Source organism: Sus scrofa, chromosome 1, assembly GCF_054392235.1.
Source record: "Sus scrofa isolate SSC_HxYL_T2T_F1_AM1 chromosome 1, Sscrofa_HxYL_maternal_Yorkshire_Landrace_v2.0, whole genome shotgun sequence".
NCBI lineage: Eukaryota > Metazoa > Chordata > Mammalia > Artiodactyla > Suidae > Sus > Sus scrofa.
The window spans coordinates 221,631,036-222,784,468 of NC_139383.1; the positions used below are offsets into that span (position 1 = coordinate 221,631,036).

A 1,153,433-nucleotide genomic window follows, 5' to 3' on the forward strand; every position below is an offset into this window, starting at 1 on the left:
GAGATAATATACACTTTTACAGTGATATATTTTTCAAACCCAGCATGCACTTTACACTTACAGCACAGCTCACTTTGTATAGGCAAAACATTCTCTGACATCAACCTTATGAATATTTTCTCAGGTCAGTCTCCCAAAGCAACAGAAATAAAAGCAAAAATAAACCAATGGGATCTAATCAAACTGACAAGTTTTGTACAGCAAAGGAAACCAAAAAGAAAACAAAAGACAACTTAAATAATGGGAGAAAATAGTTTCAAAGGATGCAACTGACAAGAGCTTAATCCCTAGAATATACAAGCAACTTATGCAACTCAATAGCAAAAAAGCCAACAACCCAATGGAATTAAGACCTGAATAGACATTCAGGCTAAAGACCTGAATAGACTTTTCTCCAAGGAAGATGTACAGATGGCCAACAAGCACATGAAAAAATGCTCAACAGCACTGATTATTATAGAAATGTGAATCAAAACTACCATGAGATACAACCTCACACCAGTCAGAATGGCAATCATTTATAAGTCCACAAATAAAAAATGCTGGAGGGGGGTTGGAGAAAAGGGAACCCTCCTGCACTGTTGGGGGGAATGTAAGCTGGTACAACCCACTATGGAGATCAGTATGGAGATACCTTAGAAAACTATACATAGAACTACCATGTGACCCAGCAATCCCACTCTTGGGCATATATCCAGACAAAACTCTCCTTGAAAAAGACACATGCACCCACATGTTCATTGCATCTCTATTCACAACAGCCAAGAGATGGAAACAACCCAAATGTCCATGGACAGACAATTGGATTAGGAAGATGTGGTATATATACACAATGGATTACTCCTTAGCCGTAAAAAAGAATGAAATAATACCATTTGCAGCAACATGGATGGAACTAGAGACTCTCATATTGAGTGAAGTAAGTCAGAAAGAGAAAGACAAATACCATATGATATCACTTATATCTGGAATCTAATATAATGTACATATGAACCTTTCCACAGAAAAGAAAATCATGGACTTGGAGAATAGACTTGTGATTGCCAAGGAGGAGGGAGTGGGGTGGTTGGGGAACTTGGGGTTAATAGATGCAAACTATTGCATTTGGAATGGACTAGCAATGAGGTCCTACTGTGTAGCACTGGGAACTATATCTAGTCACTTATGATGGAGCATGATAATGTGCAAAAATAGAATGTGTACATGTATGTGTAACTGGGTCACCATGCTGTACAGTAGAACAAAAAAATTATATTGGGGAAATAACTATTAAAAAAATAATAAAAATATTCACTGGCTATTCAATAACTGAATTTAATGCTAAAAGTTATTTTAAAAATATTTACATTACACTTGAATTTCAAAATTTCAATGACCTATTTGTCCAAGACAGTAAAATTTATCATCGCATTTTCCAACACATTTTATGAACATTAAATTCAAAAGTGTTCAATAAATTGAAAAGATCCTTTAACTTTGAATATCAATAAGTTCTCCAAATTTTTCTTTTAGTGTTTGCAACCAACTTAAACAATAATGTTGATTACAATTAAATTTTTCTGAATATCAATAGGTTATAAATGTATTTTTTTTATATTTTTACCTTATAAATCTTTTCATTTCAACTTAAATTTTTAGGTTATATCATGTAAGTTTTTTTCCACTTCTATAGTTTTATATTTAGCTCACTCATAACCAGGATGAAGTAATGGAGCAAAAGCTAACCACAGTGCCAGTTTATTTCCTTTCGTTGTTATATATATTCCTTTCTTTCAAGATCAACTTAAACAGATATTAAGAGTACAGTAATATATTTTCAGAATATAAATAATGCATATGGCAAAGAATACTAAATTGTTAAATTCATTGTCTTCTATTCTTTTTTTTTTTTTTTTTTTTTTTTTTTTTGTCTCTTTGTCCTTTTAGGGCCTCACCAATGGCATATGGAGGTTTCCAGGCTAGGGGTCTAATCAGAGCTGTAGCCACTGGCCTATGCCACAGTCACAGCAATGCCAGATCTGAGCCACATCTGTGACCTACACCACCGCTTATGGCAACACCAGATACTTAACCCACTGAGCGAGGCCAGGAACTGAACCTGCAACCTCATGGTTCCTAGTTGGATTCGTTTCCACTGCACCATAAGGGAAATCCAATTGTCTTCTATTTCTAAAGGAGCTCCATACACTCACAATGATCCACAGTCTTTTAACATATATTTTGAATGATAGTAACAACTGTACCCATAATATTTTTCTTAGTGTCTGCTAAAGAAACAACATAAAAGTATTTTTAATCTGTATCATAGTTATTTGATTAAAGGAAACATTGTTCTTCTTTTAAAATATTTCTAATTCAGAATTTTAACCTGAAATCTTTCGAGAAATGTACATTGTGATAGAAACAAAATTTTTATATTTAAATAAGATTCTTCCTTGACAAATATTAAAAACCCAAGTTTTGAGTTTTTTAGGTTGTAGATTGAAAATTTGTTGTAAATTGAAAACATTTGGGGACAAAATTTATCTGAAGAATTCATTAAGCAATGCCTCATATCACAATTAATAATAGATATTGTTATGAAGATTTTCATCATCATGTGTGGCAGAATTGAACACAATTTTCTGCAAAATTTCTTTAGTCTCTTCCTCAATATTTGACAAATTTCTATAATTAAAGTGTTAATTTATTTTACCATTTTTCTATCTAAAATGAATTCTTTTTGTAGAAGAATTTGAGTCATTTTATATCTACCCAAGCTTGTAAGCTAAATCATGTGGAAAATAGTTTTAAATATTATAGCTAGATGTTGAATTATGATTCTAGGCAACTCAATTTGTTGATTTATGATTGTTGTAAAAGAGATTCTTTTCAAAAACATTGTAATTTTCAACATCATTTACTATATTATTTTTTATTTTCTTAAGGTAAAATTTTGGTTATTAATTTACCACAGATTTTTTATTAACTGTTGTCATTTACAGCTAAGGTTTTCCCTCTAAAGCACTTCTATGGCCACATGTCATTAATTTTGGTATATTATCTTTTATACTTTTTACTCACTTTGTTAAATTACTTTTCTAAAGTTCATTGTGATTTTCTCTTTGATCCATTTCTTATTTAGGATGTTATTAATTCTAAAATATTGTAAATTTCCATTTCCTTTTGTTCCTAAGTTTTAGTTTCTTTTTATTGTGGTTGAAGAATATATATTGCATGATTTCAGTCTTTTTACATTTATTGAAATGTGTCTTTGTGATGTAATATATGGTCTACCTTGGCACATGTTCCATGTACATGTGAGAAGAATGTATATTCACTGTTGTTGGGTGGGTGCAGTGTTCCACATATGTTGGCTATGTTTACTTAGCTTGTAATGTTCAAATCATCTTTTTCCTTGTTGATCTTCTGTTTACTTGTTTTAACCATTATTGAAATTAGAATACTGACATTTACAACTAATATTGTTGAGCTGTGCATTTTTTCTCTTTAATTCCATCAGCCTTTACTATATTAGAGGGTTTTGTTAATCAGTACATATATGTCTTGGTTGGCCATGTCCCCGGCATGTGAAAGTTCTGGGACCAGGGATAGAACCAGAGCACTGACATTGCCTTGTAGTTAAGCTGTAGGCCATCAGGGAATGAATTTGGGAGTGTCCCTTCCTCTGCAATCTTTTGGAATAGTTTCAGAAGGAGAGGTGTTAGCTCTTCTCTAAATGTTTGATAGAATTCGCCTGTGAAGCCGTCTGGTCCTGGACTTTTGTTTGTTGGAAGTTTTTTAATCACAGTTTCAATTTCAGTTCTTGTGATTGGTCTATTCATCTTTTCTATGTCATCTTGGTTTAGTCTTGGAAGATTGCACTTTTCTAAGAATTTTTCCATTTCTTCTAGGTTTTCTATTTTATTGGCGTATAGTTGCACATAGTAGTCTCATGATCCTTTGTATTTCTGTGCTGTCTGTTGTTACTTCTACTTTTTCATTTCTAATTTTATTGATTTGAGTCCTCTCTCTTTTTTTCTTGATATGTCTGACTAAGGATTTATAAATTTTGTTACTCTTTCAAAGAACCAGCTTTTCATTTCATTGATCTTTTCTATGGTTTTCTTCATTTCTATTTCATAGATTTCTGCTTTGATCTTTATGATTTCTTTCCTTCCACTAACTTTAGGTCTTGTCTGTTCTTCTCTCTTTAGCTGCTCAAGATGTAAAGTTAGCTTGTTTATTGATCTTTTTCTTGTTTCCTGAGGTAGGCTTGTATTGCTATAAACTTTCCTCTTAGAATGGCTTTTGCTGCATCCCATAGGTTTTGGAGTGTCGTATCTTTGTTGTCATTTGCTTCTAGGTATTTTTTAATTTCCTCTTTGATTTCTTCAGTGATCCATTGGTTGTTTAGTAGCATGTTGTTGAGTCTCCATGTGTTTTTGTTTTTTGCATTTTTTTTCTTGTTGTTGATTTCCAGTCATATAGCATTGTGGTCAAAAAAGATGCTTGATATGCTTTCAGTTTTCCTAAAGTTACAGAGGTTGGATTTGTAGCCCAGAATGTGATCAATCTTAGAGAACGATCCATGTGCACTTGAGAAGAATGTGTATCTTGCTGCTTTGGGATGGGATGTCCTATAAATATCTATGAAGTCCATCTGGTCTAATGCTTCATTCAGGGCCTGTGTTTCCTTATTGATTTTCTGCCTGGATGATCTGTCCATTGCTGTAAGTGGGATGTTAGAGTCCCCCACTATGATTGTGTTATTGTCGATTTCTCCTTTTAGGGTTGTTAGCCAGTTGCCTTATACATTGTGGTGAACCTATGTTGGGTGCATAGATATTTAAAATTGTTATATCTTCCTCTTGGATTGCTCCTTTGATCATTAGGTAATGACCTTCTTTGTCCCCTAAAATATTCTTCATTTTAAAGTCTATTTTGTCTGATATGAGTAGTGCTACTCCAGCTTTCTTTTGATTCCCATTTGCATGGAATTTTTTTTCCATCTTCTCACTTTCAATTTGTATGTGTCTCTAGAAGTGAAGTAGGTCTCTTAAAGACAGCATATAAATGGGTCTTGTTTTTGTATCCATTCAGCCAGTCTATGTCTTTTGGTTGGGGCATTTAGGCCATTAACATTTAAGGTAATTATTGATATGTATGTTCTTATTGCCATTTTATTAATTGCTTTGGATTTGTTTTTGTTGCTCTTTTTTCTTCCATTCTTCTCTTGTTCTCACCTCTTGTGGTTTGATAACTATCTTTAGTGTTGTATTTGAGTTGATTTTTCTTATTTGTTTATCAATTGTAGATTTTTGGTTTGCAGTTATTCTGAAGTTTTGATATAAGAGTCTATATATATAAGAGATTGTTTTAAGTTGTTGGTCTCTTAATTGCAAGTGCATCTCCAGTGTCCTGCATTTGTACCCTCCTCTTCTCATGATTTCTGATTTTGGTGGTATAATTGTCCATGGATGATTTCATATCTTTACTGTAAATATACCTTTACCCGTGAGCCTTGTCATTTGTGGTATTTTTGTTTCCTGTTGCTGTCTTTTCTTTTCTGCCTAGAGAAGTTCCTTTAGTATTTGTTGCAAGGCTGATTTAGTGTTGCTGAATTCTCTCAGATTTTGCTGTGAAGGTTTTGATTTCTCCTTCAAATCTGAATGAGACCCTTGCTGGGTAACATAATCTTGGTTGGAGTTTTTTTTTCTTTTCATCACGTTAATTATATCAGCCACTCCCTTCTGGCCTGCAGAGTTTCTGCTGAAAAATCTGTCCATAACCTTATCAGGTTTCCCTTGTATGTTTGTTTCTTTTCCCTAGCTGCTTTCAATATTTTCTCTTTGTCTTTAATTTGGTCAGTTTGATTAATATGTGTCTCAGTGTGTTCCCCTTGGGTTTATTTTATATGGTACTCGTGCTTCCTGGATTTGTGTGAGTGGTTCCTTTCCCATGTTAGGGAGGTTTTTGGCTATTATCTCTTGGAATATTTTTTCTGTCCCCTTCTCTCCTTCTCCTGTCACCCTTATAATACAGATGTTGGTGTGTTTAACATTGTCCCAGAGTTCTCTGAGACTCTCTTCATTTGTTTTCAATCTTTTTTCTCTTTTCTGTTCCACATCCGTGACTTCCTCTAATCTGTCCTTCACCTAGCTTATTCATTCTTCTGCCTCCTGTATTCTGCTGTTGGCTGCTTCTAATGAATTTTTTATTTCAGTCATTGTATTTTGCATCTCTTCTTGTTTAAGTTTTATTCTTGTATTTCTTTGCTCAGTGTTTCCTGTAAATTATCTATCTTTGCCTCCAGTTTATGTCCAATGTCTTGCATCATCTTCAGCATCAAGAGTCTAAAGTCTTTTTCCTGGAGGTTGAGAATCTCATGATTACTTAACTGTTTTTTTTCCTGGGGTTTTTTCTTTCTCCCTTATCTGAGTTATAGTTCCCTGTCTTTTCCTTTCTATAGGTTTTTGGTGTGGTGACCTTTTTACAGATAATAGAGTTGTAGCCTCTCTTACTTCTGGTGTCTGCCCCTCTTGTGGCTGAAGTCAGTATGGGGGCTTGCTGTAAGCTTCCTGATGGGAGGGGCTGATGCCTGACCACTGATAGGTGGAACTGATTCCTACCCATCTGGTGGGTGGGGCTTTGTCTCTGGGTAAGACTAGAGGTGGCTGTGTGCCTGAGGGGTCTTTAGGCAGATTTTTTTCTGAATGGCAGGGCTTTGATCCCACCTGGATTGTTGTTTGGCCTGGGGTTTCTCAGTGCTGTTGGGTTGGGCCAGATTTTCCCAAAATGGCTACCTTCAGAGAAAGGCATGCTGATAAATATTCCTAAGAGCTTTGCCTCATTGTCCTTCCCCTACAACAAGCCACATTCACCCCTGTTTTCCCAGGAGGTCCTCCAAGAACTTCAGTCAGGTCTGACCCAGATTCCTATGTAGTCTCTGCTTTGCCCTGGGACCTAGTGCACGTGAAAATCTGTGTGTGCCTTTTAAGAATGGGGTCTCTATTTCCCCCAGACCGTGGAGCTCCTGCACACAAGCCCCACTGGCCTTCAATGCCAGATGCTCTGGGGGCTCTTTATCCCAGTGCCAGATGGGATAAAGACATGGGGCCCAGAACTCTCACTCCTGTAGGTGAGTCTCTATGATACAGTTACTTTCCAGTCTATAGGGCTTCCCACTCAGGAGGCATGGGGTTGCTTATATTGTGTTTGCTGCTCCACCTCTTGATGTGGTCTCCTCCTTGTCTTCTGGATTAGGATATCTTTTTGAAAGTGTCCAGTCTATTGGTTGAAGATTGCTCAGCATTTGGTTGTAAATTTTGTTGTTTTTAGGAGAGAAGTTGAGCTCCAATCATACTATTCCACCATCTTAATCCCATGTCCTTTTCTGCTTTTTTTAGGTGACTCCCATTATGCTGATATTAGTACCCTTGAGGGTATCTCAAATATCACCGAGGCTGTTTAATTTTCTTCATTCTTTTTCTTTCTGTTCTTCATACTCAATTATCTCATCTTTGACTTTTTTAATTCTAATTTTATGCCTTCTCAAATCTGCTGTTGACCTTTTAGTGAAATTTTCATTAAAGTTTAAGGAGTTTATAATCATATATATAATTTCTACTTTGTGTGTGTGTGTGTGTGTGTGTGTGTGTTTTGTCTTTCTGCCATTTCTTGGGCTACTCCCTTGGCATATGGAGGTTCCCAGGCTAGGGGTCAAATCAGAGCTGTAGCCACCAGCCTACACCAGAGCCGCAGCAATACGGATCCGAGCCACATCTGCGACCTACACCATAGCTCACGACAATGCCAGATCCTTAACCCACTGAGCAAGGCCAGGGATTGAACCCGCAACCTCATGGTCCCTAGCCAGATTCGTTAACCACTGAGCCATGGTGGGAACTCCTGTCTTTATTTTTTTAGAGCTGCATCTGCAACACATAGAAGTTCCCAGGCTGCTAAGGGTCAAATTGGAGCTATAGCTCCTGACCTACCTTGCAGCCCCACCAGTGCAAGATCCAAGCCTCATGTGCAACCTACATCACAGCTCATGGCATGCTGGATCTTTAATCTACAGTGCAAGGCCAAGGATTGAACCCTATCCTCATGGATACTAGTTGGGTTCATTTTCCTCAGAGCCATGATGGGAACTCCCTGATTTCTACTTCTTTATGATATATTTTCTTTGGAGAGATGTCATTTTCACAATTTCTTTTAGGCTTTGCACATGTTTTTAACTTTTTTGAAAATATTAAAAATAGCTGATTTAAACACTTTGCCTAGTAAATCCAGTGCCTAAACTTTCTCAGACTGTTTCTATTGATTGCTTTTTCCTGTGTATGAATTTATATTCTTGTTCATTTTAATTTCTTATTTTTTGTTATAAAATGAATTAAAATAATACGGCCACTCTGGAAGTCAAATTCTCTCCTTTCTCCAGGATTTGCTTTTGTTGCTGTTTGTTTTTATAGGTGTTGATGGTAGATTGTCTAGTGAGTTTTCTCAGTCCATAAAGTCTATATTCTCTGTCATACATGACTATTAAAGTCTCTAATTGTTTGTCTTCATCATCAGATAATGACTGAATAGATATTTCTTTGTAAAAAAATGTAGCCAGTAAGTCTGCCAACCTTTGCTATGGAGCTGTATGGCTATGGGTGTGTGTTAAGAAAATTCTTGAACCCTCAAGCAGGTAGTTAAAACTGCTTTAGCTTTTACTTCCTATTTGTCCATATCCCTGGGTTGAGAGATTAGTACCTTCTCAAATATTTGCAGGAATACACAGATATTGTACATATACTGCCCTAAGCATCTTCAGTTCCTTTTATCAATGTTTAAATGTTTTGATCATATAGGTTTTTCACCCCCCTAGTTGATTCTGTATTTTTTGCTTTTTTTGGATATAATTTTAAACAGTATTTTTTTATCCCTTCTCTTTCTAATATTTTATTGTTAGTGTAAACAAATCCAATAGATTTCTGTATATTAATCTTATATCCTACTACCTTGATGAATTCATTTATTTTTAAGTATAACAAATTTTATTTAGTAAGGGAAAAATACTGGGAATAACAAAATATCATCCATAAATTTTGGGACTACCTGAATAAATTCTAGTAAATCTAAACAATAGAGTATATGCAGTTTCATTTATTCATTCTCCCAGTCTTTATGTGGATTCTTTGAGGTTCTCCTTATATGGTATTGCAGTATCTGCAAACAGTGACAAATTTACCTCTTCCTTTCCAATTTAGGCATCTTTCATTTATTTTTCTGTGGTTAGGTCTCCAATAGAAGTCATGAGAGTGGGCATCCTTGTCTTGTTCCAGAATTTACTGAGTAGGCTATCATATTTCTATTGTTTAATATTATGTTGGCTCTGGGTTGTCATAAATGGCTTTATTATGTTGAGATATGTTTCTGCTACACCCACTTTGGTAAAAGGGCTTTTATCATAAATAGATTAAAATTTATCAAATGATTTTTATGCATCTATTGAGATGATCATGTGGTTTTTGTCTTTTGTTGATGTGGTGTATCACATTGATTGATTTGCTTATGTTGAACCATCCTTGTGACCCTGGAATGAACCCAACTTGATAATGATGTATGACCTTTTTCTTTATTTTTTGATTTGGTTTGCTAATATTCTATGGGGCATTTTTGAGTATATAATAATCAAAGATACTGGTCTGTAATTTTCTTTTTTTATAATGTCAAAGGCATCAGTCTTGAATAAACATTGCCAGCTGTATGAAACAATAGATGCTAGGAAAACAACCAGATACATAATTAGGCTTCCCTCACTTATGAAGTTTCCTCTTTCAGAAATCCCTAGGGCAACCTGACTGAGTGACCCCTGCTTCTTCCCCCCTAAAACCTAACTCCTATTCTTATGCTTTAAATTAGCCAATAAAGAGTGAGCACAGAAAACCCTAGACACCCCACTCTTGAACCCTGATAAAGGCAGAGCCCCAGGTCCTCTCTCCTTTCCCCTCTCCTCTCTTCTCTGTTCTTCTCCTCTCTTCTCTTCTATCTCCCCCCCACACACACACACGACTTTGCTGTGAGGCCCTCAGGCATGCTGTGTACCTTCCAAGGCCTGTGAGTAATAAATTTTTTTCCTCAGTGTTACTTGATAATTTTTGCAGAAGACATCCACAACAATAAAAACCACAAGGGCTAGTCCAGCAACCACATTGGCCCAGGTGCGGATATATTTGTGGGGGCTTGTTCAAGCTTGCTTAAGCATTCCAAGCTGATAGCATCACTATCAACAGGGTAAGACAACAGACACAACAAATACAAAATTAACATCTTTAATGTTTTAATGGCTAAAGATAAATATATTTTTACCAAAACACTGCTGTTGTACTTAAAGGAAAATACATGTCACATTAGCTCAGAAATTAAGATTAAGTAAAATTAAAATCAATTCTTCAAGTGCTCAACTTCCTTATGTGGATGAGGGCTACGGTATCACACAAAGCAGATCTATAGAATTTATCAGCCATTCAAATTAGGGTGTACACAGGAATGTCATGTGAACAAGAGTAGAGAAAAGAAAATCACAGTTCACTGCTCTCTATTCTTCAACTCAGGTTCTGAAACATTGAATTGGCAATATAAAATATGTAAGAGAGTTGTAGTCTGCTTATCTGTTTCTTAAAAAATTTGTGATTCCTTAGCTTCTATTCTATTCACTTATATGTTCAGACAAGGAGTTTCCGTGTGTCAAAACCTTTACTAAAGTACACTTAATAATGGAGGACAGGGATTATTTTGACAATTTGCTTAGTGACATCCAGACAATGAAAGCTAAACTTTAGAGCTGATATTTAAACATCTAAGCTTTTAATGCTTATTCTTCATTGACAAAATATGTATATATCTTCCTCAGCAAAGAACTATGAACAACTTTCAGTGTGTCAAGGATATGAGCCTCTTCACTGAGTTTCCTGAAATCTCTTCTGCATGTTTCAAGTGGTATTTATAGTACATGATCTCAATGGACCTAAAATCCCATCTTCCAACTATTGTGTAAATATTCTGCAATATTTTCTTCAAAGTTTAGATTCCTACCTAGTTTTAATCTGACATCTGGAGAATATTTGGGATTATTGTTCAGTCTGCAAATATAATTCATTTTGGCTGTATCCTGTCATTTATGGAGTTCATGGACTTCACTGGAAGCTGCGCTCTCTCTCTCTCTCTCGCTCTTGCACTCTCTCTTCTTTATCCATAACTGAATATAGTTTCAACTAAAAATAAATGCCCTTTTGTATGGCATCAATGTTCTTTTTGTCATACCAGTACACATCCTAGGATACAAAGAAATCTCACGATATTCTTGTTTGGTTATTTAATATAAGATATGTTAACCTTATACCCCAAAACCCATCAGATGGGGGAAAATACTGTTTGATTTTCACTGCCAATTTCAAATTAAGAGCTATTTATAAAACAAAATACCATGTCATACTAAAATAACTAAGAAAATACATTTAGGCGAGGTAAAGAAATTGTCAATTTTGTTTATGATTTGATTTGCCTGTGACAAAACAATCCAAACCTGATTTTATTACAGAGATAGCTTTAGTATAAACATAGAATCAAAAATAGATAAGCATTTTATAAGAAAATTCTTTGAAGACTAAATTATTCGTGCTTCATTTTATATTGAAATCCTTACTTTAGAATTCATTAATGTTATATACGGCTACTAACACCCAGTGTTTTAACAATTAGAATGTAGTCAAATGTATTATCTTGTTTTTTGTTCTTTTAAAAGGAATGTTTAGGCATATAGATTACTCAATTCACAGAATGTGTGTGGTGTATTAGCATGTGTATAAATTTATTAGCCCTCACATAGTATTTGGCTCAGTTTTAATCACTTCCAAGGTAAGGTTTTTGTTTACCAGTCTTTAGAAATTAATCACTGTCATTGCATTGTTAAGAGAAAAAATAATAAGACATTGATGAAGTGGCTACAATTTGTGCAGAGTATATAAAAATTAGATTATGCAGAACCAAACCAAAAGCTTAAATATATTACTGCAGTAAGCTTTTTTTTCAGGCCATCAAAAAAAAAAAAATAGTGTTCAAGAAGGAAATAGATATTTCTTGCAAATACAAAATAGGAAAAATGCTTCACAGTTATGTTTCAAAGGAAACTGTTTCTCAAGAGAACAAATAGAGACTTTGCTGCCTACTTCAAGAAAAAATGGTAAGGCAATAATAAGGTCATTCAAATTTCTATAGTGTGACTTGCTGTTATTAATGTAGTGAAAGGTACATCTCTTCTAATTAATTTGGCAGAGGTGTGTTAAGAATCCCGATAGATGAAACATTTCTTCACTCAAGGAAAACAAATGAGTACAAGAAAATTAGTTTTAAAAGGTGGCATTTTAAAATAGCAATACTCAGCAGATATCCTTGTATACCATTCCATGTAATAGCTTTTTATAATAGATAGTAAAAAAATGCACACATATACATATGTGTGTGTGTTTGCTAACTTTGTACTGGGCACAGCACACATTTAATTTGCATAACAATTCAGTAAAGTAGGTCTGTCATTATCTCTCATTTTATAGATGAACAGATTCAGGAACAAGAAGCAACATGTCTAGGATCACAGAAGGCAAGGACATGCGATGTGAATCCAGGAATGCAACTTTAAGTCTTTGAACAGTTGCCTTGTATCTCTTGATTTGTAATATTTTAAAAATGGCATTCATTCATTTACATGCCAAACAATGAACTCGGCTTGGTGATGGTGGTTGGGTGGTGGTGGGGAGAGGGAAGTGGGAGTTTGTTAGTTTGCAATCTTGAAAAGACAATAAATATATCAGTCAAAATTACAATCAATTTCTAATTGTGATTCAGTTTGAGAAGGCTGAGGATGTATGTTCACATAGTATAGATAACCTTCTTTTAAAGGGTGATGGAACTATTTGGGATTCTGGCATAGACTGAAGGTTTTGAACAATTAGGTTTGAAGTGAGTGAGATTAACACATAAAACTTGAGCAGGAGCATGGGAAAATATGACTGCTGCCCAAGCTGCAGGGTAAGCATGAAAAACAAAGGAACATCCAAACTATTGTACAAAGAGAAAGAAGGCAAGAGTGGAATCTAGAAGCAATGGTCAGAAATGGGAAACAGGCAAGATGAAATGAAGCTAAGTCCAAGCTCAAAAAGATTCTCTTGACTAAATGACTAGGAGGACAAGTGGAGCCACCTGCAAACATGTGGTAAGGTGATGGTTACTGGTTCTCAGCTGCCTTGACTGTTCTCCATTAGCATTTTCATATTATTCTGTTTCCTTTCCTTTGTAAATGGCCATATTCCTTTAGAGTCATCTTATTATACCACTTTAAGCACACTCCTTGTTTTTCCTTTCTTTTGATCGATCTCAATTTCTCCCTCACATTCAAAGAGCTCTCTGGTAGAACATGTAGTTCCATAACTGCAAAAGTTTTAAAATAAGAATATTTGAAAAATATATAAGCCTAAATATATGTTTGGCAAAACTATTTAAAAATAAAACAAGAGAATGCTTAACAAAGAATTAAACATTGTTTTATCACTGAGAAGGCATAAGGTGGGGGATAGAAAGAATATGATCTGAGAGGGCCAGAGAAGTCTTTACAGGCTAATCAAAATATTCCATTTTTAACACGAGTAGTGTATAATTGGAAACTCATTTTATTAACCTTCTTTAAACTTCTCATATATTCTAATTATTATTTTCTTCAACTTACAACTCTTATTTAAAATATAAGAGGGACTAGCTAGATTCCCCAAATGGTAGAGGAGGAGTATCACCATATAACAACATGTATTGTTTATACCTTAGAAGGCTCTAAACATTCCATACATTCAACAAATACCTATTATTTGCTACACAGAGATCTAAGTACTAGGTAATAAAAAAAAAAAGACAAGACACAAAAATGATCACCTTTGTGGAACTAAGATTTTCATACTGGGAGACAGCTAATAAGCCCAAACACAAATATATGTTCTTTTGTAATGGTGAAAAGTGGAACAGATAATCACAGAACAGAGAACATGCATTCATTACAACTAGGACATTAAATAATTAAATAGGACACTTAGCAAAGGTCTCACAAGATAATAGAGCAAAAAGAAGGTGAAAGAGGATACTGTGAAATGTCATATCAAGTAGCATCAAGTGAAGGGAATAAACAGTAAGTGCCAGTTACATTAGGGTGGGATCTCTCTGTTGGGCTTGAAGGAGAACACAGAGATCAATTTGGCAGAGTCAGAGTAACTGACAAGGAGAGTGAGAATAGGTGAAGTGGTGGGGTGGCAAAGCCGTAAAAAGATTTATACCCATTGTAAATGACCCTGGCTTACACTCAGTGTGATAAAAGCTGTTGGTTCTGAGCAGAGGAGCGATTTGTTCTATTATGTTGAAAATTGCTGTCTTGTAGAAACATCTGGAGGTTATGTAGTCTGTTGCAACAATCCAGAAGAAGGACAGATATCTCACACCATGATAGCAGCAGTGTTAGTGATGAGAGTTCTTGATATATTTTAAATCCTCTAGAATTTGCTGACTAAGTGAGGAAAGTAAGACAGAGAAAGGAGTTGATGCTTATTTTAGTGCTTTTTTGACTGTTCTCCTAAATTGTAAGAATATTTGAGTTCCCATTCTATTAGCTGGAAATGATTTTGGAAAGAATAAATTTGGGGAAAAATTCATAAACTCAGTATTTTATGTGCTACAAACATGACATTCAAAAGGAGATATTCATAATCCAAAAGAAATGCAAGTCAGGAATACAAAGAAGAGCTCTGGAATCAAGGCATAATTTTCAGCCACATATAAACAATTTAAAGCTCGGAGTTTGAATGAAATAACAAAGTTTAAAAGGGCAGGGAGAAGTCATAGGCATTACCAAATGAGGAACATTAGATGGAACCAGTAAAAGAGCCTGAGAAGCAACCAATGTCAAAGGAAATAGAATAAGGGAAGTGCGGTATACTGGGAGCCAAATGTAGATAGCATTGCAAGGCAAAAAGGATGCTCAAAAATTTTAAATGTTGCTCATAGATCAAAAAAGATAAAAAGCGAGTTTCTTTCTCTTTTCCCACTAAATTTCCCCTCAGGTAATAGACGTTTATGCATTGTCCCTTCTAAGACCTTCTAAGACCTTCTTTTGGGCAATATAAAATTAAACACAGAATTGTGATCTAGTAATCACACCTCTTGGTATATATCCAAAGGAAACAAAATCCGTAACTTGAAGAGATATATGCATCTGTATGTTTACTACAGCACTATTCTCATTAGCCAAGATACGGAAGCAACAATAAGTGAACAAAGAAAATATTGTGCTTATCACAATGGAATATGATTGAGCCCTTAAAATGAAGCAAATCCCAATTTGAAAACCCCCATTCTCAGCAATAGGGGGTGAACTTGGAAAACACTAAGACAACTGAAATAAGCCAGACACAGAAGGACAAATACTACAGAATCTCACTTATATGGGAAATCTAGAATAATCAAATTAAGAAAAGCAGAGTAAAATGGTGGTTACAAAGGGTTGGAGAGAAGGGGAAATGGGGAAATTAGTCAAAGGTTATAAATTGTAGTTATACAAGATGAATAATTCCTAGAAATCTATTTTATAACATATAATTATAGTTAATAATTCTGGATTGAATACTTAAAATTTTGCCTATAATATAGATCAAATTTTATAAGGAATATAATCTTAAATTCAAGTTTACTGTGCTTTGGGGAGAAACAATAAACTTAAGCAGATTATATACTTTTGCCCTATTCTTGTAGATATCTTTAAGCTCAGGAGAATTTGGAGATGTTTTATTAGTCATTAAAAAAATCCTCACAACTTCTGTAGTAGATGTTGCAATGTCACCCTAGATAAAATTATCTAATATTAAGAATATGAACTCTACCTTAGCCAGGTAAGCCTGACCCAAACACTAGGTCTAATGCTTCCTCGCCTGAATAACTTTATACAATGAATTTATCTTCTATTTCATAATTTCCTTAATTTAAAATGAGAAAGAAATATTTATTCTCTTTGTTGATAAGAATATTCTATGGGGTAATTCATATACATTTGTACTGAACACAGGATCCAGCATATTTTAGATATCTAAAATGGATTGATAAATAATAAACAAATGAAGATATATAGTATCAGAAAGATTACCTGACTTGTTCAATATCAGGATAGGAAATGGTATAAGTCATACTAAAACAAAATTATCATTTTTAGCTCTTTTTCAACTCTAAGATAAACAGAAATTTTCATATATTTTCAAACAAATAACAGCTCTATGCAAGCCCCTTTGAAAGCAAACTGAGCAAATAAGTTTTTCTTAGCCATCTTTGAATCACAAGAATTTGCAGAATTCCTTAAAAGGAGAGGTGTTGCTAAAAATATTGGATAAATTCATTAGTGAATAAATGAATATGTTGCTTTTATGCAGTTCTTATTCATTTAGAATCTTATAGTAAGAACCAAACACTTGTCTATTATAAATTACTTGATATTTGGTACAGTAAAATGTAGTACCCAAATTCAAAATGAATAAAATTAAATGCAATTCTATAACATAGTCAATTTATTCATAGTATTTAATCAATCATGTATACGGATAAATGCAATGCTTTTTATGTTCCTTTAAATAACTCACTAGTTTTCTTATAACATCATTTCTTCCTCCCAGGAGTTTCAGACTTCATTGCAACTATGTATAATTTCTCCCTTCAAACGGCACTCATAATGTGAAGCATTTAAATTGGTAGTACATGCATCATTTTTCATGGTCGCTTTAGGATTAAATCTCTCTACATGGTGCCTTAAGAAATATTGCTAACTCAGCTTCAAGGTTATAGGGTAGACGCTGGAGATTAGAATTCTGCACGAGTGGTTGAAAAATAGGCAAAAGTGAAGATTTCCAGCTGGTGGTTATAACAGAGCTCTTCTGAAATAAAGAGACTCTGCCATGGCTAATGCATAAAAATTGTAAAACATTTACACCAAGGATTGAATAATGAGTTAATCCTAGAAGGCTGAAGAAATTTGGAATATAAGAGAGATGCATCACACAATGTGTTAGTTGGTCAAACCAAAAATAACTCAGCATTGGGGTACTGTATTAGATAATATCTAGAAAACAAGAGAAAATCACAAATCCAATTCTTCCATTTGTATCCAAAATACCTACATAGTGATTGAGACATAGAGAGATTTAGTGAAAGTTCAGGAATATATCATGGATTAACGTTTCCTATTATCTTACATTTTCTCCTTAAGTCGTTTTCCTGTTTGGTTTAGACTGGGTATTCAGCTTTTTGGCACTGATTCAGCAAACTGTGTAGGGAATATGGAGTATTTTTTTCTTTTATAAAATAAACAAGATATTTTATTAATGTGAAATACTTAACAATGTAATAATTTATAAGTGACCTCCTTTTTTTTTAGTATCATGAATGAGCAGAATAAGCCCCAATTCAATCTAATCTATTCTTATGATGTAATCTTTCTTTGCCTTCTGTAACCATGATTTTGTGCCAAGTTTCTAGTTATAAAGACTTAGAAACTTGTCATTTATAAGAAATATCTTATAAAGAATAATGTATCATTCTAGCAAAGTTGGAAGACAATTGTTCTTGGTAAAGAGATATCGATATTTTTCATCAGATATTTTCACCTTTATATCCAGTTGTATTATATTGTAGGCTTTCTTTTTGTTTTGTTTTGTTTGTTTGTCACACCCTAACAAGTAAAAAACGAAACAAACTGGAAAAATCAATAAAAATTGCAAGATCTATGAGAAACATATACGTACAGGGTAAATCTCTGCTCTGAAGATAAAAGAGATAGGCAAATAAAAGGAGTCAAGTTTCACAAGAGCAGAGATTCACAAGCAGAAACCCCCATAGAAACTGTGCCTAACAAGGAAAACTTGAACTATAAACGAAGAACTTCTAGAAGCTCAGGGCAGACAAGTCTGAAAATCAAAAACGCTGCAGGGACCCAATCATAAGGGGACCCCACAATACTATGAGACTTACCCCCAAGACCCTCGCCAGGGTCCCACAGTAAATATCAGAGAAAAATCTCCTAGTCTTACAGCAGGTGCAGGGTCAAGAAAACATTTTGAAATATGCTAAAGCAATCTGTTCTTAACAAGGCCTGCCTTCAGTGAAAAGTAATTAAGGTCCACCAATTTAGGACCTTCGGTGACCTGGGGAAGGGAAATACCCAATTTCACCTCATGCTGGCCATCCTATCCAATCTGAGAGTGAGAGAAAAAGATGAGGAACACTTGTAAAGTTCATATTCTAAAGGCATCATCTCAATAAAAGACAGATTTAATCACACCTAACTGCATAAAGCTTCCTCTTCCCTCAAACTTCAATCCCATATTATTAAAGGCCTATTTACAGCAATTTTTTTAACCTAGTACTTGATTTCCAGCTACCAATAAAAAATTATAAGACATACCAGAAGGCAAAAACACAATTTTAAGAGATGGAGCATGAACCAGAACTAGATATATAATTGATGTTGGAATTATTAAACTGGGAATTTAACACAACTATGACAAATATGCTAAGTACTTTAAAGCATAGAGCAGACAGCATATAAGAAAAGATAAGCAATGTAAGCAGAGAGATGAAAATCCTAAGAAACAAAAAAAGAAAGGCTAGAGATTTTTTTAAAACTCTCTAACAAAATTGAAGAATGCCTTTTAAGTGTTCAATATTAGACTGGGCATGGATTATATATAAAATCTCTGCACTACAGTACATATAAATAGATCGTCATAAACCAAAGAGCAAAAGAACAAAGAATGAAACAACAATAAACCCAGAGTATTTCAAGACAACTACAAAAGTTGTACTATACATGTAATGGGAATATAAGAAGACGAGAAAGAGAGGAATGAACAGAAGTAATATTGAAACCAATAACGACTGAGAATTTTCCCCGAATTAATATCACATAACAAACCAAATATCTAGAAAGTTCAGAAAACACAAAGTTGGAATATGCCCACAAACTACAACCAAGCATATCATCTTCAAACTGCAGAAAAACAAACAAAAAAAATCTTGAAAGATGCTGGAGCAGGGGGTGGGGTGGGAGGAATACCTTACAAAGACAAGCAAATGTGAGAACTACATATGACTTCTCCAGAGAGCATGCAACACAGAAAAGAGCAGAGTAAGAGTAAGCTATTTGAAATACTGAGAGAAATAACCCACCAATTTAGAATTCTGTAACCCTGTGAAATGCGCCTTCAAAAATGAAAGAGAAAGAAACACTCTCTCAGAGAAATAAAAATTGAAGGAATATGTAGGCCTATCTAGCAAGAAATGTTATAAGAAGTTCTATATTGAGTTAGGTGAGGAGATAAATAATGTAGGTCAGAAACTCAGAACTACGTAGAGAAGCAGAAGGAATACATGAAGGTAAAATTAAAACTTTTATTGCTCTTAATTTATTTAACAGATAAGAGTTTGTTCAAAATAATATTAACAACAATGTATTCAATTATGTAGCTATTATATATGTTAAGTATAAGTGAAGTGAATAATAGCAATGAAACAAGAGATGGGAGGAAGGAATATGGATTACCCTGATTTTATAAAGTACTCACACTACCCTTGAAGTGGTATACTGTTACTTGAAAAAGGACTTGGATTACCTATAAATAGATATTTCAAAATGCAGAGCAATAAACTTCTAAAAAGAGAAAGGAAGGAGAAAAATTACAAATGATAGCTAAGAAAGCAGAAAGCTGAAATTTTAAAATGCTCATTAAAACCAAAAAAGGCAGAAAAACTGTGGAAAACAAAATTAGGAACAGAGAACAAGGGTAGCAAATAGAATAATGAATATGGGATATATTAATCCAATTATGTAAATAATTACTTTGAATTTCAGTGGTCTAAATCCTACAATTAAAAGACAGATTATCAGAGTGTATCAACAAATATGACTAAACCATATGGTATGTACAGGGAATTCACTTTAAATATAAAAATGCATTGCATACAGATTAAAAGTAAATGGGAAGAAAATACAGCATTCCAACACTAATCAAAAGAAAAAAGAATTAGCTATATTAGTTGTAGACAGTAGATTTCAAAGTAAAGAATGTTGTCAGGGATAAATACAGGCATTATATAAAATACAGTCAAATGTTTAAGAAAATATAACAAGTCCTAAGATTTATTCACTTAACGGCAGAGTGTCACAACTGAATGAGTCCCAAACTGACAAAAATGAAAGGAGAAAAAGATTAATCTGCTATCATAAGGAATTCAAAACCCTTTTCTCAAAAAAACAAAAGGGTGTTGAACATTGTAGAATAAGAGGACTTGGAGCTCACCTCCTCCCACAAATTCATCAAAAATACATCTACATACAGAAAAATTACCAGAAAAAACTAACTGAAAACTGTCAGAATTCCTATTCCCAAGGCTATAAGAAAGATGCACATGTAATTTGGTAGGAGAGGAAGAAAAGCCATCAAGTCAGGATCTGTGCCCTGGGAGGAGACTGAGAAAAAGAGAGAACACATGGGCTGGCACACACCCTGGGGAGTGAGCAGGTCAAAAGCCACAGGCTAAGTGTCCAAATCCTGTTGAACTATACATAGACATAGATAAAAAAGCTAGAGAAGTCTAGACGTCATTTGTGAGAAGTGTATGCCTGCTGGCTTGCCCACAGGCAGGGTGGAGAGATGTCTGCTCATGCAGCTACCACTGCCATAGTCCCCAGTCCCAGTGAGTAAAAATTCTGGGCTCACTCACTTCATACCACAGATTAGCAGTAGTTCTAAGGTGGCCAGGACATGGGAAAAGGCTTTATCTAGGGATGCAGAAATGTCCTGGGAGCCCAGAGTGTAGCCTAGTTGGGATTCTGTCAGCCACAGTTGATACTTACTCAAATAGGACCCCCAAAGTAATGCAGATTTCTTTTTTTGTTGTTGTTTTTGGTTTTTTTAGGGCTACACCTGTGGCATATGTTCTCAGGCTAGGGGTTGAATCAGAGCTGCAGCTGCCAGCCTAAGCCATAGCAATGTAGAATCCAAGCCATATCTACAATCCATACCACTCCCCCATGGCAAAGCCAAATCCTTAACCCACTGAGCGAGGCCAGGTATTGAACCCACATCCTCATGGATACTAGTTGGGTTTGTAATTGCTGAGCCATAGTAGGAACTCCACAACTCAGATTTCTGACAGCAGCATAGCCAACTGATTTCCTGAGACTGCCTCACCATGTTCCTCAGCATGAGTGGCAAAAACATCCCAGCCCTGCTCTCCCCATGCCACAGCTTGGCACTGGTTCTAGGGCAGCCAAAACCTGAGAAAAAATTTGACCCAGAGGCAACACAAAGGCCCAGGGTGTAGCCCAGTTGGTGCAGTGGCTGCCACTGTTGGAACTTACTCAAACAGTTCCCCAGAAGCAGCTCAACTTCTAATGTCAGCATGGTTGCAGGAATCCCCATGACCATATCATTACCCAAGCTGAGTGCACTTCTGCCCAAACAGAGCAAATGCTCCAGTTCCATACACTAAATGCCATAGTCTAGCACTAAGTCTATGATGACCGTGACAGGGCAAAGGATGCAACCAAGGGCTATATCTAAACAGAGCTGTAGACACCTATATAGGCAGTGTGTTATACACTACAAGCACTTTAGCCATACTTGCCTCAGCATTCCCCTCCTTTTAAGCAAAGGCCTCAGTGCATAAAAACGGAATAACAAACTTAAAAGGAACAGAGCTAGCTTGAGCCCAATCATCTAAGCTTCTGCTCCTGCAACTCACCCTGTCAGAACACTAAGCAGAGAGAAAGTGCCCCTCATGGTCTGCACAGGCTTTAACTACTCCATCATTAGCCACACCCTTATCATGCTGACAGTAGTCAGCATACAATGAGGAAAGACCTGACTGATGTCCACAACAAACCCAGCCCTCTCACCAAAGGTATTAGGCATACACAGCCTACAAAGGGATAATCTCATGTAAGAACACTGCTTCAAAACAATAGGTAAACTTTTCACCTAAATCCACAGAGAGAGATAACATTAAGTAGAAGGAAAAAGCAGAACTACTGTTATTTGAAAGAGAAAGAGAAAAATCCTGAAAAAACAAAACAAAACAAAACAAATAAACAGTCTACCAGAAAACTAATTTAAAGCATTGGAGACCAAATAACATGTTTCTAAAAAACCAGTGGGTCAACCATGAAATCTAAGAGTAAATCAGAAAATACCTAGAGACAAATGAAAATGAAAACACAATATCCAAAACCTATGGGACGCAACAAAAGCAGTTATAAGATGCTTTCATAGCAATGCAGTCCTCCTCAGGAAACAAGAAAAAAATCTCAATCAACCAATCTATCACCAAAAATAATTAGAAAAAGAACAACAAGGTCTAAAATCAGCAAAAGGAATGACATAATAAAGATTAGAGAGGAAATAAAATAGAGATAAAAATAGAAAAGATTAGTGAAATGAAGAGTTGGTTTGTTGAAAAGACAAACAAAATTGAAAAACATTTAGCAGGGCTCACCAAGAAGAAAAGAGAGAAGACCTCAAAAAATGAAGTAAGAAATGAAAGAGGAAAAATAACAACCAATACCATAGAGATATAGAAAAATCATATGAGAATACTATGAGTAGTTATATGCCAACAAATTGGACATTCTAGAAGAAATGCCCAATTTATATATATTGCCTTCCAATAATGAGTCAAGAAGAAACAATTTGAACAGACAAGTTAGTAGAAGGGAAATTAAAATTTTAATAAGACTCCTAACAAACAAAAATCCAGGACCAGATGGCCTCACATGGAAATTCTACTAAACATATAACAAAGAACTAAATCCTATCATTTTCAAACTATTTCACAAAATTGAAGAACACTCGCAAATTCCATTATGTGAGATAGTCGCCATTACCCAGATAGCAAAATCTGACAAAGACACTGAAAAAAAGGAAAACTACAGGACAATATCTTTGGTGAATATAGACAAAAAAAAAAAAAAAAAAACCTTAACAAAATATGAGTTAAACCAGATTCAAAAATACATAAGAGGGTCATAACCCAAGATCAAGTTGGATTTATTTCAAGGTCACAGTGATGGTTCAATACTCACAAATAAATTAATGTGACATACCACATTAACAAAAAAGGAAGTATAAAGATGATATGATTATCTCAATAGAAGCAGAAAAAGCCTTTGACAAAATTCAGCATTCCTGGAGTTCCTGTCATGGTGCAGCAAAAATGAATCCAACTAGGAACCATGAGGTTTCGGGTTCGATCCCAGGCCTTGCTCAGTGGGTTAAAGATCCAGCATTGCAGTGAGCTGTGGTGGAGGTTGCAGATGTGGCTCGGATATGGCATTGCTGTGGCTCTTGTGTAGGCCAGTAGCTATAGCTCCAATAGACCCCTAGCCTGGGAAACTCCATATGCCATGAGTGTTCCCCTAAAAGGACAAAAAAAAAAAATTCAACATTCCTTCATGATAAAAACTTTCATCAAAGTGGATATAAAGTGAACATATGTCAATATGATAAAAGCCATTTAAGTCCAACCCACAGCTAATATAAGGTTTGATGGTGAAAAGATGAAAGCTTCCCTGTTAAATCCAGGAACAGAATAAGAACATCCACTTTCACCATTTCTACTGAGCATAATATTGAAAGGCCTAGCCACGGAATGACAAAGAAAAGAAATAAAACATATCCAAATTGGAAGGGAAGAGATACAACTGTCAGTCTTTGAAGATGACAAGTCACAGTATATAGACACCCTAAGACTCTAGCCCAAAACATTTAGAAATCAATGAATGATTCAATGATTTTCAATAGAAAATAGAGATCAATGAAAACAATATCTAGCTCTTCAAAAGGACTGAAATAAGTCTTGAGACAGGCTAAGAGAAAAAAAGTGGACAACATAAATTACTAATATTAGAAAATAGGATGGGGAGTTTTCCACTGTGGTTCAGCAGTAGCAAACCCAACTAGTATCCACAAGGATGGAAGTTTGATCCCTGGCCTTGTTCAGTTTGTTAAGGATCCAGCACTGCCATGAGCTATGGCATAGGTCACAGATGTAGCACAGAACCTGCATTGCTGTGGCTGTGGTGTAGGCTACGGGCTACAGCTCTGATTTGACTCCTAGCTTGGGAACTTCCATATGGTGCAGGTGCTGCCCTAAAATAAATAAATAAGTAAATAGAAAAGAAAACATGAGGGAACATCACTAAGATCCCATGGATATGAAAAGGATAAAAAAGCCATACTACAAATAATACATCCCCATATTTGACCCCAGATGAAAGGGACCAATTCCTTAAAAGACCCAATGGCCAAAAACCCCACAAGAAGAAATAGGTAATGTGGATAGGAATATAACTACTCAAATTGAATGAATAAATCATAATCTTCCAAAATATAAAGCATCAGGCCCAAGTGAGTTCACTGGTATATTCTACCAAACATTTAAGGGAGAAATTAATCAACTTCCTATAATCTCTTTTAGCACAGGGAATACATCATAACTCATTCTACAAGGAGAGCATTAATATCAAAATCAGGCAAAGACATTAAAAGAAAGACAACTACTAGATTCTCATAGGTATAAATGCATAACCTTCAAGAAAATATTAGTAAGCTGAAACAAACAGTGAATTATACATCATGACCAACTGGGATTTATCTCAGATATGGAAGGCTTGTTCACCATTTGAAACCATTTAATATAATACATCACATCAACAAGCTAAAAAAGTCACATGATAATATCAATAGATGAAGAAAAAACTTTGACAAAATCCAACACCTATCCATGCTAAAAACTTTGAGTAAACTAAGAATAAAGTAGAACTTGGTCAACTTGCTAAAGGATATCTTTTAAAATGGACAACTAACATCACAGTTAATGGTCGGAAACTTGCAGCTTTCTCACTTAGTAACAAGGCAAAGATGTTCCCAATCACTACTCCTTTCCAAAAATGTACTGGAAATTCTAGTTAATGCAATAAGTCACATTAAAAAGTTTAAAATTGTATACATTGTGAAGGAAGACAAAACTGTCTTTGTTCATAGCTGACATGATCATCAATGCAGAAATTTTGAAAGATTCAATAAAAAAATAAATAAAACCGAAACTAATAAGCAATTATAACAAGTTTCAAGATACATGGTTATTACACAAAATCATGATTTACTATATTCTAAGTGAAACTATCATTTAAATATATAAATTATGATTTTTAAATTTTATTATAGTTGATTTAAAATGTTGTACCAATTTCTGCTACATAGCAAGGTGTCCCAGTCATATAGACATAGATATAGATACAGATACAGATACAGATACAGATACAGATACAGATATAGATATACACATTCCTTTTCTTATCTCCCATCATGATCTATCCCAAGAGACTGGATACAGTACCCTGTGCTATACAGAAGTATCTCATCACTTATCCATTCTAAGTTTGCATCTACTAACCCCAAACTCCCAGTCCATCCCACTCCCTCCTCCCTCCCCCTTGGTAACCACAAATATGTTCCGTTCTCTGTGATGAGTCTGTTTATGTTTTGCACATGGGTTCATTTGTGCCATATTTTAGATTCCATGCATGATATCATACAGCATTTGTCTTTCTTCTTCTGATTTACTTCATTTAATGTGAAAATTTCTAGTTGTATCCATACTGCTGCAAATGTGATTGTTTCATTCTATTTTATGGCTTTGTATATATGTACCACATCTTTTACATCCATTCATCTGTCAATGGACATTTAGGTTGTTCCATGTCTTGGCTACTGTGAATAATGCTGCAATATACATAGGGGTGCATGTAGATCTTTGAATTATAGTTTTGTTTGGTTATTTGCCCAGGAGTGGGATTTCTGGATCATATGTTAGTTCTATATTTGGTTTTCTGAGGAAACTCCATACTGTTTTCCATAGTGGTTGTACCAATTTACATTCCCACCTACAGTGTAGGAGGGATCCCTTTTCTCTACACCCTTTCCAGCATTTGTTTGTCCAAGATGGCTGTAGGGGTTTGCAGCCACCAGTGTTGCTCATGCAAGAGGTGCCCTGCTGCACAGAAAAAGAAGTTCCTATGGCATTCATGACTTCCCCTTCCCTCACACTCCCCCAAAATGGTGCCTTGCTCTTCTGGGCTTAGTCTTCTTTCCAAACTCCCTAGGATATGGCACACCGCTCCCTAGTGTGTTCCCACATAGCCAGATCAAGTCCTATACCTAGAAGTGATTTCTGACTCTGAAGCCCAAGTCTCAGTGTCCAATCCTCACCCAAGTGTCTCAGGTTGTCCAGCATAAGGTGGTGGTTCTGATCATCTGTGGGGCTCTCTTTCTGATCTGCCCTCCTAGGACTTGCTGCTATACTTTTCTCTCAGTTTTATGGTAAACCTAAAACTTCTTTTAAAAGTCTTTAAATATATAATTAAAAAATAAAACTAAGTTCTTTATGACAGGTTTTTATAACCTTTTATAACAAGAATATGTATTAAGAATACCCTGAAGTGGGATAATGTGTAGAATTTTCCAAAATTGTTTGACAACTTGCCTCATTTGTCTATTCAGTAACTCATGGGACTAGTGTTTGTTAAAACTCAGTTTGAGTAATTTTCTAAAAGTACCCTAAAAGTACTCTATACTTATACTAACCCTATTAGATATTATCTGGAAGAGATATACTGACTCTACAATTACAGTGTGCTGTGTAAAGGCTTAAAGGCTTAAGAAACTACCAGTCTATGGTATCCCTCTGCACATAAAAAAGACAGCTCTAGTGGTTAGTAAAACCACTTCTGAGATTGAGATAGTAATCTACAAGGTGCATGTAAGCAGAGAAAATCAGGATTTTAGAAGAGAGTCTAACAGGTATATCACCCTTAAGCTTTAACATTGCAGTGAGTTCAAAGGCCACAGTAAATAAAAGGAGATAATAGCTTTTTCCTAATGAGCATACTTATTGACAAAATCCTTAGGATTCCATTAAAATGGAAGCACAGACTAATATATAAGATAGGCATGGTTAGCTTATGAAAATAGTAAAGTGAACTTTCATGAGACACTGTTATTGATGAAAGCATGTCCTATAGTCCTGATGATGTACAACTAATGAGATCCTGCTGCGTAGCACTGGGAACTATATCTAGTCACTTATGATGGAGCATGATGCTGTGAGAAAAAAAATCTATACATGTATGTGTAATTGGGTCACCATGCTGTAAAGTAGAAAATTGACGGAACACTGTAAACCAGCTATAATGAAAAACTAATGAAAAAAATGAAAAAAAATTATATATAAAAAAGACAAAAATACCTCTCATAACTATTTGGGGATAGTTTTTGCGCTAATACAGAATATCCATCCTGCTTCAAACATATAGAAATTTAAAAGCAAAATATAAGAACAACAATGAATAAGTTAAATATAAAAGAAAGATAAATCTTTCTATGGTAGAAAAAAAGGCTAGGTTTCAGGCAAGAAACAAATTCACCAGCTAATAGCATGAAAGTATGGGAAGGATATAAGCACTGAAGGATTCTGAAGATGGTATTTATTCATCAAGTCCAAATAGGGATACAAATTAAAAGATATGACCAACTGAGCTCTTAAAAGAGTTTCCTCATTGGTAAATATGGATAAGAAAAACATGCTTTTTTCAGTAAATATAGTCACTTCTGTCTGATTTTTTTGAGAAGGAAAAATATTTTCTAGATATAGATTAAATTTCCTATCACTTGCATTGTCTGAGACTCTTCCAATAACATTCTTGAACACAGAGAACTTCAGGGACATAGAAAAAAATGCAAAAACAAAAACCACAGAAAAATAACCTGAAACGTCTTTAGCAAAAAGTTCATATCCTAGAAAAAAATTAGACCCTTTCAGTGATTTTCCAGTGCTATACAAATACACACATACACATTATCCCTACTGCCTCACAATAAAAATTATCAACTGCATAAGAAAACGACCACAAAAATAATAAACAGGAAGATTAGTATTCCAACATGTGAATTAACAGAACAAATTGAAAAAATATTATAAATAATATTTAAAATAATTAACACAAATAGATATTAAAATGAAGGAACGAAAAAAAAATGAAGGAACAGAAACATGAAAAAATATACTGTACTGGATTTCAAAATTGGCCATAGTTCATTTCCTCCCATTATGAGTATCTTTATAAGATTATAGTGAATCTCTATTCATGAAGGGTTTGAGATTCTCTACTTCTGTCGTTTGTATTAGACTATAAGTTTCTTAGTTCTATGGAATGTGGCAGAAGTAATGTTCCAGTGCTGAGCCAGGGCCTCAGGAGATTTTGCATGCAGAAATGCCTAGAATATCTTGGTGAATAAGAGAAACTATAAGAATCAGAGACAAATTATTCAACCTGAGGATCCCTAGACTAGTCAGGTAAATAAAGCATCATCTGATTTTGTGTGTGCAGTAGAGAGCAATTAAAAACACTTCTTTTAGTGTAGTCCAAATTTCCAGCTCACAGAAATTGTAAATTGTATTCATGGTTATTGTTTTAAACCACTAATTTTGGGGAAGACTTTTATAAGAAAAAATTACTAACATATAGGCAAAGCTGAAAGGCAAAATGTAGAATATTCTTTTAAAGAATAAAAATCTAAACTAGGGAACCGTGTGTGCATTGTGAATCAGAGAATAAAAAAGGTATTTTTGGGTTTATAGGCTTGGAGCTAGACTATCCAGTGAATAAACTTTAACCATAAGCTGATACTTTTGTTTTAAAAATAGTCAGGAACCAGTTTCCTTTTATCACAGAGGGCCTTTCTCAAATGTGAAAAAAAAAATTTACTAGAAATATTTTACTAACCTAATTTGAACTAGTATATGTATAAAGAAAATGAGGATAAAGTATCAGCTCTCTAGAGGGGAAGCCAATAAACATAAGGGATTTCAAGGCTAATGTATGTTGCTGCTGGTGGTCAGGCATCATATATACAGATTAGCACTCTTTAAAAAGTGGTTATCAGTGTCCCTGAGAGCTGTGGACAAGAAAAGGGCTAAGGCATAATAGTTAAAATTCTGACTCTTTGTCCTCCTAATAAAAATATGTGGAAAAAAGTGATTGGATAAGGTGAAGATATTTGCAGAAAATACTTTTAAAAAATTTTTAATTAGGTCACGGATTTAGTAAGAGAAGCTAAGTTGAGCCCACACTATTTGACGCACAATGGATATAACATATCAAGAGGATTATTGGTTATTTAGAGGAGAAAACCAATCGAATGATAACATATTTTTCATCTAAAACCATGGAATCCAAAAATAAGTGGCATACTACTTAAAATTTCTAAGAGATAATAAATGTTAATCCTACATTCTCTATCCTGTGAAAATACCTTTAAAAATGAAGTGGAGGAGTTCCTGTTATGGCTCAGTGGTAACGAATCTGACTAGTATCCATGAGGATGCAGGTTCTATCCCTGGCCTCACTCAGTGGATCTGGCATTGCTCTGAGCTGTGGTGTAGGTTGCAGATACAGCTCAGATCTTATATTGCTGTGGCTGTGGTGTAGGCTGGCAGCTACAGCTCCAACTGGTCCCCTAGCCTGGGAACCTCCATATGTTGTGGGTGCGGCCCTAAAATAAAAGACAAAAAAAAAAAAAAAAAAAAAAAAAAAGAAGGGGAAACAAGATATTCTCAGAGAAATGAAAAAGAAGAACATTTGTCATCAGGAGAGACTTCCGTGAGGAATGGCTACAGGGAGTGCTCCAATCAGCAAACAGAAAGGTAAGGAGCCTTGGGACTGCAAAAAGAAAGAAACAAACAAAAAAACAATTAATGGATAAAAATTAAGGAAAATGTAACAGATTACCTACAGCTCTAAGACTATAAAATCATATTTAATGATTAGAAAAAATTATAGTACTGTCTGATGTACTGAAGATAATTGCACTTAAAATCTAGAGAGAATAAAGAGATCTAAATGGAAGTAAGATTTCTACAGCTCACTTGAAGTGGTAAAACATGAATACCAGTAGACTATGATAATTGTGGACATATGTGTGCTATAATATCTACAGCAACTAATGAGAAATCTATACAAAATGATACACTCATAAACATTCCTAAAGTATATTTCTAAAAAAAAAAACTTCAAAGTCTTCAAAAATCATCATTCTCTAGAGAAAATTGAGAAAGAATGACCAGTAAAACAAGGAAAACAAATAACATGAAGGCAGATGGATGCGATAACACATATATATGTATAAACAAATATAAATGGTCCAAATATGCTATTTAAAATGCAGAGATTTACAATGTTAAAAAAGACTCAGATACAATGACTCAAACAGGTAGAAAATCATATAAATTGAAAATAAAGAAACATAGCAAGTCTTTATTTGTAGATGACATGATTGGCCTTGTAGAAAATTTAAGAAATCTGTAAAGCTTTAGAAATATTGTTATGGACTGTTTTGGAATATATCATCAAAACACTTAAATCAGTTGCATTTCTGTATGTAAACAGTGAACATACAGAAATCAAATTAGATGCAATGGCATTTATAATAACTTCAATATAAATTAAAAGAAAGTTTGGAGTTCCCATCATGGCAAAGCAGAAACAAATGCAACTAGGAACCATGAAGTTGCAGGTTTGATCCCTGGCCTTGCTCAGTGGGTTAAAGATCCAGCATTGCTGTGAGCTGTGGTGTAGGTCACAGATGCAGCTCAGATCTGGTGTTGCTATGGCTCTGACGTAGGCCAGCAACAATAGCTCTGATTAGATCTCTAGCCTGGGAACCTCCACTTGCCACGAGTGTGGCCCTAAAAGACAAAAAAGACAAAAAAATTAAAAGAAATTTATTAAACACTAAATAGAAAAAAATCATTGATTCCCTCTACCCATCAATCTTGAAAACTTCTATTCTCATACTTTGGAATTTAAATAATCTTCTCCAGGAAAAATATACAATCTTCACCTCAAGCTTTGCATTCCAAAGATGATTTATTTTTACCTGAAGTGAGAAAATTTACCTCTATATTTAGGTAAACTGTTTCAAGTTTTCAATATCTACCCAGTCATAAATTAACTTCTATGGCTTACTCTTTTAACATAGGTTCCAAGTTTCATCAAATTTTTTCAGAAAACCCTAACTACAAAAACGTAAAAATGTTTTTTCAAGATTGGCTCTCTCAACAGCTGATGGGAGCCTGGTCTACACAGTACCAGCTGGGGCTTCAGCTTCAGCTTTAAAACAATGCTGGAAAGCCCAGTCTTTTTAGGACCCAATAGTAGGTGCTGTCATTGGAGGAAAAGTAGTTTTGAAGTGTCCAAAGTATTTAAAAGTGTTCTACTTGGGCAATGGTGATGGCACTGATACCTCCCACCATGGACAGCTTCAACTTAGCCCTGCTCCAAAAATAGGACCTCAAGTCATTGTGATGGCATAGTTGAAGACCCTGAGCTCACCTATTCCCACAAGAATACTCAAACCACAACTATCTACTAAACAACCACCAATAAAAAAGAGTGGAAACACCCAAAAAGCTATTCTACATCCAAAGACAAAGAAAAAAATTATATTAAAAACAGTAGGAGGGGCACACTCATGATATAATAAAATCCCATATTCCCAAGGTGGGCAGCCCACAACATGGAGAATTATCATGTCACAAAGATTCTCTAATGGGAGTGAAAGTTCTGTGCCTCAAGTCAAGTTTCTTGTCTGGGGGGTTGGCATCAGGAGTAGGAGTCCCCAGAGCATTTGATTTTGAAGGCCAGCAGGACTCGAGTGCAGGAGCTCTAAAGGTCTGGGGAAAACAGACACTCTACACTTAGAGGATGCATACAAAATCTCATGCACCCTGGGATCCACGGCAAAAGCAGTGATTTCCAAGGAGCCTTGGCTAGACCTACCTGCTTGATATGGAGAGTCTCCTAGAGAAGCAGGAGACAGCTGTGGCTCTCTCTTAGGAGATAAAAGAGAGAAGATATGTGAAGATATCTGAGAATATTCATCTGAAAGCTGACAACTTGCTTGGGATGTTACCACCAAGATCTGGCCCTACCCAACAGCCTGTGGGCTCTAGTGCTGGGATGCCTCACACCAAACAACTAAGAGTGAAGGAACAAAGTCCCACCCATCAGCATACAGGCTTCTTAAAGACCTTCTGAGCCCAAAGCCACATCTCAACATGGCTCTGCCCATTGGAGGGTCAAATCCAACTCCATCTACCAGTGGGCAGGCACCAGGCCCTCCCACCAGGAAGCTTATACAGGTCACTAAACCAACCGCACCCAGGGAAGATATCAGAAGCAAGAAATATACAGTCCCAAAGCCTGTGTAACTGAGTCAGCAAACACAGGTCAGAACATACCCTTTCACCAGCTGGTCCCCGACCACTGGGTGATGAGGTGGGAGTGTACTGCTAATACATATAGGACATCCCCTACAGATGGCCACTTCTCCAAGATTGAGAATCATAAATAAATTTCCACATACCTAAAAATACGAATAGAAGTTTAGTAAAAATGAGATGGCAGAGAAATATGTTCCAAGTGAAGGAAAAGTATAAAAATCCCAGAAGAATAGCTAAGTGTCAAGGAGATAGGCAATCTACTTGAGAATGAATTCAGAGTAATGATCATAAAGATAATCCAAGAAGTTGGGAAAAGAATAGAGGCAGAGAGAGAAGTTACAAAAAATTTTAACAAAGAATTAGATAAAAATACATAACAACCAATCATACTTGAAGAATACAATGACTTAAATGAAATAAATAAACTAGAAGGAATAAAGAGCAGAATAAATGAGGCAGAAAAACACATAAGTAGTCTGGAATATAGAGTGGTGGAAATCACTGCAATGGATCAAAATAAAAAAAAAGAAAAGAAATGAGGACAATTTAAGAGAACTCTTAGACAATGTCATAAACACCCACATTCACATTACAGGGTTATCAGAAGGAGAAGAGAGAGAAAGGGATATTTGAAGAGATAATAGCTGAAAACTTCCCTAGCAATTGAAAGGAAGCAGTCACCCAAGTTAAGGAAGTTCAGAGAGTACCAAACAGGACCAAGCCAAGTAGGAACATTCCAAGACACATAGTAATTAAATTGATAAAGATTAAACGTAAAGAGAAAATATTAAAGGCAAAAAGGGAAAAGAAACAATTTATAAAGGAACACATGTAAGTTTAGCAGCTGATTTTTCAGGAGAAATTCTGTAGGCCAGAAGGAAGCAGAATGATATATTTAAAGTGATGAAAGGGAATAAACTATAACCAAGAATACTCTACTCAGCAAGGCTCTAATTCAGATTTGACAGAGAAATACAAAACTTTATAGACAATAAAAGATAATAGAATTCAACACCATCAAATCAGCTTTACAACAACTGCTAAAGAAATGTCCCTACTCAGAAAATAAAAGGCCAAACTAGAAACAAGAAAATTATGAAATGTTAAAATTTACTAGTAAGGGTAAATATACAGTAAAGGTAGGAAATAATGCACACACACGTATGATATCTAAGGCAATAATATGAGAGGAGGAGAGTACAAGTGTGGGATATGTGAAATGCATTTAAAATGAAGAGATTATAACTTAAAATAATTGCATTTACATAATGACTACCATAGCAAAATCTCATGGTTGCTGCAAACCAAAAATCTATATAGGTAAACACAAACAAGAAAAAGAATCCAAGGGCAACACTAAAGACATTAAATCACAAGAGAAGAGAACAAAAGAGGAAGGGAAGAAAAAATACCTACAAAAACAAATGTAAAACAATTTTAAAAATGCCAGTAAGAACATAGATATCAATAATTTACCTTAAATGTAAGTGGATTAAATGCTTTAACCAAAAGACACAGACTGGCTGCAAGAGACCCACTTCAGATCTAGAGAAATATACAGAATGAAGTGAGGGGGTGGAATGAGGTATACCATGCAAATGGAAATCAAAAGAAAGCTTGAGTAGCCATACTCCTATGAGACAAAATAAACTTTAAAATAGACTGTTACAAGAGACAAAGAAGGACACTATGTAATGAACATGGGATCAATCCAAGAGGAACTATAACCATTGTAAATATGTATGCACCTAACACAGAAGCACCTCAACATACAAGGTAACTTCTAAGAGCCATAAAAGGACAAACTGACAGTAACATAATAATAGTGAGGGACTTTAACACCTCCACTTACATCAGTGGACAGATCATCCAGAGAGAAACTCTTTATGGAAACACAGCCCTTAAATCTCATATTAGATCAGATGGACTAAATTGGTATTTATAGAACATTCCAAAGGATAGCAGTAGAATACACATTCTTTGAAAGTGCCCATGGAACATTATCCAGGATAGATCACATGCTTGTAAACAAAGAAGCCTTGGAAATTTAAGAAAATTTAAATTGTATCAACCATTTTTTTCCAAATTTAACAGTATGAGGCAAGAAATCAAATACAAAAAAAAAAAAAAACTACAAAAATACAAAAACATGAAGGCCAAGCAGTCTGCTACTAAACAACCAATGGATGACAGAAGAAGTCAAAAAGGAAGTCAAAAAATATCTAGAAATAAATAAAAGTGAAAATACAATGATCCAAAACCTATAGGATGCAGCAAGCAAGTATACAAGGGAAGTTTATAGTGATAAAATCTTACCACAAGAAATAAAAAAAAATTTAAATAAACAATCTTACCTTTTACCTAAAGCAACTTGAGAAAGAAAAAATAAAACCCAAAGTTTGAAGGAAGGAAATCATAAAGATCAGAGTAGAAATAAATTAGAGACAAAAAACAATAGAAAATATCAATGAAACTAAATGATGGTACTTTTGAAAGATAATTGAATGGATAAATCTTTACCCAGACTCATCAAGAAGGGAGAGAGCCCAAATCAATAAAATTGGAAAAGAAAAAGGAGTAACTACAACTAATACCAAACAACTACAAAGGACAATAAAAGATTACTACATGAAAACATATGCCAATGAAATGGACAACCTATAAAAAAATGGACAAATTCTTAGAAAGGTACAAACATCCAAGACTAAACCAGGAGGAAATAAACTATGAACAGACAAATTACAAGGACTGAATTGTACCTTTGATTTAAAAGGTACAATAAATAAAAGTCCAGGACCAGATGGCTTCACAGGTGAATACTATCAAACACTTAGAGAAGAGATAACATCTATCCTTCTGAAACAATTCTGTAACACTGCAGAGGAAGGAACACTCCTAAATTCACTCTATAAGTCCAATATCCCATGATAACAAACCAAACAAATATATTACAAAAAGACTAATTTGCAGGCCAATATTACTAATGAACATAGATGCAAAAATCCTCAACAAAAAACTATCAATCCAAATCCAATAATACATTAAACAGAACATACACCAAAACAAGTGGGATTTATCCCAGTGATAATAAGGATTATTCAATATCCAAAAACAATCAGTGTGATACACTACATTATCACATTGAAAAATAAAAACCATATGAACATCTCAATAGATGCAGAAGATATTTTGATAAAATTTAACACCCATTTATGATAAAAACTATACAGAAAGAATGCATAAAAGAAACTTAAAGTAATAAATGTTATATATGACAAACCCTCAGCTCACATCATTCTCAATAATGAAAAGCTGAAAGAATTTCCTCTAAGATCAGGGACAAGACAAGGATATTCACTCTCACCACCACTTTGATTCAACATAGTTTTGGAAGTCTTAGCCAAAGCAATCAGAGAAAAATAAATAAATAAAAAGTAATCTAAATTGGAAAAGAAGTAAAACTGGCACTGTTTGCAGATGACATGAACCTATATAGAGAAAATCCTAAATATAGTAACAGAAAACTACCAGAGCTCATCAATGAATTTGGTAAAGTTGCAGGAAAAAATTAATACACAGAAATCTCTTGCATTTCTATACATTAACAACAAATATTAGAAAATGATTACACCAAAACAAACAAAATACCTAGGTATAAACATACTTAAGGAGGCAAAAGACCTATAATCTGAAAACTAGAAGATATTGATGAAAGGAATTAAAGATGACACAAACAGATAGAAAGAGACACCATGTTCTTAGATTGGAAGAATCAATATTTTCAAAATGACTATCCCCTTCATGGCAACCTACAGAGTTAATGCAATCCCTATCAAATAACCCATAGCATTTTCCAAAGAACTAGAATTTTTTTTTTTTAAATTTACACAGAAACACAAAAGACCTCAAATAGCCATAGAAATCCTGAGGAAGAAAAATGGACCTGAAGGAATCAGGCTCCCTGACATAAAAACACACTATAGGGGTACAGTCATCAAAATGGTATGGTACTGGCACAAAGCCAGAAATACAGTTAATGGAAAAAGGCATAAAGCCCTAAAATAAACCCATGCACCTATGGTCAACTAATCTATGGCAAAGGAGGCAAGAATATACAACAGAGGAAAGACAGTCTCTTCAATAAGTGGTACTGGGAAAACTGGGCAGCTGCATGAAAAAAATGAAATGAGATTTTCTAAAACTGTATACAAAATAAACTCAAAGCAGATTAAAGACCTAAATGTAAAATCAAACACTACAACACTTCTAAAGAAAAACATAGTCTGAACAATCTAAAACATAAATTGCACAGTATTTTTTATTCTGGATACACCTCCTAGAATAATGAAAATAAACACAAAAATAAACAAACAGGACCTAATTAAACTTGGCACAGCAAAGGCAACCAGAAACAAAATAAAAAGACAACACACGGAATGGGAGACAATATTTGTAAAAAAAAAAATAAGGACTGCCAATGGATCACTGAAGAAATCAAAGAGGAAATTAAAAAGTACCTATAAGCAAATGACAGCAAAGATACAACACTCCAAAACCTATGGGATGCAACAAAAGCCATTCTAAGAGGAAAGTTTATAGCAATACAAGCCCACCTCAGCAAACAAGAAAAAGCTCAAATAAACAACATTGCAGCACTCTGCAATAGCCAAGACATGGAAACAACTTAAATGTCCATCAACAGAGGAGTGGATAAAGAAGATATGGTACATATACACAATGGAATATTACTCAGCCATTAAAAGGAACGAAATACCAGCATTTTTAGCAACATGGATGGACCTAGAAATTATCATGCTAAGTGAAGTTAGTCAGACAATGAGACACCAACATCAAATGCCATCACTGATATGTGGAATCTCAAAAAATGACAGACTGAACTTCTTTGCAGAACAGACTTTGAAAAACTTGTGGTGTCCAAAGGAGTCAGTTTGGGAGTTGGGGGTATGTGCTGGGGTTGTGAATTGGAAATCCTATAAAATTGAATTGTCATGATCATTGTACAACTATAAATGTAATAAATTCACTGAGTAATAAAAAAAAAAAACCAATTACTTCTAGATGCCAAAAAAAAAAATTAATGGCTGACAAGATTAATCTCTAAAATATGCAATCTCAATATAAAAAAAATAAAAAACAAACAGAGGCTCTAAAGTGACATTTGTCCAAAGACAAAAGATGTATGCAAAGATGTTCAACATTACTAATTATTAGAGAAATGCAAATCAAAACTACAATGAGGTATCAATTCACACTGTCAGAATGGCCATTGTAAATAAACCAACAAATAAAAAAGGCTTGAGAGCATGCAGGGAAAAGTAAATGCTTCTACACTCATGGTAGGAGTATTAATTGGTACAGCCACTATATCGAATGGTATGGAGTGTCCTCAAAAAACAAAAAATAGAACTAGTATATGATCCTGCAATTCTACTCCTGGACGTATATCTAGAGAAAACCATAATTCAAAAAGATACATGCACTCAATGTATTTAAAATAGCTAAGACTTGGAAACAACCTAAATTGATAAAGATGTTTTATGTATATACAATGGAATATTACTGAGCCATAAAAACCAATAAAATAGTATCATCTGCAGCAATATGAACAGATATAGACATTATTACACTGAGTGAAGAAAGGTATTTCTCTGAAAGACAAATATCATATATCACTAATATGTGGAATCTAAAAATGATACAAATGAACTTATTTACAACCGAAATAAACTCACATACTTCAAAAACAAATACATGATTACCAAAGAGGAAGGGGAGGGATAACTTGGGAGTTTCAGATAAAAATATATACACTAGTGTATATAAAATAGACAACAAAAAAGGACATACTATACAGCACAGGGAACTACACTTGGTATCTTTTAAAAACCTATAAAGGAAGAGAATATTAAAAAATAATACATATGTATGTGTGTTTGTGTATAACTGAATCACTTTGCTGTACACTTGAAATTAACACATTTGGGATTTCCCATTGTGGCACAGTGGAAACTAATACAACCAGATCCATGAGGATGCAAGTTCAATTCCTGGCCTTGCTCAGTGGGTTGGGAATCTGACATTGTTTTGAGCTGTGGTGTTCGTCATAAATGCAGCTCTGATCCTTCCTGGCTGTGGCTGTAGCTGACATCTATAGCTCTGATTTGACACCTAGCCTGGGAACTTTTATATGCCATGGATATGCTTCCATCAAAAAAGCCCACCAAAAAAGGGGAAATTAACACATTGTAAATCTACTATATTTCAAAAAAATTTTTAAAAATTTTCTGCAATTCACACTGTTTCTTGGCAATAGGTAAAATAGTGCCTTTCAATAAAAACCCAGACTTAGATGGCTTTATAGTTGACATCTTACAAATATGCAAGGAAAATTTATTCATATGATATATAAATAATCTACAAAATGAATGAAAAATTACAAAACTCTAGCTTTTCTTACAAGGTTCATTTAACTACTGAAAAATCTAGATTAATACAAAATAATAGTGAGATTGAGAGAAAAAACTAAAAGTCCATTTCAATTATTAACCTAGTTATAAAGTCTTCTAAGTAAAATATTAGCTAACTTGTTTTAACACTATTTTAAAATAATAATGTCATTGTAAAGTAATATTTACTACATAAATTTAAAGTAGTTCAATAGTGATAAATCAGTATAATCAACCACATTCACAGATTAATGGAGTAACATTATATGATCATCTCAATGAATGCAGACCTTATATATACATTTCAATTCCCATTAATCACTTAAAAATACCTAAAGAAATGAAAGTTAGAGAGAAGTTCAGTTATTAAGAAAGTATCTATATGAGAAACTAGTTGTAATTTCCCTATGACCTGCAAAACAGAGGACTACAAACTTTCTTAAAAATCCAGATGGTAAATATTTGGAGGTCAAGGGTAAAAAATTGTAGATATAATGTAAGAATGTATGTAACGTTTTCATACTACCATTAAAAATGCAAAGAGTAGTCTTAGCTCCATGTTCTGGAAAAATAAATAAATAAATAAATAAATAGAAACAACAAGCTGTGTATGTGCCATGTTCATTTTTTGCCAACACCTCCCAAAAGAAAGAAAGAAAGAAAGAAGGAAGGAAGGAAGGAAGGAAGGAAGGAAGGAAGGAAGGAAGGAAGGAAGAAGGAAGGAAGGAAGAAAGAAAGAAAAGGAAAATAAAGTTAAGGAGAGAATATCATGAAGCTAAAAAATTCTTCTGCTCTTACAGACAGAGTACATAAAATCTTTTCTGTATTTCTTTTTTTCTTGATTCCTTCCAGACCTGTAAATTTTTGATTTGACAGTACTTGGTTTAAATAAATTTACTGTATTCTAACTTGTAAGAATCTTCCATTCTAATTCCTAAATGAGCATAGTAACAAACCTTACCTGATTAAAATGAGACTGAAAAACATTTTTTCATAGCTTGGTAATAAACAATCTATTATTGAGAATTAGTTCCATAGAAGATCAACTTCATTTTATTATGCTGATTTTTACCTGCCACAATTCCAGAAATAGAATCTCCTGATTTCATCATACATAATAATGTTTTTCATTTTTTATACAATGATTATAATCTTTGGGGACATTGAAAATAGTAAAGCACTGCCTTGATATATAATAAAATATTAAATCCCTGAACAAATATATAATACGATTGTGTTTGCGTTCAAAAATAAAGCTTCAAATGAACCACTTAAAATAAATTGCCTAATTTTCCTTTGCACTGAGTGAAGCAAATAGCCTCAATTGCACTCATTTGATGAAAGAGTCCTTAAGACATTTAATTTACATTTTTTGCTCCACTCAGGCAAACCACCCAGTAATTTTTTTTCTTTGTTTGTCTATGGTTTACATTTTCAAGGATACATTAGAATATCAGAATATAATTACTCTTTGGAGAGTAAATAGCTGTCCTTTAATTTGAGAAATTTGACAATTAAAAAAAAATGTCCCTATAATTTGGTAGAGGAAAGACTGATGCAAGAGAACCAAATTTTCCTTCTGATTGACGAGCATGGAGAGAGCACTGCCTTTGCATTTTTGTCTAGGATGACAACTCACTGATCTTCTATAACTTTCTACTGCCATGCTTCCTCCTAATTCTATCATGTGGCCTACATGACAATAGCAAACAATACTTAGATATAAAGTCTATCATAGAAGGTTTTTTTTTGTTGCTTTATTAAATTTGCTTCATGTAAATGCATATCAGTTTCAATACTTATTTAGAGATGCACTCATTTAAACTTGTTTTATACCTATATATGTACATTTGAGTCAGCCAGAGTTGAGTGTTTGGCTTTTATAGGACGACTTCATTAAAAATGACAACGGCAACATTTTAGCTGACTGGAGAAAATTTTATTCTTAGTATACAGACCAGTCATTTCACTTGCGAAATCAATTTCAAAAGGCTTGCAGCAAAACGGCTTTGACAAGATGTCATACTGTGAAATGTGGGTGACAAGATGGATCTCAGTGAACAGTGCGAAGAAAAGTGAAGTAAATTAATTTCAAAATAACAACTTGATTCTGCAGATAGAGGGAAAAGAACATTGATTGTAACAGGATCGTCAAGGATAGTCCTGAGGCTTTACGAATGCAGAAATAACCAGTGGAAGAGAATTTTAGACTTAAGTTTTCATAGAATATTTGAAGTAATAAGGAGGAAAGCTTCAGAAAAATACAGGCAGAAATGTTCGTTCAGATTAAGACCAGAGAGTTTAAATTCTCTCACAAACCTCTCAATCTCCTGAGAGTTTAAAAAAAAAAAAAAAAAACTTGGAACTCCCTGAGACTGTCAGCATGGCTTCCTTCAGATAGAGTTAAGGAATGTTCAACTTTGTAAACTTTAAGTCCAGCACATATGAAATGTGTGTCATTTTGTTCATATGCTACATTTCACCATTTTAAAATCTACTTATTTTTAGCTTGCCCTCAGGTACCAGTCCAAAAGGTAAAACTTTCTTCAAGTTTTTCTTATCTAACTCTAGAATCTCAAAACTAAGGAAATTGAATCATTTCATTTCAACGTGGTTTTATCTGTCCAAAAGTTTTCAAAAACAAACAAGGGGTGTATTAATTGACTGCTTTCCATGCATAGCCAATCTTAATGTCCTAATGAGGACCTGAGTTTTATTGGATTTCCTTGGTGTTCGGAGGCAGGATTAAGCATGGAATATATTTATTTCCTTTCACAGAAGATATAGGGATATTGGGTAAAGCTTTTTGGAATGTCCTGCTCAAAAGAGCTTCTGATTACAGAAGAACTGTTTTCTGGAATGTCTCAACAAGTATCATTTGAAATCAATAATTTCCAAAGGTAGTGCCTTTTATAGCATAAAGGGTTGTTTTAAAGAAAGCATCTACTAATTTCAAGTTACCAACTAGGTCCACTGTATTAGCATTTCAGGTTATCAGGAAGGTTAAGATCATGGATATTAAAATTAAACAGCTACTGGTTCACAACCCTGACTTGAGAATAACATTTGTGTGACCATGGACAGATGTTTTGCCTTCTCTAATAAGGTACTACTAATAATTATATTCCAATAAGGGTCAAACAGTCTTTTAGGTGTTAGTCAAGAGGATCTTAATCTTCCCTTCAACTTGACTAAACTTTAGATTGTTTTTAATTTTTTTCCCAACTTTCTAGAGTATTTACTTTAGAAAATTTATAATTGTAGATCCTTTTTCTATCCCTTTGAGATGTAAATTTTTATGCATTCATCAGTTAACAAAAACTTAGGTAATGACCATATTTTGGGTATTGTGCATAATGCTCAATAAACATGAGAGTGCACATATCTCTTCTAGACCCTGTTTTTATTTCCTTTAGATATATACCAAGAAGTGGGATTGCTGGATCATATGGTAGTTCTATTTTTCATTTTCTTTTTCTTTTTAGGGCCGCACCCAAGGCATATAGACTTTCCCAGGTTAGGGGTTGAATCAGAGCTGCAGCTGCTAGCCTACACCACAGCCACAGCAACTCAGGATCTGAGCAGTGTCTGTGACCTATACCATAGCTCACTTCAATGCCAGATCTTTAACATACTGAGTGAGGCTAGGATTGAACCTGCATCCTCACGGATACTAGCTGGGTTCGTTACCACTGAGTCATAACAGGAACTCCTATATTTCATTTTTTGAAAAGACGCCATTCTGTTGTTCATAGTGTCTCTACCAATTTATGTTCTTACTAACAAAGCACAAGGGTTGCAATTTCTCCATATTATATCCAACATGTGTCATCTCTTTGATAATAAGATTCTAACAATTGTGAGGTGTATCTTTTGATTTGCATTTCTCTGATAAGTGATGTTGAGCATTTTTCATGAACCTGTTGGCCACTTGTGTGTCTTCTTGGAAAAATGTCTATTTATTTTCTCTGCCTTTTTAAATCAGTTTGTTGTTGTTGTTGTTGTTGTTATTGAATTGTATAGTTCTTTATATGTTTTGGATGTTTACCCCTCATTCGATATATAGTTTGAAAACATTTTTCCCATTCCATAAGTTACCTTTTCATTTTGCTGATTGTTTCTTTTTGCTGAATAGAATCTTTTCAGCTTGATGTACTTGATTTTTGCATTTGTTTCTTATGCTTTCAGTGTCCTATCAAAAAAAAAAAAAATTGCTAAGACCAATGTCTGGAGTTTCTTTCCTACCTTTACTTCTAAGGGTTTTATAGTAGCAGGTCTCATATTTAAGTCTTTGATCCATTTTGGGTTAGGTTTTTTGGTTTGTTTTCTGTTTTTTGGGGGGTTGTTTTGGTGGGTGTGTCTTTAATGGCTGTACCTCCAGCATATGGAAGTTCCTGGGCCAGGGACTGAATCTGAGCCATAGCTGCAACCTCTGCCACAGCTTCTGCAATGCCAGAAACTATGCCTCTGCAGTGACCCTAGCTGCAGCAGTGGAATTCTTAAACCACTGTGCCACAGCAGGAACTCCTGAGTTAGTTTTTTGAGGGGGTTTAAGATAGGGGTCCAACCTTATTCTTATGCATGTGGTTATCCAGTTTATTCAACACCATTTGTTAAAGAGGCTATTCTTTCCCCACTGAGTTTTCTTGGCCTCCTTAATAAATATTAGTTGAGGACTTCCCATGTGGATCACAACATAACTACTCAGTGTTACTTCTAGAACGCCGTGGTTGACCCCTGGCTCTGGAACTTCCATATGCCGCAGGTGTGGCCACTTGTTTAAGAAAAATAAAAAAAGTAAATAAATATTAGTTGATCATATACTTTGGGCTTATTTCTGGATTCTCTATTCTGCCTATGTGTTAGTCTGTCATATTGGTTTATGTATCTATTTTTTCTAGCATTGTATTATTTTAATTACTATTGCTTTTTACTACACTTTTGAAATCATGAATTATGATACCTGCTGATTTGTTTTCTTTCTCAAAATTGTTTGGCTATGTAGGTTCCCTTCAAATTGTCTTTCATGGTACCAAAAAATTTTACTATTTTAAAAAAATTTCTATTGGGATTTTTTTAGAGGTTGCATTGAATCTATAGATGGTTTTGGATGGTATGAATATTTTTATAATACTCATTCTTCCAATCCATGAACATGAGAAATCTTTCCATTTGTTCGGTCTTCCTCAATTTCTTTCATCAAGGTCTTGTAGTTTTTATTGGACAGATCTTCCATTTCCTTGGTTATATTTAGTCCTAAATATTTTAATGTTTTGGGTGTAAAAGTGAAGGGGAAATTTTTATTTATTTATTTATCAGATAGTTCATTTTTAGTGTACAGGAATGCAACTGATTTCTGTATGTTGTTTTTATATACTGAAACTTTACTGAATTCATTGATTAGCTCCAATACTTTCTGTGGTTCAGGTTTATAACCCAGGATTGTCTTTCTCAAGTGTCTAGGAGCCCACTTTAAAATGTAATTATCAAGCAAGATAATGCCCCTATCACTCATGCTCTGTGGAAGGGTAGGGGGCCTAACTTGGATGGGGGCTTTGCTCCAAATTGTAAAATCAACTTCCATTATGAAAATAACAGAAGGTTTACTTTCCACTTGAATAAGCCCAATGCAAATGGATATAGGCTGAGATCTCCCGTCACTCCAATTCTTAAAACCTCTTCCATCCTTTGTTTCAGCAGATCTGAGGTCAGATTGCATCCTAGTGTCTCTCCCCTATTGCGTAGTTTGCATAAAGGCTTCCTTGCCTGTCTAACTTTGACAGGTATGATTTTTTTGTTTGAAAATATTTTAGGTCTAAAATCTAATTTAATGCTAACAACCCAATCACAGAGATGTTACATATGATTATCATTCTTAGTGTTTTTTAGTTAAAAAGTTGTCATGTATATTTTTATTAAAGGAGCTCAGATTCTAATCTATGCAGTCAAACTCTAGAGTTTATGCCTATAATGAATAGATTCTACTGTATTTCTATTTTAATTTCCTTTATCTGAAAAATTGGTATAATAATATTTACATGACTATGTTTCTGAAGAATTCAACACTTAAAGTACTGATCAAGCAAAATAAACTCTGTAGGTATCATTATTAATATATCTGAGTTTATAGTAATTATTAGTATATCTTTGTGTGTGTGTCTTTTGTTTCTTAGGGCCACAACCATGGCATATGGAGGGTCCCAGGCTAAGGGTCAAATCAGAGCTGTAGCTGCCAGCCTATGCCACAGCCACAGCAACGTGGGATCTGAGCCACATCTGCGACCTACACCACAGCACATGGCAACTCTGGATCCTTAACCCACTGAGCAAGGCCAAGGATTGAACCCATATCCTCATGGATACCAGTCGGGTTCATTAACCACCAAGCCATGACAGGAACTCCACTTATTATTTTATCTTAATAATAGATTGCATCCAGTTTAATACAATATTTCTGAGATCTTTCTATTCTATAAATATCAAAAAATTACTCTAAGATGAACATTTCTGAATGAAGTCAAGGCCAGAATTTAGGTGATTTCATACAGCAGTATGTGTTTAAGGCCACACCCGCAGCATATGGAATTTCCCAGGTTAGGGGTTGAATCGGAGTTACAGCCGCTGGCCTACACAACAGCCACAGCAACATGGGATCCAAGCTGCATCTGCAACCTACACCACAGCTTATGGTAACCCTGGATCACTGACCCAATGAGTGAGACCGGAAATTGGACCTGTATCCTCATGGATACTAGTCGGATTCGTTTCTGCTGCACCACAGCAGGAACTCCCATCAGTATATTTTAAAGAGTATTAAGAAAAATCCAAAGGATTGAGCTTGATCCTCAGTATGGACAGATTCTCTACCTCTATCCCACCTCTTTTGTACAAATAAATAATGTATATAAGCAGCTAATGATTTTCAAGGCTGAGAATGATTTCCCATTGTCTCAGATACATCTGGAGAAAGGACATTCTTTTAGAGATCTAAATATAGACAGTCTGAAAGCAGCAACAACACAGATGCATCTATGAAGAGATTATTTACCAACTACATCAACCAAACCCTTCCTATAAGCAAAGCCCATACTAGGTAAATTGTCAAGATATGCTCATAAATAATACTCAGTTTCTATGAAAGCATGTCACACATACTCTCTCCAAACTGCTCCACATATCTGTCTTTGAGCGGTTCATTATCAAGGTGTGTTTGTGTGTGTGCATATGCGTGTGCGTGCATGTGTATTTGTGTTGGAGGACAGGGAAGGCGGTCTGGAATAAACGGAAGGAATGGCTAAGAAAATAGGTATTTCTTTCTGTTAAGTAGTGATGATGGAAATCAAAGGAGTTATTAAAAACTAAAAAATAAGCAATTTTGATAACTAGAAGCTGTGTATATGTTTAATGTTTTACATTGCTATGTGAAGTAGTTTAGACTCTGCTTGGAGCAGTCTGAGAGCAGGATGCCCCAGATTCACTGCCTTTGTTCTAAATCTGCAGTTTGCAGAGCCTTCCTGTGCTGGGGACACTAAGCTGACAAGAAACTTCATATATATATATATATATATATATATATATATATATATATATATAAAGTCTATATCTTAAAAAGACCAAGAATATTATCCATGGTAGTGAGGAGTGGTTCACCTTTGTGAAATAAAGGTACAGCAGGGTGCTTTCAAAATATAGCACCCTGTGAGAATGAAGTGCTGCACTAAACTGATGGCCTGTATTCTGCTTTTGTGAAAATTCAGATACTTAGTATATCGCTGGTTCAGAAGTGTAATGTCAATTTAAGAATGCCTTCTCCTGTGGAGTTCAGATGCTTAGTGTTTTGTTTTTGCAATAGTTTCAAATGTTTATTTTTCGAATTCAGATGTTGCTTTTGACGATATTGAATTTTACCTGAGCCCTGGAAAACAGAAATATTAATAAAAGCCCCCAAATTTTGTGTTCAGGAAATGACTTTGTGTAAGAAACCTGCTCTACTGGTATGACTCACAGATTCTTTCCTGGTTTACATGTTGACAAGCCCATGCATAGACTGTTCAAACTATTACATTTAAAATGGATAAGCAATGTACTATATAGCACAGGGAACTATATCCAATATCTTGGGACAGAGCATGATGGAAGATGATATGAGAAAAAGAATGAGTATATATGTATGACTAGGTAATTATGCTGTATAACAGAAATCACAACATTGCAAATCAACTATAATTTAAAAAAATAAGATCAAATTGATGAGACAAAAAATTCCTGTTGTTTGCTTTATAAAGATCAACTGAAGTGTTTCTCCCAACTGACCAATTGGAACAAAGGCTTATTAAGGGATTGACCAAGTTAGACTTCTCCCCTCCCTGACTCTTCTTGCATTGTGACCCATTCTCAGCCTCAGTCAGCATACAATCCTTCTTTAAGGGTTCCTCCTTGGGATCTGCTGACCTCAAGCAGACATTCCCTAATCAATGGTTCAGTCATGTTACCTTCCCATCCTACAACCTCACACCCCACTCTGTCTCCTTGTAAAAGTATTTGTCTAATTAACCTTTGAGATGTTTTAAAATCTATTACATTAGTCTCCTTTTCCCTGTTAATAGTTATCCTCTACTCCTTATTGCAGAAATCCTTTCCAATAATATCTCTCCCCTATTTAAGACCAGATATGATTTTCTTTGAAACTTGGCATATGTAATTATTTTATTAAAATTTAGAATCTTAGAATGTCAGAACTAATGTAGACTGGGTTTTGCATACTTTAATATGCCTAAGAATCACTTAGGGGCATATGAGAATTGGATTCCAGTTTATGTTGCAGTAGACTAGTACATACATATTAGATAACACCAAAGTTTCAGATCAATTGTTCCTTGAGCACAGACTGGGAGATGCTGATTTCCAAATGCCCTCCTTCTGCAGATGAAAAATGGAGATCACATTTAAATACAGAACACACAGCTAATCAATAAGCCAGGCTTGGTCTATGACATTTTGATTCTCAAGCCAGTATGTGTACCATTGCATGATACTGTCTTTTTAATGTTAAAACCATAACAACATCATTTTCTAATGAAAACATAATATATATATATATATATATATATATATATATATATATATAACATATTTGCTTGGAATACATGAAATGATGGACACCTCTGGACATGCTGTTACACCGGCATTAATTATTAAGTGCTAACAGTAGCATCACATATTGAGTGCTATAGTGGATCATCTTCAAACTGATTATTGCATATATGACTAATCCTTGATTTATGTTCTTGGAACACATTAAGATATCAGCTATCTTATCTCTACAGAGGAAAATATATAGCACTGCACTGATGATTACTATTCTATTCAGTTTTAAAACAATTATTTGAAATAATACAGAAAGTAAAACTGCTTTAAATTTAAAAATTCATTTTTAATATTAAAATAAGGTTGTGCCCCTTATTGAAGAACAAAAGTGATAAATCCCTAGGGTCTAATTAGATGCACATCATAACACTAAAAGACAGAGGGCACTCCAGTAGCATAAAATAATGAAGAAAGTTATGCTGAATTTTTTTTCTTACTTTGTGTGTGTGTGTGAAAATCTTCTATAGTCTTGCTTGATTTTGATTCTCTATTTCCCATTTATCTTTGCTGCATTTTAAATATCAGAATGTGATATAGTGGTGGTTGCAGCTTTCCAAACAAAATTTAGTAATTTGAAAAGGAACTTTTTTGCAAATTGGCACAAAGTTGAGGACAGAAGAGTGTCATAAGAACAGTGAGTCTACAAGTGTATAGCATTTCAAGGAATAACTCTCTAACCTGGGAACTAAATCTTCATAGTTTCTATTGTAATGCTTATGTACAAATATAACAGGCTAAAATTCCAGATACTAGAAATATCTTTTCTAATATCACTTTGTAACATGTGTATAAATAACAAGTGACCTCCGAGAGTTAACTATAGGAAGATTCAATTCTTTACTAAACTCGATTTACTTTGTAATTAACCAAGTGTGGGGGGAGAATTATATGAAATTATGCTTGGATGAAATTTGACCTTCTACCATGTCACATCCTTATAAATTGTAGTTTGATTCTGTTACTTCTGTTTTGTTTACATGAGCCCATATTTTGCATATTACTGCGGACATGTAAATTTTCCTTTTATTTTTAGAAGACTCTCATTTTTCAACTTATTTTTGGGTACCTGTGGATGAATATGTATATCTATATCCAAACAGTTAATAAAATGTCAAGTTTAAATTAGCTGTTTGATGTCTGATTCTGTTATCTTAAAAAATTTGGGGGGGGGAGGGGTAGGGTTATCAGCATAAAAATACCTAAAATGAAATTTGAATAGAATCAAGAGAAAAACATAACTTTTAAGCTTTTATCTGCCATTCAGATACACATAGCTAGAGGCTAAAAGAAGCAAGGAGAAGAAAAACAGTTCCAGGTGAAATATAAACGTGCACACACACAAAAACACATGCACACACACATAGGCACATACACAACAGAGGAGGATTTCTCAACAGTTTATTAATACATGAAATAAGAGAATACATGCATTCTAAGATGTACTCTATATAACTATACTCATGTAAGAGATAGACTTTAATATGTGAGCCTTGTTATACTCATATTACTGTATTAATAGTGATCTTTTAGATTTTACATTATATTCTATATATGTAACAAGATAATTGCTATTTATTTTTGTATTAATGACACTTTACTACAGATATAATTTTTCAGCACAATTCAAATGCTAGCTGAGGAGACATTATCATCAACCAGCTCATTTATATGAGAGTTTTGAAGCTCTCATGATATCTGGTCTTTTCATTTTTCCAAATGTGAGAGGAAATCTTAAAAAAACCTAAAGGATTTTTTTACCAATGTTTTATTCCTATTTCCTCCAAACACTGCTTGTGAGATTTTGGCATATTCTTTTCTCTCTTGGAGTACAGTTTCTTCATCTATGAAATAATAATTCATTATTTTATAGAGAACTGAGCATGGTGGACTATGTGAGTTATAGTCACATGTGTTGAGTTATACTATGGAAGAGCCTATTCCCTGCTCCTCAGTGCTTATCTCAAGCACTGATTGCCTTTAAGCATTTCCAAAATTGTGTCAATTTACTCCATAAAAACATCTCACTATTTTTTAAAATCTACAACCAAAAGTCATAATTTAATTTTTTATACCTAAAAGATGCTTCTTTTATATAGTGTTATTTTGGCATCTCTAATCAACTACTTTCTTTTCACTTACAGTTCTTAAATTATCAATTCAGAGAACTAATGGGACTGAAATTCCAGCAGATGGTTCAGTCCTAGAGTTTCTTCTGAATCTGAGATATTTAGTTTCCTTGGCAGAATAAAAGGTTTGCTCTGAATTTAGACAGAATAATCTAAATAAAGGAAGAGTGATGTAATTGGAGTGATTCTAAGAAGCAATTATAAAATACATTAGCATTAAGAATACTTGATACTTGTTAGAATATGTAAGTAAAATTGAAAGTGTAAAATAAGAAAACCTATAAATTTCTTGACTTATTAAAAAGGCAGATGCTAGTGAAGCAGGTGATAGATGGGTCCCAGGCTGCAATGGTAATCTGTTCCCTGTGGACAGAGAACTTCAAGATAAAAATCTGCATCCTCCTTAGATAAAAGACAGAGATCATCTATTTCTCATTCCTGAGGTCGAGACCTCTGAAACTACACACTCACAGAAAGGTTCCTCAGAGTTCAGAGAAAGGAGGGTCACAGACCACAGTACATCCTGTCAACTTCCCAGAGACCCCTGTGCCAAATCCACCCTGAGAGCAGGGCCCCCAGTCAGGCCAAAGTCAGATGAAGGAAGATGATTGGCGAGAGGAAGCCCAGAAGGACTGCCCCCATAGGAGTGATTTAAAGAGCTCCAAAGAACACGTTGCTCTCTTTCTCTCTTGCTCTGTCTCTGTCTTTCTCTCTCTCTTTCCACCCCTCCCCTAAGATGGCCTATGCGTATATTTCTCCACACCTATCCTCTCTCCTCTCTTAAATAAACACTTATTTTCCTCATACCCCTAAGTTTCTTTGCCAAATTCTTTCTCCACAGGGACAAAGTTCTGGGGACCTACAGCATGTGGTTAGGTTCAGCATTCTCACCAAACAGACAGCCAAGAACATAGTGTGTGATGATTTTCCTGAATGATCGTATATCTCTGACTAATACCTAGGGAGGAGAATAAGTCGAATTGGCCTTTGCCCTGACAGTTGTGTGTGTGTGTGTGTGATGCAACCAAAATGACTTTATCAATAATAAGGTTATATTTAAGAATCAAAACTAGCTTATGTGTTCTGGTCATGGCCCAGTGGTTAACGAACCCAACTAGTATCCATGAGGATGCAGGTTCAATCCTTGGCCTCACTCAGTGGGTTAAGGATCCAGTGTTGTCATGAGCTGTGGTGTAGGTCCCAGATGTGATTCACATCCTGCATTGCTGTGGCTGTGGTGTGGGCCAGCATCTACAGATACAATTCGAACCCTAGTTTGTAAACCTCCATATGCCATGGGTGCAGCCATAAAAAGACAAAAAAAAAGTAGTTTAAATTCTTACAAAATAAAAATAGTTGTAGAAATGAAGGGAAAGAAAGAGACTTTATAGTACTCACATTGATCCCTGGCTTAAATGTACACTGATCTTAAATACACATTACTGAGAATGTATTGAAATTTTTTCTTAAAAATTTAATAACAGATTTTCATTTATAATGATGCTTCTCTTCCCACTGAGCCAAAAAATTAATAATAAAATATTGAATTTTTCTTACTGTAGATGTGCTTCTTTCCTAGGTCTAGGTCCAAAGCAACCTGGTTTGGGTATAAAAAGTTTCATACATCTCCCAATAAACAACGTTCTTTCCATGACAAGTCCGTCAATCACATTTCATCACCCAGGAGAACGGTATCTCTTCCTCACATTTCTATACAAAACTAGACATATAGCAAAGGGCTTCCACATTGCTTTTCCTTTAATAGAAAGAAAGAGAGTGCATTCATAGGAAAATTGGGAGCTTGACAGGGTCTCAACTATGTGCAATATACTATAACATTTCACTATCATACAATCAATCCAGCTCAACTTCCAGTGAGGAAAAGACTGCCCAAGTAAGAGGAAGTCATTGTGATTGAAATGGCTGTGGACTGAAGCCAGTCCAAAAACTCTTATGAGCTGCAAGTCAGGGAAGAGCCTTCCACAAGAACAAGAAACAACTTAGGTGTGAGTTGATGTTTGCCCTAGCAGCATGGCTACATTTTTGTCATCATTGTTCAGTATATAGATTAACAACTGAAACTGTCATATAGAGGTTGTTTGAGAGGTCAAAGTATTATGTGTCAAAAGTCTAGGCTTTATAAAAAAATCAAGAATTTATTGTTTGAATAAAGGCAGTTGTAAAAAATCTAAGTCAAAGAGTATTCATAATGTCTCTTTATGAGTAATATATCAAACCCCTCCCTGTATGGTGTGCGATTATTTTCTTTTAAATATAACTTTGGTGATATTTAGTTTTGGATTTAAAAAATTATGGCTTTCTTAATCACCTAGTTTATTTATTCTATATATTTCCTTTTTTTTCTTCTTTCTAACAGATTGTTCTCATTGTTCTTATATTATATCTGACTATTGTAATACCCCAAAATATAATTTTTTTCATAAAATATTATAAAAAGGGTAGGCCTCATAAAAATTATGGTAGCCTGGTTGATTTTTTTCTAGTCTCAGAGACCTGGAATGTGATATATCTTCTGTAATGTAATGTTATATTTTAGTATGCATATAAATTGAGACAAAGTTAGGCCTTTTCATTAAAGTGTTACAAACAGTAATTTTGGTCATAATGAGTACTGAGGGTTGAATACTCTTCTTCATTAATGCAGAGCATGCCTATGTAATGGAGAACAATCTGAACATCTGCCTTTTAGAAAGTTTCATGTGGTAAGTTCCTCAGCATTACTTTGAGTCCACATGGCAGATTTGTGAGCAATCTGTGTATGTGAGGGCCTAACAGGGAAACAGTGGCTAGTGACACTATTTATAGTGTTCTTAAATTGCAATAAACAAAAAAGTTACAATGAACACTTTGAATATCATTATTTCTCTCATAATTCATCTTTGTTTATTTATTAATTCTTTTTTTTTTTTGGAGCCCCATTAGTGCTGGTAGGGGAAAGATGCATAGAAGAGCAATGGGCAGATACAATTTAGAAAAGAATAAATCTAATGTAAATATTTGACTAGTTGTCTTTGAAATGTGCATTTCACTGAAAACTCTATGTTTATATACTCATCCCTTAAAAAGATAACAATTTGGTTTTAGTCAAACTTAAAATGTTCCCTTTTTTTTTTTTTTAAATGTTCCCTTTTAATTTCCTTCCTACCCTCTACAAAATGCTGAAGAAATGATAATGACAGAAAAACTTGTTTTCATTTGTTTGCTTTTTATTAAGGGTGACAAGAAAGCACTAAAGCGATGAGTGTCAAATTTTTCCAATGGAAAAATTAGACAAAACTATGCATTACAAGGGAAACATCTATATGCATATGCATTCACTCACACATACAGACACAGAAATGCACACACACTATCAAAAAATAAAAGAAACCTACAAAAAAAAAGACAACACCAATAAAACAAGATTTGTATACATTTTAGGGAAAACAAGTTGATGGCCTAGTGGTTGGACCTGTAAGATGGCTCATCATGTGGCTCATTAAATATTGGGCTTTTGTAAGTTGTGAGATTAAAACATTTAAAATCTGTTTCTTTGGAAAGGATCCACAATGCTTATGGATTTCCAAAAAAAAATAAAGAGCTATTTTTTTTTTATTATTCATAGTAATGAGAAGAAGCAGAACTTCCTATTAACAGAGCTGAAAGTTATCAAATTTTTATTTTCCTTCTTCTTCTTTTCTATTTTAGGGCTGCGTGCAGCATACGGAAGTTCCCAGGCTAGGGGTCAAATCGGAGCTATTGCTGCTTGCCTATACCACAGCCACAGCAACACCAGATCCAAACCACATCTGCAAACCATGCCACAGTTTGTGGCAACTCCAGATCCTTAACCCATTGAGCAAGGCCAGGGATCAAATTCACATCCTCACAGATATTATGTCAGGATCTTAACCCACTAAGCCACACCAGGAGCTCCTCAAATGGTTTTTAAACCAGATTAAAACTTGCTTAACTTAGACATTCTAGTTATTGATCAGGGAAACTATCAGTCAAATAAATCTGCTGTTGTCAACTGGAATGAGGTAATGAGAAAATGTGACACCGTTCTCTTCTCAGACTCTTCAGCATAACAACTCACAAATAAGGAAAACATTCATTGTATCATTGCAAAGCTGTAAATAGCCTGGTATTTTAATTTACTCATAATAAATTACAGTTTTCTATGCATTGGATTAGATCATTACTAAACAATACTCTGCCAGTCTTTGTCTAACTTACTGTACATAATTGAATGTGATGAAACTAAATTTTATTTTTAAATTCCTAAAATTAAATACTGTATTCATAGCCACTTGTTGACTTACAAACTGAGATGTGAAATTCTGCTACATAAAAATGCCTTCATATGCATAAGTTCAGAGTGACTCTCATTTTCTGAATAATAACGTATTTTAACCCAGAGTTAAATCCACACATTTATGGTCAACTGATTTTCCACAGGGTTTAAAAATGCCTTCATACACATAAGTTCAGAGTGGCTCTCATCTTCTAAATAATCATGCATTTTCACCCAGAGTTAAATTCATACATATATGGTCAACTGATCTTCCACAGGGTTTTGAGAATACACAATGGAGAAGAGACAGGTTCTTCAATAAATGGTGTAGGAAAAACTAGATATCCACATGCATAAGAATGTATATCAAACTTATCTTACTCCATACACAAAAATAAACTCCAAATGGATTAAGAACTGAAACATAAGACTTGAAATTGTAAAACTTCCAGAATAAAACAGCAAAAATACTTCTTTATGTTTGTCTTGGCAATGATTTCTTATATATGACACCAAAGCACAAGCAACAAAAGCAAAAAATAGACAAGTGGAACTACATTAAACTAAAAAGTTTCTGTACAGAAAAGTAGACAGTCAACAAAATAGAAAGGCAATCTATGGAATACTAGAAAAATTTTCGAAGTCGTATATCAGATATAGGGTTAATTTCCAAAACATACAAGGTAAGGAATTCCTTAAATGCAATGCCAAAAACCAAGCAAAAGACAAGTAAGCTGGTTTTAAGAAAGGGCCAAGAACTTGAGTAGGCAGTTCTCTAAAACAGACATATAGACTGCCAACAGGTACATGAAAATATATTCAACATCACTAATTATTATGGAAATGCATATCAAAACTACAATGACATATCACCTCACACCTGTCAGGATGGCTATTATGGGAAAAAATGATAAGTGCTGGTGAGGATGTGGAAAAATTGTTACCCTTCTGCATGTTGGTGGGAATGTAAAATGATGCAGCCTCTATGGAAAACAACATGGAGATTCCTCAAAAAAATAAACAGAACTATAATATTATTCAGCAATCTGGCTTCTGGATATTTATTCAAAAGAGCTGAGGTAGGAATCTTGAAGAGATATTTGCACTCTCTTGTTAATTGTAACACTATTCACAGTAGCCAAGTTATGAAGACAACCTAAATGTCCACTGATGGATGAATGAATAAAAAAAATGTTATCTATACATATACTGAACAAAGAATACTATACAGGACATTAAAAATAAGGGAATTATGCTCTATAAAGCATGGACAAACCTGGAGGACATTATGCTAAGTGAAATATGTTGGTCACAAAAAGACAAATACTGCATGATTCCATTTAAATGAGGTATATAAAATGATTATATTCATAGAAAGAGACAGAAGAATAATGGTTGCCAGTGCCAGGGTAGAGGGGAACTGGGGAGTTATTATTATTTTTTTGTTATTATTTTTTTTGTCTTTTTAGGGCCACACCCTTGGCATATGCAGGTTCCCAGGCTATGGGTCTAATCGGAGCTGCTGCTACCAGCCTATGCCAGAGCCACAGCAACCAGATCAAAGCTGCATCTGTGACCTACACCACAGCTCATGGCAACGCCAGATCCCTAACCCACTGAGTGATGCCAGGGATTGAACCTTCAACCTCATGGTTTCTAGTCAGGTTCATTTCTGCTGTGCCACACGGGAATTCCCTATTTTATTTTTTTTTAATTTTATTAAAGAATAGTTGTTTTACAATGTTGTACAATTTCTGCTGTTCAGCAAAGTGACCCAGTCATACATATATACATTCTTTTTTTATATTATTTTCTATTATGCTCTATACCAGGAAACTGGATATAGTTTCCTACGCTATACAGTAAGACCTTATTTTATCCATTCTAAATGTAATTGTTAGTTTGCATCTACTAACCCCAATCCCCAGTCCATCCCACTCCCCCTCCTCCCTGGCAACCACATGTCTGTTCTTCTTGTCCATGAGTCTATTTCTGTTTTGTAGAGAGGATTTTTGATTCCATATATAAGCAATATCATATGGTATTCATCCTTCTCTTTCTGACTTACTTTACATAGTCTAAGAATCTCTAGTTGCATCCATGTTGCTGCAAATGGAATTATTTTGTTCTTTTTATGGCTGAGTAGTATTCCATTGTACATATGTGCCATTAATCTGTGGGTGGACATTTATGTTGTTTCCATGTTTTAGCTATTGTGAACAGTGCTACTATGAACATAGGGGTGCATGTACCTTTTTGAATTGTAGTTTCTTCTGGATATATACCCAAGAGTGGGGTTGCTAGATCACACGGTAGTTCTATTTTCAGTTTTCTGAGGGACCTCCATACTGTTTTCCATAGTTGTACCATTGTATATTCCCACCAACAGTAAGAGAGGGTTCCCTTTTCTCCACACCCTCTCCAGCCTTTGTTATTTGCAGACTTATTAATGATGTTCATTCTCACCAGTGTGAGATGGTACTTCATCATAGTTTTGATTTTCATTTCTTTAAAAATCAGTGGAGTTAAATATCTTTCCATATGCCTAGTGGCCATCAGTATGTCTTTGGAGAAATGTCTATTTAAGTCTTCTGCCCATTTTGCAATTAGTTTTTTTTTCTTTTTTTTTGATGAGTTATATGAAGTTTTTGTAGATTTTAGAGATTAAACCCTTATCAGTTGCATAATTTGTAACTATTTTCTCCCATTCAGTATTTTTTTTTAATTTTCTTATGGTTTCCTCTATTGTGCAAGAGCTTATAAATTTCTTTAGGTCCCATTGGTTTAATTTTGATTTTATTTCTATTGCCTTGGAAGATTGACCTAAGAAAATATGTGTATGGTTTCTGTCAGAGAATGTTTTGCCTATGTTCTTATCCAGGACTTTTATGGTGTCATGTCTTATGTTTAAGTCTTTAAACCAATTTTGAGTTTAATTTTGTGCATGGTGTGAGGGTGTGTTCTAGTTTCATTGATTTACATGCAGCTATCCAGTTTTTCCAGCAGCATTTGCTGAAGAGACTGTCTTTTTTCCCATTTTGGGAGTTGTTTTTCAAGTGGTATAAAGTTTCAGTTATGCAAGAATTATTTCCAGATATCTGTAGTATAGCCTGGTGCCTATAGTCAATGGTATTGTATTGTGCACTTAAAAAATTTAAGAAGTAAGTTTCATGTTGTGTTCTCACCACAGGAAATAAAAGGCAAAAATAGATACAAGGAAACTTTTGGAGGTTTGATTGTGGTTATGGCTTCATGGATGTATATATATATGTTCAAACACATCAAATTGTATATATTAAATATGAGCAGTTTTTTAGTATATCAATTATATCTAATTAAAGCTATTTTAAAAAAAGACATTTATTAATATACAGATCATGGTCAGAGTTGATATATGACACTAATAAAGCAAGGTGAAAACAAAAGCATCTAAAAGAGCAATTAGAATATGAAGAGAAAAGATAGACTATCGCATTACTCTATATTATTTATCACGGAGTTTTAATTTTTATAGGTGATTTTAGTTGAAATAAATTAAATAACTACATTGTTTACACTGTTTATTTTTATATTTATTTATTTATTTATTTTTGTCTTTTTGCCATTTTCTTGGGCCGCTCCCGTGGCATATGGAGATTCCCAGGCTAGGGGTCGAATCGGAGCTGTGGCCACCAGCCTACACCAGAGCCACAGCAACACAAGATCTGAGCCGCATCTGCCACCTACACCACAGCTCACGGCAACGCCAGATCCTTAAACCACTGAGCAAGGCCAGGGATCGAACCAGCAACCTCATGGTTCCTAGTCAGATTCGTTAACCACTGAGCCACGACGGGAACTCCAACATTATTTCTTTTTAAATTACTGATTAATGGCACATATATAGGGTGATTTTTGTCAATTCGGCCAATATTATTTGATTGCTCTCTCTAGCAGGCACATGTTAGGCTTGAGGAATGATACCAAATGACTCAGTTTAGGACCTTTTGCTAAAAGAGTCTAATGGAAGATCTCATACATTATACAACAGATATAAGTTATGGCATAGATAATCAAAGCTGCACTATAATTGTAAATGTAATAAGTTCCAAAAAGGATATAGTATATACAGGGACCACAGACATTCAGAGCAGACTGAGACTATTCTGAGCGAAGGGAATGAAGAAAGATGTCACTAGTTGAACATTATTTGATCCATTTGTTAAAGGTTAGGTGGAATTTCAGAGTTCTCGTAGTGGCACAGAGGAAATGAACCCGGCTAGGAACCATGAGGTTTCAGGCTCTATCCCTGGCCTCACTCAGTGGGTTGAGGATCCGGCATTACCACGAGCTGTGCTGTAGGTCGCAGACATGGCTCCGATCCTGCATTGCTGTGGCGTAGGCCAGCAGCAACAGCTCAGATTTGACCCCTAGCCTGGAAACCTCCATATTCTGCGGGTGCGGCCCTAAAAAGACAAAAAGAAAGGTTAGGTAGAATTTGAATATGTGGATATTTAGTATAAAAACATATCAAGTGGTAGAAACATCGACAATAATGTAAGGTGGTGAGGACAAGATCGAAGAAAGACTTAGAGCAAAAAGGATGGTTAATTTAATTGGTACAGAGATAAGGAAAGGTAATAATGAAAAATAATAATGGAAGTACATTTAGGGTTTAGATTACTGAAACCACGAAAAGGCTAAGATAAAAATATTAGATGGCAAATTTTGAATAATCATGAACAATCATAAAAGAGGTCTTGGGGAGTTCCCGTCGTGACGCAGTGGTTAACGAATCCGACTAGGAACCATGAGGTTGCGGGTTCAGTCCCTGCCCTTGCTCAGTGGGTTAACGATCCAGCGTTGCCCTGAGCTGTGGTGTAGGTTGCAGACGCGGTTCGGATCCAGCGTTGCTGTGGCTCCGGCATAGGCCAGTGGCTACAGCTCCAATTCGACCCCTAGCCTGGGAACCTCCAAATGCCCAGGGAGAAGCCCAAAGAAATAGCAAAAAGACAAAAAAAAAAAAAAAAGAGGTCTTCGAAAAGGACTGTGCTTCACAAAATCAACCTTAAATAAGAATATCAGAAGGAACAAAAGAAGGGAAATAAGAACACTAATTGGTGTCTACTGTCATCCAACTATCAAATAGTGAATCCTGGATAGAAACAATCAAAATGAAGAGAAAAGGTCAGGGATCCTGAACTCCTGACATGTAGTATTGGAAGAACTGGAAACTCATATGATGTGGAAAAAACAAAACAAACATTTTGAAATGTATGCTTTGAAATTTATAGTGCTTTCATTAATAGAACAAATCCTTAAAGGTGATATTCAGTATATCCATACTACTCTGATATGAGTCCTGATCATATGGAATGGGCATCTACTTGTGGCTATACTGTTAGGTGCCAGCTCTGCATTTAATATAGGGAGGAGGCTGACTGAAAGGGGAGACAATGTCGTAAGTGTTTATGACTATCTAGGATTTAAGTTGCTCATGGGATATCTATATGGAGATGTCCTGTAGTCTTATACAAATGAAGATCAGTACTCCATAATCTGATATATTTTACTTGGACCATACGTAGGAGAATTCAGTTCCATTAAAGAGAGGGAAAATTTGAGCTCTAAGTTACAAAACACCCTTTAGCCATGATCATGGCCAGTAAAACATTCCAGACGTTTTTGTCTTCTTGGATATACTACCGAAGGCAGCAAACAATAATTTTTGGTGGGGGGATAAAATATACTTGTGCTTGCTCCACTAAAGAACTCAGAGTATATTAGGTGAAGTATTACTAATTATACATTTTGATTAATGCAAGGAACATAATGTAGTGTGACATAATGGGAAAAGTACAAAAATTAACTTATACGCATTTTAATGCAAAACTTAGGTACCCAAACTTTGGTAAGATAATTGATGTTTAACTTCTCTGAGAAACTCTCCCCTCCTATACAAGATATGGAGAGTAATACCTCAAAGTTTATGGTTAAGGTTTAAATGGGATATGAAGTATAAAGTATTTAACCAACAGAAAGTGCCAGAGTAGTTTCCTTAAAAAATCCAGTGTTTACTAAGTTATGCAAAAACAGCTGGATGGATTTCCACCACTTTATGAAAGTGTACAATTGAAAATGGTCCAACAAAGGTGTATTTTATATGGCATAATTAATATTCATTTTTTTGCCTTTGGAGTGGAGCGTGAATTCACAATAAAAGCAGTCTTCCATCTGAATGGGTAAAATCAAGGATGCTATATGTCCTTGGCATGATAACCATTTGGAAAAAAACATGAAATACCTTCTAAAACGATGTGGATCCTAAAATAAACAGTTGTTATAAAATTTCCAAAAAAAAAAGTTATAAGGGCACATGAACTAAATTCCAGAACTTAAAAAAAGGAGTCAAGAATGACTTACTCAACTTATACACAGGATATTTGAATTTGTGATACACAATACTCTTTTAGATGAAATAATGAAATTATTCTCTTAGTATTTAAGTTATTCATTTGTAGAAGTTAAGGCTCTTAGAAAACATCCTTCTTTTTACAGAAAAATGCATATTGTACTGAATTATGTGAAAGTATCTTGACAGAAATATTGCATCTCTTAAGGCAATAATGTCAGAGTTAGAGAACAATTTAAAATAACACTAAGCAGGAGTTCCCTTTGTGGCTTAGTGGTAACAAATCTGACTAGTACCCATGAGGATGTAGTTTCGATCCCTGGCCTCACTCAGTGGGTTAAGGATCCTTTATTGCTGTGGCTGTGGTGTAGGCCAGCAGCTGTAGCTCCTATTAAACCCTTAGCCTGGGAACTTCCACATGCCACAGGTGCGGCCCTAAAAAAAGTAAAAAAATAAGAAAAAGGAAAAGAAAATATCACTAAGCATACTGGTCTTAAGAGTAATGAACATCATTGTTTTATGTTATCAAACCGATAAAAAAGAGAATAATTCTTCGTCAACTTGAATGATTCCAATGGACAACCCCCTCCACATTTTTTAAAAAGGATTTATGATCCAAGCCATTTTTCCACTTATGTACAAATGCCATTGAAACACACTTAGAGCAGATAATCTCTTTTGGGAAACTTCTAAATTTTAGGCCTAATGAAAGACTTGCAAAAGTGTATGCCTACTCTTTGTTGAATCAAAACTATTACAAGATTGGAGTTCCCACTGTGGTGCAGTAGAAATGAATCTGATTAGGAACCATGAGGTTGTAAGTTCAATCCCTGGCCTCGCTCAGTGGGTTAAGGATCTGGCGTTGCCATGAGCTGTGGTGTAGGTCGCAGATGTGGCTGGGATCTGGCATTGCTATGGCTGCCGGCAGCTGCAGCTCAATTAGACCCCTACCCTGGGAACCTGCATATGCTGCCAGTGTGGCTCTAAAAAAAAAAATTATAAGTCATTTGAATCTCACCTCTGAGGCTTTTATAATTATCTAAACATTCCCTAAGGGTTGAAGTATTTCAATATTTAATTTACCATATTATATTCAATAAAGGACATTTTCCATAACCAATGCATGTAAAAATCAGAGATAGATAAAAGATACCACATGGAACAAGACTATGTTTCTAAGCTGTTTTGAAAAAAAAATAGAAAATAAGTGAAATGTTTGATATTATAGATTTAAGACAGAATTTGTGATAACACAGGTCTTGTGAGTTGGCAGATCTTTGAAATCATTATAGTTTTGTGGAAATACAGAGTTGGCAGTAGTCCTAAAGCCGAAGAACATCATATGATTGAAATTATGGTGGCTGGAAAATGTCTCAACCAGTGAGGGGAGATTACAAATTAAAAAAAAAATTACTGCCATTATGGTTTGTTTTGCTTCATAACAAATATGCTACTTTTACTGATGCAGAACAAGGAAAATCATGACATGACTTTTGTAACACAAATTCTGTATCTAATTTGATGTATTTTTGGCAACTCTGATACATTTCCAACTAATAAAATCACTCAACCACTCACACACAAGGAAGTAGCAGCATGGGGCTGGAGGTGGTAGGGGAGCAGGTTCTTCCTTAGTTGTCTTTGATACACTGAGTTTATTTGTCTAAAATCATAGAAGCAAATTAGAAAATTTGGACAAGATGCTAGGTTTCCAAAGTCCCAATCTACTACTCTTTTCTTTAACCACTCTCTTCTGAAAATAGAGCATAACTCAAAAGCATGTGAAAAATAGAAAAAAATTTATTTTTTAGAACTCAGGTATGCCCATGAATCTCATAATTTTTTATCCTAAATTATTCTATGTACAGCAAAGAGTCAAAGTATTCTGTGTACATTCTGAGATTCCATGTCATTTTTTTCTTTTTTTCTACAAATTCCTTATAATCTCAGTTATTATATCAGGATTCTAAAATTATCACCTATTCAATGGAAAAAAATTATTATTAAGTATCACTGTGTTTAATGAATCCAATTGTAAGCATGTCCAAGTCTTACACAGGGCATCCTTTTTTATATCTATCATGTTTAGTTTTTTCAGAAGTACTCAATATTTAGAACACTAGTATCAACCATTGCTGATAATAAACAAACTGCAATCTTAAATAGTTTATAGAAATCTTGCATTTGTATTCCTTAAGTCCAGATATGATAGGTATGAAATGTAATAATAATTTTTTTTACCTTCCTTCATGGATCTAGACATAGCTCTAAGAAACAATGAAAACTATGATATATAATATGAAAATGGTGTTACACAGAAAGTTAAAATATCATAATTATATTGGACCTTCTCTTAAGCTGCATCTCCTAGAAGCAGACTCAGATCTGGATCTTATTCAAGTAATATACTAAGGTCTATTTTCACATAGAAGACCAGTGAGGGAAACTAGATATGGCAGGATGAATAATGAACATGGTCTCAGCAGCACAGATAGTAGCATAGATTAGTCCCACCTTGTGACAAGAGACTGGTCTTTGTACAACCCTTGTTTGCTAGGGGTGGAGATGGGGGAAGGAGTGTGTCCACCTAGGCAAGATAGCTATCATTTGGACAAGGATAATTCACTAGAGAAGGCATGTGCAATTTGTGATTAGAGAAGTACAAAGAGCAGAAAGAGGAATCTAGGTGGATACCAACAGCAACTAGGACAAATTTTGTTTCAATGTTTTAACATAATGATAAATTTCATTTTTGTTTCTAAGGATAAAACTAAAATGTAATTATTGGTATAACTATGGAAAACAGTATGGTGGTTCCTCAGAAAACTAAATATAGAACTACCATATGGTCCAGCAATCTCACCCTAGGCGAATATCTGGATAAAACTATTATTCAAAAAGATACATGCATTTCTATGTTAACTACAGCAATATTTACAATAGATAAACATGGAAACTATATATATATATATATATATATATATATATATATATGCTACTCAGCCCTGAAGCAAAATAATATCCTTTACAGCAACATGGATGCAACTAGAGATTCTCATACTGAGTGAAGTTAAGTCAGAAAGAGAAAGACAAATAACATGCAATGTCACTTACATGTGGAATATAAAATATGCAAAATGAACCTATCTGAAAAACAGAAACAGACTTACAGACAGGGAAGCGTATCCAATCTCTCTTGGGATAGAACGTGATGAAAGATGGTATGAGAGTGTATGTGTGTGTGTTTGTGTAAGTATATATACATATATATATATATATATATATATATATATATATATATATATGGCTGGGTCACTATGCTATATAGCAGAAATTGGAACACACTGTAAATCAACTATACTTTAATAAAAAAGAATTTTTTGAAAAATGTAATTAACATCAGATGCTGCTACCTTAGCAGAATGAAATTTTTCCCAAATAAAAGGATTATTTAAAAATTCTATATGTACTTTAAAAAAGAACATTGGCAACTATGTGCTAATTAATTTCACTGTAGTAATCATTTCATGATGTAAATGTCTATTAAACCATCATATTGTAAATCTTTAAAATATTATACTGTGCAACCTGAATATATACTTTTTTTTGGTAATTGTTCCTAATAGTTAAAGCTGGAAAAAAAAATTAAAAATAAAATAAAAGTACTATATGAAAACTACAGGAGTTCCCGTCGTGGCTCAGTGGTTAACGAATCCGACTCGGAACTATGAGGTTGCAGGTTCGATCATTGGCTTTGCTCAGTGTGTAAAGGATCCAGCATTGCTGTGAGCTGTGGTGTAGGTGCAGACGCAGCTCGGATCCCACATTGCTGTGGCTGTGGTGTATGCTGGCAGCTACAGCTCTGATTAGACCTCTAGCCTGGGAATCTCCATATGCCGTGGGACCGGCCCTAGAAAAGACAGAAAGACAAAAGAAAAGAAAGAAAGAAAGAAAACTATAAAGACTCAAAAAAAGTTGTTTAATTTGGCATTACTCACAGTGGAATATTAGTTATATTAAAATCTTGATTAGAGTAACAAAATTAGTATTTTGTTCAAACAATAGGAAACATTTTAGGAAGTAAATACATAATAATCTGTGAATTATGTATATCTCTATTTTATTGCTCATTAAGTACCACTGACGTGCCAACCAAACAATGAAATATTCACATATACAATAAATGAGTTCATCCTGACAGTCAATTGCTAAATTGCAGCCACATAGAAACAAGAATTTTAGAAGTGATTTTTTTTCTTTTTTTTGGTTATGATGGTATGTATTGGTAGAAAAATATATTTTATTTAATAGTTTATATTAATTTAATAACTTTAAAATACTGAAATGCATATTGAGTGTCTTCTAGCAATGGGCTCTACAAGGGTCAAGAGCTAGGCCTGCCCAAAAATGAACACTTATAAAGGACTTGGTTTTAGGTCATCTAACTTGCATTTTTGTATGAGTTCTAAAAAATGTTTTTTGCCACTTCTTAATTATCAAATTTAGGCAGAATATATTTTATCTCTACATCCTAAGAAGTGGCACTTAACTCTCTCATGTCATCCACAATTTTCCTTCTCTATTACTCTTCCAAATTTTATTAATTAGATGTTTATTTTTGGTCATTTTATTTGCTATTTTCATTTCTATAAATGTTTTTAACTTTCTATGTCTTTAGGTATCAGATATGAGCCATAACTCATTAGTATACATAAGATTAGGAAATGTATATGCCTTTACTTTATACTATCTTATTTTTCCCATTGTTTAACCTCTACTTGATGTACTGTTATATTTATAATATCAAGGTGTGAAATATATATTTAGGTTTTATAAATGTAGTCAAGCCATCTACAGCTGCCACTAAAAAAACTCCAAAAATATAAAATAAAACATTTTGTTTATAAGATAGTTATTATGTTAGTAAAATTGTTGGCTGCTTGCTCTGTTTCTATTTTGGGTCATGCCTGGTGTTCTTGGGCTATTACAGAGGGAGGAAGATCATTTTAATGTACGATACCACCTCCAGTAGTGACCAACTTACCAAGGATACCTGGAGAGTGGCTTTATTATATCACTTTATATCAGACAGTGATTTCTTCAAGAAAGGATTTTAATCGCAATGAAGCAAATTAGGCATATAGGTAACTTATTCAATCTATGGGCCTGATCACAACTGTGATGAACATTTGTTGCATTTTGAAAATTTTCAAATATGGTAGTTTAAATTCACAGATTGACACAAAACCCAAATTTTGTTCTCTGATCCCTTGCTCACCTTGGCCTGCACAATTCTTTCCAAGGATATTTTTTACTATGCCTTTGACACTATTCAGAACCATAACTGGCCCCTACTTCTGCTTTTTAGAAATCTTCTCATTTTAATAAGGAGAACATTCTGCTTCTTTTCCATTGTATTTTGCTGGTAATTGACATAGTTATTTTAATTTCTTTTTTTCATTCCTCTATGATTTTTTTTGCTTCCTTTCAGAAATCTGTTTCATTTAAATCACATTTCATTTTTTGTACAACTGTTTTTAAAACACTGTGAGAACTAATTTTAAAAAATATTCCACAGAGTTCTGGTCATGGCACAGTGAAAACAAATCTGACTAGGAACCATGAGGTTACGGATTTGATCCCTGGCTTCTCTCAGTGGGTTAAGAATCCGGAATTGCCGTGAGCTGTGGTGTAGGTTGCAGACATGCCTTGGATCTAGTGTGGCTGTGGCTGTGGTAAACGCTGGCAGCTACAGCTCCGATTAGATCCCTAGCCTGGGAACTTCCATATGCCACAGATGTGGCCCTAAAAAGACAAAAGACAAAAAAAAAAAAAAAGAAGAAAAGAAAAGAAATTCCTCATCAATAATTACTTTCAGTAAGAAATTGTATAATTCAGTTGAGGGAGGAAAATACAATCCTTTTCACTAAAACTTTTGTTTTGCCATTCAAAGGGCAATCTTTGCCCTCTCAAAGTTCAAGGTCAAAAAGATTCTACACTCAGCAGAGAGTGGTTAAATCACTTGTTCAAGGACACAAAACCCAACTGGTTATAGAATGCTGCTCTACATCTTCTTTAGCATCCAGTGCTACTGAAGAAATTTGATGCTAGTTCAATTTATATTTCATTTTATGTACATGAGTCTTCTTTCTGAAAATTTTAAGAACCAGATCTATGCTTTTGATGTAAGGCAATTCCACAAAAATATTTCTAGATGTAGACATTGTTTCACACTCAGTAGGTGAATATATCTATAGATTTTTCACCTCACTAAAGTTTTTACTATTGTTTTTTATGTTTAGTTTCTCCCTTTGTTTCTCTATCATGCCATAATCTTTTCTATTTTCTTTTAACAGAATGTCTGTTGTTTGGATATTGATTATCCTGGACTGATTCCTCATGTGTACTAACTTTTCTGATATGCTCATCTCATCTTTTTTCTTTCCTCTAAACTCTAGGTATTTATTTCAAATTTATGTGCCAGGCATTATTTTGATTCTATTCCTAAAAATATGTATTTTAAAAATTCTAAGCTATCTTTTGTATTCCTTTAAAAGATGATTCAATTTCTTAGAGAGCAGATATTATTTTTCAGCTTGATTTCCTATGTAATACTTAAAATGTCTCTGTGAGCACAGGAATGGGAGACTACCCAGACCTCTCTTCCATATATGGTTCACAGATTATTCAAACTCACCATTAAGTCACAGCCTCCTCTTGCTGACTTTGGTTTGGGCCCTGATCATTTGCAGGGATGTGGCAATAAGAAAAGACTTACTTTTGAGGCAGACTTATTCAGTGTATATTTAAGATGCAGTGTTCTCTATTTTGACCTATCCCCTTTCCTTTTTTTATCTTGTACTTTGTTCTTAGGAAATATATCTGCTGCTGATGCCTAATAATCCAACTCCCTTTCAGTAATCAGTGATGTAATATATTTATTTCCCTTTTTACATAATTAACACTATTTCACAGAGATATTTTGGACGAGAAGAAATGTAAATGCATACAGTCCCTACTTTAAGCAATAAATTGGTTATCTGAGAACTTTTTTGGGGTGGGTTATAAAAGCTTTATTTTAAAATTCACTTGAGGAGTTCCTGTCTTGGCTTAGTGGTTAGCAAACCTGTCTAGCATCCATGAGGACACGTGTTTGATCCTTGGCTTCACTCAGTGGGTTAAGGATCTAGAATTCCTCTGAGGTGTGGTGTAGGTCGCAGACGTGGCTCAGATCCCCCACTGCTTTGGCTGTGGCGTAGACCGGTGGTTGCAGCTCCAATTCAACCCCGGGCCTGGGAACTTCCACATGCTATGGGTGCAGCTCTAAAAAGACAAAAGACAAAAATAATATAAAATTCACTTGAAAGTTATAAAACTCTATGGCTTCTAGTTATAGAAATGTTTTATTGATGAATATTATTAATTCAGCCCTCAAAGTTTAATAGTTATCACTATTAACTATTGAGGCTCAATTCATCTTTTTTCTGTAAGATCTAGCAAATATTAACAGCCCTTATTCCCTTTTGCAAACTGTTTTCCTCACTCCTTTTTTCTAGTATAACTGTTAGAAAGTTAGTATGTCTTTTCTACTTGTTTTTTGTGACAAGTTCACTGGCCTGGAGTTCTCTGTTACATTTTTTCATCTTTCATTTCCATGGCAAGCGATATATGCTACCTCAAGCAGTCTTTTAATGGCTTCCATCTTTCCTTCTCTTCTTCGTTGATATCCTTGTGATTGAAATATTATCACCCACCTCCAGGCTACTCAAGAGGATTCAGAGTTCTCATTCATCTTGAAATTCCAATAATTGAAGTCCTTTACCTGCTCATATCTTTCTGTTAGATGTAAGATTTGTCTGTTGTAAGAAATTACCATTTTGTTTCAAGATTACAGATAGGTGTTGAAGTGTATACTACATTTAAGAATAAGTTCTCCTTCTAAGCTTCTGAGATGCTAAAAATTTCTTTTTCTTAACCACCAGTGAACATGCCCTTCAGATTATACAAAGTGAAAAAGTAGAGCATTGTGAATAAATAATTGATCCAGTCTGGCCCTTGAAAGAAAAGATGGCACACAATTGTAATTGACATTTTCAAAATGGCTTCAATAGATTTTTTTAAAGCACAGGACTGCAAATTTCTAAAAGAGGGCAATACGAAATCCCTAGGAACACAATGCATTTATCATGATTTTCCTTCCAGACTTTCCAGGGAATTTCATGTTACATTGTTACACCGAGCCTGGATTTCTTATCTCTCTAAATCATTATTTTACTACTCCTTCCATCTGTTCTTGTTCTCACATAGAGAGTTGGAAGAATTCCAGTTTGGGAATTTCAAGTACTCTGGGAAAGCATCTGACGCCTTGTACATTCTTTTAAAACTTTCTAGAGTCAATTCATTTTGACTCAGTAGTATCAACTACTGTGAAACATGCTAGCATTAGGGAAAACTGTTCCTAAAGTGAAAATAATTTGTGTATGGATTTTTTTGATCCTTCTCTCCTCTGGTGATGAAAACTGATCATCCCTTCTTAGACTTAAAATATTTTTGAACAAGAGCTCAATCTTCTAGAAAAGAGAAGTCAAGATTCCCTTGGAGGTAAAGAAGTAAAACTCAGTTAAATATTTTCTTTTTGCTGCCAAGTTAGAATTTCCAAAAATTTTTCTTTAACAATTTATAATTGATTTTGTACAGAGAGATTATTTTTGGAGGGGGTCTATAGTAAAATAACAAGCTGAATCATTATTGTTTGTATTATTGGATTTTCCTAAAGATAAACAGGATTGAAATGAACATTCTAGGAGTTGAAAAATAGTGATCAGCAATGTCACAGAAACTCAATACACTGACATTTTTATGGAGAGCCTTCTCCCAATTCAAGAACATTTGCTAGAAAATTCATCTCTATTCTGCTGAGTGAGGCAGAGATGCTAATGGATAGAGAATGTAGGCTTAGAGCAAAACTCTTTCATTCATACTGATAGGGTGTTTGTGGGAAATGACTGCTAAGGATATATTGTGGAGTGCAATGACGCAAAATTAACTGCTTCACTTAAATGACTGAAAATCCTCTTGAGAGTTCCCATGGTAGCTCAGCTGTAATGAACCCAACTAGTTTCTGTAAGTACTCAGGTTCAAGCTCTGAGACTTGCTCAGTGGGTTAAGGACTCAGTGTTGCCATGAGCTGCAGTGTAGGTTATAATTGCAGCTTGGATCCCATGTTGCTGTGGCTGTGGTGTAGGCAGGCAGCTGCAGCTCTGATTCAACCTGTAGCCTGGGAAGATCCACATGTGACAGGTACGGCCCTCAAAAAAATTTATTACCAATTTATTTAAAATATTAAGCAGTAGGAAGGCTAAATACATATTTATTCTAGAAAAATAAAATATGAGAATGAATAGAATATACAATAATATGATTAGAACTTGCAATTTGTTTATCCACAACTTTATATACCACATGCCTGTCAGGTGGGCAAAGTATAAAGAAGAGATTTTAACAACTCTTCAATTTGCATTTCCTTAGTTTAAAACTGTGTTCTATTTTCATAATATTTTACCCATATATTTTTATTTTTTCCATTGGAAAAAGTAAGAGTCCAAAGCCTCAAGGTCTCTTTACTCAGTAAAGTCATTTTCTCATGCTGGAGGTAATGTTATTGTATTGACTTATGTAGTATATAATTTATGAATTATTTTAATACCATAAAACTGTTAAGGTCACTTCTAGGTCTATGCAGTATTTACTACCCAAAAATATGTTTCATTTAATGATGACAGTGATTATAATCATACAACAGTCGTACAGGCAAATTAGTTACAGTAAAATATTGGGTTATTTTAGCGAAAAAAATAAAAAGCTCTAGAAGACTGCTTATGGTGCCACCTGCAAAGGTATTTGCCAAACTTTCTAAGAATTTTTTTTTTTTGTCTCTTTGTCTTTTCTAGGGCCGCACCTGCGGCATATGGAGGTTCCCAGGCTAGGGGTCCAATTGAAATTGTAGCCACCCACCTACGCCAGAGCATCAGCAACATGTCATCTGAGCCGCATCTGTAACCTGCACCACAGCTCACAGAAACGCCGGATCCTTAACCCACTGAGCGAGGCCAGGGATCGAACCCACAACCTCATGGTTCCTAGTCAGATTTGCTAACCACTGAGTCATGACGGGAACTCCATACTTTCTGAGAATTATTAAAAAGTGTACTTAAGCATAAAATTCAAGGCAGCTAGTAATGGATACACAAGTAATTCAGAACAATCCTCCTTTTGGAAAAATGACAAATGATATTAAAATGTGTGTGAATGGAGTTCCCGTCATGGCTCAGAGGAAATGAATCCAGCTAGGAACCATGACGGTGTGGATTTGATCCCTGTCCTCGCTCAGTGGGTTAAGGATCCAGCATTGCCGTGAGCTGTGGTGTAGGTCACAGATACGGCTTGAATCTGGTGTTGCTGTGGCCCTGGTGTAGGCTGACAGCTACACCTCTGATGAGACCCCTAGCCTGGGAACCTCCGTAGGCCACAGGAGCAGCCCTAAAAAGACAAAAGTCAAAAATAAAAAATAAATAAATAAATAAATAAAAGGTGTGTGATTGTAAATACATAAATACACACATTTAAATATGTAAAACTATGCACATAAAGTTTATAAACAGATATACAGAAAATTTTACAAGCATATATCAAGATCTAGGAGAAGACAAAAATCAAGAGGTGAGGCTAGCTTTTAAAGAGGTTTCTTTTGCTCTGGGGTAAGAGGTTGAGAAGCAATTTTGAGAGCCTTGAGATGAAAAGCAAAAGTTCAAGTCCAGGTTCATTGAAAGGTTGGGAATCTGTAAACTATCCTCTGCTTATACTTAATTATATAAATTCCCTATGCTGAACATCTGCTCCCTACAACTAAGCTTGAATCAAAATTAAACTAGGTTTTATAGACATGGCATCCTGGCATTAAGTCATTTTTTTGTAGTCCGGAAAATTTTAACTTATGAAATTGGTTTAGAGTGGGTTCAGATTGTCAGTTTCCTCACATGGCTGTAGAAGCAAAAGAAAATTCTCTCTGAGATAAAGTAATACTCTCCACATTCTGAAATTATGCCACAAAATCTTCTAAAATACCTAATACACATATAAAATATTCTAGTCATAGGATAAGGCAAATTACTGTAACTGAGAACCACTTGAAATAACTGACAACAGATAAAAGTCCACTGAAATTTAACATGGTAGAAGGACATCTTCTCTACTGGGGAGAAAAGTTAAACTTTAAAATGTCACCAAGGAACTGAAAAAATTTGAAAATTGCACATTTACAAAAGGACTAAGTAGAAATTCTAAAAATGTAATATAAAATAACCAAGATTAGAAATTCAATATGTGGGATTAATGGCAGTATTAAAATAAAACTATAGTTTCCAGATTGAAGCACAGAAAAAAGACAAAAGATTGTAAAATTGTGAAGAGGGATGAGACATGGACAACATAGTGAGAATACATAATGTAGATTTAATTGAAGTCAATGGATATAATAGAAAATGTGGTAGAAATAATATATATATATTTCACTTCATGAGAACTTACTCTAATTAATAAAAAATACCTGTAGATTCAAGAAGACAAATGAATCTCAAAAAGTTAAATAAAAAGAAATTTATAGCCAAAAACATCGTTTGAATACAAAGAAAAATGATAAATAAATCTCAAAGCAGATTATATTTAAGTTAGAAACAGCAGTCATTAGGCTCACAGATGATTTCTAACAGCAAAACAGAACCAAAATAGGAGGAGAATATTTTAATATGTGGATTGAAAATAATTGTCAACCTTAAATTCTAAATACAACAAAAAGTACTATATAAAAATGAAAGTGAAAAAAAAGGTATTTTTAGACAAACAAATTTTGATAAGATCCGCTATCAGCCAACCTGTAATAAAGTGGATACTTCGAGCTTCCTTCAGGAAAAAAAGAAAAAAAAATTTTTGTTGTTATTTTGGAAATGGAGGAAGAAATTTAAAAGTATACATTCACCAAGACAGACCAAATTCTGGTCCATAAACATACCTCAAGAACGTTAAAATAACAGAAATCATACAATATCTTTTCTCAGACTATAGCGTAATTTAATTAGATTAATAACAGAAGGATAACTGGAAAATCCCAAAATTTGTGGAGATTAAACAACATGCTACTATGCAACACATGGGACAAAGAATCAGTCACAAGAGAAATTTTAATTTTTTTTAATAAAATAAAAGCACAATCACCAATTCTTGTGCGATACAGTGAAAACAGTGCTTGGAGGAAAATTTGTAACACTGAAAGCATACACTAGAAAAAAAATCTAAAATCAATTATCCAAGTTCCCACCCTAGAAAATGAGAAAAAGAGGAGAAAACTAAATCCAAAGCAAGCAATAAGAAGAGCAGAAATCAATGAAAACATAAAATCAATAGAGAAAATTAAGAAAACTATAATTTGGTTTTTTGAAAAGACCCCATGAAACTGGCAAGCATCTAGCCAGGCTAATTAAGAGAAGAAGACACAAATTACTAATATCAGGGATGAAAGAGCAGACATTAAAATAGATCCCATGGGCAATGAAAGTATACTAAAGTGATACTATAAATAACTCTAAACCCACAAATTTGGCAACCTATAAGAAATGGACCAATTCTTTGAAAGATACAATCAGCCAAAGCTCATATACAAAGTATTAGACCAAAGGAATAGGCCTATATCTTAAGGATATTGATTCAATAATTAAGAACATTCCAAAACAGAAAGTTTCAGGCCCATAATGATTCACTGGTGAATTTTATCAAAGTTTTAAGAAAAAAAAATAAGACCAAATTTCTATGATCTCTTTAAGAGGATGGGAGCAGAGGGAACATCTTTTAACTTATTCTGTGAGGCTAGCATTACCATAATACCAAAAACATAAAAGATATTACAAGAAAAAAAAAAACTTCAAACCAAAATTTCTCATGAACATAGGATGCATAAATCCTGAAGAATAATGATTTGAATCCAACAACTTATTTAAAGAATTATATGTCTTGATCAATTGGTTTATACCAGGTAGAGGTGGTTGATTCAATATTTGAAAAACAACTTAATCTGTCACATCAACTGGTTGAAAAAGAAAACTCAAATAATTATATCAATAGATATAGAAAAGGCATTTGACAAAATTCAACCCCCATTCATGACAATTATTCGCAGTAAACTAGGAAAAAAGGGGAACTTTTTTGAACTGATAAGAATATCTAGGGAGCTCCTGTTGTGGTTCCATGGTAACGAATCCACTAGTATCCATGAGGATGAGGGTTCGATCTCTGGCCTTGCTCAGTGGGTTAAGGATCCTGTGTTGCTATGGCTGTGGTGTAGGCTGGAAGCTGCATCTCTGACTTGACCCCTATCTTGGGAACTTCCATATGCTGCATGTGCTGCCCTAAAAACCAAAGAAAAAAAAAGAATATCTAAAAAATGTATAGTTAACATCATACTCTCATACTTAATGGTGAGAAACTTGAAAGTTTCCCACTCAGATCAGGAACATAGCAAGGATATCTCCTATCACCAAAACTAAAGTAATTAAGATAATGTGGTATTAGTAAAAGAATACCCCAATAGATCAATGGACTAGATTAAAGAGCTCAGAAATACCCTCTCCTAAATGATGAACATATGTAATGTAGCAGTTTTTTTGGTCAGTAAAAATAATTTGTATGATACCACAATTGAGGATACATGTCACTATATATTTATCCAAACCCACAGAATGTACCACACCAAGAGTCAACAGAGAGTCATAGCGAAAAGTACAGAGTTTGGGTGACTATGATTTGCCAATGTAGGTTCACCCAAAGTATGGACAGTGGGTGACTATGATTTGTACAATGTAGGTGCAATGTGCCAAATCTACCACTCTGGTGGAGGATGTTGATAACTGGGAAGGCTACGCACGTGTTGGAGCAGGGGGTGTATGAGGAATCTCTGTAGCTTCCCCTTGATTTTGATGTGAACCTTAAACTACTTTAAATCTATATTAACATTGGTCACATAACAATAACAGTGATGCATATTGGGGTCAAAACAGACTAGAATAAAAAATAAGAAAATAGCATTTAAATTGAGGGGAGGTAAAAAGCCAACGTTGTTTGTATGCCATTCAGTTTCCCAGACTTTCCCACTTCCTTCCATTTCTGTTAGCTTTCCTTCTCATCTTCCTGAAATCCTTAGCCAAAAACTCTTGGTCAATGAAACAAACAAAACAATAACAAAAAAAATATTTCCTTTTTGTCAGGGTAAAACAGAGGCATTGCTTAAACTCCAGAATTACCATGTGAAACTTTTCCTTTCTATTTCCTATACTTTCTTTGCTGTTTCTCTTGGAAGTACTCCTTTAATACAGCACTAACAGATATGACCTAACCTTAAGATTTATTTCTATAGAGACCTATCAAAGGTATTTTTCGATTTTGATTAAACTTTTCTAAAATGTTTATAAATATATGAAAGGGAAAAAACATCCAAGTAATATCAACTTTGATAAGTCTAGCTTGCATGGAAAAGTCCTCAGCCTAATCAGAAACCAATTAATAATAACAGAAAACTAATTAATAGAAACAACTAATAGAAAATCAATTAATAGGAAAAGAGGATATAATATCTAAATTAATGAGAAAAGTGAATAGCAAAAATAATCAAGTTAAAAGAAGGCAAACAAAAGAATAAAGAATCATAAACAGGACAAATAAAAAGCATATAATAATAAAATCAAATACATCACTGATTACCTTATTAATCCCATTAACATAATATTGAGCAAAAGGAGTCAAATACATTGAAAACCAAGCTGTACTATTCCACTCATGTTCAATTCAAAGCTGTCACAATAAAATCATAGTGCTTAGGGGTTTAAACTTAGGGAGACTCTAACAAAGGGAACCAGCAATCACCTCCTGAAGAAGTGAAGAAGAAATGCCAGGATGATGATTACATTGAGCAAGGAAGAATGGATTTGTGATTCAGACGGGGAATTCAGGGTTTCTATTTTTCAGACCCAGCTTATGGCACTGGATTAGTGGTATTGACTTCAAATAGAGCAATTCTATTTAAGTAACTTTCATAACTCCTAAGGTGCATAGGCAAGCTAAAATTAGTGTAATTGTATGGAAATTTACACTTAAAAGCCATTTAACATTTGTATGTTCAGCCAGTCCTCAAAGTGTAAATGTAGGTACCAGTACTGCCTTGTTTTTGCATATATTAATACTAAAGATTTCCAGATGAAGCTACTTAGGTTTGAAAGAATACACTGAATTGTCCAAAAGATAACTTTGGACTTAAACTTAGATCCTTTGAATTTTAAGCCTGTGTTTGGCTACTGTATCATATTACCCCTATACTATCATAATGTTATAATTTTTTTAATTTTATAAATCCTTGGGAAATCATGTAATTGTTATACATGGATATTGTCACAACCTGCATGCTTATGAGGGTATAAATTACAGAAGTAGTATATTTTTAAAATTCATATAATATCTGCAAAAGTATAATAAGGAAGCCATGAAGTCCTAAAACCTGATGCTATAATTTCTGATGGGGGTGATAAAAACTTGGCTGATATTTATCTTTAGTTATGACTGTCCATACTCATTAATTGGAATTTCACTAATACATACTTCACAATAATTCATTTAGGGCATTTACTAAACTGTAATAAAGTGGCTTGGGCTTTGACTTATCTATAATAAAGGGGTTGACAGAAAAATTACTACTTGTCCAGAGAATATTGAAATGACTGAAAAGAATGGCAGGACAATTTTCAGGTGTCCAAGCACTCTAGAAATCATTTACATACAAGCAATTGATGAGCTAATTTCAACTCATTCTTATCTATTCATTGAAGCTAGTCAGCTTCAGAACTCTAGTGCTTTGTTAGTCTAATTCCAATTATAGTACAAAACAGAGAGTATCGAAAATGCATTTTGGAAAAAAAAAGTACTTCATTAAAAAAATACAATTTAGAGCTTTCACTGGGGAAACTAATACAGATTGAGAATCAGATTAATGAGTTTTCTTTATTTATGACTAAAAACATTGTGCTTTCTGATATATTAAATAAAGGAGAAACCATGATCTAAGTTATAGTCTCTATTCTCAAGATTAATTGCTTTTTTAATTGAGAATATCTGCCCTGGTTATAACTTTAATCATCCAATGAATGTATATTTGCATTTCTGGAAGTATAAAGAAATTTAATAAATTTTGATTTTAAAACATGAGAAAGAGTCAAACAATATATAAAGTACCTGCCAAGCCAGGATGTTTAGTTAATAATTTAAAATAATCTCAGAAAAATGAGCAAATATTAGGACAGGTCAAGTAATGATATTGAAACCATGCCTGGTAAACCTTTGATGCAGTAAGTGCGTTAGGAATTACTATCAGAAAGAAGTTCAATGAATCAACACATTAAGTATTTACATGTTCATTGAAGCCTGCTGTAGGGAGGGTAGAAGATACATGAATCATTCAAAATTTATTATGAAAATTATGGTATCGAGGCCAGAAAAACATCTGGTTCAAGTTGTGACACTGCCACTTAAGAATTGTATGGTTTTCTATAAATTAACGTTGTGGCACTTCTATTTCTTTCTCTGCGAAATACTGGGAATAATACTTGTATTCTCCAATCTTACAAAGTTGCTGTGAGAATGAAAAATATCAATGTGTTTTGAAAGTGGAAGGTTGCCCCATAAAAATAAGGTAGAAATTAGGAATGGCCTACTACATCACTAATTTGACCAAGAAAATTTCTGGGTTTGGTAGTTCAAGTTAAGGAAGATTATTTCATCTCTCCCACACTAGCTGAGAACTCATTGTCCTGAACCAACAAAAAATCTGTCAGATAGGAGACACTGACCAAGAGTGCTGGAAAAATACATGGTGAAGTGACACAGAAAATAGAAAAGCCAGAGGCAATAACATGATTGTACTAATTGCCAGCCTGCAGGACCCTAAATATATATTGTAGCACTGGAGAGACAATTATTAATATCTAAGACTCCCAAGAAAAAGTGTCTTACCATCATCATAGAAATTTTACATGATGTCATCTCAAAATTAACTTTATCACTGAGATGATTTTATCTGTGGCCTAAAGTAGATTTACTCAGTCCCCTTTGTTCTAAACTGAGATGATCATCTAAGACCCAAATAAAAGCTACAGTGGTTTGTTCCTTTTGTGCTTCTTTCAATAGAAGTTCCAAAAGTTTTAAGAATGACACAAAGATAAATTATTAAAAATTACCAATAGAATAAAGAGCAGAGGTGTCACATGTGTTGTAAGTTATTCTGACAGCCCAAGGCAAGGAGCTGCAAACAATTTATAGAGGAATATTTCAGGAAGGCATCACTCTTCAAACTCTGAGCTAATGTTTCCATGGCAAGTTACACATGTAAGTGCGCCGAGGTGAGGAAAACTCTTCATCTGAAAACTGCAGGCGGCCACACAAACTCAAGGTATAAATTAGATAAATTTCCACAGAATCAGTATCTATGTAATAACATAGAGAATAGTGAACCAGTTCTTATCTTCTGGAAACTTCACTGGATTTAGGTTTCTGAGAAAATTTAGTCTAGTGGAAACTTGAGTTTCCACAGGACTTGAGTTGGAGGATAAATATTCTAATACCAATCTATTACTAAGTAAATATTTAATCTTGAGCAAATAAAACAAATTCCCTAAATCTTATTTTCCTTATCTATAAATAAGATTATAGATACTGGAAAAAGTATTATCTATCAAAATGGCTTTGTTAAGATAATGAGATGAAGCCATAAATCCCAAGGGTCAGAACCTACTAAGTGCTAAACACTATTAAACTGAAGTTTTAAATATTCCATTGTATTATTTGCACAGGTGAGGTTTTTTTCTATTTAATTTTGCATAATGACTGTGCCTGTATGTAAATTTGTTTCTCAGTGTTTTAATGGCTCATCCCCTGAAAGAACACACTGATACCCTCTTTAGAATTTTCCCGGATCCTTTTTTTCTTCTTTTGCCCTTGCTTGTCTTATGTCAGTTTTTCATCTCTCATTTCTGCCTTTCACAATAAACATACTGGACAGGCCTCTTCCTGGATCAGCACTAGTGTTCTAACTGAGGGAGCTGTCATTTTCTTTGTCTATAACTTGTTAAACTTCAGTGATTTAAGAAAATACTTCCTGGCTTAACTCCCCTGAGTTCAGCAAATATGTTTCCACCATCCTTGTTATTTCTGTTCCTAATTGCTAATAGGAAGAACAAAATCTAGGCAATAGAAACTGCATAAAGTGCTACTTTACTAAGGTGGCTTTCTATAGTCTTTGCAGAAAAATGAATTTCCTTTGTTCTGTCTTTACTGTATGAGGTAAATTTAAGGACTTATAGTTTTCTCAGTGGGCATCAATATGGTGAGATGGGTATTGTTTAGGAGTATCTTTCCATTATTCAAAAAATTCTTTCTTGTATGGTTGTCTGCCTGGGTTCAAATTTTGACTCTAAAACAACCTATGATCTTGGGAGTAGTACACAAATTATGAGCCTCTTGGGTTCTGTCTGTAAATTGGGAATAAAAATAGCATATGTATCTGGATGGTAGTTGGGATTAAATGAGTTAAGGGTTGCAATGATTTAGAACAGTGTTAAATATGCTAAAAGTATTATACATTAACCATTATTTTTGGTATTCTCTTCTAAAACATATCACATCACTTAAAAGGAAATGCAACATTCCTTAGAGGGTATACTCACTACTTAGCTCTCTCATATCTACTGCACCACATTTCTTTTAATGTATGTAATATTTATATACACATATACAACCAAATTCACACATAAATAATCATTAATATTCTTTTAAATATTTTGGTCAGTTTTCTTCATTTGCTCAATGTAGTTGGTAACTGGCTGAACTAAGTAGATAAGGAAGCAAGAGAAGGAGCATTAAACATCATACAAGGCAAACAGGTGATTCCAAATGCTGTCACAATCTCTCGTTTTCAATAACTGTAGAAACAATGGTTCTTTCCCATTTTATTTTAGCCACCACATGTTACTGAAATTCTCTACATATGGGCTAGACCAGCATCCTTATAAAGGTTAGAAAAGAGAAAGGTGGGTAGAGAACATGGCAAGAAGTCTATTTTTTTTAATTACTCAGTTACAAAAAATTATGTATAAACCCTACATCTACATGTATTTGTTTGGAAAATAACTACTCTATGTTGGCTAGAAAATATCACAACTTCCTTTTGAGATTTCCATTACTTTGATATTCTTAAATATACTGTACATGATATAGCCAAACTGTGTAAACTATTCAATTAAATATAATTTTATGAGTACAACTCAGTACCACAATCTAGGTGAAGTATAATGATACTGTGTAATTTCTGTGATTTCTTTCCTAACAATTTGAAGTATACAGAGAGCTCTAATTCAAAGATGAGAGAAATGTGTATTTTAATTCCATCATCACTACCTACTCATCTGTGAGACTGAAGGAGAAAATTACTCAGCCTCTCTGAGCCTCCCTTTCTTTTTCTTCAGAGGATTATAATGCTTTCAAGCTCAGAAAACTGTTATTGGAGGAAATAAAAGACTAAATGCACACTCAGTTCTGCTCTGCAAGGAGAATAATCGACCAAAGGCCCCCAGATGCTGCCCTCTGAATGTACGTGGTGCTTGCATGAGGCCATGCTTCTTGAGGGCTACTCCAAACCATGATTGAAATAAGTCAGAAAGAGAAAAACAAATACCATATGATATCATTCATATCTGGTATCTAATATACAGCACAAATGAACCTTCCCACAAAAAAGAAAATCACCGACTTGGAGACTAGACTTGTGGTTGCCCAGAGGGAGTGGGAGGGATTGGGAGCTTGGGGTCAATGGATGCAAACTATTGCTCATGGAATGGATTTACAATGAGATCCTGCTGTGTAGCACTGAAAACTATGTCTAGATACTTACAATGCAGCATAACAAAGGGAGAAAAAATTATGTAAACATTTATGTGTAACTGGGTCCCCTTGCTGTACAGTGGGGGAAAAAAAAGTGTGTTGGGGGAAATAACAATAAAAATAAATTTAAAAAAAAAAAGAACAGAAGGGTTCAAGTCAGGGTTAGCTCACTCCTAAGGGAAGCAAGACTCCTACACTGGATACTTTGCCAGGAGACTCCCATGGGCCCGGCCAAACCCTTCTTAGAAGTGTGCTGCAGATCCTTCATACCACGCTCCCTCTTTCCCTCTCTCCTCTGTAGTGTTCAATCTGTCCTACAATCTGAAAACAAAGCAAAACCCTATCCTTTCCCTCACCCTAACATGTCCCAGAATGAATCTGTTACTCTGCATCATGTCTTAGCATCTGCTCTTCTGCAAATCCAAACTAAAAAATCATCAACACTACTGTGGCACACAGTAAGCATTTTATAAAATGTTTCGAATATGCTTATATGAATAGTTACCACTTAAAGAAAAAATTCTACAGAGACATTATGTAAAGCAAATGCACAGAATTTTTATTTTTTCCTGCACAAAACTTACATTCCTATAAATAAAAAAAATCCTTTTCTAGCAACCCTTTATCTTCTCCTATGTATGCACATGTATTTCAATGATTCTGATTTTATATTTTACCTAAAATAATGTGTTAAAAATTCCAGAACTTAGCCTTGTTCTGTCTAGGTTACTTTAAAGGTATGGAGATCACATGAAAGGGACATGTGAGCAAGCAAGAAAGGGAACATTTAAAGCAACTTGAGTTAAAAAAAAAAAAAGTAGCAAAGGAAAACCCGAATTGATTACACTTTTTTCCTAATCGCCAGTATTTCCCATGGAGCAATATATGTGTGTGGTGGGCGATGGGAGGTTGGGGGTAGTATCAGAGTATGCTAAGGAAGAGTGGAAAAAATAGAAAAGAATGAAAAAGAAAAATAAGAGTATAAACTCATAAGAAATGCAGAAGATTTAAATGTCTCCAAAAAATTAAGATGTTCTTTCTTATTTATGTCATTTCCCAACTTTCCAATATGCAGACATAGGGAAATGAGGAGAAATATTTTGCCATTCTTTCCCTACAACTCCTGGATTACCACCTTTGATCCTGGAGTTATGCATGTTTTGCTTTGTTTCTTTGTTTCTTTGTTTTTAAGGCGTGCTTATGTAGTAGTATTTTAATTCTACAAACTTTATTGGGAACTTTTTTTTTTTTTGTCTTTTTGCCTTTGCTAGGGCCACTCCCTTAGCATATGGAGGTTCCCAAGCTAGGGGTCTAATCCGGGCTGTAGCCATTGGCCTACACCAGAGCCACAGATTCGAGGGATCCGAGCCGTGTCTGCGAAGTACACCACAGCTCACGGCAACGCCGGATCCTTAACCCACTGAGCAAGGCCAGGGATTGAACCCGCAACCTCATGGTTCCTAGTCGGATTCATTAACCACTGAGCCACGATGGGAACTCTTTGGGAACTTTCTATATGCTAAAACCTGTTCGGAAGATTAAAAATAAATGCAACATGGTCCAAGCTTTCAAAAGACTCTAAACAGAAGTACAAGCACTTAAAAAAGTAAAATATACTGTGCTAACTGCTTTGTTTGAGGTCTGTACAAGGTGCTCTGGAATGATAAAAAGAAATATTTTACTCTGCCTTTAGGAGTAGAAATACTACATAAATTGGTGAAATTGCAGTTTTGAAGACTAGACCTCCTTCAGTGAGAAGGTCAAGAGCATCTTCTGGGGTAGAGGGAATAATAACATTAATAAATTCATAGAAGCATCAAGGATCATGGAATACCTTGAGAATGCCTAGTGAGTCCATGAGCTTGGGCTAGGATGGCATAGATGGGAAGAAGCATGGCAAGAGATGGGGAAGAATTCGTTGAAAGAGGGCTAATTATGAAAGCAACAGGGTGCCATACTTTTATGTTAAGAAACGTATAGTTAATATCAAGGAATTAAGTAAGCTTATGGATGCCTCTTTATTTAAAATTTCATCTCTCAGGTTTATTTTCTAGTTGTTTACCTAGAACAATCTATTCTATGCACCACTTTGGAATATGTAGGAAGTGATTTTAGGTTTATAATTTAGCAAGAGAAAAATATTAAAACCCATTTAGTTTCTCACTTGTTCTTTATGTCAGAATTCTGTAGCTAATTTGGTTTGTATAGCATGCTTTTCCTTCATTCTAAATGTTACTGACATTTATTCCTTGAAAAGCACAAAGTTGCTTTGTTCAAAGTTAAGTATTTTACCTGAGGGATCTGAGATTTATGAATAAGGAACTCTATGAAAAAGTAGTTTTTCCCATTGGTCTATATATAGTATAAAGAAAAAAAGTATATTCTTTTCACAGAATATTATCAGAGTATTCCCTGACAGAGCCATCTAAATTAATGCTGTTACATTCAGGGAACTGAACAGAGCTAACTGCTTTGGTTCTATATTCTGTTCACCTGGTAACCACAGAGAAAAGAGTCTTCCAACCCCAGTCGAGAGAGACAGATAGAGACAGAGACAAATTGAGACAGAGAGAGATCTCGAATTCCTAATGCCAAAAGCTAATACCTCTCTGATTAGCACTTTTGGGTCAATGACAGTTGCAAAGTTAGAGTCAATTATTTTTGCAAAATTTAAAAACTTAATATCATGTTAATATTTAGGGCACTAGTTTAATCAGTTAGTCATGTAAATTTATTTTTAATCATTAAAAGAATTTTCACACACTCAAACAAGTTTTTTTCCAAGCCATTTTGTTATTGTATGCAAACTCCTTTTCATCACTTAAGCCATAGTTTTATTTTATTCAGTATTATAGCCAGATTCCTATTATAGAAAATAGTACATTTCTTTAGGACTTTTAAATGGGCAGTCATAGCCTGAAAACCATTAAGCATAAAGGAAGTCTACAATCTAGAAAGGGAGAGTATAGTTTATCTACAGCACCTGATGTGGAATTGTTACCTAATGAATCAGGAAACTCAATCCCTTTAAAGAAGCCTTTTGGATATACTTCAAAAGTCTGGATTACACATTTCTCATTAGTAACTTCTAAAGGTACAAAACATATTAGCCATAAATAAATTTTGAGAAATCTTTTTTCAAATCATTTTGAAGTGTTTGTTGTTTTTTCCCCAACAGCACTTTTTGCTAAGATGTGTAATGATTCAATTTAAACTCTAGTGGATTTTTTGTTGTTGTTATGGCAGTTGTGTTTTACTTTTATTTCCCCAATACATTATTTTTTTCTACTGTACAGCATGGTGACCCAGTTACACATACATGTATACATTTTTTTTCTCATATTATCATGCTCCATCTTAAGTGACTAGACAGAGTTCCCAGTGCTACACAGCAGGATCTCATTGCTAATCCATCCCAAATGCAACAGTCTGCATCTAGTAACCCCAAGCTTGAGTGGATATTTTTCAACATTGCATTGTTTTTTTTTGGGGGTGCTGTTTTTACAAAGTTATGACTCCAAAAATATAGGTACAGTAACTATCTGTAATATAAATATATTTAAAATATGTGAATAATTCATCAATATATTCCCTATGCAGTACAATAATTAATTTTGTTGTATAATAAATATTATTTTGTTGCATCATAAGTAGCATGCAGTCATTTGAAAAATACATTAATTATCAATGGCATTACTCTTCCTGTAACACTTTTGACCTTAGGACACATCTTGCAATATATTTTGTCTTTCCTCTTTATGTACCTGCACTGTAAGACTATAGTAAAAATAGTAAAATTTTAATTCCATAAAATTTCCATATCAAAGTTTCAATATTTTTAATTGTCAAAATCCACAATAATACACACAAGGCATACAAAGTATAGAGATATGTTTTTAGAGAAGATACTTAAAATTTACTTAATTTAAAACTCTATGTATATATATTTTTTTCCCATTTTCAACATATTAATGATTTTTGATTAGTTTTCCATTACTCTCAGTTTTGAGTGAAAGCCTGTAGAACTTTTGATGATGAAATGAAACTTAAAGGTGACATAATATTTAGAGAGAGTGTTCTATGTTTTTCATTTAGTTTGTTTTTTGTCCTCATTCTCATGATCTATTTAATGATCACCTTATCAATTTCTGTAAATAAGCAAAAATTTTGAAAAGGATTGCAATGAATCTGTACATGGATTTAGAGAATACTCTCATCATCACATTAAGCCTTTCAATCCAGGAACATGGAATACCATTCCATTTATTCATATCCTTTTTTTCCCTTTCAATTTTCAGTGTATAGGTCTTGTACTTCTTTTGCTAAATATATTTATAACTATTTTTTAAAGTTATATTATATATGGAGTTGTCTTCAGCTTGTACAGAAATACACATGATCTTGTATCCTGAAGACCTCCATAATGTGTAAGGGAGGCTCACTGGATATCAAATTCTTGGCCGGTAGTCTTTACTTATTTATTTATTTTCAGCAAATGAATACGTTACTTTACTGACTTTTGGCTTCCTTGGCCTCTGACAAGGAGTCACCTGGTAATTAAGATTTCCTTTCTGATGATGTTTTTTCCTTTTTCAAAATTCTCTCTTTTCCTTTGGTATTTGACACTTTGTCTATGATAATATCATTATAAGTGTATCTCTGAATTTATTTTATCTGAAGTTCATTAAGGATTTTAGATGTGTCCATTAATGTGTTCTTCAAATTTGATGAGTTTTGGGCATTATTTTTTCAACTATTCCTTTGTATCTTTTTTTACTCTGATTTCTGAGAGGTATATCTCATGTGTCTTTAAGGCTATACTCATTTTTCTTAATTCTCCTTTCTTTATCTCAGGATATAATTTCACTGACACTTCTTCAAGTTTGCTAAATTTTTTTTCTCTTCAGAGTTCTAATTTGTTTCTGAATACTTCAGTGAATTTTTCATTTCAGTTATAGTTTGCAACTCCATAATTTTTATTTGGTTCTTTTTTAAAAAAATAGTTTTCTTTACCTTTATTAATATGCTTTATTTTATGAAACTTTTTTTAAATCTTTAGAAATGTTTTTCTTTCATTGTTGAATATATTTATAATGACTGATTTACAATTATCTTCTAGGAGTTCCTGTCATGGCTCAGTGGTAATGAACCCATGACAATGCAGGTTTGATCCCTGCTATGATGTTAAACAACTGTCCCTGAGTTTTTTGACATACGCTCTAAATATAGGCCTTACTAATCTAACTGATAGAGTTTTGCATTTCATGTAAAATATATACAAACCTCTTGAATCAGGTTTTTCCACAGAGTCTTCAGTTATGTGAAATAATGACAATTTTTGAGAATGGGTCCATTTGATGAGCTATAAATTGATTCTATCCTCCTCCAATGTCTGCTAGTCTTCCAATTCTCATAGCTACAGAGATTATAAGGCTGCTGATTTTTATATCTATGCTGAACTGGGAAAAGTCTGAAAAAGAGAGTTAAGGGGACAAGAAAAAAATGTGATAAAGTTTACTATTCTTATTGAAATTTTACTGTTTCGCTAAGTAAACACTCCTCAATTGTTGTGCCCATTGATTATTTCCAGTTTGAGAGATTGTTTTTGACATGTTTGACAGTGTTTTTGTTATCTTTATAACATCAGCATTTACTTAATTGTCTTTAAGATAAGAACACTGATTTTGTGGGCATAAGCCTGGCACATATTCACTTGTGGAAAAATTTATCTGGATCCCTGTTTCTAATATTCTTGTACTGACCATTGGCACATTTCTCTCTCCCCATTTTGTTTATTTATTCATTATTCATAGACTTTACCTTTAAGTTTGAACTTACATATTCTGCTTTTAACCCACCCTGCTTTCTGACTTCTTATATTACTTTTGTACTTTTTTTTCTTTTTAGGGCCACACCTGTGGCATATGGAGGCTCTTAGGATAGGGGTCAGATTGGAGCTGCAGCTGCCAGCCTACTCCTCAGCCACAGCAATGCCAGGTCTGAGCCATATCTGTGACCTACACCATAGATCCTGGCAACACCAGATCATTAATCCACTGAATGAAGCCAGAGATTGAACCTACATCTTCATGGATAGTAGTTTCTTAATCCACTGAGCCACAACAAGAACCCCTAATATATTTTTTTTATTAATATACCAAACCAGCCAAATTTTCCCATACACTATTATATTGTATGTTTGGCACTGTGCTTTTCCATGATTCTCTTAATTAAGACACTAGGTCTTAACCTAATCTTTTCTTCCTCAACTGACCCTCATCCCTCCATGTCAATTAAGAAAAATAAATCACACATCAGACATCCTCCTAACAAGAGGTAGGATTTATATCTTCCCACCTGAGTCTAGGAGGTCTAAGGTCTTCTTGGTCCAGTTTATTACAGCATACCTAGCATTATGTGACTTCTGAGAGCAGGTCAAAAATGCTATGCAGTCTGCCTGATTCTCTTGGAAGTTTTGTGTTTAGAATGCTCCCTTTTCAGAACCCAGCTGCCACTATCTGAGGATGCCCAGATCCACATGGATGCGCTATGTCTAGGCATGCTGGTTGTCAGACTCAGCTGAGATCAGCCTTTGTGTGATCACAACACATCTACCAGAACTATGAGCGAAATATCATTAAGATAATTTCATCTCCCAAATGTACACACCATGCCTGGTTAGTTGAATCCTCTCAGCTGAGGCTTCAGATATGTAAAACAAAGACAAGCCATTCCATTAGGCTCTGCCTAAACTTTTGAACAACAGAATCTGAGTATAATAAATTAATTGTTATTTTATGCCACTAAATTTGGGTTGTTTGTTTTACATCACTAGGACTAAATTATTTGGCCTAATCTCAATCTCAAGCCCTATGAACCACCACACACACTACTCAGTGAAGTCCTGTTAGGTGGAGTTTGACAATTAACATATCAGTTTTCCAAAGAGTTTTGAGAATATAATTTCTTAAAAATTTTCTGGGTGATATTTCTTTTCTTTTTTTCTCTCTGATGTATCTTTTTCTTGGAGATAGAATCATGGTTCAAAAATGTAAACTAACACACAGCACTGGACACTTGGCTTTCTCTTTGTAACACTATATAGCACTATATTTCTTGGGAAAGGTAGAAAGTGTCTAAGGAAAGACTGAAATTTAAGATTATCCCCAATGTATCATTATATCACAGAAATCACTAAAACCGAACACCAACCTTGTTTTGAAAACTTATTGTCAATATTTGAAATTACTGCCCCATGAAGTGGTAATAAATGTTCAGAAAGAACATGGGTTTTAAATTAAATCTGTCACCTCTATCTATTTGTGGTAGCAAAATATATATAAAGGAGATTGCTCTCTTGCAATCATTTCTTTGCCTTCCATTTAACATTGTTATACATATGTTTTATGTCACTGTATTAGTTTAACTGCAAATTGGTCCACTTCATTAATGGAAATTTGCTACAGTAAGAGACTGAAATACCCAATCTAAATTTGTATATTCTGGTTCTGAACCTTCAGCAAAAGATCTTAGCTAATAGTGTGCTGTATAAATAAAAGTGAAACTTTTTTGGCAACTGACCTCAATGGTGAAATAACCAAGAAGGTTAAGAGCAACAGTTTATTTAACTTAGATTTTCTAAACAGTGTTATTGAGATAATGCTAAAAAAAAAAAAAAAAAAAAAAAAAAAAAAAAAAGCCCAAAAAAACTCATAGACGTGTGTCCTCATGCAACTTTGTAATTTCTCTCAGCAGATCCTTCCTGCTCTCCTTCACCTCCATTCCCAGGCAACCACTGATCCACTTTCTTTTTTTAATGATTTTTATTTTTCTATCCTAGTTGGTTTACAGTGTTCTGTCAATTTTCTACTGTACAGAAAAGTGACCCAGTCACACATATATTTATACATTCTTTTTCTCACATTATCCTCCACCATGTTTCATCACAAGTGACCAGGTATAGTTCCCTGTGCTATACAGAAGGATCTCATTGCTTATTCATTCCAAATGTAACAGTTTGCATCTATTAACTCCAAGCTCCCAGTCCATCCCATTCCCTCCCTCCCCCTCCCCCTTGGCAACCACAAGTCTGTTCTCCAAGTCCATGCATTTGTTTTCTGTGGAAAGATTCATTTGTGCTGTATATTAGATTCCAGATATAAGTGATATCATATGGTATTTCTTCTTCTCTTTCTGACTTCTTTCACCTGTATGAGAGTCTCTAGTTTCATCCATGTTGAAGAGCAATAGTATATAAATCTAATAAAAGATAAGGCTTCCTACTATGCCAATTGGGAGATTATGCCTTTAAAATAAGAGTATTTCTGTAGATCAATGATTTTTATACATAATACTATATTATAGAAACTAAGAAGCAATTTAGTGAGCTTAGCAAAAATTAATTGAAACTTTTATAGTTCCTTGGTTTAACTTTAGAAAAAATATAAATTTTATTAACATTTCTCCTCTTTAGAAAACTGTTACAAAACTTTCTCTAAAATAATAATCAATAAATATTTATGAGTGTTAATTTCAAAAGATACAGTTCATACACTGAGTCACATTCTGTTCAATTAACTTATCTGTAGTTGAAAAAAATAAATCAACCAGAGTACACATTATCTTAACATTTGTTCTTCAAAAAATAAGATACATTAAACATCTATCATATTCTACATAAGGCATCCTAAGAGATATGTAGATGAAAAAAAAAGAAAATTAAAAAAGTAAATTCAAGGTCACAATTAGAAAATAAGCTTATAAATAAAATATTATGGATGAAAAGGGAAGGCGATATTAATTCATATTTTAAGAATAAAGATAAATCATATGCTTCTTCTGTTCATTTAAGAAAATCTCAGAATTTCCTTAAAAGTCTTATAAAACAGATTGGTCAAAATACACATCTCTAAAATTGTAGGAAGTTATCAAAATAAAGTGATAAATTAATTTGGAGGGAAACAAAATTACAAGAGTTGAGTGAATATGAGGGTAACTTCATGGAATTTTTTAAATGAAGCATACTGAGATAATTGAAAATGAAGAGATCCATTCATAATTTGTATAATTCTATAACACAATAATATGTAATAGTTAATGGATTTAACAAATCTAAAGAAAGTCCTTTTTCTCATTATCTGCCTTGTACAGAATTGTGCATGACAAAGTCTCTTAAAAATGAGATTGCTGAGACAATAATTTCTTTTTAAAAAATAACTTTTAAGACCTTCTGCATGTTAAAATGAGTTTAAATCTATGGAAATGTTGCTGTACAAGAATTAGGCAAGTCTTGGCTTCTTGTTTAGGTAAAAATTATGTAGATATGGCATTTTTTCAAGTGAATTTATTATAAAAATAATTGAATTATTCAAAAATATCTAAAATCAAACATAAAAAATGCTTTTCTTAATAGTTAAAAATATATGAGGCTGATATTATAATAATCCCCATATCCCAAAGGATAATTTAACCTACAATTTCAGAAAAGCAACAGGTAATTCCAACTTCATGGTTTCAGAATTAATCAGGTTTTATTTTCCAATCAGTTGACTACCCAAAATGAAAATTCACAAATTCATTCTATTAGCTTGAATCTATTTCAATAAATATGTAGGTCAGACACAGTTCCAGGCACTTGGAATACCGGGATGAACAGAAAAGCAGTCTGTTCTGTCAAGAAATCTAATATGCATGAGGGTACAGAGATGCAGAAAGAAGCAAATTATAGCACAATGCCATAAGCTTAATGATCAAAGGATGTACTAGGTACAGAGATCACAAAATGAAGAAGCTATCAGTTCTGTTTTAAGAGAAGTCAGGGAGGTCTTCCCTGGAGAAATTCTTTTTGATTTGTGTTTGAGAAATAATTGCTTCGCTTTGCAGACATGGAAAGAATAGTTATTATAATTAAAAGGAACAAGAGTGAGGAAAGTATAGCAGAACAGAAATTTGATTTTAATGCATTATATTGCTGTGCCAGTAAGTGAAATGTGATGTACTTGAAAACACATACACACAAGCTCCCAGTCCTAGCTCTCTATAATATGATGTCAACCATTTTAATTGTACCTTACTCATAATGGCCAAAAAAAATATCACTTATACTGATTCACTTTTTTAAAGTGAAAGTAAAAGTTATTCTGGGACAACTAGCACCAAATGAGGTTGTCACAGTTCAGTATGTACAGTAACATTATTTCTCCTTTCTTCCTGTCAATCCAGTCTACTTTCTCTTTTAAATTGATCTGTGTTTAAGTATAAACTTGCTGAATCTTAATCATTTTGGGAAATTACAATTCCCTATTACCCATCAGACAGAGGAGGGGATTAGTTTTTAATGAGTATTTTTACTTCATAGCCTCAATTAACCATTCTAGTTTCAGCTGTTGCTATCTCTACATGTATTTAACAAGAGAGGCAAAATATACAACTCATTATTATTTAATATATGTATCCCGGAACTATTTACACATTAAATTGCTCATGGTGTTACCCAACATAATTTGTCCTGTCTTTATTCTTCCTATCTTCTACTGCCTCCCTTCATTTAAGCAATGAAGACTTTCTATAAGCATTACCACCAGTGTAAATCTGTTATTATACAAAGATGAGGGGAAAAAAAAAGTACAACTCAGTTTTTAATTGTAGTTAAATCCTTAGTTTTAAAGACCTGAAGACCGTATATCTAAAAAAAAAAAACCCTTTTAGAATGAGTAGAGCATGAGCATCCAAAACTAAGGTTTATACCATAATCAATAAATTTCCAGTAGGACTGAGGAAAGATCCAGATTGTTTCCCTTAGAAGCATAGATAAGAAATGCTAGAGCTGTGGTAAAGAGGGAAGAAAGAGGACAATCCAGAGAATGGGGCGGGGGTTTACCTGGAATAAACGCACTGGGTCTGGAGGGACAGATGTGCAAAAAAGTAGAGTCTACATTATGGTCCCAAGAAGAATGAGCACTGTCTTTTCTTCACTCCACATAAGTGAGGTGGGAACCAATTCTTCACTAGTGGTTGCAAGAAATGAGGTATTTTGCCTGAGTTCACTGCAATATTATCTGTCATTTTTATGGTCAAGCAGTGAGGATCTCTCAGCTGCAATAGACAAATTCTGCTGGTCAATAGCCGACAAAGATAAACAAATAAATTTGTCTTATTTGACCTAACATCTCCCCTTTAAAGGACACAACAGGTCTTGATGACCTTGAATACAGGAAGGGTAAACATGAAGAAAAGAGGAATTCTTCCCACTTCTTTCCTTTAATCTTTCATCTGCCTGTGATCCTGCAGAGATAGCATCCATAGTTACTGAAGCTACTTCCTATATTCCCAGAAATATTAAAGCTCCTAGCAACTCTTTTTGTGAGGATTATTTTGTCCTTCTACTCATACCTCCTTTTTGCCTAAATTACTGTTTCTTGACCTCTTGCTGCTATAGCCTACTTATCAGCAAATGAATTAGTATAGATACAGGCTACTTGAAATCTTTGGTTGTTAACAGGCTTTTATATAGAAATTGAAATCCTAAGCAGTATTTTCTTTTAATGCTCATTACCACAAAAGATGTAGTCCCTCAGATTAGTGTTTGTGTCAGTCTGCAAGCAGATGTTTCTTGGAAGTCCAGAAGGAATTCAATTGTAGTGATTCAATCGCAGTAAATTCTACAATCCTAAAAATTCCCTTGGTTTTGTTTCAATCAGTAGAGCCTTAGCAATAATCAATATTGAAATTAATGCTATTTACTATCCATATGAATGAAGTTTAGATATAGTTCAGATAAGATCAACTACTTTCTTGCATCTGTGTGCCTCTAACCTAAGAACATCATTGTTAAAAGTCAAATATCTACTTAAGCTCTTTTTTTCTGTAATAATAATCCACACAATATGTAAATTTTAAATATTTGTTTCTAAATATAATTCACACCATGATTTAGATCAATAGTTTACTCATTAGATACACATGGATAAATAGACTTCAAAATTTGAGCCCTCTCTTTAGCAGATGATTTGTATCTACACATATTTTTTTAAATGCTAAAAAACAAAGGGAAAAATTTTTGATTTTTTTACAAAACTAATATCTCTTCTGAAGTAAAAAATGGATATCTTTATTCAGGAATATCAGTTATATTAGTAAAGTTGCACTGAAAAGAGATTAAAATACATTTTTTTTAAAAGAAAAGGAGTTATTTTCCCTGAAATAGTGGGTAACTATTTCTGTTCTCTGACAGTAGGGGAGGTTCCATTATTTAAAGGTTACATTATACTTCTGCTGAGAGTGAAATAAACAAACTGTCAATTCACTGAAAATGAGAGCGACGGGAAAGCAGCTGCATTCATATAAACCAAGAAAATGTATAGAAAGCATTTATCACAAGGTGAACAGTAAGATGCTATTTTAAGAGTGTATATTATCCAACTAGTCATCAGCATATCCAAACAAACAAAAAAGAAAAAGGATTAAAAGGATTTAGGAAAATTTTCTTCTCTTTACAGTTGGCATGCAAGGAATAATGAACTTGCTTCTCTATGTGTCTGGAAGATGATTGGCAGAGTGCTATTAACAATGCAAAAATTAAATGCATTTGCTAATACACTCCCCCCTTATTCACTGGTGTAGCAAATGGAAATGCTGAACAATGACACACCTGCCACCTCCCAATACACATGCAGATGTTGATCATTCAAGTGACAGTATATTTCCCTAGTGGATTCACTAAACACTATCTGAACCAAATTGTTAAGGAAGTAGATGCCCCCTCATTACCATCTCCTTTTTTTTTTTTTTTTTTTTCTTTTTTCCCTCTTGTTCACTATTGCCTATATGTATTGCTCCACAGGAAAGTGGTATTCTCAACCATAGGATACTAAGGGTCATTAATTGGGGTGCTGCCACTAGGAATATCCATGGCACCGGTAATTCATTTCTTCACTCATTTCTTTTACTAATATACATCATATGCTACCTACATGGTTTTCTTTTATTTCTCTGAAGGAGATTGAAGCTACTGACTTTAATGAATCATGGGTAAAATCAGAAATGTTATGCAAGCTCTCATAAATAACTTCTATCAAACTGATTTCACAGATTAATTAATGGCCTCAGTTCTACTTGTAAAACATGCTAATGCTAATAGGCACTCTTTATTGTATCTGCACCAATTGTTGACTTGATTTATTGATTTGAGCCCTCTTCTTTTTTATCTTGATGAGTCTGGCTAAGGGTTCATCAATTTTATCTATCTTTTCAAAGAACCAGCTTTTAGTTTCATTGATCTTTTCTATTGATTTTTTCATTTCTACTTCATTTATTTCCTCTCTGAACTTTATGGTTTCTTTCCTTCTGTTCATTTTGGGTTTTGTTTGTTCTTTATCTAGGTGTTTTAGGTGTAAGATGAGGTTGTTTGAGATTTTTCTTGTTTTCTGAGGTAGGGCTGTATTTTATTGTTACAAACTTCCCTCTTAGAACTGCTTTTGCTGCATCCCATAGATTTTGGATTGTTCTTTCTTCATTGTCCTTTGTCTCTAAGTATTTTTTGATCCCTCAGTGATCCATTGGTTGTTTAGTAGCATATTGCTTAGTCTCTATGTGTTTGTGATTTTTGCAGTTTTTTTCTTGTTGTTGATTTCTAGTCTTATTGCACTATCAGAAAAGATGCTTGATTTCAATTTCCTAAAATTTAATGACTTGACTTCTAGCCCAGAATGTGATCTATCCTAGAGTATATTCCATGTGTGCTTGAGAAGAATGTATATTCTGCTGCTTTCAGATGGAATGTTTTATAAATATCTATTAAGTACATCTGGTCTAAGGTGTCATTTAAGGCCTATGTTTCCTTGTTGATTCTCTGGATGATCTGTCCATTGCTGTAAATAGCAATTTACACTATTACAGTCCATTTCCATTTAAGGTAATTACTGGTATGTATGTTCTTATTGCCATTTTGTTAATTGTTTTGGATTTGTTTTTGCTTTTGTTTCTGTTTTCTTCTCTTCTTGTGGTTTGTCTTTAGCGTTATGTTTGGATTGCTTTCTCTTATTTGTCTGTGTATCTATTGTAGATTTTTGTTTTCCAGTTACCATGGGGTTTTGATATAGGAGACTTGATATATTTATATGCTTGTTTTTAATTGTAGTTGCTGCTCTCTTAACTGAAGATTTATTGCCAGTATCCTGCATTTGTACCCTCTGCTTCTCAAGATTGCTGGTTTCAATATATTTTTGTGTAGATGATTTACTACTACCTTTACTAAATGCTTGCTTTTATTGGTGAGGCTTCTCATTTGCAGTTTTGTTTTTCTAGCTGTGGCCTTTTCTTTTCTATCTAGATAATTTCCTTTAATGTTTGTTGTAAAGTTGGTTTGATAGTGCTGAATTCTCTTAGCTTTTGCTTATCTGTAAAGCTTTCGAATTCTCCTTCAAATCTGAATGAAACCCTTGCTAGATAGAGCGTTCTTGGTTGTAGGATTTTTCCTTTCATTACTTTAAGTGTATCATGCCACTCCCTTATGGCCTGCAGAGTTTCTGCTAGAAAATTAGCTGAAAACCTTACTGGGATTCCATTATATGTTATTTGTTGCTTCCCCTAGCTGCTTTCAGTATTTTCTCTTTGTCTTTAATTTTGGTCAGTTTGATTAATATATGTCTCAAGGTGTTTCTCCTTGGGTTTATTCTACATTATATTTGTTGTGCTTCCTGGATTTGAGTAAGTCATTCCTTTCCCATGTTAGGAAAGTTTTTGGCTATTATCTCCTCAAATATTTTTTCAGCCCTTTCTTTCTCTATCTTTTCTTTCTGGCACTTCTATAATGCGAATGCTGGTATGTTTAAAGTTGTCCCAGAGTTCTCTTTTTTCTTTATCCTGTTCCACAAAAGTGATTTCCACCAGTCTGTCTTCCACCTTGCTTATTTGTTCACCTGTCTCCTGTATTCTGTTTCTGTTTCCTTCTAGTGAATTTTTTATTTCAGTTATTGTGTTTTTTAATCTCTGCTTATTTATTCTTTAAATCTTCAATTTTATTTGTTAAACATTTCTTATAATTTATCAATTTTTGCCTCCAGTTTTTTTCTGAGATATTTGATCATCTTTACTATTGTTACTCTGAAGTCTTTTGCATGTAGGTTGCTTATTTCCAGGTGGTTTTGTTTTGTTCCTTCATTTGGTTCATATTTCTCTGCCTTTTCATTTGTATAGCTTTTTCTATGGTCTCCTTTTTGCAGGCTACAGAGTTGTAGTCTCTCTTGCTTCTGTGTATGTTCCCCTGTGAGTAAATTTGATACAGGGGCTTATAGCAGGCTTCCTTATGGGCAGAAATGGCACCATCCCACTAGTAGGTGGAGCTGAGTCTTGTCCCTCTGGTGGGTAGGGCTTTGTCTCTGGATGTGATTAGAGGGGGTGTTTGCCTGGGAGGATTTTAGGCAGCCTGTTTGCTGATGGGCAGGGATATGTTACCAGCCTGTTTGTTGTTTTGCCTGGGGATTCTCAGCCCTGATGTGTGGGGCCAAATTTTTCCAAAATGACAGCCTCCAGGGGAGCTCACACCCATGATAAATCCCTGAGACCTCTGCCTCCAAAGTCCTTTCCCCACAGTGACAGCTACACTATCCTGCTTTCCCAGGAGATCCTCCAAGATCTGCAGGCACCTGTAGTGAGAGACTACATCAAACTATAAGGAACAGCATAAAAGAAACGGAGCATAGCAAAAAAAAAAAAGTCACCAATCAACAAAATCAAAAGGCAAACAGAATGAAACTTACAATTTTTTTCCCCAAGCAAGACATATAAATGGCCAATGGGTACATGAAGAGATGTTCTAATGTTCTACATCACTACTCATCAGGGAAATGCAAATCAAAACCACAATGAGGTATCACCTTACATCTGTTAAGATGGCTATCATTAAAAAAAGTATGGAAGTTCCTGAAAAAAATAAAAATAGAACTACTGTGTGATCCAGCAATCCCACTTCTGGGTCTAACCAAAATGAAATGAAAGTAGGAATATCTGCACTCTCATGATAACTGAAGAATTATTATTAATAACTAAGATATGAACACAACCTAAGAGTCCTCCAGTAGATGAATGGATCGAGAATATGTGATACATATGTATATACATACACACAGTGGAGAGCAGAGAGAGTAGATCTTATATGCTTTCATCACAAAAAGGAGTGGTAATTATGTGACATGAAAGTTTCAGCTAAAATTAAGGTGGCAATAATTTTATAATATATAACTGTATCAAATCAACACATTGTATACATTAAACTCATATAATGTTGTGTATTAATTATATGTCAATAAAGCTGGGGCAAACACTAATTTATAATAAAAATACATTGACCAATTTATATAGTATGCAATTAAACACTTGGTACAGTCTATAATATTTTACTCATTCTATTTCAAAACAAAATTAGAACTCATCTAAGGAAAGAACACTGAAAACATATTTTTCTATTTTAAACAGTAACAAAAGGATAGGATATATAGAACTATAGGAGTTACACTACTGATTGAAATCCATAAACTGGAAAAATTGTCTAAAAGATAATCAGCCAAGGAGGATATATTCAGAACACTTAGGTAAAATGAATTTTTATATAGTATGTTAGAAACTATATCATTTCCTGAGCCCCCTGTTTGGCTGGATGGTGGTCTTCACTGTGATTTGGGGACATTTTGGTTAAAAACATTTGTCAATTTACTTATTCAGTGAATCTGTATACAAAACCAAATAAGGCAGGAAGGATTAGAAGTGTTTCTTAGTAGCAGCTTTTCTTTCATCAATACTTTAAGACTCAAAAATTTTAAACCCTATTATTTTAAAAAAATACTCCTGAGAACTTTTTCAATAATTTCACTTTTATTTGTTCTTCTCCCACATAAAAGAGTTAAATCTAACACAAAGTACAAATGGTGATTCCTTAGAAATTACAGTTAAGAAACTAGTTTCATGTTATTTGAAGTTATTGCGACAATAATTGCAGATTTGTTAGTAATTATAAAAAGTCCATTTATTTATCTCTAATACTTTATTTTTTAGGAAGTAACTCATGATCCCTCTTTTTATGCCAATATAACAATTAGGATGATTTCTTATACTTTAATTTTCAGAATCTCATATTTCTCTGTTCCCGTCATATATGCATAGAAACATAGATACAAATATCACATACACACATAAATGCTGAACATAAACACATATCTTAATGTTTTCACTCAATACATTACAAATATGTATATCTTACTCTGTAACAGAGAAAATAGAAAATATTTATTAAATGTTCATCATTCCTTCTATTTATCTTTTGTGTTCTCTTTTTCTCTACAGAACTTACAATCACATACTGTGCATTTAATTGAACATTTTAAAACTGTCTACCTCCTTACAGGCCTAACCTGGCTCTGTTCTAGGTCCTGTCACCCCTCTTCCCTCTCCTCTTCCTCCTCTCTCCAGTGGCCTAGCTCCCACTCCTTGGTGACCCCTACCCCAGGCCCTCACAATATGGTCTTTACTTACATGGATTTAATAAAAAATTCAGCAGTTAGAAGATATGAAGACAGATATTCCTGTCTGTTTTATTCATTGCCATAGCCTAAGATAGTGTTTGATTCCTGGCAATCCAAACCTACTAATAGTCAAACTTAAAGTAAGAAGATAATACTTGTTAAGTCTTATCTATATGTGATTGGAGCAATTTAAATCTCTTTTCATGAGTTTCCTAATAATGGAAGTTTTTAAATTTTGAAGGTTCAGGTGGTTGACTATAACTGGTATATGAAAATCATTCGCAATTTCTTAAAGTACAAACTATGAGTGTAAAATTTTAATCTCAATAAGAATCTCTCCATATGTCTAAATACAATATTATTTTATTGATGACAAGTATAACAGAGTCTGCAATGCATCACACAGATATTCCTTCAATGAATGAATTGTGGCCACAGCTGTTGAGAGTAGTGATACCAAGAAACTTTCAGCTCTCAAGGGTTTGGGGAGATTGCCTCACGTTGGCTCAAAGACACACTGGTTCCTGGGTTGACCTACCTCTAATAGCATGTAAATGGGAAGTGTGAAGTCCTGACCATAAAAGACCAGACTAAGGACAACTCTGAAGAGCCATTCTAATTCCAAGGAACCCAGAAGGATTAGCAAGATGACTGCTGAGCTTGTAACACAGCTCAACTTTTGCCCAATTCTGTTTCTTTCTTCTTCCTTCTATAGGTGTCAATCACAAATGCTCTCATTAGTAAACAACCTGCATGTCCTAACTCATTCTTAGAGTCACCTTCCTTGGGAAATAAACCTGTAACACTTGTTTGATAAAGCAGTCACTATGATCTTGCTTTGGAACTGGATCACCAAGCTCTGGACTGTCACTGAAGACCCCATCACTGGTGGTAGGTGAGCACACATAGTACCTAGGCATAAGGTGGCAAACCAATTGTTAAAACTATTAGTTAACTTGAGTTAGACTAAATTACATATGAAAGGGAGAGCATTAGCTGATGCATTTAATAGGCATTTAAAAATTGTCAGAAATAGGAGTTCCCGTCGTGGCGCAGTGGTTAACGAATCCGACTAGGAACCATGAGGTTGCGGGTTCGGTCCCTGCCCTTGCTCAGTGGGTTAACGATCCGGCGTTGCCGTGAGCTGTGGTGGAGGTTACAGACGCGGCTCAGATCCTGCGTTGCTGTGGCTCTGGCGTAGGCCGGTGGCTACAGCTCCGATTAGACCCCTAGCCTGGGAACCTCCATGTGCCGCGGGAGCGGCCCTAGAAATAGCAAAAAGACAAAAAATAAAAAAAAATAAATAAATAAAAAAAAATAAAAATTGTCAGAAATAGTAATCATAAAGGCGATGAATCAGTTGTATTTTTACTAAGTTCTGGAAAGTCTGGAAAAAGATTAAAAAAATATCTGTGATTAATTTCCAATTATTTTTAAAAAGAAGTGCAAAGGGCATAAAGAATCACTGGTACCTTAGAAAGAAGCTCATACTCCCTGCAGTGGAGAAAGCTTAAGATGAGACCAATGATTTAACGGTGAGTTTTTAAAGCCCAAAGGACATTAAACACCATCTTTGCCTCCAGAATTGATTCATTCTTCTATATTATTTCCAGAATCATAACCCCTTGCTTGGGGATCATGTAGAGACTTCATCCCTATTAGGCAATGTGTGCACTCCTGAGGATCTTTGTTCCATAGTGGGGACAATTCTGAGAGAGTTCAAGGCAAGTTCCATTGGATTACAATCTTTAAATGTTCCTTTATATACTTGAGGCTCCTTTGCCAAGGGACCAACAGGCAGAAAGAGGAGTCACTTTAGTGGGATAGGTAATTGACTGTGCTGCTGTAACTGAGTGGAAAATTGAGATATATTTTTAGTGCATAATTTATTTGGGGCACTTACTGAAAATGACTTGCCCAACTGTTACAATAAAAGAAAAGAACAGGAACTCTGGCCAGATAAATACATGAAGAGTAGGGTTTAGACTCCATTGGTCAAGTGAACAGGAAAACCAAGGCCAGGAGGCAGACTAGATGCCGCTAAAGGGAACCTTGAAATATACAATAATGGTAAGAAACAAGGAGAATCAGCTGCACTGGACCAGCTGGAGATGGTTGAGTGCTCATCAAATCCTGCTTTAACTCACTCCAATGCTCAGTCCAGCTTCCTTCCCCTTCCTGATACAGGTACTGATTCCCAGGGAATTTCTTAATAAATGAATTACAACCAAATTCCATCTCAAAGACTCATTCTGAGCCTCTAGGACTCTTTCCAGGGTACCTAACCTAGGGCAGTAGTCTTAACTAGAAGCTTTTCCAGTTGTGTTAATAAAACCAGACTAATCATAGGATCTATTATTTTCCAGTCAGTTTTTATTGTGTGGTTCATTGTGCCTTGCTATCTTGTTCATTCATCTCAACACATGAGAATTTCTTTAGAAAACCACACATCAGAACGCTGCTTAATAAGTAAACTTTCAAGAATTCTTCTGACTTTAAAATTATTTGGGTGAACTTCATTTTGATCCAATATTTAATTTACTTCATACTTTGTTATATTAATAAAACTCCTATTTCCTAGCTAATGTTCTTCAGTTATATGGTTTCTGTTTATGTCACCAATTCCTCTGGAATTTCTTTTATTTATAAAAATTAGTTATTATCTCTATTCATTCCATTTTATTTTATTTTTTAAATGATTTTTATTTTTCCATTATAGCTTGTTTACAGTGTTCTGGCAATTTTACATACATATATACAGTCTCTTTTTCACATTATCCTCCATCATGCTCCATCATAAGTGACTAGATATAGTACCCAGTGCTATACAGCAGGATCTCATTGCTTATCCAGTCCAAAGGCAATAGTTTGCATCTATTAACCCCAGACTCCCAGTCCATCCCACTCCCTCATGCTATCCTGTGGCAAACACAAGTCTGTTCTCCAAGTCCCTGAGTTTGTTTCTCTTCTGTGGAAAAGTTCATTTGTGCCATATACTAGATTCCAGATATGTGATATCCTATGGTATTTGTCTTTCTCTTTCTGACTTACTTCACCTAGTATGAGTCTCTAGTTCCATCCATGTTGCTGCAAATGGCATTCTTTTGTTCTTTTCCATGGCACTGTAGTATTCCATTGTGTATATATACCACATCTTCTTAATCCATCCATCTGTCAATGGACATTTAGGTTGTTTCCATGTCTTAGCTATTGTAAATAGTGCTTCACTGAACATATGCGTGCATGTTATTTTTCAAGGAAACTTTTTGTTTTGTTTGTTTTGCCTTTTTTAGGGCTGCTCCTGTGGTATACGGAGGTTTCCAGGCTAGGGGCTGAATCGGAGTTGCAGCTGTTGGCTTACACCATAGCCACAGCAACACATGACCGGAGCCATGTCTTCGATCTCACAGCAACACCAAATCCTTAAGCCAGTAAGCAAGTCCTGGGATTGAATCTGTATCCTCATGGATGCTAGTCAGATTTGTTATTGCTGAGCCATGAGGGAAACTCTTCGAGGAAAGTTTTGTCCAGATATATGCCCAAGAGTGGAATTGCTGGGTAATATGGCAGTTCTATATTTAGTTTTCTGAGGTAACTCCCTACTGTTTTCTGTAGTGGTTGCACCAGTTTACATTCCCACCAACAATGTAGGGGGGGTCCTTTTCTCCACACCCTCCAGCATTTGTTAATGCGGACTTATTAATGATGGCTATTCTGATTGGTGTGAAGTGGTATTTGTATTTGCATTTGCATTTGATTTGAATTTCTCTAATAATCAGGGATGCTGAGCATTTTTGTCATGTACTTGTTGCCCATCTGTTTATCTAACTGGAAAAATGTTTACTCAGGTCTTTTGCCCATTTTTTCCAGTGGGTTGTTGGCTTTTTTGTTGTTGAGTTGTAGAAGTTGATTGTATATTTTAGATTAAGCTCTTGTCAGCTGCATCATTCAAAAATATTTTTTCCCATTCTGTTGAGTTTTTTCCTTTTTTTCCTTATGATTTCCTCTGCTGTGCAAAAGATTGTCAGTTTGATTAGGTCCCATTGGTTTATTTTTGCTTTTATTTCTGATGCCTTGAGAGACGTACCTGAAAAAATATTTGTAAGGTTGATGTCAGAGAATGTTTTGCCTCTGTTCTCTTCCAGGAGTTTGATGGTGTCTTGTCTTATATTTAAGTCTTCCAGCCATTTTGAGCTTATGTTTGTGCATGGTCTGAGGGTGTGGTCCAGTTTCATTGCTTTGCATGCAGCTGTCCAGGTTTCCCAGCAATCCTTGCTGAAAAGACTGTCTTTTTCCCATTTGATGTTCTTGCCTCCTTTGTCAAATATTAATTGACCATAGGTGTCTGGGTTTATTTCTGGGTTCTCTATTCTGTTCCATTGGACTGTGTGTCTGCTTTGGTACTAGTACCACATTGTCTTGATGACTGTGGCTTTGTAATATTGCCTGAAGTCTGGGAGAGAGATGCCTCCCGTTTTGTTTTTGTTCCTCCTGATTGCTTTGGCAGTTCTGGGTCTTTTGTGGTTCCATATAAATTTTTGGATTTTTTTTCTAGTTCTGTGGAAAATGTCATGGGTAATTTGATAGGGATTGTGTTCAATCTGTAGATTGCTTTGGGTAGTATGGCCATTTTTCCAATATTATTTTTTCCAACCCAGGAGCATGGAATATCTTTCCATTTCATTGAATCCTTTTAAATTTCCTTGATTAATGCTTTATACTTCTCAGCATATAATTCTTTCACCTCCTTGGTCAGGTGTATTCCTGGGTATTTGATTTTTTGGGGTGCAATTTTAAAAGGTATTTTATTTTTGTACTTCTTTTCTAATATTTCATTGTTAATATAGAGAAATGTGACTTATGTCTGAATGTTAATCTTATATCCTGCTACTTTGCTGAATTTGTTGATCAGTTCAAGTACTTTTTGGGTTGTGCCCTTGGGTTTTCTATATATAGTATCATGTCATCTGCATATAGTGACAGTGTTACCTCTTCTCTTCCTATTTGGATGCCTTTCATTTCTTTTGTGTGTATGATTGCTGTGGCTAGGACTTCCAGTACTATGTTGAATAACAGTGGTGAGAGTGGGCGTCCTTATTTGTTCCAGATATTAGTGGGAAGGCTTTCAACTCTTCTCCATTGAGTATTATATTTGTTGTGGGTTTGTCATAAATGGCTTTTATTATGTTAAGGTATGTTCCCTCTATACCCACTTTGGTAAGGGTTTTGATCATGAATGGATGTTGGACCATGTCAAATGCTTTTTTTGCATCTATTGAGATGATCATGTGGTTTTTGACTTTTCTTTTGTTAATGTGGTGTATGACGTTTATTGATTTGTGTATGCTGAACAATCCTTGGGCACCTGGGATGAATCCCACCTGGTTGTGGTGTATGATCTTTTTGATATGTTGTTGGATTCAGTTGGCTAAAACTTTGATGAGAATTTTTATGTCTATATTCATGAAAGATATTGGCTGATAGTTTTTTTTTTTTTTTTTTTTTTTTTTTTTTTTTTTTTTTTTGGTGGGATCTTTGTATGGTTTTGGAATTAGGATGATGGTGGCATCATAGAATGTCTGTGAGGGTTCCTTCTACTTCATCCTTTTGAAACAGTTTAAGGAGAATGGGTATAAGTTCCTCTTTGTATGTTTGGTAGAATTCGCCCATGAACCATCTGGTACTGGACTTTTGTTTGTGGGGAGTGTTTTTATTACATACTATATGTCATTTCTAGTGATTGGTTTGTTTAGTTGATCTGTATCTTCTTGATTCAGTTTTGGTGGCCTGTAAGTGTCTATAAAGTTATCCATTTCTTCTAGGTTGCCATATCTGTTGGCATGTTGGCATATAGTTGTTCATAGTGTTCTCTTATGGGTTTTTTTTTTTTTTTGTCTTTTTTTTTTTGGTATTTCTGTACTTCCCATTGAGATTTTTCCTTTTTTATTTATTTTTTGTTTAGGATTTTTTTCTCTTCTCTCTGGTGGGTCTTGCCAGTGGTTTGTCAATTTTGTTTACCTTTTCAGAGAACCAGATCTTGGTTTTATTGATTTTTTATTGCTTTTTGAATCTCTATTTTATTGATTTCCTCTCCAATATTTATGATTCCCTTCCTTCTGCTGACTTTAGGTTTTTCTTTTTCTTCTTTTTCTAATTAATTTAGGTGGTGGGTTAAGTCATCAATTTGAGATTTATCTTCTTTTTTGAGGAAGGCCTGTACCACTATGAATTTCCCTCTAAACACTGCTTTTGCAGCATCCCATAGATTTGAATGGTTGTGTCTTCATTTTCATTTGTATGGAGGTATTTTTTAATTTCCATCTTGATTTCCTCATTTACCCATTTGTTTTTCAGTGGCATGTTGTTTAGTCTCCATGTACTTAGTTTTTTCTCATTTTTTTTCCTGTGGTTGATTTCTAGTTTCATGCCATTGTGTTGAAAAATTTAATAACATAGAAATGGCCATGCTACTCAAAGCAATCTACAAATTCAACACAATCCCTATCAAATTACCCATGACATTTTCCACAGAACTAGAAAAAAAATCCAAAAATTTATATGGAACCACAAAAGACCCAGAACTGCCAAAGCAATCAGGAGGAACAAAAACAAAACGGGAGGCATCTCTCTCCCAGACTTCAGGCAATATTACAAAGCCACAGTCATCAAGACAATGTGGTACTAGTACCAAAGCAGACACACAGTCCAATGGAACAGAATAGAGAACCCAGAAATAAACCCAGACACCTATGGTCAATTAATATTTGACAAAGGAGGCAAGAACATCAAATGGGAAAAAGACAGTCTTTTCAGCAAGGATTGCTGGGAAACCTGGACAGCTGCATGCAAAGCAATGAAACTGGACCACACCCTCAGACCATGCACAAACATAAGCTCAAAATGGCTGGAAGACTTAAATATAAGACAAGACACCATCAAACTCCTGGAAGAGAACAGAGGCAAAACATTCTCTGACATCAACCTTACAAATATTTTTTCAGGTACGTCTCTCAAGGCATCAGAAATAAAAGCAAAAATAAACCAATGGGACCTAATCAAACTGACAATCTTTTGCACAGCAGAGGAAATCATAAGGAAAAAAAGGAAAAAACTCAACAGAATGGGAAAAAATATTTTTGAATGATGCAGCTGACAAGAGCTTAATCTAAAATATACAATCAACTTCTACAACTCAACAACAAAAAAGCCAACAACCCACTGGAAAAAATGGGCAAAAGACCTGAGTAAACATTTTTCCAGTTAGATAAACAGATGGGCAACAAGTACATGACAAAAATGCTCAGCATCCCTGATTATTAGAGAAATGCAAGTCCAAACTACCATGAGATACCACTTTATGGCAGTCAGAATGCTATCATTGGTAAGTCCACAATTAATAAATGCTCGATGGGGTGTGGAGAAAAGGGAACCCTCCTGCACTGAGGTGGGAATGTAAACTGGTACAACCACTGTGAAAAACAGTCTGGAGTTACCTTAGAAAACTATACATGGAAGCACCATATGACCCAGCAATCCCACTCTTGGCATATATCCAGAATATGTGAAAAGTATTCTTGAAAAAGACACATGCACCCGATGTTCATTGCAGCACTATTCACAATAGCCAGGACATGGAAACAACCCCAATGTTCATCAACAGATGATTGGATTAGGAAGAGGTAGTATATATACACAATGGAATACTACTCATCCATTAAAAAGAACAAAATAATGCCACTTGCAGTAACATGGATGGAACTAGAGACTCTCAAAGAGAAAGACAAATAGCATATGATTTCACTTACATCTGGAATCTAATATATGGCAAAAATGAACCTTTCCACAGAAAAGAAAATCATGGACTTGGAGAATAGACTTGTGGTTGCCAAGGAGGAGGGGGAGGGATTGGGAGCTTGGGGTTAACAGATGCAGACTATTGCCTTTGGAATGGATTAGCAATGAGATCCTGCTGTGTAGCACAGGGAACTATGTCTATTCACTTATGATGGAGGATGGTAATGTGAGAAGAAAGAATTTATACATGTATGTGTAACTGGGTCATCATGCTGTACAGTAGAAGACTGACAGAACACTGTAAACCAAGTATAACGGAAAAAAATATAAATCATTATATAAAAATAAAAATAAAAAAGATCATAGACCAAAACCAAGTAGGTTCATCCCATGTTTTTAAGAAATGGTTCAACCTATGCAAATCAATCAATGTCATGCACCACATTAACAAAAGAAAAGTCAAAAACCACATGATCATCTCACTAGATGCAGGAAAAGCATTTGTGACAAAATCCAACATACATTCATGATCAAAAGTCTTACCAAAGTGGGTATAAAGGGAACATAACATAATAAAAGCCATTTATGACAATCTCACCGCAAATATAATATTCTATAAAGAAACACTGACAGCCTCTCTGCTAAAATCTGGCACAAGACAAGGATGCCCACTCTTTCCAGGTTTATTCAGCATAATATTGGAAGTCCTAGCCATAGCAATCACACAATAAAAAGAAATAAAAGACATCCAAATTGGAAGAGGTAAATTGTCACCCAGTGCAGATGTCATGATAATATATATAGAAAACCCAAAAACTACGTAAACTAATCAACGAATTCAGCAATGTAGCAGTATACAAGATTAACATTCAGAAATCAATCACATTTCTGTACACTAATAATGAAATATTAGAAAAGGAATACAAAAATATAATACCTTTTAAAATCTCACCTCCAAAAATCAAATACCTGGGAACAAACCTCACAGATTTATCAAGGAAATGAAAGAGGATTCGAAGAAATGGAAAGATACTCACTCAATTTTAAAGATGAGGAAACTCAGGACAGAAGAGAGAAAGCAGCCCACCCATGTTAGAGATAACATTTCTCTGTTTTTGTTTTCATCTAATACCTAAGAGTTCATTCCATGTTATTTTCCTATAGGAATTAATGATTAAAATTTGTTATGTGTTTTCCTGTCCTCTGTGTATAATATACATTTTATGCACTAGATTCTGATCTCATCACACACGTCCTCTTTGTGACATGATATAAAAATAACCCATCCTGATGCCCATCCTTGTCTTCTGAATGTGAAAATAATTCTGAAAATAACAGCTGTCTGCTTTGTGGCAAATTGTATAATTTTGTTGACATTGTAAAACTGTGGAAATCTTTTTTCTTATGAATTACATAGGGACAATTCAACATTCAGATACTGGTGAGCACTGGATAAATTAGGACTGGATAGCTGAGGTACAATTGGAAGTATCAATTTTGTATCTAAACTTGAACATATTTCTTAAACTGATTAAACTTAAACCAAAAGATTTGATATATGGTTTGTTATCAGTGGAGGCATTCAGCTTTAATATTTTTCTATATAATATTTTATAATTATCTATCTTGTTATTATCCTTTATTAATTCACCCACCCTGTGTCTCCATAAAAACTTACTTTCTTTTTCTGTCTTGGTCAAATACTTCAATTTCTATTCATTTAATTTATAAGATTAAAATTTCTCTCCTTTTCTTTCCATAATGAGAGATGTAACAAATTTAAAATAAAAATATAACTTTTAACGGTTATTACACAAGTATACTATTTATTAGGAATCCTACCTTTTTAATCATGTATGCCTCATCTGCTGATCTTTCAAACAGGGAATTCATGGTTTTGTTCTTAATTATGCAAATATACCTAGAGGCTTTGTTGCAATGTTTATATAATTGCGGGTTGAAAAGTGGACAATCTCACATTAGCATGCTCCATTATAAGTGACTAGACAGTAGAAAATTGACAGAACAATGTAAACCAGCTATAACGGAAAAAAATAAAAATCTTTATATAAACTTTAAAAAATAAACATGATAATGGTACTGGTAATGGGAGAAAAAAGAATGTATACATGTAAGTGTAACTGGGTCACCATGCTGTACAGTAGAAAAAAAGTTATATTGGGGAAATAACAAAAAAATAAATTCATTAAATTTAAAAATAAAGATATTGTGTAAGATGGCTAAAAAATAAATAAACTTGGGTCTGATTATTATAGAAAAAAAGAAAATGTACAATCTTGGACAATATAGAGTGTTTAATAGGTATATCTACTTAAAAAGGAATGTATTATATAAATAATTAATGAAATAGCTAAGATTTTTAAAAATTTCTTTGGTTGTAATTCATCCAATAGTTCTAGCTGTACACATCTAGTAAAACTACAGTAGAGACCCAACTAGCTAGATTCCCTATAGACGTAACTTAGCAATAATGCCACTTATTTATGTTAAAATATTTTAAGGATTTCCCATTGTGTCTCAGTGGTTAACAAACCTGACTAGCATCCATGAGGATGTGGGTTCGATCTCTAGTCTTGCTCAGTGGGTTAAGGATCTGGTGATGCCGTGAGCTGTGGTCTAGGTCGCAGACATGGCTCAGATCCTGCATTGCTGTGGCTGTGATGTAGGCCGGCAGCTACAATTCTGATTGGACCCCTAGCCTGGGAACCTCCATATGCCACAGGTGCATCCCTAAAAAGACAAAAATACAAAAAAAAAAATTTTCAGATGATACATAGGAAAATCTGTAAGAAAACACTCTATTAAAACTACATTCAAGCAAGTATTACCTTGCAGACCATGACCTAAACACATTGCATAGGTAGGAAAATTTCAAGAGTAGACATTTTGAATATTTTGTGGCCTTTTACTACCTATTATAATAAATACATTTAATAGAACTTTTCCAAGTAAGGTAAACTTAGAGCTTAAGGCTTAATAGCTTACTTAAATATAATTACATATTACATTCATAAGTATGAAGTAATTTATATGACAAGGAAGAGAACTTATATTTTTAAAGAAATAACGCTTTAGTAGTAGTTTATTGATTTTAGCTTTATACTGAGAGAAAAATATAAAAATTAAAAAACACCAGACTATAATTTATGTGAAGAATACGATATCCTTGCCATAGATACTTATGAATGAAGTATATAAAACCCATGAAAGAAGGCAGTCCACTCTATGTCAATTATCATTTTTAACTTATTTATATTATTTCATTCATTTGTGTATTTGTTAGCACTTACCAAGTACAGGTATATCAAGTTGTATAACACAAGTTATATACTGTAGTAAGAGGTTATTCAAATTATTCAAAATTCTCAGTAGCTGAATAACTAAGGTTTATTTCTCCCTAAATTTATATCTCCCCTGTGGATTGTTGGAAGGGTTTTGTCCATAAGTCAGTCAAGCATTTAAGAAGTTGTAAGATTTCCTAGGCTCATGTCGGTTTTGAAGAGAGCCCTGTATCATATAATGCTATCAGTTAAGCACAAATTCTCCCATGAGTCAATGAAAGTAATTCCAAGTGAGGCCACTCCAGTTTTTTGGTCCCATACATTTTCCCTAATGGATACACAGTATCAGTGTGTGATTCCGTAGATATACTGTACCCTGTAGGATAGTATCACAGTGTTTCAGAATGCAGCCAACCTGAACAATCAGCTTTATCTTCATCAGGCCATCCTAGCACTCTGTTAGGAAAGCTGCTTCCACATAGTATAATACATGATATGTAGGACACCTAGTCAGATTTTATGTTAATTACACCTAAATTGATCTAAGTGTATAATGTAATCCTAATAAATATCCAAGTCCCAAATGGAAGTAAATATTTGCAAACATGGGTCAGATAAAAACTTCTACTCAGAAAATACAAATAACCATTAATCTCAATATTAAGAAGACAAAAAACTCCATAAAATATGGAAATATTTGGACACTTCACGTAGAATATCTAAGAATGGTCAATAAGAACATGAAAAAGATGACCAACATCATTAGTCAGTTGGAAAACACTACCCATATCCCTATTACAATACCACTGTGCAAACCCTGGGAAGGCTACAATAAAAATGATTTAGTACCAAGTACTGGCAAAGATGGAGAGCAGTAAGAACTCTGGCCTAGTGGTCGTAGGAAAGCAAACTTTGTAGTTTCCTAGAAAAGCAGTTTGGCCATTTCTTATAAACATTCACTTAACATGTGATGCAAAATATTCCACTGCTAGGTATTTACCCAAGGAAAAAGAATATGAATGAGCCCCCCAAAACTTCCACATGAATGTTCATAGCACCATGATCTGACACATCACCACCAATGTATATCTACAGGGAATGGATACTCAAATCATGGCATATTCATACAAAGAGAAAAATTATTGCAGCATACTTCAATATAACAAAATACTGAAAATAACTCAAAGTTTCCATGAACAATAGATTCTATCATTTGCTATAGTAATACAAAGGAATTCTATATGAATAAATGAATAAATGAAATATGTGTAAACACATTCATAAAGGTAGAACTTAACACAAAGCAGAGGGGAAATATTAGCTGTAGAAAAAAGTATATATAAACATTTATATGTATATATATAGTTATTCTGTTTATATAAAAAGAAAAAATAACAAAAATAAAACAGTAGCTTAAGTATTTATAAGCATTTGGTAATTTTTTAAACAGATAAATGAAATAACTAATAAAAACTCAGTAATTATCCTGGAGCAGGAGGAAAGAGAAGAAGAAGCCTTAGAAAATATGCACACAGGATTATTCAAATATATTGGCAAAATTATTTCCTAGGATATGTGTGTGAGTATTCACTTACATCTGCTTCATTTAATGTGAATTCATGCTTCATAAGTAAACAATATTTATATACATGTGTGTGTACATAAGCAAACAATATTTATATACATGTATATGTATATAATTTTTAATAATTAATGTTTAATATATTTCAAATTTTAAAGTTACATATAGAAAATGCAGTTCTTAATTGGGTAGAAAGTTGCTGAACTGTGTTTTACAATGGATTTCTTTAATCCCAAAGTCAATTTTTAAACTACCATCATATATAACTTTTAAAAAGTAATCTCATAACAACTGTCATTTCAGAGCAACTGTGCATGGTAAAGGGAGAGGAATCATTGCTTGTTGAAATCCTAGCTGGAAAGAGATCTCCAACCTAATTTTCATTAGCTGGGAAGGCAATTTATATTTGCAGTTCCTAACTAAGTGAAATAGGTGGATAGAAATAGGAAATGATTATGATAAGTGAAAGAAAGCCAATAAGTTTATATAAAACTTGCTTGAAATTCATGTAGAGAATGAAAAAGTAATGCTTCAATTTAATACCTGAATACAGCAAGCAAATCCTTTTCCCAAGCAAATACAGAAAATAATTGAATGTGCAGGAAGCAAATAAAAACATAAAATTCTCTTAGTATAGATTAAAATGGTTAATGTAGAATTATTATTAATTCTTTCAGCTAATTTATTTTATATTTCTTTTTTGAAAATAATATGACCTATATTACTTTACTTTAAATCATTTTTATCATTCTCAATTAATCTTTTCCAGGACATCTGAGCTACTCATTCCTCATAAGAAGAATTTGGTAATATTTGTTTTTCATATTAAAGTAAACATCGTGAGTAAAAAAAATTAAAATCCAAGACTCTTACCTAGGGCTGAGTGTCTTACAGACTAGATTAAGCAGTTACCAGAATTCCCTGATTTTTTTTTCTGGCTCTGTTACATAAATATTATGTAGCTTTGGTCTGTGTCTCAGTTTCCTCATGTGTTGAAATAGTATCAATAAATTGTACTTTATAGGACTGCTGTACAGATTAAATGATTTGATGAATATAAATATCTTAGAACAGGACAGAGAACAGAAAAAAAATCTTGATATATATTATTTCTCATTGGTCAACTAACCTCTCTCTATGTGTAACAATGTATGGCATATAATATATGTCATATTGTATGCAAGGTTGTTCAAAAGTCAAATATGACAAGTGTAAGAATTCAGAGGACAGGTGTTGTAATGCTCAAGATTTGATTTCTAAAATGAGTAGTAAACAAAAGATTTCACTGGTAATGGGATAATACAGAAGTGTAGATACTGAAACAACTGACTCCAGAAAAAGAACTCTTGTCTTTGGAATAGGGAAATCAATATTTTTTAAACTCCAAGATTTCCTTTCTTTCAAGGAATTTTGGATATGGACAGAATGAAATAAATATTTTAAGTCAGAATCATTTTGTCCAAATTAAAAAAAAAAAGGCTGGTAAACCAAAGTCACAGAAAACATGGGGGGCATAAATTAGAATGTTTAAAAGTTGTCTACAGTAAAATTTTCTGGAGCAGCTGTAGAGGATTAATTGGTATTTAGAGAAAAGGAAGGAAGGAAGGGAGGAAAGAAGGAAGGAAAGACATGGAAGCAAGGTAAATAGGTTTCTGTAATCTTATTGGCTATTTTCTCTTTAAAATTCTTTGAAAAGTGCCACATAAATACATACAGGAATTCTATTTCAATTCTGTTTTGTTGGCAAAATTTATAAATACAATATTCTGAAAAATTAGAATCACCATGAAGAAGGCCATGGATTTTATTTTTGATTGTTATTATCAGTGAACTTTTTTATTTCCAGCATTAGTTCAATCTCAATCCTTAATACTCTAATAATTCAGTGAGCTATATATGCCTTTTTAGAACAAAAAAAAATGTTATGATGGACATTTTAGTTGGTTTGAATAAGGAGTGGTAATAGAAAAAGTATCCCTAAAATTATGTAAACTCTGTGAAACTTACTTTTAAGAACTTGTATGCTAATTAAAACACCTGAATCATATATATTTGTATATATGTGTGTGTTTGTGTTTTCTTGTGAGGTTCGAACACATTCTCTTGGTTCCTCATGTTTTTAATTTTTAAATTTCATTCTAGGTATTGTGTAAAAATGAACTGGGAGGACTGGAGCATAATGCTTTGTTATGTAAATATTTATCTCCAGAGATGGCAAAGCCTTTTCAGTATGGGGAGGTTAAGATGAGGAAGTTATCCATCATATAGTTTCAAATTATATTCATGTTAAGCTAGATATAGCTCATCATTTTAATCATACTGAATTCATCTTTAACTATTCCAGTGTTCAATATGCCAAACAATATGTTTGTTTCCTCATTACTCATATTGGAAGAAAGTTGGCAGCAACTCAGCTAGTTTTGGTTCACTTTTGGATTCTAATCTGGTAGAGTCCTAGTATCCAATTACCATGCAATTGTACAGAAATGTGTGATTTATATATGTTAGCAACCCCTCACTCCCTGTTGCTTTCTTACAAAACTACAAGGGAGAGAATATTAAAGTGAGAAATTGCTCAACTAAACTATCTGTACCTGCAGTGGTGCTCTTATAGATCCTGAATCATTCCACCAAATTTAAGTGTTTCCAAGGCTATTCTGTTTCCCCAATTTCTCCACTAAATTTTCCACCTATCCATACATATATCATATGCCCATTTTCATATGTAGAAGCCACCAACACTCTCTACTCACATATGAACATTTAATTTTACACTAAAGTATAATTTTCTAAAATCTTTTTTGTATCCAATCCATATAAAGTATGTAATACTAATTGTGATAATACATTGGGTAACCTGATACATATAAAATATTATTTCAATTTTAATCAATATAAAATAATCAGTGCAATATTTTATAATATTTTATACTGTTTGAAATCTGGTATGTACTTTATAGCACATCACAATTTATAGGCAAAAATTTTGTTGGCAAAACTTTGCATGTATTTTATAAAATGTATAGTCGAAGAAGGAATTTTACATGATAGCCTGCTGCATAGCACTGGGAACTATGTCTAGTCACTTATGATGGAGCGTAATAATGTGAGAAAAAAGAATGTATACTTGTATGTGTAAATGGATCATCATGCTGTACAGTCAAAAAAAATTGTATTGGGGAAATAACAAATGAATAAAAAATAAAAAAATACATAACCAAATTTTTCCAAATATAAAGTTACATGAATAAACAAATCAAATATGTTTTTATAATGTAATTGTAAACAAGTTAAAATATAAATATTCAGCTCTACTATCCACATTTCAATTTTTCCATTGCCACATGTGGTTAATGGCTACCATATTGGTGAACACAACTCTATTTTTCTTGTCTTGAATTTTGTTGTTTCCAAACTCATTTTCCTAACACTTGACTTCTTCCCCAAAGTTCACCATTTAGAATGAATCCATTATACAGTCTTCTTACCTCCTACTAATACATGGGCTTTAGGAGGTCAATAGTCTTTATCTATTTTATCCATTCTTATAACACAAGAAGCTAAAACAGTGCCCAAGAGAGTAGGTACTCAAATAAACATTGTTGAATGAATAGGTTTTCCCAAAAATATTTTGCAAAGTATTCTGTTAAATTAACTGATTTTTTCACATTTATATATAAACTGGTTTTGAATGCATATGGATTTGAACTTCACAATATAGTTTAGTAGTGCATGGTTTCTCCTTTCTATACTGCATTGCAATAAGAAAAAAATAGAAAATCTGATGAGATCCAGCATATTTAGGGTGGTATGGCCATAGAGAGAAAGAATAGAAGTGGTGAAATTCCAGGTATTTTTTTTGATTTTTGTTTTTTGTTTGGTTTGGTTTGGTTTTCTTTAGGAGTAAGCATGAGTGAGAAGACAACAGTTGCTTCCTGAATATATCAGAAATTACAATAAGCTACAATAAGCATTAATTGTGCTGTTCCTTACATGATAATATCCTGATTTTGGCCTTACAGAGCCTCTTTTTCTTTACCTTCTTCATTGATTATCATAGTAAATACTGCCTTGACACAATTTTGCATTCAGAAATTTGATATTTTATGCAAAACTAACTCAGGATTTTGTTAGAAGAAATGGAAAAAATTTGACACTCTCACTCCTCTTGTGAATTGGAAATTCTGTGCATTCACTATACTGTATCATTGATCAATACTATGCTAACAGAAACCTCAGAAGCAAAAGATGGCTACTTAGCTTTATTTAAAAGATTAGCTGATACTTTAATGTCACTTTATTTTTAGTACCTTGCATACCTCACTCTTGAATATTATGGGTATATCTTAGGCCAAGTTTAAATTTGTTGGGATAATCTCAACAAATCCCCAACCCCAACGGTGTTAGCAGATGATTTCTTCCTCCTCTTTGAGGCTGCCTCCAGATTACCATTAAAATTCTAAAATCACCACACCTATTTTGGAACTTAGCTTTATTCATTCTTACCACACAGATTGAAGTCTGTTCTCTATACTCAGGAGGCTTGATTTAAACAAAACTTAATGGCTATATCATTTTATTATACCCATTTTAAATAAATCCAATTGGATTTTTATTTGGTTTTGCTTTATTAATTTCCCAAAATGTTTGTTAGTAAAATTTGACAGTGCCTAAAGTATTGAATGATTAATTAATGGATATCCTAAACTCTATTTTTGTAGTTTACAGCTGTAACTATAGCGTAGTAAACAAAATAAGCAAGTGCAAATGTTAACCCAGTTTTTTAGGAAATTCCCAAGCTCTAAGACAGCTACAGAATGAATTAGCTTTTTGTTCTGTCATTATTTGTTTGAACATGAGGCTTAGGGTATGGGAAGTAGGAGTAGGAGCAGACAAGTGACAAGTGAAAATAATTTTTGCATTGTAGGCTACAGATGAGCTAGTGATAACCACCAATATTAAAGTGATCCAAATGATCAGGCAATTCTCAGTGAAAAGGCAATCAGAAGAAAACCATTCTATTAAGATATAATAATAGTTAGTTGTTTATTATACATGCTCTTTACTTTTGGGGAGCCTCCCAGAAACTTAATCATCAACTCAAAATATAATTTGCTGAAAAATAAATCTGAATTCAATTAGGAGATTAAAGATTTCCCTGTCAGAAAATGAAACCAACAAGCTGCATCCAGCAAGCTTTTAGCTTTCAAGTTCCTTGATGGAGGGACTATGATATTCTATCATTGCTCTGACTCTCAAACTGTAACTGACAACCAAGGTTACTATCACACACAATGATCCTGCTGTAATTACTCACTTGACATCTGACTTTTAGATGTTAGCCATAATAACTTAAAGTATTAATTTTGCATTTGGGATCTTTATTTTCTCATTCCTTATGTCATTGGAACAATTTATATCAATGGAACAGATCCTCAAGTCCCGGGCAGCAATTTTAGTGAAAGGAAAAATTTAGTCCATTATAGTTGAACTCAGGTCAACAAATGGGAGGCACATTAAGTCATTTGCACAGTTTATACTTTGTTTACAAGAATGTTCCTTACTCTTGCAGGTGTTTTCTCACGGGGGAAGTAGAAATTAGGTAACTATCCATGTCCTCTTTTTTGAGATCTGTCTCTTAGGAAAACCAAGATCAAGAGCATATTGCATACAACATTAGACAATAACACCCTGTAACCTTATGTAGAGCATTATAATCACCCCTACTTTGTGTTTTGTAATTTACTTACATATTTTCTTAGAGGCATTTTGATTTAGCAAAAGGACAACACAATACTGTCAATACTTAAATTGGTATCATTCTAAATATGGAGAATGAGGGCTAAAATTAAGGACTATAAAATCAGAAAAGGCATATTTAATCAGAACAGAATCTTTTTGCTCACTAAATGCTAATATAATAGAAAAGCAGGAGTTTCTCTAAAGTTTAAAAGTGACATATTTTTATGCATAAAGTATTTTACAAAGTGAAAAGTAAGTACACGGAGAGAGACTACACACAGAAGTGTAATTCAAATCAATATTTTATTATGTAAAACTTTAGATAAGATATTGGGTAAATATGTTTAATAAGCTTCTGCATGCATTAGGAATATTGGGGCAGTACATCTTTATACATTTTAGATTACACAAGGCACAAGTGAAAAAAACAAAGGATATAAATCATCTTTTGAGATCATATATTTGAAAGAGAGGCAGATTTTTCTTGTTTTCTGATAGATGAGTATTTTCTGATGGAAATGTAAGATGTATATTGTAACTCTAAACTTATAGTAGTCATATTAATTTTTTTAAAAAGTAGAGTTCATTTCAGTATATTTTAAAATAAATCAAAATAATATTTTAATACATAACCAATAGAAACTATTAATGAAATATTTCACATGATTTTTCTCATACTAATCTTCTAGATAAGTGGGTGTTTTGCACTCACAATTCATCTCATTAAGATGATATACTTTATTCTGAAATAATTTCTCTGTCTTCAGCTTTCATAAAAGTTACAGGAGAAAAAACAGACACACATACCAAGGTTTTCTAAACAAACAAAAAATTTCCAATAATGTGACTGAGGATCAATATATTTTTTTCATTAATATTTGATCCCACAATGACACAACTAGTTCATCCACTTAAGAAAAGATTATTTCATTGTTAAAAACAAATCAGTTTCAAAATTACATCTATTAATATGTAAATTACCTAACTTCTGGATAAATTCAGTACTATTAGTGCCAAATTCAAGTGTGGTGCTTAAATTGAAAAACAGCTTTAAATTTTACAATATCAAAAATGTTCTCTCAAATCTTTCTTTTATTTTTTGTAGCCAATTTACATAATACTGTTGATAAGAATTAAAATCTTCTTTATATTAATGTAAGACAAGTCTAAAATCACCATTGTTGATATGTCTTGATTAAAATTCATTTTTAACACAAATTCTTTTATCTGCCCAACTAGGTCACAAATAAGCTTTTTTTTCTTGAAGCTCTAAATTGAATTTCTTCACTTTCAGTGCAGTATCTGTGAGAGAATATAGATAGCATGGCCATTTACCATCTTTGATTAAATAAATTTTATCAAGCATTTTTTAGTAATCTCTTATTTTAGTACTAATAGACTAAACCTGTGTAAAATACTTAAACTACGCAACCAATGAGCATTGGCAAAAAACTAGTTCATTGAAATAATCAAATTCACTGTCTTCTATTCTTTCATCGGTCTCATAAATTGTTCAATACTGAATGGTTTTAACAACTGTACCTATGATATTTTCCATAGAGTCTCCAGAAAACTGAACACAAATATTCTTCTGCGATGAAATTAAATACATAAAAATGTGTGAGAGTTCAATATTGTCATTAATACATACAATATAATGTTTATCAGTAAAATTGAAAGTCCTTTGACACAAAACATATCAAATATAGTAATTTTACATTATCCCTTACATTGCTACACTTATCTAAAGCTAAAGAAAGTACTTTACATTTTTCAAAATTTAAATAAATTGATCTTTGAAGTGCTTAGAAAGTGATATGAATTTACATATCTTTAAAAAGATCATATATTCTGTCACTAATTGTTTGGTGGTTTAAGTGAGGATATTTATGTAAAATACCTTTATTATTTCTTATTTTATGTTTATAAATTTTTTTATTTCATGAGTTTCTAACAAAATTTCCATAACTAAAATAATCATTACTTGTACTTTATTATTTTTTCAAGAATCCAAGATACTTTAAAGCTTGCCAAACCAATAAGCTTAGATTCTGTTTTAAAATGTTTAAAACATTTTGGTAGCTGTTTTAATTAAAATGTCATGTGATTAACTTCAGGTATTATGTTTGGACTATTTAGAAGAATTGTCTTATTAAATATGCTATATATTTACAGAAAAGGTCTCTTTACATTGTCCTCTTTATTATTTTTAAATCTCTTTCTCACACAAATAACAGCTTTTTGTTTTTCTCTACTGCAAAAAAATTCAATTGCCATTTACTCTAACATGTGATTTATAACTTGTTTCAGTAAACTTTTATCTTTACTGTGTCAATCATAAAACTAGTTTCTGCATCTCTAATAGATACTGCATCAAAAATATTCCTTTCAAATTCAAAAGCTTTTGCACAGCAAAGGAAACCATTAAAAAAACAAAAAGACAACCCACAGAATGGGAGAAAATCGTTGCCGATGATGCAGCAGACAAGGGCCTAATCTCCAAAATATACAAACTCGTGCAACTCAACAACACCAAAAAATAAACCCAATTGAAAAATGGGCAGAAGACCTAAATAGACATTTCTCCAAAGAAGACATATTGATGGCCAACAGGCATATGAAAAAATGCTTAATTTCACTAATTATTAAAGAAATGCAAATCAAAACTACAATGAGGTACCATCTCACACCTGTCATAATGGCCATCATTATTAAGACAACAAATAATAAATGCTGGAGAGGGTGTGGAGAAAAAGGTATCTTCATCCACTGTTGGCAGGGATGTAAACTGGAACAACCACTATGGAAAACAGTATGGAGGTACCTCAGGAAACTAAATATAGAGCTACCATATGATCCAGCAATTCCACTGCTGGGCAAATATCCAGAAAAAACTTTAATTGAAAAAGATACATGCATGGAGTTCCCATCATTGCACAGCAGAAACAAGTCTGGCCAGGAACCATGAGGTTGCTGGTTCAATCTCTGGCCTGTCTCAAGGGGCTAAGGATCTGGAATTGCTGTGAGTTTTAGTGTAGGTTGCAGATGCGACTCGGATCCCGTGTTGCTGTGGCTGTGGTGTAGGCCAGGGGCTATAGCTCTGATTTGACCCCTAGCCTGAGAACCTCTGTATGCTGTGGGTGAGGCCCTAAAAAGACAAAAGCAGAAAAAAAAAGATATTTGCACCCCTACGTTCCCTTCAGTAATATTCATAATAGTGAAGACATGGAAACAACCTGAATGTCCATCAACGGATGGATTAAGAAGACATGGTACATATATACGATAGATTATTACTTAGCCATAAAAAGAGAAAATAATGCTATTTGCAGCAACATGGATGGAACTAGGGACTCTCATACTAAGTGAAATAGTTAGAAAGAAAAAGACACATAGCATATGATATCACTTAATTGTGGAATCTAAAATATGGAACAGATGATCCTATCCAAAAATAAATAAAAAATAGAAACAGAGAAAGGCCAAGAAGAGCAGACTTGGGGTTCCATGGTAGAGAGGAAGGGGAGGGAGTGGGAGGAACTAGCCTTTTGAGGGTTTTTGGGGATGCAAACTGTTATATATGGAGTAGATGGGCAATGGGATCCTATTGTACAACATAGGGAAATGTGTGTGATTGGGTCACTTTGTTGTAAAACAGAATTTGATGAAACATTATAAATCAATTATATTTTGATAATAAAAATAATAATAATAATGGAAAAAAGAAATAAAGAGACCCTCAGTATAAAACAACTGCAAAAAACCCTTCATTTTATTTTTACTTTTATTAATTTTTTCAATCTTTGTTTTATTACTCAAATGAATTTATCACATCTGTAGTTGTATAATGATCATCACAATCCAATTTCATAGGATTTCCATCCCACAACCCAAGCACATTCCCCCACCCCCAAACTGTCTCCTCCGGAGACCATAACTTTTTCAATGTCTGTGAATCAGCATCTGTTCTGCAAAGAAGTTCAGTATGTCCTTTTTTCAGATTCCACATGTCAGTGATAGCATTTGATGATGGTGTCTCATTGTACGGTTGACTTCATTTAGCATGATAATTTCTAAGTCCATCCATGTTGCTAAAAATGCTGGTATTTCATTCTTTTAATGGCTGAGTAATATTCCATTGTGTATATGTACCACTTCGTCTTGATCCACTCCTCTTTTGATGGGCATTTAGGTTGTTTCCATGTCTTGGCTATTGAAAACAGTGCTGCAATGAACATCAGAGTGCATATGTCTTTGTGAGTCATGGTTTTCTATGGATAAATGCCCAGGAGTGGGATTGCTGGATCAAATGGTAGTTCTATTTGATCTGAGGCATCTCCATACTGTTTTCCACAGTGGTTGCACAAATTTACAATCCCACCAAGAGTATAACGGGGTTCCTTTTTCTCCACACCCTCTCCAGCACTTATTGTTTGTAGACTTTTGGATGATGGCCATTCTGGCTGGTGTAATGTGGTACATCATAGTGGTTTTGATTTGCATTTCTCTAAAAATGAGTGATGTTGAAGATCTTTTCATGTGTATTTTTTTTTTTTTTTTTGCAGTGAGAAAAAAATCTCCTTATTCATACGCAAATTTTTTTCTTCCATTTCCTGTAGGCAGCCATCCTAGGGTGAGTATTTTTTTCTTTTACCTGCTGTACAGCATGGGGATCAAGTTATTCTTAAATGCATACATTTTTTCCCCCACCATTTGTTCTGTTGCAACATGAGTATCTAGACATAGTTCTCAATGCTACTCAGCAGGATCTCCTTGTAAATCTATTCTAAGTTGTGTCTGATAACCCCAAGCTCCCGATCCCTCCCACTCCCTCCCCCTCCCATCAGGCAGCCACAAGTCTGTTTTCTAAGTCCATGATTTTCTTTTCTGAGGAGATGTTCATTTGTGCTGGATATTAGATTCCAGTTATAAGTGATATCATATGGTATTTGTCTTTGTCTTTCTGACTCATTTCACTCAGTATGAGATTCTCTAGTTCCATCCATGTTGCTGCAAATGGCATTATGTCATTCATTTTTAAGGCTGAGTAGTATTCCATTGTGTATATATACCACCTCTTCCGAATCCAATCATCTGTCGATGGACATTTGGGTTGTTACCATGTCCTGGCTATTGTGAATAGTGCTGCAATGAACATGCGGGTGCATGTGTCTCTTTTAAGTACAGTTCTTTATCTGGATATATGCCCAAGAGTGGGATTGTGGGGTCATATGGAAGTTCTATGTATAGATTTCTAAGGTATCTCCAAACTGTTCTCCATAGTGGCTGTACCGGTTTACATTCCCCCCAATAGTGCAGGAGGGTTCCCTTTTCTCCACAGCCCCTCCAGTACTTGTTATTTGTGGACTTATGAATGATGGCCATTCTGACTGGTGTGAGGTGGTATCTCATGGTAGTTTTGATTTGCATTTCTCTAATAATCAGGGATGTTGGGCATTTTCTCATGTGTTTGCTGGCCATCTGTATATCTTCCTTGGAGAACAGTCTATTCAGGTCTTTTGCCCATTTTTCCATTGAGCTGATTGACTTTTTTACTGTTGGGTTGTATAAGTTGTTTATATATTCTAGAGATTAAGCCCTTGTCAGTTGCATCCTTTGAAACTATTTTCTCCCATTCTGTAAGCTGTCTTTTTGTTTTCTTTTGCGTTTCCTTTGCTGTGCAAAAGCTTGTCAGTTTGATGAGGTCCCATGGGTTTATTTTTGCTCTTATTGCTATTGCTTTGGGAGACTGACCTGAGAAAATATTCATGATGTTGATGTCAGAGAGTGTTTTGCCTATGTTCTCTTCTAGGAGTTTGATGGTGTCTTGCCTTACATTTAATTCTTTCAGCCATTTTTAGAGTTTATTTTCATGCATGGTGTGAGGGTGTGTTCTAGTTTCATTGCTTTGCCTGCAGCTGTCCAGGTTTCCCAGCAATGCTTGCTGAACAGACTTTCTTTTTCCCATTTTATGTTCTTGTCTCCCTTGTCAAAGATTAATTAATTGACCATAGGTGTCTGGATTTATTTCCGGGTTCTCTATTGTGTTCCATTGGTCTGTCTGTCTGTTTTGATACCAGTACCACACTGTTTTGATGACTGTGGCTTTGTAGTATTTCTTTGACTCTGGGAAAGTTACCCCCCTGTTTGGTTTTTGTTTCTCAGGATTGCTTTGGCAATTCTGGGTCTTTTGTGCTTCCATATACATTTTTGGATTGTTTGTTCTAGTTCTGTGAAAAATGTCCTGGGTAATTTGATAAGGATTGCATTGACTCTGTAGATTGCTTTGGGTAGTGTGGCCATTTTTACAATATTGATTTTTCCAATCCAGGAACATGGAATATCTTTCCATTTCTTTACATCTTCTTTGATTTCTTTGATTAAAGTTTTATAGTTCTCGGCATATAGGTCCTTTACCTCCTTGGTCAGGTGAATTCTGAGGTATTTGATTTTTTGAGGTGCAATTGTAAAAGGTATTGTATTTTTGTATTCCTTTTCTAATATTTCATTCCTGGTATACAGAAATGTGACTGACTTCTGAATGTTAATCTTATATCCTGCTACTTTGCTGAATTTATTAATCAGTTCAAGTAGTTTTTGGGTTGAGTCCTTAGGGTTTTCTATGTATAGTATCATGCCATCTGCATACAGTGACAGTTTTATGTCTTCTATTCCCATATGGATGGCTTCTATTTCTTTTGTTGTCTAATTGCTGTGACTAGGTCTTCCAAAACTATGTTGAAGATCAGTGGTGAGAGTGGGCTTCCCTGTCTTGTTCCAGATTTGAGTGAGAAGGCTTTCAGTTTTTCCCCATTGAGTATTTTATTTGCTGTGGGTGTGTCATCAATAGCTTTGATTATGTTTAAGAATGTTCCCTCTATACCCACTTTGGCGAGGGTCTTGATCATGAATGGATGTTGGACTTTGTCCAATGCTTATTCTCTGTCTATTGAGATGATCATATGATTTTTGACTTTTCTTTTGTTAATGTGGTGTATGACGTTGATTGATTTGCGTATGTTGAACCATCCTTGTGAACCTGGGATGAACCCAACCTGGTCATGGTGTATGATTTTTTTGATATGTTGTTGGATTTGGTTGGCTAAGATTTTGTTGAGAATTTTCGCATCTATATTCATCAAAGATATTGGCTGATAGTTTTCTTTCTTGGTGGTATCTTTGTCTGGTTTTGGAATTAGGGTGATGGTGGCATCGTAGAATGTCTTTGGGAGTATTCCTTCTTCTTCAACCTTTTGAAAGAGTTTAAACAGATGGGCACCAGATCCTCTTTATGTGTTTGATAGAATTCGCCTGTGAAGCCATCTCGTCCTGGACTTTTACTTGTAGGGAGTGATTTTATGACATCTTCAATTTCATTTCTAGTGATCGGTCTGTTCAGTTGGTATGTTTCTTCTTGATTCAGTTTCAGCAGGCTGTAAGAGTCTAGAAAGTTGTCCATTTTGACCAGATTGTGAAATGTGTTTACATAAAGTTGTTCATAGTATTCTCTTATGGCTTTTTGTATTTCTGCAGTGTCCATTGAGATTTCTACTTTTCCATTTATAATTTTGTTTATTTGAGTTCTTTTTCTTCTCCTTTTAGTGAGTCTGGCCAGGAGTTTGTCAATTGTGTTTACCTTTTCAAAGAACCAGCTTTTGGTTTTATTTTCTCTATTGTTTATTTCTCTATTGTTTTTTGAATATTTTATTGATTTCTTCTTTGATCTTTATGATTTCCTTCCTTCTCTTGACTCTAGGTCTTTTTTGTTCTTCTTTTTTGAATTAGGTTAGGTGGAGGGTTAAGTTGTCAATTTGGGATCTTTCTTCTTATTTGAGAAAGGCCTGTGTTGCTATAAATTTCCCTCTCAGCACTGCTTTCACAGCATCCCATAGATTTTGAGAGGTTTTGTTTTCATTATCAATTTTTTCAAGGTATTTTTTAATTTCCTTATTGATTTCCTTATTGACCCATTGGCTTTTTAGTAGCATGTTGTTTAGTCTCCATGTAGTAGGTTTTTTCTCATTTCTTTTCCCATGGTTGATTTCTAATTCCACGGCATTGTGGTCAGAGAAGATACTTGAGATAATTTCTGTGCTCCTAAATTTGTTGAGGTTAGCTTTGTGTCCCAATATGTGGCCGATTCTCGAGAATGTTCCATGTGCACTTGAGAAGAATGTGTATTCTGATTTTTTTGGATGTAGTGTCCTGAAGATATCAATTCAGTCTAACTTTTCCATTGTTTCCTTCAAGATCTCTGTTGCTTTAGTGGTTTTCTGTCTACAGGATCTGTCCATTGATGTGAGGGGAGTATTAAAGTCTCCTACTATGATTGTATTCCCATCAATTTCTCCCTTTATGTCTGTTAGTATTTGTTGTATGTATCTGGGTGCTCCTGTATTTGGGGCATATATGTTGATGATAGTAACATCCTCTCCCTGGATGGATCCCTTAATCATTAAATAGTGTCCTTCTCTGTCATTCTTTATGTCTTTTGTTTTAAAGTCTATTATGTCTGATATGAGTATTGCAACTCCTGCTTACCTGTCATGTCTACTGGCGTGAAATATTTTTCCCCACCCCTTCACTTTCAATCTATATGTATCCTTTGTCCTAAGGTGAGTTTCTTGTAGGCAGCAGATGGAAGGTTTCTGCCTTTTTATCCACTCAGCCACTCTGTGTCTTTTGATTGGAGCATTCAGTCCATTGACATTTAAGGTGACAATTGAGAGATGATTATTTATTGCCATTTTGAACCTCGTGTTCCAGTTGATTCTATGGTTCTCCATTCTTCCTGCTTGAGGTTTTGGTTTTTTTTTTTTTTTCCATTTTTTGCGAACGCAATGTTTGGTTTTGGCTTGTGGTTGCCCTGTTTTTTAAGTATGCTAACCCCTTCCTATAATTGTGTGTTTTAGCCTGATGGTCTTGTAGGTTCAAACACTTCAGTACTATATTAAAATTAAGAAGAGAAACCAACAGACAAACAATAACAAAAAAGGGTCTGTTTATTTCCTAACATCGCTTGCCCACATTTTATGATTTTGATGACACTTTTTTTTTTCTTTTTAATTTTATTTTGTTTGAAGCATGTTCACGATTAAATCTGCATGCTGGCTTATTTGAGTGACTGCTCTCTGATTGTGGTTTCCTCAATCCTAGTTCTTCATCTTCTTCTTTTTTTTTTCTTTCTTTTTCCTCCCTTTCTTTCCTTCCTTTCTTTTTGGTTTAGAGAAGCCCCTTCAGTATTTCTTTTAGCCTGGGTTTTGTATTGATGTATTCTTTTAGCTTTTGTTTGTTGGAAAAAATTTTTATTTCTCCTTCTATTTTAAATGATATTCTTGCTGGATAGAGTATTCTGGGTTGCATATTTTTTCCTTTTAGCACTTTAAAGTTCTCTTGCCATTCCCTCCTGGCGTGTAGTGTTTCTGTAGAGAAATCAGCTGATAACCTTATGGGGGTTCCCTTGTAGGTAACATTCTGCTTTTCTCTTGCTGCCTTTAGGATCCTCTCTTCATCACTAACTTTTGCCTTTTTTCTTATAATGTGTCTTGGTGTGGGTCTGTTTGGGTTCAACTTGTTTGGGGCCCTCTGTGCTTCCTGTATCTTGAACTCCGTATCCTTTAGATTTGGGAAGTTTTCAGCGATAATTTCTTCAAATATATTTTCCATCCCCTTATCTTTTCCTACTCCTTCTGGAATTCCTATTATGCATAGATTGGCCCACTTTATATTATCCCATCGGTGTCTTATATTGCTCTCCTGTTTTTTCATTTGGTTTTCTGTCTGCTGACCTGATTGGGTGACTTCCATTATTCTATCTTCCGCATCACTGATTCATTCTTCTGCATTATTCATTCTGGTTTTTACTGCCCTTAGTTCAGTTTGCATCTCTGCAAATGAGTGTTCTTGTTTTTCTTGGCTCCTCCTTATATTTTGTAGTTCCTTTCTGAGGGTGTCTGAATTACTGTTCATATCTTCTCTTAATTCCTTCAGTATTTTCCCTATTTCTCTTTTGAACTCCAGGTCTGTCAGACTGCAGAGATCTGTTTCATTGTTGACTGCTTTAGGTGAGTTCTCCTGTTGGTTTAACGGGGGGTGGTTTCTCAGCTTCTTCATCTTGCTTGTTGTTTTCTTTTTCCTGGTGGAGTTGTATTCTCCATGGCTGGGCGGTGTTTGCCTTGTCACTGCCATGGAATGTGTCCTGATGGCTGGTATTGTTGGTCAGGCTTCTTTGAGGCAGTGTGGCTTTTCTGGAGGGTGGGCGGGGCTGGCAGGGTCTCTCTGAAGCAAAGGAGGACTTCCTGAGGGCAGACAGGACTGGGAGGTCCACACCATGATGGGAGCAGATTTCACTCAGCGAGGCAGAGCTTGCTCTGGTGTTTTTGGGCTGTGGGACACTTTCACGTGACTGGAGGTGCTGGGCAGCTGTTCCACAGAAGTGCAGCAGCCCCCAAGGGCTGGAGCAGCTATCTTGGTCACTGAGAACCCAAGAGGCTCTTCCCCAAGGCAGCCCGCCTCGGAAGGACTGTCCAAGAATGTAGGCAGATCTTTTCACAGCCTGGCCAAGCTTGTTCTAGCTTTTCTGGACTGCAGGCCTATCCGCGGGGACTGGAGGTATTTGGTGTTGCTCTGTGGGGGTGTAGCCCCTCCAAAAGGGCAAGCAGGCCAGGGCAGGGACAGCCCCTGCAGTGCTAGGCTTCCGGCAATTGTTGAGGCCAGCCCTCCCATTTGGCAGGCAGCCCCAGGTCTGGCATATGCATAAGTGGTGATGTCGGGGGAATCACTGGGAAGCACAGCTTTCTGATACACAGCATGCCAGTAAGCTCACTGTGGCATGGGGAGTATTCTATGGGGGCCCACCCCTTCTTCTCTTCCCTCTCCTCCACGGGCACAGACCCAGCTCTTCTCCCAGGTTCCCTCTGATGTGGCTTTCCACATCCCTGCCCTTAAAATATTGCTCCCTCTCCCCATGATGCTCTGCCTTCTAGTCTCCCAGGCAGTCTCTGCCTGTCAAACTTGACAGACCAGTTCCTAGACCTCCCAAGCATTCTCTGCTCCATCCTGCCCCCAGCCCTTTCCTGGGGACTAACCTCAGGAGCTGAGGTCTCAGTGCCCAGCCCCCACCAAGGCATCTCAATTTTTGGTGACTGTGCCAATAGTTCAGATGATCTGTTCAGTTCTCACTCTGCTTTTCAGAACTCTGACTTACTGCTACACTCTTCTCTGCATCTGGAGATTCCTCTGGTCCATTGATCTTTCCATCGAGTAGGTGACTTTCCAGGATGTGGGATCCCTTTCTCCTCCACAGTTCCCTTTCAGGAGCGCCCGTCCAGCTTGAATTCACCTTCTCTCACTCTCCTCTTTTCTTTTGTTTTACCTAGTAATGTCATGAGATTCTTGCCATTATTGGAGTTTAGGTTCTTCTGCCAGTGATTGGTTGCTGTTCTGTGCACTCATTTATCCTGTAAATGTGTTTTTTTGTGTGTGTGTTTGTGGGAGAGGGCAAGCATGTCCCCCTGATCTTCCACCATCTTTCCTCCTCCTCTTATGTGTTTTTTAGCCATCTGTATATCTTCTTTGGAGAACTGTGTGTTTAGATCTTCTGCCCATTTTTGGATGGGTTTTTTTTTTTTGCTATGAAGCAGTAGGTGGTATTTATAAATTTTGGAGATTAAACCCTTGTCCATTGATTTATTTGCAAATATTTTTCTCCCTTTCTGTGGGTTGTCTTTTCATTTCATGTAGGGTTACCTTTGCTGTGCAGAAACTTTTAAGTTTGATTAGGTCCCATTTGTTTATTTTTGTTTTGATGTCAGTACTCTAAGAGGTGGAACTGAGAATTTGTTTCTGTCATTTATGTCAGAGAGTGTTTGGCCTATATTTTCCTCTAATAGTTTTATAGTATCTGGTCTTATATCTAGGTCTTTAATCCATTTGGAGTTTATTTTTGTGTATGGTATTAGAGAGTGTTCTAATTTCATTCTTTTCCATGTTGCTGTCCAGTTTTCCCAGCACCACTTATTGAACAAGCTGTCCTTTATCCATTGTATATTTTTACTTCCTTTGTCATAGATTAGTTGGCTGTAGTTGCATGGGTTTAATTCTGGGCTCTCTATCCTGTTCCACTGAACTATATGTCTATCTTTGTGCAGGTATCATATGGTTTTGATGATTGTTTGATCATATGGTTTTGATGATTTGTAGTATAGTCTGAAGTCTGGGTGCCTGGTCCGCTCAGCTCCATTTTGCTTTTTCAGGATGTCTTTGGCTATTCTGGGTCATTTGTGCTTCCAAACAAACTTTAAAATATTTTTTTCGAGTTCTGTGAAAAACGTCCTTGGTATTTTGATAGGGATTGCATTGAATCTGTATATTGCCTTAGGTAGTATGTTCATTTTGATAATTTTAACTCTTCCAATCCATGAGCATGGTATATCTTTCTATTTCCATCATCTTTGATTTCTTTCATCAGTGGCTTGTAGTTTTCAGAGTACAGGTCTTTTGTTTCTTTAGGTAGGTTTACTCCTAGGTGTTTTATTCTTTTGGATGTGATGGTAAATGGGATTGCTTCCCTAATTTCCTTTTCTGCTCTTTCATTGTTAGAACATAGTAATGCTGTCGATTTCTGTATATTGATTTTGTATCCTGCAACTTTGCCAAATTCATGGATGAGTTCTAACAGTTTTCTGGTAGAGTCTTTAGGATTCCCTAGATATAGTATCATGTCATCTGCAAATAGTGATGCATTTACTTCTTCCTTTACAATTTGGATTCCATTTATTTCTTTTTCTTCTCTGATTATTGTGGCTAGGACTTCCAAAACTATGTTGAAGAGTATTGAGGAGAGTGGACATCCTTGTCTTCTTCCTGATCTCAGTAGGAATTCTTTCAGATTTTCACCATTGAGAATGATGTAAGCTCTGGGTTTGTCGTATATGGCCTTTATTATGTTGAGGTAGGTTCCTGCTCTGCACACATTCTGATGGGTTTTTATCAGAAATGGGTGTTGGATTTGTCAAAGGCTTTTTCCACATCTATTGAGAGTATCATTTGGTTATTATTCTTCAGTTTGTTAATGTGGTGTATCACACTGATGGATTTGTGGATATTGGAGAACCCTTGCATCCCTGGGATAATCCCACTTGATCATGATGAATAATCCTTTTAATGTATTGTTGGATGTGGTTTGCTAGTATTTTGTTGAGGATTTTTGCATCGAAGTTCATCAGTGAAATCGACCTTAGTTTTCTTTTTTTCTGGTTTTGGTATCAGGGTGATGGTGGCTTCATCAAATGAGTTTGGGAGTAACCCTTCCTCTGCAATTTTTTGAAATAGTTTCAGAAGGATAGGTGTTAGCTCTTCTCTAAATGTTGGATAGAATTCACCTGTGAAGCCATCTCATCCTGGACTTTTGTTTGCTGGAAGTTTTTTAATCACAGTTTCAATTTTAGTTCTTGTGATTGGTCTGTTCTTTTCTATTTCACCTTGGTTTAGTCTTGCAAGATTGTACTTTTCTAAGAACTTGTCATTTCTTCTAGGTTTTCCATTTTATTGGCATGTAGTTGCATATAGTAGTCTCTTATGATCCTTTGTATTTCTGTGATGTCCGTTGTTACTTCTCCTTTTTCAGTTCTAATTTTATTGATTTGAGTCCTCTTTTTGCTTGATAAATCTGGCTAGGGGTTTATCAATTTTTTTGATCTTTTCAAAGAACCACTTTTCATTTCATTGATCTTTTCTATGGTTTTCTTTGTTTCTATTTCATTGATTTCTGCTCTGATCTTTATGATTTCTTTCCTTCTACTAACTTTAGGTCTTGTCTGTTCCTCTCTCTCGAGCTGCTTTAGATGTAAAGTTATGTTGTTTATTTGAGCTTTTTCTTGATTTCTTGTTTTGTATTACTATAAACATTCCTCTTATAATGGCTTTTGCTGCATCCCATAGGTTTTGGAGTGTTGTACTTTGTTGTCATTTGCTTCTAGGTATTTTTTAATTTCCTCTTTGATTTCTTTGGTGATCCATTTGTTGTTTAGTAGCATGTCATTTAGTCTCCATGTGTTTTTGTTTTTTGCAGGTTTCTTCATATAGTGTTGTGGTCAGAAAAGATGCTTGATATGATTTCAATTTTCCTAAAGTTACTGAGGTTGCATTTGTAGCCCAGGATATGATCAATCTTAGAGAATGATCCAAGTGCACTTGAGAAGAATGTATATCTTGCTGATTTTGGATGGAATGTCCTATAAATATCTATGACGTCCATCTGGTTTAATGCATCATTCAGGGCCTATGTTTCCTTATTGATTTTCTGTCTGGATGATCTGTCCCTTGCTGTAAGTGGGGTGTTAAAGTCCCCCAGTATAATTATGCAATTGTCGATTTGTCCTTTTAAGGTTGTTAGCAGTTGCTTATACATTGTGGTGAACCTATGTTGGCTGTGTAGATATTTAAAATTGTTATATATTCTTCTTGGATTGATCCTTTGTTCATTATGTAATGACCTTTTTTGTCCCTTAAGATATTCTTCATTTTAAAGTCTTTTGTCTGATATGAGTAGTGCTACTCCAGCTTTCTTTTGATTCCCATTTGCATGAAATATTTTTTTCCATCCTCTCACTTTCAAATTGTATGTGTCCCTAGAAGTGAAGTGAGTCCCTTGAAGACAGCATATAAATGGGTCTTGTTTTTGTATCCATTCAGCCAGTCTATGTCTTTTGGTTGGGGCATTTAGGCCATTAACATTTAAGGTAATTATTGATATATATGTTCTTATTGCCATTTTATTAATTGCTTTGGATTTGTTTTTGTTGCTCTTTTTTCTTCCATTCTTTTCTTGTTCTCTCCTCTTCTGCTTTGATGCCTATCTTTAGTGTTGTATTTGAGTTGATTTTTCTTTGTGTGTCAATTGTAGATTTTTGGTTTGCAGTTATTCTAAAGTTTTGATATGAGTCTATATATATATGAGATTGTTTTAAGTTGTTGGTCTCTTAATTGCAAGTGCATCTCCAGTGTCCTGCATTTTTACCCACCTCTTCTCATGATTGCTGATTTTGGTGGCATAATTGTGCATGGATGATTTCATATATTTACTGTATATATACCTTTTCTGGTGAGCCTTGTCATGTGTGGCATTTTTGTTTCCTGTTGCTGTCTTTTCCTTCCTGCCTAGAGAAGTTCCTTTAGTATTTGTTGTAAAGCTGGTTTTGTATTGCTGAATTCTCTCAACTTTTGCTTATCTGTGAAGGTTTTGATTTCTCCTTCAAATCTGAATGAGAGCTTTGCTGGGTAAAGTAATCTTGGTTGGGGTTTTTTTCCTTTCATCACGTTAAGTGTATCATGCCACTCCCTTCTGGCCTGCAGAGTTTCTGATGAAAAATCTGCTGATAACAATATTGGGGTTCTCTTATATACTATTTGTTTATTTTCCCTAGCTGCTTTCAATATTTTCTCTTTGTCTTTAATTTCAGTCAGTTTGATTAATATGTGTCTTGGTGTATTACTCCTTGGGTTTATTTTATATGGTACTCGTTGCACTTCCTGGATTTGAGCGAGTGGTCCTTTCCCACGTTAGGGAGGTTTTTGGTTATTATCTCTTGGAATATTTTTCCTGTCTCATTCTCTCTCTCTTCTCCTTCTGGCACCCCTATAATATGGATGTTGGTGCGTTTAATGTTGTCCCAGAGTTCTCTGAGACTCTTCATTTGTTTTCCATCTTTTTTCCCTTTTCTGTTCTGCATTCATAATTTCTACTAATCTGTCCTCCACCTCACTTATTCATTCTTCTGCCTCCTGTATTCTGCTTTTAGCTGCTTCTAGTCAGTTTTTTATTTCAGTTATTGTATTTTGCATCTCTTCTTGTTTAAGTTTTATATCTTGTATCTCTTTGCTCAATGTTTCTTGTAAGTTATCCATGTTTGCCTTCAGTTTATTTCCAATGACTTGCATCATCTTCAGCATTAACAGTCTAAAGTCTTTTTCCTGGAGACTAAGAATCTCATTGCTTAGCTGATTTTCTGAGGTTTTTCCTTTTTCTCTCATCTGAATTATAGTTCTTTCTTTTCATTTTTATAGGTTTCTGGTGTGGTGACCTTTTTACAGATGTAGCCTCTCTTATTTCTGATGTCTGCCCCCCCTGTGGCTGAAGTTGGTATGGGGGCTTGCTCTAGGCTTCCTGATGGGAGGGGCTGATGCCTGACCACTGATAGTTGGAGCTGATTCTAATCCCTCTGGTGGGTAGGGCTTAGAGTCTGGGTGAGACTAGAGGTGGCTGTGTGCCTGAGGGATCTTTAGGTAGCAAGTTTACTTAGGGGCGGGGCTGTGATCCCACCTGGATTGTTGTTTGCCCTGGGGCTTCTCAGCACTGACAGGTAGGGCCAGATTTTCCCAAAATGTTCACCTCCAGAGAAAGGCATGCTGCTGAATAGTACCAAGAGCTTTTTTTCCAATGTTCTTCCCTCACAACAAGCCACATTCACCTCTGTTTTCCCAGGATATCGTCCAAGAACTACAGTCAGGTTTGACCCAGATTCCTATGTAGTCTCTGCTTTGCCCTGGGACACAGTGCACATGAAAGTCTGTGTGCACCTTTTAAGAATGGGGTCTCCATTTTTCCCAGTCCTGTGGAGCTCCTACACACAAGCCCCACTGGCCTTCAATGCCAGATGCTCTGGGGGCTCTTTCTCCCAGTGCCAGATCCCCACACGTGGGAGTTTGATGTGGGGCTCAGAACTCTCAGTCCTGTAGGTGACTCTCTGTGAACCAGTTAATTTCCAGTCTGTGGGGCTTCCCACCCAGGAGGTATGGGGTTGTTTATATTGTGTAATTACCCCTCCTACCTCTTTATGTGGCCTCCTTTTGTCTTCTGGAATAGGTTATCTTTTTCAACATTTCTGGTCCATTTGGTTGAAGACTGCTCAGCCTTTGTGAATTTTGCTGTTTTTAGGAGAGAAGTTGAGCTCCAGTCCTTCTATTCTGCCATCTTAATCCCAGATCTCTTCATTTTAAATTTAATAAAATTCCCATACTTAATTTTAACCTAAGATAATTTAATTATGTTAACATTTGAAATATTTGTTAATTGCAAATTATGATTTAAACAGTTACTAATGAATATGTTTTATCTGCATAACATATTTAAATAAACACATTATAATGTTAGATTTATGCCTAGGAAAATCATTCAAATTTAATCATTGCAGTGGGAGGATGAATGGTTTATATTTTTTATATCTAATGTCAGAACATATATAGTCACCAAGACCAAACTACAATAAAACTCTCTTTCTTGATAAAACAAAAGGTAACATTACAAAAACAAAGTTTTACGTCAGTAAATATAGTCACCCAGACCAAACCACAATAAAACAATATCTTACATGATAAAATAAAAGGTAACATTACAAAAACAAAGTTCAGAGTTCCCGTCGGGGTGCAGTGGTTAACGAATCCGACTAGGAACCATGAGGTTGCGGGTTCGGTCCCTGCCCTTGCTCAGTGGGTTGATGATCTGGCATTGTTGTGAACTATGGTGTAGGTTGCAGACGCGGCTCGGATCCTGCATTGCTGTGGCTCTAGCATAGGCTGGTGGCTACAGCTCCAATTTGACCCCTAGCCCGGGAACCTCCATATGCTGTGGGAGTGGCCCAAGAAATGGCAAAAAGACAAAAAAAAAAAAACAAAAAAAACAAAGTTTTATGTCAGTTTTATGCTTCAGCTTCTAACTTTAAATCGATCAAAGTGAAATAATGTTAAAAATCCAATTCCTCAGATACACTTGCCCCATTATAAATGCTCACTTGCCACATGTACCTAGGCACTGCAATATTGCGTAGAATGGACGTAGACTGAAATCATTAGCATGTGTGGAAAGGGACTATTTTTTGGAAGATATACTTTTTGGAAAGATAAAATAAAGAAATAGAGTTAATGCTACAAATGCTGATATTGTTCCTGCTAAGGCAAGGGATGCTTTAATTTAAAGAGGAGGCTCTCTGGTGACAAACATATGCCAGTTGTTGAGAGAAAAGGCTAGACATTCAGAGTTTGACACCAATAATTTCTGCCATTGTGACTTCAAATTCACTGTGCATCATTGTAAAATTTTTCATTCCTTTGGATTTTCTATAGGGATATGCTAGAATAATATACAGCCAATATGAAATATATCTCTATTTTCAAAATTTCACATTAAACATATGAATCATGATCTTTTGAATTATGTGAATATTGGCAGGTTGAATTAACCTATCCACGTCTAAATGCTGAAACTGGTGAGACAGGCAAACTAAGCAGTAAATTACATGCTGTTGTAAATAACCAAGGGAAGTGTTATAGTATTTGTCCTTTTATTGCCACCAGATGTTTTATGAGAATAATTTCCAGAGTTTTATCTTTTTTCTTAGCTTCAGATCCAATCAAAAAATAGCTTTGGAAAATATGTTCAATACTCTGGGCTATATACAGGCTATGGGGAAAGGATATGAAAAATATTGGGTAGATATGAATATGTATGGCTAATTCACTCTGCTGTACAACTGAAACTAATACAGCATTTTAAGTGACCTATAATCCAATAATATATATTAAAAAAATTTAACAGTTTTGCAAATAACCATCTCAGAGATGTTCCTATTTTTGTAAAGTGCTGTAGCATGTCCTTTACTATTGTTGCAATTTGCAGAAAAAAATATTTAATTAAGGCATTATTATTTAATAAAGTTACTATTTCTGATCTCTAATATTTTGTTATTAAAATTTTTCTTTGTTCTGTTTTCCTAGTTGATTATTTCATTTTCATTTATATAAGATATGGCTTGAGATTTGTTTAGACAATTGCAAAATGTTTTCCAGAGCTCAGCATCTATTCTCTAGCAAATTTAAGATCATTCCTCTGATGCACCTTTTACTACTTGATCATGCTGCCTTATGTTTTATAGTCAATGTCTAATGTTAAGTCACTTACATCTTCATTTTTGATACCAGAGCATTAGGCCATATTTTATGCATTATCTGTACAAGTTTCTAATTCCTAAAAGAAGTTATAAAGAACTTTATGAATGAAGAAATAGCAGTGTTAGTTGAAATTAAAAAAATAATAATAATATTTTAGCAACTAATTTATTGATTTTTTTCTCTTTTTATGCAGTGATTTTTATTTTTTTCCATTATACCTGGTTTACAGTGTTCTGTTAGTCTTCTATGGTACAGCATGGTGACCAAGTTACACATACATGTATACATTCTTTTTTCTCACATTATCATGCTCCATCATAAGTGAATAGACATAGTTCCCAGTGCTACACAGCAGGATCTCATTGACAATCCATTCCAAAGGCAATAGTCTGCATCTATTAACACCAAACTCCCAATCCATCCCACTCCTTCCCCCTCCCCCTTGGCAACCACAAGTCTATTCCCTAAGTCCATGGTTTTCTTTTCTGTGGAAAGATTCATTTGTGCCATATATTAGATTCCAGATGGAAGTGATATCATATGGTATTTGTCTTTCTCTTTCTGACTTAATATTTTAGTAACTAATTTATTATCAATTAAAATGTAAGAAACCTTTAAGCAGGGCACCTTGTTTATTTTCAGAATGTTATCTATTATGGATTTAGGTGTGGAGCAAGATGGAGGAGGAGTAAAAGGTTGCACTCATGTTTTCTCACAAACACATAAAAAAAACACATCTACATGTAAAGTGACTCACACAGAACATCAACTGAATGCTGGCAGAAGAACTTAAACACCCCAAAAAGGGCAAGAAACTCTTTCATAACTGGGTAGAACAAAAGAAAAAAAGAGAGATAGAAAAGGAAACAGGATGGGACTAGTATTCCTGAGAGGGAGCTGTGAAGCAGAAAAGGAACTCACATCCTGGGAAGCCACCTAACTGACAGAAAGATCAGCCAAGTCAGAGGGACTTCAAAGTCACCGAGAAAAGTGCAGCAGCTGGACTGAGAATAGCAAAGCAGAGGGAGAACCATACACACCATCTGAACCACTGGCCTGGACACCACAGCCTGAGATGCTCGGGTGGGGGATGGGCACTGATACTTAGGCTCCAAAGGTCAGTCCCAGGGAGAGGACTGGGACTGCAGGTGTGGAGAGAGCTTAAGGGGCTAAGGAGCAGTGAGCCACAGATGGGGGAACGGTATATCATGGGCTGGGCAGGGGAATGCCATGGCAGTGGGAAGCCAGGAGAAGGTCTGGACCCACAGGAGAGGCAAGGCACCACTGTTGAGGAGGGTGAAAGGAGGAGGAGTGGACTGCTATAGGAAACTCCTTGCACTGGAGCATGCACATGCCTGTGGGCTCTCATAGGTGGGGCATCTCTGGCACAGGCTATGGGCTGCAAAAAGCCTCCTGCACATTTAAGGGAGACTGGGCGCTTCTTGTGCAGGCTACCCATGGCCAGGCACCTCTTCTGTGGGCTAAGGGCATCAGGGGGTTAAGTGCGATATGGTGTCTCTTACATGATCTACAGGTGGCAGGGACAGACCACAGCAGTCATCTCAAAGGCCAGAGGGAGGCATGGCTTGCCACCACTGGGGGCCTGTGAGTGGGCTCCACCTGCAACCCCAGTCACCTCAGGGGTTGGCAAAAAAAAAGAGGGCACTGCAACAAAGCACAATACTCTGCACCTCTCACTCCCCTGGGAACACACCTGCCCTGCAGCTGCCACTGCCAAATGCTCTGGGCAGCATCCAGACACTTGGTCACTGTCCTTTCCCAAGACTCTACAACTAGGAGCAGCTGGTGCAGCACCTCCTGCGTGGGCTAAGTGGGAAAGGGTGCTTCTTGAATGATCTGCAGTTGGTGAGGGCAAACCTCCGCAGTATTCCCTGATTCCAGAGGTGGGCATGGCCCACTGCCACTGGGGGTACCTGAGCAAAAATCACTTGCAGCCCCAACCACCTCAGGGGGCACCACAGAGAAGGAAACTGCGATGGAACACCACCTGTTGTTGCTCTTGCTTCCCTGGAAGCACACCCGCCCTGCTGCTGCCATTGCCAAACACTCTGGGCAGTGCCCAGACGCTTGATCACTATTCCTTCCCAGGAACCTGCAACTAGGAGCAGCTTGTGCAGCACCTCCTTTGGGGGTTAAGCAGGACAAGGTGCTACTGGCATGGTCTACAGGAGGCAGGGGCAAATCATCAGTTATCTCTGTCTCCAGAGGTGGAAGTGGCTTGCCACCACTAGGGGTACATGATCAGATACCACCTGCAGCCCCATTCACCTCAAGGGCACCACGCAGGAGGGCATTGTGACCGAATACAACCAGATGGTGTTCTCATGCCCATGGGAATGCACCCACCCTGCTGTTGCCACTGCCAAATGCTCTGGGAAGTGCCTGATCCCTGTCACTTCCCAGGATCCTACAACTAGGAGCAGCCTGTACAGCACCTCTTATATGGGCTAAGTGAGATGGGTTGTTTCATGCAAGGGCTACAGGTGGCAAACCACCACAGCTATCACTGATTCCAGAGGCAGTTATGGCCCACTCCCACTAGGGGTCCCTGAACAGACACCACCCACAGTTCCAATCACATCAGAGGAGGCCATTGCAATCCAACACAAGCTGTTGTTGCTCTCACTCCCCTGGGAACTCAGGTACTCTGCTGCTGCTAGTGCCAAATGCTCTGGTCACTTTGTAGATCTGCCTAAAGCCCATTACCACTTCCCAGGGCCCTGCAACTAGGAATAGCCTGTGCCACCTTCCTGCAGGTCCTTGCTGCTGTTGAGAGCTCAGCAGCCAAGCACTGAGTGCAGGCACTACCTTTTGACTCCTTCTACATGAAAACACACTGAGTATCTGGGGGATAACAGATTGCTCACACCAAAGAAAGAGACAGCAAATATTCAAACTCTCACACCAAAAATAAACAGTAACCCCCAAAATACAAAGGGGTACTCCTGCATAGAAGTAGCCTTACAAGACTACACTTTGGCTTCCCCATACTCAGAAAAAGGAAACACAAGCAAGATAAGAAGCTCAGAAACCATTCCCAGTTAAAGCAACAGGAGAATTCACCTAAAGCAGTCAACAATGAAACAGACCTCTGAGACAGACATTGAGTTCAAAAGGGAGACAGGAAAAATACCAGAGGAATTAAGAGAGGGTATGAACAGTAATGCAGATTCCTTTAGAAAGGAACTAGAAAACATAAGGAGGAGCCAAGAAAAACTAGAAAATTCATTTTCAGAGATACAAACTGAACTAAGGGCAGTAAAAACCAGAATGAATAATGCAGAGGAACAAATTAGTGACATGGAAGATAGAATAATGGAAATCACCCAATCAGGACAGCAGACAGAAAACCAAATGAAAAAATTTGAAAACAATATAAGAGACCTATGGGATAATATAAAACAGGCCAATCTATACATAATAGGAATTCCAGAAGGAGAAGAAAAAGGAAAGGAGATTGAAAATATATTTGAAGAAATTATGGCTGAAAACTTTCCAAACCTAAAGGATACTGATATCAAGATACAGAAAGCACAGAGGGCCCCAAATAAGCTGAACCCAAACAGGCCCACACCAAGACATATTATAATAAAAATGGCAAAAGATAAAGAGAGGATTCTAAAGGCAGCAAGAGAAAAGCAAAGTATTGATTATAAGGGAACCCCCATAAGGCTATCAGATGATTTCTCTACAGAAACACTACAGGCCAGAAGGGAGTGGCAAGATATATTTAAAGTGTTGAAAGGAAAAAATCTACCTAGAATATTCTATCCAGCAAGAATACCATTTAAAATGGAAGGGGAAATAAAGAATTTCTCCAACAAACAAAACCTAAAAGAGTACAGCAATACCAAACCCATTCTAAAAGAAATGCTGAAAGAACTCTAAATTAAAAAAAAAAAAGTATTAGGATGGAGGAAAGCACAATTGGAAAGCAGCCACTTAAATAAGCCAGCAAACAGATCTAAACATGAAGGTGTTAAAAAAAAAAACAAAAAAAAAAAAACAAAAAAAACAAAAAACAAACACACACACACACACACACACACACACACACACACACACATCAAAATCATACAGTTTGGGGAAGGAAAGTAGGAAAATACAGATTCTTTTTTTTTTAATTTTCATTATGTGTTTGAGCCTATATGACTATCAGGCTAAAGCAAGCAGATATAGGAGGGGGTTAACATACTTAAAAAACAGGGCAACCACAAATCAAAACCAAACATTACATTCACAAAAAATGAAAAAGAAAGGACTGAAACATAAAATAAATGGAAACCATCCAACCAAAAGAAGAAAAGACAAACACAGAATCAACTGGAGAACAAGATTTAAAATGGTAATAAATACATACTTATCAATAATCACCTTAAATGTCAATGGACTGAATGCTCCAATCAAAAGACACAGAATGGCGGATTGGATAAAAAAGCAAAAATCTTCAATATGCTCTCTACAAGAAACTCACCTTAGTGCAAAGGACACATATAGATTGAAAGTGAGGGGGTGGGAAATGACATTTCATGCCAATGGACCAGACAAGAAAGCAATAGTAGCAATACTCCTATCAGACAAAATAGACTTTAAAATGAAGGCCATAAAGAAAGACAAAGGACACTATTTAAAGAAAGACACTATTTAATGGTTAAAAGATCCACCCAAGAAAAGGATATTACAATCATCAACATATATGCCCCTAATATAGGAGCATCCAGATATCTCCAATAAATACTAACAGACATAAAAGGAGAAATTGCTGGGAATACAATCGTAGCAGGAGACTTTAACACCCCACTCACAACAATGGACAAATCCTCTAGACAGAAAATCAATAAGGCAACAGAGATCCTAAATGGCATAATAGAAAATTTAGACTTAATCGATATTTTCAGGACATTACATCCAAAAAAAAAAAATCAGAATATACATTCTTCTCAAGTGCACATGGAATAGTCCCAAGAATTGATCACATCCTGGGGCACAAAGCTAACCTTAACAAATTTAATAGTATAGACATTATTTCAAGTATCTTCTCTGACCACAATGGAATGAAACTAGAAATCAACCAAGGAAAAGAAATGAGAAAAAAACGGACTACATGGAGACTAAACAACATGCCACTGAAAAACAAATGGGTAAATGAGGAAATTGAGAAGGAAATTAAAAAAATAACTTTAGATAAATGATAATGAAGATACAACCACTCAATATCTATGGAATGTCACAAAAGTAGTGATCAGAGGGAAATTCATAACAATACAGACCTCCCTCAAAAAAGAAGATAAATCTCAAATTGACAACCCACCACCTAAATGAATTTGAAAAGAAGAACAAACAAAACTTAAAGTCAGCAGAAGGAAGGAAATAATAAAGAACAAAGAGGAAATCAATAAAATAGAGATTAAAAAAACAATGGAAGAAATCAATAAAACCAAGAGTTGGTTCTTTGAAAAAGTAAACAAAATTGACACATCTCTGGCTAGACTCACCAAGAAGAGGAGAGAAAAAATGCAAATAAACAAAATCAGAAATGAAAAAGAAGTCACAGCAAATACTACAGAAATGCAAAAAAAAAAATGAAAGAATACTGTGAACAATTGTATGCTAACAAATTTGACAACGTATAAGCAATGGACAAATTTCTAGAGACTTACAGCCTGCCAAAACTGAATCAAGAAGAAACAGATCAATTGAACAGACAGAGCAGTAGAAATGAAATTGAACATGTCTTAACAACACTCCCCACAAATAAAAGTCCAGTACCAGATGGTTCATGGGCGAATTCTACCAAACATACAAAGAGGAACTTATACCCATTCTCCTTAAACTGTTTCAAAAGGATGAAGTAGAAGGAACCCTCACAGACATTCTATGATGCCACCATCATCCTAATTCCAAAACCAGACAAAGATCCCACCAAAAAAAAAAAAAAAAAACTATCAGCCAATATCTTTCATGAATATAGATGTAAAAATTCTCATCAAAGTTTTAGCCAACTGAATCCAACAACATATCAAAAAGATCATACACCACAACCGGGTGGGATTCATCCCAGGTGCCCAAGGATGGTTCAGCATACACAAATCAATAAACGTCATACACCACATTAACAAAAGAAAAGTCAAAAACCACATGATCATCTCAATAGATGCAAAAAAAGCATTTGACATGGTCCAACATCCATTCATGATCAAAACCCTTACCAAAGTGGGTATAGAGGGAACATACCTTAACATAATAAAAGCCATTTATGACAAACCCACAACAAATATAATACTCAATGGAGAAAAGTTGAAAGCCTTCCCACTAATATCTGGAACAAATAAGGACGCCCACTCTCACCACTGTTATTCAACATAGTACTGGAAGTCCTAGCCACAGCAATCATACACACAAAAGAAATGAAAGGCATCCAAATAGGAAGAGAAGAGGTAAAACTGTCACTATATGCAGATGACATGATACTATATATAGAAAACCCAAGGGCACAACCCAAATAGTACTTGAACTGATCAACAGATTCAGCAAAGTAGCAGGATATAAGATTAACATTCAGAAATGCCGCATTTCTCTATACCAACAATGAAATATTAGTATAGAAAAGGAATACAGAGGAGTTCCCATCATGGCTCAGTGGTTAATAAATCCAACTAGGAACCATGAGGTTGCATGTTCAGACCCTGGCCTTGCTCAGTGGGTTAGGGATCTGGCATTGCCAAGAGCTGTAGTGTAGATCACAGACGCAGCTCAGATCCCATGTTGCTGTGGCTCTGGCATAGGCTTGTGGCTACAGATCTGATTAGAACCCTAGCCTGGGAACATTCATATGCCACAGGTGTGGCCCTAGAAAAGACAGAAAAAAAAAAGGAATACAAAGGAAAACCCTTTAAAATTGCACCTCTAAAAATCAAATATCTGGGAATACACCTCACCAAGGGGGGTGAAAGACTTACATGCTGAGAACTATAAAGCATTAATCAAGGAAGTTAAAGAGGATTCAATGAAATGGAAAGATATTCCATGCTCCTGGGTTGGAAAAAATAATATTGGAAAAATAGCCATACTACCCAAAGCAATCTACAGATTTAATGCAATTACTATCAAATTACCTATGACATTTCCCACAGAACTACAATAATCCAAAAATTTATACGGAACCATAAAAGACCCAGAATTGCCAAAGCAATCCTGAGGAACAAAAACCAAGGAGGAGGCATAATTCAGGTAATATTAAAAGTCCACAGTTATCAAGACAGTGTGGTAATGGTACCAAAACTGACACACAGTCCAATGGAACAGAATAGAGAACCCAGAAATAAACCCAGACACCTATGGTCAATTAATATTTGACAAAGGAGGCAAGAACATCAAATGGGAAAAAGACAGTCTTTTCAGCAAGGATTGCTGGGAAACCTGGACAGCTGCATGCAAAGCAATGAAACTGGACCACACCCTCAGATCATGCACAAACATAAGCTCAAAATGGCTGAAAGGCTTAAATATAAGACAAGACACCATCAAACTCCTGGAAGAGAACAGCGGCAAAACATTCTCTAACATCAACCTTACAAATGTTTTCTCAGGTCAGCCTCCCAAAGCAACAGAAATAAAAGCAAAAATAAACCAATGGGACCTAATCAAACTTACAATCTTTTGCACAGCAAAGGAAACCAAAAAGAAAACAAAAAGACAACTTACAGAAAGGGAGAAAATACTTTCAAAAGATGAAACTGCCAAGGGCTTTATCTCTAAAATATGCAAAAACTTACACAACTCAACAATAAAAAAGCCAACAACCCACTGGAAAAAATGGGCAAAAGACCTGAGTAGACATTTCTCCAAGGAAGATGTACAGATGGCCAACAAACGCATGAAAGAATGCTCAGCATCCCTGATTATTAGAGAAATGCAAATCCAAACTACCATGAGATACCACATCACACCAGTCAGAAGGCCATCATTGGTAAGTCCACAATTAATAAATGTTTGACGGGGTTTGGAGAAAAGGGAACCCTCCTTCACTGAGGTGGGAATGTAAACTGGTTCAACCACTATGAAAAACAGTCTGGAGTTACCTTAGAAAACTATACATGGAACCACCATATGACCCAGCAATCCCACTCTTGGGCATATATCTGGACAAAACTTTCCTTGAAAAAGACACATGCACCCGATGTTCATTGCAGCATTATTCACAATAGCCAGGACATGGAAACAACCCCAATGTTCATCAACAGATGATTGGATTAGGAAGAGGTGGTATATATACACAATGGAATACTACTCATCCATTAAAAAGAACAAAATAATGCCACTTGCAGTAACATGGATGGAACTAGAGATTCTCAAAGAGAAAGACAAATAGCATATAATTTCACTTACATCTGGAATCTAATATATGGCAAAAATGAACCTTTCCACAGAAAAGAAAATCATGGACTTGGAGAATAGACTTGTTGTTGCCAAGGAGGAGGGGGAGGGATTGGGATGGATTGGGAGCTTGGGGTTAACAGATGCAGACTCTTGCCTTTGGAATGGATAAGCAATGAGATCCTGCTCTGTACCACAGGGCATTCTGTCTATTCACTTATGATAAAGCATGGTAATGTGAGAAAAATGAATGTATACATGTATGTGTAACTTGGTCACCATGCTGTACAGTAGAAGACTGACAGAATACTGTAAAATATCTATAATAAAAAAATATAAATCATTATATATATATACTAAAAAAGAATATTCCAAAAAACAGAATTTTAGCTGTTTCATAATTTTTTACTTTTCAGCTGAAGTCTATTATAATGTATTCATTCCCAGGCAAATCTTGTTGTTATAAGTATATTATGGTCTGTTTCTTTATATTTTATTTATCCTTCTTTATTAATTGTATGCATAAATGTTAGATTTTCAATGTATTCACTATAAATTTGTAGGGCAAGAATTTTTTGTTAGGAATCAGTTTTTTTACAACTACCAGTGATCTGGGTTCCCATAACCATCCTTAAGTCCAATGATTCACCAGTGGGTTCAAAGGACTGAATAGCAGGTAAAACTCAGGGCTAAATTTCATTACACCAAAGGTTATTGAATAAAGGCAAAAGAAAGATATTTGTATCAAGCATAGTCCAGAGACGTTAGCTATAGATTACTGCATCCTCCTCATCTGTTATTACAGAGAATTCACTTTCTACCAGTAAATTTGTTATTTTTGTGTGTAACTCTTGCATTTTTTATAAATTTTATAAATTTACTCAATAGTGATTCAGCTTTCTGTCATAGAATAGATCAAAGATATGGCCTTTCCACCTATTGTTCCATCTGACCTTAGCTATCAAATATTCTTCCCCATAATTATGAAATAGAGAAAGAAGCAAGGGATCCAGAAGTCAAAGAAATGATGTGATTTTGAAAAACATCTAGTAAGGGACTTTAGATGGAGTTGACATCACAGGGAAGTAAAACAGATGGATGAAAATAGAACATTTTGGAAAAAAAAATATGTTTGCTTGCAAATCCAGAAACCCAGACTAAAAAGTATGTGATTATTCAGCAAGGCTCAAAACACCATGCAGGCAAAGAGAAGGCTATGAAAACCATGTATCCTCTAAGACAAGAAGACCTAAACAACCTCTTCAAACATAATGAAAGAAGATAAAAAGTGAACTTCTCAGATAGCAGAGTGTTTATCAAGGTGGTATTCTAACATTCAATAGTGAGAGTGAATAGGTAGATAAAGTGGAAATGGATATAGATCCAAAACTTATCAAAAGGAGTACATACATCATTTGGTAATATATCTATTTACCATCTAGCTAGACAGCTGTCTGTTAGTTTGTCTTAATTTCCATCTGCTTGATTGCATGAATGTCTATCTATCTGCCTTGTTCAATAAATGGATATATTCTTATCAACATTTATACATTTACTACATCTGATTTATCAGGCTTCATTGAGAAAAAAATTAGGTACGTATATATCATTTTACGATGATGATATATTTTGGCTGTGTCTCTTCTATAATTGATAGTGGACATGGGAACTAGAAACATCACCCACTACAATGTCATTAAAGGGAATTCATTCATTAAAAAAAATTATAAATTATATTAATCAACTATTATTGGGATAAAATTCTATTTCCTCAGAGCTGCATTTGGCATTATTTTAAATGATAATTAAAAAAATTACTAACAAAAAACCCAGCATTCAATAGCCCAGAACTATATTTTAAAAAATATATTCTCACATATCTACTGAGACATTGTTTTTCCACATTGATCATCCACAGAAGAAATCAACTCCTGTCTGGGCTGAAATTTATTAATATACAATGCTGCACTTCAGTAGTATATATGGACATAAATTTGAATTCTTGTCCATATGTCCCACTGTTTATACCTCTATTCTCCGAGTCCTAGCTATCTCAGTAAACCTAATGTTTTCCTCTTTCCCATAAGGCACCGAAGAATGGTGTCATGGGGTAGGTATCAACATTTCAAGATATTTCACTAAGACTAGGTTTGTAGTTGCTACATAAAAGTAGCAAAAGACAAAGTTTAGACAGTAAGAATCACCTAAAATCTGCAAAGAACTGGACTTCTTACATGGAGAAATAAAGCTTAATTTATATTCCTGTATATGTCATTGTCCTCAGAAAGCTTCATACAATGATGAACCTGAAGAAAGCTCATTTCTTGCAACTTCCTCCTCATAGTTGTATGTATTTCATAAGCAAATTACAGCCTTCTCAATTTTGATGATGTGCATTTTGAAGAACTGTAGGCCACATCATAGTTATGATTCCACACTATTTAGGGAAGGTAATTAGATCCCCTGATCTCAGGCCTTAACTGGATATTGTAAACAACTGTGTCTAAATTTGTTTATTGACATGTTTCATTATATTTACCTTTGTAAAAGGTCTGACATGTTATTTGTCATCATGAATGGGTGTATTTTCCCTACTGATTTACATGGAAAGTAACTTCATTCACCCTAAAATTTTATTTTATGGTCATTTCTTTCCTTGTTTTTATAAAGATGAAAGAACGTATTCAAATGCATCTTTGGAAAAGCCACACCAATAATTTCTGTATATATAGGAAGGCAGATATATAAAAATTACATGAAATATAAATTAGTATTTGAAAAATAAAAAGGGTCTCAAGTTTCCTATGTTCAAAAACTCTTCTCTGAGATAAAAATAAAAATTACATTTGTTGCAGCTTCTTTGGAATCAAGTTTGATGTTGATGTGCTATATTGCCAAGGATTGAAAAATTTGAGAAGTAGAGAATAGATGAATTTTCTCATATATTAGATAAAAGTTAAATATTAATGAACAACATAAACTTGAGCAGAGAGGGAGGACGCATCTTAGAATTTAAAACACCATATATATATATATATATATATATGAAATATTGTCAGACACACAGAACTTTGATAGAATCATTTCCATGCAGATACCCTTGCTAAGACAATACCCTCCACACGGTAAATTAAACATTTATCTTTCAATTTGTGATCAACATGACATGTTATTGCTAAAAGACTAGACAAAAACAGTGATCTCTCATCCCACATAAAGCATATTCCCTTCTCTCTCTCTTACTCTCCCTCCCTCCTTCCCTCTCTGCCTCTCTCTAAAGAAATGTCTGTTTGCTTCCATTTAGTAAATTACTTCATGTATTAGGTGTTCAAGGGAACCCTTTTCTGTCACTTTTGCTAGATTTTCTCTAACATAGTTTCCCTTCTATGTATTTCCTTATAAATTCCTAGATTGATGCTAAATTATATAACTCGGATTTATTCTGAATATATGATTTAAAGTCCTTTGTCTCTGTTCTTTTTCAATACTTACATTGCTATAAGGTTTTTTTGTTTGTTTGTTTGTTTTGGTTTTTTTGCTTCATTTTGTCTTTTTTTGGGCTGCAACCAAGGCATATGGAGGTTCTCAGGCTAGGGGTCAAATCGGAGCTACAGCTGCCTGCCTATGTCATAGCAATGTGGGATCGAAGCCTCATCTGTGACCTACAACACAGCTCATGGCAACACCAGAGCCTACCCCACTCAGCAAGTCCAGGGATTAAACGCACATCCTCATGGATACTATTCAGGTTCGTTAACCATTGAGCCATGTCAGGAACACTGCATTACTCTTAAGTTTTAAATGAGTGGACCAAAGTGGTTTTCTTCACTTGCCTTAACAAAACCTGAATTATATTGGATTGAATGTATGCAGAGAAGGAGAATTTCATATTTTAAATTATTTTCTTCTCTTTAAGAAAAACATATATCTACATCAAGGGAAGATTTTTCTCCTTACCATTTACATTCTTATTTTCCTCATTTAATTTTTATTATATAGGACTTAAAACATATATCTAAAATTCAAAATATTTATACTTTATTTATATATGCAATCTTGCTTATTTGCCCATAATTGAGATTTAAAATATCATCATTAAATGGTTAAAACTAGCAGGGCTCTTAGAGATGATATGCAATAATCTCCCTTTTTCTTATCTACACAAGATTACATGATTTAGCATTAAAACATCTTCTAGCCTAGTATTTTGCTCTGAATAGCATCCATCCACTTAAACCTTATATCTACTTGACAAGATGTGTATAGATGGAATACTTTCTAATATAGGAAAATAATTTTAATTATATTTTTAAATGTGTATTAAAGCAGGTATATGTCTGTACTGAAATTATAATGACAGTCACTATTAATTCTTGATATAGTTAATAAAAATCTGTGAGAATATAGCCTTATAGTTACATTTTTGCAGCATGAGGTACTTGTATGAAAAGAGATTTGTATAATATTTCTAAGTACATTTTAAAGCTTATTGTAGGGAAAGTATATTAGATTGATGAAAATGCTCTAGTTAAAGATATTATCATCATTTAAAAGTGCCAAAGATGAACTCTACATTCAGTAGGCATAATTCAAAACTGAAAGTCTTTAGCGATGTTGTAATGTTAATTTAGATGCAAATTAAATCATAATTTGTAATTTTAAGAAAGTCCAGTGCAAAAATTAGAAAATAATTCAAAAGGAGAAGTTTAACAAACTTGAGAATAACTCACATGAAAAAAACTTCTGGTCATTCTGAAATAAAGCATTCTGTGCTTCAATACATATACTATTTAACAAAATAAAAGTATGCAAATAGGAGGCAATATATTTATGTTGAGAAAGGTAAAGTTTTAAAATATAATCAAGCTGAAATATTATAAAATGAGTTCTACCACAACAATATTTTAGGATAATAGCAGAGATGTCAGTTAAGCAATTTACAAATCGTATATTTCCCTGCTGTGTTTGCAAGATTACCTTGTGAATCATCAGGAACCATAACTCTAAAGGCTTTTGATTTACACCTGCCTGAATTGCAAGGCCAGAAAGGACACTGCAGATAAGACAAACAACATGATGATCTAGAAGCTACAATATCAATAAAAAATAAACAAATAGGTCTCTTCTTCCTAAAGGCTGAACCTGGCACTCACTTTCCTTGGGCAACCAATAATTTTCTGAAAATATATAGACTCTTTATATAGATTACATTGGAACAGCATTTTTACTAAGACTTGTTCATGTATTTTATATCCAAAGTGATATTTGAGGCTAAAGGTGGGATGAGAGTGTTTCTTTATCTACTACATTTCCTAGAATCTTTGTAATCTTCCACTCCTATATTTTGGAAATACTCTATTTCCCTTTGCTCCCTTAATCAAATAGAGTTTTCTTTTCTTTGTATTCAAACTTATATTCTCACTGGTATTGCTTGCATTACTTTTTTCGTCATCTCTTTTACTTTTTCCAGGCATGTCCACTTTCTCCTGATAAAAATAGGTAACTAATATTTACCCAGTACTTTATACATGCCAGAAAATTTTCTAAGTGACTTTAGATATAACACTCATTAATCCTAAAAGTAATTCTAGAAGGTATATATATTTCTTATTTTATATATTTTTATAAGTAAATAAATGAGAAAACAGTTGCCAAGGGTTTAACATTCTCTAGGTTATTCAGCTGTAATTAATGGAACTAGAATTCTAACCATCCATCTGGCTGTTTTTGAATGTCAGCCCTTCCTACCAATCCCTTCCTCCTCCTTTTCTTCCTTAATGCTCCAGGTTTAACCATAAATGTGATCTTCAGCAGGTATATTGAACTTTATAAGTATGGCCTCTTATGTCACAATCAATTTTATCTATGTGGATGTCTGCCACAAGCTGACTGAAGGCTTGCGTGTATATATGTTTGTGAGTGGTATGTATAGTAGAGAAAGGCATTCACAGTGTTAATATAAAGCTACAGAGTCTGAACAGAAAAAGTAAGATTGATACACACACACACACACACACACACACACACACACACAGACAATTTAACCAAAGCAAGAGTATCTAGACTACTGTGAAGCTTAAAATTGCATTGTTGGTTTGCCCACTTAATCTCTGTCTACAAAACATCGTGGTGTTGAGATCTCAGTATTCTACTATATAGAATAAGGAGAGAAAGCAAGTTACAGTATGGAAATAGGATCATATAGATGATATCCAGAGAACACTGATGGCTCTTCATAATTTTTCTTAGCCTCCTTCACAAGTCACAATTCCCTTAATACATTCAGTTTCTATAGACAAAATTGAGTCTGAAAATTTTGATAATCCTCAATTTTTTTTTGCTTAATATAAGTTAATATGATTTTATCAACAAATTACAAACTAATAAATCCTCAACTGCAAATTTAGAATACTAGTTTTCTTAAAAAATTTTATATAATAAATAAGGAATAAAATGTCCAGCAAAAATAAGGATTTATAACCTATCTCTTCCCACATACTTGAATCATTTTATTCTCTTTCTTTCCTTCCTAGTTTGTTATTCAGTACTCTTATCATTTGTGGCCTGTAAAATAATTTAACATTTTAATTTTATAAATTGAAATAATTTAAGATTTACAAAATTTATCAAAATAGTACAAAGACTTCCTGTAAAACCTTCTTTCGAATTCTGCAAATGTTAACATCTTACAAATCCTAATAAAATTAGCAAAAACAGGAAATTAATTTTACTAAAATACTATTAACTACATCATAGACCTCGTTCAAATTTAATTAATTGTTCCACCAATGCCCTTTCTCTGGTATAAGATCCAATCCAGGATACCGCTTCACATTCAATTGTCATGTTTCTTCAAAACTCTCATGTATATGAAAGCTGCCCATTTTTTTTTAATGATTTTGACATATTTTTAAGAGTAATGGCCAAGTGTTTTCTGGAATTTATTCTCATTTAGATTTGTCTGATGTTTTGTCATAATTAGATTCAAGTTATACACTTTTGGTAGAATTGCCACTAAATATTACTAACAATTTAGTCATGGGAGTAATCTTTTACTAAGTAGTAGAGGTCCTTAAATATTTAGCACATATTTTATGGGAAGATACTTCAAGTTTCTGCAAATATCTTTCCTAACTAATTGTACTTTGCCCCATTAATATTAGCATTCATTGCAATTCTAGCACATGAAAGCTATTGCTGTAGTTCCTGTCCAAGACGATTTTCTTTTTACATTTTTTCTACATTTCTGTATTGGAATTCTACTGAGAGAGAAAGCAGTCTTTTCTACCCAAAGTATTCCTTTTATCAACTGTTTGTTTATATCATTATGGAATCGTGTATTTATCTAACTTTGTGTTAGTAATTCATTTTTTATTGCTAGTTTTGGCCAGTGGGAGATTTTTCATGTTGGTTTCTGTCGTTAGGTATGCCAGAATCATTTTTTGAAAATGTAGGGTCATACTTTCTGGCACCACTAAATATTATGGGCACATCTTTCTCTGGCATCAATATTTTTTAAGTGTTTCAGTTCTTTCTTTTGGAAGAATGATATTTAGAGCAACATTTAGGTATAGGTTATGTTCATTGCTACTGTGCTGCCACTGTTCTAGGATGTTGCAATAAACAAAAATATGTATGCATATACATGTGTGTACATGTATATTTATGCTTAAATAAATGCATATACACATCCATGGCCCTTTATGTACATCTCCAATTGTGTGTGTATATGTTAAAAATGTTAGTTTATACTGATACCTCAGATTCCAATCCAATAGGTTCATTCTGTCCTTCTCTCATTCCTTGTTTGCAACTCCTTTCCCAGATAGAATTGACCTCGCTCTCAAAATCCATATTTACCTATTTGCTTAATACCAGAACACATGTAAGTTAGTTCAGAATTACCAATTCATATTTTGTGAAAAACAAATTTACTAACTAGAGTAAAATATTTGTATAAATATTTTTCTCCTCAGCCTTACAGTATATCAAAATAGTTTTGCTTAAGTTACTTACATTATTTTCTTCTCATCTTAACACTGTGGTTATGTTTTTATTTGTAATCCATGTGATATATTTATTATTATTTGAATTGTGGGTTCCCCATATATATGGGATGATTTTCACATTTTATTCTTGAGGTATGTAATATACTGTCATGATTATAAAAGTCAAACTATAGAAAAAAAGTATAAGAGATTCCTCCTCTTGTATCCTATTCCTATTCACTTATTCATGACTTCTCTGTGAGAAGTACTTGTTTAATAATTTAAAAAAATTATATCCAAGAATTTTTTGTGCTTTGTTCTAATGGTTACTACTATACTTTTCTTAATTTCTTTTTTTTTTTTTCCTTTTAGGGCCACACCCACAGCATATGGAAGTTCCGAGGGTAGGAGTCAAATCAGAGCTGTAGCTGCTGACCTACACCTCAGCCACAGCAATACAGGATCCTTAACCCACTGAGCAAGGCCAGGGATGGAACCCACATCTTCATGGATACTAGTCAGATTCACTCCTGCTGCACCACGATGGTAACTCCTGGATTGTTAGTTTTCAATAGTTTTCTTTAACTCTCAACTATTGCCTTTTAAACAACCAATGAAAGTATTTTATTTCCTTTTTTCCACTCCTCTTTTGGTTGTATTAGTTTTGCCTTGTCACAGTGTACAGTTACAATATATAACAACACATAATATTCTTTTATCCTTAACCCCATCTCTTGTTTATGTCTTTTAACTCTAATTTTGTGTATTATAATATCATCATCACACTTTTTGTTTTGCCTATAATTAAATGGTTAGAAAAAAAATTTATCCTCTAACAAGTTCTTCGAAAGCGCTCATAGAAGCTGAATTTCCTAAATTCCTGTGCATTAGAAATTGTTTCATATGATCTTGATATTTGAAGAAGAATTTAGCTGGATATTTAACTTTTTAAAAAAATATTTCTTGATTTGTGTGTTGTTTATCAAGATTCTGATGCTTTTTGTTTTGTAATACATTTTTCTGTTCTTGTTGTATTGTTCCTTTTTTCTCTCCTCTCAGTATTTTCTTGGCCTGTTGTTGCTACTACTATTGTTGTTTCCAACACCACAAAAGTACCTTTGTTATAATCAATGAGCCCACATTAAAATATTTTTACTCAAGGTCCATAGTTTATATTACAGTTCTGTCTTAGTGTTGGGCAGTCCATGGGTTTTAACAAATGTATCATGATATGTATCCACCCTTGTAGTATTGAAATTATCACCCTAAAAATAATCTAGGGCCTGCCTATTCATTCCTCTCTCCCACCATCCCCTGACAATCACTGATCTGTTTACTAAAACATAGTTATGGCTTTTCCCAAATGTAATATATATGGAATCATACAGTAAATAACTTTAAGACTGGCTTCTATCACTATTCCATATGCATTTATGTTTTCTCTATGTCTTTTAGTGGTTTGATATTTCATTTTTTTATCAATGACAAATATTTTATCATTTGGAAATACAAGTTTACTTATCCATTAACCTACTGAAGGAGGTATCAAATTATTATTGCCTAATGCTCAACCATCCTGCTGACATAAATTCCTTCAAAGCATTTTCTAATTTCTCATGATTTCTTTTTAACTTATATATGATTTTAAGAGTTTGTGGTTTCATTCCTACACATTTATGAATTCCAATTACCTTTTGTTGTTTTCTACTTATTTCTACTATTGTCAGAGAACTCATTTTTCTTTAAATAACATTTATTTACTTGGTTTCTGTTTGGCTAATATACATTCTGTAATGGAAAATATTACTTGTATGTCTTAGAAAAATGTATATTCTGATTTTGGATGGAGAATCCTATGTATATCAGTTAGGATCAGTTTGTATATACCGTTGTACCAGTTGTATTTACTTGTTGACCTTCTGACTAGTTATCCTATCCATTATTAAAAATGGCATATTAAAATATCAAAATATTCTTGTTGAAATGTCAACTTCTCTCTTCAATTTTGTCAGCTTTGCTTCATGTATTTTAGAACATTGGTGTTTAGATACATGTACATTTGTAGTTGTATCATCTTGATAAAATGACAATTTTATAATTAAAATGTATTGACTCTAATTGTCTCTAAGTTTTTACCAAAAGTATACTTTCCCCAATACCATTATAGGCATTTCAGTTCTATTTTGGTTGTTGTTTTCATAGTAATATTTAACATAATTTCCTTTTCATCCTATTTGGTCCTTATATCTAAAGAAATCCTGTGGTAAATATTTATATTTGGAAGAATATTTTTCTTAAGTTTATTAGGTATATACATATTTTTTCTTTTTCTTTTTTTTTCCCCCACCCTTTGTTCTGTTGCAACCGAGTATCTAGACATATATCTCAATGCTACTCAGCAGAATCTCCTTGTAAATCTATTCTAAGTTGTATCTGATAACCCCAAGCTCCCGATTCCTCCCACTCCCTCCCTCTCCCGTCGGACAGCCACAAGTCTATTCTCCAAGTCCATGATTTTCTTTTCTGTGGAGATGTTCATTTGTGCTGGATATTAGATTCCAGTTATAAGTGATATCACATGGTATTTGTCTTTGTCTTTCTGGCTCATTTCACTCAGTATGAGATTCCCTAGTTCCATCCATGTTGCTGCAAATGGCATTATGTCATTCTTTTTAAGGCTGAGTAGTATTCCATTGTGTATATATACCACCTCTTCTGAATCCAATCATCTGTCGGTGGACATTTGGGTTGTTTCCATGTCCTGGCTATTGTGAATAGTGCGGCAATGAACATGCAGGTGTATGTGTCTCTTTTAAGTACAGTTTTTTATCTGGATATATGCCCAAGAGTGGGATTGTGGGGTCATATGGAAGTTCTATGTATAGATTTCTAAGGTATCTCCAAACTGTTCTCCATAGTGGCTGTACCGGTTTACATTCCCCCCAATAGTGCAGGAGGGTTCCCTTTTCTCCACAGCCCCTCCAGCACTTGTTATTTGTGGACTTATGAATGATGGCCATTCTGACTGGTGTGAGGTGGTATCTCATGGAAGTTTTGATTTGCATTTCTCTGATAATCAGGGATGTTGGGCATTTTCTAATGTGTTTGCTGGCCATCTGTATATCTTCCTTGGAGAACAGTCTGTTCAGGTCTTTTGCCCATTTTTCCATTGAGCTGATTGGCTTTTTTACTGTTGGGTTGTATAAGTTGTTTATATATTCTAGAGATTAAGCCCTTGTCAGTTGCATCCTTTGAAACTATTTTCTCCCATTCTGTAAGCTGTCTTTTTGTTTTCTTTTGCGTTTCCTTTGCTGTGCAAAAGTTTGTCAGTTTGATGAGGTCCCATGGGTTTATTTTTGCTCTTATTGCTATTGCTTTGGGAGACTGACCTGAGAAAATATTCATGATGTTGATGTCAGAGAGTGTTTTGCCTATGTTCTCTTCTAGGAGTTTGATGGTGTCTTGCCTTACATTTAATTCTTTCAGCCATTTTTAGAGTTTATTTTCATGCATGGTGTGAGGGTGTGTTCTAGTTTCATTGCTTTGCCTGCAGCTGTCCAGGTTTCCCAGCAATGCTTGCTGAACAGACTTTCTTTTTCCCATTTTATGTTCTTGTCTCCCTTGTCAAAGATTAATTAATTGACCATAGGTGTCTGGATTTATTTCCGGGTTCTCTATTGTGTTCCATTGGTCTGTCTGTCTGTTTTGATACCAGTACCACACTGTTTTGATGACTGTGGCTTTGTAGTATTTCTTTGACTCTGGGAAAGTTACCCCCCTGTTTGGTTTTTGTTTCTCAGGATTGCTTTGGCAATTCTGGGTCTTTTGTGCTTCCATATACATTTTTGGATTGTTTGTTCTAGTTCTGTGAAAAATGTCCTGGGTAATTTGATAAGGATTGCATTGACTCTGTAGATTGCTTTGGGTAGTGTGGTCATTTTTACAATATTGATTTTTCCAATCCAGGAACATGGAATATCTTTCCATTTCTTTACATCTTCTTTGATTTCTTTGATTAAAGTTTTATAGTTCTTGGCATATAGGTCCTTTACCTCCTTGGTCAGGTGAATTCTGAGGTATTTGATTTTTTGAGGTGCAATTGTAAAAGGTATTGTATTTTTGTATTCCTTTTCTAATATTTCATTGCTGGTATACAGAAATGCGACTGACTTCTGAATGTTAATCTTATATCCTGCTACTTTGCTGAATTTGTTGATCAGTTCAAGTAGTGTTTGGGTTGAGTCCTTAGGGTTTTCTATGTATAGTATCATGTCATCTGCATACAGTGACAGTTTTATCTCTTCTCTTCCCATATGGATGCCTTCTATTTCTTTTGATTGTCTAATTGCTGTGGCTAGGTCTTCCAAAACTATGTTGAAGAGCAGTGATGAGAGTGGGCATCCCTGTCTTGTTCCAGATTTGAGTGAGAAGGCTTTCAGTTTTTCTCCATTATTATATATGCTGTGGGTTTGTCATCAATGGCTTTGATGATGTTAAGGAATGTTCCCTCTATACCCACTTTGGCGAGGGTCTTGATCATGAATGGATGTTGGACTTTGTCCAATGCTTATCCTGTGTCTATTGAGATGATCATATGATTTTTGACTTTTCTTTTGTTAATGTGGTGTATGATGTTGATTGATTTGCATAGCTTGAACCATCTTTGTGAACCTGGGATGAACACTACCTGGTTATGGTGTATGATTTTTTTGATATGTTAATGATTTTTTGATGTTGTTGGATTCAGTTGGCTAAGATTTTGTTGAGAATTTTCGCATCTATATTCATCAAAGATATTGGCTGATAGTTTTCTTTTTTGGTGGTATCTTTGTCTGGTTTTGGAATTAGGGTGATGGTGGCATCATAGAATGCCTTTGGGAGTATTCCTTCTTCTTCAACCTTTTGAAAGAGTTTAACCAGGATGGGCACAAGATCCTTTTTATATGTTTGATAGAATTCGCCTGTGAAGCCATCTAGTCCTGGACTTTTATTTGTAGGGAGGGTTTTTATGACATCTTCAATTTCATTTCTAGTGATCGGTCTGTTCAGTTGGTCTGTTTCTTCTTGATTCAGTTTCGGCAGGCTGTAAGAGTCTAGAAAGTTGTCCATTTCGTCCAGATTGTCAAATGTGTTGGCATACGGTTGTTCACAGTATTCTCTTACGGCTTTTTGTATTTCTGCAGTGTCCATTGAGATTTCTACTTTTCCATTTATAATTTTGTTTATTTGAGTTCTTTCTCGCCTCCTTTTAGTGAGTCTGGCCAGGAGTTTGTCAGTTTTGTTTACCTTTTCAAAGAACCAGCTCTTGGTTTTATTAATTTTCTCTATTGTTTTTTGAATCTACAGTTTATTGATTTCTTCTTTGATATTTATGATTTCCTTCCTTCTGCTGACTCTAGGTCTTTTTTGTTCTTCTTTTTTGAATTAGGTTAGGTGGAGGGTTAAGTTGTCGATTTGGGATCTTTCTTCTTTTTTGAGAAAGGCCTGTATTGCTATACATTTCCCTTTCAGCACTGCTTTTGTGGATCCCATAGATTTTGAGAGATTTTGTTTTCATTATCATTTTTTTCAAGGTAGTTTTTAATTTCCTTATTGATTTCCTCATTGACCCATTGGTTTTTTAGTAGCATGTTGTTTAGTCTCCATGTAGTAGGTTTTTTCTCATTTCTTTTCCCATGGTTGATTTCTAATTCCACGGCATTGTGGTCAGAGAAGATACTTGAGATAATTTCTGTGCTCCTAAATTTGTTGAGGTTAGCTTTGTGTCCCAATATGTGGTCGATTCTCGAGAATGTTCCATGTGCACTTAAGAATGTGTATTCTGTTTTTTTGGATGTAGTGTCCTGAAGATATCAATTCAGTCTAACTTTTCCATTGTTTCCTTCAAGATCTCTGTTGCTTTAGTGGTTTTCTGTCTAGAGGATCTGTCCATTGATGTGAGGGGGGTATTAAGGTCTCCTACTATGATTGTATTCCCATCAATTTCTCCCTTTAAGTCTGTTAGTATTTGTTGTATGTATCTGGGTGCTCCTGTATTTGGGGCATATATGTTGACGATAGTAACATCCTCTCCTTGGATGGATCCCTTAATCATTAAATAGTGTCCTTCTCTGTCATTCTTTACGTCTTTTGTTTTAAAGTCTATTATGTCTGATATGAGTATTGCAACTCCTGCTTACCTGTCATGTCTACTGGCGTGAAATATTTTTCCCCACCCCTTCACTTTCAATCTATATGTATCCTTTGTCCTAAGGTGAGTTTCTTGTAGGCAGCAGATTGAAGGTTTTTGCCTTTTTATCCACTCAGCCACTCTGTGTCTTTTGATTGGGGCATTCAGTCCATTGACATTTAAGGTGACAATTGAGAGATAATTATTTATTTCCATTTTGAACCTCGTGTTCCAGTTGATTCTATGGTTCTCCATTCTTCCTGCTTGAGGTTTTGGTTTTTTTTTTTTTTTCCATTTTTTGCGAACGCAATGTTTGGTTTTGGCTTGTGGTTGCCCTGTTTTTTAAGTATGCTAACCCCTTCCTATAATTGTGTGTTTTAGCCTGATGGTCTTGTAGGTTCAAACACTTCAGTACTATATTAAAATTAAGAAGAGAAACCAACAGACAAACAATAACAAAAAAGGGTCTGTTTATTTCCTAACATCACTTGCCCACATTTTATGATTTTGATGACACTTTTTTTTTTCTTTTTAATTTTATTTTGTTTGAAACATGTTCGTGATTAAATCTGCATGCTGGCTTATTTGAGAAACTGCTCTCTGATTGTGGTTTCCTCAATCCTAGTTCTTCATCTTCTTCTTTTTTTTTTCTTTCTTTTTCCTCCCTTTCTTTCCTTCCTTTCTTTTTGGTTTAGAGAAGCCCCTTCAGTATTTCTTTTAGCCTGGGTTTTGTATTGATGTATTCTTTTAGCTTTTGTTTGTTGGAAAAAATTTTTATTTCTCCTTCTATTTTAAATGATATTCTTGCTGGATAGAGTATTCTGGGTTGCATATTTTTTCCTTTTAGCACTTTAAAGTTCTCTTGCCATTCCCTCCTGGCGTGTAGTGTTTCTGTAGAGAAATCAGCTGATAACCTTATGGGGGTTCCCTTGTAGGTAACATTCTGCTTTTCTCTTGCTGCCTTTAGGATCCTCTCTTCATCACTAACTTTTGCCTTTTTTCTTATAATGTGTCTTGGTGTGGGTCTGTTTGGGTTCAACTTGTTTGGGGCCCTCTGTCTTTCCTGTATCTTGAACTCAGTATCCTTTAGATTTGGGAAGTTTCCAGCGATAATTTCTTCAAATATATTTTCCATCCCCTTATCTTTTCCTACTCCTTCTGGAATTCCTATTATGCATAGATTGGCCCACTTTATATTATCCCATCGGTGTCTTATATTGCTCTCCTGTTTTTTCATTTGGTTTTCTGTCTGCTGACCTGATTGGGTGACTTCCATTATTCTATCTTCCACATCACTGATTCATTCTTCTGCATTATTCATTCTGGTTTTTACTGCCCTTAGTTCAGTTTGTATCTCTGCAAATGAGTGTTCTTGTTTTTCTTGGCTCCTCCGTATATTTTGTAGTTCCTTTCTGAGGGTGTCTGCATTACTGTTCATATCTTCTCTTAATTCCTTCAGTATTTTCCCTATTTCTCTTTTGAACTCCAGGTCTGTCAGACTGCAGAGATCTGTTTCATTGTAGACTGCTTTAGGTGAGTTCTCCTGTTGGTTTAACGGGGGGTGGTTTCTCAGCTTCTTCATCTTGCTTGTTGTTTTCTTTTTCCTGGTGGAGTTGTATTCTCCATGGCTGGGCGGTGTTTGCCTTGTCACTGCCATGGAATGTGTCCTGAGGGCTGGTATTGTTGGTCAGGCTTCTTTGAGGCAGTGTGGCTTTTCTGGAGTGTGGGTGGGGCTGACAGGGTCTCTCTGAAGCAAAGGAGGACTTCCTGAGGGCAGACAGGACTGGGAGGTCCACACCACGATGGCAGCAGATTTCACTCAGGCAGGCAGAGCTTGCTCTGGTGTTTTTGGGCTGTGGGACTCTTGCAGGGGGCTGGTGGTGCTGGGCAGCTGTTCCACAGGAGTGCAGCAGCCCCCAAGGGCTGGAGAAGCTATCTTGGTCACTGAGAACCCAAGAGGCTCTTCCCCAGGGCAGCCCGCCTCAGAAGGACTGTCCAAGAATGTAGGCAGATCTTTTCACAGCCTGGTCAAGCTTGTTCCAGCTTTTCTGGCTGCAGGGGGTCATGAGGGGGCTGGCAGTGCTGAAAAGCTGCTCTGTGGGAGTGCGGCACCCTCCAAGGCTGGAGCGGTTAGCTGGGCCACTGCGAACCCAAGAGGCTCTTCCCCAGGGCAGCCCGACATGGAAGGACTGCCTGAGAATTTAGGCAGATCTTTTCACAGCCAGGCCAAGCTTGTTCTAGCTTTTCTGGACTGCAGGCCTATCCATGGGGCCTGGAGGTATTTGGTGTTGCTCTGTGGGGGTGTAGCCCCTCCAAAAGGGCAAGCAGGCCAGGGCAGGGACAGCCCCTACAGTGCTAGGCTTCCAGCAATTGTTGAGGCCAGCCCTCCCATTTAGCAGGCAGCCCCAGGTCTGGCATGTGCATAACGGGTGGTGGCGGGGGAATCACTGGGAAGCACAGCTTTCTGATACCCAGCATGCCAGTAAGCTCACTGTGGCGTGGGGAGTATTCTATGGGGGCTCACCCCTTCTTCTCTTCCCTCTCCACCATGGGCACAGACCCAGCTCTTCTCCCAGGTTCCCTCTGATGTGGCTTTCCACATCCCTGCCCTTAAAATATTGCTCCCTCTCCCCATGACGCTCTGCCTTCTAGTCTCCCAGGCAGTCTCTGCCCGTCAAACTTGACAGACCAGTTCCTAGACCTCCCAAGCATTCTCCGCTCCATCCTGCCCCCAGCCCTTTCCTGGGGACTAACCTCAGGAGCTGAGGTCTCAGTGCCCAGCCCCCACCAAGGCATCTCAATTTTTGGTGACTGTGCCAATAGTTCAGATGATCTGTTCAGTTCTCACTCTGCTTTTCAGAACTCTGACTTACTGCTACACTCTTCTCTGCATCTGGAGATTCCTCTGGTCCATTGATCTTTCCATCGAGTAGGTGACTTTCCAGGATGTGGGATCCCTTTCTCCTCCACAGTTCCCTTTCAGGAGCGCCTGTCCAGCTTGAATTCACCTTCTCTCACTCTCCTCTTTTCTCTTGCTTTACCTAGTAATGTCATGAGATTCTTGCCATTATTGGAGTTTAGGTTCTTCTGCCAGTGATTGGTTGCTGTTCTGTGCACTCATTTATCCTGTAAATGTGTTTTTTTGTGTTTGTGTTTGTGGGAGAGGGTGAGCATGTCCCCCTACTCTTCCACCATCTTGCCTCCTTACCACCTGAATTTCTTATGTTATGAACTTCTTAATCACTAGGTACCTGTGAGGAAGTCTTAGCAATAATTATTTTCATGCCTTCCAACATGGCCAAATATGCACCAGGAATAGCTGATTATAATACTAAGAAATAGTGTTAGGCCTTGATTGAAACTTGATTCTTACAGTTCTTATCCTGAATTTGTGGTCCTAAATGCCTGAGGATAAAGTATGAAAGTATTTATTTTCACTTTCTCATGAACCTGATATGATAAGAAGCAAAAAGTTAGGTTTACTTGAGGAATTTCCAGCTGGCAATTCTACAATCTTTTCTAAACATAAGTAAAAAAGAGATATTGCAAATCTATATTAACCTTGTTTTCTTAGAAAGGATATCAATAGGTTATTTTTCATTGACTTTGAAGATGTACCTCTCCCATTAACTTTAAAACTTGTGTTGCAGATTTAATATGTTAACCCATTCTCTGCATTTTTTATAAAATGCTCCCTTGCAGAATAGAACATGCATGAGGGGAGAGTAGTAAGTAGATTGTGCATCTGATTATTTAGGGAGTACATAATAGATATGTTATGCTTTTACCTGAATGTACAAACACACACACACACACACATATAATGTACCTATATACACACATAAGTACAAATATGTGTATAAAATTTTGCTATTATCAAAAATATGACAGATCAAGGGAAAAGAGAGGGATGTGTGCTTTTTCACTTTAAAATGTATTTTCTATTTTTCTTACCTTCTATTTAAATTTTTAGAATGTATGCATGTACATGTAAGTGGGTTACCATGCTGTACAGTTGAAAATTGACAGAATACTGTAAACCAGTTATAATGGAAAAATAAAAATCATTATATATATAAAAATAATTTTTTTCAGATTTATTGAAATATAGTTAATATATAACACTGTGTAAGTTTTATGTGTACAAAATGCTGATTTCTAACATTTATATACTACAAAATGATTACCACTAGAGCATGAGCTACCATCTCTCTCACCCCACATAATTACCATTTCTTTTTTATGGTAGGAACATTGAAGATGTACTCTCTTATCAAGTTCCATCATATAACACTGTATTATTAACTATAATAGCTCTGTTGTAATTAGATCCCAATAACTCATTTGTCTTATAACTGTAAGTTTGTACCCTTTGACCTCATCTAGAGATTTTCTCCAACCACCATCCCTTGGCAATCACCATTCTACTCTCCACCTTTACAAATTTGGCTTTTCTTATATGTCACTTCTGAATGAAGCCATACAATAATTGTCTTTCTCTGTCTGACTTATTTCATTTAGCATAATGCCCTTGGTCCACCTATGTTGTGCAAATAGCAGGACATCCTTTTAGTGATAAATAACATTCCATTACAAAAGCACAAACACACACACAGACACACACACACACAAACCATATTTGTTTTTGGAAAATGTGGATCACAGATCTATTCATCTATTGATGGATTTTTAAGTTCTTTTCCTTTCTTGTATATTGTAATTAATGCTGCAATAGATATGAGAGGGAAGTTATTACTTCAATATCCTGTTTTAGTTTTGTTTTTTTTTTTTACTATAACCTGAAATGGGGTTGCTGGATCATATGTAGTATGGTAGTTTCAGTTTTAATTTTTTGAGGAGCCTTTGTATTTCAATCATGTCAGTTGCAATGTCTCTTCTTTCATGTATGACTTTACATATTTGAATCTTCTTTTTCCCTTGGGTATTCTATCTAAAGTTTTGTTAATTTTGTTTATCTCTAAAGAAAAAATAACACAGCTCTTAGTGTTGTTAATTTCTTTTTTTTTTTTTTGGTGGGAGGGGAAGTCTCCATATCATTTAGCTCTTCTCTGTTCTTTGTTATTTCTTTCCTTCTGCTAATTTTGGTCTTACTCTAGTTTTTTGTAATATAAAGCTAATTTATTTGAGAACATTTTTTCTTATTAATGCAGGTGTTAATACCTATACACTTCCTGCTTAGACTGACTTTGCAGCATCAATATGTTTTGATATATTATGCTTTCATTTTCATTTATTTCATGATTCTTGTTTAAATTTGTCTTTTGATTTCTTAAGTGATTGGTTGTTCAAGAGCATATTTAATTTCCACATATTTGTGAATTTTATATTTTTATTCCTATTATTGATTTCATTTTCACATAATTTTAATTGGAAAAGATACTTAATAATCTCAATCTTCTTATATTGGCTAGGACTTGTTTTACAATCCAACATAGGATCTTTTATTGAGAATGTCCCATGTGCCCTTAAGAAGAATATGTATTCTGTTGCTTGGATGGTATGTTCTATATTTGTCTATTATAGCCTTTGGTCTAAAGTATGTTTCAAGTCCAACTTTTTAAATTCTTATTTTCCATCTAGATGATCTATCCATTGTTGAAATAGGGGTAATGAGGTCTCCTACTATTTTGTATTATTATCACTTTCTCCCTTTAGATCTGTTAGTATTAGCTTAGTATATTTAAGTGCTCTGATAACATATAAACATCAGATTATTATGTATTGGTGAATTTATTATTACATTATGACCTTCCTTGTATCTTATCTTGTTTGGCTTAAAGTCTATTTTATCTAAGTATAGCTATCCCTATTATCTTTTGTTTTCAATTGTATAGAATATCTTTTTCCACATTGTGGTTGTGTTCTTAAAGCTGGAATGAGTGTCTTGTAGGCAGCATATAATTGGATGTCATTTTTTTATTCATCCATTGACTCTATTTTTTTGATTGGAAAATATAAGACATTTACCTTTAAAGTAGGTGCTCTGTACTTCACTTGTTTGTATTTTCCTCTTTTATTGCCTTTTGTGAATTTATGATTTTCTAGAAGGATGTGCCTTGATCCCATGTTCTTTATCATTTGTGAATCTGCCACAAGTTTTTTCTTTGTGGTTGCCAAGAAGTTTATACAAAATAACTTGCACATATAGAAGTCTACTTTAGGCTAATAACTTGCAATTGCATACAAAAACTATATATATTTATCTCCATTTTATACTTCTGATGTCATAATTTACTTCTTTGTGTACTCATCAACAAATTATTATATCTTTGGTCATTTTTAATACTATTTTATTTTAACCTTAATACTAGTTAAGTGGTTGATGCTCCAAAATATTACAGGATTATAATATACTGAGTTTGAGTATATACTCATCACTACCAAAGTGTAGTATATTTTCATATGTTATGTTACTAATAAGCATTCCTTCATTTTAGCTTGAAGAACTCCTTTAGCACGTCTTATAAGGAAGCATATGTTTATAAGTATGTCTTAAAAATAAATAAGTATGTATAGAAGTATGTATGTATATAAGTATATATGTATGCATATAAGTATGTCTTATATAGGTATGTGTTATAAGGAAGGATTGATGAATTCCTTCAGCTTTTGTTCATCTAGGAAAGTCTTTATCTCTCCTTTGTTTCTGAAGAATAACTTCCCTCTCAGCTTTTGGAATATATCATTCAACTCTCTCCTGACTTGTTAAGGTTTCAGTTACAAAATCCACTGATAGCCTTCCTGGAGTTCCTTTGTAAGTTATAAGGTTTTACTTTCTTGCTAGATTCCAACCTTCTCTGACTTCTCATAGTTTTATTTAAATGTGCCTTTAAAAGGATCTCTCTAATTCAGTTTTGCTTGGTAACCTATGAGCTTCATGAACTTGGATATCCAAATCTTTTCCCAGACTGAGAGATTATTAGCTGTTATTTCTTTAAATAAACTTTCTGCCTCTTCCTCCCTCTCTTCTCCTTGTAGCTCTCCGGTGATTCATAAATTGGTCTTTTTGATAATATCCCATAGCTCATGAAGGCTTTCTTCACTCTTTGGCACTCTTTTCCTTTTTTTCTGTGATTGGGTAATTTTAAAATTCCTGTTTTCAATCTCACTGACCCTTTTTCTGCTTGATCAAATCTGATTTTGTTTCCTCTATTCCATTTTTTATTTCATTCATTATATTCTTCCACTTGGTGGGATTTGTTTGAGTCTTTGTATTTGTTTGGTTCTATTGATTCTTTTGCATGATTACTTTGTTAAACTTCATTTTTTTCCTGATTTCATTTCATTGTCTTTCTGTAGGTTATTCTGTAGCTCACAAATTTTTCTTAAAACATGTATTTTTGATTTCTTTCTTTGGTAAAATGGATATTTCCATATCTTTGAAATCAGTTACTAGAAGATGATTCTGCTACTTTGGTGGAATCATGTTCCCTTGATTTTCCTTGCTTTTGTGTGTGTGTGTGTGTGTGTGTGTGTGTGTGTGTGTGGTTTTGTGTTGCTATCTTCTCATCTGAAGTAACAATCACCTTCTCCAGTCTTAGTGACTTTGTGGGGGAAAATACTTAAGTCTGTCCTGCTAGAAATTCTGCAACTTTCTCTGACCATCCACAGATGCATTTTCTCTTCACTTTTTGCTTCCTCTTTTGGCACAATTTTTACACTGGTAAGCCTTCGCTGGATTCTGCAACACAACAGATTCTCCCAGTTTTCTTCCCAGGCAAACCAGCCATCTGCCGAAGCTGACTTGTGCCACCACTAAGAGTGCACAGGGATCTGACCACAGGGTAGTGAGGGATGTGGTGTATAAGTGAGGTTCTTAGGGCATTGAGGGTGCCTGTGGGCCATTCCAGGGAATCCAATGATGAGACATTCTCAACAGCTCATGAGTCTTTTTATTGATGAAATCTGAAACACAATTAGGATCCTTAACCCTGTAATATTTCCCACAATTCCTATTCACCATTCTCCCAGACTCTTACTGCCCTCTTCTCTGTAATGAAATCCAATCTATATTCTGGGTGGAGTGATAGGAATAGTCCCACACATTTGGGGAAACCAAGTGTTCACTCACACATTCTCTTTTCCTTTATGGGATAAATTATAGACTGTGAAGTTTAGTCTTGGCTCGAAGCTGTGTCTCCTCGGGGTATCACTGATATGCATAAAATCAAACTGTTCCTCCTACCCATTCCAATGTGTCCAAAGTCATATTTTTGGGGCCTAACAAAATGCTGTAAATTTTTTGGAATCTGGGGACTTCCACAAAGGCTCTCTCATCATTGAATGATTGTCTTTGGGTTATAGGCCACAGAAGGGTTCACAGTCCAGAGTAAGATTTGTCTCCCTATAATCTGATGCATGGGTAGGTGAACCATTCCTGTCAAAACTTATTCTAAAGAGATAAAGTGTTGAGACAGTCTTGACTGACTTACAATGTTCTATCAATTTCTGCTATACAGCAAAGTGACTTAGTCATTCATACATACATACATATATACAATATTTTTTAATTTTAGTATTATTTTCCATAATGTTAATCCCAGGAGACTGGATATAGTTCCCTGTGCTATACAGTACTAATTGGTACTTCTAATAGAAAAGAGTTTATAGCCCTGAGTCTCAGTTTCTTTCTCTTTTCCTTTCCTTTTCTTTATGAAAAGGCTGATATATTTTGCATATAATTTTGCATGCCTATTAAAAAAGGCCACAATTTGTCCAAATAAGCGGCCACATAAATGACAATTATTCTCTAAAACTGCAGACCCAAAGCCTTAGTTGTCTTTCAATACTTTGTGGACTTGATTCACATTCTTGTTAGCCCCTGTCTGTCTCTGAGCTAAGAGTAATTTTCTTTTTTCTAATAGTATCTTAGAAGTGAGCCAAGTATGGATCATGGATCATCTTGACAAGTTTCTCCTGCTTGAGAAAGTGAGTGACTCAAGAGAAGCCAATGAGTCAATAGGAAGAGACACAATACCCCTTTCTTTCACATTTCAGCTTCCAGTGGGAGCAGACATCCTGAACAAAATTTATCATTAGAAAGAAAGATCTTTTTTGTTTTATTTCTGGTATTACTGACCTGACCAAAGTGTGAGAAACTGATCTTTTGTAAGAGAGCCTATGAGATTTTGAAGCCTGAGAATTCATTACCCCTATCACTGAAGGTCAGCATTGAGTCTTTTTTTTAGGAATTGAACTTTTAAAAGTTTAGCAGCTTAACTATACTACTGTAAATGAAGCTGAAGGCTAAAATAGAGAGAGAAATCAGACAAAGTGACATCATGTCACAAAATTAGACTCAATGCATCCTTATCCAAGTTTCCACTCTTTCTCCCGCCTCGTATCATAACATGCACATGTACACAAGCTAAGAAAGGCAATCTTTTACTGGGAGAAAATAATCACAGACCTGGAAAAGAAGGATTATGGGTCTTGATGCAGGGCTCATGCTAATGTGTTTAAGAAAGATTTTTTAACATCTATTTACCCCTTTTCAAATTTACATCACTGAGGGTTATTGTATTTTTTTTTTTTTTTGAAGGCCCAAATCATTCTCAAAGTTGACTGGAAATTACCTCTTTAAAGTCTGCCTATCTTGTGCACTTGTATTGTGTTAGGTCTCTCCATTCCTCATCACTGAGCTGACTCCTGCACCTGGAAACATTTGTCACGAAATGGTCACTGTTCTATACAAGTGCAATCTGTTACTTGAAACCCTGTTTGATAAAAGAAATAAACCTGCTTAAAGAAGAGAGTCATTGTACACTAGAGAGATAAATTAAATGTTCTCTAAACTCTTAGGAGTGTTTTCATTTTTTCTAACCACTTAAGTCATCTTTTGGAATTAAAACAAGAAATATCACTGACTAGCCTTGCCCCCAACATATTCCTCCTGACTCAGCAAAGCTCTAAGTATTAAACCACATTTTTCAAAGATCAGCATACATTATAATTGTGTGGATACTATTTTTGTTTTATCTTGCTATAATTTATACAAAGAATTTGAAGGAATAAAGATTCACTCATAACGCAAAAAAAAATTAATCATTTTAAAGTAGACAAGAAAAATTAAGTACCATTATATAAAAGGGAAATTTTAGATTCAGTTAAAAATAAATTGTAATAGCTATTCACCTATAAATTTTCTTTCATTATAGTAATTGGGGTACATTTGTAGGACAGAGAGAAAATTCTATTTTATTTCAAAAGTTAAATATATTAAGAGGACTGTTTCTTTGAAATTAATGTTTTTGGATTAATAATTATAAATGAAATTCCAGTAATAATATACACATATATGCACACTGCTGACCAATACAGATATAGATGTTTAAATTTTCTGTGCTCCACTGAAGCCTCAAATCTAAGTGCACTACTATTCATCTAGTATAATCAAATAACAATTTCCCATATTAAAAATTTACCCAATAACTTCAACTGACCTTAAAATTTATTTTTTTTAAAAATTTATCCTTTTAAAGTACAAAACAAAAAATTGCAAAACAAACACAACTAAGAATATACATAAATATGAAAATAAATAAAATTAAATAAATAGGTAGGTGGATTGATAGATAAATGAAGAGTGGCAGTTATTAATCTTGGCACATAAAGTTAGTTTCTAGATTAAGTTTATTACCAACTTTGGTTTTCAATGTAATTTCTCTTACCTTTTTTTTTCTTTTTTTGCTTTTTAGGGCCACACCTGAAGCATATGGAAGTTCCCAGGCTAGGGTTCAAATCAGAGCTGTAGTTTCTGGCCTATGCCACAGATAAAGCATCACCAGACCCAAGCTGTGTCTGCAATCTATACCACAGGTCACAGCAATGTCTGATCTTTAATACGCTAAGTAGGGCCAGGAATTGAACATGCATCCTCATGGGTTCTAGTCAGGTTCATTATAACAGGAATTGCTAATTTTTCTCACTTTAACTTAGGGTGTCTTAAATTTTATGTACTATTATTAATTACTTATAATGTTTTTAATAAGATGGAGCACAAAAAATACTAAGTAACTATCTGACATAAAATTAATTGTATTTACATTATCTTCATTTCTTAAAAACTATGCTGACCCTGTTTAAATATCTTTAGTGAGTGAGGATTATATCATTTACATTAACTGTATTACTGTACTTTTATGTAGTGACACGCTGAAGGGGTACTGAGACTTTATAAAATTATTTGACTCTAGGATAAATGATATTATCCCAGTGTGATTTCTACCACTTTGTTTCCACCTTCTATTATCAACTATGCTATTTCTTGGTGTATGAGTTTGTGTGTGTGTGTGTATGTGTACAATAAATACGTCCAACTGTGGATATAGTGCAATTACTAAGTGGTCCTCTAAGGAAAAAGTTTCTTTCCAAATGTGAAAATAAAATAAAGATGCTTTTGGCAAGCTAAAGTAGCATAAGGACTCTTAAGCATAGTACTTATTTTAATGTTGATGAAAGAAATTAAAGAAGACACACACACACAAAGAATCCTGTGTTCATAGAATGGAAAAGCATACTATTAAAATGTGAATTCCACCCAAATTTATCTACAGTTTCAAAGTAATCCCTATCAAAATCCCTATGGCATATTTCACAGAAATAAAAAAAAGTGCTAAAACTCACACAGAATCAAAAAGACCCTGAATACCCAAAACACTCTTGAGAAATTAGAATAAAGCTTGAGGCATCATGCTTCCAATTTCAGTATATATTACAAAGCCACATAATTGAAACAGTACTGGCATATACAGAAAAATCTAGATCAATGAAACAGAATAAAGAGCCCTAAAATAATTCTATGCATATACAATCAATTGATCAAAAGTGCCTACAATATGGAGAAAAGATAGTCCTTTCAACAAATGGCATTGTGAAAACTGGATATCTACATGCAGTAGAATGACACTGGACCACTATCTTACACGATATGCAAAAATCAACTCAAAGTGGATTGAAGAACTTGAATGTAATGCCTGAAATTGTAAAATCCTAGAACAAAACACAGGAGAAAAGCTTCATGACATTTGTTTTGCAATGATTTCATGAATACCACATCAAACAACAATAGCAACAATAAACAAATAGAATTACATCAAACTAAAGACTTTCTGCACAGTAAAGAAAACAACTAAGTATAGAAGCAACCTATGGAATGGGAGAAATATTTGTGAACCATGTGTTTAATAAGGGGTTAAAATCCAAAATATACAGGTAACTCTAATAAAAAAAGGAAAAACACAATAAAAAATGAGCAAAGGTCTTGAATAGACATTTCTCCAAAGAAAACAGGCATATAAATGGCCAATAGGTATATGAAAAGATGCTCAGTTACATTATTCATAGTGAAATTAAAATCAAAACCACAATGAGATTTCACTTCGCATCTATTAGGTGACATCAAGAGTTGTTGAGGATGTGGAGAAAATGGATCTCTTATACACCAAAGGCAAATAGAATGCAAAATATGCAGTAGTTCTGGAAAACACTATATATTTTCCCAAAAATATTAAAAATAAACTCTCATATTAAATATTTTTAATATTTCCCCCAAATATTAAAAATAAACTCTCTAGCAATTCCACTTTGGATATTTATCCAAAAGAATTGTAATCAGAATCTTAAAGAACTCTCTTCCCTCCCCTGTTCACTGCAGCATTGTACACAATAGCCAAGAGGTAGAAACAACCTAAATGCCTATGAATGGATGACTGGATAAAGAAAATGTGGGATATATACAATGGACTATTAATTCACTTTAAAAAAAAAGGAGTACTACCACATATGACAACATGGATGAACACTAAGGATACTGTATTAAGTGAACTAGGCTAGTCACAGAAGGAAAAATGTTCAATGATTTCATTTATATGAGGTGTACAAAATAGCCAAACACACTGGAGCAGAGATTAGAATGGTGGTTACTTGAGGGGGAAAAAAAGGAAGAAACAGGGAGTTGTTATTAAATTGGTAAATGTTTCAGTTAAAAATGATTAAGTTTTAGAGATCTGCCATATTATCACGCCTATGGTTAACAATACTATATTATACATGTAAAAATTTGTTAAAGTGTAGATGTCATGCCAAGTTTTCTTGCAATAATGAAAAACAAACACAAATAATCAATGCCCTGCCAAAAAGAAACCATTAGTCCCAGATGGTTTCACTGCTGTATTCTCAGAAATATTTAAGAAAAATAGGTAACCAATTCTTTAAAACTGCTTCTCAAGTAGACCAAATACTTGGAAACTTATTCTATGATGCCAGGATTAGCTTAATACCAACATTAGATAAAGATATAATAAGAGTGAAAAAGTACTTACCTTAATCTTAGGAAAAGATGCAAAAATCCTTGACAAAATATTGACAATTCAAATCCAAAAATAAATAAAGAATTATACACCATTACCAAGTGGGATTTATTTCGCATATACAAAGCTTGTTCAGCGTTTGAAAATGAATTGGTCTATCACATCATTAGGCTAAAGAATAAAAATTACCCAGTTATATCAAGAGTTTTTTAAGGCATTTGACAAATACCAATATCCATTCATGATAAAAACTCACAAGTAAACAAGAAAAAAAGGGAAACTTCCTCAAACTGACAGAGAACACACACACACACACACAGAAACACCACCACAGCTAACCCTATACTTAATGGTACAAAGTAGATGCTTTACAATTAAGATCAAGAACAGGCAAATATGTCCCCTTTCACTACTCTCTGGCAATGCCACACTATAAGTGTTAGGCAATGTAGTTAGACAAAAAAAAAGAAAAAAGAAAAAAAGAAAGAGAAGAAGAAAAGAGAAAAGTAAAGAGAAGAGAAGGGAAGGAAAAAGAAAAGAAAGGAAAGGAGGAAGGAAAGGAAAAAGCAAAACAGATTTGGAATAAAACTGTTCATAGATGATATGATTGTATATAGATAAATCCTAAGGCACCAACAATAGCAACAACAACCCCCCCCTCAAAAAAATCCTGAAGCTAATAAGTAATTATAACAAATGTGCAATATACAAGGTTATCATACAAAATTCAGTTGCTTTCCTCCTATATACCAGTAATTAACAACTGTAATTTGAAAATAAAGACACAATACCATTTAACATCATCTGGCAATGATTTTTTAATACTCAAAACTAAAAGCACAATTCATTTTAAAAACAGGTTAAGTTTGACTTTATGAAACGAAATGCTTCTTCTCCACAAAATATAATGTTAAGATATGAAAAAGACAAGACCGAAGGAAAATATCTGCAAACAAACTCAAAGACATATCAGATAAAAGACTTATACCCAAAATATACAGATAACTCTTAAAACTCAACATTAGGAAAACAAAAATATCCAATTTAAAAATGAGAAAAAGATCTGAAAAGTCACATCAAAGAAGATATACAGAATTAAAATAAATATATGGAAATAGGAAATAGCCACAATAGTATTCATCATTAGGAAACTGCAAAATAAAAGACACCACTACATATTTACTAGAATGGTTAAATTCCAAACTTTGACAACATCAACTGCTGGCAAGAATGCCATGCAAAAGAAACACTCATTTATTTGTAAAACAGCACAAAGATTCTGAAATCCTGTCTGACGGTTTATTATGAAATGAAGCTGATTCTTACCATATAATTTACTAATCATATTCCTAAGTATTTACTCAATCAATTTTAAACTTATATCCAAAGAAAAATGAGCATACAAATTCTTGTAGCTTTCATAATCACCAAGAGCATGAAGTAACCCAAATGCTATTAATGGGTGAATGGATAAACAAGCTGTATTAATCCATACAATACTTTTCTGTGATAAACATATACATATGACTATAAGTGTATAAAAAGAGCAGGCTTAAAATTCATATTGCTAAGTGAAATAAGACTGTCAGAAAATGGTGCATGTTATATAATTCCAATTTTATGACATTCTAGATAAAGTAAAACTATAGATACAGTGAAAGGATAAATAGTTGCCAGAGATACCAGAGTGGGGAAGGAGAGGGTTAACTAGATGAAGCACAGAGGATTTTTAGGTCAAATAAATTATTTTGTGTAATACTGTAATGGTAGATACACATTATTATGAATTTTTGAAAATTCATGGAACTTGAAATACAAAGAGGGGATTTTAATGTGTGCAGGATGGAATGCATAAATACCCACGTTAGAATTGAATGAATCAGTCTCTCTAAGGGATTGGGGGAAATGAAGACTTAAGAAACTTTGAAATTGTATAAAGTATGTCAAAATAAAGGCAAAAGAAACTGTACATACATTGTACATTAGTTGGTCAAGTTGTTTTGCAAGGATAACAGTTTTGATATCACTATACACATCCGCCATGTTACATTTTGTTTTACTCTATATCTGTTTTTTCTACTTTTCCTCTAATATGCTATTTTGCCTTAAGTGAACATATTTAGGGTAGTAATACCCCTTTAAGGATTTTTTTCGTTATACATTTTTTTACTTAGCATCTTAGTGTTTGCTCTAGGGCTTACAATATCAACATATTTTGCCAAAATCTGCTCCTGATCTATGCTAATTACAGTGAAACAAGTAATTGTCACTCTTTTATAGCTCTATTTTGTGTTGCCTCCCTTTTCTGTGCTATTATTGTTAAACATAATTTATATATGTTACAAATGCGGCAATGAATTTATTACTTTATATAATTGGTCTTTTCCACATATTTCATGTTTCTTTGTTCCACAGTTCCTCCAATACTGCCTCCTTTTGTGTTAAACAGATATCTTACAATGTGCCATATTGTGTCCTGTGTTTGTTTTAATATATGTTTTGGGTTTCTTTTTAAGTGGCTGCACTGAGGATTACCAGGAATATCTCAATTTACAAGATTCTAATTCAAGCATTCAAAAACTTACATTTTTTCATATTTTTTCATATATCTGTTCTATCCTCCTTTACCATGTTATTTCACAAATTATATATTTATCCACCATAATTCCATCAAAAAGCTTTATCATTATTGCTTTTTACAGTTGTTTTTAACTCCCATAGGGTAAAATAAAGGAAGTTTCAAACAAAAATACATTTATCCTATCCTTTTAGAAATAGCATTATTGAGATATAGTTAACATACCATAAAATTCATCCATGTAACATCATTAATTTGTTTTTACTATATTCACAGATATGTACACCATCATTAGAGCTAATTTTAGACCATTTTCATCACCCTAAAAAGAAACCCTAGACTTCTGGTTTCCATTTCTGCATGCAAGGAGTTTGGAAGTTGCCACTCCATTCTTGTTAGTAAGATGCATTAAAATATTAAAAAAAAAAATCAACAACTTTGCCTGGATCAATGAGATAGGGGAGAACAAAGGGAAATTATTACTTCCAAGGTTGGAAAGACAACCAAATAAGAGTCTTGACTTACCTGAGCACAGATTTGCCATCAGAAGCTGCCCTGGAAACCAGTGTTGGGGAAGGAAATCTTGAACTGTAATTGATAAGGAGCTGGAGGCTCAGTGTGGACAATTTTGATAGTTAAAAACTTTAGGAAGGCTCAGTAACAAGGGGAATCCCACAATATTGTGAGATTTGGTCCCAGGAGCTCAAACTGCTTCTCACAGTAAATGTCTGAGACAAATCCCTTCCTGCTTCTGTCAGGAGGAGAAGAATAGGAACCATTTTGAAATACCCAGACTGAACTATTCTTCTTAACAAAGCCTGCCAACAAAAGAAACTAGTTAACTGAAATGTAATCAGCTGGGTATTATCAGAGCCTAACTGAAGTGGGGAAAGAAAATAATGAACTGAAGCTGGCTCTAGCCTTCCCAACTCCCAACTACTCTTCCCATCCTGTCCCACATAACGGGAGAGAAAAAAAACAACTGAGAAACTACTCTTATGAAATTAAAAGTTCAGAGGCATAACCTTACTAAAAGTCCAACATCTATTCATAGGCTTATAAGCACATTTCCCCTCCTTCAACTCCTCACCATCACGTTACTAAAGGACCATTAAAGCAATTTTTTTTACCGGTACATTGTGTCCAGCTATCAAAAGATTGAAATCCTGAGAAGACCAAAAAACAAACAAACAAAAAACAACAACACAGGAGTTCCTGTTCTGGCTCAGTGGAGACCAATCTGACTAGTCTCCATGAGGACACAAATTTGATCCCTGGCCTCCCTTAGTGGGTTAAGGATGTGGTATTACTGTGAGTTGTAGTGTCGGTCACAGACATGGCTCAGATCTGGTGTTGCTTCAACATGGCTCAGCTGTAGTTGCCAGCAGCTACAGCTCCAATTTGACCCCTAGCCTGGGAACTTCAATATGCGCAGGTGTGGCCTTAAAAAGACAAAAAAAAAAAAAGCACAGCGTTGCTATGAGTCCACACCTATATTTAATTTAAAACCATCAAATGCCAAAATAGCTTAACTTAGTACTATATACTCAGGTTCTAAGAAGTATAATGAGTGACCTTTGATTTGAAGGAGTTTATGGACTACTTCAGGGAAATGAGAGATAGTAAACAAAAAGAAAAGAAAGAATATATAATAGTTGATGATAATATGAGATATTATAAAGCAGTAAAGTGTTAATTACCTGATGGTTGGCGCAGACATTAGGAATTGTAGGAGCTTACGAGAGAAAATGATCATAGACAACAGGAAGAGAAAAGCTTCACAGAGGGATAATTTGTATTAGGTTGTATATCTAGGTATTTAGTGTAAAGCACAGCTATGGATCTTGTATTGAATTTTGAATATTTATGTGTGTAAATCCATCTTCTTTTAAATTTTTGCATTTGTGTGTCTGATAAAGGAAGTGTATATTTTAATTTATAAAGCCCACTTCTCAACACAATGAAACTTTTCTTCCCCAGTTATTCTTTCACTAATCATAATGTTAATATCAAAAAAAAAACACACACCATCTTACATGAATCTTCTATAAAGCTATAATTTAAAAATACAATTGTGGGAACAGAAAAACATAACTTAAAAGTTTGGCAAGGAGCTTATAACAAATTTTGCCCAAGGCCTATCTATATCTAAGGCGATCTCTTTCATTTTCACCACAATTAGCTACCTGTGTATACATGCCAATTTTTTTTTTTTTTTTTGCACATGAATGTTCCCAGGCTAGGGGTCGAATTGGAGCTACAGCTGCCAGCCTACACTACAGCCACAGCAATATAGGATCCAAGCTACATCTGCAGCTTGCACCACAGCTCAAGGCAACGGAAGATCTTTAACACACTGAGCAAGGCCAGGGATCGAACCCACAACCTCATGTTCCTAGTCAGATTTGTTTCCGCTGTGCCATAATGGGAACTCCTACATGTCAATACCTTTTAAAAATGGTCTTTTTAATCTGCTGTGTTATGATGCAGACATGTCATGATTAACTCTGTGATGTGCAACAAATTTATTTTTAATGATAATTTAACACTAAAATTCAACGCTGTGCATTTGCTAATAACTGCCTCATTAACCCTAGTCAAAATCTTTACATAGTCTCTTGAATGTGAAATAGTAAAATATAGTCATAACTGTCAGGGAGAGAATTATGCACAACACAGTATGTGGTCATGAGAGTGTATCATGAGAAATGGCATGGGTATGTATCATGAGTATGTGGTCATGAGACTGCTATGAATAATGTCTATTAGGAGACATATGTAACCAACTCCTTTAAAGAACTGTCGGGAGGGAGAGATGAATAAAAAATTGTAAGACTAAACTCAGACTCAGTGAAAGCAAAAATAAATGGTAAGCTTCAGTATGTTCCTTCTAAAACATGTTTTTAAATGCTGTATTGAACCATTTATTGAAAATGTATATTTTTTAAGAAAAAATTTCATATTGTAGTGGCAATTTGCCAAGGTAAAATAATTTTTAAAATATCTAAATGCACTGATGACATCATGTCAAGTGAATAGTATTATTATAGCAAAAAATACATGAGTATGAGTTTTATTTATACCAAGAGTTTTTAAGGTAAAGCACAATTATTTCTATTAATCAAGTATCTGATAAATTATCCCACAATAATGTTTCATCATGGTATTTTTTAAATTTATCCATTAAAGGAATATATTATATATGCTTGTATCAAAATTTAGAAGAAATTTTAAAAAATTGTTTTGTCCTTTAAAATGATTATTTTTGATGCCCTATGTGACTGACAAATATTTAATTAATATCATGAACACTTTTTATCAAGGAAAATTAAAATGCAGCATTCAACTGAAAAAATTACATGAAAGGAGTCCTTAAAAAGAATAAAACTAGAATAAAATGTGAGATGAATAGGAGAAATTCTCAGACATCAGATGATAGACTTTTATGTTTTTGTTTAAGTCTTGTTGATGATGTTGAAGCCAGTTTCAGTAATTATATATATCTTTTATATTGGTCTCCATGAGATTCTTATTCAGGATCAGTTTACTACATATTTTGTTTACCACAGGGGGCATGAATTAGAGCACTCTTCTGGCCTATTTCTTCAGATATTGTATTTTCAAACCCCTATACAAATCTCTGTCCTCCGCAGGAATAATGCTTTCAGAAAACACCTGATAAAAGGAAGGCATCAATTGGTGGCTACGTAAATGACAAGTAGATAGCTTGACAGGAGAAACTGCAGCATTATCTAAAAGCTGACCTATCCAGCACAGCTTTCCCCACCAGTAGTAATTAGCTGTTAGTTCCCAGTGATGTGTAGCATTGTTCAGTTCCCAGGTGTGATTCTCCCTGAAAATATACCCAGATGGGTATCTCCAATAAGTCTAAAAATCATTGTGCTTGTTTATACTGGTATAAAGGAAGTAAACATGTCCCTGAACAAGAGAAGGTAGACAATATCTCAAATTCATGGAAGAACAGTCTAGTGCTTTCCTTATGCATGTTTTATTCAATACTAAATTTCCTATTAACATTTACTCACCAAATGATTAGAACCGTAACTATTCCCAAAGCATGTTTTAGAAGACTTATCTCTCTTTCTTTTGTAACTGTAATCTCTTTCACCAAGCATTTCCTCTGAGTGACATTCCTACACAGACAAAGACACACACATGCACTTATGCATGCATACATGCACAATGGTCAGCGGCATACCCTGCCAAATACAAGTACAAAATTATGGCAGTTATTCAGGTTTTGAATGAGAATATAAAGATACATAAGAAGAACAGCTAGAATACTCCACTGAAAATGACATATCTTCAACTCAGCAATCATACTGCTGGGCATTTTTTCCAGATAAATGAAGATCTATGTTCAAGCAAAAACTGTACATGAATGTTTACAGAAGTTATATTTGTGAGAGTAAAAAAAAACCTGGAAACATCTCTGATTTTTCTCTATTTTAAATGAAATAATATCTGCAATGCCCCTAGCATCATCAATATTGTACTAGTTTAAATTAATGTGTTTGTGCAGATTCAGAGTCAGCAATAGATACTTTTGATTGGTTATTTATGTCTATATATGAGCTTGCAAATTCATTTTATGTCTTGGTTAGAACTTCATGCGTTTCCCATGTGCCCCATGTTTTCTTTGCTATCTCAAGTGTCCCTGTTTGCCTCAAAAATGATGGTAAACTTCCACTAATCTTCTAACACCCAATCCAAAAATCCCCTTCTTTAGGAGTGTTTTCTTTCACATCATTTGTATTATCTATACCTACATAGTTATATCTTCCCTCCATTTTATTATGATTATTATTTATTACATATGTTGCTAGCAAAGTACCAATTAGTGTATGCTATACATGTCTATTCATGTATAACCTATGTGTTCAGTAACCATATAACTTACTATCAAAATTGGAATACTTCTGAAAGCAAAATATAATCCTGTTAGTAGTAATGCCAGGCTAACTGCTATAAATCCAGATGATAATTTAGAACCTAGGATTAAACTCAATACTAAATAATAATCATATGGAGTCTGGGGACCATATATTATACTACTTATATATGAGGACTCAAGCAATTTGCTTTTCATGTAATTAATGTGTATTAATGCTCATGACACCTGAATATATAAATGAACCCAAAGATAACTCAAAGTGGACATACTCTCGCCATTGATTTCTGCTGACTCCTTTGGTACCAGTTTATAAGCTTCTTTCTCTCAGTGATTTGTTTTATAATGCTGGGTAGAGAACTCTATACACCATATTTTTGTTCTGCTGTCTTGTTCCTTTTCAGCCTCTGCCAATAACAGACATTTGAGAGAGACTGAGAAGCCATGGGAGAGAGGAAGGCCTTGTTTTCTGCTTGCCTCCTATTCCTTTAGCAACCCTGCTTCTTCACCATAGCACCAGCAGTTACTTACAATGGAAGCAGTTGATTCTAGTTCACAGCTTTTTACAAAAGTCACAAATACAAGATTATTGTTTCTCCTCAGAGACCCTAGTACCTTAGTCTGCCACCTCATCTTCAAAGGTCTAATATCCAATATTTATTGTATTTCTATTTTTACTCATCAGGCATAATATAATAATCATAACATAATATAATATAAAAATATACAGATTTATAAGGTTTTAACCATACCCATACTTAATTTCTGGACACCTTCTTATTTTAATTGATGAAGTGAGTTATTTCATTTAGCTCTTGTAATCACAAATAATTAACTATGTTCATATAATTTTTTAAATGACCAAATAATTAACTATGTTAATATAATTTTTTAAAACTAGAAATAGTTTATTAATTTGGTATGTGAATATTTTTGTAGCCATACTCCAGCTTCTGGACATTTGATTGTTTATACTAAACCACAAAGAATATGTTTGTGCATATATATACACACATATACATATTTACATCTATTTTTCTCTGGAATGCATTTTTAGTGAAAATACCTATTTTTAGAAATACTGAGTCTGAGTGAATAAAATAACATGCCTGAAATAAACTCAGAATATGCTATCCTGATGATAGGCTCCTCTAGGCTCTTCTAAGACAGGGGAAATCATTGCAGCCTTTTCTTTTATAGCCAAAAGATTATGCATCAAAACTGGTACTAAGAAATAGCATACTATATTCATGGAAAGCTTATTGTTTGTGTTGGGTTCTTCAGGTATTTGGTAAGTAGAAAAGGAACGGGTCTAGTCATGTTGGCACTGAGTAATCTAGTATGTTATTACTAGTAAGTTCTTTTTGATACCTAGCCTGCACATGAGATGAGGTTGATAAGTAGAAAGTTGAAGCTTCTTAAAAATAATTTAAGATTACATTTTGGACCTAGACTTGATAGTCAATTGAGAGAGATTGCATTATTGACAGAGAGATGTTGTAGAGACTCCATCTTCTGAGCACAATGGTAATTTGCTCTTTTTTACTTCCTTCAAGGTTATATGGCTGACCATCTTGCTTTACCAGAGAAATATAAGCATAAATGACAGTTTCAATAACTTAGGTCAGAAAAAAGAAAGACATCATATACAAGAAATTCATACAGGAGTTCCTGTCATGGCGCAGTGGAAGTGAATCTAACTGGGAACCATAAGGTTAGGGGTTAGATCCTTGCACTTACTCAGTGGGTTAAGGATCCATTGCCATGAGCTATGATGTAGATGTGGCTTGGATCTGGTATTGCTGAGGCTGTGGCATAGGCTGGCAGCTATAGCTCCAATTAGACCCCTCGCCTGGGAACCTCCATATGCTGCAAGTGTGGCCCTAAAGAAAAGAAATTCATACAGCAAAAGGTAGGAAAAGTTGAAGCAGAACCTCAATCAAACCCAGATAGAGATACAGGGAGCTAATAAATGCTTTTCTTGTATGAATACATTTTTTTAATTGAATACATAGAGTTTTAAATCTATGAATATATAGATAGTAGTAGCAATAATGGAAGTGGATAATATAGCCAATTATTGTATAGAGTGACAAGAAAACATAATCCATGGGAATGAGGCAAAGAAATCTTCAAATTTAAAAAATACTTCAGAAAATCACTATGGTAGCCAGCTTTCAAAATGCACCTTGGAGGTCCTGTCGTGGCTCATCAGTTAACAAATCTGACTAGCATCCATGAGGACGCAGGTTTGATTCCTGGCCTTGCCCAGTAGGTTAAAATCCGGCATTGCCAAGAACTGTGGTGTAGGTCGCAGACGTGGCTCAGATCAGGCATTGCTGTGGCCACGGTGCAGGCCAGCAGCTACAGGTCCAATTTGATCCCTTGCCTGGGAACCTCCAGATGCCGGGGGAGTTGGCCCTACAAAAAAAAAAAAATGCACTTCAATGAGTCCATCCTCCTATAATCCATCCTTTGTATAATCACTTCCCTTCAAGTTTGGGCTGGACCTAATGATTTGCTTCTAACATGTAGAATATGCCAATGTAATGTAATCTCTTTCCAAGTTTAGACTATAAATCATTATGATCTCTTTTTTTGCTTACACTCATTTTCTCTCTGTTGTCCATTTCTGCTTGCTCAAATTGATGAAGCCAGTTGCCATGCTGTTAAGTACCTATGGAGAGGCTCATACTAGAAGGAATTGAGGACAATCTCTGGCAAATAGCCAGTGAAGAACTGAAGCCCCCAATCCAACAGCCTGCAAGGAGTTGAATGCTACCAACAACTAGGTGAGTATGAGTGGATCTTGGCTTCTTTTAAGATCAAATAGTGAGAGCACTTTGGATTGTATCAATGTCACATATCGCTATGACTGTATCCTGGATGACACTTTGATTGCAAGTTTGTGAGAGTTCCTAAATCTAAGAATCCAGCAAGCCATACTCAAATTCCTGCCTTACAGATATTATAAAATAATAAATATGTGTTTTTGTGTAATTCTAATTTTTAGACAATTTGTTATGCAGCCAAAAACTACTAAAATAATATTGCACAATAAGACCTATAGCTACCATTAGAAAAATTAAAACATGACAAAATCAATGATGAAGGTAATTCTTCTCTGCATCATGCCCTTAAAATTCACTATAACATCTTAAATGTTCTAACATTATACACACACCAGAAAAGAAAAACAGAAAGAAAATATTCTGGGAATCACTCACCTAATATAAGAAGGAAATCTCAGAAAACAGTGTCTAAATACATGGTTAAAACTGGCTTATCACCATTACATCTACATTTTTTACTGTTGGAAGTATAAAGAAGATATACACAGCAAGGAGTTTTCCCTTAAAAACATGACACTGAAATTGTGTACATTTTTCTATTCACATCCTCTCATCTAGACTTAGGAACATGGAGCACAAATATTCAAAGGAAGCTGGGAATGATAGTTTCTAGCTGGCAACTTATATGTCCAATAAAACTCTCAAAGCAAGCATGGACTTTGGGAGTCACGAGCAGTATCTGCTTCAAAACTCAATTCTTCACCAAGGATACTAGATATTCATGAAGAAAGAATAACACAGCAAGGTAGACAAAAGAGCTAAAAACGAGGTATGACAGAAGTTGTCATTTTCATATATTCTGTCTTCAGTGTAAGGGTGTAATGATACATTATGGGTGAGGGAGTTTCAATGAGCTTTTTGTTGTTGTTGTCTTTCTAGTGCTGCACCTGCAGCATATGGAAGTTCGCAAGCTAGAGGTTAAATCAGAGCTGCAGCATCCAGCCTATGCCACAGCCACAGCAATGCGGGATCCAAGATCCAAGCCACATCTGCAACGTACCCCATGGCTCACGGCAACACCCCACTTGTAACCCACTAAGTGAGGCCAGGGATCAAACCTGGGTCCTCATGGATACTAGTCAGGTTTGCTACCACTGAGCCACCACAGGAACTCTGGATAGTTTTAAGTCATATTACAATTTGTGGTTCAGTTTTAAGGCACATTAGAAATAGAACCATGGAAGCAAGAAAGAAGAAAAGACAGTTTAAAGGATCCACTTGAAATAGAATAAACTAAATTAGGACAGGATAGGATAGGATATGATAGGACAACACAGGATAGAATAGGATAGGACAGACATCACAGCATAGCATAATGTAACATAACGGAAAATAACATAACATAATATATAACATACAAATTGATAAAAAGTTGAATGCAAAGAATGAGCCAGAGTAAAAATTTGACTATGACTGCAAAAGTTTCCAAGTTAAAATTCTCCCTAAAGAGATAGTACAATAGAAATGATAGGTTTGTTTGTTGGTTGGTTTGTTTTTTGAAAAAGAGATGATGTGTTCTGTTCCGCATGTATAGAATTACAAGCACTTATGGAATGATCTGATATAAATTTGTGACTACAATCATAAATTATATTTTGGTTTGCCCATGTTTATTATCTTGGATTTATTTTAGAACACAATGCTTTTATTGTGCTGAGTTGATTGATCTAATATTCTGTCACCAAGCCAGTATATCCAGAACCTATTACCCAGTTAATGCCTTTCACTAGCTCCCTTTCTCTCCATCAGCATGTGTTGAGCAATGAAGCACAAAAATTGCATATGGTACCTTAATTTTAATACTCAAATATATACTGCTTTACTGTTGTATTTATGATCTTTCTTTTCCTGAAAGCTTATTTGATTGAATTTTTGGCTCTAATTGAGAAGACTGAAATAAACCAGGTTTTACTTTGAATAATGATTTTCCACTACTTGTTCTTCTTGAATAATATGTACTAATATACCTAACCAGACAGAAATTAAATTTCTTTGGGAGATTCTGAACAATACTTTTAGGATTTATTTCCTTTAACTAATAATTTTAAATGCTGGTAAAGATGTAAAAAAAGAAAACCAAAAGGAAAGGGTATATTGTAATAATAATGAGCTTTCTGTGAAATTACTTCAGTTTGAGACTTCTTTTTATTCTATCAATGAACTAATATACTGCCCTGTTAGACAAGGTCCTTAAACCAATTATATAAGGTTAATTGTATAAATTAGCATACCTAATATGATAGCAAATGCACTAAGTGGTTGAATAATGAGTGTTTTCTAACTGAAAGCATTACATTTGTCTCTGTTCATCTACTAATAAAAGCAATAACCTATTAAACATTAAATGGAATAACTATTTTTATAAGTATTTGGAATTTTAGAGAAAAAAATATATGAATCATGCTCCTTCCTATTTATTTCTAATCTGGATACTATAGTGATGTTCTCACATATCACAATACTTGTATGTATTTCAAAAATAAAATTGCTATTTGATGATTAAATACAAATGCAGAATGTAAGCCTAAAGGATGACAATCTATATTGAGAATTTTATTTATATTTTGTGTTTTTTAAAACAGCTTGATAGATTTAGGCAAACCTAAGACAGCCATATTGAAATCTGTAAAGTGTCATAAGAGGACCTTCAACAGGATTCCGGTCCATCTCCAAAATAGTTTTTATTCTGTACCCTTTGTTATTCTGCCATACAACTACTTCCTGTTGCTTGAAAGTGCCATGTTCTCTCATAACTATAAGTTCGATGATTTCCTTCATTCCTTCTGGTATTTCTATCATTTCTCTATTTTGAGTTCTTACCTGCTCTTCCTTTCCTAGGCCATCATTTTACTACACTTCTGCCATCTTTTTCTCCTTCTCCTTCTTCTCCTTTATCTCACCAGAGTTATCATCTTTTTTGCATTACCAATTCATTACCTAACATTCAACATCATCATAAATAATTCTATACCTCTGTATGCAAATTTAAGACTGTTTTTATTTTTCTAATTCCAAAAATCACTCTCTTGGGCTATGCAAATTTAAGACTGTTTTTATTTTTCTAATTCCAAAAATCACTCTCATATGTCTATGATTTATAGACATATGCCTCTTTCCAAGATTATATAGATTTGAAAGAGATTGACTATGTTTCATTCACATTTTTCTTTCTTAGTACTCAGCCATGAAACTTTCACATGCTTAGTCCTTAATAAGTACTTGTTATAAGTACATATGCTGAATATAAATAGTAGCTACTAGCAAGTTAGACTCACTAAAGATTAGTGCTTTTTAATAAAATAAATAAAATTTAATTTTTCAATTTATAAAGAAAAAAAATTAAACAGGATAGCTAAAATTTTAGCTAGCTAAAATTGTTTCCACAGTGGATTCTAGTTAACCATAACAGCTTGGGTAACTGAAGTGAATCAATTTTTTTTTTGACAAAATGAGTTTATAAGAGCCCCCAAAAGAAAGAAAAAAGGTTTCCATTTATAAAAATAAACAGTGAAATTTTTGGTATAGATGGGAAGGGGGAAAAAAAAGTGAAGGGAAAGTCATAGTGGAAGATTACAAGTGAGAGGAAAAGTAATTATATACATATAAACTATAAAATATACTATATAACTATAATTATACATATAACTATACATATAAAGTTTATATATAAACTTTATTAGTTTATAATAAATAAACTAAACTTTCAGGCATTTTTTAAAAAAATGCTTCACAGAAAAAGTGATATTTGAGATATGTGAAAGAAGTAAGAGAATAGAGTTATGTGAATATCTAGGAGGCGATAAATGAAAGGAAGAATGTAGAGGACATATTAAAGGAATCATATAAAGAGCTTCAACTGATTTCCACAGAGAGGTACTAATTTCTTAAATGGATAAATGATTCATGATTACTATACTTCATGGGAAGACACATGCATCAAAATACTTTATAATCTGTGAAATATATTTTATTTAGATTATTTTCAGTCATTTTTCATTTATAAGTATTCTTTTTTACTGTAAATCTAAACTATAATTAAAACATTAATATAATACAACTATAAAAGTATAAATGTAAATATGAAATAATAAATGATAGCACTTAGTAGCACTTTTCTAGATTCTGAGATTAACAGGTGAAAGCCATCTAGGAAGACCATGGTGTTAAATACTTAAGTAGGTCATAAAGATATACTATAAAAACTTGGGAAGATAACTTTGAATTATTCTTATGACCCACTCACTTTGTTCTCTCTGTCCTCTCTCTTTACTGTCTTGTATGTTTTGGTGACTGTGAAAACAATCCTAGCCTTTCAACCAAAGAATTTAAGATATTTCTGTAAGAATAAGATTATTGGTCTCTTAAATGTTATGCTCTTAAATAATTATAACCTTAACTTTACTGCCATTGATTTCAGCCAATACCCACACTGGAGCATGTTGACCTAGATATATCTTGCTCCCTAAGTTCAATCAACACCATATTTTGTTATCCCTTCTCAATTAGTAAATTCCAGAGGAACAGCAGTAGCCTGGTTAGTTAGTCAATGGCCTGAGTTATTTTTGTTGGAATCTTCTGTTTCTACAAAGCAATGAAGCCTGTCAGCTGGAAATAAATCTGGCTTTTCCCTTCTATTGGCATATCCTCCCTGATCAATGCTCCAAAGGACTGAATAGCAGTAAAAGATCACAGTAAGAGATCAGGGAATCCACTGAGATCAAGGCTAAGGTTTTTCTCTCTGACGCATAATTTCATTATTTTAGCTCAAAGCAAATTATATCTATTATTTAAATGCAGATTTTTTTGTTAGTTTGCCAATTATTTTCAGAGGTAAAAAAGCGATTTTGAAAATGGAATAAAAGCATAAAACCACAGAACTCTACTAGGAGTTAGGAGACAGGTTTATATATTAATTAAAAACACCTAATGGTGTTATGAACAATACTGAACCAGGTATATGTATCTACTAATACAGCCTCCTCACACTTACTCTCTAGACTGCTAACGTCATCAAAGCTGCACAACAGTTCACCTCCGGTTTCTTGCCCTGTGCATTCACACTCTTTTAAACCAGTCTTACAGTAGGATCAGGAACTAATTCATGACTACATTAAGGGATTTTAAAATCTTTTTAAATCCTTATGTCTTAACATTCAGGTAGACTTATTTCTGTTTCTATTAGTTTTGACATTCTCTACACATCTTCCTGATTGCCATGCATACTTTCCTAGAATATTCCCTCTTATTTGTCAAAAGACATGTTGGTTATATTGTTTCTACTATGGTTTTGTAGCTTCTACTCATAGCTTCTACTATGGTTTTGTTGCTTCTACTCACAGCTTCTAGTAGCATATGATCCGTTCTTTCAATTCTTCTACACATGGCATAGTTTTAACTCATCTTACCATAGCTGTCATGCCAATCTTTTCTACTTTGCCTCTTTTTATTATTTACCTTGCATGATAGAGGCTACTATTTAGCAATTACAAAAGTGTCAAAATACTTTGAAACAATATGCATGGCTCATTGTAGACTGTAATATTTACTGTTGAACTGAAAATTATTATTATTTTGCTAACAACTAAGTCACAGAAATAATATTTATGGAATCTGAAATTCAAATAAAAATCTTTCTGGTTCTAAAGTCAATTAAGTTTCTGCTCTATTTCCAGCTTTATGCTTTTTATCCTCTATTTTATTTTCCCTTTATTCTATTAGTTTCCTGCAGAGTTGATATAACTAATTACCATAAAATTTGGGAGCTTAAAATTACAGAAATTTATTCCCTCAAAGTTTTACAAGTCAGATGTCTGAAATCAGATCTCTGGGCCAAAATCAAAGAGTTGACAAAGCCATACTTCCTCCAGAAGCTCTATGAGAGAATCTATTTTTAACCTCTTCCAGATGTTGGTGGCTGTGAGCATTCTTTGACTTGCCAACGTATAACTCTAAGCTCTGCTCTTGTAAACACATCGTTTTATCCTCTTTTGTCTCTGTCAAATCTCCCTTTGCCTTCCTCTTTTAATAATACATATAATAATATTTAGCCTACCTTATCATCTAGGGTATTCTCCTCATTTCAAGACCTTTAACTTAAGCACACATGTAAAGTCCTTTTTGTCATATAGGATAACATCCACAGGTTCCAGTATGTAGGAGGTGGCTATCTATTCTTTTAAGGGGAGGGTATTATTTAGCCTACCACACTCTTCATCCTGCTCCACTCTGCTCTTTCCTAAGCTTCTGATAATCATGCCTTCCCTGAATTTCTTCTCATCTATAGGGAGTTACAGCTCCTTATTATTAACCCTGTGGTTCATCACTATTCCTCACACTTCCACTCACAGATTTGTAAATAATTTATTAAACTCTTCTTGAATTAACTTGGTTATATTAATTTGTGTATATCTATATCCTACTTGAATCTTTAAAGTGTTTAATATATAAAATGTAAGTTGGGGCATCAGCATATGGGAAATGAGAAGTCCTGAAATCTCCAGTTCCGCTTCATGCCCAGGACAGGTCCCCTTATGATAAACCCAGAAACTAACTGAGACGCTCCTGAATGTTTGGTGAGCACAGAAGTAGCTGAATCAAAACTGGTAGGAATATTTCACCATGATTCCTACCAGGACACAGCATCATACTATTGAAAGTAAACTCTCAGCTCCCAGATTCTTAATGGACAGGACAGGAAAGGTTTAGACCATACACCCAAAGTTATAATTATACTGAAGTCTTCCTGAGGCACTGACTTCTGTCTCACCTGTTTGGAGCTCTGATGAAACCTGGGGTACTCTAATTCTTGGGGACCACTGAGAACAAAAGCTGTTGTTTGAACTAGCAAACTAACACAGGGCACACCATACACCTCAGATCAGCCCAAAGCAAGCAGACAAAAGAAACCCAGATCCCAGCTTCTTCCAGGGAGGAAAAAAAAAATATGTGAAATGGAGTTCCCATCGTGGCGCAGTGGTTAACGAATCCGACTAGGAACCATGAGGTTGCGGGTTCGGTCCCTGCCCTTGCTCAGTGGGTTAACGATCCGGCGTTGCCGTGAGCTGTAGTGTAGGTTGCAGACGCGGCTCGGATCCTGCGTTGCTGTGGCTCTGGCGTAGGCCGGCGGCTACAGCTCCGATTCGACCCCTAGCCTGGGAACCTCCATATGCCGCGGAAGCGGTCCAAGAAATAGCAAAAAAAAAAAAAAAAAAAAAAAAAAAAAAAAAGTGAAATGTTTTGATTTAATATGAAAGTATTACAAATAACTATTACTAAAAATATTTAATGGATATATAATATAAATCAATGTAAACTGTGGTGTCAATGACATAAATTTTGGCAGACAAGGGAAATGTGTAGGGTTTGCATATGCCATTAAGTTGTAATCAACTTAAAACACTGTTATAACCATAGAGTGTTTTATTTATTTATTTATTTATTTATTTATTTATTTATTTATTTATCTTTTCCAGGGCCACACCCACGGCACATGGAGGTTCCCAGGCTAGGGGTCTAATGGGAACTGTAGCTGCTGACCTGCACCAGAGCCACAGCAACACGCAATCTGAGCCATGACTGTGACCTACTCTACAGCTCATGGCAACGCCAGATCTTTAGCCCACTGAGCGAGGCCAGGGATCGAACCTGCAACCTCATGGTTATTAGTCAGGTTCGTTAACTACTCAACCATGATGGGAACTCTCACCATAGAGTGTTTTATAAGCCACTTTATAACCCCAAAGAAAATATCTACAAAAGGTACACAGAAGAAAAATAGAATGGAATCTAATCATATTTCTATTCATATCAGTACTAAAAACATATATATAAATAAATAAAGGAAACACCAAGGAAAATTAGAAAATGAGAAGAACAGGAAAAAAATACTGTGAGGCAGACAGAAAAACAACTAAAAGTTACAATAGCAAGGTATTCCATATCGATAATTACTTTAAATGTTAACAAATTAAATTCCCCAATCCAAAGACATAGAGTAACTGAAATAATTTTTAAAACCAAACACAACAAATATCTCAAGATTCAACTATATACTGTTTATAGAACACCCTAGCTGTAAGAATACATATGAACTCAAATGGAAGGAAAAGAAAAGTACATCAACGCAAATGTTAATCAAAAGAAAATAGGTCTGATATTACTTATATCAAACAAAATAAAGTTTAAGTCAAACACTGACACAGAGATAAAGAAGGACATTCTATAACGATAAAGGGTCAAATCACCAGAAAAGTATAATTTTAAATATATATGCATATATATACATTTATATATATATAGGTCCTAACTATATATATATATATATATATATATATATTGCTCCTAACATCATAGCATCTAAATATATAAAGCAATTTGACAAAACAGAAGGGAGAAAGAGACAGCAATATAATAATAGTAGGAGATTTTCATGTCTTTCAATAATGAATATAACATCCAGACAAAAAATCAATAAGGAAATAGTAGGACTGAAAAGCATCAAAAGCCAAAGGACCTAAATTACATCCAGAGAAAATTCCACCCAACAGCAACAGAATATACATTATTCACATGCATATATGGAAATTTTTCCATGATAGATCACATATTAGCTCACAAAATAAGCTTTTACACATTTGAGAAGATTTAAATCATATCAAGTATATTTTCTAATCACAATGATATGAAAACAGAAATAAATTACAAGAGTAAAACTGCTAAATTCACAAATATATAGATATTGCATAAGTCACTCTTGAACTAATGGGTTGCAGAAAAAATCAACAGAGAATTGTAAAATATCTCAAGATAAGTGAAAATGAAAATACAACACACTAAAACTTAGGGGATTCATTAAAAGTTGTTATAAGAAGAGTTTCTGTCATGCCTCAGCGGTAACAAACCCAACTAATATCCATGAGGACACAGGTTCAATCCCTGGCCTTGCTCAGTGAGGTGAAAGATCTTGTGTTGCCATGAGCTGTGGTGTAGGATGCAGATGTGGCTTGGATCCAGTGTTGTTTGTGGCTGTGGTGTAGGCCAGCAGCTACAGCTGCAGTTCAACCCCTAGATGGAGAAGTTCCATATGCCGCAGCTATGGCCCTAAAAAGACAAAAAAAAAAAAAAAATTAGTTTTAAGAAGGAAGTTTATAGTGATAAATACCTATATTAAGGAAAAAAGTATCAAACATTCTAATTTACAACTCCAGGAAGAAAAACAAACTGAGAACAATAAGAACAAATCAAGACCAAAGTTAGCAAAAGGAAGGAAATAATAAAGATTAAAGCATAAAAACATTTAAATAGAGCTAAAGAGGCAATAAAAAAGATCAACAAAATTGATAAACCTTTAGACAAACTACCCAAGAAAAAGACAGAGGAGTATTCATGTCATCAGTACATACACTAAAGTTGGAAAACGGAGTTCCTGTCGTGGCTCAGTGGTTAATGAATCTGACTAGGAATGATGAGGTTGCGGTTCGATCCCTGGCCTTGCTCAGTGGGTTAACGATCCGGTGTTGCTGTGAGCTGTGGTGTAGGTTGCAGACGCGGCTCGGATCCTGCGTTGCTGTGGCTCTGGCATGGGCCGGTGGCTACGGCTCCGATTAGACCCCTAGCCTGGGAATCTCCATATGCCGTGACAGCGGCCCTAGAAAAGGCAAAAAGACCAAAAAAAAATTTAAAAATAAAAAAATAAAAAATAAAGTTGGAATGACACAGAGAAGAGTAGCATGGCCCCTACACAAGGATGACATACAAATTAATGAAGTGTTCCATATTTTAAATAAAGAAAAAAAGAGAGAAGACTGCAGTAAATAAATTCAGAATGAAGAGACATCACAACTGCTACCACAGACATAAAAAAAGGATCATTAGAGACAACCATGAACAATTATATATAAACAACCTAGAAAACCTAAAAGAAATAGATGGAAATATAAAATCTACCAAGCATGAATCATGAATAAATAAAAAATTTTAAAAGACCAAGAGAGATTGAACCATTAATCATAAACCTCCCAACAATGAAAAGTTTAGGACTGGAGACCTGTATTGGTGAATTTCAATAAACATTTAAAGAAATAACAATAATACTTATTAAACCCCTCCATAAACTGAAGAAGAGGAAACGCTTTCAAACTCATTCTATGAGGCCAGCCATACCCAGATACCAAAGCCAGACAAAGAGACTATTAGAAAAACTAAAGGTCAATATCTCTAATGGACATATATGCAAAAATATGTAAAAAAATACTAGCAAATATTTCAGCAGCATATTAACAGGATCTTATATCATGACCTAGTGTGACCTATCCCTGGGAGGTGAGAATGGTTTAACAAAAATAAATCATTTAAAGTGAGAGGCCACGTGAACAGAAAGGATGAATGTTATATGCAGAGAAGAAACACTGAATCACGGTGAATATCTTTTCATGATAAATATTGTAAAGAAACATGGTATAGAAGGATTATACCCCAACATAATAAAGGACATATATATTAAAAGCCTATAGCTAACAACATACTCAATGGTAAAAAAAACTGAAAGCTTTTCAGGAAAGGCTAAAAAACAAGGCAAGCATGCCCACTCTCAGCAATTTGATTCAACTAGAAATTCTAATCAAAGAAATTAAGCAAGAAAATACAATAAAATGCATTCAAACTGGATAGGAAAAAGTAGTATGTTTGCCAATGGCATGATGTAGAAAACCCTGAAGACATTAGAAAATATTCTCAGAACTAATAAAGGAATTCATTAAAGTTGTACTATAGAAAAACAATACAAAAAAGTTTCATTTCTATAAATTAAAAATGAGCTTTCTGAAAAGGAAATCAAGAAAACTATGTAATTTAAAAATACAAAGGAATAAACTTAAAGTGAAATATTTATAGACTTAACACCACAGAGCACTGATTACTAAAATTAAAGAGGAATCAAATAAATGGAAAGACTCTGTTCATAACCGAAAGATTTAATATTGTTAAAATATCCATAGATGTTCATTCACAGATTCAATGCACTCTTCATCAAAATTCCATTGATGTTATTTTTACAGAAATAGAAAAAATATCCTAAAACTCATGTGGAACCAAAAAGACCCCGGCTAGTCAAAATAATCAAAAAAGGAACAAAGCTACAGTCATTACACTTCCTAATCTCAGGTTATATTATTATGCCACATTAGAAATAGTATGTACTAAAATAAAGACAGACATTTATATCAGTGGACCAGAGTAGAGGATCCAAAAAGCTTACATAAATGTGATAAATTCCTTTTTGACAAAGATACCTAGAATGCACCATGGGGAAAGAATAAACCCTTCAACAAATGGTTTAGGGAAAACTGGATATTTACATATCCAGGATAAAATTGGACCCTTATCTTAACTATACACTCAACATATACAAATCAACTCAACATGGTTTAAAATACTTGAATATAATGCCTAAAATCATAACACTCCCAGAACAAAACATAGGAGAAAATCTTCATGACATTTTTACTGGCAATGATTTCATGGATATCACACCAAAAGCAAAGGAACAAAAACAAAAATAAACAAGTGGAATTACATTAAACTAAAAAGCTTCTGTACAGCAAAGGAAAAAACAGAGTAAAAAGGCAACCTATGTTGTAAGAGGAAGTATTTACAAACCATGTTTTGATAAGGGGTTAATGTCCAAAATATATAGGGAACTCCTTTAACTTTATATCAATAATAATAATAGTAATAACCCAATAAAGATAGGCAAAAGTCTTAAAAAAATTTCTCCAAAGAAGACATACAAATGGCCAACAAATATTTGGAAAGATGCTCAACATTGCTAATCATGGAAATGACAAAACCACAGATACTACTTTACACTTGTGAGGATGACTATTATTTTTAGAATGACACGTGTTGGTGAGGATGTAGAAAAACTGGAAACTTTTACACTCTAGGAATGCAAAACTGTGAAGTACCTATGAAAAACAGTATAAAGTTTCCTCAAAAATACAGTTTTTGTTTTAAAAAAGGAGAAATTCTTGATTATTATTTCTGTGACTTCATAAGTCAAGATATAATTCAAATGGATGTCTTAGGATCTATCACCCTTGCTTTAAAGTGCTCTCCTGGTATACAATGTCAATCAAAAAGTATATATGTGTCCTGAAAAATACCCAGCTTTTACTAATTACATAGAAACAGAAAAGAGAATCATCTAGTGATGGTTGAATTCTTATTCTATTTATTTGTATATTTTAATTAATCTTAGTAACTTTATTTCATATTGCCTGAAAGTCCTCACTATATTAAAACACTTTATTTTCATTTTTTTAGTTTACCATGAAATATAATTTATTTAATGTTTTTAAAAAATATTTAAATATTTATATATTTTCAGACTTAGAGAAATGTTACAACAATAATACAAAAAACTCCTATATACCCATACTCCTGAATGTGATATAGTCTTTCCTCTCCATCTCTCTTTGTCTCTCTGTCTCTCTCTTCTTACCCTCTGAAATACTTCATAATGTATTTCTGAAAATAAGACATTTTCTGTGTGACCACAACAAAATAATGAAAATTGGGAAATTGACATTAACAACTGATGATTCTTAAGCCCACCATTCCTTAGAAAGTTGTTAGATGGCTTTCTTTTACTTCAAGGGAGAGCTTTCCATTCCTCCCTATTTTCAAAATGATATACAAAGATCTTCCAGGAGGGTGGATGTCAATTAAAAAAATTGCATAATGTGAGAGTTGTAAGTTAAGTTTTATTTGGGGCGAAAGGAGGACTTAAGCCTGAGGGAGAGCATCTCAAGTAATACTGAGAAGACCGCTTGGAGGATGTGGGTGGGGGAGGGTTTTAGGATATAAAGGAGTTTTACAACCAAGGGTAGGTGGTAGGAACAAAAGATTACTGTTAATAACAGAAAATTAGATATCGACTTTCAAAGTATGAACAAAAATGACTTTTCAGATATTAAAATGAAAAACAAGGACCTACTGTATAACACAGGCAACTACACTCAAGAGCTTGCAGTATACATCTACATGTATATATTACTTTGTTGTACATCTTAAACTAATGCAACATTGTAAATCAACTATAATTTAATAAAAAAAAACTTTAATGGGAAAGAAAGAAATGTAGCAACAGATACAACTTTATCATAAGGAAAAACTAAAGAGAATGCAACTTATACAGTATATACTATTATTGATTTTGAAAGCACCCTTCTATTCCAGCCTATCGAGTTGACTTTCTAACCAAATTTTAAAAAGAAAATATAATTGAGAAATGTAGTTAACAAAATTAGCCTCTCTTAAGGGAAATATATTTAACTGCTCCAGAGACAATTTTATATGTGAATTATTGATCAATGAAACATATGTTTCTTGGAAACTAGACAATTTTTGAAACAGAGGGCAGAAAAGAAATCTGGAGGTTATCTTGTCTAGTTCATCTGCTTAGAAGCCTAGCCTTATGTCAAGCGGTGAAGAAGTATTACTTGAGTGCAAGAAACCTGTCCTTATATAACTGCTAATGCTCAAATGGATGTCTGCACAAATGTCAATGAAAAATGTGGGACCATTTATCTTTTAATGTATTCTCTTCCACACCTAACAGTTTAATTACCTTTAAACACATTTCTTAATTTTATGGGTAATTTTTGCCTTTAGCCTATAAACATGTTATATACAGCTTAAATTCCTCCCTCCAGCTTATTAGCACACCAGATCTGCTCATCAGCCTCTCTGCATTAGTACTGGGATGGCTCAGGCCAAGTCAAGCAAGTAACCAAGTAGGAACACAGACTAACCCACCAGCAGGCAAGCTGCTGTAAGACCCCCTGAGCCTACAGCTACTCTGGGACACAGCCCTGCACACTGGAGGGCCCAGGACTCAACCCCACATACCAGTGCAGAGACAGCAGCCCTAGGACCCTGCGGGTCTGCAGCCAGAGACCTTGGGAAGCACTCTGCACACCAGCAGGCAGTTACCAGCCCAAGGAATCCCTAGGCCCCATAGAGGTTCCTAAAAAAAAATAAATTATGGAATTACCACGTGATCTAGCAATTCCACTCCTGGAATACATCCTCAGAAAAGAAAGCGATAGTTTGAAAAGATATGTGCACCCTAATGTTCATAGCAGCACCATTTACAATTGCTAAGAAATGGAAACAGTCCAAGTATTCATCAAGACATGAATGGATGAGGAAGATGTGGTAAACACACACATATATAGTATATATGTGTATATATACTATATATGATTCAATATTAATCATAATAAAAGAATACATTTTTCCACTTGTGACAACATGGATGGACCTGGAGGGTATCAGGCTTAGTGAAATAAAAGATAAGTACTGTAAGTTATCACTTATTTGTGGAATCTAAAAAATAAAAAAATGAATATGTTTAGCATAGACAGACTCAGATATGAAGAACAAATAGTTATTAGCAGTGAGGAGACAGAAGCGGGGAGGGACAAGACAGGTAGAGAGGATTGAAAGGTACAAACTACTATGCATAAAATAATCTACAAGAATATATTGTACAGTAAAGGGAATATAGCCAAAATTTTATAATAACTTTAAATGGAATAAAAGGGCTTGTCTTTTAATGTGAAGCTAAAATTTATGTTAAAGGGCTAATATTGAGCTCAATGTATCTGGCCATTGTTTGCAACTAGGGAGTAAATAGCTAATCATATCCAACTGCCTTCCCAAGTGAAGAAGGCTGCTTTGCCCAAATCATTTTCATAACTCTTTCTATGAACTCCAATAACTCTAGGAACTCTAATTTGACCTCTAAGATCACAGAAAAATTTCCCTGCCTGGAATGCAATGTTTGACTTGAACATTTCCTCACTACCTTTAGCTCTTAGCCTCCTTGCCTGCCCCTCTACTTATATTTCAAATCAAATTGTTCTACATCTATTAATAGTGTACTCTGAGACCCCCTGGTGTTTGTTTCAATACAGTTGCATGTGCTCTGGGAACAACAGGGTCTAATTATGCCTTAAGATCCTTTCTAATTATATTTTGGTATGAATTTTTGGGATATAAGCATATTAAAATGATAATGAAAATAATATGAGTTAAAATACAAAATTCAAATGAATTAGAAGGTTATAAAGTGAATACAGGCCCCTCCTACTCTGATAACTTCTTCCATAGTCCCCAGGAATAATCTCTATTAACTGCATATGTTTACTAAAAATGTTCTACAGTAGGTGGAAGTGGGATCATACTATAATGAATGAAATGAATGAAAAATGAACTTTTTCACTTAAAAGTATATATAAGAAAGTTTTCAATGAGCTATGGTCCTGTGCCCATAATTTATTTCATTGATCAATTGGTTTTTATCTTCCTACTTCATAAGTCTCTCTTGGTTCCTTTCATTTTTGATCAATTCTTTAATAGGTTTGTGTACTTACCTGAGAGTGGTCCAAACTTCCATCCCAGGAGAGTCTGAGACTTTGTTTTACTTTATATTTGTCAGGTAATGGGTTTCATCAAGTGCACACTCAGCAGTATCATGGAACATGAAAACAGGAAGAGATTTCCCAGAGGAACCTGAGCTCTAGACAAGCTTATAAGTCCCTTTAGTGTAACACTATACTTGGCTCCTAATAATGTGAATTTGTTACCCATGTCAGTAGTATAACAAATTTCTCTTATTTTTGATAGCAGTGTACACTACTCAAAGTGACTGGAAAATAAATCATTACTTTAGGTTTATCATAATTTTTATTGAATTCTTTGGAGGAAGGGTTCTGCCTAGAAAGAACATCTATTCCATCAGAACTTAGAGTATCAAGTCAATGCGACAGAAGGCAAGACTTGTTCTACTTTCATTTTCCCCTCAACCATACCCATTTAAGGTAAAACATTACAATTGACCAAGTGCATTTACTAAAATGTTGAGAACATCTCTCAAGGTGTTTTCCCTAAGGTAGCAATTTAGCTAAGGTTTCAGTAGGACACACTATGATTCTTTTAGCCTGTGGGCTTCTAGTGATGTATTATATGGTAGAAACAGTTTGCCAATTTTGGCACTTCCTTTGCCACTAAATAAATACCTTGATCTGAGACAATATTATGTGACCTTCTATGTCAATAAATGTAATTTTCTACAAGCCTTGACACTATTGTTGGCAATGACAGTGCAGGCAGGAAAGGAAAAACCCATAACTGAATTAGTTGTCAGCTCTTGTGAGAACAAATTATTACCTTTGCCAAGATAGAAGGGATATAATTAAATTAATCTGAAACCAAGTAATACTAATTACCTGGAAGAATGGTACAAATGGAGAATTGTGCAAATCTCTTCCAGTAAAGATACCATATATGACAAACCTGCTGAAAATACCACTTGAATAACTTTAATGTTTCATTATTTGGGGTGGGGTGGGGTCAGGGAAGACAAACAGTTAAAATGAAAAGAATGTAATAGAGACCTTTAAAGTCATGGATTGCACTGAAAATTTCAACAATGTCTCCCGGGATGAAATATGTTAGAAATAATGGATGAAGAGCAGTTTTGGGGACTTCGAGTTGGCCTTTTAAAATACCATCTTTCTACATATCAGGTCAAAAAACTGTTGTGAGGACTCTTCTACCACTGTGTGTACATATTAATAATGCACTAAAGTGCCAAGAAAATAAATACAAATGCATCTTGTGTACCTACTGTATCCAATGGAGATGTTTGTGCCAGAGGTCCATATATTATCTCATCCCCAAAGACTCCCTCTAACAAGTAGTCTGTAATAGAATTCAGGATCACTGCTAGTGAGACTCTGTATATAACAGACTTAAAATATCTAGTATTCCTCCTTTCCCAATGGTCTTCTTTGAAGAAAGATTAAAGAGCATTGCAACAATGTCTTCCTTGAAGGAAGCCAATCTCCACTTCAATCAGTGTGTTTTAGGTCTGATAACAGGATTGGATCTAAAAAGTGAATGAAAGTTGCAATGATTTCCTTGTAGCAGCTGACTCAGCTTTCTGTTCACCACCTCTATTTTTTTTCCTAATCACACCAATGAAGCAGCATCCTAGATGACATCCTACTTTACTTTTAGCAGTTCAGGCTATTATCCTGCTCTTTGTTCTCCTAAATAACCCTTGATTTATTTGGTTAATTCAAAAAAAAATTCTCCTATTTTGTCTCTTCCATTTTCTCACCCACTCTAGTTCGAAAGATTTCATTATATAATCTTTTTAGGTACTTACAAAATAATTCAGTTAAAAGTGCCAAATAAACACAAAAATTTTGTCACTTTTGCCTTTTACTTGCTTCAAATTTTCTGCAGTTTTATCATAACTAAATCTTACACTATTCTGTTTGAGGATAAGTCTCATACCACTGCTTCAAATAGTTATATTCAAGTAGAGCATTCAACTAAAAATGTATAAAATTTCATTTGGAGCTTCTAATGGTCATTTAAAGTGTATTCATATTTTCCTCTTATAGATGACATGTAGAATAATTCAGAAATGGGAGAATTCAGATGAAATTATTTTTCTTAAATATATCCAATAGATAAATCATTCAAAATATACAATTATGATGAATCACCACATATATACAATTATGATGGCAAGTGAGTAGTATATTAATGGATGGTATAGATATTTAAATTATTCTCTTTACATATTAGGTTTACATCAATTCTTATTTTTTTCATTTCAATGCTTTTATTTCCTACTTCTTTAGCAACTTATTTCATTTATAAAATATAAAATCCTGTTTAAATTGACTATTTTTTTATATTCCAGGCTATAAAAACATTCTATATTAAACCCAATCACTTGAGTTTTAATGCATATTTTTAGAAATATGATCCATTTATTCTACATTATGTGTTCAAAATGAAAGCTGTTGCTGGAGGTCTTCAGCTACCTGAAATGGATCAAAGTTCAAATGTTAAGGGTAATCAGTGTCTACAATCAGCCATCATTTTCTGCAAGCTGAAGAAACCATTTAGAGTACCTCCAGCCATCAAAAAAAATTAACTGTTTACTTCCGTTCATGTTCTATCAAGCTCAAATATATTAAAAATATATTGATTGTAATTTTGTCCCAATTCCTAAAGGGTTCTGTGGGATGTCTTCTGGCAATGGTTGTCTGTTTTACTTTCTTGTATGCTTAACGAGTAAAACCAAGAGACAGCCAAGTGTGGCAAAGCTGAGGGTATTTTCTTTCATATAAGATGCTTCATAGAAGTATGCAGTGCACAAGCAATCAGCAGTAATACATTAACATACTTATAATCTTAAGTAAGCTGCAGCCTACTTTTCTCTAATACACTTAAAAGCATATGGTTGTTTCTGTTTTCAGTGTCAATTTGGTTGGGTGGGCAATACTTCGGCACAACATAAGACAATTTCATTGATTCTTAAAAGGTCTTTATTCACACTTGAGCTAAAGCAGCTGGTGGGGGGTTAGAGAGCACTCAAGTCACCAAATCTCTGGATATTGCTTTCTGCTGTACCATCTGTGCCCTGTTAAATATGCTTGATTTTTGCCAAGTTTGGGCCAATTTATATGTTAAATCAGTTACTGAAATCAGGCTCCAAGAAGCTTAAGGGAGAAAAAAAATGATATTAAACTGCACAACTCTTATACATTAATCATTAGTATTGGAATGGGAAGTTTAAGTACTGCCGCTCAAAGATCGTTGAGAGAAATCAGGCTCCCTGGATTTTGGGAGGACTGTGAATGTGAATTATTTTCAAAAGCATTCACCCCAGAGAAATATACCCCATCCTAATCTTTCAAGATAGTGAGTGAATTTTGTATGGGATGCTATAGAGCAGCTGCAGACTCAATTCTGTTTACAAATGCTTTTTAATCTTCTATGCACTATAGTCTAGTAAAGCCTAATATAATGGCTAATTACTTTGGTAGCCTAACAATTTACTGTCTTGTACTTGACAACAGCCCCCAGTAACACAAATTAGCCAGTATGTAACTTCTCACTTTAAGGAATTTCAGCATTCTACATTGCCACATTGAACAGGGCTCAGATTCGGACGACTACTGCCCTGCTTATTAGATACTGATTTTCAGCAGTGAATAAGACTGTCATTTCAAAATCAAAAGGATATCTTAGGATATAAAAGTCCAATTACATTTTTATATGCCTTTGACTAAATGAGATACAAAGTTTCACTGAGACCAATAGCCAAGAATGGAAAATACTAAAAACTGACTGGAAATTTTAGTGCGAATAAAGTAAAAGAGAAAGACTAATGGATAATTAAGAAAAAACAATATTAAAAAAGCATGTAGACATAATTTCCACAAATATTTAGCAAAGCTATATATATGAAACCATAATTAATCTAATAAAAAATTTCTCTAGTGAAAGATCAACATATTCTAATATGACTAATGAGACTGATATTGGTTAATATTTGTCAATTATCTTTGTGCTCACTGAATGCACTGACTCATTATCCAAGAATATAAGTGCATACATTCAATGTATAAATTAAGAAAATGTATAATTACAGCGTCTTGTACAAAGGAGATAATAAGTAAATATTTATTGATATCGAAGCAATTTCAAATTCATTCACCCACCAAAGGCAAAGGACAAATGCAATGGGTACAGTAATGCTCCCTTATAAAAATACCCTTTCAAGACCGCAATAAGTAACTATTTCACCTAAATTCATAAGGCAGAGAAAGTTAAGCAAAATGATAATGCAGAGGAACAACTCTTAAATAAAATGACAATAGAATACCCCTGAAAAAGAAATAATAAAACAGAACAAAAAATTAACCAGATAAATAATTTAAAACTTTGGTCCTTGGCAATAAAAAGTTTAACTGAATTAGAGAAAAGAACTTATGTAAATAGTGAATATTTTAATGAACCAAAAAAATAAGAAAGAATCAACCAGAAATGAATAATTCAGTAGCTGAAAATTTTTTAAAAACACAATAGAAGTTCCCAAGTAGCTCAGCAGGTTTAGGATCCAATGTTGTTTCTGCAGTGGCTCAGGTCACTGTGCTAGCACAGGTTTGATTCTTGGCCTGGGAACTTCTGCATGCCATGGGTATGGTCAAAATAAATAAACAAACAAAAACACCCAAACAAACAAAACATACACACACTAGATGAAGTGAATACCAGGATTAAGTGATACAGAAGAACATATAAGTTAGCTGGAAGATAGAATAATGGAAACCCCCCACCTATAGCAGATAAAAGAAGAGCAAATTTTAAAAATGAGAACAGTTTAAAAGATTTCCAGCATAACATTAAGTGTACCAAGATTCTCAATATAGGGGTCCCAGAAGAAGAGAGAGAGAAGACATTTGAAAATGCAGCTGAGGAAATTATGGATGAAATTTTCCAAACTTGAAGAAGGAAACATATTTCCAGATATAGGAAGCACAAAAAGTTCCTAACAATATGAGCCCAAATATATCCACACTAAGACATAATCACAGTGGCAACAGTTCAAGAGAATATTTTAAAGGTAACAAGAGAGATTCAAAGAGTCATATACAAGGGAATCCCCATAAGTTTATAAACTGATTTCTCTGCCAAAACTATGAAGTTCAGAAAGGAGTGGCATGATATATTCAAAGTCTTGAAAGGGAAAAATCTGCATCTTAGGGTACTCTACACAATAAGATCACCATTTAGAATAGAAGGAGAGATGAAGAACTTCTCAGAGAAGCAAAAACTAAATAAGCTCATCAATAATCAGCCTACCCCCAAAAAATATGTTAAAGGATCTTCTCTAAGTGGAAAATCTATAGGATTTATACAAGAAAATCTAAGGAAAAAGAAAAATGTACCAGGAAGGCAAATACATAGGAAGCACTAGGAATTAACCACTTAAGCCAGTGAAAAGATTAAAGGACAAAAAATATATAATAGCAACTATAATTAAATAAACAAATATGGGATAAACATGATATAAAATATGACATAAAAAACATGGCATATGGGGGGAGAATAAAAACCATAGATCTTTTAGAATGTATTTGAACTAAATCTACCAGTTTTTAAAAAGAGTAAATATAATTATAGGACAACATACATGAACTTCAGGGTTAGCACAAATCAAAAGAATACAGTAGATACACCAAAACTAAAAAGAAAGGAACAGAAACACACTACTAAAGAAAATCTCAAATTACAAGAGAAGAAACAAAAATAAGAAGAAATAAACAGTTAAGAATTACAAAAGCAACCAGAAAACAGGTAGTAAGTACATATTTGTCAATAATTACTTCAAATGTCAATGCATAAAATGTCCAATAAAAAGATACAGAATAGCTTATAGAAAAACAAACAAAAATATGCTGCCTATAAGAGTCTCAATTCCAGCTAAAGACACACACAGATTGGAAATGATGGGATGGCAAAAGATATTTCAAGCAAATGGAAGAATAAGAAAATAAGGGTAGCAATATTCTTATCAAACAAAATAGACTTTAAAACAAAGCCTACAACAAAAAAAATGGGAATTGTATAATAATAAATGGATCAATAAAAAAGATTTTATTTTCATTAATCTAAAGGTATCCGATACAGAGGCAACTAAATAAAAAGGAAATAGTATTAGACATAAAAGGAGAAACTGACAATAATATATTAACAGTGGGGAAATTTAACACCCTACTCACCAAAATGTACAGATCTTCCAGACAGAAAATCAATAAGACAACAGTTGTCTTAAATGACCCAACTGGCTTTAATTGACATCTACAGGACATTCACTTCAAAAATAGCAGAATACACATCCCAGGAATGCATGGATATTTCAATACCCACAAATAAATCAATGTGATACACCACATTAACAAATTAAAGAATAAAAACCAGATGATTACCTCAATAGATGCCCAAAAGATTTTGACAAAATTTAACATCCATTTATGTTCAAAATTTTCCAGAAAATGGGCACAGAGGAAACGTACCTCAACATATAAAGGGCCATATATGAAAACTCACAGCTAACATCACACTCAAGGGTGAAAAGATGGAAGCATTTCCTCTAAGATCAGGAACAAGACAAGGATGTCCACATTTGCCACTTTTAATCAAGATAGTTTTGGAAGTGCTAACCACAGCTATCAGGGTAAAAAAGAAAGAAAAGGAATTCAAATTGGAAAGGAAGAGGTAAAACTGTCATGGTTTGCATATGACATGATATATACAGAAAATCCTAAAGGTACCACTAGAAAACTCATACAGCTTATCAATGAATTTGGTAAAGTTGCAAGATGCAAAATTAACATACAGAAATGTTTCATTTCTACACACTAAGGACAAACTATCAAAATGAGGAAACAAAAAAAGATCCCATCCAAAAAAAAAAAAAGAAAAAAAAATACCTAGGAATAAACCTATCAATGAGGTGAAAGAATTCTACTCAAAAAAACTGTGACACTAATGAAATAAGCTGAAGATGATAAAAACAGATGGAAAGATATTTATGGCTTGGAGGAACTAATCCTGTCAAGATGACAATATTGGGTCCCTCTGTTCAGAATCTGAGTGCAGCAGCTCAGGTCACTGCAGGGTGCAGTTTCAATCCTCGGCCTGGTACAGTAGACTAAAGGAACAAGCATTGCCACACCTGAGGTGTAGGTTACAGCTGCAGCTCAGATTCAATTCCTGGCCAATGTACTTCCATATGCTGTGGGTGTCACCATAATAAATGACCATACTACCCAAGGTGATCTACAGATTGAATGCAATCCCTATAAAAATATCATTGACATTTTTTACAGAACTAGAACTAAAACCACTCAAAATTTGTGTGGAAACACAAAAGACCCTAAGTTGCCAGAATAACCTGAAAAAGAAGAACAGAGCTAGAGGAATCACATACCCTGGCTTCAGACTGTACTACAAAGATACAGTACTAAAAACAGTATGGTACTGACACAAGAACAGAAATATAGATTAATAGAACAGGATAGAGAGTCCAGAAATAAACCTGCAAACTTGACAATATTAAATGGCAATTTCTGTAATATTTACTGATGTTATAGAATTATTAAATGTCTTTCAGTTTGATTCTACTTCAGAATTTAGGCAGCCACTAAATTTAATATGATGGGATTATAATGCCGTAACATTTCATAAATACCCTATGTTTCCATATATTATAAAAATTCAGATAAATAACACAAAATTTATTCCAAGTTGAATAGCTATGGCATTTCAAAATTTAGATATCGCAATCCAGCCCAATAAAGAATTTGCATTACATGGGGCAAAGCCCAGTTACCTCAGGGCTACTGCTTCAATCCCTTGGGACCTGGCCTCACCCAGGATAGGTCACCAAAGCCACTGAGACTGGGAGAAATCATGTCTCACATGTGCCTCCAGCTGTAGCCCCTCAAAGTTCAGCCATTCCTCTCATCAGTGCAGTGACTGCCAGTATATCATGGGAGAAGACGAATCTTCTCCTAACTTCAGATTCAGTTTTCTTACTAAAGTCACTGGGCACATGCAAACTGCAGAGGTATGTTGCCACAAAAGGATATGCCTTAAGACCAAGATAGGGAACTGTTTCACCTAATTTCATAGAGTAAAACTAAGAAAGTCAAATGAAATGAGAAGGCGGAGGAATAAGTTTCATACAAAAGAAAAAGACGAAACACAAGGGAATGAAAAAAAAAAAAAACCCTAATGAAATGTAAACAATCTACCTGATAAGGACTTGAAAGTTAATATAATAAAAATGTTCACTGAACTCAGAAAAACTTCAACAAATAACTAAAAAACATAAAAAAGAACCAACATTAGATGAAGAATATCACAACAGAAATGAAAAATACACTAAAAGGAGTTAGCAGAAGACTAAATGATAAAGAAGAGTGCTTAATCAAACTAGAAGATAGAAGAGGGAAATAGAAGAGCAAAAAAAAAAAAAATCAAATGTGGATAGGGGACATATAGGACATCATTAAGCATACTAATATTCATGTTATGGGTTCCACGAAGCAGAGGAGATAGAGAAAGGGGCAGAACATGTATTTGATAAAGTTATGGCTGAAAACTTCCCAAACCTGAAGAAGGAAACATTTCAAAAATATTGTAGCTATAGTATTTTCAAGATTAATGTTCACATTTCCCCAAAATAGTATTTTGATAGAAGGAGATGAATGGGTAAATTCCTTAACTTAATAATAACAAGCTGTGCATTATGAAGCATTATTTTCTTTTTATGTTTGTTTTGTTTTTGCTTTTTAGGGTGGCACCCATGACATACAGAGGTTCTCAGGATAAGGGCTGAGTCAGAGCTAAAGCTCCTGGCCAATATCACAGCCACAGCAACACCAGATCCTGGCCATGTCTGCAACCTACACCACAGCTCACAGCAATGCTGGATCTTTAACCCACTGAGCAAGGCCAGGGATCAAACCCACAACCTCATGGTTCCTAGTCAGATTTGTTTCCTCTGTGCCACAATATGAACTCCAAAGCATCATTATCTAAAGAGATCAAAATGATTTTTTGGATTCACAAGGCCTAATATTAGGAGAAAATTTAGCACATCGACATACTAATTTCCATATAGGTTATAGATACTGATTAAGGTGGTGAGGTACAATTGATTTGTTTAATGCTTACTTTTTAGATTAACAAGAAAAGGAAGCTAAGAGCTCAAAGCAAAACTTTTGGTCACTTCAAAACCAATGTTTTTCTTAAAAGTAATCAACTTAAGAAGAAAAGTAAAGTTACGTTGTCCATTCTAAATTACTATGAAGTGTGTAGTCTTCACTTTTCTTAAATATAAATATGAACCTTTTAAATTCTTTTTAAGTTTTTCTTAAAATTATAATATATCTTTGCAAATAATGTAAATGAATATATAATATAAAGAGAGGAAGAACATTTTAGGATATATATTAAAAAAACTTATTTTGTCCAAGTTAAAATATTGGAAAGAAAAATGAATAAAACCTGGCTCACAGATCTCTTGTCTAGATAATTAGGATAGTGTCAACATCATCTAAGTTAAAACTGAGAGAAGCAGTTTTCCCTTACTGACACAAGTATGATTAATACAAAGAAATGAAATTTTAGATGCAACATGTAGAATTGGAATCAGGACCATAAATACAGATTTAAGAGAAATCAGAGTTAATGTTGAAGCCAATGTAGTGCTGAGGAAAAGGACAGAACAAAAAGTCACTGAGAGGCTAAATTTTAGAAATTTTTCTTGTATTTCTTTTTTTCCAAATTTACATTCTGAGGTGAGCAACCCCACCCAACCTATTTTATAGAAAACCGACAGTGAACTCAGTATCTTGTCTATGTAGCTAGGAAAAGGAAATCAACCTTTAAGAATCTCAGGCTTCTAGTATTTATAACACATCATTATGCTAGGAAAGAGTTGTTTTAAAGGAAGGGAAAGAATGAGGGTAAAATATTTTTACTGAAGATGTTAAGTATCACTCAAATGAATTAACATAGAAAATTAAAATATTACATTATGATTTAATTAGCCTCTACCTTAAAGACTGATAAAATTATCCAGATTCCGTAAATGATATGATTTCAGGGAGATTGGAAGGTCATCAACATATATCTAAATAAGCACTTAAAAATGAAAACATTTATAGATATAGATTTAAAAATTAATGAAAATCTGATTTTGAAGAGAGGGAATTAAAAAGTGATATATGAGGTTTAATATAGCTACAGATGATACCTTATTTGTACAGTCAGAATTTGATCAAAATTTCCAGCTAGGCTGTTACTGAATACCAGGCTACTAAACAGCCATGGGAATATGCAAAAACCATCTCCAAGTCCAGAAGTAAAATCTTTTTTGTAAGATGCAAAGCTTATGTATACTTAAGTTATGTTGGAAAGTCTGTAAAAGAGTTTAATTTGCTTATGTCTTAGAAAGATACCCTTGAAATAAATTATTTTTTCCTTTTAGCTATAAGCTTTTTAATATTTCATAGTGTGCTGTTGATGATGGGAACTATATCTAAGATCAGAGTTTAACATTGATAATTGGTTTTCTTGTCTGAAGAATGTAGAAGGTATATCTGCTTCTATCTACACTACCTCTGAAGTATTCTGGCTCCTACTGCATTCCCTCTCCCCTGGCTTTGGGAATTTAAACATGCATGAGGATGGGGGAAATGTTCTTCCTACATGATTCACTAGGCTGACAATGGGTAATAAAAACCTGATGTAAATATCTTACTAGGCAAAGGTGGTTCAATAACTGAAGCTAAATTAGAAAAAGAAAACTAAGCTCCAATAATGTATTTAATATATTTGTATATGTTTGCTGAAGAGTGATATGGAGAGGGAAAGAGGTTGCTTTAAAGGAGCAATGAAGGCACACAATTCATTTAATTGTTAGGGTACGTATTTTTAGTGTAATTTTAGTGAACACAAAATTTATATTTTTATTGTGCAATCACAGTGTCGTATAAACAATACCACAAAAAAACACAATAGGAACAAGAAAACCAATGTATTCTAAAATAAAAAACCTAAAAGTTACTAAGAATTAAGGGAAAAAATAAGCTATTTAGTTTTTTTGTTTTTGTTTGTTTGTTTGTTTGTTTTTCTTTTTAGGGCCGCACCTGCAGCATATGGAAGGGTCCAGGCTAAGGGTGGAATTCGAGCTGGCTCCAAGCCTATGCCATAACCACAGCAACTCGGGATCTGAGCCATGTCTGCAACATATACCACAGCTCATGGCAATGCTGGATTCTTAACCCACTGAAAGAGGCCAGGGATTGAACCTATACCCTCATGGATACTAGGCAGGTTTGTTACTGCTGAGCCACAACAGGGCTCTCTGGTTTTTATATGTAATTAGAAACTAAGATTAAAAAAAAATCATTCAAGAAAAAGAGACTCTGAATGTAGATGAAAATACTCCAAAAACTTATAAATGTGTTTAATTAAAAAAATCATAAAAGCCCTTTTTGAATCATGAGTCAGAGTCTCAATTAAGGCAATATTAAAATATGTTTTAAGAGAGGCCAAGAACTCTTAGGATAATAAAATAAAATTACTAAAAACCACAAAGATCAGCACAAAAGCTGGATCTTCTCCAAGAAAACTTGGCATGACAAAGTAGATCAATTTATAAACTGCATCTACTCTGCTAGACTGCTAGGCAATTAGTATTTTTCCTGCATATACTTTATAGTTTTAGAGAAGCAAAAATGTGAAGCATTTATTTTATCAAGCTGGTTCAGAAGTTTTTCTTGAAAATCAGATTACTACTAAATTTTATTTCAGTATTTCTAATGTTTAATATGTCATGAGCCATAGGAGTTACATAGGATAATTTCCTGTTCCCTTATTTTACAAATATCAATGTATCAGCTCTTGTTCACATATATTTTCATGTCAATATACTGGAAAAAGATATATTCTTACATATTGTTAAGTAGTGATGCAGAGAACATTAAGGTGCATGTATCTTTTCAAATTATGGTTTTCCCCAGATAGATGCCCACGAGTAGGATTGCTGGATTGTATGGTACTTCTATTTTTAGTTTTTTGAGAAACCTCCATACTGTTTTCCATAGCGGTTTTATACCTCATTTGTTAAGGAGTGTTCTTTACAAGGTACTAGAGCTAATTTCATATAGCTAATCTCATCAGTGATAAACTACAATACTTCTTTGAAAACATATAAGCTCGATTCTTTTCCTTTACCTTTTCTTTGATAGGGATTTGTATGAATCATTTATTTTCATTTTATTTTTATAGGCATCCATAGGTACTTTCATTATATATATACATTATACATTCGTATATTACAATCAATCGTTGTAGTGCCCGTTAATGCATTTTAATGTTTACTATTTTGCTATTAATTTTATTTTATTTTATAATGCTTTTTATTTTTTCCATTATATTCGGCTTACAGTGTTCTGTCAGTTTTCTACAGTACAGCAAAGTGACCCAGTCATACATAGATATATACATTTTTTTTCTCACATTATCCTCCATCTTGCTCCATCAAAAGTGACTAGATACAGTACACAGTGCTATAGAGCAGGGTCTCATTGCTGATCCATTCCAAAGGCAATAGTTTGCATCTATTATTCTCAGATTCCCAGCACATCCCACTCCTTCCTCCTCTCCCCGGCAACCACACATCTGTTCTCCAAGTCCATGATTTTCCTTTCTGTGGAAAGGTTCATTTGTTCCGTACATTAGATTCCAGATGTAAGTGATATCATATGGTATTTGTCTTTCTCTTTCTGACTTACTTCACTCAGGATGAGAGTCTAGAGACTCTCCATTCTCTTTGCATCCATATTGCTGCAAATGTCGTTATTTTGTTCTTTTTTATGGCTAAGTAGTATGTACACACACACACACACACACACACACACACACACACACACACCACTTCTTCTTAATCCATTCATCTGTTGATGGACATTTAGGTTGTTTCCATGTCTTGGCTATTGTGAATATAATCAATGGACATAGGGGTGCATCTGTCTTTTGCAAGGAGAGCTTTTCCTGGATATATGCCCAAGAGCAGAACTACTTGGTCATATGGTAGTTCTATATTTAATTTTGTGAGGTACCTCCATACTGTTTTCTATAGTGGCTGTTATCAGTTTACATTCCCACCAACAGTGCAGGAGGGTTCCCTTTTCTCCACACTCCCTCCGGTATTTGTTATTTGTGGACTTATTAATGATGGCCATTCAGATTGGTGTGAGATGGTATCTCACAGTAGTTTCAATCTGCATTTCTCTAATAATCAGTGATACTAAGCATTTTTTCATGTGCTTGTTGGCCATCTGTGTATCTTAGGAGAAATGTCTATTCAGGTCTTTTGCCCATTTCTCAATTGGGATGTTTGGTTTTTTTTTGCTGTTGAGGTGTGTAAGTTGTTTTCATATTTCAGATATTAAGCCCTTGTCAATTGCATCACTTGAAACTATTTTCTCACATTTTGTAGGTTGTCTTTTTTATGGTTTCCTTTACTATGCAAAAGTTGTCAGTTTGATTAGGTCTCGGTTTAATTTTGCTTTCATTTCTGTTGCCTTGTGAGACTAACCTAAGAAAACATTTGTTTTGCCTATTTTCTTTTCTAGGAGTTTGTTGATGTCTTGTCTTATGTTTAAGTCTTTATGCCATGCGGAGTATATTTTTGTGCATGGGGTGAGTGTGTATTCCAGTTTCATTGTTTTACATGCAGCCGTCCAGTTTTCCAGCACCACCTGCTAAAAAGACTGTCTTTTCCCTGCTTTATATTCTTGCCTCCTTTGTCAAAGATTAATTGATCATAGGAATCTGAGTTTATTTCTGGGTTCTCTATTCTGTTCCATTGGTCTGTATGTCAGTTTTGGTACCAGTACCACACTGTCTTGATGACTGTGGCTTTGTTATATTGCCTGAAGTCTGGGAGAGTTTTGCCTCCTGCTTGGTTTTTGTTCCTCAGGATTGCTCTGGCAATTCTGGGTCTTTTATGGTTTCATATAAATTTTTGGATTATTTGTTCTAGTTCTGTGAAAAATGTTATGGGTAATTTAATGGGGATTGCATTGAATCTGTAGATTTCTTGGGGTAGTATGGCCATTTTTATGATATTAATTTTTCCAACCCAGGAGTATGGAATATCTCTCCATTTCTTTGAATCGTCTTTAATTTCCTTGGTTAATGTTTTATAGTTCTCAGCATATAAGTCTTTCACCTTCTTACTCAGGTTTATTCCCAGGTATTTGATTTTTTGGGGGTGTGAATTTAATAGTCATTGTATTTTTATATTCTCTTTCTAATATTTCATTGTTAGTACACAGAAATGCAACTGATTTCTGAATGTTAATCTTGTATCCTGCTACTTTGATGAATTGATTGATCAGTTCAACTAGTTTTTTTGTGGAGTCCTTGGGGTTTTCTATAGATAGTATTATGTCCTCTGCATACAGTGACAATTTTACCTCTTCTCTTCCTATTTGTATGCCTTCTATTTCTTTTGTTTGTCTGATGGCTGTGGCTAGGACTTCCAATACTATGTTGAATAACAGTGGTGAGAGAGCATCCATGTCTTCTTCCAGATTTTAGTGGGGAGGCTTTCATATTTTTTCCATTGAGTATTATATTTGCTGTGAATTTGTCATAAATTGCTTTCATTATGTTAAGGTGTGTTCCCTCTGTTCCCAGTTTGGTTAAGAGTTTTTATCATGAAAATATGTTGACTTTGTTAAATGCTTATTCTGCATCTATTGAGATAATCATGTGGTTTTTGCTTTTGTTAGTGTGGTGTATGATGTTGATTGATTTGTGTATGTTGAACCATCCTTGTGAACCTGGGATAAATCCCATTTTGCCATAGTGTATGACCTTTTTTTTTTTGTATATTGTTGGATTCGGTTGGCTAAAGTTTCGTTGAGAATTTTTGTGTCTATATTCATCAAAGATATTAGTATATAATTTTTTTTCATAGCATCTTTGTCTGGTTTTGGTATTAGGGTGATGGTGGCTTCATAGAATGTCTTTGGGAGTGTTCCTTCTTCAACCTTTTGGAAAAGTTTAAGGAGGATGGCTATAAGTTCCTCTTTGTATGTTTGGCAGAATTCTTCTGTGATGCCATGTGATCATGTACTTCTGTTTGTAGGGAGTGTTTTTATGACATATCCAATTTCATTTCTAGTGATTGGTCTGTTCAGTTGATCTATTTCTTCTTGATTCAGTTTTGCCATGCTGCAAGTCTCTAGGAAGTTGTCCATTTCTTCTATGTTGTAAAACTTGTTTGTATATAATTGTTCATAATATTCTGTCTTGTTTTGCTTTTTGTATTTCTTCAGTATCCAATGAGATTTCTTTTTTCATTTCTGATTTTGTTTATTTGGGTTTTTTCTCTCCTCTTCTTGGTGAGTCTGGCCAGAAATTTGTCAAATTTGTTTACGTTTTTAAAAAAACCACTCTTGGTTTTGTTGCTTTTTTCTATTGTTTTTTTAATCTCTAACTTATTGATTTCCACTCTGATCTTTATGATTTCCTTCCTTCTGCTGACTTTAGGATTTGTTTGCTCTTCTTTTTCTAATTCATTTAGGTGATGGGTTAAGTTGTCAATTTCAGATTTTTCTTCTTTTTTGAGGAAGGCCTGTATCACAATGAATTCCTCTCCAAGCACTGCTTTTGCAGCATCCCATAGATTTTGAAAGATGGTGTCTTCATTATCATTTGTCTCAAGTTATTTTTTAATTTCCTTTTGATTTACTCATTGGCCCATTGTTTTTTTTTTAATAGCATGTTATTTAGTCTCTGTGTAGTCAGTTTTTTCTCATTTCTTTTCTTGTGGTTGATTTCTAGTTTCATGCCATTGTGGTCAGAGAGGATACGTGAAATAATTTCAATACTCTTAAAATTGTTGAGGTTAGTTTTGTGCCCCAGTATGTGGTCAATCCTTGACAGTGTTCCATGTGCACTTGAGAAGAATGCATATTATTTCTGATTTCTTGGATGTAATGTCCTGAAAATGTCATTTAAGTCTAACTTTTCCTGTGTCATTTAGGATCTCTGTTACCTTATTGATTTTCTACCTAGAGGATCTGTTCATTGATGTGAGTGGGGTGTTAAATAAAGTCTCCTACAATTATTGTATTCCCATCCATTTCTCCTTTTATATCTGTTAGTATTTGTTGTATGTATCTGGGTGCTCCTATATTCATGGTATATATATTGACAATGGTAATATCCTTTTCTTGAATGGATCCTTTTATTATTAAATAGTGTCCTTTTTTGTCTTTCTTTATGGCCTTCATTTTAAAGTACATTTTGTCTGATATGGGTATTGAAACTCCTGCTTTCCTATCTTGAACATTGGAATGAAATATCTTTTCCCATTCCCTCACTTTCAATCTATATGTGTCCTGTGCCCTATGGTGAGTCTCTTGTAGACAGCATAAGGTAGGCTTTTGCTTTTTTATTGAACTGCCACTTTGTGTCTTTTAACTGGAGCAGTCTAGTGACATTTAAGATAATTATTGTTAAATGTGTATTTGTTGCCATTTTAAACCTTGTTTTCCAGTTCTTTTTATTTCTCCTTTGTTTCTTTCTTTTTTTGTTGTTGGATAATTTACATTTATTTTATGCTTGTTTATTTTCTTTTTAGTTGTTTTGAATGTAATGTTTGGTTTTGATTTGTGGCTACCCTGTTTTGTAAGTGTGTTAACTCTTTCCTATATCTGTTCGCTTTAAGCTATAGTCATATAGGTTCAAATACATTTTTTTAAAAAAATGAATTTAGATTTTCTTACTTTCCTTCCCAACATTTTATGATTTTGAAGTCCTTTTTTTTTCCAGCATGTTCATGTTTGTCCTTTTGCTATTGCTTGTGTTTATCATCATTTTTACAATAGTTTTTTTCCCCTTTTAGATCTGGATACTGGCTTTTTTAAGTAATTGCTTTCCAATTGTGATTTCCTCCATCCTAATTCTTCTTACTTCTTTTTTTAGAGAAGCCCTTTTAGTATTTCTTTTAGAATGGGTTTAGTATTTCTGTACTTCCTTGCTTTTTGATAAGACAATATGTGTCATATTTTTCTTGTAATTTCCCTTATATACAGAAATACTCACTTCTCTTAGCACTATCCAAGAGTGAGGAATGATGCTTAGTCTCTAAGATTTGCTGTTTACAGTTGTTCACTACTAATGATGTTTCTGTATGTAGAGCTCAGAAGTAATTTTAAAAAATTAGTTTATATAGACATGCTGAATTTAAAATTAATATTAAATATTTTCTTAATTTTTAGAACTATGTATTTATTGGTTTATTCATTTTAAGACTTGGTTTTAAAAATTGACATATTATGTATTTGCTTATGCTATAATAAATATTAAATAGTTTCAATATTACAAGTAAAATTACTATAATATATCACAATAGTATTATATTTGTATAGTACTTGTGAGGGAACTTTATGATTATAATCTTTTTTCCCCTTCAGCTATATCTCCATAATGATCTGCAGATTACTGTATTAAAGTGTTATTTAGTGTGTTAGGATTTTATTGTCTTCCTTTATGAGTGCTTATAAATGTTTTTGGAAATAATTAATTACATTGCTTGCATATCATCTTAGTCCTTTCAAGTCTTGTTTGAAAGTTCTGTAAGGGCAGGTCTAAAGTATCCTTTACTATAGAGCTAATTAAGCCCTACTGATAAAGTATGACCTTCTGTGGTCTCTACTAAATTTATGATGTTTTGCCTACTAGGGCTGGTGAAAACCCAAATATCACCCAGCATAATCAGAGCTGAGATAATTGTTTAGCTTACACCTTGGGTTTTGTTTGTTTGCTGGTTTTGTTGTTTATTCACATGTGCACGTGTCTGTGTCTGTGTGTGTGTGTGTGTGTGTGTGTGTGTGCGCGCGCGCGTGCATACATGCAAGCACTCTTGAAGGTGTATAAATTACAGGGGTTTTTTTTAGTACCTAGCCTCACTTACATGGCCAAACGTTTAGCCTGAAATCCATAAAAACTCTATGCATATTTCTGAAGCCCCAACTCTGTAGTTTCCTTCTCTCTGTTACTCAGCTGCATAAATTTTCTGGTCTTTCCAAATATTACTTTCACTTTCATCAACTTAGAGAAACCAATGACCAGTTTGTATTTCATAGATTCCCTGATATAGCCATAGGGCATGTGGGCATGAAAATGGTCTCATTTGTTTCTTTTCTCTGGCATCTATAATTGCTATTTTTATCTTTTGTTGAGTTTTTTTTTTTTTTTATAGTTGACTAAAATGTGAGTCCATGGAAATGTAAGCTGGTACAACCACTGTGGAAAACAGTACGGAGGTACCTCAGACAACTAAATATAGAATTACTGTATGACCCAGCAATCCCACTCTTAGGCATGTATCTGGACAAAACTTTCCCTGAAAAAGATACATGAACCGGCATGTTCATTGCAGCACTATTCACAATAGCCAAGACATGGAAACAACCCAAATGTCCATCAACAGACGATTGGATTAGGAAGATGTAGTATATATATATATATATATATATATATATATAATGGAATACTACTCAGCCATAAAAAAGAATGAAATAATGCCATTTGCGGCAACACAGATGGAACTAGAGACTCTCATACCGAGTGAAGTAAGTCAGAAAGAGAAAGACAAATACCATATGATATCACTTATATCTGGAATCTAATATATGGCACAAATGAACCTTTCCACAGAAAAGAAAATCATGGACTTGGAGAACAGACTTTGTAGTTGCCAAGGAGGAGGGGGAGGGAGTGAGATGGTCTGGGAGTCTGCGGTAAACAGATGCAGACTACCACATTTGGAATGGATAGGCAATGAGATCCTGCTGTATAGCACTAGGAACTATGTCTAATTACTTGTGATGAATCTATAAATGCATGTGTAACTGGGTCACTGCACTGTACAGTAGAAAATTCATAGAATACTGTAAACCAGCTATAATGGAACAAACAAAAATCATTATTAAAGAATAAAAATTAAAAATCAGTACTATAAAAAAATAAATTGTGAGTCAAATATCAAGACATTTTTTATAGGTAATAATGGAAATCCTTCCTATTCATCTTTCATTGCTTGATAGATAACATTAGCTCAGTGAGGAATGTGTCTCAATATTTTTCCTAGATTTCATTAAATATATAAATGAATTTAGGTGAAATCATAATCATTAAAATTTTGAACCCTTTTATCCAAAAACAAGTAAGAACATTCCCTTTGTTCAAGTCTACTTTTTGTCTTTCATTTGCTTTAAACTTTCTCACATTTACTTGTATAACTTTTTAAATGTATTACTATATCATATTTTTCTTGCTATTATAAATATGTTCTGTTTCATTACATTTTATAATTGGTTATTTTTGAAAATATGAACGAGTTATTGTATATTACATTTTATCCTATCTTCTAAAATTAATTTTTCATTGATTTTGTCAATCATTTTTGGATTTTCCAGTTATTGAATCATATCATTCAGAAAGAAAAAAAGTTGTATTACTTTTTTGAATGCATTCTTTTTTTTCTTTCTAAATTAATTGTGTTGTCTAATAATTCCAATAATATTTTAAATAGCACAGAAGTCAGTGGTCAACACTGAACTTTTCCTTTCCATGGTGGAAATATTTCAGTTTTCCCATTAAAAAAGATGTTAGTCAAAAATAAATTATATATGCTTTATTAGCATAATAAAGACAGCAACATTTAATATATTCGTTCATGTGGGTGTTTTAACCAGAAATGGGTATTGCAATTTGGTGACAGTCTTTTCATCCTCTCTGAAGATAATCATAATATTTTATCTTGGGCCTATTAACATGAAAACATTAATATTTTCATGTTCTATTCCCTCAGTTATAAAACACCATAATTGTGTAACTAGGTATTTCTTTAAACATACCTTTTAAGGCAAGACATGTTAATATCCATTACACTCCCATAAATTTAAAAATAAACATCATGTCATTAATAAATTATGATAATTTGTGTTTAAAGAACAAAATATATTGAGATGAACATCAATTATAAGTCATCTTGAACCAACTTTCTGAATAAAACATCAGATAAAATTTCATTTGTATTTAACAGATATGGATTATTCAACATCATTTTAAATTAGTAAGAAGCTAGTTTCTTTAGTTTGACTATTGTTCTATACTTCAGACTTCTGATTCTCAATTCAAAAATTAATATTTAAGCCTAAAATTTTAGGAAGGATTGTCTAAACATGTAGACTAATAGAAACAACTAAATATAAGAATCTGAGTATATCTACAAAAATTTTACAAATATATAGCTTTCATCTTAGCAAGTCCACTTAAAAATTATAAAATATAATTTTATAAGTGTAAAAATATATATACAATAACATTCATTATAAATATAGAAATAACTTAAACAACTCAAAGCAATAAAACCAACAACCCAATTGAAAAATGTGCAAAAGACCTGAGTAGACATTTTTCCAAAGAAGATGGCCAACAAGCACATGAAAAAATGCTCAACATTACTAATTATTAGAGAAGTGCAAATCAAAAATACCATGAGATACCACCTCACACCAGTCAGAATGTCCATCATTAACAAGTCAACAAATAACAAATTCTGGAGAGAGTGTCGAGAAAAGGGAACCCTCCTACACTATTGGTGAAAATGTAAATTGGTACAACCACTATGGGAAACAATATGGAGGTACCTCAGAAAACTAAATATAGAACTACCCTATGACCCAGAATCCCACTCCTGGGCATATATTCAGACAAAAATTTCCTTGAAAAAGATATGTGCACCCCTATGTTCACTGATGCACTCTTCAAAATAGCCAAGACATGAAAACAACCCAAATGTCCATTGACAGATGATTGGATTAGGAAGAGGTGGTATATATACACAATGGAATACTACTCAGTCATAAAAAAGAATGAAATAGTGCCATTTTCAGCAACATGCATGGAACTAGAGACTCTCCTACTAAGTGAAGTCAGAAAGAGAAAGACAAATACCATATGATATCACTTATATCTGGAATTTAATATATGGCACAAATGAACCTTTCCACAGAAATAAACACATGGATCTGGAGAACAGATTTGTGGTTGCCAAGAAGGAGGAGGGAGTGGTATGGACTGGGAATTTGCGGTTAATAGATGCAAACTATTGCTTTTGGAATGGATAAAAAATGAGATCCTGCTTTATAGCACAGGAAACTATCTAGTGACTTTTGATGGAATATGATGGAGGATAATGTGAGAAAAAGAATGTATATATATGTATAACTGGGTCACTTTGCTTTACAGCAGAAATTGATGGAACAATATAAATTAACTATAATATAAAAAATAAAAACCTAAAATAAAAAATAATAACTTGTTTTGCAAATATCAAAAATTCAAAAGAATCAATATATTCATCTAGGACTGCTTATGTAAATTATAGTGTATATATACAACGGAATATTCTTAAGCCATTAAAAAGAAAGTGAAAATTAGTAAGTGTTGACATGGAAGGATCTCAAAAATATGATAAAAATGAAAGTAATTTTAAAATTTGTGCAGTATGATCCCATTCGAAAATTAATACACACCCAAAAAATTTCTGAGGGAGATATACAAAAATTTTTATCTTGTAAAGAAGAGCTCAACATGATGGCGGTCTTTTTTTTTAAGAATATTAAATATGTTCACATATTTTATAATAAGCAGTTTAAGTTAAGAATATGCAAAGGTATATCATTAAATGTGTTTAAATAAGAAGAATCAAATCATGCATAGAAAATCCATGATTCAATTTTCATAATCAAACAGAAATTTTATTATTTTGTCCTAACAATTAGACTCAAGCAAAATTTTCCAAATTATATAAGCTAGAAATTGTGGACTTCAAATAGTCACTTCATTTTTTTTTTTTTCTTTTCTGGCTTTTATTCTTCAGAATCAGAGAATTCAAAGTTGAATATATTGGGTTGTTTGGTAATGTACCCTGCAGAGGTGAACCTATTTTTTCCTTCCTTTGCTCTTATTTCTGTATGAAATTTATTTTTCTAGTATGCTAAGAAATAAGAGCTAAGGGGCTCTGTCTATGCTCCTCTATACCTTACAGGTGCATAGTAATCGGAGATGTCATTGAAACTCCAGTGGCCAAATAGTTTAAATCCTGTATCTGAGATGTGCTGGACTCTTTGATTGCTTACCAAAGAGCCAAATGAACCTATGAGAAGCCAGCCTAAAATTCAGAGGCAGCATATATGTATCTAGAAACTGCTGAATCTCAAAATAACCACACTACAGATCCCAAAAGTGAAATGAAGCTAATAAAAAATGTCCTCTGGCAGTATATTTTCATTAGCTACTCTGGCTCTCGAGGTTTTAAAAAATGACAGTCTCCTCCTCTTGCCTTTCCTCCCAGTGCAGAAGTTTCTAACCAAGTAGTTTTCCCCTTTTTTACCTGAAAAAAAAAAAAAAAGCTGATCTGTTAAATACTTTTCAGTGTCTAGTTATTGAACTTACACAGTAGGGATCACTTTTAGATAACTTTTATATTTTTCAGTTCAGGGTGGGTGAAACAAGAACATGTTATAAAGTTTTCACTATGTGATGAGCTCTTGGGTAAATAAATAACCTAAATAAAGTCAAGTTTGCCTATAGGGGTAGTATTAGAGAAAATATTAATTTCATTGACTATATAAGCTTTAATGTATTTTCGGCCTTAAATGATACATTTGGGCACCACAGTAGATCATGAAATTATAAGCTCTTAGTTTGGAAATGAGCTTTAGCGGTCACAGAGTGTTAGTCCAACTTTTCATCTTAAGTACCACTTCTCCCTCTTGTGTGGTGGGAAAAAAAATGAGAATTTATCTTGAACACGAATATTTTCAGTGGGACTTTACAATTCATGAGGTTGCCGTAATAATTAGAAATATCTTCTTTGAGCTAAATTCTGTGTCATTGTGTCTCTACCCAATAGTCTTTGGTTTTCCTTCTAAAAAACATAGAACCAAGTCTCCCAATTTTATAATACAACTCATTAACTATCTGAATATTTCTACTTTAACTCCACTTCTGTTCTACAAGTTAGTAGTCTTCTGACTGTTAAATCATTTAAATCAATCTTCTTTGAACATGACAGCCAAACAATTCAATGTTTAAGTGTAATACAGTGTTTTAGACATACTTTTCTTCTGGTTTTCAAATTCTTGGCCATTCTTAAGAATCATATAGCATATGCTGGAGTTTCTGTCATGGTGCAGTGGTTAACAAATCCGACTAGGAACCATGAGGTTGTGGGTTTGATCCCTGGCCTTGTTCAGTGGGTTAAGGATCCGGCATTGCCATGAGCTGTGGTGGACGTCACAGACATGGCTCCAATCCCGAGTTGCTGTGGCTCTGGCTGTAGCCTAGCCTGGGAATTTCCATATGTCGTGGGAGCGGCGCTAGAAAAGATAGCATTGCTACCTCTTGCTCCAATATCAACTTTAAAACACTACTTTTTGTCCACTCCATCATCATATAAATTTCAAAGCATTGAAAACTCTGTATCTAATTTAAAAATCCATGCTTCATGTGAGGTTTTCTTCACTTTGGAACAAACATTCTACAACAGTTCTCAGCTTAGTTTAGCATGGCTAAGACAATTTTAAGGGACTTAAAATGTCAAAATTATTTTTTAATAATACTAAGACATCATTTTTCTTTCACCGCATTATCTTCTCTGTTAGTACAAGAAATAATGATAGATAAATCTGAATCTGTTCTACAAATCATGGTAGTGATGGCCATTTAATTTTCACCACCATGCTCTTAAAAGAAAAAGACTGTTTAACTTAATATTACCTTGTAAGTAGTAAAAATTATTATTTTATTAAAGCTCAATCTTTATTTTTCCATAAAATCAAATCAAATATATATATAGATATAAAAAACTTGGGAAATGATAAAAAAATAGATATGATCAATTCCAAGGTATTACCATGAGAGAAAGGGACAAAATGGAGAAAAATGAAATTGAAAGTGAATAGTTTTAAGAGACTGAGGAACCAAAGTGTTTGTAGATCCCACTATGGATGATGAAGTCTTTGAAGTGATGACAGCAGAGATGGAGGAGAAAAAAGCAAGGTAGAATACAAAACACTCTTCCATGATTAAAAAAAAATCTTCCAAAATGTAGATATCTAAGGGGCAGGTAAATTATAAATTGAGCTAATGTTTATCTTTTTTTTTTTTTTCTGTCTTTTTGCCTTTTCTAGGTACACACCTGTGGCATATGGAGGTTCCCAGGCTAGGGGTCTAATCGGAGCTGTAGCCACCAGCCTATGCCAGAGCCACACAAGGTGGGATCCGAGCCACATCTGCAACCTACACCACAGCTCATGGCAACACGGGATACTTAACCCACTGAGTGAGGCCAGGGATCGAACCTGAAACCTCATGGTTCCTAATCGGATTCGTTAACCACTGCGCCACAACAGGAACTCCAACTAATGTTTATCTTTTAGTAGTAGATGGCATGAGTTTCAAAGATGCTGACATTTTTTAAGGAGTAACTTAGATAAATGGTTTTCATTTTGGAGTGAAATACAGGAAAACAGTGATACTACCCCTGGTGTCTAGTTATAAGGAATAAAAGGGATAAAACATCTTCCACCAGAGAACTCTACAAGGGAAAGTGATTCATCAAGAAGCAAGATAACTCCGGCTTTCACTAAGAGTGAAAAGATTAAAGAAACATTAAGAGACGGTCTTTAAGTTAGAAAGCCCTGTTAAAAATCACATGTCTAAAGAGTGGGGGAGGAAAAGAGTATGGCATTAGGTCTATGAGAATATGAGTGGACTAGTATGATAATGAGTGTTCCCTGGATAGTTGATGGCCTGAGATAAATGGGGATAAAAAGGATGATGATGTAAGTCCTGCTTTAAAGTAAGCAGTTGAGTCAATTCAAACTGTGGTTCTGAGCTAGATTTTAGCATGGGGAGCTCATTGCAAATTCTCCATCTAGAAACTGCTAAAGATATGTCTGTGAGGGTAGAAGAATGGAATAGTTGGTTTTTGTTTGTTTCTTTGGGGGTTTTTGTTGTTGTTGTTGTTTTGGTTTTTTTTTTTGTTTGTTTTTGTCTTTTGGGGGCTGCACCTGAGGTATATGGAGGTTCCCAGGATAGGGATCAAATAGGAGTTGTAGCTGCTGGCCTATGCCACAGCCAGAGCAACGCAGGATCCGAGCCTTGTCTGCAACCCACCCCACAGCTCATGGCAACACCAAATCCTTAACCTACTGAGCGAGGCCAGGGATCGAATCTGTGTCCTCATGGATGTTAGATTTGTTTCTGCTGAGCCATGATGAAAATTCGGAAGAGCAGGAGGAAAATCTTTTTTCTTTTCTGTGTTCTGTGTCTCACCTTAGGTGCTAGTGAAATACCACAATGTGAAAAACTCTATTGTTTCAAATATGTTGCTACTTCTGGTAGTACAAGCCCTTTGATGTGATGTAAGAGGGTGGTTGACAAGAAAAGAAGAGAAAAGTCTTCTTGGCTCATATCAGTGTGATAAATGAACACAGCTGGAAAAAATAGGGCCAAGATGTACTTGACTGGGGGCTGAAACTGGGTGTTACTATGCGGTGGCTTACTTGAGAGAAGCTGACTAAGAAGGATGAAGTTGAAAGCAATGAAGTGATATTTAACAAGCATGGGAGCATGGCTCAATGAGGAGTAGAAATCAATGAGGCAGAAACAGACTCCTCTTGAAAACAAATGAGGATAAAATGGACCAACTCCCAGCCCTTTTCAGGATTATATTTTTGTTTGCAACTAAGTCAGCCAAACTGAGTTTTAGTCATATTTCTTCCCACTCTGAATTGCCTATATTTATGTCCAGTTATGGACATGAAAAATAGCCCACTAGAAGCATAATTGCCCATCCTCTTTACTCCTCAGCCAAAATTACTCTTTATACTGCACTAGTTCTAACTCACAATGTGCTTAAATGTCATCACTCAGTCAGTGTCCAGCTTAAACCAAATATATCATCCCATTTCTCTTTTCAGAATATTGGGTTTGGAGTAAACAAGGACATTAGGACACTGAGCTAATGGATAGGAGTAGAAGTCACACAAAAATATAAGGATCCAAAGGAAATATTCAGACCAAACATTATGTTGTATTCCTAGGAACAGGTCTGCAATTTTGTAAGGGTTCTGTGAATGATATTTTTAGTTTAGAGTTAAGGGGCCATCTTTAAAAAAAAAAATGGTTGAAAAGCATAGTATGAGTTCACTGTTTTGTAGGAAATAGTCAAGCAATGATATGGGGAGAGAGGATTAGTGTATGAGAAAAAACTATGGAACTTTAAAGCAGGCAAGAATAATTCACTCTAAAGTTCCAGGTAAAAGTTCAAGTTCTCCCGCACGGTTTTCAAGGCTTTCTATGATCTACTGTCTACTTCCTCACCAGACATATTTCCCACAAAAGGCATCAATTATATATAAGATAGTCTATACTTCCCTTGCAACTTTTCTCCTGTTGTTTTCAGCATGGAATGCAAAGTCCCAGTGCTCAGAATATAAAAATATTACTTTCCAAAGCCAGTATTACCTCTCTTTTTCCCACCCTTATAAGCCCATAAATGACTGGGGGAAAAAAGCTGGGACATTTTTTCCCTCTATATTGAATATAACACAGTGTTTTGAAATAATATACATTGAGTTTGAACTTAGAGATGACACACAACATGGAGAATAAAAAGTCTTGGGGACTTGGAGCCATAGATCTGATACTTAATTCTGCCTTTACCGTGTACAAAATCTGACACTTTATAAAAATTTAGACTTTCTGTGTTTATATAATGATAGCAGGTCAAATTAAGTATAGCATATAAAGGGGCTTAACACAATATAACACTAATGTTAATTCATTTTATTTTCAAGCCTAAAATAATACCGCAGACAAAGTAAAATGGATATCAAGCTTGACTAAGCTTTTTTTTTCCTCTTTTTGCCCTTTCTTGGGCCGCTCCCACGGCATTTGGAGGTTCCCAGGCTAGGGGTCTAATCGCAGCTGTAGCTGCCAGCCTGTGCCAGAGCAATGCAGGATCCGAGCCACGTCTGCGAGCTACACCACAGCTCACAGGAACGCCGGATACTTAACCTACTGAGCAAGGTCAGGGATCGAACCCGCAACCTCATGATTCCTAGTCAGATTCGTTAACCACTGTGCCACGACAGGAACTCCAAGCTTGACTAAGCTTTTAAACAAAGTGTAGAGACAGTATACCTCTGAGAAGAAAGATATTTCTTTTTTTTTCCAAAATTTTTGTCTCTCTACGTTGCAATAAAAAAGGAGAAAATCTGACTAGAGCATTTTCCAATGAATTTTTAAAAATTATTTTATGTGTAAGGCCAGTGTTATGTATACAGTTTGGGGCAAAGATTGAGGCCCAGGGGAGGTTCTGTTGTTGTTTTGTAACTTTAAATGAGGAATGGAGTGATGTGGTCTAGATTCCCTTATATTCCCTTAAAGAACAAAGAACACAATTCTTTATGATCATAGCATTTCTTATGATTGTACTAGTGTCACTGAGCAAAGAATATTAAGACAATCAGTCATGGAGTTGTAGAAATAGATGTAGTAATCTTAAATTTTATAATCTTAAATTTTATTATTTAAAGAACAGCTACTTTTAAGACAGACATAGATTTAATGATATTTCAGATAATTACAATTCAGAATGGACTCAATTTGAGCTCAGAAGTAGATACATTGTAAAAAGGGAGTATCATTGCAGTTTGCCATTTATGTCTTCACTGATTTATTTATTTATTTTTTGCTGTTAAGGAAACAAATTTATTTTTTAATTACTCAATGAAATTTATTACATTTATAGTTGTACAATGAATATCACAACCGAATTTTACAGCGTTTCCATCCCAAACCCTCAGTGCATCCCCCCACCCCCCAACCTGTCTCATTTAGAAACCATAAGTTTTTCAGAGTCAGTGAGTCAGTATCTGTTCTGCAAAGAAGTTCAGTCTGTCCTTTTTTCAGATTCCACACGTCATGATAGCATTTGATGTTGGTGTCTCATTGACTTACTGACTTTACTTAGCATGATAAGTTCTAGGTCCATCCATGTTGCTAAAAATGCTGGTATTCCATTCCTTTTAATGGCTGAGTAATATTCCATTGTGTATATGTACCATATCTTCTTTATCCACTCCTCTGTTGATGGGCATTTAGGTTGTTTCCATGTTTTGGTTATTATATATAGGGCTGCAGTGAACACTGGAGTACATGTGTCTTTTGGAGTCATGGTTTTCTCTGGATAGATACCTAGGGGTGGGATTGCTGAATCAAACAGTAGTTCTATTGTCAGTTTTCTGAGTAATCTCCATAGTGTTTTCCACAGTGGTTGCACCAATTTACATTCCCAACAGTGCAATAGGGTTCCTTTTTCTTTCACCCTCTCCAGCACTTATTTTTTTGTAGACTTTTTGATGATGGCCATTCTGGCCAGTGTAAGGTGGTACCTCATAGTGTTTTTGATTTGCATTTCTCTAATGTTTAGTGATGTTGAACATTCTTTCGTGTGTTTTTTTGGCCATCTATATGTCTTATTCTTTGGAGAATTGTTTGTTTAGGTCCTCTGCCCATTTTTTTGATGGGGTTGTTCTCTTTTTTTTTGAATGGTAGACAGTGTTTATAAATTTTGGAGATTAATCCCTTGTCAGTCACTTCATTTGCAAATATTTTCCCCCATTCTGTGGGTTTTTTTGCTTAGGGCTTCCTTTGCTGTGCAGGAACTTTTAAGTTTAATTAAGTCCCATTTTTTTTATTTTTGTTTTTACTCTCATTACCCTAGGATGTGGATCTGAGAAGACGTACTGTCGTTTATGTTGGAGAGTGTTTGGCATATATTTTCCACTAAGACTTTTATAATATCTTGTCTTATATCTAGGTCTTTAATCCATTTTGAGTTTATTTTTGTGATTGGTTTAAGAAGTGTTTTATTTCATTCTTTTACATGTGGCTGTCCAGTATTCCCAGCACAACTTATTGAAGGGGCTGCCTTTTCTCCATTGTATATTCTTGCCTCCTTTGTCATAGATTACTTGACTGTAGATGTGTGGGTTTAATTCTATACCTTCTAACCTGTAACACTGATATATCTTCTGTCTTTGCACCAGTACCATAAGGTTTTGAGACTGTAGCTTTTTAGTATAGATCAAAGGATCAATCAAGAAGAAGGTATAAAATTTTAAAATATTTATGCACCCAGCATAGGGTCAGCACAATATATAAGGCAACTGCTAACAAAATTAAAAGGACAAATCGACAATAACACAATAATAGTGGGGGACTTTAACACCCCACTTATGGCAATAGACATATAATCCAGACAGAAAATCAATAAAGAAACACAGGCCCTGAATGAAGCAATAGACCATATGTACTTAACAGATATTTATAGGACATTCCATCCAAAAGCAACAGAATACAAATTCTTCTCAAGTGCACATCACACATTCTCTAGGATTGATCACATCCTGGGCTACAAATCAAGCCTTGGTCACTTTAAGAAAATTGAAATTATATCAAGCATCTTTTCTGGTCACAGTGCTGTATGAATGGAAATCAACAAGAAGAAAACTACAAAAAACATAAACACATGGATACCAAACAACATGCTACTAAACAAACAATGGATCACTGAAGAAATCAAAGAGGAAGTTAAAAAATACCTAGAAGCAAATGACAACAAAGATACAACACTCCATAACCTATGGGAGGCAGCAAAATCTGTTTTAAGAAGGAAGTTTATAGCAATAGAAGCCTACCTCAGGAAACAAGAAAAAGCTCAAATAAACAAGCTAACTTTACATCTAAAGCAGCTAGAAAGAGAAGAACAGATAAGACCTAAAGTTAGTAGAAAGAAAGGAATCATAAAGATCAAAACAGAAATAAATGAAATAGAAACAAAGAAAACCACAGAAAAGATCAACAAAACTAAAAGCTGGTTCCTTGAAAAAATCAACAAAAATAATAAACACTTAGCCAGACTTATCAAGAATAAAAGAGAGAAGGCTCAAATCAATAAAATTAGAAATAAAAAGGAGAATCAACAATGGACATCACAGAAATACAAAGAATCATAAGAGACTATTACATGAAACTATATGCTAATAAAATGCAAAACCTAGAAGAAATGGACAAATTTTTAGAAAAGTACAATCTTCCAAGTCTAAACCAAGATGAAATAGAAAAGATGAATGGACCAGTCTCAAGTACTGAAATTGAAACTGTGATTTTAAAACTTCCAAACAAATTTCCAGGACCAGATAGCTTCACAGGTGAATTCTATCAAACATTTAGAAAAGACCTAATACCAATCCTTCTGAAACTATTTCAAAAAACTGCAGAGGAAGGGATACTCCCAAACTCATTTTATGAGACCACCATCACCCTAATACCAAAACCAGACAAAGATATCACAAAAATAGAAAACTACAGGCCAATTTCACTGATGAACACAGATGCAAAAATCCTTAACAAAATACTAGCAAACTGCATCCAACAATACATTAAAAGGATTGTACATCATGATCAAGTGGGATTTATCCCAGGGATGCAAGTATTCTTCAATATCTGCAATAAATCAGTGTGATACTGAACAAACTGAAGAATAAAAACCATATAATCCTCTCAATAGACGAGGAAAAACCCTTTGACAAAATCCAACACCCATTTCTGATAAAAACTCTTCAGAAAATGGACATAGAGGAACCTAGCTCAACATAATAAAGGCCATATATGACAAACCCACAGCTAACATCATTCTCTATGGTGACAAGGTGAAATAACTCCTGCTAAGATCAGGAGCAAGACAAGGATGTCTGCTCTCACCAATACTATTCAACATAGTTTTGGAAGACATAGCCATGGCAATCAGAGAAGAAAAAGAAATAAAAAGAACCCAATTTGGAAAGAAAGAAGTAAAACTATCACTATTTGCAGATGACATGATACTATACCTAGAGAATCCTAAAAACTACCAGAAAACTGTTAGAGCTCATCCATGAATTTGGGAAAATCACAGAATTTACACACAGAAATCGACTGCATTTCTATATACTAACAACCAAAGATCAGAAAGAGAAATTAGGGAAGCAATCCCATTTACCATCACATTCAAAAGAATAAAATACCTAGGAGTAAACCTACCTAAAGAGACAAATGATCTATACTCTAAAAACTGTAAGACAGTGATGAAAGAAATCAAAGATGACACAAATAGATGGAAAGACATACAATGCTCCGATTAGAAGAGTCAATATTATCAAAATGACTATTTTATAGTACCTAAGGCATTATATTTTATACTACCTAAGGCATTCCACAGATTCAATGCTATCCCTATTAAATTACCAAGGACATTTTTCACAGAACTCGAACAAAACATGTTAAAGTTTGTTTGGAAGCCTAAAATGCGCAGAATAGCCAAAGACATCCTGAAAAATAAAATGGAGCAAGATGCCTTAGGCTCCCTGACTTGAGACTATACTACAAAGCTACAGTCTTCATTGATTTTATTTTGTTTATTTTCATTTTTTGCATTAATTATATCTTCTTGGCATTTTATTTATTTTTTTCATTTTTTAAATTGTTATTTCCCAATACAAATTTTTTTTCTACTTTCCAGCATGGTGACCCAGTTACACATTCATGTATACATTCTTTTTTCTCACATTATCATGCTCCATCATAAGTGACTAGACATAGTTTCCAGTGCCTCAGAGCAGGATCTCATTGCTAATCTATTAGTTTGCACCTAACCCCAAGTTCCCAATCCATCCTACTCCCTCCCTCTCCCCCTTGGAAACCACAAGTCTATTCTCCAAATCAATGATTTCCTTTTCTGTGGAAAGGTTAATTTGTTCCATATATTAAATTCCATACATCAGTGATATCATATGGTATTTGTCTTTTTTTTTCTGACTTATTTCACTCAGGATGAGAATCTCTAGTTCCCCCCATCTTGCTGCAAATGGCATTATTTTGTTCTTTTTTTCTTGCTGAGTAGTATTCCATCGTGTGTATATACCACCTCTTCCTAATCCAGTCATCTGTTGATGGACATTTGGGTTGTTTCCATGTCTTGGCTATTATGAAGAGTGTAGCAATGAACATGCGGGTGCATGTGTCTTTTTTAAGCAAAGTTTTGTCTGGATATATGCCCAAGAATGGGATTGGTAGTTTTATGTATATTTTCTAAGGTATCTCAATATTGTTTTCCATTGCGGTTGTATCAGCTTACATTCCCACCAACAGTGCAGCATTTGTTATTTGTGGACTTAACAAACGATGGCCATTCTGGCTGGTGTGATGTGGTATATCATGGTAGTTTTGATTTGCATTTCTCTTATAATCAGGGATGTTGAGCATTTTTTCATGTGCTTTTTGGCCATATGTATGTCTTCCTTCGAGAAATGTCTATTCAGGTCTTATGCCCATTTTTCAACTGGGTTGTTGGCTTTTTTGCTGTTGCGTTGTAGAAGTTGTTTGTATATACTAGAGATTAAGCCCTTGTCAGTTGCATCCTATGAAAGTATTTTCTGCCACTCTTTAAGTTGTCTTTTTGTTTTCTTTTTGGTTTCCTTTGCTGTGCAAAAGATTGTTAGTTTGATTAGGTCCCATTGACTTATTTTTGTTCTTATTTCTGTTGATTTGGGAGACTGACCTGAGAAAACATTTGTAAGGTTGATGTTAGAGAATGTTTTGCTTAAGGTCTCTTCCAGGAGTTTGATGGTGTCTTGTCTTATATTTAAGTCTTTCAGCCATTTTGAGCTTATGTTTGTGCATGGTGTGAGGGTGTGTTCTAGTTTCATTGCTTTGCATGCAGCTGTCCAGATTTCCCAGCAATCCTTGCTGAAAAGACTATCTTTTCCAAATTGTATGTTCTTGCCTCCCTTGTCAAAAATTAATTGACCATAGGTGTCTGGGTTTATTTCTGGGTTCTCTATTCTGTTCCATTGGTCAATCTGTCTGTTTTGGTACCAGTACCACACTGTCTTGATGACTGTAGCTTTGTAATATTGCTTGAAGTCTTGGAGAATTATGTTTCCTGCTTGGTTTTCATTCCCTAGGATTGCTTTGGCAATTCTGGTTCTTTTGTGGATCCACCTAAATTTTTGGATTGTTTGTTCTAGTTGTGCGAAAAATGTCACGGGTAATTTGATAGGGGTTGCATTGAATCTGTAGATTGCTTTGGGTAGTATGTCCATTTTTCCAATATTAATTTTTCCAACCCAGGAGCATAGAATATCTTTCCATTTCTTTACATCTTCTTTAATTTTCTTGATTAACGTTTTATAGTTCTCGGCATATAAGTCCTTTACCTCCTTGGTCAGGTGTATTCCCGGGTATTTGATTTTTTGGGGTGCAATTTTAAAAGGCATTGTATTTTTGTATTCTTTTTCTAATATTTCATTGTTAGTATACAGAAATGTGACTGATTTCTGAATGTTAATCTTATATCCTGCTACTTTGCTTGAATTTGTTGATCAGTTCAAGTAGTGTTTGGGTTGAGTCCTTGGGGTTTTCTATATATAGTATGATATCATCTGCATGAAGTGACAGTTTTACCTCTTCTCTTCCTATTTGGATGCCTTTTATTTCTTTTTTTTTGGTCTGATTTCTGTGGCCACAGCTTCCAGTACTATGTTGAATAACAGTGGTGAGAGTTGACATCCTTGTCTTGTTCCAGATTTTAGTGGGAAGGCTTTCATTTTTCTCCATTGAGTATTATATTTGCTATGGGTTTGTAATAAATGGCTTTTATTATGTCAAGGTATGTTTCCTCTATACCCACTTTGGTAAGAGTTTTGATCATGAATGGATGTTGGACTTTGTCAAAGGCTTTTTCTGCATCAGATTTTAAAAGTGATTAATTTTGCCTGATTATTTGACACACTAATTAGACATTTTGCTTATCAAAGGTGATTAAAAGTTCACCAATCTTCATGTTTAATATTAATGATTTAACAAATATGGTATCATCATTCTATTTTAATCTATCTATGCACAATTCTAATAAAAAAATTACCTTGTTCTATATAGTAGTTGTGTTTTCCACCAACAATTACTGTTCTCTTCTATCCTAATACATGGAAAATTACACTTCTTTGAACCGTGAAACTAAGTGTAATCATGTGACTTACTTGGCTTATAAAATGTTAAGGGAAATGACTTATATTGCTTCTAGGGAGAATTCTTTTAACAAGATGAGTATTTAGGTTCCTTTCCCATGCTACTCTAAGTGGTCTGCCTGTGTGAGTGGGAAGGACATAAAGCAGAGTCACCAGTTTACATATTGTGGACTTGTCACATTACTCTAAAACTTTTTAGGTCATTCATGTAGTAAGGCTATTTTCAACTGCAGCATTATACTCTTTTCGGTTATCAATAAACTGAAACCAGAAGTTGAGTGTTCTCATAGCAAAATCATAGGATACATTGCATAGACTTAATGGTTAGGTGACTGATGGCAAGGAAATTATAATCCAGGATTTGAAATATGGCCATCCATGTAAAGTAGTAGCAAACTTTTTGGTAATACTGTTGCCTTTGTATACTAAACAGGCACTCTGGGAGAAGTCAGACAACACAATATTAGTTCTAGGTATTGCCTGTAGGAGACTGTCATTGGTAGAGTATAACAGGAAGGAGATGACCTCAGAAAACTAGTGGACAGTTTGATAACAGGAATGAAAGGGATTAGAGAGACTACTATTGAAAACTTTTAGGTTTAGAAGAGACAAGTTATGCTCAATTTAGCATAGTAAAGTTATAGGTAAAAAACAGCTTAAAGTAACAAAGACTTATTAAGGCCACCAGTAAAGGCCATTAAACCATTATGAAAACCTGTAAGTAAACCAAAGCCTGTGAGAGTAAATATCCAACCATGTGTGTATTGCAAGTGAAACATGACCATTGAAAATGGTAAATATGGCCTATAAAAACTAAGAAGCTGTGCTTTCCATTACATGATGAGCTTTAGGCACTCATAGTTACCTTGAGAGAGAGAGAGATGGGAAAAAGAAAGGAAGGAAGGAAGGAATGAAGAAGGAAGGAAAGAAAGAAAGAAAGAAAGAAAGAAAGAAAGAAAGAAAGAAAGAAAGAAAGAAAGAAAGAAAGAAAGAAAGAAAGAAGGAAGGAAGGAAGGAAGGAAGGAAGGAAGGAAGGAAGGAAGGAAGGAAGGAAAGAAAGAAAGAAAGAAAGAAAAATTGTAGATATGAGAATTATAACTCACAAGACACTTGGACTGTAGCTACCGATGCGTGGAGCTCTTTGGAACCAGATAAGAAGTTCACTCAATTTTTGAAAGCGATATAAGGACAAATTAAAGTACCAATTTGGCTTAAAATTACTTATTTGCTAAAAATAACCATTGGGCCCCAAACTATTTGCAGAGTAGATGAGCTGAGAAATCAGTTGAGTTTTTAATAAGTGCAAATATATCATTATCTACTTGAGTATGTACCTATATTACATTATTTACATGAATGGAAAAGTCTCCTAGGTGTCAGTGCCAGGCTAGAAGCAATGGACCAAAAAGCTATGTATTAGGGTAGCAGACTAATGAAAATCATCTGTTACAGGATAGAATGGGAATTTCTCAAAAACTTTGCTCTTTGAGGTGTCAAAATTCCTATGGTGCAAGAATAAAGGACCAATGTTTGTGTCCTTTTTTTTTTTTTCCACTTTCCAGGGGGAGTTAGTTATTTTAATTATTTCCTCTCCTTTGCCATGGACTATTGAGGGATGGGAGCATACCCTCTTTTTTTTTTTCTTTCTTAATTCATAAGTCTCCAGACCAAGTAAAACCACATCTAGAACTCTAGAACCAGTTTAGAATCACTTCACAGCACCCCAACTCAATGGGTGTCATGAACTCTCAGAGAATCTGTTCTTGGATATGAATAAAGTGACCTACATAGAACTTTTGGACTTCCTCCTTGAAAGGGGGTGTGATTTGGTCTAGGAAAAAGAAACAACATTTGGTGAGTAGAAGGCAGATTATGGCAGTCATATGTGTAGTTTACACTACTTCATTACATTATGCAGCTGTTCTGCATACACTTATAATTAAATGAAGGCATGAGACTTGCTTGAAAAAAGGAAAAAAAAAAAAAACTTTATGTGTCACTTTCAGGTTGAGAATTTTAAAGGCAAGTATACAACTTTCCATGCTCTCTTTTCTCTTACTCAGTAACGAATGATGTTCAGATGGTGGAGGTTTTATTAGGCTATGTATCTCAAAGAGGAAGATATGGAACAGAGCCTCAATTAAATCATAATAACCATATGAAATACAAACAATAAGTGAACTTGGGGTTGTTTATTACTGCAATATGTCCTAGCTTGTTCTAACTAAAGGTTTGAATGTGTAAAAGAAATGGTCTCTTTCTTTTAATCACTTCAAATTATTTCTAAAGGATGTGCGTATCATGTGGTTTAAAAATAAAGCTAGGCATATCCTTGCATTCACCATATGAAAATGTTGAAAATGCGGATATTGAACAAGATATTATACTCTCTCTTTCTTTATAAAATAAAGAACATTTACAAAATTTGATTACAAGTTTCTATGCTTCTTAAATGTAAAAAGAATTTTAAAATTTACTGATTATAACCTCTTTGAATGCAATTGATTTGAATTTAGCAATAGATTATAGGTATAATCACCCACAGTATATGCATATTACTGAGAATTTATCCAGAAATCAAGATAATATACTATAAATTTTGATTTAAAAATGCTGTTCATTATTCTTAACATCTTTCTTCCTCATTGCTGTCAGTGAGGTAAGCTAAATGATACTCATTTTAGCTTTCCAAAACTCAGATCCTCACCACTATTATCTGCCTTGAGATCACCAAGAGCAGTATGCCAGTCACCAAAATACACCCCATATTCCCAGATCCCTTCTCATCTTCTACATTAAAATTCCCATAAGGCTTTATATTCTTTTATTTCAATATCACTTTCTCTCCCCAAGTTATGAAACTCTTCAGCTTATCACTTTAGAAATCATAGTCAACTATGAATAAACTCTTTTATATCTTTCTTTTTTGTTTTTTTATTTTTATTTTTCCATTACAGTTCTGTCAATTTCTACTGTACAGCAAAGTAACCTGGTCATACATATATACACACATTCTTTTTCTCACATTATCCTCCATCATGTTCCATCACAAGTGACTGGATATAGTTCCCTGTGCTATACAGCAGGATCCCATTGCTTATCCACTCCAAATGCAATGGTTTTCATCTATTAACCCCAGACTCCCAGTCCATCCCACTCCCTCTTCCTCCCCCTTGGCACCACAAGTCTGTTCTCCATGCCATGATTTTTGTATCTGTGGGAAGGTTCATTTGTGCCATATATTAAATTCCAGATATAGGTGATAAGATGTGCTATTTGTCTTTCTCTTTCTGACTTATTTCACTTAGTAGGAGAGTCTCCAGTTCCATGTATGTTGCTGCAAATGGCATTATATTGTTCTTTTTAATGGCCAAGTAGTATTCTATTGTGTATACATACCACATCTTAATCCATTCATCTGCCCATGACTATTATGAATGGTGCTGCAATGTACATACAGGTGAACTTTTTTTCAAGGAAAGTTTTTTCCAGATATATGCCCAAGAGTGGGGTTGCTGGATCGTAAAGTAGTTCTATATTTAGTTTTCTGTCCCTCCATATTGTTTTCCATAGTGGTTGTACCAATTTACATATGTCTTTACTTTCTTGCAAGAGTCAGGGTTTTCCAGAGAAACAGAACCAATAAGATAGATAAAGAGATACAAAAGGAGATTTATTATAGGAATTAGCTAATGTGATTATAGAAGTTAAGAAATCCCATGATCTGCCATCTATAAATCTACAAAATGAAGAACCAGGGAAACAGTTGGGATAATATACTCCGGAGCAAATGACCTGAAAATTTAGGGAAATGAGGGCCAGGGGATAGTGTAAATCCCTTTCCAAGTTGGAAAGCTCAAGAACCAGGGGCACTTATGTCCAAGGGCAAGAAAAGATGAATGTCTCAGCTTAAATACAGAAAGAGAATTTGCTCTTTCTTGGGACTTTTGTTTCTATTCAAGACTTTAATGGATTGGATGATGTTCATCCACATTGGTGAGAGTGATCATTTACTCAGTCTTACTGATAGAAATGCAGATCTCTTCCAAAGACAACCTCACAAGCACACCCAAAAAATAAGATTTTACCAGGCATCTGGCCATCCTTTTGACCAGACAAATTGACTCAGAAACCCACCATATTCCTTCTACATTTACTAAGTACCTCTATTTAAATATCAATCTAGATCTGCCTAAGGGCACAGCTTCCTCTGCATATTTCCTTGGTGATGATTTTTCTCTCCAACAGTCCCTATACCCCTGGTCTCAGATTTAAAATAGGTATCACTCTTTACACTGTGGTTTCTATACAGATAATTCTTTCCCTCTTCTCAGGTATCTTACCATTATTTTATTTTTTTTGATAATGAAGCTTCTGGATCACTATAAATCTTTCTAAAAGTCCTTTGCCTAATGTTTAGTAAATTCAAAATATATATCTGAAAAAATTATTATGTAAAAGTCCTGGATTTGGCCTAGATATCTTGTCTTCTGATTTTTTAAATGATTTTCCTTGGATACTACATTATCAGCTGGCTTCAAGGCCACTGTTAGGAAAAGTAATAGATCATTAAATGTGATATTAATGATAAGACACAAAATAGCATATTTACTGTATCATATAGTCCTCATTTAAGGACATGATTTCCCAAATAACTGGTTTTCCTAGAACACAATAATTGTTACAAATGTTTGTGATAACCTCTTCATTTTGCTAACAAATCCAAAGCCCATTTCCAATCTACCTCTAACAATTACACTTGATTACATGGAATCTTTGTTCCAATTTCTTCTTATTTTATAGCATTGTTTTTCTCATGTTCCAGACCATTCATAAATGTGTTTGCTTTATTTTATAGTAATATGTCTTTTTTTTTTTTTGCTTTATTTTATAGTAACATGTCTAGACAGATTCACTCTCTAGAAATCAGGTTTATGACATTCAGACTCAGAGATTAGTCAAAATTCTATTTCTCAGGAATAAAGTATACAGCTACTTAAATAAATATTATCTAATGTGAGAGAAAGTTGATATATTTATATAGGACACACAGTGCTGAGGGAATTGTTAGTGAAACTCAAGTCAACTGAGTTGTCTTGTCCTAGGTCGGTTTTTCAAAGATGTATTATAAATTAACTCCTCTTTCCTGAACTTAAATCCAGGTACCTGCTTCCTCACTTAAATCACCTTGAAATTGATAACAGTTCCTTGTGCATTTTCTTTAAGTGTAGTCCTACTGTTATGCCATGAAAATTTATCTATAACTTTATGAGGAGAGTATTCTAGAATTTAAGTGAATTTTACTTTATGTCTGATCACTTTCACAAGCAAAACAACCCAACGTACACGTCATGTATTCAAATATGTATTCATATATGTATAATTTAATGTTCAGCAAGTGTAGGGTCTTTGCTATGATTGAGACTATTTACATCTACAAAACTTAATTATTGTGACTAAGAAGGGAAACTACCTAGTTCAATAACAGTTGACTATTCCAGAGTTTTTATTTTATTTTATTTTATTTTATTTTATTTTATTTTATTTTTATATTTTTGTCTTTTTAGGGCTGTACCTGTGGCACATAAAGGTTTCCAGGCTACAGGTCCAATCAGATGTGCAGCTTCTAGCTACACCACAGCCGCAGCAACGCTGGATTCTTAACCCACTGAGCAAGGCCAGGGATCGAATCCATGTCCTCATGAATACTAGTTGGGTTTGTTAACCACTGAGCCACAATGGGAACTTCTATTCCAGAATTATTTCTAAGGTGGATTTCTTCATTTGATTTTGGAAAATCTTGCAAATCAATTCGCCCAGACAAAAATTTGCTAACAAGGGCCAGCAGTTGGCTTTATCAACCATTTTATGTATCAAAGATAACTTGAAGAACTACTCCTTATTGTGTACATGAATTCTTAACTTTTTTTTTTTTTGGTCTTTTTGCTTTTTCTAGAGCTGCTTCTGCAGCACACGGAGGTTCCTAGGCTAGGGGTCTAATCAGAGCTGTAGATGCCAACCTATGCCATTGCCACAGCAACTGGGGATCTGAGCTGCGTCTGCAACCTACACCACAGCTCATGGCAATGCCAGATCCTTAACCCACTGAGCAAGGCCAGGGGTCAAACCCGCAACCTCATGGTTCCTAGTTGGATTCGTTAACCACCGCACCAAGATGAGAACTCCGATTTCTTAACTATTATGTTATTAAATTTTCCCAATTAGTGCCCAATAATATGATAAACTGGCTCCTTTCATGAAAAGTATAACTTAAGCTGAGTCCAAATCCTAAAGACTATAGATTTCCCTGACCATTCTTTCCTAAACATTATCATTTTTTTCCCCAAGTTTATGTTCTTTACTTAAGCTGTTTTAATGAACTTAGTTTTTCCTAGTGATCTTTGGTGGGAAGCTGTCAGCTGATCTGACAATGTAATGCCAGAAAGCACTATATCCTTGTATATATGCCAGAAAGGATTACCTGTAATTTTATGACTACCATTGGAAGACAAACAGCTAGAAATTAACAGACTTTGTAATACATGTTTGGTTGGAGACTATATTATCCACTAAAACCTACTGTATCATATTTATGATATATACAGTATATATCACTGTATATGCTACTGGCATGTAAATCCAAAAGTTTAAATTAAATAGAAGGCAAAGCTATAATTAGGAGAAAGAGCAAGGAATAAAATTAGGCACTATGGGAATGGTGGGTCTGACAGGCAGCAAAGTAGGTGTCCAAGGAGTCAGATAAAAGAAGGATTGTTGTAAACAATCACCTCGAGCATGAACCAAATTCTTAGAGGAGGATCTTTGTAACTTCCTTTGCAGGGACAAAACTGTTAATAACAAACTTGCTATAGAAAACCACAGAAATTCTCAAGAGTTGTTCAGAAGCAAAAAGCCAAGTGGGTTCTAAAAAAATGCCCTAATAACATCCAGCTAAATATTAGAACAAACAAGTCCTCTTAGAATCACCTAATTTGACACAGTCTTGGAAAGGAAAGTGTAGTTGAGAATGTGTAACAATTTGCTGCCTTCTTTTCATTTTACCAAACTGTATGAGAAGGGTGAAAACTTTATAGCTTTTCTGGCTTTTAATGCTCTCTATGAGGAGATTCAAGCTAGATTATTTTCTTTTTCAGCATCTTCACTTGCCCAGGGAAGTTAAACATTTCATATCACTGACATATCTGACAAACATAACATCAGTTGAGAGAGTACTTTTCCAAAAGCATTGAATTTCTATTATGCCAATTACTATTTGAAGATACGATACCTTCTTTCCCTTCAACTTAGCTGTCAGCTTTTTTCTTTCATTCCATTTCCACAAAGGCAGTGGCCATCAATGCATATGAGCTATCTATGCTTCTTTGCTGAGAAGTATTAACACTCTGTGGCGTTCATGTTTCATACTATCACATTTTGTCAATGTATTGAGATCATTTTTATCTGAAAAACAATGCATATTTCTGAAAAGAAACACTAATTTCAAAGCTATTTCTGCTTGTTTTGTTAATAAATTCTTTTCGTTTGTTTGTTTGTTTTGGCTTTTTAGCACCACACTTGCAGCATATGGAGGTTCCCACGTTAGAGGTCAAAACGGAGCTACAGCTGCTGGCTTACACCTACACCACAGCCATGTAGGATCAGAGCCGCGTCTGCAACCTACACCACAGCTCTTGGCAAGACCAGATCCGTAACCCACTGAGTGAGGCAAAAGGATTGAACCCACAACCTCACAGTTACTAGTCAGATTCCTTTCCGCTACACCACAATGGGAATTCCTATTTTGTTAATGAACTCTTAATAGTACTTGCCATCCTCAAAGGATTTTTATTCTGAATGATTATTTTCCATCTTGGCACATCTTCTTGTTGAAATGCAATTTCCATGTTCCAGTTACAGTTGTCATGTTTTGTTAAAGGGAAAAAAAACTAAAAACATAGAGCCAGAACTGAGCTTTTTAATTTATCCTGTTTAACCTTAAAGACATTATTAATTCAACCATAAAATACAAAAAAAAATTAAAGATGAAGAATCAAAATGAAATTTTAAGGAAAACTTTACACACTTTTTTCTATAAAATCAAATATTTGCCCCAAATTATTATGCAAGTTTGAGCGTTTAGTGGTTTGTTTTTTTAGTTTTTATGCTTATTAGATTTTGTAAAAATTGATCTTAGGGCTTTTGCACAAGCAATTTCCATGCTTTGGAACACATTTCTCCTACTTACCACCTAAATCTTAATCCATCATCAGTTCTGTTTTTCATTTTAACTAAAAACTCTCTTTAAACCTAATCTACATCAGGTACCATGATTTTCCATCACAGCTTGCATATTTACTCTTCTGGTTTGATAGTCTTTTTTTTTTTTTTTTTTAATTTTATGGCCACACCCTCAGCATATGTAAATTCCCAGGCCAGGGACTGAATCCAAGTGCTGCAGCTATGGAAATATGTGGCAACATCAGATTCTTTAATCCACAGCTCTGGACTGGGGATTGAACCAGAACCCGACCAAAGCTGTTGCAATTGGATTCTTAATCTACTGCACTATGGCAGGAACTCCCCCTAGTGTAAATACTTTTTAATATTTGTCTCTATTAAATCTTTATATTTATGAGGAATGCATATTGACAAAGACTATGCTGTGATAACTATGAGTTTGTGTTCTGTTTTCCTTTGTGTTATGTTGCTTCTGATATTAAATTTGGGTAATGAAATGTGGTTCTGGATTTTGTTTCATTGGGGTGAGGAGGAAACTAATTGCTCATATACTGTGACCTACTGGACCTGGAATTAATAGATCTGAAAAGTTTTTGGTAGAAGCTCTCTTCCTGAAAACCATCTGATACTGTCAGTTTGAAGTCTCTGGCTAAAACAGTTTTCTCGTATTTCACAAATTCCTGAAAAATACGCATGTGAGAATCATTGCCTTAGTATTCTACTGCCTGATTTTATAATACTCAACAATATCCTGTATTGAGGTTCAAGTGCCATCTTTCTCTGAAATGTCTTTCAGAAGACACAGTCTCTAAATTTTAGATTACACAGAGGTTTTTAGGAGGATATTGAGGAAAATCTACCTGTATTGTTTGGTGATAACAGAGTGTGAGTTTCATAAGCCACTTGCAGCTTTTTGCCATGCTTGTTTGAGACACAGCAGTCTAGTGTTAAAGGTGGTATTTCTAGATGCATGGGTGGCATGTTACTAATTCATAAATGTAGGAAAAAAATAAACAGAAGTAGTTGATCTCATTGTTCATAAAGCCATTGACACTACATTTTGGACATGGAAGTTTGACAGTTTCTGAATGTTTTCTATTTTTAATTCATGATGACATTTGTTCTTTATATTTTTTAGAAGACTGCTATATTATGAACAGTGAAGCTTTTGAGTACATTCCAAGGCTTTTCAAAGATTTTTAAATGAAACTCTCAGTAAAATGGGCATATGGACCCTGGAGGAAAAGGCTGGAATTCTCTAGAACAAGATCACAAAATCAAACAATTCTGTTTTGGTTGTTACTATCAGAGCTAGGAGTTTCTAACAAGGAATAGGTTCAATCCACTTTGGGAATGAAAAAATAAAAAACAGTATATATTAAAAACCCAGTGCATGGGTATAGTTCTATAAATGCACTTGGAAATATTCGAAGTAACCTTAAGCTGCCAAGGTTTTGCATCTAGCCTTTACAGTTTTACAATGATTAGATTGGCAGCAGATAGGATGTGAACAGAAGAGAGTCTCAACCCTTTTGAGGTTAAGTCAATGCTTTGTTTTATTGGTTTGGTTTTGTTTTTAATAAAATTTATTGCAGTAAAGATGACTTACAAAATTGTGTTAGTTTCAGGTGCACAGGTCAACAGTGTTGATGGAGTGCACTGGTGATTTGTCTTTTGTGTGGTGATTGATTTTACACATGATTTTTACAGGGTTCCATGTCAGACCACTGGCATTATATAGAATGCCATCCTGAAAACATCAGAGGTGATCATCATGTAATACTTAAAAATATTAGTTCCTGAATTATAGAGTGAGTTACTGACATTCCATCACAGCCTCTGGGAACTTTTTCACAGATTTAGCTGATAGGGTAACACAGGGATAGGGCTTGGTCTTAGTTATAAACCTAGTTGATAAATTTGGACACGTGATTTAGTCTCCATGTTACTTGATTATAATGACCACTTTCTTATGGAGCAATAGGGGAGAACTTAAAAAGTCTCGAATCTGATAATATTTCTTAGTTGGGTCTCTGCTGAGGTTATCAATACCCACTCTTTTCAAAGCATTTCACCATTATGCATTACTTTAAAGATGCACTTGTTTGTTTTTAATTGGCAATCTCTACTGAGTGCAAAAGTTCTATTTTTCCTGATTTAGCCTATGGAAAATGAGTGAGTTGAGGCCTTTTAAAATGTTATCTAGCTTGATAGTTTACTCTTCTAGGTGTAAAAAACCAGGAATATATTTGGACTTGGGGGGAGTTATATAATAATTTCTTTGGAATTATTATTATCTAGTCAATTATAAGTTTGTTCTATTTCCAATAGTGGAAGGAGTGGAGTATGGTTTAGAAATTTACAAAGAGAGATTTTCCTTAGGAGAAAGATCCAAAAAAATATTACTAAAATGCATGTCTTAAGAGTGTTTTGTCAATAATATCTTCTAGGAATTTTATGTCTACAAGTCTTACATTTAGATCTTAAATGCTTTTCTTTTCTTTTCTTTTTTTTTTTTTTTTTAGGGCAGCACCCACAGCATCTGGAAGTTCCCAGGCTAGGGATCAAATCAGAGCTACAGCTACCGGCCTATACCACAGCCACAGCAATGCCAGATCTGAGCTGCGTCTGCAACCTACACCACAGCTCATGGCAACACCAGATCCTAACCCACTGAGCGAGGCCAGGGATCAAACCCACAACCTCATGGTTCCTAGTTGGATTTTTTCCACCGTGCCACAGCAGTAACTCGTAGATATTAAATGTTTTTAAAGGTTTTAGTGTTGTTGGTTTTTTTTCTTTTTTTTCAGTTTGGTTTTGTGTATGCCATGAGGAAATGTTCTAATTTAATTATTTTACATGCAGGTGTCTGAGTTTTCTAGTACCACTTATTTAACAGACTGTCTTTTCTCTATTGTATATTCTTGCTTCTGTTGGTAGATTGAGTATAGGTTTGTAGGACTATTTCTGGGCTCTCTTTTCTGCTCCATTGATCCATATGCCTGTTTTTGTGCCAGTACTCTGATCTTTTGATTACTGTAGCATTGTATTATAGTAGGAAGTCAAGGAGTACAAAACCTTCAAGTCTGTTTCCCTTTTCTCAAGGTTTCTTTGGCAATTTGGGATATTTTTGTGGTTCTGCATAAATTTTAGCATTATTTTTTCTATGAAAAATGGTTATTTTGATAGAGATAGCATTGAATCTATAGATTATTCAATTTTAACATTTTTAACAATATTAATTCTTTCAACCAAAGAGGATTAGCTATTTTTCCATTTCTTTGTATAATCTTTAATTTCCTTCATCACTATTTTATAGTTTTCAGAGTATAGTCCTTTCACCTTCTTGGTTAAATTTATTCCTAAAATTTTGTTCTAGCTGTTGTCATTTTATTTATTTTTCATTTATTTATTTTTAAATTATAGTTTATTAACAGTGTTGTGCCAATTTCTGCTGAACAACATAGTGACCCTGTCATAAATATACATTCTTTTTCTTGTACTCTGTTCCATCATGTTCTATCCCAAGAGACTGGATATAATTCCCCATGCTGTACAGTAGGACCACATTGCTCAACCATTCTAAATACGATAGTTTGCCACAAGTCTCTTCTCCAAGTCCATGTGGCTGCCTGATGGGAGTGGGAGGGAGTGGGAGGGATCGGGAGCTTAGGCTTATCAGACACAACTTAGAATAGATTTACAAGGAGATCCTGCTGAATAGCATTGAGAACTTTGTCTAGATACTCATGTTGCAACAGAAGAAAGGCTGGGGGAAAAATGTAATGTATACATTAAGGATAACCTGACCCCCTTGCTGTACAGTGGGAAAATAAAAAAAAAAAAATGATAGTTTGCATTTACCAACCCTAAACTCACCATCCATCCCATTTCCTCCCCACTACCTTGGCAACTATGTGTTTGTTTTCTATGTCTGTGACTCTGTTTCTGTATTGTAGACAGGTTCATTTGTGCTATATTTTAGATTCCATACATAAATTATAGCATATGTGTATTTGTCTTTCTTTTTCTGACTTACTTCACTTAGTATGAAAATCCGTAGTTGCATCCATGTTGCCACGAGTGGCATTATTTCATTCTTTTTTATACTGAGTAGTATTCCATTGCATATATATGTACCACTTCTTATTAATCCATTCATCTGTCAGTGGACATTTAGGTTGTGTCCATGTCTTGGCTATCGTCAATAGTGCTGCAGTGAACATATGGATGCATGTATCTTTTTGAATGAAGGTTTTATGTGTATATATGCCCAGGAGTGGGATTGCAGGATCATATGATAGTTCTATATTTAGTTTTCTGAGGTACCTCCATATTGTTTCCCATAGTGGTTGTACCAATTTTCATTCCCACCAATAGTGAAGGATGAGTCCCTTTTCTCCACACCCACTTCAGCATTTGTTATTTGTAGACCTGTTAATGATGGCCACTCTGATCAGTCTGAGGTGTTACTTTACTATAGTTTCGATTTATATTTCTCTAATAATTAGTGATGTTGAACATGTTTTCATGTGTCCACTGGCTCTGTGTTCTTCTGCCCATTTTTTGATTGGGCTGTTTTTTGTTGTTGTTGTTGAGTTGTATGAGTTTGTATATTTTGGAGGTTAAACCCTTGTTGGTTGCATCATTGGTTTGTCTTTTTTTTAGGGCCGTACTCACGGCATATGGAAGTTCCCAGGTTAGGGGTTGAATCAGAGCTGCAGCTGCAGGCCTATGCCACAGCTACAGCAATGACACATCTGAGCCAAGTCTGTGATCTATGCCATAGCTCATGGCAATGCCAGATTCTTAACCCACTGAGCAAGGCCAGGGATTGAATGTGTGTCCTCATAGATGCTACTCAGATTTGTTTTTACTGAGCCACAATGGGAACGTTTGCATCATTTGTAAATATTTTCTCCAATTCTGTGGGTCGTTTTTAATTTTTTAATGGATTATTTTGCTTTACTAAAAATTTTTTTGTTGTCTCTTTGCCTTTTCTAGGGCCGATCCCACAGCATATAGAGATTCCCAGGCTAGGGGTCTAATTGGAGCTGTTGCTGCTGGCTTATGCCACAGCCACAGCAACTCAGGATCCGAGCCACATCTGCGACCTACACCACAGCTCACTGCAATACCGGATCTTTAACCCACTGAGCAAGGCCAGGGACTGAACCCATAACCTCATGGTTCCTAGTCAGATTCATTAACCACTGAGCCACGATGGGAGCTCCTACTAAAACTTTTAAGTTTAGTTTCCAGTGGTTTATTTTTGTTTTTATTGTCATTATTCTAGAAGGTTGGTCAAACAACATGTTGCTGTGATTTCTGTCAAAGAGCATTCTGCCTATGCTTGCTCTAGTTTTATAGTATCTGGCCTTACATTTAGGTTTTTAATCCATTTTGTGTTTATTTTTGTGTATGGTGTTATGAGAACATTCTAATTTCATTATTTTACATGTAGCTGTCCAGTTTTCACAGCACCACTTATTGAGGAAACTATATTTACTCCACTGTATGTTACCACCTTCTTTTTCATAGATTATTTGACTATAGGTGCTTGGGTTTATTTCTGGACTTTCTATCTTGTTGCACTGATCTATATTTCTGTTTTGGTGCCAGTACCATACTGTTTTGATTAATGTAGCTTTGGAGCATAGTCTTAAGCCATGGGGCCTGATTCTTCCCTATTTTTCAATATTGTTTTGGCTATTTGGGGTCTTTTATGTTTCCATACAAATTTTAAAATATTTTGTTCTAGTTCTGTGAAGAATGTCACAGATAATTTGATAGGGATTGCACTGAAACTGTAGACTGCCCTGGTGGTGTGAGTTTAATCAAGTGTATATAGATATGAGTTCCCATCATGGCTCAGCAGAAATGAATCAATGAATCTGACTGGCATCCATGAGGATGCAGGTTTGATCCCTGGCCTCATTCAGTGGGTTAAGTATCCAGAATTGCCATGAGCTGTGGTGTAGACTGAAGACATGGCTCAGAGCCAGCATTGCTATGGCTGTGGTATAGGTCAGCATTTCCAGCTCCAATTCTATGCCTAGCCTGGGAACCCCCATATGCCATGGGTGCAGCCCTAAAAAGGTTAAAAAAAATATCTATAGAGAGATAATATATATTTCAAGAATATATATATAATCAATAATATATATATAGTATTCTCTTTTTTGGTAGTTTACTAGTGCATAGAAAAGCAACAGACTACTGTATTTAATTTTGTGACTTTAATGAATTGTTTTATTCTAAAATTTTTTGGTGGAGACAGAGTTTTTGATGTATAGTATCCTGTCATTTGCAAATAGTACAATTTTAATTCTTCCCTTCCAAATTGGATGCCTTTGTCTCTTTTCCTTGACTGATTCCTTTAGCTAGGATTTCCGATATCAAGTTAAACAAAGATGGTGAGAGTGGGAAAGCTTATCTTGCTCCCGATTTTGTAAAAAAGGCTTTCCATATTTTTACTGTAGAATATGATTAATTTTGGATTTGTTATAATGGTCTTTATTGTGTTTACATATGGTCACTGAATACACACTTTTATGAGAGTTTTTATCATGAATGATTATTGAATTTTGTCAAATAATATTCCTGTATCTGTTGAAATGATCATGTGATTTTCATCCTTCTTATTTTTAACCTGTTATGTCACAGTGATTGATTTGTAAATATTAAAACATCCTTGCAATCCTGGAATAAACCCAACTTTATGGTATATGATATTTTCAATATAATGTTAGCTTTATTTTCTAATTTATTGTTGAGCATTTTTACATCTATATACAGAAAAATGTATTGGCTCATATTTTTCTTCTTTTATGGTGTCTTCCTGGTTTTGGTATTACGGTAATGATATCACCCTGTAAATTGAACTTAGGAGTGTTTCATCCTCAAAAAACTTTTGCAATAATTTGAGAATAGGTATTATCTCTTCTTTATAATTTTAGTAGAATTTCCCTGTGAAGCTATCTGGTCCTGGGATTTTGTTTGTTGGAAATCTTTAAATTATAAATTCAATTTCACTACTAGTGATGAGCCTACACAAATCATCTGTTTCTTCCTCATTGTCTTTGAAGGTTGTAAATTTTTACCAATGTGTTCATTTCTTCATTGTCTAATTATTGACAAATAATTGTATGTATGTATTCTCATGATTTTTTTGTATCTCTGTATATTGGTTTTTATTTTTCCTATTTCATTAGTTATGTTATTTATTTGGCCTTGTCTCTTTTTTCTTCATGATAAGCCATGCTATAAAATTTATCAATTTTGTGGGTTGTCTTTTTGTGTTGTTTAGGGTCTCCTTTGCTGTGAAGAAACTTTGAAGTTTGATTAGGTCCCATTTGTTTATTTCTATTTTCGTTGTCAATACTCAGATAGGTGGATCTGAGAAGATTTGCTGTCGTTTATGTCAGAGAGTGTTTGGCCTATGTTATCCTCTAGGAGTTTGATAGTGTCTGGTCTTCTATCTAGGTCTTTAATCCATTTGGAGTTATTTTTGTGTATGGTGTTAGGGAGTGTTCTCATTTCATTCTTTTCCATGTGGCTGTCCAGTTTTCCCAGCACCACTTACTGAACAAGCTGTCCTTTCTCCATTGTATAGTCTTGCCTCCTTTGTCATAGATTAGTTGGCTGTAGGTGCGTGGGTTGAATTCTGGGCTTTCTATCCTGTTCCACTGATGTATATGTCTGTCTTTGTGCCAGTACCATGCAGTTTTGACAACTGTTGCTTTGTAGTATAGTCTGAAGTCCGGGAGCCTGATTCCTCCAGCTCCATTTTTCTTTTTCAGGATGTCTTTGACTCTTCTGGGTCTTTTGTACTTCCAAACAAACTTTAAAATATTTTGTTTGACTACTGTGAAAAATAACCTTGGTAATTTGATAGGGATTGCATTGAATGTGTATACTGCCTTAGGTAGTATAGTCATTTTGATATTAACTCTTCCATTCCACAAGCATGGTATATCTTTCCATCTATTTGTGTCATCTTTGATTTCTTTCATCAGTGGCTTGTAGTTTTCAGAGTACAGGTCTTTTGTTTCTTTAGGTAGGTTTACTCCTAGGTGTCTTATTCTTTTGGATGCGATGGTAAACGGGATTGCTTCCCTAATTTCCTTTTCTGCTCTTTCATTGTTAGTATAAAGAAATGCCATCGATTTCTGTGTATTGATTTGGTATCCTGCGACTTTGCCAAATTCATGGATGAGCTCTAACAGTTTTCTGGTAGAGTCTTTAGGATTCTCTAGGTATAGTGTCATGTCATCTGCAAATAGGGATAGTTTTACTTCTTCCTTTGCAATTTGGATTCCTTTTATTTCTTTTACTTCTCTGACTGCTGTGGCTAGGACTTCTAAAACTATGTTGAATAGTAGTGGTGACAGCAGACATCCTTGTCTTGTTCCTGATCTTGGTGGGAATTCTTTCAGCTTTTCACCATTGAAAATGATGTTTGCTGTGGGTTTGTCATATATGGCCTTTATCATGTTGAGGTAGGTTCCCATTATGCCCACTTTCTGAAGGGTTTTTATCAGAAATGGGTGTTGGATGTGGTCAAAGGCTTTTTCCGTGTCTATTGAGAGGTTTTTAGTGTTCAGTTTGTTAATGTGGTATATCACACTGCTGGATTTGCAGATATTGAAGAACCCTCTTATCCGTGGGATAAATTCCACTTGATCATGATGTACAATCCTTTTAATGTATTGTTGGATGCAGTTTGCTAGTATTTTGTTGAGGATTTTTGCACTGATGTTCATCAGTGAAATTGGCCTATAGTTTTCTTTTTTTGTGGAGAAAATATTTGCAAGTGAATCGACTAACAAGGGATTAATCTCCAAAATTTATAAACACCTTCTGCAGCTCCATACCCCAAAAAACAAACAACCCCATCAAAAAATGGGAAGATCTAAACAGACACTTCTCCAAAGAAGACATAGAGATGGCCGAGAAACACATGAAAAGATGTTCAACATCACTCATTATTAGAGAGATGCAAATCAAAACCACTCTGAGGTACCACCTTACACCAGCCAGAATGGTCATCATCCAAAAGTCTACAAACAATAAGTGCTGGAGAGGGTGTGGAGAAAAAGGAACCCCATTACCCTGTTGGTGGGATTGTAAATTGGTGCAACCACTGTGGAAAGCAGTATGGAGATGCCTCAGAAAACTAAACATAGAACTACCATTTGATCCAGCAGTCCCACTCCTGGGCATCTACCCAGAGAAAACCATGACTCGCAAAGACATATGTACTCCGATGTTCATTGTAGCACTATTTACAATAGCCAAGACATGGAAACAACCTAAATGTCCATCGACAGAGGAGTGGATCCAGAAGATGTGGTACATATACACAATGGAATATCACTCAGCCATCAGAAAGAATGAAATACCAGCACTTTTAGCAACATGGATGGACTTAGAAACTATCAGCTAAGTGAAGTCAGCCAGACAATGAAACACCAACATCAAATGCTTCCACTGACATGTAGAATCTGAAAAAAAGGATATACTGAACTTCTTTGCAGAACAGATGCTGACTCACAGACATTGGAAAGTTATGGTCTCTGGAGGAGACAGATTTGGGGGTGGGGGGATGTGCCTGGTCTGTGGGATGGAAATCCTGTGAAATCAGATTGTTATGATCATTATACAACTACAGATGTGATAAATTCATTTGAGTAATAAAAAAATGGAAAAAAAATTATCAATTTTATTTTTCTAAAAGAACAGCTGTTGTTTTTGTTTCTTGTTTTTAGGGCCACACTCATGGCATATGGAACTTCCCAGGCTAGGGTTTAAATCAGAGCTACAGCTGCCAGCCTACACCACAGCCACAGTGACACCAGATGTGAGCTGCATCTGTGACCTATACCACAGATCATGGCAATGCCAGATCCTTAACTGAGGGCCAGGGGTTGAATCTGTGTCCTCATGGATACTAGTCAGGTTCACCACCATTGCACAACAAAGGTAACTTCAGCTCTTGATTTTATTGAACTTTTCTATTGGTTTTTCAGTCTCTTTTATTTATTTCATCTCTGACCTTTATTATTTCCTTTCTTCTACTGACACTGGGCTGTGTTCTTCTTCTAATTCCTTTAGAAGGTACTTAGCTTTTTTATATGAGATTTTTCTTGTTTCATGAGGTAAGCTTGCATGCTATAAACTTCCTTCTTAAAAATGATTTTGCTGCATCTCATGGGCTTTGGCATGTTGTTTTTCTATTTACATTTTTCTCAAGGTATTTTATGGATTTCCTCTTTGATTTCTTCATTAACCTATTTGTTTTCTAGTAGCAGACAGGTTAGTCTCCATGTGCTTTTTTTTTTTAATTTTCCCCTTCTTCTTTCTGCAGTTTATTTTTAGTTTCATACCATTCTTGTCATAAAAAAATGCTGGAAATCATGTCTCTCCTTTTAAATTTAGTGAGACTTGTTTTGTGAACTAGGATGTGTTCTATCCTGAAGAACTTTCCATGTCCATTCTGCTGATATTGGATGGAATATCTTGTACATATCTAATAAGTCCAATTTGTCTGTTGTGTCATTTTAACATTACTATTGTTTTAATGATCTTCTGTCTGGATGACCTTCTCATTGATATAAAAAGGGTGCTAAAGTTACCTCCTATTATTGTATCATTGTTAACTTTCCCTTTATGTCAATTAAAAGTTGCTCTATATATTTCAATGCTCCTATATTGAATGCACATATATTAACAGATATGATATCCTCCTCTCATACCAATTCCTTGATCATTTGATAATATCCCTCCTTGTCTTTTGTGGTAGATTTTCTATTAAAATCCACTTTGTTTGACATAAGTATTTCTACCCTTGTTTTTCTTTTCCATTTGCATAAAGCATCATTTTCCATCTCATTTTCAATCCATGTGTGTCTTTAGTTCTGAAGTAAGCCTCTTGTAAGCACTATATAGATATTTTTTGTCTAATCAACTACCTGTATCTTTTGATTGGAACATTTAGTCCATTGTCATTTATTACTCGCTTTCCTGTTGGTTTTTCAGTTGTTCTTAGTTCATTTCTTCTTCTGTTTCTTCCTTTGTGGTTTGATGATTTTCTTTAGTGGTATACTTCTGTCCCTTTCTAGTTTTTGTGTATATATTGTTTGATTTTAATTTGGAACTATCATAAAGCTTATATATTTTGAACTATAATTCTGTCTGCTTGTCTTAAACTGGTAGTCATTTAAGTTCAAACACATAAGATCTACATTTTTTTTACTTCCTGCCCCTACATTTTGTATTTCTGATATCATATTTTACATCATGTTTATACTTTTAATATTTATTATAATCACAGTTGCTTTTACAATTTTTTATCTTTTGATATTCACATTAGTTTATTTAAGTTGTTGGTATTCAGCCCTTACTTATATTTGCCTTTATTAGTGGAATTTTTTTTCTTTCCTATACATTATTTCTTGTTATATCCTTGTTTATTTCTACTTAGAGAAGACAATTTAACATTTCTTTTAAGGTGGGTTTAGATTTTATGAACTCTTCTAGTTTTTGCTTTTCTGAGAATTTCTTTATTTCTCCTTCAGTTTTAAATCATAATCATGCTTGGTAGAGTGTCCTAGGTTGCAGGGTTTTTCGCCTTTTAAGATTTTGAATATATCATGGCACTTCCTGTGACCTGCAAAGTTTATGCAGCAATATCAGCTGATAGCCTTATGGAGGTTCCACTATATGTGACTCTATTTTTCTCTAACTGCCTTTACAGTTATCTCTTTATCTTCAACTTTTACCATATTAATTATGGCATGTCTTACTTTGGATCTGTTTGGGTTCATCTTATTTGGTAGTCCCTGTGCTTCTTGTGCCTCTAGATCTATATCCTTCTTCACATTTGATATTTTTTCAGCCATAATTTCATTAAATACATTTATGACTTCCTTATCTATCTTCTACTTCTGAGACTCCTATAATGTGAATGTTTGATTTTTTTTCCTAGTGATCTCTTAAAATGTCCCTATTTTTCTAAGTTATTTTTCTTTTTGCTGTCCTAATTGGGTAATTTCCATTATCCTGTTTTCCAGATCACTTACACAGTCTTCTGTATCACTAAATCTGCTATTAATTCCTTCTAGTGTGTTCCTTTCAGTAATTTTAATCTTCAGTTCTGATTCTTTAAAAAAAGAAGTTTCTAGTTTCTTGTTAAAAATCTCAGTGTTCATCCATTATTTTTTCTATTTGTTAGCATTCTTATTACTAATGCCTTGAATTCTTTGATAAATTGTTTAATTATTTATTTTTTCATGATTTTTCTCTTATTATTTCAATTGAGGCCAGTTATTCTTTCTCTTTTTTTTAAACTTATCTGCCTCTATGAATTTAGGTGGAATAGTTACCAATTACATTCTTGAAGGGGTGTTTTTATGTAAGAACATCCTCATACATTTTGTTTGTGCCCAGTGGCTTTTGTGGAACAAAGTACAGAAGTCTTTCTGTCAGTTTCCAGTTAGTTTTAAGTGAGAAGTGTTCTGCACATAGATGTATTTTTGATGTCTTTGATGGGGAGGTGAATATTATTCTATTCTTCCACCTTTATCAATCTCTGAACTCTTTTCATTTTTATTTAAAATTCTATTTTATTCCAAGATATCTTGAGAGACATTGGAGGACAATGATACACTCTGACTTATATTTTAATAATCTCTTTTTGGCAGGTGTTTTTAGTGCAGTTTGTAGGAATCCAAGAATGGAAGCAGGGAGACCATACAGGAGGGATGGGGGTTTTTAGGACATCTTCTCTTAGCTTAAACCCATTCTTCTAAGTTATGCCTTGTGACTTGGGGTAGTACTCGCTAAACCTACTAGCTTACAATTAGTAGTTCCAATAGAGATGACTATTTCCAGTGGCTGCCTGGAAACTATAGTTTCTTCAAAGTGTTATTAACCAACCTCCTTGTGACTTTTCAGAGCATCAGCATTGACATCTCAGTAGTCCGAGTCTCAGACCCATAAATCCCCTCCTTGAGCTCCTGAACTACTTTCTTTTTCCTTCCTTCCTTTTTTGTCTATAGCACCATTTAAAGCTCATGAAATACCCACATGAACACTAGAACTGAAAAGAAAAGTGACTATTATAAATGTCAGAACAGTGTTTACACCTAAAAGGTCAGCAGGATCTAGAAGGGAAATTCTGGGGGCATGAGGGCTTCTATAGTGAATAAAATTTTCTTAATACAGATGATTATTTCTTGGTAATTTTTTGTAAAATTATTCACTCAATTGTATATTTCTGTTTTATACACTTTCCTGTATATGTTTTGTTTTACAATAAAAATCATTGAAAAAATGCAGTGTAAATTGTGGAATTATTCTGTCAATATGTGAGCAGTATTAATTAATTGCTTAGTAGTATACCTTTAAGTTGTTGAAACAAAAGCAAAACAGGGAAACCTCCCAAATTATTGGGTCATTATCCCAAATTTGTATTCCATCTTTTATGTGTCTTAATTATTCTCTAATCTTTTTCTTCTGCCATATACTTATATGTGATGTTTTCCTCCTTTTATTTTTTTATTACAATGATTACACTTACAGAATTGTAGTGTTAAATAAATTTTTCCTTCTTGGATTACAGGCAATTTGTCTGTTAACTTCTGAAATTTAAATTGAGGGAAGATTATACAAAATGTTATTGAAGTTTAAAAATTCATGTGTTTGATTTATCCATACAAAATACTATATTTTAATTTTTCACCACTTAATCTCAGCTTATTATATTTATTTATGCATTCTTTTATTATTTTATTACTTTTAATATCATTTTAAAAAATAAACTTTGCCTTTGCTAATTCTTTATATCTTTTATTTTTCCATTCTCCTGTCTTCATTCTGATTACTCTTCTAACTTACCTTTGTGCTTAAAGCATTGATTATCAACTTCTTTTTCTCTTCTAAGTACATACTATTCTTTAAAATACTACATTAAGAGTATACCACATGTTTCTACATGCAAGAGTTTTAGATTCCTTGCATTCTTGATAGTTTTAAATATTCATTTTGTATATTTATATTTCTAAATGTATAGAAATTTTAAATTTGCTTTTGCTTTTTTGCATGATTACACTGCATACAGAGAAGGCTATGTGTTACAATTATTTGAAATTTGTTATTTGTTTCATGGTCTCATTTGTTATGATTTTTGTAAATGTTTCAAGTGTTCTTGAGAAGAATGTGTATTCTGTAAATAGTTTAGTGCAGGATTCTGTACATGCGCTTGTTAATTGTACATTTAAAAACATATTACAGCTTAACTATCTATAATTGGGATATCTGTCTTGACAGCTCTTACAGGTAAAGATTTGTTAGTTTCTCTTTAAACTTTTATGAATTTGTTTTATATATTTTTCAAGCCTCTCTTACTATCAGCAGACAAGTATAAATTGTCAATGCTTTTTAATTAAACTTTTCATTATTACATAGTGATTTCTATATGATGATTCTGGATTAAAGTCTATTTTATATTAAATTAACATAACTTTATTTTGTTTAACATTTTAGGGGGGGTTCTTTCCATTAACTGACTTTCAAGAATCCAATATTTGAACTTCCTGGTGCCTCTCTCATACAAACCCTGAAGTTTGAGATTGCATTTTCTTCCAGACTGAACATTACTGTTTTGTTTTTTATCTAGCATATTTAATTTGTTTGAATATTCTTTCTTTACTGATATTTGCACTTCTATACATTGTGTGATTCCAAATAATGTTTTTTTAAAACTTCTTTTGTTCTCTTTTATTACCATATTATGAGCTGATTAAGGTTACTCTTTCCCATGTCACCTTATTTCTTACTATCAATTTGGATGTATTTAAATTTTTAAAAAGCTCTTTTAGTTTGTATTTTAATAATCTTGCCCTGAATACATATTTTTAAGTTCTAGAGTAAACTGGTATCTTAATGTTCCATATAATACCAGATTTTAAAACATTTTAACATATCTTCCCATCCAAAATTGCAGGATTTTAGTTCTGCCTTGTCCTTTTACTGTCAAAATGTATGATGCATTCTATAGTCTTAAGAGTTTATTATATATATATTGTATTAACATCAAATAAAAATTAGGTATTTTTAGAAGTTTTTTATAATTTGATGGAAAATATGATTAGAATATATCAAATTAAAATTTATTTTATATTTGAGAGAAAATTTTCTTCTGAATTATGTACCTTTTATGGGATTCATGCATATGTTTTTCAAACCATACTTCGCTTTAGAATTATCTTGGAGTATTTTAGATCACAGCATTCTAGTCTGTATCTTCAGATAATGCTATTTAATTGGTCTAGGTCAAAACCCGAGTGTCTGTATTTTTATAGAAAACCCCTCTCCACTCTCAGGTGATTACAAGAGCAGCCAATTGTAAAACAACTGGTTAACCTGAACTGTGGACTCTTTGAAAGCAGAAAATTATCTTGCTATTTTTCCAATTTTCTTATTGCTTTATACAGTACATCTGATATGATGATTGTATGTTAGACAAATAAGTGAATAATGACATATCATATGACATTCAGAGCTCATATAATTCCCAAATCTAGCATTGGGAACTATTAACACAGTTCTTCAACCTAAGTTAAAAATTAAAAACAAAAGTAAACAAAACAATATCCATTCACTTTTCTCTTTAAGCAGTTTTATTTTTAGGTTATTTCAACAGTTTCATTGGCTTTTGGATAACAGAATTGTGCTCATCATTATAATCTTCCATCTCTCTATTTTATCCAACATTTGAACTGTTAGTCATTGTTATTATTTCATAATGCACCTTCTTTATCATCATCATGTAAAATAAGACTTGTTAATTAGTTGATTATAACTAAATAGGTTTAAAGTTAGTAATACTTTTAAATTCAAGCAGCAGTTAGACTCGTAACTTATTCCACACGATATCTGTGAACTAAGGTTTTTTAGAACTGCTGGAGTTCTGGTGAGGTAGGTAGGCCTAATTAATGCAAATGATGCTCATACCAGGCAAGAGACTTCTTGCAGTGAGAGAGGAAGCAAAACACTTAATTTGTTATCACTTAAGGAAATGTGGTACTGGGACTGGATGATGTTGGGGGCAGACGGGCTGATCTAGCAATCTGTCAATTTAGGCTCATCTGCATTCAACAGATAATAAAGCTATATTTAAATAAATACCTAATACAAGCTACATTTGTGTTGGCTGGTTGCTCTTAATTTTGGTTTCTGGCATTTTTTGAAACTCAAATTCAAGGTGCAGAAATAAAGGAAGACTGTCATTCAGTCACATCTCGCCATTACCATAGATTTTTCTGAATCTTCCTTGGCTGCCAGCTTAAATACTAAACTTTCTCTTTAATCACTAATTCACATTAGTTGAATATATATTGTTGTATATAATGAAGTGTGCATATATTTGTATGCATGTGTATAATTCTCATACAGAAGTTTTTAATTTCTCTAGACACATTATATCCTAATAGATCTATCTAATTATGAATGAGGCTTACAAAGTCTATTAATAAAACTGAACTTTATCAAGGTTTCATTATGGTTCTAAACTTTAGAAAAAAGTATTTAACTGCTTTGTTATTTGGCGCATACAACTTTATTTTCTCATTCTTAACATCTTTTTAATTTTTTTTTACTATAATTGATTTACAATGTTCTGTCAACTTCTGCTGTATTACAGTGACCCAGTTTATATGTACATATATATGTATATTTATATGTATATATATTTATATATATACGCATTCTTTATAACTATTTTGCTTTCTTTATAAATTATGAACTGTATTATGATCCAATGTCCTTTTATATGCCTAAGTAATTTGTACCTTAAAGTCCATATCTACTTTTATTTTATTATTTCAGTGTGTATTACTGCTGTTAGGTACTCTTCCTTGGAATAACACCTATAGAAAGAAGATGAGAAGAAAAATGTTGTATAGAGGGATACATCTATCCACAGTAGAGGCCCAATAGCATCAGCACTGAAGCCTCTGAAATGATCCATCAGAGATATTTTGTATTGACAAATGTTTGGGCCATTCACGCTTCCAGCCTGAGTGATCAGTCCATATAAAGACTTTGGGCCTCAGAGTACCTGCTGCAGCTCAGTGGGTTAAGAACCTGACTAGTATCCATAATGATGCACATTTGATCCCTGGCCTTGCTCAATGGTTAAAGATCCAGCTGTAAACAGAGCATAGGCTGCAGATGCACCTCCTATCCTGCTTTGCTGTGGCTGTGGTGTAGGCTGGCAGCTGCAGCTCTGATTGGATCCCTAGCTGGGAACTTTCATATATCACAAGTATGGACCTAAAAAAAAAAAAAAAAAAAAAGTCTGTGCACCTGAGGTGACCCCAGATGATGCTGTCTACTAAAGACTGCCTGGGGCTGTCTGGGGATAGAACTTCTGCCTTGGAGGAAGACCAGAGTGGCATACCACCATGTCCATCACAAGTATTATTTCTGTAAAGACATAAAGTACTATTTCCTTTGTTTTTCACCTCTTGCTGAAGAACTAAGCCTCTGCAAGTTATCATTTTCTGTGTAGCCTCAAGAACATATTTTAATTCCTATAGTTCCAGTCTGCTTGTATAGATTTCTTCCACAGAAAAATGTTCTCTTTCATTCTTGAAGTATATTTCTGTTGAATGTAGAATACTTGGTGCACAGTTTTTGTTTGTTTTTGTATCCTTTCAACACTCTAAAGCTATTTTACAATTTTATAGCCTCCATGGTCTCTAATAAGCAGCCAGTGATCAACCAAGTAGCTATTCCCCTCTAAGTAATGTATATATATTCTCTCACTTTCAAGATTTTTTTTCTTTATCTTTGGATTTCAATTGGATTATGATGTACTTAGGTGTGATTTTATGTATATCTTGTTTTGACTTCACTGAGTTTATTGAAATTCTAAGCTTATCTCTTTCAACAAACTCAAGAAAATTGTCATTATTTCTTCAAATGCCATTTCTGCCTCATTCTCTTACTACTCTCCTGTAACCCTATTACATGTATGTTAGATGTTTTAATACCTTGAAACTTATTAATTCATTTTCATATATTTTTCTCTCTGTTTTTCAAATAAGATCATTTGAATTGACTGACCTATTTCTAGGTTAGGTGGTATTTCCTTTTCTTCTCCATTCTGTTCTATAGCACATCCACTAACTTTTTATTTCAATTCTGTATTATTTAAAAGTTTCCATTTATTTTTGTTCATATTTTATACATTCTGTGAATATTTTATATAATTTTTCATTACAAGCATGTTTTATTATACCTCCTTTAACATGTTTATTACTGTCCCTTTGAAATTATTGTCTGATAACTCCAACATCTGTACCATCCCAAATGGTCTTTGCTTTTGAGGATGAATCTCAATTTTCTTATTTTCCATATGTAGACTTATTATATATTGTATCTTGGTCACTGCAAGTATTATATTGTGAAGATTCGGTACTGTTTTTTGACTCTGAGGAGTGTGGGCTCATTAATTAATAAATACTTAATTTTGTTGCAGGCAAACTTCAGTTAATTGAAATTTAGATCTGGTTGTTAGAATATTTTTAAAAGCTAGGAATCCACAGGTGGAAAGAGGCTTGGAGGGCTCTACTTCTCTGGACACAGCATGCAGAGTAGGTCTTCATGTGGAATCATTGTTGATGGTTTCCTGACAGCACACATAAGGAAAGGCTCCTTGCTCTCCAGCTTCCTATACTTTCTGAAATAAGTAAGACTCAGCCTACATATAAAACTTCTTTTGCTTTTAGAAATCAGACTGTACCTCAACTCACCAAATGAATTAAAGGAAGTTAATTCCTGCTATGATCCCAGTAACCACAGATCTCTGAAAGCCAAACTCTGCCATTTTTCTTCGAACTTACATGCTAATGCACTTCCCTTGATATTTTAATAGGAAATGAGGGAGAAAGCCCTGTCCTGTCTGCCAGTTTTATCAGGATCATAAGAGTGCCCCAGTTCATTACACAATGCTTCTATGTAGATCTAAGAAATCTTATGGCTTTAAGGAGGCAAATAACCTCTGGACATGGTGAAAACTGAACATATTCAAATCAGCATGATTTTAGAATACCAGATTTTGCCTATATTCTCTATAATGAGGCTGAACCAAATACATATTTTGTTCAGTGGGTGTCCATGAGCCCATGATTCTATTTTTAAAAACATTTTTCTGACATATTTTGGCTAAGTGTCCTGCTTCTGTTTTTGCTTACATGAACCAGGCTGTTACTTTAGTTTCTGTCCCAACCTACCATAACCTTAGGTTCCTTGATAAACACAAGTAAAACATTTCTATTTACTTAAAATATAAAAAGATCGGGAGTTCCCGTCGTGGCGCAGTGGTTAACGAATCCGACTAGGAACCATGAGGTTGCGGGTTCGGTCCCTGCCCTTGCTCAGCGGGTTAACGATCCGGCGTTGCCGTGACCTGTGATGTAGGTTGCAGACGCGGCTTGGATCCCGCGTTGCTGTGGCCCTGGCGTAGGTCAGTGGCTACAGCTCGGATTAGACTCCTAGCCTGGGAACCTCCATATGCCGCAGGAGCGGCCCAAGAAATAGCAAAAAGACAAAAAAAAAAAAGAAAAAAAAAATCTACCTTTCTGGTTTATTATACATAGAAAAAAAAACCCTCTAAATGATTTTATAATTTAGCTAAGATGCATATGTGGCAACATTTTTTAAGTATACAAATTAGTTTTCCAAATTTTTAAAAAATTAATATTCATTATTCAAGGAATGTGGCTATGGCTTTGCATATCTTCCAATACATTGCTACTCAAAATGTAGTCCACTGATCAGAGAGAACTGAGAAATATTTGCTGATCTGTCTGTCACAAGGTAAGTGCAGACATCAGGAGGGTATTTTAATATATTTTTATAGAAATTTGTTGAAGAAATTCTTATCTGTAGAATATAAAATAATTTAAAATCATCTTTATTTTTATGTTTTTGTTTCTCTGTTCTCTAGTAATCGCTTTTTACTCTATTTTATGGAGTTTTTGTCTATAATAGATTGGAAATTTAAGAAATATATATCATTGTCGTCAATCAAATACAAAGTATCTTTAACACTGCCTTAGCAACTAAGGATATGGTTGTAAGTGTAAGCATATTGATAGAAGCATGCCTATACCTGTTGGGGAAAAACTAAAGAACTTAAGAAAAGGATTTAAGACAGCAGAGTTTAAGAGGATCATTGCAGTGTCAAAATGAAGGCTACCTAAAGACAAGAAAACACACTGCAAACACTAGTGTTTAAAGTACAAATGAGAATCTCGTTCGAGATAGTGGAATAGAAAGACTGGAAATAAGATTTGAAGGATCTTAATAAAAAATATCAGTAGGCCTGGACTCATTTTTGCAAAGGGTATTGTCATTCTGTTAAGCAAAGCCAATAAAACAAAGGATTTTCCTGTAGATCTAATGAACGCTGTAACAATTTTAGAGCCACAGCTTTGTATAAAATAAAATGAATAAAATTCTACATGTATACTACATCTAAAGGCTCATAAATCTCAATTGTATCATACTTTAGAGTCTTAAAATGTATAAATTTGTTCTTAAAAAGTGTTCTAAGTTAAAATTTTGAGTACATATTTAATAAGACATTTCTACCTAGAATATAATTTTTTAGAGAAAGAACAATAAGTGAAGAAAAATATTTATTTTATATCTGAGGGGAACAAATTGGAGGGATGATTGTATAGAAACATCATTTTTAGTCTTTTCTTTCTTTCATTTTCAGTTTTGTCTTTCTTCTACTGATAACAACCTAACAATAATTATAAGAGCTATAAAGTATTTTACGAACATATTTTTATATACATAATCAAGCTGATTTTTAAAATAAATGCAACCAAAGCATTTACTAACAGTGATTGTCTTTCCCACAATCTGTAAGTACAAATTCCAAACATGATTAAGTTCAAAATTAATAAATACCTCAAAATCTATATTAATGCAACTATTCTAATACTGTAGGAGGATATGAGATGATTATTCTTATAAGTAGTTTTTAAGAATCTATTTGAAAATGTCTTTAGATTTTTAAGCTAAGGATCACCTAAGTAAATTCTTCATTGGAATCTTACAAGTCAGAATCAACTGCATTATTTATTTCTAACCCATTTATATATAATAAAATATTATTGGGACTCAGGATAAATAGAAATATGTTGTAGTTATTCCAGGTGTTTTTAGAAAGAAATATATTATTGAATAATTTAATTCCTAGATGAAGCAGACATTTTAAAGATATAGAGAGGGTGTTCATGGAAAAAATAGCTGTGAAGAAAATGACAGAATAGATACATCCTTTCAAGTATACGTATAACACTTTGGATTCTTTGTTTAAATAGGGTATTTGATTTCTGATTTTATATAATCTCACATATTACAATAGATTATATGGAATTATGCCAGGTTTAATGAAATGAAGATTCTATTTCTGTGCGAGTGTGTGTGTATTTAACGTTATTTTTGAATGCATACAGGGAATGTCGGTGAATTTCCATAATACCTTAAACCCTGTTTGGATGACTTATGTCTTTAATGGATAATGTACATAGAGTTCAGTACGCATAGTTTTAACCCCTAACCAAAAAAAAAAGAGAAAGAAAGTGCACAGATTCAGTATTTCATATAAACTTATTTCTTCATGTAAAGTAATCTATCTATATAAGGTTCTTTTACATTTGGATGCCTTAGTAACATTCTGTCACTTTTAGAGCTCCTTTCTGTCTCTTACTGCTCTAATTTCACACTAGGCATCATTTCCATCCCTTTGAAATGTTTTAATGACACTGAATGACAAAAGAGAACTGGTCAATCTTTATTCTCCCAGAAAGCTCCTTTCTCTTCAATAATTTACTTACAAGTAACAGCATGAGAATGAGTTTAGGGAGAGACTGTCCTTAAAAGGGTATATACAATAATATGTGACACCTTTCCACTCTTACAAAAAAAATGTATGTTACTTTTCTTACATTTACATGACCTATGACTTATAGGAGCCTGTAATTGGTTTTTGGCCATACTCAAGACATGTGAAAGTTCTTGGTCTAGGTATCACACCCATGCTACAGCAGCAACCCCAGCTGCAGCAGTGTCAATGCTGGATTCTTAACCTGCTACGCCGCAAGGGAACTCCATAATTCGTTCTGTTTCAAAGAGGCTGCATAAATGTCTAGACTTCTACATGGAAGATATATTTAAAAGCTGTTAGTAATCCACAAGCAGAACATTTTTCAGTGACTAAATGAAATTTTAAAACTTTATTTTCCCTCTTCAGAACACCTAGACACATCTTACTTCCTCACAAAAAGAGTCAAATTTAGAAGAATGTCTTTAAGGTTCAAGAACCAATTACATCAATTTTAGATTATTTACGTGTTTTCAGGCTTGATCTATCTTTTAATTCTGATAATGGAAAAGGCCACTGACCAATAAAAAGTCCTGGATATTTAGGTAAGTGTATGTATGTGGGGCAGCGGGACATGAGTAAGAGAAACCTATGTGGGCAAGTTTACATTGTTCAGTATATACGAACATTTGATTTTTAGGCCATATGGTAGTTTTTGACACAGTACCTCTAAAATTATTGTGCTTTTTTTAATCTGCAAGATATCTGAGCCATCTGTACATTTTGCATTACAAAGGAGAGGAAGTTAGTAAGTTAACATCATCTATTCAGTAAATAAATCTCTACAAAAAAAAGGGGGGGGAACCATTACATAGTGACTCAAACCGCATAAAAAGAACAAAGAACAAACCTAAAACCAACTCAGGTTTAAAAAAAAAAAAAAGTAAACTATTTAGAATTTTTACATTCTAATTGCCAACACAATAAAGTTAAAGATTAAACATTCTTTCAGGCACAAGCAACAATGCCCTTTGTTCTCAGCAGAATGTGAAATTTTGCTACTTATATACTTGAATAAAACAGATTTCTGGCCTTCACAAAATTACGCTTGGGACACATCTTTGAATCAATTTTTTTTTCTTTTTTCTCAATCCCTTTTTTAAAAGTGGTATCTATCCCAGCAATTTTGATATTAATTCACTTCTATGGTCCCTTTCTACAATGATAGGTGTGGTTTATTTTGCTTATCTTAGCTTGGTACCTTCTTGTTACTACGGCAATTTATCCTTTTATTTGCCATATACAGATTCCTCTATTCTTAGGGATTATACTTTTCTAACATATCTCAGGGTATTCTTTTGGTTCTATTACTTAAGATATACTCTTCATAGCTGAATGTTTTGCAGATTGGCTGATGTAATTTTCCAGTAAAAGGCAAAACTTTCTGGACTTCTTCCTTGGTACTTGGGCATTAGCAACCTTTTGAAGACCATATGGTACAGATGGCCATCCCATTTCATCTGGCACCATCCCAAATTCAGTTCAAATTTAATTCCAAATTATTCAAAGTCAACTTATTGCAAGAAGTTAATCTGCCTTCTTTTTAGTAACAACTGGTGTGTGGCTACAGATAAATTTAGAAAAGTGATTATTAAGTGGACTGAAAAATGCATACATTTGTTCTCTCTGAAGTAATACATTAATATTTTCTAAATTATCATATGTGAAAGCTATTATAATGTCAAAGCGGTTTTTTTTTTTCCTTTTTAGGAAGTAATATTTTTTAGCAAACTAAAACCATAGGGCTTTACATTAAAATCAAATATCTAAAATTTTTAGTTAAAATATTTAAAATAATATTGGACAAAGCCCATGGTAAATGATGACTTTGAAGCAGGAGATAGTTGGGTCTCAGCCTGTGCAACTGTAATCTGTTCCCTGTGGACAGAGAACTTCAAGATAAAAGCTGCATCCTCCTTGAATAAAAGACAGAGATCATCTATTTCTCATTCCTGAGATGAAGGAAACCTCCAGAACTGCACACTCCCAGAAAGGTTCCTCAGAGGCCAGAGAAAGGACAGGCACCAGACCACAGCACATCCTGTCAGCTTCCCAGAGACGGCTATGCTAAAATACATCCTGATGGCAGGGTCCTGGGTCAGGTTAAAGCCAGACGAAGCAAGACAATTGGCCAGAGGAAGACCAGAAGGACTGCCCCCATAGGAGTGATTTAAACAATCTCCAAAGCACATGTTGCTCTCTTCCTCTCTTGCTCTTTCTCTCTATCTTGTTTTCTCTCTCCCTGCACACTGCCCCTCTGCTGCCACTGACTGTGTCTATTTTTTTTTCCACACATATCCTTTCTCTCTCTCCCTTTAAATAACCACTTAATTGCCTCACTACCCTCAGTCTCTTTGCCAATTCTTTTCTCCAAAGGGACAAGTTCTGGAGACCTATGTCAAGTGTTTAGAGTATAGCATTCTCACATGACCACTACCTGAGAACAACCTGTTGTAAAACATATTAGAAAAATGCTTGAAGGATGAAATTCAAAGATAAACTAAAACATATTCTGTTTCCATTCAGGTTTTTACAAATAACTAAATTATCATTATTTTTAACAAATTACTAATGAAAAAATAAATATTTCTGTAGGATTAAATTTCTAAACAGTTAACAAAACTGGAATATCTAAGAGATACTGATTAAATATCTAGAGTGTTCAAAGAATTGTGCTAGATCTAGAAACAAATGATGACAAACTATTTTTCATCTTCAAGAAACTCACAGTCTAATGAGGAACACAGCTGAACAAATTAATAATGTCAATATAATCCAATGCTGAGTGCCATAGTAGAAATTTTAATAATATGTTGTGGATTTGGAGAAAAATACCTTTTATTTCTGCCTAAGAAAGTAAGGGAAAGTTTGACAAGAGGGATGACGGGAGCTACTTTTCAATGAATCTAAGTATCGTAACTGCCAAGAACATTAAATTCGGAGGAAAAGGTACAAAGAAAGATATAAACAAATGATAATGTCCAGCACATAGGTTACTCAGAGCATAGTAGAAATAATTTTGGTAGATGTGATAATGTGAAGAATTTAGCTAAGCTACTCAATGGTATTGCTGCCTTGGCCTCCATTTTGTTTGGTTAAGTGGTGTGTAGTGGTGCCTTAACTGATATTAGTTCCTCATGCAAGAGCATGTTCTCATAATAGCCTTTATAGCCACAAGTAAATGTTAGTTCCTGATATGACTTCATCAATAGCCCTTGTGATAAACATTCTCTCTTACCCTTCAGAGCCCACCCTTGTGCACCCATTATATAAGACACTGCAGACCTTACCAAAATCCCACCATTTTATGGTATGAATTGATCAGTTTAGCCTTAGTCTAAGAATTCTAAAGAACTCCAGAGACAGGCCCTAATAAAGGCATGTGTCCCAGATCCTGTGCCTCTTTCTCTACCTGCACCTTGCCTTGACCTCCCTTTGTGTCCCCTGGAGGCATGCCTTGTATTTCCTTTAGTAGAGCAAAACACTACTCTACTGCAATTTCCTTGTGGTCTTTTGCTGAACCTTGGCTCAGCATTTGATACTCTGGGCTCTAGTTAATAAGTGTTAATTTAACAAAGTCATAACACACAGAAAAGGAAGATTAGGACATTTTATGAAAGACCTTTATCGCAGAGTAAAGGGTTCATGTTTTATCTTTAAAATATTGAGTGATGGTGCTAAAATATCAACATGACATTATAGAATTCCATTTTTAAGCAAAAAAAAAAGCTAAAAAACTGAAAACTCTTGATATTTCTGTGGAGTAAGTCAGAAAAGACATTTAGCAGAACAAGGTAATATATTGGTGTAATAGAGAATTTTGTTGAAGTAGAGAAATAATGCAACATAGGAAATAAAGGCAAAAAAGAAATATTCAAGAGCTCCCCTCCCCACCTTGGTAGAAGATAGAATATTTAATGTTTGTTGCATTTGTAAAGAAAGAAATAGAAAGTATTTATTTCATCTAGGTTGAGGGTGATTAGTAATGGAATTTACATGTAATTTGTTTTTTTGGTCTTTTTGTCCTTTTTTTTTTTTAAGGCCACACCTGTGGCATATGGAGGTTCCCAGGCTAGGGGTCTAATCAGAGCTGTAGTTGCTAGTTTACACCACAGCCACAGCTACAGCAATGCGGGATCCGAGCCATGTCTGTGACGTAGACCACAGCTCACGACAATGCCAGGTCCTTAACCCACTGAGTGAGGCCAGGGATCAAACCTGCAATCTCATGGTTATTAGTCAGGTTTGTTATTAGTCCAGCCACGACAGGAACTCCAATAATGGAATTTATACTAGGAACATCAGATCCCAACATTTTTTTTTCATTGCACTGATTAGCTTATATTTTTCTCTTATATTGCTCCTGTTAAAATAATGGTAAGTCAAACCCTGATTTTCCAAAAATGTTCTCCTGACTTTTTAATACCTTAATTTCCAAATTAAGGAATTCCTACAACTCAATAGCAAAAAGAAAACAAGAAAACCTGGACAAAGACCTTGAGCAGAACTTCTTCAAAGAAGACATACAAATAGACAAGAAGTATAGTAAAAGATAACCAACATCAGTAATCATCAGGGAAATGCAAATCTAAACCACGATGTATATCACCTCATAACTTGTTAAGATGGCCATTATCAAGAACACAACAGAACAAGACAAAACAAAAAAATAGTAACTGCTGGTGACACTACAGAGAAATTGGAAGTCTTGCATACTTTTGGTGGAAATATAAAGTAGTAAGTTATTATGGAAAACAATACAGAAAATCCTCAGAAGATTAAAAGTAGAACTACCATATGATCCAGTAATCCCATTTCTGTGTATTTATCTTAAAAAACAAAAATAAGGGTCTTTAAGATACATGCATGTTGCCATGTTCATTGCAGAGTTTTTCACAATAGCCAACATGCAGAAACAACATAAAAGGTTGTTTCATGGATGAATGGATAAAGAAAATGTGGCCTATACAAACATGGCATATTATTCAGCCTTAAAAAAGAAGGAAATTCAGAGTTCCCTTGTGGCACAATGGGTTAAGGATCTGATGTGGTTGCTGCTGTGGTGTGGGTTCAAGCTCTGGCCCAGGAATCCTCACATGCTATTGGCATGGAAATCCTACAGTATGGAACAACATGGATGAATCTGGAAGATGTCACCCTAAGTGAAATAAACCAATCACAGGAGTACAAACACTGTTCAAATCCACTTAATAGATACCTAAACTAGCCAAATCTGTGGAAGCATTGTGGAAATTAGTAGTTGCCAGTGGCTGAGGAGCTGCTAGTTAGTAAGTATAAAATTTTAGTTATGCAAGATGACTATTTACGATGTTGATATATTATGCAATAGCATGTCCATAGTTAATAATGTTGTATTAAACACCTAAAATTTTGGTAAAATGACTAATCTCATATTAAGTGTTCATAACAAAATTTTAAAAAAATGGCATTTTCTATTTTCTCTTATAACACTAATCTTAAAATGACATCGAGTTCGGTCTTTACTCTTTGATATGAGTAAACTAAATTTAAAAATATGTATAATGCACATAATTTAGCCTGTGGAACTATTAGAGAGGTATGCATTCTTTTCTTTCTTTCTTTTTTTTTTTTTTTTTGTCTTTTGTCTTTTGAGGGCCACACTGTGGCATCTGGAGGTTCCCAGGCTAGGGGTCTAATTGGAGCTGTAGCTTCTGGCCTACACCACAGCCACAGCAATGCCAGATCCTTAACCCACTGAGCAAGGCCAGGGATCAAACCCACAACCTCATGGTTCCTAGTCGGATTTGTTTCCGCTGCACCACAATGGGAACTCCATATGAATTCTTAAACACATGTTGAAATATGTGAACTTTAGGAGAGAATGTAATTCAAATCTCCTCCTTTCACTGTATGTGTTGTTCATCAGAAAGAAAACATTTGAAACTTTGTATCATCTTAATTGGCTTTCCCCTACAACTCTCAGTCAACAAACTATTCAGTAGCATGCAATACTTTTGATTTCAAGTGATAATTTAAAGATGAGTCTTTCAAAAATTTTTTTTCCTTCTTTTATGGTCACACCTGCAGCAAATATAAGTTCCCAGGCTAGGGGTCGAATTGGAGCTGCCAGCCTATGCCACAGCCACAGCAATGCCAGATCCTAGCCACATCTGTGACCTATGCTGCAGCTTGCTGCAAGCTGGATCACTGGATCTTTATAATCTAGTGAACGAGTCTAGGGATTGAACCCACATCCACATGGGTACTAGTCAGGTTCATAACTCACCAAATCACAATGGGAACTCCAAGTTTTTCAATCTTAACAGAATCTATTAAAATTTTTCTGGAGCATTTTAGAAAAATAACGCATCTATCTATGCCAAAATTTGTTACTAGAGTATTTACAATTTATTTATAGTGAAACTAGACTTTCAGTCTTAACTTTCATTGCCTCAGTTCTGGGTTTATTTCAGTTATCATGCATAAATATGGAATCACTCTTTTTCTTTCTCTCTCTCCTTTCTCTCTCCTTAAATGTCCCTGATATCCAAAGATAACTCTGTTAGCCTAGTGCAAATTAGTAAATCATATTAATTTGGCTTCATTCATTGTTACCATTGGCCATCATCTAAACTATTACATGGCAGAGGTAAGTCTGGCATCTATTATTACCAAGAAAGAGATCTAAATGGGAGGAAATAAATCTATCCAATTTTGACTCAAATTAAATTTTCTTCTACTTTCAATTGAAATTATGGTTGCAAGAGAAAGAAAACAGGGAGGAGGGAGGGGCAGAAAAAGGGAAACAGAGAGAAAGAGAAAACAGAAGAGAGAGAAAACAGCATGCTATTTTAAAAAGTATTATTATTTTAAAAGTATTGTTATGTTTATAAATTCCACAGTTATTATTAACACAGAAATGTCTATTATTGCTTATCTTTCCTACATAAGAGGCAGAAAGCTTATTACAAAGAAAATAATTTTTAAAGCCAGTGTAAAACCTAAATAATTTTGATTATATGGACCTGCTATAAAATTTAAATGTAGAAGTATTAAATGATGTGAATAGGTTTGACTTCATATGGTTCCAGATGCTTACTATAGATACCAATGTTTTGGGCTTTATTTGGTACATTTTCTAATTAAAAAAAATTTTTTATCATATCCAGATCATTCAGGTACCATTCCTATCTAAATAGATGTTAAAATCAAAACTCATTTAGTGCCATAGCAACAGTGCTATTGCACTAGCAAGAACACAGCTCAAGAGTTGTTCCTAAACACAAACTAGGATCACAATTTACTCTTCTTGGAAGCACTGTGGAAGCTGAATGATGCAACCTCTGTTTTTACTAGTTTATATTTGACCAGATATGAAATGTCCATTGCTGATATCCAACTTATAGAGTCTGATTCTTTCCATTACTATGTTCTTAATTACAAGTGTTATTGTTCCATTAGAATTAATGAATGATTGTACTTAAACATCACTAAAAGGATAACAAAATAAAACAATTATAAAGGCAATAACATCAATAGTGCAACATGCTCAAAATGAGAAAAAATCAACAGATAAGTGAAAACAATAAATACAAGCCGTATTGTACAGTTAACTCAAACTTCATAATTTAGTTTTAGCACAGTATGATCCTTTACACTAAGTATGTTATTAAGAAAGTTATGATTTTTAATTTGATTTGTGTTTACTCTGTAATTTTGTGTTATCCAAAAAACAAGACAAAAATAAAATATGCACTATAAGCTATACATGAACTATCAGCTCAAAGTATATTTAGCTTTATATTTATGTGTTTAAGTTGTGCTATAAGAAATAAATTATGTAAAGAATATCTACAAACAAACAAACAAAAAAGAATATCTACAAAAATACATTTCTGTTAGAAAGTTGAGCAACATTTTTTTTTTAAATTACTTTGCTGGCTGGTGTTACTCAAGGGTATAGCATATGGCTTGTTTTTTCTCTTACTCTCCTAGGGTAATACACCTGAGGCTTCAACTGTAATCTGTATGAATCACCAGTATTATCTGTTATGTATAGCGAAAATTGAGTCACTTGGTAATGGAGCCCTTTTGAAAAGCTGTGTTTCAATCTTCATGTATAATGCATATACTGTGTGTAATTTATAACATATTTGATGGTATTATTAATACATAGATTTATACTTATGTACAGATACATAAATTATAGGGTAGAGTCCATTGAGAGCTCTATTATATGAATCTAAAATTCTTATTTATGCCTTCTTTTGGAGAATATTTTATATTAGGAGGTTTTTATATGAAAATTAGTGATAATAAGAATAGTCACCATTTAATTTGGACCAAAACTGCTATAGGCTTTCTGTATGTTACTTTACTTCATTCTAAAAGGAAGCCTAAAAGCTTTTAAGTTCACGTTTGTTAATAAATGAAGTAGGAATTTCTGCCACGGTTAGCAAATTTGCCTATAAAACTAAAGCTTTTCACTACCACTTTCTATTAGTATCTTTGGGAAGCTCAGGATTGGGAGAGTCAGGAACCCATAAGACTGCCCTGGCAGGGTGGGAAGATTCTGCTCTAAGGGGATGAAAGGTGGTTCAGAATATTCTTGAGTACATATGCTCAGAAATCTAGTCTGTCTAATAGTTCAAAGTATAACTGTGTACATGTATTTCTATATATACATACACAGGTAGGTTTGATAGTGCATATGCTAAGACTCTAGTTTGAATTAGAGCCACTATGGAAATTTTGCAAAAGCTGGTATTATATACACTGTAAGTGGTGGGAAATTTATATCAGTAGGAGGGCAATAAAGAATTCACAGAACACCCAAACTATAAGCATTCAAGAAGTGTTTGAGTAAGTAGCTGAACACCATTTAAAAGCATTCTAGTTTGAGAGAAGACTGCTAGAAACTGTGAGTTCTATCCTAATGACAACATACTAAGCCATGTACTGAACCAAGACTCTGGACCTAGTGGCAAAAATGTGTTTATAAAAAATGAACTTAAGGGGAAGTTCCTGTCATGGCTCAGTGGTTAACGAATCCAACTAGGAATCATGAAGCTGCGGGTTCAACCCCTGGCCTCGCTCAGTGGGTTAAGGATCCAGCATCACCATGAGCTGTGGTGTAGTTCGCAGACGTGGCTCGGATCCCGCGTTGCTGTGGCTCTGGTTTAGGCCAGCAGCTACAGCTCTGATTAGACCTCTAGCCTGGGAATCTCAATATGCTGAAGGAGCAGCCCTAGAAAAGGCAAAAAGAAAAAAACAAAAGAACTTAAGCTAAGTGAAAGAAATAAGCTAGACAGAAAAAGACAAATACTGTACTATATCAGTTATATATGGAATTTTTAAAAAATTAATACAAATCAAGCAGAAAAGTGTCTGCCAGGGGTTGGGGGTGTAAGGAAATAGGGAAAAGTTGGTAAAAGGGTATAAGCTTTTCAGCTATAAGATGAATATGATCTGAGGATGTCATGGTTACTATTGTATAATTGAAATATGCAAAGAAGGTAGAATATAAAATTTACAACCACCGCCCTTCCCCCCAAAAAGCCAACAACAACAACAAAACCAAGCCAAAAAAAATCCCACCAAAAAATCAAAGGTAAATATGTGAGGATATAGATGTATTAACTTCATGTGGGAGACTCCTTTCACAATATACAGGTATATTAAATCATCATGTTGTACACTTTAAATATCTTACAATGGGAAAACAAATCTTACAATTTTATTTTCCAATTATACATAAATAAAGCTGGAATAAATGAAGCTGGACTGGATTATCATAAAACAACATTTAATGGAATTAGTTATTGCTGCATAAACAAAATGCTACTCAAAATTTATTACATTATGGCAATAATAATTTTAGCTCATAGTTTGTTTGGGTCAGTAATCCAGGCAAATTTAGCTAGGTCTTCTAGTTCACGGTTTCTCAGATGCTGCAGTCAAGTGGTCAGTTAGAACTGTAGTTCTCCCAGGGTTCAACTGGGAAAGGATCTATTTCTAAGCTTACTCTGCATGTTTGTAGGTACATACCTGTATGCTGACCACCTGTACTTAAGTCTTTGCAGTCATCAAGAGAGAACAGTTTAATAGTTTATTGTGAAAAATATTTATACAAAAAATATTACTTGAGTTACTTTATTATCACTATAGTTTGTGTTTTTGTCTTAATCTCAGTTTAGCTTTATATGAAAATCTAGACTAACTTTTTTTTTATTTCTTGAGGATCATGTGTTAATTACTGACTTACTAACCAAAAAGCATATTTGTTGAAATATCTGATTTTTTAAATTATTTTCCTTTTTTCAAAATAATTTTAGAAAGTAAGTTTAAAGTTTAGGTGAAAAAGTGCTATAATTGATAGTTTTTAAAAAGAGGGAGCAGAGAACAAGAAAAGAAAGAGTCCAATACCATGAATACAAGAATACTAATTTTTTGTTTTATCACATTGTATTAAGATCACAACATGAGATATACCCTCGATAAATTTTTAAGTGCTCAAAAACTGTTTGCTTTGAGATCATAATAATTGAAACACACATGCAACATAGAGTAAATGAAAACAAATATCTAGTGTTCATAACTGTGTATAAAATAATTCAAAATATAATAATAAATCTTCAAAAATAATGGGAAAATTGATTCTGATTAATTAATACTGGATACTGAAATATTTGGGAAGCATTAAGAGCAAAAAACTTATTTTTTATGATAGTATGCTGCATTTGTTTTTAGGTTAAATATGAAATTTACTTTAAAGAGATACTTACCATGGCTTAATAAAATGTAAAATATAACATGAAATTCTGACACATAAAAATGAAAGATTTATGTGTCAAATGTAAATTTTAAGATCTAAGAAAATCAAAAGCATCATTATATATAAAATTTGGAGGGATAGTTAAGTATATAATGGTCCAATATATACAAATTGAATATTCAAATTCAAAAAATATCCAATATTCAAAAAATAGCTAATATTCAATCTTCAACTTGTTCCTCTTTCTAATTCCTAAGAGAGTACTTAATCTCCCAGCCTATGTTTCTGGAGTTACAGTGAAAACTAAATGTAGCTGTTGATTACTATTGATGTTAGTGTTGTTACTAATTAGTGGCATTAAAATTTGATACAATAATATGCAAACATTAGACTGAGACATTTAAACTAATGATTATTGCTTTTTAACTAAAATATTATACAAGATTATCAAAATCATATACAAGTACAAAGACAAACATATGTTTGCATACTTAAAATGGAAGGAAATTCATCAAAATTAAATCTAGGTGCTTTGATTTTAGGTGATTATCCAATTTTTACAAATTCCTAAGCCACATATATGCACATGTCATATTACATGCAATTCATTTAAATTACATATTTACTACACACAATTTAATTTGTTAAATTAAAAATAATTTAACAATGGTAAAAATAGTTATTTGATTCTCATTAATGTGTTTAAGGTCATATATGTCACATTATATATAACATGTATAATTTAACATAAAATACCATAACATTATTAAAAGCATCTTTCCCCTTTTTAGATGAGTACTTTTTCCATCCTAGTCCTTGCCAACCACTGATCTCACTTTTGCGAGGTTTTTACTCTAAAACTCTAGTTTTATTCTTTCCAAAATGTCATATCAGGGGATCATACACTTTAAAACATTCTGAGTCTAGCTTCTTTCTCCTAGAATAATACATTTGTGGTTCACTAATGTTATGTGTACCACTAATTTGCTCCTTTGTTTTTTTAGGTACGATTTTTTCATTTGTATCCACAACATGCAAATGCGTTTCTTTTCTCCATTTGAGGGCTGTTGATTTGCTTCTAGTTTTTAAAAGTAAAGCTGCAAAAAGCACTTGCATATCAGAGTTTGTATAAACAGAAGTTTTTTTATCTCAATTGGCAAATACCTAGGTGAGAGATTACAAAGTCATCTGGTAATTGTTTATAAGAAACTGGCAAACTGTTTTTCAAAGTGACTGTATCAATTGCATTTCCACCAAAAAATGTGAGAGTTCCAGTTGCTCAGCATTATCATCAGCAATTGTTAGTGTTCCAGAAAGATTTATCCACTCTAATAGCTGTGAATGGTGAATTAAATAGATTACTTTTCAAAGAATAATCCAGAATAATTGCCTTCTTTGTGTAAATCCCTCTTTGTCATTATGTATGATTATGTATGCTCCTTTATATATATTGCATAATTCAAATGATTACTGTTAAAGGATTTTCGTACCTGTAGTCCGGAGGAATATTGTGCTGCAAATGTTTTATTCTACTGATTTTTCCTATTTGGGATCTAGGTAATTCATGCTTTATAACATAGATTATGTGTTACTGCTTCTTCGATTTTTTGATGGAATTGTACAGGATTCATATCATTTTTAAAGTAGTTTTGTGAGATATAATTCACATACCATAAAATTCACTCCTCGATGTACAAATTGGTGGATTTTTCAGTATATTCAAAGAGGTGTGCAATCACATCGTTTAATTACAGAACATTTTCATCACCAGTGAAAGTATACCTGTGCTAACCCAGTATCAGTAGGATAAATCTGACTTGCTTACAGTGTGTAAGGCTCTTAATATGATTTTAGTTTCTATGTGTTAATTTTTTAAGGATTTGTCTGTAGTTTATTTTTCTTGTGACATCTGTTTTGTTTTTTCCTGGAAGTTTCCAGGCCAAGGACAACCCAAGTCACTGCAGCAACCCGAGCTGCTACAGTGATAATATGATTCTTATCCTGCTGCATCTCCAGGGACCTCCTCTCTTCTCTACACTGTCTTCCAAGGGACCTCACCAGATCTGTGCTTTAATTACCACCCGTATGCTCTGTAGTTGCCCAAATAATACCTCCAGATTTGGCTCCCCCAGTTCCAGATGCACACATCTTAACTGCCTGTTATCAACTGCCATCTCAAGACAAACATGGCCCCAACAGAACTCTGATTTCCCCTTCCAAACCTGCTACTCCCCAGTCTCTTCCATCTTAGTAAATAGCCCTGAGTTGCTCAGAACAAAAACCTGCATGTTGACCTTGATTCTTCTCTTCCACTCCTACTGACAGCCAATGAATTGCCAAGTTCTGTTATATTTGCTTTTTTTTATTATTACTCAATGAACGTAGTACATTTTTAGTTGTACAATGATCATCAGAATCCAATTTTATACGATTTCTATCGCACAACTCCAGTGCATCCTCCCTGCCCCCGAACTGTCTCCTTTTGAAACCATGTTTTTCAAAGTCTGAGTCAGTATCTGTTCTGCAAAGTTCATTGTGCCCTTTTCTCAGATTCCACATATCAGTGAAATCATGACATGTGGAATCTGAGAAAATGTTGCTGTCGATTATGTTGGAGAGTGTTTGGCTTATGTTTTCCTCTTTAATGTTGGTGTCTCATTGTCTGACTGACTTCGCTCAGCATGATAATTTCTATGTCCATCCATGTTGCAAAAAATGCTGGTATTTCGTTCTTTTTAATGGCTGAGTAATATTCCATTGTGTATATGTACCAGATCTTCTGGATCCACTCCTCTGTTGATGGACATTTAGGTTGTTTCCATGTCTTGGCTATTGTAAATAGTGTTGCAATGAACATTGGAGTACATGTGTCTTTGCGAGTCACAGTTTTCTCTGGGTAGATGCCCAGGAGTGGGACTGCTAGATCAAATGGTAGTTCTATGTTTAGTTTTCTGAGGCATCTCCATACTGCTTTCCACAGTGGTTGCACCAATTTACAATCCCACCAACAGTGTAATAGGATTCCTTTTTCTCCACACCCTCTCCAGCACTTATTGTTTGTAGACTTTTGGATGATGGCCATTCTGGCTGGTGTAAGGTGGTACCTCAGAGTGGTTTTGATTTGCATCTCTCTAATAATGAGTGATGTTGAACATCTTTTCATGTGTTTCTCGGCCATCTCTATGTCTTCTTTGGAGAACTGTCTGTTTAGATCTTCTGCCCATTTTTTGATAGGCTTGTTTGTTTTTTGGGGTATGGAGCTGCAGAAGGTGTTTATAAATTTTGGAGATTAATCCCTTGTCAGTCAATTCACTTGCAAAGATGTTCTCCCATTCTGTGGGTTGTCTTTTTGTGTTGTTGAGGGTTTCCTTTGCTGTGCAGAAACTTTGAAGTTTGAGTAGGTCCCATTTGTTTATTTTTGTTTTTACTGTCAATACTCTGATAGGTGGATCTGAGAAGATGTTGCTGTCATTTATGTCAGAGAGTGTTTGGCCTGTGTTATCCTCTAGGAGTTTGATAGTGTCTGGTCTTCTATCTAGGTCTTTAATCCATTTGGAGTTTATTTTTGTGTATGGTGTTAGGGAGTGTCCTCATTTCATTCTTTTCCATGTGGCTGTCCAGTTTTCCCAGCACCACTTACTGAACAAGCTGTCCTTTCTCCATTGTATAGTCTTGCCTCCTTTGTCATAGATGAGTTGGCTGTAGGTGCGTGGGTTGAATTCTGGGCTTTCTATCCCGTTCCACTGATGTATATGTCTGTCTTTGTGCCAGTACCATGCAGTTTTGACGACTGTTGCTTTGTAGTATAGTCTGAAGTCCGGGAGCCTGATTTCTCTAGCTCCATTTTTCCTTTTTTCAGAATGTCTTTGGCTATTCTGGATCTTTTGTGCTTCCAAACAAACTTTAAAATATTTTGTTTGACTTCTGTGAAAAATAACCTTGGTAATTTGATAGGGATTGCATTGAATGTGTATACTGCCTTAGGTAGTATAGTCATTTTGATAATATTAACTCTTCCAATCCAAGAGCATGGTATGTTTTTCTATCTTTTTTGTGTCATCTTTGATTTCTTTCATCAGTGGCTTGTAGTTTTCAGAGTACAGGTCTTTTGTTTCTTTAGGTAGGTTTACTTCAAGGTATTTTATTCTTTTACATGTGATTGTAAACAGGATTGCTTCCCTAATTTCTTTCTGATCTTTCACTGTTAGTATATAGAAACGCTATCGATTTCTGTGTATTAATATTTTATCCTGCTACTTTGCCAAATTCATGGATGAGCTCAAACAGTTTTCTGGTAGAGTCTTTAGGGTTCTCTAGGTATAGTATCATCTGTGAATAGTGATAGTTTTACTTCTTCCTTTCCAATTTGGATTCCTTTTATCTCTTTTACTTCTCTGATTGCTGTGGTTAGGACTTCTAAAACTATGTTGAAAAGTAGTGGCAAGAGCAGACTCCTTGTGCTTTTCCTGATCTTGGTGGGAATTCTTTCAGCTTTTCACCATTGAGAATGATGTTAGCTCTAAGTTTGTCATATATGGCCTTTATCGTGTTGAGGTAGGTTCCCATTATGCCCACTTTCTGAAGGGTTTTTATCAGAAATGGGTGTTGGATGTTGTCAAAGGCTTTTTCCTCATCTATTGAGAGGATCATACATTTTTTAGTCTTCAGTTTGTTAATGTGGTGTATCACACTGACGGATTTGTGGATATTGAAGAACCCTCTTATCTGTGGGATAAATTCCACTTGATCATGATATACAATCCTTTTAATGTATTGTTGGATGTGGTTTGCTAGTATTTTGTTGAGGATTTTTGCATCCAAGTTCATCAGTGAAATCAGCCTTAGTTTTCTTTTTTTGTGGAGTCTTTGCCTGGTTTTGGTATTAGGGTGATGGTGGCCTCATAGAATGAGTTTGGAAGTATCCCTTCTTCTGCCATTTTTTGAAATGGTTTCAGAAGGAGAGGTGTTAGCTCTTCTCTAAATGTTTGATAGAATTTGCCTGTGAAGCCATCTGGTCCTGGACTTTTGTTTGTTGAAAGTTTTTTAATCACAGTTTAAATTTCAGTATTTGTGATTGGTCCATTCATCTTTTCTACTTCATCTTGGTTTATTCTTGCAAGATTGTACTTTTCAAGAATTTGTCCATTTCTTCTAGGTTTTACATTTTTTGGGGGCATATTGTTGCATTTAGTAGTGTCTTATGATCCTTTGTATTTCTATGATGTCTGTTGTTACTTCTTTTTCATTTCTAATTTTACTGATTTGAGTCCTCTCTTTTTTTTCCTTGATAAGTCTGGCTAGGGGTTTATCAATTTTGTTGATCTTTTCAAAGAACCAGCTTTTTGTTTCATTGATCTTTTCTATGGTTTTCTTTGTTTCTATTTCATTGATTTCTTCTCTGATCTTTATGATTTCTTTCCTTCTGCTAACTTTAGGTCTTGTCTGTTCTCTCTCTGGCTACTTTAGATGTGAAGTTTGCTTGTTTACTTGAGCTTTTTCTTGTTTCCTGAGGTAGGCTCATATTGCTATAAACTTTCCTCTTAGAACAGCTTTTGCTGCATCCCATGGGTTTTGGAGTGTCATATCTTTGTTGTCATTTGCTTCTAGGTATTTTTTAATTTCCTCTTTGATTTCTTCAGTAATCCATTGGTTATTTAGTAGCATGTTGTTGAGTCTCCAATGGTTTGTGTTCTTCACAGTTTTATTATTGCTGTTGATTTCCAGTCATATAGTGTTATGGTCAGAAAAGATGCTTGATATGATTTCAATTTTCTTAATGTTACTGAGGTTTGATTTGTAGCCCAGGATGTGATCAATCAACATCCTCCTAACTGATTTCCCTGTTTCCATGCTTGCTCACATATAGTCTGCTTATCAAAAGCAACTGAAGTGAACCAGTAAGTGGGGTAAATCAAATCAATAATAAGAGAACGGGAACTTCCTGTGACATATGGTTTAGATAATAAGGTAATGCTTATCTCAGAGAATGAGTTGGCAAATGTCACCCCTCCCTCTTTTCTTTTCTTTTTTTTTAATTGTGTTAGCATTTTATTTAAATATTTGGTAGAATTCAACAATAAAGCATCTGGACCAAGATTTGTGCTGTGAGAAGTTTCTTGATTACTAATTCAATCTCTTATTGTGGATCTACAGCAATTTGTATATTTTATGTACATTATCTAACTTGTTGGCTTACAAGTGTTCATATTATTTCCTTATAATCCTTTTTATTCATTACTTTTAGTCAATACTAACATTTCTTCTATTCCTTACATTGTGAATTTTCAAAGGTTTTTATTTTTTGATGTTAATCTAGCTAATTGTTTATCTTCCCATAAAAACATTTGTGTTGGTTTTCTTTACTGTTTTATTTTTTTGGATTTATTTTTATTTGTAGGCAAGAATTATAGAAAACAAAGAGCAACACTTATGGAACTTTATTTTTTTTTTAATTTAATTGTTTTTTCCCCAATACAATTTTTTTCTACTGTACAGCATGGTGACCCAGTTACACATACACGTAGACATTCTTTTTTCTTTCATTATCATGCTCCATCAGACGTGATTAGACATAGTTCTCAGTGCTACACAGCAGGATCTCATTGCTAATCCATTCCAAAAGCAATAGTTTGCATCTATGAGATTCCCACGCTACGGTCTAATCAGAGTTACAGCTGGCAGCCTACACCCCAGCCACAGCAATACCAGATCTCAACCACATTGGCGACATACACCACAGCTCACAGCAATGCCAGATCTTTAACCCACTGAGCAAGGCCAGGGTTAGAACCCGCAACCTCATCATTTCTAGTTGGATTCATTTCCACCGTGCTATGAAGGGAACTCTCTCTTGATTGCTTTATTTTCTCTTCCCTTTATTTTCGTTCCTGTCTTTACTATTTTCTTTCTTCTACTTGTCTAGGGCTTGAGTTTTTCCTTTTCTTTTTTTTTTTTTTTTTTTTGAACTTTCTTAATGGTGAAGTTTAGGCTACTAATTTCAGGTTTTTGCTCTCTGGAGGTTGTCGTATTTATTGTATATGCAGACTAGTTTTTTTTAATCAAAGTTTATAGGTTTTTGGTCATTATTTCTTCAAATATTGTTCTGACCCTTTCTCTCTATTGATATTTTTTCCTTGTCAAGATATTGTTCTGTTTGATTCTTTAGACATAGTTTCCTTCTGTTCTTTAAATATATATTTAATAGCTGATTTAAAGTTTTTGTCCAATAAGTCAGTGTCTGGCATTGTCAAGAAGAGTTTTTATCAATTTTTCACCTTTCCAATTTCCTTACATGTAATTTTTTGCAGAAAATTGGACATTTTAAATAATACAAAAACAGAATTCTGGAAATCAGATCTCTTTCTTTCCTCAGGGATTATTGTGATAAATTTAGTGAATACTGTTTGTGATTTCCTTCAATTAATTTTGAATTTTTATATTATTTGTTGTGTATTACCATGGTGGTATCTCCTTCATTATATTTGTAGTAAGCTAATGATTGGACCTAAGTTTTTCTTAAATGCCTTGTACCAGTAAGTATCTGAGCTTTTGCCAGTGGTTTTCTGGGTACACGTGGGACACTTTAAACACTCTTGCAATTTAAAATTCTGTCTTCCCTTTACTTTTCGCTATCACTTATCCAGAAGATCAAGCTTAAGATTATATACTGGTTGGGACTGAGTATAGATCTCCATATGCATTTCACTTTTTAAACTCCCAGGAACAGACTTGAGCTTTTAAAAGCTCTCTACTGACATCTCATTCCCAGCTTTTTATTTAAAAATTTTTGTTCAGCTTCTAGTTTACACAGTTACTGCTGTTTCAAACTGCTACAATGATAAATAACTACCACTAATTGTTTACGATAAATGTTTCAGGGAAAAGGCTGTTAGCATTGAGTGAGTTGTGAGTCAGGTCAAAGAAAAATAAGCAATGCCAGTAGCTGTTTTCTCAAGACTGCAAGCCAGGAGCAATAATAAAAATTGCCTAACATTGGAAATTCGGGGAAAGTTTGAAACACATTCTTATCCTTTAGTGACTGCTGGTCTCCCTGATGTCCTACTACCATGACTGTGAAGTTCCTGGTTTTCAAGTTTACTGCGGATGAGGAGTTATGAGGACAGAATAGGGAAAACTAAAATGCCACAAATTCCATTATCCTTAACAAGAATGAGCCACGTTTCTAGATAAATATTTCTCAGATTATTGCAAGTTTTTGGTTAATTTTCTGAATTCTAAAAGATTTTGCATTTTTTTTTCCAATGTTCTTGTACTTTTATGGAGCAGTAGGCTTATGGAGGTTTGTACTCTGTCATTGCAGAATTTCACCTCAATATTACTTCCTAAAAGTTTGGATGAATTTGCTAGGGAAATCTTCTGGGCAGGAAACTTTTTTTTTCTATTTAAATATTTTTATTACAAATTCAATTTCCTTAATCCATACAGGATTACTCATGTTACCTACTCCTTGAGTGGACATACATAGACTGTTTTTTGAATTATTTGTAGTATTTGTAGTATTCTCTCAAGATATTAAAATGTCTTTATTTTAGCAATGCTTTCTCTTTCATTCTTAACATGTGTGATTTATGTGTTCATTATCACTCTTTTTTTTCTCTCTGGTTAATCTAACTAGATGATTACCATTTTTTTTTTGATATTTACAAATAAGGTGCTATTCATTCTATTTCACTAGGGTTTTCTTCTTTTCAATTTCATTAATTTTGTTATGTTTATTATTACCTTCTTTTTTTGGAGGGTAAAAAGTTTTTTTTTGTTGTTCGAGTTTCTTATAGGGATGCTTAGCTCACTCATGCCTTAAATTTCTATAAAACACTGCTTTTGACATTTACCTTAAATTTTGGTATACAGAGCATTCATTTGCATTCAATTTCTTGTATTTTCTAGTTTCTTTTGTCTCCCCCTCTGTAAACTCTTGGATTACTTAGAAAGATGTTGTTTAATTAACAAATATGTGGGAATATTCTGATATTTTAATTACCAAAGACACTAAAAGTTTTTTGTATTTAAGTTTTATAGAAGTATAGTGATTTACAATGTTGTGATAATTTCTGATGTACAACAAAGTGATTCAGTCAAACATATACACACATCCATTCTCTCTCAGATTCTTTTCCCATATTGATTATCATGGAGTATTAGGTAGAGTTCCCTGTGCTATACAGCAGGTTCTTGTTGGCCAATCATTCCATATACCTCAGTGTGCATATGCCAATCTCAAACCCCCAGTACATCCCTCCCCGCAACTTGTATCCTTTGGTAACCATAATTTTTTCAAAGTCTGTGAGTAGGTTTATGTTCTGCAAATAAGTTCATTTGTATCCTTTCTTTAGATTCCATATAGAAGTGATATCATACAATGTTTGTCTTTGACTGTCTAACTTCACTTAGTATGGTAATTTCTAGTTCCAGTCTTGCTGCTGCAAATGGCATTATTTCATTCTTTTTGTGATTGAGACTATTTCACTGTACATATGTACCACATCTTGTTTCTCTTTTTTTATTGCCTTTAGCCAATTAATAAACATGTATTTCTTATGCTGAAAGCCTTCCCACTAAAATGTGGAACAAGACAAGGATGCCCACCCTCACCACTGTTTTATTCAACATATTACTGGAAGTCCTAGCCACAGCAATCAGACAAACAAAAGAAATAAAGGGCATCCAAATAGGAAGAGAAGAGTTAAAAATGTCACTGTATGCAGATGACATGATACTATATATAGAAAACCCCAAGGACGCAACCCGAAAAGTACTTGAATTGACCAACAAATTCAGCAAAGTAGCAGGATATAAGATTAACATCCATAAATCAGTTGCATTTCTGCATAGTAACAATGAAATATTAGAAAAGGAATACAAAAATACAATACCTTTTAAAATTGCACCCCAAAAAATCAAATACCAGGGGATACACCTGACCAAGGAGGTGAAAGGTTGATATGCAGAGAACCATAAAGCATTAATCAAGGAAATTAAAGAGGATTTGATGAAATGGAAAGATATTCCATATTCCTGGGTTGGAAAAAACATTATAGGGAGGAGTCAAAATGGTGGAAGAGTAGGGGGACACACTCGGCCTCTCCCCCAAACACAACAAAAAAAACCAAGAGTACAGGTTAAACAACTCACACAGAACAGCAACAGTTCGCTGGCAGAAGAACCTAAACTCCAATAACAGCAAGAATCTCGTGACATCACTAGGTAAAATAAAAGAGGAGAGTGAGAGATGGTGAATCCAAACTGGACGGGTGCTCCTGAAAGGGAACTGTGGAGGAGAAAGGGATCCCACACCTTGGAAAGTCACCTACTTGATGGAAAGATCAACCAAACTGGAGGAATCTCCAGATGCAGTGAAGAGTGTAGCAGTAAGTTGGAGTTCTGAAAAGCAGAGCGAGAACTGAACATATCATCTGAACTATTGGCACAGTCACCAAAAATTGAGATGCTTGGGTGGGGGTTGGACACTGAGACCTTGGCTCTGGAGGTTAGTCCCAAGGAAAGGGCTGGGTGGGTAGAGCATAGACTGCTTGGGGGGTCTAGGAATCTGTCTGTCAAGTTTGACGGTGCAGAGACTGCCTGGGGGACTACAAAGCAGAGTGTCATGGGGGGAGGGAGCAATACGCTAAGGGAAGGGAAGTGGAAAGCCACATCAGAGGGAACCTGGGAGAAGAGCTGGGTCTGTGCCAGTGTTGGGGAGGGGAGAAGAGAAAGGGAGGGCCCCCACAGAATACTCCCCACAACACAGCGAGCTCACTGACCCATCAGCTATCAGAAAGCTGTGCTTCCCAGTGCATCCTTCCCCCCACCCCTTACACACGTGCCAGACCTGGGGCTGCCTGCCATCCGGGAGGGCTGGCCTCAACAATTGCCAGAAGCCTACCACTGCAGGGGCTGTTCCAGCCCTGGCCTGCTTGCGTTCAGAGGGACTATACCCTCACAGAGCAGCACCAAACACTGCCAGCCCCCAGTAAAAGGCCTGCAGTTTAGAAAAGCTAGAACGAGCTTGGCCAGGCCATGAAAAGATCTGCGTACATTCTTGGACAGTCCTTCCGAGGCGAGCTGCCCTGGGGAAGAGCCTCTTGAGTTCACAGTGGCCCAGCTAGCCTCCACAGCCCTTGGTGCGTGCTGCACTCCTGCAGAACAGCTGTCCAGCACCACCAGCTCCCTGCAAGAGCCCCAGAGACCAAAAACACTAGAGCAAGCTCTGCCCGGCTGAGTGAAATCTGCTGCCATCGTGGTGTGGACCTCCCAGTCCTGTCTGCCCTCAGGAAGTCCTCCTTTGCTTCAGAGAGACCCTGTCAGCCCCGCCCACCCTCCAGAAAAGCCACACTGCCTCAAAGAAGCCTGACCAACAATGCCAGCCCTCAGGAAACATTCCACGGCAGTGACAAGGCAAACACCACCCAGCCATGGAGAGTACAACTCCACCAGGAAAAAGAAAACAACAAGCAAGATGAAGAAGCTGAGAAACCACCCCCAGTCAAACCAATAGGAGAACTTACCTAAAGCAGTCTACAATGAAACAGATCTCTGCAGTCTGACAGACCTGGAGTTCAAAAGAGAAATAGTGAAAATACTGAAGGAATTTAGAGAAGATATGAACAGAAACGCAGACACCCTCAGAAAGGAACTAGAAAATATACGGAGGAGCCAAGAAAAACTAGAACACTCATTTGCAGAGATACAAACTGAACTAAGGACAGTAAAAACCAGAATGAATAATGCAGAAGAATGAATCAGTGATGTGGAAGATAGAATAATGGAAGTCACCCAATCAGGTCAGCAGACAGAAAACCAAATGAAAAAACAGGAGAGCAATATAAGACACCGATGGGATAATATAAAGTGGGCCAATCTATGCATAATAGGAATTCCAGAAGGAGTAGGAATAGATAAGGGGATGGAAAATATATTTGAAGAAATTATCGCTGAAAACTTCCCAAATCTAAAGGATACGGAGTTCAAGATACAGGAAGCACAGAGGGCCCCAAACAAGTTGAACCCAAACAGACCCACACCAAGACACATTATAAGAAAAAAGGCAAAAGTTAGTGATGAAGAGAGGATCCTAAAGGCAGCAAGAGAAAAGCAGAATGTTACCTACAAGGGAACCCCCATAAGGTTATCAGCTGATTTCTCTACAGAAACACTACACGCCAGGAGGGAATGGCAAGAGAACTTTAAAGTGCTAAAAGGAAAAAATATGCAACCCAGAATACTCTATCCAGCAAGAATATCATTTAAAATAGAAGGAGAAATAAAAATTTTTTCCAACAAACAAAAGCTAAAAGAATACATCAATACAAAACCCAGGCTAAAAGAAATACTGAAGGGGCTTCTCTAAACCAAAAAGAAAGGAAGGAAAGAAAGGGAGGAAAAAGAAAGAAAAAAAAAAGAAGAAGATGAAGAACTAGGATTGAGGAAACCACAATCAGAGAGCAGTCACTCAAATAAGCCAGCATGCAGATTTAATCGTGAACATGCTTCAAACAAAATAAAATTAAAAAGAAAAAAAAAAGTGTCATCAAAATCATAAAATGTGGGCAAGCGATGTTAGGAAATAAACAGACCCTTTTTTGTTATTGTTTGTCTGTTGGTTTCTCTTCTTAATTTTAATATAGTAATGAAGTGTTTGAACCTACAAGACCATCAGGCTAAAACACACAATTATAGGAAGGGGTTAGCATACTTAAAAAACAGGGCAACCACAAGCCAAAACCAAACATTGCGTTCGCAAAAAATGGAAAAAAAAAAAAACCAAAACCTCAAGCAGGAAGAATGGAGAACCATAGAATCAACTGGAACACGAGGTTCAAAATGGCAATAAATAATCATCTCTCAATTGTCACCTTAAATGTCAATGGACTGAATGCTCCAATCAAAAGACACAGAGTGGCTGAGTGGATAAAAAGGCAGAAACCTTCCATCTGCTGCCTACAAGAAACTCACCTTAGGACAAAGGATACATATAGATTGAAAGTGAAGGGGTGGGGAAAAATATTTCACGCCAGTAGACATGACAGGTAAGCAGGAGTTGCAATACTCATATCAGACATAATAGACTTTAAAACAAAAGACATAAAGAATGACAGAGAAGGACACTATTTAATGATTAAGGGATCCATCCAGGGAGAGGATGTTACTATCATCAACATATATGCCCCAAATACAGGAGCACCCAGATACATACAACAAATACTAACAGACATAAAGGGAGAAATTGATGGGAATACAATCATAGTAGGAGACTTTAATACTCCCCTCACATCAATGGACAGATCCTGTAGACAGAAAACCACTAAAGCAACAGAGATCTTGAAGGAAACAATGGAAAAGTTAGACTGAATTGATATCTTCAGGACACTACATCCAAAAAAATCAGAATACACATTCTTCTCAAGTGCACATGGAACATTCTCGAGAATCGGCCACATATTGGGACACAAAGCTAACCTCAACAAATTTAGGAGCACAGAAATTATCTCAAGTATCTTCTCTGACCACAATGCCGTGGAATTAGAAATCAACCATGGGAAAAGAAATGAGAAAAAACCTACTACATGGAGACTAAACAACATGCTACTAAAAAACCAATGGGTCAATGAGGAAATCAAGAAGGAAATTAAAAAATACCTTGAAACAAATGAGAATGAAGACACAACCTCTCAAAATCTATAGGTGCTACAAAAGCTGTGCTCAGAGGGAAGTTTATAGCAATACAGGCCTTTCTCAAAAAAAGAAGAAAGATCCCAAATTGACAACTTAACCCTCCACCTAAACAAATTAGATAACGAAGAACAAAAAAGTCCTAAAGTCAGCGGAAGGAAGGAAATTATAAAGATCAAAGAAGAAATCAGTAAAATAGAGACTCAAAAAACAATAGAGAAAATTAATAAAACTAAGAGCTGGTTCTTTGAAAAGGTAAACAAAATTGAAAACCCCTGGCTGGACTCACTAAAACGAGGAGAGAAAGAACTCAAATGAACAAAATTATAATGAAAAAGGAGAAATCACAATGGATATTGCAGAAATACAAAAAGCCATAAGAGAATACTATGAACAACCGCATGCTAACACATTTGACAATCTGGAAGAAATGGACAATTTCCTAGAATTTTACAGCCTGCTAAAACTGAATCAAGAAGAAACAGACCAACTGAACAGACCAATCACTAGAAATGACATTGAAGAAGTCATAAAAACCCTCCCTACAAATAAAAGTCCAGGACCAGATGAATAAAAGGCCAGGACCAGATGGCTTCACAGGCGAATTCTATCAAACATATAAAGAGGATCTGGTGCCCATCCTCCTTAAACTCTTTCAAAAGGTTGAAGAAAAAGGAATACTACCAAAGACCTTCTATGATGCCACCATTACCCTAATTCCAAAACCAGACAAAGATACCACCAAAAAAGAAAACTATCAGCCAATATCTTTGATGAATATAGATGCGAAAATTCTCAACAAAATCTTAGCCAATCGAATCCAACAACATATCAAAAAAATCATACACCATGACAAGGTAGGGTTCATCCCAGGTTCACAAGGATGGTTCAACATACGCAAATCAATCAACGTCATACACCACATTAACAAAAGAAAAGTCAAAAATCATATGATCATCTCAATAGACAGAGAATAAGCATTGGACAAAGTCCAACATCCATTCATGATCAAGACCCTCGCCAAAGTGGGTATAGAGGGAACATTCCTAAACATAATCAAAGCTATTGATGACACACCCACAGCAAATAAAATACTCAATGGGGAAAAACTGAAAGCCTTCTCACTCAAATCTGGAACAAGACAGGGAAGCCCACTCTCACCACCGCTCTTCAACATAGTTTCGGAAGACCTAGCCACAGCAATTAGACAAACAAAAGAAATAGGAGGCATCCATATGGGAAGAGAAGAGATAAAACTGTCACTGTATGCAGATGGCATGATACTATACATAGAAAACCCTAAGGACTCAACCCAAAACTACTTGAACTGATTAATAAATTCAGCAAAGTAGCAGGATATAAGATTAACATTCAGAAGTCAGTCGCATTTCTGTATACCAGGAATGAAATATTAGAAAAGGAATACAAAAATACAATACCTTTTACAATTGCACCTCAAAAAATTAAATACCTGGGAATACACCCAACCAAGGAGGTAAAGGATTTATATGCCAAGAACTATAAAACTTTAATCAAAGAAATCAAAGAATATGTAAAGAAATGGAAAGATATTCCATGATCATGGATTGGAAAAATCCATATGACCCCGCAATCCCACTCTTGGGCATATATCCAGACCAAACACTATGTAAAAGAGAGACACATGCACCCGCATGTTCATTGCAGCACTATTCACAATAGCCAGGACATGGAAACAACCCAAATGTCCATGGACAGATGATTGGATTAGGAAGAGGTGGTATATATACACAATGGAATACTACTCAGCCATAAAAAAAGAATGACATAATGCCATTTGCAGCAACATGGATGGAACTAAACACCTGCATACTGAGTGAAATGAGTCAGAAAGACAAAGACAAATACCATATGATATCACTTATAACTGGAATCTAATATCCAGCACAAATGAACATTTCCACAGAAAAGAAAATCATGGACTTGGAGAATAGACTTGTGGTTGCCTGATGGGAGAGGGAGGGAGTGGGAGGGATTGGGAGCTTGGGCTTATCAGACACAATTTAGAATAGATTTACAAGGAGATACTGCTGAGTAGTATTGAGAACTATGTCTAGATATTCATATTGCAACAGAACAAGGTTGGGGGTGGGGGAAAAATGTATACCTGTAAGAATATCTTGATCCCCATGCTGTACAGCTGGAAAACATAAAGTTAAAAAAAAAGATCTAAAATTAATTACACTATTAAAAAAAAGGAAAAACATTGTAAAAATGGCCACACTGACCAAAGCAATCTACAGATTCAATGCAATCCCTATCAAATTACCCGTGACATTTTCCACAGAACTAGAACAAACAATCCAAAAATTTAGATGGAACCACAAAAGACCCAGAATAGCCCAAGAAATCCTGAGGATCAAAAACCAAGCAGGAGGCATAACTCTCCCAGACTTCAGGCAATGTTACAAAGCTACAGTCATCAAGACAGTGTGGTACTGGTACCAAAACAGACAGACACACCAATGGAACAGAATAGTGAACCCAGAAATAAACCCAGACACCTGTGGTTAATTAGTCTTTGACAAAGGAGGCAAGGAACATAAAATGGGGAAAAGACAGTCTTTTCTGCAAGGATTGCTGGGAAACCTGGACAGCTGCAGGCAAAGCAATGAAATTAGTACACACCCTCACACCATGCATGAAAATAAACTCTAAAAATGTCTGAAAGACTTAAATATAAGACAGGACACCATCAAACTCCTGGAAGAGAACATAGGCAAAACATTCTCTGACATCAACCTTACAAATGTTTTCTCAGGTCAGTCTCCCAAAGCAATAGAAATAAGAGCAAAAATAAATCAGTGGGACCTAATCAAACTGAAAAGCTTTTGCACAGTAAAGGAAACCAACAAGAAAAAAAAAGACAACTTACAGAATGGGAGAAAATAGTTTCAAAGGATACAGCTGACAAGGGCTGAATCTCTAGAAAATACAAGCAACTTCTACAACGTAACAGCAAAAAAGCCAACAACCCAATGGAAAAATGAGCAAAAGTCCTGAATAGACTGTTCTCCAATGAAGATGTACAGATGGCCAATAAGCACATGAAGTGCTCAGCAGCACTGATTATTAGAGAAATGCAAATCAAAACTACCACAAGATACTATCTCACACCCCTCAGAATGGCCATCATTCATAAGTCCACAAATAACAAATGCTGGGGGTGGGGGTGAAGAAAAGGGAACCCTCCTGCACTGTTGGTGGGAATGTAAACTGTTATAACCACTATGGAGAATAGTATGGAGGTACCTTAGAAAACTATACATAGAACTACCTTATGACCCAGCAATCCCACTCTTGGGCATATATCCAGACAAAACTTTCCTTTAAAAAGACACATGCACCCACATGTTCATTGCAGCACCATTCTCAATAGCTAAGACATGGAAACAACCCAAATGTCCATGAACAGATGATTGGATTAGGAGGAGGTGGTGTATATACATAATGGAGTGTTACTCAGCCATAAAAAAGAACAACATAATGCCATTTGCAGCAACATGGATGGAACTGGAGACTCTCATCCTGAGAGAAGTAAGTCAGAAAGAGAAAGACAAATACCATATGATTTCAGTTATATCTGGACTCTAATGCATGGCACAAATGAACCTTTCCACAGAAAATAAAATCATGGACTTGGAGAACAAACTTGTGCTTGCCAAGGGGGAGGGAGAGGGAGTGGGGTGGGTTGGGAGCTTGGGGTTAATAGATGCGAACTATTGCCTTTGGAATAGATTATCAATGGGGTCCTGCTGTGTAGCACTGGGAACTATGTCTAGTCACTTATGATGGAGCATGATCATGAGCGAAAATAGAATGTGTACCAGTATGTGTAACTGGGTCGCCATGCTACACAGTAGGAAAAATAAATTGTATTGGTGAAATTAAAATTTTAAAAAAATAAATAAATGAGAAGGGGAAAAAAATCCTGTTTCCAAAAGTATTTTTCTTTATATTTATGCTAAAAATAAATAAAAGCATTGACAAGACTTGTAAAACACTCTAAAAGTTTTAATAACTGTATTCAGTATGTTCAAAAATGTTAAGTAGTTTAGTAAAGGGTGTAAAAAGAATGAAATCCAATTTCTAAAGATATAAATTATGAAAATACAATGGATGACATTAATGTCACATTGATATTGTAAAAAAGTAAATGATAGTAAAAAGTTTTCAAAATGAAATACAAAAGAAAAAAATTATCAAAGAGAATGTCTAGAGCATCAGTGTGTTATATGACAGCATCCGATGACATAATGTAAGAGTACTTGGAGTACTAAGAAGAAAGAGATGGTCAAATTAGAAAAGAAAAAAATAATCTTTGAAAAAATAATGGCTGAATATTTTTGGAACTGGTAATTCTTTTTTTTTCTGTAGTATCATCTACTTAAAATTATAACATATTGAAAACAATTATGATATCTGTTTTAATGTCTTTGTGTGTCAACTCAAGCATCTGCTTCACTCTGGTTTGATAATGATAGACTCATCTTGCAGTTTATTGTGAGTACTATTTCCCTGCTTCTCTAGATACCTTATCATTTTTTATTGGATCCACATATTGTGAATTATACCTTGGTGAGTGATGGATAATTCCATAGTCTTATAACTTGTTTTTGAGATTTGTTTTCTGAGACACAGTTAAGTTATTTGAAAACAGTGTGCTCTTTCAGATCCTGTTTTTAAAATTTTTTAGACTGTACCAGACACAGTAGTGTTTAATCTAAGGCTAAGTATTCCCCATTTCTGATACAAAACTCTTCTGGATATTCCATCCAATGCCTTATGAATTGTAAGTTTTCCAGTCTATCTGTAAGGAATAGGCATAATCCCTTCTCTAAGTGTCAGATATTCTCTTTTATCACTTCAGGTGGTTCAATTCTCATTCTCAAATAATTTCCTTTCATGTGTGCATTCATGCATATTCTGCTGAACATTCTAGTAGGAGTCTCTAAAGATCTCTGTGGTTCATGCTTTACATACCTCTATTAAACTCTGCCCTATGAACTCCAGCTAATTTTATTTTCCCAGATTTTTTGCTTCATCTTTTCAAATCAGACAGTAGGCTGGCCTCTCTGTCTTCTAGGGATGGGCGTTTTGAATGGTGTTCAGAATCAGACAAGAGTAATTATAAAAGTGCCTAACAAGCTTACATTTTGTCTTTAAAATCTGTATGTTTGCTAGAGCAACATACAAAATACTGTAGACGTGGTGGCTTAAGTAACAGAAGTTTATTTTCTCACAATGATGGAGGCTAGAAGTCTAAAACCAAGGTGTCAGCAGGTTTGGTTTTATTCTGAGGGTTCTCTCCTTGCCTACAGATGACTATTTCATCTCTGTGTTTCCATGTGGTCTTCCTGCCATTTGTCTTCTCTCTACTAAGCTCTTCTGCTTATGATACTAGTAAAACAACATTGGATTAGGAGCTCCACATCCAAGATGTCCTCTTTTGATCTTAATTACCTCTTTAAAGGCTCTATTGCAAAAAAAAGGTCACATTTTGAAGTATTGGAGATTAAGATTTCAACATATAAATTTGAGGGAGGACACTTCAGCTCATAAACATATTTAAAGCATCAAACCTGTAAATTAGAGTTAATTTTTAGTTGTATATTTATAGTAGTTTATAAAACACTTGCTAAAATATTTGAATTTGAAAGAGAGGAGGCTGCTGTTATATGTTTGAGTCTATTCCCAAGATCAAAACCAGAAGAATACCAATGAAATAAATTATTAGTATGAAATTAATATTAGCTTGTAAAGTATATTATCTACTTAGCTATTATTTCAGTATGTATACACAGTTTTGAGATAAACCAAACAATATTTCAACTCCATAATTCCAGTTGTTACTTTATATTGGCAGATAAGATCCTTTAGATTAGAGTGCTTTTTAATAATTTTAAAGATGCTAAAATTTACCCATTCAGTATCTGTAACTATGGAGAATATATAAGTTACAAAAAGAATTTCTGTAGATCAGCAGAATCATACAAATTTAGAACCATAAAAACCTAAGGCCTCAGATGTAATTTAGATCTTCTAGTGATGGTTTCTTTCTTACACTACTGTCAGTGACATTTGGTTTAATTTAAAATGCAACACAGATTTTCCCCACAAAGTAGCTAAAAATGTTCATTTCTTTGTAGCACATTACTACTCTGGTTATATACTTCATATTATTCTATTGCTTTTATTTGACTTTTATCCAAATCAGTTAATTTACATATTTTATGTCTATTCACATATATGCAACACACATATATTGTGTGTATGTATATGTGTGTGTGTGTGTGTGTGTGTGTGTGTGTGTGTATTCTCCCTTAGCTATTTCAGTCTTTGGTGCATAAATGTATTCTCTGAGTTTTTTTTCCCTTTATGATCAGAGGGATGAGCGATGGGAAAACATTTCCATATACTATTCCTGTCCTTAATGCCATAACAAAATTCACCACAGTTTAGAGATTCTTCATGCCCATATTAAATCAGTCTTCTAATACTACACTCCAAATTTATACCTTTCCTGTATGCTTCCACCCTCATGGACTTCTCAATATTTTTTCAAGGCTTTGCCAATAATAGCTACTTAATTTACACCCAAAGCAAGTTGCAGAAAATCTAATCCAATCCAACATTTTAACCTCCGAAATTCTATTTCTCTGCCATTTATAGCATCACTCTTACTAAGCAGGCTGGGGAAGGGAGGGAAATTGTAGTAAAAAATAATGGATCGAATTATATCCAGCTAGGATATCCCTTCCATTCTTTGAAAGTAGAAATAAATAGTATCTTTCTGTCCATTAAACAACTGATTTTGCCTCTGTTCCATCAATCACTGAAGTAAAAGATTTCACACATTTGTACCTTTTTCCTGTTGGTAATAGTTTTTTGTTTTATTGGCAATACTGCTTCAGGATCATGTACACAAGTAAACAAAGTAGAAAACATTTACACTGACTGGTAATAGCTGATATTTGCATGCATTTGCCAAGAACTGATTGCAAGTTTATCTAAATATATAATACTGAAACTATATGTAAAGGAATCAAAAAGGTGACAAATTCCCAAAACTGCTTTAAATGTGAATATCAGAAATCTTATGTTTTCTACCAAACAAAAGGGTTTAACCCAGTTGATTCAGATTTGATGTTGTCTTCTAGGTCTATCATAATACAGATTATTCCTTTATTCATATGGAACTCATCAAGATACATTTAAAAGAGTAAGCTGGATAAATATTAGAATATATATTTAAACATTTAGTTGATAAATTACAACTATCGATAACTCTAGCTTTCACAACCAAACACAGAGGAGTGGTAAAGATCACAACTAAGATGATAACACAGAAAAATAATGGAAAGTATCTGTACTTTGAAAACAAAATGACAGATAGTTACTTCTCTATGGCACAGTACTGCAGGTTAGCTTACAAACACTAAAAGCCATTTACTCTGTAAATTTTCTTGCCCTCGAAATTCATTAGGCAAATAACAACCCACATATACTTGTTTCCCTTGTTTTTCTTTATGACTTAAATGTGTGGCCCCACCCTTAATGAGTAGTCTCACCAGTTGTGGAAATCACACACACACACACACACACACACACACACAAAAACATTTAAATAACAGCAGAACAAGTTTATGTATAGGAGCCTGTGTGAAAGGTTTGGACAAATCACTACTGGATTCAGTACATTTGTGACTAGAATGGTAAACTTATGAATGTTAGAACTAACATAAAGGTCCACACACACAGACACACACGCACAAAATAGTTAAATGACAACAGAAAGCAGTTTATTCAAGGAGTCTGTGTGAAAGTTTTGGACAAAATCACTACTGAATTCAGCAAATTTGTGAAAAGAATGGGAAATTTATGAATTTAGAACTCACATAATGTTCTTTACATTTTCTCAACATACAGAGCTCACTCAGACCTTTAGAGTTAATGTTAGAACTGATGGGAATAGGAATGGAGACCCAGTTTATAGGGGAAAGTTATGACAGAAAAATCTGGATTTGAGTACAGGTAGGCTATTGATAGTGAAAGTACAAGACCAGGACTCTACCTTTCTCTTAACCATATGTGTGACTCTGAACATGAGCTTCATCTCTTGTGGTCTCAGCCACACATGGAGAGTGTCCAGTAGTGGACACAAAGCAGGTCTCAAGTCTCCTGATAACTGCTAACCCCAGTAAAGGTCTATTTTCATCTTTCATGTGTGTAAAAATATGTATTTTGGGAAGGATCAAAAGATAATTATGTTTGGAAAATATTATATTAGATTTTTTTTAGAATCACTGGTTTCCAGCTATGATATTTTACTGAAATGTTACTGAAAAAAAATCACTGATAATGGCAAGAGCGTTTTCTTTATACTACTAGAAAATTCTAGAGATAAATTAACTGGAGGTCCATATTAATAGTTCACACTATCATTAATAAATCCCAAGTCATACTCTCACACATATCAGCATATGGCCATAAGGGTGCTGTACTAGAGAAAAGTACATCAGTTTAACTGAAATCATTGAAAGGAATAAAAACACATCTGTCTTTCTCTTCCTCTCTTTTCCTCACTCTTTCCTCCCAGTTTTAAGATCTACCCATTGGCAACACAAGCATTCTCAAGTATCTCAGCATCCTTCTCTTATACTGTGACTTCTAATGCAAACTTCTCATGCCTAGTAACCCTCCTTACACCACCATTGCCAGCAGTTATTCATAAGTATGACAATGTTTCTCTTGATGCTCAAGAACATTTTCTCAGTAATTTAAATACCTTGTAAGCCATAAATTAAGGTAGCCTTGTACTGTGTTAAAACTTGTGTTTAACTACTTATTCTTTAAAAAAACTGTCACAAGAGTCTTTGATACTAGGTAACATAATAATACAAATACTCATACATGAACTAACACCTGAAATTTCCTTTCTTCAATACTAAGTCAATGAATGTAACTTTAATTTTCTCAAATTTCAAGAAAATGTATTGTTAGCACACTGTAGTAGAAATAGAATGAACTATGTATCTGAAAAGTCCTAGGTTTATATTCTAATATTTATTTATTTATTCATTTATTTAGTCTTTTTTGTCTTTGCAGGGCTGCACCCGCAGCACATGGAGGTTTCCAAGCTAGGGGGTCTAATCAGAGCTACAGCTGCTGGCTTATGCCAGAGCCACAGCAATGCCAGATCAAAGCCCTGTCTGTGACCTACACCACAGCCCACGGCAACGCTGGATCCTTAACTCACTGAGCAAGGCCAGGAATCAAACCTGCAACCTCATGATTCCTAATCGGATTTGCTTCTGCTGCGCCACAACGGTAACGGTAATTTTCTGACTATAACCTTAGAGAAATTACTAAATGACTTCTAGCATCTTCATCTATAAAACTGTTCTCAAAACAAGATGGTTTGAGAACTAATTCCCTAGTGAGATGCTGGAAACATGGTAGGAATTAACAAGTTTTAACCCCTCATTTCTTCTCCTACCAGTACATTAATTTTGAGCTTAAGAGGCCCTGTGTGCCTCCAATTTCCCCAGTATGTCTGGCCAAGGTGCACTCTGACCATTGGATAATCTCGGAGGCCTGAAGGGACCTTATACAAATTTCTGTGGTCAGCACAGAAAGAGCCCTTTGCAGCACCCTGAATATGAATTTTTTTTCATGTGCTAGGGCTTGGCTTATCTCTCAAGTAAATATATGACCTTTTTCATATACTGATTTCATTCCATTTCTAGAATATGTCTTAGAGTTTCTAATGTTATCTTGCTCCTACTGGAATAAAAATTTCCAGTTGTCTACAGCAGACTTCCTCTTAGGCTGATATTCCAAGCTTCTCAAAATCATTGCCTATATGCCAAGGACTGTTCTAAGCACTTGGGATACAATAATGAAAAGGGCAGGTGTGTTTGCTCTTAACAAAGTGGGGATACAGAGGATAAACAAAGTTAAATGATGTAAATTATGGCTTTATTCAGTAGGACACTGATTAAAGGTCAAGGGTGTTTAGGAAAGTTGTCCCTGAAGATATGAAACTTAAGCCAAAACCTAAATGATGGGAAAGAGCTGATTCAGCAAGACCTAAAAGGTTGTTGTGTCGAACCAGTAGGAAGTTCTAGTTCAGTCTGTAGCTATGTCATTAACTTGATGGGTAGATCTATGACCCTTAAAAATTTAGGAAGTTTTGGGAGTTCCCATCATGGCTCAGTGGTTAACCAATCTGACTAGGAACCATGAGGTTGTGGGTTTGATCCCTGGCCTTGCCCAGTGGGTTAATGATCCAGCATTGCTGTGAGCTGTGGTGTAGGTTGCAGACTCGGCTTGGATCCTGTGTTCCTGTGGCCCTGGAGTAGGCCGGCGGCTACAGCTCCGATTTGACCCCTAGCCTGGGAACCTCCATATGCCGTGGGAGTGGCCCAATAAGTGGCAAAAAGACAAAAAAAAAATTTAGGAAATTTTATATTAAAATGTTCATTACTATTTTATTTTTCTATGATATTTATGTTTTCTTTATAAAAGACTTGAGCAAAGCCGTTGATTTTAATTCTGAAGAATACATTTCTATGGTTCAATGTTAAATATTTTATCTAATTTTACATTTATTTTATGTATTTTCAATATTGAGACTTTAAAAAAATCATTAGTAAAATCATAACAACCTATTTATTGATTCTACTATCCTGCACTTTTCCAATATCCCCATATATTCGAATGTAAAATCTATGTTAGTTGGAATGAGTTATTTTCACAAGAAAAAATGCATTATTTGCCTATTTACCTTGTATTGTCATATACTGAATGTCCTCTCAAAATTATTGTTTCAACTTTTCAAGAAGAGTGTATCCATCAATATGGTACTGGAAAAAAATTAAGTATAATTAAAGTCAAGTGATTTGTAATTTTTAGCATAACTGATTTTATCCTGAAGGCTACAGCATCTAAAAACCAAGTACACTTTCCTAGAACTGGAAACGTTTGTTTTGGTCCCTATGTTGTGTCTTCATTAATAAATGTTGGCATATTTAGTAACTGAATAGTATGTAAGCAACACAAGGAAGGAGGATTTATTTTAAGTTTCCTTAGATTTGTATATGGTCTAGTGGGGAGCAAATTTTTTGGTTTAAACCACTTTTGTTGTTTTTTTTTTTTGATTTATTTTAATCTGATGTGAAAACATGGAAAAATAAAAATGCTCTTTATAAGAAAAAGCTCTGTTGTTACACAGAAAGATGTCACTGTCAAAAAGACAAAAATTACAAACTTAGCAGGGAACAATTGGCTACATCTAATTTTACGATGAGGTGGTATATGGAGGTCTAGAACAGTAATTCCCAATTCATGAACTACTGGACCCTGGGAGGTTCCTGAAACACTTTGTAGGGGACTGTGAGATCAAAATGATTTTTATAATAATTGTATCATTTTTATTGCTGTCATAACAAATTACCACAAACTTTGCCACTTAAAATAACACAAATGCGCAGTTTATAGATCATAAGACCGGTCTCACTAGACAAAAGTCAAAAGGATCAGCATGGCCGTGATCCCTTCTGGATTAATTCAAGCTGTTGGCAGAATTTAATTGCTGGAAATTGTAGGACTGAGGTTCTATTTTCTTGCTGGCTGTCAGATAAGGACTATTTTCAGTTTCCAGAAGCTATGCACATTCCTTGGCTCATGGCCTCCTTACTCACTCTGCCAAGTGAGTAATGGTGGGTAAAGTATCTCTCATACAATGCAAAACTCTGTCCTCCCCTCTCTCCCCCATTGCGGCAGGTAAGCTTCACTGCTTTTAAGGGCTCAGGTGATTATATTGGGTCAACTCAATAACCTACAGTAATCTCCAAAGCTCAAGGTCCATAACTTAATCACATTTGCAAAGTCCCTATTATGTGAGATCACATATGCACAGGTTCTGAGGATTAGGACAAATAGCTTTGGGTGACATTATTGTGCCTACCACATTAAGACTGCCTTTTTACCTCTGCTGACATTTGAACTAAGGGTGAAAAGCCAACAGCGTAAAATTATTTACTAAAATGTTAAAGGACTGACATCAAACTATTTAAAATTACTATATTTTTACCTCCACTCATTTGCAGTAAGATAAAAAAAAAGCACATAAAGACTGATCTTTATGAAGCAGTACGATTATTAATTTTAATAACTATGAATCATTAAGTACACCTCTTTTTAATATTCTATGTCATGAAGTGTTCATAAATATTTCTGTTGTATTCTGAGGTATGATGGTTAACTTGAATTGAAACACCTGTGCAATTGTTTGAATTATATAGATAACTAAGCTTTTTTTCAAGAAGCTATATTTTTGCTTTAATGAATAGCACATATATTATGGTCTAGACTTGGGTATTTGGGATATGATCTTGAAAAGTACAGATATTTATTATTATTATTATTGTAATTATCAGCTTTTTAGAGCCATACCAACTGCATATGGAGGTTCCCAGGTTAGGAGTAGAATCGGAGTTACAACTGCCAGCCTACATCACAGCCACATCGATGTATGATCCGGGCTGTGTCTGCGGCTTATACCACAGCTCATGGCAACACCAGATCCTTAACCCACTGAACAAGATCAGGGATTGAACCTACAACCTAATGTTTCTAGTTAGATTCATTTCCAGTGCGCCAGAATAGGAACTCCAATTATTCATTATTATTTAAATTATATATATATATATTTTTATTTTTTATTACTCAAATGAATTTATCACATCTGTAGTTGTATAATGATCATAACAATCTGATTTCACAGGATTTCCATCCCACAGCCGAGGCACATCCCCCCACCCCCAAATCTGTCTCCTCCAGAGACCATAAGTTTTTCAATGTCTGTGCGTCAGCATCTGTTCTGCGAAGAAGTTCCGTCTGTCTTTTTTTCAGATTCCACATGTCAGTGAAAGCATTGGATGTTGGTGTCTCATTGTATGGCTGACTTCACTCAGCATGATAGTTTCTATGTCCATCCATGTTGCAAAAAATGCTGGTATTTCGTTCTTTTTAATGGCTGAGTAATATTCCATTGTGTATATATATGTACCACATCTTCTGGATCCACTCCTCTGTCGATGGACATTTAGGTTGTTTCCATGTCTTGGCTATTGTAAATAGTGCTGCAATGAACATTGGAGTACATGTGTCTTTGCGAGTCACGGTTTTCTCTGGGTAGATGCCCAGGAGTGGGACTGCTAGATCAAATGGTAGTTCTATGTTTAGTTTTCTGAGGCATCTCCATACTGCTTTCCACAGTGGTTGCACCAATTTACAATCCCACCAACAGTGTAATAGGATTCCTTTTTCTCCACACCCTCTCCAGCACTTATTGTTTGTAGACTTTTGGATGATGGCCATTCTGGCTGGTGTAAGGTGGTACCTCAGAGTGGTTTTGATTTGCATCTCTCTAATAATGAGTGATGTTGAACATCTTTTCATGTGTTTCTCGGCCATCTCTATGTCTTCTTTGGAGAACTGTCTGTTTAGATCTTCTGCCCATTTTTTGATAGGCTTGTTTGTTTTTTGGGGTATGGAGCTGCAGAAGGTGTTTATAAATTTTGGAGATTAATCCCTTGTCAGTCAATTCACTTGCAAAGATGTTCTCCCATTCTGTGGGTTGTCTTTTTGTGTTGTTGAGGGTTTCCTTTGCTGTGCAGAAACTTTGAAGTTTGAGTAGGTCCCATTTGTTTATTTTTGTTTTTACTGTCAATACTCTGATAGGTGGATCTGAGAAGATGTTGCTGTCATTTATGTCAGAGAGTGTTTGGCCTGTGTTATCCTCTAGGAGTTTGATAGTGTCTGGTCTTCTATCTAGGTCTTTAATCCATCTGGAGTTTATTTTTGTGTATGGTGTTAGGGAGTGTTCTCATTTCATTCTTTTCCATGTGGCTGTCCAGTTTTCCCAGCACCACTTACTGAACAAGCTGTCCTTTCTCCATTGTATAGTCTTGCCTCCTTTGTCATAGATGAGTTGGCTGTAGGTGCGTGGGTTGAATTCTGGGCTTTCTATCCTGTTCCACTGATGTATATGTCTGTCTTTGTGCCAGTACCATGCAGTTTTGACGACTGTTGCTTTGTAGTATAGTCTGAAGTCCGGGAGCCTGATTCCTCCAGCTCCATTTTTCTTTTTCAGAATGTCTTTGACTCTTCTGGGTCTTTTGTACTTCCAAACAAACTTTAAAATATTTTGTTTGACTTCTGTGAAAAATGTCCTTGGTAATTTGATAGGGATTGCATTGAATGTGTATACTGCCTTAGGTAGTATAGTCATTTTGATAATATTAACTCTTCCATTCCACAAGCATGGTATATCTTTCCATCTATTTGTGTCATCTTTGATTTCTTTCATCAGTGGCTTGTAGTTTTCAGAGTACAGGTCTTTTGTTTCTTTAGGTAGGTTTACTCCTAGGTGTCTTATTCTTTTGGATGCGATGGTAAACGGGATTGCTTCCCTAATTTCCTTTTCTGCTCTTTCATTGTTAGTATAAAGAAATGCCATCGATTTCTGTGTATTGATTTGGTATCCTGCGACTTTGCCAAATTCATGGATGAGCTCTAACAGTTTTCTGGTAGAGTCTTTAGGATTCTCTAGGTATAGTGTCATGTCATCTGCAAATAGGGATAGTTTTACTTCTTCCTTTGCAATTTGGATTCCTTTTATTTCTTTTACTTCTCTGACTGCTGTGGCTAGGACTTCTAAAACTATGTTGAATAGTAGTGGTGACAGCAGACATCCTTGTCTTGTTCCTGATCTTGGTGGGAATTCTTTCAGCTTTTCACCATTGAAAATGATGTTTGCTGTGGGTTTGTCATATATGGCCTTTATCATGTTGAGGTAGGTTCTCATTATGCCCACTTTCTGAAGGGTTTTTATCAGAAATGGGTGTTGGATGTGGTCAAAGACTTTTTCCATGTCTATTTAGAGGATCATATGGTTTTTATTCTTCAGTTTGTTAATGTGGTATATCACACTGCTGGATTTGCAGATATTGAAGAACCCTCTTATCCGTGGGATAAATTCCACTTGATCATGATGTACAATCCTTTTAATGTATTGTTGGATGTGGTTTGCTAGTATTTTGTTGAGGATTTTTGCACTGATGTTCATCAGTGAAATTGGCCTGTTGTTTTCTTTGTGGAGTCCTTGTCTGGTTTTGGTACCAGGGTGATGGTGGACTCATCGAATGAGTTTGGGAGTATCCCTTCTTCTGCAATTTTTTTAAATAGTTTCAGAAGGAGAGGTGTTAGCTCTTCTCTAAATGTTCGATAGAATTCGCCTGTGAAGCCGTCTCGTCCTGGACTTTTGTTTGTTGGAAGTTTTTTAATCACAGTTTCAATTTCAGTTCTTGTGATTGGTCTATTCATCTTTTCTATTTCATCTTGGTTTAGTTTAGGAAGATTGTACTTTTCTAAGAATTGTCCATTTCTTCTAGGTTTTCTGATTTATTGGCATATACTTGCATATAGTAGTCTCTTATGATCCTTTGTATTTCTGTGATGTCCGTTGTTACTTCTCCTTTTTCATTTCTAATTTTACTGATTTGAATCCTCTCTCTTTTTCTTGATAAGTCCAGCTAGGGGTTTATCAATTTTGTTGATCTTTTTAAAGTACCAGCTTTTCATTTCTTGATCTTTTCTATGGTTTTCTTTGTTTCTATTTCATTGATTTCTGCTCTGATCTTTATGATTTCTTTCCTTCTACTAACCTTAGGTCTTGTCTGTTCCTCTCTCTCGAGCTGCTTTAGATGTAATGTTAGCTTGTTTATTTGAGCTTTTTCTTGTTTCTTAAGGTGGGCTTGCATGGCTATAAACTTTCCTCTTAGAACGGCTTTTGCTGCATCCCATAGGTTTTGAAATGTCATATCTTCACTTTCATTAGCTTCTAGGTATTTTTTAATTTCCTCTTTGATTTCTTCAGTGATCCATTGGTTGTTTAGTAGCATGTTGTTGAGTCTCCATGTGTTTTTGTTTTTTGCAGGTTTTTTCTTGCTGTTGATTTCCAGTCGTATAGTGTTGAGGTCAGAAAAGATGCTTGATATGATTTCAATTTTCTTAAAGTTACTGAGATTGGAGTTGTAGTCCAGGATATGATGAATAGTAGAGAATGTTCCATGTGCACTTGAGAAGAATGTGTATCCTGCTGCTTTTGGATGGAATGTCCTATAAATATCTATGAAGTCCATCTGGTCAAATGCTTCATTCAGGGCCTGTGTTTCCTTATTGATTTTCTGTCTGGTTGATCTGTCCATTGCTGTAAGTGGGGTGTTAAAGTCCCCCACTATGATTGTGTTACTGTCGATTTGTCCTTTCAAGGTTGTTAGCAGTTGCCTTATATGTGGTGGTGAACCTATGTTGGGTGTGTAGATATTTAAAATTGTTATAACATCTTCGTGGATTGATCCTTTGATCATTATGTAATTTCCTTCTTTGTCCCTTAAAATAGTCTTCATTTTAAAGTCTTTTGTCTGATATGAGTATTGCTACTCCAGCTTTCTTTTGATCCCCGTTTGCATGAAATGTTTTCTTCCATCCTCTCACTTTCAAATTGTTATGTGTCCCTAGAAGTGAAGTGGGTCTCTTGAAGACAGCATATATATGGGTCTTGTTTTTGTATCTATTCAGCCAGTCTCTGTCTTTTGGTTGGGGCGTTTAGTCCATTAACATTTAAGGTAATTATTAATAGGTATGTTCTTATTGCCATTTTATTAATTGCTTTGGATATGCTTTTGCTGCTCTTTTTTCTTTCCTTCTTCTCTTGTTCTTTTCTGCCTAGAGAAGTTCCTTTAGTATTTGTTGTAAGGCTGGTTTAGTGTTGCTGAATTCTCTCAGCTTTTGCTTATCTGCGAAGATTTTGATTTCTCCTTCAAAACTGAAGGAGAGCCTTGCTGGGTAGAGTAATCTTGGTTGGAGGTTTTTTCCTTTCATCACATTGAGTATATCATGCCACTCCCTTCTGGCCTGCAGAGTTTCTTTTGAAAAATCTGCTGATAGCCTTATTGGGGTTCCCTTGTATGCTATTCGTTTCTTTTCCCTAGCTGCTTTCAAGATTTTCTCTTTGTCTTTAATTTTGACCAGTTTGATTAGTATGTGTCTTGGGGTGTTCCTCCTTGGGTTTATTTTATATGGTACTTGTTGTGCTTCCTGGATTTGAGTGATTCCTTCCCCATGTTAGGGAAGTTTTTGGCTATTATCTCTTGGAATATTTTTTCTGTCTCCTTCTCTCTCTTCTCCTTCTGGCACCCCTATAATATGGATGTTGGTGCGTTTAACATTGTCCCAGAGTTCTCTGAGACTCTCTTCATTTGTTTTCAGTCTTTTTTCTCTTTTCTGTTCCACATCTGTAATTTCCACTAATCTGTCCTCCACCTCACTTATTCGTTCTTCTGCCTCCTGTATTCTGCTGTTAGGTGCTTCTAGTGAATTTTTTATTTCAGTTATTATATTTTGGATCTCTTCTTGTTTAAGTTTTATATCTTGTATCTCTTTGGTCAGTGTTTCCTGTAAGTTATCCATCTTTGCCTCCAAGGTTATTTCCAATGTCTTGCATCATCTTCAGCATCAACAGTCTAAAATCTTTTTCCTGGAGGCTAAGAATCTCCTCCTCACTTAGCTGTTTTTCTAGGGTTTTTCCATTCTCCCTCATCTGAGTTATAGTCCTTTGTCTTTTCATTTTTATAGGTTTTTGGTGTGGTGACCTTTTTACTTCTGATGTCTGCCCTCCTGTGGCTGAAGTCAGTATGGGGGCTTGGTGTAGGCTTCCTGATGGGAGGGGCTGATGCCTGCCCCCTGGTAGAAGGAGCCAATTCTAATCCCTCTGGTGGGTGGGGCTTAGTCTCTGGATAGGATTAGAGGCAGCTGTGTGCCTGAGGGTTCTTTAGGTAGCCTGTTTACCTAGGGGCAGGGCTGTGATCCCACCTGAGTTGTTGTTTGCCCTGGAGCTTCTCAGTGCTGAATGAAGGGTGGGGCCATATTTCCCCTAAATGGCCACCTCCAGAGAAAGGCACTGATGCTGAATATTCCTGATAGCTTTGCTTTCAATGTCCTTCCCTCACAAGCCACATTCACCCGTTTTCCCAGGATGTCCTCCAAGAACTGCGGTCAGGTTTGTCCCAGATTCCCTGGAGACTTTGCTTTGCCCTGGGACTCAGTGCACGTGAAATCTATGTGTGCCTTTTAAGAATGAGGTCTCTGTTTCCCCCAGTCCCATGGAGCTCCTGTGCACAAGCCCCACTGGCCTTCAATGCCAGATGCTCCGGGGCTCTTTCTCCCCATGCCAGATCCCCACATGTGAGAGTTTGATGTGTGGCTCAAAACTCTCATTCCTGTAGGTGAGTCTCTGTGAACCAGTTAGTTTCCAGTCTGTGGAGCTTCCCACCCAGGAGCTACGGGGTTGTTTCTATCACAAAATCGCCCCTCCTACCTCTTGATGTGGCCTTCTCTTTTTCTTCTGGAGTAGGGTAACTTTTTTAAGGTTTCCGGTCCATTTGGGTGAAGAGTGCTCAGTCTTTAGTTGTGAATTTTGTTGTTTTTACAAGAGAACTTGAGCTCCAGTCCTTCTATTCTGCCATCTTAATCCTGTCCCTATTTTTAAATTATTATTGTTTTATTAGCAAATATATGTAACTCATTGATATAAAAGAGTACATATCTCTTTTTTCGGTTTTATCAGTTTCTTCCTCAAATATTTGAAGCTCTGTGTATTGTTAAGTCAATATATACTCAAAGTTGTTAGCTTCTTGGGAAATTAAATTTTGTCATTATGTAATGACCCTCTTTGTTCCTGATAATCTTCTTTTGTTTAGACTCTGTTTTGTATGAAATTAATATAGTCCTTTCAGTTTCCTGTTTTTGTTTTGTTTTGTTTTGTCTTTTGAGGGCCACACCTGTAGCATATGGAAATTCCCAGGCTAGGAGTGGAATGGGAGCTGCAGCTGTCAGTCAGTCTATGCCACAGTCACAGCAATGCCAGATCCAAGTCACGTCTGCAGCCTATACCACAGCTCATGGCAATGCTGGATACTTTAACCCACTGAGCGAAGACAAGGATTGATCCCACGTGCTCATGTATCCTAGTCGGGTTTGTTACCACTAAGCCAGAATGGGAACTCTCAATTTTCTTTTGATTAATCTTATAATAGTACAAACATTTATATATGTATTTTTTGGCTGCACCCATAGCATATGGAAGTTCCCCTGGCCCAGGCACTTTCATATGCTTTGGGTACAGCTGAACCACAGCTGTGACCTACTCCACAGCTATAGCATTGCTGGATCCTCAACCCAGTATGCCAGGCCAAGGATTGAACCTGCACCACTGCAGAGGCAATGTGGGATCTTTAACCTGTTGTGTTACAGCTGAAACTCCTGGTATATATATTTTTATCCATACCTTCACTTTAGCCTGTGTCATTATATTTACAGTCTGTTTCTTATAGACAATATATAGTTGCATTTCTGTACCCACTTCAAAGGTCCCTGGTGTGCTAAAATCATTGATATATTTAAAGTCATTAATGAGAGAGCTATATTAATATTTACCGTGTTTGTAACCGTTTTCATTCATTTAGGATTATATATATCATCTCTCTAAATATTACACTGCATTATAATTATGGGTTCAGTGGAAAGGGTTCTATGGAAAGACACAACTAAATCTATCTCTATTAGACCATGAATAGGATAATTAAAAATATAGTTTATAGACCCATCTCAATGAAAAGTCATTATTTTATATGGACATTAAAATAGTTACAATAGAAAATTCTAACTTTTGGCAATTACTTATTTTATTTATAAATATTTAGGTCCATTTCAAGATTTATACTAAAAGTTTAAATTCAGCTAAATGATCTTTGGGGAACTGTGCCTTGATTCATATCTTTGCTCCATCAAAGATCCATTATCCAAAATTTGTATTTTAACTGGTGCTTTATTGTATCATAGAAACTAACAAATTTTCTATGGCAAAAATAAACTATAGTGATATGAAAAGTTTAGTTGCTATACCTTTCTATAAATTGCATGTGCTTCCATATATTATACGTAGTCACTGTTGTTTGATTTGAAAACCTTGACTTAAATCAGACTTATTAAAGAATGGGGTAAATTCTCTTTGGCTTTTTTTTTTTTTTTGGCTTTTGGACTTTTTTTATTACAGAGAATTATGTATAGCTGTGGGGCATTCTGACCTTAGGAAAAAAATACTTAATATGAACATACTTAAAGGTATTAAGAGTTTTGTAACTCAGATTCACCTTTAAAAAACTGTGGGCTAATTTAGGCAGTTCATTTTTCTTTCATTATTAAAGAGAATTTGTATTAGTAGTTTAATACTGATATAACTGAAACATTCAAGAGAAGTTATAACTAAATAAAAAAAGTAATTATTTCAATTGTTTAAAAGTGTTTCTTAACATAACTGCATTTGAAAAGTTCATAAAGGAAATCAAATTACCAAAGTTGATGAGAAATACTTAAAAGCAATCTTATAGGCACTATTATGATAGCGTCTTAGAAACACATTCTTATCAAATTCATCTCTATTTTTTTTTCATTAGATAGGTTTTTGTTTTTTTCCCTAAAGTGAAAATTTCCATCAAAGTAATTCTTTGGTAATAAATGTTTGTTGCTACTGAACTTAGAAATTTTATTGGTATTTCATTGAGGTTCTTCTTTTAGATGGCTTTATTCTAAGTTTTCTAAGAGACTGTCAAAGGTCAACTCTTAAGAGCAAGTCAATGATTTACTTTAAATCTGATTTCTAGAAATCACTAAGCCTTCATTTATTGTCCCACACTCTAATGCACTGGTTTTAAGAAATTAAATGGCCCTAAATTTCAGTGAATTGTACACAGTGCAGACAGCAGGATTCTATCTTTAACATAAATTATTTTGGGGGACTTAAAGATTATATCTTGTGAGTCTCTCCTTTTTCTTTCTCTCTCTCTCTCTCTCTCTCTCTCACTCTCGTCCACAGATCAAATACTACTTCTCAGTTATTTTTCATACATACTATCTTATAAAACATGCACTGTTGACTATTTAAGATTAATAGAAATTATTTTCAAGAAAAGAGGTAACAATTATTGAACAAATACAATGCATTATAATTAAAGGTTCAGTAGAAAGAGTTTAGTGAAAAGACACAAAAAAATACACCCCATTAAACCACAAATGGGAATATTAAAACTATTGTTTATGACACCCAATCAATGAAGAGTAATTATTTTGTACAGCCATTAAAATAGTTATAATACAAAATTATAATTTTTGGCTATCATTAATTTGTTTATGAATATTTAAGCCCACATCTGGACTTTGTATTAACAAAAAACTGTCTATACATGAGAGAGAGTATATGTGCTGATAGAAATTCTTTTGCAGTTACTGAGTGACAAATATAAATATTAGGTTTATGCGTGTAGTTATTTATGACTTGGTGGGAAACAGCTTGTTTAAAAAAAAACACTTTTTTTTTTTTTTTTTACTGTTTAGGGGTGCACCTGTGGAATATGTAAGTTCCCAGGCTAGGAATCAAATCAGAGCTACAGCTGCTGACCTACACCACAGCCACAACAATGTGGGATCCAAACTGTGTTGTCTGCAACCTACAACACAGCTGATGGCAATGCCGGATCCCTGACCTACTGATCAAGGCCAAGGATTGCACCTGCATCCTCATGGATACTAGTCGGATTCATTTCTGCTGCACCACAACTCCTTAAAAAAAACTTCTGCTATCAACAGGAATCAAGATGGCATCATATAGAAAGAAATGCAATGGTTCTTCATTTCAAAGAAACATGAGTGTTTGTTGAATTTTGATGCTGAGCTGCTTATTTTCCAGGTTAGAGAGAGATATCTCATTTAAAATCTAGTCTAGTTTTAATGCCAAATTACCAACAGAGTCTAAATTTATTCTATTCTGTGTCAGTAATAATAAAAAGAAAATATGTTAAAATGAAAAGGCTATGTTTTTTAAAACAAATTATACAGCAAAATGCTATAACTGTCATGTAGAATACATAGAGATCCCTATGTCAATATCAAGTAGTTAGAATACATAGAGACTGCTACATTTATACCATGTAGGCAGTACAGTGTCATGGTTATGCAGTTTCTAGAGTTAACATGGTGAAGATTGAATTTTAATGGTATATATCTTTACTATGTGACTTGAATAAATCATACAAGTTTAATTCTTATGTTCTCATCTGCTTAAATGGGAATATTTACTAAAGATTTACTTTAACAGTTAAAACAAGAATCTATGTAAGTAACTCATCAAACTTGCTGTCTCATACTAAATTCCATAATAAGTTTTAGCAATATATAAAGTATGATTGCTATGAGTCTCAAAAATCTTTGCCAAATAATTATTTCCTTCCCAGAGTCTTAAAATTCACAATTATAATGAGAGAAGTTTATGAGTTGGAAGGGACACTCAGAGGTCAGAATGGCACTGTTTGATTTAGAATGTTGTAAAGCTTTCACAAAATAGCTTGTGGTTAGAGATAAATGCTTTTGTGTTCCTCCCATGGTGATCTTATCTTAAAATGTAAATGCTCTAGGGAAGAGTAATTTTTTGAATTGTTTCTCACAAAGTGATTAGCTGCTGAAGAGGGTAACTTTTATGGGAAGTCGCATTTGTGTAGTAGTTTTAGGAACATGGAACCTGAGGTTGAATAGTGGTTCTGATAATTATTATTAACCTGTGGTAAATTATTTGATATTTCCTTTGTTTCAGTTATTTCTGCAAAATATGGATAAAATTTTTACCTACCTCATGAAATTATTATTAGAGTTAAATAAATTAATAATTGTAAAGCACTGAAAAGAGTGCCTCAAACTTAATAAGAATGACACAAAATACATTATTATATTATTATTATCATTATCATCATGTCATCATTATTCCAAAAGATACATATGGAAACATGAAGAGGTACCATGAAGGAAAGCACCTTTAAGAATTGTGGAGTTTGCATTGTGGTTCAGTGGTAACAAACCCAACTAGTAACCATGAGGATTCAGGTTCCATCCCTGGACTCACTCAGTGGGTTAAGGATCCAACACTACCATGAGCTGTGGTGGATCACAGATGTGGCTCGGCTCCTGTGTTGCTGTGGCACAGGCCATAAGGTACAGCTGTGATTTGACCCCTAACCCGGGAACTTCCATATGCTACAGGTGTGGCCCTAAAAAGACAAAAAAAAAAAAAAGGACTATTGCAACTCCACTGCAAATCATCTCGTTTGTTGAAAATTTGAACAAGGTCATCCCAAATTACTAGCAATCCTAAGTCATCTAGAAGAAAATTATGTATATCCTCTTTGGAAAATAACAAGATCTAAAGCCTCAAAATTTTTCATAATTACTATAAACACACCAAAAAAAAAATTATGAATGTGAAAAGATAACATAAAAGAAAATCAATACAGGCAAGAGACAGAAGAAACATACAGAAAGGTCAAAATTATTATTGCTAACAGACACAGCCTTTAAAATGTATATATTAAGAGATAAAAACAACAAAATTGAGGAGTTCCCTGCTGTGGTGCAGTGGGTTAAGAGTCTGACTGCATTGACTTGGGTTACTGTGGAGTGCAGGTTTAATCCCTGGCCTGGAACAGCAGGTTAAAGGATCCCGTGATGCAGCAGCTGCAGCTTGGGTCATAGCTGCAACTTGGATTCATCCCCTGGTCTGGGAACTTACATATGCCATGGGTATAGCCATAAAACAAAACAACAATATTGAAAACTTTAATCAAAATTGAAAACTATATAACCCAAATACACAATGTAGCAATTTAAAAATCAATAGTTGAATTTAGCATGAGATCAGAATGAGTTAAAGAGAGTTACTGGTACTTGATAAATTGTAATAACACCCAGAATGTAGCACAGAAAGACAGAATATTAAAAAAAAAACTATTAAAGAAAGAAAAGAGGCATAAAATAAATGATGAGAAGTTAACATATTTTAATTGCAACCCCAAAAGAAAAAAGAGAGAGAGCAGTCATATTTGGAAAAGAGTGAAATGAGACCTTTCTAAGCTGATAAAAGATATCAAGGGAGAGAGTAAATATACCCTAAAAATCACAAACAATATAAAAATCCAAAATTACATACACAAACTATTTTTAGAGAAAAAATATAAATACAAAATTATTAAAGGGAGCCATAAAAATTAGGCCGATTACCTTCAAAGGACCAAAAATTGGACTGACAACTAACTTGTAAATGATAGTAATGGAAGCTAATTACATCTTCAAAGTGTTGATTTTAAAAAAAAAATGACCTCCATAGCAGAACTTAATAGGATAATTCATCCTAATTTAAGATACCCTTAAAGAATAATCATGAAATATGACATTCTCAGAAAAATTAGAAAATAATTCATATCTACTATAAGATATAATAGGGTATTTTTCAGTCTGAAGGGAAATAATCCAAATGGAAAACTGAAAGGAAGAACAAAACAATCTCAAAATAAGTGTACAATTTTACACTGAAACAGTTTTATACTTCCATTTGCTCTACATGCTATTGAATACCGGAGGTTTTAATTTTAGCTATTTTAATGGCTATGTATCTTTGTATTTATTTTTATTTGATGACTAATGATGTTGAGAATTTTTATGTATTTATTGGATTTTTCTATAACTTCATTTAAGAAATGTCTAAGTATTTTGCCATTTTTTATTGGCTTATTTACCTTTTTATTACTAAGTATCAGATTTTAAAAATATATTGTGGATATGATTTCTTCTGTCATATATGTCATATACATATATATTACATATATTGTCTACTATATATCTTGATCATTATGCTTTTAGATAAGCATAGATGTTCAGAATTTTTATAAATTCCATATTATCAATGTTTTATTCTATAGTTCATACATTCTGTGTCCTAAGTAATCTAGTCTGGCTCAAAATTGTGAAGATATATTCCTATTTTCTTCTACCATCTTACAGATTTTAAGTTTAGGCCTAATGGTCCATCTCAAGTTGATTTTTGTGTAAGCCATGATAGGAGTCAAGAGCAGCAGCATCTGCTGTTGTTGCTTTTTCTTCTTCCTCCCCCGTTTCTCTCTTCTTTTCCACTACATGCAACCTACACTTAAGAAGTAGCGAGTTATGTTTCCTTTTATTGAGGAAAGAGTATCTGTAAGAATTATTTAAAATTCTCCATGGGAGATTTATTTATTCACCTCCATCTTTAAAATAATTCACTCATTTAATTCTATCAGTATGGACTTACACCCTCATATAAATCCACTTTATTTTTCTAACAGTCTAGTAAGTTGTTTAAAAGTTAACCCTTAATAATTTTGCAATACAAAGTCACCAGACATTTTGGCCTCCTCTCTCACATGAAGTTGTATGTAAAAAGCTGGAATGCTTAAAGGCTCCATGAGTCAATAAAAGATGATTTACTATTAAAATGTTCTTAAACATTCTATGTGATATGAAGAGATTGTGATGTGCAGTCTTAAAATGAAAAATTAATCATTTATAAGTGTTCTAAATTAGTTCCAAGGATGGTTGAAAAATGACCACCATGTACAGTGAGAAGCTCATACAGAAATCATAAACATTTAGACTTTCCAAATAACATCATTACATTTAGTAAAAGAAGAATGTAGTCAAGTTTTTGTGTATTATTTGCATTTTCTATGTTATCAGAATACATATTCTAAATGCAACTTTGCATTTAATGAACCACCTATACCATTACTGCAGACTGAAAATATTTTCTTAATTACAGGCAGAGATATTTAAGATAGGACACACAGAAACAGCATCATGAGCATAATTTTTGACTTAGGAAATTCCAAGTGAAAAACTATGTTTCCCTATCTGAGAGGAAAATGCTATTAAAATTAGCCACATTAGAAGAACAAATGTACTCTATAGTCAATAGAAGGAAGGAAATTATAAAGGTGAGAGAGGAAATCAGTAAGAGATTCAAAAATAATAGAAAAAAGTAATAAAACCAAGCGTTTGTTCTTTGGAAGGGTAAACAAATTGACAAACCTCTGGCCAGACTAACCCAAAAGAAGAGAGAAAGAACCCAAATTAAAAAAAAAAAAGAAATGAAAAAGGAGAAATCTCAATGGATACTACAGAAATACAAAAGCCATAAGAGAATACAAGGAACAATTATATGCCAAAAAATTTGACAACCTAGAAGAAATGGACAAGTTTTTAGAGACACAGAGCTGGCTGAAACTGAATCAAGAAGAAATAGATCAACTGAACAGACTGATCACTGAAACTGAATATATAATAAAAACACTCTCTACACACAAATCTAAGACCAGATGGCTTCACAGGCAAATTCTACCAAACATACAAGAAAGAACACATATCCATTATTTTTAAACTTCTTCAAAAGGTTGAAGAAGAAGGAATAACCCCAAAGATATTCTATGAAGCCACTATCACTCTAATACCAAAACCAGACAAAAGTACCATCAAAAAAGAAAATTTTAGGCCAGTATCTTTGATGAATATAGATGTAAATATTTGCAACAAAATTTTATCCAGCCAAATTCAACAACACGTAACAAAGATCATATACCAAGACCAAGTAGGATTCATCCCAAGCTCACAAGAATGGTTCAACATATGCAAATCAATCAACTTCACACACCACATTAACAAAAGAAAAGTAAAAAAACCCACATGATCATCTCAATAGATGCAGAAAAACGTGACAAAGTCTTCATGAAAAAAACTCTTACCACCTTGTTGTAAAGTAGAAAATTGACAGAACACTGTAAGCCAGGTATAATGAAAAAAAAAAATTAAAAAAATATTTGATTTACCAGAGAGGACAAGATGGCGGAGGAGTAGGGGGACACGCTCGCCCTCTCCCACAGACACAACAAAAAAAAGCACATCTACAGAATAAATGACTCGCACAGAACAGCAACCAATCGCTGGCAGAGGAACCTAAACTCCAATAACGGCAAGAAGTTCGTGTCATTACTGAGCAGAACGGGAGAAAAGAGGAGAGTGAGAGAAGGTGGATCCGAGCGGGACGGGCACTCCCGAAAGGGAACTGCGGAGGAGAAAGGGTTCCTGCACCCTGGAAAGTCACCTACCAGGGGAAAGATCAAACAAACTGGAGGAATCTCCAGATGCAGAGAAGAGTGTAGCAGTAAGTTGGAGTACGGAAAAGCCGATCAAGAACTGAACGGATCATCTGAACTACGGGCACAGTCACCAAAAATTGAGATGCCTGGGTGGGGGCTGGGCACCGAGACCTCGCCTCTGAAGGTTTGTCCCTGAGAAAGGGCCAGGGGACGCCTGGGTGGGGGCTGGGCACTGAGACCTTGGCCCAGGAGGTTAGTCCCCGGGCTAGGGGGGGCAGGGAAGAGCGGAAACTGCTTGGGAGGTCTAGAAACCATTTGTCGGGGCAGAGACTGCCTGGGAGACTAGAAAACAAGGCTGTCGCAGAGGAAGGGAACAATACTCTAGGGGTGGGGAAGTGGAAAGTCGCATCAGAGGGAACCTGGGAGAAGAGCCAGGTCTGCGCCCGTGCTGGGGAGGGGAGAGAAGGGGTGGGTCCCCATAGAATACCCCCCACGCCAGAGCAAGCTTACAGGCCTGCTAGCTAGCTGAAAGCTGTGCTTCCCAGTGCATTCCCTCCCCCCACCCCCACCACCCCCACCACCCCCTACGCTCTTGCCGAACCTGGGGCTGCCTGCCATCCAGGAGGGCTGGCCTCAACAATTGCCTGAAGCCTACCACCACAGGGGCTGTCACTTCACAGGCCTGCTTGCCCTTTGGAGGGGATACACTTCCGCAGAGCAGCACCAAACACCACCAGCCCCCGAGAAAAGGCCTGCAGCCCAGAAAAGCTAGAACAAGCCTAGCCAGGCCATGAATAGATCGGCGTAATTCTCGGACGGTTTTTCTGAGTCGGGCTGCCCCGGGGAGGAGACTCTTGGGTCTCCAACGGCCCTGCTACCGGCCCAAGCCCCCAGGGGGTGCTGAGACCTAGTGGACCAGACAGCTGCCCAACACCTCCAAACTCCACAGCCTAAAAACACCAGAGCAAGCTCTGCATGACCAAGTGAAATCTGCTACCATCGTGGTGTGGACCTCTCAGTCCTGTCTGCCCTCAGGAAGCCCTCCTTTGCTTCAAAGAAACACTGTTAGCCCCATCAACACTCCAGAAAAGCCACACTGCCTCAAAAAAGATTGACCAACAATGCCAGCCCTCAGGAAATAATCCACGGCAGTGACAAGGCAAACACTGCCCGATAACAGAGAGTACAACTCTCTCAGGAAAAAGAAAACAACAAGCAAGATGAAGAAGCTGAGAAACCACCCCCAGTCAAACCAACAGGAGAACTCACCTAAAACAGTCAGCAATGAAACAGATCTCTGAAGTCAGACAGACCTGGAGTTCAAAAGAGAAATAGTGAAAATACTGAAGGAATTTAGAGAAGATATGAACAGTAATGCAGAGACCCTCAGAAAGGAACTAGAAAATATAAGGAGGAGCCAAGAAAAACTAGAACATTCATTTGCAGAGATGCAAACTGAACTAAGGGCAGTAAAAACCAGAATGAATAATGCAGAAGAATGAATCAGTGATATGGAAGATAGAATAATGGAAATCACTCAATCCAGTCAACAGACAGAAAACCGAATCAAAAAACTGGAAAGCAATATAAGAGACCTATGGGATAATATAAAGCGGGCCAATCTACGCATAATAGGAATTCCAGAAGGAGTAGAAAAAGATGAGGGGATGGAAAATATATTTGAAGAAATTATCACTGGAAACTTCCCAAATCTAAAGGACACTGGGTTCAAGATACAAGAAGCACAGAGGGCCCCAAACAAACTGAACCCAAACAGACCCACACCAAGACACATCATAATAAAAATGGCAAAAGTTAGTGATAAAGAGAGGATCCTAAAGGCAGCAAGAGAAAAACAGATTGCTACCTACAAGGGAACCCCAATAAGAATATCAGCTGATTTCTCTACAGAAACACTACAGGCCAGGAGGGAATGGCAAGAGATATTTAAAGTGCTCAAAGGAAAAAATATGCAACCTAGAATACTCTATCCAGCAAGAATATCATTTAAAATAGAAGGAGAAATAAAAATTTTTTCCAACAAACAAAAACTTAAAGAATACAGCAACACAAAACCCAGGTTAAAGGAAATATTGAAAGGGCTTCTCTAAACCTAAAGAAAAGAAGGAAAGGGAAGAAAAAAGAAAAGAAAAAAAAAAGAAGAAGAAGAAGAGGAAGAACTAGGACTGAGGAAACTGCAATTAGAGAGCAGTCACTCAAATAATCCAGCATACAGATTTAATCATGAACATGCTTCAAACAAAATAAAATTAAAAAGAAAAAAATAAAAAAGAGTCATCAAAACCCTAAAATGTGGGCAAGGGATGTTAGGAAGGAAATAACCCTTTGTGTTTGTTTGTATGTTTCTCTTCTTAATTTTAATATAGTAATGAAATGTTTGAACTTACAGGACCATCAGGCTAAAACACACAATTATGGGAAGGGGTTAGCATACTTAAAAAACAGGGCAACCACAAGCCAAAACCAAACATTGCATTCGCAGAAAATGAAAAAAGAAAAATACACTCAAGCAGAAAACAACAGGAGACCATCCAACCAAAAAAAAAAAAAAAAAAAAGGAAGAATGGAGAACCATAGAAGCAACTGGAACACGAGGTTCAAATGGCAATAAATAATCATCTATCAATTATCACCTTAAATGTCAATGGACTGAATGCCCCAATCAAAAGACACAGAAAGGCTGAGTGGATAAAAAGGCAAAAACCTTCAATCTGCTGCCTACAAGAAACTCACCTGAGGACAAAAGATACATATAGATTGAAAGTGAAAGGGTGGGGAAAAATATTTCACGCCAATAGACATGACAGAAAAGCAGGAGTCTCAACACTCATATCAGACAAAATAGACTTTAAAACAAAAGACATCAAGAAAGACAAAGAAGGACACTATTTAATGATTAAGGGATCCATCCAAGGAGAGGATGTTACTATCATCAACATATATGCCCCAAATATAGGAGCACCTAGATACATACAACAAATATTAACAGACATAAAGGGAGATATTGATGAGAATACAATCATAGTAGGAGACCTTAATACCCCCCTCACATCAATGGACAGATCCTCTAGACAGAAAACCAATAAAGAAACAGAGATCCTAAAGGAAACAATAGAAAAGTTAGACTTAATTGATATCTTCAGGACACTACATCCAAAAAAAGCAGAATACACATTCTTCTCAAATGCTCATGGAACAGTCTCAAGAATCGACCACATGTTGGGACACAAAGCGAATCTCAATAAATTTAGGAGCATAGAAATTATCTCAAGTATCTTCTCTGACCACAATGCCATGAAATTAGAAATCAACCATGGGAAAAGGAAAGAGAAAAAACCTACTGCATGGAGACTAAACAACATGCTACTAAAAAACTAATGGGTCAATGAGGAAATCAAGAAGGAAATTAAAAACTACGTTGAAACAAATGAGAATGAAGACACAACCTCTCAAAAGCTATGGGATGCTGCGAAAGCAGTGCTCAGAGGGAAATTTATAGCAATCCAGGCCTTTCTCAAAAAAGAAGAAAGATCCCAAATTGACAACTTAACCCTCCACCTAAACGAATTAGAAAAAGAAGAACAAAAAAGTCCTAAAGTCAGCAGAAGGAAGGAAATTATAAAGATCAAAGAAGAAATCAATAAAATAGAGACTCAAAAAACAATAGAGAAAATTAATAAAACCAAGAGCTGGTTCTTTGAAAAGGTGAACAAAATTGACAAACCCCTGGCCAGACTCACTAAAAAGAGGAGAGAAAGAACCCAAATAACCAAAATTATCAATGAAAAAGGAGAAATCACAACGGATACAGCAGAAATACAAAAAACCATAAGAGAATAGTATGAACAACTATACGGCAACAAGTTCGACAATCTGGAAGAAATGGACAATTTTCTAGAATCTTACAGCCTGCCAAAACTGAATCAAGTAGAAACAGACCAACTGAACAGACCAATCACTAGAAATGAAATTGAAGAGGTCATAAAATCACTCCCTACAAATAAAAGTCCAGGACCAGATGGCTTCACAGGTGAATTCTATCAAACATATAAAGAGGAATTGGTGCCCATCCTCCTTAAACTCTTTCAAAAGGTTGAAGAAGAAGGAATACTCCCAAAGACATTCAATGATGCCACCATCACCCTAATTCCAAAACCAGGCAGAGATACCACCAAAAAAGAAAATTATCGTCCAATATCATTGATGAATATAGATGCAAAAATTCTCAACAAAATTTTAGCCAACCAAATCCAACAACATACCAAAAAAATTATACACCACGACCAGGCTGGGTTCATCCCAGGTTCACAAGGATGGTTCAACATACGCGAATCAATCAACATCATATACCACATTAACAAAAGAAAAGTCAAAAATCATATGATCATCTCAATAGATGCAGAAAACGCATTTGACAAAGTCCATCATCCATTCATGATCAAGACCCTCACCAAAGTGGGTATAGAGGGAACATTCCTGAACACAATCAAAGCCATTTATGATAAACCCACAGCAAATATAATACTCAGTGGGGAAAAACTGAAAGCCTTCTTACTCAAATCTGGAACAAGACAGGGATGCCCACTGTCACCACTGCTCTTGAACATAGTTTTGGAAGTCCTGGCCACAGCAATTAGACAAACAAAAGAAATAAAAGGCATCCATATAGGAAGAGAAGAGATAAAACTGTCACTGTATGCAGATGACATGATATTATACATAGAAAACCCTAAGGACTCAACCCAAAACTACTTGAACTGATTAATAAATTCAGCAAAGTAGCAGGATATAAGATTAACCTTTAGAAGTCAGTTGCATTTCTGTATACCAGCAATGAAATATTAGAAAAGGAATGCAAAAATATAATGCCTTTTAAAATTGTACCTCACAAAATCAAATACCTCGGAATACACCTGACCAAGGAGGTAAAGGACCTATATGCCGAGAACTATAAAACTTTAATCAAAGAAATCAAAGAAGATGTAAAGAAATGGAAAGATATTCCATGTTCATGGATTGGAAAAATCAATATTGTAAAAATGGCCATCCTACCCAAAGCGATCTACAGATTCCATGCAATCCCTATCAAATTACCCATGACATTTTCCACAGAACTGGAACAAACAATCCAAACATTTATATGGAACCACAAAAGACCCAGAATCGCCAAAGCAATCCTGAGAAACAAAAACCAAGCAGGAGGCATAACTCTCCCAGACTTCAAGAAATACTACAAAGCCACAGTCATCAAAACAGTGTGGTACTGGTACCAAAACAGACAGACAGACCAATGGAACAGAATAGAGAACCTGGAAATACACCCTGACACCTACGGTCAATTAATCTTTGACAAGGGAGGCAAGAACATAAAATGGGGAAAAGAAAGTCTATTCAGCAAGCATCGCTGGGAAACCTGGACATCAACATGCAAAGCAATGAAACTAGAACACACCCTCACACCATGCACAAAAATAAACTCAAAATGACTGAAAGACTTAAATATACGACAGGACACCATCAAACTCCTAGAAGAAAACATAGGCAAAACACTCTCTGACATCAACATCATGAATATTTTCTCAGGTCAGTCTCCCAAAGCAATAGAAATTAGAGCAAAAATAAACCCATGGGACCTCATCAAACTGAAAAGCTTTTGCACAGCAAAGGAAACCAAAAAGAAAACAAAAAGACAACTTACAGAATGGGAGAAAATAGTTTCAAATGATGCAACCGACAAGGGCTTAATCTCTAGAATATATAAACAACTTATACAACCCAACAGCAAAAAAGCCAATCAATCAATGGAAAAATGGGCAAAAGACCTGAATAGACATTTCTCCAAAGAAGATATACAGATGGCCAGCAAACACATGAAAAAATGCTCAACATCACTGATTATAAGAGAAATGCAAATCCAAACTACCATGAGATACCACCTCACACCCCTCAGAATGGCCATCATTAATAAATCTACAAATAACAAGTGCTGGAGGGGCCGTGGAGAAAAGGGAACCCTCCTGCACTGTTGGTGGGAATGTAAACCGGTACAGCAACTATGGAGAACAGTTTGGAGATACCTTAGAAATCTATACATAGAACTTCCATATGACCCTGCAATCCCACTCTTGGGCATCTATCCGGACAAAGCTCTACTTAAAAGAGACACTTGCACCCGCATGTTCATTCCAGCACTATTCACAATAGCCAGGACATGGAAACAATCCAAATGTTCATCAACAGATGATTGGATTCGGAAGAGGTGGTATATATACACAATGGAATACTACTCAGCCATAAAAAGGAATGACATAATGCCATTTGCAGCAACGTGAATGGAACTAGAGAATCTCATACTGAGTGAAATGAGTCAGAAAGACAAAGACAAATACCATATGATATCACTTATAACTGGAATCTAATATCCAGCACAAATGAACATTTCCACAGAAAAGAAAATCATGGACTTGGAGAAGAGACTTGTGGCTGCCTGATGGGAGGGGGAGGGAGTGGGAGGGATCGGGAGCTTGGGCTTATCAGACACAACTTAGAATAGATTTACAAGGAGATCCTGCTGAATAGCATTGAGAACTTTGTCTAGATACTCATGTTGCAACAGAAGAAAGGGTGGGGGTAAAAATATAATTGTAATGTATACATGTAAGGATAACCTGACCCCCTTGCTGTACAGTGGGAAAATAAAAAAAAAATATTTGATTTAAAAAATAAAAATAAATAAAAAATAAAACTCTTACCAAAGTGGGTATAGAGAAAATATACCTTAACATAATAAAAGCCATATTTGATAAACCCACAACCAATATAGTACTAGATGGAGAAAAGCTAAAAGCCTTCCTGCTAAAATGTGGAATAAGACTAGCATGCACACTTTCACCACTTTTATTCAACACAGTGTTGGAAGTCCTAGCCACACCAATCAGATAAATGAAAGAAATAAAGAGTATCCAATTTGGAAGAGAAGAGGTAAAACTGTCACTGTATGCAGATGACATGACGCTATACATACAAAATTCTAAGGACTCCACACAAAAACTACTCAAACTGATCAACAAATTCAGCAAAAGATTTCTATATATAGAAAACCCTAAGGACTCTGCACGAAAACTTCTCATAGTGAAAAGTGAATTCAGCAAAGTAGCAGGACACAAGATTAACATTCAGAAATTGGTTGCACTTCTGTATATTAACAATGAAATATTAGAAAAGGAATATAAAAATGTAATACCTTTTAAAATCACATCCCTCAAAATTAAATACCTAGGAATAAACTGGACCAAAGAAGTGAAAAACATATCTTGAGACATACAAAACATTAATCAAGGAAATTAAAGTGGACTCAAAGAAATGAAAAGACAATCCATGCTCCTGGATTGGAAGAATTAATATTGTTAAAATGGCCGTACTACCCAAAGCAATCTATGGATTCAATGTGATCCCTATCAAATTACCCATGACATTTTTCATAGAACTAGAACAATCAATCCAAAACTTTATATGGAACCACAAAAGACCCAGAATTGCCAAAGCAATCCTGAGTGGGGCGGGGGGAACAAACAAGCTGGAGGTATAACTCTCCCATTCTTCAGACCATATTAAAAAGCTAGAGTAATTAAGACAGTGTGGTATGTGGTACTGGTACCAAAATAGACATACAGAGCAATGGAACAGAATAAAGAACCCTGAAATCAACCAAGACACCTATGGTCAACTAATCTTTGATGAAGGAGGCAAGAATATAAAATGAGAAAAAGGCAGTCTCTTCAGCAACTGGTGCTAGGAAAACTGGACAGCTGAATGTAAATCAGTGAAACTAGAACCCTCACACCATGCACAAAAATAAATTCAAAGTGGTTTAAAGACTTAAACATAAGACAAGACACAATAAAACTCCTAGAAGAGACATAGGAAAAACATTCTCTGACATTAACTGTACTATTGTTTTCTTAGGTTAGTATCCAAGGCAATGGCAATAAAAACAAAAATTACCAATGGGACCTAATCAAACAATCAAACTTATGAGCTTTTGCACAGCAAATGAAACCATAAAACAAAAAAAAGACAAACTCCTGAATGGGAAAAAATAGTTCCAAATGATGCAACCAACAAGGGCTTAATCTCCAAAATGCACAAACAACTCATACAACTCAATATCAAAAAAAAAAAAAAAGTGATCCAACTGAAAAATGTGCAGAAGACCTAAGCAGACATTTCTCCAAAGAAGACATATGAATGGCCAGCAGGCACATGAAAAAAATGCTCAACATGTCTAATTATTAGAGAAAAGCAAATCAAAACTACTGCGAGGTACCACCTCACAATGGTAAGGATGGCTATCATTATATAAGTCTACAAATAACAAATGCTGAAGAAGGTGTGGAGAAAAGGAAACCCTCCTACCCTGATGGTAGAAATGTAAATTGGTAAAACCACTATGGAAAACAGTATGGGGGTACCTCAGAAAACCAAATATAGAACCATCATGTGATCCTGCAATCCCACTCTTGTGCATGTATCCAGACAAAATATTCATTCAAAAAGATGCATGCACCCGTATGTTCATTGCAGCACTACTGACAATAGCCAAGACATGGACACAACCTAAATGTCCATCGACAGATGAATGGATTGAAAGGATGTGGTATATACAGAATGGAATACTTCTCAGCCATAAAAAGGACAAAATAATGCCATTTGCAGCAACATGGATTGAAATAGGGATTCTCATGCTAAGTGAAGTGAGTCAGAAAGAGAAGGACAAATATATTATAGCACTTATATGTGGAATCTAATATATGGCACAAATGAATCTATCTATAGAACAGAAACAAACTCATGGATATGGAGAACAGCCTTGTGCCTTGTGATTGCCAAGGGAAAGGAGGAGAGAGTGGGATGGTCTGGGAGTTTGGGGTTAGCAGATGCAAACTATGGCATTTGGATTAGATAAGCAATGAGGTCCTGCTATATAGCACAGAGTACAATCACTTGTGATGGAAGACATTATGAGAAAAAGAAGATATATATACACAAACTGGGTCACTTTGCTTTACAGCAGATTGACAGAGGATTATAACCCAACTATAAAGAAATTTCTTTAAAAAACCTAAAAGGGATTAGGGTAACTAAGTGAAATTAAAAGATAAAAGGGAAAAAATTAAGCCAATTAATTAATATAACATCTACAACAGAATTTTGTAACTTTATTTAGAGAAGACGTCCAGACCATGAACCATACAAAAGCCAGTGTCCACAACTGAAAATAATCTGATTACGTTACAGATGACTTACTTTTGGTCAAACATGTATTTTGTTAAACTTTAAAAAAAATATATCCACATGAATTAATCCATGTTACAGGTTAGAATGTTAGTGCTCAAAATTTTTAATGACCTGTCTAGCTTTTCATAGTAGCAGCAGCAAAATGAAAACTCAAGATCCCTTCCCTTCTTCACACTTTAATTTTTCTATTTAAATGAAAAATAGACATTTTAGTGAACTAGAGATTATAGATTTTTAAAATATGATGGTAATAAAACTATTCTAAAGTTATTAAAAGTATTCATAATCATTGTGTCTGGCAGTTGTCCACATTTTCCTCCAGTTATTATAGACAAAATCAGAATTTTCATCCCTGTGTGTATGTGTATGTACATAAAAATATTAATAATTTCATGATATAATCATCTTAGGAGGAAAATGTCATTCCATGAAATTTTGTAATCTTTCTTCCTGACACACTCTGATTTTTAGGACAAATGTTGATTTTTTTAAAAACTAAATCAAAATTTTTCAATGATAGCTACAAAATTCAGTTAATCTGCTTATACAAGTTTGAATGAAATTTCTCAAATGTATATTAAGAAATGATTAGAATCACTAAAACTTGTGTAATAGAGGTGATTACATATTCTGGATCTATGCAACTTTAGAATATAACAGAAAGTTATAAAAATCTTAAAGTTGGATTCTATATATTTTATATTTGGAAAAGCACTCAATAATTCTCCATTAATGACATATTTTCTCTTGTATGATATGCTTGTAAATATTATCTAACAAGGCATTTATATACCATGATTTCAGGTGAATTTATAGACATGTGAAAAGATTGTAGGTAGATGCTCATTATTCTGGAACACAGAAACTTTCTTCAACTCATAGGATTTATAAATCTTTAAAAATGGGGGAAGAAGAATCATGACTAATAAAAATGGATTCTTCAAAATTATATACACATTAAGTTCAGGGGAAATTATATTACTCTTTCCTATTAATGCTTTTCTGTATTCTTCCTCTTTTAATCTATGTTCTTTTGTATATCTCTTCTCTCTTTCACTTCAAAAGAAACATGTAAAACAATACACAGGGACAGATCTAATCATTTAATCAAATTCTATGAAAGCTTTGGGAATATTTAGAATTGTATATGGCTGTCTTATTTTAAAGAGGTGCTTTGCATTAGTTGTCTAGGGAGTTCTGAATCTCTCTCTAATAATACAAAAGTAATGCTGAAACATAAAGGCAGAAGAACAAACATCTGTCATCTAACAAATGAACAGAAGTATCCTATAACATCATTTATAGGAACCACTAGAGGTGAGATGAAATGACTGAGTTAAAAATACATGCGATTTAATTTCTAGAAATGGAAATGCCTTTTTTATATGTAAAATATCAGCTTGATAAATGACTGGTTATTTTAATAAAATTTTATAATACTTTTATGCCCTACAGGAAAAAAAAAAACAAACCACAGTTGTTAAAGTTATTTATAGTATAGTCAAAATGCAAACTGATTGGTTTATAAATATCTTTATAATGAAATGATAGAACAGGAAATAATCTTTATTGTCAATTTGACTTGGCCAGGTCTTATAAGATTCCTTGGGGGTGTATTTATACTTGAAACCAATTTTGTTCTTTCACTAAGTTTTCCTTGATTATTTGTGATTTTCTTTGATCCTACTTATTCTGATTTTCTGATTTTCCTCATTCTGAGCTATGGCCCTCAGCCTAATCACTTCTACATACCTTTCAGTATCTCAGGAGTAAGGAAAAAAAGAAAAACAACTTCCCAGACTCCCTTGCAGCCAGCATACCGATTCAACAAAGGGGTACACAAGCTTGAAATACTGAAGTTACAAGGCATCCCAGAGATGCTGCTGGTGATACTGAGTGAGGTTACAGAAATGAGTATGTAGCTAGATTCTATAGTTCAGTGTTCATGAAACAGCTAGCATAGTGGTTAAAATAGTGTTTGCTATCTTTATTGCCACTAGTCTTTATTTTTATTAGTCAATAGTTTTGTGGGTGTGAAAAGTAACTGTGAGGACCCTAGCTATAAACAGTAACTTTTATCTCTCATTAGTAGTTACAGTATTAGCTCTTGAAATCTATTGTCTCATTTTAGCTGAATTTACTTCCAAATCTCCCTCTTCCCAAATAGGTTTTATGCACATGATTCCATCCACTAGTCTATTTTTCAGTTAAAATATCATGCTAAACTGTAACAAATTACATCAATAAATCTTGATAGTATAAAGGTGTCATTATATGACTCAATCTAAAGTAAGCCTCCCTCATACTTTTTTTGTAGAAAGGAAACAAACACACAATTGAAACTCTCATTGAATCATTAACATAAGAAAATGAAGCAATTACCATGTGATCCTCAAATTATAATTAGGTAATATTCCAACTCATGTATTAGAGAACTAAATGTTTTGAATTTTATATTTCATGGCCTTTGAGTCAAGTTTGTTTTATAAAACCAGAGTAATTCAAAGAAATTCCCACCCCCTTTCTCTCCTGCCTATCTTTAGAAGTGGAAAAAGAAATTTTTCAACCTCCCTGAGAATGAGATGGCCCTGTGACTCAGTTTTCATCAATGAGGTATATGGACAAATCAGCAAATTTGATAGGGAACTTATGTGAAATTTATGGTTGATTTTTAAAAGAAAAGTAATGGAATATCTCACTGGCAATTCTTTTTTCATTGAATGGTAATATGATTAGAGTTGTTGAAGTGACAGTGTATCCACAGGCAATAACACACAAAATAATGGCTGAGCAAAAAGACAGAGAACACAAACTTAATAACATCAATGAACTACAGAACCAATCTTACAACTTCCTATCTCCAAATTTCTCATTAAGTCACCCGACTTGTGGTTTAGGATACTGATTATCAAGCGTTTATTGCTTGGAACTGAATGTGTCACTTACAACCTTTGTGAGGTGAGGCCTTCTCTGAAATTCCAGCAATCATGTGTAAAATTGAGATGCAGTTCCAAAGATGTGGTGATTTAATTTAAATTAAAGTGAAATTATACATACAGAAAACCACACAAGTAAATAAGACCTCTGGACTCAAATTTTCAAATTTGAATTGAGTTCATTATGCTTTTATATAACTTTGGGGCCAGGGCTATCATATATTTCTGTTCTTCTTGATTTGCAGATAAACATTAAAAGAAAGCTTGGGTCCTCAGTTAAATAAAAAGAATTTGTCAAATTAATCATGTGCATGCTATTAACCATATTAGAACAGTAAGTGGAAAAAATATTACTGGTTTCAATACTTTTAATAACTAATGACTATCCTAGAGTATACATCAAATTCTTAGTGTCAGTCTTCAGAAATTTGAATTTCATTCAGTACCATCTTGTATATAATTAAGCAAAAATTCTTAGGCATCATGTTGCTGGATTAGCTAGTAATTCAAACATTCAAGTGAAAATTACATCTTCATAAATACAAAAAAAAAACAGAAATTAATAACCTAGATTATGTTTTTTTCAAAAATATAAATATAAAAGAGTTTTAAGTTTTTTTTTTAATATTCAAATCGGGGTACTATTTAGCAAAAGATTCTTAAATGACTGACTTCAAGTCTCTCTTAAGACACTTGTGATAGCTTTAGTACCTTAGTTGGCAACCATGACTGAATGGGGATTTTAAAATCAAATCTATAAATATAATAAAGTATTAACTTGGAACAACTAGACTCACTAAATAGAACACAAACATTTTGAATATAACATTTAAAATGAGCATAATTATATTTTAATGGCTGTGTTTACATAAAATCTATCCACCTATGTCACATATGTTGTCATAAAATGGATATTTGGGGTTTTAATCCCATTTTCCTGGGACTCAACTAAATTCAGGCCACTCAACATCTAACACGTATACATAGACATAGCATAACACAATTAAGTAGCAATGTAAAACAGCAGCTAGGAACACAGGTCCTAGTTCATATGGGATTATTCTAAATTAATCACTTTACTGCTTCAAGGTTGTTATAATAATTGCAATGATAGCTCACTCCACTCTCTTTAATTTACCAATATTTTCTTCTTGGGGTATTGGTTAGTTATTTCTAAATCTTTTCTTTTTGCTGCTTTCATTGTCTTTCTTTGGATAATTCCTTCCTAATTTAAATAACAATCAACTTAGCTAAAATGAGCACTGCTTTGTTCTGGGTCTAATTCCTCCATTAGGAGGCATTTTTAGAAACCATCTTTTTTTTTCATGGCCACGCCTGCAGCATATGGACGTTCCCAGGCTAGGGTTCGAGTCTGAGCCACAGCTACAACCTAATCTGCGGCTGTAGCAGCACTGGATACTTTAACCCACTGTGCCAAGCTGGGGATGGAAACAGGGATGGAAACGGTAGTTCCTCAGTGACCTGAGCCACTGCAGTTGGATTTTTAACATCCTGCACCATAGGAGGAACTCCTATCTTAACACTTTTTAGGTGGGAATCATTTTATCTTGTTGGCTGAATGATGAGTGGTAGTCAAACACTCTGTTATCTATAGTTTTCTTTCATGAGGCTACCCTAAAATATGAGTGTCCTATTTTAATACAGAAGAAAAAACCTAAACAAATAATCAACATGGACAAAAATAGAAGATAATGAGTAAAAAATAGTTTACATTTGTGGGGGGAGTAAAAAAATCTTTATACTGTTAGATGATCTTTTTTTTTTTTTTTTGTCTTTTTTGTCTTTTTAGGGCCGCACCCACGGCATATGGATGTTCCCAGGCTAGGGGTCTAATCAGAGCTGTTGTTGCCAGCCTACACCACAGCCACAGCAATGCCAGATCCAAGCTGCGTCTGAGACCTACACCACAGCTCATGGCAACGCTGGATCCTTAACTCACGGAGCGAGGCCAGGAATCGAACTTGCAACCACATGGTTCCTAGTTAGATTCATCTCCACTGTGCCAGACGGGAACTCCCAGATAATCAGTTTAAAAGACCAGTGAACAAAAATATTTAATCAATAAGAAATTCCTTTACTATCAGGAAAGAATATTATAATTTGATGTTGAATTATTTTGAAGAGGGCTCTTGATACAAACCTAGAAACATAGGCGAAAGTTGCTTTGTTATTCAAATTTAGTTTGTTTACTTGCTTGCTTGTTTGATGAAGAGCACTATGCAATATATCTGAAATTCCTTATACTACCCTGAACCATCTGAAGAACAGAGGCAAAAACAAAAACAGTAAGGTTTGAGGGCTAATGAAATGGCAGCACATTGATTGCACCCATTCACACTGGAACACTGTGTGTTGACAGTATTCCTTTGGCCTGCCCCTAATCTTAGGCCACTGACCAAAATGTAGGAATAAGCAAGCTCTAATCTTAGGCCACTGACCAAAACCTAAGAAGAATAAGTAGGCTCACTGTTTTTATTTCTAAGAGACAAAATGCAAATGAGCAACATATGTTCCAGTTCACACTAATACAGAAGTCCCATTTTGGTTATTAATATTGAAAATACTCAGAGTGAGTTAAACCATTAATTATTGTGACAGCATTGATTCTCCCAGTAGCTTACATATGATTAACCAAAACATATGTTGCACTGCTTTAAAAAAAAAAAAAAAGTAAAACAAAGGAAAGTTCAGTGAAGAAAATTGCACTTTTTCTGGAGATGTGAAGAAAAGCACACCAGTACTTTCTTCATCTGTCTCTTTTACTCTAGCTTATAAACTTAGCTTATTAGCTAAGACTAACCTCTTGCTTATCTTTTTAGTTTGCGTACCAAGATGGTTTGTAAAGATCATTAGCTGCTTCTGCTTTGAAATAGAACTTAAATTTTATCTAGTAAAATTATGACATGTGCATGCCAAAAATTCAGGGAAAAATTATGATGAATTCAGGTATTAATTCAAATCTCACAGGCAGCACACATTCATCCGAAAAATAAATTAAGGGGCAACGTTTTGCTTTAGGGGTGAAATTTTATTTACATTCTTTAAGGGGTGATGTTTTGTATCCTTTTAAATAACTACTGAGTGTCTATAAGATATAATTTAATTTAAGAAAATCTATCTATAGATTATTCATAGGAAAAATACTAGGGAAAAGTCCATGTTGAGGAAATTGGGAAGGCAAGTGCATTTCTTAACCTACAAGCTGCATCCTAGGCTTCCCCAATAATTAGTTTGCAAAGGTAACTTATGACTTTTGTAAGCTGTATGTAGAAACATCCCAGTTGGAAATGGCTCCTCTTTTTTTATGAGACCTATTTTATATGTGACATTTACAAAATGAGGGACTATGGCAAAACTCAGGAATGAAGGGATGCTTTTGCGTAATTTTCACAGGACTTGTGCTGCTCTAAACATATATTCTGTGATTACTAATGGGCAAACAGTGAGGTTACTGACCTATTTTGGCAGATTTTAAGTTGCTTCCTTCTGTCTCTGTTAATTGCATCTGGTGAATACTGGAACAGGAGCTCCTAGGCTGGAAGGCATTACTGTCATATAGCCAATCAGGTGTACACACAGCCAATGGGAGTTCTCTTCCCACAGCCTACAGCCCTGGGGTAGTTCCAAACAGCTGGTGCCCTACCAGAGCTAAGTGTCACGTGGTTGAGCACACAGAGATTCCCTGCAGTAAGCAAGGCTTCCCAGCAGCTTTCTTATTTTTGCGCAAAATATCTCCTTATTGAGAAAGTGCTGCTAAATGTCTATGACTGAAAAGCTATGGAGAATTGAAGAAGCAGAGAAAAACTGCCCTTTGTTCCTCATACCCTGAACTTTGAGCAATGTTAATGGGAGTTATGTGAGCATAACAGAAATGCAAGGACAGCAGGACTGCACCCTCAGTGGTTTGCAAAAAGCAGCCTGAGCTGCAAGACACATTAAAAGTTAGCTGAGCAGTATCAGAGGCTGTTTCAGGGCTGAATACATTTACCATGCTGCTCTTCACTTAAACCAGCTGTCTCCAAAGTAGTTCTACTACTATGAACTGAAGTGTTTTTTGTTTGTTTGTTTTTTTGTTAGTTAAAATAGCTCCCCTTCAGTCAAAGATGAGTCTTACACTACTATAAGCATTTGTACTTTCTGGATTATTGTGCCATGATGAAAAGAATATATTTTCCGCCAATTTTTTTCTTCAAAAAGAAAAAGGCAGTAATGCTGTAATAGACTGCATGAGAACTGGAACCAAAGGGCCTGCCATTGGTCATGTGTATTTTCTGGAAAAAAAAAAAAATCACTTAACTTTCTGAACCTATTTCCTCATCTTTAAACATAAATTAATGCCATATAATTTTATTAAATTATTTAGGATCGTAAAAATAAATAAAATATATTTTGTAACTATTAAAATGTTATCTATTATTATCATTTATCACCATTAGCTTAGTCACGTCCAAATCAACCACGGATCGTTCAGATTCCATCCTCTCTTTAGCTTCTCTGTTTGCTCTCAGCAGTGCAGTATGTTTCTATTTCCCACAGGGCCAAAAATCACTCTCTCTTCTGATATTACGGTCGTTATGCTTACTGACAAAGTCTCACACACTTGTTAGTTGATCCATTTAGCCTCCTTCATCGCTGTGATTTTCCAAATTTTTATCATTTTTCCTCGCTTCTCTTTCTACATACCACTAAAAAAATCTAAATATATGCTATATAGTTAGAAGGCACTATTCTCCTTTGCAATATTTTTTCTCTGAAAATACTTTCTGAAAATTTACTCACATAAAACGTCTCCCTAACAATCAGTAAGAAGGTATTTACATCACTATATCTATCTAGACGGAGCTATAGATACAGTGAGGTACCCAGGAGGTCGACGTGATGTGACGTGACGTGACGCGACGTGATATGCCGTAAACTCAGGTCGTGAGGTACCTGTGAAGTAAATACGGCTGGAAGTGATGTTACCCAGTGCCGTAAAACTGTAAATTTAGGCACAGAGTTGGTTTTCCAGACTAATTAATTATTCAGCGGCTGGGTTTCTCCTCCAGCGTCCAAGGCTTCTGGAGAGCTCTCTTCATGCTAGATGTATTGTGTATTAACCTGGGTAAGCCGAGCCAGAGACTTAGGAGTTACTACCAGCTCTTCTTCTGACTAGCTCTGTTAATTTGGGTAAGTTACTTAAACTGTCTGAACTCCATTTCGCTAATATTTCAAGAAAATGATTATAAAAATTGAGAATAAGTTATATTTAAGCAGCACAGGGGACCACCCTTCAAATGGTAATTGTAGCAGTGGTTGTTTTCATCAGATTTCTGCACTTAAGGTAATGCCCCCCACTCTGAAAGATAACTTCAGTGCAATAGCTAGGATTAAAGAGATAGCTGCCTCATTGGTATTTTGTGGTTTTAATGCTTAGTGCATATGCTTTGCAGATGTTTATATCTTCACAGAAAGGCACTTTGAAAATGTAATACTTTTTAGTCCACGTCTGTTGGTTATAATCTTCAACTAATAAACTCTAGATTTTGTAATATATAGTGCAGATTGTGTTGTTGAAGTGATTTCAGTTCTAAGAAGCAAACACGGTAGTATTTGATGAGGGATTAGGTTTGTATTTTTAGATTTTTGATAAATGGTAAATGACAAAATACTGTGGTTAGTGTTTGATTAATGTTAGGCTAAGTTTGGGATATAAGAAATGTTAATTTTTTCCAGGAACTTTAAGATTCTTCCCCAGTCTTCATTCACAGAGAAGTTGCACAGGGTAGTAAATATCAATAATGGATACCACATGTAGAGTATGGATGTTTGATTTTTCATCTAAATATATTTGCATTTATGTATTAGATTTCTTTCACCTCTTTTTGCATTTGTTTTTCTTTTTCCTTCTCTCTGTCATAGAGTAATTTTGATGAAATTAAATCCCACCATTTTAAGTCTTTCTCATGTGCCGTTAATTTATTAAATAGTAAATAATACATGGCAAGCATGAATGAGGTTCCAATAATTTTAGTCTAGTCAAATTACAACTGAGCAGAAGCTAATTATGTATCATCTTTAGAAATATGACATATTTGTGTCACTTTATTTTTTTTTTCCACTAAACTGCCACTTGTTCTGCTTCTTATAAGGCTAAGCAAGCTCTAAACAAAATTATTGTAAAAGTTAAAGGAGATTTCAACTGTTACGTGTCTGTAAAATATATCTCTATGAGTTCCCATTGTGGCACAGTGGAAACGAATCCAACTAGGAACCATGAGGTTGTGGGTTCGATCCCTGGCCTCGCTCAGTGAGTTAAGGGTCTGGCATTGCTGTGTAGGTCGCAGACGCGGCTCGGATCTGGTGTTGCTGTGGCTCTGGTGTAGGCCAGTGGCAACAGCTCTGATTGGACCCTTAGGCTGGGAACCTCCAAATGCCGTGGGTGTGACCCTCAAAAAGACAAAAGACAAAAAAAACCCACAACAAACACACACACACACACACACACACACACACACACACACACACATATATATTCTAAAGAAAGCTTTTCTATACCACATTTTATAGTGGTATGGAAATTACATTTTAACACTACTTGTTGCCAGTTTATTTTTCCAGCAGCAAAGTTTGAGATGGAGTTTGGCATGCAAAATATTTCTAGCCTGCTGTTATGTTGCAGGATAATCCTGCAAGGAGTTCTGCAATGTAAAGGCCCATCAGAGTACCTAATATGAAGTTGTTTGAATTTTCTGATAAAAGTATGCTAGATGTGGTGACATGGGCCTCTAGCCCTGCAGGAATGTAACTGCCGGTATGTAGATATTCTTCCTATTGGGAGCAAGGCAGCATTTAAAGGTTTAGATTCATTGTGTATACTACATCCTAAGTATGGTGCCTAATCCTTTTGGAATAACATTTTCAGGCTGATACTTCAACTGCATATTCAGGAGGCCATACCTAATTCCTCTACCAGGCTGGCAAAAAAGTGAGTGGTATGGTATTTGTTACAACCAGTAGATCCCATGTAACTTGACTTACTCACATACCTCCTTTGCTATAAATCAATTCCCCTGGTCTTGTATAGTATTGCATGGGACTTCATGACAATGAATCAACCAGACTATAAGCCCCCAAATCATGGTGGTGGCCGAGTCAACTCAGCAGTTGGGAAAATCCATACCCTCAGTGTATATCTCTTTCTGTTACAACAAATATTTGGCCTTCCCAAGCTAAAACGAATACAGTGTATACTTTTCTAACCAGTGGCCAGATGGTCTCCTTGAGGAATAGTGTCATAGTGGGGACTTAGCATTAGTCTCTATTGCTAGCAGATTGAACATTCAGTGTCAGAAGATATAAATGATCCACAGTGAGTGGGAGCTCATTGTTGGTCTGTGAGTAGTCTCCATCTCTCCCAGTGTGACCACTATGTTTTGTATACAATATGCCAACAGTTTTAGGACTTAGGTTGCCTGACATCAACTAGCTGAGTGTTTCTGTCTCCCTGTTAATTAGTGTTTCTGTGTAGTACATATTTTATGGTATGCATCCATACAAAAGTCTTCACACTTTGTGCCCACTCCTTTGCATCAGTCATATGTTCATACCATGGACCCATTCATTCCACTCTTTCTTTCTTCAGGATTCTAACCAGCCAGGCCATTTGCCACTGCCCATGAGACCATATATAGTCTAATCTCAGGCCACTTTTCTGCTTTTTAAAAATTTTGCTTTTTAGGGCTGCACCTGCGACATATGGAAGTTCCCAGGTTAGGGGTCTAATCAGAGCTACAGCTGACAGCCTACGCCATAGCCATAGCAACACAGGATCCGAGCCATGTCTCTGACCTACACCACAGCTCATGGCAACACTGGATCCTTAACCTACTGAGCAAGGGGAGGGATTGAGCCCACTTGCTCATGGGTACTAGTCAGGTTTGTTTCCATTGCGCCGCAAGGGGAACTCTTCAGGTCACTTTTCTTGCAGTACAACAAAATGGGAAAGTTTTTCCTTCATTTATTTTTAGTTCCATTCATGAAGGCTTCAGTAAAGGTTTGGCTTATATTTGGCACATCCATAAAGGAAGCTTCAGTTTTTACTTCATCTCTGTTCCAACAGGATCCCTTTTACCAGATATGTGCCCTGAGGAGTAGCACTGATGCAGCAGTGCTAGATGGAATGGGAATCTGAACTCTTTGCTCATGTAGTTTGTTTATGACATCTAGTTTTAATCATATTTGATTACAGAAGTACAACTTTATTGTGATGGATTTCTGGTGGATATACCTGAAAATCTTAAGACTTGGCACATCTGAAATGATCCATCTCATGGGGATAGTTTAATCTCATGGTCATTTGCTGTCCCATCATCTGGAACTCTTCCACCAGAAGCATGCCAGGAATATTTTTCTCAAAAGCCTTGTACATTGCTGATGGCATGACCTTGCTCCAGAACCCCAGAGACATTTATTATGATTCTCCCACTAGCACTTCCCATAAATTCCATGAAACATTTTATCTCACCACTCCTATCACCTTTATTACCATAAGGTCTGTCAGAATATATGGCAGCTGCTTACATTACAGCTTGGGTCTGCTGTAGAGCCCTTTTCCTATTTGAGGGCCACACTTTAAGCCAGTAGTTGTATCATACTATATGGGCCTGGAAAGTGTTCCCAGATGTGCAGTATTCTGCTCTAGAACCCAAAGAAGCCACGTAGGTAATATATTTCTTTCATCGTCATTGAAGGAACAAGCTGCAATTATTCGTCTTTTACTTTGGAACATATGTTCTGGCTTGCCAGTGACAAATAAATTCCTAAAAACTTTTCTGAAGCAGAGGACCACTGAATCTTTGTAGGATTTCTCCCCATCTGTTGAAGTGTATGTGTCTTGCCAGGACTTCTAGGAACTAGCCCTTTTTTTGCTCATATGGCCCAGTTTGACTGTGGAAGTAAGTGGAAGTCATTACTCCTGTATATTTTAGATACTTAAGAATATAGCTAATTTTTTCCATCCCTGTGGGATGTGATATTGTTTTTGAATTGTTATCTTGGCTGGATTAGGGGGCATTTTGAATCATTGCCATCTGGCCTTCTACATAATAGCTGTTAACCTGTAGGCCTAGGCCCAGTGTGTGGTTTTCACAAACTATTATGTGTGCTAATTCCAATTATTCAGTTGGGAAACAGGAAAATTAAAATTATATAGGATTGTGAACTCACTGGAACTAAAATAATCTAGATCTTAACCAAGACTCCATTTTTTTGCCTGCCAATTACATGCTCCCATTCTCATACCAGGGCAGGGAGGAGTAATAAGAGGGGCAAAATGATGGTATCTTTTTAAAACTCTTCTCATCATTTCATATACTCTCTACAGAATATCAGATTATTCCATTTTTAGCCAAGTGTTCAAGTTCAACTGAAAACCACTGATTTTTCACAAACAAAATATGCCTATTATGTCACTGCTTCTGGAATCATATATTCTCATATCTTTGTCTGCCTTGAGTGACTCACAGTCTTAAGTGTGCCGTGCTTATTTTAAGTTAGTGCTGGTCCCGAGAGCTTCTTTACAGACCATTAGATGAAAGGCCCTTTGGAGAACTGTTTTAAAGCATTTTAAGCAAATACTTGACTGAAAATGCTCTTTTTTCCAAGCAAGGTTAGAAATATCAAGCTTTCCCCATTTATTGCCACCTAATTCACATATGTATCTTCAGTATTCCATTTTGTAGTGTTCTAAATAGTTAACACCTTAGTGATGCAGTGTCTTTAGTAGGAAGCTATAGACCTTTTTAAAAGTGTTTGTAAGATATTTTGATTTGAGCTACATCTTACATAAACTTTTACTCTGAGCATACTTGAACAATGGTTTCTCTAGTCTATATTCAAATCAGTGGAGGTCATATGTGCCAATTCCTGGTTGGAAATTTTAGGAAGGTGATTGTATCTCCTTCATGCTTGCTCTCTCTTGCTTGTACCTACTGAATGTAGAAGAGAATAAGACCTTAGAAGATGGCAGAATCCCAAGAAAGAGCCTAAGCCTCTGTGTGATCGTTTGGAGGAGAGCTGCCCTGCTGACCCTAACTCCTACCAGGGCATGTTATATGAAGAAGAAATAAAATTCTGGGACTTCCTGCTGTGGCACAGTGGGTTAAGGATCTGGAGTTTCTATGATGTAGGCCTCAGCTACAGCTTGGATTCAGTCCCTGGCCTGTGAACTTCCATTTGCCACAGCTGCAGCCAAAAGGAAAAAGAAAAAAAATCTGAGGCTTCAGTCCACTGAGTTTTTGAGAGCTCTTTATTTCTTTGTCTTACCTGATCAGTACAATGCTCAGAAACACTTTTAGCTGGAATGTTCTTCTGTAATGTATCACTCCCATCTTACCACTTAAAACTTCAGTGATGCAAGAGAGAAACCCAGACTATTTTGCCCAATCCCCAAAGACCTAAATAAACTGGTTTCAGCCTGAATTTCCAATATCATCTTTGACCACTGCTCTCTCCTGACACTAAATTATGGCATTAGCCACTCAAATTCTCTTTAATGTGTTTTTTAATTTGATTGATCTGAAACTACTTATATTTACACACTCACCTCTGTATGCCTTTTTAGGCCATAGGGCATACAGAGTCTTAGGGAGTAGCAAATAAACTTATGTTCTATAATTTTCATTTACTCAACTTGTGAAATATGATTTTCTTACCATTTCACAAATTCTTAAAAGAAAAATTAAGGTGGGTTTACAAATGTAATTTATAGGTCTTTCTCCCCAAACTCCCCAGCCACTAAATTAAGGCCATCTAGTAATTTAAGATTTAGAAAATTGACCTCACTCCCCATATGGTGGAAAACTTGACCGTCTTTTCAATTAGTAGGGAATACCCTGAGCAGAGGATTAAAACAGTGTTTCCCTTGAGATTATTTTTTGGTCTCACAGTCCATGTAAGATTCTAAATTGCCGTTTTCCTTTTTATCACAGATATATTCTGTGCTTTTTCTGCATCATGACAGCCTTTTGGATCCCACTCTGATCCCTTCTCTTCTCAAAATGACTCAATGCTAGCTTTAAAGATTTCATTTGGAAGAATATAATAATGCTATATAAGACTTAAATCTGAAAATTAGGCATACTGTTTTTAATAGTTTCCTAATCATTCCTTCCCATAGAATTAAATTTGGTCATTTTCCTGTACAGGTTTAAGTTTGCCACTATTTTCTTGGGCCATTGCTTTTCCTTCCTTCCTTCCTTCCTTCCTTCCTTCCTTCCTTCCTTCCTTCCTTCCTTTCTTTCTTTCTTTCTTTCTTTCTTTCTTTCTTTCTTTCTTTCTTGTCTTTTTAGGGCCACACCCATGGCATATGGAAGTTCCCAGGCTAGGGGTCAAATCAGAGCTATAGCTTCCGGCCTTCACCACAGCCACAGGAATGTGGGATCCAAACCACATCTGCTACTGCACCACAGCTCAGGTCAACACCAGCATCTTAACCCACTGAACAAGGCCAGAGATTGAACCCACATCCTTGCGGATACTAGTCGATTTCATTACCACTGAGCCATGATGGGAATGCCCACGCCCTTTCTTTTTGATCTTATCTCTTTTTCTGCCTGGATATTTGCCCCTACACACCCAAATCCCAGCTTTTGATTGTGTTTTTTTCCAAGAACGGTATATGGACTGTTCCACAAAATATGATTTAAAATTTAATGATACATTGTACCTTGTCTATCATATTAACATAAGGTGTGGTAGTTCATACTTAAGACTATTAACCCCCTACAAAATGGCTAAGAAATCATAGCTCCCCAGAACCAAAGGGTTTGTGGTTTAGATTACTTTTGAAGAGAGTCATGGAGTAAACTGGAGTATGTTCAGTTTGTGCTGTAACCGTTTCTTGAATCTACATGGATTCACTACTTAAGCTAGCCCTAGACAGTCAGTAGACAAATCTTCATTCTGGATTATGTAATGCTCAAATGTATGTGGAGGCTCAAAGGAAATCCATGCTTAGGTTCTAAGAATATGTCACTTTTATGCCCCCTTAGATTCACTTTGTTCCAAAAAGCAGTTTACTGTGCCACAGTACCTAGGTATCTATCTATAAACCAAATCAGAATCAGCTATATTTCACGTTGTTGGTAATATATATGTCGTTCAGTAATTAAACTCCCTTTTACCTTGAGTTTTATTATTAGGGACCTAATTACATATTCTAGCCATTTGACCTTTGCCATGTCTAGTATGTTGGAATATTTCAAGAGTAAGTTTGTTTTGTTTTCCCATCCCCAAACTTTTCTGGCTTAATAAAGCCCATATTTCCTCCCCAGGACAGGATTGGATGTTGTTTTGCACTTCTACCCTTAGAGTGAATTCTAATCATTCTAGTGTTGCCAAAGAATTTGGAGGAAAATCAGTTGCTTCAAAAATCACTAGTAAACCAACTCAGTTCAAAGAATTCAGTAGAAATGTTTCCTTAAATCCAAAGAATGGTGCCTTAAATTCCCAAATTCTTCACTTGTTGCTGTCAAAAATATACATTTCAATGAATGGGAGACTTACTTCATTTGTTTGCATATTTCACACACAGTGAATTTCATTTTGTCCTCAAGTCACATATTTTATATGTTGCCTTCTCAAGCATCTTTTAAAAGCAATCTCTATTCTTCCTTAATTCTTATGTAGCCAAATTGTCAAAACTGTACATTTCTGTTGTTAAATTCTAGTGTATTTAAAGAACCAGTTGATGAGCCATGTTATAGGCCAGGTTCTGTTCATCTAATTCTAGTCACTCAAATTTTTACATGTGACACTTCCTGTAAGGATGATGTACACATACATAAATGCATTGATCACTACAGTTTATTCCTGATTTGATGCATTTCCTTATAATCAATAACTGATCAAATCAGGAATAAACTGTAGTGATCCAGTTAGGTCAGGCCCTCTGCATTCTTGGAATGCCTTACCCCATGACTCTGGTTTCCTACCCTAGGCAAGAGTTACTCTTCAATTTAAACTCCTCTGATATTTTATTTGAGGATACAGGGCATAAGCTATAGCCTATATTGCTTCTTTTTAGAAAATGAAAAAGTGAAAGCAAACATTACTTCGCCGCTCTTCCCATCTCCTATATTTTCCTATACATCCTGCCTCTCCTGCTTCTGCTTCTTTGTTCTTGTTTTTCTAGGTTTTTGCTGTAGGTGATTGGAAGGGTCTGCATTGCTAACAGAACATCTCTACCCATGTGACCAGGGAAGCCCCTTTATATATATATATATAAGCTATTTATATAGTTTTATATATATATATATATACACACACATAGTTATATATGTAGTTATGTATATAGTATATATAGTCATATATGTAGTTATATATATATAGTTATATATATAGTTATATAAAAATATATAGGAAAAACATGTTTATACACACACACACACACACACACACACACACACACACACACACACAACTTTACCTTTGGAGTGAACATTGCATGATCCAGTATTAGGAAATGTGAACACTTCCTCTAGAACTGTGCTCTGTGTCAAAGGTAACTGACAAAACTACCTCTAAAGCTAAAGAATGAATCTTAGTGTTCCTTTTAAAGTCAGTTAGACTTATTTCTGTGTTTTAGGAACTGGGTTTCCTCCTGTTAAAATTTCTTTACAGATACAGGGAAAATAAGTGGTGTTTCCTAAAGTTGAATGCTTCACCAAAACTGTTTGGAGTGTCTCTAGGCAGTATTTACTGAAACAGCATTCCCCCAACTTCCTTTGGAACCTTTTGTTCTGTGATTCGTAGAGTAAAATTGCAAACAGAAGTACGGAGGATATGACTAAAAAAGGCATGTACATTTGACAATCATGTTTAGGTGATTCTTCAAGTTTTCATCATTTGTGTTGTTTAACCTCATTGAGTACCAACTCAGTAATGGTGTCAGTTGATACTGAAGTCAGAATCCATTGATTTGAGGACTAACAGTAGACTGCAATTATTCATATCGTAACATATTTACAAACTTTTTAATAAGGGAAGGTACATGAGTATATAAAATATATGGCTAGCTCTATTTTGAATATATTGTTCTCTTCCAAGGATTTTCTGGGAATAATAAGTCACAATACAAATTCCCCTAATATCACAGAAGATGAGTGTTCTATATCACAAAGTACAGCAAACAAACATTTTGTCAAATATTTTGTCACTTCTAAATAAGGTTTTCTTATTTCTCAGACTGAGATTATGAGGTACACACTAGTCAGTTCCTACCTCTCTTATCAGATAAGTCACACTTTTGGTTCTGTCACTTGCAACATCCACTTCTGGTATAAAAGTATCTGTCAGCATTTTATGTTATGCAGATAGCATAAAATCCTACTGTAGTGGTATAAAGATATATGTTTTTCTTTTGCACAGTAGTTTAACCTGGGGAAATAAATCTAGTATTACAAAGGAACAAAAGTTCTTGTGGTCATTCATTTCTAATATGTAGATTTTCCTCATGATGTTTGCCATAATCACATGGTGAAAGCCATGCTCTTGCCACTTTTGTCTTATTCCTAAAAGAGAAGAATGTTAAGTTAAATGCAGAGTGTGAATTGGTAAAAGTGAATGGTAAATAGATAGCTTTTTTTTTTTTTTTTTTTTGGTAACGACTTTTGCTTATGTATTATAGACCAGAATGGTAGCCCAAGGTTGGCCAAGTAATTAGGGAAAAATGAAGAGCCTTTAAGTATTATGAATGGGGATTTGTTTAGTGAGCCTAGAGCAGTTGTCTCAGGAGTGAAATTTAAAATTTTATAATTCTATTCAAGAGATTAATTTCAAAGAAATTTCTAAGGTAGTATGCAGAAATTGTAGGATATATTTTGACAATCATGTTTGGGCGACTCTTCAGGAATTTCATTTAACCTCATTGAGAACATCTCAGTAACTGGTGTCAGTTGATAGTGAAATCAGATTCTGTTGATTTGGGGACTTTCAGTGAACTGCAATTATTCCTATCTTAAAATATTTACAAACTCTTTTTTAATAAAGAAAGGTGCATGTATGTATAAAATATATGACTAGGATTTATAAGGTGATTTTAATACATTATCTCTTAAAAATTGAGAAGCAAAATTTATGTACATCCTGATAATTTAATGACATTGGTAAGAATCTCAATATCAAGAACCTACTTATAGCCCAGCTCTGTGCATGTCACCAATAATTTGTTAAATTTTTTCAGGTAATAATGAAGCACTGTTCAGTCTGTAGTGGAGTATGATACATTATGGTAAGTAGGAGTCATGTTCTGAAAATCAGAGCTCATATCCAGGAGTAAGACACTCACATAGTTGGGTTACAACTATTAGTGGTTTGAGGAACCAATTTAGCAGATCTTCACTAGAATAAGCAAGTAATTGATTATACAACAAGAGACAATTTTGAGAGTGGAATAAGATGCTACTACTAATAACATTTTGTCAATAAATGTAAACCAGAATTTTCCTGGGAAAGCCAGTATTTACAGTCATTCTAGTAATGCATGTTATTATTATTATTATTTGTCTTTTTAGGGCCACACCCACAGCATATGGAGGTTCCCAGGCTATGGTTCAAATCTGAGCTATAGCCACTGGCCTACACCACAGTCACAGCAATGCCAGATCCGAGCCTCGTCTGCACCCTACACAACAGCTCAGGTCAATGATGGATCCTTAACCCACCGAGCGAGGCCAGGGATCAAACCTGCATCCTCATGGATATTAGTTAGGCTCATTTACACTGAGCCACAATGGGAATTCCAAATGTTATTTTTAAGTGAGATAGAAAAAAATGATAGACTACATTATTAAAGGTTATCACATAGTTAAGGGCATGGTTTCATTATTTTCTTTTTTTTCTCCTTCCTTCCTTTCTTTCTTTTTCTTTCATCCACTGAATTTACTGTGAAAGACATAGACAAAATTTTTCAAAGTCCCTGGGCTGCAGTAGAACCACAACAGCATGCAAAGTAATTTCAGAGAAAGAGGTGATAAAGACTTCTTAGAGGCTTAGTCACTGTGGGGGCTCTTATTTTTCTCTAATAAAACCAAAGTGTTGGCTGTGATTGACTCTTAAGTAGCTTAGCAGAGACAGTTTGAGAATCTTAAAAATAGGAGGACTACATCAGCCAGGTTTTGCTGTTGTTATTAGTTAACAAATCCATCACCTTACCTATTTATTTATTTTTTTCCTTGGTGAGAACATTTAAGCCCTACTGTCTTAGTAAAAACAACTAGTGGGCCAAAAAGAAAATCAAAAGAGAATATATCCTTTAGAAATTTGAAGATAAGATTATGGCAAAAGTAATGAATCTGAATAACATCAATGCATATACTTAGACAAGATTGTACAGTCTTGAAGAGGAGACATTAGGCTCTTAGAATCTGTGTAGGCAGGACTAATTTCAGTGTTACTGAACCACCAAAAATAACTTTACCTTTTGTCATCTACTAAAGGTATTGAGGGAAAGGGGTGACAGAAAAGTTATTACACACTATGAGCAAGGAAAGTCAGACAGAAAAGAGCCAATTTTAATTATGTAATCATAGTACCTATTGGAGTGAGTGGAAGAGGACTTATAAATTTTCTGCTGGGGTAGCTGGGACTTAATTTAGCCCAACCCCTTTCACCTTGGAGTCAAATCTAAATCTTGGAGGACTTGCGTGGCACAGAGGCATGTGTGTGGGTTGCTCCAGTCTCTGGTTTTCTCATATCCAGGCCTGCTTGTCTTGAACCTTCCATCACTTATTCTGGTCTTAAGCATTCATCAACCAGAACCACTTTGGCATCTCCACTGACATTTCTTTGTGATGTTGGGAGGGAAATGAAAGAATTAATCCTCTTTCTTTACTGCTCTGAGTCATTAAAGTCTCTGTGCCTAGATACTTTCTCTTCTTTGAGCTGGGGAAAGAATACAGAGCACAGGAACTCTGGGCTCTTTCACTAACAGCTGCTATCCCAGCAATTTCCTGCTAGTTCTCCATTCTCTAAACCTGAGAAAACCCTTATTAGCTTTGAGAGATGGGAAGAAAAACCAAATCTTTCCCTTTTAAAACCCCAAATCTTTTGACTAAACAGAAGATCCCTATGACGTTTTACTTTGGAGTCTGAAAGCAGGTAGATTACTTTGTTTCTTTTCTGTCATTATCACTTCCTTGAGATGAAAAGAGAGGTGATTTAAAAAAGAGAAAATGACTCTGAAGGAAAATAGTGTCAGTTTATATGGTAGAAACTTTGTGGCTCAGCAGAAATGAATCTGACTAGTATCCATGAGGACACAGGTTCCATCCCTGGCCCCACTCAGTGGATTAAGGATCTGGCATTGGTGTGAACTGTGGTGTAGTTCACCGACAGGGCTTGGATTCTGTGTTGCTGCAGCTGTGGTGTAGGCCAGCGGCTACAGCTCTGATTTGACCCCTAACCTGGAACCTCTGTATGCCTCAGGTGTGACCCTAAAAAGATAACAGATATAAATAAAATTATATATTATGTGCTATATATTTTATAAGCAGATTTATGAAATTTAATATAAATGTTATATATATATAGATATATTTATAAAATAAGACTATAAAATATTAATGTTCATTTTTAATTTATCTTATTTTCTATAAGATGTTATTTCTGTTTTCTATAAGAAGTATAGAAATAACCATATCATAATGCTCATTTGAAAACTATAAAATACTTTTTAAATGCTTAACATTTCTAAATGTGGATTCTCATTTAATATGTGTTAAATTCATTAATGCCAACATAAAGGACTTTCGATTGGGTTTCTATATTAATTCACAAGCCCTGCTATTGTAGAAGTTACATTTTAACATTTCCTCTTTCAACACCTCTTCACAATAATTGATCTAAAATTGAGGTTAGAAATTTCATTTTTATTTGAATTTCCTCTTTACCATATGAAGAAGAACAGTGTAGATCATAATGAATTCCTCATTAGATAATTTCTGTATATCTATTTTTTAAATCCTGCTGTGTTCCTATTTTAATTATTCCAAGTTTTCATTAAAATCTTTTTATCAGTTATTGTTTAATGTGTTAGTGAGTCAAAATTAAAATAATTAGATTATGTTTATAATCTAAAAAGTTCAAAATTGCTTTTAGAAGGTTAATTAAAAATAATTTCATTGTTATACCATAAATAAGTGTGTGAGAAGTCTACACTCTCTGGGTTGCTTTCTCTCCAAAATGCTAAGTTGCAACTATTTTCTGTTTGGTGCTTACTCCTATCCTTGAATTCTAGATAATTATGATAGTTGAAGGTGATGTCACCTTCTAGTCTGTGTTTTAATTTTATACATGACTTTTTAAAAATGATCCTGTGTATTTAATTTTCTTGACTAAAGTCTTACAGCTGCAAAAAGCTGCCAAATATGGGGCCTCATTTCCAGTGTTTAGGTTTTAAAATGTAATCTGTGGGTGCTAAATTCATTCCATGTACCACATGATCTCCCATGCCCCTGAATTTCCTCCTTGCTGGTGGTCGAGAGTGGTGGTAGTGGTAGCAAGGAGTGGAGAGGATCTATACAAAAAATTGGCAAAAAAATATGTAATAGAATATATCTTAACTCCTCTTTTCCTTTATTGTGTCATCGGGATATAGAGGATAATGGAACAGAGACATGTCAGTGGCTTAGAAGTGAGGTGAAGTGGGTGACTACCTTAATAGGAAGAATTTATCATCTTAGATGTATCTCTGATAGGAAAATGTCACTTCTCATAGAAAAGACATTTAGCATGGCTTCCATCCTAATAGATACTGCAAATTGCTATAGTGCCAGTAAAGAAAGGATGGCTATCTTGTCCTGTCAGGGGACATTTCTCAGAGCTGGATTTGAAAGAATAAACAATAGTACACCATTTTTAAGCTTGGGAAGAATTGCACATGTAGGAACAACCACATACACACCCACAAATATTTGGAAATATGGAGTTGTATATAGTGTTGATTGATGACACAGTGAAAGATCATGCAAGAAGAGGAGAAAGCTGGTAGGAAATCAGTCTGAATAGACTGGCTGCAGATTGTGAAGGACTGTGTGTCTAGTGCTTAGGTTTTAGAACTCAATTATAGCCATAGTGTTAATAGCTCAATCTTTGTTAAGCTTCTTCTTTCTAATGTCAGTGAAAACAACGTAGAAAGATTTTTAAATGATAAATTTGAGATCCTCTGTGATTGCTTCTAATTTAACCCCTGGCAATGTTTCCAGAATAATTTCTGTTTAGATCATATTCAGCAGTTCTCACAACTGACAGTTTATTTTAGAATAAGCCTTCAGGGTGCATCTTCAGAGAGTTATGCCAAGAGTTGTATTATTCATATGTATTCTTTGTTTAACATCTATGTAACTCCATGAAAAATCTTAAGGATATAGAATCTTGAGAGCTTACATCATTATTAGTAAGATTCTCTTTTACATATCAAGCCCCTATTTGATATGTATGTCTTTTTCAGGACAGAAAAGAAATAACCTTGCTATTTCTCTGCTTTGTGACCTTCAGTAAAATTTTTTTTAAGTTTTAATTTGGAGCAAGTGTTAAATGAATGGATTAGAAACTAATGTGCAATTAAACTATCACATTACAGCTCCTTTTAACTTACTTATGTTCCCTTACACTTCTTAACACCTTAGCATAGTTTCAGTACCATGTTGTTAACTGTTTTCACTCCTCTTAACAAATTTTATATTGAACTACCTACCAGATCTAACCATGAACTGTGTTGCCAACAAAGAGAATTTTGTGGGATTTAAATTTATCATTTTCCAGTTTGCAAATTTAGTCCTAAAGATGATATCTTTGTGATTTTTATCCACGCAAATACCTGTGCCAGAGTCAGCACCTAAATACCTAATGCTGTTGTAGAGCTGGAGAAGGATAATGCATTAATGAAAGTCTTCCTAGGATAGGAGCCACACTTTTTACCTTTCTCACAGTGATGACATTGCTGAAAATAGCCTGTCAAAAATAAGACAAAGAGTTGGGAAAACTTCATGGCAAATTTAACTGAGAAATAACTGTTTTCTCCATCAAGAGAATTGCCTGATAAATGTTTTGTAGAATTTAAAAGTCATTCCAAAATTAGTTTCAGAGAACTGACTGCAAATGACATTCCCCAAATGTGTTTTCTCTTCTTCTTTTGCTCCCTGTCATTGCCAACTCAGAGCATTAAGAAAATCTAACACCGAAAGGACTACTCCTGTGAGATGTGAAAATAATTATATGTTCTGCCTGAACTGATAGACAGAGAAGCATTCCGTCTCAGGTTTTGCAAAGCATGTCAGTTTTGAGTTTGCATGTTTTCTGTTTCTTCTACCCACCAGTTGGAGAAGCAGTGACTGGAAACAAAAGCATTATCCCTACAGCAAGGAACCTTGAAAATTGGATAGGTGACATACTTTACCACTTTTAGTGTAAAATAAATAAAAAGTGATATTATTTCTTGCTGTAGGTTTTTAGGTAGATGGTAGAAATAGCCTTGCAAATTTGAGCCTCAGTAATTTTAATATAACTAGTTTGTTGCATTAAAAATAGAGTATTAAAAATACATATTTATAGAGTCAATGCGATTTAGAAAAATCATTTCTAGAATGGTATTGCATGAAATGAATATAGTTTTTCATTGACTTAAATATTTTTAAAATTCAGGTTTATTTCCTATTTAAAAGAATGACAAATAGAGAAAATTAGAAGCATTTGAAAATGAATTAGCTTTTTTAGAGTATTGAGTGTTGTAATACTAGTAGTGATTTTGTAAAAGCTGAATGTTGTAATACTTGTAGTGAATTTGCAAAACTTCCATTACTTTGCAGCATTCCAGTATCTTATTCTCTGCTGTTAACAGTTCCCATGCCCTACTCTTGCTTTTCCTATATCTTATAGAGCAAAGACCTTTTTTGCACACCTGAAATCAACACCTAATCTCCTATTTTTTTTAAAGGTCTTTGACAGCTTAAGTAATATCAAAAGTAAAAAAAAAAAAAAATTAACACCAAGTGTCCCAGAATTTTTTTTCTTAGCATGAAATGAAAATGTAATGATGAATACTGATTTTTAGATAGCATTTTTCATTATAGAGGGATACATCTATTCTGTAGAAAAAAAATAGGAAATTTCAGGAAGGCATTAAAAATTTCCATAGTGATGTCTCTTATTAAATAGTTTTTGGAGTTCTTGTTGTGGCTCAGTGGGTTAGGAACCTAACTAGTATCCGAGAGGATATGGGTTCGATCCCTGGCCTTGCTGAGTGGGTTAAGGATCCAGTGTTGCTGCCAGCTGTGGCTTGAGTCACAGATGTGGCTCAGATCTGGTGTTGCTATGGTTGTGGTGTAGGCCAGCACCTGCAGCTCCGATTTGACCCTTAGTCTAGGAATTTCCATATACCCTAGATGCAGCGCTAAAAAAGTAATAATTATTTTGTACAGTTTTAATTGTTTTGTTAGATAAAAATTAAAGTGCTGTTTGTACAACTTACTGTTGTATAAGATTTTGTATGCACCTTATTTTTCTTCTGGTGATTTTTTGGTGCTTTTCTTATGTTATTTTCTAGATATACATGCCTGATTGCCTATTACTGCAATATATGAAAGACTTGTAATCAGTTTTAAATTTTCAAATATTTTCATATTTAGGTTGTTTTTCAAATTGTTACTAGCATAAGGGAAATATAGATGGCTCCACAATCACATTAATATTAGAAACTAATGAACCATACACAAAAAATAGATATCTCAAGTCTTTAACTCAAACACTGTGAGTAGTATTAAGCCCTTCTGAAGATTTTTGTTTATTCTTGGGGACTTCATGTATTTTCTCTTCTTTTCCCCTCTAGTCTTTCAATGTTACTGATATCTTGCCTTCAGGGGCTGGTATTTTCCCCTTCACATGTATCTCTAGATCTGGAGAAGATATCAAAATAAAAAGGAGATTGTGTTCATCAGGATATTTTGTCAGGATTCATAATATTTATATTTCTTATTGTTGAGATATAAACTGATATGAAGGTTGTTCTGGAACATGAACATTATCATTTTTTCTACAGGACTGGCACCTCTATTCTTGCCAGAAATGGGCAAGTGCTGTAACTGGGCATGGAAGCCACTGAAGTTTTTTTAAATTTTCAAATTTAGTCCAGAAGGACAGGTAGTAATCCTTCTTCAAACACATAACTATTCTGATATTTGAATACCTGCTAACATTAACTACAGGTTTGAAAGTTTGGACAGATCTGCTTGAAATTCACTCCTAGAATATCTCTTAAACATCATCACAATGACCAATAATTTTTCCAGGGTCAGTAACTGATATAGTAGTATACAATACAATAGTTTTTTCCAGGCAGGGCCAACAACTAATAGTAACATTAGAGTATGCCTTTATTAAAATGGTACTCTACTCTCACAGAACTGACCTCCAGCTAACACCATCTGTTGCTTTGTGATGTTAAACAGACTTACTTTTCACTCTCTGAAGCTCTTAACCACATCCTCTGTTAGTATGGAAAACACTTTGAAATCCCCATTTACTTTCTAGTACCTGAGAGTACTTAAAAATATATCATCCTTGTTGTAAGGAAATGTATTTGATGCAAAACTTCCTATGATAAATCCTTTTTAAGTATTATTTATCCTTATCCACATGGAACACCTATCTCCCTTTCAAAACAACTAAGGCTTATAAATCAAAGTTTCATATTCTTGATCATGCCCGTATTCTGGCAGCCAGCAGTAATGCAATGTAGACTCCTGAGAGAACATCCAGGATACTGTTTTGTGCATAAATCATCAGTGTAAGAAAAATGATAGATAATGGTAAGAACCACAGGAATATATATTCAAGTAGGAAATGTAGTTTTATTCAAGTTCTAAGATATCATTCCCACACTGAGGAAAATTAGAGAATTAGAACCTGGACTCCTTTATAGTAATGGCATAGTCAGCCTGGTAGCTATTTTCTTTTATCCCTAGAGATTCACCCTATGTCATCCCTTCTGGTAACTCTAAGCCTGCCCTTCTCCATGTGCATTTTTTCTATTTTTTATTTTGTGTTTGTGTGTGTGTGTGTGTGTGTGTGGTCAGTAGATATTTCCTACTGCCTATGATCTACTCAGTGACTAAGAACAAGTATCTTAAATGTGCTGTAGTGGAGCTTCCATATTTTTCATATGATTATATCATTCTAAAATGTCTGACTGGGATATGAACCAGGAAAGCAGCCACTGCATTATCCATGGCATGTCAAGAAAGTAGTGGAGCACACCTGGACCTTTTAAGAAGACATAAACTCGAATCCCACCGTAGTAAGAACCATAGGCCTGGTTGTATCCTAGCAGGGCTATGATTATCAGTCTGGGATTCAAAACAGATATCCAGGCACTAAGATAAGGAAGTAAGAGATCACTGTCTAATTATTGTAAAGTAGGAGAAACCACTTCCACTGTCATTTTAGGGGAAAGACAAAGTGTGCAGGGCCACAATAAAAGGAAACTTTTCTATCATTATTATTTTGTTCCCTTTTAGAAAGGCTGTATGATCAGTGCTGAGGCAAAGAATACATGTTATTGTGTATAATAATATTACTGTGGTCTAAACTTTCATTTTCTCTGTCTTTTTAACCTTATAATGAATGTATTTATTCACTTATGGTCCTCATGTTAAAAAAAAATCCTCAGGCACAAATAATAAACTTCTTTCACAGTTTTAAACTCTAGATATCATTATTGGATCTTGAACTAAGATTTTCTGGTTCCAGAAGCATAGACATGGTTCTGAAACACTTGCTTCAATTCTGAGTGCATTGAATATAAGGGCTACATAATGAATTTCCTTGTTCATCTTGTTTGTATATGTTCGGTTCATCCTGGCTGATTTAATTTAAACTGGGGGAAAGAAGAGTTTGATTAAAGTAGATGTATAACGTCTTAAAAGCATTACTCAGCATCATTTATTAATGTGCTGTAGTGAAATTTGAAAATCTTACAGTGTCTATAGATGATTATAAAATATATATTAACATACACTTTTTGAGTATGAAAGAACCGTGTTGGATTATTTATCCATCTAAATTTAGAGTTGGAAATAATATTCTATTCTGTATTATAAATTAGAAGTATACTTTTATGATCTGTACTGTATATAAATATTAGCTTGTCTGAGCTTGCACATGCTAGATTCTTAAAATTCATAATACAGACACTTGTGTTGCATATTATAAACTTTAGTCCTGACAAATATGATTTCAGTGTAATCAGTTCTCTCTCCAGCATCCCAGTATTCACATTTTACTATTTTTGTGTAATTAGAGGAGACTGTCAGGTTCCTCTGCTCTGCCCTGTCTGTCCATCAGTCTTTGCCTACACACAGAAGGATTTGGAGGTCCAGACAGCAGCATTGTAGCAGCACTGGGATAGAGCCAGCGGGCTTCTTCTAGCAAGTATGGTGGCAGGCTGTCTCAGGGGAAGGTTGTTCTGACCAGGGGTTGCTGCAGCAGTGCTGGGATAGACTCAGCGATCTTGCCTCGCAGGGATGGAGGCAGGTGGTCTCTCCAAACAGGAGCAGTCAGCTCAGGATGGACCAGTTCTGGGTCAAAGGTAATTTCTCCTTGAACCAACCGACCCCACAGTGTAACAGCTCTGATCTGGGCTCTTTTTAATGAGCTGTTCTGCTATGTCAGGGTTGCAATCAAGAGTCAGGTACCAGTGTATAGCAAGTTTTATTTATGTCCTCAGAGAAAGTGGGCCACCCTGGGTAGGGACTGGCATCGACTGCAACTGGGTCTTTCCTTATATCCCTATATTGGGGACCTGTTTGGTGACCCCTATTCTCTTGCCCCATGCCCACTAATTTATTTCCCAACCCCCCCCATGTTGTTTTTATCACCATATGGGGGCGTGCATTTGGTTTCTCTGATTGTTTCTGGTCAGGGATGCCTTATTTGCATGTGAAAAAGGTTATAGAGAGGTGCTCCTTAGAGCATTCCTCTGGTATCTACATGTGTCTTCATTGTTTGATCCCAGGCCTCCTGTTTTTGGTAATCTGTAAATAGCCTGTTTTGAGTCACCTGGGTCTGAGTCCCCATCCTATCCTACCTAACAAAACTCTCAGTGTTTCCTTGATGCCACTTTTCTAGACCTCTATAATATTTCCTAAATTCATTTCATGCACAGTATCTTATGTAATCTTTTGGAATCAAATATTTTTAATATTGTTTATTTTTTTCCTATCATAAACCCATTATAGTTTCAAACATAACTCATTCACTCTTACTATTTTGTCTTCTTCAAGGATGTGTTTAAAAACATATCTTTTAGGTTTACATGTCATTTTTACCTTATTGCCAAAAGTTTATAAAATTTTTCCTTATTTTTTCTGACTTACAGTTCTTATAGCACCTTTAAACCATCTTCTTCTCTTGCTAGGGATTAAGTCTGTAAAAGAAGATGAAATGTGGTCCACTACAGTCTAAAAATTAACCTGAAAAATTCTGATCATAGGAGAAAGCAAAACAAACACAATTGTAATCCTCATTTGGTCATCAGGAAGCAAAACATTTGAAGAAAGATTGAGCCCTCAAATTGGTCTCCTCTGCATTTCATCCAGGACTTAAGAAAACTTGGTACGCTTGTGCTATTGATTCAGACCTATAGTGCCCATGACCTTATTTTCTGAAAATAAGTTATTCAAATGTAGTGTGGCAGACAGTTTTTTTCCTCATAAAAACAAACCCCAAAACAACAAAAACTGAAGAAAGGGTTTGATATCTTCCTCTGAAGAAAGTAAAAAAGTAGGTATTGTTATGTAGAAGTCCAGAGTTTCTTTTTGTTGGTAAGCTTAGAAAGAGGAGAGATTTTCAAGGGCATAGCCCATAAGCTCTAATTAAGACATAAGCTATTTGTAAAGGATGTAAAATCCTTTATTGGAGTCATTGTGAACAATGGAGGCCTGAATCAATTCATTTTTCTAAGTGAAATTGCACTTTTTTAAAAAAAGTATTTGAAAATGAACTCTTCATAGTGTGGCTTAAAAAACAGAAGTATAAATCAGTAAAGCAAGCTTAAACAATTGTAATGCTATCCTCACATTTAAACCCGAAGATTTTAACACATTAACAACCAGCAAGAGATCTTAGGCAGATAAATTACTTCAATAACAAACCCGTTTGTAGTTTCAAATTGCATTTCTTATCAAGTCTTGTTAATTTCCACTCCTAAACTAACTCCTTTTCCTTCAAAGTCACCCTTTTCCCTGTTGTCCTGATTGGAAGTTAATAGTCTTCTTTCTGTCTTGATTCTTCCTTCAGTATTTTTATTCTTCCTTTCAAAATTCTGGGTAGTTTTATCTTAAAAACATGGCTTACATTTATCTTCTTTCCTATGTGGTCTGCCACTGCTCTTTTCTCATTGCAGGGGTGAGTTCTGAGTGTGAATTAATACCTCATCTATCCTCTACCTAAGCAATCCCTCATATTACTGGGAGTCAGGTCTTCTAAAGACTGTTTACCACGTAACTACTCTCCTCACTATGCCTTTTTAATCACTTTCTGTCTGGTGCGCCTTATCAAGTACGTATTTTCTTTCTTTCTTTGGAGTTTTCCTAAAGCCTTATGCATGCTGTATGTCGGGAACTGTACTAAGCAGGAAAGGAAAAGACACAACCCCTGCAATTTTTGATTTTACAGTCTAGTAGAGAAGGCAGTCACAGAACAGGTAATTACAAGGACATTGCATTTTATAAAGGAAAGTACAGCAAGTTATGTGAACATTTAAAGGAGGTCTGATTATTTTCAATTCCACTTTATATCCTCCCACTACACTTTTACATAGCATGGGAAACATAGTCTTTGCAATTAGCCTTGCTAAACTACTTAACATTCACTAAAACACACTATTTTAGTAACTGTGTGTTCCTTTCCACCCTTCTGCTATACCAGATCCTTAAAAACGCAAGGAAGACAGCACCCCATGTACAATACTTTCTTCTAAGATTCTTGTGTGTCCTCTGCATACTTCTCTTATACTTATCATATTACATGTAATTTTTTTTATTTATTTATTTTTTTGTCCTTTTTAGGGCTGCACCTGTGGCATATGGAGGTTCCCAGGCTAGGGGTCTAATCAGAGCTATAGCCACCAGCCTACGCCAGAGCCACAGCAACGCTGGATCCAAGCCACGTCTGTGACCTACAACACAGCTCATGGCAATGCTGGATCCTTCACCCACTGAACGAGGCCAGGGATTGAACCTACAACCTCATCATTCCTAGTCGTATTTGCTTACACTGAGCCTTGACGGGAACTCCGTATTACATGTAATTTAGTTATATATGACTACCTCCTCTCCTTGGTTGTTATTATCTTGAGATAGGAACTGTGTTTCGCAATCCTTTGTACTGTTCCAGCATCTGCCGTGATGCTTCTCAATTTTTAACCATTTGAGAAAGTGTAGGTTGGATTTCATTGTTGGTTAGATGTTTTCTCTTCTTTTCTAAATATGTTGGCAAGTAATTACTATAACTCTTGCTTTCTGTGGTTCTACCCCAGTGAACCTGGCATGTCCAAGTGTATCATATTTCTCAGCTACGCTGAAATCATCTTGCCAAGCCTGTTTTTGCTTCCATGGCCTTGTTCTTACCTTACACTTCCTGTTTTGTGCTTCTCAAACTGGTGCACATATTCCTGTAATGTTGGAAGTAGAAAGCTCTGTGTAATTATTGGATAAAGTAACAGCATAAACATAGTGTAACATCTGGGAGCATCAATTTATCTCTCATATTTGAAGAGAAATAATTTAACATGTAAATAAGTTTGAATATTTCTAAAACAACTGGTAATATGTCATATGGTATAGTACAAAATGTAAATCATTTCCAAGGTGGAATGTGAGACTTCTGGAATATTTTAAACCTGCAGGGAGCCATTGGAGCTAAACTTTGAAAAGTACGAACATACTTTGGTGGCAATGTAAAGAGATGTTTAATGGAATGAATATGGACTTTGAAAATATCCAGGTCTTCATACAATTCAAGATTTATAACTTACTAGCTGTGAGTCCTCCAAAAGTTAATTTCCCTCTCTGAGTATTATTTTTTCACCTATAAAATGGTGATAATTACCTCAGCAGATTACTCTTGAGTATTAAATGAGATGATGAATGCAAAGTTCATGATACGTATTAGAGTGTGACTGAGTCTCAGTTGAGTCTCAGTAAGTAACATCAAAGTAACATTTGAAGAATGGGTTTATCAGAGATAGCTGGTTATCAATAACATTATTATTTCTAAATTAGAACTTTCATAGCCATATGTTTTCTTTGGAAACAATGCTATGAAAATTAGTGAAGGAGAAGCCTGTGTCATAAGGGAATGTGCTATGGAATAGTTCACATTTAAGTATAAATTTAAACTCAGCTTTATTTTAACAAAAAGAACTACCATCTGGTCAGTGTCCAAGGTCTCTTAGAAATGAATCAGAGGTTTCATTTCAATGCTTCAGGGACATAAATACTTGTAATAGGATAAACCAGAGGCTACTACCAGATGTAGCACTCTTGTCAAATGCTGCAGTGGAGAGGCCAAGGTTCAAGTGGCACAGAACAAAACTCTTCTCATATCAAGAGCTTGTCTCAAGTAAAACCTTTGAGAGCATTTCAGTTCCTCAGGAAAGAGTATTGCAGATCTTTCTGCAATTACCATCTGAGCAAATAAGAATGTCATGTGATCAAATTAGTAACAAACTGAATAAAATTAGATGGTTAAAGGTAAATAGATGCTGTCTGCCTTACAATTTCAAACAAAAATTAATAATCAGCATGTTCTGTTTAATCCTTCTCCCTTCTCGGGGGGGGGGGGGGGAAGCTGGCTAGGATGCCAAAATAATTTCTACAATATGCATGAAAATGTAATGCTTTCTTAATGTAGAGAATTTTCCATTTTAAGTATTTCCATAAACACTTAAAATAGACACCACAATAGTTTCATTTTATTGTTTCTTAATTTATTTCTCTGCCTTCTTGTGAAATAGGCATGATTGTGGACAGGCAATTATATATCCATTTGAATCCATTAATTAATCATCCTGTCATTGTTCTTTGTAGAACCTAGAGAAAACATTGTCCTTTCTCTTTGATGGTAGGAATTGTAAGAAAATCACTATAAACATAGAAGAAATAAAATTGTTCTTTGTTTATTATACACTTTAAGTGGAGAATTCAGTGTGCATAACAGTTACATTCACTGGTGATAGGGAATAAATTTATTTCCCTGCAGTTATTTAACCAACTGAACTGTAATTGCAAGTGTAATCTATTAACTGCAAGGGCTTAAATTCCTCCTTCTGTCATGTTTTCCACAAGGTATGTGTGTGAAATTGTCTTACTAAACAACTATTTAAAAAAATAATTGGCAAGTACAAGAATTTTCCATTCATTGGGTGCATATTCTGTATAAGATTCTTATGAAACTGTAGTTGAGAGATGAATACTAATGGGTAGAATATATGGCATTTTTTTTTATTCCCAGTGAAAAGAAGTGTATTTATTCTTTTCAAGATAATGAGATGCTTTGGCATATTGTTTGCTATAGAAATTGTACAAATAAATAAACTATGATACATCTAGAAAGTAGAATATTATTCAACAGCAAAAAGAAAAGATGTATTAAGCCATGAAAAGACATCAAGGAATCTTATATACATATTGCTAAAGAAAGTAAACTGAAAACACTGTGCACTCTATGATTCCAAGTGTATGGCATTCTGGAAAAGGCAAAACTGTGTCAAGAGTGGAAAGATCAGTGTTTACCAGGGGTCAAAGTGGGGAAAGGAATGAAGGGGTAGAACACAGAGGATTTTAAGGGCAGTGAAAATACTCTTTGTGATAATCTAGTAGTGGTTATATGTCATATATTTGCTAAAACTCATGGAATGTACAGCACTAACAGTGAACCATAATGTAAACTGTAGACTTTAGGTAATTATGATGTACCAGTGTAGGTTCATCAGTTGTAACAAATCTACCACTCTGGTGGGGGTTGTTGATAATCAGGGACCTTATGCATGTGTAGGAGCAGGGGTTGTGTGGAAAAATCTCTGTACCTTCCCCTTAGTTTTGCTGTAAACCTAAAACTGCTATAAAAAAGGAAAAATTTTAATAAATTTAAGCCCAAATACATTTAAGTGTTTTTTAAACCAAAAAATTGGTACAAATATATTTCACAGAGCAGCTTTGTGACAATAACCCATGTTTTGTACAGCTGCTTAAATAACTTTTCTCTGGAGTTTGAAGAACATACTAGATTTTTTTCATCCAAAGTAACCTTTTTATAAAGTCTAGATATATTTTGGATTTTTCTCATTATTGCTAAATCCTAGGTAATATAGTTATTTTGTTACCAAATTCTGACTCTTTTTTTGTAAAGTTAAGTTCAAGGTAACAACTGCATTCTTTAGTCATTGATTTTTTTTTTTTTTTTTACTTTTCTACCCTTGAAACTATTCACATGGAATGCTATTTAATAAATGCATGTAGCCACATGAGCCTTCAAAAGGATACTGAGCTAATTGTAGTCCCCTTTTTCTAATACTTCGCCCTTAGTCACTTTTACAATACACACAGAAAATATTTTCCATATTCTCTTTTAAATTCTGTATTTTGAAAAATATTTCAGCAAATATGTAATTTATTCCCCTTTATTGTATTCCACCTGATCATCACTTTATTTTTATTTCATGTTATGGATAAGTAATGACATGATGTGCCATGCTATTATCCTTATTATAAGTACTTTGTTATTTTTTGAAACAAAGATATGCCCTTCTATTGCTATATTATAGTTATAATTCTTATTCCTACAAGTCCCTAAGACCAAAAAGACCTGTTAATACTAATGTTTAGTTCACTCTATGTATTGATCATACTACTTTATATGGTACATAGACATCTGAAGCCATACCTAATGTCAGGATTCATTTCGTATGGTTTTCCGATAGTTTCTTCTTATCCTATATATTGTCATATTTGGTCTTCTTTTCAGGTGATTTGTAACACCTGGATTGCTCAAGTTTAATTTTTTATGGGATATTTACTGCTTTACTATTAATCCTAGTTTAAAAGTTTAGGATTGGGGCTAGATGTTTTTTATTAAACACTTCCTTTGGGTTTTTATGGAATGCACTTTGTCATTTATGAAACATCCATTAATCTAGTAAAATAAATTATGATAAAGAAAAACAATTTTCTTTATGTCTTAATTTGCCTTTTCACAGTTTACATCTTTTTCAAAGGCATGACTTTGATTGAAAGGGTCAGTAAAAGCCATCATTTGTGTTTTTAAGTCTTGCGAATTTTTGGACAGACTTCAAATCTTGTATTTCAGGGTTCCTCTGACCCTGCCACTCATAAAAGAAGCTGTGATAAATGAATGTGTTGAAACATGGCAGGCTTTCTGTCATATCTGGGGACCTAAATTATATGTTTTTTTTTTTTGTGTGTGTGTCTTTCTCCAGGGCTGCACCCGCGGCAAATGGAGGTTCCCAGGCTAGGGGTCCAATTGGAGCTGTAGCCACCGGCCTACGCCAGAGCCACAGCAACGCAGAATCCGAGCCGCGTCTGTGACCTACACCAGAGCTCACAGCAACGTTGGATCCTTAACCCACTGAGCGAGGCCAGGGATCGAACCCACAACCTCATGGTTCCTAGTCAGATTCATTAACCACTGATCCACCACAGGAACTCCTACTAAAACTTTTAAGTGCTTATTTTTAATGCATATAGGTTAAGTTTTCTGAAAGGATATCACAAAAGGGTCCTCAGTTATGAACACACAAAAAATATAGTCCAAGTCCTCCTGGAATAGGCTTGAGGAATATGAAGAGAGAGATTCTTAAATTAAAGCAGTAAATGTGACATTCTTTTTAAAACCTCAGTCTAGATGTGGAGACTCATGAATTCGTATGAGTTCATAAGTTAAAACCAGGGTTTACCTTTGCTCATTTACTATTGGCTGATGCTAAGGCCAATCTTTCCTGAACTCCCTAGGGTATTTTATGGCTGAGTGTCTCTCTGGTCTGAGGTTTTTGGGTATACATTACACCTTCTACATCCTCTATATTTGCAACCTTTGTGGTCTTGAAAGCCATGTATCGAAGATAGTAGGTAGAGTCTCAAGGTAGATAGAACAAGGATCTATGGATCATTCCTTTTAAGATGGAAGCCCAGGAGAGTTCCCAGATCATTGTATCCTATACAAAAGAGAAATAAAATTGTATTGTTTTAATTAATCTTACGATATTTGAGATGGAAATTTAGGTCATTGGTATGATATCCTTATTTTCTAATGTAAGCAATTATTGCATGTATAAAAATATATAAACTCTCTAAACTTACAAAACTCACTAAAGCTCTGCTTAATTTGCATTTAACAAATTTTGACACATTGCATTTTATTTAATTTAGTTGAATTCAAAGTATTTTGAGATTTTTTTGGTGACATTGTCTTGACCAATGGGTTACTTAGAAGTGTGTGACTTAATTTACAGATATTTATACATTTTGCATATATTTCTCTTTTGTTAATTTCTAGTTTATTTTAGTGGATGTCACAAAAATATTTCTTATGCTTTCTATCTTATGTTTTATTAGTTTTATTTTATGGTTAAATATATTTTGGTGAATATTCCAAGTTCATTTGGAATAAAATGTGTATTTCAGTGTTGATTGAGGTATTCCATACATTTCAATTAGGTCAAATTGACAGTGTCACATTGTTTATATGCTATCTATTTTCTAGTGTCTTTTATATTTATTCCTCAGAGAAGTACATTGAGAAGCAATATGTCAATTTGTTTATTTCTCTCAATTAAATAGTCTTTTTTTTTTTTTTGCTTCATGTATTTAGAAGCTCTATTGTTAGAACCTAAACATTTAGGATTGTTAACCCCTTCTTGGTGAATTTTCTTCCAAATGACTATGCATTGCCTCTCTATCCCTGATAATCTTGTTCTGATATGTACTTTATATGATATTAATATAAGCATTCTAGGGTTCCTTTATTAGTGTTTATATTCTCTGTAGGTTTTATTTTTTTCAGGTTTACACTTATCTCTATATTAAAAATTAATTTCTTGGAATTCCTATTGTGGATCAGTGGGTTAAGAACCTGACTAGTATCTATGACGATGTGGGTTTGATCCCTGGCCTTACTTACTAGGTTAGGGATCCAGCATTGCAGCAAGCTGTGGCAAGGGTCTGGCCTTGCTGTGGCTGTGGCATAGGCTAGCAGCTATGCTGCAGCTCTGCTTTGACCCCTAGCCTGGGAATTTCCATATGCTGCACTTGCAGCCCTAAAAAGAAAAAGAAAAAAAAAAAGAATTTCCCATAGACAGTGTATGTTTGTGTTCTGATGTTTTTAATCCAGTCTAGCAACCTCTCCCATTTACTTCAAATTTAATATATTTATTACCGTGGATAAATTGAAATTTAACATTTCCTAGTTACTTTTTTGTATTTATTTATTTTTATTATTTTTAATTATTTATTTTTTCCACTGTACAGCATGGGGACCAAGTTACACTTACATGTATACATTTTTTTCCCCACCCTTTGTTCTGTTGTGATATAAGTATCTAGACATAGTTCTCAATGCTAATCAGCAGGATCTCATTGTAAATCTATTCTAAATTGCATCCGATAACCCCAATCTCCCGATCCCTCCTACCCCCGCCCTCTCCCGTCGGACAGCCACAAGTCTATTCTCCAAGTCCATGATTTTCTTTTCTGTGGAAATGTTCATTTGCGCTGGATATTAGATTCCAGTTATAAGTGATATCATATGGTATTTGTCTTTCTCTTTCTGACTTACTTCACTCAGTGTGAGAGTCTCTAGTTCCATCCACGTTGCTGCAAATGGCATTATGTCGTTCTTTTTTATGGCTGAGAAGTATTCCATTGTGTGTGTATACCACCTCTTACTAATCCAGTCATCTGTTAATGGACATTTGGGTTGTTTCCATGTCTTGGCTATGGTGAATAGTGCTGCAATGAACATGCGGGTGCACGTGTCTCTTTTAAGTAGAGTTTTGTCCGGATAGATGCCCAAGAGTGGGATTGCGGGGGCATATGGAAGTTCTATGTATAGATTTCTAAGGTATCTCCAAACTGTTCTCCATAGTGGCTATACCAGTTTACATTCCCACCAACAGTGCAGGAGGGTTCCCTTTTCTCCACAGCCCCTCCAGCACTTGCTATTTGTGGACTTATGAATGATGGCCATTCTGACTGGTGTGAGGTGGTATCTCATGGTAGTTTTGATTTGCATTTCTCTTATAATCAGCGATGTTGAGCATTTTTTCATGTGTTTGCTGGCCATCTGTATATCTTCCTTGGAGAACAGTCTATTCAGGTCTTATACCCATTTTTCCATTGGGTGATTGGCTTTTTTGCTGTTACATTGTGTAAGTTGCTTGTATATTCTAGAGATTAAGCCCTTGTCGGTTGCATCATTTGAAACTATTTTCTCCCATTCTGTAAGTTGTCTTTTTGTTTCTTTTTGGTTTCCTTTGCTGTGCAAAAGCTTTTCAGTTTGATGAGGTCCCACGGGGTTTATTTTTACTCTTATTTCTGTTGCCTTGGGAGACTGACCCGAGAAAACATTCATGATGTTGTTGTCAGAGAATGTTTTGCCTATGTTGTCTTCTAGGCGTTTGATTGTATCTTGTCTTATATTTAAGTCTTTCAGCCATTTTGCGTTTATGTTTGTGCATGGTGTGAGGGTGTGTTCTAGTTTCATTGCTTTGCATGCAGCTGTCCAGGTTTCCCAGCAATGCTTGCTGAATAGACTTTCTTTTCCCCATTTTATGTTCTTGCCTCCCTTGTCAAAGATTAATTGACCGTAGGTGTCAGGGTGTATTTCCAGGTTCTCTATTCTGTTCCATTGGTCTGTCTGTCTGTTTTGATACCAGTACCACACTGTTTTGATGACTGTGGCTTTGTAATATTTCTTTAGGTCTGGGAAAGTTATGCCCCTTGCTTGGTTTTTGTTTCTCAGGATTGCTTTGGCAATTCTGGGTCTTTTGTGGTTCCATATAAATTTTTGGGTTATTTGTTCTAGTTCTGTGGAAAATGTCATGGGTAATTTGATGGGGATTGCATTGACTCTGTAGATTGCTTTGGGTAGTGTGGCATTTTTACAATATTGATTTTTCCAATCCATGAACATGGAATATCTTTCCATTTCTTTATATCTTCTTCGATTTCTTTGATTAAAGTTTTATAGTTCTTGGCATATAAGTCCTTTACCTCCTTGGTCGGTTGTATTCCCAGGTATTTAATTTTTTGAGGTTCAATTGTAAAAGGTATCGTATTTTTGTATTCCTTTTCTAATATTTCATTGCTGGTATACAGAAATGCAACTGACTTCTGAATGTTAATCTTATATCCTGCTACTTTGCTGAATTTATTAATCAGTTCAAGTAGTTTTGGGTTGAGTCCTTAGGGTTTTCTATGTATAATATCTTGTCATCTGCATACAGTGACAGTTTTATCTCTTCTCTTCCCATATGGATGCCTCCTATTTCTTTTGTTTGTCTAATTGCTGTGGCTAGGTCTTCCAAAACTATGTTGAAGAGCAATGGTAAGAGTGGGCATCCCTGTCTTGTTCCATGTTTGAGTGAGAAGGCTTTCAGTTTTTCTCCATTGTGTATTTTATTAGGTATTGGTTTGTCATAAATGGCTTTTATTATGTTAAGGTGTGTTCCCTCTATACCCAATTTGGTAAGAGTTTTGATCATTAATTGATGTTGGACATTTGACCTTGTCAGATGTTTTTTCTGCATCTCTTGAGATGATCATGTGGTTTTTGACTTTTCTTTTGTTAATGTGGTGTATGACGTTGATTGATTTGCATATGCTGAACCATCCTTGTGAACCTGGGATGAGCCCTACCTGGTCAATGGGTATGATCTTTTTGATATGTTGTTGGAATTAGTTACTTTTATCATTGTTATCCTTGCCTTGTTTTTTGTTACATTTTAACTTTTATCTGCCCTCTTCGAGTTGTGTTACTTTTTTAATAATTCCATTTTGTCTTAAGTATTGGATTTTTTGTCATTCACCTTTATGTCATTTTACCAGCTGCCATAATGTTTAAAATATATATTTTAAAATATATATTTTACAGTATCACACAGTGTATTTCATATAAACACTTAAACAGTTAAAACCTTAAAACAATATAGTTCTAATGCTTCACTCTCATTTTCTATACTCTTGGCACAGATTTTACTTCACTTTCACATGTGCTATAGTCACTCCCAACACACAAACACACATGTTGTTGTTGCCATATATTTCACTTAAGAACTTGTTATCTTTTAGAGAATGTAAAGAAACAGAACCAAAATACTTCACATTAATGTTTGTATTCATCATTTCTGGAATTCTTCAGCTCTTTGTGTTCATTCACATTTCTGTCTTCTGTCACATTGCCTCTGCCTGAAGAAATGTCTTTTTATTGTCAGTAGCACCGGTTTTCCATAAAAGTATTTTTCCATTTGCTTTGAAAGATATTTTCACTGGGTATAGAATTTTAGGTTGAATTTTGTTTTTGTTATTTTTTCTTTTCACTGTTATTCATGCCACTTCATTACCTTTTAACATGTCTAGTTGTATAACGAGTTTGATGTAAATCCTGTATCCCTTTCACTGAATATAGTTTCTTTACTTTTTCTCTAGATATTTTCAAAAATTTCTTATATGTTTAGTTTGATAAATTAAGATGTATGTATGGGTGCATTTTACACACCTAGGGAGTTCTCTGAGCTTCTTAGACTTTTAGAAATTCTTGAATTGTTTTGCAGAATTGTTGGCTCTTATCTATTTAAATTGTTTTCTGATTATACCCTCACTTCTTTGACTTCAGTTATCTGCAAACCAGACCGTTTGATATTGCTGAACCGGTCTTGTCAATTCTCTTGTTTTTTTCTCATTGTTTCTCTTTTGTTTTCAGTATGAGTAAATTCATGTTTTCTCAAATTTTATTGATTTTTTTTTTAGTTATGCAAAGTTTATAACTGTACTGAGGTAATTATCTGTGACATAATGGATCATTTTATTTCCTAGCAATTTTATTTAATTCTTTATTTTTAATATCTCTACTACAATTTCTCATTGATTTGTGGATGCTATACACTTTTTCCCATTAGCTCCTCCAAAATGTTAACGCTGTTATTTAAAGCCGTTAGTACTGCCAACATCTGTATCATCTCTGAGATTTATTTTACTAATATAATTTAACATATTTTCTCATATATAGTAGAGACTCCTTTTTGTGAAGCAGTTACTGTGATAGAGTTGAGTCAAGCTAATAGATGTTGAGCTGGATTTGTTTTTTGTTTTTTTTTTGTTTGTTTGTTTTATTTTTTGATGTTATTATCTTTATTGTACAAGACTTTATATTCTTATAGCAGTGGAATTATGTTACCTTGTGATCAGAATGAGCCCAGGTGAGCCTGAAAGTTTTATTCAGTGTTAACACTTTACTTTCAATTTTCAGCCATCCTTCCACATCTGCACCTCAGAAGTTCACACTTTCCACACTCTACCTCTCTCCAGCAGCAGGCTAGTTTTATTCATTACATCATACTAGGCTTAACTGGTGAGAGAAAGGCTTCTTTTTGACTCTAGCCCAGACTCAGTCTCGGGGATGTCCTGTGCATCTGAGACTTGGGGATGCAGCTTTCTTGGTATATTCTTGTTCTTTTTCTCATGAAAGTCAAATACCTTCTTATGTCTGTTGGTGGTCTTGGGCAGGAGTTTCATGTTAATCCTCCAGTGATAGAATGGTTTCTTTTTAGTTTCTGTATGGTATCTATATCAGTCAGGGTTCTACTACATAAAATAAACCAGTAGATTTTTTTTCATCTTTTCATATATATCTCCTTAAACCAAACTTTATTTCAAAATAAAAACAATAACAAAGCCATATTTCTACTTATCATAATACAGTTATCCTGTGTGTACAACTATAAACATATGAAGAGAATGAAAAAATGTTGTTTGATATTCCCTCTGCTCCTTGATATATGAAACTTAAATATAGTGAGTTTAGCTGTTATTGATATATCTTTTGCTATTTTATGAAGAAGTACAAGGGGGAGGAAAACAAAAATATTTGCTTAAATAATATATTAAAATGTTTATGACAAAAAGTGTGCTCTTTCTGACATCTTGCTCCACACTCCATATTTTTCAAGAGTATCTGATGGAGTCCTACAGACTCCATAAAGATTTTTATGAGAGGGCACAAAATTCACTTGTGTTTGAAGTCACCGGATATTCCAGACTCACCTACTAGTACATCCTTAACCTTTCAGTTCAATTCATTATGGTTTTACCTGATTTCTTCTTATCAGCTTCTAGGGATGCCTGTGTCTCTTCCTTCTAATCTGCACACAAGTGAGATGTCAGTGTGTCCCTTTTCTCAGTTATTCTGCTATTGATTCTTTCTTGTGTTTCATTCATTTTGGTTATTGTATTATTCAAATCTGTTTATTTGTTCTTTTAATTTTCTAGCTCTTTTTTTTGAACATTTCTTGTATCTTCTTTGTCTGTGCCTCCATTCATTTTCTGAGGTACAGGTATCAATCAATATTTATTATCAATCAGTCTTTATTATCATTACTCTGGGTCTTTCTCAGGTAGCCTGTATAGCTCCATTTCTCTTAGTTGTTCCTCTGGGGTTTTATCTTGCTCTTTCATCAGGAATATATATTTGTCTGCCATCTCATTTTGTCTGATTTTCTCTTTTCATAGTCTCCTTTCCACAGGCTGCAGGAATGTATTTACTCTTGTTTTCGATGTCTGCTCCGTGGAGGATGAGTATGGTTCAAGGGCTTATGCAGGCTTCCTGGTGGGAAGAATTTGTGCCTGCCCCCTGATGGGTGGAGTGGGGTTTTGTCTCTCTGATGTGCAGGACTGTGTCAAGTGATGTGTTTAGAGGTGAGGTGGTTAGGGGCTCAGGGTGACTTTAGGAAGCCTTTTTGCTGATGGATAATGGTTGTTTTACCACCCTGTTGCTTATTTGGTATGTGGCATCCCAGCATTACAGCCTGTTGGCTATTAGGTGGGCCCAGGTCTTGACACCAAAATGGTAAACTCAGGGAGAGCTCACTCTGATGAACATTTCCCGGGGCCTCAGCAATTATTATCCTTGCTCCCACGGTTGAGCCACAGGTGACCCCCACCTCTCCAGGAGACCCTCTGAGACCTTCAGGTAGTTCTGGGCCAATATCTTGTTGAGTCACTGTTTTGCCCTGGGTCCCAGTGTCCATGAAACCTTGTGTGCATCATCCAAACATGGAGTCTTTGTTTCCCCTAGTCCTGTGGAGCTCCTGCACTCAAGGTCTGCTGGCCTTCAAAGCCAAATGCTTTGGGGCTTATCCTCCAGATGCCAGACTTCCAGGCTGGGGAGCCTGATGTGGGACTCAAAAGTCCCACTATTATGAAGAACTGCTATGAAATAATTCTTTTCCACTTTGGGAGTCACCCACCTGGTGGATATTGGATTTGATTATATCATGAAAATGCCATTTCTTTCATCTCATTGTAGCTTCTTCTTTGTCTTTGGATGTATAAAATCTTTTTTGGTAGGTTCTAGTTTTTTTTATCAATGGTCATTTAGAAGTTAGTTGTACTTTTTATGTCTTTGTGAGAGGAAGTGAGTTCAAATACTTCTTCTCTGCCATTTTGTTTCCAGACTCAGAATTTCATTGGTTTAAATCACTGTCTATATTATTTTGTTATGGCAGCTTTAGCAAACTGTTGCAAATGTAAATCAGTTTTGTTTTAAAATCATATAGAAAACATTATATTTTTAAATGTATATTTTAAAATATTTTCTATTTTTTGTCCAATTTTTCTTTAGAACAACACCTTCAGCTTAAGAGACCCCTATGCTCAAAAAAAAAAAAAAAAAGGAAGTCTTTAATACATTCTTTTATTATTTGGAAGAATATCTATACATTTTTTTTCTGATTAAATATTTGATAAACTTTTTTATTAATCTAATTCAACAACTTACATAAGGTGAGTGTTATGTTTTAGTCAAAACACATCGTGTATGAAGATATTTGTAAGCAAAAGTTCTTTATTTTCCTTAGCAGTCTTGCAGAATCAAGTTGACTATGTATCATTCCTAAATGTTTTAATATGTGAGCTATTTTTTCACAATTGTTTGGTTTTCACCATTGAGGACGTATTTTCTTGGGACAGAGAACACGCATTCTATAAAATTTATATTTCTTCTTGATTTAAATCTATTTTGGAAATCCATGCATTCTCTGTCAGAATTGGATACTTTTTCATGATATTCAGAGTATGTTTATAGTTTTCCTTACTTTTTATCAGTATTCATTCTTAAAAATAACAGATTCTGATTGCCTTGTATTGATTAAGACTGCAAACACAAAAAAAGAATAGCATGTAGGTGAAAGTATGTAGAATGATGAAATTTTTAAACATTCATTGATCATATAAAAATAAAAAATGCCTTTTTAAAATAGATTTGTGAAATTTATGCAATACAGATATAGATTTTTTTTTTCTTTTTATGGCCACACCTATGGCATATGGAAATTTCTGGCCCAAGGCTAGAATCCTAGCTGCAACTGGGGTTTATACCACAGCCATAGCATATCTGATCTCCATCTGTGACCAACAGCACAGCTTATAGCAATGCTGGATCCTTAACCCACTAAGCCAGGCCAGGGAATGAACCTGCATCCTCGCAGAGACAACTTCAGGTTTTTAACTGGCTGAGCCACAATAGGAACTCTGTAGAATTTTTTGAAATATATGGACTTGGACATTGATTATTTCATTTTCTTTTTTATGTACAGGGATAGTTCTTTTACTTCTGATTTCTTGTTCTGATTGACTTATATAAAAATTCTCACACCATATCATTTGAATAAGATCTAGTGTTAGTTTCATATCTCAGCAATAGTAGATAACAAACTGCTATTTACCATGTGCCTAAACCATGCACATTTTAAAGAGAAAAGCAATTTTGTTGAAAGGAAGTTGCTTTTGATTTAACCTTAAGAATTCTAACCTAAGTTTAACTTCAAAGTGACAGTGTACAGCCAACTCTCTCCTAAAAGGTTCACTATTTCACTTTCTCTCTTTTACATCTGCAATAAATAAATAATCAAAATCTGTCAGACTCCACATCTAACAACTTCAGATTCAAGGAAGTTCAAGGCTTTTCCACGGACGATTCTACATAAATGCTTCTGGCTAGGAATGAAGATGAGATTTCTTCTCAGAGACTGATACTATTCCTGAAGGCAGACAGTGTGTGTGCATATGTGTGTGCATGTGTATCCATCATTCCTCCCAACTTCCTACACAAGTAAATCAAAAAGACATATTTTCATAGTTTGGGGTGAAAGAATGAGTTCAGTAGTGAGTAGGTTGGAATTTTAAACTTTTACTTTTTACTCTTATGCCCAGCAGTGGGAGTAACTTGTGGCATGGTGTGTTAATTATCATAAGGAGATAGTTAAGGAGAAGAGACTACTGTGTGAGGTGATAAGTAGACTTCAGATTCTTCCTCCTCCCATATTCTCTTTGGTAATCATGATTCCTGATTTCCCCATCAATATTCTGACCTTTTGTCCATGGGAGTGAATTATTTAGAGGATTGTCCATGATTCTACCATTTATCACCCACTGTCTTTGGAACTTTTTAATTTAGGAAACACAGCAGAATTTTAAATAGATGCATTAACTCTTTCTCTCTAATAAATATGACCAGTCAGCCAATGGTCAAATTTCTAATCTGGAGAAAAAAAAAACCAAAATCAAAACAAAAATGAAAACAATATCAGTAGTTTAAAAAGGTAGACATAGGGGAAGGAATGATAAAAATGAAAAAAAAAAAACATACAATATTTTCCATGATTATTGGTTCGATCCTGGAAAAGTATGAAGAATAAAAGATATTGACATCCTGGAAGTAGGATCATAACTCTAGATCAATCATAAAAGTGGGGAAAAATTTACCAATTCAACTCAGCAATGCTCCCACTCTTTGTAGTTTCAAACAATATTATTAATGGGAAAAATATTAAATTATAAAAAGGAGTTCCCGTCGTGGCGCAGTGGTTAACGAATCCGACTAGGAACCATGAGGTTGCGGGTTCGGTCCCTGCCCTTGCTCAGTGGGTTAACGATCCGGCGTTGCCCTGAGCTGTGGTGTAGGTTGCAGACGTGGCTCGGATCCCGCGTTGCTGTGGCTCTGGCGTAGGCCGGTGGCTACAGCTCCGATTCAACCCCTAGCCTGGGAACCTCCATATGCCATGGGAGCGGCCCAAAGAAATAGCAAAAAAAGACCAAAAAATAAAAAAATTTAAAAAAATAAAAAAATAAATAATAAAAATATAAATTTAGGGACATGTTTTTGAGAGGATAGTACAATAGTTATTTAGATAAAATTAGAAAATATAGAATACCAAAAGATATGGAGTTGGAACAAATATGAAATATAATATGAACATAGACAAAAACTGTTAATATTTTATATCTTTACAGTGTCTCTGAATTTTAGTCACATTCTGTTTATTGATGTTTAACTTATGCCATGAAGAATTCTATATGATTTTTCTTTGATTTTTTAAAGTTTTACTGAAGCATAGTTGATTTAGAGGATTGTAATAATTTCTGTGTATGACAAAGCAATCCAGTCATACATATAAACATATACATTCTCTTTCAGATTCCTTTCCCACATAGATAATCACAGAACAATGGATAGAGTTTTCTGTGCTATATAGCAGGTCCCCATTGGTCAGATATTCCATATACCTCTGTGTGCATGTGCAAATCCTGAACCCCCATTCCACACTTCCCAACTGTCCTTTGTGGTAACCGTATGTTTTTCAAAGTCTGTGAGTCTGTTTCTGTTCTGCATATAAGTTCATTTGTATCTCTTTTTAGATTCTACATATAGATGACATAATATTATTTTCTTTCACTGGCTAACCTAACTTAGAATGATAATTTCTAAGTCCACCCATGTTGCTGCAAATGCCAGCATTTCATTCTTTTTTATTGCTGAGTAATATTCCATTGAATTTATGTATCACCTATTTTTTTATCCACTCCTCTGTAGATGGACATTTAGGTTGCTTCCAAGTCTTGGCTGTGGTGTATAGTGCTTCAGTGAACATTGGGGTACATGTATCTTCAAATTATGGTTTTCTCTACATAGATGCCCAGGAATTGTATTGTTGAATCATATGTTAGTTCTAGTTTTAGTTTTTGAGGAACCTACGTACAGTTTTACATAGTAGTTATACCAATTTACATTACCACAACTGTGTAAGAGCAGGGTTTATTGTTTGTGGAGTTTTGGGTGATGGCAGTTCTGACTGGTGTAAGGTGGTACCTCATAGTAGTTTTGATTTTCAAAAATCTAACACCCATTTCCAATAAAGACTCTCCAGAAAGTGGGCATAGAGGGAACTTACCTCAACACGATAAAAGCCATGTGTGACAAACCCACAGCTAACATCATTGTTAATGGTGAAAGACTGAAAGAATTACTGCTAAGATCAGGAACAACACAAGATGTGTGCTCTTGCCACTTTTAATCAACATGGTTTTGAAAGTTCTATCCATAAGCAGTCAGAGAAGAAAAAGAAATAAAAGGAATCTGAATTGGAAAAAAAGAAGTGAAACTGTCTTTGCAGGTGACTTGATATTATACCTAGAAAATCCCAAAGACACTACCAGAAAACCGTTAGAGCCCATCAGTGAATTCAGTAAAGTTGCAGGATGCAAAATTAATATACAGAAATTGATTGTGTTTATATATACTAAAAATGAAAAATCAGAAAGGGAAATTCAGGAAACCATCACACTCACCATCACATCCAAAATAATAAAATACCTAGGAATTAACCTACTGAAAGAGACAAAAGACCTGTACTTTTAAAACTATAAGACATTGATGAATAAATATATAAACTGACACAAACAGATAGAAAGACATACCATCCTGTTGAACTGGAAGAATCAATATTGTCAAAATGTATACTTTTGTATACACTTGTATACTACACAAGTCAATCTACAGATTCAGTGCTATCCCTGTCAACCACCAATGGCATTCTTCACAGAACTAGAACAAAAAAAATTAAAATTTATATAAAACCACCAAATACTCCAAATAGCCAATACTGAAAAAGAAAATGGAGCTGGAGGAATCAGACTCCTTGACTTAGACTATACTACAAAGCTCTAGTAATCAAAATATTGTGATACTGGCACAAAAAAAACCAGAAATATAGATCAATGGAACAGGATAGAAAGCCCAGATGTAAACCCACACACCTATGGTCAACTAATCTACTACAAAGGAGGCAAGAATATGCAATAGAAAAAAAGACAGTCTCTTTAATATGTGGTGCTGGAAAAACTGGATGGCTACTTGCAAAATAATGAAATTAGAAAACTTTCTAACACCATATACCAAAATAAACTCAAAATGGATTAAATACCTAAATATTAAGACTGGGTACTATAAAACTCTTAGCAGAAAACACATGCTGAACACATTCTGACATAAAACCACAGCAGTATTTTCTCATATCCACCTCTTAGAGTAACGAAAATAAAAACAGAAATAGACAAATGGGACCTAATTAAACTTAAAAGTTTTGCACAGCAAAGGAAACCATAAATAAAATGAAAAGACAACCCACAGAATGGGAGAAAATACTTGCAAATCAAACAGCTGACAAGGGATTAATCTCCAAAATATACAAACACCTCCTGCAGCTCAATATCCAAAAAGCAGACAATCTAATAAAAAATGGGCAGAGGATCTAAATAGACATTTCTCCAAAGAAGACCTATAGGTGGCCAAAAAAATGGATGAAAGGGTGCTCATTCTATGTGCTCTACATGTATAAGCTCATTATTCTGTTGAAGAAATTTCAAAATAAATATTAATTTTGTTCTCATTTCATGAATGTAGAAACTAAGACAGGAGTCTGTTGTGGCTCATAGAACCCAACTAGTATCCATGAGGATGGGGGTTCAACCCCTGGCCTTGCTCAGTGGATTAAGGATTCTGCATTGCCATGAGCTGTGGTGTAGGTTGCAGATGTGGCTTGGATCTGGCATTGTTGTAGCTGTGGTATAGGCTGGCAACTGCAGCTTCAACCCCTAGCCCAGGAACTTCCATATGCTTCAGGTGAGGCCATCAAAAGCAAAAAAATAAACAAACACAAAAACAAAAAAAAAAGGAAACTAAGATAAAATATTTAGAAAATGGCAGAATGTTTTCAGGCAACAGTGGTATAAACTCAATGTTAAAGATATTTACACTTTACCTATAAAAGGGTGTATAAAAAGTAACATTAAAAAAAAATCTAGTGTTATTTATTTAGCTGTTCTGACTCTTCTTTACATTTAATCAGTCATGATATATAGTTCCTATGTTTTAATCCAGCCACAGATTTTTCTGTCATACTACTGCATTTCCAGTTCTTCTCAACAACACTATTCTTTGGAATTCCTCAGTATAGTAGGTGATGTCGTTCTGCTTCATATTTGCTATTTATTTTTTCTCTTGCCTTGCCCTCCTCATTCATTCCTCACCAGAAACTTCCACCCACACATAATGTGTATTTATTCCCTCACACACTCACATCTTGACCTACCGTTTTTTACCTGAGATATCTGTTCATCATCCCTAATTAACCCTTTCACATGGAATGTGCAGAGAACACTTTTCTGAGTGTATATAACATATATGTGTGTGTATATGTATGTGTGTGTATATTTATGTATGTGTATGTGTATTTATATATGTATATATATAATTATTTTTAAATAGCTTTCATGTAATTGCCTTCAAATCTATTTTGTGATTTTTTTTTCTGGCCAGAGATAGCATTTGAGCACATTTGTGACACTCCATTTATGTTTATAGTTTGCACACATTTTTTCTTCTTCTCTCAATTGAGGAATACTGATTTGTAATTACAAATAATTTAAAAGTTATATGAATGGTCCTTTGGACAAGAAATATTAAGCAAAATTTAACAAATATTATTTTAATTAAGTAGTGATTAGTAGGAGGCTTAAATATTTTTTCCACAGATGTCTAAACTGGAAAAAGCCTTTTTTACATTTTAATCTCCTTGCTAATCAATTCTTATAGTCCTGGCCAATTTCCTATTCTTATTAAAATAGTTGTAGTTATTCAGTGGATTCTTACTGTATTGCTATATGTGTACCTGTGTCTGTACACATAATCTCTTTCAATCTAGTATGCTCAAACTGGTTGAAAAGGGATCTTTCTCTTTTTCTTAGTTTTGTGTTTTGTGTCATTTCCAAATTTGAAAATTGCTCAGGTTATTGTGATTTACTGGTTTATTATTGCTCAAATTTCCACCATAGAGTAATGGGTTGTAGTAATGTTTAGTCAAGAAAATATAGGGTAATGCAGTGGATACTTCTTTGTATGCGTTAGATAAAGTTTAAAGATTTTTAAATAAACACTGGCTTATAAGATTAAATTAAACTCATCTGGGTTTGAGCTGCAGATGAGTCTCTGCTTTTCATAAGAAATAATACTAAAGTTAAATTTATATCATTTTCACTAGTTTTTCTCTACAAAATTGTCTCTTTGCTAGTGTTGTAAATGGACGATCGTATAGCATTTTCTGATGCTAAAAGGTAGAAAACAATTTAAATATTTATCAGTAACAATTTTCAAGCAAAATAATATAATACAACAATTTTAAAGAATAAACCACATCTTTATATATCAATGTGGGTAGATATCCAAAATAGAAGTTAGTTGAAGAGAAGATGCTGATTGATTTATTATACAAATCAGCATGATTTTTTTTCTGTCTTTTTTTTTTAATAGGGCTGCACTGGGGGCATATGGAAATTCCCAGACTAGTGGTCACATTGGAGCTGTAGCTACTGGCGTGTGCCACAGCTACGGCGATGTGGGATCTGATCTGCATCTGTGACCTACACCACAGCTCATGCAACACCAGATCCTTAACCCACTGAGCGAGGCCAGGGATCGCACCTTCATCCTCATGGATGCTAGTCATGTTCATTACTGCTGAGCCACAACAGGAACTCCCAGCCTGATTTCTTTTTAAGTAATATCAAGACTTGGAGGGTTTATAATGTGCACAGTTGTTTATAAGCTACGGTTGTTAAACATTTCTACAAAAGAAGTGGGTTTGGCTTTGGATTTGGGGTCTTTAGTGAACTATATTTTGTTTGTTGAAGTTTATGATAAAACAGTTGAAATTTGAGGATAGTTCCAGGTTATAACGAGTAAATCATTGAAAGAAGACAAAAGATTTTAAGAGTATATCATTTTCTAGAGATTCTGGTCAGACTACTCCCCATGAACCTTTCTCAGGGATCAGATTCAACTCATAATCCAAAACAAGGTATTATTATATGTGATACTATTTGCCTTGGGAAGTATGCTTGAGCAAGAGAAACTATGATTACTGTGAAGCTTAGGAAACACTGGAAAAATAGATATATTTTATCAAATGAGATACACTGTAAAACTACTTGTGTTTATGAAAAGGTCCTTCTGGACAAAAGTTCATCCTTAATGTCCTGAGAAATAAGCAGTCTGAAACATAAGCAACCTTCTTCTCAACATATGAGATGATATAACTAACTGAAGATTTGCCAACAACATATCACTTTGACTATATTACATCTTGCACTTCAGGGATGGGTGTTTCAACTTAAAGTAATATTTATTCCAAATACCACACTAAATATTTGTGTAGTCTTCACATTGATATTCCTGAGTTATTCCTGCTTCATGGATCCATCAGAATGACTTTTACATTAAAGAGTGCCTTGAGAGTCAAGACAGACCAAGAATCTCAGTGAAACAACATGACTTCAGAGGAAACAGTTAAAATAACAGATTGACTGCAATAGGACTGTGAAAGAACGGCCTAAGACTAGCAAGAGAAAACTGAGCCTGTGGTAATGAAACTACTTTGTCTACTGCTTTAAAACTGTTGAGTGAAATTCTCAGATCTCACTGCTGTTGTTGCCTATTATATGGTCAAAGAATGCCTGCTATAAAAAGTAAGTAATTTCTTACTATGATTTTTATTAAATATCAATATACAAATTAAAGAAGCAGTAGAAAATATGGAGACAGCATTTTTCAATAAACATTTTAAACCTTGTAAAAATCTATGCAGTTGAACATTTTTAATAAAATATAATGGCAACATGTTTAGAACATGTTCTTAATTAGAACTTTAGCTACATAAATCCCAGGTGAGCTTCTTATGTTTCCAAGTTGAGCTTTGAATGAAAATATTTATTTACCTTCATTATAGTAATCGCTACAGACACACTGTTCCCAATAATCTAACAAATAATTTATTAATATTAATAACTTTAAAAAATTGTAATGTGTGTCTGTTTCAGTAATTGTAGTAGGTGTGCATGTTTACAAGATTGTTCAAACCTAACTTTATAAAAAAGCTGTGCTTAATTTTCTTATAGGAGTAGTTTTATTAATGACCCAATATGTGTAAAGTGCTTTCCACAGACAGAAAACCCCCAGTAATTTTCAAAATGCTTTTGCTGAGAAAAATAGAGTTGCTACGTTTCTAAAGGTATATCAACAATGGGAAACCCTCAGGGTATCGTTTACTTGGCTGGGAAAAAGTTTAATTGTTGAAAGATGATCTAATGGATGAAAACAATAATGCACTTAAAAATATGTGCCCTGATTTCCTTCTCAGCTATTGGAATTCCAGTAGGTTTCCCAGTGACTTTACATCATCCAATGCATTCATTATGTTAGTGCTCACACCTTTACTGAAACTGTATTGCCCTCTTTAAATGGGGTTAGTAATTACTTTTGCCGTTTTCTTTTCTTTTGTTCCTGTAAAGGGGAGGTCACAACTTATGCATCATTTACTTTTATTTTCAACTTCTTTGAAATAAGATTTTAGATCTCATACTCTATTTTACTGTTCTCAATATATGTTTTGATGAAAGCTTCCTATTTTAAAGCATGTTTCTTTATTTTCCTTTTAGGAATTTATTCAGTAGTCATTTTGTTCAAGAACTTGTGAATTATTTTTATCTGATAGTACTCTCATCTGAAGCCTCATTGAACTATTGGTATTATTAAGTATACATTTTTTCATCTTTATGTTCTTTATTCTAACTCAGTGATTTTTTAACTTCAATGATTTTTTAAATTTAGTCATTTTTTGCCTCCAATTTCCATGTTATTTAATATAATTATATTATATATAATTATATGTATGCTAAAGATAGAAATTTGTATAGCTATGGAATAGCATTATAATTTTACTCCTCTTAATGTTAAGACTGAGAGACATACTTTCTTGCTCATTTACCTTAAATAAAATTCTTTCATCTTAGTTGGAACACATAGTTTAATATTATGTATTTATTTGCTTTTAGTGGAAGTTTTTGTTTAGAAATTAAAGACCACTTCATTATTATCTTTTTATGTTTGACATGTAATTGACATATAATACTTTATTAAAGTATACAACATAATTTTTGAATGTTTTATTGTGAAAAGATCACCACAGTAAGTATAGTTAATATTCATCACTTCATATAGTTATACATTTTGTCTCTATGATGAGAACTTTTAAGATTGAATTTCTTAGCAACTTTCAAACCTACAGTACAGTATTGTTAACTACAATCAACATGCTGCACACGATAGTGCCAGAACTTACCTATCTTGTAACTGGATGTTTGTATCTTTTGGCTAGCTCCTCCATATCACCTACCCCCTACCCACCCTCTGACAACCACCAAGCTGTTTAGTTTCTATGGTTTTGTTTATTTTTTATTCTAAATCTGAGATCACACTGTATTTATCTTTCTCTATCTGACTTATTTCACTTGGCATAATGTTCTCAAGGTCCATCCATGTTGTTGCAAGTGTCAGGATTTCCTTCTTTTTGGCTGAATAATATTTCACTGTGTGTGTGTGTGCGTGCACATGCGTGCATATACACGTGTGTGTGTGTGTGCGTGCACATGCGTGCATATACACGTGTGTGTGTGTGTGTATATAACTATATATGTAACTATATTTTTCTCTTATGGAACTTCAGTTGATTCCATGGATTATACTGCAGTGAACAAAGGAGTACAGGTATCTCTTCAAGAGAGTGGTTTCATTCCTTTGGATATATACTCAGAAATGAAAATGGTGGATAGTAGTTCTACTTTTAGCATTTTGAGGAAGCTCCATTTTGTTTTCCATTGTGGCTGTACCAATTTATATTCCTACCAATAGTGTACAAGAGTTCTCTTTTCTCCACTTCTTTGCGAACACTTGTCATCCATTGTCTTTTTGGTAATAGTCATTCTAACAGGTGTGAGATGATAGCCCTTTGTGGTTTTGATTCTCAGTTCACTGAGGATTAGTGATATTAGGTATCTTTTGCATGTAGCTGTTGGTCATCTTTATGTCTTCTTTGGAAAAATGTATGTCTATATTCAGTTCCTCTGACCATTTTTAAATGAGATTGTTTGTTTTTGCCATTGAATTATTTGGGTTCTTTATATATTTTAAATGCCAACCCCTTATCAATTGAAAATATCTTCTTCAATTCTGTAGGTTGCCTTTTCACTTTGTTGATAGTTTCCTTTGATTTGCAGAAGCTTTTTAGTTTGTGTAGTTCCACTTTATTTTTGCTTTTGTTTCCTTTTGTTTCCTTTTTTGTGTGTCAAAACCTAAAAATCATTGCCAAGACCAATGGTTTTTTGTGTGTCAAAACCTAAAAATCATTGCCAAGACCAACACTGAGATAAGCCCTCTATGTTCTAGCAGTTTTGCAGCTTCAGCTCTTATATTCAAGTCTTTAATCCATTTAAGTTTATTTTGTGTGCAGTATAAGAAAGCAGTCTGATTTAATAATTCTGTATTTGTCCAGTCTTCCCAATTTATTGAAAGTACAGTCTCTTTCTCCATTATATATTATTGGCTTTCTCTGTTGCAAGTTGATTGACCATATCTTTGGGGGCTCCATTTCTGGGCTCTGTTCCATTCTATTGATCTATGTGTCTGTTCCTATGACAATGTCCTACTCTTTTGATTGCTTTGGTTTTATAATATAATTTGAAATTAGGAAATATGATGCTTCCAGCTTTGATCTTCCTTCTCAAGATTGTTTTGACTATTTGGGATCTTTGTGGTTCCATACAAATTTTAGGATTGTTTTTTCCTTTTTCTGTGAAAAATTCTTTGGAATTTTGATAAGAGATTGCATCAAATCTGTAGTATGTAGCACTGCATCTGTTGTGTAGTAAGGCCATTTTAACAGTATTAATTCTTCCAAACCTTGAGCCTGGGATATCTTTCTGTTTATTTGTGTCTTTAATTTCTTTCATCAGTGTCTTATATTTTTCAATGTATAGCCTTACATCTCCCTGGTTAAATTTTTTCCTAGTTTTAATTTTCCTTTTTGATGCATTTGTAAATTTTCTTTATTTCTCCTTCTCATAGTTCCTTGCTAGTGTATAGAAACACAGCTTTTTTGTGTGTACTGAGTTTGTATCCTGCAATTTTACTAAATTTGCTTCTTCTGACAGTTTTATGGTGGATTTTTTAGTACTTTTATATATACTATCATGTTACCTGTAAATAGATACACTTTACTTCTTTTCAATTTAGATTCCTCACCTTCATTTGTCCTCTTAATTGTAACATTCCTCAAGTCCCATTCTAATTTTGGATTATGGCAAATTATTAAAAATCTAAAATTGAGAACACTTGCTATCTAAAATAAATCTCTAACCATTTTTTTAGGAGAAAAATCACCTATTTTTAGTTTTGTTAATCAGAATATTACTTTCTGAGACTAGTGTTCTGCAGTTTATTCCTTTTAAAATGGACTGCATGGTTTACTTGACATACAAAAGTTAATCATATGCTTTTAGCCCTGTGTGAGGAGGCATGTAAATGTAACGTGTTGAATCTCAACTTGAGTAGGTTATCATTGAATATCTAGTTTATCTGCTATAAACCTCACAGTTAATATAAATGTACACAAAAATATTTACATTTCTGCAGCACTTTAAAGATGTGGCTTCTTTATATGTGGACTTAAAAATATTAAGGGTATTCAGATTCAATGTGATTGTTAATATCATTAATTTTTATTTGATTTCATATGCAGTCATAAGCAGCATTTACTATCCTGGTAATAATATGCAAATCAACTCATTTTTGCATGTAAACTCTTAAGTACAACCACTTCTGACATTTGGTTGAGGTCTACTGATTTTCTCTCTGGTTTTCTATTTTAGAACAAGTGGAGTATTAAAGACATGAACCCTAAGCACAGAGCCTAAATAATTTTGCTGAAAGACTCTGCTTCAATCCTGTTAGAATTCTAGAAGAGTACTACACCATCTCTTATTTGAGTGAGGAATGTAGTAAAGAAACAATATATCTATGTGTCATGATATAGTTGGGAAATGTGTTAAATAAATATTAAACATGCAGAAATCTAGAAATATATTACATCTATGTTGAGTTATCCTTTTTTCTTGTGTTTAGTTTGTATCCAAATATTACTGAAGCAATTTTGAAAATGTGTATAGAACAACAACTTTTAGGCAATCAAATCAATGTGGGTTTTATAATAATGGAACAATTGGAATAATTCAAAGTGTCCCATTGTTTTATCACAGCAATTAGATATTACATATATTTTTAATCCCTCTGCCTAGCACAAGACCTGATATGGTTGTGCATTCAACAAATGTTATTCCTAATAGTCAGTAAATTCTTCTCTGCCATGGAGAAAATACTAAAAGGAAATTTTTTATAATTATACTCTCATTGTGGACAGACACAATATCTTTTTATAACATACTTTGCTTCTCCTTGATTAGTGGCTCTAAATTCATGGCATATTTTTTTCCCTTTTGGTTAGGATAATTAGCCAGCCCTGATAACTCTCCCATTAGTTTTCTTGTGTTATTGGTCTAGTATATGTTCTGCTGCTCATTCTGGTACTGTCAGTAAGAACTCTAAATTGTGGAAGATTCTAATGTTTGTCATTTTTTTGTTGCATAACACTTCCATTTTTTAAAAAAGTATTCATGTGTAATCTTGAAATGCACACTATTAATTTAGAATGAATAAGTAGTGACGTCCTACTACTGTACAGCACAGAGAACTAAACCCAGTCTCTTGGGATAAACTGTGATGTGTTTGTGTGTGTGTGTATGTATATATATATATACATATACATATCACGTTGCTGTATAGCAGAAATTTGTACAACAAATAGTAAATCAACTAACTCAAAAAATCTTAAAAATCATTTAAAAGTGCCTATAATAACATTATCATTGTAAAATAATTCAAAGTACTTAAGCTAACCCTTCTCCTTGACTATTCCCCCAGTCTAAGATACAACTTAAAGGATAATCATTTTTATCAATTTTACATGAATGTTTTATGCATTTACATGCATAATGAACACATAAAGATAATTATCTAAATATTGTGATCCAGCAACTATTTTTTGATGATCTGGTTTATTATTATTTATTTATTTTTATTTTTCTGGCTGTTCCTGCAGCATATTAATGTTCCTGGGCCATGGGATATGGCTTGAATCAGAGCTGCAGCTGCTGACCTACACCACAGCCACAGCAACACTGGGTCTGAGCTGCATCTATAACCTATGCTGCAGCTTGTGTCAATACTGGATCCTTAACCCACTGAAGAAGGCCAGATATCAATACCACATCCTCGTGGACACTATGTCAAGTTTGTAACCCACTGTGCCACATTGGGAACTCCTATTATTATTAAATACATATCATGTATGCATTATGAGTTAGGGTTAGGCTTAGGGTTACACATATATTCTATGTTGGTAGTACTATGTCATGCAAATCCGGCTTACTCTTTTAAAATGATGTATAGTATTCTATAGTACATATTGACAACTCTCCTTTTTCATTTTTTTTTTCACACTGAAACATCCTTTTTTTATTTAGAAGTATATCAAGGATATTTTTTCACATCTTTTTTTTTCATTTTTTTATTACTCAAATGAATTCATCACATCTGTAGTTGTATAATGATCATAACAATCTGATTTCACAGGATTTCCATCCCACAGCCCAGGCACATCCCCCACCCCCCAAACTGTCTCCTCTGGAGACCATAAGTTTTTCAATGTCTGTGAGTCAGCATCTGTTCTGCAAAGAAGTTCCGTCTGTCCTTTTTTCAGATTCCACATGTCAGTGAAAGCATTGGATGTTGGTGTCTCATTGTATGGCTGACTTCACTTAGCATGATCGTTTCTAGGTCCATCCACGTTGCTAAAAATGCTGGTATTTCGTTCTTTTGATGGCTGAGTAATATTCCATTGTGTATATGTACCACATCTTCTGGATCCACTCCTCTGTCGATGGACATTTAGGTTGTTTTCATGTCTTGGCTATTGTAAATAGTGCTGCAATGAACACTGGAGTACATGTGTCTTTGCGAGTCGTGGTTTTCTCTGGATAGATGCCCAGGAGTGGGATTGCTGGATCAAATGGTAGTTCTATGTTTAGTTTTCTGAGGCATCTCCGTACTGCTTTCCACAGTGGTTGCACCAATTTACAATCCCACCAACAGGGTAATGGGGTTCCTTTTTCTCCACACCCTCTCCAGCACTTATTGTTTGTAGACTTTTGGATGATGGCCATTCTGGCAGGTGTAAGGTGGTACCTCAGAGTGGTTTTGATTTGCATTTCTCTAATAATGAGTGACACTGAACATCTTTTCATGTGTTTCTCGGCCATCTGCATGTCTTCTTTGGAGAACTGTCCGTTTAGATCTTCTGCCCATTTTTTGATAGGCTTGTTTATTTTTTTGGTGTGGAGCTAGAGAAGGTGTTTATAAATTTTGGAGATTAATCCCTTGTCAGTCGATTCATTTGCAAAGATGTCCTCCCATTCTGTGGGTTGTCTTTTTGTGTTGTTGAGGGTTTCCATTGCTGTGCAGAAACTTTGAAGTTTGAGTAGGTCCCATTTGTTCATTTTTCTTTTTATTGTCAATACTCTGATAGGTGGATCTGAGAAGATGTTGCTGTTGTTTATGTCAGGGAGTGTTTGGCCTATGTTTTCCTCTAGGAGTTTGATAGTGTCTGGTCTTCTATCTAGGTCTTTAATCCATTTGGAGTTTATTTTTGTGTATGGTGTTAGGGAGTGTTCTCATTTCATTCTTTTCCATGTGGCTCTCCAGTTTCCACAGCACCACTTCTTGAAGGGGCTGTCCTTTCTCCATTGTATAGTCTTGCTTCCTTTGCCACATATTAGTTGGCTGTAAGTGCGTGGGTTGAATTCTGGGCTTTCTATCCTGTTCCACTGATGTATATGTCTGTCTTTGTGCCAGTACCATGCAGTTTTGATGACTGTTGCTTTGTAGTATAGTCTGAAGTCCGGGAGCCTGATTCCTCCAGCTCCATTTTTCTTTTTCAGGTTGTCTTTGGCTCTTCTGGCTCTTTTGTACTTCCAAAGAAACTTTAAAATATTTTGTTTGACTTCTGTGAAAAATGTCCTTGGTAATTTGATAGGGATTGCATTGAATCTGTAGATTGCCTTGGGTAGTATAGTCGTTTTGATAATATTAACTCTTCCAATCCATGAGCATGGTATATCTAGAAAAGATGAATGGACCCATCACAAGAACTGAAATTGAAACTGTGATTAAAAAACTTCCAACAAACAAAAGTCCAGGATGTTTTTTCATTTTTTAAACTGGATAATCTCACCCTTCTTCAGTGGCCATGGTAAGGGAGTGTTTGGGAGACAGCAAGATACTGCCATGGTCAACCACAGCAGTGCCAGATTAATTCCAATGCAATGCTGGAAGTAATATTCCTAGCCTCCTAGCCTAAAGATAAGAAGTCCTCATAATAGAAAATGGAGGAGGTAAAAAATGAAATTCTTATAAAATTAATTTATTTATTCTGACTGGGAAATAGATCAGTGGGACAACAACAGGACTTAAGTGTTTTAGATTTGTAGTGACACATACACTTGGAACTACTTATTTGAAGAAACTGTATTCCCCTCAAACATAGTTCCCTCCTTTTTTGTTTTAAATTTTATTTTTATTTTATATTGGTGTATAGCTGATTTGTAATGTTGTGATAGTTTCAGGTATACATCAAAGTGATTTAGTTATGCGTATACATATGCATTCTTTTCCTAATTTTTTAAAAATGTTTTTTCAGTTATCAGTGCAGTGCCATGAAGCCTTTAATACTGATGGTTCTCATGTTCCCCTTAACATTCTCCTGTGGCTCTTGTTTTTTGTTTATTTTTCATTTTTTAAAGTTTATTGAAGTACAGTTGATTTACCCTGTTGTGATAATTTCTGCTGTACAACAGCATGATTCAGTTATACATGTACACACATCTATTCTCTTTCAGATTCTTTTCCCACATAGATTATCACAGAATATTGGGAAGAGTTCTTGAAGCTATACAGCAGGTCCCTGTTGGCCAGTTATTCCATATACCTCGGTGTGCATGTGCCAATCTGAAATCCTCCAGTCCGTCCCTCCCTGTTTTTTAATCTAACCAAGATTCCAGCCAGAAAATGTTTTGCAGTGATTTGAAAGAACCCCACATGTGGCTTTATAGTGTTGCCTGATCCAAGCACAAACTAGTCTTATAAATTTATCATTTTCATATGTGAATATAATATGGAAAAAATTTTTCCTGTGTTATGTATTTGATAACTGCAAAGTCCATCTTTATTGATAAAGTATTGCCATTTTTTTTTCCTTCTGAGGGTATAAAGACAGTATTTCTTTAATCTAAATTACATGTAAAACCAGATGTTTACATGCAGGTATATCAGTTGGAATTAAGCTGATCTGTTTTTCCACTGCTCCTGGATTTTTTTTTTTTTTTTTTTTTTTTTTTTTTGCTTTTTGGAGCCGCACCATCAGCATATGGAGGTTCCCAGGCTAGGGGTCAAATCAGAGCCACATGTGCTGGCCTACACCACAGCCATAGCAACGCCAGATCCGAGCAACGTCTGCGACCTACACCATAGCTCACAGCAGTGTCAGATCCTCAACCCATTGAGCTAAGTCAGGGAATGAACCTCCAACCTCATGGTTCCTGGTTGGATTCATTTCCACTGTGCCACGATGGGAACTCCTGCTCCTGGATTTTGTTTAACAGCTTTATTGAAATTTATTTGCTACACAATAATATGCACATATTGAAAGAGTCTATACTTTGGTAAGTTTTGATAGGAATACACTCATGAAGCAGTGTCACAATCAAGATAATGGACATATGAAAAGGTAACGTGTATTCTCAAGGCATAATTTGTAGAGCCTGGTGCAAAATAAATATTTGTGTTTCCTACTGGGGTGGGGAAGTAAATCTCCCTTTTCTATGGTTTATGTTTACATGCAGGTATATCAGTTGGAATTAAGCTGATCTGTTTTTCCACTGCTCCTGGATTTTTTTTTTTTTTTTTTTTTTTTTTTTTTTTTTTTTGCTTTTTGGAGCTGCACCGTCAGCATATGGAGGTTCCCAGGCTAGGGGTCAAATCAGAGCAGGTATATTCTGAGGGTATAAAGGATGATGGTAAATAGGAAACCTCTAAGAAGGGCTGACATGTGCTTGGTTCCTGGATCCAGGTAGCCAAGAAAGCCCCTGTGGGTAACCTGCAGAAGGTGGTGTGATGGTGCCAGTCCAATAAAAGCAATAATAGAAAAATGTGTATACTTTTGTAATTCATGGAAGAATAAGAATTCTTTCATTTTGAATGATAAAAGATGAAAACAGAGCCCTCCAAAATATAAGGATTCACTTTCAATTTCTAGTTAAATTTAATTTAGATGCATTAAAGACATTATAATGCCATTTTATTTATGTATATTTTAAACTCAAACTTAGCACTTGGCTTGCGAATCAAGTGTATACCTTCTAATTTTATTTACAAGAAGATAATAAGTTAAAATGAACTTTCACTGTAAGCATTAATTTTAAAATTATTTCAATTTTGTGCCTAACTAAACAACTTTAAGTGGATTATTAAATACATATTTATAAATCAGAGTGAGTTAATATTATCTTTGGGAAGGGTTCTAGAACCATAGCACTTTCACTATAAATTAGATGTAAGATGAGAGTAAATAAATGAAACAATTAGGATTAAAGCACTTCTCCAAAAATTCAAATTCAGAAATTGCCACACACATGAAAGGATTTCATTTTTGAATTTTTTTTTTAGTTTTGAATTTATTCATTTTTTATTTAATAAAAGGATTTTAAAATTGCAAACATATGTTACCCAAAATGATAAAAATTTGAAAGTTATTGTACAATACCCAAACTTGTTAAATTATCCTCAGAAGAGATTATGAGGATTTCCACAGTGAATCAGTTGATTCACTGATAAATATTTAGCATGAATGTAAGGATATTTATAAGGTGTAATATCGAGATCAGTTAATACCATTTATTCATTTGTTGCCATATGCAGAGCAGCAATATTATACTGCATTTGTCAATTTCGAAATAAACATTTTCCCACTTTTTAACATCTTTGAGTGAACATGGGCTTTGTCTTACAATCAAAGGCAGCTTATGGCTTAATTCATAGTAATTTTCCTTAACTAAGAAATTAAAGTATATCTACAAATGATAAATTGTATTTTTAAAATAATGGTACTTATCTGCACAATTTATTCAATTTCCAAGAAATGTATAATGGACACATAGATTTTTTTCAGACTCTATAAATATGCAGCAGCCCTCCAGTGATTTCAGGTCTACATGCTTGGTCTAAAGATTTAGAATAATGCTCATAATCTCTTAATGTTTATATATATGCGTATCTGTATGTGTGTGTGACAAAAAAGAATGTATGAATTTAGCACTTCTGCTAACTGAAGTATGGTGGTTCTCAGAGGAAAACATATCAGTTGATTGAGTTGCAAGCCAAAATAGTCTGTTTTTTGTAACACCATTTTACTTGAAAGAGCAACTGATGAACTATGCAAACTTGATATCTGACAGATATTTTCTTGCAGAAGAACAAGTTGGGTCTGCAACTTCAAAGAAGTAAACTGGTAATATTTATTTTAAGATAAAATTTGAATCATCAGGGTAAAATTAGAGTTTTGGAAAACTTTTTCCCTCCATCTAAGCTAATATTGAAAGACTATAATGAGGTCAGTGGAGATACTAAGAAATGTGACTTTTTGATTCCCACCACCTGGAGTATATGCACAGTTCAGAGAATTCTTTCTATTTGAGTGTGGGTAGGACCTATGGATATAAGTGGTATCTTCTAGGGATTATGCTCTGTGACATGGAAAAGGAATTTTACAGATGTAATTGAGGTTACTGATCATATCTGTGATTTACCAAGGAGATTATCTGAATGGGCCAGACCTAATTTCATGAGCCCTTTAAATTTGTTCCAGAAATCATAAATGGAGGTAGAGTCAGAGTTGCCAAGATATGCTTTTTATGGCCTTTAAGGAAAAAGCTACTTTGCTGTAAAGAGGGCCTTGTAGCAGGGAATGATGGAGGAGCTGAGGATAGCCTCTGATCAACAGACATCAAGAAAAATGAGGACCTCAGTCCTGTGACATCAAGGGACTGAAGTCTTTTGATAATGTGAATGTGTTAGAAGAGGATAAGAATCCTCCAGTGAGACAGCAGCCCTGATCAAGATAGTGATTTCAGCAGTGTGAGACCCTGAGCAGAGAGTTCAATTATGCTGAACTAGGTTACAGAGCCAATGAAACTATATGAAAATAAATTTTGGTAATTTTAAGCCACTATATTTGTGATAATGTATTACATAATAGTAGTGTACCACAGCTCTTGGATGCTCTATCCTTTGTTCTTTCACTCTTCTTTTCCTTCTTTCTGTCATTGTTTGCTTTTATTTCAGAAGACTAATTTCCATCCTCTTTAATTCTTCTTTTGGCTGTTTTGAGTCTTCTGAAAAGTCTACCAAAGGTATTATTTATTTCTGTTACTCTGGCTTTTATTGTTAGCATTTATGTTTGAACTTTTCTTATAGGTTTCATCTTTCATCTGATTTTATTTGCCATTAGATTTCTTAAAAAGGTAGGTATTTTAATTTGTTTTTCAGAGCTCCAGTATCTCTCATATCTGAATGTGGTAGTGATGATTGCTTTATATCTTTGTAGTATGATTTGTACTATGCATTTAAATATTTTTTATAGTTTTTATTGAAAGGTGAAATTTTAGTAGGATAATAGAAAGTTAGGTAAATAGATTTTTTCCTTCTTTCCTTCCCTCCCTCCCTCCCTCTTTCTTTCTCCTTTCCTTCATTCTTTCCTTCCCTCCCTTTATTTCTTTTTCTTTCTTTCCCTTTCTTTCTCTCTTTCTTTCTCTCTCTTCTTTTCTTTTCTTTTCTTTTCTTTTCTTTTCTTTCTTTCCTTCCTTCCTTCCTTCCTTCCTTCCTTCCTTCCTTCCTTCCTTCCTTCTTTCTTTCTTTCTTTCTTTCTTTCTTTCTTTCTTTCTTTCTTTCTTTCTTTCTTTCTTTCTTTCTTTCTTTCTTTCTTTCTCCTTCCTTCCTTCCTTCCTTCCTGCCCTCCTTCCTCCCTTCCTCCCTCTGTCCTTTCCTTCCTTTCTTTCATCCCTCCCCCCTTTCTTTCCCTCCCTCCCTTTCTCCTTCCTTCCTTGCTTTTTAGGGTCGCACTTATGGCATATGGAAGTTCCCAGACTAGGGGTTGAATTGAGCTGCAGATACCAGCCTATGCCACAGCCACACCAATGCAGAATCTAAGCCATGTCTGCAACCTGCACCACAACTCACAGCAATGCCTAATCCTTAATGCACTGAGTGAGGCAAGGAATTGAACGTGCATACTCATGGATACTAGTTGGGTTTGTTATCACTGAGCCATAAAGGGAACTCCTAGGCAAATAGACTTTCTATGAAGAACGGACATGACTTTTTTTTCTACTAGGCCTTAATGCTGGGTTTGAGTAATCCAGGTAGTAGTTGGTCTGAGTTTGAGATTGTGCTTCAGCTCTGTGCACCATACACGTTAAATCCTGCAACTTTACCTGTATCTTGTTTATAGTAGGGGGTAGTTTGGCAGAATAATGTGTCTGTTTTGTATAGTAGTGGGTAGTTTGCCAGAATAATGTCTGTTAGGCTCTCAGCTTTAAGCCTGTCAGTTGAGTTAAATCTCTTTGTGTTTATTTATTCCTGATCACTCTCCCAGGAGCCACTTATTAAGAAACTTGGTAGCTTGGTGGAATAGAGTAGTGGGGATGGGGGAAGAGAGAGGATATTCTCTATTTTTTTCTGAAGCTTCAATCTTCTGCAGTCACAGTGACTCTGGAGCTTGAGTGGGACTTTTACAGTTCGGCCCCTTGCCATGCTATAGTTTTGGGCACTATGCATTCTCTTTCCCTTTCTCTAGGATTATTGTTTTATTTTGTTTCCTTTCCCAAGCTTCTTTGAATTTTCACCAGCGCCCTTCTCCCAGCTTACTAATTCCTCTGTACGGTAATAGCCATAGTGAAAGGGATCAGCCAGATTTGTGTCCATCCTTCTTAGCTTCTCTTTCCCTTTCCCTGGTTGCCAAAACAAAAATTTTTGTAGGGCTATTCCTAAAATCTTATATGTGTCCATGGTGTCCACAGAGAGAGAGAGCCTACAAGGAGGTGTCTGTCTCTCCAATTCCTGCAGCCCCAAAGAACTTTATAGTATTTTCTGAAACGTGAATTTTACAGACGTCTTACTGGTGTGTAGTTATGTTTACCCCAGTGAGTACCCATGTCACCTTTTTCTTTACATCCACTAGTCTTTTCTTAGATTCAGGACCAGTTGGTTATGCTGCTCTATAATTGGTTGTTTAAAATGTTATTATTTCAATTTAGCTTTTATTGTTGCTATTATTATTGAGGGTGTGAGTGACACTCTTTCTAGCTCTACATTCTGTAGCAGTAACCGGAAATCCCATTTTCAGTTTAAAAATATATTTTTTTCATGAAATATAACATATATTATATATATATATAACATACAATGCATTTTTGCTATTACATGAACAAACGTATTTTAAATTTCCTCAGTTTAAATTTTTGTGGGGTAATGTGTTAAGATATAGCCCTCAAAAATAAAAGCTCTTTTAAGATACTATGGCACAAATGAAACTGTCTAGTGAAAATAAACAAACTCATGGACATAGAGAACAGACTTGTGGTTATCAAGGGAAATGGGGAGGGAGTGGGACGGATTGGGAGTGTGGGGTTAGCAGATGCAAAATATGGCATTTGGAGTAGATAAGTGATGATAATCTGCTGTATGGCACAGTGAACTATATCTAGTCACTTGTGATTGAACATGATGGAAGATATTAATGTATGTATGTATAACTGGGTCATTTTGCTATATAGTGGTAATTGATAGAACATTGTAAATCAACTATAATACAGATTTTTAAAATAGAAGAAGAGCTAGAATAGAAAAGACAGCTAATAAAAATTACCCTAGTAGTTAAGCCAAATGAAAATAATGTACATGTATGTAATGGCAGTTAATTCCAATATCAATGCAGTAGCCCTAAGAAGCCAACACATAAACTCTGGTCCAAAAAAAAAAAGATATAAAAAGTCCCAAAATCAAAATTTTTTTAGAATTTTGTTTGTAGACGTATACGGGGACCAAGGAATACCTCAAGTAAATGAGCAGGTCTTTTGTGTTTTTGTGACCCTTATATATTCTGTTGTACCTCTGCTTGAAAAGGAATGAGAACTTTGAAAACATCCCCAGTTTCATCTAGAACAACCATGTGAAGAAGCTTAGGAAGCTTGCAGTACTTTTAAACATAAACTTTAAAGTTGTTAACCTAATTCTTAAGAATTACCGCTATTTTACTTTGGTCACTGATTTCTTTGAAAACATTGTAATGGCTTTTGCCATATTCATAATTACAGGGCCCAGTGCAAAATGATGCCATGTTGTTTAAAATGAGAAAGAATTTCAAAACATAGGCAGTAGAGTCCTAAACCAAGCATAGGGCCCCTCTAAGCATGGGGCCCTATGTGAATAGGTCAGACATCATGAAGCAAGCTCTGGGCTTAGAACTAACATTCCATGAAACATTTCAAGCATGTGTTAACTCTTGCTGCTAGATGTCTCTTTCCTTAGATTTCATTGTTTTTGTTTTGTTTCATGTGTTCAGCCTTAAAATCAGCCACTGTATTTCTGTCTAAAACAGGATTTTCCATTGCTTAACATTAGATTTTTCAAAGCAGCTGTCCATACCTAAAATTTTTAACATTTTTATATTTTTTACTTTTTATTATACTCTAACCTTTTAAATTCTCCAAGCTGATACAATAATGTGGGATATTGTTAGTGGTAAATTATACATGTAAAGAGAGGCTTAAAATATGACAAAGCCTAGATGATGTAAACTAATACATAAGTACATAATCACATATATTCATATCCCTGTGAAATGAATATTCACAGTGAAAAAGTTGATTATCTATTTCAACTTTTTTCAACAACTTAATATGCTTCTATATCAGATAGTGTCTCTGTCTATGTGGTCTTCTGTGCTCCAAGATACCATGTTACCCACTTTCATTTCACTTTTGGATTTACAAGTTTTATTCTGCCTCTCACAATGGCATATTATTAAGGTTGTCATGAATATCTTTTCCAATATGTTGTGACCTTCTGTAGGGTAACTGTGTCTTATTCACTCCCAGCCTGACAAAATGGCTGACATCTTTACCTAAAGAAGTCAATCAGATAAATTCAGACAATGATTTAAACATATAAACAGATATGTCCTGAACACAGAAACAGATTCACAGATTTTGAAAATAAGCTTGTGGTTACAAAAGAAGACAGGTTGAGGGGAGGGGTGGACTGGGTGTTTGGGATTGACATACACACACTGTGGTATATGGAATGGTTTGGCCAATGGGGACCTTCTGTATAGGACAGGTAACTATCCAATATTCTGTGATAATCTATATGGGAAAAGAATCTGCAAAAGAATGGATGTGTGTATATGTATAACTGAATCACTTCACTTACAGCAGAAATTATCACATTTATCACAAATATATACACACACACACATGCCTGGGTCACTTTGCTATACAGCAGAAATTGGCACAGCATTGTAAATTACCTATACTTTAAGTAAATAAAAACAAAAAATATACCTTAATTTATAGAAATGACTTGTGTATGTGTTGAGCAAAAATTAGATTTGATATGATCTAATTAGAACAAATAAAACATGAATAAAGGATTAGGTTAGTGATTAAATTTTGTTTCCAAAGCTTTTATGTGATGGTGTGATAAAACATCTCATTTCATATTCACTTCTATAGCACATTCAGAAAAATGTTATTTAGAAAAGCATATCAGGATCTTTGACACTTTTCAAAGGTCTTAGATCTTCTGTTCCTCAAACCATTGTGTTGTGAAGTATTGAACATTGTTGTCAAATTAACTTCTTCAACTATTTACCCATTTTAATTCTCAAAAAGATTCCTTTATCAATGCTTTATAGATAATTTGGGCAGTTCTCCAACAACAATTTCATCAGCCTCAAGAAATCTTTCATCTCTCTCAGGATCTGTAATGTAAAATTGGCCTCATTTTCCTTTATATTTGCACTGTAACGTCAAATATCCTGCACATCTGAGATTCAGTAAGATTGACAGGCAACATCCAACTGGAAAAAATTCTAATGCTAAGTGATGAATATTTAGTTGGAGACTCATTTTTAAGTAGTTAATTCATTGGTAAATATTTGCCTAATTAAACAATTTTTCTTCTTAATGAACCTTGTGATTCTAGCAACTTGGCTCATGTATGGTTAGATAATGAGAATTACTCTGTATTTGGTAGCTGAAGCTTTTATTCAGTGACAACAAAATTGATGTTTTGTTGTGTATTGTTCAGAGAATTTTCCTTGGAAAAGTGACATGCATTGTGTGTTTCTCTATGTTCTATATATACATTTATGCATATCACACAAACACAATACACACACACTCATATATTCAGATTCTTCCCAGTTGTCAAAATCAGTTAATTAGCTAACCAGGCTCTTAAGTATTGCATTTATAAAATGATAATACATATATCAAGTGAAATATGATCCTTAGCTAGAATTCTAGCTTTAATGAATTCCAGTATTAATCCCATGTGACTCATCTGTCAGGAAGTGTGAGAATCAAAACTGCTCTTTTGTTGCCTTTTCACTCACTGTGAAAACAGAGCAAAGAACAGTCCCTTTGGCACATTCATCAAAACTGTGATCAAGCCTATTAAAATGCAGATATACTGCGGCTTATCTTTTATCTGTAGCCCAACAGTGATATCTGGTTTATTTGAATCTCATTAACACTCTGTTTCCATGCTTTACCATTGTTTGCTGCTGTTACCCGCATCTAATTAAACAAGTCCAACTGGAAATTCTGTATGTGTATTTGCTCTATATGTTTTTCTGATATCTTTGAAACCTGTCTTCCTACCAGTAATGTACTCCTCAGGCATAGCATGAGGGTGGAATGGTAATTTGGTGTTGTTCTGTACTCTATTACTTTGGGGCAAGGAATCACAGATCTTATACATTTTTAAATTGAACAATACTCTCTATTCATGATTTGCTTCCATCTTTAAAGAATTTGTCACTTGGTAAAAACACTTCTGATGTTTAAATGGAAAAGCCTGCATTTCATGGGATATTTATTGTTGTTCTGGTTTCTCCTGTGATATACATTGTGTATTTCCTTTTTATTACACACATACTCAGTGGTCTCTTTTCCATATGGGTTTTTCCATTTTAGTAATTCAAATCCTGGGAAAATCAAGTTCCCTAAGTTTCCTCTTTTAAAGCCTCATTCGCTTTACATCACTTCAGGTTTCTCAATTACTGTACTGGATTGTGTTTTCTAGCTATTTCTCTTTGACTCTTTCTAAAAAGAAGCACTTGGCTTCTCCACCCCCACAAATAAAGAGATAGAAAGTAGAAAAAGAAAAGAGAAATACTTCAAAGAATTAAGTTAGTTTCAGTCAAGATCAACTTCATCTTTTTTAAAATTTATTTTATTTAAATAATGACTCATATTAAGTGAAGTAAGTCAGAGAAAGACAAATACCATATGATATCAGTTATATCTGGAATCTAATACATGGCACAAACTTCTTCATCTTATGTTATTTTTTTATGCAGAATTCCAAATGTGAATCTTTGAGAGTTAATGTCCTTTGTGTTAGTTTCATGCCTGTGTAGTATTTGGTTCAGAGCCATGAACAGCAGGGAATATGTTATTTATTTTTGTGGTTGTGCCCCCCACTCATGTTAACCAAAATAATTGAATTCAAGCCGTGGTAATTGTGAAAGCAATTTGGATATAATCATATTTCAATTACTGTGATGGTTTAACTCCAAATTACACCATCTGATGCTTCTAGAGGGAACAATATGAACAAAAGGAGAATATTTACACCAAATGTCTTCTGAAAAGTTTAAAAGGGAAAAGTAATTATTGTTTGCTTTTTGATGGGAAATATATACCCAAAACATATACACATACATATATATATGTGTGTATATATATGTATATATGAATACATGTATATATATAGCAGCCTACACCAATTGTTAGTAATTTTATCATAGTGAACTTGTATATTTAAATTATTTTCCTTATACTTTTTAATTTATGAATACTCTGTGTGTATATCTGATCTTGCCCTGGTAAGGACTTTTTAGTTAATTACATTCTGAAGGTGAAGACCTAACATTTTATGGTAGAAAAATGAGGGATATACATTCAAATATATTATTTATGTTCCTGTAACTTGGTTCCAACATTTTTGAGGCAGTCTTTTAGAATGAATTGTGCTTGTTTCATGGCAGGATAATGATACTTAAAGGAGTCTAGCTACAGAAAGAATAGCATTAGTGCATAAAGACTCTCTTGTACTCTCTCTCTATATAGCTATTTACCATTTATTGAAACATAATAGTAGTAAAATGTTGGCGACAATTTAAGTAACCATGGTAAATGACTCTGTAGCAGAGGAATCAAATACTAAGCATTTCCAAAAAATTTTAATGTAGATCTTTACTGGATTAGGAATCAGTTTTTGGTATTTTTATGAATGCAAAGAAGTTGTTGAATGTTATATCATTACATTTTGTAAATGTATTATGTACAGATACAGATGTTTTTTAATGGAAATGTATTTCTGTGGTTTGGGTGAGGGAAGGTACCAAACTGCTAAGTGTGGGTATCTATGGAGTACATACTTGAAGGAATAGGCAGAAGAAATTTCTTTTTCTAATTTATACAGTTAAAAGGGAAAATGGAGAATTTTAGATGGTTTTTACTATTTAATAATTTTTAGTCTTTTCCAAAAAGGTGATTCATTTTTCACAGTCAATAATAGTTTCTAGTTATGCTTTCTTGGAGTTAGGTGGTGGTACATAAGTTTTACCCTGCATGTGAATATCATGTATTATTTTTGGTAATTGACAAAGCAAATACCTTTCTTACATGTTCCTTTAGAGTTCTGATCTGGTTAAGAGGAGTGCAGTGGCTTAAATAAGATAGATAATTGTTTCTCCCTCTTCTGTCACAATCCGATTAACCTAGGATACCAAAGCAATGCTGTTTGATGAGATCATTTAGGGACCCATGTTTCTTCTTTCTTATTGTTGTTCCAGGATAATTGTGTTCTTCAGCATAATCAGAATTAGATGACCTCATATTTGGAATGATAGAAGGCCCAAAGAAACAATTTCCTGTGGGCAAGAGAGGCCCTCAAGTGAGTGTATATTTAATTTCTACTCTCATTCCATTGGTTATAAGTTGGTCATAGGACCACACATTGACAAAGGGTGAGTGTGTGTATATACCCTATCCCTTCACCTCAACCTCAACTACTATGTGATGTGTTTTATTTATGTTTATATTTGAATACTATCTTAAAAATGTATGATTTTTGTCAAAAATTTCTTTCAGTGTATTAGACTAGATTACTGTGCTTTAATTACATGGTAACTAACACTGAATGAAAAAAGTACTTGTGCATTAGGAAAATGAGGTTATAAATATTAATAAATAATAAATTTACCTTCCATCTTTAAGGGCCATATCAATTGAAATGTTACAAAATATACCACTTCCCTATCTTATATTCTAGTACGTTTAGTTCTTTTGAAGCTCAAATAATGTTGCCAACTTATTTAGAATCTTCAATCAGAATATCAGTTATATAAATCTACTCAGGAGTGCACCAACAGTGACTCTTAGCCAGACATGCTGTGAATGATGTTACTGTAACGTACTACACTTTGTTATAATATTATTAATGTCCTGGGAAAAGAAAAATAATATCAAGCCTTTACCATTTTTTTTAAGTTTTAAAAGGTATCATCCTGGGTCTCTTTATAAGAATATGTGTATTTTTCCGTATTATTATAAATTATGAATCTGTACTAGGAAATGGTGCAGTGTAAGTATTGTAAATACTAATATTTCTCAAACAAATGAAAGTATTATTTTCTACAAGATTAGTGTAATTCTTTTTGATTTCCATCTAGTATTTTAACATTTCACTTTCTTTAATTTCATGTATGTAATTACTTTTTACAAGGGCTATCTAATTTAGGTCATTTTTTAGTGATGCATCAGTGAGCACAAATTGCTATTCAGTTGTGTCAGCTTTCGTCTCTGAGTCAGTGACCCATTGAACCACTTGTACCACAAATGTGAAATGATTCTTTTAACACACAGCAGTTTTCTAGTTTCCCTAATCATTAAAAAGGGGCATTTGATGTGTAAGATGTTCTTCATTCTACTCCAGTAACCTATCAAACTCCACTATCTCCCTATTTCAGTGCTAGATTTCTTGCTCTCTACACTTACTGCACACTCACATCTCAGTTCTTTGTGACTAAACTTCTATCCTGGTAAATATCCTTAAATTACTCTTTAAAAGATCACTTTTTTTTTTAACCTTTTATTTTTTTTTTCCTACTGTACTGCATGGTGGCCCAGTTACACATACATGTATATATTCTTTTTTCTCATATTATTATGTTCCATCATAAGTGACCAGACATAGCTCCCAGTGCTACACAGCAGGATCTCATTGCTAATCTATTCTAAAGGCAATAGTCTGCATCTGTTAATCCCAAATTCCCAATCCATCCCACGCCCTCGCCTTCCCCCTTGGCAACCACAAGTCTGTTCTCCAAGTCCATGAGTTTCTTTTCTGTGGAAAGGTTCCTTTGTGCCTTATGTTAGACTCCAGATATAAGTGATATCATATGGTATTTGTCTTTCTCTTTCTGACTTACTTCACTCAGGATGAGAGTCTCTAGTTCCATCCACATTGCTTCAAATGGCATTAGGTCCTTCCTTTTTATGGCTGAATAGCAGTCCATTGTGTATATATACCACATCTTCCTAATCCATTCATCGGTTGATGGATTTTCGGTTGTTTCCATGTCTTGGCTATTGTGAATACTACCGCAATGAACATGTGGGTGCATGTGTCTTTTTTAAGGAAAGTTTTGTCCAGATAAATGCCCAAGAGTGGGATTGCTGGGTCACATGGTAGTTCTGTGCTGTTTTCTAAGGTACCTCCATACTGTTCTCCATAGTGGTTGTACCAGCTTACATTCCCACCAGCAATGCAGGGGGGTTCCCTTTTCTCCATATCACCTCCAGCTTTTGTTGTTTGTGGACTTATGAATGATGGCCATTCTGACTGGTGTGAGGTGATATCTCATGGTAGTTTTGATTTGCATTTTTCTAATATCAGTGATGTTGAGCATTTTTTTCATGTGCTTGTTGGCCATCTGTCTGTCTTCCTTGGAGAAATGTCTATTCAGGTCTTTTGCCCATTATTCCATTGGGTTGTTGGCTTTTTTGCTGTTGAGCTGCAGCAGTTGCTTGTATTTTCTAGAGATTAAGCCTTTGTCTGTTGCATCGTTTGAAACTATTTTCCCCCATTCTGTAAGTTGTCTTTTTGTTTTCTTTTTGGTTTCCTTTGCTGTGCAAAAGCTTGTCAGTGTGATTACATCCCAATGGTTTGTTTTTGCTATATTTCTGTTGCTTTGGGAACTGACCTGAGAAAACATTTCTAAGGTTGATGTCAGAGAGTGTTTTGCCTATGTTCTTTTCCAGATGTTTGATGGTGCCTTGTCTTATATTTAAGTCTTTCAGCCATTTTGAGTTCATGTTTGTGCATGGTGTGAGGGTGTGGTCCGGTTTCATCGATGTGCATGCAGCTGTCCAGGTTTCCCAGCAATCCTTGCTGGAAAGACTGTTTTTTTTGTTTTTGTTTTTTTTTTCCTTGCCTCCTTTGTCAAAGATTAATTGACCATAGGTGTCAGGGTTTATTTCTGCATTCTCTATTCTCTTCCATTGGTCTGTCTGTCTGTTTTGGTACCAGTGCCACATTGTCTTGATGACTGTGGCTTTGTAATATTGCCTGAAGTCTGGGAGAGTTATGCCTCCTGCTTGGTTTTTGTTCCTGAGAATTGCTTTGGCAATTTTGGGTCTTTTGTGGTTCCATATAAATGTTTGGATTGTTTGTTCTAGTTCTGTGAAAAATGTCCTGGGTAATTTGATAGGGATTGCATTGAATCTGTAGATTGCTTTGGGTAGCATGGCCATTTTTACAATATTAATTTTTCCAACCCAGGAACATGGAATATCTTTCGATTTCTTTACATCTTCTTTAATTTCCTTGATTAACGTTTTATAGATCTCAGCATACAAGTCTTTCACCTCCTTGGTCAGGTATATTCCCAGGTATTTGATTTTTTGGGGTGAAATTTTAAAAGGTATTGTATTTTTATATTCCTTTTCTAATATTTCATTGTTATTATACAGAAATGCTACTGATTTCTGAATGTTAATCCTATATCCTGCTACTTTGTTGAATTTGTTGATCATTTCAAGTAGTTTTGGTGTTGAGTCCTTAGGGTTTTCTATGTATAGTATCATGTCATCTGCATACAGTGACAGTTTTACTTCTTCTCTTCCTATTTGGATGCCTTTTATTTCTTTTGTGTGTCTAATTGCTGTGGCTAGGACTTCCAGTACTATGTTGAATAAGGCATCCTTGTCTTGTTCCAAATTTTAGAGGGAAAGCTTTCACCTTTTCTCCATTGAGTATTATATTTGCTGTGGGTTTGTCATAAATGGCTTTTATTATGTTAAGATATGTTCCCTCTATACCCACTAAAGATCACTCTTTGGCTTTTTTTTCATTTCATGTCTTCCTACTCTGCCATCTTATCAATCTCTCCTGTTTCCAATATTCTTGACCATGTTTTTGTGAATTATATCAGGCTCATCCTACTTTATCTAATTACTTCTCAGTCTCTTCAGTTGTTATTCTTTCCTCTCATTTCTTGTATTTAATGTTCCTCAATTCCTCATTTTTATCTATCCACAGTCTCTCCTTGATTATGTTATCCTCTCTTTGCTATGACTACATGTTTGCACCCTTTATCCCAATTCATATATTGAAATTTCTCCCCAAATGACAGTGTTTGGAGATAGAACCTTTGGGAGGTAACTTGATTATGAGGTTGTAGCCCTCACAATGGGACTCGTGCCTGTATAAAAAGCCTTATGAAAATGAATGCTTTTCTCTCTGCTTTCTGCCATGTAAGGATATAGTAGAAAGACTGTCATCTGCAAACCAGGTAGCAAAATGAAAAGTCTTTGTTGTTTAAGCAGTTTGTTTTATGGTGTTTTGTTATAGCTACCTGGACTGACAAAAATATTCTTGGAATCACAAATTACTGCTAAATTCTATCATTGTAATTCTGAAATATAAGTCTCTAGGCATACATACCTTGACGATCCCCTTTTAAATTTCCCATTTCTTTCAGAAAATTTCTAATTATTTTTCTAATAGCCCAATTTCTGCATGTTTCTTTCTGAATTCATATGGCTCCTAAACCTGATCTAATTATCCTCAAATTTCAGTTAGTGCTACTTTTCTATGCTCTTAGTTACTCCAACTTTGGTTTTGGTGTAATCTTCCACAGTTAATCCTTTGCCTAATAACATGAATTCTGGCTTTCCTCTAACTCTAGTCATTCCTTTATTTTCACTCTACCATACTATCACTCATGCCTTTGGTATTGTCTTCTGACTTTCAGCATATCCTTCATCCTTTTGCACTGATGCTAAATTAAACCTCTCTATCTAAAGTCTACAAATTCACTGCTTTCCCAATTATTAATTAACAAACAAGAAGAGCTATGATTCAGTCTTACCTATCGTATTATTTGTTACTCATCTACAATATCAATTACTGCAAACGAGTTAAAAGCTGAAAAAAAAATTTCACATGAAAGGGAACAGGGTGATAAATGGTCTAAAAGTTATTTTATGTGAAAATCTTGAGAATGTTTTACTTGGATAGGAAACTCATAGGTGGTGTAACAGCTTTTTTATATAGAGTACATGAGAAAGTACATATCTAGTAAAGTGGTACTATCCAGACATAATTCTATTTTAAAAACTGTATTTCTACAAAAATCATAGGGGAATGGATCTTGAAACAAGCAGAGACTACCTTGATTATTAAAAATATTGTCAGCCTCCAAAGTTATGATATTCCTTTTCCTGCAAGTACTTAATTAGAACATACATGAACATCATTAAAAGGATCAATGAAATACTTCTTTTGAGAATTTATGACATTTTTATTTGGTTAATGAATCACCAAAATTTCATTCATATGATTTAGAGGCTGAGAAACCTGTGGTCAATCATTCTTTGATTTAATAAATCAGTTAAAATTACTAAGCGTCACTTTGAGGGTTAAAATCATTGGCTGAAGGAAATAGATGTAATTATAAATTATAATATATAGTATGTAATTATTATAATTTTAAATATGATGTGGTCCATATATCTATTTGCTCTTTTATCTCGAATGTTGTTGATCAATGGTATAGTCGCAGGAAGGGCAGATAATAGGAGCTGATATATTTAAATATACATATGGTTGTTTCACCCTAATTTCATGAACCAAAATATATTTTGTAAATGTTCAGAATAAGCGAAATGTATTAAAGACTGAGCGTTTAAAATGAAAACGACCAAACAAGGATATTGTTTTTCAAAGTCCTTATTAAAGTATAAATTCACTAGGAGGGCTGATATCTTAAAATGTGTCAGCTAACACCCTGGGTTTCAGCTATCATCTTAATTATCAGCTAACACTTTAGCAAAGAATAGCAGCCATGTGTAATCTGCTCTTGGGAGTCTAGGAAGGAAAAGGTGAAATGTCTGGGGAGGCAAATGAAGCTGAATGTGAAGAGAAGAGGTGCCAGAGATACAAAACCTACTGCATCATTTTGCTGATGGCCAGCTTGCCAACTAAAATAACCTTGCTCTCTTAAGAATAAAAATTATTCCGAGATATAATTCATAAATACTTGTTACGAAGAAAGGCCCTAAAAACCAGAGGGAAGCCTTATTGATGCTCTATTACAAAGGAATTTTAAATACTTATGAACTGGGTCACCATGCTGTATAGTAGAATATTGAAAGAGCATTGTAAACCAGCTATAGTGGGAAAAAAATAAAAATCATTATATAAAAAAAAAATCCATGAATATTCTTTAGTTTGAAGTTAAGAAAAAAAAAATACCACTATGAATTTGGGGCCATCATATCCAACCACCAGGATAGAGCAAGAACTGGAGAAAGGGGAATCAGAAACAGAAGAACAAGAGAGACTGATTGAAATGATGACAGAACAAAGGGAAAAAGAAAATTAAAAAGAAAGAATTGCTTGTTATTCATCTACATGGATTCATGTAGAAAACTGTCTTTTAAATATTTTGTTCTATCATCTAAAATATGTTTTTCTGTATACGTAAAAGTAAAATAACATATTTTTTAGTAAATAAATGCAACCTATTATTCAAATGTAGGGTACAACTTTAGTATCCTGTACATAAGCTTTTGTTTGATTTGTTTTCCTTTCTCATGTTTCTTTTTTCCATCTAATGTTTACATTTAGGTACAATGTAGTTAAAGTTACATGTACTGATTTGAGTTTTGCAAGTACATATGCACTCAGGAATTTACTCACAGAAAATTCTCTAACCCTAACTCTAGTGGTCATTGTTCTGATTTCTTTTGACATGTTTTCAGTTGTGCTGGTTTTAGAACTTCATATAAATGGAGTTGTGCATATTTTAAGTACAACTTTATGTCTGGTTTATAACCCTTAGGGAGTTAAAAAGAGTTTGAGGTCCATTAATTGTGTTGTGTAGGTCGTGAATTTTTTGTTTGTTTTGTTTTTGTTGCTCAGTAGTATCTCATGCTTAGGGATAAAAAACAATTTGTTTAACCATTCTCCTGCTCATGGGCATTTGAATTATTTCCAGGTTTTGGCTGTTATCCATACAGCTTCTGAGGACATTCACATTCAATTTTTTTCTTGCATATATATTTTTGTTTCTCTTGACTATAGATGTAAATAAATATTTAACATAAATAGTATATTTGCTATAAATATATATATTTACTATAAATACATATATATATTCATATATATGAGTCACAGGGTAGGAGTTTCTTTAATGAAAAAATTTTTGTACTGATATTTGAAGTGTTTATATCATTTTACACATTCACCAATAACATATGAGAACTTCAGTTGCTCCAAATCTGTCTTTTAAAATGGAATACTCGGAGTTCCCATCGTGGCACAGTGGAAATGAATCCGACTAGGATCCATGAGGTTGTGGGTTTGATCCCCGGCCTCGGCCAGTGGGTTAAGGATCTGGAATTGCCATGAGCTGTGGTGTAGGTCACAGATGCAGCTGGGATCCCAGGTTGCTGTGGCTGTGGCGTAGACTGGCAGCAATGGCTCTGATTACACTGCTAGCCTGGGAACCTCCATATGCTGCAAGTGGAGCACTAAAAAGACAAAATATATATATATATATATTTGAAGTGATTTCTCATTTTGGTTTTACTTTTTTTTCTTATGACTAATGATACTGAATGTTTTCTTTGGTTTATTGGATATAGGTATATATTCTTTTGCAAAGAAAATTTTCAAGTCATTTGCCTTTTTTTTTTCTTTTTATGGCTACACCTGCCAAGTTTCTGGACCAGGGGTGGAATCAAAGCAGCAGCCGGGGCCTATGACCCATGGCAACACTGGATGTGAGCTGCATCTGCAACCTGTGCCACACTTTGCAGCAATGCCAGATACTTAATTTGCTGAGCCAGGCCAGGGATTGAACCTGCATCTCAAAGACAGCACTGGGTCTTTAAACCACTGAGCCACAATGGGAACTACTAATTTGCCAATTTTTAATTGTTTTCTTTTTCTTTTTTTTTTTTTTTTAACATTCACCTATTTTTAATAACAAGGTATGGATATTACTATATGTGAACAAAATAGTTACAGAGAATTCAAGTTTCATAAAATGATGTACATGAATTAAAATTACAGCCAATTATATACCATGAATAGTTATAGTTAAGATCATAAAAATTACCATGACTAATTCATGGTATTCACAAAATCCTTATTTAATGAATTATCTTGCTTAAAACAAAAATAAGAGATATATAATTTGGTATGAAGTTTTATTAGTTAGTTATAAAGATGCTTTACATATCCTAGATAGCAGTCCTTCATCTGATAGATTTATTTGAACATTTTCTTCCAGTCATTACTTATATACTACCCATTAGTTATATTAAATGTATCTTTTAGTGAGCAGTATATTTTATTTTGCCAAAGTTTATTATATCAATTTTGAAATTATAGTAGTGTTTTCTGGGTAATGCCTGATTTTCCATGGACAGTGCAATGTTACCTACAAATATTGACAATATTTTGTCATACATTTTTTTCCTATAAGCTTTATAACTCTAGGATTTACATATATGTTTTGTTTTGTTTTTTTGTCTTGTCTTTTTAGGGCTGCACCTGCAGCATATGGTCCCAGGCTCGGGGTCAAAACGGAGCTGTAGCAACTGACCTCACCATAGCCACAGCAATGTGGGATCCGAGCCATGTCTTCGACCTACGCCACAGTCATGGCAATACAGGATCCTTAACCCACTGAGCAAGGCAAGAATCAAATGCCCATCCTCATGGTAACTGGTTGGGTTCATTAACCACTTAACCACGATGGGAACTCCATACTCTTTTCCAAATATTTTACAATCGACTTTTTTTTTTTAACATTTCAGGTAATAATTACTATTTTTTCTTTTTTAAAATTTATTTTAGTTTATTTTTATTATACTTTATTTACAATGTTCTGCCAAATTTTGCTCTACGGTAAAGTGACCCAGTCATACATGTATATATATATACACATACATATTAAGTACATTGATATATATATATATACGCACGTTCTTTTTCTCACGTTATCCTCCACACAAGTGACTAGATATAGTTCCCTGTGCTATACAGCATATTCTCATTGCTTATCCATCCCAAATATAATAGTTTCCATCTACTTACCCCCAACTCCCAGTCCATCCTGCTCCTTCCCCCTCCACCTTGGCAACCATACATCTGATCTCCATGTCCATGAGTTTGTTTTTTTCTGTAGATAGGTTCATTTGTTCTGTGTATTAGATTCCAGATATAAGTGATATCATATGGTATTTGTTGTTTTCTTACTTACTTCACTTAGTATGAGAGTCTCTAGTTCCATCCATGTTGCTGCAAATGTCATTATTTAGTTCTTTTTTATGGCTGAGTAGTGTTCCATTGTGTATATATACCACATTTTCTTAATCCATTCATCTGTCCATGGACATTTAGGTTGTTTCCATGTCTTGACTATTGTGAATAGTGCTGCAGTGAACATATGGTTACATGTATCTTTTTCAGTGAAAGTTTTGTCCAAATGTATGCCTGGGGTGGGATTGCTAGATCACATGGTATTTCTATATTTAGTTTTTCTGAGGAAACTCCATACTGTTTTCCATAGTGGTGTACCAATTTACATTCCCACCAATAGTGAAGGAGGGTAGCATTTTCTCCAAACCCTCTCCAGCATTTGTTATTTGTTGACTTGTTAATGATGGCCATTCTGACCAGTGTGAGGTGGTAACTCCTTGTAGTGTTGATTTGCATTTCTATAAAAATTAGTGATGTTGAGTATTTTTTCATGTGTCTGATGACCATCTGTATCTTCTTTAGAGAAATATCTTTTCAGGACTTCTGCCCATGTTTCACTTGGGTTGTTAGTTTTTTTTTTTTTGGTGTTGAGTTGGATGTTGTTTGTATATTCTGGAGATTAAGCACTTGTTGATTGCATCATTTAAAACTATTTTCTCCCATTCCATAGATTTTCTTTCTTTCTTCTTCTTCTTTTTTTTTAATTGTTTCCTTTGCTGTGCAAAAGCTTGTCAGTTTGATTAGGCTGCGTTGGTTTATTTTTGTTTATATTTCTTTTGTCTTGGGGGACTTAAAAAAACATTTGTACAGCTGACACCAGAGCATTCTTTGCCTATGTTCTCTTCTAGGAGTTTTATGGTGTCTTATCTTATGTTTAGATCTTTAATCCATTTTGAGTTTATTTTTGTGTATAGTGTGAGGGTGTGTTCTAGTTTCATTGATTTATATGCAGCCATTCAGTTTTCCCAGCACCACTTGTTGAAGACACTGTCTTTTTTCCATTTTATATTCTTGCCTCCTTTATTGAAGATTAATTGACCATAGGTGTCTGGGTGGATTCCTGGGTTCTCTACTCTTTGTTTTTTTGCTTTTTTTAGGGCCTCACCTGTGGCATATGGAGGTTTCCCGGCTAGAGGTCTAATCAGAGCTGCAGCTGCCAGCCTGTGTCACAGCCACAGCAACGTGGGATCTGAGCCACGTCTGCGACCTATACCACAGCTCATGGCAATGCTGGATCTTTAACACACTGTTGGAAGTCAGGAATCAAACCTGCAACCTCATGGTTCCTAGTTGAATTTGTTTCCACTGCACCACGACAGGAATTCCCTCTCCTGCTTCTTCTTTTTTTTTTTTTTTTTTTTTTTTTTTTCCTTCTCTTGGATTTGTTTTGGCATTTCTGGGTCTTTTATGTTTCCATATAAATTTTTGGATTGTTTGTTCTAGTTCTGTGAAAAATGTCATTGGTAATTTGATAGGGATCACATTGAATCCATAGATTGCTTTGGGTAGTATGGCCATTATAACAATAATAATTCTTCTAGTCCAGGAGCATGGTATATATTTCCATTTCTTTGAATCCGCTTTAATTTCCTTGATTAGCATTTTATAGTTATCAGCATATAAGTCTTCCACCTCCTTGGTCAGGTTTATTTCTAGTTATTTAATTTTTGGGGGTGCAATTTTAAAAGGTATTGTATTTTTGTATTCCTTTTCTAATATTTCATTGTTAGTATACAGAAATGCAACTGATTTCTAAGTGTTAATTTTGTATCGTGTGATGTTGCTGAATCCATTGATCAGTTTAAGTAGTTTTTGTGTGGAGTCCTTAGGGTTTTCTATATATAGGATCATGTCATCTACTCCGAGCGACAGTTTTACCTCTTCTCTTCCTATTTGGATGCCTTTTATTTCTTTTGTTTGTCTAATTGCTGTGACTAGGACTTGAAGTATTATGTTGAATAACAGTGGTGAGAGTGAGCATACTTGTCTTATTCCAGATTTTAGTGGGAAGGCTTTCTGCTTTTCTCCATTGAGCCTTATATTTGCTGTGGATTTGTCATAAATGGCTTTTATTATGTTAAAATACATTTTCTCTATACCCGCTTTGGTAAGAGATTTTATCATAAATGGATGTTGGAGTTTGTCAAATGCTTTTTCTGCATCTGTTGACATAATCATGTGGTTTTTGACTTTTTTTGTTAATGTGGTATATGAGGTTGCTTGATTTGTGTATGTTGAATCATCCTTGTGAACTTGGGATGAATCCCACTTGGTTGTGGTGTATGATCTTTTATATGTGTTGTTGCATTTGGTTGGCTAAAATTTTGCTGCAAATTTTGGGATCTATATTTGTCAAAGATATTGGCCTACAGTTGTCTTTTTTGGCAGTATCTTTGGTTTTGGTATTACAGTGATAGTGACTTAATTTAATGTCTTTGGGAGTGTTTCTTCTTCTTCAGACTTTTGGAAAAGTTTAAGAAGAATGGTTATATGTTCTTTGTATGTTTGGTGGAATTTACCTGTGAAGCCCTCTGGTCCTGGACTTGTGTGTAGTGAGCGTTTTTATTACATATTCAGTTTTATCTCTATTGGTCTGTTTATATGATATATTTCTTCTTGATTCAGTTTTGGCAGCTATATGTATCTAAAAAGTTGTCCATTTCTTCTAGGTTGTCAGATTTGTTGACAAAGAATTGTTCATAGTATTCTTTTATGGTTTTTTTGTATTTTTCCAGTATCCATTGTGATTTCTCCTTTTTCATTATTTATTTTGTCGATAAATAACATTTGCTTTGTTGAGTTTTTCCTCTCCTCTTCTTGGCAAGTCTGGCCAAAGGTTTGTCAATTTTTTTTTTAACCATGTCAAGGAAACAGCTCTTGGTTTTATTGATTTTTTCTATTGTTTTTTTTGAATCTCTATTTTATTGATTTCTTGCTTGATCTTTATGATTCCCTTCCTTCTGCTGACTTTAGGTTTGTTTGTTCTCCTTTTTCTAATTCTTTTACATGGTAAGTTAAGTTGCCAATTTGAGGTTTTCTTCTTTTCTGAGGAAGGCCTATATTGCTATGAACTTCCCTCTAGGCACTGCTTTTGCATCATCCCATAGATTTTGAATAGTTGTATTTCCGTTATCATTTTTCTCAAGGTTTTTTTTTTTTTTTTTAATTTCCCTTTTGATTTCATCATTGACTTGTTTTTTTTTAGTATGGTGTTTTTTAGTCCCCATGTAGTCAGTTTTTTCTCATTTCTTTTCTAGTGTTTGATTTCTAGTTTCATGCCATTGTGTCCATAACAGATACTTGAATTTCTATACTCTTAAATTTATAGAAGTTAGTTTTGTATCCCAGTATGTGGTCATTCCTTGAGAATGCTCCAAGTGCACGTGTAAAAAATGTATATTCTGATTTTTTTTGGATGCAGTGTCCTGAAAATGTCAATTAAGACTAACTTTTTTATTGTGCCATTTAGGATCTCTGTTGCCTTATTGATTTTCTCTCTAGAGGCTCTGTTCCTTGATGTGAGTATGAAGTTAAAGTCTCCCACTATTATTGTATTCCCATCAATTTCTCCTTTTACCTCTGTTAGTATTTGGTATATGTATTTGGGTGCTCCTATATTAGGGACATATATATTGAAAATTGTAATATCCTCTTCTTGAATGGATCCTTTTATCATTAAACAGTGTCCTTCTTTGTCTTTGTCTATGGCCTTTGTTTTAAAATCTATTTAGTCTGATATGAGTATTGCAGTGCCTGCTTTCATGTCTTTTCCATTTGCATGAAATATCTTTCATTCCATCCCCTCACATTCAATTTATATGTGTTCCTTGCCCCTGAGGTGAACCTCTTGTCAATAGCCATATTATAGGCTCTTTCTTTTTTATCCTATTTGCTACTCTATGTCTTTTGGTTGGAGCATTCAGTCCATTGACATTTAAGGTAATTGTTGATAAATATATAATTATTACCTTTTTATTTTTATTTTTATTTTTATTTTTGGTCTTTTGTCTTTTTAGGGCCACATCTGTGGCTTATGGAGGTGCCCAAGCTAGGGATTTAATTGGAACTATGGCTGCTAGCCTACACCACAGCCACAGCAATATCTGATCTGGCCATGTCTGTGACCTACACCACATCTCATGGCAATGCTGGATCCTTAACCCACTGAGTGAGGCCAAGGATTGAACGTGCAACCTTATGCTTCCACATTGGGAACTCCTTTATTGCCATTTTAAACCTTGTTTTCTAGTTGATTCTATGTTTTCCCTTTGGTCATTTTGTTTGTTTGTTTGTTTGGATGATTTCCTTTTATTTTATGTTTGTGTCCTCTTCTTTTTAGTTTTTGTGATTGTAATATTCTGTGGCCCTTTTTTTTTCAAGTATCTTAACCCATTCCTATATCTGTTGGCTTCAGCCTGATAGTCATAGAAGCTTAATCACATTCTAAAAAAAAAGAATCTAGATTTTCTTACTTTTCTTCCCCACATTTTATAATTTTGAAGTCCTTTTTTAATTTTTTCATGTTTGTCCTTTTGTTGTTCCTTGTGTTTATTGTCACTTTTGCATAGTTTTTTTATTTTCTTTCTTTTAGATCTGTTTCCTGGCTTATTTAAGTAATTGCTTTCCAATTGTAATTTCCTCCATCCTGTTTCTTCTTACTTCTTTTTTATTTGGAAAAGACCTTTCAGTATTTCTTCTCCTTCCATTTTAAATAATATTCTTGCTGGGTAGAGTATTCTAGGCTGCAAATCTTTCCCTTTTATAACTTTTAATATATCAGGCCACTCTCTTCTGGCCTGTAGTGTTTCTGTGGAGAAATCAGCTGGTAGCCTTATGGGGATTCCCTTGTAATTAACACTTTGTTTTTTTTCTTGCTGCTGTTAAGAATCCTCTCTTTAACTTTTACCATTTTTATTATAATGTGTCTTGTTGTGGCCTTGGATTCAACTTGTTTGGGGCCCTCTGGGCTTCCCGTATCTTAATATCTGTTTCTGTAGATTTGGAATGTTTCCAGACATACCTTCCTCAAATACGTTCTCAATTGCCTTTTCTTTTTCTTTTCCTTCTGGAATCCCTATTGTACATAGATTGGTCTGCTTTATATCATCTCATAGGTCTCTTATATTGCTTACATTTTTTTTCATTTGGTTTCCTATTTGCTGTCTTACTTGGGTGATTTGCTTTTTTTATCTTCCAAGTCACTAACTTTGTCCTTTGCGTTATTCATTCTGCTCTTCAGTGTTTTAACTCAGCTTGCATCTCTGAAATGAATTTTCTAATTTTTCTGTGTTTCTCCTTCTATTTTCTAGTTTCTTTCTAGAGTAATCTGTCTTACTGTTTGTTATCTGCTCTTAATTCCTTCATATTTGCTCTTAATTCCTTCAATATTTTCACTTCTTTGGGAACTCAGTGTCTGTTAGATTGCAGAGGTAGGTTTTGTTGTTTGCTCCTGCATGTGAATTTTCTTGTTCTTTTAACTGGGAATTGTTCCTGAGATTTCTCATTGTGCTTGTATTTTTCTTATTCTGTTAGTACATGAAAAACAACTACTGTTGTCTTCAATGGCTGTTTATTTATTTATTTTTTATTTTTTTTATTTTTTTTTTTTTTGTCTTTTTGCCATTTCTTGGGCCGCTCCCACGGCATATGGAGGTTCCCAGGCTAGGGGTCTAATCAGAGCTGTAGCCACCAGCCTACGCCAGAGCCACAGCAACTCAGGATCCTAGCCGCGTCTGCAACCTACACCACAGCTCACGGCAACGCCGTATGGTCAGCCCACTGAGCAAGGGCAGGGATTGAACCTGCAACCTCATGGTTCCTAGTTGGATTCATTAACCACTGTGCCACGGCGGGAACTCCCTCAAGGGCTATTTATATGTGCAAGCTCACCTGGGTATTTTGTGAGGGCTTAAAATTTCTTTTTAGGGTGATGTGTATGCTTCCAGGTAGATAGAGGCTGTGGGCAGGCCTAGTAGCCAGTGACTGATTCCTGGGCTTTTGACAGTGGCAAGGACCCACAGAATGGTGGTGTAGGATGCATCTAGTTGCAGTGCCCTGGGGACTGAGAGTGATATTGAGCAAAGATAGGCAGCACCTAGAGCATTTTGCAGTGGTAGCTGCAGGGTGTGCATTCCCAGGGGAGGGAAAGCAACAATAGGTGGTGCTTGGTTGCACAGCCTCCTCTGTGCTGACTTCTGAGGTGACTAGGCACTCAGGTGATGACTGTTCATGGACTCCTAGTGGTTATGGGCCATGCCCATCTTGAGTGTCTGAGATGACTTCCTTGGTTTGTGCCCACTAACTGTAGACCAGTCAAGTGGTGCCATGTTATGCTTAGCCCCCCACTGCTCTTAGCCAGTGCAAGAAGTGCCTGGCCACCTGTAGCTCACACAAGAGGTGTGCCATTGCTTGTAACCTGCAAGTTGTGCCTCACCACCTATAGCCTCTGCCAGAGGAACCCCACCTCTGAGAGTCTGTGCATGTGTAGTGAAAGAGATTGCTATGGCTGTCCAACCCTCCTCCTTTGCCCTAACAATGGTGCCTTGCTTCTTCTGCAGCCCACACCTCCCAGGTACCCTTGGCTATGGTGCTCTGCTTCCCAGCCCATGGCATACTATTCTCTAGACCCTTAGACTTTCTCCACACATACAACCCTAGTCTTCTCCCTGGCATTGACCTCTGGAGCCTGAGTCTCAGCACCTAGCCCCAACCCAGGCATCTCAGGATGTGGTGTCTGGGGGTGGTGGTACTGATAATCTGTGTGGCTCTCACTCTGCTTTGCTCTTCTCAGTCCAGCTGCTGCACTTTTCTCCGAGTCTTTGAAGTCCCTCCAACTTGGCTGATCTCCCTGTTGGTTATGTGGCTTCCCAGGTTGTAGGTTCCACTTTCTTTCACAGCTCCCTCTCAGGAGTGCTAGTCCCATACTGATTCCTTCTCTCTCTCTCCCTTTTTTTTTCCTTTTGTTCTATCCAGTTAAGTGGAGGGTCTCATGCCCTATTTGGAGTTCTAAGATCTTTTACCAGCATTTAGTAGATGTTCCGTATGAATTGTTCTACATGTAGACTTTGCCTTTTATTATTTTTGTCTTTTTTTTTTTTTTAACTAGGGCCACACCTGAGGCATATGGAGTTTCCCAGGCTAGGGATCAAATCAGAGCTGTAGCTGCTGGCCTATGCCAGAGCCACAGCAGTGCGGGATCCCAGCTGGGTCTGAGACCTACACCATAGCTCACAGCAATGCCAGATCCCCAACCCACTGAGAAAATCCATGGATTGAACCCACAACCTCATGGTTCCTAGTTGGATTCATTAACCACTGAGCCACAACAGGAACTCCGACTTTGCTTTTGATACATTTGTGGGAAAAGGTGGGCTCCATGTCTTACTCCTCCGCCATCTTGATCCCTTCACCTGCATTTGACTTTTGATATCCCAGTTGGAGCCAATATTGCTTGGGAAAGTTATTTTCTTTTCAATGTGTGATAATGTTTTTGATTTCGATTGCCTTGAATACTAAGATTTTGTGCATTGTTACAAATGATTAGGATCTGAATTATGAAAATCTTCAAATTATAAAAATATTATTAGGCCAGTTCTTGTTATTGTGTACCAGTGGCTTTAAAAAAGGATGGTGACCCTGCTGTTCCCTCTGCCAAACACTCTGTGCAGTTCCCAGATGTTTGATCACTGTCCCTTCCCAGGAACCTGCAATGAGGAGTAGCTGGTGCAGCACCTCCTATGGGGTCTAAGTGGGTCAAGGTGCTTCTTACATGCTCTACAGGTGGCAGGGGCAAACCACTGCAGTCATCTCTAACTCCAGAGGTGGGCAGGGCCCGCCACCTCTAGGGGTCTGTGAACAAACACCAGTTGTGGCCCCAGTCACATAAAGGGCACTACAGAGAGGGCATTGTGAACAAACATGACCTGTTGTTGCTCTAGCAACCCTGGGATAACACTTGCCCTTCTGCTGCCACTGCCAAATGCTGCGGCAGTGCCCACAAGCTTGATCTCTGTCACTTCCCAGGATCCTGCAACTAGGACCAGCCTGTGCAGCACCTTCTGTGTGAGTTAAGTGAGGCAGGGTGCTTCTTGTGTGCTCTGCAGGTGGCAGGGCAAACCACCACAATTATCACTGACTCCATAGGTAGGCATGGCCAACTACTATAGGGGTCACTGAAAAGATACCACTTGAGGCTCCAGTCAGCTCAGAGGAGGGCGTTACAATCAAACACTACCTGTTGTTGCTCTCACTCCCCTGGGAACTCACACACCCTGCTGCTGCCATGCCAAGTACTCTGGAAACCTCATAAATCTGCCTAAGGCTCATTATCTCTTCCCAGGGCCCTGCAACTAGGAGTAACCTTCTCCACCTTCCTGCAGGTCCTTGCTGCTGCTAAGAGCCCAGCAACAAGGCACTGACTACCAGCCCTATCCTTTGCCTCCTTCTTCCTGGAGACACACCCAACACCCTGGGGATAATAGCCTGCTCACACCAAAGAAAGAGATGGCAAACATTCAAACTCCGATGCCAAAAATAAAGAGTAACCCCCAACAAAATACAATGGGACATTCTTGCATAGAAGTTGCCCTCCAAGATACAGGTTGGCTTCCCTAAACTCACAGAAAAAGAAAAACATAAGCAAGATGAAGAAGATCGAAAACCATTCCCAGTTAAAGGAACAGGAGAATTCACATGAAGCACCAAACAATGACAGGGACCTCTGCAGTCTGATAGATGCTGAGTTCAAAAGGGAGGTAGTGAAAATACTGAAGGAATTAAGGCTTAATATCAAGGAATTAAGAGAGCATATGAACAGTAATGCAGATTCCTTTAGAAGGGAATTAGAAAATATAAGGAGGAGCCAAGAAAAACTAGAAAATTCATTTGCAGAGACACAAACTGAACTAAAGGCAATAAAGAGCATAATGAATAATGCAGAGGAATGAATTAGTGACTTGGAAAGATAAAATAATGGAAATCACCCAATCAGGACAGCAGACAGAAAATCAAATGAAGAAACAATTCAAATGAAAGCAATATAAGAGAGTTAAGGGTTAATATAAAATGGACCAATCTATGATAATAGGAATTTTAGAAGGAGAGGAAAAAGAAAAGGGGTAGAAAATATATTTGAAAAAATTATGTCTGAACACTTACCAAATCTAAAGGAAACAGATATCCAGATACAGGAATCTCAGAGGGCCCCAAACAAGTTGAACCCAAGCAGGCCCACACCAAGAAATATTATAATAAAAATGGCTAAAGTTAGAGATAAAGAGAGGATTCTAAAGGCAGCAAGAGAAAAGCAAAGCGTTAATTATAAGGGAACCCCCATAAGACTATCAGTTGATTTCTCTACAGAAACACTACAGGCAAAAAGGGAGTGGCAAGATATATTTAAAGCTCTGAAAGTGAAAATTTTTTAGCCTAGAATACTCTATCCAACAAAAATATCATTTAAAATAAAAGGGGAAATAAAGAATTTCTCCAGCAAAAAAAAAAAAAAAAAAAAAAAAAAGCTAAAAGAGTACAGCAATACTAAACCCATTCTAAAGGAAATACTGAAAGGCCTTCTCTAAACAAAAAATAACTAAGAAGAAATGGGATAGAGGAAACCACAGATGGAAAGCAATCACTTAAATAAGCCAGAAAACAGATCTAAAAGAGGAAAAAAACAAAACTACTGTAAATGCCATGATAAACACAAAGAACAGCAAAAGGACAAACATGAAGATGTTAAAAAAAAGACTTCAAAATCATACAATGTGGGGAAGGAAAGTAAGAAAATATAGACTTTTTTTTTTAATAATGTGTTTGATCCTATAGGACTATTAGGCTAAAGCAAGCAGATACAGGAAGGGGTTAACATACTTAAAAAACAGGGCAACCACAATTCAAAATGAAACATTACATTCACAAAAACTTAAAAGTAATGAAACATAAAATAAATGGACATCATCCAACCAAAAAAAGAAAGGAAGAAAGGATAAACATAGAATCAACTGGAAAACAAGGTTTAAATTGCAATAAATACATATTTATCAATAATTTCATTAAATGTCAATGGTCTGAATGCTCTGATCAAAAGACACAGAGTGGAAGATTGGATAAAAAAGCAAAACCTTTAATCTGCTGTCTACAAGAGACTCACCTCAGGGCAAAGGACACATAGAGATTGAAAGTGAGGGGATGGACAAAGATATTTCATGCTAATAGACAAGAAAGGAAAGCAGGAGTTGCAATACTCATATCAGACAAAGTAGACTTTAAAGTGAAGGCCATAAAGAAAGACAAAGAAGGACACTATTTTAATTGTGAAAGGATCTATTAAAGAAGAGGATATTGCAATCATCAATGTTTATGCCTCTAATATAGGAGCACCCAGATACCTCCAAGAAATACTAACAGACATAAAAGGAGAAATTGATGGGATACAATCATAGTAGGAGATTGTAACACTCCAGTCACATCCATGGACAGATCCTATAGACAAAAATCAGAAAGGCAACAGAGATCCTAAATGACGCAATAGAAAAGTTAGACTTAATTGATATTTTCAGGACATTACATCCAAAAAATCAGAATATACATTCTTCTCACATGCACATGGAACATTTTCATGGCTGAATCATGTACTGGGGCACAAAGCTATCTTCAACAAATTTGAGAGTGTAGAAATTATTTTAAGTATCTTCTCTGACCACAGTGGCATGAAAGTGGAAATCAAAAACTAACTACATGGACACTAAACAACATGCTACTAAAAAAGCAATGTGTCAATTAGGAAATCAAGAAGGAAATTAAAAATATCAAGAGATAAATTATAATGAAGAAACAACCACTCAAAATTTGTGGTATATGGCAAAAGCAGTGCTCAGAGGGAAGTTCATACAGGCCTTTTTCAAAAAAGAAGAAAGATCTTAAATCGGCAATTTAGCCCACCACCTAAATCAACTAGAAAAGAAAGAACAAACAAAACCTGAAGTCAGCAGAATGAAGGAAATCATAAAGATCAGAGAGAAAATCAATAAAATAGAGATTCAAAAAACAATAGAAAAAAAATCAATAAAACCAGGAGCTGGTTCTTTGAAAAGGTAAACAAAATTGACACATCTCTGGCTAGACTCACCAAGAAGAGAAGAGAAAAAGCCCAAATAAACAAAATAAGAAATGAAAAAGGAGAAGTCACACAGATACTACAGAAATACAAAAAACCATGAGAGAATACTATGAACAATTGTGTGCCAACAAATTTGACAACCTAAAAGAAACGAAGAACTTTCTAGAGACTTATAGCCTGCCAAAACTGAATCAAGAAGAAATAGATCAACTGAACAGACCAATCACTGGAAATGAAATTGAATATGTCATAAAAACGCTCCCTACAAATAAATTCCAGGACCAGATGGCCTCACAGGAGAATTCTATTAAACATACAAAGAGGAACTTATACCCAGCCTCCTTAAACTTTTTCAAAAGGTTGAAGAAGAAGAAACAATCACAAAGACATTCTGTGATGCCACCATCACCTTAATTCCAAAACCAGACAAAGATAATACCAAAACAGAAAACTATAGGCCAATATCTTTGAAGAATATAGGTGCAAAAATTCTCAACAAAACTTTAGCCAACTGAATCCAACAACGTATAAAAAAGATCTTACACCACAACCAAGTGGGATTCATTCCAGATTCACAAGGATGGTTCAACATAAGCAAATCAATCAACATCATACACCACATTAACAAAAGAAAAGACAAAAAACATATGGTCATCTCAATAGAGGCAGAAAAAACATTTGACAAAGTCCAACATCCGTTCATGATCAAAACTCTTACCAAAGTGGGTATAGGGGGAACATAACTTCACATAATAAAAGTCATTTATGACAAACCCACAGCACATATAATACTCAATGGAGAAAAGCTGAAAGCCTTCCCACTAAAATCTGGAATAAGACAAAGATGCCTGCTGTCACCACTTTATTCAACATAGCATTGGAAGTCCTCACCACTGCAATCAGACAAAATAAATAAAAGGCATCCATATTGGAAGAGATGAGGTAAAATTGTCACTGTATGCAGATGACATGATACTAGACATTAAAAACCCTAAGGACTCAACCCAAAAACTACTCAAACTGATCAACAAATTCAAATAGTAGCATGATCCAAAATTAATACTCAGAAATCAGTCACATTTCTGTATACTAAAAATGACATATTAGAAAAAGAATACAAAAATACAGTACCTTTTAAAATTGCACCCCCAGGAGTTTCGGTCATGGCACAGCGGAAAGGAATCAGCTTAGGAACCGTGAGGTTGTGAGTTCGATCTCTGGGTTCACTCAGTGGGTTAAGAATCCGGCATTGCCATGAGCTGTGGTATAGGTCACAGACGCAACTCGGATCTGGCATTGCTGTGGCTGTGGCATAGGCCAGTGGCTACAGGTCCAATTGGACCCCTAGACTGGCCCTAATGCCATGACTGTAAAAAAGACAAAAGACAAAAAAAAAAAATTAAAAAATAAAATAAAATAAAATTTCACCCCCCAAAAAATCAAATACCTGATCAAGGAGGTGGAAGACTTATATGGTAAGAAGTATAAAATATTAATCATGGAAATCAAAGAAGATGTAAAGAAATGGAAAGATATTCCATGTTCCTGGGTGGGAAAAATTAATATTGTAAAAATGGCCATGCTACCCAAAGCAGTCTACAGATTCAATGCAATCCCTATCAAATTACCCAGGACATTTTTCACAGAACTAGAACAAACAATCCAAAAATTTATATGGAACCACAAAAGACCCAGAATCACCAAAGCAATCCTGAGAAACAAAAACCAAGCAAGAGGCATAACTCTCCCAGACTTCAGGCAATATTACAAAGCCACAGTCATCAAGACAGTGTGGCACTGGTTACAAAACAGACAGACCAACCAATGGAACAAAATAGAGAACCCAGAAATAAACCCTGACACCTATGGTCAGTTAATCTTTGACAAAGAAAGAATATAAAATGGGAAAAAAAACAATCTTTTCAGCAATTGGTCCTGGGAAACTTTGCACATATATCAATGAAACTAGAACACACCCTCGCACCATGCACAAACATAAACTCAAAATGGCTGAAAGACTTAAATATAAGACAAGACACCATCAAACTCCTGGAAGAGAACATAGGCAAAACATTCTCTGACATCAACCTTATGAATATTTTCTCAGGTCAGTCTCCCAAGGCAACAGAAATAAAGCAAAAATAAACCAATGGGACCTAATCAAACTGAAAGCTTTTGGACAGCAAAGGAAATCATTAAAAAAAAATAATAATGTACAGAATGGGGGAAAATATTTTCAAAGGATGAAACTGAAAAGGGCTTAATCTCTAAAATATACAAACAACTTATACAACTCAGCAGCCAAAAGCCAACAACCCAGTGGAAAAATGGGCAGAAGACTTGAGTAGACATTTATCCAAGGAAGATGCCAACAAGCACATGAAAAAAATGCTCAACATCACGATATTAGAAAAATGCAAATCAAAACTACCATGAGATACCACAGCACACCAGTCAGAATGGCCATCGTTGGTAAGTCCACAAGTGACAAATGCTGGAGAAAGTGTAGAGAAAAGGGAACATCCTGCACTGTTGGTGGGAATGTAAACTGGTACAACCACTATGGAGAACAGTTTTGAGTTACCTTAGAAAACTGTACATAGAACTACCATATGACCTAGCAATCCCACTCTTGGGCATATATCTGGACAAAACTTTCCTTAAAAAAGACACATGAACCCACATGTTCATTGCAGCACTGTTCACAATAGCCAAGACATAGATACAACCTAAATGTCCATCGACAAATGAATGGATTAAGACGTTGTGGCATATATACACAGTGGAATACTACTCAGTCATAAAAAAGAACAAAATGATGCCATTTACAGTAACATGGATGGAACTAGAGACTCTCCTACCAAGTGAAGTAAGTCGGAAAGAGATAGAGAGTACAATATGATATCACTTATATCTGGAATCTAATATATGGCAAAAATGAACCTTTCCACAGAAAAGAAAATCCTGGACATGGAGAAGAGACTTGGGGTTTCCAAGGGGAAGGTAGAGGTCATGGGATGGATGGGAATTAATAGATGCAAACTGTTGCCTTTGGAATGGATAAGCATTTAGATCTTGCTCTATAGCACTGGGAACTATATCTAGTCACTTGGAATGGAGCTTGATAATGTGAGAAAAAAAAAGTTTATATGTGTGTGTGTGTTACTGGGTCCCCTTGCTGTACAGTAGAAAATTGACAGAACTATGTAAACCAGCTGTGTGGAAAAATTTAAATCATTATAAAAAATAAGAAAATTAAAATTATACTTTCTCTTTAAAAAAAGGATGATGAGGATGGAGAGTGATAAATCATGTATTTTATTTCTTGAAGGATCTGTTTTGGGAAGATAATGAACAAAAATCTACTTTGTGACATGATTATTTATGAACATTTAGGACACCCTAGGGACTTGTAAAGTTAAAAATTGGCTGTCTAAGCTGCACACAAAGCAATGAAATTAGAACACACCCTCACACCATGCACAAAAATAAACTCAAAATGGCTGAAAGACTTAAATATACGACAGGACACCATCAAACTCCTAGAAGAAAACATAGGCAAAACACTCTCTGACATCAACATCATGAATATTTTCTCAGGTCAATCTCCCAAGACAACAGAAATTAGAGCAAAAATAAACCCATGGAACCTAATCAAACTGAAAAGCTTTTGCACAGCAAAGGAAACCAAAAGAAAACAAAAAGACAACTTTCAGAATGGGAGAAAATAGTTTCAAAGGATGCAACAGACAAGGGCTTAATCTCTAGAATATATAAACAACTTATACAACCCAACAGCAAAAAAGCCAATCAATCAATGGAAAAATGGGCAAAAGACCTGAATAGACATTTCTCCAAAGAAGATGTACAGATGGCCAACAAACACATGAAAAAATGCTCAACATCGCTGATTATAAGAGAAATGCAAGTCAAAACTACCATGAGATACCACCTCACACCCCTCAGAATGGCCATCATTCATAAGTCCACAAATAGCAAGTGCTGCAGGGGGTGTGGAGAAAAGGGAACCCTCCTGCACTGTTGGTGGGAATGTAAACTGGTATAGCCACTATGGAGAACAGTTTGGCCGATACCTTAGAAATCTATACATAGAACTTCCATATGACCCCGCAATCCCACTCTTGGGCATCTATCCGGACAAAACTCTACTTAAAAGAGACACATGCACCCGCATGTTCATTGCAGCACTATTCACAATAGCCAGGACATGGAAACAACCCAAATGTCCATAGACAGATGATTGGATTAGGAAGAGGTGGTATATATACACAATGGAATACTACTTACTCAGCCATAAAAAAGAATGAAATAATGCCATTTGCAGCAACATGGATGGAACTAGGGAATCTCATACTGTGTGAAATGAGTCAGAAAGACAAAGACAAATACCATATGATATCACTTATAACTGGAATCTAATATCCAGCACAAATGAACATCTCCTCAGAAACCAAACTCATGGACTTGGAGAAAAGACTTGTGGCTGCCTGATGGGAGGGGAAGGGAGTGGGAGGGATTGGGAGTTTGGGCTTATCAGACACAACTTAGAATAGATGTACAAGGAGATCCTGCTGAGTAGCATTGAGAACTTTGTCTAGATACTCATGTTGCAACAGAACAAAGGGTGGGGAAAAAATGTAATTGTAATGTATACATGTAAGGATAACCTGATCCCCATGCTGTACAGTGGGAAAATAAAAAAAAAAAAGAAAGAAAGAAAAAAATATATTCTTTTATTATTTTAGGTAAAGACTTCTTTCAAAATAGCATCTCTTGCTTTTTGGAAATTTAAATGTGATTCATGGTTTTTAGGACATTTAAAAAGATGAAAGTATAAAGAAGAGAATAAAAATCATCCAGAAATTAAAAAAAAAAAAAGTTGGCTGTCTGTCTCGAGATTATTAAAACAAACTTTAATGCTCCTTGTTTTTTTTTCAAATATTTGGCATTGATTATTATAAAGTTTCATTTAATATTATAATTTGAAAAGTATGTTTATCCATATTATGGTTTTCCATACTTTAAAATTTTGTACTTTTTATAGGAATAGGTGTTATTGACATTGAAATTAGGAAATTTCTCAGATTCAAGATTTTTTACTTAATATTTGCAACAATTTGGTAATGCCACATTACCTTGACCTAGCAACTTGCTGACATTGAAATATCTCTATATTACATCCATTATTCCTGTTCATCTAGAATTTTCTAATGACTTAGAAGTTTTATCATGTTCTACTACCCCAAATTAAGAAATAAACAGCTTTCATTCAGCATCTTGGAGTCCTAAGAGAGAGCCTCGATTGAACCCTGGCTTTTTCACTTAGAAATGTAACCAGAGGTAATTTCCAAGGTTCTCTATCTGCTTCAAAGTGTTACTATGATGATTAAATCAGTTAATGTTTTTGAAGTGCTTAAAACAATGTCTGGCACAGTGAAAGCATTATATATGTTTAATAAATAATATATTTATTAAAATAAATTAATAATATCTGTGAATTTCACCATTCCCTGTATGATTAGAAAATAGCAATTGTTGCTTCAAAAGCATGGCATTAGTTTTTATTGTTTCATAAAATATTAATATCATTTTAGAAACTGCTGAAAATTGCTATTATATAGCCACTTGCTAGGCTGAAAAAGTAACTTAAAAAATAATAATGCTAGCATTTGATAACCATCCATTATGTACTAAGCACATTCTGTCTCTCAGCAATCCTATGTGAAATTAATTCCATGAACTCCAGGTTACATGTCAAGAAACTGAGTCTTAGACAAATTACCTTGCCAAACTCATATAATCATAATGTCAAAAGTGAATTCAGGTTGTATGACTCCAAAGCTTAAGCCTTGTACACTGACTTCCTAAGTGTCATATATAGGCAACTAATATTCATATGCTAACAGTAACTTGTAAGTAACGTCAGCAAAGTGGAAAAAAAAAAAGAGCTTAGAAATTTTATCAAATCTTGTGTGCACCAAAATTCCAAGAACAAATCTTTTGGAAATAAAACTCTATAACCAAAAAGAAGATAGGGAGGTTGGAAAGTGTTATATGATTCTCTGACTCCTAGTAACACAAACCCTAAAAGCAGACATTTAATATATGTTATGAAATGTATGAGTAAGTGATAAATGTAAAATCTCATAAACTTCTTTCTATGCATTTGTAATATCCTGTTCTCAATTAAGGTACAATATACATATATAACCAATGCTTTTTATTCACATAACTTTTACAAATGTCTGTGGTTTCAAAAATAAAATGTAGGGGTTCCCTTGTGGCACAGTTGGTTAAGGATCCTACATTGTCACTATAGCCGCTTGAGTCACTGCTGTGGCATGGGTTCGACCTTGGCCCAGGAACTTCCACATGTTGTGGATGCAGCCAAAAAAATTAAATGTAAAATACATTTCATTTGAAAATCACTTATAAAGTTTGAATTTGGTGTTCTATCATCCAAGCAATTTATATAAGAAAATACATATTTTAATATTTCTGCTTTAGTTTTTTAAAAATGGATTATCATGCATGTATTTCCTTCACTGTCGATTAAAAAAAATGCTGAAAGTATTGTTCAAATTCTTGGAAGATAACTTTTGTTAGATTTAGGTTGCAGGAACAATGAAAATAGATTTCTTATAGCATTGACATGGACATTGTCATTATTGAGAAATATGTAAATTTTTTAGGTCACCTCAAAATTAATATTGATCTAAATAATTAAGGTATATCTCTGTATATTGGAAATTTATGGTATTTATTTAATCTTCTCAAAGATATACATTATCAACTAAAAACATAAAAGATGAAACTGTGTGATATTACAACCAATGTGCTTTTATTACCATTTGGAGGGCTTAATAGCATGATTATTAATTAAAAGTTAAATAATTTATTTTTTACTTTCTGCTCTTCTCTTTTAAATGAATATGGAATGTTCAAGATACATCATTTGATTATTTTCCCATGATTTCTTTTGATTTTAAAGAGCATTTTTTTTATACACACTTTGCTTTAATCTAATGATCTCAATCCACAGTATGAGGTTCCGAGGTAATAAACAAGTATTAGTGTAGTCCTCTGGGGGTAAGACACTTAATATTTGTCTTTAAAATATATTTTCTTGAGAAAACCTATTAAGAGATAAGATGGGTATCTATGCAGATGGAAGCATGGGTTGATTCATTTAGCTTTATCACGTCCAAGGCTCTGGCTTGTATGCCACTTATGATCACCTAATTCAAATATTATGAATTTATTACTAATGAAGGATATTTAAATCCAAATATAAAAATATACATAATTCTCTCTGCTTTGAATATTTTCTCTCTTTTTTTGTGTTACCCATCTGACTAAAATTCTGACCATCGAAGTCTCAGTTTAAACATCATTGTCCTGAGAGACTCTTCACTTACCATTACCAATTTCTTCCCACCTCCAGGCTTAATAGACCAATGCCTTATTTATCTCATTTATTTCATATTTTTATTAGTACTTAAGCATGGCTGAAATTTAAAACTTGACTCATCCAACTATTTGTTTACTATGTGTTTGAGGTAAGCTGTAAGTCCCATGAGAGAGGGGCCCAGCTCTTTTTTCCTTTTAATCTTATTTAGAACTTTATGGTATTTGATTTCTCAATAAATGTTTTGAATAAATGTTGAATAAACTGAAAAAAATCACTTGAAAAGACTGAATACAGTATTTTTGAACTTTTTGAGGGATTTCCAGACAAATAATAGCTGCAGATGTAACTAATTAGTTTCATTTATAAGTAATTACTGTGGAGATAGTAATATCCATACTTATTTGATCACTAATCTATTCTCACGGTGTGGCCAGTGCAATCTTGTAGCAACTGCTAGGTAAATACAATTCTCAGTTTTATTTCTGCCTTCCTTCCTTTTCTCTAGCCTGCATTACATATGTTTTTAATATCACAATGATTCCTTCCAGTTGACTAAAATATTTTCTGACTCACTTTGCATGGACAGTTTTTAATTTCCTCCAAACCTGTAAATTCAAGGATGCAGAAAATGTAACATTTTAAAATATTTGCTTTTTTTTCTGTAATATACCTAAATGTCTGCTTTGAACCCATATTAAGATGGCAAATACATCATCTTAGCCAACATAGCAGTTCGACAAATCCCTTTTACTTTGAAATGGATATGGATTGTGAAATGTGTGCTTACAGACATGCATGTAGATGCATTTATGTTTTGATGGTCCTTTGTGCATGCTGACTTTGACTGTTATCCTCTCTGACATTCTGGTTTAGGGCCGTGAAAGTGGTTATTGCAGCCTATCTTTCCTTAGCACAGGACTCTGAATCTTTCCGTCTTCTTTGAATATCATATTCCGGGAAGATAGGAGCATTTCTGTATAGCTCAAGCAATATTCTACTGCTACTTTTCCTTGATGACTTTGAACAGCTCTTTGAAGCAGGGTTTAGGTCTCTGTTTTCACTGAGATGCTAGCACCTAATATTTGCTTCCTTCCTTCCTGATTCATCACCCTCACTTAGTTCTCTCTTACTGCATATGTGGTTGTTCTAATTTAGGAGTAGCATTTATTTATTTACTGTTATTTTTTAATAATGAGTAATCTTGTATACTAGATTTTGAAAACCAATTTGTTTTTTTGTTTTTATTTCTGCTCAGCTATCATCATATCCATTTAGAGAGATAATGAATATCCTGGATAATAACTAATAACAACAGGAAGAGAAATTATCAGGAGAACATTATGTTTCCAAATATCACCCCATCAGATATAATTGCCTTGTAAATGCCTGTTAACCAACACAAATATACATGCTTAGCACTGGAACAGTCATAACTATTTCACTACTTTTGCTTTATCTTCATGATTATATCATATTATCTTATGCTGGGTTCAGTTGTCTGCTTTCACCATTCCTCATAATATACTCTGCATCTGTTTCATATTGGTTCTTTGGCTGTTCTAATAAATAAATTAACATAAGACAACTTAAGAGGATAAAACAAACTTCATATGTACAGGATCCCCAAAGACATGAAAATTACAGACAGTCAGACAGTTGAGGCTTAAATGCCATCCTGAGCTCAGAAGAAGGGGGTAGGCATCTGAAGCTTTAGAGGGGAGGAAGACAACTCACAGGAAGATGAAGGTCTGGTAAACAGTGTTTGCCATGACATGCAGATAAGTCCTTCTCAAAAAAATTATCTTTGATATTAATTTCCTCCTGATACAGGCCCTCTAATTTATTTCTGGCACTTTAAGGGGAAGGTACATGTCTCTTCCTAAGTCTTTTGGTCCTTGATGTCTTCAGATTGCAATAATCTACATGCCAAAGTGGCATATTTTAGGGTCACTTATTCTACTCTCCCTCTATATGGTATTGTTTTAATTGTGGCAAGCTCTCCTCCTAAGACTTGGCTTAGGCTTCCATTGCAGTTGTATGTAGACAGGCCATATTGTTTTTCTGGTCTCACAAACACCGCCAGAGTTACTTGTGCCATCCCCAAGTTGCTTTACAGTAGCCAAGATTGCTCATGCTAAGTGATCTTATGCTCTGAAAGATCTCTCTATTTCTGATATGTTGGAGTTACTTAGAGCTCTGAATTCAGCAATTCAGCATCTAGTTGGATAAGGGACTTATTTGGGCTGTTCCTAGATTTAGCAAAGAAAGACTCTCTTAGGAGCATATTTCTTCTAGAAAATCACATCCTCAATGAAGAAAGGAGATTCCTTACTCTGTGGATTTTTAATGTTTCTGGGTTTTACATATATATATATATATATAAAGATTTTTATTTTTTCCATTACACCTGGTTTATAGTTGTTTTTATTTTTTTCTTTTTTTTATTACTCAAATGAATTTATCACATCTGTAGTTGTATAATGATCATAACAATCTGATTTCACAGGATTTCCATCCCACAGCCCAGGCACATCCCCCACCCCCTAAACTGTCTCCTCCAGAGACCATAAGTTTTTCAATGTCTGTGAGTCAGCATCTGTTCTGCAAAGAAGTTCCGTCTGTCCTTTTTTCAGATTCCACATGTCAGTGAAAGCATTGGATGTTGGTGTCTCATTGTATGGCTGACTTCACACAAAATACTAGCAAACCTCATCCAACAATACATTAAAAAGGATTGTACATCATGATCAAGTGGGATTTATCCCAGGGATGCAAGGGTTTTTCAATATCCGCAAATCCATCAGTGTGATACACCACATTAACAAACTGAAGAATAAAAACCATACGATCCTCTCAATAGACGCGGAAAAAGCCTTTGACAAAATCCAACAGCCATTTCTGAAAAAAACCCTTCAGAAAGTGGGCATAACGGGAACCTACCTCTACATGGTAAAGGCCATATATGACAAACCCACAGCGAACATCATTCTCAATGGTGAAAAGCTGAAAGAATTCCCACTGAGATCAGGAAGAAGACAAGGATGTCTGCTCTCACCACTACTCTTCAATATAGTTCTGGAAGTCCTAGCCACAGCAATCAGAGAAGTCAAAGAGATAAAAGGAATCCAAATTGGAAAGGGAGAAGTAAAACTATCCCTATTTGCACATGACATGACACTATACCTAGAGAATCCTAAAGACTCTACCAGAAAACTGTTAGAGCTCATCCACGAATTTGGCAAAGTCGCAGGATACAAAATCAATATACAGAAATCGATAGCGTTTCTATATACTAACAATGAAAAAGCAGAAAAGGAAATTAGGGAAGCAATCCCGTTTACCATCACATCCAAAAAATAAAACACCTAGGAGTAAACCTACCTAAAGAAACAAAAGACCTGTACTCTGAAAACTACAAGCCACTGATGAAAGAAATCAAAGACGACACAAATAGATGGAAAGATATACCATGCTCGTGGATTGGAAGAGTTAATATTATCAAAACGACTATACTACCCAAGGCAATCTACAGATTCAATGCAATCCCTATCAAATTACCAAGGACATTTTTCACAGAAGTCAAACAAAATATTTTAAAGTTTGTTTGGAAGTACAAAAAAGCCAGAAGAGCCAAAGACATCCTGAAAAAGAAAAATGGAGCTGGAGGAATCAGGCTCCCGGACTTCAGACTATACTACAAAGCAACAGTCGTCAAAACTGCATGGTACTGGCACAAAGACAGACATATACATCAGTGGAACAGGATAGAAAGCCCAGAATTCAACCCACGCACTTACAGCCAACTAATATGTGGCAAAGGAAGCAAGACTATACAATGGAGAAAGGACACCTTGTTCAAGAAGTGGTACTGGGAAAACTGGACAGCCACATGGAAAAGAATGAAATGAGAACACTCCCTAACACCATACACAAAAATCCAGATGGATTAAAGACCTAGATAGAAGACCAGACACTATCAAACTCCTAGAGGAAAACATAGGCCAAACACTCCCTGACATAAACAACAGCAACATCTTCTCAGATCCACCTATCAGAGTATTGACAATAAAAAGAAAAATGAACAAATGGGACCTACTCAAACTTCAAAGTTTCTGCACAGCAATGGAAACCCTCAACAACACAAAAAGACAACCCACAGAATGGGAGGACATCTTTGCAAATGAATCGACTGACAAGGGATTAATCTCCAAAATTTATAAACACCTTCTCTAGCTCCACACCAAAAAAATAAACAAGCCTATCAAAAAATGGGCAGAAGATCTAAACGGACAGTTCTCCAAAGAAGACATGCAGATGGCTGAGAAACACATGAAAAGATGTTCAGTGTCACTCATTATTAGAGAAATGCAAATCAAAACCACTCTGAGGTACCACCTTACACCTGCCAGAATGGCCATCATCCAAAAGTCTACAAACAATAAGTGCTGGAGAGGGTGTGGAGAAAAAGGAACCCCATTACCCTGTTGGTGGGATTGTAAATTGGTGCAACCACTGTGGAAAGCAGTACGGAGATGCCTCAGAAAACTAAACATAGAACTACCATTTGATCCAGCAATCCCACTCCTGGGCATCTATCCAGAGAAAACCACGACTCGCAAAGACACATGTACTCCAGTGTTCATTGCAGCACTATTTACAATAGCCAAGACATGAAAACAACCTAAATGTCCATCGACAGAGGAGTGGATCCAGAAGATGTGGTACATATACACAATGGAATATGAAAAAAGAACGAAATACCAGCATTTTTAGCAACGTGGATGGACCTCGAAACTATCATACAGTTCTGTTTTTAAACTTTGCATTTATCAGAGATCTTTGGTGTTAAATTTCCATCTAAACATACCAATAAGTACCTAAATTTAGGATGAAAAAAGCTTCACAATACTATGAATCCTTAAGTTCTCCTGCCTAACTGCTGGGATTGTACTGGGAAATGAAACCTGTCTTATCTTTTATGTCCCTCTGTCTTTGTGTGTGATCACTCTAGTAATCAGCTAAAATGTGAGTCTATTGTGACAATCCCTTAAATGTCATATTTATCATAAGATTATTTTACTGGCTTTTTCTTCACCTTATCTTCTCATTGGTGGACAGGTGCCTTTTTTTTCACAACTTTCATTAAAACTGTACAGACCGCTTGTTGTTGATTATTAACAACTTTCTTTTTCTTTTTTTTTCAGAAACAATTTTATTATTATTATTATTATTTTTAATTGCTATTTCCCCAATACATTTTTTTTTTACTGTACAGCATGGTGACCCAGTTACACATACATGTACACATTCTAGTCTCATTTCTGTATACTAACAATGAAATACAAAAATAAAATGCCTTTTAAAATTGCACCCCAAAAAATCAAATAACTGGGAATATACCTGACCAAGGAGGTAAAGGACAGCAAAACATTAATCAAGGAAATTAAAGAAGATGTAAAGAAATCGAAAGACATTCCATGCTCCTGGGTTGGAAAAATTAATATTGTAAAAATGGCCATACTCCCCAAAGCAATCTACAGATTCAGTGCCACCCCTATCAAATTACCCACGACATTTTTCACAGAACTAGAACAAACAATCCAAAAATTTATATGGAACCACAAAAAACCCAAAATTGCCAAAGCAATCCTGAGGAACAAAAACCAAGCAGAAGGCATAACTCTCCCAGACTTCAGGCAATATTACAAAGCCACAGTCATCAAGACAGTGTGGCATTGGTACCAAAACAGACAGACAGACCAATGGAACAGAATAGAGAACCCAGAAGTAAACCCAGACACCTATGGTCAATTAATCTTTGACAAAGGAGGCAAGAAGATAAAATGGGCAAAAGACAGTCTTTCCAGCAAGGATTGCTGGGAAACCTGGACAGCTGCATGCAAATCAATGAAACTGGACCACACCTTCACACCATGCACAAACATAAGCTCAAAATGGCTGAAAGACTTAAATATAAGACAAGGCACCATCAAACTCCTGGAAGAGAACATAGGCAAAACATTCTCTGACATCAACCTTATGAATATTTTCTCAGGTCAGTCTCCCAAGGCAACAGAAATAAAGCAAAAACAAACCACTGGGATGTAATCACACTGACAAGCTTTTGCACAGCAAAGGAAACCAAAAGAAAACAAAAAGACAACTTACAGAATGGGAGAAAATAGTTTATTTTTCTTTGTACATGAAATAATCTTTCATAGAATCACAGTTAATGGTAATTTAGATTGAAAATTGATTCTGAAAATTTCTTTGTTTTTGTCTTTTTTTTTTTTTTTTTGCCTTTTCTAGGGCTGTTTCCACAGCATTTGAAGGTTCCCAGGTTAGGGGTATAATTGGAGCCGTAGCCGCCAGCGTATATTACAGCCATAGCAACGTGGGGTCCGAGCCAGGTCTGTGACCTACACCACAGCTCATAGCAATGCTGGATCCTTAACCCACTGAGCAAGGCCATGGATCATACTGGCAACCTCATGGTTCCTAGTCAGATTCCTTAACCACTGAGCCAAGACAGGAATGTGGTGATTCTGAAAATTTCTAATTTTAAAACCAAGATTTTAGGAAAGAAATCAGAAAACTTTGAAGATACAATCAGTTATCTTTATAAAAATGCTCTAAAGTTCTCTACACTTTGTATGTATTCAAAGTTAATATATGTAGATCTAAATAGTGTTCTTCCAACATATTGCAGGTTTCTCTCCACTCTCAGCCTTTCCAGATGCAATTTCAATCTTCTCAATTAACAAGAGAAACATTGAGAAAATATAAAATATAAAGTTGAGCCTTTAAAAATATAGAAGCGCAGAAGTTCCTGTCGTGGTACAGTGGAAACAAATCTGACTAGGAACCATGAAGTTGCGGGTTCAATTCTTCACCTTGCTCAGTGGGTTAAGGATCCAGCGTTGCCATGAGCTGTGGTGTAGGTTGCAGATGTGGCTTGGATCCTGCGTTGCTGTGGCTCTGGCAACAGCTCCTATTAGACCCCTAGCCTGGGAACCTCCATATGCCACAGGTGCAGCCCTAGAAAGACAAAAAAAAAAAAAAATACAAGTGCAAATTTAATTAGATAAAATTATAAAAATATCTGTGTAGCAACATATATGTAGGCAGAGGGTTTTGATGACTTTCCAAATCTTTTTACAAATTATTTTTAAATAGACAAAAAAACTAGAGAAATGGATATGCAGTGATTTGTAATATTGTACAAGCAATGATTTATAAAAAAATATGGTTTTTGACTTTTCTTTTGTTAATGTGATGTATGGCATGGATTGATTTGAGTACTTTGAACCATCCATGTGAACTTGGGATGAATCCCACTTTGTTGTGGTGTATGATCTTTTATGTGTTGTTGGATTTGGTTGACTAAAATTTTGTCGCAGATTTTTGCGTCTATATTCATCAAGGATATTGGCCTAAAATTTTCTCTTTTTTTTTGGTATTATCTTTGGTTTTGGTATTTGGGTGAGTGATTTCATAGAATGTTTTTAATGTTTCTTCTTCTTCAATCTTTTTGAACAGTTTAAGAAGGATGGTTTTAAGTTCTTTGTATGTTTGGTAGAATTCACCTGTGAAACCCTCTGATCCTGGACTTTTATTTGTAGGGAGTATTTTTTATTACATATTCAATTTCATTTCTAGTGAGTGGTCTGGTCAAATAATCTCTTCTCAATTCAGTTTTGGTAGTCTGTAAGTTTCTAGAAAGTTGTCCATTTCTTCTAGGTTGTCAAATTTGTTGATACATTATTGTTCATAGTGTTCTCTTACATTTTTGTATATTTCTGCAGTACCCATTGAGAGTTCTCATTTTTCATTTATTTTATTCATTTGGGTTATCTCTTCTTGGTGAGTCTGGCCAGAGGTTTGTCAATTTTGTTTACCCTTTCAAAAACCTATCTCTTGGTTTTATTGATTTTTTTTAATTTAAAAATCATTATTGTATTGATTTCTTCTCTAATCTTTATGATTTCCTTCCTTCTGTGACTTTAGGTTTTGTTTGCTCTTATTTTTCTAATTCTTTAAAGTAGTAGGTTAGGTTGTTGATTTGAGATTTTTCTTGTTTTTTGAGGAAGGCCTTGTATTACTGTGACCTTCCATCTAGAATGCTTTTTGTGGCATCCCATAGATTTTTGAATGGATGTGTTTTCATTGTCATTTGTCTTGAGGTATTTATTTAGTTGCTTTTTTTGGTTTCCTCATTGACCAGTATCATGTTGTTAATCTCCATGTAGTAGGTTTTTTTTCACATATTTTATTCCTGTGATTGATTTCTAGTTTCATGCTGTTGTGGTCAGAGAAAATGCTTGAAATAATTTTTCTTTTTTTTTTTTCTGTATTTTTGCCTTTTCCAGGGCCGCTTCCCTGTGGCATATGGAGGTTGAATCGGAGCTGTAGCCGCTGGCCTATGCCACAACCACAGCAACTCAGGATCCGAGCTACATCTGTGACATATACCACAGGTCACGGCAACGCCAGATCCTTAGCCCACTGAGCAAGGCCAGGGATCAAACCCACAATCTCATGGTTCCTAGTTGGATTTGTTAACCACTGTGCCATGACGGGAACTCCTGAAATAATTTCTATATTCTTAAATTGGTTGAAGTTAGTTTTGTGCCCAAGTATGTTGTCAACCCTAGAGAATGTTCCGTGTGCACTTGAATGTATATTCTGTTTTTGTTTTTTGGTTTTTTTTATATGCAATGTCCTGAAAATACCAATTAAGTCTGACTGTTCTATAGTATCATTTAGGCTCTCTGTTGCCTTGTTGCTTTTCTGTCTAGACAGTCTATCCATTGAAGTGAGTGGGTGTTAAAGTCTCCACCAATTTCTCCTTCTATGTCTGTTAGTATTTGTTGTATGCATTTGGGTGCTCCTACATTAGGGGCATATATATTTATGAGTATAATATCCTTTTCTTGAATTTATCCTTTTATCATTAAATATTGTCCTTCTTTATCTTCCTTATGACCTTTGTTTTAAAGTCTTTTTTGTCATATATGAGTATTTGGACTCCTGCTTTCCTGTCATTTACATTTGCATGAAATATCTTTTCCATTCCCTCACTTTCAATTTATATGTGTCCTTTTGAGTTGGGCTCTTAAGTGAAGTCTCAGAAGATGAATCTCTTTCCAAGTTCATTAAGATTTTTGCAGAATTCAGCTCTTTACAGTTATAAGACTGAAGGTCCCATTTCCTTCCTGGATATCAGTCCCAGGGCTTCTCCCTGCTCCTAGAAGCCATTCATTTGCCTTCTCAGGTGACTTTTCCATCTACAAGTCAACCAGAACAGATTGTCTTATGCTTCTAATCTTTTTGACCTCTTCTTCAGCCCTGCCAACACTGCTGTTGAAGGGTTTGTGTGAATTAATTAGATCCAAATAGTCTTCTTTTCTACTAACTCAAAGTCAGCCGATTAGTAACTTCAAAAACATCTGCAGAATCCTTTTTTGCCTGTCAAAGATGTATCACAAAGGGTGTGGTCTCTCATTATATCACAGGTACCCTGGATAAGGGTAGAAAATATTAGGGGAGTGGGTGCATTTTAGAATTCTGCCTGCACAGGCATAAATGTATTAGATCAATCAGAGTTAACTTCAGGTACATACTTGCCTTAAATACCAGCCTAAATTTATAAGTGGTAATGTACTTTAAGCTAGAAATATAAAAGATACTCAATATATAAGCTTTTTCTTACTACATTTACATGTCTATATAAAGATTTAAATTTAAGATCAATAGAAATGAGAAAAAAACCTGAATGTATGATTGCAGAAGCCCAAGATTTGTCAGGCACAGGAAAAATGCAGACTCCATTTTAATAAGATGATTTTTAAAGATAATTAAATTTTAATATTTGTTATATTCACATGTCGACAGCACATGCCATATTGTAGCAACAGAGAAGCAAATAAGTTTATATAACGATTTTTTTTTTCCATTATAGCTGGTTTACAGAGATCTGTCAATTTTCTACTGTACAGCATGGTGACCCACTTACACATACATGTATACATTCTTTTTTCTCACATTTTTCATGCTCCATCGTAAGGGACTAGACATAGTCCCCAGTGCTACACAGCAGGATCTCATTGCTAATCCATTCCAAAGGCGATAGTTTGCATCTATTAACTCCAAGCTCCCAATCCATCCCACTCCCTCGCCTTCCCCCTTGGCAACCACAAGTCTGTTCTCCAAGTCCACAATTTTATTTTCTGTGTAAAGTTTCATTTGTGCCATATAAGTGATATCATATGGTATCTGTCTTTCTCTTTCTGACTTACTTCACTCAGTATGAGAGTCTCTAGTTCCATCCATGTTGCTGAAAATGGCATTATTTCATTCACTTTTTTATGGCTGAGTGGTATTCCATTGTGTATATATACCACATCTTCCTAATCCAATCATCTGTCAGTGGACATTTGGGTTGTTTCCATGTCTTGGCTATTGTGAGTAGTGCTGCAATGAACCTGCAGGTGCATGTGTCTTTTTCAAGGAAAGTTTTGTCCAGATATATGCCCAAGAGTTGGATTTCTGGGGCAAATGAGTTTAGAATCTACTGTTGAAAGCTCTGGTAGCTAAACTGAAAGCTGCAACATGACCTACATTTTTAATAACACTTATACCATGACTTGTAAAATTGATATCATAGTATTTAGGGGCTGTACACCTTGGTCAGAAATATTTCTAGTTGAGAATCTAACAGGAAAAATTTGGAAAAGATAAGCTTGTACCTTGTTTTTGTGGGACATATGATATCAACCTGGACCTACAAGCAGCTCTGATTTCTGCCCACTCCTTTCTGGACACTTGGAAAATTCTGATTTATTCATCATGTATTGGCTAAGGTGCTATGTTATAAAAACATTTACGCCAGTGTTAGCAAACAGATCTTGTGCTTCTTGTCCCTGTTCTACTTCACTTTACATATATGTTTATATTAAATCAGTTTATATCTTCAATTCCAACATTTTTTTTCCTTTCAGTTTTATTCAGATGTAATTGACATATAGCACTGTATAAGTTTAAGGTGTCAGCATAATGGTTTGACACACAATCATGAAATGATTGTCATACTTTAGTTAACCTCGTTTATCTAGTATAAATGCATAATTAAAGAAACAGAAGAAAATGTTTTCTTTGTGATGAGAATTTCTTGGATTCACTTTCTTAATAACTTTCATGTATAACAGAGCAATGTTAATTATACTTATAATGTTGTGCATTACACCTCAGCACTTATTTATAACTCGTATTTTGTACCTGTTGACTGCCCCACAGTCCCCTACCTCTGGTTAACTACAAATATCTCTTTTCCCATGAGTTTGCTTATTTGTTTGGTTTCAAAGTATAATTGACCTACAACACTATGTTAGTTCCTGTTACACAGCATAGTGATTTGATATTTATATACACTTCAAAATGATCACCACAGTAAGTCTAGTCTGGATATGTCACCATACAAAGATACTATGTAGTTATTTTTTTATTATTATTTTATTATTTTTAGGGTTTTTTTGTGTTTTTTTTGTCTCTTTAGGGCTGCACTCGCAGCATATGGAGGTTCCCAGGCTAGGGGTCCAATCGGAGCTGTTGCTGCCAGTGTGCGCCACAGCCACAGCAATGCCAGATCCGAGCTGCATCTGTGTCCTACACCACAGCTCACAGCAATGCCGAATCCTTAACCCACTGAGCAAGGCCAAGGATCGAACCTGCATCCTCATGGTTGCTAGTCAGGTTTGTTAACCATTGCACCACAACTGGAACTCTACTACATAGTTATTAACTATATCCCCTCATCTGTACATTTCATACCTGTGATTCATTTATTTTGTGACTGGAAGTTTGTACCTCTTCATCTTCTTTATCCGTTTTTCCTCTCCATACCGACTTCCTTTCTGGCAACCACTTGTTGTTCTCTGTATCTATAACTCTGTTTCTGTTTTGTTATATTTGTTGATTGTTTTGATTTTAGATTCCACATATAAGTGATATCGTATGGTATTTGTATGTCTGTGTCTGACTTATTCTACTTAGCATAATACCCTCTAGGTGCACCTTTGAATATGTCTTTTCTCCTAGACAGATACTACTAAATTCTGCCATCAGTGAGCATGTGGTTTTAATTGAGTGTATTTATCACTTGGTAGGCATTTATAGAATTGTGTTAAATTCTTGATATATTCCTTTTAGCATGCCATCACACTGCAGATCAGTCACTTCCAAATGAAGGTTATGTAGAAGCTCCTCAATTACACAGTTAAATGGATTGTGAAATACAAAAATTTCCTTTGTGCTTACATCAAGGTCTGGAAAATGCTGTTGACCTGTAATTTGAACTTAGAAAATATATTTGCTACAAATTTTTGTAGGAATATAGATCTTGCTCTTTGTTTAACTTTGGACCACATGAAAAGTATATTAAATAGCTTGACATTACTTGTGATTCAAACATCAGTCACTCTGAAAATGACTGTCACAATGTAAGTTTCACATATAAACAGTGTTTTACTTCATAATCTAAAATTGAATTTACTAAGAAATATTTTAAAGTATAGAGCAAAAGCTAATTTCTAAAGCCATTTAGTGCTCAGTAATAGTGGCTGCGAATGTTTCTTCCAATTCAGAAGAACTTCAGTCTTGTCCTTGAGCTTAATAAACTGAAACAGAACATCACCAGCACTAAAACACAAAACAGCTGTGCTGTAGAACAGATAAGGATATTAAGATTCTGTTATGATAAAAACTCACAACATTAACCTTAACCACGTTCACAATGTGATCGACATCCACGTTGATACTGCTGATTTAAGTATATGTGCTAGAGTCACTTATTTTTCTCCTCAAAGTGCTTGCTGATAAATAATGTGATGAATACTGTAGGTTTTAAATATTTTAATTTTTCACAATTTTTGTAAATTTTCCCAAGAAGCCCTTTTTTTCTTTTTCCACACATGTTTTTACTACCATGAATAAACTTCTTAGCATATTCCACTTCAGGTTGTACTGTTTTCTCAACTTCTTCTAAAATGTATTTGCCTGTATTGTTTATGCAAACTCTTTATAGAAGATAGTTCTCTTAATTTTTTAGTCACTTCATACTTGGCATTGACTCCTTGAATAATTAAGCAGAAGTAATTCCATCTTTTCATTCTTCAAAATCCATTGCCTTTTAAAAAAATCACAAATATTTATTTAGCAACTGCTATGTACAAGATTTTGTAGCATATAGACAAGTTTTTTTCTATTTAAGAACTGTTTTATATTAATTTATTTTAGTGATACGAAAAATATATTTGGTAGTTTGCTCCTAAGTAACTAATGATGTTGCTCCCAATGTTCTCAGCTCTTCAAGAAATTGTTCTCTCTGAAAGTCTTAAATACTTAATATACAAATTTATTTTCCCTGGATACATTTATTTAACTGCTTCAATCAAATAATGTTTAACTACCCATAAGTGAATATCTTTCACTGTGTGGCCAGCAAATGAACCATTTAAAACCTTACTTTCAACATAGCTTCCCTCTTAATTTTTGTTTATTTATATAGAAATTCCATTGCAATAAGCTATTCAACTATATATATTCATATATATATGTATATAGTCAATAAGCATATGAAAAGATGCCTGGCATTGTTAGTCACTTAGGAAATGTAATCCAAACCACACTGAGATCCACTTCACACCTGTTAGGATAGCTTTAGTTAAAAAGAAAATTAACAAATGTTAGCGAGGATTTGGAAAAACCGAAACACTTGAATATTGCTAGTGGGAATGTAAAAAGCATACCAATTTGGAAAACAATTTGGCAGTTTTAAAAAAAATCCATCAGATTTTGCCATATGATCTGTTAAGTAGACATTTTGGTGGTCATGCAAAGAAGTGAAAATATGTAACACACGAAAACTTGTACACAGATATTCTCAGAAACTTTTTTTGTGAGAGTCAAAAATTGGCTCATTTTTTTTTTTGATTTTTTTTTTTCATTTTTTTTATTACTCAAATGAATTTATCACATCTGTAGTTGTATAATGATCATAACAATCTGATTTCACAGGATTTCTATCCCACAGCCCAGGCACATCCCCCACCCCCCAAACTGTCTCCTCTGGAGACCATAAGTTTTTCAATGTCTGTGAGTCAGCATCTGTTCTGCAAAGAAGTTCCGTCTGTCCTTTTTTCAGATTCCACATGTCAGTGAAAGCATTGGATGTTGGTGTCTCATTGTATGGCTGACTTCACTTAGCATGATCGTTTCTAGGTCCATCCACGTTGCTAAAAATGCTGGTATTTCGTTCTTTTTGATGGCTGAGTAATATTCCATTGTGTATATGTACCACATCTTCTGGATCCACTCCTCTGTCGATGGACATTTAGGTTGTTTTCATGTCTTGGCTATTGTAAATAGTGCTGCAATGAACACTGGAGTACATGTGTCTTTGCGAGTCGTGGTTTTCTCTGGATAGATGCCCAGGAGTGGGATTGCTGGATCAAATGGTAGTTCTATGTTTAGTTTTCTGAGGCATCTCCGTACTGCTTTCCACAGTGGTTGCACCAATTTACAATCCCACCAACAGGGTAATGGGGTTCCTTTTTCTCCACACCCTCTCCAGCACTTATTGTTTGTAGACTTTTGGATGATGGCCATTCTGGCAGGTGTAAGGTGGTACCTCAGAGTGGTTTTGATTTGCATTTCTCTAATAATGAGTGACACTGAACATCTTTTCATGTGTTTCTCGGCCATCTGCATGTCTTCTTTGGAGAACTGTCCGTTTAGATCTTCTGCCCATTTTTTGATAGGCTTGTTTATTTTTTTGGTGTGGAGCTAGAGAAGGTGTTTATAAATTTTGGAGATTAATCCCTTGTCAGTCGATTCATTTGCAAAGATGTCCTCCCATTCTGTGGGTTGTCTTTTTGTGTTGTTGAGGGTTTCCATTGCTGTGCAGAAACTTTGAAGTTTGAGTAGGTCCCATTTGTTCATTTTTCTTTTTATTGTCAATACTCTGATAGGTGGATCTGAGAAGATGTTGCTGTTGTTTATGTCAGGGAGTGTTTGGCCTATGTTTTCCTCTAGGAGTTTGATAGTGTCTGGTCTTCTATCTAGGTCTTTAATCCATCTGGATTTTTGTGTATGGTGTTAGGGAGTGTTCTCATTTCATTCTTTTCCATGTGGCTGTCCAGTTTTCCCAGTACCACTTCTTGAACAAGGTGTCCTTTCTCCATTGTATAGTCTTGCTTCCTTTGCCACATATTAGTTGGCTGTAAGTGCGTGGGTTGAATTCTGGGCTTTCTATCCTGTTCCACTGATGTATATGTCTGTCTTTGTGCCAGTACCATGCAGTTTTGACGACTGTTGCTTTGTAGTATAGTCTGAAGTCCGGGAGCCTGATTCCTCCAGCTCCATTTTTCTTTTTCAGGATGTCTTTGGCTCTTCTGGCTTTTTTGTACTTCCAAACAAACTTTAAAATATTTTGTTTGACTTCTGTGAAAAATGTCCTTGGTAATTTGATAGGGATTGCATTGAATCTGTAGATTGCCTTGGGTAGTATAGTCGTTTTGATAATATTAACTCTTCCAATCCACGAGCATGGTATATCTTTCCATCTATTTGTGTCGTCTTTGATTTCTTTCATCAGTGGCTTGTAGTTTTCAGAGTACAGGTCTTTTGTTTCTTTAGGTAGGTTTACTCCTAGGTGTTTTATTTTTTGGATGTGATGGTAAACGGGATTGCTTCCCTAATTTCCTTTTCTGCTTTTTCATTGTTAGTATATAGAAACGCTATCGATTTCTGTATATTGATTTTGTATCCTGCGACTTTGCCAAATTCGTGGATGAGCTCTAACAGTTTTCTGGTAGAGTCTTTAGGATTCTCTAGGTATAGTGTCATGTCATGTGCAAATAGGGATAGTTTTACTTCTCCCTTTCCAATTTGGATTCCTTTTATCTCTTTGACTTCTCTGATTGCTGTGGCTAGGACTTCCAGAACTATATTGAAGAGTAGTGGTGAGAGCAGACATCCTTGTCTTCTTCCTGATCTCAGTGGGAATTCTTTCAGCTTTTCACCATTGAGAATGATGTTCGCTGTGGGTTTGTCATATATGGCCTTTACCATGTAGAGGTAGGTTCCCGTTATGCCCACTTTCTGAAGGGTTTTTTTCAGAAATGGCTGTTGGATTTTGTCAAAGGCTTTTTCCGCGTCTATTGAGAGGATCGTATGGTTTTTATTCTTCAGTTTGTTAATGTGGTGTATCACACTGATGGATTTGCGGATATTGAAAAACCCTTGCATCCCTGGGATAAATCCCACTTGATCATGATGTACAATCCTTTTTAATGTATTGTTGGATGAGGTTTGCTAGTATTTTGTTGAGGATTTTTGCTTCGATGTTCATCAATGATATTGGCCTGTAGTTTTCTTTTTTTGTGGAGTCTTTGTCTGGTTTTGGTACCAGGGTGACGGTGGCCTCATTGAATGAGTTTGGGAGTATCCAAAAATAGGCTCATTTCTGACACTAATACCTGAAGACCAAAATAACCCTTTCTTCTGTTAGTCAGAATAGAGCTTAGATAGCTTAGGTTATATAAGAGGTCTTGGCACTAGTCTTCCTCTCATGGAATCCAATATAACCAGAGACCTATACTGTAGATTTTTTTTTCACACACTTTCAAAGTGTTATGGAAATGGTTATAGATACAAAATAAAAAAATTGGAGTTCTTGTTGTGGAGCAGTGGAAACAAATCCAACTATTAGCCATGAGGTTGCAAGTTCGATCCCTGTCCTCACTCAGTGGGTTAAGGATCTGGCATTGCTGTAAGCTGTGGTGTAGGTCGCAGGTGTCGCTTGGATCTGATGTTGCTGTGGCTGTGGCATAGGCTGGCAGCAACAGCTATGATTAGACCCCTAGCCTGGGAACCTCCATATGACATGGGGTGTGGCCCTAAAAAGACAGAAAAAAAAAAAAGGTGAAAGAATTCCTGGTGGGTTTCCTGATTTTTTTAGTTGAATCTATTGTCTATTGCATTACATAGGACAAAGTGAAAATCCTTTTAACTATTGCCTTTTTGCAAGAAAGTAAGACAATAGCAGTATCACATCTTTGGTAGAATTATAGATATTAGAGAGAGATGCAGGGGTGATCATTTTTACTGTGTTACTATTAGAATCATGATTTGGCCAGTGGAAAAACCAGATGGATGATCATGGTAAATTTTTAAAAATGTAGTCTTTTTATACCAGACTCAGCAGTGGCTCCAGATGAAATATCTTTAACACATTAATGAAATCCCTGGTGCTTAGTAGACAGTTATCTGTAGGTATTCCCCTAAGTAACCACTTCATTTTCCATTCATATCAGTAAGATAATCAGAAGAAGTTTGCCTTTACATGGCAAAAGTAGCTTAAGATTTCCATTACCTTAACTCAGGGTTAAGATAATTCTCTTTCTCTTTGTCATATGTTGTCTGGAGTGTCTTTGATTGTCTTGATACACTACAAAATACAAGCTATGCATTAAAGTAATTATATTTTGATAATTGCTCTTGGTGATCCAGAAGTAGCAAGCAGTCTAGATACTGTGGTAAAACACTTACATGCCAGACTGTAGAAGATAAGTCCTTGAAAATTTCTGGCTTCCTATATTGGTCAAAATTGCAGGAATCCAATAGTTTTGGGAATATCGATGTATTAATCTAAAGCAAAGTAAAAATTTTGAGCTTTATATATCACATACCACAACAAAGCCAGATATTTGATGATGTACCTTTTGAATTTTGGATTCATCACCTACTTTATCCAACTGCGTTGTTCAGATCTAGTTACTGTACATCCTAGAATGCTTCCAGTACTCACTAATGTCAGAGGAAAACATAAAAACAAACAAAAGCTTTTACAGTGGGTCTAGGCTACCATCCAAACTCTTCTCCCACTTGGGCCACTTGACACGGTAGACCAAATACAGTCCCTATTTTTGTCAAACATACATTCTAGAAACAGCCTTTGCTCAACCCTAATAGAAAAATATCACACAATTGACAGAATTTTTGGAAAAAGATGTCGATATCTAGCAGTAATTACTCTCAATTTAAACAGCAGCTCCTAACTGCTATTGAGTTATAATAGACACTAAACACCTAATGACAGGAAACCAAGTTGACCATCATGTGAACTGTTTGTTATCCAATCAAACAAATCATGAAATTAAATTCAGTGGCAGAATACTATTGTGAAATTGAAATGGTGTAAAAAAAAAATACCAGGCCCAATCAGATCCAGAAGACAAAAAAAAGAAACCTACAAAGTATTGACAAACGCCCCTGCTCTCTTCTTGCAATTTCACTATCTGTAAGCCCACATGTAACAAGAGAACAGAGAAAATATGAAGAGGGCAAATGCAAAATGAAAAGATAGGGATTGAGAAATTGTTATTATAAAAAGTTGAATTCAAGGAGAAATGTATTAATTAAAATAAAAAGACATTTTTTAACGATTAAAGTGTAATCCATAGCAAAGATCTAAATATCATGAGTCATTTAGATAGCTTCAAAATTCTTTAAATATATTCTAAGAACTTTAAGAAAAAAGTTATGAACATGGTTATAATATAGAACTTAAAAATCACTTCTCAGTCTATGAAATATCACATGGGAAAGTGTAAGCAATATAAAAAAATTAATTGCTGATGTTAATGTAATCAGTATTGTCACATTCTGAAATTACTGAATATGTTACATTTTGGTTACCTAATAATAAAGACAAAGCAAGCATTTATCACACCAGAAAAAAAATCTTTAATAGTTAATTTCTAAATGGTTAAAATTTTTATGTAATAATTTTGAACAAATATATAAAACTAAAACTAATGTAAAAGAAGAAAACAAACCTCAAAAATATTGAATTACTGTTTACAGTCATTCTTAAAATAAATTTGATTGAAAACTGTAATCTGTAGTTTGTTCCACAGTATATGAGATAGATATATAACAACATGAGTGAAATTAACACCTTAAAATATAAATTACTACTTAATTACTGGATATAATTAAATAAAATGAAATGTATATTTCATTGCTAGAGGTTGGAAACATATTTCTGGGTGTATAGGTTTTGTATTGCTGCTGTAATAAATTACCATAAACTTAGTGACTTATAAAAATATTTATCATCTCATGATTTTGTAGATCTGAAGTCCACAGTGGGCTCAGCTAGGTGCTCACAAAGGGTCTTACAAGGTCAAAATGAAAATGTCAGAGGCCTGGACTCTTACCTGGAATATTTGAGAGTCTTTTTTCATGCTCATTCAATTTGTTGGTATAATTCACTCTGCTGTGATTGGAGGACTTGCTGGTTGTCTCTGGGATTCCTCCTCAGCTTCTTGAGGCTGTCAACATTCCTTGCTTCATGTCACCTTCCATCTTGAAAGCCAACCACAGCTTAGCAGATTCTTCTTTCGCTTTGTGTCTCCAACTTCCTCTCATACCACATTTTTCTGACTTTGTAGTCTGACTTTACCTAGGAGATGATTCTGCTTTTAAGGGTTCATCTGATTATAATAGGCCCAACAGATAATTCCAGATAATATCCCAAATTTAATTTATATTTGAAAATATCCCTTTAGCCATTTAACTTAGCATATTTAGGAATGTGACACTAGAGTCAGGGATAAAGTTTTTAGGAACAAAACTTTGCCTACCACACTTGTTATTGCCTTCTTTGCTCAAAAAGCAAGGCAAAAGTAGATAAAACATTAATAGAAACAATAAAGGATTCCTTAGCTTAAAGAGCATGAAGAACCTCTATGATGAGAAATTGAAAATACATTCAGTTAGTAAGGAGTTCTGAAATCCCCAAGCATTCTGGGCTAGAGTTCTCTTTGACTGTTGAGCAGAACCAGCTAGATCTTCAATTTAGTAGGGTAGATGGAATTTAACATGCTCCCTTTGAATCAAGAGGCTCTATTCATGACCTATTTGCTACCTTGAAAAGGAGGCTACTATAAAATTATATTAAGATTGCTGTTTTGGGGCATGTCTTATAGCAATTTTGTTCTAGAGCATTAAAAGGACATAGATACTGCCTCCTGATAAATCCAGCTATCCAATAAAATCAAAACTATCATTATGACACCTAGTTCTAGAAGGGCGGTCTAGGGGTCAGGGGAACGTGACTTTAAAATCTCTAGTTAGTGATGACTGAGCTTGGAGGAAAAATGAAATAGATTTTAATAATCCATAGAGAAAAACTGCCAATCTAAATGGTAAAGTGCAGTGGTATCTCATGGTAGTTTTGTTTGCATTTCTCTAATAATCAGAGATGGAGGGCATTTTTTTATGTGTTTGTTGGCCGTCTGTATATCTTCCTTGGAGAAATGTCTATTCAGGTCTTTTGCCCATTTTTCCATTGGGTTGTTGGCTTTTTTGCTGTTGAGTTGTATAAGTTGCTTGTATATTCTAGATACCACCCCATACCAGTAAGAATGGCCATCATCAATAAGTCCACAAATAACAAGTGCTGGAGGGGTTGTGGTGAAAAGGGAACCTCCTGCCCTGTTGGTGGGAATGTAAGCTGATACAACCACTATGGAGAACAGTATGGAGTTACCTTAGAAAACTATACATAAAACTACCATATGACCCAGCAGTCCCACTCTCGGTCATATATCTGGACAAAACTTTCCTTAAAAAAGGCACATGCACCCGCATGTTCATTGTAGCTCTGTTCACAATAGTCACGACATGGAAACAACCCATATGTCCATCAACAGACAATTGGATTAGGAAGATGTGGTCTATATACACAATGGATTACTACTCAGCCATAAAAAAGAATGAAATAATGCCATTTGCAACAACTTGGATGGAACTAGAGACTCTCATCCTAAGTGAAGTAAGTCAGAAAAAGACAAATACCATATGATATCACTTATAACTGGAATCTAGCATATAGCACAAATGAACTTTTCCACAGAAAAGAAGATCATGGACTTGGAGAATAGACTTATGGTTGCCTGGGGGGAGGGGGAGGGCATGGGAGGGATCAGGAGCTTGGAGTTAATGGATGTAAACTATTGCTCTTGGAATGGACCAACAATGAGATTTTGCTGATAGCACTGAGAACTATGTCTAGATACTTACAATGCAACACGACAATGGGAGGAAAAATAATGTATACATGTATGTGTAACTTGGTCCCCATGCTGTAGAGTGGGAAAAAAAATAAATAAATAATAAAAAATAAATGATAAGGTGCAAAATAAAAAAAAGGAAAGCAATGTTTTTAAAGAGAGCCAAAATAATCTAGTAGAATATGTATTGAAAAGTATGCCAAACATTGTAAAATAAATATAATAAAAATCTTTAAATTAATGATGACATTACTTCCTTAAACAAATAAATGAATTAGGGAGTTCATGTTCTGGCTCGGCAGGTTAAGAACCCAACTGGTATCCATGAGGATGTGGGATGTAGGTTCGATCCCTGGCCACAAGTGGGTTAAGGATCCCATGTTGCAGCAAGCTGTGGTGTGGGTCACAAGTGCAGCTCACATCTGGGGTTGCTGTGACTGTGCTGTAGGCCAGCAGCTACAGCTCCAATTTGATCCCTAACCCAGGAACTTCAATATGCTGCAGGTGTGGCCTTAAAAAATGAACTATAAACAAATAAGTAGGCAAAATTAAATAACTTAGATATCTGTCTAAAATCTTAGATATGTTAACAGCTGTAATAGTGGAAGACTGTTCTGAGAAATTCATATAGAATGTAATGTCAACTTTTTTTAATTTTGAGATATAATTGTATCTATAATTGTATTAGATACAATTATATATAATATACAGTAAACTATAATGTATTTTAAGTGTACTATATGATGATTAGTATACATATACATTGTGAAAACATTCCCACCACTGAGCTAAATAACACATTCATCGTCCCACATATTTACCTCTTGCTTTGTTTAGAACAACTAAGTTCTACTCTCTTAGCATATTTCAGACAAAAGGTTAATGTCAGGTGCTTATACTCTAGTCAAAGAGCTTAATGTTGAATATTTAACATTATACTTCCCTTCTTGAAGTTTTACTGTTTCAGGTCTTAACATTATTTGTTGAGTTGATATATGTGTATGGTATAAAACAGGTATTTGGTTTCATTATTTTACATGTGTATATCCAGTGTACTCAACACTGTTTATTGAAGAGTCTATCCTTTCCCCATTCAGTAATTATGACTCCATGTCAAATATTAGTTTATCATGTTTGAATGGGTTTATTTCTGGGCTCTCTATTCTATTCCACTGATCTGTGTGTCTGTATTTATAACAGTCAGCCTGTTTCGATTACTCTAGTTTTTGTAGTATAGTTGGAAATCATGAAGTGTGATGCCTCCAGTTGTATTCTTCTTTCTTAAGATTGCTTTAGCTATTTGAGGTTTTTTTTGGTCCCGTACATATTTTAGGAATTTTTTTTCCTTTTATGTGATAAATCCCATTGGAATTTTGATAGGGATTTCAGTGGATCTGTAGATCACTTGGGGTCATAAGGATATTTTAACAATATTCTTTCAGTTGATGAGCACATATCTTTCCATTTATTTCTCTCTTCAATTTCTTTCATCAGTGTCTTACAGTTTTTGATGTATATATCTTTCACTTTCTTCATAACCTTATTCCTAGATTATTACTTTTGCTGCTTTTGTAAATGGGGTTATTTTCTTGATTTCTTCTTCCTGTGGTTTGTTTTTAGTGCCTAGAAATGCAACTGATTTTTGTATGTTGACTTTTTATTTCAGATCTTTACTGAATGCATTTATTAGTTCTACACAGTTTTTTTTGGGTGGCATATTCAAGGTTTTCTATTATAATATTATGTAATCTGCAAGTAGAGATATTTTTACTTCTTCCTTTCCAATTTAAATGCTTTTTAGCTCTGTTTATTGCCTCATCGATCTGGATAGGAATTATGTTGATTGAAAGAGTGAGTGTTCTTCCTTGTTCCTGATCTTAGAGAAAAATATTCTAGCTTTTCACTATTAGTATGATGCTAGCTTTTGCTAGCTTTTGGGCTTTCTTATATGTGGTCTTTATTACGTTGAGGTATACTCCTTCTAAACCCAGTTTATTGAGAGATTTTTTTTTAATTCTCAAGAATAGATGTTGAATATTGTCTAATGCTTTTATGACATCTGTTGAGATGATATAATTTTTATCCTTTATTCTATGAAAATGCTGTATCACATTTATTGATTTTTTTTTTTTTGTATATTGAACCATCCTTGCATGCAAAGAAAAACCTATTTGATCAAGATCTGTGATCTTTACAAAATACTCTTGAATTTGGTTTGCTAGTATTTTGTTGATGATTTCTGCATTTATATTGATTGGGGATATTGGCCTATGATTGTCTTTTCTTTTAGTGTCCTTGTCTGACTTTAGTAACAGAATAATGCTGGCTTTATGAAATGGGTGTGGAATTCTTCTGTACTCTTTTGTTTTTCAGTAGAATTTTTTTTTTAATCTTTTTGTCATTTCTTGGGCCACACCAGTGGCATATGGAGGTTCCCAGGCTAGGGGTCTAATGGGAGCTCAGCCACCAGCCTATGCCACAGCCATAGCAATGCTGGATCTGAGCCACATCTGTGACCTACACCACAGCTCACAGCAATGCTGGATCCTTAACCCACTGAGCGAGGCCAGGGATCGAACCTACAACCTCATGGTTCCTAGTCAGATTCATTAACCACTGAGCCACGACGGGAACTCCTGTTTTTCGGTAGAATTTGAGAAATATTGGTATGAATACTTCTTAAAATGTTTGGTAAAAATTTTCCAGTGGAGCTATCTGGTCCTGGAATTTGTCTCTGTTGGGAGATTTTTATTACTGATTTGATCTTCTTACTATTAATTGGTATATTTATCTTTTTAATTTCTTCTTGATTCATTCTTTGTGGGTTGTATCTTTCTAGGAATGTATCTATTTCTTCTAGGTTATCCAATTGATATATAATTTTTCTTAGTACATTTTTATGATTCTTATTATTTCTATGAATCACTTGTAAATTCTATTTTATATTTTATCTGAATTTTCTCTTATATTTTTATTAGTTTGTCTAGATAAAGATTTATCAATTTAAAAACTTGTCTGTTCACACACAAACAAAATAAAGTAGTTATTACTAGGTTTCTACTATTATAGCTAGATGATTCAGGGGGCTTTTTCTCAGGCGGGAGTCTTTTCAAAAAACCAAGTCCATGCAAACTGGAACAAAAAAGTCTTTTCAAAGAACTCTTAATTTCATCAGTCTTTTTATTGTCAGAGTTTTATTTAATTCTGTGATCTTTATTATTTCCTTCCTACTATTAACTTTGGACTTAGTTTGTTCTTTTTTTTTTTAATACTTCCTTGCAGCATAAAAGTAGATCTTTTTTTAATATATAATTATAGGTGTTTATTACTCTTTTCTTTTAGACCTATTTTGCTACATCCCATAAGTTTAGTGCGTTGTGTTTCCATTTTCATTTGTTCCAAGATTTAAAATTTTCTATTTTACCCTTTGGTTGTTCATGAGCATATTATTTGATTTTTGTGTATTTGTGATTTTTTCCTCTTTCTTCTAGTTGATTTCTACTTTTATACTATTATGATCTGAAAAGATGTTTGATATGATTTCTGTCTGATTAAATCATTGAGACTTGTTTTATGGCCTAACATATGATCTATACTGGGGAATGTTCCATGTGTGCCTGAGAAAAATGTGTATTTTGCTGCTGTTGAATGAAATGTTCTATATACATCTGTTAGGTCTTGCAGGTTGACTTAAGTCTACTATTTCCTTATTGATTTTTTTCTTTAATAATATATTTGTTGTTAACAGTATGGTATTGAAGTCCTCTACTATTATTGTATTGTTCTCTCCTCCCTTTAGGTCTTTTAATATATTAATTTAATATTCATGAATCTGTTTAACGTTTTTAGGTGTTCTGATATTGGTTGCATAAATATTAAAATTGTTATTCTCCTGTTGAGTTGACCCCTTTATCATTATATAATGACTTCTTTTACTCTTGTTACTAGTTTTGATTTATTGTTTGTTTTGTCTGATATAAGTATAATTACACCTCTTTTTCTTTTTTGTTCCTTTTTGCATGAACTTTTTCATGTGTGTCTTTAATGCTGAAGTGAGTTTCATGTAGACAGTTTATAGTTGGAAATTGAGGTTTTTTTTTTTTAATCTATTCAGCCACTTAATGTCTCTTGATTGGATAATTTAGTTCATTTACGTTTAAAATAGTTATTGCTATATAGTACAGGAAACTCTACCCAATATTCTGCAATAACCTATATGGAAAATGGTGTTAAAAAGAATGGACGTGTGGTGTGTGTGTATATATATATATACACACACATATCATATACATATATATGTACACACACATATTTATAGATACATATCTGAATCAATTTGTTGTACAGCAGAAATTATCACAGCATTGTAAATCATCTATAGTTCAATAAATTTTTTTTTAAATTTAAACAATTTTTAAAAACTTGTATGTTCACACACAAATGAAAGAAAATACAGTAGTTATTAATAGGTTTCTACTATTATATCTAGATGATTCAGGGGCCTTTTTCTCAGGCAGGAGTCTTCAAAGTTGGGTCACTAGATATGTGGACATAGTCCTTTCAGGAAGAACCTGGCAACTTGGTCTTATTGTTGGAGGGAGCATGAAGGAGAAAGTAGAAAAATTGCCCCCTGGCTGTTTTATACTCTAGGGAGGGTCATAGTCAGCATCTAGAAATGTGCTAGCTTGTTAGTAGCATGATCCTCAGGCAGCAGCTTGTAAAGTATGCAGTCAAATCCCTTTTATAGAAAGGCTGGGGGATGGGAAATTTTGCCTGTCCCCTCTTCCCCAATTCCTAGAGGGATATCCATGGTAAGGGCTCTTATGCCACTAATAACTGTTTGTCTGCTATATTCTTGTGAGACTCATGAATGCAGGCCTTGCTAACTTTCTGAGCTATGTATTTTAGGAATCTATCCCTCAGGTGATGTGCTTAAAAGTTGGGGTGGATTTGGTGCTCTCTGAACCTTACCTCAGGGAGAAGCTAGGAGTTAAGAGATTTCCTCTTAATTGTATGGTGCTGTATCGGTGTTGGTGTTTAAGGTGAAAGTTTTCTATGCATTTTGATGGGAGTGTTTTCTCAGTTCCCTGCTCTATAGGCATCACTCAGCTGATTTCAAGATTTCTCTTAGAGGGAATTGCTCCATGTGTAGCTCTACATTCGTTGTGTCTGAGGGGGAGGGGAATTCAGGATCCTCTTCTGTTGCCATTTTGTCTAATGATATCTGCAATGTCAAAATTTCAAAAAAATAAAAACATCTGGCAAGAAGGATAAATTAATAGACTCTAATATATGTCTTACAGGAATTCTAGAATAACAGAAGGAATTCATTAAAAGCAATATATGAAAAGATGATTTCAGAAAAATTCCCAGTGTTAAGATCTTGTGTTTTTAAATCAGAAATTCATTCCAATAACTTAAAAGAATAAGCCTTGATAAACATTCCGCAGGGAACTTTATACTGAAGATGCAAAAAGAAAGGAAATAAGATACAGTTCTCTTATTCTCTCTGAATATGTTGCCTTTCATGGAAAAAAAGGAACTTTGTAGATATAATAAAGAATATTGAGATGGAATTATACTTTTGGATGTTCTTTATAAGACCAATGAAGTTATAAGTCTTCACAAAATAAAGAAGCAGATAGAGGAGTTCCCGTCATGGCTCAGTGGTTAATGAATCTGACTAGGAACCATGAGATTAAGGGTTCAATCCCTGGCCTCACTCAGTGGATTAAGGATCTGGCATTGCTGTGAGCTGTAGTGTAGATCACAGACGTGGCTCAGATCCCCCATTGCTGTGGCTCTAGTGTAGGCCAGCAGCTACAGCTCTAATTAGACCCCTAGCCTGGGAACCTCCATATGCTGTGGGACTAGCCCTAGAAAAGGCAAAAAGACAAAATAAATAAATAAAAAGTCTATCCTCCTTAATGGGAAAAAAACAAACAACAAACAAACAAAACAAAACATTAAAAAAAAAAAAGAAGCAGATAGAAGATTAGACAAGATGTGGCAATGGAAAAGAAGTCAGAAAGAAAGCAGAAGTTATTACAAGAGGCTTTTCTCCTGGGTTTGAAGATGAGAGATGTGGCCATGAATCAATGATACTGTTTTCCAGTTCCAGAATCTGGAAAAAGCTGTGGAATTGCTTCTTTCCTAGATCCTCCAGAAATAATACAGCTCTCCTGACGCTTTGATTTTAGACCCATTCAACCCATTCAGTTTTCTGACCTTCATAACTTTAAGATCATAGATTTATGTGTTTTAGGCCACTAAGTTTATGGTAGTTACAGCAGTGAGAGGAAGTGAAGATAACTGCCCACTCCTTAAAAATGGACTGTGCATTGTGATTTCCTACTAAGAGCACAGTATGGAAAAAATGAAGTGTGTAACTCTACAGTGAAGAAACCATAAAACTCTTCCTTAGCTTTACGATCAAGCTTAATAACATCATCAGTGATAAATGATGCTGATATTTACACTTAATATGATGTGGTAAGAAAGACCTTTGTTGTTTACCTCTCTGAAACCAATTCCAACCTAATTGTGAAAACAACTATAAGAAAACCCCAAATTATAAGATATTTTAAAAAATACCTGACTAGTACTCCTCAAAAATCTCAAGGTTATCAAAAGCAAAAGTCTGAGAAGCTGTCCCAGTAAAGATGATATGAAGGAGTCTGGACACAGATATTGTGATGTGGTAACCTGGATTGGATCCTGGAACAGGAAAATAATGTTAGGTAAAAAGTTAAAAAAATCTGAGAAAAGTATAGACTTAAGCTAATAGTTTATTGGTATTGGTTTGTTAGTTGTGATAAGTGTGTCATATTAATGTAAGATGTTAACTATAGGGAAAACTGGATGGGGGCCATATATGAACTTTTTGTGATGTCTTTGCAACTCTTCTGCAAATCTAAATTATTCTGAAATAAGTTTTCTGTAAACTCATGGGCAATGAAAGACACACACAACCAAACTAATAAACATTTGGTGAAATCATATGTTGCAAAAATTAACTAAAAATAATTGCTGTAGAAATAATTTTCAGACTTTGAAAACAAGAGATAAAGAGTTAATAGGTATGTGGAACCACACACACACACACACACACACACACACACATAAATCAAAACAAATATTTATATTTATAAGCAGCATGAACTTTATTTTATTTTTTATTTTTGTAAGATTTTTATTTTTTTATTATAATTGATTTCCAATTTTGGCCAATTTCTGCTGTAGAGCAAAGCAACCCAGTCATATATATATGTAAACACATTCTTTTTCTCACATTATTATCCATCATGTTCCATCACAAATGACTAGATATGGTTCCCTGTGCTATACAACAAAATCTCATTGCTTATCTACTCCAAATGCAATAGTTTGCATCTACTAACCACAAACTCCTAGCCCATCTCACTCCCTCCCCCTCCCCTTTGGCAACCACCATCACCATAATACCAAAACCAGACTAAGATATACCAAAAAAAGAAAATTATAGGTCCTTATCTTTCATGAATATAAATGCAGAAATTCTCAATACAATTTTAGCCAACTGAATCCAGAAACATACAAAAAATATCATATACCACAACCAAGTAGGCATCTCAAGTTCATAAGGGATGGTTCAAAATACACAAATCAGTTAATGACATACACCACAGTAACAAAAGAAAAGTCACAAGCACATAATCGTCTCAGTAGATACATGAAAAACATTTGATAAAATCCAACATCCATTCATGATTAAAAACTCTTACCAAAGTGGATATAGAGAGAACATACCTCAACATAATCAAAGCCATTTTTGTCATACCCACAGGCAATATAATACTCAATGTAGAGAAGGTGAAAGCCTTCCCACTAAAATCTAGAACAGGACAAGAATGCCCACTCTCACCACTTTTATTCAATGTAGTATTGGAAGTCCTAGCCACAGCAATCAGATAAACAAAAGAAATACAGGATATCCAAATTGGAAGAGAAGAGGTAAAATTGTCACTTAATACAGATGACATGATACTATATATAGAAAACCCTAAGGACTCCACACAAAAACTTGAATTGATCAATTAATTTAGCAAAGTAGCAGGATATAAGATCAGCATTCAGAACATTGGTTGCATTTCTGTATACTAACAATGAAATATTAGAAAAGGAATATAAAAATACAATGTCTTTTAAAATTGCACCCCAAAAAACTAAATATGTAGGCATAAACCTGAACAAGAAAGTGGAAGACAGATGCTGAGAACTATAAAACATTAATCAAGGAAATTAAAGAAGAATCAAAGAAATGAAAAAAAATTCCATGCTCCTGGATTAGAATAATTTAGATTGTTAAAATAGCCATACTACTGGAAGCAATCTATGGATTCAGTGTAATCACTATCGAATTACCCATGACGGTTTTCACCAAACTAGAACAAACAATCCAGAAATTTATATTGACCCAGAATTGCCAAAGCAATCACAGGAACAAAAATTAAGCAGGAGGCATAACATGTGCAGACTTCAGACGATACTACAAAGCTACAGTAATCAAGACAGTGTGGTACTGGTACAAAAACAGACGTACAAACCAATGGAATAGAATAGAGAACCCAGAACTCAACCCAGACACCTTTGGTCAATTAATCTTTGACAAAGAAGGTTAAAATATAAAATGGGGAAAAGACTGTCTCTTCAGTAAGTGGTGCTGGGAAAACTGGGAAGCTGCATGTAAATCATTGAAACTAGAACACCCACACACCGTGCACAAAAATAAACTCAAAATGGATTAAAAACTTCAATAAAAGACAAAGACACCATAAATCTCCTAGAAGAGAACATAGGCAAAACATTTTCTGACATCACCTGTAGGAATGTTTTCTTAGGTCAGTCTCCCAAGGCAACAGAAATAAAAGCAGAAATAAACCAATGGGACCCCATCAAACTGACAAGCTTTTGCACAGCAAAGGAAACTATAAACAACAAACAAACAACACAAAACAAAAAACAAAATAGATAACCTACAGAATGGGAGAAAATAGTTTCAAATGATGTGCCTGACAAGGGCTTAATCTCTAATGTGAGAAAAATAATATATATGTATGATTGGGTGATTTTGTTGAACAGTAAAATTTGACAGAACACTGTAAATCAAATATCATGGAAAAAAATAAAAATCTTTTAAAATAAATAAAATATAGAGGCAATTTATACAATTCAACAGCAAAAACAACAACAACAACACAATGAAAAAATGGGCAAAGGAACTGAACAGACATTTCTCAAAGGAAGATATACAGATGGCAAACAGGCCCATGAAAAAAGGCTCAACATAACTAATTATTAGAGAAATGAAAATCAAAACTACAATGAAGTACCACCTCACACTGGTCATAATGGGTATCATTAACAAGGCAACAAATAACAGATGGTGGAGAGGGTGTGGAGAATAGGGTACCTTCCTTCACTACTGGTGGGAATGTAAATTGGTACAACCACTATGGAAAACAGTATGGAAGTTCCTTAGAAAACTAAATATGCAACTACCATATGACCCAGCAGTCCCACTCCTGGGCATATTCAAATAAAACTTTCATTGAAAAAGATACATGCACCCCTATGTTCATTGCAACACTATTCACAATAGCTAAGACATGGAAACAACTAAATGTCCATCAACAGATGAATGGATTAAGATGTGGTATACATACAGAATGCAATACTACTCAGACATAAAAAAGAACAAAATAATGCCATTTGCAGCAACATGAATAGAACTAGAGACGCTCATACAAATGAAGTCAGTCAGAAAGAGAGAGACAAATACCATATGATATCACTTATATTTGGAATCTATACATGGCACAAATGAACCTTTCCATAGAAAACAAACAAACTCATGGACTTGGTGAACAAACTAGCAGTGTGAAATTTAAAAATGTGAATACAGTGCTGACAGATTAAAATAAGAAAACAACCAAACTTTCAAATCAACTAGCTTTGCGTGCAGTAATGTTATATGCAAACCAAGAACAGAATCACAGTGACATAAAGCAATAAACACTTTCTTCTCACACAGACGAGGGTTGACTTGAGATGAGCTGATTCACACTGGACTCAGTTTGACAGCTCTGCTCCAGGCTCCAACTCCAGCTGGCTTGTATTCTACAGATCATTATACTGATCCTGGTCTTTCCACATAAGATTTTTATAGGTGCAGCAGCTATCTGGGAGAAGCATTCTTCATGAGATTGGCAGAGGAGTCTAGGGCAAGGCCACTCATACAAAGTCCTCTTTACACAAAATTTGCTATTACCGTATTGTTTAAAGCCAGTCAACTGGGTGAAGAGTCAGGAAAGCTTGTTCTGCCCCTACAGGAGGACCAGAAAAGTTACAAAGCCATGAGAATAGGGAGGGTCAGATAATTGGGAGCCTTTGTCTAAAATCCCCAGTTTAGACTAATGAGAACCTATCAGAGGCAAAGGTGTTTTGAAAGCCAGAGTTAGTCAACCCCTGTTGGATCTAATGGGATCCATAAAACTATCCAACAAACAAATAGAAATAGTACATTGTTTTTGAAATTTGAAGAGATATTTTGATAAGTGGACCATTAATTAAGACATGTAGAGGTGTTCCCACTGTGATACAACAGGACCAGCAGTGTCTTGGGAGCACTGGGACATGACTTTGATCCCTGGCCTGACACAGTGGGTTAAGGATCTGGCATTGCTGCAGTTGCAGCTTGGGTCATGACTATGGCTAGGATCTGATCCCTGGCTCGTGAATTTTGTATGCTAGGGGGCAGCCAAAAAAAAAAAAGGCATGTACAACTTCTCAACAGGTGTTAAATAGTCATAGCTTAGAGGCCACATTCACAAATTACAAATCAGTTAAATTATAGAACGATAAACAGGAAATTTAAAAGCCACTATGAAAGTGAAAAAGCTTTAAGAAATTAAAAGGTGATGTTCTTAAAATCCAACAAAGAAAGTCCTACTGCTAGTAGAACTTACCAGGTAAAAAGAGGAAAGTACTAAATGTTAAGAAGTAAAAGGAGCAAAACTATAGTGAAAATAGATTACTATATGGGATTAAAATGAATGACTTTGTTACAATGAATTTCTAAAACTTATCAAAATGAATATTTTCTAGACAAATGAAAATCACAAAAATAGTTTTGAAAAGATGTAAAACATTTGAATAATAAATAAAAACATTAATACAAACAAATCTGTGTCCTCACTTAATTAGAAATAATACAACTAACTTACTTTACACGGTAATAATGAAGACAAAAAGAAGACCGTTCACATAAACTTTTTTTTTTTTTTTTTTTGCCATTTCTTGGGCTGCTCCCGCGGCATATGGAGGTTTCCAGGCTAGGGGTCCAGTCAGAGCTGTAACCACAGGCCTATGCCAGAGCCACAGCAACGTGGGATCTGAGCCACGTCTGCAACCTACACCACAGCTCACGGCAATGCCAGATCCTTAACCCACTGAGCAAGGCCAGGGATTGAACCCACAACCTCATGATTCCTAGTTGGATTCGTTAACCACTGCCCCGCAACGGGAACTCCCATAAACTCTTAATACAGTATTGGCACAGAAGTGCTTGGGTTTTTTGTTTGTTTCTTAATATTATCATTACTATTTATTGATTTGTTGGAGTAGGGCCTGGACATTTTGCACTTAAAAATTCTGAGTGTTTCCTTACCAGGCCAAATGTAGTCTAAAAAGCTCTTTTAAGTCTCAGACCTTTATGTCTTATATTCATACCCATCTACCAATGTCCACAGAGTTCACCATGTTATTTTTTGGAGCTAAATCAAAATAATATCCCTTGCTGTCTTTGACATTTATCCTTATACACATTTAATCTCCCCCAAGAAATGCGTGGCTAGTGTGACTCTTGCACAACAAAAGGATTCATCATTTCCACAACTGTAGTATGCCACAGAATTGCATGAAATACCATGGCAGGAATACATTGTTATGAGCACATGTATAACCAGAGCATTTAGGCTACAGCCTGATAAAAGGGAGGGTTCAGGGGGTTAGGAAGTAGAATGGGTGCTTTTCTCTGAAAGCTTCCTATAATATATTTTATCTGAAAAAATATTAACGTTATATATTTATTTAGCAAACAGATACACCAGCACATGACACTGTCTGGAAAAAGTTAAAAGTGTGATTTTTTTTTAATCAAATTGATAGTCCAGAAAATGTGCAACAATAATAGTCATATGTAGAGCATATTTACTTAATTGTAGAATATGATTCTATTTGAAATAATTTATTTGATTCTCTAATTGTATAGTTAGTATATGTTTGCTTTTTTCCCTACCCCAAATTTCAGTTGTAGTTCAATATAGAATAGAAATAAAGACTCTCTTTCAAAAGGGATATAAACAATGATGTTATGCTAGGAGTTGATGAATCACGCAAGAGTGGGTTTGCTCCTTTACAAATATGCTTAGTAGAATGAATCAAACACTGTCTTCTTAAGATATCACTTTTCACTGGCTAATTAACTATGAGCTGACAGTTCTAACATCCATGGTTATATGTGGATTTATTGATTTATTAGCAGTTTTACTTATTGGTACAATCATTTCAGAAAGAAAAATGTCAATTTGAGCATACTTTAAAGTCTCTAGGGTATTGCAGTCATATTGTACTTTATTTTAGCATGCCCAATTGCCATAGCAATTATACAGAGCTATACTCTCAATTCAATGTGGTAAATGTCCATGAGCCAAAACAATCTTTAATCCTTTTTACCCCTATCTAGAGATGAGATTTACTTATTTGATTTTAAAATCAAATTATATGAATCTCCATTTTCACCATTTATGAAGTTAGTCATTAGATCCTATCCACTTCATGCTTTAGTTTAAAGCACTAACCAGTAGAAGATTTGGTCAAGGCATCTAAAATGTTCTTTGCTAAGGTAAAAAGCATGCGACAGATAAAACATATTACGTAGAAATATACTTCCTAAATAGAAGTTTAAATGCAGCTAAACTGCAGTGAAGGTGGTCTTAAATGTTACCCTTGACAGCTCTATAAAACTTTTGAGTTATAAATGCAAATACGGTGTAAGTTATATTTTACTCATCTTGTTCTATAATCATCTTTCCATTTTATTCTTACTCTGCATATCTATGAGGAGCTAATGTGTTTTTCTGTTTAGTATCATATAAACATGTCATTTTGATCTTGGAAAATGTGACATAAAACCTTAGAAGACTCTTGAGTCAAGTTAGTATAAACTTTCTAATTTATGTGATCATACTTTGCTACAGAAAAGGTAGGAAGTTCAAAACCTTGATACCAGAATTCTCAAACATGAAAATGGACATTTTGATATGTATAGTGAATATTTATTGTATTATCATTTACAATTGGAAGGTAGCAATCCATGGAGCAGAAGATGTACTAAACAGTTCTTACACTATTTCTGATCATTTTCCTTAGTATCATAATGTGCCATTTTCATTGGATCAAGACAAGTGTAATGAACCAGCACACAGATTTATACTATCCTCTAACAGACTCTACATTGCAACATATGCAAAACATGGAACTGTAAAAAACAATTTTTGCAACACCAGTAGAAGAAAATATATAGTGGTGACTACCCAAGTACATGGGTATATATGTAACATATTTTATGACAAAACTTTCTGCCACTGGGGAGGTTTTATGGAACTATTAACTCTTGTATCATCCTGTTCATTGAAGCATAATGTTCATTGCTCTTTGGGTAATATAGCTAAAAAGATTGTTAATTTTGTTATTTTTTTTAACATCTGCAAAAGGAAAGGACAAACTGTTGATTAGAGTACATCTTTTGTACTTATATTAATAACAAGATATACTTGATGTTCTAAAAAGTTTATTTCTACCGAAGATCTTACTTACAATATTTAGTAAGTAATGTGTAATTTATTTTTCATATTGAACAATGTAAGGCATCAGTTTTTCTCAGTTACTATCTAGGTATTATACCTCAAATAAGAGACATTTTTTACCCTGTTGTAAAGATACTTTCTGTAGAGATAGGCAAGAAAGATGTACAAAAGTACTGGTTGTCTAAAAACAACAGATATGAGATATTTCTTATCCCTTGAATCAGTGATTTCCAGTATTAAGAACCGTATTTTATCATTGTTTCACAAAACCATTTCAGAAGATAAAAATTAGGTATCTGATCATAGAATCAGTTGGTTTTCTATTCACAGTCTTGGGAGCTACAAGTATGCATCTCTTACACCCTTTGTTTTTTTTCAATTATTTGAGTCCATGGTTGAAATGGAAATATAGAATTATTGGATCTCAGTATAGCAAGCTAGGAGCTAGATCCCTGACAAGAAAATATTTCGATGTCCCATTGAAGTTCAGCTGCTGTACAAAGTGGCTTTGAATAATGCTCCAGTGAATACTATAATAACGTAACATGTATAAGGCTGTGGCGTATCAGAGTGGGCTGAGTTATTTCAGTAACCTTTCAGAGAACTGCAAAGCATATATTATAGGCACTGGAGATAATTTTCATGTAGAAGTCCATAATTGATTTTTTTGGGGTAAGAATAATACATGTTTATTGTTGTTTTAAGACACTGAGTCTTATCATTTGTCTTGATAATTGCATCATCATGCAATTGGCCCATATTAGTATGATTTTTTTTTCATGCTCCTAGGCCAAGGACTAAGTGAGATTTTTCTTCAAATTCAAGTTATGAGCCTTTATGTCCATTTCATTTAATGTAGTTTTATGCATTTCACCATTTTTTGTCATAATATGCCAGTAGGATTTTCTGTTCATAATTTTATTGAATTAAGAGAGAGAATAATTAGATGATCAAATAATACAAGTGTAAGTACCCTTAATGTTATTCATTTTATCTTCATGGTTCTTGGTTCTAAAATCTGTGAAGCATTTTTGGGAGTTACCTCCTGGCTCAGCATGTTAAGGATCTGGTGGTGTCATTGCTGTAGCTCTGGTTACAGCTGTGATGCAAATTTGATCCCTGTTCCAGGAATTTCTACATGCCATGGGTGTGGCCAAAAATACAAAATAAAAAAAATGAAATCTATGAAATATTCTCAATAGATAGTGATCTTCCTAGCTTTTAAGGAATGTCAGTGTGAGAAATTCTGCATTCTACTTATGTGATGAAATTGACTTTTTTTTCTTAATTGACATGATTACTTCATTACGTATAGAAACAGATACTGTTTTCTCATGATACTGTTTCAGAATTCAAAATTTTCATACTTAAATGCTATTTACTTCAAATTTTTATGCCCTGCATCTTTATTTTTGTAGGGCTCATATCATTGAAGTTTTGTTGATTTATGTTCACATTTTCCTTTCAAAATTATAAGCTGTTCAGATATAACATCCATGATATGATTTGTTTTATCCTCATGATTGCTTTACAATATCTTGAAAAAGGTAGGGGGAGAAGGAACAGCCTTGTCTTGCACGTTTATGAATCCACAGAAATCTCTGTACATTCAGTTTCATTGCAGTGAAACCAAGTATCTGATGCCAGAGGAGAGGCACAATATTATCACCATTATAAACAGAGTAATTCCTTATAGACACAAAGAACAGTCATTATTTTCTAGTGGTAGATTTTACTTAGTCCTTTATATTGAATCTACACAACATGTTTCAGAGATATCTGTTGGAAAAATTAAAGTCAGAGTATAGTCCATTTGAAAAGTAATAGGACCCATGTTTAGATGATTATAAAAACTCTCAAAAATAAGTATCTTATTTTTCATAAATAGGACATACTGGAATGAAGTTGTTTAATTCTTTTATCATTCTCTTATATATTTAGATTGATTTATAATGGAGAACTCTTTACTCTTGAGCTGAATTTCATTTTAGGAAGAAAAGAAAGTAATTATGCTTCTGCATGTTTTAGCAGATGAAGCAGGTTATTTTATTCTTGTCTTTTAAGCTAAAATAGGAGAACCGCTATAATATAATGAACACTTTTCTTCCAGGCTATTTAAAAGATTCTCTTAGTATACAAAAAGGGAATTATGAATGTAGATAAATTTCTGGAAAATTCTATCTAGAGAGACACTAGCACCAGTTTCTTCCCTGTTTCTCTGTAGTCACAATAACAAAAGCATGGTTAAAATATATGTAGACTTTATTATGAGAGATTTATCCAGTAGGATGAAAAAAAGTTGGTTTGTGCATATGTGAATGAGGTCTAGAAGAATAGATACCAGCCAATCTGTGCTTCATAAAAAAAATAAATGTTTCTGCAAAAAAAAAAAAAAGAAAAAGAAATAGAAATCAGAGTCTGAAGCCACAAATTTTTATTGCCAAGCAGGACTGATTTTCAGAAGCCTGCATCTGTTATAAACAGACCAGACGGATATACACAGAAATAGAAAGCTTCAAAGAAAGGGTGTGATTCACATGCCTTGCTTTAATAGCAGTATCAAGCTTTCTTTTGAAGTAGATTGGTCTTCGAAGCAGGTGTCCTAAAGGTGCTATCATACTGCTGAAAGTCAGCCAGTGTTTGAAAGTTTGCCAGCTTGAAGGCCATTAATTGACAAGCTGTGAAAGTCCAGCATCACAGGTAAGGAAATTGCACAGAGGTGAACCTTCATTCCTCGCACCTTACCCAGAGGAACAGCAGAGGGAGCTGCCAATCTTTTCAAGACTCTAGAGTACTTTTCAAGACTCAAGTGTATGCGTGTACAACTTCATTGATGACTCTCTAAATAGAATTTCACTGGGCAGAAATCACTATAATGCCTTTAATTACTTTATGAAAGTTGATTTATATAATTTCCCCAAAGTGCCAATCTAGAATTATTTTGGAAAAACATTTAAGAACAGAAAAAAAAAAAAAAAGCTCCTTGCTGATAGTTACTAGTTTCTAAGACTTGCATGGTGGCCAAAATAATATGACACTGTGGTTCTCTGATAAGGGCAAGAGGCAGAGTTAAGCTCATTCTAAACCACATATATTTACAGGAATATTCAAATCCCTTCCTTTCTGTGTGTAAATATATTTAAATTTCTCCTAGTCTGTTTCTAAGAATGAGCCTGAGGAGTGCAGCAAGATTTGTAATTGGGCCAACTGAGCCATTGGGGAGATTCTGTTTCAGATTTTTCTAAAAAACAGAGCAAAAAGATTATATAGCACTGGAAATATTTTATTGTTTCAACCATGACTTGGGAAGAGGTGTACATAATTTCTCTCTCTTCATTTGACTGCTAATTTCCTCGGGCAATGCTTTCAAAAATACAACAGAGTGGTAAACTGCAAAAGTGCTGACAACTGGCAATGCTAAACCAGGAAAGGGCCTCTCTAAGAATTCAAAACTGGTTATTAGGAAATGTATTGTCTGCTACAAAAGCAATTAAACATGATGCCTTGACATAAAAGAGTGTCTCATTGCATTCACTGAGTGTGAAGCAATCCTAGCAGACAGTGGCCTGTGAAACTCCAAGTAGACAGTGGCCTCCTCGTTACTTTGAATTGTATGTTATACACAGTTTCAAAGTTAACAGGCCTAGCTGAGACTGAGTCATTTTTAACAGAACGTGAAAGTCAAAAATAATAAGTTTACAGCAGGGAAACCTGGCAGATGCTACCTAACCCAAATGATCCAATATCAATGGATAAATGATCATTTTTACTTCCCACTAACAGCATCTTGATTTTTCTTAAAAATACAGTCTGTTTTTCTTCTCTGCTGCTTTAAAGTAGGACCAGGAAAGGTAAAGATAAGGGATTATTCACATTTATATAAAAGAAAATACTGAATAGTCCCTTTAGAAATGTAAGAATCTAAAATGCTCTCTGTGGAGTCATTTAATCAAGAGGTATAACTGGTAGCCTGCACACAAGGTGGATAGTTCTACAGCATTTGGGATAATTTTGTCATATTGTTTGAAGACCTATATTCTTTATTCAAAGATGTCAAGGTAACCTATTTTTTTAATTGCTGTGCTATTTTTAATAAAGTAACCTAAAACTGAAATATCTTCAAATTGTAACTTAAGATTTTTTGTTCTAATGAAGCCTATCTGTGATGTGTTTTGGGTCACAGGGCATTCTAAAATCATACTTAATTTATTATACTTAAGTAACTTTGTTGCAAATAGTATCTTTTTAACTTTTTTGAATTGAACTTGGATTTAAAGAAAAGTCACAAAGATAGTACAAAGACTAGCTGTATCCCCTTTGCCCTTCTTTTCCTGATATTAACATTCACATAACTGTAGTGCCTTTATCAAACCTGAAACATTAATGTTGTTACAATGCTATTCATTAAACTACAGACTTTGAATATATGAGTTTTGAAGTACATGCATGTGTTTCCCTAGTTTTTCCTCTTTCTCATCCAGGATACAATTTAGGATATCATGTTGCCTTTAGCTGTCACATCACCTTAGCCTCCTCTCATGTAACAGTTTCTCAGCCTTTAACTTTTATGAATTTGACATTTTGGAAGATTAGTGCTAAGTTATTTTGATGAATACATGTACTTTTTCTTAGGATTACAATGAAATTATGAATTTTGGGGAAGAATACCACATTATATGTCTTTCATATCAGGAAATGCATATCAAAATGACCCATTAATGATGATACTAACCTTGATCTTTTGGATTGGGTAGATCTTCCAGGTTTCCCGGATGTAAACTTAATATTTTTCCACTTTCATGTTCTGTTAGAAATGACTCTCTAAATCTTGCTACCCTAAAGGAGAGGGGAATTAATTTCTACCTACTGGGTAGAGAAGTATCAACGAGTTTGTGGACATAAGTTAAAATCACTAGAGTAATAAATAAGTATTTTGGCTGTGATAATTTAAGGCTGTACAAATATTCTGTTCCTTGTGTGTGTGATCTGTGTGCGTTTTGTATTGCTTAGTTGCATTTCTTAGAGTTCAATGTTGCTTTTTTTTTGGTAATTTTACAATCTCCGCCTTTTAATTTGAATACTTATTACCACTTTTTCACTTAAGGTGATATTTATTATGTTTAAATTTAACTATTTTCTGTTTGCTTTCGGTTTGTCATACTTTTAAACCATTTTTTTTTCTGTCTTTTATTGGACTTTCTAATATATTTTTTCCTTCTCTGTTGATTTATTGATTATAACACGATTTTTTTATTTTAGTGGCTGCTTCACGGTTCATTACGGATATTTTTAAATTAACAGAGTCTAAAGTTAAGTGATAATGTAAAAGCTTTAAAATGATATGCTTTGGTTTATTCCTTCCTATTCTTTGGGCTACTGAGGTTGTACATTTTACTTTTATGTATGTTTTAGGTCTTAGTCTATATTGTTTTCAATTTTGTTTAAATAGTCAACTATATTTTTAAAAGTGATTTATATCATGTTGTACACCTTAAATTTGCACAATGTTGTTATGTCAATTTATATCTCAGAAATATTGGAAAAAAAAATCAGTGGTTGCCAAAGGTGGGAGAGGAGAAATGAATAGACAGAGCAAAGAGGAATTTTAGGGTGGTAAAAATACTCTGTATGTTATTATAATGATGGATATAAATTATTATTCACTTCTTTAAACTCATAAAATATACAACACCAAGAGGAAGCCCTAAGGTATACTACAGACATTGGGTGATTGTGATGTGTCAAAGTTGGTTCATGTTTGGTAACATGTATCATTATGATGAGTGATGTTAATAAAGCAGGATGTTATACACCTGTGGAGGCAGGGTGATATATGGGAAATCTCTGTACCTTCCTCTCAGTTTTGTTGTAAACCAAAAACTAATTCCAAAAAATAGTATTTAAATTATGTATTTTAAAAGTGATTTTTATAAATAAAAATGTTATTTATCTTTAGTTACCCTTTCCTGTGTTCTTTTTTTTTTTAAATCCTTCTGGTGTAATTTACTTTGTGTCTGAAGGACTTTCTTTGACATTTCTTCTGGGTGACTTTTTCCCAAATTAATTATTTTAACTATTGTGTCTACAAAAGATTTTACTTTACCTCTGTTTTTGACAGATAATTTTCCTGAGCATCAAATTCTAAGTTGACATTATATTTCATACATTAAAGACTTAGATTTGCTGTCTTCGCACTTGTACTGTTTCAGAAAAGAAATATGCCGTCATCTTTATTTTTGTTTCTCCCTACAGAGCATGTCTTTCTTCTTTGGATGTTTTAAGATTTTCTGTTTCATACTAGTTTTAAGCAATTCAACATACTATGTATATGTCATATTTTATATCTTTATTTTGTATATAAATATAAAATATTATTTATTTTCTTTTTATTTTGGATAGCTTACATTTCTATTATTTTGTTCATTAATCTTTTATTTTGTAATATTTAGACTGCTATTAATACTGTCTAGTTTGTTTTTTGTTCTCAGACATTTTACTGTTCATTCTTAGATGTTAAATATATATATCCATAAATTATAATACCCCTTTTAATAATCTTGTTGGCTTGTTTTTGTTTTTTGGGTTTTTTTTTTTTTTTTTTGGTAATAATAGATGATATAATCTTGCTTCTTGGCACACCTTACACTTTTTCACTGGATTCCAAAAGTATATTTTACCTTGTTGCATGTGGGATAATTTTATATTATCCTGAACGAGGTAGTTTTGGCAGTCAGAGTCACTCTTTTGGGGGTCTTGCATGAAAGATTCATCAGGGAGGATAAGAGCTGTGTTTGGTCTGGAGCTAATTATTCCCTTCTGAATAGTCTTCCAGTTAACTTGTGAAATAGGATGTTTTTCACCATAGCTGGTAGAAATAACAAGTAGAAATAGAAATAAACATAAACTGAATATATTTTTTTAAGTTCTGTGTGACTAGCAGGTATTGTTCTCTCTAATCTCTTTTTTTTTTTTTTTTTTTAATCTTCTCCCTGGCCTCAGGTAATTTCTTCATGAGCATGTATGGATCTGTTTTATTATCAGTAATTTACAGGAACTGTCTATGGATCTTCAGAGTTCTCTCTTTATATGTAGTTATCCTTTCCTTTACTCTGTCCATTAAATCTAGCCACATTCCCTTTTATAGGTTCTCAGATGTGTTTCCCTTTTCAGGATATCTGCTTAATCTGCCCAGGTACCTTCTCATTGCATCGTGGCTCGAAAACATTTTCAAGGCTGTAAACCGTGGCAATCATAGGATTCTTCTCATTTGTGTCCCATCTCTCAGGAGCACTGTATTTTCTTTTATAATGCTTCATGTCTTAAAAACAACTGCTTAATTTTTTTTCAGTTTTAAAGTTCTTTTTAAAGTTATTACCATTGGCATTTTACTTTGGGGATGTCTTTCTGTGACAGTTTTATTTAAATACCTTGAATTTTATATTGTGATGAATCACACATCCCATTTATGTGGTGAGATTACTTTGTTCCAATTACTGAATTGGTAAAATAGATTTATATTTCTTTTGAAGGCTTATTTCAGTAATGAGCTAAAAGAATCATTGAATTCAGTGAATATTGAACATTTAATTTAATGAAACACTTAAACATAAGTGAATTGAAATCAGTATATCTGGTATCAAATTCAAATCTGTAACCAAGCTAGATGAAGCTGGAAGCTACTAGACCTTACTAAGACTCAGGTTCTTCATCCATCTAATAGGGATATTAATAACTGCTTCCTAGGTTTACTTTCAAGATTATAAGCAACAATTCAAATGCTTGCTAGAAATTAGTATTAGGAATAATGACAACAGTAGTATAATTTCATCATTACAAGATGCTTAATGATATTAATATAATTTAATATTTCATATTATAAAATTCCATAAAATAGTTTTATTCATCTCCTCATTGTAGGAAAATGTATATAGGAATTTGTAGTCTAACAAGGATACTTCTTATAATTAGGTCTAATAAACTAGTAAATGATTCATTCCTTTAAGTCATTTATTCTTGATACCCAGCTCTCTTTCATACTTGTTGACTCAAAAACCTAATTGATGATGACAAAATAACAGATTATATTGATTAACATATGTCATTAACTGAATAGTGAGTTTTCCAGAAAAACTTTTCAACAAATCCCAGGTATATTTCTCACTTTTCCACTAGTAACTGAGCTCACCATGTATCTGCTAAATTAACAGCACCCTAATAGAGTTTAAGACTTTTCCAAGATGAGTGGTAATAACTTACACTGCAGTGTCTCTCTTTTTACTCTGATCTGATGACAACACAGATCTTAGTAAGATCAGAACTACAAACAAAGAAAAAAATAATAATCAAGCTATAGAACAAAGGAATATACATATATATTCCTTTGTAATCACTTGTGTGTGTTTTTGTTTTTGTTTTTGGCTGCTCTTATGGTGTACAGAAGTTCCCAGGCCTGGGATCACATCCATGCCACAGCTGTGACTTATGCCCAGATCCTTAACCCATTGTGCCACAGTAGGAACTCCCCTTGTGTTTTATTTTGGCTTTATGAATCAGCCTCATTCTACTGCTACCATTGACTTGAGATTTGTTATAGTAGTGACCTCCAACTAAAATATGTTTGGCAGAGTTTTTTTTTTTTTTAACCCATCTGTTTGCTTACATAGAGCACCTTAAAATTATCATTGGAAAAAAATGTTTGTTGACATTGGCTACTGTTTTATGTACACTTCTCATGTTTATCTTTTGAATTATTTATTTACTCATTCAGTTGATGAGTGTTTTCAGAAATAATATATCAGTTTGCTGAACAGTTTTGACTTTCATATAGTGAAACAGAAAAAGAGGCAGGTATTCAGCATAGTATTATGGGGACATTCAGTATATTTTTTATATATGGATTTCAAAAGAATTTATTTCAAATATATCTTAATAACAGAGTGTAGTACTAAGACCCACCTCATTATATCATGCTATAAAGGTGTGCAATTTTGAAATTAAGTGCTATTGTTAAGACTTCTGGTATTTGGAGTTCCCATCGTGGTTCAGCAGTTAACAAACCCTACTAGCATCCATGAGGATGTGGGTTCAACCCCTGTCCTCGCTCAGTGGGTTAAGAGTCCGATGTTGCCATGAGCTGTGAAGTAGGTTGCAGATGCGGCTCAATCCTGCATTGCTGTGGCTGTAGCATAGTCTGGCGGCTACAGCTCTGATTCAACTCCTAGCCTGGGAACATCCATATACTGAGGGTGAGGCTCTAAAGAGACAAAAAGACAAATAAATAAATAAATAAGACATCTGCTATTAAAAAACTTACGTTGGAGTCTATGTCATAATGACAAAATTTTATTAGAATTTGGTAAATTTCTAGTCTTTGGCTTGGTTTTCCTAATGCATGCAGTTGATGTGTAGTTTAGTGGGAGGAAACCACATTGTGAATGAATAAGGGCATACATGCACATACATGTGTTCATGAACACACACACACACACACACACCCCAGTTTTCAGTCTTTGCTTGCTGCATAACAAATCTCCTAGAAATAGAGTCTTAAAAACAATGATCATTTGTTTGCTCATGATTTCTTTGGTTGATCATTTGAAATAGGCTTCTCCAAAGAATTCTTCTGCATATATCAACTGTGTTGACTCACAAATTTGTAGTCATTTGACTGGATGATCCAAGATGATCTTATTTATGTGCATATGGGTAGTATTGGCCATAGGCTGAGACTATCTCACCATAAAATCTCTCATCTTCAGAGAAGCTGGTTTAAGTTTCTTTACATTTCTGCTTCTGGGTATCAAAATGAGTAGAGCAGAAGCTGCTATAGTTTTTGGACATTGAAAAATGTCATATTTATCATATCCTTCCCATCAAAGCAAACCAGTGACACAGCCAGTCCGTATTCAAGGGGATGAAAAATAGGTTCCACCTCTTAATTGTCATAGAAGCATAGTCACATTGCAAAGATGTATCAGTGCAAGGATGGGAAATGCTCTTGCAGCTACATTTGCTACAATCTGCCACATCTACTATAAATTTTCTATTTGTTCTGGCAATGACAGGGAAGTTTACAGAACCACGGCTCTACAGGATGAAATCACAACCATGCATAGCTTTTCTTTCTAGATAACTGCATAAGGATTATTCCATTGTTGGTAGCTGTCAAAATAGGTAATATCATGCATTTATACTGTGTCTCCATCTTTTTTTGCAACCCACATCAGCATTCTAGTATAACCTACGTTAAGAAAAGAAAGGTAGAAAGAATGGTCAGTGCCCAGGTATACCTCAGTCAGGTATATAACACCAACTTTTCAGTGTTCAGAAATTCCATATCCTTGCAGTCTGTGGCTTTTAACTTGAAATAATAGAAACATTACTTCTTGTGATTTCTTGATTTTCACAAATCTTTTTAGATATACCCCAATCAAGTATGAATCATTTATTTTCAGAATTAACACTATGTAAAATACTTAGCTGGTTCTATTACATTTTTCGAACTAAGTTTTACTAGGCTAAATTGAGTTTAACATAGTTATGACATAAACTTTTAGAAATAACATTTGTCTTCTCGGTGTCAATGTTAAGATATGTATTTCAAACTGTGACTAGAATTTAGCGCAATATTAACAAACTATGTTCTTGGTCAAATAATTTTAAATGTGAATTTTTACATTTTATTAAATATGTCCATAATGGCATAATCACAACTAGGCTGCTTAATTAAATAACATCAGAAATGAAAATGACATTTTTTTCTCTTTAATTTCAGTGCTAAATGAAGAATAATCTCTAGTGTTGGATGTTAAAATACCACCACTTACCAAAACAAAGAGCTTGATTCCCTTAGCTAGACATACTCTATACCACATTTAGGAATATGTTATGTTTCTAATGTATTGAAAATGTAAATGAATTTCTACAAAGAAGCCATGATGCAAAATATAATTTGGATTCCTGACAAATTCACAAAACAGCATGTTATCGACAACATGGTTTAAATTTAATTTAAGAATTAATGAATTTATTCACTATCTTATTCAATAGATTCTAACTAAACAACTAAAGTGTACCAAGAAAACAATTATTGCCTTTAACCTAAAACTGTGGGGATAGGTAAGGTACTAACAAGGTCCTCAGTAGTGTATTGAAGTAATAGCTTTGCATTCTATGTTGGCGACCATATAAGATATACCACCTTTTTTAGTGATGCAGAGGCCTAAGTCAAATAATGAATTTTTCCTAAAGGCATATGAAACAATATATTCAAAAAAATATTGGAATTCCTGCCATGGCACAGTGGAATCAAGTGCCACTAGGAACTATGAGGTTGCGGGTTGGATCCCTGGCCTAGCTCAGTGGGTTAAGGATCCAGCATTGCTATGAGGTGTGGTGTAGGTCACAGACATGGCTTGGATCTGGCATTGCTGTGGCTGTGAGGTAGGCTGATAGCTGTAGCTCCGATTAGACCCCTAGCCTGGGAACCTCCATATGTTGTGGGTGCGGCCCTAATAAAAAATAAAATTCATAGACAATTTCATCTAGTTCTTATTATTCAGAAAAAATAGCAAAGCCCAAAGGGGCAGTTTTTACAAAGTAGGCTCTAGAACCCTAAATTCTAATTTCCAGTTTAGTATTATTTTCAAGATACTATGGCGATAGTTATCAAAATTACGGGCATATGTTATGTGTCACACCCTCTGTTTTTTTTTGTTTTTTTTTTTTTTTTTTGTCTTTTTTTGCTATTTCTTGGGCCGTTCCCGTGGCATATGGAGGTTCCCAGGCTAGGGGTCTAATCGGAGCCGTAGACTGCAGGATCTGAGCCGCCTCTGCAACCTACACCACAGCTCCCGGCAACGCCAGATCGTTAACCCACTGAGCAAGGGCAGGGACCGAACCTGCAACCTCATGATTCCTAGTCAGATTCGTTAACCACTGCGCCACGATGGGAACTCCTTTTATTTTATTTTATTTAATCTTTATCATTTCGTTTATCATAGCAACCGTATGGCTGAGTAGCATTATCCTGAATTTATAGATAAGAAAACTAGATTCAGTTGTGTTATTTAACAAAGCTAATATAAGCATTTTTTGGAATGGAGATTCAAGTATTTATGATGCCAAAGTTCATACCACACTGACTGATAGGCCGCTGTGCCTGATTTTCTATAAGAACAAAAGAAAGAAAAAGTATTTTAAGTTTCAGTCATCATGAAACTGATATTTTCTCCTCCCTGTATGCTTCCACAGGTAGGACTGACTTAAGAATACTTGTTCTAGCGTTTAAGATCCTATCACATTTTTACTTCCTCAGTTTTGTTTTCAGAAATCTGCAGTATATATCTTTGATCTGATAATACTGGTCAGTGTTCTCCCCTAAGCAAAAATAAATATGTCTGTATTAATGATTTAGCGTATACCTAAAATTTGCTTCCTTTGGCAATGTAAACCCCACACCTCATTGAAAAGATGAAATTTCCTTCTTGTAAGCTTAGTGTCTTTCCTTTGTTCTAGCATTTAGTGTAGCTTTTAAAAGGAATGTTACCTTGAAATTCTTCCTTTCATAAAAGTCCTTTCTCCGTTGTTGCTCTGCAGTTTGATCAACATTTATATAATAGAGGATCTAAATTTTAAATATGAATCATGTAAGTCTTTACCTGTTTTTAAATACCAACCCATTACCAGTTAAATGTGCTTTCTTAGTTGTGATACAAGTACTATTAAGATGTAGATGGTGAGAAATAGCTGTGTCTCACTTTAGAGGCCATGTCACACAGGATGGGTACTGTCCACGGGGTAGCTCAAGCATTCTGAAAGTCCTGTTGCAGAAAAGGGTCTCCTCAAAAATGTGTACTTCTAAGGAGACTGGATTAAATATACTCATGTAAAAGGTATTACCTCACAACCCTTTCTAAAATAAATGGAGCATTTGATCTCATTTAGTCTTAGATGTCAAGAATGATATTGGATTCTTTAGCCATAGACAGTCCTCTTTAGAGTGCCCAGGGGACTAAGAAGTGACCTGAAATAAGTCTACTACCTATATAAGACTCTTGAAACTGGACAATGAAAAACTAAATAGATAAAATACTCTTTAGCAGTAATTTTAATTTAAAAGGACAATGAGTTAGTAATTGGCAGTGGGAGTAGTGTAAAAATGTCATCCACAGAGGGGACAGTACCCAGAACTTCTCTAAAAACAGAAATCTGCAGTTCATGGCAGGCCTCATAGATCTCAGTGTAGCTAAATGATCAAACTGCATACTGAGCGCACGTATGTACTGCTGGATCAGCAAATAGATATGATGTCTCACTAAAGCTGCTTTGTATTTTATATTCCTACTTTCCCACAAGCTTGACCCTCAGGCAAATGCAGCTGTTTCCTTTCCTTTTGAGATTTTTTTTTTTCAATTCAAAGAAACCTGTATCATAAATATAGTGATTACCATCTGTCCAAACTAAAAGTACTTGCCTAGGATCAGAGCCAATAAAGACTAGATTAGGTGTCAAGGAAAAGGAGTGAATATTAACACTAAAAGGTCTGTGGTTAATTGAGTTTGAGAGAAGGTATTTGAACATAAGTTTCAAAACAAGTTTACAAATATGAATCTAACAACACTGAAAACACAATTTTATGCTGAGACCACTCTAGCCTCTCAAGGGGGTAGGGCAGATAGTTATTAAAAAACATTTCAAAATTATGGACAACTACTAGCTTGAGCATTGATCAATGATATTTAAACTATTCTTAAAACTTCCTTATCAGATGTAATTCTAATAACATTTTGATTTACTAATATTCATCTCAGCAATATGAAATATGATTTTCAAAAAGTAATTACTTTAATCTGATCTTTATATTTATATTCAAAATAGTATATTTAAATTCAGAAATATCCAATAATACATATAACATGTAATGCTAAGTGTCTGTTCTAATAAATAAAAATCTTTCTTCATTTAATTTTTAAGATAATGTGCAAAAAATCATAAATTAAGAATTAAAAAAAACCCAAATTAACCCAGATTTAAATTACTATTTGAACTGTCATGTAAAGTTTGTGAAATAATGTTGTCTACTTCATTTATCATTTGGTAGAAAAAGTAATTACATTTTTGGAAAGATCTTCAATTCATTTTATATATTCAGGAACATGAAAGGCTATGAAAAAACTGACAGTATAGCCTGTAAATTTCAGTATTATACACATGTGAATATCTGTAGAATGAGGAATAAACATTACTGAAGCACTGCAATAACAGCTGCATAAATCATCTTCTTTAGCTTCATTTTTGTTTCTTTATAGGTTTATCAGAGAAGCTAGTTTTCAGTGCAGTCTAAAAATCTGCAAATACTAGCATATTCCTTATTTCCATTCTTTTTAATTTGTATGTACTCATGGGTTTATATTTTCACTAATAATTTAGAAAAGTGTATTTGTATAGGGGATTGAATAAATGCACACACTAAATTAATGTTCAATAGAATAAGATTAATAGAGCAAATTAAATATACATTTTTATGTAAACTCAATTGATAAAAATATATTAAAGACTAATCTCCCCTCCCCTGCTATTGACCAGTATCTTCATTTATTGTCAGGCTAACAGATAATATATACTTTAGTATTAAATTATTACTATTTTAGATTTGGGAAATACAATGGCAGATCACTTAAAAGTGTCTCTTAACCTCATGAAATGGAAGGAATAGTCTTTGTCACACCAGTAGAGCAAGATTATTTCTTGACATCGTCTTCTGTCCCTTACAATAACATCCGTTTGCTAAAATAATGTGGAGTTATACAATATAATCTTATTTGAATGTGCAACAGTGTTAGGGCTACAGATGTCTGGGAAAATGAAAACACTGGTCATTTGACATCTTTAGTTGTATATAAATTTTAGTTTAGCAATGTGCTTTATTCTGAACAAAAAGACAGAAGATAATATTCTCTTTAATGGGAAATAGTATGCTTATCCCTATTCTAATAACTCTCAGCTAATTAACATTAGGGAGTTCTTATTGATAGTTAGTTGAACACATGACAGTTAACGTATCTGCTCCTGTGATTTCTTCTTTTATACCTTTACCTGGGAATGTGGTAAAAGTGCAGGGTGTCATTATGTTGTATACATTTAACACATAATTATTGAGCATTGTTTGTCAGTAATTTGTTAAATACCAGGAATCTGGAATTTAGGAATTTTAATATTGTCTGTGCCTTCATGAAAAATATACCTCATAGCAATGAATGCCCACCTTCCTTAGCCCGTTTTCTTAGCATAAAACTGAAGACATGAAGAAAAGCAGAATGTCTGATTCCAAAAGAGCAGAATGTCTGCTCTTCTAGAAATCTCATTAGTGTAACTGTTTTCCAAATTAAGAAGCTTTCTCCTATAATTCAAGGTTACATGAATGAGTATGGAACCTACGATTTAGAGAAAGAAGAGATAAGAAATATCCAATAAAAGAGAGAAATAAATTAAAAATTAATTTAATGCAGAAAATACCTCAAAAATAGGTAAAAGGAAAAAGTGAGGAATATATAAAGACTTGGAGTTATAGAAAAATGTGGACTTTTAAACAATAAGTAGTTAAGTGCAGCTAAAGTTAGGATTACTATAAGATTTCTATATATATACATAAATATAAGTATAGATGATCAGTTACTTATTAAAATTTATTTAAAATATTTGCAATTACATGAGGTAGGATAGTGGAAATCATTTTCGAAGAGAGAACAGAAACCAAGTGTATTTGTAAGCAGATTGTAGATTATTGGTAACCAATTGGCTGCTAAGGACTTATGAAAAGAGAGGACTGAATCATAGATAATTATATGTTCTCCTTGAAAAAGTCGCAGATGGTGGTTATGTTTAGTTCTATAGGAAATCAGACAAGAAAAATGAAAGATGTACATACTTGTTAGAGGAATGGGGAAATGGATAAAGCTACAGAATAATAGGAGGTACCTTGCTATGTATAAATAGATAGTATTAGATTGCATTTGTGTTACTTGGCGAACTCATTGGAAATAGCAATAATAGCAAACTATATTAAATGATAAGGGAATCTCAAAATCACAGTCTGGGCTACAGGGTAATGATAAAAAATCATTAATTACGACAAAAGTGGTAGTTGAAGCCATACACATGGATGTAATTTCTCTGGAAGAATAAATACATTGAAGAGAGCAAAGAACCTGGGTTGGAGACTGAGGGACACTGATATTAATAAAGATGAATCTATAAATACTGTGGACTTCAAGTGAGTCGATGAATCCCAAAATAGAATATGGCTACAAATGCCAGAAAAAGGAGAGTCCTTCCAAGAGGGGATAGTCAACATTGTCCTTTACTGGAGAAAGGCTAGATAATATGACTGTCAAAAATACTTTAAAATTCCATTTGGAAGTCAGTTGTGACCTCAGTCATAGATAAATTATCCTAGATGGACAGATAAATGGAAATAGAGTATAATCTTTTTCTAGTGATGTATTTGTCAATGAGGGGATGCAGAGAGAACGGAGGCAATTGATACTAAAACAAATTGAAACAAAAACAAAAGCCCTGAGGAAAAAGAAAAAGTGAACTCAAAGATACACAGCTAAAGTTCTTCCTTTACAAAATGATAGTTTAAAACTTGGAGCACTTCTTTTTTGGGTGAAAGGATATTGAAATATGGCTGGTAGATTAGCTGTAAGCTTTATAGTGACAAATAACATATGTATCTTTTGTCCACTGGATTGCAAATGATTAACCTATTTCCAGGCCTATATTGTTTTTGTAATGGTTGAATAAGTTATTTCCTTAACTTACCCAGTGGCTTCTCTTCTATTTTTAACTTAATAGGAACAGCTTTACTAACTGTAATAATTATTTTGTATTAGATATGACTTGTATTCAGCTTTTGGTAACAGAGACCCAGAATAACAGTAGTGTTATCATACTAGGAGTTTATATTTCTCCCATATGGAAAAAGTACAAGAAAGACCGGGATTGCAACTGGAAGATATTTATTAAAATTCTAGACTCCCTTTTTCTGCTCTGTATTCCTTTTTGGGTGGCTTCCTTGCTCAAGATTATTACCACAAGATAGCCTGCTCAAGCTATTCTATTCATATTTCAGACAGAAAGGCAGAACGAAAATGTGTAAAAGTGCAATTGCCTCCTAAGTCAGCCCTGGCCAAGGAATTTGGCTTATATGAAGTCACCCACCCTATATGCAAGATAGAATGAGGAAGACAGGGTTTTTTTTTTTGTTTGTTTTTGTTTTTGTTTTTTTAGTGTATATTTACATAAGACTACAGCTGACATGTTTAATGGTGAAAGGTTGAAAGCTTTTTCTCTAAGATCAGGAACAAGATAGAAGTGCCCACTCTTACCCTTCTTATTTAGCATAGTACATGAAATTTTAGCAAGAGCAATTAGGCAAGAAGAAGAAATAAAAAGCATCCAAATTGGAAAGGAAGAAGTAAAATTATCTCTACAGATGGCATGATTTTATATATAGGAAATCCTAAAGACTCCACCAAAAAACAGTTAGAACTAATGAACAAATTCAGTAAAGCAGCAGGATATAAAATCAACATATAAAAATCAGTGGCATATCTATACACTAAGAATAAATTATCTGATAAGAAAAAAAGAAAGACGTCTAATTTATAATACCATCAAAAACAATAAGGAAAATATATATATTTTTGTCTTTCTAGGGCCACACCCATGGCATATGGAAGTTCCTAGGCTAGGGGGTGAATTGGAGCGGTAGCCAGCCTACACTACAGCCACAGCAATGTGGGATCCTAGCCTTCACCACAGTTCATGGAAATCCTGGTTCCTTAACCCATTGAGCAAGGCCAGGGATTGAATCGCATCATCATGGATTCTAGTCGGATTCCTTACCACTGAGCCACAGTGGGAACTCTACTCAGGAATAAATTTAACCAATGACTTGAAAGATCTATACACTGAAAACTATATGACATTCATGAAGAAGATAGAAATAAATGAAAGATATCTTATGCTAATGGATTGGAAAAATTAATATTGTTAAAGTCTAATAGATGGCACAGATGAACCTTTCCACAGAAAAGAAACCCAAGGACTTGGAGAACAGACTTCTGCTTGCTAAGAGGGAAGGAGAGGGAGTCTGGGGTTAATAGATACAAACTATCGCATTTAGAGTGAATAAGCAATGAGATCCTGCTGTATAGCAAAGGGAACTATATGACTACTTATGATGAAACATGATGGAGGATAATGTGAGAATAAGAATGTATGTATGTGTGTGACTGGGTCGTTTTTCTGTACAGTAGAAATTGACAGAACACTGTAAACCAATTACAGTGGAAAAAATAATCATTTTAAAAATTTTTTAAAAATGTCCATACTGCCCAAAGGCATCTGTAGGTTCAATGAAATTCCCATCAAGATTGCAATGACATTTTTTATTTAAGTATAAAAACAATTGTAATATTTGTAAGGAACCACAAATGACCCAAAATATGCAATGCAATTCTGAGAAAGAATACAGCTAGAGCATCACACATCCTGATTTCAAACTATATTATAAAGGTATTATAATTAAAACAGTATGGTGCTGTCAATACAAAAGACATATACACAAAGAAAATAGCATTGAGAGCCCAAAAATAAACTTATGCATTATACAGTCAACTAATATTTGACAAGGGAGCCATATGTACTCAATGAAAAAAAAGAGAGTCTCCTCCATAAATGGGGCTGAGAAAATTGGATATTTATAGTTAAATGAGTGAAGTTAGGTCCCTCCCTATCTTACACCATTCACAAAAATTAACTTGATAAGATCAAAACTTTAAGTGTAAGACCCAAAACCATAAAACTTCTAAAGGAAAATAAAGAAAGTTCCTTGACAATGATCTAAGGAATAATTTTTTGGATATGACACCTAAAGCACAAGAAACAAAAGCTAAGTAAATAAGTGGTAGTACACCAAATTTAAAGTCTCTATACAGCAAGAGAAATAATAAAGAAAATGGAAACAACCTACAGAATGGGAGAAAATACTTGCAAATTGCATATCTGATAAGATGTTTATATCCACTACATATAAGGACCCATATAATTCAACAGCACAAAAAAACCCTCCAAATAATCCAATTTAAAAATGGGTAAAGAAATACAAATCAAAACTACAATGAGATACCACCTCACACCCGTCAGAATGGCCATCATTAATAAGTCCACAAATAACAAGTGCTGGAGGGGATGTGGAGAAAAGGGAGCCTTCCTGCACTGTTGGTGGGAATGTAAGCTGGTACAACCACTATGGAGAACACTTTGGAGGTACTTTAGAAATCTATACATAGAACTATATGTGATCCAGCAATCCCACTCTTGGGCATATATCCGGAAAAAACTTTCCTTAAAAAACACACATGCACCCACATGTTCATTGCTGCACTCTTCGCAATAGCCAAGACATGGAAATAACCCAAAATCCATCAACTGATGAATGGATTATGAAGACGTGGTATATATACACAATGGAATACTCCTTATCCATAAAAAAGAATGAAATAATGCCATTTGTGGCAACATGGATGGAACTAGAGATGCTCATACTGAGTGAAATAAGTCAGAAAGAGAAAGACAAATACCATATGATATCACTCATGTCTTATATCTAATATACAGCACAAATGAACCTTTCCACAGAAAAGAAACTCATGGACTTGGAGAATAGACTTGTGGTTGCCTGGGGGGAGGGGGAGGGAGTGGGAGGGATTGAGAGCTTGGGGTCAATGGATGCAAACTATTGCTCTTGGAATGGATTTACAATGAGATCCTTCTGTGTAGTACTGAGAACTATGTCTAAATACAACACATCACTACAATAGGAGAAAAAATTATGTGTACATGCTGTACAGTGGAAAAGTGTGTTGGGGGAAATAACAATAAAAAATTTTAAAAAATGGATAAAGGATCTGAATATGTGTTTTCCAAATAAGATATTCAGATGACCAACAAGAACATTAAAAGGTGCTCAGCATCACTAATCATCAGGGAAAAACAAATCAGAAACAATCTGAGATATCTCCTTCTACTTATTAGAATGGCTATTATTAAATATAAGAAATAATAAGTGTTTTTGAGGAATTGGATAAAAAGAAAGCTTTACATTGTTGGTGGGAATGCAAGACCAGTATGGAAAATAATGTGAACATTCCTTAATAGAACTACATATGATCCAGTGATTATACTTCTGAATATATATCTGAGGGAAATGAAATCACTATCTTGAAGAGACGTCTGTACCACCATGTTCATTCCAACATCATCTAAAATAGCTAAGACTTGGAAACAGCCTTTGTCCCTCAGGGGATCAAGAAGGTGTGCCATATTTAGACAATGGAATATTATTCTTCCATGCAAAAGAGAGAAATCCTGCCATTTTTGAGGCATTATGCTAAGTGAAATAAATCAGGTAAAGATAATATCATATGATCTCACACATCTGGAAAAAAAATCAAACTCATAGACACAGAGAAGAGATTGGTTGTTGTCAAAGTTGAGGAGCCAGGCAGGTAGTGGTGGGGCAGATGTGGATGAAGAAGGTCAAAAGGTAGACTCTTCCAGTTAAAATATAAGTTCTTAAAATTGAATGTACAGCATAAAGACTATAAAGAGGACTGTATTGTATATTTGAAAGTTACTAAGAGAATACATCTTAAAGGTTCTTGTAACAACAAAAAAGTATGTATGTGAGCTAATGGATGTATTAAATTTATTGGGATAATCGTTTTGCAATATATACATAAATCATTATGTTGTGCACCTTAAACTAATGCAAAGTTGTGTCAGTTATATCTTGGTAATGTGGTAAAAATAAAAGGACCTGCATATTTTTATCTCCCATATCTCACATATTTATAGTGGAGAATGGATACTTTATTTAATAGACACATACTCTCTGAAATAAACGCTTATATCATTAAATGCAAAAGAAAAATTGAGTCTTGACCTTATGTGAGCACTCAGCAGCATGCTACCCAGTGTTCCAGCCTTTCATCTGGAAACACATTATCCACATAGTTACCTCTCTGAGTAATTATGTGCTCTGCCTGGTCTCTACTTTCTTGCTCAACATCCCTTCTTTTTGTCATCTCAACCACTTAGCCACTTCATGATTTATACTTTCAGCTCCAGCTTCTCTTCTCAAAAACTTGCAGATCCAACTGCTTCCTCAACATTTCCACTTTTTTTTCCCTGTAGGAATCCCCATATATCCAGCATACAGAAAATTAAACTTACCCTTAACTTTCGAAAACCTTAATCTTACTCCTTACTCCATTGTAGAAAACAGTGGTATCTCTCTACACATATTTTCTCAATCCAGAAAACTCAGGGAATATCAAGTGGAGTTAGGACTTCAAGTCTTATGTGTATAAGGGCAAAATATGCATTTTTCTTATCATTATGCTCTACAATTACCCAACACCAACTCACAAAAACCTGTAAAAAAGAGAAGAAATAAGCATATAAAAAGTGGGACTATAATTATGAGACATTATAGAAATAAAAATTTTGATTTTATAGAGCCATAACAGCTTTTGACCAAAAAGCCTGTGCATGGTGTATTGCATAGGAGTAAATCATTCATAAAGTACAAAGATAAATAATATGTGAAATACGTCAGTGTAGTCTATTTATTTGAAATCTTGGTCCCACAGCCCTGGATAATGTGGCTCCAGATCTACCCAGGAGAGGAGAGATTTGGTGTTTAAGATATAAAGAACACTCTAGTACTTCTCAAGACACTTAAGATTCAACTTGATGTTTTTGTCTTCAGGACCCCTTATGATAACTTAGTGCAAAACAATGAGACAATCTTTAATGTACACTCAGGGGCAATATCATTACACTCATATTAGGTTTTCCTTTTCCTCTGATAACTGTTTGCAAGTGAAGTTGTTAATTTGAAATAAATTAAAGACTTAAACATGAGACCTGAAATCATAAAAATGCTAAGAAAACAGGAAAAAAAAAAAAACTCCTTGGCATTGATCTTGGCAGTGATACTTTTGGATTTGACACCAAAAGCAAAAATCAATAAGTGGAACTATATCAAACTGAACAGTTATCCATAGCAAAAGAAACAGCAAAATAAAAAGGCAATCTACAGAATAGAATAAATTATTTATAAACCATGCATTTGATAAGGGGTTAATTTCTAAAGTAAATAATTCATACAGCTAACAAATATCAATCTGATTTAAAAATGGGCTCAATATACATTTTTCGAAAGATGGCATACACAAGGCCATCAGGTATATGAAAAGATATTCAACCTCTCTAATCATCGAGGAAATACAAACCATAAGCACAAATGGATGTCACCTCACACCTCTTAGAATGACTATCATAAATAAGAGATAATAAGTGTTGGTGAGGATGAATAGGGAAAGACAACCCCGGCACACTGTTGTTGGGAATGTAAATTGGTACAGCCATAATGGGAAAACAATATGGAGGTTCCTCAAAAATTAAAAACAGGACCATCATATGATTCAGCAGTGTCACTTCTGGCTTTATATCCAAAGGGAATGAAATATTGAAGTGATATCTTCACTCAAAAATTTTGTTATGTATATTGCAGCAGTACTCACAATATGTTTATTGCAGCAGTACTCACAGTAATCAAGATATGGAAAGAACTTAAGTGTGAGTGGATGAATGGATAAAGAAGAAGGGGGAAAAATATACACACATAAACACCACACACATACATACATACTGTGGAATGTTATTCAGCCATGAGAAATTAGAAAGTCCTGTCACTTGCAACAACCTAGAGAGGTTGTTATGGCACTATGCTAAGTGAAGTAAATCAAACAGAGAAAGACAAATAATGTATGATATAATTTATAATGAACATTTAGAGATAGAGAGTAGGAATGGTAGTTACCAATGGATTAGAAGTGGAGGAAATGAGAAAGTATTGGTCAGACAGTACATAATTCCAGTTAAAAAAAGATTAAGTTCTAAGCATCTAATGCACAACACTGTGATTATAATTAACAATTCTTTATTACATATGTGGAAGTTGCTGAGAGAATAAATATTAAATGTTCTCACTACAAAAAAAAAAAAAGGTGATTATGTGACATGGTTAGTTAATACCATGGTGATAATCATTTTGAAGTACGTAATTATATGAAATCAAAAAGGTATATACTTTAAACTTAAACTTTGACTTATATGTCAAATATATCCCACTAGAGCTGGAAAAAAAATTTTGGCCATCCTGGTGATTTTTCCTGGGGTCAATAAAGAATTTTCAGAATAAAAAGAGAGAGGCTAAATACTTTGAGGAGATTTCTTCTTTCTTGGCAGAGGAGCCTTAGATGGATTATAAACTATGATCAAAAAAGACAAAGAGGAGTTCCTGTTGTGGCTCAGCTGGTAAGAACCCAACATAGTAATTGTAGGATGTGGGTTTGGTCCTTGGCCTCTCCCTGTGGATCAAGGATCTAGCACTGCTGCAAGCTCTGGCGTAGGTTGCAGATTTGGCTCAGATCTGGTATTGGAGTGGCTATGACATGGGCCTGCTCTGCAGCTCTGATTTGACCCCTAGCCTGGGAACTTCCATATGCTGCAGGTGTACCCATAAAAATAAAAAAGAAGAGAGAAAAGAAAAGTAGGGTTCTTTATTTGATACAGCTCTAAAAATGTTCAATTATTTATTATTCATCTGCTGTAATTATCACATTGCTATGCTAAGGGAGGAATATATTGTATAACTATTTAATTAAATAATTTATATGTACTTCATAAATATTTATTTTGTACTTAGTGTATAAGAGGTGCTGTGTGAGTTAGAGAGACAAGAAAAAAATGAAAGTGAGTCAGACACAAACATTGCCCCTAAAGACTTTATGAAATGATAGTTTTTTCAAGCAAATGCAGCTGCAGAAATTAAAACAGAAAGGTTACTACTTGATTCAGTATTCTTGGGCTGCTAGAAAGTGTCTTCCCTGACATGATCCCCATCAACCCATGGCCTTAGGAAATTCAGTCAATGGAGAAAACTAGTCAACACTACACCTTAGAGGTGGGCAGAATTATTCAAGGTAAATTCATAATATAAGTCAAACTTTATATAGGTAATTTAGAGGTTTTTTTATGAAAGATAATGTGGAATGCCTTTATTTCATAGAATGAATACCAATAATTACAGTCCCTTGGTAGTTAAAAACAAAATTCCATCTTCCCCCCATGCCACTCTTATGTTACTTATGTCACAGTGTACCCATTTTTATGTTGTGGATCCCTTACATTGTTGTGGCTATAGTTATTTTTGTATTCTTTTATTTAAACCTTTATACTACAGTTAAGTGATTGGCATACAATCATGTTTCAAAATTAGTTTTCTAAATCTGACTGTATTTTTACCTTTACCAGTATGGTGTATATTTTTGTATGTTTTTATTTTACTAATTGACCCATGAAAATACGGGTTCGAACTCCACATGACCACTTATATGCAGATTTTTTCAATAAATGCATACTACAATACTACATAATCCAGGATTGGTTGAATCTGTGGATGCAAAACCATGTATAATAAGGGAGAACTATAAAGTTATATGCAAATTTTTGACTACACAGAGGTCAACGTCCCTAATACCTCTGTCTTTGTTCGAGTGACAACTGTAGTGTTTTTTTCATTACAAATTGAAGAATACCTTTAAACATTTCTTGTAAGGCAAGTCTAGTGGTGACGAACTGTTTCAGCTTTTATATTTTGTGTTTTGTATTTATTTTCCTTAATTTCTGAAGGACAACTTTGCCAGAGAAAGTTTTTTGGCTACTAATTTTTTTTTTTTTTTTTCTTTTAGCGCTTCAAATATATCATTGTACTCTCCTAGCCTGGAAGGTTTCTGCTGAGAAATCTCCTTATATTGAAATGGGATTTCTTTGTAATTTAAAATCTTTTTTTTTTTTCCCTTGCTGCTAAAAGATCCTGAAAGGATCCTCTCTGTCTTTGATTTTGAAAGATCATTATAGAGTCTTGGAAGATCAGATAGACATATTGACCAATAGCATCGAATACCTCAGAAGTAAACTATAAAATCTGTGCAAAATTAAATTTCCTCTATGGTGCCACGTTATTTAAAGGGAAAATGAAAATCTGTTCAAAAACTAATACTGGTAAAATTGGATATGCACATACAAAAGAATGAATTTTGGACCCTTACCTTAATAACCTATACAAAAAAAAAAAATTCAAACGCATCAGATAATTAAACTTATGTGTGAAATTATGAAATTCTTAGAACATAGGAACAAATATTTATGACCTTGGATCTGGTGGTGGTTTTTTAAAGTGACCTCAAGAGCACAGATAACACAAAACAGTAGATAAATTGGACACCATCAGAATTAAAGAGTGAATAATGACACTCTTAAGATTACACAGTGTAAATTGATATAAATTTTATGTAAACATAATCCTTGCACACTAACACTTAAGACAGTAGCCTCTGCCTATATGAAACATTAAATATTATCTGCTTTTCATATTTAGGTTTTTTTATTTGAAAAACATGTGTACGTTTCTTACACTCTATATTCAGACAATCAATCCAGTTGTACTTGCCCGATCTTAACTTAGATGTGTCAAAAACTGTGTTCCCTTTAATTTGATGGGTTCTAGGAGGCACAAAATATACCTGCCTATATTTGATGTAACTGCCTGTTGCAATCTGTGCCTTTCCGTTGTTTAAGGTATTCATGTGATTCCTTAGGAGATGCTGCCTCTATGCAGCAACAAATATTTAAACTCTCCTTTGTATGTGATACTTGAAAATAACAGTGTTTATTCTATGATTAGCAAGCTGAAAAGAGACGTAGTCTATTAAAAAAAAAAAAAAAAGAATATTGTTATACTTTTTGCCAGTGTCAGCTGCTCCTTTACTTAAATGTGAGCCAGTGATAGATTAACAAGGATTAGAAAATAAACACAGTGGTTTTTGGAATATGGTGAAAGACAAGGGGATGCTCTCAAAGCCGCACAAAATAACCTCTACATGATTTCATGCTTGGAAAATGGAAAGTTTGAGGGAGATCCATAGCTATTAACTAAATTTCTTAAAAATTAAAAGCATAATCTGCAGAGGAATTAGAACAAGTCATTTTGAAAGGCTGCTTGGCAATTATGAATGTATGTGGAACACACAATGTTTTGGCATCTGCTTGGAAGTAGATTCCTCACTTGGCATCCAGGCCTTCAGTTGTCAAGCATGCTTGATATTGTAAATCCCCATTTGTAAGTATGACTAGTCAAAGAGGCTGAAATATGAAAGTGACTTGCAAATCACTATTTGGGGCGTACATTGCAGAAGAATTAAAATTATAAACATGGCCAAATTAGTATTTTCTGACAGATTGTTTTGGTTTTAAAACAAAATATTTTTAATGTGGATGTGTAGACTATATATAAAAGATTAAGCAGTAAATAAATAGTAATTACAGATAACTTTTTAGTAAAGGAGGCCTGAGTCATGCTCATATTGTTAGAAAGCTGTTAGTTTTCTGTAGGATATAATTTGCAAATCATTGGACCCCCTTAAAATTGTAAAGTGAGTTGAATCTTTGGGATCACTGCTGTACTAATAAGATGGATAGCCGGTCAGGGAGAGATAGAGAGAGAGAAAAAGGAAAAGGAGGTATTCAAAGATACAAATCCAGTATAACCATCCCACCCATTGTTCTAGAAAATAAATTCTATAAATTCTGGCGATTTAGTTCTAGTAGGTTACAAATTGTTTTATTTCATTTTTATTAATTTGTTTGTCAACATTTGCTACTTTCATTTTATGTCATACTGTTATGTAAAACAGTACACATCAAAGGCCCTGCTTTAATTATGCTTATTCCGAAATGAGTTCAAAACATGTATGAGGCCTCCAGTAAATTGAATTTTTTCTTAGCGGAAAAATTCTAAGGTATTTTTCCTTAGGTAAATTTGATTATAAATAAAAGACTGACAGGCTAACCATTGCTTTTAAAAATGCTTATTATGTTATGTAAAGATAACTAAATGATTCTATGGGTGGTTCCTTACACCCTGTTATTCTTTGGGACCTCATTTTCACAGTAAGACTGGCAGATTAAGCCCTTTCACATATTAAGTACTGTGTTAGGCACATTGCTGCATAGCCTCAAATGTCCTATATTCACATGTGTTCCAAATTGCAAGGAAAAAGATAGAGCTAAAAGTTTGTTGGCATGTTTACCTCTCCTTTATATTTTCAGTCTTTATTACAGGAAGAAATGTTATCTGAAAAAAAACAGGATAGATTTTTCATTTTGACTCAGTGGCCAAAAAGGCAAAGTATATCTGTGTTGGGAAGGAGGCAGGTGTGTAGATAACTCAGCAGTTCCTGAAGAATACTTAGTAGTCCCAAAAGATTTGGCACACAATTTTATCTGTTCTCCAATATTTCACATATTTGTAACATCTGATGCAGAAAATTTGAATTCTTTAAATTTAGAGCCATGTTCCCCCCGCCCCCAAGGGAAATCTTTATTTATTTATTTTTTAATATATTACTCAATGAATTTATTACATTTATAGTTGTACAGTGATCATCACAATCCAATTTTATAGGATTTTCATCCCAAACCCCCAGCATCCCCCCATCCCCCAACCTCTCTCTTTTGGAAACCATAAGTTTTTCAAAGTCTGTGAGTCAGTATCTGCTCTGCAAAGAAGTTCATTGTGTCCTTTTTTCAGATTCCACATGTCAGTGATAGCATTTGATGTTGGTGTCTCATTGTCTGACTGACTTCACTTAGCATGATAATGTCTAGGTCCATCCATGTTGCTAAAAATGCCAGTATTTCATTCCTTTTAATAGTTGAGTAATATTCCATTGTGTATATGTACCACATCTTCTGGATCCATTCCTCTGTCGATGGACTTTTAGGTTGTTTCCATGTCTTGGCTATTGCATACAGTGCTTCAGTGAACACTGGAGTACATGTGTCTTTGGGAGTTATAGTTTTCTCTGGATAGATGCCCAGGAATGGGATTGCTGGATCAAATGGTAGTTCTATGTTTAGTTTTCTGAGGAATCTCCATACTGTTTTCCACAGTGGTTGCACCAATTTACAATCCCACCAACAGTGTACTAGTGTTCCTTTTTCTCCACACCCTCTCCAGCACTTACTGTTTGTAAATTTTTTGATGATGGCCATCCTCATAGTGGCAGAGCCATTTTTTTATTCATTGTTTTATCTCTAGCCTCTGGCATAATGCTGTCTTATAAACTATAAGCATAAATATGTCTGTGTGTACACACATATAAACCAAATAAACATAAACAGATATGTGTGTTTGTGTGTGTGGAGATAGATTCATAGTAAATATAATGGATGTATATTCCACATTTGTTTTTATTCTTCAGTACTATATTGGCTAAATTGTGCCTTTTTCCTTTCTAGTTAAACTTTAGGATCATTTTGTCAGTATCTACAAAATAGCTTGTGGGTATTTTCATTGGGAATAATAAGTTATTTTCTAACTATTATGTGAAACCTATGAAATTGATGATACTTGGACAGAAAAATTATGTCATAAGGTTCAACTTGATGGACTCTGAAAAGTTCCTAAGCCCTAAGATATAACTTGTGCAATCAATATATTTAAAGTGGAAAGTTCCCCTTGTGGCTCAGTTGGTTAAGAACCTGATATAGCGTCCATGAGGATGTGAGTTTGACCCCTGGCCTTGCTCAGTAGGTTAAGGATCCAGTTCAGTATTGCCACAAGCTACAGTGTAGATTGCATATGTGGCTTGGATCTGGTGTTGTCATGGCTATGGCATAGGCCTTAGCTGTAGCTCTGATTTGACCTGTAGCTCTGAAAACTTTCTTATACAGCAGGTACTTCCCTAAAAAGAAAAAGAAAAAGGAAATGGAAATTGAAGCAAAGAAATACAATGACCAATAGAAGACTATAAAATAAGTTAGTATTAGTACTCATACTTGAACCTATTCACTGCTAGTTCAGCACTTGTACAAAATTAATCTTCTCAGCCACCAATCCATCCAGTTATTCAACAGGAAGGTTTGATTGCTTATCTCTTACTAAGTTTTGATAACTTAGAGTTGCAATAATAAATATTAACTTCTCTGTTCTTAGAATTTTAGCAATGTAATATTCTACAATATGCCCAATGTTACTCTTTAAGAAGAGATAATAGATTTTTGTCTACTGAGAGAATAATATATTCTTTTTACTGTCTCTTTACACTTGGTATTTTTTTATAAAAAATATTTGATTTTCGGAGAAAATATAGATTTAAAACCTAAAGTCCCTTTTCGTATTTCAGCATCGCTCTTGGAAACATCAGTCTATTTTTTTTTTTTTAAATAACAGTAATTTCTTCATCCAATTTTATAGATACTACATTCTCCTGTAGTATTATTTTAGATTTTTGTTTCTTTTTTTTTTTTTTTTTGTCTTTTTGTCTTTTTAGGGCCACACCCACTGCATATGGAGGCTAGGGGTCTAATTGGAGCTACAGCTACCAGCCTACGCCACAACCACAGCAACGCCACATCTGAGCCATGTCTGTGACCTACACCATAGCTCATAGCACGGCCAGATCCTTAACCCACTGAGTGAGGCCAGGGATCAAACCCACAACCTCATGATTCCTAGTTGGATTCCTTTCCACGACGGAACTCTTCTTTTTTTTTATTTTTTAAGACTAAGCCTGTCTTTACTGTCCATATGACTAAAGTATTAAGGGGTCAAGAATTCCTGTTATAGCTCAGCAAGAGCGAACCCAAATAGTATCCATGAGGAAATGGGTTCGATCCCTGGCCTCACTCAGTGAATTAAGGATCTGTTCATGCATTGCCATGAATGGTGGTGTAGGTTGCCGGTGCAGCTCAGATTCCATGTTGCTGTGGCTGTGGCATAGACCAGCAGCTATAGCTCTGATTTGACCCCTAGCCTATGGCCCTAGAAAAGCAAAATAATAATAATAATAAAGTGTTAAGGGATCTATTAACATCCATAACCTAAAATCCTCTTGCTTTGTGTTAAAATCACACTTATACTAGGTTTCCATGTAGACAAGACTTTCTAATTCTTAGAAAATTATTTTAGTGATAATAATAACACATGTGAGTATTCTTTCTATTTATTTTTCTTTCTTCTTTGTGGAAAAATATATGCCTAAACATATTAGTTAACATCTTTTTGTTCTTAGCAAATATAGTGTTTTTAACATTTGTATGAAGTTACTTTATATAAATTGCATATAATAGGAAAAATGGCATTTTTACAGTGCTTTATTTGGATCACAGGGTTTTTTTTTGCATTTTACGTTATAATTTATCTTGTTTGGAATTAGATTATTAAACAACATTGTATTATTACTGCTTAACTTGAGAAATCAAGTGGCATCTAATTTTTGTCTTGTATATATGCATACCATATTACAGTAGAAATCACATATTACTTACAGTCACGTTGGCTAAGAAATTCCTCCAACCCCAATTATAGAACTCTTTTTGTTTAATTGTAATTTAAGTGTAGTGTGCTTTATTTTTTTAAATGAATTAAATAAGTGTGGCAAATAATATGGTTATTATGACATGTAGTATGATAAAATATCAAATGATATGTTATCCAAATAGGTGTAATCCAATACAGTGTTGAGTTAAAAATCTAAGCAGTTTAGGACATGAATGTGATAGGAAGGAAGAAAGAGAAGAAGGAAGAAAGGAAGATAGGGAAAGAGAAGGAGGGAGGGATGGAATAAGGAAAGGAGGGAAGGAAGGAGAAGTGAGCATTATTTCACTTCTAAATAATTAGTGCTTTCTTATTAATTTGGGAATCAGTGCCTCACAATTCTCACCAGTATTGCAGTGTCCTTTGTGGCTAGTACTTGATAAAGTCAAAGTTCTTACTGCATCTGTAATCACCTTTAGCTTTAACTCACAGTTGAAACACATGTACCATTCCTGTGGGGATAGCTCTCTGTATGGGGTAAGGGGATATATGAAAATCTCTGTTCTTTCTGCTCAGTTTTACTGGGAATCTGAAACTACTCGTAAAAAATTCCATTAAAAAATTCTAGCCAAATTGAAGGATTCAAATATAAAAAAAAAAAATTAGTAATGGCTATAAAGTGTTATAAAATTTGAGGGTGAATATTAAATTCGTTTAAATTTAGAGTCAAGATTAAATCATTTTGGATACATTATAATTGGAAAGTTATATATTATAATGATTTGTAAGATGCAAAAATCAGTTAAAGAGTATAGGAACTGAGAGAATGTTAGTCTCTACATTTTCTATGTCAGTGAGTTGAATACTATTTAAAATGTAAATATGTAGTTAAAATTGTCCATTTTAAAAATTTTCATGACCTTAGTGTAGGTTTTCTTGGTCCTGACACCATTGACATTTTGAGCCTGATAGTTCTTTGTTCAGGGAATTATCCTGTGTGTTATAGGATATGGCAGCACCCTGTTCTCTGCCCACTAGAAGCCAGCAGTGTCTCCCTTCTACCCCTGTTCCAACAACCAAAATGTCTCCAGAGAAAGCCAGTTTTCTCCAGAGAGGCAACTCCTCTTAAGAATCACTGCCTTAGAGTTAAGAACTTTCTCTTGTGATTGGAAAATGATTGTAAAAATAAGTTATTTAAAGTAAAATGGTTCTCAGATTTTTATCTTTATTTTATTTAAATTATGTTCAGTAATTTTTGTATTGACCTATAATCATATTTTTTTTGTTTCCCTTGTCCAATTTGTTGTCAATAATTACCAGAATCATCAGTTGGAAGACAATTATATTCAGAATCTTGTCTATTATGTGTTCTGAAACAAAATACAATTATTTCTGAACATATAGGGTGACAGTGAAAGCAGGAAATATGAATGATTATTTATTTAAATCTCATTATTTTAATAAGAGAGCAAAGGGTGTTTATAATTTCTCAAGAGTATTTAAGTTGATTAAGCATCACATAGTTAACATTAAAATTCATGTAAAACAAGACATTAATATTTCATATCAACCTACCAGTCTCAGCTTAGGTAACTTGGACAGATACTTAAAAATTTTGACTTAGAGTAGGCAACCTATATTGGCTTCTGAGTGTTATTGATTTAGCCTCAAAATACTTACCACTAATTACTGTTTCTTTGTATGTAAGCAACTGCTTTTCAGGCACTGTAGACTTTTTGCCTAAAAGACTCCAAGTTCTGTTAGGTCAGTGATTATTTTGATTTTCCTCACTGCCTGAGCAAAATGCAGGTAACCACTCTGAGTACATAGTAAATGCTTAATAAATGTTGTGAAAACAAAAGCAGTCATTCAGTTGTTGAGCTACGATGTGTTATTTTTAACTCTAAATTATTTATTCCATTCCAAGTTCTCTATTTTACAAGAATGCATTACTAATGACATTCTAACAATTTTTAGAAATGTTAAGCATCAAATTATTGTAAATAGCCTTGATTAGGTGATTTCCTGTAGATTTCTGTTCTAAAGGAGCACAAATGCTTAAACTTTACTGTTTTTTTCTCAAGTCCTAGGAATTCATCCAAATGACATAGTAACTGTACCTACAGAAGGATAAAGGAAGCTTTATTTTAAACATTTATGAGAAGTTTTTGACACATCTCTTTGCTTCCCTCCTTTCTCTCCCTCATCCTCTGTAACACATAGAATTGTGTCAGAATGTAAGAAACCCACCATCTCTGTGAGCTGAAATCCTTATTTAATTAGCCTAGTTTAAAAAAAAAAACAATAGTTTCTATTTGGAACTTGAGATTACGAACTCCTTGAAGGCTAAGGCTCTGCATTATTATAGTATCGTGCTCCTCTTGTGCGTTTTGGGCTGGGTTTATAATGTTTTTTTAATATGGTTTTGCTTTAGAATCATTTCAGGCATTACAATTGATCATGTTTATGAGTACTCAGGGAATTTTAAGTATGCAAATTATTTAGCTGACACATATACAGACTAATGAAATTTTACTAAATATAGAGCTATCATTATGAGGAACTAGTTTATAGTATATTAGTATGCATATCCACAACATATATTTTGCTCATTTTATTAATTATATTTTATTAATTATAATAAGGTTAACTTGTTTTTATAAGGTAACTTTTTAAAAGCAGGGCTTTCCCACTGTGTTTTATGTGATAAAGAAAAAATGTTTCTTTTATAGTCTTCAGTATTTCTCTGATTATAATTACAGTTTTCTTTGTATTTTATTACCATTTTCCCTCTAATTAACAAACCTTGTTCTAAAAAATAGCCGTTTACCTTCATTATACTTATATAAATATATATATATATAAAGTATATGTTAGTTCATGAACAAATATTAGTTTAGTTCCAATTTTATTGATTTTTGCATTAAAATAATGCTTTTCCATTGTGAGTGAAAATTCAGATGCAATGATGGGTTGAGTCAAGGGTTAGAAAATGTTCTCCACATTGATTAGAAGATGAAGGAAGTGTTCAAGCCAGTTCTGAACTCTCTGTGTCACTCTGCACGTTCATTGCCTTGCCTCTGTGTAGAATACAGGGAGCATACAGAATAGTACTGGCAAGGATTTATTCTGTAATCTTGTAGTAACTCAGTACTGAAAACCTTTTATTCATGTATGTTAGATCTTTTAAAAAGTACTATTTAAATCAAAGGCTAGTGGCAACTAAAAAATACAACCTGAAAGTAGAGAGTTAAGTTTTATTTGGGATGAAATTGGGATTTAAGCCTGAGACACAGCATCTCAAGTAGACCTGAGAAACAGCTCAGAGCAAGGAGTGGGGAAGCCAGGTTATATGAGTTATTTCTAACAAAGGGGAGGTAGTAGGAACAAAAGATTTACAGATAGCCAGATTTGCAAACGTGGATTTATAGAAAACCAGTTTTTATGGGAAGACAGAAAGGTTTGGGCTTACTGGAATCACTCTTTTGATAGGCTTTCCTAAGTTCCCTCAGGGCTCACTGGCCCACCCTTGGATGTTTCCACAGATGACACCTTTTGTTTTGTCCACTAACTGCAGCCCAGGAGGCAGCATTTCAGAGCTATCTGAATAATACTGCTCCAAACAGAAAAGGGGAAGTATCTAGATTATGTCATAAAGGTGAAAGTTGAGGTGCATGCAGCCATGCACACATTTTATAGAAGTTTGCTTCTGGTCTTGTGAAGATTACTACTAGTCACAGACCTCAGTCATCATTGATGGATTTTAGTGTTTTTCTAGATGTGAGGAGATGTAAGAATTGGACACATAAAATCTTCTCCTAAAAATATCTAACTATGTGAAGACCTGTTCTTCCAGTTTTCCCAGAGCACAGGGTGCCTCACTCCTGGTCTCCACCCTGAGCTCCACTCAGAGGGTGCTGTGGGTTGGCAGCTTCAGTGGTTCATGTTTTACTCCCCATAGAGGCTAATGACAAGTGCCAAACTTCAGTTCACACTAGTAATGCTTGAAAAAATCTTTTGAGGTACTCAATCCACATGTCACATTGCTACATCTTGTGACTTGGTTGCCATAGTTGAGGATTTAACTTCTTTCTCATTCCTTACATCAACTTCCTCATGTCCTTAACATTTTTAATGTTATTTATATTAAACTTTTTCTTAACTTGCTAGTCAGTATTCCTATTATGACATAAAATAATTTCACTGCTGAGATTAGTAGCATGGTATGATTAATATCCTTTCCTGTACAAAATTTTAATTTTCTATGGTTAAAAATTATTTGAATGCTTTTCTCATCTGTTTAGTCATTAATGCACCTATTTCTGTATTGTTGAAAAGTGCAAACAATTTCTACATACTTATAAATAAGATTTCAAAATGGAAATTGTTCTAAATTTGCTTTGCTATATTTTTATTACTTCTTGGAAAAATTTTGCATTCACATGTGTCATGTGGCCTCAGTCTGGATGTATCGCTCTTTAGGCAAAGCACAGTTATAAACAGGAACTTCCTGTCATCATTGAATCTCTGGTTTCTGGATTTCAAGTCCTCTTTCTTGCATGCTGAAGAATATATTATAGGAACTCTTAAAGTAAATTAGGGAGTTGGTGGCTCAGCAGGTAAAGGATCTGACATTGTCACTGTTGCAGGCTGGGTTTAATCCCTGGCCCAGGAATTTCCACAAGCCCCAGGCAAGGCCAAAAAACAAGTAAATTAGGAGGTAAATGTAAATTTACTTTTATCTTCCTAAAGTAAATTGATGGTAAATTGGTCTGTTTGTTAAAGGTCTGATAACATCTGTACTCCCTTTTTACAGTTGATGTGTAGTTTAACTTTGTATATGATGCAAGGAAAGTATAATTTTAGGAAAAATATTTTTTTCTACCAGTTTGGAGTCCTTTGCTCCAACTTACTATTACTCTTCAATATTGCTAAGAAGTCTGATGACATTCAGGCTCCAATTCATTTGAAAGTGAACCCCAAATATCAGTATCTCTAGGCCATTACTCTAGAGTTACTCAGTTTCTCCAAAGAATTTTGCTCAAATATGCTATCTCTGTGTTGTGATTGTAACTTAAAGAATTTTGGAGCAAATAGTGGAATGGTCTTACTATTCAGTAGGAGACTTTGAGTTTATATTTCTTTTTACCTAATTTCTACTCTGCTCTCCCAAGCAACCCCCTCTTTTCTGTCTTTTACCTTCAGGGAGTACAGACATTAATTATTCTTTGCTTACATTCAGGAATGGTTGAATGAAAGTTACATGTCTATACAAGATGAGGAGTTAGAGTTTCTTTTTTTTATCGGTTAGCTGACAAGTTCAAGTTGATGAACAACAATTTTCCACTGGCAAAAATTTGTCACATACTTTTGTCTTAAAAAATGGAATTTACTTTAATGTTTTATTGAAATTTAGTATAATACTTTATCAAAAGTTAATTTATAGGTTAAGATTTCAGGAGTTCCCATTATGGCTCAGTGGTTAACGAATCCGACTAGGAACCATGAGGTTACAGGTTTGATCCGTGGTCTTGCTCAGTGGGTTGAGGATCTGGTATTGCCTTGAGCTGCAGTGTAGAATGTACACATGGCTCGGACTCCACGTTGCTGTGGCTCTGGCGTAGAACAGTGGCTGCAGCTCCGATTAGACCCCTAGCCTGGGAACCTCCATATGCAGCAGGAGCGGCCCAAGAAATGGCAAAAAGATACACACACACACACGCACACACACACACACACACACACACACACACACAGATTTGATAGTGTGCTGACTGCCTCTTGAGAAATTCTATACATGGAAATAAGTTTAAACACAAGGAATACAATTTTTAAAATGCAAGAAATCTGAATATCCCAAAATACAGAAATGGTTTATTAAAATTTGACAGCTTTACTAGAAGGAAATGTTCTTGACTTTGTAAGGGTTGTGAATGACTTATTATTTCTAACTTTTTACCCTAAAATGCTTATGTACTAGTTTTATAACTAGTCAAAATATCTGTGTAGGCAGTACAGCTTTGCATATTTCAAAATAACTACTAAACAAATTATGACAAGTACTTTCATTTATTGGCCCTATAAAAGCATTCTAAATTGTGTAATATATTTTGGGAAAAAATATTAATCATGATTTAAAAGTTCTTTCTAAGCCTAGGAAGACACCGAATAGGAAAGCCCAAAAAGAAAAGAGGGAAAGGGTGGTAATATATTGTGTTCTAGAGACACACTTAAATGGCTTATAATATTTTGCATGTTTCCATCCTCTTTTGGTTTCCTTAATTAAAAGCTAATCACATTGTTGTTCCAGAATATCTGTTTACAGAAAAAAAAGAGCAGAGCAACAATAAATACATAAGAGAAGAAAAATATGCTTATAAAGGCACAACAATTGAGTTTTTGAGAATCAATTTCATTCTTATCCTTGAAACCGAATTTCAGTATTTAGTTAACATATATACATTATTAGCCTTAGAGTACTTCGGCAAAAGTCTCATTTCTGTCATTTTTTAGTTCTGTGATCCTGAATCTTAATTTCTTCATTTTTAAAATAAAAATATTAGTACTTATCCCTGCTTATCTTATAAAATGTAGTGATTTTTAAAATAAGTGAACTAGATAGAAGTGATATCATATGGTATTTGTCTTTCTCTTTCTGACTTACTTCACTTAGTATGAGAGTCTCTAGTTCCATCCATGTTGCTACAAATGGCATTATTTTGTTCTTTTTTATGGATGAGGAGTATTCCATTGTGTATATTTACCACATCTTCCTAATCCAATTATCTGTTGATGGACATTTGGATTGTTTCCATGTCCTGGGCTATTGTGAATAGTGCTGCAATGAACATGCGGGTGCATGTGTCTTTTTAAAGGAAAGTTTTTTTCTGGATATATGCCCGAGAATGGGATTGCTGGGTCATATGGTAGTTCTATGTATAGTTTTCTAAGGTACCTCCATACTATTCTCTGTAGCGGTTGTACCAGCTTACATTCCCACCAGTAGTGCAAGAGAGTTCCATTTTCTCCACATGCCCTCCAGCATTTGTTATTTGGCGACTTATGAATGATGGCCATTCTGTTAGTGTGAGATGGTATCTTGTGGTAGTTTTGATTTGCATTTCTATAATAATCAGTGCTGTTGAGCATTTTTTCATGTGCTTGTTGGCCATCTGTCTATCTTCCTTGGACAAATGTCTATTCAGGTCCTTTGCCCACCAGGTATAATGGAAAAAAAATAAAAACCATTATATAAAATAAGTGAACTAGAAAATGCAAGAAATTGTATAAATTAAAGATATAAGGATGAATTCTATTCTTCCCTTTTGGATTTCATTCAAGAATAAAATTTTCTAAGACTTTTTAATATTGTCAACAAATAAATCCAAAAACATGTACTAGTTAAGAATTGGAATTTTAGTTGTAAATAATAGTTCCTTTTAGACAGCATCATATCTATTGTGGTATAATTCCATAGTTTTCCTAAATAATTCCTCAGAGCTTTAAGGAGTTGACTTTTATTTCTTGTGACAGTTTGTATACAAAAGGGAAAAGAAACAAACCATTATACCAATTATTTTTTTAACCAAAAAGTTTATCATGATATCTAGCTGTGAAGTATGTGAGAATCCTAAATAAATCTTTTAATCTAAATATTTTGATCTAGAAATATATCAATCTAGAAGACATATTGGACATAGGCATTGGGCATAGAAGCAATATTTTTTTGTTGTTTTTTTAGGGCCACACCTATGGAATATGGAAGTTCTCAGGCTAGGGGTCGATTTGGAGCTGCAGCTGCCAGCATGCACCACAGCCACAGAAACGCCAGATAGGAGATACATCTGCAGCCTACACCACAGCTCATAGCAATGCCGGATCCTTAACCCACTTAGCAGGACCAGGGATCATACCCTCATCCTCATGGATACTAGTCACTTTGTTACTGCTGAGCCACAGTGGGAACTCCAGAAGCAGTATTTTTAAACCAGTGGCCCTTTATGTTTTCCCTCAGAAGCAAAAACATAACTCAGCAATGTACATTCATCCATAAGAAGCAGGTGTTAAAGAAGCTTTAAAGATCATGTAATTCATTTATTTTATTTTAGAAGCTAAGAGAGAGAAGGAGATAAGTGATTTTTCCATCATTACCTCTTGAGTTTTTGGAATAATTTTGGAATAATTTTTGTTTGTCAAAGAACATGACAGACCAACCCCTCTCCTCTACCCCAAACTGCTGTCTTCCCCTAATAGTTGTGGCACTAAAAGCTGTGCCTGTGGAAATTTAAGAGTTGGCTTTTGGTGCAAAATGATTAAAAGTTATATGAATATATATTTTAATGAATTTCAGCCTTCCCTGCAAAGTCAGAAAATTCGCTAACCACTTTAAATAAAATTTGCAAAACCTTACTTCATGTTTAAGACTTCCTTTTAAATCTTTCAAGTATCACCAGTAAGTATTCACAAAATGTGCTGTTCTGGCATAAAATAATGGTAATTTTAACACCAGTTTAAATCATGCATCAGAAAACACAAATCCCAAGAAACAGGATGAGTTAGCCATTCTTATAAAACATACCCATCCATGAGCCTGCTACTAAGTATGTAGCATTTCTCTTACAAATTAAAGTTATATTCATTAGTTCATGTTCCTCTAGTAAATGCTTTTCATTTTCCCCAGCTATCAACTAGCCAAGCATTTGTGCCACTGGCAAATTATTTTATGCCACTGGAGACACAAATGGACTTCACAGAGGATTGTCCCATTTTATGTGGCTCTATAAGCTTTACAATATTGCTTGTCTCTATATAGTACTTGGAGATATGGGAGAGTGAAAAGAAATGAGTCTTGAACTTCTAATATTCTTCACTTCCCATTTAATCTCATTCTTGTGCTCCTCCTTCTAGTAAAGTGTAGGAAGTTCTTAGGGTGTTATCAAGTAGTGATTTGTATATCCAGTTTACTACTAATGGCTAAGTCTGCTTTTGGAAATGAAGTCAAGAAAATCACTTCCAGTTCATACTGGCTGTATTTATAAATTGCCATTTGATGTTACTCTAAGTTTCTTTCCCCCACATGCACAGGGATGAAAAATGATAAGAATGATCTATTAGATATATTAAACCATGTAGTACAGTATATAATTTGCTAATGTGTATACTTATCTTTAATTCTCACAAAACTGTGAGTAATATAATGTGTAAATAGATGCCATCATTAGCATCCTTATTTAAATGATGAAGCAATGTGTAAAGAGCAGAACTGGGATTCATTTCCATGTATTCCAGACTCTAAAGCCTGTGCTTTTCTACTGTATAATACTCACAGAAACAAAAGCTATAGAGTCAGACTTTATCAAATCTCTGTTAAATATCTAAGTGTTTATTCTGTCTTTATATCTCTGTCGAAAAAATTCAGTTTACAAAAGTATATACTAGAATTCACAATGTCACCAGTCTCACGCACATGAGGCAATAAAATCTACCAGTGAATGTTTTCAGGAAGATTTTTATATTTGGCTTCAATGTGAGACAAATCCTTTGTACCCTAAGCTAAATCCAAAGTTTTGTATAAGTGCAAACACACATATACATGCAAAATACATGTTCATATTTGTTTTTTAATCTCAAACAGTGTGTTTGTATTGTGTATGTGTAATTATAGGATATTATGCCACTATGTAGGGTATATAATACGACCTTTCATATAAATTGATTTCCCAGATTTATCTGCTATAAAAATAGTTCAAATTAATTTCTTCTTCCTATGAAAATTTAATTTGTAACATCTTAGTTATGCTCTAATGAGTATTCTACCTTTGTCTTTCTTATAATTTCCAATTTGTTACAGAAATAAAATGAGCCAATCATAATTCATTTTCCATAAATTAGTAGTGACACTGTACTCAACTGTTGGCTTAGGTACATAAACTAGGCTTGCTGGCTGACAGTATTTATTTTCCTGTTCTTCAGATTCATGGACATTAACAGAAAAATAGTGTATCCTCTCCACTATTCTATTCTCAATCATTTCATTAGATTTTTATGAGGTCTTCTATAGAACTGGTTAGACAGTCTAGAGGGCACTCAAGCCCAGAGGCTTATACTGTAATTTGTGGTTTAGAAATGTGAAAAGAGAAGCTTTTGATTGCAATATTTAATATTAGGCAATATTTTCCATACTTTTAGGGAAAAATCTCGTGTTGATACATTTGTGTAATGCATGAAGGAATTAATAAAGGAATAATAGTGAGTGGTTATTGACCTGTCATTGCAATTACACTCTATTACAGAAATCAGTGAAAATGTAAGCTGAAAATAAAATAATCACTATGAAAGTTGAAGCATTTTGTTCCTTTAGGTCATTATCCCTTTAAAGCAGTATGTAATCACTTACCTCAATGGGATCAGTTAACTCACGTTTCTTTTCTCTATTTCCATTTAGAACCAACTCAAGAATACAAAGAGTAATAAGACAGATGGATTTCAAAATGGTACTTTTATAATAGGTGTGTCTGCATGTATGCAGAGGGACTAACTTATGTTTTCCTATGTCCTCCATTAGGATTATTCCCTAAGACAGAGGTTTATTCCACAGGATTATTGCCAGCCAACCTAGGCTTACTATTTGCTGATCAGAAAATACTGTCTGTAAGATGGGAGTAGGATTTTGATTGGGGGTGGGAGAGCCAAGCTAGTCATCCCCATTCCCTTATACCAAATTCACCAATGTCATAAGGCCAGGAGTAATGATCGCAGGAGTATTGGTTGAGTAGTGGTTTCTCTCCACACTCCACTGTAAGATATGTGGGGTCTCTTGTTCATTGCTGCTTCTGAACAAGTGTTTGGTACAGAACAGATGTAAAATTATTTGTTGAATGAATGAATGAAAGCATTCCTAAGAGGTTTGGGGAGCAACCACTTCCGTCTTATGAAATCATTGAACAATAAAATAGAAAAGATGACATACAACAGAATCTTCTTACCACTCAAAACCTGATTAGGATAATTAAATACTGTGTCATTTTCAGAGTCCTTGAAGAATGTAACTTTTTAAACTTTATATTGAATCTTAATAGAAATAATTTATAAATATGTACTTATTATAAACTATTCACCATTGTAACATATATTAATAAAAAGCAAAACCTTTAATAAGTTATATCTTCACCTACCATACATATTGTTAGGACACTGGTTTATTATACTTAAGGTATTTGCAATATTATCTGTGTTTGTACATATACATTTACCTCACTATTTTAATGGATTTATGGAAATGTAGCACATTATTTAACCACTCTTTCTTTGATCCTTTTAAAATTCATCTTCTGGAGTTCCCGTCGTGGCGCAGTGGTTAACGAATCCGACTAGGAACCATGAGGTTGCGGGTTCGGTCCCTGCCCTTGCTCAGTGGGTTAACGATCCGGCGTTGCCGTGAGCTGTGGTGTAGGTTGCAGACGCGGCTCGGATCCTGCGTTGCTGTGGCTCTGGCGTAGGCCGATGGCTACAGCTCTGATTCAACCCCTAGCCTGGGAACCTCCATATGCCGTGGGAGCGGCCCAAGAAATAGCAACAACAACAACAAAGACAAAAAAAAAAAAAAAAAAAAAAAAAAAAAAATTCATCTTCTAATTATTCTCCAATAATAGAATTGATAATCATCTGCATGACATTTTAAGAACATATGAAAATATTTTTTTAGAATAGGTATCTGGAAGCTGAGCTGCTATGTCAGTTTTGGGAGTTTTGGCTCAAAATAGTGTGAGGTTAATCTGTAAAGTTGTAGATGTCCACTACTTTGGTCAGAGAAATGGGTGTAAAATATTATATTGATTTATTAGACACATTCCACATTAGGGAATTTTAATTATTGGCAATTTGTAACTCTTGGTCTATAAATTGACAGAATAGCCTGAGCTATGCTCCAGGGAAGGTTTATTCAGTGTGTTTTCTTCCAACTAATAACGTTCCCATCAGCTTTCTCCTTTCTTCTGGTCATCCCCTCCAGTTTAGTGATGTGATGAGTCCAATCTCAAGGTTTACCTTGCTCACAGGACCTCGTACCTACCCTCACTAAGGCCTTGCCCAGATGGCTTTCTCTTAGCCATAGTTCGTGATTTTGATTCTTGATATTCTTGGATACATCAAAAGAATTAAAGAACAAGTTCTAAAAAATATACTTTCTTAGTAAATTATCCTGATTGTGCTGATAATTTCTCTAACACTTTTCCTTTGACATTTTCTTACTCTGAAGTCAGAGTTTCTTGGGACCCCTTAGAGAATTTTTTCTTATATGTATGTTTTTGGTTGTGATTTACTTCAATCTCAAGGTGTTTTCATCAAATTATACTTGCCAGAGATTTTTCACAGCTTGTAGCTTGCCTATGGTGCCTCTTTTTGTTTCCCATACTCATAATCTCATTTATATTTTCAGTGACTTTAAGAGATTTGAAGCTGGAGTTAGAGATTATACTCAAAATACCATCTCCACACAACTTCCAAAATAAAGTTTGAGATGGAGGGAAGAGATTATATATAGATATAATTATATTTTGCTAAGATTGGTTGATTTGTTTTCAACTTGAGTAAAAAAAAAAAAAGGTTTAGGCAATTGAGTGTACACATAACTCTTATGGGGGTGTTACTGACAGTCATATTAGAGTCATAGGCAAGTTAGTTTCCAGTGATCTGAAATTGATGTTTTCTGAGAAGTCCCTTTGACCACAAATCAGAAAGGACAGGCAAGAGATATGAAGATGTGTGACCAGAGTAAAACATCAGTGCTTGCAAATATAAATTATAAATCAGATGTAAAAAGTATAGATGTTTGGAATTGAACCTGTCGATTTTTGAAATTTATTTTTATTAAATTATAGGTGATTTACAGTGTTTTGTCAATTGCTGCTATACAGCGAAGTGACCCAGTCATGTACATGTGTATTCTTTTTCTCATAATATCTTCTATCATGTTCCATCAGAAGTGATTGAATATAGTTCCCTGTGCTATACAGCAAGACATCATTGCTCATCCATTCTAAATGTAATAGTTTGCATCTACTAATCCCAATCTCCCAGTCCATCCCACTCCCTCCACCTCCACCTTGGCAACCACAAGTCTACTCTCCATGTCTGTGAGTCTGTTTCTATTCTGTATATGGATTCATTTGTGCCGTATTTTAGATTCATATGGCACAGATGATATCATATGGTATTTGTCTTTTCTTTTTCTGATTTATTTCACTTAGTATGAGAATCTCTAGTTCAGCCATGTTGCTGCATGTGACATTATTTTTTCTCCTTTATGGCTGAGTAGTATTCCATTGTATATAAGTACCACATATTCTTAATCCATTCATCTATCACAAGACATTTAGGTTATTTCCAAATCTTGGCTATTATGTATGGTGCTGCTATGAACATAGGGGAAAATGTAGATTTTTGAATTGTAGATTTGTGAGGAATATATGTCCAGGCTGGGATTGCTGAAGCATGTGGTAGTTCTATATTTAGTTTTCTGAGGAACCTCCATACTGTCTTCCATAGTGGTTGTATCAGTTTGCATTACCACCAAGAGTGTAAGATTGTCCTTTTTTCCCCATGCCCTCTCCAGCATTTGCTATTTGCAGATTTATTGATGATGGCCATCCTTACCAGTGTGAGGTGGTATCTCATTGTAGTTTTTATTTGTATCTCTAATAATTAGTGATGTTGAACATTGTTTCCTGATCCTGCTGGCCATCCATATGTCTACTTTGGAGAAATCTCTTTAGAGGTCATCTACTCATTGCTCAGTTGGGTTGTATATTTTTTTGTTGTTGAGTTGTATGAGATGTTTATATATTTTGGAGATTAAGCCCTCGTTGGTTGCATAATTGGCAACTATTTTCTCCCATTCTGTAGATTGTCTCTTTTTCTATGATTTCCTTTTTTTTTGTCTTTTGGTCTTTTCTAGGGCCACACCCACAGCCTATGGAGCTACCCAGGCTAGGGGTCTAATCAGAGCTGTAGCTGCAGGCCTACACCAGAGCCATAGCAATGCAGGATCCGAGCTGTGTCTGCAACCTACACCACAGCTCACAACAATGCCAGATCCTTAATCCACTGAGGGAGGCCAGGGATGGAACCTGCAACCTCATGGTTCCTAGTCAGATTCGTTTACCACTGAGCCATGACGGGAACTCCTGTGACTTCTTTTGATGTGCAAAAGCTTGTCAGATTGATTAGGTCCCATTGATTTATTTTTGCTTTTATTTCTATTGCCTTGGGAGACTGACCTAAGAAAACATTTGTACGGTTGATGTGAGAAAATGTTTTGACTATGTTCTCTTGTAGGAGTTTGATGGTTTCTTGTCTTACATTTAAGCCTTTAAACCATTTTGAGTTTATTTTTTTGTGCATGGTGTGAGGCTTTGTTCTAGTTTCATTGATTTATATGCAGCTGCCCAGTTTTTCCAGCACCACTTGCTGAAGAGAGTGTCTTTTCCATTTTATATTCTGGTCTCCTTTGTCAAAGATTAATTGACCATTGGTGTCTGGGTTGATTTCTGGGTTCTCTGTTCTGTTCCATTGGTCTGTATGTCTGCTTTTGATTACTACTAAAGGCAAAATAGTAATAAAGAATAAGAGCAAAAATGATGAAAACAGTGACAATAATAGATAGTATTCATTAAGTGATTGCTAATAACCAAACGCCTTAGTCCATTAAGGCTGCTATAACAAAATACCATTGATTGGGTGATTTATAAACAATAGAAGTTTGTTTCTTACAGTTATGGAGACTGGGAAGTCCAAGATCATGGTGCAGGCAGATAAGGTATCTGGTTGGGGCCTACTTCCTGGTTCATAAACAGCTTATTTTTGCTGTGTCCTAGCATGGCAGAAGGGTTGAGGGGGCTCTCTGGGATCTCTTCTAAAAGGGAACTAATCCCATTCCTCAGAGCTCTACCTTCATGATCTAACTAATTCCCAAAAGTCCCACCTGCTAATACTGTCATATTGGACACTGAGTAATAACATATGAATTTGCTGGGGGCTAGGGGAACAAAGACATTCAGACCATGGCAGCAGGTATTTTACTGCCTACTGTTGTCTGATACAATTCTTTAGAGACAAGTAATCCTATTATTTCATATAATAAAGGAAAAATAAATTAAGGTTTAAAGAGACTATGAAGATGCATAACAACAACAAGTTCTCTGAGTTCTAGTCGTGGTGCAGAGGAAACGAACTTGACTAGGAACCATGAGGCTGCTGGTTCAATCCCTGGTCTCGCTCAGTGGGTTAAGGATCCAGCATTGCTGTGACCTTTCGTGTAGGTTGCAGACACGGCTCAACACGCCTACCCTGGGAACCTCCATATGCTGCAGGTGTGGCCCTTAAAAAAAAAAAAAAAAAAAGCAAAAAAAAAAAAAAACAAGAACAAATTCTCAGGACACTCGGTGCCTCACGAGAAGGATAAGTCATGCAAACAAAAACTTCATGCTAGATTTTCAATATGCACAAAAGCTTTATAATATTGTAATAGGTCAGTGATACTGTTTTCTACTTTACTAAAAATGCATTTAATATATGTTCACTGTCAAAATGGGTATTAGAGTAAGCACTGACACACCATTAACATATTGGCATAATTTTATTACTTTCTTATAGCTATTTATCATTTTGGATAAATGATGAGAACAAAACAAAAAATAAGAAAATAAAACTATCCTTTTTAATGAAAAATGATTTCAAACATAATTCTTATTGTTGGTGATACAAAGGAAGGTTAAAGTAAGGATTTTAAAAATTGTATAGTTTAACCTAGTAAAAAGAACTTACTAGACAGAATAGGAGAATATCCAGATATATAGTTATTTGGACCTCTTATAAGAACAAATCTTCCATAGGAAACAAAAAGAAACAAAATGACACGTGTAGTAAAGTCAAATGTTTGAAGACATACGAGAAATGGCAATGCTATTTTGGAGGTTTTAGATCTTATGATTCACTTTTGAGATTTGAATATTAAAACGTGTAATATTTTTAATTCAAAAATTAACATTTTAAATCTGTGACCTTTAGATTCCAGGTATAATTATATTAAATTTTTTGGCGTATTTGGCTGCCAAGCACTGAAATCTATAAGTGAACTTTGCAGAGTCAACCTGGTTATGATCTTTGGATTTTAATTATGATCAACATTGGCAAAAATTTTCAGTTCAAAATTTACAATTCTGGTCTTCAGCTCTGTTACTCATGAAAACAGTTGTATATTAGTATAGATAGTAAAATTTTGATATTTGGTGATATTAACATAGGGTTATTAATAGTTTCTGAAAATTTATTAGCAATTAGGTAACAGTTGATTTTTAGTTAAATAATAAGATTAAAAATATTTATATCAGTTGTTTTACCAAATGGAAAATATGACATTTTGAAATTCAAGTATAAAAGCTTGGATTTGTGCATTTCTTGCAAATACCAGAAATAGGACTGATGTTAGTTAAATAGTGGAAATTATTCTATAAAAGTAAGAAAAGCTGTTTAAATGCAGTTGCAGTTATTTTTCAGGGAGGATTAAAACTACTGAAGTACCTATTTAAAGACACCTTTAAATCCCAAGGCTTTCTAGAACTGAAGTTATTGTTCACATGGCAGTTAATAAAATATCATATCAAAAAGTTAAGCTCATATTGAGGAAATAATACTGTGTGACAGATAGAACAATTAAGGACCATGACATTTTTTTCTATTTTATAAAGTTTTTTTATTATATCTAGTTTACAGTGTTCTGTCAGTTTTCTCCTGTACAGCATGGTGACCCAGTTACACATACATGTAAACATACTTTTTTCTCACATTATCATGCTCCATCATAAGTGACTAGACATAGTTTCCAGTGCTACACAGCAGGATCTCATTGCTAATCCATTCTGAAGGCAATAGTCTGCATCTGTTAACCCCAAGATCCCAATCCTTCCCACTCCCTCCTCTTCCCCCTTGGCAACCACAAGTCTATTCTCCAAGTCAGTGAGTTTCTTTTATGTGGAAAGGTTCCTTTGTGCCTTATATTAGATTCCAGATAGAAGTGATATCATATGGTATTTGTCTTTCTCTTTCTGACTTACTTCACTTAGTATGAGAGTCTCTAGTTCCATCCATGTTGCTACAAATGGCATTATTTTGTTCTTTTTTATGGATGAGGAGTATTCCATTGTGTATATTTACCACATCTTCCTAATCCAATTATCTGTTGATGGACATTTGGATTGTTTCCATGTCCTGGGCTATTGTGAATAGTGCTGCAATGAACATGCGGGTGCATGTGTCTTTTTAAAGGAAAGTTTTTTTCTGGATATATGCCCGAGAATGGGATTGCTGGGTCATATGGTAGTTCTATGTATAGTTTTCTAAGGTACCTCCATACTATTCTCTGTAGCGGTTGTACCAGCTTACATTCCCACCAGTAGTGCAAGAGAGTTCCATTTTCTCCACATGCCCTCCAGCATTTGTTATTTGGCGACTTATGAATGATGGCCATTCTGTTAGTGTGAGATGGTATCTTGTGGTAGTTTTGATTTGCATTTCTATAATAATCAGTGCTGTTGAGCATTTTTTTCGTGTGCTTGTTGCCCATCTGTCTATCTTCCTTGGACAAATGTCTATTCAGATCCTTTACCCATTATTCCATTGGGTTGTTGGCTTTTTTGCTGTTGAGTTGCATAAGTTGTTTGTATATTCTAGAAATTCAGCCCTTGTCAGTTGCATCCTTTGAAGCTATTTTCTCCCATTCTGTAAGTTGTCTTTTTGTTTTCTTTTTGATTTCCTTTGCTGTGCAAAATCTTGTCAGTTTGATGAGGTCCCATTGGTTTCTTTTTGCCCTTATTTCTGTTGCTTTGGGAGACTGACCTGAGAAAACATTTGTAAGGTTGATGTCAGAGATCTTTTGCCCATGTTCTCTTCCAGGAGTTTGAAGGTGTCTTGTCTTATATTTAAGTCTTTCAGCCATTTTGAGCTTATGTTTGTTCATGGTGTGAGGGTGTGTCCTAGTTTCATTGATTTGCATGCAGCTGTCCAAGTTTCCCTCAATCCTTGCAGAAAAGACTGTCTTTTTCCCATTTTATGTTCTTGCCTCCTTTGTCAAAGATTAATTGACCATAGGTGTCAGGGTTTATTTCTGGGTTCACTATTCTGTTCCATTGGTGTGTCTGTCTGTTTTGGTACCTGTACAACACTATCTTGATGACTGTGGCTTTGTAATATTGCCTGAAGTCAGGGAGAGTTATGCCTCCTGCTTGGTTTTTGTTCCTTAGGATTGCTTTGACAATTCTGGATCTTTTGTGGTTCCATATAAATTTTTGGATTGTTTGTTCTAGTTCTGTGAAAAATGTCGTGGGTAATTTGATAGGGGTGGCACTGAATCTGTAGATTGCTTTGGGTAGTGTGGCCATTTTTACAATATTAATTTTTTCAGTCCATGATCATGGAATGTCTTTCAATTTCTTTACATCTTCTTTAATTTCCTTGATTAATGTTTTAGAGTTCTCGGCATAAAAATCCTTTACCTCCTTGGTCAGGTTTATTCCATGGCATTTTAATGTTTTTAGATTGTATGACCAGGGTTGTTTTTTTCCAGAAACTCAGTAGTCATCCATTTACCACTTTGCTTAAGAATGGCTGTGATTTCAATTATCTTTTGATCTGCAGAAAACCTACAAATGATTAAACAAAAAGGAGCTTTTCAGAAACAACTCATATTACTTTATTCATAATTACATAGAAACTTAATTTTTGAGGGTAATAAATGTGGCTTCACTCAGATCTGTGGGCTGTATATCTAAAAAGTTTCCTGTTCTTGGGATTTCTTAAACATTCAGTTTGTATCATCTTGTTTTCCATCTAGTTCATATCTTTTGAAATTAAATTTTTTAGATCCTGGAATCTGGGAACTGATTTTGTTTTACTATGTAATTATCCAAGAAAAAAACAATTTTTCCACTATTTATATTTTAAAAATTTTATATTTTTTGTTTTATTTAATCTTTTATTTTTATCTTACTCTTCATTATAAAATAGGCATACACTTAGAAGAAAGCACTTTGCAAATGCATAGAGTTCATAAACCAGGGAAAATAAACACCAGAATTAGTTTTGATTTAATGTATCTGTGGCTAATATTAGATTTATAATACATTTTTAAAAGAATTTTAGCACTTTTTAGTCAGAACTTTGTATTTATAGTATTTGTTATGGTATTATAGATTATCTTAATCCAAAAAGTCATTTTATAAATCTGTCATTAGTATCTTAACAACTGTTAGATTATTCAAATATCTTTTGATTATTTATCATATAAGTTATATTCTGTCTTTTAAAATTAATAATTTTAGAGGGTTAGAAGAGTTTCAAAATAGGATTAAAGGGTAAGGATAAACCTCAAAATAATAACATCTAAGCAAGTTATTTGGAGGAACCATTTACTTGGTATACAGTTTTAAAGAGTCTTTAAAATTTTATAATTATATAGATAAGTAAACTTGGTTATAACATATGAATTCAAATCCTCATTACAATTTATAATACAGAGATTTTTATTAGTTTTTCCATATATTCCCAGTGCCATCAACAGTTTCAGGTACCTGGCAGGTGCTCTAAAAGCAATTATTAAATGAAATAATTAAAAAATTGTTAAGTTGAATGGTTTGATGAATTTAAGATGCATTGCCTTTGGGAAGATTAAGATTAACATGTCACTGTATTGTTTAGGATTAAGGCATAGGGAATAAAATCTCTTCCAGCTACTTTTAGCATCACTAAATATGATAGATCACTATATTCTCATGGGCAGTTTACATAAAGTGAACACTTAAAACATTATCATACATGTTTACTTTCTGTAGGATGTAAGTTCCTGCATACAGAGAGCATGCGTTATTCAACTAATTTTGCCAAAGGGTCATAATATATAGTCATTGTTTTTTTATTAATGAATACATGCCAGTTTGAAGAGCTGTCATGCAGAAATAGGGATAAAATTGTTTTGCTTTGCTTCACCATAAACTGCTAGAAGGAGTACTTCACAAGTAGGGGATAAGTGTATGAACAGGACTTTATTGAGTATCATTGTGTCCAAAAGTGGAATAGATTGCCATACTAAGTAGCATTCATCAGAAAAAAAGTGACCATCTACGAGGGATGTTGCAAAAAAAATACTCTATTTAGGTGGCTAAACTAGATCAGCTAGTTTAATTTTTATAAGTTCCCTTAAAATTTCTGATCCTATGATTATAAAGTTATTTTTGGAAGAAGCCCAAGCATAGAAAGGATAGCTTTTTAAAATTTGAATGTCAATCCAACAACCTTAGATAAAATTGGTTTAGAGACAGGACTATGATACAATAGATAACAAGAATGAAATAAAATAAGTTCAAATACATGCTGGCTCTAGAAGAGAAGATAATTGTAGGAGTACGCTGCTAGATTCTATTCTGGGAACTTCCACATTCCAGTCTTTAAAAATTTTAAAAATATAACGCTACTTAAGCCTCAAAATATCACATTCAAGATATAAGTCTCTCTCCATCAAGTAAACTTTGGAGTGTATCCCATTTAAGAAAATATCAGACACATGAAGGATGTGACTCATGTCTCCCTTTAAAATTACATGTGGAAAGTTTATACAAAGAAAGATTATATCTGTCTCAAGCTCTGAGACATTCTAAATTAGTAACTGTCATATTTTATACCTATGCAAATGACAAGACCTTGTCATGGTACATAATCCATTTGTCTTTTCTCAAAGAGACAGATAATAACTCAAAGTAACTTATCAAAGAACCCTGCTGTGACAATAGCAGACAGAGCAAATACACCTGTCTTCCTTATCTATCATTAGCTAAGTTAGAGTTCATAGTAGACCTTTCAACACTTGATAGATCTAACCTGATTTCCAATACACACATACGCCAGTTTGTTTATCTTTCATGTGATACACAATTTAATTGAGGAAATACAATCATTGTAGAGGATACTGAAACAAGTATATAATCTGAATAAGCTTTTTTTTTTCTAGATGAAATAATAAAAGAAAGCATTAGTTATATATATATCAGTACTAATATTCACAAGCTTAGTAGGTTGAAATGTGGAAATTATGACCTCTATTACTTTTTCCATTCTGGTCAGATTATAAGATTGATAATTAAAATGATTGCTCCAGTCTACTACCTGTCATACTAAGGCTGGAGGAATTTAAGGCACTCACTCAGGACCTTGCCCTCTCGCTCTTTCTCTCTCCGTCTCTCTGTCTCTGTTTCTTTCTTAATTTTGCATGTTTTCTGGCCACAAAATCAGACAAACCCATTTTTTGAAGCATTCCTTTTATTCCTGGAAAATGGCCCTGTTTTCAGTGATTAAAAAACTCTCCCTTTTTATAAATGCCATTTCTAACAGAAATTCATAATTTAACTGAGAAATACGTGGGAGAGAAAACATTAATATTGTTTTTTCCTACTCCTCTTCGCCAGATTGGTATATAAAAGCAATGAAAACACTCCTTAAAAGAGAGAGGTTGAGCAGAAATATGGCCTAGAAATGGATTGCCCACTGTGGTGCCAGGATGCCTCAGGGAGAATATTTACTGGAGGTTGCTGAAGGTAAACATATTGAGATATATAATGGGAATTATTGTAAAGTGGATCAGAAAACCTATCTAGTTATACACAGATGAAATGATAGAATTGGCCCAAAATCAAATGTGAGAATGTATTAAGGAAGCAATTCAGGACTAAGGTTGTGAATATAATATGTGTGTCAGATCTCTTTCATTGATTGCTCTGTGTTTAGTACATGTTTGAGTGAGTGACAACAAGAACAGGGATGGACAGTATTTAATTTTGAATCATCTAAAGCACTTAAAATACGATATTAAGGAATCTAGTTTCAATATGAAGGAACCCAGGTCCACATATATAAGTTCTATTGAGTAATTTGAGAAGTTAGGGAAGGGATACTCATTTCATTATATTTTATCAGACATTTTACATTTAGCAACTTGATATGTCTACCCCACCTTTCCTTCAGCGAGGTTCTGTGATGTTTGCCATGTTTGTCTTGATCACTTTCTATATTCCCATGTTTTTCATTATTTATTTATTTGAGGGTTTCTGTTGTTTTTGTCAGTGGTTGTTACAGTTACCCACCTAATCTTAGCTTCCTGGTGTACTGACTCCTAGCAGGGCCCCCAGTACTGTTTTCCAGTGATTCAGCAGGATGCAGAAATAAAATATATGAGTGCTTGCCATGTGCCAAAAATCAGCTATGTATATGTATTAGTATACATATATATAAATGTATAAAATTAGTATGAATATATCTCTTTTAATTCCAACTGTAGTTCTGCAAGTTCAGCATCATGCTTTCACTTCCTTTAGCAAAAGTCAGATTATTTGAAATAAATTTTATAATCTTTTTCTTATATCCAGGGAAAATCTTAATAAAAATGGCCTATGTAATTTAGTTGTTGAGTACTGTCCTTTTCAAATAAGGAAAGTCCTGATAGGAGCTCCAATCTTTACAGTCATTTCTCAAAAATGTTTAAAGCAATCTAAGTATGAAACTATAACCACTCTTTAAAATGTCCCATATTTTCCATTTCTCTACTACCTCATAACTCATTAGACTTTTGCCTTTCATTTCTCAGAAGAACCCTCATCCTTATCTTCGCTCTTATAACAACACCATCTGTCTCTCACTCAGTGGTCCATTTCTGGTCCACATGTTCATGCCCTGTATGAACTTAATTCTAAAACTTACGGGCTTCAGGAGTAATAAAGACAATACCATACAACTGGCCAATTGGATCACATTCAGAGAAATTCTTCCTAGAGTTCCTGTCGTGGCTCAGAGATTAACAAATCTGACTAGGAACCATGAGGTTGCGGGCTTGATCCATGGCCTCGCTCAGTGGGTTAAGGATCTGGCGTTGCCGTGAACTATGGTGTAGGTCACAGACTCAGCTCAGATCTCTCATTGCTGTGTCTGTGATATAGACCGGCAGCTATAGCTCTGATTAGACCCCTAACCTGGGAACCTCCATATGCCACAGGAAGCAGCCCTAGAAAAGGCAAAAAGATAAAAACAAAAACAAAAAAAACGCAACTTTTTTTCAGATAAGGTTTTGAAAATAATTCTTGGTATACTTCTAAACAGAAAAGGACTCTTAGAATAACTACGTATGTCTGCTTTAGAAATCATCAGTATTTAAATTTAGATAACGACTCATTAGGCATTTGTGTGTATTGTAAGAAAATGGTATATAGATATATAAATGTATTACTTTTTGCTACTAAAGTGCATATTACAAAAACTATTGGTCCTAATTAATGGTTAATAGAATTTTCTAATGTGTATAAATATATTTTCAGTTTAGCTATGATTTTATGGATATTATTTAAATTATTCTAAAATTACTCTAATGTGCTTTTAGCAGTGGGTTGTAGGTAGCTATAGGCATGTAATTATGACGGATTAAAAAACTACCTATCAGTATATTTCAACTACATAACATTCTACTAACTACTTGATCCTTCTCTGAGACAATAAATTTCTGATGTTTAATACTCTTAGTTTGTGGTTATGGCCACACAGCCTGAGATGCTGGGTCAGGGACTGGGTGCTGAGACTCAAGCTTTGGAGTTCAGTTCCAGGGGGAAAGCTAGGTTTGGCTGTGTGAAGATAGCCTGAAGGGCTAAGGAGCAGTGTGCCAGAGACTTGGGAGCAGTACGCCACAGCTGAGGGAACCTGGGAGGAGGTCTGGGCCCACAGTAAAAACAAGGTGCTATTGTTGGGGAGGGAAAGAGGAGGAGGGGCAGACTGTACATGTGGGCTCTCAGAGGTTGGGGATCCTCTGGTGCAGGCTACAGGTTGCAAGAGACTACTTGTTCAGGCTACAGGAGATCAGGTGCCTCTTGTATGGGCTAAGGGCAATGGGGGGGGGGGTTAAACACTACATGGGGCATCTTGCACAATTTACAGGTAACAGGGAGAAACCACAACAGTCATCTCAGAAACCAGAGGAAGCATGGCCTGCCCCTGCTAGTGGTCTGTGAACAGGCTCCAGCTGTGACCCCAGTCACCTCAGAGGTTGGCAAAAAAAGAGAGACTGCAACTGAATACCAACTGTTGTTGCTCTTACTCCCCTGGGAACATACCCACCTTGCTGCTGCTACTGCCAAACCCTCCAGGCAATGCCCACAAACGCCTGATCACTGTCACTACCCAGGACCCTGAAACTAGGAGCAGCCTGTGTAGCACCTCCTGCATGGGCTAAGCAGGATGGGGTGCTTCTTGAGTGGCCTACAGATGGCAGGGGCAAAACCACTCTTGTTATCCCTGCTTCCAGAGGTGGGCATGGCTTACCATGACTAAGGGTCCGCATACAGGCACCACTTGTGGCCCCAGTCACATCAGAGGGCACTACAGAGGAGGACACTGTGACCAAACACCACGTTATTGCTCTCAGTCCCCTGGGAACTCACATCCTGCTGCTGCCACTGCCAAATGCCTGGGGAACTGCCTAAATCTGCCTGCCTGAGGCTTATTGCCACGTCCCAGGGCTCTGCAACTAGGAGTAGCCTGCACCATCTTCCAGCAGGTCCTTGCTACTGTCAAGAGTCCAGCAAGCAGGCACTGACTACTAGCCCTGCCCACTGCCTCCTTCTCCATGGAAATACACTCATGCCCTATCAAGGAGGTAACAGCCTGCTCACACTGAAGAAAGAGACAACAAATATCCAAACTCCATGCCAACAGTAAATGGTAACTCCTAACAAAATACAAAGAGGCACTAATGCATAGAAATAGCCCACCAAGACAACAGTAGTTGACTTCCTTAAACTCACAGAAAAAGAAAAAAATATAAGTGAACCAGAGAAGCTCAGGAACCATTCCCAGTGAAAAGAAAAGGAGAATTCAGCTGAAGCAGCAAACAATGAAATAGACTTCTGCAGTCTAATAGCCACTGATATCAAAAAAGAGATATTGAAAATACTGAGGGAATTAAAGGTGAATCTTAAGCAATTAAGAGGCTGATATAAATAGTAATGCAGATTACTTTAGAAAGCAACTACAAGATATAAGGAGGAACATAGAAAAATTAGAAAATTTACTTGCAGAGACACAAACTGAATTAAAGGCACTAAAGAGCAAAATGAATAGTGTAGAGGAACAAATTAGTCACTTGGAAGATAGAATAATGGAAATCACTCAGTCAGGAGGGCAGATAGAAAACCAAATGAAGAAACATGATAGCAATATAAGAGATCTATGGGATAATATAAAGCAGGCCAATCTACCTATAATAGGGATTCCAGAAGAAGAAAAATAAAAATGCATTGAAAATATATTTGAAGAAATTGTGTTTGAAAACTTTCCAAATCTAAAGGAAAAAGATATCAAGATACAGGAAGCACAGAAGGCACCAAACAGGTTGAACCCTAACAGGCCCACACCAAGATATGTTATAATAGAAATGGCAAAATTTAAAGAGTGTATTCTAAAGGCAGCAAGAGAAAAACAAAGCATTAATTATAAGGGAACCCCCCATAATGCTATCAGCTGATTTCTCTAAGAAACACTACAGGGCAGAAGAGAGTGGCAAGATATATTCAAAGTTCTAAAAGGGAAAAAAAATTGCAATCCAGAATAACTCTACCCAGCAAGAATATCATTTAAAATAGAAGGAGTAATAAAGAATTTCTTCAACGATCAAAAACTAAAAAAGTACAGCAATACTACACCCATTCTGAAAGAAATACTGAAAGGGCTTCCCTAAATAAAAAAGAAGTAAGAAGAAATAGGATGGAGGAAATTACAATTGGGAAGAAATCACTTAAGTAAGCCAGTATACATATCTAAAAGGAAAAAAAAAAAAATACTTTTGTAAAAGTGACAGTAAACACAAGGAGGAACAGCAGAAGGACGAACATGAAGATGTTAAAAAAGGATTTCAAAAATCTTAAAATGTGGAGAAGGAAAGTAAAATATAGACACTTTTTTTTTTTTATGTGTTTGAGCTTATATGACTGTCAGGCTAAAACAAGTAGATATAGGAAGGGGTTAACATACTTGAAAAAACAGGGCAATCACAAATCAAAAACCATACATTCCATTCACAAAAACTAAAACATACACAAGCATAAAATAAAGGAAATCATCCAACCAAAAAAAAAAAAAAAAAAGGAACAAAGGAGAAGCATAAAATCAACTGCAAAGCAAGAATTAAAATGGCAATAATTACCCTAAATGTCAATGGACTGAATGTGTCATTCAAAAGATATACAGTGTCAGGGTGAGTACAAAAGCAAGAGCCTACAATATGATATCTACAAGAGATTCACCTTAGGGCAAAGGACACATATAAATTGAAAGTGAGGGGATTGGAAAAGATATTTCATGCCAATAGACAAGACAGGAAAGCAGGAGTTGCAATACTTATATCAGACAAAGTAGACTTTACAATGAAGGCCATATAGAAAGACAAAGACACTATTTAATGGTAAAAGGACCCATTCAAGAAGAGGATATTACAATTGGCAATATATACCTAGATACCTATAACAAATACTAACAGACATAAAAGGAGAAATTGATGGGAATACAATAATAGCAGACTTTAACACCCCATTCAAATCAATGGACAGCTCCTCTAGACAAAAAATCAATAAGGCAACAGAGATCCTAAAGGACACAATAGAAAAATTAGATTTAATCGACATTTTTAAGACATTACATCCAAAAAAATCAGAATATGCATTCTTCCCAAGAACACATGGAACATCCTTATGGATTGATCACATACTAGGGCACAAAGCTAATCTCAACAAATTTAAGAATATAGAAATTATTTCAAGTACCTTCTCTGACCATAGTGGCATGAAACTAGAAATCAACCACAGGAAAAGAAGTGAGACAAAAGTGACTATGGAGAGACTAAACAACATGCTACTAAAAAATCAATGGGTCAATTAGTAAATTAAAAAATACCTCGAGAAAAATGATAATGGAAGCACAACCATTCAAAATATATGGGATGCTGCAAAAGCAGTGCATAGAGGGAAATTCATAGCAATAAGACTTTCCTCAAAAAAGAAGAAAAATCTCAAAACAACAACCAACCACCTCAAAAAATTAGAAAAAGAAGAACAAATAAAACCTAAAGTCAGCACAAGGAAGGAAATCATAAAGATCAGAGAGGAAATCAATAAAATAGAAATTCAAAAAAAAGTACAAAAAATCAATAAAACTAAGAGCTGGTTCTTTGAAAGGGTAAACCAAATTGACAAATCTCTGGTCAGACTCACCAATAATAGGAGAGGGAGAAATCAAATAATGAGAATAAGAAATGAAAAAAGAGAAATCTCAATGGATACTGCAGAAATACAAAGAAACATAAGAGAATACTATGAGCAATTATATGTCAACAAATTTGATAATCTAGAAGTAATGGACAAATTTAGAGGCTTACAGCCTGACAAAACTGAATCCAGAAGAAATAGATCCACTGAACGACCAATCACTAGAAATGAAATTGAATATGTCATAAAAACACTCCCTACAAAAAAATATCCATGGTCAGATGACTTCACAGGCAAATTCTACCAAACATACAAAGAACTTATACCCATTCTTCTTTATCTTTTTCTAAAGGTTGAAAAAGAAGGAGCACTCCCAAAGACATTCTATGAAGCCACTTTCACCCTAATACCTAATTCCAAAACCAGACAAAGATACTACCAAAAAAAAAAATATAGACCAATATCTTTGATGAATATAGATGCAAAGACTCTCAATAAAATTTTAGCTAGCCAAATCCAACAACATATAAAAAAGATCATACACCATGACCAAATGGGATTCACAAGGATGGTTCAACATATGCAAATCAATCAACCTCATGCACCACTTTAACAAAAGAAAAGTCAAAAACCACATGATCATCTCAGTAGATGCAGAAAAAGCATTTGACAAAGTCTAACATCCAGTCATGATAAAAACTCTTACCAAAGTGCTTACAGAAGGAAAATACCTTACCATAATAAAAGCCATTTAAAACAAACCACAGCAAACATAGTACTCAATGGAGAAAAGCTGAAAGCCTTCCCACTAATATCTGTAATAAGACAAGGATGCCCACTGTCACCACTGTTATTCAACCTAGTATTGGAAGTCCTAGCCACAGCAATCAAACAAAATAAATAAACTGTATCCAAAATGGAAGAGAAGAGGTAAAATTGTCACTGTATGCAGATGACATGACACTATATATAGAAAACCCTAAGGACTCCACACAAAAATATTTGAACTGATCAACAAATTCAGCAAAGATATAATTAACATTCAGAAATCAGTTGCATTTCTCTATACTAACAATGAAATATTAGGAAAGGATTACAAAAATACAATACCTTTTAAAATTGCATCCCCCAAAAATCAAATACCTGGGAATAATCCTGACCAAGGAGGTGAAAATCTTATATGGTGAGAACTATAAAACATTAATCAAGGAAATTAAAGAGGATTCAAAGAAATGGAAATATATTCCATGTTCCTAGGTTGGAAAAATTAATGGAAAAATTAATGTAAAAATGGCCATACTACTCAAGCAATCTACAGATTCAATGCAATCCCTATCAAATTACCCATGACATTTTTCACAGATCAACAACAATCAGTCCAAAAATTTATATGGAACCACAAAAGACCCAGAATTGCCAGAGCAATCCTGAGGAACAAAAACCAAGCAGGAGGCATCACTCTCCCAGACTTCAGGCAATATTATAAAGCCACAGTCTTCAAGACAGTGTGATACTGGTACCAAGACAGACATTCAGACCAATGGAACAGAATAGAGAACCTAGAAATAAACTTAGTCTCCTATGATCAATTAATTTTCCACAAAGGAGGCCTGAATATAAACTGGGAAAAGATACTATCAATTTCTACTGTATAGTAAAGTGACCCAGTCATGTACACACACACACACACACACACACACACACACACACACACACACACACACACATTTTATAGTATCTGAGCACTGTGAGAGAGGATATGTTCCAAACTACTGTATATCAATTATAATGGAAAAAATAAAAGTCATTACCTAAAAATAAATTTACTCTCTCACATTTCTGGAGGTTAGTGTTCAGAAATCAAAGAGTTGGCAGGATTGATTATATCTGGAGCACTATCCCTCATTCAGTACACTTTCAGACTAAAACAGCTAGCCAGCTAGCCAAAATAGACTCCCATAGTCTTCACCTTCATGGGAAAGCCTGAGGTCTCTTAGTTCCAGGCAAGTGTGCCCTAACCCAAGCCCCTATACTTAGCTCTCAAGATTAGCCTAAGTAATACCTCATTTTTTTTCAAATTTCACCTGTTTAGGTAGTAGATAGTAATCTTCCATGCTGGCCAGCTACCATTGTAAGGCCAAGTAAGGATTGTCTTTTGAAGGCATTCAAGTCAGGAGGAGCTGATTCTGAAAGGAGCCAAATGAAAGGAGCCGCCTGGATTCACCTTGGGTCCCTGAGAAATTCGTGGGATAGATAATGACTCACATATGCCTGAATTTAACCATGTTTTTCAGTAGTTCAGGCCCAGCTGCGCTATTTTTGGCTTGGGTAGATCTTAGGTTGTCAGTGTTGGCATATCTCAGAATCACATGTTGAGGTAGTAAAAGGCCAGCTTCAGAGATTTTGGTTTAGAACATCCACAGTCAGGCTAGATGGGAAAAATTCCTTTTGATGTTGCTACCTGTTATATCTTAGATTTAGTTTCTGATTTAGTTTTGGAAAGTGTGATTAGGTTAATGGACATTAACCATTGCTCCACACTTTATGTTTTCACTACACAGTGAATTCATGGAACAAATATTTTTTTAAAAATCGGTAGAAATTTAGAATTCACCTTTGGAGTTCCCATTGTGGCTCAATGGGTTAAAAATCCAACAGTGTCTATGAGGATACAGGTTCGATCCCTGCCCTTGTTGAGTGGGTTAAGGGTCCAGCATTGCCACAAGCTGTAGCTTAGGTTGCACATATGACTCAGATCCGATGTTGCTGTGGTTGTGGTGTAAGTGTAGGCTGGCACCTGCAGTTCCAATTAGATCTTCCCTATGCCACAGGTGTGGCACTAAAAAGGAAAAAAATAATCACCTTCAACCTCGTTCAAACCTACATCTCTCTCCTGAATTTATTGGTTTATTATGTAGCATTTTAAAAGCTTTATAATCCATTTATATGCTTATGAATGTTTAAAATATTATTTTGTTTTATTGAATTGGGTCTTTTTATATATATAGATATTATATGTATTTCTGGAAATTATGCTTTGTGTGTATATGTGTGTCTGTTTTTTTAGGGCTGCATGTGCAACATGTGGAAGTTCCCAAGCTAAGGATCAAATTGAAGCTGCAGCTACTGGCCAGGGATCAAACCTACATCCTCATGGATACTAATTGGGTTCCTTACTACTGAGCCACAGTGGGAACTCCTGGAAATTGTTGAACACAGTTTTACTTTGACTCAGATTGGATTTTAATAAGTGCAAAAAAATTTCAATATTTTAAGGAATAACAGAGTATCATGTTTTTTATTTTTTCACTTGTATTTTTTATATGTGAAAATGATTCCCAAAGTCACTTAAAAATATTACTGCCAATTGTACCATCTTTCTGGTGGACAATTGGGTAAATATAATCATGGATGTCCAGATGCTGAAATTTTCAAAATCCTGCCTGCTTTGGGAATGTTTGAACTTAATATTAAAATGATGATAAGATAGACTATTATTCTCTGTTATTACACAGGCCTATTACTGATTTTATTACTGTGTCATTAATAGTAGAATTATCATTTTTACATTAAATATTATAGAGATTCATGTTAAATTTTAAGAATTTTCTGTAGTGGAAGTTACCATTGTGGTGCAGCAGAAACAAATATGACTAGGATCCACGAGGACACAGATTTGATACTTGGCCTCGATCAGCGGGTTAAGGATCTGGCGTTGCTGAGAGCTATAGTATAGGCTGCAGACACAGTTTGGATCCTGTTCCAGTGTAGGCCAGCGGCTATAGCTCCGATTTGACCCCTAGCCTGGGAACTTCCATATACTGCGGGTTCGGCCCTAAAAAGCAAAAAATTAAAAAAAAAAAAAAAAGAATTTTGTAAGCAACAGCTTTGAAGCAAATTATGATGTAGCATAGAGAAATTATGTAAATCATTATATACTAAGAAAAATATTGAGGTGCTGAAAGGTGATTGTAAATAGTGTTGTGATAAAACTATTCTCTAATTTTGCCACATTTGTCTATATTATTGTATAGTTATTTTATTTTTTATTTTATTTTTCCTATGTGGATGACATCTGCCTAACAGCCTATAAACTTCTTGAGAGAGGAATCTTTATTGTACTCAAGAGTGAATTCCAATCACTGTACTTGGGCTACAGTGGCTATAGACAATGTAAAGTAATTTTTCTATGAAGTACTTTTTATTTGTGAGATACTTAACACTCAATCCTCAGTTTGACTGCTATTTGTTGTGCTATTTAGAAATCCCTCACACTAAATGGTGTTAACATCTCATTCAAATACTATGTCATTGCTTAACACTCCACATTTTCTGTGTAATTTACACCTTGTTTATTTTTATTGTCAGCCTCTTTTCCCCACAACTCTGCAGCATATAATTCTTTTTTGGACAGACATTCTGCCTTTGTTCAAAGTATTAAAAGTAGACCATCCCTGTAAGGGTAAAGCTAGTGACCATCCTCAGAATGAAGTGTATTTTCAGTTTCCAGCCAACTTTTCATATTATCTATGTTTAAGTCACCCATTTTTTTTTTCTAAATTGGAAATTATGGTAATAACAAATGTCCAGTTAGACTAAGAGAGTGGACAGTGGAATGAGTCTTTCCTTGATAAATTTGAAAACAAGGTAGTTTTTTGCTTTTGTTGAAATCAATAGGATAACTCATTCCAGAAAAACCTTAAGGGTGCTTTTCTTTTTTGGCATGGTTTTGTGTCTCTGGGCATACACCTAGCACCAAATAATGTTTTAACAAGAAAGAACCTTATTGAAAATCAGGTTTAAAAGAGCCTGAGACTTACTGGTGTTCAACAGGTTTGCATACATATAATTTTTAAGCCTTATCTTATTTCTCATAAGTGTCAAGTATTTTTTCCATTCCCTACACTGTGATATATGTCACCTTTTCTAAGATTAATCATCTTTGCCAAGATTGGAGTTGATTTATGCTCTGGCTGTGTTGGCAGTGGATTCCTCCCTACCCCAGCCCTCATCAGCTACATTGATTGGGTACCAGAGCTTCCCCCATCCTGCTGCTTAAGCAGATGCTAATGGGCAAATGAGCAACAGCAGGGGTGTATGCTAGGGTGATCTTCATTCATTAGCAACTGTTCAAGCAGCAGGCTGAGGGAATCTGCAGATGCTGAGAAAGATACTAGGATGAACATTGACCTCAAAGGTACTTATGGACAAAACTTGAATTTTCTATCAGAAGGTCAGGTTGCCGTGTTTATCAGAACTAGTATCCTGTGATATGTGGTATTTAATGGGTTTGCATTATTATTTAAATCCTTGCCTTCTTATACTAATGTCTATGCATGTATCAAAGTCAGTTAAGTTCAGATTTTTGGTTCTGAGTCAGCATCTTGTGAAATTGCCTAATCAAAATAATCAAATCAAGTCTTAAAAACCTCAGACTTTAGTGTGTCAGGAGTAAGAATTGAAGAATCTGTATTTTTAACAGTTTATTGTGGGTATTTTATAATGGGGAAGGGATGGAACACAATTTTCTAAGCAGTTTACTTCAAAGTGTTGTTCATTATCTCCTTTATCGCAGTTACCAAAATGATTGGTAAACATGCAGTGTTGGTTTAAAAAAAGTGCACAACCTGAAAGCTGAGAGTTAAATTTTATTTGAGATGAAATTAAGACTTAAGCCCGGCAGAAAGAGACTGAGAAACCATTCTGAGGCCGTGAGGGAGGAGGTAGGATATATAGGAGTTTTTGCAACAAATGGCAGCAGGAACAAAAGAGGCCTGGGCTCCCTGAAATCATTCCTTTGATATGCACCTCAGCTATCAGGGCCAGTATCCTGAGTTTTCACAGCCTGCTGGACTCAGTAGCTCTCACCCTTGGAGGTGACTGCATTAACAGATGACTCTGACATTCTTTGTTTTATCCTTAACTACAACCTGGCAGCGTTATTTCAGATACTTGAGATACCACCCAAAGAGGAAAGGGGTGTAGGTAAGTCAGGATATGATAAAGGTGAGGGGGAGGTGCATGCAGCTGTACACACATTTTACAAAAGTTTGTTGCTATCTCTGAAGGTTACTATCAGTCACAAAGAGCAGACATCACCATGGAGGATTTTAGTGTTTTTCTAGATATGAGGAGATGCAAGAATTGGGCACATAAAATCTAAAAATATCTGACTATCTGAAGACCTGTTCTTCCAGTTTTCCCAGAGCGCAGAGTGCCTCACTTCTGATTTTCACCTTGAGCTCTGCTCAGGGGCTGCTGCAGGTCTGCAGCTGCAATGGCTCATGATTTAATCCATGTAGAGCCAAACTTCAGTTTACAGGAACAAATTTACATCTCCCCAGTCCTACTAAATGAAATCTTTAGGGAAGAACCCAGTAATCTATATTTTAAGCAAGTGATTTTAGATTCAAGTCTGAGAAAGGTAGGTGAATAACAAATGAAAATGTGGTCAAAAAACAGATTCCAAATTTTATTTGAAAGCACTAAGAATTTGAGATGAGTTCTTCCTAAAGGATCAAAGGCAGATTTACATCACCTGTTAAATTATCAACTTGCCTTCTGAACATTTGAAGGCCCAAAAAATTCTGTTGATCCTTCTCCCACTTATCTGATGTCTGCTTTTTCACCTGGAATACTTCAATGCTGTCTTTGAATTTTCTTAGGAAACATTCTCTACCTCACCTCTGCAGTCAAAGTATGCATACTTTAGGAGATGGTTTTTGTTGGATTCTTTGACTTGTTATATACAATTATCCTTGGTGTTTGAGATTTTAGGTAGCTAATTGAAGTTGTTATCAGATGTCTCTCATTTAGTGCTAGATCACTGTAATAGTTTCCTAGAGCTGTGGAAACAAGTTATCACAAACTTTATGGCTTGAACAACAGAAATTTATTCTCTCTCAGTCTGGAGGCCAGAAATCTGCAATCAGGTTGTCAGAGGGTTGCTTCCTTCTGGAGGATGTGAAGGAGAATCTGTTCAGTACCTCATTCCTAACTCTGGGAGTGTTAGCAGCCTTCCTTGGCTTGAAAATGTTTCACTCTAATCTCTATCTCTGTCTTCACATAGCTCTCCTCTGTCTCTGTGTCATAGTCTATCTCTTATGAGGATATTCATCATTGAATTTAGGGCTCAGCCCAAATCCTGGATGACCTCATCCCATCATCCAAATAAGTTCATATTCACAGTTATCTATCTAGGCTTCGGGCTTGAACATATCTTTTGAAGGGATACTATTCAATACACTAAAATCACTGAATTCTAAAGATAGAGATCTAAGAAATGATATGCATATATTATTTAATATAGATCTGTAATTATGTTAATTATATATCATGCATATTTTTCAAGTATTTCATTTAAGGCAAGGCTAAAACAAAATAGTATGTCTATGCTTTTTTTAGAGTTTAAATATTTCTCTAACTTTAAAGACATAAACCACATTCACACCTATATGTGATATATGTTGAATTACAAATTAAGCTAAAATTTTAGATCAAAATAAATTTAACGTGCATTTCCTGTTAGATGCATGTAATTATCAAACTGAGTCATCCACTATACTGAATTTTGGTGCTGTCCAGATATATTCACGTTCTGTCAGCTTCTTAGAAGTGAATGATATTAAAATTTATTTTATGTGAACTTAGAGGGGAAATGTTTAGAGCAATGTATCCAGCGTTTGTTCATATTCATGTTAGTCTTTGCTATTCAGAGTACTCTTAATACCACACACACACACACAAAATCCTGATTCTTATTTCAGGAATGACAATGACTGTGTAAGATGAGATGAATATATAACTAATGATTTTATTTTTTCTTTAATTTTTTTTTTTAGCTAAACTAATTCTACAGTGAGCAGAAAACTTCCAGGCAACCATTAACATGTACTTAAATTTTCTCTTGCTCTCCCTCTCTCTTTCTCTCTGCCCCCCCCTCCCAAACTCCTGCCCTTTTGGAACCCTTGTGTGGCATCTGTTTTTAAATTCTCAGTTGGTTCAGTTGCTAAAGGGAGAAAATAGGTCTGTAGCACACTCTTTGCCAAGCACTGGGAGTATAGCTTTCCCATTTTAAATTCACTAAGTGTAGTCCTTCTGGCCCCAGGAGGTTTGGACTGCTTTACCTTGCTGCTGTAATGAGAATATACTGACACATTTTCATTATTAGATCAAAGGAGAAGGACATTACATGAAGTCACTTGCAAATGAAATATCAAAATTGGCTGGAGTATACACTTTCATTCTAATCAAATACTATTCTCTTTTTCCAGAATCAATAGAGGAAACCAAAGAAAGGAGACACGCGGTCTGAAATTAATACAGCTGGTGAAATCAGACTTAAAGAGGGTCCATTTATTCACAGTTGACTTGAATAACTGAAACATAGATTTTATAATTGTATGTCTTGGAAAAAGCAACTTAATTTATAGGAGGGACACACAAAAAAGTTAACATGTGGGACTTATTTTAGTATTCAGTTGTATTGTATTCTTGATTTGATAATTCAAGGTGAAATGGTAAAACAGATTATTTCAAATGATCATTTTCTCTATAATGTAGCAGCTTCTTTTTAAGTTACATATTCATTTAATCTAAGTAATTATCTTTTAAAATATTGCTTTATCTTTAGTGAGCCTAGTTCAAAGTCAATCAAATTCTATTTCATTACTTCTGTCATTGGTTCATGACTAGTATCAGCAACTATAAGAAATCAATGAAATATTTTATTACAGAAAAATGGGACTTGTGTTTGTCATATCATTTACAGTTTTAAGTATATATCACTTTTCTGAAATTTATGTGCCAATCCTTGATACCTTTAGGGCATGTTCTTAGAAAAACTGCTTACATTGTAGCAAACTGAGAAGTCTATAATTATAGTTCAAGGTATTTTTTTTTTCCCCAAATTGCAAGATTTAAATGATCTTAAATGTGGATGCTTAGATTTATTTAAAAACAATGTGTCATATATGTTGGGAATATACTTACCTATTTACTTTCTTAATAATACATTTTTTTAATTGAAATATGGTTGATTTATAATGTGTTAGTTTTGGGTGTATAGCAAAGTGACTCAGTTATAGACATACATGTATCTATTTTTCAGATTCTTTTCCCTTATGGATTATTACAAAATATTAAATATAGTTTCCTGTGCTTTACAGTAGGTTGTTGTTTGTTATCTGTTTTATATATAGTAGTATGTATATGTTAATCCCACACTCCTAGTTTATCCCTCCCCATCCTTTCGCCTTGGGTAATCATAAATTTGTTTTCTATGTCTGTAAGTCTATTTCTATTTTGTATCCAAGTTTATTTGTATCTTTTTTTTTTTAGATTTCACATATGAATGGTATCATATTGTATGTGTTTTTCTCTGTCTGGCTTACTTCACTTTGATAATCTCTAAATCTAGCCATGTTGCTGCAAATGGCATTATTTCATTCTCCATTATGGCTGAATAATGTTCCATTCTGTGTATATGAGTGTATTCTTTATCCATTCATCTATCAGTGGACATTCAGTTTGCTTTCATGGCTTGGCTATTATAAATACATTTTTATAAACACATGTATCTAAGTATGTATTATATGGACCACTTAATATCAGAACATCATAGTTATGCATTTATAGGTATGAGTAATCAAGTTGGTGAGACTAGATATGCTTATAGTTGTGATTATCCTTTGGTGAACTCAAATGGATACTATAAATTTTCTCCTAGGATCTTTTTCTCTTAAACCTGACCTAGAGTCACCAGTCTACTCAATTGAAAGTCAGTGAACAGGAGTTCCCGTTGTGGTTCAGCAGTGTACAAACCCAACTAGTATCCATGAGGATGTGGGTTTGATCCCTGGTCTAGCTAAGTGGGTTGAGGAGCTGTGGTGTAGCTTGCAGATGCAGCTTGAATCCTATGTTGCCGTGGCTGTGGCATAGGCTGGCAGCTACAGCTCTGATTTGACCCCTAGCCTGGGAACTCACATATGCTGCAGGTGCAGCCCTAAAAGCCGGAAAAAAAAAAAAAAAAAAAAAAAAAAGGAAAGAAAGAAAAGTCAGTGAACAGATTATATTCATAGTTTCAGGCACTCTGCCATTATCTGCAGCCTTGCCAGGATATCACTGTAGCCACCAGATCTGCACGAAATTATAAACAATATCAAATGCTGGCAACCACAGCTTCTTTCTATGTATTAGTGGGCTTTATTTCAGAGTTATAGGCATCCTCATGTAAAACTTAAAACAAGTTCCTGTAATTTCAGAGAAGATACTAAGATAAACAGCAGTGTCATAAAGTCTGTTTTCCCAACAAAGAAATTATTTTTCAATTGAAAGAGGAAAAGTAATGCCCACAAGTTGACCTGTGTGTTTCCAAGGGTCTTAACAAAGTTTGAGTTGCATTTAAAGTAATTAATCTGGGCATTTGAGATTGAATCAGACTGGTTTTTCCTGGTTCCTCTTCAGCATTGAAAGGATAATAGTGTAACTGATATGTGATTATATTATATATGCAATAAATGGAAGATATGCAGACCCCCTAAATCTATATTTTCTAAAGAAAATATTGAACAGATATTTTTTAAAATAGAAAAATAGTTTATAGTCTTTGTATATATTATAAGGAAAAGTAAATTATTGAGCAATGAGGACACTGAAAGACCCAGTAAAATTTTGATTTAGTTGTCTCCTCTGGAATTCTGCTTCTCATCAAAAATTATTTGAGGTTATTATTTCCCCCAAATAATATGGCAAACACAGTTGTATGTGGAATATTCTGTTAGAGAACATTTATCCTTTGGCTAATTACTAACAGCTACTCAGTTACATTGGCATGACTTACTCATAAAATAAGATTAATATTAAATTAATATTAAATTAATATTAAGGGGGCTGTTTTCAATGCAGAATAAAGAGGCTTCACCATATGATTCATTTTATTCTTAATTATAATCACATGGTTCTATAGGCAACATAAAGAAAATGTGCACCCAGGGTTTCATTATATTCTTAAAACAAGTATTATGAACTGAGTCATTACTCTATTGTCTTTTTCTCATTTAGATTAGACATTATGATTATTTAATAATTATGTATCTGACACTTTTCCATAATACATAAAAATTAAATTTTCCTATGTTTCATTAGGGATCCTTTGAAATTTACATTAGTCTAAAGATACTTCACCAACATGCATTTAATTTAATGTGGCAGTCCCTTGAACTGGAAGGAGTCTGGAAACTAGAGTCAGAATAAACTGCATAAGCATCTCTTGACTCAGAGGTAACTTATCTGCCGTTGACTGCTTCAGCGTCTGACACTTTTGTTTTATTTGTTTAAAATGTCAGCCTTGCGTGGGTATTTGGCCTGGCATGACTGTGAGATCACTTAAGCTGTATGCAAACCGTGAGTTACTTGGCATTCTTGAACTGACTGAGAATTCAGATGAGATCTAGTCACAACTGGAGAAGCCAAGGAAAATTTTATATTTGGTGCTTTACCCTGAATGAATCAATTTGATGGAATTTTACCTCTTCAAGATTTATAACAGGATAATTTAGTTGGATTTGAACTTGTAAACATTTTCCACTAAAAGGAACAGTGCTAACTCTTCAGGACCACTCTGGTCATCACTTCACATTTCAAAACAAATTTGAATAAAAAGACCAAAGTTGAAAGACTATCATTACCTAGTTTCACAACTTCTTATAAAGCTATAATAATCAAGATAATTTGATATTGATGCAAAAAAGGACTAATAGAGAAAATAGTAAACTAAACTTTATCTCAATTAAAAATGTCTACTCTTCAAAAAAATGGTAAGAAAAGTCAAGCCACAAATTAGCAGAAAATATTTGCAAATCATATATCTTATAAAGGACTTATATCCAAAACTTATAGACACCCCAAACTCAATAATTAGAAAACAAACAGCCCAGTAAATAAATGGGCAGATGTGACAAACTTTACCAAAAATGATATGAGGTTGGAAAGAGGCACTTAAAAGATTTTCAACATCCTTGGTTATTAGGGAAATATAAATTAATACCATAGTAAGTTACCATGATATACCCATTTTGCTGACTAAAATAAAAAAATAATCATACCAAGTGTTGGTAAAGATGTATGATCACTTCTAGCAGACGTATCAGTGGTCTAACCACTTTTAAAAAAACTTTTGTGTTTACTGAAAATGATTAAAATTTATCTGTCATATGATTTAGTAATTTTACTTCTAGATACTTACTAAATACTCCACCAATGAAAGCATACTTATGCAGACTTCTATATAAATATTCATAGCAGTTCTATTAGTCACAGTGAAAAACTGGAAACAACCCATATGTCCAGTAAAGAAGTGATCAGTAGATACCTATGTGTATCCTTAGAATACTACTCTGAAATAAAAAGGAATGGTACCATCAGTATGGTTGAATCTCAAGATAATTAGTTTTGTAAAGAAGTTAGATAAAAAAGGGTACACATTGTCTGATTTCATTTACATAGAATTCTTGGAAGTTCAAAATGATACATGGTGATAGAAAACAGGATTTCTGATGTTTTGGAAGTTGGGATGGAGGGCAGGGCTACATGGAGGTATATGAAACTTTGGGAGGGCTCTATTTTTTTCATTTTCTTGACACACTGCTGGTTTCAAAGGTTTACTCATGTTCTAAATCTGAACTTGTATATATCTAATTTATTGTATGTCAGTTATAATTAAAAACACTAGGAAATATAAGATTTCTATGGTTGAAGGTAGACAATAGAGCTTACTGTAAACCTGAGATTAATAGAAGCTTGAGTATTTAATGTGTATACTGCCATGAGAAAGCACTTGTTTCTTCACCTCTAAAATAGAAAAATAACACTTACCTAAGAGGCCTAGCTTAGGATTTAAATGTGATAATGTATGTGAATATTTTATATTATACTAATTAAGCACATGCTAAATTCTCAGTAAGTACTGATTTCCTTCCCATAGTGTTTGCCATTTCTAATGGTCATATTGTGGCATAAGTAAAAATCCATGGGAAAAATGCTAAGTTAAGGATTGTACAATTCAAAATTTTTCTGTTTCCCCCAGAAATGTCATAAACCACAAAGTGAATGGCACAAGGCCTGTACATGACAGGCACCACTTACCAGGCAAGTTTGAAAAATCATCACTTTCATTTAAAATCATACCCTGAAGGAAAAAGAGGTGTCAGAAATACCACCCAAATAAGAAACACCTACATGCCCAGATGAAAAGACACAGTCTAAAACAGGTAACAGACCTTGTCATGAACAGGAGGAATTAGGTTATGACTAAAGACAGTAATAGTCCTTCCCTATAACCCAAGAGTTGGAAAAGTTTAAGCACTCTAAAACTGAATGTCTGACGTAAAGCATTAGAATGAAGTATGGCTGAGTCAGTGATTTTGGCAGAGTTAATGACAGAACTAGATCAACTGAAAACTGAGTCTGACAACCCATTATATAAGGATGGATCATTAAAATATATGGGAGAAAAGTGACCAAACTTCTTGACCCTAAACTGTGACCTAACTAAATAGGCTGTGTAAAGATTAAGCCACCATTTATAACATATGCACTAAAATCTTTAGAACTATTCAATTGCTTTTGTTACTTAGGAAATTCAAATTAATAGGTTATAGAAGTATTTTCATTATGTAAAACTTTAAAATATAAAGCAAAAAAACTCTAGGTAATTATTCAGAAAGTATGAGAAAAAGAATCATCTGGGAATAAAGATAAGTTCCTGTATTGTTTTACGTAAAGGAAGTTTCTCTTCAAAAGAGAACAAATTAGATATTGGGAGTAATATTCTCCCAAAACAGTCTAGGTGATCACTACTTGCTGGAATCCTATGATAAATCATTTTTTACAGTACTGAGAACTTTTTTGTAAAGAATAGAATGATCTCTGAATTATCTTTCTTTCTTTGTGTGTTCTTTTTAGGGTCTCACCTGCAGCATCTGGAAGTTCCCAGGCTAGAGATCAAATCAGAGGTGCAGCTGCCAGCCCACGCCACAGCCACAGCAGAGTGGGATCCAGGCTGCATCTACTGACTACACCACAGCTCAAGGCAATGCCAGATCCTTAACCCACTGAGCCAGGCTAGTAATCAAACCTGCATCCTCATGGATACTGGCTTGGCTTGTTACCACTGAACCACAGCAGGAACTTCCTTCCTCTGAATTATCTTTTATGTTAATATAGATATTTACAATATCTATCATTCATACAACATTTTGCATTATAGAAACTCCTTTTACCTACCTTATCTCATTTAATCCATTATGCTTTGGGAAAGGTAAAATATCCAAAATAAACAAAGAACTTTTGGAGCTTAACAATAACTAAATGAACAGCTGGATTCAAAAAGGGACCAAAGACCTTGCCTGTTACTCTTGTAGAAGTCTGTCAGTGTTACAGAGGATTTGCCTTATGCATTCTTCTTTTTCTTATTATTATTACTTTTTTTTTTTTTTTTTTTTTTTGTCTTTTTGCCTTTTCTAGGGCCGCTTCCCGTGGCATATGGAAGTTCCCAGGCTAGGGGTCCAATCGGACCTGTAGCTGCCGGCCTATACCAGAGCCACAGCAACACAGGATCGGAGCCGTGTCTCCAACCCACACCACAGCTCACAGCAACACTGGATCCTTAACCCACTGAGCAAGGCCAGGGATCAAACCCGCAAACTCATGGTTCCTAGTCGGATTCGTTAACCACTGTGCCACAACGGGAACTCCATGCCTTATGCATTCTTCACTTGATGTTTGTCATTACCAGCATGCTTAGATGATTGTCTGGTTGAGAGTACACAATAAGGCCAGTTTTTGTCCTGTTGTTTTCTTTTTCTCTAATCAAACATAACTGAATTAAATAGTATTAATCCAGTGATTTTACCTTATTAATATAACTTCAAAAAAAGTAAATTAAGTAATTTTAGTAAAGTAATTGAGAATGTAGACTAGAAAGGAAAAGGGGCCCTTTATACATAATGGTTAGTAAACACAGTTCCTTTTCCTAGGTCTGTAACCAAATGTGTGAATTTTTTTACCAGAGAGCTGAAGGTTTACCTGTGCATTAATGACAAAAGAACCGATTTCAGTGACTTCTAAATATACTCAATCATATCAGTAGTAATACTGTAAAAGTATTACAAGTCAGTCCACAAAGGAGATCCCCAAATCTGAAAGATCCTACATTTTAGTTAACTATACTTTCTGATATGTTTAGAAAAAAATCGATGAAAAATATTGAACTATTCTTTTATAGTTTCATTTCATTTCATAATCTACTATATTGTAAGAAAAGGGAATATATATATAAAAACATATAAATGTATAAAATACATTTATATATATAAAATACTGAAATATTTTATACTGAAATTTCTTGAGTTAATAAGAATTTGTCAAGAAGTGCTAATTAAGGGTACAACCAGATAACCAAACAACTGTAAAAAATATTTACATAAATTACATATTCAGTAAATAATGCTAGTTTGGAGTTTTTAATTTTATATCCAGTTTTAGCATTTATCATTTTAATTTATTCGTTTATTCACTTTCATCCTCCACTAGACTGAATTGTCTAGGAAAGGAAAAATTATTTCTTTAACAATTGAAGTATTCCAAGTGATCAGGATTTGTCTAGCACATAGTGAATGACAAAAGAATATAACATATCCTTGCTCAAATACAACATGAATAGATACAGTTCTTTGACCTTTTATGTGAATGTATTCTATAGGCTTTAGTTGTTTCCTTCTTTTCTTTTTTTCTGTCTATTCTGGATGATTACATAAATTAAGGAAAATGAAATTACTCTACACCTTAGAGAGAAATGATTGAGTAATTTCTAAGTTGGTAAACATTCCCCAAGACTATGATTTAATGCAGTTACTGCCCTCCAGGTAGCTTTTAATGGTTTCAATTCTTTGTAACTATTAAAGATCATCACTTTGCTGTTTATGTATTCTTTTCTAACCACTTAGAGTTTCTGTTTGCTATTCAAGGCGTGGGTGTGTGTGTGAGTACAAATATTTGTGTGTGGAATATAGAACTAATTTAGAAAATATTTTTATATTCAATTGAAGCATTTTATATTTACATTGAATGAATTTAAGCTGAGTCCTTGTTCTTGATTAGTCAGTCCTTCTGTTATGATATTTATGTTTTATATTCATTTTAAAACTACCTAAAGTGATTTACTAAAATAAGAGGATTGAAGTACATTCCTTGAAAAAATATAGAAAATTAAGCATTTATACAAAGTATAAACATTTTTTGTTAAATTTTATTGACTGTCTACTTTTAAATTATTTTAATGTGCATGTCATATACATAAAGATTATTATTGAGCTAGTTTTTTAAAATAAGAAAAGAATTATATAATGGAGAAAATATGAAAAGTTTCCATGTTTATTTTATTTTAGCTATCAAAAAGCTCTAAGATCCATCATGGGCTTAGTAATCTCTTCTGTGTTATTTTATGAAGTGAAGCTAATTTTAGTCAACAGAGAGTAGAGTAGAAAAACAAAGATATGACTGAAAATATTTTCCTCATTTAACTGTTTGAGCAGTGACAAGATATTACTAATCTGACTTAGATGCTGTGGATGTAACTTTCTAAGGTGAAAAGCTGTGAAATTAACTATACAGTGGAAAAGGTGGACTGTTTTGGAAATGTACACATATCATTGTCATTTTTTTTTACCATATACATTCAAATTTGATATTGCTCTTAGGAGATATTTCCTCTATGGTTAGAAAAAAACTACTCCTACTTTTAAAAATTACAAAAGTAAACTCATATAGAATTCTTAATTAAAAGCAAAGACATAAGAGAAAGGCCATAAAGTGGTGTTTTCTCTTTCATACATCAGTGTTTTTAAGGATATTAATCCAGTTAATACCAAAATGTGAGAAAAAAAAAATGAAGAAAATTTACCCAAAGTGTATTTTTAAGTTTTAAAAGTGTGGAAAACAATATCAAACTCTTGGTAGTTCCTGAACAAACAGCATTTGCTGAAGCACACTTTTGTGATTACAAATTCTCTAGTGGCAGGAATAATCTCATAAACTAGACATAAAGTGAGAGTAAGAATAAAATCTGGGAGGGATTTGTGTGAGGATTTATAAATATTTAGGCATGCTGTTAAGTGACTGTGGAAAGGAGAAAAGTTAGTTAAATGTTGAACTTTGCAATGATTTATAGTGTGTAAAGTATGAGAAACTAGTATATAAATTACAGAGGTACACAAAAACTGGTCATTTGGAGCAGAATATAAGAGTAAATTCTAGGAAGAAGGGTGTTAGAAACATTGTTTCTGTAGCTCTTCATTTTCTCCTTTGAGAATACTCAGAAACAACTTTAGAGAACAATTGTCAAGTATCCATTGACGGGACTTTCATTTCCAGCCAGGAAAAAGTAATAGAAATTGAATTTTCCTCCCCTCAAAAGCAAAGAACCAAGCTAAATTAATGAAACAGTACTTGTCATAATTTGAATTATAGGCAATGTGGGACAGTGGTCCCTAAGAGGAGGTCATGGTGAGCGCCCAAATTGCCTCAGCTTGCTTTCTAAAGAGTTTCCAGGTTGCATCAAATGGAGAAGGAATGAGACAAAATATTAAAGTTTTTTTAAGTTGCAGATAACAAACTTGGAGCATAGGGAGACCAGTGTGACTCGTGCATATCGGAGTTCACAGAGCATAACACTGTCATAAAAAGTACTGAGAAAGAGAACTCTAGAGTTCTGTGGAAGGTTCCCCCTGAATATTTAAGTGAATACTGATGAGCATATGTGGGAAGAAACTGAGAAGGTAATTGAAAACAGGAAGAGGAAACAGATCCTGGAATCTACAAAGAGCTTGAAATTTGTGTTCCTACCAGGCAGACTGGAAAAATCTTATAATAGAACATTTGTTAGAGTCATCGGAAGGGTGTATCTTACTTAGTGAAACAAAATTTGCCCAAACCAGAAATTGCCCACCTTCCCTCTGACAAAGCCTAAAAACAAAACTTGAGAGAAAGAAATTGTTTCCAAGTAATTTAACTGAGTCTCAAAGCAAAACTGAAGAATATGAATAGGAATGATAATGAATTTTTAAAAATTCAAACAAAGAAGGTAAAATGTGCAATGTCTAGCATCCGATAAAAAATTACCAGTACAGGAGTTCCCGTCATGGCTCAGCAAAAGTGAATCTGATTAGTATCCATGAGGACGCAGGTTCAATTCCTGGCCTTGCTCAGCGGGTTAAGGTTCTGGCATTGCCGTGAGCTGTAGTGTAGGTCACAGACATGGCCCGGATCTGGCATTGCTGTGGCTGTGGTGCAGGCTGGAGGCCACAGCCAAGATTCAATCCCAAGCCTGGGAACCTCCAAATGCCACAGATGTGCCCCCCCCCCCCAAAAAATGACCAGTACAAAGAAACAGTGAAGTTTGACTTACATTGAGGATGAGATATAATTCATGGATGCAGACTGCAGAATGACACACCTGACAGAATCAGTAGACAAGAATGTTATAGAGTAGTTATGACTCTTACTTCTCCATTAAGTTAAAAAACATAGGGAAGGTTAAGTATGCTAAATATAGATATGGAAGACCTAATCTTCTAGAGATGTTTGTATTGAAAAATTAATAAAATATTAAACACTTTGTAGAATTGTGAACTTAAAGACTCAGCAAAAGAAACTATCCACAGTGAAACACTCACAAAAAAACTGAAATAAATGAAAGAACCACCATGAGTGAGCCATGAGAAAACTTAAGATTAATATATGGGCATTTTGAGTCTTAAAGGACAAGGAAGAAGTGGTGGACAAGTGAATGCACAAAGAATATGATGAAATAATAGTTTAAAATGTTTCGTATTTGTCAACTGTTAACTGGCCAACTCAAGAAGCTCAATGAACCCAGTACAATAAATGCAGAGAAAAGTATACTAAGTCATTTCATAATTATATTGCTAAAATGAATGATTAAAGAGAAAATCTTAAGAACAGCCAGGAAAATAAGACACATTACTACTAGAAAAAGAAAGTGACAGCAGACTTCTTTTCACATTGCAAAGACTAATATGAGAAATCTGTAAAAGTAAAATAATCATTTAAGATATATTTCAAATTCAGAATAAAGACTTTTTCACAAATTAAAAATCAGCAATAAAATTATACTAGAAGAAATTTTAAAGGAAGTTCCTCAAATAGAAAATGTTTGAAAGTCTGCATTTGCACAAAGAAATCAACAGCAGAAGAAATAATTATGTGAGTAAGCATAAAGAAAATTTTTTTTTCAAATGTCTGCAAGGTAATTATTTAAAGAAGAAAATAATAGAAATGTGTTATGATTTTTATAATGTATCTAGAAGTAAAATGTGTAATAACAATAGGACAAAGGTACGAGGGAAATGGAAGCACCTTTTATGAAGTAGTGTACTCTCTCATAGAAATAAATGATAGTGATACAGTTATACTAAAAACTGTAAAGCAATCACAAAAAAATTATAGCTAAAAACTGACATAGAAAATTAAGATTTAAATCATAATCGAAAGAAGGAGGATCAAACATAAAATATAATTTGTTAGGTTTAAACATATCAATATCCATAATTTTGTTAAATGTAAAAGTTTAAAACACTGTATAAATGTTAGAAATTGTGAGACTTAAAAAATAGGTTAAAATAGTGAATGTGAAAGACACACCATGTTAACACTAATTAAAATAAAGATGGAGTGGCTCTATTATAGTATCAGATGAAATAGATTTCAAAGCAAAGTACATTATTAAATATAGTATCAGATGAAGTAGATTTCAAAGCAAAGTACATTATCAGAGATAAAGAACATCATTTAATAACTGTAAAGTGGATATAAAAATCTTAAATATTTATCCACTCATTAAATAAACTTGTTAAATAAATGGGACAAAGTATGTTAAACATGCCTAATCTTGAAAGACTGAATGCAGTTTTCCTAATAGCATGGATAAGGTAAGGGTGTCCGCTCTCATGACTTCTATTCCACATTGTTCTGAAAGTTATGAGTGCTCTAAGGCAAGAGAAGAGAACAAATATTGCTCGCGTTCGAAAAGTGAAACTGCCCATTTTCACTACCAACCATATATAAAATTCTGCTGAATCTAAAGAAACACTAATAAAGGCAATAAGCAAGTTTGAAGGATATAAGATCAATATAAAAATCCCTTGTATTTCTTATACAATTAAAACTATTATATAAATTGAATTTCATCTAAATTAATTTCTCTGCTCCTTGCCAGTCACTGCAAAATAATTTAAATATAAGCCACAGACTGGAAGGTAATATTTACAAACCATATATGTTACAGCAAATTTGCCTCCAGAATATATGATCAGCTCTCAAAACTCAATAATTAGAAAACAAACAATCCATTTTTTTTAAGCAAAGAACTGCATATGTGTTAATTTGCGGGTAGGAAGGCTGGGATTCACACACCTATGAGGCCTCAGGAGCCCTGCCAGGCAGCTTGAAGGAGCTTCTCTTTCTGCTACTTCTGTATCCTCTCTTTGATTTCTTTTAGCCCTTGGCACTGGCCTTCCTGCTCAGGTGGCCACAGCTCCCTCTTGCACTGTGGAGTATAGTTCTCAAATCATTTAGTCCAATTAACAATCCAGAACATAGCCACTAGAGAGATGAGGTAAAGAGTTATTTGAAATACCTTCAGCTTCACTCCCATTGAAGCAAAGGGGAAAATACAGATGCTAGAATAGCTTTTCTCTTTGCAACAAAGAAAAAATATGAAAAATGAATTTGAGTATTTTCTATTATTTTGGGTTAAATGAGAGGTTACAACTAAGACAGCCAAAGAGAAACATTCACATGCATCCACTGAAATGGAAAGTCAAACTGGGTCCCTTGTTCCACTTCTGTTTGTGGTTACCTTTTTGAACAGACAAAGGGGGTTAATTCAGTTCTGGATGATGATGCCATCCACAGTACCACAATGTCATTAGTTTTTCTCTGAAGTGACTTCTGAAGGTAGAAATAAGCTAGTTGTCAGGACAAATCGGTCCCTGCCATGGCCACTCTCATACTTGCTGGTGGGGCTGCTTCCCTTCTTAGTGCCTGTAATCACCTCATTGCTTCTCTTTTTCTCAACAATAACCTGGTATCACAAAGGTTTTGTAGCTGCCATTGATTTGCACCCACCAGCTCAGGCTTTGTGTTTGAGTACCTTTCATTGCTTTTGCTTTAGATCTTGTCCATGCTTTTTCCTATGGGGTGGTGAGACTAATACATTTTGCTCCATCATAAGCTAACAGTTAGTAAATAAGTCTTTGTTATTCAGATGTCACATCTGTAAAATGGAAGCATAATGTATGACCAAGTGTTGTGCAGATTAAATGAAAATAATGTACGTAAGATAATTCATATGATGAGTGCTATTTAGAAGTACTCTGCTTGTTTCAAATTATTTTCTAAAAGAAAAGTTGACTTTTACCCATAGGTTAAAATTGATAGACTCATTCAGAAAACAGTCTTTTTTCTTCCTAAAACAATAGTTTAAAAGACCAAGCACTATAAAAAGTGATTTATATTAACCTGGGAAACCTGTTTTTTATAGTTCAGAGAATCATAATGCATATGAACATTTCAGAAGACTTCTAGTCTTCACTAAATAAATCCATTTGATTTTTTTAGACCAATTGCTTAACAAATGTGTGTGATGATCTTTGAACATACATTTCACATACATTTCACATCTTTAAACATCACTACAGATAGGAGACATATATTGAGAAGCACACCACTGGAAATTTTGATTCATAAAGATATTACAAGAAAAAAAAAAGGAAAGAAATAGAAATATGTAAGAAAGTTTTTTGAGTAGTTTTCCATAGCTCTAACCCAAAATATTCTCTGTCCAAACTTTACACTTCTGGACCTAAGTATTATTTCTAAATTAATACGGACTCTATCATCTGAAGCTAAATCTAAGTTTTTAACTATCTAGTGTTAGATGGTTCTGTGACCTGTATGTCTTTGAACTTAAATAATTTAAAAGTTATCATGGAGAAGATGAGTACCAAAAACAATACAGTAAAGTGTTTATACTTATTCTCAGAGTCCTGGCTGTGGCACAGTGAGTTAAGGATCTGGTGTGGCAGCAGCCATAAGCATAGGTTGTGCTTGTGCCTCGGATTCGATCCCTGGCCTGGGAAAATCCATATGCCATGGGTGTGGCCAAAAAAATAAATAAATAAATAAATAAATAAAGCGTTTATATTTACTCAAAAATTAGTTTGAAGAAAAAAAGATAAAACCACACTAACCCTCCAGGTAATGATGTAGACAAGTAGAACCTAATAAAAGGGTTTTATTGCATGAAACAAAAATAGCATGATTTAGTAACTGAATTGTAAAACCTCAAGGCAAAGTCAATTTATGGCTTTTCATTTCCCTACTGAAAAAGTATTCCAGAGGCAAGGGTAGAATTGATAGTCTGATTTTGTCACATACTGGCTATTTAACTTTGTTTACCCATTCCAGCCTGAAATTTCTCTTGTGCAAGATAATAGTAAGAGCTCTAGATTCAGGTCAGGAAGCTAGTACAATGTCTGAAACATTATGGGCTCTGATAAATGCTAGTTAGCTTCCTGTCACAAGGATGTTCAGAATTGCAGCACTATACCAATTGCAAACTTTCAGTCTACTCAGTAATATCAAACAATGGCAATGTATATTGAAATACTATGCATAAAACATATTTCTGTGATGGACTTTAGCTAAGCAAAACAAATTGAATGAAAAAAAATCATGGAATTTAAAAGAGAAATATTTAGATAGTTGACAAAACTGATAGAATTTCAAAATGCAAATTTTGTCTAAAAATGAAAAAATAGAGATGATTATACAGTGCAGTGTGGTTACTAGAGTTATGTATATATTTGATGACGTTTAAGAGTTCCTTCGTGGCTTAGGGGGTTAACTATCTGGTGTTGTCATTGCTTTGGCTCTGGTTACAGATGTGTGACATGGGTTCAGTCCCTGGCCCAGGAATTTGCATGCCACAGGCATGGCCAAAAAAAAAAAAAAAAAAAAAAAAAAAAAAAAAAAAAAAAAAAAAAAAAGGCAGTGGTAAATATTTACATCTTATTATTTTTAAAAATAAAAAAGAAACCACATGTCTAGTAGATTATATGTAGATACGAAGGCAGAATCATTTCCTGTTACAGAACAAAAGTAAGGATTTTATAGATTGAGATACATAAGAGATGAATTCTTATCAAATGACATATTCTAAGTTTGAAAACCCTAGCATCGATCAATTATTCTTCCAAAGTAACTATTCAGCCAATGGCTGCAATGAATTTTTGTTTGTGTTATCTCCAAACCAGACATATCTTCTTTAAACCACTTTCAAAATTATTTGAATTATAGGCACATTTTTTTGTTGAGTTTTATTTTTAGAACTGGGCACCCTTTAGGAACCTGTAGATAACAGATTATTTAATCTTATTTCTGTCATTAAGCTAATAATGAGAGAGTGGTTCAGAGATGTGCTCTTAAGTCAGACCTCCAGTATCAGCCCACAGTTTATTTAATAACACTTCATTTGTTTTTCATAGACTTTCATTTCTTTAGTTTGGAGTATTTTTATTGCCGTTTCCCCACAAATGCATAGATCCCTTCTACTGTGGTCTTTAAATTAGTGTTGTTCAATTATTATTAATACCGTGCCTAAATTATCATTTCAGATTATGCATTTTCCAGATCTTGGATTTCTGTTTGAGTTTGTTCTTATGCTTTCCATTTGTATATCCATTTTGTGTTGATTTCCATTTATATTTCCTGAATATTAACCCATTATGATTTTTAAAAATTTTCTTTGTTGCTACTTGAATTCTTTATCCTCAAATCTCAGTGTCTTTGTCACCTCTGCCTCCGTTTCTGTAAATGCTATTTGCTTAGTTATCAGTCATCTTTTCCTGTTTATTCCCGTGTTTGTAGCTGTTGTATGTTGGATCCTGTGAATACTATTTATTTTAGTGTCTTGATTATGTTTTCTTCCATTTAAGAGCATTAATTTATCTTTGTGTTATTTACCTCATTCTGTCAAAGCTTGATTTTAAGTTTCGTTATGATAGATTTAGAGTAGTCCCATTCCTAAAGTATAATTTTGGGAGGAAGGAGGGAAGGTTTTGACTGAATGCCTGATATGTTCACTAAGGACTGTTGATCTTTGGCACCTGACTGTTCAGAATTTTCATTTCTTTCAATACTGTGTGACTTCAGAATCGATTGTCAACTCCCAGTCCTCTCTCTGTCCAGGAGCTGGTTTCTTCCAGGTCTCATGTCATTTATCTCTCAGAATGTCTATATGTATAAAAGACTCAATGGTATCTTTATGAAGATTTCTATAGTGTCTTCTTCATTTAGTTATGTCCTCTCTCTTACCTTACACCACAGCTTCCTGCCACTTCAGCAGCCCCAAACTACCAACCTAGTTTCCTCTGCCTCCTGGATCACAGCTATCTGTAGAGTGCTCTAGGTCAACCCACCCTCTCACATAAAACAAAACTGAAAATGCACACTGAATATGGTCCTCTTCTTATATGTTTCCAGTCTCTCCAGAATCACAGCCTTAGGCTAGCTGTTGTCTAATAGCACAAAATAGGTGCTTCATATATTGTATGCAATTTTATTTTTGTTTATGATGGGCTAGTGTCAGCTGCTTCAAACTTTTTTTTTGTATAATTCAAATATATATTTTTTTCTTTTCATGGCCACACCTGCAGCATGTGGAAGTCCCGTATGAATCGGAACTGCAGCTGCAACCTATCCCATAACCATGGTAATAGTGGATCTGAGCCACATCTTGCAACCTAAGCAGCAGTTGTGGCAACACAAGATCCTTAGCCTACTGAATGAGGCCAGGGATTGAACCTGCATGCTCAGAGACAGTGTCAGGTCCTTAACTTGCTGAGCCACAAGGGGAACTCCAAGTAGAATTGAACTACAACACTATGTTAGTTCCAGATGCACAACATAGTGATTCCATTTCTCTATACATTGCAAAATAATCACCGTGATAAATCTGTTTACCACCTGTTGCCGCACAAAGTTATTAAAATTTTATTTACTATTTTCCTTAGCTATACATTTCATCCCTGTGACTCATTTATTTTGTAGCTGGACATTTGTAGCTCTTAATCTCCCTTACCTATTTTACTCATCCTCCATCCCCCATCTCTCTGACAACCACCTGTTTGTTCTCTATATCTATGAATGAATTTCTGTTTTGTTATGTTTTATTCACTTTTTTTTAGATTCCACATATTGGCGAAATCATGTGATATTTGTCAGTCTCTGTCTCATTCCACTTACCTTAATGCTGTCTAGGTCCATCTGCATATTGTTATATTTAGCAAGATTTTATTCATTTTTGCATTTGAGTAATATTCCAGTATCTATCTCATTGTGTATATGTACATATATATATATATACACACACACATATTCCACACATGAATATGCCACACACACACACACACACACACACACACACACGTATATAGCCTTGGGGAAGTCTGGTCATTTTACAATATTAATTCTTCCAACCCATGAGAGTGGAACTTCTTTTCGTTTGTTAATGTCTTCTTCATTTTCTTTCATCAGTGTCTTATGGTTTTGGGGGGTTTTTTGGTCTTTTTTTTTAACTCAATGGATTTTATTACATTTATAGTTGTACAACGATCATTACAACCCAATTTTATAGCATTTCCATCCCAAACCCCCAGCCCATCCCCCCAATCCCCAACCTGTCTCATTTGGAAACCATAAGTTTTTCAGAGTCTGTGAGTCAGTATTTGTTCTGCAAAGAAGTTCATTGTGTCCTTTTTTCTTTTTTTTTTTTTTTTTTGATTCCACATGTAAGTGATAGCATATACTGCTGGTGTCTCATTGTCTGACTAACTTCACTTAGCATGATAATTTCTAGGTCTATCCATATTGCTGCAAATGCCATTATTTCTTTCCTTTTAATGGCTGAGTAATAGACCATTGTGTATGTGTACCACATCTTCTTTATCCATTCCTCTGTTGATGGACATTTAGGTTGTTTCCATGTCTTGGCTATTATATGTAGTGCTGAGATGAACATTGGAGTACATGTATCTACTAAAAATAGAATTACCATTTGATGTAGCAATCCCACTCCTGGGCATCTACCCAGAGAAAACAAGATTAGATGCCAGGAGTGGGGTTGCTGGATCAAATGGTGATTCTATTTTTAGTTTCCTGAGGAAGCTCCATACTGTTTTCCACAGTGGTTGTACCAATCTACATTCCCACAAACAGTGTAATGGGGTTCCCTTTTCTCCACACCCTCTCCAGCATTTATTGTTTGTTGACTTTTTTGGTGATGGTTATTCTGGCTGGTGTAATAAGGTTGTACCTCATAGTGGTTTTGATTTACATTTCTCTAATAAATTAGTGACATAGAACATCTTTTCTTGTGTTTTTTTTGGCCATCTGTATGTCTTCTTTGGAGAATTGTCTGTTTAGATCTTCTGCCCATTTTTTGAAGGGGTTGTTTGTTTTTTTGGTTTTGAGTTGCAGAAGGTATTTGTAAATTTTGGAGATTAATCCCTTGTCAGTCAATATTTGCTTCATTTGCAAATATTTTTTCCCAATCTGTGGGTTGTCTTTTTGTTTTTTTAGGGTTTCCTTTTCTGTGTAGAAACTTTTAAGTTTAGTTAAGTCTCATTTGTTTATTTTTGTTTTTATTGTCATTATTCTGGAAGGTGTATCTAAGAAGCTATTGCTGTGGTTTATGTCAGAGAATGTTTGGCCTATGTTTTCCTCTAAGAGTTTTATAGTATCTGGTCTTATCTTTAGGTCTTTAATCCATTTTGAGTTTAATTTTGTGTATGGTGTTAGGGAGTATTCTAATTTCATTCTTTTACATGTGGCTGTCCAGTTTTCCCAGCACCACTTATCGAAGGGGCTCTTTTTTTTCCTTTTGTATAATTCTTGCCTCCTTTGTCATAGATTAGTTAACTGTAGGTCTGTGGGTTTAATTCTGGGCTTTCTATCCAGTTCTACTGTTACAGTTTTCTGACTACAGATTTTTTTACCTCCTTGGTTAGAGTTATTCCTAGGTATTTTATTCTTTTTGTTGTAATTGTAAATAGGATTGTTTTCTTAATTTCTCTTTCAGGTAGTTCATTGTTAGTGTTTAGAAATGTAACAGATTTATCTATATTAATTTTGTATCCTGCAAGTTTACTGCATTCATTTATCAGTTCTAATAGTTTTTGGATGTTGTCTTTAGGATTTTCTATATATAGTGTCATGTCGTCTGCAAACAGTCACAGGTTTTTTTTTTTTCCTTTCTAATATTTCTTTGATTACTGTGGCTAGGAATTCCAATATTATATTGGATACAGGTTGTCCTGAAACTTGTCCTAAAACTCTTGAAATACTACAAATTTTATATTTTTGTAGAAGAGAAAATGGAACATGAAAACAATATGAAATTTCCGATGACCAAGTGAGACCAAATGTCCCAAAAAAGGTTTGAAATGAGGTTCACCATTAAATAACTAGAAAAGAAAGCTTAGTAACCTAGACTGAAGCTTGTCCTTTGGAAAAAGTCAAAGAATAGTTCTTCCAGTGTTACCTTTAATTACATTAACTTGGGAAATGTACTACTAACCTCGATAGTACCCTCAACAGAAAGAGATAAATTATGGAGACCTGTATTTTTATCTGAAACTTTGAAGAGAGATAGTGAACCTTTAAGAAGTAAATAGTGTAGTTATGATATGTTCACCCTAAAACATTACCTCATAGTTATATTTTTATGATTGATCTACTTTGTTACCTGTAGCATCTATCTCTTTATCTGTTCATATTTCTTGGAGAGCATTTGCATTTTTTAATTTATTTGATAGTCCTAATACCTAGTCCATGGCCTGGTATACCAAATGTTTTTTAAATGAAAGAATGATTGCATTTTGTTTTACTTTGTATTTGAGGCAAATATATAGTAATGGCTTAACAGAGTGAGTGGTAATAATGTCCTTGTCACTTTTCTAAATGTTTATATTTAATTTATATTTAAATCTTATAATAATCTTATTAGAAGGGCATATAGGCATAGAACATTTAAGTGACTTTTCGAGTGTAATGCAGCTGGTGAATAATGGAGATGTGTTTCAAACCCTGCTGGTCTGACACAAAGCTCTTAAATAATATAATATGCTAGTTCTTATGCAAGAGAACAGGATATAGGGAGTTTCCATTGTGGCTCAGCAGCTTATGAGCCTGACTGGTATCCATAAGGATGTGAGTTCAGTCACTGGCCTTGCTCAGTGGGTTGGGGATCCAGCATCGCCATGAGCTGTTGTGTAGGTTGCAGATGCAGCTCAGATCCCACATTGCTCTGGCTGTGGTATAGGCCAGCAGTTGTGGCTCTGATTCAACCCCTAGTCTGGGAACTTCCATATGCTACAGGTGTGGCCCTAAAAAGAAAAAAAAAATTCCATAATAAAAGTTCACTAAAATATGGCTTCTTCTGTGTTGAATGCTAAAAGATCCAAAAAGGAATTTTAATGGGAGTAAATGTAGAATATTAAAGTCTCTTATTCAGTAGCTTGGCAACAAACCTATCAAAAAAGAGAGGCTGATACATATTCATAGTCCTTGCATTATGAGTGAAAACATGCTACTAAAGTAGAAATGTTTCTGTAGGCAAGATAGTAGTTTTGTAAAACCCAGCTATTTAAGATGAGTCGGGAGAGGTGGGAGGTATGGGACAGAGGGCAGCTGCAAAATCTATGCTGCCTGCTAATCTAAGGAAACAGGCCTGGTTGCTGTTTGGAAGTTATTAATACATATCTGAAAAATGAATGGGTGTATTTTTATTCATAATTATTTCATTTTTACTCTAAAAATATGAGTATTTCATTATTTCTGTTATACTAATATCTACTTAGGATGGTTTTCTAATGTCATCAAGTGCCCTTTCTGACTTTGGACACAGTGAAGAAACCCCGAAGCCTATGTGGTTTCAAAAATTAAAGTGAAGAATTTTACAAATAAACTTTCATCATTCCTGTCATTTTTATGGAACCTAATCTAGTAAGGGGAATATTGCAACTAAATGACTGACAGGGAAAGTGTCTTTTTTAATTGGCACTGGGCAATTTATCAGACTCTGATGTCAGGGACACTCCATTAGGCTGTGAGAAAGTGATTGGTGGGTTAACATTCAATTGAAAATCTCTGTGGATGATAGTTCATGCCACCATTACATCAACTTAATGAATGAGGCCCAATAGCATCCTCCTCTTCCTAGAAGGAAGACATCCATCATGGAACAAAAGCTTCCCCAGTGCCAATGCAATGTCTTGTTGTTTTTTTTTTTTCCCTTAGTCTCTGTGAGGACAGGAATATTTCAGAGCTTAAACTGAGAAAAGTACCGAACCCTCATCCCATGGAAAATAATTGCCTGGACCATATTAAGTTATTACTTGTATTATATATGAAATATTATTTAAATGGTTTTAATCAAACCTAAAGCAAACATAAGACTGTTTCATGTTTTATTCTTGGGATATATTAACAATCTTATGATATTGAGCTTTGAAAAACTATATAAACTCTTAATTTTTATCATTACTATACCTCTTAGCATAGCATCCAAATGTAGCTAATAAATCTTGGACATATAATAATCAACCCAAATCAGCAAAGATAGTTCCTGTTTTCACAAACTTCTGTGTCTAGTTCTCTAGCTCATAAGGAAAACACTGAAAGGAGGAATAGGGTGGAATTTCCTTTCTGTATGTATTTTTATTCTATTTTTTTCTTTCTTGTACTTTCTCATTTTTCCTTTCCCTCCCTGATTTCTTTTTTTCTTCTTCGCCTTCTTCATAGTACAGGAGAAAACCTCCCAAAGATTATATGTTTTGAGCACAGTGTGAATGGTCTGAATTGAAACTGACATATCAGAAGTTTACTGGAGGATACTGTTCACCATTAAAAGAGTGTGTGTAATTATGTTTTATTTTGGAAAAGAAAAAAAGGCACTTATTCCTGACATAGTGTAATACATGCATTGTCACCTTGGCATCTTGGTCTGGCCCAGGTGAAATCTTTCAACTCTGGCACTCCATATCACATATTTTACATTAGCAGTTTTAATTCACTACACCATCTGTTTTTTATCAACATCTAATCATACAGATGTACTGTTGGTATGAAAATGTTCCCAATCAACTTACTCTATTATATTCAGCAATTAATACCAAGGAATATTATATTAAAATTTACTTTTCCTTTTGTTTTAATCTTTAAATATTTTATCATTATGAATGTCATCTTGGTTCAAACTTAATTAATTTCAAATTGATAACAGTGATCTCAGTATTAAAAAGGCTCACTCCAAATCCAAAATGCATGCATTCTAGTTGGTATTCAAAATTATTTTTAGATCAACTTCAGTAGTAGAAAGAAAGATTTGAAAGTATGTTTTTTAATCTATTTGGCAGGAATGATTCTACCTAGGATGGCTCAAGGTTATTTTTTTCTATGTTTCATTTTATTATTTTTTAGAATTTTACTGCCGGTAAGCTCTTCTCTCAAGAATCAGTTTAATGAAAAATAAACACCACCAGTGGTGCCAGAAAAGTTGATGTTACAATTTCTTAGATTTGATGTGAACTACCGAGATAAGCCAAGGTGATTTTTCTTTGTATATATATATATTTTTTTCTTTCATTATCTACGCAAAACATATATAGTCATATATTCCAAGTGTAAATTTCAGGTTCAGATGAAATAAGTTAAAAGGGAAGGTTATGAATTTTTGTTGGACTTATTTAATTGTAGTAAAAAGCATTCATTTTACATTAATTTTTATAATTAATTTTGTTTCCTCTCAATGACATCATAGAAAATCCTTATGGGGAGTATAATGTATTCCTATGTAATAACTTCAGGCATGTAGAATTAAGAAAAGACACACTTCTAGCCTTTCCAGTGCTTAGAGTCTAAAATACATTATACTGAGTACAGGTTTCAATCATATCATGATCCTTCTCAAGTAATTTCAACTATTTTATAATAATTTCCTTTGTTTGAAGGACCAGCTGGGTCTGATAATTTTTCTACTTTGGCCATTACCATTTGTAGTAGAGGTAAATATTACTTTATTTATTTAAGCAAATAGATTAAAGCAGTGTTGTCAAAACTATAGCCGAATGATCAAGTCCTTGCAGAAACCTATTTTATTTTAATTTCCGCATTATTGAAATATAATTGACCCATTATATTATATAAGTTTAAGGTGTACAATGTGATGATTTGATATACATATATATTGCAGACAGTAAGGTTAGTTATCACTTCCATCACCTCATATAGTTACCTTTTTTTTATTTGTAATGAGAACATTTACACACTTGTACCATTTTTTAAGTATATAAACCAAATTGTTAACTGTAGTTACCATGCTGTATGTTAGATCTCCAGAACTTATTTATTTTATAACTGGAAGTTTGTATTCTTGACCAACATCGACTTATCTCCCCTTCCCGCTCCTCCCCACCCCTGGCAGCCACCTTTTTACTCTTTTTGTGTTGTTCATATGTGATTGAGATCATATAGTATGTACCTTTCTCTTTCTCATCTATTTCACTTAATATAACACCATAATCACCTATCCATGATGTCATATATGGCAAGGTTTCCATTGTTTTGTGGTTGAATAATATTCTACTTTGTGTATGTGCATGTCTGTGTGTATGTGTATGTATGTGTGTGTATCACATATTTTTTAATCCATTCATTCACGAATGGACGCTTAGGTTTCCATTGTGACTAAAGCTGCAATGAAAATGGGAGTGCAAATGTATCACTGAGATAGTGGTCTTATTTCTGATCTTAGAGAAAAGATTTGATTAAAGTATTTATCTTTGAGCATGTGACTTGAGATATATGGCCTTTATTATGCTGAGATACCCTCCTTTTTATAAGCACTTTGTTGAAAATTTCTGTCATGACAGGATAATGAATATTGTCAACGCTTTTTCTTCATCTATTGAGACAATCATATGACTTTTTCCTCCATTCTATTAATGTGTTATAGTTATTTTTCTGCATATTTTGAAACATTCTTTCATCAAAGCGATGAATTCACTTGATCAAAGAGTATGATCCTTTTAATATGCTATTGAATTTGATTTTCTAGTACTTTGTTGAGGATATTTCCCTATACATTCATTAGGGATACCAGTCTGTGATAGTTTTTCGGTGATCTTATCTGCCTTTTTTGTCAGGGTATGCTGGCCTTGTAAAGTGAGTTTGGACACATTTAATCCTCTTCAGTTGTTTAGAAGAGTTTGAGAAGGACTGGTGTTATTTCTTTAAATATGTGAAGAATTCACCAGTGAAACCATTTGCTGCTGGGCTTTTTTGGGGTAGAGGTTCTTGATTTATGATCACCGCCCCTACTTATTATTGCCTTGTTCAGATTTTCTATTTTTTTCATAATTTAGTCCTGGTAGGTTGTATGTTTCTGTGGTTTTTTTTTCTTTAGGGTGATCCATTTTTTTTTTTTTTTTTAATGAGTGTTATTACATTTAGAGGTGTACAACAATCATCATAACCAAATTTTACAGCATTTCCATTCCAAATCCTCAGTGCATCCCACCACCCCCAAAACCTGTCTCCTTTGGAAACCATAAGTTTTTCAAAGTCTGTGAGTCAGTATCTGCTCTGCAAAGAAGTTCGTCATGTCCTCTTTTCAGATTCCACATGTCAGTGATAGCATTTGATGTTGTGTCTCACTGTCTGACTGACTTCACTTAGCATGATAATGTCTAGGTCCATCCATGTTGCTAAAAATGCTGGTATTTCATTCCTTTTAATAGCTGAGTAATATCCCATTGTGTATATGTTCCACATCTTCTTGATCCACTCCTCTGTCGATGGACATTTAGGTTGTTTCCATGTCTTGACTATTGCAAATAGTGCTGCAGTGAACATTGGAGTACATGTGTCTTTTCAAGTCATAGTTTCCTCTGGATAGATGCCCAGGAGAGGGATTGCTGGATCAAATGGTAGTTCTATTTTTAGTTTTCTGAAGCATCCCCATACTGTTTTCCACAGTAGTTGCACCAATTTACAATCCCACCAACAGTGTACTAGGGTTCCTTTTTCTCCACACCCTCTCTAGCACTTATTGTTTGTAGACTTTTTGATGAAGGCCATGCTGGCCGGTGATCTGGCATTGCCATGAGCTGTGATGTAGGTCATAGACGCAGCTTGGATCTAGCATTTCTGTGGCTGTGGTGTAGGTCAGCAGCTACAGCACTGATTTGACCCCTAGCCTGGGAATCTCCACATGCCCTGGGTGCAGCCATAAAAAGACAAAAAATAAAAAAAAGAGAGAGAAGACTCAAATAAGTAAAATCAGAAATAAAAGGAGACTATGTCTAATACAATAAAAATTGAAAGGGTTATAACAGTCCGTTATGAATGAATATATATCAAAAAATTGGATTTGCATTATTAGAGAAATGCAATGTAAATCACAGCTTACAGCAATGGCAGATCCTTAACCCACTGAGCTAGTCCAGGGATTCAAACGAGTCCTCATGGATACTAGTCAGATTCACTTCCATTGAGCCATGATGGGAACTCTTCTTTCTCTCTCTCTTTTTTTTTTTTTTCATCTTGCTTTAGCAATTTGTCAATTTTATCTTTCCAAAAAATAAAAATAAAAACACCCAGATTTTTAACTTCATCGATCTTTTCTAATTTTTTTTTCTTAGTCTCTATTTCATTTATTTTTGCTCTGATCTTTTTTTATTTCCTTCCTTCTGCTAACTTCAGGCTTTACATGTTCTTTTCCTAGTTGTAAATTTAGCTTTATGGTTTCTGTTTTTTTTTTTTTAATTTGAGATCTTTCTTTTTCTTTGTTTTTATTTTTATTATAGTTGATTTACAGTGTTGTGTCAATTTCTGCTGTACAGCCAAGTGACCCAGTTATACATTTTTATACATTGTTTTTCATATTATCCTCCATCGTGCTTCATCACAAGTGGTTAGATATAGTTCCCTGTGATCTTTCTTTTTTCTTATGTAAGAATTGATACTATGAACTTCCTCTTAGAATTGCAGTTGCAGCATCCTGGAAGTTTTATGTTTGTTTCCATTTTTTTCAAGATTTTTTTTGAATTCTCTTTTTTTTCTTTGACACATTAATAATTTGGGAATATTTTATTTAATTTTAACTGTGAATTTCCCAGTTTTCCTCCTATTACTGAGCTCTAGTTTCATACTTTTCAGGTGGAAAAGATACTTAGTATAATTTTAGTCTTCTTACAAAAGAAAGAAAATTTTCCAAAATTTGTTTTCTGACTTAACATATGATTTATCCTGAAGAATATCCCGTGTACACTTGAGAGAATTTGTATTCTGCTGTTATTGGGTGGAATGTTTCCTATATGTCTGTTGATCCTTTTTGTTCTAAAGTACAGTTTAGGTGCAGTGTTTCCTTGTCTATTTTCTGTCTGGATGATCTATTCACTGCTGTTAAGTGTGGTATTGAAGTCTTCAACTATTGCTATATTTTTGTCTAGTACTCCCTTCAGATCTCTTAGTATTTGCCTAATACATTTCAATATTCCAATGTTGGTTGCACATATATTTACAATTATTGTATCATCTTGATGAATTCACATTTTTATCATTATATATATAAAATGACTGTGTCTTTTGTTACAGTGTTTGACTTGAAGTCCTAACTGATATAAGTAAACCTACTCCTACTCTTATTTCCATTTACCTGAAGTATTTTTTCCATACATTTATTTTATTTTACGTGTTGCCTTGAAGCTAAAGTAAGTCTTGTACCATAGGTATCATATAGATGAAACTGTTTTTGAGTCACTTTGTGTCTTTTGATTAGATAATTTGATCCATTTATATGGAGAGTCACTAATGGTTGGTAAGGACCTACTAATATCATCTTATTGTTTTTTGCATGTTTTGCAGTTTCCTGTTTTTTGGGTTTTTTTAATTCCTCTCTTGATATCTTCTTTTGTGATTTTTTGATGATTTTCTGTAGTGGTATGCCTTTCTTTCCTTATTTTTATCTTTTGTTTATCTACTGTAGGATTTTGCTTTGTGGTTACCTTAGGCTTATATAAAACATCTTATAGATGTAACAGTCTGTTTTAAGCATATAACAACCAAAGTTTGCACATCAATATTATGCTTTCGCTCTCACACTCAGTTTATATTTTGGTGTATAATTTACCCATTTTAATATTGTATACCACTTATAAATTATTTTGTATATACTTATTTTAATACTTTTGTCTTTTAACCATCATATCAGAGTTAAATGGTTAATACACCACTATATTCTAATAGGGTATTATTTGACTATATATGTAATGTTACTGATGTATGTTTAAAAATTTTTTTATGTTTTCATGCTACTACTTAGCTTCACATCATTTCAGCTTGAAGAAATCCTTTCAACATTTCTTGTAAGGCAAGTCATGGTGATGAAATCCTCCTTATTTTGTTTATTTGGGGAAGTCTTTTTTTCTTTTCATTTGTGATGAACGGCATTGCTGGGTAAACTCTCTTAGTTGGCAGTTTCTTTCAACACTTTTAATGTATTATTCTACTTTGTCCTGGTCTGAGAGATCCACTAATGGACTAAATGGGGGTTCTCTTTTTGGGGTCAAATTTTTTTTTTTTCCTGCAGCCTTTAAAATTCTCTTTAACTTGAGTTTAAACAGTCATATTATGTATCTTGGGGACAATTTTGCAGGGGGTGGTATTTATGAGTGTCATGAATTTGGATATTCAGCTTTTTCCCCATGTTTGAGAAGTTTTCAGCCATTATTTCTTTAAATAAATTGCCTGCCTTTTTTTTTTCTTTTCATCTTCTGGAAGTCCACTAATGCATATATTGTTTCCTTTATCTATATCCCATAATTCATATAGACTTTCTTCACTTTAAAAATTTTTTTTTTTTAGTATTTTTTAATGGCTATACTCACAACATATGGAAGTTGCCAGGCTGGTGATCAAACTTAAACCTCTGCAACAACCCATGCCACAGCAGTCAGATCCTTAAACTACTTTGCGGCAATGGGAACTCATTCAGTGTTTTTATTCTGATGCTGAATGAATAATTTTGTTTTCCTCTGACTGGATAATTTTAATAGATCTGTCATTTACCTCATATATTCTCTCATCTGCTTGATCCACTCTGCTGTTGATGCTCTCTAATGATTTTTTTATTCATTTTTTTCCTCAGCATTATTATTTCTATTGGTTCTTTTCTATTGGTCATTTCTATCTCTGTTAAACTTCTCACTTATGTATGCATTGTTTTGTAATTTTGATGATTTGTCTCTGTGTTTTCTTATAGCTCCCTGAATTTCTTTAAAAATGCTATTTTGAATTTTTTTATTGATTTAATTGCAGACCTGTATTTCCTTGGGAATCGTTATTGGAAAATTATTGTATGAAATTAATAATATTAATATTAAATGTATTATACATGTTAAAGAGGCAAGGTCCTTTTTCTTGTAATGCTACAATCTAAAACAAAACAAAGCAAAATAATAAGAGGAGCAAGTTATGAACAATATTAAAAAATAGCAAAGTATCAGTACTACTAAGAATTTACATTTATATTGTGCTTCCTGTGTCTCATACCTAAGTCAAATTTTTTATTTCTCAGGCAATCTTTTAAACAGGACTTTGCTGTTATGCTATTATCCACATAAGTAATACCTGTGTAACTAATTCTCTACAGCAGATGTAACTGAATCAAAAATATTAAATAATCTGGTTAAGATCCCATCACTGGTGCCGCAGAACAAATTTAATAGGATGACCCCACAATATAAGATATGAGGAAAAACCATAAGGTGGAAAGATGGCTAAATTAGGAGACCTGGGTTTAAATTTCAATCTTCTGCTTAATCTTGGCCTTAAACATGTAACTTGCCCTCTCTTAGAATCAAATGCCACCTGTAAGAGTTTCCTGGTGACTCAGCAGATTAAGAATCCAGTGTTGTCATTGTTGTATCTGCAGTTACTCCTTGGTGTAGGTTCAGTCCCTGGCCCTGAAACTTCCACATGCCATGGGCACAGCCCACTCACCTCTCCCTAACAAAAAAATACCAATGGTAAAATGAGCTTTAGGATTATAAGACACTTATATGAGGTCATGTATGTTCTCTTCATATATTAAGAATCAAACTATATGAAACTCTTTTAAAATACATAGATATGCTCTGATGCACTTGATTTAGGGAGTTGATTGAGGAAGCCCTCCTATGGGAAGAACAGACATAGAAACAATCCTTTATAAATGCTTACTAGACTTTGAGACCATATCAAAAGACAAGACCCAGATTTTACCCTTTAAAAGAAAATTGCTGTAGGAGTTCCCATCGTGGCTCAGTGGAAACAAATCTGACTAGTATCCAAGAGGACACAGGTTCAATCCCTGGCCTCTCAGTGGGTAAGGATCCGGCATTACCATGAGCTGTGGTGTAGGTTGCAGATGCAGCTCAGATCTGGCATTGCTGTGGCACAGGCCAGCAGTTACAGCTCCAATTTGACCTCTAGCCTAGGAACCTCCATATGCCATGGGTGTGTCCCTCAAAAAACAAAAATAAATAAAATAAAATAAAATAAAATAGCTGTAATTCCAAAGAAGGCAAGTATTGCAGATTAGGTTGTTACAGAGTGTTGCAACATTAATCCAATCTGCAGTCATTTGCATTTCAACTTTATAAGTTTTGCTGTATTTGCATAGCACCTATACCATACGTATAGCGTAAGGGCATAGCTCTTACTTTCTCAGTATTTTTAAAGTAACATTAAACGTTTTAACTTAACTATATCCTGAGAAGTAATGTTATGAAACCACATTATATGAATATTTTTATGTCATAAACAATAATATACAAGTATAAGCAGTATTTGTATTTTCAGCTATATAATAACATAGAGGAATATGCATATTTATTTGTTATATTTTAATATTTTCCTCTTTGAATCTAAACTATATGTATAAGTAGGACATATCTAAAGAGGTGTGAAGAGTTGTGTAATAAAAGCAAGCTCATCTCCCTCTATAGGCCTTCGGCCACCTATATTCTCTTCCCAAAGGCGAGCACTGTCAAAGTTTCTGTTTATCCTTGCAGGTATGCTCTAGGTATGGAAACTTTTAATTTTAAAATCCTCAAACAAATAATCTTTCTAAAATAGAACTTATATTCCTTCCATCAGTGGATGAAAATACCTGTTTTGGCTCTGTCTCACCCAACTCTGATATTAACAATCTTTTTTGAAATTGTTCCTCTATCTCCTGGGTAAATATAGGTCAAAACTTTGGATATTACATTAATGAAAATATTTTGATGTTGTCTTTTAAATTTTCAATTTCTGAAACTTATGTATCCATTTTAAATTAGATATTGTGTCCTGATGTTTTTTGAATTTTAAACCTATTACAAATTATATTTCCTGAATTTCTTAAATAGACCTTTTAAAAACAATGATTAAATTCGCTTTATTTGCTTAAAAATATGTTTTTGAGATTCATGCTTCTTAAGTAAAATTATAATCATTCATTTTAAACCCTGCATAATATTCCTTTGTATGAACACAGCACAACTTATTTATGTATTTTCCTATTGACGTATATCTTTATTATAGCTTATATGCCTTGTACATATGCCCCATAATGTTTACAAGGTATATATAAATTATACATTAACTGAATTGATAACATTAATTTCTTTAATTAATAAATTTAAGATTTATTTGAACCACTACCATTACAGATTAATAGATATACATTACAGGTAGTTTGAAGCCCTTTGCCCTTCTCTTAGCATGTTATCATCTTACTCATCAAAATAACCCCTTTTTGGAATTTTGCTGTGGCGTGCCTTCACTTTCTTATAGTTTTAATACTTATATCTACATATATATGTATATATAGCTGAAGAAATAATATATTATTTACTTTCACTTACCTTTCAACAATTCTCAGATATGTCAGCATAATCTTTTCTAGCTTCTTACTTGTATGTACGCTCATTCATTATTGGCATCAATACATAATAATATCATTCGGTATCAGTACAGAATGATTTCCCACATCATGTGTCTATCAAAATTAATTATCCCAGTAGTTTGACTTCTGACATCTGCATTTTAACAATTCTTGATCACTTTTAGTTATGTAATTCAAGAAGCACTCTTGTTGATTGTCCATCTATATTTTTGCTTAGGAATACCTTGGCCTATTAAATGTTTTCTATGATGCGTGTAGGTCAGGGCCATTTTGTTGCCATTAGGAATTTGCTGTCTTTTAAAGTGATCATGTCCATTTCACCTCCTATGCTTAAGTGCTTCCATTTGACATGTGCTTTTCCAGAACTCTGTCATTCCCAGTGACATCAGAGTGCCCATTACATAGACTCCTCCCCTTCTACTATTTCCTGAAAAGATCACACCACCACTGATGGCAGTGGTCTTCTGACTAGTAAATTCTGTTTTGTATTATAGAATGGTGTTGCTTGTCTTTGAATAACCTGTCCTTATATATATAAAAAAATTATCCTAACTTGTCTCTTTTTAGCATGTTGATCTTCTCTTCAATACCTTGTCAATTATGGCTCCTATCACAAACATGGTAAGCCATCAGTTTTTTCTTTTATGCTGCAAGGAACTACGTAAGTGGTATATTGGGACCAGTCCCAGATGTTCTTGCAGTTTGTTAACAGTTTCACAGTTGTCCTTTTTAGTTTTATGTATAATATCAGATTTTCTCTCTCTTCATACTTATTTTTTCCCTTTGCCTGGCAAATTATTACTCATACATTTATTTTAGCCTTTCACAATAACTTTTCCTTAGGTGCTTATCATGTATACAACATGAGTTTTGCTTTAGATGCCAAACTGAGATTTGTTTAATTTTAACAAAAGGAAAGTGAGTTGAATCCATTCACATTTATTGATATGCTTGAAAGTTTGATGTGTGCTCTGTAATAATAATGTATAGTTATAGTGTGTTTATTTGCTGTGTTTCTTTTTCTGCAAAGCTATGTATCTTTTCCCTTTTAATTTATATTTTTATGTTTGTAGAAAATATAAATTACTTACATCAATATAAATATAAGTATGATTAATTTCATATTTTTGGTTTGTTTTTTAAGTTTTTCACATGCAAGTTTCTTCTGGATGGTTTGTCATCCATTTTCTCTACAAACATTTATAATTATTCTACTTTTCTGTGTCCTTCTTCTTTTCCTGTCTTTCACTGCATTATTTTTTACCATGTTATAATGTAAAATATTGGGCCATCGGGCTTCCAGTTTGTCCCTACCATTGTTTTAGTATTTGATCTATATTTACATAAATTAAAATATCCCTCATAAGACATATTGCTGATATTCATTGCTTGGATGAAGTTTATTCTCTATTGTATTCCATAAGAAGGTCTCATGTTTGCAGCATTGCCTAATTACCTACATTTCAAAATTTGCTTTATGTAGCCTTGGCATGTAAGGACGGTTTGGCTGGATAAATAGTACTTATTTTATGATTTCTTCCATAATATTTTTGTTTATGTTTTTAATCCTGCTCTGTTTTAACTTGACTTTGTATGTTTTTCTTGAAAAGTCTAGGATTAGTCTAATTTTTCTTCAAGTATTGGTAAGTTATTTGATCATTTTGCCTGGAAGCCTTGAGAAACTTTTTTTCCCTTTATATTTAAAATCAAGTGGATTATTTATATATGTTGTGGAGTTGCTCTTTCTGATATAATTTTTTTCAGACACCCTGTAGATCCTTTTAATAGGTGGGTTAGGGTTTTTTTTTTTTTTCAGGAAAGTTTTTTCAGATTTATCATTAAATTAGTTTAGATTAATTTTGTTTTGCTTGTGTATTAGTACTTTTCTTCAGGAAATAAAATAATATGAATACATTTTCCTGTTTTCTTGCCTTTCATTTATGTCATGTCCTCTGTGGCTCCTTTTGCTTTTTTTACCTAATTTTAATTCTCTGAATTGTTTTAATGTGTCACTTCAGTACCTCTCACTATATTTTAATTAGAATCTAGTCTTTTTTTAGAACTTTAAGATTATTCTTTTTGTTATTTTTTCTTTTATATATTTCTTGATTTCAATCAGTATTCGTATTTTTTCTATTTCAAAAATTTCATATATATTGAATGATTTAGGATGTTTTTAAATAGTTCAGAATGCTTATTTGAATATATTCAGTTTAGAGTATATTACAGTTTTCTTTGCTTAATTGTTATATTGTAGAGAGGAGGTTGATAAAACATGAGCTTTTTTTTCTAATTTTTTTTTAAGTGAATAATGCAGTGTAGGTTTGCCTTTTCCAGACTATATGTATATTGGGATGGATCACAATATTTCTAGTTCAGTGGTGACCCCTTTTTTCTAAATAGCAGAATTTAGATACTTCACTGAATATGTATATATCTTGTATTTCTTCAGATTTTGTTTCTCTTTTGTCTTGGAGGGTACTGATTTTATTTTCCCATCCCACAACTTTCACCAACTGCTAGGGTTGTCAAAACAAAATGCCACACAATGGATCATTTTAAAAAAACAAAAAATATATTTTTTCACAATTCTAGAGGCTGGAAGTCCAAAACCATGGTGTCAGTAGGTATGGTTTTTTTGAAGGCCTCTCTTCTTAGCCTGCAGATGACCATCTTCTCCTTGGTTCTTAATATGGCCTTTTCTCTGTACATACACATCTCTGGGGTCTCTTCCCCTTGTTATAAGAATACCAGTCCTTTTGGATTAGGGCCCTACCCTTATAATCTCAGTTAACTGTAACTACAATCACACTGAAGTTTAAGACCTTCACAGATGATTTTAAAGAACCACAGATCAGTCGATAACACAAATCCTCTTGCCAAAGCATACCTCTTCCTTTTATTTGTTTTTTTTTTTTCTAAAAATCTTTGTGTTTAGAAGATTGTAACATCAAAACTCATATATTTCTTGTTAAAAGATTGATTGAAGTATGATTAGCCTAAATTATATAGTGTACATATTTTTAAGGTATATAATTTGCTAAATTTTGTCAGAGCCTTTATGCTACCAACTTTTTTTTTCTTTTTAGGGCCACACCCATAGCACATGGAAGTTTCCAGTCTAGGGGTCAGATTGGAGCTGTACCTTCCAGCCTATGCCATAGCAACACAGGATCCGCACTGCATCTGTGACCTACACTACAACTCATGGCAACGCCAGAGCCTTGATTTGGTAAGCAGGGCCAGGGATCGAATGCATCCTCATGGATACTAGTCAGGTTTGTTACCACTGACCAAAGCAGGAACTCCTAAAGTATCATAAGATAAAGTGTCATTCTGCTTCTATTAAAATCTCTACATCATATCCTTTTCTGCTGTTGCTACCCTGATCCCCAGGCATTTTCCTGCTAATTTATTTCCTTTAGCTATATGTTAATTTGTCCATGCAAGAGTATCATACAAGTGGTATTACGCATTCCATACTCTTTTTGTCTTTTCTTAAGCATACTTATTTTGAGATTTATTCATGTTGTTGCATACACTAGTAGTTCTTTCCTCTTTATTGCTGCACATTATTCCATTTTATGGATATATCACAATTTGTTTATTTGAATGCTTATGTTCTAGTATATATAAGACCATATGCTTCCATTTCTTTTATGTGTATACTCATTAGGCTAAGTCCTGTGATAAAGGCATGTTTAACTGTTTATGAAGCTGCTAATCTATCTTTGCATATTGTCTCTTCCTTTTTTTCTCTCTGTTGTCTCCTGACAAGGTCTGTGGTTCCTTCAAATTACATTTTCCTACTGTCTGTTTCTCCTCTACTGGAAGTTTCCTCAGGTGATTGTTGGCTGTCTGTTCATATTTATAAATGCATGTGAAAAACGAATTGGTGGTTTGGTGCATATTGGAAGCTTTCTGCATATATCTAATAAGCTGTAGATGTTTTTTGTTAGAAGAATTTGAATATTGGTATATAATGGTTTTTTCTCTCAAGCTAGCCAGATTCGTCTTCAACCTCCTACCTGGCTCTAAGAGAATTGTGAATTGGGGGGAAATATTACTCAGTGTTTAATATGTAAGGTTTTATTTAATTCTTCACTTTCTATTGGACCTTATTTCCTTCATTAAAATAGTCTCCATTTTATAGTTTTCCTAGTCTATTATACCAGGAACAAAGAGAGAGAGTACTATATACCATTGGTTTGTACCCCCTCCCCCAAGTTTGTATGTTGATACCCAATCCCCAATGTAATAGTATTAAGGAGTGGATCCTTTGTTAGGTGATAATGTTATGCAGTGGGAGTTCTCATTAATGGGGCTAATGGCCTTATACAAGAGATCCCAAAGAGCTCCCTTCCCCTTTTACCATGTGAGAACACAGCAAAGAAATGGCCATGTATGAACCTGGAACTAGGCTCTCATCAAACACTGACTTTTCCTGTGCCTTAATCTTGGACTTCTCATCTCTAGAACTGTGAGAAATAAAATTGTATTGTTTATAAGCCATGCATTATAGTATTTTTTCTAGCATCCCAAACTGACTAAGAGAATCAGCTGTCTCTACAAAGTGGGCGTAGATATCATTAGGGAATACATTTCTTGTTAAAACGATGTAAAAAAATCCTTCTGACTACATTGTCATTTTTACCCATGAAATCACTCAAGATGTACTTAATGTCACCAATTACTGATTACTTTGGGGACCCTGAAATGCAAATTGCATGCTTTTTTACTATTAAATAGTTGTCTCAGGATTCAGTTTTTTCAGGTCTGCTTTCTAGTGCTTACATTTTATTTTATTTTATTTTTTATTTTTTGCTGTGGTCTCCTTTCCCATTCTTTTTGCTTTTATCTTTTATGTCTTTAGAAATAGTAAATGTTGTACTAAAACATTCATATATTTGGAGCACGGAGTGTATTTTTTAAACCTTATTGAGATATAGTTAACAATAAAATGTGTATGTATTTAAGATGTACAGCTTGATGTTTTGATATCATATATATATATATATAGCAAAATGATCACCACAATCAAGCTAATTATCATAGCCATCACTTCAAATAGTAACATTTTATTCCCTTCTTTGTGATGAAAATCCTTAAGATCTATCCTCTTATCAATTTCAAGTATACCATACAATGTTGTTAATTCTAGTCACCATGCTGTACTTATGATGTTAAGAGCTTATTCATCTTTGTCCACCACACAGTACCAATATAAATCAGGTCCTAAATGTTAGCTTTCAGTTTACTTTGAAGTGCAGCTGAAAGTGTTGCTTAAAGCTATTTCAGAATGTAAGACTGTCTTTGAGTCTAGAGTTCCACCTTCTTTTACTTATTTAAGTCAATCATCATGGCTTAATTCAACCATTACTCCCTTCAGGAAAACTTGAACCCTAAGCTAGGATAAGCACTTTTCCCATGTTTTATTTATTTATTTTATTCCATTAACTTAGCATATGGTATTAGAATTATTTTCACAAGCTCGTTTACTCACATACTAAGCTGACTGAAAGCATAATTACATCAGATTTTCTTTTTACCCACAATGCACAGTGCTTGATACACATAGTCCATGTGTTCTTTTCAATAAAATATTAAGTTGATTAAAGGGCATATAGCAACCTTTTAGAATATAACGAAATCTTCACATTGGAAAAGGGAAATAATTATGATGAGTCCAGTAATTTTAATGTTTGAGTTGAACTTCTTTGCTCTCTTTGAAGCTTCCTGTCAAGAAATGGAGACGATTTTAGGTGGAAAAGTCATGAGTCATGAGGAAAAATCTTTATTTTAAAAAGGACAGTTTTTAAAAGTATGATAAAATACTTTGTATGTTTTTGTATTAATTATTTATTGTGTTAATTCCCCCCATCTTATTAAACATCAGTGCTTGCAATTTAATTCTTTCTACAGAAATACTGAATGTACTAAGCTTTTTGGTAATCATAAAAACATTTTTTTATGTTTACCCTTTAGTTTCTAGTGCAAGGACAATACTATGTGCAGTGTTACAATTTCTCTTCTACTAATATCATGAGCTCTTCTGACACTGATAATTGGTTTCTTCATGCAGTAAGTTTGCCAGATGACTCATAAAAATATCCAGCAGGTTATTTTTGCAGCCCCAAGAAAATATGAGTGTAAAACACATGGATACTCAAATTATAGTTGTTCTATGCAGAAAGAAGTAGGGCCTGTTAAGGGTTAGTATGTCAATCTTTTTTTGCTGTGGAAGGACCAAGACAGGGAAAGAGATAACAAAGCACACCTGAAATGATACATAGCAACTACAACAGAATTAATCCCTTTAAGTATGATTTTTTTTTTTTTTTTTTTTTTACTGGTCACTGTTTACCTGATCACCAAAATTTGATACTTAAATCATAATACCAAAATTCTTCTTGAAGTGGAAATATCAGTTACTCTTTTTTCTGATTCAGAATATTTATTTCAGATTCACCCCTTAATTACACTTAAAGAGGTCTTAAACAGAATTTTTTAAAAGTCAAGAACAACAAAATTCATACTGTATATACCAAAGAGGTACTTTCTTCCTAAAATGATATGACAAAAATAATATACAGGCAAAATTAAACCATGGTTCTTTTCTTGGCATCAGTTCTTTAAGCTGTATATGTTTGGAAAGCCTTATCATAGCTGTTGCCATATTTCTCTCTGTATTCTTGTATTGTCTAGTTCTCTATCTACCAGGTTATTTATTCTTAACCATTAAGGGACGTCATTGATCTGACCTGTTTGAGGTATCTTTAAATTTTTTTTTCTGTCACAAATAATGAATACATTTCATTTTAAACCAAATTTTGCAGTAAAAATAACAGATTGAATATATATTTTCAGTAATATTGCCTTCACCTTTTTAAGACATGTTTTTCTGACTGTGAGAGAAAGGTGAGGTATTAGCTAGTACATAGGAAATTATGTATGACACATAACTTATCATGTATCCAATAGTGAGCAATCTTAACCCTGTATTAGTATGCTGGACTGCCATAGAAAGACACCATAGTATGGATGGCTTAAACAACAGAAATGTATTTTCTCACATTTCTGAAAAATCAGAAGTTCAATATTAAGGCACCATCAGGGTAGTTCATTCAGGTTGGTGTCAGGATGAGGGTTCCCTCCTTAGCTTCCAGGTGGCTACCTTCTCACTGTGTCCTCAGAGGGTCTTTTTACATGGTCTTGTTCACAAGTAAAGAGGAGTGAGCACGTGGGCTCCAGTGCCTCTTCCTCTTCTTATAAGAACATCAGCCCTGTTGTATTAGGGCTCCAACTTTATGATCTCATTTAACCTTAATTACCTCCTTAAATGCCTTTTCTTCAACTACAGTAAAAAAGAGGGTTAGGACTTCAACATAGGCATTTTGAGGGGATCCAATTTAGTTTATAATACGTCCCTACCTCAGTTATGGTTTATTATTGTCAGTTTGGCTATGCTCAGTCATGAGTTAATACATGTGAGCATCATTTCTCACTGAAGAAAAGATGGGAACCACTTCTCATTGTTAAAAACTCCTTTGAAGAAGAGTCTTTTTGCCTTTACATTCCTAGTGCTGAATGAAGTACCAAGCCTAGATTGGCACTTATAAAATGACTATTTAATGAATAACTCCATTAAACTAATTTTATGGTCCATTTTGATCCAAACTGGTTCATGTCAGACTAAATATTTATTTATGTTGGTATACTCATTGTAGCAATTTATTGATATCTTTGCTGCACAAAACAGCTTTTTAACTCCATTTCTGTCAGTAAGTTTTACTCAGATCTTTGCAGAAATTCTAGATACTTATCTTCCTCAAGGTTCTTAACAGAATGTAATATGTGATTTAAGCTATGAAGATTGCTTTGGCTTTTGGCAACATGAGGCCAAGCTCCTGTCAAGTAATGGCTAGAAGTGTTGACAAATTTTATTTTTTGGATAGGTTCTCCAAATGTTCCTTACATTACTGGGAACTAAAAATATTCATAAACATAAGCACAGACATATATGCACATGAACACACACATAGGTGGCTTTCTAGGAGTGGTTTTTTTTCCCATTTCCTCTTTTAATTTTACTTAATTTCTTTTTATTAAAATATGGTTGATTTACAGTATTGCATACATTTCAAATGTATGACATAGTGAGGTCAGGGGTTTTTCTTGGCAGATTATATTCTGTTTCAGGTTATTACAAGATAATGGTTTTAATTCCTTGTGCTATATAGCAAATCCTTGTTGCTTATCAATTTTATGTAAGTAATGATTATTTATTAAACCCATTCATAATTTTCCCCTCCCTCTCTGTTTTCCCTTTGATAACCTTATAAATTTGTTTTCTATGTCTGAGTCTGTTTTTATATGTATATACATTTATTTAGATTCTGCATGAGTCATATCATATAGTATTTGTCTTTCCTTATCTGACTTATTAGTATGATAATCTCTAGTTTCATCCATGTTGCTTCAGATGGCATTATTTAATTTTTTATGGCTGAGTAATACTCAATTATATATATTTATATATATGTATCAATTGATATTTATAAATATCAATTATATATATTTATATATGTGTACATGTATGGATACACAGACACACACACACACACACACACGGAGAGAAGAGAGAGGGAGAAAGAGAGAGAATATCATCTATGCAGTTGTCTCTTGATAGGCACTTGGGTTTCTTCCATGTCTTTGACTATTGTACATAGTGCTGCTATGAACATTGAGGGCATTTTCAAATTAGAGGGTGTTTTTGGTTTTTTTTGTTTTTTGGATATATATCCAGAAGTGGAGTTGCTGGATTATGTGATAGTTTTAGTTTATTAAGGAAACTCTATACTGTTTTCTATAGTGATTGCATTAATTACATTCCCACCAACAGTTTAGGAGGGTTCCCTTTTCTCTGCATCCTTTCCAGCATTTGTTGTTTGTAAACTTATTAATGATAGCCATCCTGACTGATGTGAGGTGGTACCTCATTGTAGTTCTGATTTGCATTTCTCTAATAATTAGTGATTTTGAACATATTTTCATGTGCCTATTAGCCATCTATATGTCTATATGTCTTCTTTGGAAAAATGTCTATTCAAATCTGACCATTTTCTGATTGGATTGTTTGGATTGGGTTTTTTTGGTTATTTTGTTTGTTTGGTTGGTTTTTTGTTTGTTTTGCATTGAGTTGTATAAACTATTTATGTGCTTTCAGTATTAACCCTTTGTTCCCATCACTTGAAAATATTTTCTCCCATTCCATAGATTATCTTTTAATTTTGTTTATGGTTTCCTTTGCTGTGCAAAAACTTTGAAGTTTATTTAGATTCCATTTGTTTATTTTGGTTTTATTTCTTTTGCTTAAGAAGAGTGATCTAAGAAAAAATTACTATGATTTCTGATAGAGACTGTTTTGCCAATGTTCTCCTCCTGAAGTTTTATGGTGTCATGTCTTACATTTAAAATTTTAAAGTATATTGATTGCGTTTATTTTATATTGGTGTCACTTAATGTCCTAATTTCATTCTTTGACATGTAGTTGTCCAGCTTTCCCAGCACCACTGTTGAAAAGATTAGACTGTCTTTTCTCCATTGTACGTTTTCTCTTCTTCCCTTTTGATCTGTGTGTTTATTTTTGTGCCAATTCTATGTTGTTTGGATTATTGTAGCTATTTAGTGAATTTTGAAGTCTGGGAGAGTGATACCTCCAGCTTTATGCTTTTTCCTAAAGATTTCTGTGGCAATTCAGAGTCTTTTGTGGCTCCATGTAAATTGTAGGATTATTTGTACTAGTTCCATGAAAAGTACCCTGGGTATTTGAAAATATTTTCAAATGATGGAAACAACAAATCATTTGTATTGAAAGCATATAAATAGTTCACACAACTCAATGCAAAACAAACAAAAACCCAAACAGAAAATCAACAATAATGATATGATGGGAATTACATGAAATTTATAGATTGCTTTGTGGATTATGGCCATTTTCATAATATGGTTTATGATTATTCCAATACAAGAGCACAAAGTATCATTCCATTTCTTTGAATCATCTTCAGTTTCCTTTTTAAGTGTTTTTTAGTTTTTAGTTTTTAAGTCTTTCATGTGCTTGGTAAAATTTATTCCTAGGTATTTTATTTTCTTTAGTGCAATTTTAAATAGGATTTAAAAAAATCAATTTCTGACATTTCATTATTACTACATAGAAATGCACTGTTTTCTGTATATTAACCATGTATGCTGCAACTTTTTTGAAATTATATATTAGCTCTAATAGCTTTTGGGTGGAGTCTTTAGAGTTCTCTATATAGAATATCATGTCATGTGCAAGTAGTTACAGTTTTACCTCTTCCCTCTATATTAATCCTGGATTAGGATTGAATTTTGAGCAAAACTGAACAGTTTTTAACCTTGCTATCATGTTATAATGTTATTAGCAAGCTGTAAGCTGGATTGATCTCTCTTTTCCCCACATTATCCCAGAAAGGTAGATCAAAGGAGATATAAAAGTTCAATATATACATCATTATTATGCGGCAAGTTCTATATATTATATAGCATGGGCTACATAATATGTAGATAATGAGCACCCAAAATCTTCATATATTAACTCCATTACTGAGACATACAAAGTGTTAACAAATTTCAAGAAGAAATTATTAAGTTTAAAATACTGAAAAAATAATAAAACTATCACCTCTGAAACAAAAAAAATTACACATTTTTACTTTAAAATGTAAGACTTACAGTACTGTTTTGAATAGGAAAAGAGAAGACTCAAAGAAAATTATAAATGAAAGAGCAGACATATGATTTATACCACAGAAATACAAAGTGTCATTAGATACTACTATGAACAGTTATAGTTGGACAACCTAGAAGAAAGACAGATTGCTACAAACATATAACCTACCAAGGATGAATAGTGAAGAGACAGAAAATCTTACCATACCAGTAATGAGTAATGTGACTGAAACTTAATAAAAAATTATCTAACAAAAAAATCTTAGGCACATTATGACTTCACTTGGGAATTTTAACAAAAATTTAAAGAATTGATACCAATCTTCTAATACTTTTCTGAAAATCTTGTAAAGGAGGGAACATTACCAAACTCATCTAATGAAGCCAGAATTACACTGACACCGACATCAGATAGGGAGGCTGCTGGGAAAGAAAATCACAGGCCAATATTCTGAAAGAAAATGGATGCACAAATTTACTATAAAATGTTAGCAATCCAAATTCAACACCACATTGAAAGGATCATATACCACAATTGGGGAGGACTTTTCCTTGGGGTGCAAATCCCATGAATGGGAGGTGGTAAACAATGAAGAAAGAAATTTCTGTAACACAATTTTTTTTTTAATTTTTTTATCTGTCAATGGAGAATTCAGCTAGACATGAAAAATGTTACTATCATGATGGTTGCTGCTCATGTTATGTTAGTTAAATAATCTAGATGTATTGGAATTTTAAAACAAGAGATTGATAATTCCATTATTTTTTTTTCTTTGTAGGATATGGGTTGAAAGTATTTCACATAGTTTTCTAAAGAGATTCTATAAAAAGTTATGGATATCATTATTGATATTTTATTATATGAATGTAGATGCTGTGAAACCCTGTCAGTTTATGGAACGGTTGAAAGAACTAGAAGATAATTACTTTAATGATCTTTAATGATTCTTTGCTTATAATCACCAATTGAATAATGGAAAAAAATTTTCAAAGGTTTACTGTAGTGTTTTCTAATTCTAGATTTTCTTAAAAAAAAAGGAATGGTTATAAGAATATTCATTAATCAAAAACAAAAAATGGCCTCACAAATATTACACTGTCCATGAATGAGTTAAATTTGAATCTCTAAGAAAAGGAAGGTTTATTCATGACTCAGGCAGGTAAAATAACGTGTTGAGGGAAATTTTCCATAGTGTAAATCAGTAATACTAATTTTACATATTTGCCTATTTGAATCAACAAGTTGAGAGTTTAATCATAATCGATAGTATGATACAAATTGGCTACACAGATCTGTAAGAAAAAGTTGAAGAAGTTGGTTGATACTGGTATGCCGGAGTCTAGCCAGGGTATTCCTGGGGGGATGGACAGTGTCAGCAATGCACACGGAGACAGCCTCTTTGTCCCTTCTTTCAGGGCGTTGGACTGCTCAAACTTTATTGGCATAAGTGGTTGATTATATAGAGAGTTTTTCACTACAGATTACATCACAGTGTTAAAAGTACATTGGTTAACTATTAGGCTTTGTTTTTTGATCACATGGTACAGTAGCGATACATCACATTTTAAAATCTTCAACTTTAATGAGTACAATTCAAGGACAAACAGGTGTAGCATATCATGTGGGAAAGAGGAGACTCAGCACAAACCATCTCATGGCCAACTAGTTCCCACAAGCTGAAGAAGTTACAGACACAAAAATCCTGTCTTCAGACTAGTGTCTATCTTCAAAGTGTTGTTGGCAGGGAAACAGTATGAGAAAATACAAATCAACTTAGCCAGCTACCACTAAACTTTTCTAAAATCAAGGACAAAACTCACAGCTGGGTTTCTTTTGATCAAGAATAATATATGTCTAACTTCTGTAAACCTCATTAAAATCCTAACTCTAAAGTTTACTGTGTAACTAGTTAGTAGATAAACACTATATTTTAATTAAGTTGGATATGAATAGGGAAAAGTCCTTCAAGATGAAATTCTTATTATGTTATTGTTGTAATTTTGTTAAATCACAAATCACCACAGGAAAATAAGAATGGAAAATAAGAATAATAAGTAAATAATCAGGAAAGACTAAAGAAAAAATTGAATAACAAATAAAACAACAGGAAAGACTAGGTCTCCCAAGAAACAATCCATGTTCTCTGGCGCAAATGTGGAAATTGTTTTCCCAGGAAAGTCCCAATTCTATCCCATCAACATCAAAATGGGAGCTGTGTAACTTGAGGCCTGCCCTCGCTTGTACCGTACAGGCAGACTTTTACCCTGACCAGAAGCCCACCTTTGGCATGCACTGTTTAGGCAGGCTTTTATCCTGACCGGAGGCCCACCTTCAGCATTTACTGTTCAGGTGAGCTCCCTTCCTTGGTTAGGAACCTGCCTTCAGGTTTTTTTTGCCATCAGGCAAGGTCCTTTTTTTTTTGAGTCCCTGCATCTCCTCGGCTCCCTGCACTGGTAAATATAGAGTTGCTGTTCATTGTATGTAATGATGCTTTGAATTCTATGGTAATTAAACCAAGAGTTATTCAGTTACTTGATTTAGAATGATACAGTCTTAAAAGTAGTATGTTTTGGCTCCAAAGTTAAATTATTTTTTCCAAAAAAATAAAGCTAACGTCTTTTGTCATTGTGAATGTAAACATTAAAGGAAATTATTTTTTGGTGTTCTCTTAAGTTATTGTAAAACACCATATTTGTAACAACTTATATATGTATATAAGGATACTTTTCAGTTGTAAATTTTATGAAATCTGAATATAGATCAAATATATCCAATGAAAATTTAGTGTGTGAATCAAGATGTACTCTACTTATAAAATGCATATCAAAGTTTTAAGAATTAGTTGACAAAACATTAGAATGTTTCATTAATTTTTTAATGGATTATATTTGAGATCCTATTATATTTACTGTGTTTTAACTATAAACCTATTTAAATATAATATTATATAGAGAGTCCCCACTTTGTATCCACATGTTTCACATGAATGCAAGCAACCAGGGATTGAAATTTCAATTAATTGTTTAAGAGATTGCTTGTAAAAAGACATCTTTGATTGTTTCTAAGAAACCCTTCAGTTGTTCTTTCCCAGTAGCAGAAATACAGACAGTCTAGACATACCACTTAATCTTTAGGAGACAATTAGCTAGATTTAAGTATCAGCAAGGTGTTAAAAACAACACCGTAACATGAAAATAATGCCATGAAATAATACAATTAATGATATTATTAATATGTATTAATTTAACTTTTACTTCTATTTTATTACATCTGATTTCTGTCTGATCCATTTGTTTTACTTTTTCTAAAAATACTCTCCCTTCAGCTTAGCCCAGGAAGATATTATACATCAGCAAATATCTCAGATAGTTTATAAGAACATTTTCAAAAGAGATAAGGCAATATGTAGTTTAGCACATTATGATTAAACTTAAATCTATTTAAGATCAAGAAATGCAGAAAACAAGATTGGAAAGATAAAACAACTGAAAAAGAAGTTGTCATTCAGAAAACTGATATGCATTGACCATTGCTAAGAAGAATGGGAGATGCTTTAAAGCAAATCCTGTAAATGTACTGTATCCTATAAAGTTGGACACCAATTTGCTGGACTTAAAGCATAGTAATTTAAAATATATGAGATTGACTCATCTCTTCTGCATGATTTGCCATATGATTCAAAAAATCCCTCTAGTTCATCATTATCATAAAGAATGCCAAACAAATATTTCACTTTATAAAAATAAATAGGTATTATGGTAGTGTTCGAAAGTCCAAAATATAAGAATTTAATGGGTTATAAAAGAGTTTATAGAGATTTTTACCATTTATTTTTGCTATCCTTTTCAGAATATTAGAGAACTATGAATCACCCTTTGGTCCTTTTCTTGTTGGCCCCTGATTTACCCTTCTATAATACTCACCCTTTGTTTTATTGGGCTGCATATTTTCCTCAGAAAGGAAAACAAAACAAAAAAACAAAACTAAAAGTTTTACCAAAAGAATCTCTACTCCAGTGGCAGCTTTGAAGTAATGATTCATCACTTAGTGCTATTATTTAGTTAAATGATGAATTATTTAGTTAACAATTTAGATACTATTTGTTAAAATAAGAATCCTATAATATGCTCCTAATTTTGATGCTCTTTTTTTCTAAGTTACGTAATGTAAATTGTAATTATAATTCCTTCCCTTAGCAACTTATTTTCCATTTCACTCAACTCCAGTAGACCACCTACTGAAGAAGATGAACATATAAACTCAGGAAAGAAGCAAAGATAATTAAATCTCTAGTTTTGGATGAATGCATAGAAATAATGTTAATTTAACAAGTAGTCCATATGCCAGTATTAATGAAATAGCTTCTGGCTTCAGCTGGCTTCAAACAGAGGAAACTGTCAATTAATTATGTAAAATGCTATATGTAAATGGCACATCATTTGCTCATATGAAAATTGTATAGAGATTCTTAAAAACAACATGTCTGTGAAGGTTGACTTCATGAAACTGCAGAATGTCTGGAGTGACTATGGATAGACCTGGGCTTGAAGCCCTGTTTTAGCAGTTTCCATCTTATGGACTTCAAAGTTCTTTCACTATCTGAATGCTTGATATTGAAGTAGCTTTCTAGGCCCAAGAGGGAGCCACTCCTGGCTGGGGTGCCACATCAGCAGATGAAACTTGGTTAACTTTCATGTCCTTATAAATATTCTACTTGATTAGAAACGGTATTTCAGTCAGCCAGTCCCCGAATGTCAAACCAGCTCTAGGCCTTCTCACCCCAAAAGAGGTCGACTATACAGCCCCAGCCAATCAGGTATTTTCTATTTGTCTCTTCCCTTGTTCTTTATTATTTGTCTATGAAAAGTTTCTTGCTTTCTACCCCATTTTGCAGTTCTTCATAAAGGGACTGTCCATTTCTTGAAGTGTTAAATAAAGTTTGCATCAACTTACTTGTCTTCCTTAATATATTTTTTTTAACAGTTTTTGGCACCAAGGATGGAATCAGAAGCTGACTGCTAATGAGTGCCTGTGGAGCAAGGTGTATGGGCAAGGTGCCTGCTGAACCCTTTGGATTCCCTGTTCTTCTTGTTACTGATGGCTATGGGTAAGTCACTCTTCAATTTTAGCTCTGCTCTGTTGTGTGCGCTCTCCAATTAAAATATTTTACTTCATGTATACATGATCCCTAGAAAGGATCTGGGATTTTGGAAATGTTCCAGGAGTCTTCAGTAGGTGGCCACTCTTAGGGGACTCTCAAAGCTTCAAGGTAAATCCACAGCATAAACCACTGAGGGACTTGGGGAAAATATCTAAGGCAAACAGCTCCAAATCCAGAATTTAGGAATCTTTTGATTTCTGTCTTAGTTGAAAATCTTCACTTTGATATAAAGAAGCAAATTAAAGATAATGTGGTTGGTTTGGTAGATTAGTATCTTGTTATCATTCAGGTTACTACCCAATTCTTTGAGGAATTAAAAGGAACTGCCCTACCAGTTGAGTCTTTACAAGAACAGAAAAATCCTACCTGTTCCTCTTTTACTAATCCCAAAGGCTCCTCTGTTGATCTCAGAAAGCTTGTAGGTATTGTAAGTAATCTGGCTTTAGGAAATAAAATCCTTGGAGAAACTTGCATTCTTTCTCTGTGCCTTTGAGGTGTAAATGTTCTACCTGTTGTTCTGTAGGTGCTGAGAGCCATTTATTTGAAATGCAAACATCAGGAAGGTATTTATTATCAGAAGGAAAAAAAATGAGGGCTAGGCTATTTGTTAACTAGGAGAAATGAAAATCTTAGAAGTCTTCACAAATAAATAAAAGTTTAAGCCATCTGAACATGTACCTTTGACATCTGAACACATAACCTAAACGTATCCCATATGCCAGAAATTGGAATAAGCCATGATTCAGATCCAGCTCTCCTTTTTTTAAACAGTGAATTTTGCTTTATTGTAATTTTCTTGTGACTAAAATTTTTAAGTGAAGGCTATAAGATCTCTGTGTCTATCTATATGTATAATTTGTGTCTTTGTATATATGTTATAGACGTGTGGCATTTTTCACCTCTGGATGGTATTGCCAAAATTAATTTTTAAAGAGCGCTTCTAATGGGCTTAAAGAAAATTAAGCATTTATATCAATCAAGTGTACTCTCAGAAATACTAAAAAAACTAACCCAAGTGCTTTTCGCATTCACGTGATCTAAGATAATTTTCAGTAAATCAAAGCTAATTTAAGGGCTTTTTTGTTTAATTAAAACAAGCATTCTTTTAGAGCTTTTAGTATTAAATATAGTGTAGACATAAAACTTTTATTCCACCTAGGTTTTTTAAGTCACATAACCTCATGTTATCTCTATTACAGAATTTGTCAACAAGAAAACTTGATAACTTAAGATGATGGTTAGCTGTTTGGTGTCTTAAGAAATTTTCATGAGTAATCTTAACATAATTATTAAAAACAAGTAAAGTAATTAAATATAAGATAAATGTTTATAAGTAGACTTTTCTGTAATAATGATGTTTTATGGTGTGTTTACTTAAAAATAGTTCCCAAATTATTTTCTGTAACTTGATACTTCTGAGAAAAGTTAATGGTTAGATATTCATTGAATATCTTAATTATTTCCAAATAAGAGAAAATACTGAAACATTAATTATAAGTTGATCTACTTTTAGCTTCCTTTTTAAAGGAAGTAAAGATACTTGGGCTTATTAGTAAACATGTTTTGTGCCATTTAAAAATTCACTGTGAAAAAAATATACTTCTAGAAACTATGAAATGTATTTATAAATTTGCCAATCCACATAACAGTAGTGTAACAGACTATCTACCAATTTCTTACTTCTTAGTTTTCATGAGGAATTAAGGATAATTAAGGGTTAAAAATTTCAACTAATATGTATAATTAAAACTGAAGCAGGAGATAGTTGGGTTCCAGGCTGAGCACTATAATCTATTCCTTGTGGACAGTTAAAAATAAAAGCTGCATCCTCCTTGCATGAAAGATAGAAATCATCTGTTTCGCATTCCTGAGGTCAAGGAGACCTCTGGAAGTAAACACTCACAGAAAGGTTCCAAGGCTCAGAGAAAAGAGGGGCACCAGTCCGCAATACATCCTGTCAACTTCCCAGAGACTCTTATGCTAAAATCAACCCTGAGGGCAGAGCCCTGAATCAGGCTAAAGCCAGATGAAGCAAGAGGATTGGGGAAAGGGAGCCATCCCATCGAAGAACTGCCCCCAAAAGAGTGATTTAAAAACCTGCAAAGCACATATTGTTCTCTCTCTCTCTCTCTCAGTCTTTCTCTCCTTTTCTACCTCATAACCCACACGCAGCCTGCCTGGTACCTATATTTTCTCTGCACCTGTCTTCTCTCTGTTCTCTCTTTAAATGAACCCTTACTTACCTCACTACCCTCAGTCTCTTTACCAAATCCCTTCTTCAAGGGGACAAAGTTCTGGGGACCTACATCAAATAGTTAGGGTTCAGCATTCTCACCCGACAGTCACCCAAGGACAGAAATGACATGGGAAACATCTCTGTGTTCCCCTTAAGGAAAGTAGGATGTGTTTTTGGTAAGAAAAGAAATGAGGTATACAGATGTGTTTTTGTTAAGAGAAACAGAAAATAATTTTGTCCTACAAGTAAAATATATAATTCAAAATGAGAAAGAGGAGGAAGACATAGGACAAAATCTGAATGGATATAAAAAATTGTAGAAGCTTTGTGGAAAAATAATTTTGGGAAAGAAATTTTATGTATGTTCAAGATGGCTAAGATTAGATTGGAATTATTTAAGCTTAAAAATGAATTTTAGTATCTAGAGTTATGGGTACAAAATTAGAATGAGGTTTCTCTGTTAGAAGAATAAAGTTTTTATTAGATTAGTGGTCTTCTCTGGAAAATAAATTGTAAATAAAGTTTTTTCTTTATCTTTTAAGTAAACTACCTAGAAATCAAAGATTTTGTGAGTCGCCAAAATAATGTACTGTGCTTCATGTTGCTTTATCAGGTCTTTGATTACTTGAGAAAACCTAGTTTTATCAATATTAAAAGTGCTGAGGTTTTTACAACTCTGATGTTCTGAATCTGCGAAGGCTTTGAAGACTTTGAAGAAAGTCTATACTATAACTTTGGTTTAAATGGATAGTTTTTGACAAACTTCCCCCAAACCAAATTCTAGATGAAGTCTTTTGACTTCTAACTTTGAGATTTTCCCAAAGGACCTTTGGAAATTTCAAAGGATTTGTCTTTCACTTGGTAAAATGCTGAACTAATTAAGTTTTTTTTGATATGTTAAATTACATGGGAAGTGATATCAACTAAATTAATGTTATATCTATCTTCTTAGATTATGTTTGTATGGAGGCATGTTATTAATATGAGTGTTCTAGGAATTGTATGAAATTCCTACAAATCTGATAAATTTTGGTATAATATTATCAGTCATAATTCTAGTTATTACCTTAAAATGTTGTATATCACAAAAATAACCAAATTTCCTTGTCAGTTCCATCATAATGAACTCTCATCAGATGCTTAACCATGGAGATTTTAAAGTGTTTAGTTATTTACAGTTATTTTTTATTCTGATTCTTTGTAAAAGTGAGCTTCATGGAAAGGACCCTACCAAGTACTCTTGACCACTGACATTGCTGCCAAATTATAAGGTCTCAGACTTTGTGCAGATTTGACATCTGGTCCTGTGGAATTTATGGAGACCTTAAAATCGATTTGACTAGGGAAAAAAAGTATTTAACATTGAGTAGACTGCCCCTCTCAAGGTGTCAGATCAAGAGAATCGAGAATGCTTCTGTTGGAATTCACGCTGTGGCTCCACAGAGCAACTGCCAGACTTTGTCTCTGTGAGGATTCAGTTCAATCCTTGGCCTTGCTCCATGGGTTAAGGATCTAGCATTGCTGCAAGCTGCAGAGTCGGTCACAGATGCAGCTCAGATCTGGTGTTGCTGCATCTGTGCATAGACTGCTGTTGCAGCTCCAATTCAGCCCTTGACCTAGAAACTTCCATCTGCCACAGGTGTGGACGTAAAAAGGAAAAAAAAAAAAAAAGGAATACTTCTTTTCTTTTCCCATTCCCTCTTTGATCATCCTTTTCCTAATTCTTACACCATGAAGGTCTCTGATTCTTTTGCCCACCTTTTCCTTTCTCTGGCCTGAAAAGATAAGGTTGTGGTTTACTTATCTTAGGCCTTTGTAAAGGAGGGTAATCCAACTTCCAACAGACTTGAATTTGCTGTGATGCTAGTGGTCCTGTAGTTTTTTCTGCCTGTTACAAACTTCTCTCTGATTTGTAAGGCATAGGTTTCTCTGGAACAAGATCACTGGATAAATTCTTATGGAAAAGAGGAGACACATATAAAATACATAAACAGACCTATTGACTAAACAAAGTATTCCCCCTCCTTGGGATCTTTTCTTGACTTTTTGATTCTACTTGTTTGGCGTCATACAGACCCTAGTTCAAGAGTGCTTAACAAACCATGGACATTGTAATGGTCTTAATAATTATTATTGCCTCCCTAATATATTGCATTCTCTTAAAAGTTATATGCATATGAGCATTCACTGATGAGCTGACATGATCTCTCTGACTGGAATGACAAAAAAGCAAAGAAGCTACAAGAATAGGAGCCCAATATCAACTCCTCTGAATGCTACACTGAGGCCAAAGAGGCAAAGGAAACTGAGTCAAAATAAGACCAGCATTTTGGATTATACCTCTGAAATGGACAAAACAATGATGAAAAGGGAGGAACTGTTGAAATAAATTTTTGAGATGGGTTTGTGTTCCTACCTGGGGTATTTCAGCAAACTGAAACCTAGATAACTTTTGTGTCCCTATAAATGCTTCACTTGATTGGAAACAGTAGACTCAGTCAGACAGTCCACACATATCAAGCCAGCCCTGGACCTTCTCACCCCAAACAACTATATGACCCCAGGCAATCAGATGTTTTGTTTGTCTCTCTTTGTTTATTCTTTCTCCTATAAAAGCTTCTTGCCTTCCACCCTGTTTTGCACATCTCCAAAAGGTGACTGTTCACTTCATGAAGTGTAGTGAAGTTTCTGTGTATCACCTAAATTGTCTTTAATCATGTTTTAACACTGGTGACTTCTTTGTATACAAGTGTCATAGGATCAAATACGATCATGTATCTAAGGGTTTATATACTACCTAGCACTTACGAATAATTCAATGAAAGGCAGATGCCATTTTTACTGAGAAAGATAGGAAAGGTGAGGACCAAGTAAATAAATCACTAACACCATTGTGATTTAATAAGTAGAATTTGGATACTGAAATCAGTTTAGCAAATGAAATACTTTTAACCATTTTTCTTGAGGAATAGTTAATTTACAATGTTAGCTTCAGATGTATAGCAAAGTGATTCAGTTATATATATTTTTTATATTCTCTTACATTATATATAATTTATTATAAGATATTGAATATACTTCTCTGTACTACAAAGTAGGATCTTGTTGTGCATTCCTTTTATGTATAGTAGTGTGTATATTTTAATCTCAAACTCCTAAATTGTCTCCCCCAACTGCAATTCCCTTTGGTAACCATAAGTTTGTTTACATGTCTGTGAGTCTATTTCTGTTCTGTAAATAGGTTTATGTATATGATTTTTGTAGATTCCACATATAGGTGATATCATATGATATTTGTCTTTATCTTATTTCATTTAGAATGATAAATTCTAGATCTCTCTGTAGTGCTGCAAACGGCATTATTTCTTTCCTTTTATGACTAGTATTTTATATATATATATATGTGTGTCTGTATTTCATTCTTATATATAGATACACCACACCTGCTTTATCTACTCTATCCTTTCATCTTTCAATGGGCATTTAGGTATTTTCCATGTCTTGGCCATTATAAATAGTGCTGCTCTGAACACTGGGTTGCATTTATCTTTTTGAATTAAATATATCTCCAGATATTATGCCCAGGAGTGGGATTGCAGGATCATATAGTAACTTTATTTTTAGATTTTTAAAGAATCTCCATATTGTTCTCCATTACACCTGTACCAATTTACATTTCCACCAACAATGTAGGAGGGTTCCTTTTCCTCCAGACCCTTTCCAAAATTTATTATGTGCAGACTTTTTATGATAGTCATTTTGATTAGTGTGAGGTGATATTTCGTTGAGGTTTGATTCTCAATTATCTCATAATTAGCAATATTGAGCATTTTTCATGTGCCTAATGACCATCTGTATGTCTTCTTTGGAGAAATATCTATTTAGATCTTCTGGCCATTTTTTTTTTTTCCCACTGTACAGCAAGGGGGTCAGGTTATCCTTACATGTATACATTACAATTACATTTTCTTTTCCCCACCATTTGTTCTATTGCAACATGAGTATCTAGACAAAGTTTTGAATGCTACTCAGCAGGATCTCCTTGTAAATCTATTCTAAGTTGTATCTGATAAGCCCAAACTCCCGATCCCTCCCACTCCCTCCCCCTCCCATCAGGCAGCCACAAGACTATTTTCCAAGTCCATGATTTTCTTTTCTGTGCAGATGTTCATTTGTGCTGGATATTAGATTCCAGTTATAAGTGATATCATATGGTATTTGTCTTTGTCTTTCTAGCTCATTTCACTCAGGACGAGATTCTCTAGTTCCATCCATGTTGCTACAAATGGCATTATGTCATTCTTTTTTATGGCTGAGTAAGTAGTATTCCATTGTGTATATATACCACCTCTTCCTAGACCAATCCTCTGTTGATGGACATTTGGGTTGTTTCCATGTCCTGGCTATTGTGAATAGTGCTGCAATGAACATGCGGGTGCATGTGTCTCTTTTAAGTAGAGTTTTGTCCGGATAGGTGCCCAAGAGTGGGGTTGCGGGGTCATATGGAAGTTCTATGTATAGATTTCCAAGGTATATCTATACTGATACCCATAGTGGCTGCACCAGTTTACATTCCCACCAACAGTGCAGGAGGGTTCCCTTTTCTCCACACCCCCTCCAGCACTTGCTATTTGTGGACTTATGAATGATGGCCATTCTGAGGGGTGTGAGGTGGTATCTCATGGTAGTTTTGATTTGCATTTCTCTTATAATCAGCGATGTTGAGCATTTTTTCATGTGTTTGCTGGCCATCTGTGTATCTTCCTTGGAGAACAGTCTATTCAGGTCTTTTGCCTGTTTTTCCATTGGTTGATTGTCTTTTTTGCTGTTGGGTTGTATAAATTGCTTATATATTCTAGAGATTAAGCCCTTGTCGGTTGCATCATTCGAAACTATTTTCTCCCATTCTGAAAGTTGTCTTTTTGTTTTCTTTTTGGTTTCCTTTGCTGTGCAAAAGCTTTTCAGTTTGATGAGGTCCCACGGGTTTATTTTTGCTCTAATTTCTATTGCTTTGGGAGACTGACCTGAGAAAATATTCATGATGTTGATGTCAGAGAGTGTTTTGCCTGTGTTTTCTTCTAGGAGTTTGATGGTGTCCTGTTGTATATTTAAGTCTTCCATCCATTTTGAGTTTATGTTTGTGCATGGTGTGAGGGTGTGTTCTAGTTTCATTGCTTTGCATGCAGCTGTCCAGGTTTCCCAGCAATGCTTGCTGAATAGACTTTCTTTTTTCCATTTTATGTTCTTGCCTCCCTTGTCAAAGATTAATTAACCATAGGTGTCAGGGTTTATTTCTGGGTTCTCTATTCTGTTCCATTGGTGTGTCTGTCTGTTTTGATACCAGTACCACATTGTTTTGATGACTGTGGCTTTGTAGTATTTCTTGAAGTCTGGGAGAGTTATGCCTCCTGCTTGGTTTTTGTTTCTCAGGATTGCTTTGGCAATTCTGGGTCTTTTATTGTTCCATATAAATGTTTGGATTGGCCATTTTTTATTAGATTGTTTTTGGCCATTCCCACAGCACATGGAAGTTCCCAGGTTCAGGGGTTGAACCTATGATGCAGCAGTGACCAGAATTACTTCAGTGAAAACACCAGATATTTAACCCATTGCACCGCAAAGGAACTCACAGATTATTGTTTTGTTTGTTTGTTTGTTTTGATATTAGGCTGTGTCTATATGTGCTGTTTGCATATTTTGGAAATCTCTTCTCAGAGGCATCATTTTCAAATATTTTCTCCCATTCTACAGGTTGCTCTTTCACTTTTTTATGGTTTCTTTTGGTACACAAAAGCTTTTATGTATAATTAGATCCCATTTGTTTATTTTTGTTTTTATTTCCATTAATCTAGGACACAGGCCCAAAAAATTAGTGTTGTGATTTATTTCTAAGAGTGTTTTTCCTGTATTTTCTTCAGGAATTTTATAGTATCCAGTCTAACATTTAGATCTTTAAACCATTTTGAGATTATTTATATATATATTTATATATGGTATTAGAGAATATTGTAATTTCATTCTTTTACTTGTAGCTGTCCAGTTTTCCCAGTACCATTTATTGAAGAAACTGTTTTCTCCATTATACATTCTTGCCTCCTTTATCATAGATTAATTGATCATAGTGCAAAGGTTGATTTCTGAGCTTTCTGTCCTGTTCTATCTATTTGTCTGTTTTTCTACCAGTACCATACTGTTTTGAAGACTGGAGCTTTGTCATATAATATGAAGTCAAAAACCCTGATTCTTCCAGCTGCATTCTTCTTAAGATAATTTTGGCTATTCACAGTCTTTTGTATTTCCATACAGATTTTAAAATTTTTGTCCTGTTGCTTCTGTGAAAAATGCTGTTGGTAATTTGATAGTGATTACTTTGAATCTCTAGATGGCCTTGTATAGATAGTATGGTCAGCTTAACAATATTGAATCTTCCTATCAAACAAATGGTAAATCTTTATATCTGTGTCATATTCAGTTTCATCAGCATCTTATAATTTTTTGAGTACAGGTTTTTGCCTCCTTAGGTAATTTTATTCCTAAGTTTTTTATTATCGATGAAATGGCAAATGAGACTGTTTCTCTAATTTCTCTTTCTGTTTTTTTCATTGTTAGTGTGTGGAAATGCCACGGATTTCCATATGTTTGTTAATTTTGTTTCCAGCAACTTTACAGAATTTATTGATGTTCTCTATCAGTTTTCTGATAGTATCTTTAGGATATACTGTGTATTGCATTATGCCATTGGCAAGCAGTGACAGTTTTAATTATTTTCCCCAATATGGATCCCTTTATTTATTTTCTTCTCTTATTGCCATGGCTAGGACTTCCAAAACAATGTTGACTAAAATTGCAAAAGTGAGCATCTTTATCTTGTTCCTGATCTTAGAGAAATGCGTTCAACTTTTCACCAATGTGTATGATGTTAGCTGTGGATTTGTTATATATGGCCTTTCTTTTATTGAGGTATATTTTTTTCTATGTCCACTTTCTGAAGAATTTTTATCATAAATTGATGTTGAGTTTTATCAGCAGCTTTTAGTGCATCTATTGAGATGACCATATATTTTTTTTTTATTTTACGGTTTGTTAATGTGGTGTATCACACTGACCGATTTGCAGATATTGAGGAATCCTTACATCTCTGAGAGAAATCCTAATTGAGCATGGTGTGTGATCCTTATAATGTATTCTTGGATTCACTTTGCTAGTATTTTGTTTGGGAATTTTGCATCTGTGTTTATCAGTAATAGTGGCTTGCAGTTTTCTTCTTTTGTCATATCTTTGTCTGGTTTTGTTATCAGAGTGATGGAGACCTTATTAAATGAGATAGGAAGTATTCTTCCCCTGCAACTTTTTTTGGGAGTGTGGGAGAAATACTTTCAGAATGTTAGGTGTTAACTCTTCTCTAAATGTGTGGTATAATTTACCTTTGAAGCTGTCTGGTCCTGAACTTTTGCTTCTTGGGAGTTTTAAACTACTGATTCAGTTTCATTACTTGTAATTGGTCTGTTTATATTTTCTTTTTCTTTGTAGTTGAACCTGGGGAGATTGTACCTTTCTAAAGAAATTTGTCCATTTCTTCTAGGTTGCCTGTTTTATTGGTGTGTAATTGATCAAAGTAATCTCATGATCCTTTGTATTTCTATGCTAATCAGTTGTATCCTCTCGCTTTTCATTTCTGATTTTATTGTTTTGGGATCTCTACCTTTATTTCATGATGAGTCTGCTAACATTTTATCAAATTTGTTTATTTTTTTTAAATGTTTTTAGTTTCATTGATTTTTTTCTGTATTTTAAGTCTTTATTTCATTTAGTTCTGCTTTGACCTTTATGATTTTTTTCCTTCTACTGACATTGCTTTTGTTGTTCTTTCTCTAGTTGTTTTAATCATGGGTTCAGTTGTTTATTTGACATGTTTCTTGTTTCCTGAGGTAAGTTTGTACTACTAAAAATGTTTCTTTTATAACTGCTTTTGCAGCATCAAATAGGTTTTGATCAAATAGATTTTTGTTTCTGTTCGTCTCTATGTATTTTTTTTTATTTCTGCAGTGATCTATTGGATGTTTAGTAATATACTTTGTAGCCTCCACATGTTTGTGTTTTTGCAGTTTTTTTTTTTTTCCTCCTTGTGGCTGATTTCTAGCCTTATGGCATTGTGATCAGAAAATTATTCTTGATATGATTTCAGTTTTTTTAAATTTTCCAATGTTTGCTTTGTGACCCTGCATGTGGTCTATCCTAGAGAATGTTCCATATGCACTCAAAAAGAATGTATATTCTGCTGCTTTTGGATGGAATACTCTAAAAATATCAATTAATTCAATTTTCATATAAGGCCTTTGTGTTTTAATTGATTTTCTGTCTGATGATCTGTCCATTGTTGGAAATGAGGTGTTTAAGTCCCTCACTATTATTACTACTCTCAGATTCTCCTTTTATGTATGTTCACATTTGCTTTACATAGTTTGGTGCTCATTTGTCAGGTGGATATATATTTGTAATTGTTTTTGTATTCATCCTTTGATCATTATATAGTGTCCTTCTTTGTCTCTTGTAATAGTCTCTGTTTTAAAGTCTATTTTGTCTGATGTAACTTTCCTTTATTTCCATATGCAAGGAATGTCTTTTTCCATCCTCCTCACTTTCAGTAGTAAGTGTTTCTAGATCTGAAGTGTCTCTCGTAGATAGTATATATGCAAGTCCTATTTTTGTATCCCTTCAGCCAGTCTGTGTCTTTTGGTTGGAACATTTATCACAATTATCTATATGTATATTCCTGTTGCTGTTTTGTTTATTGTTTTGAATTTGTTTTTGTAGGTCTTACCCCACCTCCCTTTCTTCTTTTATTTCCTTTTCTTGTGATTTGATAACAATTTTTGGTGTTATATTTAGAATTTTTTTTGGTTATATCCATTACAGATTTTTGTTTTGTAGCTACCATAAGATTTATATATGGCAGTCTCTATATATGCACATATTTTAAGTTGCTGATCTCTTAATTTCAAATACATTTTAGATGCCCTTCATTTGTACTCTCTTTCCTTCATGATAATTGTTTTTGAGATTATATTTTACATCTAATTGTTTTTTGTATCACTTTACTGCTTATTGTGGATACAAATGATTTTACTACTTTTGACTTTTAGCCTCCATACTAGGTTTGTATGTGGATTATTCCCTACCTTTATTAAATATTTGCCTTTACCAGTGAGCAGTTCTATTTTGTAATTTTCTTTTTTCTAGTTGTGGCTTTTTATTTTGCATCCGGAGAAGGTCCTTTAGCATTTATTGTAAAGCTGGTTTGATGGTGCTCAATATTTTTGGCTTTTTTTTTTTTTTTTTTGGTCTTTTGTCCTATTAGGTCTGTACCCACAGATTATGGAGGTTCCCAGGTTAGGGGTCTAATTGGAGCTATAGCCACTGCCCTACACCAGAGCCATAGCTACACCAGATCTGAGCCATGTCTGTGACCTACACCACAGTTCATGGCAATGCCAGATCCTTAACCCACTGAGTGAATCCAGGGATCAAACCTGAAACCTCATGGTTCCTAGTTGGATTTGTTTCTGCTGTGTCATGATGGGAATTCCTATTTTTAGCCTTTGATTTCTTCAACAAATCTGAACAAAAGCATTGCTAGATAGAGTATTCTTGGTTATAGGTTTTTCCACTTCATCATTTTATGTTTATCATGCCATTCCCTTCTGCCCTACAAAGTTTCTGCTGAAAAATCAGCTCATAGCTTTTTGCGAGTTCCCTTGCAATTTATTTGCTGCTTTTCTTTTTTGCTTTTAATATTCTCTCTTTATCTTTATTTATTTATTTTTGGTTTGATTGCAGTGTGTCTTGGTGTGGTCTTCTGGAGATTATTCCTGATTGGGACTCTCTGTGTTTCCTGGGCTTGGGCAACTGTTTTTTTTACTCATGTTAGGGAATTTTTCAGATAACATCTCTTCAAATATTTTCTCAGGCCCTTTCTCTTTCTCTTCTCCTTCTGAGATCCCTATAAACCAAATATTAGCCCACCTGATATTGTCCCAGACGTCTCTTAAGCTGTCCTCATTTATTTTCATTCTTTTTTTTCCTGTTAAATGGCAATGATTTCCACTACTCTGTCTTCCAGCTCACTGATCCATTCTTCTGACTTATTTAGTCTACTGTTGATTTTTTCTAGTACGTTTTTCCTGTGGATTGTAATATTCTTCAGTTCTGTTTGACTGTTATTTTTATTTTCTAATTCTTTGTTTAAAACTTCTAGTTTCTCACCCTTTGTATGCATTCTCCTCCTAGATTTTTTGATCATCATTACAGTCATTACTCTGAGCAATCAGGTGGATTACCTATTTCCAGATCACTTAGTGGTTCTTCTGGGGTTTTATCTTATTCCTTCATCTGAAACATACTCCTCTGTTGCTTCATTGTATCTAAATTGCTATTTGTAGTTTTATATATGTGGTAGGTTAGTTACATTTCTTAACCCTGAAGAAATAGCCCACTGTAGGATACCTGCTCTGTGTCCTAGGAAGGGACTCCCTTCTGATCACCCAAGGGCAAGGGCCAGATAGTTTCTGGCCTGCATTTGTGGATACAGTCTATGGGTTGTGATACTGTAGTGTTCTTACTTGTGGTGTATGCCACCTGGTGGGTGGAGCTGAGTCTTGGTTCTCAGATAGGCAGGCACCTGTCTCCAGGCATGTCTAGAGGCAGCTGTGGGTTTAGGAAGTCTTTAAAGAGCTTTCTGCTGATAAGTGGGGATGTTTCCCCACCCGATTATTTGGCCTGAGGCATCCCAGAACTGGAGCCAAAGGGCTAGTGTTTTGTTCCAGATCTGGATGCTGATAACCCAAATAACATGTCAGTCTCCAGGAATGTTTATGCAAATGAATATTCCCTGATGTGTTTTCCACTACTGTCTATGTCCCCAGGGTGGGCCACAGCTGCTTCCTGATTTCCTAGGAGACCCTCCAATACCAGCAGGTAGATTTGTCCCAGCCACCTATGAAATTAATGCTTTTACCCTTGGACCTGGTGCATGTGAGATTTTTATGTATGCCCTTTATGATTGAAGTCTCTCTTCACTGCATTCTTGTGGAGATTCTGTATTCAAGCCCCACTAGACTTTAAAGTAAAGTGACCTGTTGGCTCCTCTTGTCAGTGCCAGACACCTGGACTGGAGGACCTTAAGTGGGGCTCAGAACTCTCACTCCTGCGGGAGAACTACTATAATAGAATTATTCTCCTATTTATGGGTTTCTCACCTAGGGGGTATGGGATTTGATATTATCCCAAGTCTACCTCTCCTATCTGTGTCATTGTGCTTCCTTTTTTTCTTTGTTTTTAGTTGTAGAAGATCTTTTCTGGTAGGTTTTAGACTTTTTCAGTGATGATGATTTTCAAATTGTTGAAGTTTTAGTGTGTTCATGAGAGGAGGTGAGCATAGGGTCATAATACTCTACTATCTTGGCTAGATTCCCTGTAAACAGAGCTTAGAAATTGAACTGAACTCTCACTCTGTGAGAGCTCAGAAAAGAAGCTGACTCAAGCCTTAGAACCAGGAAAAACTTAGGATATGGAAACCCTGAGAATCTTTATGGAAAAGTCCCAGCCTCAGCTCTGAGAGAGCTGAGTCAGATCCATGCCTTAAGTTAGTGCAAATGAAATATTAATGATTAAAACATGGAAAATGTTGACTATATTAGAAAATGTTTGCCCAGTGCTGTAATCTCAAACTAACTAGAGATGATACTCTCTCAGGTCACTATAAGAAACAGAATTTTTTTTCTTTTTTCTTTTTTTTTGGGGGGGGGCAGCACCTGCAGCATATGGAGGCTAGGGGCCAAATAGGAGCTGCAGCTGCGAGACTACACCACAGCCACAGAAACACAGGATCTGAGCCACATCTGTGACCTACACCATAGCTCATGGTAATACTGGATCCTTAACCCACTGAACGAAATGCTAGATACCCTTATGGATACTAGTCTGGTTTATTACCTCTGAGCCAGAAAGGGAACTCCAAAAGCAGACTACTCTTGAATAACTGTTTGAAAGTCACAAATATTTCTAGACAAGATCATTATATTTATTACATATCATAGCTTGAAACCAAGTATAAACTAATTTCAAAATAGTTTTTTGGTACTTTGAGTATAAATGTTATTTTCATGTCAATACTGAAAATATATTGCCATTTAAAGATCTAAAACTTGATACTTAAATCAAGTTAATTCAGAGTTTCTACATATCTTTATGAATTTTGCATAAAGAGTGCCAGGATGTATTAAAAGGGTTTTATTAGCTTTTCACAGATTTAGCTACTCTTTAAATTTTTATTAAAATTCAGTCTCTTGTTCATTAAAAATAAGTCATTTGCTAATATCAAATTTATCCATGTTTTCTATTATCATTCACAGTATCACCCAATTACCCACACTTAAGTGATCTAATGAAATTAATATCTATTAAAGGTAATCCTCTACTAATTACCCTCACTATTCTGTTCATTCCTAATAACACTTTTTGATTAGTCTAATAAGGACATGTTCCAAACATTATGTAGCTCTAATATGATGCTATTAACTTTGTTCAGTATCTGCCTTATTTATGGGGCAAACATCAGTATGTAAGAAGAAAAAATTAAGAATTTCCAAACCTTTGTTTTAACAAATTTGTATTCTCTTCATGTTTTTTTACACATTAACTAAAATTAAGAATTTCCAAACCTTTGTTTTAACAAATTTGTATTCTCTTCATGTTTTTTTACACATTAACTAAAATTAAGAATTTCCAAACCTTTGTTTTAACAAATTTGTATTCTCTTCATTTTTTGTTACACATTAACTAAAATGTTTTCCTACAATTTTGTATAGTTTTTATTTTTTTGAATTTAGCAGATTTCTAGGGTAAAAATGAGACCTAATTTAGACTCTCTCTAACCATGGGGCTATTGTCAAGTAGCATGTATCAGTAAAAGAAACTAGAAAACCATAGGACCCATAGATACCCAGCAACCATGGCCTCTGTGAAATAGGAACATAAATGACGGCTTTGAAGAGATTTCAAGATCCAAAGCCATTTAGTGGGCTGCACTGTGAGAGTCGTTGATCACAACAAGCATTCTTGAGTCATCAGTTTACACACTACATTAATGTGATTTGTCAGATCTCTCTCTCTTTTTCTTTTAATCTTTTCTAGTCCTTATTAATAACTGAATAATCCTCTGGGAATATCTCTAGTTTAAATTCCAAGAGAGAATCTCTAGATCCGAATTATTCTCTTTTTCCTATTTAGGCAGAACTTTCATTTGAAGCTGATTGTCACTGATAAACTTGTATTTTGGCTTGATTGGGCCATGTACTAACTTAGCCCTAAAGATGGTGTCAGTCTCTTTTGGTAGTGAGTAGGTAATTCTGCGTAGGATCATTTTCTCAGCAGATGTTTTGGAATGCTTGGGTTTCCCTCAGCAAAGGGCAATGGGAATTGAAGGCATTATAATCAGCTTCTTTAAGTTTGCCTTACTGAATTTAAGCTGGAAGAAATTTTGGGATTTACTGTGTATTTCAGTATCTATTCAGTGTTCACCTGGACACTGGCTGTTTTTAGAATGTGACATTCCATGTAACTGTCAGTGGTACAAAGTAGAACAGAAATGAGAACCAAACATGAATAAATATGTAAGATTACTGGGTAGTTCCAATTTCTAGGAGTGGTGCTAGTAGTCAGGGTTCTCCAGAGAAGTAGTATCAGAAGGGGATATATGTATAAACATATACATATATATATATGTGAGTGATATTGGTTCACACAATTATGGAGGCTAAGAGATCCCACAGTCTGCTTTCTACAATGCCAGCTAGAGACACAGGAAAGCCAGTTTTGTGGTTGGAAGACTCCAGTCCAGGTGTAAAGGACTGAGAACCAGAGAGCTGAGGAGAGAAGAATGATATCCCAGTTCAAGAGGTCAGGCTGAGAATGAGCAAATCCTCCCTCCTTCCACTTTTTTGTTATTTTCAGGCCCTCAATTAACTGGATGATGCCCACCCACAGTGGGGAGGGTAATCCTCTTTACTCAGTCTACTGATTCAGTGTTCTCACAGATACACCCAGAAATAATATTTACTGCATTTTCTTGGTATCACATGATCTAGTCAAGTTAACACACAAAATTAACTAACACAATTGGCCTAGAAATAGATGACAACAGATGAGAACAATCAACTAATAAACCAACCAACTAAGCTTCTAAAGTGATTGTTAGAGATTAATATTTAGGTGGCAGTCCAGAAAGCATCAAGGAATTATGGACAACAGGTAGAAATACCTGAGCAGAATTGTTAATTTTAATATAGATCAGGCTTTTAATTCAGAACAAATGCTGCTTCATTGGGATGTGAAGAGAAAATAAGATTTATACAACAGCTAAGGTAGTAAAACAGCTTTGGTTTTATCCTTTTGGTTCTACAAGACATGCCATTCTTTCACAGTAAATTCTTTTCATAAACTAGTTGAAGTTAGATTTGCTTATGCACAACTGAAAACTTCCTAAGCAATTCCGAAAGGACAGAATATGTGATGATTGAAAGTGAAAGCAGCATACTCAGCAATAGATTTTTACCCCAGTATAGAAGCATAGTTCATATTCTTATTGCCAAAATAACAGCAAGAGAATTTCCAAGAAATCCAAAAGACACTTTCAATAGTGCAATTGAAGGGAAGGTCCATTAAAAATAGAACTTATTGGAGTAAAGTTATTGGCAGACTGGTACTTATCTTTACTGTGGAAAATATTATTTGTGTTATGCTTGTAGACCTTAAATAACTAAGCAAGGTTGTACTATTTTTCTGCAGTTGGAGATTTTATTGAAATTGATTGAATGAAATTATCAGTAAAAGTTTACATGATATCCATAGATATGTTTCAATTAGATTTCTGTTTTTATTAGAGGTAACAAATATCTGAATTAAGTAAATTAAAAATGAAAGTTTGCTTATTACCATCTTAAGTGTGCAGGACAATTTTATTACATATGCTTTTGTCTGTATTTATGATATTCTTTTATGTTGTTAAAATACTTGAGAATCAAAAGATAGTAATCAAATGGGCTCTTTTTTATGTTACTCTAAGCACTGAAGAAATTTTTTACAGCAACCATAGGATACTAATAATATCTAGTTATTGATCCATGAAAAAATATTTATCCCTCTAAAGCCAAATATGTCTGGTGAAGTTCTAAGTAAAGTTCTGACAAACAAACTGAATCGTAAGTTAAATATTTTATTTATTTATTTATTTATTTGCCTTTTCTAGGGCCGCTCCCACAGTATATGGAGCTTCCCAGGCTAGGGGTCGAATCGTAGCTGTAGCCACTGGCCTACGCCAGAGCCACAGGTACGAGGGATCCCAGCCGCATCTGCAACCTACACCATAGCTCACGGCAATGCTGGATCCTTAACCACTGAGCAAAGTCAGGGATCGAACCCGCAACCTCATAGTTCCTAGTCAGATTTGTTAACCACTGAGCCACGATGGGAACTTCAACTTAAATATTTTAAAATATTTTTGTTACCACTGAAGTAATATAGTGTGAAGGAAACTTCTCATATGTAATCTGTCCACATCTCTATTCCTAGCTATAGTGACAAGCACATGTAAGATGATAAACGAACATTCTTAACTACCTAAGGACTGATTGAGCCAAAAGTTTTGAAAGACCATTCTGGTCTCAATAAAAAACTGGCTGGAGAGTTCTGCTTATTCTTTTGATATCTACTCTACAGAGATTACCAGCATTCATCAATGGCTTTCACATTGTAAATTACAGCTTCTGAACTTTGCTGTTGTGATCTTTCCATGACATGATCCCTAAACATGGGATTGTCCTGTCTGGACCATGTTTAGGATCTTAACAGTTTTTATTCTAATAGCCAAAATGCCTAACTTTTCTGAGATTAGAAATAAGGCAAGATATCAACTTTCAGCACTCCTATTAAATTAACTTCTATTACTATAAGTTCTAGCTAAGGAAATAAAACAAGAAAAGGAAATAAGAGGTTTACAGATTGAAAAGAAACAAAACTGCTTGTTTATGTCTGCCATGATTGTAAAAAATGCCAAAGGATCAAAAGCAACAAAAACTTTTGGAACTAATAAGTGATTATTTTAAGGTTACAAGATACAAAGTTAATGTACAAAAGTCAATTGACTTTCTAAATATCAGCAGTAAATAATTAGAATTTGAAGTTAAAGATATGACATGATTTATATTAGCACCAAAAATTAAATATTTATGTATAAATCTAACAAAATGTCCAAATTTCATATGGAGAAAAATGTAACTCTGGTGAACAAATCAAGAAGAAATAACTATTCCATATTTTATGAATAGAGAGACTCAATATTGTTAATATTCAATTTCTTCCCAAATTGATCTATATATTTAATAAAATTCTAATCAGTTCCTAGAAAGTTGTTTTGTGAATATTGGCAAACTGACTCTAATGTTTATAAGGAAAAGAAAAAGACTCAAACTACCACCACAGTTTTGAAGAAGGACAAAGTTAAGAGGACAGTTTGACTTCAAGACTTATTACAAAGCTACAGAAATCAAAGCAGGGTGTTATTAGTGGATCAATGGAAAATAATAGAGAGCCCAGTAATAGATACACACAAATATAGTCATTGTATCTTTCACAAAGGTGCATAGGTAGTTTAATTGAGAAAGAATCTTTCAACAAAAAGTTATTGAATAATTGGGCATTACTTTGTTTTTATAATTATAATGTTGAATGACTTTTAAAGCAATGTTTCCTAGGGTAAGCATTATACTTTCTCTTTGGCAATAAAAACACACTATACGATAACATGGTCTGATGTATTTTAAAGCGATATTCCTCATGTTGGATGTTTTGGCCATCCTGGGAGGTAGTGCCCCATGTTAGTTCCATTGAAGCAGACAGTGCTTACGATTCCACTCAAATCACATAGTCCCTGGGCACATGCTTTATGTATCTCCCGCAACTCCTCTTTCTTCCCTTCTATTGTTTTATCTATCATGTAATCTGCTTGCATTTCTCAAATTCCTTCTATTGTGAAATACTATCAAGCATTAAAGTACCTATTAGCTCTGAAAAATTTTAAGTAGTATGTGCTAGGGTCTGATGAGGATAACTAGATTAGTAATTCCTAGCAATGACTCTGAAAGAGCTAATGGATTTATGAGAAATATGAAACATATGTACAAATTCTAATGTAACAGAATGTAGCAAGTGTTATAATTTGCAAAAGTAAATATCATGGGAGTTCAGAAAAAGGAGAGCTTAATTTCAACAGAGGGATGTAAAACTCTGGGTAAAATTCAAGTTAGGCCTTAAAATGAATATGATTTCTAATGTTTACAAAGAGAAAAGTTTCTTTGAGGTAAAGGATATTTGCATGTGCAAAAGTGCAGGAAAGGAAAATGAGACAGCATACTTTTAGACTCCAAAAAATTATCCATTTTGATAGGATGTTAAGATACATGAAGGAAACAAATGAAAAATTAAAATGGAAGTTTGGGCCTAGAACAGAGGTGAGCCAGTATTTTTTAAGACTAGAGGGTGAGTATTTTAGGTTTTAAAGACCATAGTGTTTCTGTCACACCTACTTACACTGTTATTAAAGCCAGAAAGTAGCCATAGATAAATTGTAACCAAATGGGTATGAATGTATTCCGATATAACTTTATTTATAAAAACAGGTAGTTGCTGAATTTGGTCCATATGGCATAATTTCCTAACTCTTGGCTTAGATCATAAAAAAGGAACTTCCATTATAAAAATTTGGTGTATATACAAGAAGATATGCACAAAGTCTTCAAGGGGGTGATGGATGGCACTTTGGTAGTGACTCTTGGCTGAGAATAAGAGATCAAAGATGCTGTTTTCTTTCATAAACCATGTGTCAAAGATTTTCTCTCTGACCAAACTCTAATCAGGCTCTCCTGAACACTTTTTGAATTAGACCTTGACATTTAGACTTTAGTCTTTGTCCAGTTGTAGCAAGAATCTTGCTAAGTCATTTTAACCATAATTCCCCATCCTCCATATCTGATCACTCTGGGTTATTAATCAGGTTCTTCATTTTCCACTGTCCCCTAGGTGATGTCTAATCACCTTGGCCTGCCTGCAGCCAGATTTTGGTTAGTCTGGTTTAGCCAGCATCACCTCTTTTCTAGATGTTTCCTCATGGCAATTTTCTAGTGACTGACCCCCATCCTGCTCTTTGGATATAAATTTCTATTTTTCATTAGTGTCTTCAGAGTTGAGCTCAATCTCTCTAACCCCCACTGCAAATCTTCATTGTCTCTCCTAACTTGAATGAGGTATCCTTTACTATTCTTTAACAAGTGAATGAGTAATTTTTTCTTTAACACATGTAAATGATAACAGTTATAAAATTTTAAGGTTATATCCAGAGTTGCAAAATAGTCACTTAACCAATAAGATCTTTCAAAACTATGTCTTAGAGTTCCTGTTGTGGAGTATCGATGAGGGTGCAGGTTTGATCCCTAGCCTCTATCAGTGGGTTAAGGATCCTGCGTTGCTGCAAGCTGTGGCATAGGTCACAGATGTGGCTCAGATCTGGTGTTGCTGTGACAGCTGCAGCTCTGATTCGATCCCTAGCCTGGGAATGTCCATATACCATAGGTATGGCTCTAAAAAGAAAGAAAAAAAAATTTTCACTTACTATAGTACCTATTCATCTGAAACCAATTGATTTTTATCTTTAGACTTATCGTCTAAAATTATTTAATTGAATTCTCAAACTGACATGGAATATCAAAACAGAATAAATATTTTAGAGCATATTTTAAAAACAATTTTTTTTTTTTGCTTTTTAGGGCTGCATCTATGGCATATGGAGGTTCCCAGGCGAGGGGTCCAATCGGAGCTACAGCTGCTGGCCTATGCCACAGCCGTAGCAACACCAGATTGTCATGTCTGCAACATACACCATAGCTCACGGCAACACCAGATCCTTAACCCAGTGAGTGAGGCCAGGGATTGAACCCGCATCCTCATGGATATTAGTCGGGTTTGTTAACTAATGAGCCACAACAGGAACTCAAAGAACTTGTGATTTTATGGCAGTAACTGTATTTGTTCTCTGTGGCTTATGCTATTATTATTCAAAAAGCCAAAATCATCCTATTATATAAAATTATTGTTCTTTCCTCTAAAACCACGTATTAATTGTTACAGCTATGCAGATAATCCCCCAAGATATATTTTAAACATAATATTTCACTTATTGATTTAATATATTAATATCTGAAATTGGACTCCAGTTAAGAACACATTTTGGATATGTGCATTTATGTATAGATATTTTTGCTAATGACATGTTTCTTATTTCTCTAGTCTGTTCAGAATGTTTTAGATGTTTATACAGGTAAGGATGGTCTTAATATAAATTCATATTCCAATGATTAAAATATGTGAGAATGCCTTTAATCTGTTTGAAACTGTGACATGCTAGACAGCTTTGGTGTGACAGATCCTTTGAAATAAACCTGTGTAGGGAAGCCATTTTTAAATTGACAGTGTAGGAGGAAAGGAAGTAGGAGGTATTGTGTTGTACCTTTTTAGGATAGAACATAAAAAGTGCTGTTCCTTAACGTGTATTGTATATGAATATAGTACAAGATGTTGCTTATTCATATATTTGGGAAAACTGAGACTGATCAATAAATTGTGCATTATCTTCCCCTCATTACATAAGATTTCAAAGATTTTTTTCTTAACTATGTAATCATGGAATATTAGAACAAGGACTCTGTTACTTTAAAACATAGAAACTGAATTTGATTAAAGCTAATGACTTAGGCGCATATCAGATAAGAAGAGTTTGAGTTATCTTAATTCTAAGTAATATACTCTGAGAGAATTAGTTTTCTTCACCATTCAGAGAGTATTTAGCAAAAATATCCAAAGGAACCAGCATCCTTTCTTTCTGTTTTTAACCTTGCCAATATAACATTTAAAAAAATAATGCTGTATAGAGGGCTATTAACCCCCAAACATGCATTATATAGTAATAATATCAAGGCTGTCTGTTTTGTTCAACAGTAATCTGATTCTCTAGCTGTGATAAACTGCTCTGCCTTTGGCCTTCTGGTTTAGCCATTTAGGAATTGGATTATTGCCTCATAAAACAGAGGGGCAATGATATCATTACTTAATTATAATCATTATTAAAAGTTCTGAATCATGCCATTATCAGGAAAAGGGCAACTGATGGTACTTGAATGAATGACTCACAAAGAACATTTCCATTTATTTTGTGTCAGGAAAAATAAAAACACATTTGGAGTGTAATGTGAAAAGCAGAAAATGATCCTTTGCACTGGTTAAGAGTTCAAGGTTTTGAAACAGACAGAAACGTTTGAATCCCTACTACAACATTTACTCCCTGTATGACTTCACATATTTTATCTGTAAAATATGAACAGAACATTGCGTATACTAATATCCTTTAGTTTCTGTGAAAATGAAATGAGATTATGTATGTTTCATATTTAACACAGTGCCCGACATCTAGTTAGCACCCAATAAATTGTAGCAATTAAAAACAATATTCATGATAATAATGATGTTGATCTTGGTTATTTAAAATGCCTTAAAATCCACTGCAAAATTTAGAATCATTATAGTTCCAGTCATGATTTTTTTTCATGTAAATAAGCAATATTTGGGGTTTATATTTTATTATGTACTACTTTGTAGTTTAGGTTGACTTATATACAGGTATCAGTGTACAAAGTTCTGAGCTAGTTTTTAGTAATTATGAAAAATTCATTCATTCAGTAAATATGTAGGAAATGCTTACTTAGTGCCAGGAAGGGTGTTAGGAGAAATAAAACACAGTTCCCCAAACTTTAGTAAGCCATCGTTGATTTTAAAAATATGTACAACCTAAAAGTTGAGAGTTAAGTTTTATTTGGGGCAAAATAAGGACTGCAACCCAGGAGGAAGAATTTCAAATGGGTCTGCAATACACTCTGAAGAGATAGGGGAAAATGTCAGTATATATATGATTTTGGTGAAGGGAGGAGATACATGCAACCAAGCACACATTTTACAGAATTTTGCTGTGAGTCACAAGGAGCAGACATCTGTCACCATGAAGGATTTTAGTGCTTTTCTAGATACAAGGAGATAAGCTTATCATATCTTCTCCTTGAAAATATCTGAAGACCTGTCCTGCCAGTTTTCCCAGAGTGCATAGTGCCTCACCCCTGATCTCTACCCTGAGCTCCTTTCACGGGATGTTGAGGGTCAGCAGTTTCAGTGTCTCATGATTCTATCCTTGTAGAGGCAGATGGCAAATACCAATCTCCAGTTCACAGCATGATTATTACTAGTGCCATAGTAAGAATAAGATAAGCAAGGAGTTCCCGTCATGGCTCATTGGTTAACGAATCCGACTGGGAACCATGAGGTTGGGGGTTCGATCCCTGGCCTTGCTCAGTGGGTTAAGGATCTAGTGTTGCCATGAACTGTGGTGTAGGTCGCAGATATGGCTCAGATTCCTCGTAGCTGTGGCTCTTTTGTAGGCCAGTGGCTACAGCCCGGATTAGACCCCTAGCCTGGGAACCTTCATATGCTGCAGAAGCAGCCGTAGAAAAGGCAAAAAGACAAAAAAAAAAAAAAAAAAAAAGAATAAGATGAGCAAGACAGGTCTCAAATGTCAGTGACATTAAGGAAAGACACATGGGTGTTTTACTGTAAAAGAAATCAAGTGATGGAAATGTTAGAGTTAAACGGTAGCTATTGTTGGGATTTAGATGCTGCAAAACTGACTGAATGAATCAGAGACTGTAGTTTTTGAGATAGGCCTTTAAAGTTGGGGAAAATTTTAGCAGGTAATGAAAGAAGGAAGAGCATTTCAGATTGATCGGTAATGAGCAAAATGAGTTATAAAATTTTGTAAGCTTATAGAGTAGTTTTTATATTATGTAATTTAGCAAGCAGAAATTATAAATATTGAATTAAATGAGGTAATATAAATTATAAATAGATAAAAGCTATTGTGAAACAGGATATGAATTAAGTAGTACAGAAAGGGAAAACAGAAAATTAGTGATTAAAGATGTACACACATTCAAGAGAACTTTATAGGAATGAAAATTAATTGTATCAGAAGCATGTAAAAGGAAGGTATGTCAACATATGCCTGTGCTCCAAATCCATGCAGCAGGAGAGAGAATAATGCAGCACTACTAATTGAAATGTAGAATGAGAAAGGTGATATGTGTGATATAGGATAAAGAGACAATTTAATTTAGAAATACTGAATAGCAGATACAAACAAGATATCCAAGAAGACATGAGCAACAAGTATAGAATAAAGACATAGATTTTATGCTCTCCCTATTGTAGGGAGACTAAATGAGATCAGGTGTTGTGAATGTTGAGATAAATAAACAAAAAGAAGACATAAAGTGGAAAATATCCTATTGATTATTGAAAGGAGAAGAGAGACACAGAAGTCAGAAAAATTATCAGAAAACCAGGATGTCATAAATTGTCAGAGTAAAGATTAAAAATAGATCCAAGATGAGGATAGTTAACAAATATCAACTGTCACATTAAATTCTAGCAAGGTGAGAAAGGAGAAAATATTTGGTAATTAAGGAGTCATTAGTGACTTGCAGAGAAAGAATTCAAGCCAAGTAAGGTAAAAGACATGTGAAAGACTTGTGACCAAATGAGGGATAAGACAGAAGTGTTAGTAGTGGTAAACTCTTATTTTCAGTTAAAGTTGGAAGACATCTGCAGCCAAAAGGAAACTTCAGTTATAGGAGAAAGCGATAATAGTAGAAACCAATTCATAGAGGAGGCAGGAAAAATTCAATCATGAAAAAAAAATTTTATAAGCATTCATTGAGTGCCTAGTATGTTTCAGAGGCTATGCTACATGCTGAGTATACAATCTAAATGAAGAGAAAAAATAAGAGATAATGATAGTATGTGTTGCCTCAAATACATATTTACATATAAATATATGTTTATACATATTTCATATTAAGAATGCTAAAAATAAATTAACTCTGTATCTTCCTGAAGTAGAGGAGAGACTTGGCAAGGAAGACTTCCAGGTGGAGGCTTCAGTTGAGCTAAGTCGTAAAGGATAAACAGATAGACATTCATAAGTTAGAGATGAGAATTGAGGTAACCTAAGTAGAAGGAAGAGCTTTTGCAGTGCTTCCAGTAGTGATCAAGAAGGCAGTCTGACAAGTTCTAAGTTTTCCAGTATTAAGGTAGAGTTTGGTATATTAAGTAGGAACTACCACATATTTTCACAGCTTTTTTTAAGCAAGCAGATTTGTAATATATTTAAAGTGTACGGTATGGTAATTTGATACATGTATACATTGTGAAATGATTCATACAATCACATAATATATCTATCACCTCTTGTAGTTACCTTTTATTTTCTTTTTGATGAAAACCCTTAACATCTATTCTCTTAAAAAATTTTATATATTCAGTGTGGTATTACCAGTTATAGTCACAATGCTATACATTAGATCATCAGAACTTATTCATCTTATAAATGAAAGTCTGTACCCTTTTACCAATGTCCTTCCATTTTCTCTACTCCCTACCCTCTGGCAACTACCATTCTACTCTGTTTCTATGTTTTTGACTTTTTTTTTCTGCTTAGATTCCACATACAAATGATACTGTGCAGTTCTTTAACTGTCTAATGCCCTTCAGATTCATCCATCTTATCATGGATGGCTGGATTTCCTTTTTTTATATTCCATTGTATTTATGTGTGCATGTTTGTGTGTGTACATATCGTATTGTTCACTAATCTGTTAATGAACACTTAAATTTTTTCCAGGAAACAACATGGCTGTCCTGAATAATGCTTCAAACAACATGGGAGTATAAATGTTTCTGTCACATAATGATTTTGTTTCCTTTGTATATATACCCAGAAGTGGGATTTCTGGAACATATTGTAGTTTTAATTTCTTGAGGAACCTCCCTGCTGTTCTCCTTAGTGGCTGTACCAGTTTACATTCCCACTAATGGTGTAGAAGGACTCCCTTTTCTCCACATCCTTGCTAGTATTTAACTCATCTTCTTCTTAATAGACATTCTAACACATGATGTGTTATTTCATCATGGTTTAGATTTGCATTTTCTTGATACTTAGCATCTTTTCATATGTCTATTAACTGTTTTTATATTTTCTTTGGAAACATGTCTATTTGGGTGCTTCAGCCATTTTTATTGGGTTATTTGTTATTTGGGATTTTTTTTTTTGTCTTTTTTTCTACAGAGTTGTATGAGTTGCTTCTATATTTTGGAAATTAATCTATCAGATATGTGGATTGCAAATATTTTCTCCCATTTCATAGGTTGACTTTTTATTTTGTTGATTGTTTGCTTTGCTCTGCAAAAACTTCTTAGTTGGATATAGTTCTACTTGTTTATTTTTGCTTTTGTTGTCTATGCTTTTGGTACCAAAACAAAAAAATGATTGCCAAGATCAGTGTCAGGGAGCTTATCCTCTATGTTTTCTTCTAGGGGTTTTATAGTTTCCAGTCTTACATTCATATATTTAATTCATTTTGAGTTTATTTTTGTGTGATCTGAGTTAAAAGTCTGATTTCGTTGGTTTGCATGTAGATATCCAGTTTTTCCAAGGACATTTTTTGGAAGAGACTGTTAGCCTCATGAAGTGTCTTGATACCTTTTTGAAAATTAGATGATCATACATGTATGGGTTTATTTCTGGGCTTTCTATTAGATTCTGTTGATCTCTATATATTTTTTATGCTGATGCTATACTGTTTTAATTACTGTAACTTCTGCAGTATAATTTGACTTCATTAAGTGTGATGCCTTCATTTTTGCTCTTCTTGGTCAAGATTGCTTTGACTATTTGAGTTCATTTGTAGTTCCGTAGAAATTTAGTGTTTCTCCTATTTCTCTGAAAGACTGCCATTGGAATATTGATAGGGATTGCCTTGAATCTGTAAATTGATTTGAGTAGTATGGCCATTTTAATAATATTTTTTCTTTCAATCCATGAACATAGCTTGTCTGTCAATTGATCTGTGTTATCTTCAGTTTCTTCCATCATTGTTTTATAGTGTACACCTTTCACCTTCTTACATTTATTCCTAATTATTTTATTCCTTTTGATACTATTGCCAATGCTAGTTTATTTTACAGACACTAACTGTAACTTCTTTTTCTTCTGAAATCCAAATAGTCACCTGGGTTTAACTGGGAATGATGAATTAAGTTTTTGTTAAAAAGCAATTTTATTACATTTACAGCTTAAAAAACATTTTTTAGGGATCAGGGAGAAATATTTTATTGGCAAATGATTCTGTATGTTGAAAATATTTGCTCTAAAAATCCATCCACAGAGAGCAAACTGAATGTGCTTTTAAATCTGGCTTGTGCATTGAGGTGTGTGTGTAATTGTGTTTCTATCTAAACTAATACATATAAGCACATATATACAGACACACACACCATACACTGGAGTCAGAGTAAGCTGACTTTATTTTCCTCCCAAAAGAAAGTAAGGAATTCTAGATTTTTCAAGTATCCAATTTTTTTTTTGTTGTGGTTTCATATTTATTTATTTATTTACTTGCTTAGCTCAGTGTCCTGAAAAACTTAAAGTGAACACACAGTTTACCTTAGAATAAAACCAAACAGTATTCAGTTAATAACAAAACAGTCCAGCTAATTATAAATACCTGAAAGTGTTTTAGAACTCCTGCGGAATATATTCTACAGCCCCACAGTAACCTGGATGAAGTTTACCTTAGCCAAACTCATGTGAAGGGATTAAATTTTCAATGATCTATTTGAGTCTTTTTATTTTGAAGCAAATATACAGAAGTTTTTTTAAAAAATATATTGTTTTAGCAAATTTTTTCTAGAAATTCTATGTAAAAGTGGATCAGGAAAACTTACTTTTTTTTTTTTTTTTTTCAAAGAGCCTCATATCTGGATTTTATTTTGAATGGCTGGACAATGGCATTAATTGTATAACATTTGTACTTAGACATTTTCTTCAGAAGTAGCTGAACATCTTTTGCCAAGATGGTCTTGTTTGGGCTCAGTGAAGTCCTTTGTATCTCTGAATTCATGAACATGCTTGCTTGTCTAGGGAATCCTCTTACAATCTTCACATAACTCATCTTTTACAGATAACTAAGAAGTAGGTTCATTTTCCAATAAAATAGAGCTTCTGACAAATTTAGATTATTTCTAAAGTGGTTCTTTTGTTAATTTTTGAAAGATTTAACCAAGGAGGTGTTTTCTTGTTTTTTTTTGTTTGTTTTTTATTTTAATTTGGTCCTAACAAGGTCATTTTTCTCCCAACTTTAGAAAATACCTGTGTTTTTCTCTGATATCTCTTATGCAGTCTTTTCTATAATTGTTTCTTCTTTTCCCACATACTATATTTACACCATTTCTGTAGTTCTAGCTACTGATATGTAGATTTGCACAGATTTTTGGAGTGGTGACATTTAAGAAATGTTACACTTTTCAAAATATCAGCCACCTGATACTCAAGGAATAGTATTTCCTATTTGTACTTACTTGCATTCTTTGTGCCACCCTCCACCCTCCATCTGCCCCTTACAGAGCCACAATCAAGGGTTAGATCTCCACTGGCTTTTGGTAAGAAAAAGCAGGTTTTAGGTTAAAACCAACTTGAAATATTTATTCACCTTTAAAACTAGTATATCTCATACTATTTAAGATTCAGACACTTCCCTTTGACAATAATATCTCAAGATTATTCTTCATGCATTTCATGTAGATAACATTATATGATTATGTGTGTTTATATGATTATATGATTAGGCTCAAAAATATATGCTATCCCTTGGTTGTTCCATGAGTACCTGTACATTTTATTTTACTGAGTACAGCAGAGGCAATGCAGTGTTTTCCCTATTTCCTGAGTTTCCTCCTGGCATACAAAAAAGACATTTACCAACCTCGCTTATAGCTATATAATGGAGTCATGTAATGATGTTGTGGCCAAATTTATGTTGCTCAAGATAATGTATCACATCCAAGTCCATCCATGAAAACCCTGCTTGATACTTGACATTCCATCATCCCTTCTACATAGATCTTGAAAGCCACATGATGAAGATGGCAACACTATAAGATGGAAGTATTTTGGAGCCCTTAGTTTCCAATTGGAGGAAAGATGTAGACTTTCAATGTGATGTCAACAGGGAAAAAACAAAAACATTAATTATGTTAAGCCTGTGAAATTGGGGGTTTCTTTCTACAGCAGTTAACAAATACTGACTAATGCAAATACTATGGTTATAAGAGGAAGTCACTAAGTATCCCTTTAGAGTGTGGCAAAATTCAAGGTTAAGGGGCTGGTGCCAGTAGTGGTATGTTCAGAAAAGAAAAACAAACACAACGAGTGGCCATGACCACTTAGGTAGCTCATCTTAAACAACATATATTTCACCTTTATACTTACTTGATTTTTATTCCAGTGAGAAATAAGGTACTGCATCTGACCATAAATGGATAACCTCCTCGGGAGTATACTTGTTCCAAGGGTGGGAAATTCTGAGAATGAAAAGGTATGATAGAAAGTGACTATGAACAGATGTCAGCAGCCCTCATATATTAGAATACAATATTCTGTTTTTACTGAGAAGAAATATAAAAATACAAATACATTTTTATAAGAGTATTTTTTTTCCGAGCATGGTATAAATATAGTCATAACACTATTCTGAGAGGAAGGAAAGAAACTGTTAATACATCTATACTTAGAAGTTTAAAATATATACACTATAATGTTTTTACATTCGTTATGGATGTAAGGCTCAAAGAACATACAATTCATTATTCCCACTGAAGAGGAAACAATAGGTCAGAAAGGTTAAATAATTTACTCAAGATTACATAATTTGTATGCAGGAGTTAAAACCAAATTGGTCTTAATTTCAGTGTCATGAATTTGTAATTATACCACTATTACTTGCTAGCATCAAGCAAACTTTGAAATTCACTAACTGGTGAGAACATTTTATATATGTGTGAATGTAATTCCGCTGCCTATATTTTGTTCATTGATTTTTTTTTATTTTAGGTAGATGTAAATTGTAAGTACAAGACATAACTTTTATTTTGTTTTCTTATTATGAAAGACACTGATAGATGCTGATCTTTGTATTTGATTTCATATTGGACCAGTGAGAACACTGACATACTATGAACAATTAAATTTTATATTCAGAATTGATGTAAGAATTTCAACTTTAATACATAATTTTTTAAGTCATGTATTGCCTACATAATTATTTTGAAGTATAATGATTATTGGATTTGCCAGTTACAGATGTATCAGAGATACACTGTATTGGTTTTTCTGTTGTTTCTTTTATAAAAATTTTCCTGGTATTTTCAAGCTTACACAGCTTAGAATACACACTTAGCACGTATTCTTCTTTGTTTGAAAATACTTGATACCCAGGAATATATAAAGCCAATGTTTGATTTTCCCCAGGATAGCAGAAGATAGTGAGAACATGGAAAAACAAAGCCCCACATATTCCTTTTAACTGACTCTTAATTCTCTCCCATGATAATAGAGTAGGAAACAAGAAAAATGAGTAGACTTATTTTATTGTTGTTTTTTTCATTGTAAATGTACTCTTTTGTTATGGTGTAGAAACAAGTAAATTGAGTAAATAGCTAAATGTGTGTAGGAAGAGAAAAACAAGGTAATAACACACCTAGCATAACCTTCAACTAAGTAAACCCCTGAAGAATTGTTGGCTGATTTCCTTTTGTGTTTTGAATAGATTTCACAAACCAAGCTATCCACTTTTTTTTCTTACTTGTTTTTCTTTCTTATATAAAACTTAGTGTATTTTACACTGCCAATTTAGATATTGTATTTACCTAGTCCCGTATAAGAACAGTGCTGATCTTTACCTATATATTTCCCTATCAAAAGCAGATAATTAGAGAAAGACGTGATTGAATGTGACAGCTCTTTTATTCTCAAAAATTTGACAGTATTTCTTATGGAAATGACAAAGCATGAATCCTCGCCAGTGATGTTTACTAAAAAGGAAAACAAAGTTCTCCTGGTGTGAGAATTATCTTGAAAATCCCTCTATGAGAAGACAGAAAGCAGCACTATAACAGGACAGCAATGTTAGATCATGTCACTCTGCTCACAAACTTTGAATGACTAAGAGTAAAGTCTGAGCTTTTTAACATGTCATTCATATAATATCAAGATACAATCTCCTCCTACTCCTCCAAACTCAGCACTTCCTCCCTTTATCCATTATATATTTCTGCAGCTGTAATGGAAATATCTGCTAATTCTTAAACTTAAAAAACACAGATGAATAACACAGCCAAGCCTCAATCTAAAATACATATTCTTAGATTCATCATATAGCTCAAATCTAGATTAGACCAAGTGAGGCCAAGTGTGGAAAAATAATTTTCTTAACTAACAAGAGAGTGACTATGACCTGTTGCGCTTGCCTCATTTTGACTAGAAGTATCTTCAAATTGACAACACATGAAAAATTCAATTATTTATAAAATTAAGCCTTGATAATATAAAACTCATATGTCAAGAATATTAATCGTTAAATTTTTAACATAATTGTTTTTCTTTTAAAAAATGTAATTTCCTGATATGCATTTTAAGAAATAAATATTCAGTTTATTCTTAATTTCATAAATTCCTCTTATATGGAATTAAAATTCCAAGAATTTTAGTATTTCCATCCCTGAATTATTTGCTACCATCTTATATGAAACTCTGGTACAATACCTGTTTAATATTTTCCTACAAAGTATTCCCAAGTTGCCATCAGTAGTCCTGACTAAATGAAAGAGTAAAACATTTTCCAGTCATGATAGATTCTATATAAACACAAAATATTTTGAGAGTAAGGTATATTTCCAATTAGGAAAAATTTGTGGAGGAAAAATTTAATTCATTTTTCAAATGAAAATGATTAAATACCTCATATTTAAGAAGTTCTTTGTGTAATTAATGACTCATGGACCCCTCCAAGGAATTAACTATTACTGTCTTCTGTGTGAATACAATTTACAGTGCTTCAGTATGATTGTGAATTATCCTTGGCTTTCTTTCTCTCTCTTTTTTTTTTGATTTTTTCCCACTGTACAGCAAGGGGATCAAGTTAACCTTATATGTATACATTTTTTTCCCCACCCTTTGTTCTGTTGCAATATGAGTATCTAGACAGTTCTACTCAGCAGGATCTCCTTGTAAATCTATTGTAAGTTGCATCTGATAACCTCAAGCTCCCGATCCCTGCCACTCCCTTCTTCTCCCATCAGGCAGCCACAAGACTATTTTCCAAGTCCATGATTTTCTTTTCTGTGCAGATGTTCATTTGTGCTGGATATTAGATTCCAGTTATAAGTGATATCATATGGTATTTGTCTTTGTCTTTCTGGCTCATTTCACTCAGTATGAGAGTTTCTAGTTCCATCCATGTTGCTGCAAATGGCATTATGTTGTTCTTTTTTATGGCTGAGTAGTATTCCATTGTGTATATATACCACCTCTTCCTAGACCAATCCTCTGTTGATGGACATTTGGGTTGTTTCCATGTCCTGGCTATTGTGAATAGTGCTGCAATGAACATGCGGGTGCATAAGTCCCTTTTAAGTAGAGTTTTGTCCGGATAGGTGCCCAAGAGTGGGATTGCAGGGGCATATGGAAGTTCTATGTATAGATTTCTAAGGTATCGCCAAACTGTTCTCCATAGTGGCTATACCAGTTTACATTCCCACCAACAGTGCAGGAGAGTTCCCTTTTCTCCACACCCCCTCCAGCACTTGCTATTTGTGGACTTATGAATGATGGCCATTCTGAGGGGTGTGAGGTGGTATCTTGTGGTAGTTTTGATTTGCATTTCTCTTATAATCAGCGATGTTGAGCATTTTTTCATGTGTTTGCTGGCCATCTGTATATCTTCCTTGGAGAACAGTCTATTCAGGTCTTTTGCCTATTTTTCCATTGGTTGATTGTCTTTTTTGCTGTTGAGTTGTATAAATTGCTTATATATTCTAGAGATTATATATAATCTGACATCTTCAATTTCATTTCTAGTGATTTGTCTGTTCAGTTGGTCTGCTTCTTCTTGATTCAGTTTCGGCAGGCTGTAAAATTCTAGAAAATTGTCCATTTCGTCCAGATTGTCAAATGTGTTGGCATACAGTTGTTCATAGTATTCTCTTATGGTTTTTTGTATTTCTGCAATATCCATTGTGATTTCTCCTTTTTCATTATAATTTTGTTTATTTGAGTTCTTTCTCTCCTCTTTTTAGTGAGTCCAGGCAGGGGTTTGTCAATTTTGTTTACCTTTTCAAAGAACCAGCTCTTAGTTTTATTAATTTTCTCTATTGTTTTTTGAATCTGTATTTTATTGATTTCCTCTTTGATCTTTATAATTTCCTTCCTTCTGCTGACTTTAGGACTTTTTTGTTCTTCTTTTTCTAATTCATTTAGGTGGAGGGTTAAGTTGTCAATTTGGGATCTTTCTTCTTTTTTTGAGAAAGGCCTGTATTGCTATAAATTTCCCTCTGAGCATTGCTTTTGTGGATCCCATAGATTTTGAGAGGTTGTGTCTTCATTATCGTTTGTTTCAAGGTAGTTTTTAATTTCCTTCTTGATTTCCTCATTGACCCATTGGTTTTTTTAGTAGCATGTTGTTTAGTCTCCATGTAGTAGGTGTTTCCTCATTTCTTTTCCCGTGGTTGATTTCTAATTTCATGCCATTGTGGTCAGAGAAGATACTTGAAATAATTTCTATGCTCCTAAAGTTGTTGAGGTTAGCTTTGTGTCCCAATATGTGGTCGATTCTTGAGAATGTTCCATGTGCACTTGAGAAGAATGTGTATTCTGATTTTTTGGGATGTAGTGTCCTGAAGATATCAATTCAGTCTAACTTTTCTATTGTTTCCTTCAAGATCTCTGTTGCTTTATTGGTTTTCTGTCTAGAGGATCTGTCCATTGGGATGAGGGGGGTATTAAGGTCTCCTACTATGATTGTATTCCCATCAATATCTCCCTTTATGTCTGTTAATATTTGTTGTATGCATCTGGGTGCTCCTGTATTTGGGGCATATATGTTGATGATAGTAACATCCTCTCCCTGGATGGATCCCTTAATCATTAAATAGTGTCCTTTTCTGTCGTTCTTTATGACTTTTGTTTTAAAGTCTATTTTGTCTGATATGAGTATTGCGACTCCTGCTTTTCTGTCATGTCTACTGGCATTAAATATTTTTTCCCACCCCTTCACTTTCTATCTATATGTATCCTTTGTCCTGAGGTGAGTTTCTTGTAGGCAGCAGATTGAAGGTTTTGCCTTTTTATCCACTCAGCCATTCTGTGTCTTTTGATTGGGGCATTCAGTCCATTGACATTTAAGGTGATAATTGATAGATGATTATTTATTTCCATTTTGAACCAAATGTTCCAGTTGATTCTATGGTTTTCCATTCTTCCTTTCTTTTTTGGTTGGGTAGTCTCTGGTTATTGTCTGTTTGAGTGTGTTTTTTTTTCCATTTTTTGAAAATGCAATATTTGGTTTTGGCTTATGGTTGCCCTGTTTTTTAAGTATGCTAACCCCTTCCTATAATTGTGTGTTTTACCCTGATGGTCCTGTAGGTTCAAACATTTCATTACTATATTAAAATTAAGTAGAGAAACAAACAAACAAAAAAAAAGTGTCCATTTATTTCCTAATATCGCTTGCCCACATTTTATGATTTTGATGACTCTTTTTTTTGTTTTTAATTTTATTTTGTTTGAAACATGTTCATGATTAAATCTGTATGCTGGCTTATTTTAGCGACTGCTCTCTGATTGTGGTTTCCTCAATCCTAGTTCTTGCTCTTCTTTTTTTTTTTCTTTTTCCTCCATTTCTTCCTTCCTTTCTTTTTGGTATAGAGTAGCCCCTTCAGTATTTCTTTTAGCCTGGGTTTTGTAATGCTGTATTCTTTTAGTTTTTGTTTGTAGGAAAAAATTTTTATTTCTCCTTCTATTTTAAATGATATTCTTGCTGGATAGAGTATTCTAGGTAGCATATTTTTTCCTTTGAGCACTTTAAATATCTCTTGCCATTCCCTCCTGGCCTGTAGTGTTTCAGTAGAGAAATCAGCTGATAACCTTATGGAGGTTCCCTTGTAGGTAACATTCTGCTTTTCTCTTGCTGCCTTTAGGATCCTCTCTTCATCACTAACTTTTGCCGTTTTTCTTATAACGTGTCTTGGTGTGGGTCTGTTTGGGTTCAACTTGTTTAGGGCCCTCTGTGCTTCCTGTATCTTGAACTCAGTATCCTTTAGATTTGGGAAGTTTCCAGCGATAATTTCTTCAAATATATTTTCCATCCCCTTATCTTTTTCTACTCCTTCTGGAATTCCTATTAGGTATAGAATGGCCCACTTTATATTATCGCATTGGTCTCTTATATTGCTTTCATGTTTTTTGATTTGGTTTTCTGTCTGCTGTCCTGATTGGGTGATTTCCATTATTCTATCTTCCATATCACTGATTCATTCTTCTGCGTTATTCATTCTGGTTTTTACTGTCCTTAGTTCAGTTTGCATCTCTGCAAATGAATGTTCTAGTTTTTCTTGGCTCCTCCGTATATTTTCTAGTTCCTTTCTGAGGGTGTCTGCATTACTGTTCATATCTTCTCTTAATTCCTTCAGTATTTTCACTATTTCTCTTTTGAACTCCAGGTCTGTCAGACTGCAGAGATCTGTTTCATTGTAGACTGTTTTAGGTGAGTTCTCCTGTTGGTTTAACTGGAGGTGGTTTCTCAGCTTCTTCATCTTGCTTGTTGTTTTCTTTTTCCAGGTGGAGTTGTACTCTCCATGGCTGGGCGGTGTTTGCCTTGTCACTGCCGTGGAATGTTTCCTGAGGGCTGGTATTGTTGGTCAGGCTTCTTTGAGGCAGTATGGCTTTTCTGGAGCGTGGGCAGGGTTGACATGGTCTCTGTGAAACAAAGGAGGACTTCCTGAGGGCAGACAGGACTGGGAGGTCCACACCACAATGGCAGCAGATTTCACTAGGCCAGGCAGAGCTTGCTCTGGTGTTTTTGGCCTGTGGGGCTCTTTCAGGGGGCTGGTGCTGCTAGGCAGCTCTTCTGCAGGAGTGCAGCACCCCCCCCGAGGGCTGTTGTGGCTAGCTGGGCCACTGTGAACCCAAGAGGCTCTTCCCCAGGGCAGCCCGACTCGGAAGGACTGCCTGAGAATGTAGGCAGATCTTTTCATGGCCCAGCCAAGCTTGTTCTAGCTTTTTCTGGGCTACAGGGGCTCCTGCAGGGGCCTGGCGGTCCTGGGCAGCTGTTCTGTGGGAGTGCAGCACTCCCCGTTGGCTGGAGCAGCTAGCTGGGCCACTACGAACCCAAGAGGCTCTTCCCCAGGGCAGCTCGACTCGGAAGGACTTTCGCATGATTAGGCAGATATTTTCAGGGCCCAGCCAAGATTTATGTAGCTTTTCCGGGCTGCAGGCCTTTTCCCGGGGGCTGGCAGTGTTTGGTGCTGCTCCATGGGGGTGTAGCCCCTCCAAACTGCAAGCAGGCCAGGGCAGGGACAGCCCCTGTGGTGGTAGGCTTCCAGCAGTTCTTGAGGCCAGCCCTCCTGGATGGCAGGCAGCCCCAGGTCCAGCGTGTGCATAAGGGGTGGCGGGAGGCAGGGGGGATGCACTGGGTAGCATAGCTTTCTGATAGCTAGTGGGCCGTAAGCTTGCTGTGGCATGGGGAGTATTCTCTAGGGGCACACCCCTTCTTCTTCCCCCTCCCCAACACTAGTGCAGACCCCGCTCTCCTCTCAGGTTCCCTCTGATGTGGCTTTCCACTTCTCCGCCCTTAGAGTATTGCTCCCTCCCCCTGTGACGTTCTGCTTTCTATCTCCCATGCAGTCTCTGCTCCGTCAATCTTGACAGACAGGTTCCTAGAGCCCCCAAGCAGTCTCCGCTCCACCCCACCCCCCCAGCCCTTTCCTGGGGACTAACCTCTGGAACCGAGGTCTTGGTGCCCAGCCCCCACCCAAGTGTCTCAATTTTTGGTGACTGTGCCTGTAGTTCAGATGATCTGTCGGTTCTTGCTCTGCTTTTCAGAACTCTGACTTACTGCTACACTCTTCTCTGCATCTGGAGATTGCTCTGGTTTGGTTGATCTTTCAGTTGAGTAGGTGACTCTCCAGGGTGTGGGATCCGTTTCTCCTCTGCACTTTCCCTTTCGAGAGCACCCCTCCACCTCGGTTTCACCTTCTCTCACTCTCCTCTTTTCTCTCGTTTTACCTAGTAATGTCACAAAATTCTTGCTGTTATTGGAGTTTAGGTTCTTCTGCCAGTGATTGGTTGCTGTTCTATGCGATTCGTTTATCCTGTAGATGTGTTTTTTTTGTTGTGTTTGTGGGAGAGGGCGAGCGTGTCCCCCTTCTCTTCCGCCATCTTCCCTTTTGGCTTTCTTTCTTAAAAGAGATAATATTAATTTCTATTTTTAAAAGGACCTTTATTCCTGAGCAAATTTTCTAGGTTTTGCCATTAAAAATTTTATGTTATTTAGAAACCTTTTGATATTACTTTAGAAAGAAATCATATGAGAGGAAGCTTTTAGTTTCTTCTATGTTAGAACATGATCTACATTGATGTCGATTTCACATGCTCCCAGATTATGAGGTGGCTGGCTCACTTTTAACAATGGTTACCTTTTTTAACTGATAAACTACAAGGACAATGTAACAATGGTTTCTTCTTTACATTGGCTTCTTAGAAATTTTTATCAAAATTTGTACTTTAGGTTGTAAAGACTTAGAACCTCATTGTACAAAGTTTGTATGCTTATACCACAGATACTGATGCAGCCACTATGATTTAAGACTTAACCGAGTTGTAAAAGACCCAATTCAATTGACTAAGAAGAAAAGGTAGATTCTATGAAATTAGGGTGAAATAAAGATTATTTTTGCAGGCTAAATGGTAATGGACAGTTCTTCAGATTTTAAAACACACCTTGCCATTTATATTATTTTTGTTATCAAATACTAAGAACTAATTATAGGTCAGATTTCTCTCTTGCTCTTTTTTTTTTTTTTTTCCTTTTGCATTTGGAAATTCCTGGGCTAAGGGTCAAATCTGATATCCAGCTGCCACCTATGCCTAAGCCTTAGGAACTTGGATCCGAGCTACATCTGGGACCTGTGCTGCACCTTGCAACAATGCCAGATCCTTAACCCACTGAGTGAGGCCTGGGTTTGGACCCACATCCTCATGAACACTGTGCCAGTTCTGGACCCATTGAGCCACAATGAGAACTCTGATTTTCCCCTTTTTTGTTTTGGACATGGACAATGAGAGCAGAGTTGCTTATACACAAGGTAGTGTTTTTGGATTAATCAGTTAACAACCTTTAAAATAATTTCACAAATTTAGAGCAAGCCAGAGAGACCACTTTTTAATTAAGTCAATGATCTAAGCATAAAACAATGACCTGAATAGTGGCAGCAGAAACAGAGATCAACACAGGTATCCAAATCACATTTAAAGAAGACTTGACAGAACTTGGTGGATTATTCACTGTGGGATGCAAATTTTAGTCTAAATGCCTAGACAAATTGTTACTTTGAAAGAAGTCAGGAGGTCAAAGTGAAAATGCATGGGCAAGATAGCTAAGATGAAGAAATAGAAGGTTTTAGTTGGGTATGGGGTTAAAGACAAGAAAAATGTATCTTCAAATTTAAGAGGTACTTCTGTGTAAAAAAGGAGTGACACTGGTCCAAAGAGACAGAACTGGCATCAATCACTGGCAGGTACAGATGAATCCTTAGAATAAAAAATAAATTTTTAACAAATGGGTTGTTAGAAGATTGAAACTACAGATGTTTCCAAAGATAATAATAAATATATTTGGTAAGATTCTTATATAGGTTATGAAAGATTTGAAAGACTCATTATCTTATATAACCTTAAATATTTTTTAGTTCTTGGGAGTTCCTTTCATGGCTCAGTGGTTGACGAACCTGACTAGGGTCCATGAAGATGCGGGTTTGATCCCTGGCCTTGCTCAGTGGGTTAAGGATCCAGTGTTGCCATGAGCTGTGGGGTAGGTCACAGATGTGGCTCAGATCCCACTTTGCTATGGCTGCGGTGCAAGCCAGCAGCTGTAGCTCAGATTTGACCCCTTGCCTGGGAACTTCCATATGCCACAGGTGTAGCCCTAAAAAGGTAAAAAAAAAACTTTTTTTAGTTCTTAAATTCTTTGATTTTGTGTTGAGTACATGCTTACTAACTTCTGGCATGAATTGTTTATATTTGTATTGGATGTGAAAATTAAGATACAACTCAGAATAATGTATTTTTGCAAAAGTAGATCAGTTTTTCTTTTATGTTATTTTTATCTTAAGATATCTTAGAAATTGTCCTTTTAAAATTTCTTGCCCTTCAAAATACTATGTTGTGGGCCAAATTCTTTGAGCTTTTCAGTCTAAAGAGCTTGTAGTTCATATCTTAAAAAAAATGTATTTGTTAATCCATTGGGTTTCTAAACAACTCTCCCAGAATTCAAAATGATTAGAAAACATGTTTTCCTTCATTTTATCTATTTTTAATACTATGAATTTTTATGTAAATAATTACTGCACTTTGTAGAAAATTTGACAAGTAGAAAAATACATATTAAAGATAAAATTAATTTTAATTGTAGCAACAACCATATTTGGGAATATTTTGCTGTTTGTTTTCTAAGTTTTTGTGATTATAGTTATGTTTCCATATGTGTATGTATAACAAAATTAAAGTTTTATAGTGTAGATGATTTTGTATACTTGTATTTTCAATAAGTATTATAAACTTGTGATTCATAAGCTAATGCTTTTTAAAGGCATGATATTTCATTGTGGCTTAATTGACTGTAATTTATTTCCCTGCTTGATTCACAATGCTTCTTTGAGTCTGTTCCTTCAGCCTTTATTGATTTTGTTTTGTTTGATTTTTTTTTTTAGGGCTGCACCTGTGGCATATGGAAGTTCCCAGGCTAGGGGTAGAATCAGAACTCAACCTCGAACCTAAACCACAGCCACAGCAATGCCAGATCCAGGCCATGTCTGTGACCTACACCACAGCTCATGCATTGCCAGATCCTTAACCCACTGAGGGAAGCCAGGGATTGAACATGCATCCTCAGGGATACTAGTCAGATTCATTTCCACTGAGCCACAGTCAGAATGCCCCCTTCAGCATTTATTGAAAAGATAGAGGGCATTGTGATCTTGAAACTGTGTTGAGTAGTGCTTGAACTTTGTTGAGAAGTAGATCATGACCACACCTGTGTCAACCTCTTTCTTCACTGAGTACAGAAAAGAGAGAGAAACAGACAGGAGAGAGAGAGGAAAGAGGGGAGAGGGAGAGGGAGAGGGAGAGGGAGACGGGGAGAGAGAGAGAGAGAGAGAGATATTACTCTGTATTGGAAAAAATGTGAATAAGATAGGAAATTATTTAGTTCTGGAAAAAAGAGAGAAAGAAAAGGTAGGGAGTGAAACAGAAAAAGTCAGAGTCACTGAAACAGACCGTGAGAACCTACAGTGCTTCTTGTGGAATTTCCAGATTCTTTTCCTAGTCTTTCCTGATACCTTGATGTTTGTAAGTCATCTTGTTAGGGCTGACAGATTCAGCAATTAAAAATACAGGACACCTACTTGCATTTGAAATTCAGGTAAATTACAAATCAAATTTTTAGAAAAAATATAGCATATTAGTGCAACATTTGGGACATGGTTTTGCTAGAATATTATTTGTTGTTTATTGGAAATTAAGAATTATTGGTTATTCTGCATTTTATCTGATCATCCTACATTTGGTATCCTTCCTAAAAGGCAATCCTCATTTTACATAGAAGTGCCTGTTTAGATAGTGGTGCACTGATTTCATTGTATGGGTTTCACCAGGGTTTCTTTAACTCTTCCACAGTCATTATACATGTAGGATTTTTCACTCTCTAGATAACTTCTGTAATCTTCTTGGTTCTAAGAACCTGAGCACTTGATGAGAAATTTCTTTATCCTTTTTGGAGTTGCCTTTAAAGCAAAAACAGAAGACTCTCAAAAACTTTGATTCATCTATTTTTTGGCATTTTCTATAGGTTATGATTGTGTGGTTTCCTAGGCCCCCTTCTGAAAAATAAAACTCTATAATATATCTTATACTTGTTATACCTTTATAGGAAATGAAAAAACAGGATGTCAAAAACTTGAAAATAAGTGTTCTGTTTATTTTTAGAATTTTTTTTCTTTACTATTTTCTCCTCAGCACCTGCTTGACTTCTCACAGTTCCCAGACTGTTAAGAAGGTGGGCATTTTTGACTATACAGGTGGTATTTGCTTTAATGTTGAAATGGAAAAAAAAAAAAGACTTTGCTGCTTTTCTTTATATTTTTTTCTTGCCATGCATTCATATGCCCTGATGTTTTTCTTTAACTATTCATAGCTATGAAATGGAGGTTTTAAAAATTTTTTAAGTGATTTGCTTGGAATTCGGTATAAATTGAGGGAAGGTCATGCTGCCCTGTGCTTTTACTATTAGATGACTAGTAGAATTGGGCCTTAGCTCTGCTTTATGATGATAGACCTACACTTTTGTGTTTCTCTTAACAATATCAAAGCAAGATTTGATTGCATCTACACAGATTCTGCACTTGAGTGTTTTGAAATGTTCTTTTTGTGACATATCAGAGATACATAGTGTATGTGTGAAAATATGGAATATAACCTGCCTGATTGTTTAACTATACTCTCAGCTCCCCTCTCTTGAAAATGTTCATTTCAGGTGAATCCTTTTTTTGAGCAGCCTGGAGCATATAATTCCTCTTAACTTGTAAATGCTAAGGTGAGAAGAGTAGATTGTTTTACTTAGGTCAGCTGCAGTTTCTGTTAAGTCTAAATACATCCAGAAATGGAGAGGGAGGGGAAAAAATTCTCTGTTTATCAGCTCACTTCTGACTTCCCTTTCATTTACTATAGAGTGATGTAATTACAGACAAATTTGAATTTGTCAGGATGCTATTTTATAATTTGATTTACCTTGACAATTAAAAGGTTTCTTTTGCCCCTTCTAAGCAAATGTGTAATACTTGTATGTGTATACATCCACATATACAAATACGTGTATATGTATATGTTTATCCAAAAAGCTCATTTGATTACTGTTCTATGTATTATGAGTTGGTTACATTCATTCTCACCCATATTCAGTTAATTAGCAATTTCTCTTTTATTCAGTGACTCCTTTAGATCCAGGGCTCATCTTCTAACTTAGGATACTGACAAAAGGAATGTTCATGTATCAAGAATAGGATAGTAGCTGTGTTAATTTCCTGTAGCTCCATAGTAAATTATCATGCATTTTATGGCGTAAAAACAACAGAAATATATTCTCTCACAGTTCTGGAAGGAAGAAGTCCAAAACTGGGTGTCAAGAAGACCATACTCCCTCCAAAGGCTCTTTAAAATAATTTATTCCTGCTTTTTCCACCTTCTAGGGGCAGCATCCCTGGGCTTATGGCCACATAACTCCAGACTCTGCTTTCATCTTTGCATTGCCACACCCTCTGTGTTTTTGTCTAACCCCACTCCACTTGTCTCTTATAAGGTTACGTGTGATGTCATGTAAGGCCTATTAGGATAAATTAGGATTATCTCCTGTTCTAAAGGTCCTCTTAACTTAATGACATTGGGAAAATTCTTTTTTCCCAAATACAGTAACACCTTTAGGATCAAGAGATTGGGATGTGGCCATATCTTTAATGCTATTGTTCAGTTTTACACAGGGGCATACTTAACACAGTGCTCAAACAACAGCCCTCCAACAAAGCAATAAATAATGCATGACTTTTTGGCTCTTATCAAAAGAGGTTCTAAAGAAACCACCTAGAAAGAAAACTAATGATTCTTTGACACATACACATTACATTGTATACTTAACATGAAGGTCGAATGGTGTGTGGACTCTAACTGAGGTCTTATGAAAGACTTGGGGTTGGTGGTTAATACAACCCATTAGAGAAAATCTTGAGAGTCTATGGATACTGACTAACTGTAGTCCATTTAGAAGACTAACCAGTGTCCCACAGCAACTTCTTTCTCATCTTATCTTGACTTTTACTTTTGGTTTGTTTGAAAATCTTTAATGTGTGTTAAGAGTCGGGGGTTAAGTAAAATTTGTTCATCTTCATTACATGTTTCTAAAATTCTCATGTACCTTACGTCTGTGCATAAGAAGTAAATCTCCAAAAATTCTGGTTAATATGAAATATTTTGTAGAAATTATTAAATATGGTAGTTTCACTCTATGGTTTAAACAAACCTCACAAAATCACTGTCAGATTGAATAAAGGTTGCTAATAATATATTTTATTTCTAAACAGTGAAAAATAAATATAAATCTTTTGTATGGTGATGAACATGATAACATTTCCAAAGAAAGCTTAATATTTCTTAGATCACATTTTAAGAAACATGTTTTAGTGAAAATAATGGAATTATTTGTGAGCATTGAGGATTTTGTAATGTTCTAGATATATTTTTTACAATTTAAGTTATTTATGGATATTGAAAATATTTGAGAATATGGAGTATATACTGACTCAGGAAAACTTTGGGACTTCTCTCATTACTCAGACTTTGATATCAGTTCAGTTCAATTTCTCTCTTTTTATTATTTTTTTCTTTTTTTAGGGCCACACCTACAGCATATGGAAGTTCCCTGGCTGGTGGTCAAATCAGAGCTGTAGCTGCCAGCCTATGCCACAGCCACAACACAGGATCTGAGCTGCATCTGAGACCTATGCCACAATTCACAGTAACTGGGTGAGGCCCGGAATTGAACCTGCATCCTCATGGACACTAGTTGGGCCCATTACCACTGAGCTTAAACAGGAACTTCCTCGATTTCTCTTATATATAACTTTATTGACATCCTAACTAACTAATTGTTAGACATGATTATAATATAGGAATAAAAGGCCAAGATTTTTAACCCACTGAATGAGGCCAGGGATTGAATCTGCATCTTCATGAACACTATTTGGCCTCATTACCGCTGAGCCACAACAGGAACTTATTCAGTTTCTCTTATATATAACTTTATTGACATATCTGGCTAACTAGTATAGTTAGACATGATTATAATATAGGAATAAAAGGGCAAATTATGTCGTACTTTGCGTCAGCTTTCTGGGTTCATCATGGGCTAATTTCCCTTCAACTTTCAGTTTGTATTGAAACATATTTATAGTCTTTGATCATAACAGTTTTGTTTTTCTGTTCTGTATTTATAGAGACATTATTTATTTACAATGAAATTTAACAGGACTGTCTCTTCAATGTAATAGCAAGTGTGTGCAATATATACTATGCTTATTGAAAATAGTATTTCAGTCTGTATAGAGTAGTGATGTAATTAAGATGCAAATTAACATAAGGAAGATAATTATGTCTTTATTAGGAGAGAGACTGAAAGTACCCAAACAACCCGTTTTTATATGTGCAAATTTTTATATTCATTTTTCCTTTATTATTGTGGAAGCTTTATTTACTCTCATGGTTGGCAAGAGGGTTGATTTTACTTAAGAAAGTAAGGGGGATTTATTATAAGTATGCACATGTATCTTGAAGAACATATGGGATAATCTACTTATAGATGGATTCCTCTGGCATCACCTTTACTGGACTGTCCATGCCACCCAAACAACACATACTGCCCTTTCTTTTTTTTTGTCTTTTTGCTATTTCTTTGGGCCGCTCCTGCGGCATATGGAGGTTCCCAGGCTAGGGGTTGAATCGGAGCTGTAGCTGCCAGCCTACGCCAGAGCCACAGCAACGCAGGATCCGAGCCGCGTCTGCAACCTACACCACAGCTCACGGCAACGCCGGATCATTAACCCACTGAGCAAGGGCAGGGATCGAACCTGCAACCTCATGGTTCCTAGTCGGATTCGTTAACCACTGCGCCACAACGGGAACTCCATACTGCCCTTTCTTGCTCTGCCTTTCTGCCCTTTGTCATGGCCTGTTTGACATGGCATAGATTCCCATCATCAGCAGTAATATCTCTGTCTTATGAATCCACTTTTTTCATTTCATATATGCATCTGGCCAATAGTAGAGATTTCATCTTTTAGTATAGACACCCAGAGGGAGAAAATAGCTCTATATCCAGATTCTAATCATCAAGAAAGCCCTTGGCAACACTTGGTTGAACTTCCCATCCTCAGATATATCTAATGTAGTCATTTGGATAAGATTTCATCACTTAGAGATGACAGACCCACAGTGACCTTGTGGGTCAAGTGAGACCTTATTCTTCAAAGATAGAATATTGCCAGACATTATGACGGACATTGCCATATTCCCACTGTTTTGCTGATCTGTGCTACTCCTGTTACTTAGTAAAGTCTTGGCTCATACTCAGTCACAGCACACCTCTTTTATACTTTCTAAGGAGTTTTTCTGTCAATGAGAGCTGTGTAAGAAAGGATCATAGTAACTCTCCTTCACATATATTAATCACATCAGCCCCAATACATTTTTTAACCATTTGCTTGTCTTCTTCTGCAGTGCTATTGCAGTAGCCTCTGAACTGGAATTACTCCTTCTTATTGCAATTGTCCTCAGTACAGGTGCCAGCATTATCTCATGTGGATTAGATGTGGCTATTTCATGCCCTTACACATAAACCTTCTCTAAGTCTCCATACCTAGTAAAGATTGAACCATTTTCAGTTAACACTATTGATAGAATTCTTTGTAATATACCTAAAAGCTTATTAAGTCATTTATTCAACAGGGAATCAGAAGTTATGATTTTAAAGGTTGAAAAAGGGAGATTTGTTTATGGGAAATTCTTTATAAGTAATTTTCTCATGGCATTTATCACTTGTAATGTGTATTATATTTAATTTATGTGTATGCCATCTGTCTTAGCAGGCAGTAAGTACCTCAAGGGCAGAATCAATCTAAATTGACATTGAAACATCTCAAAGTTTAACATTAGCATTTGCATTAAATAGTTTCCATATATATATATATATATATATATATATATATATACTGCTAAAATAAAAGAAAAAATTGAGAGTGAGAGGAAGGTGAATCACTATAAAACAGAAAAAAAGAGAAACAAAAGAGAAAAAAAGGGGAAAGATATTGAAAGGTGAAGGTATGGTAGAAGTAACATTTTGAAAGCACATGTAAGAGAATAGCTGAATAAAAGAGCATGTTTTTAGTGCACTTCTATATAACAATTTTGAACAAGGAAGTATGTTAACGTGCAAGATAAAATATATGAACATTAATGTAGAAAAATAATTGGTTCAAACAAGTTAGCCATGAGCTTATAGTTTGAACTTTTATGTTATCCTTGGCATCAGTAATTCAGAACTCTTAATCTAATACCACTACAAGGTTAGAGGCACCTTTTTTTTTTGGGGGGGGTCTTCATTTTCTAGACAAATACCTAGAAGTCAGTATAGAATTCAGAAAGAAGAAAGAACAACCTTCTTCCTCCCCATTTTTTCCTTTTGCCGGTGAAATGGAAGCTCATGGTCATTAAGTTTAATAATCAGAAGTTAGCCACAGTATGTTAGGATTTTTTTTTTCTGTCTTTTTAGGACTATACCTTTGGCATATGGAAGTTCCCAGGCTAGGGATTGAATCAGAGCTACAGTTGCCAGCCTACACCACAGCCACAGCAACACGGATCCGAGATGTGTCTGCAACCCACAGTGCCGCTCACTGAATGAGGCCAGGGATTGAACCTGCATCCTCATGGATAGTAGTCAGATTCATTTCAGCTGTGCCACAATAGGAATTCCCTGTTAGGATTTCTTCTGTGATGACAGCATACATGTCTACAATTTTGTAAGGGTTTTTTTTCATTTTCACTTTGTGATTGAGTGAAATTTATTAAGATTTCATCGCCAAATAAACATTACTAGCATACTGTTAACACAACTGGTTTAAATGTGAAATACGAGTGTATAGATATTTATCAGACAATCAGTAAATCATTTATCAGTCAATCAGGATTTTTTTATTTCCTATCTTCTTTGTGGTTACCACAATATGAGGGACTATGAAAAGTCATAAAAGACATATGATGTGACACCTGCCATTTCCCTAAAAATTTAATAACTATTTGGGAGTAACATGGCAGTTAATGAGGTACTACATAAACATATTCAATGTACTATAATTAGTAGGAAAATTGAAAGAATAATCTGGAGTACATGATGACTAGAAAAGGTTGTCTTGGGAGAGAGGCATGCTGTCAAAAGTGGGACATAAACCAAATCTTGAAACGATATGTAGGGCTTGGATAGGTGATTTGGATTTTGAAAAAAAAAAAAAAAAATCATGATTTCATAGTAGTTGAAACAACAAAAGAAAAACAGAAGCTGAAGTAAGAAAGCTGCATTCATGAAAGTATTAGAAAATTGGCCTGACCATAAGCAATTTTTCTTTAAAAGAGTACTAAAGCAAAGAACAAAACTAAGTACAAAACTAAGTAACTAACTACAAAGATTATTAAAGATTTTGAAAGGGAGTTTAAAAAATTATACTTCTAAGACTGTCAGGGTGGGTCATAACTTATGGTTTAAATTTAATCAAAATCAATGTTTAGGATTTTTTACATGTTTGTATGTATTTATCTTTGTGTATGTATATGCTTTGTGTGTGATGAGATAGTGGGGATTAAGTCATTGTGTTTGTTTTATATTTGTTATTTCTTGATAACCTACTAAGTAACAAGAATACTGATTATTATTTAATACTCAAATTGATTTCTTTCTTGCTTCGTGTTAAACCATTCTTTACAATATATGCGGAGACCACATTTTACCATGTTTACTTTCTTAATTGAATACTAATTTAATAATATCAGCAACAAAACAAGTGAAATCAACCTTCTCACAATTATTCGCTCATCTGAAGATACTATCAAAAATAAATTTCGGGAAGTAGATTATTAGCAACCTTACTTAAGGCATTTCTGCCTATTAACCAGGATCTACACTTACCTAAATTTACTATGTCATATGAGTATTAGTACCTACCACCTTTTCTTGTGGTTTCAATCCATTTCACTTGCCTGAGTCTATCAGTGTAATTGTTTCCATTAATTATTGCTCTGTTCCAAAATGTGTTAGATAGTAATTAAAGAATTAATTTAAAAGATAATTTTCTTTTAATCATTTAACCTATTGAATCAAACATTTCTAAAGCTTAGCCATTCAACTTTTTGTTGGATAGATCTCACTGTTTTCTTAAAGTAGGCATTAGGAAAATCAAAGTCTGCTCATTCCAAAGTACCATAGTGTCCTAAATAGATATTTGGTCAACTAGATTCAGAGTTTTTTTCCACAGAGTTGTGTTTATACTTCATTTACAACATTTAAAATTAACTCATTAGCAAATCTGCATTTAAGTCCACCTTTTTCTCAGGTGTCTTGGTGCTCTCTCTGGTGAAACTTTAATGACCAGATTTTTCAAAGTCTACTGTCTCCATATCTTTCTATAATTTAACAGAATTTTACATATTGAATGTCAAAGATATATTCAGCAGCACCTGTGAGTAGTTGTAGTTGAGGCACAGATGCCTCACACATATTGGCTATAGGTCTCTATGAGGCAAAGTAGGTCAGCAGCCCAGAGTTATATGCCTGAGTTCAGGGAGGTATAAAGGACTTCAGATTGTCAATGGTACTTAAACATTAAGCCTTGGATATTTAATGCAACTGTAGAAAACAACTCTAATCACTGAGTAAAGATAGAAAATAATATTAGTAAACAAAAATTGCTTGTGATCCCTTAAAAAGAAGCACAGAGAAAGTTTAATCAAGGATGAATGAATCTAGTTGAATCTTACACATGGTAATAGAGAACTATGAGTTTATTAATATATGAGAAGCAGAAAAGTGCTCCCAAGGACCATAAAAAGTAATAAACACCAAAACTAAAAAAAACAGACAAATCCCAGACCAGAAAAAAATACCACAATACCCTGTTATATATAGGAAGTATGCAGAGGTATTGGCATTAGAGCTAATACATTCATTGTCTGTTAATGAACTCAAAGATAGTGGAAAAGGGCCAAGTCTGTGATATACTCCTTGAAAATATAAATTTTAACATGGATATGTAGCTTTCTCTATTACAAGTGGTGATGTGGAATTTCATTAACCATGTCTATAAAACAATATGGCTAGCCTTTTTCTTGGAAGTCATTTTGTTTTCTGCAGGTAGCTTCATATTATTTTATTCTTAGTTGTTCCATTTCTAGCCAAAGTACTTGAAAACAACAATGATGACCATTTCCAATGAAATGAGAAATACTAGAATTGGAAATCACTGCATGCAAACACATCTCTTAAAGAATGAAAAAACGTACAGCTGTGAATCACAGAGATTACAACAAAAATGTTTGAGCAGGGTGATGACAGCCACACATTGTGTGGAAACAAGCTATTTATTTTCCATGGAAGCTGACAGATGAGGCTGTAAGGTAGACTGCTAACAGAAGCGGCCACCACTGTAAAATATCTTATAAATGCCACAGTGAACAGTTGGAGTCACAGTCACCTTTCCAAGTTAGGCCAGTTACAGCCATTTCCTAATGTAGTCTGAGAGAAACAGAAGGGATTGGTCTAGCCTGAATCTCCAGTCCTTCCCTTTAAAAAGCTGGAACAGGAAGGTACTGGTCAGCTTATATACTACTAATTTTCATGTACAACATAAGGCTCAACACAAGAGTATACATAGAGTGTTAACTGTAGTCCTGAAACTATATACTATCCATCAAAGCATAGGATATTAGACATTTGCCATGTGAAGTTAAGTGTGCATATTAAGAATATGTGTGTTCATTGAATTGCTAAGAGTGTAAAGTTTGTCTTTCTCTTTAATCTCCAATACATAAGGCTTTGATTGGGCAACTCTGCATTCATTATTTGAGCAACAGAAAGAGGTTGGAGATTAACCTATTCTTTAAAAAAATAACATTTCTCACTGAGTTATTATGACATTTTTCCATCTCCTGGCTCTTCTCATGTAAATATCAATAATGTAAATTTTCTTTTTGAATATTGCTGTGATTTTAAGTTCTTAAAGGTTGTTAAATCAAATGCAAGAGGCTAAATGCTTTGTTGTTGATTTTTGTTGTTCATTTATTTTTAATCATGAGGCATTCGTGTGTAGGATTATATGATTTCCTTAAAGCTAAAAGTGGACTGTTTTTGTGCCAGGTTGCAAAAAGGCAGTTTGAAGTCTTTAATAACATTTATCTTTTTAAGGGGGAAAAAAAGTAAATGTATAATATAATGAAGATATTTGTTTCTAGCAGTAATTCAAATATTTACTTTAGTATAAAAATAAAATAAATGGCATGCATTCAAATGACTAAACAGCAAATAAGTGATATTCCTGAGAAAGAATATCAATCTATACTCTTAAATCTGGTAAACTACAGAGGTGATCATGCCATTTGGTCTATTTTCATAATTTAAACACATCTAGCAACCAGAAGAGTGGTATAGAAAACTGTCCAAGTTTTCACATGGCTGTAATGATTAAATAAGATTTACTTCATCTGGTCATTTGGCATATAGTGTCCTAGACTTAGAATATTGGAACAGCTGATTTTTTTTAAGTAGAGAGTATTGAAAAAAATACTTGAAGCTGGAGGAAGATGGTTAAGTAGTAGGACCTGACGCTCACCTACTCCCGCAGATACACTGAGAATGCATCTACATGGGAAACTTTTCACACAAAAAAATTGCTAAGCACTGACAAAAGACCTCGCAATTATTATAGGGCAAGAATAATTTCACAAAACCATATAGGACAAAAGAAAGAAGAAAAAGAGAGAAGAGAAAAAAAGAAAGATGGGATTTTTAGGAGGAAGCTGCAAAGAGGAAAAGCTCCTGCACCCTGGCAAGTTCTCCCACCAGTGAGGTCAGCTGAGACAGAGGAGGAACTTTAGCATATTGGAAGAGAACACAGCAATTGTTGTGCAGCAGACATAGGCTTAATCTCTGAATTATACAAATAACACATATGACTCAACAACAAAAATAAACAAGCTAGTCAACAAATGGGCAGAAGACCTAAGTAAGCATTTCTCCAAAGAAGATATACACATGGCCAGCAGGCACATGAAAAAATGCTCAGCATCACGAGTTATTAGGGAAATGAAAATCAAAACAACAGTGAGGTACCACCTCACATGGGTCAGAATGTCCATCATTAATAAGTCAACAAATAAATGCTGGAGAGGTTGTGGAGAAAATATTGGTGGTGGAAATATATATTGGTACAGCCACTATGGAAAACAGCATGGAGGTTACTCAAAAAACTAAATATAGAATTAACATATGATCCAGCAATCTCACTCCTGGGCATATATTTGGACAAAACTTTCATTCAAAAAGATACATGTACCCCCTATGTTCATTGTGGCTATTCACAATAGCCAAGACATTGTGAAACAACCCAAATGTCCATCAACAGATTAATGGATTAAGAAGATGTCATACATATATACAATGGAATACTACTTATCCATAAAAAAGAAAAAATAATACCACTGGCAGCAACATGGATGCAACTTTGGATTTTCATACTAAGTGAAGTCAGAAAGAAAAAGACAAATATCATATATCATATGATATCACCTATATGTGGAAATCTAAGATAGGACACAAATAATCCTATCTACAAAATAGAAGCAGATCATGGACATGAAGAGCAAACTTGTGTTTGCCAGGGGAGTGGGGAGAGAAGAGGATGGACAGGGAATTTTGGATTGATAGATGCAAATTATTATAATTAGAATGGATGGGTAATGGGGTCTTACTGTATAGCCCAGGGTACTGTGTACAGTCTCTTGAGTTAGAACATGCTGGAAGATAGTATGAAAAAGAAAGAATGCATATACATGTGTGTGTGTCTGTGTGTGTGTGTGTGTGTGTGTGTGTGTATGCATATATGTTTGTATAGCTGGGTCACTTTGCTGTACAGTGGAAATTGAAGGAGCATTGTAAATCAACTATACTTTAAAAATTTTTTTAAAATAATAGAGTGTTATATGAATTAATGTATTCATGAATTAAAAAGATTTAAAAAAATCAGATATTAACTTTTTCCTTTCAGCAATTTTTTTTTTTATTTCCCCAGGATATTTTCTTTTTCTACTGTACAGCATGGTGACCCAGTTAAACATACATGTATACGTTCTTTTTTCTCACATTATCATGCTCCGTCATAAGTGACTAGACATAGTTCCCTGTGCTATATAGCAGGATCTTATTTCTTATCCACTCTAAATGCAATAGTTTGCAGCTATTAAACCCAAACTCCCAGTCCATCCCACTCCGTCTCCCTTCCCTGAGACAACCACAAGTCTGTTCTACAGGTCCATGAGTTTCTTTTCTGTGGAAAGGTTCATGTGTGTCATATATTAGATTCCAGATATAAATGATATAAAATGGTTTTCACTAAATACAGAAATGCATTTTCTATTAATGCTTGGCATTTGTTGAACTACATCATTACTTCTTAGGACCCCAAAAATATTTGAGACTATGGTATAGATGGTAACTCTGGGATAATGTTTATAGTGTTGAAGAATTGACACATTTATGCTCAAGGCAACTGCAAAGAAGGCAGCACTCAGAGCAGTCATTCAGTGTGAGAAAATATATGTAAAAAAAATTTGTAAGCAGATTATTTTCTCACCCCAATAATATTTTATGCCCACCTCCTTTATTTAAGTTTCTTATGCCTTGGAGAATTGGCCCAAGCTTAAGATGTGGGTTGTGGTTAGACCTATGGAATCATAATCATTCCTTTCCTTTGCTGATGATGTAGGAACCTCAGACTTAAGCCTGACAGGTGAGCTCATAAACGGGTATATGATAAAATTGGGGTTGGTAACAAGCAAATGGAAGCAAACTGGAATTTTATGCATAAAAATTTTCACTGTTAGAAGAAAGTCCAGAGGAAGAGGTTGGTCTTAGCTTGCTTGACGCTGTGTTAGAAAGGCTAAACCCATTTTACTGCCAAAATGATTAAGAGGTGATAGAACAGAGAGGCCCAGAAAATTACAGAGATATGGGATCACAGTGTCTAAATTATATCCAAAGAAAGCCTGTTGTGTATCTGAATTCAAATTGTATGAGCTAATCCAGTTCCTTATTGTTAATTTGTTTTGAGTTGTCCATAATTATTGACAAAAGCAGTTTAAGTAATGAGTGCTATAAAAATGTAGTGAATAAACCTGTAGGAACAATATTACATACCATGGTAATGTTGAAATAACACTGGCTCAACTAACATTTGAATAGTCCAAGGTATGATGACACAAGGGAGTAACATTCAATAATATCGATACAGACTCCATCCCAAAAGACAGCATCTTTGCTTCTCTGGGAAATGATACTGTTGGATATTTTACAGAGAGGATGTGGGAAAATAAATCATTATCACAAAATACTACAAAAGTAGATTCTAAATCTATCTTTCTAATAAGATGTGTTAAAATCCCCTATTTCACATTCAGTAAACATTGTAATAAAACTATAATCAGGTATATGCAAACTAATTTTAATGTTTAAGGAAAACTTTCAAAAATAAAACTTCTAGCACAAAAAGAAACTGTCAGTTTCTCTTGAAATTACACAGGATATAAATTCACTTATCAATTTCCATCTCTTTTTTCAACCATTTAAATGTTCTAATTAGATTATTGTTAGCTAGTAGAAAGTATGAAAATATAAGTGCAATCAGTGAAGAAGTTGAAGGAAAAGAATAAGGAGGAGAGCATTATTTTAGAATTCCCTTTTTTGTTTCTAAAGAAAAAATATTGAGATTATTATAATTTTAGAAATATGTACATGACTAAAGCAGAATTTAGAGGCATTTCCAAAAAACCTGTCATCTTTATATAAAGAAATAAAAATATGCTGAAACTAAATTATCCAAACTGCTCATTCATAGTGATTATAGGAGCATAAAATACTGCTAATACGTATTACATAAATAATAATTGTCAATTAATTATAAATAAGTAATAGCAAATAAATCATTATTATTATAACATTTTAAAAATAGGGTCTCTATATATTCAATTCTAAATGTAGCCCTGGAAATTAATGAATAAGAGAAACTCCCAAGGTTCTGTGGCTTCTCCAATAACATATACTAAGTAGTTAAGACTCTAACAAATCTTCTGATACAATTTTTAACCTATATATCTTCCAATATTCAAAAAGGAAAAGATTTTATATATGACTATGTAAAATTAACCAACTTGTATATGTCATATATATGTATATGTTTGATTTGTTTAGCTCAATTTAAAAAATATTTTTAGCCAAGTCAATAAGTTTATAAAGCAAATAGCAAGTAATTACAAATAAAATATGTATTTTTTAAAAAACTATATTCCTAAGGCTATACTTGCTTAAATTTCACAAATATTGAAATGTATATTTACCTTGCAAATTCTCATCAAGTATAGTGTTTGCTCCATTACTTTTAAGCCATTTTTTCCTATATGAGACTTTCACTTATCTTACATTTAATCCCACCAGTATCTAAGTTGTGATTATGTGCATACATGTTAAGTACAAACCAGTCAAAATCAGTATTTGTTTGGATTTCAATCAACAACAGATGCTTTTTAAATTACCATTTAATCAACTCCGAGTATATAGCTAATTCTCAACCAAAATGTCCTTGCCTATTTGTCATAAAGACAGAGTCAAACAGAAGGGATATGTTTTATGACTTATCTACTCTGCCAATGGCCATGGTGTGGTGCAGCATTGAAGGAAATATTCTTTGTCTTCAAGAACATTTCTGCAGGACATGTATTTATGGTTAACTTGATGCAATAAAGAAAGAAAGTTTAGTTTTGTCTGAGGGAGAAATTAGTACAAGTATCTGAGTGTCAAAAGTTAATTAGATATTTTCTAAGCTGTCTAGAATAAAAAGGGAATTTTATGTAAATGGAGCAAAAGTGACAGCACAGCAACTCATAATCCAATTTATCATGTCTAACAAGCAGTATTAGGACAGTGTTCTACTCTTTCGGAAATAGAAAATGTATGTAAAGTATTGTCAAAATATTCTCCAAGTATACATAAAGATATTTTTTTATTTTCCCACTAATGGGGACTGATGATGAACATTTCCCATCAGGTCCTTAAATAAGGATGAACATCTATAGTAAATTGCATCAGAATAGTGTGTGCTTTCAATTTCCAAGAATATACTGACTAGTACTATAAATAAATAACAAAATTATTGATTGAATTTTGATCATCACTGTCAACAAGCTCTGCCCTCCTGTTTCCATTTTTGACCAAAATATATGAGAAAATATTAAGAAAACTAAAGTCTTGGCTAGAATACTATAGATTGCCTTTTCCTACCACCCACATTTCACTGATAATCGCCAGTTTCTATGCACCATGTAGACATGGTAACTAGGTTATACTGGGGAACTCATTTAATTCATTTGCAACGCATGAGCCACCTTTTTGATGTGAGAAAGAGAATCCAAATAATTGTACTAAATTGTTTGTTAGGGAATGCTGAAGTCAATTTTAAAGGCAATTATTTTCATTTAATACATTTGAGCTTTCAAAATTATGTTTACGTTTCTAACTGTATTTCTATTATTTTATATTCTACTCGAGACGCATTTTTACATGCAGAATTATAGAATTTCCACAAGTATTACAAAAAAGTGAGTTTAATCAATGCAGATATAAGCATTCATTCTAATTGCTCTATAAAACTTTATAAACCAAATAACATTTTTTGAATTTTTCTTCTCATTTCAAATTCTGCACATAGATAGAAAATACAAATTTTCTTTCTTATCTGGCTATTAAAATTTTAGGATTAATTTTTTTTAATATTTGGTGCCCAAATATCACTTCTCTTCTTTTATGAGAGGTTTCCTCCAGGAAAATATAGATCTTCTTGCCATACATTCAGGAATCATAAAGAGGTTAATGCCTAAATGGTATTTTCTTTGGTCCTGCAGTAGGCTCAATTTCGTCTTGAATATCACTGGATGTGGGTTAGTTTGATAGCATCTAAATCCAAATAAGGAAGTCCCAAATCCCTTTTAGTCTTTCCTTTGTGAAGCAAGGGAGCTATATGATCCTTAAACCAACAACAACAATGCACAGTTCATTTGAACTTCAATGATTGTTTCTGAAAAAAAAAAAAAAGAAGAATAAAATAATATTTCCTGCAATATGGGTTTCAAAGAAACATTAAGTCTCAGTAGCAAGGTTAATTTGATTTTGGATGCCTTTATCTGTATCATAAATTCTGTAGTAAAGCTCAAAGAATAATAGCTTGTTATCTGATATAAAACTTTAAACTTTTTATGTAGTAGGGCTTATAGTCAGCATAGCTCAAGAAGTTTATGCTCTATTGTGTATGTTCTGCTCCAAATATATATACCAGTGGTAGGTAAATTTAAAAATATGTAAAGCCAAAAAGACATAGTTATAAAACTGAGTCAACAACTAAATAAAGTAGAAACAGAGAAGTAAAGCATTATGAATTCATGGGTATGCTGGGCTCATTGTGAAGAATAGGCATTGGTGGCTAGGATGTTGAGGAGGTATCAGGAACTGAAAATAATCCAGAATTGAGAGAGCAAAATAAGCTCAGTGCTTGAAATCTGAAATTAGGGTGAGGCTTTCTCTGTCTTGCTAGCCACTCTCCTAGTTAGGAATGGATGATAAAGAAAAGTTCTAGCCTAATCACAGACTACAGTTATTCTTAGAGGAAGCTCTACATTTGGAGAGCCAGGAACACATCAAAACAGCCTTGCCTGAAGAATATGAACCAAGCAGTCCATTAAGTAGATGACTATGTCTGTGATATCACAAGAAGATAAGAACTCAAACATCACAAAGAAGTGTTGTAAACTGGGGGCCCTGGGCAATAAGTTACGGAAAAATCTAACTTATAAAGAGTGATGAGAGAAGAGAATGAGAGAGAGTAGTAAAAGCATTAAAAAAAGAAAACTAAACTAAAAATGAACCAACAAAGAGAAACTCCAAATCATATGAAAACATTCTAATGCTTAGAAAGACAATAGTCACAATGAAACCTCAGAAGTTTGTCAACTTTGCAGAACTGTCTGTAAAAAAATATATATATATTTATTATGAACAGATTTTTAAAATGAATTTACATATGTATACATATGTATACATATATATGAATATTATTTGTGACAACATGGATGGACCTTGATGACATATACTATATGAAATAGAGAAAGCTAAATACTGTGTGATCTCACTTAAATGCAGAATATAAACAAAACAAAACAAAAATAAAATCTGAAAAAATAAACTAAAGCAAACAAAACAAACCCCAAAAACCTCAATCCTTATAGAAACAGAGAACAGAGTGGTGGTTGACAGAGATAGGGCGCAGAGTTGTGGGAAATGGATAAGGAATGTCACACACATATATTTAAAAAAAAAGAAATTCTTGATTCACTAGGTTGTATGCCTGAAACTTTTATGACATTTCAAATCAACTATACCTTAATAAAAAAATAAATAAATTATAAAATAAATTAATAGTAACCAAGTAAATAAAATATAAAATCGAATGGTAACATGAAGGAGGTAGAAGTATGTTTAATGAGCAAGTAAATAAGTGATGGTCCTTATTAGGTTCAGGTTGCTAATCAGAATTATGTAACTGAGTTTCCAAAAAAATGAATATTTTGCAAAATAACACAGTGATTTTAACTTTAAAATATAGGACAGATTTAGTTTTAAAACTGAAATGTAATATATAATATAGAACATACTATCAATTTAAAGTGGAAAGGGAGGGAAAAAAGAAAATGATAGTAAATAGAAAGCACAATATAATTGAAATAATTTCAGATATATCTGTGAGCAGTAAGTGTAAGAACATTAAATTACTGTGATAAAGAAACCATGGTGATAAATTAGAAGAAAAATAAAAACATAGGTAAAATATTTTTTATCTACTAACCCTGAACAATACTTTAATAAAAAATGTTTTGAAAGCATATGTAAAATAAAACCTACTGAAAAATGAAAATAAAAGGATAGACCATTGTATTCTCAGCAAATAACAGCTCAAACTAATTCACACATAAATACTAAGAAGAAAACAGAGGGCACTAAAAAAAGTGAAAAAAATATTCTGCCATTAATTTCTTCACTTCTAAAATCATGTCCTCAAAACAAATGTATAAACCAAGACAATTAAAGGCAAAATTAACAAATTCACAGTTGTGAGGCACATTTCAAAACAATGTGGATAAAGAACTACTAAGGATATAAAATGCTGAAAACAATTTTATAAATACATATAATTCTATATAAAATATTACAAACATATTTCTTCTTCCAAATATTTCAACAAGCAATTAGACCCAAAGACTACTCATTCTGTTTCAAATAAACAATATAGTACAGCCTGTAATTGTATTTAAAATAGCAGGTAGAATGGGGGTAGCTATGAGGTCCTCTTAGTTAAAGGAAATGAAAGGATGTAAGTGATTTAATCTAATAATCTCCTTGTTAACTCAAACTCTGAGTAATGTGATTAATGATATTTGTTAAAAGAGACATTGTCTCTGAAATGCCCTTAGGAGGACTTCACCCACTGAGGATTGCATGGGGTAAATAAAACTAAGATCAATGAAGCTGTATAACTCTGGAATAGAAATATTAGTAATATAGAGCTATCTTACAATTAAGATGTTCCTTGCATTTTGAGAAACCACGCATCGCTCACTTAGAAGCTCATTTATTCTGGGCTATAAGAGCACATCTGCTTGGGAAGGGAGGACCAGAAGAGAAATCTTAGTCTTACAGGCCCTTTCTTTTCTTTGAGCCTTTTAATTGCTAGTATCCTTAAAACTTGCCACTGGATTAGATATCTGATTTGTGTGCTTCTGATGTAGTCTAATCTTGTGTGTTACCCTAAGAATAGAAATATAATAAACTTTTATACATTATAATCCTGTATCTGAAACTTAAAATACACTCCTAGATAACTCATGTATCTAAGAAGAAATCACAGTGGAAATAAAACCTTCTTAAACTAAACAATAATGAATATGCCGTATGTGAAAAATTTCAGGATGCATCTATAGTGATGATTAATGATAAGTTTAAATTTTGTAATGGATTTATTTTAATAATGAAGCTTTAAATATATGAGTGGTGCATTGATGCCAATAAAGTAAAGGACTATAGGAGAAAGTGAAAGAAATATATGGGAGAAATCAGTAAATGTATAAATGGACAAAGTAAAAATTAAGGAACACTGAAGAGGATAGACACACAAAAGCTTTTTTTTAATAAAATGGGCATTTGTTATCTGATTGATATGAATCAATCAATATCCTGTTTGCTATTTAAAACACAATTGTATTTGTTTTTTAGAACAAAAATATTAAAAAGGGGGAGGGAGAATTAGTTATAAAAATATTCAAGTGCACACATTAAATACTCAAAAATATTGTGAACAAATATATTATTATACATTTTAAACATAGGAAAATGACATTTTAATGAAGAAATCATTAGTAAATTTGTCAAGAAGAAATAGAATAATTTTTTAAAAACATTTAAAATTTTTAATAGTTTAAAAAAAATCCCTATTTCCTCTGCAGAAATTGCTGAATATATATAATTTTAAACCACAGTCTACTACATCTCCAAAGTGCATTTACTACTCATGTTTTACATACTAATTCTCTAAGAATTAAAATTGAACAGTAGTTGGGAATGTTACCCAATACATTTTATGAAGGTAGAAAAATATAAACAAGAAGAGGATGAGAGTGGAAAATACTATTAAAGGTTTACTTATGAACATAGATATAAACTGTTAAATAAAATAATAGGAAGTCAGTTCCACATTGTGTTGTAGTGCATTATAATCTAGTAGAATTTTTCTCATGTACATCATTTGAAGGGACATTATTAGTCAATATCTAATAAAATTGAAGACATGTATATGAAAATCCAGTTCTTACTATCCTGCACTTTCACCTGAAGTATATAATATATATAACATTAAAAATAAATTTATACATAAGCATATATATTGAAACATATATCTGAAAGCTCATTGCATTATTATTTGTGAGATATTGGGAATGTTGGAAATGTTGGGGAAAACCTACATGTTATTTAGTAAGATAATAAAGAAATAAACTTACATTTATATGATGCAATAACAGTGAAAATAAAATTGGCTAGAGCTTTCCATATTAACATATTTAAGTATAAAATTTATATGTAATAGTTAAAATCTCACTTTGCAGAAGAGTACATAGATATGTGCAGTGACAAAGCAAAAGCATTTTTTAAAAGAACTCATATTCAGTGTGGTGTTTATCTCCGGGTAGCAACTGAGAGCAATGAAGTATATGAGGAATGTATAGAATCCTTTAAATTTTTTGTAATTCTTTATCTCTTTATTTGAAAAAAAATTTCTGATATAAATATTCCAGAATATTTGTATTTGAGAAAGCTAATGGCAGGTATATGTGTTACTATTATTTGTATATTTTGAAATATTGTATATAAAAATCTTCATTAAAAATTAAAAATCCATTCATATTCTTTGTGTGAATCATAATTTAAAAAATCTGAGTTATTTAAAAATTTGATTTGTTTATATTGTCAAATAAAAATAAATCTAGAACTTGATAAGGAGAAACTGCATTGGAAAGAATGTAGAACATTGTAAATCAACCATAATAAAACAAACAAAAAAAAGAAAGCAAAAGAAAAAAACAGGAAAAGAAGACCGAAAAAACAACAAAAAAGAACAGTTGCCTGTGGAGTTCCCATTGTGGTTCAGTTGGTTAACAATCCAAGGAGTGTCCCTGAGGATGCAGTTCAATCCCTGGCCTTGCTCAATGGGTTAACAATCGTGCAGCATAGGTCACAGGTATGACTCAGTTCTGGCTTTGGTGTGGCTGTGACATAGGCCAGCAGCTCTGATCAACACCCTATCCTGGGAACTTCCATGTGCCACGGCTGTGGCCCTGAAGAGAAAAAATAAGAAGAAGAAGAATGGCGACCCAGTTTATATTGTTTGTGTAGTTCATGTTTTTTGGTTTGTTCTTAATGTATTTGATTATATATAGGTTGGTAAGCACTCTCCATTTCCCAAAAGAAAACCACAGTCCTAACACCTTCACTGGCTGTCTCACAAGATGTCTCTTTCCACTACTGAAGGATTTGAGTTTGTAACCCCTGGTCTAAATAAAAATCCAATTATTCTGAGAGCTGTGGAAACCAAAGTCACACGGTTTTCTCAAATGTTATTGTTTTCATTTAATTACTTTGAGAAGGACTAGATGAAATTGAAGGTCTCTTTTGACCTCAAAAATGTTCTGTTCGCAATCTCCATTTTTAGTGAGATCTTCTTACAAACAAGATCTTAAATTGTGAAGTGGCAGAAATAGAAACATTGAAGACATTTATAATACTTTAGTTAATTAATTTACTTATTATTTCTTTAAAAAAGACTTTAAAAAAATCAAACCAAAATAGTCTATAGAAGGTACATTTTAACCTGTTTGTCTCCCAGTAGTTAAAAATTTAAAAAACATACTCTCAAGAAAATTTGATATCTAGCTTAATATAAGCATATTTCTGTATTACTCTGCAGGACAGCAGAACAAAAGTTACTAAATTTGAAACATTATCAAATTTTTATAAAGAATAAACTTTAAAACCACTGTAGAGTGTAATTGCAGCAACAGTATAAATATCTAGATAATGTTTACTTTTAGACTAATACAAAATGTTTTTTTGTGTGTGTGTGTTTATTGTTATTTAATTAATTCAGTTTGGTACAGAATAGATTTAGACTTTAAATCATAATCCCAGTTTTTCTGATGCTATCCATAATCTTTTTTTTTTGAAATTTTTATTTTATTTTATTTTATTTTTTTATAATTTTCTTTAATTTGCCCACTGTACAGCAAGGGGATCAGGTTATCCTTACATGTATACATTACAATTACATTTTTCCCCCACCCTTTCTTCTGTTGCAACATGAGTATCTACACAAAGTTCTCAATGCTACTTTTTCTTATACTTGTGTAGTATGAATGCAAACTAAGTTCCAAGTATATAAAATACTATGTTTAATTATGGGAATCCTAAAATACCTTGGTTTGATTTAGAGACATATTTAACCAACATTTCAGCATTCCTTTTTATTTGATTTTTTAACTTAATTTTGAAAGATAGTTTTCATAATCAAATATTAAAGTAATGACTATAAATTAGTTTTATCACATACAGATAAGTATTGGAGAAGAAATATTTAATGAATTACGTATTATGAATGTCTCACCTTTTTTGGTTGTCTTTTCTGCAAAATCAAACAGAAACTATATGAGTGGGAATTGGGTCACTGATAAGTTAGACAAAGATACTACGATAGCTAGTTAATATTGTTAATATCCCATTCTGCCCATTCTCAGGACAGTTTCCTCATACCCAGCATGCATAATAACCATGATGTCTAACTTAAAGGCACATACTACTAGAAACATCAGTTTACGTATGATTTTAAATAATAACCCTATCTCACTTATCTAACAATATAAAATATGTAAAATCACTGTGTAAACCATAGTGTGCTCTACTAATCTCAAGACTTTTTGGCATAGGTTGCTATCTAATACACTATATATATTTTTCCTCATGAACTTTATTCCTCTTTGAATCCCAAGAACTCTGCATAGTATTTAATATATAATAAGGACTCCTAAATGTTGCAAAGTGAATAAATAAGTCAGTGCAATTACTTTCATCATCTGAACTTTGAGTTTCTAATCATTGACATAATTCCAATTTATCAGAAATAGAAGGATTCATTTAAATAAGATAATGAATGCAAGGTGTCTCATATAGTACCCGAAAACTTAGCAAAATAGTAATAGATATGTCCACTACTGCATTTAGAATATCTAGTATGTATTAACTATTTGAGCTAATCTATACTATATTATTTATACATATATATGATTGATGACATTTATACTGACCCAAAAGGTAGGTGTTACAGTTATAGTAATTTTAAAGTTGAATAAGCTGAAGCACAGAGACTTTATATAATTTAACAAAAGGCAATAGAGTATGCCTCTCTAAACAAAGCTTGCCCTAGTTTTACTATGTGACATTTCCTGTAGTCGATAAATAAATGTTCAATGAATGGTTGATACTAACAATTTTTTTAGCTTTAAATTTCATGTATCATGAAGTAAAAATAATAGAACCTTCACAGAATCATATGGAGGGGTAAAACAAGTGAAATAAGTGAAATTTATTTTGGCACACAGTAGGCTTTATTGAATATTATTGGACAACCAGACACCCCTAGCATGTGTTGTATACAGATCTTACATTAATGCAGATTGGATTGTTTTAATTAATACCCCCTGATGCCTCCACTTCAGCCAGAATAATCAATTTATATTTTAATCATATTTCACTTGTTACTAAGTCATACAGGATCTGTTAGTACTCCAGACAATTATATATTCTCTCATGACTTTGGTATATTTTTTCTAAATTCTGCATGTAATTCTAAATTTAATCTCATATAATTTATTCCCTAATTTAATTTTACAAATCACTCCCCCATTGAGACCACTTTGAATATTGCTCTAGGATGCTCCCTATAATAAGGAATAATGTCATTTTCATTCAGGGATTAAGTGTACAGAATTGTTGAGTTGCATTTGTTCTGTGCACATGGAACAACCAAAATCCTTTCAGACAGACTCATTTCAAATAGGTTCATTTTAATAGATAACCTTTAAATTTTTATTAATTAGGACTTTGATTTTGACATACTCTTTTTGTTATGGTTTGAACTTACTCTCTGCTGAAATTCTACTAGTTGTGGTAAGTCTATAATATTCAGCAAGTGCAAAAATAGTAGTTAAAGTTATCTTAAAAAGATGATTATAGAAAGGGTTCCCTTACTAGTCAGAGTAGAACAATAGACTGGAATTTTTCCTTTCCTTCTGTAAGTTTATAAGAGTAAAAGAAACAGTTTTCTTTTTCCACTTAAAAATTCTCATAAAGCTGTATTTTAGTAATGTACAAATATTCAAAGCCTTATTTTCAGTAGCCTTTTCTCTTAACTATATAGAGACCACAAATCAAGTGGCTCCAGCTTCAAAAAATGAGGACAAGATTTTCATGGCTTTTCACCTCGAGTCAATATCATACACTGCTGTATTCTCTACAGGACTAAGTATCAGAACGAACTGGTTTATAGTAAATCTGAGTCAGACAGTGATATTGAAGGCTGTATGAGGATAATAAATACAAGTTCTGTCCAGAGAACTTTAAAAGTGTAGTTAGCTTCTAACAAGCTAAAGTGAGATAGCTACTGCATTGAGTGTAAATTCCTAGATGGAGGCTGTAGTTTCCTAATATTTCAGTAATACATTTGTCATTACTTCTGAAGTCTTTTTATTGATTTTAACTAACATATCAGTATGTTACACTGAAGATAGGTGAGCACACTTCTGCTTCTGAATTTGAAAGCATAACTACTAGAGAACTTGTACTCAATCATTAACTTAAAATTGTGCTTAATATGTGACACAACAGTTTTAAGATATTGCATAATAGTCAACATGGACTCTGGTTTCAGAAAAAAAAAAATGAATAAGGTGAAACAAAATACTATTCTAGATAAAACAGCTTACCATACTGTTCTAGAGAAAATTTCCTGATGGTAGCTAAAGAAGGAAAGAATACCAAAATCAAAAAATCTAGGGTCTTGTGAAAAAAGGGGGAAAACGTCAGAATCAAAGAAGATAAATGTTAGAATATGGGGATGCCAATGTAGCTAGAATTTCAGGACATAGGGCCACAGTGAATACCAGCTTTGAAGAGATTATGTTCCAGAAAACTGAATAAGGTCCCCTTAAGTCTTGCAACACCAATTTGTACATACATAGAAAAAAAAAAAAAGCACACATAGAAAAAAAAAAGCACATTTACTGGGAAGCTATATATGCATATTCCTAGAGTTCACAAAGAACAAAGAATTGCTCAAAGTTCTGTCTTTATGATTGTAGAGACCTCGTCAAGTATATGGGTCATTCTAGAGAGACTGCGAAAGGATATCATACTATCAGGGTAGTATGACTTAAATAGCCCTGAATAAAGAGCATTCTTCTAGACACACCTTGATAAAAAAAAATCAAGCTTATCTATAAGTAATTTAAATCCTTCTTTAAAATAATACAAATATCCTTAAGAGAAATAGCATGCATGGTAAATGATGGAATAAGTCTCTCCTGTGGGATCTTTAAGGATCATTTCAACACAGCTGCAGAAATTATACTTGAAGAGGCACACAAAAGGATTTATTGTATTCACAGTTCCTAGAAGAGGGAAGCATGGCATGCCTGGGAGGAGGTCATTTGAGAAGCACCCTAGGAAGCTGGCTCAACCAAGCAACAGGGATCTGGGAGAGAATGAAGAAACGATGGGCAAATGCCTTTATTTGGGTCAGGTTAGGGTACACAAGTAAAGGTGTGACTAGATTTTGTTGTTTCACTTGAATGTTACCAGGTCACATTTAGGGGAGGGCAAGGAGGGGAAATTGTGATAGGGACCAGCTTTATCACACTGTAGCTGGACACCTGGACATAGTACTTATAGCTTGTTCGTGGGGATGTTGAGGCATCAGGAAAATATAAGGATTTGAAAATTTACAATATAAACAAAATCTACTCAAGATTCAATAAAACATTGGTATCCATCAAAAGAGAAGAAAATATGACCAATATATATTTAAAAAATAATCAGTCGGTAGAAAGAGATTAAGAAATTTAAAATAAATGGAATTAGTTGTAAAGGAGTAAAATAAGCTGTTGTAAATATTCAAAGGATAGCCAAGGACTTAAGGGAAAGTTTACACATATATAGGAGAGGTAAAACCTATAACAGAAAAATTAAAGATAGATATGAATAATACAATATTAGAAATAATGGCTTGGATTCAATTTAGACCTTTGTGAATTTGAAGACATATTAGTATAACTATCCAAACTGAAAACAGAGACAAAGAACATTGAAGATATCTTTGAAACATTATCAAGTAGTATATCATTTGTGCAGTTGACATCCCAGAATAAAATTGAATAGACTGAAATGAATAATGGCTGAATATTTTCAACAGTAGCTGAAAATTAGAAATCTAGAGGTCAAAGAATATTAGCTAGTCCCAAGCTGGATAAACACAAAGCCAGTCACCACAAGATAAATTGTAATTCAGCTGCAAAATTCTAATGAAGAAGAGAAACAAAAAGAATTACACAAATCATACAGAGAAACTAATCTGACAGATTTTTCATTAGAAAGTATGAAAATCAGAAGATAGTTAAATAGAATTTTAATATACTAATTGGAGAGAAGGAGAGGAGGAGAGTGAAAGGGAAAAAATATAACCTAGAATTCCATACCTAGATAAAATATCTTTTGGAAATTTAAGCAGTAAAATATTTGCAGACAAAGGAGAACTCAGAAAATTTGTTGCTAGGAGATCTGCACCAAAGGAAATGTTAAAAATAGTTTTTAAAGAAGAAGAAAATGATGTCAGAATAAAAGTTCTAGCTACACAAAAGAATGAACAGTTGTGGTAAATATGTTATAAAATGTAAAATACTTATTTTTCAAAGTAAACATTCATTTCAAAGAATATTGAATATTTAAGTAAAATGTGTATATATTTGTCTTTAAAACATGGATTTTTAAGTGTATTATAATAACAAAAGGGACAAAATGAAGTTTATTGTTGGAAGTTTCTGACATTATATAATACTGCATATTTTTATGCAAAGAAAATGGTGGTGATTAAAATTATATTGAGTAAACTATAAAGTGATTGCTAAAAAAAAGAAAAAGATATAGCTGGAAAGACCAAGTAGAGAACAAATGAGACATTAAAGTAATATTCAGTCCATGTGAAGGCTGGAGAAAACCATAGGTTAAATAAGAAATCAATAAAGAAATTTAGAATTATTTTGGACTATGTAGAAATGAAAATACAACAAATCATATTTGTAGGATTGCCATAAACCAGAACTTAAGGGAATATGATAGCCTTACATGCCTACAAGGAAAGAAGAAAAAATGCACATCATTAACCTTGATACCCAGTGTGGGATAGTAGGAAAGAAGAACCAGTTCAATTCAAGGTAAAGAGAATAAAGAAAATAAAGATTAAGGTAGAAAGAAAATAGAAACACAGCAAAAGATTAATTCATTAAATCAGGGAATTCTCATTGTGGTGCAGTGGTAATGAACCTGACTAGTACTGACTATTATCCGTGAGGATGTGGGTTTGATCCCTGGCCTTGCTCAGTGGGTTAAAAATCTGGCATTGCTGTGAGCTGCAGCAAAGCTTGCTGACATGGCTCAGATCTGGTATTGCTGGGGCTGTGGCATGGCCTGCAGCTGGACCTCCAATTCAGGCCCTAGCCTGGGAATTTCCATATGCTCCATGTTCTGCCATAAAAAGCAAAAAAAAAAAAAAAAAAAAAAAAGCAAAAACAGGAAATGAGAAAGTTGGCATTAGTGCACATTTGACATTTAAAATAAGGGGATATAATGAAAAAATTGTAGTAATAAACTCAATAGTTCTTTTGAAAGGGGCACATTTCTTGAGAGATACAAACTACAAAGCTCACTAATGAAGAAATAGACCTCAATTATCCAATTTTTTTTTTTTTCTTTTTACGACCACCTTTGTGGCATGTGTAAGTTCCCAAGCTAGGGGTTCAATCAGAGTTGCATCTGAGGGCTACACCACAGCCACAGCAATGCCAGTTCTGAACCACATGTACAACCTTCACTACATCTTGCCTTAATGTAGGATCTTTAACCCATTGAGTGAGATCATGGATCAAATCCACATCCTCACAGACATTATGTATGGTTCTTAACCTGCTGAGCCACAATGGGAATGCCCCAATAACCATATAAAAATTTATTTTAATTCAAAACCATCCTACGAAGTTATTTCCTGACCCCTTTGGCTTCACTGGCCAAGGAAGAAATATTACTTAGTAAATAAATTCCAATTTTAAACAAAATCGTAAAATATGTATATCACCTGGAAGAATCAAAGCTTATGTACATGCATGTATTTGTACATGAATGTTCATATCAATTTTAGTTTTAAAAGCTGAGAAAAATCTTAGCAACCCAGATGTCCATCAACAAGTAGAAAGCTCAAAGCAGCTCCATGTCTTTCAAACAAATTGTAGTATAACCATAGAGTGGAATACTATTCAGCAAGAAAGAGGAAAGAACTGTGACTCTAAAATTGTTTCACTAAGTGAAAAAGGCCAGACCCTTACTAAAATGATTATATATTGTGTATTCTTTTTATATAAATTATTAGAAAATGGAAAGTAACTTATAAGGACATAAAGCAAATAGGTCCTTTCCTGGGGGGCGGGGGGAATCATGTAAGAGAGGACCAAGGAAAGAAATATAAACTGGAAACAAAGTAATTTTTGTGGCTAGCTTTCACTATTTTGGCTCTGTTGATGGTTTAATAGTTGTATACTTACGTTAAAACATCTGATTATGCATTTTAAATATGTACAGATTATTGTATTTCAATTATACCTCAATAAATTGTCACAGAGAAGGCAGGGAAGGAGGAATAGTACAAAATGAGTAAAGAATGAGATTACCAATAACAAATGAGTAACCAGATGTTAGTTTAAAATCCAAATATATAATTACCTTGATTATAAATGCTCTAATTAAATATTTCAAATAAAAGACAAAAAATGTAAGACAAAATGAAAAGTAGGATCCAACTTTTGCTGAATGTGTAAAAACCACTCTAAAGGTGTAAACAGATTTAAGGGAAAGAAGATATATCATGCATTAATCATAAGTAGGTTTGAGTGGCAATACTTACATTAAATAAAATAGACTTCAGGACACATATATTACCAGGGCTATGAGATGCTTAATAGTAATGAAAGGGTCACTTAATCCAGAACACATGACAATCTTAAATGCTTATGTTCTCATAACAACTATTCAAATTACTAAGCAGCAGCTTTTAAATTTAAAAGAGAAATAGACAATTCCAAGAATCTTCAACCCTCCTAAGTGATCAAGAAAATAAGTAGACAGAGAATCAGTAAAGATATAGAAGACTTGAACAAACACTGTCGACCAACTTGACTTACTTGACAGTTTTACCACAAGAAAGAAAATAAGGGAATGTTTTCATCATTTGGATATAGGTAAAGATTTGTTTTGGAGAACACAGAAGGACCAACTGTGAAATACATGAACAGATTAGACTTCGTAAAATTTTAAAATATCTTATTCAAATGATACCATTAAGAAAATGAAGAGATATATCACATACTAGGAGAAAATATTCACAACACATACATCTAACAAAAGTACTTAGATAAATACATAACCACTACAGTGACTAAACTTCATTAGTAAACTTTTAGACTAAACAATATCAAAAATTTTTAGAAGCCAGAACTTTGGTATTTTTCTGGTGGAAGTATAATATGCTACCTCTATTTTTGGGAAAAAAAAAAAAAAAAGAAAGAAAAGTGGCACAGAGACACTGTCGACTTAAAAAATACTCACAATGTAAAAGCTGAGAGTTAAGTTTTACTTGAACAAAATGAAACTAGCCTCTAAGGCAACATCTCAATAGCTCTGAAAAACTGTTCTGAAGAGGTAGGAGGAAATCCCAGTATACATATGTCATTTTGGTGGAGGAAGTACATGCAACCAAGCATGCAGTTTCCTGAAGTTTCCTCCTAGCCTCATGAAGGTTATTGCCAGTCAGGAGGATCAAACGTCACCAGGATTTTAGTGCTTTTCTAGATAAAAATGGGAGGAGATGCAAAAATTGGACTCATAAAAATCTTTTGAAAGTATCTATCTGAAGATCTGTTCTGCCAGTTTTCCCAGAGCATAGAGTGCCTCACTCCTAATCTCCACCCTGAGCTCCTTTCAGGGGTTATTGTGGGTCAGAGCTGCTATGGCTCATGATTCATTACAAGTAGAGGCAAATGGCAAGTGTCAGTCTCCAGTTCACAACACAAGTGCCCCAGAGACACAGAGTGATCAAATACTGTTGGAAAAAAAGTGAGAGTATACTTGCTTATTGCAAGTTTGCCACAAACCTTAAATTTGTAAAACATGAAATATCTGTGAAGCGCAATAAAGCTAAGTGAACTAAAACTAGGTATTCCTGTAATAAAAATTTACCCAGTTCGCCCCACTAAAGCAGTTTTTGTCAGTTCCCATAATCCAAAGTTCGATTCTCAATCTTTATTTTATTTATCTTACAAGCATTATTTGACGTAAGGAAGAATAAATGTTAAAAATTAGAGGCTTTCTTTTTTCCTGTTGAAAATAAGGAAAGCGACTTCTCCCTCACCTTCCCCGTCCCCCAACCAGAGGATTTATTTCAGAACGCTTGTAATTTAGAAAATATGTAAGTACTTTCTCCTCTCTTTGAAATGTATATTAATCCTTTGGAAAACTAGATGAGTCTTTTGTCTGCTTATGACCCAGGAATGTCTTTCTCAAGTCCCTGGGAGCCTTCTCTTTGAAGTGTAAACACTGAGGCTGATAGCAATACTAATTTCTAGTTTCTGTGGGAGGGTAGGAGGCTAACTTTAGTGGGTACCCTGCTTAGAGTTGCAAAACTAGCTTTGTGATAAAGAGATGAAAAGTTTGTTTCTCATTTGCATAAAGCCAATTAGCTGGGGTTCCCTTTGTGGCTCAGAGATAAGGAACCGGACTAGTATAGTATCCACGAGGACACCGGTTTAATCCCTGGTCTTGTTCAGCGTGTTAAGGATCTGGCATTGCCATGAGCTGTGGTATAAATCACAGTCTCGGCTCAGATGGTGTTGCTGTGACTGGGATGTAGGCTACAGCTAGCTCTGATTCGATCCCTAGCCTGGGAACTTCCATATGCCATGGGTACAGCCCTGAAGACTCAAAAAAAGAAAAAGAAAAGCAAATTAGCCAACCCAAATGGTTAATTAACAGGTAAAGTTAGGATGAGATTTACATTGCAAATGATGCTGTCAAATTTCTCTTACTTGACGACTAGGTACAGTTTATATTAAGACATGAATGTAAGGTGTCTGTTTGGCTATGTATAGGGATAAGAATTCATCCTGTTTTAGCAATCTCTTAGTGGATTGCCTTTGATTCCTATTACATTTTGGTTCAATACTTATTCAATAATAAAAGCCTTTTCTTTGTGGAGAAAATTTCTGGGTTGAGAGAATTTTATGCTTTTAATTTTATTTCCCTGACATTATTAAAATTGGCCATCCATTTTCTTTGAAACACTTTCTGCTTTTGGTTTCTTAATTCCATCCTTTCTTAGCTTTCCTTCTTCCTAGTTTGATACTTCTCATTATTCTCTGTTAGTCCTTTTCATCTCAGCCTTTAAACTGGCATGCTTGGAGTTCCCTTCATGGCTTAGTGGTTAACAACCCAACTAGGATACATGAGGTTGCGGGTTTTGATCCCTGGCCTCACTCAATGGGTTAAGGATCAGGTGTTGCTGTGGCTGTGGTGTAGGCCGGCAGCTGTAGCTCCAACTCAGACTCAACCTGGGAACTTCCATTTGCCATGGATGCAGCCCTAAAAAAAATTTAAAAAATTAAAAAAGCAAATAAACCGTCATGCTTTATGGTTCAGTCTTGGGCCCTCCCTTCTTTATTCATCCTTTGATGAGTTTATTCAGGGTCAGTGGTTTGAAATACCATCTGTTAATTTATGACTTCCAAATTTTTATCTCTAGTTTGAACCTCTGCCCTAGATTTATACTAATATATTCAGTAACTACTCAGCATTTCTACTTGAATGTCTAATAAGTATCTCAAAGTTATGTCTAAAATTTATGATACATCCTTCAAACCCAATACTACTTATAGTTTTATCATCTTAGTTAATAACAACAATATCCAGTGGCTTTGGAAAAATAACCTACATATACACACAAGTAAAACAATAGAATAGAAAATGTAATTAATATAAATTTTGAATGACTGAAAATATTATACTCAGAGGCATCATAAAATATAATATATAAATAACATAGCCGTCCATTACACTGCATACTCCTCGAGAAATAAGAAGCTCAAGAAAACAAGTTAATGTAACACATTTCTACCTGTCAGAAAGATAGAATCAATAAAGGAAGAAAGATGTGCATAATTAATCACTGTTAGAATATCGTTAGGAATTTGACTACAATATAACAAAATTGATTTGTGAAAGCTTATTTATGTGTTTCTGTAGTAAGAATGAATAAACCAGTACCTTAATCTATATGTTTTAACTCAAAATTCCTAACTGTTTCAATCCATTTAAGATGTGAACTGCTGGTTAGTTGGTAACTTAAAACAAAAATGAAAATCAGGAGTTTCTGTTGTGGCTCAATGGGTTAAGAACCCAACATAGTGTCCATGAGGATGTGGTTTTGATCCCTGGCCTTGCTCAGTGGGTTAAGGATCCAGCTCTGCTGCAAGTTGGGGCATAGATCACAGATTTGGCTCAGATCCTATGTTGCTGTGGCTGTGGCCTAAACTTAGGTTTCAGATGCAGTTCTGAATTGATCTCTAGCCAGGAAACTTCCTTATGCTGCAGTGCAGCTGTGGAAAGAAAGAAAGAGAGAAAGGGAGAAAGGGAGAGAGGGAGGGAGGGAGGAAAAGAGAGAAAGAGAAGAAAGAAAGAAAAGAAAAAGAAAGAAAGAAAGAAAGAAAGAAAGAAAAGGAAAGAAAGGAAGGAAAGGAGGGAGGGAAGGAAGGAAGAAAAGGAGGGAGGGAAGGAAGGAAGAAAAGAAAAGAAAGGAAGAAAGAAAGAAAATCAGAAGTGTGTTTACTAGTTGAGTTGCTTGTATGGCCCATGTGGTAGTGAGATAAATTGATGTTTTCAGGTGTCTTGTAGTTTAGCCTTTAGCAATGTAGTCATTCTATGGAATTTGCATTTTTCTGTTTTTCAAAGAAAGTAATTTATAGGAAGTTCTTTAAATTGTGTTACCATGTTAAAGAAAAAAATTGTGTGATATATGAGACCTTGGCCATGATGATATATATTCAAGTATCGTAGAAAATATATGTAAAACTAATTTTAAAAATACCTGCTTTATGGAATGTTGGAATAGTTGTAATAAAGGAAATGATAGAATCAAATATTAAATTGGACAGAAGAATGGGACAAGAAATAATATTATTCTGAAATATTCATAGAAGATGTATTCTTTAATGACTTCAAATAAAAAATGTTCTACAACACATTGTAAAATGATTGAATTTATTTTTCTCAAGCAGACATACATTCAGACTAACAATAATCATAGTCAAATACAATTATTGTTACAATTGTAGAGTTTGAATTTAAATTTTCAAATTACTACCCAATGTAATAGTTCTGATTAGCTATGTTGAAATCATCAGGATTTAGCATTTGCTCTCATTTCAGAGTGTAACTGAAGAGAAACAATAGTCTGTAAACCTATTATTCAAATGTAGCATGGCTCTTGACTTGTTTGGTTGGAAGGGACAGATATGTAGATATAGATGTATCTTTTAACTTATTCTGTTAAAATACTTACCAGTGATACATCCTTACATTAGGCATTCTGGCCTATCTTCACAGTATTTAGTATGTTTTTCAGGTACTGTATTTGTACAGACATTGTAAGGTAATTAGTCTATTAAAAAACTTCATTCAGACTCAATCTTTTACTTTAAACATATCAGATCAATAAAGTATATGACATTTTAAAAGATAATTGGGCTAAATGCAGTATGGTATCCTGAGATTAATCCTGACAGAAAAATAGAAAAACTGGGAAAATTTAAATAAAATCAGTAGTTTAGTTAATTGTATCACTTTTACATTTTTGAAATGTGTCATGGTTATGGAGAAGAACTATATCATGAATATAATATGTTAACTTTAGAGGATGATAACTTGACAAATTTATTTTTAGGTTGTTGAAAAAATGGATGAAAGGTATAAAGAAACTATGTTCTTGCTTTTCAACTTTTCTTAAATCTATTAGTCCAAAAAAGTGTATTTTATAAAATGAATCATACCTGGTTCTTATTTATTTTGTTCACTTTCATATATTTTAGAGACATCTTAAATTTAAACTTAGGCAAAATCACTTGGTTATCACTTTATGGCTTTTTTTAAAAGTCACAAAATACAAGTTAATTTGGTCTCTGAATATACTGTTGAAGGTTGAGATATGATGTTTTTTCTTTAGAGTATCATTTCATAGCATGTTCTCTGCTCTTTTATATGCTGTTTCCTATCCTTGAAATGATCTGCTTTATCTAATAAATTCTCTTTCTTCAAGACTACTTCAGTGTCTTCTTTTCTGCAGATGTTTCTCTAACCTTCTCCCATTTAAAAGAATTAAGACATTTAAATATGCAAAAATAACAGAAGTCTTTTATACTTTAATGATCTATATAATCTTTACATTGTGGTCCAAGGGGGAACCACATTTAGTGTTTATCACAAAAACCTGAGGAGCTTGCATTTCCAGCACCAAACTGCCATGGCTTTTAGGGTGGAGCCCTTGAATCTGAGACTTTAATAGGCATTCTCCCTTCAAAGAAACTATATTATGAGATATATTGTCTTGTTAAGAACATACTTCATTTATTTTTCTATATCAATAATTATTTATTGAATGAATATTAATGAATGAACCAGTTAGTTAAATATTAACAGGATAGACAAAGGGTAAGTTAGATTTAAACTCTCAAAAAACAGCTTGAGAAACATGTGTTCTTAAAACTTAAGTGAAGGCAGCCAAGCTCCAAGATTGTGCTTTATATAACCCAGCCCAGAATATGGCCTATACTTGATTTTCACTGAAAGTATTTTAAAATTATGGAAAAATGTGGATTTTTGGTTAATTTGGGGGCCCTTTAAAAATGTTTTGTATTTACATAAAGATTTATAGATTTTTGACATAAAAATTTAAGACACACAGAAAAGTTGGAGTTGTAGCTTAAGAGTTCCCATATACCAGTCATCTGGCTTCCTCTGAAGTTAACACTTACATAACCATAGTTTAATCATCAAAACCAAGAAGTTAATAGTGATACAATACTATTAAAAGTCTATAAACATTATTCAGTTTCATCACTTTATCCAGCTTATGTCATTTTTCCATTCCGTGATCGATCTGAAGATCTCATATGACATTTAATTGTCACGGCCCCTAGATCTCGTGACAGTTCCTCAGTCTTTCTGCATCTTTTATGATCTTGGCATTTTCAGTCATAATTTTCAGTTACTTAGTAGAGTTATCCTCATTTTCAGCCCAATATTTCTAATGATTATATGGAGGTTATGCACTTCTGCCTAGGGTCTCACAGCAGTGATGTGCATTTCTCTCCATCTTTTTTAAACCAGTTGATGCACATACAAAAAGTTAGCATATTTAATGTATACAGTTTGATGAGTTTGCAGAGAAATATACACCTGCGAAGCCAACATCACAATTTATGCCATAAACAATCCATCATCTCTAAAATTTTTTTCCTACTCTCTTTTTCTGTATGATAAGAACTCAACATAAGATCTACATTTTTAGCACGTTCAAAAGTGCATAATGCAGTATTAGTGTCTATAGGCATTGTGCTGTATAGTAGATTTCTAGAGATTATTCATCTGGTATAACAAACGTTGACCCTTTGACTAATACCTCCCTATTTCCCCCTCCTTCTAGTCCCTGAACTAGCATTTTACTATCAACTCCAAGAGATTGAATATTTTAGATTCCTCATTTAAGTGGTACTGTGTAGCATGTCCTTCTCTGTCTGGCTTATTTCACTTCTCATGATGTCCTCCAGGTTGTCCACATTGCTTCAAATGAAAGGATTTTTTTCCTTTTTAAGATTGAGTAACATTCCATTTTATCTATTCCCACATTTTCTCTATTCATTCTTCCATAGGTGAACACTTAGCTTGCTTCATTATCTTGAGTAATGTGATTGTGACTGCAATGAACATGGAAGTGCATGTATCTATTCAAGACCAAAATTTCTATTCCTTCGACTATATATATATACCCAAAAGTGATATCATATGGCAGTTCTAGTTTTCAGTTTTTGAGGAATCTCCATACTGTTTTCCCTCATGACTGCACTCATGTTTATATTCTCATTAGTGTATAGGGGTTTCCTTTTATTCACATCCTTGTCAGCACTTATTTTGGTGTCTTGATAATTTTATTGAGAATTATAATAATTTTTAAAGCAATAAGTTTTATAACTGAAAGGATGCAATTTCTTATATATCTTAATATTGATGTTAAAAATATCACTTATTGAGCTTTATCCAATAAAACTACATACATTTGTAATCTGCTACTCAACTTTATCTCTTTAGATAACTTTTATAAACAAGCTTCTTTCTCTTTTTCTTCTTTTTAATAGCTGCACTCTCAGCATATGGAAGTTCCTGGGCCAAGGATTAAATACAAGCTGCAGCTGCTACCTATGCAGCAACACTGGATCATTTAACCCACTACATCAGACTGGGGATCGAACCTGCACCTCTGCAGAGACATGAATTGCTGCAGTCAGATTCTTAACCCACTGTACTACAGTAAGAACTCCTAAACAAGCTTTTATTTAATGTATTTTTCATTTATTTATTTATTTATTGGTTTTTGGGCTGCACCTGTGGCATATGGAAGTTCCCAGGCTCGGAGTCAAATTGGACCTGCAGCTCTTGGCCTATTTCACAGCCATAGCAACATGGCATCATAGCTGCCTCTACAACATACAACATAGGTCACAGCAACACTGAATCCTCAATGCATTAAGCAAGGCCAGGGATCGAACCCGTGACTTCATGGATACTAGTTCATAACTCCCTGAGCCACAATGGAACTCCTGTATTTCCTTCTTTAAATAAGTTTTTGCTACATTATTGCTGCTGAACTTAACTTTAATGTGAGATTTTTATGCTTACATGCTTCTTATTGGTCACTTACTGTAATTATCCTCCAACATCATTATGTGTACAACTATTTATAAAATGTATATCCTGTTATCATTTGACAAGATATCTAAGATTTGAAGAAACAGTGTCATAATCTGATATAAGGCTTTTAAGCAGTTATCCTCACTGTTGCTGTTTTGAGAATACATAGAAACACGATGTGATGGAAGAATGGGGAATAGTTAGGAGGATACTGAGTAACCAGGCAAGAAATTTTGGTGATTGTATTTTTGGTGGGGATGGTGAAAATTGGTCACATCTTGGTTAAATTTTGAAAATAGAGGCATAGTATTTACTAAAGATAGGAGTTGGCAAATAAGAATGAAATGCTGATAGAGCAGTTGTTTGGTTGTTGTTGTTGTTGTTGTTGTCATTGTTGTTTAACCAAAGGAATCAGAAAAATATTGAGAAAAATTGTGAGTAAATTATCATTTACTAGATGAGGAGCTACAAATGGGACATGTTAAGATGCTGCTTACCCTGCAATTGACAAGGTTGTGTAAGAATTTCAGAGTAGAAATCCAGACTAGAGGTATAAACTTGTAGATCAATCGCATAGATTGTGTTTAAAGTCATGTGACTTGATGAGATTATCTGGCAAGTGAATAAAGAGAGTGAAGATGAGAAGCCATCACGGAAGCCTAAAACAGAGTATGGCGAGTAGCTAGAAGAGAACCTTCCCTAAATGCCAAATCTAGCAAGTGCTTCCAGAAGGAGGAAATGCTTTACTTTAAAATACTGTAAAATACTGATGCATGAAGTAAAGGTAGGGGCTGAAAATTGACCGTTCATTGGATTTACCATTGTGTGGATTATGGTTGACCTTGACAAGAGTGGTATGAAGTTGAAGTAGGAAGGAAAGCCTAATTAGAGTAGGATTTATGTAAGCAAGTGAAAAGGAACTGCATTTTTTTTTTTTCTTTTTAGGTCCATACTTGCAGCAAATGGAAGTTCCCATGCTAGGGATCATATCAGAGCTACAGCTGCTGGCCTACACCACAGCCATAGCAACGGTGGGTTCCAAGCCGTGTCTGCAAGCTACACCACAGTTCACAGTAAGGTCAGATCCCCAACCCATTGAGCAAAGCCAGGGGTCAAACCTCCATCTTCAAGGATTCTAGTCAGATTAGTTTCTGCTGCACCATGAAGAGAACAACCAGAACCGCATATTTTGAATTCATAATTCTTTTCAGGTGTGTTGTCAAAAGGAGAGCAGACAATTAGGACAGTAGCAGCTGTAGAGTGATATGAAGAAGAAGGCATATTTTGTTTTCCTTCATGGGAGAAACAAGAGGCTGTTCATATGCTGATAGGGATGACCTGTTTGAGACTCAGAGAAGCATATGATGATTCAGAAGAAAGTGAGAGGGGAAATTGCAGAAGTGATAGCCCTAATTAGGTGAGAAGAGATAAGATCTATTGCACAAGTGGAAAGTTGTCCTTAACAAGGAACATAGATAGTTTAATCATAATAAGATAGGTGAAAGCAGAGTACATGAACATAGATGTTAAAAGATAGGTGATAGTTATGACATTTGCCTTCTGATTTCTCTTATTGAATTATGTACCAAGGCATTTTTATTCTTTTTTCTTATATTTTGCTCATATTTCTTTTGGTATCTAAAGGAAAGCATTTTAACTAGAAGCACATGTGTTTTGTATGTCAGTAGAAGGTATCCTTTTATATTATTTGGATACATTAGTAGGGGAGATACTATATATGGACAAGGAACAAATCTATAGGCATATTAAAAAGTGTAATGAAAAATACAAATAATTACAGTGTTCTCCTGTAAAAAAATCAAAAGTAAGAATATTGTTAAAATGAGTCTACACAATAACAGCCAAATACTTGTGAGGTCTCCAAACTTACAGGAATTCTCATTATATTTTGTTCGCTAAACAGTTTGTAAGAAATGGTTTAATTCAGCCCTAGCAGTAAAGTTACCCTATCATGACTCCCCTAAAAAAAAAAATCTGAGTTTTTTTCTGAAGTTGTGAATTATTTTACACAGTTAAAGTCTTGAATTATCCCTTATGTAGATAGTGTTAATGTAAGTATTTGTTGCAAAGTCTGTTTACAAATTGATTTATCAAAAAACATTAAAATTAACATCCCTTGGGGATTATTTTTTAAAATGTTAAAAGCATATACCATTTATTGGGTGATATGATAGAGTTTAAATGTTCCATTATATAACTCTCAAAACAGCCTTTTAATGTACACATTATCATCCCTAATTCATGGGTGAGAAAACTAAGTCTCAAAATAGATAAGGTACAAGAAAACATACAGATAGATGTTTGAAAGTGGTAGGATTTCAGTTAAGATTTCTACAACTCCAGTGTCCTGTATTTAAACTATACTGTGCTCCCAGTCAAGAGGTTTATATCAGAATTAGCTAGCACAGGCATTCATCTTTCTCCTGTGGTCTTCTAGAGAAGGGCTTTGTAGCTACGCTAGGGGACCACAAGAGACTTTTAAGGAAGATTAAGAAGTTTACTCCATAGCTAGAAAACATTTGACTCTCTCATCTCTCTCATATTGATTCCCATTAAGTCACTGCATCGTTGAGCACCAGAAAAGCATTTTACTACTATTGGTCCACTACCGATTTTTTGATGCTCTAAAAGATAGCAATTGAGGGAAGAATTTTTGTCAATGTATTTTGATGTGTTTCTGTTATCACATATGCATTGGGAGACTATACTCACACAAAACTTCAACTGACCTAGTTTCCCATATCTTAAGTCATATTTTATTTCTATACAATCTTGAAAGTAAAATGCTACATAAAATACATCATTTAATCCAATTTAAATACTCTTTAGTATATTTTGTATTTGCTCCACATTTTATATGCACCATTTTCCTTAATTATGAAAAGGCAAAAAAATGCACGGTGTTTAACTTACTTTTAAGGTACATCTTTATTAAGGCAAAAAAATTCTGTTTGGAACAGCTAAAAGGTAAAAACCACAGTCTTTGGCTCCTTTTCAATGTGAATAAATGTATAAACAGTCTGTTGAAATGCAGGTCCCCTAGCAGGTAGATGATTTTTCTTTTCTTAGGAGCTTAGCTGGAATCTTCATTGATCTACTTCATAAGATGAGTTCCCATTGGAGTTGGACTGGCTTGCTCATTTTTATTTTATTGATATTTAGGGTTTTGAAAACTTGGAAATGTGCTTCTAAAATATGTGCTTTAAAATTTAACAAGAACAATCTGAGAAGATTTAGATGTATTTTAGTCCATGAATATCAGCTTTTAAAAAAAGATTCTAAAATTAAATTATTGAAAAACTAAAAGTTACAGATGACAGCTAGTTCTCTTAGATTAATTAGTACCCAAAAATATATGCCTTAGGTATTTTAACAATTAAACAATAGGATTTGTTTAGCAAATCAGATAAAGATTAAAAAATAGACATCAATAAATGCTTATTCACATGACTACAAAACACAGTTCTATAGTAACTCTAGTCAACAGAAGCTCTATTTATTTACAGAAATGTAATAAAGGAAACATTAAAAGAATACATAAATAGCCTTATTATAAAAATTTTAATTTTACCTACAGATGGTACAAATAAATGACCCTGTTTTGCACTGGGAATGACACATTTCTTAATAGGCCAAAAATGTTATTAAGTTATTAAAAATCAGTTTCCAATATGGCAAACATTAATAAATACTTCATTCAGAGAGGAAAGTCCTTTATATTACTGAAAAGATAGTTTATCATTAGTTAAAATGAGACTAGTTCTGTTATTATGTTTTTAAATATTAAATATACACTAAAAATGTCATAAAGTACACTGACACAATACAGGTCCACATATTTTTAAAAACTATATTCACAAGTAAATTGGAGAGATACTTTTCTATAGCCATCCCACTTGAAAGTATCACAGAAACAACTAAGAAGGAAAACATGTTATCCCTCATAAAGGAGATTAAACAGAAATTTAGGAGTAGTGAAAATGAAGTCTTCTCTGCAAATAAGGTAATCTATTATTTACCAAATATCTATTGAACACCCTCTAAAGTAGTAGACTTTGTGACCCCTCTTATTTTATGCCTTTAAACATTCAACCCTTCTAATTACTTACCAAAGCATCAACAATTTTAATCTAATATTATCAGTGAAACCTGCACTGCTACGAGTGAACAAAATTCATCTTAAATATTAGGGCTGTTGTATCCTTTGAGAGTTCTAGGTCACTTATAAGGGTGTACAGTGTTTGCTAGTAGTCAAGAAATTTGTCATCTGAAAAAAAATGTATGGTGGTACAAAATATCAGATTAAAATTTTTAAAATAGACATTAATAAATGCTTCTTTACATGACTACAAACACAGTTTTATAGTAACTCTAGTCAACAGAAGCTTGATTTGTTTAGTTACAGAAATGTAATAAAATTAAAATCAAGATTAAATTAGCAAAATACTCCTAGAAGTAATTTTTTAAAAGATTATTTTAATGTGTAGTATGACTCCCTAAATGAGTACTTAGAGCCTGCCAAGGTTTTAAAATGGCAAATATATTATTACCCATTCTATTTTAATAGAATGTTAGATATTATATACTAGACTTTAACTAATAGACTTTATATCGATAAAGTCTTTAAGTTACAAAGATTGTATTCTGAGGGGAAAACACATTATAATTAGAGGAAGGAAGCTAATATGTGTGGAGCAGAAATTAAGGTATGATACTGGTATTTTCACAATGAAGAATGATTTAAAAAAAAAAAAGAAAAAAGAAAGGCTTATCAAGTTAAACAACACACCCAAGTTCAGATTGCTGGTAGGAAAAAAGATAGCATTTAAATATACTTTAAACTTACTCCAAGCCCATTATTTTGTTACCAAGCGTGACACTTCCAAAGTAGATGTTGTATAAGCTATTGGTGTCAAATAATCCTGTAAAAGGGACGCAAATTGAATGGGGATGGCTAAAGGAAGCTCTGAAATTATTTTCAGCATGGCTGTACACTTGAAATAATCCAGTAGAGGTATTTGTTGAAGCTCTTCCCTATGCCCAACATAAACAAGAATCCTGATGTTTCATCAGTCATAGTTTTAGCCTCCTCTCTTGTCAATGAGAAAGACGCCTTCAGATTTAAAAAGCTCAGTAGAAGGGAAAGCTATAATCCTGGCATATTCACATAAGAAATTAGAAAATTAAGAAATTAGAAAGTATTTAAAGGTTTAATGAGGATATTGAAGTGTTGAAACTTATTCTGAAAACAGGTTTGAGATAATCATAGACTGTGATATGATAATACCAATGAAGATGAGCAAAGGTTTTGGTAGAAGTGAAAAATACATGAAAAGAAACAGTATGATTGACTTAGGTCTGTGAATTAAATCAGAGCCATATAAGTTTTCTCTATAATTTGAGCTCTTCAATTCAATATCGCAGTTTTTGAGAAAAAGAAGGATAAGACTCCAGCTAATGACAGAAGCTCAATTCTACGTGAATCATATCTAAGATATAAAATGCTCTGTTTGAACTCTTTGAAACATCTCAAGTTATTACTATCAGAAATGCTCAATTTAAATGTGGGGACTAATTTAGATATCATTTTAAAATTGTCTCTTTCTCCTTCTATTTTTGCTCTGTGGTCAGAATTTTCATAGAGCGAAACTGGACCAAATGAGCAGTATGGTTCCCTATGACATCTATGGGGAAAAAAATATCAGATGATCTCACTTTAAGACATAATTACAATAACAAAAAAGGGTCGAACATCATTATTAAATAATCTCAGACATCAGTGAAATATCTCTTTGTGGTTTGTGGTAGAACAGTGCTGTCCATTTAAAAAAGAAAAGAAAACGTTGCAGTGAGAAAATAGACAACACCAAATTGCGTTACTTTTGTTCTTTCACAAAATTTCTTTGGAACAAGGCTTGGACTAAAAGGTATTTGAAATCCCTGAAATTGTTAGTGTGTTTGTTTTTTTTTTTTTCTCTTCATGGAATAAAGCTCTGTAGTCATTATAGAGTCTCAAAGGGGTCTATGACCTCCAAAACTTGAAAACACCTCTATACAGATTATTTCTCAGGTGTGTATGTTTTATGATTGCATCTAAATCTGTCATGTGCCTTGGGGTAATGTGAGATTAAATTCGGATATGCAAAACAAACCAGCTCTATACCTAGACTGTATGGCATACATCAAGCTTGAATTTGATTGTTTGCTTCACTTGCTGTTGAAGACACTCTGTAGCGGACAAAAGTGATTTGATCTTTAATCTGTGTTTTACTTGGTTTTCCTTGTAGGAAATATTTCTTTAATCTGATCTTTAATCTGTGTTTTACTTGGTTTTCCTTGTAGGAAATATTTCTTTGGGTTTTCCTTTTCTTTTGAGGTCAAATGAGCTTTGACATGAAGCAAAAGAGATACAAAAATGAACACTGAGAGAATGCCACTTTTTATGTGTTCCATTTTCACCCTGTATGACCAAGCTGAACCCTTATTAATTGATTATGCCTGCTATAGGCTATGATGTTGGTTGAGAGCCTTCTGGATATCACTTTACTTCCAGAGTTGCTTATTTACTATTACTGCTCTTTTTTATTCTTTTATATTTAATCCTTTATAAAAGTGACAGTTTCTTTCTCTCCCTCTCCCTTACCCTCAACCTCCCCCTCTCTTTTTCTTCTGCTCTCAATAATAGTCTGTTGACTTCTGGCAAGATGGTAAAACTGTTATACCGTTTAGCAGTAGGGGTCTTGAGCATTTTTTTATCCCAGAATGTGAAATCTTCATGCAACAGCCTGTACAAGTATTTATAGCGGTGTTATTTGGAAACAACATAGATATATTTCAATTGTAAATAGTTAAACTGTGATACATTTATACTATGGAATACTATTAAGAGTATAAAGTAAAAGGACTGACTATACAGAAAACAACCTTTAACCTCCAGAAAATTTTGTTGAGAGAAAAAGGCCAATCTCAGGCAAGTTCTCAAAATGTTTCATACTGTGTGGTTCTATCTATGTAATATGCTTGAAATTATAATGATAGAACCAGATAACAGGTTAGTGTTTGTAAGGAGTTAAAAGGAGATGAGAATGAGTAGCTATAGAAGAACAATGTGAGGGAAACTTATTGTGAAAGAATTGTTCTGTACCTCGACTATATGAATACCAACCGCTAGTTTTGATATTATACTATAGTTTTGCAAAATGCAACCACTGGGGGAGCCTGGGTAGAGCGAACCCAATAGATTCTTTTTATCATTTCTTATGACTGCATATGAGTCTGCAGTTCTCTCAATTATAGTGTTTAATATTAAAATTGACAGCAAAGGAGGAATCCCTGGATGGTGTGTGTGTGTGTGTGTGTGTGTGTATGTGAGAGAGAGAGACAGAGAGAGTGAGAGAGAGAGAGAGAGAGAGAGAGAGAGAAAGAATTTGTTTCTATCAGAAATGCTTTATAAAAGATATTAAAGGAAATTCTTTAAGCTGCAAGCAAGATATACCCAAAAGTTCAAATCCATATGAAAAAAAAGAAAAGCATTGGTAAAGGTAAGAGTAGGTGATTTAGAAAGACATTATAATTGCATATTTCTTCTCCTTTTATCTCAACTGATTAAAAAGCTATCACATAATACAATGTGTATATAATTATATTTTAGCACAAAGGAGGTGGGTGGGAACAAAGCGGTATTACAGTAAGGAAATTATACAAGGTAATTAACTTGAATCCACAGAAACATATAAAGAGAATTAGAAGTTGTAAATAAGAAGGTTAGTATAAAAAATCTGCAGATATATACTTTCTGTTTTTCTCTTTTCAGCTTTTTAAAAAGATATAATATTACGTAAGGCAATAATTTTAGTGTTGGTTATAACAATATAGATGCACTGCATGTAACCAGAACAGAACAAGAAAATGGGAAGGGGAAGAGTTTTAAAGGAGTAACATTTCTATAGCTCACTGGAATTAATTTAATATAAATTTGAAGTGAATCCTGAAAAGATAAATATTTTAAGCTCTAGAGAAATCACCAAAAAATTAACATAAAAATATTGGGGAAAATCATGAATGATTAAAATATTGAGGTAGGAAATATTCCTTCAATACAAAAGAAAGAAATAAAGGAAAAAACAAGGAACAAAAAATGACATAAGACATACAGAGAACAAAGGGAATACTGTGAGCAATTATACACCAATAAATTAGATATCTTGGATGAAATGGATAACTTCCTAGAAGGGCATAAAATTCAGTGTTCTGACTCAAGAAAAAAATAGAAATCCTGAAAAGATTCAAAAGAAGATACTGACTTGTGCTTGAGAAATTTCCCACAAAGAACACACCAAGACCTGTAGAAAGGATACAGTGAGAGCTCAGCACCTTTCTCTGATGCTTCTGCCAAAGAAGGATAACCAGATTCTAGTCACAAGGAAACATCATACAAACCCAAACTAAGAAACCTTTTACAAAATAGCTGGCCTTAAATCTTCAAAAGTATCAAGGTCATGAAAGTTAAGGAAAGACTTGTTTTCCAATGAGTAAAACTACAGAGAGATAGATGGCCGCTTAATTCAATCTGATGATTCTGTACCATATGTGTTTACTATAAAGGACATCATTGGAAGAACTGGCAAAAGTTGAATCAGATCGGAATGGTAAGAAACTATCAATTTCAGTTTCTGAGTTTGAGGGTCCTATTGGGGTTACTAGGAGAGTAATCTTATTTGGAGGAAATGTACTCTGAAGTGTTCAGTGTAATGAGGCAACTGAGCTTCAAGTGGCTTAGGAAAAAAACCATTTGTACTATATTTCCAAGTTTCCATTTGTACTATATTTCCAAGTTTAGGATTGTTTCAAAGTAAAAGAAATTATTAGTAAGAATAACAAATTCCCACAAAGAAAAGCCAGGTTCTGATGTCTTAACTGGTGAATTCTACCTAACATTTTAAAAAGAATTAACGCCAATTCATCAAAAATTTCTCCATAAAAAATAGATAAGGAAACACTTACCACCTCATCCTGTGAATCAGTGTTACTATGATGTCAAAACCAGGCAAATATGGGAGTTCCCGTCGTGGCGCAGTGGTTAGCGAATCCGACTAGGAACCATGAGGTTGCGGGTTCGATCCCTGCCCTTGCTCAGTGGGTTAACGATCCGGCGTTGTCGTGAGCTGTGGTGTATGTTGCAGACGCGGCTCAGATCCCGCGTTGCTGTGGCTCTGGTGTAGGCCGGTGGCTACAGCTCCGATTCGACCCCAGCCTGGGAACCTCCATATGCTGTGGGAGCGGCCCAAAGAAATAGCAAAAAGACAAAAAACAAACAAACAAACAAACAAAAAACCAAACAAACCAGGCAAATATGTCACAAGAAAGAAAAATCATACACCAGTATCTCTTATGAATCTAGACGCAATTATCGTCAGCAAAATACTAGCAAACCATATACAGTATTATATTAAAAAGGTTATATTCCATGACTAAGTGTATTTTATCCCAGAAATGAATTCCCGGTTAAACATTTGGAAATAAATACAAGTAATACTTCATATTGATAGAATAAAGGACAGAAACCACATGGCCATATTAGCAAGTTCAGAAAAAGGATTTATGAGTCCAACAACCTTTCAGTATAAAAACACTAAAAAAACTAGGAATACAAGGGAACTTCCTCACTACAAAATAACCCATAACTAGCATTGTACTTAAAGTTGAAGACTGATTTCTTAAATTCAGGAACAAGACAATGATGCTGACTCACTGATTTCATTTAGCATTGCACTGCAGTTTAGTCAGAGCAGTTAGGCAAGACAAAGAAATAAAAGGCATCAATTTGGAAAGGAAGGAAGGATTGAAACTATATCTGTTTGCAAATGGCATGATCTCATATACATGGAAAATCCTAAGGAACCCATTTAAAAAAAAAAAACTATTAGAACTAATAAACAAGTTTAGCAAACTTTCAGAGTGTAAGGTGAGAATGGAAAAATCAATTTTATTTCTATACATAAGCAATGAATAATCCAAAAGTGAAATTAGGAAATCAGTTCTATTTATAATAGCATGAAAAATAAAATCTTAAGAAATAAATTAAGCTAAGGAGTACAAGATGTGTACATTGAAAATAAAAACAAAACATTATTGAAGGTATGAAAGAGGACTTAGATGTATAGAAAGATATAACATGTTCATTTTTTATACTACAATATTGTTTAAATGGCAGTAAATTAATCTACATATTCAAGGACATCCCTATCAAATTTCTATCTGAATTATTCTGAATTTACAATATGATCCTAAAGTTCATATGGAAATTTAAAGGATGAAAAATAGCCAAAAAAGTCTTGAAAACAAAGAACAAATCTGGAGTCCTCAGATTTCCTGACTTGAAAACTTACTACCAAACTAATAGTGATGAAAAGCACAAGTAAAAAAGATAAATTTGACTTCAGCATAATTAAAAACTTTTGTATTTCAGAGGGCACAATGAGGAAAATGAAAACAGCACAACGAATGGTAGAAAACATTTGCCAATAATATATTTGACAAAGAACTTTCAGCCAAAATAAATCAATAATAATACAAAAAACCCAATTGAAGAATGGGCAAATGATTGAAAAAGACATTTTCCCAAAGAAAGTATACAAGTGGCAAATTGGCACATATAAATTGATTTCAACATCATTAATGAATAGATTAATGTTAAGTCACATCACAAGGAGTTAGTACTTCACCCCCAATTAGAATGGCTGTCATTTAAATAAAGCATATAATAGCAACTACTGACAAAGATATGAAGAAACCTGAACCTTTATTCACTGTTGGTAGAAATGTGAAATAATGCGGCCACTTTTCTAAACAATTTGGAGTTAAACGTACGACCTAGAAATTCCACTCCTAACATATACCCAAGATTTATGAAAATTTATGTCCCAACACAAACTTGTTCATGAATGTTAATAGTCTCATTATTAATAATGGTAAAATTTGCAAACAACCCTCAACTGATGAATGAATAAATTAAATAAGGTATATTTATTCAATGGAATGTTACTCAGCAAATAAAAAAAATAGTTTCATATGCTACAACCTGGATAAAAATTGAAATTACTATTCTCAGTGAAAGAAATATATAACAAATGTCCATATATTGTATAGTTCCACTTATATGAGACATCCAGAATAAACAAATTTATAAAAATAGAAAATAGGTGATTATTTGTCTGTGGTTGGGTGGTGTTTGAGAGTGGAGGATTTGGGACAACATGGAGAGTAAGTACTCATAGGTACAGTTTCTTTTTGAAGTGATGCAAATGTCCTAAATTGATTGTAGTGATGGTTGTATATTTCTTGAATATACTAAAAATTATAATTGTACATTTCAAATGAGCTAGTTTTATGGTATGAATTGTATCTTGTTAAAACTGTTTTTAAAACTGTGGTAACACTTCATACTCATTAGATTGACTAAAATTTCAAGTCTGATAAAACCACATTAGTAAAGATGTACAGCAGTTGGAGCTCTCGTGTATTTTGTGGGGATTGTAAAATGCTAAAATTTGTGTATTCTTTAGTATGAGTTATACAAGCAATTGCCATAAAAAATGGGTGATTTTAGCTCCTATTAATTCAACCAAGAGAAATAAAAATATTTTTTCCTTTGAGTTGAACACTAATTTTTTAATGATTTTAATTTTTTCGATTACAGTTGGTTTACAGTGTTCTGTCAGTTTTCTGCTGTACAGCAAAGTGACCCATTCACACATACACATATACGTTATTTTTCTCACATTATCCTCCATCATGCTCCATCACAAGTGACTAGGTATAATTCCCAGTGCTATGCAGCAGGATCTCATTGCTTATCCATTCCAAATGCAATAGTTTGCATCTGTTAACCCCAGATTCCCAGTCCATCCCACTCCCTCTGCCTTGGCAATCACAAATCTGTTCTCCAAGTCCATGAGTTTCTTTTCTGTGGAAAGGTTCATTTGTGCCATATATTAGATTCCAGATATACGTGATATCACATGGTGTTTGTCTTTCTCTTTCTGACTTACTTCACTCAGGATGAGTCTCTAGTTGCATCCATGTGGCTGCAAATGGCATTTTTGTTCTTTTTTATGGCTGAGTAGTATTCTATTGTGTATATATACACATCTTCCTAATCCAATCATCTGTCAATGGACATTTGGGTCGTTTCCATGTCTTTGCTACTGTGAATACTACTGCAATGAACATACAGATACCTGTATCTTTTTCAAGGAAAGTTTTGTCTGAATATATACCCAAGAGTTGGTTGGGTTGCTCAAAAATATGGTAGTTCTATATTTAGTTTTCTGAGGTACCTCCATAATGTTTTCCATAGTGATTGTACCAGTTTATATTCCCACTGAACACTAATGTTAATAGCAACTTTATTATACACAGAAGTAGAAAAAAATGTCTATCAAAAAGTAATGGATAAACAAATGCATTAGTCAAAAATTCCCACAAATTATTGTGCCATAACAAAATACTACAAACTTAGTAAGTGAAATAATGTAAATTTATCATCTTACACCTTTGAAGTCACTTGTCCAAAATGGGTCAGCTGGGCTAAAAATTCAAGGTCTCAGCAGAGACTGGCTCTTTTCTCTAGGAAAATTTTGTTACCTTTCATTTTCCAGTTTCTGAAGCTGCCCATATTCCTTGCCTGATGGCCCCCTCCATCATCTTCAAAGCCAGAAATGTTGTAGTTCTGCATCTCTCTGTTTTCCCATAGTTGCATGCTTCTGTAAAATTTGTAGTTTTGCAATGAGTATATCCTTTTAAAAATAATATAGAAGATATTCTAATTTGAAAGAAATATTAAAATGGATTTACTCTTTAACCCAGAAAGTCCACTCAAAATATTTTCTTATAGTTAGAATGAGTGATGCATGCAACCTTTATACACAAGAATACTCATTTCCCCATGTTGTATAGAGAAATTGGAAACAGCCAACTATCCAAAAGCTGGAGTAGAGTTATGTAGTGTTAGTGTAAACATATCATGGGAGACTATCAGACATTGAAATGTTTGTATGCTAAGAGTGATTCATGACACAGTGAAAATATAAAATAGACATCTAAAAATTATAACAATATTTATCATGGTCCAATTTTAAACACCTATTTCTAAAACCAGAAAAAAATTACAAAACCATCAGTAGTATTTCTGAAATTATTCATGACCTTTATTATTAATGTCTTTCTGTATTTAGCACATCTGCTGTAAATGTGTATTACTTTTATGAAACAAAAGAAAAAGAATGTACTTGGCATATAGGAGATGCTAATAAATAGTGGTTGAATGAAAATAATCAAGTGCTCAAAATAGTATATGACTGGATATGGTTTTATGTTCCTAGTATATAAGGGGCAATAGAGAAAAGGTTTGTAATGGAAGTTGGTCTGGTTCATATCTGTGTATTAAATTTCACTATGTGAAATGTCCATTTTTGTAGGAAAATATTAGTTGTTTTATGTCTCAGCCTAATATATTGTGAAGGTATTTTAATAGATAAATTATAGGGACAAATATTCATCATATAGGGCCCTTATGAGAACAAAATACCCATTTCTAATCCAAAGCAGTCATGGCTAAACTTTTAGGCTTGAAGAATTAAAAGGACTTCACTAGGATAAATTTTTCATGTCAATAAAATGTCTAAAAAATTTTTAGCATGTAGTTATAATTCATTTTTCTGTGGTAGCAACATTATATGAGGTAAAGATATCTGTGGTACAACTCACAAAAGTCTTATTTAACCCACAGTCTAGCTAAAATATAGTAGTAATTTATCTACATAAACTCATGTTCATAATAATGGTGCTATGGGGAATTGAATACAGAATTTATTTCAAATAGAAACATTAGAAAACATGGCTCTCCTGGGACTAGAACTTGCATTCCTTTTGTTATTCATTTTAGTGTGGATAAAACTGCTTTAAAAGGCAAGCATTCATGTATTGGGCCTGGTAATGTATATCACTACTGCTTTCAGCCTCTTGTCCTGAAAAGAGAGAAGTAGCATCTGACAGCTTTAAAAGGCAAGCATTCATGTATTGGGCCTGGTAATGTATATCACTACTGCTTTCAGCCTCTTGTCCTGAAAAGAGAGAAGTAGCATCTGACAGCTTGGGCTGAGTCCTGTTTTCAGCTCAAGAGTAGCTTAGTACCTTTTAGTTATGTCACTAAAATTTTCTGACACCTTTTCCATTTTTGAGGAAAATATATTTTTAACTGTTTAATGTGGTTGTTAGTAAATGTAATTAAATGGATTAAGTAGTATTTACATAGGTTTTTTTTGTGTTTTTAGTGGTTTTGTAATATTCACAACATTAGGTAGCTGATTTAACCCTGTAGAGCCAAATTGCAGTTGAACACTATGAATAAAGCAAACATTTACTAAATTTGTTGTTGATGTTGGGTTTTGTATGATTCTTTATTTTTTAATTGAAAGAATTGATTTATAATATTATGTTAGTTTCAGATGTACAGCTTAGTGATTGAATATTTTTGTTGATTATACTCCATCTAAAGCTATTAAAAAATAGTGCGTTTCTCTGTGCTGTACATCATTGTTGCTTATTTGTTTTACACATAGTAGTTTGTATCTCATAAATACCCATCCTCTCTCCACTGGTAACCACTACTTTGTTCTTTATATCTGTGATGTTGTTCTGTTTTGTTATATTCATTCATTCATTTATTTATTTTGATTCCACATATATGGGATAACATAGAGTATTTGTCTTTTTTTTCTTTTTTTTTTTTTTCCACCTTTTTAGGGCTGCACCTATGGCATGGAAGTTCCCAGGGTAGGGGTTGAATCCAGAGCTGCAGCTGCCAGCCTACACCACAGCCACAACAATGCCAGATCTGAACCATGTCTGCGATTGATGCCACAGCTCACAGCAATGCTGGATCCTTAACCCACTGAATGCGGCCGGGGATCAAAGCATCCACGTGGATGCTCTTAGGGTTCATAACCTGCTGAGCCACAACAGAAACTCCCAATATTTCTTTCTTTAAATTATTTCACTGTGCATAGTACCCTCTAGATCTGTCCACATTGTTGCAAATGTCACAATTCTATTCTTTTTAATGACTGAGTATATTCCAGTGTGTATGTGTATACAAACATCTTTCTTATCCACCCATCTGTTGTTTCCCTATTTTGGCTATTGTAAACAATGTTGCTCTAAGCATTATAGTGCATGATTTTTTTCCCCCCTAAATTACTATTTTCCCAGCAGTGGATTTGCTGAATCATATGGTAGCTCTATTTTAAGTTTTTTGAAGACAGTCCATACTGTTTTCCATAGTGACTTTACTAATTTGCATTCCCACCAATAGTGTGAAAGAGTTCCCTTTTCTTCACATCCTCACCAACATTTGTTATTTGTAGACTTTTTAGTAATAGCCATTCTCACAGTTATATGTTTGATTTACATTTTGCTGATGCTTAGTGGTGTTCAGCATCTTTTCTGTTGACTGTCTATTCAAGTCTTTTGCTTGTCTTTTTTTTTTAAAGTTTATTGAAATATAGTTGATTTACATTGTGATAATTTCTGCTGTACAACAAAATGATTCAGTTGTACATGTACACACATCCATTCTCTTTCAGATTGTTTTGCCTGTGTTTGGATTAGATTGTTTGTTTTTTTATATTGAGTTGTATGATCTATTTATATATTTTAGATATTAACCCCTTGTTCATCATATCATCTGCAAATATTTTTATTGAATATTCCCATTCAATAGGTTGTCTTTTCATTTTGTTGATAATTTTCCTACCTCTGCAAAAGCTTTTGTTTCATTAGGTCCCTTTTGTTTGTTTTTGCTCTTGTTTCTTTTGCCTTAAGAGACAGATCCAAAAAAATTTCCATAATTTATGTCAAAAATATTTCAGCTGTATTCTCTTCTGGGAGTTTTATGGTTTTAGGTTTTACATTTAGATCTTTAATCCCTTTTGAGTTTATTTTGTATAAGGTGTGAGAAAATGCTCTAATTTCATTCTTTTAAATAGTTGTCTGGTTTTCCTAATACTACTTATTCAAAAGACTGTGTTTTCTCCATTGCATATTCCTCCCTCCTTTGTTATAGATTAAACGACTAAATATGTGAGATTTTTTTCTGTGCTTTCTGTTCAGGTCCTTTGATCGGTGTATCTGTTTTTATTCTAGTACCATACTGTTTTGATTACTGCAGTTGTGTAGTATAGCCCAATGTCAGGGAGTGTGATACCTCCAGCTTTGTTCTTTTTTCTCAACATTGCTTTGGCAATTTGAGGTCTTCTGTTTTTTTACATATTAAATTTAGGATTATTTGTCCTAGTTATATGAGACACACCATGATATTTTGATAGAGGTTGCATTAAATCTGTAGAGTACTTTGGGTAGGATGAAAGTTTAACAGCATTAATTATTTCAATCCAAGAACATGGGTATCTTTCACTTCTTGTTATCTTATTCAGTTTCCTTCTTCAGTGTTTTTAGTTTTTAGAGTATAGGTCTTCCTCCTCCTTGGTTAAGTTTATCTAAAGGTGTTTTATTATTTTTGATGCAATTTTAAACAGGATTGTTTTATTGCTTTCTCTTTCTGAAAGTTCATTATTAGTATATGGAAAAATAAACAAATATCTGTATATTAATCTTATATCCTGCAATCTTACTGAATTCATTTATTCTAATAGTTTCTTCATGGAGACTTTAGTGTTTTCTATATTTACTTTCACATCATCTGCAAATAGTGACAGTTTTACTTCTTTCTTCCAATTTAGGTGTCTTTAATTAATTTTCTTGTCTGGTTTCTGTGGCATGGACTTCCAATTTTGTTAAGTAGAAGTGGTAATAGTAAGCATCCTCATCTTGTTCCTGATTTTAGGGGAAAAACTTTCAGCTTTTCACAAATGAATATAGTGTTAACTGTGGGTTTGTCATAAATGACTTTTACTTTGTTGAGATATGTATCCTTTTAAGGAAAGTTGTTTTTTTAATCATGAATGGATGTTGGATTTTGTCAAGTGCTTTTTTTGCATCTCTCGAGATGATCATGTGATTTTTATACTTCCTGGTGTTAATATGGTGTATCACATTGGTTGATTTGCAGATATTAATCCATCTTTGTGTCCCTAGAATAAATCTTACTGATAATGCTGTCTGATCCTTTTTATATAGACTGAATTTAATTTGCTAAAATTTTGTTGTGGTTTCTTGCGTCTATATGTATCAGAGAAATTTATGTGTAGTTTTCTATTTTTATAGTATCTTTGGTTTTGTTATCAAAGTAAGGAAGACCTTGTGGGATGAATTGGGGAGCATTCCCTCCTTTACAGTTTTTTGGAATAGTTTGAGCAGTATGGGAATTAATTCTTCTTTATATGTTTGTTAGGATTCCCCTGTGAGTCCATCAAGCTATTTCTCCCAGTATGTCTGTTAACATCTGCTTTATATATTTAGGTTCTCCTATATTAAGTGCATGTATATCAATGAGTGTTATATCCCCTTCTTGTATCAATCCCTGTGTTATTATGTAATAACCATTTTTCTTTCTTTTTACAAAAATCAAAACATTATTTGTCCAATAAATACAACGTACTAAGGTTTAAGAATAATATGGCGAGCAGATGATTAAGAAGTCATGTCAAAAGATTGTGGTGAGTTATTTTCTTTAATGGCTACATCTTCAGCACATGGAAGTTCCTGGGCCAGGAGTTGAATTGGAGCGACAAATGCGGTGTAAGCCACAGATGCAGCAACACCTGATCCCAGCCACATCTGTGACCTACACTGCAGCTTGTGGCAATACTGGATCCATAGCCTTTTTTTTTTTTTTCCTTAAAAAGGATCTTTTAGGAGTTCCCATTGTGGCACAGCAGAAACGAATCCAGCTAGGAACCATGATGTTGTGGGTTTGATCCTGGCCTTGCTCAGTGGGTTAAGGATCCAGCATTCCCATGGTATAGGCCAGAGGCTACAGCTCCAATTCAACCCCTAGCCTGGGAACCTCCATATGCCATGGGTGCAGCCCTCAAAAGACAAAAGACAAAAAATAAATAAACAAAAAGGACTTTTTAACATTTCTTTTATGGTAGATTTAGTATGATGAACTCTTACTTTTGATTATTAGGAAGTTCTTCATCTCTCTGTAATCCTGCTGGGTAGAGTGTACTGAGTTACAGATTTTTCCCTTTCAGCACTTTAAGTATATCATGCCTTCTGGCCTATGAAGTTCTTGCAGAAAAATCAGCTGATGCCTTTATGGGGGTTTCCTTGTGGCTGACTGTTTTTCTTGCTGCCTTTAGAATTCTCTTATTTTTAACTTTCCCATTTTAGTTATGTCTTGGTATGGTTCTGTTTGGATTCATCTTTCTGGGGCCTTCTATAATAGAAATGTTACTGTGCTTAATGTTGTACCAGAGATCCTTTAAATAGTTGTAATTTTAAAAAACCTGTTTTGCTTTTTGCTGTTCTGAGTAATTTTCATTATTCCATTATAGGTATCTCATTCATTCTTCTTTATCACCTAGTTTGCTATGAATTCCTTCTAATGTATTTTCATTTCAGTTATTATTCAGATCTGTTTTTATTTTTTATTTTTATTTATTTATTTATTTTTTAAAAGGTTTTTTATTTATTTAATTTATTTATTTATTTATTTATTTATTTATTTATTTTTTGTCTTTTTGCCATTTCTTGGGCTGCTTCCGCGGCATATGGAGGTTCCCAGGCTAGGGGTCTAATCGGAGCCGTAGCCACCAGCCTACGCCAGAGCCACAGCAACGCGGGATCCAAGCCGCGTCTGCGACCTACACCACAGCTCACAGCAACGCTGGATCCTTAAACCACAGAGTAAGGCCAGGGATCAAACCTGCAACCTCATGGTTCCTAGTCGGATTCGTTAACCACTGCGCCACCACGGGAACTCCCAGATCTGTTTTTAAATTTTCAAGTTCCTTGATAAACTTATCATTGTGTTCACCTTTTTTTTTCTTAATTCCACTAGCATTGTTATTACTAATGTTTTGAACTCTTTATCTGGTAAATTATTTGTTTCTTTAATTTTTTCCAAAGTTTTCTCTTGGTTTTTTTTTTTTTTTTTTTTCCAGTTGGAGCAAATTCTTCTGTCTCCTCATTCTGCTAAACTTTCTCTGTCTCTATGAAATGAGATGAAACAGTCACCTCTTCAGGTCTCAAAGGGATGTCCTTATATGGGAGCATCCCTATGCAGTCTGTGTGTGCTTTGCTAGCTCTGGTGGGAGACCTCGATGTGATATGATTTAAATTACATCTTTGCCCAGGGTGTGCTAACAGCTATCACCTTGATAGCTGGTGAGGCTGGAGATGGTGGAGATAGAACCGGAGCTGGGTGTAGGCCAGGCTTCTCCTTTGCTCACAGCCCAACACTCCCTTTTACAGGCAGGGCTAGTTGCTGAAGCAGAAACCTTGATTTTGGATCCAAGCTGTCTCCATTCTTTCTAAGTGTGTGGTCTCCCTCATTCCAACACCAGCACCCTTGCCCCAAATAAACGTCAGCCCCAGTCAGAGTTCTGGCCCATTTCTGATGTTCTGCCTTTGTAATGACTGCTCCTAGATTGGTCAGATGACTGCAGGTCTCAGCTGGCACCATCCCTCACAACTGATTACTCCCCTTAGCCAAGGCCACCCTCACCATCAGGTGGAGCTGTGTTGCAAAGCACAGGAGCAGAGTGGGCACACAGCTTGGGCTGTGGCATGAGCTAGAACAGTCATGGGGAACTGACCAATGTCTGTGCAGTTTCAATCTCTTTGTTCCACCTTGTTTCAGGAGTAAGCAAGTGTATGTTCACTCTTCATAGACTGATTCTAGGTTTCTTGCAGAGTCCCACTGGTATTCTAACCAGATATGGGGACTCATCTTTACGGTGTCAGACACCAGAGCTGGGGTGCCAATATGTGGCTCAAACCTCTCACTCCCCACGGAAGATATTTGCCCTTGTAATCCATCCTCCATCTTCTGTGACCCTTCCCAGAGCACAGAACCTAACCTGATCACTACCCAATTCCATGTGAATCTTTCTTAGAACTTTGTTTTACCAGTTAGTTTTCAGTGAGAATTGCTTCATATGTACATGTATTTTATGTGTGGTTATTGGGGGAGGAGAATTCCATGTCCTCCTTGATTTCTTGATTTCTCCTCCTGTATGCTTGTTTATTTTGTGTGAGTAGTTAGAAAACAGTAGTTAGGAAAAGAAGGACAGAATAACCATGGGGAAGAATATATACACAGTCGTAAATATACACTACACCGAGTAAATAAGGGATAGAAATGCCATTGCTCTAGTGGGACACCAAAATAATGATTGCGGTTGTTCAGGTACTATATTATGGAAAAGATTATTAAATCAGTATTTTAAAAGGAATTTTTTAACTTAGAGTATTATATTTATCATGTAATATAGGTACATGATATATAATATATATTATTGTATATATTTGCTTTATTTTTATAGTAAAGCAAAACAAGATAAGATGAATTCATCATGACAGAATACAGAAAATTCTATGCTGCTAACAATAGAGGTTATATCGCTATGAGTAAGTCAACCCCTCATTAATGTACCACCTGTATCTTTGATGTAGTAAAATTCTAGTATTTAATTTCTAGTTCCTCTTCACTTGCATTGATAAAAGCCATGAATCAAATATGGCTAAGGGTAATATATCTATTATTTTCTTTTTTCATCCATATTTTGCCATTCCTTATCTATCTGCTCTCCATGGCATTTTAACACACATGGCATTTTAACCCACATGGTTAAATACCACATGGTATCTATCTGGATGGCTAGTTTTTTGTTATCAAGAGTCAGTGTAGGATATTAGTTGAGGACCTGACTCTAAGCTGCCTAGGTTTAAATGCTAGCCCTGCCATTCCTACCTGTGTGACCTTGAGCAAGATGCTTCATCTCTCAGAGGCTCGGATTCTTCATGTGTACAATTGGAAATGGAATAGGATTGATGAGAGCAATAAATAAGTTCATGCACTTTGTACAGTTCTTGAAACATTTTGCTCCTTGAATAGATGTCAGCTATTATTGCTTTTATCTTTTGCTCTGTGCTCTTCAAATGCTATCAATACAGTCAGTCCCACTGGTCTTTGAGCAAGCATAATAATAATGCTAATGATGAAATGACAGAAAGAAACGTTTAATGAGCACTTACTACCTCTCAAGCATTGTACTAAAGTGCTTTAAATAAGTGATTTCCACTCATCCTCACAATAGCTGCACAAAGCAGTTTAAGGAACTTGCAAAGATCACAGTACTAAGAAAGATATGTTAAAATTTGATAAGATTCATCCATAATATTTATTCCAAAAGACAAAAGTAATGCCCTTTGGCTGCCCATTGTCATGCATGCTGAATTCCAAATAAGCCTGACCACACCATGGAAAAATCCATTAAGATCTTTCTTTATCTTCCTCCCTGGACTCTAAAGGCTTATGATGCAGTTTCTACATCACTGTGTAATGTTTATGATAAATGTAATTCATATATAGGCATATTTAAACCTCTTGGATTGTTCAAATACACAAACATTCCTTAAAACATTTTGAAAAGTGGAAGGAGAAGATTTTAATTACATGATAGATAGAATATAAAATTAACATAAAATTACTAAAATTTAAGGACATAATATCAAATTAAAATTATATAACCGATTTAAGGAAGAGATCATTTTACTTACCCAAACTCACAATTTTAACTTGGTTATTGAAAATGTTTTATTTAGCCTCCAGAAGATTTGTGTGTGTGGGTGTGTGTGTGTGTGTGCGTGTGTGTGTGCATGTGTGTGTGTGAGAGAGAGAGAGAGTGCACACATGTGTACCGGCACTTGTGCATGTAGGAATATTTTATTTTACTTCAGTGATCTTGGGCAAGACATATACTGTTTAGTTGATAGAGTTTAATTATTTGTGTCCCATTTGCTATGATCTAATATGCAGTTAGACTAATTGACACCTCTGTGTTACCTTGTTGGCATTTGTAAGCCTTTGAGTTGTAATCCCTATTTTTGATCTGAAAATTGGCATGGATATGAAACTATTTCCTCCTTTATGGCTGTGGGATATTTCTAACTTATAATCGGTTAACTTGCTTACACATCACCCTTCCCCAGTTCCAAGCAGAATGTGAGGCAGCTATTTGGGATAGTGAATTTTTTTAGCTTTCAAATTTTGTGACCTTGATTCTTTAGATATGAATGGAAATCTAATAAATATTAATAAGACAGAAAACCTGAAAGGCTATCCAACTTTCTTTTCAGACCAATACTTTCAAGGGATTTGATGGCATGCATTTTACTCAGGGATATGAATTTGTGTGACTCTGTGTGTATGTGTGTGTGTGTATAATAAAGTGTATACATATAAATGTTCGCAAATTATTTTTGGAACAAATATCTGCCAATTAGATATAGATTATTTACAGTGCTGTTTTCTAATACTAAAATTTTCATACCTACTTCCCTTTTTACTTTTGTGATGGCTTAAAATAATCCTAATAATAAAAAAGTCGATGAGATATAGAGATAAAGTTGATTAATATTTAATTAGGAGGATAGAACGATATTCACTTGAGCCAACATTTTTGTTGTAAACATAAAGCTTTCTATTAACGTCTATGACATCTTCCTATTAAGAGTAATTCTAGAAAAAATATTCCTGAATTTCTAATGGGGATAAGCAAGAGGAGGGGGTGCCAGTACAGAGCAGACAAGTCCTTGGTGCCCACTAAGATAATGAAACTTCCTGATTTTAACTTTCACTACCCAGACTCTCATGCTATCAAAGTTTAGCCTTTCGCCTTAGTCACTCATTCCATTTTATTTGAACATAATATAAATCTTTTACTTACTTACAAGCTGTGTCTTTTTTCTTTCATTTATTCATTATTTATTTCAAAAATACTTATTACCAACTATGTTCTACGTACTAAAGAGAGAGGTATAAATATACAGACCCAGTTTTGTGGTAGACACTGTCAGTGCCTGATCCATGGTGCCCAGATATCATTCATAGGTGCTCTGTGTGACTTCCACATGCCAGTCTGTATCTGGGCTGAAGATCACTGTGCCAGAACTGTAGACAACCTGGCTTCCCTGCCCAAGCTGACTGCAGCTGATGAGAAAATCAACCCTTGGGAATGGTCTTTACCAGTGACTCTCTGGAGCTAGTGTATAAATACCCAAGTTCCCTTTTCCTGATAGGGGGATAATATTGAGGCATTTACATTGTAGAATTCATCTGAGTTTCTTGTAGAATTAGTTATCAGCTGACCACTGTGGTAACTATCTACTAGTTTACCTTTTATTAGCTCTTATCCATTCCCTCTATTGCATCCTCTCTCCTCTTCTTTACAGATGTAAACTGTGCTTCCCAAACAAACTGCTCTTAGTTGAAACCTAATCTATGATCAGCCCTTGGGAGAACTAAATTATGATATAGTACCTACTATCATATAATTTACACTCTACTTCATTGTATCTCAGAATAAGATTAGATGCCATATACATCTGAAACAATCTGTATCCTTGGAAAAGCACAGTATGCAAGAGAAAATGAACCAAAATCTCTGCTGGAGAAGCTTGAGAATTTGGACTTTTAATCTGCCCTCTAGTTGATTTCCACGTTCCCTCAGTTTAAGAACTACTGGCATAATGGATGACTTTGTATTTGCAAGTCCCTTGACCTTGACTTGAGAAAACATTGAGTTGTAATGCTTTGAGATTTGTTTGTCATTTATTTTTTATTTAATATTAAGATAGATACACTTAAAATTTTAAGGAAATATTTTGATTATGATCTTTAAACATCAAAATGCACTTGAAAATAATAGGCATCTTTAAATTTCAAATACTTGTAGCATTATCAAGCTAGAAGTAAAGGTTAGGCACAATTTGCATGTACTAGCAGTAGAACCATACACAATAAATAATATTATCATATTCGTGCTTTGATAAGAATAGTTTGTGTTATGACTGAAAGTATTTTTTTAGCATTTATTGATTTTTTCACTCACCCTTCAATAATTCAAAGTAATATATACTGAATTACACAAGCAGGTACTAAATTAAAATATTGAAGTACTTAAATGAAAAAGCAAGACATGGATGTTAATTATCAAATATGTCCTACTATGTCCTCTATGAGATCTAGGATATTCCTACTAAAACATACACCTGAAAGAAATTCATAAAATAAATATTCACCATAAATATCACATGAAAAGAAAAACTATCATTAGTGATTAATATTTAAGATTTTCTATTTAAGGAGTTTCCATCATGGCTTAGTGGAAACGAATCCATGAGGACTCAGGTTCTATCCCTGGCCTTGTTCAGTGGGTTAAGGATCCAGCATTGTCGTGAGCAGTGATGGAGGTTGAAGACGTGGCTCAGATCTGGCATTGCTGTGGCTGTGGTGTAGGCCAGCAGCTGCAGTTCCGATTCGACCCCTAACCTGGGAACTTCCATATGCTATGGGTACAGACCTAAAAAAAACAACAACAACAAAAAAAAGATTTTCTATTTAAAACAAAACAAACCACACAAACAAAAACTTCAAAACTTTCACAACACCGTTGTTATTTTACAGGGACTATAGTGAGTGAGAGGAATATATTTACTCCATGTTCAGAAGAATTGGAATAGCGTGTTGTAGAAAGATGTGAATTTTTCCACCTGGAATGTTACCTGCAGAATATTCAAGTGGCGATTACTATTGTAGAACTTACTTTATCTTACGCATAGAATGGTTAACTTGGCAGTGATTTCAAAATGGATGCTTCTAAGCTATAAGACTGAATATTTATCTCTTAGGAGAGTAGGTCCTCATATATGTTTAACTTTTCAGGAGGTCAGGTCTGGATATATGGAAGATAAATATTATTTCCCAATAGATAAATTACATTCACATTCTAGGTTTAGACTTAGCAGTGAGCCCATAGTTATATACTTGTATCTTGTATCTTCTGCGATATTGAAAAATTTTAGTTCTGGAAGATATTAAGACATTTTTTGGTATTTGATATCACTGTCTGAAACAAAACCAGAAAGACTAACAATGAAGTTTTGCATGACTATACCTTTAAGAGCCCATTTAATAGGCACATCTCCTCAAAAACATACTGTCATAATTAATTCTTCTCACTTAACCTGAATATTTTCCCTTCTAAATTGTATGCTTATGTAAGTTTTCCATGAAGAAGTCACCTTTCCTCCACTGTGCTCCCAGCCAACCTCAGGATATATTGATTTTATGTCTGTGTATTAAAGTTGCATTTTCCAGTTGATGATTGTTTTTCTCTGCTTGTTCTGCTTTCATATTTACAATTTTTTTCTGCTACCTCTGAGTTGTATTACCGTCTCCTGTGTGTATTTTCAGAATTGTTCCCTATCCTCTCATTATTTTGTACAAATGGTAATATATATCAGTATTTTAAGTGATACCCATATTCCACTGGTTATGAAGGAAAATGGCATAGACAATGTCAATATAACAACCTGCCACTGAAGTTGAAGGTTAAAAAAAAGTGTTGGCATTGTTAACATTTTCGGCATCACCAGGTTTTATTTTCAACATATTGTTGGCAGAGAGTGAAACATGATTTTATTGGTGAAGTTTATCCTCCACTTCTATTACATTCACATTATATATTCTGTATAAGATTGTCTATTGAAGGTAGAAGGAGTTGTCCTTACCTTTAGAACTTTACAGTGGACAGAGTTACACACATATCAGAAGCTCATAGGTTAATTCTGAAAGGAAGGAAATCCATATTGTGATAAAAGGCAGACTTACTGTAATTATATGTAGAACAAATAAATAATACATAGAAAAAAAATGAAGACAAGGGAGGACAGAAAGATTTTAAAAGTATTTGAAAATGTTTAAAGTGAGCTATTCCATATAAACAAATACCACATGGATATATAGATGGGTTCTAAAACTGACCTCTGTTTGTGGATGATAGTGTTCTCAACCTTGAAGTATATGTGTGGAATGGGAGATCGGAGCACATAACATGTGGAGTTAGTAATTTCCACATGTCTTTTTTGAAGCTTGTGCCCCTGTGGTTGACATCGGCCTTGCTAGCAAGAATCTTTACATACTCCTTTCAGTTTGAAAGTGATTTTTCTTATCGTCAGCCTAATTAGAATATTTATGGAATGATCAAGTTCTTTCATGTTAGTAAAGGAGGAAAGAAGAGAAGAAAGTTCTCCACATTTGGGGTAATTATTAGACAGTGGGTTGGGTGGACCAGGTCAGAATGATGCTGGCAGTGGCACTTCAAGAACAGGAGAACAGGAGAAGAATATTAGGTCCCTGTCATTTGTGTGCTATTTTTCATGAGGATATTCTCTTGTCAGTGATAACTTTGAGGTTTTATTTTATGAATGAAGATCAACTTCTGGTAGTCTTTGTGGATACTACTTCTTCTCATTCCCAAAATCACACTAAAATGTCTGAAAACGGATAAAAGTTTATACTTATATCCATAAGATCAAAATAGGGAAAAGGAATAAACAGATGACCACATGATAACTAAGTAGCAGCAAAAACAAGAGAGCATTCTAATGCAGCAGTGCAGAGAGCTCAGAGAGGCACACTTTACTCACAGAAACACAACAATTGGAGGAACCTCTGAAAGTGGGTTGTTTTGGGGGTTGATGAAAAGGAGAATTGCTTAAAAATCTGTAAAAGAAACAATCACTTGCATTGAACTACAAGTTAATTTTGTGAAGAGGTTGTGCAGGCAGAGATAAGGCTGGAGAAACTGGAAATTCAGAGATCTATGAAAGGCAATATGGGGAATAATAAAATCACTTCTCTAACTCCACCCTGAGAACACTGGCTCCTGGGTTTGTAAGCTTAGAGGCAGGCTATTAAGCAATTCCCCTCCAGGGAAACTGGGAGATGTTCAGATATTGATAGTTGAAGTTCCCTCAAGAAATAGTTCAACCTGGGAGTTCCTCTTGTGGCTCAGTAGTTAACGAATCTGACTAGGAACCATGAGGTTGGGGGTTCGATCCCTGGCCTCACTCAATGGATTAAGGATCCGGCATTGCCGTGAGCTGTGGTGTAGGTCGCAGAGGCGGCTCAGATCCCGTGTTGATGTGGCTCTGGTGTCGGCCGGTAGTTACAGCTCTGATTAGATCCCTGGCCTGAGACCCTCCATATGCCGTGGGTGCAGCCCTAGAAAAGGCAAAAAAAAAAAAAAAAAAAAAAAAAAGGCAAGAAATAGTTCTACCTGATCACCATTCCAAGAATTCCAACAGTCTACTTATATAAAAATGAGGCAAGGGACTGTGTTCATGGAGCAAGAAGCAGCCAAAAACAATAGAGAAAATATTCCTGAAAATAGAAATGTTAAGTAAAATAAAAAATTCAATAAGACTATTAAATTTAAAACTTCCCAGAACAGAAATGGAAAATACCTGGGAAAATGACAACAGTAGAGTACCCACATGAGCTATCCGACATCCAAGCAATAGAAAGAGAAAACAGTGAAAAATAGAAAAGAACAGTACAAAAGGAGGAAAATATACCAGTGTTGTTAGAAGCTAGTATTCTTAATAAATTTTAATTATTTATCCCATGTAGTGGTAGAACAATGCTATTGAGTGGTATAGGGATTAAGACATGGTCTCTGAAGCCTGACTTCAAGTATGTGTATGGTGGTGTAGCCGCCCTCTCCATGACATAGGGTTTGAGTTTAAATTTCAATTACTCTTTTTCCCAGGAAGTAATGATCAACTATATTTGTGATGTTTTGAGGTCTAAGAAAGTAAATAAGTATAAAAGGCAGAGTCGTCTGGCCTCTAGGACGTTCTTAATAAGTGTTAGCTATTATTCCTTTTTTTCTTTTTCTTTCTTTTTTTTTTTTTTTTTTTTTTGCTGCCCTTTTGGCATGCTGAAATTCCCAGGTCAGGGATTAAACCCACATGACAGAGCACTGACAACACTGGATCCTTAACCACCTGAGCTACCACATCTTATGAAACTCTACATTCTTATTTTATTTACAGACATACAAGACTGTAAGCAATTCACTTATTTCAGTTCATTTTCATTTACTTACTATAAGGTATGGATCCATTGCAATTAAATCCATCAATCAAGAATAAGGAAAAAAATGAAAATCAGGAAACAAGTATCCAATGCAGGAAAGAGTTGATGGGAACCTCTCTGATGAGGCTGAGTGGAGATCCCAAGGTGACAAAATAATAGCTATTCTGCAGGATTAAAGAACAAACTTCAGACTGGAGAAGAAAAAGAGAGAGCTTCAAGAAGCATCTAAGAAAAAAGAAAAAATGAACCAATAAATTATGTGATATGTGAACATGAGATTATAGTCATGCTTTTGGAGGGGAGTTGTGGGATGAATTAATAGCAGGTAACTTTTGACCACATATAGGCAAATATATATAAAAAAATAATCATTGAGGGCATTAAAACAAAAAAGTTTATGAAAAAGAAATAGATGAGAAATGTAAAATACCACTTTAATAATGAATGCAGTGTATATAATCATAACCATATGGATATAAATATTGATTTAGAAAAAAAATTTTTTAGTAATTTCATTGGAAACACTATGTGTGTGTGTGCATTTAACAAGGTGGAGTTGGTATTATTCATAGTAAAAAAAGGAATCTCCCATTTGTTTGTAGTAGGAATTCAGTAGATAACATTTTAAACTACAAAATTAGTATATAAGGTAGAAGTATCTTATTGACAAATGTGACACATTCTGGAAGAAATAGCTTTAAAAGTTGAAAGTGTTGCTACTAGGTCTCAGATATTAGGACTGGGAAAGTTTGGGACAAGTATCCTGATGTATTTGGTTATAAGTCTTGTTGAGTTATTTGATACTTTTTACTTTGTACTTATAAAACTTTTCAGTTAAAACTATAAGAACATTGCTCCCCATATGGATGCTTTGTGTTGATTAAAAAACTCCTGTGGTCAGGCACAAGTGATTATAGAGCTGGGTGAATGCTGTGTGAATAAATTTTTTTTATGCTTTTTATTTTATTTTATTTTTAATTTATTTTTTATTTATTTTTTTATTGTTATTTCCCCTAAAACTTTTTTTTTTTCCCACTGTACAGCACGGGGAACCAGTTACATATACATGTATACGTAATTTTTTCTCCCATTGTTGTGCTGCATTGTAAGTATCTAGACATAGTTTTCAGTGGTACACAGCAAGATCTCACTATAAAACCATTCCATGAGCAATAGTTTGCATCTGTTGACCCAAAGTTCCCAATCCCTCCCACTCTCTTCCTCTCCCACAAGTCAATTCTCCAAGTCCATGATTTTCGTTTCTGTGGAAAAGTTCATTTGTGCTGTATGTTAGATACCAGATATGAGTGATATCATATGGTATTTGTACTTCTCTTTCTGACTTACTTCACTCAGTATGAGAGTCTCTAGTTCCATCCATGTTGCTGCAAATGGCATTATTTCATTCTTTTTTATGGCTGAGTAGTATTCCATTGTGTATATATGCCACATCTTCCTAATCCAATAGTCTGTCAATGGACATTTGGGTTGTTTCCATGTCTTGGCTATTGTGAATAGAGCTGCAGTGAACATGCTGGTGCATGTGTCTTTTTTAAGGAAAGTTTTGTCTGGATATATGCCTAAGAGTGGGGTTACTGTATCATATGGTAGTTCTATGTGTAGTTTTCTAAGGTATCTCCATACTGATCTCCATAGTGGTTGTACCAGCTTACATTCCCACCAACAGTGCAGGAGGGTTCCCTTTTCTCCACCAGTACTTGTTAATTGTTGACTTACAAATGATGGCCATTCTGAGGGGTGTGAGGTGGTATCTCATGGTGGTTTTGATTTGTACTTCTCTAATAATCAGTGATGTTGAGCATTTTTTCATGTGCTTGTTGACCATCTGTATATCTTCCTTGGAGAAATGTCTGTTCAGGTATTTTGCCCATTTTTCCATTGTGTTGTTGGCTTTTTTGCTGCTGAGTTGTATAAGTTGCTTGTATATTTTAGAGAGTAAGCCCTTGTCCATTGCATCCTTTGAAAGTATTTTTTCCCATTCTGTAAGTTGTCTTTTTGTTTTGAAATATTAGAAAAGGAATACAGTTTATTTTTGCTGTGCAAAAGCTTGTCAATTTATTTTTGCTTTTATTTCTATTGCTTTGGGAGACTGACCTGAGAAAAATTCATGAGGTTGATGTCAGAGAATGTTTTGGCATGTTCTCTTCCAGAAGTTTGATGGTGTCTTGTCTTATATTTAAGTCTTTCAGCCATTTTGAGTTTATGTTTGTGCGTGGTATGAGGGTATGTTCTAATTTCATTGATTTGCATGCAGCTATCCAGGTTTCCCAGCAATGCTTGCTGAAAAAATTGTCTTTTTCCCGTTTTATGTTCTTACCTCCTTTGTCAAAGATTAATTGACCATAGGTGTCAGGGTTTATTTCTGCATTCTCTATTCTGTTCCATTGGTCTGTCTGTCTTGGTACCAGTACCACACTGCCTTGATGGCTGTGGCTTTGTAATATTGCCTGAAGTCTGGGAGAGTTATGCCTTATGCTTGATTTTTGTTCCTTGGGATTGCTTTGGCAATTCTGGGTCTTTTGTGGTTCCATATAAATTTTTGGATGGTTTGTTCTAGTTCTGTGAAAAATGTCATGTGTAATTTGATAGGGATTGCATTGAATCTGTAGATTGCTTTGGGTAGCATGGCCATTTTTACAATATTAATTTTTCCAGTCCAGGAACATGGAATATCTTTCCATTTCTTTACATCTTCTTTAATTTCCTTGATGAATGTTTTAGAGTTCTTGGCATAAAAATCCTTTACCTCCTTGGTCAGGTGTATTCCCAAGTATTTGATTTTTTGTGGTATAATTTTAAAGGGTGTTGTATTTCTGTATTCCTTTTCTAATATTTCATTTTTAGCATACAGAAATGCAACTGATTTCTGAATGATAATCTTATACTCTGCTACTTTGCTGAATTTGTTGATCAGCTCAAGTAGTTTTTGCGTTGAGTCCTTAGGGTTTTCTATGTTTAGTATCGTGTCGTCTGCATCCAGTGACAGTTTTACCTCTTCTCTTCCTATTTGGATGCCTTTTTATTTCTTTTGTTTGTGTGATTATTGTGGCTAGATACAAAAATAAAGCAACAGAGGATCCTAAAGGAAACAATAGAAAATTTAGACTTAATCAACATTTTCAGGACCTTATATCCAAAAAAAATCAGAACACACATTCTTCTCAAGTGTGCATGGAATATTCTCAAGAATGGACTACATATTGAGGCACAAAGCTAACCTCAACAAATTTAATTAAGAGTATAGAAATTATTTCAAGTATCTTCTCTAACCACAATGGCATGAAAATAGGAATCAACCACAGGAAAAGAAATGAAATGAGTAAGAACCTAATACACGGAGACTAAACAACGTGCTACTAAAAAACCAATGGGTCCATGAGAAAATCAAGAACAAAATTAAAAAATACCTTGAGACAAATGATAATGAAGACACAACCTCTCAAAATCTATGAGATGCCACAAAAGCAGTGTTCAGAGGGAAATTTGTAGCAATACAGACCTTCCTCAAAAAATGAATTAAATTTCAGCCCCACCTCTGCCCTCAGTAAGGGACACTTGACCACTGGAAAACATAACTTACACATGGCAACCTCATACCAAAACAGTGAAATAATATGCAGCTGTTAAAACAGAATAAATTTGGACTTAATGATGTGGAAAGATAATCACTATATGTTAAAAACTGGAGATAATGAATTATAAAAGAGTATTTCAACAACCATCTCATTTTGGTTAAAATAAACTATACAAACTAAAAAAAAAAACATTTTTAATTTCATTAACATATAATTATCTTTATAAAAGTTAAATCTCACATTTTGTACAGTGTTTTCTCTCTAAGTGATAAGATTATGACTATTAAACCACTTTATTTTCTCATTTTATATCATAAAAATACAATTTTTGTATATTTTTGTGGTAGTGATAATCTATCTTAAGGAAATTTTATTTAAATACCTCCATAATATAAAGGGAATTTTTGATAAAAAGGAAAAATTGTTCTTTATGTATTTTTTTTAGGAAGCCACGGAACAAAATAGATTTGGGGAAGGGGAAATTGGAAACATCTTTAAACAAAAATAATCAGTTTTTACTGGCAAAACAGTATTTCCAGAGGTTGTTGATGAGCTGTTTCTTTCCAACTCCAAATGACAGAATGCGTTGGCAACATAAACTTTTAGAGCAATATAGATAGTAGGAATTAGAAGATACTGTCAATCACATTCCTTCTCAGAGGACTGTGAGAATCATTCAGACCAAATTCACAGAGTTGTCCTGTGAAGCCATACTCATCTGTGTGATGTTTTAAAGTATAGACCAAGTGGCTGAGAAGACAAGGGATATAAAATGATCACTGATTAGGTGGGTTTAGTTCTGCTCTTTCAAAATGCAGCCTGTAAAATTTCATAAAGAAGAAAAGTGTCAGCATAACCTATAGGGCAGTTTATCAAAGGAAAATGGTATCCAACATAAAGGGGTGTATTATACCCAAATTAAAGTGCAAGAAAAAAGTAGAGCCTTTATTTATCTGACCACAGAGATATGCAGATAGACAGTGTGCACTTTTTTTCCTTAGCAAAAAATTATCATTATCATGACCAGAGCTATTCCTCTGCAAGAATGTAGGATTCAGTTTAGTAGAGGGGACCTCTGAGGATGGAGCAGTATAAGGTAAAAATGTTTGGGAAGATATGGCAAGCATCTAGCTATTACTAAATAGCTTTTATATATTAGTGATTTTGAGAAACATAACATTTTTTGCCTTCAAATTATTCAGTGATATTAAATTTGATTACTGCACAAAGCACCCAAGATATCTGTGCAAAATGAAATTATAGTTAAATCATAATGAAATATTATTTCAAGAAAAATTGGAGCAAATAATGAGAAAGAGACTTAGAGTGACTGGGAGAGAATTTTCTTTTTACTTTATCCTTACCCACATCAGAGTTTAATCAGTCTTGAACATTGAGAAGCTATAGGCAGCTTTAAACTACTAGACGAAAATACTTTTCTCAGTAACATCTCATTTAATAATTCTCCTATATAAAGAAAAGTTTCATTACCGTTAACCTAGTTTCAGGATGCTGCAGAGAAATATCATTGACCCCTTTCTTAATTCCCAGTAGAGAAACTGACAGCTGACTCTCTTTCTTGAAAATATAACTATTTTTACATTTGTAACTGTTATCTAATATCACCTCAACCAGCTTTGATTCAGTCTCAGTAATCCAAGTTACTCTAACCTATCCTCAGAGGCCAAATTTCCCAGCACTTTAATTATCTGTGTGGCTCTTAACTGAGCACATTTCAATTTGACCACATCTCCATTTTGCTCCTGAGCTCCGAATTGAAGATATTATTCTAATAAGGATTTGACCAGTGTTGAGTGTATAATGAGATGATTATTTTTCAATTACAGTATTTTCCAGTATAATGTGTGCTTGTACTGTACATTTCTTCACTAACATGATAGTGTTTCTCATTCATAATTGAATTTTGATATCCTATGACCTCTAGATATTTTTCTATTCTAATTATAGATAACTTTAATGTGTAATTAAGATTTCCCAACTTCTTATAAGTTTTATAGTCTTTTCTTAAACATATTTTGTTCTTTAAAATTATATTGCATATTTTATGCTTTAATATTTATAATTACTATATTAGTATAGTGGTATATAGGAAATAATAATCACTTGAAGAATAAAAACAACAAAAAATTCTAACTTTCACTCCAGGTTCTGAGTTTAATTGCTTTTGGAAAAAAGACAACTTTTTTTTTTTTGTTTTGTTTTTTTGGGGCCTCACCCATGGCATATGGAGGTTCCCAGGCTATGAGTCCAATCAGAGCTACAGCGGCCAGCCTACTCCACAGCCACAGCAATGCCAGATCCAAGCCACGTCTGTGACGTACACCATATCTCATGGCAACGCTGGATCCTTAACCCACTGAGCAAGGCCAGGGATCGAACCCGCAACCTCATGGTTCCTAGTCGGATTCATTTCTGCTGTACCACAATGGGAACTCCACAAATTTTTTTTTTTTTTGGTATCCTGTTCATCAAATAAAAATTCTGGAGAAAGGGACCTCTGAGTTTTTCTGTTTCTAAAATCCTATGATTTATAAAACAATATTTACAATACCTAGGATACATATTAAATTAATATTAATTGTGTCATATACTGTACTAGGCTCTGCAATAAAGCAGTGAAAAATACAAAAATATATTTCTTACATTACATTTGGAAAGATAAATAATAAACAACATGATGGTGCTTATTCATGCTAAGAAAGAAGAAAGTGAAGAAGAAAATCAGTAGTAGTGAAGGGGTATATTTTTAAATATAGTGTGCAGGAGAAGTTACACTTAGATAATGATGTGGAAGAAACAATCCAAAGAAAGCCAGCAAAACTATTATCAGAGAAAGAACACTCCAGGCAGAATGAATAACAAGTATGAAAGTCTTGAGGTTGGAATGTGACTGGCATATTTGAAGAATAGCCCAGAGGAGGGTGTGCCTGGAGCACAGTGATGGAAAGGCAGGATATTAAAAAATGAGATCGCATATGCAATGTGGCAGGGAAAGATTATGTAGTGCCCTGTAGAGTGCTATAAAGACTTAGCCTTCACTTTAAGTCAGACAGGGGCCACTGGAATGTTTTAGGTTTAAGACTGAAAAGATATGATGTTATCACTATGGATCCCTATTAAAATAGATGAATATGGTGCAAGAGTAGTGGTCCTTCAGGAGGCTATGGGGGTAATTCAAATGAGAGATCAAGGTAGGAACCCATTGCATGGTAACTTGAGCCAGATCAGTAGTAATAGAGGCGTGAAAGGTGATTTAGCTCTAAATATATACAGAATATACTGATGGATCAGATGCAGGGTGTAGAAAAAAAAAAACTCTATGTCCAAGATTATATAGTGATATTGATGTATGCTGTATTAGTGTGGACATCCTTTTGTGAAAGACTTTTCATACATGCATCTCCTACGAATTTAAAGCTTTCATCTCTTAAACATTACAAAGGAGACAGATTTAATATTCATTTGTGGAAAAAAACAAATTTTCTATAAATAAGCAAAGTGTATTATTTACTTAGAATAATTTGGTTCAAATAAACCTATGTTTGTAACCTGCTTCCAGGTCATTTATCTCTAGCTCTGTCTCTGCTCTGTGTCTATCTCTGCCTCTATGTATACATCAGTATCTGTATCTATTTATATTTGTCTAGATAGAGATAGAGATTTACTTTAGTCTCAAAACACAGTCTTGCATAACTAATAGACTGCTGAAATTAGAATTTGATTATCATCATTTTACTCTCCAGCTCTCAGTGAAAAACCTTTCTGCCACTTTAATTTTGTACCTCTAAAACAAGCTCTTGTCCTCCTTTTCTGATAAGGATGCAAAACTGATCAATTGGTACACATTCTCTAGAGGAAAGCTCATGTTAAAAATCTCAGCCATTGGTCTATTGATTTTTGCTAGTCCATTATTAGATTATTTGAGGGTATCTTTTCAGTATCTTCAGGTAATTTCATTTGTAGATTTAATAGTAAACCTTCTCTGGGAATGTTCTTTCAAATATTACTTGCTTTTTAAAAAAATATGGCATGCAGTTCCCATCACTAGGAAAGAAAATACGAGGCTAATATTGCTATCAATACTTTTAGATGCAGGAAATTCAACTAGACTTTCAAAAGGGAAAATAAAAACTGGCCTATAGTAATAATCATAGCACTTAAGGTCTGTTCAATTTTTTACTATTGCTTTTACTATACACCTGCTGTGTTCATACTGTGCAGCTCTGAGAATGCATTAGCTGTGAGCACTAGTACTTCCAACAGGTCCCAGTTAACAACGTTTTCCAGTTACCAGAGTCATCAGAGCTCAGCAGACAGTATTAACAAAACACAATCATTGAGCAAGGCTCGAAAGATGCAAAAGAAATTTCAGTCTTTGAGAATTCCCAGATATCCTTTTATACGTTTTTGTTCAAATCCTGTTTGACAGACCTTGGCCAGAATACAAAAAAGGATTTCTTTTTTATTATGTGGAGATTGTAAAAATGTTATTTTATAATAATTTTAATTTTAAATTTGAAACATGCAGGAGGATATGTTTTGGTTGGAAAGACAGGCACAAACTGTGTCCACATGCTTATACATATGTTCTCACAATTACCATCTCCCCAACCACTATCCCAATCATTGCTGTAGTTTCCTTTAAGAGTCACTTTAAGGTGGTATATGAAGTTTTGCATTTCTTTTTATAGTTCTGTTAGTAACCCCATTAACAGTAATTTTGTACAGTAGTAAATCATTTTACATTTCATTTGTGTGTGTTTGTATTTATGTTTGATGCCCTTTTAGACCAAAACCTTTGACAACCACCAGGGGATATGGTGTATTGTGCACAATATTTAAAATAAAGGGAGTTCCCATTGTGGCTCAGTGAGTTAAGAATGCAACTAGTACCCATGAGGATACGGGTTCAATCCCTGGCCTCACTCAGTGGTGAAGGATGCGGCATTGCCACAAGCTGTAGTGTAGGTCACAGATGTGTCTCAGATCTGGTATTGCTGTGGCTGTGGCCTAGGCTGGCAGGTGCAGCTCCAATTCAGCCACTAGCCTGGAAACTTCCATATGCTGTGGATGCAGCCCTAAAAAGGAAAAAAAGAAAAGAAAAAAAAATGAGTCAGATTATCTCTCTCCTCTGCCTAAAACTGCCTAGTGACCTTTCACCAAATTACAAGTAAAATACAAAGTAATTACAATGTCCTGTCTTATCTTCTAGTTCTCTTACCTTTGCTATCTTTGCAGAAAGGCTAGTTTGGGGACATAGAAGGTACATTCTATCTCAGTGCCGCTGCAATTTCCCATATGTTCTCATGGTTTCTTCCCCATGTGCCCCAAATCACTTGCTTAGAGGGAGGTGTGCACATGTTAATAGTCTCCCCAAGAGTAACTTCAAGGGGGTAGTTGTAGTGCCCCAAGGCAAAACTGGCATTCACTTAAGAGAGAAAATTCAGTGCATGTTGGGCAAAAGCAGATGCTGGAAACTGCATTAAAATTATTTTATAACCAGTCAAATGGTTTTAACTCTTCATTTACTACAAGATAATTTTGAACTAATATCTTCTGAAAATTAGAAGTATAATTAAAGTAGAAGTTTTCAGGAAGTGATTTTTAAAGGGTTTTTGTTTGTTTGTTTGTTTTTTCAAAATGTATTTAAGAGTACACAGACTAAATCCATGGCCTAAGTGACTTAATTACGTGACGCCTACACTGGCACAGTGACAACAGAATACATATCTTGAAAGTAGGGACAGCAGGATAAATTGAATTAAAAATCTTAACTTCTCTCTCCATTATTATGAAAAAACTCACTTGGAGAAATTATTACTAACAAACCTATCATTTTAAGGTGCTGTGTGGAACAGATGCATTAGCATTTAAATACATATATATATCCTGAACTATATATTCAGAAAATTAATGTAGCCTTCACTAGTTGTGTTCCTGAAAGATCACAAAGTTATATTCCGAAAAGAAGATACCCCGTTTCCCCCAGATTAGGATCTGTTTCACAGAGCACCATTGTGATTTTAAAAATGCCTTCCATTTTCATATTATATACAGGTCTCTTTACTTAGGGCAAAAAGGAATGGCTGAAAATATACTCATTTAGATTTCAGTGCAGACCTTTTTTTTTATTTAATGGAAGAATCTGACAGTAAAATAATGTGAGATCTTAAATAATCTTTCTTTGTTTTCACTGAATCAAATGATTCAATGGGTCAAGTTACCTAAGATTGCTTACCTCCTGGTAACATTGATCTATACTAGTGATGTTCTAGGCTGAAGGTCATTCTTTTCCTTGACTAATCAGTAGTGTGATTGTAATGGTGACAGAACATTTCCAAAGACCCTGGCTAAGGGTGTGTGAGAAGACATGGCCTTTTAGTAGTGTCCACATTGCTAACCATTTCTAACATTGTTGAGGATGGCATTAGCAACTTCATATAGGGTTCTTTGATAGGTGAATATGTATGTACTCATTAGCTTGCTAGGCAATAATTCATAAAGATTGTGGTTACAGACTAGTTGGTTTATGAGCATCAGAAAACAAATGACTTCCAAAAAGAGGCGGGGGAGATATTTTGCTGATAATGAAAAGGAAAGAAATGAAAACAATTTTAACATTTTCTAAGTCTCAGTTCCATGGTATGTACTGTACATGTACTTACATGGATATTCCTTAAAACATACTATGCTATAGCTATCTTAGTCTTGATTTTTCAAATGAATCAGGCAACTGGGCATTTTAAAGATTAATAAAATGCACAGCTTGTAAATGGTAGTCTTCATGTGGGAAAAAAGCCTGAGTCCAGACCCTGTACTTTTATTCAGTAAATGGCAGTCTAAAGAGATAGCAGTGTAACACCCAGTTTTTAATTTCACAGAAATCAGTATCACCCAATTTTTTTCAGGCAATAATCTATACAGCAACCAAAAACATCTTCCCTGGGGATGACTTCTGGTCTATAGCTAATGTATACTTTCTAAAGGTCTAAACATAAAAAGACATTTTATTTGTATTAAGTGCATTGGTTTTGGAGACATAGATAATGAGCACAGGCAAGACTAGGGAAAGACTGTCATTGCTGATTTTTCAGAAGGAACATTGATAGTGCCTTGCCAGCAGTTTGCCCATAGCTCACAGCAGAAAGCAGATAGAGTCTTGTAAGGTCAAATCCTGAAAGCAATGTAAAAGCATAGATCCTAAGGCCAATGTTAAAGCATCTTCTCTTTTTCATTCTGTATATAATTTTGTGATATATTTATTTTCCAACTTACCTCCATTACATAGCATCCTCACAAATAAAATCCATCTTTGCATTTTGCATTTTCGAATTAATAAAACCAATTAAGATATCATGATGAAGTTCTCTAATTCCCTCCCAGTGAAGTATGGCTTTCAGTAGAATTACTCCGTAACTGTTTGGCAATACTAATAGAGACCTCTTATATTCCCCCTTTCTACTCAATATGTCATGATATTTAAATTGAATCCAGTGCTCTTCCAAGGATATTTAATCTTCCTCAAATATTATGGGGTATCACTCCTGTTCTAAATTGTATTTACTCTTTGTATGTTTTCCTTTCCAACAAAAAAGCTTAGGGTCAAAATAAAACTTTTAAATGAAAAAGAAGCCTCATCTTTCTACTATTTTTTAATGTAAATGATTATAAGTAATATTTTAATACCTTTGTTTTCCTGTGTATGTGTGTTAGATGTGGAGTTTTCCAGTTTTTGATTTTCATTTTTGCGGATTTTGTGTGGTTGGCTTGATCGCATTTTGCATTCTTTAAAAAAGTATGGATATTGGAATGAAGTTATATTCAGGATCATGTTTTTAAATCGTATCTCTATAGATCAATGAAATAGAATATTTAGTAAAAGGTGAATGATTTATACAATCTGAAGAGAAACAAGAGTATGAAATAGAATATTTAGTATCTAGTCCATGCTTTCCCCCAATGGCCCAATGGTTTCTATGGAATACTTTCTCTTCTGGGAAGGAATGAAATTTAGTGGTTATCCCCAAAGTTAATGCCTATGAAAATTCTAAGTTAAATTAAGTTCTTTACTGAAGAATTACCAGAAGTTTTTAATGTGCTGTGTGTGCTATTTCTTCTAGAACAGCTTGCTATAATCTGGCACACAATTTGAGAAGCACTTATATTTTTAGATTGATCTGTATCAGGCAATTCAAACAGTGCATCTTATAAAAAGAATTAGTTGGCTTTAATATTTAGGTGACTTAAAATTTAAATCATTTTAACTTAATTTATTAATGTACTCTTTTAATCATTTTTTCTATGAAGCACTGTATATGTGCCTGTATTAAGTAGACAGTAGAGTAATTTTGAATGAGGAAAACTCTTATACCAAAGATTGCATCTAAGTTATTTGTAATAAATTAACAGTTGTTTATTAGCTTTAAAATCTGCTGAAGAAAGGTATCTAGGAAGAAAAAATGTCATGACAGAAGATAAAGAGGAGAAAATGTCCATATAATTGTCTATTTTAGAGAATTATGAAAGAATGGCTGACTTTCTCTTGGATGTTTTGACGTCTTAACTTATAGTAGTGGGTTAAAATTTTTAAGATTGCTATGTTGTCTTCTAAATCAACTGGAAAACAGTAGAAGGCATTTTAACTTTATTGCATGGATGCATCAAGGAATACTTAGAAATGAAGCATCCTACTAGTTTCTGTTTCTGAGAATTGGCTAGTATGGAGATATTCAAATTTTGTTTTATGGATTGTTTTTCCTCCCAATGGCACTACAAGGAAGCTATTCCTCTACTATTAGTAAGATGGATTTCCTTAAGGAAAAAACATTTCACCCTTTTTATAAGAGATTTTAAAAGAAAGTCTGGGAATGAAAAGAAGGAGAGATAGAACTGCTCCACAAAATATTTTGCCGTACAGGAAAGTATATAGAAACTATAGGGAAACACAGAGGGAAACATGATTGAGATTATATATAAAATTTACTTGATAAGTTTCTGATTATTTATATACTACTTTGAAACTCTAGAGACCCTATATTGAGGCAGAAAAAAATAATTCAACACTTAAAATGCACTCATTTTCAAAGTACTTCTGGATCTGCTGAAGCCCATCCAAACTTAGGGGGTCCATGGACCTCAAGTTAAAACCTCTGGGGGTTAGAGAGGAAAAAAGGAGGCAAAAGAAAAGGATGTAAAATAATATAAGGGGAGACAAAGCAATAAAAAGTATTCTGGGTGAGTGCCAAGAGAATTGGCTGAAAAGAAATACGTAATTGGTGAGGGAATGAAGTAAGAAAGAGAAAGATAAAGGAGAGAAAACAAAACTAAATATAAAGAAAGTATTACCAAGGTTAGAAAAAAATTCTTAGAGGCAGCAGGAGAAATTTTTAGAAATGCACTAACTTGCAGTAAGACTATATTACTACATGGAACGAAAGAGATTACAAAATATCATTCCACAACATTCCAAAGTAGGAAAATTTAAAACATCAGAGCAGGAGTGAAAATGTGAAATTCCCGAATCTATTCAAACTCATCAAAATTTATGAATTCCTAATTAGAGGAAGAATGGGTATTATGAAGGAAATACAGTTATATAAACTATAAAAGCTAGGTTCATCCAAACAAATCTCTTCTAAGGAGTGACAGATATAAGATTACCTTTAAATAAATATTCACTTTATTTTTTAATTTTTATTTTTTATTTTTTTTGAGACAAATAGGAAATTTATTCTATACTTTATCCCATTTTCTATGGCTTTCATCTTTACTATTTAGTATTGTCTATTATATTTCAATTTTTCTTTAAATATTAGCATTATATTAAAATTGTGTATATTGTGCAACCAAAATTTATAAAGAAGAAAGCCTGATATACCATTAAATTTTATATAGCATAATAAAAAGAATAACTGGTAAGAATAACAAAAATAATACACCCTCTGAAAATAAGTAAAATATAAAATGCATAAATTGGTTAAAAAACAGTGTAACTATATAAATATGTCCTCACAATTTGTTACATCTTATTGATTCTTCGATATAGGCATTACACCATTCTAGGTGATGTGATAAACAAGACATTATAGACCTTACTTTGTACCATGGAGAGAAATGGTTATTAATAATACAGTTGTAAAACTGTATTATTTAATTGTACAGTTGCATTGTATAATTATAATTATCATAATTTCTTTGATGGAGAGGAAATCAGAATGAGATCTAAGGAGATTTCGGCATTCCAAGAATGATGTCAAAATGACCCCTTCATGGTGGATTATGCACTTATTTACTATGAGATATATTTCTTCTCCAGAGATTCCTTGTTTGTGTATCAATTGTAGATTTTTGGTTTGCAGTTATTCTGAAGTTTTGATATAAGAGTCTATATGTATATGAGATTGTTTTAAGTTGTTGTTCTCTTAATTGCAAGTTCATCTCCAGTGTCCTGCATTTGTACCCACCTCTTCTCATGATTTCTGATTTTGGTGGTATAATTGTGCATGGATGATTTTGTATCTTTACTGTATATATATATATACCTTTACTGGTGAGCCTTGTCATTTGTGGAATTTTTGTTTCCTGTTGCTGTCTTTTCTTTTCTGCCTAGAGAAGTTCCTTTAGTATTTGTTGTAAGGCTGGTTTAGTGTTGTGGAATTCTCTCAGCTTTTGCTTGTCTGTGAAGCTTTTGATTTCTCCTTCAAATCTGAATGAGAGCCTTGCTGGGCAGAGTAATCTTGGTTGAAGGTTTTTTCCTTTCATCACCTTAAGTATATCATGCCACTCCCTTCTGGCCTGCAGAGTTTCTGCTGAAAAATCTGCCAATAACCTTATTGGGGTTCCCTTGTATGTTACTTGTTTCTTTTCCCTAGCTGCTTTCAAGATTTTCTCTTTGTCTTTAATTTTGGTCAGTTTGATTACTATGTGTCTTGGTGTATTCCTCCTTGGGTTTATTTTATATGGTACTTGTTGTGCTTCCTGGATTTGGGTGAGTGGTTCCTTTCCCATGTTAGGGAAGTTTTTGGTTATTATCTCTTGGAATATTTTTTCTGTTCCCTTCTCTCTCTCTTCTCCTTCTGGCACCCCTATAATACGGATGTTGCTGCATTTAATGTTGTCCCAGATTTCTCTGAGACTCTTCATTTGTTTTCCATCTTTTTTCTCTTTTCTGTTCCACATCTGTAATTTCCACTAATCTGTCCTACACCTCGCTTATTCATTCTTCTGCCTCCTGTATTCTGCTGTTAGCTGCTTCTAGTCAATTTTTTATTTCAGTTACTGTATTTTGCATCTCTTCTTGTTTATGTTTTATATCTTATATCTCTTTGCTCAGTGTTTCGTGTAAATTATCCATCTTTGCCTCCAGTTTATTTCCAATATCTTGCATCATTGTCAGCATCAACTGTCTAAAGTCTTTTTCCTTGAGGCTAAGAATCTCCTCAATGCTTAGCTGATTTTCTGGGATTTTTCCTTTCTCCCTCATCTGAGTTATAGTTCTCTGTCTTTTCATTTTTATAGGTTTTTGGTGTGATGACCTTTTTACAGATAATAGAGTTGTAGCCTCTCTTACTTCTGATGTCTTCCCCCCTGTGGCTGAAGTCAGTATAGGGGGCTTGCTGTAGGCTTCCTAATGAGAGGGGCTGATGCCTGCCCACTGGTGGGTAGAGGTGATTCTAATCCCTGTGGTGGGTGGGGCTTAGTCTCTGGATGGGATTAGAGGCAGTTGTGTGCCTGAGGGGTCTTTAGGTAGCCTGTTTACTGAGGGGTGGGGCTGTGATCCCACCTGGATTGTTGTTTGCCCTGGGGCTTCTCAGTGCTGACTGATGGTTGGGGCCATATTTTCCCAATATGGCCACCTCCAGAGAAAGGCAGCTGCTGAATATTCCCGAGAGCTTTGCCTTCAATGTCCTTCCCTCACAACAAGCCACATTCACCCCTGTTTTCCCAGGATGTCCTCCAAGAACAAGAAAAATTTATGAATTCCTAATTAGAGGAGGAATGGGTATTCTGAAGGAAATACAGTTATATAAACTATAAAAGCTAGGTTCATCCATACAAATCTCTTCTAAGGAGTGATAGATATAAGATTACCTTTAAATAAATATTCACTTTGATCAGAGTAAATCATGCCTTTTTTTTTTCAGAAACCACAAATATTGAAGTAATTTTGGTAGCTAGTGTAATAGAAAATGATTACCTGAAGGTAAGGGATATTGGAAAGAAATCTCTGTAGCAAGCCTGTTAATATTACTTGGGTATTATCTACATAGTATTCAAAATTAGTAATTGTAAACATGCAGTGTTAATATGTGTCAATGACTTTTTTTTTTATTATTATTATTTATGAGATTTCCTCATACCTATATCCCATGGCTGCTTCTTTACATAAAACCTGCTCTCAGTTATTTTCCTTCATAAATAAAGATTGAATTTTATAAGTAAGAGCTAATTCCTTATTTTTGTAGAATACAATTTCCAATAGTTTTTTTTCTTTTCTTTTCTTCTCTTTTTTTTTTTTTAAGGCCACACCCATGGCATATGGAAGTTCACAGGTTACAGCTCCAATTGGAGATGTAGCTGCCAGCCTCCACCACAGCCACAGCAAGACTAGATATGAGCCACATCTGTGACCTATACCACAGCTCTCTGCAACTCAGGATCTATAACCCACTGAGTGAGGCCAGGGATCAAACCCTGTGTCCCCATGGATACTAGTTGGGTTCGTTACCACTGAGGTTCACAGGAACTCCCTCCAGTAGTTTTTTGTTTTTGTTTTGTTTTTGCTTCTAAAAAAGGTTGGTAACGATAGAAATTATTATATTTTCAGTCCTCAAAATATCTGTACCTTGACCCACAGACTCAATCTTGAATGGTTGACTTCTATGTCTAATATATATGTTTCATTCTCGGATTTCTCTTCACAGTTATTTTGTTGATTCCCTTTAATTGTTCCCTATATTCTGTCTATTTATTTCCCATATTTCATATCTTCCTCTGTTCTACTTTACTTCATTTGGTAGTGAATATTATCCAGAGGCCTCTTATACAAATAAGAGTATGAAAATATTTAAGTCCTTGCATGTCTGAAAATGTTTTTATTCTACTCTCTTCTAAACTCAATTGATAATGTAGATGGATTTAAAATTAAAAAAAATCTTCCCGGAATTACTTTGTGACACAGCAGGTTAAGGATCCTGCTTTGTCACTGCAGCAGCTCTTGTGGTATGGGTTTGATCCCTGACCTGGGAACTTCCACATGTCTCAGGCATCGCTAAAAAAATTTTTTTTTCCTGCAGAAATATAGTGCCATTACCCCACTGTCTTTTTACTTCTAGTATGGTATTCAGAAAGCTCAAAGTCATTCTGAGTTTTTGAAACATCACATTTACTTTTTTTTTTTTTTTTTTGTCTTTCATCTTTTTTTTAGAGCTGCAACCACGGCATATGAAGGTTCCCAGGCTAGGGGTCGAATTGGAGCTGCTGCTGCCAGCCTATGCCACAGCCACAGCAATGCCAGTTCCAAGCCGTGTCTATGATCCACACCACAGCTCACGGCAACACTGAATCCTTAACCCAATGAGCAAGACCAGGGATCGAACCCACAACTTCATGTTCCTAGTTGGATTTGTTTCTGCTGTGCCATAATGGGAACTCCAAAACATCACATCTTCTTACACTGTCTGCCATTAAGACAGTGATCTGATGTTTTACTATAGGTCATAGTCTGAATCTAATTTTATCCATTGCCATATACACCCATTGTGTGCTTTCGATATAGAAATTTAGGGAGTTCCCATCGTGGCGCAGTGGTTAATGAATCTGACTAGGAACCATGAGGTTGCGGGTCCGGTCCCTGCCCTTGCTCAGTGGGTTAACTGTTCGGCGTTGCCCTGAGCTGTGGTGTAGGTTGCAGACGCGGCTCGGATCCCGCGTTGCTGTGGCTCTGGCGTAGGCCGGTGGCTACAGCTCCGATTCGACTCCTAGTCTGGGAACCTCCGTGTGCCGCGGGAGCGGCCCAAGAAATAGCAACAACAACAACAACAACAACAAAAAGACAAAAGACCAAAAAAAAAAAAAAAAAAGAAAAGAAATTTATGTCCTTCAGTTATAGGATATTTTTTGGGTTTTTTTTACATTCTTTAAAATGTTCAGGGTTTTTTTTTATTATTATTCAGTTAATGTGTTGATGTCTGCTAATGTATTTGACATTAAATAAAGTTTGTGTTACTATGATAATTCCTACTCGTTCATGATATATTATCCTTTTTATGTGATATTGGAGTCAATTTGCCAATATTTTTGTTAAGAAGAATTACGTCTATATTCATGAAAAAGATTGGTCCATGCTCTTTCTGTTTTGTAAGGTCCCTGTCAAGTTTTCATGTTAGGTTATGCTTACCTAATAAAATGAGTTGTTAAAGTGAATTTTCTTCCTCTGTTTTCTAAAACATTTTATTTTTTGGTAAGAATGGCAGGTTTTTTTTTTAGTATTATTCCTGATAACATTTAACAGTAATAAAATATAGATCTGCTGATTTATTTGGGAAAATGTTGGTAGCACATTCAATTTCTATAATAGAATAGAGGTCTTCAGAATGTACATCGGAAGTTCCTTTCAGTGGGCCTCTCATTGAATTTAACATGCTGATTGATTTATCTTAGCAAGAGATGAATTTAAAGAAACTCTTAGGTTATATTATACTCAAATTCAAATATTATTGATTATTTGAAAGTAATATGTTAATAAATTACTCCTTAAGAGCGGTCTCTTTCCAGAGCCTCTATTTTCTGAAGCATCCTTACCTAGCTTCTACATAAACCCTCCTACCTACTTCCCAAGGGAAGCTGTAGAACTGCTCTATGTGCACCACTCCATTTTGTTTGGTTGGCTGGTTGGCTTTTTGGTTTCACCCTTTTTTCCTCCTAGAATTCAAAACCAAGATGGGCTGAGATTGAGAATAAAAAGCTACCTGGAAATTAGTATAACTATTTCAATCATGTTAATATTTAAAATGACTCATGGTTAAATTTGTTAATATAATTATCACTTATATGATCAATAAAGATCATTCAGAATTCTAGTACAAGAATTTTCCAAACTTAAAAAATTTCTAGGTTATGTCTTTGTCCTTAAAACCTTTAATAGCCTTAAAAATCTTCATATAGCTTCCTTTTTTTTTTTTTTTTTTTTTTTTTGTCTTTTTGCCATTTCTTGGGCCACTCCTGCGGCATATGGAGGTTCCCAGGCTAGGGGTCGAATCGGAGCTGTAGCCACCGGCCTACACCAGAGCCACAGCAATGCAGGATCCGAGCCACATCTGCAACCTACACCACAGCTCACGGCAACGCCGGATCTTTAACCCACTGAGCAAGGGCAGGGATCGAACCCGCAACCTCATGGTTCCTAGTCGGATTCGTTAACCACTACACCACGACGGGAACTCCCATATAACTTTCTGAAGTAAGACAATAACTATAAAATCTTAGTTAAGGTAAGAATTTTCAGAGGTCATGAATAGATTTGTGATAGAATTCCAAATTATCTCAGTAACACATGAAAAAACAAAACAAACAAAAAAAACCCAGCCATCTAAAACCAAGATATGAAGTTTCCCACCATGGCTCAGCAGAACAAACCCTACTAATATCCATGAAGATGCGGGTTTGATCCCTAGCCTCACTCAGTGGGTTAAGGATCCAGTGTTGCCCTGAGCTATAGTGTAGGTTGCAGAGGTGGATTGGATCCCATGTTGCTGTAGCTGTGGGATGGGCCAGCAGCTCCAGCTCCTATTAGATACCTAGCCTGGGAAGGTCCATATGCCAATGGTGTGGCCTTAAAAAGATAAAATAAAAATAAAATAAAATAAAATAAAAATATAAAATAAAATAAAACCAGGACATGGAGATATTCCTCAATATACAGTACCTGTTTCTCACTTGATTGCTTGAATGTGTTGAATTTTTCAGTAATGACATTCAACCTTGGTTTTGGTTCTGGATCTAAGAGGTAGTGTGTACTGGAATGTTCCTTATTGCTGAAATATGGTTAAAGGGAAAATGTAGTCACATATGGGCACTTAAGTGGTTGTTTACCTTGAATATTGCAAGCATCTAAACCAACATATTTCAACTATAATTTTACACTCTTTCTCAATTAGGACATAATTGTGCACACTTCTCAGTGAAATATCTTCTCATGGAGAGTGGAAAGCCCCATGCTAGAATATATACTTCAATTTCATTTGTATTTCTTTTGAACCAAATGTTATAATTAATTTTTATGGAATTAAGAATGAAAAAAAAGTTTTCTTCATGTATGTAGGCGTGTGTGTGTGTGTGTGTGTGTGTGTGTGTGTGTGTGTGGAATAAATAAAAAGACCCTACTTTCTCATAAAGATGTCTTGGTTTCTCTTCAAAGTGGGTAGATGTTTGGAAATAAGATTTCCATTATTATTAACCGATTCTCTTTCCTAGCTACTATTAGTGTAAAATTTAAAGCCAAGGAGCAGCATATTTTCTGCAAGCAGTTTTAAGTTTTCTGTGTTTACTGGTATAAATAGAAATACATATATACATACACAGAGAGAGAGAGCCTTAAGTCAGTGTATTTGCTTTAAAGTTTTGATTGATGTTGCATTCATTTTTAATATGTCCTTGTATCATAATTGCTCATGTTTATATTATTCCCTATGTATGATTATTTTTTCTTGATTTTTGTAATCTGTCTAAAGACAGCATACTAAGGTATACTAAGAATTCATCAGAATTAGGAAATGTGTCTTGTTCGAATGGGGTTGGGGTTGGAAATGGCTGTTTTAAAAGATCAAAGTTCATGGATGTCAGTGATGTTGCCCATCAGATAAAAACAATTTTTAGCATGTTGTGTTTTGGTATTAGTATAGAACAAAGTTTATCAGGTAAACATCTCTTAAACTGTTAGTTCAAAACCAGTATTGTGAACATTGTAGTAGAACTAAATTTTAACTAGATTTAGTATTGAATTAGAAAAGTGTTTGAACTCAAGACCCTTTCCTTCTCAAATTACATAGTTTTAATGATGATTCAACTTTTAATTAAAGGTTTAAGCATTTTAGCCTCAGTAAGTATTGTAACTATGAAGATTAATCATAACTTGTAATAGCTTTTAAATTAACAGGGCTTTCGTTTAACAAATCTTTATGCAGTAGGGCAAGAAATAATTACATTTTATTTCTCTTAAATGTGTTAGTAATTAACATTTCTAATTTTCTATCTGAAATAAATGCTTTGATTTAAATATAAAAAGACATTAACAAAGACTGTACATGCTGTGATTTAAACCGAAGTCACAGTATATACCTATTCTTTGTTAACACTGAACTTTTCCTTAAACCTTTGACTTTCTTGTGATTATCTGATGATGAGATTATTTTCATGACAAACATACTCTTTAGAGTATGTTCCAGAAACTGGTGTTTAAAAATCTGAAATACAGTAAACTAAGGTAGAACAATGCAGATGATGACCAAAGAATATAGATGTGGACAGCTTTGGCGTCTGTTTCAGTGAAAAGACCTGGAAACACCTCTTATATATTTTATTTATTTTTATTTTTTTAATTATTTAATTTTTTGTTTTTTGTTTTTTAGCCGTGCCTGCAGCATATAGAGGTTCCCAGGCTAGGGAGAATAGGAGCTGTACCTGCTGGCCTATACCACAGCTACAGCAATGCAGCAATGTGGGATCTGAGCTGTGTCTGTGACCTACACCACAGCTCTTGGCAACGCCGGATCCTTAACACACTGAGAGAGAGGCCCGTGACGAAACCTCATGAATACTAGTCAGATTTCTTTCCGCTGAGCCATGACAGGAACTCCTCTATACATTTTAAAAAACAGTTTATTGATCAAAGTACCTATTCCTATTTGGATAGTAACACTACAACATGAACTATAGGCTAGCACCATATCTCATCACTGGTTATTACTAAAAATCACCTTAGGATTTTTTAGTATAGCCTTTTATGATTACTAATCAGAAGTACAGTATGTCAGACCAATACAAACCAAACTTTACTCATGTGACAATTTATGACAAGCTTGCTAAATGAGTAAAACCAAATAATTGTTTTCCTAAGCAACCAAAAGCAATGCGTAAAGTTTTCATTTTATTTGATATCAAAAAGGCTCAAATTAAGGCACATACATTTCTAAATTTGATAAATGGATGTTTTTATTTGACTGCTTTAGATGGCAGTTCTAATTAAAATATTCAAAATGATCAAATTAATTCTCTGGTTTCTTTTTTTATTCTTAGTCAAGTTAGAATACATTTTAAGAGTTCTCTCATGGTTCAGTAGATTAAGGATCCAGATCGTTACTGCTGTGGCTCTGTTTACAGCTGTGGTGCAGGTTCAGTCCCTGGCCAGGGAACTTCTGTATGTTCCAGGAATGGCCAAAGAAAAAAATTAGAATACATTATAAAGCAACAAACAAAATGTTCTATACATTGTAATTTTTAAAATTATTCAAAAATGTTTTTCACTTCTGAATCTGTACAAAATGGTAAAATTATTTCTTTTCTGTATATTCAGAATCAGTCATAAATATGAATTACAGTGCTTTTTCATGACTTTTAGGAGAAACCATTTAAGTAATAAAAAATAGAATCAGTAAAAATGTCATTGATGTCAACATTTAGCTTATAGGCTCGCACTCTGTCTTCTCAACATTTCTGTTTTTATTGGCAAGAAAAAGAAGAGTTTAAATATAAAAGCATAAAGTGCCATAGATAGGCTTATTCTGGAAGATTCTGATATAACTGCTTCAACTGTTTAAAACTCAAACATCTCAATGTTTTATTCCAACAAGGCCACTATGCAATACCAGCCTGTTCAAATAATTCATTAAATCCAGGAATTAAAATCATTTAGATTAGGTTTTACCATGAAAGAAATGAAATATTCTTTTTCTTGAATTTGCTTTCATTTTGCCTTTTGTTATAGTGTAATGGAGATAAAAGATAAGATTAAATATGGAAAGCCTTGGTTAATATTAAAATTAAAATGTTTTTGATTAGAAACTTTTATTCTCAAATAATAAATTAATCAAGAAATTGTAGTGTGTATTAAATAACCTGAAGTTAAATGTCATGAAATAAGTTAAAATTTTTATTTAGGTACTAAGTAAAACAGATCTTTAGCCTGGTATATTGTCTTCCTTTAGCATATTAATTAGAGCTAAGTTACAGTGAAAGTGTTTTTCCTCCTACTTTTCTTTTTGCTTATAAAGTTTACAAGCATTCTCTCTAAAGTTGCTTATATATGAATATTTTAAATTGATATTTTCCCTGCTTAGTTTTAACATGAGTATAGATTAGGGGTGTAGGAGATATATAACAAAAAATTAAAAATAATTAATCGTTCTTTCCTACTCCTACCACTGGGGTGGCAAATAAGAGTTTATTTCACCTTTCATAGAATATGGAGTGAATTTAGTGATTTACTAGACTAATAGAATTTAATGGAGACTAAGTGATAGGAAGTCTTGTAGGTTCAACCCAGGGCTCATGGAACACTCTCCCTCTGAGCCATTGTGAAAGAAGTGCAACAATTCTGAGACCCTAACAGAGAATCCAGAGGCCATTTCAGGTCTACTGTTGACTCAGTCAAAAATAACTCATTTTCTAATATTGGAGGTTTTTGTTTGTTTGTTTTCCCCCTAGGCTTTTCCATTTGATTCCCTTGGATTTTATTTTTCTGTTAATATTCATCATCTATTCATTGATGTCACCTACCTTTTCCATTAGTTCCTTTAACATAATAAATATAGTTCTTTTAACAGTATTATCCAATAGTGGGTTGTAGCTCATCTCTGAGTCAGGTTCTTTGATTCCTTTGTTTCTTCACAATGTGTCGGTATTTTTCCCCTTATTTTGTTGTATATCTCACAAAAGTTATGTTTTTTTTGTTTGTTTTTGGATTTTTTGTTTGTTTGTTTGTTTTCTTTTTAGGGCCACAGCTGCTGTATATGGAAGTTCCCAGGCTAGAGGTCAAATCAAAGCTGTAAAATAGTAAATTCTGTAGTAAATAATATCTACATCTTGAAATGAGGTTTCTTTTTCTTTCAGGACATTAAAATGGGAGTTGAGATAGTCTAGGCAAGGAATGAAGTTTACTTGGGTTTTGTTTTTACTGTGACTAAATATCTGTGATTCCAATCTTCAGATTCCTCCAGTGGTGGATTTCCATCTGTGTAGGGTAGGTATTTTTGTATCAGAGAGTTTTTCTCAGTTTTGGTTCTCTACTAACAACTTTTGGCCCACTTTGTCTATGGACACTTCAGAGGTGGACTCTTTCCATGCCCCATCCCAATTCATTCTTAGACTTTCTGTTAGGGTCATGTTAGGGGTAGAGAATGTTCTTTGTTGTTCTGGTCCAGCTTCAGTCTGCAAAAAGTCCTTTACACCTAAGTAAAACTTGCAGAAACTCTCAATGTTTTTTGCTCCTTAGAATGGGAATCAAACTTTCTCTTATGTTTGTAGTTAGTCCTGGGTAGGAGTTTTCTTATACTCAGTGAAATAAGGCTATGATTGGTAGCAGTAGAGTGTCTTGAGTTTAAGATGGTTTTCTTCATCTCCTTCAGTAAGAGAAAACTTTATTTTTCATAACTTTCTCCTAGCCAACCATTGCCTTTGCCTTTATCCAAGGAATAGCTATGCTCACTCTCTCTTCTGTAATTTAAGGCTCCTAGAAGAGTGTGAGAAAATGAATCATATTATGTGCCTCTGCCCCCATAACCACTGATCACATCCTGCATGCTTGCTATTAACAGAAGATAGGGGCTCTTCTCAGTCTTCTCTCTTGCCTTCAATCTTTTTTGTAAACATTCAAGAGGAGGTATGTAAGAAGAGGCTTTTGGTGAAATAATAACATTTAGGTCTGTGGCCCCCAGCTATCCCAGAATGATATGGCATCCTATATTTGTCCTTTTATTAGTATTTTGATGACTTCTTATCCACTTAAATAGTGGATTATATGTCTTCTGCCAATGCTTTTTCACAGGTGATATCATTTGTTCATTCTGACTTTTTTGGACTTGTTCTTTTTTGAAATTCAGGTTGTTTTGTGGCTTTGTACCCTCAGCTCTCTAATGGGTTCAGTGAAAATTATGACATTTAGTATATCTGGGTTTTTCTACCTGTTATTGTGAAATCAACATACTTTTTAAAAAGATTTTATTGTAGTATAGTTGACCTTCAATGTTGTGTTAGTTTCAGGTGTACATCAAAGTGAACCAGTTATAAAATACACATATATAGAGAGAACATATATATGGATATATATCCATTCCTTATCAGATATTTTCTTCATATAGGTTATTGCAGACTAATGAATAAATTTCCCTGTGCTATACAGTAAGTCCTTGTTACCTAGCTATTTATATGTAGTAGTATGAATATGTTAATCCCAACCACTAATTTATCCCTCCCCTACAACATTTCCCCTTTGGTAACCATAAGTCTGGTTTTAAGTCTGTTTCTGTTAGACAAATAAGTTCTTTTATATCATTTTTTAAAAATAAGATTCCACATGTTAGTGATCTCATGTAATATATGTCTTTCTCTGTCTGACCTAGAAATGGTAATTTCTAGGTCTATCCATGTTGCTGCACATGGTATTATTTCATTCTTTTTTATGTCTGAATAATATTAAACTGTGTATATGTAATATATATATATATATTACATCTTCTTTATCCATTCCTCTATAGACACACATTTAGGTTGCTTCCATGATGTGGTATTGTAAATAGTGCTGCAATGAACATTGGTGTGCATTTATCTTTTCAAATGTTTTTTTCTGGATAGATGTCCAGGAAGGGGATTCCAAGATCACATGGCAGCTCTATATTTAGTTTTTGAAGGAATCTCTATACTGTTCTCCATAGTGGTTGCACCAATTTACTTTCCCACCAACACTGTAAGAGGGTTCCCTTTTCTCCATACCCTCTGTAGACGTTTTGATGAAGGCCATTATAAATGGTGTGAGGTGATACTTTATTGCAGTTTTGATTTGCATTTCTATAATAATTAGTGATGTTGAGCATCTTTTCATGTGCCTTTTGACCATCTGTCTTTGGAGAAATGTCTATTGAGATCTGGCTCTTTTGTGATTGAGTTGCTTTTTTTAAAAATATATAAATGTGAAGGCAACATTCTTAAAAGCTTTATTATCCTAGGTGGAAGTAGAACTCCAGTAGATTGTTTTTTGTTAGTTTGTTTTCCCAGTACATTTGATTTTATAACTGTATGCACAAAGTAATTCTGAAATTTTTTATGAAGTCTTATATAATTGAGAAAATGAGTAAATGTATTATGTTGGTAGAGTCAGAATTCTCACTATGGAGCAAGAGGGATGGCAAGTAATAACTGTCTAAGAGTAGAATCATAGCTCATTGTTGAACCTTTTACCATAAAGATATAAATTAGCAAAGGATAAGCATTTTGGTATCCTTTTTAATACCTAAAATTATGTACTTTGACACTCCAGAATTCTTTAATATTTAACAATGTGACTCTTTGAAAGTAATATTAAACATAATATTTAAGAAAGTAAGCCACTCTTTACTCACCTATTACTAAATGTTTCCTTGAAAATCAGAAGTGAATGATACAACATATTAAGCAAATAATTATATGATAAAATATTTTATTAAATAAAAAAGAAAGTCATTTTTTGATTGCAATGCTGAGTATTGTGAACACTCATTCGCGCAATCATTTTTACATATATATTAATCATTTTATATATATAATTTTTATATATTAGCTTTGACAAAATACTATTCTTCCTTAGGGTTTTTTTTTTCCAGGAAAACCATCATTCTACCATTGAAACACATTCAGTTCATTGGGATGGAGTAAGATTGGAAAAAAACAAAAAACTGGGTATACCTGAATAAAGCTTTTTAAAAGTCTAGAATTTTTTTTTCTTTGTGAATAATCTTTCAGCAGCACATATTTTGAGATTGCATTTTAAACTTGAATTGATAGTGAAAGAATCTGTTCTTATAATATTTTCAGACAGTTATACTAATTCAAGTTGTCTGAATAGCTGATGCAAGTATCTGTCTTTTCACTTTTTTCTAAAAGCTTCCTCTGTCTTCAATGAAATCTCCACTCTTTTACTGGTCATCTACCTTGTTAACTACTATATCTCCAACTCTATTCATTCTTGACTTCTCATATCTGCTTTCTCATTATAAACTTGTGCATCTGCCTTCACCAAATTTTAAGGTTTTACTCATTTTATAATCTACTGGAAAAATCAGAACCATTTTGATTAATGTAACCTCTTTTCTGGATTACCAATATTTGACCTTTCTCATTTCTAATCTGCTCAGCTGTATTCCATCTCCATTTCTGGTTGATCTGAACACAGTAGACGCTTCATTTTCGAAAATCTGAGTGAAACTGGCATTGTCTATCAATGACCCTTATTGTACATCATACCACTTCTTGAAAACTCTTTTGCTTGTTTCTATTTTTAATATGATCTTCCACCTATCTACTAGAGCTGTTGTGAGGACATTTGTTGCAAACTATTTTATACAATAAATTTTGTCCTGGAGAAAATGTACTTCATTGGCTCATTTTTGGGAGCAGATCAAAGTTTCATAGAATATTATGTATATATCCTTGAACTCGAAAATAATTTATGTTCAAATATTGTGTCAAGTGCTCTGAAAATGTGAATTACATCAAGTTAGTTAATAGTGTTATTCAAGTTGGACTTCCTGTCGTGGCTCAGTGGTTAACATCCGACTAAGAACCATGAGGTTGTGGGTTCGATCCCTGGCCTTGCTCAGTGGGTTGGGGATCCGGCGTTGCCGTGAGCTATGGTGTAGGTTGCAGACGCAGCTTGGATCCTGCATTGCTGTGGCTCTGGTGTAGGCTGGCAGCTATAGCTCCGATTCGACCCCTAGCCTGGGAACCCCCATATGCCGCGGAAGCGGCCCAAGAAATGTCAAAATGACAAAAAAAAAAATAGTGTTATTCAGGTCATCTACATCCTTGCTGGTTTTCTGCTCACTTATTTTATCAATTACTGAGGAAGAAGTGTCATGGTTTCCAACAATAATTGTAGATATACCAGGTTTTCCTTTTGGATTTGTCAATTTTTGAATTGCTTTAAAGCTATTTCATTAGATATATTCACAATTATGATGGTTATGTCTTTATGACTAAGTGATACTTTTACTGGTATTCAGTGTCTCTCTATATTCCTGACAATATTCCTTTTCATCTCTGAAATTAATAAATGAGTCCTATTCTTTTTGATTAGTGTTTGTATGGTATGTCTCTTTAATGATGGCCATTCGGACTGGTGTGAGGTGGTATCTCATGGTAGTTTTGATTTGCGTTTCTCTACTAATCAGGGATGTTGAGCATTTTTTTCATGTGCTTGTTGGCCATTTGTACATCTTCCTTGGCAAAATGTCTATTCAGATCTTTTGCCCATTTTTCCATTAGGTTGTTGGCTTTTTTGCTGTTGCATTGTGTAAGTTGTTTGTGTATTTTAGAGATTAAGCCCTTGTCAGTTGCATCCTTTGAAAATATTTTATCCCATCTGTAAGTTGTGTTTTTGTTTTCTTTTTGGTTTTCTTCGCAGTGCAAAAGCTTGTCAGTTTGATTAGGTCCATTGATTTATTTATTTATTTTTTCTTATTTCTGTTGCTTTGGGACACTGACCTGAGAAAATATTTGTAAGGTTGATTCAGAGAATGTTTTACCTATGTTCTCTTTCAGGAGTTTGATGGTGTCTTGTCTTATATTGAAGTCTTTAAGCCATTTTGAGTTTATTTTCATGCATGGTATGAGGGTGTGTTCTAGGTTCATTGCTTTGCATGCAGCTGTCCAGGTTTCCCAGCAATCCTTGCTGAAAAGACTGTCTTTTTCCCATTTTATGTTCTTGCCTCCTTTGTCAAAGATTAATTGACCATAGGTGTCTGGATTTATTTCTGGGTTATCTATTCTGTTCGATTGGTCTATCTGTCTATTTTGGTACCAGTACAACACTGTTTTGATGACTGTGGCTTTGTAATATTGCCTGAAGTCTGGGAGAGAGATGCCTCCTGCTTGGTTTTTGTTCTTCAGGATTGCTTGGGCAATTCTGGGTCTTTTGTGGTTCCATATACATTTTTGGATTGTTTGTTCTAGTTCTGTGAAAAGTGTCCTGGGTAAGTTGATAGGGATTGCATTGAATCTGTAGCTTTTTTTGGGTAGTATGGCCATTTTTACAATATTAATTTTTCCAACCCAGAAAAATGGAATATCTTTTCATTTCTTTGAATCCTCTTTAATTTCCTTAATTAAGGTTTTATACTTTTCAGCTTATAAGTCTTTCACCTCCTTGGTCAGGGTTCTTCCTGGGTATTTAATTTTTGAAAATGAAATTTTAAAAGGTATTATATTTTTGTATTCCTTTTGTAATATTTCATTGTTAGTGTTATACAGAAATGTGACTGATTTCCGAATGATAATGTTATACTCTGCTACTTTACTGAATTTGTTAATCAGCTCAAGTAGTTTTTGAGTTGAATCCTTAGGGTTTTCTGTATATATAGTATCATGTCATCTGCATACAGTGACAATTTTACCTATTCTCTTCCAGTTTGGATACCTTTTATTTCTTTTGTTTGTCTGACTGCTGATGCTAGGACGTCCAATATTATGTTGAATAAAAGTGTTGTGAGTGGGCATCCTTGCTTTCTTCCATATTTTAGTGGGGAGGATTTTAGCTTTTCTCCATTGAGTATTATATTTGCTGTGGGTTTGTCATACATAGCTTTTATTATGTTAAGCTATGTTACTTCTGTAACCACTTTGGTAAGAGTTTTGAACATGAATGGATATTGGACTTTGTCAAATGCTTTTTCTTCATCTCTTGAGATGATCATGTGGTTTTTTACTTTTCTTTTGTTAATGTGGTGTATGGCATTGATTGATTGGCATACGTTGAATCATCCTTGTGAACTTGGGGTGAATCCCACTGGTTGTGTGTATGATCTTTTTTAAATGTTACTGGATTTGGTTGGCTAAGATTTTGTTGAGAAATTTTGCGTCTATATCCATCAAAGATATTGGCCTATAGTTTCCTTTTTGGTGGTATCTTTGTCTGGTTTTGGAATTAGGGTGATGGTGGCATCATAGAATGTCTTTGACAGTATTCCTTCTTCTTCAACCTTTGAAAAAGTTTAAGGAGGTTTGTTATAAGTTCCACTATTTATGTTTGGTAGAATTCTCATGTGAAGGCATCTGGTCTTGGACTTTTATTTGTAGGGAATTTTTTATGACATTCAATTTCATTTCTAGTGATTAGTCTGTTCAGTTGATCTATTTCTTCTTGATTCAGTTTTGGCAGGCTGTATGTCTCTAGGTTGTCAAATTCGTTAGCATACAATTGTTCATAGATTCATGGTTTTTTGGTTTCTGTAGTATCTGCGTGACTTCTCCTTTTTCATTTCTTATTTTGCTTATTTGGATTTTTTCTCTCTTCTTTTTTGGTGAGTCTGGCCAGAGGTTTGTCAGTTTTGTTTACCTTTTCAAAGAACCAGCTGCTGGTTTTATTGATATTTTTCTATTGTTTTTTGAATCTCTATTTTATTGATTTCCTCTGTGCTCTTCATGATTTCCTTGCTTCTGCTGACTTTAGGTTTTGTTTGTTCTTCTTTTTCTAATTTATTTAGGTGGTTGGTTAAGTTGTGGAATTGAGATTTTTCTTCTTTTTTGAGGAAGGCCTGTATTGCTATGAATTTCTCTTTAAGCACTGCTTTTGCAGCCTGCCATAGAGTTTGAGTGTTTGTATCTTCATTATCATTTGTCTATCATTTAATTTCCTTCTTGATTTCCTCATTGACCCATTGGATTTTTAGTAGCATGTTGTTTAGTCTCCATGTTGTTAGTTTTTTCTCATTCTTTTCCTGTGGTTGATTTCTAGTTTCATGCCATTCTGTTCAGAGAAGATACTTGAAATAATTTCTATACTCTTAAATTTGTTGAGGTTAGCTTTGTGCCCCACTATGTGATCAATCCTTGAGAATGTTCCATGTGCACTTGAGAAGAATGTATATTCTGATTTTTTTGGCTGTAATGTCCTGAAAAGGTCAATTAAGTCCAACTTTTCTATTGTGTCATTTAGGATCTCTGTTGCCTTATTGATTTTCTGTCTAGGGGATCTGTCCATTGATGTGAGTGGGGTGTTACAGTCTTCCACTATGATCATATTCCCATCAATTTCTCCTTTTATGTCTGTTAGTATTTGTTGTAGTTATCTGGGTTCTCCTATATTAGGGGCATATATTTTGATGATTGTACTATCCTCTTCTCGAATGGATCCTTTCTTCATTAGTGTTCTTTGTCTTTCTATGGCCTTCATTTTAAAGTCTATTTTGTCTGATAAGAGTATTACAACTCCTGCTTCCCTATCTTGTCCATTGGCCTGAAATATCTTTTTCCATCCCCTCACCTTCAATCTCTATCTGTCCTTTGCCCTAACGTGAGTCTCTTTTTGACAGCAGATCATCAGATTGAAGGTTTTTGCTCTTTTATCCAATCTGCCACTCTCTGTCTTTGGATTGGAGCATTCAGTCCATTGGCATTTAAGGTAATTTATTGATAATATGTATTTATTGCCATTTTAAACCTTGTTTTCCAGTTGATTCTATGATTCTATTTTCTTCTGTTCCTTTTTCAGTTGGATGATTTCCATTTATTTTATGCTTGAGTACTTTTCTTTTTAGTTTTTCTGAATGTAATGTTTGGTTTTGATTTGTGGTTGCCATGTATTTTAAGTATGTTAACCCCTTCCTATATCTGCTTGCTTTAGCCTGGTAGTCCTACAAGCTCAAACACATTATTTAAAAAGAAAAAAAGAGTCTGTATTTTCTTACTTTCATTCCCCACATTGTATGATTTTGAAGTCCTTTTTTAACATCTTCATTTTTGTCCTTTTGCTGTTCCTTGTGTTTATCATTGCTTTTACAGTAATATTTTTTTCCTCTTTTAGATCTGTATGCTGGCTTATTCATGTGATTGCTTATTCATGACAATTGCTTTCCAATTGTCATTTCCTTTGTCCTATTTCCTCTTCTTCTTTTTTTATTTAGAGAAGCCCTTCCAATATTTTCTTTAGAATGGATTTAGTATTGCTATATTCTTTTAGCTTTTGTTTGTTGGAGAAATTCATTTTTCCCCTTCCATTTTAAATTATATTCTTTCTGGGTAGAGTATTCTAGGATGCAATTTTGTTTTTCCTTTCAGAACTTTAAGTATATCTTGCTGCTTCCTTCTGGCCTGTAATGCTTCTGTAGAGAAATCAACTGATAGCTTTATGGGGATTCCCTAATAATTCAAACTTTTTTTTTCTCTTGCTGCCTTTAGAATCCTCTCTGTATCTTAACTTTTGCCATTCTTGTTATATGTCTTGGTGTGGGCCTACTTGGATTCAACTTGTTTGGGGCCTTCTGGGCTTCCTGTTTCTTGATAACTGTTTCCTTTAGTGTGGAAAGTTTTCAGCCACAATTTCTACAAATATATTTTCAACCTCTTTTCTTTTTCTTCTCCTTCTGGAATTCTTAATATGTGTACATTGTCCCACTTTTTATTATCCCATAGATCTCTTATATTGCTTTCATGGTTTTTCATTTGGTTTTCTGTCTGCTGTCCTTATTGGGTGGTTTCCATTATTCTATCTTCCCAGTCACTAATTTGTTCCTCTGCATTATTCATTCTGCTCTTTAGTGCCTTTAGCTCAGTCTACATCTCTGCAAATAAATTTTCTAATGTTTCTTGATTCTTCCTTATATTTTCTAGTTCCTTTCTAAAGGAATCTGCATTACTATTCATATGCTCTCTAATTCCTTGATATTCAGCCTTAATTCCTTCAGTATTTTACTACCTCCCTTTTGAACTCAATGTCTGTCAGACTGCAGAAGTCTGTTGCATTGTTTGGTGCTTCAGGTGAATTATCCTGCTTTTTTAACTGGGAATGGTTTCTGTGCTTCTTTATCTTGCTTATGTTTTTCTTTTTCTGTGAGTTTAGGGAAGCCAACCTGTAGTCTTGGAGGGCTACTTCTATGCGAGGACATCCCTTTGTATTTTGTGGGTGGTACTATTTGTTTTTGGCATTGGAGTTTGAATATTTACCATCTCTTTCTTCAGTGTGAGCATGCTATTATCCCCAGGGTGCTGAGTGTGTTTCCAGGGAGAAGGAGGCAATCAGTAGGGCTAGTAGTCAGTGCCTTGTTGCTGGGCTCTTAACAGCAGCAAGAACCTGCAGGAAGGTGGTGCAGGTTGCTCCTAGTTGCAGGGCCCTGGTAAGTGGTAATGAGCCTTAGGCATATTTATGAGGTGTCCAGAGCATTTGGCAGTGGTGGCAGCAGGGTGCATGAGTTCCCAGGGGAGTGAGAGCAACAACAGGTAGTGTTCAATTGCAGTGCCCTCTGTGGTGATTAGAGCCATAAGTGGTGCCTGTGAAGGGAACCCTAGTGGGTTTGGCAATGGCAGTAGTAGGGCTGGTGTGCTCCCAGGGGTGCAAGAGCCACTACAGGTGGTGTTCGTTCACAGTGCCCTCCTCTGTGGTGCCCTTGAAGTGATTGGGGCTGTGATTGGTGCCTGTTCACCTATGCCTTGTGATGCCAGGCCACGCCCACCTCTGGAGTCAGAGATAACTGTGGTGGTTTGCCCCCACCACCTGCAGACCATGCAAGAAGCACCTCATCCCACTGAGCCCCCATAGATGGTGCTGCACCAGCTGCCTCTAATTGTAAGTTTCTGGGAAGGGACAGTGATTAAGCATCTGGACACTGCCCAGAGCATTTGGCAGGAGCATCAGTGGGTGGGTATGCTCCCAGTGGAGCAAGTGCAAGAAAAGGTGGTGTTCCATTGCAATGTCCTCCTCTGTGGTGCCCTCTGAGGTGGTTGGGGCTGCAAGTGGTTCTTTTTCAGAGATCCCCAGTGGTGGTGGACCACGCCTATCACTGGTGTCAGAAATAACTGTGGTGGTTTGTTTCTTCCACCTGCAGACCATGCAAGAAGCACCCCTTCCCACTTGGCCCATGCAGGATGTGCTGTGCCAACTGCTCCTAGTTGTGGGTCTTGGAAAGGGACAGTAGTAAAGCATCTGGGTGCTGCCTAGAGCATTTGGCAGTGGAAGCTGCAGGGCGGATGTGTTCCCCAAGGAGTGAGAGCAATGACATATGGTACTTGGTTGCATTGCCCTCTTTTTTTTTTTTTTTTTTTTTTTTGCCGACCCCTGAGGTGACTGGGGTTGCAGGTGGAGCTCATTCAGAGGCCCCCAGTGGTGGCAGGACACATCTCCCTCTGGCTTCTGAGATGACTTCCCAGGTCCATCCCTTCCTCCTTTAGATCATGCAATAGGCACCATGTCTCACATACCCACCTGCTGCTCTTTGCCCACACAAGAGTTGCCCAGCCACCCCTGGTCTGCACACGGGGTGCCCAGTCTCCTGTAGCCCAAGCAAGTGACTTCTTGCCATTTGTACCCTGCACCAGAGATTAAGTGTTCTCCCAGGGTGAGGATTCCTTTCCTCTTTCCCACCTCCCTCTCAGGAGTACTGGTCCTGTCCTGATTCCTTTTTTTCCCCCTCTTCTCTCACTCTCTTTTTTTTTTTCCTTTTGTCCTACACAGTTATGTGCAGGGTTTCTTGCCATTTTTGGAGGTCTAAGGGCTTCTGCCTGCATTTAGTAGATATTCTTTGCAAATCATTCTACATGTAGATGGTTTTTTGATGTGCCTATGGGAGACAGTGAGTGCCACGTCTTACTCCTCAGCCATCTCCATCCCTCCCTCCCAGTAGGACGATTAAATATCAATTTCAGTTCATGTATGCCTAACATGTCATCTATTATTTTTTTATTATGTTTAACTTTGAAGGGTAATTTCACTTGATGTAAGAATTTTTGCCTGGTAGTGATTTTCTCTCAGAACTTTGATCATATCATTTTATTATCTTCAGGCTGCCATTATTTTGAGGGTGAATTCAGCTGCCAGAATTACTTTTGCTCTTTTGAAGGTAATGTGTCTTTTAGTCCTCTCCTGATGCTTTATCTTTTTCTCGTTGTCTTTGATTTTAGCAGTTTTACTCTGGTGGTTCTAGCAGTGGCTTTTTTTAGGCTTATCCCACCTGATGTTTGTAGAACTCCTCCTAAATTTGAATGTTTTTGTCTTTCATCAGTTTAGAGAATTTTTGGCCTTCATATTTTCCAATAGTGTTTATTCCTTTATTTACTTCCTTTGGGACTCCATTTACACTTGCGTCAGAACTTTTCACTGGGTTTTGTTACATTTATTATGGTCTTGTAAGTACATTTGGAACTTTATCTCTACATCTGGTATTTTATATCTAGGTATTTTCTTTAAATTCTGTACTCCCCTCTTCTTTTATGCCTGACTTGCTGTTAAGTATTACAGTGTTTTCTCAGTTCCAGTTGTTGATGTGTTCATTTTTGTCATTTCCATTTAATTTTATTTTTTTTTTGTTTTCACCTCTTTGTGTTAATATTTCCATTTTTTCATCTATTTTTCTCTCTGGTAACTGCAATTTGATGATCACCTCTGTGTCAGATTCTACTATTTGTTTTTTCCCATTTTATTTATTTGATTTTGCCTTTGGCATTCCAATCTAAAAAAAAAAAAAATCCTGGCTGTTTTATGTGAAAACAAATTAGAAATAAATTTATTCTACAAATAAGTTAGCTTCCTCTTAAAAATATTATGTAATGTTGTTGGTAGAGAAGTAGATTAGTTTGTTTCACATTGGAATTGAGTTTGGTCAAAGCTGTTATTTAGTCTTTTGTGAGGGCTAGTCTTTTCTATTTGCTCTTATGTGGGCTTCTATGTGAGAATGAGAGAGACAGAGACTGAGAGAGAGAGGAAGTGTTTATCAAGATCTCCAGTACATGGTGAGATCTGAAACATACTTTTTTTCCACATTACTGTGAAATTCCTAAAAGCTCTCATCAGCTTCCTAGCTGCTTTAGCTAGCCCTTTCTCTGGTGTTAAGTTTGTCATAGCAGCACTACTTAGAAATCAGTAAATGCCTTGATTTTAAAAGTGCCTTCAACTGCTGGACTGACTTCAAAGTGTTTTCTTTCACTGTCACATATTAGTCCTTCCTGTTTTGGCTGACTGGTAGCCCAGAAACTCAAATTTGTCTTCCTGCTCCGTGAGATTTTGGAAAGTTAACTGATATTTCAGCTGCAACCATCACTTTCTGCTTCATTATTAGCTGTTCCTTTGGTTGTTACTTATAAAAATAGTGAATGTCTTACGGCAGAAAGCATGTAATAGATTGGATCTATTTCAATATTCTTATCTTTTTGTGCTTCTCACCCCTCAAGCTGTGTGTTCTGGTGTACCTCTGATGTCTTCAAATACATGGTTTTTGTATTTCATATTTATTATCAATTAGGAGTTGATGTACAAAAAGCTAATCTACCATAATGAATAATAAGTTGCTTTCTAATGATTTTTCAGTCAGGTTTATGTATTGATTACTGTGTGCACAGCTTGATTTTTACAACTAAATTTCATAATGTCTGCATTACAGACTTTCACATATTTTGTCTTATTTTTATATTTACACTCCCCAAGGTATAAATAAAGGAATCACACTTCAGAAAAATCAATTGTTTTGACTATTAAATTAAATCAAATTAAGTGAATAAATAATAAAGCTGTTAATGGTAACAGATTTTTGGAGGGAGAAAGTTGCACTGATCCAAAATTACTTACTTTTTCTTTTCATATATTTAGAAAAATCTTCATACATTTTGTAACACTGAAGAATAAAACTTTTGTGCTATTTTTTACTCAGTAAGCATAGTCAGATTGCTTATGCTGCCCCGTAGTCTCAGGAAAAAGAAAAAGAAATAAGTAGTTGTTCCTTCTGTTTTATTTTAGTTAGAAGGGATGAGTATTAGTGAACTTTGACAAAAGATAGTGACTAAAGAAAGGGTATAGTGTTGTTTTTGTTATTCTGGTGTCATTGTGACTAGATAGTATGCTGCTGCAATAGCAGAAAATAAAACTACCTTTCCAGTTGATAAAAGAAAAGGGGAGAAAAATGATACTAACATTACAATACCCTAAAGGGATTTTTATCAAGCAGGGGAGAAATTTTATGTTCCCACTTTTATAATAACTTGTCTGTATTTTTTATTTCACCTTAGACCTTGTCTATTTGGGCAAATTTAACTCCAGGTGTATCCTGGAAGTAATCTGCAGACTCAAATGTAAACAAACAAACAAAACACACAACTCCAAAAATTCTGCATGGTTTCTACTGTCACATCCTTTTTGATGATCATAATACTCTTATTATTGATTAAATTATAGTTCATTGTCTGTCATTGTGGCTACTTGACAGAACATTTTACTCTTTGATTAAGGGAAAAGTGATGGAGAAGAGATAAAAAAAAAATTCTAGGTGTAATGACTTTGGGGTACTGACCTGGTACACTCTGTGGAATCAGTAGCCAGGCAGGGTTCAGGACTGAGTCTCATAAGGTAAAAGGAACTTTGTGAAAAGGGAGATTTTGGAGGAGGGTGGTTGGGGAAGTGACTAGTGAGAAGAAGGAGGATGGGCCAGAAGACTAAACCAAAATGATACTAATATATGGCTGTGTCAGACTGTTCATGCTGCCTTTGAAGATGAAATCTGATTTACACAAAAATGACAGATGTTGCAGCTTTGGCCAATTAAGAGACAAAAAACACATAATAATTTTATGCTCTACTAGCTATATAACAGGTACTTGAACACCAGTAAGCAAGTTCAAGATAATCAAACATGAACATACGGTTTATTATTTTAAAAAATTAAAGAAAGCATTAGCATAAAAAATCATGCATACATATTTAAGAATTTATAGATAAAATGTCAATTACAGAAGACAGTTTTCTATGAAAGTCTTGAGAAGAGCCACCTTCATGTAGTATGTAACATAATTTTATTTACATTTTCCATAAGTTAATTATTAAAGGTTGTGAATGCCATTTTTAGAGAGAACATTTCCATTTTATGCCTATTTTTGCCACAATTAATTTGAGCTTTCAGAATAGAGATTTTACAATGATGAATACATGTTCCTTTCAGAAGAAATGCATATCAAATGTATGTCAGCAATTTTTTCCCATTTTTAAATTTTGATAGCATATGCATAACATAAAATTTTCCATTTTAACCACTTTTAGTGTATAGTTAAGTGGTATCAGCTACATTCATAATGTACTATTATCTTCATCATCTACCTCTAGAACTCTTTTAATATTTTGAAACTATAGTTTTGTTCTCTTTAAACAGCAGTTCCCCATTTCTTCCTTCTTCAGCCCCTAGAAATAACCATTCTATTTTCTATCTCTATGATTTTGACTTCTCTTAAGTACCTCATATAAATGGAATCGTATAGTTTTTGTCTTTTTGTAACCAACTTCTGTCACTTACCATAATGTCCTCACAGCTCAACCATGTTGTAGGATACATTATAATTTCCTTCGTTTTTAAGGCTGGATAATATTCCATTATGTACATATCGCACATTTTGCTTATTTATTCATCTAACACTGTACAGTTGGGTTGTTTCCGCATACCTGAATAATGCTGCTATGAACATAGGTTCAAATATCTCTTTGAGATCCAGCTTTTAATTAATTATTTGGGGCATATACCCAGAAGTAGAATTTCTGGTTCATATAGTAATTCTAGAAAACCAGGATACTGTTTCCATAGCTGCTGTGCCATTTACATTCCCACCAACAATGCACAAAGATTCTTTTCTCCACATTCTCACCAACACATATTCTGGGTTTGTTTGCTTGTTTGTTTTATGATAGTAGTCATCCTGATGGCTGTGAGGTGGTACTTCACTGTAATCTTGAATTGCACTTTAGTAATATTGAGCATCCTTTCATTTTCTTATTAGCTATCTGTATATCTTCTTTGGAGAAAAGTCTGTCTAAAGTCTTTGCACATTTTTGAATTGAGTTGTTTATTTTTTTGTTGTTGATGGGATTAGGAATTTTCTACATATTTTGGATATTAATCCTTATCATATGTGTGTCTTTGAATCTAAAGTGAGTATCATGTACACAGTATATAATTGGTTCGTGGTGTTTTGTTTCTTTTATTTTTCTTTTTAATTTTGTCAATCTTTGTCCTTTGATTGAAGAGTTTAATCCATTTATAGTTAAAGTAATTATTGATAAGAAAGTACTTAATTTTGTCATTCTCCTGTTTGTTTTCCACATATCTTACAGCTTGTGTTTGTTCCTTATTACTCTCTTCTTTCTGTTTAGTTGATTTTTTTCAATGAAATATTTAAATTCCTTTCTCATTTCCATTTGTCTATATTCTATAGCTATTTTTTATGGTTACTATGGAGATGATATTTAGCATTCTAAAGTTATAACTCTCTAATTTGAATTTATACCAGCTTAACTTCAATAACATAGCAAAAATTCTGCTTTTTCAGATCTGTCACCACCCCATGCAGTTGTTGATGCCACAAAATTACATCTTTATACATCTTTCACTCAATGACACAAACTAATAATTCCTTATAATTGTATTTGTCTTTTAGAATGTGAAGTACAAACTAAAGTTACAATAATATTAGCTTCTAAACTAATTGTGTTTTTAATATAGTAGTGAAACTGAGCAGGGCCCTATGGTGCTCCTGGGCAGAAGCCTTTCTGTGTGCCCTGTTTCTTATTTTTAGAGAATAAGCTTCAGCTTCCACATCCTTTCCTTAATTTCCAAAGGGCAGTTTCAGACATTTGCTAATCAAGGAAGGGAGTGGATGCGGAGACAATGAAGGAACAGTCAAGAAACAGTAGTGCAGCCTTGGGGCAAGGTCCTGGTTTCTCCTCAAGAAATAATACATAACAATATCTTTGAGTTCTCTGCAGAACTAAAACCCCCAACAAATGAAAACCAGAGAAGAGGACCACCAGAACTAGTCCTGGGGCCACTAAGCCCCAACTCTGAAGAAAAATGAAAAATTGCATCTTCCCTGATCCTTACCTATGACCCTATTTCTTCTCTCATACTATGAAACCACTTCCTATCCTCTCTCAAGGGAGGGCACAGTCTTTGCTTGCTGTGGCCTGCTTTGCCTGGCAAATCAGAAGCTATTTTTTTCTCCTTTGCCCAAAACTCTGAATCCACATTTCTTCTGGCACCTGTGGACAGAGCCCGAGTTTCAGCAACAGTAGTCTCTTAAATCATTTAGGTAACAAAAGTAGAGTTGCCTACCATTGTTATAATTATACTAGATTTTGTTAATTATACTAAATAATTGTTTGTATATTTACTCTTACAGAAATCTTTATTTCTTCATTTGGCTTTTAGTTATTGTTTAATGTTCCATTATGTTGAACTGCAAGATCCTCTTTTAGCATTTCTTACAGGGTGGACCTAATGGTAACAAACTCCCTCAGCTTTTTGTTTATTTGGAAATGTGTTAATTTCACCCTGAATTTTTTTTTGTAAGTAATGCATTCTAGATATTTATTTAGTGGAGTACATATTAATTTAATTTTTATTTCATAAATGGAAGCTTTATAATTATTATCCCTCACTTTTTAAGGACATTTTTGCCTTATAGGGTTCTTGGCTGACTTTTTTTTTTTCTTTTAGAGTGTTAAATGTATTAGCTCACTGCTTTTTTGACCTCTACAGTTTCTGATGAGGAATCAGCTTGTAATCTTATTGATCATTTATTTGTATGTGACATATAATTTTTCTCTCGCTGCTTTCAAAATTTTCTCTTTGTCTTTGTCGTTCAAAAGTGTAATTATATGCAATGTATACATGTAAGGATAACCTGACCCCCTTTCTGTACAGTGGGAAAATTAAAAAAAAAACAAAAACAAACAAACAAACAAACAAAAAAACAAAAGTGTAATTATAATGTGTCCCAGTGTGTCTCTCTTTGATTTCATCTTGCTTGGAGACATTGAGGTTCTTTAAGCATTATATCCATATCTTCCTTCAAATTTAGAATGTTTTGGCCATTATTTCTTTAGATATTCTCTCTACTCCTTTTTCTTTCTCTTCTCCTTCTGGGACTTCCAAAATAAATACACTGGGCCTATTGACAACAACCCAAAATTCTCCTAGGTTCTGTTCACTTTTTAATCTGTTTTCCCCCCATTCCTCAGACTTAATTTTCATTTCACTGTCTTCAAGTTCACTGATTTTTTTTCTTTTGATTAATCAAATTTTTCTTTCAATTTTGATAGTGAATTTTTGGCTTATTTATTATGTTATTAGTTCTAGATTTTCTCTTTGGTTTCTTTTTATTTATTCTCTTTCTTGATATTTCCATTTTTCATACATCATTTTTTGACTTTGTCCACATCTTCCTTAACTCTGAGTATCTTTAGGAGAGATATTTGAAATTGCGGGTCTAGTAAATCTGCCGTCAAAACTTTCTAGGACACTTTCTATTTATTTTTGCCATTGAATGTGGCTATACCTTTCTCTTTCTTTCTTTCTTTTTTTTTTTTTTTAATTTTATTGCCATACCCACGGCATATGGAAGTTCCCAGGTCAGAGATTGAATCCAAGCAGGAGCTTTGACCCACACTGAAGCTGCAGCAATGCCAGATCCTTCATCCACTACGCTGGGCCAGAGATCAAACCCATGACTCCACAGTGACCCAAGATGCTGCAGTCAGATTCTTAACCTACTGTGCCACAAAGAATTCCTTCTTTTTACTCTGTGACTTTTTACTAAGAACTGGACATTTGAATTTAATAATGTGGTAACTCTAGAAACTGGATTCTCCTCTGTTCCCAGAATTTGCTAGGTTTTAGTTTTTGTTGTGTTTTTATTGTTGTCTTTGTTATTGTTGTTTTAGACTGTCTCACTAGTGATAATCCGCTTAATGTATAAACCTAAAGTGCCTTTCACATCTTCTCTCAGCCTGTACTTTTCCTTGGGCACACATGGTGAATATATGCAATTGCTTTTGAATGTACTAGTGTTTAGTCTCTTGCTCCCAAAAGAGGTAAAAGAGAAAAATGCAGAGGAAGGGTGCTAGCTTTTCGTCTCATGGAAGTCACTTCAGCCAGAGGTGGAGAAGCTTTAAAAAAATAGGGTTGCTGCATCAAAAATTGGCACCTGCCTCTTTTTCTATACCTCTGACATCGGAAGCAGCAATTAATTATCAGAAGATAGGTTCTCAGTATTTGCAGCAAGGGTCCTTTTTTACCCACCTTGGCTCCCACAAGCTAAGTGCCCTAAAATTCTTGCATGACCACCTGTTGTTGAGTAGGAGTGGAAAATAGGTAGCTGTAAAATACTCAGTTGAAACTGATCAAATTTAACCACAGTTGTCATCCAAACCTTTCTCTGGATGTTAGAACCATTCAATAGATTTCAGATTTCCAAAACAGTTATGTCAGACAGATTCAACTATTGGTCTTCCACTCCAGTCCTCACTACCAATGTGATCTTGGGTAACTTAGCCTCTCTGTTACCTCTGTTTCTTTCATCTGAAATATCAGAATAAAATGTTTTTTTTTTTTTTTTGTTTGTTTGTTTGTTTGTTTGTTTTTTGTCATTTTGCCTGTTCTAGGGCTGCTCTGGCAGCATATGGAGGTTCCCAGGCTAGGGGTTTTTAATCGGAGCTGTAGCCACCGGCCTACGCCAGAGCCACAGCAACGCGGGATCCGAGCCGCGTCTGTAACCTACACCACAGCTCACGGCAACGCTGGATCCTTAACCCACTGAGCGAGGCCAGGGATTGAGCCTGAAAACTCATGGTTCCTAGTCGGGTTCATTAACCACTGCGCCACGACGGGAACTCCAGAATAAAATGTTTTAAAGTTGAAATTTAAATTTGTTAAGATGTATGAAACTCCTAGATAATTCCTAGCACACAGTATTATTGAACAAATTATAAATTATTAGATTATAATTATTAAATAAAAATAATTATACATTAAGGACATAGAACTTTTCCTATTTTATCTGCTTTAATTATTTTTTCAAATTAAGCCTTTGGAATTTGTTTTTGCTTTTCTTACATACTTTTTAATCAAATTAAATGGTATAGTTCCTTGTACTAATACCTTAAAGATTTTTCTTCTGATGACATAACCCATCATTCTTAAACTTAGAAAAGCCTCCAGATTCTAAAAACTTGATCACTATGCACTTCTATTTTACTTAACTTATTAATTAATTAATTTTGGCCACGAGTGCAGCATGTGGAAGTTCCTGGGTCAACAATTGAACCTACAATACAGCAGTGACCCAAGCCACAGCAGTGACAATGCCAGATCCTTAACCTCTAGGTCCATATGGAACTCCTTTTATTTATATTTTAATAAAGTTATGTTTGTTTTTTCGTATTTAGTTCTAATCCATTTGGCCTTTACTTTCATTTAAGATAAGTTATAGAAGTTCCTATTGTGGTTCAGTGGAAATCTGACTAGCATCCATGAGGATGCAGGTTTGATTCCTGGCTTCGCTCAGTGGGTTAAGGATCTGGCATTACTGTGAGCTGTGGTAGAGGTTCCAGATGCAGCTCAGATCTGGCATTGCTGTGGCTGTGGAATAGGCTGGTGGCTATAGCTCTGATTCTACCCCTAACCTAGGAACCTCCATATGCCATGGCGCAGCCCTAAAAAGACCAAAAAAACCCCGATAAGTTATAATGTCTTTTTTCAGCTTTGTTGAAGTATGCTGACAAATACAATTGTAAAATATTTAAAGTGTACAATGTGATGGTTGATATAAGTACACATTGTGAAAGGATTCCCTCAATGAGTTAATTAACATATCCCATAACCTCATAGATTTACCTTTGTGTGTATATGTGTGTATGTGTGAGACAATTTAAGTTCTACTCTTTTAACAAATTTCAATTATATAATAGTCACCAGGTAATAATACATTAGGTCCTGAGAACTTATTGTCTTATAACTGGAAGTTTGTACCTTTTATCAGCCTTTAAGATTATCTGCATCCCTTTGCCCTCAGCAATCATTTTTCTACTCTGTTTCTATGAGGTCAACATTTTTTGTTTTAAGATTCCACATATCATTGATACTATGTAGTATTTGTCTGACTTGTCTCACTTGTCTCATAATTCCCTCCATGTTTATCCATTTTGACACAAAGGTTATTTCCTTCTTTTTCAAGGATGAATTATATTCCTGAGAGAGAGAGACTGTGCATGTGTGTGTGTGCGTGTGTGTAACTCTATGGATATATAAATAAATATTTTCTTTCTTTCTTTCTTTTTCGCATTACATACCCATGAATTATTTTATAACTGAAAGTTTGTAGTTTTGGATGCCCTACATCCATTTTGTCTACCCTCCACCTCTGACAATCATCAATATGTTCTTTGAATCTATGAGATCAATTTTTTTAATTCACTGAATTTTATTGGAGTTGTGCAGCGATCATCACAACCCAGTTTTATAGCATTTCCATCTGAAACCCCCAGCCCATTTGGAATGTGTATTTATTACATGGCATAATTTCTATGCCTGTTCATCCATTGGTGGACACTTTAGGTTGTTTCCATACCTTGGCTATTGCAAATAATGCTGCAGTGAACATAGGGGTGCAGATATGTTTTTAAGTTAGTGTTTTTATTTTCTGTGGTTAAATACCTAGAGGTGGAATTACTAGGTCGTATGGAAGTTCTATTTTTAATTTTTAGAGAGACATCCATATTATTTTCCAGAGTGACTGCTCCAATTTACATTCCCAGCAACAGTGTGAATGAGTTCCTTTTTCTCCAAATCCTAGCCAACATTTGTTATTTCCTGTCTTTGTGATAGTAAGTATTCTTATAGCTGTGATGTAATATCTCACTGTGGTTTTGATTTGGATTTTACTTTTGAAATTCAAATACTGAACACCTTTTCATATATCTGTTGGCTATTTGTATATCTTTGGAAAAAAATAATATTTGGGTCCTTTGCCATTTTTTAATTTTAATTTTTATTGCTTTTGAGTTTTAAGAATTCCCTGTATATTTTGGATATTAACCCTTATTGGATATGTGATTTGCAAATATTTTCTTCCATTTCATGGATTCCCATTTCATATTTTGATGGAAAGCTAAATGATAATGGTTTTAGTATTCTCAGGAATAATAAGACTGTATCATATATTATCATATACAGGGACAATTTAAGATCTTAGATTTTTAGAAAATATTCAAGGATTCTCCATATGACCATTTTTATACAGACCCCACATAAAAATTGAAATAGCACATTTTATTCATGTTCTGTTGCCTACATAAGAAAAATTTACTGAAAACTGAGTAGTTTGAAACAACGCAAATGTATTATCTAAGAGTTCTGTATGTCACAAGCCTATGTACTTATGAGCCTGAGTGTGGCTTGCCTCAACCCATTTTAGTATAGAAATTATTTCAACCATCTTCTCTGACCACAATGGCATGAAGCTAGAAATCATCCACAGGAAAAGAAATGAGAAAATAACTGACTACATGGAGACTACACAGAATGTTACTAAAAATCCAATGGGTCAAAAGGGAAATTTAAAAAAATTACCTTGAAACAAATGATTATGAAAACACAACCATTTCACATTTATGGGATGCCACAAAGGCAATGCTTAGAGGCAAGTTCATAGTGACACAGGCCTTCCTCTAAAAAGAAGATAAATATCAAATCAACAATTAACCTACCATCTAAAAGAACTGGAAAATAGAGAACAAATAGAACATAAAATCAGAAGAAAGGAAGGAAATCATAAAGATCAGAGAGAAAATCAATAAAATAGAGATAAAAGAAGAGAAAAAATCAACAAAACCAAAATATGGTTTTCATTGAAAGGGTAAACAAAACTGACAAACCTATGGCCAGACTCACCAAGAAGAGGAGAGAAAGAACCCAAATAAACAAAATAAGAGATAAAAAAGCGAAATCTCAACAGATAGGGCATATATTAAAAAAAAATCCATAATACTGTGAACAATTATATAGCAATAAATTTGACAACCAAAAAGAAAGGGAAAACTTTCTAGAGACATATACGCTGCCAAGACAGAATCAAGAAGAAACCGATAAACCTAAGAGACCAAAACTGGAAATGAAATTGAATATATAATAAAAAAACTCCTTATAAACAAAAATCCAGTATCAGATTGCTTAACAGGGAAATTCTACCAAACATACCAAGAAGAACACATACCCATCCTTCTTAAACTTTTCAAAAAGGTCGAAGAAGGAACACTCCCAAAAACATTCTATGTAACCACCATCACCATTATACCAAAATATGAAAGATACTACCAAAAAATAAAATTATAGGTTAGTATCTTTGATGAATGTAGATGCAAAAATTCTCAGCAAAACCTTAGTCAACTGAATCCAACAACACATAAAAAAGATCATACGCTATAGTGAAGTGGGATCCATCCCAATTCACAAGCATGGTTCATCATACACAAATCAATCAATGTCATACACCACCTAACAGAAGAAAAGTCAAAAAACACATAGTTCTCTCAATAGATGTGGAAAAAGCAATTGAAAAAATTCAACATATTTTCATAAAAACTCTCAGCAAACCAGGGAACATACCTTAACATAGTAAAAAGCCATTGATGATAAGCCTGCAGCCAGTATAAAACTCAACACAGAAAATCTGAAAGACCCCACTAAAATCTGGAATGAGACAAGGATGCCTACTCTTGCCACTTTTATTCAACATAGTACAGGAATTCCTAGACATAGCAGTCAGACAAACAAAAGAAATAAAAGATATTGGAAGAGAAAGGATAAAATTGTCACTGTATGCAGATGACATGATACTCTAAATAGAAAACCCTAAGGACTCCACACAAAACTATTTGAACTGATCTACAATTCAACAAAGTAGTAGGATGCAAGATTAACACTCAGAAATCATTTGTATTTCTGTATACTGACAATGAAATATTAGGAAAGGAATGTAAAAATACACTGACTTTTAAAATCACACTCCAAGATATTAAATACGTAAGAATAAACCTGACCAAGGAGGTAAAGGACTTATATGCTGAGAACTATAAAACATTGATCAAGGAAATTAAAGAGGATTCAAAGAAATGGAAAGATATTCCATTCTCCTGGGTTGGAAGAAATAATATTGTAAAATGGCCATACTACCCAAAACAATCTATAGATTTAATGCAATCCCTATCAAATTACTCATTCCATTTTTCACAGAACTAGAACAAACAGTCCAAAAATTTACATGCTATCATAAAAGACCCAGAATTGCCAAAGCAATCCTGAGGGGGGAAAAACGCAGGAGGCATAACTCTCCCAGAGGTCAGACAGTATTACAAAGTTAAAATAATCGAGACAGTATTACAAAGTTAAAATAATCGAGACTGGTACCAAAACAGACATACAAACCAATGGAACAGAATAGAGAACCCAGAAATAAACCCAGGCACCTCTGTTCAATTAATCTTTGACCAAGGAGGCAAGAATATAAAATGGGGGGAAAAAAACAGTCTCTTCAGCAAGAATTGCTGAGAAACCTGGACAGCTACATGCAAATCAATGAAACTAGAACACACCCTCACACCATGCACAAAAATAAATTCAAAGTGGCTTGAAGACTTAAACATAAGACAAGACACCATAAAAATCCTAGAAGAGAACATAGACAAATCATTCTCTGACATCAACCATACAATTGTTTTCTTAGGTCAGTCTTCCAAGGAAATAGCAATAAAAAGAAAAATAAGCTTAGGGTTAATAGATATAAACTATTGCCTTTGGAATGGATTAGCAGTGAGATCCTGCTGTTTCACTGGGAGCTATGTCTAGTCACTTATGATGGAGCATGATAATGTACGAAAATAGAATGTGTACATCGTTGTGTAACTGGGTCACCATGCTGTACAGTAGAAAAAAATTGTATTGGGGAAATGACTATTATAAAAATAATTGAAAAAAAACAATGGGACCTAATCAAACTTACAACTTTTGCACAGCAAAGGAAATCATTAAAAAAAAAGACAGCTTACAAAATGGGAGAAAATTATTTCAAACCATACAACTAACAAGGACTTAATCTCCAAAATATACAGACAGCTCATACAACTGAACAGCAAAACAAACAAACAAATAAGAATAACCCAATTGAAAAATTGGCAGAAGTCCTAAATAGACAATTTCTCCAAAGAGAACATATGGAATGCCAACAGGCACATGACAAAATGCTCAACATCACTATTAGAGAAATGCAAAGCTAAACTACAATGAGGTACCCATTTCATACTGGTCAATAATAAGTCTACAAATAAAAAATGCTGTATAGGGTGTGGACAAAAGGGAACCCTCCTACACTCTTGGTGGGAATGTAGATTGGTACAACCAGTATGGAAGACATTTTGTAGTTTTCTCAGAAAACTAAATACAGAACTACCATAAGATCCAGCAGTTCCACTACTGGGCATATATCTGGACAAAACTTTCATTCAAAAACATAGATGCACCCCTACATTCACTGCAGCACTATTCACAGTAGCCAAGATATTTTAACAATGTAGTTGTCCATTGACAGATGAATGGCTTAAGAAGATGTTGTACAGGAGTTCCCATCGTGGCGCAGTGGTTAACGAATCCGACTAGGAACCATGAGGTTGCGGGTTCGATCCCTGCCCTTGCTCAGTGGGTTAATGATCCGGCGTTGCCGTGAGCTGTGGTGTAGGTTGCAGATGCAGCTTGGATCCCGTGTTGCTGTGGCTCTGGTGTAGGCCGGAGGCTACAGCTCCAATTCAACCCCTAGCCTGGGAACCTCCATATGCCGCGGGAGTGGCCCTAGAAATGGCAAAAAGACAAAAAAAAAAAAAAAAAAAAAAAAAAGATGTGGTACATATACACATGGACTCAGCCACAAAAAAGAACAAAATAATTCCATTTGCAGCAACATCGAGGCAACTAGAGATTCTCATACTAAGTGAAGTAAGTTAAAAAGAGAAAAATACCATATGATATCACTTATATGTCACATCTAAAATATGGCAGAGGTGAACCTAACAACAAAACAAAAACAGACTCACAGATGTGGAGAATAGACTTTTGGTTGCTAAGTGGGAAGGTGAGGGAATGGAACTGGGAGTTTGCAGTTATTAGATGCAATCTATTACATTTATTTGTTTATTTATTTATTTATTTATTTTTCTTTTTAGGGCCGCAGATGCGGCCTATGGAAGTTCCCAGGCTAGGGGTCGAATTGGATCTACAGCTGCTGGTCTCTGCCACAGCCTCAGCAACACCAGATCCAAACCACAACTTGACTTTCATTGCAGCTCACAGCTATGTGGGATCCTTAACCTACTGAGCAAGGTCAGGGATCAAATCCACATCCTCATGAATACTGCTAGGATTCGTTTCTGCTATGCTACATTAGGAACTCCTGCAATCTATTACATTTAGAATGGTTAAGCAATGAGATCCTGCTGTATAGCACAGGGAACTATATCCAATCATTTATGATAGAACATGATAGAAGATAATATCAGAAAAAAAATGTATATGTGTGTATATATATATATATATCAATGACTGGGTCACTGTAATGTATAGCAGAAATGGACAGAACATTGTAAATTCACTATAATACATTTTTGTTAAAATTCAATACTATGCTATCTTTACAAATTTCGTCACTCTTTTGGAGTCAGTTGAAAATTTTGAAAATGTTACTAAATCATGTCTAGCTTTGAACAAGTCCCATAACTATATTTTTGGAAGATCAGTTTAACAAAATACAAATTATTTCAGATTTTTAAATGTTTTTTATTTCTCCTTGAAAAAATATTTAGCATAATCTTAATCATTTCCTTTTATTTTTATTACTCTTGTTATAAGTGTACCTTTCAATTGTATAAAAAAGTTCAAAATCACAAACAGTTAAAACAGAAAAATTTATATGTACGTATGTGTATCTGTGTATGTTTGCAGATAGGTCTGTCATTGAAAGGCAACTAACTATTGCTTACATTTTCTTCTTAAGTTTTTATATGTATATATATTCATAGATAATTTCACATTGCTCATACTATGTTGCATTCTGCTTATTATAAGCCTGTATTACACTGTAAATAAATGTACTTTATTCTTTGAACATTTTAGGACAACATTCCATCTTTAAAGATCCTTTAATCATTTTTTATATTTCAACATTTTACCAAGCAACATTATTTCTACTTAAAAGTGATAATATTCACATTCTGTGCAAAAGAAGGATGAGAAAAACTCTTTTCCGTCCTCATAGTCAATCAATAGCTAGATTCTGTTATAAATTGGATTATATTGTATGATAGTGAGTTGTCTTTATTTTAAAAAGTATTCAAAATTTAATATATGTAATCTTGCTGTAACAGTGCCTCTTTCCTAAAAAGTCTGGCTCCAATTAAACAAAAACTTGTATTCCATCAGCTCCCAGTGATGATGTGTTTGCTGCTAGGGATGTTCTTTTACTCTGCCTTTTTTGACTCTGGTCAATAGCCTTGTGTTAATAATCATCACCATGCTCAGGAGCTCCTTCTTAAATATCCCTTCAATTCTGTCTGACACAAGTCTTATTTATCCTTTACACATTTGTTCCTTTTAAGACTCACCCACAGAGTAACATCTTTGAAATACATTTTTGCTAATAACTAATTGGCTGTATGCTTTCCTAAGGTGACAGTCTACATATAACCCATTCTTCTATCACATTGCTTGTATGATGCTTCTATTTCCTGAACTCTAAGTTATTTTGTTGCTTGAATTCTGACCTAAATGCCTGCTCAAGTGCTCATTCACCTGGAAGCCTTATATTCATATTTCTTCTGCACCTGTTTTAACCTAACTTATTTATCTCATGCCAGTCACAGTTGTTTTTCTGTTCAGCTGTTAACAGCTACTCATTCTTCACATGTGCCATTTCCTCAAGCAGTCTCTGTTGACTGCTTAGACCAGTGCCAGCTGTAATTTTACTTTTATCCATACGGTTATTTGATCCATAGCCCTTTCCCCTCACTTGAGTATGATCTTCAGGAGGGCACATTTTTTTTTATTTTTGTGCTTCTTCTTTAGTCGTTTTTTGGCTGCATGTGCTATGATCAGGGCAAAGAAATATTTATTAAAATAAGAATTAAATGAATAAAAACTCTGTGGTGCTAATATACCTGATATTTGTTATTAATGTAAAAATAATACTTGTATTTTTCTAAATACTGTTCTGTCCTCTTGAACAGCTTATTAAGACAAAGTATGTTTGTAACCATTGTGCACACTTACTATGCACAAGCACTAACTATGCTGGGCATTGTATATGCATTTTATTATTCAACACCACATAGGGCCCCATGTCAGATGAATTGTTTTACTACTTTTCATATGGAAGGAAAATCTTGATAATCTGATTAAAAAGCTTGTCAAAGCTATAACTATAGTAAATGGTAGATTTGACTTAATTACGTATGGAACTAGAATTGATATTCTGTGCATGCACTGTGCCATACCTAAAATAGGAAGCAAGATATATTTTCTAGAAGAACATATCTTAATATCCTTAGCAAAAGAGAAGTTGACCCTTGGCTGAACTTCTGATTTCCCCCATTTTGTGCTCTAATTTGACCAGAGAGTTAAAGTGTAAATAATTTTTAACTCACATTTTATAGAAAATTTCAATTAGCATAGGTCAGCAGTTGACAGAATGCTGGAACTCAATGGTAAAGTAGCTCTGGGTCCAAAGCTTGGAGGGAGTGAGACTCCTGGGCCTTAATAACCTTACCACTTTAAATTGAGGAGCAGAGCTCTGTTTTATAATTTGACATTTCATGTAAGATGTGGTTTGGGGGGAAATATCATACCAAATAAGCAAAATCCACAACAGTTTGAAAAAACTGAAAACCAATAAATTAGGCCATGGAGAACAGACTTTGAGATTTGTAAGGATTCCTTCTGAGAGAACCCATCTGTAGCCAACATCAAGGAATTTAATTAATTCCAAGAGCAATATTAATTGAGGGGGATCCCCCTTCTCTAAAGAAATACACTCAGACCAAATAAGAAGTCTCCTCAGGGTACAGAAGGAATTATTCTCAGAAAAGTCTCAAAAATGGACCTTGATTCCAGGAGGAACTCCATGATTTTTCTCAAGGAGTAGCTACAGAGAGAAGCTGAAAGGCTCTGTTTCTTTCAATTACAAGTCTTACAATCCAGGTCAGTTAACTTTTCTGAAAGTTCTGCATTGTGGTTTTCTTTCTTTCTTTTTTTTTTTTTTTTTTTTTTTTTGTCTTTTGTCTTTTGTCTTTTTAGGGCCGCACCCATGGCATTTGGAAGTTATCAGACTAGGGGTCAAATTTGAGCTACAGCTGCCATCCTGCTCCACAGCCATAGTAATGTAGGATCCTAGCCACATCTGCAACCTACACGGTAGCTCACAGAAACTCTGGATCCTTAATCCACTGAGCAAGGCCAGAGGTCAAACCCGAGTTCTCATGGATCCTAGTTGGGTTCGTTAACCACTGAGCCACAACAGGAAGCCCCTGCATCGTGGTTTTCTTAAATATAAAATTGAAAAATCAATATATGGGATTTAATAAAGAATAAAGTAATTAATATTAAAATGTTATACATTATCGATGAGTATGTAACACAACTTAGGCAACTCATTAATAACATTAAAAAATTATATTTTAAGCATCTATTCTCAAATGAGCCACTTTAGTAAATTTGATGGGAGTTACCAAAAAGTCTGAATCATAGCCAGGCCATCCAGGTATACACAGTCTACTTAGGGAAAGAACCAAGAAAACAGACTGGATACTTACAGAACCAAACAGAAATATTGACAGGCTGAAATATTTAAACAATGACCGCAATGTTATCAATTGGGAAAAAGATTGCTTCCTGCTGGCAAATGAGAGAAAAGTAACTCAACTAGAAACACCAAATGTGAAAAAATATTGGGTATTCCCACAATTTTTAAAAAATTTCTGTTTTTAGACTGAAAAAAAAATAGCCGTTTCTTTTCTCCGTTAACTCCATCTGTATGTATAGAATTGATGCTCTTTTCTGAATCATAGTACATTTCATTTTGAACTTTATAGATTTTGAGATACTTTTATAAATTTTTTCTTAATGTAGTCTCCCTAGCATGCAGGAAAATATCAGATATAGATTATATTTATTGTTTAGATTGGGAAGCAGAACAGAGTGACTGTGTAAGACCACACAGTGCACAGCCAAATGCTAAATTCCAGATCTTCAGAATTTCATCTCGTAGTCATTAGCTGAATTTGTGGCATTCTTCTTTCCCATGAGTCATTCATTTTTGCTCCAGGTTCATAGTCATAACCCCTAAAAAACCCCTAAAATCTTATCAAATGCTCAGTTGACTCCATAAGTCTTACTTGTCCTTGAAACAAAATGAAACCCCTCCTTCAATGTTAGTATTTGCTTAATTCACCACTGGTAATATATAATTTAGAAACTTTAGCATCCTAGGAGACATAGGAATGTTTCCAGCAATTGTTTGACATACTGTAGAAGTTGTTTAACCTGTATATATATAATGTCCTTTGTAATTAAGGTTCACAATTTAAGTAAATGACACATATGTAATTTAATGGCAAATGAACTGAAACTTGATTGCAAGGTTCTGGAGACCCAGTCTAAATTTTTCTGCTGATCTCCACTCTGCCATGAGTTACATGACCACTTCTCAGATGAAGTTTTATCCCTGGTTGCTTTTCCATGGGGAGTAGAGGTGGGGGTGTGTGACATTTGCATCATCTTTTGATGCCTTAAATTGTGCACAGAGCCTGATGTATAGTAGCATGGGAGCTAGAGGCAACTAAGAATGTAAATAGGAATAGAAAGGCTAGAATGATCTGAAAGAGATATACTGGGATATTTAGTTTGTGACAACCAGTCAAATACAAAAGGGGACAAAGTTCATTGGTCAGTACATTATTCTCTCATTGATTTTCCCTGCCAGTTCCTTTCAGCTCATTGATTTCCATTGCTGATTGAGTCATGTTCATCTGCTGTTAGGAGGTCACTTCATTTCCCTTTTGCTCATTTTTTTCTGCCTGCTCGGCACTCCTCCACATGTGCTTGTCCCTATCACTAATCTCAGTTGTCTGCTGTCAACAGAGTGATATATACTTTTTGAACAATGGGCCATGAGATTCAGGGTGAGTGGCTCAGGCAGCCACCGCATAAAACTTAACTAGTGCATACTCACAGATACCATTGTACTCTGCAGTTATTGTGGGGTTTTTTTATTCCTCTATATCAGATTTAAAGGTATGCAATGTGTATGGTTATAGGCAGTATACCCTATGCCTGGCTGGAGGGAATGATGTACTAATGGTTCTGAAAAACAGCTGATTTCACAATGCTGAGTCACAAAACAAATACCACTTTAAGGTCACAACTCTCGCTTGCCACACTATCCTGAACTCTTTTCATTCAGAAATCATAGATCGAATACTACTGAGACCTATTCAACAGATGGAGGAAATAGGTATATTATCTGTGTTAGCAAATCTAGATTCTATTTACTAGTAAACCCATTTCAAAATACAGTTAAATATTTTGTCAGTCTATTGGAGTTCCTTTTGTGGCACAGCAGAAACTAATCCCACTAGTATCCATGAGGATGTAGATTCAATCCCTGGCCTCACCGGTGTTGCCATGAGCTGTGGTATAGATCACAGGCGTGGACTTGGATTCCACATTGCTGTGGCTGTGGCATAGGCTGGTGGCTACAACTCTGATTTGAACCCTAGCTTGGCAACTGCCATATGCCATAAGTGAGGCCCTAAAAAGACAAAAAGAAAAAAATATTGTAGGACTATTATAAAAATATTAGTTTGTAAAATAGGTCTGTATATTGAAGGCATACTTTTTTAATTCCTGGTATGCTTTAATCACAGATCCAATCCTTAGGAAAATAAAACCAGTTGGATAGCTATACAATTTTAAGTTCTGTTAATTCTAAATGCATTGGGAACAAAGCAGACTCTATTTATTCCTAGGCTAAAATCACAAACATATCCACAAAGAAGACAACAAAAGCTCTTTTAAGACCACAGAGCTCTGTCTTTAATGAAATTTTTTTCAGGTTTGTTCTAACATTGAGGATTATGCCTTTGAATTTTTTATACCACTTGAAGATGTGACTTACTTTGTATTTATATTTAGTAATTGGCCATGAAGCTTTTGGTTTTAAAATTTATTATGCAACATTCAACAAGACTAGCAGTATTAAATACAAGTTAAGTTTTAATAAGAATTATAAATTCTCTCTCCTTGCTCAAGACAAAAAAAGCAATCACTGCAATCAATCAGGTAGTCTAATCAATTTTCAAAATGAAATTAACCATGTATCATGTGGGCAGGGGAAGAAACTTGGAAAAGTATAGTATGCTTTTGCTACAGAAGATAAGCACAGTTTTAGAATACTTTAATAGGATATTTAGTTGCTGCATGACCTAGTCATTCTGATGAGTTTCCAAGAGTTTACTGAGATTTATTCTTATATGTCTTTTCAGTGACTTGAAGAGAGATTACAAAAAGTCAATAGATATGTGTTATGAGAATGTGATATAATGTCTGCAATTGTTCTCTACTTTAGTTCTTATAGAAATTATATCAGGAAGTGAATTTTAATTATCCCAGCATTCACCCGCTTCCTAATATGGTGAAAGTCATCAATAATTTAACATACAGATGTATTTTATGATAACAAGGCTCCTTATAAATAAGAGCATGTTATAAAATTGCTGCCCTAACAAAATGTTTTTTCAGCTTTTTTAAATAAGCTTTCTCAGATAACGTCATGTTATGTGAACATGAATCATCCAATTTATTCAGTCAATATAGTATGCAAGACAACCATGCATTGTGATAAGCTGGGTACTGGGAACACTAGTAAGAAGCACATTTACTGATCTAAAAGAAATAAAGGCCTGTGAAGGAGACAGTCATGTTAACAGAATAAAAAATAAGTTGCTAAGTGCACTGGCTTTGCAAAGAAATTATACATACCTGACTGGTTTAAAAGGGTTGGCTTCGGTAAATGTTTCATGGGGAGGTTAAGTCTGGGTTGTTAATAATAATATTATTAACAATAATAATAAACTATTGAATAATTACAAAGTAATAGTTACTCTACTACATGCTTTATATATACTGTGTTCATTTATTCTCATATAAAGCAGGTGGGCTTAGTTTTATAATTATACTCATATTTAATTTAAAAGTGGGAACTCTGAGATTCATAAATTTTGAATAACCTGTCCGGTGTCAAACAGTTACTAATTGATGAATCTGGTTTAACAAACCAAGCATTCGACCCTAAAGTCAACTAGATGCTTAACTGCTTTGCTGTTAAATTCAAAGTTCAAAAGTCCCCATTTAATTTGGCCTTTTCTTTGAAGCAGAAGCCCATGAGAAACACTCTGATATATCACTTACCATCATTTTCGAGGTATTAAACTGGCATCTAACAATGTAATGCATATTTTACATGAGCTGTTTTATTATTAAAAGTATAAAGATATTCAAATTTGTCATTAGACATTAATGTTGCTAACTTTCTGAAAAACAAATATACTTTGTTGAAGCTATCTGCTTTATACAGAATTCTATGAAAGGAGTTTTGAATAAGAGAGCAAGCATACTTGATAGCACATCTAATTGTATCTGTTAGGGATATACACTTGACATCACAATACTTGAACAAGAACAAACAATAATCACTATTACATGACATGAAGATACCTTTTCAAAATAACATCTGGCCTTGTTACTAAAAACACTCCTCAAAGTTAGTGAGGCGTGCATAACTAAGGACCTCGAATATCCTTGAAAATTACTTCCAAATGTTTTCTGTTGCTATTATTTTATATGCAGAGAATAATTTTTTTCAATTTAGAACATGCAGCCTTATATAAGGAATAATTCAGGGCAAAGCATTGGTAAGGAAGGGAAGGAGAATTAACAGTTGTACATACCATCTCAGTCAACCTCAGAATCAACCTTGACATCATTATCCCCACTTATTGCGATATGGAGCATTGGATGGCAGAAGTTAATGAAGAAGCCAGAGTCCTATTATATAGCCAGTTGACAGAGAAGGTAGGATCTGTACTTAGGACTTAATGCCTCTGAACTCCATACATTATTTTCCACAACATGTTGCTTCCTAAGCCTCTTTGAAATTAACTAGAACATTTAGGGCTGCTTAAAGATAAAACTGATCATTAAATGTTTCATATTACCCAGACTCTAAAAATCTTATATCTTAATAAGTACACAATTTTATATAATTACAAAAAGTATGTAAGTATATACATATATATGTATATATACATGTTTTTTGTTGTTCCCTTTGTTCTCCACGAACCCGAAATCTGTGCTTCTCAATCTTAAGTACCAAATCTATCAAACAGTATGTAAATGTCTAGCAAACATGTCTATGTACATCTATGCCAATCAGCCACACGAGGTAACTGCACTTCAGTAGGCAGTACTACACATAATCAGAATAATTTAGAACTTGGTACTTAAGTTCTATCCCTCACTTTCTCTTCTAGTTTATTATCATTAACAGCAACATATACTCAATCTCTCCTGCTCTTGCCACTTTTCATCTATCTCTACACATGTAACTCCTTTTTATAGCATCATCTTTAAACACATATGTATATATAAGCCCTGATCTATGCATACTTATCCAGATAATAAGTCAGGAGTGTTGTATTACACCAGTAGATCCGTCAGCATCATTATATTTCCATTTTAATGATGGAGAAAGAAGGTAAATAAACCAGTGGGTAATTTGGCTTCAGATAATGAAAAATGTTATGGGAAGAATAAAGTTTCTTAAATGTGCAGAGGATAATTGAGGAGTAGGCTATTTCAGATATGCCTGTAAAGGAATTCCTATCTAAAAAAGTAATATTTAAAGAGACTCACATGATGAGAAATACTGAGTCTCAAGTAGTTTGTCTTAATGTTCTAGAAATAAAAAAACTACACTTAAAGATCCTGAAGCAATAACAAGCTTGGTCTTCAAAAATAACAACAATCAAGAAAGTCCTTGAAAACTTTGATGTAAGAAACTATGTCAATGATGGTGCTATTAAAATAGAGGTAGAAAGGGTACGACATTCCACGACTGAACCAGAAGGAAATGGAAAATAAAAATACACCAATCACAAGTACCGAAATTGAAAATGTGATTAAAAAATTTCCAACAAACAAAAATCTAGGATCAGATGGCTTTAAGGGAAAATTCTATAGCATACATACACTGCTATATATGAAATAGAGAACTAACAAGGGGCTGCTGTATAGTGCAGGGAGGTTTACTCAGTGTTCTATAATAACCTATGGGGGGAACACGTATGTCTTATCAACTTTGCTGTAAACATGATACTAATACATGTACATCAACTATAGCCCCAAAAGTAAAATAAATAATAAATAAAATGAATGAAGGAATGGATAAATAAATAAATAAATAAAACAGAGGTAGAGAACTAAGGGCAGGGCAGTTTGGCATTTGTAGGAGTTGGATAAATAGTTTTGGCTTGGCCTTACCTTGAAAATGCTTATAAGCTATTGAATCAGAAATATCAAAAAGGAGCTATAATGTATGATTTTTTTTTCTCAGTGGAAAGGTCAGACCTTGAGATACAAACTTAGGAATTGTCAGTCTATATATAAATATGAAGCCATCAGATAGGATGTAACACAAAGGGAGGTAATATAAATAACAAAACATGCAAAAATATGTGGGTTAAGGAAAATGATTAGGAATGTTTCTAGAGTTAAACGAAGAAGAGGAATCATAAAGGGGGACTCAGAGAACTTTGGTGTAGAAATACAATTAGGTGGGAATAATGTGCTAGAAAGCAAGTAAAGGAAGTTTCTCAAGAAAATGGACATTGGCAACTGTGTCATAAGCAATAAAGAAGTTAAGTATGAATCTTGGCTATTGGATTTGATGTTAAAGTAACTGTTAGTGATGCTGACAAGAATATCTTCATTGAAGTCATATGGACAAAAGCCCCATTAAATGACAAAAAAAATTTTTAAAGAGAAAAATCAGTGATGCAAAAGATTAACATAACTAAAATTCATTTTACAACTATAAAATATTTGCCAGTATCAAAATAAAGGCTAGATAAGAGATGCAAATAAATAAAATATAGCATTAAAAAGAGAAACTACCTTCAGATACAAAGAAATAAGCCAGAAACCCATGAAAAAACACAGAGGAAACATAAATATATATTACTAATTGAAAGAAACCAATATAAAAAAAGCTATGCACCATCCGATTTCCACTGTATGACATTGTATGAAGAGGAACTATGGAAAGAATAAAGAGATAAATGATTGACATTGGGAGTTAGGGAAGGGATAGATAAGCAGAGTATAAGGGGTTTTTAGAGTACTGAAAATACTGTATGTGATACTATAATGATGGATACATGCTATTCTACTTTTGTCCAAGCCTGTGGAATGTACAACATCAAGAGTGAATCCTAATGTAAACTAAAGATTTTGGGTGAATATGAGATATAAATATAGATTCATCAATTGCAACAAATGCACCCTTCTGGCAGGTGATGTAGATAATGAGAGAGATTCTTCTCCATATGGGGGTGGGGGCTTAAGGGAGATATGGGAAATCTCTGTATTTCCCCCTCATTTTTGCTGTGAAATTAAATGTGCCCTAAGTTTCATTTTAAAGTTTGCACTAAAGTGGGAAAAGAAACGAGGTGAATAAAAGCATTTGGGGGTCAAAAGATGATGAATTTTAGATGGGAGATTTGTTTGCATGTTGGATACCAAAAAAAAAAAAAAATGTTAAGGAGATAGATAAGAGAATTTAAGAGCGAGGGGGAAATGGTGCTGCAGCATTGAGGAAGTTCATAGCAGTAGCAGGGTTTGATTGATGAAATAAGTTCAAATTCAGTTTAAAACTGAAGGGGCTGCCACAAGATAGGACTAAGGATGTTTTTCCATAGTAACAGGAATAAAAGAATAGATTGTGAACATTGATACAGATAGGAAATAGAGAAAGAATTGGGAAGATGAAATAGTTGTTTTCAATTTGCTCCTATTAGCAACAATGAATTAGCCCATCAACTGAGAGTAACAAGTGGGAAAGGAATGTTGGAGGACCGAGAGGTTAAGAGATATGAATTTGAAGAGAAAATGTGAGAATATAAGAAAGCACATATCCAAGGAAATTTTGTAAGATTATGTTTTATTCTTTAATTGCTTTTTATTTTCCTCTGGACATTCTTTGTGCTGTTTCACTGTAGACAAGAAATAGGCAGAATTTGAATTGAAGGACACTTGGATTTTTCCAGGTAAAATTGTAAACACATTCAGTGTTTGTATTACTGTGTCTCTTAGGAAAAGTAAACATATTTGACCACACTCTCCCTTTTTGAAATCTATTCCCTTGGATTTGAATACACCACAATATTTATTCCCAGTTTTCTTTTCAGGTTCCTTCTATTTATCTAAATATTCCATGTTGGAATTCCTTAAAATTTGGTCTCCCATATTCTTTTCACTGTCAGCTTTTTAATGTAGACTGTGTCCACTCCCATAATATCAGGTACATGTATCTATTAAAAAAAAAAAAAACTTTTTAGTTTCATACACCCATACCAGATGTTTCCTCTGAGTTCCAGATCTCAAATCCAACTGCCTCCCCTACATCTGCATTTGGATGTATGTGATCCTCACACTCAGCATGTTCAAGTGGAAGCCACCTTCTCACCAAAACCTTTCACTTTCTCTCTGCAGTCCCTTTCTCAGTAAATCCTGCCATTATCCATCCTATGATAGAAATAGAATATATGGTACTTGTTAACTTCTACCTCTTTCAGACCTATCACAGCCAATCAACTAAATCTTGTCTATTTTTCCTTCTAAGTGTTTCTCTAATCTGGTTCTGAATGCTATTGCAATAGCCTGGGGAAAATTATTAAAATATAAACTTGCCTGAGTTTCATCTCCAAAGATTCTTGATTCAATTGGTCAAATGTATATATTAAGCATTGGATCGATAATAATAATTTTAAAACACCAGGAAATTCTTATTTGCATGGTAGGTGATAGTATTAGCAGAAACTTATTGAGCACTTAGAATGTGTCAGGCACTAAGCAAAGTGTTTACCAAACGCAGTCTCTTTTAAATCATGAAATAATATTCTAAGGGTTTACTAATCAATATTCTTATTTTAAACATGGGTAACCTGAGGTGCAATCAGGTTAACCACCTTACCCAAGACTGTATGTTTCATAAATAATGGAAATAAAAATTGAACTCAGGACATTTGACTCTGAGCACTTATCTACAACCCCTAAACTCAAATACCCAATTATAAAATTTCTTATTTTATTTTTAAAGTAACAGTTTTATTGACATGTGATAGTAATACATACTATTTGATAGTTCGGACGTATACATATACCCATGAAACCACCACCACAATCAAGGTGATAAACTTAATTAACCATCCGAAAGTTTTCTCACACCCCATTGTTGCATGTGTGTGTGTGTTAAGAACACAATGTTAGCGCTAGATTCTTAACAGATTTATTAAGTATACGATACAGTATTGTTAACTGTGGGCACTACCTTGTATAGCAGACCTATAGAGCTTATTCATTGCACATAATAACAAGTTTACACCCCTTGAACAACTCCCTATTTAACCCCCCAGCTTCAGGCAACTACCATTCTACTCTCTGCTTCTATGAGTTTGAATATTTTAGATACTTTATATAATTGGAATCATTCAATATCTGTCCTTCTATGAATGGTTCATTTCACTTAGCATAGTGTCTTAAAGGTTTATTCATATTGTTACCTACTGCATCATGTCCTTCTTTTTAAAAACTGAATAATATTCAATTGTATGTATATACCATATTTTGTCTATCTGTTTATCTTTTGATAGACATTTAGGTCTTTTCTATATCTTAACCACTGTGAATAAATATGTAATGAACACAGAAGTGCAGATATCTCTTCAAGATACTAGTTTCAAATCTTTTGGGTGTATACCCAAAAGTAAAATTGCTGGATCATGTGGTAGTTTTATTTTTAAAGTTGAGAGGAAACTTCATATTGTTTTACATGATGGATGTGCCAATTTACATTGCCCAAAACAGTGTACAAGGGTTCCGGTTTCTATACATCCTACCACTTATCTTTCCTTTTTTAATAACAGCTATCCTAATAGTTATGAGGTAGTACCTCATTGTGGTTTTGATTTGCTTTTTCCTAACAATTGGTGATGTTGAATAACTTTTCATTTATCAGTTTACTATTTGTAGGTCTTCTTTGGACATTAGGCCCATTTTGGTTATTTGTTTGGTTTGGTTTTATTTTTGTTTTTCCTATTGCCTTGTAGGAGTTCTTCACATATTTGGAATATTAACCCCATATCAGATATGTAATGTGCAAATATTTTCTCCCATTCTGTAAGTTGCCTTTTCATTTTGTTTATCACTTCCTTTTCTGTGCAGAGCTTTTTAATCTTACTTGTCTTAATATAGTCTTACTTGTCTATATTTGCTTTTATTGCCTATATTTGATATCATAACCAGGAAATCAATGCCAAACTAAATGCACAAAATTAATGGCATGAAGTTGTGATAAATTATTTGAAGTTGTGTTAAATCTTGCTGGTTTTCATATGAATTTGATAGGTTAATTAGTAAGATTAAAAAAGGATAGTTACCGTTTTCCTACAAACAATTAACAAAAATATTGACACTAAATGATATTTTTGGGCCATAGAACACATCAAATAGAAGACCAAATTAATATCAGCCATAGTCCTACCAAAAACTCATCTTTTTTTTATCCTTTCAGTTTTATGTTTGCCATAAATACCAAAGAAAAAAGCACTGACTATTGAGAGTATATGATTGCCATTACTTCCTCTCATCAAGCCACATCTGCTTAAAAGTACAGTCAGCAATTGCACAACAGTAAATCTAGCCAAGAAAGTCCATAGTTGCAATGCAGGTGTTACGTGTGTACTCTTCTCAGATTAAACTCAAAGCTTGTAGATAGATGTCTATATAACCATTACCACCAACAACCAACCAACACCTGGGAACTTAATGTGAGCCAGGCAGTGTGCTAAATGAATGCTTTACCTCTTTAAATACAACAACATTCAAGTATTATAATCCACATCTTACAGGTGTAAGTAGCAAGTCCCATAGATAGTGAGTAATGTATACAAAATCACACAACTTCTCACTGGTAGCTGGCAGAACCAGACAGAAACCCAGAGATCCTGACTTAAAATGTCATGCTTATGTTTACCCTGTAATGCATACTTCTATAGAAGATGTGAGTTCTAAATGGTGTGGTGAACCAGATGGAAAAAGATAGGTTTCACTGGAAATATTGGGAGTATAGAAAATTCATAAACACCTGAAATGAATTGTAATACACTGAAAATTTTATAGTATTTTATGTGGAAGTTGGCTAGAAATCTCTTTCCTGCAGTGCTTAGAAGTAGATCGAAGTTCAACTGACATTTTCATAAGCTCTCTTGAAGAGTTATGTTTTATGTATGTATTCTTACTTTGCAAGAAGTATCTGGCCTAATTAAGGGCAGAGGTCATTCATTCCCCTTTGCATCCTACCATGTAGCTCCTTGATTTATACTCTTGTTACAGGAGGTTACAGAAATTGGTTCATGACATGCCCCACATATACAAGCCATGAAATAAAATGAATATCAGGTACTTAAGCTTTTCTGGCCTCAAAATCATGGCAGAATTCAGGCATGATGATGCAGGCAACCTTCATATATACAGAATATGTTCTCATGTTTTTAATCAAAATCTGACTGAGCAGAGAAATACTGATCCCAGTGCTTTACCAGCTTTATCATCTAGTGTTCTGAAAAATATAGTCTAAATATCTGAATTGATTTCTTTAAAAGAATGTCCTATTTTTTCTTAATTTACCTGTACCTGCACATCACGTAATGAAACTTATTTTCATAATTAAACTTGCTGTTGTTTCCTTCCTTCATGCAATTAAGCACAGAAGGTTGATAAGTACTAACGAGATATTTTCAAAGTAGCTTCATATAGTTTGTGTATGAGAAACAGGGTATTAGTAACAAACATATGTAATGGTCTGTGATTCTACTGAAACTTCAAAGTTTATTTCATCAGTTCTTCTAATGTGCCTTAACTTTAGTCACCTTACATTTATTGTGAAATTTGAAAGGGTAAAAATAATGACACCTATTTAATATGTGGTAAAGAAGGCATATATATGTATTAGTGATAAAGGCACACTGTTTTTGAAGCCCCATTTCCCTTATCTCCTATAGTGTCGGCTTTTCCAAAGATGACTCAAATTACTATTCAAACATTCAGGGAACTTTTCTGACAATGTTAATGATTAACCTACTTGTTTTTCTATCACTGCTATAAAAATGGAAACAAGCTCACTTGAGATAGATAAGTATGTAAACTTTTGGTATCATAGCTAAAAAAAGGGGATCATGGTTAAATTTCAGCCACATTAGAACACCATGCTGAACTGATATAGTTAAAAACCTTCTAATATATTCTTATAAAAATAATATCTAGAACCTATCATGCAAATGGATTCAATTGCTTTGAAATTCTCTTTTTAAATAGCAATTAAAATTCTTTAAATGTCCTTTTTTTTTGATGATTACTACAACTTGTGGTCAGCTGGCTTGTTCATGTTTTCACAGAATTAGTTAAACTTCCCTCAAGCAAGAAATGTACCTGTTCTTACAATATTATCATGAAAATTTGCACCTCGTATCTAATTACCTTGAAATTTTTAGGCAGTACTTTTTTAAGCAACATTTTTCATAGGCAGGGCTATTAAACATTTTAATTTCTATTCTCAACTCATTCATAACATGGGCAAAATAATCAGCCACTTTGATTTATAGGGATTTGCTTTCAGAACAAGAACTTCAACCAAGACTTTGGTTTTCAAATGTGTTTCCAATTCTTATTTAGTAGGAAGAACTGCAGACTCCATACCTTATCAGCAATAAATTACTCTCCTGTTAAACTTGCTGCTAAACAAGGAGCTATAGTCCTATTAAAATCCAATTAAACATGCATCACATTTGATAGATATAATTAGAACAACTGTAGAGGGTAAATGGCTCCAAGCACTGTAGCCTGAAGAACTGTAGATCAGTGTTAAAAGGGAAAATAATAGACAATTCGCTGGAGGTTTGTTTCTTCAATGATGCCTTCTTTAATATGGCAATTTTATTTATTACTTTTAAACTAATTTTAATAGTTTAACATATTTGGAAAGAGTTATTTTGCTTTCAAGTTTGCTTCCACTAATAAAGATAGTGTATCTGCTTTCATGGGCTAAATCAGACAATGCAATAATAAAATTGCAAATTTTGCAAAATACTCTAAAACTTGTAACATTTAAAATACTTTAAAATCATTTTTTCAGGATTTAAATGTCCTCATTGCATCACACACAGCAGCTTAGTTATGGATTTTTCCAATTGGCTTTCTCACAAGGATGGAATTGCTAGGAATTGCTAACCTAGATATTGTAACAATTAGGTAGATGTCATTGGTTTCTTTATGCTATAGCTCATCCATTCTCCCATAGTGTCTGTTGACAGTCTCTTTGCTGAATCCTTCACAGTCGTTCTTAGAAGTAATTTGTACTCCTTATCTCCTCTATTTGCTAATCAAAATGTAGGAAAATATTTTTGGACTTTGTATATGGCTGTAAACAAAAGTTTTTTGTTTTGTTTTTTTACATTGGGGTTAAAAGGTAACACTTAAGTAGAGCCATGACCAGTACACAGTATATTTCTGTAAAGGATGACTAGTGCCATAAATGTTACAATGTGTAACGTAAATAGAATATTAGACATCAGTTTACTTGCACTGACTTGGTAATGGTAAATTTGAATAACCAGGTAATAAATATACTATGAGACATCAAGAGATAAATCAGGAATGGTGATAGCTGACCATTTTTATGTGTCCCTTCTCACCTGTTAAATATCAGCTCATTTATACCTATTAGGTTTTATAATATCAAAATACTCAATCTTTCTTAAACTTCTTTGTAATTGTGGTTCCCACTTCAAGATTACGTATAGTTAGTCTTGGCACAATTAATAGCTTCTAGCTTGCATATCTATTTACTGACACATCAGATGGGAAAAAATGGACCTGAAGAACTTTGGAGCTTGAGGGTCTATAATCTAGAACGTGCACATCATCGTTGTTCCTTTCTTTCTCTTTAAATCACATCTTTCTGTTTCTCCACAATTGACCTCTCTTTCTCTTATTGGATAGATTATCATCATCCAGGCAAAAAAAAAAAAAAAAAAAAAAAAAAAAAGAGCCAAAGGCAGTTCTCAAGTCATTTCTGCATAGCTAGCCAAAGGAAAAGAAGTCTTTCTATCAACTCCTTGTAGAAAATCTCCTGGAAAGGACCAGATTAGACTTACTTGGCTCAGGTACACAATCATTAATGATCATGATTGACTTGAATGTTGTCCCATGCCCACTCATAATCAAGAAGGAGAATTCCATTACTGGAAGTTGGGTTGTGGATATGGATATATGTACAAAGCAGGCAGCAACAGTAGTTATATCAGGCTGCTGTAAGGTAATCTTTGAGACTTTCCTACCTTCAGAGGCCCTCTGGACCTTATCATGGCCACAAGCAGCTACCATGCTTCTTACAAACTTGTGGCTCATAATTAAATCTTTCCTGATTTCTAAAGCGTGAAGGGAGGTAGAGAGAAATTAATCTGCTTTTCTGGGATTTCTGTCTTTCTCAATTCTGTTTCTTTCACTTGTTCTGCATAGATTACTTTTTGCTATACTGTTTTAGCATATAATTGTCCCTCTATTCTTCAACCTTCTATATTTCTTTTCTTTTTCTTTCTGTGTGTGTGTGTGTGTGTGTGTGTGTGTGTGTGTGTGTGTCTTTTTGCTATTTCTTGGGCTGCTCCCGTGGCGTATGGAGGTTCCCAGGCTAGGGGTTGAATCGGAGCTGTAGCCGCCGGCCTATGCCAAAGCCACAGCAACGCGGGATCCGAGCCACGTCTGCAACCTATACCACAGCTCATGGCAATGCCAGATCCTTAACCCACTGAACAAGGCCAGGGATCAAACCTGCAACCTCATGGCTCCTAGTCGGATTCGTTAACCACTGCGCCACGACGAGAACTCCCAACCTTCTATATTTCTATATTAAAACCTTTTCACATTAGCGTTAATAAATGCACAATTATATTTTGTTTTGGCTTCACTTGGAAAATGTTATCCAAAAGTGAGAAATTTATTTATGTGAAATAGTTAAGGCCAAGATATGTTTATATTAGGGTTCTTTACATTATTTCCCTCCAAAATCTCATATAGGTACAGAATTTCTTGAGGCTTTGAATCCCATAAAGGAATAGGCTTTCATGGTAGGGGCATGTCTAAATATTTATAGCTTTAGAAATTAAATGTATAATGTGAAATTTAGAGATTATCAAATTACTTATATTTTATTAAATATGTAATAGAATAAAAACATACTTAAAAGGGATAATTTATATTGAGTTAACTTGCTTTTAATATTTTTTTGAAATACCTTAATGTCTATGTGCACCCTGTAACTGATCCATTGACTATTAATTCTATTGAGAATTATTATATTATAATGACATTTGATATTATGGTATTTGAATATTTTATGATGATCTGTGCTTTATGGCATCAGAAATGTGAAAGAATGAAATTATCAGAAATAAATCTTGAAAAATTCATACGTGTTAAGAGCAAAAGTACATTCACTTATCAAGTTATTTTAGAATTACATGGTAACATTATTTGCAAATGCTCGAGTTTTAGATTTAAAGAAAAAACATGAAATCTATTTATATTTCATTCTATGTTTTTATTGTTTATATATACTTATCAGTTGTGGCGGTATTTTATTTTATTTTATATTTTTCTGTTTTTTTTTTTTTTTTTGCCTTTTCTAGGGCTGCTCCCGGGGCATATGGAGATTCCCAGGCTAGGGGTCTAATCGGAGCCGTAGGTACCGGCCTACACCAGAGCCACAGCAACACGGGATCCTAGCCACGTCTGCAACCTACACCACAGCTCATGGCAACGCCAGATCCTCAACCTACTGAGTAAGGCCAGGGATCAAACCCGCAACCTCATGGTTCCTCATCAGATTCGTTAACCACTGCACCACAACGGGAACTCCCTAGATATGCCATTATTTTAAATTAATACATATTATTTCTAAAATTGAATGGAAAAATTTAAATACATGACTTTAAAAGGAAAAGGATATTTTATGTATAATTGTTATGGCCAAATAACATTGTAAATGTATACTGAGAAAATAATTTACATAAAACCTAAGTCTCTCAGAGTTCTCTGATGGCCTAGTGGTTAAAGGTGTTGTCACTGCTGTGGCTAGGGTCACTGCTATAGCATGGGTTTGATACCTGGCCCAGGAACTTCCATATTCCATGTGCATGGCCAAAACAAAACGAAACAGCAACAAAAACCTCTAAGGCTATGAATTCTAAACTAATAAAGATATTAATGCATTTCGAAAGATATAAATCAAAATTTCACTTCTATTCCAGTCAAATAATAGAGAGTATAGCTTAAGAAAAAGTAGTTGTGTGAAGCCATGTGTAAAATTAGACACGCTTTTAATCTAAAATTAAAATTAGTGGCTTTTTCTAAACAGATACTTCTAAATAATAAAAACTAAAAAATAAGCACTTTCAGCACTTGTGTCTTTTCTTAGTAAGCTGCTGGAAATTTCCCTTCAGAATTAGTATCAGTGATTTAAAAAATAAACTATTTATCTTCCTTATTCTATAATCTGCTTAATTGCCATCAAATCTGACTTATACTAGAAGGTGCAAATGTGAATTTGCTATTTTGCCTATGCCCCCATTTTCTATTGGTTGAGCTGTTGTCCAGGAGAACATAAAGGTAAAGAACAAATGAATATAGGGCCAGCACTTTGGGTGAAGGTGCATGAAGCATTTGAGCAAAGCGATTAACCTATTTGTATAGAATTTTTATTTGTTTTCTTAGTCTTTTTGTTTGGACACATTAAGAAAATGGTAGCAATGAAGTAAAGGCCGTGAAGAGGGAATACAGTAGTCAATAGTATATCTATATATGGTATATTTATGGTATATCTACCTATATGATAGGTTTATGATCGATATCTGCATAAATACAAATCAGATATATTTATTTCTAATTTTATTTTATCTTATTCTGATAAAACATGAATACATATTCATTCTAGAAAAGATATAAAGTAGAAGACATTTATAAAAATATAACATTTGTCTATATTCCTATCTTTGTTGGTTAATTCTTATTTTTGATAGTGTTGTAATTGCAATCAATGTTTGGAAACACACCTTAAAATTGTTTCACATATTTTCTCATATACTATATTATGACACAATATAAACTTTAAATAAATTGTAAACATATTACACTAATGTAATCCATCCTCTGACCGTAACATAATTTATTTTATTCAGTTACCTGATTCCCTTTTTTACTTTTCCTTTGTTTATATTCTTCTTCCTACTTTATATAGAGATGATTATAATTATAGGGTTTGTTTTTTATGCTGCACTTGTTTATTTCATTGAATTACATTGCTAATTTTTTTTTTTTTTTTTTTTTTTTTTTTTTTTTTTTTTTTTTTTTTTTTTAGGGCCGCACCTACGACATATGGAAGTTCCCAGGTTAGGGGCTGAATCAGAGCTGCACCTGCAGGCCTACGCCACAGCCACAGCAACACCGGGTCTGAGCCACAGCTGTGACCTACAGGACAGCTTGCAGGAGTGAAGGATTGTTAACACACCAAGTAAGGCCAGGGATTGACCCCGCATCCTCATGGGTACTAGTTAGGGTCGTTACAGCTGACGGGAACTCCCACATTGCTAAAAATTGATTCAAAGAGTAAACCATTAAAAATACAGAGATAATTTTAAGATTTTTATCATATGTTTGCAATGTGATGTCAAGATAAAATTAAAGGTTAAATTCCATCTTTGCTTTTAAGCTGAGAAAAGTCTCAGGTGTATTTTTACAAAAATAATATTTTTTTCTATTAAGTCCACTAATGGAAAAGAATCACAGCCCTTTTGAAGGAATGAAGTTTTCAAATCAAATTTTGAATTATTTTACTAACTTTAATATTAGTATATGTAGAAAATAAGTTTGAAAACTCTGTTGTGCAGTGAGTATAAAATTTTGTTTAAAAATATGAGGAAATATTGAGTAATGAAAAGTGCACTGCATTAGAAGTATTGTTTTTCAGTCAAATGTCTACCAATTCCTTTTGTTCTCAATCAGTGTTTAGAATGATCTATTTATTACTCCCTCCCTTTGGGACAATTTGATTAATATTCATCTGTTTGCTTATCAGATGGAACCACCAGGTATTTATGGATGTTGACTATTCTGATTTGTCAGTCCGTCCACACACCATATAGATTTTGGCCTCCTTTTAATCAACCAAAGTGAACTTTTAAAAATATAAGCATGATAGATATTTCATGATCCACCTACAACAAGCTAAACATGCTCCAAATTCAAGACCTTTCAGTCTCTCTCTCTTTTTTTTTTTTTTTCTTTTGCTGATTACTCTTCTCTCAAATGTTCACATGGTTTAATGCATTGCTTAATACATTTTGCTCAAATGCCACTTTCTCAAGACTTTTTCTACCCACCCTTTCTTAAGTAATACTGTCTCTCATGTCATATTCATTTCTCCTTCCAGGATTCTTTTTTTCTTAACCTTATTTACCAGTACTTGATGTTGCATGTTTATTTATTCATTTGTTTTCTGTTTGTCTTTCCTTTTAAAATGCAAACCTTATTAGGTTACAGACTTTTTGTTTGCTTATGTCTACACCTTTTGTGCTCAGAGCATGCCCAGCATGTGATAGATCTGTTGCTAGGATGAATATTTAAGTCCATATGTTCAAAAATATATTTAACCCCCTAAGGCTCAATTTTCTCATTTGCAAAATTAATATGGCAATATTACTTCACTGAAATTTAGTAAAGATGTGAATGCGAAATTACTTTCAAAATTGCAAAAGACAGTTGTGTTTCTCTGAGAAAATATAAATCCTTTTGAGACAAATCTTTGTTAAATTTATTGTTTTCTACTTTTTCCTATTTTTATATTCTGAGAAGTCTCTCTCTTAATATCAGGAAGTGACAGAAGATATGACTTAATCATAGATCATAAATTAAATACAGTACTGATAATCCACATATATTCTTATGAAAATGACATCATCCATCACAGAAAGGAAAATTAATACAGGGCTCTTAGACACCTTGATAAGGCCTTACTACCATAAATAGAACACAGTTAGAAACTTTACAACTGGACTATTAGAACCAGCAAAAGAAACTTCAATAGTAAGAAATTATTTTCCATCAATATTTTAAGTAGTGCATTATGTAACTAATATCAAAAAATGTATAACTATGGTTCTGTATAAATTTTTGCAGAGCACAAATTTCCCAAATTAATATATTTTCTTCATCATCTGATACTTAAATTTATATTTTAATCAAAAAACAAATCTGTTAAAATTACTCAATATCTTCATAGTCCTCTTTCAAATGTAAGGATACATATAATTTTCCAAAGTTATTAAAATATATATCCAGAAGCTCATTTGCATTGTTTACTGGCATGTGAAATTATTTTATATTGGAAATACTTAGATAATAACTTCACATAATAAGTGCCACCTATAAAATACATTAGATTTTTCCTTAGAAGAATAATTTTTTTGTATTTTAAATTTAAGTACATCAAATGTTGGAATTACAATAAAAATGGACTATAGTTATGTTTTTTGTATTAGAGTTATTTAGAATGGCAATTAACATAATTCCCCTATAAAAATATCCCCTATCCAATTTAAAGCCAAAAAATATGGTACTCACTATGACTTTAATGTATATCTATATATTAAATTTATTTTCAGTTAATTGATTTATACCTTCAGCTATAATTTTCCTCCTAAAAATGATGAAGAATGCCACCCCTTCAAAGAGAAAATTAAAATATATCTGTGTAATTCCAAAAGAGAATTATAAAATTAATATTTATTCCCTTTTTTTCAGTAGCACTTCAATGAAGGAAAAAAACATCTAGTTGAAGACCCATTGAAAAGTCCTTTTAGCAGTCATGTTCAAGTGTTTCATATTAGATCATAGATTAAATTTATAATTGCTATAACCACAGAGAGCAATGTTGTAATTTAGTATACTTTAAGGAAAAAGTGCTAATAAGTGATTAAATGTTAATATGCTTATAATAAAGCACAATGATTTAAGATCAGAAAAAGAAAATGTGCATCATGAGCATATATACTGGTGCATTTTTGCCCTTGGGGCCAATAAATTACTTGTTATGCATCTTGAAACTGATTTACCTTTGTAATTTGTGTGTTTTTTCTTACATATGGCCAAGATGGATTTATGTTTAATTCTTCTCATTAATTGATAATGTCAAAAGGATAGCTCACAACTTTTAGTGGGCAGTTTTATAGAGACAAAACTGGTTGTTGTTCTGGAATGTAAGCATTCTGATATGCTGGCTTAAAACTTAAACTTGTATAGGAGATGTCATTGTAAGATATAGTGGAAAAAAATATCTGCAATACAGAATCTGACTCCATTGGTGATGTTTGGCTTCTGACAGTTTTTAAAGCTTGCCCTTTGTACTGTACCTTTTATCCCACATCCAGGAAAGCCCAGATTCTCTTTCATTTTCCACACAGGGCAGTTCTAACCAGTATGCAGGATGGTCATTCTCTAATCATAGTAAAAACTCCTTGCCAGTCTTTTCCTGCTTTTTCAGGTTTTTAGAATTCTTTGGGGTCATTCTACTCTCCCTAGAAAACCTTATTACATAAAGTAATGAAACTTACCAGACCCTCTTATATATGTGGCATCATCAGGCCTCACATCATAACCTAATTTGGGGTTGGATGTCCATCTTGCTTCTGCATCGTGGCTTTGAAAGTACCTCTTTTCTTTGTGGAAGTGGTTCTTCATTTGAATGTTCTTTTCCTTGCTTTCTTTAGGTGGCTAATTCTCAGTTCCCATGACTTCTCTCAATGGTTTGTCTTATAGAGATATAAAAAGATTGATCGCAACTAGCAGCCATATATACAACTCTAATTTAATGAGAGTAGGTATGCTGTGAAGCAGACCTCAGTTTTGTTTTGTTTTGTTTTTATCTCTTGTGAGTATGTAAGAAAAAATATATTTATCTTAGAACATAAATAAGTACCGATGTATTAAAGCACATAATTTTAAGTCTGCCCACTTATGTATCTCACCAGTACTTTTCAGAAATACTTTCTGGGTAGATACTCAAGCTTTCATTCTTTCTCCTAAGGAGAATCATTTCTGTCAGGATTTGAAGTGTCTCATGAGATACTCAAGGCTTAAATATAGGCACTTTGAAATTGGGAAATAAGTAAAAATAAATATCTAATAGAAAGAAAAGAATTAGTAAATGTTGGGATTTCGGAGATGTTAGTATTTCAGCAGGGGCATCTTTTTAGTTTGATTATGTAGTCAATGACTTAAATCAACCAACATATAGAGCATTTTTTGTAAAACAACCTTTCAAAGTTTATAACAATGCAATACTTTTTTTCAAAGAAAACTATAAAAAGGCACAAAATGATAATAAACACTGTATTTTTGGTTGTAGAAGTATTTAATTAAGGCATCCTTGTAAGATATCAAGTTACCTGAGTGAAGGACATATATAACACACAAGTGGTAGGGATTCATTGTGTAAATGGTATTTGTTGCCAGTGATGATGCACTGGTCCTTATGAAAAACTAGGACAGCATGTACCATGGCCTTAGAAGACATGCAGGTTTTAATTACAATATTTACTAATTAGCTTTGAAACAGCAGACAAATTATGGTTTCACTCTGATTTTCCTCACCTGTAAAATTAAATAATAACATTGAATTCCCATAGCTGTTGAAAGGAATACTGCACGCAATAGAGAACCTATAATAATAGTTACTGTTTTTATATTGCCCTTATTATACTCAGTGAAACCATTTATATGCACTCTTGTCTCTCTTACTAGACTCAGGTCTTCCTGTGGATAAGCAATATTTCTTTTCGTTACTTTATTACTAGCAAAATCCTTTCCAGGAATATCTCAGGCAATCTGTGAATGTGTGATGCATTAATTACTCATAACATTGATGGTTTCAATCCAAACATACATTGGTCCACTCTTTTAACTGTATATGATGTAGTTACTGAAATTGTTTAACAATTGTTCACCAACTTTCCCAGGAAACTTTACAGGTTCTGATTTCTACTTCTTTGCACTAAAACATGTGAAAGAGCATTGATTGTAGGATTTTTTTGTGGTATAAGTAATAATTAGGGAAATAAAAAGTTGGGTTTATTATTTTAGGTAGCAGTGGACCACCAACTGAAAAGACAGATAATCATGATATTCTCTATAAAGTCCTATAAGTCAAAGTCTAACTAACAGGTTAAACATTAACATTTACATTTTAGACTACATTACTGGGTTGATTAGTTTTATAAATTAGAGGTTTTAATATTCACTTCATCAATATTGCCTATATAATAGTATTATTAAACAGTGTTACTTAAATACAGTTTCCAATGAGTAATGTGGACAATGTTTCAAATAAAATCGTTAAAAAAATTTGGCACTCTAAGATACAGCCTCTCCCCATTTTTTTTTCTTTTTAGGGCTGTAGCTGCAGCATATGGAAGTTCCCAATTTAGGGGTCAAATCAGCTTCAGCTGCTGACCTATACTACAGTCACAGCAATGCCAGATCCAAGCCAAGTCTGCCATCTACTCCTCAGTTCATGGCAATGCCAGATCCTTTAACCCACTAAGTGAGGCCAGGGCATTAACCCACATTCTTGTGGATATTAGTCGGGTTTTTAATCTGCTGAACCACAATAGGAACTCCCAGCCTCTCCCCATTTTTAATCCAGTAATAAATTATCTAAACATGTTAAAGTTATTTTTGGTACAATGGCTCAAAAAGAGTAGAAACATTGGAGTTCTCGTCGTGGCGCAGTGGTTAACGAATCCAACTAGGAATCATGAGGTTGTGGGTTCGATCCCTGGCCTTGCTCAGTGGGTTAAGGATCCGGCGTTGCCATGAACTGTGGTGTAGGTTGCAGAAGGGGCTCGGATCCCACGTTGCTGTGGCTCTGGTGTAGGCCAGCAGCTACAGCTCCTATTGGACCCCTAGCCTGGGAACCTCTGTATGCAGCAGGAGCGGCCCAAGAAATGGCAAAAAAAAAAGTAGAAAAATTAAAACATTCATTTAAATTTCATACATGTTTATTGTGTCCACTACCAAAACCATCGACTGGGGATAAGATGTAGTCCTGACCCTGAAGGAACTCATAGTCACATACAGTTGAATACAACTTGAGAGACAGATTAATAGAGCTGTGCTTTAAGTGCTCAAGTATATTAAAGTGGAGGCTGATAAAGTTAATTCTACCATTTGAAAGAAGAGCCAAGAAAGTCGTGATAAGAGGCTCATGTATGAAATTAATCTTGAAAGATAAATAGAGGTTTGAGAACAAGAACATTTGGAAAAGAGAGAGTATGTATACCATTTAGCAATATGAAAAAAGATGATTTTCTTGGGGGAAAAGAACAAGAGGTGTATTGTGTCAGGGTCAATAGAAACGTGTCAGGGAAGAGAGGTGTGAGTGATAACAGAAAAGTAGACCAGGATCTGACAAGGAAGCACCCAGTGTTCTAAACTAGAACTAAAACTAAATTGAAGTAAATCTATAGTTTGAAGACTTTTAAAAATTATGGATAAAATTATATCCACATTTTAGGACATCCTCCAGTTGCAATTATGTGGAATGGATTAGGGCATGGGGAATTTGTGGTTAGAGAATAATAAAGATGATGCAGTAGTCTAGGGGAAAGATGATCAATTTCAAGTAGTGGTAAGGTAGTAGTTGTGTTGGAGATAGAGAAAGAGATAGAAGGAGATATTTAGGGACTGAAATTAATAAGATTTGGCAATAGATTGTATATGGACAATAATATCTGGTGAAGAAGTGGAGAGATTAGCTACCTATATCCTAGTCAGAATGGTGGATATAATCATCTTTAGTTCTTTTTTATACAATATTTATGGCTTTCTTCAAGAACATGGAAGCTGCCATTTGTGGGAAAGTGTGGCCATATGACTTGCCTTATCTAATGAAATTTAGTAAGTGACATGTCTGCTTCCAGGAGGAAGTTTAGAAAGCTGAATGTGATTTCCCATTTTCTCTCTTTCTCTTTGCCAGTAATGTAATAGTGTCTGGTCAAACAGCTTAGTTCCTTGAGTAAAAACGATGCAAACATCCCTGTCTAAGCCACACAGATATTTTTTTTTTGTCTTTTGTCTTTTTAGGGCCACACCCGAGGCATGTGGAGGTTCCCAGGCTAGGGATCCAATCAGAGCTGTAATTGCCAGCCTACACCACAGTCACAGCAATGCCAGATCCAAGTCGCATCTGCGACCCACACCACAGCTTACAGCAACGCTGGATCCTTAACCCAGCAAAGCCAGTGATTGAACCTGCAGCCTCATGGTTCCTAGTCAGATTCACTTCCGCTGTGCCATGAAGAGAGTTCTGCCACACAAATTTTTAAGATTATAAAACAAATTTTTCATATTTTTAAAGTATCTGAGATTTGGGGGTTGTCTTCTACTATATCATAGCCTTGATAATATGAAAATGATTGGTTGAGTAAAGTTAAATTAAGAAAGTCGTGTTTACAAGTAAGATCATGAGGTTGGTTATAGACATGGAATATTAAATGTGAGATGATTATACGGGTAATTGCTAGATATGTAGAGTTTGGTTCTCAAAATTAAAGTGTAGATAGAAGCTATGTAATGGTTGTTAACCAAAGTTATAGAAGCAGATATAATGGTGCAGGAAAAATAAACAAAGACTAGCTGAAAAAAAAAATGCTGTGGAAAGAACCCTCAAATACTCCTTCCTATATATTTACTGTTTTGATTGAAGGAAGTTGTTTGTTATCAAAGTGTTTAAAGAGAAATGGCATATGCTGTGGAAAGAACCCTCAAATACTCCTTCCTATATATTTACTGTTTTGAATTTAAACTTTTTATTGAAGGAAGTTGTTTGTTATCAAAGTGTTTAAAGAGAAATGGCATAGTAAGAGTTGTGGGTTTGAAAAAAAACACACTGTAGTCGGGATAATTTAGAATAAAAATAAGCTGGTTGTTAGCAAATTTCTTCACTTTCTTGATTGTTCAGTAAATATCCAGAAATTACATCTCAAAAACACATTTTGGTCTTGAACTTGTCCTCTGTTGGCTGTCCTAAAATTATATCATGGAATGTCAGGGTTTAGGATTATACTTTCTGATGTATATCCTGAAGTCATTTAAACTTCATAGCTTCATGGCTCTTGAACAGTTCCAGAGAAGATTCACTTTATTGGAGAGAAAGTACTTCTAAAAGATGTATGTCCTTGAATCTTGGCATATGTGTTTTGCAGAATACCTCAGAACATACCATCTTTCCAATTGATTCCTATATTCTCAACAATTACATTGTGCTAATCACTGTAAAAGACAAAATTGGGTATAAGCTATATTGCTGACCTCAAAATATATAGAATCAAGGGAGAGGTTGAAAGAAAATATCTGCAATGATCTTTCTTTTTTTGGATTTTTAAATGATTTTTATTTTCTCCATTATAGTTGATTTACAGTGTTCTATCAATTTCTACTGTATTGAGACATTACCCAGTCATAAATATATGTATATATATATATTCTTTTACTTACAATATCCTCCTTTATGACTGGATATAGTTCCCTGTGCTATACAGCAGGATCTCAATGCTTATCCACTCCAAATGCAGTAGTTCGCATCTATTAACCCCAGATTCCCAGTCCATCCTACTCCTTCCCCCTCCCCCTTGAATACCACAAGTCTGTTCTCCTAGTCCATGAGTTTCTTTTCTGTGGAAAGGTTCATTTGTGCCATATATTAGATTCCAGATATAAGTGATAATATGTGCTGTCTGTCTTTTTTTTTCCCAGTGACATATAGTATTTTATTTTATTTATTTTTTTTAGTTTTTTTAATTATTATTTCCCCAGTACAGTTTTTTTCCTACTGTACAGCATGGTGACTCAGTTACAATACATGTATACATTCTATTTTCGCACATTATCATGTTCCATCATAAGTGACTAGACATAGTTCCTGGTGCTACACCGCAGGATCTCATTACTATTTCTCTTTCTCTTTCTGACTTAACTTCACTTAGTATGACAGTCTCTTGTCCCATCCATGTTACTGCAAATAGCATTATTTAGTTTTTTTTTTGTGGCTGAGTAGTATTCCATTGTGTATATATACCATATCTTCTTAATCCATTCATCTGTAGATGGGCATTTAGGTTGTTCCCATGTCTTGGCTATTGTGAATAATGTTGCAACAAACATACAGATGGTGTATCTTTTTGAAGGAAAGTTTGTCTGGATATATGCCCAGGAGTGGGATTTCTGGGTCATATGGCAGTTCTATATTTAGTTTTCTGAGTTACCTCCCCACTCTTTTCCATAGTGGTTGTACCAATTTACATTCCCACCAACAATGTAGGAGGGTACAATTTTCTCCACACCCTCTCCAGCATTTGTTATTCATTGACATGTTAAATGATGGCCATTCTGAGAGGTGTGAGGTGTTACCTCATAGTAGTTTTGATTTGTGTTTTTCTAGTAATTAGTGATGTTGAGCAATTTTTCATGTTTTGTTGGCCATCTTCATATCTTCTTTGGAGAAATGTATATTCAGGTCTTTTACCCATTTTTCACTTGGGCTGTAGTTTTTCTTGCTGTGGAGTTGTATAAGTTGTTTGTCTATTTTAGAGAGAAAGTCCTTATCAGTTTCATCGTTTGAAATTATTTTCTCCCATTACTTAGGTTGTCTTTTTTTATTTTTTGGTATGTTTCCTTTGCTGTGCAAAAGCTTGTCAGTTTGATTAGGTCCCATTGGTTTACTTTTGCTTTTATTTCTGTTGCCTTGTGAGACTGACCTAAGAAAACATTTGTGTGGTTGACGTCAGAGAATGTTTTGCCTATGTTCTCTTTTAGGAGTTTGATGGTGTCTTCTCTTATGTTTAAGTCTTTCAGCCATTTTGAGTTTATTTTTGCGCATGGTGTGATGGTGTGGTCCAGTTTCATTGATTTATATAGGGTTGTCCAGTTTTCCCAGAACCATTTGCTAAACAGAATGTCTTTTTCCCATTTTATATTCTTGCCTCCTTTGTCTGGGTTTATTTCTGGATTCTCTATTCTGTTCCATTGGTCCTTATGTCTGTGTTGGAACCAGTACCACTGTCTTGATTACTGTACTTTCCTGATATTGCCTGAAGTCTGGGAGAGTTATGCCTCTTGCTTGGTTTTTGTTCCACAGGATTGCTTTGTCAATTCTGTGTCTTTTACGATTCTATATAAATTTTTGAATTGTTTGTTCAAATTCTGTGAAACATGTCATGGGTAAGTTGATAGCGATTGCATTGAATCTGTAGGTTGCTTTGGGTAGTATGGCCATTTTTACAATATTAATTTTTCCAACCTAGGAGCATGGAATATCTTTCCATTTCATTGAATCCTCTTTTTTTTTCCTTAATTAAGGTTTTGTACTTCTCAGCATATAAGTCTTCTACCTCCTTGGTCAGGTTTATTCCTAGGTATTTGACTTTTCTTTTGTTAATGTGGTGTATGACATGGATTGATTTGCATATGTTGAACCATCCTTGTGAACTTGAGATGAATCCCACTTGATCATGGTATATGATCTTTTTTATATGTAGGTGGATTCGGTTGGCTAAAATTTTGTTCAGTTCGATTCGGTTGGCTAAAATTTTGAGAATTTTTGTGTCTATATTCATCAAAGATATTGGCCTATAGTTTTCTTTTTTGGTAGTGTCTTTGTGTGGTTTGGTATCATGGTGATGACGGCTTCAAAGGATTTCTTTGGGAGTGTTCCTTCTTCTTCAACCTTTAGAAAAAGTTAAAGAAGAATAGGTATAAGTTCTTCTTTGTAGGTTTGGTAGAATTTACCTGTGAAGCCATCTGGTCCTGGACTTTTGTTTATAGGGATTGTTTTTATTACATATTCAGTTTCATTTCTAGTACTTGGTCTGTTCTGTTGATCTGTTTCTTTTTGATTCAGTTTTGCTGCACTGTTAGTCTCTAGAAAGTTGTCCATTTCTTCTAGGTTGTCAAATTTGTTGGTATATAATTGTTCATAGTATTCTTTTATGGCTTTTGCATTTCTGTAATATCCATTGAGATTTCTTCTTTTTCATTTATTTTGTTTATTTGTGTTCTCTTTCTCTCCTTTTTGGTGAGTCTGGCCAGATGTTTGTCAATTTTGTTTACCCTTTCATAGAACCAGTTCTTGGTTTTATTGATTTTTTCAATTGTTTTTTGATTCCCTATTTTATTGTTTTCATCTCTGATCTTTATGATTTCCTTCCTTCTGCTGACTTCAGGTTTTCTTTGTTCTTTTTCTAATACTTTTAGGTTGTGCGTTAAGTTGTGGATTTGAGATTTTTCTTCTTTTTTGAAGAAGGCCGCTATTGCCATCAACTTCCCTCTAAGCACTGCTTTTGTGGCATCCCATATATTTTGAACGGTTGCGTCTTCATTATTATTTTTCTTGAGGTATTTTTTTATTTCCTTTTTGGTGTCCTCATTGACCCATTCATTTTTTAGTAGACTATTGTTTAGTCTCCATGTAGTCAGTATTTTTTTCATTTTTTATTTCCTGTGGTTGATGTTTATTTTCATGTCATTGTGGTCAGGGAAGATACTTGAAATAATTTCTATATGGTTAAATTTTTTGAGGTTAGTTTTGTGCCCCCATGTGTTCAGTACCTGAGAATGTTCCATATGCACTTGAAAAGAATGTATATTCTGATTTTTTTGGCTATAATGTCCTGAAAATGTCAATTAAGTCTAACTTTTCTATTGTGTCACCCAGGGTGTTGAGGGTTATTCCAGGGAGGAGGAGGCAATGGGCAGGACAAGTAGTCAATACCTGGTTGCTGGGCTCTTGACAGTGTAGCAAGTGCCTACAGAAAGGTGGCGCAGGCTACTTCTAGTTGCAAGGCCCTAGGAAGTTGTATTGAGCCTCAGGCAGATTTCTGTGTTGCCCTGAGCGTTTGACAGTGGCTATGGCATGTTGTGTGAGTTCCCAGGGGAGTAAGAGCAACAACAGGTGGTGTTTGCTCACAATGCCCTCCTCTGTGGTGGCCTCTGAGGTGATTGGTGTCACAAGTCTTATCATTTCATAGACCCCTAGTGGTGGCAGGCCACACCCACCTCTGGAGTCAGAGGTAACTGCAATGGTTTGCCCCTGCTACCAGTGGACCATGCAAGAAGCACACCATCATGCTTAGCCTATGCAGGAGGTGCTGCACAGGCTGCTCCTAGTTGCAGGGTCCTAGGAAGTAACATTGATCAAGTATGTGAGGGTGTTGCCTGGAGCATTTTACAGTAGCAGTAACAGGGTGGGTGTGTTCCCATGGGCGTGAGACCATCAATGGGTGGTGCTCGGTTGCTGTGCCCCCTTTTTTTGCTGACCTCTGAGGTGACTAGGGCCACAAGTGGTCCCTATTCACAGTCCTCTAGTGCTGATGGGCCACACCCTCCTCTGGTTTCGAAGTTGACTGATGTGGTTTTTTCCTACCCCCTGTAGATCATGCAAGAGGTTCTGTATCACACTTAGCCCCCTGCTGCTCTTAGTCCACATAAGAGTTGCTTACCCACCCATAGCCTGCACAAGAGGCACTTTGTCTCCCATAGTAGCCTCTCACCACCAACAGCCTGTGCCAAAGGTGCCCCAACCTCTGAGAGCCTATGTGTGCACAAGAAAAGAGATTCCTATGGCAGTCCTCCCCTCCTCCTCTCACCTTCCCCAGAAATAGTGCCTGGCTTCTTCTGTGGGTCCTTACCTCCTCCTGGGTTCTGTCAGCTGTGGTGTTCTGCTCCCAGCCCATGGCACACTGCTCCCTATCCCCTCAGGCTATCTGCACACAGCCAACCCTAGTCCTCTCCCAGGAACTGACCTCAGGAGCCTGAGTCTCAGTACCCAACCTCACCAGAGTATCTCAGGCTGTGGTGTCCAGAAAGATGGTACAGTTGATCTGTGAAACTGTCTCTCTGCTTTGCCCTCCTCAGTCCAGCTGCTGTGCTTTTTTCATCAACTTTGAGGTCCCTCCATCTTCGCTGATTTCCCCATCAGCTAGGTGGCTTCCCAGGTTGTGGGCTCCTTTTCTCTTTCACAGCTCCCTATCAGAGTGCTAGTCCCATCCTGATTCCTTTTCTCACTCTGTCTCTCTCTCCCTTTTTTTTTTTTTTTTTTTTTTTTTGTTCTACCCAGTTATGTGGAGGGTTTCTTGCCCTTTTGGAAGTTAATTTCTTCTGCCAGCATTCAGTAGATGTTCTGTGTGAATTGTTCTACATGTAGATGTGTTTTTTTGATGTGTTTGTTGGAGAAGGTGAGCATGACATCTTACTCCTCTGCCATCTTGATCCTTCTCCCCATCCCCACCCCCGTTTTTTAAGGCTGCACTTGCCGCATATGGAGTTTCCCAGGCTAGGGGGCAAACTGGAGCTGTGGCTGCCAGTCTGTGCCACAGCAACACAGGAGCCGAGCCATATCTTTGACCTATACCACAGCTCATGGCAATGCCAGATCCTTAACCCACTGAATGAGACCAGGTGTTGAACCTGCATCCTCATTGATACTACTTAGATTCATTTCTGCTGAGTCATGCCAAGAACTCCTGAAATAATATTTCTTTAGAAAACATACCTTACAGAAGCCAGTAAATAACACCTAATGGCCAGATGATGCTATCTCCTGAATATTATTTGAGTGTGCTTTTTTTTAATGAAATTTCAATTTTTATTTTTTATGTTTTGTAGGTAAAGTGTTCTACTCTACAAAATTTTGTTTTTCTTTACCTTTTCTGTCATCTACAGATCCATTTATTATCTAGTTCTTTAATTCAATTACTTCAAGATAGTGAATTCTAATAGGAATTTCTTTTTTCTGCAATATTTCATTACTGAACAGTAAAAAAATTCCAGCAATAACAAAATATCATATTTTATATTACCCACATAATACAATAAATTATTTGAACCTAGGTCAGGAAATACTCTTTAATAGTTGAATCATCCTGGTAATAATGAAAAGAATACATGTGTACTTTGAAAGTCAGAAGAAAAAAAAATACTATGTCTATTGACCGGTCACAGCCTGCTGTGGCTCATGGAGGAGTTGGCAGAAATAAACCATCTGTTATTTGGATGCATACACACAACAGCAGACAAGGAGAGGAAAGGCAAGAAAATGTCTCACAGATGGCGTAAAAGGGGTTTTAACACTACTGAAGATTGGTTCTTTAAGATAAATGGATGGCTGCATAACACTCCAGATACACTTCTGACCTTCTCTTAGTAAATACAGAAGAATAGAAGAAGGAAAAAAAGAAACACAAAGTGTATAAAAATGACCTCAAGTTGAATAAAATAGGAAATCCTCTTATCTGAAATTGCCCTGTAATTCCTATTTGAGTTCAGCAAAAGAAAGATTTCTATTTCATACTTTATTTTCCCTTCCCAACTTATAACAATCTAATTCCATTTTAAATTAAAACATCTACAGTAATATATTTCCTTTTATACCCCAGTCAGTGTATGGCTGTCTTTTCTATATTATGAACAGGTTATAAGTCTCTAATCTGAAACTTCATTTTTACTCTAGTTCCTTCTCTTACATAATACAGTTTTTATAATAGCGTGTAAACATTCATGGTTTTCCCTTCATTAGGACTCTATGATTGTCTTTAATTTTAATATAATATGATGCTGGCATTTGCCCTCCATGCAGATTAGAATCAGAATATAAAACAGAAATTGTGAAAAATAAGGAGCAAATTGAAAATCTTTTAAATACAGTGAGTTGAATATGTATCAATGTGATATGTCATGTACAGCAACTATTATTTTTAGTTAAATTCTAAAAGATATTTTTAAAGCATATTTTCAGGCTCTTTTTTTTTTTGGAAGTAGTCTCACTAGTTTTTTTTGTAAACTGCATTCTTTGATAAGTACTACCAATAGCAAAACTGAATCATGTAGATATTTTGTCATCATCAGGCAGTGCATTTGGTTTGCTACTGATGCAGTATACAATCTTAAACAAAATGCTAAGAGGCAGATATTTTGATATAAACTATTGTCATTATCCTCAAATACATTTAATATTTTACTGTACCACCTGGAAATCCTTAAATGCTAATTGACTTTAAATAATGATGATAAGTCTAATCCTCTACAGAGCTTTTGTAAATATATGAGAAGAAAAAATATATGGTCAGTATAGTTTGGTAATCATCAATTAATGTGTTTATTTCCAAAACAAGATATGCAGATATAATACATAGAATAAATCTCTAATGACCCAAGTCCAAAAAAAAAAAATTAAAGATCTCTCCAATGAACTTAAGATTTCAGTTATTTATAGAAAAACTCAACATTATTTTAACCAGCTCTATACTTTGAAATTCCCATAATAGACATATATTTTAAAAGTCCTACTCACTTTTACCCTACAAAGACTTATAATTTAATTTCTATCTTAAAGCTGTAAGGAAAGCTTTTTTCCTCTGTTTCAGTTTATTACACTGACACCTTTGTTTCTTTTTTGGTATCTGAACTGTGGCACTTCCTAATAATAAATCAAACATGAATAAATATATTTGAGCTTCTAGTCATCCAAGCAGCTCTTGAGTTCTTGTCCTGTCTCTAAATCTTAACAAAAATCCTTTAGCAAATGCTTTTGACAGTTTTCTGAAGAGGATATGTTTCTCTTTCAGCATGGTTGTCAATTTGGAGTTACTGGTTTAAGCCTCTATTTCTCTTGGACTATAGGCTAGAAGGAAAACAGAGACCATATCTATGTTGTCCCAAGATATATCCACAATCCCTAGAATATGCCTATAACATAGTAGATGCACAAGTAAAATAATTCATTCGCATAGAGTTTGCTGAGTCTGGAACTGTTTAGTAAATTTGGAATTTTCTGATTTTGTGAATTGTAAAGAGCTTAGAATCATTACATTAGGTCATTAATGTAAACAACAAGAATGAATAACAAATTACCTCTGGTTATCTACACATCACTTGTCAAATGATTGAGCTTCTAGTCTTTTACAGTAGCAAACCCAAGGAGGATTGACAAAGAGTGCAAAGGGAAGAATGAGCCTCCTTTGTTCTTACCATTCTCTGTCCCCTATTAAGTTTACTTCATTAGTGTTTGAATTCTCAGCAGCTTATTTCTTAGAAGTCTTGATTGTAGTAGCTAGCATTATTTATGCTTTCTTCAGTTGTTCATTGAGATGTTTAGATTACACAATAGGAGAAAAATTCTAGGCATTGATTTTTAAATCTTTACCTATGTACTCTGTATTCAAGTCTTAAATCAATAAATAAACGAGAGTAAACAAAGTTTGTAAAGATGTTATGAAATAATTTACAGGTCCTTTAAAACATTTTAATTTGAGGTAATACTACACACTCATAATTAATGAATTCTAATGATATTGAAGAGTCATAGTGATGGTCATACACTGAAGTGGACATTTTATCTATTTAGTTTATTCATAAATGCATATGTATGTGTCCTAGTTAATATCCCATTACAACTTTATATTTAACAAAAATCACCAGGTTATGTTTTGTCCCTATATTCCCAACACAATAATATAATTACTTAACTAAAATATTTAATCTGTTTCAAGCAGTTTATAGCATATAAAAAGGCATTTTAAAACAATTAGCCACAGGAAAATGTTAGATGTATGTCATTTAGCTTAGCTCAACAAGACAGGGTTTTGATATAATAAGGGATGCATTGCTATAGTTAAATACAGGTTAAGATAAAATTATTGATACTTGCTTTCATACTGCTTTTTAACATGTTTACCCTAGTTGTAGACAATATTTATTTTAGGATGACCATACTGTAGAAGCTCAAAAGGGCTGTAAATTTCATAGAACATCTTTGCAACTAAAGGGGAACATTTTATAAAATAAGAACCCTGATCTCTAAGCCCTGAGATATTATGCAAAAGAGGTATTATCAAAAGCAATGACAAATAGCCACATAAAGCCAAGTCTTGCATAAAAATAGGCATCATCCATCATTGCAATAGAGCTACTGAACACCTACTGAGTTCCTGATAAGCAGTAGTTTAACAATTAAGTAACCTCATTCCTTTCAAAGATGCCTTACATAAAAGCTAATTGTAGATGCTGAGTTAACTGAGAAATGGTAAAGTTCAATTCATGAATATATATTGAGCACCTATTATGTGACCAGCGGTATGCTATACAAATTAAGACAAGAGATCAGCCTATAAATCTGTAATCAAAACATGTGCTCATGGTCTAAAATGCACATGTGATCTCTCTGTCACACACTTCTAAAAACTATATGAATGCTTAAAATACCTCTAGAATTCTAAGGTCTTACATTAAAGCCTTATTCTAAATAATGTCCTTTAGTGCCATCTCTTTTTAACACAGAATTTTCAAAGTAAATCAGTTAGACTTCAAAAATGGATAGACTACAGGAGTCTTTGCATGTTTAGGAAGCATCCAAGCATCCTAGAATTTATGGAAGAGAAATCAGAGATCATCTGGTTAATCGCTCCATAATTATTTGACTCATAAAAGGTGTTAAAATAAATAAATTTATAAATTTAGGCAATTAGTGCCAGACCAGATCAAGCCTTGACCTTCAGATTTCTAATTTAGAATTCCTTTTACCAAAATATAACCTCAGTTGTTCTCCAAGAGTCTTACATCTAAAATCAGTTATCATTGAATATAAGATCGAGAAAGTCATAAGCATATAATGGCATTGTGAGGTTTGTAGTTAACCAAACATGAGCAGGTTTTAGAACTAGCTCTTGAGCCCTGGAGAAATCTGGCCTACAATATAGTTTAGCAAATATTTTCAAAATTCTTTGACTGTGGTTAATGATCCCAGAATTGTCACTTCCAAATGACTGTACTATGAAAGCTTATAGTGATGGCTATAAAGAATTAAAAGTATGGAATAATTATAAATATGCTTTTAATAGGACAGGCTATTAACTGAAGTTACTTAATTTGTTTTCTCGTGTTTCTGACAATGATTTAAAATCAATCTAGTAAATATGCTACAATTAAATATCAGTTAAGTGTTCTATCTTCATCTACTACATTGCTTTCAGAATTATTACAAAGTAGGCATTTAAAAGCAATTTTTTTTTATGGCCATTCCCACAGCATATGCATGTTCATGGGCCAGGGATTGAATCTAGGACGTGGCTGCAATCTCTTTTGCAGCTGCAACAGTTCTGGATCCTTTAATCCACTGAGCTGGGCCAGGGATCAAATCCATATTTCTGGAGCAACTCAAGCTGCCTCAGTCATATTTTTAACCCATTGTTCCACAGTGGGAACTCCAAGTTCTTGGGTTCTTTGATGTAGAATTGTAAGAGTTGTTTATGTTAAATATTAACACCTTATCAGTAATATCATTTTTAAATACCTTCTCCCATTCAGTAGGTTGACCTTTTGTTTTGTCGATGATTTTCTTTGCTGCTCAAAAGAAAATTTAAGTTTAATTAGCTGCCATTTGTTTATTTTTGCTTTTGTTTCTATTACTGTAGAAGACAAATCCAAAAAAAATACTGCTACAATTTATGTCAGAGAGTGATTTGTCTATTTTTTATCCTAGGAGTTTTATGGTTTCCAGTGTTACATTTAGGTCTTTAATCCATTTTGAGTTTACTTTTGTATGTGGAGTTAGAGACATTCTTTTACATGTAGCTGTCCAGTTTTTCTAGCACCACTTATGGATAGTGACTGTTTTTTGTTTTTTGTTTTTCCATTGTATAGTCTTGCCTCCTTTGTCATAGGTTAATTGATTGTAAGTGTCTGGGTTTATTTCTAGGCACTCTATTATGTTTCATTGATCTATATATGTTTGTTTTTGTGCCAATAGCATACTATTTTGATTACCGTACCTTTGTGGTCACTACAAAAAAAGGCCCCTAGCTTCTGCACAAATTGTGAGTACTGTTAAGATGTTAAAACTGAGCATCCTTATAAAGTACTTTTCTTCCTAAAGTTGACTACTAAATAATCAGAGATAAAGAAATATGTCATATTTTTACCTAATATTAATTAAAATAATAGGGGAGGTGATACCTAATCTAACAATGAAAAGTAAATGTTAGATTTACTTCCAAATGGAATTAGTGTATCTAGAAGGTATAGTGTTCTCAGAATTAAGTAAAGAGGGCAAGAGAGAACTTTGGTATTCATAAATTGAACCTCTCATTCTCTGCAGGAGTCATGGACATTGACCATTCTGCTGATATTTGTTTGCTCATGGGATATTAAAGTAGAGAAAACAAAATAAACATGTTAATGAATTCTCCACGTTCTTATTCTCACTACAGTCTTTTTATACCACACTTTCTACTCCTTCATGGATATATTCTTCCTAAAGCTGACAAACATTCTTCTCCTTTCTTTGCAGTTATCTATTTATTCTTACCCCTAAGATTTTACTTATTCTAATTCTCCTCACTCTCCTTTCAAGCATTGAACATATTTCAGTCTTCATAAATATGGATTTAGGATGTCTTAGAGTAAACACTTGTGGTTTGTTTTTGTTTTTTTGGTTTTTTTTGGTATTAAACTAATCCCTTTGCTACAAGAAGATGATAAAACAAGATGAACAAAACCTCTCCTCATGGGATTTTAGGAGAAACAAAAACATGAAATAAATTGTTAGAATGATGGGTGACAAAAAAGTACAATGTGGAAGCACTGAGGACCACCCAACCTAGTAGTAGGGGACATCAGAAAGTAAATAGGATTAAAGTCGAGGCAAAAAAAAGAGAAAGGTTTGTTATGTGGAAAAGAAAATTACAAGCCACCTTGAAACTATGGGAAAAGTTTATCAAAAGTTTGTATCACAGTGAAATCATAACTAGTATGGATGTTCATAGCATAGTCAATCTTCTGGACAGTTCTACACTGGGTAGGTAATAGAGAGTCCAAGTTTCCTTCGTCTTGCAATCCTACAATCTTCATCCTCTGATCCCAGAGTCAACATAAAAGGGAAAATAAGAGCATGGAAGATTTTAAGGCCATGCCATGTAATAGTGTATATCACTTAAACCTACATTTCTTTAGCTAAAATTCAGTCCAACTGGAAAATGCTGTTTAAATATGTGCCTAGAAGGAAAGAAGTGCAGTTAGCTGAATATACATTTCTTTCTGCTATATCAGTTGTTTCCAAATCAAAAGTTCCATTAACCACAGTTTAAGAAGCATGGTACCACAAAGCACTATTGGTTTGGCAAATAATATTTATCTGTATTGCCCTTTCCTCATGACAACCTCCACTATAGGGGCTGAAGAAATTAAATATTCTGCTGTTAAAGCTACCCTGGCCTTACAAGTGATTGTTTTTGCCAGTAGCATGATGGGGCATGTCCACTGGAAGAGCAGGGCTTCTTGGAAAGATTCTGATATACTATAATAAAAATAAATCTACCTATATCAATGCCTCCCCCACCCCTTTATTTCTTAAATGGAGTTTAAAAGCCCTTTGTTACACTGTGTAAAAGCCACACAAGTCATGCAGATGCCAGTTCAGTGTCTTGTCCATATTGAATCGTGGGAAAACTGCTCAGCAAAACCAGATTACTGAGAAAAAAATGAGTGTCTAAACATTTTAACTCATCATCAGTCAAATTTCTGTAACTTAGCCTTTTCTAACAGCTACGCATAATTTCCAATTTTATACTTGATGGAAAAAAGAGTGGTTTATACAGATTTACTTTGCGATCAATATTCATTAAATACATTTATTCATTATATTAATTTCTTTTTTTTTTTTTTCCAGTACCATACCTATGGCACATGGAAGTTCCCAGGATAGAGGTCTAATCGGAGCTGTAGCCGCTGGCTTACACCACAGCCACAGCCGTGTCTGTGACCTACACCACAGCTCATGGCAAAGCTGGATCCTTAACCCACTGAGTGAGGCCAGGGATCAAACCTGATCCTCATGAATACTAGTTGGGTTCGTTACTGCTGAGCCACAAAGGGTTCTCCAAAAATTCTGTATTTTAAAAAGAACCTAACTGTCTATTCTCCTAATAGATTTTACAAACACTCAAAACTTTGAGTGTTATGACTCAAAAAGAGAATACAAAATATTCTTTTAACTATAATGATAGTTATTTTTGTTTTAGTTTTTCCTGATTTATTGAGATATAATTGAAAAATAAAAATATATTTAAGGTATGTGATATGACGGTTTAATATCCCTGTGCATTGCGAAATAATTACCACAGTCAACTTAACGGACCCATAACTTTTCATAGTTACCATTTTTGTATAAATGTATATTTACTTTATTTTCATTCATCAGTGGACAAACACTTAGGTTGTCTCATATCTTGGCTACTGTAAATAATGCTACAATGAATAATGGAGTGCAAATATCTTTTCAAGATAGTGATTTTGTTTTCTTAGGGTAAATACTGAGGAGAATTGCTAGATCATCTGATAATTCTATTTTTAATTCTTCAAGGAACCTCTATAATTGTTTTCCAATATTGGCTGTACTGTTGGCTGTTACATTCCACCAACAGTGCATAATGGTTCCCCTCTCTCCACATCTGTACCAAAACTTATTTCTTGTCTTTTCAGTAATAGCCACTCTAACAGGTATGAGGTGATATCTAATGATTATGATTTGCATTCCCCAGATGATTAGCAATGTTTAGCACCTTTTCATGAACCTAATTAGTCATTTGTCTGTCATCTTTGGAAAAATGTTTGGGTCCTTTGCTTATATTAAAAATGGATTTTTTTCTATTGGGTTGTTATTAGTTCCACATATATTTTGGATACTAACTTGTTATCAGATACATGATTTACAGTTTTTTCTTTCATTCAGTAGGTTGCCTTTTCATTTTGTTGATGGTTTCTGTTGCTGTGTCTAAGCTTTTTAATTTGATTTGGTTGCGCTTGACTATTTTTGCTTTTGTTGCCTGTAATTTTGTTGTCATATCCATAAATTGTTGCCAATACAATGTCAAAGAACTTTTCCCTATTGTTTTTTTCTAGGAAATTTAATGGTTTCTGCTCTTAAATTTAAGTTTTAATCAAAACTAATCATATGATAGTTATTTTTAAAGGGAAAATGTTGAATGTTCAAAATAAAAATAACTAAGAATGTGATATCTCAAAAATTTAGATACTGAAAAGTATATTCACTGGACATGACAAAACTCCTTTTCAATCACACACACACACATACATATATGATCACTTAGATCTATTTAGGTACTGATTTTATGACATGGAATCTCTTTCTATTCTTTATTTATGTAAACAGCAGAAGTTGCCTGATTCTTAGAAAATCCTATAGGTAAACAAATACTGTAAGATGAAAGGTGCCAGAACAAAGAAGATAATTTACATTAATTGACTGTGCAGAGGTGCCAGATAAAGGCTCATTTTTTAAATGGAGCACAATTCAAAATTATGGACTAGGCAAATCAATAATTTTTTATACATGTCAGGTGAAGTAATTATCTTGGTTAGCTAATTGCCTTTAAGGGAAATATCTTACTAAACTTAAGCCTTTAGAGGTACAAATGAAAAATATATTTTTATTTTCCCCTGAAACCAAAGTCTGAATATCTTAATTTGGATTTTCAATGACAGACTTACTCTTCAGATTAAATTTTCTTATTTTTTTTAAAAGACTTTTTGCAAACTTTTGGACTTAGAACACAGCTAAACTGTGCAAAGAAAAAAATAAATTCACTATGCTTGCAAGGATTTGCAAGGGTGCTAAGTGAACATGAGTATGAATTTGGAAGAATTAATCATAAAAGCCTGAGCCCCTGTTCTTTAAACCTCTTAAACTTATATAACTTCTTAAAAAGGTAAATTTTATGTAAACGGGGTACATTATATTACCTCTAAGAATTGCTCATGTAATATACTGAAATATTGACTCTTCAGTACTTATCCAGCTTGCAAAATATATAAATATCAAAGTTGAGGTCAAAGAAAGTATTTCTTAAGGAAACCTCCGCTAGTGGCCCCCTACCCTAATGTTTAGATATTTGAAACTATTCCTACAAACCTTCCCTATGGTATTTTGTCACCCATTGAACTGTGTAAGTGTGTTTTGTTTTTTAGTAATTTTAACCTAGAATGATGCCAGGTGTAATAGTTTTAAAGACTGTAGTCTATTAATTTGCTTTCCAAAACCCCTTTTCTTATATGGCTATGTATGGGAAATGTCACACACTTGGATGGACACTGGGAACTTGAATGCCGTTAAATGGTTTTATTGAGTACTAAGAGATAAATCATTTGATTTTAGCATCTTCTTGACTGATGTAAATGGCAAACCTACTAACTATTTTCACTCTGTTTATATTGCAGAGGGTAGCAATTTAATACATTTTTTTTTCCTTTTTTCTAGCCCAGTGGAATTTTTTTTTTCCATCTGATTGGACTGTGGCACCCATTGATTGACAAGTAGTTCATTGTCAATTCCCCTTTTTAAAAAAACCCCAAGGTCTTATCACTTATTTCTGAATATATTTTTTTCTTTTATCAGGGGCTTACATTTGAAGTGCCTTGTGAGACTTTGCTATCTTATCACTCCTTTCTCTTTTCTCCTGGACTTCCTGCAATTCATTTGCAAAATACTCATTCTCTCTTACTTCTACACTGAACTACTTCAATGCCTTTTTCTCCTGGTGCTTTTAGAAGTGGAATAAATGAAGTAGGTTGCCTACAGTAGAAACAGCTGGATTTTCCTGTTTCTCTTAGAATTCTTTTTAATCTTGGTTTTATACTGAAGGATATCAGACAAGGAAGTTTGTGTGTGTGTGTGTGTGTGTGTGTGTGTGGTTGATGTGTAAATAGTTAACTTGGGAAACTTGGGATAAAGAGACTTGGCAGGGAGCCTAAGGTTTAGAATATTAATATTTCTATATTATTATTATTATTTTTTTTTTGTCTTTTTGCTATTTCTTGGGCTGTTCCCGTGGCATATGGAGGTTCCCAGGCTAGGGGTCGAATTGGAGCTGTAGCCTCCGGCCTACTCTAGAGCCACAGCAATGCGGGATCCAAGCCGCGTCTGCAACCTACCCCGCAGCTCATGGCAACGCCGGATCGTTAACCCACTGAGCAAGGGCAGGGATCGAACCCACAACCTCATGGTTCCTAGTCGGATTCGTTAACCACTGCGCCACAACGGGAACTCCTATTTCTATATTATTAGTTTGAAGATGGAAAAGTAGTGTGACCTTCGCCACGCAGCCAAGCTATAATTTCAGCTACTCCTAAGGATTTGTTTTTTTATCTCACTTCCTCAATCTCTAGAGTCAAAATCAATGTTCCTAAAATAAACCTCCTTCATCACTTAGATCCAATAAATATTTACAGGTAGGCAGAATCTTAGCCATCATTTAGCTGGGAATTTTTCCATTTGGAGTTTGGAGTACACTTATGTTCCATTGAGAAATATTCTTGGATCTTCCCAGAAGATAAGAGAGAGAAAAAATTGAGAGCTTAAGATCAGAGAGCATATTGCTCTTCTTTGAGAGTAACTCCAGTTTATCTGACATTAGAGCGTGAACTTCAACTTTTATCAAATATCAATCCGTGTGATTATTTGGAAATCTCCTATTTTCTGTTTCTCAATTTCCAATTGTTCAAGCGTGGTAATAGTAAATATTATTTCCCTGCATCTAGCTTTGTTAACAATTGTAGGATATCAGAATCCATTTTATTCGTTTCACATTTGTCTCAAACACATGGAAACGCCCCACCCTTCTCCAAACCTGTTCATCTGGGCAAACACAATGGGATTAAGAATATCGAAAAGTGGCTGTATAGTCCCTGCAACGCCATCTCTGGTCACACCAAAGTCACATTGAATCAGTGCCATGCTTTGCTTCATTTTATGGAAACTATTTTTATGCTTCAGTACTCTAGTACTATTGGAGCCTACAAAGAAAGTTAAGGCCTCTGAGCTCTTAAAAATAAACACCAAGCCATATGGAACTGGTCATCAAACCATATGGAACTGGCACAAAGACGGAAATATAGATCAGTAGAACAGGATAGAATGCCCAGAATTAAACCCATGCACCGGCAGTCAACTAATCTATGACAAAGAAGGTAAGAATGTACAATGGAGAAAAGATAGTCCCTGAAATAAGTGGTACTGGGGAAACTGGACAGCCACATGGAAAAGAATGAAATTAGAACACTTCCTAAAACCAATCACAAAAATAAACTCAAAATGGATTAAAGACCTAAATATAAGACTGGATACTATAAAACTCTTAGAGGAAAGCATAGGCCAAACAGTCTCCAACGTAAACTGGAGCAGTGTCTTCTCAGATCCACCTCCTAGAGTAATGACAATTAAAACAAAAATAAATAGGACCTAATTAAACTTAAAAGTTTTTGCACAGCAAAGGAAACCCTAAACAAAATGAAAAGACAACCCAAAGAATGGCAGAAAATATTTGCAAATGAAGCGACTGACAAGGGATTAATCTCCAAAATTTATAAACACCTTCTGTAGCTCAATACCAAAAAAAACAAACAATGCCATCCAAAAATGGGCAGAAGATCTAAACAGACAATTCTCCAGCAAAGGCATATGGATGGCCAAAAAACACATGAAAAGATGTTCAACATCACTCATCATTAGAGAAATTCAAATCAAAACCACTCTGAGGCACCACCTGACACCAGCCAGAATGGCCATCATCCAAAAGTCTACAAACAATAAGTGCTTGAGAAGGTGTGGAGAAAAAGGAACCCTAGTATACTGTTGGTGGGAATGTAAATTGGTGAAACCACTGTGGAAAACAGTATGGAGATTCCTCAGAAAACTAAACATAGGACTATCATTTGATCCAGCAATCCCACGTCTAGGCATCTATCCAGAGAAAACCATGACCTGAAAAGATACATGTATTCCAATGTTCATTGCAGCACTATATACGATAGCCAAGACATGAAAACAACCTAAATGTCCATCAACAGAGGAGTGGATCAAGAAGATGTGGTACATATACACAATGGAATATTAGTCATTAAAAGGAAAGAAATAATTGTATTTGCAGCAACATGGATGGACCTAGACACTATCATGCTAAGAGAAGTTAGACAGAGACATCAACATCATATGCTATCACTTACATGTGGAATCTAAAAAAAGGACACAGTGAACTTTGCAGAACAGATGTTGACTCAGACTTTGAAAAATGTATGGTTTCCAAATGAGACAGGTTGAGGGGTGGCAGGATGTCCTGGGGGTTTCAGATGGAAATGCTATAAAATTTGGTTGCAATAATCATTGTACAACTATAAATGTAATAAAATTCAATGAGTAATAGAAATAAATAAAGAAATCCTTCCACATGTTAAAAAATAAATAACACTAGGTGCTCTCTCCCTATGTGGGGAAAGAATCTCACTTTCCTAACTAGGCTAATTCATGAGTTTCTATGCAGTGCTTTGACCTTCAGAGATTTTAGTGAAAGAACTATCTATACTCTCTATCAGTTCACATTTCTCATATTTGGCACATATTAGTTAAGATTAGGGTAGAAATAATGTGAATAATAACACTAGTTCATCCACTTGCCCCCCTATTCTTCGTTTCCATTAGATGCTGAAAAACAGTTTCAAAAGGCTTGCATGCGTGGGCTCTATTTTTCCTGGTAATGAGATATTTTCCAGGGGGCTCCACAGTTCCTCATATAAATGGTTTATAGCTGGACCTGGCCCTCAGACCTTTTCAATGGAACTGCTATATGCATGATTCCAATGGTAAGCAAAGCCAAGGTTCAAGATGACAAAAGAAATTAAGATCTAAACAGGTGAGAGAATGTCTCATCCAAAATCCCACAGTATGTGACCGGACAAAAAGCATAATTTACTGATTCTCATTCACTTCAGTGTACAACTACTCAGAATCTCTTGGTCAACATCTCCTTAAAACATATTCATCCAGTATTATTTGACACCAAATTATATAAAGGTCAATTTGAAAATAGAATCAATAAGAAATAGATATTAGAGGAAGAGTTAATTCCTACTTCCTTAATTTTTACCAAATGTTTTTTTCTATTCCAGAATCTCATCCAGAATACCATATTAATTTAGTTGTCATGTATCCTCGGGCTCCTCTTGCCCATGACATTTTCTGAAACTTACTTTTTTTTCATGATCTTGAGAGTTCCTGAGGAGTACTGGGCAGGTATATTGTAGGATCCACCTCAAATGGGACTAGTCTGATACTTTTCTCCTGATTAGAGTTGGATTTTAGAGAAGAACACAAAGGTAAAGTGCCATTTTCATTCTGTATCAAGAGTACATGTATCAACATGGTTTATAACTTTTGATGTTGAACTTGACTACTCACTCCTTGAAGTAGTGTTTATAATTTGACCCACTGTAAAGTTTCTCTTTTCTCCCCAGTCCTATACTTAACTTTGGAAGGAAGTCTCTATGCATAGGCCACACTTTATGAGTGGGAAGTTAAATTTTCCTTCTTTTAGGGCAGAAAATATAAATAAATTATTTGAAATTCTTCTATAGAGAAGATTTATCTCTTCTCCCCCATTCATTAATTCATTAAATCATTTATATCAGCATGGGCTCATGGACACATATTTTATACTTTACATTATAATCCAATAATAATTTATTTTGTTGACCACCTAATAGTTCCAGCTTTGGTTATTGGGAATTTTTTTTTCATTAGCTCATGTGCTCTTTGACACACCCCAATAATATGCTTTTGTTTTTCTTTTAATACTTCCTTAGTTTGGGCAAAACAATATTCTCCAGGCTTACTTTATGTATTTCCTTCCATAGTCCAAAATCAGCCATTTCTCTAAGGGATCCTGTTTCCTTTTATTGGAAAGTATCATTTGCAACCAAGAAATAGGCCCTAAGTGTGCACATTGTTACCAGGATATTATTTCTTTTAAGCTATCTGACCTGAAAGAGCAAAGAAATATATGTATTTGTATACTAAAAGTTATATATAAACATATCTGTATATTTATCTATATATGTAACCATTTATATATTTATCTATATATATTTACATATATGTAACCATATATAACAGTATTAAGTAGACATGAGTTCTTACTAACAATAGTTATTGCTGAATTTTCGCCACTTTCCAATTTTTATTTTTTTCACATTTCCTGATTTTATTCTATGTCTTCATATTATCTCCTTTAAATTAGGCTGACTCATCTAAGCAACAGGATGCTGGAAAGTCCTAAAGAGCCACCACAACATTTGGATAGCTGCTAATTAAAGCTCTGAAGTAAATAACTCATAGAAACCTAATTAGGAAAGGTCAGAGGACAATATTATGAGTAGCCCCAACATTTAAGTCACAAACCCAGAAGAGGATTTTTTCATTAAAGTCATCAGAGAGTGTCCGTTTATAGCCAGCTAATCTTAATTCTCTCAACAAGTTAAATTATTTGAAACCAGAATGCCTTTGAATATGTTGTTTGCTCTGTCTAGAATTCCCTACACAAACTATTCTTTTCACCATTCTGTACTCCCTCGCCCATAAATGTAACTGCTCCAGTGACGTTTATCCAAACTACATATATGTACCATTCATTCCCATTTATGTATTAAGTGCTTTCTTTCAATTTTATCTTACTGTACTACAATTATGTGTCTAAATGTCTTTGCCCTACAATAACTTGTGAATTTTCTAAAGTCTTTTACCGGAGTTCCCATCGTGGAGCAGTGGTTAACGAATCCGACTAGGAACCATGAGGTTGTGGGTTCGATCCCTGCCCTTGCTCAGTGGGTTAAGGATCCGGCGTTGCCGTGAGCTGTGGTGTAGGTTGCAGACACGGCTCGGATCCCGCGTTGCTGTGGCTCTGGCATAGGCTGGCGGCTACAGCTCCGATTCGACCCCTAGCCTGGAAACTCCATATGCCGCGGGAGCGGCCCAAGAAATAGCAAAAAGACAAAAAAAAAAAAACAAAAACAAAAAAAAAATAAAGTCTTTTACCTTCAAGTCATAGTAGACTTTCCAGATCCTTTATGAACTGAATAACTGAATTAATTAATTAGAGGAGAGTACCTACTTATCCTAAAGGGATTAAAAGGACAATTATATAGATACATTTGTCAAATGAAACTCAGAACAAAATTATAAGTTTATTAACTCTGGGAAAGTCTCCAGCCCTAAATCATTTACTTGTCACAGGGTTTGTAGTTCATTAGAATTTCTTTCTTTCAGTTCATTATATTTATGTTCAAGGTAATTTTTTTTAGAGTGAAAACATATCCATCCAGGGTAAACTTAACTAATAGTTAATGTATTATCAATCTCTGATACCGGAGTGTATGTGAAAACCTCAGACCCCCTGATAGCTTTAGTACTGAACACTAACTGCATAGGTAGAGGAGTTATTTGGTTCTTAGGAGCATTGCTGTTAACATCAGACTGATAAAATAAATCTGGTTTTCTCTTTATAGTTTCTGACTCATAATGTATAATTAATATCTCTAATAAATATCAATTTTTGTCATCTGTAAAAGGTATCCTCAATCTGCATCAACAAAAATTGTGAAGATTAAACAAAGATCACACAAAACTTATCTTAGTACCACATCCATAGTAATCACCCAATAAAAGCCAGTCATTATTATTTTCATATTACCTGGGAATGGGAATCTTGATAGAGTTAGATAAAGAGAAAATATTGTGCTTTAAAGGCATTGCTGATATTGGAAAACTCTGAGTGGAGTATCAAAAGGATTTTCAGAATTTTCCCATCATCCAAGGTATCCATTAGGGAACTGGAAGCAGGAGGAAGCAGATTAACAAAAAAGTGAAGATTAGATTGAATGCTAGCATGGGTTAGAATATATCCATGATAGATGTCAAAAGGAAACACTTTGTCTGTTATGAAATATTATGGAGGGTTTTCTGATATGAGTAACTCAAAGTTGACCAGTGATTCATTCCTTCAACAAACATTTACAGACAGCATACTATGTATGGTTCAGGCACTAATCTAAACCCTCCGGCTACAACAGTAAACAACAGAGGTAAAGGAGAAGTCTCTGCTCACATTTAAACGTTAGTGAGAAGGTAGTATTTCCCTACAAATTCTCATGTTGGAATGATTAAAAGTCTGTTATGCTGGAGTTCCCGTTGTGGCACAGCATAAATGAAGCCAACTAGTATCCATGAGGATGTGGGTTCCATCCCTGGCCTCACTTAGTGGGTCGGAAGTCCTGTGTTGCCTTGAGCTGTGGTGTGGGTCGCAGACACGGTTCAAATCCTATGTTGTGGTGTGGTGTAGGCTGGAAGCTGCAGCTCCTATTCAACTCCTAGCCTGGGAACCTCCATATGCTGCAGATGTGGCCCTAAAAATAAAGAGAAAAAAAAAGTTGATTATGCTTTACTTTTCTAAAATACAACAAGATAAATTTTAAAATATGAACACATATTTATGCACTGAACATGAACAAGGGACTATACTATCTCCTCTAGTAGATAATTAAATTTCACAATAAATTTATGATGTAAAAGTCATTATTATCTTAATTCTTTCAGTGAAGAGACTGAATCACAGAAATGGTAACTCACTTTCCTGAAGTCATATACCTCTAAATGATACAGGCAGTATTCATACCCAGAAAGTCTGACATCAGAGCTCATATCCACCAACCTATATAGTCCAGTTAAAGACAAATGAGAATGTCCTCCACAGCTTGCTACTATTATCATTTTCTACTAAGACACCACAGCGAATGGTCAGTTGGCACATTTCCAATATTCTTTCTCCTTGCATAGACCTTCCCTTCCAAATCCATGCAACATGAGTCACACAGGAAAGAAATCTGAACCACAGCAGGCTACATTTTTGTAGCTAGGTCACACATGATCTTTTTTTAATTGACTACACAAAAATCAATACACTAGTAGGTCTAGGAGCTATATTTCTTCTCTGTAAGTATTAAAAGGGGGCATATATATATCTGAATAGTCTAGAATATGCCTTTAAAAATAGTCTTTTAATACACCGATCCCATGCCTAGTCTGCAAAGAATTCATCCAATTTAGTATTTTGTACAAATGGCGTAGCCAATCTAATGTTAATAGGCTCCTGTAACAGTAGTTGGTGATGAAAACATTTTGTAAGAAAGGGGAAAAAAACAGGGAAAGTGATTCAAGAAATATCCAATAACTGTAAAAGAAAAATTGCTAAAATATATGAATTCTTAATTTCTTTAATAGGTTGCTAATTTTTATGGAAGGAAAGTGAACAAATCTCAAGCCTTTTAAACAGAACCTAAAATCCACATTTTAAAATATCTCAATCAGCCATCTTAGTCCTGTTAAGCATCACAAAATGAAAATTTTGTGGGTAAACATTAACACTGTGGTGCAAATGGAGTAAGATATTTAAAGTAATAAGAATATTCTCTAAATTCCAGTGAATGCCATTAATTTGTTTCATGTAAGTACTCCAAAAGATGATTTAAACCAAATTAGCTTTGATTTGGTTATTTCTATTGATTCAGATTCTCTCTCATGGGCCCTTTTTCAGTCTACCTAGAACTTTCATTATAGTAGTGTTTTTTTCTTAATAACTTCAGACATTTTTCAACATCCTTTTACAGTTTGAGTTCCATATACAGGATAGAGAATTAAGTGATAGTTTCAAGCTTCATCTAAATGCAAAGAACAGACATGAGAAATTATAGAACCATTTATAGGAATTAAGTACAACAGAATTTCTCACTTGGTGTTTTTATTGCTATCTCACATTTCTAGTTGCTTTACAGTGCAAAAGTGAGTTAAATCTTTCTTATGCTAGTCTTCTTTGCAGTAACATGATTTACGCAAGTATTGCTGTTTTTAGAACTTGTTAAGTATAGAAAAAACTAACTTGATTCTCTTTAATATGGAAAGTAAGTCAATCAAATACTAAATAGATAATCTTGGCAGAAGAGGAATCCAGTTCCACCTTCGTTATTTGCACACTGTGTGATCCAGAGCAAGACTCTTAAACCCTTTAAAATGTAGGCCACTCACCTGTAAAAGTAAGGACTATTATATAATGCCTCATATAATGTTTGTGAGGATGAAGAGTAATACAAATAATAGATAACGACATAGAGTCAGTTGTTTTCTACATCTGTAAACTTTGGGTTTATTAACCTTCTTTGCTTCTTCAAAAAATGTCATCATCATGTCTTAAACAAATTGCTAATTAATTAAATATTTGTATTGTAAATTTAACTTTTTTTAGCAAGAGACTGTGACAAATGTTTTTCCATATTCACAGAATACCAAAGCCATGCAAGTTTAGAACTCAGAAAAATTTTAACAGTCAAGTTAGCATTAGGTAAATCAGGTTTCAGTCCAGCTGTGTTTGTGTATATATATCACACGTGTGAGTGTCTCTGCCTCTGTAGATCTTAATTGGGAGAAGAATGTGATTCACTTTGTCAGTTTCAGTTTCAAGGTGTTTTTCGCATCTTGGAAGTGTTAGATTAGTTTAAAAGTTATGTGTAATCTTTAGAGGCTTGAAGAAGAAAAAGGGAATGAAAATCTAGGTTAGGATATTTTAAAGGAAACATACAACATCTCAATCCATTCATTTACCTGTGGACACCTAATTAGCTTGCTTCCATATCTTGGCTGTTGTAAATACTGTTGCAATGAACATAAGAGTACATATATCATTTCAAATTGGTTTTTTTTTTTTTTCATTTTCTTTAGATAAATACCCAGAAGTCGAATTGTTGGATTATACGATAGTTCTATTTTTTAATTTTTTAGGAATCTCCATACTGTTTCCCACAGGGGCTTTACCAGTGTTGGGGGACTGACAAAGTATGTTGGGATTAAGAGGCACAAACTTTCAGCTATAAAATAAATGTCACAGGGATGTAATACACAGCATAGGGAATATAGGCGATGATATTGTTATTTTGTATGGTGACGTATGGTAACTAGACACAGTGTGGGAATCATTTCGTAGTGTATAAAAATACCAAATAGCTATCTTATGTACCTGAAACTAGTATGATATTTTATGCTAATTATAATTCAATAAAAAACTACAAAAACAGAAAGGAAAAAGAAAGCATACTTAAATAGGTCATTTCAGCAACTGCATGGAAGAGGGGGCAAACATTGACATTCAAATTAGAATTGATTACAGTTGATTATAGATATGATCTATAAACTGAAACAGTGCCAATATTTAGTATAGAAAAATATGAATGAAAAATTGTACTTAATCGACAAGTGATTTATTTTATAGAATTAGTATGATCTAAGAGGCAAAGGAAAAAACAATGCTATAGTTTTCTTTTCCATTAAATAGCCCTCATGGTATATACAACCTAGATAAATCTTAAAAATAGAAGCACAATATTTATAATATTTACTCTGTGTTCAAAACTTCTTTACTCAAATATGAATGATAGCAATGGCTATAATCAACATTGTTTTCTTTGTTTATAGTTTGCTTGTTTTGCTTTCTTTTGCCTTTTTGTGACTGTTTTCTGGAAATGGAAATACTAAATGAGAAATTTCATTAAGACTAGAAGCATATGAAACTATCATTAGTAGAATAATAAAAACAGCAACAATAATAGTGGCAGCTTATATTAATTGATTGTTTTAGAAGCCAGTGTGATATGTTGTATTGAATTATTACCCTATGCTCTATCAGTTTATTCATTTATCAGACAAGAAATCTGAGTTTTGAAGAGGGGAAGTAAATTATTCTTGGTCACACAAGACACACATGGTGATTTCTGTTTGCCTTGAGGATGGTGAGCAAGTGGAATGGGTTTACGTTGTAGCAATAAAGGCATGTCATTAATACTAGAAATGTTTAAACAGTGAAGCAGTAGCCAAGGTGTGGCTACTTGATCATTGAAAAGTACTTGATCTTCCCCTGAATACATTTAAATGTGGTACTTTTCTTTATATGGGCTTCAGGAATTATGACTATGCCTTTAAATTGTGTCAGAATCATACGTGTGTGTGTGTGTGTGTTTGTGTGTGTGTGAGAGAGAGAGAGAGAAAGAGAGAGAGAGGGAATCTGTGAAGGTATGTGTTTGGGTGTGCGGATGTATATAAATGTTTGGATTCATTTCTTGGAGGCGGAAGGTCCAATAGTTATCTAATTTTCAAAAGTTCCCATGATACAGAAAGTTTATAAGCAATCCATGGTTTTATATGGAGCAGTGGTTTATATCGTTAAAAGATAAACTGAGGCATATTAAATTTTTTAATAGTTTGAGAAAATGTTTGGAATCAGGCAGCACAAAACCGGAGTGGTTAGATGCACTCTACCTACAGGAACTAGGGGGGAGACTTTTATAAAGAAAAGGTGGAAGTAAAGCAAAGAAGTAATTTTATTTGGCTGTGGCTTAAGTGTTTGCCTCATTTGGAGAAGCCTAGTAGGCTCTGTATGAGTGGTTGTTCTTCATCTTCTATTTCTTAACCTTGAGGCTTGTAGTCTTAGGTTTTGGTTTGCTTATGTAAGTAACTAAGGTAGTAGAACCACCTCAGTCTGATGGTTTTTTGTTTAATTAACAAGATCAGCAGTTTGAAAGATTTTCTACACATTATAACACTTGGAAAAGTTTGTAAAAATACTGATAATTGTATTTTTAATTAGTCTTTGGTATGGTTTGTACATTGTCTTATTGGAAAAGCTCCTCAGATGATTCTAATACTTAAATAGGATGGAGAACTACTTATTTAAATAAGATCATATGGATCACTTCAATATTGTTTTATAGCAATAACAATCACTGTTTTATTATCATAAGATATAACTTTAATTTTAGTTTTCAATTACTTTTTTTTAACCCACAGCCTTTCTGTCTCAATTATGTTTAACAGTAATTCTTAAGTATGCTTTTCATTTGCCTGCAGTTATTAAAGAGTTCATAGGGCTTAACTTTTTTTATTCTCAGATCATTGTTTTCAATATAAATAAGTTAAGGAAGTAGACCCTGGCATTGAAATTTTAAGGAACAATGCCTTCAGGGTGCAAAAATATAAGCTCTTTAAAGTAATTAGCATGACAACACATTCAATGATCAGGTAGACAGAGGAATAAAATTTTGCTCCTTAATTCAGTTTCTGAGAAGAGATTGACATCAATGTATTATTGCCCATGGTACTGAACATTTCAGTAGAGAAAGCTGTCTTGAAGTCATCATGTTAAAATCTCTATACTGTCTGAATATCACTCATTAATGTGATGCCACTAGGACCAGGTAAAGGTCCTTTCACATGAAATAAATGTTTGTGTGTGTGTGAGAGAGAGAGTCTTAGTTTCATTAAAATAACATTAATTACTTTGGGTTTGTTTTTATATACTGTCTTTGGAGGTAAAACCTCTTAATTTCTTCTGAGACCTGTTTTTCCTCAATATCATTTTAAGGAAATTGAAAGATCTATCATTTATAATTGGAAGTGAAACTGATAATCCCATTTAAAGAGTGATGGATTGTTAGACACAACAAAAATTTAAAAATAGTAAGGGTAACATTAAAAAAAACAAAAGCAATGACAACTTGTGTACTAATCCTTTAAGCAACCATATTGAGAAATGTCTATTTAGGTCTTCTGACCATTTTTTTCAATTTTTTTTCTTTTTTTTTTGCAGCCACACCAACAACATATATGGTAGTTTTTGGGCTAGGGGTCAAATCAGAGTTGCAGCTGAGGCCTACACCACAGCTTGCACCAATAGCAACAGCAACACTGGATCCTTAACCCACTGAGTGAGGCCAGGGATCAAACCCACATCCTCACACAGACAATGTAGGATTCTTAGCCACTAAGCCACAACAGGAACTCCTTGGTTTTTCTTTTTGTTGTTGTCGTTGTTGTTGAATTGTATGAGTTGTTTATATATTTTGGAGATTAAGCCCTTAGCAGTTGCAGTGTTTGCAAGTATTTTCTCCCATTCTGTATGTTATCTTTACGTTTTTTGGATATCACTTATGTGTGGAATCTAAAATATGGCACAAATGAACCTATCCACAAAACAGAGACAGACTCATAGAGAACAGACTTGTGGTTGCCAAGGGGGAAAACAGTGGGAGTAGGATAGAGTGGGGGATTTGTGGTTAGAAAATGCAAACTATTACATTTAGAAGGGATAAGCAGTAGGGTCCTACTGTACAGCACAGGGAACTATATCCAATCTCCTGGGACAGACCATGAAGGAAAAGATATATAAAAAAGAATATATATATATATATCTCCGAGTCACTTCTCCCTACAACAGAAATTGGCAAAACATTGTAAATCAACTATACTTTAATGAAAAAAAATAAAGAAAACCAGGCCTTGAGGAATTTATTAATTCAAGATGACACTGGGATAAGCATGAGAGCTTTCTGATTTGAGAGGCAAGGGTCTTAATCTTTGTTTCCTTTCTATTCTTGTACCCCTTGCTTATACCTCTTCCCTGGTCAACTCCCCTGAATTTGTGATAGTTCAAATGAGAGGGCATAATTTCTCAAAGCCACTGGCTTCACCGGAGTCTCAAATTGGGCCCTGTGAACTAAGTAGAGCAGCATTTGATATGAAAGACAATGATTCTGAAAGCAGGGAACCGGGGTTTTAGCTCCCAGACCTGCTCTGAGAAGTCTCAGAGTGAAGAACATTTTACGTTTGCTTATCCAAACGTTTCATACCATATTTCAACACAGAATATTTTTGTTTCATTTTCCCCTCTGGATAGCTACTTTTCTAGTATTTTTCCAAATACTCATTGAGCTATTTTTCATTAAGGCATTTATGTTCTGTATGACAATGAAATTTAGGAAGCATAAATTATGTGTGCTTCCTTTTTATGATCTCTGTTTTATCTGCACTAAGGCAGGTGAAACCATTCATTGAAGCTAGTAATCACTGAGATACTGTTAATAGTACAAATATCCCATCAGATGAAAAAAAGCTCCCCCGTTATGTATATGTATATATGTGTGCATGCTTATACATATATGAATATTGATATTCTTAGATCCAGCATTCTTTAAAAAGTCATGAGCCAATAATGATTATCCTAAAATATATCATGGTCCCAAATATAAGAAAGTAGCAGTGATTCATTCTCATCCTTTTTTGATTCCTTAATTTAATAGTCCTGATCTCTCTATATTTTTACTACGCTAATTATAATTTCCATTTTCTTACTGCCATTACACCCCACCAGAAAATAATTGAGTTTTCAGGAAAAAAAAAATCCTGGCAAGTGGTATTTTTTGTAAGTAAACAGAAGTATTGGTATTTTACGTAAATATCATGATATAGGGGAACAAGTCACAATGATATGAACTTGCGTGTTGCCTTTATTTTCTATGTCTAGTCTAAGAACTGGGCTTTGCATCAATATCCATTGGAAAAGATTAGAACAAATGAAATAGCAAAATCTGGGTGAGTTGGAGAAACAACTAAAACAACAGATGTGTTCAAAAATGCATATTTGGATTTAAATATTTAAGTGTTTGTACAGAATCTCAAAACTCTCCTTTGTTTTGTCTTTTGCGGTACTTAGGTTTCCTTACAATTCCACCCGCCTTGAGCACTGGTCTACCTGTGCTTAAATCAGGCTTGTATTTTCACCTCCCATGTCATTATAATGGGCATAGCTACATTATTTTAACCACCGAGGACCCTTGCAAGTCTTTCTCCATAATAATCAGATGAGATGATTTTCTACCAAATGTACAAGGATTATGATCCAATGAGAACAAAAACATGTACATTTGTTTGCCCCATTTGGAAGATCACTTTTACACACATTTATGTATGCATGCATTTATCTTACAGGTATTGTTTAGTATTACATTGGCTGTCTCTTTTTATATCCCTTATATGTCAGTTATTTTTCTAAATTTAAGTTGTTTTCTTTTTGGTCATATGTTTGTCTATTTTTAATATATTACTTTTCTTACACATACAGATATCATTTTTAGTCAGTTTTATCTCTCATTTTTTTCTCTAAGTGTGAATGTGATTGATCAAGTCTCATTTGTAGTCAGTTTTATCTCATTATTTTATTCTCATTGTCTGGTATAAGTTTAAATATCTTCCAAGGAATTTTCCTCTTTAGTCATTGTATTTCAATGATTCTGAATCCAGTCATAATTTAGGCATAATTTAGGATCTAGTAAAACTATGTGTATTTATGTTTTAACTACATATATGAATATATGTATATATAGATATACACACACACACAGTTGACCTTTGAACAAAGGACTTTATATTTATATATACACAATACATATGTGCTGTGTGTGTATGTATACATATATGTATATATGTATGTAAGGATATACACTTATAAATAGGTGAATTTTTCCATTTTTATTTGATAATTGATATATGACAATTATTTATGATAATAAATGTATAATTTTGCATACCATAAGTGTTTGTGAATAATAAAGGATTTCTTCACCTATAACATGTAGATATGTGTGAATATAAATTATATTTTAGTTAATTTCATCGGTTTTCATTTTCATATACATGAAAAACTATAGTGGTTAACAAAAAATAATGTTACCCTAACCAGATTTTCATGATCTGGGCCTGAGATTAGATAAAAAGTGATCCGAAGATGTTTAGTATATATAAGGACAGATATTTGTAGCATTAAGTCTAATAGCAGTATTGATCTTCACATGGATAATTCCTGCTGCTGCTATTTACCAATTTAATACTGGCATATTGCACCACCTCTCACTAATTCATGGGCCAAGAGACATTTTGATTCATTCCCCTAGTCTTTGAATATAAATACACGGTGATAAAAGCTGTCTAAATTTGAAACATAAATTGGTGAAGAATTAATCAATTCAGCAAAGGTGTTAAACAACACTCTAATATCTTGACATTTTTAAGATTCTTAACCAGGAGGTAGTTTTAAGGTGAAATTTACTCTTGATTCAAAATTTGGGTGCTGCCATCAGTAATTCAGTTGTTAACAGGAACTGAAATGTACAATTTAATATTCTGACAACACATGTTTTAGATCTTAATATATGACCTAAAATCTTGTTCTAAAACTGTTTGTATATTTTTGGCCAACTATATAACTTGATTTCCTCCAATATATCCTTTACTTCCATTTCCCCAGACTTCTACATATTTTTGTATGTAGCAAGACACTGATAGTTTTTACTCTGGAGATTCCTGTTTTGAAAGATTTTTTAAAAGCCTAACTACTCTCTCCAATGTGAATTTAGCCATAACAGGAAAGAGCTTGATGCTATTTCTTGGCATACTTTTCTCATTCTATAAAAATGTCAAACCACTTGGTAAAATGTTCAGAAATATAGGAAACAGAAATGTTTCGAGTAGTGTTGATTCTCTTGGAAAAATAATTGGGATCTTTCTCACATGACAGAGCTGTTAGAATGGGATGAAGATCAGAAAGGAAACTCTTCTAAACTCAAAAGTGTTACCAAACCAAACTTGGGTCCTCTCAATCACCACACAGCAAAGCCAGTTTACTAACATCAAATTGTGGTGAAGGAAAACACATTTATTTCCAGGGTGCTGAGTGAGGAGAATGGGTGGCTCATACTCAAATGACCTGATGTCTTTCAGGGAAGAATATATATATATACATACATACATACATACATACATATATATACACACACATATATATATACACACACATATACATACATACATATATATATATATATATTTTTTTTTTGTCATTTGTCCTTTTTTAGGGCTGCACCAGCAGCATATGGAGGTTCCCAGGTTAGGGGTCTAATTGGAGCTGTAGCCGCAGGCCTATGCCACAGCCACAGCAATGCCAGATCTGAGCCGTATCTGCAACCTACACCACAGCTCATGGCAACGCCAGATCCTTAACCCACTGAGCGGGGCCAGGGATTGAACCCGCAACCTCAAGGTTCCTAGTCGGATTTGTTTCTGCTGCGCCACGATGGGAACTCCTCAGGGAAGAATTTTTAAAGGCAGCATTTGGGGTTAGGGCTGCAGGGTGCATGACTTTCTTCTGATTGGTTGGTGGTGAGGTTAACAGAGTGATGTTTCAAGAATCTTAAGCATCAACTTTCTGGTTCCATCCAGTCTGGGGTCTAGTGCAGAGGTTCTGAGTTCCTGCAGAACAGCTCAAAGCTGTGTATAAGATTGTTCTGTATATCCCTTGAGGAGGAACTAGGACTCTAGTTTTTCATTGAACTATTGTCATTATTTTTCTTGTTAACTGCTTTTCTTTTGTTTCTCTACCCTTCAGTTCCCTGGTGTAAATGCCCATGCCTGCTCTTTGAAACTCAGAGAAGGCCTAGGAGATTAAAGCCTTTTTCAACATAACAATAAACAGAGGACACAGAGGGACTTTTCTACCCAAGAGAGCTCTAAGGGTCTTGCTTGGTTTCAGTCCCCTCTTGTTTTTGCTATTTCTCAATCCTGAAGGGAATAGGGACAGGACAAGAAAGAGAATAAAGTTTTTGATAGAGAGGTAAAAACCTAACAGAACTTGGTTTTAGGGGGTCATAGTTTCAAAAGCTCATGATGGCCACTAAATTTGAAAAAAAAATATTCACTAAGGTATAAACAGGATTAAACCATCTTATTATATTTTAATATAAAATTTGAGAGTCAAATTTTTACCTAATTGATGCTTACATTGATTATATATTATTAGGCTTTAAAATTAAGCCATTATCTCACTGTCCAAGCTTTTCTTGATACTGAAGATATAGAATCCTAGAATGCAAGAACACTAGTGATATTTGGGCTTATAATAATTGTTTTCAAAGCCACTGTCTTGCTTCTTTTGGAATTATCTCAAGTCAGCAGTGACATGTTCTATTTCTATTGTTCTGATGTAATTTCCGCTTTAAGATTTGGCATTTCTTAGCCTTACCTCAAACGCAAAGATCAGTTAACTACAATTTTAATTAACTTCAATCTTGAAGGATAGGGGCCATTACTAATAATTGAAGTATGTCACCATTCTCCATATTCCTAAATTAAATATCATTTATCTATATAAAACATATTTATCACATAAAAACACAGGGATGTTGTAATGGGTACTAAGGTTCTCCTAAACAATCTACTAAAGCCCATTTAATCTACAATAAGATTCAACTATAGAAAGCAACTCTGGTGTCAGAGAGCAACTGGTCATATGATAGAGGAAGGAGAAGAAAGATACCTTCCCTGTCTCTCCACACACTTTTGCCTAAGGAAAAGGATAAGGAAATTTTCAGTAATTTTTCTCTGTCACTTTCCTATATTTTGTCTCTTATTTCTCTTCAGTTCTACAACCAATTTTTTCACTATCTCTCTTTACTACTACTCTTCTAAACCATTTACCTTCAAGGAATTAAAATTTCCACAACTCAACTAATTATTTAAAAATTACCACAATATCTATTAATTACTAAATTTACCCAGAATGATATCTAATTCCTCATACTGGCTAACTGAATTTTCATTTTGTAAAACTATAGTCTTCGTAGCAAAGGAAAATAAACACTCAGGTATTTTAGAAAGATATCCATTAGGATGGAGATCTCAAAAAATGGGACCAGCCTTCCCTGGCATTTACACTTCAGAAATAGCTTCCATATGCACTTTTCATACTATTTTTTTCTTTATTTCTGAATCTACACATTATTTAAGAATTGTCAGTATTTTCACAATAGGCTTAATGACTGCAATAGCAGAGAAGTTCCTCAGAGAAGGGGTAGGTGTAGGGGCTCTCAGGTGCAGATCATTTGTAGTTTGTGACTTGCTTGTTAGAAATATAAGGATTTAAATCTCTTTGGATAGGAGTTCCCATCGTGGTTCTGCGGGTTAAGAACCCGACATAGAGTCTGTGAGGATTCAGAATCAATCCCTGACCTCACTTAATGGGTTAAGGCACCAGTGTTGCAGAAGATGTGGCTTGGATCCCATGTGTGGCTACACCATTTGACCCTTAGCCTGGGAACTTCCATATGCCGCAGCAGTTGCAGCCTTGAAAAGAAAAAATAATGACAATTTAAATAAATAAATAAATCTCTTTGGATGAAGAAAGCAAACACACACTTTTTAGGTTCTTGCTTTTGTCATTCCTCTTTAGGCTAAAAGTTTAATTAGGCCCTGGCCTCTGTGATTATGGCTTTTCAAGCTACTCCATTTTACTCCAGCACCCTCACCTTTAAAGTCTTATCTCCTGTTTTGCTCTATTTTTTTCTTGTAGTCTATGAATAAATAGCGTCTTGTACAATCCATCTTTTTATCTTTTAGTCCTTTTTACTACAGTCAGGTGTCTGTATTTGCCCTTTCTCTGGGTAGATTAAGCCTTGGCTGAATGCCTTGGTTATTTCTTTACCAGACAGAAATATTTGTCTCTAATTGCAAGTAGATATTTTCTGTTCCGAGATTTCCTTGTTCCCAGTTAATAGCAAGTTCTCTTTTGACCTCAGGCCTTGTGCCTGACCTTGCGTCTAGTATTAATCAATAGACATTGTGTATTCCTTGATATCTAATGTTTATTATTTAGCACCTGCATAGCATACAGCTTGTAGTTACTCGTTCCATTTCTGACTTATACTAACCTTGTACAATTGTAATACAATTCAATATTTTGCTTTTGATAACATTATAGAAGTTTTTTAGTTCAAGTGCACTTCTCCACTTTGTGTGATGTTGAGAGATGTTGGCCAGTCTACTTGTTTTGTCAAAAGTGTCTTTAAAACAGTACTTTGACCCACAGATCTGAGATTTGGATTCTCAATCACTTATCCATCTATGCAGGGATGGGTGTAAATCTATCTGTCTGCTATTGATGTTTGTATCTTATCAACCTGATTGAGGTATGCATTCATGAATCTACCTTGGATCAAATAATAGGTGGATTGTTAACATTTTAAAAAACTTTCAGGTTTGTTCATTTTCTAATGTGTTTTAAATTCATGTTAGTAGTGTATGAGAGTTCAAGTTGCTCCATGTAATCAGTAATAAGAATTATTACTGTTTTAATATTATCCATTCTCAACGGTATATAATGGTATCTTGGTGTAGTTTTAATTTGCATTTGCCTGATGAGAAACTGTCGCATGTGTACTTCATGCACTTAACCATTTGCATAGACTCTCTTGTAAAAGGTCTGTTCAAATATATCTGCTTCTTCTTTTTTTTAAATTATTTTTTATTTTTTTCCATTATAGCTGGTTTACAGTGTTATGTCAATTTTGTACTGTATGGCAAGATGACCCAGTCACACATACATATATATATATATTATTTTTTCTCACATTATCATGCTCCATCATGGGTGACTAGATATAGTTCCCAGTGCTACATAGTAGGATCTCACTGCTTATCCACCCTAAAGGCAATAGTTTGCATCTATTAACTCCAAATTCCAAGTCCGTCTCACTCCCCCCATCTCCCCCTTATGCCCACTTCTTATTGGGGAATTTATCTTCTTATAATTGTGTTATGAGCTTCTAATATACTCTAGCTATAAATCATTTGTCAGCTGCCTGTATTATAACTGTTTTCTCTCAAGCTGTGACTTCTTTTTTCTTATTGGGGTCTTTCTGGAGCAATTCTTCCCATTTTGTTAACACCCAATTTATTAATTTTTCTTTTATTGCTTATGCTTTTATGCCCTATTTAATAAATCTTTGCCTACACCAAAGTCACATATTTCACACTCTTTTCTTCTAAAAAATACTGTTCTTTTATTTTTAGACTCATGATCCACAGTTTTTATGTATGACATGAGGAAAGGGTAGAATGTTCATTTTATTTTTTTCTTTTGGATATCCAGTTTTTGCAACACCATTTGGAAAGACTTTCCCTACTGCCTTTGCACTGAAAAAAGTTAATTAATCATGTATGTGAGAATCTATTTCTAAGCTTTATTTTTCCCATTCATCTATGCTTTTAACCTTGTACGACTGCAATATTACTGTATAAGAACAGATGTTAAATAAGTCTTGAATTCACATAGTAGTTTAAGTGCTGTAGTTTTCTTTTTCTATAGTTATTCTAAGGTTTTTGATTTTTCACATATATATAAGAATCAACTTGTTATTTTCTAAAAATAGGCTTACTAGCCTACTCTTAAAGAATAAAAGCTGTTATCACAAAAATGTCTATTTTTGCTTGCAATGTTATTGCCAGATTTTGGAAAGGCAATCATATATAATAGACATATAATAAATATTCATGTGATGTGTGATTTAATGGAGAAATGAACTTTGTGTAGTTTGCTTTTAAAAGTAAGAGTTAGAATCAGAACTGAGAGATTTTAGTAATAGAGTTCAATATAATGAATTTAGAGAATGTAAAAAATATTTTTTTCTGATGCATAAATAAGCATCTTTAATTATAAAGTTCTCCTGTATTCACAGGTTATGGATATAGTTTATACGGAGATTCCCCAAGCCAACTTAGCACTTCCTCTAATGCTTTCATTTCACTTCTCCTATAGCAATTATCATACTATATTGTAATATGTTCCTTATTTTTTCCCCTCTTATTATTTTGAGCACAAGGAAGGCAGGGACAGTATCTTATTTTCATCTTTATATCTTGATAGCCAGGCACAGAGTTTGCCCCAAGCACATTTCACAAAGGATGCATGATTGAATGGCCAAGCAAATTTTTGGTGATTTTTCTTTTGAGTATGACATCAGGCAGTGCTGATAAAACTACTCAAGATGATGAATATGGCATCCTTGGCAGTTATATTTCCTGTGACCATATAGATTAGACACAAATACTACTCCAGAGACTTGCAGCTTTGCATAGTTACTATATCATGACTGTCAACCTCCCAAAAGACATACTGACCTTTCTTAATCAGTGTATCATTTGGAATATGTGGCAGTGGAGCGTCTTGACAACTTTTAAGCTTGAAAACCATAGTCTGCATGTAAAGACTCCCTTGTGCAGACAGGCCATGATTTCCATCTTCTTCATGCTCGTCATTAGTACTTCTTTGCTGACCCTGCACATCTACTTTAACATGCAAGAATGCAGTCATTAGCAGTTTCTGGATTACTGTCCTAAGGATTTATGATAATCTTCATAGCCTGTTGAGTTAAAAAAAAAAATTTCCCAAAGGTCCAGAAGCACATTGTGACACTGGCTTCCATTTTTAGCATATGTCCCAGGGTAAATTCAATGTAGTAATGGCTGCTTTAAAATTGGCATTTCTTCCACTTAAGAAATATACTTTTAATGAAAAATGTTCTGTCTTCTCTAGTGAGAAAAGAAAATCAAATGGCAACCAGGAAAAATGGGAGAAAAAAAAAAACAGAAAAAGAAAATTTACATTCAAATCAGGTAGGCGATTATCTATTCATATATTTAATTTGACTCTCAAGTTAACTCTATGTGCCGAAGATGATACACTAGTGTGATAATATCCATTACTCAAGTTTGTTCCTGCAAGAGTTAAAAAAACTGAAGTGTGCAAGCAAACCACTCATTGTTTTCCCTCTCCCTCCTATTCACTTAATTAGTTTCAGAGTTTCAGAATATCATATTTGACCATATGCTATTAAAATATTTCAGCCAGTTTGATAACAGGTTCAACAGTGTATAAATACACCTTAGTGATTTTATGTTTATATGTATTCTTTATTGACAGAAGTCAAAAATGGATAGTTAAAAATGACAAAATCATCACATTGTATCAGAATAGATTTCTAAAGAAATCATCTCTGGGATTTTTGGCTCATTGATGTTCCTTTCATACTTACAGATAAATGCACCAAAATGTTTCAAGTATAAGAGGAAACGATAAGCCATGATACTGATGTAAAGTACTGTTTGAGAATAAAAAAGTGATATTAAATACTGAAAGAGGGAGTTCTGATTGTGGATCAGGTGGTTAAGAACCTGACTTGTATCCATTAGGATACAGGTTCAATCCCTGGCCTCACTCCAGGTTAAGAATCCAGTGTTGCCTTGAGCTGTGGTGCAGGTCACAGACATGGTTCTGATCTTGCATTGCTATGGCTGTGGTGTAGGTCAGAGACTTCAGCTCCAATTCAACCCTTAGCCACAGGTGTGGCCCTAACAGAGGGGAAAATACTGAAAGATAAAGAAATATAAAAGCAGATACAGTGGCTTATCTGGTATTTCTACTTTTATGCATGATTTCCTACCAGCTATTCTCCATACAGCAGAGTTTTTAAAATGTAAATCAGATCATACTACTTCCTTGATCAAAATTCTCTAGCAGATTCTCAAGGGCAGTCATACTTAGAATAAAATTGAAGTCCTTTCCAAGACTGAACAATCCAACATAATATAGCCTCTTACTGCTTCTCCAACTTTGTCACTCCACCTGCACATCAGCTCTTCTGCTTCAGCTTCTCTGGCTTCATTGCTATTCTTGAACAATCCATATGTGCTCCCTTCTCAGGGACCTGTGCTTCACCCTCTTCTGTTAGGACCATCATCCATGTACTCACTGGCTTATCTGTATTTCATTTAAGTCCCAGAGAATCCTCTTACCCTGCTTTCCTTTGTATTTAATGTTTAGCACAATCTATTTTCTACTACTTATTGCCTCTTTTTTTTAATTAGAATATAAACTCCATGAGGGCAGACTTCACAGCTTTATGTAACTTTCTCATTTTTAGTTTGTCACCTGTTTTGTTACAGCTCATTTTCCAATAAATTTCTAAAAAGGGGGCTATAAGAGATATTATTTGAAAGCTTGTATATACAAAAATGTCTTAAATCAATCACCTACTCACTCTAGGAACAATAAAGGAAGCACTATTTCATAAAATCCAGTGTGTTGTTAAGAAATGTCATTATTCTCATTTTTACATTAGTGTGACTATTTTCTCTTCTTGTTTATGGACACTTAACATTTTCCTGCTTTTTGTTTTGTTTTGTTTTGTTTTTTAATTGCAAGGCAGTGTGCCTTAGTGTGGGCTTCTTTTCATTATACAGGAAATTTGGTGGACTCTTTTATTCTAGAGACTGAGATCCTTGGTTTGGAAGCGAACTATATTCTACTCCTTTGTTGTCAGTGTTCTGTACTTTCTCCCTGTCTCTCTTTTTGGAAATCCTGTTAAAAAGGTGTTGAATATTATTAACTGATACTCCAAATTGCTGAGCGTGTCCCTTTTTCCAAACCATTGTTTTTACTTTTTCCTACACTTGGAGAAATTGAATTTATCTTCTTGGCATTCTGGATGCCTTAGAAGTATAAGGAAGAAAAAAAAACTATTTATTTCATTTCCAAGGGCTTTCTTCTCTAAATTTCTTATTTACAGCATATCAGTCCTTATGCTTATATGCAACATTTTGCTTATCCTCAAAATAAATTAGTTTTTTTTTGAAATTTATTTCATTTTCCAGGCATTTCTTTTACCTGTTTATTTTGGTCTCTTCTTCAGTGGAGTCTTTCCCTGCATTGCTAGGGATCCCTAGCTGTCCTTCTGCATTCAAGAATTGATTGAATTGACAGAGCTGGTCACCTGGTGATTTTTAAATGTCAATCTTGCATTTTCAGTAGAAGACTTCCAACTGTTAGTATCTGAAACTCCTTTTCCTAGAATTGCTTGTTTTTTCAACATGTTTTCTAAACCTTGGTGGTGGAATACAGTTAGGGTGGGTGACATATATTGACTTTTGGGAACTAGATATGGAGAGAAAGCTGAGGGTCTTAAAGTTTGTTATGCATTTTTTCCATCTAATCACTACTCCTTTTCTTTTCTACAGTTCCACATATTGCCAAATCTACTCTGTTTTCTTGAAGAGAATAAGTATATGAGGAATGTAAGACCTAAAAGTCCAAATGATTTTTTATTTTATTTTAACAAATGGTTTTTTTCAAAGTTGTATGAAACTAGACATGAAACTTTAATGAGAATACTGTTATCATTTAATAATAAAAATATAATCTGTATATGTAATTTGACTTAGAAATATCACCACTAATCAACCAAGAACATTGATTTCATGTTTTCTTTTTTAATTTAGTTACAAATATCATTGGTATTTCTTTTCATTTAGTTTTTGGGAAATTTGTGGAGCAAAGTAAAAAAAAAATACATTTTGCAAGAGAAGCTTAAATTTATTCCCATTCAATGTAATGAATTAGAGAATTAATTATTTTTTTCTAAGAGAGCAGAAAGTTCTATGAACATCCCCAATTCTATCCCCTCTCTTAAGTAGTTAATGATTAGGGATAGAAACTTAAATGTCTGTGATTTAAAGGTAAGCAAGTGGGAATGGGCCTGTTTTCTCTATTGCCTTTGTTAGCCATTTACAAAGATAATATATTATAAATATCTTTAGATATGGATTTTTATATATACATACACACACACTTATACACACACATATATATATATGTATATATGTATACATATATTTGGGTCCACTTTGACTTTCTGCATATATATTTGAAGGATCCAATTACAAAACTTGATAATGTAGTAAACCTTAAATATCACATACTTTCCTCAACTCCTTAATTAAATTCTATACATTTTATTTATGTGATTTCTACATTGTGCTACATATTTCCCACAATTTTTTTCTTGATAATCGGTGTTGTTTTGAAAATACTCTGTAATATTTAGGAAAGTGCTGGACTTATAATAGGTATTCAGTAGGTAGTTATTATATAGCAATGTTTAAGACTTAAAAGTCAAAGATGCTTGGGGTAGTAAAATATTAGGCAGTTTCATAATTTGTTTTCATATTACACATATATGAAATGGGAGATATTATCTAAGCAAAAACTAGTATAATCAATTAATATTCAATTTCTTTCTAACTCATTTTTCTGAGTAGTACTGTAGATGAAAATAGAACTTGTTGTTAATCTGTACCTAAAAATGCAAACCTGAAGATGAACAAAACATGGGCTTGCTTATAGCAAAGAGAGCTCTACCCAATATTCTGTTATAGTCTATGTGGGAAAAGAATCTAAAAGAGAATGGATGTGTGTATATAAATATAAACGAATTACTTTGTTGCACAACAGAAATTAGCACTATGTTGTAAATCGATACTTCAATAAGACTTTAAAAATGACAAGAAAAAAAAAAGTGGTGTCAATCCTCCTGCCCACCCCTGCCCCCCAGATTGTTTTCCAGTCTCTAAAGGTGCATTATTTGTGCTATTCCCAGAAATAAACAAAATAGATTGAAGACCTAAATGAAAGGCCAGATAAAACTCCTATGGGAAAACATAGGCAGAACACTCTTTGACATAAATCGTAGCAACATCTTGTTTGATCCACCTCCTAGAATAACGACAATAAAAAACAAAATAAATGAATGGGACCTCATTAAACGCAAGAGCTTTTGCACAGCTAAGGAAACCATTAAAAAAAAAAAAAAGATAACCCACAGAATTGGAGAAACTCTTTGCAGATGATAAAACCGACAAGGGCCTAAATCTCCAAAATATACAAACAAATCATATAATTCAATAGCAAAAAACAACACAATCAAAAAATGGGCAGAAATCTAAATAGACATTTCTTCACAGAAGACATACAGATGTCAATAGGCACATAAAAAGATGCTCAACATCACTAATTATTAGAGAAATGCAAATCAAAACTACAGTGAAGTACCACTTCACACCTGTCAGAATGGCCATCATTAATAACTGTACAAATAACAAATGCTGGAGAGGATGTGGAGAAAAGCAAACCCTCCTTCACTGTTGGTAGGAATATAAATTGGCAAAGCCACTGTAGAAAATGGTATGGAGGTTCCTCAGAAAAGTAAATATAGAACTAAATATGATTTAGCAATCCCATTCCCAGGCATGTATCTGGACAAAACTTTCATTGAGAAAGAAATATGCACCCCTATATTCACTGCAGCACTGTTCACAATAGCCAAGATATGGAAACAACCTAAATGTCCATCCACAGATGAATGGATTAAGAATACATGGTACATGTATACTACGGAATACTACTGAGCCACAAGAAGGAACAAAATAATTCCATTTGCAGCAACACGAATGCAACTAGATATTCTCATACTAAGTATAGTCAGAATTAGAAATACAAATACCGTATGATATCACTTCTATGTGGAATCTAAAGTATGGCACAAATGAACCTATCTACAAAACACAAACAGACTCACAGTAAAAGAGAACAGACTTGTGATTGCCAAGGAAGAGAAAGGAGGGAGTGGGATGAACGTGAAGTTTGGGGTTGGCAGGTGCAAACATTACATTTAGAATGGATAAGCAATGAGGTCCTAGTGTATATAGCACAGGAAATTATATCTAATCTCTTGGGATAGAACATGATGAAAGATAGTATGAGAAAAAGAATGTATATATATGTATGACCGGGTCACTATGCTGTACTATAGAAATTGGCACAACACTGTAAATCAACTATACTTTAATTAAAATAAATAAAACCACAGGGTGGGCATTATTTTCTACTTCATATATCTTAAGCATACTACCATGATTTATTTCGAAAACACATATCCCAGAAACTTTAAAACTGTGTAGTACATAAATTGAATATAGTTATTTATGTATATTGTATTGGTTTTGATGAAAGATCATTTACCAGGAGTCCTCTTAATCAATCATGTCTTACCTGAGAACCAGAAATAACTCAGTGGAGAAGATGTCTCTGAATAAAGTCTTAATGATTGTATTTTATTTCCTTGTAAGTAGAATAGTAGTATTTCTATAGTGTTTACTATGACCTTCTATTGTTCTAAGCAGTATGCTTTTCCTCACTTTACAAATAAGGAAACTGAAGCATAGAAAAGATAAGCAAACCCTCAAGGTCATACAAATAGCAGTTGGTCAAGTGAGGTGAATCAACTATTCTGGCTCCTGTTTCCAGGATCTGTTTTGAATTACTACTTCTTGAATAACCGTTCCTGTTGCAGTTAAAGGTATGAGTGAACATTAATCACCAGGTATATTTTATTTTGACTTCAGTTAGCAATAGTGTTTTCCTCTATAGCAGCATATCTCCAAATAAGAAGATAAATATGAGGATAAGCACGGAAATGGAGACAGTAGCCAGGTGCCTTTTGGAGGCAGTAGCAGAGGTAAGCTTCCAGTGTGGTCTATTGGGGTTGAAATTTTGAAGCAAAAAAATAGAAGAGATTGGGAATATATGAGATAGGACAACTTATGCTTAATTTTTTAAATCTTCATGATGTTTTTGCGATAGGCACCCCTAAGAATGAAAAGGACAGAAGAAGGCAGAATGATTTGAATTAACAGAATTAGAAATGCATCAAAGATGTATGAGTTTAGAATGGTTTCCGCAAATAAATCACTATGAATTTTTATGCGGTTATAGTTCATCCAGAACTCCCTAGGGGCTTTCCATCTGTCATGGAGTCCAATTTACATTTTTGGATAGTTTCTGATATGAATATGGTGGCAAGAACAAGAAGCTTTACTTCGTAGGACCTTTTAGGCTAAGGTATTTGGCAGCTCAACACCATGATCCAACCAAGTATAGCTAACCAAGCTGTACTTGCCAGTTATCAAAAGCATGTGCATTAAGAACAAGGAAATAGTGAGGATCATTCAAAGACGTTTTTTGAAAAATCACTTGTGGAAATAGTCTTTGGAATTTTATTTTTTTATTTTTTTAATAATGATTTTTATTTTTTCCATTATAGCTGATTTACAGTGTTCTGTCAATTTTCTGCTGCACAACAAGGTGACCCAGTCACACATACATGTATATATTCTTTTTTCTCACATTATCATACTCCATCACAAGTGACCAGACATAGTTCCCAGTGCTATACAGCCAGATCCCTTTGCTTATCCATTCCAAATTCTAGAGTTTGCGTAAACCTTAGCAAAGTTTTTAACCCAAACAGAAAATACAAATATCTAAAAAAAAAAAAAGTTTTTATTCTTTTTTCCCTAAAAATCCAAATATCTAGAGAGTATTTTTATATTTATATATTTAACATTTTTTTGTTTTGTTTTTTCTATCCTTTCTTATGACTTACAGCACTGATTACCTAAGAAAATTATCATCAGAGACAGTGATACTTAACTTAATTGCAGTGTACTTTTTGTAGCCCATAAGGCATATTCATGCATTCAGTGTGAAAAATGAGCAAGGGATCAACATGGCAAAAGACTGAAAAAACAAAACAAAACAAAATATGAATGTATTTTTATCATAGCTTAAATGGAAACAAAGCATGCTTGCAAAGAATAAATAGTCATTCATCCGTAGACACAAAGAGTCTAAATGAATATGTTTTCCTTCTTTTCTGAGATGAAACACTAGTTTAGTGTTACCTAATCCTTTAATACAGATTGAAATCCTTTAATCCTGCCTGGTAGAGCCCAAAATTAGAGCTAAGAAAGGTATTTTAGATGTATTCATTATTGTACCAATGCAAGTATACTCCTTGTCCAGGCTGATCCTGTCCTCAATTGCTTTTTTCATTTTCCTCTGATCTAGATAAATGAATAAACAAACATAAACTATAAGCAGCTCTGGAATTAGAAGATAGTGCTTGAAAGAGCTGAGAAAGTAAATTTTGTTTGCCATGATATTGAATGTATAACTGAAAGTACTGTCTATTTATAGATGTGCTTAAAATGATTATAGTGTGTGTTGTGGGAAAAACTTGTTTATTACAACTACTGATAAAAATGGTGGTAACGATAGTAATACTTAAGATTAAGAAATAGAGCTGTGGTTTGAATGGTTCCAAAAGATATTGACTAGAAAATATCTTACTGGACAATAGAATTAACTCTGAACATAATAACTGGTATGAAAAGTGCTTCATAACTTCTGTGAATTTCATCATTCATAATTTTTATTGCATTTGGTTTAATCTTTGACAAATAGGTATCGAGAAATACACAGGTTTCTGCTTGATAGAAAAAGTAAAATTATATGTTTTTGTATGTGAGTAGAGCAAATGCATTATTAAATGGACATTACCTAGAAGGAGCTTCATAAATATCTGTTGAGTGATTAACTATTTTATCCTGCTCACACTAAATCATAGGGCTGGCTCAATTCTTCCTATGGTCCTAAATAACATTTTTTTTTTTTTTTTTGCAGTCATCCCAGAGAGTTCACTTCAGTTTGAATTTTCAAATTATTTTAGCGTTGCAATTGACATTTTGTGATATTTCTCAGTTATTACTCATTTTTTCTTTAGAATGCAGAAAAATTGGGGGGGGTGGGAACAAAGGGACATTGGAGAATAGAAAACAGGTAGTAAGATGGTAGATTTAAATTCAACCATGTCAATAACCATGTTAGGTTTAAATGGTAAATACCCTAATAGAGATTGTCACATTGTAAAAATCTGTCTGATTATGTGTTAAATACAGAACACCAGATTAAATTTAAAGGTATAAAGTAAAATGATGGAAAACATATGCCATGCAAATAGTAATTAAAAGAAAATTGAAGTAGAAAAAGAAAATTGGAATAGTTATAGTAATATCACATGAACCAGATTTGTGAGCAGAAAATTCTAGTATGGATAAAACCATCATAAATTCATAAAAAACACATAAATCCTAAAAATTTATGAATTCAATAACAGATAAAAATACATCAAGCAAAAATTGATAAGACAGCAAAAGGCAATAGACAAATTACCCATTATAATTGGAAACATGAACACTGTTCTCTCAATAACAGACAGAAAACAATGACTTAAAATCAGTAAAAATATGGAGTGCTTGAACAGTTTATCAACCAATTTGACCCAGTCAGTGCACAACAGTGTAAAATGCACATTATTTTTAAGGTCATGAAGAACTTTCATCAGAATACACTGTGTTCTGAGCAATAAAATTACTCTCAATACACATAAACTATAAAGTATGCTTTCTGATTGCAATAGAATTAAATTCAAGATTAATAACAAGGTATTTTGAAAACTTCCAAATATATGGAAATAAAATACATTTCTAAGTAAATCATCAAGCAAAAAAGAAAGAAAAAACTAGGGAATATTTTCAATAGAATGAAAATGAATACTCACCATGTTTGAAAGGTAGTTAAAATAGGGTTTAGAGGGAAATTTATAGCACCAAATGCTTATAGCACTACATGCTAATAAGAAAAGAGGAAAGCTCTCAAACTAATGACCTAATCTTCATGTAACAAAGGAAACAACAACAAAATAAGAATCCAGCCTAATTTTAAAGGAAATAAAATTTCATTGGAAGAAAGAAAAGAGTAAAAATAAAAACACAAATAATGATGCAGAGAACAAAGAAAAATTTAAAAATCAATGAAAAAAATTATTTTTTGGAGATCAGTAAATTTAATACACTTCTAGCCAAAGGGATACGACAAAAAAAAAAAAGTTATGATAAAATTACCGGTATCAATACTGAGAGAGTGAATATCCTCACAAATCAGATAAAATCATGAGGGAGAAATTTGAATAATGTTGTGGTAATTTTAAAATATATCTATAATTCTTTATTAATTCCCTTTTATGAAGTAGAGACTTATGCTGTCTGCTTTAGTTGTAAGCTGGATTTAATCATTTGTTTCTAAAGAATAACGTAAAGTGGAGATGGTGCTACACAGATGTGGAAGCTGGATTCATGAAATTCATGGTGGCTTCCTCCTCTCCCACTCTCTCTCAGATCCCTTGCTCTGGAAGACATTTTCAACTTGCGAGGATGCTTAAGTACTTAAGCAGCTTAGGAAGAAGCCCATGTGGTAAGGAACGAAGGCCTTCTGCCAAGAGTCATCAAGGAACTGAGATCATCTTCCAACAGCCAGGGGAATGATCCATCTTGGAACTGGATACTGTGAGTCATCAAGCCTTCGGCTGAATGCAACCAAATGAGAGACCTTGAGCCAGAATCATCCAGATAAGCTGGTTCTGAATTTCTGAACCAGAGAAACTTGATATCATAAATGTTTGTTTTTTTAAGTATTACATATCAAGATAATTACTTATACAGCAATAGATAATTAATGTAAACTTTATACGAATCAATTTGAAAACTTAGATTAAATGGAGAAATTTGATGAAAGATGCAAAATACTGAGACTCAAGGAGAAATAAATAATCTAAATAACCTTAAATCTATTAAATGAATTGAGTTCATAATTTAAAACTTTTTTACAAAAAAAATGTCAAGCACTTATGTCTTCACTGTTGATTTCTACCAAACTTTAAGGAAAAAATAACAGCAATTCTATAAAAAAAAAACTCTTCTAGAAATTTGAAGAAGAGGAAGCACATCCCTATTTAGTCAATGAAGTCATCATTACCCTTGCACCCCAAACAGAGGAAGACATTAAAAGAAAAAAAAAAATCTGTCTTCCAGTTTCTACCCAGTTTAGGTACACTGAATCCAACAATGTATAAAAAGAATAATAATCATGTATGGCAAAGTGGATTTATTCTGGGAATGCAAATTAGTTCTACATTTCAAAGTCCATCAGGTTTATTTACCTTATCAAAATAATAAAGAGGAATAACCATGCAAGCATCCCAATAGATGCAGGAAAAATTATTTGATAAAACTCAATATCCTTTCATGATAGAAAACCTCAATGGACAAGAAAGAAAATAACTTGCTCAGTCTGTCAAAGGGCATCAACCCTGAAACTGCAGCTAATGTGAAAGGAGACCGATTGAAAGGTTTTCTCCCTAACATCAAGAAAATGGCAAGATATCCAGTCTAACCACTGCTATTCACCATTTTCCTGTGAACAAGTAAAAGAAAACAATGACATACAGATTGAAAAGGAAGATACACAACTCTTTCTGTCTAGAGAAAGACAAATTTCATATGAATGTAATAAAAAGTGATATAAAAAAGTTATTCATAAACCAGAAATGGACTCAAAGATTTTTAAACTAAATTTAGGATTACCAAGGGGGAAAACCTTGTGGGGAAGGATAAATTAGGAGGTTAGGATTAACATATACTACTATATACTTATAAAGCATACTTATATACTTCATATATACTACTATGTGTAAAGTAGATAAATAACAAGGACCTACTGTATAGCACAGGGAAATCTACTCAATATGGGAAAATAATCTGAAAAGAATGAATATGTATATGATAACTGATTCATTTTGTTGTACACCTGAAACTAACAAAACATCGTAAGTCAATTATAGTTTAATAAAATTTTTTAAAAAGTCTGCATCAAAATGTCTATGTAGAATAATTCAAAGAATCTTTAAGAAATATGACAATAAACAATAAAAGAGTCTAGTAATATTAGAGTATACAAACAAAATATAGGAATACGGTTGTATAAGAGCAATGAATCATATAAGAGCAATGAATAATTTAAAATTGTTTTTAAACTAGCATTTATATAGTACCAAAAATATGAGATTTAAAATATGTGCAATATGTATAGGCAAACAACTATGAAACTCTGATAAACAAAATCAATTATGGCCAAAATAAATGAGGAGATATACCATTTCATAGGTTGAAATTCATTATTTATTGTCAAAACATAACTTCTTCCTGGAGTTCCCACTGTGGCGCAACAGGATTGGTGGGATCTTGGGAGCACCGAGACTCAGATGTAATCCCTACCCCAGCACAGTGGGTTAAGGATCCGGCATTGCTGCAGCTGTGGCTTAGATCTGATCCATATCCTGTGATCATATCCTGTGATCATATCCTTAGATCACAGCTGTGGCTCAGATCTGATCCATATCCTGGGAACTCCATATACTGTAGGACAACCAAAAAAAAAAACTAAAACAAAAGTCATAATTTCTTTCCAAAGTGAAGGATTCAAAAAAATTCCATTCAAAAGCCTAGCAGGATTTTTTGTAGAATTCTAATTAATATGAACATTACTGCGAAAAGATAAAGAAGTACAGCCAAAATGAATTTTTGAACAGAAAAATAAATTTGGAAGACTCTGACAACATGATTTCAAAACTTACTATAAAGCTACAACAATTAAGAGAGTGTGATATTGGTAAAAGGTAGAAAATAGATAAAAGTCAAAAAATAGAGTCTAGAAATGGAGCCACTTATCCATGGTCAACTGATTTTTCACAGATGTGCAAAGGCAAGTCAGTGAAGGATAGTCTTTTGAACAAATGGTGATGGTTCAGTGGGCTATATGTATGTAAAACAAAACGAAATAAACCTTAATCTAGTTCTTGAACTTACATCACACACACACAGAAAAACTAATTCTAAATGAATTATAGACATATAGGCATACATGCAAAACACATCTAAAAGAAAACATAGGTGAAAATCTTTGTGATGTTGAAGAGGCAGCAATTTCCTGGATATAAAACTAAATGTACATTCCAAAAAATAAATAAAAAAAATACTGAAGTTGTACTTCTTCAAAATTAAGAACTTCTACTCTTTAAAGTCCCTGCTGCACTAAAAAAAAAAAAAACAACTGTGATTGAAAGTGAAAGTCACAGAGTGGGAAAAATATTTACAAATCACCTGTCTAACAAAGAACTTTCATATATCCTAGATATATAAAGAATGCTCAAATCTCAACAAGTACATAACAATGATTTCCTTTGCCTGACTTTCAGTCACATTTTCATTATTTTTGTCCCCTCATTCATAACTTCTTGAGGTCCATTACTCTTTTTTTATATAATGATTTTTATTTTTTTCCTTTATAGCTGGTTTACAATGTTCTGTCAATTTTCTACTGTACAGCATGGTGACCCAGTTACACATACATCTATACATTATTTTTTCTCACATTATCATGCTCCATCATAAGTGACTAGACAGAGTTCCCTGTGCTACACAGCAGGATCTCATTGCTAATCCATTCCAAAGGCAGTAGTCCACATCTATTAACCCCAAGCTCCCAATTCACCCCCCTGACATAGTCTTAGGTGTTCTTATGTCAACTCCCTACTTCTAGGTACCCAAATGTATATAGTTTATTTATTGTTGTATAAAAATGCAACCCCAAACTTGTGGCTTAAAACAGCAGCAATCATCTTTCCCTTACATGACAAATTTGTGCTACCAATAAGGGTTCAGGGGGATTGTGGACCATTTTTTATAATTCTTCTTCATATGTACCTCTATACCTGCTACTTGGGCTTCCTCACACCAGGGAGACTGTTACTAAAAGTGACCATCTCAGGAGAATAAGGAGGGAGAAAGTGCATGACATTTTTATCACCCCGTCTCCAAAGCTACATTTTATCCTTTCCATAGCCACAGTAAGCTCTTATTGGATGCAGATATCAAAGAAAGCCCAGCAACAAAGAGAAAGAAAGCCTCCTTTTGATGGGGAGGCAACGAATTTCTAGAAGAGCATTTGGAATGAGCAATATTGTTACATCTGTTTTTGAAAATACAATCTGCACTGCTCAGTATACCTCATATTAGCTGTGACATCTACATAAATTGACAGTCATTCTGAGCCCTAGTTTCTCATCTTTATTAGTGATAACAATTCTTTATTTGTTGCAAAGTTTTTGTTAGATAGCATATATTAGACATTTAACTCAGTGTCTAGTACATGCTAAATATTCAGTACTTGGTAGCTGCTAATGTAATCCACCTTTGATGTTATTACCACTATGCTTGCTCCTTTTCAGATTTCTTCACTAGTTGTTCTCCCTATGCTCAAATTTCCGGAAATGTTCTATTGGTTTAAAACTGTGTAACTCTGCCTGGGAAAATTCATCCATTTGAATGCTTTCAGTTATCACTTCAATGAAGATGCCTTCCAAATACATATCTTGGATTCAGTTCCTTCTTTTAAATTTCAAAACCATACTTTTACCTGCATTCCCAGATTTTACATTTGTATATCCCAAAATAATTCTGCAGCCCAAGATATTTTAAAAAATGAACTCATAATTGTTTCTTGCTCCCAAACATCCTGTAGGCCTGGTTTCCCTTTTTTAGTTAAGGACAGCAGCACCCACCACCAGGTTACCTTAGCCAGAATCTTCTTGTTCATAATTGGTAACATTATCTTGATTACTTTATTTTTTCACCAAGACTAAGCAACTTTCCCTTGTAATATCTATCCTTTTGTTCTCCTACTATTTGTACTTCCACTACTTTTCTTCTAACACTTTTTTTTTTTTTTTTTCTTAGAGTAATGCAATAGATGCTGAATTGGTCTCTGTCTCCAACTGGGGTCTGTTCCATTCTTAAATATGCCGATATTGCGGTGCAGCATTTGCAATCCCAAAATGTCTCTTTGGCATGAGAATTAATTTAGGCTGATTATTTTTAAAAAAATAGAAGATTCAGGAAGTCTTTCTTTTTTTACCTCTCCCTTAGTTGAATAAAGAATTTTGATACAGTACGTGGTCCTAGAAAACAGCTATTACTAGAGATAACTCTAAAGAATATGGGCCCAGGTGTGGGGGAAACTTGTAGGGCTTAATGATCAGAGTCCACTCTGTCCCATTGTTGCTACATGAGCCATGTCAATTTCATGAAGCAGTTCATCTGCCTGTGAATTGTTTTCATCCTCTGAAGTCTCAGGCCACACTACCCCTAACATCTTCTTTTGTCTTTCGCTGAAGATGGTGTTTAAAGTGAGGATTTGTGGCTTTTAGGAGAGTGACTTAGTTTTCCTGGGTTTTTCCCATGTTTACATGATATTAAATTTTTTGATTTCTTTTTTCCCTTGTTAACCTGTCTCACATCAATTGAATTCTTTACACCAGCCAAAAAAACCTAGAAAGGTTAGTAGGAAAATTTCTTCTTTATTGACACTGATCAAAAGGTCTCTTCCTACACAAACCTAATCACAATATACCCTTATTTTAAAAATGATTACAGTGCTTTCAAAAGATTTCAGAATAATATTCAACTAGTTTTGCTTTGTATTCCTCTCTCATGCCTCCGGTCATACCACTTTACCCCTCAATATTTGATCTAGCCATAAACAAATGACTTGCAGATTATTTATTTGCATGATAATATTGAATACCAGCAAAGCTTTTAAGAGTACTTGGAATACTCTGTTTTCAAACTCAGCACCTAATATGTGCCCAGATAACTCCATTTCGTCCTCAAGACTGAACTTTTATTTGCTCAGAGAAATCTTCCTTAATGCTTAACTCTTTATCCCCACCATTCCTAATATAAATGCTTCTACCCCATGATCTATTAATCCTCCTTATGCAAGTCTCGCATAACTTAGATTATAATAAACAGTCCTATTTAATTTACTTTTTTACTCCATATACTAAATGTTAGGCTGTTCAGAAGTAAAACTATGTTTAAATTGATCTTAGAATCTTAATGTCAAGGATGATTCTGGGCTTTCAAAAGTCCCTAGTAAATGTTTATGTGATAAAACAATAATCAAATTGTTAAATAAAACTTTAAAAGTTACACCTTAATATGGCCTATATGGCATCACATTTTCCCTTTTTAAAAAAATTGAAATGTCTATGCACACAAAAGTTAACCCTAATTTACTAAAACTAAAATAAGTGACATGAATACATATCAATATATTTCATTGTTAATGTATTCTTCTAAGTGTGTAATCCTAGTTTATCACTCTCTAGAGAGAGCTTAACTACATCTTCAAAACTTTGTCAAAGATCAGGAAATATCATTCATCCCAGGTTTTGCAGATGTCTAATATTTTCCCTAGTTGTCTGATCTTGCTTTTTAAAATTAGAGTTCCCATTGAAATTATATATATTTAAACAAAAACTCAGAAAGCTTCAGTTCATTAGTTTTTCCTAGACTTGACTCTTCCTTAGAGTTTAAAACTCTCCTCTGGAAAGACACGACTAAATGTAGTGCACTGCCAGTTTAAATGAGAATGAAAATCTTGGTTTCATACCAGGGCAAAGAAGCCCTTCAGGCAAGATGACTCTGAAGGAGTTTAGAGATGGAGAGAGGAGATAATAGTATAGCCTATAGATTCTAAAACATGATTTCCGCTACAACTATTGAGGCTGTTAATAACTATAGTTCTACATATGGACACATTCACTAGAACTAAGGATTCCTCTAAAACAAAGAAAGCATCAGTACACGAAGTGCCCTAGCTATAACAAACTGCAGCAATTTACACATCTTAGGCCCTTCTCTTAGGAACTGACAATAGAATAAACATCCTTGTCACCCAAATATTTTCTTCAGTTAAATATATAAAGAATGTAGAACTCCTGGATACCTTATTATTGCAGTGAAAGACTTAGAGCTATAAGTTTCAATACAAATAAGTCATAGTATTTTAGTTTTTACATCTTATTGGCACCATGCTATTCCATTTTTACTTAAGATTTTTTTTTCTTTTGCTATTTCTAAAAGGAATTATGTTTAGCTCTGAGTTGCTGGAAAGCAGAAGCAAAGCAAGGATTTATAGGCTACTAGCTTACAATGGTGTGCAGTTCCAGAGGGCAGAGTGAGGGCAAAGGGGATTGAGACATGGAAGAAGAAAAGTCAAATCAAGGACCAATTACTGGTATCAGTTCTGACTGGTTTTTCAATCTTGCATGATCATCTTCTGAAAGACCATAGACATTACTTTCCTTTTAGACAGATTTTGGAGTTTGGGGGAGAACTTAATCAGAGTTGAGATGTAGTCTTGCATTGGCTATAGGAAATGGAAGAGGTTATAGAGACAGGAGACATAGGATGCTGAGATGATCTGATATGATACTTAAAAGGTATCTGATACAAAGTATCTAAATTTTATCCAGATTCTAGTTTCTGGAACTGCTTCACTATAGTCAGTATTATGCTCCTTCTTTCTAATTATTGCTTTCAAGTTCATTACTACTTACATACTCTGTGACTGCAAAATTATAAAATGAAACATGGACGTTGTGATTACTTTTACCCCTCCCTGTGGATGATGTGATATGTCCCCCGACAAATCAGAAAATTGCTTCTGATTATAGCAAAAGTTGCAACTATTAGAATTTCTATACTACAATTCAGTCATTTCATTCAAGGATTGAGTCTTCTTATTTATAAAGCTTGGGAAGTAAGGATATTGCCCATTGTTTTTCTTTGTCTCTTATTCCATCAGTTAAAGATGAGTGAACATTAGCCTGCTATTTTAGGTGTCAGGGAGTCTCAAGTTTTTTAAAGTTCTCCAATCTATAGGTTAAAAAATACCCATTTGCCCCTTACATAAAAAAGAGGAATGGAGTAGCGTCATTTCAACCTTGGGAGGATTACAAGGAAGCCTAAGTGTTGGCAGCTAATAGGAAGAAGGCATTTAGTACTGTATACTTGGCTGGATTTGTGTCTATTTCTTCTTTCAAAACTTGAAATTAAGTGGACATGACCCAGGATCTGACCTATTTATCATGTGCTCTGTGCAAACTGAAAAGTAGGAAGTCATTAGAAGTATTAAAAAATATGTATAATACATGAGAAGGATAGATATTTGGCTCCTGAGGCCCTATCTCTGGAGATATGTGGACATAGTATTTCTTTGAAAATACCATCTCTGTTTTATCTTTTTCTGGTGGCATATCTTCTACTCTACCTTCACATGTTACTTATCTCTAGCTGTCTCTGTCACAGTCTACAAATTATTTTGTCAGTCTTTCTCTTGAGCTCAGCTGAATTTTAAGATCAATGAACTTACTTGCCAATTTGACAGGGCTATCAGTTGTTCTAGCAATTAATTAAGCCTTACAAATTATTTTAACCCACGACTAGCAGTCTCTACACTGCTTAATTGCCACTCAATCACACAGCTAAATTTGCCTGAAATTAACACTGTGTTCCACAAGGGAGACAATTTCAACCAGTCTGTCCAGTTGCTAATTTTCTGAAAATTTCTTTAGGCATAGCTTTGAAAAAAAAAAAAAGCTTGAACATAGGAATCATAGTTTTCTGAAAGCATTTGAAAATGCCCTTTTTTCTCCTTCAAAGCTTAATTTGAGGTCAAACAGAAATTGTTTATGTGAAAGCATTTTTCTTTGTAGTATGTAGCACTAATTGGAGTATAGGATATAGAAGGAAAGGGTAAAAAGACAAATATATGCAAACTTACACATCCACATTTTCTCTTATCTAGTTCACTGACTTTGTCTTGTGAAATGATAGCCAAAAGAGAGAAAGTGGTAATGTGAACAACTTCACAGCTGATCTTCACACTTAAATATCATTCACCATGACAAGCCAACTTGGAAACTAACAATTTATCCACCTGCAAAAATATATTTAGCAAATATATATCTTCTCAGTGCTTGCTAGCATTCTTCACTAAGATGGCTTTAGCAGACACATCGCCTTTGTAATTGCATGGCAAAATAGTAGTATTAGAGTTTTTTGAATCACTATTTCTGCCTGGATTTTTAGTCCAAGCTGCATAGTGCATGCAATAGATGATCTTCCTTTGAGATACCTGTTTAAAAAAGACACGTTTCCTTTTCTAAGCATATAAACACACATGTTAATCAGTCCCCAGCAGGAGAGCTACTGCCTCATTTTCTGCTCATGTGAAACAGTGAATAGTCATGAGAGAGAGAGAGAGAGGACTTGTGTTATAGAGAAAAATCATTTTCCTTATAAAGTTGGAGACTAAATTTCTAGAGGCAAGAAGCTAGTGAAGGGAATCTAACTAGTAAGAGTCTAATAGATTTCTGTCATGATTCTAGCTGCTTTATATGTCTCTAACCTTCACAAGTTTAGAATGTAGCCACTATTTTTTTTTTTTTTAGATCAGAAAGCTGAGGCTTAGAAAAGTTATGCAATTTAGCAAGCTTGTAAAATTGATAAGTGGAATAATCTTTTCACCATATTTGCTGCTTTTAAACCATTCGTCACACTTCTAATCAGGTCATATGATCATATCACATCCCTGCCTAAAATCCTTCTATTACTCCCTATTGCCTAAATCATGAAGTCCAAAGCAAGATTCATTCTTCACCTATTTCTCCAGAATCATGCATCAACTTTGTGCACTCTGCACTGTTACATCAATAGTTAATTACTCGTGGTGCTCAGAAAAAACTTTGATCCCTATTTACTCTTGTCTTTAGCATATCCTTCATGCCTTGCCTGAGAGGTGTAGTTCGTACCTCCCTCCCAAACCAAAAGACTTATGTTTCTCCCAGTTCTTCATATCCTTCAAAATTCAAGTCAGACTTTATTTCCTTTGTGAGGCTTTCCAGGACCTAACTTTGCTCAGTTTCTTTCCTGATTGATTCTTTAGCCATTTGGGCTTACATACTATCTTGTAGTTGTCTATTGATGTGTCTGCCACACATGAGACTTTGGATCTTTGAAAGAGAACTATGAATTTTAGCTCTAGAACTAGTACATTACTTGGCACTTCATAGGTACTTGGTAACATTTCATGCAACAAATGAATCAAGTCAAGCTGGTGATAGCAAAGGTGATATCAAAGTTAAACACAGCTCAAGAATGCTGGGTTTAGCAGAAAAATAATTTTCTACCTAGGAGAAATTATCACCAAATAAAGATATTTCAGAAAATAAATGAGATAGATGAAAATCTTGTAAAATTTGGTTTTATAAGAATCTTCAGGAAAGGGAAGATTTCTTAGTTACACTAGATTATGCAATGTTTACCAGTTTTTAAAGTGAGAAGAAAAACAATTTTGCTCATGTTGACTATTTTACTTTTATTAATTATTTTGTCCTCAGGATAAATATATAGACTAAATCATACCCAGCGTGGCAATCTGCTAATAAATATTGGAGAATTTTTGTATGTGTAATGGTAGAATTGGGGGAAGGGAGAAATGGATGAGAAGCAAGAAAGAATGATGTGAATTTCATCAAATGTATCTTGATAAATTAGTTCATAATTAAAATGTCAGTAAATTCTCTTTTATCATATGGAATTTATGGCTTAAGTTTTAATAGTTTTTCAGTCATCATCACCAGATTCCAATGATATTTTAAAAATAAAGTTTAGAGAGTCCTTTTTGTTTGCTTGTTTGTTTTAATAATCTCTTTTATCTCAGAAAAACTTGAATTTATTTTAACCATGTATTATTGGACTTTGTGTTTGCCCAATGCACTTAAGAATTTCCGCAGAAATTCTTGAATATTTTCTTTATTTGGAATATATTTTAGTTGATTTATAAGTTTATAAGGAATTATAATGGCTTCTATGTGTACTCTTCTCCACTAGAAAATTAGTTTCATTGCTGACATTTCATTCCTGATTCCTCTTATGATAATTATGAAAAAAAAACTCACCCCATTTTCTGAACTAAAACTTACTGCATTGGCATTAAAGCACTCTATGTTTTGCTTCTAAAATCCAATTGTTGTTTTCCAAATTTTTCATTATAATGTACTTAGAAGATACTTATTTATACTTGTATTTTAGTAAGCCAATAAAGACATCATGTTGAAGGGTTGCTTTGATTGCTAGGATTCACTTATGTGAAGGTTGGTAAACTTACAAGAAAGTAAATCACCCTGAGTAAGAGAAATTTGGTTTGAAGAAAATGGGCTGTAGTGTTTCTGAGAGAAAACTCACTATAGGCTTCTCAAATTGTACTCTACCCAGCACTTAGGACATCAGCTCTTAGGCAAAAGGATTGCATTCATAAGCTTGGTTAAAAAGCCGTTTCCACAGTTCTCTCTTTGGAGCCTGGAGAGCTTAGTGACAAAAGATAATCTGATCTAGATAATTTATTTTATTATTAATATTTTGGCTCACTTTTCACTCCATCTCTGCTGTAACTAAAAGAGAATATGTCTAGACAGGTAATCCATTATAAATATGGATGGGGGATGCATCTTTTAAAATTTCATTAATAAACAATGTTTAATAAATAGGTACTATTTAGAAAAGCATGGCTTTCATTTACATAATAGCAAGGTTGAAATTTAAAATACTGTTATAGATATAATATTAAATTGTTTTAAACAGACCAGCATTAAGTGGTCTTAATCAATGTTTATTCTGTTATTAATTATTTTTCTAAAGAACATAGCCTGAGTATTGGAAGCCATATCATAAATACAATAAGGATTGGAAGAGTTTTGAGATGCATTCTCTGACACTCAATCTCTCCTCTCTCCCTTCCTCTTTCTCTCTCTTTCTGTCTCTCACATTTTCTCTCACGTGCATGTGCATGCACACACGTGCACACGCACACATGAACACACACCCTTTTTTTTTTTTTTTATTAGGCAGAACTGTTATTCAGCCAACATTTTGGAATATAATGTAGGTCATATTTAAAAGTACGCCCTTTCTGCTCTGTCCTACAACCTCTTTTTGGAAGCCAATTTCAATGTTTAACAACCATTGCCCAACAGGGAAATCTTCCTTATGGTTAACTTAAATCAGTCATGCTATAATCTAGAGCCATTACGGTTCTCCTTCTCAGAAGGAGAACTGATGAGATTATCACTAAATTATCCCCCACGCACCTTCTATTGCTTTTTTTTTCTTTTTATGTGACTTACTAGTATGAAGTTCTCACAACCATTTGAACTTGGGCATTTACTAAATGCAGCTAGAAAATTAAAAAAAAAAAAAAAAAAAAAAGTTGAAATCCTTAACAGGGGTTTAGGGGAAGAGAGTTATTTTTTTAAGTTAGACGTTGTTCTTCAGGAGCTAAAAATGAAAGTTCAGTCTCCAAAGGTTTGTTTTATATAGAAATAAATTGTCCATTTGCAGTTCCTTATAGAAGGCTTAAATTGTTCAGTATGTTTCCAGCACCTATGGATTATCTCAAGTTTTTTTTTTTTTTAATGTTGTGAGCCACACAGGAAATCTCCGAGTTTTTTGTTTTTTTTTTTTTCTGTTTCTTTTCATGAGTATAACATAACATTAGTTTGCACCCAACATTTTAATCTGTTATTTTAATTCACAAAAATAAATATATTTAACATGCATTGATATGTGATAGATTGAATATTGCTTAGTGAAGGTGGTCAGTTATATTATGTATAAATTACTTTCTACTACCTGAAGTTAATAGGATAATTTTTTAAAGGCTATTTCTTTTTAAAGATCGGCTTTTAAGAGTTTATTGTTGGAATAAGTAGGTTTTGTTTATTGTGCAAACACTCTAGGAGGTATTAAGCTTATAAATATGAAAATAAATTCATTTTCATAATTTTATTTAGGGCTCACACTAATATAATTTTAATAACACTGTCTCATTAAATACAAAGCATGAAAAAAATCCAATGCTACTCCCGCCAGCTAACTCTGTCCATGTATGCAACTAAAAATATAAAGGCAAACTGCACTTATACCACAGTTTAAATTTCACTGAAAATCAGACTCTGAGATAAATTTCAGTATTCAAGATGTTCACTACAGAGGGATGGCCTTTTGAATTGCCACCATGGAAAAGAAAAGAAGGAAACTGAATTAGACTAACTGCCTCAACTTACTCCGGGGAGCTTTGGGCTAACATGGCCATCAGAGACCTGCTGTACTGGGCTGAAATTATTGAGATTTTATACGTCCTCTTTTTATTTATTTATTTATTTATTTATTTATTGCTTTTTTAGTGCCTCACCTGTGGCATGTGGAGGTTTCCAGGATAGGGGTCAAATTGGAGCTACAGCTGCTGGCCTACACCATACCACAGCAATGCCAGATCCAAGCCACATCTATGACCTACACCACAGCACATGGCAACACCAGATCCTTAACCCACTGAGCAAGGCCCGCAACCTTATGGTTCCTAGTCAGTTTTGTTTCTGCTGCACCATGACCGGAACTCCTATATTTCCTCTTGATCAGTCATTTGATGTCGGCTATCCCTGAAAGAGTACAACTTTGTGTGTGGTGAATTTCTGTTACTGAAGCAATTCCTGGAGGAGATGATAGCTGAAAGCTGCCCCTTAACAGCTCTCATAGAAGCTAGGGCATCAAGTCCTTTCTTGAAGGGGAAACTGGGTAGCGCATGTCCAAGTACACGACCATTAATAGTTACATGCTAGACATTGTTCTAAGTTCTTTACACATATTAACTCATATAAAACCACAGCCATATAGTGGGAGTTCCCATTGTGGTCTCAGTGGTAACAAAAATGAGTAGTATCCATAAAGACACCGGTTTGATCCCTGGCCTTGCCTAGTATGTTAAGGATCCAGGGTTGCCATGAGCTGAGGTGTAATTCACAGATGTTGCTTGGATCCCATTTTACTGTGGCTGTGACCTACACTTCTGATTCAACCCCTAGCCTGGGAACTTCCAAAGTCTGCGGGTGTGGCCCTATAAAGACCAAAACAAACAAACAAACAAACAAAAAAAAAAACAGTAGCCATATGAGGCAATCACTGGTATGATACTCATTTTTCAGATAATAAAAACTGAAAATCATGGAATTTAAGTGACTTCCCAAAGGTCATACAACTACGAAATGGTAAAGCTGGTGAATTCAAGCAGTCTAATTCCAGAGTCTAATGCTTACTGTTTTGTTGCCTCTCAGAGCCACTAATTCAGAGGTTACTAAGGACCTTCTAATTGCAGAAATTCAAGTTTCCAAATCTTCAAGTTTTTCTTTATGTTATTTATTTTTATGAATTGTCTGGCTTCTTAAAACTCTTTACTAGGTTAATCTACACATCCTTATGCTGATTTTCACACCCACTTTTCAGAGAGTTTTCTGATGACCCTCTTCATCTTTCTACTCCTTCATCTCTCTACTCCTTGAAGTGTTCATTTCTCAGTTCTCTTCACACAAATGCTCTACTTCAAGTGTACTTCAAGAATATTTTATTCATATTGGCATCAATTCTTATTATATTACAAAAGACTCAAGCATCAAGTTACTGTAGAAATAATGTGGTGGGAGAAGAGATGATAGAGCTGGAGCTGCTTCTTGCAAGGGCTGATGAAAAAAATGTAAGCAGCAGTTTCAAACCCTGGCCTCTGAAAAGCATTGGAAATTAGCCTCCAAAGAGTACCTGTTGAACAGAGTGAGAGTGAAATGTGATCTAGGAATTATGGAAACAATAACATAATAGAATACTAACACAGTGAATCTTTCACCCTAAAATCACCTAATTGAGATATACTGGCTCTTAGGAATGAAAAACTGAATCAGGAGTCAGAATCTAAATGTGAAAGAAAGGGGTTGATAGGAACTATTTGAATTCCAATATGAAGAAAATAATAAGGCTAGGATAACTTTCCACCATTTAATGTTACCCTCATCTTTCAATGTGAACACATGTTGGAGTTCATTTGTATTTGAAATAGAGTTAAAAGGTTCCTTCATAAACTTAAATTCTGTACTGTTGATTTATGAAAGGAAAATCTGGCTGTATTCTTAAGCTTCATTACTGATATTTTAACATATCCAGCATTATATGTAAAAATATATTAAGATACCTGCTTGTAATCTCCTCACCAGCGGTTTTAGAAATAAAATGTTCACATGCTGCAAAGATGATTTAAATATTTCTGATAGTAAGCAAAATATAATAAACACTTAGACTTCATTCTTTTAATACTATAGATTTCCCTTGTATATATAAGCATTATATGTATTTCTAATCTAAAATGTTCTTAACTACTTAAAAGCTGTAACATATTTCTTCTTTAGGCTTATTAGTGCTTTGTATATTATGTCATCTATACCAATATTGGAAAGAGTTTTAGTGTGCACATATTTTTATTCATTCCGTATTATAGGTTGACAAATTTGTTTTCCAGAAATTTGGATGACCCCCTTAAATCAACAAATTCAGATTGAAAGTATTTGAACTTTTAAAATATTAATGTGAATAAACATTCTGATACTGTATAAAACATCTGTTGATATATTCTTTTCCTTTCTTTGACACTGTATCTCTGACAAATATACTCCTTAAAGTTAGAAATCAGTTTTCTAAAATATCACTAAGACATAGAAAAAGTAACTCTGTGTGATAGCAAAAATTCTAAAATTTACTGGTTATACTGTCTGAGGGAAAGTGCCTAAACCTGATCCATCCTTGTCACCAGGAAAATATAAAGTTCTTGTGACTTAAAAAATCATGGACTTGCTCATGCAGTTAGGGGTGGTGAATGGAGAAGGGATATTTTAACAAAATGGAAGGGGATTGGATGCAGGGCAGCAAAGAGCAGATGTCAACTGTAGTGAATTTGTATTTTTAGGTATACCATTTAGAAATATATGACATTACATAATAATAAAGTAATAATCAAATATTATAGTTAATGACGTTACACAGGAAAAATAACACATTTTGTACTTAAAATACACCAAAGTTGCTTCATCGTTGTCTCACATCTTCCATCTATAACCTGTCAGAGCAAAACACTGACAAGATATATTATTTCTTAAACTAAAAGATGATTTAACTCTTGAAACTCTGCCAGCTGCTCCTGAATCACCTGGAAAACTCACAGGTGTTTCAAAGGAGAGAAACATTTCTCCATCCATGATTTATCCCCATTTCTGTCATTACTTTAGGATTCTATGGTAGAATTGCCTATGTTGTCAAAATTTCAATTCCATAGAAGTGGTGAGTTGTCAGTTTCAAAGTGGAAATATATTGTTATAGCTTATTCTTTGTTACCATGTATATAGTCTGAAACAAGTTAATATATTCAGTCTTTCATTCATTTCTATTTTTTTAACAAATGCTTATTTACCATCCCTATTTTCTAAGCAACGTTCACAATACAAAGATGAATGAGACAAAGTGAAGGCATGAATTGAAATCCGAGTTTTAGAGAGCAGGTGATGTATTTGAGGAACTGTGTCAGATGTGCTGAGAGTAAGAGCAGATTATACTGGGGCCAGATTTTGAAGGATCTCTCACATCATGCTAAGGAGTTTGAACGCTTCTGTTAGGGTAAGGTTTAATGAAGATTTTTAAGTTTTGGAATAACATGACCAAATCTGTATTTAGATAGCTGCTTCCACAGGAATTGATTGGAGAGAGGGAAAGCTGTATAAAGGAATTGAAAATCCATTATGTGCCAGGACCTGGGGATATAAATATTGATAAGGCGTGATTTCATCTCTCAAGGGATTTAGGGTTGTGAAGAAAACATACTTATAAAAATGCAAATTTAGCAATGTCTTTACTAAAGAAATATACACTAAAGGGTGAGTGCCAAACTGCCTGACTGTGGGTGTGTAATGAGTCCTAAAGTGGAAAAGGGGTTTGTGGAGGTCAAGGATAGTCAGGGCAGATACCCAAAATTGATACATAAATTGAAATTTGAAATATCAGATAAAAGGTTAAAAAGGGAATAAGAATTAGGATTAAGATCTTTCCTAGCAGAGGTAATAGCATATTTAAAAGCAACTAGCTTAAGAAAGCATAGTGTACTTAGAAATATCAAATAGGTAGATATTACTGAAACAAAGCAAAGTTGTGGAGGAAAAGCAGTGGGAGATTATACTAGAAAAGTAAACAGGGACTATACCAGAAAATGTTGCTATCCTACTGAGGTATTTTTGCTTTGTCTTTATTTTTGTCAGGGTCATTATCTTGTTTGTTTTTTTAGTTGTTAAAGGTTTTGTCAAGCATATGCATTTGTAATAAAAATGTATACTATATATATATAAAACACATAAACTGTATTACATATATAAATTATCAACTAGATTCCTTGTATAGAAAATTACTAGCTTTTAATGTCTTAAAGACTGCTATATTTTTAGTAAATATCCTAATGTGGTAAAACTACAGCAGTGGGTAGGTTATAGAGAATTATAACAAAATGAATTGGGTGGCCTTAGGAGATGTTAAAATCCATAAGGTAGAGAGCCAAATGATATAGCTATTCTGGATAGGATTCTATCAAGTGATTGGCTTTAAATAACTTTTATGTCTTCTGAGCCCACGGTTTTAATACTATATAATGCTATGAATTATTGTCTTCATTGCTATATTGATTTGACAACATCTGAAGCAAACTTTCTGAGTCAGAAAGCCCTGGTATTGTGGTGAGGAGTATTGTTGTGGGTTGGAGGAAAAGGGAAGAGGAGTATAATATAGAAAATATAAATAATTGAGTAGAGAAGTATAATATAAGTTGATCTTGAGTAATAAGAGGAGTCAAGAACTGCCAGAAGCCGTATTCCTTTACAAACAGAAGGTAAATTTCACCTTCAGATGACAAGCACAAATGGGAGCCATTGGTACATGTACTTCAAAAGTTTAAGAAACAAAAACAAAACACAAAATCTTTACCTAGATCATGTCTAGGATATATGCTCATAAGACCTGTCTCTATAATTTATTCTCTTAGCCATTTAGATTTATTTCCTTGAGGAAAGCTTACATAAGACTTTTTCCTCCAGAAAACCAGTTCCTTAATTGAAGGAAAAATTCTTGCCAGAATTAAATCCTAAAAGAAACTTTTCACCTGGAATCTTATATAAGATATACAGTTCTCCATGTTCCTCACAACAGCTTTGTGATGAATGACAAACTCATTTCCACATGGCTATTTCTTAAAATGGCATTTAGCAAAAGCAAAGGATGTAGAAGGAGAAAGGACCTCATAGAAGGTGATGCTGTGTGGAACTAACCACTTTTATCTAAGTACACAGTATCCTGCTAGTCTACTTTGATCCAAAGGAAGAATTTAGAGTTGAATTGCTGGTCTCTGTCTTCTTTAAACATCACACTCTCCAATACGATACACTTTTGATATATCATGTCAGTACATTCAAGACAGTACTCTGAATTTTTCAAGTGTTGCTGAAGGAAGACTTATCCATACTTTTATAAAATGGAAATTGGAAATAGGGCCAAAGTTGTATTATATGACTTCTAACACTTTTTTGGTAAATATATTTGCCTTTTTTTCCTGAGAGAAATGAGCAAGAGAATACTTTCATGAAGTCTTTTTATATGTGACAGAAATGGAATAATCTATTCACTATAGAAAGGGTAAAGTGGTAGTTTTAAAGAAAGATTATAATGAACATATCTTGCCAGACATTTTAATTTGTTATAATTATGTTTAACTCATTTCTCCTAGAGACAGTTGCCAGTAGTTACTTGTCTTAACCTAAACTTATTTAATCTGTTGTGCTCACCCTTACTTTTACATCTGCATTCTTCTAGAATGGTTTGTGCTCTAGCTGGCTCTAGTTCCCCTATTTTCCAGTAGTTTACCTGCTCTTTTCCATCTTAAGATATGGGAAGCAAGCCATTAACTTAATTACTCCACTTTATCTAGCTCAAAGTGAGTTCAGCATGTCTGGAAATGTGTTGACGTCTGTCTGGTAAGGTCTGATTGCAACTTTATGACTTTCATTGCCTTCTAGTTTTAACCATCCTAGTGTCTGTATATTCACTCAACATCAAATGAAGTTTAATAAATAATCATTAAAAACAGATTACAACCTCTACTTTCTAGGAATTAAAACAAAGACAAAATAAAATAAAACTTATAAAGTATCATGCATATATCACTAAGGGGAAATTTGTCAGTGATTGTATATAAAGGCTCTCTATTTCCCCTGCCTACCTTGAATTCTTTGGGCATTTGCCTGTTTTCTCACCTACCTCTTTCCTTCCACTCTTAGCTTTTCAAGAGAGAGATGAAATTTTCCATTAAAAAGACAAAGGCAAAACAGAATTTTTTATCCAAAATATTTTGAAAGGAAAATGTACTTTCAATGTTGTTCAATAAAATAATTTTAATAATAAGTTTGACCATCAGTAGTTGTTTTGTTGGCGTGTTATTTTGCTTTTTCAATTTCCCATTCATTGTAATCCAGTAAGTTATAGAGAGTTGTTCTTGTTTATTTTTTTACTAGAACTTGATAAAGTGTAATTATAACTTCATACCATGGCCATCTCCAGCTGATACCTTTTATAAGAGTTCTCCATGCATCCTCGTTGTGTAGGGAGGGGTTTTCTGAACAAAGCATTTTTTCTGCCCCACAATTACCTTCTTCAATTTATCACAGAGAGATTGCTTTTATTCAGTAGGTAATATTTGAAAGGCTACTCTCTGCACCTTTTTCTTCCATTGAACTCTCCATAATGATTACAGAATGTGAGCTACTTCTGTTTTTCTATCAACATTTTATCATTTAGTACCTGTGAAAATAATTCCCACTCAACTAAGCACACTCAGGGTCTGATATGTTTTGAACTAAAGTATTTCCAAATATCAAGCAAATAGGCATACAAGGGCACATAGTTCTCAAATACTGCTGTTCCCTGCCTAGCCCACAAGGTAAGGAACAAACAACATTTATAGAAATGGCATACAAATAGATACTCAATACCTAAAATGTATTAAATTTCTAAAATGTATTAAATTTCTATTGTTCTCTCTAAGGTTGTTTCCCCTCTCATTCTAAATATACAGCCTGCTAATATGGACCACATACGAATTGTACTGAACTTCAGATTGTGTTGAGCAGTACTGGTGTACTGAATTAGAAACAAAATTAATATATTTTATACCTATGGCCCATTGCAATTACAAAGCACTTTTAGTTATGATATCACATTTGGTATTGTAGCAACTCAACTTAGAAAGTGCCTTTAAACAATATATCCACTTTCCAAGGACATGTCATAAGTAGAGGTAAGGGTGAGGTAGGGGCAAGGGAGAAGTTAGGAAGTATATGGCTGGGTCCTGTATTTAGATATTTGGACAAATTTCCTCTACTGCTATTGTTGTGGATTCCTTTTTTTTTTTTTTTTTTTTTTTTACTCAAATGAATTTATCACATCTGTAGTTATGTAATGATCATAACAATCCAATTTCACAGGATTTCTAAAATGTATTAAATGTATTAAATTTTTATTGTTCTCTCTAAGGTTGTTTCCTCTCTCATTCTAAATATACAGCCTGCTAACATGGACCACATAGGAATTGTACTGATCAAAACAATCCAATTTCATAGGATTTCCATCCCACAGCCCAGGAACATCGCCCCACCCCCCAAACTGTCTCCTCAGGAGACCATAAGTTTTTCAGTGTCTATGAGTCAGCATCTGTTCTGCAAAGAAGTTCAGTCTGTTCTTTTTTCAGATTCCACATGTCAGTGAAAGCATTTGATGTTGGTGTCTCATTGTATGTCTGACTTCACTTAGCATGATAATTTCTAGGTCCATCCATGTTGCTAAAAATACAATTATTTCTTTCCTTTTAATGGCTGAGTAATATTCCATTGTGTATATGTACCACATCTTCTGGATCCACTCCTCTGTCAATGGACATTTAGGTTGTTTCCATGTTTTGGCTATTGCAAATAGTGCTGCAGTGAACATCAGAGTACATGTGTCTTTGTGAGTCATGGTTTTCTCCAGATAGATGCCCAGGAGTGGGATTGCTGGATCAAATGAAAGTTCTATGTTTAGTCTCCTGAGGAATCTCCATACTGTTTTCCGCAGTGGTTGCACCAATTTACAATCCCACCAACAGTGTACTAGAGTTCCTTTTTCTCCACACCCTCTCCAGCTCTTATTGTTTGTAGACTTTTGGATGATAGCCATTCTGACAGGTGTAAGGTGGTACCTCATAGTGGTTTTTATTTGCATTTCTTTAATGTTGAGTGATGTTGAACATCTTTTCATGTGTTTTTTGGCCATCTCTGTCTTCTGTGGAGAACTGTCGGTTTGGATCTTCTGCCAATTTTTTGATGGGGTTATTTGTTTTTTTGTTATGGAGCTGCAGAAGTTGTTTATAAATTTTGGAGATTAATCCCTTGTCAGTTGATTCACTTGCAAAGATGTTCTCCCATTCTGTGGGTTGTCTTTTCGATTTGTTTAGGGTTTCCTTGCTGTGCAAACTTTTAAGTTTAATGAGGTCCCATTTGTTTATTTTTGTTTTTACTGTATTTACTCTAAGAGGTGGATCTGAGAAGATGTTGCTGTCATTTTTGTCAGAGAGTGTTTGGCCTATGTTTTCCTCCAAGAGTTTTATTGTGTCTGGTCTTATATCTAGGTCTTGAATCCATTTGGAGTTTATTTTTGTGTCTGGTATTAGGGAGTGTTCTCATTTCATTCTTTTCCATGTGGCTGTCCAGTTTTCCCAGTACCACTTATTAAGTAAGCTGTCCTTTCTCTGTTGTATATTCTTGCCTCCATTGTCATAGATTAGTTGGCTGTAGGTTCGTGGGTTGAATTCTGGGCTTTCTATCCTGTTCCACTGATCTATATTTCTGTCTTTGTGCCAATACCTTATGGTTTTGATGACTGTTACTTTGTAGTATAGTCTGAAGTCAGGAAGCCTGATTCCTCCAGCTCCATTTTTCTTTTTCAGGATGTCTTTGGCTCTTCTGGGTCTTTTGTGCTTCCAAACAAACTTTAAAATATTTTGTTTGACTTCTGTGAAAAATGTCCTTGGCAATTTGATAGGGATTGCATTGAATCTGTACATTGCCTTAGGTAGTATAGTCATTTTGATAATATTAACTCTTCCAATCCAGGAGCTTGGTATGTCTTTCCATCTATTTGTGTCATCTTTGATTTCTTTCATCACTGTATTATAGTTTTCAGAGTACAGGTCTTTTGTCTCTTTAGGTAGGTTTACTCCTAGGTATTTTATTCTTTTGGATGTGATGATAAATGGAATTGCTTCCCTAATTTTCTTTCTGATCTTTCATTGTTAGTATATAGAAATGCAGTTGATTTCTGTATATGAATTTTGTATCCTGTGAGTTAGCCAAAATTATTGATGAGCTCTAACAGTTTTCTGGTAGAGTCTTTAGGATTCTCTAGGTATAGTATCATGTCAACTGCAAATAGTGATAGTTGTACTTCTGCCTTTCCAATTGGGATTCCTTTTCTTTCTTTTACTTCTCTGATTGCTGTGGCTAGGACTTCCAGAACTATGTTGACTAGTAGTGGCGAGAGTGGACATCCTTGTCTTCTTCTGATCTCAGTGGGAATTCTTTCAGCTATTCACCATTGAGAGTGATGTTTGTTGTGGGCTTGTCATACATGGCCTTTATGATGTTGAGGTAGGTTCCCTCTATGCCCACTTTCTGAAGGGTTTTCATCAGAAATGGGTGTTGGATGTTGTCAAAAGCTTTTTCCCTGTCCATTGAGAGGATCATATAGTTTTTATTCTTCAGTTTGTTAATGTGGTGTATCACACTGATGGATTTGAGGATACTGAACAACGCCTGCATCTCTGGGATGAATACCACTTGATCATGATGTACAATCCTTTTAATATATTGGTGGATGTGGTTTGCTAGTATTTTGTTGAGGATTTTTGCATCAATGTTCATCAGTGAAACTGGCCCATAGTTTTCTTTTTTTGTGGTATCCTTGTCTGGATTTGGTATCAGGGTGATGGTGGCCTCATAGAATGAGTTTGGGAGTATCCCTTCCTCTGCAATTTTTTGAAATGGTTTCAGAAGGAGAGGTGTTAGCTCTTCTCTAAATGTTTGATAGAATTCGCCTGTGAAGCCATCTGGTCCTGGACTTTTGTTTGTTGGAAGTTTTTTAATCATGGTTTCAATTTTAGTTCTTGTGATTGGTCCATTCATCTTTTCTCTTTCCTCTTGGTTTAGTCTTGGAAGATTGTACTTTTCTAAGAATTTGTCCATTTCTTCTAGGTTTTCTGATTTATTGGCATATACTTGCATATAGTAGTCTCTTATGATCCTTTACATTTTTGTGATGTCCATTGTTACTTCTTGCCCGAGGCCAGCTCTGGTGGCCATGGAGCGTACACTTTTTCCCGATAGGAGAGGGATGAGGCGTCAGCGAATTTACAATTTTGGAGACAGCCTCTTTGTCCCTTCTTTCAGGGCGCTGGACTGCTCAAACTTTATTGGCAACAGTGGTTGAATATACAGACAGTTTTTCACTATAGATTACATTACAGTGTTAAAAGTACATTGGTTAACTATTACATGGTATAGCAGCTATGCATCCTGTTTTAAGATCTCTTAACTAAACTTAGTGAGTACTTTGAAGAGGCCATAAAACACAAGAATTTAGCATTTACCAAATTTGTTTGTAGACTGGTGTTTACCTTCAAAGCGTTATGTCAGGGAGACAGTGTGAGTAAATTAAACCAACTTAATTAAACTAGCTATCACTAAAAAGCTTTTAAAATCAAACACAAAACACACAGCTAGGTTTTTTGGATAAGATATGGCTAACTTCTATGGACCTCATTAAAATCCTAACTCTAAATTTTTCTATATAACTAGTTAATAGATAAACACTATGTTTTAACTAAGTTGGATTTAAATAGGGGAAAAGTCCTTCAGGATGAAATTTTTATTATAGTATTGTTTTAGTTTTGTTAAGTCACAAATCACTACAGGACAATAAGAATAATAAGTAAATAATCAGGAAAGACTAAGGAAAACTGAATAACAAATAAAACAGCAGTAAAGACTAGGTCACCCGAGAAACAATCCATGTTCTCCAGTGCAAACATGGAAATGGCTTTCCCAGGAAAGCCTCAGTTCTTCCCCATCAACATCAAAGTGAGAGCTGTGTAAACTGAGGCCTGCCCTCGGCTTGTACTGTGCAGGCAGGCTTTTATCCTGACAAGAGGCCCACCTTCAGCGTGCACCATTCAGGTGAGCTTTTTTCCTGACCAGAAGCCCACCTTCGGCTTGTACCGTTCAGGTGCGCTCCCTTTCTTGGTTAAGAACCTGCCTTCAGGTTTTTCTGCCATCAGGCAAGGTCCTTTTTTTTGAGTCCCTGCATTTTCTCAGCTCCCCGCAACTTGTCCTTTTTCACTTCTAATTTTATTGATTTGAATCCTCTCTCTTTTTTGCTTGATAAGTCTGGCTAGGGGTTTATCAATTTTGTTGATCTTTTCAAAGTACCAGCTTTTCGTTTCCTTGATCTTTTCTATGGTTTTCTTTGTTTCTATTTCATTGATTTCTGCTTTGATCTTTATGATTTCTTTCCTTCTACTAACTTTAGGTCCTGTCTGTTCTTGTCTCTCCAACTGCTTTAGATGTAAAGTTTGCTTGTTTATTTGAGCTTTTTCTTGTTTCCTGAGGTGGGCTTGTATTGCTATAATCTTTCCTCTTTGAACGGCTTCTGCCACATCCCATAGGTTTTGGAGTGTCGTATCTTTGTTGTCATTTGCTTCTAAGTATTTTTTAATTTCCTCTTTGATTTCTTCAGTGATCCATTGGTTGTTTAGTAGCATGTTGTTGAGTCTCCACATGTTTGTGTTTTTTGAAGTTTTTTTCTTGTTGTTGATTCAAGTTGTATAGCATTGTGGTCGGAAAGATGCTTGATATGATTTCAATTTTCTTAATGTTACTGAGATTGGAGTTGTAGCCCAGGATGTGATCAGTCTGAGAGAATGTTCCATGTGCACTTGAGAAGAATGTACATTTTTTTGCTTTTGGATGGGATGTCCTATAAATATCTATGAAGTCCATCTAGTTTAATGCATCATTCAGGGCGTTTCCTTATTGATTTTCTGTCTGGTTGATCAGTCCATTGCTGTAAGTGGGGAGTTAAAGTCCCCCACTATGATTGTGTTATTGTTGATTTGTCCTTTCAAGGTTGTTAGCAGTTGCCTTATATATTGTGGTGAACCTATTTTGGGTGCATAGATATTTAAAATTGTTACATCATCTTCTTGGATTGATGTTTTAATCATTAGGTAATGATCTTTGTCCCTGAAGATATTCTTCATTTTAAAGCCTATTTTGTCTGATATGAGTATTTGCCTCCAGATTTCTTTTGATCCCCATTTGCATGAAATATTTTCTTCCATCCTCTCACTTTCAATTTGTATGTGTCCCTAGAAGTCAAGTGGATCTCTTGAAGACAGCATATGTATGGGTCTTGTTTGTGTATCCATTCAGCCAGTCTTTGTCTTTTGGTTGGGGCATTTAGTCCATTAACATTTAAGGTAATTATTGATATGTATGTTCTTATTGCCATTTTATTAGTTGCTTAGGATTTGTTTTTGTTGCTCTTTTTTCTTTCCTTCTCTTGTTCTTTTCTGCCTAGAGAGGTATTTGTTGTAAGGCTGGTTTAGTCCTGTTGAATTCTCTCACCTTTTGCTTATCTGTGAAGCTTTTGATATCTTCAAATCTGAATGAGAGCCTTGCTGGGGATGAGTAATCTTGGTTGGAGGTTTTCTCCTTTCATCACGTTAAGTATATCATACCACTCCCTTCTGGCCTGCAGAGTTTCTGCTGAAAAATCTGCTGATAACCTTATTGGGGTTCCCTTGTATGTTATTTGTTTCTTTTCACTAGCTGCTTTCAAGATTTTCTTTTTGTCTTTAATTTTGGTCAGTTTGATTACTATGTGTCTTGGTGAATTCCTCCTTGGGTTTATTTTTTATGGTACTTGTTGTGCTTCCTGGATTTGAGTGAGTGGTTCCTTTCCCATGTTAGGGAATTTTTTGGCTATTATCTCTTGGAATATTTTTTCTGTCCTCTTTTCTCTCTCTTCTCCTTCTGGCACCCCTATAATATGGATGTTGGTGTGTTTAATGTTGTCCCAGAGTTCTCTGAGACTCTCTTCATTTGTTTTCAACCTTTTTTCTCTTTTCTGTTCTGCATCTGTAATTTCCACTAATCTGTCCTCCACCTCGCTTATTCTTTCTTCTGCCTCCTGTATTCTGCTCTTAGCTGCTTCTAATGAATTTTTTATTTCAGTTTTTGTATTTTGCATCTCTTCTTGTTTAAGTTTTATATCTTGTATCTCTTTGCTCAGTGTTTCCTATAAGTTATCCATCTTTGCCTCCAGTTTATGTCCAATGTCTTGCATCATCTTCAGCATCAAGAGTCTAAAGTCTTTTTCCTGGAGGCTAAGAATCTCCTCAATGCTTAGCTGTTTTTCTGGGATTTTTTCTTTCTCCCTCATCTGAGTTATAGTTCTCTGTCTTTTCATTTTTATAGGTTTTTGGTGTGGTGACCTTTTTACAGATAATAGAGTTGTAGCCTCTCTTCCTTCTGGTGTCTGCCCCACTTGTGCCTGAAGTCAGTATAGGGGCTTGCTGTAGGCTTCCTGATGGGAGGGACTGATTCTTGCCCACTGGTAGGTGGAACTGATTCTAATCCCATTGGTGGGTGGGGCTGTGTCTCTGGATGAGGGTAGAGGCAGTTGTGTGCCTGAGGGGTCTTTAGGCAGCCTGTTTACTGAGGGCAGGGATGTGATCCCACCTGGATTGTTGTTTGCCCTGGGGCTTCTCAGTACTGACTGATGGGTGGGGCCAGATTTTCCCAAAATGGCCATCCCCAGAGAAAGGCATGCTGCTGAATATTCCCAAGAGCTCTGCTTCCAATGTCCTTCCCTCACAACAAGCCACATTCACCCCTGTTTTCCCAGGATGTCCTCCAAGAACTGGAGTCAGGTTTGACCTAGAATCCTATGGAGACTTTGCATTGCCCTGGGACCCAGTGCACATGAAAGTCTGTGTACGCCTTTTAAGAATGGGGTCTCTGTTTCCCCCAGTCTCATGGAGCTCCTGCACACAAGCCCCACTGACCTTCAATGCCAGATGCTCCAGGGGCTCTTTCTCCCAGTGCCAGATCCCCACACAGTGAGAGTTTGATGTGGGGCTCAGAACTCTCACTCCTGTAGGTGAGTCTCTGTGAACCAGTTAGTTTCCAGTCTGTGGAGCTTCCCACCCAGGAGGTATGGGGTTGTTGACATCATGAAATCGCCCCTCCTACCTCCTGATGTGTCCTCGTCTTTTTCTTCTGGAGTAGGATATCTTTTTTAATGTTTCTGGTCCATTTGGGTGAAGAATGCTCAGCCTTTAGTTGTGAATTTTGTTGTTTTTAGGAGAGAAGTTGAGCTCCAGTCCTTGTATTCTGCCATCTTAATCCCATCTCCCTATTGTTGTGGATTTCAAAACAAGCTATTAGTCAATGACCCACAATAGTAGATCTCAAAAAATGGTCTCACATCAGCCTCACTTCACAGGATGAGATTTATTGGAAATTCAAATCTCCAAGCTCCATTCAAATGTGCTGAATCAGACAGCCTCCAAGGCTATGCAATAATCTGTGTTTTAACAAGCTCCGCAAGAGACTTTGACACATGCCACAGTTTGAGAACTACTGGTGTATAGCCCTGGTTTACAATATTTTTTTGGGATCAGAGCACCTGTTTTAGTGCCTGGGCTTCTTCCAAATATACTGAATTAGCATCACATAAAGGAGGGAGAAATCTCTCCAAATGAGTGTTTTGAAAATTCTACTGGTGAATCAAATGCATTTAAAAGTTTGAGAACCATTTATACGGTCTAATTTCTAAAACTAATTTGTGGTGAATAATAATTTTTGCATTTTCTGGCTCCTGATCCACTCAGTCTTCTATTCTGATATCTGTGTCTTCCTTTCCTTCATCACTACATTTCCAATTCCAGTTAAAACATACTTAACTCCACAACAACCCTCAATTCCCGTGAGCTCTAAAGCCAGTATATCTTTAAACAACCAGTCCTCTAGCAATCTTTATACATCTTTCCCATCATAGATGAAGAGACTATATCCCTAAAGACTTAAAATATAATCCCTTAATATGTCCTCTCATTGAACATATTACCTCTATTTTTGTCATATCACTTATCTAATTTTCTTAGGATGGATTGTTAAATGTCTTTCTCCACAGTTAATCTGAGTCCTTTAAAAACACGAATTTTTTTTTTTTCCCCACACCCATGGCTTGCAGAAGTTCCCTGGCCAGGGATAAAACCTGTGCCATAGCAATAACTAGAGCCACAGCAGTAACATAGCCAGATCCTTAACCAATTGAACCGCCACAGAACTCCCAAAGCATGAACTTTTTAACTTACTATTACCCGTATAAATCCAAGACTCCCTAATTAAGATTACAAATGAAAATAGTAATAGCTGATATGCATATAGGTCCCAAACACTTTTAGATTACACACATTATCTCTCTTAAAGTATATTTAAATAATCCATGTTTCATGGATGAGGATATAGTATTTAAGAAATGTACTCAAGGTCACACATGGCAAAGCCAAATTTCAAAGCCATGCAGTCTGGGTCCAAAGCCTACTCTTTTCACCATTACAATCATGGCTAAAATACACAGGTCTTACCTCCCCTCTCTGAGTGATCCTCAGGAGGCTCTAAGAGGTATTTCAGGGTCTATTCATTTCTTCTCTGGCCTCACACTTCACTTGTTGTTTGCAGGAAGTAATACACCATTACAAAGGCAGCTTTTCCTCTCTGAGGTTCCTACTACCTTACCACTCTGCCCAGCTCTACAAGTGCCACTGCTTCTCATTCTTCATGGGGTTTTGTTGTATCCAGAGCATTAAATATCTTTCAGAAAATTAGCTAATACAGCTTCTATGGATGAACTCTTTCTGCAAAAGGGATCAAATTGGTCTGGAATGCTGAGCATGGACATTATTACATTCTCCATTTAAAAAAATGGTACTAAGAAACCACATGACATTAAATTTATTATCCTCACCATTCTAAGTGTACAGTTCAGCATGTTAAGTGAATTTACATAGTTGTGCAGCAGAGCTCTAGAATTTTTCAACTTGTAAGACTGAAACTCTGTACTCTTAAACACTAATCATTCCTTCCGCTAGTCCTTAGCAACCATTTCTCTTTGTCTCTTATGATTTTGACTACTTAGAAACATTTCATAAATGAGATCATAGAATATTTGTACATTGTTTTTGAGTTTCATCCATGTTGTAGCATGTGACAGTATTTTCTTTTTTTAAAGGTTTCATAACATTCCATTGGGTGTATATACCACATTTTCTTTATCCATTAATCTGTTGATAGACATTTGGGTTCACTCTGCATTCTTTTTAACAGCTTGCTCAAAATTTCTCCCTATTTCTTGAAGAAAATTCATGTTCAATCAAAAAAATCTGTGCTACAAACTCACTAGTTATGAAATAGCCATATCCCCAATTTTTTTTTTTTTTTTACCTCTTCTGGTTTACCTGCTTCCTTTATGTATTCTTTCGCCTAGAGATTAGCATACAGTAGTCACCAAATAACTACTTTTGTTTTTTGAATCAATGTTATGGTGTCAGATAGTTAAAAAAAGGGCCCCTAACGCATTTTCACCATGCCCCCTAATTTAAGATTCTGCTGGCAAGTGATATTTTCCTCATGTATTCAATCACTTGTGATACTCATTTTTTAACAATATGTGTTTCCAAATATTAGCATCAAAAGTATCACAATTTTGACTGAGATAATACTGATATCTGATGCATTTCTTTCTTTCTCAAATCCATTCTACACATTGTAGCCAGAGTTGCATTTGAATTTCTGATATGACTGTGTCTTTCCCCTACTTAAATATATTTGATAGTTCTTGGTCCAAAATCTAAACCCAAATATGTGCAAGGGTGCTTGAGATCTGGTCTTCCTTTAGTGACTACCAATCCATGTCTCAGGCTTTGCTGTATTATTTTGTGCTCAACTAGACATGTGGTACCCTGTCACTGACTGTGCTCTTGGTCTCTTACTGTCTGGCTCCTCATAGAATTCCTTGCCCTACTCATACTCTCAGCTAAACTCTACTCATTCTTCAAGGGAAGCAAACCTCACTTGCCAGAAGTAGCCATTTCTCCCCTTGGCTGCAAAACATAATTGCCAAGAATGACTAAATTGCATTTAGGTAAATACTGACCCTCTTTAAGACCTACCCTTACCATCTTTCATTGTTTCTAGACCTATAACTAGGCTTAAATAATAACAGAGCACAGGAGAGTAAATACCCACCACAGGAGGATGAGTAAACACCATAATGTGAACTGGGGTGAGGTGCTGTACTCAACATAAGAGTCCCAGTATTTTTATAATTATTATCTATTTAATATCTGTAGAAACCTAAGGAATATGCTGAGAATGGATTATAAAGCAGCTATACCAGAAAAGGAGAATCCTGATGGGTTGAATCAGTTTACTGATATAGAGGAGTGCCCCAAAGAATTTTGAATTTAGTATGTACTAGTTGGAGCAGCTAAAATGGGAGTGTCTCTGTTGTTTGCTCTGTCATTTGACTGAAAACTATGCCCAAAGGTGACTTACATTAAAAGAATTTGGAGAACTACGACTTTCTTGGTACACTCTAAAGGACTAAGTCAGGTGGCTCAAAAAGTCAAAAAAGAAGAAATGAAATTTTCATGTCTGCCTGCTAACCCACACATACTCCACAAAGCTCTGTGGATTGTCTTTCTTTAACTGAAAATTAGGTTTTTTCTTTTTGTTTTCTCCACTGGGCTATAAATTCATCAAAGGACTACATTTATTCAGCAAATTTATTTCAAATACCTACTAACCTAAATTACTTTTTTAATTAAAGTGGAGGATAATAGCTGTCTTTAATATTATTTATTTAGATTATTTAATATTTTATTAAATATACATTTGAGACCAACATATGATATTATTTCAAAGGTTTTCTTAATTACAGTAATGATATATGTTAGCTATTTTTCAACTCTTTTCAATGTTAATTTTGATATTTATTCATACTGATTTATATATAGCTGTTTATTCATTTTAACTTTTATTTATATTGCATTATATGAATATGCTTCACTATATTTATCATTTCAATTGTTTTACTTTTTCCCTACAATCAAAATTTTTTTGTTGTTTTGTGGTATATGCAAACAAAAGTTTCTTTATGGTTTCTCTCATCTACCTACAATCATAATTTAGGAATTTTAGTGTATTAATTTTAATTTTAGAGTACTAATTTTAATTTTACTAATCTCTATCGGGATTATGTGAGCTTTTAACCAATTCAAAATCATTGTTTATTTTTTTTTAATATTTTTTTCTTAACACTTAACTGGTAACTAAAGTATTTGAGTAGTTTTTCCTATGCTGTTTTCTATGTTTCCTCTTTTATGATGTGCCATTAGATGTGTTGCCTATTTCTGTTACTTTTTCCTTGTCAAATTGAAGAGTTTATATATTCTGTATGCTGATTATTTGTCAATTACCTGTGTTGCAGATACCTTACAATCTCACCCTATTCCTTAAGGTCATGTGTAATACCTTATATCCTGTGAAATATTAATTTGATTTAATCAAATCCGTTATTATGTTCTTTGTCTTCTCTGAGGTCAAAACAACTACCTTGTACATTTTTGTAAATTTCTGTCATTTACCTATTATTTTTTTTTTTGTTTTTTTAAGTCTTTTTTTTTTTTTTTTTTTTTTGTAGTTTTCTAGGGCCGCACCCATGGCATATGGATGTTCCCAGGCTAGGGGTCTAATCGGATCTGTAGCCGCCAGCCTACGCCAGAGCCACATCTGCGACCTACACCATAGCTCACGGCAATGCTGGATCCTTAACCCACTAAGTGAGGCCATGGATTGAACCCACAACCTCATGGTTCCTAGTCGGATTCATTAACCACTGTGCCAGGACAGGAACTCCTATTTTTGTTTTTTCAGGGCAATACTTGTGGCATATGGAAATTCTGAGGCTAGGGGTCAAATCAGAGCCGTAGCTGCTGGCCTGTGCCACAGCCACAGCTTTGCGGGATCTGAGCTGTGTCTGCCTACGTACACCACAGCTCAAGTCAACACGAGATCCCTAACCCACTGAGTGAGGCTATGGATCGAACCTGCATCCTCATGAATACTAGTTGAGTTCAAGTCATTGCTGAGCCACAAAGGAAACTCCTAATCTTTTATCTGTCTTGAAGTTACATACAGTTCATGACTGAGGTAGCAATCTAATCTTATTTTTTTATATGGAAATTTAGTTGTTCAGCATCATTGCTTAGCTAATTCATCATTATTTATTGATTGGTAGTGCTCTTCTTACAGCAGATTCTTATATAGCCTTTGTTATATTTCTGGGCTTTTAACTCTGATCAATATATTTATAGATCTGTAGGTCAAACCACACTATAGTTTTATGCTTTATTTTGATGTCTATTATGTTTAATATCCTTATGTCTTAATATATATCTGTCTTTTCTTAACTATTATTATGTTTTAAATTTCCATATGAATTTTAAAATATTTGCTTAGTTCCACAAAGATCATTTTGTGATATTGATTGGAATTGCCTTGAATTTATAGAATAATATAGAGAAAACTGGACATATTTATGGAATTGTATCTTCTCTTTCATTAATATGCTGAAATGTTCCATTTATTCAGGTCTGTTTTTAAAGGTATTCATAATATTTCATAATGTCTTTATTAAGATCCTATTCATATTTGTTAGATTCACTCCATGTATGTTTTTATGCTATTACAAACGGATTTTTTTCTATTGCATTTCCTAATCAGTCATTCACATTGTCTATAAATAGTTTAAAGTTTTATACACTGACAGATAAACAGCCCTGATGAGTTATCGCCAAATAACTACACTGTTTGCAAATAAGAACAAATGTGTATCTTTCTTTATAATTTACTTGCATATTCCTGTTTTAGTTGATCTGATAGCTAAAACTTCTAGTAAAATATTAAGTAAAGGAGTTATGACAGTTACCTTTCTCTTCAGTGGAAATACTTCTAAAATAGTAACATAGTCCATGTTTTTGGTGGGATTTTGTTATGTATATTTATCAGGTTAAATAAGGTCTTTTTCTTTCATTTTTAATTTGCTAAGTTTTTGTTTGTTTTTTAACCACAAATGGATACTGCATTTTACTGGATGACTTTTCTGCGTTTAATGCAATGATGATATAAACTTTTCACACATTTTGTTAATATGTTGGACTATACTGATGGGCTTTTTTAATTCTGAAACTTTCCTGCAGTTATAGTAATATACTTGACCTTTTTTATACATGGCCAAATTCAACTTGTAATGTCTTATTTAGAATTTTTTATCTGTGTTCATAAGCAAAATGAGTGTATGCTTTTCTATTATTGTCCTTTCTTAATTTTTTAAAGTTTATACTGTTTCCCAAATAAATTTGGTAGCTCTGTTTTTTTTTCTTTTCCTTGAAATATTTTGTGTAAAATGAGGACTGCACATTGAAAGTTTAGAAATCTTTGTATTTAAAACTACTTAGGTCTCTTAGCAGACATCTGTAATGCTACAAGAATATTCCCTCAGCTCACCTGAGCTCAGTTTGACAATTTCTACCTCATTCTATCTATTTTCCCCTGTCTCTAAAACCATAGAAGTTCTGTTAATCCATGCAGGGGCCCAGCTGAGAATTGTGGAGGTTATTCTTCAACCAATTGATTGCTGAGTTGAGAAGTAAACCAAAGCCTCCTTGTGCAAACCGGAGGTGTATTCTACACAGTGATGTAGAGGATACCCAAAGGAAGTTAGTTCCAGTTGCATATAGTGATAACCAGTTTAATAAGACATCTTAATTGCTTTTCCCTATTTCTCTCACTTTACTATCTTCCTCACTTTTGTTTCAAAGGCTCTCCTCCCAAATAAATTACCATATCTAAATTCTTTTCTAAGGCTTTGCCTTTAGGAGCTGCAAATGAATATATACGATTGTGGAAGAGGCCTTGGAATGCAACCCTCAGTTTGGAATTTAGATCTAGATCACTCACTGATTATACAGATGACTACAAGGACCCCATTACTGGTATAAGTGGGTATTGTTAATGCCTGGCATGCTGTCAAATAACAATTACTAATCTGTCCCTCTATTATGGACAAGGAGATATGGAAGAAGATGTAAAATTGACTTGTGTAGAAGTTCTCTAGAATTCAGAGGTTATGGAAAAGTGATAATTAAAAGGATAGTCAGTTGCTTGGATTTGTTAATATCTATAAAGGCCTTTGAAAAGGACTGACAGCTACAGGTTAGCCAATTTTCCATTCTGTGCATGCTGTGAAAATGTGAAGGGCTCCAGGGGTATATTGAAAAAAGACCCTCATCTTCTGCAGCTAGTGAAGACTGTGCTGATAATCATAGCCAAGAATTTAATTTAAAAGGTGGTAAAATTGCTAAGGAGGCAAAATACATAGGCTTGATAGGACTCATATTTTAAAAATCATATCTTTATATGGGAGAGTGAAAACCGTGAGAACAGGAATGGGGCCTTTTGCGTGGATGTGCCAGAGAATGGATTCCACTAATAGTATAAACCAGAATAAGTAACCCTCACATTCTAACTCTCTGCCTGGAGACCATAGTAAGAACTCACATACTCTATAAAAGATGATGCCTTTTCTCTAAAATATCCTCTCCCGACTTCTCTCAGTGCCTATAGACAATAACTACTGTCAGATCACTGCATATCCTGAATGGAATATATGTGAAAAAAAAAGATGCAGCAACTGGTTAAAAAGTAATAGCAGAAAGAGGGGAGTGTGGATAGATTGGGGTTTTGAGGACATTTTGATATGGAAGATGTGGGCAAATATGAGCCTAGATATGAAGAGTTCATTAACATGCGAGAACTCTCATGCTGTGCCTCAGAGCTTAATATCCTGAAGTATCCACTGTGGGACAGTGGCCTAAGGATCTGGTGTTGCTGCACCTGTGGTTTAGGTCACAGTTCCAGCTCAGACTTCATCTCTGGCCTGCAAACTTCCTTATGCCAAGGAGTAGCCATGAAAAAAGAAATTAATATCCTGACAAATCTGGAGCCATTTCTAAAACTCTGCCAACATGGCTTTTTGAAGCTTGGACATGATGCTGTTCTATGGTAACTAGACGGAGATGTTCCAACTTACTTTCAGAGTATTGAGGAATGGGTTAAAAATAACTGTTCTATGTGAATGGAGGACCTCATTCGTCATCCATTCTATATGTGTAATAGTTTGCATCTACCAACACCAAACTCCCAGTCCATCCCACTCCCCCATCCCCTGCCCTTGGCCACCACAATTCTGTTCTCTATATCTGTGAGTCTGTTTCTGTCTTATAGATAGGTTCATCTGTGCCATATTTTAGATTCCACATATAGGTGATGCTATATGGGATTTGTATTTCTCATTCTGACTTACTTAATTTAGTATGAGAATCTCTATTTGCATCCCTATTGCTGCAAATTGTATTATTTCGTTCTTTCTTATGGCTGAGTAGTATTCCCTTGTATATGTGTATCACATCAATGTCTGCAAACTCTAGTGATACTACTTTTTTCTTTCTTGTTGTTTATAATTTATGTTTTCTTTATTTGTTCATGACAGGTCTTACTATGATTTATCAATTAAAGAACCAGCTCATGAATATGTTCTTTTATTGCTCTTTGGTTTTCTGTTTTCAATTTCTGCTTCTATTTCTATTTCCTTCTAGTTTCTAAGTTTTGAGTCATCTTTTTTTAAAATTCACTTCCCCTAAGAAGCTTCATTTTTAATAAAGGTATTTAAAACTATAATTTTTCCTCTTTGCACTGCTTTAATACACCTTACATATTTTGACATGTTACATTATGATTATCCAGTGCAAAATAGTTCATAATTCCTTTGTGATTTCTTCCTTGAATAGTGGTTTTTTTGAACTATATTTGTTTTCATTTCCAAACAGTTGGTTATGAATTATTTTTTGTTGTTATTTATATTTAGTATTTATTAAAAATATTCTGAATCATTTCATATTTGTTAGGCTAGATTTATCACTCATCCTATTGGTAATTTTGGTAAATATCCCATGCACGTTTCAAAAGCATGTGGATTTTGTTATTAGGGTAACAAATTCTTGAAAATAACTAAGTATAGTTTGTTAATTATCTAATTGCCTTTTTACAACTTCTTTTTTTTTTTTGGTCTTTTTTTGAGGGTAACACTAGTGGCATATGGAGGTTAGGGGTGGAATTGGAGTTGTACCCTCTGGCCTACACCATAACTACAGCAATGCCAGATCTGAACCGCATTTGCGACCTAACCACAGCTCATGACAACATTGGATCCCTAATACACTAAGCGGGGCCAAGGATCAAACCTGTGTCCTCATGGATACTAGTCAGATTCATTTCTGCTGAGCCACTATGGGAACTCCGTAACATCTATGATCTCATGATTTTTCTTGCTTGCCCTGGAGGCAGTGTTTAAATATGCTTCTGAGATTATGGATTTATCTTGTCTTCCTTTTAATTCTATGCAGTTTTGCTTTCTATTTTGAAGCTATAACATTTGATAGAGGTAGATTTAGAACTGTTTAACTTTTTCTAGTAGAATGATCCTCTTACCATTTCAAAATATTTCCTATTATCTTTACTAATACTTCTTTCCTTGAAGTCAATTTTAATATTAGCATAGCTTCAACTGATGGCTTTTGTTGCTTAATGTTTGCTTAGTTTATCTTTCTCCACTCTTTTACTTTCAGTACTTGTGTGCCTTATATTTAAATGGTGTCTCATTAAATAGTAAATAGCCAAGTTTCACTTTTTAGTCAAACTGCTATTTTTCCTTTTAACTGGACTATGTATTTTCAATGTAATTAATGAGAGTGTTGGTTTACACCTCCCTTGCGACTGTTTGTATTCTATTTGACCCACAGTTTAAGCTCCAGTTTTTATTCCATTTCTTCTTACATCAATATATTTCATATATCTTCAATTAGGTTATAAATTACATTTTTATTATTTTATATGGTTACCTTAGGAGTCACAATGCATTCTCAATTTATTAATATAAATACAAATAGTACAAATTTATTAATACAAATATAAATCATTAATATTCCACTTGCCCAATACTCTAGAACCATAGAAGCCTTTGTTTCCATTTATTCTCCACCTGTCTTTTCATTATTGTTATCAAGTCTATATTTTTACTTATATTTCAGTTTGTATAGCATATTACTGTTATTGTTTGTTTTTATCTCTATAGCTGCACCTGCAGCATATGGAAGTTTCTAGGATAGGGTTCAATTTGGAGATGTAGTTGCTGGCCCTCACCACAGCTGCAACAATGCCAGATCCAAGCCACATGTATGATGTGCACTGCAGCTTGTGGCAATGCTGGATCTTTAACCCACTGAGTGAGGCCAGGGATCAAACCTGCATCCTCATGGATACTAGTCAGGTTCTTAACCCACAGAGCCACAATGCAACTCCTATTACTGTTGCTGTTTTGTATCGCTATTTACTGTTTAAATGTATCCACATATTTCCTCTTTCCATTAATCTTCATTCTTTCCTGAATTTGAGTTTTCTGCTGAGACTATTTTTCATCTACTTTTAGTATTTATTTTAGTAAAGCTATGCTGAAAACAAATGTTGCAGTTTCTTTGTTTTTGTTCTTTGGTCTGAAAACACTTTATTGTGCAACGTTTACTGAAACTGTATTTTCACTAGAGAGGGTGTCTTGATTGGAATTTTCAGCTCCCATAATACATCATTCGATTTGGTCTGCTGCAAGCAAAAATATAAAACAAAACAACACACAAAAAAGAGAACAGCAAAAAATACCAATAACAAAAATCTATCCAATTTTAATTTAACTGTGTCCATCTCACATTTCTCTTCATTCTCTTCTTTACCAGACTACTATCTGGTTTCCAGAAATATCTTCTCCATCCTTGCCTTTGCACCTTTGTTCACATTCCTTACTTTATTTACAAATCCTTTATTAATATTTCTTTTTGACTGCTAAGTATATATCCTTTTCTTCCAGCTGTAGTATTCTTATTTATTCTCTTTTAGAGAATCCCATTTTTCTTCTACAAGGGCCCCAATAAAGGCCTAATATTAAGAACATAACCACTGCAAGTTCCCACAGTCTGAAACAGAGAGCTGGGGAAAGATGTATGTTGACATCTCTCTGATACGCCAGCCCTCCAACTTCAGTCTTCTGCTGGTGATCTGTATTTTTCTAATCCAGCAGAAGACCAGAAGGCAGAGTGCCCAGTGGACTCAGTCCACAGAGACCACCTACTCACTCAGAGCACAGACTCTTATGTTAAAAAGGCATCTGGTGGGTAAAACAGCAAATACTTAGCCCAAAAATTTCCAGGCACATGCAAACTTAACTAAACCCTAAAAGTCCCTGATGCTTTGAAAAGTTAATCTCAATGCATTCTTTAAAGAAAAATCTCACAGCCTAAAATGAATATTTAAGTAATGAATGAACAATTGCTCTTTAGAAACACGTATTTAGAAGTCAACCATTAAATACAAATTAATATAACTTGATGGCAAAGCTTAGATAAACCTCTTCTAATGGAGAAGGTTAAGCTTTGCTTGTTCCTGGCTCCTTTGACTCATACATGCTATTCTGAAATCATCAGAGTAGACCACCAGCCAGTTGCTTTCAGTTCTTTTCTTATCCCAGGCAAACACTTTAAGAGTCATGGATCTGTCCCATCTGGGCCAGATGAAAGGAGACCCAGTGCTGGGTGCCAATAGCATACTGATGACACTATATTATGAAACATCTCACTCTTTCCCTGTGAGGCTTCACTGAAAAGACTTCACAGACAGTACCATATGTCAGTGAGAACTGCAATATCTAGTCAAGAGTTTGGAGAAGCAAGTGTAAAAGCTACTAGTTTCTTGTGTATTTAGTTTCAAATCTGTACTCTACCAGTGAAAGGTATAACTGATGTAAAAATGCTTTTATCTGTCACTTTTCGTTTCATTTCACATTTTGACTGGCAGTCAATAGTAATGCAATCCAGATATTCAAAGCAATTTTATGCTGCCTTCTGTCATAAATTAAAACGTTCCATTAACTAAACAAATTCTCAATGGCATAAATCAGCCCACACTAAGTAAATCACAGTTAGTGAAAACCAAATTATAATTCCATAAAAGTGATTAAGTACTGGCAAGATATGGTGAGATATATCATCAGTGTTTGAGAGCATGATTATTCAATATCTGTATGTTGTATTTGAGACTGGCTAATTTCCTGCATGTAAGGTATTTTCATTGGAAATATTTAAAGAAAAATATATATTACATAAAATTTTATATTTTGTTCTTGTTTCAGAATATTTTGTCATAGCCTTCTTATTGTAGCATACTTTGAAAATATACCTGATTGATTGGTTTATAAATTTGAAAACCCATAATGGACAACATATTTACCCTAAGCTGGAAATAACATTCCTGTCAGTAGTCAATCATTTCTAAATTATAAAATTTATTATTTTCGATATGTTATGAATACTATTGGATTGCTTTCAATTATTCCTTTGAGAAACTCAGTTTTTCTTTCCTCATCAGCTTGCCAACTGGATAAAGCATAGAAATTTTATGGATTAATATATGAATATGGTGAATATGTACTGATAAATCAATAAGTTTAATGTCTTGCTTTTAACTTTAACAAATTCATTACATAGGCTATCACAGTATCACACCATCCAAAGTAATTGCCTTATTTCCCTGTTTAACCATGATTCAAAAAGATACACAGATCCCTATGTTCACCATAGCATTATTCACAATAACCAAGACATGGAAATAATCTAAATGTCCATCAATAGATACATAGATTAAGATGTGGTACATATATACAGTGGAATACTAGTCAGCCATAAGAAAGAACAAAATACTGCCATTTGCAGCAACAAAGATGGAACTACAGATTGTCATACTAAGTGAAGTAAGTCAGAAAGGGAAAGGCAGATATCATATGGCATCATTTACATATGGAATCTAAAATATAGCACAAATGAACCTATCTACAAAACAGAAACAGAGTCCAAGACATAGAGAACAGACTTGTGGTTGCCAAAGTGGAGAGGAGAGGGAATGGGACGGTCTGGGAGTATGAGGTTGGTAAATGCAAACTATTACATTTAAAATGGATAAAGAATGAGGTCCTACTGTATAGAACAGGGAAATATATCCAAACTCATGGGATAGAACACAATGGAAGATAGTATGCAAAAAAGAATATATATATATATATATATATATATATATATATATGTGTGTGTGTGTGTGTGTGTGTATGTGTGTATGTGTATGTGTGTGTGACTGGATCTCTGCTGTGAGTGTGTGTATATATTTATGACTGGATCTCTGCCGTTCAGCAGAAATTGGCACAACATGGTAAATTAACTATTTTAATTAATAAAATTTTTGAAAATAATGTCAACATTTTACATGCGTGTGTGTGTATATATATATGTATATATGACTGGATCGCTGCTGTTCAGCAGAAATTGTCACAACATGGTAAATTAACTATTTTAATTAATAAAAATTTCAAAAATAATGTCAACATTTTACTCTTTATAAAACAATGAAAGTCATCAAGTTTTAAAAAATGTCAGTGAGATCATAGTATTCTTCACTCAAAATCTTCTAATGGTTTTCCATCAAAATTAACACAAATAAAGAATCCTCATTATTGCCCAAAATACTACATCCTCCTGTCCGTCCTCCAGCCTCACCCTTCCTACTCTCACAGTTGCTTAGTATGCTTCATATATAGTCTTGATTGTTGTTCTTTAAAGCTACCAATCAACTCGATTATGGTAATAATTTTACGATGTATACATATATTAAATCATCTAAATTGCACTAAAAATCCTTTTGACTTGTGTGTGTGTATAGGAGAACTAATTAAAGTGTCAATCACACTTTAATAAAGCTGAGAAAACTTAAACTTTCCAAAAACCCTCACCAACCCTCCCCAACCCAACTTGCACTTGATGATCTCCTCTCTCGCAGATATTCACATTACTATATTCCTTATGTCATTCAGATTTCTCCTCAAATATCATCTCCTCTGAGAAACTGTCCTTAATAGTCCATCTAAATTACTAACTTCTATTATTTTTACTCTTACCAAGCTTCATTCTTACATGTTTTATGAGTAATTTTATTATGTAAATTGTGTATATATGTTCATGAATTCATATATTTTGTTTATTGTCTGTCTACCCTGATGGTATATTAATTCAATGTAGGTACTTTTATTTACTCAGGGCATATTCAAGGCCTATCATAACAAGAATTCAGAAATTTATAGGAGAACCAGTTAATAAATATGAATCATTGAAATACATCTACTGAAAATATAAGCTATTTCATGTATTATATTCCATCAAATGTTATTTGTCCGATGCTATACTGAGAATTAGTGATAGCTGGAGCTCCGTTTCCGGTTATATTATACTAGTCTGCACTTCCTCCTGAGCAAGCGAGGCCCCTGTTTCTCTAAGACCCTTATACTTACATTGTATGCTTCTTATACAGTCTTGATTGCTTGATATGCTTCTTATACAGAAATTGTCAAAACAATGTAAATCAACTATTATTTTTAAAAAAGAAAAATGAATTAGTCAATAGATATGATGATTAACTTCTGTCCATTAAGCTGAAAATTTAGAAAATGATAAATATTTTGAAAAAAACATGATGTAATAAACCTGTTAAAAAAGAAACCCTAAATAGTTATAGTTATTAAATAAATTAAATTCATTATTGAATACTTTTCCCCAAAGAAAATTCTAGTCCCAGCTGAGTATATTACTGAATTGCTCCCCAAATTTAAAAAAGATATGCCAACAATCATACATAAACCTTCCTCCACAAGGAGAAAGGGGAATCCTTGATGATTTGTTTTATGAAGTAACATATCTAAAGTCGAAAACCTGGCAAAAGACAAAAAAAAAAAAATGTACAATTTTCCAAGATGCAAATACATAACAAAATAATGATAAATCTTTTGAGGAATATAGAAAAAGATAACATATGATACCAAGGGGAATTTAGTTCATGATTGGCTGAACATCCAATAATATTTTTTAGATGATAGATAGATGTATGGAGAGACAGTGAAGCAATTACAACAAAATCTTAATTTAAAGTGCATGTGGTGGTAATATAAGTATTCCCTGTAAAATTGTTTTAACTTATCTGCATGTCTAGACTTTTTATGAAAATATTTGAAACATATAAATTTTAAACACCATTGAACTTCATCACTATGTATAGGGGCAAAAAGAGAAAAAAATACTTATATGAAGTTTTCAATAGATATAGAAAAAGCATTTAACAAAAAATGAACATTGTCATGATTAAAAATTCTCAATGGAGTTCCTGTTGTGGTGCAGTGGAAACAAATCCCACCAGGAACCATGAGGTTGGAGTTTGATCCCTGGCCTCGCTCAGTAGGTTAAGGATCAGCCGTTGCCCTGAGCTGTGGTGTAAGTTGCAGCCACGGATCGGATCCTGAGTTGCTGTGGCTGTGGTGTTAGCCGGAAGCTGTATCTCTGATTCAATTCGACCCCTGGCCTGGGAACCTCCATATGCCACGCACCCTAAAATGCAAAAAAAGGGAAAAAATTTAAAAAATTAAAATAAAAAAATAAAAATTCTCAAAAAAGTAAGAATAAAAAGCAGTGTCTTTAATCTGATAAAGAATATCAACCAAGAAAAGAAAAACTATATCAACATTCTATATATGGATCGGTTGAATGATTCCCCTCTGAGACTGAAAATATAATAGTAATAAAGGGAAATAAATTGATATGTAATATACCTGCCTCTATTCCACATTAAGCCAATGTCCTGGACCAGTGCCATAAAGAAATAAAAAGAAATAAAAGATAGTAATTTGAAAGGAAAAAATAGAAGTGTCTCTTTTAGCAGGCAATGTGATTGCGTTAGAGGAAACTCAAGATAACTTAAAAAAATATTATAATTAATAATGATATTAATAAGGTAACAAATACACTTGTATTTCCAGTAAACAATTAAAAAATACTGTTTTATTTCAATGGTATCAGAAACTTTAAGTTAAATGAAAATGTGTAAGTTCTCTACAATACATTAATATTGATAAATATTAAATTGAATAATGTTCATGGGTTTGGAGTATTTAGTATCATGAAGATGTCTGTTCTGCCCAGTTGATCTATAGATTCAATTAAATCCCAATCAGAATCACTACGGGTATGGTGTGTATGTGTGTGCACATGTGTACACGTGTGCACATGTGAACCTATTAGTGTATGGAAGTTAATAGGCTGATTTAAAATGAATATGAAAATCTAGAAATCAGAAATACCAAAGGCAGTCTTGAAGAACAACAGGATTTGAATACTTATATTACCAGATAGATTTAAAACTATAATAATTATTCAGTGTAGTAGTGGTGCAAAGAGAGAAAAATAAACCAAAGAAACAGAGGAGAGTCCATAAATAGGCTAGCATAAAGAACCATTTGGTGATTGCATTTGGCATACATTTTCCTTACCAAATTATCCCAAAATTTATCGGCTTAAAACAACAAACATTTATCATCTCACATACTTTCTATGTGTCAGGAATTCTGGAGCAGCTTAGCTGGGTGATTCTGGCTCAGGTCTATCATGAAATTACTGTCAAGCTGTCAGCCACAGGGATGCAGTATCAGCTTCCAAGCTCACTCAGGTGGCTTTGGGTAAGAGGCTTCAGGTCCTTATCACATGAGTTCTTCTGTAGGTTTGCATGGCAGATGGCTTCTTCCAACAAGTGTTATGTGAGGACAAATGATAGAGTGCTCAAAATGAAGACACATTGTATCATAGCTCAATATCAGAAGTGACACACTACTTCCACTGAATGTTATTGGTTACCCAGGCCACGCTTGATACAACATGGAAGGGAACTACACAAGGGCAGTCTCTTACAAACAGGTGAGTAGGTATAGAAGTGATTTTCAAAAGACCATAGGGAAAGAAAAGCTGACTATGCGTATGAGGATGGAGCCGAAAATGCAGGATCTCCTAAAAGAGAGTAAGAAGGAATATAGCAAAGATGTATGAGTGAAATGTTTTTATTTTTAGGATGATGGAAATAGGAAGACAATTTAAAATAGGGGTAAACTTTATTCAGGGATTTTCAAACATTTTGCTATGATGAATCAGTAATTTTGGAAGTGCAGTTATATATAGAGGGTGAGAGAACATGGGACAGTTAGATTTTTCAGAAAGAGACAGATTATAAAGAGTATTGAGGAGCTGTAACATATAATTAAATAATAAAACATTAATGATTGGGAGTTTCCTATTTGCCTAGCAGTTAAGGATTTGGCATTGTCAAATGGCTGTTGTTTGGGTTTGATTCCTTGCCCAGGAAACATTAATGACCATCAGGAAACAATAATGAAAACCATCAGATTTCCATCACAATATTAAAACTACTTCCATCACAATATATATTTTAAACAACATATAATTAAGCTTAGTGTTTACAGAAGAAAGATAATTTACATATGCATACAGTTCTTTTATTCTCATTATTTCAGTTTGGTTTATCTGTGCTTTGAGACAACTTTGCTATGAAAATTGGTTGTATGTTTCCCATTTATATTATATAAAGATCCTTTGTGTTAATATTTTCACTTGTCAAAATGATACGTAGTCTTACTCAAATTCCTTAAGCCCATAAATGGTCACTTTTCTTTAAAATGTGTTCATTTTTAATTAACATGATTATGATTTATAAATCATGCCTTATTATCACTGTGGCTTCAAATGTATTCTTTGACATATTGATATTTACATTATATTCCTGTCGAATGATATTTGATGTGTTTTTGTTTAAAAAAAATCTTTTTTTTTTTTTTTTTAACTTTTTGGGGCCACTCATGCTACATATGGAAGTTCCTAGGATAGGAGTTGAATCAGAGCTGCAGCTACTGGCCTACACCACAGCCACAGCAATGCAGGATCCAGGCTGCATCTGCAACCTACACCATAGCTCATGGCAATGCCATAGCCATATCCCTGACCCAGTGAGCAATGCCAGGGATTGAACCCGCGTCCTCATAGATACTAGTCAGGTTTGTACTGCGGAGCCACAGAGGGAACTCCAAAAATATTCTTGATAAAATTATTGATTACCAATAATGTTTTGCTTTTCTTCCTTCTTACTTCTGTGCTTTGAGTAATTATTATATAGGGCTTGATTTCATATAGTTAGTATGATAATTTTTTCATGTGAATAAAATTCTTGTTGTTTAGTTCTTTAGTCAATGCATTTTTATTTCTTTCTAAGAAATGCAACATTTACTCATTATTTTTACGTTCACATTTTAAGCTTCACCAGTTATTTTATTGGACATGTCATGATCTCATTTATATCTGTCTTAGTGATGATTCTCATCTACTTGAAAAATGAGGTAACCATTTTATAGTGTGTCCTAAATTTACTTTGGAATATAGATAGATGTCATTATCTCATATTTCTAAGAGACCACTTAAAAATCATAATTCACCAGTAAAATATTTAAATATTCACCCTTAATTTCTTTTCTATAATTTTACTCTCATAGGCCAGTAACTAGAAATGAGTAGATCTTCAGAGGTTGATAAAAACAGAGCTCTTTGCTTCCATTATACTTACATATAAAATCAAATAATGTATCTTTTTATCATTTAGTTAAATAAAAAACTGAGTAATATAAAAAGAGAGGGAAACCAGGGGAAGGACAAACTTAGGGTGGCAAGGTCTCTCACTCTGTAAAAGCAACCTAAGAAATTGTAATGAAAATAATGGTAGATATGACAATTTCCAAATACAAAACTTATGTAAAATATCATAAATTTAATAATTGAAGGATTGGGAAAATCACTTTCAACATGTCCTTTTTAGACAAAATGTTAAAAGTGTCACCATATAAATAGCTTTACAACTTGATATCAAACTAAAGTTACATTTGCTTTAATGTTCCATTTACAAAATTTAACAGGAATATTTTTCCTCCCCTTAAGGTGTTCTCATTTCCAAATATGCCCAAGAAAATCTAGTGTTTACCCACGCTGGCCCACGGATCAGTCTACCACTAGCTCATCTCCATGCCATCTGTCCGAAGAACAGATACTCTGATATTCAATGAAACCTGACACAGGGCCTCCTAATGTTCTATCGATCCTTCTTCTAAACTCACTTCCATGCAGGCCTCTTCCTACCAGTTTAGAGAGACCAGAAATGAATCAAGGTAGCTGGAGGCCAGAGGCTCTATAGCCACTTTTATCATTAGAAAAGGTAGTTTGGAGAATTTCGTCCTTTCATGGGCAGGGCCGGCAACTTGGCCGCCTATCTAGAATACTACACTCCCCTTCAAGTCCTACCTCTATTGAAATAATCCACCTATAAGACTGAATTTGAGGTGAAGCTGAGAAGTCTCTCCCTTTCAGGAATTAATATCACAATATTCTTGAATCAGTGTTAAATATTCTTCTGCATGTTTGGCAGTAAGTATTTCTGGCCACCAGGATTCTAAGAGAAAATAGCAAAATTAAATTTAACTAAAATATTTCTCAAGACATAGATTGTTCAGTTTTTAACAATGAGTATCTTACCACATATGTGGATTTTTGTGCATCCGTATGAAAACTATTGTGAATAGCTTCATAGGTATCATTAACTATTGTGATAGTTACATTAGGTTTTTTTTTTAACTTCTTATAGTTTCTCTGTTTGCTAAAGTATGAATATATGTTCATGTATAATTCACAAGAAATAAGTATTGCTTTTTTTCAGTTAAAATTTATTTGTTGTTATTATTATTTTTTGATAGTTATTTCCCTGATATATTTTTTTTCTACTGTACAGCATCATGACAGAGTTACACATACATGTAACTGCATCTCATTGCTAATCCATTCCAAAGCCAATAGTTTGCATCTATTACCCCAAGATCCCCATGCACCCCATTCCCTCCCCCTCTCCCTTGGCAACCACAAGTCAATTCTCCAACTCCATGATTTTCGTTTCTGTGGAAAGGTTCATTTGTGCCATATATTAGATTCCAGATATAAGTGATATCATATGATATGTGTCTTTTTCTGACGTAATTTACTCAGTATGAGTGTCTCTAGTTCCATCCATGTTGCTGCAAATGGTGTTATTTCATCCTTTTTATGGCTGAGTAGTATTCCATTGTGTATATATACCACCTCTTACTAACCCAATCATCTGTTGATGGACATTTGGGTTGTTTCCATGTCTTGGCTATTGTGAGTAGTGCTGCAATGAACATGCAGGTGCATGTGTCCTTTTTAAGGAAAGTTTGTCTGGATATATGCCCAAGGGTGGAATTGCTGGGTCATAAGGTAGTTCTATATATAGATTTCTAAGGTATCTCCAAACTGGTCTCCATAGTGACTGTACCAGTTTACATTCCCACCAACAGTGCGGGAGGGTTCCCTTTTCTCCACACCCCCTGCAGCACTTGCTATTTGTGGACTTATGAATGATGGCCATTCTGACTGGTGTGAGGTGGTATCTCATGGTAGTTTTGATTTGCATGTCTCTAATAATCAGTGATGTTGAGCATTTTTTCATGTTCTGGTTGGACATCTGTATATCTTCTTTGGAGAAATGTCTATTCAGGTCTTTTGCCTGTTTTTCCATTGGGTCGTTGGCTTTTTGGCTGCTGAGTGGTATAAGTTGTTTGTATATTTTAGAGATTAAGCTCTTGTCAGTTGCATCATTTGAAAGTATTGTCTCCCATTCTGTAAGTTGTCTTTTTGTTTGCTTTTTGGTTTCCTTTGCTGTGCAAAAGCTTGTCAGTTTGATTAGGTCCATTGGTTTATTTCTGCTTTTATTTCTATTGCTTTGGGAGACTGACCTGAGAAAATATTCATAAAGTTGATGTCAGAGAATATTTTACCTATATTCTCTTCCAGGAGTTTGATGGTGTCTTGTCTTATATTTAAGTCTTTAAGCCATTTTGAGTTTGTTTTCATGCATGGTGTGAGGGTGGGTTCTAGTTTCATTGCTTTGCATGCAGCTGTCCAGGTGTCCCAGCAATACTTGCTGAAAAGACTGTCTTTTCCCATTTTATGTTCCTTGCCTCCTTTGTCAAAGATTAATTGACCATAGGTGTCTGGATTTATTTCTGGGTTATCTGTTCTGTTTGATTGGTCTGTCTGTCAATTTTGGTACCAGTACCACACTGTCTTGATGATTGCAGCTTTCTAGCATTGCCTGAAGTCTGGGAGAGTTATGCCTTCTGCTTGGTTTTTGTTCCTCAGGATTGCTTTGGCAATTCTGGGTCTTTTGTGGTTCCATATAAATTTTTGGATGGTTTGTTCTAGTTCTCGTAAAAATGTCATGGGTCATTTGATAGGGATTGCATTGAATCTGTAGAGTGCATTGGGTAGTACGGCCATTTTTACAATATTAATTTTTCCAACCCAGGAGCATGGAACACCTTTCCATTTCTTTACATCTTTGTTAATTCCTTGATGAATGTTTTATAGTTCTTGGCATATAAATCCTTTCCCTCCTCGGTCAGGTGTATTCCCAGGTATTTGATTTTTTGGGGTGCAATTTTAAAAGGTATTGTATTTTTGTATTCCTTTTCTAATATTTCATTGTTAGTATACGTAAATGCGACTGATTTCTGAATGTTGCTCTTATATCCTGCTACCTTGCTGAATTTCTTGATCAGTTCGTGCAGTTTTTGAGTTGAGTCCTTAGGGTTTTGTATATATATGGTATCCTATCATCTGCATACAGTGACAGTTTTACTTCTTCTCTTCCTATCTGGATGGCTTTTATTTCTTTTGTTTGTCTGATTGCTGTGGCTAGGACTTCCAGTACTATGTTGAATAACTGGTGAGAGTGGGCATCTTTGTCTTGTATCAGATTTTATGGGAAGGCTTTCAGCTTTTCTCCATTGAGCATAATATTTGCTGTGGGTTTGTCTTAAATGGCTTCGATTATGTTAAGGAATGTTCCCTCTATACCCACTTTGGTAAGCGTTTTGATCATGAATGGATGTTGGACTTTGTCAAATGCTTTCTCTGCATCTATTGAGATGATCATGTGGTTTTTGACTTTTCTTTTGTTACTGTGGTGTATGATGTTGATTGATTTGCATGTGTTGCTCCATCCTTGTGCACCTGGGATGAATCCCACCTGGTCGTGGAGTATGATCTTTTTGATATGTTGTTGGATTTGGTTGGCTACAATTTTGTTGAGAATTTTCACGTCTATATTCATCAGAGATATTGGCCTATAGTTTTCTTTTTTGGTGGTATCTTTGTCTGGTTTTGGAATTAGGATGATGGTGGCATCATAGAATGTCTTTGAGAATGCTCATTCTTTTTGAAGTATATTTAAGCACCAGGATCATTCCATTTCCCTATTAACTTTAAATAAATGGAAAACATTTTAAAATTCCTTTAATTTCATCAAAGGTCCAATTCAAATTTCTCCTTAAAGTGTGAATAAGTTTATTTGAAATTTTCAAAGACTATTAGTGGCACTAATAATCAGTAGTCCAAATGATTAGCTTGATGTTCTTTGGAACCAGAAAAGTACTCCATAAGCAATCTTTAGTATGCATTTACTCAGCAAACAGTTATTGGACCTGCTAAAAACTAGATACTGGGATTACAAAGTAATTAAAATAAATGTTTTGCCGTATAGGAGAATCAAATATGTAAAACACTGAGGAGAATTCTACTCAAGCCGTGCTCTAAATATGAGTAAATAAAGTACAATGTACCCTTTATTGAAAAGACTATCTTTGCTCCATCATATGTCCTTGCCTCCTTTGTCATCAATTAGTTGATCAATTAGGTACTTGGGTTTATTTCTGGGCTTTCTACCCTATTTCATTGATCTATGTTTCTGTTTTTTTTTTTCCTGGTGTCTTACTGTTATGATGACTATAGCTTTGCAGTAGATTTTGATGTCAGGGAACCCGATTCCTCCAGTTCCGTTTTTCTTTTTCTTTGGCTATTTAGGTTCTTTTGTGTTTCCATACAAATTTTAAAATATTTTGTTTTAGTTCTATGAAAAATATCATTTTTTTAATTTTTAAAATTTTTTTATTTTTTGCTTTTTTAGGGCACAGCATATGGAGGTTCCCAGGCTAGGGGTTGAATCAGAGCTGTAGCTGCTGGCCTACACCACAGCCACAGCAATGCAGGATCTGAGCTGCATCTGCAACCTACACCACAGCTCATGGCAATGCTGGATCCTTAACCTATGGAGTGAGGCCCGGGATCAAACCTGTGTCCTCATGGATGCTATTCAGATTTGTTAACCACTGAGCCACGACAGTAACTCCTCTTTGGTGATTTGATAGGGATTGCATTACATCTGTGGATTGCCTTGGGTAGTATAGTCTTTTTGATAACAATTGGTTCTTCCATTTCAACTACATCATTTATCTTTACATCTATTTGTGTCATCTTTGAATTCTTTCATCAGTGTCTTAAAGTTTTCAGAGTAGAGGTCTTTTGTCTCTTTATGTAGGTTTATTACTATTTGTTCTTTTTGTGATGTAATGGTAAATGGAATGGTTTCCCTAATTTCTTTTTCTGATCTGTCATTATTAGTATATAGAAATGCAACTGATTAATGCAGTGTAGTAATTTTGTATCCTGCAACTTTAGCAAATTTGTTGATGGGTTCTACATAGACTACACAGGGACATATGTATACTACTGCAAATATTTCCAACACATTTTGAATGTAAAACTTGTCACTTTATCTGTGCAGGAACCATGTGGGTTACCTTGGCAGACATCTTAAAAGCAAGAGAAAGATGAGATTTACTAGTCTTTATATAACTAGTAAGTAATAAAATTAGAGGCAAATTATGTTCTTCTGATCTCTCTTCTGTTGCTTTTCCCTGCGTGATACCTAACTTTTACTGAAATATTATTTCAAAAGATGGAGTATAAAATTAATAAATTGCTTTTGTTGTAAAAATTAATGATACACTATATAAATGCTATCTCTTTTGCATGTAGAAAACAGAGATTAAACTGTAATGATCCATCTGAATTTTTTCTTTTATTTTAAAGTGTAAGACATAATTTTTAAAAAAGGCAACAATAGCACAATTGCATGAGAGGGCTTTATGTCAATTAGGGATCTTTTGCTTGAAAAGTACAGAGTATAAAACATAACATAGAGTTTGAAGCTGGAGCTCAACTGAAACTACTGGAATCCTATTTTTTTCCTTCTCTTGTTAGGTGCCAGTCCTTATATGACCCAACTCTTCAGAGCAGGTGAGTTCAGATTGTTCTAGTCTATGAACTTGTAGGTTCAAATTCTAAAGGAAAAAGTGAGGTTCTCTCAGAAAGTCCAACAAAGTTTCCCTCCATTCCATTGACTCTCAGTGTACCATGTGTCCATGCTCAAACCATTCACCTTCTCTGAAAATGTGATACTCTGGTTAACTTAGATCAAAATTTAAACCTTAGAGCTGGAAATGGATGCAGTTTTATCTGAGTCTGTAGCCTGCTGGTGAAATAAGTTTATTTCCTGGGGAATACTGAATAATTTTATCCTAAAAGCCAAGAAAATGGAAGGTCTTATGCTTCAGTTAGAGTGCCGGGTTTGCAAGTAACAAAAAAGAGTTTGGTCCAACTTAATTAAAACAGGCTAGTTTTCATAAGAAAATAAAAATGTCTCATTGAATTTAAGAGTAAGAATGGAACAGTAGCTCTTGAAGATTTTGTGTCTCTCCATCTCTGTTTTCTTGTTCCCAGATAAAATCTTCATTCTTTATTTTTGTAGGCTTATACTTCCCTCCTATTCATTCCTGGGGCAGTTGAATACAGAGTCACAACTCCAGAGATTTTCTATCACTATTCAAATTTCAATTAGAGAATCATTCCCAAGTCAAGCTTCTTAGTTAACAGGATTTGATTGGATAACTAGTATCAAACCTTCATGCCTCATCCAGTTGGCTGTAGCTAGGGGCAAAGTCGAATAGCATAAATATGGCTACATAGCTCTACCAATGAGAGGGATAAAGACATTTTTATGAACTTGGTGGATTTTCCAAAAATTGTCTACCTTACATGCAGCACCTCCAATCCAAGCGAACCTAGTTTTTCTTAAAGTGGCTGATCCTTGTCAATGTTTAAACATTAGGGTGGAAATAATATTTTAAATATTTAATAGTTGCATGTAGTAATATTTTAAACATTCAATAGTTGCATGTAATAATATTTTGGACATTTATAGTTTCATGTAATTATAATATTGTAAATTGATGTAAAATGCTTGAGAAGAAAACAGCCAAGGCAGAGCAATCCTGGAAGATGAAAAAAATAAGTCAAATGAGGAAGTTGAGATTTCTAAAAATACCTATTTTACAAATTTCCTGAGAACTAACCTTTCTTACATTGTACTATTTATAAGCCAAATAACTTAAATTATAAATTGAGGAAGGTTAATACTATAAAATTGTCTTCACACTATCCTGAAGAAAAATGTGTAAGAGAAAGTACCTAAAAGATTAATGAAAATATTTGCTTTCAGTCCCCTAACTTTTAAATCAAAGAATCAGGTTTATGAGAGGTACAACCAGTCTCAGCTGTGGGATGATTTACAAGTGCTGAGATAATCTATAAAGCAATGCAGCAGGTCACCAGAAGGGGATTTATAAATTAAAATCAATATCTGAATTTCACTGTGAAGCCTATAGTAGTTAGTGCTGATTGCAGAGCTCTGGTGAATGGCCTCTAAACCTGTTTCTCCTCATAGATCACCACATTTTACACCAGCAGGTGTTTAGAGACATTGTGCCTGGGAATTCCAGAGGGCAAAGTTATTCTATAAAAGACTATTTAACGTTGGAATATTTTTTTAAATATGCAAATACACAAACACACTGATATAGAGATGAGCATCTGAGATAAGATAGTTTGATTTATATTTTTTGTTTAATTTTACTTTATGTTGTTTTAAAGTGAATCTTAAATAAAATTAGTGGCCAGATAGATAAAAAGCAATAGCTATCAAATTGGCCTCTTAATATATGATATTCAAACTTACTTTTATTCTCATGAAAACCAGCATTGTGAAATCATCAAATGTACCTACTCTGGAGCTAGACTTCCTAGGTTTGAATAAAAGATTCAAACATGATTACTTTGCAAGTCGTTTAGCTTTTCCTGGCTTCAGTGTCTTTGGTAAAATGGATATGATATAGCATACTACCCCTTTTCACCCTTCCTCTCATTTTCTAGACATGATCAATTAAAAAATTATTATATAAGCTTTCAGAAATGTTTATGGATTTAAACATTAAAATATTCTTTACATAAATGGGGTCATGATATACTTTATGGTTTTAACTTAATGATATATTTTTTCAGTCCTTCCATATTAGTGTGATGGAACACCATGATTTTCTTTTTAAACTGCATATACTAATCCATTGTGTGAATAAACGATCCTTTTTTAACTTCAGAATTGGAATTGCTTTGTTTATTACAATTTGTTTGCACCTTAAAACCGATGGGTGAAGAAGTGGTAAATATCCTTATACTTACCCAATTGCAAAGGGTTTAAGTAATTCTGTATAATGAGTTTCTAGATACAGTATTTCTGGGTCAAGGGCTAGGAGCTTCAAAATGGAAATCTTATCTTCTAATTTAAATTTTGTTACCTCCCTTTTTCTATAAATTGAGGAACCAGACACTCATGTTTATTTGAATTGTGTATAATGTAAAAGTGTCTGATAATTTGGAAAGCTCACTTTAGATTGAAATACTTAGAAGTTGTGTGTTCTGCTTTGGTTGCTATGCAGTACTTTTCCCCTTTATCCTAGTTTTTGGTTTATTCTTATAATCAGTGCATTTTAGATAAGTGAGTTTTTGCCTAGTGCAGTGTTAGATGAATATTTCATAATTTTGCAATACTTTTCAGTTCATTGACTAATTCAGCTTGGCTGTCTTTGAAGGGATACACAATAAATGACTGCAGGAAATATATTGTTATGTTATGGAAGAACTTTGACAATGAGGCTAATATGTTTATATTTGAATATTGCATTGCTCATGCAAGACGTTTCTGACGGTGCATTACAAAAGAGCCAATTTGTTAAGTATGAGGGTTTACAATAGCTAATAAGAAAACTTTCTCCCAACAGGAAATCTTAGAGATTTTTAAATAAATTATCTCTGAGCCTTTTTTTTACGTTTTACATTTGCCACTAAATTCTTTGACACTTTTTTTATAAGACTTCATTCTGTCAAGGTGTCCTTTCGCCATTCCACACAATTTTGACCATCTCTAAATCTTTATTTAAGTTTTTCTCCAGTGACATCCTTTATCTACTAAGATAACCAGTTTCTTTTATCTCCAGGCTTCTCAGATGAAGGGCTTTAGAAAAACTGGAGCATGGGGGCAGGAGGGATAGGGCATTACCATTCTTTAGAGGACTTTAGTTTTTATTTTACTCTGCTTTTTATGCATGGGAGAAAAAATATTCTGAATATCCTGCTGTGTTTCTCTTCTTCTTCCCTTCCCCCCACTTACAAAGTATTTTTATGTATTTCCTGAGTAATGAAAAAAACACAGGAGAACATTTTTTTTTGTTTGTTTCATAACTAACCTCCAGTTAAAGTGTTTGAGATCACCATCAAATAATTATCTGAATCATTTTAGAAATTGTTTCCTGAGTCATATCTAGGACAATAACGCAATTAAATGATGGATTTGGTTTTGTCTTCAAAGTCTCAGCATTCTCCTTAGGCTTTTCAAGTTACTTTATCTTGTTTAGAAGTAAAAATTAGAGAAGTACCAACTTTTACATTCTTAGACCTAATGTACCAATGATTAACTGCTTTATGGTAGAGAAATTTGTTTTTACTCAGTTTAAATTTCATCTTCATCTCCATATTATAGTTTGGTGAAAGGATGACTCTACCAGGAATTAAAAAATCTGAGTTTAAACCAGTCTTTTTATGATTTGCTGGAAGTGTAAGATCTTGATAATTAAACTTTGAGTTTCATTGATTCCATCTGTGTTTACAATGAAATTTTCTATCTTCTCTAAATTTGTATTTCTATAACTTGAGTGTTGGTTGTTAAGAAGATCATCATAGGGTTAAATTACTAGTTATAGAATTAGAAAAGCTAACATTTGTCTAGAAAAATTAGATACCAGTTCATTTCTTTATCCTCTAGATGTAGTACAATTCATTTTTCTTCAGCCAATTTATTGAAAATATCAGACTAACGAGTAGATGGACAAATGCAGCTTTTAATTCCTGTCATTCCATAGTCTTTCTCTTTGATCAGACTATAGTAAGAGCAATGAGGAACCTTTTTTTTTAACGAACCCCATCTGGAGACTTCCAGCTGTGATTACAGTTTTCTAAAGCTGGAGTTAGATATCATCAATTACCAACTGTTTCTTAGCTAGATAGTTTGAGTAGCGTTTAATGCCTTTAAACGCCAAAAGATTGAAGATTAGAACTAATTATATGTAACATATTAAGCTAATGTAGATTTCTCATGTTAATGGTGACTAGTAGCATTTTTAGTATTAGACAAAATATTTAGCACCTCATTAAATACGCTTTTCGCATCTAACTAGTAAGTTAACAGTTTAACTTCTGTATTATGAAATATAAAAGTAAAAATTTGACATAGTTTTATGGCCTTGGGGGGAAAAATCCTTTAAATCTCTTCAAGAAATTGGTAAATAAATGAAGAAACTAAACACATATTTATTATTGTAATGAAAATATTTGACTTTCTATGGTGAAGCAAAACTAAAAATTAGAACAGCTATTATTAACTAAATGTTGGTGTCAAAAATGTATGTTTTGGAGTTCAAGCTTAGCTTTCCAATTTAATTAGAGAGTTAAAAGACATATTTTTATTTTTTATTATAGTGCATTTACAATGTTCTGTCAATTTCTGCTGTATGGCAAAGATACCATTTATAAGTATATATATATACTCTATTTCTAACATTATCGTCTATCATGTTCCATCACAAATACTTGGCTATAGTTCCCTGTGCTATACAGCAGGATCTCATTGCTTATCTACTCCAAATGTAATAGTTTGCATCTATTAGCCCCAGATTCCTAGTCCATTCCAATACTTCCCCTTCCCCTTGGCAACCACAGGTCTGTTCTCTATGCCCAAGTGTTCCTTTTTTGTAGACAAGTTCATTTGTGCCATGTATTAGATTCCATATATGTGATCTCATATGGTATTTGTCTTTATATTTCTGACTTATTTCACTTAGTATAAGAATCTCGGAGTTCCCGTCGTGGCGCAGTGGTTAAGGAATCCGACTAGGAACCATGAGGTTGCGGGTTCGGTCCCTGCCCTTGCTCAGTGGGTTAACGATCCAGCGTTGTCGTGAGCTGTGGTGTAGGTTGCAGACGCGGCTCGGATCCCGCGTTGCTGTGGCTCTGGCGTAGGCCGGTGGCTGCAGCTCTGATTCGACCCCTAGCCTGGGAACCTCCATATGCCGCGGGAGCGGCCCAAAGAAATAGCAAAAAGACAAAAAAAAAAAAAAGAATCTCTAGTTGCATCCATGTTGCTGCAGCTGGCATAATTTTGTTCTTTTTCATGGCTGAATAGTATTCCGTTGTGTATATATGCCACATCTTCTTAATCCATTCATCTGTCCATGGACATATAGGTTGTTTCCTTGTTGTGGCTATTGTGAATAGTGCTGAAGTGAAAAGAGGGGCACGTGTATCTTTTCGAATGAAAGTTTTGTTGCTTCATATGCCCAGGAGTGACATTGCTTGATCATATGGTAGGTTTTTATTTAGTTTTCTGAGGAAATTCCATACTGTTTTCAATAGTGATGGTATTAATTTACATTCCCACCATCAGTGCAGGAATGTTCCCTTTTCTCTACCCTCCTCCAGCATTTGTTATTCGTAGACCTATTAATAATAGCCATTCTGACTGGTGTGAGGTGTTAGCACATTGTAGTTTTGATTTGCATTTCAGAAAATAATTAGTGATGTTGAACATTGTTTCATGCACCTGTTGGCCATCCATATATTTTTCTTTCAAGAAATATCTTTAGAGGTCTTCTGCCCATGGTTCAATTGGTTTTTGGTTGTTGTTGTTGTTGCTGTATAAGTTGCTTTTATATTTTAGAGATTAAGCCCTTGTTGGTTGCATCATTGGCAACCATTCTGTAGGTTCTTTTTTTTTTTTTTCTTTTATGATTTCCTTCATAGTTGAAAAGCTTATAAGTTTGATTAGGTCCCCTTTATTTATTTTTGTTTTTATTTCTTTTGCCTGGGGAGACTGACCTAAGAAAACTTTTGTATGGTTGATGTCAGAGAATATTTTCTCTATGTTCTCTTATAGGAGTTTTATGATGTGTCTTGTCTTATGTTTAAGTTTTTAGGACATTTTGAGTTTATTTTTGTGCATGGTGTGAGGGTATATTCTAGTTTTATTGATACACATGCAGCTGTCCAGTTTTGCCAGCACCACTTGATGAAAACACTGTCTTTTTCCCATTTTATGTTCTTGCCTCCATGTCAAAGATTAATTGACCATAGGTGTCTGGGTTTATTTCTGGGTTCTCTATTCTGTTCCAGTGGTCCTTCTGCCTGTTTTGGTACCAGTACCACACTGTCGTAATTACTATAGCTTTTTAATATTGTATGAAGTCTGGGAGAGTTATACCTCCTGCTTGTTTTGTTTTGTTTCCCTTAGGATTGCTTTTGCAATTCTGGGTCTTCTATGGTTCCATATAAATTTTTGGATTTTTATAGTTATGCGAAAACTGTTTTGGGTAATTTAATAGGGATTGCATTAAATCTATAGATTGTTTTGGGTAGTATGGCCATTTTAACTATATTATTTCTTCCAATCCAGGAGCATGGAATATCTTTCCAGTTCTTTGAATCCTCTTTAATTTCCTTGATTAATGTTTTATTGTTCTCAGCATATGTCTTTCACCTCCTTGGTCAGGGTTATTCCTAGGTATTTTATTTTGGGGCATGAGATTTTAAAAGGTATTATATTTTTATATTCCTTTTCTAATATTTCATTGTTAGTATACATAAATGCAACTGATTTGTGAATGTTAATCATGGATTCTGCTACTTTACTGAATTCATTGATCAGTTTGATTAATTTTTGTATTGAATCCTTAGGGTTTTCTGTAGATAATATCGTGTCATCTGCATAGAATGACAATTTTACCTCTTCTCTTCCAATTTGGATACATTTTATTTCTTTTATTATCTGATTGCTGTTGTTAGGGCTTCCAAATATTAAGTTGAATCAAACTGGTGATAGTGGGAATTTTTGTCTTGTTCCAGATTTTAGCAGGAAGCCTTTCAGCTTTTCTCCATTGAGTATTATGTTGGCTGTGGGCTTGTCATAAATGACTTTGATTATGTTAAGGTCTGTTCCCTCTATACCCACTTTGGTAAGAGTTTTTATCATGAATAGATTTTGAATTTTGTCATTCTTTTTTCTCTATTGAGATGATCATGTGTTTTTTGACTTTACTTTTATTAATGTTGTATATGGTATTGATTTGGACATGTTGAACTTAGGGTGAATTCCACCTAGTCATGGTGTATGATCTTTTTTTCTGTATTGTTGGATTTGGTTGGTTCAAATTTTGTTGAGAAATTTTTTGTCTATATTCATCAAGGATATTGGCATATAATTTTCTTTTTTGGTAGTATCTTTGTCTGTTGTTGGTATTAGGGTGATAGTGGCTTCAGAGAATGCCTTTGCAAGTATTCCTTCTTCTTCAACATTTTGGAAAAGATTAAGAAGGATGGGTGTAAGTTCTTCTTTGTATGTTTGGTAGAATTCGCTTGTGAAAAGCCATCTGGTCCTGGACTTTTATTTAGTAGGGAGTGTGTTTATTACATTTTCAACTTTATTTCTAGTGATAGGTCTGTTCAGTTGATCTATTTCTTCTTGATTCAGTTTCAGTGGCCTCTATGTGTCTAGAAGGTTGTCCATTTTTTTGAGGTTGTCAAATTTGTTGGCATGTAACTGTTCATAATATTCTGTTTTTTTTTTAAAATTTCTGCAGTATTTGTTGTGATTTTTCCTTTTTCAGTTCTTATTTTGTTTATTTGAGTTTTTTCTCTCTTCTTCTTGGTGAGTCTGGAGAGAGATTTGTCCATTTTTTTAACCCTTTCAAAGAACCAGCTCTTGATTTCATTTAGTTTTTTTTTCCTATTGTTTTTTGAATCTCTATTTTATTGACTTCCTCTCTGTTCTTTATGATTTCCTTCCTTCTTCTGAGTTTAGGTTTGTTCTTCCTTTTAAATTCTTTTAGGTGGCAAGTTAAGTTGCCTAGTTGAGTTGTTTCTTCTTTTTTGAGGAAGGCCTGTATCACTATAAACTTCCCTCTAAGAACTGCTTTTGTATCACCCCATAGATTTTGAACGGTTGTGTTTTCATTATCATTTATCTCAAAGTATTTTTTATTTTCCACTTTGATTTCCTTGTTATTCCACTGTTATTTTAGTAGCATGTTTTTTAGTCTCCATGTAGTCAGTTTTTTTCTCATTGCTTTTCCTGTGGTTGATTTCTAGTTTCATGCCATTGTGGTCAGAGAAGATAACTTGAAATAATTTCTATACTCTTAAATCTGTTCAGGTTAGCTTTGTGCCCCAGTATGTGATCAATTCTTGAGAATGTTCCATGTGCATTTGAAAAAAATGTATATTTTTATTTTTTTGGGGGGGTGTAATGTCCTGAAAAATATCAATAAATTCTAACTTTTCTATTGTTTCATTCAGGATCTCTGTTGCCTTATTGATTTTCTGTCTAGAGTGTCTATCCATTGCTTTGAGTGTGGTGTTAAACCCTCCTACTATTATTGTATTCCCATCAATTTCTCATTTTATGTCTCTTGGTATTGTATGTATTTGGGTGCTCCTATATTAGGGGAATATATATTGATGAGTGTAATATCCTCTTCTTCAATGGATCCTTTTATCATTAAATAGCGTCCTTCTTTGTCTTTCTATACAACCTTTGTTTTAAAGTGGCAACAGCAGGGTGTGTGCATTTCCAGTGGGAGTGAGAGAAATACCAGGTGGCTCTCAGTTGCAGTGCCCTCCTTTGTGCTAACCTCTGAGGTGACTAGGGCCACAGGTGGTCTTTGTTCACAGACCCCTAATGGTGGGACACCCACCTCTGGATTCTGAGATGGCTGTGGTGGTTTTTCCCTGCCACCTATAGCCCATGAAAGAGGCACCTGGCCACCTGTAGCCTGTGCAAGAGGTGTACCACTGCCCAAGAACTGTAATGGGCACAGAGAAAGATATTGCTATGGTGGTACTGCCCCTCCTCCTGGCTCCCACCCCACCAATGGTGACTTGCTTTTCTTATGGACCTCCTCCTGGCTTCCCTTGTCTCTGGCACTCCACTCCCCAGCCCATGGTGTACTGCTCCCTAGCTCTTCAGGCTGTCTCCACACAGCAAACTCTAGTCCTTTCCCTGGAACTGACCTCTAGAGCCTGAATCTCAGTGCCCAGCACCTGCCCAAGCATCTCAGGCTGTGGTGTCTGGAGGTGGTGGTACCAATGATTTGTATAGTTCTCTCTTTGCCCCCTCTGCTGAACTTTTCTTTGAGGCTTTGAGGTGCCTCATCTTGGCTGATCTTCCTGTCAGTTACATGGCTTCCCAGTAGGCAAATTCCTTTCTTTTTTTTTTTTTTTTTTTTTTTTTTTTTTTTGTCTTTTTGCTATTTCTTTGGGCCGCTCCCGCAGCATATGGAGATTCCCAGGCTAGGGGTTGAATCGGAGCTGTAGCCACAGCAACGCAGGATCTGAGCCGCGTCTGCAACCTACACCACAGCTCATGGCAACGCTGGATCGTTAACCCACTGAGCAAGGGCAGGGACCGAACCCGCAACCTCATGGTTCCTAGTCGGATTCGTTAACCGCTGCGCCAAGACGGGAACTCCTCCTTTCCTCTTTTATAGCTCCCTATCATGAGTTCCTGTCCCATCCTGACTTCTTTCCTTTTCTTTTTTTTTTTTTTTCCTTCTCCCTCTCACCTTTCCTCACTTTTGTTCTATCCAGTTATGTGGAAGGTTTCTTGCCCTTTTTTGGAGGTTTAAGGTCTTCTGCCAGTGTTCAGTAGATGTTCTGTGTGAATAATTCTACATCTAGATTTTTTTTCTTTTATGTTTTTGTGGGAGAAGTTGAGCTCCATGTCTTACTTCTCTGCCACCTTGACCCTGCTTCTCAAGATACATTTTTAGATTTTTGAAACTGTCAGGATTAATAACAAGACTTACTAGCAACTCAGCATGCTTGAGCTGGGTTGGATGGGCCAAGGGAATGAGATGGGCTCTGCTGGAGGCTGTAACCTTGGCTGAGTACTTACGTGAGCATTGTACAGATAATCTTTTTTTAATTGTCAAGATATACTTTCATATTATTTTTGTTTCAAAAAAGTGAGGACCCAAGGCTCTGAAATGATATAAAACAACTTTTGGGGGGAATTTATTAAACAACCTATGCATATCTAAATCTAAATTCCATTTATTTTCTTTAAACCACAGTACCTTGCAAAAGATGAGGAGGAACTAAATACTTTAAAAGTTAAGCCAGAGAACCTCAACTCTAGTCTAAGATATAATATGAGGTTGTGGATTCAAAATACTTCTATGTCCTCTGAATTACTTTGAAAAGGGGGCTAACAGTAAATAAATCCTAGAACCCATTCATGAATTGAGGCAATTTTTTTCCAGACTCCTTCACTTTGAACCACTGTAATAAATTGCTTTGAACCAGGCATGAATGATAGCAAAAGGATCTCAACAGACTTTAATCCCTTTCTGATTTGCATCAAGAAAATTGTGAAAATATGTGGGAACCAGACATTGGCATCTAGGCTAGTACATTTAAAGAGTGTTCTAGACTGTTTTCTTGAAAAATTTAAAGACCGTTTTAGGAGTTCCTGTCGTGGCGCAGTGGTTAACAAGTCCGACTGGGAACCATGAGGTTGCGGGTTCGGTCCCTGCCCTTGCTCAGTGGGTTAACGATCCGGCGTTGTCGTGAGCTGTGGTGTAGGTTGCAGACACGGCTCGGATCCCGCGTTGCTATGGCTCTAGCGTAGGCCAGTGGCTACAGCTCCGATTGGACCTCTAGCCTGGGAACCTCCATATGCCGCGGGAGCGGCCCAAAGAAATAGCAAAAAGACAAAAAAAATATAAAAAAAAAGGACTGTTTTAGACTTTCTTGAATGTTAGGTGCTAGCATATTTACCTTGGTAAAAATTGGCTTGAGAATTCATAAGGGCAGATACTAATGTGTTTTATTGGTGTTTGCCAGGAGAAAAGCCATAAAACAAAATGTAGTAAGAATAACCAAGAGTTCCCTTTGTGACTCAGCGGTTAACGAACCCAACTAGGATCCATGAGGATGCGTCTTTGGTCTCTGGCCTTGCTGGGTGGGTTAAGGATCCAGTGTTGCCGTGAGCTGTGGTGTAGGCTGCAGTCACAGCTTGGATCCCACATTGTTGTGTCTGTGGTGTAGGCCAACAGCTGTAGCTCTGATTTAACGTCTAGCCTGGGAATTTCCATATGCTGAGGGTGCAGCTCTAAAAAAAAAATGATTTCTAAAATTCTAGTAAATTATTTCTTAATTAGCTGTCTTGGTCATTAGAAAACTAAATGCTTATCTATGTAAAAGTAAGGTGGACCTCGAGAGACCATTCTGAAGAATGAGAGATTTTTTTCCCTTTACAATTGTTTCCAAGCAATTTAAAAAATATATATGTTATAAAAAGAGATTTCCTTTTAAAAATTATATTTTTGTTCATTTTTTCAATTATGAATTTTTATCACCTATATTTAAGCAGTGCACATTTGGCAAGTAGATTTTATCTCTTTAGTCATATGAAAATGTTTATATTATAGAAATGCTTTGACTCAAACATACATATTCTTAAGGAAGTTAATATTTAATTGTCATATGTTTAAATTAGAAAACACTAGAGAAACTTCAGTTCTAAAATTGTATTTCCCTAAGAATTATAAAATGTGAAGTTTAAATATTTCTTTAATATGTAATTCTTTTTTTTCTTGGACTTATATAGGGGTTATTGGCAACCAGGAATTCACATTGTAATTTAGAGGAATTATATTCCTTATTCACATGAATATATTGCTGAACTAAAAAGAAAAGCAACTCAAATTTAGACTGGCTTGTGGAACACAAACTTTGTTCTTTCTGTAAACATTTTACCTATCAACATCCTGCTTTTGGAATCATGGCTTCTATTCTTACCTATTTATTCATTTTGTAGACTGTAGAGAAAAATAAAATTCAAGTCACTGCCTGGTCTTAACAGTTCAACTAGAACCAAAGACTCATCACCCACCTCTCCTCCATAGAGACTGCATGACAGTTCATCTAGCTGTGAGAACTGGGATCCCCAAGGTTCCTAGGTTTGAGGAAGTTGATTCTTTTTTTTTGAAGATCCACCTGAATTCTCTGATGCATAATCTCAGATGGCTTGATGCCTGAGCCGAAAATATGTAGTTTTCCCATGGAAGACCACTTCCATTTTAGAGCTGTACAAAGGGAGAACAGAGAGGTGGGGGTCCCTCTGATCATACACAGACCACAATTTCTCCACGGGATATCAAAGAAAGAAAGACACTGACAACCTGTAACCCATTTGCCTGTAAATTACAGTATGTATCAAACGCTGTTCCTCATATTTGCAAAAGATCCTTGCTCAGTAGTAATAACAGTTAATCATCAGAATTCAGACTCTTTCAGTTGTTCATGAAAAATTTAAATGAAAATCCAGAAGAGTATACACAATAAAAAACAAATTGCTTTCTCAGATACTAAATATGAAAGTATGACTGCTTTAAGCTCTGGAAAAAAGTCCTCTGGTCATCATTAGATCATTTCAGTGTTTCATTTTCTCACCAGGTGTACAAGTGTGCAGCTGCTTGCCCCAAGTAAAATATGTGTAAATAATCTGGCTAAAAATCTTAAATGTAATAATATGTTATATATTTTTACTTTGACAGATATACTCGTATAGTAACATGTTAGGCAGTTTTGAATTTAGAATTTTCTAAAATTCTTTTCATTCCAAATAGTTAAATAGCAATGTGGTAAGATCAGATCCTTGATCCTACCTTGGCCTTCTCTCCCTAGCTCTGTATTAGTCTTAAATTGTAAGAGGCAGATAGTAGTGGGAAGGGTGGCACCTAATTTGAGGGGGCTTTCTTCAGCAAATCAGACCCTGAAGGAGCTGGCAGCTAGATGTTGTTTCTGGACCACATCTCTGTAGCTGGGCTCTAAGTTTTCCCTTAAATTGGAATCTGGGATGTGCATTTTCACATCTACCTCAGTGGCCAAGCCTTAAATATCCATCCCACAAAGACAAGACCAGTTTCTGTTTTGCCTTCTTAAGGAAAACAAGGAGGTTGGAATATTTTTGGAATCCTGCTGTATGGCATGTACAGCTGTCCCTTGGCCCAGTGACTTCATTATGAAGTATGCCAAGTGAAGAGAAGACTTGTACGATCCTTCCTTATATAAGTTCTGACTTGAACCAAGTGATACTGATTGTGTTCATTTCAAGATTTTACTTAATAGATACACCCAGTGTGGATCACACAGCATTTTAGGGCATGGAGGGAGTTCAGTTGTAATTTCCAGAGGAGGGACACATCTACTCAGGGGACAAGGGTGGTTTCCTGGATATCCAATAATAGGTGGAAGCATTTGCTACAAGCATATCAGGTAAAGGGTAGAGAGAGGATCAAAGAAAGGAAAACCAAGTCTGGAGAAGCTGGTAGAACACAGCTTCAGGAACTGCCAGGCTATCACAGAGGCTGAGCAGAATCTTAAGAAAATTATATGATGAATTGTCAGTAGGAGGCTGTGCTAATTATATGTGATGCTCATTAGTCTGCTAGCTGCTGATGCTTGGGATGATGTCTAATAGAAGTTAAATAAAAAATATTTCAAAAATCTAGGGGAAAGAAATAGGTGAAAAGTTAGGAACGATTATTTAAAAAAGAAAGAACTGGGAGTTCCCCTTGTGGCTCAGCAATAATAAGCCCGACTAGTATCCATGAGGATGCAGGCTCGATCCCTGGCCTTGCTTTCTGGGCTAGGGATCCGGTGTTGTCATGAGGTGTGATGTGGGTCACAGATGCTGCCTGGATCTGGTGTTGGCTGTGGCTGTGGTGTAGGTCTGCAGCTGCATCTCTGATTTGACCCCTAGCCTGGGAACTCCCATATGCCATACATGGGCCCCTAAAAAGAAAAGGCAAAAAAAAAAAAAAAAAAAAGAAAAAAAAGAAAGAAAAGAAAAAAAAAACAAAACAACTATCTAGAAGACTGTGCAAGGAGGAAACATAATCCAGATGACTAATTGAAAGAATGTATGGGGAGCATCTAGAAGTGAGTTTGGAAGGACTCCTAGGTTGGTTTCCCTTCTAGAAATGGTTTTCAACTATTTTTCATTCAGGAAACCACAACAGTCTCCAAATGACTGGGAGATATATGGGAAGATAAAAGGAGAAAGTCACTTATACCATGTTGTCACTGTTTTCTACACTAAATAGAGAGTATCATAGGAGAATAATTCCCAAATGTGAGACTTTGGGGATCCAAAGAAGACTAAGCTTTGTACTGGGTCTCCTGGGCTTCCTCTCCAGGATCCCTGGTACCAAGATCAGATCCTTTGTTCTCCAACTAAGGGATCTGTTCCAGTGACAAGGCCTCTTGGAAGCTTTATACTGAAAGAAGAAACGTTAGAGGCAGAGTCCTTCGGGTAGGACAGAGCCCTAGGATACAGCAGCTCAAAATGAATTTCATTGTCACATTTGCATGCAGCTGAGTGATCTGGGGACGTATGCAACTGCTGACCATTCTGCTTATGGGTTCTAGCCTCCAGCAAATATTGCTGCTTTGTTTTCCCCACATTATTTACTTAACTGATTTGTTATATACTTTTGAATAATTTTAAATCCAAGCATTTACAAAACAAAATTTATATCAGGCATGCTGCCTATTAAAATAGAAATACAACTTACAGAAAACTGTCCTAGTTCTGTAAAATCTGTAAAACCCTAAACAATGCATAACTTTTCATACAGCAATGGCTTCCTAACAATGTATTCCAGAAGTCTAGTGGTTATATGGTGGCATTCTTGAGTCCAAGTCCTAAAGAGGGGCACTAACAGTAATATTTGATAGAATAAATCTGTTCAGCATACAAGCTTTATTGTACATTAAAAGCATACAGGCACAGCATAAAGAAAGGCAACAATTGAACGTTCTACAATTCATCTTCTGTCCCTAAGGGAGAAGTAAAATAACATCAACAGGAAGCACTGAAACTGTATCTTAGGCATCTCAAACGAGACTTCCCTGGTTTTGATATCTTCTGTCATGAGGGTCCTAATATACTCAGGAATAACTTTGTTACTTTGTAAAACAATAAATGAAGACAAATGTCTGAATTCAGGGTTCTGAATTATTTTTTTTATTACTCAATGAATTTATTGCATTTATATTTGCACAATGATCATCACAACTCAATTTTATAGCATTTACATCCCAAACCCCAGCACATCCCCCCACACCCCAACCTCTCTCCTTTGGAAACCACAAGGTTTTCAAAGTATGTGAGTCAGTATCTGTTCTGCAAAGAAGTTCAGTTTGTCCTTTTTTAAGATTCCAAGTGTCAGTGAAAGCATTTGATGTTGGTGTTTCATTGTCTGACTACTTCACCTAGCATGATAATTTCTAGGTCCATCCATGTTGCTAAAAATACAATTATTTCTTTCTTTTTAATGACTGAGTAATATTCCATTGTGTATATGTACCACATCTTCTGGATCCACTCCTCTGTCGATGGACATTTAGGTTGTTTCCGTGTTTTGGCTATTGCAAATAGTGCTGCAGTGAACATCGGGGTACATGTTTCTTTGCGAGTCATGGTTTTCTCCAGATAGATGCCCAGGAGTGGGATTGCTGGATCAAATGAAAGTTCTATTTTTACTTTTCTGAGGAATCTCCATACTGTTTTCCACAGTGGTTGCACAAATTTACATTCCACCAACAGTATACTAGGGTTCCTTCTTCTCCACACCCTTTCTAGCTCTTATTGTTTGTAGACTTTTGGATGACGGCCATTCTGGCAGGTGTAAGGTGGTACCTCATCATGATTTTGATTTGCATTTCGCTAATGATGAGTGATGTTGAACATCTTTTCATGTGTTTTTTGGCCATCCATATGCCTTCGCTGGAGAATTGTCTGTTGAGATCTTCTGCCCATTTTTTGATGGGGTTGTTTGTTTTACTAGTATTGAGCTGTAAGAGGTGTTTATAAATTTTGGAGATTAATCCCTTGTCAGTTGATTCACTTGCAAAGACTTTCACCCATTCTGTGGGTTGTCTTTTCATTTTGTTGAGGGTTTCCATTGCTGTCCAGAAACTTTTAAGTTTAATGAGGTCCCATTTTTTTATTTTTGTTTTTACTGTATTTACTCTAAGAGGTGGATCTGAGAAGACGTTGCTGTCGTTTATGTCACAGAGTATTTGGCCTATGTTTTCCTCTAAGAGTTTTATTGTGCCTGGTCTTATATCTAGGTCTTGAATCCATTTTGAGTTTATTTTTGTGTCTGGTATTAGGGAGTGTTCTCATTTCATTCTTTTCCACGTAGCTGTCCAGTTTTCCCAGCGCCACATATTGAACAAGCTATCCTTTCTCCATTGTATATTCTTGCCTCTTTTGTCATAGATTAGTTGACTGTAGGTGCGTGGTTTTAATTCTGGACTCTATCCTGTTCCACTGATCTATATTTCTGTCTTTGTGCCAATACCATACGGCTTTGATGATTGTTGCTTTGCAGTATAGTCTGAAGTCCGGGAGCCTGATTCCTCCAGCTCCATTTTTCTTTTTCAGGATGTCTTTGGCAATTCTGGGTCTTTTGTGCTTCCAAACAAACTTTACAATATTTTGTTTGAGTTCTGTGAAAAATGTCCTTGGCAATTTGATAAGGGTTGCATTGAATCTGTATATTGCTTGGGTAGTGTAGTCTTTTTGATAATATTAACTCTTCTAATCCAGGAGCATGGTATATCTTTCCATCTATTTGTGTCATCTTTGATTTCTTTCATCAGTGTCACAGTTTTCAGAGTACAGGTCTTTTGTCTCTTTAGGTAGGTTTACTCCTCTCCTAGGTATTTTATTCTTTTGGATGTGATGAGAAATGGAATTGCTTCCCTAATTTTCTTTCTGATCTTTCATTGTTAGTATATAGAAATGCAGTTGATTTCTGTATATGAATTTTGTATCCTGTGAGTTAGCCAAAATTATTGATGAGCTCTAACAGTTTTCTGGTAGAGTCTTTAGGATTCTCTAGGTATAGTATCATGTCAACTGCAAATAGTGATAGTTGTACTTCTGCCTTTCCAATTGGGATTCCTTTTCTTTCTTTCACTTCTCTGATTGCTGTGGCTAGGACTTCCAGAACTATGTTGACTAGTAGTGGCGAGAGTGGACATCCTTGTCTTCTTCTGATCTCAGTGGGAAATCTTTCAGCTTTTCATTCTTCATCATTCATGAGAGTGATGTTCGCTGTGGGCTTGTCATACATGGCCTTTATGATGTTGAGGTAGGTTCCCTCTATGCCCACTTTCTGAAGGGTTTTCATCAGAAATGGGTGTTGGATGTTGTCAAAGCTTTTTCCCTGTCCATTGAGAGGATCATATAGTTTTTATTCTTCAGTTTGTTAAAGTGGTGTATCACACTATGGATTTGAGGATATTGAAGAACCCTTGCATCCCTGGGATACATCTCACTTGATCATGATGTACAATCCTTTTAATATATTGGTGGATGTGGTTTGCTAGTATTTTGTTGAGGATTTTTGCATCAATGTTCATCAGTAAAATTGCCCTGTAGTTTTCTTTCTTTGTGGTATCTTTGTCTGGTTTTGGTATCAGGGTGATGGTGGCCTCATAGAATGAGTTTAGGAGTATCCCTTCCTCTGCAATTTTTTGAAATGGTTTCAGAAGGAGAGGTGTTAGCTCTTCTCTAAATGTTTGATAGAATTCGCCTGTGAAGCCATCTGGTCCTGGACTTTTGTTTGTTGGAAGTTTTTAAATCACAGTTTCAATTTCAGTTCTTGTGATTGGTCCATTCATCTTTTCTCTTTCCTCTTGGTTTAGTCTTGGAAGATTGTACTTTTCTAAGAATTTGTCCATTTTTTCTAGGTTTTCCATTTTATTGGCATACACTTGCTTATAGTAGTCTCCTATGATCCTTTGTATTTCTGTGATGTCCATTGTTACTTCTCCTTTTTCATTTCTAATTTTATTGATTTGAGTCCTCTCTTTTTCTTGATAAGTCTGGCTAAGGGTTCATCAATTTTGTTGATCTTTTCAAAGAACCAGCTTTTCGTTTCCTTGATCTTTTCTATGGTTTGTTTCCATTTCATTGATTTCTGCTCTGATTTTTATGATTTCTTTCCTTCTACTAACTTTATGTCTTATCTGTTCTTCTCTCTCTAGTTGCTTTAGATGTAAAGTTAGCTTGTTTATTTGAGCTTTTTCTTGTTTCCTGAGGTGGGCTTGTATTGCTATAAACTTTCTTCTTAGAATGGCTTTTGCCCCATCCCATAGGTTTTGGAGTGTCATATCTTTGTTGTCATTTGCTTCTAAGTATTTTTTAATTTCCTCTTGGATGTTTTCAGTGATCCATTGGTTGTTTAGTAGTATGTTGTTGAGTCTCCACCTGTTTGTGTTTTTTGCAGTTTTTTTCTTGTTGTTGATTTCCAGCCGTATAGCATTGTGGTCAGAAAGATGCTTGCTATGATTTCAGTTTTCTTAAAGTGACTGAGGCTTGATTTGTAGCCCAGGTGCTGAGACCAACTCAGCAGGTTGGGGCTGAAGAACAGGTGCTGTGAAACTTAAGGAAAAATTTAACATAAAACAAGACACAGAGACATTTATCTTAAATAAAGGTGGGAACCAGGGTACTCAAGGTCTCAGGGACCAAAAGCGCTGCCTCAAGAAACCACACTGCTTTTATTGTGTTCTTTAGGATGACATTAAATGAGGAGGGGCTATGGGTGGAGGATATAAGGTTTGTTTACTATTTTATATGTTCTTTTATTATTTTAAAAGCCACTTAGCTGGCAGAAGGTTAAGCTTTTACTCTTTTAGGCACATCACAATCATTAGTATTTGAGTTATCTGTCTATGCATAGCATTCCAGAGAATCCTCACTGTGATTCCACAAAGGGCATGCCTATTTGCAGCACCCAACATGCCTAGGTTTGCACCCTGGTTCTCTTTGCCAATGCACATTCTGCTAGGACCACTCATAAACCACTTGGCCATGAGGTTCCTCTTTCACTTATTATTTTGAGGACATATCATGCTTGTGCAAATGGCATGACAATCTGCACAGGTCTGGCATGCCTAGACCAATGGATTATGTCCTCATTCAGCTGACCCTATGAATAACTTATGCCTTTAGGTCTTTGTTCTTAAGCTTAAGTCATTTACCAGCACTGTGACTATTTTTCAAGCAGGAAGATGATATAAAGTAAAGCAGGAAGATGGGATTTTTCAGCAAAAAAAAAAAATAATGTATATGTGTATGTGTAACTGGGTCACCATGCCATACAGTAGAAAACTGACAGAACATTGTAAATCAGCTATAATGGAGAAAAATAAAAATCACTATACAGAAAAAAAAAAAAAGAAACTAAGTTCTCTCTTACTTATCCCCATCCACTCTACCCTTCACCTTTTTAAACTATATAATGTATTTCAAACCTCACATTAGACATAGTTTCTTCTTAGATGCTTTTTGTTTTTCTAGACTCTCAGGTTTTACTTTTCCAGAATTCTTTCTATAACACTTATAACAAGTATCATGCTGTACTGTATTTATCATGCTTGCCAGTCTCTTCCAATAGATCATGAGGCCCTTGCAAATTGGTAATATATCACTTTAGTTATCAAATTCTAGTGCCTAAGACAGTGCTTGGCTTATAATATCCTCCAACAAAAATGTGTATTGGGAGAATGAAAGAATGTACACAATGATTTTTATTGAACTCTACAGTGTCAGAGGATTAGTTCCTTGCTCTGGATTTACTGTCTAAAATTGGTAGACACTGTAAAGAGGGGAATGTGTTAAGGTTAAAGGCCAAGAGGAAAGCTTAAGGCAATAAAGCTTCTAGATAATGTGAAGGGGTGTTCTGAAAAAAGAGGCATTGAGAGCTTTGCAAAAATCTTTGTATGACTGCAGCTAGATGCATTTTGCTGCAGCAATCAACATATTCTCTGTCACGTGATATATTTCACAGTATCTTTCTAACTCTATAGTAACAGAGGGTAGCATCTTCAGCATACTTCATTTCACTCCATCTTGCATATGTTAATATTAAATGAAAAAAATTCCAAAAATTCAGAAAAGAGAGGACTATTAGCTCTTTATTAATTGGGGCCATATTTGGACTCCTCTTAAAAAATAAAAATTATGGCATTCTCTCAGTGGGTTAAGGAGTTGGTATTATCACTGCTGTGGCTTTAGTTATAAGCTGTGGCACAGGTTTGAGCCCTGCCAGGGAAGTTCTGCATGCTGCAGGCACCACCAAAATATTAAATAAGTAAATTTTTAAAAGTTGGTTTCATTTTAACCAAATTTTTCTCCAGTGTATTAAAGACATTACTAGTCTTGGTAACAAATGTTTCACACAGATGTGTAATGTGAACTAAAGTTTTTTTTTTGCCAATGAATACAGCCCTAATTATTTTACCAATTTATATCTTGTCATTATAAATATTAATTTCTCAAAGACAGATTAAGCACTTACAAGTTGCATGACAATATGCAAGAAAAGCAATGAAGACAAAATTTAAAACTATTATAGGCACATGAAATCATGATGCAAATTTATATTTAGTACAAGTTGCATTTTCAGCAATCATTTTTTGAAGCATTTTTTATACTTTTTGTTAAGTTTTACTTTAACTTTTCAGAATTTTATAAATTGGCTCTGAAAAAGGACAGTATATATCTCCTTTGTAAGGAATTGTGAGGATAAAATTTACCAAATCTTTATATTTGAAAGTATTCCATGCCTAGCTAAAATAATAAATAGGTAGAAGGGAACTTTTAAACTGTTCAAATCCTCCATATCAGAGTTAGTGTTAAGTCATGTATCTGATTAGTATTGTAATGCAAATCAGTGACTATATTGTTATTATGACTTTTTAATTCAATGGGTAATACAGCACAAAGACTGACAAAATGTCTGAATATTGAGAATAGATTTTTCTATAACTTTATTATAACAAGGGGAAAAGTCATAAACATATGTTAAATACCTGTTGTGTGTCAGACATAGTGCTAAGTCTTTGACATATGCTATTTAAGTCACATAAGTGTTATGAATATTAGCTGATATTTAAGAAAAACACAAATTACCCTACTACAGTGTTTGGAACATAATAGGCAAATAATAAAATATAATTATAGTTACTCTTTACAAGCACCCTGAAAGAAAAAATTTCCCCCATTTTACAGATGAGGAAAATGAATTTCAAACATCATTTCTTGCTCAAACTTGCTCTCCAAGTGGCAAACCAGGATACAACCCATTTCTATTTGCCTTTGATTGCCTTATGCCAAAATCACACCCTAAATCTGCCCCTTTGGACTGAGGGTTCCTGTTAATACCTCCATGAAATATTTATATTTCCTTATATAACAATCTCTTTTTTCTTTATGAAGAATCACTTACCTTTCTTGCATAATGACAGTACCCTGATTTCCAAGGGTGTTTAGAGTTTTTTTCTAAGAAAAGACTTGAGGACATATTACAAATATCTCAGTGATGGGTGTACTATAATAGAAGAAATCAGGAAGAGGGTGTCAGAAAGTATAGTGTCAGTCATTCAGGAAGAAATCTCATAGACAGTGAGAAAGTATAGGTAAATTAATCACTGTGAAGCTGCTTTGTAGACTAAACTCAGAATTTAGTTCTTGGAAAAGACTAATAATTAGGTTGAAAGATACATACATGGATAGATAGATATGTATGTATACACATATATATGTATAAAGATGCTATATATATATATAGTTTTCAAAAGGAGTACAATAGAAAATAATATTTCTTACCACACTCAACAACAGAGTTAAAGTACAATGATAAATTTTTTAGTTTCTTTTTTTGTCTTTTTGCCTTTTCTGAGGTCGCTCCCATGCCATATGGAGGCTCCCAGGCTAAGGGTCTAATCGGAGCTGTAGCTGCCGGCCTACGCCAGAGCCACAGCAACGCAGGATCTGATCCCTGTCTGCGACCTACACCACAGCTCACAGCTATGCTGGATCCTTAACCCACTGAGCAAGGCCAGAGATAGAACCCACAACCTCATAGTTCCTAGTCGAATTCGTTAACCACTGAGTCACAACGGGAGCTCCCCAATTTTTTAGTTTTAATTTGAGCTTTGAAGCTTATATAACAAAAACTCTGATAATTTTTCCTATATTTTAAAAGGCTGTAATGGACTAGAATAACTCAGTTTCTTTTATTTTAAGATCATCCTATTGACATTCAGGGCAACTTAGGTTGTACAACAATTACATTAGGCAAATGATAAGGGTCACAAATCAATAGCAGTTAATTTGAAAACACCTTGGAAAGAGTATGTATACATACACACACACACAAACAGCAGAAACAATTACTAGCCCTTTAGTGTTTGCAGCTAAAAACATAAATGCACCCATAATCTGTCTTAAGACAAGGAAAGCAAGAACTTCCTTGAACCTCATCAGGGACATTGTGTTCAATTTTGTCCATTAAGGTGGATATTGATTAAAGAGTTAAAAGAGTGGGAAATTCTTGGCTTTGGAAAGATGAACTTGGGAAGAATAACATCATAGATTGGAAGACTTACCTAAGGATTTGACTTCCTTATACCATCTGATTGGCCAGAATTGGCATAATCAGAGGAGAGAAGGAAAACATGTCTTTGCTAAACATATGAAAAAGTGTTTTGTCCATTAACAATAAGTAATAAAATATGGTTTATTTTATGAACTATAAAGGCTTCTATTTGTGCACATTTTCAAGGAAGGGCTGGAAGATTTTCAATCAATCATGTACATATAAAAGACATTGCTATTTATGGCTAGATTAGATAACCTTAACTTCCTTTGCAACTCCGAGATGTGTTTAAATGTAGCTTTTGCCTTTAATTGCCTTTATGCTTCAGAACATGAAATCCTCTTTCACCTCTCATTTAGGATGCAGCAGATTATTTTTTTACCTTGGAATACAGAATATAGGCTTCACCCGACTATTTACTTACAAGTAGTGAACCATTATCCAGAAACATTTCTTTCCAGGGACATTATGTTTTAAATAGTTATTCGAGAATAAATCTTTTAAAAATATTTCTGGAACAAATTTAATCCCAGTTTCTACTTACTTATGTCTTTCCTCCTAAATCTGTTCATGAAACAATATCCCTTTCTAGTGATATGAATATATGCCATTTATTTGGTTTAGTTTAATGAGTTAGGCCATTGGTTATAAAAGATGCTTTGATCAAATAATCTTCACTAACAGCCTAGAAAGAAAAGTCTTCAGTACCAGGAGTTAAAAGATGTTGCATTTCTTCAGGGAAAATATCCCATCTGGAGAAAGAAGATTGTGGCAATTTATTGTAGCAATCACAAGTACAGTAAAGACTTGGGGAAAAAAGTTATCATTTGGTTTTAATCAGGTCACTCAAATAGAACAGCCACAAGCAGAGACTGCTGTTTAGGCTGAAAATGGTAAAGACTCTTTCATATAAGGTATAATGCTATAGCGTCATATATGAAAAATGAGAATTTTCTCTGCTCTTTCGATAACAAAGCATAAAAGCATGTTTTAACTTGGTTGGAATCTAACTAAGTATTGATTAATATCACCATATAATGGCCCAGATGTACTTTCAAGGATAAAGGTGGGCCAAATGATCAAAGCCATAGCAAAATTCATTCTTTTTCCTGAATTTTATTTTCTTTGCATTATGATTTCCAGCTTATTAAAAATCATTAAAATTAGAAGTTTGGATGAAATAGTCTTTAAATTTCTTAAATACCTTCTTGGAGTGACATTCTAAGTTACAACAAACAATAAAAGCGTCTTCTAAAGTGAATCTCACCTATTTAAACACTGAACTTTTATATATATATATATATATATATATATATATATATATATATAAAATGATTTTATATATATAAAATGATTTTATATATATATAATGATTTTATATATATAATGATTTTATATATATATAATGATTTTATATATATATATATATATATATATAATGATTTTTTGTTTTTTTCATTATATCTGGTATACAGCGTTCTGTCAGTTTTGTACTATACAGCATGGTGACCCAGTTACACATACACATATACATTATTTTTTCTCACATTATCATGCTCCATCATAAGTGACCAGACATAGTTCCCAGTGCCACACAGCAGGATCTCATTGCTAATCCATTACAAAGGAAACAGTCTGCATCTATTAACCCCAAGCACCCCATCCATCCCACTTCCTCTCCCTCCCCTTGGCAACCACAAGTCTATTCTCCAAGTCCATGATTTTCTTTTCTGTGGAAAGGTTCATTTGTGCCATACATTAGATTCCAGATACAAGTGATATCCTATGGTATTTGTCTTTCTCTTTCTGACTTATTTCACTCAGTAGGAGAGTCTCTAGTTGCATCCATGTTGCTGCAAATGGCATTATTTTGTTGTTTTATATGGCTGAGTAGTATTCCACTGTGTATATATACCACATCTTCCAAATCCAATCACCTGTCAATGGACATTTGGGTTGTTTCCATGTCTTGCCTATTGTGAAGAGTGCAGCTGTCATGAGACATGTTTCTACAATATTTTCTTAGCCTCTTTGCTGAAAACTCCATCTTGTCCCGCTTTACATTACCCCATCTTCCTGCTTGAAAAACAGTTGCAGTGCTGGTAAATGACTTAAGCTTAAAAACAAAGACCTAAAGGCATAAGTTATTCATAGGGTCAGCTGAATGGACATAATGCATTGGTCTAGGCACGCTGGACCTGTGCAGATAGGCACACTGTTTGCACAAGCATGATATGTCCTTTACAGAATAAGAAGAAGATGAGCCTCATGGCCCCAAGGGGTTTATGAGGGGTCATTAAAAGGATATGTATTAGCAAGGAGAACCTAGGAATGCAGGTTGCTGCAGATAGGCATGGCCTCTGCAGAAGCACAATAGTGATTCTCTAGAATGCTATGCATAGATACCTGACACCAAGCTTCCTCACTGCTAGTGATTGTTAAATGCCTAAAGGTCAGAATAAAGGCTTAATCAGCAACTGGCTATGTGACTTTAAAAGTAACTTAAAAAAAAACTATATCCTGAACCTACAACCCTCTCCTCACTTGGCTTACTCCTCAAGAGCACAATAAAAGCAGTGTGGTTTCTTGAGGCAGCACTCTTGGTCCCTGAGACCTTAAGTCCCCCAGTTCCCACCTTTAATTAAGATAAATGTCTCTGTGTCTTGTTTTATGTTAACTTTTTCCTTAAGTTACAAAGCACCGTTCTTCAGCCCCAACCTGCTGATCTGGTCTCAGCATGCAGCAATGAACATGTGGATGCATGTGACTTTTTCAAGGAAAGTTTCATCCTGATATATACTCAGGAGTGGGATTGCTGGGTCATAAGGTAGTTTTATGTATAGTTTTCTAACATACCTCCATACTGTTCTCCATAGTGGCTGTACCAGTTTACATTCCCACCAACAGTGCGGGAGGGTTCCCTTTTCTCCACACCCCCTGCAGCACTTGCTATTTGTGGACTTATGAATGATGGCCATTCTGACTGGTGTGAGGTGGTATCTCATGGTAGTTTTGATTTGCATGTCTCTAATAATCAGTGATGTTGAGCATTTTTTCATGTTCTGGTTGGACATCTGTATATCTTCTTTGGAGAAATGTCTATTCAGGTCTTTTGCCTGTTTTTCCATTGGGTCGTTGGCTTTTTGGCTGCTGAGTGGTATAAGTTGTTTGTATATTTTAGAGATTAAGCTCTTGTCAGTTGCATCATTTGAAAGTATTGTCTCCCATTCTGTAAGTTGTCTTTTTGTTTGCTTTTTGGTTTCCTTTGCTGTGCAAAAGCTTGTCAGTTTGATTAGGTCCATTGGTTTATTTCTGCTTTTATTTCTATTGCTTTGGGAGACTGACCTGAGAAAATATTCATAAAGTTGATGTCAGAGAATATTTTACCTATATTCTCTTCCAGGAGTTTGATGGTGTCTTGTCTTATATTTAAGTCTTTAAGCCATTTTGAGTTTGTTTTCATGCATGGTGTGAGGGTGGGTTCTAGTTTCATTGCTTTGCATGCAGCTGTCCAGGTGTCCCAGCAATACTTGCTGAAAAGACTGTCTTTTCCCATTTTATGTTCCTTGCCTCCTTTGTCAAAGATTAATTGACCATAGGTGTCTGGATTTATTTCTGGGTTATCTGTTCTGTTTGATTGGTCTGTCTGTCAATTTTGGTACCAGTACCACACTGTCTTGATGATTGCAGCTTTCTAGCATTGCCTGAAGTCTGGGAGAGTTATGCCTTCTGCTTGGTTTTTGTTCCTCAGGATTGCTTTGGCAATTCTGGGTCTTTTGTGGTTCCATATAAATTTTTGGATGGTTTGTTCTAGTTCTCGTAAAAATGTCATGGGTCATTTGATAGGGATTGCATTGAATCTGTAGAGTGCATTGGGTAGTATAGCCATTTTTACAATATTAATTTTTCCAACCCAGGAGCATGGAACACCTTTCCATTTCTTTACATCTTTGTTAATTCCTTGATGAATGTTTTATAGTTCTTAGCATATAAATCCTTTCCCTCCTCGGTCAGGTGTATTCCCAGGTATTTGATTTTTGGGGGTGCAATTTTAAAAGGTATTGTATTTTTGTATTCCTTTTCTAATATTTCATTGTTAGTATACGGAAATGCGACTGATTTCTGAATGTTGCTCTTATATCCTGCTACTTTGCTGAATTTCTTGATCAGTTCGTGCAGTTTTTGAGTTGAGTCCTTAGGGTTTTGTATATATATGGTATCCTATCATCTGCATACAGTGACAGTTTTACTTCTTCTCTTCCTATCTGGATGGCTTTTATTTCTTTTGTTTGTCTGATTGCTGTGGCTAGGACTTCCAGTACTATGTTGAATAACAGTGGTGAGAGTGGGCATCTTTGTCTTGTATCAGATTTTATGGGAAGGCTTTCAGCTTTTCTCCATTGAGCATAATATTTGCTGTGGGTTTGTCTTAAATGGCTTCGATTATGTTAAGGAATGTTCCCTCTATACCCACTTTGGTAAGCGTTTTGATCATGAATGGATGTTGGACTTTGTCAAATGCTTTCTCTGCATCTATTGAGATGATCATGTGGTTTTTGACTTTTCTTTTGTTACTGTGGTGTATGATGTTGATTGATTTGCATGTGTTGCTCCATCCTTGTGCACCTGGGATGAATCCCACCTGGTCGTGGAGTATGATCTTTTTGATATGTTGTTGGATTTGGTTGGCTACAATTTTGTTGAGAATTTTCACGTCTATATTCATCAGAGATATTGGTCTATAGTTTTTTTTTTTTTTTTTGGTGGTATCTTTGTCTGGTTTTGGAATTAGGGTGATGGTGGCATCATAGAATGTCTTGGGAATGTTCCTTCTTCTTCAAGCTTTTGAAAAAGTTTAAGGAGGATGGGTATAAGTTCCTCTTTGTATGTTTGATAGAATTAACCTGTGAAGCCATCTGGTCCTGGACTTTCAGTTGTAAGGAGTGTTTTTATGACATACTCAATTTCATTTCTAGGGATTGGTCTGTTCAGTTGATCCATATCTTCTTGGTTCAGTTTTGGCAGGCTGTAAGTCTCAGCAAGTTGTCCATTTCTTCTAGGTCATCAAATTTGTTGGCATACAACTGTTCACGGTATTCTCTCATGGGTTTCTTGTACTTCCATAGTATCTGTTGTGACTTTTCCTCTTAAGTTTCTGGTTTTGTTTATTTGGGTTTTTTTCTCTCCTCTTCTTGGTGAGTCTAGCCAGAGGTGTGTCAATTTTGTTTACCTTCTCAAAGAACCAGCTCTTAGTTTTATTGCTTATTTTCTATTGTTTTTTGAATCTCTATTTTATTGATTTCCTCTTTGTTCTTTATGATTTCCTTCCTTCTGCTGACTTTATGTTTTGCTTGTTCTTGCTTTTCTGATTCATTTAGGTGGTGGGTTACATTGTCGATTTGAGATTTTTCTTTTTTTTTTTTTTTTTTTGAGGAAGACCTATATTGCTATGAATTTCCCTCTGAGCATTGCTTTTGTGGCATCCCATAGATTTTGAATGGTTGTGTCTTCATTATCATTTGTCTCAAGGTATTTTTTAATTTCCTTCTTATCTTCCTCATTGACCCATTGGTTTTCTAGTAGCATGTTGTTTAATCTCCATGTAGTAGGTTTTTTCTCATTTCTTTTCCTGTGGTTGATTTCTAGTTTCATGCCATTCTGTTCAGAGAAGATACTTGAAATAATTTCTATACTCTTAAATTTGTTGAGGTTAGCTTTGTGCCCCACTATGTGATCAATCCTTGAGAATGTTCCATGTGCACTTGAGAAGAATGTGTTTTTTGATGTTTTGGGATGTAATGTCCTGAAAATGTCAATGAAGTCTAACTTTTCTATTGTGTCCTTTAGGATTTCTGTTGCATTTTTGATTTTCTGCCTAGAGGAGCTATCCTTTGATTTGAATGGGGTGTTAAAGTCTCCTACTATGATTGTATTCCCATCAATTTCTCCTTTTATGTCTTTTAGTATTTGTTGTAGTTATCTGGGTTCTCCTATGTTAGGGGCATATATATTGACAATTGTAATACCTCTCTTTGAATGTATCCTTAAAGCATTAAATAGTGTCCTTCTTTGTCTTTCTGTGTGGCCTTCATTTAAAGTCTATTTTGTCTGATATGAGTATTGCAACTCCTGCTTTCCTGTCTTGTTCATTACCATGAATTATCTTTTCCATCCCCTCACTTTCAATCTCTATGTATTCTTTGCCCTAAGGTGAGTTTCTTTTAGGCAGCAGATTTAAGGTTTTTGCTTTTTTATCCAATCTGCCACTCTGTGTTTTTTGATGGGAGCATTCAGTCCATTGACATTTAAGGTGATTATAGATAGATATATATTTATTGCCATTTGAAACCTTGTTTTCCAGTTGACTCTTTATTTCTCTTTTCTTTTTTTGTTTGGATGGTTTCCATTTGTTTTATGCTTGAGTATTTTTCTTTTCATTTTTTGTGAATGTAATGTTTGGTTTTGATTTGTGGTTGCCCTGTTTTTTAAGTATATTAACCCCTTCCTATATCTGCTTGCTTTAGCCTGATAGTCATATAGTCTCAAACCCATCATTAAAATTAAAAAAAAATCTATATTTTCTTACTTTCTTTCTCCACATTCTGTGATTTCGATGTCTTTTTTTTTTTTTTAACATCTTTATGTTTAGATCTGTATGCTCGGTTATTTAAGTGACTGCTTTCCAATTGTGGTTTCCTACATTTAATTCTTCTTACCTGTTTTTTTACTTAGAGAAGCCCTTTCAGTATTTCTTTTAGATTGGGTTTAGTATGGCTTTACTCTTTTAGCTTTTGTTTGTTGGAGAAATTCTTTATTTCCCCTTCTATTTTAAGTGATATTATTGCTGGGTAGAGTATTCTAGGTTGCAAATTTTTTCCTTTTAGCACTTTAAATATATCTTGCCACTCCCTTCTGGCCTGTAGTGTCTCTGTAGCGAAATTAGCTGATAGCCTTATGGGGGTTCCCTTATAATTAATGGTTTGCTTTTCCTTTGCTGCCTTTAGAATCCTCTCTTTATCTTTATTTTTGCCATTTTTATTATAATATGACTTGTTGTGGTCCTGTTTGAGGCCCTCTGTGATTCCTGTATCTTGATATCAATATCCTTTAGATTTGGAAAATTTTCAGCCATAATTTTTTCAAATATATTTTCAATCCCCTTTTCTTTTTCTTCTCCTTATGGAATTCTTATTATGCATAGATTGGCCCACTTTTTATTTTCCCATAGGTCTCTTATATTGCTTTCATATTTTTTTCATTTAGTTTTCTGTCTGCTGTCCTGATTGCATGATTTCCATTATTCTATCTTCCAAGTCACTAATTCATTCCTCTGCATTATTCATTCTGGTTTTTATTGCCTTTAGTTCAGTTTGTATCTCTGCAAATGAATTTTCCAGTTTTTCTTGGCTCCTCCTTATATTTTCTAGTTCCTTTCTAAAGGAATCTGCATTACTATTCATATCCAAGAGAGAACTTAGTTTCTTAATACAATTTTTAATTTCTTTATGGCTAGAATGTAGAGAGTAAATTAGGAATGACTAGAAGTAATATAGGAGAAATAAACAGTGTCTATATCATGCAAGACTGCAGGCTGACTTTTTTTCTGAGTACAATAGGGAGCCAATGCTAACTAAAAGCAACAGAGGGATAGGGAATTCCCTTTGTAGCTCAGGGTAGGATCCATGAGGAGGTGAGTTCTATCCCTGAACTTGTTCAGTAGGTTAAGGATCCAGTGTTGCTGTGGGCTATGGTGTGTGTCACAGACGCAGCTCAGATCCTACATTGCTATGGTGCAGACAAGATGTAGCTCTGATTTGACCCCTTGTGTGGGAGGCGTGGGAACATCCATATATCTCAGGTGTGGCCCTAAAAAGCAAATAAATAAATTAAATAAATAAAACAGAGATAAGAACAGATTTGGATTATTGTAACATCAGCCCACATGTACTGCAGAAAACAGATTGAAAGGGGGGTAAGATTGGAGTCAAGGAAAATAATTAGGAAGTTTTGTAGTAATGCTGGTATGAAATAATAATGGCCTGACCTTAGAAAGAAGCAAGTGAATTTGACAACTAATTTAATAAATTAGCTAGTAGAAGGGTATCCTTAGTTACTAGGAAAAACAAATACCATTGTATATTTTCCTACAATGGTGAAAAAAAAAAAAAACTAAGATATTTACAGATTCTCCTAATGTAGTTATAAGTTGCCCTACTATATGTTAAATGTACATACAAAAAATTAATTTATCCTTCATAACCACCCTTCAATGTAGTTATTATTTATTTTACCATTAAAAAAAAAGAAAAACCTGAAGTTGCACAGCTAGTAAGTGACAGAGCTGGGATTTAATTCCAGGTATATCTGATTCCAAAGTTCACACAATTACTTACATCTTGTTGCATCACCTCATTCTTAATTTCAGATACAACAATTGAATAATATGAAGAATATTATGTAATTTTTAACTGCCCTAGAATAAATCTATTGATTTTTAATGATGATTCCAATGATAAATCAGTTAATGAATAAACTAATCACAAAGTTCCAAATTGAGGAAAGATTTAAGTTTATCCAATACAGGAGTCTGCTAATAAAATTTTTGTCAAGCATTGCATTAGGCTATTTTTAATCCATGTGTGGTCCATGCAGTACTAACAATTTAGTCACATGAGGTTTTTATTAAAATAACTTTTTTTGGGGGGGTCTCAGGCTGCACATAGGGCATGATAAAGAATCTTTGGAGATGGAGGTGACAATCTCCATTCTAAGAAGGCCTCCAGATGATTTTTATGCTCCACAAATTTTGAGAAACCAGGTCATAAGATTTAGAATTATGTATTTAACCAAATTTGTCTGTAAAGAAGAAAGAGGACAGGCATAAAAATTTTAACATGCTATTAAATAATGAAATTATGAAAAAAAACTTATAGTCACATAATACAAGTATGAAAGATCTTTCTTTTCTGTGTAAAGGGGTTATAGGAAAAATGTAAGACATTAAAATAAATTAAATGATAGCAAATTAAATTTTGAAAATTAAAACATTTTTCTAAGGTTAACTTGTGTTGTTTTTAAATTGTGTTTTTACACTGAGAAGAACTGAATTGTTTTCTACCCTGAAGCATAGGAGTAATATTCCTTCTTATTACAGGTAATCTATTTGATTTAGTTTATTTTTTCATTTAAAGACAACTATTCTGAAATCACTAATAAATCCTGAGTTTGAGAGTGCACGACTGTTCCTGGGCTAAATGAATGAGAAACATTGCAGAAACAGAAAACAATGTAATAAGGTATAAATAGATATTAAAACATTTTTAAAAATTCCTAAACAATTTACTTCTAATATACCATGTAGGTGTGACCATTATGATATTTTCCTAATCTTAATATTTTAAAAATTTTAATATTTATATCAATTTTGGCATGTTAGCTATATATTAGGTTTGCTTTTACATGATAAGAATTTCTGAGAAGAAAAAAATGTACAAAGAAAATGTGCAGGCCTATGTGACTCTCTAGATTGTACTTATATTTAACCTTCTCAAGTCTTGCCTTGTCTAAACCCAAATGAAAGAATGTGGAAGTTTCTATTGCAAATGGTGGAAATTATTATTTTTCCCATCATAGATTACTGAAACTGATTATTTAATCTCTCTCTGTTGCTATATTTTTTTTTTTTTGGTAGAAACTACCTTCAGAATCTTCTATAGAGGTTAATGAGATTGCCAGAAGCTCTATTGAAAGTTTTAAAAGTGTATAGACATAAACTTTTTTTGCCCCTCTATATATTCTTCTTAAAAATGGAAAGGATGAAGAACAGCAAATTGAATAAACTCAGGATGTCAGGGCTTTAGAAATTCTACCTTATTTGAGCTAAGAGTATTTGAGGAGGTAAAATAGACACTATATGTCATATGAAACAATAATATTTGAATCCACAAAAAAAGGAAAGTATGTTTGGAAGGGCTCAAGCTATCTTGAATCTTCCTCCATATACCACTGATGCTCTAAGGGCACTGCAGGTTTGCAGTAAGAGCTATGGCTTCTTTAAGAATGTATTTGACAGAAATTTCAGGAGGATGAGTTGATCACACGAAACTCAGTCAGTTATTTATTTTACATTTAAAAATCCACCTTCCAAGCAGACCAGCTTTTGAAAATATTTGTATCATAAATTATCTGGTGTCCTATAGTTCCTTCTTGTAGTGATGCTTTCTGAAGTCATTTGTTATTCAGAAATTTCACTGGTGCATTCTATTAGCAATAATTTATGTTTGCCAATGAAACCTGAAGGGACAGCTTGACACCTTGACATTTATGCTGTGGTGAGGTGAAGTAAATTGGTGGTTTCATACTGCCTGTGCACTACAATAATTTATGCAGCTTTTGCACATATTGAACAATAACATTTGAATCCATAAACAAAACTAAGAAACAATAGTTTGGAGGAACTTAGTCAATAACATGTATCTCACTGAATTATTACCTTGCAACTAAAAATACATAGACGTTGCTGGATCTATTTCCATAGCTAACTTAGTCTTTTCAAGTCTCTGGCTAAACCGGGAGTAACTGCAGGGTAGATGTAAAAGAAGTGGCTTGATTCTGTTAATGGATACTTCCAATTTAATTGCACAGTTCTGTTTTACAAAGGCTTTGCATCTAATTTGCACACGTTTAACCTGAGAGTTTTTTGAATGACTAGTTAAAAATCTTGATCAATTCCATCATTGAAAGTTAATGAGAAAAAAATTATACCTTCCATGTTCAAAGGATATTTCTTATGCATAATAAAACATAAAATATAAATAATATAAATTTAATAAGGATATACACATTTGATCTTAACTTCCTTAAAGAACATATTCTTAAGTAAGAATTATGGTAAATTTATGTTCACAAAATTGTGGATCCCTAACTCCTACAACTGTAGCAAGTCTGTTTATTCCAACACACTTTATCCTTCATAGCAACATTTTACTTGAAGCTTAAAAGAAAAAAAAAAAAAAAAACTACTTCGACTCACATTAATCTCTAAAGGATGCAAATAGATTTTTTCTATTTTGCTTCCTTGAAAAAGCTAGAACAACTTCTGGTGAATCAAGGATGAAGAGTAGGTTCCAATCATTTCCTTTATTTTTTAACAGTTAATTGGGAATTGTCAATATTTTTAATGATCTTGTACTTTATCCAGTCTCCTCAATACAAAATTGCATCCAAAAGGTTAAGAGGTTTTCAGAGTCCATTTGAATATCTAAAAGTTCACAGGCTTATTTAGTTGCTGTCTAATTATGGGAAAATAATTCATTGTTTCATAAAAGAATAGAATACAACCAAAATCATTTTAATACATTAGCTCTACAAGCTTGGTTTTATAGAGATGAAAGACAGCAGCATTCTTTATTTTAAACCTGGCTCTGGTCACTGCCAGAGTTCTAACTGCAGCACAATCTTTTTGCTAGAGCCTCAAGGACATGCTGAGGTCACTGAATATCACTTACAATTCAGACGGTTTGAGATGCTGCTGAACAATGTGATACTGCCACATTCTTCCAATATCTTATTTTGTGAATCCTGATGTTGCAACTTTGGGAAGCGTATTAGTTGGAAGACTTCATTCTTCACATTTTCTTTTAGTTCATGGTACATATAAATATCTAATCCCCATGAGGGAATCTTGACGTAAAATTCAGAGGCTTCAGAACAGATTTCAAAGCTAACCTCACAAAGGAGAGTAGAAGGCAGAAAAGGACTGCCATTACTTAATCATCACAACTGATTATTTAATCATCATAGCTTTTGGAATCTAAGCACCAGATTTTTAATCTATTTTGGAAGTTTTGTATCACTAGAGAAGAAAACACAGAAAAACAAACAAAGAACCTCAGAAATAAGATGCCTTGCGTTAGGAAGGGACAGAATAGAGAGAAGTGAAAGTAGATCCTTTCATATCAGCAATAGGACCTTTAAAATCAGTATCTAAACAGACTACAGACTATAGTGTTTTAGACATAATACACTGATTTAAAAGTATGCTATCCACACCACTATAGTAGCTTAAAAAATGGTTCCTAAGGAATATATGTAATAAATTATTCTCAGAATTTATCAGGAGTTAACTGAAGACATTGTTCTCTATATTTTACAGTGAAATCTTATACTATTGCTTATTTGGGACTATTATATGAGATCTTTTTATATGCAAATTTCTAGCAAACAAAAAGTACTGATTCTTCAAAAATATAGGTCAAAGTCATTGATGATCTTTCTACTAAGCACAAAAATCTTAAAGAACTTTCAGAATATCTATAAATGCAAATTAGAGAAGAAGAAAATAGGTTTGGAGTAAATTGTGAGAATGTATATGTATGTGTATATGTGTGTAGAGAGGAGAGTAAAAGCAAGTGAGAGAAAAGTAAAAATTAGAAAGAGAGTGAGGGTGAGAGTTTGTATGTGCTTGTGTATATATAAGTTCCTATTAAAAAATATCTAATCAAGTACTTTCTACAGTAAGTGTTTTATTATACTGTTTTCTTCCATTCAACTCGGTTTCCTTAACAAATATAATAAATCTTCTATCTTAAAATGCAGATGGGATCTGTAATCAGGTGGGTGCAAAAGAGAAAAAAAGTTTCTCCATCCCATTTCATGAAAAATGTGAGGATCATGATTAATAACAGCTATCATAATTACAGCCACCCTTCCTTGAGTGGCCATTAGGTACTGCGAATTAGTCTAGACAGTAAACAGTGGTTGTAATCTTCCCAAGAGCTTTGCAAGAAAAGTCTTATTTTTCCCTTATTATAAATGAGGAGACCAATGAGTAAAAAGGAAAAGTAGTTTTTCCAGGGCATATGATACATAAATGAGAGTCAGACTCTAGATTAAGGTCTGCCTCTGCCTGTGGTTTCAATTCACACAGCAGTGACAAGAGGGGAATTTGAATGTCCTGTGTTACATTACCATGGAGTGTTTTTTCTACAACACACTGATCAATGGCACTGCCATTCAGAAAACATAAGGATGAGATAAGCAGCCATGATGTAAATAAAGTATTTATGCTTTCTTCATGCCATCCCCTAATAGGTAGCATTCTCTGCTACCTTCTCAGCACATAGAGTGCTTAATTCTCTGCCTTTTTTTAAAAAGACTCTAAGATTTAGGCAGCAAGTCTAATATCTTAGCTACCAATAGGTTCCTGATGAAGAAAGGGCTGTAGAAAACAACAAAACTTATGTTGGATAAAAGAAAATAATCAGAATAATGGTAATGGCATAGAAAATCTCCTTACTGGGGAGGAAGATAGGGCAAAGTAGAAACATACGATATGAGGGTATGTTTACTTGGTACTTTAGAGGGTACTTTACTTGGTATTTACATGGTTTAAATGCCAATTATTGCTGTTTATATAATGATTCTCTTAGAGTTAAATTCTCAGAACTAGAAGGGTTTTCTTTTTTTTTTAATAATTACTAAGTTACAATAAACTATTTTGTCATCCATCCCAGGTATATAAAGGCATTGTTAATTAAGTTTGTTGACACTGAATGATAAAGCATGGAAAATTTCATTGTTCCTATCACTTATTAATAAAAAAATGCATGAGGCTAATGTTGTTGCTTACTGATTGTATAAATCAATAGATGGGGTCTATGTGAAAAATGATTATAAATTCAGAGCTGATGTAAAGGTCTGCTCAAGTCAACAGGTAATATTTAATTTTGCATAAGCCTGCCAATTGTAATGCACTGTTGGTCTATGTTTTCTCATTGCAAAAGCAAGATTATATATAGCTGTATTGATGAAAATGGGAAGAAAAGGATTTGAGGACGGTGGTTCATGGTCATAAAAGTTGAGGAATTAATAGCAATAGCTAGCGCCAAAAGTGTAACAACTTCCCCTAGTGCATCAGGAAAATAAAACAATGCCTTTTCCAGTCAAGGGTTTCTACTATGTGAAGATAAATGGTTATAATATATTCAGCACTTTCAATAAAAGATCACAACGTATTTTACAAATCAGTGTGTCATGGTCTCAAAATGGAATAAAAATATGGGTTCAGGATAAGGTGAAAAACTTAAATAGAACAAGATGTTCTATTTTATAAAATAAAGTTATAACCCACCTTCCAGAAAACAGTCTCTAGAGCAGCTTTTTTATAACCACATTTAGAATAGCTACAGTTTTTTTTTCAGTTACCATATTGAACAAAATATTGTACCATATTTTATTTGAAAGTTATTAAGGATATTAAGAAAATGGATGTGTAGTTGAAAAATAAGGATTCAAGAGTATTTATAGAATGATTATATAATACTATTTTTTAAAGAAATTATATCAGTATGCACATGCATATACATAAATGCATGTACATATGGTGTAGAAATGTATTCACAATATGTTAGCAGTAGTTATAGCTGAGAAGTAGAATAACAGGTGAATTATGGAAATGTATTTTTACTCATTACATTTTTTATAATCACATATGTTACTTGTATAATAGAGAAATAACAGATAACAGAATATTTATAACAAGACTATGTTTAAATACAGTTTTAAAGAATTGTTTTACTTAGTGATTCACAATATTTAAAGAGCCATGGTCCTAAAGAGCCATGGTCCTTTAGACCTTATGATGTCATTTGTGCTAACACTGTAACAGTGTCATAGAATATATTGGTTAAAGACTTTTAAAATATTTTTAATGTGCCCCTGATGTTCTTAGGTATAAAATTACATTAATTTGGCTCATAATTTTAGTACTATGATCCTATAATCATCCATTCTATTGTTCATTTATACATGCCATCTACCTTTTCTGGAAATTCATAAATTGTCATAAAAAATCATTTATAGAATATCTTTTATGTGGCAAGCATACATTGGATGCATTACATGAATCATCTCACTAATTTCTGTAAAAACTGTGGCCAATACCTTAGTGCTTCTATTCTATAGATGAAGTAAATTTAGGATGGAAGTTATGGTAATAGCTCAAGATCAAACACCTAGAAATTGTCAGTATTAGAATTTAAAGCCAAATCATCTAAATCCAAAGTCAGCAATTTCTACTGCAACACTAAGACTTACTTTCAGAACTTATCACAGGGAGTCAATCCATATGAAATTTAAAAAGTTAGGAGCATTCATATATTAAAATATACCACACAGTTAATTTCAAATCTCCTGGGATTTCTCTCTGAGTCCATAGAACATGAATCTTTAACTACCTCACTGACCACATCATTAACAATGCAAACATTTCCCAGAACTCCCTAACTAAAAGTGTTTCATGTTAATGTCTCTTAATATAGTTCACACAATAAAGCGATTCATGATATACTCAGAAAAGGAAAGTATTTTGAAGTATTCAAGTAACTCTGTGTAGTATTCCTGTAACTCTGTGGAATATTCATGTAACTCCAGGGAGTATTCATGTTACTCCATGAATATATATCCATCTGTTTATCTACCATCTGTTTAAACTACCTAACATATCTGTTCTTGCTAGAGGAAATATATGCCTGAGCTTTATAATCACATTTTTAAAGAACACTTACAGAGCAATGCCTAATCAAGATTGACCTAACTATATGCTAGACAATCTAAGATATCTTTACCATTTTGTGTACTCAAAATCCTTCACAGTTGTCCAGCCCTAACATTCCAAGTTAATTTATCCATTACACCTTCCTAGATTCTGTTGGGATCCTCTTTGGACTGATGTTTTCTTTGAAACCATGCCCTCCCTAGCGCTCCTCTCTTCCTCAGCCTAGCTGACTTTCTGTGTTGAGACCCTTCTGTGTTTTTGATCATTCTTAGTTGATTTCCTATAGTAAGAGGACCAGGACTGTTAGTATGACTCCCAAGGATATTTGGGAAACTGGCCTCAGTACTAATGCCATAAATCTGAGTTCAGAAAATTTTCACGACCAAGCTGTTTCAGTCTGCGAAGATTGGGAGTATTAATTGAGGTGCATGCTCAGATCTAACTGTACTGAATCTCACTTTAGTTATATTTCATGCTTCGAAACCCTGACATTGATGAAGGGCTTGGTGTGGTGGTTCCCAGCAAGGATCCACCCACTTGAGCTGCTCCTGTCTGATGAGACTTTGAGGGGATAGTTGAGCTTCCTGAACATCTGAAACGTTCCGTATTCATCCAGATATTGACATGCCCAACTAGGATGAGGAGTTCAGGGGTTTGCAAGTGTACATCCTTTTGTCTATTTTGAGAAATGCTGCCAATCTCTCTTCCAGGTGTTTGTTCTGAAAACTTTTTTCTCCTTTTATTATTTCAATAATTTGCACTTTACCTGACTGAAGCCTATGTTGGTCTTTCCATTACGTTGAACTTGTCATTAATGTTTATCAAAACAATACTCTCCCAGTGAGTGGGGTTTATATAAAGAATCAGACCTATACTGGTAAAATTCTGTGAGGAAAGTACTAGAGAATGAAGGGAAAGATGATGATTCTGTTATAACAAAGTCGTTCCCCAGGCCCCGAAGGTTATAGATGACTGAGGCCTTAGGATGTCTTAAAGAAAGCAGTTTTTCAGATGAGTATATAGCTCATACTTTGCATTCCTGGGAGTCTATCCCACTGAAAGATTAAAAACTTTTGCAATGGCTAGCTTTTAGAAACACTTCGTGAAAAAGATTTAAATCAAGAAGGGAAGCAGATGGAGTTCCCATCGTGGGCCAATGGAAACGAATCTGACTAGCATCCATGAGGACACAGGTTTCATCCCTGGCCTTGCTCAGAGGGTTAAGAATTCAGCAATGATGTAAGCCGTGGTATAGGTCACAGACGTGGCTCAGATATGGTGTTGCTGTGGCTGTGTTATAGGCCAGTGGCTATAGCTCTGATTCGATTCCTAGCCTGGGAACTTCCATGTGCCACAGGTATAGCCCTAAAAAGACAAAACAAAACAAAACAAAACACACACACACACAAAAACAACAACAAAAAGGAAAGAATATATAGCATAGATGAGATTATAGGATGTTGAAGTTGATTAACAATAATCCCTGCGTACCATGGAAAAGGGTTTTAAGGGCTTACAGTATCTTGGAGGAACACAGAAATTCAAGGGCACTGAGACAACTAAACTGAAGCCCAGAAAAGGGAGATAATTTCCCCAGGATTGACAACTTGATTACAGTAAATCCAGATTTAGAATCCCTATCTCTTGACTTCCAAAACAGTGTTTGTTCCAAACTTTACTTGGGGGTGCTGATCAAGGTAAAGGCATTCCTCAGAGCAAACACATCCCAATTTTTGCTTATCCATATCATATTAATTGACCTTGTATATGTTACTTTATCTTTTAAAAAATATGTAATATGACTTTTAGAGGCAGAGTTTATATCTTTATATTTGTTAAACTCTGTATTTTTAGCACTAAAAGCATGCTTTTAAAATGATGGTAATATAGCCAGTATTGGAGTTCCCTTTGTGGCTCAGTGGTTGGCGAATCCGACTAGGAACCATGAGGTGGCGGGTTCGATCCCTGCCCTTGCTCAGGGGGTTAACGATCCGGCGTTGCCGTGAGCTGTGGTGTAGGTTGCAGACGCGGCTCGGATCCTGTGTTGCTGTGGCTCTGGCGTAGGCCAGTGGCTACAGCTCCGATTCGACCCCTAGCCTGGGAACTCCATATGCCACGAGAGCAGCCCAATAAATGGAAAAAAGACAAAAAAAATAAATATAGCCAGTGTTTATTAATCATTTAGGAGAAGTATAGGCACACTGGGGATATCAAGATGTATAAGATATTCATACTCTGTTTATGGTCTGATTAGGGCCACAGGTATCTTTATATGAAATTAATTATTAATAGAAGCAAGTAGAATTATTAAAAATAACTAAATTATAATTAAATTTATCATTTTATATATATATAAAAATAAAGAATAGCTCTTTTATGGATAATCCATGTTAGGAGAAAAAAGAGTGTCAGGAAGTGCAAGTAAAACAAAAAAGAAACATTTTAATAGATATCACTGCTAATAATTATTAATCTTTTGGTATATATTTTTTCAATTTGTGTGTATGTATATGTATGTCTGTATATGTATAAGTGTATATGTGTGTATATATATAATATTATATATATATCTATGTGTGTTTGTTTGTGTGTGTGTGTGTATATATATATGTGTGTGTGTATATATATATATATATATATATATATATATATATAAATAAAATAAAAATACAAAGAGAGAAGTTCCCATCGTGGCACAGCAGAAATGAATCTGACTAGTATCCATGAGAATATGGGTTTAAACCCTGGCCTTACTCAGTGGGATGGGGATCCGACATTGCCATGAGCTGTGGTTATAGGTCACAGATGTGGCTCGGATCCTGTGTTGCTGTGGCTGTGGCATAGGCCGGCAGCTGTAGCTCCAATTCAGCCTCTAGCCTGGGAACCTCCATATGCAATGGGTGTGGCTCTATATAGAAAAAAAAAATAGAGAAAAATATAAAGAGAAACAGAGAGAAAATGACAGATAAAGAGACAAAGATAAAAAAAAATTTTGAACATGTCTCTGTACTTAATAAAAAGTCTTCTTATAATGACCACAGACCAATTAACTGTTTGAATATTTCCTAACTTATTTAACCAATCTCATATTGATACTTTCTTTTTTTTTTTTTTTTTTTTTTGTCTTTTTTTTGTTGTTGTTGTTGTTGTGCTATTTCTTGGGCCGCTCCCGCGGCATATGGAGGTTCCCAGGCTAGGGGTCGAATTGGAGCTGTAGCCCCTGGCCTACACCAGAGCCACAGCAACGCGGGATCCGAGCCGCGTCTGCAACCTCCACCACAGCTCACGGCAACGCCGGATCGTTAACCCACTGAGCAAGGGCAGGGACCAAACCCGCAACCTCATGGTTCCTAGTCGGATTCGTTAACCACTGCGCCACGACGGGAACTCCTCATATTGATACTTTCAATGTTTGTAAGTTTTATTGTTATCATATAATAATGAAGAACCTTCTAAATGTTACTATTTAAAGATGTATTTTGGAGTTCCTGTTGTGGTGCAGCAGAAACAAATACAACCAGGAACCATGAGGTTGCAGGTTCGACCCTGGCCTCACTCAGGGGTTAAGGATCTGGTGTTGCCATGAGTTATGGTGTAGGTTGCAGATGCGGCTCAAATCTGGCATTGCTGTGGCTCTGGCATAGGCCGGCAGCAACAGCTCTGATTAGACCCCTAGCCTGGGAACCTCCATATGCCACGGGTGCGGCCCTAAAAGACAAAAGACAGTAAATAAATAAATAAATAAATAAATAAATAAATAAATAAAAATTTTTTAAAATGTCTTTTAACTGTGAAATTGCTCAGTCACATATTATGAATATTTTTGACACATGACACATATTGCCAAATTATTTTGCAAAAATTTTGTAATAATTCACAGTCAATTAGCAGTACATAGAACTGCCTTTACTCACTAAAACTAGATATTAGAAAAATTATTTCCTGAAGATTAAATATTAAATATAATGAAAATAACCGTAAGCCTTTAATCCATCAGGGATTGATTTTGGTATGGATATATGAGGTACGGATGTGTGTGTGGGAGTGTTTGTGGTGTTACCCAATTATTCTACTACCTTTTATTGATTAATCCATTTAGTCATCTTACTGATTTAAAATGCCCATTTAAGATTCATTAACTAAGTAATTATGTATAATTATCTTTACTTGTGACCTTTCATCATTATCACATTGACCTGTCTACATCCTTTGTTGCTGTTACTATACTGTTTTATTAATGGTATGTTTATAAACTTTTTAATGATTGTGAGAGAAAGCTCTTACCATGCTATACTGTTTTTGTTCTAATCATGTGTGCATCCAGATGATGTTTAGAATTATTCAGCCAAGTTAAACTTTAGGTTAGAATAATCTTGTATGTGATTAAAGTTAAGAAGTGTTCTTATCACTCTCTGTTAATTCTAGTGAAGAACAAAGCATGTTTCTTCATTTTCATCTTTTCTTTAAATTCCATAGAAAATTTATGTAACTACAAAATAAACTGCATAATTTTTTCTAAAGTTCTGGGAAGCTTATTTTAGTTCATTGGTTAGATTTCATACTTTTCTTTGCTGTTACATATGGCTCCTTATTTTTTATTTTAATTGCTTATCATGTGGAATTCTGATTTCTCTATTATTTACAATCTAAATATGCTAACTTATAGATTAGTTTTAATAAGTTTTTAGTTATTTCTTTTGGATTTCCAAAGTTGAAAACCATGTCATCAACAACAGGTATTTAAGTTTTCTCTTTTGCTTATAAATTTATATATTTTTAAAATTTTGTTTTCCTGAATAATAATATTAGAACTTCTGAGGAAGTTGTTAAAAAATAATAATGGTCATATTGGCCAACTTTGTCTTCCCCTAAAGTTAATGGAAAGATCTATAGTGCCCAGCCATTTGATTAAACGCTTACTTAAATTTAGATAACAATCATGTTAAGGAATTATACAGATTTTTTAATCTTCTCACTGCTTTTTATATATAAAATCTATTAATAAATTAAAATATAATGATTTTTATTTGTTTCCATCATACCTGGTTTACAGTGCTCTGTCAGTTTTCTACTATACAGCATGGTGACTCAGTTACAAACTGACGAAACACTGTAAACCAGGTATAATGGAAAAAAATAAAAATCTTATATAAAAATTAATTAAAATAAAAAAGTTTAATGTTAGGAAATGAAACTATAAAATAAGAACAATTTCTAAAATGGATAGTTTTAATGTGTTGCTTAAAATTTACCAGCAGATAAGAGACCATTGCTTTATGGGAAAATTTTTTGGTGATATAAAATGTTCATGAAATAGTCTAACCTGAAATGTGAGAGGCTACAGTTCATTTTGAAAATATGTTTTCTATATTTACTTCTATTTATAAAAATGAAAAAGTAAAACCATTCTTTCACCTACATTTAATGTTAGGAAATCTATTAATACAATGCATCATATCGGTGTGTGAAGGGAGAAAACTGTCATGATCCAACTGATATATGACAACTAAATAATATTCAATATGTATTACTAATTTAAGTATACAGGTAGTAAATTTTTGTGCTCTTGTTTTGTTTTGTTCCTTAGAACATGCATTACGTTTCATTCCCTTGTTGACTGAAGAAAAATGCGCAACCTAAAAGCTGCAAGTAAAATTTTATTATGGGACCTTACTGAGGACTATAGCCCAGGACATGAGCTCCCTAATAGCTCTGAAGAACTGCTCCAAAGAGGTAAGGGAGTAACCAAGATATATAGGAGTTTTCTGGGGGAAAAAGAATAAAACAAAATCATGTAATTTAATATAAAAGATCATTGCTAATCACAAAAACAGACATCTTAGTTTAATGATTTTGTGCCTTTCTGTGTGTGGAAAGATGCAAGAGTCTGGGCTTACTGAAATTGTTTCTTAGATATGCATGTTGTGTCTAGGGCTAGTATCAAGAGTGCACCATTGGGAGTGAGAGGCTGCATTGGCTGATGGCTTGATGGTAGGCAACATTCCCTTTCCACGTCCCATTGTCCTCCAGGCTGTACCTGATATGAGGATAACAAGAATAATATAAAATGTTGAAGAACTCCCGGGCCATGCCAAAGATGGATGTTTATGTTTAGAGTCCATGGAAATACTGAGTCAGGTGGAAAAGACACTTATTAAACACCAAAAAGAAAAACTGGTAACTGCAGAGGTAAGTGCTGCAGACAAAAATACAACAGAAATAAGTAGGGGTTGATCTTGGGAATGATAGAAGATGTAACAAAAATGCAAATAGATTAGACAGGGAAATCAGGAACTATTTCCATGACTGTTGAATTTGTGCCTTCACATTTAGTTCCTAAAAGATTGGACAGGACAAGCTTTCAAAAGAATCACCCAGAAACACATATAATTATCAGCCTTTATTAAAAACACATTTAATTTACTTGACTCCTTCAAATGCAAATTAAGAAGATAATTTTCAGCAAACTATTGTGGATCACATGCAGTTGCAGGTCAGTTCAGAAGCTTATTTAATGTTTTCTCCATTTGTTTCCAACATTGGAATGAAAACTTCAGCAAAGCAAAAGGACATTATTTTTCAAAAGTGGGAGTGTGTTTAATGACAATCCATTATAAAATAGTAATGATAATTAATAAAAACTGGACAAGTTTGAGGAAGAAAAGGGATCTGGGGAGGATTCATGGAGTAGATAAATAACACATTTAGTCGAATAAAAGAGTGATAAGAGAAAAAGACATAAAGGGGAATTAATTATAATTTAGTTAAATCTTTAGTCAGGAAATAAGCTAACAAGTTTCTTATTTTAATACTCAATACAAACATGTGATATAGTATTATCTGTGTTTTAAATATAAGAAAACTGGAGACTTAAATAACATAAGTAATTTGGCATAGTCATTTTGTTAGCAAACTTCTTAAAATTAGATCCAGAGTCAATCTGATTATACTTGGTAGTCACAGATGACAGACTGTACACATATTTTGTTTGGCACAGATTTCTTTTTAAATTTCAAATTAGTGACCAGCATTTTAAAAATAGTGAGTGTAAACATTTTTTTTAAACAATCAGATATCTGCCAAGACTGGACAGACCTACAGAATCCAGGTAACAGTTTCCCATGTAAGGAGAACATCCTTCATATTATCCAACTCCCCATTGCTGGTGTGAGCATATGCACCTGTTAGCTTTCTGAATCTGTTCACATCTTTATGTTATCCTTTGGCCCCTGAGTTGCAGACGTCTTTTAAAAAGAAAAGAGCCTAGAAAACATGGGAAAAAAGATATAAGCTAATTCACATGACATCCCACAGTCACAAACATGTATTGTGAAGACTTTACAAATGAAATCAGGAGTTCCCATACTGGCTCAGGAGAAAAGAATCTGACTAGTATCCATGTGGATGCAGGTTCGATTCCTTGCCTTGTTTAGTAGGTTAAGGATCCAGCGTTGCCATGAGCTGTGGTGTAGGTTACAGATGTGGCTTGGATCTGGCATTGCTGTGGCTGTGGTATGGGCTAGCAGCTACAACTTTGATTAGATCCCTAGCCTGGTAACCTCCATATGCCATGGGTGTGGCCCTAAAAAGACAAAAAAAAAAAAAAAAATAGTGAAATCAAGGGAAGACTGAAGAAAATAAGACTTAAAAAAAGTAAAAAGATTAAAAAGGATCAAGAATCTATTGGACTGATGTACAGAGTAAAAGATAATGTATGTTTATATTTTATTTCCTTTAATTGGATGGTCCTCTAAGAGTTAAAATAAGCATTTTTTTTAAGATCAATATTTCAGAAAATCATTCTGGAATAATTAACACATGATTGACTAATGGGAGAAGCACATACAAAATGCTCTGAAGGCTGAAAATCTCCTTGTCCACAGTAGCAAGTGCATTGTTAAGCATTCTTTTTGCAAAGGGTTCCCCAACAATTATGCATGAAGAAAATATATATAGTGATCTCTAAAATTAACACTTTTAAGATATTTGGGGAAGTGTTTTTTTTTAATTTCTATTAACTCATACAGAAGATTGATTCAGGTACCCTGGACTTCATAAAGGGAATTTTTGAGGAAATAGAATTTTGTTTATCATGCTATTTATAAAACCATATTTACATCACCAATTTCTATTCATTGTCTGTACATCATTCAGAAATTACATAATCTATTGTTTAATACTCTGAATCTCTTAATTATACATTTTAAAGAGGTTTTCTGTTTTTAAAATACAGTGTGAGATAACATGGCGTGTTTATAATTATTATAATTATTTCTAATTTGACTATTGGAGATTGAAAATACACATAATTCAGATTTCCAAATAAGTGTATTTGGTGGCTTGGTATGATTGGTTTTGTTTTGACAGAGAAGTGGTAAAGGGTAAACTCAGGAATTAAGCCACCCAAATTCAAACCCTGTTTCTACTATTTACTAATTGTGTGACCAGAAGAAAGTTGCTTTCACATTATTGATCTCTGTTTATAAATCTTTTATAAAGATAGTCATAAAGCCCCTCTCCTAGAGTTTCGAGAAAATTAAATGAGAAAAACTCATATAGAATATATAGAAAAATATCTATTATATACTAAATACTCAATATATATTGGCTAATATTATAATTGTTACATTAATTAAACTGCCATCACAATTGGCAGCTTTGCAAATTACTTCAGAGGCTATCTTTGATAGAAGAAGGGAGAACTGGAGGGAATAGATTAATTTAATTAAACCTAAAAAAAAATGAAATTACTCAGAAGTTGGATTACTTCAATTCTAGGTCACGTGAACACTTTGGAGCCAGAGCTATAGCAAACAGATTAACTGTATTTTTCTCTGTATTAGGTCAGTGGATCAGCTTTTCACAGTTTTTCAAGGATAAAAATAAGTCCCACTACCACTAACAACTTTTTTTTAAACTTTTTTAATTGCTATTGTCCCTATACAATTTTTTTCTACTGTACAGCATGATGACCCAGTTACACATACATGTACAAATTCTATTTTTGCACATTATCTTGCTCCATCATAAGTGACTAGACATAATTCCCAGTGCCACACAGCAGGATCTCATTGCTAATCCATTACAAAGGCAATAGTCTGCATCTATTACCCCAAGAACCCCATCCGCCCCATTCCCTCCCCCTCTCCTTTGGCAACCACAAGTCTGTTCTCCAAGTCCATGATTTTCTTTTCTGTGGAAAGGTTCATTTGTGCTGTATATTATATTCCAGATACAAGTGATATCCTATGGTATTTGTCTTTCTCTTTCTGACATATTTCACTCAGTAGGAGAGTCTCTAGTTGCATCCATGTTGCTGCAAATGGTATTATTTCATTTTTTATGGCTGAGTAGTATTCCATTGTGTATATATGCCACATCTTCCTAATCCAATCATCTGCCAATGGACATGTGGGTTGTTTCCATGTCTTGGCTATTGTAAATAGAGCTGCAACGAACATGCAGGTGCATGTGTCTTTTTTAAGGAAAGTTTTGTCCGGATATATGCCCAAGAGTGGAATTGCTGGGTCATAAGGTACTTCTCTGTATAGTTTTCTAAGGGACCTCTGTACTGTTCTCCATAGTGGTTGTACCAGCTTACATTCCCACCAACAGTGCGAGAGGGTTCCCTTTTCTTCACAGCCCCTCCAGCATTTGTTATTTGTATACTTATGAATGATGGCCATTCTGACTGGTGTGAGGTGGTATCTCATGGTAGTTTTGATTTGCATTTCTCTAATAATCAGTGCTGTTGAGTACTTTTTCATGTGCTTGTTGGCCATCTGTACATCTTCCTTGGAAAAATGTCTATTCAGGTCTTTTCCCCATTTTTCCATTGGGTTGTTGGCTTTTTTGCTGCTGAGTTGTATAAGTTGCTTGTATATTTTAGAGAGTAAGCCCTTGTCAGTTGCATCATTTGAAAGTATTTTCTCCCATTCTGTAAGTTGTCTTTTTGTTTTCTTTTTGGTTTCCTTTGCTGTGCAAATCTTGTCAGTTTGATTAGGTCCCATTGGTTTATTTTTGCCTTTTATTTCTATTGCTTTGGGAGACTGACCTGAGAAAATATTAATTCAAGAATTAGTTTGCTGGAGTTCCCGTCGTGGCGCAGTGGTTAACGAATCCGACTAGGAACCATGAGGTTGCGGGTTCGGTCCCTGCCCTTGCTCAGTGGGTTAACGATCCGGCGTTGCCGTGAGCTGTGGTGGAGGTCACAGAAGGGGCTCGGATCTCGTGTTGCTGTGGCTCTGGCGTAGGCCAGTGGCTACAGCTCCAATTCGACCCCTAGCCTGGGAACCTCCATATGCCGCGGGAGCGGCCCAAAGAAATAGCAAAAAGAAAAAAAAAAATTAGTTTGCTCTTGAAAAATGTCAGTACAGTTTTAGCACCTTATTTTTGATATGTGAAACTTTGTATGAAGCTGAAAAGCCATTTGAGGGGCGTTCCCATTGTAACCTAGCAGTAATGAACCCCACTAATATCTATGAGGATGGGAATTTGATCCCTGGCCTCTCTCAGCGGGTTAAGAATCCAGCATTGCCATGAGCTGTGGTGCAGGTCGCAGATGTTGGTCGAGTCCTCAGGTCTGGTGTTGACCACTTGTCTGAATTGACCCCTATCTGAGAACTTTCATATACCATTTGTGGGGCCCTAAAAAGACAAAAAAATAAAAAATGACATTTAGGGAAGATTGAAAATAAACCTTCATAAGACATTATTCAATAAAAAATTCTGATTCTAATTTTCCATTAATATGTGCATAAAATAGTTAAAACACTAAGGCTAGCAGTGTTCCATACTCCACCAGGGAGAACAAAGTATTTTGGGAAGAGAGAATCTAGGAGAAACAAGTTGAACAGAACATTGTTTGCAAAAAAACAAAAAACAAACAGACAAAACAAAACAACAGAAAAAAAAAAATACACCATTTGCTAATAAGGACAACCTATCTTTCCACCCTTTTCTTATAACATCCCCTGCTTGTTCACTGTACTCTAGTTACATTAGCTTCTCCAGTATCTAGTGTTAATTGTTTTCTCTGCCTGAAATACTCCTCCCTATACTTATCACATGACTAGCTCTTCGCCATTTGAGGGAGGGATTGACATAATAAATATCATGTATCAACTCCTCTTATAAAACATTTTTAGATTACCCTAAAGAGGCCACATACCCCCAAGCACTCTATCATATCCTCTTTTTTAACATATTATTTCCATTGTTGCAATGTCTGTAAATGTAGGTTTATCATTTTAATATTTATTTGTTCATATATATCTTACATTACAAAATGTGATTATATTTGAAGAGAAAAACCTTTTTGCCTTGTTTACTAATATATCTCTGACACATAAAATATTTTCTGAGGCGAATGATGGGAATCCTGAAAGTAATTGTTCATTGATAGGCTAAACTATCTATCAGTTTCTACTTCTCTGTACTGTGAATAATAGCAATAAAGGCCTGTTTAGGGTTATGATGCTTAGGATGGAGTAAGTCCTTCATGGATGAAAGAGCTAACTTAAAGACGATATTCTATGCTGAATTCAATAACAAACAGATTGTTCTAGTTATGTGAAAAATATTATGGGTAATTTGATATGGATTGCATTGAATCTGTAGAGTGCATTGGGTAGTATAGCCATTGTTACAATATTAATTTTTCCAACCCAGGAGCATGGAACACCTTTCCATTTCTTTACATCTTTGTTAATTCCTTGATGAATGTTTTATAGTTCTTAGCATATAAATCCTTTCCCTCCTCGGTCAGGTGTATTCCCAGGTATTTGATTTTTGGGGGTGCAATTTTAAAAGGTATTGTATTTTTGTATTCCTTTTCTAATATTTCATTGTTAGTATACGGAAATGCGACTGATTTCTGAATGTTGCTCTTATATCCTGCTACTTTGCTGAATTTCTTGATCAGTTCGTGCAGTTTTTGAGTTGAGTCCTTAGGGTTTTGTATATATATGGTATCCTATCATCTGCATACAGTGACAGTTTTACTTCTTCTCTTCCTATCTGGATGGCTTTTATTTCTTTTGTTTGTCTGATTGCTGTGGCTAGGACTTCCAGTACTATGTTGAATAACAGTGGTGAGAGTGGGCATCTTTGTCTTGTATCAGATTTTATGGGAAGGCTTTCAGCTTTTCTCCATTGAGCATAATATTTGCTGTGGGTTTGTCTTAAATGGCTTCGATTATGTTAAGGAATGTTCCCTCTATACCCACTTTGGTAAGCGTTTTGATCATGAATGGATGTTGGACTTTGTCAAATGCTTTCTCTGCATCTATTGAGATGATCATGTGGTTTTTGACTTTTCTTTTGTTACTGTGGTGTATGATGTTGATTGATTTGCATGTGTTGCTCCATCCTTGTGCACCTGGGATGAATCCCACCTGGTCGTGGAGTATGATCTTTTTGATATGTTGTTGGATTTGGTTGGCTACAATTTTGTTGAGAATTTTCACGTCTATATTCATCAGAGATATTGGTCTATAGTTTTTTTTTTTTTTTTTGGTGGTATCTTTGTCTGGTTTTGGAATTAGGGTGATGGTGGCATCATAGAATGTCTTGGGAATGTTCCTTCTTCTTCAAGCTTTTGAAAAAGTTTAAGGAGGATGGGTATAAGTTCCTCTTTGTATGTTTGATAGAATTAACCTGTGAAGCCATCTGGTCCTGGACTTTCAGTTGTAAGGAGTGTTTTTATGACATACTCAATTTCATTTCTAGGGATTGGTCTGTTCAGTTGATCCATATCTTCTTGGTTCAGTTTTGGCAGGCTGTAAGTCTCAGCAAGTTGTCCATTTCTTCTAGGTCATCAAATTTGTTGGCATACAACTGTTCACGGTATTCTCTCATGGGTTTCTTGTACTTCCATAGTATCTGTTGTGACTTTTCCTCTTAAGTTTCTGGTTTTGTTTATTTGGGTTTTTTTCTCTCCTCTTCTTGGTGAGTCTAGCCAGAGGTGTGTCAATTTTGTTTACCTTCTCAAAGAACCAGCTCTTAGTTTTATTGCTTATTTTCTATTGTTTTTTGAATCTCTATTTTATTGATTTCCTCTTTGTTCTTTATGATTTCCTTCCTTCTGCTGACTTTATGTTTTGCTTGTTCTTGTTTTTCTGATTCATTTAGGTGGTGGGTTACATTGTCGATTTGAGATTTTTCTTTTTTTTTTTTTTTTTTTTTTGAGGAAGACCTATATTGCTATGAATTTCCCTCTGAGCATTGCTTTTGTGGCATCCCATAGATTTTGAATGGTTGTGTCTTCATTATCATTTGTCTCAAGGTTTTTTTTAAATTTCCTTTTTGATTTCCTCATTAACCCATTCATTTTTTTATTATTATTTTGTCTTTTCTGGAGCTGCACTTGCAGCATATGGAGGTTCCCAGGCTAAGTGTCAAATTGGAGGTTTAGCCACCAGCCTACACCAGAGCCACAGCAATGCCAGATCTGATCTGCATCTGTGACCTATACCAGAGCTCATGGCAACGCTGGATCCCTAACCCTCTGAGCAACGCCAGGGATCAAACTCGCAACCTCATGGTTCCTAGTCAGATTCATTAAGCAGTGAGCCACAACGGGAACTCCACCATTTGTTTTTTAGTAACAAGTTTTTTAGTCTCTATTTAGCAAGTTTTTCCTCATTTAGTTTCCTCTGGTTGATTTCTAGTTTCATGCCATTCTAGTCAGAGAAGATACTTGAAATAATTTCTATAGTCTTAAATTTGTTGAGGTTAGCTTTGTGCCCTACTATGTGATCAATTCTTAAGAATGTTCTATATGCACTTGAGAAGAATGTATATTCTGATTTTTTTAGATGTAATGTCCTGAAACTGTCAATTAAGTCTAACTTTTCTATTGTGTCCTTTAGTATCTCTGGGAGCTTGGAGTTAATAGATGCAAACTATTGCCTTTGGAACGGATTAGCAATGAGATCCTGCTGTGTAGCACTGGGAAATATGTCTAGTTACTTATGATGGAGCATGATATTGTGCAAAAATAGAATGTGTACATATATGTGTAACTGGGTCACCATGCTATACAGTAGAAAAAATTGTATAGGGTAAATAACAATTAAAAAATAAATAAATAAATAAAAAATAAACAAAAAAAAAAAACAAACAGAAGTTCCAAGAAAGGGGTGCATTCAATTTGTGCAGAACAGATTAAGAGAAAGGAACAAATAGTGGACTTTGATAAAACTGCATAATTGGACAGATGTTGGTTTTAGTAGTTCTTTTAAAGGCTAGCAAAAAGATGTGGATAAGGAGACATGAGCTGTTGAAAGCCATTTTAGGGAGGAGGACTGAACAAAGATAAAAAGGTGAGCAAGAGCTTTGTAATTGGGGGTATAGTTAAAATATTTTTCTAAGAGATGCAGAATTTGTGTTGGGCAGTGAGTAGACAAATTTGGGTAAGTAGGGCATAACAAATAATCTTAATCTTAAAAGCCAGGTGGAAGAGTCAAGAACTGATGTAATCATTACAAATCATCCTTTTCATAAAGTTCATGAGACGCCATGTAAATCTTTAACTTTGTGTGTTCTGCCGTATATGCAACTGTATGACACTCTCAATAGTAAGGACTGTGACTTTATTCATCATCGTACCTCAAAACCTACTATAGTTGCTGACATCTAGTAATCAGCAAAAATATTTGGAAAAAAATAAACCCTGAGAAACCTCTGAATGTTTTTGAAAATTAAAATAGCAAAGTAGTAGTTGTGTTTTAGAAACACGAAATTCAAAAAGGAAATGTAGGAGGCTAGTGCTAGAAATTCAGGATTGATGGATTGTAGATCTGGATATCAGTGGTGACAATTAAGAATAGAGTTAAAGGAAAAATGAAAGTAAAGAGCCCCTCATATCTTATCAACTGCTTGGAGATTATATATACCTGAGTGAAATATGATCTCAATGTTTTGCTTCTGGGAACTGAAAGAAATAAATAAAAGGAACATTATCATATTATGACTCTAGACGGGTGCACAGTCTAGCCACAGATTTAAAATCTGAATCTGAGCTCTGTTAGGAGAAAGATATATTTAAGCATCATCTGTGTAAGGGGTGGGGTTAAAATTGTGGATGGATTACCTTACCCTCCACTTGTGGTTGTCTTGCTCCACATTGTATTATCCCAGATGTGAACCAAGACATATTTTCCTTGATTTCAAACAAAGGAACTACTGATTTTTATTTTATATCAAACTTCACTGAGAGTTTCAAAAGACTGAACAGAGTTGATGTTGTAGCATTTAAAAGATGAAAAACTGAAAATCAGATATTCTTGACTTTTTCTCTATAAGTTCAGGGCTCTTGTACCTTCTCTACTGCTCTCCACCTCTTCCTCTTTTCTCTGTATCTCCTCTCACTTTCTATTCTCAAGAACCTAACTCAAAAAGTTTTCCAATTTTATTACATGGAACAGCTTATCTTTATTCCTGTTTCTTTACATAGTCAACTTGACAACTAGTTTCAAAAATCTAAAGATTCACATTTTTATGATTTGGCAGACACAGAGGTATGCCACTGAGATTCCCCCTCAAGGAAGGATTAGCTTCCCCATTGTAATGGTCATGGTTAGCTCATAGTGTTTAGTTCTTAGCATCTTCAGGCTCCCTCAGCCTTCAAGCTGAGATCTTAATATCTTAGGAAGCCAAAAACTCCATAAGGTGATCAATGATGGTATGTACAAGGGGGTAGCCATGTCCAACTAAAGCAGGATATCTCTAATGGGTTTTCTTTGCTCTGGAACTCACCCTTTGCCTAAGAAAGATTTGTTAAATGTGTGGCATGGTCTAACAGCTCACTCTGCCTAGTCCTGCTTCTTATCCTTAACTTTCACAGCTGCTACTTTTCCTAAATCCTTATGTACTTCTAACTTCATCTTAATATCTATTTTCCAGAAAAATCAACTTCCTGTAGTCAGTGTCAAGAGGACTCTGAGAAAGCTGGTGCTAAGATGGAGTTTTGCCAGAACCTGCTTAATCACCATCCAGCTGGTAATGAGGACCCTGTACCTGGAGGTAACTAATTATTACCCTTAATGATATGGGATGAGTGTGTGATAGAGTTGAATGCAGTATCATGATTCAGGCATTTGAAATGTCTCATTGGAGGGAAGAGTGCAAATATAAGGACAATAGGATTATATGGTCATTGAACTGATATGCAGGCTAGTAATGAAAAGCCAAAGGCTATTAACAGTCATTTTAAAACTGAATGCCAGAGAGTCTATTTGATATCTCACAAAGAAACCCTCTTACCTGGCTCTGAGCAGACAGATAAAAGCTAAATTTAAGCCTCAGATTTGAAAAACAGGGTATTAAAATTTGAAGACCATTGAATACTTAACCATAACAGAGCCGTCTTAAAAATGTCAGGGCCCTGGTTGGGAAATCCGGGGACTCTGATCAAGGATGGAGACATCTAAAAGAATACCTTGGAAGAACTTGACTCCCAGATTTCTATCATTCTGAGCCTTCAGAAATGGCCCATCTTATCCCAATAAAATAGGGCTATCCTCCAATCTCAGAAAGTAACACAGGGGTATTTACCCCACAAAACAATTTGCCACATCAGAACTCAGGAGAGCCACCTCCTCTCCTGGCCTCCAGAGCTATAATGAGAATTAAGTCACAGCATAATTCATTCAGGCATTTATAGGCCTGAATTGGTAGAAAATAGAATTAAAGGACTCAGGGAAGTAGGCATTACATAAAGCTGTTGCAGATATGGAAACTATCATCCGAAGAGGCATCTGGGTGCCCATAGTGAAAGATGCTGCAACAATAGCAAAGATACACTGATATGTCTTCTCCAGGCTTTTGCCAGAGACCTTTGGTCATTTATTTACTTGAGACATTACCTACTGGTCATTTTATATGCTTGGAAAAGGGGATTGCATAGACATTTTGAGGATAATTGAGCACAAAGTTTGACACTAACACCTACAGAACTGAAGTAGCCTGGCATCTCTGATGAAGTGGGGTCATGTGAATCCAGGTAATCAATTCCTCATTAAAGTCTAACTTGAAATGGCTCACTGAGACCACAGGCCCACCCAGTCATAATCACTCTGACTCCTAAATATATATTTGCATTGACATAATTGACTATTGGAATAACAGTTGAATTTGTGTCTTTCACCTATGGGGATAAGAACAGCCATAGTGGGGGTGGCCATGAAGAAGATTCTGAAACTATCATGGCTCCTATGGCAATGACAATAAAACAAGGGAAGTAAGTATCACTTACCAGAGAGAACAACAGAGATAACCACCACAGTGAAAGATCTAAAGGGTGCATAAATTGTGGTCTTTATTAAATCTCTCTTTAATTTATCATTCTGCCCTCTGCACACACCTGGTGGATCTTGAATCCCAGCAAATAACTATAGCCCAATATGGACTTAATCAAGCAGCACCTTCAATGGCAGCTGCTGTGCCAGATATAGTATCTTTGGTAAAATACATTAATAGGTCTCACGTATATGGTATGCATCCACTGATTTAATGATTTTCTTCTTTGCTATTTAGTTAATATAAAGGATTAGGAACAGTTCTTATTCCCTTGAACTAAACAAGAGTATTCATGTACAGTTCTCCCTAAGACTGTGTTAACTCTATAATAATATAGAAAAAAAAGATCTAGACTATTTGGACATCCTATAGAATAGAACATTGATCTATTCTATTGCTGGAATTAAGGATAAGCAATATGTGGTTCCTACCTGAAGGCCTTGGTAGAATATACATGTTCTAGAGGCTAGAAAATAATCCCTACAGTGATGCAAGGGCCTGTCACTATTGTAAAGTTTTTAAGAGTTCAGTTTTTAGAGACATTCCAGGACATCCCTTCCAAAGTAAAAGGTAAATAGGTGCCTCTTGCCTACCCTCCTACAAAGAAGGATATTTAACTCCTACTATGCCTCCTCAGGTTCTGTAGAAAACACCTTTCATATCTATGAATAGTGCTCTGGCCACAGATCGGGAGACAAGGATGCTAGTTTTCTTTCTTTCATTTTTTATGTATATTTTATTTTTCCTTCCAGTTTATTTCACTGTAATTGACAGACAGAAATTGTATATATTTAATGTATGCAATATGATGAAGGATGCCAGCTTTGAGTAGGACATAGCTCTGCATCTTTCCAGGCTGCGATCAGGTGCACTGTCAGCCAGTTAATAGATTATTTGGGATTTAAGATTGGATGTTGTAAAAGAGCAGTATGAAGTTTATGGCAAGCTTCTGACAGATCATGAGGTTCTGGAGCAATAATATGCTATCCGAAATTTTAAAAAATGAAATCATTTAAAAAATAGCTCCTGGAGTACTTTTAAGCATTGATAGAAAGTTTGATCATCTGTAACGGTCCGTCATGAACTTGTTACTGTCAGATGCATCAAATAATAGTGTTCAATGGACTTAGAAGAAATAATTTTTAAAATAGAAGGTGTGTATTTGGGAGCAATCAGGATCAGGGTCAGAGGGCATAAGCAATCTGCATGAGAAAGCAGCCCAGAACGCTGTCCTCCTACTGTAGTTGTATCAGTTTCCCTCTTCTAGCTCATACCTATGACGCTTGGGGGAATGATGTACAGACAGCTCCAAATGGAGTAAAATTTCCAAACTTGTTTTACATATTCTAGCTTATTATGTGGAATCCAGCTGAAAAGCAATGGTGGCTTTGTTAGAACCTCATTCATGGTTAAGCTTGAAGAACAATCATGATACGTCAGCATTTGAATATTTACTTTGTGTAGAAAGATAATTACACAAACTAATGGGCAGTGAGAAATTACTGGATCAGCTGGACAGAGATCTTGGAGGAAAAAGATTGGAAGATTGGCAGCAAGGAGGTCTGGGGAAAAGGCATGTCAATGGATATATGAGAATGGTCATAAGTGAATGCCTACTAGAAAAGACGCACTAGGATAAAGGCATTAAACTTCCAAATGAAAGCAATGTTCAGCCACTTGTTGTTAGCTGATACATAACTGTCAGTGGCTACCATAGTATTATCATAATGAGTATATGAAAAACAAGGCTATTATGGCAAGGACACAAGCTGTGCATGGGCCCAAAGGCATAGATTCCTACTTACCTAGGCTTGTCCAACTACTGTTGCCACTACCTCCAAATCTCCAAAATTTCTACATCAAAGACCAATATGGCATTATTCCTGGAGCAGACCAAATGACCACTTGATTCCAAATTTACTATATTAGGTCCTTCTAGCATGTAAGGCTGTGTGATTTGTTTTCTCAGGAACAGATAACCTAGTCTGAGTTGAGCATTGCCTTTTCTTGCTACTGGACCTCAGCCAGCACCACAGTCCAGGTACTTAGAGAATGCCTGGTTCCCAGGCACGTAATCCCCAGACAGCTTCTAGCCACAGAACTCACTGATTGTAATACATAATGCATCACTCAGCTCTGCTGCCCTGATCATGTTAGAATAGTCTGCTGAAGGAAAAATTAAAGCACCAGATTTGAGGCAATATCCTTTAAGAACGAGGTGCTATCCTCCAGGATGCTTTATATGCATTGAATCAGAGACATTTATGTGGATTGAGGCCAGCTATGCTGTTAAATATCCTATAATGGACAGGACAGGCTATAAACAAAGAACTATTCAGTCCCAAAGTCAACAGTACCAAGATTGAGAAAAACTGTACTAAAGATACAAAGGTGATACAAGGTCCCAGGACACGAGAACTTTGTTGCATAGGCTAACAGGTATTGGTAAAATCATGTCAGGATAAAAATTCAGGATCATGTTATTCTATTTCATGTTCCTTCCTTTGCGGTTTAACTGAACTGCTTTGACACTATTCATTTCAACTTGAACTTAAAATACAGTAATTTGAGAGAAATCTCCAGTATTTCAGGAGATAACATCAGAGTTTCCTCTACCATTCAGAATGAATAAAATCTGTCATACTAACTTACTAGCACAAGCTCAAAAGAAAAAGGAAATATTTTTTAAATGGGAAATTTATAAAGGTGTGGGAAGTTTACCTTACTGAATCAGCTTGAAAACCATTGTCTGACATTCATTCCCGCAACTCCAAACAATGAAACTATCCTCTGACTTTTAAGATAAGTTAAATATAGGATTATGAAGGCAAGGATGGAAAAATTGAAGAAAAATTTTCTCATGAGACATATGTTCTCTTGTTCTCTTCTAAATGTTGTATGTGTTGTCAGTACCATTTTGCACCTGTGTTTGGTAGGGAAAAACACCTAAAACACAGGAATAAATAATCAAAAATATCTTTTCAAATGTCAGAATCATATTAATGTGTACTATTTGCTTTCATAAATTTTTCCTATTTTCTTAATTATTATTAAGTAATCAATTATAATAGTTAATTATAAACACATAATAGGAAATAGATCTGGTAAAATTTTTGATAAGAGATTTTGTAAATATTTAGAATATGTCCAAACCTTCTAGCAATAATATCTTGTTCTATAACAGTACATCATCCATACTACACCAGAGTGTGTTATATCTGTAATTAAGGGTGTAGTCTCTCCTCATCTTAGCTGAAGCATTTAAAATAATAAAGTTTAACACTACAAAATTTGTGTCTAAATTTGCAGCTATTATAGTTATTTTGCCTGCATTTGCCAGAAACTCTAATGAAGTAGTAAATTCATTCTTGCTCCCAAGAGTTTTTAATCATTTTTTGACCTAATTGAAAGAAGTTAAAGGTCACTTCAAGGAAGAGGTCTTAAATCTAGCTCAGGGTAAAAGAGGAAATGAGATTTGTATTTTAAATGATTTATTGTAAAATAAACAATGAGGCACACATAAAAGAAAGAGGTTATTGAAGGAACAACAGCACATTAATAATGATACTCAATGAAGTTATGTTATAAAAGTCTTTTCTCCCTGTTGTCTAATTTTATGAGGAAAGTACTAAAAATAAATATAATAAAATACCTAGCAGTCATATTAGCTTTGTTATTAAATAGTTTTTTTTTAAGTATAAAAAAGCAAACCTAAAATTTTATAAACAAAGCTTAGCATTCCCTCATGCTATACATTGTAGATAAAAAAAAATAATTTCATGGTTATAGTGTATAAATTTCACTGAATGTTATTTCTTAAATGCCATAGAGGACCTGAGAGGTATTAACAAAATCCGTTAGAGTTGCATATTTTCCTAAGAAAAGAAAAATAGCATTCTTGACAATGACCATTTTATAATTGTTTTCTTTTTTATCTTGTTAATTTTAATAATTATTGGAAACAAATTGCTTTTGAGTGAAGATTAAAAAGTTAAAACTTCCTTACTTAAAAAAATAAATTAGAGCTAAATAACTATCAAGACATAAAAATAAGATAATTCAAAATCTAAAGATACATTCCAAATTAAAAATTTAATAGGGGCTGAGTAGAAGAATTAGTACTTAAGTTCAAAGTAAATCTTTCCCACTGTGGAGTAGATAGAGTACTGAATTTTAAGTCAGAATTCTGAATTTAAATTCTACCTTTGGAGAGTTCCCGTTGTGGCTCAGTGGTAAGGAACCCGACCAGGACCCATGAGGGTACACATTCGATCCCTGGCCCCACTCAATGGTTAAGGATTGGGCATTGGTGTGAGCTGGGGTGTAGGATGCAGACGAAGCTCAGATCTGGTGTTTCTGTGGCTGTGGTGTAGGCTAGAAGCTGCAGCTCTGATTTGACCACTAGCCTGGGAATTTCCATATGCCATGGGTGCGGCCCTAAAAAGACAATAAATAAACAAACAAAATTCCACCTATGGAATTTACCATGTTAGTTTTTTGCCATGTCAAAAACAACCTCAGAATCTCTTTGCCCTATAAGAACATTTTTAAAATAACTCACAAACCTTTGAGTTCTTGAAATTTAACCAATTTTAGCTAGATTCCAAGGATTCAGATGGGCTGAGCTCCAGACTCCAGGTGGATTCATATCCTCCTACATGTCTCCTTCTGAGGCAAGCAGCACGCTGACTGCACTATTTTCATGGCCTGAAAGAAGCAAAGAGGCAAGTGGAAACCTGATGCTTCTTAACCCCTCAGCTAGAAAATAGTGTATTGAGATTTACACATATATCCCACTGGCTAAAGCAAGTCACATGGTAAACCTATATCAGTGAGGTAGGCAACTATATTCTGACCTCAGAGAGACACTGCACTAAAAAAGAACAGGCCACAGGTTGTCGATCTAATTGTGATCCTGCTATACGGGGAAATAAAGAATTGGGAACAGTAATTCAGTTTACTACATATATATGTGATCTTTGTTTTCTCTGTAAAACAGTATTATCTGACCTAGATACTCTTTCTTAATAGAATTGATTTGTTTCCTAAGCAAACACCCATTGAACACAAATTGCTTGTTGTTAAATGCCAAAGACTCTCAAGACTTCACAAGTGTATGAAACACTTCCAAATCTGTTAGCTGAATGAGATATATTTTATTAGGTAGGGCAGGCTGTGTTAAGCTCAGATAATAAATAGGCCCCCAAAGGTCAGTAGATTCATGCAGTAAAAATTTTGCTTCTATAATACATTGATTGTGTTTTAGGTTGGAGCTTTTCTTAGTGACTGTCTTTCAAACAGTAATCAATTGACACGCTACCAGCCTTTCATGCCACCATCTCTTAGGTGGCCTTCCTGGTTGTCACAAAAGGAAAAGGCAATGCAAAAGTGTGTGCAAAGAGTTTCAGATCCAGGCGTGGGAGGTAAATACATTACTTTTTCCCACACTGAAGAAGCTTCTTACATGGCTATTATTTAGTCATAAGGTCCAAATTAACTACAACAGTTTGGAAAACATAGTATCCAGAAAGTGTCGGCATTGTTAAACATCTATACATTCTATGATGTAATCTTCCTTTTAGTTCACCAAATATGTCACTTTATTTATGCATGTAGAATATATTCTCTTTCTACCTAAAAGGGACAAGACAGAGCCCCCTAAACTATTGTATCCAGCTCAAAGTTCATGATTTTTAAGTCATGTATAACTGTATTCATGGGGTCTTGATGACCTATATGATCTCTTGGAAGTCTCAGTGGTAATGCCTCTTGACTACACAGTTATCTGTTTAGAGACTCATACACAGTGTGTAAAGTACAAGCTGAATAATCAGAATAAATACTCCTGGTTTGAAAAGCCAATGAGAGGAGACCCTATAGTCATCAGTATCTAGCAATTTTGAAACATCATTGAGCTGATAGAGTATAATCCCGCTAACCTAGAAGTGCCAGTTTTTCTTTGCTTTGTTATTATTTCAGAAGCTGCTTTATGGGAGGAACTGTCTTGTCCATGGGTTTTCCTGGCCCCAGGCTCCACATTCTGGAAGGTTTTTCCTAGTTCAGAATTTACTTTGTCTATACATAAAATGGTTTTAGGGGAAATTACTCTTGCAGACCTGTAGAGCTTTTGAAATGTATCTATTGCTCATGAAGGTTAAGGCCTTAAGAATTGTTTAAAAGCTTAAAAAATCTTAACTGTTTTATCATCCGAATTTTCCTCAAAACTTAGTGGGCTTCACATCTATTTGCTTCTGATCTGTTTCACACTTAAAGTTCTTTAATGGGCACAGCTCTCAAATCCACTTATATTTTTCTACTTTTCCACTCCCATGTCTGTCTCTTTCAATTTAAATGTGGCTATCTGGAAGCTTTCAGACTTGAATGGGAAAGCTATAACTTAATCTGAGATTTTCCCTGGGTAATTTTATTCAAATGAAAATTTTTACTAGGGTTTTGGTATAAAAAAATTTCTTAATGTCTTACTGTTTGAGTTTTATAAGTAATTGGCTTCTCCACCAATGCAAAATCCAGTTTTGCTCATAATCTTATCATTTCTCCCTTAATATAATCAATTATTCCTGTTATAAGTCCTTATCTATTTAAATCAGTAATAAAGAGAAGTCTGTGCTCAAAATGATTTTCAACTTCTTTCTGTAGATCCATAGGATTTATAGACCCACAATCTATTTTCAAATTTATCACAGGTAATCAAGTCCTTTACCACTGTATGACACAGTTCACCAGCTTTCTGGCTTCCAGTTTCAGTTTCTTCTTTGTCCAGTTTCTGACTTCAAAGCCTACAAATATCCTTTTACTGTAATTTCACAGCAACAATTCCCATGACACATACCTTTATTAGTTAGTAAAGCCTAGGCTATGATTCCCTAACAAGTAAACCATTCAACTTAATGGTGTAACTTAACAAAATTGTTTTCTTATTCATGTAAATTCCAGTGGGTGCCAGAGATTTCTTGGAGGCTTCCTTCCAAAAATGAATTTAAAATGTCATTACCTTCAGTGTAACAGCCTTGATTATCATTGAAGAGAAGAAGAGATTGTGGAGGCTTACAGAGCAAGCCTTAAGTCTAGGCATAGGGCAACCGTCTACCCACATTGCATTAGACAGAACCCAGTTATTTAGCCCTATTTAACGAAATAACTGTAGGCAAAAATAGAAATTGTAGTCTTTCTGTAGAGACAGAAAGATGAAGTATGTTTGTTGAGCATCCTGCTGGTTTTGCACCCCTCACACTCCTACAAAACTGTAATATAGAATGATTTGAAGCTAACATAAAAATCAAAAAAAATGATCAAGGAGTTTCTTTCATGGCTCAGCAGGAATAAATCTGACTAGCATCCTTGAGGACACAAGTTAGATCCCTGGCCTCGCTCAGTGAGTTAAGGATCCGGAATTGCCATAAGCTGTTGTGTAGGTTGCAGATGCGGCTTGGATCTGGTGTTGCTGTGGCTGTGGTGAAGGCTGGCAGCTATAGCTCTGATTCAACCCCTGGCCTGGAAATCTCCAAATGCCATGGGTGCAACCCTAAAAAGACCAAAAAAAAAAAAAAAAAAAAAAAAAAAAAAAGATCAATATATAGCGTAAAATAGATTCACGTTCCAACAATTTTATCAGGCTATATATAAATTTTGATGTTAATTAATAAGTCATTTGATAAATATCAGCAAATACCCAATAAATCCAGTTTTTGCACAAATTAGGTGGATCACTTATATAGCCTATACAAATCTATGCGATTTGAACTTGGAAACATCTTAATGAGGCTAGGAATAGTCATATTTAATACAAACTATATAATTCATGTGTCATTCTAATGGGTATTAGTAATCTCCAGATCAGAACAAAAAGAACAACTGATCAAACTCTCCTTAAATATAAATCTAAGTGAATATAACATTCATGGCTATTATTATTATATAATATATGATGATATATATTGTTATATTGTTAATATTATATATATATTACTATCATTTTTAGATAGTAGAAAACATTAAAATCTAGAAGAAAATGAAAATGTCCTAGCTATCAGTTTTGGAGCCATTTTATTTTGAATATTCATTACACACCATTTACAATAAAAAACAATATGCAAGGTCAAATGATAATTTATCCAATAACTATTTACATGTAAACAAAACACTGATTACAATAAGTCAAGCAAAAATAAACTAGTTTCTCAGTAATCATGGGAATGACCAAGAGTCAGAAATTCTTTAGATACTATATTTAAAAGTGTAGATTTATTTATTGATTGATTTTCCATTGAATCAAAAATTTTGAATGATTTCTCATGAATCCTAAGCACTCTTCCAGGCACAAGTTTATATTAGAACATTTCCCATAGAAGGGGGGTAGGATAAATTTCCTGGTACATATTTGGGTTTTATTTTTTTAACTTTTTTGAGGTATTTATTATGAACAAAAGATATCCTGAGTATGCGTAAGTTAAAATCATTGGACCAGGAATCAGAACTCTTTTCCACATCTCAACCCCATTATTTACTAGCCCTACAACCTTGTGCAAGTCACATAATCTTTCATAATTACTGGTCAGTGACTAGTTTTAGATAATAGAGAAAATAATAACCACTTTCTGTATCACAGAGTGGTTCTGAAGATCAAATGAGACAATGTATATAAAAGTAGTTTGAAACTAAATTGCTATACTACTTTAAGGTATTATTATTGTTTCTAAAATCACTTTAATAGATTATGTTTCAGGTTAGGCTTTTTTCTCTTCCTATTATTAGCTTCTTTTTTTCTTTAATACTTGCGCTATAGGCCATGAGATAGCCATTATTCCTAACCTTTTCTCTTTTCATTCTTCTTATTTCTCTTGGTAACACTATGCCAATAAAGCTATCTTTTCCAACTTGTAAAATGCATTCATAATCTTGACCAAAGGAAGACAGATAATATAATAAAAATGTATTAAAAATGTGTATCTAAAGATCAGGATGAAAGATATGAGTGATTTGTAGTACAACCTGTCATCAAAAGCAGAGAACACTTGGGAATGTATAAGGCATGTGCAAGAATCAATATTAAAACCATACTTAGTACAGCTTAAGAGGATAGTAGTGACATTTAGCATTCATTGCATTTTACATTTTGCTAATGGATTAGAAAGGCAGCTGTCATTTTGAACACGTTAGCAACAAAATCCACTTTATTTTGTAAAGTTGTAAATAAAAGAATGTCATAGTATTAACATACTTCTCAAGTTAGATTGAAATGCAGGAGTATGACTGACAGTGTTTTTTTTTTTGTTTGTTTGTTTTAATAAATACAACATAAGTGATGTATGGAAGTGATAAAAACTAGGAAAATCACCTGATAAAAATGTGTATTTCCTTATTGAACCTAAATTCACCTAATTTTGCCTTAATTTTTTAAAAACTATTTGTTTGCAATGCCTTTAGGGGAAAATAACTCTTGAATAATATATCTGACAGTGATCATCCTAGTTGTATTGAACAGAATGGTTATAGGTGGTTGTTTCTATTCTTGCTCATATTTTAAAATATATATTTTCCTCCTGCTATGACAAATGCTATATGTAACAAATATATGAAGTAAATATATATTATTCTATTTGATTGTATATCTATTGATCTTTGTATATCTGACAAAGACATTCAATTACCAATATTCCATTGTAAACATGAAAATTACTTTTATTTCCCTTAATAGATATTTCTAAATTTCTATTATATCTTTCAAAACCATGTTACTGTTTTCTGATTACCTTTAATTGTCATCTATTTCTCCAAAACTTTTAAAGGCTCAAAAAGACTACCACAAGTAGGAAGCTGGCATTCAAGTTACTTTTCCTATTCATATGACCACTGTTGTTGTATGAAAGACAGTTACTGTAGGAAGAGAGGTGAAAGGCCCAACAGAAAACTTGTATTACTGCATTTTTGTTAACAGTTATAGGACGGATACAACCAAATTTAAAATAATCTTACTAAATTGAACATGTGTTCTGGATGTGGGAGAAGAGACTACTAAAAATCTGAGATAAAATGAAATGAAAGTATAGAATGATATAAACACACACAGAGTGAATTGTCTACATATTGATGATGATTTTTCTTTCTTGTCTTATTCTGCTTTTTTCCTTTCAGATCCCACTGATATACAACTGCACTCCTTTTCTTGGTCTGCACAGAGAAATATAACTAGTTAAAATACTGAGCGTGCCTGGTGTCCTTCAGCAGGCTAAGTCTTTTGTATAAACTTAATAATTGCCACGTTTCTACCACCTTCACTTACTTTTCACTAGTGTTCTTATGAAACCTGAAAGCATTCCAGGAGTTAGCAAGTAAAGAGGGCAGACATCATTCCCATTTGTTCTGAACCTTGGATTGACAGGATAATTTTCAGGAATGACTTAGCTATTCAGCTGTAAAGGCATAGAACCTCAAGTGAAAGCCTCGTTGGCAACTCCAGGTCTGTGTTGACCTCAAGGCAATTATTCAGCATCTCAAAGCCTAGGTTGGAAACTGAAGACATGAGTAAAAATCCTATATGATTACTTATAAGATTAAAGATAATGTTTTTAAAGTATTTCACTTAGAGTTGGGCACATAAAGGTGTTCAGTGAAAAATGGCTACTATTATTAAAAAGAAACATTATATTTTATAGACCCAAGTTTGATGATGATATTTTAAAAACTTAAAACATTTTTAGGCCTAGGAAAAGTAAAAAAGTCATTTCATGTTTGAGTGCCTCTAGAGCCAGAAACACTTTGCAGAGCAGAATTAGAGGCTGTCCTTGACTGTCTGCTTACTGAAATACTTGCTGTTTGCTATTGATTTCACAAGCATGACACAAGCTCCTGGAAAAAAGAGAGGAGGTTAACAATGGTTTAAAAATAAAATATAAGATTGCTTTTGAGTGCTAGCTTACAAAGTACATCAAGGATTGTATGAAATTTGTAATATGTTTTCACACTTCTCAAGAGAAATAGGATAATAGCAGCACATGGTATGCTTTTCCATCCCTAAATTGATAGAATTGAGACCTACCATTTTATCAGACTAATAAATATAGTATTCACTATGCTAGGCATTGTTCTAAAGTCTCCATATATATTATTTACTTTAATTTTGTTAATTCCTTGAATTTTGTTCTTCTCACATTTTCAGCATTGGGTGGGGAGGATTATACAAGGTAATTAGGGAAGGATATAGTAATAATCATTTTACTTCTTTCTGTAGTTGTCAACTGTGTCAATGGACTCTCTAACATCACAACCCGTAATTTCTAAAGTTATTTTGGCAGCAGCCCTTCTTAATTCTTTTACCTGACAAATATTTAATCCTACAGATATTACTCTAGATATCTTAATATAATTGTCATTCTTTTAGTCTTAGTTTTTGTTTTTGTTTTTTTCATTATGACCTACCAGAAAAACTGTCAGACTAACTCCTCATCACACATCTCTCCACCTTCAATCCTTTCTCCCCATGGTTATTACTTATCTCCGTAGAGAAATATATCCCTGTCACTTTTCTGATTTAAAGCCTCTGCTCACTGCTTAGCAAGGTTTCTGTGGCTCTTTCTACTGACATCTTCCCACACCTTGAACCTCAGTGCTAGCCACTTCCCACACTACCACCTTACCCCAAGCTTTAGCACATCCAGTACATATAAACACATTCTATATGTTTGCTCTAATTATCCCCGAAACACAGTACCAGGCCTTATCAGTTCTCTTTGTTGGAATACCCTCAGAACTACCTGTGGATTTTCCCTAATTCAACCCCATTTTAGGTTGGATTCCTGTGACTCTGTGCCTGAGATCTTTATGTCGGAGGCTGATTGGGGGTGCTTTCAGCAATGCTGCATGTAAGAGATAGAGGAAGCAGTATTGGTCTGAGGAGAGTTTGAAATGTGATATACTTGAAAACAATCTTTGACCAAGCCAGCTGGGTGACCTGGAGCTAGGAGGATATACAAAGGTGTCCCTACTTGAGGAAAGGGGAGCATATCATAAAATAGTACTGAGTGAGAGTTTTCACTGAGGAAGGAGGATAACCTTGGACTAAATGCATCTCTTTGAGGATAATTCTAGAGTAGGATAGAGACTTGTTAGCAGCCTAATAGTAGGGATAATGAGGATCCAGACCTGAAAGAGTTTCTGGGTGCCTTGCCATAGCACCCATTGCTCTCCCAGAAGGGGGTTAATCACCCTACTCTATGTTCCAGGAGGGTAAAATCCCATCTCCCATCACTTACCACCTTGTACTTCAGTCATATTTGAATCCCTATCATGCTGTAAGCTTACTCATGGCTGCCTTTATATCTTCAGGAGACATCCCAATTTGCAGTGTGCTGCCTGGTACCTTGGAGACTTTTAAAAGGAATAAATAAATATATTGAACACCCATTTGATTTACAACAGAACAAAATAACCTACGCCTAGAATAATATCACCTGATGTTCTACATTTACTTGTAAAATGTGTATAAGTTGTACTATCTCAAAGTAGAAGTTTTAATTAACATTGCTGTTTGGTTAAATTCACTTTCAAGGATGTAAAGGGAGCCTGCTGAGATGTTTAGTTTGTAAAGCAATCTCTTCAATGTAAAAGGCAGTTTCAGAGGCACAATGGGCCAAAATCAATTAGAAATCAAAAAGGGAAAGACCTGAAAAACTGCATGTTTGGGAAAAAGGGTGATCAGGGACTCTTAATTTGAAGACTGACTAGAGAGAACTGGAGCGAGATATGGACCAGCTATTTATTGAAATATATTTGGAATCAACTGAGCTCTTGGTTATAAATCAAACACCTCAAATGCTGTTGCAAAACCACTGTCATAATGAAATAAATTCTTAAGTAGCTTTTGAGTGAGTATTTTGGTAAAATACATTGATATTTCAGTTGGTGTAGAGACTGTCATGTCTCCCTGAGGGAAAAATTGTTATGTGGCATGCCCTTCACAGACCTGGCATATTGAAAGCTCACAGTAAGTATTTGTTCACCACCTCTTTCCCATAAAAGTTTAAGTCAGGCTTACCCTGCATTTCAAAGGTGTGCTGAGGCATGTAGGATTAGACATTCAGGGATCCACTGCTGACCACATGGGACCTTTCACAAGAAGTCGTATTCACATACTTGAGTCAGCCTAGAACTTCAGAAAATGAAAACAGCTCTCTCCTCTTTTCCTATCTAGGTAGATTCCTTATTCCTTTATCCTTACTTTGTTCCTTCCTCGATTCATACAAGAACCAAATAGCTAACATGGTAATTTTAGACAAATTTAATTTGTAAAGCTCTTGTTTACAATATTTATGTAACTGTAGGTAGAATTAGAACACACTTCCTCTCCCACATCAAGAATAAAATGAGTTGCTATTCAATTCAACAGAAGGTATTTAGTATCAACATCTTGCAAAGTAGTGTCCTAGAAAATATGTTTGGGAAATATGCATAAAAGATAGAAATATTGAAAAGGAAGATAACTAAACTGCTGGCAGTAACAGACAGAAGAGTAAAGTGAGTATATGATTGAGGTCAGTTAATGTGCTGTGATGAGGAGGTAAGAATGATTGCTTTTGACCTAAGGGAGATCAGAGGATGTGGTACTTTTCAGAACTTTTGAGCATCCCTAACCATTAGTTAATTGACTCCTGTATGTAAATGTGTTATTGGCTCTGTATGTGTTTCCTGGCAATTAATAACCACATTCCCAGCTAATTTTATGTATTTTCTATCTGTGCCTCTTTGGATGCAGGGAAGTTATTTTAGAATGATCATACACAGACTAGTCTCAGAATGCTAGTTTTATAAAGAGGAAAATGTTGACTGAAAGGAGATTGAACAATGTGACAAGTGTTGCAATATTGAATGTGGATTGGGGTCCAAGCATGAGAAATATGGTGGGGAATAACGGGAAAGAAAGGAAGGTTGCAAGAATGATTCTGAGGAAGTTGTTGGGAAGAACATCTCTAAAAATAGTATTCAACTCAATCATGATAGAACTAGTATGATATAGCAACTATAGTGACAGAATCTGGGACAATGACTATTGGAGGCTGTTTCAAGACATCTGTAAAGTAACAACAGTAAGGAAAGCTTAAATTTGGTGCCAAAATTCCATCAGAATTTGGAGTTTTCATCTAGAAATTAACTGCAAAATGAGATATGAAGAGAAGTTTAGCTCATCTGAAGATAAAGTAGTCTGAAATTGAGAAGTCAAAAAAACAAATGTTTGGCATGGTTGCAAAATGATGCACATTACACTCAGATGTGTGAAAGAAATAAAGATTCTGTATTTTTTTTTCTATAACTGTCCCACATTTCTCACTACCCTTCAATGGCTGGGTAGCAAGAAAATAAAGTATAGCTTAATTTTATTTTCCAATATCAATCATTAAATCAGTACAACCCAATTATTAAAATTTGGGCATAAGAAAATGTGATTTCTTGGATAACTCAAATGCATGTTTTCTCTTATATTCTCAGATTACATCTGGATGTAGAGGAATAGACTCATGGCTTATGAGATGATCTTGTAACACTGGGAAAAGGATCTTATGCTGTTAATTTATACTGTGCTCTGGCTCATATGCAAGGTTTATCTAAAATGTTGTTTCACTTGGTTAGGCTGGTGGTAGCTGCTGAATTCTGCACAGATGATTTCTTATTCTTTTTCCTAGTATTGTAGGAACTTCCCCGGTTGGATTGACTTTTTGAATTTCTGCTGCTTCTCCCATCTGGCCTGTGATCTAATGGTAGCATCTCTTGTGAGATTACTTTGCTCCCAAACCTCAGAAGGCCATATTGCCTTTTGCACAGAGGTATTTGGAAGTAGAGGTGAGACCTTCTCTTTGCCTGACAGCACTGTTCTACCTCCCCACTATACCAGCATCCAAAGTTAACTCAGGGATACTCTGTGTAGGAGTCTGCTCTCCACATCCCAAATGGGTAACTAGGCAGTATCCCATGGATAGTGGACCTCATGCTCAAACTGAACCTTGCTGTTTCAACCTGTATATACTTTGCAGTTCCAGGGCTGGGAAATTAGAGTAGGTGGCTTCCCTGATGTGTATTTCTTCAGTCTCCTTGCTCATCTGCCTTTTTCTTCTGAATTTCTGTGACAGGATTTTCATTTAGTTCTCCTGCTTGTCTACCTAGGCGATCTGTACCATCATACTCTATCATTTAAGTTCTCAAGCCCAGACAATAGTATGCTCAATGGGAAAATGGAAGGACAAACTTTTCTATCACAACAATACCTGGTTTTTAAATCTGTAAGCTTTAACATTTTATTTTGACATCAGTTGCCACCTCTTTTTTCCTTTTTATTCTTTCTGAACTATATGGATGCTGATAGCAGAAATGCCATGGACTTGCCTCTGGAAGTGTAGAGGGCTTCTAAAATTTTGATACCCACTTCCTATCCTATGTGAAATCAACCAAATCTTTCTGTTAAAAGCATGCCTAGAAAAGAAATCAAAGCAGGCTAAATAAAAGCCATGTTTCACAAGGTATAAGACTGGGAGCTAAGATGTTTTAATTAAGTATGTACTGTTTAGTTACACTATTTCTGTTTTTCTTTAGAAATTGAAGTTATTGGATATCTTTAGGTTATATACTAAAGGCTTATTCCTCTGCAGAGTAATCACTGGAAAACATATGTCTGAATTAGCAACAAAAAAATAAAAATTACTGTCTGTTATTTGAGAATTAGAGTGTTTTTATGAGTTAAAAATATAACATTCTAAAAATACTTTGAGGAGAAAATTTTATGAATTTGTAATAGAAAAAGAAAGTGCTATATTGAAAAATAGAGCCTCAGTGGATATCAAATTGATAGAAAAATAAAAATATGGAAACTATTTCTAGTGATAGTATGTTATAGTGCAAATAGAGCAGACTTTAGAATGACTAGAAAAGCAGGATGTAAAGTTGGCCATGGTTTTCCAGTTGTAAATCAGGATGACAAATTGAAATGCTATTCCTTTTCATCTTCTTTCATCTTTCCTTCACTCAAAAGTTTTTATCCAAAATTGACAATATGGACTTCTGTTTTGAAAATTTTCTATCTATATATTCAGGGAACAGAGAGTCTCCAAGTGTGAATATTAGAGAAAAGCATGGCCTTGACCTTCTTGACTTAAGCACAGATTTATAGTGAGAGAATCTATTTATCCTTGGGCAATATGACATAGCAAAGCAGAGTTGTATTAAAAAATAATTTAAAAAATTTAGATTAGTTTTAGATTTACAGAAAAGTTACAGAGATAGTAAAGTTTCTATATATCTCACACCCAGTACCCCTACTGTTAATATCTCCTGTAACTTTAGTACAGTTATTGAAACAAATGAACTGAAACATACAGTAAATGAACCAATATATCTTTTATTGCAAGTAACAAAGATTAAATCAAAGTAGTGTCAATAGTAGTATTAAAATTAATAATGATAACCAAATGGCCTAAAAATAATACAGGCTCTCAATATGATTGGAACCAGGCCCTCCAACAATGTTATCAATATCAACCCACTATTTTTTTTCCTTTTTGCCAGAATTGACCCTGCATTCCCTTTGTTAGCATAATTCAGACAGAAATTCCGAGCACAGAGGAAAAGTATACACAGCAGTTTCAGGCTTATATCTATAGTCTCAGTAACCTTGATATATAATGTTTCCAACAAACCTTAAGATTGATCCTTATTGAGCTACAGGTCACATGACCCTTTGTGGACTAGTCACCATAAAAAACTGAATACATGGATTAGCCAGACTAGCATTACATCCCAACATTGGTCCAAGGATAAGGTTTTCTTTCCAAAATAACTTATGGAACAGATGTTCCTTATGAATAAATTGAATGGCTGATAGAAAGAGAAAGAATACATACTACAACATATCAAGAAAGAAAAATTATTTTTTCCTAGTATAATGTTTGTATGGATAGGTGTCCTAATCTTTTTTTTTTTTTTTTTTTTTTTTTGCTTTTTAGGGCCATACCCACAGCATATGGAGGTTCCCAGGCTAAGGGTCCAATCAGAGCTACAGCTGCCAGCCTACACCACAGCCACAGCAAGACCAGATCCGAGCCACTTCTGCACAGGAGCCTTAACCCACTGAGCTAGGTCAGAGGTCGAACTTGCAACCTTATGGTTCCTAGTCAGATTTGTTTTGACTGTGCCATGATGGGAATTCCAGGTGTCCTAATCTTGAAAGAGTCTCTAAGCATACTAGTCTACAATCATTTGTATCTAGAAAAATGTATGGTTGGATCTTTCTATTATATGAGAAAAAAAAAAATTCTTTTCTTTTGTATTGGTTATCTTGTAAGGTAAATATCTCTCTCACTCTTTTTTTTTTTGGTGGGGGGCAGTGCTTGTGGCATATGGAAGTTGCTGGGCCAAGGACTGAACCCACACCTCAGCAGTGACATAAGCCACTAGAGTGACACCACTGGATCCCTAACCTGCTGCAGAACAAGGGAACTCCAGTTATCTTTATTTTTAAATTAAATTATTTTGACGCTCAATATTTAACTACTATTTCTCTCACACCTTCATGACATACAATACCCAAATGCCTCTAGAAATATTTTCCTGATACTCTCTATATACAGTGTTTTACAAGAAGGTTAAATAATACCTAGGAATATTTTAAGTTGTTATTGAGGTTTTGAGAATTTTCCTTCGTAAAAACAGAAACAATAATTAACAATTTATGGTATAGTCTAAGAACTGTGAAACATATTTATAAATAAGATATCTTATAATTATAGCAGTTTCCATTGTGACTCAGCAGAAACAAATCTGACTAGTAACCATGAGGTTGAAGGTTTGATCCCTGGCCTCGCACAGTGGGTTAAGGATCCAGTGTTGCCATGAACTGTGGTGTAAGTCGCAGACATGGCTCAGATCCTGCATTGCTGTGGCTGTGGCATAGGCCAGCTGCTGTAGCTGATTTGACCCCTAGCCTGGGAACCTCCATGTGCTGTGGGTGTGGCTGTAAAAAGCAAATATGTATGTGTATGATATCTTACAATTATAACTCATAGAGCAACCATTTAATATTATATAATTTTTAGTTCTATACTATAGAAGAAGCAACTGAGTCAAAGGGACAAAGTAAATTTTAAAATGCCACAAAGCTAGTAAGTAGTTTTGTATATACCATTTAAGTTTCCCATCACACCTTCTTTGTTTCACATATTCCAAAGAACTTTGTCTAATTTTGCACACTGAGCCACTGCTACAGAGTTTCCCTTTGTGTGAATTCTGACCAAATTCAAATGGCTACAACATTATCATTCCTTTCCTCAAGGACCCAATGCATTAAACTTCTGTCCTTTGCATGACTTCCCTGTTGACACTGAGGCAAAGGACATCATGATACCAAATGTGCCCAGACTTAAGCAACCTAGAAATAGGAAAGGATTATAACCTTGAAGGTGAATCTTTGACCAACAGGAAATAGCAGCAAGATGATAAAATTTTCCATTACTCTCCCATGCATAGCCTGCCCAAGAGGTAGTCATTAATAAGGCTTCTTCGGAGATACTCCCATGATATCAAGCCATCAGTCACACTTAATACCATGTATTGGTCAGCTTGGGAGTGCACTGCTTATCAACTCTCCATTCTTCCCTGCCTTACTTTCCTTTGCCCTCACCCCTGCTCTCCAGGATTGTGCTCTTGAATAAAGTAAAACACAAAAGGCTTTGCTTTAGTCTCTTTTTCTAAGAAACTCAGGCTAAAACAGTTGGTATCAGAAATGGTCTCAGAAAGTGGACCCATAGGGTAATATATTGAAGCTGCATTACTGACCATTCTCACAACAATAAGGATCCTATTGCTAATGTTAAGAGGGGCTGGTGATTAGCTCTGGCGTGCCGTGACATCACAATTACTAAAGCTTTCCCTTGTGGTTAATTGGGATAAGGTGCAGGTGGAAGATAAGACTTTAGGATATGCAGTGGCTGTATGCTTATAGGGTCTAGGGACAATGATAATTATAGGGACTGGGGATTGGGCTGGCTTTTGTTAGTGATATTGGAAGCTTTGAAAAAGAAAATTATAGGCTTAGAGCAGCCAATTGCCAACTTGAGGCAGTCTGTGAAAGCCAGAGGGCTTCTATGGCTTCATTTATGCAGAGCCTTAACATCTATGAGTACAGGGCACTCTGCAGAAAATCAAACCCCAGATTTAATTTTAAGTGTGACAGAGCTGTGAGGGAGACCAAATAGCTGTGAGAGATCGCATCTATTTAGTTCAGGACTCTGGTTGGAAAAGAGCAAGATTTTGAGAACTGGGATGAGGACATTTATGTAGACTGAACTGAAAATCTTGGACTCTGCATTCTGCTGAATAACGGCAGAAATAGGTCCTCTCTCACGACAGAGGAGAGTGATTTTTCCTAGCTTGGATCACATTCATTGCATGGAGGAAAATCCCTCCCCAAATACTTCCTTGTCCTCTCAGGAGCTGACCCACCAATACTTATTCTTTCCAGGCTCATTATGAAGCATGAAAATTCAGTATTTCTCCCTGGAGAAAGTTATTTAATCACATATTGGAATTATAATGCCTGCTTAATATGTACAGGGTAGGAACTGGGGAATAATAGTAGTGGGTCTTTAAAGTGCCAGAGCAAGGTAAAAGAATATAAGGCGTGGCGGGCATCTTATACTGACTTCCCTAGGAAACAGACTCTCAGATGGAGATTTGCATGCAAGAGTATTTTTGAGACATACTCTTGGAAACAGCACTTATTAGGGGATGAGAAAAGCAGGATTGGGCAAAGGGAGAAGCTAAACTGCTATGCTGTGGTTGAGGAAGTGGTTTCAGGCAGTGCCACAAGGTCTCAAGCAGTGCTACTCATTCTGGAGTTGAATGAGAATTGAATCAAGAGAAAAGGCCTTTGAATTTCTTCACAGATCAGTCATCTGATGTGGGCTGACCCCTCAAGGGAGGGAAATTTGTTTGAGGGAACTCCCTGTGGCCATGGGCAGTTCTCAGAAACAGACGTAGCTGTGAGGCATCAACCAACACTGCCAAAGCTGGGAAAATGTACCTCAGTCCTGAGTGGAGAACTGGGCAGCTCACCAAAGCAAACGCTATAATAATGAGAATTTATTGTATTTGAAGCACTCACTGTTAAATTGAAAGTCAATGTTCTGTCAAGAAATGGAGTCAGTCTTCATAATCTGTTGAGATAATTATTCAAAGTTTGGACACAATGATAGCCTACAGAAAATAAGGTGGGAATGTCATTACATCCTGCCAAAATATGAAAGAGGAAAGGGATACTCACGTAAGTGGCAATGTTAGAATAGATATCGATGTGCATTTTAAGAGTACACCATCAACTTTTTCCCTGAAGTATTCATAGACTGTTTCCTTCACTGAGGCAATATGGAATAATATATTGGTGGGGCATGAAGAAAGGACTCATATCCTTAAGAAAACCAATGTTTCCTGCCCAGGTAGGACTTCAATGGCAGTGGGGAATTTTGCTGTGAAACTGTGCTTTCCAGGACAAGTAGGAATAATAGTATTCTGGAGTGAAAGAATACAGGCGACAGCATTTCATATTCAGAGGCAAAATGGATTTAATTACTCTCATGGGTAATATTGCTGGAGTAGAAATTAGGGTGTCTTGTTACACAGGTATCTGTGATGATGGCAAATAAATACTAGAGAAAGATGGCAAATAAATGTCCTAGAGGAAAGGTAGGTGATAACCAGAGTAGTGTGTCACGTGACATATACAATAAAAATAAAATGACGTAAAATGAGATCTTTTGAACTGACATCAGCCATCAAAGTGGAAAATTAGGATTCCTCACAAAAATTCCAAATTTTAAGTCTGTTCATAGACCCAGAAACCACTGATTGAAGAGGAATCCAGGTCTCCTTGAGAATGGACTTGTATATTACTGCAAGTAAATTACATAAATATTCCCCTGATCATTTCCAAAAGGAACTTGCTTAATACTAGGATAACTGTGTTTGGCAAAGAGGAATGACAGATATTGTAAGGACTGTCAGGCAAGGGTTCTGAACTGAGACTGATAATGGAGAGACTGAAATACATGAGTGGAGGCTATGCCAGGTGATAGATGGAGTTTTAGCTCAGGTTTGTCTCACTGTCTCATAATTCAATAATCCAACATGTCCACACAACTACCCTACAGTTATTTCTGTGGCCCCAAGTGGATAATTGTGTCTGATATACTTACCTGGCAGAATCTTCACATAGATTTATGATCTGTGGAGTATAAGCCATTATGGTTTAAAAAAAAAAAAAAAAAAAAAAAAAGGCCAAGCAGAAAGCCCTTCTCTATCCTGGAGGATATATAAGAAGCAATACTATATTTAGGAGGAGTTAAAGTGATAAGAACCACCATTAGATACTTAAACAATGCAGAGGCAGTGGCTTCTTCCATGTCCCCCATTCAGTTCACCTACTGGGCTGCTGGAAAAAAATCAATAAAAAATTGATACTGATTAGTAGATGACTGTGGGCTAACTACCTTATGCTTACCCAGGCTGTGGCCCCAACTGCATGTATATGCTTGGCGTGGTGTTTTTATTGGCGTAGTACCACACATCTCTGGCACTTGGCACACAGGAAATTATTTACCAGTTGCATTTTTCTTTAATTCTGACAGTAGGGAGAAACAAAAGCAGTTTTTCATCACATAGTCAGGGTAGCAGTATACATTCTCTGATTGCCCTAAGGGCTATATTAATGCTCATGCTCACATTCATGATAGGCTCTGCAGAAACACTGATCCTCTTGCTATTCCTCAGAACATCATGTTGGTCTACTGTAATGTATCAAGCTAATTGAACTCAATGATATGGAACTAACAAGGATTCTATATGTTCTAGAAAGACACCAGAATGGCAAACGGTGAAGGGAAGTCCTGTTGAAGATATCAGTGAACAGTTGAGGAGTTCAAGTCAACTGTAGCATATTCACCAATTATAGTGCTTGCTGTGGACCTATGGATTTTTGAGGAAACATTTACCATACTTTAGAACACTGCTATGATCCTTTATTGGGTTATTCCAGAAAAATGCAGTTTTTTTTATAGAGCCACTAGCAAGAAAGTATTCTGTAGCAAGCCAAGACCCTGGTGCAAGCTGCTTTGTAACTCAAAATATGTGACCCGGAGGTCTTATAGTACTAAACATATCTGACATATTTAGGATGCTATACTGAATCTCTGATTTGCTCCATTAGGGAAGCTGACATACAAAATCCTAGGCTAAAGGACAAAATCAAGCTTTCCACAACCAGGAAATTATCATCTTTGAAAAAATAAAACCTAGTATACTACTAGGCCATAATGGCAAGAAATCCTGACCATTGGGCACCAAATGCCTACGTAGACACATCTATTTATCCCAATTTGGGTATTATAAGACCTGCCAAGTTGTAAGTTTGGGAATGTGAAGCAGTAACTCAGTGTATCATGGGCATGATATACGGGATCTGACCAGAGCAGATATAGAAAGCATGGGAAATTAGGTGAACTGGTGGTCAGAAATCCAATATCACCTTACCTCTATTTCATTTGCATAGCTCCTTCATAGTATTTCCTGTGAACAGTTGATGTTGAATAAAAATAAAAGAAGTCCTATTTCACATATGAATTGGCTTAAGGAAATGTCCTTAGATGAGATTCTATGACTAATTCGACCTGTATCTTACCTCTTTGGGAAGAAGTAAGGACACTTACACAATGGAAGTACTGTGTTACATTAAGTCCCTGGATATTAGGGCAAGCATCAGTAGACCTGAGAACTAGTCAGTCGGACAGATGCTTCTTATATGTTGTTGCAGATCATCTCAATTTCCTTGTTTCTGGAGACTTTGACTCTTTTTTAGAGACTAAGCTGTTTTGTGATAACCCATTCTGTGTAGACTTCAAAAAGATTCATGAAGTACAACCCAATTGTGTCTCATCTCATGGATTCTGGGAATACCATTGGTCTCCTATTTTGAAGCTTTCCTATTCCATGATGAGTGGATGTTGTGGGCATATTCAGGGTCTCCACACATGCAACCCAGAAATAACAAATTAAATCACAACCTGGGAGGTGAAACTTAACCATGAAGTGATTATAGATTGAGGAGTTCCCATCATGGCTCAGTGGTTAACGAATCTGACTAGGAACCATGAGGTTGTGGGTTCGATCCCTGGCTTTGCTCAGGGGGTTAAGGATCTGTCATTGCCATGAGCTGTGGTGTAGGCCACAGACGTGTCTCAGATCTGGCATTGCTGTAGCTGTGGCGTAGGCCAGTGGCTACAGCTCCAATTAGACCCCTAGCCTGAGAACCTGCGTATGCCACGGGTGCAGCCCTAGAAAAGACAAAAAAAGAAAAAAAAAAAGAGAGAGAGAGATTATAGGTAAAGATAAATTTTCAAATCCCAGGAATAAATGTCTTGAGAAAAGCTTTTTTATTTTATCTTTTGGAGGATAACCTCATGAGTTTGAGTCATGCTTAATAGTGATGGCCAACTTAGTAATACATTCTTGTATTTACTCTCCTTCTTTCCTCAATTAATTTCATTTTTTTTCCTCACTTCTGTTTGGGGTTCAAGTAGTGGAGCTGAAATATTTGATTCAGGCTATGCTATCTGGGAAATGCAGGCTAAGATAGAGAAAATAGTAGCCGAGAACAGAAAATCAGACCCCTAACCTGCTCCTAGCCACTCTGATCCATGACTACTTTGAATGTCAGTAAACTCCCCTCCAAATGTCCCTGTGGTCTGTGCTTGAATATCCTAATAAGTATTTCACTTTGTTCCTCCTATGTTGTATATATTTTTCTCAAGATTCTTTATGTCTCTGAGAAATTAGATATTGCAGTCTTTAAGATCAGGATATCATCTGTTAATTAAATGCTACTCATCAATTCTTTGTGGTAATTTTACTATGTACAGTATAACCCATTAAGAACTAAATTGAAACCACTGTATATACTCTACTTAAGATTAATTGCAACAGTGGTGCCTCAGCAAAACATGCAATCTTAGTTCATTGTCAGATAGTAATTGTGATAGCACAGAAATAGCCTTTAGGATGATATAGTAAAACTTCTCTAAAATGTTTTTGTAAAAAACAGTTTCTAAACATTTGGAGGAGAAAGAAGAGGAAAACTAAGGAGAATTTAGTTTATACAAACCCTGAGTTAATCAAATCAATACGCAAGAGAAAAAAATGAGCTGTCTTAAAACATCTTTTAATAAAATAAATCAACAAAGAATGTTTTTATAATGGGCATCTGTTATAACACCAAATATTTCTCACATATTTATTTTGTATGTTTGTTTGTACCAAACCAAGTGCTAAAAATTATTTTTGGTGTATTAGAATAAAAATACACTCACCCTCATAAACAAACACAAACAAAGATAATAAAAACCAAAAACCTAACAGTTAGTTCTAAGCTTCCTAACAATCAGGACAAAATGGAAACTATATCTCTTGTTGACTATCAAAGAAGCTAACAGAAAAAAAAAGAAAAAGAAACTCTTTCTCTTCTGCAGACCATATGCTTATTAAAGAATATATAGATAAAATTTAAAGACGTTAAGCAGAAAACAATGCAGATTTGGGGTGACTATTTTATTGCAAATAAATGGTTATTTTTTGGCCATATTCCTAGCATGTAGAATTTCCAAGGCCAGGGATCAAACCACAGCAGCAACCTAAGCCACAGCAGTGAAAATGCTGAATCTTTAACCCAATAGGCCACTAGAATTCCTATAGAAGGCTATTTTAAAAGGCAACCAAGAGAGCTTTCTTCCCTGCCTGCTTGCATCTCTCACAAGCATTCTATCATAATAAATCTGTTTCTTGCCTATCACTTTGTCTCTGAATTCATTCTGTGCAGAGAACCTCAGTAAGTCCAGACATCAGGGGGTTTAAGGGACATTTACAGTACACGGAGTGATGACAGTTTTGTTTCCCCACCTACCTGTGACTGATGCCCTAGCTGTGTAGAGCCCTTATACACAGATTTCTAAGCTAACAGATGCAAATAAAGATATAAGATTGGGAAGAATTGCCAAAGTTCTTTAGATAGTATATCAAACATGAAAAAGATTTCCCTGGAGATGGGATTAAGATGGCAGAATACAAGGACTGGAGCTCAACTTCTCTCCTAAAAACAACAAAATTCACAACTAAAGGCTGAGCATTCTTCACCCAAATGGACCAGAAACATTAAAAAAGATATCCTACTCCAGAAGAAAAAGACGAGGACACATCAGGAGGTAGGAGGGGCGATTTCATGATGTCAACAACCCCATACCTCCTGGGTGGGAAGCTCCACAGACTGGAAACTAACTGGTTCACAGAGACTCACCTACAGGAGTGAGAGTTCTGAGCCCCACATCAAACTCTCACTGTGTGGGGATCTGGCACTGGGAGAAAGAGCCCCTGGAGTATCTGGCATTGAAGGCCAGTGGGACTTGTGCACAGGAAATCATGGGACTGGGGGAAACAGAGACCCCATTCTTAAACGGCACACACAGACTTTCATGTGCACTGTGTTCCATGGCAAAGCAAAGTCTCCATAGGAATCTGGGTCAAACCTGACTGCAGTTCTTGGAGGACATCCTGGGAAAACAGGGGTGAATGTGGCTTGTTGTGAGGGAAGGACATTGGAAGCAAAGCTCTTGGGAATATTCAGCAGCATGCCTTTCTCTGGGGATGGCCATTTTGGGAAAATCTGGCCCCACCCATCAGTCAGCACTGAGAAGCCCCAGGGCAAACAACAATCCAGGTGGGATCACATCCCCGCCCCTCAGTAAACAGACTACCTAAAGACCCCTCAGGCACACAACTGCCTCTAACCTCATCCAGAGACACAGCCCCACCCACCAATGGGATTAGAATCAGTTCCACCCAGCAGTGGGCGGGCATCAGCACCTCTCATCAGGAAGCCTACAGCAAGCCCCTATACTGACTTCAGGCACAAGTGGGGCAGACACCAGAAGGAAGAGAGGCTACAACTCTATTATCTGGAAAAAGGTCACCACACCAAAAACCTATAAAAATGAAAAGACAGAGAACTATAACTCAGATGAGGGAGAAAGAAAAAATCCCAGAAAAACAGCTAAGCATTGAGGAGATTCTTAGCCTCCAGGAAAAAGACTTTAGACTCTTGATGCTGAAGATGATGCAAGACATTGGACATAAACTGGAGGCAAAGATGGATAACTTATAGGAAACACTGAGCAAAGAGATACAAGATATAAAACTTAAACAAGAAGAGATGCAAAATACAATAACTGAAACATAAAAATCATTAGAAGCAGCTAAGAGCAGAATACAGGAGGCAGAAGAAAGAATAAGTGAGGTGGAGGACAGATTAGTGGAAATTACAGATGCAGAACAGAAAAGAGAAAAAAGGTTGAAAACAAATGAAGAGAGTCTCAGAGAACTCTGGGACAACATTAAACACACCAACATCCATATTATAGGGGCGCCAGAAGGAGAAGAGAGAGAAAAGAGGACAGAAAAAATATTCCAAGAGATAATAGCCAAAAAATTCCCTAACATGGGAAAGGAACCACTCACTCAAATCCAGGAAGCACAACAAGTACCATAAAAAATAAACCCAAGGAGGAATTCACTGAGATACATAGTAATCAAACTGGTCAAATTTAAAGACAAAGAGAAAATCTTGAAAGCAGCTAGGGAAAAGAAACAAGTAACATACAAGGGAACCCCAATAAGGTTATCAGCAGATTTTTCAGCAGGATCTCTACAGGCCTGAAGGGAGTGCCATGACATACTTAAAGTGATGAAAGGAAAAACCTCCAACCAAGATTACTCTCCCCAGCAAGGCTCTCATTCAGATTTGAAGGAGATATCAGAAGCTTCACAGATAAGCAAAGGCTGAGAGAATTCCGCAGCACTAAACCAGCCTTACAACAAATACTAAAGGAACTTCTCTAGGCAGATAAGAACAAGAGAAGAAGGAAAGAAAAAAGAGCAACAAACACAAATCCAAAGAAATTAATAAAATGGCAATAAGAACATACATATCAATAATTACCATAAATGTTAAAGGACTAAATGCCCCAACCAAAAAACAAAGACTGGCTGAATGGATACACAAACAAGACCCATACATACACTGTCTTCAAGAGACCCACTTGACTTCTAGAGACACATACAAATTGAAAGTGAGAGGATGGAAGAAAATATTTCATGCAAATGGGGATCAAAAGAAATCTGGAGTAGCAATACTCATATCAGACAAAATAGGCTTTAAAATGAAGAATATCTTAAGGGACAAGAAGATCATTACCTAATGATCAAAGAAGCAATCCAAGAGGAAGATATAACAATTTTAAATATCTACCCAAAATAGCATCACTGCAATATATAAGGCAACTGCTAACAACCTTAAAAGGAGAAATTGACAATAACAAATCATAGTGGGGGACTTTAACTCCCCACTTACAGCAATGGACAGATCAACCAGACAGAAAATCAATAAGGAAACATAGGCCCTGAATGATGCATTAAACCAGATGGACTTAATAGATGTATATAGGACACCCCATGCAAAAGCAAAAAAATGTACATTCTTCTCAAGTGCACATGGAACATTCTCTAAGATTGATCACATCCTGGACTACAAGTTCAACCTTGGTAACTTTAAGAAAAATGAAATCATATCAAGTATCTTTTCTGACCACAATGCTATAAGACTGGAAATCAACAACAAGAAAAAAACTGCAAAAAACACAAACATGTGGAGACTCAACAACATGCTACTAAACAACCAATGGATCACTGAAAAAATCAAAGAGGAAATTAAAAAATATTTAGAAGCAAATGACAACAAAGATATGACACTCCAAAACCTATGGGACGGGGCAAAAGCCATTCTAAGAGGAAAGTTTATAGCAATACAAGGAAATAAGAAAAAGCTCAAATAAACAAGCTAACTTTACATCTAAAGCAGCTCGAGAGACAAGAACAGACAAGAGCTAACGTTAGTAGAAGGAAAGAAATCATTAAGATCAGAGGATCAATGAAATAGAAACAAAGAAAACCATAGAAAAGATCAATGAAACGAAAAGCTGGTTCTTTGAAAAGATCAACAAAATTGATAAACCCCTAGCCAGACTTATCAAGCAAAAAAGAGAGAGGATTCAAATCAATAAAATTAGAAATGAAAAAGGAGAAGTAACAATGGATATCACAGAAATACAAAGGATCATAGGAGACTACAATATGCAAGTATATGCCAATAAAATGGAAAACCTAGAAGAAATGGACAAATTCTTAGAAAAGTACAATCTTCCAAGACTAAACCAAGAGGAAATAGAAAAGATGAATGGACCAGTCACAAGATATTCAAATGAAACCATGATTAAAAAACTTCCAACGAACAAAATTCCGGGAACAGATGGCTTCACAGGCGAATTCTATTAATCATTTAGAGAAGAGCTAACACCTCTCCTTCTGAAACCATTTCAAAAAATTGCAGAGGAAGGGATACTCCCAAACTCATTCTATGAGGCCACCATCACCCTGATACCAAATCCAGACAAGGATACCACAAAAAAAGAAAACTATGGGCCAGTTTCACTGATGAACATTGATGCAAAAATCCTCAACAAAATACTAGCAAACCACATCCACCAATACATTAAAAGGATTGTACATCATGATCAAATGGGATATATCCCCTGGATGCAAGGGTTCTTCAATATCCACAAATCCAGCACTGTGATACACCACTTTAACAAACTGAAGAATAAAAACCATATGATCCTCTCAATAGACATGGAAAAAGCCTTTGACAAAATCCAACACCCATTTCTGACAGAAACCCTTCAGAAAGAGGGCATAGAGGAAACCTACCTCAACATGATAAAGACCATATACGACATACCCACAGCCAACATCATTCTCAATGGTGAAAAGCTGAAAGAATTCCCGCTGAGATCAGGAACAAGACAAGGATGTCCGCTCTCACCACTACTCTTCAGCATAGTTTTGGAAGTCCTTGCCACAGCAATCAGAAAAATAAAAGAAATAAAAGAATCCAGATGGGAAAGGAAGAAGTAAAACTATCACTATTTGTAGATGACATGATAATATACCAGAGAATCCTGAAGACTCTGCCTGAAAACTGTTAGAGCTCATCCACGAATTTGGCAAAGGCACAGGATACAAAATTAATACACAGAAATTGACAGCATTTCTATACACTAACATTGAAAGATCAGAAAGGGAAATTAGGGAAGCAATCCCGTTTACCATCACATCCAAAAGAATAAAATACCTAGGAGTAAACCTACCTAAAGAGACAAAAGACATGTACTCTGAAAACTGTAAGACACTGATGAAAGAAATCAAAGATGACACAAATAGATGGAAAGACATACCATGCTCCTGGATTGGAAGAGTTAATATTATCAAAAAGACTACACTACCCAAGTTATCTACAGATTCAATGCAACCCTTATCAAATTGCCAAGGACATTTTTCACAGAACTCAAACAAAATATTGTAAAGTTTGTTTGGAAGCACAAAAGACCCAGAAGAGCCAAAGACATCCTGAAAAAGAAAAATGGAGCTGGAGGAATCAGGCTCCCGGACTTCAGACTATACTGCAAAGCAACAATCATCAAAGCCATATGGTATTGGCACAAAGACAGAAATATAGATCAGTGGAACAGGATAGAAAGCCCAGAATTAAAACCACGCACCTACAGACTACTAATCTATGACAAAGGAGGCAAGGATATACAGTGGAGAAAGGACAGCTTGTTCAATAAGTGGTGCTGGGAAAACTGGACAGCCACATGGAAAAGAATGAAATGAGAACACTCCCTAACACCAGACACAAAAATAAACTCAAAATGGATTCAAGACCTAGATATAAGACCAGACACTATAAAACTCTTAGAGGAAAACATAGGCTAAACACTCTGTGACATAAACGACAGCAACATCTTCTCAGATCCACCTCTTAGAGTAAATACAGTAAAAACAAAAATAAACAAATGGGACCTCATTAAACTTAAAAGTCTCTGGACAGCAATGGAAACCCTCTACAAAATGAAAAGACAACCCACAGAATGGGTGAAAGTCTTTGCAAGTGAATCAACTGACAAGGGATTAATCTCCAAAATTTTTAAACACCTCTTACAGCTCAATACTAGTAAAACAAACAACCCCATCAAAAAATCTGCAGAAAATCTCAACAGACAATTCTCCAGCGAAGGCATATGGATGGCCAAAAAACACATGAAAAGATGTTCAACATCACTCATCATTAGCGAAAAACAAATCAAAACCATGATGAGGTACCACCTTACACCTGCCAGAATGGCCATCATCCAAAAATCTACAAACAATAAGAGCTAGAAATGGTGTGGAGAAAAAGGAACCCTAGTATACTGTTGGTGGAATGTAAATTTGTGCAACCACTCTGGAAAACAGTATGGAGATTCCTCAGGAATCTAAACATATAACTACCATTTGATCCAGCAATCCCACTCCTGGGCATCTATCTGGAGAAAACCATGACTCTCAAAGACACATGTACTCCGATGTTCATTGCAGCACTATTTACAATAGCCAAGACATGGAAACAACCTAAATGTCCATCGACAGAGGAGTGGATCCAGAAGATGTGGTACATATACACAATGGAATATTACTCAGCCATTAAAAGGAAATAAATAATTGTATTTGCAGCAGCATGGATGGACTTAGGAATTATCATGCTAAGTGAAGTCAGCCATACAATCAGACACCAACATCAAATGCTTTCACTGACATGTGGAATCTTAAAAAAGAACAGACTGAACTTCTTTGCAGAACAGATGCTGACTCACAGACATTGAAAAACTTATGGTCTCCTGAGGAGACAGTTTGGGGGGTGGGGGGATGTGCTTGGGCTGTGGGATGGAAATCCTGTGAAATCAGATTGTTGTGATCATTATACACCTACAGATGTGATAAATTCATTTGCGTAATTTAAAAAAAAGATAAAAAAAATAGCAACCAAAAGTATCATCAAAACCTCGCCATTGCTTTATTACACTGGGGAATTTATGTTTACAGTAAAAACTAACAGTTCTATCAAGAGGCTTTCTTTAAGGTAACTCAAATGATTATTATAAAAGTAACATCAATAAATTTAAGAGTATAGATATTATTTCAGTTATCCTCTCTGACCACAATGGCATGAAACTAGAAATCCCACAGGAAGAGAAATGAGAAAAAGCTGACTACATGGAGACTAAACAACATGCTACTAAAAAACCAATGGGTCAAAGAGGAAATCAAAAAGGAAATTAAAAAATACCCTGATACAAATGATAATGAAGATACAACCTTTCAAAATCTATGGATGCTGCAAAAGCAGTGCTTAGAGGGTAATTCATACTGATAAGGGCCTTCCTCAAAAAATAAAATAATCTCAAATTGACTACTTAATCTACCACCTAAATTAATTAGAAAACAAACAAAATCTAAAGTTAGCAGAAGGAAGGAAATCGTAAAGATCAAAGAGGAAATCAATAAAATAGAGATTAAAAAAAATTGAAAAAATCAATAAAACCAAGAGCTGGTTATTTGAAAGGGTAAACAAAGTGGACACACCTCTGGCTAGACTCACCAAGAAGAGGAGAGAAAAAAACCCAAATAAACAAAATCAGAAACTAAAAAGGAAAAGTCACAACACATACTATGGAAATACAAAAAACCATGAGAGAATACCATGAACAGTTGTATGCCAACAAATCTGACAACCTAGAAGAAATGGACAAATTTCTAGAGACTTACAGCCTGCCAAAACTAAATCAAGAAGAAATAGATTAACTGAACAGACTGATCACTAGAAATGAAATTGAATATGTTACAAAAACATTCCCTACAAATAACAGTTACTCAGTCACATGTGATGGGGCATGATGGAGGATAATGTAAGAAAAAGAATATATATATGTATATGTGTGTGTATGTGTGTGTGTGTTTGTATGACTGGGTCACTTTCTGTACAGTAGAAATTGACAGAATACTGTAAATCAACTATAATAGAAAAAATTAAAAATCACATAAAAATAAATAAAATAAAATGTATTCCCTGATCTTGGCAGTGATTCCTCATGTTGCATTACACAGAACCAGTAGATCCAGAGAATATCACAAAAGAGGGAAGTGGTCATCAATTTCTGTATTCCTTGGCTATCTTCCCTTTATTTTGCTTACATATTTATTTTGTTTAATCAGAAGAATTGAGGATATTATCTCCTTTGAAGGGGCTCAACAGTGTAGTAAACACACCTTAATCTCTTTGGTTAGGTAGATATGGGTTTACACCTAACTTCAGGTAGTTAATAGTTATGAGACCTTAGTCATGTCATTGACTTTCTCTCTGTGCCTCTACTTTTCTAAGTATAAGTATAAAATAAGACTATTTAAAGTAAGAATTAAACAGATACAAAGTATTCTGTTTTCTCTTTTCTTGTAATTCTAAGATTTATGGCAATTCACACATAGTCATCTGCTCAGAAGTCAAGGTTCCCTGCCACCTTATTGTAATATTAGAACTTGTATTAGAATGTACAAGGGATTAACAAGTAAGTAAAGGAGAAATAAAGTAATTTTTTGGATCAGTGAGTACAGTTTTAAAAATATCACCAGTTATTCTTTTTTTCTCTTTCCTTTTCTTTTCTTTTCTTTTCTTTTTTTTCTTATCTTTTTAAGGCTGCACCTGCAGCATATGTACGTTCCCAGGTTAGGGGTCGAATTGGAGCTGTAGCTGATGGCCTACGCCACAGCCACAGCAACACAGGATCTGAGCCACATCTATGACCTACACCACAGCTCACGGCAATGCCCGATCCTTAACCCACTGTGCAAGGCCAGTGATTGAATCTGCGTCCTCATGGATGCTAATTTGATTTGTTTCTTTTGAGCCACAATAAAAACTCCCAGTTATTCTTTTTAAGATTTTCAATATTTCAGTAGTGGTTAAAAAGACCAGGAATTGTTATTCTAGATTACTCTCCCTGCAGTGATTTGTTGTAATATTTTGTTTCAAAGATAGAGTGATTCATTGATATTTAACCTCTTCTACACATACATCTATAAATTTGTACTAGAATTTTGACTGTATTGCATTATGATGAAGTTGCTTATATATGAGAATAGACCAGATTTCAGAAGCAAACTTCTTTTCAACACCAAAACCATTTTTTCCTTAAATTGTTATGCTTTCCTTCCTGTTAGGATTTGAGGAGAATTTCCCTATCATTAATGCCTGGCAGAGTGCAGTAGAAAAAAGTACCCAAGTGAAGTCAGACAAAGCTGTGCCCAAATCCCGGTTGCAGCATATACCAACTCTAAGAGCTGGGACAAGTTATTTAACATCTGTAGACTGAAGTTTTTAATCACTCTAATGAGACTGACAGTAGATTCTATGCTTGGCAGTGATAACCCTTAGAAATAAAGCCTCTTACATAGTAAGTTGTCAACAATTGTAGTTATCATTATTAGATATTTCCAAATGGTTGATGAATATATAATAAGTGATGCAAGCATCAGGCCCCTTTTTTTTCCTCCATGGTTCATCTCAATCATATTTCCTAAGTAAAGGCATTACTGGTAACCAGTATATAAGTTAGCACCACTGATTTCTTTGCGTTATTCTTTTCTCTTAGCCTGAAACACATTGATATGACTGTGCTAACCCTACAGTGTGTGCACAACGCTCTTTCTCTTTTTCTCTCTCTTCACATCTGCATTTTAAACCTTAGAGAGCTAAATAAAATAAAATAAATAGAAGCATAAATATAAAAGAAGCCATGAAGTGGAGATGACAGAGCAAAGAGCAAGTATGACAAATATAACACCTTAAGAGTTCCAGCTCATTTGCCAGTATCAGTATCTAATAATCAAGGCATATATATTCTCTTATTTCACACTTTAAATATTAGTTTCTGTCTACTTTCTCTTCAGTAATTTCTTCAAGAAAAATCTTTGTAATCCAATTACAGATATAAGATATGAGAAGAACAATTAGCCAAGTAAGTCAGAGATAAGGTAGTTGCTATTTTATCAGATTTCTCCATTTGATTGCAATTTGAGTTTCATTAAACTAAGTTGCGTAATGAATTTAAAAAGTATTTTAAAATCTGATACATAATTGTGGGATGTTTGGTTTAATTGCTTTTATATTATGCAAATCCTAAAATAGCTTTACTTTTTCTGATCTTATCATAGCAATTGTTGTGCTCTTTAAAACATGACCAAGATAAGAGCCATTATAAAACGTGAATGCTTTAAAAAGACACCAAAGCATTATTTCAACAGTTAGAAGATGTTCCCCTCCCTATTCCCTTTTAAACTTGTTTTTGTTATTTTTATGGATATTAATAATTATCAATAGCTTATTATCTTGCTTCACCACATTTTGATAATTTTCCAAAACTAAGGTTTTGTTTTTTAAATGCACAAGGATGAAAGTCGTAACACTTTATAAAATTGCTATTTTCTTTATTAGTAAATAATCTTTCTTTTTATGTATGATTGATAGTTAATTATTATCTTTTTATTAAAGTATAGTTGATTTACAGTGTTTCTTCAATTAATGTTGTATAGGAAAATGACCCAGCCATACATATATGCACATCTTTTTATATTATCTTCCATCACGTTCCTATGCAAGAGATTGGACATAGTTCCCTGTGCTGTCCAGTAGGACCCTATTGCTTATCCATTTCAGATGTAACAGTTGATGATTTTTACTTCAGTCTCTTTTCTTGCCCCTTCCTTTACACCCCTGGCAACCACAAATCTGCTCTCCTTGGCTGTGATGTATTTCTCTTTTATAGATAAGACCATTTGTTCCATATTTTAGATTATGCATATAAGTGATATCATATGGTATTTGTCTTTTCATTTCTGCTTACTTCATTTAGTATGAGAATCTCTAGTTGTATCCATGTTGCTACAAATGGCATTGCTTTGTCCTTTTTCATGGCTGAGTAGTATTCCATAATATGTATGAAACACATCTTGATCCATTCATCTGTCGATGGACATTTAGGTTTTTTCCATGTCTTGGCTATTGTGAATAGTTCTGTGATAAACACAGGGGCACATGTATCTTTTTGAATGAATGTTTTGTCCAGATATATGCTCAGGAGTAGGATTGCTGGATGATATGATAGTTCTATATTTAGTTTTCTGATGTATCTCCATACTGTTTTCCACAGTGGTTTTACCAGTTTACATTCCCACCAACAGTGAAGGAGGGTTCCCTTTCCTCCACACCCTCTGTTTTGTTTTTTGTTGACTTGTTCATGATGGCCAGTGAAAGGTGCTATTTCATTGTAGTGATTTATTTCATTATTAAAATTTTAATTATTTTAGTATATGGCCACCTTTGAGAAATTCGAAGAAGTACAAAAATAACTTTTATATGACATTAACATTAGACAAAAAGAATAATTTAATTTAAAATATTCATTTTTCTGGTTGCACCCAGGGCATGTGGATGTTCCCAGGCCAGGGACTGGAGCTACACTGTAGCAACAACCCAGGCCACTGCAGTGACAATGTTAGATACTTAACCTACTGTGCCACAAGAGAATTCCCAATAAGAATTTTAAATGTTATTGAAATGTACTTATTATTATATTTTTATATTTTTTATTTTAACTTTTACTAGGTATACCATGGAGCACAAATTTAGCAAATAGCTTGAGCTGTCATAGAAGTTAGAATTTATGAGAGCATTACCCTTTCTCATCAAAGATGCCTTTAGATGACAATCAGTATCAGCATTCAGACTCTTGGCCCATCTGGGAAAGAGAAATTCCAATTGCAAAGAGAATTCCAATTGCTGAGTTTTGCTTTTAGCTTCTTCCAGGAATTGGATCCTGAGTGTTGTAGAAAACAATTAAATAAGGATATAGTATAAAATCCTTTTTTTTAAAAAAATTCCCTCCAGGCTAATAGGTTGTAATTATAGAATGACTATTTCAGAATGTTGCTAATTAGCTGTGAATGTGTGATGCTAAAACAAAAGCTTGTGTACACTACTCTTTTTTTGTGGGTAGTGACTGATGGAATGTGATTTCTTTGCCAATTTGAAGTCTCCTAGGCTTATATTCCACATTGTATAATGAAAAATATATTTTAGGATGATTTTTTATTTAAATAACCATTAATGATTAAAGGATAAACTTACATTGGCAACAGCAAAAATATAGTTTTAAAATGCCCAAATCTAACCCAATCTATCTCTTCAAAACCACTGTGAAGTACCACTTGACAGCAGCCAGAATGGTCATCATCAAGAAGTCTATAGACAATAAATGCTGGAAAGGGTTTGGGGGATATAGTATAAAATCCTTTTACCCAAAACTAATGCTTATCAATTGAAGATTCACTAAATTTATACAATTTTATAATTTATAATTAAGCATAATTATAAAACATTATATGAAAAAGGGAGAATTTCTTCAAATTATAAAAGCTATTTTCATTTCCCCATGTTATTTGTCATCTATTTATTAAGCCATAGCTAAGAGTGTGGCATAAGTACTATCTCATATTAATCATTGAAGTCTCATTACCAGTGTCAATTTTAAGTTAAGAAACTATAATATCTGAATGACTTGGATTTGGTTGAATAGTCACTAATTGAAACTGCTTGCCAGAGAATGAGATAACTTTATGAAAAACAAAATGAAGCATATGTTTTATATTCTTATGACTTTGTTTACAACATCCACTTGTGACATCTTTTAATGTCCATCTTCTTTATCTTAATGAATGTAAATCTATCTCTTTAGACCTCCTATATCTGCATGTTTTTAATGTTCAAAGATTCATATAAAATTGGCTTGTAAATTACCTGTGAGTGAGTAGCAAGGATTATTTAAATATTTTATGTTCTTTTGATAAAATATTATCTGAAATCTAAAATAAAAGTGTGATTGATTTTTAAATTATTTTTTTTTCTTTTGGCCACATATGCAGCATCAGAAATTCCTGAGCCAGGGATGGAATCCTCATCAAACTACTACAGGACAATGCCAGAGACTTAACCTGCTGCCTCAAGAGGGAATTTCTAAATATAAATTTTTGAACATAAAGAAAGTGGGGGGAAATGAAATATAATCTTGAGTTTTTAAGAACTTTTAAAATTACACATTTTCAATATTGTAATTATTTGGTTTAATGCAGTAAAAAATCATATGTAGATTTTTTTCCCTAAACACAACGGATAACAATTACATCATTGTATCCAAGGTTAGCACCTCTTTTGCCTGAATATTTCCTTCTGCTCTTCTCTAAATATCTCTAGGCATTTAATTTTCAACTCATCTATAAATACTATCCACATATAGTTATATTAGTCCTTTATGATAGTTTCAGAAATTTCAAGTCATTCTGGTAAGAAATACTCAGAATTTGTGATGCTGAACTTCTACTAATGTTCTGGACACTGTTATGTATTCTAGCTAGATCATTTGCATTCTTAGACAAATGCTTCTGAATTTCACAACTGCTTTGGACTAATGTGTCATCAAGGTGGCCAAACTTTTGGGCTAGAAAGGAGGAAGTAGCTGCTCAACATTTACTTCACTCTCCCTTAACATCATTGAACCTCAGCTTCCTCATCTATAACAGTGAAAGCTTTGATATCCACCTTTTACATTGTAAGAAGACAATCTTTTAACACATATGTTAGCATAGGCTGAGTTATGTAACAGTAACATTTAATCACAGAATGCCAGTAGCTTATAACAATGAGATATATTTCTCCTTCATGCTGTTTATCTATTGCCAGTTGGCTGAGGGCTCCTGTAAGCATCTAGAATAACAGGAGAGTTTTAACTATTGCAGAATAGCTAGAGATTTCATTGCTTGTGTCCTCAATCAAAGAAACAAATCTGTGGTGCCTCCATCAACTCAAATGTTGCTAATGGCTGTGTCAGAAAGAAAGAGAAGGCAATAAATCACACTTAGGATCCTAAAGACTTTCACATTGGCCACATCAAATTATATAATATGCCTAACTGCAAAGAGTGGGGGAAATGCATTTCTGACATGTGATAAGATGAAAGTTGATAAATACTTGGTGAAAAGCACTAATGACCACATGTAAAATGTATAGTTTAAGGATAACCCATAATAAGCACTAAACTTGTGAAAGCCTTTCATTCATTCATTAAATTTCATTGAAAATGTACTTATCCTAAGTACTGAGTGAAATATTAGGAATATTTGGATGCATAAAACAAAATTGCAGAGCTTGAGGACCCTGTTGTCCATTGTATGTGTGTGTAGTGGGGGAGGGTTGCTATCCTCTTTTACATCCCTTTACAAATCACTTCACCACAATGTTTTATTCTCTGTGATCCATTTACAGCTTTTCCCAGGTCTCTTTCTCCAACACTGGCTGTTCTTCCCATACTTAGCAATGTTAATATCTACACTGAAGTCCCATGTGAAATACTAATCTCTGTTTCTTGCCCTCCTTTGTTTCATGTATCTTTAGTTCTCCTGTACTTCAGCTGTTAACCTTCACAGAGTCACCTTAGACACTGGTCGACAAACAGCCTCTCCAGCAAGTGTGATGTCATTTCAACCCCATGAAAATCTCATCACACCAACAACACTGTTTTGTCCAATTATCAATATAACTTTAGCATTCTGTCATTTTTTTCCCCTAATGCTCCCTACTCTCTTGTTCTACTAACTCAATTTCAAGCTTACTTACCCAATCATTTTAGTGTTCATCTTTATTTAAAATTCTGTCATGTTTTACTGAATTGTCATCCAGTTTTCAATCCTGAATCAACTTCATTTATTAGTTCCCCACTCCAGTTCCTGGACCAAAAATTACTTTTAGAGAAAATTACAAAATGAATGAATATGACCTAACTCAAATGTATGTTTACTGGTCAGTGAGGCTTAGAGCCTAGTGATCATATCTAATTTATAGAATTTTACAAATAAAATAAATGCATTGCCGTGAATTCACTATTTTTCCTTCTCTTCGTCATTGTAGATCATTTTCACTCTCTTTATATTGTTCTATATATTTTTTCAAAGCATTAAAATTACTAATTTTTTATCTGTAAATGTAACACCTTTGTTTTTCATTGCCTATCACATATTCTATTCCTTTTACCTTTAAACCCATCCATTCTTAAGAGTCATAGAATTTTAAAACTTTAATATAACTTAAAGATTATATTTGAAATCTGGTTTAAATTTGCATTTTGCATGTATCTGTCAATATAACTTCCCCCAACTTTTCACTAAAATACTCATGAAAGCTCAGAAGGAAATGAAAATTCACATCATCGACAAACACCATGTCTGGCACATAATCTATTACCAAAATCTGAAATACAGATGGAAGTGAAATGGGAAAAACTGGCAATAGGAAAAAAAAGTATTAAGAACAGGAAATCACAACCAAAATAACAATCCTACTAGATTTAGCTTACAGTACATTATGACTTCTTTTCATTAAAAATAAACCACTTAAAAATCACAATTTATGACAAAGATTGTAATTTACATATATCTGAATACCTATACCAACCTAGGGTTTTGTTTTTGTTTTTAAATATTAAATGAATAAATGAAAATGTCAGTTTCATAATAGGGTCATATTTTTTTATATCTGGAGGTAGAATAATAATATACAAAATAGCCTCAGTAACAATTTACACTGAATATAAACTGTGACTTTATTCTGCAAGCACATATTTTAGATGGCCATGAAACTGAAAATAAAAATAACTTTATTTTTCTAGGGTCACAACTTAGTTGACATGCATATTCCTCTGACTAATAAGAGAACTTTGGAAGTGATTTCTGTTTGTTCTCTTATTATTTCTTTCCTATATTCTAGTTTCAAGGCCATCTGCTTCTAAAAATATGTTAGTTGTTTCAAGTGGAGTGTATTTTTATAGGATAAAGTTTCATCCCACTGTAAACATTTTCTGTCATTCCTTTTCCACATAGGATATTTGTTTTTCCTTTTTTTCTTTTGATATGTGATAAAAGCGATAAGCCATTCTTGTTTGGGGGGAGGGAGATTTTTTCTCTTAAACAGTAATATTCAATATCTATGAAAAATGGGGCCCAGAGCACCTCTTATTTTAGAGTTGCAAGAAGTTAGTAAACAAAAAGTACTTCAGCTTTGTGTATACAGCAGATCTTGTAAGTCCTTAGAGTTTAATGTAGATGATGAAAAATTTCCTTTCTTCTTGCTGGTGACAGTTCTATGTCTTTTCCAAGCAGAGCCAACAAGCTAGTGTGACATATTTTCATCTTCAAGTCACAACACTTACCAGAAACAGGCAACGAGCCTCTCAAATTACATTTACACCAAGGTAGCAAGACAAGTGTAATCTAACTATCAAAGGATCCTTCACTGAAGTGCTGCAACTATTGCCAACACAGCCCAGGTATAATTTGTCTTGACTTGATTTAGACAGCCAAAACAGTGTGGAAAACAGTAATAGTAAGTTATCCATAGTTTTAAATACAGGCATCATCAGAGAAGAGACTCTGAGGGGCAAAGTGTAATGATGATAAAGCTGAGCTCTCCCAGAAGCTTAAAAGTATGTTTTAAAACACTCAGTTCAAAAGAGGAAGCATGTTTTAAATACTATTTTTGACTGCTGTCGATGTGGTTTAATTATAAAAATTCAGTGACAAAATTTTCCTGACTGTGAAATCTATAGCACCTCTTACTGGTTTTGTTTGTTTGTCTGTTGGTCAATCCATGGCCAGGGATTGAACGCATACCACAGCAGTGACCCAAGTTGCTACAGTGACCATGCCAGATCCTTAGCCCACTGCACTACAAGAGAACTCCTGTAGCACCTCTTACATTACCTTAGGCTGAACCATTTATATTTGCTGACATTTGGCTACTTTTTCATCTATACAATGACTAATTTATGTGGTTCAACCTAAAAACCATTTAATAACAAATTCTAGGGAAATTCTCAAGTTTCTCAAAAATGAAAATTTCATTCAGAAAGCTTCGATGGTTCAGCTCTAGGTCACATGTCAGTAAGTGGTTGAAGATTAGAATGATTACTCGCTGGCTTCTATCACATGATACCAGAATTTTAATTTTTTTTCCACATTTCATGGTATTTCCTCCCTCTAGACTCTGTGTGGGGATGCTTCTCCCCACTTACTAACTCATACTCATATTTCAGTTCTTGGACTAGAAAGCCTTGCTAGTAAGAAACCTGTTCTGATACCACCACAAACTATGTCAGATCCCCACTGTTTATCCTCCCTTCAACACCCTCCTTCACATAACTTTCACACTTGGAGTTATAGGATGAATTATAATAACTGGTTTGTTGCCTGCCTTTTATGCTGGACCTACAAAAACGTCATTACAGGAATTGTGGCCACTGGGCCCCATAGTTCATGACCTAGTTAGGTTCAGGTGTTCAGGTTTGGGTGTTTGCTATACTTGTTAATCATGAAAATATTCTTAGCATCCTGCAGAATTCAAGTTTTTAACCCAAACCAATACACTTGATATTGCTGGATTATTTGCATTATACTAATCTATTAAATTATTTACTGAATTTTAGTAGTTAAAAGAATACAGGGTTTTGTTGTTAACTAGTCATCAAAGAGGAATGTGATGGCATTAATACACACATTTAGACATTGAGATAAATACTGTAAGTTTGTCTCTATGTTTTAATACTAAAAGTTAAAAAAACCAATTTCCTTATGTATAACTGCTATTTAACTTTTATAACATAAAACACTCAAAAAGCTGCAACATATACATCTTGTGATGATCTAGATATAAATCACATGTGAATTTGTTTTGGCTTTTTTAGAGAGGGGAATGTAAATATGTTTAGTTGATAAAATCGCATCGTATGAATTTGCATTATATTTGCTGCCTTCTTTAAAATTATAGCAGCAGTGTCTTCACTGACTTTTAAATAAACTTTTATTTCAGTGGATAGCTTAATTAGTAACATACAGTACACCATCCAGTAGAGAAACTAATTACTTGATTGTCAAATGAAATAACAACAATTTCTCCTACAGTGAAAGCTCCACCACTGTAATTAGGTTATGTCATACTTTACCCTGAAGAGAATATTAAAAACACAGGATGAACCAGTGCTATCCACTATGTTTTTCTATTTATAGCATGATGCTAAATTGCTCTACCTTTGTGTTAGAGCTAAGACATCAATAGCAGGACACCAAGGGTTCTTCTGATGCTCACTTACATTTGCTTTGTGGATATTAATGTGCGTATAGATCTCAGAAGAGACTGGTTTGCTGACTAAGCATTTATCATAAAAAAGATTGATGACAATTTTTAGAAACTTTATAGACAACAAATATTTATAAAATAAACCACCTGCAGAATTTCAACAATTGGTTAGGTAAGTTTTTCACGTATATCTTCCTTTCTAATGTTCTGCATATATGAACTTCAAATAAAAAACACAATAATGATGACTGATAAACACTAAATAAAAATAAAGTTACAGAAAATCATGCATCCTGGTAAATTAATTAAATTTGTAATCTGCTTGATATACCTCCAAAGTTGGTTATTTAAAAGCTTAACAATCTTATCAAAAATGATAATACAATATATCCTCATATATATGACTATATATAGAAAGGGAAAACAAAAGAGCTTTTGTCCTGAAAATCATCCAAGTAAATTGTCAGTGATGATTTTAAAGAAACAACATGGGTAAAGTAGCTTCCCTTGGATGATGGCCTTCCTGATTCTAAAATAGGTTACCTGTCAAGAGGAAGATGGATGGTTTCCTAGTCATCATTATACCTTGTCCACCATAGGAATCAGATACTTTATGCAATGCCACTATTACCCTAATGGCATTTTGGCTTGAAATAGATTTTCAAAGGAAATTTAAACATGTGAGGGAGAGCTATTTTTTTTTATATCCCTAGATAAAATGTATGTTTCTTGGTTCATAAAGTTGATTATTAAGAAATAAAAACCAAACAAAACCTTAAACACATGCTGAATGACATACGGAAAGCTTGCTACCTATAAAAAGCAATGTAAACCCCTTTAGACAGAAAACTCATAAAGGTATACATGCACCTACAAACATACATACATAGACACACATAACATATAACCATGAACTGGCAAGCTCAGTTTTCTTGCACAGATAAGAGTTTCTCCATGCTGTACAATTCCAGATATATGTCATGCATGGTGATTGTCAGGAAGGAAGACATTTTTTTTCTACCCTTCTATGTTCTTCTGGGTGGTCAGAGAGTTAAATCAACATGAGACAGATTAACAGGAAATAAATCAAATAAAAGTTTAATAACTTGTTTACATGGGAGAGACTTGGGAAAACTGAGTGACTTGCCAGAATATCAAAAGCTTTCACCTTAAATACCATCTCCCACTAAAGACAAAAAGGGGTGCTGAGAGTAGTGGTTTGGGACTTCAGATGGGAAGAAGGCAATACACATAGAGATGGAAGAGCAAAGGTTTGGTGAATAAATGTTAGCTGGGCCAGTATGGAGACTAAGGGACACAGAGTTGAGTCTGATCTGCAGGCCCTGCTGAATTTCCCCCACTACACCTAGAGTTCTTTGTAGATCTCTCTGGTGGTAGCTCTATCCCAGGAATAGGTCCTCTCTCTCAATTCTTTTCAGCAGTTGGGGAAAAGTCAAAGCTCCTCCTAAGTCTTTTGAGCCTTGATTGCTTTCAGCTCAAAATAATCCACATGCCAAAGAGAAACATTTAAGAGTGGCAGATTATGCTCCACTACAAGATACACACACACACACACACACACACACACACACACACATATATATACCTTTGACTGAACAGATTGGACTGATTTTTTTTTTTTTTTTTGTCTTTTTACTGTTTCTTGGGCCGCTCCCGCGGCATATGGAGGTTCCCAGGCTAGGGGTCAAATCGGAGCTGTAGCCTCCGGCCTATGCCAGAGCCACAGCAACATGGGATCCAAGCCATGTCTGCAACCTACATCACAGCTCACAGCAACACCGGATCATTAACCCACTGAGCAAGGGCAGGGACCGAACTCGCAACCTCATGGTTCCTAGTCGGATTCGTTAACCACTGCGCCATGACGGGAACTCCTGGACTGATTTTTTAAATCTAATTACTTTAACCATTATTACCCTTTCTTATATTTCCTTTCTTTTATACATGGTGGGTCACTTTAATTTTGCTTTTTACACTTAACATAAGAATTTTTTATATTTCACTTTAAATAGTTTTGTTAACAAAATTTATATTGCTTTATATGGAGGTAACAATTTACTATTGCTCAATGTAGTTAAATGAATAGTGGATACATGTGTATATAAATGATCATTCTTTATATATTCCTTTAAAGATACCAAGAAGAGGAATGACAGACACTATTACCAGATTTTTATGCCACTGATGTAGATTTCCATATCATTTATATCATATATATGCTTGAGAAGTGTGTAATATAGAATGTTGCTATAAACTGAGCAGCATTCAATAGTAACATGTAAGAATCTGTAATAAAAAAATAGTTATCTAATTACCATTTAATATAATCTGGTAAAAATGAATATGACAGTTTAATATGTGTTTGAATTTTTTGCTTATTAATTTTCTAAATTATGTCTCCATGTAAAAAAATTTACAAGTATACATCTCAATGGAAGAAATTGAAATTGTTTTCTATGTATGTGCATGTTTGTATTTTCTGTTTTTTCATCTTCTCTTGAGTAACCCAACTCTTTAGACCTTTCCTTACTGTTGATAATATGGAATAGTATAAACACATGTTCAAAATGAGCTCGAGTAACAGATATTATTAGACACATAAATACTAGAGCCAAATATCAAAAGCAAATCTGTGGTCTTAGGAGATGTGCTATTTTTATTTGTTTTTGCTGATTCACTTCATGCTATTTTCACCCCTTCTTTATCCCTAGAGACCAAAATATGTGAACTCCATTAATAAGTTGCTAGGCCCTTCGGTTTAAAGTGAGGAAATTGATATCAGGGTATTTATTTTCCATCCTCCACCCTGCTAAGGACTAGCTTAGTCCTACCAAAAGATACAGTTCAGGAGACCCTCCCCATAGAGTCTCTGCGTCTCTAAATTCACACAATCACTCTCCCTGTGACCTCAAGTAGAAAGAGGGCTTCCTCTCATTCTTAAAATACTGGAACTATAATTTGATTTTGTGTTTTCTGGTATCATGTACTATTGTGGATTTGGTAACATTTCTAAATGAATAGAATACATAAGATTTTTTCTGTCAGTGAAAGATGTGGATGGTAAAATTTATTTTTCCTTCAGGTTTAAATGGTATCTTTACTACTATACAATTTCAGATTGATAATTATTTTTCATCAAAACAGAAAATATTGTTTCATTTTCTTTTGGCACCTATCGAATCTGATGAGAATTTTGCTATTAATATAATTGCAGTCACACTGTCTTTTCTATTCTGTTTTTTGCTTTGTTCTTTTTATAAATTATATACTTTGAAAATAATTGTAGTTGATTTATAATGTTTCAGTTGTACAGCAAAGTGCACGGGTTTATTTTTGGGCTTTCTGACTTGTTCCATTAACTACATGTCTGTTTCTGTGCCAGTACCATACTGTTTTGATTATGTAGCTTTACAGTATAGTCTTAGCTCAGGAATCATGATTCCTCCAGCTACCTTCTTTTTTCTCAAGATTGCTTTGGCTATGTGGGGTGTTTTATGTTTTCATACATATTTTAATTTTTTGTTTTTCTAGTTCTGTAAAAAATGCATTGGCAATTTGATAGAAATTGCATTGAATTTGTAGATTGCCTTGGGTAGTATGGTAATTTTAACAATATTAATTCTTCCAATCCAAAAATGTGGTATACCTTTCCATCTGTTTGTGTCATCTTCAGTTTCTTTCATCAGTGTCTTATAGTTTTCCGAGTACAAGTCTTTTGCCTGCTTAGGCAAGTTTATTCCTACATATTTTATTCATTTTCGAGGCAATGCTAAGTGGAATTTTTTCCCTTAATTTCTCTCTCTGATATTTTGTTGTTAGTGTACCTTTTTCTTTTTTAAATATTTTTTTTCTTTATATTGGATGATCCACAGTTTCATTAATATATACAAAGATGTGCCTTTATTTTGTAAGTCTTGCTTGGCTCCTTATGTGTTGTTTCAATCTGAAGAAAATATTTTCAATTCTGGATTAATCATTGGGCATAATGTATATTTGCATGATTGTATAGTTTTATTACCATCCAGGTTACTTGCTCGATAACTAGAAAAAAAGTGCAATTTTACAGTGAAACTATAAAGCTATGACCCTCTAACTTAACAATCTATAATAGTATTACTAATGGGGACACAAGCAAACATCACATGCCTTTCTATACCCAATATTGTTTCTCCTGATTATAGAATCCTAATTTTATACTTTTACTCTCACTAAAATGAGATTCTTTCCTAAAGTAGTACAATAATCTGTAATAATTGCAGAAAAGCATTTGTAATTAAATGAAAGAAATTTTATACTTAACTAGTTAACCTCCAAAAACTGCTACAGCAATTTGTGTGTGCTTACAATTTTGTTCATAAACTACTCACCACTCTCCCCTCATTTTTTTCTACTAATTCAGAGCAACAGCTCACACAGGTGACTCAGGGAAAATTTATCCCCATACAATATATTTAAAAAATAATATGCTTCTTGTGCTGATAAAAATCCCTTTGCTGCAATATACCATTCAACTAAATTACTGCCCCTAAAAATCTGCAGTATGGAAATTTCTAGAAACAAAGTAGTGCCACTGATATTGATAAATATTTAGTTCCTTTGAAAGACCATTGCAAAGCTTTTTAACATTTTTCTTCCTTATTCTTCAAGCACATTCTCAATCTGATTGGTTAACTCTTGGGAACTTCTGAATTCTTAAATTACTCCTCATACTCAGTTCCAATTCATGATAATACATCCGTTTAGGAGCTTGCACTTCTTTTCATAAAACATGTTAGCTGTTAATTGTTTAAATTATCAAGAAATTTTGTGTTCTATTCACTGCAGTGTCCTAGTGCTTAGCTAAATGTTGGCACATAGTAGGGACTAAACAAATATTTGATGAATGACTAAATAAATGAATGTCTAGTATTGCATTTATAGTTTGGTATTTTATATATATAGCTTGTAAACTTACATTTCACAATGTTTAGAATTCCTGACAATAAACTTAGCTGATATATGTTTTTTAGAAGTTATTTCAAATAACTCTTAAAAAAAGTGATAATCTAAATGATTCATAAAAATTAACAAATAGCATTTACTGAATTACACTTTATTTCTCAGCATGGTCAAATAGATATGTTTAATTAATAACATGATGACAGAACTGACCGCTTTATTATGTATTATATTATATGTATATATTGTATGTATTATAAGGTATTGTGATAAAAGCTGTTTTAAAAATCACCTCCAAATTGTCAAATATGTAAAAAGTAGGAAAACTCACTCTTGATCACAACTTACTATGCAATGTATTCTCATTTTTACATGGTCCAATCCACCCTTGCAGTAAGGATGATATGAATCAGTTTAGGAATAGTTTATAGTTCACATAAATTTTTTCATTTGATGTTTATTTGAACATGCTTTAATGTCATATTTCCATGAACTTAACTGAAAACTTTGGATTTGAAGCTGGTAAAATATCATTTTCATATACCAGATATTGTCATACTTGAGCTAAGAATAGCAGTTCCATGGTATTTATTTGATGAATGCCACAAAGGATTATTCGAGTAACAGATGTATGGAATACTCTTCTTACTTAATTTATGAATTCCCTACGGGCACAATTCTGATAATTGAAATTGTCAAGAGAGCCCTATCTATCATGGTGTAGCATGAATTCCCATGATACTGAATCTAAAAATCTTCTCTTGGGAAACCCAATCAGGAGGCAGTGCGGTATGGTGTGTCCTTGGGCCATGTTTATTTCAATATTTTTATAATAGTTTTCTCATGTAAGGAGTGAAGCTATACTTACATCTTAAGATTGTTTGGAAACTTTTTTTTTTCCGCTCTTTAGGGCATACCCACCGCATATGGAAGTTCCCAGGCTAGGGGTCGAAGTGGAGCTACAGCTGCCAGCCTACACCACAGCCACCACATGGGATCTTCGCTGTGTCTTGGGATCTGAGCTGCATCTGTAACTGACGCCACAGCTCAAGGCAATGCCAGATCTCTGACCCACTGAGCAAGGCCAGGGATTGAACCCACATCCTCATGGATACTAGTCGGATTCATTTCCTCTGCACCACAGCCGGAACTCCTGATTGGCAACATTTTTCACCATTTCTTTAAAAAAAGTTTTTAATGCTTCTTCAAATTTCAAAAGCAGTAAACTTATTCATTGTAACTAGCATGACAATACAATGAAAAGCTTTTACCATTTCTTTAAAAAAATTTTGTAACAATACAATGAATGATGAAGTAACAATACAATTTTACTTCAAATTTCAAAAGCAGTAAACATTCATTGTAACCAGTGTAACAATACAATAAAAAGCTTATGTTATTTTCTCTCCACCACCGTCTGTCATTCCAATAATTTTTATGCTCTTGTGCCTATCATTACACCTCTTTCTCCTATGGTAAATAATTTTTATGCTCTTGTGCCTATCATTACACCTCTTTCTCCTTGTTCATGCAAATATTTATAACATTTATAACATATGTACAGATGACCTTTTGCCCAGGACAACCTCAGTTTACCCTTGTTTTGTAGTGTAATGATTAATAATTCTCCTTTCTTTCTCAGAAGTATCCAGATTTAGATGACAAATTACATAGTCACCTTTTTTTCAAATCATTTACTTGTTTGTGTTTAATATATCTGTAGCTTTTAGCATAATGCTGGGCATGTGCTAAGTTTTTGGTAATGGCAGGTGATGTTATTAAGATCCTCATTTGTTAGGTACCTATCAAATATTTAATAATGAAGGTATAGGAAAAGTGCTATAGTGATATTAGAGCTAAAGTCTGAATGGGTGAAATCCTTGCTATTAAAATATTTTAATACTGTTTAATGGGTAACTTTTATACTTTTTTTCAAAGATAACATTAAGCATTATCATTTTTTATTTATAGTAAATATGCCAGGCTTACTTTTTTAAGTAGAATTGATTTAAAAGTTTTCTTCAATTTCTCTTGTACAGCAAAGTGACCCAATCTCATACAATTCCCTGTGTGTACAGGAGGCCCAATTGCCCATCCAATCCAAATATAACAGTTTGCATCCAAAAACTCCTAACTGCCAATCCATCCCACTCCATATCCCCTCACCGCTGGAAACCAAGTCTGCTCGCCTTGGCTGCATCTGTTTCTGTTTCGTAGATAAGATAATCTGTGCCATGTTTGAGATTCCACAAATAGGTGACATCTTATGGTATTTTTTCTTTTTTTTTCTGACTTACTTCACTTAATATAAGAATCACTAGTTTCATTCATATTGCTGCAAGTGTTATTAGTTTATCTTTACTATGGCTGTGTAGTACTCCAATACATGCGTGCATATGCACACACATACACACACACACATACACACACATATGTTTTCTATGGTATTCATACCAATTTACATTCCCACCAACAGTGTAGGAGGGTTTCCTGTTCTCCCCATCCTCTTCATCATTTATTTATTGACTTATTAATGATGGCCATTCTGACAGGTAGGAGGTACCTCATAGTAGTTTTGATAGGCAGTTCTCTAATAATCAGTGATGTTGAGCACTTTTTTCATGTGTTTTTTGGCCATCTGTATATCTTCTTCAGAGAAATGTCTACTCAGGTCTTTTGCTCATTTTTTAAATGGGTTGCTGACTTTTTTGCTGTTGAGTTGTATAAGTTTTTTTGTCTGTTTTAGAGATTAAGCCTTGTCAGTTGCATTGTTTGAAACTATTTTATCCCATTCTGTAGGTTGTCTTTTTTTTTTATGGTTTCCTTTGCTGTGCAAAAACTTGTGAGTTTGATTAGGTCCCATTGGTTTATTTTTGCTTTTATTTCTGTTGCCTTGGGAGACTGACATAAGAAAATTTGTAAGGTTGACTTCAGAGAATGTTTTGCTTAAGGTTTCTTCTAGGAGTTTGATGGTGTTTTGTCTTACATTTAAGTTTTTAAGCCATTTTGAGTTTATTTTTTGTACATGGTGTGAGGATATGTTCCGGTTTCATTGATTTACCTGGGGCTGTTCAGTTTTCCCAGCACCACTTGCTGAGAAGACCATCTTTTTCCCATTTTATATTCCTGCCTCCTTAGCTGAAGATTAGTTCTCTATTCTGTTCCATTGGTCTGTATGTCTGTTTTGGTGTTAGTACCACACTGTCTTGATTATTCTGGCTTTGTAATATTGCCTGAAGTCTGGGAGAGTTATGCCTCGTCCTTGGTTTTTGTTCCTCAGGATTGCTTTGGCAATTCTGTTTTTTTTATGATTCTATATAAATATTTGGATTGTTTGTTGTAGTTCTGTGAAAAATGTCATGGATAATTTGATAGGGATTGCATTGACTCTGTAGATTGCTTTGGGTAGTATGGCCATTTTTATGATATTAATTCTTCCAGCCCAGGAGCATGGAGTATCTTTCCATTTCTTGAATCCTCTTTAATTCCTTGATTAATGTTTTATAAATCTCAGCATATGTCTTTCATCTCCTTGGTCAGGTGTATTCCCATAGATTTTGAATTGTTGTGTCTTCATTATCATTTGTCTCGAGGTATTTTTTAATTTTGGGGGTGCAATTTTAAAAGGCATTGTATTTTCATATTCCTTTTCTAATATTTTATCGTTAGTATACCGAAATGAAACTGGTTTTTGTGTGTTAATCTTGCATCCTGCTACTTTGCTGAATTCATTGTTCAGTTTGAGTAGTTTTGGTATGGAGTCCTTAGGATTTTCTATAGATAGTATCATGTCATCTGCATACAGTGACAATTTTACCTCTTATCTTACAGCTTGGAAGCTTTTATTTCTTTTGTTTGTCTGCTTGGCTAGGACTTCCAATACCATGTTGAATAAAAGTGGTGAGAGTGGGCATCTTTGTCTTATATCAGATTTTAGCAGGAAGGCTTTAGCATTTCTCCACTGAGTATTACATTTGCTCTGAGTTTCTCATAAATGGCTTTTATTATGTTAAAATATGTTCCCTCTATACCCACTTTGGTAAGAGTTTTGATCATGAATGGATGTTGGACTTTGTTAAATGCTTTTTCTGCATCTATTGAGATGGTCATGTGGTTTTTGACTTTCCCTTTGTTAATGTTGTGTATGACATGGATGGATTGCATATGATGAACCATCCTGTGAACCTGGGATGAATCCCACTTGGTCATGGTATATGATTTTTTTTTATATGTTGTTGGATTTGGTTGGCTAAAATTTTGTTGGCAATTTTTGTGTCTATATTCATCAAAGATATTGGCCTATAATTTTCTTCTTTGATAGTATCTTTGTATTGTTTTGGTATTAGGGTGATGGTGGCCTCATAGAATGTGTTTGGGAGTACTCATTCTTCTTCAACCTTTTGGAAAATTTTAAGAAGGATGGTATAAGTTCTTCTTTGTATGTTTGGTAAAATTAGCTTGTGAAGCCATCTGGTCCTGGACTTTTGTTTGTAAGGAGTGTTTTTATTACATATTCAATTTCGTTTCTAGTGCTAAGTCTATTCAATTGATCTAGTTCTTCTTGATTCAGTTTTGGTGGGTGTATGTCTCTGGAAAGTTGTCCATTTCTTCTCAGTTGTCATTTTGTTAGTTTATAATTGTCCATAGAATTCTCTTATTTTTTTTTTATTTCTGCAGTATCCATTGTGATTTCTCCTTTTTTATTAATTATTTTGTTTATTTGGGTTCTTTCTCTGCTCTTTTTGGTGAGCCTTGACAGATGTTTGTCAATTTTGTTTACCCTTTCAAATAACCAGCTCTTGATACTATGATTTTTTTCTACTGTTTTTTGAATCTCTATTTTATTGATTTCTTCTTGATCTATATGATTTCCTTCCTTCTGCTGACTTTTGGTTTTGTTTGTTCTTATTTTTATAATTCATTTAGGTGGTAGGTTAAGTTGTCAATTTGAGATTTTTGTTCTTTTTTTAGAAAGGCCTGAATCACTATGGATTTCCCTCTAAGCACTGCTTTTGTGGTATCCCATAGATTTTGAATTGTTGTGTCTTCATTATCATTTGTCTCAAGGTATTTTTTAATTTCCTTTTTGATTTCCTCATTAATGCATTGGTTTTTTAGTAGCATGCTGTTTAGTCTCCATGTGGTCAGTTTCTTCTCTTTTCCTATGGTTGATTTCTTTTTTCATGGCATTGTGGTCCGAGAAGATACTTGAAGTAATTTGTATACTCTTAAATTTGTTGAGGTAAGTTTTGTGCCCCAGTATATCATCAATCCATGAGAGTGTTCCATGTGCACTTGAGAAGAGTGTATATTCTGATTTTTTGGGGATGTAATGTCCTTAAAATGTCAATTAAATCTAATTTTTCTACTGTGGTATTCAGGATTTCTGTTGCCTTATTGATTTACTGTCTAGAGATCTGTGCATTTATGTGAATGCAGTGTTAAAGTCTCATCAATTTCTCGTTTTATATCTGTTAGTATTTGTTGTATGTATCTGGGTTCTCCTATATTAGGGGCATATATATTGATGATTGTAATATCCTCTTCTTGAATGGATCCTTTTATCATTCAGTAGTGTTCTTCTTTTTCTTTATGGCCTTCATTTTAATGTTTATTTTGTCTGATATGAGTATTGAAATGCCTGCTTTCCTGTCTTGTTCTTTGGTATGAAATCTTTTCCCATTCCCTCACTTTCAATCTATGTATATGTGTCCTTTGCCCTAAGATGAATCTCTTGTAGACATCGTATTGAAGGCTCTTGCTTTTTTTTTTTTTCCTTGTCTTTTTGCCTTTTCTGGGGCCGCTCCTGTGGCATATGGAGGTTCACAGGCTAGGGACCTAATCAGAGCTGTAGCTGCCAGCCTATGCCGGAGCCACAGCAATGTGGGATCCAAGCTGTGTCTGCAACCTACACCACAGCTCACGGCAATGCCAGATCCTTAACCCATTGAAAAAGGCCAGGGATTGAACCTGCAGCCTCATAGTTCCTAGTCAGATTCGTTAACCACTGAGCAATGACAGGAACTCCCACTCTTGCTTTTTTATCCAGCCTGCCATGCTATGTCTTTTGATTGGAGCATTCAGTCCACTGAGATTTAAAGTAATTATTGATAAATACATATTTATTGTCATTTTAAACCTTTTGTTTTTTTTTTTTTACAGTTGATTCTTTCTCCTTTGTTCTTTTCTTTTTTTGATTGGATGATTTCCATTTATTTAATGCTTGTGCACTTTTCTTTTTAGTTTTTATGAATGTAATGTTTGGTTTTGATTTGTGATTGATTTGTTTTTTAAGTATGTTAACCCTTGCTATATCTTCTTGCTTTAGCTAAAGCTTGATAGTCATATAGGCACAAACATATTATTTTTTTTTAAAAAAGTCTAGATTTTCTTACTTTCCTTCCCCACATTCTATGATTTTTATGTCCTTTTTTAGCAGACTCATGGTTGTCCTTTTGCTGTTCCTTGTGTTTGTTGTCACTTTTACAGTAGTTTTTTGTTGTTGTTGTTACGAATCTTTTGGATCTGTATACTGGCTTATTTAAGTGATTGCTTTCCAATTTGATTTCTTCCATCCTATTTCTTCTTATTTCTTTTTTTATTTAGAGAAGGCTTTTCAGTATTTCTTTTAAAATGGAATTAGTATTGCTGTACTCTTTTAGCTTTTGTTTGTTGGAGAAATTCTTTATTTCTACTTCTATTTTAAATGATATTCTTCCTTGGTAGAGTAGTCTAGGCTGCAAAGTTTTCCCTTTTAGAAGTTTGAATATATCTTGCCACTCTCTTCTGTCTTGTAGTTTTTCTGTGTAGAAATTAGCTGATAGCCTTATGAGGACTCCCTTATAATTCAAGCTTTGTGTTTCTCTTGCTGCCTTTTGAATCCTCTCTTTAACTTTTGCCATTTTTATTATAATTTGTCTTGGTGTGGGCCTCTTTAGGTTCAACTTGTTTGGGGCCCTCTGTGCTTGCTTTATCTTGATATCTGTTTCCTTTAGATTCGGAAAGTTTTCAGACAGAATTTCCTTAAATATATTTTCAATCCACTCCTTTTTCTTCACCTCTGGAATTCATATTATGCATAGATTTGCCTGCCTTATATTATCCCACAGATCTCTTATATTGCTTTCAGATTATTTCATTTGGTTTTTGGTCTGCTGTCCTAATTGGGAGAGTTCCATTATTCTATCTTCCAAGTCACTAATTCATTCCTCTGCATTTTTCATTCTGCTCTTTAGTGCCTTTAGCTCAGTTTGCATCTCTTGCAATTGAATTTTATACTTTTTCTTGGTTCCACCTTATAATTTCTAGTTCCTTTCTAAAGAAATCTGCACTACTGTTTATATCCGCTCTTAATTCTTTCATATTCACCCTTAATTCCTTCAGTGTTTTCACTATCTTCCTTTCAAACTCAGTGTCTATTAGGCTGCAGAGGTCTGTTTCATTGTTTTCTGCTTAAGCTAAATTATCATGTTCCTTTAACTATGAATTATTTATTCCTGAGCTTCACCATTTTATTTATATTTTTCTTTTTCTGTGAGTTTAGGGAAACCAAACTGTAGTCTTGGAGGGCTACTTCTAAGCAAGGGTGCCCCTTTGTATTTTGTTGTGGAGTACTATTTATTTTTGGTGTGGGAGTTTGGATATTTGCTGTCTGCCTGTTTGCTGTAAACAGGCTTTTATCACTGGGGTGTGCTGAGTGTGTTTCTAGGGAGGAGAGATTGGGGAGGGCTAGTAGTCAGTGTCAGGTTGCTGGGCTTTTGAAAGTAGCAAAGAACTTCTAGAAGGTGGCACAGGCTACTCCCAGTTGCAGGGCCCCAGAAAGTGGTAAAGAGCCTCAGGCAGATGTAGACAGTGTCCAGAGCATTTGACAATGAAAATGGGAGGGCACATGAGTTGCCAGGGGAGAGAGAGCAACAACAGGTGGTGTTTGCTCACAATGCCCTCTTCTGTGGTACACTCTGAGGTGTTTGGGGCCACAAGTGGTGTCCGTTCATGGACCCCTAGTGGTGGTGGGCCATGCCTGCCTTTGGAGTCAAAAATAACTGAGGTGGTTTCCCTCCACACACACACACCTACAGTCCATGCAAGAAGCACCCCATCCCTCTTAGCCCATATAGGAGATGTTGTACAGGCTGCTCCTAGTTGCAGGGTCCTTGGAGGGGATAGTGATTAAGCATGTGTGGGAACTGCCTGGAGCAGTTGGTGGTGACAGCAGCAGGGCAGGTATGTTCCCAGGGTAGTGAGAGCATCAGTGGGTGGTGCTCAGTTGCAGTGCCCTCTTTTTGGCTACTGAAGCCACAGCTGAAGCCTGTTCATAGAACCATAGTTGTATCAGGCCATGCCTCCCTCTGGTTTCCAGGATGACTTCTGTGGTCTGTCCCAACCGCCTGTAGATCAGGCAAGAGGTACCACATTGCACTTAGCCCCCTGATGCCCTTAGCCCACACAAGAGGTGCCCAGCCCCCTTAACCTGCACAAGAAGCACTGGTCTCCCACAGCCAGAGCAAGTGGCTTCTCACCACCCATAACCTGCTCCTGAGGCACCCCACCCTCTGAGAGTCCACACATGCATGCAGGAAAAGATGTTCCTCTAGTGGTCCACCCTTCCTCTTCCTGCCCTCCCCAACAATGGTGCCTTTCTTCTCCTGAGGGCCCAGACCTCCTCCCAGGTTCTCTTAGTTTTGGCATTCTACTCCCCAGCCTATGTCACACTGCTCCCTAGCCCCTCAGCCAATTATCTCCACAGAGCCAGTCCTAGTCCTCTTCCCAGAACTGACCTTTGGCGCCTGAGTTTTGGCACCCAGCCCATGTCCAAGGGTCTCAGACTGTGGTGTCTGGGGCAGTTGTGCAGATGATCTGTGTGGTTCTCAATTTGCTTTTCCCTTCTCAGTCTGCTACTACACTTTTCTTGGCGACTTTGAGGTTTCTACATCTCAGCTGATCTCCCTGTAGGTTAGGTTACTTCCCAGGGTCTGGGTTCCTTTTCTCTTTCACAGCTCCCTCTCTGGAATGCTAGTCCAGTCCCATCCTGATTCCTTCTCTCTCTCTTTTTTCTTTTGTTCTGTCAAGTTATGTGGAGGGTTTCTTGCCCTTTTTGGAGATTTAATTTCTTCTGCCAGCATTCAGTAGATGTTCTGTGTGAATTGTTCTACATGTAGATGTGTTTTTATGTATTTGTGGGAGAAGGTGAGCATTTCATCTTACTCCTCCACCATCTTGATCCTTGATCCTTGATCCTTCCCCCTGATTTTTTTTTATTTGAAAGTCTACTGTGTCTGAGTATTGCTACTCTTGCTTTCCTTTGATTTTCTTTTGCATGTAATAACTTCTTCCATTCCTTATTTTCAATCCATATCTGTCCTTGGGTCTGAAGGACATTTCTTATAAACAGCATATATATGGGTCTTGTGGTCTTGTTTTTGTATCTACTCAGCCACTGTGTCTTGTTTGGAGCATTTAATCTATTTACAATCAGTGTAATTATGGATAAGTATGTATTTATTGCCATACTGTTAATTGTTTTGGATAGTTACTGTGGGTCTTTTTCTTTTTTTCCTTCCACTTCTTTTGTTGTCTTCTCTTAATTTGTTAACTATATTTAGTGTTGTGTCTGAAATACTTTTTCTTTCTTTCTTATGTGTGTGTCTACTATAAATTTTGGTTTGTGATTCCCATTAGATTCGGGTAGCCATCTATGTGTATACAGAGTTGTTTTGGGTTGTGATTCTCTTATTTTTTAATGCATTTTCAATGTTCTGCATTTGTTGTCTCCTCTTCTCATGCCTGCTAGGTTTGATAGCATATTTGTCAATGGGTGATTTTCTACCTTTATATTATCTTTGTCTTTACCAGTGAGTTTCCTCATTGAAATTTTTGTTTGTTTGTTTCTAATTGTAGCTTTTTCTTTTCTGCTTAGAGATGTTCCTTTAGTAGTTGCTATAGAGCTGGTTTAGAGGTGCTGAATTTTTTTAGCTTTGCTTGTCTGTAAAGCTTTTTATCTCTCCATCAATTTCGAATGACAGCCTTGCTGGGTGTAGTATTCTTATTTCTAGGTTCCTCCCCTTCATCATCTTAAATATATCTTGCTACTCTCTTCTAGCTTGCAGAGTATCTCTTGAAAGATCAGCCATTATCCTTATGGGGGTTCCTTTTTATGGTATGTGTTGCTTTTCCCTTGTGGCTTTTAATATTTTTTTTGTATTTTATTTCTGTCAGTTTGATTAGTATATATCTTGCTGTGTTTCTCTTTGGGTTTATCCTGTGAGGGATTCTCTGTTCTTCCTCAATTTGAGTGAGTATTTCCTTTCTGATATTGGGGAAGTTTTCAGCTATAATGTCTTCAAATATTTTCTCTGTCCCTTTCTGTATCCCCTTTCTTTCTGGAACCCCTATGATGCAATTGTTGGTATGTTTAATATTGTCCCAGAGATCTCTTAGACTCTCCTCAGTTCTTTTCATTCATTTTTCTTTATTTTCTCCTATGACAGTGGTTTCCACTACTCTGTCTTCCACTGTCACTTATTTGTTCCTCTGCCTCCCTTATCCTGCTGTTGATTCCTTCTAGTGTATTCTTCATTTCAGATATTGTGCTATCCATCTTAGTTTACTTGTTCTTTAGGACTTCTAGGTCTTTGTTAAACATCTCTGGTATCTTCTCTATCTGTGTCTCTAATTCTTTCCCCAAGGTCTTGGATCATCTTTACTATCATCATTCCAAGTAAAGATGAACCAGGCTTTTATTTCATAATTTTAAGCTGTGATTAGAGATGAGTTCACATAATACTGAATGTACCAATGTACAAAAAAATTAAATGATTTAAGGTCACATAGATATTTAGTGTCATTGCCTGTCTCGGCTCTCTCATTGAAAATGCATACAGACATGGGGGTTCCCATTGTGGCTCAGTGGATTAAGAACTGGACTAATCTCCATGAGGATGCAACTTCAATCCCTGGGCTCACCTAGTGGGTTAAGGATCAAGCATTGCCACAAGCTGCAACATTGGTCACAGATAAGGCTCAGATCTTGCATTGCTGTGGCTGTGGCATATGCTGGCAGCTGCAGCGAGGATTCGACCCTTAGCCTGGTAACATATGTTGCAGGTGTGGCCATAGGAAAAAGAAAGCAAAGAAAAGAAAAGAAGGAGATGGAAAGGAAGAAAGGAAGAAAATGAATACACATAACCTTAGCCACATAGGTAAAGACTTGCCTTTTTCTTCTTCTTTTTTTTTTTTTTTTTTTTTCTTTTTTTAAGGCTGTACCCACATGGAAGTTCCCAGGCTGTGGGTCAAATTGGAGCTGTAGCTGCCATCCTACATCACAGCCATAGCAATGCAAGATCCCAGCCAAATCTGCAAACTACACCACAGATCATGGCAACAGTGGATCCTTATCCTACTGTGTAGGGCCAGGGATTGAACCCACATCCTTATTTATACTAGTCAGGTTCATAACCACTGAGCCACAATGGAAACTCCTCCTTTTTTTTAATTCAGAGGAGAGGGATGTTTTCAATTGAGCAGACAAATCTAGAAACATGAGGGAGAAGGGTCTACCTGCCCAGCCAGGCAGACAGGAGAATCAGCCTCTTCATTTAGCAAGCTTCTATGCCAGATTCAAATATCCACCAGGCCAGGTTTTTAGTTTGTGTTTTAAGGGCTTTTAATTTCTTCCATCAACCTGTGTTATCCACCTTCCAAATCATTGCTGAATAATTTTAAGGAAAGTTGAAGAGACAGAACTTTTATGAAACAAATTGATACAGTAATTTAGTAACATAATTATTTCTCTACCTGCTTGTATTTTAAGTCAGTTTGGACTCCAACTGCCATATTTTATATGTAGTAAAGGATGAAAAAGGTGAAGAAAAAGGTATTCCAAGAGCAAATATACTTCATTAAAGTGGATAAGAGCAGAATTTTGTAAAACTCAGAAGGAGAGATATAATCAAGAGCTTATGGGGGAAGAGCTCATTTTGTTTTGAGATAGGCATATTTCTTCAGTAATTCTGCAGGCTTACTTGTCACTGTAGTTAAGCAGAGAGCCATACTATTGAAGAATAAATGGATATATTTGGAGTTCATTTAGAGGAAAACGAGGTATGCATCCTTGATGAAATAAAATGAAAGAAAACAGGAAAAGCAGGTTTCAATATTTCAAAGAGCAAAATAATGAAAGAAACAAAGATCCTCATGAGGAATTTTTCAATAGGTTCAACAGTTCAGGTAAGATAAGCCTCTCCAAATTTAGATGCACTTTGGAACCACATTCTAATTTTTGAAGGAGCCATTTTTTTGTCTTTTTTGTAGGTAAAGTGAGCTAAATTCTTTTTAAGAAACCCCCCCCCTTTTTTTTTTTACCGATTCTTCTTGGGAATTAGTTGCATTATTCAATAGCTTTTTAAAAAGCTCATCAACAATATTAAATAAACATTTGCTAACTAAGTAAATATGCATATGTATATCAGTATGCTTTGGATTTTGATACATATATTCTAGGCAGCCTGTGAATCATTTTGGTAAAAATGATTTTAACTCCCTTTCTACATTTTTCTCTTTGATTAAAGTTTTCTAAATATGCCTATGGATAATTTTTTGTTTGTGTCTTTGTTTATTTGTTTTTAGAGTGATAACCACAGGAACTATAATATACATTGTCTCATTTAATCCTCTAATAACCCCTTTGAAAGATGAACAATTATTACTTCCATTTTAGAGACAAGGAAACTGCAGTTACATCCAAGGTAATACAGCTTAACTGCTGGATCTAGATCCAGATAGTCTGATTAGATCTCATTTTGTTGTATGTGATATAATGTATTTTATACAATCTTCTGCATTCTACAGTAAAAGAGCCAAAGTGCACACATGTTAAGCAGTCAGGCAGTTCCATTGTTACCACATTATGTATTATTTCCAAAACTACAAAGAGTCTGATGTAATTTCCGTTTTGCTACTTTAGGCTGCATAGTGAAATGTATCTGGATGTTTACCAAAATCAGTAAATAGCCAAAAGACTCACAATATCTTTACGACTGCTTATTACACTAGCATTCTTTTCAATATTTGAATGTATGTTTATCTTTATAAATACACAAGCACACACATATGTAGACACACATATAAAAAAATTAATGTCAGATTCTCTCTTCTCTGAGGTTTCAGCACAGGAAGAAGAAACCTATTGAAATGGAATTGGCTCAGTTCCCATTTGCTGTTGTCTCTCCCTATTTTCATTCCCTGGGGTCACTGGACTGCAATGTCAGTCACTCTCATTCATATTGGAGTGTGTGGTGGATATCTGGCTTTTTATAGATACCCAGTCCATGTGTCACCATCCTAACATATTTCATGTTGTTTCTGGATCATTCTGAAATGTATATATCACACTAACTTTTTAAATAGGAGCCGCAATTATCCATCAATTTAATAGTTTTAAATAACTTTTCATCAGTCATTATTATCTATAATATGTTAATAAAATATACTATGATAGAAAAGAGATAACTGCACATTTTTGTTATATGTTTACATTTTCTGTAATACCAATCAAAAAAGAAGAGTGTCAAAATAGGTCAGACAAATTTATGAGAAATATATGCAATGTAGTTTTTGTATATAGGTGTAAAAATGAATATTGCAGATTTTTGTTCTGCTTAGATGTTTTTACGTAGACAAATTAGTTTTAGATTTACTATTTCAAAGAATACAGTAGTAAGAACATGCACACTTGTGTTAACTACCCCTGTATTTGAATTCTGAGTCTAGCTCTTACTTGGGTAAGCCAACTGATCCTGATGAGCTTTAGTTCACTTACCAACAAAATGAAGCTATTAATAGCAATGACTACTTTTTGGGTTTCTTATGTGTTTAATAGTAAGGCCTCATACATTGCAACAAAATTTTACTAAAGTAAAGATATGTTTGTGTATCTTTTGAGTAAGTGCAAATTTTAATATGCTTCCTATAAATTTCCTTCTTCTGAACTAAGAAAATGCAGAGAGTTCCCATTGTGGCTCAGTGGAAACAAACCCTACTAATATCCATGAGGACATGGGTTGATCCCTGGCCCCACTCAGTGGGTTAAGGATCTGGTGTTGCCTTGAGCTGTGGTGTAGGTCAGAGACATGGTTCGGTCTGGCATTGCTATGGCTGAGGCATAGGCAGGCAGCTATACCTCCAATTTGACCCCTAGTCTGGGAACTTCCATATGCCATGAGAGCAGCCCTAAAAAAACAAAGAAAAAAAATGCAGATATGTAAAAAAAATGCAGATTTATAAATATCTAATAATATTTCAAGTTATTATTCACATTTTACCCAAGATGAAAGACTTCCTACCCCTCTTTTTTTCTTTGCAGGTTTCTTTTCTCTTAGAAACATAAGATTTTCTCTTTTCCATATCTAGAACATTCTTTTGGTACAGTCTGATTATGGATCTTCATAAATTAATAGCTGCAATAGTTGTCTGATTCTCAAAAATGACCTTAGTTTGAATGCAATCAGAAGGAACATTTTCAATGATGCAAGATGACTTTTCCATACTGTAGAGGTAGTGAGACACTCTTTTATGTCTTGTCAAAGACTTCAATTATAGCTAACAAGATTAATAGAAATGAAGGTCATATGCCAACATTCCAACTTATGAGAAGAGATGATATGTATTAATTGAAATAATTAAAATTTTGGTATTTTGCAAATGTCTCATGCTATAAGGGAAAAATTATTTAATGCATTAAATGTGAAGGTATTTTTTTAAGACCACTTAAAATTTAAGTTATAGTATATAGAGAGATTATTTAATATATTCAGAAATAAATAGAAGAAGTATATAAATGAGCGAAGTGCTCTTAGGTCATACAGGGCAATTTAGGTTAATGTAAATATTTAAATTGACAGAAATTTTCAGAAATAAAAACCTTAAATAGAAAAAAAATTCTTTTTTTGTAAGGGGTGTGTGGAGAAGGCATCTTGGGTGGCTCTTCCAGCTCCAGTCAAGCCTTCAGATGATGTAGCCTTAGCTGAGATCCCAACTGAAACAACACAAGGGACCTTGAGCCAGAACCACATAGTTAGGCCATACCTGGATTCCAGACCTTCCGAAACTACATGAAATAATACTAGCTTTTTGTTTTAGGCTTATAAATTTTGGAGTAATTTGATCTACAGCAATAGATAACTAATATATTCTTGTAAAGCGTGTTAGTGATTTTCATTTATTTATTTATTTTTATTTATTTATTTATTTATTTATTTGTCTTTTTGTCATTCCTAGGGCCACACACATGACATATGGAGGTTCCCAGGCTAGGGGTCCAATTGGAGCTGTAGCCACCGGCCTATGCCAGAGCCAGAGCAACGTGGGATCCGAGCCACATCTGCAACCTACACCACAGCTCACAGAAACGCCTCGATCCTTAACCCACTGAGCAAGGCCAGGGATCAAACCCACAACCTCATGGTTTCTAGTCGGATTCGCTAACCACTGAGACACGACAGGAACTCCTGTCAGTGACTTTTATTGAAAACTTTTATTTCAATAATTATAATGATTTAAATTTGGCATGAATGTATGTTCTTCCCTTACTTTATTTCAGGCTACCCAAATCCTGACAGATAAATAGTACATTTTGATACTGGACTTTTGGATTTAATACTTTTTACTAGTTTCTAAGGAAGAAGACAGATGGCTAGCCAGGTGATAATGATGGGAGTTTCACTAGAATTATAGTGACCCTCTTTGTACGTGTGTTTGAACTGGTCTTCAGGATAAATGATTACTAATCTAAGATAATGAATATAGAAACTGAGTGCCAAAAGTTGCTGAACATTTGAGGTTTATAAGCCATGTAAGAATAAATTCCAAGTATATATTATAATACATATGATATATATTCTAGAAAAGTATTAATTTTTATTGGTTAAAATAAATATATTGAGTTTTATCTTATGTGCTGTTTTCTGTGATATTTATGTGTACAATAACATATTTATAAAGATTTAAAACAAAGAGCAAAACATTTTATTATTATTATAAATAGGGAGCAAAATGCAGCATTTTCACTTTAGTTCTGAAATGGAATTAATTAGTTTTTGTACATTTTGACAGTGATTGTTATGTGAATTTTATTTCTGTAGAAGAGAAAAAAAAACACTGACCTTGGAATTGGAATTCTTTCACTGACTTTCATGACTGCTCTTCTACACGTTAGCAAGGTGACCTTGGATATGTCACTTAAAATTTATGAGTGCTGGTTTCTTTTCCTTCTCTATAAAAGAATAATAACTTGCCCTTCTTAACTATCTTTTAGTGTGTTCTTAACTACCAGATTGTGGGAAGGTCAAAACATATAGTGGATATTAAAGCACTATCAAAATTAAAGCAGTAGTATTATTACTATCATTATAGCTATTCTTTTATTTGTTTTATGTCTTTGATGAAAAAAAGTATTTTAAAATAGCTACTGATATTATGCCACTATAGACAATACTAAAGCTATTAATGAGAAAAATAATCATTTATAATGTTGATGTTAATTCTGAATTGATATTATTGGGCATGTGAAAAACCTAAGAGAACATTTAAGGTTACCTGAAAAAATAGGTATTTTATCATTATATAATATAGGATGTTTTATTCATGTTAGTTGAGCAATGTTGAACAGTTAAAGAGTGACATTTAAACTAGAGTGGAGGAGTTGTGAATCAAATTTATATTTGCCAAAATAGGTACCTGGTATTCCTACAGATTTTATGGATAAAAATAATTGTTAAAGTTTATTCATGTTAGACATATTTTTCTTCATGTAAGTCATAGTTTAAAGGCTATTACTGTAACAATTTTTATACTGTGTTAGTTTGGCATTAATGGTATATTGAGATGAAATTTTAAGAATTTGAGAATACTCCATTGCTGAAAAGCTGTAGTTATTAGGAAAAATAGTGGGAAAGAAAGAGATTCAGTTAAAATCAAGTGACATTTCAAAAGATAACCAGTATAATGGAGAAAGGGAAGAAATGAATGTCATCAAAATTAATGTAACCCTTCTTTAAATTTAGATTATGTCTCAAAACCCTGAATATCTTAACTGGATATAAATCTGAAACTATAAACAGCAAATTTCAGATTTTAGCAAATAATATTGCTAAATGATTTGTTTGAAAAATGCTTCTTGTCCAAAGTATTATTTAAGGTCTAACATGTTTTAAAATGTTTAATAACATGGACTTTCCTATTATTGGTTTTGCTTAATGTTAGTAAAACTGAGATTTACCCTACTAAATTCTAAAACAAAAAATTCTCAGAGGAAATTTGGATTTCCAGGATACACAGAGTGATATAAGAGTCAATAGCTCTAAGGCTCAGAATATATTCTACTTTTTTTTTTTTTTTTTGGCCATGCCCACAGTATGTGGGAGTTCCCGGTCAAGGGATTGAACCTGCGCCATAGCAGCATCTCATACACAGCAGTCACAATGCCAAATCCTTAACTCGATACACCACAAGAGAACTCCAAAACGAATTGTACTTTAACATCCTTACAATTTTAGTTTCTTTAGAAAAACAAACAAACAAACAAACAAACAAAAAAAACACTAGTTCAAAGAGTCTCTAAATAAAATTTTGTTTGTTTGTTTTTCCTTTTTTAGGGCCACACCTGAGGCATATGGATGTACCCAGTCTAGGGGCTGAATCAGAGCTACAGCTGCCAGCTTATGCCATAGCCACAAGAACACCAGATCTGAGCTACATCTACAGCCTATGCTACAGTTTGTATCAATGCCAGGCCCTTAACCCACTGAGTGAAGCCAAGGATTGAACCTGCATCCTCATGGATACTACTTGGTTTCTTAACCCACACAGCTACAGTGGGAACTCCATTAGTAAAAATTTGTACTCTATGTATATATTCAAAATATGACATTTTTGGTTATCTTTGTTTAAAAAGTTTTTTGTGTTTTGTTTTTTGGTTTTGTTTTGTTTAGTTAGCAAGCTGAGGCTTCCTTTCTTTTGATATTTATTGGTGTTGATTATATCGATAGGGTAAATACAAATTACATTATCTTAAACAATAAGTCTTTTTCCCCTGGTTGTAATTTGGCTGCAAAATTGAGTTTAATATGAATATAACCTAAGATTAACCTTTATTTGGCTGGAAATCTTTATAATGAAGAAGCAGTAAATTCATTGTAAATGAAGTATTTTTCTTCTGTTATACAGGCATTTAACAAATAAGAAAGACCTACCTCCTTAATTAATGTAGCACCATTCATTTTGAAACTTTATAAAACATATTTCAGTCTTTTCTTTGCCATTTATAATTTGGGAAATTACCTAACCTATTTTTATCATTTGCAAAATGAAGGTAATGAATACTTACCTTGCAAGTCATTTCAAAGACTAATTAGAAGTCTTTAAAAAGCTACTTTGCAAATTATAAATATCTACATAAATGTTGACTGTTGTCACCATATTACTGTTAAATGGGTACACAAATGATTGGACATGATAAATACAAAGTCCCAGCTCAGCATAGATATAATCCATCCATTCTGATACTTTGATGTAATTTGGAATGTGTCAGACTAACTCTAGCAAAGGATAAAATCAGGATATACCTAGGGAGAGCTGTGCTAATATAGCTTAGGACCAACTGAAACAAGGACTTCAGTTTGCTGCTGCTCAACATAAAGTAAGTGTGACCTAAGAACACCATCCAGGAGACAGCCATAGAACAGCTTCCACTGATAATCATTGTCTACAGGATCCTTTTTACTACACTCAGTGGTAAATCCAAGCTTTTGATTCCTCAGAATAGCCATGCATTTCTCTGTAGCCCTTTGAATCCTGGTTTTTAAAGTTCAGGCTGTGGAGAGAAACATGGAAGCAGGATGGGCATGTTCATCTTTATTTCAGGTAGGAAGAGTAGCTTCAGGGATTTCTTCTGTATGGTGTTGGTGAAACCATGCTTTTCATTTGGAACAAATGAAAAACTGGTTGCTATTCATTGTGATATAAATGGTCTTCTATAACGTACTCTACTACACCATTAAATATAAGGAACTTGAGAACCCACTGATTGCGCTATCTGCCAGAGTCCCAGAACCAATCTCCACTGGATATTAAGAGACGAAAGTATTGTTACAGGTAAGAGTGTTGACAGAGTGAGCAGCTAGTGTATCATGGGGACTCGCATGGACTCACATGACTGGATTCTGACAAGATGGCTTCCCACCTGACTTAGTGAATCATAAGCAGTAAGATATTGATTCATAAATCAAAATGCACATTTTATTATAAACAGCAATCTTAATTGCTCATGTCTAAAGAGGCTTAGAGTTTATGAAGATACCAGTAGAATTTGATGAGTTTTACTTATTCCATCTTCAAGAAATGAAAACTACAGTTTACAGCCCTGTATAAAGTAAACTATACTAGTTGTGCATTGCCTTCTTATATTTCTATCTTTTCTTTCCTATCAAAGAACTCATATAACATGTAAGTTAGGAACCAAAGAAAGAGCCTCCTTTTTTGTTGTTGTTGTTATTCACCATTGTGCCCCTTGGTTTTCTTGTCCCATGTGATCTGTGCTGGGTGGCTTGGTTCTTGTTTCAGTACTATTATTTTTTCAAAGAAAAATGTTAACAGTATTAACATTCAGAATTTATTTCTATGGACATTTTGGCCACCTTTCAACTGGCTGTGGCTGAGTATTGTTGCAGATTTCAGACTATAACCTAAGCTTTGTCAGTCTTTGTTTTCTTCAATAAACCACAGTCTCTCCCAGATTGATCTTTGATTCACTGTAGCAGTATATGGGACATTAAAAAAAAAGTCTTTGTTGAGATAGCATAATCCATTCAATCAACATTTACTGAACACCTATTATGTGCCAAGTATAGCAGAGAAAGAAATAGACAAAAAATTGTCCTCTCAGATTTTATGTTATGTTTTTTTCTTTTGGTCGTCCCCACAGCACATGGAAGTTTCCTGGCCAGGCATTGAACTCAAGCCACAGCAGTGATCCAATCTGCTGCAGCAACAATGCTGGATCCTTAACCTACTGTGTCATAAAGGAACTGCTCAGAATTTATGTTCTAATGGGGGAATAGACAATAAGCAAATAAAAAGTAAAAATATATGCCAGGTGGTACTGAGGCAATTGAGAGCAATAATGCAAAGGTAAGAATGTGCCAAATTGGTGGGGATTCAAATAGCATGGTCAGGGATAGCTTCACTGTTAAAGGGATGCTTGTGCAAAGACCTGAAGGAACTAATAGAAAAAGGTGAATATCTGAGAATAAGTGTTTGAGGTAAACAAGTATAGCACAGGCAAAATCTCAGAGGCACCGCATGGAGGTCAGCATTGCAAAGGTAGAGTGTTCAAAAAGAAATATAAAACAAGATAAAAGTAATGAAGTTATAGAGTGCAGCATCGATTTTGTAGATGTGAATGACCTTTGCTTTTACTCTTAATGCAAGAAGAAGCCATTGACTGGTTTTAAGCAGAATATTGGCATAATTCTTTCATTCATTTATTCATTCATTTGTGAAGACTCTATTGGACATGCATGTGATCTAGGTAATTGGAATACATCGGTACAAGAGACAAAAATTCAAACCATATTAGTGATTACATTCTAGTAAGGGAATGGTGTTTTTTACTGGCTGATTTTTTGCTGCTACAACAAATTACCACAGATTTAATGGATTTGACAAGACAAATTCATTATCTTACAATTGGTAGGGGATTGTGTCACTGGGCTAAAATCAAGGTATGGGAAGGCCTATGTTCCTTTCTGGAGGCTCTAGGCTAAAACCCTTGTCCTTTACTGTTCCCATTTCTATAGACAATGCTGTTTCTTTGGCTCACAGTCTGCTTCCACCATTTTCAAAGCTAATAAGCGATGTCAGGCCTAATATTTGCCACTCTACATCCTTATGGTTCTCTTCTCTGGTTTCTTTTTTTCATTTTAGAGACTCTCATGATAATATGGGACCTACTGGATAATCCAAAATCATACTACTATTTTTGAGTCAGTTGATTAACAATCTTACCATCTTCTCATCTGCAACCTTAATTTCCTTTTGTCATATAACTTAATATATTTACAGGTTTTGAGTGTTAGTATGTAGGCATCTGGGGTGGGGGAAGTTTATTATTCTGGCTACCCCAGGGAGGAAGTAAATGTAATGCAAATGTTAATGAAAGCATGCTGACTGCTGTGTTAAAAATGGATTATAAGCAGGAAGGCTGCAAGCCAGGAATTTAGTGACTATGTAACTCACATTGGTGTATCTACCAGCCAAAATGTAGTTAACCACATAGTAATATTGCATTTTTTTTTTTCCTTTTAAACTTGCAGTTAGGAACAGAGTTATCTTGTTTGTAACTGTAACCTTTCCTGCTGTGTTCCATGGAAAGCTTTTTTTTTTTTTTTTTTTTTTTTTTTTTGGTCTTTTGTGTTTTGTCTTTTTAGGGCTGCACCTGCTACATATGGAGGTTCCCAGGCTAGAGGTCTAATTGGAGCTACAGCTGCCAGCCTGTCACAGCCACAGCAATGCCAGATCTGAGCCGCATCTGCGACCTCCACCACAACTCATTGCAACGCCGGATCCTTAACCCACTGAGCAAGGTCAGGGAATGAACCCGCAACCTCATGGTTCCTAGTTGGATTCGTTTCCACTGCACCACGACAGGAACACTGATGGAAAGCTTTATTAAAATAGACTGAATATTTTAAAGATGTTAACCTTTAAATTGGCATATTTTACTTTGTTCTGCAGTTGGCCAAGTTTACTTTCTATCATACTTGGAGAAAACTCTAAGTATCTTATTTTTGTCTCTGGTTCCAAAATACTCACTCCTGCCTATCCCTTTTTTCCTCTGCTCTCCAGACATAGTAGCCTTCTTTCTTTTACTTAAACACACTGACATTGTTCCTACCATCTGGGACATTCTTCCCTAGTACCTGCTCTTATTTTGGCTCTTTTCTGATATTTAGGTCTCAACTTGAATTAATTTTTCATTAATCTCCAGAGGACTTTTTGAACTGAAGTCTTTTCCACCCACTGCTAATTGGTAGCTCTTTTTCAAATGACTTTAACTTCCTTACCATTTTCCTTAATAAGTATTTTCTAACTACTTACTGATTTTTTCTTGTCTGTTTATTTATATGTGTGTGTGTTTATATATATTTTGTCCTTTTATATATATTTTTTCTTGTCTGTGTCTTTATATGTGTGTCTGTGTGTGTGTGTTTATATATATTTTGTCTTTTTAGGGGCTGTACCCGTGGCTTATGGAGGTTCCCAGGCTAGGGGTCGAATCGTAGCTGTAGCTGCTGGCCTATGCCACAGCCATAGCAAAGCCAGATCTAAGCCACATCTGCAACCTACACCACAGCTCACAGCAATGCCTCATCCTTAACCCACTGAGCGAGGCCAAGGATCAAACCTGTGTCCTCATGGATACTGATTGGGTTCATTAACTGCTGACCCACAGCAGTAACTCCTGTATTTTTAAAGTAATCTCGCTACCCTTAAACGTAAGTTATATGTAGTAAACTCTCACTTAGTGTTTAGAACAACACCTGGCCCATAATAGATGCACATAATAAATATGTTAACGGATGATTGAATGAAGTAATATGATAGTTTACCAATATCTGAATATCATAACTAGCTCAGGAATAGTTTGGAGTCATTGATAATTTTGATCTTTTACATATATATATATCCCTTTGAAGAGTATGTATAAATATTTTAATTGCCTCATTTTCTTTCATCTCAAGAGTAGTAAATATGAAAGAAGTCCTTCCTACAACACAAAGAGGAACAAGAAAAGAGGGAAACAAGAAAAGAAGAAAATTTAAATAAAAAAAGTTGAACTAGGAAAGTAGCTTCAGGTCCTAGTTAAAGCAAGCATTTCTCTATTACTCAAAAATACACTATAACTAAGATCAAGTTAGATGAAAGCAGAGGCAGACAAATATTTATTGAACAAATTAGTTTTCCTTACCTGATATAGCTACCCAACAGTGCTAAACTACATTTCTCTGATTTTATCTGATATTATAAATATGGGGTTGTGACAACTGAAAAATAAGCACAGCTGTTTCCAGTGGCTTTCACTTAATGTTTAAATAGTGTTTTAATTATGATTTTTGTAGAATGATCATCACTGACATTTGCATATTATTTTATAAAAAGAATGTTCATTTGCACATTGCTATTTAATCTTCACAAAATCCCTGCGAGAGAGGCGTGAGAGTCCACTATCTTCATTTAACAGAAAAGTTAAGTGACTGGTTCACTGTCACCAAGATGCAAGAGACCTAACCAGAACCAGATGGAGGTAGTAAACTGCTGAATATGAAACTCTTCATAAACATACTTCACCAACAGAATCACTAGATAGATATCCATTTTTTTAAGCATACCTGTAACCACTTATTTTAGCATCTTTAGAGTGTATGCCATTCTGATAAGTAAAATGTTTAGGGTAAAGTGTTCATTAGTTTTTTGCCTTGTTTCACAAAATTTATCTCCAAAATGCACCCATTGAAGATTTTAAATGTAAAACAACAATCTCATTACACTTCGTTTGCCAACCACTCAACAAACATTGCCCACAAGTGAATTTTTGCTTTGTTTTGTTTTTATAAACAAAGGAAAATAAGAGACTACTAAATACAGCAATTATTTTTTGTCAGAGCTATGATGCTTCACACATCTAGGTCAAAGCCCAGAACCTAAGTGATCAAAATATTGGTATATTTCACATGATAATAAATCAAGCAGGGAACTAGGACTAGAATTTGGAAAGTCCTCTTAAAACGAGGGCTCAAGCTAAGAATGGAAGAATATAATATTAGGCTTAATACCTGATAAAAATAATTTTTATAATTCTTTAAGGATAATTAAAATAGGCAAATAAATAGAAAGTACTGATTTTGATAGCTCAAATTATAAAGTTAGAAAATAATCCAAGAAGCCAAGCAGCCAAGGTTAATTTAAAATTAACTTAGTTAATTTTGTTTTTAATATTGATAAATAATGTTTATTATATATGGTTATGAATAGTTAATGTTATGTTCAAAAAAGTATTGTCCTTATTTGATTATTTATATATTTATTTTTCTTTATGGTTCAAACACTAATTGGATATAACATTTTCTTTATTCCATGTAATCTAGTACCTTTAAGATATATAAAACATGTTACAGTTCATTAGCTTGGAGCAACAGCAACAACAACAACAACAAAACGTTAAAAGAGAGTTAAAAAATACTATAAATCTATAAAATACCTAGTAGTCAATTTAATAAGAAACAAACAATAGCTATATGCTAAACTTATAAAACTTTACAAAAAGGCCTGAAGAATATATGAATAATTGAGAGGTCAGTAATGTTCCTGAATGGGAAGACTTATTATTTCAAATATATAAATCTTCTCTAACTTCAATTAATTGATATAGTAAATGAAATTTTAATAATATGTCCAAATTATTAGTTGAGTTGATTCACATGTTATTCTAGGGAAACTAAATGTGCAAGAATAGGAGAATTTGGAAAAAAAAGTTTGAGATAGCAAAATGAAGGAAATATGAATACCAGATAACCAAATTTATTTCAAACTTTTATCAAATATTTGTAATAAATCAGTAAAGCATATTAAAATCTCAAGAAATAGACATATATTTCTATGGGACTTTAGTGTTCAAAGGTGATAGAAAATAGATGACTTATTCCATATCTGATACTTGACAACTAATGACATATCTGGAAAGTAATTTACAATTACATTCTTATCCCACACCGTTAAGTTGTTTAAATTGAATGTGGGGACTACTTAAAACTTTAAAAGGATAGAAGTATTGAAATAAAATGTGAACAAATGCTATTTTCTAGATATGAGTTAGAAAATCTAAGTCATGAACGAATCTTAGAGACCCTTGTGGTAATGATATAGTCTAAAAAAAAGAAAACGATACAAAAAAGATGAAAGAAGTATAGATGTCTACATAGTGAAAGATACTCATGGACAAAAGTGAAAAGTGTGTAGACTCAGATTCATATAAAAGCAAACCCCAAGTCAGAATCTGGGGTGGGGGCTTCAGATCAATATGCAAGAGAAAATGTAGAAAGAGCAAAGAAAAGAGGGTTGAGTAGGAAGAGTCTCAAAATTTCAGCTGCACAGTTTTAAGAAAGTTTTCACTAGTCTGATACAGAATTCTTAAGCCAAAGCCATACAGAGAGGACTGCTGATTTTCATTGAAATGGTTCTGCCTTAGTTCCCCACCTGTTCAGTCACTGGTTAGAAAGAAGCAGCTTGTTGGGAAGCATCTTTTGTGAGTAAACCTGACAGCTGATCCAGAGGGGCTGCAGTGGGTCCTTCAGTCAACATTGCTTCCCAAAGAGGGAGATCTGAGTAGTGTATCTTTATTTCCATTTCAAAAGCAAAAGATTGGGGGGAGGGGAGGATATAAATCATTAAGAATAAAATAACCCAAAATAAATGAGTAAGGCTATTAGCAGACCTAGATGTAAAATATGTAATCATATCATAAAAATACATGATATTAAAATACACTTAATCTTTTTCATCAAAGAAAGATAAAGTCAAGTGACAGTTAAATACAAATTTTCACCTATCAGATTGCCAAAAATACAATATTGTTTAAATTTGTCAGTGTTATATATAACAGTAAGCAATTTTGAAGGACAACATGGCCATAATTCTAAAAATTAAACTTACATTTCTTCTTATTGACAAAGTCCACTTTGAGTTTTATAGTTAGCATTATTAAAGGGTGAAAATATTTATATTCTACATCTCCACCACTAAAAGAATGATTAGGTAAATTATTGGGAAATTTACTTATTTGCAAATTTCATTGATCTCATGGGTCCAAGGCATGCCAAGAGAAAAAGTGATACAAAATTCTCTTTCATCCTAATTTGACATGGACTTATATGCAGCATTAAAACAATCTCTTTTAATGCACAAAACTGCTTTTAATGTCTATTATTTTAAAAATTACCTTGTGAGAGAAAATGGAAGAAATAATTTATTAACTTTAAGGCAATTTAAGATAATTTGTTCCTTTCTACACTCAGTTAATCAAGACATTCTAAATTTTCCTTTTGTTTTTTGTTTTTGTTTTTTTTTTTTGTCTTTTTGCCTTTTCTAGGGCCACTCCCGTGGCATATGCAGGTTCCCAGGCTAGGGGTCGAATCGGAGCTGTAGCCGGCAGCCTATGCCAGAGCCACAGCAACATGGGATCCAAGCCGCGTCTGCAACCTACGCCACATCTCACAGCAACTCTGGATCCTTAACCCACTGAGCGAGGCCAAGGGTCGAACCCGCAACCTCATGGTTCCTAGTTGGATTCGTTAACCATTGAGCCACGACGGGAACTCCCTAAATTTTCTAAATTCTCAGGTATGAGCCTGTCTTATTTTCTTATTTTTCAGTATTAAACCTCTAGCACCATAATGCATTAGCTATATTTTCCCATATACATTTTCATCATTACACATTTTTAATTGTAAGTTTGGAGAAGCAATTCAAATCCTGTTAGTAACTGGAAATATTAACCCTGATGTCAACTTTTTAATAAATGGAATAAAGAATTTTAGCAACATATTCTTAAGATTCCTTTTAGCTTCAAAATATTATGAAGAGATGATTCAAGATATATAATTTAGCAAGACTGAATAATAACTACTTCCACGTTATTTAGAAAGAACTCATATTAGCTAATTTCTTTCAAAAGTGTAATTGCTGTCAGTGCTTTTATCTTTCTATTATTTTCTTAATGTAGTTTCATAAAGTTGCTCTGACATAAATTTAGCAAGTGACCTTAAATTAATGGGGTAAGCAGAATATTTGTAGAATCAAGTTGGTAACTGAGATAGTTCCTCCTTTTTAAATCTTGTGCTTATTCATTTCTCTCTTTTCTGTCTTACATTTTAACATAATTGACGAATTTATAAATCTATACATATATGTGTGTATGTCCATGAGCATGTGCATGTTAGTAATGAAAATGTGCATATTGCCTTAACTAAAGAAAGGTTTTTTGCTTCTGTTGCTGTTTTCTTTTCTTTTCTTTTTTTTTTTTTTGTCTTTTTGCTATTTCTTGGGCCACTTCCGCGGCATATGGAGGTTCCCAGGTTAGGGGTCCAATCGGAGCTGTAGCCACTGGCCTACGCCAGAGCCACAGCAACACGGGATCCGAGCTGCGTTTGCAACCTACACCACAGCTCACGGCGACGCCGGATCGTTAACCCACTGAGCAAGGGCAGGGACCGAACCCGCAACCTCATGGTTCCTAGTCGGATTCGTTAACCACTGCGCCACGATGGGAACTCCTCTTTTTTTTCTTTGACTTTTTTTTTTTGTTGTTATTTCCCCAATACAATTTTTTTATACTGTACAGCATGGTGACCCAGTTACACATCATGTACACATTCTATTTTCTCAACACATCCTGTTTGTTGCTGTTTTCTATAGATGCCTATGAAGAGGATTACTTAAACTGGAATGTGGTCAACTGTAGTCAGCTAAATCTGACTCACTGGTTGTATTTAGTTTTCTAATCCCTTTTGCATGTTTTTACTCTTGATATAGTCCCCCAAAAAATCTCAAATTACATCTGTCTTAAAATATTATATATTTTTCTTCTTAATCACTCTCATATTTCTTTTATAAAGATACATTTAATCATGAGGCACCTGTCTTGATATTAGAATACTGAAGAAGACTCTACTATTAGTGGTGAAGACTTCTGTCTATAGGCAAAAGTCCAATCAGCAGTGCCTTAAATTTATAAATACTTAGTTTTTCCATGAAACAAGAAGTTTAGGGATCTGGTGGTCCAGGGTCGGAGAAGTGTCTAAGAGATGACAGCAGGTGCCTAGGCTTCATTTTTTCTTTTTCTTCTCCACATTATTCCTATCTTGGCTTTCAACTTTATAGGCTTCATATCTGGGTTACCAGGAGCAAGTGTGTGGAAGTTGAAAAGGCTGAAGACAGCATTAGCAATTAAATGTTTCTGTCTCAGTTCAGGCTGCTGTGACAAATTACAGTAGACTGGGTGGCTTATGAAAAACAGAAATTTGTTTCCCATAGTACTGGAGCCTGGTGATCTGACAGCAGAGTGCTAGCATGGTTGGGTTCTGGTAAGATCCCTCTTGTGCACTGCAGACTGCCAACTTCTTATTATATCCTCAAATGGAATTTAAAAGGTGAGCTAGTGGTCTGGCCCATTCTTAGACGAGCACTAATCCCATTCATGAGGATTCTACTTGCTTGATCAAATCATCTCCACAAGGGTCTAACTCAAAATGCCAGCAAAACAGGGATTAGATTCCAACATATGAATTTTAGGGGAACACAAAAAAATTCAATCTTTGTCAGTATTTTTTCCTCACCTGGTGATTCTAGCAACTATTTGGCCAAAACTGTCTGTCTAGCTGCAAGAGTGTTAGTAAGATGACCAATTTTATACAGGTACATCTCCCCATACTGAATAAACTCAGGTTAATAAGAAAGACAATAAGAATGGATATTAAGTAGGCAATTAGCAGCATATACTACAACATGTATTGTCAAAGCCAAGGGAATTTGAGTATCTAACTCTCAAAGGACTCCAAGTACAGATTTCCTGGTCATGAATCATTGACAGAGCAGAATCCCTCACATTGATGATTACATTTTTTGATGTTTTTTAAAAATAATTATTTTATTGAGGTATAGTTGACTTACAATGGTGTGTTAATTTACACTGTAGGATATATATGTTCTTTTCATAATCTTTTCCATTATAATTTATCACAGGATATGGAATATAGCTCCCTAGCTATACAGTAGGACCTTATTTATATATTCAGTATATAACTGTTTGCCTCTGCTAATCCCAAACTCCCAGTCTATCCCTCCCTCACTCTCCTCCCCCTTGGCAACGACAAGTCTGTTCTCTATGTCTATGAGTATTTTTCTGTTTTGTAGATAAGTTCATATCTGTTATATTTTAGATTCCACATGTAAGTGATATCATATAGTATTTGTCTTTGTCTTACTGACTTCACTTAGTGCAGCTCTTCTAGGTCCATCCATGTTGATGCAAATGGCATTATTTCATCCTTTTTTATGGTTGAGTAGAATTTCATTGTATATATGTATCACATCTCTTTTATCCATTTATCTGTTGATAGACATTTAGGTTTTTTTCCACGTCTTTGTTATTGTAAATGTGCTGCAAGGAATATTGCATTGGGGTACATGTGGATGATTAAGTTTTCATTAGCAATTTAACTTTATTTCGTGTATGTAATGATGCTCCTCTCCACTATTTCCATATAGGTTTTATGGTGAATAAAAAGAACAGAATTTAGAGAAGTGGTTTGAAATATATATAGTATGAACATGAGCTTAATTATATAGACTTTGAGAAAGCTTAGTGCTTTGAGCTGCACTTGTTTGCTTTCATTATGGTAACTGTACGATTTGTATACATTTTCCAAATTTTTGCCAGAGAGACAGGTATCTGTCCTCACAACAACTTTCTAACATATTGAGTTGCTTTGATTGACACTAATTGATACTAATCTACTTTACCATTGAGGAAACCAATGTTCGGAGAGATTGAGTGACTTGCCCAAGATGATGATCTTTATTGAGCATACGGAAGTTGTAAAATTCCTTACGAACTAATGTCATAATTCCTTAAGAATTTAAGATTTTACTTGTAAAACTTAAGAGTCTCTTTTGTAACTGAATAAAGAAGACATGACAATTGGTCAGGCATATGAACAAAGATACAGATTATGCTCTATGTAACGTGGAGGATTGAGAACTATGTCATTATAAAACATGAACAAATAGCAATTACTGAGGTCTGTTATTCTCAGTATCTCGTGGTACTATTATGAATAGCAAGTTGCTATGTGGAGAAACAATTTAATAATAAAAGATTAAGGTAAAATCTTTCTGTTGTTTAAAGCTTGATGGTTCAAGCTAGAGCTCTATTCCTCTTTTTTTTTTTTTTGATGAATAGCCCTTGTGATAGGGAAGTACAAATAAAAATCATTGTAAGAAGCAAAACCAAAAAACAAAAATAAATGAACAAAACTCATTTTTGAGTCTTTAATATAAATCAGGATAGGAACCTAGATCTGTTTGATGACAGTGTCCTTATTCTTAATCTTCATGATGACTGCACAATAAGCATTAGAATAAGAAAGCTGAGGGTAAGGGTGTGAAGTCATTTGCCCAAGGCAGAATTTGGGTTTTTCTGCCAATTTACCAAAGGTAACCCTTTGAGTTCTTTATAGTACACTTTGCAGCCTACCTATATTACTCCTTTTCAGTAATATTCAGCTATAATCATCATCATCATCATTATTTTTTCTATGTAGGTTCCTTTTCTTCCAAATCTCTGAGTAAACTGATACCATCTTGTCAACTTTTCCATTAAACGCGTTCTTATTGGAGGTTACTTGATACATTACACTTCTATCCTTTTTTTTTTTTTTTTTTTTTTTTTTGCAAAAATATATCCCTTTTTGTTTCACAGTATCTTGTTGTGGGCTTCTTTCCAGATATCCATTACTGATATGAGAGAGAAATTAATTCTTCTAGGTTCATTTTCAGCATAGAGATGCTTGGCATTACCTGTGATCAACTCACTTGTCCTCTCTGCCACAGATTGCTTATACTTTATAACTTATTGCTGTTTTATAGAACTTTATGCATATAGTTATGCATTACAAAAACATCTGTTTGAGGCAGAGATCATTTACTTGAAAGAAATAGAAATCACTCATCCTAGTTCAAGTTCATTAGGATGAGATTAGAATTCAAGCAGGAAGACAACTTTTAGCCAGCGTTATTACAAGCTTAGTTAGAGGTAGAGAAGGAATGTCGTGAGCTGAGATACATCTCTTGATGATTGCATAGCCCTCTTTTCTCTCCCCATAACCCAGGCTCTCTCTCCACTTCCCTTTGTGGTCAGTTCTCTCTGCTAATGCATGAATAGGTTTGTTTATTCCAAATCTACATGACTTAAGAGATTTCCGACATATCCCCTTCAGACTATGTTTTCTGAATCTTATGATTGAAATCCTTGGAAGATGGAATGTAGGAAATAAGAGGATATTTTATTTTCCTATGGTTCAGCATCCCCCCAACCCCCGGACCTAGCATAATCTGCTATGGTCGCCTGGAAGATGATGCAAAGAGAATCCCACTAGTGGAAACTATCAGTAAAGAGTATTTTCAAAGCAGGGTGTAGTTTTGGCAGACACTCCAAAATTTCGAACTTTGAACACTTAAACCACAGGAGCAATAAAAGATAAAATATCTGGCAAGAGAAGCTGAGCAGAACAGTTCACCTATATTATTTATAATAGCAAAGGTTAATTCCTATAAACTACTTACCATTTACCAGTGCCTTACATATGATATTCCTCTCAACAATCCTGTGAGGGAGATATTATGATTATTAATATTGCATAGGGAAGGATACTGAAGGAAATGTATCATTATTCCCATTTTACAGAGAAGGAAATTTTATGTAGAAGGAAATACTGTTCAGAGAGACCAAATTATTTACCCAGATGGGGAAGTAGAAAAACAAGGGTGTGCAACTAGGCAGTGTGGCTCCTGAGTCCATACATAAAATTCAGTATTCCATACTGTTTTTAAGAAAAAGCATTCTCTTTTATTGAAATTGCTACTTATAATTTCTGGAAAAATAAATCTTATCTGATCTTACCTTATACTGACTCACCTGTAGAATGAGAATAGGAAACTCAGTCTTGCCTTTTGACTCAGTCTTGTCTTTTGTTGACATTATGCAGTCTTAAAATATTTGCTACTCTATTTTAGCATTTTACTGTTTGCTATTTGTATATAAACATTAAAATGTGGGAAAGTGAAATCTAGCAGAAAGATAGAAAGTCTTGTTAATAGCAAGCAAAATGTGTGGAACTGTATTTTCAGACAGCTGAGGTTGATGGTGACTGAAAGCCACGTGAGTCTGATGGCTCTTTGGTGGTCTATATGATACACATTGGTGGTTTCTCTCTTGTTACTCTTGGACAAATGTTCAAACCACTAAAACCACTTACAAAATTGGCACTTGTTATAGAAAAAGTCAATTCCTTACCTTGGGAATCCTCTAGTATAGAGAAGAATCATCTCAGAAGAATCACTTGAAAAGTCCACTGAAGAGTCCACAAGGGGAAAAAAATAACCCACAAGCATTCTCTACTGTAGCATTATCTCTTCTTAAGAGATTTCCATTTTATTTTTTAATTTATTTTTAAATATTATTGGAGTATAGTTGATTTACAATATTGAGTTAGTTTCAGGTGTACAGTAAAGTGAATCAGTTATACATATGCATATGTCCACTGTTTTTTCAGATTATTTTCTCATATTCATTATTGCAGAATATTGAGTAGATTTCCTCAATATTAATAGTAGGTCCTTATTAATTATCTATTTTATATATGATAGTATATATATGTTAATCCCCAACTCCTAATTTATCCCTTCACCCTATATTTCCCCTGAGGTAACCATGAATTTGCTTTTGAAATCAGTCAGTCTGTTTCTGTTTTGTATATAAGTTCTTTTGTATCCTTTTAAATTAGATTCCACATATATGTGATATCATATGACATTTATCTTTATCTGACTAACTTCACCTTGTATGATGATCTCTAGGTCCATCCATGTTGTTGCAAATGGCATTATTTTGTTTTTTTATGGCTAATATTCCATTGTATACTAGTGTAAAATGGTATGAAATAGTAAAACAGAGATGAACTACAAGATAAGTAAGCTTGCCCTCTCCCTCTCCCTTTCCCGTTCTCTCTCTCCCTCCTTTACCTCTTTGTCTCCATTCTTTCTATATCATAAAATTATGATTATGGCAGCTTTATAATACTGATTCAGCATATCTTATGACTTATAAAACTAAAAATTAAAGCAAATGAAATAATTGTCATTTACCCTGGCTTTAGGAAATATCTGCTAAGAACACATTTTTGTAGTTAGAACACTCCTAACTTCAGTTTTTCAGAATTAAATTTGAAATCACCTTGTCATCAGTTGATTTAAGGCAATAATTTAGCCATTATGCACTCAGTATTTTGCTATGGGTTGTATGATTATCATTCTGTGCCTAAAAATCATGGATTCTAGTTCAGAAAATGTAGAGTGATTCACATAAGTTATTATTCATGATATTTCATAACAAAAACTATAATACACAATCAATAGGGGGCATATATGTAATTCTATATGAGATTTAAGAGTAATATTAGTATGTTAAAAGAAAAACACATATATTTTAAAAGTTCAACCTTTTATATACTCACATTATGAGCTATTTCTTTTGTACTTTAAAAACTTTTCTAGTAAGATTGTTAAAACCTAAAATTTTAGTTGGGCCCTCAATTAGATGAAAATGTACCTTTTAATTTTTTAAAGGTTATTCTTGGAGCGCACATGAATCATTTAACTGAACTTAGAAAAATACTATGTCTGTGCAAAACATTCAAAGACCACGTATTTGAACTTTCTTGAACTATTTTATTTCTGGCACCCCTCTGTTATCAGTTTGTTTCTTTTACAAGTGGAAACAATTTTTGTCGAGAGAGACATAATGTACAAAGTGAATCTTCACAAATTTAATTACATCAGGAAGATCTTGGAGATATTTAGAAAATATGCAAAGATTTTTTTTCAAAATTTAATTTTGCAAAAGTTTTTCAAACAAGGTAAAATATTAGTCTTACCATCTTTTACTATTTAATATATAGTAGAAAATACTTTTTCTATGAACAATAGAAAAAGTATTACGAAATTCCGCTTAAGAATATTTTTAAAAATTTGCATATAGTAATTTGATTTAGCATCTTTTGTAAATTCTGTATGCATTCTGCTGGGCACAGTAGGGACATTTAAAAAAAGAAAAAATGCTTACCAACTTTTGGAATATATTTCAAAGGCACTTTAAATTATATTTAAAATATATTATTGGCAATGAAAATAAAACATTTTATTTTACTTTTTATTATTCTTATTTTTTCTTTAGGGTAGCATGAGGAAATTCCCAGCCCAGGGATTAACCTGTGCCTCAGGAGCAACCTGAGCCACCCCAGCGACAATACCAGATCCTTAACTCACTGTCCCCCAAGGGAACTCCAAAACATTTTATTTTAGAAAAAATAGACATACAAAAAATTAAAATAGCTCTAGGTGTTACAGTACATATCTTTTTCTTTGCATATATAATACAATATTAGAATATATGGATAGATACATAATACATACATATTCACATATATATATGTGTGTGTATGGGAGAATATATGTATGTACATATCTATATACACACATACTTACATATATCTTCTGCATTTTAATTAAGATTATAAAGGGAAATATTTCTGTTTTTGAATATTTTTGAGAAAAAATTAATTTACCACTAAATAGAAAACTTGGTGTTCAACTGTAATTTTCTGCATTATGAATTCTTCTATTTTTATTGCATTTTGCTAATACTGTTATTGACTAATTTTTTAATAATTTACTTTCTGCTTTTTTCTATGTCTCCCTCCTTCTTAGAAAGCCAACTTTTAAATCTTATGCTGTAGTCTGTTATCTGCTTTTACATTTCTGTTTTTATTGTGTCTTCAAAATACCTTATATTCTTAATTTTACAAAGCTTCTTACAGGTTTTTCTGAAATTTCTTTCCATTTTCTGTTTATTTTAAAATATTTTTTAAAAGCAATGACTTTGTCTACGTTCTTCCCGTTATTTTGCAAAATCTTCTTTACTCTTCTTTAAAAGAGCATGTTGATACCTGGGCCAAAATTTTTCTTTGTTTTTATTACTCATTAGCCCTTGCTGCCACCTACTGCAAATAGCAGGAACCCACTTCCCTTGTTTTAACATCCAGCAATGCTGTTTGTTCATGTTTCTCTTCATTTTTCAGTTTCCCTTATTGCCTTATGGCCCATCTTATCCTTGGAAATGTGAAGATTTAGTGAGTTTCTTCCAGAATATTCTTGCTTATTTTCCTTTACACGGAGTTACATTTTGAAGGATTAAAATTGAAATTAGTGTTGTATATCCAAGATGTTTATAGTTCAATCAACACAGTTTAGAGATTTTGAATTTCTTTTAGTTTGAATAGTTGAAAGCAACCCTACCAAATTTCCAGATATTTTTGAAAAATATTTTTTAATTTAGTATTTCACCAATAATTTCAGTGTGGAGTTTTGGCAGGCTGAATATTTAGACATCTTACTAACATGTGGATTTCTTTGAACACTGCATACTAACAATGTTGGGTGATGAATTTGATTCAATTTTGCATGTTAAATCTTTTAAATCAAATCATGTGATTCCAGATTTCTGAATTGTGTTTATAGTAATTAGTCATATAGCTACACTGACCCACATTCCCCTGCCCCCTTAGACACATACATCATCTACTCTGCCTACAATAAATTCTCACACTTATGTTTTGCTAAGTCCATTGAAATTCTGTACCTTGCTTTTACTACACCAAAAGACATACAGGATGTATTTAGACAAACTATATGATGGTCCTGTAGTACCTCTAATCTTGTCTAACTTCCACCTGTTATTGGCACAATGGAAATAAAACAAAGGATGGAGAATATGGTTAGTATCTCTTTTGTCTGGATGAGTATATTCTAGATTTTTGCATGTCATGGGCTTGCATAGGACTTACTAAGCAGCAACTGAGAGGAGAGCCTTTGACTATAAAAATAGCTAAGAAGCATTGATTTGAGTCCTCAAAAATAATGTGGCTTTCAATTTTTACATTTCTAATAGAGAATAAAGTAAGAAAAATTGTTTATAGATGCTTTTACCAAGTAAATCAATATTGAAGCAAACATTTTATTTTTTATTAGATATTTTATTAATACTCAGAATGTATAAATATTTTCTTTTGAGAACAGATAGTTGTCTCTAAAGATTTGAAAATTTATTTAATTAAAACTTCAAGTAATATATTTATGTTGTGATATTTATGAAAAATGCTTTCAATATAGAAAAATATATTTAACCCATTTATATTAAAATCCTGCTGGTACATTTCAAAAATAACAAGATTTTAAACTCAATTTATAAACTACATAATCTATATTACACTGGGTTAGAAAAAGTTTGTGTATAGATGTGTGTGTGTGTATGTGTGTGCGTGTATAAAAACCACAAAAATTCCAGTCTCCTTTTCCTTATGGTATGGTATAAGAGATTTTGACTGTCCAAAGAAATGAAAAGTCTAAAAACAAAAAGAGTAATAACAGTGCAATCCAGTCTTTAATACTGGGCCTTTCAAAAGCATTATTGGGAAGCCCTGATTCATAGCCCTCGGTGACACCTCCACAAAACAGTGTCTTTCTCTTCTTTCCAACTGTCCCACATCTCATAGTTGCTTGGGAGATTCTCACTTTATAACTGTCTTAAATCTTATCTTCCCACTCTGTTTCCCCAAACCCCTGATCTGAATCTTTTCAGCCCCAGATTGCTTCCATGTCTCCAGTTTCTGCATCACAGAAGCCTGAGGACTAGGAGGGGCAAAAGATTTAGAGGACAAGATAGGAACAGGAGCTGAACAAGGAAACTATCACCTCCTATGTTCTGACTATGTCTTGTATGGGTGTGTGTTCATATGTGTGTCAAAGAAAAAGAAGTCTGTTGGCAGGAAGAGATTTCAGTGGGGAACCCACTAGCAGTAATAAATCCTTTCCCTATCACATTCATATTCATGATCTATATCCCTATTATGTTCATGTTTTTATAGCTTAGATGAAACTTTGATGAGAATTTTGATTACCTCTAGGAGCAGTGAAACAAACTTAGAAAGAGGACTCCTCACTAGGCACATCAATTTATCACCCTTTTTTGAAGACTCCCTGCTAGAAGTCTTTCTTGATGCTTTCCCCCATTTAAGTATAACAGTGATTGTATAACAGCGATTTAAATTTTGTTGAAAAAAATTAATAATATTTTTTCATAAAATGTAATGAGTTGGAGCTCATGAAAACACATATACACATATTATAAGTTAAATAACAAAAGTCCTAAATTTAAATAATACACACACATACACATACATGTGTGTGTATGAAATATTCTTACATTAAAATCATTCCTTAAATAATTGTGAGGTAAGTTGCCTAGAAATGCCAGAACTTTCAGGAGACAAGAGTAACGCTCCTAGACTTTAACCCCTAGGGCATAACGAAGGGTAAATGATGGATCTGGGGTTATGGAGTATGTGAGGAATAGAGATGATTAGCACAAATGTAAAAATAAATACATACATTATATCTAAATCTGTATTTCCTAAGCATTTAGATTTTGTGTAACTTAGCATTATCCACATGATGATTTCAGTGGAATAACATCTCAACTGTGAGCTCACAATTACCACAAATATGACTCCACTCATTAATACTCCTTAAATTGAGTGCAGTCAAGCCGTGTTTTTCATTGTGTTTTAAGGTTTCCTACATAGAGTTCTTTAAAGCAAAGCATTGGTAACAAATTAAGTAAATTAGACCTATTTACTCCAATTTACTCTGCCCTCATTAACCAAAATAAAAGTTGAAGAGTATCCTTGTCTCAGGTGAGGTAAGTACAAGCGGTCTGACTCATTAAGTGCATGATTTCACACTATATCATCAATATAAAACTGTTTCTACTTGTAGTTTCTGCCATTCAGCATAACTTTAGAAGCAAAAGTGGAGAAAAGGAAGAAGTAATTAAGTATACACCATTTATATAGACTGAAGGAAAAAGAAGAAAGATGGTAAAATCTGGGAGATCACTACTGACAAATCAAACCCACACATCAGGAGGTAACAGAAATATCTCTTCTAATCATTGGTTTTTGCGTCCTTTATAACAGGTTACTTGCTCTTTCTAGTTCCCTTTAACCCTGTTATCTATACCGTTTTTATTTTCAATTCCACAATATGGAGTGCTGAATAATTAGGAAGTTTTGCCCACAAAGCTATTAATATATTTAAAGGACATTTTAGAACAGGAAATTATGGCTGTGGAGTTGCTTTTGATGCACTGTTAAGCATAATTCAAAAAGTAACATAAGAAAGTAGTTAATTCCCCTCAAAAATCCAAAATCCAAATTAAATTTGGAGATTTCTTCTGCTTACAGGAGGCTTTTAAAATCAATTACAAACCTAAATATAATAGGACTAACTAAAGTTTTGGTAAATAAAAGAATGTGGTTAAAAAAAAAAAGGAATCTTGAAAGAGACTAATCTTAGATGATGGATATTTAGGGCTCTGCTATTTTACCCCATCCCACTTTATTATTTTTTTTAATCTACTTCATATTTGTTATGATTGTTTTAAGCACACAATTCAATGACCAATATAAAATGGTTGCTGCCTTTTATTTTATTATTATTTTTTTCTATTTGCTGCCTTTTATTTTATTATTATTTTTTTCTATTTATGCCCACACCTGTGGCATATGGATGTTCTGGTCTAGGGGTTGAATCATCCTATACCACGGCCATAGGAACGCTGGATCTACTACCTACATAGGCCTCATTTGCTGTATCCTTAACCCACTGAGCCACTGAATGAGGCCAGGGATCGAACCTACATCCTTATAGACACTATGTCAGGTTCTTAACCCACTGAGTCACAACGGGAACTCCGGTTGCAGCCCCTTCTTTTTTTTTTTTTTGGCTTTTTGGCTTTTTGCCATTTCTAGGGCCGCTCCCGCCGCATATGTAGGTTCCCAGGCTAGGGGTCGAATCAGAGCTGTAGCCGCCCGCCTATGCCAGAGCCACAGCAACATGGGATCCAACCTACACCACAGCTCATGGCACTGCCGAATCCTTAACCCACTGAGCAAGGCCAGGGACTGAACCCACAACCTCGTGGTTCCTAGTCAGATTCGTTAACCACTGAGCCATGATGAGAACTCCAAGGTTGCGGCCTTTTAAAATATACATCAGTAACTCAAAGAAGACATTTAAAGTTGCTTTTTCACTTAAAAAGAAAAGTAAACCATAATATTACAGGAGGTGAAGACAGGTAGATAATGAAACTGTCTTAATTCTTCAAGCTTAAAGCTGTCATTCTCAGGAAAGATATCCCAGTCCAGCTCTAATGGATCACTGATAAAATCCCTACAGTAAGCTAATCATAATGATCATTTCTGGTGATATTAATGGGGAAGCTTGATTTATAAACCTCAGTCTTTGACTGTTTTAAGAATCCTGTGTTCTAGAGGACACCAAAAGATAGTTGTATAGAAGAGTAAATCAGCCCCAGGGACCACTGTGTCTGTGAGATGCCAGCTTTGAGATGCAAGTTGAGATGAGTTTCAAGTTGCTGAACACCCCCATACAGCAGTTAAAAAAAAAAAAAAGAAAAGATATCAATATGCTTAGCTGCATCTTGTTAAAAGCTTCCTGCGGGCTGGCAGAATGAAATCTTTATTTAAAATACACAAACTATTGTCAAGGGAAAGATGGAAAAGAGAACCCAGTAAAAGGGCCAAATGCTTTGCTTAACCCACCAGAAGCAGCAGAAAGGGAGAAGTGGTCACATAGTCTTTGCAGAAACAACAACAAATAAGGTGGCTAACACCACTGCATCAGCCTCCATCTGCTCATCTCATGGTTTCAAACGCATTATTTCTTTTATTATTAATTATATGTGTTTCCAGGGAGGGCGAATATATTATTACAAATAGCAAGAGAGGAAACCATTTCTACTGCCACTTGGCATTAAGTACAGTAGTGTATGTAATGAGTGAGTGATGACAGGAAACAGAGCAGCAGGGTTGAGCCCTAGCATCCATTCTATCCATCCATTCCCACTCACTCTTGGTAGTAAGAAGCTAACAGAAAGTTCATGTAAAACCATTATTGAACACTGACAGGAAGGAAGGGAGACAGGGGAGTGGTGTGTATTTGTGCAGAGGGAGAAGGAGGGAGGGAGACAAGGAGAGAGAGGAAGAGAGAATGAGTTAGTCATCATCTTGCACAGACAGCACCATAAGGGGGGGCAGGTGCTTTGCATAATTGCAGAGATAGGCATGCAACACACACACACACACACACACACACACACATATACTGTAGAAGTCTTTTTGGTTTATATGCTACCATTTCCAAGAATAGCTTTAAGTGACATTGACTGTGTGCATGAACCTTTTTGAATGGGTGAGCTCAGAGGATTTGGGGCAGGGCAAGGATCTTTGTAGGGGATGGGTTCAGAAGAAGGTCACTTCTGCAGAGCAAAGTGGCATTGCAAGCAATGGAGCAAGCATGAAAAGAAAAAAGGTGACGAACCCTGGGGAAAATGTCACCTATATTGATTATGCTTTATTTCCCTTTGGAAGAAAGTGACATTTCTGCTATTGGATCATGGACTTATAAAGAAAGTCGATGGCTCACTGCTTTCTTGGTGGGGTCTGTTTACAGCACATTTGACCAGAGGGTATCTGGAAAGCTCTCTGTTGCCTCATTGCAAACAGGATAATTATTTCTTTGCCTTTTTTTTTTTTAAAGCACCAACACAGTGACATTTCTTTATCTTTAGCAAGAGAGATAACAACTGTTGCCATAGCTGTATGCTCTGGTCATACATAAAAGGGAATAAAAGCTTTTTGCTAAATTTCTTTCATCCTGCCCACTCTCTTCCTCAGCTCCAGCCCCTTTTTTTAAGCTTTGCTCAAGAGCTCTAAGTTCCTCTTCCTTGTTTCCTGAGTCTGTGTTACACCACCTTAGTGGCATTAGCCACTCTCCAGTGGGATACTAAGCAGGTGGAGAAGAAATCTCTTCTCCAATGCCTGTCCGTGTCCCCTCCTCCCTAGCGAGGCTGTTTCCCAGCAACTCTTTTTACAGGTTTCTCTCTTCTCAACCACCGCCTTGGCAGAGCTCTATGTCTCCGTCAAGTTCAGCAGCCAGGCTGCCAAGCACCCCAACGACAACTACATCGTAACTACATCCTGTAGCTCAGATGCGGAACACCCCGGGGCGCAACGCATCATCTGCACCCCTTCCCTACCCCTCAATAGTGTGGGCTCTTCCCAAGCACTGACAGTATTGCAAATTAAATCTCTGTCCTTTGTATTTTTGAACCCTCCACCCCAAACCCTTACCGACAGTTTATCTAAAAAAACCCACAAAACAAAAAAACAACCCCCCCCCAAAAAAGAAAACCAAAAAAAGAAAGAAAGGAAGAAAGAAAGAAAACCAAAAACACCTGTAAAATAACCGAAAACAAGCGAACACCTGAAGAAACGCAACCGGGATCCACACCTGCACAAGTCCTCTGCTTTAGCGGTTGGAAATAGCCCGTGCCTGACATGTCCTTCTTTCCCAGCGTCGAACACTTGACCCCGGAGCCCCGAAATCCAGCCAGGGTCTCGGGGTCGCGGGGTCAGCTTGGCCAGCGCCCGAACAGCTCCAGGGCGCGGCGCGTCTCCCCTCCTCCCGCCCCAGTCATCTCGCCCGCACCGCCGCCGCTGCCGCCTCCCGGGCTGGTGCTCGGAACATCCCGCGCCGCATCCTCCCCGCCCCGGCGCCCGCCCGTACACGCGCACCCGGCCCGCGCCGCTGGCAGCCATCAAGTGGCTTGTTAAGGAAATGCAGGTGAGTGCGTGCGGCTGGGCGGCCGCTGCCTGAGACGTGGGGTGTGTGCCTGTGTGTGAGAGAGAGGGAGCAAGAGGGAGCGCGAGCGCCGGGCTAGTGCGGGAGCTACTGGGGGATGCTTGCCGCCTCGGCTCCCCGCCTCGCCATTCACGCATCCGCACTCGGCGGCCTGAGCGCGTGGGGCAGCGCCTCGCCCTGACGGCGGCTGGTCCTCCGGCTGCTCCGCGAGCCGCTCGCCGGCCTCCCCCGCCCCGCGCTCCCTCCCGGAGCCCTCCCGCTGCTCCTCCTCCACTGCCTCCTCCCCTCCGCGCGGCGCTGACAGGCAGCCTCCGCGGGGAGAGTGCAGGTACTTTGCCTTCAGAATAATTTGCAGGACCCTGGTGAGCTTGCGGAGAGCCCTGATTTTCTCCTGTCTTCGCCCCCACCCTCCAGAAAAGAAGATCCCACTTTTGAAACAATCGGAACCCAAGGCATCCTACCAAAGCCAAAGCCCAACGGACGGCTGTGCATGTGCTGTCCTTTCTTGCAGTTTATTCTGGGCCTGTGTGGAATAGAAAGACAATTCTTTGACTGGTAGGAAAGAAAAGAGAAGACTCCTCAGGGTTTCCAAGGAAGACTGGAGCAGCTGCTTTAGTAAGTAAACTATACCTCTGTATTTCTTGCTTCTTGTCTCTAAAGTGAGGTATATACTGAATGAACGGTTTTTCCCCGATGCTATGGGCAGTTTGTTCGTTTTACCGGGGAAGTTGACTTATATAACTTAAGTAATTCCTAATTGAGAAGGTTTGCTAAGATTTTTTTTTTTTTTTTTTTTAAAGAGGTCTGACTTCAGTATGGTCAACACTGCTGGGCATCTGATTTTGAACGCTTATTGTTCAAGGGCTATGGGAAGCCTGGTTTGTGAAATGTTGGTTGGTTCTAAGATTTAAGCACGGTTACCTAGAAAAAAGCTTGAAAATTCTAACTCTAATTGTTCGCTTCTGCCACCTTCAACCTCACCTTAATCGACGCCAACTGCCATCCTTCTCTGACTTCACTTGGTAGCTTGTTTTATCTTTAGTTCTGAAGAGAGCTTGTTAAAAAAAAAAAAATGGGTCAAGGAAGTTAATATAGGTGGTTTAAAAGACTAGAAGAAAACCACGTTGAGGTTTCTTTATGCTTGTAGGTAGATGAGATGTGGAAGAAAATCCTGGAATTAGCCTAGTTTTGAGAAATTTGGATATAATTAATTGGGAGAGGGAATGTGAAAAATGCTTTGGAGAGGGCAGGAGCTGAGGCTGTGACTTTGACACAGCAGGTTATAAACTGTGACAGGGGCTCAGCAACGAGTGACAGGTTTAAGGTGTCTCCTAGGGCTGAATATCTCTGCATCAAAAAACTTTTGCAGGCAGTATTCCTCTTGGGGCTAACATCACCATATCAGCAGCTGCAGCATTTCTGTAAAAATAAGTAGGACACTCTTCCTCTCTCTGTGAAAGGGTTAATGATATCTTAAAATTTCAAAAAAAAAAAAAAGATATGGATTCTAACACTTGCCAATATTTTGTAATATCTAAATAAAACCTTTGTGTTATGTCAGGAAAAATATAGTTGAGTCAGTTTATTTTTCACAAGAGGGAATCAATAACATTTCAGCCTTTTTTTTTCTTTATCACTGCCAAATGGACTCAATCTAATTTTTCCTGCATTGTTACATATACAGTATGTACAGTAGGAATTGCAGTTTAGATAAAAAAGAACTGATTTTTAACAAAGTTCTTTGACATAATAACACTCATGCTGACTAGTGTAGAATAGTGATTAGAAAAAGTTTTATTTTTAACTTCCCATTTTCTGTCTCAGTATAAAATACACTTTTCTAACCAAATCCCTTTAAGAGTTGGAAACCAGATTGAAAATTAAAACCGCTGATCTCCTGGATAATTTATTTTTAACAGAACAATTTACTATCCAATAATACCTAAGGGTTTTCTTATATTTGATTGCTAACAATGGTAATGTGAAAGAAAATTATATTTACTCAAGTAAATATATAAAAGCAGCTATATTCATTTGGCATTTTTTTTTTAAATTTTAAGAGTGAACTGATGTATGATGGTTTAAAAAAAGGAAAGATCTTTTAGAGTTGTGATGGCTATTCAATGTCAAAAGCTCTGAGTATCTTGGGACATAAGTTCTTAAGGTAATGAAATAACAGTAGGACAGTTGATGAATTTGTTGACATGAAGTTGATGAATTATTTGACATAGATGGAAATCAATTGGGAAAGATATGTCATTGTTTTTTGTATATTACTTTATTTCCTATCCAAATGGCTATTCTTAGAGGTATTACTGCACTCAGCTGCCATTTCTAGTATTAGTTTAAAATGAATTTAAATAATTTAAAAGAAAGCTCTAGATCAGATTTGGATCATAGGAAGTGACCTCTAATCATTTGTGACCTCAAATATCTGGAAGGATATCTGCTGTTTGGAAAAATAATTATTGAAAAATAAAAAGTGAGATTGTACTGAAGTATCCAGATTTGAGAGTGGTTCAAACACGTTATTACATACATTACTTTAAGACACGTTTACCACAGAAGAAAAGACAACACAATTATCGATCCTGTTTGAATTCCTGAAAGATATACAATTAACATGAAAGCTAATCTGACATAGATTCTGTTTCCAATTATGTCGTAGTGCTGAGGAAGAAAGCCTGAATTAAAACAATTTCTAGTAAAGCTTACACATTTGATCACTGTCTCTCTATAATAATAGAGAAAAAAGTGAAAGGTGGAGAGGGCGATTGTCAGTTTTATTGTCATCAGCTTTTTGTGCAATATAGAGGTGGTTGCAACTTTAAAGTTGAAAAAAGAAAGTTGCTAGTGTCAGCAGTTATGTGTTTTATTATGCAATTGTTCTTGTTATTCAGATCAGATAATGGCCCTATGAAATACATAAGCAGTCTGCAGGGAATGAATGATTAATTCCTTTAAACGTGTGCTTACTAAAGGAGTTCTTACTAATATAGTGCTATATACCTGCATTTGCTAACAGTTGCAGTTGGTGAAGACAAACATACTTTTCTTTAAATATTAACCCAGAATTTACAGGTGTAGTCTGTAACTATCCATACCTAATTATCATTTTGTGGACCACATGATCTTACATTTTATGGAAACCTTTGGATGTAATAATTATTTTCTGAAAACTTTTAGTTTAGAAAGTGAGACATTGTTAGATGTGATTGTGGAAGGCTGAACTATTGTTAAAATATACTTTGTTATCCCCTCTATGAAATGACTTCCTATCTCTCCTGTGCAGTGTGCACATGTAACCTACAAGGGCAAAGGACATTTTTCATTAGTAAGGTTAAGCATAAGAAAAAAGCTAAAATATTGCTGGTTTGTATAAAATAATTAGCTGGATGCTATGTTAAAATAATAGGAATGGCTAATAGTACACATATGACAATTGTGGTGACTACTGGTTAAATTGTTTTACAGTTAGAAAAGTATCATTGATGTAACTTCCAGTAGCTCTATGTTTCTAAGACTAGATTATGGGAGAAGGTGGGGAATGGATGGATTTTATGTGGTAATTTGAGAGCAGGTGACCTAAAACACATGCTAAACACTTTAAATTCACCTATCCACGATCTTATTTTTTAGGCGTTTTCTGAAAAAATGTGATTTCCAAAGTTGCATATTTGGGTATTTATCAGTATAGCTTTATGTATCTTCCAGATTTAATACAGCAAACAACTTTATTTCAAGATTCCTCTGTTGTGGGAGAAAATATTGAAATTGAAAAATTGAAATTGAAAAAATCAATTTCAAGAATGTCTGTTTGAACTTACACTGAATTTATTAAACTTTAACAATGCAAATTCTATGAAAATACATACTTGATTATGCTAATTTAAAAGTTATAGTGAAAATTGAGTAAATGGGATTTTATATCCAATTGAGTGCATTTTGAATTTGTTTATCTCATGTATTTAAATGTAAATTCCTATGACTACTGTCAGTTCGCTGGGTTTTAATCAGGTTGTTCACCAGCATCTTGTCATCCATAATAAATTAATTTCCACTGGTACAATTAAACAATGCAGAAGCTAACTGTACTTGCATTAAAGGTTATGTTTGTTCAAACTCTTTAAAAAAGTGTTGAATGAAGGAAAATGAATGTAGAACCAAAATGAATATAACCCACCAGGTGAGCATTTATGGGATTGTAAAATCAGAAATTTTGTGTTTTCCTCTTATCTTTATAATTGGCTATGTGACCCCCAGAGAGGTAACCTGGACTTTCTGGACCTGGGTTTTCTTCTTTGACAAGCAGAGAGATTAGTCTACAATTTGAGAATATTTCAATAACAAAATCTTACAAACATATAGTTATTTATATAATTAATGCTTGGTTTGTAGCAAATTGTTGGAGTACTCTATGGCAGCTTGAGCATCCATGTAGAAATTGGGGCAGCTACCTTGTTTGAATGAGGGCTAAGGAAGTTTTCCTGAAGCCATATTGGCAATGCTTGGACACTGGTGCTGTGTGTATTGAATGTTTATTTGGAGTGGTTTGGAGGAGGAGGATGGAGGTTTTTGAAGGAAGGAGGTTGATTAAATTTTCTCTGCACCACCTTTTCCTCTTGTTACTGAAAGAATATCCTCTAGCGAGGTATTTTTAGATGTGTTGCTCTGTTCAATACCAGAAGGATATGAGAAGATGCAAATAAAAGAAATTACTTAGTGCCTTTTGACTTTCTACTTTCTTCTCTTAATTATTTCATATAAGCTATTTTATAATATCATGTCTAGATAAATATACAAGATTCAACTCATATTTTTCCCGAGATGCCTATTAGGCATGTCACAGGTAGAAGAAACTAGAAAATTTTATTTTAACCTCTGTGTTTTAAAGAGGAAACTGAAGACTTCAAAGATAAAAAACTATAAAAGTAAAACAAATTTTCCAAGTTCACATAGAGGTTTTACATTAGAGAACAACAGTATTTAAAATGCTACATTGGCAAGAAAATACATAGACAACAATTTATATACCTGTTAGTAAATTAGCAGTTAACATTTTCATTGATGGTGTAGGATACAATGCATTTCATCTAGAAATACTTCATAATAACCAAACTTTTAATCTGGGAAAATGAACACAGCGAAAGAATACATGTGGTGTTAATTTAATTGATTTAAGTGCTCATTTTTTCCATAGAAAACCAATCATTTATTTATTCATAGATATAATTCATGTTATATAATTGATGAAATTGGAAACTCCTTCCCCTATAAGAAAATCAGTGTGCCCAGTCCTTTGCTTTTCTGATAGAAATGTTAAACTGGTAGCCAGTGACCTTTATCCCTATAAATGTTTTATATTTTAAATCATTGGAGATCATGCTATATTTAAGATTTATTTACTTCCAAATGCAAATTATAGCTGAATAATTATATTTTATTTGCTTTTCATCATGTTTTTGCATGTGTGCAGGCATGTGTGAGTATGTGTGTTTAAACACATCTGTTTAAGGTGGAACCTAGTGAAAATAGTGCGCTTAAAAATTTTAGGAATTCATGCATGCTAATTGAATAGTCAAAGAGAACATATATTATGGTGTAATGTATCAAATTGCCCTCTCATTAATCCTTAAATCGAATAAAGTACCATATTACCAAAGCCTTACCCTTGTAATAATTTCACATATTTTGTAAATACCACACTATAATAATTAAATATTCTTAAAGTTGATATGTATAGAATTGTGAGAACATAATTGCTATTCTTTTCATCTGTTATTATGGATCTTACTTACCTGTTTAAGTGTATGTACTTATATTAGATGCCAAAAAGGAAAGGGACAAATTCATATTTGTGTATGATATGGTAACTTAAAAGCAACCATCTTTAACCGCAGATTAAATGAATGTAATTTTAACTGAGCTGCCTTATTGTAAGACCTGTTGTATACAGGATGCTACCTGATTTGCTTTACCAGACAACAAAAAATACCTCATTTAAACACAGAATTAGGGAACCTTTATAAAAATTCCATTTTAAGCATGAAAGTATGTAAGCAATCAGCTACACAAGTCTGTTAGTGCATTTATTGTATTGAGACTACTGTGAATTATACTTTAAAAAGACTACCCCAAGTTATATTTCTCAGATATAGTTTGTAGCATTGAAAATGAGACCTTTTCAGAAGCTGCATGAACAGAGAACAAAGCCAGGCAAGCATGTGTGCATACTCTCCTTTTTACTACTTACCAGCTAAACACATGCATTATGGGATTTGTATCACAGGATATACTCTCATTTCTTTCATTAGACTATCTGGGAAGCTTAGGGCAAAGCCCTCAAACATAGCTTACTTGCAGTTCTAGGAAAGGTTAATTCAGAGTTCAGAACTGGGTGTATATGAGGTGAATAAGAGCAGTAGACTGTTACCTGTTTTTAAATGAGCTGTTCTAGGCCATTTGTCCAAGACATTTATTTAGGAGGAAAAAAATACTCATTCATGCTTGTATCCCTGAGATGTTGTCCCAGTAGAGTGACCTAGAATCCTTATGGTTAAGAACATAAATTCTACTTAGAGGTAGAATAGGGTTATAGAGTGGAGAGGATGGAAAGAAAGAAAAAAAAAAAAGGGACCTGTTAATCTTGCCGTGGGGTTCATATTCTTCTGCTTTTTATTCTTCCCGCAAATGGGTTTCCAACTTAGAGATATGACTTTTCACCTCAGGGTAGATGATCGTCAGATTAACAGAGAATCCAGTTCATATCGTTACTGTGCCATGGTATCACGTTTTTTGTTGCTGCTATCTTGTATCCATCTGGAACCCTTAAGGAGTTCATTTTTCTCTATTCATGTTCTGTATTAATTCCTTTTTAAAATTTTTGCAATAGAAATCAAGGACAGGACAATAATTCAGGCATTATAGCCATATTAGCCATATTATGCCCTGCTCCTAGAAGCTGCATCCCCTTCTGTTTCTCAGCTTGTGTATATTTTCAAGTTAGAATCACTAGGCACGATTATACCACATGTACCACAGAGCAGCATAACCCATTTAATATTTGATCCCCAAATATTTGTTATGTCTAATGTTCCAAGCAATGCTGAGTAAACACTCATAAGCTAGCAATATAAAACTGCCCAAGTTGTAACCATTCTAAATTCTTATGAAATATTTCCTCATTATCAGGATTTTTTTTGGATTCAAGGAAGAAAATAGAACATCCCTAAAGAATCTTTTCTTTTAAGTCACAGAGAAAATTCTAGGTATATGGCTTCCTTTATCATTTCCCCCGTCTCATTGGCTGTCATCCTGAGTCAGAGGAATCTCTTCTGGAAGCTGGGTGGGATCCTTGTTGCATACTTAACAGCTTCAGGCTGTGCTGTATGTCACTGAAATTACTTGACATCCTTGATCATCTTCAAAGTTTGATTACTCCAGTGCTACTTGTTCATGTGCCCCACTCTCCAAAGTTGTACATAGACAATAAGGCATGATAAACATATAACTATATCATCCTGATATCAGCAAGACATAGAAAATACAAATCTCCAGACCACTGTAGCAGTTTACTGTCTATGTACCAGTCCCACATAGTTCCAAATTCATAGGATAAAATACAAGTTACAATCAAGTGTCTTGTTGTGGTTTCAGCTGTGACCAAAGCATCATTGGAGAAGTGCATTAGTTTTCTCAGGAAAGAAAATGGACAGAAAAAAGAGAGGAAATTCTACCTGTACATTTTGATGTGTGGATTATTTTGATAAGTGACCCTGGAATAAATACTTTGGACCAAATAGCCAAAGAGGAGGATAAAATTGTAATTTAAATTTTAAGAAGTTTACTTGGAGTTTTAGCAGTATCTTTGGAATTAAAAATTTACCTGAATTTCACCTCTTGATTTCTTTTTAATTTTGAAGAGTTTCCGTTTGTATTCTTCTTAAAAACCCATATAAGAGTTGTATCAATGGTACTAGTCAGCAGTAACATTTGCAAAACATTTCTGAAATAATATATGATTTCACCCTCAAGGAAAATTTTACAAGTCTAAATTTTAATGGTAGACCATGTGCATCAGAAAGATAGGAACATATCTTCCCATCACTTGCTATTTCCCATTGTATTTTATAATATACTCAATTGGTTCTTATTTATTCATGGTATTTATTTCAGTTGACCATTGTTTGTAATTGTAGTGTGTAAGGATGTCCGGTGGCTTCTCCTCTGAATGGAAGTGTTCATTCTCTGTCATGTGTGCTACCTATTTGTTTCCTCCTAGGAAACATATGTGGTTGGCTTTGTAAGACATGACTTAGCTTCATCATTTATACCTGTGTGGTTGATGACAACAGGGCTTTCTTGCGGTAGACTTGTGTGCTCTCAAGAATTGAATTGAGCACTACAGTGTCTCATTTCCCTATTTCTCCTTTTTTTTTTTTTTTTTTTTAAGTGCTTGAAGCCTTTCTATTTTCCCATATACCTCCTCCATCATGGAATGTTGCCAGGCTTAATGACATAAATCACACATTCACTAAGACACATTGGTACTTACTGGCTTTTTGATGTAGTGCATTTTTAAAGCTATTCTAATTTCAATATATGTAACAGTATGACATGTTCTTTTCAGAGAAAGAAATTTCAAGGCAATATCTGAGAATGATTTGGTATGAAATCTTATGTAGGCTGAACCCTGAGTTGAATCAGTTGGGGGCCAGGTCAGAAGAGATATATATGTTTTCTACCAGAAGGGCTTCTCCCTTATTCAGTAGGAATTGAATATCTCTTCTTATTTCTGTTCCTACTGCCAAGTTTCTCTTTTCTGCTCATTTCCTTTGATCTTAATGGGAACCTGGTGCTGTGTTCACACAGGGATGACTCTGTTGGCCACATGAGAATAGAAAAGTGTGTATTGTTAAGATTTTTTTTTTAGTTTTTTTGTATTGCACAGTTCTCTTACATCTCAGTCATTACTTTCATCAATAACATTGATGAAACAATAGCCATTTCATAACCAGCCCATCATTTCTTATTGTTCTAGTCATCATTTGTTAAGGCATTAAAAGAAAGAAGCGGTTATTTTTTCCTATTCAGAGATGGTGTCATGGCCTTATTTTTTTTCTTGGGGTTTGGCTTTTTTTTTTTTTTTTTTTTTTCGGTCTTATAGGACCTTCTCATGAGCTCTGAAAAGACCTTGACATAGTTAACATTTATTGACTCTTCAGTGTAGTCCAGTCACCATTTTAAGTGCGTCATGTGCATTAAATCATTCATTCCCACCTCAGCCCCATGAAGGTGATACAGTTATTATCTTTAATCTATAGATGAAGAATCTAAAGTACATAGAAGCTAAGGAAAGTTGCCCATTGTAACACACCAAGTGAAACACCTTTGCACTCTGTCTGCAGACCCTGTATTTTAAACCACTTTTCTGTATTAACATTTGTGTAGGTTTACAGTATGATCTCCAATATGTAAAACATCAGTATATAAGAATTTCAAAATTGCACGGGTCTTATATATCAAATGGGGAAAACATGAGGTATCTTGGCTCTGCTTTTATAATACAATTCCTTTCTAATAAAGCTGCCACTAACTATCCTAAGTAATAGATACAGGAATAGAACCTTGCAAAAATGTTGCTCAGGGAAACAAGAAAGTGAGGTTAAATCACATCAAGGTAAACCATCTCTAGACAGCTCTTGCCAAAGTTGAGTCGATAAGCATGGTGCAAATGCTTTTAAGTGCATTCCTTTTCTTCCTTGAAATTTTCTCATCTGATAGAAAGAGAAACTGATGTGCTCTGTTTTTCCCCATGGTGCCCCTCCAAGATCAGGTTCCTTCTCAGGAGTTGATTGATGGAGGTGGTTCTCACCAATCAAGCCCCTGTAGCCTTTTGGCCACAGATTTTATGGTATATCAGCCTTTTACATAACTAGCTGCACCTGGTGACCAGCAGCCACAGATTTTGAGAATCAACCAAGAAGCTTGAGTGAGCTTTCCCTGTGGAAAAGGCATAGTGGAACAGAAATGCAAAAGCAAGGAAGATGAGCTCAGGATGCATTAAGGATTAAGGTTTAGGGTCAGTAGGGTCACATCTGCCAGGGAATGTAATCCATGCTTCTTATGGTAATGAAATGAGATTGGCATAACTAACTGGTACAAAGTGTAATATAAGGGATACTGACTTTAAGCAGTAAAGAAGTAATTCAGAAAAGAATAAAAACAGAAATTAGTCCTGTAAGTCATTCGAATTACAATTATTTGTGTGATTTCTTACTACTTATGTCTCATTGCCATGCAGTCTGGGTATCATTTACACCATTGCATCACATTGGATTAAATTTGATGTAAATTTAATTTGATTGCAATAATAAACTTTCTATGCATAACAAGTTGAAGGAATATGAGTTACAACATAAATCATGATCTAATCTTTAGATTATACGAATGGAAAAAATTTTACCTACATTATTAGGTAATGTAGTTAACGTCTTAACTGCATTAAGCAAATTAAAGAATGGCTGAATAAATAATCTCAGTAAACATTTATTTAGTTTCTAATATATGAGAAATGTTTGATGCTTACTGATAAAAATCTGGTGTCCTAATTTTGAAAGGACATGAAGAATATTTTAGACATTCTATAAAATTATCAGAAATGGGTGTTTCGATTATAGCTTAGCAGAAACAAATCCAACTAGTATCCATGAGGTTGTGAGTTTGGTCCCTGGCCTTGCTCAGTGGGTTAAGGATCTGGCATTGCCGTGAGCTGTGGTATAGGTGGCATGACTCAGACCTTGCATTGCTGTGGCTGTGGAGTAGGCTGGCAGTGATAGCTCTGATTTGACCCCTAGCCTGGAAACTTACATGTGATGCAAGTGTTGTCCTTAAAAGAAAAGAAAAGAAAAAAAACAAAAAAATTATCAAAAATGTTATGTGACTTTTAAAAATCAACCTTAATAAAAATATTATCTTTGTTGTTTCTTAACTTATTGAATCAGCAATTCTTATGTCTTAAATACAGATTTGTCAGGTTATAATTTTAACTAATACCACAAGATGGCAAAGCAAATACAAAAATTGTTTTTTTTTTCCCTACATTGAGGAAAATATATAATACCAAAACTAGAAAATTGAAGTTATTTTATGACTCATACTGGAAGAGACTCAAGTCTCTTCTTTTAGATGTGAAAGATACAGAAACACTTAATGAACAAGTTTATTGGATTATCTTTTCCCCTCAAGATCTCCCTAAGACCTTTCCTCCCGAAGGTGTTCTGATTACCTGCAAAGAAAATTCAATGAATTTTTCTTTGCAAGTGGGAATCGAGAAGTAGAAAATGTGACAGACTGGGCAGTTTTATGATGCAAACTTGTCAACTGGTGACCTTTGTAGGACTGCTAAACTGTTAAAACACTTGTCGCAAGGTAGGATTTGGCCTTTTGTCCCTGAAAAACTTGTAGGAGGAGTAGTGGTCAAGAATAAAACACAAAAAAGTCCTGGATTCTTTCACATATTTGCAATAATATCTTTTTTCTTCTTTTGATTTATGAAGAGAAAAAGTTATAATCTTCAGGTCCAACGTGTTTTTAAACAAGTAGTCCTAATTTTTCTTAAAATGTAAGAGTATTCATTATATACAATGTAATTTGCATTACAATATGAGTTGTACAATATATTTTGAATTAGATTTCTTCAGGCAAACAAATGTAATAGGTCCAGGTAATTAGCTAAAATAAGCAAAATCTGCAACTTCACAGAGAGGATGTTTCTGAAAAGTCTAGGTTGTCTTGTCACATTTGTGCCAGCATCCACATTTATCACGGAGGGGTCCTACCATAAAAATGATACCTATCAGTGAACAGACTCTATCAGCCTACCCTGTACTATTTGTCAAAAATTTCCCTAAGGCTGCAACTTTACTTCAGGGTCTTACCAAATTGCCGTGTTCCATTCAGGCTGCTGTGACAAAAATACCATAAGCGTAGCTAGTAAACAACAGAAATTTATTCCTCACAGTTCTGGAGGCTGGCATGTCCAAGGTCATCATCCTGGCAGATGTGGTATCTGGTGAGAGCCCATTTCTTGGTTAATAGACAGCTTTCTTTCTGCTGTATTCTCCCATGGTGGAAGGAGCAAGGAAGTTCTCTGTTATCTCTTTATATGGGCACTTATTCTATTCATGAAAGCCCTACCCTCATGACCTCGTCATCTCCTAAAAGTCCCACTTCCATATACCATTACATATGTGAGATAAATTTCAACATTTGAATTTTGGAAGGACACAGCATTCTGTCCCTAGTACAGATCTTACCTGGATGACTACTTCCTGTCTTCCTATTTCTAGCTTATCTCCTCTATTCTTTTCTCAGCCACCAAAAGACATTTTTTTCCAAAATGCAAATCTGATTATGCACAAAACATTAAAGGATTCCTTATTGCATGGAGTATAACATTAACACACACACAAAATCTTAGTATGATATAAAGGGACCTCCCTGATCCAGGTTGCAAACTACTGTTTCATCTTTTACGTCTTGCCTTCTCTCACACCGCACCATGTATTCTATAATAAAGCCCTATAAACATCTCCAAATTAAAAATTGAATAATTTAAGTAGCTTATGATGAAAAGGATGATAATGATGATGACAATTTATAGTTTTTTTTTTTTTTCCTCTTGAAGAGGCTTTCTCATATTTTGTAATATTACATGGATGTGTCCTTCAGACACTAATTTTGAATCTGCTTTCAGGGTATAATGAGTATCCTTTCCAGTCAATGACATATATACAATAGAATGCCAACTTTTGAGGGACTTTCTTTCTGTGGCTTTGCTCAAGACGAACCACCTACTATATTACTTCTGCACACACATCGATCAGCTTTCTGTTGCTTCCCAGCAGCAGCCAGTATCTGCCATACAAAGTAATGATCTCTAGCAAAATTTTATGTTGCATTTCCCCTGCCAACTCCAAAGTGGTCAGCCTCCTTTAGCTTACCATCCTGGAACTGTGTGGGTTTCTTATTGTGGCCCAGCCCCCATAGGCACAGGCCCTGCTTCTCACAGCTTGGCTGGGCTCCAGGTCTTTGTTGCTGGAAATGCTACTGTAACATCTGTTAAGTATGGCATGCATGTAGTTACTGTCATCAATCTTAAGAATTTGGGTGCACTTTCCAGGATCGTGGCACACATTGTATAACATGAAATCTCCCTTGAAGTGAATGTTGCAGATCAAAAAGGGAAACAGTTTACCTTATGTTCTTACAATATCACTTAGATATTAAGAACTTCCAAGAAGCTTTTTGTATATTTAGATAACATATGACTACTTTTCTGTGGAATTTTTTCACTTAGAAGTTATTTTTAAAGGAAATTTATTTATATAAGGCCTTGAAAAAAATCTTAACATATTAATAATCTTAAACTAAATTTTAAGTTAATTAGTTTTGTCTTAAGAAAGGTATCCTATATTTTAAAGTGATGATCATAAGATAAAGTAATATGTAGTCAGAGCTTCCATCTCAGCATTTTCATTGACCTTTGAACATTTTTTATGAATTCCTTTATAAGACTACAAATCCAAAATAATGTAATCATTAAAAAATATTGATAGGATCCATATTAATATATTTCTGTTGTCTAAAGAACCCATACTATTAGATCTGCTTCTTTGTATTAGTAACTAAAGCTTATGCTTTTTGAGTCTGAGGTTTTGGGGAGATTGGAAAGACTGGGAAGGGGAAAAGCTGAGTAGAAGAGGAAAGAAGCACAATGTTATTGGTGAAAACTTCATAAAACCAAAGGGGATAATATATATTTTGAATATAGATTAGTCTTGAATTATCTCAATCTATGAAAAATCTTGGAATTGAGGTCTTAAATGATTAAGTCACTTAATAATTGCATCATCAGTGGGATAGTTTGGAAAATTATAAAATGATCATGACCAAACTTTGAAAAAAGTTGCAATATTTGTCCTTGTATAGAGTTGTTTGTTCATTTGTTTGCTTTTTTCTGTAGAGTAACCAGTATAAGAATCCTGGAGCCCCTCTGCCACATTGTGGCTCATATTTCAGGATTCTTAATTGATTTAAAATGGAATGAATTTAAAGTATTATTAACCCGTACGATGCACTTCAAAAATAAATCATTAGTAAATAATTATAAAGAGTCAGCATTCCACATTGTATAAGTTACCGAATACATCTTTATAACCATATGGCCCTAAAAGTATATGCAATGAAATAGAAATATTTTTCTTACATAATAGTTCTAAATTGAGCAGTTCAGGCTGATAAGATGACACTTGTTTTACAAGGGCATTCATGCATCAGGTTTCTTCTATCTTGTTGTTCCGCCATTCCTTAAAAGAACAGTCCTGTTCTACAGGGTCAGATTTGGATAATAATTAGATAGGAAATAGATTGCTTTAAGAAAATTTCCATTCCAATCCCATTGAATCTAGTCACATAGTCATACCTGGTGGCATGCTAAGCTGAGAAATGTAGTGTGTAGCTGGGCGCTCAGGTACTTGATAAATTGGGTAGCTGCTATTATGAAAAGGAGAAAGGTGGAAATAGATACTGAAGGAGTTAGTACTCTCCACTTCAGCCACTAACTCTTCATCTTATCAAAAATTGGTAAGAACTTTCATTGTCTCCCTTCTTTTTTTTATATCTTGCACTATTTCCATATACTCTCTGAAGCTAGAATAGGTAGTTAGAGGTTTTGTTGTCTATGCTGTTGTTTGGATTAGCAAGAAAAAGTCTAGTCCAAAACATTTATTCTCAATAATAAGGAAGATGAGGCTCCATGATATTCAATGCCCAGTTCTTATGAGTTTTTCAGAAGTAAAGGTAAAATTAGAACCCTGGTAATTTAACTGACAGTCCAGACTTCTGTGCAATGAAGAATGTGTCTGGGCTTTTGTAAAATTTTAATTTATTTTATGCAGAGAATTACCTAAAAATGTAAAACTTAAAAAAAATATTGTTAAGAGTTCCTGCCATGGCTCAGTGGAAATGAATCTGACTAGTGTCCATGAGCATGCAGGTTCGATCCCTGGCCTTGCTCAGTGGGTTAAGGATCCAGGGTTGGTGTGAGCTGTGGTATAGGTCACAGTGGCAGCTTGCATCTGACATTGCTGAGGCTGTGGTGTAGGCTGGTGGCAACAGCTCCGATTCAACCCCTAGCCTGGGATCCTCCATGTGTCACGGGTGCAGCCCTAAATAGACAAATAAATAAATAAATAAATAATATTGTTAAATACTGTAATGGCTTTTTTGTTTGTTTTGTTTTGTTTTTTAAATACATTCATTTTCCTTCCATGCTGGTGAATCTATTTGTGCTGTGTGGGTTGAGTTCACAAGAAGAAATCATGAGCTGAGTCTTATTTGCTTTAAATTATGGTTGTGGGGGAAATTCTTTTTTTTCTGAAGACATATCTACTTTGAGCTAGGAAATTCAAAATTATAACACTTATTATGATAAAACTGAATACAGTAAGATGAAATCAAATAATGAATTAATAAAAATATAGAATACTTTGTAGTTATAATCCCTGTATTTTCAGGTTTTGCAAAATATTCTAAGTTTAAAAAACTGAGTCCCAATCTGTGACTTGCTGGTCACTCCGTCCATAGTGCAGTTGTCTGATAAGACTATCTCAGTTTCTGGTGAATCCTGCTGGTAGATTTTATGAGGGCGGCAAATGCCTGAATCTTGTATCACACCCATCCATCAGTAATGCATTAGCCTTTATGCTTTCCCAGAGAAGAATTGTTATAAAGTTGCCCAAGGTATCAGAATAAAATGATAGCTCATAGCAGGCCCACCTGGAAAGACCCAGTATTCAATGGAAGTTAAGTTATGTTGTTATATACACCATAGAATTACTTATGAGAAAATATAAAATGCTTCTTGCTGACATTCTAGCTGTAAATACTGCAACAGTAAACACTTTAATAATTTCAATTAATTCTGAAGTGTAGCTTTAATTTTTCTAATTACAGCTTATATTCCTAAATCTGAGACTTCTGGCGGAAGTTAATGAAATCTTTGCTTACCATTGCAGTTACATTATAGAACTTACTGTTGAAGTGCAGGATGCTTTAATTAAAAATATTTTCTAATCTGAAATGAACTGTTTTAACACCTTAAAAAAGTTTCAAGTCATGCATTATTTTAAAATGAATTTTAAATGAATCCAACTGAATTTTTAAATTTTTGTTGGTTTGCTATTTGTGTTAATGAAATGCCAGTTTTTCTTCATGGAATCAAATGATAAATCATTGCGTTAGTTCAGTAAATTCATTTGAAGAATGAAATTCCAATAGTGCTCAAAGTATATTTGTACAGCTAATAGTTTGTTACCAATTTGCTTTGGATATTTAAAACAAATTAGAAATTAAGTATTTTAGGGTATAAATAAACTATTTAACACATATATTTGCATATGCTAAGCAATTTTAATCGACAGTCTTGGTACCAAAGAATACATGCTTTGTTACTAATAGTGCAGATAATAAGTAGGGATATAAATGCCCCCCCACCAAATTTCTTCCCCAAATATGTTACTTGTGCCAAATAAACTATTTAATACATGTATTTGCATATTGTAAACAGTCTTCATGGACAGTCTTGGTACGAAATAATGACATACTTCATTACCAATAGTACAGATAATAAGTAAGGGTATAAAAAGGCTCCCCCCCAAATTTCTTCCCCGAATATATTTGGTACCAAATAAACCATTTATTTATTACTTTTCCAAGTAATCTTTATTATCTTATTTGCTATGCATAATAGCAAAAATAGTTTACAATCATTTGAATATGTCTGCTTATTACTTGTTTCATTTCATTCTATACTGTCTTTAAGTTTTGGTCATTGTTTATAACTATCTTAGTAGTTGCTATACCATAAGGGCCTAACCTAGTGATTGTGTATGTCATAGACTCATTAAATGTGAGTAAATTAAAATCTGTCTATATATACACAGATACACACAGCATGTGTGGCTGTGGGTGGAACATATATGTTACATATAAACATAATTAAGTGCTTTTGGGAAGTTTTGACAATGTTTACTTCTTTCTGTGTTCAGTATACATTTTGTAACAAGATAAATGATCAACAAAGTTGATATCCAAATAAGCAGGTCACTCTTTTTAACTACGTTGTTTAATAGTCACATGATAAGGAAGCTGGGCTTTAGAAATAGCCAAACTCAGATGAGTCCTAGCTCTTCTAATTATTAGATTCTTGTTCTTCAGCCAGTTACTAATGTCAGCAAACTTCAGTTTTCTCATCTGTAAAGCAGAAATCCTTTTACCTACCTTAACATGTTTTTGTAGGATTAAGTCATAACATAAATGTAGGTGTAAACAAATGTGTATGTTTATATGTAACTGTGATTGTTATGGGGGATTACAAGAAAATATTTGAAAGGAGAAAATGGTTTCAATTATTTTTTAAAACTATACCACAAATTATATACATAAGCAGTTAGGGATATTGGCAATATCTGGTCCTCTCTCTCTTTTTTTTAAAATTTGTATTATATTTTTTTCTTTTTTGCCACCCCCCCGCCCCCCGCACCGCCATGGCATATGGAGTTCCTAGACCACGGATTGAATCCTAGCCAGAGTTGTAACCTATGCCACAGTTGCAACCCAGGATCCTTAACTCACTGCCCCAGTTCAGGCATTGAACTTGTGTCCTTAGCATTGCTGAGACGCTGTTGATCCTGTTGTACCACAGTGGAAACTCCTGGTCCCTTCTCTCTTAGATGGCATAGTATTTAATTAATATACACTAGACTAATATATGTGCATTTTTTACATCTTACTAGATGACATTATCATGTCATTCTTAATTTTTTATAATGATTTTTATTTTTTCCATTATAGCCGATTTACAGTTCTCTGTCAATTTTCTGCTGCACAGCAAGGTGACCCAGTCACACGTACATGTATTTCATTCTTTTTTCTCGCATTATCATGTTCCATCACAAGTGACCAGGCATAGTTCCCAGTGTTATACAGCAGGATCCCGTTGCTTATCCATTCCAGAGGCTATAGTTTGCATCTTAATTTTTAAAGCCTTAAATTTATTATGAAAAATAGCACTCGGTATATTAGCTTTAAAATTTTCTTTTCAATAAAGTAGCTGCAGCATGTAGGGAAAACATTTTAAAATGCACTTTAAGGTGGGCTTTGGAAAATAGCTAATGTGTATAACTGATATATCCATAATTCTAAGTTTTATTACTTATAGAAATACATGGTAACATCCACAATTCAAATGAAAAAGTTCCAAGAACTATTATATAATGTCAGCAAATTGTGTTTAAGGCATAGTTATGACCCTGAAGCTGCACAGCAGAATGATCCAAAAAGCAAAACCCAATTGCCTATGGAAGAACAGCTTATTTGGGGAGCCAGCTGAGAAAGAAACAAATCTTTCTGAAAAGCCCAGTTATGTATGTTTGCTTCGTTTGTAGAAATTTAAAGCCAGGATAGCTTACTGAATTATCACTAATTTCCCAATTTATTTGGAATTAATTATTGGTTATTTGAAGGAAAATTCATGTAAAGCTATTCAATTAGTTGTAAATTGCTTCATTATGTTTTATAGTTCATCTGTGTTTTTTATTTTAATTTACATTTTACCATTATTTTTCTTTAATTAGCAATTAACAATTAAAATACTTTAGATCAGCTGCCTAGGTAATTAATACACTCCTATGGATTTCTATAGATAGTAATATGTTAATGGGTGCTTTCATTCTACCTCAGCCTCATTTTTCACCCTGAGAACGGTACCTGTACAGTTAGACAAGAACCACACAATATAAGCAAATTGGTTATTTTAAATTCTGAGGTTAACATATGGTCTAATTATCTTCTATAAAAAATTACCGTTTGAATAATTAAGTCAACCTGTCACTGAGCTTTTTTTGGGGGAAAAAAGTCAAACTCTCCTGAGGGTTTTTTTTTTTTTTTTTCCTTTACTTCTTGACAACATGAAAGTAAAATTTGTATCACTTCTATCTCTTTAAAGTGCAAATGATTTCATAAAGAAGCGGTATTTTTCATTTAATTTTATATTGTGACAAAGACCCACTCAGAACTGTGCATCTATACTTCACTGTAAGGATAGGAGACATTTTATCTCAGCTGCCATTACCACAACCTTTGAACTGGTAGACATCTTGTGATACCTCATTAGACAGAATAATTGTGGCAAGGGTGTGACCTTGCATCTCTGAAGCATTCTCCCATTGGATGGATGGTGTGAATGACTAAGTGGGTCAGTCCCAGTTGATTGTAAGCCATTCATTCTCATTAAGCTGCCAGCTACAAAACTCCAACAACATACCAGGTTGTTTGAGAAATGCAGCGATTTATTGAAGACATTTTTATATCTGCCTCTCTTAAAGCAATCAGCAGTTCAAAGAACATAAATTAACTGAAAATTCAGATATAAATAGCATCACTTTATTTTTGCTATATTAAGCTCCTTGCATTTAGACTGATTTGATATTAATCAGTGATTAAGCTCCTTGCATTTAGACTGATTTGATATTAATCAGTGATCATAATTTTATAGGTGCTTTACCCTTTTGAGTTTAGGTGAATGGAGACTGAAATATAAAATGTCACTTCTGGTATCACTACAAAGGACTGAAAAAGCAATATCTAGTTGAATTGTACTCAAGACATGTGCAATTTAATTTTGCCTTTATTTATTTTTAAGGGAAATAGAAAGCACACGCTTTCTCAAAACTGGAGGCAAACTGTCTTTTGTAATTTCTAGTAAAGGGAATGATATAATCTACTTGTTTAGGCTTATTCTACACAGTGGATGCCAACTAATATAAACAATTCCAAATGAGTAGGAAAGATAAAAGCACAACTCAAAAACGAGTTTAATTTTTACTTTTTAGGAAGAAAGAATAAAATCTAAATACTTCTTTAAATGATAATGTGATTTTGCTATGCACCAAGTGTATATTTTTAAAAACAAAGAAGAGGGCAATAGTGGTAATGAAAGAGAAATTACTTAAAGAAAAAAATCAGCATCTTCTTAGATAGAGGAAACATTTTCGAACTGTAGATTTTGTATTTTCTGTCTCATCAGTAAGAATACAAAAACGTATTTTGTCAAGGTTACACATACGCTTAGTTTTTTTTTTTAATAGAAATATATATTTTGCTTCAAGCTTTCCCTTCATTTGAAAATAGTTCATTAAAATCTCTTTGGCTCAAGTTCCAAAATGCTGACTGTCTGCCAAAATTCTTAGAGAATTCCCAGTCTCTCTGTATTAATATGAAGTATGTCATATATATTGAATCAGGATTATGCATCATGTATCCGTAGAGAAATATAGACATATTGAGGGAAAGAACACAGTTCTGGAGCCCTTGGTGACCTCCAGATCCCTCTGTTTTCCTGTGTAAAACTTGTAGGTCGAGGTTGACCTAGCCTATAAGTATAAAATAAGGTCACATTTGTAATAATATCCAAATAATGATGGCTTTGAACATCCATATTTTTAAATGCAGAGATTTGGGGGCTTAAACAATGTCCATTCCAAAGTTCTATTTATATCTTCATGGGCAATAACTCTTACATGTGCCCTAAAACTCTGTTACTCAGATTATCGTTTGTGGACCAGTGGTGTGTGCATCATCTGAGAGCTTATTTGAACTGTAGAATCTCAGGCCTCACCCCAGGCCTTTTGAATTATCATCTTTCTTTAACAAAATCCTCAGGTGGTTCCTATTAGGTTTGAGCAGCATTTTAGAATTCTCCTCCATGCTTTTCTGATTTGGTTTACTTGTCAAGGTGCCATGTCATTTTATTTTCTGCCAAAGGACATATTCAGTTACAGCTTGGCCACTTGTAACTGCCGTAGCTGCTACCTGTAGCTGGGGTCACAATTCTGTTCTTATGAGATGTTTGTAATGTTCTCTCACTCATTAAGCAACCCCCTTGCTCCCTTAACTTCACAGAAAAAGGAACATACTATAATTTTAAACATCCATTTTTAAAGTTTTGGAAGTGATGACATTTGAGCACACCTAAAGAGCCACTTTTTATAAGCTGTTCCATTTTCTTTTGTTTAGTTCACAGTATCAGATTTGTCTCTAGGGTATTATGGGACACTTCCTCACTTAATCTCAGCTCCTTATCATAAAATCCCTTTCTGTAAATATTGGACTTAAGTTTTTGAGAAGTTCAGACCCAACTCCTAGGAAGTTGGCAGAAACAAGGAGTTTCTTTTTTTTTGTCTTTATTTTTTAAAATTTTTATACAATTTAAAAATGTTAAATTCCATTTACAGTCATTACAAAACATTGACTATATTCTCAGTGGTGTACAATATATCCTTGTAGCTTATTTTATTTTTATTATCCTTTTATTAAAGTATAGTTGATTTACAATGCTGTACCAATTTCTGCTGTACAGCAAAGTGACCCAGTCATACACATACATACATTCTTTTTCCCATATTATCTTCCATTGTGTTCTATCCCAAGGGACTGGATATAGTTCCCTGTGCTATACCCTAGGACCTCATTGCTTATCCATTCTAAATGTAATAGTTTGCATCTACCAACCCTGAACTCCCCTTACATCCCACTCCCTCTCTTCTCCCCCTTGGCAACCATAAGCCTGTTCTCTATATCTGTGAGTCCGTTTGTGCTATATTTTAAATTCCACATACAGGTTTCTAACTCGCTTCAGTCTTAGACTCATGACACCTGTTCCCATGTTTTGATCTAGGTTAGACCTTGTATTAATTATTTGTTGCTGCATAACAAATTACTGTGAAAATAAGTGACTTAAAATAACTGACATTCATATCTAACAGTTTTTGGATTCCAGAATCTGGGAATGGCCTTCAGGGTGATTCTTGCTGAGTCCTTCACAAATCTGCAATCAAAGTCTCAGAAGTGGAGTGGGGATATTGCTTTCACTCAGACATAATTGGGTTTAGGCTCAACACTTCCATTCCTTGCTATGGGGCTCACTAGTGCTGCTCCTGACAAGATAGGAGAGAGAGAGTGAGGAAGGAAGAGAGCAAAGGAAAGAAATGTCAAGCTGCTTTTTATGACTTAGTATCCTACTCACAGAACATCTTTTCTGTCTCATTGCATTCAGTAGAATTGAGTCACTAAGTACAGTCACTAAGTAACAGGCAGAAATTACAAAGGGGGGGAGAGTAGCAAGGGGCTGGCATCATTGGGGCCATCTCAGAGGCTGCCTTCCACACTCTTTTCCTCAGGATGATTGGTAAGTGGTTCTAATTTCAAGGACAGTGTTACCATACTGTGCAGTAATTAAGACTACATGTGAAAAGATGCTCAACATCACTCATTATTAGAGAAATACAAATCAAAATCACTATGAGGTACCACCTTACACCTGCCAGAATGGCCATCATCCAAAAGTCTACAAACAATAAGAGCTGGAGAGGGTGTGGAGAAAAAGGAACCCTAGTACACTGTTGGTGGGATTGTAAATTGGTGCAACCATTGTGGAAAACACTATGGAGATTCCTCAGAAAACTCAAGATAGAACTATCATTTGATCCAGCAATCCCACTCCTGGGCGTCTATCCAGAGAAAACCATGACTCGCAAAGACACATGTACTCTGATGTTCATTGCAGCACTATTTACAATAGCCAAGACATGGAAACAACCTAAATGTCCATTGACAGAGGAGTGGGTCAAGAAGATGTAGTACATATACACAATGGAATATTACTCATCTATTAAAAGGAACGAAATACCAGCATTTTTAGCAACATGGATGGACATAGAAATTATCATGCTAAGTGAAGTCAGCCATACAATGAGACAACAACATCAAATGCTTTCACTGACATGTGGAATCTGAAAAAAAGACAGACTGAACTTCTTTGCAGAACAGATGCTGACTCACAGACATTGAAAAACTTATGGTTTCCAAAGGAGACAGTTTGGGAGTTGGGGAGATGTGCTGGGCTTGTGGGATGGACATCCTATAAAATTGGATTGTGATGATCATTGTACAACTATAAATGTAATAAATTCACTGAGTAATAAAAAAAAAAGACTACATGTACATTCATAGGCAGGCAGAGACCTTTACACTGTTTTAGTCTTTTTCCCTAATAGGCGACAACTCTCCTTGAATCATTTCTGAATCCTTTCTATTGTGGCTTCCCATCTCCTGCAAGAAGCTGTCAAATCAAAACAAGACAGAAAGAACAAGGCCGCAGGGGCATCCACACTCACCAAATACACTAGTATAAGCATGCTGCCATACACGCATAGAAAATAAAGTTTATTTCTTCCCTTAAATGTGTCCTCCACTCTGAAGCCATCCCACTCCCACACACAGACAGGTACACATGTAGATAAGGTAATTTGCACCCCACCAGGTATTCAGTTTTCAGTATAAAATATCTGTATCCAGACTGATTCTGACTATGTAGTTCTGCACCAGAAATCATGGGTGGGTTGTTGCATTAACATTTGTGAAAGTAGAGAGAAAATTTGAACAGGCTGCTTAGGTAATAGAAAAGCCTACTTGAAAAATGAATTTAATAGAGAATGGATAGATACGTTAAAGTGCTTTCATACCGCAGAGTACTATATAGCAATAGAAAGGAACACTTTACCAGTACACTCGAGAATGTGAATAAATCTCAAAAAAGTGAATGCTTATTGCAAGAAGCCAAAGCTCTGATATGGTACTTTTTATTTCTATGAAGTTCTAAAACAGTCAATACTAACGAGTATTAGCAGTCAGCTCAGTGGTTGTCTGAATGAAGGGAGAATAATGGAGAATGGAGAATAATGACTGCAAAAATCTTTGTAATTTTAGAATAATGAAAATATTCTATAAAGGTAATAATTACATGTATATATATTTAACAAATTAAACTATTTACTTAAAATGGGTGCATTAATTGTACATGAGTTTCACCTCAGTAAAGCTGATTTTATAAATACTTTAAAAATGAATTGGCTAGTTCATTTCTTGTGGCAAAAGTATTGGCAATAATTACATGGCATTTTCGAACTTTATCCTCCTATTACAAAATTTTATGGACTGAGTTTCAATGTGCGTACTCTGATTCATGTGATTTTTCTTAAAGCACTGAATTTGAGTCATGCTGTTTATCACTTTGTGGAATGCACATCACAAAGTTAGTTTGCAAATATGACATATGTTTTTTCCTTTGATACGGGTATCAAAGTAAGATTATTAGACTTTATTTTTTTAATTAAATTCATTTTTGTACTTGTTCCATTAACATGAGTTTCTATAGGCCTCATTCAGTGGTTACAAATGGTTCACATTAACAGTAATAACACAAATTTACTATTTTATTGGAAATTTCTAGTTTATACAGCTTCTTAGCCCTTGGGAAAATGCTTCCTAAGTATTCTAAGGTGCCCTAAATACTTATTTCACATGTACTGAAACATAAATTCAATCACATAACAAATCAGTTACAACTTGGCCTATGGTAATGCTTTCCTCTTTTCCTGATTCTGTGTTTTGCTGGGCAATACTATATTCACTGACATCCCATGGACCCCTCAGGTTGTGCTATATCCTATCAGGAATTTGCTGGGTGCAGGGTTTCCATCCTTCTCCTATTTGAAGCACTGGAGTCTTCTGGCTGTTACCATGGTAATACATTGCCAAGCTACACAAGATTGTCTTCTCACCCCCTCACCCCCCTTTAATTTTTTCTGTCACACTTTACTGTGGGGTTTCTGCTTATTCTGTAAGGCCTTAGTCATTTCGTTGAAACCATTCCTTAAGTTTTACTTACAAGTTCCCTTGCTACACTTTCTTAGCTCCATAGAACTTACATGATGTGAAACTCAACCCTGGGTAATTTCAGTGTTTGGTTCCACTCTTCACTGATCATTTTCTTTCTTCTCCTGTGATAAATTTTTTTATTAGTTCAAATTCAACACATCTGGCTCCCTCTTCTTAGGCTATGTTTTATTTCAAGGATATTCTCACTTTCTTTTGATAACAAAATTTCTCAATTAATTTAACCTGTTTATCAGACCCACACAGACATTTCTGAAATCTCTGTTTAGGTTCAGGTTCAGTAGAAAACATTCCTACTCTGTTTCCTGACACTCAAATAGATATGATTCTAAATTTACCTAGAATTAAACGCCTTAATTTTGATAACATTTTAAACAAACGATGAATTTATGAGATTTTGGGGGGTACAGGCCTGATAAGTCATAGAACAAATCTCTACTTTTCCATCTGCAAAATGAGAACGTTGACTTCATTAATTCACTAAGATCTCCCCTCATAAGGTTTATAGTCTATATTATATTCTAGTGGGGAAAAGAAGTTAAAGTGTTAAATATATATAACCTATTAGATACTAAGTGCTAAGAAGAAAAAAAAGTAGTGATGGAAATAAAGACAGTAAGGTTTAAAACTTTTCATAGGGGACCAGAGAGGCTTTCATTGAAAAGAAGGTATTTGAGGAAAAAGCTTATGAAAGAGATTTTTTTTTTTTTTTTTTTTTGTCTTTTTGCCATTTCTTGGGCCGTTCCTACGGCATATGGAGGTTCCCAGGCTAGGGGTCTAATCCGAGCCATAACCACTGGCCTACACCAGAGCCACAGCAACGCGGGATCTGAGCTGCGTCTGTGACCTACACCACAGCTCACCACAACACTGAATCCTTAACCCACTGAGCAAGGCCAGGGATTGAACCCACAACCTCATGGTTCCTAGTTGGATTCGTTAATCACTGAGCCATGACGGGAACTCCAAGAGATAAATTTTTAAGTGCCTTCCAGAACTCAATTTAAAAGGCATCAAAGGTGATAATTTCTCACATTGAATATACTTAGTCATTTCTTATTGAGTAGCAAAATTTTCGTAATAAGCAATGTTCCTTTACTGAGTGTATACATTATTATTTTGAATACTCTGTATTTAAAATGTAACTGCTATGTTTTCCTAGCATCAGTATTACAATATGAGTTCTAATTCTATGGGCTGTTTATTGAGGTTAACCTATTTTTGGTTTTATGGTTTGGACGACCACGTGTGTTTGTATGTACACCAAGCCATATTGACACCTTATTAATGGTCCTATATAGGCTGTTGGCATAGTTCCTTGATGATGTTTATAAGATAACCAAAGAGTGGAGAATCCTCACTTTCACAATTTGCACTTCTCCCACAAATACCGTTTTAGTCACTTATTTTGGATGGTGTTACAAAAAGCCCACACCTGGGGGTTAGAAAACTTTTGGTTTTAGTTTTAGCTCCTATATTTAATGTTTGACCACGTGCTGACAAACACTTAAACCTGAGTTGCTGCAACAATAAAAGTAAGACCACTAAATAATTTGGGGTTATTGCTGAGCATCTGTTTTGAGTTGGGCACTGTGTTAGGTACTGAGGATAAAATGATGTCTAAAAAGTCACCATCACGAAAATTATACTTGCCTGCTTCACAGATGAGTTCTCATATTCATGTTTTATATTAGCACTTTATAACTTCCAAAGGATAATTTCCTATGACCCATTAGATATATGGTATGTAAGTATTGGGTTCATTTTTGTGGGGATGAATATGTGAGCTATATTTCCTTCTATTAGACTAAGAATATGAACTTTTTCTCAACAAGATCTGCTTTCATTCAACTTTTGGTTCCATACCTCATTTTCTGTTTTCTTTGACCTCTCTGGTTTTTTTGTTGTTGTTTTTGTTTTTTTCACCTGTGTTTATAGAGCATACACACATATGCCTGAGCTCTAAGGCCCCTCATTAGACTGTGAAAATATGAAAGACAGAGAACACATCTTCAGGTTTGCATTTTGAATACCTTGTTTAGTACCAAGTACATGGTACATATGAATATAGTCCTTAGGTGGGGAAGATGTAAGCTTATGTGTTCTTCTCTGTTAGCAAGTGATGTGTACTTGGCCTTTAAGTTTCTCTGAGTCAGTTTCTTCCGAAAGAATGAATGTAAGCATGGCATGCTAGTTAAAGGTTTGTTGTGAGGGTTAAATGCAATAGTCTGGATTGGATAATTTTAACAAAATCTATTATCTCCAGTTCTCCTTTCATCCTTATCTAACTTTCCCTCCTCTTTTTAATAATAATAATTATTGTTACTAATACATCATTAATACATGTATAAAGTATACATGTTACACACTTTGTTATAATGATAATGATAATAAATATTATTATATAATGATAATAATGGTTATAATATTGATATCAATATTTATTAATATTGATAATAATGATAATATTTATTAATATTACTATCATTATGTGTTCATGTTTAGGAAGTAGATGCTGTTTGTATTGAATTGAAAATGCTATATATACCATATATATTCATTAATTCAAGTCCATAAATAATTTTTTTGAGCCTTTGTTAGCTCTGTAACTCGAGAATACATGTTATATAAGTACTGGTGAGTGAATATAATTTTTTCCACAATATAAATTTGTGGAGAACATTTTAGTGTTTCTTGTTCAGGGAACAATCATCCTAAGGGAGGAAGGTCTACAGATGTCTGAGATGCTCTTTTCAGCTTCCTTGTAGTTTAAAGTAGGACCTTTGCTGTCTGCTGCACTGGCTTGTTTGTGTGTTATCTGTCACAAAGTACCTTTCATGCTCTGCCCTCACCACTTCACTTTATAGATTTATAAACCGAAAGTGATTTGTTATTAGTGATAAATATCACTTTGAAAATTTAGCACTGATTCTGTTCATCAGATACTGCATTTCTAGGATTTAAATCTCAAAATAGCCTATCTTTAAAGACTACTCTTAATTTCATTGAGAAACATAGGCAAGATAGTTTTATATAAAGTGCTTAAAAAATGAGCAAAAGAGTGTTGATTTAACATTTTATAGGGTTGAAAAATAAAGAACAATTTTTGTGAACAGAGTAGTTATCGATCTGGAAATTTAACTATATCAACAACAAAAAGCACTGGTTTTAAAAGCTGTTTGTGTGTGTGTTAACACATCCATAAGTTTTTTTTTTTTTTTTTTTCTTTTTTTCTTTTTAGGGCCGCATCTGTGGCATATGGAGGTTCCCAGGCGAGGGGTCAAATCAGAGCTGTAGCTCCTGGCCTATGCCACAGCCAAAGCAATGTCACATCCAAGCAACATCTATAGCTTACACCACAGGTCATGGCAATGCCGGATCCTTAACCCACTGAGCAAGGCCAGGGGTCGAACCTACACCCTCATGGATACTAGTCAGTTTGTTTCTGCTGAGCCGCAATGGGAACACCGACACACCCATAAGTTTTTTAAGAATCATTTCATGATTGACAATTCCTTGTTCTTTTCTAGGTATAAAGTAAGAGGAAATAAGACTGTATCTGCACTTTAGTCATCACTACATTTCAATTTTCAAGAAAATTGTATCCCAACAAGCAAATCTGATGAAAGGCATAAGAATGTAGTTCATTCTTTTTGGATTCGTACTATCATTGTAGTTTGTTTCTCTTATGACTAACTGCAGAAGATTTAGCCTCAAAAGCTACTTTAGGTAGAATTGCCATGTAATTCTTATGCTTCCTTTAAAAAAGTGCTTTTTGACATCCTTTCTGAATATTTTCATTCTTATGAATGTTCCTTCCATGTCACTTTTTTATTGAGCTGAATACAGCAATTGCAGGTTGGCAGGATACCAGTCTATATTTAGCATTCATTCTTGTAAAACTCCTCTCACCATATTTGTGAGGCTACAAAGATGTAAGGTTCACTTTTTTTTCATATTATGCTCATGGCTCATGACATTTAGTCCTAGATAAAATAATTGTGTGTCCTTATAGAGTGCATCTCCTTTACCTTTCATTGCAAAATATGGAGAGACATTTGTCTGGTAACCAAAAACAGAAAGCTCTGAAAAACTTTTGATTATTTAAAACTCATAATTTATTTTTATGTATATTTCTTCACTGGATTGTGTTTTTAAAAGGGTATCTTAACTGTATAGTTTCAAATAAATGTTAGGTATGAATCTTCTCATATATTTATATTTTTAGTTTTGTGTTCACACTGTATTATTTTCCATTAATCAGCATTAAATTTCAGGGTCTTCTTGCTAACCTAGTTACATCACTGAATAGAATTCATTTAAATATGACTCTTTCATGTATTTAAAACATGTGAAATTGGTTATTTTTGTTATCTAAGCTATTAAAATATCAAAAATGGAAAATTTAGCTATTACCCTGAAAAGACTCCAACATTATATTAGGGGGTCCTTTTCACAGCACTCCTGCATGTGTATGTATGTTTTGCTTTTTAAACTAATGGTCTTTTGATTATACTCAAAGAATTTAGAGACACTTTGATTTCCTTCTAATTATTTATTTATTTGATGAAAAAAGCAACATAAAAAACATGTTAGAGTTTTAGATTCAGTATATCTGTTGGTGCGGTAGTTATCATGATGTGATGTGAGATTTCTCCACCAAGGACTTCAATCCTAAAATTCTTTTGGGTTTAAATATTACTGTGCTAAAAGCCTTCATGAAAATGTAAATATGTTTCCCTAAATTAGATAATATATTCATCTTTTGATTTTTAAAGATGAATTTATTTAATCAAATAAATTATTATCTCCTGGCCAGATAAGTCTGGTTGAACGTTTAAAGGGTATCTGAAAGGTATGGAGTATGAGGTATTATTTAAAGGTGGGTTTCTATCAATGAGAGAATTGTACAAATAGTGATGAATGGGAGAAGGAGCACTAAAATATAATAATAATTATTATAAACCTATTTCACAATTTATTTTAGGATGGTCAAAACTCTAAAATATGACTCAAAGGAAGATAAAATTAGTTTACCATTTTAGACTATCACCAGTTATTTATTATCTTAAAGCTCAAATTTGTTAAGTTACATATGCTATTTTTGACCTCAGAGTAGTTTGCCTGATGCTGTCAAAGCTGCAGCTGAAATATGAAAGTTCCTCTGGCAGTAGGATCAAATTCCTAGTTCAAAAATAGTCTGAGAGGCTTCCCCATGCTAAACAACTAGAGCTGGATACTTGTTACCATTCATTCATACATTCATTCATTGAACAAACTTCTTTTGCAACCAACTCTATGTCTCTCTGAAGATGAGCAGGATCAGATCCTTGCCCTCAGTGGATTATCACTACTGGTATATATTATTTGTTGGGATTCAGATAGCTTACTCTCTCCTTTATGTTAATAGAAGATCATAATAATTTAGTATTTGCAAAATGTAAAGGATATTTATGTATATAAACATTTATACTCATTTTAGGACCTGAGGTTTGAGGAATGAGGTTTCTTGCTTTTATCTTTTATTTTAATTTAGAGGTTTAATGGTGATTTGATTTATACGTATCTTTTAAAAATTTTTATTTATTTATATTTTATTAAACTAAATGAACCTATGTACAAAACAAGAATGATGTTTTGATGAATGATGAGCTATTATTCTTAATTTAACCTTGTAACTTATATCTTGTATACTGAAATTTGTGATTTTGATCAAAGAACTACCATAAAATATAATTGAGCAGAATATTGAGGCTATGTCAACATTCCATTTTGATTGATAAGCTAGGTACAATGTTATAATAACACAAATCACAAAACATTCTCATCAGTAACTTGTTCGAAGTCATTAGCATATTGATTATACTTGTAGATGTATGTAAAATCCAATATAAAATTCCTACCATGACCGCTAGCATGAATGCTATCATCTTATCAGTCCTTTTACAGTCTCCCTTTCTCCTTTTAAAGTCTTAGTTGATTTGCTACATCAGATTTTCAGAGTTTTAAACTACAGGTTCTGTACATATTTTAACAAATAGTGGGAAATGAATATTCCTACTTTGGAATATTGATATTTAGATTTGGGTTTCCAATTATACGTCTCTTCATATGCAGAAATTTATTTGAAAGGAGGTCTATATCAAGATGATAGAGTAGGGAAATCCTGAGCTCACCTTGTCCCTTGGATACACCCAAATCACAACCATCTCTGAAAATGAACAGAAGACTTGCAGAACATATTTTCTACAACTAATGATGTAAAGAAAGGCCACATCAAGACAGATAGGAGGGACAGAAACCAAAATTTGAAAGAATGGAAAAGACATTCTATGCAGATAGAAACAAAAATAAATCTGAGGTGGTGATACATATATCAGACAAAATAGACCTTAAAACAAAGACTGTGGAGTTCTTGTTGTGGCTCAGTGGGTTAAGAACCTGAGTGGTATCCATGAGGATGTTGGTTCAATCCCTGGCCTTGCTCAGTGGGTTAAGAGTCTGGCATTGCCACAAGCTGTGATGTAGGGTTGCAGACGCAACTTGGATCTGGCGTTGCTGTGGCTATGGTATAGGCTGAAAGCTGCAGCTCCAATTTGATCCATGTGCTGCAGGTGAAGCCCTTAAAAGGAAAAACAAAACAAAAGGGAAAAAAAAAGGACTATAAAAAGAGACAAAGAATTACATTGCATAGTGTTAAAGGGACCCATCCAACAAGAGAATACAACCCTTGTAAATACCTGTGCACCCAGTATAGGAACACCTAAATATATAAAGCAATTATTAGCAGATATAGAGGGAGATATTGGCAGTGATATAATTATAGTAGAGGACTTTAACGTCCCATTTACATCAATGGATACATCATTCAGACAGAAAATCAATAAAGGAATATTGGCTTTAAATGACTCATTAGATCAGAGAAACTTAATAAATATATATACATATCATTCCACTCTAGCAGCAGAGTACATATTCTTTTCAAGGCACATGGAACATTCTCCAAGATATGCCAAAAAACAAGTCGATAAATTTAAGAAGATTGAAATCATAATCAAACATCTTTTCTGACCACATAGTATGAAACTAGAAATCATTTATAAGAAGAAAAATGGAAAAAAACACAAACATGTGAAAGCTACACAACATGCTACTAAACTAGTGACTCAACAAAGAAAGAGGAAATAAATAGCTTGAGAAAAATGAAAGTGCAAACATAATGTTCTGAAATTTATGGGACCCAGTGAAAGCAGTTCTAAGAGGAAAGCTTATAGCAGTAAAGGCCTAGCTCAGGAAATAAGAAAAATCTCAATCTAACCATATACCTGAAAATATAGAAAATACAAAGGTATAGAACTAGAAAAAGAACCAAAAACCTAAGTTAGTAGAAGGAAGGAAATAGTAAAGATCAGAGCAGAAATAAATGAAATACAGATGCAAAAAAAAAAAAAAAGGGGAAAAGATCAGTGAAAGAACTAGTTCTTTGAAAAGAAACAAAATCAATAAACTTAACCACACTCATCAAGAAAGAGTTCCCAAATAAATGAAATCAGAAATGATAAAAAGATAAGCTACATCCCAGATACAAAAGATCCTAACAGATTACCATGAATATATACTACCAAATTGGACATTCTAAAAGAAATGAAAAATTCCTAAAAATATACAATGTTTCAAGCCCAAACCATGGAAAAATAGAAAATCTGAACAGAATCATCACTACTAGTGAAACTGAATTAGTAATAATAATAATAAAAAACAAATTAAAAAAAAATTCTAAAAAGCAAGAGCCCAGAACCAGATGACTTTGCAGGCAAATTTCTTCAAACTTTTAAAGAAAAGTGAATACATATCCTTCTCAAACTATTCCAAAAAATTGAAGAGGAAGAAATGCTTTCAAACTCATTCTGTGAGGTCAGCATTGCTTTGATAGCAAAACCAAGTAAAGACACTACAAAAAAAGAAAATTATAGGCCAGTATCCCAGAAGAACATAGATGCAGAAATGCTTAACAAAATGTTAGCAAACCAAATTCAACAATATGTGAAAAGTATCATTCACCATAACCAAGTGGGATTTATTTTAGTATCACAAGGGTCAGTGTGATGAAGGAAAAAAATTTTTTTCATCATGGGAAAAGGTGCAAATAAAGCATTTGAGAAAATTCAACATCAATTTATTATAAAAAAAAAACTCTTAAGAAAGTGAGTATAGAGGGAACATATCTCAATATAATTAAAGCTATATATAAGAAACCCACTGCTTACATAATAATAGTGAAAAGGTGAAATCTTTTCCTATAAGATCAGGAGCAATGAGACCCACTCTTGCCACTTTTATTCACCACAATATTGCAAGTCCTAACCACAGCAGTCAGACAAGAAAAATAAAGAAAAATCTCCAAAAACTGGAAAGGAAGAAGTAAAACTGCCACTATTTGTAGATAACTTGATATTATACATAGAAACCCTAATGATTCTGCCAAAAAAACTGTTAGAACTCATGTGAATTCAACAAAATTGCGGGCTATAAAACCAATATACAGAAATACATTGAATTTCTATACACTAATAACTATCAGAATGAGAAACTAAGAAAAAGATTCTATTTATAATTGTACCAGAAAAAATAAAATACATAGAAATAAATTTACCCATGGAAGTGAAAGATCTGTGCTATGAAAACTCTAAAGATATTGTTGAAAGAAATTGAAAATTATATACACAAATGGAAAAATACACCATTTTGAATATGTTCATTTGAATATATTCATTTTGAAAAAAACATTTATTTGGTTTTTGTGTCTGTTAATGTGTTCTATAAATTTACTAAATCACTTTTTAGTTCTAGTTTTCTTGGAATTTTACACATGGATAATAATGTTGCCTGTGGAACATTTTTGTTTATTTCCTTGTAATCAGAGGGCCTTTCATTTCTTTCAACACTGCCTGGGACTTTCAGTGTGATATTGAATAGGAATGATCAGAGTAGACAACATCTTCACCTGTTTCTGACCTTAGCAAGAAAGCATCTCACTGACTTTTATGTGTGATGTTTTCTGTAAAATTTTTCGTAAATGTCGTTTATCAAATTGAGGATTATTTTTCTTTCCTAATTTACTGAGATGTTTTTATTTTATCACAAAAGGACCATGAATTTAAAAAATATTTTTGTGGAGTTCCCATCATGGCTCAGTGGTTAATGAATCTGACTAGGAACCATGAGGTTGTGGGTTTGACCCCTGGCCTTGTTCAGTGGGTTAAGGATCCGACGTTGCCCTGAGCTGTGGTGTAGTTGCAGGTGCTGCTCGCTTCTGGCATTGCTGTGGCTCTCCGGCGGCGGCTACAGCTCCAATTAGACCTCTGTATGGCTGGGAACCTCCGTATGCCACAGGTGCAGCCCTAGAAAAGGCAAAAAATAAATAAAATAAAAATTTATGCCTTATAGCTTGATGAAATCATATGTTTTTCCTAATTTAAATTGTTGTAATACATTGGTTAATGTGTGACTATTTAACCAGCCTGTGTTTTCAGGATAAATTTCCACTTGGTTATGTCCTGATTGTTAGAACTTTCTGTCTACTGATTTCATTTAATTTTGTTATTAACATAATGAAAAATTATAAAATAAGTTGTGGAATATTTTCTGGAAGATATTTTGTAGAGCTGATGTTATTTCCTCTTTAGAAGTCTGGTCTTCACCAGCAAAACTATGTAGGCCTGGTGATCAGTTATTAGGAAATTTAATTATTAATATAATTGCTTTAATAGTTATGGAACTATTAATATTACCTGTTTTATATTTTGTGAGTTTTTTTGTAAATTATGCTTTTTGAGGAATTAGTAAACCCAGTCTAGGTTGGTGAATTTGTGTCTTTAGGGTTGTTCATAGTAGCTCCTTGGTTTCTTTTCTTTTAAATTCAGTTTAAATTAGAAACAGAAATGTTTAACAATTCTCCCCAACACTCTGTCTTCCATGTCAGGCAACAACCAATTTGTTCTCTGTGTCTATGAGCTTAGTTTTTATTTATATACTTATTTTTAGTTTCCACATATGAGAGATCTTAACAGTATTATCCTTCTCTGTCTGACATATTTCATTAAGCATAATGTCCCCAGGATCCAACTATATTGTTACAATTGGAAATACTTCATTCTTTTTTATGGACAAATAATATTCCGCTGTGTATATGCATCTAGATAGATATACATATGTACCACCATTTTTAATATCCATTCATCAATTGATAAGCTTAGGTTGTTTCTATATTTTGTCTATTGAATAGTGCTGCAATGAACATGGAGGTGCCTATATCTTTTAGAGTTAGTATTTTCATTTTCTTTCCATAAATACCCAGAAGTAGAATTGCTGGATAGTATTATAGTTCTATTTTTAATTTTTTGAGGATTTTTTGTACTGTTATAATGTCCACACCAATTTACATCCTCACCAACAGTGTACAAGCATTCTCATTTCTCCCTGTCCTAGCCAACACCTGCTATTTTTCGTCTTTTTGACAATAACCATCCTAACAGATGTGAGGTGATATCTCAGTGCAGTTTTGATTTGCATTTCCCTGATGATTAATGATGTATAACATCTTTTCATGTACCTGTTAGCCATCTGTATGTATTGTTTGGAAAAGTGTCTGTTCAGATCTTCTGCTCAATTGGTTTTGAGTTAATTTTTGCATGTGGTGTAAGATAGTGGTCCAGTTTCTTTCTTTTGCATGTGGCTGTCCAGTTTCCTCAGCACCATTTATTATAGACACTGTCTTTTCCCCACTGTATATTTTAGACTCCTGTGTTGGAAATTAATTGGCCATATAAGCACAGGCTTATTGCTATGCTCTCCATTCTGTTTCATACATCAATGTGTCTGTTTCTTATTAATGTCATATGGTTTTAATTAACATAGCTTTGTAATACAAATTTAAATCTGGGAGTTTATGTGATGCCTCCAACTATGTTCTTTCTCAATATTGTTTTTGCTGTATATTGTTTTTGTTTCCTACAAATTTTAGAATTACTTGTTTCAGTTCTGTGAAAGTGCCATTGGTTTTTTGTTTGTTTGTTTTTGTCTTTTGTCTTTTTGGGCCACACCCATGGCATATAGAGGTGCCCAGGCTAGGGGTCCATTAGGAGCTGTAGCAGCTGCTGGCCTACCCCACAGCCACAGCAAGGCCAGATCCGAGCAGAATCTGTGAACTACACCGCAGCTCACGGCAGCCCCGGAGCCTTAACCCACTGAACGAGGCCAGGGATCGAACCCCCACCCTCATGGTTCCTAGTCAGGTTTGTTTCTGCTGCACCAGGGCAGAAACTCTGCCACTGGTGTTTTTGATAGGGATTTCATTAAATCTGTAGAATGCTTTGGGTAGTTCAGATATTTTAACAATATTAATTCTTCCAATGTTTGAACATGGCATACCTTTCCATTTATTCCTATCTTCTTCAATTTCTTTCATTGATATCTTATAGTTTTCAATATACTGCTTTTTCACTTCCTTGGTTAAATTTCTTCCTAGATATTTTATTTTTCTGATGCAGTTGTAGATGAGTACATCTTCCTAGTCTTTTCTCTCTCTATACTCCCCTGATTCTGTGGCCCATTATCTTGGTTACTATTTTGATGATAACCCACAAGCTATCATTGTCATCACTTTTTTAAAATATTCCCTACTCCCAGACTTTATTGCCCATAAGCTATATTTGCCTGGCTAGACAATTTCTCTCTTTTGCTTCCCTCTTCTTTATCTTATTTTCCTACCCAAGTATTAACCAGGCCCAACCCTGCTTAGCTTCCAAGATCAGACAGGATCAGGTACATTCAGGGTGGTATGGCCATAGACTATCTTATTTTCTTCTATTGTGTTCCCTTATGTGTTAACTCAGTTACTACTTTCTATTAAGTAAATTATTCTGGTCACTGCAAACTAGGTCAGTTTACACTATTGCTGCCTTTCACAGAAGCTTTGAATTACTTTTTCACAGTATTTATCCCAATTATGATAGTTTTAAGTTTTCTTTAGTTTAATATCATTAATTCCTCTAGAATACACATTTCTTGTAAGAAAGCTTGTGTCTATTTTATTATGACACATTTATCCAGAGCAGAGGGAACGTTGAGTAAATGTATATTGAATAGATGGGTACATATTGCATCTGCCCTAAAATGGAATTAATAAAGAATAGATGGGTAGTAAAAATAGAGATACGGTAGTGGAGATTTCTAGAATATCTTTAAATTCTGAGTCTGTGCCTTTTCTAGGTGAAAATGAAAGAACAATTAATATATTTATACAGTATTGGTAAAGTAGAAAAAATAAGCTAAATATATATATTTATGGAGAGAGAGAACTGTAGCATTGATTATAGTGGATATGAATATAACACTGGGTTCACATTTCATACACACCTTATGTTTAGGAGTGGTACATAATGCTGGCAGCATAGGCAGAGCTAAAAGAAAGGGAAAATTAGAGGAAGATGTATGAAAAATTCAAATCTAGGTATAGAAATTCATCTTGGTTGGTGAAAAATGGATAATGGCCTCTGATGCTTATTGTTGACTAATAGTTTTGCCCAAATGTCCATTAATCCAGGAGCATCTTGAGGTATATTGTCTCCCTGATATACAGTTAGAGCCCCTATACCTGGCCTACTCTTTGTGAGGAATGAAAGAGAAGACTTCTAAGAAGCACTGGACCAAATCTGTAGGAAAAAAAAACTATGTTTTATTTTTCCTTTCTGCCAAAAGGCTACCGTACTCCCCTAGACATTTCCAACTCCAGAATTCATGTATCCTTGTATGGTAGAACTTTTAAATCCCAGGTTCTTGGTTTACTATTTTCGTGGTAATGTTAGAGGATTCTACTTTCTTATAAGCAATGTAGCTGAGAGTGATTAACTTATTAGAAATATTAATAGTAATATAAGACCCTGCATTTTAAACTGTATGTCTATGGGGGACTTATATTCAATTTTTTATGATATCATTTCCATTCTATTTAATATTCCAGTATCCTTTAGGAATGACTTGAACTGCTGAGACAGAGTGAGGGATAGTGAAATAAAAAAGGCGATTTACCCAATTAACACAGCAAGTGTGTTGTCTCACTCCAGCATGTGGTGGGTAATTGTACACAAAATACACAAACCCTGCTAAGTGCCCTGGCATTAATTTGCTTCCTGATTACTATCACTGAGGATAGCATCCTAGTCCTAAATTAGATGAAATTATGAATACTTCTGCTTGGTCACTCATTAAATATTACCTCAAAGACTATTTGATAAGAGTTCAGTTATGTAGTGCTCTTGCAATGACATTACTCATAATATTAAAAGAGAAGGTGTAAACTGGTTAAATATGTGAATAAACAAATCAGTGGTCTATAAACGTATCAGTCTCCTTCCAAGTGTAGATGGTTATAAGACAAATATCTTTTTTTGCACTAAATAAATAAATGGAATATATTATGAAAAATATACATATTCATGTAATCTTTGTTCAGAATTTGAAATACACTTAGATCCACTGGTTCATTTTTAAATTGACACAGTTCTTCTGAGACTTAGGTTGTTTCTTATTTGTTAGGCAAATACTTCCAGAGTGCCTTATATACACCAGATACTATTCTAAGTACTTTATAAATTTTAGGTATTAATCTTCATAATGGTTCTATGTGGTAAGAATGTTTTATGTCTTCATCTTAGAAAAGAGAGCATTGAAGGATTAGAAGTGGCATATACCTTGCATAAAGTACACATTTGGAAGGTGGAAGAAGCAGGATGTGAACCCATGCAGCCTGGCACCTATCTTCAATGCAGGCTCCTATGTTTTGCAGCTGCTTGTTGTAAGAGCAATTGTTATGCCCCCCAAAATTCATTTGTTGAAGCTGTGATGTGAATGTATTTGGAGATGGGGCCTTTAAGTAGTAATTTGGTTATGAGGATGGGGCCCACACAATGGGATTAGTGACTTTATTAAAAGAAGAAAGCTAGCTTCTCTCTCTACCATATGAGAATACAGTGATAAATGGCTGTCCATAAAATAAGAGGAGGGCCTTCACTAAACCTGACCATGCTGTCACTGTCCCTTTGGACTTTCCTCCATTCCTGTATTTGGGAGTTCCCTTCATGGCGCAGTGGAAACGAATCCGACTAGGAACCATGAGATTGTGGGTTCGACCCCTGGCCTTGCTCAGTGGGTTAAGAATCCGGCATTGCTGTGAGCTGTGGTGTAGGTCACAGACTCGGCTTGGATCATATGTTGCTGTGGCTCTGGCGTAGGCTGGCAGCTACAGCTCCAATTAGACTCCTAGCCTGGGAACCCCCATATGCTGCTGGTGTGGCCCTAAAAGCCAAAAAAAAAAAAAAAATTTCCTGTATCTGAATAAAATCAGTGAACTATTTGTTTCTCATTAGACATGTATGTCTCTGCTATGTTAAGACCTGTGTGTGTCTAATGATACTTTAAATATAGCATATAAAATGATATGGTAGAAAGAAAATTGATTAAAGGCTCAAATACTCCTGGGGTGTGTCCAAATACACTACCCATGTGATACAGTGCAAATAATTTTATCTCCTTGAGATCTGGTTTCTTTCTCTGTAAGATGAGTAGTATAATTTGTAACTTTCAGATATTATTCAGATAATATGCATCACTTTTTTATTTTATGGCAGTTATTAGCAGTGCCACTAGTATAATTCCTATCATTACAAATACTGCTCTGTCACCTTCAGTACCAATATTCTGACAGAATTTCTATTTAATCCATATTAATCACAAAAAGTTAAAGTTATATGTATAAGTAAAATTTTGTGCCATGAAAGTAGAAGAAAATAATAAAAAGGTAAATGAAGCAAGAAAATGGAAGAGAATCAGAAAATACTTTAAGCTAAGCTTTATTTATTTGTTTATTTTTATCTTTTGGTCTTTTTAGGGCCACATCTGTGGCATATGGAGGTTTTCAGGTTAGGGGTCTAATCAGAGCCATAGCTGCTGGCCTGTGCCAAAGCCACAGCAATGCCAGATCCAAGCCGTGTCTGCGACCTACGCCACAGCTCACTGTGACACCAGATCCTTAATGCACTGAGTGAGGTGAGGGTTCAAACCCTCAACCTCATGGTTCCTAGTCGGATTCGTTTTCCGCTGAGCCACAACAGGAACTCCTAAGCCAACCTTTAATCATAGCACAGAGGCTCATATACTCGTACAGCTGACCCTTGAATGATTTAGGTTTGAACCCCGTGGGTTCACTTATACTCAGTTGTTTTTCAATGAGTATATACTACAGTACCATATGGTCCTTCTTGGTTGAATCTGTGGATGCAGAACCCAGTGTAAAGGGCTGACTGTAAAGTTATATGTGGTCTTTCAACTACTCAGGAGGATTGGCACCCTTAACCCCATTGTTGTTCAAGGGTCAATTGTATTTCATTTTAAAAGATGAATCTATTAATATAGTTATATACATTAATGGTTGAAATAAAGACACATTACCAAAACTCAGAATGAAATGTTTTATTTCAAAATAAACATAGTTTTATCAGATTTATTTCTACAATCTAATTAAGAGATGTTGAAAAGATTATTTATCTATTTTTTATTTCCACAATAAATTATTTTTTCTACTGTACAGCATGGTGACCTGGTTACACATACATGTATATATTCTTTTTTCTCACATTATCGTGCTCCATCATAAGCGACTAGACATAGTTCCCAGTGCTACACAGCAGGATCTCATTGCTAATCCAGTCCAAAGACAATAGAGTGCATCTATTAACCCCAAGCTCACCAACCACCCCACTCCTTCCCCCTCCCCCTTGGCAACCACAGGTCTATTCTCCAAGTGCATGAGTTTCTTTTCTGTGGAAAGATTCATTTGTGCCTTATATTAGATTCCAGATATAAGCGATATCATATGGTATTTGTCTTTATCTTTCTGATTTACTTCACTCAGGATGAGAGTCTCTAGTTTCATCCATGTTGCTGCAAATGGCATTATTTTGTTCTTTTATATGGCTGAGTAGTATTCCGTTGTGTATATATATACCATATCTTCTTAATACAATCATCTGTCGATGGACATTTGGGTTGTTTCCATGTCTTGGCTGTTGTGAATAGTAGTGCGATGAACATGCGGGTGTATGTGACTTTTTCAAGGGAAGTTTTTTTCTGGATATATGCCCAAGAGTGGGATTGCTGGGTCTTAAGGTAGTTCTATGTATAGATTTCTAAGGTATCTTCAAACTGTTCTCCATAGTGGCTGTACCAGTTTACATTCCCACCAACAGTGCAGGAGTGTTCCTTTTTCTCCACAGCCCCTCCAACACTTGCTATTTGTGGACTTATGAATGATGGCCATTCAGACTGGTGTGAGGTGGTATCTCATGGTAGTTTTGATTTGCATTTCTCTAATAATCAGTGCTGTTGAGTACTTTTTCATGTGCTTGTTGGCCATCCATATATAATCTTTGAAGACATGTCTATTCAAGTCTTTTGCCCATTTTTCCATTGAATTGTTGGCTTTTTGACTGCTGAGTGGTATAAGCTGTTCGTATATTTTAGAGATGAAGCCCTTGTCCGTTGCATCATTTGAAAGTATTTTTTCCCATTCTGTAAGTTGTCTTTTTGTTTTCTTTTTGGTTTCCTTTGCTGTACAAAAGCTTGTTGGTTTATTAGGTCCCATTGGTTTATTTATTTTTTAAATTTGTTTATTTTAATTTTGATTGTTATTTCCCCAATACAGTTTTTTTTTTTTCCTACTGTATAGCATGGTGTCCCAGTTACATATACGTATAGACATTTTTTTTCTTCCATTATCATGCTCCATCATAAGTGACTAGACATAGTTCTCAGTACTATTTTATTTCTGTTGCTTTGGGAGATTGACCTGAGAAAACATTTGTGAGGTTAATATCAGAGAATGTTTTGCCTATGTTCTCTTTCAGGAGTTTTATGGTGTCTTGTCTTATATTTAAGTATTTCAGCCATTTTGAGTTTATTTTTGTGCATGATGTGAGGGTGTGTTCTAGTGTCATTGGTTTGCATGCAGCTGTCCAGGTTTCCCAGGAATACTTGCTGAAAAGACTGTCTTTTTCCTCTTTTATGTTCTTGCCTCCTTTGTCAAAGATTAATTGACCATAGGTGTCTGGGTTTATTTCTGGGTTCTCTATTCTGTTCCATTGTTCTGTATGTCTGTTTTGGTACCAGTACCACATGGTCTTGATGACTGTGGCTTTGTAATGTTGCCTGAAGTCTGGGAGAGTTACGCCTCCTGCTTGGTTTTTGAAAAGTTTATTGATGTGAAGGTGATGTGTTACCTTTTTGAAAGGCCTTTTAAGCTTACTTGAGCTATATATTTTTCTAAACATGTTGTCGTATTAGTGCTGCATGGAGAAGGAGTTTGGCTAGGTTCTCCTAAGTTTATTAGAAGATGCAAATAAAATACTTAACAGTTTTTGCTCCTGCTTAATTAAGCTAGAGCAACAAAGAATTAAATCTCTGGTCACAGTTTCTATTGAGTTCAAAATGGAATAAAAAACTAATATGACTGGAAATGACAATACTGCAATCTTTTAGTGATTCACAACATACATAGAAATCTTTTCTTTTAGTATTTGTTGTGATTTATTTATTTATTTTAATTTTTTTTTTTTTTTTTTTGTAGGTCTGTACCTGTAGCATATGGAAGTTCCTAGGGTAGGGGTCAAATCAGAACTGCAGCTGCTGGCCTATTCCACAGCCACAGCAATGCCAGATCTGAGCCACATTTGCGTCCTACACCACAGCTCATGGCAATGCTGGATCCTGAACCCACTGAGCCAGGCCAGGGATTGAATCCACATCCTCATGGGTACTAGTTGGGTTTGTTACTCTGAGACATGACGAGAACTCCTGGACTATAGTAATATTAATTAATCATTCGCTTTCACAGAGGAGGAAATGAAGTTCTGAATTCCCAATTATTGATCAGTCTCATCTCTTTGTAAAAATACAAATGATTCATAGAGCCACAGAGTGAGAACTAAGTAATCAGTGATTCCTTTGTGCTCTTGGTTTAAAACAATGTATCCATGGGTATCACTCTTATCTCTGGGAGTCCATAGTTTTGTATAAAAGGAGTGACAAGCTTCTAAGCACCTCTAAAATAAAGAAACACTGAAAACTAATGATGGCTATTTGAATATAATATAAAAATTCATAAATATGAGTTCATGTTGGTTCTCTATCCATGGTGTAAAGTGTTATGGTGTCTTCCCAAACCCAATTTATTAGCATCTGGGTGCACAATTGTCTTTAGATTGGAACCTTCATTCAAATGGTGTTCAAGAAATACTCATTGAAATACTTTGAAACTGAAGTGGGATATTAGTTGAATTTATATCTGGTCCTACACTGGACACATGAATTTTAATCTTTGAAGAGTAGATTGCTTTTTTTTTTTTTTTTACTTAAAAGATCTCTAACATTATTTTAGTGATGATGCACACATTCTATATGTGTAATATTGCTTGTTTTAATCAATAAAATATCTTACATTCTGTATGGATTTCTAATTTACAGATTAAGGACTTAAATCATCTAGTTTGGCAAATCATATTTGATCTGTGTATTAATTTCCTATTGCTTCTGTAATAGGTTATTACAAACTTAGTGACACGAGAGAAATGAAATTCATTATTTTTACATTTCTAGAGATTAAAACTCCAAACTGGGGCTCATTGAGTAAAAATCAAAGAGTCATTAGAGCTGTATTCCTTTTGGAGGGTCTAAGAATCTCTTTCCTTGCCTTTCAACTTTATCACAATTACTTGTATTCTTAGGCTCTTGACCCACTTCCATCTTCAAGGCCAGCAGTCGTACAGTCTTTCTGAATTCTGCTTCCATTGTCATCTTTTTCTGGCTCTGATTCTCCTGTCTAGATTTTTCATTTAAAAGGAACTTTATTATTATTATTATTATTACTGTTAAAGTATAGTTGATTTACAATGTTCCTTCAATTTCTGTTGTACAGATCAGTGACCCAACCACCTATATACACTCATTCTTTTTTGTCATTGTTGTTCTAACGTAAGAGACTGGACATAGTTCTCTGTGCTGTACAAGAAGACCCTATCACCCATCCGTTCTAAGTGTAGCACTCTGCATTTACTAATGCCCAAATCCCTCTCAGTACCCCCTCTCTCCCCCCTCCACTCCCAGAAAACACATATTTGCCCTCCATGTCCATGATCTGTTTCTGTTTTGTAGATAGATCATTTGTGCCATATTTTAGTCTCTACATATAAGCAATATCATATGGTGTTTGTCTTTCTCTTTCTGACTTCTCTTAGTATGAGACTCTGGTTTCATCCATGTTGCCACAGATGGCATTATTTTACATTTTTTTATAGCTGAATAGTATTCCATTTTATTTTATTTTATTACACTTCATTATATTGAGCTTTGCGGATATTACATTTTTTAAAAATTGAAGGGTTGCAGCAACCCTAGTCAAGCAATTTTTTTTATATTCAACAATTAACTTTATTTTTTATTTTTTTTTTACTTTTTTTTATTACTCAAATGAATTTATCACATCTGTAGTTGTATAATGATCATAACAATCTAATTTAACCGGATTTCCATCCCACAGCCCAAGCACATCCCCTCACCCCCCAAACTGTCTCCTCCAGAGACCGTAAGTTTTTCAATGTCTGTGAGTCAGATTCTGTTCTGCAAAAAAGTTCCGTCTGTCCTTTTTTTCAGATTCCATATGTCAGTGAAAGCATTTGATGTTGGTGTCTCATTGTATGGCTGACTTCACTTAGCATGATAGTTTCTAGGTCCATCCATGTTGATAAAAATGCTGGTATTTTGTTCTTTTTAATGGCTGAGTAATATTCCATTGTGTATATGTACTACATCTTCTTGACCCACTCCTCTGTCAATGGGCATTTAGGTTGTTTCCATGTCTTGGCTATTGTAAATAGTGCTGCAATGAACACTGGAGTGCATGTGTCTTTGCGAGTCATGGTTTTCTCTGGATAGACGCCCAGGAATGGGATTGCTGGATCAAATCGTAGTTCTATCTTTAGTTTCCTGAGAAATCTCCATAGTGTTTTCCACAGTGGTTGCACCAATTTACAATCCCACCAACAGTGTACTAGGTTCCTTTTTCTCCACACCCTCTCTAGCACTTATTGTTTGTAGACTTTTGGATGATGGCCATTCTGGCTGGTGTAGGGTCGAACCTCACAGTGGTTTTGATTTGCATTTCTCTAATGATGAGCAATGTTGAAGATCTTTTCATGTGTTTTTTTGCCATCTGTATGTCTTTGTTGGAGAATTGTCTGTTTAGATCTTCTGCTGATTTTTTGATGGGGTTGTTTGTTGTTTTGGTATGGAGCTGCAGAAGGTGTTTATAAATTTTGGAGATGAACCCCTTGTCAGTTGATACACTTACAAAGCTTTTCTCCCATTCTGTGGGTTGTCTTTTCATTTTGTTTAGGGTTTCCTTTGCTGTGCAGAAACTTTGAAGTTTGATTAGGTCCCATTTGTTTATTTTTGTTTTTATTGTCAATCCTCTAAGAGGTGGATCTGAGAAGATGTTGCTGTCGTTTATGTGGGAGAGTGTTTGGCCTATGTTTTCCTCTAAGAGTTTTATAGTGTCTGGTCTTATATCTAGGTCTTGAATCCATTTTGAGTTTATTATTGTGTCTGGTGTTAGGGAGTGGTCTCATTTCATTCTTTTCCATGTGGCTGTCCAGTTTTCCCAGCACCACTTCTTGAACAAGCTGTCCTTTCTCCATTGTATATCCTTGCCTCCTTTGTCATAGATTAGTAGTCTGTAGGTGCATGGGTTTAATTCTGGGCTTTCTATCCTGTTCCACCGATCTATATTTCTGTCTTTGCGCCAATACCTTATGGTTTTGATGATTGTTGCTTTGCAGTATATTCTGAAGTCCGGGAGCCTGATTCCTCCAGCTTCATTTTTCTTTTTCAGGATGTGTTTGGCTCTTCTGGGTCTTTTGTGCTTCCCAACAAACTTTACAATATTTTGTTTGAGTTCTTTGAAAAATGTCCTTGGCAATTTGATAGGGATTGCATTGAATCTGTACATTGCCTTCCAATCCTCGAGCATGTTATATCTTTCCCTCTTTTTGTGTCATCATTGATTTTTTTCATCATTGTCTCACAGTTTTCAGAGTACAGGTCTTTTGTCTCTTTAGGTAGGTTTACTCCTAGGTATTTTATTCTTTTGGATGTGATGGTGAATGGGATTGCTTCCCTAATTTCTTTTTCTGCTCTTTCATTGTTAGTGTATAGAAATGCCGTTGATTTCTGTGTATTAATTTTCTATCCTGTGACTTTGCCAAATTCGTGGATGAGCTCTAACAGTTTTCTGGCAGAGTCTTTAGGATTCTCTAGGTATAGTATCATGTCACCTGCAAATAGTGATAGTTTTACTTCTTAGTATTCCATTTTATACATGTACCACATGTTCTTAATCCATTCATCTATCTGTGGATATTCAGGTTATTTCCATGTGTTGGCCGTTGTGAATAGTACTGCAATGAATATAGTGGTGAATGTATCTTTTTCAGTGAAAATTTTGTCCAGGTATATGCCCAGGAGTGGGGTCACTGGATCATATGGTGGTTCTATATTTTGTTTTTGAGGTACATCCATACTGTTTTCTGTAGTGGTTGTACCAAATTACATTTCCACCAACGGTGAAAGAGGGTTCACTTTCCTCCAAAACCTCTCCAGCATTTGTTGTTTGTTAACTTGTTAATTATGGCCACTCGAACTGGTGTGAGGTGGTACCTCATTGCAGTTTTGATGTGCATTTCTCTAATAATTATTGATGTTGAGCATTTTTCCACATGCCTGCTGGCCATCTGTATGTATTCTTTGGATAAATATCTACTTAGGTCTTCTGCCCATTTTTTAATTTGTTTATTTGTTTTTTAATTGTTCAGTTGTATGTGTAGTTTGTATATTTTGGAGATTAAGCCTTTGTTGGCTGAATCATTTGCAAAGATTTTCTCCCATTCTTTGTGTTGTATTTTCATTTTTTAATGTTTTCCTTTGCTGTGCAGAAGCTTTTGAGTTTAATTAGGTCCCATTGGCTAATTTTTGTCTTTTTTGTCATTTTTCTAGGAGGTGTATACAAGATGTTACTGTGATTTATGTGAAAGAGCATCCTGCCAATGTTTTCCTCCAGGAGTTTTGTAGTATCTAGCCTTATATTTAGGTCTTTAATCCATTTTGAGTTTATTTTTCGTGTATGGTTTTAGAGAATGTTCTAATTCCATTCTTTTACATGCATCTGTCCAGTTTTCCCAGCACCACTTATTGAAGAGATTATGTCTTCCACTGTGTTTTTTTCCCTTTTTTTGTGAGAGAATAGTTTACCATACGTCCTTGGGTTTATTTCTGGGCTTTCTATCAGGTTCCGTTGATCTATATGTTTGTTTTCATGCTGATGCCATACTGTTTTGATGACTGTTGCTTTGTAGTGTAGTCTAAAATTAGGGATCCTGATTCCTCCAGTTCCTTTTTTTCTTTTTTTCAATATTGCTTTGGCTATTTTTGAGGTCTTTTGTATTTTTATACAAATTTTAAAATATTTTGTTCTGGTTCTGTAAGGAATGTCATTGATAATTTGATAGGAATTATATTGAATCTGTAGTTTGCCTTAGGTAGTATTGTCATTTTGACTGTATTGATTCTTCCAATCCAAGAGCATGGTATATCTTTCCATCTATGTGTGTCATCTTTGATTTCTTTCATCAGTGTTTCTTATACTTTTCAGAGTGCAGGTCCTTTGTCTCGTTATGTAGCTTTATTCATAGGTATTTTATTCTTTTTGATGTGACTGTAAATGGGATGGCTTTTCTGATTCCTCTTTCTGATATTTCATTGTTAGAATATAGAAATGCAGTTGCTTTCTGTGTATTAATTTTGTAGCTGCAACTTTACCGAATTCATTGAAGAGCTGTAACCATTTTCTGGTAGTGCCTTTAAGATTTTCTAGACATAGTATAATGTCACCTGCAAAAAATGATAGTTTTACTACTTCTTTTATTATTTGGACTCCTTTTATTTATTTTTCTTCTCTGATTTCCATGGCTAGGACTTCCAGACTGTGTTGAATAACATTGGGAAAAGTGGAATCCTTGTCTTGTTCTCTGATCTTAGTGGAAATGCTTTCGGTTTTTCACCATTGGCAGTGATGTTAGCTGTGAGTTTGTCATAAGTAGCTTTTAATATATTGAGGTAGTTGCCCTTTATGCCCACTTTCTGAAGGGTTTTTATCAGGAATGGCTGTTGCATTTTGTCACAAGCTTTTTCTTCATTTATTGAGATGATCACATGGTCTTTATTTTTCAGAATGTTGATTTGGTGAATTGACTGATTTGCAGATACTGAAAAATACTTGCATCCCTGATTTTCTTGATTTTTTTTAATACGGTTACCCCATTATGCACAGTTGTTTAAACATTAGAATTGAGAGATTTATAATAGGAAAAGGATTGACTTTCTGAATTATTGTGATGACATTTTAAAGAACAAATTATTTCTTTAAAACAGATGTTCTCTATTTCTATTTCAAGCCCTTTAAGTGCTAAAAAAAGTGGAAATGAAATTGCATGAAAATAAGTACCAGAAACATGCCCACAATGAACATACCAAAGATAAGAGTGAGTGATAAAAATTAAGACATCTTCTATTTTGGTGGCATCTACCCTTGTTAACAGTAATGTATTTAACTTGCTTAATTTTTGTTCACAAATCTCCATTTCATGTTATAACCACCTGTAGTGTTTATGACAACATGAAATAATAATTAAAATATTCCCTTGGAGCTATTGAACATATGTCACATTGAATTCTCTGTTGATTTCTCTGCAACATTGGTTCTATTTTTTAACATGTTTTCTCAACATGGTTATTTTAAGTTTTACTGAAGCTTCAGCCATGAGACAACCATTTACAAGGAAAAGAAGAATCAGGGTCCTTTTTGTTTATTTATTTCTTGATCAGGAGATGGCTATATGATATCTTTAATGCATGCTTTATCCAAACTTGAAATGAAAAATTGACAACTTGATGTATTTGGAATAACTAAGATAAGATGTCAGGCTTTTACTGAATGCAATCTAGACTAAGAGATAAGAGCCTTATACTCTAAAGTCTTTCAGTCACTTTACTTCAGTGTGACACATTAATTTTTAACAACCAGTCAGCCTTATATCTACATACTGAATTTGATGCCTACAATAGAATGTTTTGATTTCAAATATTGATATTCTGTTTTTTTTATGTGGAGGGTTACATATTAGACTTTATAATGGGTTAATTAAGAACATCATATAAACACTAAGATTATGAAATGTACCATATTTTTAAACAGCTGTGCATCACAAAAAAAACTTAGAAGATTTGCTTTAAAATCACAATGTGTTTCTAAGCAGTTATCATTGGTAAATCATTCACATCCTTTTCCTCAATACTGGAAATTCTTATGAGATATCATTAGGCTGTTACAACTTATAATGGAAAAATCAATGCAGTAAGAAAATTAAATTTTACTGATAGCCTTTAGGCAAAATGCAATGTTAAAATGCATTTTAGCTTCCCATGTGGTTCATAGGCAAAGGAAGAAATGGAATCTGGGTTAGCTGTCAGGGCAAAGTATTTTTTTAGAAGCCAACAGATTCATCTGTGAACTAAACTCTTTTCTAATGCATTCATTCCTTGATTACTTAATAATGTGAAAATAACCATCCTAATCTGATCATTTGAAAGGTCAGAAGTCTGTTCTACTTAAAAAACAATAATTTCCTAGTCAAAATCAATGAGGAGATCCTCAATCTTCCCAGGAAGGGGAGTTAGCAGAAATAAAATGGATTCATCTCCTGTGTAATGTAACAATGACATTTGAACTCCTAGGGAGAGAAATGGGGGTGGGGAGAGAAGCAAAAAGAGGATGGGAGGAGAGGGACAGACAGAGGGAGAGACTGGTGCTAAAAAAGAAAATTCATCAAGCTGCCATCTTGTGAAGATGTGACATACAGACTACACTTGATGGGGTTTGTAATCACCATAAGTGACCATTTTCTTTTGTTGGCAGACAGATACAGCAGACATGGATTGACACTCAGGCATTTTACTCATCTTGCATCTATAATAAAGTCATGCTTTCTAAGAGTGATTGAAATAACAATATTCTTTGCTTAATTAGCAAGGGGAATGTGAGCAGTTAATTCCTAGATCATAAACAAAGATAATCATGTTTTACAACTTCTTTTCTACCTTAGACCATGACTAAAACATTCATTTATTGCCCTCATAAAATGCAATGACTAGATAGAGCATGTCACTTTTTTTTCCAATTTGATTTCAGAAAAATCTTTTTGCTGTTCTTTTTGAAATACAGTGATATTTAATAGAAAATATTAATAACTTTCCCAACATTCAGTCTTATAAAGAGTATATTTTGTTATAGTTAGTACTTGAAATTATTCTGTCAGCTTTAAATTTTCAGTAATTGTGATCTCTAATATTTTTTAAAGCACATAAGTAATTTTATTGATGTCTGCAGTATCAAATAATAGGGGAAAATGTTTTCCAAGATAGCCAGTGATTTCAGTAATTTAAAGAATATTGGTTATATTGTCTAATAGTATCACAATATTATAAATATTTTCCATATTAAAAAATAAGTTTTCTATCTTTCCTGATGATTTTTGCTTTGTTGACTTTCTTGCCTACACTACACTTTTCTAAAGTTGCTTACTATGATATTTATTCCCAATAACTTCCAGAATGTCATATTAAACTACTTTGGTAGAGAATCCAGTGAGAAAAATAGTGGTTTATGTAGGCAACAAATCATTTAATAGTGGAGGGGAATCTAAGATACACATTTAAACCATGTATAATTTATCCAAAGTAATGTGAACTTGATATAAATTAATATAAAAGACATACTTTGTTGAACAGATCATGTGATGATTCCTTTTCTCAGCTTTGTCATGAAATCTTTGTGTTGTTTTTCCTAAACTATCCAATGAACTTAATGCATTTTGACTCACAAATTTATTGCAATCGTAAACTTTCTCTCTCTTAGCCATTTCTTAGAAGTGAAAGAATCTATCTTTCTCCCTAATAACATTGTCTCTTTACCAATAGGAAGATGAAGGCAGAGATGGTAGGTGTTTGCTTCATAATCACAGATTTGGAAATTGACCCTGACCTGGTGCCTCAGAGTACAATAATTATTCCAGTACACTGTACTGCTTAATTTGTTGAGAATAAGTTAACATTTTTGAAGTTCAGTTGTCTCTCTTCTATATCCCTGAAAAACCTGTTTAGAAAACTCTATAATGAAAAGCTTGACACTTATTAAATTAAAAATAAGAATAGAGACAGAGATAGACCATGATACTACAAAGGTCCTAAATTCATTTTATATTTATTATAGGGAATAATAACCCAGCGTACTTAAATTAATGCTCCATCTACCTGTCTACCTATCCATCTATCTATTTACCTACCAATGTATCTTACTGGGCTCTGCCTTCTGACCAACCTCAATGAGATATGTATAAAATCATTGTGTTGTTACAGATATGATACACAGGATGTTCCCTAACCTAGTTGGTTTTATTACCTAGCTATCTTTTGATTTATACAGCTCAGTTTATAGACTTTGACACACTGAATCCTTTTGTAGCAGATCTCATACGTGACCTGTGCCTGTCCAGCACTAGTCTGCTCCATTCACTCTGCTGAGTTGATTCTTACTCATCTTTTTCACCTTTCCTATGGCTTTGTGGAAATCATTTCTATTCTCTCAAAGATATCTTACTCATCTCTCCTAATCTTTGAATTCCCCCATTCTCTTATTTACAAATATTAAAACAAATATTTGAGATAGAAATAATATTTCGTACTCCCCCCAAATTACTTGAAATATGTGCAGTATGTGTGTATCTGAATACAAATGTGGAAAATTACTAGATGAGTATACAGAAGTAATTTACTGAATTAAGGAGTTTGAGTTAGGGGAACTTGATTTGGAGCTGGATATGTTTATTGAGATTAAATAACTTTAACTGAGTATGTTTTAATGGAGTAAAAACCATGGAAATATATAAATATATGAATATATAAAAAAGATATTCCTTTTAGTAATTATATATTTGCATTTCTAGCATTTGAAAACTTATTCTCCTATTTTCTAGCTTATAAGAATGATATAGTGGGGCTACTTATATACTCACAAGTCATATATCTACTTCTTATATTAGAGGTTGCAGATCCTGTCACATTTCAGTTGACAACTCAGTGATCGATTTCCCACCTAAAATACAACAGTGGCTGTGTACAATAAACTTTCTGGAATGAACCTGTTCTGCCTATTTTCAACTTAAGTTCTAAAAAAAACATAAGCTAACATGTGGAAAAGCAAAGATGAACTCTGTGAATAGGCAATACCCTTGGTTCTCTTTTCCATTGATTCTGCCTCCTCAGATTCAACCAACCATGCCAAAAATATTTTGGAAAAAAATTCTGGAAAGTTTCCTAAAGCAAAACTTCAGTTTGACATGTGTTGGTAACTACGTAGCATTTGCTTTGTTATTTCTGTTATTCACATAACATTTATATTAGGTATTATAAGTAATCTAGAAATTATGCACAATATATAGGATGATATGCAAATATGCCATTTGTATAATGGACTTGAGCATTCTTGGATTTTGGTCCTGGAACCAATCCCCTGTGGCTATCAAGAGGTGACTGTACTTCATTCTTCTATCAAGAATGTAGGACCATTGTTGGTCCTAGAGAGACACCAAGTTGGCTTCAGAAATGATCCTTTTACCAGCAAAAGCTGTTCATCATCTTCCTATGTGGAGTCTCAGTATATTTGCTAGACTCTTAATGGGGTGTTGAGTGCATAGAATAATGTTCTATGGAAATAAGCCTTAGATTCATTGCTTGCTAGGTGTGAAAAATTGTTGTCTTTTGTATGTTTGTTTGTTTGTCTTTAATTGGTAAGAATAGGTCTTCCTCTCCCAGCCAAGTGATGACTGCTTTATATTTTGGATGCTTGGTGATAAGCTTTGTTATTAGCTTCTTACATCATTGTTTTGGACCTTGAGGCCATCATGCTTTCTTCTAGTTTACCCCATAGTAGCAATTGGAGTTGGTTAAATAACATTTTTCACAGTGTGGTATTGAGACGGTTTGTCCAGAAGAAATTTGACTGTCAGTGTCTTATTTCACTAGACTGTACTTAGTGTTTTAAACAATTCTCCTTCTCCTCCAGGAAAAAAAGTACTAGAGAAGAACCTATAAATCATGAGTCCTTCTGGACCTAGGTAGTACAGTGACTTAGACATATTGGCCTAATGGCTATTTCAACTTTTTCATAACGTTGAAAACACTCACTCTATTTCCCCAGTAGGCCTTGAATCCAGGAGAGCTAATGATTCTCAGAAAATACTATACTCTACTGTATAGCTACATGAGTTCTTTGATGAGAAAATATAGTTTGTTTCACTTTCTAAAATTGTGAGGATGGCACTAAAAACATGAAGTACAGTGTTTCCTGTCACCCCATCATGTAAGGGTCCTGTACTAGGGAGAGTGCATGGTAACTGAAAAATTTTGTATGACTGGATTTTTTAAATGATTTTTTTCTGTTATAGCTGGTTTACAGTGGTCTATCAATTTTCTACTGTACAGCAAGGTGACCCAGTCATACATACATATATACATTCTTTTTCTCACATTATCATTCTCTATCACAAGGGACTAGATATAGTTCCTAGTGCTATAGAGCAGGATCTCATTGCTTATCCATTCCAAAGGCAATAGTCCACATCTATTAACCCCAAATTCCCAGTCCATCCCACTCCCTCCCCCTCCACTGTGGCAACAACAAGTCTGTTCTCCAAGTCCATGATTTCCTTTTCTGTGGAAAGGTTCATTTGTGCTGTATATTAGATTCCATATATAAGTCATATCATATAGTATTTGTCTTTCTCTTTCTGACTTACTTCACTCAGTAGGAGAGGCTCTAGTCCCATCCATGTTGCTGCAAATGGCATTATTTCATTCTTTTTTATGGCTAAGGAGTAATCCATTGTGTATATATACCACATCTTCCAAATCCAATCACCTGTCAATGGACATTTGGGTTGTTTCCATGTCTTGGCTGTTGTGAATAGTGCTGCAGTGAACATGCGGGTGCATGTGTCTTTTTCAAGGAAAGTTTTTTCTGGATATATGCCCAGAGTGGGATTGCTGGGTCATAAGGTAGTTTTATGTATAGTTTTCTAAGGTACCTCCATACTGTTCTCCATAGTGGTTGTACCAGCTTACAAAACCATTTTTTCTTGTGCTTTGTTGGGCATCTGGTATATCTTCATTAGAGAAATGTCTATTCAGGTCTTTTGCCCATTTTTTTGTTGTTGGCTTTTTTGCTGTTGAGTTGTGTAAGTTGTGTATATTTTAAAGATAAAGTCTTTGTCAGTTGCATCTTTTGAAACTGTTTTATCCCATTCTGTAAGTTGTTTGTTTTTTTATGGTTTTCTTTGCTGTGCAAAAGCTTGTCATTTTGATTAGGTCCCACTGGTTTATTTTTGCTTTTGCTTTTGTTGCTTTGGGAGACTGACCTGAGAAAACATTTGTAAGGTTGATTCAGAGAATGTTTTGCCTATGTTCTCTTCTAGGAGTTTGATGGTGTCTTGTTTTATGTTTATGTCTTTAAGCTATTTTGAGTTTATTTTTGTACATGGTGTGAGGGTTTCATTGATTTACATGTGGCTATCCAGTTTTCCCAGCACAATTTGCTGATGACTGGCTTTGTACTTATGTAGTTGTAATGTAAGAGTCTAGGGTAGTGGTTGTGATCACTTAACAAATGAGGAAACTGAAGATCACCAAAAAATAAATAAATAAAATTCCTAGACTTCTCATCCATATAGGGACAGAACCTGGATTTAAATCCAGACCTGTCATATTCTAAGGGATAGTTTTTCTACTGTATCATAGAAGCCTTTAGAAATTAATGAAGCATTTATTTATCTGATGACAACACATAAAATAAAAGTAGCATTCTCTCTGATTATCATAAGGAAAATACCCAAATGTCTTGAAAATATGAGCTTACTGAAGATACACGTAATATAAATGCCAGGGGACTGTGGCATCAAATTTTTATAAACTCTGGAAAAGTCTCCATGATGTAAATCTAACTTAAATTTTTATATCTACTGATAATCAAATGTAATCTGTTGGTGCCTTCATAAAAGAAAAATCAGGCTAAAATTGTGGTGAATCATTAATATCTCATATTTTAACAATATCATATGTTCTTTAAAAAAACGATGTGTGCTACATGTACTTTACCATGCCATAAATATTAATAAAATGATACACTATCATGCAAAGTGGATGAATGAAAATGCCACAGAAACCATCAGCATGACCTTTGGATACATTCTGCTGCATATCTTTATGGGTTTCAGACAGAATGCTGATTCCAGAATCCTTTCATCCATTCCTCTCCCTACAGTGTTGTGAGCTCAGGGAGCTGTACATGGAAAAAAAATAGTAGCCAAATCAGCCAAAAAAAATTGTTGTATTAACAAGTAAACATGCCTCCAGGCATGCCTAGGAATGTTGACCACATAGAAAATAATCAGCAAGTAGAGTATATGAAGAAGCCTGAGCTCCAGGCTTTAAGACATGGTGTCCTGTAACCTCTAGTAAAGTGTAGCCACATGAATGTCCTGGATTTGGACTGATTATATTTTCAGAGTTTTCAGTGAGGGAGGGAATTGGCAGCTATCACTAGCTAGGAAAGTCTTGGAAAAAGCTGGCCAGGGAATGAAATAAGGTTCCCTCCCCATTGTGTATATATGCATACATGTACACACACATGCATTTTTCCATCACTTGATCTGAATTAATCTTTAAATTTCCAAATTTATATAAATAGTTTGATTTCTTATTTCAATACCATCTCTATTCATTAATATATTTTTTCTTAAGTATCCGTTTGTAGTAATTTACATGTAAACAATTATGTTGCCTTTCATAGAACTGAAAAAAAGAGAGTGCGTTGCCAAAATGAATCTCACTTTAGTCATTTAAGTTCACCATGATGACTTAAGATCTTTAGACTGCTTTTTTTGCAGTGACCACTGTATATATCCTACGGAAGCTTTAATAAGTTGAGACTGATTAGCATTCTTTCTTGAACAGTAAAATATGATGGATATTTCTGCATCTTCTATGGTATCAAAATGAGAGTATAGATGACAAATACAAAAACAGATGACATGGTCCAATGGTTTATGAAGAGGCTAAACAAATGAGAGAGAGAGAGAGAGACAGCCATAAACTATATCCTAAATATTCTCTTTGATCTGAGTTAATAATTTGACTTAGCATTTTATACGCTAGGAAATAGTACAGTCTAATATGAAAAAATCTCTTTTAATGTATGTAGGCGATTAGATTAATGCTGGGTTATTGTATAGATATACTGATTATGTTAACATTGCACACAGGTTACTTTTATAAGCTAAGTAAAATTTTGGTTTTAGTTTAATCCATTCATAATATTCAGTTTTCCCCAGTCATTTTATATCTTTTTAATTTTCTTATTTTCCCACATAGCATTTTGTTCTTGCCCTGTAAACCGTGTGCCACCAATTTTTGGCTTTTAGAACTCTATGCATTTTCCACATGATCTGAATAGATGAAATGTTACTTACAAGACAAATCCAATAACTCTTCCTTCCCAAGTTTATCATCACACATTATACATTGTTTTTCTTTCTCCTTGGCTATCATCTTAAGAGCAGAGACTCTTGTGTCTTCATGGTTGCTGTCTTCCCAGCATGTAAGACAACCTGGCATATAAAGTAGATATTCAAAAACTGTCTATAAATTAGTGAAAAGACTTGTGGCCAAATCTGTTGTATATAGCTGTTGCTTTATATGGCCTTAAAAAAAAACAAATAATCTCTTGAGTAACTATTAGAAGGCAGTTAAATTTCCTTACACACTCAAAAATCTTTTATTTTGTCTTTATTTAAGATATACTTTATTGAGTACCTATCCTGTGTAGAACACTGTGCAAATGGTTATAGAAAAATACAAGAATTATGTTCCTGTCATACATCTAAAAGGAGATATAAACCATATACAGACATATCTACCATGAAAGTTTGAATGAGATAAATGTTATAGAGAAGCTCTAAATAAAGTATTATGAAAGTCTTTAAAAGAGAATTATTTCAGAAATGTTTTCATCATTTATTCTGTCATATTTTTGGAATGACTATTATATGCCAGGCACTATAGATTCAGTGATGAACCAGATATTTTACCTTCCAAAACATGTGGTCTAGTTGGGGTGATGCTGGAAATGCAGATAGGTGGACAGACAATGCAGTGGTATGATGCACTGAATGCCATGATAGAGGCAGCGTATAAAAAACATCTATTCAAACCGAGGCAATAGGGATATCAAATGAATAACACTGATTCTATCATTTGAGATTGTCTTCCATGTTGAAAACATTTTTCTTCACATCCATAAATATGCCTGAGTTTATTGCTTATATACCTGATTTAATTCACTTAAGATAAAATACTCCAAAAATATAGCTTACCTCCAAAAGTTTGTGTCATGATCAAATAAAGCACAATTTCATAATTTCTCACTTTGAAGAATGAAGCATGTTTGTGATTGAACTTGACAGATTTAGAAAATTAAGAAAAAGTGTGTTGTAGGGAGAATGTTACAGTGAATTACATAGCAATGAAAATAATTATAATTTATCAACCAAGATACTAGATAAATTTGCAATATATTTATATTGCATATATTCAAATGGAAGGGTAGGCTGTGAATATATACAAATATATATGTGCAGAAATATTCCAGATGGATTTTAATAACTTAGATCAAACAGCATACATACAAATAGGTTAATAAAATAATAACTTTTTTAAAAGTCAGAAACTAGGGCATGGAAGGGGAATGCTCTCAATGCAAAGAGCACATCAGTTGGTTCCAGCTCTTTAATGATGTGAAATGCTGCTTTTTTTATTTTTAAAACTTTTTAGCTTTTTAGCTATCTGCAGCATATGAAAGTTTCCAGGCTAGGGATCGAATTGGAGCAACAGCTGCTGGCCTACACCACAGCTACAGCAATGCCAGATCTGAGCCATTTTTTGCGACCTACACTGCAACTCACACCAACACCAGAACCTTAATCCACTGAGTGAGCCCCAGGATAAAACCCACATCTTCATGGATACTAGTCGGGTTGGTAACCAGCTGAGCCACAATGGGAACTCCCTATTTTTGTTTTTAATTTTTTAATTTTTTACTTTTAATTTATTTATGTATTTTTGTCTTTCTGTCTTTTTAGGGCCTCACCTGTGGTATATGGAGTTTCCCAGGCTAGGGGTCTAATCAGAGCTATTGCTGCCTGTCTGCTCCAGAGCCACAGCAATGCCAGATCCAAGCCATGACTGTGACCTACATCACAGCTCACAACAAGGACAGATCCTTAACCCACTGAGCGAGGCCAGAGATCGAACTCACAACCTCATGGTTCCTAGTCAGATTCATTTCTGCCGTGCCACAATGGTAACTCCTCTATTTTTTATTTTAAATTTTTTATTAAAGTATAGTGGATTTACAATGTTCCTTCAATTTCTGCTATACAACAAAGTGACCCAGCCACACATATACACACATTCTTTTTTTTTTTTTTTTCCCCATCATGTTCTAACCCAGCAGTTCTAACCAAGGAGACTGGGCACAGTTCTTTGTGCTGTACAGTAGGACCCCATTACTTTGATTTAAATTGTGACAACTCAAATTCTAAATTGTATACATACTTAATTAGAAAGTTAAATATAAGTATGCATTTAAATTTAGAGATCATGAATTTTTTTTGGTTAGTAGAGGAAGTAAGGATTTTTAAAAAGCAATGTGTATTTAAAGTCTGCATTTCCTCTACTTTATATTAGTGACTTTTGCACTGTATTCCATCCAGCTATTGGATTACAAATAGATGATTTTAGAGACCAAATCATGGGCATCAAAGGAGGACAAAAGGATAAGGTGACAGGTACCCTCCTTAATATAATCAGACCTGCTTCAGACTGTCTTCCAAAAGGTCATACTGCAAGAGTGTACCTTGGAAACCACTTATAGATACTATATCTCAGAATTACAATAGAAATCTTATCACTTAAGAAAATGGGACTTCAGTATTCTGATTATGTTTAAACAAGCCACATTATTTGCATAAATAACATGAATAGTGAAAATTTGTGTGATTACTAATATCTAATCAACTTTTTTTTGAAAAATATTGAAAGGTATTTTTTTTTTTATTTTGTGACCAAAATAAGTTAAAACATAGTATGGATTCTTACATAATTCATTCTAAACTGGCTCTAGGAATATGAAATATAATCTTTGCAATGAAAAGCACTCCTTATTCATCAGAAGAAGATACTCTGCAGACTCTCATAAAATTCTCACAGTATCAAGATGGAGGAAGGCAGGCATACCATGGAGACAGATGGGAGGACACGTAACATGGGGACTGATTTGGAAAGAAAGAGGGCATTTCACAGAATTTTTTGTAAATAATTACATGTTGTTTTAAATGTTAGGTGGGAGTCAGCCATGAGAAAATTGATGGGAACTTTTAAAAAATACACTTTTCTGTATGTATGTTTAACAAGAAAAATGAAATAAATGTGTACCAGAACTAAGAAATGGAATTTGTAAAAGTTCAGATGAGGATGTTTGAAAATAATAAGCTATAGGATGTTATAGGACAGACAGTTGCTACTTTGAGTGTAAGTTAGGGATTGATAAGAGGGAAAGCTAGGTTACTGAAATCTTTAAACACTATCCTAAAGAGATTTAAAATGTGTGTGTGTGTGTGTGTGTGTATGTGTATTCCATTATATATTTAAAATTTTTGCGGTACTTATTATTAACACAATTTCCTAAATTATTTGTTGGGCTGTTTTTGAATGCCTGTTTTTTTTTTTTTAGCAGACCAGAAACTTCATAGGAGCATAATCTGTCTAATTCACCATTCTTGACATGTTGTGCCTGGTACTAATCATTGCTAGGAAAATATTTGTTTAATATTATAAATATATCTTAAAGACAGTGACAAACCAATGAAGGATTTTAATACAATACAAAGAATTATTATAAGTATGAATTTGAACAACAGGGAGATAAGTTAAAAGTCTATTTCAGTAGTCTAAGATGGAAATAAATTCTGCATTTCTTTTATCTGGGCATTTAGGTTCATGATAAGAATTTTTGTGAACTAGGTCTTTAGGTATAAATTTATATCTGCATTTATGTATACATTTCTGTATAAGCAAGTGATGAGCAGTATATGGCCTATGAGAAATAGTATACATGCTTTAGGGGAAGTCATTCATCTAACAGGTGAGAAAATTCATCCAAGCCTTCTCCATTGGACTTCATCCCCTAGTACAGTCAGCTGGTTGTTTCTGGCAGACAGAAGATGAAGTTCAGTGAATTATTGGTTAAATAACATTTATATCTTTCTCAGGGCTATAATGAAAAATAAAATGAAAAGAAATACTCTATGTATATTTATCAGAGTCTAGGCATTGATACAGAAGATGTAATTCCAATTTTAAAAGGGAGAAGAAGACTGTATAATGAATTGGTCACAGAAGAACTGAAAGATTAGAATAGCAAAATGGAGATGGGAGTGGCAAGTTTGGGAAAGAAAATTATATTGGTGGCCCCACAAGTCTGCCCCTGTTTCTGTGCTGTTGGAGATGCCTTTGCAGTCAGTCCTGAATCACCTCTCTCAAGGCTTAAATTGCTGCAAAAGGGAATGATTGTTCTCAGGCTCCCCTAATGTCAGCTCAGCTAACATTATAGCCACTACTAGGAAGTACTATACTGCTGGTACCAGAGACAGAATATTCCCCTATTTTTTTTCCCTGCTTCTCATTTCCTTCCTAAACATTTTCTCCTCTATCAAGATCACATTCTACATAGAATTTTGAATTAATGTTCACCTAACATTTTGAATGGCTATTATGTAAGTATGAAATAATTTACTTTTTAATTTTCCTAAATTTTGGTAATTAAATCGGTCCTATTTTTTTGCTACCATAAAGTCTTTGGTAAGCATCTTTGCTTGCAAGCATTGTTTCGTCTCAGATAATTGTTTTAAGAGTGGGTCTTAGAAGTGTAAAAACTGTTACAGTATCCTTAAGACTGTTTTGTTGGTTACCAAAATAGATTGATTCCAAAGTTTTATAACTGTAATGTATTTCCACCAAATATGGCATTTCATTACTCTTTCACTAGCATACATTATTTTTTTCTCTTTTCTCCACACCCTTTGCTCTCTTTCTTCCTCTCTGACTATATATATTTTATTTACTAATTCCATATTTTCTTAGTATTCAGTATTTTTTACAAAGTCTTTTTAGTGGAGGAATCCTATAGAGCTCTACTTTCTCATATCTTTACCAAGTTTATCCTAGTAACTAGAGTTTATATATTTTGTCTAATGCCTGTCTATAAAATTTTATTTCAAATATCTTAAATTGTCTGACTGTTCCAAATGTTAGACTTCACTGTCATAAATTTATAAAAAATATTTCTTTTGTATTAAAAATAATTTTCAAGGCCATTAATTATAATGATGATGATGATTGTCATTTGTAGAAGACTGTGTTACTCTAATGACACTTGATTGGAGGTATTTTTGGAGGTAGTGAAAGGGATGCTAGGGTTGCAAAAAAACAAATTCCTCCTAATAGCTTGGCTTTCATCCCAGAACTGCAAGGGAATATCCCCAATCAAGTTTCAAACACAACTGATGGTTTGCTGCTATTATATAATAGGTAACATTTCCCTGCCTGTGGATACAATTCAAAATAGGATAAATCAATCCTCAGTTATAGGATAAAATATTTTGCTAATTGTATTTCCTGTACCTATCAGTGATGAGTGCTTTTTGTCTCTTTGTTTATTTTCCTTCTGTAAACACTATGAAACCCATTCTTATTTTGACAAATACGTTAGACTTGGTTTTACCTATGTAAACTTGGGTAAAATATTATGACTTGGAATCAGGAGTTTTTAGTCATTTATGTTTGTAATGAAAAGGGATTTTTGCTGAAGTTTAAAGATTTCTTGACTGATTTTTATAGAGACTATAGTTGAACCAGCCAAAGTTAAATCAATTGTATAATTTAGGACAATAGAAATGGGTGCTGGTTTAGTAATTACCTTAACATTTTACAAATGGTAGATGCCATTTGTAAATGGTAGATGCCATGGTGTTTAGAAATGTATAGACCTGTTAATCGCAACTATTAAGTAGTATATTTTCCTGGGAAACTAGAATCCTCAAATATTGGATGCTATTATGAATATAGAGGGTGAAGGCAGAAACCATGGATAATATTCAGTGTTCAGAAATTGAACTGAGATATTGAAGTCAACAAAGAAAGAGAGTAAAATATTACTATAAAACTTCTTAAATATGTTTTACAACCACGCAGAGATGATAAAATGTGAAGCTAAGAAGTTTATAACTGAGCATCACCATAAAAATTAAATATAGTTTCTGTACCCTTATTTTTTCAGAGAAGAAACTAAAGGTCTGTAAGATTATCAAATAACGTATCCATAAAAGTAAAATCCATTGGAGAAAAATAATATCCTGAGAAAAGAGCTGGTTTAAGTGAAGAAGCATGTTACCACTTAAAGATTAAGAATGGTGGAATTCAAAAGCATATGGTGAGGATTCCACTAGATACAAAAAGGCTTAATCATTAAAGCTTAGTTAAATATGTTTGAGATGAGTATTTGAATAGAATAGGAGATTAAGAAATTGACCCCTTATGACTATCGTTGTTTGGAAGTGAGATAGGCAAGGCTGTTTTAAAACAGATATTTCCCACGCTACCCTTTCCAGATAGTAATAAAGGGGAACAACGTTAGTGTGGAAAAAATAACACTCTCCCAGAACAATGTTAATAGGGAAAGCATAGCAACACTCTCCCAGAAATTTGAGAATAATTGCCAAGTTGTAAAATGTATCCTTTGTCTTTTGTTCTACTTCTATAAATCTAAGCAACAGGCTTACCTGTGTAAGTGGGCAAAAACCTATATCAATAACATTCACTGACCAATTTGTATAATTACTATATTAAAAACACTATAATATCCATTGTTAGGAAAAAAAACTAATTGTCAAATAGATGCACAATCATTAACTAAACTGTGTAGTATTTATGCCTACCACCGTTGCAGGAGTACCAAAATATATTGACAGGTAAATAAATCCAGTGAAACTCATTGCATACCATATGGTCTTATTTATTTTTTTGAAAAGAAAATGTACATGTGAATGTCTATTTGCAGAGTTCTTGCTGTGGCATAGCAGGTTTAGGATCCAGCTTTGTCTCTGCAGTAGCTTGGGTCACTTCTGAGACACATGTTTGATCCCTGTATTGGCGTAGTCGGTTAAGGATCCAGCATTGCCACAGTTGCAGTTTAGGTCGGAGCTACAGCTTGGACTTGATTTCTGGCCTGGGGACTTCCATATGACACAGGTGCAGCCAAAAAAAAATCCTGACTTGATCATAAATGATGTTCTGCCTACAACTGTTATATCTGCCTGCTGTCTTGCTAGGGGCTCTCCTGTCCCCTCCTACATTCACCCCCCATTTCCAAGGAGTATGGATAGCAAATTGACAACTCATGGATGTGCTCTAATGATTCTCTGCATAGATACATTGCTAGAGATTGCTGTACCAGGCTTAGGACACTGTCAGCAGGAGGCACAGATGCTGCCTCTATGTCCTACCTAGAGCATAATTAAACCAGCTATAGGACAAATAATTATCATAAGCTCTATCATCAAGGACTCGACTCTAGAAAAAAACTTGAGGTCCCAGAAACTGGATTACATCCATTAGAATAGTCACAAGACCTAATCTAAGACAAGGGTGTGTTTCTTTTTTTTTTTTTTTAACTTTTTATATAATGATTTTTATTTATTTTTTTCATTATGACTAGTTTACCGTGTTCTGTCAATTTACTACCATACAATGTATACAGAGAAGCTGGGAATATTTCAGCTGGTGGCTAACTTGACCTGTGTTATTGTCATCTTGCTGTGTGAGGATACTGCTGGTTCTCCAATGCAAGGGCCCTTCATTCCATGAAGCAAATCTTTTTTTTCACTAGAGGACTGAAAGAAAATAGAAATCTTCTGCCATAAATCTGTATTGGCCCTCCTCCACTCAGACGTTATTTTTGTCAGAAGGCTCAAAGCTGGGGAGAAGGAAGGTGACTGATCTAGAATTGATAGTGGTAGAAATTTAAATGAGCTACATTATGGGATTCTTGGATGAATAGAGACAGAAAGAAAAAGCTTTAAAACTTGACAGACACAATAGTCAAGAGACTATTAAAACACAATCAAGTAGAAAGAAAGAAAATGGAAGAATGAGGCTATCTGTGTCAAAATAATAGGTTTGGGTTAGTAGGTTAATAGAGTTTCAGGTTTCAACTTTAAAGCAGTTCTTGTTGATAGGAGAGTTCAGAGTACAGTGACCAAAATAGGTGTTTCAAAGAGTGATGTGAGAGGCCATTTATTTTTAGGGAATTTAGAAACTCTTGGGCTGAGATATTAAAATTGCTCAAGATCAAAATAAGAAGAAAAATACTTGGTTTCATTTTCTTGAACCATTTAAGAATGTGATCTGTTAGTCAATAGAAAACACAACAAAAAGTGTTGGGTTAGGCATAATATTGTCTGAAGACCTTAGTATGGACTGGCTATATACACTAATTTGGACTTAGAGAAAGAGCACTCCCACTACAAAACACCGTTGACAGTGTGAGTTTGAGGGTGAACCTCTTAAAATTACTACAAAGTTGTACTTAGGAAAAGAGCCAGTCATGAATTTAAGCAGGATGATACAGGACCAGTCCTTTGAAGAAGCAAACTGTAGAGGTGGTGTTTACTTAAAGACTCCAAAAGACCAGATAGTGCTCCTGGCATGCAATGAGTAAAATTGAGGTTGCAAGAATATGTGGAAAAAGAGTCCTTTAAGAAATAATCATAGCCGTGGAGGTGAAAAGCAGCATGCTCCCAGTCTAAGGATTCTGAAGCTAAGTTAATAAAGTCATTTCGACTAGTTCTTGTGGGGTTAAGTTGCTACTTTTTCAACTCGGCTTACACCAAAACCCAAGGTGAAATGGCCAGGACACAATAACAAGAAGTAAGGGAAATGAGTCAAAGTGTTAGTAGTAAATAGGCAATTTTAATTATAGAGGTGCATCAGCGTCTCCAAGCTACCAGATGAGAGTTAGATTTTAGTTTATGAAAGTTTTGATAGCAATTGGAGGATGAACATGTCAAAGTGAATAAGGACATAAAAAGCTAGATAAAGTAGGCAGTGGTGTTATGGAATAAATAACCTTTAGATGGAGAGGTAGAGGTGGAGAAGAAGCTCCTATTTGGCCACTTGTGGCAGATGTACTCCCCCTTAGCACAGCCGATTTCACACCAACTGTAATAGACAATTCTGTGCACATTGCCGGAATCCCACCAAAGCACACTCGGCAGAACGTTTATGCTTTTCTGCCTCTGACTCGCTGTTGTCGCAATGTCTCTGAGCACAGATATATAAAGGCTGTTGTGAGTGGGGTTGGAGGTTAATGCTTCCAAAGACCATTTTCAACTAATGGAGGGAAAAGGTCTGTAGATAATTTCAAACTCCTTTTCTTTCAGGGTGACCATTCTGAGGTGGATTCTGCAAGATTCCTGAGAGGGTCTTCACAAATCTCCAAAGGGATTGATTTCCATTGCCCAAATGAGCAGTAAGCTCAGTGAGGCACACATTATCGGCTTTCAGCTTCCCCATTCCCTCACTTTTCCCTTTCCTTCCTGGAATTAACTCTTAATTATCTACACCAAATCCTTATGCCAGGCTCTGCTTTAAGAAATCCAAATTAAGACAGTACTTCATTTATTTTCTCAGTAAACACCTTAGTAATGGGAATTTGTGGATAATGAAGATTGTGTGGAATAGAAAATGGTAGTGAATGTTCCAGGAAAATTGATTAGCAGTGGGTTATAGTGAAGAACAACTTTGTATTTGCTTTCATAATGAGACAGTTCCTTGGATCAGTTTTCTCTCATGTGTGATATGCTTAGATTTCATTGTTCTGGGATTGTTATCTATGGAATCTCACTTATTCATCCTCATAAATTCTTGGAAACATTCACAGCACTAGGATTAAAGGAAAGATGAGAGTGGATAACTTGATAAGGCAGAAAAAACAATTTTGAAGAATAACAGGAGGGAGTTGGGAGGGACCAGAAGACAATTCTACGAGTCATCACCTCTCCTTTGTCACTTTATCCTAACATTTTTATGTTAACTTTTTTCTTTAAAAAAAAAAAAAAAAAGCTAGTTATCTGTTGGTCTCCCCAGCTATAGCAGAGAACTCCCAAGAATTAACATAAAGTTTCTATCAAAAACCCAGATACCATAAGGTCATGCTCTAACTGGATCTGAAGATTTTCACTTTCCTTAAGCCAGAGAGATAATACTCTGGAATAGTCATAAACTGATGAGCTGGGACATGGTCCTCAGTGGGTTAAATCTACCTATGATCCCTGGCTGATTCTCTGTAATTCTGAGTTAAAATTTGTTATCTGGCGTTCTGCTACAAGGTATACCTAATCTCTGCTGAAATCAATCCTGCTACCTTCTTTCTACAGCCTCTTCCTCTTGCCAGCAGGAGAGGGTGAAGCTGGTGATTAATTTGAACTAAACACACTTTAAAATCTTGTTTTGTTCCATTTCCCCAATTTCCACCTGCCCCTTTTCTCTTTAGTTAAAGTCTAAGCCTTCTTTGAGAGAATCAACTCCTGAAATTAAAGCCTACTCTGGGACTAAAGAATGTTAGCTCTGCATGTAGAGGCCCACAAGTGTTACCTGCTATAACCCTGCATATATTCAACTGCTATTTAAAAAATTCTTACATTAATTAAGTATACATGGCTAAGACTTAGTAACTTCAGGCAACAGACAGTTTTTGTATGCTATGTAGTACTGCTATTTTGCAATTCTGATTACTGTATAGAACATAAAATGAAAAGAACAAATAGCTATAATTTCATATAATCAATAAAATATTGTTTTTTAATTGAACAAAAACCACAGAATTTGAATGTTCTATAATTGAATTAGACATGAAGATGCTTGTGGAAAATGTACAGAAGCAGATTATCACATGCAATTTTTTTCCTCTTACTTTCCTCTGTGATTTATTGGTTATTTGCTCACAGTTGTTGCTACCCAGAATTTGATGCACATTAGCAGTGTCCTAAAGATCATTTGCATTCCTCCAGTGAGAGATCATGCTTCTTCCCCACCCCATGCAGACTCTGTAATTATGCGGAACCTTTTGTCTGTGACATTGGCAGTTCTCCTGCTGTGCACGCATCTCCCCATATCCTACAGATGTTCAAAGTTAATCTAGTGGCAGATGATTGCCTAGTTTTGTTCACAATCTGAAAATTGCTAGTGAGAGTCTCATTTCCACCACTTTTATCTTTGACTTTAGAATTTGCACAAGTTATTCAAACCTTCTGTGTGATGCCTAGAGCCAGGGACCCAACATGGTCAGTGGTTTATGATGAGACTCTAAGCTCCATTTTTAGGTTTTTCAGATGGCTCATTTTTCAAGGCTTTCACAGAACAACTGAACCCTCATTGGTGGTGGCTGAGCCCCATGGGGTCCCATTTTCAAGTACTTAAGCTCCTCTAGTGATTGATGCCATAGATGAAAATACATCGGTAGACCTGATAGATGAAGTAGAAAATGTACCTGTCTTCTGTTTAAAAACTGTGTGGCAGAGAGTGCCTGCTTCTGTGTATGATCGATAGTAAAGGTCTCCTTATTCTTCAGAGGAAAGAGGACAACAACTTCTGAATAGAGAGGAAAAGAATCCTTAAACTTAACAGGAGACCTCATTTTACATATGTGCTTCCATTTCTTTTTATGTTTGTGCTTCAGTCAATTACTGTATGAGTTTTTACAGCATTCTAGGCTTGTGTCCAACATTAATATTGTTAAGTAGTCTAATGTAAATGTTGTTTAACTCTTTTTACAAGCTTTGCCATTGCTGAAGTTCATTGTCTGAGAGCTCTGAGAAGACTCATAAAATGTTTTGCCATCCACAGCTACTGCAATAGCTCTAGCTCTGCCTTCCTTCTCCCTCAGTGACACTCCAGATTAATCTGAATTATCATGGTTGTAAATACATCTTTATCTCATAATTGATTACAGTCTTGGAGAAATCCATTACCAAAATTAGCATGTAACTACATCTCTATTAAAACACTTTCACAAACAAATACCATGTTGTTCCTTGTATAGAACCAAGGGATAAAAATAAATTGCCAGGGTACATCTCTTGATTTAAAAAAATGATCTGTTATTGTTTTTTTCTCTAATTTACATCTTCCTCCTATTCTGTATTTTTGATTTGCCAGGTGTTAATAAGTCTGCAAATGTTACTTAAGCCTACAACTATTTGAAAAAAAAATGATGTTGCAAATTACTACTTATTAGAAAATACATGGTTGGCCCTCTCTATCCACAGGTTCTGCACTAGAGTTGGTTAAATCCATAAATGCAAAACCCATGGATACAGAAGGCCAATTGTACTATACTACTTTATATAAGGGACTTGAGCATCTGTGGATTTTGAGTCCTGGAACCAATCCTCTGCAGGTACTGAGGGACAACTGTCCTACAAAGAGATGTTCACTGGGAATAATTATTTATTTATTTTTAATATTTTTTAAAATTTTCCCACTGTACAGCAAGGGGAATAATTATTAGTATGCGTCTTTCTTATTTGTAGTGAATGTGCTAGGTACGATGGGATGAGTTCTTTCTTTTTTAGCTCACTAGTAAAAGTTGTTCTGCAGAAAAGATGGTATCATACAGTACTGTAGCTTCTGAGAGGGTACCAAAGGAATCAGTTTTCTTTTTTCTTCAGCAGGCCCCAAAGCATGGTAATACTTTCATGTCTCTAGTGTAGCATAGGGTCTGGTGCTAAAATTTTGCAGTTCTAGAAATCGGACTTTATTTTAGCACCATGTTCTGAGATGATAAAAATAAATTATTGGTAAAAAAATCAAAACCATATATGATGAATCAATCACATGATTATGAGATTATAAATGAAGAACTATTTCCAGAAGCAGAAACAATATAATTATATCTATCACACTATGCCCCAGCTCTTCAGTTGATACTGATGTATGTTATAAACTAATTCAAAATAAGAACTTTGGCTTCTTAGGCTATATTTAGAGGAAGTCTCACATGACTTGTAGGATTATTATAATGACTTCTTGGTAAGGCTCAATGAAATCTACAGCTGTTGATCTGCCTGCACTGACAGCTTGACCTGTCTCTTGGATGATTCAGAAACTCTTGCCTGAACAGTAGTGAACTCACATTGTCAAATTTTTCTTCTAGAGCTGTGAGTAACAGCTTTTATACGATTAGTTAGATTGTCCACTGTAATGGGAAGAACTGTCTTATCTTTTTCTTTTCTGCCATACATCTATTTGTCCACTTAAGAGTTTGTTGAGTGTACTAAACATTAGGCTAGCTACATGTTCCTCTTATATAGCATATTTAAAGGTGTTGCTATAATTCTTTTTGTATGGCTCATTTTAATATATTGATTGACTACTTTGTTCACTGAGTTTCATTGAAAGCAAGCAATATTTGATGTAAATGAATCAGAAATACATTTAATTCTTTCCAAATTTTGATCCAGGAAATGATGTCAGTTAATGGTGTTGTTTGCACAGTATTCATTCTCTCCTTATTTTTAACTAAGAGATTTCAACTTGTTCTAGATATCAGTGTTCTCAGTGAAAAAATATATTTCTCAAAATTATTTGCATTAAGGGTGTCTGTGTAACTCATCTCTGGCCGATGAGCAACAAGCTAGAATTTGTTGAAATTTCTAAGAAAGTTTCTTTTCTTCCTTGTCATTTTCTTCTTTCTTTTGCCTAAAAAACTGATGAGCCACTGATCTGAAACTAAGAATTCCTCATTACAGAATTTTTTTCACTTAGAGAAGAAGAAATATGTGTTTGCTTAAATGTCTGTTTGTGTTTTTTTATTTACCTGTGGGCCAGCCAAACTATCCCACACCAATATAGAAGCTGGTTCCAAGAGAGATATTTGTAGTTATTATGAGGATAAAGCAAATTGGTAACATCCCATTGTTACATGAGAGTGAAAATATACTTCACTGAATTTAAAAAAAATTATTTTTATTGCATGACTTCTTAGACATTCTGATATGTTAAGATGCATTTCTATTCCTTAGGAATGGTCTCTGTTACAACATAACAAACTAATTTGATCAGGAGTTCATTTTTAAAGAGTTTTATTGGTATGACTGATGTCCCATGGAATAATGGTAATAATATAGAGGAATATGCATATAAACATAAATATATAAAGGAAATGAGGTAAATTGATTTTTTTTGATCAAAAAATGAAAAATAACTTTGCTTGACCTGTGTTCCTGGAGACTTTCCAGAAGAGACAACTGCTGGAATTCCCACGGTGGTGTAGTGGGTTAAGAATCCAATTGCAGGGGCTCTAGTTGCTATGAGGTGCAGGTTGGATCCTAGGCCCAACACAGTGGATGAAAGGATCCAGTATTGCAGCAGCTGCAGTGTAAGTCACAGCTAAGAACTAGGGTTCAATTCCTAGCTCCCTAGCCTGGGCATTTCCATATGCTGTGGGTGCAGCCCACATCTGGTATTGATGAATCTTTTAAAATGATTGTCTGACCTGATAAGTACTCAAAAGTGGAAAGTCGTTGTAGTCCTAGAACATTTAAGTACTGGTTACTGTTAAGCAAATAATGGGTGATAATTTCTGAGCTTCAGATGTAGTACAAATCACTAAAGAAACATTGCTTTATTCTATTACTTAGAGACATTTAAGTCAGATCATCATTTTAAATGTGTTTTTAAGTAGACTTTTGAAGGAAAAAAGCAAAAACGAAAAGGCATTGTATTATAGTAGTCTCATAAGCCCTTATTTGTGCTTCTCTTTAGATGGTTATTGTTTGTCTTCTTATTTATATAAACTTATTTTTAAAGAGTAATGTGCCTTAAGCCATTTTATGAAACTCTACTCCTGTCATTTTGATCATCAACATTTTATTTCCAGGGACAGCCATAGATAGTAATATTTCAAAGATATGTTTATGATATGGTAAATACACATTTATCTCAGTTTTACCTTATATATACAAAAACATATACATATGTAAAAAAAGCATATTTATAAAGTAGATGGGGACAGTTATTTTTCTTTATAAACAATACTTTTATTTGATTGCTTTTTAAAGTTACTAAGACTGGAGTTGCTGTTGTGGCTCAGCAGGTTAAGAACCTGACATGGTGTCCTTGAGGATTCAGGTTTGATCCCTGTCCTTGCTTAGTGGGTTAAGGATCTCGCATTGCTGCAAGCTGTGACAGATGCGACTTGGATCTGGTGTTGCTGTGGCTGTGGCATAGGCCTGCTGATGCAGCTCTAATTTGACCCCTAGCCCAGGAACTTCCACATTCTTCAGGTGGGCCATAAAAATTAAAAAATTAAAAATTAAAATTTCTAAGATGAAATGTCCTCCTGAAGTAGTTTGGAAAATGTGATAAATGTGATAAAAATAGGGAAACCTACTCAATACTCTGTAGTGACCTATACGGGGAAAGAATCTGAAAAGGAATGGGTATATGCATATGTATAACTGATTTGTGTTGCTGAACACCTGAAATTAACCCAATATTGTAAATCAACTACACTCCAATAAAATTTAATAAAAAGTGTTGACAATGTGATTGAAAAATGATCCTGCAGCATGCACTCACAAGTTGGGGCTTTTCTTTGTGATTGAGATCTTTCAGTCACACTCCATTTTGCTTTTTCCAACTACAAGTTGATTCTTCCATATCTCTGGGCTATGGTTCAAAGATTGTTGTTTATTTCTATTAAGACGTTACATAGCCATTGTATACAACCATCATTTATACCAATAGTGCAGTGTCCTTTGGCAGCAGTGTATTAGTGGTTTATGGCCCCAGAGCCAGCCTTACCCATCTCATGGCAAGTTATTTTGCCAAACCTTGTAATTTACCATAGTTTGATATCCTTCTTCTAAGGAACTAGCCCATCTTGTGCTTAAGCATACTTTTTAAAAATAATATAATAGCTGAACTTATTTTCCACTAATGCTGATAAATGAGGAACATATTTGTGGCCACAGAAATATTTGCTAACTCCACAAACTTCTAGAGTTAAGGAAAACAAGATTCTAGTCTTTTCTCATGTACAAAATTTGTGATCAAATTTTTCAACTCTGGAAAGTACTCAGAGAAAATTTTCAACCAGAAAGCTGGGCATTTTGATGAGATGGTCACAAGGGTCTTTCTAAGTCCAGTTCTATAAATAAATTGCATAAGAGTACATCAAATTACTTTAGCCACCTTGCCCAAATGTAAAGGTAGACAAACTGATTTTTCACCTATGCCTTCCAAATTACTGTGTAAAAATGAAAATTTATGGTGAATAATCACCATTTATAATATTTTAGTATAAAATGTATTTTTTTTTAGTATAAAAATACATGTTATTTTAAAGACAAGCATTAATACCTATTATAACTCTGATAGAAAGATGAGTAAAGTTTGTCTTTGAAATCATCTTGAGTCTACTAATAAGGCAACATTTTATGGTATTTAAATATTATTCAATATGAGCATGTTTTAAAACTTCAAGAACAATATATTGATTTAGTTGAGAGTGACAGTTTTAATACAGTGTACCCTGACACTAACAGAAATATTTTAGTTTCATATTGTTACTTTTCTTTAAATCCTTACATAGCAATTAAAGCCAAGCAGCAACTGGATAGTAAGTAGAAAGCCATATTTCAAATCCTTTCAGTGAACTAATAAAAAATTCATGCTGTTTTATAATACAGTATGAGCTGATGCAGAATTACCCCAGATTGGCAGGAGGAGGCTATTCTTAGTACAAAGCAGCTGTGTTTATTAAGTAAAATTTGTCATTATAACTGAAAGTAGATTTTGATCAAATTTATTATATCAGAAGTATTTTTTATTAAACTTTCAAGATGAGAAGGAATTACAAAATACTACAGCGTTAAACTTTAGTTCTCATTTAAGAAGTAATTGGCGGAGTGCATTAATTTATCATTTGGTGTATTTAGAAAAAAGTTGGAACATATTATTTTAAAAAGCTAAGCAGAATAATAATTATGTCAATTAATAGAATTTTAGTTTGATCTGCCCAGAGGAAAAAAATAATTAGTCTCAGTTATTGAGAGTCTTACATTGTTATTGGTATAAATCTTATTTTTTGATTACTTATATTTTATCTATTTTGAAAAAGTCTTTAGTTATATGTAATGGGCTATATATTATAAATATCTCCTTATATTTTACTGTATAGAGGCTAAGTGATTATAGAATCCCTTGATTAAAATATTAGACATGTTATTGCCTTTTTTAAAATCTGTGGTGATGTATTTCTTTATGCAAAATTTTAGCTGTCAAGATAAAAAAATAAATCACCAATACATTAAAGTGTAGTAATAGTATTTTAAACTATTGCTTTATTGACACATTCATTTTTTATATATTATATCAAAATATATAAAGAGGTGAGAATTGGGGGGAAAAAGTCACAGATTTGTGATTTTAATATTGTAACAACCAACAGTTATTCATTTTAATTTATGTTAAGAATTTGATATATGTACTCCTTTGAGGATTAAATGAGATAATATCATAAAAATAACCTTGTGACCATATAGTACTGAATATTGTTAACATTTAAAAAATATGTTATATCATTTGAATAAGTCTTTTTGGGTGGAAATGGCAGGAACTGACTTCTTTCCTTTTGTTTGGCCTGTTTTTTCATAACATATGTAACCAGTAGACAACTTAGTATGATATAATAATTCTTTCCTCAAATCAACATTTAAAGAATATATAAATTTCCCAACATTTACAGGGCATTATCTTTTGGAATAAGATAGTATAATTAGGTCCTATTTCATGACATGAATCATACCACTAAAGGAAGAATATGGAAAATAGTCTCTCTTCCATCCTTGGTCAGTATGTACTGTACATAATGTTTAATATTTTCTTTTTAAACTTGGTTCAGTTTTATTGCTCATGAAAAGTGAGCGACTATGAGAGCTAGAGCCAGGCAAGCTTTCCTATACACCTCTGCCAGTGCTCTGACCTGCAACACCCCTGGTATTTCATTTCTTGGCCTCTGCTAAGTGGAGCCTGCCAGTTATTTTAAATTGTGCCAAGCTGCATAGTGGTTTTGTGATGTGAAAACATCCATTAAGTTCTAGTTTGAGCATACACACTGCTTCATATTGTTTGTAAACAAAGCCAAGTCTCAACATCAGCCTTGAGAATTTTATACTTTAAAAATAATACGGAAATTTTTCTTTTAGCAGAGATATATAACAGCTGAAGAAATGTCTCTGTAATATCCTACATGTTTTGGCTTTCAGTGGTTACTTGTTTTTATTTCTGTTCTTCTATAGTGCAACTGGGTGAAGTCTGCATTTCTTGCTTATGGCAAGTTACTAGTAGGATGAGATTGGGGGATGGGACTTGCTTCTAAACTGATGTCAGTCCCTTACCTCCATGCCTTCAACACCCCACAGAGGCACAAAACAAAGAATTGTCCTGAGACAAACACTCATCTACTCTAGAGATGAGTACAAATCTCCCCATTTTCATTCACTTTCATTTCTCTTGAATAATGGTGATATTTTCTTTCTACATCAGAAAAATAAAGAAAATTAAATCAGGTGAATTTCCATTTAGTTAAAAGCAGTGGATACATATATTTAGGACAAAGCCACTCAAATATGTATCTGTAAGCAGCTTTAAAGGTAGAAGAAAACCATTATGATGTTAAAGAATTTAAGACCAGCCACAGAAGCTGTAGAGCAAGATAATATTTCACAGAGCTGTTTTTGAGACTTAAAAATATTAATGTAAGCCCTTTATAAACTATTAATCAAGATAAAAATAACATGAATATTTAATAGCGGAAGAAAAGGATCACGTAAAAGTAAATATTTTCAAGAATATTGGTAAATATTCTGAAATTAGAACTTAGAGTATGCATAGAAAAAGGGATAAAAAAATAATGTTACATTTTTTTCCCCCCTCCTTTACCCAAGATTCAAAAGAATGGCAGGTGTTCTTTGCAGGCGCATTCATGCTTTGGGAGTGATGACCCAGATAGTGACTTTCACATTGAACACAATTTAAGAGAACAATGTATATTTTTTACCTAGTTTGTTAAACTGTTCTGAAGAAAATTCCAGAGAGGGAGAAATGTAATTGTTGCTTAATTGACATACAGTGATGATGGCCATTTCTATGGAAGCCCCACAGAGGTGAGATCAACCCTTCACCCAAAATTTGGTTGAACCATCAAGACTGATATTGCCACACACACACCAAGAAGTGAAGAAAAACTTTACGTCTCACATAATGAGACTTTCTTGGAAGAGTAGAGCAGGTCCTAAAGAAAGTTGGAAAATAGCTTGAGAGAGAGAAGTGAGGGGTGACTACTAAGGAATTTTATGGTAGTTTGGGGGTGGGCCCAAAAGGATTGAGGCTGTATACATACAAGCCTGGGTGTGTGTACAGTTTTAACTTCAAGCCGGCACCAGAGGAGAAAGCACCAAGATTTTCTTATCAGTTTCCCATAGGTGAAGCAAAAGGGAAGGAATTGGTAGGATTTAAAACTACCATGAGTCAGATATGAAAAGTGAAGCTGACTCTATTAACAGTGGTAAGCAATAATGACAAATCCAAATAATGTTTTCCCTTGAAAACATTGTTACTAATCCCACCTTTAGAAATAGATGCAAAATTGGAGTGGAGAGGAAGAGAAGTGGCCTGTTCTCAGGAGTAATTACATTAATGTTGAAGAGAATGACACTTCTGATCTGTGAAACAGCCAACATCAAACCCTGACTCTTAGAGATACGTTGTAGGCACAGGCTGGTGCCCCAGGTATGACTGTATAACTAAGTGTGGTGCCTTGGATGGGTGTCTTGGGTCAAGATGTGGGAAATACAAATGATGGAAATGAAGATGATATAAATGACTTCTATTCTTTGAGCATTTATAATGTGCCCAGTACTGTGAGAGGCATGCTAAGAATAATAGCTCATCTTATCCCAAAATAACCTGATTAGTTGGCCAATTTTACAGATGAGAAAATTAAGATCCAGAGAGTATCAGCAAGGCAGTGAAATGAAGAACCAGAATTTGGACTTGTTTTATGACTTACTGAGATTCTGAGCTCTTAACTACTTCTCATTTTCATTTTTGTTTGCTGGTTTGCTTTAATATTGTATAAACAGACAAAATAACAAAATAAATGAATAAACTTAACCAGATACAAAGAAGAGAGTAGTGGTTACAGGGAGAAGGGGTTGTTGAGGGGGAGAGAGCAAAAAGAGTAAAAGGGATAAACTATATGGTGACAGATGGAAATTAATTTTTGGTGGTAAGCACACTGTAGGACATTCATAAATAGAAATGAATCATGTTAAATTTATGTAATGTATAAACCATTGTTGCCTCAATAAAAATAAATCTAGGATATGGTGTTGTCTTTGCAGAGGTGCAGGCTTGATCCAGCCAAACCAATGGATTAAAGATCTGGTGTTTCTGCAGCTCTGGCATAGCTTGAAGCTGCAGTTCAGTTTCAATTCCTGGTCTGGGAACTTCCATGTGCCATGGGTGCAGAAGAAGAATAAAAATAAGTGAAATAAAAATGTTTCACAATTTTTAAAATGTTATATAACTTCTGCTTATTTTATGTAGCTTACATTGAAAACATACATCTTTTATGAAAATTTGCTGTTTTTTTCTATGCATATATCATGATTATACTGACAAAAGAGAAGGGAAATGATTTTTCTTTATTATCAAGAAATTTGGAACTATTGGGGATTGTTTAGGACTGGCCTTAATTGTGGCTTGCATAACTAGCCCTTTCTATTCTAAATTAGTCTGATTGCATCAATACTTAACTCTAAAGATTTCAGTGACATTATAGCCAATAAGTCAAGTATAAATTTCTATCTAAATTTACACAATGGTCCTTTTTTAAAATTAAAAAAATAATCACTCAGTATATTAAGTACTACTTTACTGAGACTTTTGTATTAATAACAAACTTAAACTTCTGAGAAGATGAAGTAGAGGGTGTCATTTAATATCATCCGTTGAAATGTACATAAATATTCAAAATCTTATTCAGGACATTCAATGAAAAGATCCATATCCCCAAAACAGGATTTATTTATTTATTTATATGTATATTTTATTGTTATTTTACCAATACAATTTTTATGGCTACTATTTCATTTTATTTTATTTTATTTAATAGTTATTTCCCCAATACAATTTTTTTTTCCTACACTACAGCATGGTGACCCAGTTACACATACATGTACACATACGAATTTCACACATTATCATGCTGCATCATAAGTGACTAGACATAGTTCCCAGTGCTACACAGCAGGATCTCATTGCTAATCCAGTCCAAAGACAATAGTTTGCATCCATTAACCCCAAGTTCCCAATCCATCCCACTCTCCACCCTCCCCCTGGGCAACCACAAGTCTATTCTCCAAGTCCATGAGTTTCTTTTCTGTGGAAAGATTCATTTGTGCCTTATAATAGATTACAGATATAAGTGACATTATATGGTATTTGTCTTTCTCTTTCTGACTTACTTTACTCAGGATGAGCATCTGTATTTGCATCCATGTTGCTGCAAATGGCATTATTTCATTTTTTTTATGACCAAGTAGTATTCCATTGTGTATATATACCACATATTCCTAATCCAATAATCTGTCATTAGACATTTGAGTTGTTTCCATGTCTTGACTGTTGTGAATAGTGCTGTGATGAACATGCAGGTGCATGTGTCTTTTTTTAAGGAAAGTTTTGTCCAGATATATGCCAAGAGTGGGATTACTGGGTCACAGGGTAGTTCTATCTATAGATTTCTAAGGCATCCCCATACTGATCTCCATAGTGGTTGTACCAGCTTACATTCCCACCAGCAGTGCAGGAGGGTTCCCTTTTCTCCACACCCCCTCCAGCATTTATTTGTGGACTTATTAATGATGGCCATTCAGACTGGTGTGAGGTGGTATCTTGTGGTAGTTTTGATTTGCAGTTCTCTAATAATCAGTGCTGTTGAGCATTTTTTCATGTGCTCGTTGGAAATCCATATATAACCTTTGAAGAAATGTCTATTCAGGTCTCTTCCCCTTTTTCCATTGAGTTGTTGCCTTTTTGGCTGCAGAGTTGTATAAATTGCTTGTATATTCTAGAGATTAAGCCCTCGTCAGTTGCATCCTTTGAAAGTATTTTCTCCCATTCTGTAAGTTGTCTTTTTGTTTTCTTTTGGCTTCTTTTGTTGTGCAAAAGCTTGTCAGTTTGATTAGATCCCACTGGTTTTACTCTTACCAAAGTGGGTATAGAGGTAACATACCTTCACATAATCAAAGCCATTTATGACAAACCCACAGCAGATATAATACTCAATGGAGAAAAGCTGAAAGCCTTCCCACTAAAATCTGGACCAAGATAAGCATGTCTACTCTCACCACAGTTACTGAACATAGTACTAGGGGAAGTCCTAGACACAGCAATCAGACAAACAAAAGAAATAAATGGCATCCAAATAGGAAGAGAAGAGGTAAAACTTACTCTGTGCAGATGACATGATGCTATATATAGAAAACCCTGAGGACTCAACCCCAAAACTATACGAACTGATCAACAAATTCAGCAAAGTAGCAGGATATAAGAGTAACATTCAGAAATCGGTTGCATTTCTGTATACTAACAATGAAATTTTAGAAAAGGAATACAAAAATACAATACCTTTTAAAATTGCACCCCACAAAATCAGATACCTGGGAATACACCTGACCAAGGAGGTAAAGGACTTTTATGCTGAGTACTATAAAACATTAATCAAAGATATTAAAGAAGATGTAAAGAAATGGAAACTTGTTCCATGCTCTGAGTTGGAAAAATTAATATTTTAAAAACACTACACTACCCAAAGCAATCTACAGATTCAATGCAATCCCTATCAAATTACCCATGACATTTTTCACAGATCTAGAACAAACAATACAAAAATTTATGTGGAACTACAAAAGACCCAGAATCGCCAAAGCAATCCTGAGAAACAAAATCTAAGCAGGGAGCATAACTCTCCCAGACTTCAGGCAATATTACAAAGCCACAGTCATCAAGACAGTGTGGCATTGGTACCAAAACAGACATACAGACCAATGGAACAGAATAGAGAACGCAGAAATAAACCCAGACACCTGTGGTCAATTAATCTTTGACAATGGAGGTAAGAACATAAAATGGGAAAAAGACAGTCTATTTGAAAATAGTTGCAAATGATGCAACTGAAAAGGAAGTTGTTCCAGGAGAAAAACAAAGAATGGGCACTAAGTTTTACACTGGGCCAGTCAGTAGTTAAACAGTTTGTTTAAGATCATACAAGTAAGTTGACCTCAAATTCATATCTTCCTGTCTTCAAAGACAATGTTTTTATATTCTATACCAGAGTTTCTCAAATGTTAGTCTTGAAGTCTTGTTAAAACACAGCTTTCTGGTTTAGTCAGAAATAATAATTCAATTCTGGTTGTATGAGACATTATAACTTCTGATTCAATAGATCTGGTTTGGAGCCTAAAAATCTGTATTCCTAAAATATTTTAACACCAAGTATGCTAGTCTGGCCACTCTTTGTGATGACCACATTGTTCTGTGTGAGACTACCAGTGTAGAGGAATAATGAAGAACATGAAATTCTAGTTTTGGTTTAGTCATGTAGACTTTAGTTAAAAGGAAGCTCCTAGAAGGTCATAAAATAATTTTAGATTATTAATGAAAATATAAATATAGATATTATATGATAACTAGAGGATAGCACAGAGATCTACTTGCTAAATGTTTTGGGGGATAAAATGGAAAGAAAAACATAAAAGTCATAAAAGGTTAATGGGTAGGAGAAATAACAGAAGAGTGAGTGACAGCCCAAGTGATGACAATTGGAAGGGAGTTGGAATAGAGACTAAAAATCATAGAAGTTTCACTTTTGACAATTTTTAGCTTAGATTAATGCCCAATTTTTATATAGCCATCTATTTTCCATCCAATTATGATTTACATACTTGATGTCATATTATAAAAATAAATACAACAGCACAAATTATCAGCAGCAAAAACAAGTTCAGGAACAAAAATAGGAAACAAACAGAATGTGGGGTTGAGATGCTTAACATAATTTGGAATTAAAGCTGACGTTAACAAATTGGTGTGTGAAGAAGGCTGAGTTGTGAGAGCATGTCAGCACTAGAATAAACTTTTAAACCACTTAGATTTAAAAAGCGTATCTTTCACATACAAATGTGTTGTTTAAACCACCTGATTTATCATTGTAATTATAATCTGAAAGGATTTTTTCATGCATCTTTTTTTGGTTTTCTTATCCTTTTTAGAATGCTTTCCCTATAAAAGGGAACTGATGGTATCCATTCCACAGAAGGCTATTCCAGGGCTGAAAGAGAAATGCTCAACTCAGTTATAAGATAGTTTAATATAATTCAAAAGGAAACGAAGCTGTGAAGCCTCCATTTGAAATACTTCAGTGCTTTACTATCAGTTTCTGATTTATGTGAAACTCTAATAGCTGGAAATAAAGCATTGCCACTTACTAATTAGATTTAAAAGAAATTGGTTGAATCATGGCATGGGGCATGTTTGGAAGGTAACATTCAAACTTTAGATAAAAGAAGAGAGGTTCTGAGGTATTAACTCTATATTTAATGAGACAGCTGACTTTTTGCTTACGTGTTCTATTCTCTGCAGTGTGCCCTGGGCCCATACTTATGCAAGCAATGCATTCTGCTTTGTGCAGGAAAAGACTGTGTTTACCCAGTGTGGAGTGTACATACTTTACATTAGAACTGGATGGCTCCAACAAAATGTGGCCAGAAAGCACACTGAGTTTTCTAATTCCACTTGTATATCTTGTGTTTAATGGTGTTTGAGTGAATAAATCCAAATGCTGATAGGATAGGGATGTTTAAGTTTTCTTTTTAAACTTTTATTATCAAATTGCACATGCTAATGAAATTAATAAATTAATTCATTAGTTTTAGGACCTAAGAAATCATGAAAGAACAGAAAAAGAAAGGAAAATGGCATGAAGTAAAGGAAACCAGTTAAGTTCTATGACAGACGAGAATTTCTTTGAATGTTCCAACTTTTTAAATGTTCAATATCTGTACAACAGATGATTTTACACTTGTATGTGCTGTGCTATCTGATTGCTTCAGTGGTTCTCCTCTATGTGTGTATAAGAGTAATAAGAGGAATTTGCTAAACAGACATTTCCTGGACATACTGCTAGAGAATTCTAATAGTATAGATTACAGTTTGGCCCAGGAGTATAGACTTTAGCACCACAACTAACCCACTCACAAGTGATTCAGTTGCAGGAGAATCCCTAACCACTGTATGAAAAACTGTTATGTACTCAACAGTGTTCTTATTCCCCTCCAAAAAATTTGTATTTGATTTTTGAAGCCAAAAACAAACTGAAAACTAAGACAAACACACCTGTGTGAAACTTCTGTCAGCTTTCTCTCTGTGTGACAATACAGGCCATAAAAAGGTAAAAGTGTGTCTTGGGATAATTTATACCATATGTTTGGATGCCCCTACAACATGGAGAGTTGCTGACATACTGCTAGATATCAATTTTCAACTTGCCCTGCATAGTTCCTTAAGACTGAGAATAGCTGCTATTTTCTCTTACAGTCAACTTTTATATGTGATAAAGGAAGTCAAGTATATTGTTTTTATTTAGTGGCTACCACCTATAACATCCCTGTGAAATATCCCTCTGGCTTTAGTTATTGGCTTTTAAAGAAAAAAAAAAGCTATAAAAATCTTTGCTGTGATCATTGGATCATTCTACTTAATAAGAAAAAAGGTGCCTACCTATTAGCAAAGTGTATCCTTGTTAAAGACGTTTTCTTTTTCAAAGAAGTTGCCGTATAGCAAGACCACCAGATCTCAAGTAAATAGCATAGAAATAACACCCAACAGTAGGTATATGTAAAGTTTCTAATGGATTAGTCCCAAGTCAGAAAATATTTAGTTTGTTTAAGGGAGAGAATATGTAGTTAAAATGGATTTCCTATGCTGAAATTTGACAATTGTCAAGATAAAGCAAAAGTATCAAAATAGCATTTGAATTTTTTCCTCTTTTTTTTAAAAAAGATAAAAACTTGAGGGCCTGACTGAAATCCAGCATTCAACATTAAAGCAGCAATCTGCTGCAGAGTGGATGAATTTGTGATAAATGGTCCCTTGAGGTTTATAAAACATATTCTCCATAAAACAAGCCACAATATGTTTCTTCACATTAGTCAGTTCCTGACATTCAGGCTGCTGAAGCTCTAGTCCAGTGTTGGTACCTGCCATCCCCAAGCTGTAAACAACTCTTTGTTTATTGCAGCAAAGCTCATACATCCATTTCAAGGTTTTACAGTGATAAAAGGCTGACTGCCTACATAAACTGAAGTGGGCTGCAATGCTGTTATTTTGTTTATTGCTCTTTTACTGCAGTGGTCAAATAGTTCCTTTGAGACCAGATACCGGTTTTCTGCCATCTGCACAATCAGTGTCTGAAAACTTGTATCAAATGAATCACTATGGAAAATATTTATGTAATGAGAGGACTAATTAAATGAAATGTTGCCTCTCAAAACTGAATAGGAAATGCAGATGATTAATAACAAATGAAAAATAACCTGCCGTCTTTCTTCTTAGCAGATAGTAGCACTTTCCTTGGGGATCTTGACTTGCATAAATCCTGTGCATCTCTGAGCAGGGGTCAGTTAAACAGAACTTTTGTCCAGTTGTGTTAAGGTTTTACATTTCCATTTGTGAAATTCATATCTAAATGCCTCTGAATAAGTTTAACCACATATATACACTTGCAGGCTGTAAACACCTACCCAGAAAGCTTATATTAAGAGCTTATTTTTGTGTTTTCTGAATCAGGAAGTTCAGAAACAAAATCGTAACTTCAAACAAAAAATAAAATTTGGTCACATAAAATTATATTCAAGTAAAAGAAAACCGTGAAAGTTAATAATCAGTAGAGGTAATCTGTTTTATTCCAGATACAATTATTACATTTTAATGTAGGATGTTGGAGGAATTTCTCTAATAAAAATCTAAATCTGCTACATTTTAAGTATTGAACTCTGGGAGGGTGGTTCCATGGTATGATTTTGACATGTTTTTGGAATTCTGATATTAAAGTTTAAAAGATGTACCTCTGTATGGAAAGAGTATTGCCTTCTTTGAAGGTTATCACAATACAGAACTGACATAAGCCTTCAACAATTTGATGATGACATAAGGGTTTACTTTAATAAAGTATGCTGAAGAGGAGTTCCTGAGATTTTAAACTTTTCAGAGGAGTCAGTTTTGAATAAATTTCACTATGTATATTGAAGTGAGGACAAAATTATTTCATTTATCATTAAAATAAAATTAGAAAGTATTTTAAGTACAAACAACTTCTAATTGAATGGTTTTAATTAAAAACACTTCCTATTGAAAAATCATGAAATTACATTGTACACATTCTGAAATGCTTACAAAAGTATTTTCAAGATAAGAAAATAAACTAGTGTTCAAATGAAATTATGTATTAAGTATGGCCTTGAAAACACAGATAATAATGAAAACTTTTTTATTATTACACTCACACGAGTCTGTTAATTCTAGGAAAAACTCTGAATCCCTTGATATTTATATATTCACATGCTTGATGAGGTAGCTGGAGGGGCTAGTGTGCATCATTTTCTGATGTATGTAATATTATTTATAAGTATGTAATATGAAAGTTATGCATATTTTGATATTTAATGCATTTTTGTTTTTTTTTCAAAACAATGTTCTTCCTGTCAAAATAGGCTGCTCTCAATAAAATGGAACTAAATAAGCAAACCGAGACCCAGGGAGATAGTTATATATATACCTTCTCTATGATTATGGATTTCACCCCAAAAGGATTTTCTCATCTACAGAGAATAGAATATGAAGAATGAGTTACTAAGAACCTAATGAGTTACTAAGCTGCTGATATATTAATGAGTTACTAAGTAAATGATGTATGGATGGATGAGTGGATTTCTAAAAATATACATGAGGAACCATAAATTTGTAGCAGCAGGTAAATAAATGAAAACCAGTGCCTATGAGATTTACAGTTTGGAAGCACTACACTTGTTCTGAGAGTCTTCACAAAGTAAAAGAGAAGAATATTATGTATTATATAATTCTCATTTTCTGAAGGAATAAAATGTGTTATTTAGAAGAGTTTTTTTTCTGGTGTAAGATTATTACAGAAATATGAAATAGTTTTTATACAAGGGAGTTTATGTACATCAGAGGATTTCAACAGAGATCTTACAAACAGTGCACAAACATTGCTCATATGGTCATGGGGAGGGTATTTTTACAATCAGCTATTCATCAAATTAAATGGCATGTAATGCAAGTTGCTCCATTATTAACAATGTAACCTCTGATCACTCGGTAAAGGTGGCATCTGTCAGATTTCTCCACCGTAAAATTCCATTTTCTGCTTTACAACTAATGAGTAGAGTTGGTTCTCCTATAACTCTTCTTTTGAAAATGTAAATATGTTCCTTTTTTTTTTGGTCTTTGTGTCTTTTCCAGGCCCGCACCCACGGCATTTAGAGGTTCCCAGGCTAGGGGTCTAATCAGAGCTGTAGCCGCCAGCCTATGCCACAGCCACAGCAATGCGGGATCCAAGCCAAGTATACGATCTGCACTACAGCTCATGGCAAGGCCAGATCCTTAACCTACTGAGTGAGGCCATGGGATGAACCCGAAACCTTGTCGTTCTTGGTTGGGTTCATTAACCACTGAGCCATGACGGGAACTCCATGAAAATGTAAATTGTTGTAATGTGAATGATACATTAGGGAATCAGTGGAGCATGACAATTACATATTTGTTTGTGTGTAATTTTGTCATGAAGAAAACCACGTGAACACAGAAAACTATATCCAGTTGGACCAAGCCGTGTAGCAAAATGCAAAACTCATACATGCACACACCTCAAGCATCTGCTCACAACCTCGGTTGGCCATGTGTGTAATGAGACAAACCCATTCGTATTTGATGTTACAACTTCCTTCCCAATTTCAGATAACCTTTCTTTCACTATTTCACAATAACTCACAAGTTGCAATTCATTCAACACCCATAACTAGAAGCAAATTTCAAGTGTTTTTCAAGGTAAAGTGCCATATTTATTGTTATATCATATACATATTAGCCACTTAATATGCTGCCATTTTTATCAGGTTTCTATCTTTAAAAAAAAATGAGTTCTTTCTGCATAAGCCCAATAGTTTTTAATTGTGCAATTTTACATAGTGTGGTGATTTTTAGGAACACATATCACGTAATAGTAGAACTGATTTTAATCTGTTGTAAATGCTTTAAAGAGTATGAAAATATCCTATTTTCCATCAAGATTTAACCCATTAATTTTAGCATCCATTGATGATTATTGTCTGATAATAGTAAGGCAATTTTCTAGCTGTCCTACATTTAAATAGTTGATATTCTTCCATAAGGGTAAACTTTTCACTTCTTTTGTCTTTAACATATGCGTGAATTTGTGAATCATGTTTAAAATTCAGTGCGTTATAGTCATTTTTTTGGGTGAATAAATTTTTCAAATTCATTTAGTAGATGGTTTTTTTTATTTGTTTTCTGGCTCTTATGTCTCTGATACCTTCCTACCATTTTTTGAGATGTTTCTCATTTTCTCACTCAGGGAGCTATTCCAGGCTTATTGTGTACATTTTTCCTGAATCAGTTCTGGAATCAAAATCTTTTATTTTCATTAGTTCCATTTAGTTAACAATTATACTTAGAAATTGAGACCTGCTACATGTGCTCATTGCTAAGGGTCTCTATATAGCATTCTGAAGGGCACTTGTTCTGAAACTCTTATTTTTTGAGATACGAAAGTGAGTTTCTAACAAAAGTGCATTTCATGTGGGTGTGATTTAAATTTTTTGCCCTTATTTAGCCTTTGCCTTTGTTTTCCATAAATAATAATCATTTTGACTCTTTTCCCTTTTAAAAGGACACTGGGATATACCTTCACCTACTTGTATTACCTGGGCACCTTTAAATAATGGACTTCAAACAAATTCTATAACCCAATGATGTGTAGAATGGTTTGAGGTCTAATGTTGGGCTAAAGGCAGTTGTGGTCACAAGAAAAACATAATTTCATCACAGATTTTATTTTAGGTATATTATCTGAACAGTTTTCTAAAAATTCTTGAATGTTAGTGAAAACTATCACTGCTAATAGAATAGCTGAGATTTTGCTTTTGAAAAGGGATATTTAAATAATACTAGTCAAAAGAAATAAAAAAGATAAGAGTTCTCTTCTATTGTGATTATCATGAAAAAATGTATTTTAAAGCATGGACAATTACATTAAAAAACTGAACTAGAGGCTTCACTAAACCTAAACAATCAAAGTTTTCAGGATTGTCAGTGGATCTTATTGAAAAGAAAAAAATTTTCAGTATTTGCTTCTCCCTCTTCTCTCATCAGATACTCAGAACCAGTCCTATTCATACAAACATTTGGGATATAAATATTCTATAAGTAATTGATTAAAAATTCAATCAAAAATTAGAAAATATAGTTATAAAAGCTTCATTTGATGTTCTTGAAATATTATGAAGGAACAAGGAATAAATATAAAATATTTGAAGATAGTTACTGTGAAGATACTTAATTGCCTTCAAGAGAAGGCACAATTGTACATGCGAAACATATCCCACTGATACTTACCTAAATTATAGGATAAATTGTATGTCAACTTATTTTTTATGTACATACCAATCAGGTAACCAAGACAATGAATTCAAGCATCTACTTTGCAGCATTGATTGTCATTATATACTGACCATTGGGCTAGACTCTCAGGATATAAATTATATAACTTTTATATTTTAGGGTAAATATTTATTTATTTTAGAGTAATATTTTGTTTGTTTCAATACCCTACTACTTCTGTGGTGACAACAGATGCTACAATATATTGTAGTAAGTTCTTTAATAAATACAGCCCACATTAATAATAGTAGCTAAGAATATAATGTTGATTATGTCAGGTATTGTTTGAAACTCTTATATGTCTGATCTCAGTTGATCTTCGTACGTTACAACTGTAGGAGGTAGGTTGATTGCTATGGAAACTAAGGCTCAGAGTTTGAGTAACTCATGCATTGGTGCACAGCAGATAAATGGTAGCATTAGGAATCAGGCTCAGAGAGTCTGGCTGCAGAGTTCATGTTCTTAACAGCTTCTCTATTCTCTTCCTATTTGGATGCATTTTAGTTCTTTTGTTTGTCTGATTGTTGTGGCTAGGACTTCCAGTACTATGTTGAATAAAAGTGGTGAGAGTGGACATCCTTGTCTTGATCCAGATTTTAGTGGAAAGACTTTCAGCTTTTCTCCATTGAGTATTATGTTTGCTTTGGGCTTGTCATAAATGGCTTTGATTAGGTTAAGGTATGTTCCCTCAATACTCACTTTGGTGAGAGTTTTTATCATGAATGGATGTTGGACTTTGTCAAATGGGAAGAGAAGAAGTAAAACTGTCACTGTATGCAGATGACATGATACTATATATAGAAAACCATAAGGACTCAACCCAAAAACTACACGAACTGATCAACAAATTCAGCAAAGTAGCAGAGTATAAGATTAACATTCAGAAATCAGTGGCGTTTTTGTATACTAACAATGAAATATTAGAAAAGGAATACAAAAATACAATACCTTTTAAATACCTTTTAAAATTGTACCCCAAAAATTCAAATACCCAGGAATACACCTGACTAAGGAGGTAAAGGACTTATATGCCGAGAACTATAAAACATTAATCAAGGAAATTAAAGATGTAAAGAAATGGAAAGATATTCCATGCTCCTGGACTAGAAAAATTAATATTGTAAAAATGGCCATGCTACCCAAAGCAATCTACAGATTCAAGGCAATCCTTATCAAATTACCCATGAAATTTTTCACAGAACTAGAACAAACAATCCAAACATTTATATGAAACCACAAAAGACCCAGAATTGCCAAGCCATTCTGAGGAACAAAAATCAAGCAGGAGGCATAACTCTCCAAGACTTCAGGCAATATTACAAATCCATAGTCATCAAGACAGTGTGGTACTGGTACCAAGACAGACATATAGACCAATGTAACAGAATAGAGAATGCAGAAATACACCCAGACACCTACGGTCAATTAATATTTGACAAAGGAGGCAAGAATATAAAATGGGAAAAAGACAGTCTTTTCTGTAAGTGGTGCTGGGAAACCTGGACAGCTGCATGCAAAGCAATGAAACTAGAACACACCCTCATACCATGCATGAAAATAAACCCAAAATGGCTGAAAGACTTAAATATAAGACAGGGTACCATCAAATTCCTGGAAGAGAACATAGGCAAAACATTCTCTGGTATCGACCTTATGAATATTTTCTCAGGTCAGTCTCCCAAAGCAACAGAAATAAAAGCAAAAATAAACCAATGGGACCTAATCAAACCAACAAGCTTTTGCACAGCAAAGGAAACCGTAAAAAAAAAAGACAATCTACAGAATGTGAGAAAATAGTTTCAGGTGATTCAACTGATAAGGGCTTAATCTCTAGAATATACAAACAACTTATACAACGCCACAGCAAAAAAAGCCAACAACCCAATGGAAAAATGGACGAAAGACCTGAATAGACATTTCTCCAAAGATGTACTGATGGCCAACAAGCCCATGAAAAAATGCTCAACATTACTGATCATTAGAGAAATGCAAATCAAAACTACTATGAGATACCACCTCATACCTGTCAGAAAGGCCGTCATTAATAAGTCCACAAATAACAAATGCTGGAGGGGGTGTGGAGAAAAGGGAACCCTTCTGTACTGTTGGTAAGAATGTAAGCTGGTACAACCACTATGGAGATCAGTATGGGGATACCTTAGAAATCTATACATAGAACTACCATATGACCCAGCAGTCCCACTCTTGGCCATATATCTGGACAAAACTTTCCTTAAAAAAGACACATGCACCCACATGTTCATTGCAGCTCTATTTACAATAGCCAAGACATAGAAACAACCCCAATGTCCATTGACAGTTGATTGGATTAAGAAGATATGGTATATATACACAATGGTATACTACTCAGCCATTTGAAAGAACAAAATAATGCCATTTGCAGCAACATGGATGGAACTAGAGACTCTCATCCTGAGTGAAGTAAGTCAGAACGAGAAAGACAAATACCATATGATATCGCTTATATCTGGAATCTAATATACGGCACAAATGAACCTTTCCACGGAAGAGAAACTCATGGACTTGGAGAATAGACCTGTGGTTGCCAAGGGGGAGGAGGAGAGAGTGGGGTGGTTGGGGAGCTTGGAGTTAATAGATGCACTCTATTGTCTTTGGACTGGATTAGCAATGAGATCCTTCTGTGTAGCACTGGGAACTATGTCTAGTCACTTATTGTGGAGCATGATAATGTTCAAAAATAGAATGTGTATGTGTAACTGCTATACAGTAGAAAAAAATTATATTGGGGAAATAACTTTTTTAAAAAAATAATAGTAGCTTCTCTCTATGGCCTCATTATGAGATAAACAAAAAACTTTTGCCTGGGGGAGAGGGTGGATTTAGAGCAGAATGTGGACAGATTTGCACCAGATGCCTGTGCTCATGGAGCTCTCATTCTAATGTGTTTGTATGTCATGTCGTGGTGTATGATCCGAAGTAACTGAAGGTTTTGTGTGAGGGATGTTGAATCAATGGAAATTTTGTGTCATGATGAGTTTTGTTTTTTCTGTTTTAAACTTACCCCTAAATATTATGGATAACTTAAGATATAATATATAACAAAACAAGATAACTATAATAAAATGTTAACTCATATGGTTACCATATAATTCTCTATCTCATAATGCTATAAATATTGAATAGCCAATTATTATTTTGAACCAGACAGAATGAATCATATGCCTCAGTAGTTATTATTCAATAAATCATATCCCCTGATATAATATACTACATTTTTACATGAACTTTAAAAGCAAATTATTCTGGTTGATATTTATAAAATTGCCAGTGTGAATTGTCTTATGCTGATTATATTTTGAGGTCCTTAAAGTTGATTGAATTTTAGGGAAGATTATTGAATTAATCTTCTGTTGTTCCATTTCACAGTAAATTACATACATATCCAATGTGGCCTATCTTTTTAATTAATCTAAATTTAATAATCTTGATATTTGATTAATTGTATGACAATGTGCACACTATGGCTTTTCCTTGGAATTGTATCTTCTTCTAGTTTACTTCATACATATGGAATTAACTTATACTTTTATAATTAACTTCTGTTTATTATTGGATGCATCATCTGAATACTATAGTTCATTTATTTTAAAAATAGAATTCCTCGGTATGTTACTGTCTACTGTTACCTATTCTTTTGTCTCTGCACTGTTTGGGATTCTGTTCTTTTTGACATGGGTAGTACACTGTGTTATGAATACTCATGCTTCTTTATTGGGAGACATGAGAGGCTTTGGAGCATATTTACCTGACTTAAAAATAGGAGGAGAAATGGCACAGCCTGAAATAAATTAGACTGTTTATTCTTAGTTTCCATCTATCCATTCTATCGCTTGGCAATAAATAGCAACTTTCTCAATTGCATTTATTTTTTTGTCTAATTTATTATTCTGAAGTTCACAAGAGCTATGTTAAGTAAATAAAGTTGCTCTTCAATTGTGCATTTATATTGAATAAGACTTTCCTGAGGCAGGCTAAGATGAGCAAGAATAATAGTGTAACTGAAAGCCTGGATAAAAGATAGAAGGTAAAGCATAATTTCCAGACCCATGATCTTCAATATTTTGCTAACCTGAAATCAAGGTGAACACGTAGATCATGAGACTTTTCCTGAGAAACAACTCACCTGCTTGCTTCAGCCATTTCCCTCTTTCTGGGGTCTGGTTGGCTATTCTGTCATTGAGGATCTACAACCAGTAAAAGCTCCTCCTCCTCTGTGGGGATCCTGTAAATGTAAGGAACCTCAATCCCTATCATCACAACATGAGTGAGGAGAAATTGAGTGTCTTGACATTTGGGAGACTCTTTCGTATAGAGAGTAGTGAAATATAACTGAGTTAAAGAACAGGGGCCTGGAGTTAGGAGGGCAGCTAGTAGAAACTAACCTGCAATAACCAGAAGGGAAGAAATTTGTTTAAGGAACTTCTAGTGTGAAAACCAGAGAAGAGAGTTTGGGATAGCACCCTTCGAAACTTCTCCCCTCGGAGTTCCCTTCGCGGCTCAGTGGTTAACGAATCCGACTAGGAACCATGAGGTTGCGGGTTCATCCCTGGCCTTGCTCAGTGGGTTAAGAATCCGGCATTGCTGTGAGCTGTGGCATAGGTCACAGATGAGGCTCGGATCCCACATTGCTGTGGCTCTGGCATAGGCCGGTGGCTATAGCTCTGATTTGACCCCTAGCCTGGGAACCTCCATATGCCTCAGGAGCAGCCCTAGAAAAGGCAAAAAAGACAAACAAACAAAAAAAATTATCCCCTAAAAATTCCCAAAATAAAATTTAAAATTATATTTAACTTGTACTTAATTAGTTTGAAATCTGTCATTTTCTTCATAAGATGAAATAATGGCAATGCATTTAATTTCCAGCATTTATATTTAAAATAATATATTTCTATTTAAGTGTATCCAGTGATATACTTACCCTTTATCTATATAATACTCACAATTAAGCATCTTGAAAATATGTACCAAAGTTATAATTGTCAGAAATTGTACCTTATTTTCTCCTTTAATATGTACTTCCTTTTATTTCCTAACAAATTTCATCTGAATGAAATACAATCTCATGTTCTTAAAAGCCTGAGATGTTATTGTCCTCTAGACCATTGTTCCTTTATTCTGCCCCCAGGTCTTTGCATCTCAGAATGATGTTTTCCAAAAGAGTGTTCTATGACAATGGGAATATTCAAATCTGAATTGTCCAGTACAGTACCCACTAACCACATTTGTCTAGTGAGGATTTGAAATATAGGACGTGGGACTAAGAAATAAAATTTTTAACCTAACTTAATTGTTAATTAGTTAAAATTTAGTGACTGCTGGAAAGCATAATATTAAGGCAATGCCTCCGGTGCAGGATGATTAGAAATGTGGGATTTACACTTTCTAAAATGGGAAAAGAGCAATTACAAAGGCACCAGAGGAAAGGGAGAACCAGGTGATGACTCCATGGGAGGTGAATTTTTTTTGGGGGGGGCAGTCTTTTAGGCCCGTACCAGTGGCATATGGAGGTTCCCAGGCTAGGGGTCAAATCGGAGCTGTAGCAGCCAGCCTACACCACAGCCACAGCCACACGGGATCTGAGCTGCATCTGTGACCTACACCACAGCTCATGTCAATGCCAGATCCTTAACCCACTGAGCAAAGCCAGGGATTGAACCCACAACCTCATGGATTGCTAGTCGGGTTCATTAACCACTGAGCTACAACAGGAATTTCAGATAAATTTTTTAGTGTAGCTTTTTTTTTTTTTTTTTCAGAAAAAAATACATTTGAAAAATCTGTTGTGTACTTCTGACTTTTGAAAAATGCAGCCTACACCTTTATGCATGTGGGGAGAATATTTTTGTCCACGGTTTTGCCTTACACTTTTAAGAATGGGACTTGTTTTTGCAAGCACCTACAGTAAGATAATAAGAGTATGCCTAAAGCAAGAAGTAAACAACATCAAACTAGAACTGTGTGATTAAAAAGCTGTAAATCAATTGCAGACTTCCAAGTTATAACCTGAAATCCTCCACATTGTTGGTGGGTTCATATCATGTAGACCGTATTTTTTACCGAGTCTATAACAATTCAAAGGCTCAGTGTAGAAAGTGTTGTGAGCAAGACTAAGATTCCAAAACTAAGTAGGAGGAAATTATTTGCTGGGTTTTTTTTTTTTTTTTTGGCTTTTTTTTTTGTGTGTGTTTTTGTATTGTGGCATTAGGTTAAATCAACAGCTGTTATAGAAACATATCTATATATTTTCAATGTTATTATTCCAGGCCTTCTTTGGAAATGTGCGAAGAGAAATACTGGTAGATATGTAGAAATTCAGTATTTTATGTAGTTTGACAAATCTGATAGCTAGAATGCTTCATAGTTCAATAACTTATTTATATGCTGCCTTTGTTCTGTGGAAATCAAAGAACTGTCAAAACTAATACCTCTTCTTTCTGACAGTATCCTTTGTGAGAAAGTAGAGACTGCTACCCCAAATGTAGAAGCATTTGCCTGCAGAGGATAGAAGTTCTAATCTCTCTAATTATGTGTCCACAAAGACTATATTATGCTGACTTTGCCTATTTTAATATCCTATTATAGTTTACAGTTTACCTCTATATTTTAATTTTTCTATTAGATGATATAAAAATAGTAACAAGAAAACTTTTTAATGCAAAAATCAAAGGAAAGTAGCTAATATTATATGTTTTGAATTTAACTAAAAATTACTTGTTAGTACTTACCTGTGAATTGGATTCTCCCTTCTCAGAGTGAGATTACAGGTTACTAGGATATAGAAAAATGCCTCTTAATGCGGAAATATTTGACTGCTTCAATATATATTGAATCCAAATGCTAAAAAGAACATGAACCCTTAAAAATAACACATATTCTCTTAAAAAATTGGTTTCTTCAAAAGATTTTCAATAAAAGCAGATATTAACTTGATGGAGGATGTTGGTGGTTAATAAAAATTTTCCTGGAGTTCCGGTTGTGGCGCAGTGGTTAACAAATCCTACTAGGAACCATGAGGTTGCGGGTTTGATCCCTGGCCTCACTCAGTGGGTTAAGGATCCGGCATTGCTGTGGGCTGTGGTGTGGGTCGCAGACCTGGCTCGGATCTGGCGTTGCTGTGACTGTGGCAGAGGCTGGCAGCTACAGCTCCAGGTGGACCCCTAGCCTGGGAGTCTTCTTGTGCCACGGGTGCAGCCCTAGAAAAGACAAAAAAAAAAAAAAAGTTTCCTTATTTTTAAAATTTCAATATTATGGTATTTTGAAATTTTTATTTTTTGCGTTTTATTAAGTTATAGATTGATGCATGTGTGTGCTTCAGATATCGTTCTCTAAATTTAAGTAATAAAACAGTAATAACTGATTTTTATTGTATACTGAACTGTATGTCAAATCATATGCATTTAGGTTTAAAACATCCTAAGAAGGTAAATATTATTATTGGTATCATTTTATAGATGAAAACAGAGAAGCTTATTGATAAAGTACCTGTGTATGTTCATAGAGGCTGTAGGAGGCATACCCAAGTTTCAAACCTGAGTCTTTAGGCTCCAAAATCCAGGCAGTTAATCTACAACCTTCCTGGATTTAGGAACCAAGTTAAGTGAAATTATATCTTAAACTTCAATTTATGCTTTTAATATTTTGACAGGAATATTAGAGATATATCTAATGGTAAGTGTAACATATTTCTAACTAATATTTTCCATTTATTTCAAAAAAGTGGTGTTAGTTATTAAGCATACAGAAAGAAAACTCATAGTATGAAACTTGATAGTTACCATTAGTTGGAAAAGTTATTCAGTATTGCATCAAAATGTTTACCGCATTAGTTGCATAAATACATACATACATACATAAATTTTACTTTTATGTAAATTCTGTAAAGAGTATGCTTCTCAATCGTTTTGTTCATTAATATATATGAAATTCCTAGACCAGAGTATGCCATACATTAGATACTCAGTAAATATATCTGAATAAAGAATATTTTGGAGTTCCCATCCTGGCTCAGTGGTTAGCAAGCACAACTAGTATCCATGAGGATGCGAGTTCGATCCCTAGCCTCCCTCAGTAGGTTAAGGATCTGGCATTGCCATGAACTGTGGTGTAGGTCACAGACACAGCTTGGATCCTGAGTTGCTGTGGCCCTGGCATAGGTTGGCAGTTACAGCTCCTATTGGACCCCTAGCCTGGGAACCTCCATATGCTGTGGGTGTGGCCCTAAAAAGACAAAAATTTTGGGGAAAAAAATGAATATTTTATCTTTTCAAATACAAGGACATGTTTCACAAGTTTTTTCTAATGTGTGCCAAATATGTATGTAACAATTTTATTATATAAATGACATTAAAACATGCAAGAGAAATGAAAATTTGCACTTCATAATTTTTATTCACAAAAAAATGTTCAATGTAGAATTCATTATAGAAATTTCCAGGCCATGGATTGAACCCAAGCCACAGCAGTGACAACACAGGATTCTCCACTGCTAGGCTACCAAGAAACTCCCTAGAATTCATTTTAGAGTAGAAGTTCTTGCACTAACTAATATTTATGTCTTGTAAACAAGATATCTCTCCAAGATGCTCCAAGCATTATTTCGGATCTCCCACATTTTGTACTACTGCCAAATAAATGTAAATTCAGTAGATATGGGGTGATATCTGCTCCCAAGATTCAGAACATGCTACAGACTGATTTTTGTCCCCCTCCAAATTCATGTATTGACAAACCCAATGTGATTGTGTTTGCATATAGGGCCTTTAAGAGGTAATTAAGTTTAAATGAGGTCATAAGGGTGAGATCCTAATTCAGTAGGATCACTGGCCTTGTAAAAAGAGGAAAAGAGGATTTTCTCTTTCTCTGCCTGCACCAAGGGAAGGCCATGTGAGGATACAGTGAGAAGGTACCTGTCTGCAAGTTGGGAAGAGGCCTCACCAGAAACCAATCATGCTGGACCTGTGATTTTGGACTTCTGGCCTCCAGAACTGTGAACTTCCATTTGTTAAGCCATCTACCTATGATATTTTGTTACAGCCACCCAAGCACAATGAAAGGATATTTTAACCTTTTATTAAGTAAGTGGCAGAGTTCATTGTTATCTGCAGTGTAGCCTCACCTGAAATCAGATTTACCAGCAGGATGTTTGAGTTTTTGTTTATAACAATGGACATTTTTTAAAAGAGTAATCATAAAATGAATCAATGGCCACATAAAATTTTACTCATAAGCAGATGTTTTGAAGCCACTTGCTATTTTATTTTTGTGCCATTAAGTATACTTGAAAAATATTGAGAGGTAGATGAATTTTTTTTCTTGCAATTCTTTCTACTTGTTTATATTAAAGAGTTAAAATCTAGCTTGTTTACAGGAGGATGAATGCCTTCACTACAACTTGAGAATATGAGTGAGAAAAGAAAGACTAAAGTGGGAATGGTGGGAGAGCTGCTGAGCTAGGAGGTTAGGTGTTACTTGGAATAGATGACAATTGATACCTAATATATCAAAGCTCACTGAAAGTGTGCATGCCTTCAGGAGAATCTAGGCTGGCAATGCAAGTGTTGGTAAAATGAGCCTCTATGAAGTAATGTGCAGTGGTAAATCATAGCAATTATGATATGGTTCTTTAGAGGACTTTGTCAATCCAAGTAGACTGTCTTTTGAACAAAAATGCCATGAGATGTGCTTTTAAAATATTATTCTGTTTCTTAAATGCTATAATTTGTAAGACCTACCACTCTGATTTTATTTTTAAATCACAGAGAGATTTTGATGAAGCATGTTCATTAGGCTGCATTAATTATACATGCAACAACCATGAAACAGGTGTTTGGCTGTAAGAGGAGTATTTAATCAAAAAAAATTGATCCTAAACTAGTATTTCATATTCTGTCCTTATTTATGGACTCCCTTAAAGAACATTAATAAAAATTATAGTAAAGCACCTAGATCTCCTTTTGGAAAATACTCTTTTTAAATGAAGGTTGGTACACTTAGAGTATAAAAACAATATTTTTATGTATGTATTTTTAGGAAAAGTTATCAATTTTCTAAATTTTGTCCAGTTTCACTGTGCTTAAAAGAATTTAAGCAAGGTTCTTAGACTGAAAAATCTGAAAGTTAACTGAAATTCACTCAAATAGGTGCTATCATATTGACACCAAAGCTCAATTGAAATGTCATATGATCGTTCAGTTTGAGTCTTCACTTCTCCATTGGTCACAGGGCCTTCACAGTTTCTTCACATAGATTTCTCTTGCCAAATCAATCCTTTGGGTAGAATTTTGTGCCTTTCTTGCTATTACTTTTAAGAAGCACAGGCTTCAAGTGTTCTGGCATAAATAAGGAATCAGATTTTTTATTTCTCCAGAAAACTCAAGTTTTTATAAATTACACCAGGTGGTGAGGAGTCATTTTTTTTTTTTAAAGCAAACAGCTTTTCTCAGCCTTTAATGTAAAAGACCCTCTCATAAGCTTTGTGTAAATTTTAAATTATCATATCTAAGCTCAACTGAAGAGGATTCTCCTGAGCCACACAGCTGATGGCTTTGTATTTGGAACCCCGTATTTACCACCCGGAGATTCTGCAGACCTTGGCCTTGGAAATGGTTTACAAAGAATAATTGCTTCAGGGACCCCATAGTATTTGAGTTCCAAAATGACACTCTTCCTCCAATGTCCATAGCTGGTGGAGAAGCAACATGTGGATGAGGTAGTAAGTCTGGAAGGGCAGGTCTTTAGCTGGTTGAAGCCATGCACCAGCTGTACCTTTCCTTCACACCTAACCTCTCAGTATTCCTTAAATATTATATTTATTAATGTGCCTGCACACACACACAGACACACACACACACTTTTTTCTGCCAGTACACATAATATATTTATGGATCAAAAAGACAATATATGCTAAGACTCATCTACTTAGCTCCAAGAGGCTATTTACAGTAAAACTAGCTTTATTTTTATCCTTTAAAATGTTTACCGAGCACATTGTTTGGTATATGTTAGTTAAGTACTAGATGAAACTCTTGTGTTTTGTATTATGTCATTTCATAACATGTTTTGAATTATCAGATTTTTGTAATCTTTGCAATAGTGTACATATACTTAATGGAATGTCTAGAGCACACTACCTCCCTTAGTTGAGAATTCACAGGTCATTTGATTTTGTGGGGTTTCTTTATTTGTGGATAGAATGAGAGAGGGGTTCTTCTAATAACTTTTCTCAGTGAATAGAGTGACCTAGATTTGTTGTATACTGGCAAAACTGCTAGAAGATATTTTTACATTACCATTTTTTTCTTCAAGAATTAGCTAACTGATTTCACCATATGAAATCCCTTTCAAGTTTCTTGTCTGACAATGTGGATTTGATGTTGGATTTGTAGTATCATAAAGCTGGAAGTCAAAGGTAAGAGTCAGCTGAAAATAGGAGATCAAGTTCGTATTTTTGCTAACCATTAAAAAAAAAACCACTCAGAAAAGGAAAAGTAGCCAGTCTCTTCTTACCTACTCATAATCTTGTAGGAACTGAAAGGATTTATTTTAATTATTATGAAATATTTTTTTTAATCTTTAATTACCATGACAATCCCAGTTTGAAAGTAGACCAAACAATGTGAATGAGCTAAACATGAATTTTAACCTTGACCAAACTCTACATAATTGCCTTCTAATTTCTTACTGTAACTTGGTGAAATGAAACATCTTTATTTCACACTCAATTTCCAATGGACTGATTGTCATACATGATGCTTAATTTGTCCCTACTTGTTCCTAATTAAGAAATATGATAAGTGAATTTACCAGTTTCTGCAAGTGAGATGTGTAAGAACATATGTCAGGCTCCTCAGCTTCCCAAGTAAAACATTATACATGATTTAAATATCTGATAGGTAATTGAAAGAAATTAATTTTTAATGCATAAAATTCTTGCCCTTGAATTTCTCATTGTTAATATCAAATGAAAATTATTTCTTAGACAAGCCGTACATAGTTATTTAGTTACAGTAATACTGTATTCTGTTTACTGGACTAGAACAGTGGATTTCAGTTTGAGGTCATTGAGTCCCATCACCTGTGTGAAATTTCTGTACCTCTTTGCTAAGTGATTATGGGATTTATGCCTGTGTGCTTTACTAGTAGAAAATTCAATGAATTCCAAACTATCTGTAAAACTGTGTCTTAGAACTAGGTCATATCTTTTAGCATATAGAAGAGTAAAACCATTTCCTCTTATTGAACTGTGTAGTGTACCTAAACACACATTTTAAATCCAAAATATCAAGACTTAGAAATGGAGAAATACATGAGGGAAGAGATTACTGGTGTTAACATTTCCAGTTTGGGCCTTCAACACCCTCACCTCTGTCTTCCTACATTGTACACTCATCAACAACTGTAATGCCATCATACATAAAAGAAAGGTGTTATATAAATGTATAAGTCGATAGCTATACTTATAACTATTGATATTGATTGTATGATTGTATGTGTGTATATATACATATATATGCATAATTACATTGCACAAAATAATTTGTTATATTTTATTGGTTTGAAAATTGGTAAGACTAAAAATAAGAATGAAAGAAATTCTGTTGGCCCTAAAATAAATCATGATCAAAGAATAAAGAGATTTTAAAAACATTTTTCATGAGACCACAGCACCTGCTTTGTACTTTTTCCTGTTATTCTAGCTTAATAGTCAATATCACAAAATATATTAAATATTTTTAAGGTAAGAAACAACCAAATAGTGCATAATTTTGTGGACCTCAAGAGGTTTATCATTAGATACCCAAATAACTTTAATATTTAACATTTTCAACAGAAGATGTCATGTTTTTCTTCTTCACCTAAATTTCATGGGAATTGGTATCTGAAAAGACATTAGAGCAAGCATCTGAAGAGATTCTACTTCTATTATAAACTTGGTGCTGTGTTGAAAGTGATATAAGACTGACTTTGATTTTGAAAGAACTATGGCTTAGAGTTCAAGAAAGTTCAGGCTAAGATAAATGTTTAAGGAGGAAAGGTCTATTATCTCTTGGTTTGGTAATTTTCAAGTGATTCTACTACATTAGTGTCTGTGTACTATCAGTGCCCTAGTCTCCTGTCTTCGAAGGAAAGTTAATCTGAAAATCATCAAAAACTTCTTGTGAATTCATTTAATTCTTCTTTTTATTCCTAGTTTACAGGAGCATTTAATAAAATGAATGTCTTCTGATGATAAACCTAAACACATGTCTCTAGTAACAGAGATTTTAGATTCTTTAAGAACTGATCTTAGATGCATGTTAAGTCTAAGCATAAAGCTGACAACCTATCTTGCCTACAAGTAAATTTACTCCATCTATATAGTATAAATAGAGAATGCTTTTATTTTGCGGTGCTTTTTTTTTCTTACTCTTTTTTCTCTCCTTTTTAAATTGAGAGAGAGTTGATTTAATATTATATAAGTTTCAGGCATACAAGATAGTGACTCACATTTTTTTAAAGATTATACTGAATTTATAGTTATTATAAAATATTGACTATATTCCTTATGCTGTGCAATGTAGCCATGTAGCTTATGTATTTTGTAAATAGTAGTTTGAACCTCCTGATCACCTACCCCTGTCTTGCCCGTATTGTGCTTCCCTCTACCCACTGGTAACCACTAGTTTGTTCTCTATGTCTGTGATTCTATTTCTTTTTTTGTTACACTCAGTAATTTGTTTTATTATTTCAGATAACACATATAAGTAATATAATACAATATTTCTATTTGTTTGACTTATTTCACTAAGCATAATATGCTCTAAGTACATCCATGTTATTGCAAGTGGCAAAATTTTATTTTTTTTAATTGTTAATTAGTATTCTGTTGTATATGTATTCCATATCTTCTTTATCCATTCCTCTGTTGATGGACACTTAAGATATTTCCATATCTTGGCTATTATATATACGATGCTATGAACATTGGGGTGCACGTATTTTAGAATTAAAGTTTTCTTTTTCTTTGGATGTATACCTAGCAGTGAAATTCCTGGGTCAGAGGGTAGTTCTATTTTTAGATCCTCAAAGAACCTCAATAATGTTTTCCACAATTACTGCACCAATTTATTTTCTCACCAATACAAGTGTTCTCTTTTCTCCACATCCTCTCAAATATTTGTTATTTGTTATGTTTGTGATAATAGCCATTTTCACAGGTGTGAGGTGATATCTCATTGTTGTTTTGATTTTCCTACCTCAGGTGATTAGCAGCATTGAGCATCTTTTTATGTGCCTGTTAACCATCTGTATGTCGTCTTTGAGAAAATGGCTATTTAGTTCTATTTTTCAGTCTGTTTTTTAGATTGAACTTTATGAGCTCTTTGTATATTTTGGATATTAACGTCTTATCAGTCATATTTTCTCTCATTCTGTAGGTTGACTTTTCATTTTGTTTCATTTGGCTTGTTTTAAGTTTAATTAGGTCTCATTTGTTTATTTTGCTTTTGTTTCCTTTGCTTTAGGAGACATATCTCAAAAATACTGCTACAATTTGTGTCAAAGAGTATTCTGCCTATTTTTCTTCTAGAAGTTTTATGGTGTCCAGACTTATACATGTTTAATCAATTTTGTGTTTATTTTTGTACGTAGTGTGAGATAATGTTCTAATGCCATTTCTTTACATATAGCAGTTCAGTTTTACCAGTGACACTTATTGGAGAGAATGTCTTTTCTCCATTGTATATTCTTGTTTCCTTTGCCATAGATTAATTGACTGTAAGTGTGCAGCTTTATTTCTGGGCTTTCTATTTCTTTCGTTGAAAAATGTTTTGGGGCTGTTACCATAATGTTTGGAGGAATGTAGCTTTGTAGTATACTTTGAAGTCAGGGAGCCTGATTCTTCCAGCTCCATTCTTTCCCAAGCTGGTTTTGGCTATTTGAGGTCTTTTCTGTTTCCATACAAATTAAAAAAAATTGTTCCAGTTTCATGAAAAATGTCTTTGGTATTTTGATAGGGATTGCATTAAATCTGTAGTTAGCCTTGGATGATATGGTCATTTTAACAATATTAATTCTTCAATCAATGAATACCATATATCTTTCCACCTGTATGTGTCATCCTCAGTGTCTTTCATTAGTGTCTTACAGTTTACTGAACAGTTGTTTTTTTTTTACCACCTTAAGTAGTCTTATTCCTAAGTGTTTTATTACGTTTGATGCAGTTATAAATAGAATCGTTACCTTAGTTTTTGTTTCTGATAGTTTGTTATTAGCATTTAAATTGCATAAGATTTATGAATACTAATTTCTGTATCATGCAACCTTACTGAACTCATGGATGAGCTCTAGTTTTTGGTGCCATTTTTAGGATTTTTCTATGTGTAATATTATGTCATATGTAAACCATGACATTGTTACTTCTTCCTTTTCAATTTAGATCCTTTTATTTATTTTTATTTACTGATTGCTATGGCTGGGACTTCCAATGTTATATTCCATAAAAGTAGCAAGGATTGGTATCTTTGTCTTGTTCCTCCTCTTAGAAGAAACGCTTTCAGCTTTTTATCATTGAGCATGATGCTGGCTGTGGGTTTGTAATAAACAGCCTTTATTATATTGAGGTATGTTTCCTCTCTGCCTACTTTCTACAGAGTTTTTATCATAAGTGGATGTTAAATTTTATCATATATTTCTCCTGCATCTGTTGAGATGTTCATATGGTTTTTATTCTTCACTTTGTTAATATGGTGTATCATACTGATTGCTTTACAGATATTGAAGAATCATTGCATCACTGGGATAAATCCCACTTTTTTGTGGTTATGATCCTTTCCATGTTTTCTTGGATTTGGTTTGATAATACTTTACTGTAGATTTTTGTTATTTCTGTTCAACAGTATTATTGTCCTGTAATTGTATGTTTTGAGATATGTTTGCCCAGTTTTAGTATCAGAGTGATGCTGGACTCATAGGATGAATTCAGAATCATTTCTTGCTCTGCAATTTTTGGGAATAGTTTGAGAATAATAGATGTTAACTCTTTTTCTACTTGCTTGGTAGGATTTACCTGTGAAGCTATCTGGCCCTGGACTTTTGTTTGTTGGGAGGTTGGGAAGTTTTTGTTTGTTTGTTAACAGATTCAATTTTGTTACTGACAGTTGGTCTGTTCATATTTCATATTTCTTCCTGGTTCAGTCTTGAGAGATTGTACATTTCTAGGAATTTGTTTATTTGTTTTAGGTTGTTCATTTTATTGGCATATAGTTGTTTGTATTAGTCTCTTATGATCCTTTTATTTCTGTGGTGTTGGTTGCAACTTCTCCTTTTTCATTTCTCATTTTATTTATGTGTTCCCTCTCTATTTTTTCATGATAAATCTGGCAAAGATTTATCAATTTTGTCTTCCCAAGGAACCAGCTCTCAGTTTCATTAATCTTTTCTATTTGGTTTTTAAAATCTCCTTTTCATTTATTTCTGCTCTGATATTTATGATTTCTTTCCCTTTACTAATTTTGGGCTTTGTTTGTTCTTTCTCTGTTCCTTTAGGTGTGCAGTTAGATTGTTTGAGATTTTTCTTATTTCTTAAGGTGAGTTTGTATTGTTAAACTACCCTCTTAGAACTTCTTTTCCTGTGTCCTATAGATTTTGGTTTCCAGTTATTTCTAAGTAGTTTTTATTTCCTTTTTGGTTTCTTCAGTGATCCATTAGTCTTAAATAGCGTATTATTTATTCTTCACGTGTTGTGTTTTCTCCTTGTAGTTGATTTCTGATCACATAGAGTTGTGCTCAGAGAAGGTGCTTGATGTAATTTCAATTTTCTTAAATTTACTGAGGCTTCTTTTGTTGCATAGTATACATTCTGTCCTGGAGAAACTTCCATGTACCCTTTAAAAGAATGTGTGTTCTGCTTTGTTGGGATGGAGTGTTCTATATCTATTGAGTACATGTGGTCTAATGTGTCATTAATATCAGATTTATTTAATGATTTTCCATCTAGATGATGTGTTCATTGATGTAAAAGGGATGTGGAAGTCCTCTACTACTATTGTGTTACTGTCAATTTCATCTTTATGTCTGCTAATATTTACTCTTAGTATATTGGTGCTCTTGGTGCATATATATTCATAATTGTTAAAACTTTTTCTTGGATTGATTCTTTGCTCATTGTGTAATGTGCTTCTTTGTTTCTTGTAACAGTCTTTGTTTTAAAATCTATTTAGTCTGATAAAAGTATCACCACTCCAGCTTTCTTTAAATTTTCATTTTTGTCAAATAATTTTTTTATTCCTTAACTTTCAGTCTCCATGTCTTTTTTCTGAAATGACTGTCTTATAGGTCATATATATGTGTGTGTGTGTGTGTGTGTGTGTGTGTATCTTTTTTATCCATTCATTTTTCAATAACACACAGTTGTATGTAGAAAAGTAACCTCAGATGAATGACTTCCATTTAATTTCTACTTTTACAGAGGGTAGGATTCAAAGATAAATGCAGAAGTGCCTTCATTTGTACTATTGACACAGACCTCTATTTTCTTTGATGAAAAAGTGGGTAAGTGGGAAAGAGGAAATGTGGAAAAGTTGGAGCACAAGGTCTAGAAGACTTAAGTGAGACTTGAAATAGCTGTTAGGAGGAAATTCAAGATAGCTGATAAGTATCACACAAGATTGGTAGACATATTAAGGAACAGCCTAATGCTAGAAACCAGGGTTTACAGTGCTGAAGCTTTGAGTAGAGAAGGAAGATTTTTGTATTGCAGAGTGGTTGAAATTTCCATATGGTTAAAATTATTTTTCTTAAAATACTTTGAGGGTGCTATCAAGAAAACTGACATGATCTAGAGTAGGTAGAAGATAAACTGAATAGATGAGGGGACCAGCAGAATCATCTACATTCATAATAAGCTGTTAAGGGATATACAAAACAATTAGATATAAAATATGATGTCAGAAAGAATAATTGTGAGGGAAGGAGTGTGCAAATTCAGAGTTGGTAAAATGCTGTGCTTTTTCACATTTAAATTTTCAAAAGAAAAATCACTTAGGCAACTAATCCATTAAAATAATAGTTTTGAAATTTTCCTAACTTTAAAAACCACTAATATTATAGAAAAAAAATGGGTTACCTGTGGGCTTTGTACATATTTTGAAAGTTTACTGTAGTAATATGAAATATTTAATTTTTTAGAGAAAATTGAAGCACTTAAAATGTTTATTTTAATATTGTTTTATGTATATATCTATCATGTGCATATATAATGAATTGTTCATAAATTATGAATGTTAAAAACCACTAGTGAATATATTTTTGACCTCTTGAAGTTCTAAATGTTGTATTAATTCTTAAAATTGTGCTTTTATTTCCCAAAGAAAAAATCTCAAAAAAAGAAAAGTAAACTGAGTGTAAAATTCTCTGGTTTTGTACAAACATGAACCAAAAAAAAATGCATATACTTTGATTGATTGATTTCATAAATTAATGTTTTCCAAGTTATATACTAACCTTATTTGTTTTACCTACATAATTATTAAAAACAGATTGACTTTTTTAGGAGATAAGAATTGATATTAAACCTAGTGCTATACTAATCTACAGAGTTTACAAACCAGGCTGCTGTAAGCATTGTCAAATTTTCATTTGATTCTCTATGCCTTCTTTAAAGTAGTTTTATCAATGCGGTTTTGCAGTGTTTAGAATTCTGAGAATATTATGGCTCATTCTATATCCTTGCTCCTATATCAGTCAAAACGACTAGTTTATGCTAAACTAAAAATACCCAAATATCAGTGATTTAACCCAAGTTTTAAAATTTCTTTTGCACACTGTCCAATATGGGTTTTCAGGGAGGCCCTAATCATCACAGTGACATAGGGACATGAAAATCATACACTGACTCTCAAAATATTTACCAAGAAGGGACACATGCCACTTTACCCCACATTAGACAAGCCAAGTCAAATCACTTGGACAGGACTAACTTCAGAGGATTTGGAATCATACCATATGCCCAGAAGAGCAAAGTTTAATTTATTTGATAGCCAGTTATAAAGACTAACATATCCACTTATCTCTTATAGATTTTACTTTTGAAAATGCTCTTGTGTGATGCCTGTCCTCTGATTATCCCTTCCAGACCTATATTCTCTCCCTTCAAAATATGTTCATTGTGTTCTTGGACTTCCATTCCATAGTAAACAGTCTTAACCCCATCCCAAATTCTTCCACTTCCTTTTTAACTAAAATCTGAGTCATTCACAAGAAAAAAATGTCTCTTGCCCTCATAGCTACCCAATGTTGTTTTTGCCATAATGATGACTAGAAAGATATTTGGAATTCTTTTTACGTTAACTTCTAAACAGTGGTTTCATTAAAAGTAATGGCCTTATTAAAACACATACATAGAAACTCACAAAATCAAACAAAAAATAGTAACGGTGACCAAAAAAATAACACAACACAACAAAAGTTCCAGCCCTGTACATTTGAACTTTTGCCATTTGTCTGTTGTTCACTAATGTCAGATTTCTATCCCCTGGGTCAGTAGTTTTCTCTACTTTTTCCAGCAGGTTTATTTCAGTGGCTGTCATGACAAACCATTAAACGAAACTATATCCATTTTCTCCCAAACCATTAGTTCTCTCCTCTATTCAATTTAGGCTTTATCTATTCTAGATTGTTTCAGTTCTCTGGATAACACCCTCACATTATTTCTCTTTTACCTTTCTACATATGGGATGTACGACTCCTGTGATAAAGATTTGCCTTCTTTACTCATACTTAAGAACTCTAAACCCTGATTTCTAGCTTTAGGTTCTTCCTTAATATGTCTACCAGTCCTTTTGTGTGATCCTTATCAACTATCTTGGATTTTCCCCCAATCGTTATGACAAGGCTCACCGAAGTCCTCTAGTCCCTGCCCCAATGACTTTTTTCCTATTTCCCTTTTCCCTCTCATCAAATTGCCCTTTCTCATCAAAAAAAAAAAAAAAAAAAAAAAGACAAAAACAAAACAAAACAAAAAACAGTGGATTATGTGAGCATTTTATCACTTTATAGCATCTTCAGACCTTTCCTTCACTCTTTCAAATGGCCATAGTTAAAAGCCTTTATTCTGAAGATATATGTATCTTTATTCTAAGGATATATACATATCTTTATTCTAACGATATATCTCTGTGTGTTTCTTGGCAATATGCCTTCTATCAAATGTAATTATCTTTCCTTCATTTCACACTTTATTACAATGAACTACACATGTACATATTCTTACACCCCCCACATTCTTTTCTCTCTCTCTGTCCAATTTCTGACTTTTCATGATTTACTTTATTCATGTAACTTGCCCTGCAGTCCTTCAGTTTTACTAAGGATATTTTTGTCAAGATAGGCATAAATCCTTTTTTCACTAAATCTTATAGCCTTGGTTGTTCACTAACTCCTTATTACCATGCCATCTATTGTGTGCTCTAGCAACATCTTCCCCACTGGTCTTCATCTGTCTATGACTCCTCTTTTTACTTCATCCTTCATGAAATATGCTTTTCTACATACTATATGTATGTTCAGTTGCTGCATTTTGTATCTTCTATTCTTACCACACACTCATTACACCTACTCTTATATCTTCACACAGTCATTTATCAATTGGTTTTTAATCTACTTTTCCCAACTCTGACCTCTCTTCTGAAATCCAAATTTATTCAAGGATTTCTGGAAATTCCCACTAGTATTTTCTGTCATCTCTTCTGACCAACATCAACTTAACCTACACTTTTCTCTCAAAATATTTTCCCACATCTGCCTTCTTTTGGGAAATGAAACTACCAAACTATAAGCACTTGTCCTTGACTCTCTTTGACCTTATATATTCAACAGTACCAGATTTAATAAACTATTCAGTGTTTCATGTATTTAGTTTCTTTTTACCTCATGGCCCCTAGCTCAGTTCAGGACTTTATAATGCTTGAGTAGGATTTCATATTTGCTTGCTTTCTTCCCCCATTTGCCCCCTTTACAGGTTGTTCTCTATACTGTTTTTAAATTAGCTTTTATAAAAGCAAATATAATAATATCACCCTCTGTCTAAAACCCTTGAACATCTACTGACCTTCCAGATAAATTTCCAGTTCTTTAGCATAGTATAAAGATCCTTTCTGACCTGTTTTCTGGTGAATTCTTCAGTTTCATCTTTTATAATTCTTCCCTGCTAAAATGCTTGTTCCAGTCTTAACAAATGATTTTTTTTTTAATTTTCTGAGCAGAGACATCATTTTTTGGAATCCTTTCGTTTATGTGTTGTAATTGTTGATTGGGATATATTTCCCACTACTCCTTCATTCCTGTTCTATCACCATTTAGCTAATTCTTGCTCATCCTTCAGGAAGCCTACCTTGATATTTATCACTGGGTTAATGGCCATTCCTCTTTGCTCTACTGGTAGTTCAAGCATTGAAATCATCCCAACTGTAAGCTTCCTGGGGGCATGAACAACGCCTAATTTATGTTTTCATTCCTGACACATAACATCGTGTCTATAGAGATCACTGTTAGTTGTTGATGAACAAACATGTGAAGGAATTCATTCATTTTAATCTAAATTTTTTTAAGAACAGTCTCTTTAGTGACTATTTTTTGAATAAGGTTTTTATATTTAGACATATATTTAGCCATACTAATAAGATATAAACACAAAGCTTCAGAAAGCCTAATTACTATTAAATAGGATGTGTAAAAAGACCAACAGTTGAACACTGTTTTCTTAAATAGGCCAATTTATTCTAACTTATTTATTTAGGAGTGTCATCTCTCGGAAGGTTGAGTACTTGAGGCCAGGCTTTAAATTATTGCAGGTTTTTCAACAACTAGACCTGGAAGAATTGGATACTTATGATTTTAGAAAATTAATCTCTATCTTTACATTATATCTACCAAAATTACCTCAGAATTTATCATGGACTTAATTTCTAGAAGAATAGAGGAGAAAATCTGTGTGACCTTTGATTTGACAAAAATATTCCTTATTAACACCAAAAATACAATCCATAAAAGAAAAATGCAATAAATTAGACCCTGTTAATTTTTTTAAAAAAATTCATGAAAAACATCGTAAATGGATTGTAAAAGTAAACCACAATATGGGTGAAAATATTTGCAAATCATGTTTCTTACACAGAACTTGTCTCTAGAATATATAAAGAACTCTCAAAACTCAGCAATATAACAAATTGCCCTAAAAATGTGAAAAAGATTGAACAGACATTTCCCTCTAACAGATATCTGGAGAACATATAAGCATATGAAAAGTTGCTAAACAAAATTAATCATGGAAATTCAAATCAAATTCATTATGAAATACCACTGTACATCTACTAGAATGGCTACAATTAAGGAAAAAAAGGAGGAGTTCTCATTGTGGTTCAGTGGGTTAAGAACCCCTGACTAGTATCCATGAGGATGTGGGTTTGATCCTTGGCCTCACTCAGTGGTTAAAGATCTGGCATTTCTGTTTACCATGGAATAGGTCGCAGATGCATCTTGGATCCTGCTTTGCCATGGCTGTGGCATAGGCTGGCAGCTGCAGCTCAGATCTGGCACCTAGCCTGGTAACTTCCATATGCTACAGGTGCAGCCCCAAAAAGGATAAAGAAAAAGAAAAAGAAAAGTAGTATCAAATGTTCGTGAACATGCAGTGTTGCTGAAACTCTCACCTGTTGCTTGTAGGAATGTAAAATGGTATGGCCACTCTGGAAGGCAGTTTGCCAGTTAAAGATGCACATGCAATATGACCTAGCAGTCCCACTCCCATTTCTAAGAGAATTATTAACTTATATTCAATCAAAATATCCTATCCATGAATGCTTATGACAGCTTACTTCATAATTGACAGAAACTATAAATAACCCACATACACTTCTCACCATGGGATGGGTAAATAAATCTGTGCTACATACAGACAATGGAATTCCCTCAATAATTAAAATGGTACTCTATTAGAAAATAGACTATTGTGAGTGGTATCCTATTTTCTAATAGGATAGTTTCTGAGAAAATAGTCTACTGTGTTACTTACATAAAAACATGGGAAAATCATCCATACATTTTTTTCTAAGTAAAAGAAGCAAGATATTGTGTAATTCCATTCATATGACACACTTTAAAAGGACAAATCATTAGGGAGGAAAACAGATTAGTAGTTTCTAGCAGTTGAGTATAAAATGTTGCTTATAAAGTTGTATGCAGTGCAAGTTTTGAAGAGATAAAACTGTTCTATATGGAACAGAGGTGGTGAATTCTATTCATTTTGAGTGGTGAACTAATAAGTCTGTACACCACAAAAAGTGACATTTGTGTATAGAATTAAAAAAAATCAAAATGTGAGGGGAAAGATGGAATGCAAGCTGTGAAAAAGTGACTCTAACTGTATTTAAAATAAATCATATAACCACACAGAATGAAATGTGGAAAGGAGCTGACATAAGTAACTTTGGGAAAATTATGTTTGATTAAATATACCAAGGCTAAATGTAAATAACAGTATATAAACATTGTACTGTAGTTGATAATTTCTTTTTCTCAGAGGGACATGTATGGGTTGGAAATACTGAAACTCATTTATATGTATACCACAGGTGAACAGATTAATAGGTGTTTTGTAGAAAATGAGACCCCGGATTCATTCTGTTGTAGAAAGAAAATGCAAATTAGGAAATGCAGAAGACTAGAATGAACTCTGTCATCCTGGATGGATATCAAACATATTGATATGGATCCATATATTTTAAATTTACCTACAGTAAATAGAGACATAAATATTTGTGTGTGTGCATGAGTTGTTACACATGTTTATATATCCTCTCACTATACAATGACAAATGCTAGAAAAAATGCCATCCGAGTAGTAAGGAGCATGCCTGGCACCCAGATCTTGGATTCTATATAATCCTCCATAAAAGAAGCACCAGAGCTCCTTGTAAATCTTGTTAATCCTAGGATTAAAACAGAAAAAATGTAAGATGAGTTATATGAGAGAAGATGCAAAATGGGCCTGGAGAACATTATGACACCAGAGAGTAAAAAAGTAGAATATCAGGCATGCATATGAAAAGGACAAAGGAAAAAACATAAGAGGGAATTCAATGACTAAAATTGGAGCTTCTTGAGCGGTAAAATAATAATATAACTGGATTATTATTAAAGGAATAAAATAAACATTTTTGGCCAATGTGATGTAAATAAATAATTGGATAAACAATTAAATGGAAAAGACATGATGACTCTTCCTTATAGAACTCCAGTTACTAACTGTAGAATGAATGAGGAAAATAGGAAGTCACCATCATGGCACCATATTAGACATTGTTGCAGGAAAAAATATTCATGGATCCTAAGATAAGGGGGTGAAAATTTATGTGGAAACAGATGATTTATGTATTCTTATGGTCTCATCCTCTAAACATTTCATATATACAAAAGAAAAAATAGAAAGTTTACTATGGAGAGTCCTAGCATATACTAACTTAGCCATGGAATCAAAGTTAGTTTTATCAGAAACACATATTAACATTATGTACTTCAAAAGTTATGCACTGAAAAAGGCACACTGCCTTTGTGGAATCCTTTTCAATAAGGCATAGTATCAATCTAATCATGACAACATATCAAACATACCCAAATTTATGTACATTCTAAAAATGTGACAACTGAATACAGTGTAGTACCCTGAATTGGATGAATCCTAGAATGATAACAACAAAAACCTATATTACATTAATGGAAGACTGGTGAAATACAAATAAGTTTTCTCTATCAGCTAATAGTAAAGTAACTAAGGTTATTCTCTTAGTTTTGATAAATGTGTTGTGGTTATATAAAATGTATATAGGTAAACTGCATGAAGAAGTTATGAAACTTCTCTGAACTATTTTTGCAACTCTTCCAAAGCTAAAATTATCTCAAAATTTAAAGAAAATGCCAAGCTTTAATAATACCCGCTACCTTTGCCTTTCTACTTTCCTGGATTTATAGATAATCACCCCATTATTCTATGTAATTTTTTTAACAAATGCTACTATGAATAATCAACTACTTTTGCAGTGTATATTTGTATAGTTGTCTTATAATGATACTTTGGTTTGACATCATTTATTTACTCCAGCTGGGGAGTAATGTTAGTAAAATTTCGTTAAAGTGACTTACTTCAAAGCCATGATTATTAAGATGTTGACTCCCTCATATTTTTTACAAATTTTCTTGTTAATATTCTTTTTCTGCTTATACCTCATTACCTCTAATTTTAGGATTATCTAACTTTAAAAAAAATTTATAAGATTGTAATTGATTTACAGCGTTGTGCCAGTTTCAGGTGTATAACAAAATGGTGCAGTTATGCATATACATGCATCCATTCTTATTTTTTAATACTCAAATGAATTTATCACATCTGTAGTTGTATAATGATCATAACAATCTGATTTCACAGGATTTCCATCCCACAGCCCAAAACATCCCCCCACCCCCCAAACTGTCTCCTCCGGAGACCATGAGTTTTTCAATGTCTGTGAGTCAGTATCTGTTCTGCAAAGTTCAGTCTGCCCTTTTTTTAGATTCCACATGTCAGTGAAAGCATTTGATGTTGGGGTCTCATTGTATGGCTGACTTCACTTAGCACGATAATTTCTAAGTCCATCCATGTTGCTAAAAATGCTGGTATTTCATTCCTTTTAACGGCTGAGTAATAGTCCATTGTGTATGTGTACCACATCTTCTTGATCCACTCCTCTGTCGATGGACATTTAAGTTGTTTCCATGTCTTGGCTATTGTAAATAGTGCTGCAATGAACACTGGAGTACATGTGTCTCTGCAAGTCATGGTTTTCTCTGGATACAGTCCCAGGAGTGGAATTGCAGGATCAAATGATAGTTCTATCTTGAGTTTTCTGAGGAATCTCCATAGTGTTTTCCTCAGTGGCTGCACCAATTTACAATCCCACCAACAGTGTACTAGGGTTCCTTTTTCTCCACACCCTCTCTAGCACTTACTGTTTGTAGACTTTTGGATGATGGCCATTCTGGCTGGTGTAGGGTGGAACCTCACAGTGGTTTTGATTTGCATTTCTCTAATGATGAGCAATGTTGAAGATCTTTTCATGTGTTTTTTGGCCATCTGTATGTCTTTGTTGGAGAATTCTCTGTTTAGATCTTCTCCCAATTTTTTGATGGGGTTGTTTTTTTTTTTTATTTTGGTATTGAGTTGCAGAACATGTTTATAAGTTTAAAGATTAACCCCTTGTCAGTCGGTTCATTTGCAAAGCTTTTCTCCCATTTTGTGGGTTGTCTTTTCGTTTTGTTTAGGGTTTCCTCTGCTGTGAAGAAATGATTAAGTTTAATGAAATCTCATTTGTTTATTTTTGTTGTTACTGTCATTACTCTAAGAGGTGGATCTGAGAAGATGTTGCTGTCGTTTATGTGGGAGAGTGTTTGGCCTATGTTTTCCTCTAAGAGTTTTATAGTATCAGGCATTATATCCAGGTCTTTGATCCATTTGGAGTTTATTTTTGTGGCTGGTGTTAGGGAGTGTTCTAACTTCATTCTTTTACGTGTGGCCATCCTGTTTTCCCAGCACCACTTATTGAACAGATTGTCCTTTATCCATTGCTTATTCTTGCCTCCTTTGTCATAGATTAGTTGGCTGTAGGTGTGTGGGTTGAATTCTGGGCTCTCTATCCAATTCCACTGATCTATATTTCTGTCTTTGTGCCAGTACCATATGGTTTTGATGATTGTTGCTTTGTAGTATAGTCTGAAGTCCGGGAGCCTAATCCTCCAGCTCCATTTTTCTTTTTCAGGATGTCTTTGGCAATTCTGGGTCTTTTTGTGCTTCCAAACAAATTTTAAGATATTTTGTTCAAGTTCTGTGAAAAATGTCCTTGGTAATTTGATAGGGATTGCATTGAATCTGTAGATTGCCTTGGGTAGTATAGTCATTTTGATAATACTGACCCTTCCAATCCAAGAGCATGGTATATCTTTCCATCTGTTTGTGTCATCTTTGATTTCTTTCATCAGTGTCTTATAGTTTTCAAAGTACAGGTCTTTTGTCTCCTTAGGTAGGTTTACTCCTAGGTATTTTATTCTTTTGGAGGTGATGGTAAACGGGATGGCTTCCCCAATTTCTTTTTCTGCTCTTTCATTGTTAGTGTATAGAGATGCCATTGATTTCTGTGTATTGATTTTGTATCCTGCGACTTTGCCAAATTCATGGATGAGCTGTCACAGTTTTCTGGTAGAGTCTTTAGGATTCTCTAGGTATATTATCATGTCATCTGCAAATAGGGATAGTTTTACTCTTCCATTCCAATTTGGATTCCTTTTATCTCTTTTAATTCTCTGATTGCCATGGCTAGGACTTCCAAAACTATGTTGAAGAGTGGTGGCAAGAGTGGACATCCTTGTCTTGTTCCTGATCTCAGTGGGAATTCTTTCAGCTTTTCACCATTGAGAATGATGTTCACTGTGGGTTTGTCATATATGGCCTTTATGGTGTTGAGGTAGGTTCCCTCTATGCCCACTTTCTGAAGGGTTTTTATCAGAAATGGGTGTTGGATTTTGTCAAAGGCTTTTTCCACGTCTCCTGAGAGGATCTCATGGTCTTTATTTCTCAGTTTGTTAATGTGGTGTATCACACTGCTGGATTTGTGGATACTGAAGAACCCTTGCATCCCTGGGATACATCCCAGTTGATCATAATGTAAAATCCTTTTAATGTATTGTTGGATCATGCATCCATTCTTTTACAGATTATTTTCCCATGTAGGTTATTATAGAATATTGAATAGTGTTGCCTGTGCTGCAAAGTAAATTCCTTTTAGTTAACATTTTTATATATTGCACTGTATATGCTAATTTCAAATTCATAATTTATCACTCCCCTCCACACTTCCTAATGATAACCATGTTTGTTTTTATTTTGTAAAATATATTCTATTTTGTAAATATATTCATTTGTGTCATTTTTTTTACATTCCACAAATAATTGATTTCATATATTTGTCTTTGACTTCACTTAGTTTGTAATCTCTACGTCTATCCATGTTGCTGTAAATTATTTTATTCTTTTTTGTGGCTGAATAATACTCCACTTTATACAGGTACCATATCTTCTTTAACTATTCCTGTGTTGATGAACATTTAGGTTATTTACATGTCTTGGCTCTTATAAATAGTGCTACTGTGTACATTCAGATGCATGTATCTTTTTAAATTATGGTTTTCTCAGGGAATATGCCTAGGAGTGGTATTGCTGGATCATGTTGTAATTTCATTTTTGGTTTTTCTCTTAGAAATACATCTAGCAGTGGGACTGCTAGGTCATATTGCATGTGTATCTTTAACTGGCAAACTCTCTTCCAACGTGGCTGTACCATTTTACATTCCTACCAGCAACAGGGTTTTCAGGGCTGCACCCATAGCGTATGAAAGTTCCCTAGCTAGCACTAGAGCTTGCAGACTGTTTGGTAGGGCCAGATCTTCGTACCAAAGTTGTGAACTCCAGAAAATCTCATGCTAATCAATATTCCTTGTGGCCTCTGCTGCCAGTATCCTTGCCCCTACAAGGAGCCACAGAAGATGCTCACCTCCCCAGGAGATGTCCCAAAACCCGCAGATTGATCTACCCCAGGTTCCTATGGAGTTACTAATTTATGGTGGAAACCTGTGTGATCCCTTGAAGAGTGGAGTCTATTTCTGCCAGTTCTGTGGTGCTCCTGCACTCAAGCCCACACTGGCTTTCAAAACCAAATGCTCTGGGTTTCTTCCCAATAAAAGCCTCCCAGGCTGGATAGCCTGACATGGGACTCAGAACTCTCACTCCTGTGGGTATACCTCTACATTATAATTATTTCTGGTCTTTTTTCTTTCCAATGATATTTTAATCAGTTAGTTGTGATTATGTGCTTGATTTTATCCCCTTAATATGGGGTGTATAGGTGCAGTGGCCCTTGTGCATTCCTGGGATGGTGGGGACAGTACTTGATGCCTTCTTATGGGTCTCTTAGGGGTGGTGGCAGTCTGCACACTCCCAGGACAGCAAGAGGCAGTGCTTGATGCCTGCTTGCAGGTCTTTTAGGGGCATTGGTGGTCTGAATCTGCCTCTGGATCCCATAGAGGCAGCATTGAATCATGCATGCCTCCAAAGCTTCTGTAGGCAGTGTTTTGTTGCCTGAGAGTTCTCAGTGGGAAGGAAGCTCTTATGGTGGGCCTGCCCCTCTCCTCATACCCCAGCTGCAATATTGGCACCTTGCCTCTCTGGCAGGCCCAGGCTTCTTCCATGTATACCGGAAAGTTGTCATAGTTCAGCCAATTTAGGTTGTCTCCATGTAGCCAATCTTGATCATCTCTTTGTGTCTGATCTCTAAATCCTGAGCTTCAGCACCCACCCCCAACCAGCACTTGTGGATGAACATCTCAGGCTGGAGAGCTCAGGGTGGTAGTGCCTTCCACAAACCAGTTGCTGTGTTCTCCTAATGTCTGAAGCACTCCGTCTGTCCAGGCTGTTCTCCCCACTAGTGAAGGGACTTCCCAGGGTGTGGAAAGTTTTCTGCCTTTGCAGCTCCTTCTCTGGGGCAAAGGCCTTATCCTTATTCCTTTCTCTCTATTTTTCTTTTTCCTTTTGTCCTACCCAGTAACACAGAGACTTTCTTGCCCTTGCAGAAGTCTGAGGTCCTCTGTCTGTGTTCAGTGTATGTTCTGTGTGAATTGTTCCACTTACAGATGTATTTTTAATGTTTTTGTGGCAGGAGGTGTGCTCCATATCATACTCTTCTACCATCTTGATCCCATCTTATGGTTATCTGACGTTTAATGTGTTTTATAAAACATTATGAATCTTATAACTTTATATTGGATGAACATATTACCTTCCTCAGGATAGCAATAGCCCACGATATATAGTTCAATTAAGAGAGTATTTGTTTGATAACATGGAACTGTAACTGGGTAGAATCTGCAAACACAATTTTTTTTCAACTTTCTGCTTTTCTGTTAGAGAAAGATTCAGCTTTAGAGTATACTGCTTTGAGTCATGACATGCCTGGTGAGACCTACAAAAAGTGTAAGTTTTATAGCAACACAGTGCTTCCTAACACACTTTATTCTGACTTTCCAAAGGTATGTCTTTCGGTTGTTTCTTGATTACTCACTGGTGGCAGGTGGGAGCTTCACAGCTGTTTGATTCAGTGGTTGATATGTCTATTCTTTCAGAACACAATTGGCAGCTTGGCAGTCAGCATTCTTCAATGATCAGTGGAGCTCAAACAGTATCTCTTGTTTTATGCAGCTCTTTCGTGAAAACTTCAATGTGTGTGCCAGCTGAAAAATATCATATATAATGAGCCCTAAACTTTAAATCTATTGAAGTCTAATTGCCTCTCTTTGGAATACTGTTGCTGCTGACTATAATAGCACTTCTGCAGTACCTTACATAATCTGAATGAATTTGAATTATACTACCTTATTCACGTTGAGAAACTAGAGTGGAGGACATTTGTATTCTTCCAGCAGACACATTACTTGCTACTCAAACTTGAACGTCTGTCTCTTTTAAGTTTTTGCCTTTTTTTCTTTGGTGAGCCCACAATTTCTAAGTATCCTAGCATCTTTAGTTATGAAAGCTTCTCCATTAAGACTGACATGGTGTCTGAACAATGCAGAATTGCTTGATATGTATTTAGAGCCAACATCTTAGTGTATACACAGGGTTGCGATTCAGCTTTATAAGCACTCAGCAGCCCCCATCTCTCACCTCTTATAACACTAAGAGCAGGACTCATGTCCAGCTTCTGACACAATAGTAAGAGGGAAGTTTGGGGTAGAAAAAAAAAGTTGACAGAGACAATAAAATGAAGTTTGGAGAAAATTCATGAATTAAAAATAAGAACAGGGAGTTCCTGTCATGGCACAGTGGAAACGAATCCGACTAGGAACCATGAGGTTGCAGGTTCAATCAGTGGCCTCGTTCAGTGGGTCCAGCATTGACATGAGCTGTGGTGTAGGTCGCAGATGAGGCTCAGATCAGGAGTTGCTGGTGTAGGCCAGCCACTGTAGCTCTGATTAGATCCCTAGCCTGGGAACCTCCACATGTAGCAAGTGTGGTCCTAAAAAGACAAAAGACTAAAATAAATACATAAATAAATAAATAAATAAATAAATAAATAAGAAAGAAAGACAAAGATTTTTGTATCCAGTTTCCCAGTACTTAGCCTTATGTCTGTGGGGAAATCATTTAAAAGTTCTCAGTCTCAATTTCCTTCTTTGTAAAATGCTAATAGAGGGAACTGTCCTCTTGATCTCATAGGGTTGTGCTTTAATGAATTTGGAAAAGTCGCTGTGTAAAATGGAAAGTCCAAGCATACCTATACTGATGTTGCTGTTGTTTTGCTCTGAATTGATATAGCTCTGGCTTCTAAGTTCTTGTCTTTGGAAATGTTCACCAAAAGTTCCTGAATGTACAAAGTTTCTGAGGTGATAATACCAAGTAGCAATCAAAGGAAATTGCCCTTATTTATTACTGAAATTAAATTGATGCAGAAGCCTACTCAGAAGAAGAAACCTAAGGTTTCTATCATTTAGAGCTGGATTTTTCTAGCTTTTTGAAGTTTTAACATAAAAATTTCGTAGAGTCCATTTTAATATTAAGCTTAATAGTGGCTTTCAGTGACATTCATTTTGAAAGTGCTTACATGTAAAAGGAGAGAGTTTTATATATATATATGTGTGTGTGTGTGTGTATGTATGTATATATATATATAATCTTTGTTTTAGCAGTAGTCTCCTTTTTTATATCTGGACTTAAAAATCACTATTTCAGTGAGACTTTCCCTGTGTATATTTTTGAAAATCACAGTCCTTTTGTTTCTTTTTCTTTTTTTTTTTTTTTTTGTCTTTTTGCCTTGTCCAGGGCCGCTCCCACGGCATATGGAGGTTTCCAGGCTAGGGGTCGAATGGGAGCTGTAGCCGCCGGCCTACGCCAGAGCCACAGCAACGTGGGATTCGAGCTGCGTCTTCAACCTACACCACAGCTCACGGCAACGCTGGATCCCTAACGCACTGAGAAAGGCCAGGGACCGAACCCACAACCTCATGGCTCCTAGCTGGATTCGTTAACCACTGTGCCACGACGGGAACTCCTTTCTTTTTTATTTTTTTCCTTTTCTTCATCTCAGATACTTTTCCCTTCCTGGTATTGGTTTCCTCCCAAGCACCTGTAATTATTTCATATATGTTGCTTTCATTTATGTTTTTTTAATGTCTGTATGGCCAAATAAAGTGTAAATGCCAGAAAATAAGATAGTTTTGTCTATCTTTTCGATGGTATATTTCAACCCCTACAATAGTGCCTGGCATAATAGCCTCTTAAAAATATTTGTTAAATAAGTAATAAAGTACTAAAAAAAAAAAAACACTAGGTTAAATATATTTTCTGTGTCCATTTCCCTCCTAACTAATCATTTCAAATCTCATTAGGAGAGGTTAGGAATCTTAATGTTAGAAATAACTAAATTTGAATTGATCCTCTTGGTCTTATTTAGTATTTTTGGTAAAGAGTATTAATGCATTTATTTTCTTTGAAAGTGCAGTCATTTTGATTATTGCATTAATTTACAAACAAACTTATAAATCCATCTTTGCAACACATGGCTTAGCTCATAATACCGATAGTCATGATGAAGTGACCAGATTTATCTACTTAATTCATTAAGCTCTCCAAATTTGCCCAGGAAGAAAGACATTTTTCATACTACTCCTATGTCTCAATGAACTCTATACTTTTCAGTCTCCAGTTAAGACATTATTTTAATTATATATTGGTTAGATCAAAACGGGTATTGGTCTCAGTTGTGGTACCCATAGTTCAAAAAGGAAGTTAATATTTTGTAGGAAAACAACTATTCATTGATTAAAATTTTAAAAGCAAAACGAATATATACAACAACAACAACAAAAAAAACTGATGAACTGCCCACTGCAATGGTGAGAATACATATACAGCATCCTTTGCAATTTGCTGTGTATATTTTGGCGCACATTCTGTGTATATTTTAGAAGGAAAGTCTTAAAGGAAGAATTAACTGGATTACTTACAAATCCCCTTCAAAATTGATTCTCTGACTTTACTACATTTTTATATTCTTCTCTAAAATAAACTCAAATGGATCTTTCCTGAATCAAATGCAATTTTTTTGCAAGATAACTACAATCAACAATGTTAGTATGTTAGTCTGAAACGATTTCATGAATTCAGTTTTTGAGTATAAGATTATTTCAGTGGTAATTTAAAAATATGTATGTATCTTATAATATTTTGTCTTGTGTGTACAGATGTGTATGCAAGCGTGATACCTCTTTTTGGCCTGCTTACTATAATGAAATACTTGAATTTGAGAGATAATCTCTTTCTTCTAGATTTTTCAACTGACTTTTTCTCAAAAAATATTTGAGGTGGCAGGCAATGTCGAATAGTTGGGTAAAAATAATGCCCTATGGTGTTTATTTTTGCTACCTTCTTGGGTCCTGAAGATCAGATGCTATAAAACCTTAAATTTACAAAGAGCTAAACTAATTATAATAAACAATAATGCAGTGCTTGGGTCTTGTATATGTTTCCCCCTTGTAATTTATATATTGTTTAAATCTGTATTTATCAAATAAATATTGTTTATATTTACAATTTTCTAAAATATTTTGATAAATATAGTTCCAAAATTTGAATACTGTATTAATATTTTTTTAATTTTCAGGCTATTGAATATTTTTCCCCTTTCACATTTAAATAGGTTTTGAATAATTTGACAATATTTATTTAAGTTACCTCTCCTTGCTAATTTGAACTCCAATGTGACATGGTAATTTTTTTCCTAAGTTATAATTAATTTTACAGCAGAATACTGATGCTTCATTAAAATTAAGCTCCAAGTCCATTCTTATTGGTTCTTCTATATCAGTGGTCCTCAATTCCACACATTATAATCTGTTTGGAGGCTTTAGAAATATAGTAATAACAAAATTCTATACTGGACGAATTAAATCAGGATCTTTCATGAAATGATGTCCTAGACAAGGGTCCATTTTTTTTAATCTCCGTAGGTGATTCTAATATGCTTCCAGGATTGATAAGTATTACTCTTTGTAATTCATGACGAATTTGTCTACAGAGTAATTAGTATTTCCTTTATTATTTTAATCAGAAAAAATACTTAAGCCCAATTGGTTTGTATATCCTGCCACATGCTGTTTCCTAATCAGTGTTAGGAGAACATCAGTATCTCATCTCATTATTCTTAAAGATAACCTCCCTATTCTTTTAACTTCTCTAAGTTTTTTTTTTCCCTCTTGGGTACTTTTCATGTATCCTTTGGTGTTATTAACAAGTGTTGTGAACTTTAAGGTTAGTTTACACTGCCGGGGTTGAGTGATTAGTTAGATTGGACCTTCTTAATATGAGAATTCAGAATGTCCATGAGCCCTCTGAAATTGTAAATTTGTGTGCATTTTTTGTTTTCCTCTGAGGAAAGGAACTGTACATTTTATTAGGTTCTGAATGAAATCTGTGACTTTCGAAAGAATGAACAATCTCAATCTAAGTGTTTTTAGATTCATTTTATTCTAGCAAGTTAGTTTTCTGACTTATAGAAGACTGGCAAAGATAAAATGAGGTAAACGTGTATGAAAGGATATATGAATTATGAATACTGCAGAAATATAAAAACAATTGTTTCATATGAGAGATCAGTTATTTAAAATGTATGTATTTTGTGACAAAAAAATCTAGTCTTGGGCAAAAAAAAGCTGATTGTCTTGGTAAGAGCAGATTTACTTACAGGGCACAGGAAGAAGATGGGTGTTGTAAAAATACTCTAAAGCTAATGATGGACTAGTTATTTGTCCCCAGGAAGCTCTACCACTAAAAATAGGTGGCAGAATTTTTAAAGTGGGGGAAAAAGCTATAAAGTAACTATTTATTTTTAAAGATATATCTACAGCTTGTTAGGTGGCTTTTTACAAAAGAAGTCCATCTTTTGCCATGTGAGAAAAAATGTTACCAAAAAAAAAATTTCTTAGTAATATAAAATAAAAGCAAAGGCAAAAGAACTGAAGTAAAATGTGATCTTAAGTAAAGGGGTTGAGAGAAACTTTCAAGCATGTTTGAAAATCAGACCTCAAGTTGAATTTATACCTGAGTGCATTGTTCCTTTAATCACAGTGACTGATGAATGAACTCAGAACCAAGTTCATTTTCTCTTTAGTAATTATAGAGCGGTCATATAGGATTTGATCAATTGCAGGAATTTTAGAAATTGAGTACAAATATTTTATTTGTTATTCTTCATAACAGCTCCACAAAAATTAATAAGCTAGGCATTTTTCAATTTGCCTTGGCCACTATGTTTTATGGTAACTGAGGTTTTTTAAAGATTTTGTGCAGATCCAAATAAAGGTAGACATAGACTGAGTATATAATCTTTGGTTATCCCTAGTGATCAAAAGTTGGTGGATTTAATCAGGGATTTTTCATTGTAAAACCTCAAGCTTCATTTGTACATTGAAGGGTATTATAATAATGCCTGGGCAGACTGTTCAGTTTCATTAAAATGCCTTGAGTCTGTCTGAATTTTTTTTTGGTAATGATTTGTAATATTAACTGATATATGTAGGTGACTTTCCTTTTGTGGGGGGAATTGAGGTCAGAAAAGGTTCTGTTTTCTCCTTTTTTTATGTGTATATTATTATGAAAAAAATTTCATTGTTCTGTTTAAGATAATTGTTCTTTCTACATTGTTCCTGGTGTCTCAGGCTATAAGATATATGTAATGGTCAGATAGTTTAAAATATTGGTTCAATCAAAAATACATATGCTTAAAAAGTATTTTTTCCTTTTTACATTATGGATTTGAGAAACTATTTGAAATGAAGGAAATGCTTATGTGACCTGTTTTGACCCAGGTCCAGTGAAGACTCATTTTAACATATTGAACTAATCAGCATGAAGCAAGTGTTGGGATTATTGTTAGGACCTATTAGGCTACTGGTTGATTGTGTGTGTGTGTGTGCGCGCGTACACAATTACTACATTTCGTTTTGCTTGTTGTCAGTTATATTTGTATTTTTTTCAAGTTAATTTTTTCTCCCCTCTGCCTTCCACTTTATTTTGTTCACCTGCTAAGACATTATGAGAAAGTACTAACTTTATTTTAATGTACTTATCCTCCTTTCAATTAAAAGCTAAATATTAGAGTCTGAGGTGGCATGTTAGGTACCCAAAAAAAGCATGTCTTGCTACTCATTACAAACAGTATTCCTAAAGGGAGCTAAACAAAGACAAAGAACAGCTAAATGTTAATTGTAATATTGCTGTGCTGCTCATTTGGTTCAAATAGATTATAAATTATTCATGAAGCAAGAAATGTACTAGCAATATTTTTGTTAACTGAGGCCATGACCCTTCTTTAGCTAATCTTTTAATGTGAAGCTAATAATAAAAAGTCTGGTTATTAACTAACAGACTAGGTAAGCAGCCTGGTGCAAAGTACATAATGATTCTCATATTTAAGAATATTTTCAACTACTAATACCAATTTTTAATGGCCAGTCATAAAAATGCAGATTTTTTTTAAAGCCGTAATATTAATTTTAGGAAAAAAGGGAAATACAGACAGAATAATAGAGAAAATTAATTTTTGACACATCTTTCTATCTTGCCCCATCTATTACATAGTTGATATACACACACACAAATTCATATTTTCTTTTTCCTAAAACAGTAATATTATATTCTCAACAGTGAATTTGCTTAAATATTTGAAAGTAATTTAGTATATCCACTATTATGTCCAATATTAAAAAAGAGGAATATTTTCCACTATAAAATATTAATGATATTAATATTCTGCAAAAACACTTTAATCAAACAATTTTACAATCTCAAATAAAAATATACTTGAACTATATATATATTTGTCAAATGAATGACAAACTTATTCATTAATTAAATTAAGAATTCTTGAGCACAGACTTTATGTTAGACAATGTACCAGAGGCTGAGAGTTCAAGGTTACAAAGAGAGAGGCTTGACCCTTGATTGTGAATCTTAGTCTAATGTATACATTTATATGTCATGAGGAGAAATGTACAAGAAAGAATATAAGTATGTAAGATATTGGTGCTTTATATTGCTAATTATTCCTAATGCTAAAACAATAAATTGAGTAAAATCATTGCTAAATAATGTTAACACAGTTTTTACTGATTTATTCTCTAAAACAAGGGTTGTCTCGGTCTTTGCATGATGTCTCAAAATTGCAATGGATTGTGAATAGTTCAATACATATTCAGAAAATGTTCATAAATAAATTTTTGTCTTTATCAGAAGTTTCTCATAAAAGCTTTTAAATGTCCCTGGAAAAAATTAAAGATAAAAGGGCCCTAAATTTCATCTTCATTAAATAAATTTTTTCATTGTTTAGCTATCACTAAAGTTAAACTATGATTCTGAGAAAATCAGTGGAAATTATGAATTTGTTCTCAGTATTAAAGTATTAATATATATTATACATTAAGGATACCCTAGATTAAGAATATAATAATTTTAAGTATTCTAATAAATATTAATCAAATTTTTTTAGAAAATATATGTTATTGATATAGCCAAACATAAATGATATTAAGACAAAAATTTGATAAGGTGAAAACTCAGCTAACCAAACTGTCTTCATTCTATATGGTATCAAAACTACAAGTGTATTTTTCTTAATCAAGAATTTTAATTGACTAAATATCCTAATTTTAGCTAGACAGAGATTCTGCTTGAGATAACATACCATTAAGTTGTAATTTTTCACATTTTAAATGTTAACGCATTTTAAATACTCTATACTAGACATCAAGTTATTTTTTAGCATTCATTATTTAATTGCTTATTTATAGCTTACAGAAATTCTTTAAGTCTTTTAATCTCTCTACTTAGGAATTAGATGTATTTCTAAATATGTTAGAATCTCTTTATCCTTGTTGAAATTTCTACCTCAATTGTATAACTGCCTGATAATAAGATAATAAATGCAAAGCAGGAGTTCCCGTTGTGGCGCAGTGGTTAACGAAAATGACTAGGAACCATGAGGTTGCTGGTTCGATCCCTGGCCTTGCTTAGTGGGTTAAGGATCCGGCGTTGTTGTGAGCTGTAGTGTAGGTTGCAGACATGGCTCAGATCCTGCATTGCTGTGGCTCTGGTGTCGCCGATGGCTACGGCTCCGATTCGACCCCTAGCCTGGGAACCTCCATATGCCGCGGGAGCGACCCTAGAAAAAGGCAAAAAGACAAAAAACAAACCAAAAAAAAGTATATATAAAAAAAAGAAAAAAAGTAAATGCAAAGCACTTACAATAGTGCCTGGTTCATAGTCAAAGTGGTTTTTTTATCAGACATTAGGATCAAAAGGAATTATTCAAGGTGGTCCCAACTCCTATAGGAGAATAATAAAAGGTAGATGAAGTTTCATTTAGGTGAGAAATTCTCTTATCACCATAAACCTGACATCTGGAAGCCCAGATTCCTCACTTAGCGACAGAACCATTGTGAAATAAGTCTTGAAATGAAGTGGATTTTCCATTTAAACTCTAATCTTTATATATATTGCTCAACTCTGGATGATTTCTGACTTGGCTTTGCAGAGGAGAGATATTCCATCAGTAAAGTACCCAGTGCACTTCCCTACTTCTAAGATGATCTTGCAGATTTTTGGTAACTCTATTTCTCTCTTAACATTTCTGTGTGTGTGTGTGCATGTGTGTGTACATGTGTGTGATTGTATAAAATTTAAAAAATGGTTTTAGATATCAAAGAAGCTTCTTTCCCACTAAAAGATTATAAGTTATTCATTTAAAAAATATTTTAATTATTAGTTCATCATAGTAATGTAAAAATGTTTGCTAATAAAGAGGTACTCTATTAAAATAGAAAGTAGACAAGAATAAGGCAAATACAATGTTAATGTGCATATTCTTCATATATGTAAAATTTAGTCCAGAATTTATTATTTGCACTGATGTAAAACATCAAACCATTAGAAATATTCTTTTTTTAAGCAAACTTTTTCTAATTATGTACATATATTATTTCTAAAGATATATGACAACCAAATATGCATACTAACAATATGTCAAATATATCTTCTAGAATTCTTATAATGATACATTATGTGCTGTAATTTGCTGAACCTAGAAACTTTTAGAAACAAAATTGTATAAAAACAATTTTATTATTGTAATGTGCAATATCTGACTGACATTAATTATACTATGATTAAAATAGTCTTAGAAAATACCAGTTTCTATAAAACTTTTAAGTGACATCTTATATTTGTATTATAATTTGAAAACATTTCCAAGTTTTACCATTACCTTTCTTTAGTGAAACTGTGCTAGAGTGGAAAAAAAAAAATCTGTGAATTGGGAGAAAAGACCTAGAATCTTCCTATATGTAGGATGGAAAACAAAACTGGAAGTTCAGCCCTCCTAATCAAATCATATGACCTCTTTGAACCTCAGTTTCATTAGTGGTTAAACGGAGTACTAACATCTAAACATGCTTCAAAAGAATGATTTAAGACCAAATTCTATTAAAACTTAAAAATATATTTAAAATGGAAGTCTGTGCACATAAAAGTTATTTGATCATGTTGATACTAATTAGAGTAAAGTATCCCTATTATGGTCTTTATACTATTTATCAGAATAAAATCACATTTTTTTCTTTTAAAATAAATGCAAGTAATCAGCAAATTTGATTATATGTTCATGATAAGTGTTTTGATTAGAAAGAGAGGAGAAAGAGACTTCACTTTGATTTACTCTTTAACCATCTTTAGGGGATACTGCTTATAAAAATGTAAGAAGAATGTATAATCTGGGCTTAAACTGAACTGATTATGTAAATATATTGAAAGTGAGTTGGAGGTATAAATCACAGATGTCGACTTGATGGGAAGTTTGTTACCAGCAAAATCTACTGCTCCCAAATCCCAATGTGTTAATTACAAGAAGGCATCTGGTATACAAATTTATGCTAAGCTAAGAAACATAGAGATTAATGTTGAATACAGTATGTCAGATAGATATGGTACCATATACTTTTAATCACTCACTGGATAATTTAAGCTGTAATTATTGCATTAGTGTATTTGAAACAGATTGTGGTTATTAAGCACACTTAATAGTATTATAGGTGAGCTATGTATTTGTGTGTATATGGGGCACTTAACAATATACTTAAAGAGTTGAGAATCTCGAAGGACAAATTTGTCACATGTAAATCATTATACTAAGGGAAAAAAAAAAAGAAATCTACTATTAAATTTAGGGTATAAGAATCCCCAAATTCTAAAGCTTTGAAAAATAATAATATAAAGACAGGGAGCTATAGGTCATATGATATTCACCAAGCAGAGTCCTCAACAATTGATCGAATATTCTTAAAAGAAACACAGTAAATTCTATGCTGTTTACAACAGAAATACTACTTTACTTCTGAAAGTAAGCCTCAATGTCTTTTTATGGGGCCTAAAATCTTCTGTTCCTCTACTTATAGAAAATCTATGGAGATATGTTATTATTCACCTGACTCATGATTTTGGCCATTTCAGTGGCTTCCTGAGTTGATCATGTAGACTACCAATAAAAAAAATACATAGCATCCATGTGTGAAAATTCCATGTTAAATTTTACATCCTAATTCTTCTTAACTGCTATACAAATTAACAGTGACTTTGAAAATACAGCAAAGTTCATGCCTTTAAAGATTAATTCTTAAGTCTTAATTGATATAACTATGCTATGATATAACTAAGGTAATTAGAAACATATATATTCCTCAATGGAAAGAAAGGAGGTATGGTCTATTAATTTTATGTAATCAAAGCTAATTGATTGTGATTATATGATGTAAGCTCACTTGCAAACATGAATATTGCCCATATATAGCCTTTAATAATTAAATGTTCATTATAATATATTCATTTATCAATTATTTATTGATAAATACGTGCATAATGTGTATGCACGTACTCACTTGATATATAATAGTGAATAAGACAATTAAACTTCTTATATTCAGGAAGCTGGTGTAGTCAAGTCAGTAAAAAAAAATATATATATATATATATACAGTAAAGTCAGTAAATACTTCATATAAAGCTACGGCAAGTTCTTTTTTTTTTTTTTTTTTGTCTTTTTTTTCCATTTCTTGGGCTGCTCCCGCTGCATATGGAGGTTCCCAGGCTAGGGGTCTAATTGGAGCTGTAGCCACCGGCCTACACCAGAGCCACCGCAATGTGAGATCCGAGCCGCGTCTGTAACCTACACCACAGCTCACAGCAACACCGGATCATTAACCCACTGAGCAAGGGCAGGGACCGAACCCACAACCTCATGGTTCCTAGTCGGATTCGTTAACCACTGAACCACAATGGGAACTCCACTACGGCAACTTCTATGCAGAATATTGACATAGGGAAATGTGAAAGTGATACTAGGTAAGGCACATTGCTTGTCATTTACCTTTTCCTGAATTTACACATTAGGAATAGTAGTGAAGTTTTAACAACTGAAAAAAAAAAAGATTAAGAAGCAAAATTTGCTAAGTGACAGATGACTCATAATCAAGTGTTTTATAGGAGATCAAACCAAATAGGAGTGTCTGTCTTAGGTATATGAGCAAATGTTAAATAGAAGTAACAGGGCTATGTAGCCCATCGACAGAAGAATGGATAAAGAAGATGTGGTACGTATACACAATGGAATACTATTCAGCCATTAAAAGGAAGAAAATAACAGCATTTGTAGCAACATGGATAGACCTAGAAATTATCATGCTAAGTGAAATTAGGCAGACAGTGAGACACCAACATCATATGCTATCACTTACATGTAGAATCTAAAAAGGGGGTACAGTGAACTTCTTTGCAGAACAGATACTGACTCACAGACTTTGAAAAACTTATGGTTTCTAAATGAGGTTTGGGGGGTAGGGACATGGGCTGGGGTTTGGGAGAGAAATGCTATTAAATTGGGTTGTGATGATCATTGTACAACTATACATGTAATAAAATTCATTGAGTAATTAAAAAAATAAAAGAAGTAACAGGGCTTTGTAGAGGTTTTTTTGCATGGTCAGAGACTACAGTGTCAGATATAGTTTAAAGACTAGAGGGGAACCATATTTATATAAGGAAATCATAGAGAAAAATTTAAAAAGTAAATAGAAGCCACTTTATAGAATCATTTGAATTCCATTCCCCCCTATACACACACACACACACACACACACACACACACACACACACACTCACGAATCTAAGGAGTGTCAAAATGCCTTATGTAAATTAATCTGGGGACTTTATGCCAGATTGATTAGAGGTGGGAAGTGAGGTGTCTAAACAGGGAGCTCATGAAATATTAGATTAACCCAACCGCAATATAATAACAGCTTATTTTAGGATGACAACAATGATTTCTATGAAAACTCTATAAAGTGAGATTTTTTTTCATTATTGGATTAATACATATAGGTTGTCAAATATTTAAATAATAAAAATAAAATAAAATAAATTTTAAATCCATTGCAACCATTGCTTTACAATTTTATCTGAAATGTTTTAATAGTTTCCTAATGTTCACTTTTCCTGTCCACCAGTTAAATTTCTTTGTGGAGAGGGAGAAGGATATAAAAAGAAAAAAAAAATCTACTACTGGATTGGTCACTTTAACAGTTAGGTCCCCTTTAAATCTTCATCCTTACTCAACACTGATATCTGTAACATAACAGAGGTCATATCCACATATATTTAGTTAAATGAGAAAACGTTCAATATGTAGAAATAAATAAGAAAAAATATAACATGTAATATTGCATATTTTGAAATAGTTAATGATGGTGAAATAGGAACTATTTATTAATCAAGTCATATTAGTGAAGTTAATCCTAGTAACTTAGAATGGCTTTATTCACACTAAAGCCATTAACAATTGAGGATCTACCAGAATTAAGTTAGCACTGGGTAAAAATAAAAGTGACAGGAAAAATGGAATGGACTGTGCCAAAAATGGAATAATTTGAATATTAGATGTTTTTATGAGACCTTGGGAACATAAAGTCTTTAGAATATTTTTGTGAAACTGAATGTATGGTAAAAATCAAATACAATTTAAAACATGCTATCATCTGCTTTTATTAGAGAAACTGTGGCAAAACTCAAACAATATTTGAGTAATGAGTTTACCACCTGAGGGATATACAAATTCATAATTTTTAAGACTACCTTAACAGTTTTGTGATCTGTCTTATTTTCTTTCTAATTCAAATTGTAACATTTATGTATTCATTACTTGCTTGTCTGTGGGTAGAATTTAAGTTTTAGGAGGGCAGTAACTTTTTAGCTTTAGCTAGTGCTATATCCTTACTGTCTAAAAGTATGCATGATTATGGCAGGTACTCAATAAATACCTTTTTTTTTTTTTTTTTTTTTTTTTTTTTGTCTATTTAGGACTGCACCTGGAGCATATGTCAGTTCCTAGGTTAGGGGTCAGATTGGAGCTACATCTGCTAGCCACAGCCACAGTCGCAGCAACACTGGATCTGAGCCGCCTCTGTGACCTACACCACAACTTATGGCAATGCTGGATCTTTTAACTCACTGAGTGAGACCAGAGATTGAACCCACAGCCTCATGGAACTCCAATAAATACTAAATTTTTTATTGTTGAAATTAGCACAAATTTGAATGAAATGTATATAAGTAAATGAGAGAGTTTGAAGTAGTGTATTGTGTAAAAAGCTATTGAGAAATGAAACATAAAGATAGCTAAGATTCTTTTTCCACTGATTTTGTTTACCTGGGGAAAGGGAGGATCATTAGTGATGGTACTGGGAACAAATTCCAACGATTAATGGAGAAAAGGAGGTAATCCTGGAGAGAGTTAAATGTTAACAGTGAATGGAAAAGGGGACATGGGTGCACATACGCAGATTTCTTTCTATACAATTTTAGCTGTAAATATGACTAGAGAGATAAATTGATTTGTTGCAATATTTTTTTCACATGTTTTTTGCTTTCTTCCTCATCATAATTGTCTTTTAACTGTGATCTTACCCATTTTCTGCTTTTAAAAAGTTGACAGATTTTTATGTAATAATATTTGTTAATCTTTTAAAAAGTTTTATCATTCTAGGAAAAAAATTTCTCTGTAAAAATATAAAATCTTTTAAAATTGTCATTCATGTTTACATTTATACTTTTTAACCACTTTCTAGTTTATTGCTTTATGAACAAAATGCATTTGGTTTAGCTTTGGAAAGTTATTAAGGTTCCCATAGCATCATGATGTAGCATAAGTTTGGGGGAATAATCACAAATGGTTGAAAAAAATGCACATTTTTTAAAAATTTGAGGGCTGTATAGTTAGATACATGCTTAGAATATGAAAAAAAATGAAATAATTCCATTTACAGCAACATGAATGGACCTAGAGGTTATCATACTAAGTGTAGTAAATCAGCAGGATCAAGACAAATATATGATATTACTTATACATGAAATCTGAAATATGATAAAAAAGAACTTATTTACAAAGTAAATAAGAAATAGACTCACAGACATAGAAAACAAACTGATAATTACCAAAGTGGAAAGGTGATAGTGGAGGGATAAATTGGGAGTATGGGATTAGCAGATACAAATTACTGTATGTGAAATAGATAAAGTCCTACTTTATATATTTATAGACCTAAATACCCATAACAAATCATAATGGAAAAAAACATGGAAAATATATATCCATAGATAGATAATCTGCATAACTTTGTAGTACCCTTGAAACTAACACACACTGAAAATCAACTATACTTCAATTAAAATAATTACTCATACCTTTCATACACAAAGTATCATACTATCTTTCCAGTTAAGTATAGTTACTACTGTATTTAAATGTCAGATTCTTAGTGTTTACACCATTTTAGTACATTGATTATTTTATTGTTTGACATATATAGGTCCTCGGCAGAGCTTCAGATTTTTATAAGGTATTTTTTGTCACATTGAAGTTTTAAAGTTTTAAATTTATCATGTACATTGACATTAAAACCTCTTTCTCACTTATTTGTGTGATATGCAATCACTTCCCTTAAATTCCACTTTTTCCACTTCACTCTCTTATATCTGTGACTATTTTATATAACATATAGAGTTTTTTTTTTTCGTTTTCTTCCCTTTATTTATGTATTTATTTATTTTTGTTTCAACCCTCAAGTAATAACATTTGTTCCTGCTTGTTTTGGTGAATTGACTACTTTTACATTGAATGTTGTAACAGCTTCTTTTTGAAAAATCTTACTTTATTCATTTTCCTTATTAATTTTTGTTTTCTGTTTTTCATTTCTTTCCCCTTTCATTTCTCTCCCCTCTGGAAGTCTGGAAAGTATACAGTTTATCTTTTAAATATCATTTTGTTTCATTTTTAAAATTAGACTTACATGCTTACACTTAGTTTTCAATTGCTTTACTTCAGAAGCAAGATCTTGCAACTGTATATATTTCCAATAACAGATAGACAAAAGTGTGCAGTTACACTTAAAAAATCCTTACTCCAACTCCATTGCTGTTCTTCTTAGGTTTTGTCTCTGTGCTCTGGGATTTTCATCCTAGTTTGGCATAATTAACAGATGCTTCTATTGTATAGTATACCTAGGAAAAGTTTTTACATTTAACAACAATGGACTGATTACACACTGTCAGTTCATGCCTGTCATTACGTATTCATTAAGTCATTTATTCACCCATTAATAGTCAACAAATGAATTTTAACTTCTTTCTCATATATTAGTGAGCTAAAAGATATTGATAATAGATGAAGTGGACAAATCTTTATCTTCTTAAAGCATATCTGAGTTATGATTCATTTCACATTCCTCAAGTTATATCTTTTAGGGAGAATAAATGGATGATATATAACTGATTCTGTTGTATCTATGAATGTTTTTGTTGCATTCAGTATGAATAACAGATTAGCTGCAATTTGAGTGTATACTTTTCCCACGAAAACTCGGGTAAAATATTGCTTTCTAACATATAAATAAACTGAGTATGCTGAATACAGTTTCACTCCTGACTCTGTAACTGACACTTTGTTTTTGTGTGTATTTGTGGATTTTTTTAATAAATATTGTGATGCAGTGATGTTATTACATTGTTTCACTTTTGAATATCTGATAGTTTTAATTTAAATGTTGACTGGGTCTATAAATCTTCAAATCTTTTCTCAGCGTCATGGAAGATTTCTGTTATTTTGTTACTACCATTACTGTTATTCACTGTTATAGCTTTGAATAGAGTTTTTTTTTGTTTCATGTATAGTCTCCTATTTCAAACAAAGCCATTATCTATTATTTGGATCTAATTTCGTACTTCAATATTCCTCAGATTTTTTCTAATGTCTAATATACAGCACAAATGAAACTTTCCACTGAAAATAAAATCATGGACTTGGAGAATAGACTTGTGGTTGGTGGTGGTGGCGGGGGTAGGGGGGTGGCAAACTATTGCGTTTGGAATGGACCAACAATGAGATCCTGCTGTGTAGCACTGAGAAATCTGTCTAGATACTTACAAGGCAGCACAGCAATGGGAGAAAAAATTATGTATACATGTATGTGTAACTGGGTCCCCATACTGTATAGTTGAAAAAAAAAGTGTGCTGGGGGAAATAACAATAAAAAGTAAATTAAAAAAAATATTTTTGCAATATATTGTTTGTTCTTTTTTTCCCTGTGAATTCACTCTTGTCTCTCCAAGCTTTTCTTCCCTGTCTTATTTCATCAATGCATAGTATACAGTTGAATGTTTTAAATCTGATAAATTTTATTCTTGCATTAATTTTTTATATTAATTTATTTTCTTAGGACTCTTATTTCTATATTTCATTATATTCACTCATTTTATCCTTATTTTCTCAGAGCTCCTGTTTTAAAAACATTTTCCTGTAGTGTTGAAATTTTATTTACTTAATATTTTCTTGATTTCATGAAGGGACTACTTTTCCAGTCATCTTATGGTCTCGTACTTTCTTTCTTTCTTCTTTACTGACTCAGAACTTTATTAAAATTATTGCTTTCTTCCTGTTTATTAATCTGTATATGTTAAACAGTTTGCACCAAAATAGTGTCTGTAGCATCCCATTGACTGATCCTGTCAAGCGTATGAGATTTCTTATTTCATTAATCTTTTAATAATAGCTAAAGAGTGGGGATTTGATGGTTTCTATTCTCTGTTTAGCTAGACAGATAGAGGATGGATAGAATGTGGGACCACTGAAGGCACACGGATGAAATTCAGTTGTTTGTGCTTGTCCTTTGAAACTTCTGTACTATGGACAGTCAGGCTAGGCCTGGAATGGGTCACCTGGGAGTGGGAGGTTTTCAAGAGGAGGTGGAGTTGGATTTCATGTCTTGGAAAACAGGTCATAAAACCATTAGTATGAGGATTTTTTTAGGGTAAGAGTAGTCATTCATATCTATCTGCCTGCTGAGTCTTGACTCCAAACTCGTCCCTTCTTACCAGAGGATGGGAGACTTGGCTTCTCAGAAACCAAAAAGGAACTTCATACCATGAATTTTCTTCCCAGTTCCTCATCACAGCCTATTCTTGATGAGTAGAGTTGTGAATGGATCCCCGGCATCCTATTCAAAGTTTTTCAAAGTATACTTTATTTGCCTGTTATTCTTCAAAATATCTGCTATAAGATTGAAGTCATGCCCAGTGAGAGTGCAAATTAACTTTTGGTTTCTCTTACAGGTTCCCTTTATTTCATTTTATTTTTTCCAGTGACTTTCAAAGAGTGGCTTATTGTAAACATCTCCTTTGTCTCTGTCTTCCTGAAAGATACATGTTTCTATTCATAAACAAGTAGCACTAGAGTTTGTTATTCTACCCTCAGTGTAAATGCCTGGGACATAGGTTTGGAATATCATGTAATCGGATGCTAATTTGGAAGCTGAAAAATCTGTGCCATAGTTTCCTAGCATTCCAAGGACTCAGATAATGAGCATTCTATTTATTCCATTCATTTTAGTCTACTCAACATTCTGTAAGTAAAGTCAGGAAACTTTGCTTCTGATTTAATTACATTTTGTCTTTTGTGAAGTTCTTTATTGGGTTTAAAATGTTTAAAAAGTCATTATTGCATTTGAAGGTTCTTTTAAAAACTCTTTGCTCCGTATTTTACTTTTTAAATCAAAAATTATGTTTTGAAAGACATTAGAAGTGATATATGTAGTAGCTTCAAAATTTTATTTTAGCATCTCTTTGGAAAATATATGCCAATATTTTGCTAATTTTTTTCACTGTTCCATTGCAGTTATCATAAGGAAAATGTGTTCAGATCTATAGGCAATAGAGTGATTTCTGAAATTTTCCTCTGCCTGGATGAGTGAATGTATATGTATAAGATTTTATGGAAACTTAGTAAGTGAATTTTGATAGGTTATGTAATTAAAGGTAAACACAAAAAATGGTGAAATAAAAGTTTAGTATTTCTCTCACCTAGAAAAGAAATCAGACAATCTGAATTATTTCTCTAGTTATTAATATAATATATGAGTTGTAGGTTTAATAATCTGTTCCTCATCCATCTCATATTTATAGTGGACGTGGTACAATGGAAACATATTTTACAGGCAGGAATCTAAATAAATGGGTTTTGTAGATAGTACCATTTGGAAAATAGGTACTATACAGATATAAGTATTTTCCATACTGTAGATGTTAATGCTATAGCTCATTCAGATTATATATGCATGGTCACACAGAAGTGGCAAGATTAGGTTTAAACCATTATATTTATACAACATAGGGTTATTTGTGAGTAGAAGATAGGCTTTTTGTTATTTTCTTTGTAACTGTGATGGTGTTTATTAGGTTAGGTATTTTAGCTAGTTTAACGTACTGTAATTGTTAAAGGGTATTCTGATTGAAGTCTTGAATTGTTAAAACTTTCTCTTCCAGAAGGTTCTAATACTGAATGAAATGATTCAAGGAGTTCCCATTGTGGCCCAGTGGATTAAGGAGCCGACATTGTCTCCTTAAGGATGCAGGTTCAATCCTTGGTCTTTCTTAGTAGGTTAAGGATCCAGCATTGCTGTGAGCTGTGGGGTAGGTCACAGACATGTTTCAGATCCCGCACTGCTGTGGCATAGGTCAGCAGTGGCAGCTCTGATTTGACCCTTAGCCTAGGAACTTCTAAATGCTGCAAGTGTGGCTGTACAAAAAAACACGAAAGACAAAAACAAAATTAAAAAAGAAAAAAACATTCTTGATGTTAGGAGAAGGTCTTAATTTAACTCTTTGTAAAAATGACATGAACGATAGTTTATAATGACCACCTTTCACAACTTTCAACAAGTATCTTTTGAAACCTTTGAAACAATAGCATCACTGAATACTTTATTTTTAAATCTGTTTATTTCCATTTGGATAGTGGTAGGTTTCAGAAAATAATGAATTAAAAAAGACATTATCAATTAGAAATGATGCTACTACTTAAGATAAGCAAACATTAACTTTTGGCATTTTATTTCCAAAATGAATAAATTTACTGCATGTTAACAAATATCATATATAAGCGCAGATAAATATATGCACACATATACCCTAGCTTCATCTTATCACTTTTGTATTAGGAAAACAATTACTGTTAGGTTATTTTTCTCCAAAGTGTACTACTGTAAGTTAATAACATCAGGATATCTGATAAAATGAAATGTACTAATAGATGGAAGTCATACAAACACAATTAAACTGATTTTCCAAGTTTACAAATCTTTTTTTTTTAACTTTTTATATAGTGATTTTTATTTTTGTCTATCGTAGCTGGTTTACAGTGTTCTGTCACTTTTCTACCGTACAGCATGGTGACTCACTTACACATACGTGTGTAAATTCTTTTTTCTCACATTATCATAAGTGACTAGACATAGTTCCCAGTGCTACAAAGCAGGATTTCACTGAGTATCCATTCCAAAGACAGTAGTCTGCATCTATTAATCCCAAGCTCCCAATCTGTCTCACTCCCTTCTCCTCCCCCTTGGCAACCACAAGTCTATTCTCCAAGTCCATGATTTTCTTTTCCGTGGAAAGTTTCATTTGTGCCATATATTAGATTCCAAATAGAAGTTATATCATATGGTATTTGTCTTTCTCTTTCTGACTTATCAAGTTCATAAATCTTTAGAGGACTTAAATCTACTCTGGTATGTGAATCTGAGAGAAATTTTTTACTTTCAAGTTGAATTTTATTTTTCTGGATTATTGTATCTTTATTGTCTATGTTTACCTTTTTGTATTCTGCTTCCTTAGAATTTTTTTTAAGAGCCAGAACTACACTAAGCTGATTGAATTTAATGTGGCCACATGTATCAAATGACAGATGATGCAAAATTTTCGTGTAAGCCAATACGAAGTGCTTGAATGAGTTTTGAGTATTGTAGGATTCCATAGAAATTTAAACTTTATATGGTCATCCCTACTGAAATAAAATTTTTTGTGTGTCTTTTAGGAACACCTCCACTACATATGGAGGTTCCAATGGTAGGGTTTGAATCAGAGCGCTAGATGCCCGCCTATGCCACAGCTACAGCAATGCCAGATTCGAGCCGTGTCTGCAACCTACACCATAGTTCATGGCAATGCCATATCCTTAACCCACTGAGCAAGGCCAGTGATTGAACCTGAGTCCTCATGGATTCTAGTCAGATTCATTTCCACCAAGCCAGGATGGGAACTCCATTTTTTTTTTTTTTTTTTTTTTTTGTCTTTTTAGGGCCGCACACGTGGCTTATGGAGGTTCCCAGGCTAGGGGTCTAATCAGGGCTGTAGCTGCTGGCCTACTCCATAGAAACACCAAATCCGAGTGGTGTCTGTGATCTACACCACACCTCATGGCAATGTTGGATCCTTAACCCACTGAGTGAGCCCAGGGATCAAACCCACATCCTCATGGATCCTAGTCAGGTTCGTTAGCTGCTGAGCCATGAAGGGAACTCCTGAAATAATATTAATGTAGCAAATGAGCTGAGTACTCAAATTATTTGTAATATGACATTTTGCTTTACTCACATTTATTTGAAAATTCTACCAAACATGTTTTAATTGAACATGTTTCTCCATACGTCTTTTTGAAATCTTTTAGAGATTTACTATGATTGTTTTCTTAATAAGAAACAATTTAGTTTTGATATGTGAAGTATGCATTCAATTTGAGTTTTATAGGATGTCATCGGTGTTCTCTTTGTGTTTAAGTGAGCTCTAGTCACCCAGGCACAGAGGAAAAAGGAGAAAGAGATCTGATTCTGAACATTTTGTATTTTCCAAGGATTGGGTTATATTCACAAAAGGTTATTACTGTCTGTAGCACAGTCAGCCCAAACATCTTCTGCTTAGCCTTATGAAAGCCAAAGTAGCATTTAGCTTATTGCCATTGATGCTTCACTGACATTACCACACATCCTTGCCAGCCTCCAGCACTCTATCTTGCTTTAAAAAATGGGTTTACCAGATGTCCCATTTTAAAGACGTCCAGGGTTTGTAGAGCACCATTTTTGGGACATGGATCTTAAATTATTGAATGCTGAAATCCCACTCCTCATAATGTTAATCTTAACAAAAATTTAATATCACAAACATTTAAGATGTTCTGGATTTTATAAAATAAATAAGTTGCAATATCAGTGACTTAAGAAGTGCTGGAAAACAGGTTCATTGTGTGTGAAGTGATAAAACCAAACATCATTTTCACACTTTTTTTCCTAAAATTATTCTAGCACCTTCTAAATAAGAACTTGAGAAAACCAGTTAATTACCCTGTTCTAATTAAAATAATTAAACCCATAACTGAAAATTTATGTTGAACATCTTGCATTTACTAGCATGCAGCAAGAATTTTCACATTTTATGGTATTTCATAAAGTTTTCTTTCCAGGTTTTTTTTGTTTGTTTGTTGGTTTGTTTGATTGTTTGTTTTGACATGGGGCACAAACTAAAAGAATCACAATAAAAATCGTTCTTTGAGTCTGTCTGGACTTGTGATTTATTCAGTATATAACTCCCGCTGATACTTTGTATGCTATTTATCATTTTTTTTTTTTTCTTTTTAGGGCCACACTTGCAGCGTATGGAAATTCCCAGGCTAGGGGTTGAATCGGAACTGTAACTGCTGGCCTACACCACAGCCACAGCAATGTGGGATCTGAGCTGCATCTGTGACTTATACCACAGCTCATAGCTAAGCGAGGCCAGGGATCAACCCCACAGCCTCATGGGTACTAGTCAGATTTGTTTCCGTTATGCCACAATGAGAACTCCCTTATGTGCTCGTTCTATCATATTTTTCCAGTTACGTGATTACTTTCTAGTTTCCATTTTAAAGCCAAAATTGACCACACAAAACATTTTCAGCATCTCTTTAACTTAATGGGCAAATCATTTTATGATTATGCCTATTATTAAGAATGACTAATTTATTTACATATTGCGAATGCTTCCATAATGACTTATATAAACAGGGTAATATTAAATAAAAGTGTAAAAGAATTTTGCTTTTGAGAGTCTACTATGCCATATTCAGTATGTTAAATAAGACTTTCATATTGGCTAATTCATTAAAGTTTCACAACTACTAGATTTGGAAACTGAGACTTGGAGAAAATAGAAAGCAGATACAAAGTCATAAAAATACTAACCAAACCAAGACAGTCCTAAACTTAAGCCAGCACTGATATCAAGTAAACTGTACTGCTACACTACCTAGTGACACTTTAAAATTTCAAAAATTCCAGACATTTATAAAAAATACAAAAACAAATGAAACTGACATCCATACCCCTTAGATTCAATAGGTGGTAGCATTTTGCTATTTTAATTCAGTTATCTCTTGCTCCCTTACCTTCCCCTCTCACTTTGAGAACTGTACTAAATATTTAGTCTGCTATTGTGGTTGTCAACTAAAGGCAGTCTTGCCCTCGGCCCCACCCCCGCCCCCGGAGACTTTGACCATTTCTACCGACCGTTTTGGTTGTCAGGTTTGGAAGGTAAGGTATTACTGTCATCTAAAGTGTAGAGAAGAGATGCTGCTAAATATCCTCTGATGCACAGAATAGGCTTCACAGCAAAGACTGAATTCTTCCCCATTTCTTTCCCATTCTCTTTCTTCCCAGAGGATCAGAAAGTTGGTGTGTGTCATATTTTTGCAAGTTTTCATATTTTATTACATGTGTTTACAGACAGTGTGACCAAGATGTTCCCTTGGGTACCTAAGGTAAATTTGATTCTTGTGTTGCTGCCTTGCTGAGAAAGACAAAAATCCAAAGATTAAAATAATACTAAAATTAAAAAATAAATACCACCACCATGACAAACATAATTTTATGCATTTGTGTTTTACATAAATCATGTGATTTTTTTTTTTTTGAAGAACAGGAAGGTGTTTAACTCAATCCCTTTACTAGGATCATTTTATTTACTATAGATATATAATGTATTTTAATATCTCATGGGTGAGTTCACCCTTTCTTATTCCTATATTGATATATTTCTCTTAACTGTTCCGTCAGCTGTAGCTGAAGACTTTCATGTTTCATAAAAGTCTCATTTTGATTTTAACTGAAAGTGCACTGCATCCATAGTTTAATTAATTCTTGCCATCTTTAATAATCTTTCTTCTAAGAAAAATAATTTTCTCCATTGATGCACTTCTTCCTTTGTCCTCAATCATGTTTGCCCAATTGTTTTGTTATATTTTTTTTTTCAGATACCTTACAATTTTGTCTCTTTTGCAAATGCTACCTTTAAAACAATTTTCCGGTATTTTGTTGCTTGTGATTACAAAAGCAAATTTGCTGAATAATCCTATTTGCTGAGCATGCTTCAGAATATATAGATTCTGAATAGAGATATAATAGATAGCCAGATATAGATATATGTATATATTTTTCTTGGTCTTTTTTTTTTTTTTTTTTGTTTTTGCGGGGGGGGGGAGCACACCCATGGCAAATGGAAGTTTCCAGGTTAGGGGTTTAATCAGAGCCATAGCCACTGGCCTATGCCACAGTCACAGCAACGCAAGATCCGAGCTGTGTCTGTGACCTACATCACAGGTCATGGCAAAGCCAGATTCTTTAACCCACTGAGTGAGGCCAGGGATGGAATCCTCAAGGATACTAGTTGGGTTCATTTTCACTGAGCCACAGTGGGAACTCCACTTCAGAATATTTTACATTGTCTATGTGGACAGCCACGTTATATGTGTATTGTTTATTCCTTTTTGATATTTGTCTTTTGCTTACTTTGAAATTAAGAACATTCTTAAATAGAAGCATAAAATTATAAGTGTACCTCGTTATCATCTCCCTGTCTTTAAGGGGCTCTTTTTCAAGTTTACCAAAGATGTGGTATCACTAAAATTTTCATTAGTCTTTACTATGTTCAAGGACTTTGTCTTCTATATCCGTTCCATAAATGGATACTCACTTTTGTCAAGTGGGTTTTCTATATTTATTGGCAAGATCATATTGCTATTCTTCTTTAATTTATTATTTTGAGGAATTAAATGTATACATAAGATGGTGTTGAAACATTTCTGAATTCCTGGGATAAATCCTGTTTCATCATGAAACATTATATACCTACAATCACTTCTGGATTTGTTTGACTTGAAGAAGAGAGTCATTATTCTAAGGATTTTTGTGTTATTTATTTGTTCTGTTATAATAAGCCTCTCTCTCTGGATGATTTTAATATCTGCCTTTGGTGTTCTGTGATTTTTGACTGGGATGTGTCTAGGTGTAGTACTTCTTGGACTCTAAATGTTCAGTTTGAGAATTCATATCATTCATTACCTCTGCAAATTCTCAGTCATTATCTCTTTGAAATATGAATTTTTTCTTGTTTTTTGTAATCTCTCTTACTGAACTAATACTAGATGAATCTTAGACTCTCTCCTTGATGACATTTAACTTTTACAGTCTTATAAATTCTAGGTGATTTATATAGCTCCGTCAATCTACAAATTCTCTCTTCAAATATAGTAAATTTTATTTTAGTTATTCTATGCTTATATACAAAAGTTCACATCATATGGATTTATTTAATTTTTACATTTTAATCATTAGACTGGTATTTTATAATCCTTTTTAAGATTTTTCTATCATTAACTTAGGCTTGAGGATTCCTAATTTTTGTGTCTGCTGATACTCTGACTGTTTTGCTTATTTTTAGTAAGATTTTACTTTTAGGAAAACTTGTTTTTGTTTCTATTTGTAAACCTTATATGATCTGTAGTATAATAATCCCCCTGGTATAGATTTGCTTCTACTAGGTGGTCCTAGCAGGATTTCTATTAAAAATCAAGTTTTTGGCATATTGACATTCAATCAGAAAAATAGTGCCCAAGACAAGTAGTGACCAATCTTTATGCTGAGGCTCCCCCCCCCCTTTCAGAGTCCAAGTAGAAAGAGTTGTTTATGAGCCAGTGTGCAGATTTTCCTAGTTCAATTTAATGAGAGTACCATCATAAGTAGGGATTTCTTTCACATTCCAGCCATGTATTTACCTAGTACATTGTCTCCTGTTCTGATGTGAGCACTGCATTTGAAGGATCTAGTCAATCATTGCTTCCACTTCCTCCTCCTCACCTGATTCCGAACATCAGCTCACCCCTTAACTGTTCATGCTTTCAGTTTCTTTATTCCTGGCACTTGGGATTTTTATCTTGCCCTTAGGTATGTATGTTTAAAATTTAAACTGAAAATAGAACAGTATAAGACCCAGCAATTCCACTCCTGAGTATATATCCATAGACACACTAATTTGAGAAAATACATGGACATGAACCCCGATGTTCACAGAAGCACTATTTACAATTGCCAAGACACAGAAGCAAACTAAGTGTCCATCAACAAATTAAAGGAAAAAGAAGCTGTGATTTACATATACAAACACACACGTGTATGTATATCATTCAGTCATAAAAAAGAAAGAAAGAATACCATTATTATTGTTATTATTATTATTATTATTATACATAGATATGGATGGACTTGGAGGGAATTATGCTAAGTGAAGTACCTCAGAGAGAGGTGACAAATATTGTATGATGATCACTTACATGTGGAATCTAAAAAATAAAACAAACTAGTAAATAAAACAAAACATACAAAAAAAGCAGCCTATAGATACAGAGAACAAACTAGTGGTTACCAGAAGGGGAAGAGGGGCAATATAGGCATGGGGATAAAAAAGAAGTACTATTTGTGGGATTATACAAAATCATGTGTGAGGCTTTTGAAAATTGTTAAGCAGTAAAGTATTTAAAGGCTCTTTCAATTAAAAAAAGTGTTAGTTAACTCTAACACTTTATATGCTTGTAGTTAGAGAGCCTCTGAATTCATTTTGTTCATCAGCTTTCTAAAATAGGAACTCTGTGAAAAGCAAAACAGAATTACTATTTTGCTCATTTAAAATAAAATAATATATTAAATATGGTTATTTCAGAGAAATGGAATAATAGCAAACATTGTTTTATAAAATGACAGCCAATATTCCATTAATCTAACACAGCTGTAGGTTACTTTATGATATGTATTTTATGCTTTCTTCTACATATATACCTAATTTATCACAACTGAAATTTATCTGCACATAATACTCTATAGTGTGCTTTTTTTACATCATATAAATTTTCTCTCCTTCTCATAAATATATTTTAAAATCTGCATAAAAACCCAGTTGAATCAATTTAGAGTAATTTCATATCATCATTCCCTAATGTTGAATCTTTAGCCTGTATCCAAATTTTGACATTATAAAAATGCTGCAAAGAACTTAAAACGTTATCTTTTCTGCATGTTTAAACACATTACCCTAAAATATTGTCCTAAAAATGAAATTTCTGTGTCAAAAGATATGATCATTTTAGTGGCTTTTCTTATGTATTATCTATATTATCTGTCTTCAAAAACATTGTCCAGATAGATACACCATCCATGAATAGTTATCCCATTTTAATGTATTACCTTCAACCCTGGCTTATTTAATTTTTTACTTTAATGATTATAAAATTAAATTTGTTTTTAGTTTACATTTCTTTGCTTTGGATAAACATTCCCCATGTGGTTTTTCTATTATATTTATTTTCTTCCCTCTTCCGCTTCTCCTGTTTCTCCTCCTTCTCCTCCCTTACACTGTGTTTTTCCAGCCTTGTTTATTGTGTGCCCATATGTATATTATTCATTATTCATTCAATTTGTGAAAAGATTGATATTTGTGTCATACATTCACATTTTGAAGTAACTGATGATCCCTCTTTAACCTCCACACATATGTACACATACATTCATACTTTTTCTCAATTTATGTATAGGGAATAAATTCATAGTCATATATTTTCCTGTATTTCAAATGAAAAGGTACGGATTTTATTAAAATCTGTGATTCTTTGGAGTATTGGTAAAATGGAAAAGATGCTGAGCATGTGTGGAAACTGTTAAAGACTAGTTTCCTGAGAGCAGGTAACAATGAACCATGAGAGGAAATTGACACAAAGCCTCAATTGTGTCAGTGGACGGTCCCAGTGGAAGGTGTTTTGGGGAACAGAGTCACTGAAGGGCAGGGGGCTGAGAGTATTTCTGCACAGTGATTATGTTTGTGTACTCTATAAAGAAGAGAAACTATGCTTAAGGTCCTCTGTCAGAATCTGCTACTCCCAACACATGTTTCTGATCATCTCTCTTTTATTTTGACACTCAGTGGCAATGTCTCTAAAAATACTTTCTCTTTTGTGTAGCTATCCAATAATAATGAGTTTAATCATCGTACTAATAATAAAATTATTAAAAACAACTTATTAAGTGTTGTGAAAGAATTATGCAGGCATTTTACATGCAGATTGTTTTGAATTCGTGAATCCACACAGCAAATTTGGCAGTGCTGCCACCTTTTTGCAGATGCTGGACTTGAATCTCATATGTACCGAGAGTCTAGTTTTCAGTCCATCTCTGTGCCACTGAAATTGTGTGCATTTTACCCACTATGCACTGTTAGCATTAGCATTGCAGGATAGAATGAAACTTTACTTGGATCTCTTTGTGGTACTTGGGCATGGAAGACTTCAGAGCAATTGACCATAGGTTCTAAGTAAGGGCAGGGTTGGGTAATGTCTGGTCAGTGGCCAGAGTGGAGAGGGCAGAAGGTGAACCTCTCCATGGCAGATTGGCATCACCATTCTTGGAGGATCTGGGGGACTACAGTACCCTCTACCATACTACTTGTTCTCGTAGTCTTCTAGAACAAGTGCATCTGTAGGACATTCAATATCTACATCATGTTCAACGTGAAAGTTATTTTAAAGCAATATGTGAGTGGTGCTTCTAATTTTCCCTTTTTCCTGAATTGCTATCTGATTGTCACACTGTCTATGAATAATTCTCTCTTTGTTTTGAAAAGCTTACTTTGCCCTTTAAAAAGATTGATGTGTGGTTTTCAGATGCCCAGTCTGCATTATATTTTACATATCTTATTTTCTGCTTTAGTGCCAGGCCCAAATTGTTAGAAGCACTTTTTTTGAGAGATTTATTCTTTGTTTTCAAATGATTGAGCAGGAGCAGTAGTGTCTGCCTGCCTGCATTCAACTCTTAAGTCCATCATTTTCTGTGTGTAATTTCAGGCAATATATTAAACTTCCTAAGCATAATTTTTCTCACATAATTGAAGAAAGGCCATCATAATAATAGTCCCTTCCTAGTCAGATATTTGTAAGATTAAATTAAAAACTATAAGGAAAATATTTGTCATTCAACAAACAACTCTTAGGCAGGAAGCATCATCCTATTTGTAATGGTAGTAGGAGCACCAGCATAATAATTACTTTTATTTTTTAAGTTTCACTAATTTATTTTTTAAGCATTTTGTAAATCAATAATCATAGTTCCAAAAACTATATTATGATTGTATTTGGACTTATATACACTTATAATATTCAGATAGTATTTGCTATTTGCAGTCATGTGGCTATTTGTTTATAGTATTTAGATTCTATGTATAGTTGTTAGTAATTAGATTTGGGTTAAGCCTATACATTTATAATATTTATACTACATTAATTGGGAGATCCTGGAATTCTCATTGTGGCACAGTGGAAACAAATTTCACTAGTATCCGTGGGAATGTGGGTTTGATCCCTGGCCTTACTCAGTGGGTCAAGGATCTGGCATTGCCCTGAGTTGTGGTACAGGTTGCAGACATGGCTCTGATCACATGTTGTTGTGTGTGTGTTATAGGCTGGTAGCTTTAGCTCCAATTAGACCCTAACCTGGGAACTTCCATATTCTGTGGATAAAGCTCTAGAAAGCAAAAAAAAAAAAAAAAAAAAAAAAAAAAGAAAAAAAGAATATCCATGCCTATTATATAAATATTTTTTCACTTATTCACATCATTTTCTAAAATTCAATGTTTTATTGACAACATTTTTAAATATTTTTAAGTCATTCAGAAGAACTTCGTTGCTGCTAGTGGGAAGGGTGGCTAAGTTTTGCCATCATGTAAATTTACTTTTGTTGTTTCTGGTGTGGCACTGTCTCTATGGCATTACCAGTTTAATCCCCAGCAAGCCATGGAACAGTGGGTTAAGGATCTGGGATTGCAGGTTAAGGACTGGCATAAGTCATAGTTGCAGCTCAGATTCCATCTCCAGCCTGGGAACTTCCATATGCCCCAGGTGTGGCAAAAAAGGAAAAAAAAATTATTTTGTGATAGTGCTTTCATTTGTCCTTTCCTAATGATCTTTGCTGAAGTATATAGAGAAGGACAAATACCATATGATATCACTTATATCTGGAATCTAATATACAGCATAAATGAACCTTTCCACAGAAAAGAAACTCATGGACTTGGAGAAAAGACTTGTGGTTGCCAAGGGGAGGGGGAGGGAGTGGGATGGACGGGGAATTTGGGGTTAATAGATGCAAACTATTGCCTTTGGAATGGATAAGCAATGAGATCCTGCTGTATAGCACTGGGAACTATATCTAGTCACTTATGATTGAGCATTATGGAGGACAATGTGAGTAAAAGAATGTATATATGTATGTGTGACTGGGTCACCTTGCTGTATAGTAGAAAATTGACAAAACACTGTAAACCAGTTATAATGGAAAATATAAAAATCATTTTAAAAATGTGGTTGAATTTTGTATCATTTACTAGGATTCATTATTTCAACACTACTACTGGGAATTAATCTGATTCCTTCCAGTGCATGAAGTGTGATCTATAAATAACTGTATTCACTTTTATGACAAAAATGCCTATTCATTCTTGCTCTTGAAATATCAATATTGAATAATATTGAACAATATTATTAGTAGATAACCTTTGGTATTACTGAATTGAAAGGGGTTATGTCCATCATTTTGGCATTATTAAATTGTTTTGGGTTTTATGGCTATTTCTAAAAGGAATTCTTCTATTTTTAAAAGTATTTTATTGGTAGAGATGTTAAATTTTCTCTTTTCATTGAAATTTTAATAAACAACAATTAAATGTTTTAACTTACTAATATATTAATATTGTTAAGTTAAAGTATATTTTCAATTGTGGTTAAATGACATCATTAATTTGTTACATTTTTATTTGCCCAACCGATAACAAGGATCTTTGATTTCATTAGATTTTGGATTTCAAATCGTAACTAGCTTACAAGGAATTTTATGTATCATTATATCTTTTCTTTCCTCCTTTCTTCATCTTTTGGGATACAGAGTCCATGTGTTTCTGTATGCTTTTCTCCTCTCATAGCAGTCATAATTGTCAGACACCTTTTTATTTTGTTTCTAATGCTAAAACTTTTCATATATTTATAACTACAAACCCAGTTCATGCCAACAATTGCTTGCTTTTTAAAATTTTTAATATGATGCAAGACATTGGAAATAAACTGGAGGCAAAGATGGATAACTTACAGGAAACACTGAGCAAAGAGATATAAGATATAAAACATAAACAAGAAGAGATGCAAAATACAGTAACTGAAAGAGCTAACAGCAGAATACAGGAGGCAGAAGAACAAATAAGCAAGGTGGAGGAAAGATTAGTGGAAATTACGGATGTGGAACAGAAAAGAGAAAAAAGATTGAAAACAAATGAAGAGAGTCTCAGAGAACTCAGGAACGATGTTAAATGCACCAACATCCGTATTATAGGGGTGCCAGAAGTAGAAGAAAGTGAAGGGGACAGAAAAAATATGCCAAGAGATAATAACCAAAACCTTCCCTAACATGGGAAAGAAACCATTCAATCAAATCCGGGAAGCACAACAAGTACCATATAAAATAAACCCAAGGAGGAATACCCTGAGACACATATTAATCAAACTGATCAAAATTAAGGACAGAGAAAATCTTGAAAGCAGCTAGGGAAAAGAAACAAATAACATACAAGAGAACCCTGATAAGGTTATGGCAGATTTTTCAGCAGAAACTCTGCAGGCCAGAAGGGAGTGGCATGATATACTTAATGTGATGAAAGGAAAAAACCTCCACCAAGATTACTTTACCCAGAAAGCATCACAGATAAGCAAAAACTATGAGAATTCAGCAACACTAAACCAGCTTTATAACAAATACTAAAGGAACTTCTTTAGGCAGAAAATAAAAGGCCACAACAGGAAACAAAAATACCACAAATGACAAAGCTCACCAGTAAAGGTATATATACAGTAAAGATACAAAATCATCCATACACAATTATGCCAGAAAAATCAGAAATCATGAGATGAGATGAGTAAAAATGCAGGACAATGGAGATGCACTTGGAATTAAGAGACCTACAACTTAAAACAATCTCATACATATATATATATATATATATATATATATATAGACTCATATCAAAACTTCAGAATAACTGCAAACCAAAAATCTACAATTGATACACAAACAAATAAGAAAAATCAACTCAAATACAACACTAAAGATAGTCATCAAACCAGAAGAGGAGAGAAAAAGAGAAGAAGAGAAGAAAAAAGATCAACAAAAACAAATCCAAAGCAATTAATAAAATGGCAATAAGAACATACATATCTATAATTAACTTAAATGTTAATGGACTAAACGCCCCAACCAAAGGACATAGACTGGCTGAATGGATACAAAAACAAGATCCATATATATGGATATGCTATCTTCAAAGAGACCCACTTCACTTCTAGAGACACATACAAATTGAAAGTGAGAGCATGGAAGAAAATATTCCATGCAAATGGGAATCAAAAGAAAGCTGGAGTAGCAATACTCAGACAAAAGAGACTTTAAAATGAAGAATATTTTCAGGGACAAGGAATGTCACTACCTGATGATCAAAGGATCAATCCAAGAAGAAGATATAACAATTTTAAATATCTACACACCCAACATAGATTCACCACAATATATAAGGAACTACTAACAACCTTAAAAGGAGAAATTGACAATGACGCAATCATAGTGGGGGACTTTAACACCCCACTTATAGCAATGGACAGATCAACCAGACAGAAAATCAATAAGGAAACACAGGCCCTGAATGAAGTATTAAACCGGATGGACTTCATAGATATTTATAGGACATTCCATCCAAGGTCAACAGAATACACATTCTTAAGTGCACCTAGAAAATTCTCTAAGATTGATCACATCCTGGGCTACAAATCCAACCTCGGTAACTTTAAGATAATTTAAATTATATCAAGCATCTTTTCCGACCACAATGCTATATGATTGGAAATCAGCAACAAGAAAAAAACTGCAAAAATAACAAACATGTAGAGCCTCAACAACATGCTACTAAATGACCAATGGATCACTCAAGAAATCAAAGAGGAAATTAAAAAATACCTAGAATCAAATGACAACAAAGACATGACACTCCAAAACCTATGGGATGCAGCAAAAGCCATTCTAAGAGGAAAGTTTATAGCAATACAAACAAGAAAAAGCTCAAATAAACAACCTAACTTTACATCTAAAGCAGCTAGAGATAGAAGAGCAGACAAGACCTAAATTTAGTAGAAGGAAAGAAATCATAAAAATCAGAGCAGAAATCAATGAAATAGAAACAAAGAAAACCATAGAAAAGATCAATGAAACAAAAAACTTGTTCTTTGAAAAGATCAACAAAATTGATAAACCCCTAGTCAGACTTATCAAGAAAAAAAGAGAGATGACTCAATTCAATAAAATTAGAAATGAAAAAGAAGTGACAACAGACATCACAGAAATACATAGGATCATAAGAGGCTACCATGTGCAATATACGCCAATAAAAAAGACAACCTAGAAGAAATGGACAAATTCTTAGAAAAGTACAATCTTGCAAGAATAAACCAAGATGAAATAGAAAAGATGAACAGACCAATCACAAGAACTGAAATTGAAACTATGATTAAAAAACTTCCAACAAACAAAATTCCAGGACCAGGCTTCACGGTGAATTTTATCAAACATTTAGAGAAGACATAATACCTCTCCTTCTGAAGCCATTTAAACAAATTGCAGAGGAAGGGATACTCCCAAACTCATTCTATGAGGCCACCATCACCCTGATACCAAAACCAGACAAAGATACCACGAAAAAAGAAAACTGCAGGCCAATTTCACTGATGAATATCAATGCAAAGATCCTCAACAAAATACTAGCAAATCACATCCACCAATACATCCATGATCAAGTGGGATGTATCCCAGGGATGCAAGGGTTCTTCAGTATCCACAAATCCAGCAGTGTGATACACCACATTAACAAACTGAAGAATAAAAAACATATGATCCTCTCAATAGACATGGAAAAAGCCTTTGACAAAATCCAACACCCATTTCTGATAAAAACCCTTCAGAAAGTGGGCATAGAGGGAACCTACCTCAACATCATAAAGGCCATATATGACAAACCCACAGTGAACATCATTCTCAATGGTGAAAAGCTGAAAGAATTCCCACTGAGATCAGGAACAAGACAAGGATGTCCACTCTTGCCACCACTCTTCAACATAGTTTTGGAAGTCCTAGCCATGGCAATCAGAGAATTAAAAGAGATAAAAGGAATCCAAATTGGAATGGAAGAGTAAAACTATCCCTATTTGCAGATGACATGATAATATACCTAGAGAATCCTAAAGACTCTACCAGAAAACTGTGACAGCTCATCCATGAATTTGGCAAAGTCGCAGGATACAAAATCAATACACAGAAATCAATGGCATCTCTATACACTAACAATGAAAGAGCAGAAAAAGAAATTGGGGAAGCCATCCCGTTTACCATCACCTCCAAAAGAATAAAATACCTAGGAGTAAACCTACCTAAGGAGACAAAAGACCTGTACTTTGAAAACTATAAGACACTGATGAAAGAAATCAAAGATGACACAAACAGATGGAAAGATATACCATGCTCTTGGATTGGAAGGGTCAGTATTATCAAAATGACTATACTACCCAAGGCAATCTACAGATTCAATGCAATCCCTATCAAATTACCAAGGACATTTTTCACAGAACTTGAACAAAATATCTTAAAATTTGTTTGGAAGCACAAAAAGACCCAGAATTGCCAAAGACATCCTGAAAAAGAAAAATGGAGCTGGAGGATTAGGCTCCCGGACTTCAGACTATACTACAAAGCAACAATCATCAAAACCATATGGTACTGGCACAAAGACAGAAATATAGATCAGTGGAATTGGATAGAGAGCCCAGAATTCAACCCACACACCTACAGCCAACTAATCTATGACAAAGGAGGCAAGAATAAGCAATGGATAAAGGACAATCTGTTCAATAAGTGGTGCTGGGAAAACAGGATGGCCACACGTAAAAGAATGAAGTTAGAACACTCCCTAACACCAGCCACAAAAATAAACTCCAAATGGATCAAAGACCTGGATATAATGCCTGATACTATAAAACTCTTAGAGGAAAACATAGGCCAAACACTCTCCCACATAAACGACAGCAACATCTTCTCAGATCCACCTCTTAGAGTAATGACAGTAACAACAAAAATAAACAAATGAGATTTCATTAAACTTAATCATTTCTGCACAGCAGAGGAAACCCTAAACAAAACGAAAAGACAACCCACAGAATGGGAGAAAAGCTTTGCAAATGAACCGACTGACAAGGGGTTAATCTTCAAACTTATAAACATGTTCTGCAACTCAATACCAAAATAAAAAAAAAAAACAACCCCATCAAAAAATTGGGAGAAGATCTAAACAGACAATTCTCCAACAAAGACATACAGATGGCCAAAAAACACATGAAAAGATCTTCAACATCACTCATCATTAGAGAAATGCAAATCAAAACCACTGTGAGGTTCCACCCTACACCAGCCAGAATGGCCATCATCCAAAAGTTTACAAACAGTAAGTGCTAGAGAGGGTGTGGAGAAAAAGGAACCCTAGTACACTGTTGGTGGGATTGTAAATTGGTGCAGCCACTGAGGAAAACACTATGGAGATTCCTCAGAAAACTAAACATAGAACTATCATTTGATCCAGCAATCCCACTCCTGGGAGTCTATCCAGAGAAAACCATGACTTGCAGAGACACATGTACTCCAGTGTTCATTGCAGCACTATTTACAATAGCCAAGACATGGAAACAACCTAAATGTCCATTGACAGAGGAGTGGATCAAGAAGATGTGGTACACATACACAATGGACTATTACTGAGCCTTTGAAAGGAATGAAATACTGGCATTTTTAGCAACATGGATGGACATAGAAATCATTATGCTGAGTGAAGTCAGTCAAACATACAATGAGACCCCAACATCAAATGCTTTCACTGACATGTGGAATCTGAAAAAAGGACAGACTGAACTTCTTTGCAGAACAGATACTGCCTCACAGACATTGAAAACCTTATGGTTTCCAAAGGAGGGAGGTTGGGGTGTGGAGGGATGTGCTGGGGTTTGGGATGGAAATGCTATAAAATTGGGTTGTGATGATCATTGTGCAACTATAAATGTAATAAATTCATTGAGTAATAAAAATAATAAACAATTTTTTATTGATCTTTGTGCAAGTAGTCAACTCCTTGGCCAGAAATTTTCTCATTTATTTTGTATCTTATGTTATTTTCTCAGCCTCTGCAGAATTAAATGGGTATTTTTGTTGTAAATTTTAAGAAAGTTCACAGATCTAAAACTACCTTATCTTCATGTATGAATGAGAACTTGCTTGGCTAAAGCAGAGTTCCTGGATTGCACCTTTTTTTTTTAAGACTCTGAGGTTATTTCACTGTTACCTTCCAAGGTTTACTGTCGCAGCAGAGAGCCTAGAAACAATGGTGTTTTGTTGTCTTTGAAAGATTTTTGTTTTTGTTCCCTTAAAGACATAGAAGAAAAAATCCCTATTTCCCTTTAAAATTAAGATTTTTTTTTCTATTAGTATTTTTATTGAGGTCATTGTGAATTCAATTTTAATGCGTTTGTGAAGTTCTGGAAAATTATCTTTAATTTTATATTTTCATTGCAAATTCTTTTGTAAAGAGATATAAATAAAATGTATTGCATTTAACAACTTATTCTTTTTTTTTTTTTTTTTGTCTTTTTGCCATTTCTTGGACCACTCCCGCGGCATATGGAGTTTCCCAGGCTAGGGGTCGAATCGGAGCTGTAGCCAACAGCCTACGCCAGAGCCACAGCAACGCTGGATCCAAGCTGCATCTGCAACCTACTCCACAGATCACCGCAGTACTGCATCCTTAACCTACTGAGTAAGGCCAGGGATCGAACCCGCGACCTCGTGGTTCCTAGTCAGATTCGTTAACCACTGAGCCACGACGGGAACTCCTAGCAACTTATTCTTGATTATTAATTCAATTCTACTTCAGTTTTTGGTGATTTCCATATCTATCATCTCGTCACATTCTTTTTTTCTCTCTTTACATTTTGTCTCTCTATAAAATATCTTGAATGTATTTTCAGCTTACCTTCTGTTTTACTGATACATTTTTATCCAACATAAATACTAATATATAATTCACTGACTGACTTTTCAAGTAAATGTATTTTTAAATTACAACAATTAAAAACTTTAATACCAGCATCCAGAAACTACTATTAGTTCATATTTAAAAATATATAACACATAATGATGTCATAAGGTATATAGGTATATACATATATACACGTGTATATATAATATTTTAGTGTTGTGTATACACTTTTGACTCAGCATTATATTTCAGATATTACTTACGATATCATAAAAAATAGACCTTTTAGAAAAGCAAGAGAAAAATATTATGTGTGATAGCCAAATCCAAAGTGTTACTAATGAGGATATACATACAATTTATGTAAAGTCCCTATATTCTGTTGATTTTATTGGTCCAACATATTTTACTAATTTCTGAGGTCTTTAATAAAGACTTTGTGTTCATTTGAAAGGCTCAATATGAAGCCCCTTTATGTACTACTGTCTCTTTTTACCTATTCTTGTATTCACATTGTGTGTGTGTGTGTGATGAATAATACTAAAAAGGACATTACTAAACAGAAATCCATGCAGGTGCTTCTACATATTCCCTTAGGAAAGGAATTCAGAAATGATAAAGTTTGTATTGTGCTTGTAGCTTTTTTCATAGCTGTAGTGTACTATTTTATTTATCTAGGAGTAGCAAATAGTTCTAACACTCTCCACTTTGAGTACTAACAGCTTGGATTATCTTGATTTACTATTGAGTGATAGCCAAGTGATAATTGGCAAGTCCATTGCCACACAACTAAAAGGCCAGTCCAACTTTCCTTGCAAACTGACTGCTATGAAGAGGCATGAGAACCACTTCCATGTGACTATGAAAGTTCCAAACCTCTGCTCTTCAGATATTTGGACATCGGCCAGATTAGTGCTGGTATCCTTTGTCCTTAGGGAACAAGCTGGAGGGTGCTTTGACCTTTTTGTTTCTAAGATTGCAACATAGTTGATTCTAGCAACTACCTCCACAACATAAATTATAAACCCTTACTTATGAGCTAGTATCATTGTCATGTGTTTGCTGTTACTATCATTTCCCCCATTCCCCTTGGAATGATAGTTTGTATCAATGCTTTCAAGAATTTGTATTTTTGTTCTAAGTATTTTTAGTAAATTCAGTATATACTTCATGTTTCTGTGTACTCTAGTATGTGTGTGAATTGATTTATATCCCATTGTTTCAATGGTGGGTCAAAGAAGAAAGAAATGATCAAAAGAAAAAACAGAAACTATTTTTCATGATGTGCTCATGTTCATGAACTCTTAATAGGTGTTCCTTGGAAAATAATTCTTCTATCAAATAATTTTAGAAATGTTAGATTATATAAGTTTAAGAGGAAACTATAAAGGCTTTATTCTAAAGTGAGTTTTTAATTTCTGTAATTCATTTTAAAATAGTGCACTACTTTTAACAGAATAGTAAATACATACATACATACATACTTCCTGTAACTAATGTTCCTTAAGACACAGTATATGAAATGCAGTATTTTTTCACCCATGTTAACTTTCTTTTTTGCCTAGATATTTTGCCCCTACCTCAGTGAGCTACTAATGACAACTCATTCCCACTCTTCTGAAAGGGGGAAATAAGGACATTTTATACTTTTACCCTAGAAAGAAGTGTTTACAATGCCTTGTTTCCCCTAGACAGTGTGCCATATATCCTGGTTATATCTTACATTATGTGCTCCATAGTGTAGGATGTTATGCTTTTTATTGAAGCAGACTGAATCCTCTGTGTTTTCTGTCACCTACTAGATGTGTCACATTTGGTGAATTATTTTACCTCTAAGAATCTCAGTTTAATCATTATTAAAGTGAAGATACTATTACCTTTCTCAAAAGTCACTGGTATAGATGAGACTCATTTCCAGATTATATAAAGTGTACCTGGAAATCTTTAAAAAGTAAAGGCTTTCAGCATAGCCAATATTCACAAAAAAAAAAAAAAAACCATTATCAACATCGATTGCTCAATAGCTAGATACAAATTTAAACTACAATGAGATACCACAACAATGCACATATTAGCATGGTTATTTATTCACAGTATGAAGTTTTGGCAAGAATATAAAGAAATTAGAAGACTAATAGTTTTCTGGGAAAATGAAAATTGTCACAACCATTTTAAAAACTCTGGCAGCCTCTATTAAAGTAAATATTTGCCTGCCTTATGACCCAGCAATTCAACTTCTAGAGTATTAAGCATTCACAGTAGTTTTAACTATATATAAAATCAAAAAGAGAAGGTATAAAGCCTGGTGTGCCTTTAAAATGGAATCCTACGCTTGATACATATGGGAATATTGAAAGATCTGTTAGAACCCATACTTAATAGACCCTCTCATGTATATTTTCATTGAGATGTCGTTCATGAATAAACAAGGCTAATCTATGGTAATAAGAGTCCAAATAATGCTTACCTCCATGGAATGATGTGGGTTTTGACTGAAAAGAGGCAAAAGAGAACTTTCAGAAGTAATGGAAACATTCGGTATCTTGATCCAGATGGTGGATTCATAGATGTAATCTATGTAAAAATGTATCCAACAGTGAATTTAAGGTGTATACTTTATGTACTTATTGTGAGTATATACTAGCTGAATTAAAAACCACAAAAAAGTGATTAGGGAAGCAATGATATATAATATGTGTAACAGTTATAGATCCTTAATAAACTAAAGCTATTTTGGCTTTTGTATGTTGGTTTTAGACCAACATATTGCATATAAAGTCATTCTAAAAAGAAGATGTGCTTCATATTCCTAGCTACTGATTTAAACATTAGTTTTTGGACTACTACCAGTTCATAAGTTGGAATCAGCCTATATATATGCAATGAACTTCCTAAAGGAGAGTTCTGGAAACAGAAATGAGTTATATGCCATATCATCTGCAAGCTGTTTGAAGAAAATTAAGAAAGAATAAAATAGAAAGGCTATACATTTGTTTTCACTGCATTACTCACAAGAGATGGGCAGTAAGAAAAGATAGAAAATGGAAGAACATGCATCTCTGAATCTTTGACAAATCTGGTGTGTGTGTCTGAGTCTGCATCAAACCCCATTTTACTGTTCAGTCAGAATTTATACTCTTTTTCTAGAAAAAAAACAGTGCTGCCTATTGGTTGACTATAGCATAGTAGTTAATGAAAATAAGCAAACAAACAAGGAAAATAAAATAAAAATTATTTAAGATAGAGTCTGAATCCCTGAATTTAATGTGTCTTTGAAACTAGATTTTCCCCCTTGATTTTTTTTAAAAATTAATAAAATAAATTGAAATATTTCCACATTTAATAGTGCTAACTGAGGCTAGCATGCTCAGTGATTTCATGGTGGATGCAGCACACATTATAGAGAGGATTTAATTTACTTGGTAAATAAGTTTTAAAATAATTATCAGAATTTTAAACAATGGTAGCTATGAAATGGTGTTTTAGAACAGCACTTTACAACTATACCCATTTAATTTGTTCTATTTTTCTGTTGTATTTTTATAGGTTCTCGTTTCTCCTGCTGTTGAAATTGCTTAGCCTTATCATGTTTTATGAATGGAGACACAGTCTCAAGTAGTTTATTTAATGAGTCCAATCTATCCATGCATTTTATCTTTATGTAATAGACAAAACCCATAAGATTTCCTTCCACATGGTTCTAGTGAGCCTGGGGCATAAACAATTTTTAGTTGGCTTATAACAAGCAAAATGACATGAGTATTCAAAGAAAACAGGATCAGAAGATTAGAAACACAGTTCTCCTATATTTTTATAGCTCTGTTTTAAATTTTATTCTGTGTTTTCCTAGCATTTCAAGAAAGAAAAGAAACACAAATGGTTATAGATTTCTTATAATCTATTTCAGGTAATCTTACTCAGTAGGAATAATAAATTTTTTATTATAATGAGCACTGAAGATAAATTTATACCATGTCAATACTGAACAAATCAGCAGAATTTTATTGGACCAGCACAAAACATGAGTGCTCCTATGAAGTGTCTATCCAAGTTTATGCTGAAGGATGGTGGAGGGAAAAAGAAAGAACGAAAGAGAGAGGGAGAGTAAGATTGAGCAGGAGGAATAAAAAACTAGAGTGAGGTCAAATGATGATGGCAGGGTTAAATTTAATTGTTGATACTGAGTCTAAGGCATGGATGGGACATCTGTGTGAAGATGCCCAAAAAATCTTTGGTCATGCGGATATGAATTCAAAGAAGAATCAGGACAAGAAATGAAGAGAGAGATGTTTCTGCCTAAGTTGAGAGTTGAGTGCATGAGATTTCCAAGGGGAGGACAGTAAAGAGATAGAACATTGAACTTATGACAGAAAGGTTTTTTAAGAGTTGAAAGAAGAGAGAACTAGTGTTCTCTTACTGAGGGAGAGAAATAAAAGGAGAACCACAAGAGTCACTACCTAAGCTAAAGGAGAGTTTTTGTTTTTTGTTTTATTTATTTATTTATTTATTCAGTAAACTGTGGTCAGTGATGCTACAAATGTGCCAAAAAAACGAAAATTTCAGATATTTAATTTGTGTGAAGATCATGTGTTAGCTTTGAGTGAGAAGTTGTTTTTTTAAATAAGATATGGAAACAAAACCAATGACAAGAAAATAAAAGGTTAGTTGGGGAGTTCCTATCATGGTGCAGTGGAAATGAATCCAACTAGGAACCATGAGGTTACGGGTTTGATCCCTGGCCTTGCTCAGTGGGTTAAGGATCTGGCATTGCTGTGAGCTGTGGTGTAGGTCACAGATGTGGCTCAGATCTGGTGTTGCTGTTGCTGTGACTGTGGTGTGGGCCGGCGGCTACAGCTCTGATTAGACCCGTAGCCTGGGAACCTCCATAAGCCCTGGGAGCCTCCATAAGCCATGGGTACGGCCCTAAAAAGACAAAAAAAAAAAAAAAAAAAAAAAAAAAAAAAAAAAAAAAAAAAGTTAGTTGGACTATGGGAAGTGTTAGGAAATTTTAAAGCATAAA

At 34.5% G+C, this 1,153,433-nt stretch overlaps 1 long non-coding RNA gene, 1 other non-coding gene and 1 pseudogene across 5 annotated transcripts; 2 read left to right on the forward strand and 1 right to left on the reverse strand.

The window, feature by feature from the left end:
• Positions 1-191,677: 191,677 nt before the first annotated feature.
• LOC146407023 (U6 spliceosomal RNA) lies at positions 191,678-191,783 on the forward strand. The gene has a single exon (XR_014832481.1). It is a non-coding gene; the product is annotated as a U6 spliceosomal RNA (small nuclear RNA).
• Positions 191,784-330,702: 138,919 nt separating this feature from the next.
• Positions 330,703-944,775, forward strand: LOC102164767 (uncharacterized). 4 transcript variants are annotated; one of them, XR_014821810.1, is made up of 8 exons: positions 330,703-330,964; positions 341,019-341,066; positions 393,654-393,754; positions 568,960-569,083; positions 789,159-789,238; positions 893,374-893,519; positions 903,693-903,812; positions 942,144-944,775. It is a non-coding gene; the product is annotated as an uncharacterized LOC102164767 (long non-coding RNA). The 4 variants fall into 4 exon arrangements; XR_014821808.1 differs by lacking the exons at positions 341,019-341,066; positions 789,159-789,238; positions 942,144-944,775 and adding exons at positions 646,081-646,252; positions 915,240-917,968 and having other exon boundaries at positions 330,721-330,964; XR_014821812.1 differs by lacking the exons at positions 789,159-789,238; positions 893,374-893,519; positions 903,693-903,812; positions 942,144-944,775 and adding exons at positions 508,262-508,390; positions 590,769-590,799; positions 595,261-599,100 and having other exon boundaries at positions 330,818-330,964.
• Positions 534,591-534,821, reverse strand: LOC146407024 (protein PET100 homolog, mitochondrial pseudogene; annotated as a pseudogene).
• Positions 944,776-1,153,433: the final 208,658 nt, after the last annotated feature.